Source organism: Eurosta solidaginis, chromosome 2, assembly GCF_040869045.1.
Source record: "Eurosta solidaginis isolate ZX-2024a chromosome 2, ASM4086904v1, whole genome shotgun sequence".
NCBI classification, from domain to species: domain Eukaryota; kingdom Metazoa; phylum Arthropoda; class Insecta; order Diptera; family Tephritidae; genus Eurosta; species Eurosta solidaginis.
Genome location: NC_090320.1, coordinates 227,734,560 through 228,887,992, shown reverse-complemented (window position 1 = coordinate 228,887,992; position 1,153,433 = coordinate 227,734,560). Strand labels below are relative to the sequence as shown.

General features: G+C 37.2%; 4 protein-coding genes and 1 pseudogene across 11 annotated transcripts; 3 read left to right on the top strand and 2 right to left on the bottom strand.

Moving 5' to 3' along the window:
- The first annotated feature begins 61,838 nt into the window (after nucleotides 1-61,838).
- On the top strand, nucleotides 61,839-64,737 carry Or24a (Odorant receptor 24a). The gene is made up of 5 exons (XM_067769904.1): nucleotides 61,839-62,359; nucleotides 63,770-64,139; nucleotides 64,201-64,299; nucleotides 64,387-64,539; nucleotides 64,606-64,737. The coding sequence occupies exons 1-5, from the start codon at nucleotides 61,839-61,841 to the stop codon at nucleotides 64,654-64,656; spliced, it is 1,194 nt and encodes a 397-aa protein (XP_067626005.1). The 3' UTR covers nucleotides 64,657-64,737.
- An 84,873-nt stretch (nucleotides 64,738-149,610) lies between these two features.
- Nucleotides 149,611-163,408, top strand: LOC137242633 (uncharacterized). Its single transcript, XM_067769903.1, has 7 exons — nucleotides 149,611-150,009; nucleotides 150,072-150,236; nucleotides 157,625-158,000; nucleotides 158,069-158,304; nucleotides 160,761-160,928; nucleotides 160,998-161,552; nucleotides 162,631-163,408. The coding sequence occupies exons 1-7, from the start codon at nucleotides 149,721-149,723 to the stop codon at nucleotides 163,038-163,040; spliced, it is 2,199 nt and encodes a 732-aa protein (XP_067626004.1). The 5' UTR covers nucleotides 149,611-149,720; the 3' UTR covers nucleotides 163,041-163,408.
- A 1,802-nt stretch (nucleotides 163,409-165,210) lies between these two features.
- Nucleotides 165,211-182,992, bottom strand: LOC137241819 (uncharacterized; annotated as a pseudogene).
- Nucleotides 182,993-228,633: 45,641 nt separating this feature from the next.
- Nucleotides 228,634-888,645, bottom strand: ed (echinoid). Of its 8 annotated transcripts, none has more exons than XM_067767198.1 (9): nucleotides 887,464-888,645; nucleotides 875,934-876,809; nucleotides 512,366-512,567; nucleotides 465,650-465,910; nucleotides 457,555-457,751; nucleotides 365,017-367,239; nucleotides 361,121-361,588; nucleotides 288,594-288,962; nucleotides 228,634-239,229 (listed from the first exon to the last, which is right to left on the bottom strand). In XM_067767198.1, exons 2-9 carry the CDS (start codon nucleotides 875,962-875,964, stop codon nucleotides 239,048-239,050), a joined length of 3,933 nt encoding a protein of 1,310 aa, XP_067623299.1. In that variant the 5' UTR covers nucleotides 875,965-876,809; nucleotides 887,464-888,645; the 3' UTR covers nucleotides 228,634-239,047. The 8 variants fall into 8 exon arrangements, with proteins under 8 accessions (XP_067623299.1, XP_067623300.1, XP_067623301.1 ...); XM_067767199.1 differs by having other exon boundaries at nucleotides 875,934-876,805; nucleotides 887,467-888,645; XM_067767200.1 differs by having other exon boundaries at nucleotides 887,905-888,645.
- Nucleotides 663,610-664,967, top strand: LOC137242632 (C-type lectin 37Db-like). Its single transcript, XM_067769902.1, has 4 exons — nucleotides 663,610-663,742; nucleotides 663,815-663,873; nucleotides 663,946-664,054; nucleotides 664,366-664,967. The coding sequence occupies exons 1-4, from the start codon at nucleotides 663,652-663,654 to the stop codon at nucleotides 664,689-664,691; spliced, it is 585 nt and encodes a 194-aa protein (XP_067626003.1). The 5' UTR covers nucleotides 663,610-663,651; the 3' UTR covers nucleotides 664,692-664,967.
- Nucleotides 888,646-1,153,433: the final 264,788 nt, after the last annotated feature.

Sequence of the window (1,153,433 nt, the reverse complement as noted above, 5' to 3'; positions counted from 1 at the left end):
ACAACACGAAGATCCGTTGTGATACCACATACACCAAAAATAACGGTGACTTGTATCTAGCTACATAGAGAATCGTTGGGTAGTAACGATAAAGCTCCGAATGATACCAATCTCAACTTTGGATAAATCCTCGGGTGGTAAATCCTCCAAGTGAGTCGTGACCGAAATACTTTCGCCTAGTTCTGGCAAAAGCTTGGCAATCAAGCATAAAGTGATTTGGTGATTCCACCTCATCATCCTCCATATAGCTGCAGCAGGATGAAGTTTCCAGTATATTGAGACGTACCGCATGGATACCCATGGGACAGTGCCCTGTCAAAACCCCAATGACCATTGATAGGTGAGCCTTAGTGAACCCAATTATTTCAGTAAACCTCCTGCCATCCACTTTCGGCCAGACAGATCTTGCCACACTGCAAGACGTGGTGTCCGCCCAACGTTTGCTGAGCTGACTCGAGGCTCAGATATGGAGGAGCAATCCACAGGTAGCTAGCGGAGTCCCGAAATCCCTACAGCCATTTTCATCCGGTTCAGTTGTACCGATGCGGGCTAAGAGATCCGGGCTGACTTCCGCTGCAGTGATCAGCCAACTTAAACTTGCGACGTACATTTAGCTCTTGACAAAAGACCCCGCCACCAACATTTCCGTCCAGCTTCGACCCATCCGGGAACAATTTAACCGGTCCTATGCCCCAGATAATTCCTCTTCCCCACTCCACTTTCGGTGGAATGACTGGGGTGAAGGTGGTATATGGAGCAGTTATCGCCATACAATAGTCCGTTCTGTCCAGGAAAAAGTCGAAACTGGTAAGAAGGCTAGAGTGTCCGCAGTCATAAAGCCCATAGCCCATATCACGAAGCCTGACCAACGACCTTACCGCGGCCTCCTTTTCCGCAATATCTACTGGATATATGTTCAGTATGATGTTCATAGCCAATGGTACCCCTCTAATCGAAGGAGTTCTGAAATCGGGAACCTTATATCTCCTTGTAAAAATACCCAATTCCGTTTTCCCGGGTTGACCGCCAATCCACGTGATTCAGCCCACCAAGCCACAGTATCCAGGTAGCCCTGCAGAACATCGCGCAGGGTGCCCAGAAATTTACCTCTGACTAGGATAGCGAGGTCATCTGCATAGGCAACCACCCGAAAACCATTGGCTTCCAGCTCCACAAGAAGCTCGTTGACTACCACAACCCAGAGCAGAGGAGATAGGACACCCCCCTGTGGTGTGCCCCTGCAAACCTTCCTGTTAATTATGGCCCTTCCCATTCCGCTGCGACAATTCTGCCGCATAGAAGTTTGCTAGTAAATTCAACCAGAGCCGCCTCGACTCCTAAACCCACCAGAGCTCTTTGGATTACCCCCGGTAAGACATTGCTAAAAGCCACCTCGATGTCTACTCTTTGTGTTCCAGGGACCCCTATATTTCCTTTACAATGGAATGGAGAGCCGTTTCCGTCGATCTGCCCTTGCAGTGCGCATGCTGTGAAGCCGACAGTAACCCCTGAGGTGTCCTTTCCCGTAGGTACAGGTCAATCAACCGGTCAAACGTCTTAAGAAGAAACGACGAGAGACTGATTGGCCTGAAATCCTTAGGTGATACATGAGAGCTTCTGCTGGCCTTCGGAATGAAAATAACCCTAACCGTGTGCCAAGACTTCGGAATATAGTTAAGCCTGAGGCAGTTACTGTAGATGATGGCCAACCAGCGGTAGGAAATCCCCAAAGACTTTTGAAGTTGGGCATGAATGATTCCATCCGGGCCCGGAGACTTATAGGGCTTAAACGACCCTATAGCTCAGGTTATTTGACTTTCCCGTATTGGAATGGTAGGCACTTCTGCATGGCCAACGACCGCCGACCATGCAGGCGAAGATCCCTGCGCAATTGGGACATCGGGAAAATTATTGTCCAGTAAAAGTCTTAGGGACTCATCGACCAGTCCCCACAATGATCTCTCAGATACCCCAGAGGAGCGGTATTCCAAGAGAGTATTTTCTAAGCCTCGGGGATTCATTGCAGCCTTCTGCGTTTTCGCAGAAGTTTCGCCATGAATCTCGCTTGGCTATCTTTATTTCATATTTATAAATCCCCAGACTCACCTTATAGAGCTCCCAGTGCGAGGGTAATTTACCCTCCTGGCTCTATTGAAGAGCCGCCGACTGGACGCTCTTGGGTCGTCAAGAGAATCCGACAAACAGGGCGGCTTGCCCTTGACAGTTGAAATGCGCTATTGTATGCGAGGTGAAATTTTCCACCAGAATGTCTATCTCAGATTCGGACAGGTCCGAACTAACGGTAGGCGCCGTAGGCAATAGCTCTCCCAGCTTCCTGCAATACAAGCCCCATTTAGTACTTTTAGGGTTCCTAAAAGATATTTTACCGGGACGTTCTTCGTTCACCGAGAATTGAATATATCGGTGATCAGAGAAGGTGTGTTCGTTTAGAACCCTCCAGCCAGATATCCGACCTTCCAGTTCTCTACTAACCAGGGTGAGGTCCAGGACCTCCTCCTTTAACACAGAAATGAAAGTCGGGTCATTCCCCCTATTACATATACAAAGCCCCTAATCTACAATTAAAGTAAATAGAGACTCACCTCTAGTGTTGGTATCCGAGCTTCCCCAGATACTATGATGGGCATTAGCATCGACACTGATGATCACGCCAACACCTCTCCGCCTAACTTTAGCGGTGATTTCGCCCAGTATCGCAGGTGGTGTTCCCGCTACGTCCCCATGGGGCATGTACGCTGAGACCACCCACATTTCTTTACTGCCTCGCTCGAGGCAGACCGTGGTTACGTCAGCATTGCTGAAATTAGATAGAATAAAAGCTTTAATCTCTTTTTAATAAGCACATAGGATCTAGGCCTACTTGCCTCCCATGCACCAAGGTGTTGAATTTTCCAGTCCTCAATCCATACAACTTTCTGCCGTTACTACTCAGCCACGGCTCCTGCACAAGGACTATTTCCACTCCGCCTTTTTCAAGGTAGAGCACCAAATTTGCGGAAGCCGCCTTAGAGTGCTGAGTATTGATTTGACGGATTTCCATCAAAATTGCTCTTCTTCCGCACCACACACTTGGCGGATTCGTGTTAGTCTTGTCCATTCTAAATAGTCCCCCTCAAGGCCGCCATCCGAAGCCGATTGTGTAGTCGCCCTTCAATGGTCTCGTCGTTATATATGCTAGGCAGGGAGGCCATGCGAGGGTTGACGCATTACCTTATGGGTAATGCGTTCAGAGCGAGACCGACGCAAACCGGGAAAATTTTCAACCGCACCTACACCACCAACTTAACGGCGACGGAGCCGGAACTTACCTTGAGGCCCGCCACGTTTTTAACGGGACGTGGGCAGGTGCAGCATTAGCCTGCCAGCCATTTTGGTAAGGTTTCACCCCGACCTACTAAGGTGGCAGAAAACCGCACCTACCAGCCCAAAGTAATCAAGTCCAAAACAGAATCAAAATCAAAATCCCTAACAATCCAGTTCGTCACCGTTGTGTACCGATCTTGACCCTTAACAGGATCCTTCCTCCCATGAGCTCGGCGCAATGACTCAGGGGTGCGGGTTTTATCGAGTAGTCCTCTCTAAATCCGTCACGTGTGACAATTCGTCACTATGGCCGGTCTAAGACTGATACAAGTCCCTGATCCAGAGCCTGGAACTACGTATGATATCCAAGCCAAGTATCTGAAATCCCACCCTTGTTTTGCCCGAAAATTGGTTTGCTTACATTTAAAAATTAAGCTTCACTTAATCTCTTCACTATCTATCCAATTCTCTTCTACTATTTATTAAATTTTTCCTATAATTCTTGTTCATCCCTTATTCCATTTTTCTACCTCTCACTCTCACTCCTACTCCCAATGCCCAATCCCACCTCCACTCATAATGACGAGATAACCCATTCCCCTTAGCTTTGTTTCAGCCGTAAAGTCCAGTTGAGGGATTGGTCCACTCGCTTGAGTTGGTGCAGCACCTACTCCATATCTAGACCTACGAAGTAGCATGCTATTCCTGGAAGCAGCTTATTACAGCGACAAACCCAGTACTCTTGGTAATCCAGCGGATGTCTTAGGGTATATACTACCACCCCCACTACCTAGCTGGGCAGAAGGGAGAGCGGTTGTGATTCGAGTCACCTTTTGATTCGCCTGGTTGACGGGGCGGGTACCATCGCGTCGCTTCTCCCCCCATTGCACTGGTCGAATGAGCATTAGTCCGCCATCCGTACGATCGTACGACGCCCTCCCACGGCTCTGACTTCAGCCATGGATCACTGCGCGCACTAGTGGCTACCGCTGTGCACATATGGTGCACTCCCCTCCACCCACGGATTGATGAGTCCAGGGTGGTAAATTTCCACCCCCATGAGCCCCTTCTATCTAGTTAGCATATATTAAGGCGGAGGTCCAGTGTTGGAGGCAGCACTAATCGAGTACTCGCAGTCTTTTTAGGTCACCGACTCGCCCGATGCCTCCTGCTGCCGCTCGCACACCGTCGCCCTTTCCGTGCCACCACTGCTAGCATACCGCTGTGCTAATTCCCCCGCTGCTACGACGATCGTTGGATGTCTGCTACAATACCTCCGGTCAACTGCTGTGTTGATCCGTCCGCTGCTACGAAAACTGTTGGTCGTCCGCTCCTTTACCGCCGTTGAGTCGCCATGCTGATCCCTCCGCTGCTACGGTGACCGTAAGCCGTACGCTACTTTACAACAGTGCTGATTCCGCCGCTGATACGAAGAACGTTGTCCGTGCGCTAGCTAACTAACGTTCCGCCGCCGAGCTGATTCCTTCGCTGCAACGAAGACTGTTGGTCGTACGTCGCCGTTCATCCCTCCGCTGCTACGACGACCACCCCATTGTTTATCCCTCAGATGCGACGTTTGCCCCGCGCTCCTCCCTTCCCTACAACCTTGGCACAGAAAGCTACTGTCCTTATTCAGTAGGGGTTTGCGGGACCATTACTTGACTCTGTATTGACTAAGCGCCACCTCAGCCTTCGACAAAACTCACCTCATATTATTGAGCAACATCTATAGCTTCCCCAAATCAAATGGTCTTTCCCATTCCAAAAGTTTCAGGTATCCCTCTATCGTGTGATATCGCCAACTTTATATTGGTATTTTTAGTTTTAAGAGTGTCAGGAATTTATCCTCATTAAGAATTGTTTACAAATAAAAATATCCACCTTTAATATTCTCAGTAAACCTTTATTTTATCTGTAGACTTATTCACAATACATGAAACCAAGGCAATTATGTCACTTTACATAATTTCTTCTTATTGCTTCTAACGCTTTCTAGGATCTTATCAATTTTGTGCTTCTAGATCTGACAGCTGTATCCCACCCAATAGCTTGAGTATTAGCTTGGCATGCGCAGGGCACGAGCAAAAAACGTGCTCTATCATTTCCTCCTCCAACCCTCACTTCCTACATCTACTATCACTGATCAAGCCTAGTTTAAAGGCACGTGACGCCAAAAGGCAGTGTCCAGTCAGAATACCGAGAGATCGACCTGTATGCTGAGACTGTATGTCTTCTCTATTTAATGATAAAAGCAACTTTGGTGGTCTAAGGTTTTAAGACCTACACATGATCTTCGCCACTTTGCAGCCCTATGTTTCGGTCCATGCATTTCATGCTTGGTCGATCTCTCGCGTTCTCTTAATCTTGCCGAATTTAATTGGGACGTCTACGTGGCAACTTCAAGGGATGCGCTAGTTCATTTTAGATAGTTCATCCGCTTTTTCATTACCATCTATTCCCATATGCCCTGAAACCAATACGGATGTACGTTTCTCTCTGTCACGATGCTCTCCAGGGATTACTTACACTTTTACATACTTTTAGATACTGGGCTATGCGAGATTATTGCCTTAATTGCTGCTTTGCTGTCAATATAAAAGTTAACCGGCTGCAGCTTAAGTTTTCTCTTCCAGTATTTCTACTGCTTTGGTTACGGCTAATACTTCCGCCTGAAAGACGCTATAGTGATCTGGAAGCTTATAGGATCTCTTTGTTTCCGGATTAGCACAGTTTACTTCGGACCCTACTCCTTCCGCTACTTTGAAAATGGAACCATCGGTGTACTCGTGTATCACCTTTTCCGCCATTTTGGCTTCCTTGCACCAACCATGCATCTCTTTTGTGGCTCTAAGAGCCCTTTCGAAGCCCAGATACAGAATCAGGTAGTCTCTTTGTCCTGGTTACGCTATATTACTATGTCCGTATAGTCCGCGCTAAATCTGCTCCGAGGCACTTACCTATTAACGGCCTTAGTAATAGCGCGAAAATATTTGAATATAAAAATTAATAACTGTGACCGAAAAAATTTAAAAATGTATATGCCCCCATGGACCCCATTTGTCGACCCCGTCCTGATGTGTAAATTAATATGAGTATGAATGCATTTACATAAGTATGCTGTAAGCTAGTTGGTGAGATTTCTGTGTATTCGTGGGAAAGTGGATGGTTATTAGATTTGTTATCACAAAAACCTATAGGTATCATAAATGGCGGCCGTCGTTGTGTGGTGGTAGCGTTTTCCACTTACCACACCGAAAATCCTGGGTTCGATCCTCGAGCAAAGCTACATCAAAAATAGGGAAACACGTTTTTTGAATTCAGCAGAAAGGTTTTCTAAGCGGGGTCGCCCCTCGGCAGTATTTGCCAAGCACTCCGAGTGTATTTCTGCCATGAAAAGCTCCCGTGCAGATGCCATTCGGAGACAGCGCAAAACATGTATGTAGGTCCCATTGCGCCAAATTATGGAAAAAAGCATATTGGAAAAAAACTCGGCCTAAAATCTCTTCGGAGGTTATCGCGGCTTGTATTTGTATGTTTTTTATCATTGAAAAACAAAAACAAGTAAGGAAGGCTAAGTTCGGGTGTAACCGAACATTACATACTCAGCTGAGAGCTTTGGAGACAAAATAAGGGAAAATTGCCATGTAGGAAAATGAACCTAGGGTAACTCTGGAATGTGTTTGTATGACATGGGTATCAAATATAAGGTATTGAAGAGTATTTTAAGATGGAGTGGGCCATAGTTCTATAGGTGGACACTTTTTCGAGAAATTTCCATAAAGGTGGACCGGGGGTGACTCTAGAATGTGTTTGTACGATATGAATATCAAATCAAAGGTATTAATGAGGGTTTTAAAAGGGTTTAGTTGTATATGTGAAGGCGTTTTCGAGATATCAACCAAAATGTGGACTAGAGTGACCTAGAACAAAATTTGCCGGGTACCGCTAATTTATTTATATATGCAATACCACGAACAGTATTCCTGCCATTATTTCAAGGGCTTTTGATTTCGCCCTGCAAAACTTTTTAATTTTCTTCTACTTAATATGATAGGTGTCACACCCATTTTACAATCCAATCAGCATGTTTCATTCCTTTTTTGAATTTGGAATAGATTTATGGCAATTTTTTAAATTTTTCGAAATTTTCGATATCGAAAAAGTGGGCGTGGTCATAGTCGGATTTCGCAAATTTTTAGTACCAAGATAAAGTAGGTTCAGATAAGTACCTGAACTAAGTTTAGTTAAGTAATCGTGTTAACGGCCGAGCGGAAGGACAGAAGGTCGACTGTGTATAAAAACTGGGCGTGGCTTCAACCGATTTCGCCCATTTTTAGTACCAAGATAAAATAAGTTCAGATAAGTACGTGAAATAAGTTCAGTTAAGTAATCGTGTTAACGGCCGAGCGGAAGGACAGAAGGTCGACTCTGTATAAAAATTGGGCGTGGCTTCAACCGATTTCGCCCATTTTCACTGAAACCAGTTATCGTCATAGAATGCCCCTACCAAATTTCACAAGGAGTGCTAAATTTTTGTTCGACTTATGGCATTAAAAGTATTCTAGACAAATTAAATGAATAAGGGCTGAGCGACGCCCGTTTTGAAATTGTCTTTTATTTTTATATTTTGTTGCATCATATCATTACTGGAGTTGAATTTTGACTTAATTTACTTATATACAGTAAAGATATTAAATTTTTTGTTAGAATTTGACTTAAAAAAAATTTTTTTTAAGTGGGCTTTTTCGTCATCCGATTTTGCTAATTTTTATTTAGCACACATACAGTAATAGGAGTAACGTTCCTGCCAAATTTCATCTTGATATCTTCAACGACTGCCAAATTACAGCTTGCAAAACTATTAAATTACCTTCTTTTAAAAGTGGGCATTGCCACGCCCGTTGTCCAAAATTTTACTAATTTTCTATTCTGCGTCATAAGGTCAACCCGCCCATCCACCAAGTTTCATCGCTTTATCCATCTTTGGTAATGAATTATCGCATTTTTTCGGTTTTTCGAAATTTTCGATATCGAAAAATTGGGCGTGGTTATAGTCCGATTTCGTTCATTTTAAATAGCGATCTGAGATGAGTGCCCAGGAACATATGTACCAAATTTCATTAAATTTACTCAAGTTATCGTATTTACGGACAGACGGACGGACGGACGGACATGGCTAAATGAATTTCTTTTTTCGCCCAGATCATTTTAATATGTAGAAAGAAGTCTACATCTATCTCGATTAGTTTATGCCGTTACGGGGTACCGTCATGCGAACAAAATTAATATACTCCGTGAGCTCAGCGGAGTATAATAAAACGCTACAACAGAACTATTAGCTACAAACATGCGAATTTATGCTTAAAAAATCCCTAAAAATGGAATACTCTACAAAAGTGTTCCTTGCGGCCCTGCCGTAACTAGGACTGAGATGGTACGTGTGATCAAAACACTTATTTTCTTAAATCTCATCACTTATTAAAATTACTCTCTGAAGTTGTTTTGATCTTAAATCTTTGAGCGTCTTGCTCGAAATCTTCGTATTAAGATTAAGGAATCTGATTTTCCGGTAATTTCCTTTTAGGAGTTTTCCATAAAATTTTGAGGTGTAAACAAAATGTTATGTTTTTAATATCTAATATTGGAATCAAAATGTGTCACATATACATATTTTAGTCACAATTGAACCATCTTTAGGCATCTGGTACAAAAATATATCAAAATCATCAGTATCGAAAAAAAATTTGTTTGAGCCATGTCCGTTCGTCCGTCTGTCCGTTAACACGATAACTTGAGTAAATTTTGAGGTATCTTGATGAAATTTGGTACGTAGATTCCTAGGCACCCATCTCAGATCGCTATTTAAAATGAACGATAACGGACTATAACCACGCCCACTTTTGCGATATCGAAAATTTAGAAAAACCGAAAAAATGCGATAATTCATTGCCAAAGGCGGATAAAGCGATGAAACTTGGTATATGGGTTGGCGTTATGACGCAGAATAGAAAATTGGTAAGATTTTGGACAATGGGCGTGGCACTGCTCACTTTTACAAGAAGGTAATTTAAAAGTTTTGCAAGCTGTAATTTGACAGTCGTTAAAGATATCATGATGAAATTTAGCAGGAACGATACTACTATTACCATATATGTGCTAAATAAAAATTACCAAAATTGGATGAAGAACACGCCCACTTTTTAAAAAAAATGTTTTTTAAATTCAAATTATAACAAAAAATTTAATATCTTTACTGTATATAAGTAAATTAAGTCAAAATTCAACTCCAGTAATGATATGATGCAACAAAATACAAAAATAAAAGAAAATTTCAAAATGGGCGTGGCTCCGCCCATTTTCATTTAGTTTGTCTAGAATACTTTTAATGCCATAAGTCGAACAAAAATTTACCAATCCTTCTCAAATTTGGTAGGGGCATAGATTCTATGACGGTAACTGTTCTCTGTGAAAATGGGCGAAATCGGTTGAAGCCACGCCCAGTTTTTATACACAGTCCACGGTCTGTCCTTCCGCTCGGCCGTTAACACAATAACTTGAGCAAAAACCGATATATCTTTACTAAACTTAGCCCACGTATTTATCTGAACTCATTTTATGTTGGTATAAAAAATGGCCGAAATCCGACCATAACCACGCACACTTTATCGATATCGAAAATTACGAAAAATGAAAAAATGTCATATTTCTATACCAAATTCGAAAAAAGGGATGAATCATGGTAACTGGATTGGTTTATTGACACAAAATATAACTTTGGAAAAAACTTTGTAAAATGGGTGTGACACCTACCATATTAAGTAGAAGAAAATGAAAAAGTTCTACAATGCAAAATCAACAGCCCTTGAAATCTTGGCAGGAATACTGTTAGTGGTATTGCATATATAAATAAATTAGCAGTACCCGACAAATGATTTTCTGGATCACCTGGTCCACATTTTGGTCGATATCGCGAGAACGCCCTCACATATACATCTAAGGGCCACTCGCTTTTAAAACCGTCATTAATACCTTTAATTTGATATCCATATCGTACAAACACATTCTAGAGTCACCCCTGGCCCACCCTAATGGCGATATCTCGAAAAGGCGTCCACCTATAGACCTAATGCCCACTCCCTCTTAAAATGCTCAGTAACACCTTTCGTTTGATACCCATATCGTACAAACATTCCAGAGTCACCCCTGTCCCACCCTAATGGCGATATCTCGAAAAGGCGTCCACCTATAGACCTAATGTCCACTCCCTCTTAAAACGCTTAGTAGCACCTTTCGTTTGATACCCATATCGTACAAACATTCTAGAGTCACCCCTGGCCCACCCTAATGTCGATATCTCGAAAAGGCGTCCACATATAGACCTAATGCCCACTCCCTCTTAAAATGCTCAGTAACACCTTTCGTTTGATACCCATATCGTACAAACATTCTAGAGTCACCCCTGGCCCACCCTAATGGCGATATCTCGAAAAGGCGTCCACCTATAGACCTAATGTCCACTCCCTCTTAAAATGCTCGGTAACACCTTTCGTTTGATACCCATATCGTACAAACATTCTAGAGTCACCCCTGGCCCACCCTAATGGCGATATCTCGAAAAGGCGTCCACCTATAGACCTAATGCCCACTCCCTCTTAAAATGCTCAGTAACACCTTTCGTTTGATACCCATATCGTACAAACATTCTAGAGTCACCCCTGGCCCATCCTAATGGCGATATCTCGAAAAGGCGTCCACCTATAGACCTAATGCCCACTCCCTCTTAAAATGCTCAGTAACACCTTTCGTTTGATACCCATATCGTACAAACATTCTAGAGTCAACCCCGGGCCCACCCTAATGGCGATATCTCGAAAAGGCGTCCACCTATAGACCTAATGCCCACTCCCTCTTAAAATGCTCAGTAACACCCTTCGTTTGATACCCATATCGTACAAACATTCTAGAGTCACCCCTGGCCCACCCTAATGGCGATATCTCGAAAAGGCGTCCACCTATAGACCTAATGCCCACTCCCTCTTAAAATGCTCAGTAACACCTTTCGTTTGATACCCATATCGTACAAACATTCTAGAGTCACCCCTGGCCCACCCTAATGGCGATATCTCGAAAAGACGTCCACCTATAGACCTAATGCCCACTCCCTCTTAAAATGCTCAGTAACACCTTTCGTTTGATACCCATATCGTACAAACATTCTAGAGACACCCCTGGCCCACCCTGATGGCGATATCTCAAAAAGGCGTCCACCTATAGACCTAATGCCCACTCCCTCTTAAAATGCTCAGTAACACCTTTCGTTTGATACCCATATCGTACAAACATTCTAGAGTCACCCCTGGCCCACCCTAATGGCGATATCTCGAAAAGGCGTCCACCTATAGACCTAATGTCCACTCCCTCTTAAAATGCTCAGTAACACCTTTCGTTTGATACCCATATCGTACAAACATTCTAGAGTCACCCCTGGCCCACCCTAATGGCGATATCTCGAAAAGGCGTCCACCTATAGACCTAATGCCCACTCCCTCTTAAAATGCTCAGTAACACCTTTCGTTTGATACCCATATCGTACAAACATTCTAGAGTCACCCCTGGCCCACCCTAATGGCGATATCTCAAAAAGGCGTCCACCTATAGACCTAATGCCCACTCCTTCTTAAAATGCTCAGTAACACCTTTCGTTTGATACCCATATCGTACAAACATTCTAGAGTCACCCTTGGTCCACCTTTATGGCGATATCTCTAAAAGGCGTCGACTTATAGAACTAAGGAATACTCCCTTTTAAAATATTCATTACCACCTTTCATTTGATACCCATATCGTACAAACACATTCTAGAGTCACCCTGGCCCACCCTAATGGCGATATCTCGAAAAGGCGTCCACCTATAGACCTAATGCCCACTCCCTCTTAAAATGCTCAGTAACACCTTTCGTTTGATACCCATATCGTACAAACATTCTAGAGTCAGCCTTGGTCCACCTTTATGGCGATATCTCTAAAAGGCGTCCACCTATAGAACTAAGTATTACTCCCTTTTAAAATACTCATTACCACCTTTCATTTGATACCCATATCGTACAAACACATTCTAGAGTCACCCTGGCCAACCCTAATGGCGATATCTCGAAAAGGCGTCCACCTATAGACCTAATGCCCACTCCCTCTTAAAATGCTCAGTAATACCTTTCGTTTGATACCCATATCGTACAAACATTCTAGAGTCACCCCTGGCCCACCATATATGTGCTAAATAAAAATTACCAAAATTGGATGAAGAACACGCCCACTTTTTAAAAAAAATGTTTTTTAAATTCAAATTATAACAAAAAATTTAATATCTTTACTGTATATAAGTAAATTAAGTCAAAATTCAACTCCAGTAATGATATGATGCAACAAAATACAAAAATAAAAGAAAATTTCAAAATGGGCGTGGCTCCGCCCATTTTCATTTAGTTTGTCTAGAATACTTTTAATGCCATAAGTCGAACAAAAATTTACCAATCCTTCTCAAATTTGGTAGGGGCATAGATTCTATGACGGTAACTGTTCTCTGTGAAAATGGGCGAAATCGGTTGAAGCCACGCCCAGTTTTTATACACAGTCCACGGTCTGTCCTTCCGCTCGGCCGTTAACACAATAACTTGAGCAAAAACCGATATATCTTTACTAAACTTAGCCCACGTACTTATCTGAACTCATTTTATGTTGGTATAAAAAATGGCCGAAATCCGACCATAACCACGCACACTTTATCGATATCGAAAATTACGAAAAATGAAAAAATGTCATATTTCTATACCAAATTCGAAAAAAGGGATGAATCATGGTAACTGGATTGGTTTATTGACACAAAATATAACTTTGGAAAAAACTTTGTAAAATGGGTGTGACACCTACCATATTAAGTAGAAGAAAATGAAAAAGTTCTACAATGCAAAATCAACAGCCCTTGAAATCTTGGCAGGAATACTGTTAGTGGTATTGCATATATAAATAAATTAGCAGTACCCGACAAATGATTTTCTGGATCACCTGGTCCACATTTTGGTCGATATCGCGAGAACGCCCTCACATATACATCTAAGGGCCACTCGCTTTTAAAACCGTCATTAATACCTTTAATTTGATATCCATATCGTACAAACACATTCTAGAGTCACCCCTGGCCCACCCTAATGGCGATATCTCGAAAAGGCGTCCACCTATAGACCTAATGCCCACTCCCTCTTAAAATGCTCAGTAACACCTTTCGTTTGATACCCATATCGTACAAACATTCCAGAGTCACCCCTGTCCCACCCTAATGGCGATATCTCGAAAAGGCGTCCACCTATAGACCTAATGTCCACTCCCTCTTAAAACGCTTAGTAGCACCTTTCGTTTGATACCCATATCGTACAAACATTCTAGAGTCACCCCTGGCCCACCCTAATGTCGATATCTCGAAAAGGCGTCCACATATAGACCTAATGCCCACTCCCTCTTAAAATGCTCAGTAACACCTTTCGTTTGATACCCATATCGTACAAACATTCTAGAGTCACCCCTGGCCCACCCTAATGGCGATATCTCGAAAAGGCGTCCACCTATAGACCTAATGTCCACTCCCTCTTAAAATGCTCGGTAACACCTTTCGTTTGATACCCATATCGTACAAACATTCTAGAGTCACCCCTGGCCCACCCTAATGGCGATATCTCGAAAAGGCGTCCACCTATAGACCTAATGCCCACTCCCTCTTAAAATGCTCAGTAACACCTTTCGTTTGATACCCATATCGTACAAACATTCTAGAGTCACCCCTGGCCCATCCTAATGGCGATATCTCGAAAAGGCGTCCACCTATAGACCTAATGCCCACTCCCTCTTAAAATGCTCAGTAACACCTTTCGTTTGATACCCATATCGTACAAACATTCTAGAGTCAACCCCGGGCCCACCCTAATGGCGATATCTCGAAAAGGCGTCCACCTATAGACCTAATGCCCACTCCCTCTTAAAATGCTCAGTAACACCCTTCGTTTGATACCCATATCGTACAAACATTCTAGAGTCACCCCTGGCCCACCCTAATGGCGATATCTCGAAAAGGCGTCCACCTATAGACCTAATGCCCACTCCCTCTTAAAATGCTCAGTAACACCTTTCGTTTGATACCCATATCGTACAAACATTCTAGAGTCACCCCTGGCCCACCCTAATGGCGATATCTCGAAAAGGCGTCCACCTATAGACCTAATGCCCACTCCCTCTTAAAATGCTCAGTAACACCTTTCGTTTGATACCCATATCGTACAAACATTCTAGAGTCACCCCTGGCCCACCCTAATGGCGATATCTCGAAAAGACGTCCACCTATAGACCTAATGCCCACTCCCTCTTAAAATGCTCAGTAACACCTTTCGTTTGATACCCATATCGTACAAACATTCTAGAGACACCCCTGGCCCACCCTGATGGCGATATCTCAAAAAGGCGTCCACCTATAGACCTAATGCCCACTCCCTCTTAAAATGCTCAGTAACACCTTTCGTTTGATACCCATATCGTACAAACATTCTAGAGTCACCCCTGGCCCACCCTAATGGCGATATCTCGAAAAGGCGTCCACCTATAGACCTAATGTCCACTCCCTCTTAAAATGCTCAGTAACACCTTTCGTTTGATACCCATATCGTACAAACATTCTAGAGTCACCCCTGGCCCACCCTAATGGCGATATCTCGAAAAGGCGTCCACCTATAGACCTAATGCCCACTCCCTCTTAAAATGCTCAGTAACACCTTTCGTTTGATACCCATATCGTACAAACATTCTAGAGTCACCCCTGGCCCACCCTAATGGCGATATCTCAAAAAGGCGTCCACCTATAGACCTAATGCCCACTCCTTCTTAAAATGCTCAGTAACACCTTTCGTTTGATACCCATATCGTACAAACATTCTAGAGTCACCCTTGGTCCACCTTTATGGCGATATCTCTAAAAGGCGTCGACTTATAGAACTAAGGAATACTCCCTTTTAAAATATTCATTACCACCTTTCATTTGATACCCATATCGTACAAACACATTCTAGAGTCACCCTGGCCCACCCTAATGGCGATATCTCGAAAAGGCGTCCACCTATAGACCTAATGCCCACTCCCTCTTAAAATGCTCAGTAACACCTTTCGTTTGATACCCATATCGTACAAACATTCTAGAGTCAGCCTTGGTCCACCTTTATGGCGATATCTCTAAAAGGCGTCCACCTATAGAACTAAGTATTACTCCCTTTTAAAATACTCATTACCACCTTTCATTTGATACCCATATCGTACAAACACATTCTAGAGTCACCCTGGCCAACCCTAATGGCGATATCTCGAAAAGGCGTCCACCTATAGACCTAATGCCCACTCCCTCTTAAAATGCTCAGTAATACCTTTCGTTTGATACCCATATCGTACAAACATTCTAGAGTCACCCCTGGCCCACCATATATGTGCTAAATAAAAATTACCAAAATTGGATGAAGAACACGCCCACTTTTTAAAAAAAATGTTTTTTAAATTCAAATTATAACAAAAAATTTAATATCTTTACTGTATATAAGTAAATTAAGTCAAAATTCAACTCCAGTAATGATATGATGCAACAAAATACAAAAATAAAAGAAAATTTCAAAATGGGCGTGGCTCCGCCCATTTTCATTTAGTTTGTCTAGAATACTTTTAATGCCATAAGTCGAACAAAAATTTACCAATCCTTCTCAAATTTGGTAGGGGCATAGATTCTATGACGGTAACTGTTCTCTGTGAAAATGGGCGAAATCGGTTGAAGCCACGCCCAGTTTTTATACACAGTCCACGGTCTGTCCTTCCGCTCGGCCGTTAACACAATAACTTGAGCAAAAACCGATATATCTTTACTAAACTTAGCCCACGTACTTATCTGAACTCATTTTATGTTGGTATAAAAAATGGCCGAAATCCGACCATAACCACGCACACTTTATCGATATCGAAAATTACGAAAAATGAAAAAATGTCATATTTCTATACCAAATTCGAAAAAAGGGATGAATCATGGTAACTGGATTGGTTTATTGACACAAAATATAACTTTGGAAAAAACTTTGTAAAATGGGTGTGACACCTACCATATTAAGTAGAAGAAAATGAAAAAGTTCTACAATGCAAAATCAACAGCCCTTGAAATCTTGGCAGGAATACTGTTAGTGGTATTGCATATATAAATAAATTAGCAGTACCCGACAAATGATTTTCTGGATCACCTGGTCCACATTTTGGTCGATATCGCGAGAACGCCCTCACATATACATCTAAGGGCCACTCGCTTTTAAAACCGTCATTAATACCTTTAATTTGATATCCATATCGTACAAACACATTCTAGAGTCACCCCTGGCCCACCCTAATGGCGATATCTCGAAAAGGCGTCCACCTATAGACCTAATGCCCACTCCCTCTTAAAATGCTCAGTAACACCTTTCGTTTGATACCCATATCGTACAAACATTCCAGAGTCACCCCTGTCCCACCCTAATGGCGATATCTCGAAAAGGCGTCCACCTATAGACCTAATGTCCACTCCCTCTTAAAACGCTTAGTAGCACCTTTCGTTTGATACCCATATCGTACAAACATTCTAGAGTCACCCCTGGCCCACCCTAATGTCGATATCTCGAAAAGGCGTCCACATATAGACCTAATGCCCACTCCCTCTTAAAATGCTCAGTAACACCTTTCGTTTGATACCCATATCGTACAAACATTCTAGAGTCACCCCTGGCCCACCCTAATGGCGATATCTCGAAAAGGCGTCCACCTATAGACCTAATGTCCACTCCCTCTTAAAATGCTCGGTAACACCTTTCGTTTGATACCCATATCGTACAAACATTCTAGAGTCACCCCTGGCCCACCCTAATGGCGATATCTCGAAAAGGCGTCCACCTATAGACCTAATGCCCACTCCCTCTTAAAATGCTCAGTAACACCTTTCGTTTGATACCCATATCGTACAAACATTCTAGAGTCACCCCTGGCCCATCCTAATGGCGATATCTCGAAAAGGCGTCCACCTATAGACCTAATGCCCACTCCCTCTTAAAATGCTCAGTAACACCTTTCGTTTGATACCCATATCGTACAAACATTCTAGAGTCAACCCCGGGCCCACCCTAATGGCGATATCTCGAAAAGGCGTCCACCTATAGACCTAATGCCCACTCCCTCTTAAAATGCTCAGTAACACCCTTCGTTTGATACCCATATCGTACAAACATTCTAGAGTCACCCCTGGCCCACCCTAATGGCGATATCTCGAAAAGGCGTCCACCTATAGACCTAATGCCCACTCCCTCTTAAAATGCTCAGTAACACCTTTCGTTTGATACCCATATCGTACAAACATTCTAGAGTCACCCCTGGCCCACCCTAATGGCGATATCTCGAAAAGACGTCCACCTATAGACCTAATGCCCACTCCCTCTTAAAATGCTCAGTAACACCTTTCGTTTGATACCCATATCGTACAAACATTCTAGAGACACCCCTGGCCCACCCTGATGGCGATATCTCAAAAAGGCGTCCACCTATAGACCTAATGCCCACTCCCTCTTAAAATGCTCAGTAACACCTTTCGTTTGATACCCATATCGTACAAACATTCTAGAGTCACCCCTGGCCCACCCTAATGGCGATATCTCGAAAAGGCGTCCACCTATAGACCTAATGTCCACTCCCTCTTAAAATGCTCAGTAACACCTTTCGTTTGATACCCATATCGTACAAACATTCTAGAGTCACCCCTGGCCCACCCTAATGGCGATATCTCAAAAAGGCGTCCACCTATAGACCTAATGCCCACTCCTTCTTAAAATGCTCAGTAACACCTTTCGTTTGATACCCATATCGTACAAACATTCTAGAGTCAGCCTTGGTCCACCTTTATGGCGATATCTCTAAAAGGCGTCCACCTATAGAACTAAGTATTACTCCCTTTTAAAATACTCATTACCACCTTTCATTTGATACCCATATCGTACAAACACATTCTAGAGTCACCCTGGCCAACCCTAATGGCGATATCTCGAAAAGGCGTCCACCTATAGACCTAATGCCCACTCCCTCTTAAAATGCTCAGTAATACCTTTCGTTTGATACCCATATCGTACAAACATTCTAGAGTCACCCCTGGCCCACCCTAATGGCGATATCTCGAAAAGGCGTCCACCTATAGATCTAATGCCCACTCCCTCTTAAAATGCTCAGTAACACCTTTCGTTTGATACCCATATCGTACAAACACATTCTAGAGTCACCCCTGGCCCACCCTAATGACGATATCTCGAAAAGGCGTCCACCTATAGACCTCATGCCCACTCCCTCTTAAAATTCTCAGTACCACCTTTCGTTTGATACCCATATCGTACAAACATTCTAGAGTCACCCTTGGTCCACCTTTATGGCGATATCTCGAAAAGGCGTCTACCTATAGAACTAAGGATTACTCCCTTTTAAAATACTCATTACCATCTTTCATTTGATACCCATATCATACAAACACATTCTAGAGTCACCCCTTGCCCACCCTAATGGCGACATTTCGAAAAGGCGTTCACCTATAGACCTAATGCTCACTCCCTCTTAAAATGCTCAGTAACACTTTTCGTTTGATACCCATATCGTACAAACATTCTAGAGTCACCCCTGGCCCACCCTAATGGCGATATCTCGAAAAGGCGTCCACCTATAGACCTAGTGCCCACTGCCTCTTAAAATGCTCAGTAACACCTTTCGTTTGATACCCATATCGTACAAACATATTCTAGAGTCACCCCTGGTCCACCTTTATGGCGATTTCTCGAAAAGGCGTCCACCGATAGACCTAAGGCCCACTCCCTCTTAAAATGCTCAGTAACACCTTTCATTTGATACCCATATCGTACAAACAAATTCTAGAGTCAGCCCTGGTCCATCTTTATGGCGATATCCCTAAATGGCGTCCATCCATAGAACTATGGCCTACTCTCTCTTAAAATACTCTCTAATACCTTCCATTTGATACACATGTCATACAACCACATTCCAGGGTTACCCTAGGTTCATTTTCCTACATGGTGATTTTCTTATTTTGTCTCCATAGCTCTCAACTGAGTATGTAATGTTCGGTTACACCCGAACTTAGCCTTCCTTACTTGTTAATATAAAATTTGATAAAATTATAGCGGCCTCAGTGGATTAGGGGGCTTAGAATATAGCAGCGGCAGATATGCTTGTCGTAAGAGGAGACTAAAATACCAAATTGGTTCAAGGTGTTGCCAGCGCAATATATCAACCTCACCTACCCGTGGCGAATCCTTTCTTTAACAGCGAATGCTCTTGATACCCCAAGTTCCCCATGGATGTAGGGGGTAGGAGGGCGTTTCGGCCTAGAAAGTTTCATATGGTCATACCAAATCGTTCCCGAAATGGTCGGGCTAGTACCTTAATGGTGCGTGCTATCATAACCTACCGCTAGAACAAAAAAAGGAGACCTTTTGAATTGCCTGACTGTTTGAAAGAGTGAAAGTGTAAATATCGCTCTTTTGATTTTTAAGTACCTTACTAATGTATGTTCATATGAGTGTAAAGAGAATTGATGAACTTTTTTGCGGTTCAACCATTTTTACTGTCATACATAATAATGGCAGCTGCATAAACAAGAACCACGATTCGGAGACATCAACCGATTATACTTATTTTATTTATTTTTTATTTCCTTTATATTAGGTCGGTTGAATGTTTGTCGCATTTTCAATACAAATCTTGCAATCGATTTATAAGTAACCTCGCATTGAGCTACAAACGTGAAACTTCACAGATACGTTAAGACACCGAGCAAATGCAAAAAAAGGGAAAAGAAGAAAATCGGTTTGAAATAATTAGATAAGAATATGGAAATTTGGAATTTTGAGATCAGTTTTAAAGTAACTTCTCGGTGAGACTTGACATTTCAAACTTAATTCAGAGGCCGATGACAGTATAAAACATGTTACAAAAAGTTTCGCTAGGGGGCGCACGGAATGAGATATTTAGGAAAATCGTAGGGAACGGAGGGAATCTTACGTGTTGGGCATGCACAGTTCACAAAGTGTAATGGTGTACGGTGGATAACGCAGTAGTGAATCTAGCATCTGGACTTTTCGCCAAAGGCCAGGCCTATGTACATAGCATTGAGCGGGGTAAAATCTTTGAATGGTCTTCGCATAGAAGCGCTCGATTGCGCCAAACTAATGGAAAAAATACCATGGAACGAGAAGGCTATGCACGTAGTGGAGTGATTCCGGCAATTAGAGTATTCACAGAAAAATAACATGTTCTGAAAGCTATTATACAGAGATTGTGAAGCCTCCCTCATTTAAGTTAACATATACACTGTAATGAATTCTGATTATTTTGCACCTTCTACTAACGTTCGAGCCGCTGAACTGTCGAATAAATAACTCCAATATGCAGTATTGCAAAGTGGTCTTTATTTAGACTACTATGGGAGTAGGAGTGGTACTTCAAAATTATACTTCAAAACTAGTAGCGTGTTTAAATCAAACTGATTAGTTATTCCTTAGCATGCGCTGCTTTTATACTCTCTGTTGCCTCATTCGCATATCTTACCTAAAGTCTACACTTTTCACGAACATGGAACAATTTTATCTCATACTTGGTTATTTAGCTACATGCGTCTGTATGTGTGAGTAATAACTTCTGCTCTTAGCTCAAGACTACATATGTGTATGTGAGATAATATTTGTCGCCTTCTATGTAAGTGTGGCTGCTTGCTTTAGTGTGTACTGCTTGCTGTTTTTGTTGTTGTGATTATTTACTAACAGCATGTAGAATTTCAAAGATGAGTTTTACGTATGTTTAAACTATTGCAAGTATAAGTACGAGTTGAAAGTAGTAATTTTACGATAAAGCAAGCCACATAATCACTTGTAACAATCCAAGCTTGGCATACATATATGAGAAATTTTCAAGTAGCTTAAAAATTTATGTAGCTTGATGTATTTCTGTGATATTTACTGTATTGTATACACACAAGTATTGAATGCATTAATTAATGGGAAATATAAATGTAAGTTTTTTAATTTGTAATAAATAAAAATGAATGTCCGTTTGTGTGAGGCTTATAGAATCAAAAGCTATCCGGTCGATTTTGTTCAAACTTTCACATAAGTTGCGTATACCTCACGCGGTGGTTTGTACATAGGTTTGGTTGCGATCGACGCACAGGGTCTCGACATATAGGCCAAAACGTGGGCCCATGAAAGCCCAGACAGTGTTTATACATTATGGGTATCAAATTGAAGATGTTGATGGGTGCTTTAGTACAGGGTGGTTTTCATACGTATTGGTGACTAGGGTCACGATATATAGGCCAAAATGAGAATCAGGTTAATGCTAGGATGTGTTTTTACATTATGGGTATCAAATTGAAGCTGTTTTAGTACAGAGTAAGTTTTACACCGCTGGGTGACAAGGGTTTCGATCTATATCTATAGGCCAAATAATGGACCCTGATACCCCTAGAATGTGTGTATTATGGATATCAAATGAAAGCTGTTGCTGAGAGCTTTAAAGTAATTTTCATTGTGATATTCGGTTTAGTCGCATCAACCTGGCAAAAATGATAAATATGCATGCGAAGCCGTAATAAAAACATGAATTAATAATACCCACATACCTATTTGCATACGTCCTATTGGCTTTGCCTGAAATTTGGTATATAAATTTGCCTATATTAGTATTTACGATGCTTTTTTCCGGGAAGTAGACCAGAGGCGGACTGGGATTAGGACTAGGACTGGGACTGGGACTTAGTCGCGGAATAGGACTGGAACAAAATATATACCACCCTCTGGGACTGGCAATAAGAGTTGAAGAATAATGAGAAAAACTTGAGAGAAGAGAAAAGAGAGAAGGATACTGAGACTGAGAAAGAGATAGATTGAGACGAAGGTGGAGATAGATGAAGCGAAAAAGACGGAGAGAGGAGTGAATACAAAGATAAGGAAAAATTGTAGAGGGGGGAGGGCAGAGTTAGATGGAAAAAGCTTATTAAAATGTATGCGGGTAGACCAAATTTAGGGCAGAACAACGTTTGCCGGGTCTGCTAGTTTGTAATAAATGAGATACTAATATTTTCCACCTAGAACTAACAAGTAGAAAATAAAAAGAAAAGAAAAAATTTTAAGCATTTCCTTTATATAAATGAAAAAAAAAAAAATTTGCAAAAAATGTGTCCTTATATAAAGTCATATGTATTCTTGCTTCGTTTTAAAATTGTAAAAATATTTATGAGAAATAAAAATATAAAAGTGGAGCGCATATTGCGTTGATTGGAAAGTTGGCAGAAAAGGGGTCAACTTATCAATATACAGTAAATTAATTACGCTCTACCTTTATGTTTTCATCTCTCATAAATATTTTTAAAATTTTAAAATCAAGCGAGAATAGGACACATCTTTCTCTGATTTTTGTCCATTTATATAAAGCAAATGCTAAAATTTCTTATTTTCTTTTTATTTCTATACCAATCTGTTCTAGGTGCAGATAAACAAGTATATGTACTAAATTTCTAAATTTTCTGAAATCTTGTTCGATGCTGATATTTTTTATATAAGGAAGTCTATAACTATCACGACTCCTTCATTCCATTAAATAGTTTTTATTTCACAACGTAGGTGCAGTATTAATAGTAAATTTTGTAAAAATATGAAGCAAATATTATCGCGCTAAGTGCTATAGACAATTAATAAAATATGCCCTATACTCACTTGCGTATAACTGGGGATCATATTTTCACGCTAAGATCGAAGATGGAAGTGAACGCGATCATATTTTTCTCTTATCATTGCTTAATCCCAGTTACGGACACTACTGAGAAACTATAACCACATATGATGTCATTTCCTTAAAATCGATGAAACTACCAATCTTAATATAAAAATGTCCAAACGGAATATTAACTATTCCGCCTCGTTTATCTCTTGGTTCAACCACACAAAAAATTGACATACACGGCGTATGAACAACATTTGTATTTGAAATGCCCATCTTAAAATTTTAAGATAAAGGTTATAGTTTCGGAATTGTATGCAATGTAAAATTGTATGACATATTAAAATAATTGGCGGCCGCCGTGGTATGATGGTAGCAGGCTCCGCCTACCACACCGAAGATGCTGGGTTCACGCCCCGGGCAAAGCAACATCAAAATTTTAGGAGTACATTTTTTAGAATGATTTTTTAGATTAGAAGAAATTTTTTCTAAGCGGGGTCGCCCTTCGGCAGCGTTTGGCAAGCACTCCAAGTGTATTTCTGCCATAGAAAGCTCGCAGTGAAAAGTTATCTGCCTCGCAGATACCGTTCGGAGTCGGCATAAAACAAGTAGGTCCCGTCCCGCCAAATTGTAGGAAAAATTAAAAGAAGCGCGCGACGCAAATTGGAAGAGAAATGTGGCTTTGAATCTCTTCGGAGGCTATCGCGCGTTTAATTTTTTTATTAAATAAATTGGTGATATTAATCGAACAGCCAACAAATTACATACAATGTTCGCTTGATTTTAAAACGTAAATCATTTTCCTTTACATTTTTCGCGTATGCATTTTCTGTACTGTCTTTATGTACACATACATAAATACACGGATTTGATTTCACTATAATTTAAGCCATTGATGAATGAAAAAGAATTACGAGTAAGTAATGCATTACAACACGATTTCGCTGATTTAATTTTCAATCAGATTATCACTCATATTTTGTTGCTACACTGTCTAAAGGCGGCAGACAACAAAGAATATTAAAAGAACTACTCAAGCGCTACCTTTGAAAGTTTATCTGTACGGGCATACATAAATGTGCCACTCATGCAAACAAAACTATACACAGACACATTCATAAAACCAATAAATAAAAACTGTTTTCTTAATTAATATACATTTCCTCGATAATGCAATTGATGCTCTTATTGATATTGGTATTGTTATTAATATTATATAAATTCTGATATATATATTGTAACGAATTTATGGAAACTCCGCTTATTTTACATCTTCTGCTAACGTTCGTATCGCTAAATTGTTGAATAAATAACTCCAATATTCAATAATGCAAAATGGTCTTTAATAGACTACTTTGAAAATACTTCACAATAACACTTATACTTCGCAACCAATAGCGTGCTTAAATCAAACTGATTACGGACTACTCAGCTTCTGCTGCTTTTATACTCTCTGCCCAAATGTCTAGACGTTTCTTCTTCTAGAATCCTGTACCTGGTCACCAGCCATACGCGCGTGTATTTTTAGTGTGTAACCATATGCGTGTGTATATGTGAGCAAAGTAGTAGCTGATGATGACATCCGTTTGTGAGTACCTCTCTGCTGCTTGTATGTATGTGTGTACATGATGATTAATTTGTTTAAGTACATACAAGTGTGGCAGCTTGCTTTATTGTTGTTGTGGCTTTATTTATTTAGTATCAGATTAGTGATGTGACTACCACTTAGTGTTACTAATATTCGTCACAATATGTACTACAGTATTCACGTAAGTATTTATGTATGCATTTGGAAAATATGATACAAAGTATATTTAATCAGCTGAAGAGACATTAAGGGTTTTTTTAAAGTTTAAAAATTTATTTTAGTAGTTGTTTGAGGAAAAATTGAAAAAGCTCGACATTAGGACGGACAAGGGGTTAAATTAAATGGGGTTACACTGGCTTGGTCGGGAAAAACACGAGTCGTTTCGCTGCATAAGACTGGCTGCTTTGGAAAGCGTAGAACTGGCTGCCTTGTGAAGCGTATATAGATATATACCCTGAATTCGTAGAAGAGGAAAGCATTCTCCTTAGGGAGACGCGCGTCACTCCAGCTTAACTTCGATGTGGATACTGTAATTGCTAAAACTCTTACCTATCCATAGTATATCCCGAAGTATATATTGAATGTCCTGTTTACAATATATCTCCACATGCCACCAACCATCTCTCTCACTCTTGTCTACCCCTGTTAAACTGCAAATTTTCTTGGACTCCCGTCAGAGGTTGTTGATGACAATTTCAGAGTAGTAGCACCTATTTGATAGAACGTAACACTGCTACAGCACGGAAAAGGCGACAGATTTTTCGATTATACCTTGTAAATCTCTTCAAAGCCTTTTCTCCCGGGAGTAGGATTTGAGCCCGCACTCCTGCGATGATCTGACTGTTTACAAACTTATCCGACCATTGCTGTTATACAAATTTTTCCCAATTGACTTCTGCTTCATTAATTTAAACTTAAATATAGAACATAATTTTTAATGTTTGCTTATATGAAAGAAATTACTTTGGCGGCGGCTCGTTTTGAACAAGTTTTTTTTTTTATTATATTGAGTACACTCAAAAAAAAAAAAAAGTATCACTGTTAATTTAATACACGATGTGCAAAAATGAAACTATAAACGGTATCATTTTCTTGGTATCAATGCAACGATAAATATTATAAAAAGTATAATTAAAAGTATCAATTTTGTATCTTGACTATTGATTTGCCTAGGGAAAATATTTGTTTCGGCCTTAAAATGTATCAAACTGATACCTGCATAAATTTCCTAGTTTCACTAAGATAACATTTAATATTAGATTGATTATAAAACGCATTACATTTGTATGTAGTCTATTAACTTGACAAATACAAGTATCAAACTAATATTTCGAAAATGTCAATAATATATGATCATTGATGACGAAAAAAAGATAAGCAAAAATTGCACATTGATGCCTAGATGGCATCGCCTTGATGATAGCTTTTTTTTGAGTGTAGGCGCAACAACAACTATCTGTGAAAGTTAGTTATTATTACTAACCGGGGATTGTTGAAAATTTATGTTTACGAAAAACATAATGGTGATATACCTTTGCAATTTTCTCCCATATAAATAACAATTAATTTGTACAAACAATTGGATTTGATTTAAAAATACTGGAAACCCGTACTATTGACGAGTTTTCGGAATTAAAATTAATAATTTTCCATTTCAATCGCATTGTAAATTTTCTCTATATTCAACCAGTTGACTTTTTCAAGTACCAGTGAATAAGTCCTCTTAACTATCAGTACCCGTTTCGATATAATTGAAGGATCTCCAGATTGTTATTTCATATACTCAAAGTTACCCGTATGTAAATCTGCGACAGATGTACCTCATTTTAAGACTAGAATGAGGAAAACCAGTAAAGAAGATCCGTTTTTGTGCTCCAAGCTAGTCAGGGTCTATATTAGTACATATAGAAAAGATAAGATAAAGATGCACTCTTGAGACATACTGCTTTAGGAGAAACGGGTAATTGGGAACCAACTGTTAATGTTTTTAAATTTGCACACTCGCATTAATATTTCTTGAAATATGTATACTAAAAGATATCATACCAACTCGATACGATATTAGTCAAATAATTATAATCAATCTTAAAAAGTATTGCTATAAAACTATCGAGTAAACTGTAGCGACTTGTAGAGTGTGAATTTCGTTTGCCGAGAAATTACTTTACTTTTCAGTTGCCTACCTAGTCGAAAGTAGGATTTATTGGAAAGAGTGATTATTCGCTGGATTTCAGAGCTGAAGCTTTTGCTAGTGCTGACGCTGGTTCTCAAATTAACAAACTCTTTTACTATTTCTAAATTATGGCTGCCAAGAGCAGAGTGGTTGCCAAGGCGCATATGCGCTGACTCTTTGCTCGATGAGAGCAGGTACTTCGTATTGTCTTCATTCACCATCAAACCTATCTTTACCGCTTCTTTTTCCAGTTTGGAATAAGCAGAACTAACAGCGCAGGTGTTCAGGCCGATGATATCAATGTCATCAGCATATGCCAGTAATTGCGAGCTTTTATAGAATATTTTTCCAAATAAATCGCACTATAGGGAGTTATCCCGTCTGAAACCTCGTTTAGTTTCGAACGGCTCGGAGAGGTCCATCCCATTTTAAAATGAGCTGATGGTGGTGCTCAACATCATTTCGCACAGCCGTATACGTTTTGCGGGGAAATCAAATTCAGACATAGCGGCATATAGTTTTTCCAAGATTTGGCGCATTGTGAAAATCTTGCGGTTGGTAGATTTACCAGGTCTGCAGCCGCCCTGATAAGGTCCAATCAGCCCATTCATTTGACGCGTCCAACGCTTTTATTTAATTATCTGGTCAACGCCCTAGATTGATGAAGAATGTCATGACTAGAACCTAGGACCTAGATAATTATTTTCTAGCTTTTATTATTATTATTAATTCATGTAAGTATTGTTGTTAATAAAACCGTTTAACTTACAAAATTTTTCAGTTATTTTATTCTCATGTTTTTAGTTTTTATTTAATTGCCTATCATTTCTCATTCCATTTAGCTCAATTAATGCCCCATTATTACAATTAATCTTTCCTGACAATTTGTTATAGTCTAAATCCTCAATACATAATCCTTCCAAAGACTTTACTCGACTATGTCCCTACTCGAACTCCAAAATATTTTGATGTCATTTCTACCGGACTGTATATAATATTTGTTCCAAATGTGAGCCAAATCAGACCACAAATACGATTTTCTGAAATATATGTCTCCATGCGCCACCTATCGGAGTTTTTTTCTTATTATCGCATTGTCATCGGGTTCTGAACTATGTTCCAAGTTTCAAGCTCGTAGCTTATCGGGAAGTTACTTAAATTTCAATTACAAAATTCGTGCTAGCCAGTCTGTCAAGTCAAGCTAAATAAAATCGTTTAAAAAAAAATTACGCCCGTGGAAGCAGCATAATATGCAAAGAAAAGACTACTCAGTTTGCACTTTAGAGCTTGAATTTATTATATGCTCAAATAAATGCTTATTAAAAAAATATGTATATAAATACTGTTACGAATATTAGCAAAACTAAGGAGTGCTGCCATCTCTAAGCCGATGCTAAGCAGTGACGTGAATTAACCCTTTCGGGACGGAACTCTACGCGCAGTGGAATATTTCGTTAAATGCAAAGCAACAGTTGTTCGGTCACCAAATAAAGTTTCTGCGGTGTCAAAGGGGGCGTGAGATAAGAGGCTGACTCGGGGGGTGGTGGTAAACCATTGTACCATCCGGGATGTTATGTGGTACATATGCGTACCAACCGTCCTACAAAACATACTAAACCATATTTTCTCTTACAAGAATATAACGAAAAAATTCATATTTTTTACATGTAAATAAATCACAAATTTTGCAATTTTACAGAGACCCAAACAATTGGTAATCAAATAAATAAATTTCAATTCAAATTATTATACTAATTTCAAAAATTATGTGTGAAATGATGCAAAGCAAAGCTTGCACAAGGGAACTTGGCACTCCTTACATATTGTTTTTGTCCGTGTTTGCTTTTTTTGTTTGCTGCAACTAGTACAACGGCGTCGAGTTTCACATTCAATAGGTAGATGTTTGTGTCCTGTAACGCGACGTACTGGTCCTGGGCGTACCGATCTGGCAACAGCTGTGACTTTGGAGCCTTCTTCTATGAGTGCCTCTGCCAAGGTCACCAAAAATTATTTGAAAGGCATTTTTCCTCTTCTAAGTTCATTATAAATGATCCAAGCGTTTACGGCTGCCATCATAAGAAAGCGGTAAAAAACCTTTTTCCACCATTTATCCGACTTCCGATCATACTCGTACAGTCCACTCATTTGATCGGCTAAATCAACACCTCCCATAACTTGACGGTAAAACTGAATTACGTTTGGACATGGCACTTGGATTTTTTCCCCTGTTTTTAATGTTTTTGTAAAAAATGTCATGCCTGGTTCATGGCAATTACTTATTACCAAAACCTCCTTCGTGTCTTGCCATTTTACGCATAAAACACCAGACGATGTACTTTTGAATTCTGCCTCTCCTCGCTGAAGTTTCTTACTCGCAAACTCGGGAACGTTCTTCCTGTTACGCATTATAGTGCCAACGGCTGCATAAGGTAAAGTATTTAACAGATTAACTGATGTAAAAAAGCGATCGAAACACAAAGTAACATCGTTTTCTGAGATTGAACTGACGAGTTTATTTACTACCCTTTCTCCAAGGGTTCCCGAGCATTCTTCAAGGTCTTTTCCACAATAAATATTGAAATCGTATGCATAACCTGTTACAGCGTCACACCGAAGCCACATTTTTATACCTCTTTTTACCGGTTTTAGGGGCATGTATTGCTTTAACGAACTGCGGCCCTTGAATTCGTCATCGACTCGTCTATACTTTGGAAACTGCTGTCTTGTCTACACTTTTGGAAAGTTTTTTTCAGACATTCGACCAAATCATCTAGGTAATAAGTCTTACTACAGTCTAATGGTTTTTCCGGGCTTGTGAAGTACATCTTAGAAGCGATAAATAAGAATCGATCCCTAGCCATTGCATCTTGAATAGATTTGTTACCAAGAGATTTATGAAGCGACCAATAATCTTTCACGCATGGAAGTCGATTGTAGCACATAATGAACATGCACCCCACAATTACTTTTATTTCGCCAGCATCAGTTCTAGTCAGTTTTTGTTTTTTTCTTGCTGATTGCTCACTTTCTAATATCTGTATACGCTCATTCGTGCACTGAGCTATGTAAATATAAACCGATTTCGGAATAAGTTTTTGGAAAATCTCTCCAATACTTGCTGTGCGAGGAATATTTGATGAAATTTTGCAATTACGTGAAGTGCTTGCAGTTCGCTTAGGAAGAAAATGTTCCGGAGAGTTCCAGTCAAAATGTGCATTGTTTTGTTGGTCAGAGTCCAGTGTGTTTGTATCGAGGTCATTTATGTCCCCTATATTCTCGATTATGTTGCCATCATTTAAGTCTTCCACACTGGAAGAGCTTGACTTATAATTCTCGCTTGGAACAAAGTTATCGGAGCTTCCACAAGAAAAGTCTTCCAAATCGCTGGAACTTGTAGCTTCCTCCTCCAACAACTTACGTATATCCTCCGCATTCATAATACTCACCAAATCCTGTGTGGAGTCAATTAAAAAATAAGATGAATTCAATGGACTATTGGTACTAATGTGTACCACTGAAAAAGACTACTGGTACACATATGTACCATCTGTTGAATTTCCACTAAAAATCTACTTTTAATGACATTTTCTTACCGGTTTTACTTGAAATATGTTGTGTTAACGTTAGTTCCCTAAAATATGTTGTTATCTGCCAATAAATCACTATAAATGTAAATGAATCCTTCAAAAAACGTCCACGTGCTGCACTTTTCGACCACTCTCAACAGAAAAAACACAAATCTGAGAATAACGGGAACGTAAAACTGTACTCTTAAGGCACGTACGAATTGCGAAAGTATCAACAGACAGCGTGGTACATTTCTAAATCCAATTGAATGAAAATTAAACATTTTAGAGATGTTTAAACTTTGGTGGTACACATAGGTACCAGCCGTACCGAAAGGGTTAACATCCATAGATCAATCATTATGTATCTACATAAACGAAACAATAATTGCGTCTACATATATGTACCATGTACGTATACGAGCAGCGGAGAGTCAAAGCACAAACACATGCATATATCTGAGATACTCCTGAAAGTATGCAATGAGAGAAGATATAAAATTGTGCAATTGTAGTTACAGCTGAGAAGTTTGAGAGCTGATGGACTAGTATATTCTGGAAGCGCCTAGAAGATGCGAGCGTTGAAATCAAAGAGAATAAAAGGCAACAAGTGTAGAGGCGCTGGAATTCAGTTTGATTTAAGCGTTCCATCTGTCGAGTAGTAGCAGTGTTATTGTGAAGTACTTTAATAAAGGCCATTTTTCCATTATTAAATATTGGAGTTATTTATTCAACAGTTTAGCGATACGAACGTTGGCAGAAAATTGCAAATAAGGGGAATTGCACCAAATTCTTTACAATACGTTTCAAGTCATTAGGGTAAATCACGCCTGGTGAATCCTGTTATCAATAAACGTTGTCCAACTTTTCCTGTAGAAGAAGGCAGTCTACCCAAGGAGTCAAGCGTCACTATGGCTTCGCTTTGGATATTGTAACAGCTTAGACTCTTTTCTATTCAAAGGTAGCATCTTTACCAGTATCTTTTCTATTATTTTGGGATGCTTCAGTAAAACAAAAAGGTGCATAACCTCTCTCATTCGATCTCACTTTCTTCTCTCTCGTTTTCATGCCACATTCCGCCCCATTCGCTCCATCTCTTCTCGCTCTCATTCTTTCTCTACCCTCTCTTTCGTTACTTAAAGAAGCCAACTATACTAATAAGTGATTATCTACATGAAGGATATTTATACCCACATACGCAGTTTTGGTTTTTTTAAGAGTAGGAGTTGCAATCATACACTAAAAAAAATCCAAAAAATTTATGAAATCGAAGAAAAAATCTAATCTGGGCAAGAATTTTCCCGAAAACTGGGGTTTTCTATATTTCCTTGAATATAGGAATATTCTTTTTTTAATGGAGAGAATTGTATAAAAAAAATTTTTTAAATTTATTTGTGTAATAATCACGGCCGTGGATTTCTAGTCGTGGTCCGCAACTTTACAGTCGAGTACTCACGTTCGCTGAGCTTACCTGAACATGTAAATATTATGAAAAATATCCAATAAAGTATTCTTTATTGAAAAGAAAAATAAACAGAGAAATATTATTCCTCAAATTAATGATATTTTCACTATAAATTATCTTCAACTTAAAGCATCATTCTAAAAATGTGAGGCGTAGCATATCTTATTAAGGTTCAGTTGGTCTTACATATGACTACCAATGGAAATTTGATGCGTTCAACGCTTTTATTTAATTGTCTGATCAACGCCCTAGATTGGTGAGGAGTATGATGACTAGTACCTAGGACCTGCCTAATTATTTTCTAGCTTTTAGTATTATTATTACTTCACGTAAGTATTGTTTTCAATAAAACCGTTTGACCTAAACATTTTTTTTTATTATTTTATTTTCAAGTTTTTAGTCTTTATTTAATTGCTATTATTTCTCATTCTATTTAGTTCATTTAGAGACTTATTATTACAACGACTCTTTCCTGACAATTTGTAACAATTTAAGTCCAAATATTTTGTTGTCACTTCTACCGGACTGTATGTAATATTTGTTCCAAATATGAACCAAATCGGACATCATAGGTCGGTTTCTATTCATGTATGTATTATGCTTCCAAATATGGACAAAATCGGACCATAAATACGATTTTTTTGAATATCTCGATCCTTGCGCCACCTAGCGGCGATTTTTTTAATAAGTCGTTTTCTATTCATGTATGTATTATGTGACCCAATTATGAACAAAATCGAACCACAAATACGGTTTTTGAAATATTTCGATCCATGCGCCACCTATCGGATTTTTTCCTTATTATTGCATTGTCATCGGGTTTTGAACTATATTCCAAGTTTCAAGCTTGTAGCTTATCGGAACCTTACTTAAATTTCAATGACAAAATTCTGTTCGCCCGGCCGTTCAAGTTAAGCTAAATAAAACCGTTTAAAAATGTAGCGTATGAACCAAGTAAACCACGGCAGCATTCAGTTGAGTATTGTGGCGAATATTAGCAGTTCTATACATCACTATGCTGTTAGTTAATAAAAGCACAGCAACAACAAAGTAAGCAACCACACATACATGTAAACAGGACAAGCTGAGGAATCAGGAATCGGTTTGATTTTAACACAATTTAGTGAAGTACGCGATAATTGTAATTGTGAAGTACTACTCCCAAAGTAGTCTAAATCAAGAAGGTTTTATTATACTGAATATTTGTGTTATTTATTCGACAGTTCAGAGACTCAAACGTTAGCATAAGCTGCAAAATAATTAGGAATTTCCCAAAATTCGTTACAGTAGTTAATGTTCGATTAGATCCAAACTTAACATACTTATTTGTATACTTTATAATTTTCATAAAATTTCTTCGTATACGTTTTTGAGATCTGTTAACATAGTTCCAGTTGCAAAACTCGTAAAATTTTTTTTTTTTGTTTTTTTGCATTATTCAAAATAAAAATAATTAAAATTTAAGAGTCGAAATTTGATGAAAACTACCAGTGCTATTTTTTTGTTCTCTGATGTTTAAAAAAATGTTTATTCTGGTTCAAAATTCAAGTAATTAGCGACCCTGAAAACCCACTAGCTTATAGTTTTTAATAAATTTATTCAAAACGACCATCCTAGTAAGTTAAAATTTAACTAGTCTGACATACACGGTTGAAAATTTTGGTTTAAATCTTAAAATTTTTGGTATACATATATGACCAAACTTTTTTTTTGGTTCTAAATGCAGACCTTGCAAAGTTAAAAACGAAACGAGCTTATATGACTGGTTTTAATTGAAACATTTGGGTGTAGATTTGACAGTGACGTAGGAGGGGGGGGGGGGCGGAGTGCGTTATCGTCGATGGGCTAGAGAATGTTGTTGTTGTTGTAGCAGTGCTTCGCCTCATCCAATGGGTGCGACCGATCACAAATTGTCATCAATATCCTCTAAAGGGAGTCCATGGAAACTTGCTGTTTCAACAGGGGTGGACCATAATGTGAAGGGTGTTAGAGGTGTTGCTTCCACATTACAATTAAAGAGATGGTTGCTGTCATGTCGGGACACATTGCAAGCAGGGCATACATTTTGTATGTCGGGGTTGATTCTGGATAAGTAAGAGATTAACCTGTTACAGTATCCAGATCGTGTGTTCCTCTTCCGCATGTTTTGGGTAATGTTCTTTGAGAACTGGATTCACCGGACAATTTCTGGCACAAAGGTCCGACGCCTGTTTGAGGAGTTCACTGAGGACCTGCTTACGGAGATGACTCCTTAAGCCCCTAGGCGGTGCTGCTTCATCAATCAGATGTCTATTGGGATGCCCAGGTTTCTGGGTATTCAACAGGAACTGTTTGGTTAGCATCTCATTTCTCTCCTTGATGGGGAGTATTCTCACCTCGTTATGTAGATGATGTTCTGGGGACATAAGAAGGCAGCCCGTGGCGGTTCCGATAGCAGTATTTTGGCAGGCCTGTTGCTTCTTCCAGTGTATAGTTTTAGGCTTGGCGACAATATAAGGGACGCGTAGCATACAATCGGCTGGCCAATTGCTTTGTAAGAGGTAATGAGCGTTCCTTTGTCTTTTCCCCAAGTACTGAAAGCAAGAGATTTGAGGATTTTGTTACGGCTCTGGATTTTCTGTACAATTGCGGCTGCATGATCACCAAAATGTATATGCAGATCAAACGTCGCACCCAAGATTTTGGAGTGCGGGACAGCCGGCAGCGTAGTGCCATCGACGTGGATGTTCAAAATGGTCGACATTTGGGACAGCTATGTTGTAAATATGTTCGCGGAGGATTTAGTGGGTGATAATGCCCGGTTTCGCGACGTGAAAAAACTGGAGAGTTCAGGGAGGTAGCCGCTTATTCTGTTGCAAAGTTCATCGATATGTGGGCCTGGGCCTGTGGGCATTATTGTGCAGTCATCGGCATAGGAAACGATAGTAACTCCTTCTGGTGGCGAAGGGAGCTTTGATATGTAGAAGTTAAACAAAAGTGGGGAAAGGACACCACCCTGTGGCACCCTCTGGTTAATTCTTCTTGGTTTTGATGTTTCGTTTCTAAATTGCGCCGATGCCTGCCGACCACCCAGATAATTTGCGGTCCACCTTTTAAGACATGAGGGAAGGGTAGACCCTTCGAGGTCTTGCAGCAACGTGCCATGGTTGACTGTAACAAAAGCTTTTAATAGGTCTATCGCACGAGTACTGTTCTATGGTGGGGGTTTTGCTTTAAACCGTATTTTATCTGGGTGCTAATGGCATTTAGCGTGATGGTGGTGCTATGGAGTTTTCTGAGGCCATGCTGATGACAGAATAGCTGCAAAGTTGCTTTGAAGTAGGGAGGAAGAATGGCTTCAAGCGTCTTGGCTACTGGCGATAAGTGAGATATCGTGCGATAAGACTCTCCTATGTTAGCTGGTTTCCCAGGCTTTGGAAGCGGGAGCATCTTGCCCATTTGCCGTTTTTCGGGAATGACGAAGGTGGAAAGAGGCAGGTTGAAGACCTGCGCTAAATAATTGAAACCCTTTTTCCCTAGGCTTTTAAACATCGGCATAGCTATGCCGTCTGGGCCCACTGCTTTGAATGGTGTAGCATGACCGATGGCATCCTCAACCTCTTTGGCGGTGATGGTAATTGGTGACGAGCTGAATTTTTCGCATCCGACAGCACTTTATCGCCAAAGGCGATGGAAACTTTATCATTGTGCCTAGACGGATTCGGTACGGACTTTACGGTGGACCAAAGCTTACCTACACCGGCAGGGAGGTTACAACCGCTTAGGTGCTCCTCCCATTTCGCCCGCTTGTGTTCATCCACAAGCAATCTGATGCGTTGGTTTATATCCCTTATTTGGGGGTCGCCGGGATCAAGCTGTCTTATAAGGTCACGTTCTCTCTCTAAATTTGCGGCCTCCGCCGGAAAGTGAGGCCGAATTTTGGAAATTCTATCGGCGGGAATGAAGCAAGCCGAGGCGGATTCAATGACCTTGCGGAAAGCCCGCTCCCCTTGGCAAGCATCAGTCGGGATATGAAGGGCAGCAAAGCAGTTGTCTGTAAAGGATTTGTATTCATCCCACTTTCCTTTTTTAAAGTTTATGAATGTGCTTTTTTATGTGACGATGAAGTCGGAAGTACGCTCGACCGAAATAAGTATAGGCAGGTGGTCGGATGGCAATGTTACCATCGGCTACCAGTTGACGCAGTTTACGAGTTCTGCGCTCACGATTGAAATATCCCGCGAACTGTGACAGCTTCCTACCATTCGTTTGGGGGCGTCTCCGTTTATTGTGCATAACGTCGTTTCTGTTATTTGATCCGCCAATATCTCACCCCTAGTGTCTGCCTGCAAGCTTGAGTGCCATATATCGTGATGGGCATTAAAATCGCCTAAGATAATGCGATTATCTCCTGTAAGTAAGGCGCTGATATTAGGGTGGTATCCACTGGGGCGGCATATGGCAGGAGGGATGTAAATGTTGATGATTTCTACGTTTGCTTTGCCTGACCGGACAGATAAGCCTAGACGATATCGGGTTCAAATAAATGATATTGCACAGAGTGGTGTATGCTAAACGCGAGGCCACCTCCATTTCCGCTCTCGCGATCTTTCCTGTGGATATTATACCCAGAACAGGTCTGCAGAGCAGATCTTCCTGTGAGTTTAGTCTCTCGCAGCAATGCGGATGTTGTGCCGCTTCATGAAATCGACTATTTCCGTGATCTTCCCAATTAATCCATTAGAGTTTAATTGCAGTATTCTGAAGTGCAACGGGGGAGACATCGTCACTCTGGGAGTAACTGACGGGTGACTACCCCTGGGTTGTGAAAGGCTAGGACGGGGCTGATGCTCGGCATTGCTCCCGACTTTACTACGGAGGTTGTAGGTATGAGTGGAAGCGGTCGTATGAGTTGGTGGTGCCGTGGGGCGCGAGCAGCAGTGGTTACTTGTTGTGGCTTGCTGTGCAGCGGGGCTGCTGGAAGGTAGTCGGGGGGAGCTGAGGCATAGAATACGGGATGCCCTTGGGCGTGAACAGCAAGGAGCTACAAAAGAATTACAAAAGTTACGTGGACGTCGGGTTTTGGGATCTAGCCCAGAACAACCTGTTCGATGTAACCATCCCTTGCACGAGACACACTGACCGTCCTAAAAAGATTCTTTTCCGACAGACGCAGCAAAACCATTTCTCAGGACCGTGGTCAGAAGGCGGACCCGGTTAGGATTCGATACCTTCCCGCAGCAAGAGAATATGGAGCAGTCCCGTTGCAATTAGCTGCTGGGAGGATGACAATTTGTGGGAGGGACGCAACAAATTAAATGGAGTTACACTGAAATGACAGTCCTTGGTCAGAAAAAATCCCTAGTCGCTCCGGTACATAGAACCGACCGCCTTGGTAAGAGGCCTAGAGAATATAGTACAACACTTTAGAACAATTAGCAGAGGACACTAACACCAGAGGTGACACCAGAAGCGAAGCAACAATTCTGTTTCTGGTATGAAATATTAAGGAGGATTGATAGTGTGCAGCTTAGATTACAAGATCCGAGGATGAATTTTAGAGAAGCCTATCTTGATCTTCAATCACTAGCGACTGAACTATCCTAATTAGACACACTCTCTGTGAAAAAGCAATAGAAATGTAAGAAGGCGCCGCAAAATGCCCGGAGAGTCGGCTAAAGATGTTGGTATTTCCGCAGAATGTGAAATTTCTCGCGTTATGAAAAGTGTACTGGATCGTCTCCACAAGAAATACGTCCAAAATTTACACGACTAAATGACCTCAATTTTAAATTTGGATTTCTCTTAAATGTTGGAAATTTATTAAACAAGGATAATAATGACTTAGAAAGAAATTGTCAGAACTTGGGTGAATTTTATAATACAGATTTCGATGGAACAGAAATTTTTATCGAAATATGTGACTGCAAAATATTACTTCGGAGTAGAAAAGAAATTGAACCTAAAACTCCGTTAGAATTACATACTTTTATAATCTCGTATAAAGAAGATGATTTTCCAAACTTCCGAGTAGCATTTCAAATACTCTTGACTGTCTCAGTATCAATTGCTAGCTACGAACGTTCATTCAGCAAAAATATTTGCCTTCTGGACTAAAATTTAAACCCAAATATATTTTTTGATTTATCCTCTCATAATTTATAATATAGACCAAATTGCAAAAATGAACGTAATGCCCACGTTGTGTGGTTTTTGGATACGTGGAGAATTTAAACTCAATAAGGAGACATTTTCTTGAAATCCTTGAAAACAGTATCCATGGAAAATGCTTTTGAGGTATCAAAGTGTTTCAAGGTTACTTTTACGATTCGCGTACACATTTACATATTGTGACGAATATTTGTGACACTAAGTGATACTCCCATCGCTAATCTGATACTAAGTAAATAAAGCTACAACAACAATAAAGCGAGCTGCTACACTTGTATGTACGTAAACAAATTAATCACTATATCTGCACACATAAATGCGGGGCAACAGAGAGAGATACTCACAAGCGCATGTCATCAGCAGCCGCTCACATATACACACGCATATTAATACAAATTGCAATTATACGTATATGTAGCTCCTAAACAAGCATCAGGTTCAAGAACTTATTAGACCTTAGGAGAAATGGGTGAACGAGGAAACCGAAGAGTATTAAAGCGGCACAGGCTGAGGCATCACGAATCAGTTTCGATTAAGCACGCTATCTGTCGGACAATACTATTGTTATTGTACTTTAATAAAGGCCATTTTGCATTATTGAAAAGTGGAGTTATTTACTCAACAATTTAGTGATTCGAACCTTAGTAGAAGATTTGAAATAAGCGGAATTTCAGTAAATTCGTTACAATTGGTGTCAGAAGAGGAATTGTTGAATAAATTCCTAAGATTGGGAATACAACTTGAACATGGCAAAGTTGAGTGAATTGAGGATCCAGCAACTGAAAAAGGAGTTGGAGAACCGTGGATTGAATACAACCGGCAATAAGATCGAACTTCAAGCATGGCTACGAGAGGTAATGGAGTCGCAAGGAATTGATGTGGACGAGTATGTCTTTTATTCTGATAGGGACGAGACAACAAGAAAAATTGAAGAGAAAAACGAAACATCGCAGACAGTACGAGCACAGACTTGAACATGATTTTGGCTGCAATATCTACACAAACATCGACAGTAACATCAACGTCGTCGCAAATATCGTCTCAACTGAAAGAACAGAAGACACATATTGCAAAAATGTCGTCAGAAATAATATCGAAGATTGAAACACAAGAAACTCGTATGTCAGAAATGTCGACACAGATTACATCCAAGATGGAAACTCAACTGGAAGAACAGAAGACATATATGACATCCCAACTGGTATCGCAGGAGACACGCATAACATCCAAGATGGAAGAACAAGAGGAGCGCTTATTATTGCAGGTGGCACAAATGTCTTCGCAGTTAGAAGCACAGGAAGCAATGGTAACATCAAAGCTGGATGCGCAGGATGCAAAAATCGCTCAATTTCAGGCAGAAGTCGATGGTTTGAAAGGTCGTATGTGCTGTTTCAGCAAGTAACCCAAAGGTAAAAACACCATCCTTTGATGGGTCTGTTCCCTTCCAGGTCTTTAAGCTACAGATTGAGAAGACCACAGCAGTGAACAATTGGAATGCTGAAGATAAAGTTGCAGCTCTATTCGTAGCATTGAAGGGGCCAGCTGCCGAAATCCTACAGACGATTCTTGAAGGAGAGCGGAACAACTATAAAGAATTGATGGCCGTTGTCGAGAGACGTTATGGAAGCGAACATAGAAAACAGATGTACCAAATTGAGTTGCAAAACCGTCACCAAAGAACGAATGAGGCTTTGCAGGAGTTTACGTCGGATGTTGAAAGATTGGCTCATCTCGCAAATGCAGACGCACCCGTAGAATACACTGAGAGGGTTAAAATCCGGAGTTTTATAAATGGCATAAGGGCGTGGAAACGAAGCGAGCTGCATACGCAAACCCAAAGCTGACATTTGCTGAAACGGTATCACATGCATTGACTCAGCAAACTGCCTCCTTATTGAGTAAACCGGCATATAAGGCTCATCGTGTGGAAGTAGAAAGACCAGAGTGGGTAGACACAATTTTGCAGTAGGTGAATAATGATGCAGCCAAATACTTTAAGTGTGGAAAGCCACGACACATTGCGCGTTATTGCAACACCAACCCTAACAGTTCCAACAATGTGGGTGGTCGTAAACGCAGAGCTGAAACCAATCAATCGTTAAACTAAAGCGAGTCAGCCGCAAGGGGCGACAGCTGGCTCCCTCAATTGAATGCCCCATAATCTCTATCTCACTAATTGGAAGAAGGTCAAGAAATCTTTCTGTCGGAGGACATGTGAGTGGAAAGGAACGTTTACTGACTGTAGATACGGGTGCATCTCATTCCATCATTCGAGTGGATTTAGTCAACAAGAAGATAAGACCATTGAATGGAGCAAGATTGTGTGCAGCCACTGCAGAACACAGCATGGTTCCAGGAGAAGTAGGATGTGAAGTCGCAATTGGGAATGTCACGGTAGTACACAATTTCGTTGCGGCTGACTATAACATCAGGATCGATATGCAGAGGAGGATTATGCAGTATAAGAACAAGGATGTGCCACTTAACTTCAGTTTTGAGCAAGGGTTCAGCAGTAAGCAAGTGCTGGTGAAAGAGACTCGACAAAAACCACAAAAATTAAAGGCGGCAGATCGGGCAAGGGTTGATGGAACGAATGGGCCAAACAAATCAAAACTGATGGTACCTGCGAGAAAAACACTGGCATTGACAAACCCTAATGAACGCACTGAAACGAATGAAAGAATTTTCCAGAAAGAATGCAAGGGTGGTTTCAAGTCAGCGCGCACTCATGTTGTGAAACGTCAAGATGATACTGATGATGCAAAGTCAATCCGTAAAGATCAAGCTCTGCGAAGTAGTTCTTCATTGGCCAAACATCAGAGTGCGAGGGAACGATCCAGGATAATGAGTAGTAAGATGAAACGCAGGTACGATGAGAACAATAATTCGGAAGGTTTCTTGGAGGGAGATTTGGTACGGCTATACAATCCTCACAGGCGGAAAGGTGTTCCATCCAAATTTTAGTGCAGTTGGGAAGGCCCGTGCAGAGTTGTGAAGAGGATCAACGATGTCATCTACCGCATAAAAACAATTTCGAAACCACGAAATAGAAGGGTGGTTCATTTGGAGAGGCTAGCAGCGGTTAGATCGGGAGATATGTCTGATCGAGACGATCAGACTTAGGTGGAGGGCAGTGTGACGAATATTAGTGACACTAAGTGATACTCCCATAACTAATCTGATAATAAGTAAATAAAGCCACAACAACAAAAAAGCGAGCTGCTACACTTGTATGTACGTAAACAAATTAATCACTATATCTGCACACATAAATGCGGGGCAACATAGAGAGATACTCACAAGTGCATGTCATCATCAGCCGTTCACATATACACACTCATATGGATACAAATTGCAATTATACGTATATATAGCTCGTAAACAAGCACCAGGTTCACGAAATTACTAGACCTTGGGAGATGTGGGTGAACGAGGAAACCGAAGAGTATAAAAGCGTCACAGGCTGAGGCATCACGAATCAGTTTCGATTAAGCACGCTATCTGTCGAGCAATAGAAGTGTTATTTTGAAAGTACTTGAATAAAGGCCATTTTGAATTATTAAATATTGGAGTTATTTATTCAACAGTTTAGTGATTCGAACTTAGCAGAAGGTTGCAAAGAAGAGGATATGCAGTAAATTCGTTACAAAATATACTATATACACAGGTATATTTTATGCGTATGTATGCGTAAACGAGTGTATTTAAGTGTTAATGTGGTTATACGCAGACATATAATCCATTATGATTTTAAACGAAAAATTAAATTAAATTTTAATTAAGCCGCGAAAGTACTTTTCTTGAGTTCGTTGGCCAATCCATAGGAAATCTTTTTGAATTACGTCCATAAGTAAAACGTTGCAGAGCTGCTGAAACTATAAGAGTTAGGGCAAGATATATTTAAGTATCCAATATGCTTATGGTTACATGTAATATTTGTAGTCAATAGCAACATTTTCTCAATAATAAAGTACAGTGGCTGTAGCGCAGCTCTGCTTAGGTCATAACCCTGACTATAAATGAGACAAGAGACTTTTTTTTTTGTTTTTTTGTATAAGCGATGTTATTTGAGACGCAAAGGTCGGAAAAATACTTATTGGTCTGTAAGCAGAAGGGTAAGTGGGAGTATTCTTCTTCGGTATAGAATATACTCATTTTGGTATACGAATTTCTTTTAATAATGAAGAAAATTCCGTGTACCAGGTTTTCTTGGTTTTAGAAAAATATTATTTTAGAAAGCAAGTCCTTTTTGGGTGCCCATGACATTCAATACCACCCATTCTGGTTTCATTTCTACTCACTTTGACACTTTCATATATCTTAGAAATTTTAGTAAGAAATATATTCTTCCCTATGGATGGAGTCAATCGTCTTCATCATGGATGTACAACTGGAATTAAGTGATTGTCTTTTCTTTCGTCAAGAAAGTGACGCAAATTAACTAGTCCTCTAGGATTTCTACTTCATTAAGTTATATTGCTTTATCGAAGGTAACCAAAATATTTGCATGGTAGTATCGAGTAACAATTTAGTCCTTTTAAAAATTACCAATTTGTATAAAAAGGTAAACCAACGTACCGTAAAGAAGACAAAGTTTTTATCGGATTTATAGCCAGTGGACACTATTCTGTATTTAGGATTCTGAAGAGCAGTGTGGGATCAAGGTTAATCCAACATTACGATATAAGGAGCGCTACATTGTACACCCCGTAATACACAAAACATAACTCAGAACCGGGACTGGAACTGTAACCAAACCCAATACCAAAACCGGAACCGAACTCTAAACTGGAACTGAACCAGGAACCAACCTCGAAACCGGAATCGAAACCGTTACCGAATCTGTAAACGGAACCGAAACCAAAACTGAAACTGAGCCCGGAAATGAAATTGGATCCAAACGCAGAACTGGAATTGGATCCGAGCCCGGAACCGGTCTTGGATCGAAATCCGGAATCAAAACCGATACTAAATACGAAACCGAATCGGAAACCGAACTCGGAACCTGTACTGAATCTGGGAACCGAGACTTACAGCCTGGGGATAGATTGAGTTAACTAAAAAATATAATTTTTCTGGACGTACCAGTATGATTGCACATGCATGCCGTTTTTTAAACGATTTTATTTAGGTTGGCTTGATAGGCTGGTTGGGCGGCACGAATTTTGTAATTGAAATTTAAGCAACTTCCCGATAAGCTACAAGCTTGAAACTTGGAATATGGTTCAGAACCCGATGACAATGCAATAATAAGAAAAAATTTCCGATAGGTGGCGCATGGATCGAAATATTTCAAAAAATCGTGTTTGTGGTCCGATTTGGTTCATATTTGGTACACAAAATACATACATGAATAGAAAGCGACCCATAGACAATGACCACGCCCACTTTTTCGATATCGAATACTTCGAAAAACAGAAAAAGTGCGATAATTCATTACCAAAGGCGGATAATGCGATGAATCTTGGTAGGTGGGTTGAACTTATGACGCAAAATAGAAAATTAGTAAAATTTTGGACCATGGGCGTGGCACCGCCCATTTTTAAAAGAAGGTAATTTTAAAGTTTTGCAAGCTGTAATTTGGCAGCTGAGTATGTAATGTTCGGTAACATCCGAACTTACCCTTCCTTACTTGTTTTGTTTTCATTCTGTAGATGTATTTTTATACTCAGTTGAGCAGAGCTCACAGAGTATATTAAGTTTGATTGGATAACGAATGGTTGTACATATATAAAGAAATCGAGATAGATATAGACTTCCATATATCAAAATAATCAGGATCGAAAAACAATTTGATTGAGCCATGTCCGTCCGTCCGTCCGTCCGTCCGTTAACACGATAACTTGAGTAAATTTTGAGGTATCTTGATGAAATTTGGTATGTAGGTTACTGAGCACGCATTTCAGATTACTGTTTAAAATGAACGATATCGGACTATAACCACGCCCACTTTTTCGATATCGAAAATTTCGAAAAACCGAAAAAGTGCGATAATTCATTAAAAAAGACAGCTAAAGCGACGAAACTTGGTAGATGAGTTGAACTTATGACGCAGAATAGAAACTTAGTAAAATTTTGGACAATGGGCGTGGCACCTCCCACTTTTAAAAGAAGGTAATTTAGAAGTTCTGCAAGCTGTAATTTGGCAGTCGTTGAAGATATCATGATGAAATTTGGCAGGAACGTTACACCTATTACTATATGTACGCTTAATAAAAATTAGCAAAATCGGAGAAGGACCAGGCCCACCTTTAAAAAAAATTTTTTTTGAAAGTCAAATTTTAACAAAAAATTTAATATCTTTACAGTATATAAGTAAATTATGTCAACATTCAACTCCAGTAATGATATGGTGCAATAAAATACAAAAATAAAAGAAAATTTCAAAATGGGCGTGGCTCCGCCCTTTTTCATTTAATTTGTCTATGATACTTTTAACGCCATAAGTCGAACAAAAATTAACCAATTCTTTTGAAATTTGGTAGGGGCATAGATTTTATGACGTTAACTGTTTTCTGTGAAAATGGGCGAAATCGGTTGATGCCACGCCCAGTTTATATACACAGTCGCCCGTCTGTCCTTCCGCATGGTCGTTAACACGATAACTTGAGCAAAAATCGACATATCTTTACTAAACTCAGTTCACGTACTTATCTGAACTCACTTTATCTTGGTAGAAAAATGAACGAAATCCGACTATGACCACGCCCACTTTTTCGATATCGAAAAATACGAAAAATGAAAAAAAATGCCATAATTCTATACCAAATACGAAAAAAGGGATGAAACATGGTAATGTAATTGGATTGGTTTATTGACGCGAAATATAACTTTAGAAATACCTTTGTAAAATAGGTGTGACACCTACCATATTAAGTAGAAGAAAATGAAAAAGTTCTGCAGAGCGAAATAAAAAACCCTTAAAATCTTGGCAGGTATTACATATATAAATAAATTAGCGGTATCCAACAGATGATGTTCTGGGTCAACCTGGTCCACATTTTGGTCGATTTCTGGAAAACACCTTCACACCACTCCCTTTTAAAACTCTCATTAATACCTTTAATTTGATACCCATATCGTACAAACTTATTCTAGAGTCACCCCTGGTCCACCTTTATGGCGATATCTCGAAAAGGCGAACACCTATAGAACTAAGGCCCACTCCCTTTTAAGATACTCATTAACTCCTTTCGTTTGATACCCATATTGCACAAACGAATTCTAGGGCCACCACTGCTCCACCTTTATGGCGATATCTCGAAACGGCGGCCACCTATAGAACTAAGCCCCACGCCCTTTCAAAATACTCATTAACACCTTTCGTTTGATACCCATATCGTACAAACATATTCTAAAGTCACCCCTGGTCCACCGTTATGGCGATATCTCGAAACGGCGTCCACCTATGGAACTATGGATTACTCCCTTTTAAAATACTCATTAACACCTTTATTTTGATACTCGTATTGTACAAACAAATTCTAGGGCCACCACTGCTCCACCTTTATGGCGATATCTCGAAACGGCGGCCACCTATAGAACGAAGGCCCACTCCCTTTTAAAAATACTCATTAGCACCTTTCAATTGATACCCATATCGTACAAACAAAGTCTAGAGTCACCCCTGGCCCACCTTTATGGCGATATCTCGAAACGGCGTCCACCTATGTAACTATGGATTACTCCCTTTTAAAATACTCATTAACACCTTTATTTTGTTACTCGTATTGTACAAACACATTCTAGAGTCACCCCTGGTCCACCTTTATGGCGATATTTCGAAACGGCATCCACCTATAGAACTAAGGCCCACTCCCTTTTAAAATACTCATTAACACCTCTCGTTTGATGCCCATATTGTACAAATTCTAGGGTCACCCCTGGTCTACCTTTGTGGCGATATCTCGAAACGGCGTCCACCTATAGAACTAAGGATTACTCCCTTTTAAAATACTCATTAACACCTCTCGTTTGATGCTCATATTATACAAATTCTAGGGTCACCCCTGGTCTACCTTTGTGGCGATATCTCGAAACGGCGTCCACCTATAGAACTAAGGATTACTCCCTTTTAAAATACTCATTAACACGTTTCTTTTGATACCCATATTGTACAAACACATTCTAGAGTCACCCCTGGTCCACCTTTATGGCGATATTTCGAAACGGCGTCCACCTATAGAACTAAGGCCCACTCCCTTTTAAAATACTCATTAACACCTCTCGTTTGATGCCCATATTGTACAAATTCTAGGGTCACCCCTGGTCTACCTTTGTGGCGATATCTCGAAACGGCGTCCACCTATAGAACTAAGGATTACTCCCTTTTAAAATACTCATTAACACCTTTCATTTGATACCCATAACGTACAAACGCATTCTAGAGTCAACCCTGATCCACCTTTATGGCTAGATCCCTAACGGCGTCCACCTATAGAACTATGGCCCACTCCCTCATAAAATACTCTTTAATGCCTTCCATTTGATACACGTGTCATACAAACACATTCCAGGGTTTCCCTCGGTTCATTTTCCTACATGGTTATTTTCCCTTATGTTGTCACCATAGCTCTCAACTGAGTATATAATGTTCGGTTACACCCGAACTTAACCTTCCTTACTTGTTTTTTTTTTTAATTTGTTTTTAAATGTACTTTTCGGAAAAAGTACAAAAAAAGTTTTAAAGTTTTTTTTTTTGTAATTTTTCAGTTTTTCGAGATTTTTCGAATTTCGCCATTTTTTTTTCTGATAAAAAACTTCAATCAATTCAATCATCCCCACTAATCCCGGAGTGGGCCGATTATTATTATTTTTTTTTTATTTAATTGAAAAAAAAATTAAAAAATTTTTGTATTTTTTCCGAAAAATACATTTAAAAACAAATTTAAAAAAAAAAAGATCCCAAACGGTAAATTTTTGAAAAAGTTATAGCATTTTGAAAAAAACACCGTTTTCTTTTTTTAAATTCATAACTTTTTTTGAGTTGGATGAAAAAATTCTGAAAAACGTCTTTCGTAAGAAAAAGAAGAAAAACTTTCAGCCAATTCTAAAGGGGTCGGGTTCAAAATTGGTCAAAATGGGATGAAATACCCCATATACAAGAGCTATTGTTAAAGTTTTTTAGTCAAAATTCAACAAGATTATGTCTGTATTAAAGGAAAAATTGCCTTCTATTTTTTGGTCCATTTATATAAAGGACTACCTTTAAACCTTAAATTTTTTTATCATCTTTTTATTTTCAAGTACCCATGTCCACAAATAATTTGGATAACGTAGTGATTGACCTCATCAATTCTCCTTGTGCTACTTGTACTTGTACTTCAGCATCTGTGATTAGTTTCGCTGTCCACCTGCCTCGTTGTTCGTTTTCCCATCGTTTTTGCCACAGCCTGAACTTGGAAGGAGCCTCAGACACTTAGTTATTTCTCATTTAGGAAAATTCCGATCCCAATACCCCTCAAAATTGCTAAAAGAAAGATAACTCAGCCAAAATATAAATTTTCAATCTAAAGGTCCACGATTCATTATATGAGATCAGAGATATAGTGACATCTTTCGCAAAAAGAGAGGTGAAAAACTTTTAATATCTGTATTGGATGACAGCACCATTAGTATAGTACAGTAACGAAATTACACGGACCTCGGGTTGCAAGAAATGTGAAGTTTTAAAACTTAACTGGTCCATAACATTTCAGGACGGCTTTGCAAAATAAAAAGAAAAATTTGTTAATCACATGGAACTTCTTATGATAATTGGAGCTCCAACAAGACCATACATTTTCAAAATAATGTGGAATCATTTATGAGGGCGCTGCGTGTTCCCATTGTTATTATATACCATGGACTAAAATAAGTTGTTGCTGGTATCCCGTTCACACAAAGAACACCCCAATAATGAACACCGAGTTAATTTCTTAGACTGGGATTCATAAACCGGTACTTACTGTACGGCTAAGATAAAGGTGAGGAAGGGCATGCAACAGGTGGACGTTATATCTTCCCTATTTTAGGCTTGGTAATGAACAATTTGCCTAAGGACATTGAGGGTAGACGCTGCCAAGTGGTGGCTTAAACAGATGACCCCGGAATTCTTGTCAGGTGTGAATTTCTGAATTAACTGAGGGGCATTTCTTAGGTGACGTGACCAAGTGGTCCGAATCATGCGTATTATCCGTCAATCCTAGCAAAACGCGTCTTCTTTTTTCTACAAGGATATATAATATTCTTGAATTTAGAACACTCTCCCTTATCGCTAGAGCTACCTGAATTGGTTAAGCACTTTGGAACTATTTACGGTAAGTTGCCATGGAAGCCGAATGTAGGGAATGGGACTAGGAAGTCTTTCGTTGCATTTTACTGCTGTCGAGAGGCAATTGACAAATGCCGGGAACTCTCCCCACGGCTACTACATTGGCTGTTCGACATTAAAGGCATGAATGAATCTGTATTTTAAAGATGCGAGATATAATCTTGTGCATTACTTGTACTCAAACATTCTGTTCGACTTCATCCCTGCCATGGAAGACTACGTATCAACTTCCGCTCGGGTTGACACATAACCTCAAGGCAGAAATGAACGGGAAAATTGGCTGTAGAGTATTGCGATATGAGATCGGTGTTAGCCAGAAATTTACGTTGCCCGATGAGATGGTATCCAACTATGTAACTGTTAGGGAATTTAGCATCTACTTAGATAGTCAGGCGGCTATGCCTAAGCGATTTTGACCGTTTCGTAAAAAGTCACGCCAACTATCCTTGTTTCGCAATAGCTCACGCCAATTGGGAGCACCAAGGAGGTCAAGTCTTCTCCCAGCTGTCTCTCCCAACTTAGTGGAGGTCTCTCCCTTTCTCTGTTTCCAAACTACGGTGTCAATTGAAGTACTTTGTTGGCCGGTGCGTCTTCGTCCATTCACATAACATGACCTAGTCAGCGAAACCTTGAAGTTTTTATTTGCTACACTATCGTCATGTTTGCATAAAGCTCATACAGCTCATCATGATAGCCCCTTCTATACTCGCCGTCAATATCGCTGAGTGGACCAGAAATCTTCCGGAAAACTTTACTCTCAAACACTCTAAGAGCCATTTCATCTTCTCTCGACACCGCCCATGATTCCGAGCCATACATCAGGACAGGTATGATGAGCGACTTGCAAAGCATTGTTTTTGTTTGTTGAGAGGGACTTTACTTTTCAATTGCCTACTCAGCCCAAGGTAGCACTTGTTGGTAAAAGTTATTCTTCGTTTGATCTTTAAGCTGATACTATTTTCGCTGTTGAGGCTGATTCCTAAATAGACCAAACCTTTCACAATTTTTACGTGTACGACTCTCCGAAGAAAATTTCCAAGATCGTTGTGTTCGATTCGTAGCTTTATTGTTGCCAGTTTCACCGTTAGAGGCTGTCGACATACAACGGATCAACACGAATGGAAGTAACTTAACCTATATTATATTGGTTTAAGAGCAAATACTATCTAGGAATGGCGTGTCTTCTCAGATACAGTTGGAAAATCCTCGCCAGATTGCGGTTTGGAATGGGTTATGAACATGAATCCCTCTAACACAAACCTACACTGTTCACATACATATTTACTTTAGAAAAACATTTTTAGGGTAAAACTTTATATCCTCAACATTTTCCTCACAAGCACTCACTTATTTTCTCAATGGCCCCTCCCCTTTCCTTGTTGAACAAGTCTATTATGTAATTAATGTGTTGCAATAAATTGAATATAAATTTGCGCTCATATGACGAGCGGAAGTTCACTTAGCAAACAATGTGACTGTGGCGACGACAGTCGACCCGCAGACTGTAGCATCACAATAATGCAAGTATGCGTGAACTGTATATGCAACAGTCGACGAGCGACAGCAGTCGTATAACTTCCAATGTTCTGTAATAATGCACATTATAGTGAAAAGGAAGAATGACAGGAACAAGAACGCGGAAGGATGGGAGTACGCACGTGTTGTAGCATACATACGTACATACTCATGCATATCGTAACAATGCAACTGCACACCAAAGTGGTATTGAGCCAAGTTGAACTGAATTGGCTGGACTTGAATGGTATTATGTGATGCGAGTACAATTAAGAGGATGAGGATGTAATGGAATTGAAGTTCAAAGCAAGTGGTCTCTAATCTCGCTATGAATGTAACGCGTATGCATTTGATATTGTTAGTGCAATGGAGCTCGTGGTGTTGTTTGAGCAGGCGTGTGTGTGTCCGTAAGTTACTTTGTCGGATTTCGTCATGTCGACGAGTGCGAATTTTATGGTAAATTGTATTTATTAATGATTTTGAGTGGCAATTGCATGCGTTAACTAAGATTCAGAGAGGGAGTTCACATACGAAGGTGACAATCTTGGAGGGTTAACTTAATAATTTATGGCGGCCACCGTGGTGTGATTGTAGCGTACTCCGGCTACCACACCGTATGCCCTGGGTTCACACCCCGGGCAAAGCAACATCACAATTTTAGAAACAAAGGTTTTTCAATTAGAAGAAAATTTTTCTAAGCGGGGTCGCCCCTCGGCTGTGTTTGGCTAGCGTTCCAGGTGTATTTTTGCCATGAAAAGCTCTCAGTGAAAACTCGTCTGCCTTACAGATGCTATTCGGAGTCGGCGCAAGACATGCACGTCCCGTCCGGGCAATTTGTAGGGAAAAATCAAGAGGAGCACGACGCAAATTGGAAAAGAAGCTCGGCCTTAGATCTCTTCGGAGGTTATCGCGCCTTACATTTATAATTTCTTTTTTTATTTTAACTTTATAATAGACATAATATGAGGAAAAAACTAAGATCGCGGTCCTCACGAATAGACGAGCTCCCACCATAATCAATATGATGGTAGGAGACCAGCAGGTAGAAACTCACAGCTCCGGTAGATACATTGAGTTGAGGAGAGATAATAAGCTTACCTTCGCAGAGCAATTTAAAGACGCCTGCGAGAGTACTACGCAGACCATATGGCACCTAAGCCGATTAATGGCCAACTTAGGCGGGTTGTTGTTGTTTTTGTAGTGATAATGACACTCACCGAAAGCGGAGTGTTGTCGATGTTGATGGTCCCTTGCCGAGTGCAGACCCGGTACGTTCCGGTAATAAGCACCATAAAGGTATTAGCCGGACCAGCTCGGGAACGACTTGGTATGACCACATGCAACATTCTAGGCCATCCCGCGTTCCCACCCCCTATATCCAGCAGGAGTTCGTGGTCGGCAGAGCCTCGGCTGTTAATGAAACAAGATTCGCCACGGGTAGGTGAGGTCGACAATTGTGTTCGAGAAGCTATATATTGCGCTGGAAATCCTTTGAGAGCGTTACGCTACACAACTCTTTAAATCACTTTGGTATTTTATTCACCTCTTCGCGGGTATATTCTAAGCCTCCTAACCCGCTGTGGCGAACGTAAGCGGGCCTAACTCATTTTTGTATGTTGCAGAAATTTGGGCCGTTGCAATGAAATTCCGGAAGTACCAAGCAGCTTTTATATCGGTTCAACGCATATGGCGCTGCAAATCGCCACAGCTTACCGCACGGTTTCCAATTACGCTATCCCTTTCTTTGCGAGAACAATACCGATGCACGTTCTCGCTGAGCAAAAGAGTTCAATTTATCACCTGCAAGAAGAAGTAGGCAGAGATGTTGCTTCTTGACGCAGTAGAATATTCACCTCGTGAAAAGGGGAAGATGGTTGCTTAGCACAGTAACATAGTGGTAGCCAAAGAGCTTACGTATCGTTCGTCCGTCTTTGAAGTTATGCAAAACGCGGAACAAAGTGCGGGAAATTCGCGGCACATCAGAGTTGAGATTTAAGCGAGTATCTCATCAAGAGAAAAGAGATCTAACTTTCGGTGCTACAAGCCAACTTTCCCAGAACAATTTCTGACTTTATCAAAACACTTTCAAAAGCAAGCTGCTTAAATTCACTCTGGACTATGTATTTTTGTACCGGTCCAACTCAGAGGGGCAATACGAACCACCTCGGTGTTATCTTACAGCACTATTTCTGAAGATGCCGTTCTTTTTCTTAGGTGAACAGTGTCTTATAATGACAAAACTCAGGCCCCTGGTGTTGAAAACCATTCTTCCATACACAAGACGTGATGTGCTTGAACCAAATAAATATTGAGTATGTTATTTATCGTCGCATGATAACAATCACTTCTTCAACTCTCTAGCTTACTTATTTATTTGTCTCATCAACGCCATAGATTGATGAGGAGTGTGATGACTAGTACCTAGGACCTACCTAATTATTTTCTAGCTTTTAGTATTATTATTACTTCATGTAAGCTTTGTTTTCAATAAAACCGTTTATCTTAAAAAAATTTTTTAATTATATTATTTGGTACAAAGAAAAATATGTGAGCTGGTGCACTGGTTGCATGGGGAAAATTTAAATTTATATCAGATCTTCGTACACGTGAAATGGGTGTAACAGCAGGTATAAAAACCACCAAAGTAGCACCAACAATAACTGCCAAAGTATCAAGAATTATAACAGCGAAATTAGTTTTATTAGCTAAAATATTAATAAATTGGCGATTTTCGAATTTTTTTTTGTCGTAGATGAACCATTATTCCGATTGAATAAAGGAAAGAAATAATACTTAAATGAGATCGGTAATCCCGTTTTTGAGTATTAGCTAAAATATTTTTCTATTGATATTAGAGAAAAATTATATCATATCCACACTATTAGGAATAAACTACATACAGAATGTATGTGCCTACATGGTGATAAGAAGGAATGTAAACAAAAAGGCAACTCTCAGAGACCCATTGTTCAGCGAACAACGGGGCATTTCTATGGCTTAGCAGCTAAAAGCATCTGCCTTTGCACTGATATGAATGTTGGAGATTCGAGTTCAACGCTCAGCTCCCAAAAAGCTAGCTGATGAAGAAGTGAAATTCAGAAACATGTCTTAGTAAACATCGCCGTTTGTAAACTTACAATTTTTCTCTAATATCAATAACAACAAGAAAGGAAGGTTAAGTTCGGGTGTAACCGACCATTACATACTCAGTTGAGAGCTATGGTGACAACATAAGGGAAAATAACCATGTAGGAAAATGAACGGAGGGAAACCCTGGAATGTGTTTGTATGATATGTGTATCAAATGAAAGGCATTAAAGAGTATTTTATGTGGGAGTGGGCCATAGTTCTATAGGTGGACGCCATTTAGGGATATCGTCATAAAGGTGGATCAGGAATGACTCTAGAATTTGTTTGTACAATATGGGTATCAAAAGAAAGGTGTTAATGAGTATTTTAAAAGGGAGTACTCCTTAGTTCCATAGGTGGACGCCGTTTCGAAATATCGCCATAAAGGTGGACCAGGGGTGACTCTAGAATATATTTGTACGATGTGGGTATAAAATTAAAGGTATTAATGTGTATTTTTAAAAGGGAGTGGGCCTTCGTTCTATAGGTGGACGCCTTTTCGAGATATCGCCATAAAGGTGGACCAGGGGTGACTCTAGAATATATTTGTACGATATGGATATCAAATGAAAGGTGTTAATAAGTATTTTAAAAGGGAGTGGGCCTTCGTTCTATAGGTGGACGCCGTTTCGAAATATCGCTATAAAGGTGGACCAGGGGTGACTCTAGAATATGTTTGTACGATATGGGTATCAAATGAAAGGTGTTAATGAGTATTTTAAAAGCGCGTGGGGCTTAGTTCTATAGGTGGACGCCTTTTCGAGATATCGCCATAAAGGTGGACCAGGGGTGATTCTAGAATGCGTTTGTACAATATGGATATCAAACGAAAAGTGTTAATGATTATTTTAAAAAGGAGTGGCCTTAGTTCTATAGGTGGACGCCGTTTCGAAATATCGCCATAAAGATGGACCAGGGGTGACTCTAGAATGTGTTTGTACGATATGGGCATCAAATTAAAGGTATTAATGTGTATTTTTAAAAGGGAGTGGGCCTCCGTTCTATAGGTGGTCGCCTTTTCGAGATATCGCCATAAAGGTGGACCAGGGGTGACTCTAGAATATGTTTGTACGATATGGGTATCAAATGAAAGGTGTTAATAAGTATTTTAAAAGCGCGTGGGGCTTAGTTCTATAGGTGGACGCCTTTTCGAGATATCGCCATAAAGGTGGACCAGGGGTGATTCTAGAATGCGTTTGTACAATATGGATATCAAACGAAAAGTGTTAATGATTATTTTAAAAAGGAGTGGCCTTAGTTCTATAGGTGGACGCCGTTTCGAAATATCGCCATAAAGATGGACCAGGGGTGACTCTAGAATGTGTTTGTACGATATGGGCATCAAATTAAAGGTATTAATGTGTATTTTTAAAAGGGAGTGGGCCTCCGTTCTATAGGTGGTCGCCTTTTCGAGATATCGCCATAAAGGTGGACCAGGGGTGACTCTAGAATATGTTTGTACGATATGGGTATCAAATGAAAGGTGTTAATAAGTATTTTAAAAGCGCGTGGGGCTTAGTTCTATAGGTGGACGCCTTTTCGAGATATCGCCATAAAGGTGGACCAGGGGTGACTCTAGAATATGTTTGTACGATATGGGTATCAAATGAAAGGTGTTAATAAGTATTTTAAAAGCGCGTGGGGCTTAGTTCTATAGGTGGACCCCTTTTCGAGATATCGCCATAAAGGTGGACCAGGGGTGACTCTAAAATGTGTTTGTTCGATATGGGTATCAAATTAAAGGTATTAATGTGTATTTTTAAAAGGGAGTGGGCCTTCGTTCTATATGTGGTCGCCTTTTCGAGATATCGCCATAAAGGTGGACCAGGGGTGACTCTAGAATATATTTGTACGATATGGGTATCAAATGAAAGGTGTTAATAAGTATTTTAAAAGCGCGTGGGGCTTAGTTCTATAGGTGGACGCCTTTTCGAGATATCGCCATAAAGGTGGACCAGGGGTGACTCTAGAATATGTTTGTACGATATGGATATCAAATGAAAGGTGTTAATAAGTATTTTAAAAGCGCGTGGGGCTTAGTTCTATAGGTGGACGCCTTTTCGAGATATCGCCATAAAGGTGGACCAGGGGTGACTCTAAAATGTGTTTGTACGATATTGGTATGAAATTAAAGGTATTAATGAGAGTTTTAAAAGGGAGTGGTGGTAGTTGTATATGTGAAGGCGTTTTCCAGATATCGACCAAAATGTGAACCAGGTTGACCCAGAACATCATCTGTTGGATACCGCTAATTTATTTATATATGTAATACCTTCCAAGATTTCAAGGGTTTTTTATTTCGCTCTGCAGAACTTTTTCATTTTCTTCTACTTAATATGGTAGGTGTCACACCCATTTTACAAAGGTATTTCTAAAGTTATATTTCGCGTCAATAAACCAATCCAATTACCTTACCATGTTTCATCCCTTTTTTCGTATTTGGTATAGAATTATGGCATTTTTTTCATTTTTCGTAATTTTCGATATCGAAAAATTGGGCGTGGTCATATTCGGATTTCGTTCAGTTTTTATACCAAGATAAAGTGAGTTCAGATAAGTACATGAACTAAGTTCAGTGAAGATATGTCGATTTTTCTCAAGATATCGTGTTAACGGCCATGCGGAAGGACAGACGGACGACTGTGTATAAATACTGGGCGTGGCTTCAACCGATTTCGCCCATTTTTACAGAAAACAGTTAGCGTCATAAAATCTATGCCCCTTCCAAATTTCAAAAGGATTGGTAAATTTTTGTTCGACTTATGGCATTAAAAGTATCCTAGACAAATTAAATGAAAAATGGCGGAGCCACGCCCATTTTGAAATTTTCTTTTATTTTTGTATTTTGCTGCACCATATCATTACTGGAGTTGAATGTTGACGTAATTTACTTATATACTGTAAAGATATTACATTTTTTGTTAAAATTTTACTTTAAAAAATTTTTTTTTAAGTGGGCGTGGTCCTTCTCCGATTTCGCTAATTTTTATTAAGCGTACATATAGTAATAGGAGTAACGTTCCTGCCAAATTTCATCATGATATCTCCAAAGACTGCGAAATTACAGCTTGCAAAATTTTAAATTACCTTCTTTTAAAAGTGGGCCGTGTCACGCCCGTTGTCCAAAATTTTACTAATTTTCTATTCTGCGTCATAAATACAACTCACCTACCAATTTTCATCGCTTTATTTGTCTTTGGTAATGAATCATCGCACTTTTTCGGTTTTTCGGTATTTTCGATATCGAAAAAGTGGGCGTGGTTATAGTCCAATATTGTTAAATAGCGATCTGAGATGAGTACTCAGGAACCTACATACCAAATTTCATCAAGATACCTCAAAATTTACTCAAGTTATCGTGTTAACGGACAGACGGACATGGCTCAATCAAATTTTTTTTTCGATACTGACAATTTTGATATATGGAAGTTCATATCTATTTCGATTCCTTTATACCTGTACAACGAACCGTTTTCCAATCAAACTTAATATACTCTGTGAACTCTGCTCAACTGAGTATAAAAACCATTGTATAAAGCAATATGAGCAAAGCCCACTAATTAAGTACATATGATAAAATATTTTTCAATTGAGGATTTTGAAAAGGCAAATGTCTGACGTAATGATTTTTGAATCAGATCGAGAATAACACTAAAAATGATCACAAATTCATTTATATATATATATAGAAGAAATGCATCAATTTTAAGTAGTTGGTTGAGCTAAGCTTAAACTAAATTTGCTTAAACTCTTGTCAAATTTAAACTCCATTTAAACTACCGAGCACTTTTTCAGTCACAGCTTAAGGTCGCCTTTGTGGTATGCTTTTTTGTACGGCAACATTGACTTTTTATTATCTAGATGATTTATAGATACGGCAACAGCTGGATTTTGTTTACCCAACAAACATGGAAAAAATATATCTCCAATTTCATTCTCCTATCACTATCCAACCTTTGAGAAATTTTGCGAAATTTAGAGGTCTCCATTATCTGCGCTTCGAGGGCGATCTTAAGGCCACAATTGAGGTGTACGGTTGGCGCAAAAGTGCTCAGATGGCGGACGAGGCGATACATGTGTACACAGATGGTTTCAAAGTAGTGGAAGGAGTAGGTTCTGCGGTATACTGTGCTGATCCGGAAATAAACAGATCCGACAGACTGCTGGATTACTGTAGCGTTTTCCATGCGGAAATAGGAGCCGTAACCAAAGCAGTAGGAACCCTGGAAGAAAATAGCCCAAGCTGCAATCGTGTTAACTTTTATATTGACAGTCAAGCAGCAATTAAGGCAATAATCTCGCATAGCACAGCATCTAAATGCGTATTAGAGTGTAAGCAGTCTCTGGAGAGAATCGGGACTGGGAGAAACATACATCTATATTGGGTCCCAGGGCATATGGGAATAGATGGGAATGAAAAAGCGGACGAACTAGCTAAAAAGGGCGCATCCCTTGAATCTTGCTCCGTAGACGTCCCAATTAGACTGGTCGAGATTAAGCGGGAGCTGCACATGATCGACCAAGCGGGAAAGGCATGGGTTCAAGCGCGGGGCTATAAAGTGTCGAAGATTATGTGTAGGTCTTACAACCTTAGACTAACAAAGACCTTAAACTAACAAAGTTGCTTCTATCATTAAAAAGAGAGGACTGTAGACTCATGACGGGTATTCTGACTGGACACTGCCTTCTGGTGTCACATGCCTTTAAATTAGGCTTGGTCAGTAAAAGCAGATGTGGAAGTCCGGGCAGGAGGAGGAAAAGATCGAGCACGTTCCGTGCTCGTGCCCTGCACTTGCCAGGCTAAGACTCCAGTTATTAGGAGTGATACAGCTGTCAGATCTAGAAGCAGCAAGTGGCTTAAGTTCTAGGAAGCTTCTAGTATTTGCCAAGAGGACGGAGTTATTTTATAACATAGGTCCTGATTTTTATAGGGTTTTTCAATTTGGTCGTTAAAACAAACTTCTGGTAACACTACGGGATTATTCAGTCTATGTGCGGTCCTCATGGACCGGCCAGTTCAACCTAACCTAACCTAGAGTTATCGAGTTGTTTATCATTATCAAATTATTATCCAACCTTTGAGAGATTTTTAGGAAATGTACAGTTATCAAATGAATATCAAACATCCAGTTGATATCCTACATGGGATGTTGAGTTGTGGTAGATTTGAAAAAAAAATCTCCAAGGTGCTACCACCAAAACCAGCAGCTGTTTATTGTGAGAAATAAACACCTGGTTGTAAGCAGTAATGAAACGTAATTAATCAAAAATAAATTATACGTATTTTTTTTTTATTTTCGTGAAAATACCTGTAGTATGGTACCTTAAATTTTAGTACAGTTAGAGAACCACAAGTTGAAAATTAAACTTTTTCCACTTAAGTAATAGAACTTTTTGCTTTATAAAAAATTCCCTCTTTTGCTGAGTACGCTATAATTCTCGAGTTGAGCCGCTATTTGAAAACAACTCTTGACATTTTGGAAGTATGCCTAGTTATCAACATGAGCTCTAATGGTACTCCAGCCTACCAGATAGGCCGCTTAAGATCAGCTTAAACTTCAGTTAAATTAGACTAAAAAACTACAGGATAAGTGTAAGCGTAGATTAACTGAAAAACTGAGTTTAACTTGTACTGAAAAACCGGCCGTTAGCATGTCTTTAGTAAGGCAAAGAAAGTCTATCAACTAAGATCTGATAGAAGGACAAAGTTTGTTGTTCTCGCTTCTATTTCCTATTTTATGCTATTAATTCCAATCTTAGTCAAAACTATAAGCCATAAGCATCACGTAGTTTTTTCATTTGTTGCCTTAGGATCGAAATAATTTTTTATTTAGGTGTTTTGGGCCATCCCCTGAAAAGCTATCTTTTAAAATGACTCAAATTTTAAATACCGCAATTTTACTAAATATACTCTTCATACACCTCTTTAGCTCATGACAATATTACGTGCGGAAGTATATAATTTTAAATTAAATAACACATTACCATCACTTGGATTTCATTGGCCGTATTCCTCCTACCTTATTACTCACGAAAGTGTTAACTATGTGTACGCCCATAATTGCCATGAGTAGCATTTTATGAAAATCTTGTTCGTTATTTGTTCAATAACTTGGATACAAAATTTTCAGTATTTCAATCAACTAATACACTGAAGAAAATTATGTCTGGAGGAATTGGGTTTAGTAATTGTATAATGCAAATAACCAAGAATTTTTCTCGACGAGCTAATATTTTTAAATTTGATAGTTATCGATTATAAGTTATTTATTATATATTAAAAAAGGTTACGATATGTTATGAAAAAGTTGTCGATTTGCTATCGAGTAGTTATCGATTTGTTCTCCAAAACTTAACGCAATGCTATCAAAAAAGAGATCCATTTTTCATAGAAAATATAATTCATCTAAAAACTATCGAAATTCTATAAAGAATTATCGAAAAGTTTACGATTTAGTACCAATTTTTACCGGCGTACTATCGAAAAGTTATCGATTTGTTCTCCAAAACTTACCACAATGCTATCGATAAAGAAATCCATTTATTATAAAAAATGTTATCTAAAAACTATCGAAATTCTATAAAAAAACAAATTATCGAAAAGTTATCGATTGGTTATTGAAAAGTTATCAATTTGTTATCAAAAAGTGATCAATTTTTTCCGACGTTGTTGTTGTTGTTGTAGCGATTAGGTTACTCCCCGAAGGCTTTGGGGAGTGTTATCGATGTGATGCTCCTTTGTCGGATACAGATCCGATACGCTCCGGTAACACAGCACCATTAAGGTGCTGGCCCGACCATCTCGGGAACGATTTATATGACCACATTGAACCTTCAGGCCATCCCTCCCTCCCCACCCCCAAGTTCCATGAGGAGCTTAGGGTCGCCAGAGCCTCGTCTGTTAGTGAAACGGGCTTCGCCGCTCGAAGGTGAGGTTGACAATTGGGTTGGAGAAGCTATATATTGCGCTACACAACCCCTTGAATCCCTTTTTCCGACGTGTTATCCGTTGGTTATTAAAACGGATGACTCATCTGTATACCATTTATAATGAATCGATAACAAACCGATAAATGGAGGATAATAATTCGCCTTCGATTATGAGCCGATAGTTAAACAATAACATGCGAGTATCGGATGTTACCGTTTTTCAAAAAGCACGAAATTGTTTGCTTCTCATAAAGTAACCCACATCAAACTTTTAATCAACACGAACCATATTATTTCTAGAGTACAATTTTGTGGATAACGGGCGTTGAAATTCTCAAGTGACTCCGACGGGAATGTCCGTTAAATTCGTAATGAAATTATAACAAAAAAAAAGTATGGCCTAATCGTCACAAAAGAGCGCTAAAATAGTTAGTCGCGAAAGGTTATCGAATACAGTCCGATGTCTTCCGAATATAGTAACGAACTGCTTGGAAAAAGTTTTGATCTTATTCCGTAGTTATGACTATGTCATCTAGAGATATTGGCGAAATAATCTGGAGATAGTTCCAAAATGCTCCAAAGATAGATGCGATATGATTCCGAAATGGTGCGGACATGATACCAAAACAATTCCAAAATGATCATGTAACTATCCCCAAATAAATCTATTCCCAAATATTCCTAATATTATCCTTAAAACTTTCTCTAAATAACTTGAAAATATTCTTTATTTACTCCGAAATAATCACGAAAGGAACCGAAGTAGATCTGTCCGCTAATTTATACGTGCCGTATTCTAATATTATTGGCTTAGCTCAAACAGATTGATAGTTGTAACGGTAAAACTCTTTCGTTAAATCAACCTCTATCACACAAATACCGTTTCACCAACTTCAGATAGACACCGAATGCTATCTGTCAAATAAAGTGCCAGTTATACCTGAGAATCTAAAAATATTTTTCCAAAATCCAAAACCTTAATGTTATAGAAAAAGTATATAACCAAAATACTATTTATATGTATGGTACATTTCATCGAAATTCGTCTTGCCGTTATGGCGTAATTGGGAGCCAGAACCGATTGAAAAATAATTAAAAATTAAAGCAACTGTTCCTAGGATGGGGGGACCACTTTAAAAAAGAAATAGTGAGTAGGATCCTTAAAATTATTAATTGCATGTGTGGTGAATTGCATCAAGTCAGCGGTTTTGTTGTGATTTAGTCACAAAATTCAAAATTTTGACATCCATGCTTTCGAACATACATACCTTTAAATTTATAAGAGGCTGATTCCATTCTTCTGGGAAAAGCTGTAAAATTGGTGAGTTTTGATAAAAATTTGCTTAACACGTTTATAACGCCCCGATAAGAAATCGGCAACTTTTTTATAACATTTCGTTTGGATAAATAATCAATAGTTTTTCGAAAATATATCGATAAGTTTTCCATAACAAGAGTTGACAACACGCCCTCCTGCTTCTGTTCCAACTTTGGCTTTGACTTCTTATATTTCCTTTCCTATGCTCTCCTTTAGTTTTTTCGTGTCCTTGTTTTTCAGTAGATCAGCGAAGCGAATTTCCTAAAATTTTTTAATAAATTTTTTTGGGTGTAATAAGAGCAAAACCCACTGATAAAATATTCATACTCAACCACTTACCAATTTGATAATAACAATATTTGTAGCAATCAACATGCTTAAATTACGTTTTTGTCACTTCTGTAAGCACGCAAATTGTCTCCATAATAACTCTGTTTTAAACAAAAAGTTTGGTATAAGTACATAAGCTCAATTACAAAGTTATGCAGTGCAAGTGAAAAAATTGTGTAAAATGTTTCTTAAATTTCTAAAAAAATCTTATCCCACGCAAAAGAATTTATTTCTTATACCAAAAACGGCTTTACGTGTGATTGGTCTCTATCCAGAAGGAGGCAAATCTATGCTTATACACGCCTGGAGTTTTTTCAATTTGATCATATTAGCCTATGGTTCGTATGCTGAACTCGCTTATGGCATACATTTTATATCGATCGATCTGGTACGAGCCCTTGATGCACTTTGTCCTGTTGCCTCAAGTATTATGACTTTTGTGAAACTTTGTTTTATTTGGTGGTATCGTGAACCCATTGAATCTTTGATTAAACGTATTGCTGTACTGACAGCCGAACAAAATAATGAACAAAAGATGTTTTATAAACGCAGTTACTTTGCTATTGCCACACGTATTTCATTCGCTGCTTTATTTTTTGGATTCGCTACTAGCACTTCATACACCATACGGGCAGCAGTGGTGAATTACTCGAATCAAGGACGCGTTGAGGATGTTCGTTTTGAGACACCCTTCAAAATGGCGTGAGTTAGAATATGCAAATTATAATTTTTTTTTTGTGTATCTAAAGCATCCTCAAATCCTTTAAAAGACACACAAACTTTCATCAAAATCGGTCTAGTTGTTAAGGAAAAGTTTAGTCATAAACGCTCGCACAGAAGCAATATATAAATATATATTAAGATTATCATCTAATGTCCATCCTCTGCTACGGTTTATTAGTTTCTAATTTTTCAGTTTTCTAGTAGCATACTCGGGTATGGTTTTAGTAATGTTTTGTTTTGTTTTGTTTTGTTTTGTTTTGTTTTGTTTTGTTTTGTTTTGTTTTGTTTTGTTTTGTTTTGTTTTGTTTTGTTTTGTTTTGTTTTGTTTTGTTTTGTTTTGTTTTGTTTTGTTTTGTTTTGTTTTGTTTTGTTTTGTTTTGTTTTGTTTTGTTTTGTTTTGTTTTGTTTTGTTTTGTTTTGTTTTGTTTTGTTTTGTTTTGTTTTGTTTTGTTTTGTTTTGTTTTGTTTTGTTTTGTTTTGTTTTGTTTTGTTTTGTTTTGTTTTGTTTTGTTTTGTTTTGTTATGTTTTGTTTTGTTTTGTATTGTTTTGTTTTGTTTTGTTTTGTTTTGTTTTGTTTTGTTTTGTTTTGTTTTGTTTTGTTTTGTTTTGTTTTGTTTTGTTTTGTTTTGTTTTGTTTTGTTTTGTTTTGTTTTATTTTGTTTTGTTTTGTTTTGTTTTGTTTTGTTTTGTTTCGTTTTGTTTTGTTTTGTTTTGTTTTGTTTTGTTTTGTTTTGTTTTGTTTTGTTTTGTTTTGTTTTGTTTTGTTTTGTTTTGTTTTGTTTTGTTTTGTTTTGTTTTGTTTTGTTTTGTTTTGTTTTGTTTTGTTTTGTTTTGTTTTGTTTTGTTTTGTTTTGTTTTGTTTTGTTTTGTTTTGTTTTGTTTTGTTTTGTTTTGTTTTGTTTTGTTTTGTTTTGTTTTGTTTTGTTTTGTTTTGTTTTGTTTTGTTTTGTTTTGTTTTGTTTTGTTTTGTTTTGTTTTGTTTTGTTTTGTTTTGTTTTGTTTTGTTTTGTTTTGTTTTGTTTTGTTTTGTTTTGTTTTGTTTTGTTTTGTTTTGTTTTGTTTTGTTTTGTTTTGTTTTGTTTTGTTTTGTTTTGTTTTGTTTTGTTTTGTTTTGTTTTGTTTTGTTTTGTTTTGTTTTGTTTTGTTTTGTTTTGTTTTATTTTGTTTTGTTTTGTTTTGTTTTGTTTTGTTTTGTTTTGTTTTGTTTTGTTTTGTTTTGTTTTGTTTTGTTTTGTTTTGTTTTGTTTTGTTTTGTTTTGTTTTGTTTTGTTTTGTTTTGTTTTGTTTTGTTTTGTTTTGTTTTGTTTTGGTTTTCTTTTCTTTTATTTTCTTTTGTTTTGTTTTGTTTTCTTTTATTTGATTCTAACTGAATCAATTTTCTTCTACAGCTTTCCACAACCACTACTCACAATGCCGCTCTTTCCGCTTGCATTTACTATCTCCCATTGGCATGGATACATTACCGTTGCTGGTTTTGCTGGTGTCGATGGACTTTTTTTGTGTTTCTGCATGTACTTTGTAACTCTCTTAAGAGCTTTACAAGAAGATATTAAGTCGTTGCTTATCGAAATTGATCACGATGGGCGGTATCACTCTTTAGAAATAGAAATCGAGAGAAGCTTGAGCAAAATCATTGAACGACATAATGAAATTGTTGCTTTGATAGACAAATTTTCAGCCGTTATGCTGGGTATAGTGTTGGGCCATTTTGTGACATCAACCTTTATAATTGGCACCTGTGTGATAGATATGATGCTGGTTAGTTGAAAAATAGCGTAATATGTGTATATTGACCAAAACTAATTATTTTATATTTTAGTTTCCAAATTATGGCATTTTTGTATATTTGGTTCACACGATATCTGTTATAACTCAGTTGTTTCTTTATTGCATGGGAGGAACTATGGTTATCGAGGGTGTAAGTATATCTAACGAGATACAACATATTTGTTCGAGACGATAAAATAATTAAAACTTTTTTTCATGAAATTTCCATTATCCTTAGAGTACCGAGCTTGCTACTACAGTTTACTGCAGCAATTGGTATACTCATAATTTGCGTATTCAAAAAATGGTGCTCTTGCTTATGTTGCGTTCTCAACGCAGCATTGTTATTAAAGTACCATTTTTTGCACCTTCATTGCCAGCTTTTAATTCGGTATGTGACTTATATCTTTCCCAACTACTTACTAAATAACTTATATCAATATTTTACTTTTTACAGATTTTGAGCTCCACGGGATCGCTGATAGCTCTATTAAAATCCGTCATATAAGTTATATAAATTTTAAGCAAATAATTTTGTGATGATGAGAAGACCTCAATAAAAGAGAGTCCTGATGACCGACTTTACTTAATTTAAATTAGATAGTGACCCTGGGTTAGGGTAAGATTAAGTTTAGCTGATAGGGCAATAAAAACTTTGTCTATGTTATAGAATAACTCCGACTTCTTGGAAAATACCTGAAGTTTTATTGGACCTTGTTAAATCTCTACCTCGAAATCTGGAAATTTTTCTGCCCCTAGTAACGGGAGCCCTGACTTTTCGAGAGCATAGGCCTTAAGTCACCTCTCTCTAAGGATAATGAGCAACTTTGTGAGTATAACGTTGTAGAATTTGCACATGATCCGAGAAATTTCGCAGCCGCGCGCTTCTGTTCACGCTTATCCTGCTTAATTGATCATATAATATACAACTCCGTCTTCTTTTGATATCTCTCAAAATGGACTGGGACGTTTATAGCCAATTCATCGAGTGCTTTGTTAACTCATCGGACTTTTCGTTACATTCAATCCCTTTATACCTGGGAACCCATATAAGTGTATGATCCGGCCTGGAGAAATGCTTTTATTCATTCCAGGACACTTGCTGATGAAGTACTGTGTAAGATTAATGCCTTGAAATGAAGTGCTAACCAAACAGTTTCTGCTGAGTAACCAGAAATCTGGGTATCCCAACAGACATCTGATTGATGAGCCAACACTGCACAGGGGCTTAACGAGTCACCTCCGCAAGCACTACGAAGAAATACGGCACCTGAGAACACAGTCGTATGAAGCCAAAAAATATAAGCAGGTCCTTGGTGAACTCCATAAACAGGCGTCGGTGCTCTATGTCAGGAATTGCCCGGTGAATCCAGTAGTCAAAGAGCAATATCTACCCTAAACTTGCGGAAGAGGAACGCAACTTCGATCTGGATACTGTAACAGGCTAAACTCTTACCTATCCAGAATCAACTCCGACATAGAAAATGTATGCCCTGCTTGCACCGTGTCCCATATGACACCAACCATCTCTTCAATAGTAATGTGGAACCAACGCCTCTAACACCTCTCTCATTATGGTGCACCCCTGTTGAAACGGCAAGTTTCCTCGGACTCCCGTTAGAGGACATTGATCACAATTTGTGATTGGTCGGACCTATGGGATGAGCGAAGCACTGCTACAACAACAACAACAACAATACCTTGATCTCCGCGATCAATAAAGGTACGACGCGACTGCCGCTTAAGAAAGCTTCCTTCAGAAATTCGGTTGCTTTCAATACGACTACCAATTCTGCCTGAAATGTCTACTTACCCTACGTGGCAATCCACTAAAATATATTGGCATCCATCTAGCATTAGTGCGGGGAAGAACAAAAGTGATATTAATACCCAAAATAGGGAAAAGAGTAAAAGACCTATCCTCCATTGTCTATCGAGCTGGTAGGTTCATTGACATAGCTCTTTGTCGACCGAAATCCAAATGGCGTTGGAATTCAGGGGAACAGCGCTCTGCGTGTATTTTCACATTGAAGGTGCGTTCGAGACAATACGTAGAGAGAGGAGCTAATAAGCATATCCAAAGATGAATTGACGCTCTACTTCGTACGAGAATCGCTGAATCGGAGGTGAAAAACCACGCTGTTCAGATTAACATCACTAGGGGTGTTCCTAAAAAGGGGGTTTCTCATCCATGCTGTGCTTTCTACCCTAGTACTGAATGAACCAATTTCATGCATTGTCTACCAACTTTTCTTTGAGAATTACACATGATCAACCAAGTGGGAAAGGCGTGGATACAAGCGCAGGACTGCATGTGTCGAAAACCGTGTGTAGGTTTTACTACTATCATTAAAAAGAAGGACTGAAGACTCTTAACTGCTGATCTCACTGGGACACTGCCTTTTGGCGTCACATGCCTTTAAATAACGCTTGGTCAGTGGTATGCAGTGGTTCGTCGATCTGGTTTTTTGCTTGTGTCCTGCGCTTGCCAGATCCAGAAACAGCAAGCGGCATCGGTCGTAGAAAGCTTCTGGTTTTTTCCAAGAGAACAGAGTTATTTTATAGTTGGTTTTTGATAGGGATTTTCAGATTGATCGGTAAACAAACTGCTAGTAGCACTACGCACTCGTTTAGTCCATGTGAGGTGTTCACGGATCGACCAGTCCAATCTTACCTAATTGGTTCTGTTGCTAGAGGTGTGACTACCAACAGTCCAACTCTGCAACCGATTGTCGCTTTGTGTGACTGTGAACCATATTCGGTACAGGGTAAATATCTCATAAAATGATATTCATCAATCGTGAGTTACGGGTAAAATCCCGGCTACTTGTACCTTTGGACACTAACGCGCCTGTTGTTTCGTGGCGCTGAATCGCCGAAGTGATTTTGGCCTTTTCGTAACTAGTCATACCAAGGAAAAGCTGGTATCTCCCAACTCAGACGACGTCTCCACGTATGGGTGTCCATTGAAATGCTTTCTTGGCCTCAGCGTCCTCAACCACACGCATAACATAATAAAGCCTTTGGGACTATATTCGCTGCACTATCTTCAAATCTGCGTAGAGCACACAGAGCTCATATTTAACACCCAGTTCGATACTCGCCGTCGTTGTACGGACAGTGCCAAAAAAACACATTAAATCTCATCTTATGAATCTTATGACAAAAAAGGAATACAATCAGTATTTCCAACCGTCATACTTTCTTTTCCAAAAAATAAGCTCTTATATTTATTTTATTCGGGTATTTAGCGGCTTCAGTTCAAAATCGACTACTTTTACATATTGTATGTTTCTTTACGCTGATATTGGACTACAACAATTCGACGATTTACGCTTTTCACAAATGGGATAGCCATGCAAATGACATGAGTAAAAATCGATTATTATCTACCCAAGGATGAACACAATGCACATTTCGGTCATCATTATCAGGTTGTCCAACACGCCATCTTGTATAGGTCACTAGACCGCCACTGCTTAACAACATGAATTTACCCTCAGTCGATAATCGTTGCATGTGGTCCAAAAATATTTATCCGAATGCCCATTCTTAATTAAAGAATCAGATATCGCATGCATTTCTGCGTCCGTTTCAATTGTGATCAAATCACTGTCGTAAGTATGGCATAAATGTGCAGCATCAAACCAGTTCATCTATAATGACATGATTTATTTTACTTTACCACTAGCATTCCCGTCAGATGTTGTTGTGCCCTAAATTTGGTTTATCTGCATACATTTTAATAAGATTCTTCCATCTAACTCTGCCCCCCCTCACTTTTTCTTAATCTTTTTGTTCACTCCTCCGTCTTTTCGCTTCATCTATCTCTATCTTCGTCTCACTCTATCTCTTTCTCAGTCTCCTTCTCATTCCATCTTTTCTCTTCTCTCAAGTTTTTGCCATTCCTCTTCATCCCTTATTGCAAGGCAAATCGAATAGGACGTATGTAAATAGTTATGTGGGTATTATTAATTAATGTCTTTATTTCGGCTTCACATGCATATTTATCTGTTTTGCCAGGTTAATGCGACTAAATTGAATATCATATTAAAAAATAATTTCAAAGCTCTCAGCTACAGCTTCCATTTGATATCCATATTACACACACATTCTATGGGTATCTGGGTTCAGTTTTTGACCTATATCTTGAGACCCTAGTCACAAATTGGTATGAAAACAACCCAGTACTAAAGAACTTATCAACAGCTTTCATTTGTTATCCATATTGTATAAATACTTTCTACGGGTACCCGGGTCCACGTTTTCGCTTATATCTCGAGAATCTAGTTACCCGCGGGTACGAAAAATACTCCGTATCAAAGTACTCATAAACAGCTTCCATTTGATACCCATATTGTACAAACATATCCCAGGATTACCCAGCTCCACGTTTTGATCTCAAGACCCTAGCCAGAATGGGATAAAAATTATCCAATGTCTGTCTCCTGATTCTAAGCTACCCCTCCACCAATTTTCAGCCAAATATCTTCATCCCTTCCTTCCTCTTCAATCACTCTTTAACTATTAAAAAAGCGCATCAAAATCCGTTGCGTATTTTTAAAAGTTTAAGCATTCAAAGGGACATGGGACAGAAAAAGCGACTTTGTTTTATACTATGTAGTTTAGCCCGAAGTTAAATAACGCAGCGAATGCTATATGTATATGTACGTATGTATGTGTCGCATCATGCCTCACTCAAAAGCAATTAGCGCGCACAGTTCACAGCGAACAACCACACAAACACATTTTATGGTAAAAATGTTACTTTTGTTTAAACAATTTGGCTGAATCAAGTTTTTTTTTTTTATGCAGATCGAAGGTAAATATTTCAAAGTTTTACAGGAAAGTAGAATTTTTTAAATCTATTCATCCGTTTTGTGAGTTATAGCTGTGTAAACAAAAATTTTATGATTATTTACTACATTTTGCAATTTGCCACGCCCCTATAATATACATCTTCAAGTTATATTAAATGTACCATCTCACGTAGCTAAGCTTTCAAATGTAAAGAACCGTTTTAAAATCGGAGCATTCTGTGTGAATTTATGTGCATACATGGCATTTAGCGACTTTATTTTATAAGATTCAAAGGTTCAGTTATATTACAAGTATAGTGTAAAATTTCAAATTAGAGTTGGCAAATATTGGTGTATTTGTGATTTTGTTACAGCCACTGAAAGATTACAATATAAGCCCGTCACATAAGATTATTGATGCACATCGTGCGCTGACCGATGAGTATGTTGTATGTATTGGTAAGATGAGCGACAAATAGCACATCACCAGCGCCATCTGACAAGCAAAAGTTGTCAAATTTCAGCTTTTGTTGCTGGCAAAGCATAAAAAGAAATTTTTGGCATTTAGTTTAGTTTGTGTGCTCCCAGGCTTAGCATGTGAAGTTATTTTTCTCACTCATTGGTACTTTAACAACATTTTTCACAATCAAAAGGAAAATGTTTATAACAGTACTTAGAATTGGAGTTGGCGAACATTCGTATGCCTGTGATTTTTTCACAGCTCCTAAAAGATCACAGTTATTGGCTATTTGTCGCTCCAAAAAACATGAAGTCTACTCATCTTACAGCGCACTAAAATAGAAAAAATAAGTAAAGAAGGCTAAGTTCGGTTGTACCCGAACATTACATACTCAGCTCAGAGCTTTTCTAAACAAAATAAGGGAAAATCACCATGTAGGAAAATGAACCTGGGGTAACCTTGAAATGAGTTTGTATGATATGGGTATCAAATGGAAGGTGTTAATGAGTATTTTAAACGGGAGTGGGCCGTAGTTCTATAGGTGGACGCCTTTTCGAGATATCGCCATAAAGGTGGACCAAAGGTGACTCTAGAATATGTTTGTACGATATGGGAATCAAATCGAAGGTGTTAATGATTATTTTAAAAGGGAGTGGGCCTTAGTTCTATAGGTGGAAGCCTTTTCGAGATATCGCCATAAAGTTGGACCAGGGGTGACTCCATAATGTGTTTGTACGATATGGTTTTAAAATTAAAGGTATTAGTGAGGCCTTTAAAAGGGAGTGGCCCTAAGTTGTATATGTGAAAGCGTTTTCGAGATGTCGACCAAAATGTGGACCAGGGTGACCCAGAACATCATCTGCCGGGTACCGCTAATTTATTTATATATGTAATACCGCGATTGCAACAAGCATATGCTGATGACATTGATATCATCGGCCTAAACACCCGCGCTGTTAGTTCTGCTTACTCCAAACTGGAAAAAGAAGCGGTAAAGATGGGTTTGATGGTGAATGAGGACAAAACAAAGTACCTGCTGTCATCGAGCAAAGAGTCAGCGCATACGCGCCTTGGCAACCACGCTACTGTTGGCAGCCATAATTTCGAAATAGTAAAAGACTTCGTTTATTTGGGAACCAGCATCAACACTAGCAACAACATCAGCACTGAAATCCAAAAAGAATCAATCTTACCAATAAATGCTACTTGGGACTAAGTAGGCAATTGAAAAGTAAAGTCCTCTCTCGGCGAACGAAAATCATACTCTACAAGTCACTTATCGTAGTACCCGTCCTGCTATATGGGGCAGAAGCATGGACCATAACAACAGCAGATGAAGCGGCTTTGGGAGCGTTCGAGAGAAAAGTTCTTCGAAAGATTTATGGACCACTCCGCGTTGGCGATGGCGAGTACAGACATCAACATAGTCCAGCGAATTAAAACGCAGCGGCTGCGCTGGCTAGGCCATGTTATTCGAATTAATGATGATGCTCCGGCCAAGAAAGTTTTTCTATCGGAACCCGCCTATGGAAGCAGAGGTAGAGGGTGGCCCCCACTCCGTTGGAAAGACCAGGTGGAAAACGATTTAAACACCCTTGGTGTGACCAATTGGCGCCGGTTGGTGGAGCGAAGGAGCGGCTGGCGCGCCTTGTTGGACGGCCATAAGCGTTTAGACGGTTAAGCGCCAATTAAGTAAGTAGGTAAGTAATACCACGAACAGTATTCCTGCCAAGATTCCAAGGGCTTTTGATTTCGCCTTGCAGAACTTTTTCATTTTATTTTACTTAATATGGAAGCTGCCACACCCATTTTACAAAGTTTTTTTATAAAGTTATATTTTGCTTCAATAGACCAATCCAATTACCAAGTTTCATCCCTTTTTTCGCATTTGGTATATGTATATGGCATTTTTTTTCATTTTTAGTAATTTTCGATATCGAAAAGGTGAGCGTAGTCATAGCCGGATTTCGGCCATTTTTTACACCAATATAAAGTGAGTTCAGGTAAGTCCGTGAACTGAGTTTAGTAAAGATATATCGATTTTTGCTCAAGTTATCGTGTTAACGGCCGAGCGGAAGGACAGACGGTCGAATATGTATAAAAACTCAACGTGGCTTCAACCGATTTCGCCCATTTTCACAGAAAACAGTTACTGTCATATAATCTATGCCCCTACCAAATTTCACAAGGATTGGTAAATTTTTGTTCGATTTATGGCATTAAAATATTCTAGACAAATTAAATGAAAAGGGGCGGAGCCATTCACATTTTGAAATTTTCTTTTATTTTTGTATTTGGTTGTTCCATGTCATTACTGGAGTTAAATGTTGACATAATTTACTTATATACTGTAAAGATATTAAATTTTTTGTTAAAATGTGAATTTAAAAATTTTTTTCTTTAAAAGTGGGCATGTTTTTTACCCGATTTTGCTGATATTTATTTAGCACACATATAGTAATGGGAGTAATGTTCCTGCCAAATTTCATCATGATATCTTCAACGACTGGCAAATTATAGCTTGCAAAACTTTTAAATTACCTTCCTTTAAAAGTGGGCGGTGCCACGCTTATTGTCCAAAATTTTACTAATTTTCTATTCTGGGTCATAAAGTCAATCCACCTACAAAGTTTCATCGCTTTATCGGACTTTGGTAATAAATTATCACACTTTTCCGGTTTTTCGAAATTTTCCATATCGAAAAAGTCGGCGTGGTTATAGCCCGATGTCGCCCATTTTAAATAGTGATCTGAGATGAGTGCGCAGGAACCTACATACTGAATTTCATCAAGATACTTCAAAATTTACTCAAGTTGTCGTGTTAACGGACAGACGGGCGGACGAACGGACGGACGGAAATGGCTCAATCAAATTCTTTTTCGATACTGATGATTTTGATATATGGAAATCTATATCTATCTCGATTCCTTTATGCCTGTACAACCAACCGTTATCCAATCAAAGTTAATATACTCTGTGCACGCTGAGTATAAAAAGAGCTGCCACATATATAGTGGCATAACAGCTAAAATTATATAAATATTCGAAAATCAAATTAAACATATTGCAAAAAAAATCAAGCTGCCTTATATTACTATAAAAATGAAGAAGTTAGCCAAAATATAAATAATTTTTTAATGGTAATTTCCGATCAGTTTTATTAATTTATATGTAGTTTTTCAGCTTTACTGATCTATTAGGGTCAAGTGCAAATAAAATGTGATTTAGTCCACCATTTAGCCCAACGTTTCGATAATTATCCTTATCTTCTTCAGGGGCGGTCTATATTTGTTTATAACAAAATACAAAAGACAAAAACAACATTAGAAATAAAATTACACGTTCTAAATTACATAGTTTCAAACAAAGTTTTGCACAATTATAAATTTGAATTTTACATGAAATATTACTTCACAAACAATTATTTATATTCACTCACATTGGTATTTAAAAAACGATTTTATTATTACTTTATAAAAAAATTAAATGCTACCATCACTATATGGTAAACTTGTCAAACTAAAACTAATTATCTGTGTCATAGGCATAATAAGTAAGTCGCGGCTATGTCTTGTGTATGTTCTCTCTTGTTCATTGCCTTTTCTCTGTTTTGCATTATTCTTAGGCTCTCGAGTGTGTACCTTGTTCTTTCTCTCGTCTCTTTGTCTATTATTTTTGTTGTTGTGAAATGGATAAAAACAACAACATCCCCTTCTTAGACACCCGCATATATAGAGCTAGCAATAAAATTATACTTGACTGGTACACAAAACCTACATCGTCTGGTCGCCTAATAAATTTCTTTTCATCACAACCCTTTAAGTATAAATTAAATACAGCCAAAAATTTTATACATAAAGTACTGACCATCAGCAATCAATGTTTTCATAACGCTAATATAGAAAAAATCAAAATGACGCTAAGAAGTAACAATTATCCCAATAAATTAGTATATAATCTAATTGACCGTAAACAACAAGAATTAATAAATATTCCCACACAAACCACAACGAAAGAGTCGCCGAATGAGCAAAAACAATATTTTAGTACGACCTATATTTACAGGCCCTCAGAAAATCTAGCACAACACATAACAAAAAACCCAAAAGTAAAATTGGCTTACAAATCTAACCACACTCTATCAACATTCTTTACAAAAACAAAAAGCCCGATCGACATACAACAACAAAGTAACGTGGTATACCAAATAGAGTGCAAAGGAAATGAAACTGAACATTGCAACAAAATATATATTGGCACTACGAAGAGGGCGCTAAACACACGACTTGCAGAGCACCAAGCCGATATCAACAAAGAAAAACACAGCACGGCGTTATCACAGCACGCGGTAAACAACAAACACACAGTAGATTTCACAACAACAAAAATAATAGACAAAGAGACGAGAGAAAGAACAAGGTACACACTCGAGAGCCTAAGAATAATGCAAAACAGAGAAAAGGCAATGAACAAGAAAGAAGATACACAATACATAGCCGCGACTTACTTATTATGCCTATGACACAGATAATTAGTTTTAGTTTAACAAGTTTACCATATAGTGATGGTAGCATTTAATTTTTTTGTAAAGTAATAATAAAATCGTTTTTTAAATACCAATGTGAGTGAATATAAATAATTGTTTGTGAAGTAATATTTCATGTAAAATTCAAATTTATATTTGTGCAAAACTTTGTTTGAAACTATGTAATTTAGATCGTGTAATTTTATTTCTAATTTTGTGGTTGTCTTTTGTATTTTGTTATAAACAAATATAGACCGCCCCTGAAGAAGATAAAGATAATAATCGAAACGTTGGGCTAAATGGTGGAATAAATCACATTTTATTTGCACTTGACCCTAATAGATCAGTAAAGCTGAAAAACTACATATAAATAAATAATTTTCACATATCAAGTGTGCAAATTTCAAGTTCGTTTAAATTGCTTGATTTTAACGTTTTAAATGTGACTTGAGAAACTATGAAAGATGATTGATCTATGGCTTTTGGTCACATACAAGTCGCAGTAAAAGTAAATGCTGCTTGTGAGGGCGTTTGCAGGGGCTGTTCTAAAGAATTCTATTACGACATCTAGTGATACTCATTCGCAACCCAACAGTTGGCACAAATTCACAATTGCAGTGGTATTTATTCTGATTTTGTCACAGTCACGGATAAAATTCGTTGTGACAGAGAGGTTACAGTCACAAATCAAATTGCTTCTCAAAACAATCTTCTCTTTTAAAAATCTTTTATATAAAAGTGGGTGTGGTCCTTAACCGATTTCGTTAATTTTTCTACAAAGCATTCCGTATAGTAAAGGCAACCTCTCTGCCAAATTTTGTTACAATAGGTTTAACTATTTTTGATTTATGATTAATAATATTTGTAAAATTAATTTTATCACAAGTGGGCGATGCCAAGCCCATTTTAAAAAATGTTCTCATATTTTTATCAAGAGTCTCATTTCCAATGTCAATCTATTCTGGGTCCAGATAATCTCTTGCACATAATTTGGTGAAGATATTTCAATATTTACTCAAGTTATCGTGTTAACGGATAGACGGACAGACGGACGGATGGACGGACATGGCTCAATCAAATTTTTTTTCGATACTGATAATTTTGATATATGGAAGTTTATATCTATCTCGATTTCTTTATACCTGTACAACCAACCGTTATCCAATCAAAGTTATAATACCCTGTATACAAGTAGAGCTGGGTATAAAAAGCTAACTGACTACTTAACGAGATTCTGGGAAGTAACTAACTTCTAGTTAACACAAAAAGTAAGCTTTTAGCTTGAAGAAAATCAAACAAAAATAGCTTTAACTCGGTAAATAATTTTTCAAAAATATATCTTTACATACATACATAGAAGTGAATATTTCCGATTCACGTCACATTTTAGGTCATCTATGGCATCTGCAAATGGGATTTTCCGCATCCAAAATAAAAGCCATCTGACCATCAGTGGCTCGATTTTCGAACAGCAAATTTCAGACTGCAACTAGCCGAAGAGAGTACCCTGCAGAGAAAAATTATAATTCCTACTTGAATATTTTGCAGGATTCCGGAGAGGAACTCACTTTTAGTTTATTAACAAAAGTCTTAACTACTTAGGCCAACTTGGAGAGAGGCAAGTTATTATTTTAGCTCACAGTTAATTTTAACAAGTAAGGACGGGACTGTCTTCGGCTGTGCCGAAGATTTCATACCTTTCATGAATGGGGCTGAACAATAATTTTATCCCGTTCGTAATCTGCAAATAATCGCATGTATAAGATAAGAAATATATAGTGAACAGATGTACATACCTAACGATTTTTAAGATAAATGTAAAATAAAAAATGGAAAAACCCCCTTATCTGAATGATCGGTTGTATGGGATATATATTATATATAGCTCCGATCGAAAAGATTTTTACAGGAAATTTTCTATGATATATTAGAATATATATCACCGATTTTCACGTTTATACTTTCTAAATTGCCGCAGTAATGACCAAAAATCGTCTTATCTGAACGATCGGTTGTATGGGAGATATATGATATAGTGGTCCGATCCTACCGGATCCGACAAATGTCTAATATAATACAAAAATACATCCTTGTGCCAAATTTCATTGAGATATCTCCAAATTTGAGGGACTAGTTTACGTTCAAACAGACAGACGGGCGGACAGACGGACATGGTTATATCAACTCAGTTCGTCGCCCTGATAAATTCGGTATACTTAATGGTGAGTCTATCTTCTATATTCCTCAACGTTACAAATATCCGACCAAAGTTAATATACCATTTCATGTTCATGAAAGGTATACAAATTGGTCAAAAATGTATGAGTTAAGCCCCTCACCTCAAGTTAACTCTGAGTTAAAAAGAGAACTTGCCATCCTGCAAATGGGCTTAAGAAATTAACGCACAGTTGCCATGGCAACCGCTGTAACAGAAAATCCAAAAAATTCTAGGTAAAAAAAATATTTCTAAAAAAAAAATATTGGTTTCTTATCGCACCATTCTACAAGCTATTTTTGAACTTCAAAATTTTCTTTAAATTAAAGTAAAAATATGAAAACAAATATTTCCTCACCTTTGACCAGATCTAGTTTTATGCAACCCGTATAAAAACAGTCTGTTGTTGGCTTTTAGTTAGATAGCAGAAAAAACCACCTCGGAATTTTGCGGCTTTTAGCATCCAAAGTATTAAGCTGTTCTTAAATTATATAAAAAGATAATATGTATGTTTTTACATGTAGATATATATGGACTGCTAAGTGCATAACTTTATCTACATTTATGAAGGGTGTCATTGATGGGCGTGTTGCGTTGTACACACCAGCGCCACCCCAAAGCGTCGAATCGTAGGTGTTTAGCATCCTCCCCCGGGGAAGGGGGGAGCCTCATCGTGGTGACACCTGGTAACGCTTAGGCGGCGAATTCCAGCGGCGACCTTTTTCCCACACCTCAAAACCTATTTCCTGTCTTTTTCCCTGCCCGGTCCATACCCTATCCCACTACCCTAAGCCAAGGTGTTGAGGTACCCGTGCCGAGGGCTGAATGGCCAGCGGGTGGATATTGAGTAGCTGGTTGCGAATGGTCCCCTCCGATTCCCGGGAAAGGTCCGTGGTATAAGTACTTTCTCTACGCATGCCGGCTCTGCGGACCAGTGAACAACTATTTCCGTGCATAATGGTGGGACCAAAACATGAACTTTTTAATAATAATAACGAAAACAAACACAACAAGTAAGGAAGGCTAAGTTCGGGTGTAACCGAACACTACATACTCAGCTGAGAGCTTTGGAGATAAAATAAGGGAAAATCACCATGTAGGAAAATGAACCTAGGGTAACCCTGGAATGTGTTTGTATGACATGGGTATCAAATGGAAGGTATTTAAGAGTATTTTAAAAGGGAGTGGGCCATAGTTCTAAAGGTGGACCAGGGGTGACTCTAGAATGTGTTTGTACGAAATGGGTATCAAATGAAAGGTGGTAATGAGTATTTTAAAAGGGAGTGGGCCTTAGTTCTATGGGTGGACGCCTTTTCGAGATATCGCCATAAAGGTGGACAAGGGGTGACTTTAGAATGTGTTTGTACGATATGGGTATCAAATGAAAGGTGTTAATGAGTATTTTAAAAGGGAGTGGGCCTTAGTTCTATGGGTGGACGCCTTTTCGAGATATCGCCACAAATGTGGACCAGCGGTGACTCTATAATGTGTTTGTACGATACGGGTATCAAATTAAAGGTATTAATGAGGGTTTTAAAAGGGAGTGGTGGTAGTTGTATATGTGAAGGCGTTTTCGAGATATCGACCAAAATGTAGACCAGGGTGACCCAACATCATTTGTCGGGTACCGCTTATTTATTTATATATCTAATACCAAGAATATTATTCCTGCCAAGATTCCAAGGGTTTTTGATTTCGCCTTACAGAACTTTTTCATTTTCTTCTACTTAATATGGTAGGTGTCACACCCATTTTACAAAGTTTTTTCTAAAGTTATTTTTTGCGTCAATAAACCAATCAAATTACCATTTTTCATCCATTTTTTCGTATTTGGTATAAAATTATGGCATTTTTTTCATTTTTAGTAATTTTCGATTTCGAAAAAGTGGGCGCGGTTATAGTCGGATTTCGTCCATTTTTTGTACCAAGATAAAGTGAATTCTGATAAGTCCGTGGACAATTTTAGTAAAGATATATCAGTTTTTGCTCAAGTTATCGTGTTAACGGCCGAGGGGAAGGACAGACGGAAGACTGTGTATAAAAACTGGGCGTGGCTTCAACCGATTTCGCCTATTTTCACAGAAAACAGTTGTCGTCATAGAAACTATGCCCGTACCAAATTTCAGAAGGATTGGTAAATTTTTGTTCGACTTATAGCATTAAAAGTATTCTAGACCAATTAAAAGAAAAAGGGCGGAGCCACGCCCGTTTTGAAATTTTCTTTTATTTTTGTATTTTGTTGCACCATATCATTACTAGAGTTGAATGTTGACATAATTTACTTATATACTGTAAAGATATTAAATTTTCTTTTAAAATTTGACTTTAAAATTTTTTTTTTAAAAAGTGGGCGTGGTCGTTCTCCGATTTTTCTAATTTTTATTAAGCGTACATACAGTAATAGAGGTAACGTTCCTGCCAAACTTCATCATGATATCTTCAACGACTGCTTAATAACAGCTTGCAAAACTTCTAAATTACTTTCTTTTAAAAGTGGGCGGTCCCACGCCCATTGTCCAAAACTTTACTAATTTTCTATTCTGCGCCATAAGTTCAACTCACCTACCAAGTTTCATCGCTTTATCCATCTTTGGTAATGAATTATCGCACTTTTTCGATTTTTCGAAATTTTCGATATCGAAAAAGTGAGCGTGGCTATAATACGATATTGTTCATTTTAAATAGCGATCTGAGATGAGTGCCCTGGAACCTGCATACCAAATTTCATCAAGATACCTCAAAATTTACTCAAGTTATCGTGTTAACGGACAGACGGACATGGTTCAATCAAATTTTTTTTCGATACTGATGATTTTGATATATGGAAGTCTATATCTATCTCGATTCCTTTATACCTGTACAACCAACCGTTATGCGATCAAAGTTAATATACTCTGTGAGCTCTTCTAAACTGAGTATAAAAAAGAAAACATAGACACGGACGACAATATGACCAAGACTCAAACGACCACGACGTCACACACGGTAACGAGGACGGACTCTAGGACTGGGGTAGGGGACGGCAAAACTGACGGACGTAGACTCGGAGATGGGGACTTCTCGGATGTGGAGTTCCTAATTTCAAGTCAAGAGACGGACGCAACACGTGGCGGCAAAAGTACTGTGGGCAACGGTACTCCACTACGCAATCAACAACTTTTGACCGCTGCTAGAAGCAGCGGGTAACAGCTAGTAAGGAACGGTCGAAGGCATTACTTGGGAGAAGGCGGTATCAGCTAGCTCTGTCTGTCCTGGATAAGATAGAGCGGAACAGAGCAAACGATACCGTCCATCCCAAGGATGTGGAGGACCGGGTTACTTTCCAAGCTATGGTGGACGACTAAAGGGCGTACTTGGAAGCCGAAAACACGACCAACACCGGTAAAAGGAACCGGTCTCTGGAAGAGGCCCAAGCACCTCAAAGAGGCACCGGTCTATGGAAGAGGCCCTAGTTCCTCCAAGAGGAGCAAAATTACTGGTGGTAATGCCTCTATATCAGCCGGAGCGCTGGGAGGGGCCAAAACATTCTCAGAAATGGTTCGGAGTAATCTACAAGTTTCGCTAGTGGATTCCACCACCAACAGCGGCAAACCTGTCTTGGAGAAGTGGGGGGAGCTAGAGGTAAGGCTACATCAGATGGTCCTCGTTCGACTCGGCGGAGGTTGTTCACTGTTACCGGGTGGTTAAATGCGAGGACCAGAGTCCAAGGACTTCTTGGAGAAGTGCGTGTTGGCCTTAGGGGAGGTCTGGGAGGGCTTAGGGATTAAGCTCATCCCGGCCGCCGACATACCCCGAGCTCGGATATGGATACAGAGAATGAAAATCGACAGCGGGTCGCTGTTAAAGTATTAGCGGGCTCACAACCGCGATGTGGCCATGGAGGACTGGGTAGTCCACATATCAGAGGACAGCATTATTCCGCTTGAAAAAGCGGACTTCACCCTTCGATTTCGAGTCCGGCGCGCTAAGGTGAAAACCCTACGGTCCCCTCAGGAGGAGGAGGAAGAACCGGATGAGGTCGACGATGCTAAAAAGCACCTGGAGCACTTGCAGCTCGCCTACCAAGAACCTGGACCCCAATATTTCCAACGGGTTTAAAGGTTGTCCAAATTAAATTCCAGCACTCTAGGCTGGCCTCAGACAACCTTGCCGTCTTCCTACTGGAGGAAGACGTTGATATAGCCCTTGTTCAAGGGCCCTGGGTGTGGAACACCCAGGTGAAAGGGCTCTTAATAAAGGGATACTCTATGTTTTACAAGCGCGAGGAAGGTAAACCTAGGACATGCGTTTTGGTAAAATCTAAGTACAATGTTATTCTTGTTTCTTCTCACAGCTCTTCGGATCTGAAAACGATTTCGCTAGAGGCAACTGACAAGAACGCTCCACGGAGGAGGTCCGAGCCTTGATGCAGGACTGGAGATCTTCAAATATTTTGCTTGGATGTGATGCCAATTCCAGGCACTCCCTATGGGGAAGTAAGGAAATCAACACTCGGGGTGAGTCACTTTTCGATTTTTTCATTAATACTGACCTAGTAGTACGCAATCGGGGAAACACACCTACATTTGTATTTCCAACTACGGACACATTGAACAGGTGGGAGTAGGTGTTAGATGTCACGCTACTAAGTGGAAACAGCAATATTCGGTTATCAGATAGTCAGTCGTTTTCTGACTATAGGAGGATACTATTCAATATCTGCCTTAATGTAGAAATTCCTATTCCGTATCGTAATCCAAAGAGGACCAATTGGCGAAGGTTCGTCAAAATGGTGGGAAATAAGCTAGGTAAGCATTCAGCACAGGCAACTTCATCAGCGGAGGACCTTGATGCTAACAGTAGCAAGCTGGAGGAGGCCTTAGGGTCTGCCTAGATAGCTTGTCTAACTAGTTTTAGTAAAAAGGTATATCGCCCGGATGGAATTCCAACCTTTGTACGCTCAGGAGACTCGCAAATTATTCAACCTAAGAAGGTTAAATGGAAGCTTGGAACCGTATAGAGATAGCGTCAGGTGCTACAAAAAAGTCATTCAGAAGAATGAATGCTGGAAAGAATTTTGCTCTTCTATATAGTCAACTAAAGAATCTTAGAGAATTGGTAAAATTCTCTCGAAGGAGAAATCCTGCCCATCCTTCTTGAGGAAAGAATATGGATCATGGACAGAGAGCTCCGCTGAAGCTGTGGAGCTGCTGGTAAGAACGCATTTTCCTGGCTGCAGTTCCACCCAAATGGAACCGATGGAGTATACAGGGGTAAAACCCTCCCTTCGGTTAATAAATGAACTTATAACGGCAAAAAAGATAGAATGGGCTATCAACAGTTTTTCGCCATACAAATCTCGAGGGCCGGATCGTATTTTTTTTTTTTATACAAAAAACTCGCTGTCTGGTGATACGCTGGATGTAACGCATCTTTAAAGCCTGCATTCGACTTAATCATGTACCCCTGAATTGGAGAGGGACCAGGGTAGTCTTCATCCCAAAGGTCAATATTACCCTGGTATGGGTACCGGGACATCGAAATATTCAGGATAACGAAATGGCGGATGAGCTGGCACGGCGTGGAGCGGCTCTTGAAGGAGCGAAGGAGGTCCTAGCACCCCTGGGACTCAGCAAGGGTCGCATCTCCCAGCACTGGTTGAGTGAGGCCAACAATAGGTGGAATCGGCGGCGGACCTGTAGAATTTCTAAGAGCATGTGGCCTTATATAACAAAAACGATCTGAAGCTGTCCTTAAGATGAACAGAAGGGATATATACAGAGTGGTTGCGGTGCTCACGTGGCATTGGACAGTTAGGGTACTTGCGGCATGGATGGGACTGGAACACAATACCTCCTGTCACAGCTGCAAGCGTCCGAAGACGGAGGAAACGGTTGAGCATCTGCTGTGCGAATGCCCAGCACAGTGTCGAAGCAGAATAAAGTTTCTAGGAAAGCCCTTTTTCAAAATGCTCCCAGAACTCAAAAATGTTAGGCAGGGAGAGCTTCTCAAATTTATAAACTCCACGGGATGGATATACGGGGACGAGTTTTCCCTGAGACGCGTGAAAATATTTATTACAACACCCTTTCATTGGTTAACTCACGAGTTTGTGGTATGATAATGGCGCAGGAGCGCTAATTGGAGTCAATTGGGACTCGCCCCTCCAACCAACCAACCAACCAACACTTGTAAAATTGTTGCACATAAAATTAATACTAAAGAGTGTGTGCATCCACTCTTCTCCACTTTAAATTTTGGTATGCGTTATGCACTATTACTCAAAATGTTTCTGTTTCCACTATTTTTATATTTATATTATAGTATATTTTATATTTATGCAATATAATAAAACTTAAAGGCATTACTGTCGGTATTAATGGAATCCTTGGTATGAAAACTTTGTTGTTTTCGAAATTTTTCGATAAAATAATTGCTTCAATAACATTCGGCAAATGTTTTGTAATGATAAGCCTTGTCCTATTATATAAACGCGGCGGGTCCAAATTACGAAGCATAATTATTATGGACCCTTTCTTAAGGATCTATCTACCATGGTTCTGAAAAATCAAATTTGTTGGAAAGGTGCCACGCTACCTTTTCTCCAATTCCACATTTGACCGTCATATAGCTCCTTACCAATTTTCATTATCCCACCATTACCACATCCAGGATAAGCAATATGATATACTCCATTTGTATAGGAGGTGCCACGCCCCCTTCTCCCTCACCCCACATTTTCTTGGTGATACTAGAGATAGACCCCATATAACTCCTTACTGAATTGCAATGTTCTAGCATGAATACCTTCAGAGTTATGCAGTACAAAAGATTCCATTTGTATGGGAGGTGCCACGCCCCTTTTATATATCGAACTTAGTTTTAGCCTATGATCATCCTTGGAAGGTTTCGAGTTGGTTGTGCAAATTTGGTTGTGATCAGTATATCCGTTTAGGACGCAGCCCGATCTATACCTACATACATATGTATATAATTTGAATTTTATATATAATGTAATGTATTTATTTATTACGGCTTTCCTAAGCCTAACTTAAATCTATTTTACATGTTTATAATTGTCTTCTGGACTATGCAATTTAGAATAGTTACATCTATGTCCTACCTTGGAGTACTATGGATGGGAGACTTCCAGATCATGCGAACAAAGCGTTGCGATTATGTAGTATGTAGGCATTTTACGCATGTTAGTAAAGCGCGAAGGCAACATCTGCACGGCGATGCACTGAGTTAATCGAGTGATGCGTTTCAGTATGTGCTTCGGCAACCTTTTTTGTATGCGCACAAGAGCTTGGAAGTCTTGGAGCTACACAGCAGTATAGTTTCGCTGCACTTCTATCGATGCTATGGAAGTCCGCCTGTCCAGCACTAAATTGGTAGTGTTCTGCAATAATTGTACAATTTATATATATACTAGAAGACCCGGCAGACGTTGTCCTGCCCTAAATTTGGCATATCTGCATACATTTTAATAACCTTTTTCCGTCTGAATCTGCCCTCCCCCCTCTACACTTTTTCCTAATCCTTTTATTCACTCCTCCATCCGTCTTTTTCGCTTCATCTATCTCCATCTTCATCTCATTCTAACTCTTTCTCAATCTCCGTCTCCTTCTCTCTTTTCTCTTCTCTCAATTTCTTCTCATTCTTACCCTCTACACAACTAAAGACTGTCCTTAATTAAAAAAAAAATGTCATAGTATCTCTAAATCGCGGGCCCCTCAGCACCACCCCCCCCCCCCCCCCCCCCCCCTACAGCCTCTCGCCGGGCCTGGTGATGTGCTAGACTTGATATCATTCGCTATAATATTTTTTATTGATAAACAGGTCGTATATCCGCACCATCTGATTGCCACTGCGGATACGTAACATTTTATTATTACGTATAAACAAATAAAAAAATTTGCAATAAAATGATATTGCGACTATAAACAAAGATATAACCTATCCTATCTCTCAAGTTAGGTCAAACTACACACAGGGTGCAAAACAAATACAAAATCGGTTCAGTAGTTTAGGAGTCCATCGCGGTCAAAAATGTTGTGACACGTGTTTTTATATATTAAGATATAGAAGAAGATGAAACCCTCATTTGCGTGCCTAGTCTAGAGAGCTACAAACATACATACAAGTGAATCTAATATAAGCGTGTTAATAATAGCAGCAGTGTACTCACCGACCACGAAACTGCAAGAATCAAACTCCGATATAATTTCGTACTTCTTACAATATGATTACCATTTTACTCAGCGCCACTGCACCGTACCTTAGGGAGAGCTCCTAGCGAAAATTGGAGATAGTTTTTTTCAAATGGGTCAATTTAATATAAACTGTGCGTTATTTTTTTCTTCCGGACGTAATATTTTGCAAATAACTGTATGTATGTATGTGTATTTAAATAGGCTTATGTGTAAGTATATTTATGTATGCATATTCAAAATGCTCCTAACTGTAGCCTGCTACAGGCTATGTTTTGCAGCTATTTAAAGTGTGCGTATGTTTGTATGTTTTTTAGACTGGCGACTCCGGACGCAAAACAGCATCGCATAAAATATCGCCTAAGGTGACATCCATTGCCTAGATGGACAAACGAAACAATGTTGATAATATTCGCACATACATATATATACGAGGGATGTAACAGAAGTGAGTTTACTCCAACCGTAATCGGAAACGGAACTTACAAATTTAAAATAAATATGTAAGCCGCGATAGCTTCCGAAGAGGTTTTAGGTCGAGCTTCACTGCAAATTTGCGTTGCGCTCCTTTTAACTTACAAATTTTCTTGATCGGAATTTGGATCCGATATGCAAATCGTATATTAAAATCATATATTAAAGTCTCAGATGAAGCAAGAAAGGGTCTAGCCAAATATGAGATGATCTTGAAAATTATAGGAGTCATATCCGACCGTTATTTAGGCTCATTTGATATATGGAAGAATGCTCATATCGCACGACTCTCTCAAGAAGTGAAATTCATCAGTTTCCGACTCGCAAATGAGCTCAAAACGTTAAACGCACCGATAAAGGTATCTGTAATGACTTTTTTTGATATTCTGGTAGGTGACAAAACAAAACACACATTGGTGTAAGCTCTATAAGCATATGAAGTGATAAAGTTATGGATTTGTATTAAAATACATCAAGCGGCATAATTAAATAACCATAGCAAGCACCAGAGCAACCACACAATATAAACCTACAGGACAAAACTTAAATGAAGCCCCTTCGGTTTATCTATCAATTTTTTTATAAACTTGAAAAAACTTCTATTGAGACCATTGGTAATGTAACCAACATTTTTCTTGCAGGTAGTATCAGCTGATCAAAAATTTGCATTTCAAAACCACTCGGCATTTAGTATTGCAATCTGCAAAAGTTTTGGAAGGTGCATTCTCATGTATTTTGTTGTTGCTTTGCATATGGTATGCAATGCGAATTTGCAACGATGCAAAACCACCTGATCTTGTACTGCCCTTATATTTTCTTCCCTTATATTTTCTAATAATCGACTTGCACATCTGGTTCCAAATAATCGAAAACGAAATCGCAGTTTTAAATCCATTTCACGTACTGAAATCGGAATCGAATCTATATTACTTCCCTAGCAATAATATCCCATTCATAAAATGCCATGCAAGTATATGTTTGCATGTGTACAAATTTTGCTGCATGTTCACAGTGGCAGGATAATAAATTGCATTTGTCCTGATATAAATATTCCATGCAAAACATTAAGTCGAAGAAAGGACTACACCAACAATATTTGTGATAATATTGAAAAGAAGGCAAGGTGTGACTACGATAGCACTGCTGGCGAAGGTGTACGCGCACAGTGAATGTAAAAGCAAATTTTTTTGGTAAAATTTTCAGTAAAAAGAACCAACGGGTTCGACTCCCACTCCCGAGAGAAAAGGCTTTGAAGAGATTTACAAGGTATAATCGAAACAGATGTCGCCTTGTCCGTCCTGATGTCACGTTGTTTAAATTTTTCCCAAATTATTAAATAAATTATAAAAAATTAAAAATTGCTTCAAATAAATGTTTTCATACATCTAAAGCAATACGGGCAATCCGCGATTAACTTATAAAAAAAGAAACAAATATTAACTGTGTGTCTCATGATTTGAGATACGTAAAAAAATCGTACTGGGAGTCGATAGGCGTGTTATGAAAACATAATACGAAAGTTTTATTTTAGCATATTGTTTTTACTCGACTACTTTTGCAGTATCCATATAACTGTTTTTCCCATAGTGAGGCATTCGATTTAAAAAGTTGAAACCTGTCCATTAAGGATACTTTAGGGACGCCTTTATGGGCAAGTAGGATACGCTCAGTAGTTCTCCCATGTGCCCCGCCAGGAATATCACGGCTTGGTTTAGTAATACAGATTTTTGTGTGTTTTGCTCGGCTTATATAAACTAGCAGAGACCATTCAGTGAGCAGTTTCAATTGCATTTTTATGATACTTAATATAAACAAAAGCAGGACATTAAAAATAAGAGATGAAAAGCATCAAATCCCTTGATCGCGCAACGAGCTGCGCATTATTTCCCTTTGTAGCACTCCTCCTTTTATAAGTGACCTTGGGATTCATGACCTAAGACCGCGGTAATTGAGATGGAAAAATATGACAAAGCAACTACATTTAAGAAAATACAAGGATAAGCTAATATAAATGAAGTAAAAAGGGTGAGAACGATAACAGTGATAGGTAAAGAGAAAATGTAGAATGAGAAGTAGGATTAGCCATTTAGAGTGATATAAGTAAAGGTAAAGGAGAACGAGAGAGAATGTTTGCGAGAAGTTTAGGGAAAAAAACTTAATGAAATAATTTCAAAAGGGAACAAATATGGATACTATGGCGTTTACTAAAAATGACGAAAAACTTAGTAATATATTGGCATTTAGATATTATGAGAGTAAAAAAGTATTTAAATTTTGACATTGGTCGAAAAAGTGGTAGCGTTTTTACAGAAGTAAACAATTTCATTATATATGTTAAGACAACTTGTAAAAAAGGTAAAACAAGTAAAAACATAGAGTAAATTTTGAAAAAAGTAGTAAAATTTTGACAGAAGTAAAATTTTAACATTTATTACATACAAAAATAGCAAAAGTTTGAAATTTATTACAGCAGTAAAATATGCAGTAAAATGTTCTAAATTTTTGAAAAAGTCGAAAAGAGTAGTGAATTTTTTACATTTATTGAAAAAAAGTAGTGATATATTGACAGTTTTGGAAAAACCAAAAACAGTTGATGAACTCTGATAACATATATTGAAGAAATCAAAACAAAGTCAAATTTTAATATTTTTTTAAAAGTAGTAAAAAAACTAATAAATTTTTAACATTTATTGCACAAACTAGCATCATTTTTACATTTAATGTTACTTAAATATTAACAGTTTTTGGAAAGTTAGCAGTAAAAAAATGAAGGTGTAAGAACCTTTAAAATTTATAGAGAAATTTCAAATAGTAACATTTTTAAAGATGATATAGAAGTAAAAAGGTAGTAATATTTTAACTGGAAAAGTAAAAAAGTAGTGAAATTTTGATATTTATTAAGAACAAAAAAGTACTAAAATCTTTACATTTCCTAATTGAAAAAGTGAAATAAGTAGTAAAATTTTTACTTTTTTTTTTTTTAAGTTAAAACAAGTAAGGAGGGAATTGTCTTCGGCTGTGCCGTAGACTTCATATCTTTCATGATTTGGGCTGAACAGTAATCTTATCCCGTTCGCAATCTCCAAATAATCGCATGTAATATAAGAAATATATAGTGAACAGATGTACATACCTAAACGATTTTTAAGATAAATATAAAATAAAAATAAATATCACCAAGTTTAACGTTTTTATATTGAAATTAAGAGAGAAATGGCTAAAAATCTTTTTATCTGAACGATCGGTTTTATAGGATATATATTATATATAGCTCCGATCGAAATTATTTTTCCATGAAATCTTCTATGATATATTAAAATATATATTACCGAGTTTCACGTTTATGATTTCTAAATTAAGGCAGAAATGGCCAAAAATATTTCTATCTGAACGATCGGTTGTATGGGATATTACTATATAGCTCCGATCAAAGTGATTTTTTCAGGATATCTTCTATGATATATTAGAATATATATTACCGAGTTTCAAGTTTATAGTTCCTAAATTGCGGCAGGAATGACGAAAGTCGTCTTATCTGAACGATCGGTTGTATGGGATATATATGTTGTAGTGGTCCGATCCTACCGGATCCGACAAATGTATAATATAATACAAAAATACATCCTTGTGCCAAATTTCATTGAGATATCTCAAAATTTGAGGGACTAGTTTGCGTTCAAACAGACAGACGCACGGACAGATGGACATGACTGTATCAACTCAGTTCGTCGCCATTATCAATACGGTATACTTAATGGTAAGTCTATCTTCTATATTTCTCAACGTTACAAACATCGGACCAAAGTTAGTATACCATCTCATGTTCATGAAAGGTATAAAAAGCAGTAAAATTTTTACCTTTAAAAAAATACAAGGTCCGCTATATATCTGGGGAGATTTAGGCGGAGGTTTCCTTCAAAATTTGAGTTACGCCCCTTTTAATTTTCCCCACTTGGATGAACCTACATGTTTTATGCCAAGGTAGATAAATTTTCGCTGTGAAGCAGAAATACGCTCGGAGTGTTTGCCAAATTATTGTCGAGGGGCGAATCCGCTTAAAAACATTTTTTCTAATTGAAAGAAGTTTTTACTATAGATTTTGACGTACCTTTTCGCGAGCCTTATACCCAGCACCTTCGGTGTGGTAGGCAAGCATGGAACCACATCGCGGCGGCCGCCGTGTAAGAAAAAGTATTTACTAATACTTAGACATTATTTACTGAAAATCTCAATCAGTTGTAAAATTTGAGATTTATTACCAAGATAAAAGGACAGTACCGAAGTTGGCTCCGTGCGTAGAAGTTCGCTCATGTGAAAAAACGTTTGATCGCCATCTACCAAAGACTTTTTTATTATGAAGTTCAAGTACAGCTGTGCACTTGAAATGCTGTTGTTGTTTTCTTTGTGTGGTTAATAGTTTTATAAGGCTGCGCAATGAACTCATTTTCGTTCAAAAGAAGCAAAAAGTATACAGAGGTTACTACTAATGAACATGAGCGGGTAAAAATGCAATCTAAAAGTTGAAACCATAGAAAAAAGTGTTTATGCCATATTTCGTTCGGATTGGGAGGTTTTTGTTCGACTTAAATTAAATTTTTTTGGCATTAAAATTATTTTGGAAAGACCAACAAAGAAACTTGTGTTCTTAGCTCAACCATACCACTAGGTTAGGCGGTAGCTGCCCTGATAAGGAAAGCTCACTTGGACAAAACGAAGGTCCGTTGTGATACCACATACAACAAAAATAACGGTGACTTTGATCTAGCTACTTTGAGAATCGTTGGGTAGCATTTATAAAGCTCCGAATGATACACCGATCTCAACTTTGGATAAATCCTCGGGAGATCCAAGTGAGTCGCAACCGAAGAACTTTCGCCTAGTTCTGGCAAAAGCTGGGCAATCAAGCATAAAGTGATTTGGTGACTCCACCTCATCGTCCTCCATACGGCTGCAGCAGGATGGAGTTTCCAGTATACTGAGACGTACCGCATGGATACCCATGGGACAGTGCCCTGTCAAAACCCCAATGACCATTGATAGGTAAGCCTTAGTGAACCTAATTATTTCAGCAGACCTCCTGCCATCCACTTGCAGCCATAAAGATCATGCTACCCTGCAAGGCGTGGTGTCCGCCCAACGTTTGCTGAGCTGACTCGAGGCCCAGCTATGGAGGAGCAATCCACAGATGGCCAGTGGAATCCCGAAATCCCTACAGCCATCTTCATACGGTTCAGTTGTACCGATGCGGGCTAAGAGATCCGCTTGACAGTTACCCGGGATATCACTATGGCCCGGGACCCAGATAATCTTAACTGTAAAGTAATTCGATGCAATCGCAAGCGAAGTCAGGCACTCCCAGAGCATCCTCAATCGCACTGTACTTGAGCTCAAAGCCTTGATGGCCGCTTGGCTATCAGAGTAGATGTTAAATTCCTTAGTAGCACTGGATAGCATTTCGTCCACCGCATCCTTTGTCGCAGCAACTTCTGCTTGGAATATACTGCAGTGATCAGCCCACTTAAACTTGCAACTTACATTTAGCTCTTGACAAAAACCCCACACCAATATTTCCGTCCAACTTCGACCCATCCGTGAACAAGTTAACCGCTCCCATGCCCCAGATAATTCCTCTTCCTCACTCCTCTCTGGGTTGAATGACTGGGGTGAAGGTTATATAGGGAGCAGTTATCGGCATACAATAGTCGTTCTGTCCGGGATAAAGTCGAAACTGGTAAGAAGGCTAGAGTGCCCGAAGTCAGAAAGCCCAATGCCCATATCCCGAAGTCTGACCAACGACCGGGCCGCGGCCGCCTTTCCCGAAATATATATAATCGGATATATGTTCAACATGACGTTCAGTGCCAAGGTAGATGCTGTTATGAGAGCGCCACTGATACCGATCAGCGCCGTTCGTTGCACTGACACTAACATTTTGGAGATGCTCGCCGGGTGCAGTGCTTTCCACCAGACCAGCACCCCATAGAGCAGAATCGGATTTGACCGCCATCACATAAAGCCAGTGTACTACTCCTGGCGAGAGTCCCCATTTCTTTCCGATAACCCCCCCCCCCCCCCCCCCAAGTACAACGCAACCGCGGCCTTCCTGGCCCTATCTTCCACATTGGGTCTCCAGGAAAATTTCTTGTCCAAAACAATCCCCAAATATTTAACCATATCAGAAAGTACCAACGGTACCCCCCCCCCCCCCCCCCCCCAATCGAGGGAGTACTGAAATCAGCCATCTTATATCTCCTTGTAAAAAGAACCAATTCCGTTTTTCCCGGGTTGACCGCCAATCCACATGATTAAGCCCACCTAGCCACAGTATCCAGGTAACCCTACAGAACAACGCGCAGGGTGTCCAGAAATATGGCTCCGGCTAAGATAGCGAAGTCATCTGCATAGGCAACTACCCGACAACCATTGGCTTCCAGCTCCACAAGAAGCTCGTTGACTACCATAACCCAGAGCAGAGGAGATAGGACACCCCCTGCCCTGCAAATTTTCCGCTCAATTATGGCTGCGACAATTCTGCCGCATAGAAGTTTGCTAATAAATTAAACCAGAGCCGCTCCGACTCCTAAACCCACCAGAGCTCTTTCGATTGCTCCCGGTAAGACATTTCTAAAAGCCCCCTCGATGTCTAGAAAGGTAACCAGAGCAAACTTTTTGTGTTCTAGGGACCCCTCTATTTGCTTTACAATTGAATGGAGAGCCGTTACCGTCGATCTGCCCTTACAGTAGGCATGCTGTGAAGCCAACAGTAACCCCAAGGAATCCTTTGCAGTAGGTACAGGTCAATCAACCGCTCAAACGTCTTAAGAAGAAAAGACGCCGGCCTTCGGAATGAAGATGACCCTAACCGTATGCCAAGACTTCGGGATATAGTTAAGCCCGAGGCAATTAGTGTAGATGATCGCCAACCAGGCCAGGAAATCCCTAAAAATTTTTGAAGTTGTGCGGGAATTAATCCTTCCGGGCCCGGAGACTTATAGGGCTTGAATGACCCTATATCCCAGGTTATTTGACTTCCCGTTGTGGAATGGCAGGCACTTCTGCATGGCCAACGACCGCCCACCATGCGGGCGAAGATCCCTGTGCAACTGGGACATCGGGAAAATGATTCACCAGTAAAAGCTTTAGGAACTCCTCGCTACTCATCGACCAGTCCCCACCATTATATCTCAGATACCCCAGAAGGCCGCGATCCATAGAGAGTATTTTTGTAAGCCTCGCAGATTCATTACAGCCTTCTCCGTTTTCGCAGAAGCTTCACCATGAATCTCGTTTGGATATCCTTATTTCATATTTATAAATCCCCAGACTCACCTTATTGAGCTCCCAGTCCGAGGGTAATTTACTCCTCCTGGCTCTTTTGAAGAGCCGCCGATTGGACGCTCTTAGGTCGTCGAGAAAATGAGACCACCAGGGCGGCTTTCCGAGGTGAAGTTTTCCACCAGAATCCTAAAAGATATTTTACAAGGACGTTCTTTGTTCACCGAGAACTTAATATATCGGTGAACAGAGTAAAGTCTAATCTCTAGTGTTGGTATCCGAGCTTCCCCAGATGTTATTATGGGCATTAGCATCGGCACCAATGATCATGCCAACAATTCTCCGCCTTGGTTCAGCGGTGATTTCGCCCAGTATCGCAGGTAGTGGTCCCGCTACATCCTCATGGGGCATGTACGCTAAGACCAACCAAATTTCGTTACTGCCTCACTCGAGGCAGACCGTGGTTACGTCAGCATTGCGGAAATTAGAGAGAATAAAAGCTTTAATATCTTTTTTAACAACCACCCGTAGGATCTAGGCCTACCTGTCTCCCCATGCACCAATGTGTTGAAGTTTCCAGTCCATAATCTAGAAATCTTTCTGCCGTTACTACTCAGCCACTTCTCCTGGACAACTATATCCACTCCACCTTTTTCAAGGCAGAGCAACAAATTTTCGGAAGCCGCCTTAGAGTGCTGAAAATTGTTTTGACGGATATCCATTAAAACCGCTCTTCTTGCGCCCCCATCCTCGGCGGATTCGTGTTAGTCGTGTCCATTCTAAACCCTGCCCTCAAGACCACTATACGGAGCCGATTATGTAGTCGCCCTTCAACGGTCTCGTGGTTATCTGGTTATCTGTGCTATGCAGGGAGGCCACGCGAGGGCATTACCTTATGGGTAATGCGTTCAGAGCCAGACCTGACGCAAAGCGTGAAAATTTTCAACCGCACCTACACCACCAACTTAACGGCGACGGAACCTGAGCCCGCAATGGTTTTAACGGTACGAAGGCAGGTGCAGCATTAGCCAACTAAGGTGGCAGAATACCGCACCTACCAGCCCAAAGTCATTAAGTCAAAAATCAAAGTCAATAATCAAAAGTCCTAACAATCCAGTTCGTCACCGTTGTGTACCCATCTTGACAATTAACAGAGTCCTCCCTCCCCTGAGCTCTGCACAGTGACACAGGGGTGCGGGTTTTATCGAGTTGTCCTCTCTAGATCCGCCATTATCAGTAGAAGCAGGGGCACATCGTGCAGGACGTGATAACTAATCACGCGTGACAATTCGTTCTATGGACGGTCTAAGACTGATAACAGTCCCTAATCCAGAGCCTGGAACCACGTATTTTATCGAAGCCAAGTATCTTAGCCCTCAACCATACAACTACTGAGGTAGAATATCAGTCAAATTTAGTTAAATGCCATAGAGTTATTGCAAACTTTGTTAATGATAGAAATGGATGGAAAGGTGGGCGTGGTCTTTAACCGATTTTGATTATCTTCACTCAATATATATAATTTAGCAAGGATAGTGTGTCTGCCGAATTTAAATATAATATATTTAACGGCTTTTGATTTATGGCTTGTTAAAATTCCAAATTTTCTTCTTCTGTGGATGGTGCCACGCCCATATTCCAATAATTTTTTAGAATTTATGTTTTGCGTCATAAAATCAATTAACCTACTAAATTTCATTAGCTTAGTGGTATTCGTTTTTGAATTGTCTCATTTTTTCCATTTTTCTAAATTTTGGATATAGAAAAAGTGGGCGTGGTTATCCTCCAATTTCGCTCATTTTCAATGCCAATCTATTCTGGGGACAGATAAGCCCGTATATCAGATTTGGTGCAGATATATCAATGTCTGCTCAAGTTATCGTGTTAATGGTGGGACAGACGGACAGACGGACGGACGGATGGACTTGGCTCAATCAAATTGTATTGTATTGTATTGCATTTGTATTTATTTAAAATCAATTTTTTACAATTCGTTTACAATGGAAACAGTTCCCGCGAAGCTTGGCGCTTATCTGCGGTTATTCAGATATAACAACAAAAAATCTTAAAATTAATACATTGAGTCTTAAAACTAATTTCACAAATTCTATAGATATGTCTAGACATTAGTTAAAGGAAGAATGTATAAGAGTTGGTAGTGTAGGAAGAAGGGAAAGAGTAGGAAGAAAGGTGCAGAATTTATATATGTGCTTGGACAATCATTATATTATGCTCTTAATAAATTTTACCAAAACTGACTTCCTGGCAGGAGTGTTAGGCAAGTTAGTGAGATTGACCCGAAGGTTATTTAAAATTGTAGGAAATTGTACGGTAAGAGTTCTTTTTGTGTAGTTGTTCGAGAATTTTGGGATTCTCAACCTGTTTTCGCTACGCTTACGGGTACCAATGTGATGATCAATGGGTATTCGCCACTTACCTTCATCGTAAAATTTATTTAGAACTGTAACTGTATATATAGATTTTACATTTAGTATACCGAGCTCTTTGTTGAGGGATATTGTCGAATCAGGTATATTTTTCTTTCTGCCTAGAATTTTAAGGATCTGGTTCTGACTATCTTGTAAATAGTTGCAATATGTGGATGAACCCCACGCGGTAATTCCATGTCTCAAGTACGACTCTGACAGTGCCAAATAGGCTTGTTTTAATACATCATACGAGCTGCAAAAACTCAGATGTTTCAGAAAGTATGATGTCGACCTAAGCTTTTTTTGCAGATGGTTGATATGCGGCGTTATTATGTATGCAATTGACGCTATGAAACAGGATATTTATCTCTGAGGATGGAATACGCGGAGGTCTCATATGCATAATTTTAGTTTTAGATGCGTTTATTCTCAAACCATTGTCATTGGACCACTTGGTAATTACGTTAAGCTTTCTCTGCATGACTTTTATTGCTTGGCTAAGGTCTATGTGGGGAACTAATACAGCTGTATCATCAGCATAGGCAAACACTTCACAATTCTTTAGCAGTTGAAGCATGCTGTTAGTGTATAGAATGTATAAAAGCGGGCCTAGCATTGAAAGATAATTTTCAATCCATCTAAGGGTTTCCCCTCGCACCCCTGAATTATACAATGCACTGAGAAGATTCGAGTGGGATAAGGTGTCAAACGCTTTGCTAAAATCTATAAATAGTGCTAGGCAATGATGGTTTCTACCTAGACTTTCATTCACTTTATTAGAAAAATGCCCTAACAGCTGATTAATATTTTTCGCTTTCTGGAATCCATATTGGTTTTCGCTTAATATTTTGAATTTATTAATAAAATTTCTCAATCTTCGTACCAATACTTCCTCCATTATTTTCTCAATTACGGGCAGTATTGATATTGGCCGATAATTTACAGGGTCGGTTTTTATACACGATTTATGTATAAGCTTTATTACTGAAACTTTTAATGCGTCAGGGATTTCGCTTTGACTTAGACTGAGGTTTACAAATTTAGCTAAGATTTGACTCATTAAAATTGCGTTGTTCTTAACGTCCTTTGGTCTTATGCCGTCTATACCGGGTCCTTTTTGCCGTCTAATTTTTGTATGATATCCAGGACTTCCTCCTCGCTTATTTCGTCTAAATAAATTGAATTCGATATACTGCATTCTGGTGCAATTAAAGTCTTTATGTCACAATTGTGGACTGCTTGTTTAATGCCGTTATCAAAAGTTATAATAAAGGTATCACAGATACTTTTGAAATCCCCACCTATAAAATTCCTAGACAACATTTCGTCAGTGCTAATGGGTTTTCTTCCTATTAATTCATTAATCACCTGCCATGTTTTATGGATATCATATCTACAGGCTGCGAATTTTTCTCGATAGTATTCGTTTTTTTCTTTTATTAATTGATTTATTTACGTGATTTCTAAATTTTTTGTATTGCATTTCTATGTTCCTATCATATGGGTTAGCCTTCCATTTTTTGTACAGACTATCCCGCTTCTTACACAGAGGTACAATTTCGCTCGTTAGCCAATCATTTGCTTTCCGAGGTTTCTTTGTATGTTTGACCAAAGCATTCTCATATATACATCCAAAGGTAGAAAGTATCTTTTCATACATAGTGCTAACGTTTGTATATTCTAGTACTTCGTTCCAATTAACCTCACGCAGTTGATCAACGACTTTGTTTGTCACTTAATGATAAGGAGAATCTACTTGTGCTCTTACTAACTCTATCCCGTTCACCAAAAGAGACACCAAGTAAAAGGGAATAATGGTCAGAAATATTGTCTCTATTATTGCGGAGTGTAATTTTGCGTCTTTGCTTTTGATAAAAATGTGGTCAATGCATGTGGCGCTTTTTCTCTTCACATCTACTCTTGTATAATCTTTAATAATATTTTCAAATCCATACGAAGATAATTTTTCGATATTGATGATTTTGATATATGAAAGCCTATAACTATTTCGATTCCTGAATACCTTTACAACCAACCGTTATCCATTCAAAGTAATAATACCCTGTGTAAAAGCACAGCTGTGTATAAAAATACCAGAATATCCGCATACAGAAAAATATACCTCGTACGATGAAGTATGCCGTATTGTACAGAAACCAGGGATGCACCTTAACGTTAAGCTAATCGTTTATAAAAAAATTTCCACCGTTTCCGTTGAAACACTTCGAAATATTATCGATAACGAAATTTTCAAGATAAATTGTATCTCGTTTTTAACCGAAACGAAAAGCTTTCGTTAGCGTTAAAAACGTTAACAAAAACGTGATACTTTATGTTTGAATTGTGCTGGCAATGCTATAGCCATGGTGAAGCCGTAAGGTGGTAACAGCGAGCGGGCATACACACAAACTCCATGTAATTTGTTTTGTAATTCGTTGGTGGTAATGTCAAAAATACTCTGAGAAATGTTCATACTGTCAAAATTCATGATAAAAGTTGCAATCAGCTTGGCTACTGTTTTCACCTTTAATGACTCCGCCATCAATCAGCGTTGCCAGCATAGTTTGAAATTAATAATCAACATAAACGATTTGATTTCGTTTTGATAGGGCAGAAAACGAAACAAAATCATTTCGTTAATTTGACGTTCTTAACGTTAATAAACGAAACGAAATGACTTTGTTTCGTTTATTAACGTTAATTATCGTACCGAAATGATATCGGTTCGTTGATTAAGCATGCCTGACAGAAACGCTGCCTATAGGGCCACATTGCCATCGTAAGCAAGAGGAAGAGCAACAATTAGCAATTGTATTGCGTTTTTTCTTCGTCCCAACCACTGTGCATCAATGACTACGACAAAAGATATTTTACATTTACTGCCTTTGTGCTGATAAGAATCTTTAACAATTTCGCACATGACCAAGGTATTAGATTATAAAGCTAGGTATAAAATAAACGATGACATATAGTCAACTGCATACTGACACATTATTACATACACAATAGCTTATGCGATACAAATGCCAGTAAAATGTTAGATAAGCAAGGTAAAAGTTAAAATAAGCCGAAGGAACAAAGGTTTCAGTGGACTTATAAGGTATACACTTAAACGACCATTTGTCCTTTTATTTATACACGTAATAAAGTATTTTATGTATTTATATCCACTTAAATATATATGCATATCTTACTGCTTAATAATTTCTCAGGTCGTGATTATTCGACTTCTAGTAGACCATTTAACCCCTTGCCACTTGCCATTTGCAGGTGGTTATGTGTGCAGAGCAGAGGCTCGCACTTTTGGGCTTTCAGTCATACGCATACTTTACGGCAGAGGTGACGTCAAAATTTACTACCAATCAGTCACGTCGCGTGGAATACATAAGCCGTCTAATGTAGCGCAGGACGCCTTCATTTTCAGCAGAGCCAAGCTTCGCTAAATAGTCAGAGGGGTATTTGTTCAGACATTCCGTGTGCGGTCTGACTAGAGCCATCTATCTGCAGAGAAAATGTTCAACACTTCTACCTGCTCCTCGTCCTACAGCTTCAACTTAAGTTCTTGTTGTTGTTGTAGCGATAAGGACACTCGTCGAAGGCCTTAGTAATTGTTTTCGATGTTGATGGTTCTTTGCCGGATGCAGATCTGGTACGTTCCGCTAACAAGCACAATAAAAGTACTAGCCCGATCAACTCGTGAACGACCACATGCGACCTTCTAGGTGATACCACCCCCTAGATCCATGAGGAGTTCGGGGTCGCCAGGGCCTCGGCTGTTAATAAAACAAGATTCGCCGCCGAAAAGTGAGGTTGAAACTTGGATTGGAGAAGCTCTATATTGCGCTGGCAACCCCTTCAGAGGGTTGCGCTACACAACCTCTTGAATAAATTTGGTATTTTAGTCGCCTCTTACGACAGCCATACCTACCGCGGGTATATTCTAAGCCCCCTAACCCATTGGGATGTCGACTTAAGTAATTTATTGCGATTCGCCGTGTACTCCCAGCAGCCAGTGTACAGTTTATACCCAAAATAATAGTACTAAGGAAATCCCATTGACTAATGCCCATTTGGCGTTGGATTTCTTAGTAAATATAGACATGAGGAAGTCATATCACGTGGCAACAGGAGAAGCGATGTGAATTAACTTAACTAACTCAGGTTTTTCAGTGGCTTTCCTCGTTAGCCACGCAGTCAATGTCACCAACCAGGCCGTCCCAAATGCATTCGCATCCAACATGATAAGATCGGATGTGTCGACAGCTCGCTAGAGTGTTTGAAATGAAATTGACATCAGCGAGGCGAGTTATCGTTTGAACATAGATAAATATACGTGTAGGGAAACGGAATTGGTATGAATCTATTTGGATGATTGTAAAGTCTCAAGGTCCTTATGGAGATGTGTGGATAGCAAAGGAACTTATTTTTCTTCTCAAGATTAACAAATCTGCACCAACCGTGGAATCAGCCTGCTTAATATGGCGTTTAATATACGATCAAGCGTACTGTGCGAAAGACTTAAGCCATAGTCAATAAACTGATTGGACTCTATCAGTGCGCGTTCAGACCTGGCAAATCTACTATTGATCAGATTTGCACGATGCGCCAGATCATAGAGAATACTCACGATAAGAGAAGCGATACTCAATATCTTTTTGTCGCCATAAAAGCAGCTTTTGACAGCTCCAAAAGAAGTGACTTATGTGCAACTATGACGGAATTTAAGTTCCCTACAAAGTTCACAAGTCTTTGCCGAATGACGTGGAATGAAACCACCACCTGTATAAGGATTGGGAAGGACCTTTTCGAGCTATTCGAAATAAAACGAGGCTTCAGACAAGGCTAATCCTTGTGTGCGATTTCTTTAACATAATGCTGGAGAAGATTATTTTAGCAGCAAAACTAAACCCTGATGGCACAATCCATATAATAACGTACATATACTGCCGTATGCTGATGATATTGGTATAATGACCTTAGCAGAGGCGCTGTGAGTTAGATTCGGTAAAGGAGCAAAATAAGCGCGTCTTGCGGTTAATGAGGACAAGACTAAATACTTGACGTTTCCAACAAATTCTATTTTGGACTGTGTAGGCAATTGAAAAGTAAAGTTCTCTCTCGGGGAACAAAAATCACTCTCACCAGTTCGGTCATCATACCTGTCCAGATGTATGGCTCTGAATCATGGACGGTGTCGAACGAAGATGAGACATCTGTGGGTGTGTTCGAGAGAAAAGTGCTTTGGAAGATTCATTTCCCTGCCCGTGATGTTAACGTCGAGTATCGATGGAGGTATGTTGATGACTGTATGAACATTACGCTGATATGACGATAGCGCAGTGAGTAAAAATCCAAAAGCTCCGTTGGTTAGGTCACGTCATTAGAATCGACGAAGACGCTCCGGCCAAGACATAACTTCAGTCGAAACCGCAGTGTGGAAACAGAGGAAGGGGCATAGCTCCACTAAGTTGGAAGAGGTAGGTGGAGGAAGACTTGACCTTCCTTGGTGCTCCCAATAAGCGTCAGTTTTTGCACACGTCATTATGTTGTTGCACCAATACTCCGACGGTGGCGCATACCGACAAGTTCCCGTTGCAGAAGCTGTTTAGGCGAGGAGAAAAATGAGTTCATTTATCACTTTATCTGCAGATGTAAATGACTGCATACAAGACAATTCAGATTTCAAGGAGCATAGGTTTTAAACGGCCTGGTAGAGGATGGGATGGTGGTATTCCCAACGGGCTTGAGGGCTTATGATATACCCACGGCAGGTATCGCTGTCGTAAGAGGCGAATAAAATACTAAATTGATTCAAGGGGCTGTGTAGCGCAATCCTTTCAAGGAGTTGCCAGCGCAATATATGGTTTCACCAACCCAATTGTCAACCTCACTTACCCGTGGCGAATCCTGTTTCTTTAACAACCAAGCCTCTGGTGACAACAAATTCCTCATGGATCTAGGGGAGGGAGGGGAGATGGCCTTGAAAGTTTCAAGTGGTCATACTAAATCGTTCCTTTGTTGGTTTGGCTAGTACCTTAATGGTTCTTGTTACCGGAACGTACTGGATATGCATCCGGCAAAGGACCATCAACATCGATAACACTGCCCAAGGTCTTCGGGGAGTGTCCTTATCGTTACAAGAACAACAACAACATGGGAAGGTGGATCTTTTATTTTACTAAAGTGCATCAAAGAAGTAAAGAAGTTTGTTAAAGACTACTTGAAAGAAATCTATTTGGATGAAAGGGGTACCATCCGACCCTCGCTGTGGGCATTCACAATGGAAAGCTGCAATGTATGCCTTTTTAATTTAATCTAATCTAATCTTCTTTCCTTCCATAAAACTAAAACAGTGACTAAGACTTACTAAAGATTGAAAGCTAGAAGCGTTGCTTTTATTTGAAGATATAAAGCTCTGCAAATTACTTCTAATGAAAAACTCTAAAAACTGTCCGAGTGCCAGAAATAGTTCAAGCTTGCAGAAAGTATGAAAATAAAAATCGCTTCTCGCCTAGCATAGCTTAACGTGAGTACTCTACCGTCAGCATAGGAATTTGATTTCCCTTATCTCGGCCGTGGCTTTGACCGTTGCAAGTCCTTGTTATACTTCTGACTTGCACCATTCACCGCGCTTCCTAAATGGCGATGATGTGAGTTTTAGACTTCAGTTGGACATTAACCACGGTACGGATGTAACTTCTACTGCAGGAGTCCAGACATTGCAAATACATGCCCCAAATCATAGTCTTAATTCGGTCCAGGGGAATCTAAATATTATATTCCTTTTTTCTAAATTTAAGTACTTGCTTTAAGCAATATGTCTGCTTGTGATACACCACTTAGAGCACCGTTAATAAATGAATTTTGCCAGAAAAACGCCTTCCCATCTAAGCGACGAAAGGAAAATTTGACGATGTCCTCAGGATACAAGAAAACATGCGCTTTCTTAAATATTATAAGATCTTAATCTCACACTGTGTATTTAGAAATGAGTTAGTATCATACAACAACTATCTCTATCTCTTACCCCGCCTAACGAGTTCAAAGTTCAAATAATAGTTCATTACGCCCACAACCCACAATGCATTTTGAGTTTCAAACTCAAAAATTTGTCATTGACAATAAATTAAGTCGATTTATTGCTAAGATAAGCGAATTTCAATGTGTCGAGTTATTGTGGTTAAGCTCAGCTGCCCCACGGGGATTGCTTAAAGTGTGTGTCTTTGCTTAATGTAGGTAAGATATTGTGTGTCTAACTCACCTGCCCGGTGGCTACATTGCCACTTTGACTTACAACTTTGGGTAATTTATTTGCTCAACATTCGCACTGCGAGTTGTCGTAGTTTTTGTTATTCAAAATGCACTGAAGTGAGGCGATCATATTGCGAATGGGAATTAACTTTATTGCTAATATAATTGGTATGTGTGTATGTATGCAAATTAATTTTGGTTATGTCAATATTTATCAGTTTAAGTGTTTTGCAGTTATTTGTGTACAACTCCGTGTGACAGGTGACATAAGAATGTTTGCTAGCAAATCGTTAGAATATTTTTAGCGGGCGGCCTCTCAAAAAGGAATGTACGTAAAAAACATGAGGACATGTGTAGGCTATGCCTTGCATAACGGGAGCTCTGAACAGAACCCCGACGGCAGCACTGTATGTCATTCTGCACATTGTACCTACAGACTTGGTCGCGAAGAGCATAGCGTTAACAACTGAAACGCCTCAATTCTTCGGATCATCAATTCCTCAAACATCAAAGATTGTACGGACAAACTAACTAGTTCTTTAGCTGCGCTTCGAAGGTTCTTTTAGAGCCGCAATGGAGGTGGAAAGCTCTCAATATATGTATTTGTCTAGATGTATGACTTCGAATCCTGGATGATGTCATTATTCTTTTGAAAAGAGAAAAGAACAAATTGTTTTCAAGCCTTGTGGTGGTTCTCGTGCACCGAAGAAATTTTAAAGATGAAGGCCGTAAGTAATTCTTTTTCTGATGAAATAAAAAAAAAAAAAAAATATGACAAAAATTTATTCAAATTTAAGAAAATTTTCTGAACAGGATAAATGAGTTGCTGAAGACGCTCCGCTTGAGAAGGTATTCTTATCTGCACCCCAATTTGGTAGCAGAGAATAGAAGAGACACTTTTGAGATGAGAAACACCGCGAGGGTAACTAAGCCTTCGGTTTTCGCAAAGCAGGGTATGTTGACTATGTCGATTCATGGTACTCGAGCTTTCATTAAGTCGCTTGGCCCAATTTTATTTAATTCTTAACAAATTTTGAATTGCTGGCTATCTGATCAGCCTGCACAACCCAGGTGCGTAACTCTCATCGCAGCTCTTTTGTCCTGCTTTTAATCGCACTAGTTATGAACTAGCGATAAACCATCGCACTAAGGCACAGTACTAGTTCTAATGCTTTTCCCTTGCAGTGTTTCAACTAACCCTTTTAGCATTGTTATATCCTACGAAATGCATTAATATTCTAATTTATTCAAGTGATAGGCAGTTTGAGATAGTCGATGCCTAGGATTGATTGATTTAAATAAAATTGGCTCAGACTCTAGCGCTGTTGGTAAAAGTGTGGCTAACAACTGTCCCGGTCTACATCCAGTTAACACCAGCTCGGAAGTAGTCAATAAACCTGTTTTATGAAACTGTTTATGTACTATTGTCCTTATTTTTCCGCAAAGATGGTAAGGTTTATAGCTCGCTAAAACTGGAAAAACACTGCTTGGATACGGGCATGCTAGAGATTCGAAAAAGGTGAAAGTATTCAGGTTATATTTAGTTCGTATGGTTATAACTGGCCAGCTGATATTTTATTAGCTTTAGCTGTAACGGGTACTTAACACTAATCTTAACTCATTTCCCCTATATATTTCTGAGGTAACAGGTGAAATATATCTGGCTTAGTTGCTCTAAACAACTTCAAAAACCTTTGTTTACTTATATGTAGTAGACTTTTTATTGAAAATTATATCACATTCGATGAGATTATTTTCCAAAAATCTTCAATTAGTAGTGTTTGTGACCATGAGACTTTCATATTTCAATCCTGAAATGCTTATTCTAGATCTTTGACCAATATGCTGAGGCGCTCTGGCAAACAATAAGTTAATGACACCACATTCTATAGGCCAGTGGTATTATACATATTCTTAATTTAATTTTTTTGGACAACATTTGACCCACAACAACTTTGTATTCGCAACTATTTGTTACAAATGTTTCATACTAATAGTGCATTTTTGCCAATCAAAATAACAAAAAAATATTTACTTTGATGCTAATGTTGCATCCATTTTGATCATTTGCCAATATTTATTTTACCGCTCACAATTGTTTACTACTTGTTTTGCGCTTGCCCTGTGATGTTCCTCTGATGACAAGGGGCTACACAAAGTGTTGTCACGAAGCCGTTCTACAAAGTGTGAATTTTAACCAAACCATTGCTTAAGCCTAGAAAGATAACGTTATTTTTTTACCCTAGAGAGTTAGCGTACGTCTGAGAGACGTGTTCAAGTTTAAGGACCCTAAAGATATAAAAAAAACTTACATTTTTTTTAATCATTTATTTGATATATATTCACTTGTTTTAAATGTTTTTTAAAGACAAATATTGTTTTTTAATATGTTAAAAATAAAGTTTGACTTGTCTTGGACTTGTTCTTACAAAACTCAGTCTTTTACGAAGGACCTCAGTTTATAGCAAAAAAATTTAAATGAAATAAATTTTTTTGTACTTCAATTGAATGAATTAACTGTTTTAAACTATACTTAAAAAATATTAGCTAAAATTACCATTTTAGGCAAAAATTACATATAAAATTTGTAGTCACCTAAAAGATAACGATACGTCTTTTAGACATATTTTCAAAAAACAATCATATTTAATTCAGCAAATAAAAAAGGTACTACTGAAAAACACCCCCACTGACAAGTTGGTAATTGTAGCTGTGAAAACTGAGAATGAGAATGTTTTCTCGTTACGATTGTGGGAGACTGAGAGCAAAATTAAAACGACGTACATCTCACAGACGTTTGTTACCTCACTAGGGTTAAAGCGAAATTTTTGCTATAAAAAGTGCAGCATATAATATGGAATGGTTATAGTGTTGGAGATCATACACTAAATAAGCACGGTTGCTGGATGCAGATCCAGTACGTTCCGGTACCAAGCACCATAAAGGTACTAGCCCGACCATCTCGGGAACGATATGGTATGACCACATGAAACCTTCTAGGCCATCACGCTCTTCCACCCCTAGATTCATCTAGAGTTTGTGTTTGTCAGAGCCTCCAATGCTAATGAAACAGGATTCGCCACGGGTAGGTGAGGTTGAAAATTGGGTTGGAGAAGCTATATAATGCGCTGGCAACCCGTTGAGAGGATTGCGCTACACAGCGCCTTTAATCAGTTTGGCATTTTAGTCACGACTAGCATACCTACCGCAGGTATATTCTAAGCCCCCTAACCAGCTGGAAGCATTCTTCTACACAATCATCAGTGTTAGCAAATGACGGGTCCCAATATGTTGCGAAAATCAAACCTGTCTTGACTTGACTTCCTACTAGACTTGTCGAACAAGGCCAGAATCTAGAAGACCAAAATCTAAACTATTCTACTTCTCGATTGCTTAAATAAATTTGGTCAATTTTAGCTTACAAACTAAATTAAAATTTTAACTCGATTCTAACTTTACAGTACTTTTTACACACCTTGTATATCGCTGAATATTATTCAATATATGTACTATGTTGTATATATTCTGTTTTTTCTGGTGTTGATTGTTGCCGCATTTAACTTTTGTTGTTTATATTTATTTCATTTTATTTTTAAGTTGAAATACCAAACAAATATTATACAAATGCAGTACTGTTTAACTGTCATAGCAATGGATTGCTGCTGGTTGCCACGAAAGATATTGGAACAGCTGCTTCTCATGTTGCTGTCGCTATTGTCCTTTCATTTGACTGACATGACTTCTATGATTTCTATTGATACAACTCACTGAAAATGCTTTGCTTTTATTTATTTTTGCTTTGCGATACTCTGGTTCGGTGTGAGATTGATTAGCGTACACAGCAGGTCACCTGATTATGATCAAGTGATTGCTTGGATTATTACAAATACTTTAGAAAAAAAGTAGGGATTAAGAAATAGCAAAAGAAGAAGCCTATATATATATCCCATGATAACTATAGGGAATGTTGCCCTGTGGTGGTTTGCGGGTTTTTAAGGGGGTGTGATTCATGTCGATACTTCGAGTTTGTTATGATATCGCATCCTATATTATAAGTAATCGATATAAATGTATAAATATTAAGTTGGTTCTTATAAATGAAATAATTGATTTTCTTCTAGTCTCATTCCTTCAAAGAATTCTACCAGTGTCAAAAATAGCATATACTATCATACAGAGCAGACGATTTCTCGCCCAAAACTTGTTTGCATACATTGCCCTTACCCAACTTTTCTTCCATTTCTTCTTCTTATGCCTGACCTTCACTTATTCACTTTGTCACTATTGCCTTCTATTTCTCACTCCCACCCCAACACCCTCCCCAATACACTCCCACCCCCACACCCACTTCAACCCCCTCCTGCTCCCGATTCCGCACCCTCTACCTTCTCCACATAAATTCCCCATAACTGAATTTCATATACCATATTTTTGAAACCTCCTCTAAATAATGAGGGGGATATATTAAATTCAATTTTTTTTTTTCACTCTCAACCCCACTTCTATTCTCTATACCTCTCAAATCTACAATTCCTAATGCATGGTGTATATATACCGAATACTGGATACCTTCGTCAAGTAATACGGATATATAGTGAACTGCAATTTTTCCTAATAGGGGACGTGGTAACCACCCCATTTCACATTTCAGTTGCAACTGAGTATAATGCATACCGAAATTAAGCAGTACTAATTTTCGGCGCAACAATTTCATAAGTGTTGATAAAGTTATGCACTTCGCAGTGCGAATAATGTTTAAGTGCATATGTATATACATGTAAAAAAAGCACTGCTGATATCAAAAAGTTATCGATTTGCTATCAACATGTTATAAAGAAGCTATCGATTTGTAATAGAAAAGTTATCGATTTTTTGGTATCAAATTAATGAATATTAAATTATCGACCGCTCATCGATTTGTTATGAAAGAGATAGTGATAAAACTTCAAAATAAAATCGATGACAAATATCTAACTCATCCTTCAACAAGCCGATCAGAAACCAATGAGAAGCAAAATTACGCGGTTATAACAAGCCTATAACTCTACTTCGATAACTCGCTATTGATAAATTGCTGAATTTAGTGGTTTTTTGAGTTGATTGCTATTTACAATTTAGTGTGCGATAAAATTTCTTGTAATTAAGATATTAATATTGAGCCTATTCATATAAGGTGTAGTGCACCTTCGTTGATATACTCGTATATCTTTGAATGTTTTATTATGATGTCTCCCTCTTACTAGAAACAAGTATATAAAACAAGTAAGGAAGGTTAAGTTCGGGTGTAACCGAACATTACATACTCAGTTGAGAGCTAATGGTGACAAAATAAGGGAAAATAACCATGTAGGAAAATGAACCGAGGGAAACCCTGGAATGTGTTTATATGACATGCGTATCAAATGAAAGGCACTAATGAGTATTTTATGAGGGAGTGGGCCATAGTTCCATAGGTGGACGCCATTTAGGGATATAGCCATAAAGGTGGATCAGGGTTGACTCTAGAATGCGTTTGTACGATATGGGTATCAAATAAAAGGTGTTAATGAGTATTTTAAAAGGGAGTCATCCTTAGTTCCATAGGTGGACGCCGTTTCGAGATATTGCCACAAAGGTGGACCAGGGGTGACCCTAGAATTTGTTTGTACAATATGGGCATCAAACGAATTGTGTTAATGAGTATTTTAAAAGGGAGTGGGCCTTAGTTCTATAGGTGGATGCCGTTTCGAAATATCGCCATAAAGGTGGACCAGGGGTGACTCTAGAATCTGTTTGTACGATATGGGTATCAAATTAAAGGTATTAATGAGGGTTTTAAAAGGGAGTGGTGGTTGTTGTATAGGTGGTCGCCTTTTCGAGATATCGCCATAAAAGTGGACCAGGGGTGACTCTAGGATGCGTTTGTACGATATGGGTATCAAATGAAAGTTATTAATGAGTATTCTAAAAGGGAGTAATCATTGGTTCCATAGGTGAACGCCGTTTCGAGATATAGCCATAAGGGTGGACCAGGGGTGACTCTAGAATGAGTTTGTACGATATGGGTATCAAACTAAAGGTATTAATGAGAGTTTTAAAAGGGAGTGGTGGTAGTTGTATATGTGAAGGCGTTTTCCAGATATCGACCAAAATGTGGACCACGGTGACCCAGAACTTCATCTGTTGGATACCGCTAATTTATTTATATATGTAATACCTGCCAAGATTTTAAGGGTTTTTTATTTCGCCCTGCAGAACTTTTTCATTTTCTTCTACTTAATATGGTAGGTGTTACAACCATTTTATAAAGTTTTTTCTAAAGTTATATTTCGCGTCAATAAAACAATCCAATTACCTTACCATGTTTCATCCCTTTTTTCGTATTTGGTATAGAATTATGGCATTTTTTTTTCATTTTTCGTAATTTTCGATATCGAAAAAATGGGTGTGGTCATAGTCGGATTTCGTTCATTTTTCATACCAAGATAAAATGAGTTCAAGTAAGCACGTGAACTAAGTTCATTAAAGATATGTCGATTTTTGCTCAAGTTATCGTGTTAACGGCCATGCGGAAGGACAGACGAACGACTGTGTATAAAAACCGGGCGTGGCATCAACCGATTTCGACCATTTTCACAGAAAACAGTTAGCGTCATAAAATCTATGCACCCACCAAATTTCAAAAGGAGTGGTTAATTTTTGTTCGACTTATGGCGTTAAAAGTATCCTAGACAAATTAAATGAAAAAGGGCGGAGCTACGCCCATTTTGAAAATTTCTTTTATTGTTGTATTTTGTTGCACCATATCATTACTGGAGTTGAATGTTGACATAATTTACTTATTTACTGTAAAGATATTAAATTTTTTGTTAAAATTTTACTTTAAAAAAAAATTTTCCTGCCAAATTTCATCACGATATCTTCAACGACTGCCAAATTACAGCTTGCAAAAGTTTTAAATTACCTTCTTTTAAAAGTGGGCGGTGCCACGCCCATTGTCTAAAATTTTACTAGTTTTCTATTTTGCGTCATAATTTCAACTCATCTACCAAGTTTCGTCGCTTTATCGGTCTTTTGTAATGAATTATCGCACTTTTCCGGTTTTTCGAAATTTTCGATATCGAAAAAGTGGGCGTGGTTATAGTCCGATATCGTTCATTTTAAATAGCGATCTGAGATGAGTTCTCAGAAACCTGAATACCAAATTTCATCAAGATACCTCAAAATTTACTCAAGTTATCGTGTTAACGGACGGACGGACGGACGGACGGACGGACATGGCTCAATCACATTTTTTTCCGATCCTGATTATTTTGATATATCGAAGTCTATATCTATCTCGATTCCTTTATATATGTACAACAAACCGTTATCCAATCAAACTTAATATACTCTGTGAGCTCTGCTCAACTGAGTATAAAAATAGCACTGTGCTGAATTGACTGAAAAATTTTATTGATTTTGAAAAACGCTGTACAAAAAATGCGTGAACCTAACTATGTATCTTTTTCTCCTTTTTTTACTGCCTACGAAATTATTTGCCGGCAGGTTATTGAGTTATTAGCCCTTTTTTTACACGTATATACGTCTACTTTTGTGGGTATATAAAAACGCTTATCCTCACTTAGATAATGTTCAGGAGACCCATCTAGCGGCAGTGGTTAAATAACTAGCTACAGATTTCGGAACGAGTTATTCCGAAAAGCGGAGACCCACACCCTCTAAGTCATAGTGTGTAACCTATAGCTGAATCAGTTGCGGTGAATAGTGGACACAAACCATTCGTAAGGTAATACCTACAGGTAGTGTAGAGCTGAAACATAGACACATATTTCTGTTACCTCTGAGTATAATGCGTATTGAAATTCAGGAGTACTAATTTTCTGCGCAGCAATTTCAGAATTGTAGATAAAGTTTAACGCTTAGCATTCCATATAAAGTTTAAGCGTATATGCATATATATACAGATGTAAAAAAAAAAAACAATGCTATTATTGCAAATTTTATACAAATCGCTCGGCACTACGCCAGGGATCTTCAAAAATTAAAATTTTTAACCCTCCGATTAGCGGTGAATAAATTCAACACATCTTAGCGTTGTCGTCTGGCCAGATTAAATTTGACACTTCGAACTTTATCCACAAATATTTGAATTTTAATTTAAATTTTGAAGAAAACTCGTGGTACACTGTGATTTACCAGAAATAAGATTGAATGTTTATTGATAAATTTTGAAATGAATGCTCTCGGTAGAGCAGGGGTTGAAGAACCACTACGGCTTTGGATTTCCTGCTTCGTAACCGCGAAATAACAGCAGAGCTAGGCGGAGCTAGTGTTGGCAAGCAGGTATGCAGAGGCACACCACAGGGTGGGTGCTTTCACCTCTGCTTTGGTTGATCACCATAAATTAGGTCCTAGGAAAACTTAACGCATGGGGGGGGGGGGGGGGGTTAAGATCGTGGCGTATGCCGACGACGTGGCGATCTTGGTCTTTGGTCCTTTCCCCTCCGTGATGAGCTAAATCATGGAAAGAGTTTTGGCTAAACTCAGCAGGTGGGCACAGGGATTTGGCCTTAGGTTAAATCCTGCTTCTCTTCACGAGGAAGTACAAGCCACCTGTCTTCAGACTATGATTCTTAAATGGCCAGCAACTCACCCTGTCATCGAGTAGCTAGTATCTGGGGCTAACAATTGACTGCAAGTTTAATTTGGAAAGTATGCATCGAAGAGCGGGTACGGAAGGCCTGCATCGCCTTCTATGCCTGCAAATCAATGTTTGGTAAGAAATGGGGACTCAAGCCAAGCATGGTACTTTGGATGTAGGAGGCGGTGATGCGACCGGTGCTTACCTATGTTTCCATGGTCTGTTGGGAAGCTCTAAGTAAGAGCTACAATCTCACCAGCCTGCAAAAAGTCCAGCGCACTGCGTGTGTTAATCCCATAGGGGCCGGACGCACTTTCCCCACAACTGCTTTAGACCCCATATTGCACCTGCTTCTGATCGACTTGCATATACTTTGTACAACGTCACAAACCGCACTAAGACTCAGCGAGTCTGGGTGTTGGAAGGATACTCAACAAGGGCATAGTAGTATCCGAAATAAACTTCCGGATGGTACATGTAGTACCTCGACAGATTACTACCCACGCAAACTAAAGTTTGAGTACGGTTTTAATACTGCCATTCCAAGCAGGAACGAGTGGAAGAGAAACCCGGGCTTAAGGGTCGACGACATCCAAATCTACACTGACGGTACCAAGATGGAATATTGAGTTGGGGCCGGAGTCTACTCTGAATCCCTAGATTTGTCTGCATCATTCAGACCCCCATCGCACTGCAGCGCGTTTCAAGCAGAAATCCTCGCGATTTGGCAAGCCTGAAAATCACTGGAGGGCTTGAATGTAGCTGGTGAAATCTGCATCCTGCCGGATAGCCAAGCAGCGATAAACGCGCTTTCCTCGCCACATATTAACTCAAAATTAGTGTGGGCTTGTAAGCCACTCATATCCCAGTTATCCACCAATCTAGAACTATGCGTTATCTGGATCCCGGGTCATAGGGGCATAGAGGGTAACGAGAAGGTCGGCGAGCTGGCACACAGGGGCTCATCGGAGATGAGCGAGGAAATAACCAATGTCGAAGTAGGCATACCCTTAGCAGTAGCCAAGGGGAATATCCAAAGCTACTACTTGAAGAAAGCACAAACAAAGTGGAATAACATCACCACATGTGCAATATCAAAATCCATTTGGCCAAACTATGATGGAAGGAGGACGATAAGTCTTCTGAACAAATCCAGGACCAACACACGCAAACTGATAGCAGTCTGCACCGGTCATTGGGCAGTAGGTACGCATGCGGAAAAGATGGGCGTTCCTTATAACGACTACTGCAGAAGCTGCAAAGATCCAAATTCCAAGGAGACAGTAGAACACTTTATGTGTAAATATCCGGCTCTAGCTAGAGCACAACTAAGGTTCCTTGGAACCCCGTTTCTAGATGACCTAAGAGGTCTATCTGTGATAACAATCCCGAATATTCTTAATTGTATCAACAACTCTGGCTGGTTGTAATACATTGACCGTCACATTCCGTAGGTTTTAGACGCGTTATATGGCATCAAAACGGCTTTAAATAGCTACTTGGGCGACCAGGGTCGCAGCGGTTTCACCTACCTACCTACGAAATATGACGTCTTATAGGCTTAAAAAATGTTCGTCTAGCTAGACGACAACGCTAATATGTGACATAATCAACTTTGGTACAAAAATAAATATGAAATAAAAAGAAAAAAAAAATATCGATTTCCGAATTATTATAAAGTCACTAAAGCTTTTCATAATCGGGTGGGTAGCAGTAACAGCTCCGACACATAAGCAGTTTTTCATATAGATGAGTTTAACACATGCTTATGCATTATGAGTAGATTGCATGTATTTTTATGGAGAATGATAGAATGAGCGCCACTAGCGCCATCTGATATTGAAAAGTAGCCAACTCCCCAATTTTGTTCCAACAAATCATAAGAAGAAGAATTTGACATTTGCTTTGGCTAAGGGTGTTGGCACACTTTGCAAGTGAAATTATTTTTCCCACTGGTTGGTAAATTTTCTAACGTTTTTCACAATTAAATACTGCAATATAGCAATCGAATACGACACAAGATATGTTAGCAAGTATTTCTGTTATATAGGGAGAATGTTTACAACAGTGCTTCGCGAAATTTTGTATGTGAATGGGCAAGGCGTAATAAACTTCAATTGCCAAGTCTGAAATTCATTCATATTTACAAATGCAACATCTTGGTTGATTGTGGCGATGTTATTGGAATGCATAAGCTTGTGTTAAACGCATCTATACGAAAAATGTCATTGTTCTACCACCTTAAATTATTCACGAAAATAAAGCCGTCTGGTCTGGCCAGACGCCACAATCTATCGGAGGGTTAATGTGCAATATGTACTAGATACATGAATGTGTAATATAAAACAGTAAATCACATAACACTAGTTTTTGTTGCTTATCTATAGGATAATATCCTACTTGGTAAATCCTTTTCATGTTTTCTTTGCTACTTTGTTCTTTTGTTCGGTTTCTTCTACTTTTTGCATTCTACTTTGATTTATCTTTTCAAAAAAATTGAATGATTGCATCTTGTAATACCATCAACCTTCGGTATTAATATAGAAATACAATAAATTATGATTTTCGCAGTTTGTAAAAAAAAAACAAAATTCTAAAGGATATAGAAATTGAAATATTCTTAAAATGAAATCAATTCAACTGAGTTGTAGCGCATTTCGTAAATGAGATTTTTTCATAAGTATGAGCATTTTCCCGTCTACAGCAAATGTGTAGGGCTGCAATATGATTAAGCATAATTCCCACCCCATTTTTTATATTATTTCAATTTGTTTCATCTTTAGAATTTCATGCTACATACAGATGAATGCATGATGTTGTTGTTGTTACATTTTGTTCTACTCAAGTTTCATACATTACTCATTCATTCATTCATATAACATTCGGTTGCTTAGTTGGTTTTTTCGTTTTGGTGGTTGGATAATTCATTCACTTAAGCCATTTATGCGATTCTGGTTGATTGATAAATGTTACATTGGATTTTGTGCATGTTTTTCTATTCCTATTTAATTCGGTTTTCTCAACCACAACTTATTTCAGTTGGGTGCATCTCTCTGTATGTATTGGTTTAGCCATAAATAAAAAAGTTCTTTTAACTAGATCAGGTGCGGTTAACCAACTTAAGTATCCGATTGCACTGCCAATTCTTGAAGGGATGAATACAACTGAATAGTGCTTAGATATGAGAAAGAGTCTTTTAACACTTCAATATTATTCTATAATTTTATATTGAAGGTCTAACATTTTGTTAATGCAATACAGCCTAACTAGTAAGCCGATTTCTTCATATCAACCTTAAAATTGTCATATTTGCATCAGAATAATTTAATATTTTTTGAGTTCAATTTCAAAAACAAATGTGATTAGGGAACGTATGGTCGAACTGGCTGGCTCGATAGAACCTGGACCTCTATGCCAGGAATTGCCAGTTCTTAAAGAAAAATACCCTGAACTCGCAGAAGAGGAATGCACTCTCTTCAGGGAAACGCTCGTCACTATATCTCAATTTTGATCTGGGTACTGTAACATGATAACTCTTACCCATCCAGAATCAAACCCAACATACAAAATGTATGTCCTGCTTGAAATGTGTCCCCACATGACACCAAGCATCTCTTCAATTGTAATGTGGAACCAACGCCTTTAACACCCCTCTCACTATGGTCAACCTCTGTTAAAACTGCAAGTTTCCTTGCACTACCGCTGGAGAATATTGATGACAATTAGGGATCGATTGCGACTATAAAATCTTTCTAAGACCTATTGTGCTTCTAAATATGACACCTGTATTACTCCTATTAGCTGCAGTCTTAGCCTGGCAAGCGCAAGGCAAGAGCGGAAGACGGGCTCGATCATATTCTCCTCCAACCCGCACTTCCTGCATCTGCTATTCCTGGCTGGGCTTAATTTGAAAGCATGTGACGCCAGAAGGCAGTATGTATTCAGAATATCCGCCATGAGCCTACAGTCCTTTGCTTTGTTAGTTTTAGGTTGTAAGACCTATACAATACCTTCGACATATTACAGTCCTACGCTTGGGTCCACGTTTAACATGCTTAGTCGATCATATATAATTCATACCTTCGAGGATACGCGCTTTTTAGGTAGCGTATCCCTTTCTTCGGATCACGCTGTACCACTGTGGCCCTATGGTCTGCGCTCAACCTGCCCCGAGGCACTGAACCTCGTTGCAGTTGTTAGCGCTATGTTCTTTGCTACCAGGTCCGTATTCCAGGATTTTTTCTATGTATATAACCACCATATGCAGTACCGTGTCTACCAACTTGCCTTTGGTGTACGCATGTTGTTGTATTTTATTCTTGTTGAACTTTATGTATAAGCCTCTCAAGAGTTTTAAGCAGAAACGATTTTAAGTTAATGGGCCTGTGGTCTTTGGGATATATATAAGCGATAATCCCCGCCTTTTGTAGAAAAACTAAGCAAGCGTGTCTCTAGGAATAAGGTACGGGACTCAGTCTTATGCACACAGCGAATATTGTTTAAGGCCATTCCACAATCGCTTTTTATGATGGGAATATATCATCTGTATCCAGTGATTTAAACTTAAAAAAGGTCCTCATTACCCATTCGATCTTGTTATCGGCCACTAATTCCGGCACTACTCGCTTAATGATCGAAGTGTAAGTTCTATCTGCTGACTCTTCTGAATAGTTCCTCGATGAGAAATGTGTGTCGAAAAGCGCCTCAAAGGAATCTTCAGTACTACGTGACCATTTGCCTTAGTCTTTCCTTATTATTACCTGGACTATATTTGCCCTTGCTGGAACTGCCCTCAACAACGCTGTTTCGCAAAAGCACTCGATATGCGCACAGAAACGAATATGCTTAATTAAAGCATTCAATTTATTGTCCAGGGTTTGTGCTTAGAGTTCATCAGCAAACCACGAATTAATTGCAATAAGCGCAATGGATTCGAGGTGAACTTGCTCTCTCCGGTAACATAGGGCGACAAAGTTAGACCTAGAAATTAGCAAAAAATTTTCGAAAAGCCTTTGATACGGTGAATCTAAATCCAGTGCCACAACTTTTAAGTTGATTCCGATTTTCAAGATATTTGTACCCGAAAATACTAATTAATATCTAATATATAAAATTCTTCTGTCACGATTTTAGAGGCTTAACTCCTCCGAAACGCCTGAACCGATTCTCATGAAATTTTGTGAGCATATGGGGTAAGTCTGAGAATCGGCCAACGTCTACCTTTTTTTCGCTACGTATCTAGGGTCTTGAGATCAAAACGTGGACCCGGGTACCTCTAGAATGTGTTTATACAATATGGATATCAAATGAAAGCTGTTGAAGAGTGTTATAGTACAGGATAATTTTCATACAACTGGGAGGCTAGGGTCTCGAGATATAGCCTAAAACATGGAACCGGGTACCCCTAGAATGTGTTTATACAATATGGATATCAAATGAAAGCTGTTGATAAGTGCTATAGTACAGGATAATTATCATACAACTGGGAAGCTAGGGTCTCGAGATATAGCCCAAAACGTGGACCAGGGTACCCCTAGGATGTGTTTATACAATATGGGAATCAAATGAAAACTGTTGATGAGTGCTATAGTACAGAATAATTTTCATACAACTGGGAGGCTAGGGTCTCGAGATATAGCCCAAAACTTGGGCCCGGGTACCTCTAGAATGTGTTTATACAATATGGGAATCAAATGAAAACTGTTAATGAGTGCTATAGTACAGGATAATTTTCATACAACTGGGAGGCTAGGGTTTCGAGATATAGCCCAAAACGTGGACTCGGGTACCCCTAGAATGTGTTTATACAATATGAATATCAAATGAAAGCTGTTGATGAGTGCTATAGTACAGGATAATTTTCATACAACTTGGAGGCTAGGGTCTCGAGATATAGCCCAAAACGTGGACCCGGGTACCCCTAGAATGTGTTTATACAATATGGATATCAAATGAAAACTGTTGATGAGTGCTATTGTACAGGATAATTTTCATACAACTGGGAGGCTAGGGTCTCGAGATATAGCCCAAAACGTGGACCCGGGTACCTACCCCCAGAATGTGTTTATACAATATGGGAATCAAATGAAAGCTGTTGATGAGTGCTATAGTACAGGATAATTTTCATACAACTGGGAGGCTAGGGTCTCGAGATATAGCTCAAAACGTGCACCCGGGTACCCCTAGAATGTGTTATACAATATGGATATCAAATGAAAGCTGTTAATGAGTGTTATAGTACAGGATAATTTTCATACAACTGGGAGGCTAGGATCTCGAGATATAGCCCAAAACATGGGCGCCGCATGCTATAGTACAGAATAATTTTCATACAACTGGGAGGCTAGGGTCTCGAGATATAGCCCAAAACTTGGGCCCGGGTACCTCTAGAATGTGTTTATACAATATGGGAATCAAATGAAAACTGTTGATGAGTGCTATAGTACAGGATAATTTTCATACAACTGGGAGGCTAGGGTCTCGAAACATAGCTCAAAACGTGCACCCGGGTACCCCTAGAATGTGTTTATACAATATGGGTATCAAATGAAAGCTGTTAATGAGTGCTATAGCACAGTTTAGTTTTCATACAACCGGGAGGCTAGGATCTCGAGATATAGCCCAAAACGTGGGCCCGGGTACCTCTAGAATGTGTTTATACAATATGGATATCAAATGAAAGCTGTTGATGAGTGCTATAGTACAGGATAATTTTCATACAACTGGGAAGCTAGGGTCTCGATATATAGCCCAAAACTTGGGCCCGGGTACCTCTAGAATGTGTTTATACAATATGGGAATCAAATGAAAACTGTTGATGAGTGCTATTGTACAGGATAATTTTCATACAACTGCGAGGCTAGGATCTCGAGATATAGCCCAAAACGTGGGCGCCCGGGTACCCCTAGAATGTGTTTATACAATATGGATATCAAATGAAAGCTGTTGATGAGTGCTATAGTACAGGATAATTTTCATACAACTGGGAGGCTAGGGTCTCGAGATATAGCCCAAAACGTGGACCCGGGTACCCCTAGAATGTGTTTATACAATATGGATATCAAATGAAAACTGTTGATGAGTGCTATTGTACAGGATAATTTTCATACAACTGGGAGGCTAGGGTCTCGAGATATAGCCCAAAACGTGGGCGCCCGGGTACCCCTAGAAAGTGTTTATACAATATGGATATCAAATGAAAACTGTTGATGAGTGCTATAGTACAGGATAATTTTCATACAACTGTGAGGCTAGGATCTCGAGATATAGCCCAAAACGTGGGCTCGGGTACCTCTAGAATGTGTTTATACAATATGGGAATCAATTGAAAACTGTTGATGAGTGCTATAGTACAGGATAATTTTCATACAACTGGGAGGCTAGGGTCTCGAGATATAGCCCAAAACGTGGACCCGGGTACCCCTAGAATGTGTTTATACAATATGGATATCAAATGAAAACTGTTGATGAGTGCTATTGTACAGGATAATTTTCATACAACTGGGAGGCTAGGGTCTCGAGATATAGCCAAAACGTGGACCCGGGTATCTACCCCCAGAATGTGTTTATACAATATGGGAATCAAATGAAAGCTGTTGATGAGTGCTATAGTACAGGATAATTTTCATACAACTGGGAGGCTAGGGTCTCGAGATATAGCCCAAAACGTGGACCCGGGTACCCCTAGAATGTGTTTATACAATATGGATATCAAATGAAAACTGTTGATGAGTGCTATTGTACAGGATAATTTTCATACAACTGGGAGGCTAGGGTCTCGAGATATAGCCCAAAACGTGGACCCGGGTACCTACCCCCAGAATGTGTTTCTACAATATGGGAATCAAATGAAAGCTGTTGATGAGTGCTATAGTACAGGATAATTTTCATACAACTGGGAGGCTAGGGTCTCGAGATATAGCTCAAAACGTGCACCCGGGTACCCCTAGAATGTTTTTATACAATATTGATATCAAATGAAAGCTTTTAATGAGTGCTATAGTACAGGATAATTTTCATACAACTGGGAGGCTAGGGTCTCGATATATAGCTCTAAACGTGCACCCGGGTACCCCTAGAATGTGTTTATACAATATGGATATCAAATGAAAGCTGTTGATGAGTGCTATAGTACGGGATAATTTTCATACAACTAGGAGGGTAGGGTATCGAGATATAGCCCAAAGCGTGGACCCGGATACACCTAGAATGTGTTTTTATATTATGGTTATCAAATTGAAGCTGGTAATGTGTGATATAATACAGAGTAAGTTTTACACCGCTGAGTGGCTAAAGTTCATTGTGATATTCGATTCAGTCGCATCAACCTGGCAAAACTGACAAATATGCATGCGAAGCCGAAATAAACACAAGAATTAATAATACCCATATACCTATTTATATACGTCCTATTCGATTTGCCTGAAATTTCGTAAATAAATTTGCCTATATTAGAATTTACGATGCTTTTTCCGGGAAGTATACCAGAAAGGGACTGGGACTAGGATTAGGACTAGGACTGTGACTGAGACTGGGACTCGGAGTGAGACTGGCACTGAGACTCGGAATGGGACTGGAGCAAAATACATACCACCCTCTGGGACTGGTAATAAGAGATGAAGAAGAAGGAGAAAAACTTGAGAGAAGAGAAAAGAGAGAAGGAGACTGAGAAAGAGATAGAGTGAGACGAAGATGGAGATGAAGCGATAAAGACGGAGGGAGGAGTGAATAAAAGATTAGGAAAAAGTGTAAAGGGGTAGGGCAGAATTAGACGGAAAAAGCTTATTAAAATGTATGCAGATAGGCCAAATTTAGGGCAGAACAACGTCTGCCGGGTCTGCTAGTATATATATAAATATATATACATACTTTATAAGTACTAACACTAATATTTGGTGTGTAACATAACCGTATGTCTAAGTAGAGAATAAGATGGTAAATTTTAATAAACTGTTTTTAGTCTATCGCCAACCTTGCTTGAGTTCAGTTATTTACCTCTGCCAAATACACATCACTAATAAGAGGTTTTACCGCTATATTTTGGATTGCTTCCTTTGTGATGTGACATATTGTTCATTAAAATGTATTAAGTTGTCAATATTTTCTATATAAAAATATTTGAAGTCTAATTTCAGGCGCGTTATAATATAAGAAAGTCTGCCTGAAAATATGCTACAAATATTGGTTTTGTTTGCAGTGATCAAGAACGTAGAGTACAAAACCGTACGTGTCAATACGAATATCAAAATTAAATATCGGGAACGATTACAAAGTGTTTTGATTGCGCTTTCAAATGATTAATGTAGGCTTTTAGTGATTTGATTTTAATTAGTTTAATTTAGTTTTCGGGGAAAAGTTACTTGCTGAATGCCGAAAGACGTGACTTTCCTACATTCGTATAAAAATATCTCGAAAACAAGAGCCAAAATGAAAAATCTGATATGAATCGAAGACCTGCGGCCGTATTACGTAACTCGATTCGAAATAAATTTCTTTCGCATTTAAAATAAAGCTCATACAGAGTTAGAGAATAAGGCCACTGTCGTAAAGTATTCGCTCATTTCTGGGTCTAGACTTTTTTCATAATTTGTTATCCTGCGTCATTTTATGCCTTGTTCGAACCACTGAACTATGTATCAACTAAATAAATTTTAAAATTCCCTATATTGAAATGATCTCTGTGCAGCACTACTACGGTAATAAACCTCACAATTTAGAGTATTTGCGTACTTCACTTACAACGTGTTAAAATGAAACTGAAAATAAGTTGGCCCGTCATTATTTTCGTGCAGGACACTGAAGATGGCACAACACAGAAACCGATTAGCCTCTAAAATAAAATTGACAAGGGCTACCGGAAAATCGTTGCAAAATAATTCAAACAACAAAGAACTTCCAAATATTCGCCACATTGCCCTCGACCTAAAAATGATCATGGCACACATATTTCCCGCCTGCTGCCAACCGTTTTCAAATAAACTACCTTTCTCTTATTTCGTGTTTTTACAACTTTTCAGCGGTAGATCACATCGCTGATCAGTCTAACAACTTTGAATGGGCGTTCCCAGTTACAGTGACATTTTGGAGAAAAACGTTGCTGGCGGTAAGTGTTGTACAACAGGACCAAATCTCCTTCCAGGAAATCTTCCTTGTCGTGCCTGGTCTTATTCTAATTACTCATGATCCTGGTGCATTGTCACACACTTTGCCGTATGGTCAATGGAACACTTGGAAGAACTTGACAGAATACCCTTGCATCATCGTTGTCAATTCGATGGTTCACAACATTGGTGCGCCCTGGTTTGGAGCCATCTTTGCATCCTTCTTCGACATACGTCCATTTTTTCAATTCTGTTATTTTCTGCAAGTATATATGGTTTTCGTTTGTTATTTCCATACTTTCCATAAATTTTTGCATAATATTTTGCCTGCAATTTGTCGACTTTCTATCCACCAGCACTGGTGTTCTGCTCAAGCGCTTATAATAGCCGAACTTGAGTGCTGCATTCTTGTTCTCATATCACAAAATCTTTCTAGATGCATTCCAAGTCCACTCTCAATATGACTTGATCAACAATCCCTGACATTACAAAATTATATAGAACCGTTACTTTTCCAACTTCACATACCACTTTTCCCTAAACTTGATTGAACTGGCCAGTGATGCGCAATCTTGTTTCGTTTCCTCCTGTTGACCAAATCATATCGGATTATGGAATGAGGTTTGCCTATAGCTATAACCAGTAAATGCTCCTTGCTTGCTCGTTTTTTTGCTTCCCATATCAATCTTCTTTCCAGAGCTAACATTTAGATGGGGTCTGCTCCGTTGATCACTATTACAGCTGAAGGCTGTTTTCAGAGCTGGTGTGTAGAGCTACAGTATTAACGAAGACGTAACCAATATTACCATTACTTTTGGTACGTGTCAATCAAAGCCAACTGGTCACAATTTCATAATTACATGCAAACGTCAAGTACAAAATGTAGTAAAGAAACCAAAATGTGTATAAGATGTAGAACGAAGGAATATGCTGTTAGAGAAGAATGCAGTAGTAAGTGGAATTGCACAGAAAATTTCAAGTTTTCCTTCTAAAGTGTTCTACAATTGTTACTTTCCATTTTACAATTACGCACAACTCTTCAACCTTGAATTGCTAGTTTGTTGTTCTATCTTTAATGACACAAATGTGGGTGGAATGTAATTTCCAATGCAAAGAACAGCTCATATAAAGATTTGTTACATGTTGGATATCCTTGAAGCTGCTTGCATCATTGATGACGTTGTTCTTTTACTGCTTGCGTCAACCCCATTGCCTTTACAGAGTTTACTTTGTTGTGTCGATCAATCAAAGGCAGCAAAACCATATAATAGCTGCAAAAACATGACAGACCGGAGAGAGAAGGAATGATTGAACTAGCTGACAATCAAGCGAATTTTGTCAGTTGCATTGACAAAACTACGTCAAAGAGTCAGGATGTGTAGTCGATGCAAGGAATGAGAATTTAAATGTTTGTTTGTACATATGTATATGCATAACTACAAGTGGACCGATGCGCTCAGAATTCAATAAGTCCTGCCTAAGGTTCTGTCATATTCTAAAAAGATGGACAGAAGTAAAGATAAGGGAAAGCATCCATCCCAGAACCATTCCTGGGTGGTATAAAAATACAATTCTCAATGGAGGCAAAATACCTAGGGGTCACACTGGATGGAACCCTCACGTGGAATGCTCATGTGGGTGCTATCCTAAACAAAGCAATAAAAGCTTCCTTCGTCTGTACTCGACTCTAGAACAAAACATGGGGATATCCCCAAAAATGGTATATTGAACATTTAATACTGTTGTAAGGCCAATAGTCATCTATGCTTCCCTAGTTTGGTGCAGAAGGCCACGGAAAGAACGGCAGCAGCAAACGGGTGCGATGAGAACGGCTCTGCTGATGCACTTAGTGCTTTAGTGGGAATATCTCCCTTCACTATTCTGATAGAAAAAGAGGCAACACTAGGCGCACTAAGAATTCCAAATATTTCGGAGTTGAAGCCAGGGCATATGAAGGTAATAAAAAACAAATCGTTCTCGAAGCGTAGTAGTGCTTGAAATGAGCACAGAAGGTCCACACATCAATACCAAACTGGTCATAAAATACGTACGGTGTGCTTGGAAAAACTGTTCTTAAAACAAGCCCATCGGTCGATTTAAGAAAAAACGTACCTAACGGACTTTTTTCAACGGATGTTCTTAATTTTGAACTTGTTTCGTTCGTTTTAGAACGATTTTTTCTCTGAGTTAGAAATCTGTGGTATAGAATGTCTGCGGAGACGCTCAACATCGAAGAGCATCTACATTATGTGTGACAGGCAGGCGGCCCTGTGTGCCTTGTAATCTTACACAATCACACCTAAGCTAGTGGATGATTGCACTGAAATCTTTAATGACCTGGAAGCCAAACACAGGGTTTTGTTAGGATGGGTTCCTGGACATCAAGGACATGAAGGTAATGAACATGCAGATTACCTAGCAAAGAAGGGTGCTATAGCAGCATTCTGTGGTCCAGAGCCCATTTGTGAATTTACAAAAGTACACACCAGGGAAACTATAAGTAACTGGGAAACTAAACAATTCAGACGTCACTAGATTGACTTCCCAGGGCAAAGACAGGCCAAACAGTTTTTACTTCCGGCAACAAAATTACCAGCAAAACTCACTAATCCACGCAGGGAGTACCTATGAACTCTCACTGGGTACTATATGGGACACTTTGGTCTACGATGTCACCTTAGTAAGTTAAACCTATCCGATACACAAATTTGTTGTTTCTGTGAGCTGGAGGATGAACCGCCGGTGCACGTTCTCTGCGAATGCGTCGCTCTGGCTAGGCGGAGACTCTCCCACCTAGGTGCTGTAACTCTTAACCCCTATGTGGTATGGAGTAAAAAGCCTGAAGAGGTATTTAGATATATCAAAAGCCTCCAGATTCAAAATTAGGCTGAAAGATCATGCACAGTAGATGTGCACAAAGGTGGCAGCGCTAACAGGCCTAGTAGTAATAAATAAATAATAAAAGGATAGTTTTCATACTCAAAGGAGGATAGGATAGGATAGGATAGGTTAGGTGGTAGCTGCCCTGATAAGGATAGCTCACTTGGACAACACGAAGGTCCGTTGTGATACCACATACACCAAAAATAACGGTGACTTAGACCTAGCTACTTAGAGAATCGTTGGGTAGCAACGATAAAGCTCCGAATGTTACCAATCTCAACTTTGGATATATTATCGGGAGATCCAAGTGAGTCGCGACCGAAGTACTTCCGCCTAGTTCTGGCAAAAGCTGGACAATGAAGCATAAAGTGATTTGGTGATTCCATCTCATCATCCTCCATACAGCTGCAGCAGGATGGAGTTTCCAGTATATTGAGACGTACCGCATGGATACCCATGGGACAGTGCCCTGTCAAAACCCCAATGACCATTGATAGGTGAGCCTTAGTGAACCCAATTATTTCAGCAGACCTCCTGCCATCCACTTTATTCCAGAAAGATCTTGCTACCCTGCAAGACGTGGTATCCGCCCAACGTTTGCTGAGCTGATTCGAGGCCCAGCTATGGAGGAGAAATCCACAGGTGGTCAGCGGGATCCCGAAATCCCTACAGCCATCTTCATCCGGATCAGTTGTACCGATGCGGGCTAAGAGATCCGCTTGACAGTTACCCAGGATATCACTATGGTCCGGGACCCAGATAATCTTAATTGTAAAATAATTCGATGCAATCGCAAGCGAGGTCAGGCACAGCCAGACCACCCTCGATCGCACTGTAGTTGAGCTCAAGGCCTTGATAGCCGCTTGGCTATCAGAGTAGATGTTAAATTCCCTAACCGTGGTAGCAGTGGATAGCTTTCCATCCACCGCATCCTTAATCAAAGCAATTTCCGCTTGGAATACGCTGAAGTGATCAGCCAACTTAAACTTGCGGCTTAAATTTAGCTCTTGACTAAAGACCCCCCACCAACCTTTCCATCCAGCTTCGACCCATCCGTGAACAAGTTAACCGGTCCCATGCCCCAGATAATTCCTCTTCCCCAATCCTCTCTCTCTGGAATAACTGGGATGAAGGTTGTATAGGGAGCAGTTATCGGCATAGAGTAGTCCGTTCTGTCCGGGATAAAGTCGAAACTGGTAATAAGGCTAGAGTGTCCGCGGTCAGAAAGTCTATATCCCGTATCACGAAGCCTGACCAACGACCTTGCCGCGGCCGTCTTTCCCGCAATATCTACTGGGTATATGTTTAGCATGACGTTCAGTGCCAAGGTAGGTGTTGTTCTGAGAGCGCCACTGATACCGATCAGCGCCGTCCGTTGCACTGACAATAACATTTTGGAGGTGCTCGCCATGTCCAGTGCTTTCCACCAGACCAGAACCCCATATAGCAGAATCGGTTTGACCACCATCTCATAAATCCAGTGTACTATTCTTGAAGAGAGTCCCCATCTCTTTCCGATAGCTCCTCTGCAGCAGTACAAGGCAATGGCGGCCTTCCTGGCCCGATCTTCCACATTGGGTCTCCAGGACAGTTTCTTGTCCAAAACAATCCCCAAATATTTAACCCTACCAGAAAGTACCAACGGTACCCCTCCAATCGAGGGAGTTCTGAAATCGCGCATCTTATATCTCCTTGTGAAAAGGACCAATTCCGTTTTTCCCGGGTTGACCGCCAACCCACATGATTCAGCCCACCTAGCCACAGTATCCAGGTAGCCCTGCAGAACATCGCGCAGGGTGCCCAGAAATTTGCCTCTGACTAAGATAGCGAGGTCATCTGCATAGGCAACCATCCGACAACCATTGGCTTCCAGCTCCACAAGAAGCTCGTTGACTACCACAATCCAGAGGAGAGGAGATAGGACACCCCCCTGTGGCGTGCCCCTGCACACCTTCCTCTTAATTATGGCCCCTCCCCATTCCGCTGCGACAATTCTGCCGCATAGAAGTTTGCTAATAAATTCAACCAGAGCCGCCTCGACTCCTAAACCCACCAGAGCTCTTTCGATTGCCCCCGGTAAGACATTGTTAAAAGCTCCTCGATGTCTAGAAAGGCACCCAGAGCATACCCTTTGTGTTCTAGGGACCCCTCTATTTGCTTTACAATCGAATGGAGAGCCGTTTCCGTCGATCTGCCCTTGCAGTACGCATGCTGTGAAGCCGACAGTAACCCCCGAGGCATCCTTTCCCGTAGGTACAGGTCAATCAACCGCTCAAACGTCTTAAGAAGAAACGACGAGAGACTGATTGGCCTGAAATCCTTAGGTGATATATGAGAGCTTCTGCCGGCCTTCGGAATGAAAATAACCCTAACCGTGTGCCAATACTTCGGGATATAGTTAAGCCTGAGGCAGTTAGTATATATGATGGCCAACCAGCGGCAGGAAATCCCAAAGACCTTTGAAGCTACGCAGGAATGATTCCATCCCGGCCCGGAGACTTATAGGGCTTGAACGACCCTATAGCCCAGGTTATTTGACTTTCCCGTATTGGAATGGCAGGCACTTCTGCATGGCCAACGACCGCCGACCATGCAGGCGAAGATCCCTGCGCAACTGGGACATCGGGAAAATGATTGTCCAGTAAAAGCCTTAGGGACTCCTCGCTACTTATCGACCATTCCCCACCATCATCTCTCAGATACCCCAGAGGAGCGGGGTTCCTAGAGAATATTTTTCTAAACCTCGCGGATTCATTGCAGCCTTCTAGGTTTTCGCAGAAGTTTCGCCATGTATCTCTCTTGGCAATCCTTATTTCATATTTATAAATCCCCAGACTCACCTTATAGAGCTCCCAGTCCGAGGGTAATTTACTCCTCCTGGCTCTTTTGAAGAGCCGCCGACTGGACGCTCTTAGGTCGTCAAGAGAATCCGACCACCAGGGCGGCTTGCCCTTCCCCCTGTAAGTTTTCAATGGGCAGGACAGCTGAAAGGCGCTATTGCTTTCCGAGGTGAAGTTTTCCTCCAGAACGTCTATCTCAGATTCGGACAGGCCCGAAATAATGATAGGCACCGCAGGCAGTAGCTCTCCCAGCTTCCTACAATACAAGTCCCAGTTATTACTTTTAGGGTTCCTAAAAGATATTTTACCGGGACGTTCTTCGTTCACTGAGAACTGAATATATCGGTGATCAGAGAAGGAGTGCTCTTTGAGAACCCTCCATCCAGATATCCGACCTTCCAGTTCTCTACTAACCAGGGTGAGATCCAGGACCTCCTCCCTTACCGCAATAATAAAAGTCGGGTCATTCCCCCTATTACATATACAAAGTCCCTCATTTACAATAAAAGTAAATAAAGACTCACCTCTAGTGTTGGTATCCGAGCTTCCCCAAATGCTATGATGGGCATTAGCATCGGCACCGATGATCACGTCAACACCTCTCCGGCTTGCTTCAGCGGTGATTTCACCCAATATCGCAGGTGGTGGTCCCTCTACGTCCCCGTGGGGCATGTACGCTGAGACCACCCACATTTCATTACTGCCTCTCTCGAGGCAGACAGTGGTTACATCAGCATTGCTGAAATAAGAGAGAATAAAAGCTTTAATCTCTTTTTTAACAAGCACACAGGATCTAGGCCTTATTGCCTCCCGATTCACCAAGGTGTTGAATTTTCCAGTCCTTAATCCAGAAATCTTACTGCCGTTACTACTCAGCCACGGCTCCTGGACAAGGACTATATCCACTCCGCCTTTTTCAAGGCAAAGCAACAAATTTGCGGAAGCCGCCTTAGAGTGCTGAAGATTGATTTGACGGATTTCCATCTAAAGCGCTCTTCTTCCGCACCCCATCCTTGGCGGATTCGTATTAGTCTTGTCCATTCTAAAAAAGTCCCCCCTCAAGGCCGCTATCCGGAGCCGATTGTGTAGTCGCTCTTTAGCGATCTCGTGGTTATCTATGCTACGCAGGGAGGCCACGCGAGGGTTGACGCATTACCTTATGAGTAATGCGTTCAGAGCCAGACCGGACGCGAAGCGGGAAAATCTTCAGCCGCACCTACACCACCAACTTAACGGCGACGGAGCCGGAGCGTACCTTGCGGCCCGCCACGGTTTTAATGCGACGTGGGCAAGTGCTGCATTAGCCTACGAGCCATTTCGGTAGGGTTTCACCCCGACCTACTAAAGTGGCAGAATACCGCACCTACCAGCCCAAAGTCATCAAGTCAAAATGTAATGTCAAATCAAAGCCCTGAACAGTCCAGTTCGTCACCGTTGTGTACCGGTCTTGACTCTTAAAGAGTCCTCCCTCACCTGAGCTCGGCACAATGACTCAGGGGTTGCGGGTTTTATCGAGTTGTCCTCTCTAGATTCGCCATTACCAGTAGAAGCAGGGGCACCTCGTGCAGGACGTGATAACTAATCACGCGTGACATTCGTCACTATGGCCGGTCTAAGACTGATATCAGTGCCTGATCCAGAGCCTGAAGCCACTTATGATATCCAAGCCAAGTATCTTAGCCCCCAAAAGGAGGATAGGCTTTGTGTGTGAGGCTTTACACACAAGCTTTTTTCGATAAGCCTTATCTACTTTCTCATCAAAACCCTGAAAAGGCTGCTTGCGTTTGGAGTAGCATGCCCATAGAAAAACTTTCGAACTCTGAATATGCGTATATAATCATCGTCATTAATTAGCGCTTAATCGTATAAGCGATTTCGGCCGTTAAGCAGCATGTCTCGCCAGCTATCTCTGTTTCGCGATAACTGACGCGGATAGGGGGTATCATTGGAGGTCAAGTCTTCTTTTCCATCAGCTGCTAAAAACTCAGTGGAGACTTCCTCCTTTCTGTGCTTCAAAACTGCGGTGTTGACTGAAAAAATTTCTTGGCCGGAGCATTCTAATCCATTCGCATAGCATGACTAAGCCATCATTGTACTTCCGTCGATACTCACCATTGGCGTCTGGACATCTTCCTAATAACCTTTCGCTCCAACACTCCAAGAGCTCTCTCATCTTGTCTCGACATCGTCCATGCTTCCGAGACATACATCATGGCAGGAAATTAGGAATCAAATCGTCAACAGTAACAAGGCTGCCAAAGCGCATGGATGACAACAAATACTTCGTATTTTCCTCATTTACCGCAGGACTCACCCTTTCATCTAATCAAGGCGGAACTCACGACGCATTGTATTGGCCAAGATATCAATATCGTCAGCATACGGAAGTAGTGGCACGTCCTTATACTAGATTGTGTCATCATGACATAGCTCTGCTGCTAAAATTATCTTCTACAGAATTATGTTAAGGAAATTGCATGAAAGTGATTTGCCTTGTCTGAAGTCTCATTTGGTTTTGAATGGCTCATAGAGATCCTTACCAATCACTATGGAGCTGGTGGTAATGCTCCACGTCATTTGACAGAGTCTTTTTATATACATGTAACTAAACATTATTCTACGTAGACCTGGTTGTGCGCTAGGTTTGGGATCCGACACATAAAACCACATTCCAAAGAAAACCACAGAGAAGCCTCGAAAAATGGACACCGATTTTGATTACTCTGGAAAGGTTAGAAGGCCTTCTATGGTAGTGCATACACCTGGAGTATTGGGAAACTTTATGGGGATGATAATATTTTCATGAAATCAAAATTTGATATCAGCGCCATATAAGAGATGAAGACCAATAAAAAACGTGACCAACGTCTCGCATAGATGTTTTCATTATTCAAAAAACCTCATAAGCGTAAAAGTGCAACTTGCCTGTAAAAGTCAACTTGACGAAATTCATGAGAAGTGGGAGCATATCACTAGAGCATTTCGTATTGTCGACATCGAAAAGTCTGTTTACAATCGATCACGAACAAAAACCTGATAGGAATAGAAATAAGTGATTACTTATGTCTACGAATCGAAAGCAACCAGAAGAATACACGAATGCCACATTAATTTGAAAGGTGAACCGAAACATGTTTTCAAGAAGAATAAATAAGAGACAGAATGACGTGAGGGCAAAGAGCTTGAGCTACTGGGCAGAAGATAGAGCACACGTCAATTTTATTAAAAAGTACAGAGTTAGACGGGTTCATGACAGTGGCAGACTTTACAAGGAATGAAAACGGCGATCTGGAAACTGATATGCAGAGAATGCCACTTTTGTGAAGGGAACACTTCTCTGCCATCGGGCACTACCCATTGCAGCCTTGATTCTAACTATGAGTCGGGTTTCGTGATATAGAGAGGGAAAGCCTGATCAAATTGTAGTTGTCGACTATTGTTTAAAACACCTACTCTAACAACGAGACACTAACAAGAACAGTCTGCATCACGCTTCGCTTGAGTTGTGGTTTGTATGAAGGCTTTAGTAAGCAGCTATGCCAAGCTCCTTAAGCCTGATATGAAGTACTGCATACACACGGAATATTCCTATTATATCATTCCTTGATTACCTTTCACTGAAGTAATTATTATACCTCGTACAATACTAGAAAAAGTGACGGACTCAGCAGCTATGATTTCCCACCAATTTGCAGCGAAGTTACACAAATTGATAATAATACGTCAATAACTTAGGAAATTACGAAGCTTTCGGGTACTTCCGCAGCAGCAGTTTAATATAAAACAAGTAAAGGTATCTAAGTTTTGGTGTAACCGAACATTATATACCCAGCGTGATCCTCAATTGTACATTTCATTTCAGATAAATTACTTTTCTACATAACAAGTGGCACCGCCCGTTTAAAAAAAAAAGTGTTTCCCCATTTGCTCTTACAATAAAACTTGATAAGTGAAATATCATTGATTCAAAACTATTTTTTGCTAAGTTATAGCTTACTATTCTAGTCTACGACCCTTTTAAACTTATTTTATATCTGAGTGCCGTAGTTTTTAACCGATCCCGTCCATTTTAACTAGAAACATTTTCTGCTATAAGGGAAATATGTGTACAAAATTTCGTTACGATATGTTAATTTTTCTTCGAGAAAATTGCTTAGTCATATAAGGAGCGGTGCCACACCCATTTTCAAAAATTTTTGTGTTTTCCAATTTAATGTTATATTTCAATTTAAAAAGTAAAATTCTATTGATACAAAGCTCTTTTCGCTAAAATATTGCTTATTATTTTCGTCTACGATCCTTTTAAAAACCTTTTATATAAAAGTGGGCGTAGTCTTTAACCGATCTCGTTCATTTTTTCTAGAAATATTTCCTGTTATAGGGAAAATTTTTGTACCCAATTTTATTGCGATTTTTTCTTCTATTTATGGCTCCCGAAACATACAAAATTGCTTAGTCATAAAAGGGACGGTGCCACGGCCATTTTTTAAATTTGAAATTTTTCCTATTAATTGTTACAAATCAACTTGGGAAATGAAATACCATTGATATAAAGCTCTTTTTGCAAAAATATGGTTTGTTTTATTTGTCGAAACTTTTAAAAATATTTTATATAAAAGTGGGCGTAGTCCTTAAACGATTTCGTTAAATTATCTTCAAAGCATTCCTTATAGTAAAGGCAACCCGTCTGCCGAATTTTGTTACGATAGATTAAACGATTTTTGATTTATGATTAATAGTATTTGTAAAATGGATTTTATTACAAGTGGGCGGTACCACGCGCATTTAAAAAATTTTTTTTTTATTTTTATCAAGAGTCTCAATATCAGTCCACATGTCAAATTTCAACATTTTAAGTGTATTATTTACTAAATAATCAGGTTTTTTGTGTTTTCCAAAATATTCGCTCATTTTCAATACCAATCTATTCCAGATAAGCTTGTGTTCCAAATTTGGTGAAGATATCTCAATATTTACTCGAGTTATCGTGTTAACGGACAGACGGACGGACGGGCGCACGGACGGACATGGCTTAGTAAAATTTTGTTTCGATACTGATGATTATGACATATGGAAGTCTATATCTATCTCGATTCCTTTATACCTGTACAATAGGGTGGGTCAAATTTATTGTTGAAAAGGCACATCCAGTTTCTGAATCTATGGGCCATACTGAGTAATATTGCCCATGGTACCATAGGTCTGAAATGAATTTCGAGCCTCACTAATTTTGTTAGACAATTTTGTATCAAAATTTTTTCAATTGATTGAGATTGACTTAGAAATAGCATTAAAAAGACAAAAAAACCTTTTTTATGTATGTGCATTATATGTGTATGTGGGTTTTCGAGTACGAAAAATCCGAATTTGATATTTATTTTCATGTATTTTATTTTTGGGAGCCGCTATAGGGCGCTTTTCTGCTATTTTTCGCATTTTGTCGCTTCTTTTCGGGGGAAATCGAAGAATTTGTTGCAAAAATCGACGAACATTTTACTTTTCCATATTGCAAATTCAAGTTTTAAATAGCCAAAAATATTCAGCGTTGAAAACGATCATACATACAAAACCCGTATCGAAAAAAAATCGATTTTTCTTCTTTTACTCGCTTTATGGACAAAGCATATTTTATTCTTATTTCACATTTCTTTTTGTTCGGAAATTCAACTTAACAGTTAACAGAATAATTCAATTAAATGTTGTAGCAACAAGTAAGGAAGGCTAAGTTCGGGTGTAACGGAACATTACATACTCAGATGAGAGCTTTAGAGACAAAATAAGGGAAAATCACCATTTAGGAAAATAAACCTAGGGTAACCCTGGAATGTGTTTGTACGATATGGGAATCAAATGAAAGGTGTTAATGAGTATTTTAAAAGGGATTGGGCCTTAGTTCTATAGGTGGACGCCTTTTCGAGATATCGCCATAGAGGTGGACCAGGGGTGACTCTAGAATGCGCTTGTACGATATGGGAATCAAATGAAAGGTGTTAATGAGTATTTAAAGGGAAGTGGGCCTTAGTTCTCTAGGTGGACGCCTTTTCGAGAAATCGCCATAGAGGTGAACCAGTGATGGCTTTAGAATATGTTTGTACGATATGGGCATCAAATCAAAGGTATTTATGAGGGTTTTAAAAAGGAGTGGCCCTTAGTTGTATATGTGAAGGCGTTTTCGAGATATTGACCAAAATGTGGATCAGGGTGACCCAGAACATCATCTGTCGGGTACCGCTAATTTATTTATATATGTAATACCACGAACAGTATTCCTGTCAAGATTCCAAAGGCTTTTGATCTCGCCCTGCAGAACTTTTTCATTTTATTTTACTTAATATGGAAGGTGCCACACCCATTTTACAAAGTTTTTTCCTAAAGTTATATTTTGCTTCAATAAACCAATCCAATTACCATGTTTCATCCCTTTTTTCGTATTTGGTATAGAATTATGTAATTTTTTTTCATTTTTCGTAATTTTCGATATCGAAAAAGTGGGCGTGGTCATAGTCGGATTACGGCCATATTCTACACCAAGATAAAGTGACTTTAGATAAGTACGTGAACTAAGATAAGTGAAGATATATTGTTTTTTGCGCAAGTTGTCGTGTTAACGGCCGAGCGGGAGGACAGACAATCGACTGTCTATAAAAACTGGGCGTGGCTTCAACCGATTTCTCCCTTTTTTACAGAAAACAGTTATCGTCATAGGATCTATGCACCTACCAAATTTCACAGGGATTGGTAAATTTTTGTTCGACTTATGGCCTTAAAAGTATTCTAGATGAATTAAATGAAAAAGGGCGGAGCCACGCCCATTTTGAAATTTTCTTTTATTTTTGTATTTTGTTGCACCATATAATTACTGGAGTTGAATGTTGACATAATTTACTTATATACTGTAAAGATATTAAATTTTTTGTTAAAATTTGACGTAAACAAATTTTTTTTAAGTGGGCGGGTTCTTCATCCGATTTTTGCAATTTTTATTTAGCACATATATGGTAATAGTAGTAACGTTCCTTTCAAATTTCATCATGATATCTTCAACGCCTGCCAAATTACAGCTTGCAAAACTTTTAAATTACCTTCTTTTAAAAGTGGGCGGTGCCACGCCCGTTGCCCAAAATTTTACCAGTTTTCTATTCTGTGTCATACGGTCAGCCCACCTACCAAGTTTCATCGCTTTATCCGTGTTTGGTAATTAATTATTGCATTTTTTCTGTTTTTCGAAATTTTCGATGTCGAAAAAGTGGGCGTGGTTATAGTCCCATATTGCTCGTTTTAAATAGCTACCTGAGATGAGTCCAAAGGAACCTACATACCAAATATCATCAAGATACCTCAAAATTTACTCAAGTTATCGTGTTAACGGACAGACGGCCGGACGGACGGACGAACATGTCTCAATCAAATTCTTTTTAGATACTGATGATTTTGATATATGGAAGTCTATATCTATGTCGATTCCTTTATACCTGTACAACCACCCGTTATCCAATCAAAGTTAATATACTCTGTATGCAAATCACGCTGAGTATAAAAATAACTATTCTTTTATAAGAACTTTTCTTAAGAAACTCAATGAAGTGCGACTACAAAGCACAACTACACAAACAAAGAAGACTATCGCTTATAAAAGAAAGAAAGAAGTACAGCAATAAAAAAACCATTAATACTAACACATTTAACATAGAATGATGATAACTAAATGATTTCCACATTTCCTACACCCTCCGATAACAAAATCAAACAATTTACCTGCTAAAGCAATAGTAGAGCAAAGGGGCAAAAGAAAGTTTGGTGAAATCAGAAGACTATAGTCAATGTCGATCCCATTGGATTTTTCAATAAAATGGCAAACTGACAGGAAAGGCAAGCAGAACCGGTCATCTAGCCAAAGCTGCGTGCATTCAGTCGAGATTGTTAATAGTGAATCACTGCGGCAACGACGAGTTTTGCAGCCATACAGATAATCACTCAATATTGACAACTTCTTATTGCCACTTCCGGTGTTGAACAGTGGCAGGGATGTAGGCAGTAGCGAGGATAGTAGTGATGGTGATGCAGATAGAGATGGTGGATGGTAAGTGTAAGTTATAAGCGAACAGAAGTTGAAATTATGCAGTAAATGAAAATATGAAAACAAAAAAAAATAAATAAAAAATTACATATACCCAGTAGCAGTGTTTAAATGAAATAAAATAGATATTAGTTTGGTGACCTTTCTATTTCATAAGTTTTTATTTGCCGGCATGAGGTCTGATGATTTCGAAAATAAAACACAGATGTTTTCAATTTTTACCAATATATTTCGGTTATGCACAATAACCATCCTCAAGGTTAACTATAAACAAACAGAACACAAAATAACATATAATTTACATCAAACAACAATTAACAATTATTAACAAAACTTCTTACACATTAAAAACATACATTTTTGACACGTCTTTTCCTTTCTACGTGGAGTTGTTAACTTGACTTGACATTATAAGAAATAAGTGGACAACAATAGAAACATATACGAAAATACCTAAGAAAATATACATAGAAATATTAAAGTTCTGCCTTAAAGACAATCGGTATTTTAAATATAATGAAACAACATATACACAACTAAAACTATTACCGATGGGATCACCAACCTCCCCAATAATTGCAGATATTGTAATGGAAGAACTGTTGGAAAATGCGATGAACAAATCAGCATGAAAACCAGGATTATTAACTAAATACGTGGACGATCTTTTTGCAATAATCAATGTAAACGAGCTTACTTGACGCACTAAATTTTTTGGACTAAAAATATTAAATTCACTACGGAACTCGAGAACGACGGAAAATTACGCTATCTAGATTCAATAGTTATAAGACGAGGAAATTAACTGAAGTTAGTGTGGTATAAGAAGTCTATAGCATCGGGAGAATTATAAATTATTATTCTAAACATCCCAAAAATATGATCATAAATACGGCAATGGGCTTTATAAAACGAATGATGAATATTACAGATGATACTTACCATAATGACAAAGAAAATGAAATAAAGATATTGTTAAAAGCCAATGATTTTCCTGATAAAATTTTAAAAACTCTTTTAAAAAGATATAAATCACCAAATAGTCAACGTAGAGTGCAAAATCCGAAAATATTCAAGTCGGTAACTTATGTACCTAAATTATATGAGCGCCTATCAACATCTGACATCTATAATAAAGAAGATATTAAAATAGCACACACACCTATGAGCACTTTAAAAAGTATGTTTAACCAAACTAAATCGAAAATACCGCAAATGGAAAAGTATTGAGAACAATACTTACATGAAGTAATAATAATACTAAAAGCTAGAAAATAATTAGGTAAGTTCTAGATACTAGTCACCACGCTTTTATTTAATTGTCTGATCGACGCCCTAGGTAGATGCGGATTGTGATGACTAGTATCTGACCTACCTAATTATTTTCTAGCTTTTAGTATTGTTATTGCTTCATGTAAGTATTATTTTCAATAACACCATTTCACTTAAACATTTTTTTTTTTAATTATTTTATTTTCTAGTTTTTAGGTTTTATTTAATTGCCTATTATTCCTCATTTAATTAGTTTATTTAGTAACTCATTATTACCTTGTTTCCAAAGACTTTACTCGACTCTGCACCACGTACGCTTGTCCCTTCTCGAACTACAAAATATTTTGATGTCACTTTTACTGGACTGAATGTAACATTTGTTCCAAATAAGAGCCAAATCGGACATCATAAGTCGCTTTTCATTCATGTATGTATTATGTGTTCCAAATATGGACCATAAACACGATTTTTTTTAATATCTCGATCCTTGCGCCACTTAGCGGTGAATTTTTCATAGGTCATTTTCTATTCATGTATGTATTATGTGTTCAAATTTGAGCCAAATCGGACGCCAAATATGATTATTTTGAATATCTCGATCCTTGCGCCACCTAACAGTGATTTTTTATAGCTCGCTTTCTATTCATGTATATATTATGTGTTCCAAATATGAACCAAATCGGACCACAAATACGATTTTTTGAAATATTTCGATTCATAAGCCATCTATTGGAGTTTTCTTTTCTTATTATTGCATTGTGATCGGGTTCTGAACAATATTCCAAGTTTCAAGCTTGTAGCTTACCGGGAAGTTACTTAAATTTCAATTACAAAATTCGTGCCGACCAGCCAGCCGGCCGGCCTGTCGAGCTAAATAAAATCTTTTAAAACGGCACGTGTAACACCATTTTAAATTTTTTTCTAATTTATACGTTTCTTATAACCCTACCCCTAATCCATACAATTTTTTGTAATGTATATTGGAACGTTTTTCCGTCATGTCTTGCCATGTTTGGTTTTGAGACAAACCGGTTTCGTTGTTGTGCCATCATCAGTGTCGATTTTCGTTCTGATCTGTTGTTGTCATTTGTCCTGTATTAATAGTTCGTAGGTACATTAGCATGTATTGTCAAAATTGATGCTTGTGTATATTTAGTTATGTGTATGTGCTGTGTGTTCATTCAGAACCGAGGGTGGTTTTTACTGATCGATTTGTGTCGCTGACTGGGGCAGGTAAAAGTCCGTAATTTTAGTCGCTTGGCCTTCTTTGTGGGTTTGTTGTTTTGGTGCGTTAATTGTTTTGTGTTTATTTGTTGTTGTGTGTTTGTCCGTTGTACCTTGTTCCTTGAAAACAAGTTTTAAAGGCTCGAATATTGTGTCAGAAATTGTGTTTACCTATTCGCTTATTATTCTACCATCGATTTTTTTCTGTTTGTAGATTTCCATGTTTTCGAGTACATTGAGACGTCGGCCTTTTGCTTGTGTGTGAGGAACCCTAACTGCTTTATTGATGTTTGCTAGGGTGCATTCATTTTCGACCATGTGATTCGCGAAGTTAGACTCTGGTGTAGTGTTTGGATTCCATGTTTTTTTTTTTTTTTTTGTAATATCTAATGTGTTCTTTGAACCTCGTTCTTATTTGCCGTCCTGTTTGTCCTATATAACTATGTTAGCATCCGCAGGTAAGCTTGTTTACGCCGTGGCTGCTAAAGGGATCCTCTGAGTTAGTGTTAGTTCTTATTTTGCGCCCTAGATTGTTCGATGTTTTGAACGCTGTGTTGATGTTGTATTTTTTGTGACTTATTTGATAATTATTGCATGCTGTTGTTGTTGTTGTGTTAACCGTGGTTTGCCCATATGCAATAGATGCGACCACACACAAATTTTCATCAAAGTTCTTTAACGAGAGTCCCATAATACTAGCAGTTTCAACTGGATTGTACTACAGGGTTCTAATTGAAATGATTACTGGTGTCATGTGGGGACACATCGCATGCAGGGCACACATTGCGTACGTTGAGGTTGATTCTTGACCTCGAAAGTATGGAAATTCTATGAATAACAGAGCAGGAGGTACTGGATGAAGCACATAGAGTTGCAGATAATAAGTCCTGAGGACCTATTGGAGTACTAAGCAAACCCAGGTGGTAATTTTGGACTTCAAAAATCAAGATCCACGATAGATGCAATGCAAACAGTTGTCAATATAGCCCATGAAGTCATAATCGGATGCTAATAAATCAATGCGGGTGCGATAGCCTCTGAAGAGGTTTTAAGTTGAGCTTCTCTTCCAATTTGTATCGTGCTCCATTTAATGTTCCTTATAAAAATGGCGGAACTGGATCAACATGTTTTACGCCGACTCCAAACGGTATCTACAAGGCAGATGCGTTTTCACTGAGAAACTTTTCATGGCAGAAAAACACCCAGAATGCTTGCTAAATTACTGCCAAGGGGCGTCCCGCTTAGAAAAACTTTCTTCCAATTGAAAAAACTTGTTTCTATTAATTTGATGTTGCTCTGCCCGGGGCACGAAGAAGATTTTCGGTATGGTTGGCGGAGCACGCTACCACCACACCACGGCGGCCGCAAGCGGGATGCAGATACCGACAGCTATACGAAACTTTGGCAAACTGCTTGCATTGGTAGCTATTTTAGCAATAGACTACCTACTATTATTTGCTGCGGATGAGGGACCAATAAAGCACAACGACATCGGCGGTGTGCCTTAGGGATTTGTCCTAGGGCAACGTTGGAATGCGTTGTACGGCATGCTATAAATCGACCTTCCCGGTTGCACCCAATTTTTCGGCGATATAGATGATATTATCGTAGAAACAGTAGCTAAAAAACTGTATCTGCTTCAAGCATTTTGTAATGACGCCGTATGCAGACTGACTGACAAAAATGGAGATTGAGATAGCTAGCAATGAGACAGAATTGGTTTTGGTGAGCGGACTGTGAATGAGTTAATGCTAGCCATAGGAGATTATCAAATAAATTCAAAGCCTTACTTGAAATATTTGTGAGTAAACATTGATTCGAAATTTACTTTGAAGGAGCACTTCAAGACGATGGGAGAGAAAGCTTCTAAAGTTAGTGGTGTCCTAACGCGAATAATGTGCAACATCTGCGGCCCAGTGGAAGCCACCTGCAAGCTATTATCCAACTTTACTAGATCGATAATATAATATAGGCAGTATCAGTAAGGCATGGATCGAATATGACCCACCGGAAAGATTTACTACCAGCCTACCGCCGACGCAATCAATTTTCTATTAGGTAGATCCCAGTAGTTCTACTCTCAACTGCCAGCTATCTATTGCTCTGAACTGCGCTTTTCTTGGCATCTTCAGATGGTCGGCCGATAACAATGCGATGCAGATCGGCGATTTCGCTTGACCACTGTGGGAACGATGGGAAGCATCGAGAAAAGGGAGCTGAACATTCATGTTAGTTCGGAATATAGTGGAAATGTACGAGTGGAAGCCCCGCAAACTAAACTACCACCTCCACTCCCGGTGTTTTCAAGGAGTAGAAGAAATTAAGTTCACCAAATGTGCATGGACGTACAATGTGTAACTGCTGTGTGTAAAATAGCGTTTCTAGTGATGACGCGATTAATACATGCCGAAAAGAGCGCAGAAAGATGCGCATGCGAAGCAGTGGCGATTAAATCGGATTTTCTCCCCGTGACGTTATGTCTAACGGTGGTACCGCGGGGTATGGATACATGAGAACGATTAGCCTGATTGGCACCAACGTCCAAGAAAATAAAATGTAACCTGTAAAAGTATCCAAAACGAAGTTGGGTTAGAGTGATTTTTGTCTGTCTTGGTAGTCTGCTGTTGTATAGTATCCAAAATGAAGTTGGGTTAGAGTGACCTGTGTCTCTCTTGGAAGTCTGCTTTTTTCTTCTACAAGTGCATATTGATAACATAGTTCACCGTGCGCGACCTACATAAGATCTTCAAGGATTTTGTGTGGATTAGGCTTAGGGCTTCCTTATGCTTATCTGCGCACATTTATTAGCATGAATATACATGTCAATTATTTCTATGTCAACATCACCGCCTTGACTTTCTAAAATTTTGGGTCTGCCGCTGGTGTTGTGTTGAAATCAATTGCACGGGCTTATGTGAAGTAAAAGCGAGGCCTTTTCCCTCTGCGCATTTTTCCTATGAATGTTGTAGCCATCGCAGGTTCGGAAGTCTAATAGAACTGTTAGCTCCGTATCTTGAGTTGCGGCTAAATGAACGTATATTAGTTTTATTCATCATCATAATCGGCTATCTCCGCGATCTTCTTGGTAAGCGCGTTGCAATTTAATCGCACAATTCTGAAATGCAAGGTTGAAGTTGGTTGGACGTTCCTTGAAGGATTTAGGCTTTGTCGTTCGTGCTGTTCGACTACTGTTGGTGCACCTATTAATGTCGTGTTGGTATTTGTGCTGTGGCAGCACAGTGCAACGAACTCAACCGTCGGAGGATTGCTAAGCGCAGAACAACTATGAAGGTGGCAGCGGCCAAGGCATTAACTGAATCAGACTGATGTCGCAATATTAAATATTCTTAAATGACATAGCCAAATAGTATAAGATGCAGTGTGATCACAATTTCAAACAAAATTATGTTATCACTATTGGGTATAAAAAATCAAAGGGCTTGATACAACGGTATCGTGCATTATTGTACTTCGAATCGAGTGATGGCGTTTGTGGGAGATCTACCAACTGGTAGTTGTGGTAACTTACTGTCGGCTGCCTTGCCACGCGCCATCTATAATTCACCATCATCACCGTTGATGCTAATGGTGGCACGTGACCGAAGCATCGTGCACTACAACGCTCATCTATCCATCAAGGAATTGACTTAATGGATGAACAAAAAAAGCGCGCGGCCTATCTACGTGTGTGTGTGTATCGATGAGTGCTGACAGGCGACCGAAATCCTGCACGGCAATTACTTAGAATATTTTTGAGCTACAGCTAGATCCAATGACGAGAATGCAGTTGAGCTAACTTTGAATTCGTAATTCGATGTTTGCAATTAAATTGACATTGAAGCAAACCAACTGTACAGAGCCTGGCGCAACCGTACTCATATACATACAAACATATATAAATATATAGACAAAATGTATATCATTGGTATGAGTGCTCGACGTAGCGCATAATTTTCGTTTCATTTCCTCTTTTGTATTTCACTATTTTGTTTGATTTCATCTTATGATTTTTTTATTTGTTTGTTAATTCCATTGTTGTTTGGGCGGAAAGCGCTGAGTTACGCCCACGGCTGACAGCGCTACTGTTTCAAATGCAAATGTCAAATTTATTTCTGTATTTTCTATTTCTTATCGTACTTCGGATATCAGCAATGTGCCGATGCGTGGCAAATTTTGTGGGTTTTTGAGGGGTGATTGCGTTGAAATTATAAATACTTTTATTTAGATTTAGTCTTATATAAGTAATTCAACACATACGTATATACAAACATACATACAAGCGTCGTACAATAAGTATCGGAGTTAGAGTGAAGAAGAAAATTTCAAATGCGCGACGCAGGAAAACGCATATGAATACACATTATCTAAAAAAGTGGCTCAAATGGCCATTAGTGGTACTCGAATGCTCGAATGGGTACTGCCTTGTTAGATGTGAAGAATGCATCCAACACCGCTTAGGTTAGGTTAGGTGGTAGCTGCCCTGTTAGGGGAAGCTCACATGGACAGCATAAAAGTCCGTTGTTATACTACATAAATTAACCGTGCAAGAGGTAATTTCCACTCAACTGCTGAGCTGACTCGAGGCCCATCGAACCGATGCGGTCTAAGAGATCTATAGCTGTAATTAAGGGATTGATAGCCGCTTTTTAAATCGCTTAAAAGCAGTAGAACTGGATAGCATTTTATACAACGACTCTACACAGGTATCATGAGCTAGGTGGTTGATGGCAAACATCGGAGAACAAACAGGAGCTTCGTGAGTAACCTTCGCTTATCGCACAGTAACCGGTTCAGCTGTAACAGTGATAATAGGGACAGTTCCCTACCTAGCGCTGGAAAGAAGAGGGGTTTGCTACACAAAGAAGTAGATGGATCAAAAGCAAAGGAGAAAAGTTTCAGCTGGGAAAAACAACAATGAGGTAAATGAATAGTGATGCATCTTTCTTATAGATTTCAAAGCAAGAATAACTAAAAGCTTTATTTAGATAAAATTCAACGTTACTCAAATGCTCTCTAGACGGGTCATGGGGATAAGCAGGTGTTATGCGTTGAGTGCCGGTTAAATCGCCTTGTATTTATTTTTATTTTTATGAACGGTGTTATGATGAATTTCACCTGCTTGCCTATGGTTTAAAAAGATGCGATTTATTGGTCGTCTCTCGTATTAGCTACGTCGCTCGACTTCTCTTTACATATGTGAGTGTGAATAATTTTATTCTTTCTTTTTTTTTAATTTCATGCCACTAAGGCTTGCAGTGTAAATATTTGCTTGTGATTAGCGAAAGTGGTGAAATATCAGTAAAGGCAATTTTATAAGTTGTACAAAAACAAAAATGGGATTGTACCCTCGGGAATGTGCGCGCATGCAATACGTGGCAAGGTGTTTGCAGAGGGATTTGATGAAAATTTATTTGTGAAATTTATAAAAAGAAATTTCATGTGAAAACTTAAAGTAAATTATGGTAATACATTTTCAGTTATGAAACGCAGACGACACTTAATCAAATACTGGAAAAGTTTTTGCGAAAATGGCCTCTCAGTATTTGCTAGTGTGAATCACGTTTCAAGTTCTGCCTATAGAAGCATAACGCTATATCTCTGTAGACGCGTATAAAATTGAGACTCTGTAGAACTTTGGCTCTTGGGTTACCAGCATTAACAGAAAATATAATTTCAGCCAAAGAACTGAACCGATATTCACTCTTGTCAACAATAACTTTTTACCCGGTAGTAATGCAAAGATAAGTCCTCTTTTGACAAACAAAAAATACTCTCCATAATTCTATCAACCAATAATCTTGATGTAAGGCTTGGAATCATGTACGGTATTCCGAGAACATGGCATAATGCTTGGAGTATTCGAGAAAAATGTTTCCTTAAGTTAGATAACAGGTTGTGGAAAACTTGAAGTCAAAACAAGTGATGATTTGCCCCCTGATTTGGTATGTAATTCGGAATCTGCCCCTTTAATGCCGTGGTGAAAAACAAACTTGGACTCGCATGTATAGCATGATATGGGGTCTAATTTAATGCAACTCCCTATCTAATCCAGCCAAGGCAGAGCTCACAGCGTGTTTTCTAAAGCCGTTATTATGAATATCATCAGCATACGCCAGTTATTGTACGCTCGTATAATAGATTATGCCATAACATTTTAGTTCTGTAGCTATAATTATCTTCTCTCAAGAAAGTGAGTCGCCTTAATAAAAGCCTTGTTTGATTTCGAATACCTCGTCCTTCTCCAGTCACACGTATAAGGTCCCATTAGTTCAATGTCTTTGAGCTTCAGTTTTTTGTAGAAATTTGGGGCATTATTCCCAGCAGCCAATATCTGGAGCTCCACGAACTCACGTCATTCTACCTGAGTAAAAAGCGTGCTGAATTATTTTATTCATTATTGTTTTAGGAATATTGTGAAAACTTTTTTTTAACTTTTAAATTCGAAGTGCTTTAAATACATATATGTAATACTCCTATATTGCTACAAAAGGCTGGGTACATTCCCAAACATCAGAGTGCCGATATATTGCTGTTTAAACGTTTTTGTTTTTGTATGCAATAATCGAAAGTACCTAAATTTAAATTTTTTCTTTTCACACTTATGCTGCTACAATCACAGAAATTTTATAGGCGGTCTTTTTTTGATTTCGAATTCACAACACATTGCGAGCATTTTCTATTAGCAATATAGGAGTATTACATATATGTTTAGAAGCATATTATTTAATTTTTTTAAACAATATATATTTGAATATCCGTTTTCCAATCTCACTTTCTTTCTCCTCATTTACCCCCCTCTCTTTCTTACCCTCCTCAATGTGAGTGGGAACATACCTTATTTTTCTTTTTCGTAAGGCTGCCTACAAAATTAATTTAAAACAGTTATTGTAAATAAGGTTTTCTGGAATAGGTTGGCCCGTGGTCCACATGCCGCAAAGAAGGTTTTCCAAAGATTAAGCTTTTCCAAGAGGAGCACCTGTACTAAATTTGAAGCAAATCGAACTGTTAATACGATTTTTTTAAAAAGGTCGGTCCCTGGTCCACTTCTCGGAAAGAAAATTTTCTCAAATATTAAGAAAGACAAAGAAGTACCTTTCTCCAAAATCTTAAGTAAATCGCAACATAAATAAAATAAATAAATAAATGTAAGGCGCGATAACCTCCGAAGAGATCTAAGGCCGAGCTTCTCTTCCAATTTGCGTCGTGCTCCTCTTGATTTTTCCCTACAAATTGGCCGGACGGGACCTACATGTTTTATGCCGACTCCGAACGGCATCTGCAAGGCAGATGAGTTTTCACTGAGAGCTTTTCATGGCAGAAATACAATCGGAGCGCTTGCCAGACACTGCCGAGGGGCGACCCCGCTTAGAAAAATTTTCTTCTAATTGAAAAATCTTATTTCTAAAATTTTGATGTTGCTTTGCCCGGGAGTTGAACCCAGGGCATACGGTGTGATAGGCGGAGCACGCTACCATCACACCACGGTGGCCGCCATACATCGCAACATAAATACGATTTATTAGAATAGTTCGAGCCTGCGTCTACTTTACTGAAAGTAAATTTTCGAACAAATCGCAGCATTAATATGATTTTTTGTATTAGGTTTGCCCGTGATCCAATTTCTGAAACTAAAAGTTTCTCAAATATGAACCTGTTCAAATACGTAGTTTCAAGGAAATCGCCCGATGAATCACATATTTTTGGAAAAGGTGGGTACCTGGTCTCAAATAATTAGCTAGTAGCGAAATTCCCCTACACAAAGTTTTAAGTACGTCGCACTCTACACCATTTTTATTTAGAATAGTTCGGCCCTGGGCCACTTTCTGGAATGAAGAGTTTTTCAAATATTAACATGGTCAAAGACGTATCCCTGCACCGAATTTCAAGCGAATCGCACCATAACTTAAATTTTTTGGAATAAGTCGGTCCTTGGTCTACATTTTGATCTGAGGAAAAAGTTGCAATGCGCATGGATTATTGCTAGTATCTATTATAAAATCTTTTTAAATAGTCTGATTAAGTCGCTATTTCTAGTATGGAATTATTTTTTGTTTCCGGTTTTGTTTTTTTTTTTGCTTAACTTGTTGTGGCAACACATAGCTCTCAACCACCGCCGAGGGACTCTGGACTTGTAAAAACATTCGTTTTAAACACACATAAATATAATAAAAAATTAAAAACTGGTTTCTTATTAATCACATATTTTCATAAAACATATTCTTTGCTAGGAATTTATGCAACTTTGTTTAATATTTAGCCGATTCTTCAGAACGAGACGACTTTTATGCTTATCACTGGAATGCTATATAGAACGCCAAACGAAAATGCGCTGGATGTGTGTGTAGGTTTCTTGGTATGCGTATACATTAGGGTACTGCCTCTTTGAAGTCTTTTCGAATTTATAATGTGGAGTAAAGACAGCTTAGCTAGGTTGAAACTAATGTCTAACTTCGAACTAAAGCTTAACTGATGCAGAGCGGACCCGTTGGTAGCCATCCTTATACAAACAGTGTTTAAGGCTGAGCATTATGTATTTATATTAATCAATCTTTGGCAGTCACTATTTCAAAAGAATCTACGACTATTGAAAACACTGCGAGAATAAAGAATTAGAACTTGGATCGTGTCTTAATGTAATAGTTTTGCGCTAGTTCGGAGCTATTAAATGACGGTGAGCGTTGGCATGAACCTCTCCGTGCCACATAAAGCTTTATACAAGGAATTTCTCTATAATGCGTCTTATTTATCCATAAAGATAGAGGGAGAAAATAAAGAGAAAAGCTTAGCAAATTTGACATCACAATTAAATTTGTCGGCATGTCGTCCATTTTTTTATTTTTTATTCTGCCAGCTTGCATGAACCCAACGTTTTAGCATGGGTTCTGACCACACAAAGCTTTAACGACTTCCAGTCAGTTATGTGACATAATGGAAACGCATTTAACCCTCGCTGACCAGCTTAAAAATTGTATGCAGTTTTTTAAATCCGTAATTTTGACCTAATGAAAACAAAGCATGCGGAAGAAAACGATAGATTAAATTAGGTTAGGTTGAAAGGGCGTGAGAGGGAATCACCCGCACTTGCAATCGGAGATATTTTTGGCCATTGTGAGGTCCGGGCACGGCACATCGTCCAATCAGATTATTTCCTAGCGATCCTCAACGAATCATATGCTTTTGATAAACTCAAGTAGAAGTGAAAGATCCGCTTTCCCAACCTCTGCCAAACTGTCGAAAAAATTATGCGCTCAGATATCTGAGTCATCTTAGCTATAGTCCTGGACATCGGCAGCTGATAGCTTTTGCAGACTGAGCTTGTTGATATGCGCCACCGTCGAAGCAAGAGCGCAACGACCATTAATGCCACCCGTAAGTATTGTCACTGCCGATATGTTTAGCTTGACAAGAAAGCTATCTGTTTTCCTATCCAAACATGACCATAATGACCTGGAGACCTCTCAATTATCCCGGTTGGTATACAGCAAGTCCGTTGCCCTTATCTCATATTCCTCGATTTTCTTCAGAAGAGAACACAGCTGTCCGCATTATCAATTTCGTAACCTTTTCTAGCCATCTCACCTTTAGACTCATTCCCATCAATATCGCTGTGTCCAGGGACTCACCATAAGGAGACATTTATGTACCATATGTACACACCTCACGATATCCAACTTTATCATATTGGATTCTACTGCCCTTGAGGCTGCTTGGCTGTTGTTCAAAGATTGTTACACTGGTGTCTGGGACCTATCCTAGAGCAGTCTGCTGCTCTCTCTATGGCGCCGACCATCGCATGTAGGACACTGTATGGGTCAAGAAGTCGGTAAGATTTGTTTACCTGCAGATGATTTGAGTACATACCAGCTTCAGTTCGCTTTTACATTTTTGGGCCGCAGGGCAATGGTAAATCTTTTCATTAAATTTATCGATTATTCTGCACCAAAAAACGATTTAATTTTAGAAATATATTTAGGAGTTGTGATTCTTGTAGTGGTCTAAAACAGCTATATAAAAAGAGAAAGGCAAACAGCGAAGGCAATGAAGATGAAAAAGAAGAAGGAGAAGAAGAGATGCAGCTGTATAATAACACGCTCGATAATAATGCTCATCGTTCCCTTTACGATAACGGAAGCCACGAAACGGAAAGGAAAGGCTTTTTATCGACGAGCTCTCAGTTTGTTATCGAAAATTCTTCGGTAATTTACCGAAAAGCTGTCGATATATTAACAAAAGATCATCGAGTTTTAACAAAAGAAATGGTCGATTTATTATGAATATCCTTCGAATTCGTTATCAGCTTATTATCGCTTAGTTATCGAACGTTATCTGACGATATCCTATCGAAATGTTATCAATTTCTTATCGGTGTGTTATTAATTGTTAACGGCATGTTATCGATTTATTATCGACGATAGTTTTGTTAAGGAATAGATTAAATTTCGCCGTGGTGTAGTGGTAGCGCGCTTCGCCTACCCCACCGACGGTGCTGGGTTCAAGCACCGGCACTGCATCATCGAAAATTTTGAAAAAAATTTGTGTTAGTTTGAAAAAATGACTGCAATGGTGTGGAAAACACCCCGAGTGCATTTTTGCACGCCCCCTCAACTTGTAGGAAAAATTAAATAGTAGCATTACTCATATATAATATTTTCAAAGGGGTTTGGCTCTTAACCATATTCCACAGGGTTGGAACGATTCAAGGGTCATATTTATACCAAAAGCTAGAAGGACTTATCACGTGACCCCTAAATACTTCAGACCGATTTGTCTGACGTCATTCCAGCCGAAAATACTCAAAAGGTTAATGGACTCTACACTAAGGACGTCCTAGGAGGGAAAGTTATCGACATCCCAGCGTGCGTACATGAAAGGAAAGTCCACGGAAACGACCTTGCATGCAGTCGTCTCCCAGATCGAGAAATCTTTGGTGCACAATAACTTCACACTCATAGCTAATCTCTACATTGAGGGAGCTTTCAACAACGTTACGCCATCTGCGATAACTGATGCACTAGACGGCTTGAGGGCCGATTCGGGGCTAGTGAAACTCGTTCAGCAGTTACTGCTGCGAAGAAAGGTTCATGCCTATCTCTCAGGCTCAACGGTGGTCAAACACACACGGAGAGGCGCCCCACAGGGTGGGGTACTTTCTCCACTTCTATGAGTTGCCACACTTAATGAGCTCTTGGTTCTTCTTGAGAAGGACGGTTTAGGCAAGGTAATCGAATATGCAGACGAGTTAGCGGGAAGTTTCCGTAGACACTGTGCCATCTAATGCAAACTTAGCTTAGATTGGTGGAGAACTAGATCAGGAGTAAAGGTGTATCGGCCAATTGAGCCAAAACTGAACTAATTCTGTTCTGTTCTGTAGGAAATATAAGATACCTGCGTTGCAGCTTCCGGTGCTAGCGTGTACTAACCTGATGCTGAGGGACTCTGCCAAATACCTAGGAGTAATTTTGGATAGGAAATTATCCTGGAGGGAAAACGCGCAGGAGCATGTGAAAAGAGCAACGGTGGCACTATACAGCTATAGGGGTGCTGTTGCGCGAAGATTGGGAATAGCACCGGATATTACCCTATGGCTTTACACTGCTGTGGTTAGACTAATCGTTTTATACGGGCATTGGTCTGGTGGACGAACCTAGATACTAAATCAAACCTACGGGCACTCCAGAAGGTAGAAAGAAGTGCCCTAGTCTGCGTGGGGGGTACACTGCTGTGTTGCCAATAGATATAATGGCCAAAATGGGCGGCCTTTTCTGATCTGCGACTGCGAGAGTTATCCGTCCGGAGAGACAATGTAGATGGCCATGCAGCCATCCTTAAAAATCTGGGTTCGCCTTCGTCGGACTATTGCGCTCGAACTGTCTTTTTCGATATGAAGTACGAGGTTGTTATCCCGGACAGGGATTATTGCTTTAGGAAGCCGCCGGATCTGAGCAATAGGCTGCAGATATATACTGACAGCTCCAAACTGGATAATGAGGTGGATAGCAGTGTCTTTGCACCTCAACTAAGGTGAAATCTATCCTGTAGCCTACCCGACCATTGCAGCGTCTTTCAGGCGGAGGTGGCTACTATTAACGAGGCCGTCGAGCACCTGAGAGATGCTGTTCACGGCTGTAACCAAATTTGTATTTACTCTGACAGCCAGGCTGCACTAAAAGCGCTTGGATAGGTCAGATGTAAGTCCAGGACAGTAGAAAGGGTGGCGCAAATCTCTCAACGAGATCGCTGAGCAAACTTCCCTTAGTCTGGTATGGGTGCCGGGACCCTCGGATGTACCGGTCAATGAGATGGCTGAAGAACTTGCAAGAGGGGTACATCCGTTCCGCTTTCGTCGTCTTGGAAGGGATTGAGCACGCCGCTCGCTACCTGTAAGCTCACTTTGAAAGGGATTTTCCTTAGGGAAACGGGTGTGAGATGGAGCAATCTTGCCTCCTTCTTCTTGGAAGAGGGGACATATCTCTGGTGGTTGGACTTATAACCGGCCACATAGTAATCGGGAGGCATGCACAATGGCTGGGTGGTCCCTATAATGATTACTGTTGGAGCTGCAAAGACGAAGAGGAGATAGAAACAATGAAGCATTTTCTGTGCGATTGTCCTGCGCTTTGGCACAAGAGGAAGAAATCTCTGGGAAGAGAAGTTTGGCTTAAAATTTCTCTGAGGTATATAGCGCCTTAAAGATGACCTTTGTAAAAAAAGAACATTTAAAAATTCCCAAACTATGGATGACCCTAATGTACAATATAAAGTAAGTATTGCGATTTTATCAACACCCCGCCTAAAATCCAGCTTCACTCTAAAATTACGAATGCCTATCAGTATAAGATGCGAATGCTGTGTGTTAACTACTAAATTTAGATGTGAAAGTTCTCGAAAGTAAATTGAAATATCAGTTAAAGAAAACCAGAGAAAAAAACAACCATGTCACATTTTCCATTTTCTATCAAATTCTTTGCATTGCACCAACAGCTCCTACTATTGAGCATACTAGTACTTCAATGTATGAGCTATGTGAATGGTAGACAACGGTCGCGTGAATCACGTATACAATGTGAAAGACCTCCCCAGCTTCCAAATGGATACTCGTGGCTGAAAATACGGAGTACGTCTATATTACAACATTATTGTAATCCTAATTTTAAGTTGATTGGTGATAGGCGTACAAGGTGCGTTCATGGTAGATGGATTGGCGATCGGCCGGTGTGCGCGAGTAAGTCGAAGACGGTGACTTTTGAATGAATGATTCTATTAGTTAATATACACTTTTTTCAGAATCCGGTTGCAACAAACCATTGAGAAATCCTGAAAATGGCAGAATACAATATGTTAGTGAACTACAGGTTTCACTTTATTGCTCAGTGGGATATGAGTTGGCTGGTAATAGTTTCGCTTACTGTAATGGTACGGATTGGGATCGCCCATTGGGCATTTGCCGAGGTAAGTGCACTCAAAAAGATTTCTAATTGTTTTGTGGCATATATTTCTTTCTTTTCATTAAGTACTACTTAAGTAAGTAAGTACTTAAGTTTCACCCCACGTAGTGTATTTGCAAATTTTGGTACTGCTGAAAACCATAGGATATATAATATATTTTTGTAATATTATTTGGAGTATAAATAAAAAGGTTTTTCGATGAGCCACCTCTGGAGCAGGCTACATATAATTGGCCATTGGCTAAACATGAGTTGGTGAGCTTGTTTCCTACTACAGCAAATTACTGTCCTTGAGCTTTATTGATAGACATTTCGAAAGCTAACCTAATAGGAAGATGAAGGCGCGTAAAATTGAAAGGCATATCTGTCGGTATTAATGAAATCCTCGGTATGAAAACTTTGTTGTTTTCGAAATTTACCGATAAAATCATTGCTTCAATGACATTCGGTAAAAGTTTTGTGATTATAATCCTTGTCCCATCACATAAGCGCGGAGGATCCAAATTACGAAGCATAATTTTTAAGGACCCTTTTTTAAGGATCAATCGATGAGGAGGAATTCCTGATGGCTCCAAGGAGTTAAGAAACTCAACCGAATAATGCATTGCTTGCGATTCTTCCAGGACTGTGTCAATGAATTGATAAGTTGTCTCATTTATTTGAATTCTGTATAGATATAGAAGATGCAGATAGACTGAAGTTAACAAAAATGTTTAAGGGCGGCAGATTACTAAACGTCCAAAGGAACAGTAGCCAAACTCAAATCTGCATTCAAAAATTTTTCCCCAATTCCACATTTTGCTGGAGGTATTAGGACTTAACGTCATATAGCTCCATGCCAATTTTCATTATTCTACCATTACTACATCCAGAGATATGCAGTATGATATATTACATTTGTATGGGAGGTGCCATTACCCTTCTCCCTAACCCCACATTTTCTTGGTGGTGTTAGGGATTGACCTCATATAACTCCTTACTGAATTTAAATATTCTAGGATGAATACCTTCAGAGTTATGCACTATCAAATATTCCATTTGCATGGAAGGGCCCACACTCCTTTTATATATCGAAATTATTTTTAGCCTGTGACCATCCTTGGAAGATTTCTAGTGGGTTGTGCAAATTCGGTTGTGATTGATCGATTCGCTTAGGACGCAACCTGATTTATACCTACATACACATAATTTGAAGTTTAGATATATAAATATACCTACCCATACAAGTAAACATAAATATGGGGTATTCCATCCCATTTCGACCAATTTTGAACCCGACCCCTTTAGAATTGGCTGAAAGTTTCTCTTCTTTTTCTAGCTTACGAAAGACGTTTTCAGAAGTTTTTCAAATTTTTTCATCCAACTCAAAAAAAGTTATGAATTTAAAAAAAAAACCGTTTTTGTTTTTAAAATGCTATAACTTTTTCAAAAATTGACCGTTTGGGATCATATTTTTTTTTTTTTTTAATATTGTTTTAAATGTACTTTTCGGAAAAAATACAAAAAAAATTTTTTAGTTTTTTTTTTGCAATTAAATAAAAAAAAAATTCTCGGCCCACTCCGGGATTAGTGGGGATGATTGCAGAAGTGATTGAATTTTTTTATGAGGAAAAAAGGCGAAATTCGAAAAATCTCGAAAAACTGAAAAATTACAAAAAAAAACTTCAACCATTTTTTTGAATTTTTTCCGAAAAGTACATTTAAAAACAAATTAAAAAAAAAAAAAGATCCCAAACGGTGTTTCTTTAAAAATTCATAACTTTTTTTGAGTTGGATGAAAAAATTTGAAAAACTTTTGAAAAATCTTTTGTAAGCTAGAAAAAGAAGAAAAACTTTCAGCCAATTCTAAAGGGGTCGGGTTCAAAATTGGTTGAAATGGGATGGAATACCCCATATACAACAGGGTCTATACATACATCATACCTCCAAGTTTTGTCCTCTTGTCATAACGACCACTGGGAGGCTGCAAAATTCATAAGCATCTAAAGAAATGTAAAAGTTAAATTACTAAAATATGACTGGGTATCAAATGGAAGGTATTAAAGAATATTTTAAAAGGGAGTGGCCATAGTTCTATAGGTGGACGCCATATCGGGATATTGCCATAAAGGTGGACCAGGGGTGACTCTAGAATATGTTTGTATGATATGCATATCAAATGAAAGGTGTTAATGATTATTTAAAAGTGAGTGGGCCTATTATTTATTTATTTATTTAAAGTCGACACAAACCGAAAACGGTCGCCTGGTAAAGTATAAAATTAGTACAAAAAATTATAAGTTATAAATTATAAGATTAACATTGAATAAAAGTAAACTTATGCATTTAGCAATTCAAATTGATAAGATCAGTCATCGTGAGGAGCTCAGAAGGGAGGTTACGCGAGCTGCTCTCAAAGGAGCTTGGTGCCCATAAGGGGGCTAACGCGACGTGCTCATAAAGGAGGCGGATGCCCAGTAGGGGGATCACGCGAACTCGTGCCTGTTTTCTACGGAAGAAATAAATAACATATTAGTAATTAATATACATACATAAATGTATAGAATTAGTAGAGAATGAATTCAATATATTAATGAATACAGTTAGTTACTATTAAGAGAGGAAAAACACATTTTTTAAAGCAAAAAAGCGAGTCCGAAACATCAAATGTTCTAGAGTGGGATTTACAATTCTGACACAAACAGCGGAAGGGCTAATTTAAATCAAAATTTGTTTTACAATGTTTTAGGTAGAGAGATTTAAAATGTCTTGAAGGCCGGGAAGGGACATTAAAGTTTACTTCGCTCAACAGAAATGAGCTAGAGAACGAACAATTTAATAAATTAATCATAAATACAATTCCAAGCATTTCCCTACGACTAGCAAGGTTGGGAAGATTAATACGTTTCAGGCGGTTAGTATTAGGTGGCGGATTACACGTAGAATCCCAATGGAAATCTCTTAAGGAGAAAAGTAAGAATTGTTTTTGGACTGATTCTAGCCGACCAATATGAACCTGGTAGCGCGGTTTCCAAATTATTGCACCATATTCTAATATCGGCCTGATTAATGTTGTATAAAGAGCTTTAGTAACGTACGGGTCTCCAAATTCTTTAGACCATCGCTTTATAAACGCTAGAACACCTCTAGCCCTATTAACAGTTGCAGTAATATGAAGGTTGAAGTTAAGTTTATAGTCCATACTAGCAGACCCGGCAGACGTTGTTCTGCCCTAAATTTGGCTTATCTGCATACATTTTAATAAGTTTTTTCCGTCTAGCTCTACCCTAACCCTCTACACTTTTTCCTAATCTTTTTATTCACTCCTCCCTCTGTCTTTTCCCTTCATCTATCTCCATCTTCATCTCATTCTATCTCTTTCTCAGTCTCCTTCTCTCTTCTCTAAAGTTTTTCTCCTTCTTCTTCATCTCTTATTGCCAGTCCCAGAGGGTGGTATGTATTTTGTTCCAGTCCCATTCCGAGTTCAGTCTCAGTCCCAGTCCTAGTCCTAGTCCCAGTCCTAATCCTAATCCCATTCCGTCTCTGGTTTACTTTCCGGAAAAAAGCATCGTAAATACTAATATAAGCAAATTTATATACGAAATTTCAGGCAAATCGAATAGGACGTATGTAAATAGGTATGCGGGTATTATTAATTCTTGTCTTTATTTCGGCTTCGCATGCATATTTATCACTTTTGCCAGGTTGATGCTACTAAATCGAATATCACAATGAACTTTAGAGCTCTCAGCAACAGCTTTCATTTGATATCCATAATACACACACATTCTAGGGGTATCCGGGTCCATGTTTTGGCCTATATCTCGAGACCCTAGTCACTCAGCGGTGTACAAATTACTCTGTATTATAGCACACATCAACACCTTCAATTTGATACACATAATATAAAACCACATCCTAGTGTTACCCTGATCCACGTTTTGGCCTATATCTCGAGACCCTAGTCACCAATGAAAACTACCCTGTACTCATCAACAGCTTCAATTTGATACCCACAATGTAAAAACATTGTCTAGGCGTTCACGGGCCAACGTCTGGCCTATATCTCCAGACCCTAGACACCCAGGGGTATGAAAATTATCCTGTACTATAGCACTCATCAACAGCTTTCATTTGTTGTCCATATTGTATAAACACATTTTAGGGGTACCCGAGCCCACGTTTTGGGCTATATCTCGAGACCCTAGCCTCCCAGTTGTATGGAAAATATCCCCTACCATAGCACTCATCAACAGCTTTCATTTGATATCCATATTGTATAAACACATTCTAGGGGTACCCGGGTCCACGTTTTGGCCTATATCTCGAGACCCTAGTCACCCAGATGTATGAAAATTATCCTGTACTATAGCACTCATCAACAGCTTTCATTTGATATCCATATTGTATAAACACATTCTAGGGGTACCCGGGTCCACGTTTTGGGCTATATCTCGAGACCCTAGCCTCCCAGTTGTATGAAAATTATCCTGTACTATAGCACTCATCAACAGCTTTCATTTGTTAACCATATTGTATAAACACATTCTAGGGGTACCCGGGTCCACGTTTTGGGCTATATCTCGAGACCATAGCCTCCCAGTTGTATGAAAAATATCCCCTACTATAGCACTCATCAACAGCTTTCATTTGGTATCCATATTGTATAAACACATTCTGGGGGTACCCGGGTCCACGTTTTGATCTCAAGACCCTAGACACGTAGCGAAAAAAGGTAGACGTTGGCCGATTCTCAGACTACCCAATATGCTCACAAAATTTCATGGGAATCGGTTAAGCCGTTTCGGAGGAGTTAAGTCTCTAAAACCGTGACAGAAGAATTGTATATATTAGATTAACACCAAGGTCTATAAAACTGTATACTTGTTCAAGATTATAATTGTTAAGAGAATAGGAAGCCGGCTGAAGCAATCTACGAGAAAAGCACATTAATTTGCATTTTTTAATATGGTGCACCAATTGTGCAATGCTGGACGCAAATAGGTGGACGCTTTTCGAGATATAGCCATGAAGGTGGACCAGGGGTTACTCTAGAAGGTGTTTGTATGATATGGGTATCAAATTAAAGGAATTATGATGGTTTTAAAAGGGAGTGGCTCTTAGTTATATATGTGAAGGCGTTTATGAGATATCGACCAAAATGTGGACCAGGGAGAGCCAGAACATCATCTGTCAGTTACCGCTTATTTATTTATATATGTAATACCAGGAAAGGTATTCCTGCCAAGATTCCAAGGGCTTTTGATTTCGCCCTGTAGTTTTTTTTTTCATTTTCTTTTTCTTCTACTTAATATGGTTGGTGTCACACCCATTTTACAAAGTTTTTTATAAAGTTATATTTTGCGTCAATAAACCAATCCTATTACCACGTTTCATCCCTTTTTCGTTTCTCGTTTTTTTTTTTTTTTTACATTTCTCGTAATTTTCGATATCGAAAAAGTGGTCGTGGTCATAGTCGGATTTCGGACATTTTTTATACCAATATAAAGTGGGTCCAAATAAGTATGTGTACTAAGTTTAGTAAAGATATATTGGTTTTTGCTCAAGTTATCGTGTTAACGGCCGAGCGGAAGGACAGACGGTCGACTGTGTATAAAAACTGGGCGTGGCTTCTGCCGATTACGCCCTTTTTCACAGAAAACAGTTATCGTCCTAGAATCTAAGCCCCTACCAAATTTCACAAGGATTTGTAAATTTTTGTTCGGCTTATGGAATTAAAAGTAGTCTAGACAAATTAAATGAAAAAGGGCGGAGCTACGCCCATTTGTAACATTTTTGTTATTTTTGTATTTTGTTGCACCATATCATTACTGGAGTTGAATGTTGACATAATTTACTTATATACTGTAAAGATATTCAATTGTTTGTTAAAATTTGACTTTAAAAACAATTTTTTTTAAGTGGGCGTGTTCTTCATCCGATTTTGCTAATTTTTATTTAGCACACATACAGTATTAGGAGTAATGTTCGTGACAAATTTCATCATTATATCTTCAAAGACTGCCAAATTACAGATTGCAAAATTTTTAATTTACCGTCTTTTAAAAGTGGGCGGTGCCACGCCCGAAATTTTACTAATTTTATATTCTGGGTCGTGAGGTCAACCACCTACCATGTTTCATCGCTTTATCCACCGTTGGTAATGAATTTTCGGACTTTTTTGATTTTTCGAAATTTTGGATATCGAAAAAGTGGGCGTGGTTATAGTCCGATATCGTTAATTTTAAATAGCAATCTGAAATGAGTGCCCAGGAACCTACACACCAAATTTAATCAATATACCTTAAAATTTACTCAAGTTATCGTGTTAACGGACAGAAGGACATGGCTCAATCACATTTTTTTTCGATACTGATGATTTTGATATATGAAAGTCTATATCTATCTCGATTCCTTTATAACTGTACAACCAACCGTTATCCAATCAAAGTTAATATACTCTGTGCGCAAAGCACGCTGGGTATAAAAATTAGGGGAGACTTTTCTTAGCATCACAAGTCGTGCGGAAGATGTACCATCCACTGGCACTGTTCCCACAAACACTTTCAATTTTCCCGTTTTTGGGGTGCAGTTTAGCTCAAATGCGGCGAAGTTAAGACTACCGCGTTCCTGTTTTCCATTTCGAATCCTCAGATTCTTTAGTTGCATCGTAGGAAACAGATATCGCGTTTACCATGTTTTTAATACCTTAGTTAATGAACCGTGTTCCGCTTTAGTAAATACCAATCAATCCTTTATTAACTTTCGAAAGCAATAAAAATAAAGTGTCCTCATCTTCACCTTCAATTAAAATATTGGGCAATATTGGGAGTAGCTGAAGGTAGAGGAGACTTCGCTAGTCTCAACCGCACAGCTAAGGGATCCCATTGAACAATATCAATTACTTCTGCTGAAACAATCGAAGGTGTGTCTGCCATTCCAGTGATAAGCTTTTGCAGGAAACTTATTTCAGTGCTTGATAAAGCTCAATTTGCAGTGAAAAGTTTCACGAGAGCTTACCTCACTGTGCTCCAAACTTGTTTGGATATAGCTTTGTCTCGCTTGTGAAACAAAAAGAAGGAACTCTGGAATTATCCACAGGAGATGAAGACGCATAGAGTAAAACAAAGGTAGACGGTGAAAGGGGGGAGCGATATAGAGAAGTACAAAAAGTAAGAGAAAAAAGAAGGGCTAATGTAGTGAGTGAAAGTGAGAGAAAGGAGAGGTTGTTAGTGATGCTAGTATTCATTTTCGAAACAAATATATTACTATTTTCGAAACTAGTTTTTAAGCGTCTAATAAGCGCCGGTTTAAAGCTACTGTTATATAAAAAAGCACTGTTATTACAGAAACAACAACTAATTTTCACACCACGAATGATACTTATAATTCGCTTGCTATTTCTTGTTACAGTACGATCAGGCAGTGTGAGTAATGAATGTGATTTCGAAACGACTGATCTTTGTGGTTGGGCTGCTGAACACTCTGAAGGGTTCAAATGGAAACAAGTTATGGCAGCAAATATTTTCAAATCATTCCAAACAGGACCGCGACATGATCACACAACAATGAAGGAAAATGGTGGACATTATATGTTAATGGAAAGCCTTGGTCCCACATCCACACCAGTCGTTCTTACATCACCAATTTATGGACGTGAAATTAGCCTGAAGACGGCATGCTGTTTTCAATTTCACTATTTTATGTACGGTGCAGGTGTTGGTAATCTGAATGTTTATGTTAAGCCGGTTTCGAAAATGTTAAAGGATGTAATTGCACAAAATGGAAAGTAAGTCTCGCAAACATATATACGTAGTTGTGAATCATTTCTCAAAAGTGTATCGTTTTTTTCCTAAGGTACATGAAGTTTACCCAATCGGGTAATCAAAATGCCAACTGGAATGAGGCGCATTTTCGTATTGAAGAAATGGAAGATGACTTTCAAATTGTTTTTGTGGCAGATGGTGCTAAGAATCACTTGAGCGATATTGCCATTGACGACGTGAAAATTATGACGGGAACTGAGTGTAAGTCATTAGAAGGTCATAGCGAGGAACCAGATGATTCAGCCGAGTTTGACATCACAACTGTGGGTAAGGACTAACATTTTGCTTACTTAATTTTTGTTTCTATATGCTGGTATACCTAACTATGTCGGAGAATTATTTTCAAACTCTGACTGAGTTGATAGTTTTGTGCGTCAGTTTTGCGAGGAAACCAAGTTGAGACATATAGGCAGCTCCTTTTTGTCCTGTCAAAGGCGATAATGTGTTTCAATTCCTTTTCGCGGTATTTCTTTCCAAGATCTTGCGCATAGATCTTGCATAAATTTGGTCCACGATTGATTTACTAGCTCTAAAGCCGCGCTGATAGAGTCAAATCAACGAATTCATGGGGCGGGCTTCAACTTTCATACAGGACGCTTGACCGGACATTATATGCGATACTAACAAGGCTGATTCTGAGGTAGGTGATCCTGTCCTCTCTTACGGACTTGTCAAAGAGCACTTTTATTCCAAAAATCTGGCTTGCAATCATCCCTCCATATTTTGGCCACCGTATTGGAATACCTCAGCAAGTGAAACAACATCGCGCAGCTTTGTGTTTTTTTAATGTAAAAAGACCGTCTCACACCTTGTCATAAACAGGTGGAGGTCTTCCTAAATTGACGTCTCGCTTCTCCTTACAACTCACGGTAGCGCACAAACACCCTTTTCGTTGCATTCGATCGCATCGCGGCAACGTGCTATTTTTCGTTTTTTTTTGCGTGGTTCCCGGCAACTAGGAACGGAAAGAAAAGAAAAGGAAAGTTTACAGGTCAAAACTGAAACCAAAACCAAAGCCCGAACCGAAAACGGGCAACGCGTTATCGTTTATTTATCGAAGTGTTAACGGTTTTCTATTGACGAGTAGGCGTGTTATCGAAAAGCTATGGGAATTATCGATTTAATATGTTATGGGTGTGCTTTCGTAAATTGTCGATTTACTATCAAAAAGTTATCGATTTGTTATCAGAGTGCTAGCAATTTACTGTCGTAGTGCCATCGATTTATTTTGACAGATTTATAGACTTGGTATTGAAAATTTATCGATTTGCTATCGAAAAACTATGATTTGTTATGGAGAAGTTATCGATTTGATATCGAAAAGTTATCGTTTTTTAGCGGAATATTACCGTTAGGCATCGGCATTTTATTGATTTATTATCGATCGACAACTCAACGGTTTGCTATGAAACAGATATCGATAAAACTTCACTATAAAATCGATGAGACATTTGTAGCTCGGCAATAACAAGCCGCTAAAAAAACCAATAAGTAGCCAATAACGTGCCGATAAAACAACGGTAGTAATTCGCTGTAGCCGATAACAAAACAATCCTTTTTCGATATCGATTGCATCACTAAGTTTTACGTGAGTTCTTTTGTTGCGAACTTCTAGCCGCGCATTAGCGGTGGCAGTTTCTGAATGCAACGAGATGGCGAACCGAGTAGAGTTTGGGACATCCAACCATGTGTTGTGATATGATCAATACGGTAACGTGTTTTGTGATAGAGACAGAGCGGGATACGAAAATATTTAGGGTTTCGACGAAGCTGGTCAATCTCAGTTTATTGGGTGAGGTTTCATCGTGGTGGCTGACATTTCCGACTGTGGAGCCAAACATCTTCCTTTTCCACCCGGGACGCCAAAGTCGCAAAGCACAACCTTTAAATAGTGGGGAAGTGCCGCTTCATGCACCTTTCACCTCACCGGCCTTCCCCTTCATCGATACTTGAACGTAAATGAATAATTTATCATAAAAATTTGCCTTTGTTCCGAATCCGAGGAAGAAGCGGGGCTTCACTGCGTGGCGTCTCCAGTAGCCTAGGTTAGGTTAGTTTATGAGGTCGTGCATGGAAACTTCCCAAACTTTTACTCGTAGCCATTCTTGTCCTTTGTTGGCACATTCGTCCAACCAGATTACATCCTATATGTTTTTAGTGATCTTGGAACGTATTTTCCAATATATACAAAATGGTATACTTTAATTTGTCTTTTTGTGATAAAAATAATTATGCCATACTGTCGAAAAACGAGCCGCTCAGAAATCTGAGTCGTCACGTTTGCATCTGGAGATATCCCAGCAGTGGTCATAGGGAGCTGTCCGCGTCGCTTTTGTCCATTTCGGTACCATGCTATCTCGTCTGAAAATGCATTCTCTTCAATGTCGCAAAAGGCGACGTTGAGATGTCTTATGGATGTCAGTGAGGCTCGAAACCTCTGTACGATGTCCGATTTTATCACGCTGGATTCTAATGTCCTAAAGGTAGCCGTGAAACCGTACCGTCCATATCTCTATCTACCATTTCAGTAAATATCAATTATCTAAAGGGTTTTCTTTCCATACCTCGTCCAGCGGGTTTTGTCAAATATGAAAACCAACTTTTTGTTGTTTGTCAAGAAAAGTCAAGAAATATACATGCACTCCCAGACCAGAATCCTTGACCCGCCACTTATATCGTACTAATTTCTTTCTAACGTATTGCTTATTACATTTAATTTTTAGAGAATGCACCCATCTATGATACACAATCATGTGTGAACCGCTGCATGAAGGAGTCCAGTTTCGGTATTATACGTGAATCCGATAACACTTTCACAGAACTGTGCAGTTGTGATGACAATTGTATTGAGATGGATGCGTGCTGTCCCGACTATGTCAAAGTTTGTCTCGGTAAGTCAATGAACAAAAATTAAGAAAATTGGGAAGGCGTCCAAAGTCTAAGTCTGTAAGTTCTTTCAGATGCACCCAACGATGAAGCTTTATCCACAACAAATATACTATTAACGACCACTAGTACAACAACCACACCCACAACTTTACCGACTACATCAACAACAACTACCATGAAACCGACAGCAGCTATAACAAGTACGAAAACGACTACAAAAACAACAACAACACCAAAGCCCACAACCACCAATAAAACAACAACAACTGTAAAAACTACAGTTCCGGTCAGCACATCTAGCACTACAACCACAACGACTACACGTAAGCCAGCAACGCCTGTGGTAAACACGACAACTACAACGACAACACGAAGATCCACAGTAGCTACAACACCTACGACAGTATCAACATCTACGATGACCACTAAACGGGCACAGCCAACAACAAAAATGACAAGAGCAACAACAACAACTATTACAAAAAGTTCAAGTACTTCAACAACAGTCATGACTCCAGCGAAAATTCCATTCAACACCCAACCTATATTTGAGCCGACTACAGGTCCACCAGCCATTGAGCATAAAACCGTTACAACAGATAATATGGCGTTACCGAGAAAATCAAGTAAGTACAGTCGTGATTATATAATAACATTCTAAGCAGAAATTTTGAAAGAAAGTCAGTTTCTATCAGAACGGTTACTAAAAGTTAAATGAATCTAAAGCTTTCATCGACCAACTTTTAAAATTATTAGGAAGCAGCAAAAAAATGCACAGATTATCTACACAATTGCTTCTCCTATCGTTTCTACTGCCTCAGTTTTAAGAGGGCAGCGAAAATAAAATAATCTGCGATGAATGTAGATCCTTCCTTATGACACTGACTAGCCGGTGGTAGTGGAGAAAGTAAAAATGCTATATATATTTAGTACAGTGACCGAAGGCGCCCGGTCCATTGCGAAGGATGGGTGGCGGCATATTCGTCCAACCAGATAAATTCCTATTTGTTCTTATTGAAATTCTTGATTTCTTTAATAATATTAAGTGGAAATGAAAAATCCACCTTCCCAACCTCTGCCAGACGATTGAAAAACCCTGGGCTCAATAATCTGAGTCGCCTTGTTTGCAGTCCTGGACATTTCACGAGAATGTGATGAATCGACTACTCTTCCTTCACATCTTGACAGCTTCTGCAGAGGGCGCTTGTTGGAATACACCAGCTTGAGAAGGAAGCTACTTTCCGGTTGTTGCACAGCAAACCCGTTTCACAAATCTCATTTTCCTCGATTTTCATCTGAAGATATCACATCGGTTATCGAAATTTCCTTCATGCTAAGTGAAAAGCAAAGATGAAAACAAAAGTCAGCTGTTTGGCTAGTTTCCATGAATTCACATTTCACAACTCTTTACAATTATCGATTTCACCTGGTTGGTCAACTTGTGTTGGTGGAAACGAAAATGTAAAACGAAGCTATCAGATAGATTGGTATTCTCCAGGTAAAATCCAACTTAACTGGAGTTGGTGAAATCGGTCCCATGTGTTTTACATCCACGCGCTCTACATCATGCATATTTTGTAGATTTGTGAACAAATTGTTTGGGAAAACTAGTTCTTCACCCACTTTCCATATTGCTTTTTAATAATATTTTGCATAGCTTTTCAACACAAGTATAATCCCTTTTGTATTTTTTTTTTCTTACAGAAAATCATTCCCAAATTAATACTACAAAAAGCACATGGGAATGGCATCCAAAACCCGAAAATGACTCTCGTCAATCCTTAGCTATTGCTATCGTATTCGGTTTAATGATTACCGTAATAATTGTGAGTGCAATATATCGACAGAGAGCAACATTCAAAAATATTTATTTGAGCAAAATCTTAAAAAAGGGACAAAATGATGATGGTGCTCAAGACAGTAATTCAATAATTGCAAATTTTCGTCAAGAAGATCCAGCAGAAAAAGGAGGCAGCCCTGCCAGTGATAGCGCAGGAGGAAATCGCATAAAGCTTACTTTGCCCAGTATAAGGAACAAGCGGGTCAAACGAAACTCGGCTGAAGAAGATGACTTTTATGGTGACAATGACAACGATGATATATTGCTTTTATAAGCACAAAAATACTCAATATTACTAGCAATAACTTTAATCAGGAAACGTAGCGGTTATTATTTTCATATTAAAAATTGCTTTTCATAAAATTTTTTGATATATGTACGTTTTCCTATCGTTTTTTATTTCGTTTGGAAGATAATAGTTGAAAAATGTTACAAAATAACTATTCTTTTCCGAATGAAATACTAAATTCTAAATCACTTAGTCGATGATTAACGAGTAACGTTGCAAGGTATGTGCACGCATTTTTGTCTACTCTCAATACAAATAAACAATAGCCTAGTTTTTTGTGCATCATTTATAAAATTTATCAAGTATTTTTTGACATTAACTAAATTAGATATTAATTAATAAATAAGCCGTTTGCTAAGCGCCATAACCACACCAACGAAAACAGTAGCGGTTGACTTATTAAAACTTGTTTACGCAATCAATGACAGCACGTTACTGTAAGACTTGGATTGGTCCAACCTTCCCCCAGTCTAAAAGGGTGGACTGCGATTTCGCTGCAAAAATCGTTGGATCATGTGGTCCACTGGAGTACTTACCATTATACTCCACTGTAATGCAGCAATGGACCAACTCATGTTTCTACGCGAACATATTGTAAGCCGATCATGCTCGTTTTTACCGATTGTAATCACTATACGATGTTTATTGGACTGTGGGTACTCCATGGATTACTCTGATGTAATGCAGAGCTGGAGTATATGGTCCAGTCCTAGGACATCGCAATGTTAATTGGACCATATTTTTTGTATGAATTGCGGTTAATTTTGGAGTACTCGGTTGGTCCATAGCGAGTACTCCATACATGCATGCATGGAGTACTCGCGATTTTTGCAGGGTTTTCTGTGTGATCAGGAGGCATCGGCGCAGTTGAGGCGCGTAACATCGAAACCCAGAAGAACTAAACAATGGGCGCCACCACAGGGTGGTATCCTCTCCCTTCTTTTGTTTTACTTTTACATACCGAAGCCCCCTTTCCCACCAGAAAAAGTTGCCGTCGTATCTTCGGCCGAATACTGCACGAAAATGGCAACAGGTCCGGGCGCACCCATAGATGAGCAATGGTATGAAAACAAATACAGATTGTATTTTATTATCTTTCCAGTTTTTTCACCTCTCGAAACCTGGTACTGTCATCGCCCAAATTCTCGAAAACCTTATTAACAACGTGGGCAAAGCAAATTTCGACCGTATTCAACGCACATGGCATTGCGATTGAGACCTAAATTTTGGCGAGAATGCATCCAAAACTCTACCTAAGCCCAGATGTGTGACAAAATCATCAAGTCTCTTGCCAGCCGCACTTGAAATAAAGACAAAGAAACGTTCATAACCACTTAAAAAGCCATTGGCTGGCCGCATGTATGCTACGTGTCCCCAATATGGTCGCCGAGCCTTAAAGAAACACGTTGGAGATAACTGCAGGCCTCTCGAAATGCCGCATAATGACTTTTTTTGCTTCCAGAACCCCATCTACACAGAGTGAGAAAACTCCCCTTAAATGATAGAGAAATTAAATGTTGAACAAAGATTTTCTGCTGAATACCCAGAAATCTGAACATTCCAACAGACATCTGATTAAAGAAGCCTCGCCACTCAGGAATTTAAGAAATTATATCCTTAAGAAGTCAGCCATATGAAGAAAAGGAGCATGAAATCCTGAGATGCCCTGAGAGCCATCCACAAAAAGTTGTCCGTTACTATGCCAAAAATTGTCCCGTGAACCTCGTGCTTAAAGATAAATACCCTTAATTCGCTGTTGAGAAAGCAACCTCTCCAGAATCGACACCGATATACCTCATATATGTTCTGCTTATAACGTGTCCCCACATGACACCACCAATCTTTTCAACTGCCATGTGGAACCAATCTTCTAACACCCTTATATTTTGGTCCACCCCTGTTGAAACACAAGTTTCCTTGGACTCCCGTTAGAGGGTATTGGTAACGATATGTAAGTGATCGCACCTTTTGGATAGGGCAAAGAATTGCTATAACAAAAACAACCATATTTTATAATGAAAACATTGAAAGTGGACGACAGTTGTTTCGAAATCAGCGTACTGGTAGCCCAAGCAGTCCAATCAAAGTTAAATACTTGTCTTCGACTGTCTACTTTAAATTAAGTTGGGTTAAACGACTTGTTTAAACATGATTATTATATTGCTATAAAAGGTCGGCCCCAAGCAGCGTACGGGGCGCTATTCAATTGCGCTTTTTCTTGAAACTGTTTATTGTTGTGTAGTTTTAGTTTACTTGCCTGTGAATATACTTTAAAAACACTTTGGTAAAGTTTGAAGCCTAACGAGTGCTTGGTCCTGAAAAATGTCTTTGGTTACTATTTTTTGTCCAATCACCGCTGAGTTATTTCCTGGGGAGAATCGATGAATATGAGAACAGGGCAACGGACTTGCTATGGACTAAACGCGTTGACTATGAAGTTCCAAGATCCTTATAGCCATGCTTGGATAGGAAAAGCAGCAGTTTCCTTCCCAAACTAAACAAATCTGCGATGAGGGCACTTCCGGGTGTCATCACAGGTGATTGTGCTATTTCACCAATGCTCCGACGGTAGCGAATACCAACAAGCTCCCTCTGCAGAAGCTGTCAGGATAAGAAGGAAGACGAGTCTATCAACCATTTTCTTCGCCGATGTCCGGCGCTTCAAAGAAGACGGCTCAAATTTCTGGGCTCACGGTTCTTCGACAGCCTGGTAGAGGTTGGGAAGGTGAACGCCTCGCTTCTTCTTGGGTTCATCAGGGAAAGCAAGTGGTTCGCTGAGGACCGCTAGGAGGTAGTGGACTTAAACGAATGTGCCGCCACCCTGCACTTACTGAGGGCACTCACAATGGACAAGAACATCAACAGCTACAATGGACAAAAATGTCTCCGAGTGGAAGTGTGGGTAATACCCACACACGCCCTCTTAACCTAACCTAACTATATCTTTGCAGTTTTCTTCACCATGAAGGGTTATTCCGTTGAAAAGGATTCTAATTCTCTCAGAATGTAGGCCCAGTGGTCGATATTCTCTAATTTAACATATTTCTTTCCTTAATATATTTAGTAGGTCCTTTGTTCTCCTCAAAATGGAGGGGCATTTATCAATCCCTTACAAGTTGATCTACTTACTCATTGTCCTCCATGTATTGGTTATTAAGCAGACTAGGTAGGTAGGTTGAACTGGCCGGTCAATGAGTACCTCACATAGACTGATTGAGTCCGTAGTGTTACCAGAAATTTGTTTTAACGACCAAACTGAAAAACCCTATCAAAAACCAGGACCTATGTTATAAAATAACTCCGTCCTCTTGGCAAATACTAGAAGCTTCCTAGGACTTAAGCCACTTGCTGCTTCTAGATCTGACAGCTGTATCACTCCTAATAGCTGGAGTCTTAGCCTGGCAAGTGCAGGGCACGAGCACAGAACGTGCTCGATCGTTTCCTCCTCCAACCCGCACTTCCTACACCTGCTATCACTGATCAAGCCTAATTTAAAGGCATGTGACGCCAGAAGGTAGTGTCCAGTCAGAATACCCGTCATGAGTCTACAGTCCTCTCTTTTTAATGATAGAAGCAACTGTGTTAGTCTAAGGTTGTAAGACCTACACATAATCTTCGACACTTTACAGCCCCGCGCTTGAACCCACGCCTTTCCTGCTTGGTCGATCATGTGCACCTCTCGCCTTCACTTAATCTCGCCCAATCTAATTGGGACGTCTACGGAGCAAGCTTCAAGGGATGCGCCCTTTTTAGCTAATTCGTCCGCTTTTTCATTCCCATCTATTCCCATATGCCCTGGGACCCAATATAGATGTATGCTTCTCCCTGTCCCGATTCTCTCCAGAGACTGCCTACACTCTAACACGCATTTAGATGCTGTGCTATGCGAGATTATTGCCTTAATTGCTGCTTGACTGTCAATATAAAAGTTAACACGGTTGCAGCTTAAGCTATTCTCTTCCAGGGTTTCTACTGCTTTGGTTACGGCTAATATTTCCGCTTGGAAAACGCTACAGTAATCCGGCAGCCTGTAGGATCTGCTTAATTCCGGATCAGCGCAGTATACCGCAGACCCTACTCCTTCCACTATTTTGGAACCATCGGTGTACACATGTATCGCCTCGTCCGCCATTTGCGCACCCTTGCGCCAACCGTCCACCTCTATTGTGGCCTTAAGATCTCCCTCAAAGTGCAGGTAGGGAATTAAGCAGACTAGCTTCATCTTATTAAGATTTATACTAACCCGACTTTCGCATTTGGGGAGTGTCTTTACCGCTACAACAACAATGACTGCTTTGTTAGCGAGCCTCAAAATCTAAGGATAACTCATGTTCTTTAATTGAAAATATTTGAACATTTACGAACTGAGTAGTACTTGTACCCGAATACCTAGTAAAATTATGTACCTGGACATATGTATACCCTGAAGCGCTTTTTGTGTGTAAATGGGTTAGTACTAAACTTCATCGCCCAAAGAGTTTCCAGCAGAAGATCAACAGTATTTGGAGGATGGTAGAACACTTTTATTTCAATAGCTCACCCAGAACATGACTGCACCCCATTTTATAAAAGGTCAAATTCAGTCCTCCCACATAATTAAATCTGTCAGGCCCTTCTTAACACATTGATTAGATTTCCTCGAGTATATAGAATGACTCGTTCAATTGGCGCAACATTTTATGCAATGACAATAAAATAATCCCTTTTTATGAAACTTTCACAAGATCCCAAATATTCACACAAAACTGAAATGCCAACAAAAGCAAGCGTACTTAATCGAATTATTACGTCGTTGATGCGCTAAATGAGAAATAAAGTGTCACTTTTAATCATCCCCAGGAGGTTTAACTGCAACAATGCACGTCTTCTTAGCATAAACTGGTGGTTGACTAACCGACCAGAAGATAGCCTAAGGCATTAGCAGGTCTGGTTGCTTTTAGGCCGCAATCTCGAGTTGAATACTGCAGTGCAAGTATGCTACCACATACACACACGTACACACATTTTACCCTTCGATATGTACACATGCTAAGCATCACTTTTGGGTTTGTTGGGCGTCGTCATAAGCCAGCGGCGCAACCCTCAATTTTGTTTGTTGATAACGGTTTTTTTTTTAGATGTTTGGTGAGGCGGTCGATTGACTGGTTGATTTAGCAGGGGATTATCAGTTGTGATTTAATGATTGCGGGTTTTCGATTTCTCTTTTGTGTATACAATTTGATTAGCATATTTGAGTATATCTACAGTCAGGCGAATATTAATTCCTTTTGATAATATGTACGTTTGTATTTATGTTACGCTAAAAGCCACAAAAAATGGGAAAATACTACTAGACTTAGATGAGACCAAGGACTCATTTCTCTCATGTCCGATTTTTGGCTAGGGAAAGTTCAACTGCCCGGCAGGTAGATGCAGAAGCTGAAATAAGCGCGCTACAGAAAGACCCATGGTCGGGGTAATACATCAAGCCAAATGTGCTCAGATGCTATGGTAAATTAAAGAAACATACGAACGCTACCTCTGCTATCAACTTTAACCGTCCTGTTCATGAATAATTTTTCTCCTTAATTCGTATGGCTGGGTACGCGGGAACCACAAGGCAGTTCACACCTGAGAACCACTGGTGGTACCTGGGTATCCCAGCCATGAGAAATAGTAATAAAAAACTAATTTTAGTAATAAAAAACTAATTTATTAAAAAACCATCTTTATGAAAGTATATTTGAAAAAATTGTCTCTCCTTTTTGTAGAAAACTTGTTCCCATAGGATGCCACAAAATTTTAACTCGTTTCTATTTGTAGATTACGTAAAAACGTGAGAACTACGAGTGGTACCTGGGTATCCCAGCCATGAGAACTAAAATAAATAAAAAACTAATTTATTAAAAAAATCATCTTTATGAAATTATATTTGAAGAAATTGTCTCCCCTTTTTGTAGAAAACTTATTCCCATGCGATGCCACAAAATTTTAACTCGTTTCCATTTATAGATTATTTAAAAATAGCTTTTCAATATGCGAAGGTACCCGGGTACCCATCTATGCGCAGGACGGTTAAAGCAAAGGTGTTCGAAAATGGAGCCCTAGGTCCCTAGTCTCAGCGGAAGTGTCTCCTCCATTGGAATGCAAAGAGGCATTGCAGAGGCCTCGCTCAGGCTGGACTATATATCTGTAATAGGGTCCCGGCCATGACAGAGTAAAAGGTAACGTATCGATGAATGGACGGAGGAGGTTCTGTGTTCGTGTCCTGCGCTCGCTGGAGCTAGTTAGGACAAAGCTCAAGGCTTTAATTAGCTAGGTATTCTAGTATTTGCCAAGAGGACGGAGTAATTCTATAATATAAATTCTGATCACTAATTGGGATCTTTTCGTGTCCTTGTGAAACAAATTCTGGCAAAACTATGGGCACATTGAGTCTATGTGAAATTTTTATCGACTGGCCAGTTCAACCTAACCCGACACGTTCTCTCTGTCAAATTCCGGTGTTATGATCTGTTGAAACAACCTACGAAATCAGTTCTTTTAACATCAAAATCAGTTTGGTAACTTAGAATCGGTATTTTTCACAGAATATTCTTAACTTGAGACCACCAGCTATCAAAAGTTGATGTGAAGTCGGCATAGAGTTGTTGTATTTCCATACATTCATCGTGCGACTTCTCTGTTTATCCTTGCGTATCGTCGAAATCTGGTCTATGAGCTCGTCCACTTTCTACGTCTTTCATACAATTTACATGATAGAATCTTTTATTAGGCTGCGTGATTTCATTATAGTGATTGCTGGATAACTTCGCTCATTACTAACTTACTTAATTGGTGCTTAACCGTCTAAACTGATATGGCCGTCCAACAAGGCGCGCCAGTCGCTCCTTCGCTCCGCCAACCGACGCCAATTGTTCACACCAAGGGAGTTTAAATCGTTTTCCACCTGGTCCTTCCAACGGAGTGGCGGCCACCCTCTACCTCTGCTTCCATAGGCGGGTTCCGATAGAAACACTTTCTTGGCCGGAGTATCATCTTTCATTCGCATAACATGGCCTAGCCAGCGCAGCCGCTGCGTTTTAATTCTCTGGACTATGTTGATGTCTGCGTACAGCTCATCATTAAATCTTCTTCGGTACTCGCCATTGCCAACGCGTAGAGGTCCATAAATCTTTCGAAGAACTTTTCTCTCGAACACTCCCAAAGCCGCTTCATTTGCTGTTGTCATGGTCCATGCTTCTGACCCATATAGCAGAACGGGTACGATAAGTGACTTGTAGAGTATGATTTTCGTTCGCCGCGAAAGGACTTTACTTTTCAATTGCCTACCTAGTCCAAAGTAGTATTTATTGGCAAGATATATTCTTCGCTGGGTTTCAGTGCTGATGTTGTTGCTAGTGTTGATGCTGGTTCCCAAATAAACGAAGTCTTTTACTATTTCGAAATAATGGCTGCCAACAGTAGCGTGGTTGCCAAGGCGCGTATGCGCTGACTCTTTGCTGGATGACAGCAGGTACTTCGTTTTGTCCTCATTCACCAACAAACCCATCTTTACCGCTTCTTTTTCCAGTTTGGAGTAAGCAGAGCTAACAGCGCGGGCGTTTAGACCAATAATATCCATGTCATCAGCATATGCTAGTACTTGCACGCTTTTATAGTATATTGTTTCAGTGCGGTTAAGTTCTGCAGCTAGTATAATTTTCTCCAGCATCAAATTAAAGAAATCGCATGATAGGGGGTCACCCTGTCTGAAACCTCGTTTAGTTCCGAACGGCTCGGAGAGGTCCTTCCCAATTCTGACTGAGCTGATGGTGTTGCTCAACGTCATTTTGCACAGCCATATAAGTTTTGCGGGGAAACCAAATTCAGACATAGCGGCATATAGGCAGCTCCTTTTCGTGCTGTCGAAGGCGGCTTTAAAGTCAACGAAGAGGTGATGTGTGTCGATTCTTTTTTCGCGGGTTTTCCCCAAGATTTGGCGCATTGTGAAAATTTGGTCGATAGTAGATTAACCAGGTCTGAAGCCGCACTGATAAGGTCCAATCAGCCGGTTCACGGTGGGCTTCAATCTTTCGCACAATACACTTAAAAGGACCTTATATGTGATATTGAGAAGGCTGATTCCACGATAGTTTGTGCATTTTGCAGTATCCCCCTTCTTGTGAACTTGGCAAAGAACGCTTAGATTCCAACCATCGGGCATGCACTCTCCCGCCCATATTTTGCTAAGAAGCTGCTGCATGCGCCCTACCAACTACTCGCCGCCGTTCTTTAATAGCTTTGCAGGCAATCCATTAGCGCCTACGGCCTTGTTGTTTTTCAATCTGGTTACTGCTTTTCTAACTTCGTCATAATCGGGCGGGTGGACATATATTCCATCATCATCGATTGCGGGATCGGGTTCTTCATCTCTGCGCGGTGAATTGCTGCCTCCATTTAGGAGAACAGAGAAGTGTTCCCTCCATAATCTAAGCACTCTCTGGACATCAGTTACAAGGTCGCCGTTTTCGTTCCTCCAGGAGTTTGCCCCGGTCTTAAAACCTTCCGTCTGCCGCCGTATTTTTTGGTAAAATTTTCGGGCGTTATTCCTGGTGGCTAGCAGCTCAAGCTCCTCGCACTCACGCCTTTCTTCTTCTGCTTTTTCCTTCCTGAAAAGGCGTCTCGCTTCCTTTTTCAACTCACGATAGCATTCACACACTCCTCTTGTCGCACTCGCTTTTAACGTAGCCCTGCAGGCAGCGTCTTTTCTTTCATTTGCAACGCGGCATTCTTCATCGTACCAGTTGTTTTTTCGTGGTCGCCGGTAACCAATTTTTTCCTCGGCGGCAGTACGAAGTGTTTTGGAAATATGCTCTCACTGCTCCTGTATTCCTTCAGGATGAGTTGTGCTCTAAGAGAGCAGGTGTGAAAGTCGAGTTGCGAAATCATTGGCAGTCTGTTGTGATTGAAGCTTTTCGACGTCTAGCTTTCCTTGTGTTTTTTGTTCCTTGGTTTTAGCCGCGTTGAGGCGGGTGCGTATTTTGGCTGCAATGAGATAATGATTCGAGTCGATATTAGGTCCTCTGAACGTCCGCACATCTAAAACACTGGAGACATGCCGTCCGTCTATCACAACGTGATCGATTTGATTACGAGTATTTCGATCAGGAGACAGCCATGTAGCTTGATGTATTCATTAAGGATCACTATGATATAAGTACGGATTCGGGATCATTTCGAGACATATCGGCCATTTCGGAATACCTTCTGGATTATTTTCGTGTTCACTCCGAACTAACTCCGGATAATCTGCGAATAATTTCCAGATTTTTTTTGGCACTAATTTAGTACTATTTCGGAATGATTCCGGATTGTTTTCGCGTTTGTTTCCAGACTACATTCAGACTGATTTTGTCTTCCAATATTTGAAATGTTTGTAGGCGGTTGATAGATTTTTTATTGCTGTTACTGTAAATGTAATTAATTAGTCTTGAAATTTTTGGGATATTTTTAATTATGTTGATGCTACATTCATCCTCAAATCAATATTATCAAGGCTGCTTTTATGCTTTGACGCTATCCTTTCAATTCAAAATATTCACCCTAACCTAAAAAAAAACAGAAGTAGCGTAACTTTAAGTTGATATTTTCTATAAAGATGTACGAATTTTTACAGCAGAACAAATAGTCCTTTTTATATTTAATACTCTCAAACACGTTTCTCTTTCGATATTTACATTTTATACTTATGTATGTATATATGTATATATTTACTTACAAACACCGTTAAAGGGATGCTTTTTAATTAAAATTTTATTTCTAGTGAAATGTTGCATAAGATGGATCGATTGCTGTGCGACAAAGTAAAGAATTTCTGCTCTTTTTTTGTTATTGTTTACACTTGCCATTATTTGAAACAATGAAAAAGTGGAAAATGTCAAAAAAAGACGAGCAAGAAAGTAGCGCCAAATAACAAACAAAGTCTCAACATGCAGACAAGCTGTCATACAACCAGACATACATGCTTACAGACGAATGGTGTAGGTGTTTGGCGGGCTAAAACAAAAAAGGCAGCCGACCACAGCTGCTCACGAAAATATTTCGTTACCAAGAGCCTGCTGAGATGTTTAGCAACATCAAAACAATATTAATACCCACAAGCGCAATCAATGTCACAAACATCTGCAATGAAAATGATGAGCAATTAAGGGAGCAAACAAACCCGCCACATCTGTATGAGGGTAGAAACGGAAATTGAAGTTACCAACAAGATTTTGTTCAAATCAACGTATTTAGTGTGAATTCAATGCCGACCAAAATTTCAAAAGAAGCATTAATAATAAAAGAACCATGAATTTGGTAATAACGGGCAAATCGTTTTCGGTTTATACGGTCAGATTTTCCGGTTTGAAATCGCTCGACCTGCATCGTACATAGTACCTTTTTGTTTTCCAATAATATGTGCAAGTAGGTTTCTTACCTATGCTGGAAATCGAGATCGTTTAAGCTATTCTGTTCCGATTTTGGCAACTTAAACGTTACCGCATTTAGGTCTAGACAGTGGTAGCCAATATAGGAAGTGCGGGTTGGACGAGAAAACGATCGAGTACGTTTTGTGCTTGTGCCCTGCACTTTTCAAGCTAAGACTATTGCTATTAGGAGTGGTGCGGCTGTCAGATCTAGAAGCATCAAGTGGCATGGTGCTTAGAAAGCATGTATTAATTATTTGCCAAGAAGACGGATTTCTTTTAAAATGTAGGTCCTGCTTCCTGATAGCGTTCTTCAGTCTGGTGATTAAACAAACTTCTGGTAACACTTTGGACTATTTCAGTTCATGTGAGGGCCTCAAGGACCGGCCAGTTCAACCGAACCTAACCAAGCTGTTAAATGAGGAGGAAAACCCTTATAACTGAACAATCGGTTATGTGAGATATGTATTGTATGTGTGACTGATCTGGACTATTTTTATAAGCTTTTTACTTTCACTTTTGTTGTCTGTAATGGATTCTTGCAAGTTAAATTTGATACACTTCCCGGTGTCCGATTGAGCTGAACTTTTGCACACATGTATAACTCCGATGACAATGCAATATTACTTTGTTAGAATTCGATAAATTAATCGATAACACAGTAATCGGTAAAGATTTGTATTTACTTTGGCATAACAGCCTAAGTCCCATACAAACACGCCGGTACCTATCCGTGGATTGTGATATTTGGACGTGGTGAATCACGTGTCACGCGTGGTGAATCTCATCGCTTGCGAAAAGCGGAGACACAACCCTCTGTTGTATTTCTGTGTATAAGGCTGTTTAACCCTGTAATCTTTTCTGTAATTTATTTTGCTTTTGGAAAAATTACCTATTTGAAAAAAGCTGGCTGAAAAATATTGGCATAACAGCTTAAGTTAAATCAAGAATGGAAAATCTTTGGAAAATTTGAGCAGATGTGGCAATTTCGCACGTCCGTTGAACGAAATATTGACAATCTGCTGATCATCGCTAAGAAATTAGCGACATTCCATCAACTAAGCAGCACTTTAGCAATACTAATGTTATTATTTGGCCGCTCAAACACACAAATATTAATTGTGCATTAAATCTAAAATATACAAATACACCATAATAATTTACACGGCCAAAGCCATAATAATTCACACGGGTCATCAATTCTTTCTCTGATTCAAAATCTGAACTACCAGCGCTACCGTCAACAGCTCAGTGTCATCACTGCCAGTAGCGCCAATAACACCAAACTCGTGCCTGACACACAAAAGTCGTTTCACTCAATAGCGCAAGTAAAATGTACTACGCACTCACTACTAAGAAGCGTCAAAAATTCGCTTGGAGTAATTTCGTCAATGAGCTACCATTGAGCTGGCACCGCATTGGCGCTGGCGCCATGCAATTTACATCACTAAAATTGCGCGAATGCCCAGGCTCATGACTTCAATACTTATATTTACAATGCTTTAAACTTTAAATACACCTCTGAAGTTGCTGCGCATAAAATTTGTACTAATAAATTCCAATACGCATTATACGCAGATGTAACATATATGTGTTTTTGTTTCACCCCCTATACTTATATTTAAAGCTTTTATAAGAACAAGCTTTTATTACTTGTTAATAAAACGAACTAAAAAGTAAAAAATAAAATTAAAGAAAAAAAAACTTTTTTAAAAATAAGCTTTTATTATTTTGGTTAATAAAATTAACTAAAAAGTAAACAATAAATTGACTCTAAAGAAATATAACACTTTATAAGTTCATTGTAAGCTTAAACGATAATTAGGCTTTTTCGTCTGCGACAAAAAAATTCTATATTGTACATAATTAAATATTTTTAACATTAAAACTTTACACCTAAATTATTAAATCTTACAGTTTATATCACAGTCATAATTGTTCTAATAAAAGCGTGTTACATTGCGATAGCAAGAAAAGGAGATCCTAAATGTTCTTAATTATACCATAAAAATTTAACACGTTTTTTATTAGAACAATTAGGACTGTGATATAAACTGTAAGATTTAATAATTTAGGTGTAAAGTTTTAATGTTAAAAATATATAATTATGTACAATATAGAATTTTTTTGTCGCAGACGAAAAAGCCTAATTATCGTTTAAGCTTACAATGAACTTATAAAGTGTTATATTTCTTTAGAGTCAATTTATTTCAAAAAAACATGCATGACATACCTAGTAAATGTAAGCGTTCTGTAAATTTTCATGTTTCTAGCTGTTAAAATGAGGCAGAAATGACGACAACCCTCCAAACAGGATTAGTTGGATACACAAACTCAGCCACATGCATTCAAACAAACAAATGTGCAGACAGATCGTCGAACTGACTGATTTATCACCACATTCGATTCAACCAACTCTTTCACATTATTCCCCAAGTACGATTGATTTTTTTTTTTTTTGAATTTTTTCGATAAAATTTTGAGGCATCGCTGAAACGCTATGGAATTTAAGCAGAATGTTGTTTTTGAGACGGAAATTCTAAAAGTATGAGCAAAATTAATATGCCCCTCCAATACTCAAAACTATCATCAATCAAAATAGCGATAATTTTTTTTTTTTTTTGTCTTTTTCAATATTGACAGTTTTTTGCTTATAGCTTTTTGAGGCAACTGAGTATTGAAATTTGGATTATGCACGATAATAGCCCATCAGGGACTAAAAATACCTTGGGCTTCAAATTGGATGTGCCCCTTTCAGTTTTGAAGGTAGAGGCAGAAAAGTGGAAGCGCTTGGTTGCGTAAATTTTTTTCAGGAGCATGTTTTTTTGTGGGCAGAGCTACAATTTAACTTTTATCACTTCATATCCGTTAGTTAATTTTTTGTCTACAACACAGTAATATACCATCAATTGGTCATCTTGGAATATTCACGCAAGGAAAGTTATTGCTGTTTGTACATGGGAAAAATATACGATATTTTCGACAAAAATTTTCAATCGTCAAAAAGTGTTGACATTTTTTTTTGATTTTTTTTAACCAGGTTTTATTTAAAAGTAAATGAAAAGAAACACAAATTTGGTACAAAAAAAATCAATTAACTTTGCTCTGTGTACAATATTAATGTTTTAATGAAGTTCTGTGCTTACATTACTTTTTTCACTTAGCCTTACCCCGTTATTCATAAAAAATAAAATAGTTTTATTAAGCTCTTATAATTAGAAATTTGTATGTGGAAACGTCATTTTAAAAAACTTTATAAGCGTTCATATTTTTTATGAATAAGTTAACAAAGTTAACTAAAGTTTTTATAATTGGGACTTTAATGAAGAGATTTCAAGAGTTCTGTTCTTTCCTTTATAAAAAATTTAACAAAAAGTCGGAGAATAGAGGTCACGTGAGTATAATATCTCCGACTAATTCTTAACTCTAATTGAGCAATTGAGCCAGAAAAAATTATTTGTACATGATTTCCACCTTCGCCACCGTCACATAATGCATATCAGGTAGTTTTTTTCACCAGCCTTGTATATATTTTTCTTAAGAACCAAAGAGTTGGGGTTTGGTAAAAGTAGCTACCAAAAGCAAAATTTGCAAAATCATTGAGAAAATAAGTTATGCTAGTAAAAAGAAAAAAATAATGTTTATGTATATTGTAGTAGTAGCAAAAGTATTGATATCATTAAAAATTTTTTGCAGGATTAGTAGTTTCTTTTATTTATTTTTTTGTTTTTGTTTTTCGATATTGTAAATTTTATAAAACTTCGACAATAAGCATAATATTTTTAGCAAATGATATCAATTTTTTTGTTTATGCAAAATCGTAGTTTGATACAATATTGATTATAAACATTCTAAAAGATATTTTGATGCTCATTGAATGAATATATTAAACACACTTATGTACATACATTAATTGTTATATGAATATAATGTAGATTTTTGAATAAATAACTATAGTCCACCTATATTATGTTTCTCGCATCTAACTCTCGTTTGATACCCATATATTTCAAACATGTTTTGTGGGTCCCTGGGTCCATAAATCGGACGACACCTCTTAAGATGTGAGAATATCGATATGACAACTGCAGTAAGTTAAATGTCTTTAAAATACTTCTTGTTTTATATCCATATTGCAGGTAAAAGAATATTTGACGGTTACCCGGTATCCCGGTCGATATCTCTAAAACCGGGTTTCGGGTATCAACAAAATTTTACCTAAATATACCCCACTTAGATATGTAAATCCTGATAAAATTTCAACACAATCGGTTAAGAAGTGTTTAAATAAATAAAAAAAATTAAGGTTTTCTTGGTTTATATTTTTATCAATATCTCTAAAACCAGATCTCGGGTATTAAAACTTTTTGCCTAAACATACTTCGTTCACATATCTATATGTTTTTACAGTTTCAAAATTATCGGTAGAAAGGTGTTAAAATAAATGTGTTGCAAACTTTGCAGTAAAAAATATTTGGCGGTTATTCGGTTTTATATTTTTACCGATATCTACAAAACCGGGTCTCGTGTATCAAAAAAATTTTACATAACTAACAGCTGCATATATCTCCATATTTGGTTAAAATTTCGATATAATCGGTACAGAAGTGTTGAAATAAATGTATATTTAACATTGCGACCTCAATTTATATATATTTTCCTCGATTTTTGACTATATCTTTTGAGGCATTATGTAAGACAAGTAACGACGACGCACTATAGCTACAATTTACTCCTCAATGTTCCTAACAAAAAGATATTTGCGTGCTACCATGTTTCAAAAAAAAATTTTTTCTTCAAAAAAACCAAAGTTTGGCGGATTTCCCCATATTTAAACACTTCTTAACCGATTGTGTTGAAATTTTATTAGGATGTATACATATATGTGGGGTATATTTAGGAAAAATTTTGTTGATACCCGAAAGCCGGTTTTAGAGAAATCGGCAAAAATATGAAACCGGGTAACCGTCAAATATTCTTTTACCTGCAATATGGATAGCAAACAAAAGGTATTTTGAAGACATTTAACTTACTGTAGTTGTCATATCGATACTCCCACATCTTAAGGCTATTACATGAAAAAAGTAATGGAAGCACAGAACTTCATTAAAATATTAATATTGTACATAGAGCAAAATTAATTGATTTTTTTTTTTGTTTTTTTTTTTTATTTTTGTACAAAATTTGTGTTTCTTTTCATTTGCTTTTAAATAAAACCTGGTTAAAGAAACAAAAATGTCTACATTTTTTGACGATTGCCAATTTTTGTCGAAAATTTCGTATATTTTCCCCATGTACAAACATCAATAACTTTCCTTGCGTGAATATTCGAAGATGAGACAATTGATGGTATACTACTGTGCACTGTGTAACTTTTTTCACTTTTAGGATGCCAAAACTCCAAAAAACAATGTTCGCCAATCTCAAAAATGTTTTGAGATGCAACAGACTAATAACCAACTGTTAAGAAAATGTATACACAGCAAAGTAAAAAACTCACGATCACCATGATAAGCACTATGAAACTTGGCTAATTGAAACAAGTGTAAAAATCATTTCACAGTCCACAATTTTTGACCAACTTTGTGGCCACGTGGTGAATTTTTCGATAACTGTTTTGACTTCAAGCTATTTTATTTAACATACCTGGGTAGCGTGTAACAGCATTGGTAAGATTCAGCTACGTAGGCAGTTTTTTAAATTTTATCTTTTTTTGTTTAAAAAGCCACTAAAAGTTTGGTAAGCTTGGAAAATTTTTCGTTTTCAATAGAATAAAACTTGCCTGATTCCGCCCAATTCCATTGAACGAATACATACACATTAAAGGGAATTTCATATAGTTTCAGATAAAAAAAAAAAACAAAAACCAATGCGAAATTTTACGTTTTTCTTTGTAATCGCGAACTTAAGGTCTCTATGCCCTCGATCACGTATGAAGCGCAGTGACCTAACAATGGAATGTCCTCAATTCAAGTCTACAATACTAGATCCTAAAAAAGACAGCTATACCTGAAATGGTAGAAACCCAGAAGAAGGAGACTTGTGCACTGAATAGCGTTCATTGTTTGTCATATGAGTTTTCTCATAGTTAATAAGTTGTGCAGTTATCCCATCAACTTATGTTATGTATGCACGCCTACCTGAGTGTCGTCTATTATGGGTGATACTTCTAAGCAATTGAGTGCTTCGGAATATACATATGTATGTATACATCACATAAACGTCTACCTAACGCTCTGTCGGCATATATATCATCGTAAAAGCGCTACATATGTGGGGCTTCTCCAAAAGATATGAACAATATGCAAGCCCTGTCAGAGCGAAATGTTGACAAAAGCATGCTTACTTTCGGAATTTCTCCTTTACATTCTTGGATACGATGCATGGATGTAACATATACACATCGCTTGTCGAATGGAAATGACGACCTGGTGTGGCGGGGCGAAGAAAATAAGGAAAAGGTGAAAAAGAAGAAAGAACATATCCAAATAGATTCGGGAAAGAAATTGGTATTGGAATTTGATATGCCAAAGCAAAAAACCTGCAAAACAAATGATGACAACACTGCGAGAAGATTCTTTGTAGATCCTGAAATAACATCAGACATAACCGGCATAAGCATCAATCTTTATTTCATACAATACTTTCCTACATAGGATGTAGGTTTCAAATAAATTCTGAATCTCTTGACCACTATGTGACAGAGAAAAAGGTACTATATTTATCGGAATATGCTTGGTACAATATGCCAGTGAGCGTACATAAAATTCTGTTTCATGGAAAGAGTATAATCGTGTCTGCTATTCTTCCTATTGGTCAACTTTCGGAAGAAGCTCAAGAGTCCAGAAACAAGGATGCACGAAACTATCGTGAATTTTTCACCACAAAAAAGTCAAGAATTTGTAGTAACTTGGATCTGCTGCACAGATTGCTGATATCGTCAGACCCGTTCATAAACAGTTTGCCGAAAACCGCTAGGTCAAAGCGGCGAGCATTAACGAGTGAAGTTATCGGCTTATTATCTGAACCAGAGCATGTCGACGATATTGACTCCGACTAACTTTATACCAGTTAAAATATCACTTTTTATTTATAAGTATGTATTTCGATTCCGTTTTTACAAATATATGTACCTATGTTGTGTTTGACTTTGAAAATAATTTTTTTTTAAATATTAATCAAAAGCCTCTAAGCTAAAGTTAAGAAATGTAAACAATTTTTATATATATATTGGCTCTGGAAAATGCTTTTAAAGTAGAAAATATGATTATGTAAAACTTCACCTTATATGAGGGCAAGGAGAAAAAGTAAGCGGATCATGCCCATTTTTATTCTCAGATTTAGGTATCTGCAAACACACTGCAAAGTTTAAAATGAATTGCTCCATTGGTTTGGCTGTTATTAATTTTGGCATCCTAAAAGTGAAAAAAGTTACACTGTGCTGTGGTGTAGACAAAAAATTAACAAACGGATTTGAAGTGATAAAAGTAAAATTGTAGCTGTGCCCACAAAAAACATGCTCCTGAAAAAAATTTACGCAGCCAAGCGCTTCCACTTTTCTGCCTCTACCTTCAAAACTGAAAGGGTCATATCGAAATTGAAGCCCAAGGTATTTTTAGTCCCTGATAGGCTATTATCGTGCATAATCCAAATTTCAAGACTCAGTTGCCTCAAAAAGCTATAAGCAAAAAACTGTCAATATTGAAAATGACAAAAAAAAAAAAAAATTATCGCTATCTTGATTGATGATAGTTTTGAGTATTGGAGTGACATATTAATTTTGCTCATACTTTTAGAATCTCCGTCTCAAAAACAACAGTTTGTTTAAATTTCATATCGTTTCAGCGTTGCCTCAAAATTGTGTCGAAAAAATTCAAAAAAAAATAAAAATAAAATCAAGTGTATCGCTTGAAAAAATGTAAAAATCGGCGTCTTTTATGTTTCGAAGTTCTGCAAAAACTTACTATCAACTTTCTTGATTTTTGAAATCATCAGATCGGATAGTCAAAAGGTTAAATTTAATGTCCTTGTACTTTTTTCTGGCCTTAAGTTACTTGCCCTTGTGTAAAACATGAGTATCCAAAAAAGAAAAGTTTTTGGGATTTGCCCATATACTTCGTTTTGTCCTCAATCACCTCCCCGCTGCCAACCACACTTACCTGCTTACCAAAGGTACTGGCTTCTATTTTGTATCAACGTCTCCATGAATTGCATGCTCTAGTCCGCCTAAGGGAAGAAGCCAACTGGTCTTAATGACGGCTGATACCTCCATATTTAGTCAGTTATAAATCAGCTCCCCCGTTGTCCTTCGCCCGTTTCACTAGCAACATAAAAGTAGTAGTTATGTAAGCCTTGAAAGTATCAACTTCCGCCGGCTTTCCTGTGATAAATGAAGTGCAAACAGCAAATCTGTTCTTTTATATGTCAATCATTTTAACGCGACAGCGAAACAGAGCTTAGTGGCATTTGGGTGAATTTTCAGTTGGTTGTGGCTCGTCAGATAATACTTGTTTGCTGTTCATGTTCATATGCCGTATAAGCTAACTGAATACTTCGTAAGCGAGGTTTAAGAGAAATGATGAAAACATTTTCGACTCTCGCATTGAAGGGTCACCCTTATGTACAGACATACCTACATATGCACGTGAAAATTCGCAAAAAGTGTAATGTTATTATCGTTATAGTATATATGTATGTGTGTACAATATTTTATTTTTAATAACAGCATTTCGCTGGACATTACATTATTGCCAAGTCAACACACCTCGCGCACTCGTAGCTAATTGATGACCCCTTTGGCAATTCAATGCTTACCAGCTTACGACTGGTAGCATTGACAAGAGCACAAGTCATTGCATAGACCAAGTGGCAGTAGCGAAAGTTGATTGTCACCACCAATTTTTGTGTGCCATCTTTCATCCCATCCCATACACCAGTAAACGGCGTTTATTGTGACACCATGAATGGTTGGTTTTTAATCTGTGGTAATGTAGGAAAATCGCTTAATTTGTTGGAATAACTGAATATGGCACAATAATTTAGGAGTGCGCTATAAGCCGGTGAATATATGGAAATTGACACATATTCATACTAAGCTACTTCCTGTTACTCATAAACCACCGCTCTTGCTAGAGTCCATAATCGAATTTAAAATTTCATACGGAAACATATTTTAGGTTTATATGTATGAATGATGGTATGTGTTCAAGAACACATTGACTGCTGATAGAAGTCGCACTTGTTGCCAATGAGGCTTTTAGCGCGAAAGTGATGTAACCAACAGTGAAGTATTTGAGGCGAAACCAAAAGCTATTGTAACTAACAGCCTAAACTGGGATCTGGAGAGCGTATCTAACAGTCTAAAGTTCTTCGAAGGAAAGTTCTTTCAGAGAGATATCAACAAATGTATAATATAATATTGCACCCACACAGCATACGCTTGAAATAAACAACATCACGTGACGTGAGCAGGAAATTGATAAGATCCAACAAGTCTTTAGCTGTCATAACATCAGCGATTACACAAACATAATACAAACGAATATACTGGCCATTAATTTGTCAGATCTAAACTGATGGATTTTCTTATTGAATGACGATCACAAGTTGAGGACGCAGAAGAGCTCGCCGCTTTTGTCACTTTTCCCTTTCCGTTTTGTATTCCATATACCTTAACGTTTACTTTTACGTCTACTTTTGCCTTTATTATTCTACCTTTACGTTTACTTTTACTTATACCTTTACGTTTATTTTTTACTTGTGCCTTTTCCTTTTCGGTTACCTTTAAGTTTAACTTTACGTTGTCCCTTACCTTTACCTTTACCTTTACCTTTACCTTTACCTTTACCTTTACCTTTACCTTTACCTTTACCTTTACCTTTACCTTTACCTTTACCTTTACCTTTACCTTTACCTTTACCTTTACCTTTACCTTTACCTTTACCTTTACCTTTACCTTTACCTTTACCTTTACCTCTACCTTTACCTTTACCTTTACCTTTACTTATACCTATACCTTTACCTTTACCTTTACCTTTACCTTTACCTTTACCTTTACCTTTACCTTTACCTTTACCTTTACCGTTACCTTTACCTTTACCTTTACCTTTACCTTTACCTTTACCATTACCTTTACCTTTACCTTTACCTTTACCTTTACCTTTACCTTTACTTTTACCTTTACCTTTACCTTTACATTTACCTTTACTTTTACTTTTACCTTTACCTTTACCATTACCTTTACCTTTACCTTTACCTTTACCTTTACCTTTACCTTTACCTTTACCTTTACCTTTACCTTTACCTTTACCTTTACCTTTACCTTTACCTTTACCTTTACCTTTACCTTTACATTTACCTTTACTTTTACTTTTACCTTTACCTTTACCTTTACCTTTACCTTTACCTTTACCTTTACCTTTACTTTTACATTTACCTTTACCTTTACTTTTACTTTTACCTTTACCTTTACCTTTACCTTTACCTTGACCTTTACTTTTACATTTACCTTTACCTTTAACTTTACCTTTACCTTTACCTTTAACTTTACCTTTACCTTTACTTATACCTTTACCTTTTCTTTCACCTTTATCTTCCTCTAGCTGCTGATCTAAACTACGACGGTAAAATCTATTAAAGAGCGGACAATGGGCGTCATATGCTTATGATATTAGCCGTGTTTTTTTACACATATATGTATACATCTACGTTGGCGGATAAAAAAAAACTCGTAACTTCCTTAAACAATGTTTAGGAGACCCATCTAGCGGCAGTGGTTAAAAACCTAGCTACAGAACCTGTAGTACTAAAAAGCGGAGACACAAACCTCTGCTGGCCATAGTGTATAACGTATAACCAGGGTTGAGTCATTTTGAAATGAAACAAATCAAGATAAAAAATAAAAAATTATTCATCATTTTAAATTTTCTTATTGATGAATAAAAAGTTATTTTTTATTCAAGCATTTCTTGAATAATGAATAACATTTTCTCGTTATTCAAAATATTCTAATTGATGATAACCGCCCATTTTTATTTTTGCAAATTTTGAATAAATGGTTGAGTTATTATTCATTATTTACAAAATATGGAATAACAATAAAATTTTAGTTTTTATTCAGTTATTCAAAAATAAAAAAATGAACCATCGAGATGCCCTGAAAATATACCCATATGCGTAATCAGTTCGCGTGTAGTTCTGAAGCTTCTTAGGGTAATATTAGGGGATTTTGGGGAGTATTCGAGGGGTTTTTTGGGGGCCGTTTGGTGGCAATTTCTGGGACACCATGGGATCCTCCCAGGGTCTATTGGGGTCCATTCCAGGGGCTCCCTCGCGATCCTCTTAGAGTTTTGGGGTCATTTCGGGATAGCTTGTGCAACTCCCTCGGTGTCTTTTGGAGGTCATTTTGGCATGATTTAGGGGAGTACCTCGGGGTCCTAGCGGGGTCTTTCCGTGACCTTTTTGGGACTCCCTAGGGGTTATTTGGGGGTGATTCCGGGATGGTTTTGGCGACTCCCTCGGGGTCCTCACGGGGTCATTTGGGGGAATTTCGGGATATTTTTGGGGACTCTCTCGGGGTCATTTTGGGATGGTTCTGGGGACTCCCTCGGGGTCATTTGGCGGTCATTTTGTGGTGGTTCTGGGGAAACCTCGGGCTTCCCGGGGTCATTTGTGGGTCATTTCGGGATTTTTTTGGGGACTGCCTTGGGTTCATTTCAGGGTCATTTCGGGATGGCTTTGGGGACTCCCTCGGGGTCCTCCCGGGGTCTTTTTGGGCACTCGCTCGGGTTCATTTGGGGGTAATTTCGGGATCTTTTTGGGGACTCCCTCGGGGTCATTTCGGAGCCATTTCGGTATGCTTTTGGGGACTCCCTCGGCGTCATTTGGTGGTCATTTCGGGATGGTTTTGGGGACTCCCACGGGGTCCTTCCGGAGTCATTTGGGGGTCATTCCGCGATCTTTTTGGGGACCCGCTCGGGGTCATTTGGGGATAATTTCGGGATATTTTTGGGGACTCCCACGGGGTCATTTCGGGATGGTTTTGGGGATTCCCTCGGGGTCATTTGGGGGTAATTTTGGCATGGTTTTGGGGACTCCCTCGGAGTCCTCCCGGGGTCATTTGCGGGTCTCTCCGCGATCTTTTTGGGGACTCCCTTGAGGTCCGCCTGGGGTCATTTGGGGGGTCATTCCGGGATATTTTTGTGGACTCCCTCGGGGTCCTCCCGTGGTCATTTGGGGGTCATTCCGGGATCTTTTTGGGGACTCCCTCGGGGTCATTTGGGGGTCATTTCGGGTTCTTTTTGGGGACTCCCGCGGGGTCATTTCGGGATGGTTTGGGGACTCCCTCGGGGTCCTCCCGGGGTCATTCCGGTATCTTTTTGGGGACTCCCTCGGGGTAAATTGGGGGTCATTTCGGCATGGTTTTGGGGACTCCCTAAGGGTCCTCCTGGGGTCATTTGGTAATGGTTTTGAGGACCCCGAGGGAGTCCCCAAAACCATGCCAAAATGACCCCCAAATGACCCCAAGGGAGTCCGCAAAAAGATCCCGGAATGACCCCAAAGTTACCCCAAGGGAGTCCCCAAAAAATCCCGGAATGACCCCAAATGACCCCGGGAGGACCCCGAGGGAGTCGCCAAAACCATCCCGAAATGATCCCCAAATGACCCCGAAGGAGCGCCCACAAAGATACCGGAATGACCCCCAAATGACCCCAGGAGGACCTCGAGGGAGTCGCCTAACACATCCAGAAATGACCCCCAAATGACCCCGAGGGAGTCCGCAAAACCATCCCGAAATTACCGCGAAATGACCCCGAGGGAGTCCCCAAAAAGATCCCGAAGTGATCCACGAATGACCCCTGGAAGACCCCGATAGAGTCCCCAAAATCATCCCGGAATGACCCCGAAATGATCCCGAGGGAGTCCCAAAAATCATCCCGGAATGACGCTTAATGACCCCGAGGGAGTCCCCAAAACTATCCCGAAATGACCCCGAAACGACAGCGAGGGAGTAGAGGTTTACGCCGATCGCTTTATCGGCGGCGGCGGCGTAGGCTCTATAATATACCGGCAGCGGCGGCGTAGGCGGCGCGCCGGCGTACGCCGGTGTTCTTACTTTAAACAGCTTGATTTTTCTATTTAAAAAAATAATATTTAGGAAAGATTTGTTTGTATGTATTTAAGGAAATCCACGTGTTGGCCATTTCAGAAAAATCCGGGGTTTTTGCCTCAAGATCTCGCAGACCGTTCAAAAATTTTCAGGAGTAGCTCCTTGGGGAGGGATTGTCCCTCGTTCACTTACTCCAGAGAGGCTTCGAACCTATCCCCGGTCTTTGGAATTGGTACTGCTGCGTCTGCTGAAAAGAAATAGAGATACATAAAATAGCCACACTTTTATCTGCATATCTCGTGCAAAGCGTAGTTTCACCTAGCGTTAACTCCTAATAATCGTCGCGAACACAATTTCTTTAAATCATTTGTGGCTCCTTGGCGGTCATGCACAAAGGCGACTTACGGTTTCTATTAATGGTATATTAATACTCATGGCTCTCGTAGCACAGGGCGCCTCCAGTGTTTTCGGCTATTTTTAAGAGCTACAATTCCCGATGTGCGAACAGTAGCAATCCCTACAACCGGTCGCTACCACGCCTCCTGACCTTCACACCATATGCCAGTACAGAAGCTATAGGGCTGCGATTTCGAACTAATACCTTCGTCGAATTCACTTTCCTAGAAGCTCTAGGTGTAGCCACGAAGACTTTCCAACGGATGCTTTTGTCGCGCTATGCTGCCGAGCTACACCAGAGAAACGCCATGAAACGTTAGGGAGTGACTATTCGGCCAGGGATACCGCCTTCGAAATCATAAGCAATCTAAGTGGAAGTCATTGCGTAATGGGTGAAAATCGTATAATCCTCGGCGCATCTGCATGATTAAAATTTTACAAGGACACTGGATAAAATTTTTAAAATGAACACCAAAGTTTGCAGACGTTTGTGTTCACAACATTGATTTCAATAGTCTTCCTTAAATCAAAACGATATTTTAGCATGAAAATAGACCGATTTTAAGTTGAAAGATGTTTACTGCGGTTTTCCGGCCTTATGATATAAGAGTTCATTATGGATGACCGCGTAGCTTCAGTTTTCAGACTAGTTCGAATGTCCACTACGTTAGGGTAGTAGCTCACACGGTCATTAGTTCGACTGTCTTCGGAAAGCTTTTGCTTCACCACTTTGAGTGTTCTTGCGAAAGACAAAGCCCCACCTGGTAAATATATGTGCCTACGTATTCACATTTGTAAAAGGAGCCGTAAGGTGTAGTTGATATTTAAACTTGGTTGATAGGCTATAATCAATGTAATTCACTCCACGGGACTAGTTTTGGATAGGGCCGCCAACTTTAGGAAATGTCAAACCGGGTGACTTGGGTGTTGAAGGATGAAGTGTGAAAATCAAAATTAACATTTCAGACGCTATTGTATGATTTCGCAAATAAACAACAGATGTTTGAATGTAAGCCCAGGTGATTTTTCAAACCCTTCTCATACATACATATATCCTCAACTTAAGTATGAGGTAAGAATCATTTCAATGGACTGTTTATGCCCCTAAAACCTACTAAAGGATTTTGCATCACTGATTTCGATTATTCTTTCAGCCAATCGCAATATAATATTTTTAAAAAAAATCGGCACCTTTTTTGGGTATTTTGTTTTTTTACAACTTGAGGACAATTTGAAAACAATTTGAAACGCCCTGGGTCATTTTATTTGAATTCATTGTTCATTATTCATTTTTTGAAAAAAAAGTGAGCATATAAAGTTATATATAACTTTTCTTTTAGTGTTTTGTTTAATAACTTGGTGAATTGGATGATGCAAAGTCCGTGTTAAGCTGACATCAAAAACACCTGTTTTTTTAAATAACTTTTGAACATTTAGAACAAGTTAAATTTCGCAATTAGTTTCTTATAACTGGCAGCTATGCGCATCCGTTGATACCATTTTCGACCATAACTGACCAATTTTCGACATGAACAATAAATGGCATAAACAGTCTGAAACGAGTAGCAAATATAGTAACGCGCCAGACGCCGCCGCCGCCGCCGCCGCACCGATATTTTTGACTTTCGGCGGCGGCGTGCGAAAAACGGCCCTAATCGGCGGCGGCGTTTATCGGCGGCGTATATCTCTACGAGGGCGTCCCCAAAAAGATCCCGAAATGACCTCCAAATGACCCTGAAGGAGTCTCCATAAAGATCTCGGAATGACCCCCAAATGACCACTGGATGACCCCGAAGGAGTCCCCAAAACCATCCCGAAATGACCCCAATAGAGTCCCAAAAAGATCCCGAAATGACCCACGAATGACCCCGGAGGACACCGAGATAGTCTCCAAAATCATCCCGGAGTGACCTCAAAATTACCCCGGGGAGTCCCCAAAATCATCCCGGAATGACACCCAAATGACCCCGAGAGAGTCCCAAAAAGGTCACGGAATTAGCCCGAAATTACCTCGAGGGAGTCCCCAAAATCATCACGGAATGACCCCCAAATGACCCCGAGAGAGTCCCAAAAATTTCACGGAATGACCCCGGGAGGACCCTGAGGTACTCCACTAAACCATGCCAAAATGACCTCCAAAAGATCCGAGGGAGTCGCAAAAGCCATACCGAAATGACCACAAAACCCTAGGAGGATCGCGAGGGAGCCCCTGTAATGGACCCCAATAGACCCCAGGAGGATCCTCAGGGTGTCCCAGAAATTACCCCCAAACGGTCCCCAAAGAACCCCGCGAATATTCCCCAAAATCATCTTAATATTACGCTAAGAAGCTTCAGAACTACACGCGAACTGGTTACGCATATGAGTATATTTTCAGGTCATCTCGATGGTTTATTTTTTTGTTTTTGAATAACTGAATAAAAACTAAAATTTTATTGTTATTCCATATTTTGTAAATAATGGATAATAACTCAACCCTTTATTCAAAATTTGCAAAAATAAGAATGGGCGGTTATTATCAATTAGAATATTTTGAATAACGAGAAAATGTTATTCATTATTCAAGAAATGTTTGAATAAAAAATACCATGTTATTCATCACTCAAGTTTTCTTGAATAATGAATAAAAATTTATTTTTTTATTTTTTTGTCAATGGTTATTAAAATTTGTTGATAACGCCCATCCCTGCGTATAACCAAGAGCTGAATCGGTTGCGGTGAATAGTGGACACAAACCATTTGTAGAGATAATACACTGCTTGTAGTGTAGAGGTGAAACATAGAAACATATTTCAGTTGCATCCGAGTATAATGCGAATTGAAATTTAGGATTACTAATTTTCTGCGCAGCAATTTCAGAAGTGTAGATAAAGTTTAACGCTTAGCAGCCCATATACAGTTTAAACGTATATGTATATAGATGTAAAAAAAACACAGCTATTGATATCATTAATCTTAGCAAACACACAATAAGTCCTGCCTTCTCGGGATTGGATAAAGTTACAAAAAAGTGGGTGATGCGACAAGATTAAGCGATGATAAAATGAAGTGCTTGCTGTCACTCAACGGAGCTATAAATTCGAAACTGTGTACGATTTCATCTATCTGGGAACCATCAAACCAAAACAGTCCGGAGGAAACGTATACGCTCTTAGTTTTATTAACTTATCATATTGCTCATATTGAACATTCTACTATAAACTTGGTTCAAACCTATAAAACTTCGTCCTCACAAATAACACAACAAAAGAGTTTGCATTGGTTTGCACTTTTCAAACGTAGGAATTAAGTTCAAAAATTAACATATCACTTTCAAAAGAACTTTCAACATTCGACAACATAATTTCCAAGTCAAACTCTAAGTTTGTTAGCTTGCTGCGGTTTGAGCTAGATGTTCTTAGCAATTATGGAGCTCAATTACTTTTGCGCGGCTGAGCAGTCAACCGAACTAGTAACACCTCAGCACATACACACACACATTCAGGAGCCATGGGCGTATTGGCCGATGGGGTCAGTGCTGTACACTTGTTTCGACTGCATCAGAAAAGGTCTTTTAAAATTGTGTAGCAATATACTCATTGGCCAATCGGATTCCGAGAGTCAAATCAATCGACACTGTCATGAGTTGACGACTTAGCCAAAGTCGCACAGACGAATTTATCCTTCATCTACGATACGTATCACGTATCGTATCAATCAAGCTTTGATAAGAACCAGAAGAGTATTCTTTCTAAAGAAAAGGACAGAAGAGGAAAGGAAACAAAAGAAAAGGAAAACAAAAAAGAAAATAGAGGAAGATGAAAGAAAATACTAGATGTCAAAATCGAGACAAAGTTGCAAATGATCAATTTTCTATTGAAGTATTAACGGTTTACTATCGTTATCCTTTCTTATCGAAGTGATATGAGTTTGATGGGCTTTTTGCCTACAAGGTTAACAAATTTTAATTGATGTGTTATAAATTTTCTTTTGATAACAAAGATTATCAACTTGTTAATGATTTTTAATCGAAAAATTATCGATTTGTTAACGAACTGCTATAAATTTCCTATCGATGACAAAGATTATCAATAGATACCAATATATTACCGATAAGTTATCGGTTTTTAATAGAGCTTACGATTTCTTCTCGAACACAAGCGAGGTCTTCGAGACCCCAGAAGTCGAGAACTCGACTTCTCGCGAGATTCTCGTGTCTCGAAGTACTCGTAAATCTCGCGAGCTTTGCGAGCTTTTCGACATAAACTTAATTGCGTATGGACAGTATTTATACATTTGGTTTTTTTACTTGTGAATTTTTTTTTTTATTATATTGCTTTGCAATTACATTTAACTCAAAACATATTTATTATACATATAATTTTGTTCAAAATATCTTATTTTTTTAACGAGACATCGAGAACACGGCTTCTCGCGAGATTCTCGAAATACTCGTAATACTCGCGAGCTTCTCGACTTTCAATTCAGACGCTGCATTGGCAGTATTCTATACATTTCGGTGTTTTTAGTTGTGGTTTTGTGGAAATTTTCGCTTGTGCTCCAGAAGAAATCGTAAGCTCTATATAAAACAGCCAATGAATCGATTAAATTGATTGTCGAGAAGCTCGCGAATATTACGAGTATTTCAGATTCGAGAATTTCGCGAGAATTGAAATTCGAGAAGCTCGCAGTCTTACGAGTAATTCGAGATTCGAGAATCTCGCGAGAACGCGAGACTCGCGAGAAATCTCTTCTTGAACAAGTTCGAGAAATCGTACGCTCCAGTTTTTAGTCAATAGTCAAATTAATACTGTCGAGAATTACGGCAACCATGGTTTAGTGTACGCCGGCGGTCCCGGGCTTAAGGTCCAGGGAAAGCAACATAAAGTGTTAAAAAAAAGTCAATTAGAAATAAGAAGAAAATAAGAAATATTTTCCCTATATATATAAATGATTCCCAACGAAAAATGTAACCCCAGCGGGTTAGGGGGTTAGAATATACCTACAGTAGGTATGCCTGTCGTAAGAGGCGACCAAAATATCAGATTCAAGGGGCTGTGTAGCGCAACCTTTCAGGTTGCCAGCGCAATATATAGCTTCTCCAAACCCAATTGTCAACCTCACCTATCCGTGGCGAATCCTGTTTCATTAACAGCCGAGGCTCTGGCGACCGCGAACTCTTTATGGATCTAGGGGGTGGGAGGGCGGGATGGCCTAGAAGGTCGCATGTGGTCATAACAAATCGTTCCCGAAATGGTTGGGCTTGGTACCAGAACGTACCGGATGTGCATCCGGAAAAGGACCATCAACTCGATAATACTCCCCAAGGCCTTCGGGGAGTTTCCTTATCACTACAACAACAACAACAATAACAACTTATTTTGAAATTTAGTGATAAGTTTTGTAAGCTGTGTTTAAGGGTATATTTTTTTGCTGCGTTTGGAACTTCTTATATAAAGACAGAGTTCGGTAATCTTAACTATATTTGAGGTTTATGATTTTTCGATTGCTAAATTTCCCCTTTCCTACGATTTTCTGTGTAAGTACCTCGATACGCGAGCTCCCTAGGGAAACTCTTTGTAATCGGTATTTCAATTCCTTTGCTTAAAAGAAAAGTTCCAAATCGCAAGCTTCCTATTTTCTAGGACGTTTGGTTTTTTTTTATTATCTCCACCTGTGAACTACCTTTGTTCCCTATTGTTGCATTTTGTGTTTCAAGTTTTTACCTCAACTAGAAGTTACTCCAAAATGGATTGCAAGCTTTCACATGTTCTAAATGGATTTTCAAGATATATTTAAGAACCTCGATCCCTGCTCCATCTACAACATTTTTGTATCCCAAATATCACAGAGTAATAGAGCCCTAGCCTTTGTTTAAAGTCTTCCTTTAGACTCGCAGGCGAATTAGGATTTTTTTGTTTTCACGATCTTCACGTGACTCAGTATAAATTTTGTTAATTCATGTTGCATCTTTAACAAGTTCTGCGGTACGTTTCAAGTTTTAAGAATCTATCTCCACGGAAATTCCCCCAAACAAAAACACTAAATTTACCGGCGCGCCTGCAAACATCGTACAAATGCATTTAAGGGAAGTGTTCATTTACGCCCTGATTTTAGTGTGGTAACAACATTCTTCACCACGGTAACGAAATCATGTGGAAACTTTTACACCCTTTTGGTATTCTATCCACAAAAGTAGCCGGATAATTTTTTACCCACAAAAGTAGGTGGTTACATCGAAATAACCACACAACAGCTGTTGTATAGAAAAAGCAGACATGCTTAACCAACGAACCGATATCATTTCGTTACGATAATTAACGTTAATAAACGAAACAAAGTTATTTCGTTTCGTTTATTAACGTTAAGAACGTCAAATTAACGAAATGATTTCGTTTCGTTTTCTGCCTTATCAAAACGGAATCAAATCGTTTATGTTGATTACTAATTTCAAACTATGCTGGCAAAGCTGATTGATGGCGGAGTCATTAAAGGTGAAAGCATTAGCCAAGCTGATTGCAACTTTTCTCATGAATTTTGACAGTACGAACATTTCTCAGAGTGTTTTTGACATTACCACTAACGAATTACACAAACAAATTATATGGAGTTTGTGTGTGTATGTGCGCTCATTGTTACCACCTTACGGCTTCAACATGGCTATAGCATTGCCAGCACAATTCAAACATAAAGTATCACGTTTTTGTTAACGTTTTTAACGTTAACGAAAGCTTTTCGTTTCGGTTAAAAACGATATACAATTTATCTTGATAATTTCTTTATCGATAATATTTCGAAGTGTTTCAACGGAAACGGTGGAAATTTTTTGATAAACGATTAGCTTAACGTTAAGGTGCATCCCTGAGAAAAAGGCAAAACTGAAAAATGAAGAATTGTAAGCGCAAATAAGTAAAGATAATAGTAACAAGTAAGGAAGGTTAAGTTCGGGTGTAACCGAACATTACATACTCAGTTGAGAGCTATGGTGACAACATAAGGGAAAATAACCATGTAGGAAAATGAACCGAGGGAAACCCTGGAATGTGTTTGTATGACATGTGTATCAAATGAAAGGCATTAAAGAGTATTTTATGAGGGAGTGCACCATAGTTCTATAGGTGGACGCCATTTAGGGATATAGCCATAAAGGTGGATCAGGGTTGACTCTAGAATGCGTTTGTACGATATGGGTATCAAATGAAAGGTATTAATGAGTATTTTAAAATGGCGTGGACCTAAGTTCTATAGATGGACGCCTTTTCGAGATATCGCCGTAAAGATGGACCAGGGGTGACTCTAGAATGCGTTTGCACAATATGGGCATCAAACGAAAGGTGTTAATGAGTATTTTAAAAGGGAGTGGGCCGTAGTTCTATAGGTGGACGCCGTTTCGAGATATCGCCATAAAGGTGGACCAGGGGTGACCCTAGAATTTGTTTGTACAATATGGGTATCAAAAGAAAGGTGTTAATGAGTATTTTAAAAGGGAGTAATCCTTAGTTCCATAAGTGGACGCCGTTTCGAGATATCGCCATAAAGGTGGACCAGGGGTGACCCTAGAATTTGTTTGTACAATATGGGTATCAAAAGAAAGGTGTTAATGAGTATTTTAAAAGGGAGTAATCCTTAGTTCCATAGGTGGACGCCGTTTCGAGATATCGCCATAAAGGTGGACCAGGGGTGACCCTAGAATTTGTTTGTACAATATGGGTATCAAAAGAAAGGTGTTAATGAGTATTTTAAAAGGGTGTGGGGCTTAGTTCTATAGGTGGACACCTTTTCGGAATATCGCCACAAAGGTGGACCAGGGGTGACTCTAGAATGTGTTTGTACGATATGGGTATCAAATTAAAGGTATTAATGAGGGTTTTTAAAGGGAGTGGTGGTTGTTGTATAGGTGGTCGCATTTTCGAGATATCGCCATAAAGGTGGACCAGGGGTGACCCTAGAATTTGTTTGTACAATATGGGCATCAAAAGAAAGGTGATAATGAGTATTTTAAAAGGGAGTATTCCTTAGTTCCATAGGTGGACGCCGTTTCGAGATATCGCCATAAAGGTGGAGCAGGGGTGACCCTAGAATTTGTTTGTACAATATGGGTATCAAAAGAAAGGTGTTAATGAGTATTTTAAAAGGGTGTAGGGCATAGTTCTATAGGTGGACGCCTTTTCGAGATATCGCCATAAAGGTGGACCAGGGGTGACTCTAGAATGAGTTTGTACGATATGGGTATCAAATAAAGGTATTAATGAGAGTTTTAAAAGGGAGTGGTGGTAGTTGTATATGTGAAGGCGTTTTCCAGATATCGACCAAAATGTGGACTAGGGTGACCCAGAACATTATCGGTTGGATACCGCTAATTTATTTATATATGTAATACCTGGCAAGATTTTAAGGGTGTTTTATTTCGCCCTGCAGAACTTTTTCATTTTCTTCTACTTAATATGGTAGGTGTCACAACCATTTTATAAAGTTTTTTCTAAAGTTATATTTCGCGTCAATAAAACAATCCAATTACCTTACCATGTTTCACCCTTTTTTTCGTATTTGGTATAGAATTATGGCATTTTTTTCATTTTTCGCAATTTTCGATATCGAAAAAGTGGGCGTGGTCATAGTCCGATATCGTTCATTTTTCATACCAAGGTAAAGTGGGTTCAGATAAGTACGTTAACTGAGTTTAGTAAAGATATATCGATTTTTGCTCAAGTTATCGTGTTAACGGCCATGCGGAAGGACAGACGGACGACTGTGTATAAAAACTGGGCGTGGCATCAACCGATTTCGCCCATTTTCACAGAAAACAGTTAAAGCCATAAAATCTATGCCCCTACCAAATTTCAAAAGGATTGGTTAATTTTTGTTCGATTTATGGCATTAAAAGTATCCTAGACAAATTAAATGAAAAAGGGCGGAGCCACGCCCATTTTTAAATTTTCTTTTATTTTTATATTTTGTTGCACCATATCATTACTGGAGTTGAATCTTGACATAATTTACTTATATACTGTAAAGATATTAAATTTTTTGTTAAAATTTTACTTTAAAAAAATTTTGTATGATTTTTTAATAATCGGGGATTGCCCATATTGCTTTTTTAAATGTATGAAAACATTTATTTGAAGCAATTTTTTAATTTTTTTTATAATTTATTTAATAATTTGGGAAAAATTTAAACAACGTGACATCAGGACGGACAAGGCGACAGCTGTTTCGATTATACCTTGTAAATCTCTTCAAAGCCTTTTCTCCCGGGAGTGGGAGTCGAACTCGCACCCCTACGATAGTTGAAATGGTTGTAAACGCATTCAGCTACGTCATGCCTGTTGTGAAGTCTTTCCCAATTGCCTTCTTTATGCATATTTTAATCTTTTACACATTGCATACTTCGTATGCAATTATGTGTTAAAGCTATGCTTGGTACGGCGGTTTTCAAAGAAACTTTGGTTTTTGTTGCTGTTTTCGTTCTATTTATAGAACTACAACGAATTAACCAATTTTGTCTGTTTGTATGATTTTTTAATAATCGGGGATTGCCCATATTGCTTTTTTAAATGTATGAAAACATTTATTTGAAGCAATTTTTTAATTTTTTTTATAATTTATTTAATAATTTGGGAAAAATTTAAACAACGTGACATCAGGACGGACAAGGCGACAGCTGTTTCGATTATACCTTGTAAATCTCTTCAAAGCCTTTTCTCCCGGGAGTGGGAGTCGAACTCGCACCCCTACGATAGTTGAAATGGTTGTAAACGCATTCAGCTACGTCATGCCTGTTGTGAAGTCTTTCCCAATTGCCTTCTTTATGCATATTTTAATCTTTTACACATTGCATACTTCGTATGCAATTATGTGTTAAAGCTATGCTTGGTACGGCGGTTTTCAAAGAAACTTTGGTTTTTGTTGCTGTTTTCGTTCTATTTATAGAACTACAACGAATTAACCAATTTTGTCTGTTTGTATGATTTTTTAATAATCGGGGATTGCCCATATTGCTTTTTTAAATGTATGAAAACACTTATTTGAAGCAATTTTTTAATTTTTTTTATAATTTATTTAATAATTTGGGAAAAATTTAAACAACGTGACATCAGGACGGACAAGGCGACAGCTGTTTCGATTATACCTTGTAAATCTCTTCAAAGCCTTTTCTCCCGGGAGTGGGAGTCGAACTCGCACCCCTACGATAGTTGAAATGGTTGTAAACGCATTCAGCTACGTCATGCCCGTTGTGAAGTCTTTCCCAATTGCCTTCTTTATGCATATTTTAATCTTTTACACATTGCATACTTCGTATGCAATTATGTGTTAAAGCTATGCTTGGTACGGCGGTTTTCAAAGAAACTTTGGTTTTTGTTGCTGTTTTCGTTCTATTTATAGAACTACAACGAATTAACCAATTTTGTCTGTTTGTATGATTTTTTAATAATCGGGGATTGCCCATATTGCTTTTTTAAATGTATGAAAACATTTATTTGAAGCAATTTTTTAATTTTTTTTTATAATTTATTTAATAATTTGGGAAAAATTTAAACAACGTGACATCAGGACGGACAAGGCGACAGCTGTTTCGATTATACCTTGTAAATCTCTTCAAAGCCTTTTCTCCCGGGAGTGGGAGTCGAACTCGCACCCCTACGATAGTTGAAATGGTTGTAAACGCATTCAGCTACAAAAACCAAAGTTTCTTTGAAAACCGCCGTACCAAGCATAGCTTTAACACATAATTGCATACGAAGTATGCAATGTGTAAAAGATTAAAATATGCATAAAGAAGGCAATTGGGAAAGACTTCACAACAGGCATGACGTAGCTGAATGCGTTTACAACCATTTCAACTATCGTAGGGGTGCGAGTTCGACTCCCACTCCCGGGAGAAAAGGCTTTGAAGAGATTTACAAGGTATAATCGAAACAGCTGTCGCCTTGTCCGTCCTGATGTCACGTTGTTTAAATTTTTCCCAAATTATTAAATAAATTATAAAAAAAATTAAAAAATTGCTTCAAATAAATGTTTTCATACATTTAAAAAAGCAATATGGGCAATCCCCGATTATTAAAAAATCATACAAACAGACAAAATTGGTTAATTCGTTGTAGTTCTATAAATAGAACGAAAACAGCAACAAAAACCAAAGTTTCTTTGAAAACCGCCGTACCAAGCATAGCTTTAACACATAATTGCATACGAAGTATGCAATGTGTAAAAGATTAAAATATGCATAAAGAAGGCAATTGGGAAAGACTTCACAACAGGCATGACGTAGCTGAATGTGTTTACAACCATTTCAACTATCGTAGGGGTGCGAGTTCGACTCCCACTCCCGGGAGAAAAGGCTTTGAAGAGATTTACAAGGTATAATCGAAACAGCTGTCGCCTTGTCCGTCCTGATGTCACGTTGTTTAAATTTTTCCCAAATTATTAAATAAATTATAAAAAAAATTAAAAAATTGCTTCAAATAAATGTTTTCATACATTTAAAAAAGCAATATGGGCAATCCCCGATTATTAAAAAATCATACAAACAGACAAAATTGGTTAATTCGTTGTAGTTCTATAAATAGAACGAAAACAGCAACAAAAACCAAAGTTTCTTTGAAAACCGCCGTACCAAGCATAGCTTTAACACATAATTGCATACGAAGTATGCAATGTGTAAAAGATTAAAATATGCATAAAGAAGGCAATTGGGAAAGACTTCACAACAGGCATGACGTAGCTGAATGCGTTTACAACCATTTCAACTATCGTAGGGGTGCGAGTTCGACTCCCACTCCCGGGAGAAAAGGCTTTGAAGAGATTTACAAGGTATAATCGAAACAGCTGTCGCCTTGTCCGTCCTGATGTCACGTTGTTTAAAAAAAATTTTTCCCAAATTATTAAATAAATTATAAAAAAATTTTTTTTTTAAAAGTGGGCGTGGTCCTTCTCCGATTTTGCTAATTTTTATTAAGCGTACATACAGTAATAAGGGTAACGTTCCTGCCAAATTACATCATGATATCTTCAACGACTGCCAAATTACAGCTTGCAAAAGTTTTAAATTACCTTCTTTAAAAAGTGGGCGGTGCCACGCCCATTGTCCAAAATTTTACTAATTTTATATTTTGCGTCATAAGTTCAACTCATCTACCAAGTTTCGTCGCTTTATCTGTCTTTTGTAATGAATTATCGCACTTTTTCGATTTTTCGAAATTTTCGATATCGAAAAAGTGGGCGTGGTTATAGTTCGATATCGTTCATTTTAAATAGCGATCTGAGATGAGTGCTCAGGAACCTACATACCAAATTTCATCAAGATACCTCAAAATTTACTCAAGTTATCGTGTTAACGGACGGACGGACGGACGGACGGACGGACGGACGGACGGACATGGCTCAATCAAATTTTTTTTTGATCCTGATTATTTTGATATATGGAAGTCTATATCTATCTCGATTCCTTTATATATGTACAACCAACCGTTATCCAATCAAACTTAATATACTCTGTGAGCTCTGCTCAACTGAGTATAAAAAAGTGTTGCCTCTTGCTATATATTATATATTTGTTTACATTATGTACTTTCACAGAATAAATTACAATATAGCTATATAAAATCCTATGCATGTATGTACATATATACACATTGTCTCGTTTATTCGTTAACCTCGTATCTACGAGTGACACATTTTCGGTAAAGCCATGGCGGAATCATACAAGGCGGCAGCATGGTGACATACCTACAAACATAAATAAAAATTCCATGTACTTTGTTTTTGTAAATTCGATGGACGAATGTCAAAATCGTACTGCGCCGGAAGTTGATGTATCAAATCAAATAAAAAAGTTTATATTCAGCTATCGTATGCTGCTACTTTGTATCGTTCCGCCATCGGTAAAGCGAAGAAAACCAACTTTTAAATTTCACCACAGACATTGGTGAGTTTTTCAGTGATGGCAGCGTAACCACTTTGGCCATAATCGCGAATAAAAGAACTGGTAACGATTTTCGGTTACATAATGTTCTGGGTACTATTTTACCGGTAACGCTCAGAATCGGCCCGTTAATGTGAAAAACGTAATATGTGTTAGTGTATGTAATCCATGCATGAACGTGTTATATTTTTGAAGTTCTTCAGCTCACACCCCTTCGCCTTGAACGGAAGTAATGCAATGAAATGCAACGCTTGCACAACTTGAACCTTTATGTTCGAATATTTCCAAATACATTGAAGGTAAGCAACATTCAAACAGGAAATTTGTCATAAGGTGTCTACAGCGAAGGATGTTTGCATATAGTCACTCCGCTAGTCAAGCGAGTATTCGTACGAGAGTAACAGCTGTCACAACTTGACATGTAAATGAGTAAATCAGTGTTGCCACTTTAAAGCCAATAATTTCAACGAGGTATGCGGCGAGAGTCATTAAAGTTTTGCAAACAGTAAAATAACTGCATTTGCCCTTTTCTAGGCAACATAAGTAGATAAGTGAACACTGCATTGCTGGGAAGGGGTGGTACAACAAGCATAAGTCGTAAATGGTGATAGATAAGGGCAGGCAAGTAGTCGTATGTGGGTATTGAAATGAGAGAAGGCGTGAAATAAGCAGACAACCAAACCGTGGTGGCCACTGAAAATGGGAAAAAGGTTTCGTTAAGCAATCGAACTGTGTGGGAGAAGTATTTCAGGAGGTTGGTTGTGTGTTTACGTAACGCAGAGGTTTAGCATTTTAGCATCGAGTTTGAGAACTATTACCACCACTGCAACAGCGTATACAAGGAACACATTTGCTTGATTCCGTTGGCATTTATTGCCCCATCAACTCGAAGGGGAGAATAACAGGCAACATAGTTTTCATTTCGGTAGTTGTATACATACGTAACTATGTATAAATGCTATTTACGAAGTTTTGGCTTGTGATGCAACAACTCAGTTGAACAGTGGTTTAAAAAATATCTGCTCTACAATGTTTTTGGGAGTACTACTGATATTGATGGCCCTTTGCCGGATTTATATAGGGTACGTTCCGGTAACAAACAAGATTAGGATATCCCGCCTTAACCTCCATATTCCGTGATGAGCTTGGGATCACCTGGGCCTAAGCGGCGAAGAAACAGGATTCGGAACGGATAGGTGAGATTGACAATTTGGTTGTAGGAGCTCAAAGCTACGGTGGTGTCTCCTCGAAAGGGTTGCGCTACACAAGCCCTTGAATCATTTGGGTATTTTAGTCGCCTCTTACAACAAACATACCTGTCCTGGGGATATTCTCAGCCCATTAACCCGATGGAGAGAATAACTTTGTCGGTTTCGAATTAAGCGAATTATTATCGTAAGATTTATTATCGGTTTACTATCGGCTTCTTATCGCCGGGACTCGGCTTCTTGTTGGTTTCTTATACGCTTGTTACAGGATGGGTATCGGTAACTGTTTTATAATAAAGCGATAAGTTTTCGATAGCAAATCGACAACAGATCGATAATAAATTGGTAACACTCCGATTAGAAATAGATAGCTTTTTGCAAATAATTTATTTTTCAATAAATTTTTTATAAAAATTCAATAACAAAAAAGCAAAGCATAACTTTTTGATAAAAAATTGATAAATCTTCTATAAATAATCGATAACTATTTGATAACTTCATAATGACAGTCAGCGGTAACCAGATTAACAGAGCACTTTAGCGCTGCCATAGTCGAAGCAATTACCGGATAGTATTGGAGCTGCTATAGTTTTACAACGATGCATTGGACAAGGAGAATATATCAGGGGCGAGGCTACAGCGATACTATATAACTAAATCCACCAAGAGGGAGGGGGTAATGGGGTCATACCTATGGCAGTGGATGCTATATGCTACGGTAGCCGCATGTTTGACACTACCAGAACTCGTCAATACTGACATAATAGGTGAATATCACCAATGCGATATTCCCACACTAATATAAAGTATTGAGAAGGTAGTGTGTTAGCTTTGAATTGACCTTTTCAAGGGCTGTAGCTGTAAAAAGTATGACAAACGGGTACCGGCCTCATTTCAGCCGTAAAATCCTGCTATAGCTAGAGCCAGAACTCAAGGGGAGAGATGTATGGATATTCCTTTAAGGCCTGTAGTCAATAGATTCATATGACTGATTTTAGTGCTTTTGAGAGAAAAACGAGTTCTCTTAGTGTGGGGTACATGATTCAGTCTTATCACCCGTCGAATATTATTTTAAGCCATTTCACGATCGCTATCCTCGAAATTTATAGTATGGCGGAGAACATAGCATCCGGGCTAGGCGATCTAATCTTAGAAAAAGTCTTAATCGCCCATTCGATCTTGATATCAGTCACCAAGCCTTGCCCTATCTGATCCATGACCGAAATGAAAGTGCTGTCTGCAGAATCTTTCGTATCATCTTCCGATGGGAAATTGGTGTTGAGATGCGCTTCAAGGTAGTCTTCTCAAAAATGTAACCACTCCCCTTTCTCTTTCTTATTTGACGCTCTGGTGTATCCGCCGTATGGGCCATATAGTAAGATATCTGGATAAATTCCAGCCTATTCTTCCGCCCAACGGTCGCCACTTCGTGGTCGTTAGTATTGAAACTAGGCAGTATATACAAGTTTAGCTGTTTTCTTACCAAAGTCTCTCACACCTCTTTCCGATTGTGCGTTGTAAACGACAAATATGCGCGCGCTAAGCCCAGAAATCTTTCCTCCCATTAAAAGCCATTGCTCCTGGTATTGACACATCTATCAGATCCAGAAGCAGCAAGTACCACAGGTCCTAGAAATCCTTAAGTATTTTCTATGTTTCTTGATAACAAATGTCCTGATTTTTGTTAGGGTTTTTCAGTTTGGTCATTGTGGAAACTTCTGGCAACATGTACTCATTTATACTATATGAGGTCCTCGCGGACCGGCCAGTTTAACAAAACCTTACCTTTAGCCATCGTGGTGTGATAGTAGCGTGCTCCGCCTACCACACTGTATGCCCTGGGTTCACACCCCAGGCAAAGCAACATCAAAATTTTAGAAATAAAGTTTTTCAATTAGAAGACAATTTTTCTAAGCGGGGTCGCCCCTCGGCAGTGTTTGGCAAGCGATCCGGTTGTATTTCTGCCATGAAAAGCTCTCAGTGAAAACTGATCTGCCTCGCAGATGCCGTTCGGAGTCGGCATAAAACATGTAGGTCCCGTCCGGCCAATTTGTAGGGAAAATCAAGAGGAGCACGACGCAAATTGGAATAAAAGCTCGGCCTTAGATCTCTTCGGAGGTTATCGCGCCTTACATTTATTTTATATTTACCTTTAGCCTAATAATGACTTCATGCGAATCACCATTTATGGATTCTATGGGATCGCCTTTCAAATGATTTGTTTTTATTATTTTTTTTTTCACCTAGTACATTTTCATGGTCAATTGGACATAGTCATAGTGGGTATTAGACTGGGTCGATTTATTAACCGATATCGCGCCATCGATTTTTCGATAGGATTGGGCGCTTGCGCGATATCGGTTAACTTTCGTCCATACAAATCAACCCAGGTTAGTGGGTGTACAGTTAGGAAGCAGATATCGTATGGCTTTTAAGTTCAACTTCAACTCATCCATATCATCTACTTACTTCATAAGTACATAGCCCGGGTATGCGATCGAGAGTTATTTGACCACTCTTGTCAGCGCAATCTTTGTGAGCACTTGAGCCGAGTATGCCGGAATAAGCCTATGAAGGATCCAGCTCTTTCTGCCAAAGTTATGGCAAAGATGGGATTGACGCATTCTACATGTAGACTTCGAACATTGCCCAGGGTAGACGATTAAAAGTGTAAGGGTCGGGTTTGAATGTAGCTCCACAACTGAAACCGCTCGCGCAGCGGCACAAACCACACGGCTATTCTTTCAACAGCATACGACCAGCTAAAACTTTTGAATGCTCCCTCTTCACCACAGACATAGAACCAGCGCACCATTTCAATATAGATACTCCTTAGTGTAGTGTTGGTGTTAGCAGTGGCAGTGCAGTGCATCAGTTTAACTTAATTATCGCCACCTGTCAGAATATTGATATTTGTTACACAACCTGACAATCAAATTTGGCAAACGCTCTCTAAAGGTCCAAAAGCTTTAGATATTGAAATGTTGCCTGTTGACTGTTGTAATACCGAAGGATGATATTGAGTTAGTTGCTTCACTAATATTGTCATATGAGAACCATGTATAGAGGAAAATGGTTTGTACAAGTCTGTACGTCGCTAAGTATATTTGGCGGTAGCAGCACAGGAACACTTGCAAATATTCACGTCAATACATAGGGCAACAAGGTAATTAATCTAAACTTGCAAATTTATCATAATTCTCGTTATCTTTGCAAACTTTGAAAAGATGTGCGGTGGAACTCTTTATAAAATAAGGCAACTCTCATATCGATAGCTATTGTCCAGTAATACCAAAACAAATCTTGACATTGGTTGAGTTGAATGTCCGGTCAATAATCACCTCTATATAGACTGACTGCATTCATGGTTAGGTAAATTTAAAGTGGCTGCCCCACAGCAATGTGAGGGACACCCTTAAGCCGGCTGGCCCATTGTAATACCGCTGTGTGGGCTATAGCCCTTCTTCCTTTATATGTATAAGAATTTGAACCAGTTTGTCCTTCTGATGTAGCGCAGAACACTTTCGATTTCCGCAGAACGAATTCTGATAAGTAGTCAATGAAATACTCATTCAGACATTCCATACGTATACTGTCCAGAGCAGGGCATCTACAGAGGAAGTGCTCGATACGTTCTATGTCCTCTTCATCTCTGCAGCTCCGGCAAAAATCTTGGGTCGGAATACCATGCGTTCACCGTGTATTCTCATATGGCAGTGGCGCGTTAGTATCCGATCAGTGGACCTAAGGCTAGGTTTGTTTGGCCAATAGTGCATACAAAAATTTATTTGACGATCAAATGGAAAAAACACCCATTTATATACCAGGACTTATCTATATATATAAAAGAAAGTGGTTTTAGTTACACTATTTATAACTCAAGAACGGATGAACCGATTTGGCTGAAAATTGATGGAGAGGTAGCTTGGAACCAGGAGACGGATATAGGATACTTTTTATCCCGTTCTGGCTAGCGTCTTGAGATAAAAACGTGTACCTGGGTAATTCTGGGATGTGTTTGTACAATGTGGGTACAAAATGGAAGCTGTTTATGAGTATTTTGACACGGGGTATTTTTCGTACCCCGGGGTGACTAGGGTCTCGAGATATAGGCCAAAACGTGGGCCCGTGTACCCCTAGACAATGTTTATACAATACGGATGCTGTTGATGAGTGTTTAGTACGGGGTAGTTTTCATACCTATTTGTGACTAGGGTCTCAAGAAATAGGCCAAAACGTGGACCCTGGTACCCCTAGAATGTGCTTGTACAATATTGATAACAAATGAAAGCTGTTGATGAGTGCTTTCATACAGGGACATTTTCATACCTATTTGTGACTAGGGTCTCGGGATATAGGCCAAAACGTGGACCCGGGTACCCGTAGAATGTGTTTATACAATATGGGTAGCAAATTGTAGCTATTGTTGTGTATTTTAGTACACAGTACAGCTGGGAGACTAGGGTCTCGAGATATAGGCCAAAACGTCGACCCGGATATCCCTAGCATGTGGGTGTAATATGGATATGAAATGAAAGCTGTTGCTGAGAGCTTTAAAGTAATTTTCATTGTGATATTCGCTTTTGCGAGAAGGAGACTTAGAAAGAGATAGAGTGAGACGAAGATAGCGATAGATGAAGCGAAAAAGACGGAGGTAGGAGTGAATAAAAGGATTAAGGAAAAGTGAAGAGAGGTAGGGCAGAGTCAGATGGAAAAAGTTTTTAAAATATATGCAGATAGACCAAATTTAAGGCAGAACAATGTCTGCCAGGCCTGCTTGTGTTATATAATAATTGCGTCATCTTGGCTTTTACTAGACTTTTTCTAGGACATAGCCTGCCTCGAGATCTGGAAACTCTGCCGCCTCAAGTAGCTGGACCTTTGACCTAGCGAGCGTAGGACATGAACACAGAACGTGCTCAACCGTTTCTTCCTGCAATTCAAACTTCCTACATCTGCTATTACTGACAGGGTCCCAAGCGGGGAATATTTGTCGCTGCTACTGTTACTCTGGAGAAGGAAATGCAAACGCTGGTGAGAAACAGAATGTGGAAAAAAATTACTTATGACAAGGCTCCGGAGTATATAAAATATACGCATTTTATGAAATAAATTCTCATCGCAGCAAGAGGGGATTTTGATGGTTTTCTGACCCCTGTTACAAATAGCTCCTTGCCTCGCATGGAATACTTGTTCAATTTTCCAAAACATTGCGAAGAATTTACGAGCTTGAAGGAATTGCCATATTAAGGAAATAATCTGCGTTTGTCTTTATAGTTTATGGCACTGGCGAAACTACTTGCCAATCGGCAAGTGAATCCTGTTGCCAGTCATACCTGGTGGAAATGCATATCTACAAATGTACATATTACAAGTAAGGAAATCTAAGTTCGGGTGAAACTGAACATTACATACCCAGTTATACACTTGAAATACTGTTGTTGTGATATTTTGTGTGCTTAATAAGAAGTGGTAAAAGGCTTCTCAATAATACTGTTACGAATATTAGCAACAATAATGGGTACTGTCATCTCTAAGCCGATGCTAAGAGTGACTTGTATGCACATCCATAAATCAATTATTATGTATCTACATAAATGAATCAATCATTATGTCTACACATATGTACGTACACGCAGCGGAGAAGAGATGCACAAACACATGCAGATATCTTATCTGAGATGCTCCCAAATGTATGCAATTGTAATTGTGGAAGTGTCACTCACAAACACACGCGCATATGAGAGGCTATACACGTGCATCGGTAGTTATAATTATATGGCAGTAACTAAGTAAATTCTGGAAGAGCATAGAAGATGCAACGAGGAAATCACAGAGTATAAAAGCAACAAAAGTAGAGGCGCGAGAGTCAGTTTTGATTAAGCACGCTATCTGTCGAGCAATAGTAGAGTTATTTATTGTGAAGTACTTCAATAAAAGCTATTTTGCATTATTTAATATTGGAGTTATATATTCAACAGTTTGGTGGTTCGAACGTAGCAGAAGGCTGCAAATAAAAGGATTTGTAGTAAATTCGTTACAATTGGTGTCAGAAGAGGAATTGTTGAATAAATTCCGAAGATTGGGAATACAACTTGGACAAGGCAAAGTTGAGTGAATTGAGGATCCAGCAACTGAAAAAGGAGTTGGAGAACCGTGGATTGAATACAACCGGCGATAAGATCGAACTTCAACACGGCTACGAGAGGTAATGGAGTCGCAAGGAATTGATGTGGACAAGTATGTCTTTTATACTGATGGGGACGAGACAACAACAAAAATTGAAGAGAAAAACGAAACATCGCAGACAGTTACGAGCACAGACTCGAACATGATTTTGGCTGCTTATCTGCAAAAATATCGACAGTAACATCAGTGTCGTTGCAAATGTCATAAGTGTCGACACAGATTACATCCAAGGTGGAAATTCAACTGCAGGAACAAAAAACATTTATAGCATCACAATTGGAAGTACAGGAGGCACGCGATTCCGCAGGAGACACGCATCACATCGAAGATTGAAGCACAATTGGATGAACAGAAAACACACATGGCGTCACACATTTCAGAACAATTAAAAGAGCAAGAGGACGCATAACATTACAACTCGAAGCACAGGAATAGCGTATCTCAACGAAGCTGCAGGCACAGGAAACAAAAGTCTCATCGCAGCTGGAGACTTTTAGTGAACGAAAAGATAAAATGGAGGTCGAGACGGATGCCTTGAAAGATCGTATACAGGAGTTGCACCTAAATCGCCCAGCAGTTTCAGTGAGTAATCCAAAGGTAAAGACACCATCCTATGACGGTTCTGTTCCTTACCAGGTCTTTAAGCTACAATTTGAGAAGACCGCAACAGTGAACAACTTGAATGCTGAAGATTAAGTCGCAGCTCTATTCGTAGCATTGAAGGGCCAGCAGCCAAAATCCTACAGACGATTACCGAAGGAGAGCGGAACAACTATGAAGGATTGATGGCCGCTGTAGAACGACGTTACGGAAGTGAACACAGGAAACAAATCTACCAAACAGAGTTGCAAAACCGTCACCAAAGAGTGAATGAGACTTTGTGCAGGAGTTTGCCTCGGATGTTGAAAGATTGTCTCATCTTGCAAATGCGGAAGCACCTGTAGAATACACTGAAAGGGTAAAGTTTCAGAGCTTTATAAATGGCATACCGGACGTCGAAACAAAGCGAGCTTCATACGCAAACCCAAATCCAACATTCGCAGAACCGGGGGGAGGGGTTGGATGAGCAAGAGCGAGTAAGATGTAGAGATCGAGAGCTAGATCCAGCTATTGAATGCCCTGTGATATCTGTGTCGCAAATTGGTAGAAAATCGAGCAGTCTTACCGTCAGGGGGAATGTGGATGGCAAAGAACGTGCACTGAATGTAGATACGGGCGCATCTCATTCCTTGATTCGATCTGATTTGGTCTACAGGAGAGTAAAGTCATTACCTAGAGCAAGGTTGCGTACGGCCACTGGCGAACATAACCATGTCCGAAGAGAAGTGATCTTTGAAGTCATAATTGGGAAGGTCATGATTTTACACAAATTCGTTGTGGCGGAAATTGTTGATGAAGTTATATTGGGAGTGGATTTCTTGGTTGACAATGATATCAAGATTGATATGCAGAGAAGGGTGATGCGTTATGAGAACCAGGATATACCACCTAATATCAGTTTGGAGAAAGGGTTCAGCAGTAATCGAGTACTGGTTCAGAAGACTCGACAAAAATCACGAAAGTCAAAGGTAAAGGTTGATGGATAGAATGGGCCAAATAAAGCGAAATCAAAAGTACCTGCGATAGAAACACTGGCATTGACAAAACATAATGGACGGACTTAAACGACTGAAAGAATTTCCAGAAAGAATGCAAGGGTGGTTTCTAGACAGCGCGTACTGCTGTTGGGAAACGTCGGAACGATACTGAGTGTGTGAAGCCAATCCGTGAAGAGCAAGTTCTACAAAGTAGTTCATTGGCCAAACAACAGAGTGCGAGGGAGCGATCAAGGATAATGAGTAGTAAGATGAAACGCAGGTACGATAAGAACAATAATTCGGAAGGATTCTTGGAGGGAGATTTGGTACTGTTATACAACCCTCACCGGCGGAAAGGTGTTCCATCCAAATTTCGGTGCAGTTGGAAAGGCCCGTACAAAGTTGTGAAGAAGATCAGTGATACCATCTACCGCATACAAACCTTTGGGAAACCACGAAGTAGAAGTGTGCTATATTTGGAGATGCTAGCGGCGCTAAATCCGGAAATTTGTCTGATCGGGACGATCAGACTTAGGTGGAGGGCAGTGTTACGAATAGTAGCAACAATAAGGGGTACTGTCATCTCTAAGCCGATGCTAAGAGTGACTTGTATGCACATCCATAAATCAATCATTATGTCACTACATAAATGAATCAATCATTATGTCTACACATATGTACGTAAACGCAGCGGAGAAGAGATGCACAAATACATGCAGATATCTTATCTAAGATGCTCCCAAAAGTATGCAATTGTAATTGTGGAAGTGTCGCTTACAAATACACACGCATATGAGAAGCTATACACGTGCATCTGTAGTTATAATTATATAACAGTAACTAAGTAAATTCTGAAGCGCCTAGAAGATGCAACGAGGAAAACACAGAGTATAAAAGCACCAACAGTAGAGACGCGAGAGTCAGTTTTGATTAAGCACGCTATCTGTCGAGCAACAGAAGAGTTATTTATTGTGAAGTACTTTAATAAAGGCCATTTTGCAGTTGGAGTTATTTACTCAAAAGGTTGGTGATTCGAACTTAGCAGAAGGTTGCAAATAAGAGGATTTGCAGTAAATTCGTTACAATACATATACATATGGTTTTATTCTGAACAAATTTTTCTTCGAGTTATGACTCCGCAAACATAGAAAATTGCTTAGTCATAAAAGGAGCGGTGCCGCGCCCATTTTTTATAATTTGAAGTTTTTCCTATTTATTGTTATAAATCCACTTTGGAAATGAAACACCATTGATATAAAGCTCTTTTTTGCAAAGATATAGCTTACTTTATTCGTCCAGAACCCTCTTAAAAAATTTTTATATAAAAGTGGGCGTGGTCCTTAACCGATTTCGTTATTTTTTCTTCAAAGCATTCCTTATAGTAAAGGCAGCCTCTGCCGAATTTTGTTACGATAGATTTAACGATTTTTGATTTATGACTAATAATATTTGTAAGATTTTATCACAAGTGGGCGGTGCCACGCTCATTTTAAACATTTTTTTTTTTTCAAATTTTTATCACGTCAAATTTCAACATTCTAGGTGTATTATTTAGTAAATAATCAGGTAAATTGTGTTTTCCAAAATGTTATATATATAAAAAGTGGGCGTGGTTATCATCCGATTTCGCTCATTTTCAATACCAATCTATTCTGGGTCCAGATAAGCTCGCGTTCCAATTTGATGAAGATATCTCAATATTTACTCAAGTTATCGTGTTAAGGGCAGACTGACGGATGGACATGGCTCAATCAAATTTTTTTCGATACTGATTGAAGTCTATATCTATATAATACCCTGTGTACAAATACAGATGGGTATAAAATACGCGCATTCAAATATATTCAAATATAACGAATGAAGAAGTGAGATTAGCTGACGTTGTCGTTCATTGGAGTTGCAAGCAATGCTGATGCGTTCCAACCAAATATTGTAGGTAAATGCATATTTAAATCGATTTGCAATCAAACTTCACGAAACAGCAATTTCCGCCAACTCGACAATTATTTTGAAACTTGCATCATTCGCTGTTTGCTTTGAACATTAAAGTTGTTAGGAGAGTTGCGAAATGTGAATTCAAGTAACAATTGGCTGTCGCAGTTACCTAGTACAATGGGCTTTCTCTACTTTCAGTCCATTCAAGTTGCAACCGGATGGGGTCGAACCTTGTAAGTTACAGCAGGGATTAAATAAAATAGCTCCAGCCTAATCCAACCTATATAAGGCATCTCCACTGCTCCGCAACATTCCAAACAGTTGGACAAAGATTAAGGTAGTATTCATACCATAACCAGGAAAACCAGAGCAACTGGCGTTGTCGTTTTGTCCATTTAGCCTAAGTTCGTTTCTCCTAAAAAGTATAGAGAAAACTTTGGATCAGCGCATTAGAAATCAATTTGCCTTTCAGTTAGGACGATCCACGAAGAAGGCTATTCAAAGCCTCATGGAAAAAGTTGAAAAGTTTTTGGAATATATAAATATAGCACTCTGCGATTTTTGATTGGCAAGTGTATATAAGTCCAATGATCATTCGCTGTGTTTTATCCATGCTTAAGACAAGTCTTGAACTAGGAGAGACAATGCAGCCAGTTTTGGCTACTAGGGAATGCCCTCAATGGGGTGTACTATTGCCTCTCTTATGAACTCTAGTCAAAGGTGAACTCCTTCAGCTACTGAAATCCCATGGATTTTACACACAAGCGTATGCAGAAGACTTAGTCCGCTGTAGCTCCAGAATTCAGCAGGAAATAATATCCAATCACATGCAACAAGCCCTACGCATCATAGAAAGGCGGTGTGATACCAAAGGGCTGTCTATCAACCCTAACGAAACTGTCTTAGTTTCTTTTATCAGGAGAACGAAAAAATATGCATAAGCATCTCTAAGTGACGCCAAAATCAGATTTTCAATGGATAACTGTACGAAATCAAATCGGTAACTTTTTCATAACCAATTGTTTCCGATAACGAATCGATAACTTTTTGATAACAAATCAACAACAGACCGATAGCAAATTGGTAACACTCCGATACTAAATCGATAATTTTCGGTAACAAATAGATAACTATTCGATATCATATCGATAAATTTTTGATAAATAATACATAACTTTTCCGCAAATTTTCGAAAACTTTAAGATAACACATCGATAATATTTTGATAAATAAATGATAAATTGTCCATATTAAATCAATAACTTTTTGATAACGTATCTATGATTTTTCGATACATAATCGATAACCTTGCAATATTCAGGATACATTTTCCATAAAAAAAGGTTAAAAAACCGGTAGCCCATTATTAATCTTTGTTACCGGTAGCAAATTGATGGCAAACCGATAACTCGTCGATAAAGACGGATAATACGCCCATAACCCGCCAATAACCGTCGATAGTATGCCGTTAGCTCTGCGATAACAAAAATACCTGTCCGGTTTCTACTCTATCCTTTCCTTTAATTACCTTGCCTTACTTTGAGTTTCCTTTTCTTGCCGTGCCTTGCCTCGCTTTGCTTTGCATTGCACGTCTAGCCTTTCCTTTAATTCACATCAGCTCCCACATTATGCTACTATGTAATGACTTCACTTACGCTTACATTCGTGATTCCCCATAACGTGAGCTAAGATGTTTACAGACCAAAAACTTCTTGAATATCTCCCACCCTAATGTTGCTATGCACTTTTAATTAGCTGTGGGTCTTACGTAAATCTAGAAATATTTTAGCGGAACTTTGTCTGCCACAACCACAGGTGAAGGAAAATTTCGACATTTGTAGTTATGACAGCATATATATAGTTGAGGCAACTAGCCCGTCCTTACAACTGGGAACAGGCAACAACAAAGGCACGGCAAATTCCACGAAAAAAAATAAAAATAAATAAATATATGAATTTACGAAGAAGAAATCATTTTTTTTTTCAATTCTGAGGCAACACTCGAATCATGAAATGATAGGGACTCCACACCAGCAAAGAAACCACAGCTGTCGGATTCATTTATTGTATCTGATAGATATGGCGATATTGGCAGTGCAGTATCTTCATATGGAGGTGGCATGGAAACGAAGCTTTACATAATATTTACACTTATTCGTATGAATGTTTATTTGCGATTGCATGTGAGGCTATGAATTTATTATATTTATACCTGTAGATAGGATGGGGCGTGGTCAGAAAGTACGGTTGCTTATAAGCGGTTGGTGTAAAATTGAATTTCAATACCAGCCACATTCAGTTCGCGGGTATTTGCTAAGCAAGAATATCCCTATACCTTCGCTTTCAGGTAATCTTTATCAAATAGTAACTCGGTGCTACTGCGAGTGATGTCAAACAATCCCTGCCAGCACTTGAATGGCAAAGGTTAGCACTTTGACAGGCGCATGATTATCTGAGTAAATTCACTCACAGGTAGAAAAGCCAATAGAAACCCTTCTAGCATAAGCTTTCTGGCGCTACAGTTTCACCCCAATGCTTCTACTGCATCGTTTAGAGTGGCAGCTCCAGTTGGAAGATGCTGCAATGTTCAGAATACCTTTACTTCCAGCTGACACCGGACTCTTATAACCTCCCCTCCTTCCGTGAACAGGTTCACTAAACTACTATCTCATATCATTTTTCCACTCATTTCCTCCCTCCAAGGAATATAAGAAGCGAATCCCGCAACAGAAGCGACTTTTAATAATTTGGTCTGCTATAAATAGTTTCGATGCTCTTAAAAATAATGCAGTGCGAATCCTTGCACCAACTCCAGTCGTGTGACCGCGGTAGAAGAGTTTGCTGATGACCAATAGAGCAGAACTCTTCAGAAAAAATCAAATAGACCACCATATTATACACATAATTTACCACGATTGTTGAATGTTCACAACGTCATTCTCCGCCACAGTCTTAAAAAGGAAAACCCAGGCAATTCAAGGGATTTTTCAGCGCAACCTCCAAATCAACCTCACATACTGTTGGCGGATCCATTTTATTTAGTAAGTAAGGTTCTGGCTGTACCAAGTTTCTATTGGAAAGAGGGGTTGGATGACCTTGTGAGGCTATGATCATAGGAAATCGTTCCTCAGATAGTACGAGTTGTACCTCAATATTTTTTTCCCGGAACATACCGGATAAAAATTCGGCAAAAGATTATCAATATCGATAAAACTCCCAAAAACCGACGAGGACTTTTGTTATCTCTACAATAAGAAGAAAGCCTCCTTGTCACTTTATAAAGGTCCATCAGTATTCTCAGAAATTTACAGCGGCCGAGAATTGCCCGGTCATCAGCATAGGCCACCATTTGGCGATTTTTATACTCTACGTTCTAAAGAAGGGAAGAAATATCACCTTCCGATGGCCTACCTCTTCTTATCTATGTCTGAGCAGCCGTTCTCTCACTGCGCTGTGAGTATTCTGCCACGATCACCAATCCAGTGGTACAACCCCAAATCAGAGTCAATTGGAATATCAGGGTAGTTAAGCCCATAGGTGGAAATTTGTTCAAAACTCTCACAGATTACTATCCAATGACACATCTATCAGTTTCACAAATTAATAGAGAGGCATTCCTGTAGACCGGTACTTACAGTAAGCGCGTTGAAATACAGACAACCATTCTTGAAGAATAATGATCCTTACTTAAAAACCATTCACGATTGTCGGCTTTTTTAAAAGGAACGAGAACAGGCTGATTTGTAGTAGCTTTGGAAGAGAGGGGGAGCTTTTCCCGAGTTTCAACTAAAAATAAATCATGTTCCGAGGTCTGACATGTCGCATGATATTAGAGATTTGTAGTGCTTAAAGATGCAACAAGTTAATTAGCTATTTGCAAAACACAAAACGTTCCTCTAAGCTAATTACTTGGAGATCGGCAGCATATATACTGTAGCGACTTTGACTAGCCTCGAATAGAACTCAAGCTATGCACATTATCGTGTGCCACAAAGAAGGTATGATTAGACTTACAAGGGAAATGTGAACCTCACCTATCCATGCAGAGTTCCAGTAGCCTAAGTTGTTTTCAAAAGTAGGGGATTTGATGACTTAGAACGTTCATAGCTTATTGTAATGACACTGTGGAAAGAATAAAGGTATGGCTGACGAACATGGGGTTGGAGATGGCTAGCAATAAGACAGACGTGGTTTTGGTTAGCTCAAAACTGACTGTGAATGAGCTACTCCTAACCATAGGAGATTATCAAATAAATTCAAAGCATCTCTTGAAATACCTAGGAGTAAACATTGACTCAAAACTAACTTAAGGAGCACTTCACGGCGGTTGGCGAGAAAGTTTCTAGAGTAAGCGGAGCCCTAACGCGAATAATGCGCGTCATTGGCGGCTCAGGCGAAGCTACCCGTCAGCTATCATCTAACGTAACCAGCTGGATAATATTATATGCAGCACCAGTATGGCACGAATCTAAAATGGTCCACCAAAAAGATATACTAGCAGTATTACTGGTATACGAATAGCATGTGCTAATCGGACGGTGTTCGAGGACGCGATCCATGTTTTATCCAGCAAAATCCCAGTATATATACTCTCAGGTGAAATGGCCAATCTGTATGGTATTGGAGTCAGCCGGCCATCTGAAGATGCTAAGAAAAGCGCAAGGTCACGAACAATAGTTAGGTGGCAAGAACGGTGGGAAGAATCGAGAAAAGGGCGCTGGATCTTAATGCTAGTTTGAAATATGGCGGAATGGTACGAGCGAAAACACGGCGAACTAAATTACAACCTCACACAGATATTGAGCGGGCACGGCGGCTTCAAGGAGTATCTACATAAGCGTGGGATAGAGGAGGATTTTTTCTGTCCGCACTGTCCCTCCGAATTGTAAAGCGCAGAACATATAATGTTTCCCTGCCCTCGTTTTCACGGCGAAAACTCTCTGTATACAAAGTTTTTGGAGAGAAGCCTTCCAGTAGGAATTTAGTTCCCCGAATATGCGGTTGTTGGACTGCTGTGAGCAAGATGGCTTTATAGTTATGACGAAATTGATGGCTGCTGAAAAGGAGCGCAGAGAAATTTGCAAACGAAGTAGTGGCGACTAAATCGCTTCCCCCACCCCCAGAGTATGCCTAACGGCTGTTCCACGGGGTGCGGACACATGAACAGGATTAGCCTGATTTCTTTGGGCCAATTGAGGGTAGTGTGCTACCCCAACGTCCAATAAAAAAAGTAGCTTATTGACGTTATATTCCGAAACGTGCCGGATCTATATCCGTCAAAGGACCATCAACATCAATACACATCTCCAAAACCTTCGGGGAATCTCTTTATCGTTACAAGAAGAAAAAGAATGAGTAAAATTTGCCATTGAGAAGCTTTCAGTACAGCATTCAGTTGATGACTTCTTCACTTGGCATCTCGCTTTCACTTTCACTTAATCCTTTAAACGTGTATTCTGTACTTAACATACGCCAGTATTTCCTGATCGCACCTCGTACTTACTTGTTCTGTCATATCATATTTGTATTTATTTAATCAATTCGCATTGTTGCTTCTTGATGCCCAATTTTCGCTTACATTTTATTCCTTACCGCTACATATCTCATATCCTTATATTGGATTATATTTAATGAAGCAATCGCTTAATAGCAACCTTGCGACGTTAGCAACACTCATACAGGCACAAATAAAGGTAGCGTACTGCAAAGAGTCCTTCCGTTGGCTTGCTTATTTGCTTAAGTATTTTTTATATATTCATATGTGATTGTCTGGCTGTTGCTTACGACTGGGGGATTTTGTGCGTTGCTTGGTTGGATGATTGTCTGTTGGTTGTTTATTTGTTGGCTTGTTTGGGTTTCATAGCGGTGTTGACTTGTCATATTTTCGCTTTTCGACACTAATGAATGTTGAAGTATATGTTGCATGCAACATCAGCATAATTGCAAAATTTTTGTGGCAACACAAACAGGCATATGTGTATATGTATGTATGTCGACCAATGAATATCGACAAATGAAAATGCGACGTTTGACTGTAGAAAATATTCAATATAGAATGTCATGTGCTTACGGTTGTATGGTTGCGCTTTTGCCACTGTCCGAATATTTGCCAAAATATTTAATTTAATTTGAGTGTCAAAAGCATGAATTTTTGATGGAAATTGAACTTGTGAGAGATAAGTTTGCATTTTTGTGCACCGAATAGAATTTTATTTGAATTTATTAAAAATTTTTAGGAATGGGTCTAAAGAGGCAGCTGTATGTTTATGGATGATGTGGAGTAATTTCTGCACATTGTATACCTAATTCATAGGGTTGACGGTGTTGTGATATGCTCAAAACAACTTAAAATCAAAATTATGACCCGTTTTCCATATTTAGCTTGTATCTTCCGAAAGGAAAAGTTTTCATCATGGTTGGGGAGCAACTCAGTCCAAGAGTCAACTTACCTATACAAGATACCCTAGAAGGAGATGATCTGGCTCTATATCAGAGGTTGGCATGTTCTGGAAGTAATCAGACTGGCATCACTTCTTTGCAAAGTTTTAACAAAGAAGTTCCTAATAAATCGTCTTCACCCACCTATTGCAAACAAATCACAGAACTATCTAAACATATATGTACATAGTTCCTTGAACTTTTTATTGCAATTAATTTTACATAAATAAATCATTTCTCCTCATGGAGTTAATCTAAAACCAATTTAAATTTTTAAGCAAGAAATGTATTAATTCACTGGAATAAACATTGCATATTTACAGGCGCAACAGTATGTTCTTTACACGTTTTATATATAAGATAACATTTCCACTTAGTTTACCGGTTACCGCCGCTCCATATACGTATGTACAGCAGCGAGAACGAAAATAGCAGTGGCAAATTTTTTCAAATTTCGTTAATTAAATTTCTTTATTTTTATTTTTGATAGTTTGAGAATCAATTTCTATGAATTTTGTAGCTGAAAATGTGTTGATCAATCTCAAAACCTTTCTTGAAAAAATTCGAAAATTCAAGTAAATTTTACAAAAATTTCGAACTTTTTATTTATAGTTTTCTGAATTCTTTTATTGCAGTTTTTTGGCTTATTCAACTTTAGTCCATCAAAATACAAGTTAAAAGACGTGGGAAAAAATTTATATTGGGCACTTCAAGAGTCATATTATCTTCTCTCGTTTCCGAGCCGTACATTAGGATAGGTATAATGAGCGACTTGCAGGCAGCGCGTGATGTTTGTTCATTGAGAGAGAACGTTATTTATCAATTGTCTACTCAGTCCAAAATAACACTTGTTGCTTTAAGTTGTTCTTCGTTTCGTTTCTAAACTGACATTACTTTCGCTTTTATTGCTGGTTTCCAGATAAGCGAAGTCCCCGCAGTCTTGAACTTATTTTCGTTAATTGTGACTTGGCTACCAAGCCGCTAATGCACAGATTATTCCTTTAATGATAGCAAGTGCCTTGTCTTGTCTTCATTTAAAGCAAGTGTCAAAGAAGACTGAGTTACAAGTAAATGTTATGTATTTATGTATTTATTTGTATTTTAAAGAAATAAGAGATTAATATGAAAAGTGATGTTTATATTACGGAATACTATTTACGGGACTCGCACGTCCGCTCCTGACGATTGCTCAACGCACACTAATCTTTACGTTCGACCTCTCCTGACTCTTCGACCGACCCGGTCGATTCGCTATCATCATCATTGGTTATATCCAACTCTGGGTTAAGTGCACACCAAGGTTTAATGTGATTTACACTAACTACATTACTATATCGTCGTTCAGTGATCATTGTATCCGGTAAATCTTCGATTAGATACCTGTCATGGCCCAGTACCTTAGATACAATGTATGTACCCCTATAGGCTGGATCAAGCTTGTCTCATTCGCCCGTAGCCACTGGTGCGTAATCGGCAAATACCAAATCGCCGACTTCCTACTGGTGTGGGTGTAAATGCTTTTTATCATACCTCTCCTTCCACTTTTGGCTTTCAGTTAAGATATTCGTGGCTGCTTCTTTACGCTTTGTTTCGATGTCTCCATCTTCATATTGGTCATGCAATGCTTGGATGATTCGATTAGTAGATACGTCTCTTGGATTGAAATAAAACACCAGCTCATTTGGAGTGAATTTGGTAACGCTGTTTTGTTGTGAGTTTAACGCCCATTAGATGCTTGGTAGGGAGCAATCCCAATTTTTCGCTTCTTCGGTACTGCACTTAATGCAACTGAGAACTGTTTTATTGACCCGCTCGGCCTGATCATTAGTTCGAGGAGTCCTGACAGCTGTTTTGACTTGTTGTATACCATTCTTTTGCATAAAGTCCTGGAAAGCTTTAGATGTGAAGGCCGTACCGCGGTCAGATATGAGACGAACTGGCTGGCCAAATATGGACATCATCTCTTCCAATCTTTTCGTGATAGGTTCGGTTTTTGTATTCCGCAATACCTTCAGTAGTACATACTTGCTGAATCCACATACAATGACCATTTGCTCTTTGGAAACGGTCCCAGGTGATCAATATTCACCGTTCGGATGGTATCGGTAAGACTTCGATAACATGAAGGTGACTCTCAGATTTCCCTCCTTTCACCTTGAAAAGAGAACACCCTTCGCATGAGTTAATGTACGATTTTACATACCTTCTTATTCTGGGAAACCAGAAGCGCTTGTCAATGCGTTCCACTGTCTTCTCTATGGCAAAGTGACCCATATCATCATGACATGCTTTTGTTATTCGCCATCGTACTGCTTTCGGAATTACCAGCTTTGGTTGCCCTTTGACTTTACGATATAACCGACATTGCTGCATCTGGTAATCAATACGAATTTGCTTTTCGCCTACGTCAGGTGTGGAGGTATCGTTTTTTAAAATGTGAACGATCCGCCTTAACTGGTTATCTTGCATTTGCATAGCGAAAATCCAATCATCTTTGATAGCAGTCGGGTAACGTACTCTCATGACCTTTTCGGCTGCTGTCGCTGTGGTGCTCGGTGGTTGCACTGGATCCCTACTAAGAATGTCTGCATGTACCATTCGTTCGCCAGGTTGATGAATGCATTCGAACTCGAACTCCTGAAGCTTAACCACCATCCAGCCACTCGAGGTTGAAGTAACGTTGTTGCCTTTGTACACTGAAAGAAAAAGTAAACCGAAATACGCGTCAATTTAATCGAAATTTCTGTTAATTTTTATCCATTGGAACAAGTAGTTGAATCAACTGCGCACAAATCGTTGATTCGTAATTGACCGTTTTAGTAGTCAAATGAACAAAAAAAGTTGTTGCGACAGCTTTGTACGGAAGTACTTATGTTGCCATATAAATAAATAAATGTAAGGTGCGATAACCTCCGAAGAGATCTAAGGACGAGCTTCTCTTCCAATTTGTGTTATGCTCCTCTTGATTTTCCCTACAAATTGGCCGGACGGGACCTACATGTTTTATGCCGGCCCCGAACGGCATCTGCGAGGCAGATGAGTTTTCACTGAGAGCTTTTCATGGCAGAAATACACTCGGAGGACTTGCTAAACACTGCCGAGGGGCAACCCCGCTTAGAAAAAAATTTTTTTTTTCTAATTGAAAAATCTTATTTCTAAAATTTTGATGTTGCTTTGCCCGGGGCGCGAACCCAAGGCATACGGTGTGGCAGGCGGAGCACGCTACCATCACACCACGGTGGCACTTACCAACCGAACGTCAATTGGGCTTCCATCAAATATGCTGGGACACATTAAACATTATACACTCTATTACTTTATTTTATTAAACGCACTTTCACCAAATTTTAAATTTTATAATTTATTTAATTTATAGTTTTGAACTTCGCTTTGCAAATAGAAATGAAAAAAGTAGTCACAAAACTGATTCTCAATTCTTTCGGTTGCAGCTGAGCTCATTCTCAATTTCTTCTCTCGCATATAGTTGCGACAATGATTGCTTCGAACAAAACTTGTGTAAATGTTTGACATAATATTTTAAATAGAGAACTTGTAAGTTATAGAAAAGTAAAGAATCAAATTGAGCAGAGTTCACAGAGTATATTAATTTTGATTGGATAACGGTGTGATAGGCGGAGCACGCTACCATCACACCAGAATAGAAGAAAGAAAAAATTTAGATAGCTGCCAAAGCTCGTTGTATAGATCCATTTGGGGAACTGCTAAATTCCTTCATCGGAATGTTTAGGCGCCGCTACTATAACAATTCAGCTATCACAGCGGTTCTTTGCCTTCATTATTTCTACTTCTATCCTGGTTTTTGCGAATTGATATTCACAGCACTGCGACATCTGATGCAGAATGAATGTGAAAATTGGACTTGTTTCATGATGCCATATTGCCCTATTTATTGACACGTTTTCCCCGTGCTCTAGGATGTATTAACAATTTTTGTTGTTATATCGGCCTACTGATTTGTAAGATCGCGGGTTTGAATCGGACTCAAGGCTTAACAATATTATTTTATCATTATTATTGTTATGATACATTTTTTCTTAATTGCAAAAATTTTGAATTTCTTCTATTTTAATTTAAAATTAAGAAAGTATGTATCATAACAATAATAATGCTAAAATAATCATTGCTATTCCTTGAGCTCGATTCAAACCCGCGATCTTACAAATCAGTAGGCCGATATAATAACAAAAATTACCAAAAGATCACATGTCGGACTCTTGAAATCCGCATGGAGGAATACTACACAACATTATAAGATCGTACTCGAATTATACTGAGAAAATTCAAAAATATCCAAAACGTACCGGTTTGTGACCCATTCAGAGGAGGGGTTGGGATTTTAAAAATATCATATAAGAGTCAAAAAAAGAATAATGAGCACAATTTTCATAGATGAAGTGTATCGCATGCGACATGTATGGGTTATCTATCAGAGACCATAGGCGGTCTCATGTGTTATGAAATAAAACGTGGAGTGAATTAACTTCGAAGTTTTCAATGAAATACTGTATTAAAGTGTGAGGACACTATAAAAAGCATTGCACCCGTGATCTGCTAATTTTTCGTTGAATTGGCCGACTAATAGAAACCTCTCATCATCATTAACCATTATAAGTTTCATTTCATTTTGTATAGCCGTGTTTGGGGAAGTATAATTTCCCACTAAAAGACATCTTAGAATTATAGAATTCATAAAAAGTATCTACATTACAACAATTAACGGGATGTGTAAAAACTTTTCAACTGGGAGGTGATAGAGCGTTCATGCACTGAATTTGGACACTTGCTAACAAAAAATAATTTAAAAACATATACAAGATTGCAACAAAATGGTTCACGTATAATTAGAACGTAAACTTATTAGTGACCGCTTAACCACCCAGGAGGTTTTGGCCATTGCTAATCAAGTTACGCCAATCATTTCTATTTCGGGATAGGGAGAACCGTACGAGATCATGTCCCTTTCTCTTTTCCAGAGAACTTTTCACTTGTACTGTATTATGTTTGCAAGAAAAAAATATGCAAAGAAAGATTGATTTTTTTTATTTAGTTTTTTAATTTGTATATGCTAATAAAATGCGCCTGAGCATTCATTACAGCTAACACATAGACCAGAGGGCAATTTCGTGCTGCGGTAGTTGTCGGATCGACTATATAATGGTGTAGTGATGGTTCCAAATAGCTTTGCTTCGACGATAGCGGATTAAGAATTTGATTTTGCTCATCAAATCTGGCCCAAAATCTGCTCATACGCCTCAGCGTCGCACCGTTGCCCCAAAAATAAACTATTTCGGGCATATCAAATGTTTGCCACATCATCGTGTTCAATTTGGTGGCATCCGCTCCCCTCCATGGGCTCCACCAAATCCCGGAAAAAGGCCCTATGAGTTAAGGATGCTGGATTTTCTCGTGCTGCTATCTAGGGAGGCTTTGTTACACTTGACCCCTGCCTGCATACGCGAGTGCATCATAATCTTGATAATTTACATAAAAAAATAACATTTAGATGTCAAATAAACTCGCACAGTTTTGACAGCGTTTAGTCTAAATTGTAGCAGTGCTGGAAAATTCCATTGGAATATATGTTTAGGTACCATAAATTAAAGCGAACTCTCACCCAGCCTTAATTTCAATTTCTTAAACATTTTGTCGAAAATTTCCCTTGGCAAAAGACCCCTAGTTTCCCTGGAAAAGAATTTCATTTAGAATATTTTTTTGTTGATTCTATGTATGTATGTATATGTTTTTTTTATATTTTTCTGCAATGTCATTTACTCCTTTGTTTGCTTATGTACGTATGTATATATGTAGCTTTATCATGTATTTAAGTATTGTCATCACTGCACTTACGACCACCTGCGACCATTTGTCAGCCATGTGTGTTTGAATAGGTCGCGTGTCCGCAAAGCTTTTTTGTAAATATCACTGATTTTCTAACAATATTTGTTCAACTGACAGCTGATTGATTTATTTAATAATTATTTTAAGCCTGTTGATGGGTGCTGTTTTATAGCAAGTATATGTCATTCTTACTTATGTACGTGTATATAATCTATTAGGATATTAGTTCGATATCTTGTTCCCTTTGGTCCATTTTGGACTAGATCTGCTCCTTTTAAGTACTTGGTATAGATTTTTAGTTAGTTCAAAACCCACCAAATGGGCGATATGAGGTCATAAGTCCCGAATGATGGACCACGGCGACATAATGAAAATTATATCAGAATCAAGGAATCTCGCAAAAAAATGTTCAACGACTTACTATGGATAGAAAAATTTGAAGACCTAAGTGACAATAATGCTCGTGTTCCAAAGGTACAACAAAATCCGCTAGGTGAAGCCGATATTGAAATAACTTGAGGGTGAGCTGGATACTGGAGATGTGCGCCTATATTGATACGTTGACAGTGCAGTACAAAAGAAAAATATACATACCTTTGGGTGGCGCACTGATCAAAAAAACTAGGAATTTCGTTAATTGTTGAAAAGATAAATACCTGAAACCTGGAACATCACTGCAGCGAATCGCACTTGCGCCCAACTATTTAACACATAAAGGCCGCTGTTAGAGGCGGTCTTAGCTTTCAATATTGCCCATATTAGCATTGTAGAGAGCACTAAACTCCGGAGATATTGGTGCGACAGATGCTCGAAAGTAACGCAAAATGGACAATTACATGTAATGTTATCACAGAGATAATGAAGTGGCTAAGAAGCCTGGAAAAGCAGCCCAGCGGTGGCAGCAACCAAGCAACATGAACAGATCTAGCACACGGATGCAGAAGTAGCAGAAAAGTACCGAATAGCAGTGTTATAGGTATAGATTGGAAACAGAAACCCTGAAACCAACCATAGAAATTACGAAGCAGGAGTAAAGAAGCAGTACCTCCATATGTGGTAATTGAATAGGCTCGGATGGGAGACTATGCCTCATCAAGAGGCGTAACTAAGGACATAGTAAGGTAACGCATTTGGAATGTATTGAGGAAAAAATATGTATAACAAGTAAAGGTGAGCTTCAATTGTACATTTCATTTCAGATAAATTACTTTTCTACATAACACGTGGCACCGCCCGTTTTAAAAAAAATGTCTCCCCATTTCCTCTTACAATAAAACTTGATAAGTAAAATATCATTGATTCTAAACTATTTTTCGCTAAGATATGGCTTATTATTTTCGTCTATGACCCTTTTAAAAATCTTTTATATAAAAGTGGGCGTGGTCTATAACCGATCTCATCCATTTTTTCTAGAAATATTTTCTGCTATAGAGAAAATTTGTGTACCAAATTTTATTACAATTCGTTAATCTTTCTTCGAGTTATGGCTACCGAAACATAGAAAATTGCTTAGTCATAAAAGGGGGGTGCCACGCCCATTTTTTTTAAATTTACAGTGTTTCCTATTTATTGTTATAAATACACTTGGAAAATGAAATACCATTGATGAAAAGCTCTTTTTTGCAAAGATATAACTTATTTTATTCGTCCACGACCCTTTTAAAAATCTTGGGCGTGGTCCTTAACCGATTCCGATAATTTTTCTTCAAAGCATTCCTAATTCTAAAATTACAAATTTCCTCGTATATATGTATATATACTTAAACTAATGTACCTATTGTTAATTAATGCAATAATTTTTTTCAATTGTATAAGTTAGGCTCCTCGAGTCGTAATATATAAATAAATAAATAAATAAATAAATAAATAAATATAGTAAAGGCGACCTCTGCCGAATTTCGTTACGATAGGTTTAACGATTTCTGACTTATGTTTAATAATATTTGTAAAATTGATTTTGTCACAAGTGGGCGGTGCCACGCCCATTTAAAAATTTTTTTTAAATTTTTATCAAGAGTCTCAATATCAGTCCACATGTCAAATTTCAACATTCTAGGTGTATTATTTACTAAATAATCAGGTTATTTGTGTTTTGCAAAATGTTATATCTTTAAAAAGTGGGCGTGGTTATCATCCTATTTCGCTCATTTTCAATACCAATTAATTCTGGGTCCAAATAAGCTCGTGCACCAAATTTGGTCAAGATATCTCAATATTTACTCAAGTTATCGTTTAACGGACAGACGGACATGTCTCAATCAAATTTTATTTCGATACACATGATTTTGATATATAGAAGTCTATATCTATCTCGATTCCTTTATACCTCTACAACCAACCGTTACCTAGTCAAAGTTAATATACTCTGTGTGCAAAGCACTCTGAGTATAAAAAAATAATGGAAAAGGAAAAAAATAATAAAAAACACAAAATAACTGTTCTTCATTCAAGAAATTGCTGCTGAAATCGTGTCCCAAAGAAGCAAGGCACAGATTGGAGACATGGTCTCTTCGACCTGACGAAATGCACATCATGCGGCTGCAGTGAAATCGATCATACAAAATCCCATACAATGTCAAGCAAAAGTACACATATACGTATATTCATACTGAATGGAAAGCTTAAAACAAATTAAAACATAATTTTAAGATGTCTCGTTGTCCATTAACATATTACAGCAGTTGGCAAGGGTGAGAATAAAGCGGCGCTTACGGTTACGGGCTCAAGCTCCAGCTGATTAAACGCCATATGACTACGAAAGTACTGCTACGTCAACCAACGGCCATATGGAAATTGTACTCAGACGGTAGGAATTTAAGTGCAGTTAAAAGTCCCACACTGACATTAAGGCTTTAAATGCTTTATTTTCTGAAAACGCCATGGAGGGTGACGAAGTTTTGAACAAACAGTTAATGTTAAACTCTCACAAACCTGAACTTCCCAACAGACAACTGATAGATGCGGCCCGCCTTGCAGGGATATAAGGTGGCATCTTCGCTAGCACAAAAAAGATACGACACACACGAACCATTATGCTACGAGGCCCTAAGCCGCATCTACAAAGAGTCGACAAAGTCTTAAGCCGAGACCTCCCAGTAAGACGCGCCGTACTCTGGCACAACTTCGATTGCGCTGGTGTATCTCGAACTTAGCTAGAACCAACCCCCACATACGTAATGTATGTCCTACATGTATTGTGTTCACATGACACCAACCATCTTTTCAATTGCAAATGTGAAAGCAGCGCTAGTAATGTCAACCAACCCTATACATGCTTGTGCTCCCGTTAGAGGATGCCGGTGACAATTTGTGCGTCAATGCACCTACTCGATCGAGTGAATCACTGCTATATGAAGAATAGGAAAAAGAAATGAAGGTAGGGAGATAGGTGTTAAGGCTGAAACCCCTGTTGGCCAAGCAGCTAATGGAAAGCTGTTATGATGAACTCGTTTGAACCTACGGAGTGCTACACCGCATATGTACTACAACCAGTCCGAAACTTTTATAATATCAAAAACATTTGAAGTCGCTATTTTCGATAATCTGTCCAGATTTTCCAATAAAGGATCCAAATCGTGTTACAGGTAGAGCCGGGCATTTACACTGAAAATGTTCATCTGTCTCTTTTACAGTTAAGTCTCTACAACGTCTTATATTTTGCATACAGAATACCAATCTTTTCTCATTCGTACCTAAAGCCAAATTACCTGTGCAGACCGTTATGAGTATACAAGCATCTGCCTTAAACCTACCAGTAGACTCCTTGTCCTTCTTTCATTGTAGCCTGGCTCTGGAAATTGCACAGCCCGTGGGGCCCTTCCAATTTTTCTTAGCTTTGTTCACCGCAAAATTCCAAATTTCCCACTTGGCTACAACCAGGGGTATGTCTACTTCGACGCTGGTAATTCCTTCGCCTCCTTCCGCTGTGCACCTACGAGCCGGCTCATCAGCCATCTAATTTTCTTCGATTCGCCTATGTCTCCGAACACATATGATGGATATTTCCAGAGTGTCGTTTAACACAGATATAAGTTCTATACTAGCATTGACCTAGTGTATGATGCTGCTAGTGCCTTTACAGATACATTTGTAGTTATGTTGCTTACCTCGAGCGATTTGAATGCCAGCCAAATCTGCTTGAAACACGGTATGTTGACAGTTTGAATGACGTTGTAATCTCTGGAACCGATTCCTTTTCCCAATCATTTTTTCTTGGAATAATAGTGTCAACACCGCCATCAAACTGCAGCTTGCAGGGATAATAATCTATTTCGAAATTAAAAGTGCCTGAGGGAAGAACATTAAGGATACTGCTGTGCTCGTTCTGAGCATTCTTCCAGCACCCAGATTCGCTCAGTCCTTGTGCCGTTGGTGCCAAAGTCCATAATAAGGGCATGTCCATAGTAAGCACTTTGGGGATGGGGTGTTAAGTCGCTGTGGTTCAGTTGCGTTAAGCTCCGGCGTCACCAACGTACACAGTAAGCTGAAATGTCTGTAGGTTAGTGACATTTTAGCTCTTACTAAGAGCTTCCCACGTCAGCGCTGGTCGCACCATAGTATAGATTTACAAGTATGATATGTATGAGAAGGAAACAATTCCTTTCTCTTTCTAACACACTGCCGTTTGACACTTCGGTCAGTGTCAAACTTTTGTGGAACTCAGTGGAGCCTGCGTGGAACATGCGTTTGACACTGAACGAAGTGTCAAAATTACCGGGGTTGCTGTCGTTGAAAGCGACGCAGGGAAACAAAAAAAGGAGCGGAATATCAGATATGGGTTGCTGTGATGGTAAATTTTTTTGAACGAATTTAGAATGAAAATTTGGTGCACCTATATGGGTCCTACAGAAAATTATACAAAAGTCTTGAATTGGGGTATCTGAGGACGCGTAGTTATTCCAATATTAAGAGTACAAACACGGGTGCTAAGTTTTTCTACCCGTTCAAAAGTTCTCCGCGAAAAACAGTTTGAAACCGAGGTCGACTGCAATAACCCGTCCAAAAATGTGGAAAGAGAAATGAAAAGGCGCGTTTTTTCCTATTATCAATAATCCAAAGGCGAAAAATTATTCGAATTATTGGAAGCGAGGCAAGAACGCGTCTATTAATACCTCCCCCGACGGTTTTGGTCGTGTTTTAACAATCTTTCACGGTAATAAAGTATCACAATTTGTTAATTAAAATTGTCCAAAACATATGGATTTTAAAAGAGATATGCTTAAGTGCTCGTTTGAAAATAAATAAGGATATTTCTTTGTAATTTTACAATAAAAATTTTACGCAGTTTTCGTTAGCAGCTACTACACTTTTCTTGGACCTAAGAAGTACAACAGTGCCAAATAGCATCCACAAAAAAAAACTAACAAGAACAAGAATTTTATCAAGTGAGCGTGGCCGTGTATGTGTGTGCTGGTACATATCCTGCTTGTAGACCTGTACTGTGGGTCGCACGACTGCCCCATACGGAAGAAAAAGGAGAAAAACATATTATTTCATACAACTTACATGCTTCCAATCAAAAATTAATAAAAAATCAATTTTGAATTTTTATATTTAAAAAAAAATATTTATTTAAATGTCAAGAGATTTTTACAATTCACAATACATGTTTTGCTGCATTGTGTGTGTGTTTGTATGTATCGCATGAATGATTCTATGTATGTATATACTCATGATTTTACAGCAAAATTTGCATAATCAAATCTGTATATGTATTTGTATATTTTTGCTTTTCTCATTTATGTATGTATTAGTTGTGTTTTGGATATATATGTTTATGATTTTTTAGTTTTTTTTTTTACATAACAACTCAAGCACAAAAACACATACACACATATACTTAATTATATACTTACCTATATATACTATGTATATAACGAAAATGACATTACAACTATTTACAAAATAAAAAAAATTACACTAAATTAATTAATAATATAATATAAAAAGGCAAATTGAAAAAAAAAAAAATTATTTGAGATGCTCATTTAATTTTGTAATGAGATTTTCAAAAGAATGAATGCAATGCCACTTACGCGCTTTTGTACATATGCGCTACTGCTGGCTATTTCTTTTGCACGTTTAGCCACTTTTATATATATGTATGTATGTATATATATTTTATGGTTTGTTTATCATTTAACCACATTTAATTAAGTAGCTAATTACTTAAAATACTTTGCAATTTTAAATTATTTATTTATATTTAATTTTTCATTTTGTATAATACGTACCCTTAAAATAGCTACATTTTCATACATATATGTTTGTAAGTAAATTTAAGTATTCTTATGTAAGTAGCATTCCGTTCGCTGCATTTTATCGACTATTCAAAGTGTTTATTTTTTTTTACTTTTATGTTTGTTTTTAAATCTTTGCTCTTCGTTCTATTTGTTGTTTTATATATTTGTATGTATATATATAAAGTAACTGCAGACATTTACATAATTTATAATGTGTATGTATGTATGTTATTATAAGTAATTATGTATTTACATTAACTAACCATTTGTATGTGTGTATGTGTATTTTTGTGACACATAAATATTTTATTAATTTACAAAATTCAAAGTTTTTCATACATACATACACAGTTTTTTCTTTTTTATAAATCTTGTTTTTAAACATTTTTTTAAATTTGCAAATATGAATAATGAATTTGTCAGATTTGCAGCCATTCAAATATTTTATCTTTCGAATTTTTAAGTTTTTGAATTTCCAGTTCTATATAGGAAATATTAGTTTTAGACAGCTAAATTTGAAAATTTTTTATGTTTCGAAATTTTTAAGCTTTCAACTTAATAAATTTCAAATATTGTACCTTTAAGTTTAGGATTTTTAAATGGTTAGAAAAATAAAAGGGTATAAACCCAAAAAAATTTTTTTTTTCCATAATGGCAATAATTTTTCTAAGTGGGAGGAGGAGACTTTGTAAGGTAACTTGATCACGAACTCTTCTTCATGCCGTCGTGTCACTGTAGTATATTCTATCTGCCATTATGGAAGCCGCAGTTGGGTAAAGCACACAATATAGCGGCAACGTAATCTCTATTTTCAGCGACATCCAGGCGGCTATGAAATATCTTGGATCTTACGCCTTCAATTCTGAGCTAACCATAAGCTCTCGTCGATGTCTTCAAGGAAACAGAACAGCGTACAACTTATATAAGTCCAGTATCGATGGATCGGTATCGATGGAAATTGCATTGCTTTGCACGCAAGTCTTTCACGACAAATACCGCTTGTCACATGCAAGCTAATTCTAGAAGAGCACATCTGCAGTGCAGCCGACGAAAGATGGCTACTAACACCGAGGTGTCGAACATCTAAGCAAGCCTGGTCAAAAAACAACCTCAACACTTGTAGGAGTGCTAAATATGCCTATCCGGGAGGAAGGCATGCAGAAAGGCTAAGTGCTGCAGGAGTTACAAGGAGGATGAAGAGGAGGACATATTGGTTCACTTCACCTTCAACTCCCCGGCACTAAGTGGTGCGAGACAACTCTAGCCGAAAATTTGCTTTCAAAATAATCTGCGCAAGGTGGAGTATGATGTCAAGGACTTAGTAGCTTTATTCATATTATTTAGACAAGACACTAATTATATTCTCCCTGAAGAAGACACACTAACGTTTCGAAACACTTCTAGTGAAGAGAAGAAAAATTTATGTTTTGGTTTTTTTTTTTGTTTTTTATCGAAATCAATAACCGGACTGTTAAGATATTAAAATCTCTAGAAATTTATGGAATTGGAAATTCAAAACACTTGAAACTTTTGACAGTTAATATGCTGAAGAAGAAAAGACTTCACATTTTTCTACTAAATTTTTGAGTTTATGGCATTCATAAAATTTGAAAAAATATGTCTACATTTTCTAAATACTTATACATTACTGTTTCAAAACTAGCAATAAAAAGCGTGAAAATTTAGAACAATTTGAAGTTTGAAGAATTATGGCAATTACGATACATCGAATATTATTTTATTTTCGAATTTTAAAATTATAGAAATTTTGCTTTTTCAGTCACTTAGCCTAAATTCTGCTTAAAAATATCTTAAACCAAAGTGCTTATGAAATTTCTTAATATATGCTCACTTAATTTATTTATACGACAAAAACAAAAAGAGAACTTACACCTAACTGTTTTGTTTAAATTAAGTTTGTTGTGTTTTATTGGCGTACATTTTACACTTCTCATGTGGCATTTTTTAAGTTTCCGTTTTTCTACATCTTTGTTTTGCCTTATTTTCACAATCAACTTTTTTTTAAATTTAATTAAGTTATTATAAAGTGCTTAGTTTGTTATTAACACATAACTGCACTTACAAGTTTATGTATGTATGTATGTATGCATGTAGTGCAGTGGTGCACTCGAGAGCTTCGGAAAACTATTCAGCATTCACCTATGTACATGTGTGCGCGCAGCGACAAAGATTCAGTAAAGCCAAACAGTCAATCAGTTTTAGCCATAGTTTTAGCTATATCACTACTACTGAACTGTGCAGCCTGTCAAACATTACAGTACAGATATATAACGAGAGAAGGAGACAAAATCTCAAGGCTGTCGTTAAATTTTTGTAAAAAAGGGGCTTAAATATATGTATATTTCAACAAGCCGTCTTGCTTCTACCAATATTGTACATTAGGCTATTTCCTTCTCCAAATGAAAGAGTAAGCTTTTGTTTTCCATTAGTATGTGACGAATATTAGTAACACTAAGTGCTACTCACATCACTAATCTGATACTAAGTAAATAAAGCCACAACAGCAATAAAGCTAGCTGCCATACTTCTATGTACGTAAACAAATTAATCATCATGTACACACATACATACAAGCAGCAGAGAGATACTCAAAAAAGCATGTCATCATCAGCTACTACTTCGCTCACATATACACACGCATATGGTTACATACTACAAATACACGCGTATGGCTGGTGACCAGGTAGAGGCTTCTATAAAAAGAAACGTCTAGATATTTGGGAAGAGAGTATAACAGCAGCAGAAGCTGAGTAATCCGTAATAAGTTTGATTTAAGCACTCTATCATTTGCAAAGTGATGTTTAATTGCGAAGTACTTACAAAGTAGTCTAATAAAGACCATTTGGTATACAGAATATTGGAGTGTTTTATTCAACAGTTTAGCGATACGAACGTAAGCAGAAGGTTGCAAATAGGCTGAATTTCACTAAATTCGTTACAATATTATAAAATGTTTATTGTTTTAAGAACTCCGCAGAATAGCATTACCGATTTGTGCTGAGTGCGCAGATATACGTATGGAAATGAGCCCTTAGTGACCAAAAAGCGACAAAAAAAGCAAAAAATGCCAACTTACAACTACGAATTTCTCATGCACAGAATTAGCAGTTACAAAATATGCGTAGGCGCCACTTATAAAAAGTGATGCATTCTCCAACAGTATCATGGACGATCACATAGCCATCGAAAATTTATTTAGCAATGACATCTTCAATAATCACCAGACAGAGCTGTGTAAGGGAGTAATAGGTTTTTATTTGGATATTCGTTTGTTTTTTGAAACGAAGAAATGCACGGATAAAAAAGAGTATGTTAGCAAAAAATTTACATAATTGATATTATTTCAACACCAGTAGCAGCCAGCGCAGTAATGTTTACTTCATCAAAAATTTACTTCATTAAAAACACAAAATAGGTAAAATTTTGAAAACGTTTGAAAATCGTTTGTTCAAGCTTATTCACTTTAAATTATTTTTAAAAACGTTGAAAGAAATACTTGTTTGGATATATGTATAAGTATATTTTTATATATTTTATGTATATTTGAATTTTTTTCATTTCAAAAATATGAATTCTTCGCCTTGTTTTTTTTTACTATATATGTAAATAATGTATGGCTGCAGTCCATGTTTAAATAATAAATACATCAAGCCTTGTATTGTATTTGTTGACCTTTTCATTGTTTAATCGACTAAACTGAGATTTTATAACAATTAGTATGCAGAAGTTGGGTAAAGGGGATAGTGACCCGTTGTTACCCCTTTAATACCTTTTTTACACATGCTACTACAATTCACTAACACTAGCAAAGTCCGTGCATGCATTTGCACAGTTTCAGGAAATAATGATTGACAGAAAATTTGCACATTAGGAAGATAGGAAGGTATTGATATAGAAGTATTATATATATGGTTTTAGCTTGTACTTCAAACAGTAAACATCTCACGCGTGAAATCTATGCTCGAATATTCTCCATGTACACACATACTACTACAAAAAATGCTGCGTTTGTATTCGTTGCCGGCGTAGTACACCACTGATGTAGTGTATTGATTAATTTTTGCATTTAACATTTCTTAACATTAAATCAACTTAATTTTTTATTAAAATCAAATTTTTCTAAGTAAAACAAATTTTGTATATAAATTAATCAAGATTTCGTTAGCGGATAAACTTAAAAGCTCAGAAACTTAAACAAAACGAAATTTGCACTTTTGTCAGTTTTTATAACTAACTTTTTTGAACAGTTGAATTTATTTATTTAAGACAACAATTATTTATTTACTACATAAAAATTACACAAAATCAGAGAAAAATATTTAAAAAATTTTGCTCATCATTTCATTTTTGTAGCAAACATTTGTTTTTTTGTTAAAACAAAATAAAAAGTTTTTTTGCAGCTTTCTTGGATTTGGCGCTGTAAACAAATTTTAACATCACAATAATATTAAATAATTTTTCAATTATTTTTTTAAATAATTTTAAAGCATTTAAATAAGGTATTGACCACAAACCGTTTTCAAAGCACACTGAGTGGACAAAATTAAAACATTTAATTTGAATGAAATAAAAAATTTTAAATAATTAAAAATATTATATGTTTTCACAGATTTTGCCCTATTTAAATCTGAAACAAAATATTTATAATTGCTGGCGCATAAAATCGAACAAAAAATGAGCTGTTTTCGTGGAGCTGTGTCGGTAAGCATGTGTGCTTATATCCCAAGCTAGCTCGTCGTTTAGGGAAAAACTAAAAAACAATGGCGCCCAATGTGGGGCATTTACTCATTGTACTGTGATGTAAGAGTAACAGGATTGAACAACTAAATAAAGATATATATGAAGTTCTTTTATTTTTACTTGATTACTTTATAATCAATACTCTCAGGTGCGAATTATGTTACACAATAACAAGTGCCTTGATTTTTTGTTATCACATGCCTTTTTGTTTGTTTTTTACCTAATGGGGATTGTGGTTGCAAATAAAGCATGACAGCAAATAAGAAAAATACCACTTTGTGAAATTGTGTGCTCTATTGAACAATTGCATAATCGGAGCTTGATTTCAGATTCAACGATTAACAAAAATATTTTGCGAAAATGGTTTTCAGTGTCGCCCCAAACATAGTGACCAACAAAGGCTCCAAGGACAAACAAAATTCAGTAGTAAAAGGACATACATTTTACATGTTGGGGTTGATTCTGGATAAGTCAGAGTGTAGCTTAATACAATATCCAGACCGAAAGTGAGCTAAAGTGATGCACGTCTCCCTGGGGAGGCTGCTTTCTTCAAATGCGAGATCAGAGTATTTTTCTTTTAGAACGTTGTTCACAGGACAATTTTTGGCACAGTAATCTGACGGCTTTTTGTGGATGTCGCTGAGACAAATTTTAGGACATACCAAAAATCTAATGTTAAATATTTCAGTTGTAAAAAGAAACAATACAGCCTGATCAAAATGGTTAGTACAACCAAGATTTTGAACAATTTTAATCAGTCATTTCAACAGAAGAAAAGTTGTCTCAAGCTAACAATATTCTGTAATATGAACAGATTCTAAATTGATTTCATTGAGCATTTCAAAACGACGACCAATATTAGCTAATTTTAACGATAAGCTTTCACTCACAGCACTCAATATCGCTCTGTAATATTAATCAAGCCTTCGTTGTTATTCTTATGTTGAAGAAAATCTGTTATTATAACAGCTTGCATTGTTATATTTAGGGTGGAGGTATATTAATTGTTAAGTTAACAGACATATGTGTTACGAAAGTATATATGTTTTTTGAGGATTTGGCTATCGAAGCAGTCAATTCAGAATCAACAGTCTTTGCTTAGGCGATTCAACAGCTATATGCGTTTGATTGGAAAGGCACGCACCGGTCTCGCTTTAAGACGCCTCGTTCGATGGGCAAGCACCTTTAGTGTTATCCTGCGTCTCTTTCCAACATTCGTTGCAGCAGCCGGTCGGTTGAGCTTGTATGTAAATTGAACACGCTGAAAAAAAATGCTATCAAACGCCATCGGCCAATTTGAGTTCTGACTAATCACACTTATTCTTGAATACAATGGTTATTAAAGCTCTTATCTTATTGAAAGAAAGAGCAAAAAAATAAATACATAATTTAAAAAAAAAATCCTATATTTCTTTATACTTGAAAAAAAGATTAGGATGTAAACATACAAATGTGTTTGTACTAGAGTTTTAACATGAAGCATGCACACACGTAAATAATATTCGCCCAAAAATAAACTCAATCTCCACTTACTTTTTTTAAAGAACAGTATATTTTTCATAACATTTCTACTACTTTTTTTAAAACATAGTAGTAGCACATAATTACACTCATTTTCCACTTACTTTTTAAATAGTAGTCGATTTTTAATAACATTTCCACTATTATTATTTTTATAAAATTGTATAAGTAGATTTCTAATAATATTTCTACTACTATTTTCTGCAAAATCGTAGAAGACAAATAGTACCTTTCGATTAAGTAGCATACAACTTTTAAGTACCTTGTACACAAAAGAAGAAACCAATTATGTTCAACTTATTTTTAACATATAAATATATCTAATTAAACTAAAAATTATAAAAATGGCAACCTTCAAATACGTTGATTTTGTTTTTTTTTCGCATTTCGTTGATTTTTCGTTGGGTGTTGTAAAATGAGCGCAAAGGATGAAGGAAAAAGGCAAGTGAAATTTTCTAGTACGAATAAATGATTGGTTGATGATGCTTGATTGTGTGCGTGCAAAAAAAAAAAAACAACAAAAGACGTCCAAGGTGTTGCATGCAACATATTAACGTATAAGGGTGGGAAAAAACAAAACTAGTTTTTTTCCTTTCGATATAATGACAAGTTGTTCAGGACATCTAAAAAAGATATTCTGTAAAAATATTTGCTTTTTATTTTAATGCTACCATTACCTCATTGCAACTTTAGTTTTTACATACAAATGGTATGAGGAATCCCATACAATTTGAGGTTAACTTCGAATAACTACTTGTAGCGCAAAATTAGCAAAAAAACCTTTTTTGTAGAGCATTGAATTTCTTATAATAATATGTATAGCAAGTGACGTAAAGCTCTTGTACACTTGAAAATTCCCAATACGATTTGGTGGGCTTGAACAATATTCTGATTATAGATATCAAAAGGAAAGTTTTTTTTTCTACCCACCCTAGTATATATATTTTCATTCACATTTCTGAAGAAAATATGTCATATGAATGGCAGGAGAGCATATTTTTGAGCAAAATTTTACATACAAATAACAATTTCCAAAAATTAATATGAAAATGTGAAAGACTTTTCTCAAATTTCTTCAAAATCGAAGTTTTTTTTTTACAATGGTGGTGCACAACATTTCTACGTGAGGAAAATCTTACAAACTGTAGTTATTCAAAAATATGTTGCAGTAACAAATTAGGGAAAGTATAGTTTCAATAAATATTTTTTTTTTTTTTGTTGAAACATGTAGAACAAATTCTTCTAATTGTATAGCTATCATAGATGGGCAGTTTTCATTACAACAAAAAAAAAAAACATTAAGATATGGAATTCTCTAAATTTATTTTATTTTCAAAATTTTTCGCACAATGCATTTCCCTACGCGCTGAGATAAAAATGAGCAAAACTAAAAAATAAAAGAATTTTTATATGCTTTTATTAGGTTGAAATGGCCGGTCAATGAAGATCTCTCATACACGGGATGTTTTTCAGGATCTTGTTTAATAATTTGGTATATATGCTATATGCTTTCAACCCAAAGTTAAGGGGAATATTTTAAGGCTCGTTCAACAGAACTTGATCAGCGATATACATTTTGCTTCATTCTGGACTAAATGAAAAAAATTGGAAAAGTAGAACCACTTTATTATTATTATTATTTTATATTTTTTCCAGCTTATCATAAGTCTTGATATTTGGTGAAAACAAATATGATGAGTAGTATTGATATTTGAGCAATGAATGAGAGAAATAGTAATCTGCACAACTTCAGGCTTTAGAGAAATTTGCGTATAAAACGTCATATGTGATTACCCATATCGTTTGTATTTCTTAATAAAAAATATTATATTATATTAAATACTGGGTGTTGATTCAAAATAAATTGAACCATTTTTCAAATCTCTACTTCAGTTTTAAATTAAATATATGTAATGGGGAAACTGGCGCCCAACATGGGGTGCACTAATATCGCTTTTAGCATGGACGGCGTGTTGCTCTCAGAATAAAATTTACTAGAGAAGAAAAGCTCTTTCAAAATACTGTGCCAGTCGGGTTCAATAGAAAAAACGAGTCTCAAAGTAAGCTTTTTTTTTAATTTTAATCCATGTCATTTTTTTAAAGAGACTTATAAAGCATAACTTATCATATTACATAAAAAATGAACTTTCAAACCACTATACTCTACTAGTTTATTAACAAAATAAATCTATATAAGCGGTTGTAACGTTTTTGGCAGACTTGTGTGTAAAACACTCGTCTAAAGGTTGGTGAGAAAAAAGAAATACTGCATAAGCCTTTGTTTGAAGGGAATCAGTCTTACTTTAAGTGTTTATTTTGTATGGATAATTTCGAGGGAAAATTTTTAGTTTTACACCATTTAAAATAGCTTAAAGGTTTTTTATACCGAATTTTGTACAGCAATGAAAACTGCCTATCTATGCTATGTGTACATATTTATGGAAGCGTGGGTGCATATTTTAATATGTGTACGTGTAAACGATTTTCTTTTCATGGGTATATGTGTTTAGTGTGCATTTGTGGTTGTGTTGTTGCTCGTGCATTATTTTTGTTTGTTGTTTTTTTTTCGCTTTTACATCGAAAGAAATAACGCAAGTAAAACCAACACATCGGGTTTGTTCTTCTTGTATTAACAGACATTCGGTAAAATGTATAGCACTATGGTTAATTCAACAGAGTTTTTTGTCAAAAGAACACAGTTGTTTAGTCATTTTAACAGAAAAGAAACTGCTGGTCTCAAGCTAACAATATAAATATTAAAGATTTTTTTCTGTTAAAAGAACTGATATTATAAGTCGTTTTAACAGCGAACCATTGTCAATTTGTATTATGCAAATACAACCGCAAATTTTAAAAAGAAAGTTATGCTCACGGTGCTCAGTCTTCGTTCTTTTGATCATGGTACCGCAGGTCGCGCTATCGTGAAATATGGCTTGCATGGAATGAACTTTTTTTTTGTTGATTTGACTGCTGAAACGGCCTAGTCCGAATCAACTACTTGTGCGTAGTTGATTCAACAGCTATTTGCGTTCAATTGACAGAAATTTCTGTTGCGTTCACGGGGTTTTCTGATGATTTTATAAACTTTTTTCTTGCAGTGTAATAACGGCGCTCATACTTTTTGATTTAATTCTCTCTTTTTTGCACTTCTTTCGAGAACCGTTTACTTGTTTTCTTAACAATTATGCTTAAACATATATTCGTTTTTGTAAAAATAACAGAAAATGTGTTTGGTAAAATATTTCTCTTTTTTTAATTTTCTGCCTTCTTCTGTTTGAATGTGTTTTCGTTTTTAATTTTATTTGTTAGCTTCATTCTAACTACATTTGTAGTTTTTTTCAACACATCACACATTTTTTTCCTGGAAACATTTTTTTTTGTTGTTAATTATATCCTTTTCTCATTTTATTGTATGTGATGATTTTGCTTAGACAATAATTTCGCGTATGACACGACGATTTCGCGAATTGGGCGTTGATGAATATTCACCCTCGAAACTGTCATCATAGTTGAGGGACATATGCTGCTGTGGTGGCAACACATCATCTTGTTCCATGTGATCCATATTATAGGGATTGGGTAGGCCGCTTACGTCGTGATATGGTGAATCTGTGAAGAGAAGAGATGGAGGATGATAAATGTTGTTATTAGTTTGCTCAAAAGTAATGTAATTCTAAAGTATGTATTCTTTAAACAATAAAATCCAGTGTGTATACTCAAAAAAAAAAAAAAAATTGTTTCAGAACATGTAAAACGGGATAGAATTTTCGCCATAGAAATTTCTTCGCATCTTAGTATACGAATCCTTTAATAGTGAAGATATTACATGAAACAAGAGCTGTTTCGAAAAGATCTTGTAAATCTTTTTCGAGCCTTTTCTCTCGGGAGTGTGATTCGAACCCGCACTCCTCTCATGATCAATAAGTTTAAGAACAAACTCGACCATGCCTAGTTTTTGTATAACTATTTTTTTTTTTTTTTTTTGTTACAAAATTTTATGGGTTTACAGAAGAAATTCTAATGGCGAAAAATCAATCCCATTTAAATAAAATAAGCTATGCTTTCTTATATTAAAAACAAAAAAAAAAAAAATAACTTAAAGCTGCAGAAATATAAAAGTTGGAAAGGAAAAGCTTTTTTTAAACGGTTTTATTTTTAATAATAAAAATCTACCTAATGATTTTTTTTTAACTAAAACCTTACTACCAATATATGCATTCAATTACTAGGAATAGTTTATCTACTGAAACGCTTGTGCTGCTAGCCACCAGGAAAAACATGATTAGACCTTATCAATGCGGGTTCGAAACTGGTAAAGCCAAAATCGAACAGATTTTCAGTTTGCGCCAAATCTTTTAAAAAACTCGCGTAAAAAGAATTGGCACACATCAGATATTCCATCGATATTGATTTGAAACCCGTCTTCGACAGTACGAAAAAGTACTGTCTATACACCGCTATGTCTGAATTTAGTTTCCCTGAAAAAAAAAACGTACACGGCTGTACAAAACGTCATCAACACCAACAGCTCTGTTAGAATTGGAAAGGATCTGTCCGAGGGGTTCGAAATTAAATCAGGTCTCAGACAAGGTACAATGGGACGGATTCGTCCACTAGCTACAGAACCTAACCGCTATGGCACAATATTCTATAATAGCGTGCAATTGCTGGCTTATGCTGATGACATTGGCATCATCAGCTTAAACCCAGCGCCGGAAATTCTGCTTACTCCAAAACTGAAAAGAAGCGGAACAGATGGATTTGATAGTTTTAATAAGCACAAAACAAAATGCCAAGCAACGAGTTAGCGCACTTGTGCCTTGGAAATCACGTCATATTATTGGCAACCAAAATATCGAAATATTAAAGGACTTCGTTAGTTGGGAACCAGCATCAACACAAACAACAATGTCGGTCTGGAAATCCAACAAAGAATCAGTCTTGCCAACAACGACGGAGTAGGGAATTGAAAAGTTAAATCCTCCCTCGGCAAACTAAAACCATGCTCTATCGCAATCATCCTGCTACATGGCTTTTAGAAATATCAAATAAATCGGCTCTAGAAGTATTCGAGGGCACAGTTCTTCGTAATATTTATGAGCTTTTATGGGTCGGAAATGGCGAGTAGCGAAGAAGATTTAATGATAAGTTATTCGAGAACTTTTCTCTGATCTCTTTAAACAGGTTTGCTATTTCAAGAAGCACAACAACGAACGATCTGTTATTGTTAAGCATAATTGCTTGGTGTGGAAGGACGCTGATTGGCTCATAGCGCTTATATATTCGTTATGAATGTCTAGATAATTTTACATATATACCGCTTTTGTTGTATATACTACTATTTTTGTGAGCACACTAAAGGCTGACATATGTATATAATATTTTCAAAAAGATTATTTAAAGGGTAAATAATACATAATAATGCCTTCGAATTTTTCGGTGAGCATTAAAAACATATCTCCCTGAAGAAGGAACAAAATGTACCGAAACGCGTAGTAGGATAGAAGAAAACTTGGCTTTTACTTAAGCACCACCTGCCAAATAGCTCTTGTATAAAAACCGCAAAGGTAATAAATACATTGCCCTTTCAAACGATTGAAATGTACACATTTTCTTCCTGTGTCCTTCTATGCGTTTCGGTACTTTTTGTACCTTCCTCAAGGAGACTTGTTTTTATTATTGAAACCATATGATAATTAACAAATGTCATGTTAAAGCGTTGACGATATATATAATGAATTCAATTTATCTTATGTTGTCACATAATAAGCTTTTACAAAATCAAATTATGTAAATAACAAAGAAGTCATAATTTATTAACTTCAATAATATGTACAAGTGTAGATCCTTTTATTTTATTTTTATCATTTTAATTAAATTCCATATATATTTTTTCAATCACTTGTGTATTTATAGATAAATTCTTTATAGAAAAGGCAGTAATAATGCCAATACAAATACAAGCAAAAGCATTAGCTAAACATGAAATGAAAAAAGAAAATTGTGAAATGAAATCTGAATAAAAACAATTTGATTAAATTAAACTATATGGGCTATTCCAGCGTGGCGGGTGGAACGGGTTTTTTTCCTGGGGCCAAATCGTAACATCCGTGATCGTATAAGTAGTCACATAAAACATGATTTTCGGATTATGACATACGTATTTTGGATCGCAACATACGTGACGAGTGGCCGAACGTATACGTCACGTTCAACTTTCATTCGAACACAAACTGGCGATCGCATACACACAAATTTCATTGAAAATGTAAGTTAATTGTTAAAATAGATGAATAAATAATATATAATAACAAATTTCAAACCTTAAGCTTATTCCAAGCCAAAAGGAAATATAAGCGGAATTTATGGCGTGGCAAGCCGATACAAATTTAACTTCTACAGAAAGTAACTAAAAGCTTCTTAATTTAAGCGAAATCTCTTGAAGAAACTGCAATATTTTTTTGTTAAAAAGAAATAATACATAAATGGTATACTTAGGCTTTGTTCGATAAGTCCAAAGGGTTACTGTTAATTACTTTATTTTTTTATAATTTTGGCAACAAATATGACAGTTCAAAATCTATTGTGAGCTAAAAGTATAATCTAAACTAATGTGGATCGTAAAATTTATTTTGAATTGAAAATGAATTACGTTCCGTTTGCTATCGTATGTTATAAACCCATTTTGTTTATATGTTTGACGTGTCACGTAATTTTCTTCCGTATGTTTGCCGATCCGTGATCGTATTAGAGATATACGCCGCCGCCGAATGTTAAATTTATCGGCGCGGCGGCGGCGTCCGGCGAGTTGTTATATTTACTACTCATTTAAGACTGCTTAGGCCATTTATTGTTCATGTCGAAAATTGGTCGGATATGATCGAAAGTGGTATCAACGGATGTGCATCACTGGTTATAGGAAACTAATTGCGAAATCTTACTTTTCCTAACTGTTCAAAAGCAGTTCAAAAACAGGCGCTTTCGATGTCAGCTTAACACGGACTTTGAATCATCCAATTCACCAAGTTATTAAACAAAACACTAAAAGAAAAGCCATATAATAACTTTGTATGCCCAATTTACATTTTTTTTTTCAAAAAATTAATAATGAACAATGAATTCAAATAAAATGGCCCAAGGCGAACATGTTTTCAAATTGTACTCAAGTTGTTAGAAAAAGCAAATTACCCAAAAAACGTGCCAATATTTTTTTATTTTATATTGCGATTGGCTGAAAGAATGAGCGAAATCCGTGATGCGAAATCCTTTAGTAGGTTCTAGGGGCATAAACCTTAACCTCTTACCTCATACTTAAGTTGAGGATGTATGTACGTATGAGAAGGTTTTGAAATATCATTTGGGGTTACATTCAAACATCTGTTGTTTATTTGCGAAACTATGCAATAGCGTCTGAAATGTAAATTTTGATTTTCATACTTCATCTTTCAATACCGAAGTCTCCCGATTTGGCATTTCATAAAGTTGGCGGCCCAATCCAAAACTAGTACCTTGGAGTGAACTATATTGATTATAGCCTATCAATCAAGTTTAAATATCACCTACACGTTACGGCTCCTTTTACGTAGGATCATATATTTACCAGGTAAAGCTTTGTCCATCGCAAGAACACTCAAAATGGTGAAGCAAAAGCTTCCCCAGACAGTCGAACTAATGACCGTGTGTGCTACTCTCCTAATGTAGTGGACAGTCGAATTAGTCTGAAATCTGAAGCTACGCGGTCATTCATTATGAGCTCTTATATCATAAGGCCGGAAAACAGCAGTTAACATCTTTCAACTTGAAATCGGTCGACTTTTATTCTAAAATATCGTTTTGATTTAACGAAGACTATTGAAATCAATGTTGTGAACATAAACGTCTGCAAACTTTGGTCTACATTTTAAAAATTTTATCCAGGGTCTTTGTAAAATTTTAATTATGTACATGTGCCGAGGATTATATGGTATTCACCCATGAGTTACGAAATGATATCAGTCTAGCTTATGATTTCGAGGGCGGCATTCTTGGCCGAATAGTCACTAACGTTTCATGGTGTTTCTTTGGTGCAGCTCGGCAGCATAGCGTGACAAAAAAAATCTTCGGAGCTACACCTAATGACTATTAATAGACCATTAATAGTAAGTCGCCTTTGTGCGTGACCGCCAAAGAGCCACAAATGATTAAAAGAAATTGTGTTCGCGACGATTATTAGGAGTTAACCCCAGGCGAAACTACGCTTAGCACGAGACATATAGACAAAAGTGTGAATATTTTATGTATCTCTACTTCTTTTCAGCAGACGTGGCAGAACCAATTCCAAATACCGGGCTTAGGTTCGAAGTCTCCCTCTGGAGTAAGTGAACGAGGGAGAATCCCTCCAAAAGAAGCTACTCCTGAAAATGTTTGAACGCTCTGCGAGATGTTGAGGCAAAAACCCCGGATCCTTGCGAAATGACCAAAACATTGATTTCATTAAATAAATACAAACAAAATCTTTCCCAAATATTATTTTTTTAAATAGAACAATCAAGCTTTTTAAAGTAAGAATACCGGAAGTTGATTTCGCTTTAAACTTTTTTCTGTTAAATTTTCTTGAACCAAACCAAGGCGAGCTCAGTACCAGGCAGTGTCATGCCAACAGCCGATTGTTTCTTCTTGATATTTCCCAAGCAAAATGTTGGTTCAGTAATATTTAATTTGATCGAAATCAGTGAAATTTTTCTTTTCGCTTTGTCATCACCTGTTGTGGAACTCCGCTGTATTTTAAAAGGAGATGAAAAAGGGGAAAATTGTAATCCCGTTTATCATGAGGCAACAATGATGCATAGAGCACAAGCCATGGACCAGAGAGGGGTTAATTTTGTGGCAAGGCTTACTAATGGATCTTATTGCAGTACAAAAGATGATTTGGTTTGCCAAAGCCTATGGAATTCGGAATAAATTTTTCTCATCAGAAAAATTTTGACTTGCACCTTCCAAACAGCCTATTCCAGTAAATTGTGATAAAAACCACCAGGGTCTGAAGGTATCATAACACTTCTATAGCAGAAAACGGAAACTATTCCAAACCTTATAGAAAGCACCCCTAGGGGATGAAGGAATAACTGTTTTTCGCACACATAAAAATGGTAAGAAATGAGTACACCTTGCCGAAACGCTTCGAATCATTAAGTCTAACATAAGAAAATAATAAATAATGAGATCAGATCTGCCGTGAATATGTTCTAACCAGCCCACCTACAGGGTGAGAATGTCGACAAATACCTGTAGAGCTAGTCGAGCGCTTGTGACAATACTTATGTTAAGCGGCCTGCAAGAATGGGTATAGATGCTATGTAGCACGGGACTCCAAAATATAAAATGATACCCTTTGGCATACACAATAAGAGCAAAATTGTGTTACAGAATGCTTACACCTGCGCTATAGTATAGTACAACGTAAGACTAGAAATACTGACCACAGAATGGGCTCCTGTCGCCCCTCGCCGAGTGACGGATGAACGTAGAAACTAACAAATTCGCATTAAGGGAAAGGCTTATATTATCCAAAATTAATGCTGATTACTTTGAAATTTTATAGGGATTGATTTTAACAAAAACAAAATTCAAATTTGTAATGTCACTTGTGGACACTTATGTATCTGTGTTAGTAATTATATATTTAATTAAAACCTGCAGATAAGCACTCTAGCTACGCGGGTTATATTAAAGCATTTGTAACTTCTGTATACGGAACTTAAATAAAAAATCAATCAATCAATCACGTCATTATTGTAGAATCAGATTATGAGAGAGTGTGTGAGTCTGTTGTTTTTGGAGAATGTGAGCGAAGTAAAGTATGTCAAATGTGACTGTCAAATTTATTTTGAGAAAACATGCCCATAACTAAGACTTGAAAAGCCATACTGGTGTAAAGTTAGTTCATAAATCTTATGAACCATTTCCATAGTTTAAAATGTCTACCAAGACTACACTATTGCATCGTATACAGACGGCATGGTTCCACTGACGCTGTAATTACCCATACTTCCTGTGACTTTATATTTGCATGTCATTTAAATAAATGTATATTTATATGTTGTTGGTTTTTTATTTGTTAACTATTTTGCACATATTTAATGATCTAATAACACAAACTTACTTCTGATGCTCTCCGTTAGAGCGTAACATCCTGTATTATATCCGCTTTACGATTTGCAAGCATTAATAGATAAAGATAAGTGATAATTTTATATTTACTTACTTTTATGTATGTATATGAATAGAATGTTAAGCATTAATTAATATTTTGTACTTATGAGCTAGTGAACTTTTATGTATTGGGTTACTACATCTACCTACTTATGAATGTTATTTTATTTATTATTAGGGGTGCACATATGTTAATGGCGGGATGCTAGAATAAGGACAGGGGTTTAGGTATTTTTTTATTTTTCAAAAATTAAGCTTAATAGAAGTGCGTAAAACTTTCTCACTATAAATTTATTTAAATACATATAAATAATATTGATATAAAGTGAACAGCGCCTAGAAAATCTTATGTCACTAATCACGTTCTATTGAACTAGCCTAAAATTATTCCCACAATCTGGATTAAAACCATATAGTATGGTACCAAATTGTGTAGAAAAGGCATTGCAACAAAACAAGTAAGGAAGGCTGAGTTCGGCTGTAACCGAACACTACATACTCAGCTGCCAAATAACAGCTGAAAAACTTTTAAATTACCTTCGTTTAAAAGTGAGTGGTGCAACGCCCATTGCCCAAAATGTAACTAATTTTCTATTCTACCATTCACTTACCAAGTTTCATCGCTTTATCTGTCTTTGTTAATGAATTATAGCACTTTTTCGGTTTTTCGAAATTTTCGATATCGAAAAAGTGGTCGTTGATATAGTCCGATTTCGTTCATTTTAAATAGAAATCTTAGATGAGTGCCCAGGAACTTACATACTAAATTGCATTAAGATACCTCAAAATTTATTTAAGTTATCGTGTTAACGGACAGACGAATGGACGGACGGACATGTCTAAATGAATTTCTGGATCTATAGAAGTCTATTAGTATTAGTTTATTCCGTTACGGGGTACAGTTATGCGAACAAAATTAATATACTCTGTGAGCTCTGCTCAGATGAGTATAAAAAAATAATAATTAATGCTTGGCGCGATTTACCTCCATGAAGATTTAGGCCGAACTTCTCTTCGAATCTGCCTTTTGATTTTCCCTACAATTTGACAGATGGGACATATATGTTTTATGCCGATTCCAAACGGAAGCTGATGCAAGGAAGATGAATTTTCACTGAAAAGCTTTTCATAGTAGAAATACGCTTGGAGTGTATGCCAAATCACTGCCGAGGGGCGACCGCCCTAGGAAATATTTTTTTCCAATTGAAATACTTGTTCTGAATTTTTGATGTTGCTTTGGTCGGCACTTGAACTCAGGACCTTCATTATGGTATGCGAAGCACACTCCCACCACACCACGGCGGTCACTTTTTATCAATAAGTGGTTTCAGATTTTAGCAGGCACACGGTAAAAAGTTTGAGCACAAATCTGAAAAAGTTTGGACATAGGATCAAACCAAACTTTGTTTAAAGATATGTAGATTATAACGATCTTTTTATGTGAGGGTTTTACTAACCGGTCAGTTCAACGTAACCTTACTTTAACCAGGTGTACGATATGTGGCACATTCTTATGCAAATATAAAGAATTTTTTTTTTTTTTTGAATTGCCAAAACTTGTTATATATAATACAAGCATGATTTCTATTACTTGCATTTTACATATGTGAGCTTCAAAATGTGATGTATGAAAATTCTAATAAAATAAAAATGTTTTTAAATTTTGTTCTGTCAATTATGTATATCGAATACAACTTATATTATCTCACATGAATACTTGCAAATATAGTTATCAGTAAAAAATAACTGCATCTCTAACAAGTAAGGAAGGTTAAGTTCGGGTGTAACCGAAAATTACATATTCAGTTGAGAGCTATGGTGACAAAATAAGGGAAAATAACCATGTAGGAAAATGAACCGAGGGAAACCCTGGAATGTGTTTGTATGCCATGTGTATCAAATGAAAGGCATTAAAGAGTATTTTATGAGGGAGTGGGCCATAGTTCTATAGATGGATGCCATTTAGGGATATAGCCATAAAGGTGGATCAGGGTTGACTCTAGAATGCGTTTGTACGATATGGGTATCAAATGAAAGGTGTTAATGAGTATTTTAAAAGGGAGTAATCCTTAGTTCCATAGGTGGAGGCCGTTTCAAGATATCGCCATAAAGTTGGACCAGGGGTGACCCTAGAATTTGTTTGTACAATATGGGTATCAAAAGAAAGGTGTTAATGAGTATTTTAAAAGGGAGTAATCCTTAGTTCCATAGGTGGACGCCGTTTCGAAATATCGCCATAAAGGTGGACCAGAATGTGTTTGTACGATATGGGTATCAAATTAAAGGTATTAATGAGGGTTTTAAAAGGGAGTGGTGGTTGTTGTATAGGTAGTCGCATTTTCGAGATATCGCCATAAAGGTGGACCAGGGGTGACCCTAGAATTTGTTTGTACAATATGGGTATCAAAAGAAAGGTGTTAATGAGTATTTTAGAAGGAAGTAATCCTTAGTTCCATAGGTGGACGCCGTTTCGAAATATCGCCATAAAGGTGGACCAGAATGTGTTTGTACGATATGGGTATCAAATTAAAGGTATTAATGAGGGTTTTAAAAGGGAGTGCTGGTTGTTATATAGGTGGTCGCATTTTCGAGATATCGCCATAAAGGTGGACCAGGGGTGACCCTAGAATTTGTTTGTACAATATGGGTATCAAAAGAAAGGTGTTAATGAGTATTTTAGAAGGAAGTAATCCTTAGTTCCATAGGTGGACGCCGTTTCGAAATATCGCCATAAAGGTGGACCAGAATGTGTTTGTACGATATGGGTATCAAATTAAAGGTATTAATGAGGGTTTTAAAAGGGAGTGCTGGTTGTTATATAGGTGGTCGCATTTTCGAGATATCGCCATAAAGGTGGACCAGGGGTGACCCTAGAATTTGTTTGTACAATATGGGTATCAAAAGAAAGGTGTTAATGAGTATTTTAAAAGGGAGTAACCCTTAGTTCCATAGGTGGACGCCGTTTCGTGATATCGCCATAAAGGTGGACCAGGGGTGACCCTAGAATTTGTTTGTACAATATGGGCATCAAACGAAAGGTGTTAATGAGCATTTTAAAAGGGAGTGGGCCTTAGTTCTATAGGTGGACGCCGTTTCGAAATATCGCCATAAGGGTGGACCAGAATGTGTTTGTACGATATGGGTATAAAATTAAAGGTATTAATGAGGGTTTTAAAAGGGAGTGGTGGTTGTTGTATAGGTGGTCGCATTTTCGAGATATCGCCATAAAGGTGCACCAGGGGTGACTCTAGAATTTTTGTGTACGATATGGGTATCAAATGAAAGGTGTTAATGAGTATTTTAAAAGGGAGTAATCCTTAGTTCCATAGGTGGACGCCGTTTCGAGATATCGTCATAAAGGTGGGCCAGGGGTGCTCTAGAATCCGTTTGTGCAATATGGGTATCAAACGAAAGGAGTTAATGAGTATTTTAAAAGGGAGTGGGCCTTAGTTCTATAGGTGGACGCCTTTTCGAGGTATCGCAATAAAGGTGGACCAGGGGTGACTCTAGACTTTGTTTGTACGATATGGGTATCAAAAGAAAGGTGTTAATGAGTATTTTAAAAGGGAGTAATCCTTAGTTCCATAGGTGGACGCCGTTTCGAGATATCATCATAAAGGTGGGCCAGGGGTGCTCTAGAATCCGTTTGTGCAATATGGGTATCAAACGAAAGGAGTTAATGAGTATTTTAAAAGGGAGTGGGCCTTAGTTCTATAGGTGGACGCCTTTTCGAGGTATCGCAATAAAGGTGGACCAGGGTTGACTCTAGACTTTGTTTGTACGATATGGGTATCAAATGAAAGGTTTTAGTGAGTATTTTTAAAAGGGAGTGGGCCTTCGTTCTATAGGTGTTCGCCTTTTCGAGATATCGCCATAAAGGTGGACCAGGGGTGACTTTAGAATATGTTTGTACGATATGGGTATCAAATGAAAGGCGTAAATGAGTATTTTAAAAGGGAGTGGTGGTAGTTGTATATGTGAAGGCGTTTTCCAGATATCGACCAAAATGTGGACCAGGGTGACCCAGAGCATCATCTGTTGGATACCGCTAATTTATTTATATATGTAATACCTGCCAAGATTTTAATGGTTTTTTATTTCGCCCTGCAGAACTTTTTCATTTTCTTCTACCTAATATGGTAGGTGTCACAACCATTTTATAAAGTTTTTTCTAAAGTTATATTTCGCGTCAATAAAACAATCCAATTACCTTACCATGTTTCATCCCTTTTTTCGTATTTGGTATAGAATTATGGCATTTTTTTATTTTTCGTAATTTTCGATATCGAAAAAGTGGGCGTGGTCATAGTCGGATTTCGTTCACTTTTCATACCAAGATAAAGTGAGTTCAAGTAAGCACGTGAACTAAGTTCATTAAAGATATGTCGATTTTTGCTCAAGTTATCGTGTTAACGGCCATGCGGAAAGACAGACGGACGACTGTGTATAAAAACTGGGCGTGGCATCAACCGATTTCGCCCATTTTCACAGAACACAGTTAGCGTCATAAAATCTATGGCCCTACCAAATTTTAAAAGGATTGGTTAATTTTTGTTCGACTTATGGCGTTAAAAGTATCGTAGACAAATTAAATGAAAAAGGCGGAGCCACGCCCATTTTGAAATTTTCTTTTATTTTTGTATTTTGTTGCACCATATCATTACTTGAGTTGAATGTTGACATAATTTACTTATATACTGTAAAGATATTAACTTTTCTTTTAAAATTTGAATTAAAAAAATTTTTTTTTAAAAAGTGGGCGTGGTCGTTCTCCGATTTTGCTAATTTTTATTAAGCAGACATATAGTAGTAAGAGTAATGTTCCTGCCAAATTTCATCATGATATCTTCAACGACTGCCAACTTACAGCTTGCAAAATTTTAAATTACCTTCTTTTAAAAGTGGGCGGTGCCACGTCCGTTGTCCAAAATTTTACTAGTTTTCTATTCTGCGGCATAAGTTAAACTCATCTACCAAGTTTCGTCGCTTTATCTGTCTTTTGTAATGAATTATCGCACTTTTTCGATTTTTCGAAATTTTCGATATCGAAAAATTGGGCGTGGTTATAGTCCGATATCGTTCATTTTAAATAGCGATCTGAGATGAGTGCTCAGGAACCTACATACCAAATTTCATCAAGATACCTCAAAATTTACTCAAGTTATCGTGTTAACGGACGGACGGACGGACGGACGGACATGGCTCAATCAAATTTTTTTTCGATCCTGATTATTTTGATATATGTAAGTCTATATCTATCTCGATTCCTTTATATATGTACAACCAACCGTTATCCACGATGCTGGAGAAAATTATACTAGCTGCAGAACTTAACCGCACTGGAACAATATACTATAAAAGCGTGCAATTACTGGCATATGCTGATGACATTGATATCATCGGCCTAAACACCCGTGCTGTTAGTTCTGCTTACTCCAAGCTGGAAAAAGAAGCGGTAAAGATGGGTTTGATGGTGAATGAGGACAAAACGAAGTACCTGCTGTCATCGAGCAAAGAGTCAGCGCATATGCGCCTTGGCAACCACGCTACTGTTGGCAGCCATAATTTCGAAATAGTAAAAGACTTCGTTTATTTGGGAACCAGCATCAACATTAGCAACAACATCAGCACTGAAATCCAGCGAACAATCAATCTTGCCAATAAATGCTACTTTGGACTAGGTAGGCAATTGAAAAGTAAAGTCCTCTCTCGGCGAACGAAAATCATACTCTACAAGTCACTTATCGTACCCGTCCTGCTATATGGGGCAGAAGCATGGACCATGACAACAACAGATGAAGCGGCTTTGGGAGTGTTCGAGAGAAAAGTTCTTCGAAAGATTTATGGACCTCTACGCGTTGGCGATGGCGAGTACCGAAGAAGATTTAATGATGAGCTGTACGAGCTATACGCAGACATCAACATAGTCCAGCGAATTAAAACGCAGCGGCTGCGCTGGCTAGGCCATGTTATGCGAATGAAAGATGATGCTCCGGCCAAGAAAGTGTTTCTATCGGAACCCGCCTATGGAAGCAGAGGTAGAGGGCGGCCCCCACTCCGTTGGAAGGACCAGGTGGAAAACGATTTAAACTCCCTTGGTGTGACCAATTGGCGCCGGTTGGCGGAGCGAAGGAGCAACTGGCGCGCCTTGTTGGACGGCCATAACCGTTTAGACGGTTAAGCGCCAATTAAGTAAGTAAGTAACCGTTATCCACTCAAACTTAATATACTCTGTGAGCTCTGCTCAACTGAGTATAAAAACCTTTTATATTTAGTATACACATAAACATTCCACACATACATTTGTACATATTTATATGTCAGTATTAAACGTACTATTTGAATTATTTAATTCTAAATGACAGTATCTGATATTTCTCTTACTTTGCCTTGATATTTGTTTAGTTTTATATAGACAAAAGTTATTAATAAATATTTGTATCTGCGTATGTATGTATGTATTTTATTTTCATATCTCTTATTCATGTAAAATGTTTAGCTTTTTGTTTATGCTTCGAACACATTTTCCAGATAGCTTTCATTATACCTTTCATGACCATGAAATGGTATATTAACTTTGGTCCGATGTTTGTAGCGTTGAGAAATATAGAAGATAGACTCACCATTAAGTATAACCGTCTGTCCGTCCGTCTGTCTGTTTGAACGCAGACTAGTCCCTCAAATTTTGAGATATCTCAATGAAATTTGGCACAAGGATGTATTTTTGTATTATATTAGACATTTGTCGAATCCGGTAGGATCGGACCACTATAACATATATCTCCCATGCAACCGATCGTTCAGATAAGACGATTTTGGTCATTCCTGCCGCAATTTAGAAAGTATAAACGTGAAACTCGATGATAATATTCTAATATATCATAGAAGATATCCTGAAAAAATCACTTTGATCGGAGCTATATATAGTATATATCCCATACAACCGATCGTTCAGATAAGGGGATTTTATTTACATTTTTTATTTTATATTTATCTTAGAAATCGTTTAGGTATGTACATCTGTTCGCTATAAATTTCTTATCTTATACATCCGATTATTTGGGGATTACAAACGGGATAAGGTTATTGTTCAGCTCCATTCATGAAAGGTATGAAGTCTTCGGCACTACCGATGACAGTCTCGTCCTTACTTGTTTTTAATTGATTTCTTTATCTAGTCTTAAATCCACTTCAAATTAATTTGATAAAAGTCTGGATGTTTGATGTTTAAAATAAAATTCATGAATATATGGACTACCAATTGAAGAACGAAAAAACACCTACGAAAATAATTTGGGCTGAGCTTCCCTTCCAATTTGCGTCATGCTCCTTTTTACTTAATTTAAAAAACTGCTTTCCAATTGATGTTGTTTTTTCCGGGGCTTGTACCCAAGATCTTCGTTGTGGTGGCTGGAGCACGCCATCACCACACTACGGAGGCCGGCTCCGAGTACCTTAGGAAGGATCATATTGCACACTTTGAACTAGCTAATGATCGACTAAAGAGAAAGATTTCGTATGAAAGATGAAAAAACTGACTATATTTTCTTTATGCAGGATTTATATTAAAGCTGTAACTAGTTCCTTTCGCTTTGATTGACGCAAATCGTTTCTCGCATAAACATACGCTCTTCAGTAAAAGATCCAAAATACCACAATTTAGAATGCCCACACTAATTGTCACTGAACTCTGCCTCTCAACTAGTTTCAAGTATCTTGACGTCAAAATAGACAACAAATTAAACTAGAAGTCAATATTGATAGGAGAGTAGAGAAGGTATACATTGCATACTACTCATGTAACAGAATAGTTAGCAGGGACTGGGACTTAAGGCCAAAGCTTATAATGTTGCTCTACACAACGGTTATAAAACCCATCCTAGCGTACGGAGCGTTAGTTTGGTGGCGAGCACTGGACAGGCAACATGACATCTAGAAACTAAACAAGATACAGCAAACAACATGAGCGCGGGTAACAGGAGCACTTAGGCCATATCCAACAGACGCGCTAAATGTTATGCTTAAACAGCTGCTATTGGACCTCCACATTGACGTGAGAGCTAATAATCAGACTTAGAGATTCTAGAAGTTGTAACGAAAAGCTGTGTGACCACAGGGGTATCCTATGAATGCTCCCCAGCGTGAATGCAAAAACATATCACCCACATTGAACCTTGGCAAGAATTTTAAGGCTGGGTTTTTCTCAAGAACGGATTGATCAGCCAACAAAGCCTACGAAGAGAGCGTAACCGCACTCTACACTTACGGGTACAAAATTGTCTGCAATAGAGATAAGTGTTCAAATCATTACGTTCTCTAAAGCCGTCGAAAACTGCAAGAAGGCGCTAGGCAGCAGCAAACCTTACGCCCATTACGCTCACTTGAGCACTCGGTCACAGAAACATTGAAAAAGTGGATAAACCGGCGAAAGCCGGTGCATCTTTAAGCATCTCTGAGGCAGCTATGGTGCACCGGCAACTTTCATCAATAAAGAGTGACATTCTTATCAACCTGAAGCAAACCCAATTCGCAATTGGTGCTCTACGGACAATTGAAAAATGATCAAGCAAACATGGAAGGACTACAACCAGAAAAGAACAAAGTCTCTACTGAATATTTTCAGGAAAAAGATATTCAGGATCACATCCACCATTACGGGACACCGGCCATTTGGCCACATTCGGATATAATGGGAGTCCCTTTTAACAACAGGTTCAGGATCTCTAGTGTGGGTGGTTGTAATGAGTCAGTCATCAATTTCCTCTGCGAGTGTCCAGCGCCGGCGAATGTGAGGTTCCAAACTATATGCAATTTTGTGCTGCCTGACCTAGGGGTGGTATCAGTATGCTCCATAAAGAACATCAGAAGGATCTAGAGCTGATATTTAACCTTCTCTTCATATTGAGACGTGATGACCTTTTCTCCACTAACAACCTTTTTCTGTATGTTTGTCGGCCATTCAATGAATCATTAAGTTTATAAATCTAAATGTTCACTTAAAGTCGTAAGACCTTAAACTTCCTATAGACTCTAGCGTCAATAAATAACTAAGCACATAACAAGTCATCTTAATATGGCACTTGAGCACAGTTGACCTAAAATGTGCTTCGATAAGCTTTTTTTTCTTAATTTTGCAAGCAATAATAAAGTTGTTATTCAAATTGGCACGCACACGAATTTCAGCAAGCTTTTTCTTTTGCTTCCTTTCTTGTACCCTTACAAAGGTCACGTCAATTACCAATACCAATAACAATGAAAGGTTTTCAATCCGTTCTAAGTATGATAGTTCTAATGCATGTAAACCTTTTAGTTTTCAATTTACCAAAAACACTTAACAAGCAAAGTAGATTTGCGCAAAATGCCTACATCATTGATGAGACAGCGTGAAAATGCTAAACAGTAAGTCCTTACCAGAAAACAAGTAAGGAAGGCTAAGTTCGGGTGTAACCGAACATTACATACTCAGCTGAGAGCTTTGGAGACAAAATAAAGGAAAATCACCATGTAGGAAAATGAACCTAGGGTAACCCTGGAATGTGTTTGTATGACATGGGTTTCAAATGGAAGGTATTAAAGAGTATTTTAAAAGGGAGGCAGAGCCATAGTTCTATATCCATTTCAGGATATCGCCATAAAGGTGGACCAGGGGTGACTCTAAAATATGTGTTGTACGATATGGGTATCAAATTAAAGGTATTAATGAGGGTTTTAAAAGGGAGTGGTGGTAGTTGTATATGTGAAGGCGTTTTCGACATATCGACCAAAATGTGGACCAGGGTGACCCAGAACATCATCTGTCGCGTACCGATAATTTATTTATATATGTAATACCAGGAAAGCTATTCCTGCCAAGATTCCAAGGGCGTTTGATTTCGTCCTGCAGAACTTTTTTCATTTTCTTCTACTTAATATGGTAGGTGCCACACTCATTTTACAAAGTTTTTTCTAAAGTTATATTTTGCGTCAATAAACCAATCCAATTACCATGTTTCATCTCTTTTTTCATATCTGGCATAGAATTATGGCATTTTTTAAATTTTTCGTAATTTTATATCGAAAAACTGGGCGTGGTCATAGTCGGATTTCGGCCATTTTTTATACCAAGATAAAGTGAGTTTAGATAAGTACGTGAACTAAATGTCGATTTTTGTTCAAGTTATCGTGCTAGCTGCCGAGCGGAAGGACCGCCGGCGGACTGTGTATAAAAGCTGAGCGTGGCTTCAACCGATTTCGCCCATTTTCACAGAAAACAGTTAACGTCATAAAATCTATTCCCCTACAAAATTTCAAAAGGATTGGTAAATTTTTGTTCGATTTATGGCATTAAAAATATTCTAGACGAATTAAATGAAAAAGGGCGGAGCCACGCCCATTTTGAAATTTTCTTTTAGTTTTGTATTTTGTTGCACCATATCATTACTGGAGTTGAATGTTGAGAAATTTTACTTTTATACTGTAAAGATATTCAATTTTTTGTTAAGATGTGACTTTTAACAAATTTTTTTTTTTTAAGTGGGCGTGTTCGTAACCCGATTTTGCTAATTTTTCCTTAGCGCACATATAGTAATAAGAGTAACGTTCCTGCCAAATTTCATCATGATATCTTCAACGACTGCCAAATTACAGTTTTCAAAACTTTGAAATTACCTTCCTTTTAAAGTGGGCGGTGCCACGCCTCTTGTTCAAAATTTTACTAGTTTTCTATTACGTGTCATAAGAACCCACCTACCAAGGTATATCGCTTTAGCCGTCTTTGGTAATGAATTATCGCACTTTTTCGGGTTTTCGAAATATTCGATATCGAAAAAGTGGGCGTGGTTATGGTCCGATTTCGTTCATTTTAAATAGCGATCTGAGATGGGTGCCCGGGAACCTACATTTCAAATTTTATCAAGATACCTCAAAATTTACTCAAGTTATCTTGTTTACGGACGGACGGACGGACGGATGGACATGGCTAAATGAATTTCTTTCTTCGCCCAGATCATTTTGATATATAGAAGTCTACATCTATCTCGATTAGTTTATGCCGTTACGGATTACAGTTATGCGAACAAAGTTAATATACTCTGTGAGCTCTGCTCAGCTGAGTACAAAAAGAATACAAATGAAGTCAGCAAATATGGAAGACATAACAAAAGAGAAAAATAAATAAATATATGCAAAAAAAAAAAAAACAAAATAAACAAAAAATCGAAAATAAAATAATACAAAAAGCTTTATCTACTTGTAAGTACTACTATACAATTTACACAAGTGGGCTCTCGTATTTGTATTTTAGTCGAAAAATGCTCTCCGCTGCTGCTCAGCTGATGCAGCTTTTATGAAGGATATACCCTGCAAAAAATCGTGCGACTAATCTTTAAAGAGAGTGGTTTGCTATTGATCTCCTTTGTCTTTTTTTTTTATAAAATACTCAACGGATTAATACCCTCCAAAGCCCACCCAACCGACGCAAGGGGGCGCATCCGCATGACGGACGGATTTGTTTTTGCCGAGTTGAGGCGGAAGTTTGTTAAGCGTTGAGATCTAAAACTGCTCAGCTGCAGAACTACAATCATCAGCTGAGTATTATACATAACAGTTAGAAGTTGTACTTATACCACATTGTTAAGTAAGTGAACATTTTTGGTACGTAAAATTTTTATTTTTATTTATTTTCTTACGAGTTAAGATAGGATATGACAGTTTGCTTTATGATAAAAAGTGAATCCGTTATATCAAATTAACAAGAATGAGTGTTAAAATCATGACAAACACCGAACAGGTTCATTTAATTTGAAATTAGTTCTACACTGCCTCAAAAGATGAGGTTTGTAATGTCTTAACGCTCGTGGTGGGACGTTAAAGTTTATTTCGTTCAAGAGAATTGGGCTAGAAATCAATCCATTCAGTAGTTTAGCCATAAATATTACACCTAGCATTTCTTTACGATTTGCAATAGTTGGAAGATTGATAAGATTCAACCGACTAGGATAAGGTGGAAGATTATACCCAGCGTCCCACTGAAAATTACTTAAAGAGAAAAGTAGAAATTGCTTTTGTATTGATTCAAGTCTGCATGAACTCGATATTTTGGATTCCAGACTATTGATCCGTATTCTGGTATCGGTCTAACTAAAGTGGTGAAAAGTGCTTTGGTTACATAAGGGTCGTTAAATTCTTTAGACCATCTCTTCACGATTGATAGAACACATCTAGCCTTATTGGCAGTACCATTAATATGAAGGTTGAAACCAAGTTTAGTGTCTATCGTGACTCCGAAATCTGCAAAATAGTTTACTAAAAGAAGACAAAACTTATTAATTACGTAAGAGGCTACTGGCAAAGGTCTTCGAGAGAGGCACATGAATTTGCATTTATTGAGGTTCAGCGGCATTGAATTTGCGTTGCATCAAGTAACTAGGCAGTGTAAATCCGGTTGAAGCAAGCGACGCTCTTCGATAGACGCATACGACCTGAACAGTTTTACATATCAGTATACATTAAGATTTTGGAATAGTTTATAGTGGTACAGATATCATTAATAAATAGCAAGAACAGAATTGGACCAAGGTGACTGCCTTGTGGGACGCCAGTGGGAATATTGGTGACATTTGAAAAAGTATATTTAAAAATAACTTTTTGCGTCCGACCGCAGAGATACGATGAGATCCACTGGGTGAGACCAGGTTGGAAGCCAAGCCGATCCAGCTTGTAGATAAGTAAGGAATGGGATACTTTGTCAAATGCTTACTGAAATCAGTATAAATAACATCGGTGTGAAGATTTTCTCTAAATCCAATAGAAACAAGAGTTGCAACTCAAGTAGATTAGTAATGGTAGATTTGCCTTTACAGAATCCATGTTGCTGTTCTGCAATCAAATTAGAAATGGAAAAAGTTAGCTGATTGGTAACCATAACTTCAAACAACTTTGGGATGGCCGACAACTTTGCAATTCCTCGATAGTTTTCTACACACGACTTACTGCCACTTTAGTGGAGGGGTATGAGGAAAGATTCCTTCCAAGCAGAACGAAAAACCACGTTTTAGGGACAGATTGAATAAATCAGTTAGAGGGTGATAAATGTGTTCAGAACATTCTTTACTGGATTGTAATTGATCCCCTATAGTCCCAGTTGGGCACTGTTGAGATTAAGTTGTTTGAAATTAATGTAGTCAATTTTAGTAAACAAAAAAATATTTACAGGATCGCATCCAGATTGCTTTTAAGACTACTTCGGGATCTGTCGACTAAACTATTTTGGCCGTTTCGTAATAAGTCAAACCGGTTATACCTGTTTCGCGATAACTGACGCTAATTGGGAGCACTAAGCGACGTCAAGTCTTCCTTCACCTCCCTTTCCGAACTTGGTGGAGGTCTCTCCCTTCCTCTGCTTCCAAACTGCGCTGTAAACTGAAATATTTTTTCGGCCAATGCGTCTTGTCAACTAGCATAACATGACTTAGGCACCGAAGCCTTTGGATTTCTATTCGCTGACCTATCGTGATCGCATTATAAATCTCATCATTTACTTCCTTCAATGCTCGCCATCGGCATAACGGACAGGACCATAAATCATCCGGGGAACTTTTCACTCGAACACTTCAACAGCCATCTAATCTTTCCTCTACCCCGGCTATGATTCCGCGCCATACATAAGGACAAATGTGATGAGCGCCTTTTGGAGCTATACTTTACATTTTAATTGTCTTCTCAGTCTAAAGTAGCACTTAATGGCAAGAGTTATCCACCATTTGATTTCTAAACTGAAATTGTTTTTGCTGTTAATGCTGGTTTCCAAATAGACGAAATCCTTGACAATCTCGAATTTACATCCGTAAGGAGTGACATGGCTGCCAATGCGCGTATGCGCTGAACCTTTCTTAGATGACAGCAAGTACTTCATCTTCATCTTAATTTACGGCCAACCCCATTTTTTTGCTTCTTTATCTAATCCAGAGCGGGCAGAATTAGCAATGTGATCTCTACATTGCAAATTTCTCTGTATCTATACTATTTCGTTACCATCTTCGAATCATTTCGAAATTGTTTACGGGATAATTTTCGAATTCGAATTTGCTTTATTTTTGGATCACTGTGAATCTTTTTTTAAACCATTTCGGATTGTGTTTGGAACCATAACGCGACTATTTCGAAATGATATTCGATATATGTTCGGGACTATTTGGAGCCTTTTCGGGACTATGCTCGTTATCATTTTGAAGTTATTTTTAGACTCTTTAAATTTTTTTCTTAACCGTTTCAAAATTATTTTCAAAATTGTTTCACAGCTATTTAGAGATTTTTTCGGTACCGTTTCCGTACTGTTTCATGGACATTTTCGGGGCTATTTCAGGGTTTTTTAGGACTTTTCCGGCACAGTTTAGGAATTGTGATCGTGATCTTTTCGGGACTGTTTCACAGCTTGTGTATTTTCATAAAATTATTGCTGAGGCTATTTCGTAACCATTTCGAGAATCTTTTCGTATAATTATGGGATTGCTTCCGAGATTATTATGGGATAATTTTGAAATTACTTCGGGATGGTTTTAGGACTATCAGTGGTTAATTTTAGTATTGTTTTCTTAATAATTTCGAATTATTTTGATATAATTATTTTTTTATCTGTGTAGGAACCCTTTTTTCCATATCATTTCGGAGCTATATTACAAGAATTTTGTATTAGTAATAAATGCTGGACAACAACAACAGCAAGGCAAGGAGATGGAATAGAAATCAGTCACACATACATGTACACAGCGATAAAGAGCACATATTAATCAGACAAATAAATAAATACACATAGAAGACAACAGAGAATATGAGTTGCAGAGGTATGAGAGAAGTAACTAAGATACTAATCGAGAAGGCTGTTCGCTGTTGAGATCGATTTTTAAACGTTGTAAGAAGTACACGAGTAATGTTGTAAATAAAGAACTTTATGCTATTGCATATTCCTTTGCAACTAATCCCGGATTCATCCTAGGCTAATCACAGTTTTTGCAGGGTATATACTGAGGGTGTATGTGTATGTATTGCTTTGTGTTGACATGCTTTTGAAAAAGCTTCAAGTGGAACTAAAGCAAACCCTGCCAATTCGGTGTGGTCTTACTATATGTATTAAAAGAACAACAAGTGGAAGTGGCAGCAGCAGGCATTTAGCCGAAGCGGGATATCCTATGCAAATTTTCACGTTATTGTTATGTTAAGCTGGACGTAAATAATTTTAGGAAATTTTTGAAAATGTCGAAATGTAAAATAAACAAATTGAGAATGAATTTATGCATGTAGAAGGATATTGAAAGATACAAATAACACAAATATAGAAATATCATATAAGTGTAAGTGTCCCCTAAGCTCAGAATCTCACGGAACTTTGAAGTGTCAATTGTGGACAGGACCCACTGGAAACAGGGAATCCTTATAATGACCCTTGCTCAGAGGTCTGGTTCACGCTTGGATCGAAATTTGATGAAGGAAGAACGGGAGCTGGCATCTATGGGCCGAACTTCAAGAAACCGATACCAATGGGATGCTATCCCACCATATTTCAGGCAGAAATCCATGCAATAGAAGTCTGTGGTAGAGAATGTCTGCGGAGAGGCTCAACATCGAAGAGTATCTACATTATGTCGGACAGCCAGGCGGCCTTGCGTGCCTTGCAATCCTGCACATTTACATCTAAGCTAGTGGATGACTGCACGAAAATCCTTAATGACCTGGGAGCCAAAATCAAGGTTTTTTTAGGACGGGCTCCCGGACATCAGGGACATGAAGGTGATGAACATGCAGATTACCTAGCAAAGCAGGGTCCTATAGCAGCATTCTATGGTCCAAAGCCCTTTTGTGTACTTACAAAAGCACACACCAGGGAAACTATAAGTAACTGGGAAGCTAAAAAATGAACAACAAATGACTGTTGTTCGTTTGTGCGCATTTTCTTTTTATTCGATTCTATGGCAAAACATGAGATCTATCTCCCAAAATCTGCAGATATTGCAGCTTCCTACTTTTTTATTGCTTTGTGAAGTGTATGGAATATGTATTAGCATGTGAAGCTTGCCGCTTGCTGTTCTTTTTTGCGGTTTTCTAGTGAAATTGTACTGATTGCTTTTCTCTCAAGCTGTAGATCTATATTTGTGAGTTAGATTTGTTGTTCATGTGTTTTTTTTTTGTGTTTCTGTTATATCTCTGTTTGCATATCCACTTTAAATGGCATTTTATATGTGATTCCATTTGGTGTTTGTCTTTACCAAGGACGATATGATGGTTTTATTGTCTTACATTTTTTAAAAATGCCTTGCAGGAAGAGACTCATTTCTTCTGCCATAGGACAGAAAGAAGTGCCTTGTTTTGCGGGATGTCAACGACTCACAACACAAAAAGAAATTACGGTTACCGGAAGCTCCCTGGGACCTGCGTAACCTGCTGCTTCTAGATCTGATAGCTGTCTCACTCAGTTTAGCAGGAGTCTTGGCCTGACAAACGCCGAATAGTTGCACAAAACGCGGTCGATCATTTCCTCCTCCAACCCGCACGTCCAACATCTACTATGATTTACCAGGCCTTACCAACCCCCCTTCACACCCATACTCTTCCACATGCATCTTGCACTCCGCCGAAATAATGACTCCGCAGCAAGATTCCAGCATAAATATCTGTTTTTTCTTCTCGCCAGACCACTGCGAGGTTCTTCGTTGTGTAAGTAGGCAGCATATATGAGCACAACTTCCAAATCTGAGCGCTCAGCGCAGCAACCATTTTTCCCGACTAAAACATTGGCTTCTTGCACAGCGCCAAGTCAAAAGAACCTTCCTCAAGGGTTAAGTGGAATTTTCTCGAAGCCACTTTACTATGTTGCAGATTTATCTGTAAACCTCACAGCACCATGGGTCTGTTTATCCCTCTCCAAAATCTTTGTCGTGTCCTCTCCGTTCTCCTCTTTCCCTTAAGGTTTAAGGCTTTCGTCCTCTTTAACTTCAGCCGCTTCTTGCATGTTACGCTTGTTATCCTCGGGACTTTTCTTCCCGAGTCTAAAACCCTGTGTTGAGTTTTCCAACTTTAGAGGTTTGCAACAACTTTTGCCAGCCCACCGCAAACTCTAGAAGTTGTCGCACGCTATCATCTTCACACCTTTGTACCACCCCGCTGAATCCAAGGTTGGAAGAGGTTTACTTGGTTCTACCAGCATCATTCGTAGCAGTAAGCTCATGAGCTCATTTTGTACAGATCTCCACGTTCTAGTAGTCGTCTTTCCAAGAGGATTGCTACGATCTACTAACGCCTCAGTAAGTGACTACTTTGCCAAATCACTCATCTTCTCAGGAACAGTCGGAGTCTTAGTGTTACCTTTGGCGCCTCCGTTAAAGACGGAGCCTTAGCGTTTTCTCCCTTTGGCTTATCTCCTACATTTACATCCATAATTGGCACATCGCAAATTTTAAGGTCCTCTGAATGACTTGCAGCTTTCGAGCTTTCGAGTCGTTACTAGATCTTTTCGATCCTATAGCTTTAGACACCCACTTGTCTTGTCTATGGGGCGTCGTGCCTCGCGACCCAGATACTTGGCATTTCTGCATCCTGAAAGCAGGCTTGTCGACTTCAACCGAACTTGTATCTTTATTCTGTCTCTTGAGCACATGCTTGTAGACTTCAACCCTACGTTGCCTCTTCATTCTAACGCTCGAAGCTTCTTCCTCCGCGTACCGTTTGCATTACCGAGGGTTTATCGCTGGAGCCTCGACCTACTTCTACAGCCTCTCAGGCGGGAGAGTTCTCTTAATCCCTCTGTTGCGTACTTGATCCACTCTACTTGTCCGTTTAGATTCGTCTTTTTTCCATCACTGAGCTCATTGATTTTCCACTGCATTCGCTTACCGAGTCTGACACATCACTTATAGCGTGTTTGTGTTCCTTGGCCTGCGACTCCGTTCATCCCCTCTATCCTCTTAAAAAAAGCTTTCATCTTGGTCATAAGACCACCTACCCGACAAGACAAGCTCAGCAGTCCAATATAAAATAGGGGTAAAAGAAACGTCCGCTACTGCAGTAGCGCCTACTGTGGCAAGTCCTTCAATCCAGAGGTGGTCTGGTATCGAGCAGGCTCCGTTCGATTACCGTCGAACATGTCCCCTGGAGTGACATCATAGGTTAAGAGAGTTGGAACTTTTTGATCACCGACATCCCGCCACATTCATATGAGGCAAAACGGCGTAGATATAAGCCCCTAAAATGCACAGGTACATAGTCGAGCGCTACGGGTTCAGCTCTCACACCATTGACAAGATGCATGCCGAAGTAAGAGTGTGAGATATAAGACTATGACGTTTAAATTTTCGGAATACTTTGCTATAGATTTCTACCGGCATCTGAATATGTATGTTCATATACAAAATATATTTAAAACTGTGACTAACTCACTGCTTCAATCCTTCAAATCGGATTTTCCCTATTTTTTCTTTGTGCACCTTCCACTTTTTTCGAATATTGCTTACATTCTTTTCGAAAAGAGGCTGTTCTCCTTCTCACAGTAGCTTCACTCACGTCTACTAACTTGTCTGTCTCCCTCGTTCTCCAACGAAAACAATTCCTTCAGCCATTCGACTGCTCTATCTGTTGTGTCATTTGCTTTGGTGTGCCTTTGCTTTTGTTTACACTTATTTTTTGGCTTTAGGCTTTTTTTAAACCTCTTTGCTGTAAATCAGCATTTCATTGAAGTAAAGCACTTGAATAACTTATGTCATCTCCTATTTATTTGTATGTAGTAATTTCGTTCATCTACTCAGTTCAAAGGCTTAACACAGATCACCTCAGATGGTGAATTTGTTGGAATGTTTGTATAGGAGTATTGTGCAGTTATAAACGCTTATCTATAGCATTAGACTCTGTGATTGTGAAATAAATGCGCTAACATTTTACATATTTTGTTTACGTGTGTTCTATGTTTTTATATCCTTTTCATTTGCATTTTGTTTGAAGAAAATTCAAATAAAGCAACAAAAAAATAGTAAATTCGAAAAACGAATTATCACCAGATATATCCTAATTTGGACAACTTTCGTTACTCAAAAGCAGAATTTAAAATTGAGAATATATAGGATTACAAGTATGCAATTTAATCAAGCAGATTATATTCTTTGACAAATCCATGAAGCATTCCGCGGTTGCTACAGGACTATTTGTAGGCATTTTTAGAACGTTTATATGCGCTTCACCTGCATGTTTGTGAGAATGTATCTCTTTTGGACATAAACGTGGCGGACAGCTTCGTACAACTACAGCTAGGTTATATCCAGGGGAAAATTGAGAAACATGAGGTTAGGACAGCGGACTTGCTGTAGACCAACCAGATGTTTGCTAGGTCTCAAGGTCCCTAAGGCTATGTTTGGATAGGACAGCAACTATATTCTTTCTCAAACTCAACAAATCTACAGTAAAAATACTAACAAGTGTCACGACCATGATTTGCTAGACGTCGACTTTCTCAAATTCCACGATTCGAGTTCCGCAAAAACCCTCGGAATTCAGTGGAACGCGCTGGTGGACAACTTCACCTATACGTATGATCCACCATCAGCAGAAAACACGACAACAAAAAGGTAGATTTTATCAGCAGTTGTGAAACTGTTTGACCCCGCAGGATGGATATAGTCAATAATGATACTTGCAAAAATGTGGCTGCAACAGCTTTGGATGGAGGGCACGGATTAGGACGAAGACGTGAAGTCTGGAGCTCTCCAAAAATGGACCTCAATTTACGAAAATTTACCCCACATCAGAGAAATTAAAATCCCTAGGTGGGTACAGTATTCCCCCTATAAACTCATCCAGCTGCATGGATTTTCAGATGCTTTAGAAAAAGCAGTTTGTGCCTGTATATATTTACGGGTACAAACCCATGAAAATAGTTTATGATCCCATTTGCTAGCTAAAAAGCAAGCTAAAAGCAAAGTAGCACCCCTTCAAACCATGAGTCTTCCACGGTTGGAACTCTGTGGAGTAGTCTTACTCTCCAAATTAGTGAAACAGCTGCGAAGTGAGCTGAATCTACCCCAAAACGAACTCGTTCTCTGGTGCGATTCTGCCATCGTACTGGCATGGTTAGAAAAATCACCCCATACCTGGAAAACGTGCGTCGCCAACAGGACATCGGAAATCATTAAAAACGTTGACAACGCCATATTGCGATATTGCAACAATGCTCCGACGGTGGCTTATACCAATAAGCTCCCTCTGCAAACGCTATCAGGTTGAGGCGGAGCAGGTGTCGATGGATCACTTTCTTTGTCGATGTCCAGAACTATAAACAAGACAACTCAGATTTCTGGGCTTTTGGTTTTTGGACAGTCTGGCAAAGGTTGGGAAAGTGAATCTTTTAAAAAGTAAATTGTTCATTGCGGATCACAAGGAAGTAATCTGGTTGGACGAATTTGCCGCCACTAGGCACTCACAATGAACAACAGTTTTTCAGGGTGGTAGTGTGGGGCATTCCCACGCACGCCCCTTAACTTAACCTAACCTAACCTGTTTCTCATTTTCTCCAAGTAGAAAAAATAAATGTTACGTATACGCACTGGTACTTGTCTTTGATTGCTATTGAAAATTAAAAAGGAAAACAATTAGGAACCTAGTTCAGCTAAGTTTGTTTTAGGTAAATGTAGACAAGTGTTGGCAGGTGGCAAGCGGATAAGCGATGCGCCTTTCCTGAATTAGCTTGGTCTGTTCAACGCACAGTTCCCAATACTCCACTGTGGCCTTCATCACCTTTGCAGTACTACGAGCTGCTAATTCGTGTAGCGATTATCTGCACTCTATTGCAAATTTTCAGGAAGCACTCTTTCCTTGAAGAGCTTTAATCGCTGCTCCACTGTCACCTTAAATAGCGATTCTTAGATAGTAGCTATCGGGCAGCCTCCTTAATGGTGTTAGTTCTCCCTGCTTACTGTTCTCTTTCGTTCAAGTGCCGGCCACCTAACCGTTATGCAATAGAATAAGATGGATCCAAGGACAATAACCAATGCGAAATTTTTTTTTTAAACCCCACAGACAAGGGAAAGCTTGTCATTAGTTTGTTATCAAAGTGTTAACAGCTTATTATCGACAGGTTACCGGTTTGTTATCGAAGTCTTATGGGAGTATTATCGGATTGTTATAAATGTGCTACGGGCGTCATATATTTTTCTAATCGACTGTTTATCGTTTTTTCTACCGGACATATCGACGAGACACAGACGAGTTATCGATTTGTTGTCGAAGTGTTAAAAGCTTGCTATCGACAGTACCGACTATAGACGAGATACTGATTTTTCAAAAACAGTTTTTCATCAAATAACTATCGATTTATAATCAGAATACTAGGAACTATTTCGATATATCGATATGCCATCAAAAATGTATCGGCATGTCATCAAAAAGTTATCGATTTTTAATCAAACAGCTATTGGTTACTGGATAGATTGGTTACTAAAAGAAAACCGTTTCACTACCGAAAATTATTGATTAATTATAGAAAAGTTATCGATATAATATCAAAAAGTTATCGATTTGTTATAGGGAATTTATCGATTTGTTATACAAACGTGAAATACGCAAATTATCGATTTCACAAGAGCCTCTGGTGCATTTTTTAATAGCACAGTGAAAGTAATATCCGTCACGCTCAGTGCGCAAATACTATTTCCGTGAAATACTAGTAAATGAGACTACCCGCCTCTCTCCTTGTTTTTCTTCTTGTAGTATAGACAGGATTCCCCATGTTTAGGTGAGGTTGTTCACCTACTTGGGGAAAGCAATAAATTGCGCGGGTAACCAGTTGAAGAGTTATGTGACAACACCCCTTTCATACCACTTATCTACCTCACTACTTTCGTGGTACTGAAAGCCGCTATCTTCCTAACCCTTAAAGCCTTTTGTATTTACGTGCATTAGATCTTATCAAATAAGAACAAAATGTGCTTTCATTCAGTGGTATGTTGTGTGACCTCTTCTTGCCGCTGGATTGAGCAAGTGCTTCCTCGTGCTTTCGACAGAATTTCTCGCAGAGTAGTATTCTAATTAAATGCGATTTCTTCAATTAAAGTGAAAACTCCACGGGTCATTTCTTCATACCAACTAATGCCAAGTCATCTACTTTTCTCAAGTACTTGGAGGTCTTCACCTAGCCAGCGCAGAGGGGACTTGACTACTTCGTAACTGTCTACTCTCTCCAAAGCAGAATAGTTTTCCGCAAGGGTGCTCAAATAGCGGACGAGGCGATACATGTGTACACAGTTGGTTCCAAAGTATTGGAAGGAGTAGGGTCTGCGGTATACTGTGCTGATACGGAAATCAACAGATCCTGCAGGCTGCCAGATTACAGTAGCATTTTCCAAGCAGAAATATTAGCAGTAACTAAAGCAGTAGAAACCCAGGAAGAGAATAGCTTATGCTACAACCGTGTTAACTTTTATATTGACAGTCAAGCAGCAATTAAGGCAATAATCTCACATAGCACGGCATCTAAATGAGTGTTAGAGTGTAAGCAGTCTCTGGAGAGAATCGCGACAGGGAGAAGCATACATCTATATTGGGTCCCAGGGCATATGGGAATAGATGGGAATGAAAAAGCGTATGAACTAGCTAAAAAGGGCGCATCACTTGAAGCTTGCTCTGTGGACGTCACAATTAGATTGGGCGAGATTAAGCGAAGGTGAGAGGTGCACATGATCGACCAAGCAGGAAAGGCGTGGGTTCAAGTGCGTGGCTGTAAAATGTCGAAGATTATGTGTAGGTCTTACAACCTCAAACTAACTAAGTTGCTTCTATCATTATCATTAAAAAGAGAGACTGTATACTCATGACGGATATTCTGACTGGACACGGCCTTCTGGCGTCAGATGCCTTTAAATTAGGCATGATCAGTGATAGCAGATGTAGGAAGTGCTGGTTGGAAGTGGAAACGATCGAGCACGTTCTGTGCTCGTGCCCTGAGCTTGCCAGGCTAAGACTCCAGCTATTAGGAGTGACACAGCTGTCAGATCTAGAAGCAGCAAGTAGCTTATGTCCTAGGAAGCTTCTAGTATTTGCCAAGAGGTCGTTAAAACAAACTTCTGGTAACACTTCGGACTCATTCAGTCTATGTGAGGTCCTCATTGACCGGCCAGTTCAACCTAACCTAACCTAACTACGACGGTGTGATATACGGTCAACGGCCAAAAGGTAAACTGGCGTTATAACCACTTTAAAAAGCCATAAGATGTACTGGCTTTATGACCACTTAAATGGTAGCGGTTACAAAGTCAATAACGTCAACCAAAATTAATACACCATTCTATGTACGGTGTAAGGTAAACAAATTAAGATCTACTAAGTGTATAAGAAAAACTTTGAATGAGACAAAATCTGTGACTCAGCAGTCTTGAAAAGCGACGAAGTGTTTTTATGGATAAACTTATAAGTATTCTATTTACGAAGCACACACACACAAACAACATAAAAAATTTGCAAATATTTGCATTTACTTGATGGCAACAAAATCATGCTATAAATGCTAATTGGAAATGTATGAGTGTAGTGAAGAAGAAAAGAACAGGCAAAGCGCCTAGAAGTAGATAATATTTATACAAACATAAGAGCACACAAATGTAGAAGCGAATGTAATATAGAGAATCAATGCTTGCGCTTTTAGCACAACACTACCAGAATGAAAGAGTTATAATAGACTAAGTATGTAATAGCGAAGGGAAACAAAAATTTTGTTTGCAAAGAGGCATATAGGGTGGCTTGTGTGTATGACGAATTCTAAAGCTGATTTGCAATGAATACTTCGACTTTGACTTCGACTTTGACAGCCAAGCGCGTCATATGTTAAGAAAAATATTTCAAGAACGTTTACAAATATCTCATAAAGTTCAATGTTAGGCTTAGGCGTAAGCTTGTTACAAAGTATTGTGGATGATAAGGCTTTCAAAAAAGTTGGGCTACTTTAGACTTTTGACGCTTTTATATTCTAAAGTCAAAGTAGAAGTACTCATTGTAAATGTACACTTAGCTACTTCCTGACGTTCCTAAAGTTTATGTGTCTGTAGCTTTTGGTTTATTTCCATTTTGCTTGTCTGCGGTTATCTTGTTACACATGCTTTATGAGCAGCAATTTCTATTTGGCTTTAGAGACCGCAGTCTAATGGAAAGTAGTGTAAAGATATTTGCATGTACATATGTTTGTGTAAGTGTGTATATGTGCATGTGAGCTTTAGTATTTTTTGTACTCAATGTGTTACTTTTGTCATGCGTCATTTCATTAGATTTGTGTGTGTGTATCGGTTTGCTTGTGTGTTATCAACAGTGCAACCACATACACACATACTAAAAAAAGTTATACTCAAAGTTGTTCAGTAGTAAAAATTGCTTGTTTTCATGATTTCTCTGCTGTTTCGAGTTATATGCGTTACTTTTATTTCCTTTTCAAATGTTCTTCTTCTTTTTTTGCTGAGCTGTTGTAATTTATTTTCAAGTTTTATTTTGCATCTTAATTTTGCATTCAGTGTTTATTTTTATTTTTGTGTATGTAAGAGTGCCTAATGGTGCATTTGTGCTGGTTGGTGTTGCCGCAACAAAAAGAGTAACAAGTCGTAGAAAGAAACGTAAAAATGTAAGGAATTCTGAATTTGATTAGAATGGAATATTATATAACCAGTCTTGCAAAGTTAAGGGAGGGAACGGCGGGAGAAAATTGGGAGGGGAGAGCTAATATTACAAATCAAAACGGACGAGTTATCGGTTTGTCATCGATGAGATGTGGGCGTGTTATCCATTTCTTATAGATTTGTTATCGAAGTATTCTAAATTTGCTATTGACGGCGCCAGTTATAGATTGGTTATAGTTTTGCTATCGGGTTTTTATCGAAAAGGTATCGACTTTCAAAAAGTTATTGGTCTAAAAATTAATTATCAATTTTTTATCGATTTTTATGAAAAATAGTTACCTATTTGCTATCGAAAAGTCATAATTTAGTTAAAAAATATATCGGTTTTTATTCAAAAGGTTATCGATTTGTTATAGAAGTGTTACCAATTTGTTATCGATAATCTTTCGTCGACTGATTTGTTTTTCACGTAAGAGATACCGACTAAACTTCGCTGAGACATCTGTAATGCGTTGATAAAAAGGCGATAACAAATCAGTAAGAAGTCGATGACTCGGCGATAAGTCCGATGATAATTTCGATATCGATAATAAGCCGATAATAAAACAACATCTTATCCTTATCGATAAGATCCCGAAGAAGTTTTTGCAAATTACCGAAAATTATTCGTTTCTAGTAAAATCACCTCTATTGCGATACAACTTCGACTCCTGGGCGAGCCCTAACTAATTCAGAAACATTAGTTTTCTAGACGTACATTTGTTTGGTATGACTTTACCAGATGCATACTTCTTTGTGTTTGTATTACTGTAGTTAAAGATGGTTAGCTAGCAAAAGACTTTCTCGCCTGCCGTACGCCAGCTTTCTCTTAAACTACCAGCCAGTTGTACAATAATGGCGCCCAACATGGGGATCTAACGATCGAGCTTCCATGGTTATCACCATGTCATATATTACCTTCGCCTTATGCACCTGCCATCAATACAACCAACACAGTTAAAGTGAGAGAGAAAAAAAATCAATTTTGCAAACCAATCTTGAAATCTCATATAGATGTTCGTACTTCGATTTCGCTAAACAAACAACCATAATGAATTTTGTAGCCCTTAGGCGGAAAACAGAGCGAAGGCGAGAAGCTGTTCTATAATATAAAGATAGAAAGCCATGAACATGATTTCTTATAAAGAATTGTAAAAGATACCAGAAACACTTCAAGCTAGTAAAATATATGAAAAGAAAAATTGATTCTCGCCTAAGATTGCTTATAGCGAGCACTCTGCCGTCAGCTTTACACTACAACGGGACATTCATATGGCTTAGCAGCTAAAGGCTTGCACTGATATGAATGTTGGAGATTCGAGTTCAACGCTCAGCTCCCGAAAAGCTAGCTGATGAAGAAGTGAAATTCAGAAACATGCCCTAGTAACCATCGCCGTTTGTAAACTTACAATTTTTCTCTAATATCAATTACAACAAGTAAGGAAGGCTAAGTTCGGGTGTAACCGAACATTACATACTCAGTTGAAAGCTATGGAGACAAAATAAGGAAAATCACCATGTAGGAAAATGAACCTAGGGTAACCCTGGAATGTGGTTGTATGACATGTGTATCAAATGGAAGGTATTAAAAAGTATTTTAAGAGAGAGTAGGCCATAGTTCTATGGATGGACGCCATTTAGGGATATCGCCATAAAGATGGACCAGGGCTGACTCTAGAATTTGTTTGTACGATATGGGTATCAAATGAAAGGTGTTACTGAGCATTTTAAGAGGGAGTGGGCCTTAGGTCTATCGGTGGACGCCTTTTCGAGATATCGCCATTAAGGTGGACCAGGGGTGACTCTAGAATGTTTGTACGATATGGGTATCAAACGAAAGGTGTTACTGAGCATTTTAAGAGGGAGTGGGCATTAGGTCTATAGGTGGACGCCTTTTCGAGATATCGCCATTAGGGTGGGCCAGGGGTGACTCTAGAATGTGTTTGTACGATATGGATATCAAATTAAAGGTATCAATGAGGGTTTTGAAAGCGAGTGGCCCTTAGATGTATATGTGAAGGCGTTCTCGCGATATCGACCGAAATGTGGACCAGGTGATCCAGAAAATCATCTGTCGGGTACTGCTAATTTATTTATATATGCAATACCACTAACAGTATTCCTGCCAAGATTCCAAGGGCTGTTGATTTCGCCTTGTAGAACTTTTTCATTTTCTTCTACTTAATATGGTAGGTGTCACACCCATTTTACAAAGTTTTTTCCAAAGTTATATTTTGCGGCAATAACCCAATCCAGTTATCATGTTTCATCCCTTTTTTCGTATTTGGTATAGAATTATGGCATTTTTTTCATTTTTCGTAATTTTCGATATCGATAAAGTGGGCGTGGTTATGGCCGGATTTCGGCCATTTTTTATACCAACATAAAGTGAGTTCAGATAAGTACGTGGGCTAAGTTTAGTAAAGATATATCGGTTTTTGCTCAAGTTATTGTGTTAACGGCCGAGCGGAAGGACAGACGGTGGACTGTGTATAAAAACTGGGCGTGGCTTCCACCGATTTCGCCCATTTTCACAGAGAACAATTACCGTCATAGAGTCTATGCCCCTACCAAATTTGAGAAGGATTGGTAAATTTTTGTTCGACTTATGGCATTAAAAGTATTCTAGAGAAACTAAATGAAAACGGGCGGAGCCACGCCCATTTTGAAATTTTCTTTTATTTTTGTATTTTGTTGCATCATATCATTACATCCAAATTTGGTAATTTTTATTTAGCACATATATAGTAATAGTAGTAACGTTCCTGTCAAATTTCATCATGATATCTTCAACGACTGCCAAATTACAGCTTGCAAAACTTTTAAATTACCTTCTTGTAAAAGTGGGCGGTGCCACGCCCATTGTCCAAACTCTTACAAATTTTCTATTCTGCGTCATAGCGTCAACCCATCTACCAAGTTTCATCGCTTTAACCGCCTTTGGCAAGGAATTATCGCATTTTTTCGGTTTTTCGAAATTTTCGATATCGAAAAAGTGGGCGTGTTTATAGTCCGATATCGTTCATTTTAAATAGCGATCTGAGAGTAGTGCCCAGGAATCTACATACCAACTTTCATCAAGATACCTCAAAATTTACTCAAGTTATCGTGTTAACGGACGGACGGACGGACGGACATGGCTCAATCAAATTTTTTTTCGATACTGATGATTTTGATATATGGAAGTCTATATCTATCTCGATTCCTTTATACCTGTACAACCCACCGTTATCCAATCAAAGTTAATATACTCTGTGAGCTCTGCTCAACTGAGTATAAAAACTATTTGGTTTAGAATGTTCGGAAATATGAACGCTAAAAGATGGTAGCCAGAAAAACGCCCAAGGCTGATCAAGCTTTTCACAGCAAAGAAGGGATAACTTCAATTGACGTGGACGCAGCTTTCTTCATGCTCTTTTCTTTTTGAATGATTGTAGGTAAACCACGTTAGCTAGCAAGAAATTGCTACCTATGGCGCCCAACGATGGGCACCAACACATGTACCTGAGGTTAAGAGAAAAACAAAAAACACAACGCTTATGAATTCTAGAACCCTTACACTATTGGGTATGAAAACTAAAATTTTTTCTAGCGTTTAAAAAAAAAAAAACCGGAAAAATGGACGTGTTCGTTTGTTATGCGTATAGGCTTACGTGTGGAGGTATATACATATACAAGAGCTTACGCTTGGCTAGATTTTACTTTTTAATAGTAGATACGATGTGTTCAAGAGCAAAGACATAGTCATATGCAAATAAAAAATGTATCTGTTTGTTTTTCTCTGCGTGTTTTGCAAAGCATACGATTTTGCGGATTAACTAACACATACATACAATTGTATGAAGTAATGTGGTGACTGGATTGTGGCTTTTACAGCTTCACTAGGTATTTTTTTCTTATTATGTGCTGCAGTCAGCTTGAATGCCTTCATTGTTGCTGAAGAGGACAAAAAAAGATAAACGAATGTCATGAGAGAAAAAAGGGGTAAAAAAAAAACAAATAAGTAAAAATTGCTAGAAATTCACACAAATCTAGAACAGGTTTGCTAGCACATGTGTGTTAATATGCGCGATATGCCTTTTAAAGGCAAAAACAAAGTACCAAGGCGGCACAGTCTTACGCATAGGTTATATACTTTTACCCAATAAACAGCTGAACGAAAATTCTTATAGGTTAGCGTAAAGAGATAACTAAGTGTTGACTTTTATTGTTATTCCTTTTTATTCACCATTTTTTAGGGTCATACTAATCTATATGCTATTAATCTGCCCTGAGTGGTCAAAGGCATCTGCCTTTACACTGGTATGAATGCTGGAGATTCGAGTTCAATACGCAGCTCCCTAGAAGCTAGCTGATAAAGAAGTGAAATTTAGAAAAATGTCCTAGTAACCATCGCCGTTTGTAAACTTTGCAATTTTTCTCTAATATCAATAACAAAAAGAATTTCATAAATCAATTTGAGAAAGTCTCGCTAAATTAGATACAGTAAAGAGATAACTTTATTCCAGCAATTGTCTGTGAAATATTTCATAAAGCTCATACTCATCATTTTTCGAACATAGGATTCGGAAATGTAGCCGCATTTGCAATTGCTCATTTCCCAAAGTTCGATTATTTTTTTTGTTTACACTATAATTTTGTTTATATTGAAAATGTTTGATGAATTTTAATAAAACTAAAAATAAAAATAAAATAAAAAAAGCTTAAGCATTTCCTTTATATAAATGAACAAAATCAGCGAAAAATGGCTCCTTATATAAAGATATATTCTTGCTAAACTTTGATTTTCAAATTTTGACATAGAAATTGTAAAAATATTTATGAGAAGTAAAAATGTAAAAGTGGAGCGCACATTACTTGGATTGGAAAGTTGGTAGGAAAGGAGATATTATTAGTCAATCAAATGCGCTCTGCCTTTATATTTTAACTTCTCATAAATATTTTTTGCAATTTCTATGTCAAAATTTAAAAATCAAAGTTTGGAAAGAATATATCTTTATATAAGGAGACATTTTTCGCTGATTTTTGTCCATTTATATAAAGGAAGTGCTCAAAATTTTTTTTAATTTGTTTTTATTTTCTCCTTTTCTTACATTTTCTCGATGTCTTAACCCATCTGTTAAGTTTTACGCTTGTAGCTCAATGAGAACTTACATAAAAATCAATCCCAAATTCCATCCGTTCCGTTTGATTTTTCTACATATCTCAGTCCGTGCGCCCCCTAGCGAATTTTTTTTTATTGTGCCATCGGCTGTATCGACCTCTGAATTAAGCTCTAAATTTTTAGCCTCTAGCTCATCGAGGAGTTACTTAAAACCCGGTTTCAAATTTCCAAACTATTATCTAATTTTTTCGATCCGTGCGCCACCGAACGGAATTTTTTTCTCCGTTTGTTCCTTTGTCACGGTGTCTTAACCTGTTTCTAAGGTTTCATGTTTGTAGCTCAATGAGCAGTTACTTTAAAATCGATCGACCTCAAAACAACATACCTCTAAATTCTTATCTAAATATTTCGAACCTGCGCCATCTGACGGAATTTTTTTCTCATTTTCTTAAATTTTCTCGGCGTCTTATCCTATCTGTGAAGTTTTACAGTTGTAGCTCAATGACAACTTACATAAAAATCAATCCCAAAATTCCCTCCGTTTCGTACGATTTTTCTAAATATCTCATCCCGCGATGCGTGCGTCACCTAACGAATTTTGTTTCCTTTTGTTGCATTGTCACGGTGTTCTAACCTATGTGTAAAGCTTCACCCTTGTAGCTCAATGAGAAGTTACTTAAATATCAATTGCAAGATTTGTATGAAAAGCGGACAAACATTCAACCGACCTAATATAAAGGAAGTAAAAATAAATACACGGTGCGGGTTGCCACCGAAGAGACTTAGGCCGAACTTCTCTTCCGATTTGCGTGGCGCTCCCTACAAACAGGTGATACGGCTCCAACATGTTTTACACTGACTCCGAGCGCCATCTGTACGGCAGATGAGTTTTCACTAGGGAGCTTTTCATGGCGAAAATACACTCGGAATGTTTGCAAAACCACTGCCAAGGGGCTACTCCACTTAGAAAAACTGTTTTCTAATTGAGAAAACTTGTTTCAAAAACGTTTATGTGGCTTTTCCCGGGACTTTGGTTGGATTTTTAGTATGGTAGGCAGAGTGCTCTTCCACCACAACAAGGCCGCCAATTTGCTTTATTCAAATAATTAATAACAAAAATAACAATATGCATTGAATGAAACATTAAATAAACTAAATACACACAGCCGTGATGAATGAGTTATTATAATGGCCGACTCTTTTCGTGAATTTCTTCGAAAAACGCTGGGTTGATTTTAGCATTTATAATGCTACTGCTAAAATGCGGCCACATTAAATCTAATTTTAATGTCAAAATTTTTAGGGGAAATGCAGAAATAAATACTGAATTTTTGGGAAAATGCGAAATGCTGCAAAGTTCTAAATTCGCGCTGGGTATGAGATTGGAATTATTTTCGGCGTCTCACGTGTTTTACCAATACAGAATAGCAGTTGATTTTACGCGGAGGAATTTAAATTTTTTTTTTGCAGATTAATAAGCGTAGCGGCAATGTTTGAGAAGTGCTGGGAAAATGAGATCTAGATATAAAACGTATAATTATGGAAAATCGTTTTTTAAAAATTTGCCTTTATGTTGAGAGCGCTATGTACTATTAAGTATTTGAGTTGCATTTCAAAACTAAATTCGAGTTTTGAGAATTAGTCTAATTCTCGAATGCATTTTAAAGCAATATTAAACAAAAATATTTATTGGGTACACTGCGACAATTTTTTTTTCATATTTCAGTTCAACCACAGATACATCTTCATTAGAAGAACTATTCAAGCGGCACTACATAGCCCCATACTAGTAGTAGGCTCTTCCAGCTTTGAATATTTCAAAAGAGAAACTAGTTAGAAGCAAAATGAGTTAAAGAACATTAATCAAAGAACAACAAAAAAATTAGATTATGTATTTTCATATTTGCAAGCATACATGGTATACTTACATTGTTGTAATATAGCTGCTGTTTTTCAACGCTTTGAAATTATTAGAAATTGTGTGTTGTTTCTCCTTTTAGACAACTAGTTCTTCACCACCAAGTTATCAGGACTTCATAATACAGGATAGGCTGTACCTACTTACTTACTTAATTGGCGTTTAACCGTTTAAACGGTTATGGTCGTCCAACAAGGCGTGCCAGTCGCTCCTCCTCTCTGCCAACCGGCGGATAGGCTGTATAATCGCTGTAAATATCCCATGAGAGTGGGATTGCATTCTTCGACATGCATAATAAGCCGTCGGGGACCTTTTCAATCCCTATTTCAGGTTGAGTTGCCACGACAATGTACTGTTTAGAATTATTCCAAGATAGTTGGTACAAGGTTCCTCCTGTAGAATCACAACTACTTGCTTAGGCCTAGAATGAATACCTTATACAACCTAATGAACAAAACTATATCCGTCTTGCCTGCGTTGGCACTCACGCCGACATTAGATGAGCAAGTATGTCTATACCGAAGAGTCCAAATAATCAAAGAGCTAATTGCCGGAAGTTAACCGTAAAATTAAAAAAAAAAAATGCTGTTATTTTATTTATAAAAAGGGTCTGGTGTAGTATCTTTTAATTTAATTTAGAAGGCTAATTCGATTCTATGTCGCTTTTAATGCGAATATAACATACATGTATATTCCACTGTACCAACGTTTCGCTACTGATTATTTGCTTCTTCAGGGGTTTTTCGCATTTACTTTGCCTGTGACTATTTTTGTTCTAATGCTCAGCGCTTAGAACATTAAATGCAAAAATAATCACATAGGCACTTAACTTTAAATGACCTATAACTAAAATAAAAACAAATTATAATTATTATCCTTTTAACTTAAAATTAAAACAAACTTGGCTTTGCTGTGTTTTTTTTGTTTTCTGATTCCAGAGGGACATTTAATCCCCAGCTGCGCCAAATGCATTTCACGTGTCACAAAACAACACTTTTCCCATGTTAAATGTCAATTTTTAAATAAAATACAATTATGTTAAAAAATTCACCCTTAACTACTACATACAAATAATATAGGCACATATAACATAAAAAATATAATAAGTCAACTTACATAAACTCTCAATCCTTCATATGAACGATTCATTACATGTAGAGGTGATAAACAATAATAGTAATAAAAAAAAATTTAATACATGCAAATAATAATATGCAAACACATATTTTATAGAAAACAAGTGGCAATAACAACATTAAATAATTTTTTTTTCTGTTTTTTTTACACGGCAGTAATATGCTATACACTTCAAAATAACTACTCTATCAACATTCTCCTATTTTTTTAAACCTTTATATTAAGTCGCTTTCATGTTTGTCCCCTCATTTCCATACGAATTTTTGACCCCCGGAAAAGTCTTTTTCGGTAACTTCGCGTTGAGCTAGACACTTGATACTTACAGCACAGTTCAAATCTGGGAGACATTACATCATCATCATCATCATCCTCCTCAACTCCTATTGGAGCATAGGGCCTCGACCACCGACTTAAATCTTATTCTGTTAGGTGCAGTTCTTGTGATGTCATTCCACGTATATCCTGCGTCTTCGAGTTCTTTATCCGCAGTTCTGCGCCAAGTTTTCGCAGGTGCACCAGGTCGTCGGCTTCCTTGTGGATTCCATCGCAATGCTTGTCTGGCTATATTTACTGGAGGTCTTCTGAGAGTGTGACCAATCCACGACCATTTACGATTGGTTATTTCTGTGGCAGCCTTAGGTTGATTTGTTCTAGACCATAAGTCGTCATTTGAAATTCTTTCCGGCCATCGAATTTTCAGGATTCGGCGCAGACATTTATTAATAAAAACTTGTAGACGTTTCTGAGACATTACAATGCAAGTGAAAAAAAATCCGCTAGGTGGAGCACGGATCGAGATATACAGAAAATTAATTTTAAAATGGAAATTTTGCGATCGACTTTTAACTAACTTCTCGGTGATCCAGAGACTTGAAACTTAGCACGTAGTTTGCGAGTCGTGGAAAACAAAATGCCGCCAGGTGGCAGACGAATCGAGATAAACGAAAATCCCTGAAAAAACGCAGGGAATTTTTTGATCGATTTTTAAGTAACTTTCCGGTGAGCTATATACCTGAAGCTTGGCCCGTGAGTCAGAACCCGGTGACAATGTAATATTTGATCAAAAAAATTTCGCTAGATGGCGCATGGGTCGAGATATTAAGAAAATTAGTTTTGATTTGGGAATCTTTCAATCCATTTTTAACTAACTTCCCGGTTACCTAAAGACTTGAAACTTGGCATACAGTTCGAGGCTTGGTCACGATACAACTTATAGAAAACAAATTTCCGCTAGGTGGCGCGCTAGTCAAGATAACTGCAAATCCTTGAAAAACGAGGGGAATTTTGCAATCGATTTTTAAGTAACTTCCCGGTGAGCTAGAGACTTGAAACTTGGGCCGTGAGTCAGAACCCAAAATTCCAGATGCCTTTCTGTAGGCAGCACTAAAAAAGTCAAAATAAAAAGATGATAAAAAAGCTTTAAGGACTACCTTTATATAAATGGACCAAAAATAGAAGGCAATTTTTCCTTTGTACAGACATAATCTTGTTGAATTTTGACTAAAAAATTTAACAATAGCTCTTGTAAAAGAATTTTGGGATTTAAAATTATAAATAAAAATTATAATTTTTATCATCTTTTTTTTTATTCATTTAGTACAATTTTAACATGATAAATTATGTAAATAAAGTTATTCAAATTTATTTCACAGTCGTTTTCGAAAAAAATTGAAAAAACTTTTAATTTAGAGTTTTCTGAATTTTTTTGAGTTCGCAGTTTTATAAAACAATCAATGCTAAACGTAACGTAACTATAGCTATGTAGATCGATCTAAACCTCGGATAAATCCTCCGGAGATCCAAATGAGTCGCAATCGAAACACTTTCGCCTACTTCTGGTAAAAGCTGGGCAATCAAGCATGAAACGACTCGATGATTTCACCTGATCACACTCCAAATAGCAGCACAGGAATGAGGTTTCCAGTATATTGAGACATACCGCGTGAATTCACATTGGACAGTGCCCTGTCAAAACTCCAATGACCATTGATAGATGAGACGTAGTGAACCCAATCATTTCGGCAGACCTCCTGCGATTCACTTGCAGCCAGAAAGATCTTGCCAATGAAATGGTTTCCGAACAACGCTTGCTGAGCCGACTCGAGCTCTATCTATGCAGGAGCAGACCAAAGGTGACGAGCGGAGTTCCGATATCTCTACAGCCATCTCTATCCAGTTCAATTGCACCGATGCGGCTTAAGTGATAGGCTTTACAGTTGCCCGGGATATCACCAGGACCCGAGACTCAGATAATCTTAACCATAAAATAGTTCGATGCAATTGCATGTAAGGTCAGGCACCCCCAGACCACCCTCGATCTCACTTTATGTAAACTCAAAGCCTTGAAAGTAGATAATAAATTCCCCAACCGTAGAGCACTGTTTAGCATTTCATCTACTGTATCCTTAGGACGAGTCTTGCAAGACCTATAATTTGTATTTTGTGACTAAAAATGATATGGCTCAACAACTGTATACTCCGAAAATTATGACAAATGTATATTGTAGACTTTTTTTCGAAAGAAAGAAAATATAAAAAAATCCTCAAAAAAAAATTAAAAGAAATCAACGCAAATTTTGAGAGACCTTTATTTTGTAATTTTTTTGACTAAAATTAATGGAGCTACAAAACTGTATAAAAAATTAAAAAAAAGCGAGAAAAACTAAAAATAAAATGCTCGCAACTTTCAAAAATTATCAAACTTCCGAATTTTTTCGAAAAAGTTTTTAAGATTGGTTTGTATACTTAGTTTAGTTAATGAACATAATGTTTGAAATTTTCGTAATTTTTTTGTTTGGGATTAATTTGAATAGTTTTAAATACACAAACCTAATAATACATAAAAAAATATGAATTTATTAGACGAAATGCGAAACTGATATTTTCGTGTTTGCCACTGTACATGTTCGAGTTACATATATCTTGGATACCAGAGCAAATATGTGCTTGTAGCTAAAGTCAGTGGCGTAGGTGGAATTTCGGGAAGTATTGGATGAACAAAATTAGTTGTGAGAAAGGGATAAGGTAGAGAGACTGCAAAGGTAAGGAAAAACCTTCTAAATGTCAGTATTTAAACGGAATTGAATACGAGTCAACGCCGCTTCACATAGTAACTGAGCAAGCAGCCAATAGCACTAAGGTGAACATTAGTAAAGAGGGATTTGGAAGAGACAAAGTAATACAGTAACAAATATAAAGAGATTGAAAGAGCAGACTCTGCTTATCCAACTGGGATGGCTTGAGCAAGCTGATTGATTTTAAAAAGCGTTTGAATTTAGCGCCCAAAAAAAAAGGTATATGGGATCCTTGCAGGATAGAAGCACTCCTCCAGGATAATACTCTCATATGCTACACCGATGGCTTGTAGAATATCGGAGCGGAACCTTCGGCTTCAGAACCAAAACTTCCATACCACGCGATAAATATCCTAGCATTTTTCAAGCCGCAGATAACGCCATAAAACGGTGTGCAGAGATAAATCTGCGGCGGAAGCATAATTGAAAGAATTTTTATACTGCGTCAATCAGGCCGCGCTCAAGAAAATATCTTCAGTTGAAATTAAATCATCAACATTGCTTGAGTGCATGAAGATCTTAAATCGTTTTGGCGTTAATAACACAGTTCGTTTGGATTGGGTACCTCGTCACGGAGGGGTGGATGGAAAAGAGCAAGCGAACGGGAAGGCAGCGGCCGAAAAGCAATAGAGCCTGAACCCATCATGGCAAAAGGAACACCCACTATGAGGAAAGTAATCAGGCAATAGGAGATGTAGCTCAGAAAACAACACTGGCGCGGAATTCGAGGATACCGGCAGGCAAAGGCACTAATAGGAAGATACCACTTAAAGTGTTATAACACTGCGCAGCCTTAGACTTTTAAAACACATACTCACAGATCTCTGCAAACTAAAAAGACACATACACTTACCAGATATACAGTCTTACGATTTCTTTAGGTTCTGTGACATTTAGCATGAGACTGCAGAACACATCATGCTCGAATGCGATGCAGTATCGATAGGAAAACAAAGAATCTTTGGATCGCTTAAATAAGCCTAGCGCTATCCTGGATTTCCTCAAGGAACTCGGAATGGTGCCGTGAATAGAATAAGGGCACAATAAACCAATGGCTCGCAGTGATAACCTCTCAGCAATCTATCTATTCATCTATATTTGGAATATAAGTAGCGATACGACTCTTTTAAAAAAAATTTCAGATATAGAGAATATTCGCCAATATTTCAACTAGATATTCCATACTTGAAAGAGATGAAGTTTTGAGGTGGGGAGAAAAGAAAAAAATGCATTATAAAAATAAGAAATTTGTGTTATATCTGTAATATAGAAAACATGGTTTGGAAACTTGCTTATTCTTTTAGCAGGCAAAGTATTATACAGAAATGCATTGTCAAAGGAGCAGATCTATCACTGCACCTTCCACTCCCATTTCTCTACGGCTCTGCTTAAAGTTATATATTAAGTGTATTTATGTCCATACGTATTAAAATAATTACTTGATTTAACATAAATATTGCAGACTAATTATACAAAATCTGTCATGTCAATTAAAAGTCAAGCAAACATACCAACAAAAAAAAAAAAAAAACAACTATAATACGTACTAAGTAGTACTTAAACACACATTTTCACTTGATAAATGCCGAAACATTGACATTTAATAAAATAGTGTAGAAAATATATTTGAAATGATAAAAACATGGTCATTAAAAAATCGCAAGAATATGTTCGCATTTGGAAGTTATTCGCAGCTCTTCAGCAATTTGAGTTATTTTTGATTTTATTAAATTATTTTAATGCAAATGAAAAAAATATTCTTGATTCGTCTTCAACAAGTACTACATACATAAATATGTGTGTATGAAACATCGGCAGTAAAACGGACTAATCGCTTTTTCCCATACAAACTAGGACACATCGATTCATACGATAAAACTGGCGCTCCTCATATATTTCCTTATGAAGGGCATCTAGCAAATTATTAAAGGTGGACGCATGAAGTAAAGGGGGAGAGGATTTACATGCATATCGCCTAATATGACGCTAAGTGCCACCTTTTAACTTGGCTAGATAACATATAGACGGACTTTGAAGGAGATTGCATCGCATATTCTTGGACCATTTTGAGAGTATTTCGCGGATGTTTCGTGAACATTTCGGAATGCCTTTGGGAACACTTTGCGATTATTTTAACGATCATTTCGAAACTATTACGATGAAATTTTAGGGACATTTCAGGGTTACTTGTGGATTAATTTCAAAATCCATCAATTTCAAAAATATATATATAAATAAATCACGTTGGGATTATTTTAGAATCATTTCAACCCTATTCTGAGACTATTTTGGAACGGTTATATGATCACTTCGGGCCTATTTAATATACTTTTCGATACAACTTCTGGATCATTTCAACACTATTTTAATAATTTCAGGATGACTTCGGTATTATTTTCAGAATTATTTAGAGACTATTTCGAAACCAATTAGAAACAATTGTAGGAACATTTCGGTATTATTTTGGGCATCACTTTAGGATAAGTTCTGAATCATTTCGAGACTATTTCGAAACCATTTTAGGACTGTTACAGAATTACTTCTTTTTGGGAAAACTTGAACATAATTTCGAGAGTGTTTTGAGACAATTTTAGGTATAGTTTTAGTATAAACTCGGAATTATTTGTGCAATATTTGGGGTACTTTTTGGTTAAATTAAAAACTATTTAGAATTTTGTCTCGCTTCGAAATACTCGAAGTGTTCTTAAAGAAAAAAACCACTTTGCCGCGAACTAGCACCGAGGAGATTTAGGCCGACCTTCTCTCCCAATCTCCGCCGTCATCCCTTTAATTTGCCATACAAATTGGTTTGACGGGACCTACATGATTTATACAGATACCAAGCGGCATCTTCAAGGCATTCACTGGGCAGCTTTTCATGGCAGAAATACAATCGGAGTGTTTGCCAAATCACTGCCGAGGTGTTACCCCGGTTAGAAAAACTGTTTGCTAATTAAAAAAAAAAAATTGTTTCTAAATTTCTGGTGTTGTTTTGCGCGGGATTTGAAGACAGGACCTTCGGTGTGGTAGGCGAAGCTCGCTAACATCACTATACGCGGGCCAAAATGTTCCTAAAACTGTACTAAAATTCGCCTGAAACAGTATATTAATGATTATAAAATTTTCCGAAATTATACCCAAAATAATACCAAATGATCTTGAAATTTTCGCAAATTTGTCTGGAAATAGTCTCGAAATTATAACCTCAAACGATGCTTGAACTGCTCCAAAATTTCCTGCAATAGTATCCAAATGACTCTTAAATTTTCAGGAAATGATTTTTTTGTATGCTGAAATTGTTCCGAGTTGGTTCACAAATAGTACCAAATAATTCCGAAGTCGAAGTTTCATGAATACAAACAACATTTTGGAAAGCGGTAATCTCGGACACTACTGAAAGTATTTGGATACAACTTTATTTAAAAAAAAATTTCAATTTCGCTCTTGTACTCAATTTTCGCTCATAGCTAATTAAAATAAAAGCAAGTCCATGTTTTTCTGAAATATTTAATATTTTGTTGAGAAACGAACGTTACTTCAGTACTGGAACGGCAAGAAGTAGGAGTGTATAATTCGTAAATCAACTGCTCTTCATTTGTACAGCTAAGGAGTTAGTTTGTCGTGTGTTTTATTGATTTCACCATACATTGGCCTACCTCATTTGGTATTCTTCTCATTCTCACGGAGAGAGATTTTGGGTATCTGACGTAGAAATGAGCAGATTTATAACTGTTGCGTGGAGCACTGACATATTGAAAATTCTTGCATGGGGGTTCGGCCCCCATTTCATTGCTTCGAAGCCTAGCACATCTAAGTTGTTTGTGCGAAAAGTTTACAAATTACAGTTGCTTGCGTGCAAAAGTACCACATTTTGGATGGTTGTTTAAGAAACTTACTAATTACATATTTTTACATAGAAGACTAGCAGATTTTAGTTGCTCATGTGGAAGAGTTGGAAGTTTCAGGTCAGGGTGTTTCAACCTTAATGGAATAGGAATAGGAAAAGAAGCAGAAAAACGAAAATAGAAAGAAGTGCTAAGAAAAAAAAAACAACATGCAACTACCGTTGGGTAAGAAACACACAGTTTCTAGAAAGGAAATCTATATTTCTAGAGACACCCAAACGGCGTTCAAATGCCTACGCTTTAACACTTTTAATGCTGAAATTACACCGAATTGACGCCTAGATTGCACACAGTAACATTGAAGAAAGCTGTATATAAGACGAAATTTTGCGCAGGGTTCGACAAAGCAGATTATTCTTGACAAATAACGTTGAGGTGTACCTTTACCCATACTCAAGCTAATGATATCCCGTCACGTTTAGACCCTAAGCAGGGATAAACTTTCCGCGTTTGTAGGTGTAATAACTTACTTATTGGTGGGCATGTAATAAGGCTGGGTTTACCCTATCGTCGATGTCGAAGTAGTGTTGTAAAATTTAAGAAGAGGAGGAAACAGCGCCCAGCGGGCTAGGAGGCTTAGAATATACCCCCGGTAGGTATGATTGTCGTAAGAGGCGACTAAAATACCAAATTGATTCAAGGGATTGTGTAGCGCAAACCTCTCAAGGTGTTGCCAGCGCAATATATAGCTTCTCCAACCCAATTCTCAACCTCAACTACCCATGGCGAATCCTGTTTCATTAACAGCCGAGGCTCTGGCGACCACAAACTCCTGATGCATCTAGGGGTTGGGAGGGCGGTATGGCCTAGAAGGTTGCATGGGGTCATACCAAATCTTTCCCGATATGGTCGGGCTAGTACCTTTATGGTGCTTGTTATCGGAACGTACCGGATCTACATCCGGCAAAGGACCATCAACACAGATAACACTCCCCAAGACCTTCGGGCAGTGTCCTTACCGCTAAAACAACAACAATAACAACAAGAGGAAACAGTGGATCACTTCTTTTGCAAATGCCCCGTTTAAGTAGTGCCAACAGCGCTGCCTGGTGGCTTTCTTTCTGGGTACGCCAGACCGTGGTGTACGACAACAAGGACTTGTTAGCTTTTATCAGGTCCTCGAAGGGGGCAAGTAATGGTGTCAGTTCAACCTACCCTTACAAAATCATTGAATTTTGGCACATTCGTAATAATTTCTAATAAATAAGTCTCGATCAAATAAAATTTACACACTCACATAATATAATATCGCACGTTTTATTCCAAAAAGATTCAACTCAAAATTTTTATTTTTTATATTTTATGACACAACATGATTACCAACTGACAAGTTTATATTTCTAGAATATGCAAAACGGCTACAACAGCGTGCATAAATGTCTTCTAATTTAAATTTTTAGTGAAACTCTATGAGAAAATTAAACTTTCATCCAAAAAAAAAAAAAACTGAATTACATCTATCTGCTCGTTAACTATCTGGCTATATGCATTGGATAAAGCTCCTATGTGTCTTATTATACTCAGCTAAGGAGACCTCACAGAGTATTTTTCTTATATAACGGTACCCCGCAACGTAACAAAAAAAAAAAGAAATTCATGTCCGTCCGCCTGTCCGTAAACACGATAATTTGAGTAAATTTTTCGGTATCTTAATAACATTTGGTATGTAAGTTCCTGGGCACTCATGTTAGATCGCTATTTAAAATGAACGAAATCGGACTATAACCACGCCCACTTTTTCGATATCGAAAATTTCGAAAAACCGAAAAAGTGCGATAATTCATTACCAAAGACGGATAAAGTGATGAAACTTGATAAGTAGGTTGACCTTATAACGCTGAGTACAAAATTAGTAAAATTTTGGACAATGGGCGTAGTACCGCCCACTTTTAAAAGAAGGTCATTTAAAAGTTTTGCAAGCTGCAATTTGCCAGCTGAGTATCTAATGTTCTGTTACAAATGAACTCAGCCTTCCTTACTTGTTTTCTTTTGTTGATTTTCCGGTAGGGTGGACAAACGGCCGCCGAAACCGGTTTGCCCCGAAACCAAATTTGACAAGGGCTGGCAAAAAATCGTTCCAATATACATCAACTCCTATGTGCCTTGGACAAAAACCCACATGAAATTATTTTCGTCTTAAATAAAAAAATAATAAATGTAAGACGCGATAACCTCCGAAAAGATCTAAGGTCGAGCTTCTGTTCCAATTTGCGTCGTGCTCCTCTTGATTTTCCCTACAAATTGGCCGGACGGGACCTACATGTCTTACGCCGACTCCGAACGGCATCTGCAAGGCAGACGAGTTTTCACTGAGAGCTTTTCATGGCAGAAATACACCCGGAGCGCTTGCCAAACACTGCCGAGGGGCGACCCCGCTTAGAAAAATTTTCTTCTAATTGAAAAACCTTATTTCTAAAATTTTGATGTTGCTTTGCCCGGGGAGTGAACCCGAGGCATACGGCGTGGTAGGCGGAGCATGCTACCATCACACCACGGTGGCCGCTTCGTCTTAGAACTTGCTAATAAACGAAGAATTAAGCATCACCAAAATATAACTCCGCAGCTTATTTGGCTCAAGCCGCCTCAGCAAAGGATGGTAAAATATGTTATTAGAGTGTCATTCTCAATTATTATTACCAATCGCAAGGCAATTATTATCCATGACTCCTCTGGATATTGAATGGTTTATATAAATTTGACATATCAATTCAATATGTCCCGTGAGGTAATATATGTATATACATTTTGACGCACACAAAAACACGTAAACGCATCCCTAATACTGGTGCTAAAGATATAATAAACTATGACATACATCCGACATACATACATACATATGTACATACATACGTCTATTTGAGTAGGATATCAATATAAATAGGTCGAACTACATAGCAAATCCAAATAAATATTACATTTACGTATGCAATTTATACATACCAATACATACATACATATGTCATTATGTTACTTAACAATCTACTCAATTTTACTTACCTAAATGCTGATCAACACGTTTCTTCGGCTTCTGTACTGAAGCATATGGATCACTACAGTAATCCTGTCTGGATGGATTTTGGCTATTGCGTAAATTATGATATTCATCGCCATGTTGACTTGGCGTCGCTGTTAAATGTGGATAGGGTGCATAATCATCAACAGCACCATAGCCGCCATGCGTCAATGGATCATAACCATAGGTGGGCTGATGTTCAACATAGTTGCTGTGTGTTGTTGGTACGACCATACTTTGTTGTGCACCACCAGCAGCGGACATTTTGGCTTGCCACAGCGAATCTTGTGAATTGACGCTACCACCATTATTCGAATTAGAGTAATTATTCTCCATGTAGCCCATATTGATCCCTGCAAAGATAAAATGGAAAGGAAAAGATTAGTAAATAAAAAGATAAATTGGTGTGAAGGAAAATTACGAAATTTTCTTCGCTTTTTGTTGGATATTGAATTACACCCAAACATATCGGTGCCTTATGAAAATACGGGTACCAGTTCGTATACGTAACATTTGTTTGTTTGTGTTTTTGGTTCTGAATACATACAAACAGATGAGTGAAGTGAATACAAAAACTTTAGAAAGTAGATAGCAAAAATATTTTTAACTCTTCCTTAATATAAATGGATCAAAACGCAACGGTCATTTTTTCTTAAAAACAAACGTAGTTTTGATGAATTTTGATTTTGAAATTTTGAGGACCGTGTTCTCTTGTAAATATATTTCTGAGCAAAATTTGTGTTTATAGCGAAGATAAACTTTAAAGATCACATGAGAAAAAAAATTATAACAGTTTTTTTCCCTGCTCTGAAGTAAAGGGAAAAGGAGTGGAGAGGAGAGGAGAGGAGAGGAGAGGAGAGGAGAGGAGAGGAGAGGAGAGGAGAGGAGAGGAGGGGTGAGGAGAGGAGAGGAGAGGAGAGGAGAGGAGAGGAGAGGAAAGGAGAGGAGAGGAGAGGAGAGGAGAGGAAAGAAATGATTAGAAGTCTACACCGAAGCCATATTTCAGGTCGGAAATGAAACCGGAAGTTGTGTTATAAATTTGTTATCGAAGTGAAAATCTTACGGACTTCTCGAAAAACGAATTTTGTCGCTGCATTGGCAATGTAAAGCTACCGATTTTTTCTCAAAACTAAAGATTGTAGAAGAAATAAATAAAAAATAAAATAAAACAAGTAAGGAAGGCTAAGTTCGGGTGTAACCGAACATTACATACTCAGTTGAGAGCTATGGAGACAAAATAAGGAAAATCACCATGTAGTAAAAAGAAACTGGGTAACCCTGGAATGTGGTTGTATGACATGTGTATCAAATGGAAGGTATTAAAGAGTATTTTAAGAGAGAGTAGGCCATAGTTCTATGGATGGACGCCATTTAGGGATATCGCCATAAAGGTGGACCAGGGCTGACTCTAGAATGTGTTTGTACGATATGGGTATCAAATGAAAGGTGATAACGAGTATTTTAAAAGGGAATGGGCTTTAGTTCTATAGATGAACGCCTTTTCGAGAAATCGCCATAAAGGTGGACCAGGGGTGACTCTAGAATATGTTTGTACGATATGTGTATCAAATGAAAGCTGTTAATGAGTATTTTGAAAAGGAGTGATCCTTAGTTCCCTAGGTGGACGCCGTTTCGAGATATCGCCATAAAGGTGGACCAGGGGTGTCTCTAGTTGTACGATATGGGAATCAAATGAAAGGTGTTACTGAGCATTTTAAGAGGGAGTGGGCATTAGGTCTATAGGTGGACGCTTTTCGAAATGTCGCCATTAGGGTGGGCCAGGGGTGACTCTAGAATGTGTTTGTATGATATGGGTATCAAATGAAAGATGGTAATGAGTATTTTAAAAGGGAGTAATCCTTAGTTCTATAGGTGGACGCCTTTTCGAGATATCGCCATAAAGGTGGACCAAGGGTGACTCTAGAATGTTTGTACGATATGGGTATCAAACGAAAGGTGTTACTGAGCATTTTAAGAGGGAGTGGGCATTAGGTCTATAGGTGGACGCCTTTTCGAGATATCGCCATTAGGGTGGGCCAGGGGTGACTCTAGAATGTTTGTACGATATGGGTATCAAATGAAAGATGGTAATGAGTATTTTAAAAGGGAGTAATCCTTAGTTCTATAGGTGGACGCCTTTTCGAGATATCGCCATAAAGGTGGACCAAGGGTGACTCTAGAATGTTTGTACGATATGGGTATCAAACGAAAGGTGTTACTGAGCATTTTAAGAGGGAGTGGGCATTAGGTCTATAGGTGGACGCCTTTTCGAGATATCGCCATTAGGGTGGGCCAGGGGTGACTCTAGAATGTGTGTACGATATGGGTATCAAACGAAAGGTGTTACTGAGCATTTTAAGAGGGAGTGGGCATTAGGTCTATAGGTGGACGCCTTTTCGAGATATCGCCATTAGGGTGGGCCAGGGGTGGTAATGAGTATTTTAAAAGGGAGTAATACTTAGTTCTATAGGTGGACGCCTTTTCGAGATATCGCCATAAAGGTGGACCAAGGGTGACTCTAGAATGTTTGTACGATATGGGTATCAAACGAAAGGTGTTACTGAGCATTTTAAGAGGGAGTGGGCATTAGGTCTATAGGTGGACGCCTTTTCGAGATATCGCCATTAGGGTGGGCCAGGGGTGACTCTAGAATGTTTGTACGATATGGGTATCAAACGAAAGGTGTTACTGAGCATTTTAAGAGGGAGTGGGCATTAGGTCTATAGGTGGACGCCTTTTCGAGATATCGCCATTAGGGTGGGCCAGGGTGTTTCTAGAATGTTTTTGTACGATATGGGTATCAAATGAAAGGTGTTAATGAGTATTTTGAAAAGGAGTGATCCTTAGTTCCCTAGGTGGACGCCGTTTCGAGATATCGCCATTAGGGTGGGCCAGGGGTGACTCTAGAATGTTTGTACGATATGGGTATCAAACGAAAGGTGTTACTGAGCATTTTAAGAGGGAGTGGGCATTAGGTCTTTAGGTGGACGCCTTTTCGAGATATCGCCATTAGGGTGGGCCAGGGGTGACTCTAGAATGTTTGTACGATATGGGTATCAAACGAAAGGTGTTACTGAGCATTTTAAGAGGGAGTGGACATTAGGTCTATAGGTGGACGCCTTTTCGGGATATCGCCATTAGGGTGGGCCAGGGGTGACTCTAGAATGTGTTTGTACGATATGGATATCAAATTAAAGGTATTAATGAGGGTTTTAAAAGCGAGTGGCCCTTAGATGTATATGTGAAGGCGTTCTCGCGATATCGACCAAAATGTGGACCAGGTGATCCAGAAAATCATCTGTCGGGTACTGCTAATTTATTTATATATGCAATACCACTAACAGTATTCCTGCCAAGATTCCAAGGGCTGTTGATTTCGCCTTGTAGAACTTTTTCATTTTCTTCTACTTAATATGGTAGGTGTCACACCCATTTTACAAAGTTTTTTCCAAAGTTATATTTTGCGTCAATAAACCAATCCAGTTACCATGTTTCATCCCTTTTTTCGTATTTGGTATAGAATTATGTCATTTTTTTCATTTTTCGTAATTTTCGATATCGATAAAGTGGGCGTGTTTATGGTCGGATTTCGGCCATTTTTTATACCAAGATAAAGTGAGTTCAGGTAAGTACGTGGGCTAAGTTTAGTAAAGATATATCGGTTTTTGCTCAAGTTATTGTGTTAACGGCCGAGCGGAAGGACAGACGGTGGACTGTGTATAAAAACTGGGCGCGTCTTCCACCGATTTCGCCCATTTTCACAGAGAACAGTTACCGTCATAGAATCTATGCTCCTACCGAATTTGAGAAGGATTGGTAAATTTTTGTTCGATTTATGGCATTAAAAGTATTCTAGACAAACTAAATGAAAATGGGCGGAGCCACGCCCATTTTCAAATTTTCTTTTATTTTTGTATTTTGTTGCATCACATCATTACTGGAGTTGAATTTTGACTTAATTTACTTATATACAGTAAAGATATTAAATTTTTTGTTAAAATTTGAATTTAAAAAAATTTTTTTTTAAAAAGTGGGCGTGTTCTTCATCCAATTTTGCTAATTTTTATTTAGCACATATAGAGTAATAGCAGTAACGTTCCTGCCAAATTTCATCATGATATCTTCAACGACTGCCAAATTACAGCTTGCAAAACTTTTAAATTACCTTCTTGTAAAAGTGGGCGGTGCCACGCCCATTGTCCAAAATCTTACTAATTTTCTATTCTGCGTCATAACTTCAACCCATCTACCAAGTTTCATCGCTTTAGCCGCCTTTGGCAATGAATTATCGTATTTTGTCGGTTTTTCGAAATTTTCGATATCGAAAAAGTGGGCGTGGTTATAGTCCGATATCGTTCATTTTAAATAGCGATCTGAGATGAGTGCTCAGGAACCTACATACCAAATTTCATCAAGATACCTCAAAATTTACTCAAGTTATCGTGTTAACGGACGGACGGACGGACGGACGGACATGGCTCAATCAAATTTTTTTTGGATCCTGATTATTTTGATATATGGAAGTCTATATCTATCTCGATTCCTTTATATATGTACAACCAACCGTTATCCAATCAAACTTAATATACTCTGTGAGCTCTGCTCAACTGAGTATAAATATAATAAAGGTCGCGAGCCGTACGATAATATCGACATTCGAGAATCTCGCATGAAGGCGATACTCGCGAGACATTTTTCTTGGCGCCCACCGTGGTGTGATGGGGTGCTCCGCCTACCACACCGTATGCCCCTGGTTCGCACCCCGGAAAAAGCAACATCAAAATTTTAGAAATAAAGTTTTTAAATTAGAAGAAAATTTTTTCTAAGCGGGGTCGCCCCTCGGCAGTGTTTGGCAAGCGCTCCGGATGTATTTCTGCAATGAAAAGTGAAAACTCATCTGCCTTGCAGATGCCATTCGGAGTTGGCATAAAACAAGTAGGTCCCGTCCGGCCAATTTGTAGAGAAAATCAAGAGGAGCACGACGCAAATTGGAAGAGAAGCTTGGCCTTAGATCACTTCGGAGGTTATCGCGCCTTACATTTTTTTTTTTTTTTTTAATTCGAAAAATCAGAAGCTCTAGAGTTTGTCCCAAAATCCTTTTATTGCGTCCAACAATAACCATCCATGCTCATTACGTAGCTCGTCATGCTTTAGTTCAAGGTTGCTCGCGCATTGGCTCTTTTGGTTTCGTGTGGCTCCCAGCAATATCAGTTTGGCTCCGGCTGGATGTCAATAACATCCAAAGCGATTTCAATAGAACAGCACAGAAAATAATCACGCATTCTTCGAAAGTAAAAGAAGTTTTAAAATTTAAAATGCGCTGGTACCAGCATGTCACACAATCCCAATCATGAACTATCATCCTTACTGCTCGTATTCCCGTATTCTGTCCACAGAAGGGCCCTAAAAAAGGAAGTTTGCGACGTTTGTGTGCTGTATTCATAGCTAAAGCTAAGCCAGAATAAATGTGTGGGGTCTCGTACGCATTCTCTATCAGAGAGTAAAAGCCAACCAGTGGGCTGAGATATAGATAATCAGACTAGGCGAGGGACATAGTTTTTTCTCGACTAGTCATGTTTCGTTTTGGTAGATCTATAAAACTGGTAAGATTTTCCAAACCAAACTTTCCAGATATGTGGTGGTTTGGGGATGTGATATTAGTATCATCTCTTTTGAGCATAGCGGAGCTAGTTTATTCAGCACTGTGCAGATTTTTTCTATCTAATCAAATGATTGTGTTGAGAGGTTTCCTGATATCCACAGGCCAGACTTTGTACATTACTAGTTCCTAAGATTTCTGCTCGAACTCAAGCGAGAATTTCAAAACTCGAGAAATCAAGAACTGGGTTTCTCGAGATTTTAGAATCTTTAAATATTCGTTAAGCCCGCGAGGTTCTCGACATTTCATTTAGTAGCTATTTTGGAAATTTTATAAGTAGAGTTAACAATTTCTTGCTGAACACAAGCGACAATTTCGAAACTCGAGGAATAGGGAACTTGTATACTCGCGAGGTTCTCGATTCTCGATATTCTCATAATGTTCGCGAGCTTTTCCACATTAAATAAAGTTGCTGCATTGCCAGTAGTATATGTATGCTTAAGATTTCTGAGAATTTCGAGACTTGAAAAATTAAGAACTTTGTGTCTCCCGAGATTCTCTAAATTTAAAAAACCCGTAACGCTGGCGAGTTTCTCGACATTCAGTTTATTCGCTGGATGGACATTATTATATGTGGAGCCTTCAATTTCTTCTCGAACACAAACGATACCTTGGAGAAATTAAAAAATAGAGAACTCGTCTTCTCGCTTGATTCGCGAATATCAAAATGCTCGTAGATCTCGCGGGCTTTTCGAGAAGGAAATTTTGTCGATGCATTGGCAGCGTACAGCTACAGATTTTTTCTCAAAACTCTCGATTGTATTGGAGAAGAAATCGCTAGCTCTATATAATAAAGCTCGCGAGCCGTAGGAATATATCGAGATTCGAGAATCTCGCAAGAGTTTATCCCAAAATTCTTTTATTGCTTCAAACGATAATTTTTGAAGAATTTTTTGAAATGCAAGCAATTTTCCTACAGAATAATTGTCCTCAAAACTCCTTTGTTTGTTGATATTTCCATTTTGCTTTTTCAACCAAATTAATTATAACAAAATGCTACCCAACTTTAAATTCCTCCAATAACCTACATTCCATTACAAAAACATATGTTTACAAATCAATAGCCTACACCGATTTTCATTTCAAACGGACATACCCATTTTATTTATTTCCTGGTTTTGAAGATTGACTACAACAATTTCAATAAATTGTTTTTCATTATTTATGATGCGCACAAAATTTTTTGCCATTACAGCGGACAAGTCAACCTTCTTTATTGATACAAAATGAGATCATAAATAAAAATCCATAGCTATATAAACATGAAGCAAATGCGAGAAAGAGAAGGCAAAGATGGCAGAATAGAGCAGACAGATGAACGACCGTGCTATGATGTGAGGCAGTAACTTAGGCTGAGCTTGCCGGTTTGTAAGGACTTTTTATAGACTGACAAGTCAGCAGAAAGCAGCATACAAAATAAACGCTGCAGCATACTGCCAATGAAGCATATCAATGACATAACTAATTTAGTACAAACCCCATTAAACCGTTAACGGTAATGAGAAGGCATTATTTATTAATTTCCTACAAAAAATTGTTTTTGTTTTTGGTATACTCATTTATTACTTTTTTTTGTTAGCGAAAGAACGTTTATATAGGATTCGTATACCTAGTTGTACTAGCGAATGCACAAGATTTCACGATTTACCAAAATATATAAATAAATCAAAAGCGTAGGATGAAAAGGAAATTCGATACATCCGTCCCTTCTTTTAGATGCTTATTGAATGATGTCGGGATTCCGAGCACCATAATAAACGTTTGTTGATAGGTTCGAAATAATTAGTTTTCAATCTATTATCCCGTTTGAACTATTGATAATGTCAGGATGGACGGAATTTCGAGCACCCTAGTAGATTGACCAAAGTTTACAGACTTACGGTGTAATACATTACAGATATTCGGGTAAAGACTCCGAGAAATGAAAATACAAACAAGTATGCAGAAATAGTAAAATACGTTTTTAGCCATTAATGAGGTCGGGATAGACGCGATTGCGAGCACACATTTTACAATAAATTTGTAAATAAGGTAGGTGCATAGGTTTGAAGCGGCTAGAATAGGTATACAGTTTACATCCTGAATCCCATGACAAGACCCTCAAAGCAACGAGCAAACAAATTGTCATAATGAACCCCATTCTATGATTCAAGCAATCGATTCTCCCGTTCGTTAATTTTGTTCATTATTCTATTCATTCTGGAAATGAGAGAAAATATATGACATTCTTTCCTATCGAAAATATTTCAAAAACTCAAACTAACGTCAATTACACTGTACGTATGGCTAATAGAGTAGTTCACTAAAAGCCAGGCTTCGGGCCTTATATAACGCTGCTTTCAGAGGTACCACGGCTACCCCGAATGTTCTCATATGAGGAGTACGAACATTAATCACTTTATCACTTGCTTCATGAAACCAACAATTCTAGCATCATGTCTTTTAAGCAATTAGAGATTTCGGTGACAATGCTCGACATATCAATGGTACTAATGATGGGCGATACAGCGATTTTGAGCTATCAGTGAAAATAGATATGGCGATCGCTTTATACTTGAATATAAAAAATGAACGTTTAAGTTTGTTTACCGGAGTAGATTGAATGATATACATTAATTTAATTTAGTATACAGAATATATGAACCAAAATTGAAATAAAAACAAAAAAATATGTACCTTTTATTGTAGACTGATGTAATGTGAAATATATATTATTATCTGGCTGACGACAATATATTCATGTCTATGCATGTTTGTTTTATAAATTTTGCTAATTGAAAATGCTTTGATTTTTAAATGTAAGAGGAATCAATCCGAAATAAATCTGTATATGTAACACCATAAAAACATGATTTATTTACTATATTATACTACACCGATGTATTCAGAAATACTCCGTATGAATTTATTCTGAATGTTGTATTTGGCTGCATAATATTTGTATAGTAAAGTGAATCAATTTTTAATGAAAAATACAGAGGAAAAGTATAGCAAATTCTTCAAACTATTATAAGAATATTCTTTAGCAGAAAATTAGCCGGAGAATTCAACCATATACAAACCATGTAACAAAGCTTGAATTGCATTCTCCCAAAAAACTTAAAATTTGAGTTAATCTGTTTACAATAAGACGAGTGATATATGTTTCTATAATTCTTTTATTTTCCTATCAAAACCACGAATTTTATAAAACTGTTAACGGCTACAGCCTAGAAGTATTAACTTATGAATAACACATGCATTGGTTTCGGTAACGTTTTACAAGACGGTGCACCACCTATTTTTTTATCGAAATTTATCAAAGGTCGTATCAAAAGACGCCTCTCGACCTCCGTTTTAAGAATCCGAAAGCGAAAATTAAATTTTTATTTCTGACAAAAGATATAAGCAAAAAATCGGTTCAAATTTCCATGTGGTTTTTGTTTTTTTGCCACATTTGATGTACACACACACACTAATGCAGAAAGGTGTTCTGCGCGAATTTATTTTTTTTGATCCCCAAACCGGTGTCGGATCCACCCAGGGTAATTTTTTATAAGTGCGGCCAAAGGCCGCCAACCCAGAAAGGTGTTCTATGCAAAAAGTGTGGATCGGGTCCCATGTTTCGGACCCTACCGGGGTCGTTTTACGGTTTTTTGTAAATAACTTTTGACTGAAATAAAATTTTTGATTTTCGCTTTCGGATTCTTGAAACGGAGGTCCAGACGCGTCTTTTGATACCATCTTTGAGAAATTTCGATAAAAATTAGGAGGTGCACCGTCTCGTAAAACGTTACCTTAGTTTCATGTCCGAATCAGTTTTAGCAAGCGTAAAATATGCTATTGTTTTTTGTTTAAACCAGCGTCCCATCTTATTTCTATACCCTTCTGTGTTTGCGATTCTTTTAAATTTTTATCGTATTCTGTTTCTACGCGCACAAGTGGACCAAAAACTTTCTCGTATTGATAACCATCTTCATAACGCAATAGCACTTGCGATGGTTCAGTATCTATAACTGGCTTCTCTAAATCCTGAAATGTTGCATCAATATTTTCTTCCAAAATTCCTCCAATTTGTTTATTTGTGCTGCTGATATTTGTGGTGCACGCAACTGCTCTTACTCGGTAGGCACCTTAACCCATTACTGACCAACGTTACATATATGTAACAGTAGCATAAGTATGGATAATCGTACACCAATATCACTTTGAACGACTGTAATTGGGTTTCTTCGTGTGGCAATACGAAAGTGTATGTTTAAGCTTTACGATGAAGCGTGGTGCGATCAGTTTACTGAGAACCACCGAAGTGAGTAGAAGTTTTTAGGTTTGTGTGTTGTGTGCCTTTTATGGCAGTTATGAGAAAGGGCAAAATGTAAGTAATTGTTTTCAAATGTTTTTTTCAAATTCTAAGAACAATTTTTTTACATAATTATTCAGTGCAGTGACAGAGAAATATTAAAAAATCCAAACAAAAAAAAGTTTATTTTGTTTGAGATAAGACCTTGAAAAGCCAGCGTTACATATATGTAACGTTGGTCACTAATATAGCTATTGTACTTATTTCTTTATCTGCTTCGTTTGTCTTTATTTAAGTGACGTTTTGCGCACAGAAGAGATCCTTGAGCTGCTAGAGGGCCAAGCCGATGACGAACGTGACATCGAGAAGGTATATTTAGAACCACCGGATGAAGATAATATTTCAGAAGAGGAATCCTCAAATGAAGATGAAGGAGGAACATTGAGAAATGTATCTAGGAGGCAGAAAATTACTAATTGTGAAGTGGTATATGCAGGAGCGATTGACGATGACGACGAATATAACCCTATAAATGAAGAGGAGCTGGCAAAATACACCAGGGATGTGCTGGATCACTCATTGTCAAATGTGGAAACAAATCTTCTTGAAACACCTTCTCGTTTGCAGAAAGGATTGCCTACAACATCTTTTTATAAGAACAAAACGTCGACGCCTCAATCTTCTCAATGCACTGCATCACATCCTATTCCAGGGGCAACAAACACTCATAAAGCTACACTTTCTTCTGTAGAAATGGCGACAAGTTCACAAAAAGTGACATCTCCTGTTGATCCTGTGACAAACTCACCTGAATCAACTCCACTAAAACTACCTGTATCATATGTGCGGCTAACCCCACCGAAGCTGTCTCATCGTTCGCCACCGGTAGTCACAGAACCTCCAACAAAACGGCAAAAGAGAACTCACCCAGTTCCAGTCGCTTCAAAGAAGCAAACAAGGTCACGAGCGATTATGAACAATGAGTTTAATTGGGTTGCACAAGAAGAACATGCCAGGCCGCTGAACACATTCCCCGATTTGGTATATCCAGCGGCATATGATATTGCACCTTATAATTTTTTTGAAAAATTCTTCGATGATGAAGTTATAAATATGTTGTGTGATCAAACTAATAAATATGCTGTGTTCAAAGATCCAAACAAGGCCAGCCCAGCAATTACATCCCAAGAAATGCGGGTATTCCTGGGGATTCTCATTGTAACTGGATATCGTCCTGCACCTGCCAAAAGGGATTACTGGTCTGAGGAAGACGACATGGGTAGTGTTATGGTTCAAAATGCCATGAGACGCAATCGTTTCGAAACTATATACACCAACCTTCATTTTGCGGATATATCTCAGTATGATGAGAAAGACAAAATATGGAAGCTTCGTCCACTCACCGACAAGCTGAAAACACGATTCTGAGAGAACTTTGTACCAGAGCAACATCTTTCCTATGACGAAAGCATGGTGGAATATTTCGGCCGCCGTAGTTGCAAGCAGTTCATAAAAGGAAAGCCTGAGAGATTCGGTTACAAAATGTGGTCGCTAAACACACCTCTAGGCTACTTGATAAATTTTGAGATGTACCAAGGTTCAAATCCAAGGATCAACCCAGAATATATCGAAAAGTATCCGAAACCAACGGCACCGCTCTTTTGTATGCTGGACGAGTTTGATGAAGAGGTGAAACAGTATCCTTTCTCGATCCATTTCGACAATTTGTTCACAAATGTAAACGTTCTCTTAGGATTGAAACAAAGAGGCTACGAAGGTACAGGAACTATTCGTGAGAACTATATTCCGAAATCGTGTATTCTTCCATCCAAAAAGGAACTTGAAAGTTGAACGTGGGTGGACAGACGGAGTGAAATTGGAGAAGGCGAATATTTACTTCACTAAATGGAATGACAATCCTATTGTAACAATTGCGTCGACAATATATGGCATTTATCCTATATCGACAGTCCCAAGATACTCCCGTGAAGTCCATAAAAAAATAGATGTTCCACGGCCTTTGGCAATTAGTCGTTACAATAGCTTCATGGGTGGGACAGATCGAATGGACCAAAACGTATCTACTTATCGCATATCAGCCAGGGTAAGAAAGTGGTGGTCATCAATTTTTACTTGGCTTGTTGACGTCTCTATGCAGAATGCTTGGATTCTTTATCGAAAAGGTGGTGGAAATATGTCTCAACTTCAATTTCGCCAATCCACTGCCAGATATTATTGCAGAACTCAAGGTATTCAAAAACCACCTGGCGGTTACCGTCGACCCAAGATTGATACCGAATATACAAATTCACGATATGATTGCCAGGCGCATTTCATAGCAAAAAATCTACTAGGAAAGAGACGAAGATGTCAAGGCTCTAATTGCAAATCTAGCGCTGAATGTGTAAAATGTAATGTTGGATTGTGCGTTGATTGCTTTCAAAAGTATCACTATATACCCATAAACTAAACATTACATATCATTTTTTGTTTTCTTGTAAGCCAAGTACTTGTTATTTAACCGTTTATCTTTTTATGTAACTTTACTCAAATAAAAATCAACAGTCATATGTTTTATATATAAAATGAATTATTTTGTGCTACTTAAAATGTTATAAGAATAAAGGTGCTACTTATTTTCAAAATAAATAAAAGTATATATAATTCATGTTAATTTTTGCAATTCGTATGGAAGTGACCAACGTTACATATGGGTAACAGCCCACTCTGTCTCAACCCCACAAAAAAAAAAAAAATTGTTTTCTATCACTTTAAGTATAGTAATGGGTTAACCAACCACGACAAAAACGAACTATCAGTTATAAGTGGCTTCCATTGCTCTTGATCCCAATTCATATCTTTCAAAGAGTTTTGCGCTGCACATTGTTGACTAAAATTTAAATTTATTCGTTTAAATAGATACACTTTTTAATATTTACTCCATTTTCAGCTTACCGGCATAACAACGCTACAACAGAATCAGCCTGTGCTGGAATGAATCCTAATACAAATATATTACGTACGCCACACGAGTAACATTTTAGTACTGTTTCTATAAGTGGACCTTCAGAATGAGGGTGACTTCCCTATGTTTAGGCCTCACCGAATGATTAACAATTTGGGATTCAGATGTGCTTCCACGCCCATTGCAAAACCATTTTTTGTAATTACTGCACATCACTTCGTCATCGGGATTATTGTTGCACAAGTTTGCTTTGTTCCGTTCGCCGTTTCCTTAATTTCTCCGCACAAAAAGCAGCCCTTATTTACCAATATCTGTTGACGAGAAATTTTTTTCGTTGTGCAGTTCTTAAGACAACTATCCCGATTTTTCGATAATAGCTGGCAAACTTAGGTAAAAGTATATTTTTTTCAATTTTCTAGAAAATTATTCCTTTTTGTATCCAATAAACTTTTTTACTCAGTCGGAAAGTAAAGCACACAGATGAGTAGTGATGAACGATACTTCGCTATGGATTATTGCATCGCCGCTATCACTATTAGTATTAGAATTTCATGCTGAAGGAAAGTCGCCAATCGCTATAATCTCGTTTGGCGATATTCTGCCAGAGGTGATTGTCATTCAAAAGAATCGAATGAAGGAAAATCACCAATCACTGATAGATTTGGATTGCAATAGCTATAGTTATTAGCGATTTATAAATAGCGGCGATGCAATCACCAAAAGCGAAATATCGCTCCATCACTAAATGGTACAGTGCAGTCAGCAGCAACATCTTCATTAAGATAGATTAACTCTACACAAATAGGGAGGACAAATTTTGATTGAACGAATAATGCTTTAAGCCTGCTTTGTGACAGACGTAAGAGAGCGGAAGTCTAATGAATGTCCGACATGCTCTCTCAGTCCATATCGGTCATGCAGATTACGAATCATTACGTTGCAGATATGAAGCAATGATCTAACGTTGAACGAATTGTATGAATATTTGATGAATACCAGCGGCAAAATTAAGTTATGTATATCCTTCCGTTTCTATAGGGGCTGGGCAAACACAATTATATTTCTGCGGCAATTTGAAAAAACAACATAATTCGAGTTAGGATAATAGCGATACATAGACCTTTATCTGAAAAGCTAGCCACAATTCACCATTGTAACTTCCTATATTTTGTAGCAGCAATTTGGCGCTAGGGCTATGAGTAAGAACACAGGTAGATCTGTAACGGTTTTCTGTTATCAAGCAAGAATATCACTTTTATACTAACTGGAATTTTGTTGTTTTTTCAAATTGGCACAGATTTGTAAATGATACCAGTGAAGGTTGTTTTGGTGTATGGGGATATCAAACAGTAGATATCGGTTTTTAATCATTTCCGGTTCACAATGATACCGCGTTTATCTATCAAAATCCGCCTTATCGCAAATCATTGCTTTTTGAAGGGACCACATTCCTTTGAGTTCCTGCTCGGGCGCCAGTTAACGAGCTCTAACGAATTAAGATGGAAGCCGCTTATAGGCCTAATGGAAGTCTGTCAAGGAATAGAAGTATTTACATTTTGTATTTGTATTTATTTACTAAATAAACATTAGTACAATAAGACTTAGTATTTTATAGCACAATAGCAAAATTATCAAAAATATAAATGCGTGGGGAAACAATAAAATAGAGATAAAAGGTACATCATTTCTTAAAAGTAATGCAAATAAGTAATTAAAAAACCAGCACTAATCTTGGCTTGCTAAGGCCGATAGAATAAATAACTTAAAATAAAATAAAATTTCATAAAATTACATAATTATGTAAAGATTAAAATTTGGAGGACATACAGCTTGAAATTAAGTCATTCCTAAAAATATAATGATTAATTTACTAGCAGAGAAATTACTGTAGATCAGGTTTTTGAAGTTGCTTTTGTTAAACTCGCTTTTTACGGAATAAGGAATTAAGTTCCAAAGACGAACGGCGTTAATGAAAAACAGCCTTTCCGAATTTTTAAAGTTAAATGTGGGAAGTATTAACTCCAAGAATCACTGCGATCTGGGGAATGTGAGTTTATCATATAGATACCGAGGTGTTTTGCAGTGAATAAGCCGATATAAGAAAATACATTTTCTGGATTTCGCACATTCGGAAATCTCACATCCCAGAAGAGAGGTTCTCCACGCAGAAATATGGTCAAATTTACGCAATTCATAAACATATCGGGAAACGTGGTTAAATAGAACGTCTATTTTATGAGAAGAACTAGAATCAAGTCTACTATATACTAACCCAGAGTATGTAATAATAGGCAAAATCAACTGTAGCAACAGATTACGCCTAATAGCAAGCGAGCTGAAATGTGCAGATTGTGTCAGGTTCCTCAGAGTGACATAAACTTTGCGCATAGTCGTGACGATATGACCTCTCTGAAGTTGGCAAGACAACTTTTACGTGGAAAAAAACTACATATTGGGAAAATTGCCGTGAATTTGCCGCAATTTATCCGTGAAACAAAAAAATTTGCCGTGGCCATATTTTAGAAAATACAGGGTGGCACGCCAACTTCACGTGAAGTTAGCGTGCCACCCTCGGAAAACCACCTTAGAGACCAGCTAGGAAAATAATTCTTGCACACGAATTTGCCGTAAATTTGCCGTAGGTAAGTGGATTATTATATAATTTCGAAAAAATAAAATTTAACTTTTTTTTATGGTGCACCGCCAACTTCACGTGAAGTTAGCGTGCCACTTTTCGAAAACCACCTCAGACACCAGTTAGGAAAATAATTCTTGCACGTGAATTTGCCGTAAATTTGCCGTGAATTATCCGTGAAACAAAAAAATTTGCCGCGGCCACGTTTTAGAAAATACAGGGTGGCACGCTAACTTCACGTGAAGTTGGCGTGCCACCCTCAGAAAACCATCTTAGAGGCCAGCTAGAAAAATAATTCGCGCACACGAATTTGCCGTAAATTTGCCGTAGATAAGTGGCATATTTTATAAATTCGAAAAAAAAAATTTCAAATTTTTTTTATGGTGCACCGCCAACTTCACGTGAAGTTAGCGTGCCACCGTCAGAAAACCACCTTAGAGGCCAGCTAGGAAAATAATTCTTGTACACGAATTTGCCGTAAATTTGCCGTAGATAAGTGGCATATTTTATAAATTCGAAAAAAAAAATTCAAATTTTTTTTTATGGTGCACCGCCAACTTCACGTGAAGTTAGCGTGCCACCCTCAGAAAACCACCTTAGAGGCCAGCTAGGAAAATAATTCTTGCACACGAATTTGCCGTAAATTTGCCGTAGGTAAGTGGCATATTTTATAAATTCGGAAAAAGAAATTTCAAATTTTTTTTATAGTGCACCGCCAACTTCACGTGAAGTTAGCGTGCCACCCTCAGAAAACCATCTTAGTGGCCAGCTAGGAAAATAATTCTTGCACACGAATTTGCCGTAAATTTGCCGTAGATAAGTGGCATATTTTATAAATTCGGAAAAAGAAATTTCAAATTTTTTTTATAGTGCACCGCCAACTTCACGTGAAGTTAGCGTGCCACCCTCAGAAAACCACCTTAGAGGCCAGCTAGGAAAATAATTCTTGCACACGAATTTGCCGTAAATTTGCCGTAGATAAGTGGCATATTTTATAAATTCGGAAAAAGAAATTTCAAATTTTTTTTATAGTGCACCGCCAACTTCACGTGAAGTTAGCGTGCCACCATCAGAAAACCACCTTAGAGGCCAGCTGGGAAAATAATTCTTGCACACGAATTTGCCGTAGATAAGTGGCATATTTTATAAATTCGAAAAAAGAAATTTCAAATTTTTTTATAGTGCACCGCCAACTTCACGTGAAGTTAGCGTGCCACCCTCAGAAAACCACCTTAGAGGCCAGCTAGGAAAATAATTCTTGCACACGAATTTGCCGTAAATTTGCCGTAGATAAATGGCATATTTTATAAATTCGGAAAAAGAAATTTCAAATTTTTTTTATAGTGCACCGCCAACTTCACGTGAAGTTAGCGTGCCACCCTCAGAAAACCACCTTAGAGGCCAGCTAGGAAAATAATTCTTGCACACGAATTTGCCGTAGATAAGTGGCATATTTTATAAATTCGAAAAAAGAAATTTCAAATTTTTTTATAGTGCACCGCCAACTTCACGTGAAGTTAGCGTGCCACCCTCAGAAAACCACCTTAGAGGCCAGCTAGGAAAATAATTCTTGCACACGAATTTGCCGTAAATTTGCCGTAGATAAGTGGCATATTTTATAAATTCGGAAAAAGAAATTTCAAATTTTTTTTATAGTGCACCGCCAACTTCACGTGAAGTTAGCGTGCCACCCTCAGAAAACCACCTTAGAGGCCAGCTAGGAAAATAATTCTTGCACACGAATTTGCCGTAGATAAGTGGCATATTTTATAAATTCGAAAAAAGAAATTTCAAAATTTTTTATAGTGCACCGCCAACTTCACGTGAAGTTAGCGTGCCACCCTCAGAAAACCACCTTAGAGGCCAGCTAGGAAAATAATTCTTGCACACGAATTTGCCGTAAATTTGCCGTAGATAAGTGGCATATTTTATAAATTCGAAAAAAGAAATTTCAAATTTTTTTATAGTGCACCGCCAACTTCACGTGAAGTTAGCGTGCCACCCTCAGAAAACCACCTTAGAGGCCAGCTAGGAAAATAATTCTTGCACACGAATTTGCCGTAAATTTGCCGTAGATAAGTGGCATATTTTATAAATTCGAAAAAAAGAAATTTCAAATTTTTTTATAGTGCACCGCCAACTTCACGTGAAGTTAGCGTGCCACCCTCAGAAAACCACCTTAGAGGCCAGCTAAGAAAATAATTCTTGCACACGAATTTGCCGTAAATTTGCCGTAGATAAGTGGCATATTTTATAAATTCGAAAAAGAAAATTCAATTTTTTTTATGGTGCACCGCCAACTTCACGAGAAGTTAGCGTGCCACCCTCAGAAAACCACCTTAGAGGCCAGCTAAGAAAATAATTCTTACACACGAATTTGCCGTAAATTTGCCGTAGATAAGTGGCATATTTTATAAATTCGGAAAAAGAAATTTCAAATTTTTTTTATAGTGCACCGCCAACTTCACGTGAAGTTAGCGTGCCACCCTCAGAAAACCACCTTAGAGGCCAGCTAAGAAAATAATTCTTACACACGAATTTGCCGTAAATTTGCCGTAGATAAGTGGCATATTTTATAAATTCGAAAAAAAATTCATATTTTTCTATGGTGCACACAATACTCTTCAATAGTTCTAAAACGAGTAAAGGTGTTGATTGCGGCAGTAAGGAGTGCTCTAGAAGAGTCACAAATCTGAAAAAATTATATATACTCTGCGTCAGTTATGCGTAAATATATTAAATTAAATAGTATTAAATAAGCACTGCGCGTACCACTTGTTTCGGGATGTTCGCTCCAGCTTGTATCATACGTAGTAGCATTGTTTGAATAGTAACTGTATCTTGCCTTTCTGTTATACCTGCACATACAGCATATTGTCCAACGTTACAATTTATATCTCCAATATGGAGAAATAAACTATGTGACTTCCGATTATCAGCGTGCACAATTTTTGTAGCTATACCAGACGTTGAATCAAGAATTAAAGGCACCAGATCCGAGTAAAGATTCCAAAGTTTTAATTGGAAATTAGAGAAAAAATATGTAAAAAAAGGATCACATCCAATATGTTGAATAACATTTATTCCTTTGGCTCTTCTCTTCAACATACACAACGCTTGAACTGCATCTTTGTGTAGATATTTTGATGTCTTATATTCTGACATAGCTTTGGCTAAGACATTGTCACTTGGCAAAATTGGAGGATCTGGATCACCATGCTGCTGCTGGAGCTCCATTCGTTTTTTGGCTTTATAAACATGAACTTCTTGATGCATAATTTCGTTTATTACTTTTTTTCTATTAATGCTACGAAGGGGACGCTTTCCACATTTTTTTCCAGTAAGTTTACCTCTCAAGGCACAATAAATCTTTGTTACGTTATCATCCTCCTCGTTAGATATACAACAATTAATTTCCGTACCACATCGGCATTGTCCTTAAAAAATTGTTTAGTAAGCGATTTTTAGATTTGGTACGAGTATAAAGTAATTATAACACTGTGGGACACCAAAAAATATCTGGGAAGTGGTCCCGTTTTCTTGTAGATGCTGAATATATAAGAAAGGCGGCATACAAGATTTTCCCCGGACACCCTTACGAGCCTATAACTTTTTGGTTATGAACCGATTTTCTCCTCTTTCTAGATCTTATAAGATGAGATGTGGGCCTTTCCAACCAATCGGCAAATAGGGGTGCCCCTAAAGATAAGTTAAACAAGTAGGGAAATATCTTCGCCTGTACTTTTCATGAATGGATCTTATCCCATTCGTAATATCCGAATAATCGGCTGTTAACGATATGTAATATATGTATTAGGGTGGGTCGATTTGTATGGATGAAAGTTAACCGATATCGCGCCATAGATTTTTCGATAGGATTTGGGCTCAGGAAAAAAATTAGACTACACATACCCAAAAAAATAATTTTCGAGCCTGCGAAATTTCATTTTTTTGACTTTTTTTCGACTTTGATTTTTAAGTTTTTGTCGTGACCTACTAAAAAAAATTCATATGTGTCCGACCCAAAAAATATTTTTATTTTTTTTCAAAAAACTGTTATTTTTTTATTTTATTTTTTTTTTTTTTTCAAAAACTGTTATCGCCAACGTTTTTAGCGGACATTGTTGGGTCGGACAGCGTATACATGAAAATTTTACAATCAAATGAAAATTTTTTTAGTAGGTCATGAAAAAAACCTTAAAACCCAAAGTCGAAAAAAAAGTAAAAAAAAATGAAATTTCGTAGGCTAGAAAATTATTTTTTTGGGTATGCGCAGTGGAATTTTTTTCTGAGCCCAAATCCTATCGAAGAATCGATGACGCGATATCGGTTAATAAATCGACCCACCTTAATATGCATATTGAAGATATGTATATGTATATTTAAGCGTAATTTTCGATTAATATAACTAGTATAACAAATTTATTTGTACTTTGTACTTTGATGCAAAATTTCACATTTCTTGTGGTATGCGTGAGATAGCTATGACCATGAATAACTTATCTGAACAATATATAACGTATGGGTAAGTATTTGATGAAATTTGAAGCTTCTAGCCATTAAAATGGTGTATAAATGACGGTTTATATGGGGTTTATACTATATATATCAACGGTGCATTGGTGAAATTTTAAGATTCATCTGTTAAAATAGGGCAAAAATTACGAAAATTTTCTTATCTGAACAATCGGTTACATGGGATATATACTATATATACGACCGATCTCACAATTTTTTTTTTCAGGCAACAAAATGTGCTATATACGAAAGCATATGATGAAATTTGAAACTTCAATCTGATAAATTTAGGAAGATGTGACAAAAATCCTCTTGTTTGAAAAATCGGTTGTATAAGGGATATATGCTAATGTGGTCCGATCTGGCCGGTTCCGACAAATTTCCAATTAGACACCAAAAAACAAGAGCTCAAATAATTGCATACGAAAACTGTGGGTAATAAATAATACTAACGATACATAGGTATATCATATTTGTATGGCGGAGGGTCGACATGTACATATGAGCCATTATTGCCGAAAGTCTACTTTCAGCTAATATGAGAAAATAGCAGTTATAGCAAGCCGCAGATATATTCTTTTCAAATGTGTAATGACGAAGTTAAACAAGCATGACTTTTTACAGTATTACCAAATAAACTTAGCTGTATAATGATATCAAAAAAGTTGTTTGGACAATGCCATAGCTCAACTCAAGTTTGTTTTAACATATGTATACATATGATGCCAAATGTCTCGTATTGGCCGGGACATCCCGTATTTTTCACAAATTTAAGTGTCCCGCCGGGAAATGCTATATCCCGGCATTTTCACAATATCAAAATTAATAAATTATAATCTGCTACGAAGCATGGCCATATTTGCGGCTTTGATTGTATTCAGCTCATTAGCATATTGCATGCAATTATCAATGTTTGACATTTCGCACACCTGAATATTCATTTTGCATGGGGAATTGTTGTGCTTTAAAATAACGTTTGGGAAATTAATCCATATAATATTGAATTCGCATTAAACACAAGAAAACGTATTAATTGCCGAATGAGCAACTTATACAAATATATAGGTGTTTCATATTTTTCAAATGTCCCGGGAAATTTTAAAAAATTCCGGGCATTTGGCTCAAATTTGAGGTCTGTCCCGGGAACCCGAAATAAAAATCTAGCAACCCTAATACATATGTGAGGTGAGGGTGTTTTGAGCAAATTTTGAGTTTTAGGAAATGATATCTCGGTGAATGCTAAAAATTCGCAAAAAAAATTTTTTTTGCATGACTTATGCATGACAAGGCCTTTAAAATTTGAACTTATTTTTCTGGATTTTGTTTTTGAAACTAGCACGATTTCCTTTGGTGCTCAGAAACTGTTTTATTTAAAAAAATATAACCATTTTCTTTACATACTGAAATTTAACACCAATAAACCTTTAGCAATATTTAGAATCAATACAAACGCAAACCCATCTATATCACGATACATGAAAAAATGGACATATGTTGCTTTAAAAAATAAGGGCTCATATGTTTATGTTGGTATGAATTTGCATGCTTACATTTTATTTTTCCGGCAGATCCATCTCTGGTGACGTGATGCGACTTAAAATTAAAACCATGTTTAAGTTTAGAATGATTCCAAATAGCTCTGGAAATTTCATCACTCCACAGATTGGGTTGCAACACAGTCTTTACCCTCCGTCGTTTTTTCCATTAATTAAGGTGTAATATGATATTTCGTTTAACATTTCATTAAAGGTGCGTTTATTGATTGTGAATGAAAATGTCTCATACTGGTCCACGGATAATACAGTGGAATTCAAGCTCTGACTTTTACTATTTTCTACCAGAAATTCACTTTCTACACTTTCATTAACTTGGCTTCCATAAATATGGTCTCTTAAATTATATCTATTATTTACTACATAGGAATGAAGAGTGGATGCACTTAATTTCACTTCCTTGGAAATACACTTCCATATTTCGTTTGTAGCACTAGCTATGCCCCCATTTTTTATGATTTCATTCTTAAAAAAAAGAATTCGACTGGCTAAAAAAGTTGGGTCAGTCTGGCACGGTTTACCGCGGGGACGTGAAGCCATTGTTCATATATGTAAATATTAAAATTTGTAATAAAACTTTTCGCGCACTTGCTAAGTGAAACTAAACCGTCTAAATCAAAGAATGATACGATAGTGATTTGGGTAACCCAATTTCTATTCCTTTTAGGTACATATATGAGTGCCATTTCAATAGACCTTGTCATCGCATTCCATTTTCAATAGGCATCAACACTTGTCATCGCACTTACCACACATTAGTAACAATCTCAACCCTTTCAAAAAAAATCTGTAAAAAATTTCGTAAAATACAACGTAAACTAGAGAAAGGCTGCGGAACAGATCTTAGAAAATGTTATCTATACTCCTCATACTTATGTATTACAAATAGGACAGCTAAGTGGATAGTTGCGGTCATGTACGTTTGTACATACATATGTATATGACCTTCCCATGTTCGCTTACTTCATGTGTGTAATTTGTTTTTTTTAATCACTGCTGCTAAAAAGGAACAAATTATGTATGTATGTAGCATTTCCTAATGCAACGGTCACAGGTAGATCTGTATCAAAAGCAGTTATTTGCTTTCTTATGCAACGAACTATGTTCGACTTTCACACGTGCTCAATCGGCTTTTTCGTTGTTTACAACAACCCGATCGTCAACACCGATAGCATATAAGTAAAAAGCAAAACATTCTCACATTGAGACCTCTATTTTTGAAAGACATTTATCATCTATATGTATGCGAAAAGTTCGATTTTAACAATTTACATAAACGAGAAAACTAAAACAAAAATATGAACTGTTTGCTGATTGGCTACCGCTGCTGACTCTAATGGATTTATCGCAGACCAGTTTGGCAAGAAAACATCCCTTCTATTATACACTGAGACAATTAAATTTTTTTTGGCGCAAATAAACATACAATAGAATAGTTTAATAATTCTATGTTACTTAAATTTTTCAAAAAATTAAGAATCCTTCTAAAAAAGAAAGTTTTAAAAGATGATTTCAGACATCTTGTGGTTTACACACAAAATTTTCATATTTCGAGATTTTATGATACCTAAATAAACGGCTGATAAAAGTATATAAAATACACTTAAAGAGACAAAAAATGATCGCCATCGCTGTCGTCAGGCTTATTTTTATAATAAAACTATGGGAAAATAAAACTTCGTTTGCGTTTTCCCAGAAAATTAAAGTTTCGGACTACTTCTGTTCTGAACAAGCAGAGTAGCAACATCGGATGAGGCTATTATTTGCGCATTTGCGAAAAAGTATTTTGCAAACAAACGCTCATGCGCAGAATGTTTTCATGGTTTAATGTTAACAATTTATTTTGTTTAAATAATAAAGTAGTATTTGTATGGCATATTTACGAATTAATTTTTGTGTGTTAACAAACATTCGTGCATATGTTCTCCCTCATTGATTTTTCATCAACAACTAAACCACTACCAATAAGATGATTTTAGTTTTACTCACACAGCCACAGTTTTCATTTTGGTAACCACTGTACTAATACAACCACAAACATTTCAACAACATAACCTAGGCGGCGCGCCGCGGCGTCGGCGTCTGTTTTTATGGCCTTAATACTTGCACCAAAGGCTGTTCAGCTCTTGTCAACTGCGTGGGGAACTGTTTTTTTTTATCTATTTATCTTTGCGTATGGGTGTTTCCCGCGTTACGGATGCTCCATCCTGACACACTCTTTTGAGCATAGAAACCATAGCAGGCATAATGCAGAAAATTTGCATAGCTTTCTACCTAACTCAAATACAAAAATCTTTCGTAAGTGATGCACAGGTCATCATAAAGTTCCTGCTCAGATGTACATATGTAACTCATATTTTAGGCGTCATTATTGGAATGGTTTATGAAGGAACATGCAAAGACTATGGCGCATAGTCATAGTCAAAATGAAACAAAAGAGACAGATAGCTCATAGAAAATTATATCAAAAAGCTGTAACTAAATTTAAAACCTATTTTATTTTGACTATGCGCCTATATATTTTTATAAAATATGCCACTTACCATACGGTGCACCATAAAAAAATTTGAATTTTCTTTTTCGAATTTATAAAATATTCCACTTATCTACGGCAAATTCGTGTGCAAGAATTATTTTCTTAGCTGGCCTCTCAGGTGGTTTTCTGAGGGTGTCACGCTAACTTCACGTGAAGTTGGCGGTGCACCATAAAAAAAATTTGAAATTTTTTTTTTCGAATTTATAAAATATGCCACTTATCTACGGCAAATTTACGGCAAATTCGTGTGCAAGAATTATTTTCCTAGCTGGCCTCTAAGGTGGTTTTCTGAGGGTGGCACGCTAACTTCACGTGAAGTTGGCGGTGCACTATAAAAAAAATTTTAAATTTCTTTTTCCGAATTTATAAAATATGCCACTTATCTACGGCAAATTTACGGCAAATTCGTGTGCAAGAATTATTTTCCTAGCTGGCCTCTAAGGTGGTTTTCTGAGGGTGGCACGCTAACTTCACGTGAAGTTGGCGGTGCACTATAAAAAAATTTGAAATTTCTTTTTTCGAATTTATAAAATATGCCACTTATCTACGGCAAATTTACGGCAAATTCGTGTGCAAGAATTATTTTCCTAGCTGGCCTCTAAGGTGGTTTTCTGAGGGTGGCACGCTAACTTCACGTGAAGTTGGCGGTGCACCATAAAAAAAATTTGAAATTTTTTTTTTCGAATTTATAAAATATGCCACTTATCTACGGCAAATTTACGGCAAATTCGTGTGCAAGAATTATTTTTCTAGCTGGCATCTAAGGTGGTTTTCTGAGGGTGGCACGCCAACTTCACGTGAAGTTAGCGTGCCACCCTGTATTTTCTAAAACGTGGCCGCGTCAAATTTTTTTGTTTCACGGATAATTCACGGCAAATTTACGGCAAATTCACGTGCAAGAATTATTTTCCTAACTGGTGTCTGAGGTGGTTTTCGAAAAGTGGCACGCTAACTTCACGTGAAGTTGGCGGTGCACCATAAAAAAAAGTTAAATTTTATTTTTTCGAAATTATAAAATATGCCACTTATCTACGGCAAATTTACGGCAAATTCGTGTGCAAGAATTATTTTCCTAGCTGGCCTCTAAGGTGGTTTTCTGAGGGTGGCACGCTAACTTCACGTGAAGTTGGCGGTGCACTATAAAAAAAATTTGAAATTTCTTTTTCGAATTTATAAAATATGCCACTTATCTACGGCAAATTTACGGCAAATTCGTGTGCAAGAATTATTTTCTTAGCTGGCCTCTAAGGTGGTTTTCTGAGGGTGGCACGCTAACTTCACGTGAAGTTGGCGGTGCACTATAAAAAAATTTGAAATTTCTTTTTTCGAATTTATAAAATATGCCACTTATCTACGGCAAATTTACGGCAAATTCGTGTGCAAGAACTATTTTCCTAGCTGTTCTCTAAGGTGGTTTTCTGAGGGTGGCACGCTAACTTCACGTGAAGTTGGCGGTGCACTATAAAAAAAATTTGAAATTTCTTTTTCCGAATTTATAAAATATGCCACTTATCTACGGCAAATTTACAGCAAATTCGTGTGCAAGAATTATTTTCCTAGCTGGCCTCTAAGGTGGTTTTCTGAGGGTGGCACGCTAACTTCACGTGAAGTTGGCGGTGCACTATAAAAAAAATTTGAAATTTCTTTTTCCGAATTTATAAAATATGCCACTTATCTACGGCAAATTTACGGCAACTTCGAGTGCAAGAATTATTTTCCTAGCTGGCCTCTAAGGTGGTTTTCTAAGGGTGGCACGCTAACTTCACGTGAAGTTGGCGGTGCACTATAAAAAAATTTGAAATTTCTTTTTTCGAATTTATAAAATATGCCACTTATCTTCGGCAAATTTACGGCAAATTCGTGTGCAAGAATTATTTTCCTAGCTGGCCTCTAAGGTGGTTTTCTGAGGGTGGCACGCTAACTTCACGTGAAGTTGGCGGTGCACTATAAAAAAAATTTGAAATTTCTTTTTCCGAATTTATAAAATATGCCACTTATCTACGGCAAATTTACGGCAAATTCGTGTGCAAGAATTATTTTCCTAGATGGCCTCTAAGGTGGTTTTCTGAGGGTGGCACGCTAACTTCACGTGAAGTTGGCGGTGCACTATAAAAAAATTTGAAATTTCTTTTTTCGAATTTATAAAATATGCCACTTATCTACGGCAAATTTACGGCAAATTCGTGTGCAAGAATTATTTTCCTAGCTGGCCTCTAAGGTGGTTTTCTGAGGGTGGCACGCTAACTTCACGTGAAGTTGGCGGTGCACCATAAAAAAAATTTGAAATTTTTTTTTTCGAATTTATAAAATATGCCACTTATCTACGGCAAATTTACGGCAAATTCGTGTGCAAGAATTATTTTTCTAGCTGGCATCTAAGGTGGTTTTCTGAGGGTGGCACGCCAACTTCACGTGAAGTTAGCGTGCCACCCTGTATTTTCTAAAACGTGGCCGCGGCAAATTTTTTTGTTTCACGGATAATTCACGGCAAATTTACGGCAAATTCACGTGCAAGAATTATTTTCCTAACTGGTGTCTGAGGTGGTTTTCGAAAAGTGGCACGCTAACTTCACGTGAAGTTGGCGGTGCACCATAAAAAAAAGTTAAATTTTATTTTTTCGAAATTATATAATATGCCACTTACCTACGGCAAATTTACGGCAAATTCGTGTGCAAGAACTATTTTCCTAGCTGGTCTCTAAGGTGGTTTTCACGTGAAGTTGGCGTGCCACCCTGTATTTTCTAAAATATGGCCACGGCAAATTTTTTTGTTTCACGGATAAATTACGGCAAATTCACGGCAATTTTCCCAATAGGTAATTTTTTTCCACGTAAAAGTTGTCTTGCCAACTTCAGAGAGGTGACGATATGATCTATGCAGCTAAGAGAAGAGTTGATTATGAATCCCAAATTGGTAATATTACTGACCATCAGAATAACAGCTGGAATATCTTCGACTATCACTTTCCGACTATGTATAGGCAGAGTATATGATTTTGCTCCATTTAGGCTAAGTTAAGTCTGAGTAGCCCAGCGAGAAATGGACTCTATATCTTTGTTTAGATTTTCATTAACCGCACTAACACTAACAATGTGACCTGAAAGATACAGCTGAAAATCATCAGAATAAGCGTGCATGGTAGCGGATTTCGAAGTCAAAAATACGCCATTAACAAAGATACCAAATAGCAAGGGACGCAAAACAGAGCCCCGAGGAACACCACACAAGTTATTTTGGTTGCACAAATCGCTCGCTGGCTATTACGTGCATGGGTAAGATTGTTGTCAAAACTTTCAGTCGAAGTCTTTTAGGCCAGCCCCAGAAAAAAATAATATTCAGAAAATAATGTTGCCCCTAGATATTCTTAAAATGTTATATGATTGGTTAAACGATAAAACACCCTGCAGAAGAAACATTTTACAAAATATCTCAGAGTCCTTCCAGAGAGAAAATTGTGATGGAAGTCAAAATATATCTTTGCTGTACGATTTTCGCAATAATAGGATTAACTTTAATGATTTTACATTTAGTCACCCGAATATTATGATATTCCTACTAAACAAAATAGTGTTGCCCGAATATATCTGATATCAATGTGTTGCCAAATAAACTTGTAATAGATTGGAGGGTAATTGAGGTAGAAAGAAGTATTTGCCAAAAATGTAGTAGATCTACCACAATTGTGGTATAGTGGTTACGCTGGCAAACACACGTAATAACATAACTCCATATATACAAAAATAATTGGCAAAATAAATGTGAGCAAAAAATGAAATCGTTAAAGCATATTAATATTATAATGTTGTGTACTGTCAAATACAGTCCCTTAAGCAAGACGTCCTAGAATGTTCAATCTAGTCATATTTAATCGTTCCCGAGATCGGTGGGCTAGTGCCTTAATTGTACTTGTGACTGGAATGTACCCGATATACATATATGCAGCAAAGTACCAAAAAAATCTATTATAGTACCCAAAACCTTTAAGTCTTCATCGCTACAATAAAAACAACAACAACATAACGATAAAATCGCTTATAATCCTCTTTCCCAGCTGTGATAGTCTTTTTTATCTGCACTAAAAATATTGTGCCACATGCTTCCAATTCATCCATGCTTCTATTCTTAAACTTATTACATAAACTGGAAAAGAAACTCTGAAAAATTTATGCACATTTCTCGGGTTTAAAGCTATTATATGCATACAAACAACGTGCAATCTTCTTATTAAAAATATCGCACAAACGTAAAAAGAACGCACGTGACGTAGTAAAAGTCCGTCGTCTAGTACGTAAAATAAGATGGGCGGTAAAAAATTTGTATTGCACTTAACACTTATGTAAGTATATCCTCACTTCTTTGGGGATTAGATTATGAATGCTAGAACTCAAGGATAGTCAGTCAACACTATGTGCATTACACAACTAACAACTACATACATACATATCTACTTTACAGGCATAACTTTTACATTAAGTTTATTATGTACAGTTATTACCATTTGCACATAATTTTATGAGGTATAAACTACCAAAGAATACTTAAAATAGGGAATACAAGCACACTTTTATAATAAATATTGTTGAAGCAATAGCAATGAAAAAAAGAGGAGGGAGAATGAAATTTGAAAAAAAAAAAAAACAGAAAGCACATGATTTATATCAACGCAATTCACACAGGAAGTAAAGTACAAGTAAAACTGTGAAGGTAAGATAATAACTTTCAGTCAGCAACATAAAAAAACAAGTGTAAAGCGTAACAATATTTTTGAAAAAAAAAATTAATATTTTTTTGGTAACACAAAATTACACGCAACAATGTCACCTTAGTACGGCAATAAAAATGTCCAGGCACGTACAACCATAAGTGACATGAGCGTGTACAAGCAGACGAACTCAAACCCTTTTGGTGCTCGCGCGCTCCAATCCAGGCCACAACTTATGTACAGTGACGGCCACAAGTCTACATACACCCCCTGCTTTCGTTATTTGAAAAAGACAAAAACATTGCGAAATAAGTAAGGGTGTTTAAGTTCGGGTGTAACCGAACGTGGGGTTCAGCTTGGGTTTCAATTGTACAGTACAGTTCATTTCAGATAAATTACTTTTCTAATCCTACTGAAGCACATTTTGGACAAAAAGTATTATCAAAAGAGTTTGTGGCTATTAACTAATATTTTTCATTATAAGGGAAATATGTGTATCAACTTATGTATACGTCAACTCAACTTCGAGTTACGGTCCCAAAAACGTGAGATATTGCTTGGACAAAAAAGTGGGCGGTGCCACGCTTATTAAAATTTTTTCAAGTATCCTTTTTCTTATTATTATGACACTAAAAGTAAAATATCAATAATACAGAACAATGTTTCTAATAGATTTTGCATATTACATCTCTTAAATAAAAGTGGACGTGGTCTTTAACCGATGTAGGCCATTTTTAAAAGAAATATTTCTTGTTATAAGCCTAACATGTGTATCCAATTTTGCTACGAAGGATTTTTTTTAGGCTCTAGGAATATCGTGTAATACTTAATCAAAATAAGGACGTGGCACCGCCCATTTAAAAAGAAACGAATGTCTCCCAATTTTCTTTTACAATAAAACTTATCAAGTGAAATATCATTGATACAAAACTATTTTTTGCTAAGCTACAGCTTATTATTCTAGTCTACGTCCCTTTTAAATATCTTTTCCAAAATGTGCACATGGTCCTTAACCGATCCCGTCCATTTTTACTCAAAATATGCCCTGCTATTAAGAAAGTATGTATTGCCAATTTTGCTACGATATGTTAATTTTTCTTCCAGTTATGGCTCCCGAAACATAGTCGTAAAAGGGGAGGTGACACGCCCATTTTCAAAAAGTTAAATTTTTTCCTATTTCTTGTTATAATTTCACTTGAAGCAAGATATGATGTTCTTTTTGCAAATATATAGCTTGTTTTGTTTGTCCACGGCCCTTTTAAAAATCTTTTATATAAAAGTGGGCGTGGTTCTTAACCGATTTCGTAAATTTTTCCTCAAAGCATTCATTATAGTAAAGGCAACCTCTCTGCTGAATTTTGTAATGATAGATGTAACGGTTTTTGATTTATTAAAAGTATTTGAAAAGTGGGCGGTACCATTCCCATTTTCAAAAGTTTTTCAAATTTTTATCATTAGTCTCAATATCAGTCTACACATCAAATTTCAATATTTAATGTGTATTATTTACTAAATAATCTGGCTTTTTTGTTTTCCAAAATGTTATATATATAAAAAGGGCGTGTTTATCATCCGATTTCGCTAATTTTAATTAGCAATGAGAGATGGGTGCCAAGGATCCCATATACCAAATTCTAATAAGATATCTCAATACCTACTCAAGTTATTGTGAGCATATACAGACAGACGGACCGGCGGACATATCTAAATATTCTTCCTTTATTCATCCTGAGAATTTTGATATATGGAAGTTTATATTTATCTCAATTCACTTTGGCCGTTTCGACCAACCGTTATGTTACCAAAGTCAATATACTTTGTATGCAAACCACTCTTGAGACGAGCAAGAGTAGAGACCATTGTAATAGACTTTGAAAAAAGTCATTCTTCTTGAAATATACAGCGCAGTGGCCGTCCGAGCAAACTACATCGCCGAGACATCATCTTCATTTTGAAACAAGTGGACAAAAATGCAAAAGTTTCTGCACCGAAATAAGCCAAATATATAGCAAACTCATCAGGCAATTGTGCCCATCCAAGAACAATCAGAAGAGCTCTGAACAAGAATGGCTTTCACAGCAGAACACTACGCAAAGCTTCTTATTAAATGGTTTTGTTTAAGTTGACTTGACAGGCTGCACGGCTGCACGGCCGGCCGTTGTGAACGCATTTTGCAATTAAAATTTAAGTAACTTCCCGATAAGCTACAAGCTTGAAACTTGGAATATAGTTCAGATCCCGATGACAATGCAATAATACGAAAAAGAAGCGCCACTAGGTGACGCAATGATCGAGATATTCACAAAAATCGTATTTGTAGTTCTATTTGGCTCATATTTGGAACACATAATACCTACAAGAATAGAAGGCGACCTATGACAAAAATCGCCGCTGGGTGGAGCAAATATCGAGATATTCAAGAAATGGTATTTGTGGTCCGATTTGGTCCTTATTTGGAACAAATATTACATACAGTCCGGTAGAAGTGACATCAAAATATTTTGGAGTTGGAGGAGGGGCAAGCATACATGGCGCAGAGTCGAGTAAAGTCTTTGGAAGGATTATGTATTGAGGACTTAGATTGTAACAAATTGTCAGGAAAGAGTACTTGTAATAATGAGTAACTAATGAGTAACTAAATGAACTAGATAGAATGAGAAATATTAGGCACTTAAATAAAGACTAAAAACTTGAAAATAAAATAATAAAAAAATGTTTAAGTTAAACGGTTTTATTGAAAACAAAACTTAATTACATGAAATAAAAATAATACTAAAAGCTAGAAAATAATTAAGTAGGTCCTAGGTACTAGTCATCACACTCCTTATCAATATAGGGCGTTGATCAGACAATTACACAAAAGCATTGGACGCGTAAAATGTCTATTGATAGTCATATATAACACCAACTGAACCTTAATCAGGTTATGTTACGCCTCACATTTTTAGAAATTTCACGCATCCCGACGCTTTTATTTAATTGTCTGATCAACGCTCTAGATTGATGAGGAGTGTGATTACTAGTACCTAGGACCTACCTAATTATTTTCAAGCCTTTATTATTATTATTATTTCATCTAAGCATCGTGTGCTGACAGATGAGTTGACTGCATGTGTTTGTATGAGGATCGTCAAATAGGTTATTCTTATGTGTTCGGGCCTTAACAACTGCCGAGTTAACAAATTTAGTAGCCTCAATCCCACGACAGCTTCAAGGTGGTATTGATGCTAAGGGTGGACAGACTAATAAGTGCTAAATACGTGAACTTGTTTATACTAAAACGGGTTATTTGTGTACTGTATGTAGACTTTTGTCAACGTTGTTCTTATGTTTCTTTCCAAAAACTTTGCTTCTTAATATTAATGCAAGGACTTTTTTATTTTAGTATGACAATAAAATTGTTTAATCACATTTATAATAAGATAAGTTTTGTGAACTTTTGTTCGTCACTGTAGCTCTAAGCCATACTCGTCATTCATCGATTTGTCAGCAGGTTGTCAGCTTAGCACATTACAATAGTGAACTAGCTCCTTTCACTTTTGCTATTTAATTTTTGTGTGGCATTTTAATAGAGTTCTCTTGTAATTCAACCTTTTGTTTTGGTTACTTTTGCTTTCCATTGTTCGTTTTGCACGCAAATAGTAATAATAAACTTCAGCAGTATAAATTTAATTTTTATGAGTGATTTATGATTATATGAGTGTATTGTTTAATATTAAGTAATAAATACATTAAGAAAAGCTAGTAAGAGCTCCCAGTTATGTAACAACACCAAGGAAGTCTAAGTTCGGGCGTAAGCGAACATTAAATACCAAACATGGGCTCTCAAAAATTGGGATAATTTCGTTAAGAAACCCAATTTTTCCTAAAGTTTTGGTGTAACGAGCGGAAGACGGACTCGGCTTAATCCTATCTTATTTTGGTGCTGATAATTTCGATATATGGAAGTCTATATCTTTATCGATTCCTTTATGGCATTACGTAGTACCCCAATCAAAGTTATAACGTACGTACGAAAAAAACTGCAACATAAAATTATTGCGCTTAGCGCCGACATGATACTGAAAACAATTCCGAGACAGTTAGAGATAATTTCGAAATTACAGCGCACACACTCGCGAAATAGTTCGGAGATAAACCACTAAAGTTCCATAGAAGAATGGATATACTGTAGCTTTTAAAAAGATGGTGACCAGAAATTTTTCTTAAATGGTCGTAAAGTGGTTTCGAAAACAATTTCGAAATGATCCGGCGATATCACAAAAATAACCCGTAACAATCCATCCGATATGATTCTCGAACAGCATCTAAATGACTCCGAATAACATTTCAGAAACAGTTCGAAATAGTCTTGAAAAATCTAGAAAACAATCTTAAAGCTATGAGGAGATAATCTCGCGTTATTTTTCTGTAAACAACCAAGAGACTGATCCGAGACAGTCAAAGACAGACAATAACGAACTGACCCAAATAGTGCCGAGTTTGTTCCGAAAATCAGAAGACAATGCAACTCTTCACTTTTCCAAAATTCCTTAGAATACAATTTCTTAGATAAAAAAACGTGTTTGGTTTGGGGCAAGTACACGAAGAGTTATAGCAAGTTAAAGATAGTGTTCCAAAGATGAGGAGTTGGGATCAATACTGCAAATATTATACCTTTTTAAATGTAGCCTCTACCTTTATTAGTAGATATAGCTAAATATCACTGCTCAAAGTCAACATACTTAAAGTTATATCGGCTATAAGTATTTAAAAAGTGATAGTAGATCTTTGAAGACCACTAGCTTTCAGCGTGCAAAATTTAAATTATTTAAATCTTTTAAGTGGATCTGCGCGAATACTTCTGCGTCATTTTTATGCCCACAAGTCATTACAGCTAAAGTAAATTTTCGTAGTTTGTCAGGAGTGCGGTTTAAATGTTTAAATCGAGCTGAACTGGACATTTTTACGCTAGATGTAAGTAAATAAGTATTATTTTAGTTCACTTCTTGCCTGCTGCAGTCTCGTATTCTATACTTTTATACGGTGTGTAAATCTGGACGGACTTAATAAAACACATCAATAACAGAACCACACTCGCCTAGGTTCAACGCGGAGGGGCGCTGCGAATAGTTTCGGCTAACCCTACGTTTTTGTCCGAAGCTGCCTGGGTCATAGCGGTAACCATACCGATATATTTTCTCGATGAGAAAATTAAAGCAATATACGACAATGGATCGGAGTGAGTAAAGCTGATGTTGCCATACAGGTGCGAGAAGAATCGATTCGACGCTCAAGATGAGTGGAGTAAAAGCGCCGTAGGAAAGGGAAGAGTACCCATGCAGCTCATGTAGCGCGCACGCGAATCGGAAGTAATGCCGCCGTATCGTATTATAGGATGACAGATGAAAAACCAATTTCAATCAAATGATAATTATGAATCCGTGAAACTATTTCTGTCATACTACTATAATGCAAATGATTCATCAATTAGGAGATATTGTGATTTAAAATATTGATTTCGATCACGGATCGTATAACATGACAGGGGCCCTGGTAAAACCTATGAAATATGACTTTCGCTGTTATGACATATAGCCGCAGATTTAACAGTGGATATCCACTGCTAGCGAGCACGTTTTTATACTCAGCTGAGTAGAGCTCACAGAATATATTAATTTTGTTCCCATAACGGTAATCCGTAACGGCATAAAATAATCGATGCCGCAGTGAGCCGTATCGTATTATAGGATGACAGATGAAAAACCAATTTCAATCAAATGATAATTATGAATCCGTGAAACTATTTCTGTCATACTACTATAATGCAAATGATTCATCAATTAGGAGATATTGTGATTTAAAATATTGATTTCGATCACGGATCGTATAACATGACAGGGGCCCTGGTAAAACCTATGAAATATGACTTTCGCTGTTATGACATATAGCCGCAGATTTAACAGTGGATATCCACTGCTAGCGAGCACGTTTTTATACTCAGCTGAGTAGAGCTCACAGAATATATTAATTTTGTTCCCATAACGGTAATCCGTAACGGCATAAAATAATCGAGATAGATATAGACTTCTATATATCAAAATGATCTGGGTGAAAAAACAAATTCATTTAGCCATGTCCGTCCGTCTGTAAACACGATAACTTAAGTAAATTTTGAGGTATCTTGATGAAATTTGGTACGTGGGTTCCTGGGCGCTCATCTCAGATCCCTATATAAAATGAACGAAATCGGACTACAACCACGTCCACTTTTTCGATATCGAAAATTTCGAAAAACGGATAAAGTGCGATAATTCATTACCACAGACGGATAAAGCGATGAAACTTGGTAGGTGCGTTGACCTTATGACGCAAAATAGAAAATTAGAAAAATTTTAAACAATGGGCGTGGCACCTCCCACTTTTAAAAGAAGGTAATTTAAAAGTTTTGCAAGCTGTAATTTGGCAGTCGTTGAAGAAGTCATGATTAAATTTGGTAGGCACGTTACTCCTATTACTATATGTGTGCTAAATAAAAATTAGCGAAAGCAGATTACGAACACGCCCACTTTTAAAAAAAAATGTTTATAGTCAAATTTTAACAAAAAATTTAATATCTTTACAGTATAAAAGTAAATTATGTCAACATTTGACTCCAGTAATGATATGGTGCAACAAAATACAAAGATAAAAGAAATTTTCAAAATGGGCGTAACTCCGCCCTTTTTTATTTAATTGGTCTAGAATGCTTTTAATGCCATAAGTCGAACAAAAATTTACCAATCCTTGTGAAATTTGGTAAGGGCATAGCTTCTATACCGGTAACTGTTTTCTGTGAAAATGGGCCAAATCGGTTGAAGCCACGCCCAGTTTTTATACACAGTCGACCGTTTGTCTTTCCGCTGGGTCGTTAACACGATAACTTGAGCAAAAATCGATATATCTCTATTAAAACTAGTTCACGTACTTATCTGAACTCACTTTACATTGGTATTAAAAATATGCGAAATCTAACTATGACCACGCCCACTTTGTCGATATTGAAAATTTCGAAAAATGAAAAAAAAAAAATGCTATAATTCTATACCAAACACGAAAAAGGGTTGAAACATGGTGTTTGGATTGGTTTTTTGACGCAAAATATAACTTAGAAAAAACTTTGTAAAATGGGTGTGACACCATATTAAGTAGAAGAAAATGAAAAATTTCTGCAGGGCGAAATCGAAAGCCCTTGGAATTTTGGCTGGAATACTGCTCGTGGTATTACATATACAAATAAATTAGCGGTAGCCGACAGGTGATGTTCTGGGTCACCCTGGTCAACATTTTGTCGATATCTCGAAAACGCCTTCACATATACACCTAAGGGCCACTTCCTTTTAAAACCCTCATTAATACCTTTAATTTGATACCCATATCGTACAAACACATTCTAGAGTCACCCCTGGTCCACCTTTATGGCGCTACCTCGAAAAGGCCTCCACTTATAGATTTATGGCCCACTCCCTTCTAAAATACTCTTTAATACCTTTCATTTGATACCTATGTCATACAAGCACATTCCAGGGTTACCCTAGGTTCATTTTCCTACATGGTGTTTTCCCTTATTTTGTCTCCAAAGCTCTCAGCTGAGTATGGAATGTTCGGTTATAACCGAACTTAGCCGTCCTTACTTGTTATATCTGCCCTTGTAGCAGTTTAACTAACATGCCCATTCCTCCATTGCATCACAGCGAATAGTTTTTGTGACAAAAGCTGTCTTTGAGTCTGTGTATGAATCTGTGATTGCTGATATTGTTAAGTGAATGGAAAGCAGATTCTGTCAGAGTTACTCAGTCGCTAAGATTTACTGTAATGTTCTAGTCGCTGTGAGAGAATCGCAGGCGCCGATATATTTGTTAACTTCAAAAGTTAAGCACTATATATGTCGAGTGATTTTAATTAATATCATTTAAAAGTTGTATACATAGCTTTTCGGAACTTTCACCTATGTTGCTTTTAGCTTTAAATCATAAGTTATTTGTACAGACGCATATATTTATATAGGTACATACATAAAAAATTAATCACATATACATATTTATATGTACATACGTTGTCAACGCCATTTTGTTGTAATTTTTTCTTTGAAAATTTCATAATAAAAGTAAAAGCACATTTTGATATACGACTACTAAATACATATGCACTTATTTATGTGTCATCAAGAAATTTATGTATCATTTCCTTTATACCAAAAACATTATAGTAGCAAAAATAATGGCCTTCGGTTAGTTAGTAGCTATTTGTTTGTAGTAATGATTATAGTAGAATTATTTACTAAATTTATTTATTTGCAAAACCAAGCATTTTTGTCAAACATAAATTGCATTTTAACGATATGACGAATGATGTATGGTTGTGTTCCTGTTGATATGTAACCCAATTAGTTTTATTATATAAGCAAGCGCGCCCCCAGTGTCCTAGAGAGATAATTTTGAATTACAACAGCATCACTGTGACATTAATGGTTTGGGAACGAGTAGGGTTATATAAGAATGATTGGTCTTAAATTCAATGTAGCTAATGCGGCAGTTACCCACCGACGTGTGCCGTACGTAAGGACGTTTGTCGTACGAAGCACGTTTGACCGAACTCTCAAGCCCGTAGGAATCAATGTGTGCGTCTGTGTACATGTACATAACATATTTGTATGTGTATTGTTTACAGATAAGCACTGTTGCCATTGACCATTTTGCATGTATGCTTATGGAAACATCAACTTTTTCCAATTTAATTTTTGATATTGTAAAAGGCCGGAATACATATTAAATAAGTATAAATAGATTAAATATTTATAATCAGCACTTTTACATAATTATTTCGAATTATTTCCACAATTTTTCAAACTTTAATTAGGCGTTTTTGCATAAAATTGCAAACGGTCAAAAATTAGCGCACAAAAGTTTACTAGGCAACTCTGTCTAGTGAGAGAGCGATCAGCTGACACGTTCTTACGGAAAAAATCAAAATTGTTTTGATTTCTACGTTCCGGGCTACGTACGTACGGGCGTTGCACGTCGGTGAGTTTTCGTTTATATTGCACACTCATAAGATAGGTCGTGTCAGCTGACACGTTTTTTCTACGTACGTTCGTGGGTAACTGTCGTATAAGCGTGGGGCAGTTGCGGCCGAACGTACGTAGAAAAAACGTGTCAGCTGACACGACCTATCTTATGACCACCCAACTTAATAAACTGAATCCCTTAAAATAAACACAAATTAAATAAATAAAGGTGTACTGATGCTATGCATCCTCCCATGACTTAAATACACCAATAACACTAAAACTACCCAACTCAATAAATGGAATACATTAAATCAAAAACTCCATAAACTCAATACAGTCCATTAATAATAATAATTTATAAATTAAAAAAAAGGAATGCTTGGTGGGAGTTGAACCCGCAACCCCGGGCGTTTGGTCGGGTACGTCAGCCACTGTGCCACGACTCATACGCTTACAAGCACATAAAATTACTCATTTATAACTCTTATTAAACTGCTCGCCCTCAATTGCCCAAAGCTTAGACATGCCGGAATACCACACCAAACCAATGGTCCTCGAAGAACGGCAGCCCAAGTAGCAACTACTCAGGACGTTACCATCCCAGATCCCAACGAGGAACTTCCAACCACCTCAAACGCTGCCCGCATCCAATCTTTGCATGCGGAAAATGATAGCAAGATCATTCTCCCCACAGCGATAGTGTCCATAGAACACCGAGGGGACTGCTTCAGGCTCAGAGCCTTAGTGGATCAAGGGTAAGAGCGTAGCTTCATCTCGTCGAAAGCTCAAATCAAGCTAGGCCTCCCATATACCCACTCCCTATTTGAAATATCGGGAATGGGAGGCGGAGTAGTACAAACCTCCAACAAGCTATGCTCACTGACCCTAGTCTCAAATGACCACAAGGTAAAAATAAAGGCCCAGGCAATCGTGCTACCTCGGCTCACTAAAACCACCCAACTTAATTAACTGAATCCCTTAAAATAAACACAAATTAAATAAATAAAGGTGTACTGATGCTATGCATCCTCCCATGACTTAAATACACCAATAACACTAAAACTACCCAACTCAATAAATGGAATACATTAAATCAAAAACCCCATAAACTCAATACAGTCCATTAATAATAATAATTTATAAATTAAAAAAAAGGAATGCTTGGTGGGAGTTGAACCCGCAACCCCGGGCGTTTGGTCGGGTACGTCAGCCACTGTGCCATGACTCATACGCTTACAAGCACATAAAATTACTCATTTATAACTCTTATTAAACTGCTCGCCCTCAATTGCCCAAAGCTTAGACACAATGTAATTCGAAAGTATCCATGAAGGTCACTTATATAGAAATATCGCACACCCCTGTAGATCAGGGAGGCGGAGGAGGGGGGGCAGGAGGAGGCTAACTCAAAAATCTGAAACTTCGAAGTTAGGAGTACCCAAGGGGCTTTCAAGTTCAACACCCACTGAATTGTATAATCGATTAAGTAAGACCTCCACTGAAGAAAAAAAAAAACATATATGTAGGTCCCGCAAATTTGTAGGAAAAAAAGGGGGCACGAAGCAAATTGAAATAGAAGCTCAGCCCAAAATCTCTTCGGTTGGTATCACACCTTGCATTTATTTATTTTTTAACATTTCCATAAAAAACCGTTAACTCTAAGATAACAAATTGATAGCAAGCCGTCCGGTTTCGGTTCGGATTTCCGTTTTGACTTTTTATCTTTCCTTCATTCTTGTTTCCTTTATTTACGTCGCCTTCACTTATCTTGCCTTGGCTTCTGCAACCGTGACGAAAACCATAGTCATTTTCATGCACATCATCGTCGATATTGTTACTATACTGTTCTCCTTCTTCGTCATCTTTGTATTCTCTTTCACCAGCTTTACATTGACTTTCTCTTTTCCTTAAACGTTTCACTTTCCCATCTATATATATCTTCTATTTCTATTTCTGTCTTCATGACTTTCTATGGTATGATTTTCTGTCAGATTTCGCTTTGTACAACAGTGTTATGACTACACTTACACCTACATTTACGCTAACATTATGGATTACCCCATGCATCCAAAATTCCTCGCGTTTGTTGAATATTGCAATTTTTAAATTGATTACTGTTTTGATCTAGATGCGTAATATAAGAATTAGAGAGTATCGTTGCTGCTTTTGTTGCACCAATAAAAAATCTCCTCGAAGGTGTTGGGAGCGTTATCGATATTGATGGTCCTTTGCCGGATACGTTAGAGTAACAAGCATCATTGAGGTACTCACCCAACCATCACGGGATTGATTTAATATTAACACCTTCAACTTCCAAGGCCATACTGCCCCCACGCCTTAGTTCCATGAGAAACTTGGGGTCGCCAGAGCCTCGCCTGCTAAGTATGTATTTAATATATTAATATTTGTAACATAACTCTCCTTGCATTGTTGAGGTTGACAGTTGGGTTGCGCAAGCTGTGAATTACGCTCGTTCATCAACCCCTTAAATCCCAGGGTACACTGTGGTTAATAATGGTGAAGGCTTAAGATAGAACAAACCTTATCTTTTGAGAGAATCAATAAACCATTCACAACTTTTAAAGCGTAATTGTGATTTTTGGTGGGTTTTGATTTAAAGGGCGATCGGGAGACAATTTTCGAAAAAATTTTATTATTTCAATTCAAAAAATTAGGGGTTCTTTTAAGAGATTGTGTAGACAACAGCTTGACGACATAATTTTCTTATGTCTCTTCTTCCGCCCCTATTACGTCTTCTGAGAGAGATCAATGCCTTAAAATATCATTAAAACTTAAGTCCAAATTTATTTCCGCTTTAGTTTGGAATACTAAATGAAAATTATGTAAATGTTTGCAAAAAAGCTTTGAATAACTTATGTGAAATGAACCAGGGGAAATAAATAAAAATTAAATAAATAAAATGAACTGAATAAAATGAAGTTAAGTGAAGTGAAATAAAAAGCATACAAATGAAAAGAGTGCCAAAAGCAAAGCAAAAAAACAAAAAATAAGAAGAATAAAAATCTCACCCACCAAAGGAGGAAAAATGCGAAATGAAAAGCCATTCACAAAGAAAACTTTTTCATTCGACTAAAGTTACGCGATAATAAATTGGATGCATTGCTTAACAACGCGCCAACAACAACAATAATAACAATAAAACCGATAAGAAAATTGTATCTCGAATAAGAGTAGTGCAAGGCGAGGATAAACAAGAGAGTAACTTGAGGGTGGCATAAGTAAGAAGAAGCAACACATAAAGTGAACTGCAAGTACTCGTACACGAATGGGTACAAGATAAACAACATTATAATGAATTGGCAATCTGGCTTGCAATTTTCATGTTGAACGTCACACAGATTTAATTCGCAGATTTAGCACAATAAAGCGGCGCGATAGCTAGTGGGAATGGTGAAGTACTGGGGCGGAGGCTGAGAAAGCTTGACTGGGCATAAGAAAGTAAATTAGAATTTTTTGCTCTGCCTGTTTGTTTGCACTTAGAAAAGCCAAAGCCAAGAATAAGTATCAAACTAACATAAGTAAAGGTAATACCAAAAGGAATGAATAGCCGCGCAAATACTGATGAATGCAGTTTTAGGACAGCAGACCGTAATGAAACGAATGCGAGCAGCGAAACGGCAATGCGTTGCTTAAAGGGAGGCACATTGTACGAAAAAAGCGGAAGTTGCCAGCTAATGCGAATTGTGAACATGACAGGAAGTGAGAGCGAAGCAGGTGCAACAAAATCAACTAACAGCTGTTTCAGCAGCTAAGGAGGATACTTTGCTGAAGCAAGCTAAGGTTGTTAAGAGTAGATGTTATGGGGTGTTAAGATAACTAATAAGGAAGGGTAGGACGGTTTGGATTTGCAAATTTTATCAACAGCAGCGGGGTCGGACAAAACATTTATTCTTTAAGGACTGTTTTCACTATCTTCAGTTTGCCAACTAAAGCATCGACTGTCAGTGAAGTGCAATAAGAAAAGTGTAAACAAATGTCAGCCATTCGAGTCCAAAGGATGCTCCCTTTGTGCCTTTTTTTAACATACTGCTGGAGAAGAATATTCCAGCAGCATAACTAAACCATGATGGTAAAATCTATTGTAAGAGAATACACCTACTGGCGTATGCTGATGACATTAATATTATTGGCCTGAACAAACGCACTGTGAGTTCTGCCTTTTCTGTTCAAACGAAAATTTATGTTCCTGTCCGGAATGCCGGCGGCGAGTATGGGGGGAAGTTTAATGACGAGCTGCACGAGCTTAGCGCAGATATGACGATGGTGCAGCGAATAAAATGCAAAAGGCTTTAGACAAAGACGCTCCAGCGTAGAAAGTATTTCAGTCGACACCGCAGTTTGAAAGCAGAACAAGAGGGGAGACCTCCAGCTCAGTGGGGAGAGGCAGGTGGAGGAAGTTTTGACCTTATTTGGTGCTCCCGATTAGTGTCAATTATGGCGAAAAAGGGATAGCTGGCTCAACCTCTTACAAAATGGCCAACATTTCTTAGGCGGTTAATGATTGGCTAGTCCAAAACCATATTTAGTCAGATGATCTTGCAATGAGCAATGAATGAATAAGTATCAAACCTTGAACGGCCAACGAACGAAAAAACATAGTACTCAGCAATAAGTACGGAGCCCCAGAATAGTAGGTCTCACATTTTACAGTTAAAATTGTTTAATCGGTGTTTAGTTTAATACATAAATTTTTAATTCTTGTGTCTGATTTGGCCTAGTGACTTAGACAGAGGTCAATACCAAAGGATGGGGCCTATGCTCTCGTAAACAAAATTCATCAGATAAACGGGAATGGGGTCAGGTTGAAATAAAGTAAAGTCCAAACAAAGCAAGTTAAGGTACCATCGCTTGCTTGGGAAGAGTTAAATTTCACAAAACTGAAGCCTTCGACTTAAAACTCGCACCTTCAGCGGATTAAGAAAGGCTAAGAATATAGCCACGGCAGGATAACTTGTCATAATAGGCGACTAAAATACCCATATGATTAAAGTTGTTGTGTAGTACAACACTTTCAAGGGGGTGCCAGCTCAATTAATAGCTTCTCTATCCCAGCGACCGAAGCTCTCTATGGAACAATGGCATGGTTGCAGGATGGCCTAGAAGGTTTAATGTGGTTATATTAAATCGTTTGGAAAGTACCGGATTTACAAATACCATCAACATCGACAATAGTCCGAAACATCTTCGGGAAGTATCTCTATCACTACTATAACAAGAACCCCGTATTTTCCACCACAGTCGAGTCTAAGTATATACCCAAAGTATCAGCCGAAAATCGTACATGAGGGTTTCTTTTGGTACAACAACAATAATGTTATCTTTTGCAGCTGGGTATATAAATATGGAATCCCCGCGAAATAAAGTTTTGAATTCTTTGAAATGGCGATGAATGCTCCCAGTAATGAAATACTGCTGTTTATTATATAAATGCAAATTTGCTTGCAAAAAAACATATGTTTGTTAAAAATGCGGCTTAAGAAAATGAAATGCAAGAGTAAACAATTAGCAAAACTATATTTAGTTAGGCAAAGTAAAAACAATAAAAGCTAAGAAAAAAATGTATAGAATAAACAAAAAACTTTCTTAGACCCGCGTAATAATTTAAACCGGAAGTTGCCAATGAAGAACAGCTGAACAGCAAAAGTTGTAAATAAAACATAAAATAAAAAAATTATAAAATTTATAAAGAACAACAATAGCAAAATATATACACACAAAAGTGCTTACCTGCAAGTAATTGTATCAGGGAGGCAGAGAACAGTGAAAGTACCTTAACTAAAAGTTGTAAATTTTTGTTTGCTTGTTCCCTTTCACTTCCTTTTGCTATTCATCGAATCTCGTAAAAGAACAAAAGGCAAGTCGTAATAGTTCAGGATATAGTAGACTCATTTACAAAGGTACACACACATACATCACTATAAAAAAACTGTATTTTCAGCATACAGTTGAATCTTGCTTTTGTCAAGTTTTAGTGTTTTGATTATTTTTTGTTTTACAGTTATTCTTGTTGTTATTTACTAGAGTAGTGCAATAACAATTGTTTAATTTTGAAATTTTCGTTAATACTAAGCTGAAAATGCGACAAAAGCTTTTAATAAGATGACAGATATAAGAAGGTGTTGAAGGTGCAACGCTGATTGTCAAATATTTGAAAGGATTTAGTATTTGTTGTGATTGAAGAAAAAGTGTAAGGTAAACTATTTTACTCAATTTAACTAAAAGGAAGACGTACATATCTACATACATGAATACTTAGAACTAGAAAACCTGGTCTGTGTTATCCCTTCCAATCCCTTTAACGATTACTACCCCCAGCGTATTAGGGGCCTAAGAATATACCCGCGGTAGGTATGCCAGTCGTAAAAGGCGTCTTAAATACCAACCCAATTGCCAACCTCACATACCCATAGTGAATCCTGTTTCTGTAGCAGCCGAGGCTCTGGCTATCGAAAGTTCAATATGGTCATATTTAATCGTTCCCGAACTTAATGCTGCTTGTTATAAAATATGCGGTGTATGACGTTCGATCAGGATCTACATTTCGGCGAGCATGCAACCACAATTATACCAAAAATCCAGGACCATAATAAAATTCTCAAATCACGAGAGTACTCCGCATTACGGAGAGAAATGAAATGCTGAACGAACAGTTTCTGTTAAATACCCAGAAACCTGTGCATCCCAACAGACATCTGATTCAAGAGGCCCCTATTCTTCGAGGCTTAAGAAGTTATCTCTGCAAGTATTATGAGGAAATACGGCATCTAAGAACACAGCGGTGTAAAGATAAAAACGCAAACAAGTGCTAAGTGATATTCACAAAAAGGTGTCGGACCTCTATGTCAGGAATTGCACGGCGAAACCAGTTCTTAACTATGAATACCTTTAACTCGCAGAAGAAGAAAGCACTCTCTCTAAGGAAACGCGTGTAACTCTAGCTTAACTTTGATCTGCATACTGTAACAGGTTAAAATCATACATTTCCAGAATCAACCCCAAAATACATAATGTATGTCCTGGTTGCAATGTGTCCCCACATGACACCACCCAAACCATTAATCGCAATGTGGAAGCTATGCTTCTAACACCCCTCTCATTTTGGTACATCCCTTTTGAAACTTCAAATTTCCTCGGACTCCCGTTAGAGTATGGTGCGAAGCAGCTCTACAACAACAACAACCAGGCAAACATGATAGTTGATCAATTATTTTTAGCAATTTCTCCAAAGACCAAATTAGTATAAAGCTTTATCGTCGGTCCTTTGGAAGACTAACAGTTGTCTGTTATTCGCGTGGAAAACAAGCACAGTTCGTTATTCAAGAGGAGGACTAGCACAGCTCGATATTCGCGTGAAAACTGAACGTGCTAGTCTCCCACGGGAATTTTAAAAGTACTAGCTGACGGTTTTATGATTGTTTATCGATGTTCATGGCCCTTTGATGGATACAAATCTAACCCATTTTGGTAAAAAGCACCATTAGGATATTAGCCTGACCATTTCCCTTTCGGCTCTGGTTCCCGTTTTGATCAGATTTTGGTTCGGATTCGTTCCCGCTTGGGTGAGCGATAATTTATTCCAGGATTCGATTACGATATAGTTTTAATTCCGGTTTAAAAGCTTGAGAAAGCTTTAAAAGGAAGAATTTGACTGTCATTCTGTAGGCCACCAAATTTGGAAGTTCCAAATAAATAACAAAAAATAAATGTAAGGTGCGATAACCTCCGAAGAGATCTAAGGCCGAGCTTCTCTTCCAATTTGCGTCGTGCTCCTCTTGATTTTCCCTACAAATTGGCCGGACGGGACCTACATGTTTTATGCCGACTCCGAACGACATCTGCAAGGCAGATGAGTTTTCACTGAGAGCTTTTCATGGCAGAAATACACCCGGAGCGCTTGCTTTGTCCGGGGTGTGAACCCAGGGTATACGGTGTGGTAGGCGGAGCACGCTACCATCACACCACGGCGGTCGCCAAAAAAAAGTTCCAAATATCCAGATAAATAAGATGGATACCCAACCCTAAATCAACAAAAAACATATCGAACAATAAATCCGAAATTCAACGAAAATCTCATATAGGTAGATACAAACCACAATAGAAAACTAAAATCAAACAAGAAATACATAAAAAAAATTCTGAAAATGCAACAAAACTCCCTCGAGAAAAATCCTAAGTCAGTGAAGCTTAAAGTAAATTGCTGAAATAAAATTAAAAGCTAAATACCAATGGAAAATAAGCGCGTGGAAGTCAGCGCAAGCTACATCTACATTTGTGCAGTTATTGTTGGAGGCAACCCCGCCGGGAAATCAATAACGTAACACTGAATCATGTGGTTCCCTCAGACGAACTACCGTGAAACTAAAAAACTATTTTGATTATACTATTCCCCTAGATCTATGTTCTTGACAACATGTCAATTTGAATTCTGTGTAAAAACAAGAACAATAATCACTTTTTTGGCGCAGAATTAAAAAGAAATATTTATCAAGTCTAACAATTTCTAAACAACGGAATCAGGACATAAACTCTTTCAGTTCTAAACTGACTTTTATATTCAGCGAGCGCACCCTGCACACCAAATTATTTTACCTACATTCGAAAACTTGTCCTCCCTCCTATCAACCCCCATATCATCCTAACCTTCTTTTTCTTCGATTTCTTCTTATTCCTGCCATTCCCTTATTCCGTATATCCTAATTCCCTTCTCATTTTAGTTTTAACTCCAACCCTCACTTCTACTCTGGCTCCCACTTCCTTTCCATTCTTGCCATCTCCCTTTTTCCTCCCACCCCCACTCTCACTCTCATTTCCTCACTCTTATTCTACACCAAAATTTGGATTCCTTCTTAAAATAATTACGGAGATATAGCGAATTTATGTGTTTCTTAGTAAAAGCGTGGCATCTCTCATCATATATCATACCCTTGGATCTAGCAGGATACCGAGTAGTGCCAACGTCAGCCCTGCGTTTAAGGGGGTTGTCCTATTAGAGTTCTCAAACCATAGGACACTGCATCATACTTAACAATAATAATTTTCTTCTTCGAGGCACAAATTGCTGTGCGACCACAAAATAGCGGATAGCCAATTTATAGCAAACTCTAACAGGGATGATTGGGTGCGGTCAGACCGGCGCAGACGGCAGCATTTCCATCTATGGATACCGACGGTTCTAAGTTAAACGGTAGGATTGGAGGAGGTGTATTTATAAAGGACCTAGACTTCTAACTCTCATTCAAACTCCTGATCATTGCAATGTCTTTCAGCCAGAAGTATCGGCTATCATGGTAGTCTCGGTTTGGATAGGAAAATTTATTTATAGCGAAGGAAATTGCTATCAAATCCTCTGAATCTTATTTTGTTCAAATCTGAACTAAAGTTAAATTTCCGCCAATCTCTTCAGAGTTTGGCTCAACAGAACTGTGAACATCCCAAATGTGACCAAGGACACAGAATATTGAACGAAAGTGTATTGCTGACGAAGGTGGGGCACAACAAAGGAGATCCTTCCTAACTAAGAACGTTTAGATTTACCCATTGGCTTATGTAGCCTAATGCTTAATGAGTATATCTACCGACAACCCAACGATAAATGGCTACAAACCTCAGGATGCTGGAAATCTAAGAAAACCAATCACGTGGGATCCACACTTGTAGAAGTACCAACGGGCACTGCCTTACTGTTATGCAGAAAGGCTAGGTGTGCCCTATCGTATATTCTGTAGGATTTGTTAAGATAACCAAGAGGATGAAACAATTGGGAATATCATGTGCAGTTATCCGGCGTTAAGTGGTGCCAGATAGCGCTACCTGGAGGCTCCCTTTCTGAACAATCTGGGAGGTAATTGTGTCATTTTGTGGTATCGCAACGGGCTTTCTGACACTGACCAATGTGGGTCTCCGCGGCACTCTTTTCAACCTACCCTAATATAGAGAGTAGATATCAATTTTCAAAAATTTCAGCCAAATAGTCTCGGGTTTTTGACAAAACGACACCTTTATCCAGCCTTCGAAAAATATACATCTGGTAAGTTGCAAACCAATATTATTCTCTGATTATTCTCCAACCTTATAGTTCTCAAGTTTATATTCAACATTTTCTCAATTCATAATATTACCTATGAGAAATTTTGAGAAATATGTAGCTATCAAATCTATAGCACATATCTCCAGTTGAAATACCACATTGAATATGAAGTTGAGATGAAGTTGAAAATAAAAGGTGTTCTACAAGGTGACAATACCAAAGCCCAGAGCTGGTTGCTGAATATAAATAAAGAAGTGATTGGAAGCGTTGTAGAAGTTTAAGAACTTTAAATTAAGAATTCAATTAGAGAATCATATATGAATACAAGTTGAGAACATTGTTTTTCTCAACTTGAGAGAAGCGACTTTTTTTTGTTGAGAACGCTATGCTTCTCAAGTTGATTCGCAGTTGAGTTACAACTTCCGTATGCTAGCACACTGAGCAGACTTATTGATGACTTCCAAGAAGTTCCCTCAACTAGAACTATTGATTTTCCTACAGGGAAGTCAGGCCATCAAACAAGAGCAAATGTACTACCCTACAACAAAGTCAGCGACAACAAGGCGTAATGTAAGAAAAATAGTAGTCAAAAATAAGTAATTTCCGAAAAATTAAATAAAAATAAGTACTAGTCCTCCACCGGTCAGACCTGTACGTCTCTTTTTAATTTTGTTGCCCATTTAAGAGCAATTGCCAGCTCGTTGAGAGGCGCCGCATTAAAATTACTATTTATTTGTAGCGATAAGAATCAGAAGTTCGCGGATAAGTTCAAATTAGGTTTCATATCAGACATGTTCTTGTGGAAGCAATAGCGAGACTATCAACGGACAGCCTTTGTTGCTCGCCAATTAAAAGCAAAGTGAATGAGTGGCAATGATTACAGGTAAAAGGAGAAAAAGTAAATAAAATAATAATAATAATAAAAGAAAGAGAGAAGAGTAGAGGTGGTAAATGTGCAATTACAACAGCTGCAGATGTAAAGAAGATGGTCACGCAGCGAAGTTGGCATTGGTGCATGAATGCGCAGTGACGTTAACTGCTATGAGCGCTGTCGCTACAAGCAAATTGTGCCAAGTGACAAGGAATGTTTGGTGTTGTGCAAGTTGTGATTTGATGTCAGTTGCACAACATGCTAGTGAAGGAAGTGGATAAAGGCTCCATAGCTTTTGAGTGTAGACCAGAAAAAAAGGTGGACTTTTAGAATAAGATGTGGGACACGTAAACTTTGATTCCACCAGCACATACACGCACACATACATACAAACATAAATTCGATGATACTCCCAAATGACGCTCACGGCCAAAGCAGTGAAACACATGGAACAAGATGAATTTGTAGAGAAGCAGTATAGTCTCTTAACAAGAGTACTGCTAAAAGTATATATAGGTAAGGGCAGCGCTGCTTCGGTTGTGATACAAAACAGAGATTTCATGTAAGCATGAGAAATGAGTTTAATAAGTTACGACACGATATATACACGAGCTATGAGTGGTAATATGTGTAAATCTCCTAACAAGCAGAGAGAGACCATACTACTTGAAAATCACTCATAGTCTCTTTAAGGTGAAAGAAGTAAGTATTTCTTAGAATAATTTATCCTGGTTAAGACTAAGCTTCTCCTCAACACCAGACGGAACATATCGGAATATATATCTTAGAGCCCGGCCTGCCATTTTGGCGAGTATTTAAGGAACCAAAATAAAATTCAAAGCCACCGCGGTGTGGTAGTAGCATGTTCGCCTAGCACTACGAAGAGTCCGGGTTCAATTCCAGGGTAAAGTAACTTCAAATACTTTAGAAAACATTTTTCTAAGCGGGGTCGACCTTGGCACTACGAAAATACTCATCTTGTCCTCGACACCGAACGGAACAAAAATACAAATCTTTGAGCACGGCCTGCATTTCAGACGAGTATTTAAAGAACCACAAACAAATTCGAAGCCGCTGCGTTGTGGTAGTATCGTGCCCGGCTAGTACTACGAAGGGCCTGGTTTCAGTTCCGGGCCAAAACAACTTCAAATACTTTATAAAGCATTTTTCTAAGCGGGGTCGCCCTTCGAACTAAGAAACGACTCTCAGAAAAAAACTCATCTGCCTTACAGATGCTATTTGAAGTCGACATAAAACGTGTAGGACTTCATTTAAAAAGTAACTCAACATATTTTGGAAGTATATTGCGAGTTGTATTTTTCTGTTTATTTCAATAAAAACTTGCATCTTGAGTAAACGAACGCTACTACAATAACAAAGACAACGAGTAAAGCCAGCAGCAATAATCAAAGCCGAATGACTTCAGCATCAGCAAATGTAAGATAAAGAGAAATTAGAGATAACTAGATAATCATTGTTCAAGAATGTGATAAGCGAACAATCTTGGAACGAGCAGAATCATCGATGTGCAGAAAACGTTATTTTGTTGGAATATGAAAGGTGGAGAGCTCAATAGATGCTAATAAGTGTAATTGTAACTGGTTATAAGTGAAGCACGACAAAGAAATTCGGTTAACTCCTTTGTCACCTATCGGCCGGAGAGCACACTATTCGGGTCTCAATCAAAATCTAAGAAATATTGCGTAGCTAGTGATACTCTAGTCCCTCTCGCTCACTTGTTGACCCATGGGTGCGATTGGATGGAAGAATTTGAAAATTCTTCAGAGCGGATACTGAGCTATCATTAAATATAAGTACACAACAGTTTTAAAGTACGAATTAAACTAACAAGATATTCGACCAAAATTTTTTTCATATCGCATCTCCAGTAACACCTTCTCTTTACAAAGTCAAAGAGCTTCACATATATATAAGTACATATGTATATGTTTATATATTTCATTGACGCTTTTGAACAGCGTTGCAATTTTGCGTATTTGCTTCGCCAATTTTATTTTTCCTCGATTGAAGTTGCTACTACAGTAGCATATATTCACTCAACCATTCATCATTTTTGAGTTGCAACAATTTGGGAAAGTAAGTGGGAAGTGGATCGTCGTAGCAATTAAGTTAAATGTTAATGGAATTTTAAGTTGTTATTGCAATAAAGGACAGGTGTTGAAGATGAAAATAAAAAGGATAAAGGTGAATTGAGTGTATATGTATGAGTTAAAAGTTTGCAGTAGAGAACTTGCGAGTGACAGAATTGATTCGTACGAAAAGGAAATTTTCGGGGGAAGACTTCAAGTGATGATAATTGATATATTTTAACAGCAATTTATCAACAGAAAATGCGGTGAATTGTAAACTGAATCAAGTATTAGATAATTAAATGTTAATAAATATATATTAATATATATATATATATTTTAAGTCTACTGGACCTTGCTACATATTCTATATTTCAGTTCGCTAGCGAGGTTAGCAATCCTTGAGCTATCAAACGAATTTCAAAAACTGTTTGGTAATAAAAAATAGTGAAATATTCAGAGATGATTCAAATAAGACGCATTGTATTGGATTATTTCGTAAATATTTCCAAGCAATATCGGGCAGAAGCTTGGCATTGGTTAACATCAGCGTGTAATAACTTGGACTCTTAAAACACACAATTTTAATATATACAAATATGAGAATAGGGAAAGATGACAAACTTTCCCAACAATAGATATAGATGTAAATTTTTTTTTTTTTTATTATTGTGGCATGCATCTCACACGGTTATAGCTTATCTATATGTATTTTTTACACAGAAAAAAAGGAAACAAATAACTGTTAGGCAATTTGATATCTAAACAGCTTCGGCTTAGTATACGTGTTGGCATACACTATTTATTACTATTTCTTAATCCTGAAAGGTGACAGCCTTGTAGAAAAAGCCTTAGTTAAGTCGAGTTATGGGATTGTTATTTAGTATTATACTCTACTTGTTATCGCAGAGTCAGCGGCTTCTTATCGGTATCTGTTTCATAACATGATGATTCATCGTTAACAAATCGATAACACAAATTCGCAGCTCTCAGATAACAAATCGATAAGTTTATCTTTTTGGTAACAAATTGGTAACACGCCGATAACTAATTGGTAATATTTCGATAACAAATAGATAACTTTTCAATGGTAGATCGCATTTTTCTTTTGTAAAATCTCGACGATTTTCTCGATGATAAAGGTCCGTATTATGACACAAATTCGATCTTCGACTGTGGTCGAAAGAGCTGATCGAACGATTTTCATTCGGTATTATTACCCTCATTCGATGAACCCTAATTTTTTTTGTTCGACAATTCGCTAAATTCAACCGTTCAGAAAAGCACATTCCCATAAGCTGTCAAATGAAATAAAAGAAATTTTATTTATTATGAAGAAAAAAGCTTATGTACTGGAAGTAGCCAGAAGTAGAAAACGGCTGAAACGAATTTCACCATGTAATTGTAGATTTCTAAAAATGTTGTTACGCGTGTTAAAAACTAAGCTTCATGCTGACCATAGAAGCGTTCATGGACTTACTATCCAGTAAAAATAAATAGCTGCAACAAAGCACAAGAAACAAGTCTAGTCCAACCATTTTGAAAATAGCAACAATTTTATTTTATTTTTTGATAAAATATCGATAATTTTCCAATCATAAATTAATAACTTTTAGATAATAAAACACCGATAACTTGTCGATAAAATATTGTTAATATTAATGATCGATAGCAAGTTAATGACACATTTAAGAAATCGATAACTCGTCTATAGCTCGTTGATAAAACACAATCCTTTAGTTTTTTCTCTTCCTTTCATTCCTCTCTATTTTTTTTTTACTTGCCTAGCCTCAGCTTCGCAACCTTGACTATGACCATAAGCTTTGTTACTATCATTCATATGACTATAGACATTGTAGTTGTACTGGCACTTTTCTTCCTCCAATACTGTTAAATATTGTTTACATTTACTCCGTTTCTTTTCCTTCCCCCCCCCCCCCCCCTAGCTTGCTATTTCCAAGCACTACGCTTACACACCGCTTACCGTGAGCAAAGATGTTTACACATCAACAGTCCCATTTGGAAATATATTTGTTTGTGCAATAATGATGCAAAATATCGTTTGATATTCGCATATCAAATTTAATTTATACACAAAATTTTAAAAGTTGGCAGCTTTTTAGGTGCATCATCAGTTAAGATACGACGATGTTGGCAGATATTTTATAATCTATGAGACATCACCGACTATCCGAAATTTAAGTTGTCTGACCATTGTACAAAACGAAAATGCTATCTAATTTTGCGGAAACCAGAAAGAGCCACCCTAACCACTAACCGCGATTTCGAAGCATACTTTTAGGCTGAAAATGCGTTACAGGGTGCCCACAAGCAAAGGTTTATTCGGGCGGGTGAAGTTATTTTCGAGATAGATTGATAAATATATTAAGTGGTAACCCTATATGGCAGCAACAGATGAAAATATATTTTGTTTCATAAACGACGAAAAATATCCTTCCATATAGGTATATCTCATTTAGATTAAAATTAGAATAGGTGGCACATTTTTAGAGGCATCACCAATGTCGATTCAGCAAAGTTGGGATTCAGTATATCACAGATATTTTGCAATCTAGGAGATATCCAACATGATACCGAAATATGTGTCTTATTACCATCCTATTAAATGAAAAATCAATAAAATTTAGAATAAGCCCGAAAGAGCCACCCTAACCACTAGTCACGATTATGAAGCATACATTTAGGCTGAAATGGCGGTACAGGGTGCTCTATGTAATTACATTTTTTTTAACACACAACTACCTTGTTGACTACAATTAAATTCAAATACGCAAATATTTTAGCATAGGAGCAGCTTTAAAGAGCCTTAATCAGTATTGATATGCCAACGTTGGGACCCTATGTATCAGGGATATCCGGTAATCAATGAGAGGTCCACCTTACGAAACTAAAAATCAATAAAATTTTTGTTGAAGCCCGAAGCCGCCATCTTAACCGCTAACAGCGGCTTTGAAGCATACATTTAGGCTAAAAATGTTCTACAGGGTGCACTGTGTAATAGAATTTCTGTGTAACACAAACATAATTAAATAAAATGTTACTTCAGCTTAAAAGGCATATATGTCACTCATTGACACTAGTTTTATAACCTTTTTAAAACAAACCAAGAGCTTTTCATTATTTTTAATAATATTTCCATTTTATCACTTACGAGCTAGTAACATTTTTGCATTCTTCCCTTTATGCTCCTAAAAATTGATTGTAAAAAAATTATTTGTAAAATGGTTGACCAAATAAATTTGTTCACCAAAAATCGACAAAAAAAAAACACAAAGCGGTACACAGCTGCGCATCGTTATAGTAACTATTTTTTCAACATTATTGGGCTTAAACCAATTAACGACCACAATAACTAGTACAAGGCACCGCATTTAACAAAAAAAAAAAAAAAACAACTATAACACAATGCAATAATAATAAGGGCGAATGCCGACGGATTTGTATAGCATAATGTAAAACAATGTGCGTCCTACAGCGACGCGGCAGCGCGACCGCATATTAAGCGGCTTTTAACCACCCACAAAAACCGAAGAGCTAACAACCTCAGCTGATTTTACCTTAACTGTGTTGTTGAAAATGGTGAAAAAATAGAGTTTTAAAAAACAACAACAACAAATAAAATAGTAAAGCGCAAACACATAGTAGAAAAAGCAATTGAGCACAAACATTGCAAAGCGCGCGAAACAGCTGCGTTTGTATTAAATAAAAGAAAAAAATTACATTTCACTTTTTAAGTGCATACGTTCACATAGGAATATATTTGATGCACAAAACATATCATATTCTATTTACACGCACACACAGAGCACTATCAGCCAGCTACACAATAGCAGCAGCGTAAAAAGCAGTGTAAGAGCTCTCTAGTGAATATACCAGCGAGCAGCTATGCCATCAAATATTTATGTGCAATGAAAAAGCGCAAAAATTAATACTGCGCGCAAAATGCACAACCATTGCACACATACACACTCACACGAGCGCACACGAAAATGTTCAATAAAGCTCCAACAAACAAATATTTATCGTGCAGCAACAGCTCATGCGATGAAGGACGCGCTACTGATATATGTAGGTTAGACTCACGCGCGCGCGCTCACACCACATTTTAACACACAATAAAGCACAGCAAATGAAAATATTTTATTGAATAGGAAACCACCCGGTGCGTTATTGTTTAGTTGAGTGTGTATGCATGCAAAGCAAGCGCGCACTTGTTGGAGAAAAACAGAATAAAGGCGGCTGTTTAGCCTTTTGGCCTATATTTGTTATGGCGGCCTATTTCTGCCGCGCGTTTTAGTTTTTCCCAGTCAGGCTACGTTTATGATCGAGCGTAATCGCATCGCGCGATGCGACGAGAATCGCTGTTAGCGATAAATTATATTAGTGCATATGGGGATGTTTATGACAAAGCGATTTAGCGTAAAGCGAATTGAGCATTACAAGCGACAAAAGCGACGAAAATTTGCAACCAAAATATTTTGACTCAGTTGAGCGATACTAGCGAAAAAATATGGATGTTTTTATTGAAAGGGTACGTGACAGGGATGCTTTTGAGTACTCCCTCGGGGTAATTTGGGGGTCATTCAGGGATGGTTTTGGGGACTCCCTCGGGGTCATTCCGGGATCTTTTTGGGGACTCTTTCGAGGTCATTTGAGGGTCATTCCGGGATCTTTTTGGGGACTCCCTCGGGGTCATTTGGGGTCATTCCGGGATGGTTTTGGGGACTCCCTCGGGGTCATTTGGGGGTGATTCCGGGATCTTTTTGAGGACTCCCTCGGGGTCATTTGGGGGTCATTCCGGAATCTTTTTGAGGACTCCCTCAGGTCCTTTGGGGATCATTCATGGATGGTTTTGGGGACTCCCTCGGGGTCATTCCGAGTTGGATTTGGGGACTCTTTCGGGGTCATTCCGCAATCATTTTGAGGACTCCCTCGGGCTCATTTGGGGGTCATTCGGGGATGGTTTTGGGGACTCTTTCGGGGTCATTTGGGGGTTATTCTGGGATCCTTTTGGGGACTTATTTAAAGTTGAGGATTGCGGAAAATGGGCAGCTATTGCAGCTGTAATCCATCCGCAATTCAAAACTCAGTTGATAGGTTGCCTCTCGACCGAAGCACATAAAAGAGTCCGCAATCCTCAACTTTAAATATGTCCCCAAAAAGATCCCGGAGTGACCCCCATATGACCCGAAAGAATCCCCAAATCCATCCCGGAATGACCCCGTGGGAGCCTCCAAACCCATCCCGGTATGACCCCGTGGGACAGCCCACTGGTTACGCATATGGGTATATTTTCAGGTCATCTCAAGGGCTTATTTTTTTATTTTTGAATAACTGAATAAAAATTGAAATATTGTTGTTATTCCATATTTTTTAAATTAAGGGGTCCCAACTCAACTCTTTACTCAAAATTTACAAAAATAAGAATGATCGATTATCATGACTCAGGATATTTTGAATAACGATAAAATGTTATTCATTATTCCAAAATGCTTCAATAAAAAATACCTTGTTATTCATCACTTAAGATTTCTTGAATAATGAATAAAAATTAATTTTTTATTTTTTCGTCAATCGTTATTCAAATTTGATGACAACGCCCATCCCTGGTAAGTGACAAGCAGTGTTTGTGAAATTTGCGTCATGCAGATTACCACACTCGCAATATAATTAAAAAGCTTGGGCGGATTTAGAAAAAGAATGCGATTTTAAAGGCTTTGAATGTAAATTATGGAATTTACTACAATATTTTCTTTCCTTGGCGATTGGATGCACTTAATTTTTTTTTTCTTATGTATGCTAACGCATTTGTTTAATATGAGTATTTTAGGTGGATCGTTTCCTTTAGACTTAAAATGCGCTATTGCCATTCCTTTATTTAAAAAGGGTGACAAAACCGATATAAATAACTACAGGCCTTTTTCATTACTGTCTTCAATTTCAAAAATTTTTGAAAAACTGGTTAAAGGTCGAATCCTATCATTTCTTGACAATAATAACTATTTCAGCTCAATGCAATTCGGGTTCAGATAAGGGCGGTCAACAGAAGATGTCCTGGTGGACTTTTGTTCTCACATATATAGGGAACTAGACAATAAAAAGAACTGTGCTGGACTGTTCGTTGATATCACTAAAGCATTTGACATGGTTGATCACCAAATTTTATTAGACAAATTGTATTTTGCTGGCTTCCGTGGGTTTATATGTAATTGGTTTAAATCTTATTTGTCAGGAAGAATTCAAAAAGTAAAAGTTGGAAGTAGTATAAGTAACCCAGTTACAATTAGCTTAGGTGTACCTCAAGGATCTGTCTTAGGTCCTATTCTATTTTTGATTTACCTTAATTCAATATTCTCGCTGCCATTGTATGGAAAAGTAACAGCCTTCGCTGACGACCTTGCTATCACCTATGGTTCATCGACCTATCTGGATTTAGTAGCAGGAATCAATAACGATGTGCATTTGCAAAGAGTGTGGTTTGCAGCACATAAGCTCTGTGTCAGCAAGAAAACGAAGTTGATATATTTCAATTTGCATCCAAAATCCTCACCTGATATAGCCATTGTATTCCATGCTACTGACTGCAAACGTTTTGTACTAAATAATTTTCTGTTCTGTGCATCGTTTAAAGCTGAAGTAAATTGTTCCGATAAGTGCTTCACTATTGAAAAAGTAAGCGACTTCCAATATCTTGGTGTTATTGTCGACCAAAACTTGAGTTGGTCTACGCATATTTCTCGTTTGAAGTCCTACTTGCGATCTTCCGTTCGTTATTTTTACAATTTAAGAAAAGTTTGTTCAAACGAAACACTTAAAACTATTTACTACGCTTTAGTCCACTCCAAGCTCCAATATGGTATAACCTGTTGGGGTGGCGCTGCAGGTAATAAAATCCAGCAGCTTCTAACTATTCAAAAATGGGTCATAAGAAAAATATGTAATGTTGATCGTTTTCACCATTCTATGGAGTTGTTTAGGGATCTAAAAGTTCTTCCTGTTAAGCATATGTACTACTATAAAACGTTAAAGATATTTTTCATTCGCTGTGGGTATTTACATAGCCTGGTATCGGATAGTTATAACTTGAGGCAAAACTCATATGGACTTGTGTATGTCCCGACCTCTCGAACAACCAACTTCAACAACTTCTTTACTATCATTTCTTGTAAAGCTTTTAATGCGTTGCCTGCACGTATACGTGTCACTAGAAATCTGAATGAGTTTTTGGGAAAGGTTAAATCTTTTCTACTAGAGAAATCACACGAAGACATCAAAATTTTGCTGAACCATAGCACTTAAAAAAATATATGTACATATTGTATTAATATATTTTATTACTTATTATTTTTAATCAAACTTCACCACACGCACTATTTTACACGTTTTTGAATTAAATTTTATTCGGAGATGGCATTCGATACTAAAATTCATATATTTTTACAGAATGCCTTACTTTTCTTTCTGTAATTATGGTTAATTTAATTTAAGTCGCTATTGTAACATATATGCTGTTTTGAAAGAAAATGAATAAAAAATGAAATGAAAATGAAGTGAAAATGAAATGCTTTTTAAATAGTTTTTTCATAACAAAGAGCTGTTTTCTTATAATAAAATTTTACGAGTTAATGTACGCATGTTGCTTTCTCTACACTGCCACAAGGTGAATAAAAAGATGTTGAGTTATATTGTTGAGCATTCCATCGCTTGTGATTTCGCTCTACTAGAAACACTCAATCGCCAGCGATAACGCTAGCGAAAATGTAACAAGCGATGGAGCGTTTCTTGTCGCATCGCGCGATGCGATTACGCTCGACCATAAACGTAGCCTCCGACTGTTCTTACAATATTCAAATTTAATGCTCTTTGTTTTTGTGTTAAATTTTTTATTTACACCAATTATTGTTGTCTACATTCAGGCGCTTTGTTGTTATTGTGTTTAGTTTTAGTTCTGCTTTGATCATAATATTTTTTAAAAGGTTTTGAAAATTGCTAGGGTCTGTTTGTCTCGCGCTCTCAATTGGTAACTACCTACAACGCGTTAAGGCGTACTTTTACAATGCGCTAAAGCGTTGGAATATCGTATTCGTACTAACGTTGGCTTTTTTCGCCTAAACTTATATGTTGAGAGCAGGTCTCCCCACAACTCAAACTGTGAGCATGTTTGCCAACACTCAAAATATATTGTGTAAATATGCTATGAAAATAATATTTTCGACAAGCTAGTACCAAAAAATTAATGCACAATTAGATGCCAATTTTGAAAAGCTTAACTTTCGCGCTTGATTTAGTCCCTGCATGATTTAGTCCCAGATTTTATTTAACATACTGATACTTTGTATCTAAGTCACTCACATCCACCATCAATAAATATACGAAGGCTACTGTTCTCATGTAATACTGGTGCGAATGTTGACATCACTATGCTGTTAGTAAATAATCACAACAACAAAAACAGCAAGCAGCGGCACTTATGTACAAGGCAACGAAGATCATTCCACACACATAATCAGTAGCTCGAGGTGAAGAGATATCTCACATAGACATATGCAGTCATCAGCTTAGAGAGGAAGTAGTTACTCACACATACACTCGCATATGTCTAGTAGAAAAGCATAAACTACAAATATACATGTATATACCTGGCATGAGATACAAATGTTAGCGAAATGACTAGATCTTAGGAGTAATGGGTGCACGACAAAACCGGGAGTATAAAAGCAGCACAAGCTAAGGAATCAGTAATCAATTTGATTTGAACACGCTTTTGTGAGGTATGTGATATTGAGTATACATAATTCTGCTACTCACAAAGTAGGCCAAATAAATCCCATTTTGAAATACTGAATATTGGAGTTAAGCGATTCGAACATTAGCAGAAGGAGTATATATATTTTAAAAACTTCCAAAATTCGTTACAATATGAACTTTGCTGTACACAAGAAAACGTTAATATTTGCATCGCGTTGCGTTTTATGTAATTTGCATCTTAGTAAAGCGCTTTACGTGGACGTTTTATTGTGACAATTTTTAAGTATTATTAATGCCTGATTTGTATAAAACGCTTTGCGGAGTGCTGTAATTTGACCGATGAGGCCTAGACGCGTCTGTACTTAGACTTTGTGCTACGTGAAGCACAAGAGATGTTTTTAGAAGACGTTGACGCATGTTGGTCAATATTGAAGTTTGAGTCGCAGACGCGTTTAGGTTTATTATATTTTTGCCACAGGAATTCTGTTTCACACAAGAAAACGTGAGCCTTTACGCCAACACTTTTCAATGTGACCTTACGTTTTACTTTAGCAGATGAGGCCTAGATCGATGTCTTTACACAGACTTTGTGATACGTAAAGCAAAGCATAGAGTTGAGATATTTTTAGCATAAGGCGCGCTTATGGGTCAAAGTTGAAGTTTAAGTGGCAAGAGTAAATTTAAATGGACTTCCACCCTCACATGTGGAAAGTCAAGCGAAAATGCAACTTATCCATATCTGTCAAACGGCTGAATTCGGTTTGAGTTGGTAGAACACTGGAAAAAACCTACATAAAAAGTTAATAACAAAATTTTTTTTATATATCAAACAATAAAGTCAAATATGTGTAAATACATAGTAGTAAACACGTTTTTATTAAAGGTCTTATCACTCAACTATTCACTGCAGGCTGCTATTCAATGGAGAGAGATGTGCATTTCACCTTTTCACGTTATGACATTCCGCGCGCTGCATCGCGCCTTGCTGATAAATGTTGAAAAGAGCGCACGCTTTGCTCATTCCCTTTGGTAAGCAGACTTTTTTTGTACAAAATTTTCACGTGCATTTTTCCATTGAAAATGTGCCATTTTTCTACATCACATAGTAGATAAGTGTGTATTGGTCACTGTCACAACTGCGCTTTTTATAAAACTCTCTGGGACGCCACGATGAATGCTTGATAAATGTTGCTGAAATTTCAGTCAATACTACAATCACAACTGGCAACTGAGTAGGTGACATTTATTGTAGGCAAGGCGTGCGGTGTAACAATGCATTTTTTATTGCGCGCGGGCGTGGTGTACAAGCATGAAATGAAGTTGCTTTGCTGGTTGACTTGAAGTAGCTGTTTGGTGGATAGATGTAAAACTCCAGTTGTTTTTGTCATCGTTGAAATTGGAACATTTTTTGCGTAAAAAAACTACTTTAAAGGAAGGTTTATGAAAAAAATATTTGAAGTCTGCTATGCAGCGTTCCGATAGTAGTTTGCTGCGCGACGCTAGCAGAATATCGCTTGTGGTGTCATATAGAAAAATTGTTCGAAACAGGTGCGCGTGCTACCATAGGCTGTCTGCGGATATAAGAATTTAATCCTCGACGCACAATCCTAGCTAGCTAAGGGTCAGATTTTGTATGTCACATACAACCACATTCCCAACCATATAATACCAACAAAGTTACAAAGGCACTCTTATGACTACTCATTGAAGTGAGTGAATCTTCTTATGTCTAACGAATTTTGATTCACACTAGCAAAAATATAACAACATTTCTTTTTGATGTTATTTTTAGACCTTTTCAAAGTAAAATGATATTTATTCAAAGGCGACTTAAGAAAATGTTTAGCTCTGATATAGGCGCAAACTTTTTTAATCCAAGATATTGATTTTGATGCAAATTGCTTTTATATGCACTGTTGTCTAGACTTTTCATGAACAAACTTTTCAAAAAGTTGCTTATTTATTTCTCATTTCTGTATCACCTACCCTACAAGAATACTGACTATCATATGACTATCATCTGATTGTCAGCAATGTCAACCTAACGATCAGCGCCTCATGCAAACTTTCTATCACAAACTTAAGGGGACTTGCGCAAATGTGATGTAAACAACTGTGTACGTGTGAGTTTTCGTCTCCTTCTTATACACCAACATGGCCTACTGATTAAGTATATAGCCGCACTGCTCACTCTCATTCATTTTCCTGGATCAGTGCTGACACTCTAACTATCAAAAAGTGTCATAAATGATAGTTTACTGAAGATATCAGGTTTGACTGTTATACTATCATAAATGACCATTGTTATATTCTGCCAAAAATGAAACAATGCTTTTTGCTTTTTATTTACTTTATTTCATTGCGTTTTTAATTTTGTACGTGATAAAAGCATACGTGTTTCTTGTTTGTTTAAAATAAATATTTTTATAAGAATTCAAGTTCAGAATGTTTAATTTAAATCCAGAAAATAACAAAACAACAGAAGAGCGCTTTCCTCATTTTTTAATATTATTTTCGATTTTTTTTTCTTCTTTTGGCATGTAGCTTTGAAATGCTCTCTTTTTCATTTTTTAAACTTATTTTTTATATGGTTTTCGTCGGTTGAAAATGGCGGAATTTAAAAAATAACAAAACAACCCTGATAATCATTTGATTGTCATATGACAGTCAGTAGTGGCAGCATGATTAAATCGGATAAACTGTTCTCGCATACATAAAATTCCGCTGAGAATTATGTATCTGTCTCACATGCATAATGGTATCTGCTGTATGTTCTTTTGTTCTGTACCAGGTGTCCGAAGCTTTCCCAGTTTGAGTCCTTTTTCATGATTATAGGCTGTCGTTGGGTACATGCGGACATGCGTGAGCGAACAAAGGAACATACATAAATTTGAGTATCAATGTTTTCGTTATCGCAGGATCAACATTGTCAATTACAAGTGTGAGTGTATTAGTAAAACTATCAGCGTTTCTTGTAGGGTAGTGGATTTAGCGATATAAATGTATGGCTGAGGTTTATGCGCTCTTTATTGCTGTGTACATATCTGCATTTCAAATTAACTGCTGCCCACTATGTATGTGTGTGTATATGCTTGAGTAATATGCGCTCTTTGTTGCTGTATACATGGATGTGTGGCTGTTTTCTATTTCACCTGCTTGCCTTGCTGTTTTTGCTGTCCAACATTTTTCTAGGATAAACTGCTAACATTCGCTACAATATTATTCTCGAATAGATACATATCTAATATTTTCGTGAGAATTTCTAAATCACTCTGAATGCATTGGCGAATATTTTATTAACTTTCGGCATGTTTGGCTTTTATTTTCGGATGCTATTTCGAGATAAGATCAACATAGTTCTGGGATAGTTTTGGAAAACTTCGAGAGCATTTAGAGATTCGGGGCTGTTTCGATATTACATTTGGGTCCATTTTGTAGGACGATTTTGGAATTTTTATGAGATCGTTTCGGGATGCTCCCGAGTTTACTCTTCGAATTGTGATTTTTTAAAATAGTTTCAACATTGCCTCCTTATCATTTCCGAATGATTAAAAATTGACATGATCGCAGGAGTGCGGCTTCAAATCCCATTCCCGAGAGAAAAAGCTTTGAAATTGATTTGTGGGATTTACAAAGTATAATCGAAACAGCTGTCTGTTCTGATGTCGAGATCTTTAAATTTTTCCCAAATATGTAATAAATTCTAAATAAATAAAAGAATTTTTTGTGAGAATATGTTTTTTTTTTTACCACATGGTTGCTATTTTTAGTGCAAGTAAAACTTCATTATTGCGACCTCACGTTTCGCCAAGCACCTTAGCTTCCTCAGGGGCGAAAAAATATACGTAAAATATAACAATTTACATAACTAAAACTAACAGCATAGCATAGATACTATCTCAGTGAAGTCAAAGAATTGTTTCACTTCATCATCATCATATATATCACTTCAAGAGCCACCTCGAAATTTTGTGATATTCTTCGTTTTGTAATAATTCCAGACAATTTTGGAATTATTATGTTATTGCTCCTATATAAAGTCAAGGCATCATTGTTTTATTTTTTTATTTTTTAGTGCAACCTTGTCTCCCTCTCATTTCCGGACCATTAAGGAATGGTATGGAATCACCGCCTTACCATAATATAGTTGTTATAATTTTCGGTAATATTTTAGAGCTATACTTATTTATTAAGTATTGTTACGAATATTAGCAACACTAAGGGGTACTGCCATCTCTAGGCCGATGCTAAGCAGTGACGTGAATTTACATCAATAATTCAATCATTATGTCTACACATACGCGTGCACGCGGCGGAGAAGCAACGCATAAGCACATGCATATATCTTATCTGAAATGTTCCTAATGATATGCACTTGTGATTGTGGAAGTGTCGCTCACACATACAAGCGCATGGGGAAATCAGTTTCATTTGAGCTATCAATCAGTTTGGTTATTAAGCAAGCTATTCGTTGCAAAGTATAATGAAGTACTTTAATAAAGGCCATTTTTCCATTATTCAATATTGGAGTTATTTATTCAACAGTTTAGCGATACGAACGTTGGCAGAAGATTGCAAATAAGCGGAATTGGAGTAAATTCGTTACAGTATTTTTGTTGGGATACATTTAAGTTTTTTTTAAAGACTTCGTCTTGGTAACGGAATTATTTTTGATCATACACTATTTCCAACAAACTTTTATGTCACTTTGGTATGATTTGGAGTTCATTTAAGCATTGTTTATCTATAATGGGATAATCTTTGGAAACATTTCGAGATAACTTCTGAACTACTTCGAGATTGGTTTCTTCTATCTAGAACAGCGACGGGCAAGTTTGGAAATGCGTAAAGTCGATACAACAGGTGAAACAAAACCATTTCTGTGAAATATTTTCCTGAACTGTTATTTTTAAGCTGAGAGAGCTATTATTGCTTAATATGTGAACATAGTGTACCGAATTTTGGGAAATTCCTCATAATTATAATCTTATTTTAACGTCAAAATCGCTGAGCTGTCGAATAAATAACTCCAATATTCAGTAAGGCAAAATTACAATAATCGTATACTTCACTGATAGCATGTTTAAATCAAACTGATTCCTTATCGCTTGCACCGCGCTGGTTTTATACTTTCGTTCACCTATTTCTCCTAAGGTCTAGACTTTTCACGAACTTGTCTTCTGGAACAATTGTATGTCATACTTGATTATTTAGCTATATACACGTATATCTGTGGTTTATGTTTTTCTTCTAGCTATATGCGTGTATATGTGTGAGTAACAGCTTTTGCTCTTAGCTGATGATAACGTGATGTGTGATCGTTTTTCTTTCTTTTCGCTCTTATCTACTGACTACATATCTGTATGTGAAATAATCTCTTCGTTTCAAGCTGCTGGTTATGTGTGTAAAATATTCTTCGTTGCGTTCTATGTGTGTGTGTAAATGGCTTATTGTCATTGTGTTTATTTACAAACACCGTAGTGATGTTAGAAATGCTAATATTCGCAACAACATTTTTATAACTTTTTATTTATGTATATTTTAAGAAAAATGTAAACAATGTGAAATCAAAATTGCTGCACTTTTTGACAAATAGACTCGACTGAAGCCACGTCTGACTATTGAAAAACTTTTTCCCGATTGACTTTTGGCATGTCCTTTATGAACAGATTTTTGCATTGTGTTATTTTTAGAAGCATAAAAACCAACTGATGTTGTACAACAATAAGATATGGTTTTGATCGAAGTGTTTTACTATTCCGAAATTAGGGCTGCCATTCGTGGCCCGGTTGCCAAGGCGAAAATGCCCTGAAATTTTGCTCGATGACAGCAGGTACTTCATTTTGTCCTCATTTACTGGCAAACCCATCTTTTTTGTTTCTTGTTTCAATTAGGAGTAAGCAGAACGGCGCAGGTGTTCAGGCCGATGATATCGATGTCATCAGCATACGCCAGTAATTTCCAGCTTTTATAGAATATTGCTCCAGAGCAGTTAAGTTCTGCCGGTATCATATACGCCAGCACAAAGCTAGGCATGACAGGGAATCACGCTGTCTGAAACCTCGTTTAGTTTCGAACGGCTCCGAGAAGATCTTTCCAATTCTGACTGAACTGATAGTGTTGCTCAAGTTCGTTTTGCACAGCCGAATAAGTTTTGCGCGAAAAGCATGGGCATGCAATGTATTTGCAACCAGCATATGGACTCAAGGGCAGTGGTCGAGTTCACAGTTCTGGCAACTAACAAACTCTTTCTTATTTTAGCATAAGTGCTGCTGAATAGAATCACATATACACAAATAATCAGAGAATGAGTTTTCCTGAAATGGATATTAGATTTCTATACATTTAAACCTGTTCAATCATCAAAAGTACGGTTCACCAAGCACAAAAAATAAAAAAACAAAATCAAACAAAAAATACGTGCAACGAATCCTTAAATATCTTAATACATTAACCTACAATATGTATCAGGAATTTTGTATCAAGAAAATTAGAATTTAAATGTAAAATTTACCTCTGATGAAAAAAATAAGTCACAGTCAATTGGGTATATGGTATATATGTATGCATACCTTCCCTAGAGCCAAAGTTTTTAATACGCATCTATCGCATTATCGCAAAATGCTAATGTCCTATCTAAATTGCTGTCACAGCACAAATATAAAAAGGTTTGGGTTAGGCTGGGTACATGACCTAAAACTAGAATATACAAGGCACATCAGCGCAATTAATAATGGAGCACAAACCTATACACAAACATACTCCCACAAATACAAAATACATGCGAAATTTTGGAAACTATAATATGTATGTGTGTTTGGATGGCTGTGTGTGTGTGTTGCCTAATAACCGCAATGAGCAGCTTCACGAAACCGACGACAGTCGATCTGGCCGTTGTGGCGTGGCGTGTTTGTGGCTCATTGGCTCGCCACTCCTGAACAAAGCGAGAAATAGGAAAAAAAAAAGAAAAAAAATGTAATTTAACCAAAGTAATTTGCAACCAAATTTGGAACAGTCCAAGGACACAATAAATTTATACGTATATACATATAATTATCTGAAAACCAAAGTCAAAGGATTAAACCGCATTAGCATAAAAATTAAGAAAGTTGCAAATCGATTGGAGTATAAGAATTTATACCCAGATTGCTTAAAAATTATTAAGCCTAGTCATGGCTAAGCGGTGCTAGCACCGTCTGCGTGGTACTGAACCACAATACGATGTATAACGTATTTGGAACTCTTAAAGTAACAACACATTGTGGTATGTGATCTAAAATGCCAACTAAAATACCTCATGGCTTTATGTCTAGTGGATTTCTTTTTCTTCTTCTCAAAGCCAGCAGAACACTCTACGAAGCTTTTCTGGAGTTTGATCGATGGTATGGAAGTCGATGGTGCTTTTACCCTACGCTCATTTTTTTTTATCATTGCGTATTTATCAAAGCCTGATAATCTCGAGGATGATTTGATGTGACCCCCTTTAACTTTATGGGTCATCAAATGCCTACTTTCCATGTGCAACTTGGGGTCGCCCGGGCAGGTTGGATTGAAAATTTGGTTGAAGAAGTCAAAAATTGCGCTGGCAATCCCTTGAAAAGGTTGCGTTACATAATCTCTCGAATCAAGCGGTCATCAGAGCTTCTGGAACTCATGAAGCTGCTGGTTCTTTTTCCTGGGTGAGATTATTTCTGTCCTAGACGACATGTTCACGAGTCATTCTGGAGCATAGAACTAGCACCCTTGCAATGTTAGAACTGCCACAATATGTCTCCTAACCACGCCTGCACAGCAAAGTGCAAATGCCAATGTTGAGAAGCGTCGAGCCCAGGGGATCTCGTCTTCAGAATTGTATTTCCAACCAGAGTGGAAGAGAAAACATACAACTTGTTTTGAAGCTACACATCAAGCTGTTCCAATGTCAATATGTATACTGTGATAAGTTCAACTTCTACATATCCACAAAAAGGTAGAGTCCCCCAAAATAACACAAACCATGTTTTCAACTGTAATGTGGGGCAATGTACATTCTCCGTGCTCCCATCCAAATTAAACTTCTAGCTTTCCTCAACTACAGTTAAAGAATTTGAATGACAACAACATAATAGTGTTGGCTGGGTTATGATTTGAAATGACAAATATGACAGAGCGTCTAGCCGAACTGATGTGCTAACAACTGAACTAAAAGGGATGGCAGGTAAACGCCTTGTTGATTGATGGGCGTACAATGAAAAATTGCTCAGTTGGAAGACTTGGTGAATGAATGTATGCGAAGAAGATGCCGGACAGCAAATTAAGGAATAACCAAACTAGCGAGCACCTAGAAGGTTTCAACGCGAGAAGCTGAAGCGTTATAGTCTTCCATGCGAGAAGCTGAAACTTATAAGTTTTCTATGCGAGAAGCCGGCTTAAACTTTAACCAGAGAGGTGTACACATACAGTTTAATAAAAAGTGTATACCGTCGTTAGATTTTGGGTCGACGTTGTTCGTATCAGAGTCGTGTGTTATAAAATCTGTTATAACAAATTTTTGTGAAAAAATCAGAATTTTTCACGAATGAAATTCTTCATTTATAGACGTTCAGTAACAAGGTTAAACTTTAAGGTTTTATTAAATTTAAATTTTTTTTTAAACTTTTTTGGTTTTGTTTTGAAAGCACAGTTTGCTTTTTTAGATAATTTTGTTAAAATAAAACCAATGTTTTCAAACCAAATGAGTTAAATTTTTAGATTTTTTAAACCTTTTGGTTTTGTTTCAAAACCATAAATGTATACAAGTTTCAATCTTCTGATTTTTTAGTCTTTCTGATTTTAAAACTAGAAGTGTATACAATTTTCAATTTTAAGATTTAAAAATTAAGATTTCTTATGTTAAAACCAGAAGTTCATATAAGTTTCTATTTTAAGATTTCTTAAACCTTTTGGTTTTGGTTTTTAGTTAAAACAAAATGTTTTTAAAGTAGAAGTGTCTGGTTTTGTTTAAGTTTTTGAAATATTTTGGTTTTGTTTCAAAATCAGATATGTATAGAAGTTTTTTTTTAGATTTTTTAATCTTTCTTGTTTTGTTTTTTTTTTTTTTGTTTTTTCTTGTATAAAATTTCCGCTTTTTGGATTTTTAAACTTGTTGGTTTTGTTTTGAAATCAACAAATCTGCAAGTTAAATTCTTTAGATTTTTTTGGTAATATCTTGAAACTAAGGGTGTATATTTTTGTTTTAAACTAGAAGTGTTTAAAATTCTTTTTAGTTTTTCTAAACTTTTAGGTTTTTTTTTAAACCAGAAATAATTACAAACTCAAACTTTTGGGTTTTATTTAAAAACCAGAAATGTATACATGTTAAAATTTTTGTATTTTCTAAACTTTTGTGTCTAAAGAAGAAGTGTCTGGTTTTCTTTTAAAACCAAATATGTTTAAATGTTTAGATATTTTAGTCTTTCTTGTTTTTGTTTACAAACTGGAAGTGTCAAGAATTTTCTATTTTAAGATTTTTTAAACCTTTTAGTTTTTGTCTCAAAACCAGAAGCGTATACAGGTTTCTTTTTTAAGATTTTATGAACTTTTCGGTTTATGTATTTTTTAAACTACATACGTTTTGTTTTGAAACAATTTGGAGCCTCACAGTTACTGTTCAGCCAAGTTTAAAAATTAATCCGCAAAAGATTAGAGAGCAGCGAAGAATATTCAGAGATTTTAAACGTAAGCAAAAAAAGTTTGAAGAATTGTTTATACCGATGAATGGTATAAAACTTAAGCCCAAATATTTAACCTCGCAGTCAAGAACTGTCCATCTCAATTCAGCGGTACCCCAAAATTGTTTAAGGAGTCTTAGACCTTACAACAACAGAGGACAAAAGCTGGCTATATAAAACTAGATTGAAGTTGTGGCACTGGTGGTGCATCCGATTATACATGTAAGTGAGAATGATGTTTAATGGTGGCGGCTGACCTGCCGGTAATGCGATAATTTGGCTAGCAACCATTTTTACATTTACATTTTCACCTTAACTCACCGCACCTAAGCTTGCCCCAAGTTAAACGCAAAAGGGGAGGGATGAAGAGTGAAAGCGTTAAAGTGGTGCCACTATGATGTATATCCTGCACACACACGCACACATAAACACACACACCCAGATACAAACCCATATCATGTAGCCACTAATCCCATAGTGAATATTGTTTGGCTTATATCGTTATTTTATTTTTCAGGCGTAAGCCTTTTTGCGGTTTTATGTATGTATGGGTGTATGTACGTACGTGCCTATGTGCTGGAATGCGCATTTATTTCATTTCACATTTTATAGCTTTCGTTTGACCCTGTGCGCATTTCACATTCAGCAATTGGCAAAGAGTTTTTTATAAAAGTTGGAATCGCTGGATTTCATCTTTGCCACTTGATCGATGTGTTCTCATCGATTTATTGTTGTAGCATTTCCGATTCAATACTATGCTTCCTCTTCCAATATTCAACCAAACATTTCCCATTGCTGTTAAGCATTGTAGTTTTGGTTCATGTTATGAATTTCACGTTTTTTAACAAAGTTTTTTTCTCCAGATTTTGTTTGACATGTTTTTAGTAACTGTTGCCGATAGTTATTTTGCCCTTGTTGTTTGTTGAGTTTTTTGGTTCGTTTTTGGTTCGCATGAGTGAACAATTGTATGGCACTCGTAACCAGTGCATCAGCAAAGAGATGAAAAATCACCGAAAATTGTGTTGAACACTTTTTTTGTTGTTAAGGGTCATGGGATAAGAGATAAATGGACAGAGTTGCCAAATTTATTTTATTACTGCTCAAGAGAAAATATAGTGAAATTTTTATAGATGTCAAAATAAAAATGAATTTACATGCATAGCTTTACATTATTTCTATAATTTCAAAAGATGAATCTGAAGGAATTAAGTATATTCTCTATCATAAAGGACGTTTTCACTTTCTCAACTGACTTTTCGCATTTCCATATGACTTTCATGAATTTACAATTGTCTATTCTCATTTACTACTGTCCATACTGAATTACAATTGGAGCTTTAGAATTTACATTCAAATCTTTCTCGTTTGAAGTGAAGCTTTTGCATTTACATATGACTCTTTCAAATTTGTAACTAACTATTCTCATTTACAACTTACTGGTATGAATTAAATTTAACGCCTTCGAGTTTTCATTTGACGCATTCTCATTTACATGTGATCTTATACTAAGAAGAGGCTTCCGCATTTTCGTATGTTGCAGGTGACTTTTCTTATTTAAATCTGACTATTGTCAATTAAAATTGATGCCTGCAAATGTCGTCAAATGAAGTATTTAGTAAGTAACTATTATCATATAAAAATTAGGTTTTCGTATTTCGGTATGACTCTCTCGCATCTACAATTTACTGTTCTCATTTACAACTTACAAATCTCAATTCTACCTAACGCTTTCGAATTTTGATTTGACGCTTTCATATCGAAGTGACGCTTTGGCATTTACAATTGAGTAATGTCACACTCTCGTTAACAACTGACTATTCTCAATTAATATTGAAGCATTCGCGTTTCCACCACACCTTTTCTCATTTACAATTGGAAAATGTATAGGCAATCTTCTAGCCGTATTCGAGCCCCTTTTACATATAGGATTGTGTCGGACATTTTTGAAATTCGTTGAGCAACGTGTAACCAGAAGGACACTTCGTTGCGTAGTATCCTGTACTGCGAAGCTTAATGCCGATGGCTTTCGATGCCAAGTCATTGCTCACGCCGATAACGCAATTTCAATAGCAACGAGAAAACATATTCAAAACCCGAGCCGAGCTATTACATACGGCATCGCTTATCATGCAGGACTGGTCCTGTGAAAGAGGAATCAGTATGAAAACAGTCGAGGGTAAAATATGGGACTTAAAGAGAGAGACCAATGGTTTGAAGCTGCATAAAATGTCATAGCTATACCCCGAAGCATTATGATTTGGTTCACTAAAATCACACGGAACTAACTGTGGAACTATGGTCAATTTGCAGCGGTCAGCCACAATCAAGACTCACAAAGGCTCCGAAATTGGGCTACGTCTTTAACACCAAACAGCATAGCAACCAACCAGCATAATACAAGCTATATCTATATTTGAAGTTTTGGAGTATACTATTGACTCACATTTTAGTATCCAAATATGATCATATGAAGTTCTTTTCAACGGACATGCGTGGTTGCTTAAAGTTGCGCTGAGAAAACCTAGACGCTTATAGGTAGAGCCTATGTTTCGTAAAGACAGAAGGCAGAGTAAAGATTTGGGCCTTTGCTCAAGTGCAAGTTTTTGGCTACTCCTGATGTGTAATTATGAGTCAAAATACAATTGGATGTGAAGACTATTGCATATTTGCGTGCCCTTCCAGAGCGGTTATTATACATCGAGGACCCATAAAGATAACAATGAAGCTAATTACAAAATTCAAAAGTGAATAATTCCCCCAAATTTTCCTTAGATCTGGCAACTTTACGCCTTAATCTTGACCGCAACCAAAAACCGCACTCGCTTACAACACCACACAAATGGTTATTGCCAATATTTAGCCGATTGGTAGAGCGTTACTGCTGGCACTGATATGGTCCTTGAAAATACAATAACAACACCAATTTAAAATGTCCAATTGCAATCACAAACTGCATTGTATTGATGATAGTAACGGCGTCGAGTGTACAACAACACCAAGTGCAAGTAAATAGATACATAAAAAAAGAACACAGCAGCTAACAACAAAACATACTCTTAGGAGAGCATTTGATGAGAAGAAAATATTACAACTACAACTAGAACAACAATACTTATAAAAAACCACAACGAGTATGTACAAATGCAGCAACTACTACTAAGTACTTACATTCATTTCCTTGCATCGAATGTGCCGTTAGACCTTGTATTCCAACACCACCACCGACACCGCCACCGCCCATGCCAACACCACCACCACCGACGACACCACTCATATTCACACCAACACCACTACTCGGATGATAACTATAGCCATTTTGCGTTGCATACAATGCACTCTTTTGGTCTTCCATACCCAAGGCAAGATCCATCGAATGTTCAAGTGCTTTGTTATCAAGTCCACTCGCTGGATAATAGGGTGGCGGAGGTTGACTTTGTTGTGCAGCGACAATCGATGGTCGCACCGAGTCCATTTCATAATCCTTAGCGGCAGCACTCTTTTTCGATTGATTGCGTTTGCAACGACAGAACATCAACAATAAACCGACAAATAATGCGAATACAATACAAGATACGATTATGGCGATCAGGGTGGGTGTGGCTAAAGCGGATGCCTCAGCAATGTATGTACGACCGACTGTAGAAGAAAGAAAATAAAATGAGAAGAAAAATTACAAAAAAATGTTAAAAATCAAAATCATGAAATGATAAAGTTTGTGTGTGTGTGTGTGTGTGTACAGAGAGAAGTAAGCAAGAAGATAAGTAGCTGACAGAAGTTGGATGCGCGTATGGGGGCTTCATTATTATGGAACAAAAGATACAGACTCCGAATATATATGTACACTGAAAGAAAAAGACTGGTAAAATCAACCGAAATACGGGTCAATTCAACCGAAATTTTTCTCAATTTTTATCCATCGCAACAAGATGTTGAATCATCTGCGCACAAATCGTTGATTCGTAATTGACCGTTTTAGTAGTCAAATGAACAAAAAAAGTTGTTGCGACAAAAAAAATGTAAAGCGCGATAACCTCCGAAGAGATCTAAGGCCGAGCTTCTCTTCCAATTTGCGCCGACTCCGAACGGCATCTGCAAGGCAGATGAGTTTTAACTGAGAGCTTTTCATGGCATATATATACACTAGCAGCGTTTGCCAAACACTGCCGAGGGGCGACCCCGCTTAGAAAAATTTTCTTCTAATTGAAAAACCTTATTTCTAAAATTTGGATGTTACCTTGCCCGGAGTCCGAACCCAGGGCATACGGTGTGGCAGGCGTAGCACGCTACCATCACACCACGGTGGCACTTACTAACCGAACGTCAATTGGGCTCGCAGCAAATATGCTGGCACACATTAAACATTATACACTTTATTAGTTTATTTTATTAAACGCACTTTCACCAAAGTTTTTATTTTATATAAACTTCGCTTTGCAAATAGAAATGAAAATAGTAGACACAAAAGTGATTCTCAATTCTTTCAGTTGCAGCTCAGCTCATTCTCAATTTTTTCTCTCGCATGTAGTTGCCACACTTGATTGTTTCGAACAAAACTTGTATAAATGTTTGACATAACATTTTAAATAGAGAACCTGTAAGTTATAGAAAAGTAATGAATGAAATCGTTAGAAGGTAATTCACCACTGGAGTAACTGTTAATTTTCGTAACACTTTAAGTTGAAACGATTCCATAACAACTCAAACTTTTATGTAGTCGGAAACATCAACATTAAAAAAAGATTTTTTTTATTATCTTATTAAATTCGTTCGCGTGAGTGAAAATTCGTAAAAGCTTGAACAAAATATTACTAACTTTGGAAAAATCCTGTTCGTTCAAACAAAACTTTTGCAACAAGAGGACGCAATTTTGCATTTCGCTTGGAGGAGAAGTTGCAAAATTGTACCCGATAAATAGGTGTTCCGGTATCTCATAATTTTTGCACAGTAAATTCAAAAAAGGGTTTTTCGTTTTGTATTGATAACTGAAAAGCTAGTTTTCTGTTGTTTTCCCATTTTGTGTGTTTTCGATTTGGTGATTTTCTTATTTTGTTATTTTTTTTTAAACAAGTGGCACCATCGTCATAAGTACAAAGTAGAGAGCGCAGTGAGCGTAAAATTCTCTTTGAAATTTGCTCATGTATTGACTGTTGATAGCTGTTGAAATGACCAGTGAGATCAGTTGTGTTAACAGAAAAATCAGTTAGGTTGACCAGGAATCTGTCAATTTTACAGAATTTTGTTAACTTAAGAGCGACAATTTCTCTTCTGTTGAAATGACTAAACTAATTTGTTCGTTTGACAAAGAACTCAGACGAATTAACCATAATTCGATCAATTTCACTGAATCTCCGTTAAGTCAAGAACAACAGAACCGATTTGTTGATTTTACTAGCACCATTTCTTTCAGTGTATACTTATTATTTACATGAGAGTATGTAGGCCTGGGATTAAAATGGTGCGTTGATGTGTGGCAGGGTACAAATAATTTTTTTTTGTGTTACAAAAGAAAAAATGATTTCGTTGAGAGGAGGTAGTTGTGTTCTGGACTGTGCTGTCTAAAACAGATTGATGCGGTATTAAGTAGACGTATGCCAAAGTATGAGAAAAGCATCTACAAGGACATTCATGAATGTGAAATAAACAAATGGCTAAAAGGACAAGCCGAGTTTCGAGGAGGATTTGTACGAGTGTACGGGTATCTCATTGTGCGCATTCAGTGATGGAAGCTTAAGCAGCATGGCAATAGGAAAATTTAAGAATCAACACAAAGCGGGAGTTCTCGGTATACAAACGACGTGTGAGTATTGAGAGGGCGCGAGGTGTGCATTTTCTCAGGTAGCCAAGAAGCGCTCGTGACGCATAACTCCCCCATAACTTCGCAGCTAACTTCACAAACGTAACATTTATATGGGCTCCTGGTCGCAGGATTATTGCGGGCAATGAAAAGGCAGAGGAACTTGCCGAGGCAAGGACATGGCTAGAAGCTGCGAAGGCGCTGGAGATGCATTATCTACTTACATCAATCAAAAGAAACATACATAGCATATTCAAGAAGATGGCAGTCTTCAACTGGCTCTCCTCGGACACGTCCATGATAACCAAGCAAAACTTGAGCGAATTACAAAAGTAGGAGCGGACTGATAAAGAAAAATATATTTAGGATCACTACCACAATCGAGTGAGACTGCCCACTTAGCTTCCATGCTGAAAGGATTATGATCCTTTTAAACACCCTTTGCAGGACATGCGGCGAGCAGAACAGCAAATAAACAGTCGCGCACTACCTTTGCGGTAACTTCAGGAAGTAGCTAAATGCTATGTAAAATATCAGCATGTTCACTGTCCGCATTCAATGGTTCAATCAGAGTACCAACTAGCCATAAAAAAAACAGCCACAATTAGTTTCGGGAGAGATGTGCAAAAAAATGGTGGTCCGTGCACTACTTGGGCTCGGATCTTTGGTATCCGTGCGGCACAGCAACTAACCTATTATTTTCTATGTTATGGCCAAATACCATCGCACAATTCAATGGAAGATTGCGGTAGAGAATGTCGAAGAAGCTTTTCTCGGTGAGTATCCTTAATATGTCAGATAGCCAGGTAGCCGTGCGTGCCTTGCACTCTTAAAAAACTACTTCTTAGCAACTGGGTGAATGCATTAGACTCCTAAATGGTCTGGGAGCCAGTTGTTTATGGATGTGTTCCCTAGCATCAGGGACATGAAAGTAACGAACAGGCAAACTACCCAGACAAGCAGGGTGCTAAAGCGGCATTCTATGGTCCAAAGCCCTTCTGTGAACCCAAAATGGCAAACACAAGGGAAACCATAAGTAACTGGGAATCAAAGCAGTACAGACAATACTGAATTCAGTGTAGGTCGTACCTAAGTTCATCCCAGTTGAGGCTTTTGTAGATACATGGTTATCCGACTAGGTACTAAATTATCTAATCGTATATTATATTCAGAATGGAGGTGTCTTCTATTGTGTACATAAGATACAATTCAAAGAGTTCACTCCACTTCTTCCAATATCTATCCAATGTACGATATTCTAGATACTTACTTTCCGCATTTGTGTGCTTGCCACAATGTTCTTGATTTGAGCGCAAACATAATTTCACGCGCACTGTTGGTCTATTATCATCCTCCAATGCTAGTGTATTCATACCACCTTCCTCATCATCATCGTCGTTGTGACCACCATCATCACTACCATGACCGCCCAAATGATTGTGCCCCAACGAACGCCCACCACTGCTACGATATGCCGGTATATGACGATCAATTTTAGTCTCCTTAAAAGTGGGACCATTACCGGATAGCTGCAAATTCACTGTATCCACTACTTCCCATTGAGCCATCGGTGTATCAACGTTAACCATCGATTCCACTATAGCTACCAATGACAAGCAGGTGGCACCAACATTTATACCCAGCGTATGCGTATTCGGGTCATAGGTGACATGTAGTGGCGGTGGTATTTTGCTTACTTTTGTTGTAGTCAATATCTCATTCGAGTATGGTGAATTGCCTTTCGTATTGAGTGCATTCACCTTAAAAGCATAACTCTGATGCTGATCGAGTGATGTCACCTTGCATGGATTATCACGTTGACAATCGAACTCTAACCAATCAGTGTTGCTTGTAGCAATCGTTGCGCAATCGGGTATTAACTGCTCTTCGCGTGGCATGGGTACACGACGATAGCTAACGAAAAACTTTGTATTACTCAAACCGCCATCAAAACCGGGATCCCAGCTGAGTGTAACATAGTTGGGGCCAACATCTACAGCGCGCGTATTCGTCGGTTTCTCTGGTGGACCTTTCTGCTGCAGACGTATTGGTGCGCGTATTGTATCCAATGAGTTGACAACGCGGCACGTGTACTCACCATAATCGGCGTGTGTTAGTGAGTTGATGCGTAAAACTGAGGTGTAAATATCATTATTATCGGTGGTTGTGCTAATTTCATAATGACCATCGGAAGACATTGTCAGCGGTGAGGGATTATTACCGAACTGCCATTGAAATTCAGGTTTCGGATAAGCTTGCACTTTGCACACAACCTCAGCAGTTTCGCGTATATCGAACGCAACTTTGTTGTACTGATGCAGCACGATGGGTTCGTGTTCAATGCGCAATTGCATGCTTGAATTCGCCGAATTCACTTCATTCTCATACAGGCAGGTATATAAACCGCGATCGCCGGGTACCAGCTGATTACCGTTAGGACGCGCTTTACCACGAAACTTCAACATGCTCTGCACTGTTACCATGCCATTCGGGCCATGATCGGGATTCGTTTTTACTTCGTAAAGATTAAGTTCAGGCAAAATTTCAACACCATCTTTCAACCAACGTATCGTAGGCGCTGGTTTACCTTTAGCGCTACATGTTACAGCATAATCTGTATCTGCCACACGTCGTGTCATGTGTTGTTGTAATTTCGCTAGAAATTGTGGAGGCTGATGTATCTCAAGCACAATTGTGGCCATTTTGCCTATACCGAGTTCATTCACTGCATGACAATGATATTTTCCCTCATTACCGAGATGCGCTTTCGGTATTGAATATTGTGGTCCTTGCGCTAAAATTTTTTGCGTGCTAGAGAATTCACCATCCATATCACGAAACCAACGATATTGCGGCACAGGCCAACCAGGTGGATTTGCTGAACAGGTCAATGTTACACCATTACCCACATGTACAATCGGTTTATTGGGTGTTATGAAAGCCTGTCCAGGACGATGGCGTACGAGCAACGCTACTGTAGAGTTACCAATGCGTTCGCTACGTTCTTGTCCATAAGATTCCATTATATTTACAGCACGACAAATATAATTGCCTGCATGTTCGGCGCGTACCGAAGAGAGCGTAAGCACTTCACCTGAGTAACGGAATTCGGGCGCGCCCTCTTTCAACCATTCAATGGTTATTGGCATGGGATTTGCTGTAACATTGCAACGTATATCGACTGTGTCGCCTTCTTCTGCTTCACGCGTCTTTGATTCGATCACAACTGTAGGCGGATATAAAATGTCCAAAATGAGTACACTTTCACCCGATTTACCAAGTCCATTATCTGCTGAGCATGTATATTTGCCAGCATCCTGTGCGCTAACACGATGTATCGTTTGTACTAGGGAGGAGCTAATAAAGCGTCCATCGCGTGTCCAACGTACATTAGGCACTTTGGGTTTTGCATCGACATTACATTCTAATTTGGCAGTACGATCACGTTCGACACGAAGTGGATTTTCCGGTCCAACATCAACGCGTGGAAAATCTGCAAAGAAACAAACACAAAAATATATGTTTAGGAAAATGAAATTACAGAATATTAATAAATTTTAATAGTCATGAAGTAAACATGTAAACACATTTATATTTCAATACATACATACAAACATAATATAGTCATCATAGTAATTAAAAAGTTGTAACTGAATTTACTTTGTAACTACTAAAGCGAAATCATGAAACATGACCAAAAAATTTGGCTTAGTAGGCGGCATAAGCGACAAATTAAGTGCGAGCTTAGATTTTCAGTTTCAAAATAAGAAGGACGTCTACATAGGAATAAGCATGGTATATACTAGGGGTGGGACTATCCGAATAAAAATTATCCGAATAATACACTCTTTTATCCGCCAGGTATTCGTAATCCGAATAATATTTATTCGGATTTTTTATTCGTTTATTCGGATAGTACTATCCGGATAGTGCGCACTATCCGGATACTTCGAATAGTAAAATAAAAGACATTGCGTTTATGTTACGCTCATCGCTTGTGCAGATGAGCATGCACATATATTTATACGTACATATATTTATGTGTGTATAGATGCATATATGCATTTGTTTGTTTGGGGTTGCTTTGTTAATATTCATTTATTTAGTTACATATATTTACGTAACCAAAGTTGTGCTTGAGGCTTAAGCTAGAAATAGTTATCGGGGTCGTTTACAACTGTACTGATCATAGAACTTTGTTTATTAGTAAACAGGTGTGGAAATGGTAATATGGTAGGGATTTTTGTTTCCCATATACATACATATATATATATATATGTATGTATGTAAGTTGTATGAAAAATTTTTGTTTTGATATCTTTTGGTTTGTATAAACATCTAATTGGTCACCATTAAAAAAATAAGTTTACATGTCATTGTCAAAATTGTTTGCGAAGTCTGATGGATCAAAAGTTATTTAAGGTCAATGTTAACTTAATGAAAACTTTGGAAAAAAATTTCCTAAAATAAAGTTTGAAGCAATCCATTTTAAACGTAACAAAATTCTAGTGGAATTAGTGACTAGTTTCAAAAACGGCTGCCGCTCCTTAAAATTTTGATTGTCTTTGAACGCGTTAAACGCTATAATATAAATACCCAAATGTGCATATAAGCATATTCTAACATATGTACATGTTGTATTCTTGCAGATTCCTTTGAATCTAATTTAAATAACTTTTGATCCATCAGACTTCGCAAAAAATGTTGAGAATGACATGTAAACTTATTTTTTTAATGGTGACCAATTAGATGTTTATACAAACCAAAAGATATCAAAACAAAAATGTTCCATACAACTTATATACGTATGTATGTATATGGGAAAGAAAAATCCCTACATTATTACCATTTCCACACCTGTTTACTAATAAACAAGGTTCTATGATCAGTACAGTTGTAAACGACCCCGATAACTATTTCTAGCTTAAGCCTCAAGCACAACTTTGGTTACGTAAATATATGTAACTAAATAAATGAATATTAACAAAGCAACCCCAAACAAACAAATGCATATATGCATCTATACACACATAAATATATGTACGTATAAATATATGTGCATGCTCATCTGCACAAGCGATGAGCGTAACATAAACGCAATGTCTTTTATTTTACTATTCCAAGTATCCGGATAGTGGGGTGTGCGAAATTCTAGGATAGTACTATCCGAATAAACGAATAAAAAATCCGAATAAATATTATTCGGGTTATTTGAAACGAATAAATTTATTCGTTTATTCGAATAACGTTTATTCGGATATAATTCGAAAATAATCCCACCACTAGTATATACGCAAGAATTCCTCAGTTTTGTTTTAAAACAACAAATTTATAAACACGAACGCCACAACCACAAAACATCACTGATTATTCTCACGAAATATGGGTGAGTAGGAAGATAATTAATATGAAAGTGGGAAATATGAAATTTTTTATTAATAAAAACTAGAGACGAAAAGCTAAAGTATTACCAAGAAGTTACCGTTAATTGCATGCTTAAGCAGATAAAAAGGGATTAATAAAAGAGTATGACTAATGAAAGAGGATGAGAAGAATTAAATAATATATTTTTAAAGCTGGCGAAGAGAAAATGATTGAATATGAAAAAGTTACAAGCTGAATAAAACAAAATAAGAAAGGACGAGACTATTTTCCATTGTGTTATAATTGTTATAATTGCAACGGAGCTATAATCCATTGATATTTTTATGAGGTAGGTCGCTGAGAGTATTGTAGAATGAGACCAGCAGAATCAAATATTTCTTGCTAAACGGATTTTATTGCGATTTTTTTATATTTTTTTATTAATTTATTTAAGCCAATTAAAAAATAATCTTATAGGATAATTATGAAAGTGTTAAGTAGATTACAATGTTAATATAAATTAACTTACTTATAAAAAGTATTTAAAATACTCAGAAAGCCATCTTTCGAACAAGAAAAATCTATCTCACAAAATTTAGAAATTCTATTGAACTCAATTAAGGCTCTAGTAATTGGAGCATTCCGCGCATAAAGAGCCCTAAGAACATCAATATGAAAAAACTCAGAAGCACGAAGAGCTCTAGCCGGAATATTAATGAAAATCCTCTCCAAGAGCACAGGGCAATCAACAACCCCACGTAACAAATCGAAAACGAACGACAGCGATAAAATTGTTCTCCTGTCCTGCAATGATTTTAAGTTAATCAATAAGAAACGAGCTTTATAAGTCGGGATAGGATCCGAGAAGCGCAGACTGCGTAATGCAAAGTGTACGAATACTTTTTTGGATTCGTTCAATTCTTGCAACATGGCAGGAATAATACGGAGCCCAGATGAAACACGCCTACTCAAGCTTGGAACGCACAAACGCGGAATATAAAAGCTTTAGCGTATACGGGTCACTCAAATCCAAGCTATGACGCCTAACAAAAAGCTGGCATGGCATACGACTTAGCAATACACACATTAATATGACTTGAAAACGAAAACTACGAGTCAAATATTACTCCCAAGTCCTTAATTTCACCAACCCGCAATAGGGGCGAGTTTGATATTTGATACACGGTATCAATAAAGTTGACACGCTTCGAAAAAGTTATTTGAAAGCACTTGTTTAGGTTAAGTGATAACCGATTATTATTACACCAGCTACTAACTTTATCCAAAGCTTCTTGCAACAATACCAAATCATGAAGGCTATGAATAGGCAAGTAAATCTTAAGGTCATCTGCATACAGCAAGAATCTTACTTTAGAGAAGCAAGAGCGAATATAATTAATAAACATGACAAAAAACAGTGGGCCCAGGATACTACCTTGTGGAACACCGGAGGAAGCAACGAATGGATGAGACCTAACACCATCAACTACAATTATGCAACGACGATTAAATAAGTAGGATTCAATCCAACTCAAAAATACTGAGTGGAAGCCCAAACAGGCTAACTTTTTTATCAAAATAACATGGGAGACCCGATCGAATGCCTTAGAAAAGTCAGTATACACAGCGTCAACCTGATATCCTGCCTGAAAAATTGCGAGGCAGTCATCCGAGAAAATAGTCAAATTAGACACAGTTGAACGTCCTGGAAAAAATCCATGCTGCTCTGGACCCACAAAATTCTTAACAAAGAAACGTAATTTATCCTGGATGATGCATTCAAAGAGCTTTGCAATGGTGGAAAGCTTTGAAATAGGCCTATAATAGTAATATCATTTTTATTGCCGCTCTTGAAAATAGGTGTAATGAACGCCTTTGCAAAATGTCTCTAAACAGAAAACCATGGAGGGTCTTAAGAGCATTGAAATACTTGCAGCTTTAGTCATGTGAGGTAAAAAATCGGTGAGCAGAGGCACGCCGCAGGAACCAAATGCTCAGGCTGTTCAATGTGGGACTCATCAAATTTACGGTGTACGCAGTGGAAAATGCATTCCAAGAATTAGCACTTTGATGGATGATGCACTTCGGAATATACATACCTGGGCGCGCCTACACTGAGAAGACGGATATGGTCTTGTTTACTAGGAGGTATAAGATCCTAAATTGATCTAGGCATCAGCAAAGAGGCGTGACGTTGCGTGAGAAAGCTTGTATTAAAATCAAGGAATCATTCTAAACGGAAAGTTGTTGTGAAAGCTCAACGTGGAGGGGAGGGTGAAGAAGGCCTTTACAGCACTTCGTACATGTGAAAAAGAAATGAGGTGTACGCACTTTTCTCGAATTGAATATTTACAGTGATTGTAAGGCCTATCCTGTACTATGGAGTCCTTGGTGACGAACAGATAGCGTTAGCATCTGTAACGATACTCAATGCCTCAAAACAGCTTGAGTGCAGATTATATGGCCATAATAGTATAAAATATTGGAAGCACAAACTACTAAGTTCCCTATCTGCCCTTCGATGGGTCTGTACTAACCATGAAAGAGGTGCAACGTTGGCCCAGGTGCGGTGGAATAGCAGTAGAGGTGATAAAAGTGTAGAACGATGGTTCCGAACTAATGGAAGAAGTAGGATCTGTGGTGCCTGTGGTATACTGCGCACACCCAAAAATAAACAAGCCGCCAACTCTCTTTTTAGATGGAACTAGCAGCCGTGACTAGAGCAGTATACAGACTGGAGAAAAACAGCTCAAACTACAGCAGCGTCAGGTTTTACATTGATAGCGAAACGGCAATAAAGGCGCTCTGAACACAACATATAAAACTGTGTTAGAGTGTAAGCAATACCTAGAAAGAATCGGGATAAGGAGAAATATACATCTCTGTTGGGTCCGTAGGTATACGAGAATAAATGGAAATGAAAAAGCGGATGAGCTAGCTAAACAGGACACATCGCTCGAAGCTGGTAACGTATGAGCTCCAATCAGATTGGGCGAGATTAGAAGAGGAGCTGCAAATTATCGATCAAGCAGGAAAGGCGTGGAACCAAGCACGGGGCTGCAAACTCTGCAAACATTGATAGCAGATGTATAAAGTACGGGTTGGTGGAGGAAACGATCGAGCACGTTTTGTGCTCGTGGCCTGGCTTTACCAGGCTAAGACTTCAGTTACGGGGAGTGATATAGCTTTCAGATCTAAAAGCAACAAGCGTGTTAAGAAATCAAGACCACGCAGATAAGAAATTGATAACACTTCGATAAGATATTTATACATTTTTGATAGCAAATCGATAGCTTTTCGATAACAAATCGATAGTTTTTCAATAACAAATCGATAACTTTTCAATAGAATCTCGATAACTTATTTATAATATATCGGAAACTTTAAGATACATTTTCGATAGTAAATCGATAACTTTTCAATAACACATCAATAAAAAATCGATATATAAATCTTATTTGATTCATCAATAGCTATTCGATAAGAAATCTGTTTAGAGCCAGATAACAAATCGATAGCTTTTCTATGCAAATTGTTACCTTTGCGACAACTAACCAAAAGCACGTCCATAAAAGAACTTTAAAGACATTGATGACTTTTGAAATTTATAATACTTCGATAACAAATAGATAACTCAGCAATACCTCGTCGATAACTCGCTTATTACAGGTCTTTCCCTTTCCTCACTGATACCATGACGGCAACGTCGTAACCTGTATCAGCGCAATTGCATCAAGTGTCTTTATGGCGCTGCCCAGTAGTGAGTTTACATGAAATGCCTCCAGAAAAAGTAATTTATCGACCTTGTTGAAAATTTATACATAATGGTAGCATGGTGTATCAAATTAACAGCTTTTAAGTCAGTATAAAGAAAACGAAGTTTGACCCTAAAATTTACCAGCCAAACGGGTCTGCTAATACTCATTAAAATTTGCCTGTAAATTCGGTATCGAAGTTCGGCAACAAGTTCATATTCCTCCGCACATTTTCTAAGCGAATTTATTAGCCTAAAATTCATAAGTTGAGTTTGCTTAAAAAACGAATTCTTAAGCTGGGAACAGTGGCCAATTTGTTTGATGGTGATGACAGCAGAATGGCCGATTTTAACGCAATTGCGTTAAGCTAATTTTTCCATTGTCCACTATGGTAGTTTACTGATTGAAAGGCGAGTGCAAAGAAGAAACCGAGGTCTGAAACTAATATCTTATTTCACTGTTATATTACAAAACCATAAATCAGCAAGAAAATTACTTTTGGTTTGCATCATATCCAACCAATGTTATGTGTTCCTCATTACCGAAGTCATAGGTGTAACTAGCGTCATTAGCTACACAGCTATGGGAAGTCGCATTTGTTTTGAAATTCGGAAAAAATTCGTAAGATAAATCCGTTTTAGCTTTATCCTTCATCTAAGGCTTCTCATCATCGTTGAAACCCTTAGGTATTAGTTAGGGAATCACTTTTGATTAATGACTCAACTGACGGAACAAACTAACATAAAAAATATTTCAGCTGCTTTTATATTCTTCTCGGCGAAAAATAAAAAAAATAAATAAATGTAAAGTGCGATAACCCCCGAGGAGATTTTAGGCCGAGCTTCTGTTCCAATTTGAGCCGTGCTCCTTTTTTTTTAATTTTGGCGCTACGGAACCTACTTGTTTTATGCCGACTCCGAATGGCATCAGCAAGGCAGATGAGTTTTCACTGAGAGCTTTTCATGAGATACACTAGGAGTGCTTGCCAAACACTGTCGGGAGCGACCCCGCATAAAAAAACTTTCTTCTAATTGAAAAAACTTGTTTCTAAATTTTGATGTTGTTTTTCCCGGGGCGTGCACCCACGATCTTTGGTGTGGTAGGCGGAGCATGCTACCATCACACCTCGGAGTTATACCGCGTTAAAATATTATTGATGAAGTTTGTGAATTGTCAGCGGTGAGGCCAGACTAAAGTGGCATCCTAGTATGATATGCCCTTTTCCGTGCGAAGGGTGCAATTTCTCGGCAACGTATGTATTCAATCTGTATGAGGTGTTGTGACTAAGCCATTTCTAAGTCGCAGGAAAATAAAATGAGAATACTTCTTTTACTAAGCAACGTCTTAGCTAATGGCAATTCCGTATAAATTTTCTGCAGCAATGAAACAATGCATTGTTTCAAGTACTTCGCGTACTAAATACATACTTACATACATACATACGTATGTGCCATTCCTGGTTAACCATAAGAGCGCACAAAGCGGTTCTCATGAACAAAAAACAATAAAACAAGAGTTGAAGTATGGTTGCGCCCTAACCTAACTAGAAAGTCAGCTACGAACATACACACATACGCACGTATATAGCCCCTGTCCCACAAATCGTCAGCATATTGCAGCAAAAAGCGTAGTAATTAAAACCTCTCTAATTCACATGCTGGCTGCTCGCCCGTAAGCTACTGTCAACAAGATGCTGCCTTTGCCCTGCTTTTTACCGCATTTACTCGCAGAGTACTTTTCTTTGCACTTAACCACGCCGGACGGAACTCAACGGGCAACCAACAAGCGACATGAAAGTAAAGTGCAATACGACGATTTGTTTGCAACAGGCAGAAAGTATACTCGTCGTATTAAAGGTACAAGTTCTAAGGTGGCATTGTCCTAGCTTTGCTACAAAGTATGACCTAGTGACTAGTGGAAGCGTTGGGAAGTCTACTTTACTTTGTGAGAGGAAAAGAGTGAGTTTGAAGCTCAGAGAAATGCGTTCGTGCAAGCAGAAAAAAATGGTGTAATCGTTTGTCCCAATAACAGATAAATCTGATAGTCGTACCTCGGTTGAAAGTGCTTTGCGGGACTATAAAGAATTGTAAGGAACTCACTGTGATAGGCTTCCTTGAAAGTAAGTCCGTAGACATATAAATGACAGCTTCTAACCCTACAAAGAGGAGTGGTGTCGCCTTTCGTGTCAATTACAATCAAATTCCTTCTTGCACCATTATCTTTTAACATGCGACCTGGCATGCATTTCCATTATAATGTGACAATTATGGGCGTTATTCTACGAAAACATATTGTTACGAATATACTTGCAAATCCTCTTATTTGCCCTTCTGCTAAATTCGAATCACTAAACTGTTGAATAAATAACTCCAATATTGAATAATGGAAAAATGGCCTTTATTAAAGTACTTCACAATAACACTTATACTTTGCAACTAGCTTGCTTAACAACCAAACTGATTGATAGTTCAAATGAAACTCTACTATTGCCCGCCAGATTGCGTGCTTAATCAATAACTGCTTGATAGCTCAACACAAACTGAATTCCAGCGCCTCTACATTTGTTGCCTTTTTATACTCTCTGATTTCAACGTTCGCATCTTCTAGGCGCTTCCAGAATCTACTAGTTGCCATCAGCTCTCAAACTTCTCAGCTGTAACTATTATTGCATGATTTTATAGCTTCTCTCATTGTATACTTTCAGGAGTATCTCAGATATATGCATGTGTTTGTGCATTGACTCTCCGCTGCTGGTATACGTACATGGTACATATATGTAGACGCAATTATTGTTTCGTTTATGTAGATATATATTGATTGAATTATTGATGTGAATTCACGTCACTGCTTAGCATCGGCCTAGAGATAGCAGCACCCCTTAATTTTGCTAATATTCGTAACAATATCTTTGTTTGTTGTTGTGAGTTAAACGGAGCCAACTTTATGTATATGCGGGTCATATAGTTCCAAAAAAGAGCCACTGCGTGGCTGAGGCATTTTTGATTTAGTAAAGAAATAATTTTTTGCGGTAGTATTTGTGTATATTAGTAGCGAACAAGTATAAGCATAAGTACGCGCATAATACATTTATTACATGAAGTGCAAGCGAAAACTGATTCACTGCTTGCTTTGCTGAATCTCAGCCGTTGCGCTCACACCACATGTGAATCACGAATAGTTTTCCGATGCTATACGAAGCTCTCAAAAGAATCGCTATTTTTATCAAGGCTTCAGTCGTATTTCATCAGATGTCGGTTTATGTGTTCATTTTAGGTTAAACAGCTAAGGTAGCTCTCTGGCTGAGATAGATTAAGCTGTGTAATGGCGGGCCTTAAGAAAACTCACTTTGTCGAGGAAATATATGGCCTCCAGTTAAAGAATGTAATATGAAATTTATTAAATCAATGGTGCTTTAAGATTTCACGTTTTTTCTGCTGGATTTCTGAGCGCAGCAATATTTGAAAAAGCCTTTGAGTACATATCAGCGAGATATAAGCGACTCCTTATGACTATCTTATGGTAAGTAATCTGACAAAGATAGTCGGAGAATACGTTCTAATGGGAAGGTAAATGCCTTGGCACCTAATTATCAAGTCTCAAGATATATACGATGTATGGATAGGCAAAGCAAAAGATTGCTTCACAAACTAAAAATATCTGCAGTATGATTAGTTTTAGGTCTTGTAATAAGAGTTGGCTTATATCAGCAAGCTCCTCTTTACCGATCTAACACGAAGGGCAGGAACTAAAGTCAATTCTGTATTTTAGTTGACTCAGATTTCTGAGGACTTGTTCTAGGTTGGAGTAAGCCTCGTTTAACTTGGAAATAACTGATTGATCGAGTGTGTCCTATTTTGCACGCATTGTGGGCATTTACAATGTTTTTACATGTTTTTTAAACGATAGTAATAATCCGACTCAAGAAATGTAGCATACAACTGAGCTTCCTACAAGCTTCAAGTCTCATGTTGTGAAAAATTTGAAAGGAAATACAAATAAGGTATACATTTTTGATAGGGTTGGCCGTTCTATATATCGCTATGTATATTCGCTTCAAGTCTAGTCAGAGATTGAAGCATATTTCTTAATGACACTAATAAAGTCGCGACCGCGAATACCAGAAAGTCGGTGAAGCATTGTACTAATATACAATAAAGGTAGAAGAAGGAAACGTAAAAGAGTTTGCGTACAAAAAAATAAAAATCCGCAAATCTAATTCTGATGTGGAAGCAAAGAAGTCATAAGATATCTACATACATAGAAACGCAGTATGTACTGAGAACTGTATGCAATTGTAGCGGAGATGCACACGAGAGCCTTTGCGAGCTATTCGGCTTTCACATACAAGGCGAACGAACTTGATCCAAAGCAAAATTGAAACTGCGGCTGTGTTGGTGAGAATAAAGTATTCGTAGGGGTAGTGGGTTAGTCGTTGATAAACGAGTAAAAAAGCAAAACGTGTGTACGTATGGGCGAATAATTATTTCAATAAACACATATATATCACGAAAAAACATGGTCATAGTATTGCATAGTCTGTCAACAATGTGCATCTCTGCATTACATACATACAAGCATCCGTACATTCATCTTGAGAATATGGCGCGCAAACGAACTAATAATTAGGAGCATTGTACCTGAGAATTCTCATTTATGTTACTGATAAAAAATTTAGTAAAATAAATTAATTACATGATTACCACTTAACCGGCGTTTAAAACAAAGCTGCATTTTCTTCTTTACATTTAGCACACAGGCAAATCGCTGCGTGGTATTTTTTTTATCAGGTGGCCATTGGAAAGCTACCCGTGACATATTTCCAAGCAATTAAAATCTTGAAACAAAAACAAAATGAAACGAGTCTAAGTACTAATTGCTACACACAATAATGCTATGAAAATACAATAGAAAAATTTCACTGGGGTGCATTCTCTAGCAGACGTTTAGTAAATTTAAAAGGTTGTGTAGTTGTACACGCTATAGAGAAAATAAGACCGGTCCCACCAAGCAATGCTTATCTACATCAGGGATGCACCTTAACGTTAAGCTAATCGTTTATCAAAAAATTTCCACCGTTTCCGTTGAAACACTTCGAAATATTATCGATAAAGAAATTATCAAGATAAATTGTATCTCGTTTTTAACCGAAACGAAAAGCTTTCGTTAACGTTAAAAACTTTAACAAAAACGTGATACTTTATATTTGCATTGTGCTGGCAATGCTATAGCCATGGTGAAGCCGTGAGGTGGTAACAGCGAGTGGACATACACACAAACTCCATGTAATTTGTTTGTGTAATTCGTTGGTGGTAATGTCAAAAATTATCTGAGAAATGTTCGTAATGGCATAATTTATGAGAAAAGTTGCAATCAGCTTGGCTAATGCTTTCACCTTTAATGTTTCCGCCATCAATCAGCTTTGCCAGCATAGTTTGAAATTAATAATCAACATAAACGATTTGATTTCGTTTTGATATGGCAGAAAACGAAACAAAATCATTTCGTTAATTTGACGTTTTTGACGTTAATAAATGAAACGAAATGACTTTGTTTCGGTTATTAACGTTAATTATCGTAACGAAATGATATCGGTTTGTTGGTTAAGCATGCCTGATCTACATAGATCTACTTACAGTAGTGTATACGGCAGACCTTGTCTCGCTTATCCTCTTATCGCTCTATACCATCTTCTCATCTACTTTATCCTCTATTTATCTTATTATTTTTGTCCATTCCTTATTCCATTTATCTAGCTCTCACTACCACTCCCAATCCTTCTCCTACTCCTACTCCTTTTGAAATATTTCTTACTTGCAATTAAACTTTAACCTACTTACTTTCGTTCTTATAAATAAAAAATAGTTCACTCCTTTCTAATATAACCAAAATTGTTTAAAAAAAAAAATATTTCCAAATACAGCAGTTTGTGTGGTTGTTCGCAGTGAACCAAACGTTCAAAAATGCGTTCTGCGATATCTTTCTTCTCGTTTAGAACCTTAAATGATTGCTAAAGAGAAAACAACCGTTTTTGCTAAGATCCCAGAGAGTTTTGAAGAGGGAAATACCGATGAAACGACCATGGACGTGTGAAATCGAAAGGAAGAGTAAAAGGCACTAGAAGAGCTAGAAGAAGAAACAGAAGTAGAGGGTAAAAAGCGAGGGAAGTGCAAAGGAAATAGAACAGCTATGCTGATTTGGAGGCTAAACACGGAGCAATGGGACAAAGAAGATTAAGGTGCTATATGTGCCTGTGAAAGAATGCTAAGCAAAAAATGGAACACGAACCCAGAACTCACGGCACATACGCCGCATTGCCTTCGTATGCTCAATGTAACCTCCACATGTGATATAATACTCTTCGATACAAGGGGTAGAGATGGGATGACCATACTTGTGGCATTTCGCTGTTTTAGGTACCGTAGTATCATAACATCGGTGCGTCGGGCGTCGAGATGTGCGATGAGTTGATACGGCATGAATTTACTCTTAATACCATACAAGCGATACAGGTCCTTGCACACCTAGGACTCATCAAGGAACGAGTTTCGTAGCAGTGGTTCAGCAAGGCCAACAAAAGGTGGAATCGCTTTTAGTCCTGCAGCCGTTTCTTAGATAAATATAATAGATATATTTAGAATAATTGCTATACACCACTTTAAAATTGGGGTGCGCATAGCACGGATGGATATGGAGCACAATAGTACATGAGGTATCTGCAATATTCTAGCGGCGGGAGAAAACCCGCAGCACATACTTTCGACTGTTTGCGCACTGTCGAAGCAGATCGAAGATTCTTGGCAAACTTTTGATAGAAAAAAACAGGAATGGACGAAGTCGCGGACAGAAAATGGAAGATGAAAAGCGATAAATAGATAAACAAAAATATAAAACAGAAAAATAGCGGAAGCGAAGTGGTAAAAAAAAGAATTGGGAGAGGGAGAAAAAGATGCACAGGGAGATGGAATAGGCAAATCATTCATATTCAGTTTAATAGGTCGTCTATATTCGCAACATAAAAGGTGAGAAACAATTTTCCTCTTTTCTGTAAAATTTCAATGCAAATTAAAACATGACAAGCAGATCCGAAAAACAGCATATAATTAAAAGTTCACACCACAAGATTTAAGTCGGATCAAAAACATGCAAGCTAATTTAATGAAAACCGAAGAAAGTGCATGAAAGCAAACCAAACAACAAATAGACAAACAACAAATAAACAAAGCAATCTTGCAGGCAAAAACCGACTAAACTTCTAGAGGAAAAAAACAACGACAGATGCATATCAACTTAAAAGGGGTAAAATCCAGGAAGAACGAAGTAAGAAAACATTATGACATGAAAACAAACTAATTCGCGTACGGGTCAATAACTTTAACACAAAAGTGCACGCAGCTACCACTAACAATTCGCGAGGCATATATCACGTGAATACACAGCGAGTAGGAGGACATGAGCTATGTGAAGCATGTATAAAAGATATCGCAGTATTCTTCTACGTAACACAAATCGAAAATAAACTTGCTTAGTCTGCGAATGACTACGAGCAGTGTCGTAGATCAGGGAGACTTTATTGCGCTTTGGCCTTTCGAGCCAAAAACATAGAAGAAACTAGAAACTGATTTATGTTCGTTTGTTTACTCATATAGAGTTTTCAATTTCAGTATAAGTCACATTTGTATGAACTATGCGGGCATATGTGGACGCAGTTTTATGCATGCGTTCGCACATATAGCCTTCGGGTTCTTATACACAAATACGCGCAAATACCGCTTGATGTTCGTTTGTTTTTAGAAGATAATTGCTTAAATGTAGTAAAAACTTTGGTATGGAAAACAATTGAAGTGAAAACATTTGCTCAAACTAAACTTCTTACACATATGCATGAGACTGAATTTGACCCCATGCATGGAGTAATACTATGTTCAAACAGAAAAATAAATTGAGGAAATTTCGATTTGAATTGAGTGCTGTTCATACAACTCGATTTAGCTTACACAATAGTAATTTGATAGCTAGTTGGCTCATCTCTACAGCAAGAACATACCTTTGTTCAGACTGTTAAAATGAACACGCACATTATTAGGCGAATGAAATGGAATGAAAACATAAAACTTTGAAATTTTTGTGTGTTGTAAGAAAATGTGTTCAATGGTTTGGTTTCATTTTGATTTTGCCATCTTCTTTTGACAATCCCTACTCCAGTGAAATGAAAGACATAAAATCAGCTGATGAGATGAGCCAACCATATAGTTCAGCCATGCGTAACTGACGTTTAAATATACTCAATAAACACACTTTACAATGTTGCATTTGCAGTTTGAAACAATTTATTACGCAATTTTTTTTAAATTGGCAATTTATTATTACAATTTATTATATGACAAATTGCGTAATAAATTGCCCAAATAGTATAAATTGCCAATTTGGTGTGTGTTTGAACCTAGTATAATACGCAGCGTTGGGGAATTGTGCGAAATAAACAGAATCTAATAATTTTGAGTGTAGCAGGTTTTAACGCAAAATAGCACAGTTCGAAATTGGTTGGCCTTATACTATGTTCAAACAGAAAAATAAATTAAGGCAATTTCGATTTGAATTGAGTGGTGTTCATACAACTCAATTTAGCTTACACAATAGTAATTTGACAGCTGGTGGTGTTTTAAATTTAAAATTTATTTGTGAAAAGATAATAATTTAAAAAATATGGGAAATTCTAAACGTGTGTTGTTATTTAAAGCCACAGAATCAATCGGTTGGCTTTTAAGATTTCAAATTTACTCATACTTACGTTGTTTGCCGTCATACTCTACTCAATAAACACACTTTACAAGGTTGCATTTGCAGTTTGAAACAATGTATTACGCAACTTTTTTTTAAATTGGCAATTTATTGTTACAATTTACTATATGATAAATTGCGTAATAAATTGCCCAAATGGTATAAGTTGCCCATTTGGTGTGTGTTTGTACATAGTATTAAACTAAGATGAAATCATAACTCATTTTGTTTTGTTAATTTTCCGACAGGATGGATAACTGATGTATATTGGAACGATTTTCCGTCATCCCTTTTCAAATTTTCGGCGTTGTGCCATCATCAGTGCTAGTTTTCATCAGACAATTTCGAGAAAGAAAATTGTTACTGACAATGACACAACGCCGAAACCAGTTTGTCTTGAAACCAAATTTGAAAAGGGATGACGGATAATCGTTCCAATATACATCAATGAAATCATAAGCTAGACTTTTTTGACAAAGTGATCTTGTTATCGGGTGACTTTGGACAGCTCTACAAAAAAAAATAGCATAATCGTCATATTTTCTAAATTTATAACCTACTGTTTCAAATTGAAGTAGTGTTGGTGTTAGTTATTTTTTTTTTTTTGTTGCTATTTTCGGTGTAGAAACATATTTGCTCACGGTACGGAAAATCAAAGGATGGCAAGGCAAGGAAAGGAAGAGGGTTTGTTATAGTTGTGTTATCGACGAGGTATAAACGAGTTATGGATTTATTGTTAAAGCATTACAAATCTGCTATCGGAAACAAAAGCTTTCGATGAGTTATCGATTTACGGTAAATGTATCGATTATTTATCGACAATTTTTCAATACATTGCCAATAATCTATCGATATGCTATCGACTTGTTATAAAACAGTTATGAATTATTCATTGAAAAGTTATCGATGTATTGTAAAAATGTTATCGATTTGTTACCGCAAACTTATCGATTTTCTATCTAAAATTAATCGATTATTTAATGATAATTTTTCGATATATTATCAAAAAGCTATCGATATTTTATCGTAAAGTGATTGACTTGCTATGCAAATTTCACGATTTATTTTGAAAAATTTATCAATTTTTTATCAAAATGTTATCGATTTGCTATTAAAAAGTTATCTATTTTTTATCGAGGTGTTTCCAGTTTGTTATCGGCGTGTTAGTGATAACACATCGGTTGCTAAGAAACAGATACCGATACGACTTCAATCGATAGCAAGCTTTACAGAAACAAATAATGAACCGAGTACCCGGTGAATAAAATCCGATAATAAACCGATAATTCGACTATAAAAAATCGGTCGATAATAAGACAATAGTAAAAAAATGATATTTAGGTATCGATTGTTGAATATGTGGAGCTAACGAAACTATTCTCGAAAAACCTGGAATTCTTTGTTTCTGGTTTAACTTCAACCCCTCGACGAGCTGTAGTTAATATAAAAACATTAGTTTTCTATGCTTACTCATTAAGAGTATTTGATATTCATGCTTATTTGATGTGTTAACATCTTTGCGCATGGAATGGGGATATCCTGAATGTAAGCCTAAGGTATAAGCATAAGCGTAGTATCTGTAATTGGCATCTTATATGGGGGATATATGTAGAATATAAATGCAGGCGTATTGTGAATGGAAAACTAGAGAATGTGTAAGCGTAGGCGTAGTGTGCGCTGTTGGTTTTGGTATAGAGTAGTACTAAGGCGTAAGTGTAGTCACTGCACTGTAGCGTAATGTGGAAACAGGGTTCGTGGTAGAGTTGATATAACTCTGTTGATAAAACTCTGTGGCTCGATTTGTGCTACTATATACTGCAAGACGTCGCAGTCTGCGAGAGAGAGCGTCTAAAGCATCTAGCAGTTCAAATCATAGACTCATTAATTTATTTTACTGCAGCTATGCGTTCTGTGGTCAAGACAGTTATGTGTGTGTAAGTGAATATTAGTAAGCGTAATTGTGAACTGCTATATATAAAATTGCTTTACTAAATATCACTGTTCGCCCGCGATCAATGTAAAAAATTACTATCCATAGAATGGGATAAACAGAGACTACGGCGTTCCACCAAATCTAATCTTAGTAAATTCGACTTTTGTATGTTTTCTATCCAAACTGTTAAAACAGGTGGGCATCTCTATTATCTTTCGTCATGACGCATGATATTACATCACATTTCTTAGGATGGCACGCGTGAAATAAATGTCAAAGAGTACACATTCTGGCTGAAATTATTACCATAACAATCGTTCTCATATGAACAAGGAAGTACTTCATTCATTGGGAACCTAACCCATAGTGGGTTAGGGGGCTTAGAATATACCCTGTCTTGTAGTACTGCTGTTGCTGGCAAAATGCAAGAATCGGTAGTAAAATCTTTTATGTATAAACATCTTTAAAAAAAATATTTTACAAAATATAATGAAAAGGGTAACAAGTTGTATGATTAATAGCGCTCCATTTGAATTCGTTGTAAATGCAGCTGCAGATGCCAAACAATAGAAATGACACTCATCCAATCGGCTTAGTTGCGGGCATAAGCTCACTTCCAGCTAATGAACATCAGATTAGAAAGTAAAGGCAAACACATTCTGTACATTTCTATAAATATGCAAAATATAATTTTGCATCACTCCCGCTCCTTTCACACTTTAATGGCAGACAGCCTGCTGACTTGAATGGCATCATTTGTGCCGAAACAGCAAACTAATTGCTTCGTTTAATTTTTCGAGCTGACAAGTACACCAACAACTGAACATCGTAAATTCTGAGAGATGCAATCAAATACGATGGCTTTAGCAAATTCTGCTTAACGCGCGTGTAAACTGAGTGCTTGGTTAAAATTCAATAGAAAAGATGTTGACTAAAGAAACATTTTTTTAAATAGAGGTACAATAAGAGATATTTTCATAAATAAATCTATCAGCAAACATTTACACGATTTTTTTGAGTATGGTTTACTTAGTTTTTGCCACAAAATGTAAGGAAATTTTTTATTTGATTATAAATAAATAATAAAATAAAATTAGTTGTCGAAATTTGATAAAAATTGCCACTGCTATTTTTGTGCGCGCTGCTGTATATATATAATAAATATTCGTATTTATGAAAAGGTTCAAAATAATATAATAACTAAAGAAATCACAAAAGTTAAGCCCGTCCATTGCAGAGGTCAATTGTTTGCAAAAACTCGTAAAGTTGTAGCTTAGTAATTTGAGGGGGGAGGGATAACATATATTATAATAAGTTCAACAAAAATCAATAGCACAATAGCTACATATGTATGTGGACAAAGAAAATTTAATAAAACTGCGATCAAAAAGCAAATACAAAGAATGAGAGCTTTCATTCAAAAACCACAACAAAAATTTATTTTTAAAAACAATAATAATAAAAACGACGAATAGAAAGAAATTGTTAAATCAGAATCAATTGCCGGGCTGATAATTTAATTTAAAGTTGATTGGAAAATTTTTGCTTAAAAAAAAATCAAAAAAAAAAAAAAATTGACTTTAAGGAGGGTGTATGTGTGTATAGCACAAGGGGAGGTAGTAATATATTTACATAAATGAAAATATTTATAAAGAGTAGGTTAGGTTTTTTTGCGACATCCTGCCATGCAGTTCCGAGTTGCGAACGCGATGCAAACTAAACTCAAAAACGTTTTCGAAAATATTTTGATATTTGAGAAGATTTTAAGAAAACCCCCAGTTTATTTTTTTTTAGAATTTTCAGAATTTTTTTTGAGTATGCAGTTTTGTAGCCCAATAAATTTTTGCCTAACAAAGAACGGGTTGTAGGCCACTAAAAATTCGCATCGATTTTTAAACATTTTTTACGAGGAGTGTTTTATATTTTCTTCCAAACACTCTTCGGAAAAAAATTATCAAAAATTAGCGCGAATAATAATAACTTATAACTAATAACTTATACTCCTTGAGACTAAAATTGATTGTGCCACAAAACTGCATACTCCAAAGCATTCAAAATATTCATAATAAAAATTTCGAAATTTTCATACAATTTTTTTGAGTGTTCGAATTTTATCAGTATTTTTTTTATGATTGGGCTACAAATTTGCATAAAAAAATTCAGAAAACTCTATATAAAAAGTATGAAATTTTCTGAAAATTTTATCGCATTGCGAAAATATTCACAAAAGATTTTTAAAATATTTATGCATAGTTTCAGTTACAAAATTTATAGAAGTTGTGGCGTATTATGTCTTTAGCAATCTTCGAAACTTGATCTTTTGGCCTAGCTATTACAGGTTGTCTGTAATATCTTTTTCTTTTCCATGTCAAAAATAAATTTTCAATTATAGAAAAAATAAAAAAGATATTAATTATCACAAAAAATATTGTTATAGGCCTTGAGCTCGAATTCGAACCAAGAAACTTTAATCAATAGACCTTTAAAAAAAAGCGAACTTATTTGACGAAATTTGAAAAAAAATGTGCACTGCTATTTTCCTTCTCGCTGCTGTAGGATTTTCATTCAAAAAAACAATTTTGTTAGAGTTGTGGACGTAAGTGCGACCAATGTATCAAAGAAATGCCTTTCGCATGAAAGTTTCACACAATTCTGTGTCGAAGGTATGTAGTCTTTACTTTAAATACTTTTTCTATTTGATATTTCATTTTGAGTTCAGACTGAAAATTTGAGCAGAATATCGCTAAAGAACGCAAAAATGTACAAACGTACATACTAAATAAACGGAGTTATACGTGTTCTTCTACTACTGCAAATAAAGACCTCCTTCATCAAATCAAAAAAAGGTTTATTTAAAAAAAATCCGGAAAAATGTCTAACCATAAACACATTTAAGATTATTAAAATTGTACATAAAAGATAAAAATTTACACATGCATGAGTTAATCGTTGGCAAACGCATTAGCACGCCCACTAATGCATATGAAAAGCAAAATTCTAGGATAGGTAAACATATATAAACTTATATAGACTCATATATGACTCTATGCATGCTTGCTATGCTTGTTTGTAATTAAGTTCGGTATCATGAGCTTCGTAAAGTGATTTAACTCAGCACAAATGCCAAATTTGCGTGCATCTCAGCCGTTTTCTGGCATCAGGATACATGCACACATACACATATATGCACAACTGTGTGCTTACGAGTCAACTTAAGTTTGTCGTTAAATTGATGATTCTATACGTTAGTTTCACATATGAGTATGTTCATATATGCCATTTTATACGACTACTTTGAAAGGCGCCTAGAAAATTGAGCTTGGATATGCACATGCATTGGTTTTCATGATTTTCAAACATTAATCGGAAATGTGCTGAGGATGAATTGAGCGGCACGAATGAAAGAAAATCTTTGTGAAGTATTGATATTAAGTTTGGCTGTATTGTTGGTGTTGTGCTTTTTAGTATGTCGTGAGAATATTTTATACGTTTTGTAGACATACGAAATATTTCATATATGATTTTAAAAAACAAATTTGTTTTTGTAATTTGTGTTGTTGCATATTAAATCACATTTATGCATGCTATTTATCCAAGCAATAATAATATCAATAAAGGGGACTGTTTTGCTACATCAACATGTAAGATCGCGTTATTATGGTTGTAAAAAATCTATTAAGCAGTAATTTTGAATGATATTATTTTTAATAGCCGATGTATGGAGCATGTTTTGAGATAATAACTTTGTATATAGACTTAACTTTAAGCTCAATTTAGCACTTTTTTGGTAGAGGGTAGTGCGTGATGAAGAAATATGTTTTTGTAAGTTCAAAATAAAATGGTTGTTTGTTGCGTTCACCTAAAAGTTCCAACAATAACAGGACAGTATTTTCTGTTTCCTTTTTTAACATTAACATTAATATCAAAATCAACATTGACGTCAACACCAACATCTACATCAACATCAACATCAAAATCAAAAGCAAAATCATAATCAAAATAAATCAAAATCTCAATAAAAATAATCCATCCAAATTAAAATCCAGTCAAATTTAAAATTAAAATGAAATTAAAATCAAATTCAAACTCAAAATCAAAATTAATATTAAAATCGAGATCAAAACCAACGTAAAAATTAAGTCTAAATAAAAAAAATATTAAAAAAAAAAAAAATTTTAATCAAATCAGAATAGAACTAAAACTAAAATTATATTCAAAACCAAAATAAAAGCTAAGGCCACAATCAAAATTAAAATCAAGTGAAAATCAAACCGAAATTATATTAAAACTAAAATCGAAATAAAATTAAAAATTATAATTGAAATCAAAATCAAAGTCAAAACCAAACCAAAATCTAAAATAATATTAAAATGTACACTAAAAAAAAAAAATAGAAGTCAAAATCAATATCAAAATTAAAACCAAAATAAAAATCAGAATGAAAAGTAAATCAAAGACAGTATCAATCAAAATTAAAGCTAAAATTGTAATCAAAACCAAACTAAAATCAAAGTCAAAGTCTAAATCAAAATCAAAAAAAAAAAATTTCAAATTAATACCAAAATCAAAATACTGGCATTTTCTTAAAAAGAGTACACCTCTCGATATTTTTTGTAGCGTATTAGCAGTCGACCCCTCAACTAGACTATTACCAAGTATGAATATATATATGAATCTAATGAACACACATAAATCAAGTTTTGGCAAAAGTTTCTTCCTTTTGGCGTATAGTGTCCTCTTTTTCTTTTCTTTTGTATTAATTGAGTATTTGTTTGACCTCGCCGGGTTTCAAAGCTTCATATAATCCATGGGTAGGCAAGCCTTTCGTGAGAGGCAAATAATATCAACAGACGCAAAATTTCGATGGATAGAAAAAAAACCGTTTGTGGGGCAGTCGATCTTGTACCGGAAGGCGACAAAAGACTGCACACACGCGCAACACTGCTCTAAGCCTTCAGCGAGTGGCCTTGCGTTCACAGCAACAATACGATTCTGAATCAATTTGATATCATAATAAACCTCACGAAACTTTAAAAACCCGTTTAAAAATCGACTTGATTTTACATCACTATAAACGAATATTTTAAGTTTTGCAGAAAAAAAAGAAAATTCGAATAAGCTGAATTTTTAACAAAGGCAATAATTTCGAAAGAGAACACATTCCTTATTTCAAAAACAGATGCTAAGCGTTATTTTTTTCCTTGACTAAGCAAACAAAAATTTTGGAAATTTTGTATTACAACAAATTCGTAGTTGAATTGCATATAATGCCATGTAAAAGCGCGAAAAAAACAGATGTCAGCGGGCAGTCAGTTGCCTGAGCAATAAAAAAAAACAAAAATGAAAAAAATCTCTTCAAAAAAAAAATAGAAATATGCACAGAATGTAATTTTAATGTCGAAAAATCTTCAAATTTCATATTTTTTAATAGCGGAAATAAGCATTTCTAAAAAATTTGTTTTTTTTTACCTTAAGATAAACAAATACAAGCTGAGCTATTGATGGTGGAGTGAAGGTAGAAATATACTGAAAAGTTCATAAGCTGCTCGTGCTATAACATATCACATGAAATTTGTTTTTGGAAAATAAATATAGCGCATTGAAATGCGAGTGGCGAACAGTGGGCGGGTATCAGCTTAAGATGGACATTTTCAAATGAATTTTTTTTACTGAAACTTTGGAAACCAATCACAAAAATGTTTTCGAAAAAAATGGAAAACTCAACAAAAAAAAAAAAAGTAAATTTCGAACTTTTATTTAGAAATTTCTGAAATTTTTTTTTGAGTATATATTTTAAATTTCAGTCTGATAAAGTGCAAGTTATGGGTCTCTCAAAATTCGTATTGATTTTTGACAATTTTTTTTTTGCGGAAGTGAGCTTTATATTTTCCACCATATGAAGTGCTATTTTTTATACGCAAGAAAAATTTCGAATTTCTCGAACTTTCGAATTTTTATGAAAACGTTTTTGAGATTTGCTTGCATAATTCCAGCTACAAAATTCAAAGACGATTTTTTTTAAATTATAGAAAATCATGAAAACGAAAACTTAATTGAGGAAATTTGATGAAAAAATTGCCATTGCTATTTTCGTGTTCGCTGCTGTTAAGATGTCTCTAAATACGTTTGCCACTGCCTTCACTTCTCACTCCAAAAAATTAACAATAATATAAACAATGTCGGCTGCAAAGCAAAATCTAATCGTACTAAATACGCACACATATACACACAGAAATACAAAACATGCTTGTGAATAAACAAATTAAAAATTCAAATTTAAATTCTTCTTAAAAAATGTGTTGCTTTCATTCAAAGGAACTCGTGAAATGTTGTGTTAATTTAAACAAATAAGCAATCAAATTATTTAGCTGCAAAACACACTCACACAAATATAAAGCATGTTTAGGAATCATGCTCTGTGCCTTCCTTCAATAAACATTTGAAGTAAAAATTTTAAATTTGAAAATTTATGATACCATGAAAATGGCTATGAAAAATGCATTTCCCGGTCAGCATGTCGAATGTGCAGCGGCGGCAATGAAAAAAGGGGGAAAATTAAAAGTGAATATGTATGTGTCTGCGCCAGACTTGCAGCGTTTTATTTACAAAAACAAAAATAAAATTTTTCAGCTTAATGTACAAACGTTGAGCAACAGCGGAAAACTGAAAATGAAAAAAAATATATATTAAGTACAAGAAAATGCTGGAAGCATCAATGCGTTAGTACGAGGGGCAGAAGATGAAAATTTAGTTTCTGTGTATGTGTGTGTGGTTATGTTCATGTTTAGAATGCACATTACACATATGCATAAGAAGAAATGCATAAAAATTAAACAATCAAGAAAAATGTTTTCAAAAGAACATAAAATGCTGAATAAATGAACTCTTTTCATGCGTAAAAAATGTTTGTTTGCTAATATTTAAGAATGAGTGTGAGTTATAGTTGTTGTAATTTATGACTGCATCATAATTATTTTATGTCCTACATAGCTGAAAAGCGAAAAATAAATTTTCTTTCGTAGCTAATAAATAAATTAAGATAAAATTAGGTCAGCTTCGGTGGAGTAATCGATAATTCGAGGGTTGCGGGGAGTGAAATGTTAAGCGGCTGGTTTCTGGAACAAATACTACAATCGAAGCGCTACTTTCTTAAGATTTTTTTTTAATTATTTATTAATAAGAAAGATTGAAACATAGCTTAAATAATTTGATGGCTTTTTACATCTTTCCTCTCCTTAATATTATTTGTCTATTCTTCGAAAATTTTGTATTTGCTTAAAGTTTTAAAATATTAAATTTGTCCTTGAAAACATACATCATATGTTTTGGATATGGTACATCGTTAAAGGGAATTAGTTGGGATGGTGTTCCTATCAAGGGCATGAAAAAAGTATATCCAAAACTAAAACAGTTTTTTTTTTCAGAATCAAAGAAATAGAACGTAGCTTGTGCTGATGATAAGAGGCGTAGTATTGAATGCCATCGTATTTATGATTTTTATATATAAATGATTTTTATAATTAAATCGCAGCGATTTTTATAAGTAAGCGCAGTGATTTTTATAATTCAATAAATTTTGGAGCTACTTGGATGGTAAATGTGATTTTATTCTTAATTTACTAAATAGCGGAATCAATTGATTGGTGACCGTTACTTTATATCGCAGTGATTTTTGTTATAACTGGCTGAAAATAATTTATTGTGGCTTATTAGTCCTAGTGCTTTTTTAATACGTAACCGACTGAAAAGCGAAACTGCATGACGTTTTACTGTGATTTATAAGTCGCACTTACTTAAAATCATAACCCACGAAATAGCTTAACTACGTGTATTCTGACTGTGATTTATCATAATAATATTCACTATTCTTTTTCATTAAAATATTCTATTCTACTACAATATTCACTAAAATTGACTGAAGATAATTTACTGCGACTTATTAAAAGAAGTGATTTTTTATTTGCAACTGACTTATAAGTGAAACTACAAGATAATTTACTGAGACTTATTAGTCCCAGTGGCTTTTAAGTTTAACTGACGCAATAGTGAAACTAAGTGAATGGTAACTGTGACTTATAGTCGCAGTGACTTTCGTTCATAACTGCATAGGTAGGGGATAAGGAAAATTTACACTGAGGATCACACAACGCCTAAAACGGCTTTGTCTCTAAACCAGATTTGCCAATCGATGACAGAAAATCTTACCAATATACGGAAATTACATAGTTCTTAACTGTGACATATTAATCGCAGTGATTTTTATTAATAACTGCCTAAATAATGGAAAAGTTGATGATTGACATTTTAGTAGCAGTGATGTTCGTTCATAAATGTATAAATAGTGGAACTATGTAGATGATGATTGTGCATCTTATTTGCAGTGTTTAATATTCGTTATTAGATCAATAGTGGAAATAAGTGTTTGGAAACTGTGATTGTTAATAGTGACTGTTACTTTTTTACCGCAGTGATTTTATTCATAACTGAGTAAATGGTAGTTGTACGTGGTTAGTGGCTTTTTAAGCGCAGTGATATTTATACGTAATTGAATAGGTTTTGAACCAACAATATTAGAACTTGTGATTTTATTTCGGTGACTGTGACTTATTAGTCGCATTGTTAATATTAATAGCAGCATAAATAGTGGTAAATAGTGAAATTACGTTACTTAGTGCCTGTGAGTTATTAGCCGCAGTGATTTTTATTCAAAACTGTCAACTATGTGATTGGCGACTGTGACACTTTTTTATTATTTAGGTAAATATATCTAATTTCAAAAGCTCATAGCGAGACTGTAATTTCGTTAGTTGGTCAATTTGGAACAATATACAGGTGCTTTTGCTGCGAGTCATTGATGGTGATTTCTTCTAAGCTGTCGCTGTGATTTAATACGATTTTTCAGTCACTGTGACACCTTACTAATATGTTATTCTACAGCAAGAGAAGCATTGCAGTGAGTTAGTAGTCGTACGTTTTTTCAATTAGCTTAAAATTCTAAGCGGGGTCGCCCGTAGGCAGTGATTGTCGCATCCAGCCGATTTACAGGAAAAATTAAAAGGAGCAGGACGCAAATTGGCAGAAAAGCTCAGACTTCTCCGAGGTTAATCGCCCTAAGTATTTATTTTTAACTTTTATTAAATTCTTCTTCTTCCACCTGCCAATTGTAGATACACATACTCCACTCCCCGCGGTAACGTGATTATTCTTCATATTTGACCAGTTCTCTCATCTGGCAGTCGGTAAAGTAAAGTTTGTTGCGACCAATATTGCCGGAATACGAAAGTCTCATTTATCGTATCAGCATTGCGAATGCACGCGGCCATGCGCGCGGCGACCGTGGTGTGATGGTAGCGTGCTCCGCCTATCACACCGTATGCTCTGGGTTCGCACCTCGGGCAAAGCAACATCAAAATTTTAGAAATAAGGTTTTTCAATTAGAAGAAAATTTTTTTAAGCGGGGTCGCCCCTCGGCAGTGTTTGGCAAGCGCTCCGGGTGTATTTCTGCCATGAAAAGCTCTCAGTGAAAACTCATCTGCTTTGCAGATGCCGTTCGGAGTCGGCATAAAACATGTAGGTCCCGTCCGGCCAATTTGTAGGGAAAATCAAAAGGAGTACGACGCAAATTGGAAGAGAAGCTCGGCCTTAGATCTCTTCGGAGGTTATCGCGCCTTACATTTATTTATTTATTGCGAATGCAGTCTATTAACCAGTGGAGTTAGGTAAGAGGACCAGATTATCATTCAGCGGTGTAGCAAGAGGTTGTAAGAGCCAAGCTTTTACATTTATTGAAATTTTAAAAGACTTGGCTGCTCCGCTTATCACACTGAAGGTCCTGAGGTTCAAGTCGCGGAAAAAGCTCATGAAACATTTAGAAACAAGTTTTTCAATTAAAAATTAAGTTTTTTAATCCGGGCTGCCCCCTTGGTAAATACTTCGAACGTATTTCTCACATTAAAAGCTTCTCAGTGAAAATTCATATGCCACTCGGAGACAACATGCAACTTGTAGGTCCCGTCGGCCAATTTTAAAAGAAGCTGAGTAAATTGGAAGAGAAAGAAATTGTAAGAAAAGCTCGGCTTATATCTTCTCGGAGGTTAATCGCGCCAAGAATTAATATACATTTTTTAATGAGACACCAGTAAAATTTGTTTCTTAAATGTGTACTTTCACTTATGTACATAATTTTGGTTGTGTTATTTACATACGCACACAAAATACGTGCATATATAGCATTATTTTAATATCTTTACACACATATGTAATGTATGTATGTGTACATACTGCAGAAAGTTGTGAAAGTTGAAAGCAAACAAATAAATTTATTTACAAATCTAATTGAGTTTGAAGAATTTTAATTGTAAGTAAGGGGGAAATTAAGGCATGAAACATGCTTTTAATTTTAAATACATATATATGTACATATGTCCATGGGCATACACAGCTACAACTGGAAAGCGATAAACGGTAAAAGAAAAATTTCAGAAATAAGCCAATGGGGGCAATTTGAAGCGGAAGGAATCTTTAATCAAATTCTTTAGCAATATTTATTTGCAGGAAAAAGTCTTAATATATATTTAATGCCAATTTATATGCACTGTTTTGTGTACATTTGACGCGATTATTATATTTTAATTTTATTTCAAAATAATACACAAATCATATCTTGGAAGTCATGAAAATTTAGAGAAGTTGAGTTTCATGGAAGGACATTTATTTGTAAATAAAAAATTTTGATGTAAACATTAAACTACTGAATGTGACCTCGTTTCAATTTCCATTCAAATTAATTCTGCGGAATGCCGAGTAATTATACCCAGCTGTACTTGTACACAGGGTATTATAACTTTGATTGGATACCGGTTGGTTGCACAGGTATAAAGGAATCGAGATAGATATAGACTTCTATATATCAAAATCATCAGAATCGAAAAAAATTTTGATTGAGCCATGTCCGTCCGTCTGCCCGTTAACACGATAACTTGAGTAAATATTGAGATATCTTCACCAAATTTAGTACACGAGCTTATCTGAACCCAGAATATATTAAAATTGAAAATGAGCGAAATCGGATGATAACCACGCCCACTCTTTATATATATAACACTTTGGAAAACACAAAAAACCTGATTATTTAGTAAATAATACACGTAGAATGTTGAAATTTGACATGTGGACTTATATTGAGACTCTTGATACAAATTTGAAAAAATAAAATAAAATTTTAAATGGGCGTGGCACCGCCCACCTGTGATAAAGTCAATTTTACAAATATTATTTATCATAAATCAAAAATCGTTAAACCTATCGTAACAAAATTCGGCAGAGAAGTTGCCTTTACTATAAGGAATGCTTTGAAGAAAAATTAACGAAATCGATTAAGGACCACGCCCACTTTTATATAAAAGATTTTTAAAAGGGTCGTGGACGAACAAAATAAGTTATATTTTTGCAAAAAATAGCTTTATATCAATGGTATTTCTTTCCCCAAGTGGATTTATAACAATAAATAAGAAAATTTTCAAATCTTAAAAATGGGCGTGGCACCGCCCCTTTTATGACTAAGCAATTTTCTATGTTTCGGGTGCCATAAAAAGAAGAAAAATTAGTTCAGAATAGAACCATGTGGGTGGCCGACGTCCACGCAATGAAGAGAAATAGAAAAATTGAGCAATCTGCACGGACTTATTTGCATTTTGTCATATCCGTTTGAATTGACATGTTAAAATATTTATTGATTATGGTCTATCGAAATCGAGCTCGATAAATCACACGTAATCATTTCTTTGAAGTAAATGTAAGGAACCTTTTTTCTTCTAGTCTAAGTACCTGGGCGACCGAGCTTTGCTCGGCAACGTTTCGTTGTGCTGGCAACGTTTCTTTTTTATTTAATTTCGAATAGGTGGCAACCTCAAATGGCAACCCTACTCAAAAATGTCCCTATTGTAATGCGGAGTGAAATACCTTTCGTTTGATACCCATATCGGCATATCTCTTGCAATTTTTTTTAAATTTCGAATAGGTGGCAACCCTACTCAAAAATTTCCCTATTGTAATGCGGATTGAAATACCTTTCGTTTGATACCCATATTGGCATATCTCATGCAATTGTTTTTCATTTCGAATAGGTGGCAACCCTAAATGGCAACCCTACTCAAAAATGTCCCTATTGTAATGCGGAGTGAAATACCTTTCGTTTGATACCCATATCGGCATATCTCCTGCAATTTTTTTTAATTTCGAATAGGTGGCAACCCTAAATGGCAACCCTACTCAAAAATTTCCCTATTGTAATTCGGAGTGAAATACCTTTCGTTTGATACCCATATCGGCATATCTCATGCAATTTTTTTTAATTTCGAATAGGTGGCAACCCTAAACGGCAACCGTACTCAAAAATGTCCCTGGCTATGGTTTATCCCCAAATTCGGGGAGAGTTTACTCACATGATTCGCTCTGAGTAGACCATCTAGTTTTTCCCTGGTTGCGAAGATATTTTTGCACCGAAACAGGTTGTTACAGGTCCGTGATTTGAAAAGGTTGGCCACAGCCCTTAGTTCATCGATGTGCTGAAGTGGGAAGGGGCACAGCATTGACCAAAGTTGTTTAGTGGAAAAAATTTGCTTCGATATAAAACCCGTTATGGGGTTGGTCAGCAAGCGGGTTCCATTTACTTAGAAATGGAACGGAGGAATATAGACAGGCCACCGACCTCTTCAAGGCTGGTTGACTTGATCACGCGACCTCAATCATTTGGTATCAACTCACGTTCAATCGTTGATGGAGTGGCGCCTTAATATATGCAACACGTAAAGCCTAATTGATTATGTTCCCAATCCCAATCAGTATTTTGGTCATTAGTGATTCGTTTTAAGCTACTTAAGTTGTTACATAGACATCACCGACACACAAGAAAAAGTGGTCTGTACATTATACTTGATCCATTTACCCTTATGAATTTCGGAACATTGATTCCGAGTTTTTTAATCTACCCCCAAGTTCCAGACCCCAAATCCCAACCATCGCTAAAGCTAAAACTCTATCTCCAAATACAGTAGAATCGCGAAAAATTAACTCTCGAGAAAAATTAACTCTCGGCTAAGTTGACCGAACTTGAGCGTCTACGTAGCGCTCTAAAAAGTTAACTGTTGGTTAACTTTTCTGAGCTTTTTTTAAATTCAAAAGTTTGTTTGGCAATAAAAACAATTGCGTGTATTCCCTTGTTTCTGTGTTATTGTCAAAGGTGGGTGGTGTTGACGTCAGCGTTGACGACATTTAAAATTGGAACGACGTTCAAATTACGGAAGATGACGAAGATTGCAAAGTCCTATAATGATAACGAAGAATCAGCTATCGAGTATTATTGTGTACTTATATACATATCCCATCTCCCGTCTTTGGTTCGGCGAGAGTTTACCCACATGATTCGCTCTGAGTATACCATCTAGTTTTTCCCGGGTTGAGGAGATATTGTTGCACCGAAACAGGTTGTTACAGGTCCGTGATTTGAAAAGGTTGGCCATAGCCTTTAGTTCATCGAGGTGCTGAAGTGGCAAGGGGCATAGTGTTGACCAAAGTCGTTTAATGGAAACAATATCGAAGCAAAAATTAGTTCGAACCCGCTGTGGAGTTGGCGCGCAACCGGGTTCCATTTACCTTGAATTAAACGGAGGAGTATAGACAGACCACCGAACTCTTCAAGGTTGTTTAACTTGAAGACCAGACCTCAATCATTTGATATCAACTTTTTTGGGCCGCTGATCAGAGGATATTGATATTTGTGTGTTCCAGAACACCGTGGGGTAAAACTACAACACGCCCCGTCGTTGATCGAGTGGCTGGATTATGTTCCCAATCAGTATTTTGGTTATTAGTGATTCGTTTTAAGCTACTTTCGTTTTAAGCTATTTGCCTTTATGTAATTCGGAACATTGATACCGAGTTTTTAATATACTCCCAAATTCCAGCCCCAAATCCCAAACTTCGCTGAAGCTAAAACTCCACCTCCAAATTTATCTATGAAGTGCACCGAAAAGTTTGCAGCATTTATTACCATATGGTCAGAAGGAATAACAGCCTAACTGCTATCCTCATTTATAGGACTTAGGCTCGGTTTTTCAGTAGTTGGTTAAGCTAAGCTTAAAGTAAGTTTACTTAAACTCTTGTCAAATTTAAACTCCAGTTAAACTATACGGCAGTTTTTCAACCACAGTTTAAGGCCGCCTTGGGGTTGGCTTTTTGTGCGGCAACATTGGTTTTTCTATTATCTAGATAATTTGTAGATACCAAAACAGCTCGATTTTGTTTACCCAACAAACACGGATAAAAAATTTCTCCATCGAAATATATATCTAGCTGCGGAGGTGATACCCAACATCATTATTTAATTATTTTTAAACTAGATAGTTCTCAAGTTGATATTCAACTTCAATCTTCAATCAATACCAACTTTTGAAAAATTTTGTAAAATTAAGAGTTTTCGAGTTGATCTGCATCGTCATTAATATTTTCCAATTATTGTGCAACTTTCGAGAGATTTTGAGAAATATACAGTTCTCAAATGAATATTCAACACATCTCTTAAGTTGATATCCTACACTGTAATAGCATTTGGCTTTGCAAAAAATTCGCTCTTTTGTGAGTACACTATGATTCTCAAGTTGAGCCACTGTTTCATAACAACTCTTGAGATTTTAGAGGTATGCTAGTTATCAACATGAGCTCTAATGGTACTCAAGCCCAAATGCTTGTTGTGTATATTCGGCGCCAATTCGGACGAACGCAAATGGCCGATAGGTTAATTAGAGTTTAACCCTGCTAGAGTGCCGCTTAAGCTCAGCTTAAACTTCAGTTGAAGTAGACTGAAAAACTGCATAATAAGTTTAAGCGTAGTTTAACTGACAAACTGAGTTGAACTTGTACTGAAAACCGAGCCTGAGGTGCCTATTTCTTATGACCACATGGTACTTAATGTTGCATACTTTTCTGCACACTTGATACCCTTTTAGATATTTTTGGTGATGGAGTTTTAGCGTTAGGGAAAGCAGGCTTTTGGTTATTGTTTCTAGAGTGGGTGCATGAATTGGGGCTTGGTAACTGCAGTGTTCTGCATACTACACTTTTTTCTTATTTTTTCATTACTTGGTGTACATAAATAAAAAAAAATTGCATTTTGTTAAACAGGATATCGTTTTAAAAGTCATAAAAAAACTTGCAAAGTACTCAACAAGCGCCTTACTACTCGTAACTAATGAATGTGAAATATCAAATCTTAATACTCAGAGTAATAAAAAAAAACTTCAAACCTATAAAAAACTACAAGAAGACTATTCAAGTTAATTTCAACACTCAACAAACTCTAAGTGATTTAAATAAGTGTACAGAAATGCAGTGCAGCTAGAAAAGGAGAAGCAGAGTAAGTGATGGGAAAAAATTTAAATACAAGGAAATCACAAGCGCAACTGCACCAAGAAAGTAAAAGCAGCATAAAATATATAAAAATCGAAAATTTTGCAACAAGCGAGCTCATACTGATAGCAGAAAACTTGCTTATAAACGAAACTGAAAACGACACGAAGGGCAGCAAAAAAAATATAAACTCAACGAAGGATAAAGAAAGGTCAAAGTGCTAGCTAAAGATATCCAAAGTCATCAACGCTTTCTTGCGCTATTTAATTAGATTCAGTAAAACTTTTGATACTTAGCGCTGCTATAAATCTCTGTGATGGATCTAGCGATAGATTGTGCTGATGTAGAAAGTATGCAAGCGGAATGAGGGTGCCAGAAAAAAAAATGTATTTTAGCATAGCAAGCGCATTGAAAAAAGGATAGCAATGAAAGATTTAATGACCACCAAAAAAAAAGCAGGAACTAAAAACCTACAACAAAATAGATACTTTCAATCAAAGTTCATTTCAAGGCGCGTCCAGCTGTGAAAAAGCTCTAATGAATGATTGGCGCTGGGTTAAGTAACGCAAATTTTTTTTTTTTAATTCTTCTTTTTACCAAAGCGCCTATACTTCTTTTGTTAAAAAAAAAAAAAAGAAAGAATTTTCAATTTAATTTCTTCCGCTATTTATTGAGCCCAAATATCCAGTCAAGTGAGGCTTTGCGGAAACGACTGCAGAGATGTAGAAGCAAATTTTGAATTAAAATCAAAGTTTATTACTTTGCAATAAGAAGAAAGTAGACAAATTTGTTAAGAAGCTGAAATTTAATTAATTTTTTTTTTTTGGCAGTAAAGTTTGCAGAAAAATTACAAATTGATTGGCACTTGATGTACAAAAAAAAAAACCTTAAAAAAATTGCAAATCACTCATGATTCAAGTCATCAAAAGTTCGAAAATGGAAGTCAATGATTTGGGCTACTCATATCGGCATTCCTGCGCAATTTTCATGGTCACAAAAAGGAAATAATTATAAACGATAAATCATCAACAACATACATTTTTTTATATATATATTCCTGTAAATGCCTTGCAAAAAAATAACGAAAAATATTTTGATATGAAGACGTTAAAGCTTAAATAAACAGTTTGTGCTAAATACCCAAAAAACTGGGCATACCAAGAGACATCTAATTAAAAAGGCCCCCTTCTCCCTGGAACTTAAGAAGTCAACTCCGTAAGTACTATGAAGAAATCCGGCAGTTAGAAATTTTGGCATATGAAGCAAATGTGCATGAAACGGCCCTCAGAGAACTCGACAAAAAGTCGTCGCACTACTATGTGAGAGACTGCCCGATGAACTTAGTTCTTAACGACAAATATCCATGTCTCGCAGTTGAGGTAAGCAACCTCCCTGGGAGACGCGCGCCATTCTAGCTCAACTTCGCTCTGGATACGTTAATAATTTAAACTCGTACTTATCCAGAATCAACACCGACATAAACAATGTACTGCTTGCAATGTGTCTCCACATGACACCTACTACCTTCTCAATTGCAATGTGGGACCAAAGCCTCTGACACCTTTACCTCTCAGCCAACCTGCTCAACCCTTTTGAAACAGCAAGTTTATTCGCAAGACTCACTCTAGAGGATATTGAAGAGAATTTGTGAGTGGTCCCACCTATTGGACGGTGCGAGGCACTGCTAAAACAAAAACAAAGCTTAAATGTTTGATTTTCCGCTGTTAAGCCATGTAGGTGCTTTAGGGGAGCTGTTCAAATTAGTGACTTGTACTTGAATTTAGAATATCTGACAAATGTCTGGAGTCATGAGTATTGAGATCATGTTTGAAATTTACTGCGTATGGACCTGTATCAGAAACCTTTCTTAGAACCGGGACCTTTTTCGGACCTCCGAAAGAAACCTGATACTGCTTCGGATCGGGATAGTTCCTTAAAACCGTATAGTTTTTCAAATCCTGGTACTTTTTCAGAACCGGTTACATTTTTTAAACTGAGTACTTGTTTAGAGGGCGATGGTAGGACCTACACATTTCACTTACTGCTATTAAGACATGTCGGTGTTCAAGGAAGCTGTTCAAATTGAAGTGACTTGTACTTGATTTGATAAAATCTATCAAATGTCTAATGTCTTAAATATTGAAATCATCTTTGAAATCTACTTGGTAGTTTTTGGGAATGCTATACCTTTTCAGAACCGGGTACTTTTTGTACCTGGGAACTTTAAAAATTAATTTTACTTTTTCGGATTCGGGTACTTTTTTTAGAACCGGGTACATTAAAAGGGGCCAATTTCTTAGACCCAGGTATCTGTATGAACCGCGTACTTTTACGGATCTGGGTACTTTGTTTTTAGAACAGGGCGCTTTTTCTCATACGGGCAATTTTTAAAACCGGTTAGTTTTTCAGAACCGCGTCCTTTTCGCATACGGGTACTTTTTGAAAACCAGGTATTTTTCTGAATCGGATACATTTTACAACCGGGTACATTTTCAAAACCGAGCACTTTTTTGAGCTGAACACTTTTCAAAGTCGTATACTTTTTAGAACCGGGTACATGTTACAAACCGAATACTCTGTTAGATCCGGTAATCTTTTAGAACCGGATTCTTGTTTTCAGCCGGATACTGTTAACAGTTCTCAACCGATTCTTGTGATAAAGCCACTTCTTCCTATAGAAAATATCTAATACTTGCTATTTGTACTAAATTTTGGAGCAAGATATTCAAACTGGTAGTACGGGTGGGGATGTGAGTGAGAGATTGTGTGCATATTTTAGAAAAATTCGATATGCTTCTTATCTTTTTCAACAGATAGCATGACCGGGAGGATGTGTGAGAGTGGTAGCTGTAATGGGAGTTAATGTGCAGGAAGGGGAAGGAGTTGGATAGGTATTGGATAAGTGAGCAGAAAAAACGGTATCCACGGTATCTACGGTAGAGGAAGTGAGAGCTGAGTAAAAAGAATTTAAAAAATAAAAAATAGAAAAATTCAAAATTGAGAATTATTATCCCAGGAACTATAAATTAAAACTAAAACTAATTCAAAACTCTAAAATAAAAAAAAATTGAAAACTTACTATTCTTAAAGTCCTTACGTCCTCTAACCAAACTTTAATTACAATACGCCTATCTTTAATATTTACAATATTCATTTATCTCTTGCGTCACTCATCATCGCTCGCTGCATTTGACCGACACGTAATTATTGCAATTATGCAAACGTCAAATATTCAATTAACCACCCGTGCGTTTTGCCCAAAATAATCTATGCATGAAGTCACACGATGAGATTAAATAGTATGCATGTGAAAGACCAAATATATAGGGGAATCTATAAAACAAAACCAACATCACTGCACTCAATTATGCAGACACCCACACATATAATGCACCGCAATGCTATGGCTTTAAATATCTCATTTAGATGAAATGTCGTCATAATCATTGACCTTTAGCGTGGTAGATCTAAATGTAGCATAAATGTATGGATACCCAACAAAAAAATTTGCACCACTTATCAAGCATATTTCAGAAAAAAAAAAATAAGATAAAAACGAGGATGAAGGTGAAAAGTAGATGGAAAAAACTATGAAGATGAATGAAATGATAAAGATAAAGCTAAAGTTTAAGTTTAAGATAAAGATGGTGATAAAAAACAAGATAATGAGAATATAAAGATGAAGATAAAGACAAATATAAAAATAAAGATAAACATAAAGATAAAGATAATAATTAAGATAAACATAAAGTTAATGATCACGATAAAGATAAAGACTAAAATGAAGATAAAAATAAAGGTAAAGATAAAAATGAAGATAAAGGTAAAGATAAATATAAAGATAAACATAAAGATAAAGATAAGGATAAGGATAAGGACAAGGCCAAGGACAAGGACAAGGACAAGGAAAAGGAAAAGGATAAGGACAAGGACAAGGATAAGGATAAGGATAAGGACAAGGATAAGGATAAGGATAAGTATAAGGATAAGTATAAATATAAAGATAAAAATAAAGGTAAGGATAAGGATAAATATGTATATAAAGATCAAGATAAAAAGCCCCAGAGAGCTTAGGTGTAGAAGTGTAAGATTAGGATGAAGCTGAAGCTGAAGACGAAGTTTGAAACGAAGATGAGGCTGAAAATGAGGATGAAGATGAAGTTGAAGTTAAAGTTCAAGTTGAAGTTGAAGATGAACATGACGTGTAATAGTGAATATGAATATGAACATAAATACGAAATTGAGAGCGAAGATGAAATTAAGAAAATAAGTTTTCAGCTATGATATGTTATGGGATAAAAGTAAAGGTGATTTCGTTATTTTCATGAACGCTTACACTTTTTTTGAGAGCCCCCTGCCGTTGTTGTTGTTGAAGTGATAAGGTTGCTCCCCGAATGCTTTGGGGAGTGTTATCGATGTAAGGGTCCTTTTCCGGATACAGATCCGGTACCACAGCACCATTAAGGTGCTAGCCCGACCATCTCGGGAACGATTTATGTGGCCACATTAAACCTTCAGGCCATCCCCTCCCTCCCCACCACCAAGTTTCATGAGGAGCTTGGGGTCGCCAGAGCTTCGTCTGTTAGTGGAACAGGATTCGCCGCGGATAGGTGAGGTTGACAATTTGGTTTGGAGAAGCTATATGTTCGCTGGCAACCTGAAAGGTTGCGCTACACAGCCCCTTGAATCTGGTATTTTAGTCGCCTCTTACGACAGGCATACCTACCGCGGGAATATTTTGACCCCCTAACCAGCTGGGGTGTGCGAACCCCCTTTTTTCATTTGTGTAGGCCATGCAATTCTATGTTCTAGCCATTGGAGATATTTTCAAACCAGTTACTCTGCATGAGAGTTGAAGCAGTGTATGAAATTGTGATATAAGATCAAAGGTCACACACACACATACGTGCACAGCATTGCAAATATTTAGACAGCTATCTAGCAATGATTTTAATTTGTATAATAGAAATTAATTTCCTAGTGACTCCTTTTTATCGTTTTTGTTATTAATAGTATTATTCAAATATTTATCTGTGTGATTTTTTGCGCTGTTTCGTATGTCTATAATGCTTAATGATTATGCAGATGTGTATACGTGTATGCGTGTTTGTTAATATTTGCCTGTTTAGTGAGTCGTGTCAAGCATAATTAGTAGATTATGATAATATTTTGATTGTAAACAAATAATAATGTTATTGATATGTGTGTGTGTAGGACATGTCCTAATACTGGTTTAAGTCGCGCTATACATTGACATGTTTGTGTGTATATCGAAAAATTATGAGACAATTATCTATGAAGAATATTCATATCACATTGTTTGCATTTATGATAAGCGCTGGAAATGTGGTTTTTGTTGTTATAGCTATCGCTTAAACTTAATAAGCTAATGTCCTGAATAAACACTTGAAATTATGAAGCAGAAATGCACACCAAATACAAAACCAATAACTTTGTGTTACTATATGCATGCGACACACATAAACTTCCGCTTCGATCTTTCAAACGCAAAGCTATTACTCACAAAAGGACACGACAAAGTTCCAGTTGTTATGGAGCTTTGAATATACCCGCAGCAGGTATGCCTGTCGAAAAAGGCAACTAAACTACCCAGATGATTGAAGGGATTGTGTAGTGCAACCCTTTCGAGAAGTGGTTAGTGGAAATTATAGCTTTTTCAACCCATCTGTCGACTTCACCCACTCACTGCCGAGCCTGTTTCTTTAGCAGCAGAGGCTAATGGAACAATGGGGGCGGTATGGCTTTTCGGAACGTACCCGATCTTTATCCGGCATAGGACCATCAACATCGATAACACTCCCCATAACCTCCGGAGAGATACTTTAGCGCTACAACAACAACAGCACAACTTCGATCTGGATACTGTCATAGTTGGACTCCGACTTATGCAGAAGTAACCTCGACGTACCCAATGTATATCCTGCTTGTAATGTGGGGACAGCACATGACTCCAACCATCTTTTCAATTGCAAAGTGCAATCAACGCCTCTCTCACCCTTATCTCTCTGTTGAAAAAGCAAGGTTACTCCGAATTCCGTTAGACGATATTCATGAAAACTTCGGTGTAATCACACCTATTGGATGGGGCGGAGCACTGCTACAACAACAAAAACCCGCTTGAAAAGGTCATATTTAATTAAAATTTTTATGACAAAGACTGACATCTACACGTCCAGAAAATTCGGTTCGATTTTGGCAAGGACTTGGATGCGAGTTTCGCTTTACGTTGACAACTTAAAAAAAATACGGCTCTGGAAGTATTCGAACGGAAGTTTCATTACATGCATTATTAGCTCTTAAGCGTTGACAGCGGCGAAGGCCAAACAACATTAAAGATGAGGCTTGCGAGCCCAACAAATTAAAGCACAGCTGCTAGTGGGACATGTTACATGAAAGACAGCTGTTTCGGCATAGGCTTTCTCACAACTTGGGAATCCGGAGAAACGAAAGACCTCAAATCCATTAGATATACTGATTGGTTAACGACTCCAATACCCTTGTTTGTCCGGTTTTTGGTAAGTGCCGCTACAAAGATGCGACTGGCGCAATTTGTTCTATGGCCAAAACTTTTGAAATGGTTAAGAGTGAGCTCAATGACTAAATACTCAATAGCGTCTGACTTTTTTCAACATATCAGGATATTTCACAGCGGAAATACGATCAGTGAAATTCAATGGAAAATATATGATGGAAATAGGGATATAGTTTTCAATTGTAATTTCATTTAATTAACATAAAAGCGCACAAGAATCGAAATAGTACAACTCAAAAAATTACTCCGTTAATGTAACTAGGATAATGGGATGTAGGATCAACATCACAAATATTCGGCGCATATCATTGCGTTGTAGTGCGTTTGAAATAAATTTTATGCATGAAACTATACTCTAAATAATCGAAGCCTACACACAAATATCAGTACATCAATGTGACGGTACTAACAAAAGTTGGCCTTATTTTATCTTCCTTATTCATAAATATGAAAGCATAATGTTTTATTAAAAAACAACCAACCACACGCACACATATCCGTATCACTTGAAAAGACGGGTACCGGTACATGTGCGTAACACTTAATTTTATTTAGTATAAAAGATAGTTACATACATACAAACATTGCAGCAAAAGTTGGCATGGGAGGGCTTTAAGTACGCTTTGCGGTAGATTTACGGAAATGCTGAATGCGTGCACTCAGGCCTTCGTACTAGAACTTGATTACAATGTGCTTTTACCCGCTTCTTTTGAAAGCCGCTGCATATTATAATGCGCCTCTATTAAGGAATATGGGGAAAGAACCCAGCTGAGGACGCGGAAAATTTTTTATCGAAGAGCAAAGCGGTTGATAAGTCTCTGATCTGAACAGTGAACAGTGACTCGGTTACGGGTGGTCTAAGAATACTCAAAAACATCCGAAGAATTATTAATCACAGCTCTTTGTACGAACAGATACTTGATATAGGCAAAACCTTTTCGAAATTACAGTTTGAAATCACTATAATTTTCAGCGTGTTCTCTGACAGATGAGGCTAAAGAAGTACAAGTAACAGTACAGAGCAAGTGGACAGGCGCTTACCACAAGGTATTTGATTCATTGAGGCGAACTTATTTGCTGCTGATTACTGTTCGCGTCTAATGAGAGGTGCGGTGCGTCGCATAAAGGGGGCCAATCCCCAATGAACTGGTTTTTTGCCAAACGTCCTCCTCACACGAAATGTCTCGAGAAATAGTTGGCGATGTTGTGGCGGACGTTTTTCATAATAAGTCAACACATAAGTAAGAGAAGAGAGTTGTAACGTGGAATCCGAAAGAAGCTGGGGTCAGTTAGCTCATTGAGAGGGCAGAAGTTGCGCAAAGAGGGTACTATAGCCACTATGAATTGTCCGTCGGTTAGGATCCGAAATCTACCAAACAAGCAGGCAAGCGAATATTTGGCAGGAAACGTGTAAGACAAAGTAAACAAAATAAAATCATCAGGCCCAAGTGGTTTGTTTACAGGAGCAACTCTCGGTATTGCTGTTAGTTTAAAGAGGAATAGGTGGCAAGTGAAAGGAAGAAGCTGAAGAAAAAAAGAAGCTGAAGGCAACCATCATATATTAAGAAGACGATAGCGTGACGGATGACGACTAGGCCTCAGGGTCGCGAGGACAGGCCAACCACATCCACAACTGCAGGATAAAGGGGGACAAACTCGTAATAGCAAGGAACTTATAACTTGCGCACTCCTAGGGAGAAATAAAAGAAATTAATATAAAGCGCGACATATCTGCGAGGAGATTTAGGCCGTGTTTCTCTTCTAATTTAAGTCGGGTTACTTTTAATTTCTTACTTTAAATTAGCGGAACGGAACCGACATATTTTGTGCCGACTACGAACCACATTTGCATGACAGCTGAATTTTCGCTATGAAGCTTTTCGTGGCAGAAATACACTCGGAGTGTTTACCAAGCTACTGCCCAGGGGCGACCCTGCTTCCAAGAACTATTTCTAAGTATTTTCAAAAAGGTTTTTCTAATATATTGATGTTGCTTTGCCTGGGACTCGAATACAGGACATTCGACATGGAAAAGGAGCAGCCTACCATTTTATCACAGCAGCCAAAACTGATTAATAGAAGACGTAATTATAATATACACAGAATAGAGGAGGAGGCAGATCAAGTGAAAGAAATCCAAAAAAAGCTCACAACGAGAATCCGATTTATTTAAGAAAACGCTGGGACTCAGGTTTACCACCATACATAAGCGATGACACTAGAGGGTACATTACTGTGGTTTAAATTGATCACAGTAATTCACGTGGGTTGTATAGCATCATTATCAGTATGACAATGTGGTTTAGTTGATGACTTGAACCTTCAGCTCGACCTGGCGATAGCTACAGGGAGTTGTATCAAATGTCAATGCTCGGGACGAAATCTATTGGAAAAATATCAAACTTCGAAACAAATAATGTCAACTATCATTATAGCATAAAGTTTTGTGGTACCTCTCAACTTCTATAGTAGGCGAACTTTTATTAGCACCCATATCTCGACTGCTACATATGCACTTTGCTAGCCAATGCATTCATCATCATTTCTCTTCGATTTGTTAAAATTCAGTAAATTCACGTATGTTTGGTGGGCATTTTAGAAAATCTGCTGCAATGCAGTGCTGACAGCGCATAATGCGTGGCAAAATATTTTAAAATGCAAAAGTACACACAAGCGCAGTCGCAGGCGGTTATGTGAAACTATTTTATATAACTAAAGGAAGAGTAGGTGCAGTAGCGAATAGAAATATAGCAGTTGCAATTTTTGTCAAATTTCGTGAGTGAGAATCTTCTTCTACCTTTTATAAATTAACAACTAAGGTAGTCTAAGTTCGGGTGAATCAGAATATTGCATACCCAGCAGTACACTTGAAATGCTGTTGTTGTTTGTTTTGTGTGCTTAATAGTATTACAAGGCTGCGTAATAATACATATACATATGGTTCTATTCTGAATTCAGTTTTTAAAAATTGATTTTCCTATTTATTGTTATGACTCGAGAAATGAAATACCATTGATATAAAGCTATTGCAAAGATATAGCTTATTTTATTCGTCCACGATCTTTTTAAAAATCAATCAAAATTTTCAATACCAATCTATTCTGGGTTCAGATAAGCTCGTGTACCAAATTTGGTGAAGATATCTCAATATTTACTTAAGTTATCATGTTAATGGACGACGGAAGGACGGACAGACGGACAGACATGGCTCTATCAAATTTTTTTTCGATACGTATGATTTTGATATATGGAAGTCTATATCTATCTCGATTCCTTTATACCTGTACAACCAACCGTTATCCAATCGAAGTTGTAATACCCTCTGTACAAGTACAGCTGGGTATAAGAAAACTCGTGTTAATTTTGTAACTACAATCTCACAAAATGTTTAAAAAAACATTCGAAAAAAGTATTTATATATTTCTATGGAATTTTTTGAGCATGCAGTTTTGTAGCACGTCAATTTTAGTCTTACCAGTACAAAATATTGATTTGTCAAAATTAGTATTTATTTTTGACAATTTTTTTCCAAAGGGTGTTTTGGTTTTTTTTATATTGGAAGAAAATCTAAACACCCATCTGAAAAAAAATTGTCAAAAATCAATAAGATTTGTGAAAGACCTATTATTTATATTTTTTAAAATTTGAATTGATTTGCTGCAAAACTGCATATTGAAAAAAATTTAGAGAAATCCAATTAACATCTTTTTCGAATTTTTTCCAAAACGTTTTTTGAGTTTGGTTTGCATAGCTTCAGCTTCTAAATTGATGGGAGTTGTTTAATTATAAAAAATTTAAAAAAAGTATATAAATGTGGAAGTTAGATTAAATATTGCAACTGCTATTTTTTTCTTTGCTACTGTACAAATAGATACGGAATTGTGTATGCTAACTGATCAATATGATGATTTGTTTTGTTGCGTATATGTAACTCTAGAATTTTTGATGTTTTTCCATAGAAGCACATTTTGCATTAATTTCGACATTCGAATAATGAGCTACTGCTGCTTATGCAACAACAACTACAATTGATTGTAATAATACTACGAAATTTCTATACAAACTGACTAAATTCGCATGTAAATGTATTTGTGTATATATATCGTTTGGTCTATTTGCCAATGCTTATGCCAGCCAGCCTTTCTATTGTTAGTATGACAAGATGGCCGCATAAATGGCGGAGTGGCGTATTGGCTATTTGGTTTGACTTGCTGATTTTTTGTACTTTGTAGTTGAAAATTACGGTTGGTTAGTTTTTGGCAATATTTGTTGAATATTTTTGAAAGGTTGGCATTATGAGCTCATAAAATATCTGCATTTGGCGTATGCAGCCCGTAGCTTATGCAGATGTTGCATTTTAATATTGTTAAATGCGAAAAACTTTAGTTTTCAAATTTTAATTGAATTTACTGTTTGGTACTTATATCAATGGTGGTATGATAATTGATTGTTTATTAATTTATGTTGATGAGACTTTGGGACTTTGATAAAAAACTGCATAATGATGAGACGTAATGCTGATTTTCAAATGTGTTTAAATGCAAAGTTTGAAGGATTTCGCTAAGAGCGTTCATTGCCACGTTCAATACCACTCAATCAAACTGGAAATAGGTAAGCAATGATTGCACTAGATAGCCGAGAAACTTAGAGCTGTCTAGCATCATAAGCAAGGAGGAAACAGAAAAGAGAGACAACTCAGCTTTTCACTACACAGCAGAACCGGAAGTTGATTTAAAATGATGATGTCCTAAAACGGCCAACAACATAAAAGCATTGGGTGGTGACACTCAACCCTCTAGCTGGGTTCTAATTTCATAGTAAAATTTGCAATAGATAAAGAAATGTAGCCTCTTGAAATGTTTTATTTGGAATAAAAGATGTGAAAGTTTGGTAGTCAAACATTAATTCTTTTTATTAAATAAATTCTTTCCCTTTTATAGTTATTTACTTAACCTATACATTCATACCTGCATACATGTAGATTTGTATGCCTGCTTGCAAAGTCAGCAGATCAATGTGAGTAATTGGTTAATTCCCATTACTGGTTGTATGTAAATAATAAGCAGAATTTATTAGCTGTGAACGGACAAGGGTTTCATATTCGGAATTCCATTGATGTTAGCTAACCGCTGGGTTAGTTCAATAATTTATGTTGTATAATATTGTAATATGATTATTACTAAAATGTATTTGGCATAGAAGTTCACGATGCGTAATGCCGCAAGTGTATTACATAGGTGGGTATGACGCATAATGCTACACTCTCTGAAGCGAACCGCACTAGTTTCGAGCTATCGCAGAATTATCTCACATAGCGACTGAGCTCGCTTTTACTCTATCCTACAAAATAGTAATAGTCCTCCTTTCCCGACGATTTGAACACGTTTTAAATGGGTTCAATCGCAGGTGATTCTGAAAAAGTCGCCACTTCGTAATAATAATAAATACGGCTCGGAATAAAGCGCTCTTAGTACAAATGTTGTTGCAAGTTTGACTTCCAACTGTCATGCCCTGCATCTTATAAGTATCAGTTTGGAGGCGGGATTTTGACCTAAGTGCGAAGCTGATACTGTGCATTACTGCTTCTCATTTTTGCTGCAGAACTTCCAGTAAAAAATGCAAATTTGTATGTTCAGAACAAACATTCCACTCGTAAGCATAGAATAGCCATACAACTGGACCGGTCGGTGTGTTATAACATCAGTTACAAGGGCTCATGATATGTTAATTTGGCAAGAAGCGCACCATATTCCCGATATGATGAGAACTTGCATCGGCGAAAGAATCAAATTAAGTCGTGGCTAGAGTAGAGCATCTGCAAAAGGCAGAAAGCTAATATAAAAGGACTAAACGATGTTAAAATATTTGCTGTGAAGGTAAAAAAACAAGCCGTAATCACATGCCATCAGGGAATGACTATCTGTTGTTCTCGTTGTTGTTGTAGCCATAGTTCACAATATTTTGGCGGCACATTCATACTGCAATACTTCAGAAATCAATAGCAATCTGGTTACTCCAATCTGGTATAACGAACCCAAAGTACATCTATAACAAACATAGTTCGTCTATATCGAAGAAAACTCTTCGATAACAATAATATACTGAGTGTTAAATCATGACGCGTAAATGACGAGTGTTAGCGATAACCAACTCATAGCTTTTATATTTTTAATCATTGACACACTAATTACTTGTCGATAACAATAATATAACTTCAAAAACAATAGCTGTTCGGTTGCTAACGATATCACGTTCATAACAAACCGATACCACATCGATAACAAGAAAATAACAGACCGCTAAGAAATTGATAACACGTGGATTGGCTTTAATCGGTAAAGAACCGACAGCTCCTCGATAACATTTCTGATCGCTAACAAACGCATAAATTATCGATAATGCGTCGATAAGAAACCGATTTTTCCGACGAAAAGCATGAATGTAATTTTATTAAGCAGATAAATTTATCATCGATTACAATAATAATATATAAATTGTTCCAAAACCGTACCGAAATAATCCCTAGATAAACAAATTTCCTTAAATCCACGAAAATATTTCCATGTAGAGCTGAGATCACCACGGCAAAATCCGAAATCATCCCGAAGCAGAACCGACATAATATCAAAAAGGTCCCAAATATGATAAATAATGTTGCCAAAGTCATTCCAAAAACCATATCAAAGTAATCCAAGAGAGTACGAAATTTGTCCGAGCAAATCTCCAGCTGATACCTTAAGGGTTCATCTTCCACTAATTCTGAAAAATAACTATAAATAAAAGATATGACGAAAATAGCCGCAAAGTGTTGAAAAAATTGCCAAAAATTTTTCCGTAGGTAATCGTCAATTTATTTTAAACAATTTCGAAAGCAAAACTTCGACCTAAAAGGTAAACAAAAACAATCACCTTTAAAATATTTGTAAGAAATTTTGAAAGTGCTACTTTTCGTGAGGCACATCGATATGGCCAACAAGGCAAGGCGATTCACAAAATTAGCCTAACAAAATTTTGTTCAAGCTGATAATGATTCTATTTTTCCACAAACATTATAATCCGTATGGTAAACAAATATTTTTAATTGTGAAGTTAAGTGCTGACATGTGCTCAAATTTGTGAAAAAAAAAAAAAACAAATAACCCAAAAAAATAAATCACATGTGCCAGATATTGCCAAACGTGTGCAATTACACAAGAGAATGCATGCTTTACCGCAAATATTTGCTACACAAACAAATTATTGCAGTATTTTACATACACATAGACAGAAATTTCTATAAAACAAACAAACAAAATAATTAAATTGAAATAAATTCTGTATTTGTTCTAAATAAACTTTAGTTCTGGAAAAAGCAGTCTAGCAAAAGTGCAAGTGAGCCCCAGCTATGGCCTGGCGATGCTCCAAAAGCAAAAGAAAAATACGATAATAAAGAAAAATGTTTAAGCAAACGTGTAGTAGAGATAGTGGCATTCAGGTAAGCATAAAGAAAATATGCCAATAAATAACGCTGTAAATAAACATAGGCCGATATATTACGCCAACAACATTGTTTAAGATTAAGCAAATAAATATACGATTTAAGTAGACGCTGCGTAGCAAATATGGCACATGCGTTGCGTATACGCCATGGTGCACCTATGCTATAGTGTGTATTTACAGAGCAGAAAATGCTATTATGAAAAGTTCATATTGCTACTTGATGTTTAGCATTGTAATCGTGATTGTAACTAAGAAAATAAAGAAGTTTATTTAAACGCACACAGAAACGTACATACAAACATATCTATAACTCTCCTTTTCCCGACCATGGAAATATTAGGATAGCACATAATTATAGTTTATTTGAAATATTTTTCGAATTTGAGAAAGTTAAAGAGCGAAGTTTAATAAAAACGATAAAATTACAATCATAAATAGCCTTCGATCCGAGACTTTGTCGTGAATGCAAAATTTAAATTTTGCGCACCTCATATATTCCACCGTATGTAGCCAGGAGGCTCCTCCTCCAATTAGAGGTCCTACAACACTCACCGAGTTAAGAACAGTATTTATGGGCTAAGTACGAATGCACGCATAGAGAACCAGCAGCTTTCCATACGAAGATATTGAGGTGCGAGGGGGCGTGGTGGCCTGGCTTAAGCGCCCGTTACTCATACTTAGCATAGACTTGACTTGACTTCAGAAGTGTCAATTACGGTTCTACTTATTGAGAAATATTTGACCTGACTTAAAAGTCTGTTGATTTTTGATTTTCTACGTAAGTTCTAAGTTGCGTCGGCACTTTTATGCTTTCAAACTTCATTTTGATATTTCTTCTAACGTGTTGGACTTTATTTGTGGGCAAATGAGTTTAATCGCGTTATTCTTTAAATTTTGGGAAAAATCAGGTACACTGTAGATTGTATATGCTAAGTGAAGTATAGTCAAGGGCACGTTGCCAAGTCAAGGCAAGTTCATGCTAAGAACGAGTAATGGAGTCTTTAGCAAAATGCGATGGACGAAAAAGTTAAGAGCGGACGATGGCTGACATTAATTCTAAATTGAGATGATCGGCAGTCGGCCAAAGGTCGTAACAATGGCGGTATCAGATCGGCAATAATTGGACGGCGATAACATAGCAGCAGTAACAGATAAGGCAACTGAGCGCGAGGTTTATGCTATTCTCTGGCACACTTCCTGGTGTCGTATATGGTAGCTGATCACTTGACGGGGTTTTAATTTGCAATGAGAACTGCGTGGAATCGCCGGATGTGGCTGGCTTTCTCATCCAAATCTGTACAGTAGCAGGAAGGAAGCCGTAGTTGTACTATCCATAACTCTGTAATTTTATCAGTGGGCTAAGGGTAAGTGCATTATTAAGGCACAGCTCTAACTTCTTTAGTTCGCGCATCCATACATGGCCGGAGGCCTGAGGGGAAGGTTCTGTGTTAACAAAAGTCATCTCGAAGGCATCGATGCTCCGCAGCTGCCTAACAAGCCGACCTAATATAAACGCACGCAAGTCATTTTCTGTCAAAAATGTCTCATGCACATACAACTTGTATGAGAGCAGCCGAAATTGAATTTGCTGCGTTAAAACCTATCTCGATTTCCAATTTTTGTTCTGCGTGACATTTAGATTTGACGTTTGCACACATCCTTTACATTGTCGCAACGCATGGTTATTTCGGTTAGGGCAAAAAACGCCGGTTGTTTGCGTGCGATAAAAAAACGCAGTGCGGTTTTATTAGGTTGGCTTTTAATGGAATTGGTTCCCATAGTTTGAACACGAAATAAAAAACGCAACTTATTATCCTTGCGAGCGACGGATGACTCGTGCCAAGACATCGTCCCTTACAAACAGCCAGTCAGGGGGAGCGGTCGGATTGCCTTTAATAAGTCAGCCATGCCCTCTGACTAACCTAAGCGCAATGAAATGTCAACTTTGTTATAATGGAGTTGAGAAATGAACTCATTGGCATCTCAGTGAATTTTGCCGTTCGGTCGCCACCAGTGGAGTGTTTTGCTGTTTCTGCTCAGCTATGAGTTCTTTGCCATGTATCAGTTGTTGCTTGCTACCTATTGTGCTAAGGCATACTTTTAGGCGCTGGTGACGTTAAAGAGGTGGTCGGGCTTTTCACAAAGCTACATACGTCACAGAAGGGTACGCACCCTTTTTAAAAAGCCATTTAAATTAACCTAAAATACGGTTTTAAACATGAGTACATCAAATTTCAAATTATGTTAGTTCTTTCACAATCTTGGTATGATAGATAGACTGAATGCTTATCATTTCCAGCCTATCATAAAATGTTTACTTACTATGGTGCTTGAAATTCCGTCTATACCGACATTATAAAATATACACTTCTGAAGTTTTGGGAACTGCGTAGAGTCTTAAAACTTAGCCTACCAACTCTGTGTCTAATCTGTTAGTAAATAACATTATATATAAATTAACATCTAACATGTAAGATTTGATCAATATTAAAATAAAATAAATAAATAAATTCTCCAGGAATCCGGTTTGTCTGCTTTATAAGCAAAACTTTATTTTGAGACAAACCTTATTTTCTTCTAAGGTTTTGAAACTCCGCTGTCTTTTCTATATTTTTCAAATTTCTCAGATTTTTTTTGGAAGGCATACTGAAATTATTTGAAACTAAATCGATCAAAGAAAATACCTCAGGGATAATTCTGAGCCTATATATGAAGAGAATAATGGAAAAATGTATACATGATATATTTTGAAAATTCTTTTGAAAATTTATATAAAAATATGCTATACATAAAACAAAATATATATACTTGGCGAGATATAAATCTCAAGAGATTAAGGCCGACCTTCTCTTCCAATTTGCGTCGCGCTTTTTTCTTACAAATTGGCGGGACTGGACTGTTTTATCCCGACTCGGAACATCCTCTGCGAGCAAACGAAATTTCACTTAAAGGCTTTGCATTTCAGAAATACAATCGAAGTGTTTGTCAAAATACTACCGAGGGACGACTCCGCTTGGAAAAGCTTTTTTCCCATCGAAAATTTTTTTTTCTCAATTTTCGATGTGAGCGGGACCCCGGACATTTGCTGTGAAAAGCGGTGCACGCTTACATCCAAGTCAAATAGACACAAAATCGTATCGGAAATATCATCAATAATGATGCGTATTACATTAGTAAACATGTTGTTTTATTAAAAACCAAACAATTATACGCAAACTAGCTGATATTCGTGCTACTTTTCCGCTAGCGGGTACCGGTACGAATACGTAACACTTACTTTGTTTCAGTTATTTCGGCTCAGCAATCAGCATTAACCACCTATCGCTGTTTTACGACAACTGGGTGCACCAAGGGAGGCCAAGTCTTCTTCCATTTGCCTTTACCAACGAAGTGGTTGTAGCGCCCTTCCTCTGCTTACAAACTGTGGTGTAAATTCTTGGTCGGAGCATTTTGAAACAAATCCACTGTTAGCGCATTCTTCAACTGCATTCTTAGAATGGATGTGTTGCACAGAGTGCAGCCTAAATATCTTATTTATTTGCATAATAATATAAAAATTTTTTTGTTGTTGATATTTATGGAATACCCTAATGTTTGCAGATAATTCCATAAGTATACACATCAGCATGCATATTTATTTAGCTAGCAATAAAACAATGAAATCATACTTAAAGTATTTTGCTTTTGCTGCCTTTTAGTATTTGCTTTGATTTCGATAAACTTTGAACCGATTACTAAAACTGGATCTTAGCTGATAGTTGATAGCTGTTGACTGCTTCAAGGCACATGCTGCCATCTAATATTAAAGGGCATATGTTACGGATATACGTATATAGATACATACATACATATTCAAATGTATGCGAGATATAGCATATTGCAAAGAGCTTTTGAATTGCGTTGAATTGTAAAGTAATACTTTCCAGTTGCTTGCAGTTTTTCGCTCTCGTGTAGCTAGATATTGCACACGCACACACCCGCACATGCTTTATATATGCATACATACTACACGTTGGTTTCCATATGTCATAGTATACATATACAAAAATCTGTATGATCGTATGCAAATATTCACTTATACTCATAATATAAATAAAATTCAAAAATAGTTTAGTTCGAGTGTATTAAGATATTGACTTATGTGATATATGTGTGTGCACAGATATGTGTATGTGTGTGTGTGCTCTCAAATGCAAAGTTTTGAAAATATTTATTTGTGGCAATAAAATGTGTTTTTTTTTTTTTGCTTGTTTTATTATCTTCTTCGATTCTTAAGTATGAAAGTAGTTTATTTGGTTTTGATTTTACACAAATGCAGCCGGTGTCACTTGCTTGAAAACGGAAAACGAAAACTACTTATATAAAGTATTTTACTGCTTAAAGTTAAAACAAAAATCAAAAACAAAAATTTATGAAAAAAGTTTCTAAAAATGAGTGAAGTCTAAGCTTTTGTTCAACAAAATTCTTGATAGCGCTAAAAATGTATCTTGTTTCTGGAAATAAGACTCAGGGAGCTGAAAAGGTACATAGGTTTAAGTTTTTGAAATATTTATATTCTTATGAATCTCAGGCACAGAATCAGCAAAGATGCTGGCAAAATATGGAACGCAGATTGCTCCCGGAAAGCTCGGCTGCCAAACTTCACTAGGTTCAACGTTATTACGAATGTATTTGATGTGTGAGTTAAAAAGGCCGGCGCTATATGTCATTATGCTGAAGCCCTCGAGTGGGGAAAACTAAAACATGTACATTTAAATCAAGCTACCTAACGGAAGAAGGAACTTTAAGGAATAGAAAAGGGAAGGATAGCGACATTTTTGACGAGTGCAAAAGTGCCATTGATTTTATACCGAAATTTTACCGGTAACTGATTCATAGCAAACCGACAAGTCGACGGTAATAAATCGGTAGCAAAAGGAAACCGTAAAACTCCAATTATAAGTTGATACATTTTTCATTTCATTTCGATAACTTTTAGATAAATCTTCGATAGCAAATCAATAACTTTGCGATAAAAAGCTGATAAATTTTCGATATCATATCGATAACGTTTTGACAACAATCTATAAATTTTTGATTACCAATCAAACACTTATCAATAAGAAATCAATAAAAGATCGACAAAACGGCGTTAACAGATTAGTATAAGCTTTTGATAACTCTGCGATACCTATAACTCTTCAATATAAAATCGACGGCTATTAGATAAACAATCGATAAAGTGTAGTTAACCGACATTTTTTTTATAGCTTTTCTAAAAATAGTCGATAACTTATCGATATTAAATCGACAAATTCTATATAACAAACGTATTATTAGCAGGCGTTTTTTTGAGTGTTTTTTTCTGCAGCCGGCAATTCGTTTATCTGTCGTCAGCGCCTAGGTATTATCTATAATCATATGAAGCCTGAAGGCAGCATTCTGTTAATACGCCCATCACGAGCCAACGCTCTTTAGAGGTACGAGCAGCTTTGTGTGTCAAATATCGTAGGATTTCCACATGATCTTAGCAATTTTGCAGCCCTCCCTTTTACCTATATCTATGTTATTTCTTTCGAGAGGATTAGGATGTCCCCCATATGTTTATCGAGAGCTGCACCCCACATCCGTATCGGCCTTTCACTTCATTACAGCAAAACAGATGTGCGGTCTAGGCTGAAAGTCAAGCATTTCAAAAAGTGCGATTAAAAAAAATCGTTTCAAAAAAGTTGCCGAGTGAAATAAGTAAAAGGCTCAAACATCTTTTTTCCTAAAAACCCGGTTTCAAAAATCGTAGTTTTAAAAATAGATACAAGTTCTAGAAAGTATGCGGTTCAAACAAACTAACTGGTTAAACCAACATAACCAGGTCTGAAAATTCGAGGTTTTAAAAATAGTTATCAGTTCAAGAAAAATAAGCGATTCCTATAATCGTAGTTTTCAACAAAGCTTGGTGAATCTTAAAAGTACCAGTGTCAAGAAAAGTTATCGATTTAAAAAAGGTAGTAGGCTCCAAAAAAGTCGACGTTTCCAAAATATTTATAATTTCAGAAAAAGTAACAGGTTAAAAAAAAATTTAAAAAAAGTTGTTTGTTCAAAAAAGCCATGAACCCGCACAGGTTCCAAGGATATATGTATGTCCAAAAATTCTAAGTTTTGAGACTGCAAATAGTTCAAAAAAATTTGTTTTTATGTATGAAAAGTTTTAAAGAATCTATAAAAAATCGGTTTAAAAAAATAATTGGTTCATTAAAAGTATGCTGCTGAAAACATATTATCGGTTCCAATGGTCAAAGTTTTTATAAAAGTTACCAGTTAAAAAAAAGCCGAGACAAAAAAATCGATTAAAAAGCTAATCAATTTCAAAAATAGTCAATTCCAAAAAGAACCGGTTTAAAGTAAGCAAATAGTTACAAAAACCGCTAACCAAATTCAACCGGTTTAAAAAACAAGACGGTATCAAAAACTAAACCAGTTAAAAAATAGAAACTTAATAAAGACGGTTTCGAAAATTCAAACCGTTCATAAAAGGTAACCAGTATTAAAATTCAACCGGTTTATAAAAAATAAGCAATATAGAAAATTCAACCTGTTTATAAACAATAAGCAATATAGAAAATTCAACCGATTCAAATAGGTATCCGGTTTTTGAAATTCAAGTGGTTCGAAAAAAAACTGATTTTGAAAATTTCACTGTTTATAAAAAAGTAATAAGTAAACAAAATTCAAACGGTTAAAATAAAATCAACGGATTGAAAAACTTAACCTCTTAAAAAAAGTTTACGGTTTAAAAAATTTAACCGGTTCATAAAAGTAGTCGGCGTAAAAAATTCAATCGGTTAAAAAAATTTACCGGTTTAAACTATACCGGTTCACAAAAAGTACGGGTTTTCAAATATTAAGCGGTTTAATAACAATAACCAGTTTCAAAAAGTCAACCGGTTCAAAATAGTAACCGGTTCCAAAAACTCAACGGTTTCAATAATATAAACCGATTTCCAATATTAACCGGTTCAAAACAAGTAATGAATTCCAAAAACATTTTTGAAAACTTTCACTAGAAAAATAAATAGAAAAAATTGCTTTAAAAGCACCACACTCGTGTTTTCGAATTTAAAAAAAATTTGGTATGAATTAAGCGGGGGTTGCCCTTATTGCTTATAAATGTATAAAGTGCATGTAAGTAAGTACAAGTATCACAAATTTGTGCCTTAGTTTAAAACTTTCACCACACTATTTGAGTTTCTTATTATAAAAAAAACATAGAGATTATATTGAATATGTATTTGAAACGCAGCTGAATAATAAAGCATATAATTTGAAAAAATTAAATAGATGATGCCATATATATGTACATACATATATGTATGTTTGTACTCAACTGGGAATTGCAGTATAAACACATGAAGAGCTGAGAGAAGCGTTTTGAATGCATAAAAGTTACGTACATATATACGACATGGTATTATGAAAAATGTGTCGTAAGAACTTTGTATGCATTATTATACAGAAAACTTAAAATAGAATACGGATTGTGAGAATATGTAAGGCTATATTTGCTAAAAACATATGTTTTACAAAATAAATATGCGTATTTTATTTATGTGTGAAACTATTCAATACAAAGTGGAAATATCTATGTGTATTTCTGTAGGTAAGGCTTTGAGATGTAAAATTTGTTTAGCTCTACCAATTTCGGGATTTTAGGGAATTAGTCATAAAAACAAAATAAGTGTAGGCAAAAAGGAAACCAAACACATACTACTAAAGTACATGACACTAAACAGTGCTAACACAAATCGTTTTATAAAAAAAAGAAAGACCTACAAGCAAATATATAACCATCACCTGAAAAGATGAGTACCTATGCGTGTATGTAACACTTTTTGTTATAATTCTGCATTTTAACTGTGGAAGAAAACATAAGTCCGCTATTACTCTCAACCAGGGGCTGAAACTGTTATTCTTTCTATAATATAATTCCTTGCAAAACAATTAATTTTGGACTTTAAATATATTTGGATCAAGATAAAAATTATTTTCGGATTTTTATTTTTTGAGTCCGATAGAACTAGCTAAACTAGGACTTTTAAAATTAAAAGTCAAGAAATAAAAGTTAAATCCGGACTTTTATTTTTTAAGGCCAAAATAAAAGTCCCACTTGATGACAAAGAAACGGCTTGTCTGAAATAAAAAAAATTTTAATTCGGATAAGCCGTTTCTTTGATATCAAGCGGGACTTTTATTTTGGCTTTAAAAAATAAAAGTCCGGATTTAACTTTTATTTCCGGACTTTTATTTTTAAAAGTCCCAGTTTAACTAGTTCTATCGGACTCAAAAAATAAGAATACAGATTTTACTTTTATATGTGGACTTTTATGGAAAAAGTTCGAAAAATAAAAAGGATGCATAATTCGACATGATATTGCTATAGGGATACCTGGGAACTCAAACATTTTCACCTAGGACAATTTTTTTACCAGGACTTTTTCGACTCCGAAAAAAAAAAAAATTATTATTTTCCGTCCCTGCTCTCAACTTCTTAACAATATTCTGTGTAATTAATGTTGGAAGAGCCTATTTCTATATTATCTTTTATTATAGCGTGAAAATTTCGAAAATCTTGCGGTAATAAACCTTCAAGAGAAGTTAACTATGTTAAAGCTTTAGAATAATCGGGACTCTAGATATATGTGATATACATCTGTAGTATTATAAGGAGTTCGGTGTGCTGAAACTAAAAATATGTAAAGAAAATAAAATATGCTGCCTGCATAGAATAAATTTGAAGTTGAATGCGTATTGGGGTGCATATGATATAAACCTGCAAAGGGATACTTTTACTAATACATAAATATATGAAAGGATGGGAATGTGACATACATGTGAACATTTCTATATGCTTGGAAATATAAAGTGTGTTAGGAAAAAGTTAATATAAGTTTTTAAACTTAGCAGGAATATAAGTTAAGTATAAATAGGAAAAACATAACGGTGAGGAAAGGAATAATTAAGAAGAATATACATACGAAACATTAGCAATAGCAACAGAAAGATCAGCACTTTCTAAAGAAACATCAGTACTAACAATAGAAACATCAGCAATAGAAACAGAAATATGAGCACTGACCACAGGCACATCAGCAATAGCAACAGAAAGATCAACACAAACAACGGAAACACCTGCACTTACAACAGAAACATCAGCTATAGTAACAGAAAGATCAGCACTAATAACAGAAACATCTGCAATAACAACAGAAACATCAGCAAGAACAACACTATCAACAGAGACATCAGCTATGACAACAGAAATACAACAGAAGCATCAGCATTAACCACGGAAACATCAGCACCAACTTAAGCTCTACAATCCACAACAAAGTGACTATAAAGTCCAGGAATAAATCAAGAAATAGTTGAACGACCACAATAGGAATAACATTTGCTCAACAAAAGCAGCAGCACTTGTAAAAAGAACAAGTAAGATTGGTACAATAAAAAATCAATTACAATAACATAAAAAACAAAAATAAAGGCACAACAATAGCAATAACTCGAATAGCAACAATAAGAAAAGTTTGAAACTACAACAAAAATTTAGGAATGGCAAACATAAGAGACTACGAAAACGTACAAACTTAAAGATTAGAGGAGCCAAATAAATCATTTTCGAAGCAGTAAGGCTAGTACCAGAAAGTGGTAATTCCTAGGCGTACTGGATTCATAGCCACCAGTGATCTGCCGAAATTTGTGACACTTCCTAATATTTTAGGAAGTGTTTTTGTGTACCAGCAACAAAAACAACAGCAAGAACAGAAAAATAAAAAAACGTGTAGAGAAAAATAAAGAAAACAAGAATTCTAGAAAAAATAACGGAAAATAAGTTAAGCTTTAGAAAACATCGAAACGGAAACGCATTACGGTGTCATCGATTTTATATAGCAATTTTATCGTTGAGTCGTCGATAACAAATCGATAGTACAACGATAAATTGGTAGCACCCTCGTAAGAAATCGGTAGGTTTTCGATGACATATCGATACATTTTTTATAACATATCGCTAGTTTTTCGATAAATAGTCGAAAATTTGTTTTATGAAGAATCGAAAACTTTTCGGTAGCAAAATAAAAACTTTTTATTAACAACCTTTTTATTAAAAGACTATAGGTCTTTTGATATGATATCAGTAACTTTTAGATAGGTTGTAGTAGGACTTTTCAATAGTATGTCGATTAATTTTCGCTAAACACTGATAACTTTTTTATAACAAATATATAAACTTTTGATAAAAATTCGATGAATTTTCGATTTATAGTTGAAAAATTTTTTATGATAAATTGATAAATTTTTGACAATTCATCGATAGCCTCTTTTATAGTGGGGAAGTTTACACTTCAATAAGAAAACGATTAGTGGTATATACCTATTCGATAACACGTCGATACCTCAACAATATTAACTGGATAACACACCCATATCCTGTCGATTAAAAACCGATAAATCATATGTAACCACCCTTTAACTCTCCGTTTCTTTTTTCTTCTCAGAAAATTGTTCGGAACCGTCAAGATAAGCTTCACGGAAAATGGCGGTATTTAACAATTTTTTTCTTCAACCAGCGTGAGGTTACCTGCGATACAGCAAAAACAATTGGACAAAAACGCACACAGTAGCAATAGCAACTATAAGAACAATCAAACCAATAATATCAATATCACAATATTACAACGCTTCTATTTAAGAAATCGGAAAGCATCCCAAAGCAGAGCGAGCGGTGGAAATATGAACCGGTGATGAATGTGGAAAACTATAACTGTAACTACAAACATCCAGTCTGTAAGCGTAAACGCAGCCAAGTGTGTGTAAAGATTACAAACTATTTAAGCGCTTTTACAAGCAAAGGAAGAACGCTTAAGACAAAGAATTGTGAGAATCACTGAAGTGAATAATATAAACAAAGGAAGCAAAACAGTTGTAAGTAAAGTTCTGTATATATAAAATAAAAATGTCTAAACAAAACAGCCAAAGCAAATATAGTAGCAAACACAAATACAAACGACAACAGTATCGGCATGTACATACAAGCAAGCTGAAGCACAAAAAAAGCAGGGAAACTACATACTTTGCAGCTAAACAGCTTAGATAAGCAACGTGGTATTGGTATATTTGTTGGTGCGTGTGAGTGTGTAAGCGTGGTAGGGATGAAACATGTTTTCTGCATTTCAACATAGTTGTCCACACATAATGGGCGCGATCTGACAAAAAGAGGGCTCTGCTATCCTTTGATGCGATATCATGTGTAGGGTTCAATGCCAACAACAGTTTTGGGGATATTTTCAACACAAATACACTTGGTTGCCTAAAAGTATGCTACAACGTGCTGATGTAGGATACAACACGCACAAAGAAGCGCAGTAGGAAGTTTGAATATTTGTAACTCAGCTTGAACTTATTGATATGTGAAGTGCGCAAGCGAAAAAAGGATAACCAGACAAACAAAAAATAACAAGATAAAGAAAATTCCACTAAAATGAGTAAGCATTAGAATGCATGTTATACGTCAGTTACCACAGCTTATTATTTGCGCATTAACCCGAAATAACCCACGATTACCATATGGTAACGTAAACGGTGCCGCTATATTTCCACGAATTAAATCTAAACTGCACAACAAATCCACAAATGAATAACACTATTTACAGAATATCCGTGACTTTCCGAAAAACAAAGCTTTGGTCAGTCTGGGTTCAAATAGTGAAGCTATCGTGCGTTAAATTTAAGTGAGGAAAAGAAAAGTTGAAAGTTCCCGTTTTTCAATATGGCACGTCTGTAAGTACGCGATTATAGTAATAATTTTTAAGAAGATTTAAATAAAAACTATAAAAGTCGGTAACTCATGAAATAAGTTATTATATTTAAGTTCATTTTTTGCTGGAATTATTTAATTTCTAGTTCTTTTTTACATTTTGTTTAAGGCGTTACATATGGTAACCGTGGGTCGGTTTTTTCTTCGTATTTCATGGGATTTTCTATGCTAGGGTACAGTTTTCTACGCGTATAAATAGCTTTTCTGTGCCTTTTTGTAAATTTATCTGATATAATCTGCAGAATTTTTTAAATACTATGACTTTCGGAGGTTTATCGTCGCAACAAATACTTGATTATATTCAAGATATACCAACTACTCTTTATATCGAGCCTCCTGTAGGCAGAAACATATCTGGCGAAGAGGATCTGAAGATGATTGTACTGGAATCCCTGATAACGTATGCCCCGTTTTCGTCAGAGCGTACATATTGTAGTACCATCGAATCGTAGCCGTTGTTCCGGTGAAAGATGCAAAGTTAATGGACGAACAGCATGTATGAAATGCATCGTAGGACTTTGTGTGAAGTGTTTTGTAAGTTACCATACCAAACCATGATTTCAACCACCTATATTTTAGTTCAGAAAATGTCTTTCTGTATTATTTTTATAAACTTATTCTTTCCTTATTTACGGTTTAATAAAAATGTTCAAAAACGTCTATTATTTGTGAAATAAAATTTAAAGAAACATGTCCAAAATAGTGTTTTCTTTCATCAAAAACCTGTACCCTAGACGACCCAGAATTACCATATGGTAACGCTAGTTTTCTGGATTTTCCGGAAAAGCGTAACAGTGAATTAAAAAATGGACACCATTTTCGTATTCATGACGTCAAAATCTAAAAGATAGCTTCTTTCCAACTAAATACAAGACAAAAAAAGTTATGGGAACTACCGGGTTAAGTAGTGCCTACGTATGTATGTGCTTCTAAGCCTACTTACTTATAAGTTAATCAGCTTGTGGCCTAGATGAAAAGTACACACCATTACAAATACATGTCAGAGTTTACTAAGAATTCAACCTTGACTTCGAACGGCGCTAAAAATGTATTTAAAGATTTGCTATCTTGCCTATTAGCAAAGTCTTTAAAGTAAGACATGAAAACATATGTGAAGAGTTTTTTTTTTTTTTGTAAGCATGTTACTTAACTATGCAGAAGGAAATATGTTTATGCTGGTATTATCCACAACAAAAAACATAAAAGAATTTTTTTACTTTATTTCACTTCTATTACCTTGAAGTTTTTTTTTCAGTTAGGCAATTGGGTATAATTGTTTTGTATGTGCGTGTTTGTGTGCGTATTTGTGCGTGTCTCAAAGTTGGCTGCCTTTGAAATTAACTACACATGAAGATATTTTACTTTAATGCTTGCGTCTAACAAATTTCCTTGGCGCTTAACCAATTTAAGCCTAATACGTAATGATGAACACATATCCATACAAAGCATACACAGCAACGGAAATGAAAAAAGAAGTGACAATTTTCAAATAAATTTCGTGCAGAAATTTTTCTTTTTTCATTTTCGATAATTTTTAAACTGTAATTATCCGAACCAGTCTCAAAACCGTTTTCGAAAAAATTCGAAACTTTGAAAATAATTTTGAAAATTTTTTATTTAGAGTTTATTAAATTCACTTGAGTATGCACTTTTGTAGACCAATTTTAACCTATCGAAACAAAGTCTGAGGTGAAAAAACTTTTGTTTTTTCAAATTTCGTCAATTAAACTATTCCATTTTCATTTTCGATTACTTAGGAAAACAAATTTTATGGAATTTGTAACTGAAACTATGCAAACCAGCCTCAAAAACGTTTTCGAAAGTTTTCGAAGATTTCAGACTTTACACTTTTTATAGTCTGCATACTTGAAAATATTCAGGAAACTCTAAATAAAATGTTCGACGTTTTTGTAAGTTTTTTCGAAAACATATTTGAGATTGGGTTTAAAATTTGCATACAAAAAAATTTAGAAAGTTCCAACTAAAAGTTAGAAATTTACATGCAATTTTTTCGACTTTTCGAAAACATTTTAATGTTTAATTTGCATCAATGCTAGTTTTGAAAAACTTATAACTTGCACTTTGACCGATTAAAATTTATTAACCTAAAAAAGTGCATACTCTAGAATACCCAGGAAACTCTAAATAAAAAGTTCGTAACATTTGTAACATTTTCGAACATTCGAATTTTTTCGAAAACGTTTTCAAACCTTTGCATTTTTAAGCTTGGGCGACAAATATGCATTAAAAAAAAATTCAGAAGACTGGAATTATAAAGTTCGAAATTTTCGAAAAAATTTAAGTGACAGAATTCACAAATTTTTTTTCTTAAATTATCGAAAATAAAAAAGCATTACTTAATTGTCGAATTTCGATAAAAAAGGCAACTGCTATTTTCGTGCTCGCTGCTGTATGTAAACACAATTTAGCTAGAGCCTTACAATATGCTAGCTTTTTGTCATATATGAATTTTCATGCAACGTTAAATCTTGAATGTTGCTCAAAGTCCGTATAATAACAACAAACAATAAAGTAAAATAAGTCAGAGCAACTAAATAATAGCTCAGCGGTTGTTATGCTAACATTCCTGCATACGCCTATTTATATTAAGTTATTAATACGAATATTTACAGAAGTAGTCTAAGTTTCCTAGAATTCGGAATTCAAATTCTAAATAGAAAAATTGTTTTAGGAAGTTTTTCCGAAGTAACAAGTATATGTACACGGACACATATTTGTTTTTTGGTTGGTATATCAAAAGATTTAATATGTTCGAAAGAACAAAAATGAATGATGTGCAATAGCAAACAGATGAGTTGCAATTTTAAAATATTTTTCTCAAAATTTGTTAGCTTACAAATCTCGTCACAAAAGGTTGTATGTGATTCTCTATTCAACATATACATATGTATAAACAATAACACATAACTGTTCTTCAACATTTGTTAACATTTGAATATGCGTAGTTGCGTAACATTATAATTGAGTTTATGGCCACTTAAGAAAAAAAATATGACTTTATGATCACTACAGAAAAGCAGAATGGATATAATGTCAATATCTTTGGCATTGTAAACCTTTAGAATTTGATGTTTTTACCATTTTATTATAACCGTATACTAACTTATAATTTTAATTGATTTTTAAATCATTTAAAATGGTCGTAGCGTAAATTGATGTTATGACAGTTGACCCTATGTCACCCCTCCGTAAATGTATGTAGAAAACTTGTTGCAATGAAATAACGAAAAAACTCACAATATTTGAATTTTCTAACAGGCTTAATGGAAGTGAAAGAGTTCAAACAGTTCGAATCTACTCAGCTGTGCGTTTTTTGCTTTTACGCCACTTTTACTCAGCCGTCTCGTTTCATGCCAGACGTTTCCTCATACTTCACCCGCTCTCACACAAATTGCATAATTTTATAATTGTATGTTTATCTCTTCATGCAATTTTCTACATTCTTCTTTTTCTATGCTTATTATCAGTTTCTCCTGCGGCTGCCATTCCGGGTTGTTCGTTTAGTTACAGCGGCAGCATATCGTTGGGTCATGGTGTAAATTAGAAATAATTGTGGTTGCACTGCAGCTTCTTTGCTGGCTACCTCTGCAAACGATATGCAGATATGCACTTAAAAAAAAAAAAACTAAGAAATAAAGGTGTTTATCTGTATAGGCATGTATTATTGTGTCAGTTACTCACTATCGTGTTGCTGTGGGCTACTGACGTTCTTAGCTCACTCTCCTATATTCTATTCAACGTAGCCATTTACCCCACTTATATATATATGTATTAGTCTTTGCCGTGCAGGCTGCAACACTTTTCGTGTATTGCAAATGTCTTTGCTCGCAATTGTTCTCTTTAGTTCGACCAAGTGCAATGAAGCTACAGCTAGGGCAAGCCATTAAAGCTAGGCAATCAGCTTATTTGCACTCACCTGATATATTTTTGTTGCAATTATAAAATTGAGTTTAAGAATAAAGGAAACACTGACATTTTCAATGGTAACTTCTTGTCAATTGCCGTGCCTGTTGGCCTATCTCTCTGCAAATACATACAAATAAAATTAAAGAGCTCTACACTGGTACACAAAAAGAATGTTTGAAGATAAGAATGAATTTTAGTTTAATAGAAGAAGAAGCACCTGCTTGGCTTCACCTTAAAATCAAAAATGTATTTTTGTTTATTTAGCAGATTCTTATATAAATCAGTCCCTCTGCTGCTTTAAGTTGTGACTTCTTTAATATTTAGGTCTTACTTTTTTGTTGCGTATACTTATTAATTTGTATAAAAGGCTTTTGGTTAAATTTTCAAAAATTATATAACAAATGCATAAATAGATGTGTAGTGTGGTATAAGTAATTGGCCAAACTCTTTATGTAGACTAGAGTTCGGCCAGTGGTTGAAATTCAACCACTAAAAATGCCACTATAATTTTGTTTTCCTCCATGTTTTTTCTCTTACTTTCCTTTCCTTTTCCTTTTATTTCCTTTTTCTTTTCTGTCCTTTTTCTCTCCCTTTCTTCACCAACCTTTTTTCAACCACTAAAAATGCCACTATAATTTTGTTTTCCTCCATGTTTTTTCTCTTACTTTCCTTTCCTTTTCCTTTTATTTCCTTTTTCTTTTCTGTCCTTTTTCTCTCCCTTTCTTCCCTTACCTTTCCATTCTTTTTTTTTTTTTCTTTTCTTTCCTTTCCTTTCCCTTCCTTTTCTTTTCTTTTCTTTTCTTTTCTTTTCTTTTCTTTTCTTTTCTTTTCTTTTCCTTTCTTTTATTTTCTTCTCTTTTATTTTCCTTTCCTTTCCTTTCATTGCTCTTTTCTTCTATTTTCTTCGCTTTTATTTTATTTCCTTTTCTTTCCTTTCCTTTCGTTTCCTTTCTTTCCTTTCATTGCCTTCCATTCCCTTCCTTTCCTTCCATTTTCTTTCCTTTCCTTTTCTTTCGTTTCCTTTCGTTCCTTTCCTTTTCTTTCGTTTCCTTTCCTTACTTTCCTTCCCTTCCTTTCCTTTCGTTTCCTTTCCTTCTTTTCATTATTTTCCTTTCCTTTTGAGGTTATTAAGTGACCATTTCGAAATAATTTCGCTATCGTTTTTGTGACCATTTTATAATTATTTTGGATTGTTTCGGAAATTATCTTGGAAACGTATTCGGTATCTTTTCGAGACTACGTCACAGCAGTTTCTGGATAGTTTTGGAAATATTCCGTTATTTTTCAGTATTATTTCGGTATTACTTCGGAATTTTTTCGGATCGATTCAGAACTATTTCAGAATCATGTAAGCATTATCTTTAGTAGCTTGTTTTAAGGATTATAAGTGAACTATTTTGGAAATAATTTGTGTACTTTGTCTGCATTTTCTCGAAATAATTTTGCGATTTTTTTTTCGAATCGAATTGGAGTTTTTTCATGGCTCCCAAGTGATCATTTCGAAATAATTTCGGTGTTGTTTTTGAGATCATTTTATATCTATTTCTGGATTGTTTTCGAAACTACGTCGGAACTATTTTGGGATGGTTTTGGAAATATTCTGTTATTTTTCGGTATAATTTCGCGATTTTATCTGATCAATTTGGAAATGTTTCAGAATCGTGTAAGCATAGCTTTTGGTGGCTTTTTTCAGGGATCATACGAGATTTTATTTTGGGAATAATTTGTGGACTGTATCTTCATCACATAGAAATTATTTGGGGATGTTTTTCTAATAAAATCGGAATTTATTGGAAGTTATTAAGTGAGCAATTTCGAATAATTTCGGTATACTTTTAGGTACCGTTCAATAACTGTTTCTGGAGACTGCTATGGAACTGCTATTGGTATCCTTTCGGGATAGTTTTGGAAGTATTTCGCTATTTTTCGGTATAGTTTCAGGATTTTTCTCAAAACTTTCGTGATAAATTTGAAACTAATTTAGGATAATTTCATAAATCATTAAAATATTGTTTTCGAGGTTATGTCATTTAGGAATTGTGTCCCAGATCATATCGGGAAAATTTCGAGGTTGTTTGCAGGATTAGCTCGACGTCAAACGTGCGCTTTAAGGTTTAACTATCAAAGATAAGCGTCAATTATAGCCATGTTTATTGAATGAAATAACCACATTAGACCAAAGATCATAAATATGCACAGTCACTTCTTAGAGCTGAGCGAGGGCCTACAAAAGATAACCCAATAATATAACAAGTAAGGAAGGTTAAGTTCGGGTGTAACCGAACATTACATACTCAGTTGAGAGCTATGGTGACAACATAAGGGAAAATAACCATGTAGGAAAATGAACCGAGAGAAACCCTGGAATGTGTTTGTATGACATGTGTATCAAAGGAAAGGCATTAAAGAGTATTTTATGAGGGAGTGGACCATAGTTCTATAGGTGGACGCCATTTAGGGTTATAGCCATAAACGTGGATCACGTTGACTCTAGAATGCGTTTGTATGATATGGGTATCAAATGAAAGGTGTTAATGAGTATTTTAAAATGGAGTAACCCTTAGTTCCATAGGTGGACGCCGTTTCGAGATATCGCCATAAAGGTGGACCAGGGGTGACCCTAGAATTTGTTTGTACAATATGGGTATCAAAAGAAAGGTGTTAATGAGTATTTTAAAAGGCAGTCACGCTTAGTTCCACAGGTGGACGCCGTTTCGAGATATCGCCATAAAGGTGGACCAGGTGTGACCCTAGAATTTGTTTGTACGATATGGGTATCAATTTAAAGGTATTAATAAGGGTTTTAAAAGAGAGTGGTGGTAGTTGTATAAGTGAGCGCCTTTTTGAGATATAGCCATAAAGGTGGATCAGGTTGACTCTAGAATGCGCTTGTACGATATGGGTATCAAATGAAAGGTGTTAATGAGTATTTTAAAAGGGAGTAATCCTTAGTTCCATAGGTGGACGCCGTTTCGAGATACCGCCATAAAGGTGGACCAGGGGTGACCCTAGAATTTGTTTGTACAATATGGGTATCAAAAGAAAGTTGTTAACGAGTATTTTAAAAGGGAGTAATCCTTAGTTCCATAGGTGGACGCCATTTCGAGATATCGCCATAAAGGTGGACCAGCGGTGACCCTAGAATTTGTTTGTACAATATGGGTATCAAAAGAAAGGTGTTAATGAGTATTTTAAAAGGGAGTGATGCTTAGTTCCAGAGGTGGACACCGTTTCGAGATATCGCCATAAAGGTGGACCAGGTGTGACCCTAGAATTTGTTTGTACGATATGGGTATCAAATTAAAGGTATTAATGAGGGTTTTAAAAGGGAGAGGTGGTAGTTGTATAGGTGGTCGCCTTTTCGAGATATCGCCATAAAGGTGGACCAGGGGTGACTCTAGAATGCGTTTGTACGATATGGGTATCAAATGAAAGGTGTTAATGAGTATTTTAAAAGGGAGTTATCCTTAGTTCCATAGGTGGACGCAGTTTCGAGATATCGCCATAAAGGTGGACCAGGGGTGACCCTAGAATTTGTTTGTACAATATGGGTATCAAAAGAAAGGTGTTAATGAGTATTTTAAAAGGGAGTAATCCTTAGTTCCATAGGTGGAAGCCGTTTCGAGATATCGCCACAAAGGTGGACCAGGGGTGACCCTAGAATTTGTTTGTACAATATGGGCATCAAACGAATGGTGTTAATGAGTATTTTAAAAGGGAGTGGGCCTGAGTTCTAAAGGTGGACGCCGTTTCGAAATATCGCCGTAAAGGTGGACCAGGGGTGACTCTAGAATGTGTTTGTACGATATGGGTATCAAATTAAAGGTATTAATGAGGGTTTTAAAAAGGAGTGGTGGTTGTTGTATAGGTGGTCGCCTTTTCGAGATATCGCCATAAAGGTGGACCAGGGGTGACTCTAGAATGCGTTTGTACGATATGGGTATCAAATGAAAGGTGTTAAAGAGTATTTTATGAGGGAGTGGGCCATAGTTCTATAGGTGGATGCCATTTAGGGATATAGCCATAAAGGTGGATCAGGGTTGACTCTAGAATGCGTTTGTACGATATGTGTATCAAATGAAAGGTGTTAATGAGTATTTTAAAAGGGAGTAATCCTTAGTTCCATAGGTGGACGCCGTTTCGAGATACCGCCATAAAGGTGGACCAGGGGTGACCCTAGAATTTGTTTGTACAATATGGGTATCAAAAGAAAGGTGTTAATGAGTATTTTAAAAGGGAGTGGGCCTTAGTTCTATAGGTGGACGCCGTTTCGAAATATCGCCATAAAGGTGGACCAGGGTGACTCTAGAATGTGTTTGTACGATATGGGTATAAAATTAAAGGTATTAATGAGAGTTTTAAAAGGGAGTGGTGGTAGTTGTATATGTGAAGGCGTTTTCCAGATCGCGACCAAAATGTGGACCAGGGTGACACAGAACATCATCTGTTGGATACCGCTAATTTATTTATATATGTAATACCTGCCAAGATTTTAAGGGTTTTTTATTTCGCCCTGCGGAACTTTTTCATTTTCTTCTACTTAATATGGTAGGTGTCACAACCATTTTATAAAGTTTTTTCTAAAGTTATATTTCGTGTCAATAAACCAATCCAATTACCTCACCATGTTTCATCCCTTTTTTCGTATTTGGTATAGAATTATGGCATTTTTTTCATTTTTCGTAATTTTCGATATCGAAAAAGTGGGCGTGGTCATTGTCGGATTTCGTTCATTTTTCACACCAAAATAAAGTGAGTTCAAGTAAGTACGTGAACTAAGTTCATTAAAGATATGTCGATTTTTGCTCCAGTTATCGTGTTAACGGCCATGCGGAAGGACAGACGAAAGACTGTGTATAAAAACTGGGCGTGGCATAAACCGATTTCGCCCGTTTTCACAGAAAACAGTTAACATCATAAAATCTATGCCCCTACCAAATTTCAAAAGGATTGGTTAATTTTTGTTCGACTTATGGCGTTAAAAGTATCCTAGACAAATTAAATGAAAAAGGGCGGAGCCACGCCCATTTTGAAATTTTCTTTTATTTTTGTATTTTGTTGCACCATGTCATTACTGGAGTTGAATGTTGACATAATTTACTTATATACTGTAAAGATATTAAATTTTTTGTTAAAATTTTACTTTAAAAAATTTTTTTTTTAAAGTGGGCGTGGTCCTTGTCCGATTTTGCTAATTTTTATTAGGCGTACATATAGTAATAGGAGTAACGTCCCTGCCAAATTTCATAATGATATCTTCAACGACTGACAAATTACAGCTTGCAAAAGTTATAAATTACCTTCTTTTAAAAGTGGGCGGTGCCACGCCCATTGTCCAAAATTTTACTAATTTTCTATTCTGCGTCATAAATTCAACTCATCTACCAAGTTTCGTCGCTTTATCTGTCTTTGGTAATGAATTATCGCACTTTTTCTGTTTTACGAAATTTTCGATATCGAAAAAGTGGGCGTGGTTATAGTCCGATATCGTTCATTTTAAATAGCGATCTGAGATGAGTGCTCAGGAACCTACGTACCAAATTTCATCAAGTTACCTCAAAATTTACTCAAGTTATCGTGTTAACGGACGGACGGACGGACGGACGGACGGACATGGCTCAATCAAATTTTTTTTCGATCCTGATTATTTTCATAAATGGAAGTCTATATCTATCTCGATTCCTTTATATATGTACAACCAACCGTTATCCAATCAAACTTAATATACTCTGGGAGCTCTGCTCAACTGAGTATAAAAAGGCACACTTATATTTTCAATTACTTTCAATAAAAAAATAAATAAAACTTTTCAACTTAGAAAAATATATAAAATCTCTAGAGACGCATATTTACTGCTTTCAACCTTCATATACATACATATATACATACATAACTTCTCTTGGGATTAGTTAAACAATAACCGTATCACACACAAACTATTAAATAGCAAATGTCAAATGGCAAGGGTCTCATAAGACGTTGAAGTCCCCGAGCAAATGAAACCGCAAAACAAATAAGCTATTTTGGTCTTTTCAAAGAAGATCGAGCTTAGAAACAAATTTAGTAGCAAAGCAAGCAAAACAGAAATTGGCAAAATAGGCAGCCAAGGATTTGGTTAAGCCACCAAAGGCATACACAGCCAATGACGAAGCAGTTAAAAAGAATTTTTATTTATTTTGGGTGTCTGGCGGCTTAACAGTAAAGCGTACGTAAGCTACATTTTCAACAGCAACAACAACATATTTGCTATTAGCAGTAGCAACAGCTACAAGAATTGCAAAACGGAAATATCATTAAAATACAAAGCAATAAATTAATGCCAAGATTAGCGTAGGATTTTCATGCCTAATATAGAAGGCAGTAAAATGTTGGCGCCGCCGCTTAGCAAAACAGTGAAATGAAAACTGAGCTGAAACAAATAAACCTGCATACATAAATTTTAATTTCCCCTTATTAAGACTTCGACTGTTCATTAACACAAAATTTAAGATTTGATTTGATTTAAAGCGCGATTCTAAATAAAATTCTTCACTAACACTCGCACTCATTTTTTCAGTACTTGGATCATTTCATGGAAGAACGTAAATTTTCAATGCCAATGTATTTAAATATATAGTACACCTCAACGTAAGCAGGAAGAAAGTGGAAAGACAACAGTGAAACAGTAACCGGTGATGTTGCTGATTTGTAAAAAACGAATAGATTGAGGTTCGGCACTAGAGAGGCCAAGCTGAAAGTTTTCCCAGCAGCGACAGCACCAGACAACAACCTTGAGGAGATGGACGAGGTCAACAGACTCTTGGACGAGCTCAACTTGGCAGCGCCAAGTGGGGGTGCGGCCCCGTTAACTCCGAGCAGAATGCAAAAGCGTACCCGGTCCATTGATAAGAGTGGCGCAGAGCAACCTACATCAAGTAGAAATTGCTACGGATAACCTTATAGTTCTTCTTAGGAAGGACATTGATATATGCCTGGTGCAGGAGCCTCGGGTTTATCGTTTAATGATAATGGGCTACGGGCCACATGTTGAGACACTAAACCTGTGGCGTGCGTCCTCTTTTTTCTTACAAAATTTCATTACCTGCGACTTCAGGAAGGAGTCAGGAAGCGGTCGAAGCTTAACGATCGCTTGGGCGTATATGGCTCACGATGAGCCGCACCCGCGAGTAGGTGAGACCCTTAAAAAATGAAATAAACGGAAATAAGATGATGGCCACGCCAGATACGAGATATGTGGTAGCATCGATATGAATGAAAGGGGTAATTCTCTTTTTGATTTTATTTGGTATCAAATAACCTCCGTATATATAACAGGGACAAAGATCTCGCCTTTGTTTTCCACAGTTCAGAGAACTTTGCAGGGTGGGAGAAAGTCTTTGATATGACGATGCTAACTGATTTCGAAAGTCAAAACGAACATCTTGGAGTCGATACAATAGGATTGTCAGTGACAGGCTCAGTAAACAAGACGTTAGCATACAAAGTTGCTAGTCCAATTTCAACTTTGTGGAACATGGGTGAAGAAGGTGAATCCCTGAACATTTTAAATATGCTGACTTTCCGGATGACCCCGAAGAGGCAGCACAAACAGAAACAGTACAGAAGGAAGCAATTGACGGGTTAACAGGAAAGATCCTGGCAGAAAATAAAATTGTCTGGCAAATAAATAGCTTTTGTCCATATAAATCAGCAGGGATTGATGGCTTTCTGCCTATTATGCTGCACCAGACTGAAAAATCTTTGGTTAAAGAACTAAAAAAAAAAAACATTTGAGAGATTGATTGATATACACATACGGGAACTTCTTGATAATATTCCCCTTTCCACGGCATAACATGCGTATCTGTGAAGAAAATCCACAAAAACAGCGCTGCGTGGTTGGCGCGAACAGTGGAGAAATCACTTATGCATAAACAATTTAGTCAAACCGCGTTTAACGCTAAAGCTGACGCGATAAGATCCGCCTTCGGTAAGGCAAAGGTTGAGGAACCAGTAAACAATTGGATCTCCTCTCTTCCTCTTAGCCGGGAGGTATCAGGTGAGCTGGGGAGAGCACGAATCAGTAAGCAGTTATGTAGACGCACACTACAAGGTGGGGCGCTCTCTCCTCTGCTACGGCTCATTACCATAAACCATATTATATCAAAACGCGATACAGTTGATGTACAGATTGTGGCGTACGCTGACGTTGTGCCGATCCCGATTTAGCGAAATTTAGAATTTTTACGTGAACAAAAGTCCGCAAAAGTGGAAGAACACCGCGGGCTGTGCAATGGCTCGAATACAATTAAAGTAGGAAAAGGAATTTATTGAGTAAGTCTAGGTCATGCACCCATAAATTTATAGCGGTCTGCACCGGTCATTGGACTTTAGGCAAGCATTTGAAAAATATGAATATTGCGACCACGTACGTAATTGTAGTACTAACCGTTCTTTTTTGTGGTTTACAAATGGATACCATATTACTTCTTATTGAAAGTTCTTTTCTACTTTTCGCTAACGTCAAAATTTCATATTTAATCTTTCGTTCTAGCGCAATAAACCAATTCAAGCTTTCCTCTACTTCGAGAGATTTAATGACAACTTTGATAACTTGTTTGCTTTTGTAAGCTAAATATACATGCAAAATTGTTTGCGTAACTCTTAAGTTAGCAAACTTTAATGAACTATTACCGGCTAAGAATTATTCAAAGCGGATTAATTTGACGCGCTGAGTTGATTAATTTGTTGGTGAAGGAAATCGGTGTATGTGGCTTAATGATTTATTGAGCTTGTTTGCATACAATGATAGAGGTATATAATTCGAGAAAATTTGTTTATAGTATGTTTAAAATTCAAGGAAAAGTTTTCTTGCATTTCCAGATCAGATATTTCATAATCAATGGCGAATTTAATGACTTCTTTATTTATTGTTAGCACACAAATTAAACACAAATGCTACTTACAATATGGTGGGCTTATGTCGTGACAAGGCACTTCTAAAAATTCAAATAAAAAGCTGACCTTTTTACAGGTTCACTTAATATAAATAGGAAAGAAGATAACAATTATTTTTTTGGATCACCCTAGTGTACAGTAATGCAATTGACTCAACGCTTAAAATAGTAGGACAATTTTACACTTTAATGTATTTCAGTGGTGATTTGGATTAGTTCCAAGCGTTCATGAATATGAGTCACCGATATCGAACTTTAAATATAAAAACTCAATATGGCGGAGAGTTTCATGCGAATGACTTAAGTAATTGAAACACCACAAAGAAGTCTCAGATCTGGAAATGCGATACATGTATTATTGCACTGAGTCCGAAACCGGTATCAAAATTAACCTAGTGAGGCTCTGTTCGGCCCTAGGTTCAAAAACGCTCAATTGCCAGTCTTGCGGTCTTTGGAGTAAGAGCCACACCACGACCTACCATCGGATTCATATTCAGCGCATCAAAACGCCTTGCATTACTAATGTTGCATTGCCAGATTCGGTTATGACTGATTTTGAATCATGACGAGCTCTGTAATGGTGTCTATGACATCCGTGAACTTTAGGTTTTTGTGTTTTTTTATTTTTTATATACATAAAAGTAGAACAAAAATTAATTTTAGATGACCTCGATTTACTCCGGGGATAACATTGTAAATAATTTCGAAATTATTCCCAAAAAAATCACTGAGATGATTGCAAAAGATGTGCTGAAATAATTCGCCAGAAAACAATATCTAAATAGTGCCAGAAAACAATATCTAAAAATCACCAAAAACAGTCCCAAAATAATATAAGACCGTTATAGTCCCGACAAAGTCCCGAAATTGTTTCAAAATTTTTTCGAATCAGTACAGAACTAACCATAAAGAATCTTAAAATAGTCACGAGGAGATCCTGAAAACAAATCCAAAATAATATTGAAATGGCTCTGAAACCTCTAAATTACAGAGAAAATAGTTACGAACTAATACCGTTATCATACCGAGAGCAATCTCGGAATGATCTCCAAACTAATCCAGGATGCTGCCTGAAGGTGAGAACTATTATGAAATAGTTTCGAAACTGTGCCGAAATCATCCCGAACACAATTCTTAGCATCAGTCTTGAGATACCTTCGAAATATTTCCGAAATTATCACAAAACGGTAAATTTTCAAAAAAGTCGTATTATGTATGTTGATTGAGAAGAAGTTTTCGTGACGAAAAAGCATAGATTATAAGGTAGTAAAACGCATTATTGGAACTATACCTTCCTCTTCAGGAGATAACCCAAAAGAAAGGCGTATACCTTACTGTGTGCAAAAGAACTTGCTAGGCAAGGCGCGACCAATGCGATGCTTTCCGACAAATAACGCTTAGGTACCACATGCAAGCTTGTACTTAAATAATACATCCAACGGCAATCCAACGATAGATCACTATAAACCACATGGTGTCGCACAACTAAGCGAAACTGGCCAAAATGGGGTCCCATGAGATCCCGAAACGGTTACACCATTATAAGGGATGCATCCTCCATACTTGTAGCAGTGCTAATAGGGCTCTGTTTATTGTTAGGCATGCCGAAAGGCTAGGAGTGCCCTATCTATCATCTTTGCCTGTAGAATTTTAAGGGTGACGAAAAGGAGGTAACGGGTGTCAGAGAGCGCTGTCTAAGAGCGTTCTTATTATCCAGAATCAGTTGCAGCAAGGGTTTTTGACATCTTTTTAGCTTTTATCAGGTACTCGACATAGTTCGAAGAGGACAGCTGATACTGACCACGCTTCCGCGGAAGACACATCCAGTAAACCTTACCTTAGGTATGAATGTGGAACAAATTTGATTTTGGTGTGACAAAAATTTAGCATATTATGCGAATATTAGCAGTTTCGATACGCCACTGTACTGCTAGTAATAAATGCTGTTCAACAACAACAAGGCAAGAAGATGAAATAGAAACCAGCCAACATACATGTACACAGCAATAAAAACTGCATATTACTCAGCCACATACACACACTAACCTGGGTCGATTTTTATGGGCGAAAGTTGGCCGATATCGCGCCATCGATTTTTCGATAGGATTTAGGCTCAGGAAAAAAAGTTCCACTACGCATACCCAAAAAAATAATTTTCGAGCCAGCGAAAATTTTTTTTTTTTGTTTTTTTTTTTTTTTTATTTGATTTTTAAGGTTTTTTTCATGACCTACTAAACAAATTTTCATACGTACACCCTGTCCGAACCAAAAATGTCCGCTAAAGATGTATACATATGAAATTTTTTTTAGTAAGGTCATGAAAAAACCTTAAAAATCAAAAAAAAAAAAAAACAAAAAAATTGTATTTTGTTTTTGGAAAAAAATTATTGTTCTGGCCTTGAGCTCGAATCGAAACTTGAATCATTTATCAATAGGCCGATAAAAACAAAAACAAACAAAAAAAAAAAAAAAACAAAAAAAAAATTTCGCAGGCTCGAAAATTATTTTTTTGGGTATGCGTAGTAGAACTTTTTTTCCCGAGCCCAAATCCTATCGAAAAATCGATGGTGCGATATCGGTTAATAAATCGACCCAGTCTAATATACACACTTAAACATAGAAGGCAACAGTGAGTATGAGATGCAGAGGTATGACAGAAGTAAATAAGCAACTAATAGAGGAGGCTGTTCGCGAGAAGTCTAGATCCTGGGAGAAACAGGCGAAAGAGACACCTGAGTAGCATAAAAGCTAAGGAATTGTGAATTAGTTTGATTTTTAAACGATATATGTGAAGTATGCGAATTCATTAAATTGTGAAGATCTACCACCATAGAAGTACGGTTAATAAAGATAATTTTATATACAGAACATTTGCGTTTATTTATTCAACAGTTCAGTGATACGAACAAAAGAAAAAAGTGCAGGAACGTCGAGAGATTCAGAGAATTTTTAGAAGGAACCTTATAAGTTGTAATTGCTAGTTTAGTGCGGCAGAATGTTCAAAATATCGGAAATCGCAAATATAGATTAAACTGACTTCACCACTTGGAACTGCCAGCAAAACAGGACAAGTTCTTTTTTCACAAAGCAGCCCAATTTGGCCTTTGATGTACTACATTACCTTAGTCTGTTTATTAGTGACCTTACTGCAAATTATTTTACTTGATAGCTTCATATATTCCGGATAAGAATGCTGAAGAATGAAATGTGCCACATATTTACATTTTTCAGAGCTCACAGCCAAATTATATTTCAAGCATTGAAGATATTTAAATTTCAAGCATTGAAGATTCTAAATTAACTAACAAAGGAAATGAAAAACAAAGCAAAACCCACAAAAATTAATTTCAATCATTAATTCTGATACGTCGCAACTAAATTCCGTTTAAAATATCTGACTCAACTGAAATTAATCCAACAAAATACTCAAATTTCTCAAACCACCGCCTACTCTTTAGTTACATGCTTTTAAGATTTGAAAATGCTATTCAACAACATAATTTATTTAACCGAAATGCCGCGCCTAAGAATTTTCGAATGTAATAATTAAAGTTTAATCAAATATATATACACTCAAAAAAATTTTGGTTTCTAAAAACGAGCAAAACAGCTATAAAAACATGAAAAAACTGTACATGATATTTTTCTACAAAAGTCCTTCCCTAAATCTGGGCAGCATAAATGCGTTACGCTCTTTTCCCAATACTTTCTGGCACTAGACTGGCGGATCAGTGTTCTATGAACGCCTAGAAGCTTCAGCTTTGTGGATTTAAGTCGCTTCATACGACAGTTTTTCCTTTTCGCAGTACAATGCTAAGCCACTTAACCCGGTCGAATCTATGGTTAAAATCGAAAGCAAAATATAAATATTTCCAGAGAAAAAAATCAGAAGCGGAACTTGCACTAGCGATATAATTATGTAGACTTAAAGCAAGTCGAAATTGGAATTCAAATCATTTCAAATCCGAAACCAAAAGTTGAACAAGAATAGCCAGTATTAGGACTGAAACTGAAATGAAGATATTGGAATTTAAACTTGCACTGCCAGCGTAAATGGTACCACAGACAAAACGAACGAAACTATAAATCAAATTGCAATAGTAAGCGTAACCACAACTGAATCTGGAACTGCGGCGTCCTTCACTGAACTGAAACCGAAACTAGAAGCGAACCTAAAACGAAGACTGGAATCATAGCAGAAGCTAAAAGCCTAAGCGAAACTCAAATCGGGACTGAGACGGAAAACGGAGCTTAAGCTGCTTATGAGGAAATAAAATGGAGAACCTGAATCGTAACTGGAGCCGATATCGATAACGGAAGCCTAACCAGGAATGCGAGCTGACACAAAGGCCGAATTTAAAGTAAAACAAGTAAGGACGGGACAGTCCTCGGATGTGCCGAATACTTCATACCTTTCATGAATGGGGCTGAACAATAATCTTATCCCATTCGTAATATCCAAATAATCGGATGTATAAGATAAGAAATATATAGTGAACAGATGTACATACCTAATCGATTTTTAAGATAAATATAAAATAAAAAATGGCAAAAAACACCCTTATCTGAACGATCGGTTGTATGGGATATATATTATATATAGCTCCGATCGAAATGATTTTGCAGGAAATCCTCTATGATATATTAGAATACATATCACCGAGTTTCACGTTTAAACTTTCTAAATTGTGGCAGGAATGACCAAAATTGTCTTATCTGAACGATCGGTTGTATGGGAGATATATGTTATAGTGGTCCGATCCTACCGGATACGACAAATGTCTAATATAATACAAAAATACATCCTTGTGCTAAATTTCATTGAGATATCTCAAAATTTGAGCGACTAGTTTGCGTTCAAACAGACAGACGGAGGGACAGACGGACATGGTTATATCAACTCAGTTCGTCGCCCTGATCAATTCGATACACTTAATGGTGAGTCTATCTTCTATATTTCTCAACGTTACACACATCGGATCAAAGTTAATATACCATTTCATGTTCATGAAAGGTATAACAAGTAAGGAAGGCTAAGTTCGGGTGTAACCGAACATTACATACTCAGCTGAGAGCTATGGAGACAAAATAAGGGAAAATCACCATGTAGGAAAATGAACCTAGGGTAACCCTGGAATGTGTTTCAAATGGAAGGTATTAAAGAGTATTTTAAGAGGGAGTGGGCCATAGTTCTATAGGTGGACGCCTTTTAGAGATATCGCCATAAAGGGGACCAGCGGTGACTTTATAATGTGCTTGTATGATATGGGTATCTAATTAAAGGTATTAATGAGGGTTTTAAAAGGGAGTGGTGGTAATTATATATATGAGGGTGTTTTCGAGATATCGACCAAGGTGACCCAGAATATCATCTGTCGAGTACCGCTAATTTATTTACATTTGTAATACCACGAACAGTATTCCTGCCAAGATTCCAAGGGCTTTTGATTTCGCCCTGCACCTTTTCATTTTCTTCTACTTTATATGGTAGATGTCACACCCATTTTACAAAGTTTTTTCTAAAGTTATATTTTGAGTAAATAAACCAATCCAATTACCATGTTTCATCCCTTCTTTCGCACTTGGTACAGAATTATAGCATTTTTTTCATTTTTCGTTATTTTTGATATCGAAAAAGTGAGCGTGGTCATAGTCGGATTTCCTCCATTTTTTATACAAATACAAAGTGAGTTCAGATAAGTAGGTGAACTGAGTATAGTAAAGATATATCGATTTTTGCTCAAGTTATCGTGTTAACGGCCGAGCGGAAGTACAGACAGTCGACTGTGTATAAGAACGGGCGTGGCTTCAACCGATTTCGCCCTTTTTCACAGAAAACAGTTATCGCCATAGAATCTATGCCCCTACTAAATTTCACAAGGATTGGTAAATTTTTGTTCGACATATGGCATTAAAAACATCGTAGACAAATTTGAATGAAAAAGGGCGGAGCCATGCCCATTTTGAGATTTTCTTTTATTTTTGCATTTTGTTGCACCATATCGTTACTGGAGTTGAATGTTGACATAATTTACATATATACTCTAAAGATATTAAATTTTTTGTTAAAATTTCACTTAAAAAAAAATTTTTTTAAGTGGGCGTGGTCGTCCTCCGATTTTGCTAATTTGTATTAAGCATACATATAGTAATAGGAGTAATGTTATTGCCAAATTTCATTATGATATCTTCAACGACTGCCAAATACAGCTTGCAAAACTTTTAAATTACCATCTTTTAAAAGTGGGTGGTAATAATCAAAAAAATTTTCTACTAAAACGAATTTGAAAAAAAAAAAAAAACTGTCTGAATGAAAGTTGTTGGAAATATTTTGAACTTATTTTAGCTGTAAAGAAAAAAAATTGTCCATAAGAAATTTGTTAAAAATGATAATATAATAGTTAAAAGTTCATTTTAGGCTAATTTCTCATAATTTAAGCCTGATGTCTCTACTGAAACAGATTCTGAAATGTCCTTAAAATACTTTTAAAGTAAGCCCAATATATTTTTCCTACAATTCTATCAGAAGCTATGATAATTTTTTGGCCAAACCCTATATTCAAATGCAAAATATCTATTTTGCAAAAGTGGGGACCTCGAAATCGGACTTAGAGCTATGGTGTCTTCAGTAATTTTTCTTAGAATCATCTGTAGATTAAGTTTTTGCTATACTCCTTATGGAAAAAATGCATCCATACAATTTGACGCATTCTAATGTATATACATCTACATTAGCGGGTAAGAAAAAATGCTTATCACCACAGTTAAATCATTCGCTACAAACCGTGTTGTATTGAATAGCGCAGACACGCCCCTTCGTTGGTCATAGTGTACAACCTAAAGCTGAATTGGTTGCGATGAACACTCGACACACGCGCTTTTTGGTCACAGAAGTGGATAATAGTATAGAGATAAAATGGAAAGAAATATTTCAGTTGGAACTGAGTATAATGCATACTGAAATTTAGCAGTACTAATTTTCTGTGCAACAATTTTATAAGTGTAGATAAAGTTACGCACTTAGCAGTCCATATAAAGTTTAAGTGCATATGTATATACATGTAAAAAACACAGCTTTTATCTGTGTTCACAAGCAACAATCGTCTAAGTTATATCTTTTTACACGGGACTTAAGCGATAATTGTTTATGACCACAGTTATATGTTTCATACAAAAATTAAGAAATCCTTACTCAATAAATTTAAATTTATCTCAATTTAAAGAAAAATTGTGTTTTTTCCTTTATTTTGGGAATTATTTTTTTCTGTGTGTATACATACAAAAGTTGTTTTTAATAGGCAATATTTTGCTGAAGCTTTCAGGCAAAATAAAACCCGCAAATTTCTTTTGTGGGTGGTGTCTTTAAACAATTAATCACAGCTAAACCAAGTTTAAAGTAAAAACAACAGCAAAAATGTTAAAAATTAATGAAACAAAGTTGATGGTGTAGTATTGCGCATTATTTTCATATTTCATAGCAGAAGATGTAATTAAACAATTAATTTTCATGTAGATAAAGTTTCTATTGAAAGCTACGCCTACTTTTTAAACGGTTTTATTTAGCTTGACTCTGTGTAGCGGCAGACATGCCGTTGTTTATGAATTTTGTAAGTAAAACTTAAGTAACTGCCCGATAAGCTACAAGCTTTAAACTTGGAATATAGTTCAGAACCGGACGACAATGCAATTCTAAGAAAAAAAAAACTCCGATAGGTGGCGCATGGATCGAAATATTTTAAAAAATCGTATATGTGCTCCGATTTGGCTCATATTTGGAACACATATTACATACAGAAATAGAAACCGCTTTACGAAAAAAATTCCGCTAGCTACGACAAGGATCGAGATATTAAATATACTCCATTTGGTTCATATTTGGAACAAATATTACATACAGTCCGGTAGATCCCCCAGCAGGTTAGGGGGTCAGAGTATACCCGCGGTAGGTATGCCTGTCGCAAGAGGCGACTAAAATACCAGATTCAAAAGGTTGTGTAGCGCAACCATTTCAGGTTGCCAGCGCAATATATAGCTTCTCCAATCCCAATTGTAAACCTTACTTATAAGTTGCGAATTCTGTTTCATTAACAGCCGAGGCTCTGGCGACACTGATCTCCTCATGGATCTAGGGGATGGGAGGGCGGTATGGCCAAGAAGGTCGCATGTGGTCATAACAAATCGTTCCAGAGATGGGCGGGCTTGCTATCGGAACGTATGGGATCTGCATTCGGCAAAGGAACGTCAACATCGATAACACTCCCCAAGGCCTTCGGGGAGTGTCCTTATAGCTACAACAACAACAATAGTCCCGTCTAAGTGTCATCAATATACTTTGGAGTTCGAGGGCGGACAAGCATACGAGGCGCCGAGTCGCGTAAAGTCTTTGGAAGGATTATGTATTGAGGACTTAGATTGTAACAAAAATAATGAGTCACTAAATGAACTAAATAGAGTGAGAAATAACAGGCACTTAAATAAATACTATAAACTTGAAAATAAAGTAATTTAAAAATTTGCTTAAGTTAAACGGTTTTATTGAAAGCAATACTTACATTAAGTAATAATAAAACTAAAAGCTAGAAAATAATTAAGTAGGCCCTAGGTACTAGTCCCCACACTCCTCATCAATCTAGGGCTTTGATCAGACAATTAAATAAAAGCGTTGGACGCTTGAAATTTCTATTTGTGGTCATAAGTAAGACCAACTGAGCCCTAATCAGGCTATACTACCCCTCACGTCTTTAGAAATTTCACCCGCCCAAGACTTTTATTTATTTGCCTGATCAACGCCCTAGATTGATGACGAGAGTGACGACTAGCACCTAGGACCTACCAAATTATTTTCTAGCTTTTAGTTTTATTATTACTTAATGTAAGTATTGTTTTCAGTAAAACCATTTAACTTTAACATTTTTTTTAAATTATTTCATTTGTTATACTTATTAGTCTTTAATTTTTTTTCTTTTGTTAATTATTGCTTTTTTTTTTACACAAAAGTTTTGTTTGTTTGTTGTTTGCAAGCTTTTATTATTTGCATTAAAATTCCATCACATTTAAAGAAATTCACAAGAATATGTTTGTTTGTTTGTTTGTAAGTTTTAAGCTTTTAAGTTTGGTCAAGTCATAAAATGAAATTTGTTTGATTTTCTCTTTCCTTGTTATTCGCAACGTGCCTGCGGATGGGTGCGTGTGCGTTGTGCAGAGAATGTGCGTGCCAAATTTGTGCACGTTTAAGCAAATATTTTTGATTTCGCCTAAACTTTTATTTGATAAGTAAATTTGTTTGTTGTTAAACTTTAAGCCAGTTTAACTGAATGTAGATTGATTTGGCATAATGTGGGAAATAATCTTTTTATTTTTCTTTTGTTTTTTGTTTTTCTTTTTTTCTGATTTGAGCGACATTTTAAACATACATACTTTAAATGCGGAAATGTTAAAGCCTAGTCAATTTCGATGTGTAAAGCGTGTGCAGATCTAGGAAACGAAAGTTTTAAAGTTACTAGTTTAAGATGGGTTTCGCCGAAGGCTGGGGTAGAACTCAATCAATCCAGATTCGATAACGCACATATTTCCTTTCTAAATGAATGCAGATAACTATGTTGCGGGTATTTGGCTCAGACGTACACATACACACACACACACACGCCGTGGTGGATAATTGTAAATAGTTAATATTAGAGGGGAATTGTAACCAACCGCTGATGTACGGAAGGGGTGACAGGCGTAGGATCGATGGAAAACGTTTGCCTGCCGATGAAATAGCTGGACAGGCGGCAAAAATCGGGTGAGCGGTGTATCGGTTGGCGGACACCTTACAGTTGCTGGCGTAATCTGTGAATCTTGACTGGATTTGCAGCGGAATAATGTGCTATCGACCAGTAGAAGCGGCTACGATATTTGTCCAGGCGGGGGGGGGGGGCTTTGACGAATCGGTGGATCGTTTCCCAAGCAACTGGTGGTTTATAGAATCGATTCCCTACAAGTAGAATATGACAAACCGGTGGATTACGGAGAATAGGATTGGTGAGTTGGCGAGACGCAGATGATAAATCGGTTGTTTATTTGGATAGATTTCTGAGCAACTTAAGGCTGGTGAAATCGATATCGAGAATGTTCCAGGCTGGCCATAGACATACTTACGAGGGCGTTGGACGCACCTGTGTCAGGGAGAAGAAGGTAGGAATTAGGTTCCTTCACGCACAATTTACGGAAACACCAAAACTTAGTGGGCACCGAGCTCACCTACTGTAGAAAGGTAGCTGTGCTGTGCAAGTTCAGGGACTAACATTTAACATCATAAACAGTTCGCGTTTAGGCCATTGATGTGGCTAAATAAATAGCTTCGGGATTTTGAAAAGAACTTCGTCTACTTATTATCGATTGTGAATTATTATAGTCTAGTTATTGGTTTATTATCTCCAAATCATTGGCATCTTATTAATTATATTGAAGTTTATAATATTTTTTTAAATCAAAACAAACCGATAAGTCGTCGTTCATAAATCGATAACTTTTTGATGACAAATCGATTATGAACCAATAAGTTTTAGATACAAATATTTTTAGTTTTTCAATATCAAATCAATAACACGCCAATAATAAATCAGTAACTATCCGGTAACAACTCAATGAACTTTCTATAAGAAATTGATAATTTTATGATTACATGTCGATAATTTTTCGATAGCAAACCGATTATAAACAGTGCTGTTTTTTAGAAAACAAAGAACAAACTAAATAAAATGGTTGCGCTGTTTAAAATGGTGTACATATTTTTGCTTTATTTTCCATTTAAACAAAATTTTTATAAATTAAAAATTTTAATATTCCGCACGAATCATTATAATTTGCTCAATTTGAAAAGATTTAGTGGTGAGCAATCTCCTATTTATTTTGAGCACTAAATTGAATACTTTTTGATTTTCAACAAACGATTTTTTTTTATTTTCATATTCATTGTAGTTTCGCAATAACACAAACTTATTTAAATTTAAGAATATTAAGTTGCCATGATCGCGTTACACTTGACTGCTAAATACATACATATACATTCATAAATGGATCCAAAAACGTATATAGGTATAAACAGCTGCAGCCGTGGTGTGGTGGTAGCGTGCTCCGCCTACCGCATAAAAATCCAAGGTTCACGCCCCGGACAAAACAACATAAAAATTTAAGAAACAAGTTTTTTCAATTAGAAGAAAAATTTGAAGGATCACGACCAAAATTGGAAGAGAAGCTCAGCCCAAAATCTTTAAGGAGGCTATCCCTCCTTTTATTTATTTATTTACTAGCAGACCTAGCAGACGTTGGTCTGCCCTAAATTTGGCCAATCTGCATTTTTAATAAGCTTTTTCCGTCTAACTCTGCCCTCCCCCACCACTCTTCACTTTTTCCTGATCCTTTTATTCACTCCTCCTTCCGTCTTTTTCGCTTCTTCTATCTCCATATTCGTCTCATTCTATTTCTTTCCCCGTATCCTTCTACTTCTCTCTTTTCTCTTCTCTCACCTTCTTCTCATACTTCTTTATCCCTTATTGCCTGTCCCAGAGGGTGGTACGTATTTTGTTCCAGTCCCAGTCCCACTCGGAGTCTCAGTCCCGGCCCTAGTTCTAATTCCAGTTCCAGCCCGTCTCTGGTTAACTTCCTGCAAAAAAGGATCGTAAATACTAATATAGGCAAATTTATATACCAAATTTTCAAATTTTGAATTTTTTCAAAAAAAAATTATAACTCAAGAATGTCTAAATCGATTTGGGATTTCAAAATCAACTAACCATCATCTCTCCTTCCTGTCTCTTTCCTAAAAATGTCAAGGCAATCTTTCTATCCGTTCTCGAGGTATGGAGTGACAATCAAAATGTACACTTCTTTTTATATATATAGATATGCAGAGAAACCTCTCCTAACGGACACCTATATAAGGCGGACACATTTGGCAGAACAGTTTTTCATGAGCCTAGTTAAAGGTGAAATTCTTAGAAGAAATTTGCCTTCCGCTTGGCGCACACTCTCTTGGCCGAACGCGGACAGTTATTTGCTATAAAATGAGTTGAAAAACATCCACTGTGAAGACATGACTTCTTATCAGTGGACACTGAGATTTGTTTTCATAAAAAATCTATCAAAAACCTTTCCAGGACGGTCATTAATTTCTAGTAAGTGGACAAAGTGTGAGCATATTGTATATATTAAGCTGAAAACCCCAGCAAGAACTATGACCTATGAAATAAACCCATCCTATTGGAATATACTAGAAGTTTTCCATGGGCCACCCCATTAGTTTTTCCTAGACCAGAACATTCGATTTGACATGATTTTTGTAACCTTGTAACCTTACGCTTGTTTACACACTTTTCATGCTTGGTGCATCATATGCAGCTCATGTCTCCTGTCGCCTTTCCCAGTTCATCCGCCTGTTCGTTATCATCTATGCCCAGACTGGGGCTCTGAAACCATTGTAAGCTTCTCCCTGTTTCTTTGCGAGGTTGTCACCTCAAAATGACCGCCCGGTTAAGTTTACGCGACTGCAGTTCTCGCAGTTTTTTTTTCAGTATCACTCCCACTTTGTTCACAACTTCTACTTCAGCCTGAAATACTTTTTATTGATCTGCTAGATTGTGAGATCTTATTATTAGCGGATTGGCACAGTATACCATAGACAATTCCGATTCCATAAGTTTGGTTCCCTTGACGTATCCTGTATCGCATCCTCCTAAATTTCCGCGCCCTTGATGTACCCTTCTAACTTTTTTGGGACTCTAAGATCTCAACTGAAGCACAGCCTTAAGTGTTTTTTAGAGGAGTGCAGTAAAAAAAAATTCTTTGAAATAGAAAGTCCTGAGTACTTAATATGTCTAATAATTAAAAACTTTTAAAATAACTACCCACTCCCTTGGGCGGGCACCTCGCTGAGCGAACTAAAGTTGACTGACGGCGAGTGTTCACCTTAGGGAGGTTTCACTGTACATACATTAGTACAGCTAAGCCCTTTGCATTAATTTTGCTGCCGTGTAAAATAGTAGCATTTACACACACAACATTTTCGTATTTAATCACAAGTTATTGTTTTTTTTTTTTTTGTGGCTAACCGCTGTTTTCGGTACCACGCAAGCACAATTAGTCAAGCATCTTATAATTTTGATAAAATTTGGGTTTTTCGTTGGTATTAATTGAGCTTTTAGCGAATACTAAACACATACATACTGCGACGAATATTAGTGACACTAAGATCAAGATTTGGACTAAATGCTACTTTGGACTAGGTAGGCAATTGAAAAATAAAGTCCTCTCTCGGCGAACGAAAATCATACTCTACAAGTCACTTATCGTACCCGTCCTGCTATATGGGGCAGAAGCATGGACCGTGACAACAGCAGATGAAGCGGCTGTGGGAGTGTTCGAGAGAAAAGTTCTTCGAAAGATTTATGGACCTCTACGCGTTGAAGATGGCGAGTACCGAAGAAGATTTAATGATGAGCTGTACGAGCTATACGCAGACATCAACAAAGTCCAGCGAATTAAAACGCAGCGGCTGCGCTGGCTAGGCCATGTTATGCGAATGAATGATAATGCTCCGGCCAAGAAAGTGTTTCTATTGGAACCCGCCTATGGAAGCAGAGGGTGGCCCCCACTCCGTTGGAAGGACCAGGTGGAAAACGATTTAAACTCACTTGGTGTGACCAATTGACGCCGGTTGGCGGAGCGACTGGCGCGCCTTATTGGACGGCCATAACCGTTTAGACGGTTAAGCGCCAATTAAGTAAGTAAGTAAGTAAGATCACTAGTCTGATGCTAAGTAAATGAAGCCACAACAACAGTAAAGCAGGCAGTCACTTGTATCTACATAAACGAGTAAATCATTATGTCTACACCTATGTACGTACACACAGCAGAGAGAGACGCACAAACACATGCATATATCTTATCTGAGATGCTCCCAAAAGTAGGCAATCATCTGTGGAAGTAGCACTCACATATACACGCGCATGGGATATGCGAGAAGCTATAACAATCGTGCAGCTGGATATAGCTAAGAAATTTATAGCTGGTAAACGAGTAGCAAATTCTAGAAATAGAAACGCCTAGAAATATGTCAACGAGGAAACCAAAAAGTATAAAAGCAGCACCAGTTGAGGCACGACGAATCAGTTTATTTAAACACGCTATCTGTTGAGAAGTAGAAGTGTTATCGTGAAAGTAGTCAAACAAAGACCATTTTGCATTATTCAATATTGGAGTTATTTATTTGATAGTTTAGTGATTCGAAAGTTAGCAGAAAGTTGCAGATAAGCGGAATTTTGCACTAAATTCGCTACAATACATAAAAACATAGGCAAGTAGATGATTTGAAGTATTATTGCAGTGTTAAACCTAAATCATTTGTTAGACGATATTTGTTATAAAAAATTTTAAAGGAAAATAAATTTAATTAGAAATTGTGTTGTACTTGGTTCTTCTGTAAATTTTCTTTTTCCACTTGTGCATGTACATATATAACCTTTTGTACAAAATATTAACAACAAAAACATTACGTATACCCACATGTGTCCGTATTTTCGGGTGGTACCGATCTGTGTGTGTGTAATTTTTTCGTTTTAAAAAAAACCCAGTACTTATAATTTCTATCCCTAGCTCTACCTAAGGTAAGGTTCGGTAGGGTTGAACAGGTTCGTAAGGACCTCATAGGGTTTAGCTCTACCACAGATTCTACATGCTGTGTGTAAAAGTCAAAAATTAATTTTTTATTCACAATAAGTAATATTCATAAATTTTAATGAGGCAAAGTAATATTAAATTTGCTTGATATGCTTCCAGGAAGATTAAAGCCAAATTTCTGCTTTAAATTACATTTTTTCTGTAAATTGAAGGACTTTTTTGTAACCCATATAAATTTCTCTAAGAAGTTTCGAAGGATCAGAGGGCTAGCCAATCTACTGCCAAAGAGCCACTCAATTTTAATGAAACTAATTTCCTGAACTTGAATTGTAATTTTCCAAATTTACAAAGAGGATCTGTCCGACACTACAAGTAGCGTACAAAGAGGACCTGTAAATTTTGTGCAAATTTATTGTAACCTCGCTACCGGTTTTGGTAAGCTATGGGTTACTCTGGTCTGGGTTGAATAAACTGCGAATCTGTAAATATTTGTATTGAGCTTATAAACCTCCTAAGTCCCTTAGGTTGAACTGGCCGGTCCATGAGGACCTAGCATAGACCGAATGAGTCAGTAGTGTTACCAGAAGTTTGTTTTAACGACCAAACTGAAAAACCTATCAAAAACTAGGACCTATGTTATGAAACAACTCCATTCTCTTGGCAAATACTAGAAGCTTTCTAGGACTTAAGCCACCTGATGAGCCACATTGATGCCACATGAGTCTAGAGTCCTCTCTCTTTAATGGTAATAGCAACTTGGTTCGTCTAAGGTTGTAAGACCTACACAAAATCTTCGACACTCTACAGCCCCGCGCTTGAACCTATGCCTTTCCCGCTGGTCGATCATGTGTACATATCGCCTTGGTTTAATCTCGCCCAGTCTAATTGGGACGTCTACGGAGAAAGCTTCAAGGGATGCGCCCTTTTTAGCTAGTTCATCCGCTTTTTCATTCCCATCTATTCCCATATTCCCTGGGACCCAATGTAGATGTATGCTTCTCCCTGTCCTGATTTTCTCCAGAGACTGCTTACATTTGACCACGCATTTAGATGCTGTGCTATGCGATTTTATTGCCTTAATTGCTGCTTGACTGTCAATATAAAAGTTAGCACGGTTGCAGCATAAGCTATTCTCTTCCAGTGTTTCTACTGCTTTGGCTGCGGCTAATATTTCCGCTTGGAAAACGCTACAGTAATCTGGCAGTCTGTAGGATCTGTTTAATTCCGTATCAGCATAGTATACCGCAGACTATACTCCTTTCACTACTTTGGAACCATCTGTGTACACATGTATCGCCTCGTCCACCATTTGAGCACCCTTGCGCCAACCACCCACCTCTATTTTGGCCTTAAGATCTCCCTCGAATCTCAGATAGGGAAGTCCCTTTTTTGTACCAGTATTTTGTATGCTGTGTTATATGAATGTTTTACAAACCATTTTCATCATGTTCATCATTCTCAACGAAAATAAAGCATTTCGTTAACCCGTTTGGGCAAAAAGGCGTTTTCTCCGACAGTACCAGTAGGGGTACAAAGAGCACCCGGACTTATCGAACAGTGCTCGTAAGGATTTAAGCAGGCGAACAAAGAAGTCTTGTCCGAAAGGCGTATAAAGAGGGCCAGTCCAACAAAACCCATTCAGGAAACACAGATACAATATATAGGACATTCTCAAAAAAAATGGATCATTCCAACCCATATGAAGTTCAAAACTGTCTATAGTCGCATACTCCTTTGTGACTTATTTCGGATTCATTCTAGACAAATCGCATTTCACAAAACCAAAGTAGAGAGCGGTGAGCGTAAGTTTCTCTTTGATATTAACTGATGTATTTGTATAATATTGAGAGCTGTTCACTGTTGAAATGACCAATTAAATCAATACTTTTAACGGAAACCCAGTTTTATTGATTAAGAGTGTATATTTTCTATAGAATCTTGAGATCAACTAAACCAAAATTTGTTAGTTTTATTCCAGATATTGCTTGTGTCTCTTGTTGTTGTTGTTGTTGTAGCGATTAGGTTACTCCCCGAAGGCTTTGGGGAGTGTTATCGATGTGATGGTCCTTTGTCGGATACAGATCCGATACGCTCCGGTAACACAGCACCATTAAGGTGCTGGCCCGACCATCTCGGGAACGATTTATATGGCCACATTGAACCTTCAGGCCATCCCTCCCTCCCCACCCCCAAGTTCCATGACGAGCTTGGGGTCGCCAGAGCCTCGTCTGTTAGTGAAACGGGATTCGCCGCTCGAAGGTGAGGTTGACAATTGGGTTGCAGAAGCTATATATTGCGCTACACAACCCCTTGAATCCCATTGCTTGTGTCTAATTTGTTTCGTTGCTATTAGAGTAGCTCTACTGAGAACCGCCGCCGTGGGGTGATGGTAGCTTGCTCAACCATCCACACTGAAGATCCTGGGTTCACGGCCCGGGCAAAGCAACATCAAAAACATTAGAAACAGTTTTTTTCAATCAGAAGAAAATTTTTCTAAGCGGGGTCCCCCTTCGATAGTGTTTGGCAAGCACTCCGAGTGCATTTATGCCATAGAAAGCTCTCTGTGAAAACTCATCTGCTTTGCAGATGACGTTCGGTGTTGGCATAAAACAAGTAGGTCCGGTCCTGCCAAATTTTTTTGGAAAAATCAAGAGGAGTTCGACGCAAATTGGAAGAGAAGCTGAGCCTAAAATCTCTTCTGAGGCTATCGCGCCTGAGATTGCGAAGAATTCGCTTAAAGAAAAAGTAAAAAAATCATTGGTTTGAGTAATTGGCTTCTCTTCATAGGCAGAGTATTTACTAACTTGCTACTAAAGGCAATTGAGCATAACATGCCCGCGGTTAGTGCGAAAAAGAGACAGAGTGTACTAGACAAAAACTGTAATGGACGTCAGTCAGTACCTACATACCAATTCGTCAAGGGGCTGCTTATAAGATGGGCATTCGATGTGGCTAATGTATACACCAGCGATGGGCAAAACGGCTCGTATGAGCCTTTTGCTCATACGGGCACGCTTTGCAGATTTAAGTGCTAGGTGAGGGACGTTCAAGAGCAGGTATGTGGGCGAAGAACTCAGGAAGAGAATAATATACAAACACACATAAGATTTATAAAGAGAGAGTATTTGGCTTTATACATATGTGGAAAATAGAGCTGCAACCGCTCTTATTATGTTCAAGTTATTAAGCGTTTTAGGATAAACTAGCATTTACCGGCGGCTTCGCTCGCACTAAAGGCCACAAATATGTAATATCGCTTTTTTGATTCACAACTCGAACTGAATTTTCAGTTGTAATTTTAAAAGTTCCTTTTTGATTCAAGTCATAGACAAAGCAAGTTTTAAAATTAGAAAAATGGTCACCGTAAATTAAACACACATGCAACGCATGCTCCTACAATTTCTGCAGTGTAGATTTGATGATATATGTATGTGAGCTGAAGAAATTTGAAAATTCCTCCATAATTTGAAATTTATAAATGAAAGCAGTTATCTTTATAGTAAAACTGGTAAAATTAGTCATTTTTTATGCGATTGGTACCTTTTCTTATTTGTAAACTGATACATTTCTTTCTAGGCTCAGGGGGGCAACATTGCGAACAAGTCTGAAAAGGGTTTCGTTTTCCCACGATTGTATACGAAACGTGCATTAGTACATTTTTCTACTACTACCTCCTCTAATGCTACTACTTTAAAAATACTTTTTTAAATACTTTTATGTATATATTGCAAAATGAATCCGCTTGCATTTAATTAAATGTATGTGAAGGCGAAATGAATGTTAATAATGCGCTGCCTAACATAAAGTCGACTTCAGTCTATGGTTATTCCGTTTTTCATACTTCTTGCCAAAAAATGTATGTTTTTGTTTTGGTACTATTGCAACACAGTTTGGGTATTGGTTTTCGAGGTTGAGGGAGAATATTTTCATTTCAGTTTTTTAGTGTTTCCGCAACCTTCTTGCGATGAATATCGTTTGAGACGAAGCGTGCGATATTTCCAATGTATTTGTTTACTCCCCTAACACCCAAAAACACACAAACGTCTTATCAAGCACTCGCTGGCACTGAAACTGATTTAGGAGCCGAAAATAGGCCCAAATATGTGTTTCAATAAATTTTATGTGCGCGCAAATGGACGTAAACTGCTAACTGTTATTAGTTAGACAACGACTTTGAGACAACGCAATTGATTTGAGGGTGGTAGGAAAGTTTAAGTGAAATCACGGATGGTTAGTTAAGAAAACTGAGAGAAGTTTAAAACACAAAGTAAGCAAAATAATAATTAATTGAGCATTGTATATTTATAAATTTTTTCGTCTGCGGTAAAGTTTTCTCTTCAATATTTAAAAATCAGTTAATCAGTTGGCCACGTTTCTTCTTTCGCTCACGGTGCATATAAAAAATGTTTGATTAACAAATAAAAACAGGAAATATATCTACAGCGCAAACGAGAAGAGCAACGACAGTTTTATCAAATTTCGTCAACTAATTTTTTTCCAATGTCACAAACTAAGTTCTTTTGAACGGGCCTTAAAAAATTTCAATAAATTTGCATTAAAATGAAATTAAGAAGCATGTTCTAGTAATTATAGCTGTGTGCAAAGTTTGTTTTTTTTTGTTTAGAATAGCAATAACAAAAAAGTTCTATAAAGCAAGCTTGTCTCGCTAATCAATCTCAAAAATGTTGTCGAAAAAATTCGAAAAATTGAAAAAATGTAAGAAATTTTTTTTTTATTTTGAGACTTCCGATTTTTATACATTTTCAATTTTAGTCTAATTAATTGCCGGTTAAAGGTCTCTCAAACTTCGTATTGAGTTTTGATAATTTTTATCGAAGGGTGCTCTAAATTTTGTTCCATGTGCAGAGCGCATAGCTTTACTTTTTATATAGGACAAAATCTTAGAAAAAAAAAAATGTTTTAAACATCAATTCGAATTTTGAGAGACCTTAAATTTGCTATTTGTGGGTCTAAAATTGGTCGGGCTACAAGCGAAACGAAAATACGTTTTTGAGATTGGTTTAAATAGTTTCAGTTCTAGAATTTATAGAAGTTTTTAACTTAATTACCAGAAGAAAAAAAATCATTAACGAAATTTACAAAACTTGCCGCTGCCATTTCCGTGCTCACTGCTATAGCTAAATACACAAAAATGTATAACTTTTCACTTACAGTTAACATTTAGCGTTGCAGTCGCCTCCAGCCTTTGACCATCGTTCATTGCACGATTTCGTACGACACATTTATATTTGGCGCCATCATCTTCGCGACGCGGTTGCAATGTCAGTGTTGCATTTGTGGGATGATCTTTTGAGCCACCCGTACGTACCGTGGCTTGTAGTGGGGTGTTAGTGCCTTCGCGATACCAGCTGTACGGTGAAATGGAAAGTAATACACGTGCGCACAGAAGAGCAAGGATATGAAAATAGAGTAAAACATAAGATTTAGCTAAAACGTATATAAAGAAATAAAATATTTGTATATGTGTATACAAGCGACAAATGTGGCATGGAAAAAGTTGGCAGCTAATTTGCGCATACTTTGCTTTGCACTTTTTTTTGTCTCTTTTGTCAACTTGATACGTGCTTATTTCCTATTCGTTAGTTGCTTTACTCGCATATATCTGTAGATGGTTTTTTGTATGCAGTTGTACTGTAATATTTTTATACAATTTTTAATTTTTTTTTCACATTCCCTTGACTTTAAGCTTTATGTAGAGTGAAAAAAGCTTACTTGTTCCTCTTTGCCTTTTTAATTTAGCTTTTACTGGTTTTTTGGCAAGCAACCACAATGAACTGTGTCGTAAATATTTGAGGATTGCAAGACAAGCCAGTCGTATATGGCATTACCATGGCAATGCAAATATTACACATACAAACACACACATTAGCCTTACTGCAACTCTCTCATGCATTTATATGTGTTTTGTATAAAAGAAGCATACTTTTTGGCGGTTGACATAGTTGTGGGAATTAAGCTGTTTAATAGGAATTTATTTCTTGCATTCATTGGAAATAAAAGAAATTTTGAGCAAACGAATAACTAAAAGATAACAAGTAAGGAAGGTTAAGTTCGGGTGTAACCGAACATTACATACTCAGTTGAGAGCTATGGTGACAACATAAGGGAAAATAACCATGTAGGAAAATGAACCGAGGGAAACCCTGGAATGTGTTTGTATGACATGTGTATCAAATGAAAGGCATTAAATAGTATTTTATGAGGGAGTTCTATAGGTGGACGCCATTTAGGGATATAGCCATAAAGGTGGATCAGGGTTGACTCTAGAATGCGTTTGTACGATATGGATATCAAATGAAAGGTATTAATGAGTATTTTAAAAGGGCGTGGACCTAAGTTCTATAGATGGACGCCTTTTCGAGATATCGCCGTAAAGATGTACCAGGGGTGACTCTAGAATGCGTTTGTACGATATGGGTATCAAATGAAAGGTGTTAATGAGCATTTTAAAAGGGAGTAATCCTTAGTTCCACAGGTGGACGCCGTTTCCTTATATCGCCATAAAGGTGGACCAGGGGTGACCCTAGAATTTTTTTGCACAATATGGGCATCAAACGAAAGGTGTTAATGAGTATTTTAAAAGGGAGTGGGCCTTAGTTCTATAGGTGGACGCCGTTTCGAGATATCGCCATAAAGGTGGGCCAGGGGTGACTCTAGAATTCGTTTGTGCAATATGGGTATCAAACGAAAGGGGTTAATGAGTATTTTAAGAGGGAGTGGGCCTTTCTGGACCAGGGGTGACTCTAGACTTTGTTTGTACGATATGGGTATCAAATGAAAATGAGTATTTTTAAAAGGGAGTGGGCCTTCGTTCTATAGGTGTTCGCCTTTTCGAAAAATCGCCATAAAGTTGGACCAGGGGTGACTCTAGAATGAGTTTGTACGACATTGGTATCAAATTAAAGGTATTAATGAGAGTTTTAAAAGGGAGTGGTGGTAGTTGTATATGTGAAGGCGTTTTCCAGATATCGACCAATTTGTGGACCAGGGTGACCCAGAACATCATCTGTTGGATACCGCTAATTTATTTATATATGTAATACCTGCCAAGATTTTAGGGGTTTTTTATTTCGCCCTGCAGAACTTTTTCATTTTCTTCTACTTAATATGGTAGGTGTCACAACCATTTTATAAAGTTTTTTCTAAAGTTATATTTCGCGCCAATAAAACAATCCAATTACCTTACCATATTTCATCCCTTTTTTCGTATTTGGTATAGAATTATGGCATTTTTTTCATTTTTCGTAATTTTCGATATCGAAAAAGTGGGCGTGGTCATAGTCGGATTTCGTTCATTTTTCATACCAAGATAAAGTGAGTTCAGATAAGTACGTGAACTGAGTTTAGTAAAGACATATCGATTTTTGCTCAAGTTATCGTGTTAACGGCCATGCGGAAGGACAGACGGACGACTGTGTATAAAAACTGGGCGTGACATCAACCGATTTCGCCCATTTTCACAGAAAACAGTTAACGCCATAAAATCTATTCCCCTACCAAATTTCAAAAGGATTGGTTAATTTTTGTTCGACTTAAACACAACTTAGACAAATTAAATGAAAAAGGGCGGAGCCACGCCCATTTTTAAATTTTCTTTTATTTTTGTATTTTGTTGCACCATATCATTACTGGAGTTGAATCTTGACATAATTTACTTATATACTGTAAAATATTAAATTTTTTGTTAAAATTTTACTTTAAAAAAAAATTTTTTTTAAAAGTGGGCGTGGTCTTTCTCCGATTTTGCTAATTTTTATTAAGCGTATATATAGTAATAAGAGTAACGTTCCTGCCAAATTTCATCATGATATCTTCAACGACTGCCAAATTACAGCTTGCAAAACTTTTAAATTACCTTCTTTTAAAAGTGGGCGGTGCCACGCCCATTGTCCAAAATTTTACTAATTTTCTATTTTGCGTCATAAGTTCAACTTATCTACCAAGTTTCGTCGCTTTATCGGTCTTTTGTAATGAATTATCGCACTTTTTCGGTTTTTAGAAATTTTCGATATCGAAAAAGTGGGCGTGGTTATAGTCCGATATCGTTCATTTTAAATAGCGATCTGAGATGAGTGCTCAGGAACCTACATACCAAATTTCATCAAGATACCTCAAAATTTACTCAAGTTATCGTGTTAACGGACGGACGGACATGGCTCAATCAAATTTTTTTTCGATCCTGATTATTTTGATATATGGAAGTCTATATCTATCTCGATTCCTTTATATATGTACAACCAACCGTTATCCAATCAAACTTAATATACTCTGTGAGCTCTGCTCAACTGAGTATAAAAACGCAAAAAAAAAAAAAAAAAACGCCAGTGCACATGAAACTAACAAAGTGAAGAGGGAGAATACAGTATGAATAAAATGTAGATAATCTACACTGAGGAAGCAGTTATAAAAAGCGAAAAAAGAATTTGCCAAACAACCGGAGCTATGCTAAGTATTCTGAAACTAATTAAAAAAGTTTAACTGACGTTTTTAGGCGCTCTTTAGAAAAGCAAAATATTTAAAAACCATTTTTCTCAACCTACAACGGGCGGCATTATGTCTTCGATGAATTTAACCGAAATGTTAATGAAACTATAAGCTGAACACGCTTTTTGAAGCCTAATTTTGTGCTAGATTCTGTATGATACTGCAAAAAATTTGGCGTCGCAGTCACTTACATTCATCACTTTTTACAGGGTGATCCAGAATTTATCTTTGATATTTCGCTGACGTATTCCTGGGACCAACGCGAACAAAAAAAAATAGATAAACTCTTTTTAGTTACATGCAATTTTTTCAAGGAATCGGTGATCAAACCTCTCTTTGTACTCATGACATCTCACTCGATTGTGGGCATCATTTTCATCATAGAAAGATCAAATAAATCACGTTGGCAAACTATTGACTTCCTTGTAGTTTCTAAATATAATCGCTATGACTACAAAAATAATTCTAAAGATTGAAAACAATGCAGATTTTCCACGAAAGTTTTGTTCGTGTTCTTATGCTTTTCTGATGTATTCGATTCCGATGAGATAAACGCATATAAACTCGCAAAGGTTTCGAGAAAAATCAACATATTGTTAAGAATGTCAACAAAAGTTCAAAATTTCAATTTTTTTTTTTCATATTTTGAAAATATTTTTGTGCCGATAGCGAATGTCAATAACATCAAGAAAGAGGAGAAACTCGCTACCTGTTAATATCGCATCTTTCAAGGGTGGAAAATAAGATCGCCGTTAAACGCAATATGATGAGTGAAAATCAGCTAAAATGTAAGCTTTGAGCATCGATTTCTATAAAAAACGTTTTCCACAAAAAGTATTTCATATTTTTTTCGTCTTTGTCCCAGGAACACGTGAACAAAGTATTAAAAAGGATTTTTTTATCGCTTTATATAATCAAAGCGTTACATTTTGAAAAGAATCGCTGATACTGTTGAACGTGTAAGGCTGCAACTTTCTTAAAAAAAAAAAATTAACTTATAATTATCTAAAAGATAGCTACTTAATATAACAATATGCCATCTAGAGTAAACACATAGTTGTGTTACATTTAAGATTTAAGACTTAAACATTTTTTACACTACGCGCAACTGTCCCTAGGGGCAAGAAGTGTGATTATGTGAGTCGTAAATCAACGCCCTTTGTTTATAGTATATGCTGTGAATAACTAAGCTTTTTTCAAGGCTTGTACAGAAACTTACGAAAAACCAAGAAATTATTTAATTAATTACAGTAGTGAACAGAAAAATATAAGTAGCGGTTTCTTACAAATTTCGTCAATTAAATTGTGCTCTTTTTATTTTCGTTACTTTAAGAATAAATTTTTATTTGGAGTTCAATCAATTTTATAAAAATAAAAAAAAAAAGATTTTAGTCTACCAAAAAACAAGTCTTTCGAACTCGTATTGATTTTCAAAATTTTATTGTCCCAAGGGTGTTTTAGATTAACCTCCATATAAAATGTGGAACCTTGAATTTTAAATATCCTTCGGAAAAAAATTGTCAAAAATCAATGCGAGCTTGAAAGACCTATAACCTGTACTTTGATTGAGCTACAAAACTGAATACTCAAAAAATACAGAAAATCCAAATAAAATTTTCTTACCTTTTTTTTTGAATTATCGAATATTTTCGAAAACGTTTTCGAGATTGCTTTGTATCGTTTCAGTTACTAAACTCTTAAACTATAGAAAAATATATGTATAATTTAGTAGACGAATTTCGATTTCTACTGTTATTTTTCTGTTCGCTGCTGTATCACCCCGTAACTACACTTCCTTGGCTCTTCAAAACCTTCGCGCACCGCGGAGACTGGATTTCGTGAAGTTCACAAAATGGGATTAGAGTAGCTAATTTCAACGCGAGATCCATAAGAATGAAAGCATTAAAACCACTTAACGCTGCAGATAAACATCTCAGCAACACTCAACAAAGTGCGTTAGTTCATAAATTGTTAATGCTGCTTAATTCTCAAATTACCAATAGCAGCAGTAAAAAAGAAATCCATTTAATTCGCATTTAATCCACTTCAACGTCGTGCTCAGGCAGGTACGAATGCTATTAAATTATTGCAACTTAAAAATTGTGTAAGCTTGGGGAGGAAGAGTATGTGCGTGCATATGCCGATAATTACACTTAATCATGGTGTAAATGTGTTTACGTTTTAAGTGGACAGAATGCTGCATGTAATGAATAGAGAAGCTCATTTCAGCCACTACTACCTCATCATTATTTTCAAGCTACCATATTCCCCTATATTTTAGTACTCTATTGCATCCCTTCACTGCGGATTAAGGCCATTTTCATTAAATCTACAGAGTTACTTATACGCATACATATATACAATCGTACTTGCCTAAATATACAGTTGAGTTGAATTTAATTCCATTCAATTGATATGCGAACCAGCTGGACCAACAACCAAGCAATCGAGCAGCTCTTTAAAAGCCTGCACATAATGGCAATGAAAATCCTTTTAAATAATTCCTTCGGCAGCAGTAGCCGACAATGCAGTGAGCAAGGTATGTCATTTAAATAAATTTAAATTAATACGGTATTATTGCTGCCCACAATGCATTGCTACGACCGCTTTTATTTTGATTTTATTTTTTCTTCATTCGTGCTAACTACACTTTTTTCTGCAGCGGCGTCACTCACATCTGCGTCGTTGTGCAGCTCACAACAGTTTATTACTATAATGGTATTTCATAACATATATATATATATTTATAGATTAGGGCGTTTCGGTTCATTTTCTACTCCTGAGGTTAAGACGATTAAGCGTGATAAAATGCAAAGATGGGACGCAAATAGAAAGAGAGTTTTTCCATACATTTCTTGCTAAGTTCGAAAATGCTACTTGCAATGTCGCAAAAAGTCTTGACCCACCCTAATACACAAAAAATACTCATAATTCATTCTTGGTAAATACTTTTTGTTTTAAATTATTTTCTTAGAAAAATTTCTACCCAGCGTCCATCTTTTAAAAGTTAAAAAACATTTCGAAAAAAAATTTAAAACTTTCAGATCAAGAGAACTTTAAAATGTTAAGCAACTATTGTAAAAAGTTTTTTTTCTTTCCAAAATTCCACTAAATCTTTTGTTCTGCATTATAAAATTACTACACTCTCTAAGTTTTCTCACTGTACCAGTATTTGTTAAATCATTGCTCCATATTTTCCATTTTTCGGAGTTTTCGATATTGAAAAAGTAGGTGTGGCTATTATCTGATTTTGACCAAATATGTTTTGATAAGCCCATACATTAAATTTAGTGAAGAAATCTCCCTTTTAGCTCAAATTATCGTGTTAATAGAGGGACGAAAACACAGAAGTACATAAAAAGGAGGCGTGGTCACATATTTTCAAAATTTTTTTAACGTACGTGTTGAGATAAAATATATGTACAACTTAATAAGACATCGGCGGCCACCGTGGTGTGATGGTAGTGTGCTCCGCTTACCACACCGTATGTCCTGGGTTCACACCAAAGCAATATCAATATTTTAGAAATAAGGTTTTTCAATTAGAAGAAAAATTTTCTAAGCGGGGTCGCCCACCGGCAGTGTTTGGCAAGCGCTCCGGGTGTATTTCTGCCATGAAAAGCTCTCAGTGAAAACTCATCTGTCTTGCAGATGCCGTTCGGAGTCGGCATAAAACGTGTAGGTCCCGTCCGACCGATTTGTACGCAAAATCAAGAGGAGCACTACGCAAATTGGAAGAGAAATTCGGCCTTAGATCTCTTCGGAGGTTATCGCGCCTTACATTTATTTATTTTATAATAAGACATTGAGATGTTTTGTTTGAAAAAAAACAAAATTATAATAATAATATTTTTTAAGTGTGCGTAGTCGTCAACTGATTTCGTCACCTAATAATAGGCGTCACCACGCCCATTCTACAAAATGGTACCAATTTTGTATTTCTCGTCATAAAGTCAACCCACGTATCAAGTTTCAACACTTTATTGGTTTAACTATCGCATTTTTACAGTGTTCGAAATTTGGATATAGAATTTTTTCAAACAGGCGTGGTCGCTAAACTTTTTTTTTTTTTTAATTCCACATACATACTATATACATATGTATGTATATATTACTAACAGAGCCGGCAGATGTTGTTCTGCCCTAACTTTGGTCTATCTGCATATTTTTTAAAAAGCGTTTACTTCTTACTCTCCCGCTCCCCCTTTTCCTTATCCCTTTATTTACTCCTCCCAGTCCCAGTCCCAGTCCCAGTCCCAATCTCAGTCCCAGTCCCAGTCCCAGTCCAAGTCCAAGTCCAAGTCCAAGTCTCAGTCCCATTTCCAGTCCCAGTCCCAGTACCAGTCCATTTGTCTCCTCTAAATGTGAGGTGATACACCCGTTTTCCAAAAATTTGCCATATATCTAACATATCGAATTTGGTCACTTCATTTTGATTCATGGCTTGCAAATCCTTTAAGGTTTTCCTTCCAAATGTGGGCGGTGCCATATTTTCGATATCGGTATCGTTGGATATTGCCCATTTTCAATACCAACTCAATTTCTTTCCGTACAACCGTTATTAAATCAAAGTTATAATACCTTATTTAATAGTATACGCTGGGTTTAAAATTAGATTAAAATTTAAGCTCTCTACAAAAATGTGTTTGTCTTAGAAAATCCCTAATCCCGCTCGTTATATTTTGACAATCTTGTACGTTTTGACATAAGGTATACTCTATCATTATCAACCAACACTACACCACTACATATATTTACTTACGTTATCGTTGGATCCGGCGAGCCACCAATACTACTGCATGTCAACTCCATTTTAACATCCTCCGTAGCAACGGCCACATTGCCGGGCGAAATCACAGGCGGATGAGGTGGGGTGAGGACGGTTAAGTTGTAAAACTCTTGGTGGACATCAGCGCCTGTACCTTTCGCTTTAATGCGACATTCGAAACGACCATTGTCGCGATTGTATGAGGCGTTTTTAATTTGCAAATCGTAAATGCCACGCTCTGGCCGGTAATCGGGTCTGCAATGAGAGAGAACAAAAATTTTGAAATTAATAAAATTGTGTGTGTGCAAAAAAATTAAAAACTAGAAAACTGATGAAAAAGTCAGCTGAAAAAAACGATTAATAAAAAAATAAAATAAAAGAATATCATAAAATATTTGCTGAAGGTTAACGCAGTGCGTTGAATATAATATTTAGAAGCAAAAAAAAAGGTAGAACAATTTCAAACTGCCACATTGAAAGCGCAAAGAAATTAAGCGAAAAAATTCATCATGATTAAATAAACAAAATGTTAAAAAGCAAGAAGTTGGTATAAGGGTGTTCACACATACAAACACACACACACACACATAAGTGAAGGATATCATCATATAGCTATTATATCAACATTCATGTTGATATTTAAAAAAACTTTTATTTTGGTTTATAATATAAAATTTATTTTTGTTTATTTTTGAGTTTAAATATTTTCCAACTAATTAGAATTTTCTTTTTTTGAAGTTATTCAAAATTTTAAGTTAACACGAAAACTCAATTAAAATTATTTTAAAAATTAAAGTAAAGAGTACAAAGTAGTTAACACTATATTTACTCCCCCTCCAAGAAAATTTGAAACAAACAAATTATTAATTAATATTAAAAGTAACCTTTTTTTGTTTTTTGTTGTTTAATGTATTTGTATTTAAATTAGTGTTAATAAGTATGTTTGCTGGTTTAAGTAAATCAATTGAAATATTTTTAATAGTATTTTTGTATTGAATTGTAAATGTTTTATTTTTCTTAGAGATAACTTTAAAAGGTCCTTCATAAGGTGATTCTAAATTAGATTTACGAAGAACTTTAACAAAAACATACTCACAATTTTCTAATTGTTTAGGAACGAAAAAATTTTCTTTATTATGATGAAACACTTTAGAACGAACAAGCGAAAAATATTCTCTTATTTTATGAAGAGCGTCATTAGAAAAATCATGTTCTTTATTACTATTTGAAATAATTAATTCACCAGGTATTCTAAGTGTTTGGCCATAAACAAGTTCAGCAGACGAACATTTTAAATCTTCTTTAATAGAAGTTCGTAAACCAAGTAGAATGAATGGTAAAATGTCAGACCAATGAACCGAGTCGTTTGATGCTATAATTGCTGCTTTTAAAGTTCGATGAAATCTCTCTATCATGCCATTTGCTTGGGGATGGTAAGGAGATGTATGAATTTTATGAGAACCTAAAAGTTTAGTTAATTCCGTAAAAAATTTTGAGGTGAATTGTGAACCTTGATCTACTGTAATATTCAATGGTATACCAAATCGTGGTATATAATTTTGAATAAAAGTTTTTACTATAGTATTTGTTGAAATATCTTTAAGTGGATAAGCTTCAGGCCAACGTGAAAATCTATCAATAATTGTTAAAATATAACAATTTTCATTTGAAACTGGAAGAGGTCCAACAATATCCATATGAATATGTTCAAAACGGCCTGATGGTATTTGAATTTTTTGGATAGGAGATTTAGTGTGTCTTGAAATTTTGGATTTTTGACAATTGATGCAAGATGAAGTCCAATCGTTAATCTCTTTACGCATGTTAGGCCAATAATATTTATTTTGAATTAATTTTCTAGTTGTTCTTATACTTGGATGAGATAATGAGTGAATTTTGTCAAATATAATTCTTCTCATAGAATGTGGAACATAAGGTCGAAAAGGTTGTAGAGAAACATCACACCATATGTTTAAATTAATAATTGGAATATAAATTTCTTTTAAATTATTTTTAGAATTTGGATCAGAAATGGTTTTTTGTAAAGATGTATCAGTTTGCTGTTCTTTATATAAAGTTTCTAAATTTATATCTTGAGTAGAAATTGCATTTATTTCTGGAATACGGGAAAGTGTGTCGGCAACTATGTTGTCTTTTCCGCGTATATATTGAATATCATTTGTAAATTGAGCAATATATTCAAGATGACGTAGTTGACGAGGAGATCTATCTACTTTAGAATTTAGAACATGAATTAAAGGTTTATGATCAGTATAAATTGTAAAAGTTCTACCTTCAAGAAAATGTTTAAAATGTTTAATTGAATTATAAATTGCCAAAAGTTCACGATCAAATGTTGAATATTTAGTTTCTGTTGTAGTTAATTTTCTTGAAAAATAAGCTAAAGGTTCTAGTATATTATTGCTAGTTTGTTGAAGAACTGCTCCAATAGCAACATTTGATGCATCTACTGCTAATGATAAAGTACCATTTTTGTCGAAATGTGTAAGTAAAGTATTTTTAGCAAAAAGTTTTTTAACATTTTCGAAAGCTGTTGTGGTTTCATTTGTCCAATTTAATTGTTTGAGTTTGTTTTTAATTGCATGTGTTAACATTTCATGCAGAGGACTAAGTTCTGTTGCTAACATTTTAATATATCTGTGATAGTAATTTATCATACCTAAAAATTTTTGTAATTTATTTATAGAAATTGGTTTTTCAAAATTTGTTATGATTTCAATTCTATCGAAAGATGGTTTAATACCTTCGCCAGAAATTTCGTAACTTAAGAAATTTAATTTATTTACACCGAGAGTACATTTTGAAGGTTTAATATTTAAATTATATTCTTCAAGTCTTTTGAAAACTGATTTTAAATGATTTATATGTTGATCTTCATTATCACTGGCAATAAGAATGTCATCAATGTATGTAAATACAAAATCGAAATCAGAAAATACTTCATTAATAAAGCGTTGGAAAGTTTGAGCACTGTTTCGTAAACCGAAAGGCATTCTTACGAATTCAAACATTCCAAAAGGGGTAGTTATTGCAGTTTTATGAATGTCTTCTTCTGCCATTGGAATTTGGTGGTAAGCACGCACAAGATCAATTTTGGAAAAAAATTGTTTGTTTTTTAAATCAATTGTTAAATCGTGAATATGTGGTAAAGGATACCGATCTGGTGTAGTAATAAAATTAAGTCTTCGATAGTCTCCGCAAGGCCTCCAATCATTTGGTTCTTTTTTAGGAACGAGATGAAGTGGAGATGCAATAGGAGAATTTGAGGGTCTGCATATACCCGTTTTAACTAAAAATTCAAATTCAGCTTTAGCAATTTTAAGTTTGATTGGATCAAGACGTCTGGGTTTCGAAAATGGTAAAATACCTTTTGTTTCTATCCTGTGAACCGTATGGTGTTTAACTTTTTTAGTATAATCTGGTTCACAGGTAATAGACGGAAATTCATTAAGTAATTTTGAAAACTTATTTTCGACAATAGGAATTTTTAGTGAGAAAATATCAGAAAATCCAGAAGATCCAGTAACTTTAATTTTTGTAGTAGAATCCATTATTTCTTTATTTTTAATATTGACAATAATTCCGAATTTTTCTAAAAAGTTTGCTCCTAAAATTGGTGTATCAATATTCGCAATAATGAATGGAAATTCAAAATCTCTTCTTAAACCTAAATCAATTTTAAGTAGTTTTGTACCGAAAGTTTCAATTGAAGAACCGTTTGCTGCAGTCAAAGTAAGATCCGAATTTCTTTTATAAATTTTAAATTTATAAAAAGGAATAACTGATACAACTGCACCGGTATCGATAAGAAAATTAAGTTTATTGAATTTATCAAATATGAATAGGCGACGAGTAGGTTTAATAATAGTTCCATTATCCGTCACCGTCATAATGGATCATTTCAGTTTAAATTTTGTTCGGAATTTGAATTGAGATTTTGATTAAAATTGCATGGGGGTATACATTTAAGAGCGTTATTCTTAAATTTTTTGTGATACCAACAAATATTTGTTTGTGAAGTAAAATTACGATTGTTTGAAAAATTTCTTGATTTTGAAAAATTTCGAGATTTAAATCTATTTCTATCCTTAGATCTTGAACGGATTTGTAATTGATTAATATCATTAGAAATTTTATTTAAATTTTGAAAAATAGCCGTGGTTAATTCAGTTAAATTTTTAACGCATTGTTCTAAAATATTATTATTTATATTTGAGACTACAGGAGATTTGGAAGAATGACGTTTGTTGATTAAATCAAAAAGTTTGTCAGCTAAAATAATTACTTCATCTTTATTTTGATTGTTACTAGAAGTTAAATGGATTTGTATTTCTTGTGGCAATTTACGAATCCATAATTTGAAAAGTAATTCTTGACTTACAATGGAGTTAGTACCTATAAGTGATTTCATAAATCTGAATAATTCAGATGGTGAACGATCACCAAGTTCAATTTTTGAAAATAATTGTTCTAATCGTTTTTCTTCGCTAAGAGAAAATCTTTCACATATAATTTTTTTGATTGTATCATATTTATTAAAAAGAGGAGGAGGGTTAATAACATCTAAAATTTTAGATATAGTATCTCGTTGAAGAGTAATTAGAACATTTTGAAATTTTAAATTGTCATCATTGATATTGTTAATTTCAAATTGTCCTTCAACAAGCAAAAACCAGGCATCAGGACAATCTTGCCAAAATTGTGGTAATTTAATAGATTTAGTAGAAGGAAAATTTGTAAAGTTATCTTGTGTTGAAGTATTTTGTGTTGTTTTAGAGATGTTGTTTTGTGTTGTATTAATGTTAGAATTTTGAGTTGTATTGTGAGTCATGATGTTATTTGTATGGTTGATATTTTGATTTTCTGAATTTGTAAAATTACGAGTTCGTATTGGTGAACGTAGAACCATATGAAAAGAAATTTAAATGAAAAATTTGAAAATAAGAAAATATTTAAGAATTTTTTGGAAAGGGAGTTAACAATTTAAATACAATATTTAATTTTATATAAAAAATAAATAAATTTAAATAACGTATATTAAAATTTTTAAGATATAAAAATAATCTTAAAATAAATTTGAAATTTAAAAGGTTTAAAATTTTAATTTAAATTATAATTGAAAAATTTTAAATTTAATATTAGAATAAAAATTGTACTTACATAAAATTAAATTTAATAAAAAAATATTAAAATTAATAAGTAGTTGATTGATGATTGGCAATGGTATTTACGTTATTCGAGAAATTTTGATTGTTGATAAATATTTTCGTTTTGATTGTAGTTGGAAGTCTGGCCAGTCTGGTGATTAGAAGGTCTATTGAGTTATGTATATCGATTTCTCTGATGAGCAAATAGCTTTTGAGAAATTGAAGCGATTCAGGCAATGTTTCGAGAAGATTTTTAGATAAATTAACGTATGTAGCTAATATGCTCTCCTCTGATTTCGTTTGGAATACCTCATCAAGAATTGTTGAAAGATATTGCATTGTCATTACAGTCGTCAGTTGGACGACGTGGGTTATTCAAACTATCTACACTCATGTTATATGAACTATTTGGTATAAATGAAATTGTCGATGATGTCGATGATGTATCACTTTGATAAAGATGTTGTTGTTTTTCGATAAAGGCACACGCACGTTCACATAATGTTCATAGAATACGCGTAGTATGGATTTAATCGAATTGCCGTCGATTTGTAAGTTAATTAAATGTGCCAAGGAGGTCAATGACAATGGTAGATTAGTTGTTGAATTATTCGTAAAATCAAGTTTTATTAGATTTTTTAACAGCGAAATTTCATCCGGAATTTTCGTAATTTTGTTATCGCGTAAATCGAGAGTAGGTCAGAAGGATCGTTGGTAGGATCGCCAATATATCAACATTCATGTTGATATTTAAAAAAACTTTTATTTTGGTTTATAATATAAAATTTATTTTTGTTTATTTTTGAGTTTAAATATTTTCCAACTAATTAGAATTTTCTTTTTTTGAAGTTATTCAAAATTTTAAGTTAACACGAAAACTCAATTAAAATTATTTTAAAAATTAAAGTAAAGAGTACAAAGTAGTTAACACTATAGCTATCTTGCATTTCTACTTTTTCTTTCATTTACTTTTTGATTGGATGTATAAATCGGATTAAATAATGTATGCACTGTTGAATGTTGAATACAAATAATTGTGAGGAAAATTATTTAATAATTTTTAAGCTCTTTTAGCAATGCATAGCTGAACTAATTGATATTGGTGGAAAAAGTATGAAAATTTATTAAACTTGTTTTATTTTAAACTTTGTGTGTGTAGTTGTGTGTGAGTGTGGCGCGACATTGCTAGGGCGTTTAAGTTTTTACTTATTTTGTTTAGTATCTCACATTGTAAATAAGATTGTAGTTATCATATTTTACTAGAAATTTTTAAAGCTATTTCGTTATTATATTTTTACTGTTTTTTGTTTTGCTTAATTTCCGATATGTAATTGGCTTGAAATATTTTATGAACTTTCAACACAACAACAGTGTAATAAAAAAAATCTTCAATTTATTTTCGTAATAACAACCACGTCCTAGAAAACTTCTATTATTTGCCAAGAGGACAGAATTATTCTATAAAATAAGTAATGCCACCTGAATAGAATTCTTCCGTTAGGTCGTCAAACAAATTCTGGTAGCACAATGGTCACATTCGGTCTATGAGAGGTCTTTATTGGCCGGCCAGTTCAACCAAACCTAACCACGTGCTTGTCGAAAATTTTGAAACTCTTGCCAACACTTTACTGAGTTAAGACATTATTTTACTCAAATTTTGAACACAGCTTTGATTTAGAACTCTTTACAATTTTTTCGATAACACAGGCCGATATTTCTACAAGGGCTCTTAAAAATATTCCAATAATTCGATTAATCGTGTACGATTTTAGGTTTTTGTACGTGAGCTAATCGAATTTCTTTATTCGAATATTTTATTTGTTTAGATTATTGGAATAATCGCAGCTCAACGGTTATTCGATGCTCAAAATCGAACTTCGATTTTGTTTGAAATGCTCACAAAAAAAAAAAATAATAATTACGTATACGCCACGTATGTATCACATCTTACATATTATTTCTAATTGCTGTTTTTATGTGCAGGTCCCTTTTTCGCTCTTATTTGGAATCCAAATCTATAAATAAAGTTTTGGTTGTAAAGATGGAGATTCAGGCTATTAGCGAACTTTGGACATTATTAGTCGTAGTGCTTTTGTTTAGCAATTTTTTTTTAAATGATTTGCTAAATATAAACGATTGTGAGCACACAAAGAAATCTATTTGTACTATGGCACTATTGTGAATATTTGATAACTAACACTGCATTGCCGGCAGTTGCAAACATTCGCCAGATGGCAGCGCAATCGCATGTAAGTTTATTGATAGATGATAGATTGAGAGAACAGCTGATTTCTGTTGATATTTGATATGAGACTTTTATATTTGTTGCGCATGAGGCGCACGGGTCCGGCTAGTATTTCTTATTATTTGTGGAATCTTTGTTAACTTGATCGATTTGTCGATATTGAAATCTTGGAATGGTATTTCTCAAATATGGTGTCCCCAAGTAAAACTTTCCGAAAACTCTGATCTCTGTGAAAAAAACATAATTAAATTTTCAAAACTTTTGGGGTAAAGTCAATAATAAATCGATATATTTTTTAAATTTAAAAAAACGAGGAGATATCCGCATTCCTCCAGCTTGTCACACGTGATCTTTCTACGATGACAAATACGCTCGATATGTGATGAGTGATAATTGGCTGAGCAAGAAACGAAATATGTTTCGGAGAGTGACAGTTTTAATAGCCAATCTTTTTATTTCAGTGTTGTGTCAAAGTTAGTTTCGTGATTACGTTCACGAGTATTTCTCTACAATTTCGGGGATATACAATAATATTTTAAAGATTTTGTGTTATGACATGATAAGGGATTAGACTAGGGATGATTAGATACCAGAAATGTTGGGCATTATTTATAATTTTTATCTCAATATTATGTCGAACAATTTTGAAACCATTTTGAAAAATTTAATTTATGCCAATCTTTCGGTCTTTCTGGAAATTGTTCTAACCTATCATTAAATTATTAAGAAACTAGTGGCAAGATAAGCCGAATACTTAAATGCATCACTCAGTCATGTTTGCAGCATTACTATGTACTATGTGGGGGAATTACCCTCAAATAGTCGCCAAGATAATCGTGAAATGACCACAAGTTTATCCCGAAGTGATCACAGAAGGGCCCTGAATAAGCAACAAAACTCCTGCGAAGCGATCCCTTAATATTCTCGGTATAATCCTGAAATAATTTCCAAGAACAAAAGAAAATGACTACAAAGTGATCTCGAAATGGCCCTTGAACTAATCCCCAAATGATCCCGAAGTAGCCCCAAATTTTCACGAATTGAAAACGAAATATTTTCTAAAACCATCCCGAAGTTTTTCCTAAATGACCGCAGAAGAACCCCGAAATAATCCCAAGAATCATCAGGAAATGACCAAAAATTGACCTCGAAATGTCCCGTGTAGAACACAAAATGGTTCCGAAACGATCCCGACTGTCCCTAAAACCATCCCGAGATTGCTCCGAATGGTTGCTAAAACAATAGAAAAAAGAATCTCATTCAGACATGTCCGTCTGTCCGTGAACACGATAACTTGAGTAAATTTAAAGGTATCTTAATGAAATTTGTATGTAAGTTCCTTGGCACTCATCTCAGATCGCTATTTAAAATTTCGAAAAGCCGAAAAAGTGCGATAATTCATTACCATAGACGGATAAAGCGATGAAACTTGGTAGGTTGGTTGACCTTATGACCCAGAATAGAAAATTAGTAAAATTTTGGACAATGGGCGTGGCACGGCCCACTTTTAAAAGAAGGTAATTTAAAAGTTTTGCAAGCTGTAATTTGACAGCTGAGTATGTAATGTTAGGTTACACCCGAACTTAGCCTTCCCTACATTTTTTGATATATTTTTGTATGCATATTTCGAAAAACTGAACCAAAAAAACATTTGGCTCAATATTCAGGCTCAGAAAACTAAAGACCTTAAGAAATTTCTGTGTGCGCACCTTTATTTAGATTTTGTAGGTCTTTATAATCATGAACTCGGTTTACTGGAAACTGTAGTTCCCATATTTCTATCTGACTAACTATGTGGTGAGCATTTAAAAGCGACACGAGTTGGGCTTTCGACGTCAAAATTACAGAAATTTTATGAGGCCTATTAAATACAGGGACCATTGCAAGTATCAGCAGAACTTCACATTGTACATTTGAGGCTTGAAAGGATCTCCATCGTAATGTTAGATTTCGACATGAGTTCCTATCCAATCAACTATTTGCAACACTGAAAACTCATTACGTATGAGATTGATAGTTATACAATGAAATCTTTCACCATAATGTTGCTATGTGTTATGGAGCTGCGAGGTTATCACAAACCCAGTGTTCAAGTGCAGAAATAAATTATAGTAATTATGAGATATTTTGGCAAGCTCGTGCTTAACAGAACTGATGTTCGTTCATATAACGTGTAATAAATTAGGATTTGTTTTTGTATTTTAGTTTAAGCAAAATGCTTCTGCAAATTAACATACGCACACATCTTCAAATGAGGAGTTCGTCCTCATTTAAAGTACTATTCCTAAATGCACAAGAAAATCATCAACTTCCTTATGTCTAGACTAACGTAAATGCCACTTTTACTCATTTCTCAGGTCAGCACTCATACTCCCATCCTCGCAGTCACACAACAGTTAAAGGTTTTATGAGAGCGCTAAAACTTTTTGAAGATTAACATTTTAACTTCACTATGCGAAAGAAGTTAAATTAACGACACCAACTATGGTATTATGGCATCGGTGCTATAAATTATGAAAAGCATTGTTTCTTGAAGGGAAGTGCAGATATAATAAAGTTTAAACAACTTTGCACTTAAAAGTTTTTAATACAAAATGTCAACTTCAATTCTTGTGGTTCTGTCAGTTCATGCTTTATATATATAAGCAAACAAAAAGTATATCTACATTTCTTTATAGATGAGAAAGAAAGCGTGTCAATAGAAGAAGAAGAGGGCAAAGGCAATTTAATACAAAGTTGTATAAGAATATATAGATGAATATGATCGGCAGAAACGCTCATAGAATGTTTAGAAATAAAAAAATCTACATCTCGTTGTTTGCCCTCTCAATTGAAAAAGGATGTGAGTACCAAGTACTCAGAGAACTCATTCCACGGACAACTTATACCATGGACAACTCATCCCACGGAAAATTCATCACCCTAACAATTCTACCAATGGAGAGATCATTCCACGAAGCAATCTCAACACAATTTAATGCATTTAATCAACACTTGTTTGCTGTTTTGGAAAAAAACCACCATTATAGAAAAGTTTGGCAGAAAGACGTGATATGGCAAGCTGCTTGTGAACGTAGGCATAAATCCGCGCCGTTTTCTACGATGGAAACCATAAACGCAAAATTTAATGTCAACGAGTGTCTTAAAAAACGTCTTCTGCCATTCTATATTTTGTACGGACTTGGCTCCAGAGCATTACGTTCCTGTGACCCAAAAGTGGTGCGAAGGTAATAACGTACATTATGTTAGGAAAAACGTGAATCCACCCAACGTGCCTAAGTTGTGGTCAATTAAGCGATATTACACTACCTTCTGAGGTCACATGCCTTTAAATTAGGCTTGGACATTGATAGCAGACGCAGGAAGTGCGGGTTAGAGGAGGAAACGATCGAGCACGTTCTGTGCTCGTACCCAGCTCTTGCCAGACTAAGACTCCAGCTGTTAGGAGTGATACAGCTGTCAGATCTCGAAGCAGCAAGTGGTTTAAGTCCTATAAAGCTTCTAATATATGCCAAGAGGACGGAGTTATTTTATAACATAGGTCCAGGTTTTTGATAGGTTTTTTCAGTTTGGTCGTTAAAACAAATCTCTGGTAACACTACGAGCTCATTCGGTATATGTGAATTCCTCATGGACCAGCCAGTTCAACCTAACCTAACCTAAGCGATATTGTGGTCAGAAAGCAAAACTTTTAAGACTAGAGGAATCACACAAACCGTTACAGAAGTAAAAACAATGTGGCGAAAAGTGTCGCTTGAGATGGATACAACAGTTGTACAAAATTTGATTTGAATCTCTCCAGAAAAATTTGCTCATGCGGACCGCAACAAATAAATTGATAAAATTTCTTTACCTGCCGTTGATAAAAATATTTGTTTCCATGCTAATAAAAAACTACGAAAAAAGTAAGGTATTGGAATTTTTTAATTTGCAGAACTTTTTGTCTCAGTCCTTAAGCCACTTTTATTTCCAAATAGTTCTTAGCATATCCTTTTGCTATTATTCTATTATTATTTTTAAGCAATTCATATGAGTGTCGTATTAAAGTAAAATTTTAAGATTTGAGTTGTTTCTACGGTTTCCAAAATTAAATTTTATTTATTATTTGCCTATTTAATTTTGACAGAATATACACTTTTGTTATACATCCTAATGTACGTACATATTTACATGTTTACTCTCCTTTATATATTTACTTATATTAATATAATTGAAAAACAAGTAAGGAAGGCTAAGTTCGGGTGTAACCGAACATTACATACTCAGTTGAGAGCTATGGAGACAAAATAAGGAAAATCACCATGTTGTAAAAGGAACCTAGGGTAACCCTGGAATGTGTTTGTATGACATGTGTATCAAATGAAAGGCATTAAAGATTATTTTAAGAGAGAGTAGGCCATAGTTCTATGGATGGACGCCATTTAGGGATATCGCCAAAAAGGTGGACCAGGCCTGACTCTAGAATTTGTTTGTACGATATGGGTATCAAATGAAAGGAGTTACTGAGCATTTTAAGAGGGAGTGGGCCTTAGGTCTATCGGTGGACGCCTTTTCGAGACATCGCCATTAAGGTGGACTAGGGGTGACTCTAGAATGTGTTTGTATGATATGGGTATCAAATGAAAGGTGGTAATGAGTATTTTAAAAGGGAATGGGCTTTAGTTCTATAGGTGAACGCCTTTTCGAGAAATCGCCATAAAGGTGGACCAGGGGTGACTCTAGAATATGTTTGTATGATATGGGAAACAAATGAAAGGTGTTACTGAGCATTTTAAGAGGGAGTGGGCATTAGGTCTATAGGTGGACGCTTTTTCGAGATATCGCCATTAGGGTGGGCCAGGGGTGACTCTAGAATGTTTGTACGATATGGGTATCAAACGAAAAGTGTTACTGGGCATTTTAAGAGGGAGTGGGCATTAGGTCTATAGGTGGACGCCTTTTCGAAATGTCGCCATTAGGGTGGGCCAGGGGTGACTCTAGAATGTGTTTGTATGATATGGGTATCAAATGAAAGATGGTAATGAGTATTTTAAAAGGGAGTAATCCTTAGTTTTATTGGTGGACGCTTTTCGAGATATCGCCATAAAGGTGGACCAGGGGTGACTCTAGAATGTTTGTACGATATGGGTATCAAACGAAAGGTGTTACTGAGCATTTTAAGAGGGAGTGGGCATTAAGTCTATAGGTGGACGCCTTTTCGAGATATCGCCATTAGGGTGGGCCAGGGGTGACTCTTGAATGTTTGTACGATATGGGAATCAAACGAAAGGTGTTACTGAGCATTTTAAGAGGGAGTAGGCATTAGGTCTATAGGTGGACGCCTTTTCGAGATATCGCCATTAGGGTGGGCCAGGGGTGACTCTAGAATGTTTGTACGATATGGGTATCAAACGAAAAGTGTTACTGAGCATTTTAAGAGGGAGTGGACATTAGGTCTATAGGTGGAAGCCTTTTCGAGATATCGCCATTAGGGTGGGCCAGGGGTGACTCTAGAATGTTTGTACGATATGGGTATCAAACGAAAGGTGTTACTGCGCATTTTATGAGGGAGTGGGCATTAGGTCTATAGGTGGACGCCTTTTCGAGATATCGCCATTAGTTTGGGCCAAGGGTGACTCTAGAATGTGTTTGTACGATATGGATATCAAATTAAAGGTATTAATGACGGTTTTAAAAGCGAGTGGCCCTTAGATGTATATGTTAAGGCGTTCTCGCGATATCGACCAAAATGTGGACCAGATGATCCAGAAAATCATCTGTCGGGTACTTCTAATTTATTTATATATGCAATACCACTAACAGTATTCCTGTCAAGATTCCAAGGGCTGTTGATTTCGCCTTGTAGAACTTTTTCATTTTCTTCTACTTAATATGGTAGGTGTCACACCCATTTTACAAAGTTTTTTCCAAAGTTATATTTTTCGTAAATAAACCAATCCAGTTACAATGTTTCATCCCTTTTTTCGTATTTGGTATAGAATTATGGCATTTTCTTCATTTTTCGTAATTTTCGATATCGATAAAGTGGGCGTGGTTATGGTCGGATTTCGGCCGTTTTTTATACCAAGATAAGGTGAGTTCGGATAAGTACGTGGTCTAAGTTTAGTAAAGATATATCGGTTTTTGCTCAAGTTATTGTGTTAACGGCCGAGCGGAGGGACAGACGGTGGACTGTGTATAAAAACTGGGCGTGGCTTCCACCGATTTCGCCCATTTTCACAGAGAACAGTTACCGTCACAGAATCTATGTCACTACCAAATTTGAGAAGGATTGGTAAATTTTTGTTCGACTTATGGCATTAAAAGTATTCTAGACAAACTAAATGAAAATGGGCGGAGCCACGCCCATTTTGAAATTTTCTTTTATTTTTGTATTTTGTTGCATCATATCATTACTGGAGTTGAATTTTGACTAAATTTACTTATATACAGTAAAGATATTAAATTTTTTGTTAAAATTTGAATTAAAAAAAAAATTTTTTTAAAAAGTGGGCGTGTTCTTCGTCCAATTTTGCTCATTTTTATCTAGCACATATATAGTAATAGTAGTAACGTTCCTGCCAAATTTCATCATGATATCTTCAACGACTGCCAAAATACAGCTTGCAAAACTTTTAAATTACCTTCTTGTAAAAGTGGGCGGTGCCACGCCCATTGTCCAAAATCTTACTAATTTTCTATTCTGCGGCATATCGTCAACCCATCTGCCAAGTTCCATCGCTTTAACCGCCTTTGGCAATGAATTATCGCATATTTTCGGTTTTTCGAAATTTTCGATATCGAAAAAATGGGCGTGGTTATAGTCCGATATCGTTCATTTTAAATAGCGATCTGAGATGAGTGCCCAGGAATCTACATACCAAATTTCATCAAGATACCTCAAAATTTACTCAAGTATCGTGTTAACGGACGGACGGACGGACGGACATGGCTCACTCAAATTTTTTTTCGATACTGATGATTTTGATATATGAAAGTCTATATCTATCTCGATTCCTTTATACCTGTACAACCAACCGTTATCCAATCAAAGTTAATATACTCTGTGAGCTCTGCTCAACTGAGTATAACAAGTAAGGACGGGACTGTCTTCGACTGTGCCGAAGACTTCATACCTTTCATGAGTGGGGCTGAACAATAATCTTAACCCGTTCGTAATCTCCAAATAATCGGATGTATAAGATAAGAAATATATAGTGAACAGATGTACATACCTAAACGATTTTTAAGATAAATATAAGATAAAAAATGGCAAAAAACCCCCTTATCTGAACGATCGGTTGTATGGTATATATGTTATTTATAGCTCCGATCGAAATGATTTTTACAAGAAATCTTCTATGATATATTAGAATAAATATCACCAAGTTTAACGTTTTTATATTGGAAATTAAGGGAGAAATTGCCAAAAATCTTTCTATCTGAACGATCGGTTGCATGGGATATATACTATATATAGCTCCGATCAAAGTGATTTTTTTCAGGATATCTTCTAAGATATATTAGAATATATATCACCGAGTTTCACGTTTATTCTTTCTAAATTGCGGCAGGATGACCAAAATCGTCTTATCTGAACGATCGGTTGTATGGGAGATATATGTTATAGTGGTCCGATCCTACCGGATCCGACAAATATCTAATATAATACAAAAATACACCCTTGTGCCAAATATCATTGAGATATCTCATAATTTGAGGGACTATTTTGCGTTCAAACAGACAGACGGACGGACAGACGGACATGGCTATATCAACTCAGTTCGGCGCCCTGATCAATTCGGTATACTTAATGGTAGTCTCTCTTCTATATTTCTCAACGTTACAAACATCGGACCAAAGTTAATATACCATTTCATGTTCATGAAAGGTATAAAAAAAACCACAGAATTTAAGTTAAACTTATATGAGTTGCAATTTTGCAATGCACATTATACGCACTACATACTTATGTATGTATCCTTATTAAACTACATCCCTGCAATATCATAACAATAGCATGAGCAACAATATTATGAAAAACTAATACGTGAGATCAGTTTAAGCAAAATTATAGCAATGAAAACCCATAAAGTATAAAAATTGTTGTATGCTATTCTTTCAGAAAGTTATTTATATAACTAAATATATATGTATACTTTACATACGTTTAGTTGTAGTGCACATGTACTGCAATTTACTACAATACTCATATTACTGCTACTCTATATTCTCTGTATGCTTCTCTGTATTCATGGAAGCTTACTTAAGTGGCGAGCCACTCCAACAATGCAAAATATTTTAATTCCGCTTGAGGAATTGCTTTAATGCCATTTGTGAGTTATATTTAATATTTGCTTATTTATTCTTCATCATATTTTTTTGATCAGTTGAGAGAGAGAGAACTGTTGGTATTTGTGTATGTTTGCCTGGTTCTAAGAAAGTTGTATTACAAGTAGGTAGATAAAAAAGGAGTTTAGTGGATAAACTTGAAAATTTTATAATATATTTCAAAAGAAATATTTAAAATTAATTACCATAACTAAATGGTTTAAAATAACATGGCACAGCATAACAAAAAAGAATAAAAAAAGACATGAGCACAGTGCAGTTGGATGTATAAACATACAGGTGTACATATTGAAACTATTCGCTTTTAAGTCAACTATAGTGTGCCCAGGGGTTGAAGTTAAACCACAAAGGAGGTAAAGTAAAATCATCAGAAACTAATAGTTTTGGGAAATGCTTCGTCGGTTTTTTATCGGTCACAACTGATAGCGACAAGTTATTAAGCCAATTCATTTATTCGCAGTATGTACACTGCTTTAATCACAGTTTTATAATGGAAATCAGGGAAACAACTCGAATCTTAATATTTTACATGAATACGACACTGTTGTGAGTTCCCCAATTTTTTTATTACTGGTTTATTATTGATAGCAAATTCTTGTCGCCGAATTTCCCATTTGTTGATTGTTGAAGTTTTATCCGTATCTGTTTTAACACAAATCGATGAGAAATTGATCACACACCGACAAGGTTTTGAATACGCCGATTAAAAATGGTTATCACAGCGATTACAAATGTTTAGGTTTCCAAAAACGAATTGATATACTTTTGATAACATATCGATACCTGTGCCGTAAGTGATAGATAGCTTCCGGAAAAGAAAATCCCATACCAAATCGACAATATTTTGATAACATATCGATAAAATATAGCTGATAATCGATACTTTTCGATAACATAACGATAACTAGTCGATTAAAACTGAGTTATTTTTAATTTCAGTGAACTTTGTTTTATTTTTTTCTTATTTTATTTTACTTTTTCTATTTTTTTATATTTATTTTACAATAATTGTGTATATATATATATATAACATAACGATAACTAGTCGATTAAAACGGAGTTATTTTTAATTTCAGTGAACTTTGTTTTATTTTTTTCTTATTTTATTTTACTTTTTCTATTTTTTTATATTTATTTTACAATAATTGTGTAACGCAAAAATTGTTTAATTAAACACAAATGGCCTAGAGCTCGATAATTATCTTAAATTATTTTATTTTAATTCATTTTATTTTATTTTAGTTTATTTTATTTACGTTTATTTAAATTTTTTTCAGTTAAGTTAATTTTATCTTAATTAATTTTATTTTTTTAAATCCATATTATTTAATTTTTTTAATTTAATTTAATTGTATTTTATTTATTTTTGTTTATTTTATCGGGATAGGGAGAAAATATATCTATATAGGGCTCCTTGGTATTTGGGAATACTTGGAATCAGATTGGGCGAAATTTAATGGCGAAAGCTGCATATGATCGACCAAGCAGGAAATTCGTCGAATTAAGCACGGGGATGCAAAGTTTCAAAGATCATGTGCAGGGTTTACAACCTTAGATTGACAAAGTTACTTTTATCATTGTAGGCTCATGATGGGTATTCTGATTGCACACTGCTTTCCGATATCAAATGCTTATCAACATGGCATTCGCAGGGATAGCATATGAAGTGCGGCATTGTGAAGGAAACGATCGATCACTTCTTGTGCTGGTGTCTTAATAAATGATGAACACAGCAATAAGGAGCGCATATGGCCATATAGAAACCTCAGATGTTCGTGTATATGGACAATTCAGAAATCTTGTATAAGATACAGAAACAAGAAATAAACAAGCAACTATTCGAGAAGGCTGTTCGAGAAAATTCTAGACCCTGGGAAAAATAAGCGAACGAGGCAACTTAGCATATAGAAGCAGCGCAAGCTAAGCAAGCATAGTTAATCAGTTGATCGGAAGCTATCTATCACGTACGCAAGTAATTTAGTTTTGAAGTACTGCTACCATAGTAGTGTTGTAAATTTTTCCATACTTAATATTTGAGTTATTTATTCAGTGCAGTAATTCGAAAAATAATAGCATGTACAGAATAATCAATACCTTCTTAGGATTCGTTACAAAATCAATTAATGTTCGTGACATTTCTCTTCAAATATAAGCTTAACGTACATGGGAAAGCATACTTACTTACTTAATTGGCGCTTAACCGTCTAAACGGTTATGGCCGTCCAACAAGGTGCGCCAGTCGCTTCTTCGCTCCGCCAACCGGCGCCAATTGGTCACACCAAGGGTGGCTAAATCGTTTTCCACCTGGTCCTTCCAACGGAGTTGGGGCCGCCCTCTACCTCTGCTTCCATAGGCGGGTTCCGATAGAAACATAAAGCATACTCATGGGTATATAATGTTCGATTTCGCACGAGCTAAGACTTCCTGACTTCGTTTTAAAATTTTAATATACCTTTGCAAAACACAATCAACACTTAAGTCAATCAGCATAAATTTACATTCAATTCAATGGCTTTTCTACTAAACCGATTATAAGGAAAACTTTTTACATAAGCAATTTAAATATTTCTAGCACACTAACCTAAAGTCATTAGTAGTTTTCCAGTTCATAAACTGCAACACTTTGATTTAAATTTATTATGAATCTAAAACATACAAAACCAGCTTTACAACACTCGAGAGGCCAAGCCAAGGAGCAAAACATGAATTCATAAACAATTTTATGAATTAACAAAAAAAAAAAAAGAAACAGCAATCAATAAGTGAGAAAACAGATTTGTTGCTATGAAAGTGTTCAAGTTAACTAAACGAAAAAGCAAACAATAACTTACAAATATATACTAAGCTTTATAATAATTTTACTAAAATATTGGTGTGTAGAGCCTTTGATGCTTGTTGCATTCATAGCTACGAAAAGGTTAAAGTATACTTAAGTCTTCATTCAATGATGTGGAAATTCAATATTGACTAAATTGTTGTTGTTTAAAGTGCTTAAATTTACAAAAACAATAACGTTGTAATATTTCATGTCAATTTGAAAATACGTTCACCGTCATTTGATATCCTATGACCAGCATTTAGACAGGTATAAAAAACTATGCATTTGTTCAACTTTATGCTATTTGTGAAATATTTGTATTTGACAATTTGCATCTTTGTATTTGCTTTTGTAAGTAGCTTGTGTGTGAGTTTTTAAAGTTTTCGAACATAAATTGATTTTAAGTGGGAAAAACAAGCATGTTTTCCAAAAGAACAAACTTATTATTTATTCTTGTGTTTGCATGGAAAATTGGCAAAGTGTGACGAGACAGCAGGAAAGTTGCGGTCTGTGGTAAAGCACAATTTTCTTACATTTTGTTTTTGTTTTCTATTAGACACACACACGTATATACATATGTAGATCAGCAAAGTAAATACTGTGCAGAAAAATCTGTAGATAGTGACATAAGTTTCGGACTACGGTTTTTTATTTTAATGTACACTAAGTCTCTTTTAAAGTCAGGGCTTTTATATAAATTATTGCATAAAAAGGATATTTAATAAGCCAGGCTCATTTAATCTGGCTTAAAAAACACAAAGTGCGTTAATATGAAAGGATATTTCATCTTCAGCAGCTCTTCCCGGCAATTAATTTCACCGACAATTCATCCCATAAATAATTCATCCGAGGCCATTTGATTTGTATGCTTTCAATCAACACTTTTTTAAGTAACATGTATCTTCCCTTACCCCATACGATTTTATAGACAACTAGCAGACCCGGCAGACGTTGTTCTGCCATAATTTTGTTCTATCTGTAAATTTTAAGAAGTTTATACCTCTTACTTTCTCTCCCCCTCTCTCACCCTTTTCCTTATCCTTCTATTCACTTCTTCATAAAGGCCACGTTCCAGTTACAGTTACAATCCTAACCCAAGCCCAAGTCCAAGTCCAAATCCAATTCCAAGTCCAAGTCCAAGTCCAAGTGCAAGTCCAAGTGCAAGTCCAAGTCCAAGTCCAAGTGCAAGTGCAAGTGCAAGTGCAAGTGCAAGTGCAAGTCCATGTCCATGTCCAAGTCCAAGTCTAAGTCCTAGTCAAATTTCAAGTTCAAGCCCAAGTCCAAGTTCAAGTCCAAGTCCAAGTCCAATTCCAGGTCCAAGACCATGTCCAAATCCAATTCCAAGTCCAAGCCCAAGTCCAAATCCAAATCCAAGTCCAAGTCCAAGTCCAAGTCCAAATTCAAGTCGCAGTGCCAGTTCCAGTTGTCCAAGTCCCAGTCCTAGCCCAAGTCCAAGGCGCAGTCCCAGTCCGAGTCCTAGTCCCAAACCCAGTCGGTTTTCCACAGATCTAGATATAATACGAAAAACCGTAACTATGCATAGCTGCATAATGACAGCAGCGGCTTGTGATTTACATACTTCAAAACTTTTAAATTTTCTACTCCCGAAGTTTATCACAGTTTTATTTGTCATATTAAAATTAAACTCCTCGTCAAATTCCACCACCTAATCGTTAGTTGTTGATGCCTTGTGTCACTGTCACCATTTTTGTAAATTTTCAATAGCGAAAAAGTGGGCGTGAAATCTGATTTCGGCCATTTTCGATACCAACGTATTTTGAGTTCTGAAAAGATCTTGTACTAAATCTGATGCAGATATAGAAATTTTTGAGCAAGTTAGCGTATTATGAACAAGTAAAGGTGTCTAAGTTCGGGTGTAACCGAACATTATATACTCAGCGTGAGCTTCAATTGCGTATTTCATTTCAGATAAATTACTTTTCTACATAACACATAGCACCACCCGTTTAAAAAAAATGTCTCCCCATTTCCTCTTACAATAAAACTTGATAAGTGAAATATCATTGATTCAAAACTATGTTGTGCTTAGTTATAGCTTATTATTCTAGCCTACGACCCTTTTAAACTTGTTTTATATCTAAGTTGCCGTGGTCTTTAACCGATCTCGTCCATTTTTACTAGAAATATTTTCTACTATAGGGAAAATTTGTGTACCCTATTTTGTTACGATCCGTTAATTTTTCTTCGAGTTATGGCTCCCAAAACATAGAGAATTGCTTAGTCATAAAATGGGCGGTGCCACGCCAATCTTTTTTAAATTTGAAGTTTGTCCTATTTATTGTTATAAATCCACTTGGGAAATGAAATACCATTGATATAAATCTCTTTTTTGCAAAGATATAGTTTATTTTATTCCTCCACGACCCTTTTAAAAATATTGGGCGTGGTCCTTAACCGATTCCGTTAATTTTTCTTCAAAGCATTCCTAATTCTAAAATTACAAATTTCCTCGTTTTCGCTTTCTTCACACCGATGTTATTTACACTGATTTCAGTAAAGCATTTGACAAAGTTTCCCATTCATTGCTTATCCACAAGCTGGATCGACTTGGTTTCCAACCAGGTCTCACTCAGTGGATATCTTCTTATCTCTGCGGTAGAACGCAACAAGTAATTTTTAAAAATACTCTTTCAGAGGTCATTAATGTTCTCTCTGGCGTCCCACAGGGCAGTCATTTTGGTCCAGTTCTATTCTTGCTATTTATTAATGATATCTGTACCATAATAAAATATTCCAAAATTTTAATGTATGCTGATGATGTAAAACTCTTTAGGTCTTATGAGTCTATTGAAGAACGTCCATTGCTTCAAGCGGATTTAAACTGCTTAGTTGCTTGGTGCAACGCGAATTCAATGCCGCTGAACATCAATAAATGTAAGTTCATGTGCCTCTCTCGTAGATCTTTGCCAGCAGCCTCTTACGTAATTGATAATTTTTGTCTTGCATCAGTAAATTATTTTGTTGACTTGGGAGTTACGATGGATGCTAAACTTAGTTTCAACCTTCATATTATGACTACTGCCAATAAGGCTAGAGGTGTTCTATCATTCGTGAAGAGATGGTCTAAAGAATTTAGTGACCCTTATGTACCCAAAGCCCTTTTTACCACATTAGTTAGGCCGATACTAGAATACGGATCAGTAGTCTGGAATCCGCGATATCAAGTTCATGCAGATAGGCTTGAGTCAATACAGAAGCAATTTTTACTTTTTTCTTTAAGGAATTTTCATTAGGACTCTGCATATAATCTTCCACCTTATACTAGTCGGTTAAGGCTTATCAATCTTCCAACTCTCGCTAGCCGTAGAGAAATGTTAGGCGTATTATTTATGGCTAAACTACTGAATGGACTAATTTCTAGCCCCTTTATTTTGAACGAAGTAAACTTCAATGTCCCATCACGAGTGTCAAGACATTACAAACCTCTTCTTTTGTGGCAGTGTTGAACTAACTTCGAATTAAATGAACCTTTCCGGTGTTTGTGTTATGATTTTAACTCTCACTCGAATTCATTTGATATAACGGATTCACTTTTTACTATAAGGAAAACTGTCCTATCCTATCTTAACTCGGAACAAAATAAAAAAAAAATAAAAAAAATAAAAATCTTTATATGCTAAATCCTTAACTTATTTAACAAATTAACTATATGTATAATTTTCTACTGTTATGTATATAATACTCAGCTGATGATTTTTATTCTGTAGCTGAGCAGTTTTAGATCTCGACGCTTAACAAACCTCCACCTATCAACAACTCGGCAAAAACAAAAACAAATCCGTGCGTCATGCGGATGCGCCCCTCGTGTCGGTCGGGCGGGCTTTGGAGGGTATTAATCCGTTGGGTTTATTATATATATATATATATATGTTATATGTTATATATATAAAAATTGGTCGTGGTTATCATCAGATTTCACTCATTTTCAATACCAATCTATTCTGGGTCCATATAAGCTCGTGTATCAAATTTGGTGAAGATATCTCAATATTTTCTTAAGTTATCGTGTTAACGGACAGGTGGACGGACGGCGGACATGGCTCTATCAAATTTTTTTTCGACACTGATGATTTTGATATATGGAAGTCTATATATATATCTCGATTGCTTTATACCTGTACAACCAACCGTTATCCAATCAAAGTTAATATACTCTGTGTGCAAAGCACGCTTAGTATATAAAGTGGGCGTAGTCGTTAGCGAATTGTCCCCACTATTGTTACGAAAATCGCTAAAAACCGATCCCGACAAGTATTGTTTCCATCTCGGCTTATTATCTAAAGCGAATTATTATCGCCGAGTCATCAGATTGTTATTGGTTTCTGTATAGTTTCTTGTCATCTTGTTTTCAAGGGGTACATCGAAGTTTTGATTTAAGGTTTAACTGTTTGATAACAAAACAATGAGGCATCGTGAGTTGTTCGATAAACGATTATACCAAATTGCATCTCGATATGAAATCGATAACCTTTTGATAATAAATCGATAAATCTTCGGTAAAAAATCAGTAAGATCGATACAATTTGGTAACACTTCAAAAACAAATCGATAGCTTTTCTATAAAAAATCGATACGTTTTTCATAATGTTGATATTTTCTGATAGTGTACCCATAGATATTAATATTTTCACCCCCGCTGAGCGGGTTGTGCGCTGGGCTTGGGACCCGTCACGTAAAACCATACTCCAATGAAATATAACAACAAGCCTCGGATAAATACACTCTCTATTGATGACGACCATGGCAAACGTTTGAAGGACAATGAATTGAGGGCATGCACCTGGAACGTCCGCTCCCTGAATGGGATTGGTGCAGATGCCCGGCTGGTTGATGTCCTCGTCAAAGCAAAATCTGACATCACCGCCATCCAAGAAATGCGTTGGACGAAGCAAGGAAGAAAGAAGATCAAAAATTGTGACATATATTGGAGTGGCCATGCGAATAAGCGCAGTTTCGGCGTCGGATTCGTGGTGGGAGAGAGACTTTGTCGCCAAGTGCTGGCGTTCACGCCTGTGGACGAGCGTCTCGCCGCTATTCGAATAAAAGCAAAATTTTTTTAATATATCATTCATCTGCGCCCATGCGCCGACAGAGGAGAAAGACGGTGAGGTGAAAGACACTTTTTATGAACGATTAGAACGCACATACGAGCGCTGCCCCCGTCATGATATAAAAGTCGTGCTTGGCGACTTTAACGCCAGGGTGGGCAAAGAAGGTGTTTTTGGCCCTACAGTCGGAAAGTTCAGCCTACACAATGAAACTTCTCCTAACGGACTGAGGCTGATTGACTTTGCCGGTGCTCGAAACATGGTCATATCAAGCACGAGGTTCATGCATAAAAAGATACATCAAGCTACATGGCTGTCTCCTGATCGAAATACTCGCAATCAGATCGATCACGTTGTGATAGACGGACGGCATGCCTCCAGTGTTTTAGATGTGCGAACGATCCGAGGACCTAACATCGATTCGGACCATTATCTCGTTGCAGCCAAAATACGCACCCGCCTCAACGCGGCTAAAAACAAGGAACAAAAAACACAAGGAAAGCTAGACGTCGAAAAGCTTCAATCACAACAGACTGCCAATGATTTCGCAACTCGACTCTCACACCTGCTCTCTGAGGGCACAACTCATCCTGAAGGAATACAGGAGCAGTGGGAGCATATCTCCAAAGCACTTCATACTGCCGCCGAGGAAAAAATTGGTTACCGGCGGCCACGAAAAAACAACTGGTATGATGAAGAATGCCGCGTTGCAACCGAAAGAAAAGACGCTGCCTACAGGGCTACGTTAAAAGCGAGCGCGACAAGAGGAGTGTGTGAACGCTATCGTGAGTTGAAAAGGGAAGCGAGACGCCTTTTCAGGAAGAAAAAAGCAGAAGCAGAAAGGCGTGAGTGCGAGGAGCTTGAGCTGCTAGCCACCAGGAATAACGCCCGAAAATTCTACCAAAAAATACGGCGACAGACGGAAGGTTTTAAGACCGGGACAAACTCCTGTAGGAATGAAAACGGCGACCTTGTAACTGATGTCCAGAGAGTGCTTAGATTATGGAGGGAACACTTCTCTGCTCTCCTAAATGGAGGCAGCAATTCACCGCGCAGAGATGAAGAACCCGATCCCGCAATCGATGATGATGGAATATATGTCCCCCCGCCCGATTATGACGAAGTTAGAATAGCAATAACCACATTGAAAAACAACAAGGCCGTGGGCGCTGATGGATTGCCTGCGGAGCTATTCAAGTTCGGCGGCGAGGAGTTGGTAAGGCGCATGCAGCAGCTTCTTAGCAAAATATGGGCGGACGAAAGCATGCCCGACGGTTGGAATCTAAGTGTTCTTTGCCCAGTCCACAAGAAGGGGGATACTGCAAAATGCACCAACTATCGTGGAATCAGCCTTCTTAATATCGCATATAAGGTCCTTTCAAGTGTATTGTGCGAAAGATTGAAGCCCACCGTGAACCGGCTGATTGGACCTTATCAGTGCGGCTTCAGACCTGGTAAATCTACCATCGACCAGATTTTCACAATGCGCCAAATCTTGGAAAAAACCCGTGAAAAGAGAATCGACACACATCACCTCTTCGTCGATTTTAAAGCCGCCTTCGACAGCACGAAAAGGAGCTGCCTATATGCCGCTATGTCTGAATTTGGTTTCCCCGCAAAACTTATACGGCTGTGCAAAATGACGTTGAGCAACACCATCAGCTCAGTCAGAATTGGGAAGGACCTCTCCGAGCCGTTCGAAACTAAACGAGGTTTCAGACAGGGTGACCCCCTATCGTGCGATTTCTTTAATTTGATGCTGGAGAAAATTATACTAGCTGCAGAACTTAACCGCACTGGAACAATATACTATAAAAGCGTGCAATTACTGGCATATGCTGATGACATTGATATCATCGGCCTAAACACCCGCGCTGTTAGTTCTGCTTACTCCAAGCTGGAAAAAGAAGCGGTAAAGATGGGTTTGATGGTGAATGAGGACAAAACGAAGTACCTGCTGTCATCGAGCAAAGAGTCAGCGCATATGCGCCTTGGCAACCACGCTACTGTTGGCAGCCATAATTTCGAAATAGTAAAAGACTTCGTTTATTTGGGAACCAGCATCAACATTAGCAACAACATCAGCACTGAAATCCAGCGAAGAATCAATCTTGCCAATAAATGCTACTTTGGACTAGGTAGGCAATTGAAAAGTAAAGTCCTCTCTCGGCGAACGAAAATCATACTCTACAAGTCACTTATCGTACCCGTCCTGCTATATGGGGCAGAAGCATGGACCATGACAACAGCAGATGAAGCGGCTTTGGGAGTGTTCGAGAGAAAAGTTCTTCGAAAGATTTATGGACCTCTACGCGTTGGCGATGGCGAGTACCGAAGAAGATTTAATGATGAGCTGTACGAGCTATACGCAGACATCAACATAGTCCAGCGAATTAAAACGCAGCGGCTGCGCTGGCTAGGCCATGTTATGCGAATGAAAGATGATGCTCAGGCCAGGAAAGTGTTTCTATCGGAACCCGCCTATGGAAGCAGAGGTAGAGGGCGGCCCCCACTCCGTTGGAAGGACCAGGTGGAAAACGATTTAAACTCCCTTGGTGTGACCAATTGGCGCCGGTTGGCGGAGCGAAGGAGCGACTGGCGCGCCTTGTTGGACGGCCATAACCGTTTAGACGGTTAAGCGCCAATTAAGTAAGTAAGTAAGTACCCATAGATATTCGATAGCAAATTAAAACTAACATCGGTGGTTTTTCCATGAAGAATTGATAACTTTTTGATAATTTATCGAAAAATAGTTGCTAATTTTTCGATCACAAGTTAATAACAAACCGATAACAAACCGTTAACACTTCGATAACTTATCGTCGGGTTTCGAATTTGGCTTTCTAATCTTTATAATCCTCTCCCTTTGATATTGTTGAAATGTCATGTATAATAATAACTATTATGTGAGTGGTCAGATGCTCCGTTCATAAAGCGAGTTTTTTTTGATTATTTCAGATTTATGCCCCCATAGGACTTGAACCAAAATTCTTTTCTTCTAAATAGTTAACAAATACAAAAATTAATATCTCAAAATAACTGACATAATATTTACAACGAAATGAAAATATGCAATGAAAAGTGCAAAAGAAATAACATAACAAAAATTTAATATAAACATATTAATAATTTTTTTACAACTCAAGTGAAAGTTTTTTTTTTTTTTTATTACTTTATGAGCCATAAAGTGGGCTATAAACAGTGAGTATATATAAAATGTATTTTTTATAGTAATATGCGAATATTTGCAAGTCAATGAAATGTAATGAAAGACTAAATGCAGCAATAGGCTTTGCAAAAAAACAAAAAACAAAAACAATGCGCACAATAAAAAGCCTATGCAACAACAAACCTCACAAAATGACAACATAAATCCTTTGCTTGCATCGCATACATACTGAGCCTAGTAACTACGACTGTTGGCATCGTTTTTTCCATTTTTTGCTGTTCATTGCTTTTGCTTTTTTTGGTCTGGCTCTTGTTAGCTGTCAGGCCTAAAGGCTAATATCCCGTTTAACATTTCATTATGGCAATGACGATTGCAATTACGAATAGCAAACAACGACTGAAAAAAATAATGGCAAGAACAGAAGCAAAAACAAATTTAATTACAGCAACAGAAAATAACAACAAAACAACAAAAAATCAACATAATTGTGAAATAAAATTTATAAAAGTATGAGCGACTGTAGGTGCCACAAGTAACATATATAGCCTAAGTGGCGGATATATACGATATTATATAGCTAGCTGCAGTGAATGGCTCAAGTTTGAATGACATCTATTTCGTTATTGGTTATTCGTGCGAGGGAGATGGATAATAACCAATAATATCACCCCAGCGGGTTAGTGGATCAAAATATACCCGCGGTAGGTATGCCTGTCGTAAGAGGCGACTAAAATACCAGATTCAAGGGGCTGTGTAGCGCAACAATTCAGGTTGCCAGAGCAATATATAGCTTCCCCAAACCCAATTGTCAACCTCGTCTATCCGCGACGAATCCTGTTTCACTAACAGACGTGGCTCTGGCGACCACAAGCTCCTCTTGGAACTTGGGGGTAGGGAAGGTGGGAATGGCCTGAAGGTTTAATGGTGCTATGGTACCGTAGCGTACCGGATTTGTATCTGGCAAAGGACCATCACATCGATAACACTCCCCAAAGCCTTCGGGGAGCTAACTTATCGCTACAACAACAACAACAACAGGGAGATGGATATGGAGAGGAATAGAGAAGAAAATGGAGAGAGCGTTAGTGGAAGAGGGTTGGGAGTTAGTGGAAAATTCACCAAACATAGCTTCCAATGAACTACAAATAAAAATATGGAAACAATACCTTTTGAGCCAGAAGCATTTGATGTTGAATGAAATGATGTCATAATATCATAATACACACTATCATCTCTAAGACGATACTAAGCTGTGAAATATATGCACATAAACAAATCAGTCATTATGTCTATACATATGTCCATACAAGCAGAAGAGAGAAACGCACAAACACATGCATATATCTGAGATACTCCCAAAAGTAGGCTATCATCGGTGGAAGTATCACTCACACATATATGCGCATATGGCTATGCTAGAAGCTATAATCGTGCGTCTGTAGTTTATAGCTGGTAAACAAGTAGTAAATTTTAGAAGAAGAAAAGCCTAGAAGTATGCGAACGAGACAGCAGAGACTATAAAAGGAGCGAAAGCTGAGTAAACAGTTTGAGTTTGATTTAAGCACGCTATTGGTTTCGAAGTATAAGTGTTATTGTGAAGTACTCTAATAAAGACCATTTTACATTATTGAATATTGGAGTTATTTATTCAACAGTTTAGCGATACGAACGTTTGTAGAAGGTGTGAAATAAGCGGAGTTTCCCTAAATTCGTTACAATATGAAGAACACTCGCGGAAGACCTGTCGATTCGAATATCATAGCCATTAAGTATGGCGTGTGATGCTGCCATGCCCAAAAGTGCCGAAGAAGTAAATAGGATTATTGTATACTGGTGGTACAACGAAATAGCGGAACAGCGTGAAAAATATCACAAAGCACGACAAAAGACACAGGCGGTACTATCTTTACCCCGATATGATGAGCTACCCCGTACTTACGTAGCACAAAAATGCTATAAAAAACAGTGAGAAAACGTGCTTCAAGGAACTAATATATAGTGCCGATCTTAATACGTGGGGATTGGCTCACGGAACGGCGATGGCAGAAATCAAAGGGCAAAAATTAGAACAATCTACATATCCGATACTAATGCTGAAACTCTTTTTCCGACACAAGATTATTGCTCCCGTCGAAGTAAGACCCCGAAGGTATGGAACTGGATATAACATATAGAGTTGGAGACAATAAGCCTCCAGGACCAGCTGGTATGCCAAATATAGCCTTTCAATTTGCGAAAAGCTCTATAACATGAGTCTTTACGTATTTATTCAACGTCTGTATCCAGGAAGGCGTCTTTCCTTGCTCATGGAAACGTCAAAGATTGGTACTTTTGCTGAAACCTAGTAAAAAAAACCCGACCAGCTATCCCCATACAATCCTCTTTGTATGCTGGATTCTTATTATTAGTGAGCATCTACAGCAGACCTTGGAAAGCACAGATGGCTTGTCAAATAATGGCTTTCAATTCTTAGGAGCCATGATAGATGCAATACAAACAGTTATCAATATAGCGCGTGAAGCCATAACTGGAGGTCAAAAGGAAGCTCTGTGCACTGATTACTTTGGATAAAGGAAATGCTTTCAAAACTGGATGCATCGAAACTTAGGCTCAGCTGCCAACCTGGGCAGAATAACTGGTAGCAATTTTAGCTACAGAGTAGGTACTCCTGTTGTTGTTGTTATTGTAGCGATAAGGTTGCTCCCCGAAGGCTTTGGGGAGTGTTATCAATGTAATGGTCCTTTGCCGGATACAGATCCGGTACGCTCCGGTATCACAGCACCATTAAGGTGCTAGCCCGGCCATTTCGGGAACGATTTATGTAGCCACATTAAACCTTCAGACCATTCCCTACCTTCCCACCCCCAAGTTCCATGAGGAGCTTGGGGTCGCCAGAGCCTCGTCTGTTAGTGAAGCAGGATTCGCCGCGGATAGGTGAGGTTGACAATTGGGTTTGGAGAAGCTATATATTGCGCTGGCAACCTGAAGGGTTGCGCTACACAGCCCCTTGAATCTGGTATTTTAGTCAGCTGTTACGACAAGCATACCTACCGCGGGAATATTCTGACCCCCTAACCCGCTGGGGAAGTAGGTACTCCTCTTTGATATAGATGAAGGGCCGAGAAAGCATGACATCTCAAACGGCGTCCCTTAGGGATCTACTCTAGGCACAACGCAATGGATATATGACAGTATGCTACAAGTCGACCCGTAGACACCCAAGTTGTCGACTACGCAGATAGTATTGTAGTCGTAGCAGTGGCCATAAAAGTGTATCTATTCCAAGCACTATGTAGCGACGCCGTAAGAGCTATAAAGGAGTAAGCAACGGATATGGGGCTTAAGATGGCTAGAAATAAGATGTAAATGCTTTGGTGGGCGGGCTGTGAATGAGTTGGTCGTAACCATAGTAGATTATCAAATAATGCAAATCTTTACGGTGGGGGAGATAGCGGTCGCATCGTACCGCAAAGTTAATAAAATTGCGCCACTCTATGCGCTATTGCAACTAGGTATAGAACACACCAAACACTTAGCGTACAAAAACCCAGAGAACCACATTGGAGTGCCTGCTGAATAACCCAACTCAGCCTCTATAGTAGTCCTTTATATAATAACGAACAAGAGCTGCATAAATGAGCCACTGCAGCAATGACAACGACACCCAGTAGATAAGTATGCCACGCCAATTGTGTATGGCCCTGGAAAACAGCAGCCACCAGCACAATGCACTACAGTGGTGTTGCTAGGTGCTCACTCGCTCAAGCTCAAGAGCAGTGACATTACAAGCGAGAACACTGACAGTGACAGCATCAGCAGTAGAGCCGCCTTTCCTATTGAGTTGATTAGCTATGCGTTTTCAATGAGTTGTGACGTTTTTCCGTTTGACGGTTTCTGCCTGCAACTTATGAGGTAGACTTGCGAGCAAATACACACACACATATAAACTTCTATATGGAAGAGGCATACTTTGTTGACTCCTATTTCGTTTATTTTCATCATCTCGCACTTGTGTATATTTCAAGTACACAATTGTTTTGTCCTTAGTGTTCCTTAACATTTAGCCATTTATTCGCTTTTCTATTTCGTTGATCATTCCCTTTGCTTTTGTGCACCATTTGTGTAGTAAAGCAAGCATTTTATATGCTGTAAACAGTTTGTATGCAATATGAATTTGCTGGAAAAAGGTATTTTTAATAATCATAGTAATCATAATAAAAGTAAACGAGTAGTACTTGTAGAAGTAGAAAATACCAAGGAATTTATAGGTGGTTAACCGATGTTGAGTGTTTTGCTTAGGTAAGAATATATAAGTACCCACTTAAGCTATGCTATGTAGTCTAATGACCTTCCAAGTTTATTTTGTTCTTATTTTCACAACAACGCTAAAGTGACGTTGCTCTATGAAACTTAATTTGTGGAGAGAACATTATTTGGTCTTTAATACATTTTTTTTATGTTAAACCACTTTCTAAGTAGATCTGAATTCATTGGTGAGGAAGTTTGAAATGAGTAGCTCAGCCCTCTTGGCAAATAGTGGCAATTTTCTAGGACATAACTTACGTCTGCCGTCTCCAGTATCTTTGCATAACTCTTGACCTCGCGTGCTCAGAACACGAACAAAGAACATGCATAGCCGTTTATTCCTGCAGCCCGTATTTCCTACATCTGTTATGTTATGTCATGTCTTGCCATGTCATGTAATGTAATGTGATATTATATTTTGTTAACATATGCTATTTTTGTGAGGTTATGTTGTGTTATTTTACTTTATGCTATGCTAAGTTATGTTCTTCTACATATGTTGTGCTATGTTTTATGTTGTCTTATGTTATGTTATATTATTTTATGTTGTCTTTTGGTGTTACTGACGAGGCCTAATTTATAAACATGTGACGCCATGCACATGGTCCCAGAAATTTTAAAAAGTATCAAAAAAAAAAAAAGTATAACTTCATGCATCACGGTATGCTCACGGTATGGTGGAATCCAAAATGTAGGATTAAGTAAAGTCACTACACCGTAGCGTCGTGTGGGAACAAGGTATGTGGTAATGTTGATCGGCGAAAAACGTTTTGATAACAGTTTGATATGGATCCATTTCCATTCCACAAGCTACCGATTTGTTATAGGTGTGTTATTGCCAAGATAAAGTCGAGCTATCGATTTGTTAAGGAGATGTTAAAAATTTGCTATGGATAAAATAAATTATGCGACAAAAAAAATTACGTCTTTAGTTGTTTTTCTTATCGATGATTGATCGGTTTTTTACAGAAATTATATCAATTACTTATCTAAGAGTTATCGATATGGTATCAGAAATGAATTGATTCCTTATCGAAAAGTTTTTGATCTACTATCAGAGTGTATCCATATGTTATCTGAAAATTAACGATATACACGAAAATTTATTGAATAATATCGATTATTTGTCGAAATGTTATCGATTATTTATCAAGAGGATATCGATTTGTTAACGAAAAGTTATCAATTATATTCCAAAAAGACACTGATTATTTATCAAAAAGTTATCGATAGTTTTCAAAAAGTTGCTGAGTCGCTACCAAAAAGCTATCGGTGTGTTATCAAAGTGTTACCAATTTTTTTCGGCGTTTTATCAACTTTTTACTGAAAAATTATCGACTTGCTATCAAACAGCTATCGATATCGAAATTTTATCGATTTACTATTGGAAAATTATCGAATTTTTACCGAAAAGTTATCGGTATTTAAAAAAAAAAACGTATCTATCCGATATCAAAAAGCTACTGATAATCTATCGAAAATATATTGTTATGTTGACAAAAAAATATCGATTTGGTATCAAAAAGAAGTTATCAATTTTTTCTCGAAGTATTTTCAAATATGTTATCTGCGTGTTATCGACGACGCGTGTTGTTATGAAACAAATAGCGTTGGGTTGAAGTGGCTGCTCGAGGGCACACATAGAGTACGCTTACACAGCCACCGATTTTGATCACCCGATGCCGGTCGTAATGGTCCGATAAAAATAAACACATGTAATTAGATAAGCGTGTGTACATTTCAACCGATCACCGAATTTTTGTCGGCCGTCGGTGTTTTTCACTGCCGATAAATTCGCGCAATTCAATTTTATCGACCGATAAATTGCGTGCATTTACTGTGAAAAATTTATTATTTGTGCGGTGGACTGTAAAATTGATTAATTGTGTACAAAACAGGCGCCCTTTATAGCATATAAAAGCTTAAACGCAAGCGTATCGGTTGCAATTTCAACACCAGCCCGGCCGATTTCATCAGCTGATTGCAATTTTTCGGTTAATCGGTGGCTGCGTAAACATACCCATAGGCTTGTGAACAAACACCGATAAGACTTCACCGATGATGCATCTGTAACCCTTCACCATTTTCGTTTCGTTTCTGTTAAAAATTAGTGTGTTATTGGGACACCGTGGGGTATACGTAATATTTTGTAATTCTAAACTGTATTGGTTCTGTTCTGATGTACACAATATGCGCAAATAATCGTGCATACGGAAGAATATAGCAATTACAACAATAAAAAACAAAAGCTTAAGAACTACATACATCGATCATTTCATAACGGCTTTGTAGTTCAACGATTGTTAGTCAAAAGTCAATAACAAAACGTATGAAGAAGCAACAAATCGGGAAGGTTTTTTTAAAAGAGTTACAATGAAAGAGTTAGAGGAAAAAAAGAAAATATCAAAGCAACTAAGTTGATTGTTTTCGCTCTTATCAACCGCGTTTCCAATTCAAAATATTGCAGCAAAGCAGTTCAACAGAAGTTAAACGAATACGATAGAATGTCAAGTACTCGAAACAAAACATGCACTGAGGAGGATGCGATACAAAATTGAAGCAAATGAGTTGAGTAGAAAAAAACATGTAACCAGCTCAAGCGCACTGAAACGTCCTTGAAGCGAAATCAGTCACTGCCATCACTACAATTTTTGCCAAGAAACAAAGTCGTCAATAAAAAAAAAATAAATGTAAGGCGCGATAACCTCCGAAGAGATCTAAGGCCGAGCTTCTCTTCCAATTTGCGGCGTGCTCCTCTTGATTTTTCCCTACAAATTGGCCGGACGGGACCTACATGTTTTATGCCGACTCCGAACGGCATCTGCAAGGCAGATGAGTTTTCACTGAGAGCTTTTCATGGCAGAAATACAATCGGAGCGCTTGCCAGACACTGCCGAGGGGCGACCCCGCTTAGAAAAATTTTCTTCTAATTGAAAAATCTTATTTCTAAAATTTTGATGTTGCTTTGTCCGGGAGTTGAACCCAGGGCATACGGTGTGATAGGCGGAGCACGCTACCATCACACCACGGTGGCCGCCAAGTCGTCAATAGAACGTATTTTTTTACCAGGGACTAAGCTGCTACTGCTACTAGAGCAAAGACAAAATACAAAGGAGTTACAATGTTACAATAAATATGAAATGTGCTATAAATGTGTGTAAGTGATACGCCAGCTTTGAACAAACTGTATTTATTCTGCTACTTGCGCTGGTATGGTGTTGGGATGTTTGCGGCTGGGTTATGACAATAAGCTACTGAATACCATCATATCATTTCAAAGAGCATATTATAATAAACGCAGTTAAATGAGCAACGCGCACTTGAGAAAGCATTGCGTTTCCTTAGTTTGGCTTAAGGCACACTTACAACACAACAGACGCGCAAATATACGCAGAGCTGCATCCTTTGCAGCGTTGGCTTACTCTTTGAGGGACTTCAAAAAGTATTCATTCAAATTGTCTCCTTCTAGCTTTTGCGAAAGCGTTGTTCATAGTGACGTTTTTTTTTTTTTTTTGCTTCTTTCTTTTCACTTTATTATCCGCATTTGTTACCATCATGTTTTTCTTACCTTACAAATCTCGCTATCGCTGTGACAATCTCTATTGTTGTTTTTGTTCAAGTGTAAGGGCGTGAAAACGCATGTTCGTAGTCGGAAAAGATGGCAAAGGAATCTTGCATATTTTAACTTTTTTATTTGTCTGCCATATTTGTATATATGTATGTGTATATTTCTCTACCGTATCGTTTTATTATTTAATATACTTATTTATATTCCTATCAAAGTCAGACGCAAAGGCAATTGTGAAAGCAAATATGAAAAGAAGGAAATTATATGTAAGCGGATTATATTGAAGAAACTGAAAGAGGTAACTGTGAAGTGAAGGTAGAGAAAGTGTTTTGCGTAATAGACATAGCTAACGAACGAATGGTGTAAGTTACTCTTAACAAATTTGCGAATTTTTTTAAAATGCATTTGACAGAAGTTTATGAGGGAGTGCAGTTGAATGTGGGTGTTCCTTTTTAGATGCAGTTACAGTTACGTGGCCTGCAGATCAAAGAGTTTGACTATAAAGATCATCGAGCAAGGGAGGTTGGGTTAGGTTAGGTTGAACTGGCCGGTCCATGAGGACCTCACATAGACTGATTGAGTCCGTAGTGTTACAAGAAGTTGGTTTTAATGACCAAACTGAAAACCCCTATCAAAAACCTCTATAAAATAACTCCTTCCTCTTGGCAAATAGTAGAAGCTTCCCAGGACTTAAGCCACTTGCTGCTTATAGATTTGACAGCTGTATCACTCCTAATAGCTGGAGTCTTAGCCTGGCAAGTGCAGGGCACGAGCACAGAACGTGCTCGGTCGTTTCCTCCTCCAACCCGCACTTCCTACATATGCTATCACTATCCAAGCCTAATTTAAAGGCATGTGACGCCAGAAGGCAGTGTCCAGTCAGAACACCCGTAATGAGTCTACAGTCCTCCCTCTTTAATGATAGAAGCAACTTTGTTAGTCTAAGGTTGTAAGACCTACACATAATCATCGACGCTTTACAGCCCCGCGCTTGAATCCACGCGTTTCCCGCTTGGTCGATCATGTGCACCTCTCGCCTTCGCTTAATCTCGCCCAGTCTAATTGGGACGTCTAGACGATGGAGTAGATCCCTGTACTCATCCCGTCAGGCTTCGTTTTCCGCGTCTTTGCAAGCTTAAACGGCTTAGAAGACGCAGCTCATTGCTCCACCATGGCGTCTTTGCTTTTCCTCTGAATCTTCTCAGAAGGCAAGCTTTGTTATACGCAGTCATAAGCGTCCTTGTTAGGAATTCATTCGACTCCTCCAGTTCCTCTACATTAGCAACTTTTTGGGTTGTCCCAGTTTTGTTTCTACATGTTTCTGGAATTTAGTCCAGTTCGTTGACCTAGGGTTTCTTAAGGGTACTCCCTTCTCTACCCTCTATAGTGGGATGCTGAAGCTGATATACCTTGCTATATCACGCGCGGAGCTCAATGCAATATCCAGAATAATGCATGTAGGGACATTTCCCCTGTTTGCTATCTTCAAATTGGTTTGCAGGGTGTAACAAAATAGAGATTCACCTATCTCGTTCGTATTTGCTCCTCCCCACGCATTGTGGTGCGCATTTGCATCTGTGCCTATAACCAACCGCCCCTTGCGCCCTTCCTCCTGTATTAGCCTTTTGCACTACATCGGTGGAACCTCCGCAGCATGCAGGAGGACGCCAGGATAAATGCCTGCTTATTCTTTTGTTCAACGGCCACCACTACGAGATCCTCAGTGGTGTAATTAGGCAGCATATATGAATGCAGCTGTTTCCTTACCATTGCTACAGCTCGCACCCTTCCTTCCGTTTGCCCGTAGTAAACGCCAAATCCGCGCGCGCTAAGTCCAGAAACCTTTCCTCCCGATGAGAGCCACGGCTCCTGGATCAACGCCACGTCAAACGAACCCTCATCAAGGGTTAGAAGGAGTTTGCTCGACGCCACTCTACTGTATTGGAGGTTTATCTGTAGGACTAGCAGCGCCATTGGCTCGTCTTCCCCTTGCCCTTTGGTTTAAAGTATTCGAGGCCCCCTTCAGCCTCTTGTAACTGTTGTGCCGGGTGTTCCTCTGTGAGTGTCACAACACCATTTGGCGGTTGGACCTCTTATAACACCTTCGTGGTGACGTCGGGGACCTCCACCTGTCTTTTTTCCCTTAGGCTTTTGAGGTCCTTTTAGACTTTGCCCACCTCTAGCGTAGAGTTGCATCTAAATTTTGCCAGTGCGAAAGGACATCTTTCCAAGCTGCGTGTACAATATATCATTCGCCTGCTTCTTTATTTGGAAGATGGGAAACAAGGGAACTCAGTAAAAAAATCTGTAGACTGATGAGTAGTAAAAGTGGATTGGCAGTCAAAAAATCATCCGTAACGTTTTAATGAAGCTTTCGTCCCACGCTAAAATTTTGTGAAGTTTGACCATGAACAATGACATGGTTCCTTACACCTTTAAGAAGCTCAGCTGCTTAAGAATCAAGTGAAGTTCTCGGAAATCACTAGCAAATAATAACACAACAATTTTTTGACTCAACGCTCAGCCATACACGACGCGGCCTCTGACCTTTAATACCGATAAGCTTAGACCCCAGAGAGAGAGAGAGGGAAAGGGAAATATGGAGAGAGATATCGATGTTTATGGTGAGAGTGCAGTAAGTGGCATAACTAAGTATCTTATTGCTGGTACAGCTTCAGAGAATGATGGTAGCGGTGACCAGGGAATATAGATAGCGGTTTTCTCAGAAAAATGAAGTAGGCATATCTCACTCAAAGAGGAATGCTTACTCTAGCTCACAAATCAGGATACCACAGAAATACTGCGGCTCATAATTCGCCAGCAAATAGAAAGTTTAATTTGACTTAAGAGAAGTACATATATAAATGTGAAGCAATGCTTACCCAACCTTTTCAGTATATATAAATGATTTGTAATGAGCTTCAGAACTCCCCTCTGAGAGCCTCGGACTAGAAACCTATCGTTCTTAAGGGTTCCTTTCCATTCCAATACCTGACAACGGCGTATTGAAAAGTTTAGTCAGAATACCCTTCGTGAGCCTACAGTCCCTTCATTTCAATGTTAAAAGTAACTTTATTAAGCTAAGGTTGTAAGAAATGCACGCTGTTCGATCATATGCAGCTCTTGCCTACTTTTATTCTCACCCAATCTAATAGAATTTTCGCAAGCCTTACTTCTTTCACTACTTTGAAACTCGTTCCAGTATTTACGCTACGTTTTTCGCCACAAGGTCTGCATGTGGAATGTGCAGCCGTCGGGGTGGTTTTGCAGAGCTCCCTTAATGCTAAGCAGTAGAGGATATGCTTTACAATCGCTTTAAATACTCAATTAGAGAAAGGGAGAGGGTGTGAGACACCATGTACACCCAAGCATTCTTTTACAAGCTTACTGTCTAGAGTTAATGTTAGATGTTTTGTGCAAGGTTGCACCTGCATTTTCGCTACTCCCAGCTTAGGCCTAGACGAATATTAAGCATTGTCTTCTCAGCGTTTGCGGTCAGCCCGCTATAATATGCCCAGGTAAGTACATTCCGAAGTGCCCGTTCTCTATCTAATTGTTATAAAGTACTTTCCTCTCATGTCAGTTGGAAAATTATCCACATTCGCCCTAAGTTTTACGCCTGAGCAACTGGTTGATGAACCTGCGTCCACAGCAGAGGTGATAGTACCTCGCCCTAGGCTTTTCAACTGATTTCGTTGTGGCCTTATACAGCCCCAATATTGAAGTAATATTCATGCAATTTGATCTTGTAATGGCTAGATTTATTTAAAATTGTATGAAGACCATCCATGATCGGTCGTCTTTAGACTTTGTTGAAAAGCACGGCAATGCCTTACAAGGCAACTTAGGCATACTCCGTTTATTTTAGGGCTGGCTCTTTGCCTCTAACCCTCTTTTGTTAACATCCTTGAACTAATTTTAAGCTTTTTAGATAAACTTTTATTTATTTATATTTAAGTAATGGAAATGCACACGTGTTTCCAAAAAAACCTGTTTCCTGAATCCATACAACATATCCATCATTTATATGTACATTTCAAATATAAGTCTCTCTTCTACATACATACAAAAACTTAGAAGTAATAATATATTTATGCAACACGTGTGCCTAATGACAGTTCTAAATAATGGTTGTCATCTAAACATGCGGCGTGACATAAAGAAGTAGAACAAAAGTGGTAAATGAATTGTAGTTGGCATTTGAAAGGCTATTAATATTCAAAAGGAATTAAAAGATTTGTAGCTAAGATTTGATTTTGATAAGAAATGTTGTAATTAAACAATTTATATATATGTATACATGTGTGTACAAGTATATGTGTATAAGTAACTATGTATTAGGATATTTTAAGCATTTGAACCTAGTGAACATGTTTACAAAACTATAATTTTAGAATACATAATCTTTAGGAGCACGATGTTTTTTTTTTTAATTTTCCAACAAACGTGGCCATATTCGATTAAGAAAAACAAAAAATTTTATCATTCGCAACTCCCCCAATATCTAATAAGATAATAGCCCAGCACTAGAGATGTAATTGTACCGGGTATTTACCATTTTTATGGAATACTAGCTTTACCCGGCGTACATTGTAACGCCCGGGATCGAATGGATGTTGCGTTATTTTTTCTGTTTTGTTTGTTGATAATTCAATTTAATGTTCTGTAAATTAAATTGAATTTTGTACGCATATTTGGTGAAATTTTTTGTTAAAACATTTTATTCTTATTGTAAAGCATGTGGGTACACAATAGTTTTGATTTATTCGTTCGGTGCAAAGATAAACAAATTTTGTGGTGTTCCAACTCTAGAGCAAGCCACATATAGCTGGCTATGGGAAAAGCACGGACTCTCTAAATTTAAGCCTGCAACAGTAAGCAATTGTCCTTGTACTTTGTTGATTGTAATTGCAAAAGCAAGGCGTACAGAAAACTTTAAGCGCTTAAAATTGACTGGCAAATCTGTAGGAATCATTGGGATTTGTGGTGTGAGCACATCCTCACATTTGCTTTTACCGCTGATGATTGTTGCTTTGATTACATTCGGCATTAATTTCTAAACGCAAAATCTGGTTCCATTGTACAATTTTGGTGGGTTTAAATTCCGAAGAAGCATGATTGGTGAGCTAAGTTTCAAAGTTGATATATGCGCAGGCATTCCTTTTGGTTCTAAGGAGTATAGAAATTCATTTGGATAATTCACAATTTTATCTTCATCTGTAACTATGTCGATCGATTTATATATCGTCACTTCACCTGGAAATTGTTTTTGAATGCGCTCATTGATTTTGTTAACATGACAATTTTTGGGAGCTAAGATAGTTCGTTCGCATAGCCAAAAAACAAAAACATTTAAATTTAAAATTCTTAATTCCGAAATATGAAAAACTTTCGCCTTGATCGAAGGAACCTAGAGCCAAAATTTGGTGATGATCGAAGTATGGCAAACACGTTTTCATAGGAAACACACACACATTATTTGATTTTTATATATATAGATGTAGATAGACTGAAGCTAAACAATTTTTTTAACAGCGGCAGATTACTAAACGTTCAAAACGCATAACAGCCAAACTCAACAATGCAGTCAAACTTTAGGTGTTAAAATAACTTAAGTTTGTACGGCAGTCATAGTTTTTCCTCATTCCACATTTTACTGGAGGTTTTAGGACTTAACGTCACATAGCTCCTTACCAATTTTAATTATCCTACCATTACGACATCCAGATATATGCAGTATAACATATTCCATTTGTATGGGAGGTGCCACGCCCCCTTTTTTCCAATTCCATATTTTCTTGGTGATGTTAGGGATTGACCTCATATACCTCCTTACTGAATTTCAATATTCTGGCATGTATAACTTCAGAGTTATGCCGTACCAAAGATTCCATTTGTATGGGAGGTGCCACGCCCTTTTTATATATCGAAATTATTTTTAGTCTAAAACCTTCCCGTTGATCGAAGGAACCCATGATTGATGTGTGAGAAGAACACACACACACGCACACACGCACACACATATAATTTGATTTTTATATATATAGATTCCTTTTTTGTATCTTTTTTTGGATATTTAAAAATCATTTGAATCGAGGCTGCTTGGAATTAAAATTCAGCAATTAAATGTATACGTCATTTGAAAACAAAAAAATTTCGTTTTGATTTTAAACAAACAATACAGCAAACACTCGGGGTCAACAATTAGTCTGAGAGAAGCCCAAATTTTGAATCGTTTGCGCCCGTTATGAACTCATTTAGGGGCCTGAAGGGAATGCTATGTATATGAATTCTAGCACGCACATAATATGCCTCTAACATAAGTCTGATACAGGCCTCCTTCCGATATCATATACTGCTAATTTGGAGTTTTTTAATGACACGACTTCAGGGATTTTGGGAATAACTTTTGACACATATACGAAGTGGAAAACATAGGGGAGAAAATGTTTGTGCTAAATCTCTCATGTGGATAAGACAGACATGAAATTAGTATTAGTTCAATTCAATTTTTATTTAGAATAAATTGTCGCAAAAAATTTCATAAAAGTGCCTTTGGTGATAGTATTTTTGAGGCAGATATTTTTCACATATTTCAGACTCATATTGAACTCCAGAACTGTAAGCGCCTGGAGAACGTTTATAGGGTACACATATTTACGCAAACAAAGCTACCCCTCAAACATGCTCACGACGCTCATTATTTAAGAATAGGAAACTAGTCCAAAATAAGTGGGTAATATAGGAATCAGAAAAGCATCGAAACGCGTCGCAGCGCGTCCTGGTGCATCGAGCTATATATGCCCCCAATATGCGCTAACGATGCCTAATAAATAGGCCAAATATGTGTCATATAGTCCGAGCTATTTAAAAGCCTTTTAAGACACATGTCGGACTCTTACTTAGGCGCAAATGATATACGTTAATAGGCCCACAGAGGACGGCCATTGCAAGAAGGGAAATACATTGGTTTCGCCCTCCAAAATAACCTCATAGCGACTGTAAACGCTCCAATTTAAATATTTTTTCTAACACTTTTTTTACTTAAAATCTATGCTGGGTAAATTAAAATTTAGGCAACGGTATGCATAATCGGGTAAAGATTTATTAAAAACGTTGGATTACAGAATAAAACTAATTCCACCGCAATGGATAACTAACCAAAATTATAAATCGGGTACATTTTGGATTGAATTTATGTGTTTGTTTCCATATATTAGAAAAGATAATTTTTGCTCTTCTTATGTGTAAATATATGGGCATTTACCCATTTTTACAATATACTAGCGGACCCCGTTGCACTTCGTAGCAACCAACCAAAAAAAGAAATGAAAGATTATAAATTTTTTTTATGAAATGAATGCATTGTATTTCAAAATTATTAATGTCAATCCAAAACATTTGGATATACAATATTTTTAGTTTGCCCATTGGAAGCGAGCACAAACAAACAATTTGGAGTTCCAACTCTTGAGCAGGCCACGTATAGCTGTCCATGTGAAAAGCACGGCTCCTCAAAATTTAATCCGCATATTTGAAGCGTTTGTCCTTGTGCCTTATTGATGGACATGACAAATGATAGACGTACTGGGAATTGCAAATGCTTAAATTCAAATGGCATGTCTGTTGGAATCAGTGGAATACGTGGTATGAGTACAATTTCATTTTTCGCTGTTCCGGTCAATATTGTCGCTCCAATTAAATTCGGCATCAATTTTTTTTACTACTAATCTTGTGCCAATGCACAGTTTTGGTGCATTTAAATTTCCCATTAAAATAATTGATGAGCCAGCCTTTAAATTCAAATAATCGGTGGCATACCAGGTGGTTCCAATGAATTCAAAAATTCAATTGGATAATTCACTGCATCATCTGCATTCACTGCGCTATCAACAGATTTATATGATGTCACTGCACCTGGCAATTTTTCTTGAATCTGATAATTGATTGCATTGACGTGTAATTTTTTTGGTTCCAGTATTGCGCGTTTTCACAACCAATTGTGATTCGTGTAATTTTGAACAATATTTGGAAACACACTTTCAATCAACTCTTCTGTTGATTGGAGAATGGTACAGAAATTGTTCGGCAATGTATTCAATCCATTTGTATTATCAATATCTAACAATTGCTTCGAGAACATATCTGCAGATTGGTCGTTGTGGAATTGAACGCGCATATTTATGTTCAATGTCAATTTTTGCACATGTCGCCACAGAAGAGAAGACTTTAAACATGCGTTGATCTCATCCGCCGGTGTTGATCGTGGAACCACAGGCTGCGTCGTGGACAAGCAGCCTTAGCATAAGAATTTAATACTTTTCATATCTGTTTTACTGCATTTCTATACAACTCTGTATTTTATTTCAATTTAATTTCAACGGCTTCCTTTGGCTTCACTCTTTCACGAACGAATACCGAGGAAGCACGAATAAGTAAGTGAATTAATTTCAATAATACCATTTTATGTACTATAAAATATGATTTTATAGATATTAAGACTCCAAAATCAAAATTTGTAATCGTAAATTGCTGCCATTTGAATAAACGAGTTTTTAGTATATTCGTGCATTTTATTATTTGCCGGCGTAATAACAGGTAATATTTGTCGAAAATCCCCTGACAATAATATTATTGATCTGAAGGTACCTATTCTTAGTTTTTATTAAGCCTTTCATGTGCAGTGTGCAGATCGGCTTGTATGAATTCGAGGAATGTAAGCTCTGGCATCAAAAACGGATCCAGGGTCCCTCCTTTGTATTTATAACAAACTTCTCTTTTAAATCACTTTATAGAGAATTAGACATCGTATTGTTATTTGTTTACAAAAACTAATAGTGAAAAAATTAGGGCTCAGGTAATCAGATATGTTGGAAAGGCAGGCGTGAACAATAGTTACCATCGGAAGAAAGTGATTGATAAACATTTGCATTTGGACAGGTTCATCTGTTTAACATTTGTATGCTGTCAATGAAATTAACTTGTAATAGGTTGGATCGATTTTTGTCGTTAGGTCGGACCGAAATGTAAACTTTTTTTTTTTTTTTTTTTCAAATTTTGAATTTTTTCTAAAAAAATCATAACTCAAGAATGGCTAAACCGATTTGGGATTTCAAAATCAACTAACCATCATCTCTCTTTCCTACAAATTTCATGGCAATCTGTAGAACCGTTTTCGAGTTATGGAGTGATAATCAAAATGTACACTTCTTTTTATATATATAGAAGATAACCAATTTACCTGGTATTTACCATTTGGGTATTTTCTCCGTTTCCCATCACTACCCAGCACAGCGAATTCTTGTGGGAAAGTTACGTATACGCAATGGTGGCCCATAACAAACAGCGTAGAAACTGTGCAAATGTAAGAATTAAAGTATAAGTACTTGAATGAGCTACGATATGATGGTTGGAATGATGAACACTTTTTTGGACTTCGAAAACATTTTATCTACCGGTGCTCTGTCTTGCACCTTGTCTCTGGCCTTCGTTACTAATGGCAAAACAAAAATTCGCCATCAATAGTTTCTCACCCTAGAAACCACCAGGCATCTTGGGTGCAATGGAAGATAATCGAATGCGTGGAAGAGGTTGTGGTCGCAGAACTAGACCCATTTCCCTCAACACTAAGCGAAATACTACAGTACATGCTTTAAAAGTTCATTTATTAACATTGCATTTACTGGGCTGCAGAAAGTGGTCAAATATAACCCAAAGAAAGGAGGAACAAAATATCATTGTTACGACTGCCCACTTTTCATTTTGCAGCTCCTTCCTCCCACCCGCCATAGTATTTATTTCTGTTTGCAGAGATAGGCAGTAAACTTTACCTTACTACATATCTTACTACGCGTCCGAAGGAATAGTTACAAGAAACATTATCTTAAACTTAAACTCGTGATGTGGTTTTACACGACAGTCTTCAGACTCATACAAATATATGGGTAGGATACTAAAATTTGCATGTAGCGTAACAAGGTGAGACCATGCGTCAAATTCATATCCAACTAACGCGCTAACTGTAGTCTTCAACCAGTTAACTTTGAACCTTCACCGCAACCTGTTTGGCGGCAAGACTTCGTGATTGTCAGTGTTGGAACTCGAAGCAATATGCTCACATTAGAGTCGGCATTAAACCCGGTGTGATTCTGATATAAGTTGCTCGATAAAGCCGCACAATTTACACAAAAGTTTTACTGTAAAATACTTTGAAAAAAGGGGTCAATAGGGTGATGAAATACGCAGAAAGTACCCAGGATCGCTAAACACCGGCAGGTTCGAAATGTACAGCGATATGAAAGCTCATAGTTTCTGTGTGCAACATCAGGTCATGCTTTGGCCAGACACGTCGTTTAGGATCATAGCGGAAAAACTTAGTATACAAGTGACCTGTTCACTCCCGGCTCAATATGAGAGCACAAGCGGCATTCCTGGAACTTAGTTTTTAAATCGTGTAATCGCTGCAGCAAACTTTGTAAACATGTCGCTTGTATGGCTTGTTGCAGACAGGAATATGGAGGGAAATGACGAGTTAAACGAACTTGGCTAGGCAGAGGTATTGCTGTACATTGATGAGGTGATCAATATGCTTATTTTTGTTGTTGATGTAGCGATAAGGACACTCCCTGAAGGTTTTGGGGAGTGTTATAGACGTTTATGGTCCTTTGGCGGCTGCATATGCGGTACATTTCGGTAACAAGCATCATTAAGATACTAGGCCGACCATCTCGGGAAGGAGTTAGTATGACCACATGAAACTTTCCAGGCCGTACCGCCCTCCCACCCCCTAGATTAATAAGGAAATGAGGGTCACCACAGTCACTTGAAAGGATTGTGCTATACAACCCTTGAATAAATTTGGTATTTGGCATACCTGCCGCGGTTATATTCTATGCCCCTTAGCCTGTTGGAAGTGGCAATATGTCAATATGCCCCGCCTACTCACTTCTAACAACGCTTTGCGTATAGTACAAGCAAACAAAAATTGCCGGATTACGATGTGAATGGAGGAGAAGACCTTTTAAATAGGTGCAGGAAAGACATTTTTACAGCTACTACCACTTACAGAATGGTGATTGCATTTAACATGTTTATATGTTTATTTCAGGTTTCAAACTGTGAAACTTCATTTTGGCAGTTTAGTAAAATTCTGACCAGAGAACATGGTATTGCTATGGTTTTATGATGCCAGAGCTCGTGATGCTTCTTACATCATAAAAAAAGCATCGCATATTATTATTTTTCGAAAATCTCCAAAATATTTCAAAATTTATAGCCAGCCCTCTCCCGCAGATGGCTAACGCTACCGTCATTTTGAAACCGCTACCATCACAGCCAGTCTGAGACCGTCTTCCGTTGCTTCTTGCGCAACTCTTAACATCGCTCTCCCTCCCAACTCTTTATTTTTATTTTTTTCTTTCGTCGCTCTATGGGATCTTAGGCTCTCCGTATTAAAGGCCAAAAGCCGTCGCATGGGTGTCTGCTTGTTCGGAGTCAATACAACAACTGATTCTGTTATTATTAAGTAGGGGTTCGTGGGTTCTGAGCCTTCGAAGAAACCCATTGATTGTAGTATTTGCAACCACATTGAAACTGATTTGATTGTGCATTATTTTTATATGAACAAAAGATATTCGAATTTCCTTCCTTGACCTCTTGTTATTTTTCATTTTATTACAAATATTCATTCTACTATTAGCTGGGGAATTTTTCCAACACCGCATGCCGGTGTTTGGTTTGCCCATTTTAATTAAAATAACAAATGAGTGTGCAAAAAATAAAAGTTTTTGCAAACTCATGCAATTTTATTGGTAGTGTATGCTTTTGCTTTGTGTATTAACTAATTTAGATGATTAAACTATGAAAGAAAGGAAAAAGTTTATTAAAGTATGGGAAAATCAAATTTCACCTAAATATTTGAAAGGAGAAATATTCTGCTACAGAAAAGTATTAACACATAACTTAAGAAAAAATTTTTATTATAAAGTTTATTTTATTAAAAAAATATATAAATAAGGAAAAATAGCTTTGTACTTACTTGTAACCCGAATTCAGCGAGACATCATGTATGGCCACATTATCAAACTGCGCTGGATTGGCAGTCCATCGCGCCCAATAAAATGTGAAATCATTAGCATCGTAATGGTCTGTGAACCGACATTTCAATGTCAAATCGGCATTTTCTCGCGTATCAAGCGATTCGTCTGCTTGTGATGATGTTAATGTGGAAAACGTGAGCCCTGTAAGGACAAAAATGAATAGAAAAAAGTTAATTTTTGCAGCTGAAGAAATAAAAGATTAACACAAAATAAAAAAAAAATAAAAATTTAGCTTTATCAAAGAATTCATCAGAGGAAAAATCATAGCTGATTAATTTAGTTTTTTTTTTTTTTTTTTATTGATTTCTTCGACATGGTGAATAATAAAAATGTATATTGGAACGGCTTTAAATCATACCTGAAATCAAATGGCACTGATGATGGCACAACACCAAAACCGGATTGCCTCGAAACCAAATTTGACAAAGGATGACTAAAATCCGTTCCAATATACATCACAACTTAAAGCGTGTGCTTTTTTCAACAATTTCAATGACGTTTAGCTAGACCAACATAAAATATAATATCAAAGCAAATGAACCTTGAAGACGACCAATGACTAATTAGAATATATGAGAGGAAAAATCACAGCTGATTCAGTTTTTTTCAACAGGGTGGTAACTGATGTATATTGAAACGATTTTCAGTCATACATGACATAAAATGGCACTGAAGATGGCGCAATGCCGAAATTGGATTTGACAAGGGATAACGAAAATCCGTTCCAGTATACATAACAATTTGCAGCTTTGCATTTTTCAACAATTCCAATGACGTCTAGCTAGAACAACATAAAATATAATAAGAAACCAACTGAACCCTGAAGACGACCAATGACTAATTAGAATATATGAGAAGAAAAATCACAGCTGATTCATTTGTTTCCCCACAGGGTGGAAACTGATGTATATTGAAACAATTTTCAGTCATACTTGAAATAAAATGGCACAACGCCGAAACCGGATTTGACAAAGGATGACGAAAAATCGTTTCAATATATATTTTACAAATTAAGCATTTGCGTTTTTCGGCATTTTTCATGACCTATAGCTAGACAAACATAAAGAATAATAGAAAGATAAAAGGGCGCCAAACACAATCATGAATATTATATACCATTTCTTCTAATGTAATATGATAAACAAATTAAAGCTACCCCAATTCAGTAATTCTTCTAATTAATCTCTTTCTGGGTCATGTTATTCATATATTGTGCATTAAGGTTAAGCGGCGGTGTTTTTAAAGATCAAAAAGTTTTGCTACGAAATTTTACTGAAGAAGCGGATATGAACAGGGTGTTCCCAGAATAATTTTTTTTATAGAATTTGTGGTATATACCATATTGGCGTTTAAGAGTTTAATGGATAATAGAATCGACAGTGAAGTGACTTCAGCGATCGTATTTTCTCCACTAGTTTTTATACAAAACTTTTCATATTCAGTTGACGTTTAGCTTGATAAGCTCCAATACAGGGGTATAGATGCGCAGTCCCCGATCAGGCATCAATCAACAGCCATAGGTATCGGGCTCGAAAATGCTAAAGTAGATGTTGCCACACTTTTAACATAAAACAATCAATTTAAATGCTTATAACATATTTATAAGTGGACTCCAAACCAAATTAAAGGAGCCATGTTCAATTGCACAGGCCGATAAAACTAAAAAAAAATCACATCCAGAAATGAGTCCAATTTTTTTAAATATAATTTATTAAATGTTTTAGGAAAACTTGAAAGAATTCAACAACAGTACGGAAAAAGGGGGCCTATGGTTCCTTTAAAGCTTATAAATCTTTTAAAAATCTTTTCTCTCGGGAGTGCTATTTGAAACCTCTCTTCTGTGTAGTTCGCTGCGTTGACAGACTCGATAAAAGTTATGTTTTGTTGTTTTACAACTTTTTTCCAATCGCCTTCTGCTAGTGCATTGTTCGTCCTGCCACCAAATTTCAACCTTCGCTAACGGTAAAACTCAATTGCCAAAAACATCTAGAACAGAAAACTATGCAATATTTAGTACCACATGGACACAAGGAATAATAGCCTAACTCCTATACTTTTACACAGGGCTAAGGCGGTTATTCTTTATGGTTATGTTATTTATCATATTGAATACTTTTCTGCGCACTTGACACTTTTATAGATATTAGCCGTGTTTTGTGTCTACGTTTACGGGTAAAAAAACGCTTATGCTCACTTAGATAGTGTTTAGGAGACACATCTAGCGGTAACCAACTACAGCACATGTTGTACCGAAAAGCGGAGACACACAACTCTTTTGGCGATAATGTATAACCTATAGCTGAATCGGTTGTGGTGAATAGTGGATACACACCATTTGTATAGGTAATACATAGAGGTGGAACATTGACATATTTCAGTTGCATCTGAGTTTAATGCGTATTGAAACTTAGGAGTACTAAGTTTCTGCGCAGTAATTTCAGAAGAGTAGAAAAAGGTTAACGCTTAGCAGTCCATATCAAGTTTAAGCGTATATGTATATAGATGTAAAAACATCACAGCTATTATTTGCTTACGTTTTATGGAAAATATATCGCAAACCATATGACACATTACGTCCAGTCTCAAAAGGCGTCTGCCAAGAAAAGGGACATTTTTCAGCCAGTGTTATTATACAAAGCCAGTTATCATCAAAATGTTTACCAAAATTTGGATCACCCTATATACCACCCTATGAACTCATAAATCATTATATATATCATTGTAACTTACTTATCTACGCCAATAAACAAATAAATACATGTATAAGCTACAAATTTTATCCAGATAATAAATGCAAAACAACTTTGTCTATTTCCGAAAAAAAAAAAACGAAAAAGTTTGCAATATTTATGCTCGTTTTCGATTTGCTAACAAATCTCTATGAAAAGTTATTTATCCTTTTTTATATCTACGGACGGGAACACAGTAATCATTTTATATAATCAAGTTCCACTAACAAATCGCAGAAATACTTTTGCATAAAATGAGAAAAGGCGAGCTTAAGGCGTGAATAAAATTTTAATGCAGGAAAAAAGGTAGGACCTAAAAATATACGTCATTAAAATTGGTAAATTTGCAAAAGTGCGAATGGAAAAAGTTCCACTACACAACTCAGAGTGAACAAAAAAAAGGTTAACGAAGGCAAGAAATGCATAAAAATTCCAATTATTCAATTCATCACGCAAGTAATGGAAGCTGAATACCGATCGATTGAACGAAAATAAATAAGGAACGAATATTTTGTTGTAGCGCCAATAATGTAGAGTGCATGTAGTGTATGCGCCCAAAAATATGTGAAGAAAAAACAAAATGCACGATTGACCACTAGAAAGAGAGAGCAAGAGAAAAAAAGATTCTGAGCTGGAAAACGTAAAGTAAATAAAGCAAAACCTAAAACGAATTAAACTTAAAAAGACGAAAATAGCAAACTTAATAACTTGACATGCAACAAAATCAAACGAAAGAAAACGACAACAATTCGCATCACTTGTAAGCAATAAAACATAACAAGATATGTGAATTTGCAAATTTGCGAGTAGAAAGGAAAAACCTTTAAAAAAATGGTAATACATCGATTACATTTCGACAGGAAATATGAACAAGCTTACCCATGCAAAAATATCTATCAATTTACACACTATAATTCTTGCGTGCTATTGGGTGTATGTGTATGTGACACATTTATGCAAAAAGGAAAATGCTTGTTCAAGATAAAAATCGGAAGGGAAAAGCATACGCTTTAAATGGTCAATTGTGAAAAGGGATATCCGTTTGCGATAGATGGGTTAATACGGGCACATTTGCTATCTTTTCACACACAAAATGCTACATCATTAGGAAGCCCTTTTTGAAAAAGGAACTAAAACTAAAAGCAAAGAAAGAATGAAAAATAAAACTAAATAAAACGACAGGCCATAATTCATATATAAATCACATGAAAATAGCCAGTTGCAAATTTTATGCGTTTTTTACCTGGTCCTTCCAGCGGAGTGAGGGCCGCCGTCTTCCTCTGCCAGTTTAGGTTGAATTAAGTTAGGTTTAGTAAGGTTAGGTCAATTAAGGAAACGTCAGGTTACGCTAGTTTAGGTAAGGTTATTTTAGATAAGGTTAAGTTAAGCAGGGTTAGGTTAGGTTGAGTTGTAGGGAAATATCATGGAAACATGAATTTACTATGTTATAGCATATAAAATAACGGTGCCGAAAGCTATGACAACTGAAAATGTCTATCTAACAACGATGTAGTTTCAAATAAGATAGATCGCGACTCTATATAAGTCTTTCGAAGGTCATAGTGAGCCGAGACCGAAATACTTTCACCTAGTTCTGGCAAAAGCTGAACTGCTAAGCATTAAATGTTTCGACAAATTCACCTGATCATCCTTCATGCAGCCGCAGCAAAGGGGAGCTTTTCAGTATGTTGGGACGTACCATTGGACCCGTTAACGGTTGATTAATTACATTTGATGAACCACTGAGTTCAGCAGTTCTCTTGCTATCCAATTTTGAGCAGAGGGATCTCGCTAAATGCTCAGGTAACTCCAGGGCCATCTATTGTGGGCAGACTACAGGTGGCCAGAGATAATCCGTATTCCCAATAGCCATCAACGTTCGGATCAGTTGCTCTCAAACACGCTGGGAAAATTGAGTTACAATTACCAGGGAAATTGCTACAACAGGGAATCCAGATGATCTTAATCTGGAAATAGTTGAACCACAAGCGAGATACGGTATTCTCATATTATCCTCGATCGCACCACAGTTCAACGTACGACTTTAATAGCTGCTTGGGAAACGGGGTAGATATTGAATTCGCTAACCATTGTAGCATTGGGGATAATTTTATCCACCGCATTCTTAATAGCGGCAACTTCCGTTAGGCAGACGCTTAAGTGAACGCGCAGTTTAAACTTGCGGCTACAGACAGAAACAGTCCTCCTCCAACATTTCCGTCTAACATCGACCCTTCCATTAACCAGTTAGCCAGACAACTTACCCAGATTAATTTTTTTCTCTACTTCTCTCCCGAGTGTGTCACTGCTCTAAAGCTTGCACAGGGTGCAGTTGTTTGCACACAATAATATTCCTTGCCTACGATGAAGTCAAGGTTGATAAGGAAGGCTGGAATAACCCAGCTGAAAAAGCCAATAGCCTAATCAGCGATCCGGTCATAGCCATCTTTTCCGCAATGTCCACTATGTTCAGCATAATGGTCCGAAAGTAACAATGGTATTTCCATAATCGAGGGTGTTTTGAAAGCGGGGATCTTGTGTCTCCTCGTAAAAAGAACCAGCCGAGCTAGTCACCTATTCCAGGTGGGTGTGCAAAAATTTGCCTTTGCCAATGATTGCCATATCATACGCATAGGCCTCCGAAGAATAAGCTGCTGAGTAGCCACTGCCTTCTAGCTCTACTAGAAGCTCGTTAACTATCACAACCCATCGTAGAAAAGATATAACAGGCCGTGTGGTCTACCTTCGCATAAATAAGTGTTAAATTAACCAAAAAATGGAACGATAGTGAATTAGCTAATCTAAACAGGCAGAAATACAATTTATATAAATCTGCAGTAGATACGGAATATTGGCAAAAGTTTACCAAGTTATTAAGCATCAATATAAACGTTTATTGACAGTCAAAAAGGTAAAATACATGGAGCGTAAAATCACTGCTAATATGGAAGATAGTAAAGCAATGTGCAACCATCTCAAGAATTGCTTAAGTATGTCGACGACTAGAAATACCATAAACAAAATCTTAATTGATGATATAATTTACACAGCTGAACGTGAAATTGCTCAATCGTTAAACAATTATTTTATAGACAGCATCACAGAAAACAGTTCAAAAATATATGTTGTCGATAGGGAGTTTCCCACAGGCCAAACAGTTACAAGCAGTTTTAAGTTTATTGAAATAGATACGGATGAAATAATAAGAATTGGCAGAAGTCTTAAATATAAAATAGGCGGAAATCAGCTTCTAGCGGAAGGAGTCATAAAAGATGCGATAATATATTGTGGGGTTTTTTACATGCAAATAATCAACGAGAGTTTGAAAAATGGGGTGTTTCCAGACTTATGGAAAACTTTTACAGTGGCGCCAATAGAGAAAGTGGTGAATACAATTAAAACCGATGAGATGAGGCCCATGAACACTTTTCCAACTGAGGAAAAAATACTCGAACGAGTGGTAAAAAAGCAATTAGTACAATATCTAGAATCCAACCAAATATTAATCCCGCAAAAATCTGGCTTTAGGAGAAAGCACTCTTGCGAGAGAGCTCTAAATCTAGTCATTGCCCGTTGGAAAGAAGAGCCGAGTTGCAATAAATACATCATGGCTATTTTCTTGGATCTCAAACGACCGTTTGAGACAATAGATCAGAATTTGCTTCAAAAAAAGCTATTTAATATAGGTATAAGTGGTACTGGAGGTACACAAGGAGTCATAAACAAAGAACTGTAATTGGTTCATCAGTATCTGAAGATAAGAACCTTATGATTGTACTGCCACAAGGATCAGTATTAGCGCCTATATTATTTAATCTTGATATATAAAAAACACGTGTCACTGTATTTGCCGCCAATGGACTCCTAAACTACTGAACCGATTTTGAATTTGTTTTGCACCCCGTATGTAGGTTGATCTAACTTCAAATATAGGATAGGTTATATCTCAGTTTATAGTCCCAATATTATTTTATTGGGGGGTTTCTGAGGTGACCCGCGATTTAGAGGTACTATGACATTTTTTTAATTCAGGAGAGTCTTTAGTTATTCCATGTGCAATTTTTAAGCCGAATTTCAAAAGCAACGAAAATCTACATTTCGTTTCAATATTATAGTGAAGGGTGAAAAATAAAAATCTATATATATAAAAAGAAAGGCTAAAATGTGTGTTAGTTGGTCGCCGGTGTTTGAAGGGATGCGTCGGTAGATTTTGTTCAAACTTTCACACAAGTTGCGTAAACCTCACTACATAGTATGATTTAATCGGGGATTGCCGTATTGTTTTTTTTTTTTTTTTAAATGTATGAAAACATTTATTTGAAGCAATTTTTAATTTTATAGTTTATTTAATAATTTGCGAAATACATAGTTTTGGTTGCGATCGACGTACAGGGTCTCGAAATATAGACCGAAACGTGGACCCGAGTACCCCTAGAATGTGTTTATAGAATATGGATAGCAAATGAAAGCTGTTGATGAGTGATTTAGAAGAGGGTAATTTTCATACCCCTTGGTGACTAGGGTCTCGAGATGTAGGCCAAAATGAGGGCCAGTGAATGCCTGGACAGCGTATATACAATACGGATATCAAATGAAAGCTGTTGATGAGTGCTTTATCCAGAGAGGGACTGGGATTAGGACTAGGATTGGGACTTAGACTCGGAGTGGGACTGGGACTGGAATAAAATACATACCACCCTATGGGACAGGCAATAAGAGATGTAGAAGAATGAGAAGAAATTGAGAGAAGAGAAAAGAAAGAAGGAGATTGAGAAAGAGATAGAATGAGACGAATATGGAGATAGATGAAGCGAAAAAGACGGAGGGAGGAGTGAATAGAAGGATTAGGAAAAAGTGAAGAGGGGGGGAGGGGGGGGCAGAGTCAGACGGAAAAAGCTTATTAAAATGTATGCAGATATATAAATGATACTTCAAATTGTATAAAGTATTGTGATATCAATCTTTTCGTGGATGATACATTAATAATGATAAGCGGTGAAAATGTGAGCGAGATGGCTGCAAAGCTACAATATGATTTGTATGAAATATATAAGTGGCTGTGTTTGAACACACTTAAACTTAATATAAGCAAAACAAAATTGATGGTCATATCGAAAAGAAATTTCGATGTAAATTGCCATAATAACATAGATATAAATCATCAAACTATAGAAAGGGTATCAAGTATTAAATATCTGGGTATTAAAATCTATGAAAAGTTAAGTTTTAATGATAATGTCGATTACGCCGTCAGCAAAGTTGCAACAAAGATATATTTTATGCAATGAACTTGCAAATTTCTAAAAAGGAAGTACAAGATAATGATATACAGAGCAATAATTGAAACTCTTTTAAATTATTGCACAACTACATTTTTTATAATGAATGATAGCCCAATTTATAAATTGTAAAAGCAACAAAATAGAGCAATGAGACTCGTTCTTTGTAAGCGCTATGACACGACCTTCAGGGACATGTTGTCGGCTCTTAACTGGTTAAGTGTTAAACAACAACACTTTTATTACACAATGATATTTGTTAAAAACATTGTAGATGTTAACCTCCCTGAATACTTAAGGGTCAATATAAAGTATGCCAATGATATACACAACATAGACACTCGTAGAAGAAATGATTTTAAATTACCTGCGTTCAGATGTGAGTCAGATAAATGTAAGCTTTATTACAAAGGCCTAAAATGTTTTAATGAATTACCTAATACAATTAAGCTAGATTTAAAACATATATATAATACTCCTATATTGCTAATAGAAAATACTCGCAATGTGTTTTGAATTCGAAATCAAAACAAGACAGCCTATAAAATTTTTGTGATTGTAGCAGCATAAGTGTGACAAGAAAAAATTTAAATTCAGGTACATTCGATTATTGAATACAAAAACAAAAACGTTTAAAAAGCAATATATCGGCACTCTGATGTTTGGGAATGTACCTAGCTTTTTGTAGCAATATAGGAGTATTACATATATGATTTAAAAGAAATTTGTTTGAATATTGTAAAACTATTCTTAGATTGCAGCAAACAGTTAAATAAATATTTTTTTTTTCTCTCTCTGCATTTATAAAGAAGCTTGTTAATGAATTCAACCTGAGCCCGCTCCACTACTACGCCAACCAGAGCACTTTCCGTGACCACTGGTAGGACTTCGTTAAATGCTCCTTCAACGACCGTTGACCTGCTCTTACAAAAAGCATGCTGCGAAGCCGATAATAAACCCCCAAGGGATATACTAAACTGCGTAAGATATGTTTAGCCTGATATTCTGTTCTTTAAAAGAACTTTTGAGTCATTCATTTGCTTTTCGAAAAAATCTCAAAATATCTTTGCGCAATATCTTAAGCACAACCGGGTGTAATAAAAATGTGTGGTCAATTGACCATTTTAGCGAGTACAGTATTGATTGGAGTTTCGCCTCTGAACAAGTGTACGAACTCGTATATGCATATTATGGTGTTCCATTTAATATGGAGAAATTATTTCATCATCGTTCTTGGCAGATTGAAATGGTTCTTCGAAGCAAAGTCAAGCCTTCGGAATTTTGAAAAAAGTTATCTAATTGAGTGTTTATATTGACAGACATCTCGAAACCTTGTTGAGATGAAACTGGTGATAGTAACTTGATCTTTTCTGATCCCTCTTTTTAGAAAAGCAGTAACCAATATCGTTTTTGGATAAGTAAAATTATGTGTGCAGAATTACAGTGAAATTAATCAAGCAATTTAACGTGAAGTTTGAGTCTCCTGGGCACGAACTCGCAAAATAAGTACCCACCCTAATACATTTAAATGTAAAATCTATTTGGCCACTCAAGCTTGTTTTTCATGCAAGACAAGCATAGCAAGTGATCCCTATAAAATTAAAATAAATAAATAAAATAAAGTGAAAGAATCCCTCACCCCAAAAATTTAGTAATCATGCAAAAATATGTGTTCACTAGCGAAAACAGCCTAAGTCGACTAATGTAATCGAAACATGAGTTATCATTAAACTCTTCTATAAAATTAGAAAGCGAAAGTATTCCATATTGGATATTTCTTAAGTCGACTTAGGTTATTATCGCTTGCGACCACATATGTATGTATGTATGCAAATCCCGATATGGTATTCACATGACGTCTGGGTCGGTTAATCGCATCGTTACTCAGGATTAGGTTGTCGTATTTTATTCATTTTATGAATAATCGCACATTTATCGTGTGAGTGGTTTACTATAGAACGTTTAAAAACCTTTTCCTATGTTACAAAAACAAAGCAAAAACTGTAATACATAAACAAAAAATAGGAAATTTGTATTAAGTTATCTTTTTATCGTGTGTGCAGTAAATTGTGTAGTAAATTTTTGAAATGCCAAAATTTGATAGGCAAATTGTTCTATGATTCTGTTGTGCACGTATGTGTACGTAGAGATTTACATACATATATGCCATAGATTATGGAAAGAAGCTAATATTTCTATACTGCAAACATATTTCAAAGCAATATTTCTTTACCATAAATAAGTGAGCCATCATGGCAGATTACTCTACTTAAAGTGAGATATTTTTTGCTTCTAATAATAAAGGCTGAGAACTCTTTAACCCTTTCGATCCAAACGTGACCTATATATTCCCGGTATATAACAAGGCGAAAAAATTTTGACACCAGAAGCGGGCCTATAATTTTCTATATGCTCTAGGTACTTTAAACTTGTAGCCGATGTGAGGACTTTTAATTTGATTATGTTTTTCCGTATTTGTACCTAAAAGTGATAAAAATACGCTTTTCTGCTATATACATTATGCATTTTCGTCATGAAAGCTTTTTTTATTACAAAATAACATAAAAACTTTTAAGTACAACTATTTTGCTTGAAAATGTTAGTTTATGTGTTGAGGTATTCTCTCGTAAAAGGTATTATAACGTTTTCACACAGAAAATGTATCGAATCACAATTCTGTTTAATGAAATAATTAAGTTTCCCTTTTCATACAGGGTATTTTGCGTCATTAAGCGAACATCTGTCAGCAGCCCAAAAAATATTTCGTTTTTACAAAAAATAGTTAAAAAGGAAAGCAGCCGCTTCCTTCTTAACTATAAATACATTCAAAATAAAATACATGCGCAACTACCCATAGAGGGTGGGGCCGTGTGTAGAAGTCCACGAAAGTGGGGAAAGCTTCTGACCGCCATTCACCTGGGAATGGCCAGAGCGATTCTTTTGCATGCGGTTCAAGCAGCTCACTACTGCCGGTCGCTTGCGGCCAAGTATCCTCTAGGTAGCCGCTAAACACCCGTTTAGCGGTGAGCTAATGTGAGAAGGCGACAACCTGGCTAGGCCACTCTGACATAATCGGTTTAAGGGCTAGCCAGGGGAGATCTCATCGGCAGCGTCTGTACACATCTAGGCGCGGCTTCAAGCGGGCGTCTGTCTTGGAGCAAGCGGCTCGCTATATAAACATGCCAAGTAATATTTTCACCCCCGCTGAGAGGGTTGTGCGCTGGGCTTGGGACCCGCCACGTAAAACCATACTCCAATGAAATATAACAACAAGCCTCGGATAAATACACTCTCTATTGATGACGACCATGGCAAACGTTTGAAGGACAATGAATTGAGGGCATGCACCTGGAACGTCCGCTCCCTGAATGGAATTGGTGCAGATGCCCGGCTGGTTGATGTCCTCGTCAAAGCAAAATCTGACATCACCGCCATCCAAGAAATGCGTTGGACGAAGCAAGGAAGAAAAAAGATCAACAATTGTGACATATATTGGAGTGGCCATGCGAATAAGCGCAGTTTCGGCGTCGGATTCGTGGTGGGAGAGAGACTTTGTCGCCAAGTGCTGGCGTTCACGCCTGTGGACGAGCATCTCGCCGCTATCCAAATAAAAGCAACATTTTTTAATATATCATTCATCTGCGCCCATGCGCCGACAGAGGAGAAAGACGATGAGGTGAAAGACACTTTTTATGAACAATTAGAACGCACATACGAGCACTGCCCCCGTCATGATATAAAAGTCGTGCTTGGTGACTTTAACGCCAGGGTGGGCAAAGAAGGTGTTTTTGGCCCTACAGTCGGAAGTTCAGAAACTTCTCCTAACGGACTGAGGCTGATTGACTTTGCCGGTGCTCGAAACATGGTCATATCAAGCACGAGGTTCATGCCTAAAAAGATACATCAAGCTACATGGCTGTCTCCTGATCGAAATACTCGCAATCAGATCGATCACGTTGTGATAGACGGACGGCATGTCTCCAGTGTTTTAGATGTGCGCACGATCCGAGGACCTAACATCGATTCGGACCATTATCTCGTTGCAGCCAAAATACGCACCCACCTCAACGCGGCTAAAAACAAGGAACAAAAAACACAAGGAAAGCTAGACGTCGAAAAGCTTCAATCACAACAGACTGCCAATGATTTCGCAACTCGACTTTCACACCTGCTCTCTGAGGGCATAACTCATCCTGAAGGAATACAGGAGCAGTGGGAGCATATCTCCAAAGCACTTCGTACCGCCGCCGAGGAAAAAATTGGTTACCGGCGGCCACGAAAAAACAACTGGTATGATGAAGAATGCCGCGTTGCAACCGAAAGAAAAGACGCTGCCTACAGGGCTACGTTAAAAGCGAGCGCGACAAGAGGAGTGTGTGAACGCTATCGTGAGTTGAAAAGGGAAGCTAGACGCCTTTTCAGGAAGAAAAAAGCAGAAGCAGAAAGGCGTGAGTGCGAGGAGCTTGAGCTGCTAGCCACCAGGAATAACGCTCGAAAATTCTACCAAAAAATACGGCGACAGACGGAAGGTTTTAAGACCGGGGCAAACTCCTGTAGGAATGAAAACGGCGACCTTGTAACTGATGTCCACAGAGTGCTTAGATTATGGAGGGAACACTTCTCTGCTCTCCTAAATGGAGGCAGCAATTCACCGCGCAGAGATGAAGAACCCGATCCCGCAATCGATGATGATGGAATATATGTCCCCCCGCCCGATTATGACGAAGTTAGAATAGCAATAACCAGATTGAAAAACAACAAGGCCGTGGGCGCTGATGGATTGTCTGCGGAGCTATTCAAGTTCGGCGGCGAGGAGTTGGTAAGGCGCATGCAGCAGCTTCTTAGCAAAATATGGGCGGACGAAAGCATGCCCGACGGTTGGAATCTAAGTGTTCTTTGCCCAGTCCACAAGAAGGGGGATACTGCAAAATGCACCAACTATCGTGGAATTAGCCTTCTTAATATCGCATATACGGTCCTTTCAAGTATATTGTGCGAAAGATTGAAGCCCACCGTGAACCGGCTGATTGGACCTTATCAGTGCGGCTTCAGACCTGGTAAATCTACCATCGACCAGATATTCACAATGCGCCAAATCTTGGAAAAAACCCGTGAAAAGAGAATCGACACACATCACCTCTTCGTCGACTTTAAAGCCGCCTTCGACAGCACGAAAAGGAGCTGCCTATATGCCGCTATGTCTGAATTTGGTTTCCCCGCAAAACTTATACGGCTGTGCAAAATGACGTTGAGCAACACCATCAGCTCAGTCACAATTGGGAAGGACCTCTCCGAGCCGTTCGCAACTAAACGAGGTTTCAGACAGGGTGACCCCCTATCGTGCGATTTCTTTAATTTGATGCTGGAGAAAATTATACTAGCTGCAGAACTTAACCGCACTGGAACAATATACTATAAAAGCGTGCAATTACTGGCATATGCTGATGACATTGATATCATCGGCCTAAACACCCGCGCTGTTAGTTCTGCTTACTCCAAGCTGGAAAAAGAAGCGGTAAAGATGGGTTTGATGGTGAATGAGGACAAAACGAAGTACCTGCTGTCATCGAGCAAAGAGTCAGCGCATATGCGCCTTGGCAAACACGCTACTGTTGGCAGCCATAATTTCGAAATAGTAAAAGACTTCGCTGACCACCGATGCCAGTGGCACACCCCCTGAAACCCCCCTGGGGGTAAAGTTCCCTAGAATACAATTTTCACAGAGCAATGAGCGATTTTTAAATCGACCCGCCCTAATGCGCATACATACTGGTGTTATGCCAGATATCTCTATCGACGAAGCTGCACGCTTTGTAATATGTCTCTCAGTATTTTTGTTGTGGGAGTGTTATCGATGTTGATGGTCCTTTGCCGGATATATGTAGATCCGGTACTTTCCGATAACAAGCATCATTAAACTACTAGCCTGATCATCTTGGGAACGATTAGTATGACCACATACAACTTTCTAAGCCATTCCGCCCCCACATAGTTCCATGAGGAACTTGGGGTCGCCAGAGCCTTGCCTGCTAAATATATGTATGATACATTCATATTTCCCTCGCGTAGGTGAGGTATACAATTGGGTTGCGGAAGCTCTAAACTATAAAGATTTGTATTGCGTTTATCAACCCCATGAATCAGTATTTTCCCTTTTGCTGCTATTCATTTTAAACACAATTTGGTACATATATGCTATATGCTTTTAACCTCAAATTGTGTGAAATATTTTTAGGCTTGTTAAAAAGAACTTGATGAGTGGCATTTGGGTTTATAGAACTGCGTTATTAGCAATGCTAACAATAACTTTTGTTTTTATGCGCTCTTCAGATCAACAACAAAGAGACTAATAAATAAAAGCAAAATTTAGCACAACAATAAAACTCAATTTCTTTAAAATAAAAATGGCGAATTTTGCAACTTAAATTCGACCACTTATTTCCAATAAAGGAGCATAGGTAATAATAAAACCGCCGAACATAAATTCGTTTATTATGATCGTACACGCAAATGTAAGAAAATAAAAAAAATCTATAAAACGCAGCTAAAGGCAAGTATAATAAAATCCAATGGAAATGACATTAAAGCGGGTTCTTGGCATAAAACCTAATTTACGATTAGTACGTACGAAAGCATATAAGCCAAAGTAATTTAAAATTTTAGCTGCTTATTTTTGCTGCATGATAAGCCAACCCTTTGTTTTTGGCAGCCCATTTTGTGTTAAATATGTGAGCGAATATGAGAGCAGAGCCGAGAATTTAATTTTTTAATACATAGAAGTAAATCAATGAATTTGAGGGGAAAGGAGGTGGTAGCTTAGAGAAGAGGGAGGGTACTTTGTAGATTATGGCTTTGACATTTAGTGCAAAAAATAATAATAAGAGTGGATGAGTATAAGGAGGAATAAAGAAAAAAGCGAAAGGAGAAGCCTACTTTTAGGATAAAATGGGTGGTAAGGAGGAATAAAGGAAAAAATACAGAATAAGCCTGCTTTTAGGTACAAAATTTTTTTTGTACACTCATTATACCTTTCATGAAAATGAAATGGTATATTAATTTCGCCACGAAACCGAAAATTGTAAGTCCTTAAGTATACCGAAATAATCAGGTTGAAGAGCTGAGTTGATTTAGCCATGTCCGTCTGTCCGTCTGTCGTCTGTCTGTTTGTATGCAAACTAGTCCCTCAATTTTTGAGATATCTTGATAAAATTTGGTGAGCGGGTGTATTTGGGTGTCCGATTAGACATTTGTCGGAACCGACCGGATCGGACCACTTGTGCATATATCCTCCATACAACCGATTATTCAGAAAAAGAGGATTTTTGTAATATCTTACCCAATTTAACAGCTAGAAGCTTCAAATTTCATCAAATGCTTACGTGTATAGCATATATTGATGTCTGAAAAAATCATAGAGATCGGTGGTACATATATTATATACCCCATAAAAACTGTATTTTTTTGCCCCTTTTTTACGGCTAGAAGCTTCAAAATTCATAAAATTTCATCAAACAGTTACGCTTTCGTCATATATTGTTGAAATACGTGATTCGTAGCCATAGTTTTTACACGCAGACCACAAAAAACCTGAAACTTTGTATCCTCACCTATTTTTTATTTTATATTTATCTTAAAAATCGTTTAGGTATGTAGATCTGTTCACTATATATTTCTTATCTTATACATCCGTTTATTCGGAGATTACGAATGGGATAAGATTATTGTTAAGCCCCATTCATGAAAGGTATGAAGTCTTCGGCACAGCTGAAGACAGTCCCGTCCTTACTTGTTTTTCTTTTAAAAAGTCGCGATAACAGCTGACTTTGAAGCATACAGAAACAAGAAGAGTATGCGAAAAAAAACAGAAATTAAGTGTGCCAAATTTCAAATGTACAACCAAGCGAAATTAATCTTCATAAAGTAATTTGGCTTGATAAATATATAGAGTTAGCTGGTAACAGGCGTTGGTTCTACTAAAAGGGGACACTTAGGTTAATGGACGAGGCGTTTGTATATTGTGCCTTAAATCGTTGTGGGAGTCAGTGATCAAAAAAAGAGCATAAAAAGCTTAAATTGGTGCATATAAGAGCGTTCAAGTGTTGCGAATTTCTAGGCAAGACAAGGAGCCAGCTCGCGCTCTTGCCCTTTTCAAGCTACGACAGTACTTTTTCTTTGTGATTTTCGTAACTTTTGTTAAGTGTTCATGAAAATTTCATTTTGCTTCCAATCAAAAAATTTTGTCTTGTTATAAAATTTACACAATAATAAAAGCACAGCGCAAAGTACAAATGAGCGCGCGAATAACGTCAACGAAAGAACGGAAGAAAATTAAGTCAACATTTAAGCGAAAAAAAACAAAGCAAATTACATAGTAAGAAAATTAAAAAAAAACCAAAATAGAGGCAACCAAAAGTAGCCATCTGCAATTTATGTTTTTTAAACTTTATTGCAACAAAACGATTTACAAAATGTTTTATAAATGCACATGAGCAAGTCAGCGACCCAACGAATTCTAAAGAATGGGAAACGTGGCGTAACTGGTAAAAATTTGCTTTAACAACAACTACAATTACACCAGTGATGATGAAGCTCCATGAAGGTTAAGTGCAGCAGTGCTTGAATTGGCTGGGTGTACTGCAACACCAACTCAATCTTCAGGCAACGCAAAGTCATTCAGAGAGCTACCAGTCAGATAGCCAATTTAGTTATAAATGCTGTTGGCTATTCTATCTGCCGTCTATATATATGTACGTAAGTATATATGTTTGGAGGCTTAGCTTAAATACTTACCCTTGCATTTGCTCTGTTCGCCCAACATTGGGCGCGTTATGCCTCCTAAAAGTATGCAAAATGCGAGTGATTTTATGCAGAGAATTGTGTGATTTTCAACTGAGAATGGAATTTAATAGGAAAACTTTTCAAATTGGGAAATTATATTTGCATGCGCTCGAAACATATAAAAAAGCGAGAAAAAAATACATAAAATAAAATAACTGGGGACAAGCGCCTGCCTTGAAATAGCAATTTAATAGAAGAGGCGTTGGAAGTTGACAGATGTTGGTTGAGTGGCGGTGACAGGAAAGCATACATCAGCGATTTTGCTTGCCATTAAAGTCAGAGGAAAAAAAAAACATTTTGTACGTTGTCGCACAGAAGGCAAGGAAAGTGATATAAAGAATTTATAAATTTAGATGCAATAAAATAAAATTAAGTGAGAGTGAATGAAATTAAAACTAATAAAATAAAATACAATAAAATAAAATGAAAGGAAATAAAAAAATTACAAAAAATAAATTTAAGTAAAAAAAAAAAATATAATTTAATATGTGACCCACTTTTTTCTGGTTTCGATAGTTTCTGAGACCCTCTTTCACTGAAAACTAGCAAGTCCTAGAAAAACTAGAAAGTCCGTGAAAACTAGAAAGTGCTTAGAAGTGTACTAAAAATGTAGAGAAAGAAGAGCTCAAATGAAAGACAATGAAGCCTTTGGTTCCTTCGATGTATCTTTGGTGGCTGGTGAAGCGTTCTCATATTTTTTGATAGCATTTTTTCGATGGCAATGGAGCCAAAATATCGGTCAGAAACTTTGTGTGCTTTGCCTTTTGGGCATGACTGTTCATAATGCAAAAGAAAAACTACTAAGAAACTGAAGAAATGCATTGTTTATCTTTAACAGCTGTTTCTCGCAATTTCTTTTATGAGTCATAAGCCACCTTTTCATAGGCCGGGTCACATATACTAATATAAAGTAAAATAAAAAAAAATAATAATAATAAATAAATAAAAAAAACAAAAAAAAAAGAAAAACAAAATAAAAAAAATATAATTATATAAATTAAAATAAATTATATTATAATAAAACTATTTAAATAAAACAAAATACAAAAATAAAATAGGATAAATAAAATATCATTAAATAAAATAGAATAAAATAAAAAAAAATAATAATAAAATAAAATAAAATAAAACAAAACAAAATTATATAAAATAAAATAATATAAAATAAAATAAAATAAAATAAGATAAATAAAATAAAATAAGATACAATAAAAAAATGTTATTAAATTAAATTAAATGAAATAAAATAAAGTAAAATAGATAAAATGTGGTAAAATAAATAAAATAAAATAAAATAAAATCAAGTAACATAAAATTACATTAAAAAAAATAATATAAAATAAATTCGAACCTGGAGTAAAATGAAAATAAACTAAAATAAAAAAATAGGATAAATAAAATAACATAAAATAAAACAAAATAAAATAAAAAAAAAATAAACCAAAAAAACAAAATTATATAAAATAAAATAATATAATATAAAATAAGATAAATAAAATAAAATAATATAAAATAAAAAATGTTATAAAATAAATTAAATGAAATAAAATAAAAGAGATAAAATGTGGTAAAATAAATAAAATAAAATAAAATAAAATCAAGTAACGTAAAATTATATAAAAAAAAAATAAAAATATAAAAAAATTTAAACATGGAGTAAAATGAAATAAAATAAAATAAAATAAAATAAGGTAAAATAAAATAAAATAAAATAAAACTTAAACAAAATAAAATAAAATAACATATAATATAATATAATAAAATAATTTAAAATTATATAAACAAAATATTATAAAATAAAATGCGAACCTGGAGTAAAATGAAATAAAATAAAATAAAATTAAATTAAATAAAATAAAATGAAATAAAGTAAAATAAAGTAACAGAAATGAAATTAAAATAAAGTAAAATAAAATAAAAAAAAATTAAATCTGTATTTAATTAGCGAGACATACTCATATAGCGTTATACGTTTGTTGTTGTTATTGAGATTAGAGAAAAATTACAAAGTTTACAAACCGCGATGGTTACTAGGCCACGTTTCTGAATTTCACTTCTTCATCAGCAAGCTTTAAAATAAAATAATTTTAAATATATTAAATTAAATTTAAATTAAATTAAATGAGATGCAACAAATAAAATGAAGAGAGGTTGTGTTATATACCAGTAAACAGGAAGAGCCAAATAAGGAGAAAAAGAGAGATAGGAGCGACAAATAAAATTAGTTCAAGAAAAAAACAAGTAAGGAAGTCTAAGTTCGGGTGAAACCGAACATTATATACCCAGCTGTACACTTGAAATGCTGTTGTTGTTTGTTTTGTATGCTTAATATTGCAACAATACATATACATATGGTTCTATTCTGAACTAATTTTTTTTTCGAGTTATGGCTCCCAAAACCCAGAAAATTGCTTAGTCATAAAAGGGGCGGTCCACGCCCATTTTTTAAATTTAAAGTTTTTCCTGTTTATTGTTATAAATCCACTTGGGAAATGAAATACCATTGATATAAAGCGCTTTTTTTGCAAAGATATAGTTTATTTTATTCGTTTACCAACCTTTTAAAAATCTTTTATATAAAAATGGGCGTGGTCCTTAACCGATTTCGTTAATTTTTCTTCAAAGCATTCCTTATAGTAAAGGCAACCTCTCTGCCGACTCTTGTTACGATAGGTTTAACGATTTTTTATTTATGATTAATAGTATTTGTAAAATCGATTTTATCACAAGTGGGCGGTGCCACGGCCATTTTAAAAAATGTTTTCAAATTTTTATCAAGAGTCTCAATATCAGTCCACGCATCAAATTTCAACATTGTACGTGTATTATTTACTAAATAATCAGGTTTTTTGTGTTTTCCAAAGTGTTATATATATAAAGAGTGGGCGTGGTTATCATCCGATTTCGCTCATTTTCAATACCAAACTATTCTGGGTCCAGATAAGCTCGTGTACCAAATTTGGTGAAGATATCTCAATATTCACTCAAGTTATCATGTTAACGGACGGACAGACGGACGGACGGACATGGCTCAATCAAATTTTTTTTCGATACTGATGATTTTGATATATGGAAGTCTATATCTATCTCGATTCCTTTATACCTGTACAACCAACCGTTATCCAATCAAAGTTATAATACCCTGTGTACAAGTAAAGCTGGGTATAATAAAGTATGTGGGAGCTCGAAACAAGTGGGGAAGATAGGAAAAATATTCCTCGTACCACTGCTTTTTCGCATAATCAAACTTCACATTCTCAATTGTTGAATATCTGTAGTTGAGAAGTGCTTTTCATTTTTCAGAATGTTTTTAATTTTCACAATGGCTATGTAACTGACAACTTTTGATTATATCATGCACGTTTATTATCAACTTATGCATACAAATTAAATTTAATCTCTTTATTTTCGTGTGAAATATTCACGCCGTATATTTGTAGGTAGGAATGCATAATTGTTTCAAACGCCATACAACGCGCCAACTACCAGCTAGATTGCATGAGGAGATGATTGTATTATAAAATTAGTTAGCAAACTCGTTCATGCCAACAATAGTAAATTAACTGATTGTTAGTTTGAATTTTCATTGTTTAGAACATAATCCAAACACATTGACTAGACCAGCATTGAAACCAAGCAAATTCTGCTGCGTATATATGATAACGATGCTATCGTGTTTGTTATTTGTGTGCTAACAATTCCTAGGAACAGTTAAGCTCAACAGACCAACCAACAATTGCACTCTGTGGGACTTCTCAGATTACCCATGGCTAGTAATTTTCAAAGCGTAACGCCTTGACAACTTCAATACGACAGAATCATAAGCAATAACTGCAAGAGCATGTGTATATGTGTTGGTCTTTTAGCTTTTATATTAACATTTTTAAAGTTTTGTTTGTATGCTTGTGCAATTATTATGTGGGAATTGCAATAATAGTTATTCAGAAACACATTAAAGATGAGAACTAAGGTTTTCAAATTTTGTAGTGAGCATGCGAGTGCGATGAGGAACCCGATTTATTTTTTTAAATCCGTGAAATACTCCCTGTAAACTCAAAAGGTAATCAATAAGTTTTCAGAACGACTGCATCCAACACAGGATGAACAGCTGAGGCTTCCTGTGCAGTATCGAGTTTTTTACTTAGTAAAAATACATGCTATTTCTTTTAAACTATTTTTGAAGTTCAGAATTTTATGAAACGGAAAAATTTTTAGATTTAATAAGTTATATTTTAAATAAAAAATGGTTTTATATTTCACATAATAAAAAAAAAACGAAACTTTGAAAGTTTTGAAATTTTCGAACTACAATGTTCGAAATTTTAATATCGCTTTATTCTTTCTCACATCGACAAACGTTCAGTTAATTGAAATTATCGAAACTGATTTCATCGTAATTCACATATAATAAGTACACAAATTAGTATCTGCGAATGGATACAAAGTTGCAATTTAACTACAAGCCAACTTCGAAATTCAAGTATTTCAGCATTTCGAATCATTTTATTTTAAATAGAACAGAACTTTCTATACACGTTTCTGAAGAAGCAAATTTTAATTTCAAAACATTCGAAGTTCTTGTCTTTAAAGTATATTTAGGAAGATGATATTTTGTAGCTTCATAAAAACCATTTCGAAATTCACCATTAGAATTTTATTTTTAAAATCACAACAACTTATAAGGCTGATGCTTTTGCTCTTGAAAACGCAGCTAGCAAATTTCAGTTGAGTTGAATAAAATTTTAGAACTTCGAAATTTTATTTTTTTTAGAATTTTTCATAAATACTGCACTGTGCTACAGAAATATGATAACTGTTGTCTTACTTTAAAAGACTGGAACGGAAATTAGAAATTCCGAAATATCCCAAATTTTGTATTAACACAATTTTATCGGAAGTAGCTTTGTGTTTTTATTTATTAAGGCACAACCTTGTATACAAATTCTGTTTAAAACTAAATTTTTCGAATTTAATTTCAAAAAATAAAAACAATTTTTGAAATTTTTAAAGTTAGTTCATCGGTAGCATAAAACTTAAGTTAAGTAATTTTAGTTTGCTTTGCAACAAAGTATCAAAATTTAGGGAATTTTATTCGTAATAAACAATAATGTTTTGAGACAAAAAACTATTCAATATGCGAAACTAAATCATCTTTTTAGACGAATCTTAGTGTAAAACATTCATTTTTTTTTAGTATTTTGCAATAAATCAGCTTTCGGATATAAATTCAAAATTTCATTACCTACTTTTGGAATAGCATAGTAAATTTTCGTGATTGTAAATTTAAAATGGCTATCATCTTTCCATAAACTTTAATGCATGTCACTAGGCGAAATAAATAGTTATTTGCTATTATTTCAAAATTCAGAATTTGTTTCAATAAAAAATGTTTCGAAGTCGAAAAAATAAAAGGATTATTGAATCGTGTATCAGGTACTATCAAGTAGGACATTCTAGTTTTTCTTTATAGTTTTGAAATCGAAAAGTTATTCTCTCCAAAAAAAAGTTTTGGAAGTTCGATGCATTTAAATCAGCGAAATAAGTCGTTTTTCGGTACAGTCTCGAAACTTAGAAACTTTTTTCGATAGATAAACGTTTCAACGTTGAAAAACTAAGAATTATTCGAAGTTTAGAAACTTTTTTCGACTAATTAATGTTTTGAAATTGTAAATCTAAAAATTTTCCAAGCTTTTATCATGCACATGCAAGTAAGATCGTCTTCGGAGCAGTTTCGAAATTCAAAAGCATTTATTTTCAAAAAAAAAATTCGAATTTCAATAAATATCAGTTGGCGTAATAAAAAGTTTTTTGTTGCAGTTTCGAAATTTATAAACTTTTTTCGATAGAGTTTCGAAAACAGAATTTTTTTGCGTTAAATGAAAGTTTAGGGAGTTGATTTTATCTTGTATCATGAATAGACAAGTAAAAAATTATAGTTTCAGTGCAATTACAAAATCCTTCACGTGAAAAATTTTAAAAATTCGATGACTGTCATTTAGCGAAATAAATAGTTTTTCCGTACAGTTTCGAAATTTAGACACTTTTTCTGACGAAAATTCGAAATCAGAAACTTGTTTCGTCGGTAAAAAGTTTTTGAAGCTAAAAAAACAAAAATGATTTAATCTTGTATCCTATTCAAATAAGATTTTCAAGTTTTTTCGTCACAGTTTCGAAATTCAAAAGCTATTTTTGCCAAAAAAAAGATTCCGAAGTTCAATACCTTTCAATTAGCAAAATAAGGACTTTTTCGGCGAACTTTCAAAATTCCGAAACTTTTTTCTATAAAGAAAAGTTTTCGAAATCTTTTCGATAAATAAATAGTATTTCGGTACAGTTTCGAAATTCAGACACTTTTTCAATAAATAACAGTTTTGAGGTTGAGTTACAAAGAATAATTCAATCTTGTATAATGCATAGGCAAGTAAGATCTTTAAGTTTTTTCAATGCAGTTTCGAAATTCTACAGCTATTTTGCCACAAAAATGTTTTCGAAATTCGATGAATGTCATTTAGTGAAACAAATAGTTTTTAGTCACAGTTTCTAAATTCGATAAATAAAAGTTTTCGAAATTGGAATACTTTTTCGTTTGTATTTGTTCAAGTAACTGTAAGAAACATTGAAGACATTTTTTGAAAGCAACTAACTACCTAAACCTTGGAAGTACGTTAAAAACTTTTTCGAAAATTCGGTATTTTTCATCGGTACTAGTATTTTTCATCGGTACTAGAAAAAGCAAGCGCTAAAATGTATGCTTGTGTTATTTGTGTTATAACAAATATATTACTACGTCATAAATTTTGTTATAAGGCTCCTCAACTTGTAGCTAGAGTTAGACAAACTCATCGTACTTAAGCTGGCCAAAGTATTTAAGTCAAGGGAATTGCACTTAATTGCATGTTGTGCAAATATGTACATATACTTGGTTGCATATGAGCATATAAAGATTTGGCACCGCAAACAACAACAAAAATAATACCAGCTCTGTTCAAGTGCGTCTGATTGGCTGTGTTGACGATTTTGTTGCTACTTTTTATTATTGTATACAGTCTTGAAATTTATATTGTTGCCCATCACTGAAAAGCCGTTCATGTTGTTATCGGCAACCAAGCGTAAGCCTCTTGGGAGCTGCAGTGCAGTTTAATTTTTTCACTCCACTTCTTCACCCGCATTTCCTGTTGCTACTACTATTTTAATGTTTACAGTTATTATCTATTTTTGTTGCTATTGCTGTTGTTATTGTTGTTGTCGACATGCTGTTGCATTTTCATAAGCTTTATAATGGAATTTCAGTCTTAATTACCAACATTGGAATTTTCACTTGAACTCTGAACTGTTGGTGCGTTCTGTAAAGAGAAGCAATAGCTTGGACTGCAACTTCATTGCTTTCTCTTTTCACTCTCTTCTTTAAAAAGCGGCGGAAGTGTTTTGCTGTACTAATTTTCTACATATATGAGTTGCATTTGTTGCATACCATGTTCACACATGCTCTTGCGTTTTATAGAAACATATACATATTTACTGGTATCTCTACGATAGAATGTTTAAAAACGCCTTTTACTTGTGTCCTTATGGCAACTATTTTTATTCTTGGCTCTACTGCAAATTGTCTACTACATACTTGTCTGGTATTGAATGCATCATTTAAAATAAAAACAACAACAGCTTACACATATACTAAGAATCGTTCGAGCGAGCTTAAGATGCCTAGAAGTATGATGATGATGCGTATCATTACTGAATTTTAATGAAAATTGCTTGTTTACATGACCACAAAATAAAATAAAATAAAATTCTGTATTTATAAAGAAGTAAATATGTAATGAATTCTGCAGGGAAAATGATAGCAGTTGTGTGATGTCAAGGAAGAACATTCGTACGAAGATTGGGTATATGTAAACTTTCAAAGAAAGTCTTTCATAATATTCGTCCAGTGGCTGTCATTGTGTTGTTTCGGTGCGGCCATTGGTATACTCTGTCAAGCGTAATTATATGTATAATTATATACAAATATTTATAATTAGAACTTGACAAGATCTGATTTATATTCTTTGAGAGCACCACCTCGTATAAAAATGCTGTCAAATATTTTCGAAATTAATTTCGAAAAACAAAAATTTTCGAATTTCGAAAAATAAATATTTATTTTTTAAATATCTTACAGTGAGTTTTTCGGTATCTTTTTTTAAATATCGAAAGTGTTGTCAATACCGAAAAAGTTTAATCTTTGTAGTATACTTAGACAGATGATACTACCTAGTTCAAATTAAAACAGTCTCGGAATTCATAAATATGTTTTTTATGAAAACCAATAAATTATTCAAACTTCGAAGTTTCTAGGCTCTGTGGAGCATAATGATAACAAAATATTGGTAATGACAACTTGACCAGGTGTAATTTGTTTTCCTTGAAAGCAGAATCTCTTAATAAATTTTAGTTTAATATTGCCAGAAATGAGATAGCTTAAGCACGCAATTTTATTAATAGGCAACTAACCAAAAGCAAAAACAATTAGCGGGTTAGAGGGTCAGAATATTCTCGCGGTAGGTATGCCTGTCGTAAGAGGCGACTAAATTACCAGATTCAAGGGGCTGTGTAGCGCAACCCTTCAGGTTGCCAGCGCAATATATAGCTTCTCCAAACCCAATTGTCATCCTCACCTATCCGCGGCGAATCCTGTTTCACTAACAGACGAGGCTCTGGCGACCCCAAGCTCCTCATGAAACTTGGGGGTGGGGAGGGAGGGGATGGCCTGAGGTTTAATGTGGCCACATAAATCGTTCCCGAGATGATCGGGCTAGCACCTTAATGGTGCTGTTGCACCAGAGCGTACCGGATCTGTATCCGGCAAAGGACCATTTTGAAAAATCCCACTTTGAAATGCCTAGGTTTTTTCTTTTTGGAGTTTATTTTTCTCTTTAGAAATTTATTTAGTCAGAACATATGTAAATGAAAAAATGAATTTAACTTAGTAGTAGAAAATAAATTAAAAAAAATTATTAGAAATTAGCGTTTTTACAACCCCCTTTTAAAACCATGGTATCACTGTGATGCATTTGCATGTCGTAAACATAGTTGTGTGGGTTTTTTATTCAACTGTTTTAAAAATTAAGGTATCACTGTGACACAATTGCAGATCTTAAAATTGCTTGTGTTTTTTTTTTTAAGCCACCACAAGACAGCAGGTAGAATTGAAATTGCCCCTACCTAAAAGTTCGACCCAAAGGGGGACATCAGAATTCGTTTTAGAGGTATGGTTCCTTCGGCAAAGTTTCTTGTTTTGATCCCTAGAATACGATTTTCACAGAGCAATGAGCGATTTTTGAATCGACCCGCCCTAATGCCTGGGCATCTGGAGTCGGGTTAACCGCCAACGCGGAAAAATCCGATCTCGTATTGTTTACTAGGAAGTATAAGGTCCCTAATTGGAATAAGCTTAAACTTGGAGGGGTAACCCTGCAAGAAAAATATAGTACAAAGTATCTAAGAGTTATACTAGATAGTAAGTTGCCGTGGAAACTCCATGTGGAAGAGAGAGCCAAGAAAGCCTCCGCGGCACTGTATGCATGCAAGATGATGCTTCGATGGATACGCCCAACGCTATCACCCAAACTCTCTCATTGGGTATTTACGGCAATTGTCAATCCCATACTAAACTATGTGTTCTTGTTTGGTTGACAGTCACACAAAGAGTACGTATGCCAAAAAACTTGAGAGGGAATGCACAGTATCTATGATTAGCATAACTGGAGCCTTAAAAAATATTCCAACAGCAGCATTGCATGCCATTCTACACATCCCGCCTGCAGATCGAACGGCCAAAAACTTTGCGATAACAACTGCAACAAGGCTTAAGGCCTCGGGGCAGATTGAGTGCAGACCTTATGACCACAGCAGTATAGCGCCGTCTAATATCGGGCAAACGGAATATATGGTCCCGTGCCTGAGCTTCGAAAAGGACATTTGGGCCAAAATTGAGCCGGAGGGCTGATGCCGGGGTGCAGAAATGGCAGAACATACTACACATGTCTATACGGATGATTCCAAATTGTGGAATGGGTTGTTCCCGGTCATAAAGGGATATAAGGTAACGAAAAGGCGGATGAGTTGGCAAAGGAGGGTGCAATACTCGCTGAGTCGACGACAGATGTCGTGAGAAAGGGGACATATCATCCATCAAGCAGGAAAGGCGTGAACAAAAGCGAGGGGTTGCAAAATATCTATGATCATGTGCAAAGCCTACGATATTAGGCTCACAAAGTGGCTCATATTTCTGAAGAGAGAAGACTTAAGACTCACGATGGGTATATTAACTGGACACTGCCTTCTGGCGTCACATGCTTATAAGTTAGGTCTCGTCAAACGGTTGAGCATGATCTGTGTTCTTGTCCTGCGCTCGCCAGGTCAAGGCTCCAACTATTAGCGGCGGCAGAGTTGCCAGATCTCGAGGCAGCAATCAAGGTAGATCCTAGAAAACTGCTAGTAATTGCCAAGAGGACGGAGTTATTCTATAACGTATGTCCTGGCACCTGATTGGGGTTCTTCCGTTTCACAGCTTCCACTGTCAACCTCAATTACCCGAGAAGAATACTGTTACAAATTTGAGTCTCTTGCACACTTATTTTGTAAGCGAGGCTCTGGTGGCCCTAAATTTCTCATAGAACTGGGGAGTGTGGTGCGGTATGGCCTAGAAGGTTCAATTTGGCCATAGTAAATTCTTTTCGAGATGGTCGGGATTATACCTTAATGATGTTTGTTACCGAAACGACGGGAAATATATAATCATAATTATTTACTCGATTTTAGTTGACTCGTAACATATCACGGCAGCTGTCCATATTCTGCGAAAAGTAACGCCAATTGGGATCATCAAGGAAGTCAAGTTTTCCTCCACATACTTACACTGAAAGAAATGGTTCTAGTAAAATCAACAAATCGGTTCTGTTGTTCTTGACTTAACGAAGATTCGGTGAAATTGATCGAATTAGTTATAGTCAGAAGAGAAATTGTCGCTCTCAAGTTAACAACATTCTGTAAAATTGACAGATTCCTAATCAATATAACTGATTTTTTGTTAACACAACTTATCTCACTGGTCATTTCAACAGCGATCAGCAGGCAATACATGAGCAAATTTCAAAGAGAATTTTACGCTCACTGCGCTCTCTACTTTGTACTTATGTAGTATATATATGCACATATTTACGTATGTATATGGCGGCCGCCGTGGTGTGATGGTAGCGTGCTCCGCCTACCACGCCGAAAACCCTTGGTTCACACCCCGGGGAAAGCAACATAAAAATTTTAGAAATAAGGTTTTTCAGTTAGAAGAAAGTTTTCCTAAGCGAGATCGACCCTCGGCACTGTTCGGCAAGCACTCCGAGTGTATTTCTGCCATGAAAACATCTCAGTAAAAACTCATCTGCCTTGCAAATGCCGCAACATAGGTAATTTCGTACAAAGCTGTCGCAACAACTTTTTTTTGTTCATTTGACTACTAAAACGGTCAATAACGAATCAACGATTTGTGCGCAGTTGATTCAACATCTGGTTGCGATGGGTAAAAATTTACAGAAATTTCGGTTGAATTGACCCATATTTCGGTTGATTTTACTAGTCTGTTTTTTTCAGTGTACTGAGGGTTTCCTCCTTCCTCCACTTTCAACCTGCCGTGCCGATTGAAACGCAAAAACAAAATACATATAACTCGCATTTCTAAATGTGACCAGGCTGAACACATTTTCGAATACAAAAAGCGGCTTCATATGTAATCTCGTTATGGTAACTACGAGCTCAAGAAGGACCAAAAGGAGCTATTCGTATTCACTTTATGAGAACTCTTAACTCTTAAGACATTTTTCAACTGAATAATCTTAATACATGGTGTGCGAACCTAGATGAGGATGAGCTTATGCTGTGATAGGCTTTTGGACAATCAAAAAGTTTTTCTGCATAACATATCGATTAAGATAATCGTGAGTCCTTGAGCATAACAGCTATAAAGGAAAACAAAAAGCTCACGTTTTTGAAAAACATAATACTTAGAATTCTTCGCGAGGTCTAGCTCTTTTCTATGCAACATCCACAGGCCAAACACTTATTTATATAAGGAAACGAGCATTTTCCATGCAGTCTGAATAGAATGTTTGCATCTAATATAAAGTTCTTTGAGCACATTCTATATCTTAAACATAGAACCACAGTAAAAAAAATTCTAACAATCATTCTTCCATAAGCGCAAATTTCTAACAAAAGTGTGTCACAAACTTATTAAAAAATCCCATCAAGTATTTTTATTAATGTTCTTTAACTTCGAATTTATACTTTATTCCTTTTATTCATTTTCTAACTTGCCACCCACAGCGACCATTAGATGTCGCCACCGGAGGCAAGGTGAATGAACCGAAGTCGTCAATTTATATGAATTTTTATGTAAATTCACTTGCATTCAGTAATCTATTTTAGTGGTTTAAACCGAAGAATTTCCATTCATAAAATTTCTATTGTTTTTGATTTATTGAATTTGTGTGAATAAAGAACAGAGTGGAACATAACAAAAGGGAGCGCCAATGTGGTTACAGTACGTTGAGTCGACAAAATTTAACGGAAACCACAAATACTTGCATTTAGATTGAATATGTTCAATGGAAACCTAGTAAATGTAAATGCTAAAATTGTATGAATGAATGAATAAATCCTGAAAAGTTAAAGGTTTTTAATTTCTAGAAATTATCTAGCGGTATATGAAGCCGTGATGCCGTGACCGATGTGAATAACAGCAATATGTGTAGCATACATTCAGGCAGACTTTATTATATTGGCTTTAGATCAGTGTAGCAGATGCTGTAGTCAATAAAATATCTTTAACTAAGCTAAGCATTAAACAGGTTATCATACGATGAAGGTTATTAGAAACATAATATGTAGAAGGCAACTTGCCTGATTTTTTGAAAAGTATCATAAAATATGTAAGAACTGTTCATTCCGTAAATACAAGAAGAGTAGTGATTTTATTTTACCTGCTTATAGAACACAAGCAGACAAATGTAATTTGTACTATAAAGGATTAAAATTCTACAATGAATTACCAAATGATGTTAAATCTAGTAAAATAAGGGAATTTAAACGCAAATTGTACAATTACTGTAGAAGACTGCCACTCTAGTGCAGGGTGGGCTAACTTCCAAATCAACAATAGCATTGCATAGATGCCGAGTACTCCATACTGGCAATAGGAAGCCTTCCCACGTATACAAAAAGTAGTCGAAGCTCATACTGTAACGGATCACTCAACCAAATGAGTGCATCGCCATTCAGGTGTTGCCTTCGCACTTTAAATACGATAACAGCGTCAGATACAACAGGTAAAATCATTGCATTGGTGTCATTCGTCTGCTACCTATCTCTCACCCCATTTGGGCAGTCAATAGATGCATATAAATAACTTCAATTAGATTATATACTAATTACTATAAATAGGTATAAGCTAGGCTAGGCTTAGTTGAGCAGAGCTCACAGAGTATATTAAGTTTGATTGGATAACGGTTGGTTGTACATATATAAAGGAATCGAGATAGATATAGACTTCCATATATTAAAATAATCAGGATCGAAAAAAAATTTGATTGAGCCATGTCCGTCCGTCCGTCCGTCCGTTAACACGAAAACTTGAGTAAATTTTGAGGTAATTTGGTATGTAGGTTCCTGAGCACTCATCTCAGATCGCTATTTAAAATGAACGATATCGGACTATAACCACGCCCACTTTTTCGATATCGAAAATTTCGAAAAACCGAAAAAGTGCGATAATTCATTACAAAAAACAGATAAAGCGACGAAACTTGGTAGATGAGTTGAACTTATGACGCAGAATAGAAAATTAGTAAAATTTTGGACAATGGGCGTGGCACCGCCCACTTTTAAAAGAAGGTAATTGAAAACTTTTGCAAGCTGTAATTTGGCAGTCGTTGAAGATATCATGATGAAATTTGGCAGGAACATTACTCCTATTACTATATGTACGCTTAATAAAAATTAGCAAAATCGGAGAAGAAACACGCCCACTTTAAAAAAAAAATTTTTTTAAGTAAAGTTTTAACAAAAAATTTAATATGTTTACAGTATATGAACAACTTTGGTCTTTCTTCGCTACACTTAACACTTCCAATTAAAAAGGGTTTATCGTTTTACTTTAAAAACGTTATAAATTCTTTGTTTTTATTTATAATTTAATAATTAAGCACTTAACGCGTTAACAACTTCAGCTTCGGATTTAAATATTCAAAAATTCAAAGGATTAGAAAAAAATGTATATAGAGGGAGCGCGTCCGCGATTGCCGGCTAATAATGCTTGACTGACGAATGCCATATATAATTGTTGACGATGGTAGTGTATGCGCGTTGGCGCCTTTCCATTCGCCGCGCACGGCTGCGCATAAGGATTTCGCCGCCGTATAAATTATTAAGGAGGCGGCTTAAACATCCTGCCCGCCCTGCAGGGAGGTGCCAGTAAGCACCTTCTGCAGTTCCTGCAGGGCGCGGATGGTAGTATCTAAGGCGCGATTCGTATTGCGCCGTTGGCATTGCGCCGTTTGCAGGCCTTGAGGGGTGCGCGCGATCGTGCGCTTGGCCGTCTTTGCGAGTTTGGGGGTTGCCGCTGTTTTACATGCAGGATGCGCCTTTTGGGCGCTACAGGCGCAGGTCGGTGTCCTCTCTTTTTTCTTTTTCGGCCTGGGTTTCGGCTTCCGGGATGCTTGCTGTGTTGGGACCTTTCCTTGACCACGTTGACTTTTCGGTCCATTGTGCAGGAGGGTGTGATGCGCCAGACCGCACATTTTGCACGACCCTCGGGAGTCGCATTCACCCGTTGTATGCGTGAGGGCTAAGCAATTATAGCAATAGCCCTGTGCCCTGGCCACGGTAGCACGCTGCGGTGGCCGCATCGCCTTAAAAGCCGGGCAGGTCCGCAGAGCGTGGTAGCGGTGGCAGAGCCGACACTGGAGGCAGTTATCGGTCTCTGCTGTGGGCGCCAGTGGACATGCTGGTCGAGATGCCATGATGGTGTCGTCCTGAAAGCATAAGAGCAGAGAGAGAAACGAGAAGTAGTTGGATACAGCGGATGATACGGAAATTTAATTATACAGGGGAAACGTATATAAGTTAGAGCGCTGTGCTCGAAGAGTGCTCCATTGGAAGAAAGCACAGTTTAACTAAGGGGCGCATGACAAGCCCATTTTGGGTGCGAACCTCTACAACCCGAACATGGTTGTCAGGTCCGTGGCGAACGTTCTCGATTCGTCCCAGACGCCACTCGGTGGGTGGGAGTGAATCTTCTTTAATTACGACGAGGTCGCCTGGTTGAGGATTTCGCTGTGGCGTTTGCCATTTATAGCGTTTCTGAAGGTCCTTCAAATAATCCTCTTTCCAGCGTCGACTGAATTGGTGATGAAGCGATTTGAGCTTTTCCCATCGATTTATCCAGGAGAGGTCTTCCGCGTTTGGCTCAGGAATGGCTAATAGCGGTGCACCTCGAAGGAAGTGACCCGGAGTGAGCGCTGTGAAGTCAGCTGGGTCCTGGGATAGTGAGGTGAGAGGCCTCGAATTGAGAACTGCTTCAATGCGCACCAACAGCGTCGTGAATTCTTCGAAAGTAAACTTGTGGGATGCAGCGGTTCTTTTGAGGTGGGTTTTAAAACTTTTTACTGCGGATTCCCACAAGCCGCCCATATGAGGGGCGCTGGGTGGAATATACTGCCAGTTTATTCCCTGAGGGGCATATTTCTGTACAATGTCCGCAGAGCATTCGTTAAGAAATTTAACGAAGTCGCGTTCGAATGCGCGCTGAGCGCCAATGAACGTTTTACCATTGTCGCTCATCATTTTTGAGGGATAACCTCGTCTGCCAACGAATCGGGCGAATGCTGCTCGAAAGGCTTCAGTAGTAAGGTCCGAGCATAGCTCGAGGTGTACTGCCTTTGTGGAAAAACAGACGAATACAGCCACGTACCCTTTTATGATAGTGGTCGACCTCAGAACCGATGCTTTTATTTGGAATGGACCTGCAAAGTCTACTCCTGTTGTGGAAAAGGGGAGTGAGAAATTGCAGCGCTCAGGTGGTAGAGCTGCCATTATTTGCGTGCGCGTTTTCTGTTTGAAAAGCGTGCAAGACTTGCACTGAAAAATGCATTTCTTTATAAGAGGCTTTAGTTTTGGTACGTAGTACTCTTGCCTCACCATTTGGAGCATTAACCGCATTTCTGCATGAAGAAGCAGGCGGTGTAAAAACTCCAGATACAACTGGCAGAGCCTTGAATCCGGAGGAAGGATTACTGGATGCTTCTCGTTGTACTGCATTGTAGAATGTTCCAATCTTCCACCGATACGTAGGAGCCCGTATCCATCCAGAAATGGGTCAAGGGCCAGAAGGGAACTCTTTTTGCTTATTGGCATATTGTTTTGTAAGGCGCTCTTTTCCGCCCCGAAATGGCGAGATTGTGCCATTGCCACAAGTCGCTTTTTCACATGTTGCAACTCTTTGTACGTCAGATGGGGATTATGTGTTGTTGCCACCGATTTAGATTGGTTGCAGGCATTGTTCGCAAAGCGGAACACGTATGCAATCACACGGAGAGCTCGAGGGTATGAGGAGAAACGTTGAAGAATGTCGTCCTCTTCCTCGAGTGCGTGATATGCTTCCACCTTGCGTTTCTCGGGTGGAGAAGCGCTACCTGCTTTCGGCTTTGGCCATGCCGAAATGTGGCAAGAAAGCCATTGTGGTCCGTGCCACCAAAGTGATGAACCTATCAAATCATGCGGCTTGCAACCACGTGTGCCAAGATCAGCAGGGTTGTCTTGGCTAGATACATGGCGCCAGGTGCCGCTGGGAAGATATTCTCGAATTTGAGAGGTACGGTTGGCCACATAAGTCTTCCAGGTCGATGGAGATTTTTCTAGCCAGGCTAATACAATCTCAGAATCTGACCATAAGAATATGTTGCATGCTTGTAAGTCGAGCTGTTTTCGAACAGTTGAAGCCAGTTTTGCGAGTAGGACTGCACCACATAGCTCTAAGCGGGGTAAGCTTACAGTTTTTATGGGGGCAACTTTGCCTTTCGCAACCAAAAGAGAAGATTTTATTTGGTTGCCCACATGTGTGCGGATGTAAATCGCTGCGCAATATGCTTTTTCCGAGGCATCACAGAACCCGTGGATTTGGGTGTCTTGCCCTGGAACGACATTAACCCATCGAGGGATTTCGATGTGGCAAATGGCTGGCAGATTTTCTGCGAAATGTTGCCATTTTGATAATGTTGCGGGTTTGGCGCTTTCATCCCAATCGCTGCCATCCAGCCAGATTTCTTGGAGAAGCATCTTGGCCTGGATCATAACTGGCGACAGCCATCCTGCCGGGTCAAAAAGTTTTGCAACAGAAGATAAAATTTGTCGCTTTGTGACCGCATTTTGGGTGTGTTCCGGCAGAATGGTGTATGAAAATTTGTCCGTGAGCGCGTTCCATCGGATGCCAAGAGTTTTGGTATTGGAAGTGCTCTCAAATTTTAAGAAGTTGGAGTCTAGAAGATCCTCCTTCGGAAACTGTTCTAATATGGCCGGGTGATTAGCCGTTAGTTTCTTTAGTATGAAACCAGCTGATTTTAGGGCGTTTATCACTTGAACGAGTGATTCAGTGGCGTTATCGATGGTATGACTTCCGGATAGGATGTCGTCGACATAAGTTTGCGTCTTGAGAATTGTTGCAGCCAACGGGAATGTCGCTTTCGTGTCATCGGATAGTTGATGCAAGGTACGAATAGCGAGATATGGTGCACAATTGACGCCGAATGTAACCGTTTTTAGATTGAAATCGCTAACATTGGAGTTGGCCGATTTGCGAAATAGGATTCGCTGAAAATCTTTGTCGTCCTCGTGTATAAGGATCTGACGGTACATTTTTTCAATATCTCCATTGAACACATACTTATGCATGCGCCACTGTAGAATTAGTAGCATGAGATCTGGTTGCAGAGTTGGACCAGTGTATAGCACGTCATTCAGGGATTTTCCTGACCCAGATTTTTTAGAGGCGTTGAAAACCACACGAACTTTGGTGGTGACCTTATCTGGTTTGACTACCGCATGATGTGGCAAGTAAAATGAGAAGACCTTGCCATTCGAAGTTATTTCGCATGGGTCGGCAGATTCCATGTGATCAAGGTCGAGATATTCTTGCAACACATTGTTGTACATTGTACCTAACTCCCCCTTTTTCTGAAGCGATCGCTCCATGCTGAAAAACTGCTGCAGAGCAGCCGGGCGGGATTTGCCGAGGGAGAGTTTTTCAGGAAACTCTTCCTTGAATGGAAGTCGCACAATGTATCGACCGTTTGGTGCACGTGTCGTGGTTGTTGCATATATCTGCTCACACGCTTGATCCTCGGGGGATATCTGTGGAGGTTGTGGAATTTCCTCCTCTTCCCAAAATTTTCTCAGTTGAGAACTGAGTGTCTCGTTTGACGCTTGGACTTGCGTCGAGAATGACACAACATTTTCAGTTATTGGACCACTGAGAATCCAACCAAAAATGGTTTGTTGCGCAAGTATGCTACCGCACACCTTTTTTATACCTTCCAGCAGAATTTGTGGAAGTATGTCGCTGCCAATGACCATGTCAGTCTGACCTGGTATGTGGCAACTGGGATCAGCGAGCTCAAGGAGTTTGAACTGCTGCCAGATTTTGCGACTAATGGTGGATGTTGGTAGATTTGTTGTTAGCTGCGGCAACACAATGGCATGAGCCTTTATCCTTTTCATGGCCTTGGATGCAACCAGTGTCAAAGGACAAAGCTTGGAGGACTTTTGTACGACTTGTCCACCCATGCCAGAGATTTCGAACTTTGAATGTTCGAATGGAAGTTTCAACCGTTTTTGCACTTTCGAGGAAATGAAAGTTCTTTCCGAGCCTTGATCAATAAGGGCTCTCAGTTGAAATAATTCCCCTTCGTGTTCGACTGCGACCATAGCAGTAGGAAGGAGAATTTGGTTATCATTGGCTGCATGCAATGATTGAACCGGTGCGTGTTTTGAACAACACGGTAGCTCGCCAGAATCGGAGCTATTCTGCGTTTGTCGAACGGGAGATGTTGACTCAGCAGTTGTGTGCTGCACGTTTGGTGCATTCGTTCGCGGGGTGGAACGTTGAGCTTGTGGGCTCGCATGCAACAGCGTGTGATGCCGTTGATGACATGTCGAACATGACCACTTGCTCGTGCACTCATTGATGATATGAGTGCTGCTAAGGCAGTTTGTACACAGCTTAGCTTGTTTTATGAATTGTGTCCGGTTTTGCACAGACATTCGTTTGAATCGTGGACAGAATCTAATAAGGTGTGGGGAGTTGCAACATTGGCAAGTTTCCTTTTTAGATTCTGCCACAAGGGTTTGCGTCCTGTTGAAGGACCTGTTTTGCGTAGGATTTTGATGAGCGACTGGTTTTTGTTTGCTTGGTTGAAGCCTATTGACCCTTTCAACGACTTCATATCTCGAGGTGAGAAAGTCGTTCATTTGTGACCATGAGGGTAGATCTCTTCGAGAAGAGAGAGACTGTTCCCAAAGTGACAGGGTTGTTTCTGGGAGCTTTGATGAACAAATGTACACCAGAATCGGATCCCAACTGTCTGTCGTAACTCCTTGGGAGTGAAGGACGGATAGGCAGTTGTTTATTGTATTTTGCAATTTCTGAAGTTGCTCACTATTTTCGGATGGAATAGTGGCAAGAGTCAGTAAGGATTTTATCTGGTTGTCAACCAAGATACGCTTGTTTTCGTATCGTGACCGTAAAGCTTCCCAGGCAAGGTCAAAGTTATCATCGCTCAACGCATATTGTTTGACGATGGAGCCGGCTTTGCCTTGCGTTTTGTACCGGAGATGGTACAATTTCTGAGCACGGGAGAGCCTTGGGTGGTTAATGTACACCGCTGTGAACATGTCACGAAAAGCGGGCCATTCTTCATAGCCACCATAAAAGGTCTCCGTGTCGCATGCTGGGACTTTGAGGTAAATATTTGCCTCAGCCGGGGGTTGTTCCACGCGGGGTGGTGGACTCGGCGTTGCCATCATTTTGATCAATGAAAGTTGATCGGCAATTTTTGCTTTAGTCACTTCATACGTATCAAGGCAGGCGCATTGTTTGCCTTGCACTGAACTCTTGAAGTCTTCAGGGAAACTTTCGTCTGGTTTCGAAAAAACCAGATCGTAAACCGATTGAAGTCGTGCCCAATAATCATCTAGTGATTTGTCCTTTATCATGAGATACGATTCAGTGTGATCCTGAATCGGTGCTTCGTTGAATTTTGCACAATATCTCATCAGATTGTCACTTTCCGCGATGAACTTTTGCGCGGATGGGTCAACTGATTTGGATTTCTGGGGGGATGTTGACCTCTCCTTGGCCGTTTCTTCCTTTGGGCCACCTTTTGGTTTTGTCCCGGTTTCGGACGTTTTTGGGGGACTGCGAGGCATTTTATGCAAGCTTTTGGGTTTTCACCAAAAAAACCGAATAAAGTATGTGTCCGCTCAGAGAACGTTCGCAAAATTTGAAGATGGAAAACTCTTCGTGCCACAGAAATTTAAAAAGGGGAATTTTTAATTGGTGGCGGTGTTTGTGTTTTTTTTTTTTTTTTTTTTGTACAATAGAGTCAAGCACGGACAACGGGACGTTCCTTAAATGATTTAAATCCGCGAAATTCGGAATTTAATAGGATTTATATTGTTTTGTAAAAACAAAAGGTATAAAATTTAAAAAAAAAATCACAAACACTTTTCACTTATATATACGTGTAAATATACGTGTGGAAATAAACGTGTATTTGTAAATTACTGGTATATATAGGTATGTATATATTAGAAAATAATAATATGTACTTGAAGTTTGTATGGATATTTTTTGAAAGTTCCTATAGGGACGAAAATATCTCAAACTTAGTTTTGTACGCCAGAATAAGTACAAATGTACACGCGCAATATACAAACGTATGTATATATATTTGTTTGTGCGAACGTATGCACGTGAATCAGATGAGCTTCTCTGTTTATGTTTACAAACAGAAGAGTTTGTTTTGATTCGCTTCTTCGTCGCTTTAATGTCGCGTTTCTTTGTGAAGCTGAGTGCGCTTGATTGCACTGTTGGGAGAGTGCAGCAAAGAAAGATGAAAAAATTGCAAATATGAGAGAGGTTGAGAAATTTGATCAGCAGTACACAGCTCTCGTTGCTAATGTAGCTCTATGTGCTGGGAAAATGTCGCTGGAAGAGCGACTTGAACGTGTGAGTAAACACGTATGATGTTCTCTGAGTGGAGAAGTATGATTGCTGGAAAAGCAACTTGAAATTATTTGTACATGTATGTAAGTATGTACGTATGAATATTACGATTTTTGTATATGCTGGCAAGCAAGAAAAAATCACTTGGAAGAAGTTGAACTGTATCGACAAGTTCAACGCTCTGTGTGAACAACGGGGTAAACTCAGCTGTAGAAGAAGATTTTGCCGATGTTGTTCTTGCACAGTGGATTTGAGTAGGCAAGTAAACTGCAATTTTTTGTTGGTTAAATACCACTAGAAATATGTATATGTATGGTAAAGATGATTTAAAATTTTTTTTTTTTTTTTTTATGTTTTCAGTTTCAAAAATTTCTTTTCTCTTTTAAAAACCAATTTTTCTGTGTATTTAAGTGTTTGATTAATATATGTTTGTCTGATGATTGCACCCACAATTATCAAAAACTTTTTTTTTGTGTTTTAAAGATCTTAAAATTTTTTTTTTTTTTTTTCGCAATTTTTTTTGAATATGTTCAATTCTCTATTTGTATATATGTATATAAGCAGCTTTTAAACTTTGTGTTGTTTTTTTTTTTTTTTTTTTCACACTTCCCTCACTCAGTTTTTATTCACTGTGTCTCCACTTTTGTATGTTTTGTTTTAAAAAATTTTTTATTTATTTTTCAAACGAACGAAAATTCGATTTTAATTTAATTCTTGTTTTAATTATAATTTTAGGGGTTGGGCCAAAGATGGCTGCGAAGGACCATGAACAACTTTGGTCTTTCTTCGCTACACTTAACACTTCCAATTAAAAAGGGTTTATCGTTTTACTTTAAAAACGTTATAAATTCTTTGTTTTTATTTATAATTTAATAATTAAGCACTTAACGCGTTAACAACTTCAGCTTCGGATTTAAATATTCAAAAATTCAAAGGATTAGAAAAAAATGTATATAGAGGGAGCGCGTCCGCGATTGCCGGCTAATAATGCTTGACTGACGAATGCCATATATAATTGTTGACGATGGTAGTGTATGCGCGTTGGCGCCTTTCCATTCGCCGCGCACGGCTGCGCATAAGGATTTCGCCGCCGTATAAATTATTAAGGAGGCGGCTTAAACAGTATATAAGTAAATTATGTCAACATTCAACTCCAGTAATGATGTGGTGCAACAAAATACAAAAATAAAAGAAAATTTCAAAATGGGCGTGGCTCCGCCCTTTTTCATTTAATTTGTCTAGGATACTTTTAACGCCATAAGTCGAACAAAAATTAACCAATCTTTTGGTAGGGGCATAGATTTTATAACACTAACTGTTTTCTGTGAAAATGGGCGGAATCGGTTGATGCCACGCCCAGTTTTTATACACAGTCGTCCGTCTGTCCTTCCGCATGGCCGTTAACACGATAACTTGAGCAAAAATCGACATATCTTTAATGAACTTAGTTCACGTGCTTACTTGAACTCACTTTATCTTGGTACAAAAAATGAATTAAATCCGACTATGACCACGCCCACTTTTTCGATATCGAAAATTACGAAAAATGAAAAATATACCATAATTCTATACCAAACACGAAAAAAGGGATGAAACATGGTAATTGGATTGGTTTATTGACGCGAAATATAACTTTAGAAAACACTTTATAAAATGGTTGTGACACCTACCATATTAAGTAGAAGAAAATGAAAAGTTCTGCAGGGCGAAATAAGAAACCCTTAAAATCTTGGCAGGTATTACATACACTCAGAAAAAAATATCTCCCGATTGAAGAAAAATGGGAATGAAATGGCACTTAAGAAATTTTTTCCTCATTCTCATGTCCAAATTTTTTCAAAATGAGGAAAAATTCTTCAAATTGAGGAATTTTTCCTTATTTTGAAAAAATGTTGGCCATGCGAAGAGGAAAAAATTTCTTAAGTGCCATTTCATTCAAGTTTTTTCTGAGTGTATATAAATAAATTAGCGGTATCCAACAGATAATGTTCTGGGTCACCCTGGTCCACATTTTGGTCGATATATGGAAAACGCCTTCACATATACAACTACCACCACTCCCTTTTAAAACTCTCATTAATACCTTTAATTTGATACCCATATCGTACAAACTCATTCTAGGCTCACCCCTGCTCCACCTTTATGGCGATATCTCGAAACGGCGTCCACCTATAGAACTAAGCCCCACGCCCTTTTAAAATACTCATTAACACCTTTCTTTTGATACCCATATTGTACAAACAAATTCTAGGGTCACCCCTGGTCCACCTTTATGGCGATATCTCGAAACGGCGTCCACCTATGGAACTAAGGATTACTCCCTTTTAAAATACTCATTGACACCTTTCATTTGATACCCATATCGTACAAACGCATTCTAGAATCACCCCTGGTCCACCTTTATGGCGATATCTTAAAAAGGCGACCACCTATACAACAACCACCACTCCCTTTTAAAACCCTCATTAATACCTTTAATTTGATACCCATATCGTACAAACACATTCTAGAGTCACCCCTGGTCCACTTTTATGGCGATATTTCGAAACGGCATCCACCTATATAACTAATTCCCACTCCCTTTTAAAATACTCATTAACACCATTCGTTTGATGCCCATATTGTACAAACAAATTCTAGGGTCACCCCTGGTCCACATTTATGGCGATATCTCGAAACGGCGTCCACCTATGGAACTAAGGATTACTCCCTTTTAAAATACTCATTAACACCTTTCATTTGATACCCATATCGTACAAACGCATTCTAGAGTCACCCCTGGTCCACCTTTATGGCGATATCTCGAAAATGCGACCACCTATACAACAACCACCACTCCCTTTTAAAACCCTCATTAATACCTTTAATTTGATACCCATATCGTACAAACACATTCTAGAGTCACCCCTGGTCCACCTTTGTGGCGATATTTCGAAACGGCGTGCACCTATAGAACTAAGGCCCACTCCCTTTTAAAATACTCATTAACACCTTTCGTTTGATGCCCATATTGTACAAACAAATTCTAGGGTCACCCCTGGTCCACCTTTATGGCGATATCTCGAAACGGCGTCCACCTATGGAACTAAGGATTACTCCCTTTTAAAATACTCATTAACACCTTTCTTTTGATACCCATATCGTACAAACGCATTCTAGAGTCAACCCTGATCCACCTTTATGGCTATATCCCTAAATGGCGTCCACCTATAGAACTATGGCGCACTCCCTCATAAAATACTCTTTAATACCTTTCATTTGATACCATGTCATAAAAACACATTCCAGGGTTACCCTCGGTTCATTTTCCTATATGGTTATTTTCCCTTATGTTGTCACCATAGCTCTCAACTGAGTATGTAATGTTCGGTTACACCCGAACTTAACCTTCCTTACTTGTTTTCTAATGATAATTATTGTTACTTTTTAATTTTTCCAAATTTGAAAAATTTTATTTTGTTTTTGGAATAATAAGTAGAAAATTGTTCAGGCAACCTGCCATAGCTGCGCAGATAGATCCATTTCGAAGGGTGCTAAGCCTTCATCATCAATATACTGCGTGTACGCTTTAGGCACGCTGCGCTAGCTATTTAGCTATACAGAGGTGGTTTGTTTGACTGGCAAATTGCTACTTCTATTCCTTCTTACCAACTATATTTATTCAGTGTTGCGCCATCTGTTGCAAATCACTGATAATGCTGGATTTGTTTATTGTCAGTTACTTTGTTTTGACATTCCCAAGTGCTCATGGTTTATCAATAGGCCGATAAATACAAAAACAATTGTTATACATGTTTTCTTTTATAACTTTAACTAGCTGACCCCCGCAAACTTCGTTTTGCCCAAAATATATTGTCTTAATGAATTAATTTCGAGACCTCTAGTTTTGGTTAGAAATTTGTGATTGCTAATAACTTAGGTTATAAATTTATTAAAATTATGATTTGAATTAAATTCACAACGCTAAGTATATTTGTTTCAGAAAATAAAATTAAATTAAATATTACACCCTATAAAAAGAGCAGAGTAATTATTGTGCTCAATTCAAAGCTGCACGATAGACAACATTTTTATTTTTCTGATCTGGAGCGTAAATAAAAAGTGTTGATGGTTTCCCAACTCGGGAACACGCTACATATAGTTGGCCGTCTGAAAAGCACGGCATCTCTAAATTTATGCCACAGACTTGCAAAGACTGTCCTTGTGACTTGTTAATGGTCATCGCATATGCAAGTTTCACTGGAAACTGAATACGCCTAAACTGAAACTGCAAATCATTTGAAGTCAAGGGTATTCTCGGAATCAGGCATTTCTCTCCCTTGAACGGTATTTTTAAAAGCTTTGCCATTATCAAATTGCTCATAAGCTTGGTTACAATCAATATTTTTCCATTACACAGTTTTGGTGCATGCAGATTACAAAGCCTAATGACTACAGATCCAACTTTGAGACGCAAATGATGAGGGGGCATTCCAGGCAAATCTAAAGAATTAAAAAATTCTGCAGGATAATTTACTATATCCTCCTCATTATCAATTCGATCGATTGATTTGTGGGATTGCAGTTCTCCCGGAATTTGGTTTTGGATCGTCCAATATAACTCATTAACATCACTATTTTTGGCTGCCAAAATTGCGCGTTCACTCAACCATGTTACGTTAAGATAGTTTTCACCAAAGAGAGTAGATTAATGCATTGTAGAGTCGTTCATTCGCCACAAAGTGGGGCGGCTGCGACAGGAATTCACCATACATTTTGCTCCTGCTTGGTTTTCACCATTTGGATTAAAAAAGCCATAAGCCTGGCCATTCGCGCAATTTTAGTGATGTAAATTGCATGGCGCCAGCGCCAATGCCGGTGCCAGCTCAATGGTAGCTCAATGACTCCAAGCGAATTTTTGACGCTAATTAGTAGTGAGTGCGTAGTACATTTCACTTGCGCTATTGAGCGAAACGATTTTTGTGTTTCAGGCACGAGTTTGGTGTTATTGGCGCTACTGGCAATGATAATGATGACACTGAGCTGATGACGGTAGCGCTGGTAGTTCACCTTTTGAATCAGAGATAGAATTGATGACCCATGTAAATTATTATGGCTTTGGCTATTATTGGCTGTGACTTTGAACCAATTAAATTCTGCGTACATAACAACCGGAGCCATTTTTGAGTTTTATATTTTAGATTTAATGCACAATTAATATATGTAGGTGTGTTTGAGCAGCCAAATAATAGAAGTATTGCTTAAGTGCTGCTTAGTTGATGGAAAGTCGCTAATTTCATAGCGCTGTCATAAAACGTAACACTGCTGCAGCACGAATACACCCTATATCGAGCAAATAAGAAAAAAATAGATAAATTATCTTTTTTTACAAGTTGCTACGAATATTATAGCATGAGTGGGCGACAACTGTAATCGAGAGATGCTGCTATTCAACACTGTGCGTAATACGCGAGCACGCGAAAGAAATTTTTCTCATATAATACCATACCCGCGAAGTAATGGCATGAAATATTGCTTGATAGCATGTTTTGAACCTTCTTGTTACTTCTAGTCACCCAGCGGTGTAAAAATATTATTTACGGATGCCCTTATCAACAGCTTTCATTAGATATCCATATTGTATAAACACAATCTATCGGTAGCCGGGTCCACGTTTTGGTCTCAGGACCCTAGCCACCCAGCGGTATGAAATATAGCCTTTAGCCTATTCGGGTACCTAGATAATATACCAACAAAATTGTATAAAAGTCGGTCCAGTAGTTTTCAAGTTTTAAGCATCCGATAATACACTCACCACGATTAATTTTTATATATATAGATTTCATTTTATTTCGAGCTGTCATGACTTGCTGAAACTGCCTGCATGCAGTTATTAAGCGACTAAAGTGCCTAAAAGTAGACTTCAAATTTGTGAAGTAAATTAGTATGTCGAAAATAATGCAAACAATCCTACATACTATAGGCACAAGTCGCAACGAGAAGCTTCCAAAAAAAAAACAAAAAAAAACAAAGCTTCTACCAGAACCAATTTTAAAACTCGGGCATAAGATTCGGATTCAACCGAAAGCCTTGAGAAAAAATGGTTAGTTTCTAAAATATTTCGGCGTGTATAATGCATACGTGCGGACTTTATTGAAGAACTGACCCATGACAATACATATTACTAATATGACATATGTATGTAATAAGATATCCTATACATCACCCTGTGTTGCAAGTACATGATGCTATTGCCCCCACATTCAGAATCTCACGGAATTTTGTGATGTCATTTGTGGACAGAACTCTTTTGAAAAGAGGGAATCCATATACTGACTCTGACTAAGAGGTTCGGTACACGGACGGATCAAATTTTGATGAAGGAAAAACGGGAGCTGGGGTGTAAGGGCCGAGTTTCAACTTTGGCCGAACTTGAATGCTATGAGCCAAACTTGGATGCTGCTTTTCAGGCAAAAATCCATGCAATAAAAGTTTGCGGCAGAGAATGTGTGCGAAGAGACTTAGCCTCGAACAGTATCTTTACTACTTATGTCAGACAGTCAGGCTACCTTGCGCGCTTGCAGTCTTACACAATTACTTTTAAGCTAATGGATGAATGACTCCAATGCATGGCCTGGGATTTAAAAACCAAGCTTTTTTATGATGGGATTCGGGACATCAGGGACATGAAGATAATAAACATGAGAACTACTTAACCAAGCAGGGTGCTAAAGCAGAATTCTATAGTCCAGAGCCCTTCTGTGCACTCACAAAGACACATACTAGGGAAACCGTAAACAACTAAGAAGAAAAACAGTTCAAACAACACTGGTTCGATTGGCCAGGGCAGAGATGGCACAAGTTGGCGGGTTGACGCCTAGTAAGTAAAAATTAATCTTCATGGCTGATAAGAAAAATAAAAGAAGGTTGAAGGTTTCAAAAGTTTGGCAACTTCCTTAACTCAAACACTTTTTTGCTAAATTGGGAATGATTTTTTGCAATAGGAACACATTCTTCTAAACAAATAAAGACAATAAAATTTTCTAATTATGAACCAAATTGAAAAAAAAAAAATTTATAGCGAAAAATCCGATGTTCAAGAAAGTTTTCATTTTTTTTTTTTGTAGTGTAGGGAAACACAAAATAACTGCATTTAGTAAACTGTTGTTTTAGTTTCATTTAAAAAATTTCTATACTGAAATTCGTTTTATTGCCTTGACCTAATATACTACGTGCACAAAACTTTCCAAAATCGATTTTGACAAGCTGAAATTATGTTGTCAAGCACTGTTAATGGAAGCGAAACAAGTAAACTGAAATTTCTACACTATTGAAAGATCTGAAGCAATAAGACAAGAAAAAAAAATCAGCCAAAAATCCTGTCCTTGATGGCATTTTCTTGTGCAACTACAATTAATTAAATTTTCGATATTTTTTTTTTTAAATTACTTTCATTATAATTTGTTGACTTTAAACTAAATATTAAATTTTATTGTTAATTGCATTGCAGAATCTCCAAAGCATACTTTCTCGCTAAGAACTTGGTGCCCACTGCATACTTTAAGGCTGCGTATACTTTCAGCGTGTTTCTCTACTGATCCATCCAAATCAAAAAAATTCTAGAAAAATTAACTGCAAATGGATTCAAAAACTACACTTAAAATCAGAACTATCTACATTGATAGCGGCAGCAGCAAAAGTAGTTGTAGTGCACAATTACAAGAACAATAAGTAAGGAAGGCTAAGTTCGGGTGTAACCGAACATTACATACTCAGATGAGAGCTTTGGAGACAAAATAAGGGAAAATCACCATTTAGCAAAATGAACCTAGGGTAACCCTGGAATGTGTTTGTATGACATGTGTATCAAATGGAAGGTATTAAAGAGTATTTTAAGAGAGAGTAGGCCATAGTTCTATGGATGGACGCCATTTAGGGATATCGCCATAAAGGTGGACCAGGGCTGACTCTAGAATGTGTTTGTACGATATGGGTATCAAATTCAAAGCATTAATGAGGGTTTTAAAAGAGAGTATCGAAATGTAGACAAGGGCGGACCAGGGTGACCCAGAACATCTTCTGTCGGGTACCGCTAATTTATTTATATATGTAATACCTGCCAAGATTCCAAGTGCTTTTGATTTCGCCCTGCAGAAATTTTTCATTTTCTTCTACTTAATATGGTAGGTGTCACACCCATTTTACAAAGTTTTTTCTAAAGTTATATTTTGCGTCAAAAAACCAATCCAATTACCATGTTTCATCTCCTTTTTCATATTTGGTACAGAATTATGGCATTTTTTTCATTTTTCGTAATTTTTGATATCGGAAAAGTGGGCGTGGTCATTGTCGGATTTCGGCCATATTTTATACCAAAATAAAGTGACTTCAGATAAGTACGTGAACAAAGTTTAGTTAAGATATATCGTTTTTTACGCAAGATATCGTGTTAAAGGCCGAGCGGAAGGACAGACGTTCGACTGTGTATAAAAACTGGGCGTGGCTTCAAACGATTTCGCCCATTTTAACAGAAAACAGTTATCGTCCTAGAATCTAAACCTCTACCAAATTTCACAAGGATTGGTAAATTTTTGTTCGACTTATGGCATTAAAAGTATCCTAGACAAATTAAATGAAAAAGGGCGGAGCCACGCCCATTTTGAAAATTTCTTTTATTTTTGTATTTTGTTGCAACATACATTACTGGGATCGAACGTTGACATAATTTGCTTTTATACTGTAAAGATATTAAATTTTTTGTTAAAATTTGACTTAGAAAAAATTTTTTTAAAAGTGGACGTGTTCGTTATCCGATTTCGCTAATTTTTATTTAGCACACATATAGTAATAGGGGTAACGTGCCTACCAAATTTCATCATGATATCTTCAATGACTGCCAAATTACAGCTTGCAAAACTTTTAAATTACCTTCTTTTAAAAGTGGGCGGTGCCACGCCCATTGTCCAAAATTTTTCTAATTTTCTGTTTTGCGTCATAAGGTCAACGTACCAACCAAGTTTCATCGCTTTATCCGTCTTTGGTAATTAATTATCGCACTTTTCGGTTTTTCGAAATTTTCGATATCGAAAAAGTGGGCTTGGTTGTAGTCCGATTTCGTTCATGTTAAATAACGATCTGAGATGAGCGCCCAGGAACCTACATACCAAATTTCATCAAGATTCCCCAAAAATTTACTCAAGTTATCGTGTTTACAGACGGACGGACAGACGGACGGACCTGGCTAAATGAATTACTTTCTTCACCCAGATCATTTTGATATATAGAAGTCTATATCTATCTCGATTAGTTTATGCCGTTACGGATTACCGATAAGCGAACAAAGTTAATATACTCTGTGAGCTCTGCTCAGCTGAGTATAAAAAGAAGTCCAGCAACAAAAAAAACGCATACAATTAGCTATGCAAATATTTGGGCTACGCTACAGCAAACGTACGATGACAATTCCTTCAATTGCAAATCTCCTGAGTACTTTTAGCAATACGCGCTAATTAAGCTTGGAGTGCCTGGAACAATTGTGAAGTTTTTTTGATGCTGCAGCAATTGAAGTGATTCGAGTGATTTTCGGTAACTGAATTAAATAAGCTTAAGCGAAGTTTTTACAAAGTAAAATGGTAGAATGACAGAAGAAAATAATTGCATGAGAGAGAACAAAAAGGAAAAATTGTTAACCAAAGAATGCCAATTAAAGGTATGTACCTTTTATAAAATCAGCGGTACTTTTTCTTATTGTGCCCCTTTTTTATTAGCATATCACTCCAAAAAGTATGCATTACTTAAGAAATAAAGACGAAATAGAATTGTCAAAAAAGGATGTCGGTATTCATTTCGCCTAATTTTTAACAGTGATACTTATTCAATTATTAAGGGTTGCGCTTGAGAGAAGTTGAGTTTTGTAAAATCCTTTTATACTTATACACTGTGCGCCAAAGAAATATAATTAAGAGAATGTGTTGACTAAAATTACTGGAACTCGGTGTGGTGGCTCTGCAAAACAAGGCTTAAAGTAAATTTTTATTCAATATAGGTGACGTCCAAAACGCAGCAAACGAAGCCTCTGATAGCTGTAGCCACAACAGAAAAAGATAAAGCCGGGCACCCTTTCATCGGGCACGGTTCATTGAATTTTGCAGCATTTATACTTCATTGGATGCGACATTTACTTGAGTTTTCCCATCCCTTTGAAGGTATATTGTGAATAAAAGGCTGACAAGACTACACCTGCAAGAATATGATCGGGTCTTGCGACATTCAGCAGAAAACGCACATATGGAGGGAGGAAGAACAAATCGTGGTTTTGGAGTGGCGATAGCAAAAACACTGCTGCATCTACTGCATTTCAAACGCGCTGCCAAGCACGTTCCCTCAATCCATGTCAAAGCGCGGTTCTTCATTATATCGCTAATATACATATGTCCACTCGCCAGCAGAGAGGATGGAAAAAAATAACAAACCGAAAACGACTAGTTATAAAATCAATATCGTGATGAGAAACTGTAAGGCTAATATGGTCGAAAAATTAGTATTTATTCCGAAGTTAGGAAAACTTCGTATAATCTACCGATACCGGAGATTATTAAAATTAGTCTCAGAGCGAAAGAACTGACGTTATAACCGAGTAGAGAGAACATAAATATATCTCACTCACTACGCAGTGCCACTGCGTATATCTAAGATAAACAGTTAACTCGGAAAAACTATTACAGGCAGCTAGGGATGAGAAATATCGCAACGACTTCGAAAAAGAAGAACGCAGCATACGGAGACACGTTGCTAATGCAGACTTAAATGCCCGTTGTCGAAGACCGCCGTGGTGTTGTGGTAGCGTGCTCGACGTAGATCCTGGTTTCAATTCCCAGGCAATGTACCATCAAAGATTTAGAAACAAGTTTCTTCAATTGGAAAACAGTTTTTCTAAGCGGGGTCGCACGTCGGAAGTAATCGAGCAAACACTTTGAGTGTGTTTCTGCCATGAATATCTTCTCAGTGAAAACGTTTCTGCCCTGCAAATGCAGTTCGGAGTGGGCGTAAAACATGTAGGTTCCGTCCCGCCAATTTCTGGGAAGAAAATATAAGCATGACGACAATTGGAAAAGAAGGTCGGCCTAAAATATCTTCCGAGGTTATCACGCTTTGTATTTTTATTTCAATTTTCGTTTTGAGTTGAGTGAGAGTCGGTTTAATGCTGGCAGTGGTAATAGGAAGGGGTCTGGGAGTTAAAATGGGAATGCATTTGGAAGTGGGTTAGGGATAAATAGAATAAGAGACAATGAAAAATAAGAAAAACAAGTAAAGGTGTCTAAGTTCGGGTGTAACCGAACATTATACACTCAGCGTGGGCTTCAATTGTACATTTTATATCAGATAAATTACTTTTCTATATAACACGTGGCACCGCCCGTTTAAAAAAAAATATTTCCCCATTTCCTCTTACAATAAAACTTAATAAGTGCAATTCATTGATTCAAAACTATTTTTTGCTAAGTTATAGCTTATTATTCTAGTCCACGACCCTTTTAAACTTGTTTTATATCTAAGCTGCCGTGGTCTTTAACCGATCTCGTCCATTTTTACTAGAAATATATTCTACTATAGGGAAAATTTGTGTACCCAATTTTTTTACGATCCGTTAATTTTTCTTCGAGTTATGGCTCCCGAAATATATAAAATTGCTTAGTTATAAAAGGGGCGGTGTCACACCCATTTTCAAAAATTGTTTTCCAATTTAATGTTATAATTCAATTTAGAAAGTAAAATTCTATTGATACAAATCTCTTTTTCGCTAAGATATAAATTATTATTTTTGTCCACGACCCTTTTAAAAATCGTTTATATAAAAGTGGGCGTCGTCCTTAACCGATTTCGTTATTTATTCTTCAAAACATTCCTTATAATAAAGGCAACCCCTCTGCCGAATTTTGTAATATTTACTAAATAATCAGGTTTTTTGTGTTTTCCAAAATGTTATATATATAAAAAGTGGTCGTGGTTATCATCCGATTTCGCTCATTTTCAATACCAATCTATTCTGGGTCCAGATAAGATCGTGTACCAAATTTGGTGAAGATATCTCAATATTTACTCAAGTTATCGTGTTAACGGACAGACTGACGGATGGACGGACGGACATGGCTCAATCAAATTTTTTGTCGACACTGATGATTTTGATATATGGAAGTCTATATCTATCTCGATTCCTTTATACCTGTACAACCAACCGTTATCCAATCAAAGTTAATATACTCTGTGAGCAAAGCACGCTGAGTATAAAAATTAATGATTAAGTAAAAGAGAATATGATTGAGAGTGAAGATAGGAAGTGAGGCTCATTTGTAAGTGTAACGAGCCGGACCCGTGCGTATCTTGCGCAATAAAGTCTCATAACAAATATCAACAGAAATCAGCTGTTCTATCAATCAAACATCTCTAAACTTACATCCGCTTGCACTGCATCTGGCGAATGTTAGCAACTGCCGATAATGCAGTGTTAGTTCGAGTCAAATATTCACAGTAGTGCCATGGTAGAAATATATTTTTTTGTGTGCTTACAATCGGTTATTTTGAACAAATTATTTTAATATAGCTAAACAAAAGCAATACGACTAATAATGCCCAAAGCTCCCTAATAGCACGAATCCTCATCTTTACAACCAAAACATTATTTATAGATTTGGATTCCAAATAAGTGCGAAAAAGGAACCTGTACATAAAAACGTCAATTAGAAATAATATATAAGATTATATCAAATTTCGGGCAGAACAAATTCTAGCGGGTAGTCTCGTACTTAGTTAATTTTTCAATCTCAACAAAAATTTGCGCCTAAACATATTCAAGGTGCCCGTCTAATAAACGGGTAATGGGGTGGCCGCCCCACAAATAAAATCATCAGACCTAAGTTCTACCTATATTAGAAGGTAAACGATTAGTCCCCTTTCTATATCCCTAATTGATATTAGTAGTAAAATTTATCTCTCCGGTAGGACTCGACCTCAGCCATCTAGAAGGTTCAGGGTCAAGTAAGAAAAAGAATTTTTACCCCAGAGGGTTAGGGGATAAGAATATACCCGCGGTAGGTATGCCCGTCGTAAGAGGCGACTAAAATACCAGATTCAAGGGGCTGTGTAGCGCAACCCTTCAGGTTGCCAGCGCAATATATAGCTCCTCCAAACCCAATTGTCAACCTCACCTATCCGCGGTGAATCCTGTTTCACTAACAGACGAGGCTCTGGCGACTCCAAGCTCCTCATGGAACTTGTGGGTAGGGAGGGAAGGAATGGCCTGAAGGTTTAATGTGGCCACATAAATCGTTCCCGGAATTGTATCCGGCAAAAGACCATCACATCGATAACACTCCCCAAAGCCTTCCGGGAGCAACTTATCGCTACAATAACAACAACAACAAGAAGTTTTGAATAAGATGCGATTGTTTAATATCTAAAGAAGATAATCAATAAATGAGCTTACACAAATATTTCAAATGCTCAAATATTTATTAACAGCAAACAAACAACAATTGACCTCCCTCAAATAATTCTGACTTTACTATACAATATAAATTAATATTAATCTAGCAATCGCAAATATCTTTCTGATTGTTAGTTATGTAATTAATATCCCATATATATTGGTATACGAATATGTTACAAAAGATGAACTTATTTTCATCTCAATTGAATAGAATAATAGATACATTAATATTATTGCTATTATTATTTTTTTGCTTTTAGCGAACTTCCTTTCACTCTGTTTCCCCCTCACTAGGGTAGGCACCTTGTCGTTGGTGTGAGGGCTTAGCCGAACTCCATAGCGCCCGACTATGAGGCGGAGCTGTTTAGCACTGACATCTACGCCGTTTCGCCTCATACGAGGGCGGCGGGATGTCGGTGACCAAAAACTGCCAACCCCCTAATCCAGGGTATTATGCGGACCGTGCTTATTGGACGATTTGCAGCCAGGGGATAAATTCGGCTGTATTCGAACGGAGCCTTCCCGATACCGGGCCACTTCGGGAAGTATTAATGGCCTTACCACAGTAAGGGGCGCTGCTGTGGCGGACGGTTCTTTCCCCGTATATAGTGCTGGACCGCTGAGCCCGCCTTGTCGGGCAGGTGGTCGTACGACCAAGATGAGTGACTCATTACCTGACTGTAATAAGGACGATGTAAAGAGGAGGACTGAGTCGCAATCCAAGGACGACAAATACGAATTAAGCGATGCGTCGGACTCGGGGAGCGAGAGTAGTGCTGATTCAATGAACTCCGTGTTGGAGAAGCACACAAATGAAAACGGAGTAGAAGAGTGGAGAAGGGTAAGGAGCAGAGGAAGTAAAACAGTTCTCTCGCAGTACCGTGCAGCACTAAGAATTGTACAACGCTTGGGAGCAGTGGTCGACCCAATAGAAGTGGAGATCGAGTGCTTGGAATGGGCCCATGAAGCGGTAGTAGTAGGTCGAAGGCAGTTCAAAAGGTTTGCTGCGAGAAACCATCGGCTCTGCAACCGGTACGAGGAGGAAGAAGCGTCGAATGTCAGAATGAGGAGGCAACGTTCGGCGGAAGGCGACAAGCCTGCTTTCAAGAGGCAGAAAGGACCCAGTCCTAGAGCCGCGAGGCAGGGCATTCGCATAGACAAGACAAGTAGGCCCCAAGCTGTAAGACAGATGGGCTCCAATAGCGAGGTAGCAACTACCTTGAAAGCTGCGAGTCAGAGGGAAGTTCCAATTAAGGAAGTAGGAGATAAGCCAAAGGGAGATAACGCTAAGACTCCGGCTTTCTCGGAGGTGCCAAAGGGAGATAACACTAAGACTCCGGCTTTTCCGAGAAGATGAGTGATGTGGCAAAGCAGTCACTAACTGTGGCGCTGGTTGATCGTAGCAGTCCTTTCGGACAAATGACTACTGAAAGGTGGAGATCTGTGGAAAGGGAGCTTATTAGCTTAATGCTTAAGATGATGCGGGAACAACCAATTAAGCCCCTTCCAACCTTTGATTAGGGGGGATGGTATAATGGTGTGAAGATGATAGCGTGCGACAACATCGCGAGCTTGCGGTGGCTGGAGGAAGTGGTTCCAAACCTCCAAAGGCAAGGCACGAACGCGCGGTTTGAGGTGGTGGATAAAGCGCAAATCCCCACGGTACCAAAAGTTAAGGTATGGATACCATGCATGATGAAGTCGGAGGATACACTGCGACTTCTGCAGAATCAGAATCCGAACATACCGACACAGGATTGGAAGGTACTTACTGTATCTCGGCCTACCGAGGATGGTCAGTTCAACATCTTCCAAATAAACAAGCAGGCGGAGGATATTTTCTACACGCAGCTTGGTAAAATGTCCTTTGGCACTGGCAAAATTTACATGCGACTCAGGAAAAGAAGTCCCGAGGATAAAAACCCTAACATGCTAGAGGTGGGCGAAGTCGAAAAGGACCTCAAAAGCCTAAGGGAAAAAAGAAAGGTGGAGGTCCCCGACGTCACCACGAACGTGTTAGAAAAGGACCAACCGCTAAATAGTGCAGTCTCGCACAGAGGAACACCCTGCACAACAGTCACGAGAGGCTGAAGGGGGCCTCGAATACTCTAAACCAAAAGGGCAAGGGGAGGACGGCGACGTTAAGACGAAGGTGCTGGAGGGGGACAAACAGCCCAATGGTGCTGCCAGTCCTGCAGATAAACCTCCCACACAGTAAAGTGGCGTCGAGGGAACTCCTCCTAACCCTTGAGGAGGGTTCGTTTGACGTGGCGCTGATCCAGGAGCCGTGGCTGTCATCGGGAGGAAAGGTTTCTGGACATAGCGCGCGCGGGTTTAGCGTTTACTACGCGCAAACGGAAGAACGGATGCGAGCTGTAGTAATGGTAAGGAAACAGCTGCATTCATATATGCTGCCTAATTACACCACTGAGGATCTCGTAGCGGTGGCCGTTGAGCAAAAGAATAAGCAGGCATTTATCCTGGCGTCCTGCTACATGGCCCATGTTGCGGAGGTCCCACCGATGGAGTGCAAAAGGCTAGTACAGGAGGAAGGGCGCAAAGGGCGGTTGGTCATAGGCGCAGATGCAAATGCGCACCATGCGCGCGTGGGGAAGAGCAGATACGAACGAGAGAGGCGAATCTCTGTACGGACATAGAGTGCTCCAGCGAAACAGCAAGGTTTAAAAAAGTCCTAGCAAAGGGAAACATAGTCCAGGGACTAATAAAGAAAGAGAACGGGGAATGGTCACATAATAGTGAGGAATCCCTTGAGGTGCTTCTCGATATACATTTCCCATCGGGAGACGGCTTAGAGGAGCCAGCAGACATCATTCACACTTCGATCACAGAGCTAGTAGTGCCGGGCTTGGTGACCGATACCAAGATCGAGTGGGCAGTGAAGATGTTTTCTAAGTTTAAATCGCCGGGCCTAGATGGTATATTCCCGGCCATGCTACAAGTCTCAAGTAGGCCGGTCGTGGATGGCTTAAAATAATATTCGATGGGTGCATACGACTGAATCATGTACCGCACTCTTGGAGAACTGCTCGTCTAGCTTTTCTACCAAAGGCGGGGAAGATCGGCCACGTGTATCCCAAAGACTATAGACCCATTAGCTTAACATCATTTCTGCTCAAAACCTTTGAGAGGCTGATAGATGTGTACATTAAGTCCAACGTGGATGAAAATCTGCTCTCCACAACACAGCATGCGTACGCCAAAGGCAAGTCGGTAGACACCGCATTGCATATGGTGGTAATAAGCATAGAGAAATCCCTGGAATATAAGGAGTATGCTCTAGGAGTCTTCTTGGACATTGCCGGGGCTCTCAATAATGTTGCAAAATGGGCGGTTAATTACATTAAAGTACATCCTGCCTTAATCAGATGGATCGGCTGCATGTTAAATTGCAGAAAGATTACATCACAATGGGGATTGTACGAGGCCACGAAATCAGTGGACAGGGGCACGCCGCAGGGAGGGGTGCTATCACCTCTGCTGTGGACGCTGGTCATCAACGAACTGCTCAGATAATTCGATGAGGGACCCGTAAAACTTACGGCTTACGTAGATGACGTTGCAATTGTCATAAGTGGAAAGTGCCTTCCAACGATTAGTTCTTTGATGGATCGGGCGCTTTGCGATATTCATACCGGGGCATCTAATATCGGGTTGTAAGTCAATGCGGAGAAGACGGATGTGGTCTTGTTTACAAAGAGGTACAAGGTCCCAAATTGGACCAGGCCTAAGTTAGGAGGGGTGACCTTACAGGAGAAACCTTGCACAAAATAGTTAGGAATCATCCTAGACAGTAAGCTGTCAAGGAAGCTCAACGTGGAGGAGAGGGTCTGGAAGGCCTCATCGGCACGCTATGCATGTAAAAGAATGCTGGGGTGTACGTGGGGCCTATCTCCCTCTCTTTATCATTGGGTTTTTACAGCGATTGTAAGCCCTATTCTATACTATGGAGTTCTTGTTTGCTGGAAAGCCACACAAAAAACAACATACCTCAAAAAATTAGAGGGGGTATGCAGACTATCGATGCTTAGCATTACGGGAGCCCTGAAAACAACCCCGACGGCTGCACTTTATGCCATTTTGCACATCCCACCTGTAGACCTGGTAGCAAAGAACAAAGCGTTAACGACCGCAACCAGGCTCGGTGCAGCTTGAGCGCCGACCATATGGTCATAGTAGTATAGCGTCATCAATCACAAGACGAACAGACTACATGATTCCCTATCTGCGCTTCGAGGGAGATCTTAAGGCCACAATAGAGGTGGTCGGTTGGTGCAAGGGTGCGCAAATGGCGGACGAGGCGATACATATGTACACCGATGGTTCCAAAGTAGTGGAAGGAGTAGGGTCTGCGGTATACTGCGCTGATCCGGAAATAAGCAGATCCTACAGGCTGCCGGATTACTGTAGCGTTTTCCAAGCGGAAATATTAGCCTTAACCAAAGCAGTAGAAACCCTGGAAGAGAATAGCTTAAGCTGCAACTGTGTTAACTTTTATATTGACAGTCAAGCAGCAATTAAGGCAATAATCTCGCATAGCACAGCATCTAAATGCGTCTCTGGAGAGAATCGGGCCAGGGAGAAGCATACATCTATATTGGATCCCAGGGCATATGGGAATAGATGGGAATGAAAAAGCGGACGAACTAGCTAAAAAGGGTGCATCCCTTGAAGCTTGCTCCGTAGATGTCCCAATTAGATTGGGCGAGATTAAGCGAAGTCGAGAGGTGCACATGATCGACCAAGCGGGAAAGGCGTGGGTTCAAGCGCGGGCTGTAAAGTGTCGAAGATTATGTGTAGGTCTTACAACCTTAGACTAACTCAGTTGCTCCTATCATTAAAAAGAGAAGACTGTATACTCATGACGGGTATTCTGACTGGACACTGCCTTCTGGTGTCACATGCCTTTAAACTAGGCTTGGTCAGTGATAGCAGATGTAGGAAGTGCGGGTTGGAGGAGGAAACGATCGAGCACGTTCTTTCCCCGTGCCCTGCACTTGCCAGGTTAAGACTCCAGCTATTAGGAGTGATACAGCTGTCAGATCTAGAAGCAGCAAGTGGCTTAAATCCTAGGAAGCTTCTAGTATTTGCCAAGAGGACGGAGTTATTTTATAACATAGGTCCTAGTTTTTGATAGGGTTTTTCAGTTTGGTCGTTAAAACAAACTTCTGGTAACACTACGGACTCAATCAGTCTATGTGAGGTCCTCATGGACCGGCCAGTTCAACCTATCTACCTATTTCATAAAATAGAAACATACACTGAAAGAAAAAAGCTGGTAAAATCAACCCAATTACGGGTCAATTAAACCGATATTTTTGTAAATTTTTGTTCATCGCAATAGCTGTTGAATCATAGTCGCAAAACTTGGTGATTCTGCATGGAGATTTTAACGGTCAAATCAGAATAGTGCGGAGGTCCTGGTTTAACGCTCTCCCTGCTCTTTACTGAAATTGGTTTTGTTTGTCTAAATGAACTTCTCCCATGCAGATTTTCAGGTACTTTCAGGCGGCTAGTCAGCTGTGGATCAAAAATTTGATTTATAACCTCTGGGCAACCGAAAGTTCCAGCTTTCACTTTTCAGAACTAAGTTTTGGAAATGTTGTTGTTGTTGTAGCGATAAAGACACTCCCCGAAGTCCTTGGGAAGTGTTATGATGTTGATGGTCCTTTGCCGGTTGCAGATCCGGTACGTTTCGGTAACGAGCACCATAAAGGTACCTTCCCGACCATCTTTGGTATGACCACATGGCCATACCATAAACAACGTGACATTAGGACGGATAAGGCGTCAGCTGTTTCGATTATACTTTGTAAATCTCTTCAAAGCCTTTTGTCCCGCGAGTGGGATTTGAACCCGCACTCCTACTATGGTTTACTCCCGGGAAAAAAGGCTTTGAAGAGATTTACAAGGTGTAATCGAAACAGCTGTCGCCTTTTCCGCCCTAATTTCACGTTGTTTAAATTTTTTTTATTAGTTTGATATAGGGAACCGAATTAGTCCACATAAGCTCGTTTCACTACGTCTGAAATAAAACAAAAACTTTTTGGATTGTTTACATACACACCCCTTGATAAATTCGTAATAATAATATAATAACACAATGGATTACAGCAGTTACTACACCTACTATGAAAATATGACCCCACATTAATGAGAAACAAAAGAAAAACTCCATGCAACAGGAAAAAGGTACTACTTTGTCGAGCAGTGTTATTTATGACAGCCTAAGAGTTTTAATGAAATCTGTTAAAATAACAGATTTTCGTGAACATTTGAATAACAGTGGCTGCTAATATCACAAATATTTCCGTGGCACGATAGTTATAAAAACAAAGAAGTGAGCGCCGTGAGCGTGAAATATACGCTATTTACAAATAGCTGATGCGATTGCGTAATATTGGCAGTTTTTTACTGTTGAAATGACCAATGAATCAGTTATTTATACAGAAAAATCAGTCAGACTTATTGAGCTTCTGTAATTTTTACAGAATATTGTTCACTCGAGAACAACAGTTTATCTTCTGTTAAAATGACGGAACCAATTTGTTTTCTTGCAAAAAAAATCGCTTGAACTAACCTTTATGCTAAATATCTGTAAATTCAAGAAGAACAAACCAGATTTGTTGATTTTACTACCTTCATTTCTTACAGTAAAAGCCAACATTTTTCATTATATATGTATGACTGTTTTTGTTTATATAAAAGAGTAAGTATTTGCATGTGTATTATATCAACAAAAATACAGAAATAATAAAAAATAATATGATTGCCTTTTTCAAAAGTATTGCTAAAATATTTTCCATCAAAGACAAACTGCCATTCAAAAGTGAAGCAATTTCATATTGAATTACAAATTTATTATATGTAACGAATATCCTTGAAAGGACTGGGGGCTGCACAAAATTCATATAAAAATAAAAATATTTTTTTTTATTTATTTGAATTGCTGTGAGATTATCACATGTTTATAGAAAAACATTTTTGAATAGATGCTCAGAACCGTTTTCCATACAAAACATTAAAAAAAAAAACTGGAGAAAAACGAATGCAGTAATGTGAAATTAATCAATTGAATATTGCAAATAATAAATTATTTTCAATGTAAAATCGTTAAAATGGCTCTTAACTAATATAGTAGAGCTGAATTGAATACGAAGATGAATAACTCTCATACATAAAAGAAGTAAAAGAACTAATAATAATTAGTAGTTCATTCAATAAACGACTGTTATATAAAAGCAATGATTTCCTAGGAAATGAAAATGCAATGTTACTGATTAAAAATATCACCGATGTATGTATGTATATATAGTACACAACAACTATAGTCAATTGATGATAACATTAGGAAGGCCACCCTAAACAAACTCCATCTCTGTAAGAATCAATCTGCCTATCAGTCAGGAAAATCCATGGGAACGGCTATACATAGCCTCACGGAAACAATTTAAAAGGCTTTGGAGTCTAAAAATATATCATTCTGCGCTTTTGCTGACATCTTAGGCGCTTTCTATAACACGACACATCTAGCTATCGAACAAGCTGTGATTGGTAATAATAAAATAATAATTGCCGTCCTTCAATGAGTTTTACAGCTCCGGCTCACGCTAAATTCTCACGGGAATGCTCTGGATCATTGAGAGACTTGAGAAGCAGATGACGTGAAATTTTCGCACACATACGGTGAAAGGCTAAGCAGCGACATCTATTTTTGAAAAAGTAGGCATATTAAAGGCTGCGTTGCCAACCTAAAACGAAGTAATTAACAAATTATCTGGCTCACAAATTGAACCATACTTCTATCTGGATTTATCTGGCTCAAATCGTTGTTGTTTCATTTACATGAAAAATTATTTATCTGGCTCTGGATTTTGCCACCGGATGATAGCTAATGATCATTCGCTGGTTGCTATCCATGCTAATCAGAAGAAAATCAGTTTTGTCTTGGGAGTGACAATCGAGTCAGTTGCGGTCATTAGGTGAAGCAATCAATGGGTCGTACGCTCTTCTCTCTTGTGGATCCTAGTCATTGATGAGATCTTTCAGTTTTTGAAATCTAGTGGATTTGACACACATGGGTATGCAGATGACTTAGTAATCTGTATCACAGGGATGCACGAGGGAACAATATCCAATCCTATGCAACAACGCTTGTGCATCATAGAAAGGTGGTGTAATTCCATAGAAGTGTCTATCAATCCTAACAAAACTTTCCAGGTGCCTTTCACAGAACCATTCCTGGGTGGCCAACAATTATATTTTCTATGGAAACACAAAAAAACAAACAAGTAAGGAACGCTAAGTACGGGTGTAACCGAACATTACATACTCAGCTGCCAACTTACAGATTGTAAAACTTTTAAATTACCTTCTTTTAAAAGTGGGCGGTGCCACGCCCATTGTACAAAATTTTACTAATTTTCTATTACTCGCCATAAGGTCAACCCACCTAACAAGTTTCATCGCTTTATCCGTCTTTGGTAATGAACTATCGCTCTTTCTCGGTTTTTCGAAATTTTCGATATCGAAAAAGTGGTCGGGGTTATAGTCCGATTTCGTTCATTTTCAATAGCGATCTGAGATGAGTGCCCAGGAACTTACATACCAAATTTCATTAAGATACTTCAAAATTTACTCAAGTTATCGTGTTCACGGACAGACGGACGGAGGGACATGGCTAAATGAATTTCCTTTTTCGCCCAGATCATTTTGATATATAGAAGTCTATCTCGATTAGTTTATGCCGTTACGGTGTACCGTTAAGGGAACAAAACGGGAACAAAAACTCTGTGAGTTCTGCTCAGATGAGTATGAAAAATAGGGGTTACATTGGAAATAAACCTCACGTGGAATGCTGATTTGGATACTACTTTAAACAAAGCAAAAAGAGCCTTTCTTCGCCTGCACTCGACACTATGGCAAAACATGGAGTATATCTCCTAAAATGGTGTACTGGGCATTTATTACTTTTATGAAGTAAATATTCAACAGTGCTTCTTTAGTTTGGTGGCCCGCGCTCATAACCTCACGGAATTTATTAAGTGTCCATTGTGATTAGAACTCTTTGGGGCAGAGGGACCCTGACTAAGAAGTCTCGGGCCGAACTTGAATGAATCGATATCAATGTTATGCTACCTCACTGTTTTTTTTTTGTATGCAGAAATCCATGCAATAACAGTATGCGGTAGAGATTGTCTACGAATGAGCTAACCTCGAGAAGTATCCTCATTATTTCAAACAAACAGGCAGGCTTACGTGCCTGGTAGACTTACATAATTACCTCTAAGGTAGTGGATGAATGCATAAGAGTTCTAAATGATCTGGGAACCAAAAACAAGGTTTTGTTAGGATGGGCTCCCAGGCATTAGGGACATGATGATATTGAACATGCAGAGTACCTAGCCAAGCACAGTGCTGTGGCAGCATTCTTTGGTTCAGAGTCTTTTTATGGACTCACACAGGCAAACTCATGGGAGACCATAAGTAGCTAGGAAATAAAGCAGTTCAGAAAATTCAGGTCCTTGGCAAAGGCAGGCCAAAGCCTCCACATACTCGTACAATAAGAGGCTGAAAGGTCCAGTACAATAGATCTAAATAACGGTAGCAGTGCATCGAGACCTACTAATAGTAAATAAATTGATGAAATAAATTAAAAATATCGGCATCGCAACCAAAATTTGTTATAGGGGAAGTACCGAAAATGCAATTTAAAGAAGGTAAATTCAATTAAGTTAGTAAGTAAGTAAGCAAAGGAAATAAAACGAAAGGAAAGCAACAGAAGGAAAAAGAAAGAGAAAAAGATTCATAGAAGAAGAAAGATAAGAAACCGACACAGCAGCCAAAAATGAAGCCGGAACCGGAACTGGATGGCGTGTACTCAATTTAATGTCGAAATGTTAACGGTTTGTTATCGATGGGCTATCGCTTTGTTATAGACGAGATATGAGCGTTTTATCTGTATATTATCGACGCCTTATCGATTTTTTTAAACGGAGTGTTACATGTCGATGAGTTAACGGTTTTTTATAGACGTATTATCGGTGTGTTATCAAAAAGCTATCGATTACTTAGTGAAAAGTTGTTGATTATTTATCAAAAAGTTTTCGATATGATGTCAAAAATGTATCGATTTGTTTTCCGCAAGTAATCAAAAGTTTACGCTTAGTTAATTTATTATAGAAAGCTATCAATTATTTATCGAAAATGTATGCATATATTTTCAAAAACTTATCGATTTGTTAACGAAAAGTTATCGAATTGTTACAGTGATGCTATCGGTAAATTATCGAAATATTATAGATAGTACAAAAATGTTATGGATTCGTTATCTAAAAGTTATCGATTTGTTATAACAAATTTATCGATTTTCTACCGAATTAAAAATTTGTTCTATGCTATCGTATGATATAGAATTATCGATATTCAAAGTTTTTCTTTTTTTAACACTTACGAGCCGGGATACCACGCAACGCTAGAGAGCACTCGCCTGAGAGACCCCAGCGGGTTAGGGGGTTTAGAATATATCCGCGGCAGGTATGCCTGTCGTAAAAGGCAACTAAAATACCAAATTGATTCAAGGGGTTGTGTAGCGCAACCCTCTCAAGGGGTTGCCTGCGCAATATATAGTTTCTCAAACCCAATTTTCAACCTCACCTACCCGTGGCGAATCCTGTTTCTTTAATAGCCGAGGTTCTGGCGACCACATGGATCTATAGGGTGGGAGGGAGGTATGGCCTAGAAAGTTCCATGCGGTCATACCATATCGTTCCCGAAATGGTCGGGTTAGTACCATAATGGTACCGGAACGTATCGGATCTGCATCCGTCATCCGGGGGTGCTCTTATCGCTACAACAACAACAACATCTTGCCTATGGGGCTACAAGTGCCGGCTTTACACCTGCTAGGAAAAAAAATTTTATTTCAAGTGGCCACATAAGTAAGTAAGTGGACCAAATGAAGTGGTCACTATATCAAGTTTAGAATGGTTGCAATGTCAAGGATATTGATATTGTGATCATCCTGCTTTTTTGAAAAGGTCATAAAGTGAACCCGTTTTTTTCACAAGTGGCCATTAGGTCAATTATTTTATTTAGCGTATTTCAACTTTAACAATTGTTAAATTACAACTGTGCCTTATTGTTTTCGCGATATTTTCATGAAGTTAAATGAAAATAGATATTTTTTGATTTCTAATTTTCGCACACAGTGTTTCTTCTCTTATTTTGTGCTTCTTATTTTGTGCCATTCTAGTGAAAAATCGGGTAAAAAAACTGGTCCAATGAGGTCCTCTCTGAGATTAGAAGAACATATACAACAAAAAATTTTGAACAGAAAATCCGGCGATTAGGTTTAACCTTCAACGATTTGACAGTTAAGTTAATTTATACACGCTGAGAGCACATATTTTTGGTTGCCTTTGTTACAACAAAAAACAATCAACAAACATACAAATATGAAGAAATTAATTCAATTGCAAAACTATGCAGTTGAAAATGTCAATGAGAAAATGGAAAGTGACAAGTTGTTTCAATGTTGCAAACCAAAGGCATGAGTGCCCTTAAGGAAGAACACATTGAAAACTTAAATAACTGCATACATATATACAAACACCCAAATGCATATATGCATGGCTAACTCAAAAGTGGAGGTACTCAAACTATCAGAAGTTTCTTGTTAAGTGTATCAAAAGAAAGTTAAGAGAATATGCGAGAAGGTGAAGGTGAACAATAAAGGATATGCGTGTGTGAAGTAGACAGAATGAAGAAAATGTATTAAAAATTTCAACAAAGCTAGGTAATGGGGGAAGCAAAATATTGCAAAGTAAGTGAAAGTTTGTGAATGGATACGAATGCAACATTTCTAGCATGGATTTTAAATTTGAGCATATATGGAACAACAACAAAAATGATGCTGCTTGGGAGAAGCGTAAAAAAGGTTGTGAGTGGTTGAGCCCGCCTACTGAACTCAATTCACTCATACTTTTTTTGGGGCACACAGTCAGCTGCTGCAATTGAGACACTCAACCGTTGAGTTGCGTATGGCAATGTGCAAACTTTATTCTTATTGCTAATGCAAAAAGTCAGTTACAGTACCTATAGCAAATGCGTATGAGCATAAAGATCGCTTGTAATCACCCACAAAAGTTTGCTTGACATATAAGACAGTTGTAAAAAAAAGGACTTGTAAAAAGTATTAAAGTTTGTTAGGATTGCAGGTAGGGACTGCGACTTATGCATAAATAAAGTGCAATGAAAGACGACTGAGGTGTGTTGAAAGTAACCAGAAATTCAGTTTATTTCACTAATGGTTTCATTCACAAGGAGAAAAACTTAAATTTGAAACCAAACAAAAGCAGCAAACTTTCGCTTAGGGGACAACAGTGCTGCGATTGCGAGTAGAGGTGCAAGCTTTTAAATGTCCTCAACTTAACCTTGTAAGCATAAACTGAGAAATCGCTTTTATGAATCGCTACTAGCGAAGATGACTCTTCTATGAAGAAGTTGGCACCGCCAAAGCCTCATCTGCTGCAAAACAAGTTTAATCATGGGTAGGAGAGATTGAAACTAGCGTGGGAGAGCCTTTAAATTGCGTTATCAATTCCTTGCGCTATAAAAAAATAAAAAATAAATATAAATAAGGCGTGATCGCCTCTGAAGAGATTTTAGACCTTGCTTCTCTCTCAATTTGCTTTCGTGCTCCTTTTAATTTTTCCTACCGATTGACAGAGCGGGATCTACGTGTTTTATGCCGACTCCGAACGGCATATGCAAGGAAGATGAGTTTTCACTGAGAAGCTTTTCATGGCAGGAATACACTCCGAGTGCTTGCCAAATCACTGCCGAGGAGCGACCCCGGTTAGAAAGTCTTGCTTCTAATTGAAAAAAAACTGATTTCTAAAATTTTGATGTTGCTTTGCAAGGGGCGTGAACCAGGGATATTCGGTGTGCAAGGCGGAGCATGCTACGACCACATTACGGCCGCCTTGGGCTATACATATAGCTAGATCCTTAAACTGATATCCGTCACATCCCGCAGTGATCAGGGCAGGTCATTAGAAATGATCAATTTCTTTCAATTCCCTTTCGGACAAGATGCCGTTATCAGTACTAAAGCACTATAATTAACGGACCTCCTAGCTCAGATGGGTAGAAAATCTTTCACTCTGCAGCTGCAGGAAGCATGGTGAGGTGGAATCATCAAGACACTCGTGCCTGACTGTGCAGATTTTGCAGATATAAGCGAAAGTATTTTGGTGTCGGTCACTTTGATTTCGAATGTACTTACCCAAATGGAAATCGTTCTTATTCGAAACCACAAAGGTTCTCTAAAAAGCAAAAGCTGACGTCACCCTTATTTTATGTGGTATCGAAATGGGCCTTCATGCTAACAGAGAGACCTTTCTTGACCTTGATACCAAAAAAAAAAAAAACAACTCGAACATTTTCAGCTTTTTCACTGAGTCCAAAGAGGAGGTCAGCTGAAGCTGAATGGTGCAGAGTTAGTTGGTGATGCCATCGTCGTTAGAGGGTAGTGTGTAATCCGTCGTTTATATCTATGATCTCATCGTGTTTACCGAATGGTGATCCACCACGATTGTACCAAAGTTCTCAAGGCAAGGAAAAATCATTCATCTGTAATGCCAAGTATCACGCAGCACTTCAAGTCATCGACTTCAAACTACCATTAAGGTCTAGGCTCTTAGCCTACAAGAGATCATGTCCCTATGCCTATCACAAAATCTGACCCACAGCTTAGCATACACATAGCGGCGACAGCGCGACCGAGTGCTTCTCATCAGCACAGATTACCAACTGGCATCGCGATAAGGTTTGTTGGGCTAGTATGTATAGTCAGGACATCTCTTAAATATTGCGGCAACAGATTAGAACTTTCTTTCAGTTATTTACTATCGGAGTTTCCACAATGTATCATCACCAGCGCATATTTCTTAGCTATGGTTTCAATATCTTCATATCATGCATACTTCATGTAATCTGTGCTAGATTTGCTAACGGCCTTCAGCATCCGTTAAAATACTTTATAAAAAAAAAATTTGGTACCACTTAAGCATACATATACATATGTAATATTATATGAAATCACAACTACTACTCAAGCGCTCAACATTATCCATAATTCTGCCATTGTCCTTGCACTTTGGCATGCAATCTCCTACTTTATGCTCCGCCTTTAAACTGTCAGAAAAGCCAGGTAAACTAAATAAGTTTAGCATGTAAGTTCTTTGTTTATATTTATTTAAATTTGATGAAAATTTTTCCCACATAAAATTGTGCAGTGAAAGAAGAAAACAAGTGAAGAAAATACATGTGAAAGTTGGATGGCAACCCTGCAGTAGGCTTAGGTGTAATTGTCGCTTTGGTTACCAGTCCAGGTATTAGTACTAGGAGCTGGTATTTCGTCAGTTAAACTCTTCTTTTTTTTATTTTCTATCATTTAGGAGAAAATTTCTATGATTTTTGTAACTGAATCAATCGCAATAACGTTTTCGGAAATATTCCAAAATTCGACAAAACTTTATGCCAAATTTTGAACTTTTTACTAACACTTTTCTCGAATTTTATAAGCTTGCAGCCTTCTAGCCCAATAAAATAAGGCCTCTCCAAATTTGCATTGATTAAAAAAAAAAAAAAACAAGTAAGGACGGGACTCTCTTGGCCTGTGCCAAAGACTTCATACCTTTCATGAATGGAGCTGAACAATAATCTTATCCCGTTCGTAATCTCCAAATAATCGGATGCATAAGATAAGAAATATATAGTGAACAGATGTACATACCTAAACGATTTTTAAGATAAACATAAAATAAACAAGTAAGGAAGGTTAAGTTCGGGTGTAACCGAACATTACATACTCAGTTGAGAGCTATGGTGACAACATAAGGGAAAATAACCATGTAAGAAAATGAACCGAGGGAAACCCTGGAATGTGTTTGTATGACATGTGTATCAAACGAAAGGCATTAAAGAGTATTTTATGAGGGAGTGGGCCATAGTTCTATAGGTGGACGCCATTTAGGGATATCGCCATAAAGGTGGGCCAGGGGTGACTCTAGAATGCGTTTGTACGATATGGGTATCAAATGAAAGGTGTTAATGAGCATTTTAAAAGGGAGTAATCCTTAGTTCCATAGGTGGACGCCGTTTCGAGATATCGCCATAAAGGTGGACCAGGGGTGACCCTAGAATTTGTTTGCACAATATGGGCATCAAACGAAAGGTGTTAATGAGTATTTTAAAAGGGAGTGGGCCTTAGTTCTATAGGTGGACGCCGTTTCGAGATATCGCCATAAAGGTGGGCCAGGGGTGACTCTAGACTTTGTTTGAACGATATGGGTATCAAATGAAAGGTGTTAATGAGTATTTTTAAAAGGGAGTGGGCCTTCGTTCTATAAGTGTTCGCCTTTTCGAAATATCGCCATAAAGGTGGACCAGGGGTTACTCTAGAATGAGTTTGTACGATATGGGTATCAAATTAAAGGTATTAATGAGAGTTTTAAAAGGGAGTGGTGATAGTTGTATATGTGAAGGCGTTTTCCAGATATCGACCAAAATGTGGACCAGGATGACCCAGAACATCATCTGTTGGATACCGCTAATTTATTTATATATGTTATACCTGCCAAGATTTTAAGGGTTTTTTATTTCGCCCTGCAGAACTTTTTCATTTTCTTCTACTTAATATGGTAGGTGTCACAACCATTTTATAAAGTTTTTTCTATATTTCGCGTCAATAAAACAATCCAATTACCTTACCATATTTCATCGCTTTTTTCGTATTTGGTATAGAATTATGGCATTTTTTTAATTTTTCGTAATTTTCGATATCGAAAAAGTGGGCGTGGTCATAGTCGGATTTCGTTCATTTTTCATACCAAGATAAATTGAGTTCAGATAAGTACGTGAACTGATATATCTTTTGCTCAAGTTATCGTGTTAACGGCCATGCGGAAGGACAGACGGACGACTGTGTATAAAAACTGGGCGTGACATCAACCGATTTCGCCCATTTTCACAAAAAACAGTTAACGCCATAAAATCTATGCCCCTACCAAATTTCAAAAGGATTGGTTAATTTTTGTTCGACTTATGGCGTTAAAAGTATCCTAGACAAATTAAATGAAAAAGGGCGGAGCCACGCCCATTTTTAAATTTTCTTTTATTTTTGAATTTTGTTCCACCATATCATTACTGGAGTTGAATCATGACATAATTTGCTTATATACTGTAAAGATATTAAATTTTTTGTTAAAATTTTACTTTAAAAAATTTTTTTTTAAAAGTGGGCGTGGTCCTTCTCCGATTTTGCTAATTTTTATTAAGCGTACATATAGTAATAAGAGTAACGTTCCTGCCAAATTTCATCATGTTATCTTCAACGACTGCCAAATTACAGCTTGCAAAATTTTAAATTACCTTCTTTTAAAAGTGGGCGGTGCCACGCCCATTGTCCAAAATTTTACTAATTTTCTATTTTGCGTCATAAGTTCAGCTCATCTACCAAGTTTCGTCGCTTTATCGCTCCTTTGTAATGAATTATCGCACTTTTTCGGTTTTTCGAAATTTTCGATATCGAAAAAGTGGGCGTGGTTATAGTCCGATATCGATCATTTTAAACAGCGATCTGAGATGAGTGCTCAGGAACCTACATACCAAATTTCATCAAGATACCTCAAAATTTACTCAAGTTATCGTGTTAACGGACGGACGGACGGACGGACGGACGGACGGACATAGCTCAATCAAATTTTTTTTCGACCCTGATTATTTTGATATATGGAAGTCTATATCTATCTCGATTAATTTATATATGTACAACCAACCGTTATCCAATCAAACTTAATATACTATGTGAGCTCTGCTCAACTGAGTATAAAAATGGCAAAAAAGCCCCTAATCTGAACGATCGGTTGTATGGGATATATATTATATAGCTCCGATCGAAATGATTTTTACAGGAAATCTTCTATGATATATTAGAATATATGTCACCAAGTTTCACGTTTTTCTATTGGAAACTAAGGGAGAAATGGCCAAAAATCTTTCTATCTGAACGATCGGTTGTATGGGATATATACTATATATAGCTCCGATCAAAGTGATTTTTTCAGGATATCTTCTAAGAAATATTAGAATATATATCACCGATTTTCACGTTTATACTTTCAAAATTGCGGCAGGAATGAGCAAAATCGTCTTATCTGAACGATCGGTTGTATGGGACATATATGTTATAATGGTTCGATCCTACCGGATCCAAAAAATGTCTAATATAATTCAAAAATACATTCTTGTACCAAATTTCATTGAGATATCTCAAAATTTGAGGGACTTGTTTGCGTTCAAACAGAATGACAAACGGACAGGCGGACGGACACACGGACATGGCTATATCAACTCAGTTTGTCGCCCTGATCTATTCGGTATACTTAATGGTGAGTCTATCTTCTATATTTCTCAACGTTACAAACATCGGACCAAAGTTAATATACCATTTCATGTTCATGAAATGTATAAAAATCCTGAACGGTGTTTCTGGGAAAAAATAGTCGGAAATCGATACGAAATTTGATAGATCTTTAACTTTTATATTGTTAGGACTATAATTGATGGAGCTAGAAAACTGCATACTCAAAAATATACAGAAAGCTCCAAAAATAGTTCGATTTTTTTTTTTAATTTTGTCGGATTTTTTCATGAAACGTTTTTTTGAGAAAGATTTGCATAGTTTCATTTACAAAGTTTGTTGGAAGCTTTTTTTAACTATCGAAAAAGGTTGAGTACCAAGTATTTGTAAAGTTCGAAGGGTTACACCTGTTTCATTGATTTTATATTGCAGTTTAATAGCTATCTGTTTTATAACAAATTGAGTCGTCGCTAACAAATTGTTAAAATGCTGATAACAAATTGGTAACTCTCCGACAACAGATTTATAACATATCGAAAACAAACTGATAATTTTTCCATGATAATCCCAAATTTTCGATAAGATAATACGTCGATTAAAATCGATTTTATTTAGTTTAATGTGATTTAATTTAATTTATTTTAATATAGTTTAATTTAATTTAATCATAATTTAATGTAATTTCAAATCATTTCATTGCAATTTATTTTATTTTATGTTTTTGATTTTATTTTATTTTATCTTTTTTATTTTATTATATTTTATTCTATTTTATTATACTATATTTTATTTTACTTAATTGTATTTATTGTTATTTTGTTTTATTTTATTTTAATTTATTATTATTTTTTTTTTATTACCTTTTTTCATTTTATTTTGTATACCCTTCATGAACATGAAATGGTATATTATCTTTGGTCCGATGTTTGTAACGTTGAGAAATATAGAAGATATGACTCAGCATTAAGTATACCGAATTGATCAGGGCGACGAACTGAGTTGATATATCCATGTCTGTCTGTCCGTCCGTTTTGGCGCAAGGATGTATTTTTGTATTATAATAGACACTTGTCGGATCCGGTAGGATCCGACTACTATAACATATATCTCCCATACAACCGATCGTTCAGATAAGACGATTTTGGTCATTCCTGCCGCAATTTAGAAAGTATAAACGTCGAGCTCGGTGATCTAAATTCTAATATATCATAAAAGATATCCTGAAAAAATCACTTTGATCGGAGCTATATATAGTACAACCGATCGTTCAGATAGAACGATTTTTAGCCATTTCTCCCTTAATTTCCAATATAAATACGTTAAACTTGGCGATATTTGTTCTAATGTATCATAAAAGATTTTCTGAAAAAATCACTTTGATCGGAGCTATATGTATATGGTATATACATATCCCATACAATCGATCGTTCAGATAGAAACATTTTTGGCCATTTCTCCCTTAGTTTCCAATATAAAAACGTGAAACTTGGTGATATATATTCTAATATATCATAGAAGATTTCCTGTAAAAATCATTTTGATCGGAGCTATATATAATATATATCCCATACAACCGGTCGTTCAGATAAGGGGGTTTTTTGCCATTTTGTATTTTATATTTATCTTAAAAATCGTTTAGGTATGCACATCTCTTCACTATATATTTCTTATCTTATACATCAGATTATTTTGAGATTACGAACGGGATAAGATTATTGTTCAGCCCCATGAAAGGTATGAAGTCTTCGGCACAGCCGAAGACAGTCCCGTCCTTACTTGTTTTTATTTTATTTCATTTTATTTTTTAAATTTTATATTATGTCATTTTATTTTATCTGATTATATCTTTTATTTTAATTTTATTTTATCTAATTTCATTTTATTTTATGTTATTTTATACTATTTTATTTTATTTTATATTATATTATTTTACTTTGTTTAATTTAATTTTATTTTATTTCATTCACTTTATTATTTTATTTGAGTTTATTCTATTTTATTTTAATTTATTTCATTCTTATTTATTTCATTTTATTTTATTTTATTTTATTTTATTTAATATTATTTTGTATGTTTTTTTTTTTACATTCAGTACTCTTCCATACCGTGAGCCAAGATGTTTACACATCAACTAGTTCCCTCAGTAGTTCAGCACTAAAGCCTTTTGCTGTACGGTTAAAAGTCATATATTATAATGTATTGTGTGGACTTTTTTTGCTTCAAAAACCTGGCTTATCGAACTCTGTAAATTTGCACTTCTCTTGTTATCCTCCCCACTTCGTCCTATTCTTGCTTGTCATCTTACACATACATTACTTAGCCGACTTTACGGTATTAGCTGCTATGTATATCGTATGAGTGCTATGCAGCTAACCAAAGTATTTGACTTGCTTAGGCCAAGTACCAAGAAAATACACAACAAAAAGTTTAGCGAGCAAGTTTAGAAGTTAAAGTTAGCCAACAACAAACCAAGCTTTTCAACAATAGGCAACCTAGTAAGTAAGTGCATATGTATATGTAAACAAAAGCAGGAAAAAAATAAAATACAAAAGTAAAGTTTAGAGAGTTTGGTAAGCAACAATGGCCAATACTTAAGTGTTCATATGTACGTATGTGTGTGTGTGTGTATGTAGTTAGAGCGCGTTGTTTACTTGTGTAACTGTGTGTGTGCGTGCGTGTATGTAATGTTGAAGGCTGGCAAGGATTTGCAATTTTCGGACGTAAAACAATTTTGTGTGATATTTATTCATTTCATTTCGTTTATTTTTGCTTTTGGGTTTATAAGTTAGAGCTGATGAAAATTTTGTTGCGCTCATTTCCTTTTCAAGTTTATGGTAGATACAGCTGACTAGAGTTTGAATTTTGCATAGGAGTTTGTCACATTCATGATCTTGATTATATAGGTATTTGGTTTAGTTTACATAATCACATACATGTGTAATAGTTTTATAAATTTGTATGTGAGCCGAAAGCGTTTCACAGTATTTTAGATTTTCTCAATTTAATCATAGAACAATTTAATTTAACTTCAAAAAAAAAAAAGAAATTCAGTAATAGGTGTTCCAATAAAGACATCACGTATGCTTTTGGGAGTAATATCGTTGAGCATGATGGTCCACTGCTATATATTGATACGGTACATCCCGGAAATTAGAACCATTCGGGTACTAGCCCGACTTTCTCGCGAACGATTACATATGATCACACCAAAACGTCTACATCAGTGAACTTTGGACGCCTCTAACGATAGACAAGCCTAACAGGAGAATATTGTAAGCTTCCCAACGCGCTGGTTATAGTGGTAGGTTTGATTGTGTTGTTGTTATCTCTCTTTGTTATTGTCGTATATTTTTTTGCTTCAATTGCGTTCGTGTTATTTGTTTTTACTGACTAGTCGTTTTTTGTTCCTGTGTTGTTTTTTTTTTTAGCTGTTAATATTGCTTATTATTTTTGTTGTTGTCGTTATGTAGATATTTTGTTACTTTGATAGTTATGCTCTTGCTGAAAATGTTTTTTTTTTTTTTTTTTTTTTGTTTAATTTTATTCAAACATCATTTCATCGTAATCAAGACCACCCCCAACTTCAAAATCCTCGCCGTTATCTTCATTACTAAAATTCCATTCTTCTTTTTATAACGCTAAGCTAATGAAATTTGGTAGATGGATTCGTTTTATGACGCAAAACATAAATTCTATGACATTTTGGAATATGGGCGTGGCATCACCCACATTTGGAAAAAGAGAATTTGTTAGTTTAACAAGCTGCAAATCACAAGCCGTTAAAGATATTACAGTGATACTACCCTTGCTAAATTATACAGACTGAGTGAAGATGATCAAAATCGGTTAAAGACTACGTCCACTTTTCCTAAACGTCCAACTTTAAAAAGTTTGCTAAACTGTATGGTATTTAACTACATTTGACTGATATTCTACCTCAATTGTGGTATGGTTGAGCTAAGAACAAAACTTAAAAAAAATTTGAAAATGGGCGTGACCCCCTTTTTTATTACTCTTTCTAAAAACGTTTAATGCCATAAGTCGAACAAAAATCTCCCAATCCGAACGAAATTTGGCATAAACATTTTATCCATAGCTACAACTGTTAAACTGCTAGCAGTCAATCAGTATTCGCTTGTACTTGAAGCAGTAAATATCTCATGCGCAAATACTATGCTGAAATTATCTTTTACCATTCTCGCTGTACACATTTGCCATAGCAAAAATAATAGGGCAGTTCACGATAAGGTGCAAATGGTTGCATATACACATTTTCATTGCATACCATACGCAATATAACAACAAAATACATGCAAGCGCACGTGTCAAGAATTTTGCAGATTGCAGTACTAAATATTCATTGCATTTGGAATGCAATGCATAAAGCAACATTTCGGTCAGCTGACATTCCCTGCAAGAAAACTTTCGGTTAGATTACCATTGGTCCCAATCGAACATGGTACGATTTTATAAAAGGAAATTGATAAATTTATGGGTGGGTGCATATATTGGTCTGATCTTCTTTCATTTTCTAACATCGCGCACAAATTTTCAGCAAACTCGCGATTCACGCGATGTTTTTTAAAAGTACTCTTACCTAAGTGGTCTTCATGTATGTCGTGCCTTGTAGGGTTATTTTTAAGTTTTTTGTACATTTCAGTTCAGTAGAAAAAAATTTCTTTAGTTTCTGTTTTGTCCTAAATGGCTATATTTTATTCAAGACTCTTTTATGTGAATATGGATTCTTGCAACATATTAATTTGGTATGTAATGGGCCGGTTCTTATATATGTCATCCTTTATGTGAAGAACTTTTTATCAGCTTTTCAACTTAATACAGCTAGCTTTTTTTTATCGATTTAAACATTGTATTTACGCTAACATTATTCAACTCTTAAGTTGCTTTTAAAAGCGAAAGACGACTTAAGAAGGTAGAATATTGAAGATATTTTAAAATATCACTACAATACCCTTACTTGCTAAACAAATAAAATGTAAAGATATTAACCCCCATAATATCTGTGGGTCATGTGCGACACGTTTCGTTAGTAAAGAGATTTTCCCTCTAAAAGGAACGTAAATTTGTATTTTATAAAAAAATGACAAGAAGTGTGATTGTGTGAGTCGTAAATCAACCTCCTTTTGTTTCTTCGGCTAAGGAAGTAGTTGGTCGTGTGTGTTGTAGGTTTTACTTAACATAGAGTGGGTTTAACCTGTTCTAGTAGGTAGAAATGGGAGAGAAAAAGGCGTAAAAAACGGCGAAAGGAAGGAGGTGGTCTTAGTGTCGAGTTCGCTTTTGTACAATGCAAATGCATTCGCCGAATTTGCCCTTTTGGTAGTTAGTTTAGCTTTTTAATTAGGTGGAGGAAAACACTACGCATGTAACGCTGCAAAACTGTGGGGTTGTGCATGCGAATATGCCTCGTCTAACTTACTTACTTAAGTACTTCTGGCCGTTCAACATGGCGCGACTTCGGTCCTTCGCTTGGCGCCAATTGGCTACACCAATTACGTTCTCAACCTCACCAGCTGAGTGGGTACCTCCCCGTCCTCTGCCTATAAAAGCACATTCTTAGCCGGAGCATCATCTTTAGTTCGCATAACATGGTCTAGCCAGCGTAGCCACTGCGTTTTAATTCCCTGAACTATGCTGATGTCTGCATAAAGCTCGAACAGCAAGTGGAAAAAAATTATATTTTCGGCCTTCCGAACCCTTAAATAACTTTTAACTGCCGAACATGCAAAACTAAATTAACAGTTTCGACACAATGGCAATGTTAGGAGATTAGACATTACACACACATGCACATAGCAACAAAGAGTGCAGATGTCACATTTATATAGAAGACAACAGCGAATATGACATGCAGCAGATGGTATAAATAAGTAAGCAACTAATCGAGAAGGCTGTTAGCAACTAATCAAGACCCTGGGAAAATAGGCATGTGAGAGCTTAAACTGCAGTCCAAGTGATATTTAAAGAGTTTGATTTTAATACGTTCAGTGATTCGACGAAGCACAAAAGGCGCATAATCATGAGGGATTTCTTGATGTTCGCCACAATATATGTATATGTTTTTTATTTAATTCCAATTTCCAGGGTATTTTACTTAAACTTAAGGAAGTTCGTAGGACTATCGGAAGAAGACGTCAATGAGCGCAATTACTTATTAATTCTTAAATATAAAACATTAACTACTAATTTAACCATTTATTAATAAAAAATGAAACATGATTAATAAAATTGTATTATAACTTTATAAACATATGTGCGTGTAATTATTTATCTTTGGTGAGTGAGTTTTGTACCCAACTCGACTCTTAGTCCTACATAAATATATTACAGAAAGGTTAAGGTCCCAACTGTATTACTAAATTTCCAATCATAATTTATAAATATTCGTTCTAGCATAATTGCAAAATGAAAACAAATTCCACTTCGTTTAGCTTTAAGCGCTTTTTCAACTTTCACACTTTTTCGCATATTTTACTTGCTGCTTACTTACTTTTTCTGTTTACTACTCGTGCATTACGCCCACAGCATTTTTTTGTTGTCTTACAAAAGTTGTCAACACTTTTATTCTACATGATTTTATACTAACTTACCACAAGACACCTGGCTTTTGTACAAATACACACACACACACACATACACATAGCCATAAGCTGATTTCTTTTAGCCTTGAAGTTTGCTTAACTTCTTTACGTTGGATTCTCCTTTAACTGGGTGCTGGGTGAAAAAATAGATATCTAAACTGCTGACACTTACCTAGAATTAGACAAAAAGAAGGAGAAAAAAAATGTTATAAAAATTTTAATTGTTGTCTACATAAAAAGTTTACTAATTCATTTTTGTGTGTGCATACTTTTAACTGAATATTGCTTTAGAAAAGTTTTTAGTTAAGAATTTTTGAATTTTTGAAATATTTTCTATAAAACTTGTTTAGAACAAAGTGACATTTTTGGCATGATTTATGTGTATGATTTACTTTGCACCTGATATGAAAATTTTAAGAAATTTTTGCAACGCGTTAAGTTATTTTGGGTTTGGGAAGAATTTTTTCATGGCTTAAGAAAATTTATGATTATTTTGCGTGAAAAACATGAACCTAATGAAGGTGCGCTGCAGTGGAATCGCGAAACATTATCTACCAATTTCGTATCTAGTGCTGTAACAGTTACGTAAGGACTAGTAGAGAGACACAGTTGAACTATCTTTCATAGACCATAACTAATTTTTTTTTTTATTATTTTAAATGAAACGGGCTGTATATAAGATGATATTTTATATCTTTTGGCGATCGAAATCGTTGCCAACGCTCATTATATATCCGTGCTATAGTGGACAGTTTAATGATTGGATTTAGCTCTAGAACAGGGTAATCATTCCATAGCACAATTGTGTTCTCATTGCGAAAGCGAACGTGCAATGAATAGTAAGTACTGATTCATACCAAAGCCCGAGAAACCCCAGTAACTGCCCCCGTCATATTAACTAAATAGCCTCAGATCATTTTTCCTGAAGCGTATGGCGAAAATTTTGCAGTAGCACATTAGGGAGGTCAACCTAAACAAACTCACTCTTTGTAGGAATCAATTTGCTTATCAGTCGGGTAAATCTACCGAGCCTCACGGAAAAAAGGGCTTAGGATTAAAATATATAACCCTCCGCTTTTTTTTGACATCTCAATGGCTTTCGATAACACGACACATCAAGCTATGATTGGCTAGGTGCAAGGTGCTATACTTGCTAAATAGGAGCAAAATCAGTATTGAGCTGTGTGGGACATCCAGGTCAATTGTGGCCACTAGGGAATGCCCTCAATAGCATGTACGCTCTCCTCTTTAGTGGACCCTAGTCATAGATGGTCTCCTTCAGTTACTGAAAGCTAATGGATTTGACACACAAGGGTATGCATATGACTAAGTAATCTGCATCACAAGGATGCATGGGGAAACAATATCCAATCGCATACAATGACCTCTGCACATCACAACAAGGTGGTGCAATACCAAAGGACTGTCTATCAATCCTAGCAAAACTGCCTTAGTATCATTTACCAGGAGAAGAAATCTATCCATGCTATAACCATCCATAGGTTGACTAGTTTGTATTGGCATAACGTTTGCGTTGAGAATGACCCCTGCACTTAGTAGCTTAGTGGGAATCCCTCCCTTCTCTATTATAATAGAAAAAGAGTCAACACTTGATGCACAAAGACTTCAAAATATCTCTGAGCTAAAGGGCGGAAACATGACAGGGCGATTGAAACTCATAAGAAATTTGAAAGGAAATCTCGTATGGCAATAGCTGCCGCGATTAGAATCTTATGGAATTTTAAATTACCCATTGTGAGCAGGGCTCCTTTGGAAATAATGAATCCATATATTGACTCTAACTCAGCGGTCTGGTTCAGGGATGGATCAAAATTTTATGACGGAAAACGGGAGCTAGCATCTATGGCCCGAACTGCAAGAAATCATACCAATGGTATGATACCAAGATACCCACTATTTTTCAGACAGGAATTCCTACCATAGAGGTTTGCGGTAGAAAATTTCTCCGAAGAGGTTATCCTCGAGGAGAATCCTCATTATATCAGACAGCCAGGAAGCCTTGTATACCTTGCAGTCTTACATATTTAATTTTTAATTAGTGGGTAAATGCATGGGATCCCTAAATGATACGGGATCCAAAATGAACGTTATGTAGGGATGGTTTCCCTGGGCATCCGAGACATGAACCTGCAGACTTTCTAGCCGGGTGCTATAGCAGCATTTTATGGTCCAGAGCTGTTCTGTGGACTCACAAAGCACACATTAGGGAAAACATAATTAACTGGGAAACAAAACAATTCAGACAACACTGGAATGAATACCCACAGCAAAGATATACCAAATTGTTTATACTCTCATTGGATGTCACAAGGGACTCTTTAGTCCAGAGTTTGTCAGCTATTGAAATAGTTTGTCGCGCTCGCTTCACACATGTTATTTTTCTCTATTTTTTGTGGTCGCTGACTCGAGCAATAAAATAATGTTTACGAATAATTATTTTTTAACAAATATGCGCGCATACGTATTGCCTTGTTACTCATTCATCAGCGACTAAGCCACAACCACTTCGATGTTTTCACTCTTATGAACACAGCCACAGTTTCAATTTAAGTGATCACTGCTGTAGTCAACGACTTTGACGACTTTGTGAGCCAGAGGATGTTGCACTGCTTCACATTCTTTGCGAATGCATCGCTCTGACAAGGCAAATATCCCTCCACATACAGTCATAGACTGAAAGGTCAAGCAGAATGATCAAATAAGTCGCAGTAATACTAATATGCAGGTAGTGTCATCATGTGCTCTACATGTCCCCAAGTTTTCGATTAATAAATTTTTGTGAAGGGTAATGATGTTCGCTTACTAATCTTTGGAAAATATGTAAACGAAAGCAGTCACGTAAAAAATTGGGATACTTGAGAAAAGTGTAAAGTTTAAAAGTTAGTATTGGAAATATTAGGCAGAAAAATTTGAATAATATAAATCGAGCTTGGAGTGAAACTTAATTTCATTTTAGAATGGGCAATGCTCGTTTCAAAAAATAATGTCGCACAGGCATGCAAGAGAAAAAAGGACAAAGAAGTAGCAAAAAAAAAACCGAGGAATTCATTAGGAGGGAAATCAGGAAAAATTTATGGAAATAAGTGCCATGAAGTATACGTAAAATATGTTTAAGGTGAGGATAGAGAACGGAAAGACCACGAAAAATTACTACACAACCTAAGAAAGCAGATAAATAAAACTTATAAAAAACGAAATTAAAATAACTGGAGAAAATGAAGATACAATTTCGCAAAACAGGCTGAAGATAACATTCTATGTGTAATTAGACAGAAGTACGTCTAGCAAATCTTTCTAAGCTAAGTAGAGCTCGTGCAGAAACAAATACTTTCGGGCTTTTTGAGAAGAGCTTCGTCGGCTTCCGATTACCGATAGCTAATAACCGGTCCTACAAGTTATTGTTTTTTTATCGGCTTATTGTTAATGACGAATTATTATCTTGGAGTTTTCTATTTGTTATCCATTTTTTTCAGCTTGGCTTTGTTTTCTCATTGGTTTCTTATCGGCTTGTTATCGAAGAGTTACAAATGTTTCATCGATTTTATATTGATGTTTTATCTGTATATTTTTCTTTACAAACCGATGAGTTGATAACACTACGTGAGAAATTGATAACTTTTCCATAACAAATCGATACATTTTTAATAAAAAATCGATTATTCGATAACAAATCGATAAAACGCTGATAACATATCTATTAAACGCCGATAAAATATCGATGGAGCGCTGATAACATAACGATACAACGCCGATAATAAATCCATAAGTTTCCGAAAACAAATTAATGTTATCGATAAAATTTTTATAACAAATTGCTAACTTTCCGACAGCACTACAATAAGAAAGCGGTAACAAATCGATAACATTTTGCTAAGACATTGATAACCTTTCGTTGATAAACGATCGACGACTTTTCGATAGCAAACCAAAAACTCGTCGATTAAAAATCTATTTTGTTTTATTTAATTTACTTTAATTCAGTTTAATTTATTTCAATTTAATTTAATTTAGTTACTTTTATTTAATTTTATTTAAATTTATTTAATTTACTTTACTTTAATTTAATTTAATTTGATTCAATTTAATTTAAATTTAATTTTATTTTACTTTATTTTATTTTATTTATTTCAAGTTAAACTTTTAGTAATTTGATTTTATTTTATAAAATTTGTGTTTAATTTTATTTTAATTTATATTATTTTATTTATTCTAAATTAAACGTTTAGCAAGATGATTTTATTTTATAAAATTTATATATATATATTTTTTTTAAGTTAAGCTTTTAATATGTAATTTGATTTTCTTTAATAAAATTTTTTATTTTATTTTATCTTAATTTATTTTGATTAATTTTATTTTATATAATTTTATTTTAATTTTAATTTTATTTTATTTTGTTTTATTTTATTTTATTTTATTTTGTTTTATTTTATTTTATTTTATTTTATTTTATTTTATTTTATTTTATTCTATTATATTTTATTTTATTTAACTTTTTATTTAATTTTTTTTCTTCGTTTTAACTTTATTTTATTTTATTTGATATTATTTTATTTTAGTTTTGTTCACTAAGTTTATTTTACTTTGTTTTATTTTATTTTGCTTTAGTTTATTAAATTTTTTTTATTCCAATCATTTTATTAATCTTTTTTGTTATCTTTTTATTATTTCATAGAAATCTGCTCAAATAATGCACAAAGATGTTACAACCAAAAAATTCCTAAAATCCCTGAATTTCTAACCATGTGCTCCTTTTCTTAAACACTTTGTTTCCAATAAAACAGCAGTGTATACACCTCTTCTTGCACTCTCATGCATACCAATTGTATATGTCCTGTGAGACTTAAGTTTATACGTAGATGACGTGTTTGCCTTGACTTGCTGAATGTTTTCGCTCATATCAACTCATTCCCGTATCTCACATTACGCTACAGTATAGTGACTACACTTACGCTCTTATTTTGTATTACTCCATACAGCGTACCAGTACCACACACTTCGCTCACGCTTACACATAATATGGTACTACATACAATACATATGACAATACCTTACACTACCCTTGCATTTACATTCTACATATATACGCCATATATCAAACCACTAGAAAAGACTACGCTTACGATTACGCTACCATCTTACGCTTATATTCAGGATTCCCCCATACCATGAGCGATGTTTACATATCAATAATAAATAACATTATAATTGCGCAAATTGTCGGTCAATTTAGCAAAGTAATGAAGTTAAAAAAAATTTGATATTCTTTAGTTTTTCTGAGAAAAAAATTATTAAATAAAATTTGTATCTTTATATTAGAACGTTTAAATAAGCGTGACTTATACCAAATACACATACTATATCTTTATTTTTATAGCTACAAAAAGTAGAAATTTTATTGCCAAGCTATAAAGAGCTATACAATACGCACAATTAAATGAACTCAATTTAATTAATTCTTGGCTTAAGCGTAAAGATAACTCTTTAATTAACAAACAGAACGTGTACGCGTTACACAACAAGTAATACATATACCAATTATTAAAACTTGATTAGGATTTATTACATTTATAAGTTAACACTAATCTCAAAGTAATCATAAAATTGACCAACATCCAAGCGACCGACTGACGCAGAAGACGAATTACGTACCAACCAGCGCTATAGACTGGTTTAACAGTCATACAAGGGAGGTCATAAAATATCAGAAATTTGTTAAGCCCTACAAATTTTCCTAAGCCACAATAATGCGACACAAAGAACGCACAGAACAAAATCTGCTACTAAATATACGTCATATCCGTTCACATTTCCCCAAACGACCCACAGTAAATTGTAAATATATTTTCATTATGGGTAAAATGAAAGTTGAAGAGAGGGCAGAATAAACCAGGGCTGGCGGTCGACCACAGGCAAGAAAGCTTGTAGGTTTTCGAAAGCCCAGTGAAAACTGGTATATAAAAACACATTAGCCAACGAACAACGAATAAAAAACATTGTACTTTTGTTCCACTTAGAGCTGTCAACGCGTACCATCTCAGATCTTTAATCATTCTCATATGTTGCAAGAACATAAATATTCGTACGAGAACGAATATGGCATAGAATTAGTGATATTTCGTTTTATTTCAGATTTTTTTTTTTGTTGTATGCGAAAAACAGTAGTTCTTCATTGCGAAAGTGTGCGCTGTTTTATCGCTTCTCATTAATTTTTATTTCCTTTGCATTTGTGGTTTGCCGCCGAAATCTAATGCCGCCTCTCTGTTATGCCATACATTCAGTGTTACAACGCTTTTTCACGCCTTTGTGGAGTTCTAAAACAAGGCAGAAGCAATATTTCAACAAAAAAAACCAAAAACAAATAAACACAGATAAAAAAGTGAGCTGCTGTTGTTACTTATTTGTATACTCGTTTATAAAGATTTTTTGTTTTAATGTAATTTTTTTTTAATTTGGAGCTTTTTCGTGGAAATAAGTTGGCCAACATAGAAAGAACGAGGTTTGGCTTACTGGTTAACAGTTTGCGCTAGTTCCGCTCAGTTGTTGTTGGTAAATGCAGTATACGTTTTTCGAGTATTACCATGTGTATGTCACGGTTACCTTTTTTTTCTATTTTTATCAAAAAAGGGCCGTTATGGGTATGTTTGGTCATTCGGATTCATATCTTTCCATTTCAGGATCAGTTCAGTACTATATCAAAATCGATTTGGAACAATTTCAAGGCCTCTCCCTGATTTTTTCAGATAACTTCGAAACAACTTCTGAATAATTTCGAAACTATTCGTAACCAATTTAGGACCGTTGTGGATCACCTCTGAATTATTTTCGGAATCGTTTCGAGAAAATTTCAGAACATATTTCGAACAATTTCATGATCACTCCGGTATTATTTCAGTTAACATTTTTTGAATAACTTCTGACTCATATCGAAATTAATTCTTAACTGTTTTAAGACTGTAACTAGATCACATCGGAGCGATTTGAAACACTTTTAGGATCAGTTCGGGAGGGCTGGGTATAAAAAGTGGTGGTGGTTTCCAATCGATTCCGCCCATTTTTATATGAAACAATTATTGTCATAAAAACAATACTGTTACCAAATTTCGTTACGATTTGTCCATTTGTTGAGATCAAAATTTGAATTGTTCTTTATTTAAAAGTTTTGGTCCTTTCCAAAGCGAACTTTGGCCCCTAAATCAAAATGTGGCAATCATGGTAATTAGCGAAGTGTGGTAGCGCATTTCGTCACCAGTTAACAAATCATGTGTAGAGCACACGGTATAAAACCCAAAAACAACAATTTTTCCAAGAAATGTTATAGGTAGTCGCAAAGAAACACATGTACTGTTCAAATATTCTTTTACTTTTATTTGTACATGCTTACTTACTTATTTAATTGGCGCTTAACCGTCTAAACAGTTATGGCCGTCCAACAAGGCGCGCCAGTTTCACTCCGCCAACCGGCGCCAATTGGTCACACCAAGGGAGTTTAAATCGTTTTCCACTTGGTCCTTCCAACGGAGTGGGGGCCGCCCTCTACCTCTGCTTCCATAGGCGGGTTCCGATAGAAACACTTTCTTGGCCGGAGCATCATCTTTCATTCGCATAACATGGCCTAGCCAGCGCAGCCGCTGCGTTTTAATTCGCTGGACTATGTTGATGTCTGAGTATAGCTCGTACAGCTCATCATTAAATCTTCTTCGGTAATCGCCATCGCCAATGCATAGAGGCCCATAAATCTTTCGAAGAACTTTTCTCTGGAACACTCCCAAAGCCACTTCATCTGCCGTTGTCATAGTCCATGCTTCTGCCCCATATAGCAGGACGGGTACGATAAGTGACTGGTAGAGTATGATTTTCGTTCGCCGAGAGAGAACTTTACTTTTCAATTGCCTACCTAGTCCAAGGTAGCATTTATTGGCAAGATTGATTCTTCGCTGGATTTCAGTGCTGGTGTTGTTGCTAGTGTTGATGCTGGTTCCCAAATAAACGAAGTCTTTTACTATTTCGAAATTATGGCTGCCAACAGTAGCGTGGTTTCCAGGGCGCACATGTGCTGACTCTTTGCTCGATGACAGCAGGTACTTCGTTTTGTCCTCATTCACCATCAAACCCATCTTTACCGCTTCTTTTTCCAGTTTAGAGTAAGCAGAGCTAACAGCGCGGGTGTTTAGGCCGATGATATCAATGTCATCAGCATATGCCAGTAATTGCACGCTTTTATAGTATATTGTTTCAGTGCGGTTAAGTTCTGCAGCTAGTATAATTTTCTCCAGCATCAAATTAAAGAAATCGCATGATAGGGGGTCACCCTGCTGAAACCTCGTTTAGTTTCGAACGGCTCGGAGAGGTCCTTCCCAATTCTGACTGAGCTGATGGTGTTGCTCAACGTCATTTTGTACAGCCGTATAAGTTTTGCGGGGAAACCAAATTCAGACATAGCGGCATATAGGCAGCTCCTTTTCGTGCTGTCGGAGGCGGCTTTAAAGTCGACGGGTTTTTTACAAGATTTGGCGCATTGTGAAAATCTGGTCGATGGTAGATTTACCAGGTCTGAAGCCGCACTGATAAGGTCCAATCAGCCGGTTCACGGTGGGCTTCAATCTTTCGCACATTACACTTGAAGGGACCTTATATGCGATATTGAGAATTTGTACATGCATTTACCAAAAAAAGATATTTTCTTTTCATTGTAACACACACAGCAGCGAATTCGAAAATAGATATGGAAATGTTTACCTAAATTCTTATTTTTTATTTTACGAATTTTTATAATAAATATGGCCACTCTTTTCATGTCAGCTGCCGTATTTTCAGTTCTCACTCTGATTTAGGTTTGATATTTGATATTTGCTTTTGTCGTCAAAATAATGTACAAAGATGTAAATCAAGTACAAGGTGTCTGATAGAGCTGCAAATATTTTCAAGCATATTATATGGAATAGTTTTTCAAAGAAGATTAAATCATTTGTTCAATAAACAATTTTGTGCAATCGCAATTTTTCGTAAATTTAAGACCTTCCCTCATTCTAAAATCTCAAACATTCGTTCTCAATTGCATGGAGCATTTATAGATTTTGACCTCAATTAAAAGCAAACCATACAATTATCAAGTATTTAGTGAACTAGTTGTGCCCGTTTCTGAACACCCGAATCCGAAGCAGTACGAATTTGTGAAAAATAACTATGGTCTAAAAAAGTAGGTATCAGAATCCGAAAAGTATCCGAATAAGGAGAAGAACTTGGTTCTAAAAAAGTTCTCGGATCCGAAAAAGTACCCGGTTCTCGATATGAGCACAGATCTCAAAAAGTAGCGCTGATCTGAAAAAGGGCATGGATCTGAAAAAGTGTCGCGATCCGAAAAAGTGACCAGTTTTAAAAAAAGAACCCGGTTCTCAAAATCCAAAAACCCGGATAAAAAGTACTTCATTCCAAAAAAGTTCTCGGATCCGAAAAAATACCCCGTTCTCGATATGAGCACAGATATCAAAAAGTAGCCGGATCTCAAAAAGGACACGGATCTGAAAATGTGTCGCGATCCGAAAAAGTACCCAGTTTTAAAAGAGAACCCGGTTCTGGAAAATTAATAGAATCCAAATAGTACCCGGTTGTGAAAAAGTACCCGGTTTTAAAAAAGTCCTCAGTTCAAGAAAGCACTCGGATCCGAAAAAGGACCTAGTTCTAAAACATCTGCTGTTACAGAAGGCAGTGTCCAGTTAGTATGCTTTAAGTCATCACTCTTTAGAGGTATGTGCAACTTTGCGCTTTTGTGCACGCCTTTCCTGTTCGATGGCTTATATGCAACTCCTGTCTCCTTTTGATTCCTTTCCAACGTATTGGGATGTCCCCATCGATTCATTAAGTGCTGCACCCTCCTTGGCCAACTCATCGCCCTGGGAGCCAAGTATAGATGTATGGTCCGGTCCGAGCGAAGTCTATCAAATGCTTCTTTGCATTCAATTAAATTTTATGATGAAGTAATGATCTAGAAGCCTGTGGGATCTACTTATTTCTGGATGGAAATAGTAAACAGCAGACCCGACTCCATCTTTAATTTGGAACTATCGGTTTACACGTGTATAGTACATTACCGAGTGGTATGGAATGCTGTTGTAGGGGTAGTTTTCAGTGCCCGAGTTATGCTAACTAAATTGGCATACCCCCTCAAGTTTTTTAGTATAAGTAAGTACTGTTTTGCGTGGCTCTCCACAAAAGTAGGACCCCATATTAAAAAATGGGTTTAATAAATGCAGTAAATACCCATAGAGAGAGAGAGAGTTTGGGCTATCTAAATCGACAAATTTTTGATTAAAAGTCAATGAATTTTCGATAAAAAATTGAAAGTTTTTGATCACAAACCAATAATTAATCGATGGCGTTTGCTATCGATAACAAATTCGATAATAAATGATTAACAAGCCGAGAACTCGTCCATGCTGGTTGATATCAGCCACATCCCATAAACACTTTGATAACAAATCGATAAATCGTACATTACGCTGCACAAACATTTACCATGATTGCCATTAGGTACTCCCCCAGACCGTATGCGAAGATTTATACACACCCAAAATGATTCACAAATACTCTTACTGACATGCATGCATATTTACCAAAAAAAACTTTGCAACGTAATCTTCCAAAAATAGTTATAAATGCATTAAATTATTGTGGCTCCAAGGTGTAATAGCTGATATATATGTACTTATGTATGTTCATGGGCATTGCTGCCACTTCTCTGTGTGAAAGCCATTGGTAAATACAAAACCAAAAAAAATCTGAATATGAATTTACATAAATTGCTCTTAATGTGTTTGCATGCCTGTTTGGTAATATAAATTGGAGCAAACTTGGCTCTACAAATCATATTCAACACACAGACTCATGTACGCATACTTATAAACATAATAATACAAAAAAACAAGAAAATATTCTAAACCAATTGCACTACGTGAAGGAGTTTTGGTATTATAAACACAAAAAGTAAAAGAAAAACATAACGAATTAAAAACCACATTGCCTATTATTCTTCAACCACTAGCACCAGCAAGACACTAACACCTTCAAAGCAACTATAGGTAAGTACTTTCAAACATATAACCAAATCTACATGCACCTACTCTGCATGTGATTTGTATTGCAAAAGCTTTTAGTAGTTCTCGTTTAATTTTCCTTTTTTGCCCTTTGCCCTAAAGCTTTATTTCCATGGCAAAGATCGTTTTGTGTAGATAATAAAATAAGCAGGTTGGAATTTTCTGAAAATCTACTTTTATTAATGGATCAAAATTAAGGAAATGAATGACCTAAGACATTCAGTTATTGTTGAGTTTGTAGGCGTGCATTTATGTAGACACCCTTTCTGGTGTAATGACGCTAAACTGGGCGCTTATTAGTGAAATGACACAGGAAGTTGCTTTTACAATGCCAGCTATGAGAACTAAACTTGCAAGTCTTTTTGAGTAAGAAATCTGATTATATTACAGGCAATTTTGTTTTCTGTAGAGTAAAGAGCTAAGTGATAATTTGCTAGGATATGAACTGATGTGAGTTATTCGATGACAATTTATAAACACTTTATATCACAAGAAAGTAAACCAAGTTCACATCACATGTTCTTATATGCTATACTTTAACAAAGTTTTAATGCAACGTTCTGATGTAGAAAGAAAATTCAAGCGAATTCTTAATTTTTGGTTGGTAGTATCATTGCATATCGTGTGATCTTTAATCACGTCGCTTGAAAATATTCCTAAATATGTTTGGTAGTATGGTTGCACATCATATGGTCATAAGTTACGTCGTCTACCAATACGTATACAGCGGTTTCAGTATGATTGTTTTGCATGCTACATTTTGAGTTCCCCTATTCACAAATCTTGTATTTGATCGACTCACTTATCATGGTAAGTTGTTCAAGCAATCCTTGTATTCATTCCTAATTTTATTTGATAGTATGTTTGCACATCATATGATCATAAATCAAGTCAGTTTCATATTATTTTAAATCATATAATCAAATTTCCAACAAGTATAGAGTGACTTCAATATAATTATTTTGCACGCTAGATGTTGTTGGATAAGTTTTTATAAAACAGACACACATTTCATAATATTTCACATTTCTAATTATTTTAATGGTATTATGTACACATAATGTTAGATCACGCCGCTATCAAAGGACGAATGATTTCAGTATAATAGTTTCACATATCATTCCAGGTCATAGAAAACATGTTTCGCATCAGAATTTGAAGATTTATTATTAAAAATACTACTAATTGTGGCAATTTCATAGCAGTCTAAATATCACATCAAATGATTTCAGATGTGGTTTTAGGAATTTTACTGGGATATAAAATTGAAAAGTGGACTTTACAATCGGCCTAGTCTTTGTGTATCTCGACAAACCACAAAACTTCGTAAAAATTGCTAAAAACCTGGCAATAGCATGCATATCCCATTATAAAAAATCACGTCCCTAGCAAATGAAACCCTGTTTCAAAGTAGCATTTGTAAATTTATTATTTAAAACACTGCTAATTGTGGAAATATCATGTGGGTGTATTATAATGTCAAATGATGTCAGATGTGATTTCACGGATTTCAGTGGTAGATAAAATTAAAATACGGCCTATACATTTAACCCAATCTCAACTAAGTCCGAATTTGAGATCCATTTATCTCGAACCTCTAAAAAATGTCAAGCAAATTGCTAAAAAACAGGCATTTTCATGCTGGTATAATATCAAAGCAAATGATCTGTGATATGATTTCTGGGATTTGACTGTCATATAAATATAAAAGGTATTCTGCTTAACGCGACCAACTAGAAAGTTTCGGACAATTCGCTAACGAGCTGGAAGTGTCATTGTGGTATAATATCACATCAAAAGATCTCAGTTGTGTATTCCGCAATTTCTCTGGCACATATAATTAAAAATTGGTCAGCACAATTGACCCAATCTTCTATATATCTTAGTTTAGTCCGATAGTTTTATTTGTGTACGAATTTAACGGGAACCACATTTGGACCCATCTCATGAAAGTAGCTACCGCTACATGATTCTGATGATATGTTCAAGTCACTTTTATACTCAGCGCAGCAGAGCTCACAGAGTATATTAATTTTGTTCGTATAACGGTACCCTGTAACGGCATAAACTAATCGAGTATATATAGACTTCTTATATCAAAATGATCTGGTCGAAAAAAGAAATTCATTTAGTCATGTCCGGTCGTCCGTCCTTCCGTCCGTAAACACGATAACTTGAGCAAATTTTGAGGTATCTTTATGAAATTTGGTATATAATGAACGAAATCAGACTATAACACGCCCACTTTTTCGATGTCGAAAATTTCGAAAACCCGAAAAAGTGCAATAATTCATTACCAAAGACGGATAAAGCGATGAAACTTGGTAGGTGGGTTAACTTATGACGCAGAATAGAAAACTAGCAAAATTTTGAACAATAGGCGTGGCAACGCCCACTTTTAAAAGAAGGTAATTTAAAAGTTTTGCAAGCTGTAATTTGGCAGTCGTTGAAGCTATCATGATGAAATTTGGCAGGAACGTTTCTCCTATTACTATATGTGTTCTAAATAAGAATTAGCAAAATCGGTTGACGAACACGCCCACTCTTTAAAAAAAAAATTTTTTAAGTAAAATTCTGACAAAAATTGAATATCCTTACAGTATATAAGTAAATTATGTCGACATTCAACGCCAGTAATGACATGGTGCAACAAAATACAAAAATTAAGGAAAGTATCATAATGGGCGTGGCTCCGCCCCTTTTCATTTAATTTGTCTAGAATACTTTTAATGCCATTAGTCGAACACACATTTAGCAATCCTTGTGAAATTCGGTTAGGGCGTAGCTTCTATGACGATAACTGTTTTCTGTGAAAGTGGGCGAAATCGGTTGAAGCCACGGCCAGTTTTTATACACAGTCGACCGTCTGTCCTTCCGCTCGGCCCTTAACACGATAACTTGAGCAAAAATCGATATATCTTTACTAAACTTAGTTCACGTACTTATATGAACTCACTTTATCTCGGTATTAAAAATGGGCGAAATCCAACTATAACCACACCCACTTTTCGATATCGAACATTTCGAAATATGAAAAAAATGCCATAATGCTATACCAAATACGAAAAAAGGGATGAAACATGGTGATTGGTTTATTAACGCAAAATATAACTTAAGAAAAAACTTTGTAAAATGGGTGTGACACCTACAATTAAGTAGAAGAAAATGAAAAAGTTCTGTAGGGCGAAATCAAAAGCCCTTGGAATCATGGCAGGAGTACTTTTCGTGGTATTACATATATAAATAAATTAGCGATTCCCAGATGACAGATGATGTTTTGGGTCACCCTGGTCCACATTTTGGTCGATATCTCGAAAACGCCTTCATATATACAACTGATGGCGACTCCCTTTTAAAACCCTCATTAATACCTTTAGTTTGATACCCATATCATACAAACACATTATAAAGTCACCGCTGGTCCACCTTTTTGGCGATATCTCTAAAAGGCCTCCACCTATAGAACTAAGGCCCACTCCCTTTTAAAATACTCATTAACACCACTCATTTGATACCCATATCGTACAAACACTTTCTAGAGTCACCCGTGGTCCACCTTTATGGCGATATCTCGAAAAGGCGTCCACCTACAGATCTAAGGCACACTCCCTTTTAAAGTACTCATTACCACCTTTTATTTGGTAACCATATCGTACAAACACATTCTAGAGTCACCCCCGGTCCACCTTTATGGCGATATCTCGAAAAGGCGTCCACCTATAGAACTATGGCCCACTCCCTTTTAAAATACTCTTTAATACCTTCCATTTGATACCCATGTCATACACACACATACCAGGGTCACCCTAGGTTCATTTTCCTAAATGGTGATTTTCCCTTATTTTGTCTCCAAAGCTCTCAGCTGAGCATGTAATGTTCGGTTACACACGAACTTAGCCTTCATTACTTGTTTTAAATCAAATTTTCTAAAAAAAACTGTCTGCATAGTTTCACGTGCTCTATTCAAATCTGAGGTCTATTTAGCAAATCCCAAAAATTTTGAGAATATTGTTTTGTGCTTGCGTCAAAATATGGAAAAAAATTCATTTGTGTCGAACTTCGCACTGCTGATATGATACGATGTTTTATCATATGACATGGTACATCCATCCCACTCAGCATTTAGGTGATTCAATTTTGAATTTCCCTACATATCAATACAATTGGATTACTCTTTCTGACTAAATAATGAGTTATCATACAATTGAACAAAAGAAATAATCAAATATGAATACTTTTGATGATAAAAAACTAAAAAGCATTTTTCGATCACTTTTTGGAATCATTTTTGTAGTCCTTTAATGACTAAATTTTAATATTTCATAAAAACCAACAAAAAGAATAATCAAATATGCTTACCTTTGATGATCAAAAACTGAATATAGTTTTTCAATCACATTTGGGAATCATATTGGATCAAATGTGTTTACTTTAGGTGATCAAAAATTTATAATCATTTTTCATTCAGCTTTCTGAATCTTTTATGAATATATTTGTTGACTGAATAATGAATTTTATACTTGTTGAAATTTTACTTTTCATTAAAAATTTTATTTTTTTCACATACACATAATTTTTCAATCATGAAGCTAAGAAAAAATACATATATAAAAATTGTATTATTTATGCAAGACAAAAATAATGTAATGCTGCTCGCGAACGAAGATTTCTCCAACAATTTCTCCCGTTCAGTTTCCCAGAAAATATGATATATAATATATATAATGTAATGATTGGACAATACATAGGTTGTGAGCTATTTGAACACAGGTAAGTGAAACTATCTTGACATACCTGGATACGGCTTCAACATCCCGTATCGTATCCGTATTTTAAGATGCAGATGATAATGCTGATGTTAGATGTTGTAGTCGCAGGTGTATATCGGTCAAGTTTGTTTGCGAGTTAGCTGTGGTTCGAATAGCTCACTTTCGCATGCTTTCTTTATTTTGAATGAGATATGAAGAATAAATGCATCATAATCGCATTCAAAAATCTCAACCAACAAGATTGAAATATGTTCAGGAATATGATCAGAAAATGACTGTGAAAAGCCGTCAAATATTACTCTAAAACAACTAAAGTTCAATTTTACAATGATATCATATATGAATAACAAGTGTCACGAAATAGGAATCATAAATGATTATTCAAGAATAATCACATTTATGGTACATTTTTCTCCCGACGATACGTTAATTTTCGAACAGAAAATGCTTTTAAATTTGAACGTTTTTAATCATCTTGGAGTATGATATTTAAATATTTTTTGATCAATATTTTAAAAAAATGCTGGCTGGGTAAGTTTTAGATATTACAAAACAATATTTTTTTCAACACACAAAGCCTAACTAAGTCGTTTTGGGAAAAGAAAACAGACGAAGAGCCTCATATATATTCTATTAGTGACATTTTATTGTCATGCTAAGTGTGAGTATATGTCACATGATCATAAAATAAATAACAAACATTTACTTCCAGTCTTTATTTGAAATGTAAACAACAGCCGCTATCCAATGTTTGAAAAACAAATAGTTCTTGATCATATAATTTTAGAAATCTTTGTTTCATTCTTCTCCACACCCACATCACATCATGTTAATATATTTGAAAAGTCATAACAATTTTTCCAATATAAATACTACCTCTTAGCTATTTCTTAAATAGAAAAGTATTTTGTTACATAAACTTTCATTATTTTACCACATTTTCTTATATTACATAGCTCGCGTAATAGCTTATAAGTATTATTAAGTACTTATGTAAGAATAATATTGCAGCCACGTGCTGACAACTTATAACGCTTTTCATTCTCTAGAAGCTAAGTTAAAGTATAAAGATCATTGAACCACTCGATTATAATGGCAACCACTTAAACCACCAGACGTTTTAACTTACAATACTTAAAATCACGTACATACATTTATGTGTAAATTTGTTTGTTTTTTATATGCATAAGTACCTAAAACACATCTGTTGAAATTCTAAGTACTTATTTGATTTTCCTAGGATCTTAATGCATGAATTCTTGTATATGTGGCTACGTTATCTATTAGATATACATATACACAAATATATATTTATTTATTTCTGTTTTTTTTTGTAATTACTGCGGACACGTGACCAAAAGTAAAAGCCAGGTAAATTCAAGTATTTACACTGGTAAACGATAATAAACCACATACACATGCATAAGGCTAAGCTCAAAATATATACATATATATTGATTATTAAGAGTAAAAAGTAAATTTTGGTAGCACTGCATGTAAAGGTAGAACTTAATTTCAATACTTTAAGTCAGGCCATATTTTACAGTACTGAAGATGTTTTGGTGTCATCTTGTTATCAGTTTCTAAAATTTTCAATTGATTAAAAGAAGCAAAATTCAAAACTCAAAAATCCAAAACAAAATTTCTAACTTCAGACTTCAAAAATCAAAAATCCGAGTTTCAAATTCAAAACCCAATACTCAAATTCAATTCGAAAATTTAAGTTAAAATTCGAAATTTTGTAATGCAAAATCCAAAAACCAAAACTCAAAATTCAAAATTGATACAATTGAATACATCAAAAACAAATACAATCAAATAGTTCAAAAATGAAAACTCAAAATTTATATTCAACATTAAAAAGTTCAAAATTTAAGTTCGGAACAGAGTCTAAAAATCTTAAACAAAATACTAAAAACTCAAAATCCATGAAAATCAAGCTCATTTCAAATAATTTCAAGACTCAAAATGTCAAGTTCCAAAATAAGACATCACAACCAAGATTTAAAATTCTTTGTTTATAGTTAAAAATTCTTCATTCAAAATTCTAAGTTAAATTCAAAACTCAAAGCCTCATATTTAAATTTCAAAATATAAAAATTAAATTCAAAACTTAAAACTAATAGCGCAAAATTTCAAATTCAAAACTTTTTATTTCAAATTCAAAAAATTATAAATTCTTAAAAGTGAAATTAGAACAATATTCAAAATTTCGAACTTTAAATTTAAAATTTAAAATTCTTAATTTGAAATTCACATTTCATTCAGACACTTAAAATTGGAAATTCAGAGTTTGAAACTATTAAATTTCAAAACTTGTGACCCGAACTACAAACAAGTTCAGTCAAAAATAAAAATCCGAAATTGAAGATTTAAATTTAAAACTAAAACTTAGCACCAAAATTTAAAATTTTAAACGCAATACAAATTCATTATTGGAAAATAAGAATATATTAAAATTTAAACCTAAATCTAAAAATTAAACATTTAAAATAAAAAGTTTAAAATTTAAGTTCAAATCATAATTTATAAATTCAACATTAATAATTCAAAAATCATTTCAAATTATATTGAAGAAATATGATCAACGATCAAGAATTATCACATGTTCCTGAAGATGTCTTCAGATTGAAGCCGAAATATCGACAAATTAAAAACCAAAGCAATTTTAAACATTGTGCTTTATTTAACCACGGCCTCTAAGCTCATAAAATTAACATAACATAAACGTATAAGGCTATAAAAATTACCAAAAATATTGAAGAAATATTTAAAATAGGAAATTCCAAATGCAACAATTTTAGTTTAGTTTATATTTGAATTGCAAATTTTTTAATTAAAATTAGAAAACTTAAAAAATCGACACTTATAATTTCAAATTTATAAATGAAAATAAAAACTCGATGAGCCGTTTTGGAGTTTAATAGCAGGGAATAAACACCCCATAAATAAGACTTTATCGCAAACTTTTACTTTTAAAATTTAATATTGAAACTTTTCATTGATACTTCGCAGGAATTTCTAAAATTTATGCTATTTTCAAAATAACTTGTACCGGTTTCGATTTCATTTCACCAAATTGAGAGAAAAGTTTGTTTAAAAATCAGCGAACTGTCCTTAACACTAGTGAACTTTTCTCTTATCTTCAAGCTTAAATGAATATTCTAAATGTTTTCCTCATTTGCTTCCGCTACTCATTTCCTCTTCATTGAATTCAACGTTTTTCATACTGCTTCTACCAAAATGATAGTCGGTCAAGTTTATTGAAGTTATGATTTAATTTTTCATATGCCTAAATGTGCATGTAATTTCAATGAGTTTGAATTGGTAGTGCACAACTCAAACGGAGTCCTTCCTGTCCACGAGACACATAAGCACCCGCAAACGTACAATAGAGAGCAAACAAGTTAATGTAAGTAGACTCAAGGGGCCTCAAGCATTCTATGAGCAGTAAGTACAGATATGGTTATATACCCACCCAATATAGAATTTTATAAAAACGTTGACGCACACAACATCCGCTTCGTAGCGTCCAGTCGACAGCAGTCGTGACGGCATCAACAGCAAATGCGATCGCCTACAAACTAGTTGACCGAATTTAAGACGGTATAGAACAAAATTTGTTGTGCATATTCTTGTGTATATGCACTGCAAAAAACCGTGTGATAAATCGAAAGAAAAAACAAACATTTTCATTCAATTCAAAAGAAATGAAATTAGTTTTTTTGTTTATAAATTTTTAAATCAAAAACCCTTTCGTCACGTATCGATCCGCACTCATCCCGCAAGACACACGTTGTATACCGGCAATGTCATTTACGCACACGCACAATGACATCACGTGAAAAGGTACAAGTAAAAGATATGCTATTTTTAAATTAAAATAGAAATTGTTCTTTTGTAACTCGGCAAAGGACATCACATGATGCTTTTAATGTCACTTGATACTATATTGGATAGTGAAACATCATATGATGTTGAAGATAAGATAAATTATGTTTCAAAACAATATTTCTTTAACCCACAAAGATAAACTACTTATTTGTATATTGACAGAACGTCGGACGATGAGCCTTATATTCTATTAATGACATTTTCTTGTCATGTCATGTGTATGTATATGTCACATGATCATAAAATAAATATTAACTTTATTTGATATATAAATAACAACTACTATAACCGATTTAAAAAGAAAATGTTGTTGATCATATAATATCGCAATCCAAAGAGACAACAAACATGTTTTATTTGTAAACATGGAATCTTTGGTATGGCCAGGCCATCTCTATAAGACGACGCCAGCCAAGTAGTAGCACTAATACCAATTTAAATAAATGATCAACGACAAGACCTTATGTAAGCTATCCATAACGTGATAGATCATACATACTCAAAACGATACCTCAGGACGAGGTTTAAAATTTCATGCCTGATGACATCACCAAATTGTAATATTTCGTACCCGCACATTCCTTACATATTTCAAACCTATTTTTGCATACCTTTTCATCAAATAAAATAATAATATGAGGTATATATTTTTTTATTGGGTATGTATACTTTTTTCTTTGTATTTGTATCAAATGTGAAGGCTGCGTTAAGGCCAGTAATTTTGTTGTTTGTTTTGGTTTCCGGTGGCGAATTTGTGAGAAAATACGTCCATTGTTTAATATTCAAAAAGTATGTAAGAAAATCAGCAACAACACAAATTTTTTTTATTAAATTATATGTAGGTAGGTTTGAAGTTTGGTTTATGGCGCAAGTAATTTGTTGAATTTTTCAATTACATGTCTGAGCTTCAGAGCCGTCCATTGGGAATTTTCAAATCGTTTAATGTCGTATCTAATTTTTCAAACTTTGATCGTTAAGAATAGCCACTCGTTAGCGATTGCATTAAAGCAACAAAAGAAATAGAAATATAGAAAATTGATTCATTAAAAAAGTTATAATATATAGAAGTAAAGAAAGGAATCTATTCCAGATTTATTCACCAGTGCCTAGTCTACCTAAATGCTAAGTGTTTGAGATACCAGCTTCGGTTATGTGGGTTTTCGTCGACACTTTTTCCAACTAACATTTTTAAAGCGATAGATATTAACAAAGTTTTAGCGTAGCTGCAAATATAACTATAGCTGTTATCATCACTATAGCCTTGGGTCGTTACGGTAATCACGGCCCATAACCCATATGTGAACGTAGCCGTAAATATTCCCACAACCGTAACAATAACTGTGGTCATAGCCGTGACCACAATCATTACCGTAACAATAAGCTTAACCACAACCGTAAACATAATCGTAACATAACCGTGACCGTAACAATAAGCTTAACCAAAACCGTAAGCATAATCGTAACATAACCGTGACCATTACCATGATCGTAACGTAGCTATAACCGTAACCGTACCCATAACCATAATCGGTACGTTACCATTACAGCAACCATAACAGTTACAGTTACAATCATAGTCATATCCATAACTATTACCATAACAGAAACCATAACTAAAACCGTACTCATAGCAGTAATCATAGCTAAAGTCGATGACAAAACAGTCAACGGTCATTACATCATATGAAATGGATCATTGAGCCCGCTTGAGGGCAGGTGGTCATACGACCAAGCTGATCGACTTAAGATCTTATTTTAAAAAGGAGGATGAAAATGGAGAACGGAGTCGCAACCCAAAGAAGACAAAAGCGCCATAAGAGATGCGTCGCACTCGGGGAGCGAAAGTAGTTCAGAGTTAATGACGCAGTGCCGTGCGCACTAAAAACTGTCCAACGCTAGGGAGAATTGATCCATCCAACAGAGCTGGAGCACTTGGAGTGCGCGCATGAGGCATCAGAAGTAGGTAGGAGGCAGTTGAAGAGGTTTGCTACGAGTAACCCTCTGTACTGCAACCGGCACGACGAAGAAGATGCTTCGAGCGGCAGAATAAAGAGACAACCATCGGCTGAAAACAAAAAACTTTCTTTCAATAGGCAGAAAGAGCTCAGTCCCATAGCCGGGAGGCAGGCCAATCGCATAGACAAGACAAGTGGGTCTTTAGCTGTAAGACAGATGGGCCCAAATAGCGAGATAGTAACTACTTCGCAAGCAACAACCTCGAAATCAACAGCCCTGGAAGCTGTAAGTCAGAGAGACATTGGTAGTAGGTCATAGCACATTGATAGTAGGGGATCAATTTTAGCAATAAAGCTACCTACGAAACCGGAAAAACATCACAAATATACGCTGCTGAATAAAATGGTTCTTACGTTCCTTACTCCACTCATCTCGGAGCTCAACCTAAATTTCTTGCTTTATATTCCAAAAAAACTGCGTCAATGTCCTTCCGCCCAATGTTTGTGTTGTTAGCTTAAACAACTGAGCGTCGACATTAAATTTCCTACTCAATACTCAACTATGAATAAAGCAAAGCTCTTGAGCCTTAAAAAATGTAGAGCCTTAACAAGCTCTCTAAGGAATTGCGCTTTTTGTTTTCCTTAGCAAAAGAAGAAATTCCAGCTGAACAAAAAAAGGCACCTAGGAGAACTACATGAACAGCAATGCACATGCGATCTGGCAAAAAAAATCTCCGCTCAAAAATTCTTTTGAATAATCACCCTTATGAAAAGGAAGGTAGTTATTATTCATAAGTGCTGCGCTTCAAACAACCAAAAAAATGAGCAAACAGCATATGAAGAAAAGATTTATAAAAAAAAAAAAATTTAGCGAAAATTATTAAATGATGTGACCTTCCATCCAGTTCGCCAACAGGTCAGCACAAAAAGAAATAAAAATAAATTATCAAACTTGCTAAAGCTTTTGCCGCCATAATTTTACTAACAGCTTCCTTGCAACAAACTGTACATATGCATACATCAGTGGTACACTCAAGAGCTTCGGGGAGCTGCGGAAAACTATTCGGCGTCGTGTGAGCGCAGCCACAGAGATTCGGTAAAGCAAACAGTCAATCAGTTTAAGCTTGTACTTCAAACAGTAAACATCTTTTGCGTTCACCCTTTGCTCAAACATTCTTCATGTAAACATACACAACTACAAAAAAAGTAGCATTTGTAGTTCAAACTCTTTAGGCGTTGTGCACCACTGACATACATACATACATGTAGCTCTAGGTAGTTTAAAACGAAAACTATTTATTTTAGTTGGTCGCTACTTGCTTTGGTTGCTCTTTTTTTCGAAGTTTTTCGCAAGTGAAAATGTGCCAAGTATGTTTAAGGTCGTTCGTAAAGTGATACGAGTGCAAGAAAGTTAAGCATTAAAATGAAAATGAAGAAATCTTCGACAAAAACTAATGGAGCAGTTTTGTAGTGAATTTTGGGGAGTATCACATTTTGAATTTCGAGCGTGTAAATTTGATGAAAAGTTGTATGCTCCGTTGAGAAGTAAATTAATTTATTAAATTGAAATGCATTTTAATTTTGTTGAGAAGCAGCTTGTAATATTTTTCTAAGTTTTTAAACTATTTGTTTATACAAATTGCAATTGAACAAAAAAAAAAAATTGGTTGTCCGCTTTGATGGTGTTGATGACGCGTTTCGACGCTCGCATATCTTCCTCGAGAAGTTCGACAATTTTATTTAAAAAACGATTCATTAACATCAAACATAAATACAATTTTGATGAACTGTTTTTAAAGTAAAATTATCAGACTCTCTGAAGAAGACATAAGAGTGTCAAAACGAGTACGAGACTAAAAGAAAAATTTAACTTTGTCTCGGCCGTAAAGCTCAATCATAACAAAAATTTAAATATTGATCTGGCCCAACAAGCAAACAGCCATTTTTTTTTAATATTTTATAATTTTTCTGTTTAAAAAAAATTTAAACAAAACTCCATCTTGTATATCTTGTAAATCTATTCAAAGCCGTTTCTCCCCGTAGTTGCTTTGGAGCCCGAACTCTTGTGAGAATCGATTTATACACAAACAGACTCGGCAGTAGCTTTGCCTTCTTATTATACACATTTTTTCAGAACCCTCAAAAATAAGCGAAAGTATCGTCTTTATAATATTGTAACGAATTTACATGAAATCCTCTTATTCGCAACCTTCTACTAACGTTCGTATCGCTAAACTCTTGAATAAATAACTCCAATATTTAATAATGCAAAAATGGCCCTTATTAAAGTACTTCACAATAACACTTATACTTTGCCATTAATAGCTTGCTTAAACCAAACTGATTTCCGCGCCTCTACTGTTGTCGCCTTTTATACTGTCTGGTTTGCTCGTTGCATACTTCTAGGCATTTCCATTCCAGAACTTACTAGTGTGTTATCAGCTACAAAATCGCCAGCCAGAACTACGTTTATAACTTCTCATATGCGCATGAGTAATACTTGCACAATACTTGCATTATTGCCCTCTCTTGTGAGCACCTCAGATAAGATATATGCATGTGTTTGTGCGTTGCTTCTCCGCTGCGTGTACGTACATATGTATGTGTAGACATAATGATTGATTCGTTTATGTAGATACATAATGATTGATTATGGATGTGCATACAAGTCACACTTAGCATCGGCTTAGAGATGACAGTACCCCTTAGTGTTGCTAATATTCGTAACAATATCTTTGATTTCAATGAAATATGTATTTTTGTAAAATTTGATGTCACAGCCAAAGACTTAATGCTAAGCTCATTTTGTATATACGTTTTTCCGGATTGATGTCCCACTTATACACGAGCTATATTAAAGGTAATTGAAAATGGCTTAAGAATAGATCCAGCTTACACTGAAGGCCAGTTGTCTGGGCAAATTAATTGTTAGTTTTGTCATACTTTGCTATGATGTAAGGGGAGTTGCGTTTCAGTAGAATAGATCCTTAATAATTAAAAAAAAAGTTCGCCTTGATATAGGCTGTTGCTGTTGTTGTAGCGATAAAGACAGTCCCCGAAGGTTTGGAGGAGTGTTATCAATGATAATGGGCCTTTGCTTTACGGTAATCAACCATTTTGGCAGCAATCTAATACGACCACATTTAACCCACTGGCCATCACGCCTATCATAAGATAAGCAGGGATCGCCAGAGCTTCGTGCGCTAAATATATGTGATATACTCATATTTGTAACAGGATTCCCCTCAGGTAGGTGTGGTTGACAGTAGGTTGGAAAAGCTGTAAGGCTACAAAACCTTTGTATAACCTTTATCAAACATATATATGCATAATTTTCAGCTGAAAAAATTGTGTTATGTTCTTCCGTAAATCCATTTCGTATTTCAAGAAAGAATCATAAAATGAATCATGCAAATGCCTTAAAACATTAAATATACATTAAAATAATCTTACTTGCTTAGTTTCGTTTACACTTTTCGTAACACTTCTTGATTATATAGAACAGATATCACTTACCTATAAAGAGAAAAGCAAAAGTGAAAAATTAGTAAATTGAGTAAAAAATTTTAAGATTTTTTAATAATAGCGATAAATGTTATTTAATGAAGTGAAAAATCACAGTTTGTTTCATAGAGTTTACTAGGAATTATGCTTGTCATATTAGTGAAAATTGTGCATAGCTCAAAAAATATTTTAAAAGTGCATACTTTCAGGCGATTTCTAGCAGAAGGTTTTATGCTTGCGCCTCTCATACCGAGCGTGGAGAGCACTACAACAAAATTGAATTTGATGCATATGAAGAGATTTCCATCATTACTTCTCATAACTGATTTGAAAACAATCTGTTTTCATTGTTTGCCATTTTTCGTCTGCGTCTCACTGAAGATGGCGCCACAGCGAAATTTGTTTTTTCTTAATTCAATTTGACAATGGATAGTGGAAAATCGACTATTCACCCTATAGTAAAATAAACAAAACTAAATCAATAAGAATTAAATTGGATATCACGATTCTTAATTGCGATACTGTTTTAAAGTCAGAGGAATTGAAACTTTTGTCCTCCTGCGATGGATTTTAGGATTCTTTAAGCGGTCGATGGTAATTCGCAATTTAAGCCGAGGCTGGAGCTGACACTCTAACAGAGCCTGAGGTCTAAATTCGGTGTGAGGCTACTATCGAGGATGGAAATGAGCATGGGCCTGAGAATGAGACTAGCAATGGGGCTCATTGAGGGCTACTGAGGGTGAGCATTGGCCTGGGTATGAGACTGAAACTAATGGTGTTTTCTTTTCTGCATGGTGCCCTCTTGTTTTTTCGTAGTTCTCTTATTACTTTCTAAATTCTTTTACAAAATAGTTCCAACTGAATAAAAAAGGGGTATCATTACCTACAAATTCAGCTATTTCGCAGAGTGCCAGGTAATCTAGTTCAAAATCTATAAATCAGGCTTGCAACATGAGGGCAACATTTCTCACAGAAAAGAAAACGCCACAAGGGGTTTGTACCTTACTGAGACTTACCTAAAGCTGATACTAGGAATGAACATAATATCGACAATAAGCAAATACTCTTAAAAAAATAATAAGAAGTCAAAGTGAAATTTATTAAGCAACGAAAACAAAAAGAAATAAAATAATTTCAAAGCAAATATTTGCAAGCTAAAATATTTCTAAATATGCTTTCATATTGTGCTAGTATTTTTTTGTTTTATTATTTCTCTTAATATTTAATATTTTTTAAGTACACAATTTTATCATCAGCGCTGGAAATTGCTATAAGTAATCTAAATATTTTTTCTTTGAATTTGAATTCAAAGAAATATTCCACCTATTTTAAATGTGTATACATGCAGTTGCGAACACGAAAATAGCAGTGGACATTTTTATCGAAAGTTCAAAAATTAAATTCTCCCTTAAAAGCGTCGGGGAGTGTCGGGGAGTTTTGTGATTGAATCTCAAGAAACCAAATCTAACAAGTAAGGAAGGCTAAGTTCGGGTGTAACCGAACATAACATACTCAGTTGAGAGCTATGGAGACAAAATAAGGAAAATCAATCTGGGGTAACCCTGGAATGTGGTTGTATAACATGTGTATCAAATGAAAGGTATTAAAGAGTATTTTAAGAGAGAATAGGCCATAGTTCTATGGATGAACGCCATTTAGGGATATCGCCATAAAGGTAGACCAGGGCTGACTCTAGAATTTGTTTGTACGATATGGGTATCAAATGAAAGGTGTTACTGAGCATTTTAAGAGGGAGTGGGCCTTAGGTCTATCGGTGGACGCCTTTTCGAGATGTCCCCATTAAGGTGGACCAGGGGTGATTCTATAATGTGTTTGTACGATATGGGTATCAAATGAAAGCTGTTAATGAGTATTTTGAAAAGGAGTGATCCTTAGTTCCATAGGTGGACGCCGTTTCGAGATATCGCCATAAAGGTGGACCAGGGGTGTTTCTAGAATGTGTTTGTACGATATGGGAATCAAATGAAAGGTGGTAAGGAGTATTTTAAAAGGGAGTAGTCCTTAGTTCTATAGGTGGACGCCTTTTCGAGATATCGCCATAAAGGTGGACCAAGGGTGACTCTAGAATGTTTGTACGATATGGGTATCAAACGAAAGGTGTTACTGAGCATTTTAAGAGGGAGTGGGCATTAGGTCTATATGTGGACGCCTTTTCGAGATATCGCCATTAGGGTGGGCCAGGGGTGACTCTAGAATGTTTGTACGTTATGGGTATCAAACGAAAGGTGTTACTGAGCATTTTAAGAGGGAGTGGGCATGAGGTCTATAGGTGGACGCCTTTTCGAGATATCGTCATTAGGGTGGGCCAGGGGTGACTCTAGAATGTGTTTGTACGATATGTGCATCAAACGAAAGGTGTTACTGAGCATTTTAAGAGGGAGTGGGCATTTGGTCTATAGGTGGACGCCTTTTCAAGATATCGCCATTAGGGTGGGCCAGGGGTGACTCTAGAATGTTTGTACGATATGGGTATCAAACGAAAGGTGTTGCTGAGCATTTTAAGAGGGAGTGGGCATTTGGTCTATAGGTGGACGCCTTTTCAAGATATCGCCATTAGGGTGGGCCAGGGGTGACTCTAGAATGTGTTTGTACGATATGGGTATCAAATGAAAGGTGGTAAGGAGTATTTTAAAAGGGAGTAATCCTTAGTTCTATAGGTGGACGCCTTTTCGAGATATCGCCATAAAGGTGGACCAAGGGTGACTCTAGAATGTTTGTACGATATGGGTATCAAACGAAAGGTGTTACTGAGCATTTTAAGAGGGAGTGGGCATTAGGTATATAGGTGGACGCCTTTTCGAGATATCGCCATTAGGGTGGGCCAGGGTGACTCTAGAATGTGTTTGTACGATATGGGTATCAAATGAAAGGTGGTAATGAGTATTTTAAAAGGGAGTAATCCTTAGTTCTATAGGTGGACGCCTTTTCGAAATATCGCCATTAGGGTGGGCCAGGTGTGACTCTAGAATGTTTGTACGATATGGGTATCAAACGAAAGCTGTTACTGAGCATTTTAAGAGGGAGTGGGCATTAGGTGTATAGGTGGACGCCTTTTCGAGATATTGCCATTAGGGTGGGCCAGGGGTGACTCTAGAATGTTTGTACGATATGGGTATCAAACGAAAGGTGTTACTGAGCATTTTAAGAGGGAGTGGACACTAGGTCTATAGGTGGACGCCTTTTCGAGATATCGCCATTAGGGTGGGCCAGGGGTTACTCTAGAATGTTTGTACGATATGGGTATCAAACGAAAGGTGTTACTAGCATTTTAAGAGAGAGGGGGCATTAGTTCTATAGGTGGACGCCTTTTCGAGATATCGCCATTAGGGTGGGACAGGGGTGACTCTGGTATGTTTTTGTACGATATGGATATCAAATTAAAGGTATTAATGAGGGTTTTAAAAGCGAGTGGCCCTTAGATGTATATGTGAAGGCGTTCTCGTGATATCCACCAAAATGTGGACAAGGTGATCCAGAAAATCATCTGTCGGGTACTGCTAATTTATTTATATATGCAATACCACTAACAGTATTCCTGCCAAGATTCCAAGGGCTGTTGATTTCGCCTTGTAGAACTTTTTCATTTTCTTCTACTTAATATGGTAGGTGTCACACCCATTTTACAAAGATTTTTCCAAAGTTATATTTTGCGTCAACAAACCAATCCAGTTACCATGTTTCATCCCTTTTTTCGTATTTGGTATAGAATTATGGCATTTTTTTCATTTTTCGTAATTTTCGATATCGATAAAGTGGGCGTGGTTATGGTCAGATTTCGCCCATTTTTTATACCAAGAAAAAGTGAGCTCAGGTAAGTACGTGGGCTAAGTTTAGTAAAGATATATCGGATTGTGCTCAAGTTATTGTGTTAATGGCCGAGCGGAAGGACAGACGGTGGACTGTGTATAAAAACTGGGCGTGGCTTCCACCGATTTCGCCCATTTTCACAGAGAACAGTTACCGTCATAGAATCTATGCTCCTACCAAATTTGAGCAGGATTGGTAAATTTTTGTTCGACTTATGGCAATAAAAGTATTCTAGACAAACTAAATGAAAATGGGCGGAGCCACTCCCATTTTGAAATTTTCTTTTATTTTTGTTTTTTGTTGCATCATATCATTACTGGAGTTGAATTTTGACTTAATTTACTTATATACAGTAAAGATATTAAATTTTTTGTTAAAATTTGAATTTAAAAAAATTTTTTTTTAAAAAGTGGGCGTGTTCTTAATCCAATTTTGCTAATTTTTATTTAGCACATATAGAGTAATAGTAGTAACGTTCCTGCCAAATTTCATCATGATATCTTCAACGACTGCCAAATTACAGCTTGCAAAACTTTTAAATTACCTTCTTGTAAAAGTGGGCGGGGCCACGCCCATTGTCCAAAATCTTACTAATTTTCTATTCTGCGTCATAACGTCAACCCATCTACCAAGTTTCGTCGCTTTATCTGTCTTTTGTAATGAGTTATCGCACTTTTTCGGTTTTTCGAAATTTTCGATATCGAAAAAGTGGGCGTGGTTATAGTCCTATATCGTTCATTTTAAATAGCGATCTGAGATGAGTGCTCAGGAACCTACATACCAAATTTCATCAAGATACCTCAAAATTTACTCAAGTTATCGTGTTAACGGACGGACGGACGGACGGACATGGCTCAATCAAATTTTTTTTCGATCCTGATTATTTTGATATATGGAAGTCTATATCTATCTCGATTCCTTTATATATGTACAACCAACCGTTATCCAATCAAACTTAATATACTCTGTGAGCTCTGCTCAACTGAGTATAAAAACATTCAAAAAAGTTCTCTTGAAAATTCTAGCACTCGTAAAATTTAAGAAGATTTTGAATCGCTTATCAAGAGTTTAATGTTTGTTTGTTTTTTTATGTATGCAGCTTTGCAGCCCAATCAATTTTTAGCAAAATGAACCTAGGGTAACCCTGGAATGTGTTTGTATGACATGTGTATCAAATGAAATGTGTTAATGATTATTTAAAACTTAGTGTGCTTTAGTTCCATAGGTGGACGCCTTTTCGAGATAACGCAATAAAGGTGAACCAGGGGTGACTCTAGAATGTGTTTGTACGATATGGGTATCAAATTAAAGGTATTAATGAGGGTTTTAAAAGCGAGTGGCCCTTAGATGTATATGTGAAGGCGTTTTCGCGATATCGACCAAAATGTGGACCAGGGTGATCCAGAAAATCATCTTTCGGGTACTGCTAATTTATTTATTTATGTCATACCACAAACAGTATTCCTGCCAATATTCCAAGGGCTTTTGATTTCGCCCTGCAGAACTTTTTCATTTTCTTCTACTTAATATGGTAGGTGTCACACCCATTTTACAAAGTTTTTTCTAAAGTTATATTTTGCGTCAATAAACCAATCCAATTACCATGTTTCATCTCTTTTTTCATATTTGGTACAGAATTATTGCATTTTTTTCATTTTTCGTAATTTTCGATATCGCAAAAGTGGGCGTGGTCATAGTCGGATTTCGGCCATATTTTATACCAAGTAAAGTGACATCAGATAAGTACGTGAACTAAGTTTAGTTAAGATATATCGTTTTTTGCGCAAGTTATCGTGTTAACGGCCGAGCGGAAGGACAGGCGGTCGACTGTGTATAAAAACTGGGCGGGGTTTCAACCGATTTCGCCCATTTTCCCAGAAAATAGTTATCGCCATAGAATTATGGCATTAAAAGTATTCTAGACGAATTAAATGAAAAACGGCGGAGTTACACTCATTTTGAAATTTTCTTTTATCTTTGTATTTTGTTGCACCATATCATTACTGGAGTCGAATGTTGACATAATTTACTTTCATACTTAAAAGATATTAAATTTTTTGTTAAAATTTGACTTAAAATTTTTTTTTTTAAAGTGTGCGTGTTCGTCATCCGATTTCGCTAATTTTTATTTAGCACACATATAGTAATAGGAGTAACGTGCCTGCCAAATTTCATCATGATATCTTCAACGACTGCGAAATTACAGCTTGCAAAACTTTTAAATTACCTTCATTTAAAAGTGTGTTGTGCCACGCCCATTGTCCAAAAATTAACTAATTTTCTATTTCTATTACCAAGTTTCATCGCTTTATCCGCTTTCGTAATGAATTATCGCACTTTTTCAGTTTTTCGAAATTCTCGATATCGAAAAAGTGGGCGTGGTTATAGTCCGATATCGTTCTTTTAAATAGCGATCTGAGATGAGCGCCCCGAAACCTACGTACCAAATTTCATCTAGATACCACAAAATTTACTCAAGTTATCGTGTTTGCGGACGGACGGACTGACGGTCGGACGGACATGGCTAAATGAATTTCTTGTTTCACCCAGATCATTTTGATATATAGAAGTCTATATCTATCTCGATTAGTTTATGCCGCTACGGATTACCGTTATGCGAACAAAGTTAATATACTCAGTGAGCTCTGCTCAGCTGAGTATAAAAACAGAATCACATTGAAGATAAGAACGTTTTCATTATCAGTGAAACATTTCTAGACTTTTAAAAGTTATACTAAGGCAAGATGGCAATTCAATAAGATTTTAAGAGGCATATACCTCGACCGTCAGGAGCACACTCTATCACTTTTTCCTTCCAATGTAAACAAAACAGTTTGTGGCAAATAAAAGGTAAATATTTAAAGGGAATGAGCGGAAAATAAGCGCATAAAAGCCGTTACAAAAAAGTATGTACGAAGAAGACAAAAAAAAAACCGAATCATGTGCCTACAATGAAATGGTGGGACCACATCCCATTGAGCGAGGTAACCCAAAAAAAAAAAAAACAATTTCGAGAGCAAAGCATAAATGAGCAGAGAGAGCATGACCAAGACAAGTAAATATTTACAATAAAGTGTTTAGAGAATAAAGAAAAAAGTAAAAATTTCTCACAACAAAACGAGGAATGAAAAATTAGAAAATTCAATTTTATACAAAAGCAAGTAAGCAAAATTTTTTATTGGAAGTATTTATGTAGATTTTAGGAACCAAGTCAAGGCAAATATGCAAGTTTGTGTGTAATTGTGTATGTACAGTAGTGGCCAAGATCTACGGAGATATGAAACATAATAAATAGTTGTTGCATATTTCAAGGGCCGTATAGATTTTTTGGAATCTCAGTTGAACCATTTAACCTTTGTAAGCTAAACAATAACGCTTGGGAAACATCCTCATTTCTGGTAATTATTTTCAAAGGCCATTTGATTTCCCTTGTACTTTGTTAACTTTTTTTTGTACCTTTGCATTTTGGTGCAAAAAAATTACGAACTACCAGCTATTTACTGAAAAATAACGCAAAGAACTGAACAATAAGCGGTCGAACATTCTCAGTAGCAAGCTCTTGATGTAAAATGGTGAAGAGACTTAAACAATGTTGCGTGGTAGAAATGCGCGTCGTAAGAGGCGACTAAAATCCACAGACCCAAAGTTATGGGCGTAAAAATTTCGTTTACAAGGCAATCGGGCTAGTTTGAGAAGATGATACCACCTTCTAGTACTAGATTAAATTCAGAGGAGTGTAAGAATGATGACAGCCATTTGTTTCTATGGCTTCGATGCAGAAGAGTTGCACTCATGAGCCGACGAACTCCAGAGCTACAAATAGAAGCGTCAGGTTTTAAGGCAGAGGCGATAGCGGAAGCAGTACGCATTGCTCTTATCCTAAATATTACAACCTATTAGAACACAAATCTTCCTTCAAAGTTTCAGATCTCTGAGTTATCTGGAAATTCCTTAAAACTCGAAAGCAAAACTTCCATGTCTTCACGATCACTGGACTACCTACCAAAGGTTTTTTCCTTCACGTTCAACTTTCACTGCATCCTCATATGTGTTGCCAGTTTCAAGATTCTAGCTCTCCGGGAAGCTACTCAAAAATGTATTGCACGAATCGCCATTTTTGTATGGAAATTGGCGGAAAAACATCAAACGAAACTAATATAAAGGAAGTAATAATATTGGAATACTACAGAAAAAATCTACAAAATACCTAAAACACTCCTAAATTATTTAAAACAAAGAAAATCCAGAAACGGTCCCGCAATTGCCACAAAAACAATCCTGAAATAGTCCCAAGATAGTGGAGTTTCAAAAGGAATCCAAAGAATAAATGAAAATATGCCTAAACGATCTCGAAAACGATATAAAAATTATTCGGAAAACAATCCAGAAACTATCCGGAAAACAAGCCAGAAATAATACAGAGATAATCCTTAAAGTAAGAACCCCGAAATAGTTCCGAAAATATCCTCAAATAATCATTAATTAAACCCGAATCCCTTTTCAGAAGGGTGAAGCGGTTAATATATAATAAACATACAAAATAAATTTGCTCTAAGTCCAAGGAATTCAGAAGTTAAACCATTTAAAAAAACAGGTCGCGATTGCTGGGTATACAATTTCAACTGTGCCTATGACATTTAATGCGCTAACATTAACTGAGCTACGATAATTGTCAATCGTCAATACCCTGCACAAAATGCGACTAGTCTAGAATGAATCCGGGGTGAGTCACAAAGGAGTATGTGACTATAGCCAGTTCTGATCTCTTTATATGGGTTGGAGTGGTCCCTTTTGTTGTCCTATGGAGAGACCAATTATACCTGTTTATGCCTGAACGGGGTAGTGTCGGACTGGTACTATTTATACCCCTACGGGTACTGTTGGACAGATCCTTTTTTAATGTTCGACATTTCCTCTTTTAACCCCTTTGAGTACTGTTCGACACGCCCTAGTTTTACCCCTGCGGGTACTGTCGGACAGATCTTTTCTGTACTGGTAGACACATCCCCTTTGTACCCCCATGGGAAGTGTCCGACAGGTCCTTTTGTATTCATACGGGTAGTGTCGGACATATTCTCTTCGTTCCTCTACAGCGAGAGTCACACAAGTTTTTTTGTTCGCCTATGGGTACTGTCGGACAAGTCCTCTTTCTACCCGTACAGAATTTCTTACGGATTTTAAAATTTTTTATACTGTAATACAATATTCTTAATTTTTTTTCGTATTGGTGTTGTAGAATAATAAAAACAAAACAAATATCACGATAATGGAACATATGGTCCTAGTATTTTCGGTATAGAGCTCCATTTTTCTTAGATAATGCTATTCAATCACATTTAATCTTTTTATTTTATTCATTTCGTTGCTGTTTTTTTTTTTTTTCAATTGGCTGCATAAATTTTAAACAGACTGATGCCAAATATACCCAAAAGGTACTATAGGGAATCAATTATATCCCAATCGCAGTCTGCTCTCAACACAAACAGAAAATTTATCATTATATATAACGTTGTGTATTTTAGTTGCCACCAGTGTAGTAGTAAAACTTCTACATTATTTTGGACCGGTAAGCTTTGCAGGACACCTACAACACAGTAACAGCAAAACTGTTCTTCTGCCAAACCAAAAAGCCGCCATTCTTCTTCGTTTGCAACGTTGACAGTTTCGTGTGTGCGCTTCCTGTCACTTGATTGTGTGTATTTGTATGTGTGTGTATGAATGTGTGCTGCTGCTGTCATTTCAGCAAAATTATTGAGTGTGTTTGGCTTTGTATTTTTAATGAAGCTCCGCTTGACGTTTTTCTATAACATCGGACGTTCGCTTGTTGGTCGATCTAAAAAACTTTTATAATAACAACAACAACAACACCAACTTTTGAACTGTGTCCTTCTTGTCCCTAATGCAGCTAAATCTGTTTTTTTTATTTGACACATTTTGCTTTGGCCCAAAACAAGGTAAATATGTATATACATATGTGAGTTTGTGCTGTGTATGTGCGTACGTCTGCAGACAAATATTTTATTTTGGTAAGCAAAAGGTTTATTTTTTTTATACTCAGTTGAGCAGAGCTCACAGAGTATATTAACTTTGATTGGATAACGGTTGGTTGTACAGGTATAAAGGAATCGAGATAGATATAGACTTCCATATATCAAAATCATCAGGATCGAAAAAAAAGTTGATTGAGCAATGTCCGTCCGTCCGTCCGTCCGTTAACACGATAACTTGAATAAATTTTGAAGTACTTTGATGAAATTTGGTATGTAGGTTCCTGAGCACTCATCTCAGATCGCTATTTAAAATGAACAATATCGGACTATAACCACGCCCACTTTTTCGATATCGAAAATTTCAAAAACCGAAAAAGTGCGATAATTCATTAACAAAGACGGATAAAGCGATGAAACTTGGTAGGTGAGTCGAGCTTATGACGCAGAATAGAAAATCAGTAAAATTTTGGACAATGGGAGTGGCACTGCCCACTTTTAAAAGAAGGTAATTTAAAAGTTTTGCAAACTGTAATTTGGCAGTCGTTGAAGATATCATTATGAAATTTGGCAGGAACGGTACTCCTATTACTATATGTATGCTCAATAAAAATTATAAAAATCGGAGAACGACCACGCCCACTTTTAAAAAAAAATTTTTTTAAGTCAAATTTTAACAAAAAATTTATTATTTTTACAGTATATAAGTAAACTATATCAACATTCAACTCCAGTAATGATATGGTGCAACAAAATGCAAAATTAAAAGAAAATTTCAAAATGGGAGTGGCTCCGCCCTTTTTCATTTAATTTGCTTAGAATACTTTTAATGCCATAAGTCGAACAAAAATTTACCAATCCTTGTGAAATTTGGTAGGGGCTTAGTTTCTGGGACTATAACTTATTTCTGTGAAAAAGAGCGAAATCGGTTGAAACCACGCCCTGTTTGTATACACAGTCGATCGTCTGCCCTTCCGCTCGGCCGTTAACACGATAACTTGAGCAAAAATCGATATCTTTACTAAACTCAGTTCACGTACTTATCTGAACTCACTTTGTATTGGTATAAAAAATGGCCGAAATCCGGCTATGACCACGCCCACTTTTTCGATATCGAAAATTACCAAAAACGAAAAAAAATGCCATAATTCTATACCAAATACGAAAAAAGGGATGAAACATGGTATTTGGATTGGTTTATTGACGCAAAATATAACTTTAGAAAAAAACTTTGTAAAATGTCTGGACACCTACCATATTAAGTAGAATGAAATGAAAAAGTTCTGCAGGGCGAAATAAAAACCCTTGAAATATTGGCGGGAATACTGTTCGTGGTATTATATATATAAATAAATTAGCGGTATCCAACAGATGATGTTCTGGGTCACCCTGGTCCACATTTTGGTCAATATCTGGAAAACGCCTTCACGTATACAACTACCACCACTCGCTTTTAAAAGCCTCATTAAAACCTTTAATTTGATACCCATATCGTACAAACACATTCTAGAGTCACCCCTGGTCCACTTTTATGGCGATATATCGAAAAAGCGTCTATCTATAGAACTAAGCCCCACGCCCTTTTAAAATACTCATTAACACCTTTCATATGATACCCATATCGTACAAACATATTCTAGAGTCACCCCTGGTCCACCTTTGTGGCGATATCTCGAAAAGGCGACCACCTATATAACTAAGGCCCACTCCCTTTTAAAACGACTCATTAGCACCTTTCATTTGATACCCATATCGTACAAACAAAGTCTAGAGTCACCCCTGGCCCACCTTTATGGCGATATCTCGAGAAGGCGTCCACCTATAGAACTATGGCCCATTCCCTCATAAAATACTCTTTAATGCCTTTCATTTGATACACATTCCAGGGTTTCTCTCGTTTTATTTTCCTACATGGTTATTTTCCCTTATGTTGCCACCATAGCTCTCAACTGAGTAGGTAATGTTCGGTTACACCCGAACTTAACCTTCCTTACTTGTTTTATTTATACTTTTTTTATTGTGGTGTTGTTAGCATGAATGCTACAGCTTAAATTTAATACCGAACTTTTATAAATTCACTTCTGTGGTTCTTGTAACAATTATGTTTGTATAATATTTATGTAGATTTTTATACAAATACTTATTTACATAGCATTTTATCTGCAATGTGAAAGTTGAATGCCTTTGCTTTTTAGTGCTATGTAGGTTCAAATAAGTTTTGGAAAAAGCGACTGCAATTTTAGTAATCATTTAACTTAGTAGACTCAGAGTTCTCATATTCCTGCGCTTGAATCAAAGACTAAAAGCTCTGTGAATGACACTTAAAGAGACCCGTTTCTTACCCCGGTACAAGGCACCTCGTAAGAATGTACCTCAGTAGCATGGCACCCACATGTCCAGATCCGTTCTGATTGGACCATATTAGTGTAGCTTCAGATCTGGTAAATCTACTATCGGCCAGATCTGAACGATGTGCCAGATCCTGGAGAAGACTCACGAGAAGAAAATCGACACTCACCACCTTTTCGTCGGCTTCAAAGTAGCCTTTGACAGCTTTAAAAGAAAGTTGGTCTGCCAAATGACGTTGACCTCCACAGTTAGCTTTGCATGGCTTAAAAAGGACTTCTCCGAGCCATTCCAAACCAAAAGAGCCATCAGACAAGGCAACTCCCTTTCGTGCGATTTCTTTAACATAATGCTGGAGAAGATTTTTTTACCAGCAGGACAAAACCTTGATGGTACAATATATAATAAGAGTGTACAATTACTGACGTATGCTGATGATATTGTTGTTGGCTTTAACAAACGCGCCGTGGCTGTTCTGTCTTCTCTGATTTAGATAAAGTGTAAATAAAGTGGATCTTTCGGTAAATGGAGACAAGATGAAGTACTTGCTGTCATCCAAGAAAAAATCGGCACAGTTGCGCCTTTTCAGCTACGCCACTGATGAAAGATATAAATTCAAGGCTGTGAAGCATTGCGTCTAAGTGGGAGCCCGCAATAACAACAAAAACAATGCCGCTTTCAAGCCAAATGTAAAATAACGTCCGCCAAAAAGTGCTACTTTGGACTGAATAGGCAATTGAAAAGTAAAGCTCTCTTTCGACGAACAAAAATCACGCTCTACGAGCCACTCGTCATACTTATCCTGATGTGTGGCTCGGAGTTATGGTTGGTGTCGAAAGATGATGAGATAGCTTTTGGTGTGCTCGAGAGAAAAAATCTTCGGAAGATTTATGGTCCTGTCCGTGATGCTGAAGGCGAGTGTCGAATCAGGTATAATGATGAGCAACATGAGCTTTACACAGATGTGAAAATATTGCAGCGAATAAACACCCAGAAGCTCCGCTGACACTAGTTCATGTTACGCGAATGGATGAAGACACTCCGGCCAATAAAGTATTTCGGTCGTCATCGAAGTTAGGAGAGGCCGGTGGAGGAAAACTTAACCTCTCATGGTGCTTCCCATTGAGGTCAGCTATTAGGAAACAGAGATAGCTGGCGTGATTTATTTCGAAACGGGAAAATGCGCTTAGGCGGCTGAGCGCCATTTAATGATGGTGATGAGGGCTATCAGAACATTATAACTATATGAATATGCAGAAATATACACGAATGGCAGTTGGGTTTATACTCGCCTGACCAGCTGTCAATAATCTTTATAATAAACCACATTTATACTCGGCGTGTTTTGGTAACATAACGGTTGATTGTACAGATATAAAGGAATTGAGATAGATATAGCCTTCCATATATTAAAATCATCAGAAACGAAAAAAAAATTTGATTAAGCACTGTCCGTCCGCCCGTTAAAGAGAATATGTGTAATACGGATAATAAGTACGCCCACTTTATATATATATATATATAACATTTTGGAAAGCACAAAAAACCTGATTATTTATTAAATAATACACCTAGAATATTGAAATTTAGGCTGGGTGCAAGTTCGCCTAAATTTTAGGTACCTAAACTAATATGCCACAGGAAATTTCCAGCACTGCAACAATTTAGGAAAAAATGTCAAAACTGTGCGAGTTCATTTGACGATCTAAATTGTTTTTTATGCGGGAAAAAAGTTTCAAATATTTAAATATTTAACTTTATGCCGTTTGGAGTGGTTTTGCATACTTAAACAGGCCAGCGGTCAAGGGAGAGCTACGGTTAGTCTTACTGGATATGAAGACAAAAGCAGTAGCTCCAGCTTATATGAGTGTCTTTGCCTAACGTCGTGGCGTAGAGCAGATGCCAGGGACAGGGACGTTTGCCAAAATTTGAAGTGGATCTAACCATGATTATGCATGCCACCAATAACCTACATATATTGGACCAATTAGTATACACGTCTGCCAAATATGTGCAGATTGTGATCCACATTTGATAATAATAATTCGATTCTTGTGCCGCTGATATCAGCGCGAATCCATTCGAGACCACCACTTCTTCATCTTCAACAAACGATCGGACATTAACCGCAGCATCAATCATCGTGTTCTGCTATATCTGGTACTTTTAATGAATGGACAAACGTTTTTTATTTGCATACAAAATTTTAAAAACAAAACAAAACGAAAAATAAAAAATTGTTTCTTTTGAAATTTGACATATACATTTAGGCTGAAAAGTATGCTCAAAAAAAATCTAAATTTTTTCTTTTGCACTGCCCTCTGCCAACAGTTTCCAGTGATTTAGGTTTTTTGTGTATTTAGGTAGCAATTTAGGAAAACTCGCACACAGCCTTAATGTGTTGACTGATATTGACTCCTGATGATACTCTTAAAAAAAATTTGAAAAAAGTGTTTAAAATGGGCGTGGCACCGCCCACTTGGATTAAAATCAATTGCACAAATATTACTAATTATAAAGCAAAAACCGTTAAACTTATTGTAAGGAATTTGGGGAAATTCCGCTTATTTGCAACCTTCTGCTTACGTTCGTATCGCAATACTCTTGAATAAATAACTCCAATATTCAATAATGCAAGATTGTCTTTATTAGGCTACTTTGAAAGTACTTCACAATAACCCTTAACTTTACACACAATAGCGTGCTCTGTGCCCAAATGTCTAGACGTTTCTTCTGCTAGAATTTTCAATTTGGCTACCAGCTATAAACTACAGATACACGTTTATAGCCTCTCGCATAGCCATATGCGCGTGTATATGTCAGTAATACTTCGCTGATGATTGCATACTTTTGAGAGTATATCTCCGCTGCTTATATGTACATACGTGTAAACGTAATGATTGATATTATCCCTTGGTGTTGCTAATATTTGTCACACTATCATAAAATAATTCAACAAAGAGATTGCCTTCACTATAACGAATTCTTCGAAGAAAAATTAACGACATCGGTTAAAGACCACGCCAACTTTTATATAACCGATTTTTAAATAGGTCGTGGACGAATAAAATGAGCTATATTTTTGTAAAAAAGAGCTTTATATCAATAATATTTATTTTCCCAAGTGGAATTGTAACATCGCCCCTTTTATGACTAAGTAATTTTTTTGTTCCCGGAGTCATAACTCGAAGAAAAATACCGGATCGTAATAAAATTGGGTACACATATTTTCCTTATAGCAGGAAATATTTCTAGAATAAATGGACGTGATCCGTTAAGGACCACCCACATTTATATACACGATTTTTAAAAGGGTCGTAGACGAATAAAATAAGCTATACCTTTAGCGAAAAAGAGCATATTATTAATGGTATTTTACTTACAAAATAGAAACTATTAAAATTTTCAAAAATGGGGATGGCACTGCCCCTTTTTGACTAAGCAATTTTCTATGTTTAGGGAGCCATGACTCGAAGAAAAATTAACATATCTTAATAAAATTGGATACACATATTTGCCTTATAACAGGAAATATTTCTAGTAAAAATGGACGGGGTCGCCTAAAGACCACGCCTACTTTTATGTATATATAAGGGATGTTTAATAGGGTCGTAGACTAAAGTAATGAGCTATATCTTAGCCAAAAATAGTATTGCATCAATGATATTTCACTTCCAAGTTTTATTGTAAGAGGAAATTGGGAGAAATTTTTTTTTTAAATGGGCGGTGCCACTTTTAATGTAGAAAAGTAATTTATCATAAATGAACTATACAATTAAAGCTCACGCTGAGTATATAATGTTCGGTTACATCCGAACATAGACCCCCTTACTTGTTTATATATAAGCCACATATTTATCAATTATTCAAAGAAGCTGCAATTTTTGTTATAATAATAAAAGATATAACACGTAAGCAAAGCCAACAACAGTGCTACCTTTTCTATGTAGTTGTGGCCTGAGTTTATGTTGAATAAAATAAGCAAAATGAAGTGAACAAGCCTCAGAAAATAAGTAATGTTACATTAAATAAATGCACATACAACTGCACTCACCTAAGTACATGAACATATACCTACACCTGTATATACATTAGACTAGGTCGATTTATTAACCGATGTCGCGCCATCGATTTTTCGATAGGATTTGTGCTCAGGAAAAAAAGGTGCGCTACGCATACACAAAAATAATAATTTTCGAGCCTGCGAAATTTCATCGATTTTTATGCATTTTTTTTCCATTTTCAAGGCTCCAAGTCATTTTTTATGTATTTTTTTCGTGTCAATTGGAAAATGCAGTTTTTTGAAAAACGAATTTCTTTTATGGAGATTTAGAAAAATTTTGGTCGCAGGCTCGAAAATAATGTTTTTGGGTATGCGTAGTGGAACTTTTTTTCCTGAGCCCAAATCCTATCGAAAAATTGATGGCGCGATATAGGTTAACTTTCGAACATACAAATCGATCCAACCCAATATACATACATATACATACATTTTAGTGCATATGAATATGACTTACAACTGCACTCCTACATACAAATGTAAATGTAAATACAGCAGTCAACAGGCAGCTGCAATCAAGCAAGCAATCAACAACAATAACGACAACAGTAAAAGCAAACGTGAGCGAATGAATTAGTTTCGCTTTAAAATTTAAAAATTACTTACGAGTATTGATTTTTGAATTGAATTGAATCGGATTATGCAACAGTCAGTGGCACGTTGCATGCAATAACCACATACATACAGACAGACAGGCGAGCCGTTAAGCATATAGGGGGGACAAATGCAAACACAGTAAAATAACCATTCACCTTTGGAGCAATGACGTGGCAGCTATGACAACTTAAAAATTATAAACATACATATTTGTAAGTACATTAGGGAGGTGCAGCATTTTACAACAAAGTACTTCTCTAGCAATCCAACAGTACGCAGAAAAGATAATAGCGCTAGAAATGCTTTTTCAGATTTTAGATAATTTTCCTTCAAGTTGAATTTATCTGCGATAATTTTTCTATCAAAAAATAAAATTGCTGTATATCTTAAGGCATACGCAAGGCTGTTTAAAATTTTTGGCTATACGAAGTGCGCGCGGAGAAAAGTCTAAAACACCTTATGGAAAATACTTGTGAAAAATCAATGCAAATTTCGGGAAACTCAAAACTTATAATCTGTAAGACTAAAATTTATTGAGCTATAAAACTGCATACTCAAAAATTATGGTGTAAAATTAGCGAAGCACCTTAAAAGCTCGTATTTTGCTGCTAAGTATTAGCTAATTAGTACCGAAGAGAAACAATTTGGTGCGCTATTCTAACTGCTTTTTTTTGGTACTATGCTAAGTTTTATGTGCTATGTGCAGTTAGCGTAGCATTCTCGTAAAAACTGACACCCTACACCCAGCTAATGTTTTGGTGCGTATTATTTCCTTATTAGGTGCGAAAAGAAACATTTGGTAACTAATTTTTAGTGACTTTTTTTGGGTGCTTCGCAAGTGAACTGGGAACGCAAAAGCACATAAAAATTAGTAAAAAAAATTTAGTTTCACAAAAAGTTAGCGGCTTATACGCCACAAAATATCAGCTAAATCGCATTTCGATCCGCGTAATATAATTCAGATTTTATGAGGGTGCTTCGCATACTTCACGTAAATCTACCGAAGCACCAAAACAAGGCGGCAAAATGTTTCTCTTCTAAACTAATTACCGGCTTACTTGCGGGAAAATACCGAACTATAATGATTTTGATTCGCCAAAGGTGCTTCGCAATACATCCTTTTTTTTTATATACTTCTCGAGTTTTTTGGATAATTTTTTGAAATTGGTTTACATAAAAAAAAATAAATGTAAGGCGCGATAACCTCCGAAGAGATCTAAGGCCGAGCTTCTCTTCCAATTTGCGTCGTGCTCCTCTTGATTTTCCCTACAAATTGGCCAGACGGGACCTACATGTTTTATGCCGACTTCGAACGGCATCTGCAAGGCAGATGAGCTTTCACTGAGAGCTTTTCATGGTAAAAATACACCCGGAGCGCTTGCCAAACACTGCCGAGGGGCGACCGCGCTTAGAAAAATGTTCCTTTAATTAAAAAACCTTATTTCTAAAATTCTGATGTTGCTTTGTCCGGGGTGCGAACCCAGGGCATACGGTGTGATAGGCGGAGCACGCTACCATCACACCACGGTGGCCACCAATTGGATTACATAGTTTCAGTTAATTTATTGAAGCTTTTTCTCAGATTAACGAAAATTAACTTTCACTGATATTTACATGCACGCAGCTGTAGGTGACGTCCTTAAACGATAAGCATAATGTATAAAAATAATCAAAGAAAAGATTGAAGTTAGATGAAAATATAAAGGCTAACCTCTTCTGTTTGTTACACAACTACCTACCAAATAAAGAGAAGGCCGCCTGAAAGTGAGCTACTAAATCTTGTTCGCGATAACCAAGAATGTAAAGTACCGATTATCAATGATTGTGCTTTTGAGATGGAGATCGAGACTACTGTTTAGTTGATACATCTATGATTTTGGTATTAACATACAAAAGTGTGATACTGATACTATAAGGATCACCCTTATATATGTGTATATTTACGTATATTTATTCCATTGCACTAGGATTGGCTTTGTTTACCATAGTTGAGATAACAAGCTGCGGATGATTAATTTTTATTGCAAAAAAAGGGAAAAGTGAAACCATAAATGTGTGGCAAGTTATGAACTTAGCAAAAATAAGTAAGGAAGGCTAAGTTCGGGTGTAACCGAACATTACATACTCAGCTGAGAGCTTTGGAGACAAAATAAGGCAAAATCACTATGTGGGAAAATGAGCCTAGGGTAACCCTGGAATGTGTTTGTATGACATGGGTATCAAATGGAAGGTATGAAAGAGTATTTTAAAAGGGAGTGGGCCATAGTTCTTATAGGTGGACGCCATTTCGGGATATCGCCATAAAGGTGGACCAGGGGTGACTTTAGAATGTGTTTGTACGATATGGGTATCAAATGAAAGGTGGTAATGAGCATTTTAAAAGGGAGTAGGCCTTAGCTCTATAGGTGGACGCCTTTTCGAGCTATCGCCATAAAGGTGGACCAGGGATTGCCCGGTGAACCCAGTATTCAAAGAACAGTACCCAAAACTTGCGGAAGAAGAACGAACACTCCCCAGGGAAACGCGAGTCACTCTAGCTCAACTTCGATATGGATATTGTAACAGGTTAAACTCTTATCTATCCAGAATCAACCCCAACTAACAAAATGTATGCCCTGCTTGCAATGTGTCCCCACATGACACTAACCTTCTCCTTAATTGTAATATGGAATCAACGCCTCTAACACCCTCACATTATGGACCACCCCTGTTGAAACAGCAAGTTTCCTTGGACTGCCATTAGATGATATTGATTACAATTTGGACGCTTTTTCGAGATATCGACATAAAGGTGGGCCAGGAGTGACTCTAGAATGTGTTTTTGAATGATATGGGTATCAAATGAAAGGTGTTAATGAGTATTTTAAAAGCGATGGGCCTTAGTTTTATGGGTGGACGCCTTTTCGAGATATCGCCATAAAGGTGGACCAAGGGGACTCTAGAATGTGTTTGTACGATATGGGTATCAAATGAAAGGTGATAATGAGTATTTTAAAAGGGAGTGGGCCTTAGTTCTATAGGTGGACGTCTTTTATTTCATCCCTTTTTTCATATTTGGTATAGAATTATTTTTTTTAATTTTTCGTAATTTTCCATATCGAAAAAGTGGGCGTGGTCATAGTCAGATTTCGGCCATTTTTTACACCAAGATAAAGTCAGTTCAGATAAGTACGTGAACTAAGTTTAGTAGAGATATATCGACAGACGGTCGATCGTGTATAAAAACTGGGCGTGGCTTCAACCCATTTCGCCCATTTTCACAGAAAACAGTTATCGTCATAGAATCTATGCCCCTACCAAATTTCACAAGGATTGGTAAATTTTTGTTCGACTTATGGCATTAAAAGTATTCTAGACAAATTAAATGAAAAAGAGGGGAGCCACGCCCGTTTTGAAATGTTCTTTTATTTTGGTATTTTGTTGCGCCATATCATTACTGGAGTTGAATCTTGACATAATTTACTTATATACTGTAAAGATATTCAATTTTTTGTTAAAATTTAACTTTTAAAAAATTTCTTTTTTAAAAGTGGGCGTGTTCTTCATCCGATTTATCTAATTTTCATTTAGCACATATATAGTAGTAGTAGTAACCTTCCTGCCAAATTTCATTACGATATCTTCAACGACTGCCAATTTACAGCTTGCAAAACTTTTAAATTACCTTCTTTTCAAAGTAGGCGGTGCCACGCCCATAGTCCAAAATTTTATTAATTTGCTATTCTGCGTCATAAGATTAATCCACCTACCAAGCTTAATTGCTTTATCCGTCTTTGGTAATGAATTATCGCATTTTTTCGGTTTTTCGAAATTTTCGATATCGAAAAAGTGGGCGTGGTTATAGTCCAATATCGTTCATTTTAAATAGCGATCTGAGATAAGTGCCCGGGAACCTACATACCAATTTAATCAAAATACCTAAAAATTTACTCAAGTTATCGTGTTAACGGACAGACGGACGGACGGACGGACATGGCTCAATCAAATTGTTTTTCAATACTGATGATTTTGATATATGGAAGTCTATATCTATCTCGATTCCTTTATACATGTACAATCAACCGTTATCCAATCAAAGTTAATATACTCTGTGTGCAAAGCACGCTGAGTATAAAAATAAGAAAGTGCATTAGCGATAAAATGAAGGAGTACTTGGAAAAGTGAAAGGGAAAGTGTTAACATACGATATGAGAGCATGATGGCGTATACTATAAAGCGAACTCGTACTCACTGAAATATGTAGGTATCTACTACGTTCCCTTCACTTTTCTTAAGCACGTGTATTGCGCTAATTTTGATACCCACGACTCGCTCTTTCTAGTTAAAAAGCATAGACTTAATGCCTTAAAAAAATGTTCAGAATATATTGAGCATGTAGTCTGTCAGCACGACATTTCCAACGTCCCACGCAGTGCAGCCGTGATGATTTTGTGATAATTAGATATAAATTTGACGCTTGGAATCATATCTATTCCAACAGCATTATTTATCACTTAAAACTGACTCAGTGTTGCTCAAAATAACGTCTATTACAACAGCATTATTTATCACTTAAATGTGACCCAATGTTGCTCAAAATCGCGTCCATTACGACAACATATTCAATACTAAACAAAAAAATAAAATTTATTTTGAACGCTATTACTTGCATGCTAAAAATTTTTCAACTTCTTAAAAGGTATTGTCTTCGCAAAACTAGTAATTTTTAATATATCGACAAACTGCTGCTATTGAGCTCGGAATTCCGTCCACCTCGACATCATCAACAATACAATTCCGGCAGACTCACTCCCGACGCAACTGATAAAGAAAAGGAGCGTAGATTGCTATAATCAGCGAGCAAGATAAAAAAAGAGAAGCCGACTGCTTGCTGGAAGATTGCACTGAAACCGCTGCATTTTGGTTCCAGCCTGGAAGCACGACTTGGCCCAATACCAGTATTCTGAATTATTCAGCTGCTACCTCACACTCAGCGATAACTTAAAAGCTTGACGATATCTACGACACTGCCCTAGAAATTGACGGAGCGATAATCATAACTCGAGAACTACTGAATAAGAAATGGCAATGACTGACCCACGAGGAGGAGGGGTAATGAACATGGCGTCTAGGCTGAGACAAACAGTCATACACCTTGGCTCATCGACCACCTTTAGGAGACTAGGCTGCGAAGAAGTAACACATTGGCATTCGAGAGTATATCTGGAGCCATACAAAATTTGAAAGTGCTAGAAGACTTTAATGGCAGCGATCATCAATACATTTCTTTCCTAGTAGGGGCACAGAAGCGCCATGGATGGACACAATTAGAACCACCTGCAGATGGAAGGTGGCAAAACTTAGCAATGAAGCCCTGATTGGTGCCATCGGCGCATACCCGTTCAACAATCTCGTATCATCATATGCTGAAGAGCGTGTTAACGGTACTATGCTTCGCATTAAACAGGTATGCAATAAATTTGTGACAACGATACCAAATAAACCGCCACCATTTACTGGTGGAAAGCAGAAAAGCAAAGAAAAGACGAAATTACTTACGACAAATGCTCGAGGAAATCACTTTCGATAATGTTACAGCAAAACCGATGAGTGACCCAGAATATTGGCAACAAATCAGTAGCTTCATACAAAACTCACTCAGAGCAAAAATAAACGGGATCTGGACCTAGGAACAACAGAAATAAGGCTCCTAAAAAACAAAAAATATGGAACACCACCCTAAAGTTATTCTACAGCGGTCCCTGGGTGGGCGAAGGTTCTAAACGGGGTGCTTGTTCGTCCACGGCCACACGGTTGCAGCGATGGCAGCAATTTTTTGGTGCATTAGGATTTTTGCATCTAAACCCGCAAAAAAAAGGAATCAAATCCGCTCAAAACTATGCAAGATTTTACACTACGCACACTAAGTTTATGTCTCAGGCCAACTTCTATAAGAAGGAGGGTAACGTACATAACTTTTCGCTTTTGCTCCAAACTTAGATCTACGATAACGTGGCATACCTTTAAGAGCGCATCAACTATGTGTTCACTAAGCAAAAAATATATTGTGGCGAATATTAGCAGGTTCGGTACGTCACAATGCCGCTAGTAATATATGCTGGACAAACCAACAGCAAGATAATTTGATGAAATAGAAAACAGCTACGCCACTTATATATGTACAGAGCAATAAAGAGCGCATATTACCCAGCACACATGCATATACATAGAAGGCAACTGTGAATATAAGATACAGAAACGGACAATAAATAAACAGCTATTCGAGAAGACTGTTTGCGAAAAATCTAGACCCTGTGAGAAAAAGGTGGCGAGGTTAACGAGAGTATAAAAACGGTGCAGTCCAACTGACGGTAAATCAAATCGATACAATTTTCTAAAACTATGTCGGATTTATACCCTCAAAAAACGTATTTATAAATTTTTTACTCAAAATTCAGCAAATTTGAGGAATTTCTTCGCCAATTCGCAATTATGTAACTCAGAATAAATTAAAAACAAGCAAGCAAGAGAAAAAGAATCTATACAAATTCTTATTAAAAATAAAATAAATGTAAGGCGCGATAACCTCCGAAGAGATTTTTACGCCAAGCGTCTCTTCCAATTTGCGTCGTGCTCCTTTTAATTTTTCCTAAAAATTGGCGGGACGGGACCTACTTGTTTTATGCCGACTCCGAATGGCATGTGCAAGGCAAATAAGTTTTCACTTAGAGCCTTTCCTGGCAGAAACTTTCTTCTAATTGAAAAATTTTGTTTCTAAAATTTTGATGTTGCTTTGTCTGGGGCGTGAACGTAGCATCACACCACGATGGCAGCAAATTCTTATTATTACCACCTAAGTGCCCTAACACGTTAAGATTATTTGGGACGTAATAAGTTTCTCATATAAAGAGTGTTAATTAGTAAAGCAGTGGTTCTATGGATGTGGTTTAAAGGAAACTTAAGCGCAACAGTAATTTCACGTCAACAGTGCCTTTCGCTAATGAACCACTTAAAGTATTTGAATTCCTCTATGCCATTTCCCTATGGCAAGTATATTTTATTCCGCTACACTACTACACTCGCACATACTCTTTATGTTTTACATAAATCAGCATGACGATAATGATTCTGATGCTGATGATTGTAAGGATAAATACAATTGTGAATATAATTTCCGCCAAAGAAGTTTTCAGAATAAATTTTTTTGTAATGCGAATGAAAACTTTTTGATAATATTTAAATTATTTTGGACTTTTTTTCGCGCGCAAAATAAACTGAGCTGAGATTAAAAGTAACTGTACAACTATTTGGCGCCAGTGGAAGTCAAAAAAATATATATATATAAAAAATAATTCAACAAAAACTGTATTGTAAAATTTTGGTAAACTCTCTATCATTTTCTATACCCCAAGTGGGTCACAAAAACAACGGTGAGCAATGGCATAAAGCAAATTTTGTACTAAATTTGTAGACATTGTGTGGAAGCAGAAGAATTCATGCAAAAAACGCTAATCTTTGTTTACTGAATTATAGCGCTACAGGCGAAACTTTTATATGTATGCAGTTGGAATGCAAAGAAACCAACAAAAAAAAAATAAATGGTTGCAAGCGTAATACAAAGTAAAATGAATAATTACAAATATGTTAAATAAGTCTGTGAAATTAAGTTAGAATAAAAGTAATTGAGGGGCGGAAAGCAGTGGTTAAATATGCGGGAAAGCAACAGAAATAGATGAAAGGACAATCGTTGAGTAACGGCTTGAAAGAATGTAGATATGTGAATCTTAGTGAGAATTTCAGTTTTTTGAGCTGAAACTGAGTGAAATGTTTTGAGGGATTCAGCACAAGTGCATAATCTGAAGAATTCAGATGACGGTGAAACCGTAACAGTAACAGTAAATATAACAGTTACAGTAACAGAACAGTTAGCAGTAACAGTAGCAATATCAGTAACAGTAGCAGAACAGTTAGTGGTAACAGTAACGTTAACAGTAACCGTAACAATAACAGTAACTAAACAGTTAGCAGTAACAGTAACTGAACAGTTAGCAGTAACAGTAGCAATAACAGTAACAGTATCAGTAACAGTAACAGTAAAAGTAACAGTAAAAGTAATAGTAGCAGTAACAGTAAAAGTAATAGTAGCAGTAACTGTAACAGTAACATTAACAGTAAAAGTAGCAGCCACAGCAATAGTAGCAGAAAGAGTAACAGTAACATTAACAGTAGCAGTAACAGTAACCATATTAGTAAAAGTAAAAATATTAGTAACAGTAACAGCAACATTAACAGTAACAGTAACAGCAACAATATTAGTAAAAATAACAATACAAGTAACAGAACCAGTACCAGTAACAGTAAAAGCAACAGCAACGGTAACAATATTAGTAAAAGTAACAATACTAGTAACAGTAAAAGCAACAGCAACAGTAACAATATTAGTAAAAGTAACAATACTAGTAACAGTACCAGTAACAGTAAAAGCAATAGTAACAGTAATAGTAACCGAAACTATTACTGCGATCTTTAACGTAGCCCCAAATGGTTCTGTCCCATAAGGGAGTTTATAAAGTAACCATATCTACAAGCATAAATATACTAGTAACAGCCAGCGTTATCGTATCCGAAACTATAAACTTAAAAGTAACAATAAACGTCGGCGAAACCGTAAACTGGTTTACCAAGTTTTCTTAATCCGTACCATTCAAAAAAATTTAAATTGAAGACCATAAATAAAAAAAAATGTATCTGTTAAACTTTATTATTAATTTTGGTACTGTTTTTGTACTCGCAGGTGTATGTGTAAATTACACCTACAACTTTACCAACCTAGCCCATTTAATACTAGCAGAGGAGGTGATAGTCGTTCTTCTGAAAATTTACTTGCCTAAATTTAAAAATCGTACTCTACTCTTCATCTCTTCCTATAAATTTTTCTAACTCTATCTATTTTTCTCATTTTCTTTTGATAACACCATTCTCTTCATCGTGTGATGCTTTTTCTCTTCCCTTAGATCTTTTTTTAATTTCTTTATCGCCCTTATCCTCTAGATCCTCCTCTGCCTTTTCAACTACTCTTTCGCCATATTCTCGCATGCTAAATAAACAGGATTCGCCACAGGTAGATGAGGTTGACAATTGTCTTGGATGAGCTAAAAACTGCGAAGGCAGCCCTCGGCATTTTATTTCTCTCCAAGCCCTGTTCTCTTCCTGTCTCTCTCCTTGTACTATTCCTATTCCCACTCTAATTCTTATTCCTATTCTTATTTCTACTCCTGTACCTATTCCTATCCCATTCCCTTCGCTATGCTTAATTCTATTCCTATTCTTTATCCTATTCATATGCTATTCTTATTCGTATCCCTATTCTATTCCTATTCCTATTTCTATTGCAATTCTTATTCGTATTTCTATTCTTGTTCATATACCTACTCCTTTTCCTATTACTCTTTCTATTTCTCTTCTTGTTCCGTTTCCTAATGCTATTCTTATTCGTATTCCTATTCTTATTCGTATTCCTATTACTTCACCTATTTCTATACCTATTCCTGTTTCTATTCCTTTTCCTGTTCCTATTTGGTCTTTATTGACCGGCCAGTTCAACTTAACCTAACTTGTTCCTATCTCTTTTACTCTAGTTTTCAGCTTTAACTATACCCAAACTTTCTTTTCACAAAAAAAAAAAAATAACAAATTAGAAGCTATCAAACGTAGGTCAACCCTTTGTAGAAGCCTATGCTTGACAAAAGGGCATGAAACCACAAAACTTAGCAGTTTAACCGCAATACATTTAGCGCAACCTTTTTTGCCTGCAGTTTAGAGCTCGGCCCGCCTAACTTATTAAACCCTTTGTTTATGTCCAAGAGGGCAAAGGGTTACGCGAAAACTTTCATTTATACACAAAATGATGCCCTCTGATATTTTGGCAACTAACCCGCACACCCACGCAGACATCTTCTTACTGCGAAAAAAACATTAACTTTCTTGCCAAAAAGTTTGGAATTTCCTTGTGTTTAGATTATTATTTGTACAACTGTGTTCAAGTCTTAAGCAAACTGCCACTGTGCGATCAGCTAGGATACAAAACTTGACTACCGGACTCGCTGTCTGATTGCCTTGATGCTAAATCGTACAACTAGGCAATGAGCTTTGTGTGGTCGTTGACTTGTTGTCGGTGCGTTTATGTGTTGAGCCGGTCAGCTGTTTGCAAACAAAAAAAAAAAAACAAAACACTGAAAGTGAAAACAAACCAAAAACAAAATCGAAAATATGAAAAAAAAAAAATAAGGTTACCTAACATTCTAATGGTCATTGGTGTTAAATACTTTTTCACACCACTGTGGCTCCTTCGGCCGTTTGGGTACGCAGAGGTTAAAAACTTTTTATTTTTTCATTATTATAATGCTGTTTTTTGTTTCTTTTTCTTTTTTATTTAAAGGATGAGGATTGGTTTTTGGCACACTTTAAAAAGTTGCTTTTACACATTAAAGGTCAGCTGAGTTAGTTATCGTACTGAAGTCACCGGAGCGCCATAAAAGTTTCTTTATAGGGTTGCGCATATCACATTCACACTTTGCTAATATTTTTGTGTTTGCTAAAGTATTTTATATAAATAAATGTTTAAGCTGAAAGCAAATACAAACGAAAAGTTTATGAAATAAGTAGCTAATCAGCGTTGAGCAGATTTCGCAACTAACTTTCACTTCAAAAGCTGCCCTATCGATAGTTGGGCGAATGTAAGAGGAGGTGGCTTCGCATGAGGTAAGTGCTTAAGTTGCAGACCCTGCAGCCATCATGCTTCAATAATTGATGGTGGGGAATTCACGTTAGCCAGTGGACTATTCTTTGAAGATACTCTCTGTTCATTATAGTAAACATTCAGTCTCTCCCGGACAGAGCAGGTATTTGGAAAGACGTTAGCGGAAAAAAGCCATGCAAGTGCCGTCATGCTCCTTGGCAACCACGTAAAAGACCTCGTTTTTTCTTTTTTTGGGAAATATCATTATAACAAACAACAACATGGGCTTTGAAATCCAGCGAAGAATCACTCTTGTCGAAAAAGTAAAGTTCTCTCTCGGCAAACAAAAATTATGTTCTTGTAGTATCCGCTATCAGATATCAGGCGCGTTCGAGAGAAGAGTTGTTGGAAATATTTACGGACCTCTACGAGTTGGCAATGGCGAATACCAAATAAGATCTAATAATGAGCTGTACGAGCTTTACGCAGACATCGACATAGTCCAAGGAATAAAAGCGCAGCGGCTATGTTGGCTAGGCCATGTTATGCGAATTTAGTTTTCCCCCTTAGAAAATTCAGACGAAAAGCAAAGCCGCCATGATACAGCAATGAGCTGAGTCTTCTTAGAAGACAGGTTGTTGTTGGATCCACAAACGAAAACTCCAGAAGAAAAAGATAACCTTCTGGAAAAATTTCTGTATAGGCATCGAGTGCTCCAGAGAAACAGGGCCGTTAAGGAATGTACTAGCTAGGGGATACAGTCCAGGGACTAATAAAAAAAGAAAAAGGGTAGTGACCACGTAATAGTGAAGAGTCCCTCGACGCGCTTCTCGGCGTTCACTTCCTATATGGATATTACGCAGAAGAGCTAGCAGACCGCACTTACATTGCGATCAAGAACGGGTCGTGCCGGGCTTGGTATTTTATAGCAAGATCAAATGGGAGGCAAAGGCTTTTTCAATCGACGAGCCCAGATGGTATATTCTTGTCAATGCTACAAATCTCGAGCCGTGCTCCTGTTTAATGACTTTAAATAATGTTTAGATGGAATTGAGAAAGCGGATGGGCTAGCTTAAAAGTGCTTATACTTCGAAGTTTATATCGTAGAAGTCTCAATCAGATTGGACAAGATTAAAAAGCCTTGAGTTGCACACGATCGACCAAGCAAGAATGCCGTGGAACTATGGGTGGGGGTGCAAATTACAGAAGATTATGTGGAGCTCTTACAACCTTAGACTAACAAAGTTTTTTTTATCATTGAAAAGAGGAGACTATATGCCCATGACGGGTATTCAGATTGCGCACTGCCCTCCGTGGCCACATGCTTTCAAATAAGACCTTGCTACTGATAGCATATGTGAGTTGAAGGAAGAAACTTTTGAGCGCGGTTTGTGCTCGTATCCTGCAGGCTAAAACTTTAGATATTACGAGTGCCACTGTTATCAGAAATAGGAGCAAGAAGTAACATACTATCTAATATGACACAGGTCCTGGTTTCTAAAAGGGTTTTTTCAGTTTCGTTGTTGAACAAACTTCTGTTAACACTATGGACTCGTTCTGTCCATGTGAGACCTATATTGATCGGCTAGTTCAGGCTAAGTCATATATGAGAAATATTCCTGAAACAGGCAATGTCAAGATAACGAATCATGCGGCTTTTTCGATGATTCCTCTTTGGAGTTCTTTATATCTCACGAAGCCTATTCCATGAACAAACGTGTAACCTTCCCGCGTGCAATCCTATAAGACAGAGTTCTCTTAATGCTTTTTTAATATTGCTTAATATCATTTGTGCGTCACTTAGGAAATTCGATATGACGCACAACTGTTTAATTGCCACTTTAAATTAACAATTGTTTCACAGACGCACAATTGTTTTACATAAAACTTTTAATTGGCTGCTTTGCGAATAAAAAAATATTAATTGTGTATCGAGTGACCCTTTCGGATGGAGCATAACAAATATAATACAATTTGCATAAAGCTTTCTGTTCCTCAATACTGCGTAGAATAACGATGTACGAAAGAGGTGACTATTTTTAGTATACCCTGCTGAAAAAATTAGAACACCAAACTGGTGCGAATCGGATGCAGAGTAAGAGAGTATGTAGCTACACTTGTATCAACAGCGCTGAAGTCTGAGCAAATGTATTAACATACATAAATTGATTTATGAAAGGTTGTGAATCTTTCGGAATCACTTATGGATGATGAGTCCGTTAAGAACCCATTCATAAATTGACATTACGTAGGACATCGCAATTTCAAAAGCATCAATAGAAAGCACTGCAAGGGGACAGAATTAGAACTAAGAACCGAGAAAATGGAAAAGCGTAAAAGGGCGAGGGTATAGCCAAAGAGGCGGACGTGCTGGAGGCTGACAAATAGCTCAATGACGCTGCGAGTCTTACAAATAGTCATAAGACGCTATGAGCAGGGGAGATCGGACCTCCAGAATCTGAAATCCGAGACAAAAATACATTTCCTAAGCTCAATGGCGCTTCATATATTACATAAATACCTCCAACACAGTGAGTGTCGAGCGAACTTTTCGTGACTCTTGAGGAGGGTTCATTTTATGTGACGTTGAAAGCGGAGCTTTGTTTCTTATTTGGAGGAAAGGTTTCTGTACTAATCGCGTGCGCGTATTCAGCGTTTATATGGTTCAAGATGGGCATATCAACTGCTCTGTCGTCTCACATGTTTATAAGTTGAACCCCGTCAGTAACAGATGATGTAGGAATTGCGAGTTGTAAGATGAAATGGTTAAGCACGTTCTGTGTTCGAATCCGCGGGATCAGGGCTGCAGCTACTAGGGGCGGCAGAGTTACCAGACCTCGATACAGCAATTAAGCTAGGACCCAGAAAAAGTCTAGTATTTGTCAAGAGGACGGAGTTCTAATTGGCATTTTTCCGTTTGATCTTCAAACAAATTCTGGTTACACTTTGAACGCATTCAGTCTATGAGGGATCTTTATTGACCGGCCAGTTCAAACTAACTTAGAGACGGTCTTAATGCGCTAACTCTGCGCTAATTCGAACATTGTGTGATTCGGTGCAGAGCATCCAAATCCAAATATGACCTTAAACACATTCATTTGCATTCAAAATAGAATATTATACTAATTTAACAGCAAGGCGAATCTATACAAGGTGGAATTTGAACCAATTCGCCGTGCAGAAGGATGTCAAGTCAAAAGAAAATTAGCATTGATTGCGATTAACTCACATATTGTGGTGCAAGAAGTTGTATGGAAAATAATTAAGAACAAGCAATCAGCAGTTGGGACAACAACACCTGGTACTGGATTCGCCTTGGATAACACCACTTGGTACTGAATTCGCCGTGATTAAATATATAAAAAATAATGGAAAATTAAAACGCAAAATCAATAATATAAAATTATACTTTTTATGCCAGACCCAGTTCTACACATGGTATAAATATTACAAGGTAAAACCGGTGAGAGCCGAAATGACGTTTAAAAAAATTTTAAAATTCTCACTGCTCTCACATTTAAATGTTTATACTCAGTTGAGCAGAGCTCACAGAGTATATTAACTTTGATTGGATAACGGTTGGTTGTACAGGTATAAAGGAATCGAGATAGATATAGACTTCCATATATCAAAATCATCAGTACCTAAAAAAAATTTGATTGAGCCATGTCCGTCCGTCCGTCCGTCTGTCCGTTAACACGATAACTTGAGTAAACTTTGAGGTATCTTGACGAAATTTGGTAAGTAGGTTCCTTGGCACTCATCTCAGATCGCTATTTAAAATGAACGATATCGGACTATAACCACGCCCACTTTTTCGATATCGAAAATTTCGAAAAATCGAAAAAGTGCGATAATTCATTACCAAAGACGGATAAAGCGATAAAACTTGGTAGGTGGGTTGAACTTATGACGCGGAATAGAAAATAAGTAAAATTTTGGACAATGGGCGTGGCACCGCCTATTTTTAAAAGAAGGTAATTTGGAAGTTTTGCAAGCTGTAATTTGGCAGTCGTTGAAGATATCATGATGAAATTTGGCAGGAACGTTACTTGTATTACTATATGTATGCTTTATAAAAATTAGCAAAATCGGAGAACGACCACGCCCACTTAAAAAAAATTTTTTTAAAGTGAAATTTTTACAAAAAACTTAATATCTTTACAGTATATAAGTAAATTATGTCAACATTCAACTCCAGTAATGATATGGTGCAACAAAATACAAAAACAAAAGAAAATTTCAAAATGGGCGTGGCTCCGCCCTTTTTAATTTGATTTGTCTAGGATACATTTAATGCCATAAGTCGAACAAATATTTACCAATCCTTGTGAAATTTGGTAGACGCTTAGATTCTAGGACGATAACTGTTTTCTCTGAAAAAGGGCGAAATCGGTTGAAGCCACGCCCAGTTTTTATACACAGTAGATCGTCTGTCCTTCCGCTCGGCCGTTAACACGATAACTTGAGCAAAAATCGATATATCTTTACTAAACTCAGTTCACATAATTATCTGAACACACTTTGTATTGGTATAAAAAATCGCCGAAATCCGACTATGACCACGCCCACTTTTTTGATTTCGAAAATTACGAAAAATTAAAAAAATGCCATAATTCTATACCAAATACGACAAAGGGATGAAACATGGTAATTTCATTGGTTTATTGACGCAAAATATAACTTTAGAAAAAGACTTAGTAAAATGGGTGTGACACCTACCATTATTAAGTAGAAGAAAATGAAAAAGTTCTGCAGGGCGAAATCGAAAGCCCTTGGAATCATGGCAGGAATACTGTTCGTGGTATTACATATATAAATAAATTAGCGGTACCCGACAGATGATGTTGTGGGTCCACCTGGTCCACATTTTGGTCGAAATCTCGAAAACGCTTTCACATATACAACTACCACCACTCCCTTTTAAAATTGTTATTAATACCTTTAATTTAACACCCATATTGTACAAACACATTATAGAGTCACCACTGGTCCACCTTTATGGCGATATATCGAAAAGCCGTCCACCTATAGAACTAAGGCCCACTCCCTTTTAAAATACTCATTATCACCTTTCGTTTGATACTCATAATGTACAAACGCATTCTAGAATCAACCCTGGTCCACCTTTATAACGATATCCCGAAAAGGCGTCCACCTATAGAACTAAGGCCCACTCCCTTTTAAAATACTCATTAACACCTTTCGTTTGATACCCATATTGTATAAACGCATTCAAGATTCATCCCTGGTCCACCTTTATGTTGATATCTCGAAAAGGCGTCCACCTATAAAACTAAGGCCCACTCCCTTTTAAAATACTCATTAACGCTTTTCATTTGATACCCATATCGTACAAACAAATTCTAGAGTCACCCCTGGTCCACATTTATGGCGATATCTCGAAAAGGCCTCCACCTATAAAACTAAGGCCCACTCCCTTTTAAAATACTCATTAACACCTTTCGTTTGATACCCATATTGTATAAACGCATTCAAGATTCATCCCTGGTCCACCTTTATGTTGATATCTCGAAAAGGCGTCCACCTATAAAACTAAGGCCCACTCCCTTTTAAAATACTCATTAACACCTTTCATTTGATACCCATATCGTACAAACAAATTCTAGAGTCACCCCTGGTCCACCTTTATATCGATATTTCGAAAAGGCGTCCACCCATAGAACTAAGGCTCTCTCCCTTTTAAAATACTCATTAACACCTTTCGTTTGATACCCATATTGTATAAACGCATTCAAGATTCATCCCTGGTCCACCTTTATGTTGATATCTCGAAAAGGCGTCCACCTATAAAACTAAGGCCCACTCCCTTTTAAAATACTCATTAACACCTTTCATTTGATACCCATATCGTACAAACAAATTCTAGAGTCACCCCTGATCCACATTTATGGCGATATCTCGAAAAGGCCTCCACCTATAAAACTAAGGCCCACTCCCTTTTAAAATACTCATTAACACCTTTCATTTGATGCCCATATCGTACAAACAATTTCTAGAGTCACCCCTGGTCCACCTTTATGGCAATATCTCGTACCTATAAAACTAAGGCCCACTCCCTTTTAAAATACTCATTAACACCTTTCATTTGATACCCATATCGTACAAACAACACATTCCAGGGTTACCCTAGGTTCATTTTCCTACATGGTGATTTTCCCTTATATTGTCTCCATAGCTCTCAACTGAGTATGTAATGTTCGGTTACACCCGAACTTAGCTTTCCTTACTTGTTTTATTTTGGTTTTGTTTTCATAACAGAAATATAACAAACTGTAGTATATTCGGAAATTCTATACGACAGCATGACAATCTTAATACACCTCCAATATCAGGAGGGGTATCAAAAGATGCGTTTTGGATCCAGAATCACGAATCCGGAGGTAAAAAATGTTGGGTATGTCAAGAGATATTTGCAAAAGAAATTTTGAAAATTTTCATGTGGTTGTTGTAATTTTGATGATTTTGTGGTACCCACAAAAAAATTGTGAACATAAGTGTTTTGCGTGGATATAATTTTGGTCTCCAAATCGGTTCTGGACCCACCCAAGGTAATTTTTTATAAGCGCGGTCACAGGCCGCCAATGCAGAAAGGTGTTCTGCGCAAAAATACTATGGATACCACCTTCGGTTTCGGAGCACTCCGGGGTCATTTTTCGGTTTTTCGTTAATATCGTTTGAACGAACTAAAATTTTTATTTTGGATTATTGTTGTTGAACGCGTATTACCAGTGTCATGCTGTCGTATAGAATTACCATTTGCGTTCTAACATTAATATTATGATATTTTATCCAAAACCGAATTTTCTATTGGTGGAAATAACTTTTTTGGTGGGAAAGAAATCTCAACGGTCAACCGCATTCGAGAATTTTCAATTCAGAATTGTGTTGTGGTTTCCCGCAAAAAGAAGCATCAGGCCACGATCCTCTTCTGAGGAATTTTCTTCAACAAATTGTTGTGCCAAGGTGTACGTAAGAGATGCATACCTACTAATAATAACAATTTGATGTGACATATATCCGAGGAGATTAAAGTCTAGCTTTCCATCCAATTTGAAGGCTAAGTATCGTGTATTCATTCTTCTACGAACTGGCTCACCTAAATACATGTGAAGGGAAGACTTGTGGGGGAAGACTTTAATCTCTCTTGGTACCCCCTGTTGGCGTCAGCTATCGTGAAACAGGATTAACTGGAGTGACTTGTTACGCAACGAGTGAAAAAATGCCATACCAACAATTTTTTGTGTGCTTTCTTTGGCTTGGCATTTCAAAAAAGTTTAAGAGAGTGATTTTAAATTTTTTTTTTTTTAAATCAAAAAAACCATCATGGAGAGTAAATGCTTTTACCTGGTAATATTTATCCCATGGTTCTACAGGGTTGCTTATTAAACGTTTTTTTTTTTTTCTTTGCAGCCTGCCTTGCCTTTCCTGTGTAGACTGTAGATTGTTGTTACCCACTGGCGCACGGAGAAGTTTGTTTGATTTCCATTTCATGCCAACTTTTTCTGCGTGCCTCTTCTACGCAAATTTTCCAACATTAGATATTTACTAGCATTCACTCTTCAATCGTTGTCTCTCATAAATTTTTTGCGCTATACCAAGCAATAGTGGCTATTTAGCAAACAAGAAACCATTCGCCTAAATAAGGTAGCTAATATGCGGCATAACTTTTCCTCTGTATTTAGTGCGTTATTTGCTTTGCTCTCCAAACTTGGCTTACTCACTGGTCCTTTTCGTTTACACTAGGCAAACACTTTGCTTAGTTTACCACCTCCATCGGCCCTATGGCTTCTCTAATAAAATGCGTCCTATCCTTTTTTGTTTTTGTTAAAACTTTTATTTGTAACTACTCTTGCGTAGCTTACCCAGCAAAAAATCGTGCAATTGATAATCAAATACAGTGATTTCCTTTATCAAAATTGGGGCATTATTTATCGCATCTAGTAATTTTTGGGCACAGCTGCGATTAGTCAGTTTAAGTTTTAAGGAACAGCTACGAAATGAGTAAAATCAAAAGTAATAAAATCGGTAAAAAGTTATTTTACGCGTAGGAAGAGGTCACTACCTGAATGCAAACATAGAAGACTTGTTTGACAGTGCGTGCAGGATACGAAGAGGGTCTGCCCGATAATACATGTAAGGGTACAACGAGGACGCATTGCACTCTTAACGGTATAAAGGAGAGTCGAAAAAAGATCTGTCCGATAGTACCTCTAATTGGTCTTTCCGTTGAACCCTCTCAAACAAAAGTGATCACTAGAGCCCATAAAAAGAGACCAAAACTGGCTATAGTCGCATATGCCTTTGCGACTCATCCCGGGCTCATCCTAGACTAATCATATTTTTTGCTGGGAAGCGGTGGTTTTGCTTCTTCTTTATTCATTGTAAACATTTATGTGTGAGGGGAAGTTCAAGTGTTTAGGCAGGAACCCTTTTTTGTTTCCTAAATAGTTTTTCGAATATTATAATGAAAATAATAGAAATCATGATGGAAGTTGTTTGACGATTTAAGAAAGAAAATCGAAATGAGCACATATTCAAATAATTTTGAGCTTATGCGATGGAGCTATACAGCAGAGATCTGCTTTGAGCACTAATAAAATTAGTGCACTAAGTCATGAGCCAAAAAATTGTGTCTAAATGTGTACTTAGTCAGGTACAGAAAAATACTATGAGTGATTATCACATACAATAGAAAATACATAAGAGTGCCCCACAACACATAAGTCCCATACATATATGACATTGTTGCGTATAAACTGAAATCATAGTCGCTTTAACTCAGCAGCAATATGGTTTTGTGTGTAATACACTGTATACTTCGTTTATTATTGGTTTTTCTTTAGCGCTGTATTCAGTTTAGTTTCGTGTACATCGTTGTGTTGCTAGCGTCAGAAGACTGATATGACTATATTCATTTTATTGCACTGTTAGTCTTACTTATTCCAATTAGTGTTTTCGTATAAAACAGTTGGCTTTCTTGCTCAATAAGACAATTGAGTACTGAAATGCTTCGTTGCTTACGAGCGGTTATTCATTTCAATTTTATTCAACAATTATATTAATGATATAAATTCTGTTTTGAAATTCAGCTCCATAAAACTTTTCGCTGATGATGCTCTAATTTCTATAAATGGCAAAAATGAAAATGATATAAGAATCAAGTTACAAAGTGACTTAAATGCACTTTATATCTGGCTGTGTACAAACAGACTTAAAATTAATATAGAAAAAACTAAATACATGCTTATTTCAAGAAAAAACATTGCTAATTTTGAAACTATTACTATAAATAATATTTAAATAGAAAAAGTAAATACGATTAAACATTTGCGTGTTCAGATTGATTGCAAATTAAAATTTGATGCCCATGTTGACTATTCAGTAAGTAAAATAGCAAAAAAATTATGGTTTATTCAAAGAACTTGTAAAAACTTAAGTAATTATTACAAAGTAAAGGTTTATAGATCCATAGTTGAGCCTTATTTTATTTAGTGCTCAACAATATTTTTTATTATGAAAGATTCGCAAATTGATAAGTTGCAAAAAATTCAAAATAAAGCAATGCGCTTTATTTTAAGCAAACGTTATGATACTCCTATAAAAGACATGCTTCTAAGTTTAAATTGGATGAGCGTTAAACAACAAATATTCTTTAACACAATGAAATTTATTTATAATATAAAGCACGGCATTTTGCCAGAGTATCTCAGAAAAGGTATTACATTTAATTACGAGGTCCATGATATAAATAAAAGGCAGAGAAATAATTTTAAATTGCCAAATTATAAAACAGAATCGGAACAAAATAGTCTTTTTTACAAAGGGTTGAAATACTTCAACGAAATACCTGAATATATAAAAAATTGTGATAGAAACTTATTTAGCAGCCGGTTATATGACTACACCAAATCTAGGCCGATTAAATGATATAGTCGTTGAGATTTAAATGCATTAGTGATACATGTGTCATAACTAAAATTTTTTCTTTAATTTAAAAATTTAGATTAAGTACACATGCTAATTAATGCAATCATATTTTTATGTTTTGAACTAGGCTCTTAGATTCGTAATAAATAAATAAATATAAATGTGTGTTAGTGGATATAAGTGCTTGATATTCTTTGTTTGTATACGCACTAATACTCATTTTTTGGTTAGTCCACTAATAACCTTAAAAGAAGAATAATTGCAGCTCACTGGTATACAGCTTTTTCATTTCAATCGAAAGCCATTTCCTTTCCAGTATGGCTGGATGTATTTCTTAACTAAGAAGGAAGTTGTTTCTGAACAATCTCACATATGTGCGCAACACAATTTAATATGTTGTCGAAATGGTTCCAAATATCGATACAAAAAAAATTTGGATATATCTTGGTCTTATACCAAAAGCAAGTCTGATTAACTTCAATTGACTCTCGATTAGAAGGGTTTTGATCCTAATGTAGCGAAGAACGCTAGTCATGTCTCCTTAGCTGATGCGAATACGGAGACAAGGTCTACTTCCACTCGATGATTCTACTTCATCATCCTCAACAGGATGGAGTTTCCAGTGCCCTGTCAAAACCCCAATGACCATTGATAGATTCGCCTTAAAGAACCCAATCATTTCGGGATACCTTCGACCAGAAAGATCTCGCCACACTGCAAGAGGTGATGTTCGCCTAACAATTGCTGAGTTGACTTGAGGTCCATCTTAGCAGGAGCAGACAACTGGTGATCAGGGTAATACCGATATCTCTACAGCCATCTTCATTCGGCAGAACTCATGGCCTGTGGAGCCACTTGGCTATCAACGTAGATGTTTAATTCCCTAATCGTAATAGCACTTTATAGCATTTAATCCACCACATACTTAACCGAGACGAATTGCGCCTGGAAGATGCTGAATTGATCAACCAATTTAAACTTGCGGCTTACATTCAGCTCTTGGCAAAATACTGCCCCACCAAACTATCCGGCCAACTTCGACCCGTCGGCGAACAAGCCAATTGGTAACCTGTCCCAGACGAGCCTTCTTCCCCATTCCTCTTTCGGTGGAATCACTGGGGTGAAGGTTGCACAGGGAGCAGTTATCGGCAAACAATATCTCGTTCTGTCAGGGATAAAGTAGATCCTGGAAAGTAGGCTAGAGTGCCGGAATTCATAAAGCACATAGTTTCTTTCTTGATAACCGGCAGGTGTTTGGACTCTATATATCGGGGAAATACCTTCAATTACACCGGCTGTCTAAATGAGCTTACTAGGGGTATCATATTCTAAATAATATTTCAATTGGCTCATTGGTCGCCTGGCCCAGTAATTAAGACGTTATAATTGTAATAAAAAGAAATTTACAGAGTTCAGCAAGAGTCTAATCTTTACTACAACAAGAGCCACAAAAAGCAAATATAATTGCTGATTTTATGTACAGGTCCCTTTTTCGCTCTTATTTGGAATCCAAATCTATAAATAGAGTTTTGCTTGCAAAGATGGGGATGCGTACATATTTAAATAATTTGTTAAAAATTAACGATTGTGAGCACACAAAGAAATCTACTTGTACTATGGCACTATTGTGAATATTTGATTAGAACTAACACTGCCTTATCGGCAGTTGCTAACATTCGCCAGATGGCAGCGCAAGCGCATGTAAGTTTATAGATGTTTGATTGATAGAACATCTGATTTCTGTTGATATTTGATATGAGACTTTTATATTTCTTGCGCAAGACGCGCATGGGTTCCGGGTCGTATTTCCATATTGCTCTAAATGACAAACCTAACTACTCTAGAGCAGTGTAGAAGTTTCAGGCAAGGAAACCCCATTTAAAACTCGTTTTGATATGAAAGTCACCAGATATCTTCGGATTTGCTTTTCTAGCGACTCATTTATGGTAATTAGCAAAAAAAAAAAAAAAAACAACATGTTCAGCGTAGTTTGCAGAAACGCCCCAGTTGTTTCTACATCATTACCTCTTTAGACGCAGCTGTACTAAATATTCATTTCCTCTCAATTACAACACTTCCTTGAAAGCCAAAAAAAGACGACGTTGTAAATATTTCATAACCATTTTGTTGAGGTTTTTTCGCTGCCACAAAAATTTTTGCAATTAGGCACAAAATTGTTGTACACCTTCGAGGCTTACAAGCAATTTCTGCTCTACTAATTTTTTCATTCGCTCCTTTCTTTTATAGGCATTCTTGTGCTCTTTTTATGCTCACAATTGCTTGCTGTTGATTATTGTTCTTTCACTTGAGTGGCGGCCAAAAGTGTTTAGCGTCAGTGGGCGTGAGTTTAGCACTTTTGGCATTTTATCGAAAAGATACAACTGAGCCCCCACGTTATTATTGTTTCTTCAATTTTTATATAGATTCTTGCTGTTGTTGCTTTCTTTGTGCTACGCTAGTCTTCTTGTGTTGTATTTCCATGCAACAATTCGCTTGCTAAGTTTCCATTTTCTTTTTCAAATTTTGTTTACTTTGTTTTGTTTTGATATGCTCCTGTTTTTTACAACGTATTTGCTTATCTTCACTTGTAGTTGTTTTTCTGTACCTTTGTTGTGGTATGGTTTCTTGTTTCAAGTCCTTAGTTATTCTGCTAATCATTCTGGCACACTTTTTTTGCATTTCTATCGCGAATGTGTTGCAAATGTCTTTGTGAAAAAGTTCCTTTGCCTGTTATCTAGCTCTGCAGGGTTGCCAGATCAAAGTAATGTGTGTATTTCTGCGTACATCTTTGTTTACACAATGTCGTGCCTTTGTGCCTAAGCTATTTCTTTGACTAAGAACAGCGCAATGAGTAGGTTTTTAACAACGATTTCAAGCAAGAGCATAATTGTTTTTTTTTTTTTTTTGGAATACTACTGTGACGAATATTAGCAACACTAAGGGATGCTATCATCTCTAAGCCGATACTAAGCAGTCACTTGTATGTACATAAACAAATCAATCATTATGCCTACACATATACACATGCATATATCTGACATACTCACAAAAGTATGCAATCATCAGCGAAGTATTACTCACATATACACGCGCATATGGCTATGCAAGAGGTTATAAACGTGCATCTGTAGTTTATAGCTGGTAACCAAGTAGTAAATTCTAGAAGAACAAACGCCTAGAAGTATGCGAACGAGACAGCAGAGAGTATAAAAGGAGCGAAAGCTGAGTAAGCAGCAATCAGTTTGATTTAAGCACGCTATTGGTTGTGAAGTTAAGTGTTATTGTCAAGTACTTTCAAAGTAGTCTAATAAAGACTATTTTTGCATTATTGAATATTGGAGTTATTTATTCAACACTTTAGCGATTCGAACGTTTGCAGAAGATTTGGAATAAGCGGAATTTCACTAAATTCGTTACACAACTTTTTAAGGTGTATCTAATACCTTTTACATTGATTTCTTTAGCCATGATTTGTAAAACATCATTCCGATTTAGAGTAAAAAAAATTAATTGTTTCCCAATTTAATAAATTTGAAATTAATAAACGATTTCCTCATCATATCAGGCAGCATAAGAAAACACTTTAGCCGAAGTACTCCCCAACTAGCGTTTAATCACCGTTGCTAACTTTGTTACTATGAACTTTATTACTAGAAACTTCCCAATATCGGGCTACCTCGAGAAGTATTGATGGTCTTACCACAGTAAGGTACGCTTCTGTGTCGGACGACTTTTTACCCTTATTTAACACCTGACCACTGCACCCGCCTTGTCAGGCAGGTGGTCGTACGACAAAGATGAAGGACCCAAGATCTTATTTTTATATATGTAAGAAGAATGGGAGAGGGAGGACAAAGGCGCAAGCCAATAAAGACAACAATGCAAACAAGTAAGGAAGGCTAAGTTCGAGTGTGTAACCGAACCTTGCATACTGAGCTGCCAACGGTGCTACGCTCACTGTCCAAAATTTTACTAAATTTTTATTCTGCCTCATAAGGTCAACCCAAGTTTCATCGCGTTATCCGTTTTTGGTAATGAATTATCGCACTTTTTCGGTTTTTCGAAATTTCCAATATCGAAAAAGTGGGCGTGGTTATAGTCCGATTTTGTTCATTTTAAATAGCGATCTGAGATGAGTGCCCAGGAACTTATATACCAAATTTCATTAAAAGACCTAAAAATTTACTCAAGTTATCGTGTTTACGGACAGACGGACGGCCATGAATTTCTTTTTTCGCCCAGATCATTTTGATATATAGAAGTATATATCTATCTCGATTAGTTTATGACGTTACGGTGTACCGTTATGCGAAAAAAATTAATATGCTCTGTGAGCTCTGCTCAGCTGAGTATAAAAACGTTGCGTCGAACACGGGGAGCGAAAGCAGTGGAGAGTCAACGAGTTCCGTGATGGAAAAACATACAAATGTAAAGGGAGAAGTAGAGTGGAGAATTTTGCTGAGCAGAGGGAGTAAGAGAGCTCTCTCACAGTACCATACAGCACTAAGAAATGTCCAATGCTTGGGAGCAGTGGTCGACCGAACAGAACTAGAAAGCGAGCGCTTGGAGGGAGCCCGCGAGGCGGTTAAAGTAGGTCGATGGCAGTTCAAGAGAAACTCATGACACTGCAACCGGTACAAGGACAAAGAAGCTTCGAACAACAGAATAAAGAGGAAACGTTCAGCAGAAGGTGAAAGCCTGCCTTCAATAGGCAGAAAAGCACAAGCTCAACACATGTGATTCTGTAGGACAGATGGGCCCCAATAGCGAGGTTGAACTACGTCGAAAGCTTCAAGTCAAAAAGAGGACTTAAAAAGTGGCGATGGGCCAACCACGGTTGTGGAAGTGGAAAGTAAACCAAAGGGAGATAAGGCTAAGACTCCGGGTTTCTCGAAGGTGCCAAAGGGAGGTAGCACTAAGATTGATATCTATAGAAAAGAAACTTACTAGTCTAATGCTCAAGATTATGTGGGAAGAACCAAGTAAGCCCATTCCACCGCTAGATTAAGTGGGTTGTACAATGGTATGAAGATGATAACGTGCGGCATGCGAGCTAGCGGATACAATAAAGGACAAAGTACTGTTATTTATTCCTGAATTTAGTTTGGCAGGATGTTTGAGGTGATAAAATATATTGATTGTTGATTTCAGCGACCTTTCTCAAGGTGACCTTGAGCCGGCTAAATAAATGAATATTTTAGGTGATAAAATATTATTTAGGAACATGCAAATGTTTATAATCCTTTAATACTCTGCAAGAGGTTTTGTGGGATTCATTAGAATCCAGCATTTAATTGTGAATATTCATTATCTAAATTTCAGAGGACGAGTAGTTAATTTTTTTATAATTTTATTGTTTGTTACTTTAGTGTATTGTATATTATTTTATTTTATCTGTTCTTTTAGAAGAATGGAAACGCTTAGCCCCTGTTACAATGTGAAATACATTTTTTTGGCGGCAGGCATTTGTAGCTCTGTGGGAGAAGCTTCCTCAATTTTCTATGAAGACACCCGATTTGGTATAATCAACTTAAACTTAATTTCTTTAGAATATTTCACTAACCAGTTGAGAATTGCAAGCACACTTTATAGGGAATGAAACAAACGAAAACAAAAAAAAAAGGTTCACAGCTCAAATCATTCAAGCATACATATATTGCGATAATAGGAACCACTTTGTTTAAGTGACTTAAACTATGAACATTTTTCGTTCGTTTGTTTCATTAGCCATTGAATGTGCTTGTAATTCTCAACTGGTTAGTGAAATATTCTAAAGACATATTTTAAATTTTTTATCCCAAAGCGGGGTTTTTCAAAGCAAAACTAGGTGGCTCAACCCGCAGCCAATACCTTGTAGCCCCCAGTGTTCGCCCCCAATGAATAAATACAAGGTGTAACAGGTGCATAGCGACCTCCCTCTCTAAAAATAACAACATAACATACAGTCCACAAAAATAACAAATAACATAATTATATAATAACAAAAAAACTATTCGCCCGTCGAATCACCAAAGCTTAGACATTGTCCTTCGAGCCAGATAACTGGCTCGTATGGAAATTTCACTAGACGACTAAGCCGTCTAGGCGGGTGAGTATGTTTAAGTGACTTAAACTATGCACATTTTCCGTTCGTTTGTTTCATTAGCCATTGAGTGTGCTTGTAATTCTCAACTGGTTAGTGAAATATTCTAAAGACATAGTTTAAATTTTTTATCCCAAAGCGGGGTTTTTCAAAGCAAAACAAGGTGGCTCAACCCGCAGCCAATACCTTGGAGCCCCCAGTGCTCGCCCCCAATGAATAAATACAAGGTGTAGCAGGTGCATAGCGGCCTCCCTCTCTAAAAATAATAACATAACATACAGTCCACAAAAATAACAAATAACATAATAATAATTGTTATTTTTATTTTTATTTTTATAACGTAATAATATAATAACAAAAAACTATTCGCCTGTCGAATCACCAAAGCTTAGACACACTTCTTTATGGGCGGGAGGATAGGGTAGTGTGTCTTGTAGTGTTGGGCCGTCATAAATAAATCCTTCAGCGTTTGAATTTTGAACAGAACTGTGCGTTATATTTTATATCAGTAGAACTCTAAGAATAACCCCAGTGTATCGCTGAACGCGCTGCTCCTGGACCTCTAGTCCTTTACTGCGTCTAGCAGACAATCGTGTCAGTTGGATATGTGGTGTGCGAGATGACGGAGTTTCTCAAATCGAGAGGTTGCAAATGTATAACACATTGAAAAAATTTTTCTTGAAGCCTGGTCAAACTTTACTTGGAAACACAAACACTGGAACAAAGCGTTATTTAATCAATTTAAGAAACATGGTATCTTATGTCTACATATTTATTGAATGACTTCATATACCAGTCTTCCATATACAGCAGAGAACAGAAATAGCAGTGGCAATTTTTATCTAATTTGGTTAATTAAATTATTTTTAAATTTTTTTCGAGACTAAGAAAAGACTGCTATGAATTTTGTAACTGGAGCTATATAAACAAATCTCAAATTTAAAAAAAAAAAATTTTAATTCAAAATAAATTAAAATTCAAAAAAATTTTACGAAAAGTTCGTACTTTTATTCAGAGTTCTTTGAATTTTTTTGCTATGCATTTATGTAGCACAATATATTATAGTCTATCAAATTACAAGTAATAGGTCTCTCAAAATTTGCATTGATTTTTGACAATTTTTTTTCTCCGAAGGGTGATTTAGACTTTCTTTCATGAAAAAAATTAAGTTATTCGCCCTTGGTATGGAAGAAAATATGAAACAAAATTCGCGGAAAAAATTGTGAAAAATTAATACAAATTTTGATTCTTATAACTTGCACTTTTTTTGACTAAAACTGATTGGGCCACAAAACTGCGTACTCGAAAAAACTTATTATTCTTAACAAAAAAGGCCGGAGTTTCCAGAATTCTCTCTCTCTCGAATCTTTCGAAAATTTTTGAGTTTGTCTTGCACGTAATAAATAAGGAGAATTTAACTAATGAAATTTAATAAAAATTGCTACTTCTATTTTCGTGTCTGCTGCTGTAAATAGAAATAAATAAAGCTATATGTTTTTTAATCAAATTTACATGTGTGCACATAATATCCTAATTTCCATCTGACATTTGAAATTGTTTACAGATTTCATTTCGTTTGACTGTTGTCCTGATAAATGTCTATGAATATATATATTTACATATGTAGGTAAACACTTTTAAGCAAATATACATAAGTATATCTTTTCGGTTTATCTCACCACCTTTAAATAATATTTTTCCACAGCTGCAATAAATCGCATGATGGATTTGCATGTAAATCAATTTTGGCACTTTAAATGCTTATGTATAAACATATACATATATACAACAAACATACATTAGTAACATAGATGCGCACTTTGCATTGCCAAAAATATTACTGAAATAAAACTTTAATATAATTCCAATTAAAGTACGTACAATCAATGTTTGCATTTCGTACTCCAAAGTAACAGTAGCAACGCACTGCTACTGCTCCGTCTGTAAACATGAACAGAGCAGAGCACGAGCATAAAAAAATTATAACAATTTTAAGTTTCTGCAGAGAGCTACGTCGTGTTTTATTTGCGTAGCAAATAGCAAAACAAAAGCACCGAACAATATTCTATTTGTAGAGTATAGGAAATGCAATCACTTGTTTATGCTACGGCTCTGCTCTATACTCATGTGCAGAGACAGAGCAATACCAAGAAAAACAAGACGGGACTCTCTTCGGCTGTGCCGAAGACTTCATGACTTTCATGAATGGGGCTGAACAATAATCTTATCCCGTTCGTAATCTCCAAATAATCGGATGTATAAGATAAGAAATATATAAATGTACATACCTAAACGATTTTTAAGATAAATATAAAATAAAAAATGGCAAAAAACGCCCTTATCTGAACGATCGGTTGTATGTGATATATATTATATATAGCTCCGATCGAAATGATTTTTACAGGAAACCTTCTATGATATATTAGAATATAAATCACCAAGTTACACGTTTTTATATTGGAAACTAAGAGAGAAATGGCCAAAAATCTTTCTATCTGAACGATCGGTTGTATGGGATATATACTATATATAGCTCCGATCAAACTGATTTTTCAGAAAATCTTCTATGGTATATTAAAATATATATCACCGAGTTTCACGTTTATACTTTTTAAATTGCGGCAGGAATGACCAAAATCGTCTTATCTGAACGATCGGTTGTATGGGAGATATATGTTATAGTGGTCCGATCATACCCGATCTGACAAATGTCTAATATAATACAAAAATACATCCTTGTGCCAAACTTTATTGAGATATCTCAAAATTTGAGGGACTAGTTTGCGTTCAAATAGACAGACGGACGGACGGATGGACAGACGGACATGGCTATATCAACTCAGTTCGTCGCCCTGATCAATTCGGTATACTTAATGGTGAGTCTATCTTCTATATTTCTCAACGTTACAAACATCCGACCAAAGTTAATATACCATTTCATGATCATGAAAGGTATAAAAATTCCAAAGTAGCAGAGCATTTTCAATCACTGCGTAAAACTTAATTTAAGCTCATTTGAGGAACTGATACTACAATAATTAAACAATTTAAGCTTTTTTGTTAATAAATTTACTATTTTATATTCGATTCAGTTTATGAAAAGTGCCCATCTATGTTGCATATATATATTTTTTGAAATTAACAAACTTAGATTTTCATTTGTATGCAAAATTTATTGCTTTTATTTGTGTTCGCAAACTCCAGCTCAGTTGAAAAAAATAATTTAGATAACGAGCCAAATTTTTGAAATTATGTAAATAAAAAGAAGGAAGTTTCGTTTTTAGATAATCATGTTAGGTTACCAAAAAATAATAAAAAAAAGTCAATGAGTACAAATTAGAAGAACAATTTATGAAAAATCAACAAATAACAGAATAACGTAAATTTCAAAAAACTGGGTTAGTTTGTGTGTGCAAAAGGATGCGGAAAAAAGTTTGAGCATAGAATGGGTGAGATGTTTACAGCTTCAACACATGCAAAAACTGATGCCCTGCTTGCTTTACAAAATTTCAGTCGCTGCGCTCATATTCTATTGAGGGCATCTCAAACAAATATAGAGTTGAGGTTAGGTTGCAATTCTCAAAAACATCGAATCATTCATATCTAAGTAAGAAAGTATAAAGTGTAGCGTGGAAGCTATGTACGTACAAAATTTCATTCAAATATAATAAACCGTCAAGGTACCAATGTATGTATGTACATAGGTAAACATAAGAGTAGTTAAAGTGGCGATACTTCTTTTATACCCAACTGAAAAATATTTCTGCTGAAATGCTAGGAAATATCTTATATTGGTATGATTGAACTGGCCGCACATTAGGACCTCACATAGACTGAATGCGTTCATATTGGCAATTTTTTATTTATATCTCAAAAAGGAAGCAATCTTGTAAAAACATTCTAAACAGCAAAATTTAAGTAGGAGAACCAAATTAGAGACACCAAATTTCATATAAATGTGTCCGTCTTCTTTAAAAATAGTATAAATATAAAAAGAAAGAGACATTTGAGATTAGGTGGCAACCTACATATCGCAGACCAATAAGGAGTTAACTCAAGAATCTAATAATTCGAAATCATGAGTAGGCTTCTTAATTCAATATCTATCGATGTGTAAACTCGATTTACTAATACCTTCACTTATCAGCGAGAAAACATTTTGTAAAAAATTTTTTTACAAAAAACCTTATTCCAAATTTGTCAAATCATTTCAGAGCTATTTGCGTATGTTTAAAAGAAAAAATATATTGAGATTGGGTGGCAACGCTATGCGGCAGCTACACTAAAGAGGCAATTACCCACCGCCGTGTGCCGTACGTACGGACGTTTGTCGTACCACATTTGACCGAACCCTCAAGCCCGTAGGAATTAATGTGTGCGTCTGTGTACATGTACATAACATATTTGTGTGTGTATTGTTTACAGATAAGCACTGTTGCCATTGACCATTTTGCATGCATGCTTATGGAAACATCAACTTTTTCCAATTTAATTTTTGATGTTGTAAAAGGCTGGAATTAATATTAAATAGATATAAATAGATCACATATTAATAATCTGCACTTTTACATAATTATTTCGAATTATTTTCACAATTTTTCAACCTTTAATTAGGTGTTTTCGCATAAAACTGCAAACGGTCAAAAATTAGCTCACAAAAGTTTACTAGGCAACTCTGTCTAGTGAGAGAGCGATCAGCTGACAAGTTCTTACGGAAAAAATCAAAACTCTTTTGATTTCTACGTTCCGGGCTACGTACGTACGGGCGTTGCACGTCGGTAAGTTTTCGTTTACACTGCACACTCATAATATAGGTCGTGTCAGCTGGCACGTTTTTGGTACGTACGTTCGTGGGTAACTGCCTCATAAGACGTAAAAGAGCTTTCGTTCGAAAGACATGTCAACCAGGTAAGGAAGTCTTAGTTCGGTTGGAACCGAACATTACATACCCAGCTGTGCACTTAAAACGCTGAAGTAGGAGTGGTATTCAAGCGATTTTGCTCATTTTCAAAGGCAAAAAGTTGTAGTTATGAAAAAATATTTATCGAAATTTCGTTCGAATTGTGAGATTTTTGTTCAGGTTACGGCATTAAAAGTATTTTGGAAAGAATAACAAAAACGTAGCGGGTCACGCCCACTTTCTAAATTTGTTTAAATTTCTTCTTAGGTCAACCATATCACTACTAAAGTAGAATATCAGTAACATGTAGTTATATACCATAGAGTTGTTGCAAACTGATTTTGATTATTTTTACTTAGTCTATATATTTTGGCAAAGATAGTGTCTCTGCCACACCTCAATGTAACATCTTTTATGGCTTTTGATTTACGGCTTGTTAAACTTCTAAATTTTCTTCTTCTAAATGTGGGTGGTGGCACGCCCATATCTCAAAAAAATTTTTTTTTATATTTTGCGCCATAAAACCAATACACCTACCGAATTACGCTAGTTTAGCGGTATTCGTTTTTGAATTATATCAATTTTCCCATTTTTCAAATTTTTCGATATCGAAAAAGTGGGCATGGTTATCGTCCGATTTCGCTCTTTTTTAATACCAATCTATTCTGGGTCCATATAAGCCCGTATACCGAATTTGCTCAATATTTGCTGAAGTTATCGTGTTAATGGACGGACAGACCGACGGACGAACGGACGGGCATGGCTTAATCACATTATTCAATACTGATGAATTTGATATATGGAAGTCTATATCTATCTAGATTTTTTTATATCTGTACAAACAACCGTTATCCAATCAAAGTTATAGTGCCCTGTGTATAACTACAGCTGGGTATAAAAATTCAAATTGGTGGCGGCCTAGCAAAGACATTATCAGTGATAATAAAATAAAACTAAAATTGGCGCGATCTACCACCGAGGAGATTTAGGCCGAGCTTCTCTTCTAATTGCGTGCTCCTTTTTTAAGTTTACCTACAAATTGGCGAAACGGGCCTACATAGGTAAACAAAAAATTATAATATTGATATACCAAATTTTACAGGAATCGGTTTGAGAAGTTTCCGAATGTCATTTTCAAAGTCGTTACACCAACTAATTACTTCATACTTCATATTGTGTATTTACTCACATTTCAATGCATGTTGTGATCACTTAGCGTGATGTTCTACCGAAACCAATTTGGTTGTTGTTGTGAGCCAGCTGGAGCCAAAGTGAATGAATGTCACATGCGCGCACTAACGCAAATGAAAATTTCAAGTTAGTTTGAATTACAAAACATGTGCTATTCTACCGAAATCGATTTGGTTGTTATTGGAAGCCAGCCGGAGATCTTGCTGGGAGCTATACGGAGCCAAAAAAACCCATTGCGTGGGCACCGTTATTTATAATATGAACTACAACAAAAAAACAGATTAATTTCTTGAATGATTTAGACAATGTATCAGATTTTTAATATCTTTCAAGCCTTTTCTCCTGGGAGTTGATCTGTCTCGATCTGTTGACAAACAAAGCCCACCAAAAAGGCGTCTTTCAGTTCATTCAGATATTTTCTGTGTTAATACCTAACGTTTTGCATAGTTCGTTGGAAGACCCCGCATACCATATTAAGGGTTAAGATGCGCAGTTTTTTTTATTGCAACCATGAAATTTAGATTTTTGTAAATAATTTCAATTCGCTGCAGGTTATTAATTAAGGCAGTAAATCAAGATTTTTATGATAAATGCACAAGAATGAAATACATTTTATTTCCAAAAACAGATTCAGATAGCAAACGCCTTTCAAGAATTAAGGTTGATCATGGCGAAATGGTTTATTTTAAACATTGTTCTTTATTGCCAAATTTTACAAGGCATCTGCGCGCAGGAGGATCCATACCCTGCAGATGAAAGTATGTACAACAAATAAATAAAAGACCGAATATCTCAAACTTTAAACTTTATAATAATTTAAATTCTCACAGACGGCAATTTCAATATCGCAACCGATGACTATCAATTCCTAGTAGGACATGACTCAACGGTATAAAAATATCTAAAAAAAACTTTAAAATTGATTTTTTTCAAGTTATTATATTTTTTTATGTGTAAACAGCTCAATTGGCAACAAGCTATAGAAACTTGCCAACAATTAGGCGGTGCATTGGTTACATTTGATTCTCAAAAAAAATTGATTCAATTGCATGAGTTTTTATTATTCAAAAGTAAGTAGCCATATCACACACTTAGATCAAAACGAAGTTAACTCAAAAATATATATTTTTGAATCAATAAGTACCGCAGGACTTAACAACTCAATATCTATAGATCAATATACTCGATGTACAAATACCCCCACTTATGAGAGAGAAAAGTATATAAAAAAATAAAATTACATTGACGCTTATGGAAGAGACAGTCAGTTTTTTAACGTTTTCTGAACTTTGAAATTTTTTTGAGTTGATCGCTGTTTTGATCTTTGTGTGTGATGTTATATAAAGAATGCATTCCAATTCATACTTGAATGTTCTTTTAGATTTCATTCAAACCAAATTAAATGAAGTAAATCCACCATATATTTATTGGTCATCTGGCAATGACTTAGAGGAACCTCGTACATTTGCATGGGAATCTAGCGGCGAAGAATTTAAGTATACCCATTGGCTTCACCAATTACCTGAACCTATTGCCGGTGGTGGTTGTGTGCAATTCGGTGACAAAGCATTTGGACGTTGGTCGATTCGTGACTGCAATGATGAGTTGTATTATATATGTGATATGCCTAAAGAGAATTCCAAAAAGAGTTCAGAAGAGAGTTCCAAAGAGAGTTCCAATGAATTAGCGGAAGAAGATTCAGATTGAAAACGACATAATTGAAATAAAATTAAAACGTCTTCCAACTTTAATTTGTATGATAAAGGCGCATTATGGGCATTTAAAATAATTTTATTTTAAATAATGCTATAATATAATCTAAAAAAGTTACTTTTATCACCAAAAAAGATGACTGTATACAAAAACGATTGGGATGGGTACCTAGAAATTTGTCATATAGTTACATCACACACCTTCCTCGGCCCATTGTTACTATTCTTTTGAACTAGTATTTGGAAAAACAGTGTTCTTACTGAAAAACAGAGTTCTTACTGAAAAATGTAGTTAACCCAGAATATAATTAACAGGCTTATGATAAAATAATAAAAAAAAAAGATAGTACAGCAAAGACTTAAAATATAATTGAAAGAAGCTAAGGTAAAACAAAAATTGGTTATGATGGAAGTATTCAGAGTAAGGAAATATATATAGGAGATTAAGTAATGGTTAAAAGCGAAACAGGATATAAAATAAATAGCTATAAAATAAATGAAAGGCCCTACAAATAAAAAAAAAAAAAATAATAATCACTTTTCGCGATTTACATCCGAGCTATTATGAGTTATACATTTATCAAATGAAGAAGCAGCAAGCGCAAAGGTCCTTCTAGTATTTGCCAGGAGTACTGAGCTATTATATAATATAGGTATTGGTTTTTGATGGAGTTTTCAGTTCGGTCGTTAAAAACAAAGCTTCTAGTTATACTACGGACTCAATACGTCTTTGTAAGCTCCTTACAGGCCGACCAGTTCCACCTTACCTAATTTAAATGAAAAACTTTAAATTATATGTCCACAGTTTGAAGGTATATGGGACAATTGTCATGAGCCGGCGATTGCTCATTTTACTAATCTAATATATAAAATTCTTCTGTCACGGTTTTAGAGGCTTAACTCCTCCGAAACGGCTGAACCGATTCTTATGAAAATTTTTGAGCATATTCGGTAGGTCTGAGAATCGGCCAACGTCTACCTTTTTTTCGCTACGTACCTAGGGTCTTGAGATCAAAACGTGGACCCGGATACCCCTAGCATTTGTTTATACAATATGGATATCAAATTAAAGCTGTTGATGAGTGCTATAGTCCAGGATAATTTTCATACCCCTGGGTGACTAGGGTTTGGAGATACAGGCCAAAATGTGGACCCGGGTACCCCTAGAATTTGTTTATACAATATGGATATCAAATGAAAACTGTTGGTGAGTGCTATAGTACAGGATTATTTTCATACAACTGGGAGGCTAGGGTCTCGAGATATAGCCCAAAACGTGGACCAGGGTACCCCTAGAATGTGTTTATCCAATATGGATATCAAATGAAAGCTGTTGATGATTGCTATAGTACAGGATAATTTTCATACAACTGGGAGGCTAGGGTCTCGAGATATAGCCCAAAACGTGGACCCGGGTACGCCTAGAATGTGTTTATACAATATGGATATCAAATGAAAACTGTTGATGAGTGCTTATGTACAGGACAATTTTCATACAACTGGGAGGCTAGGGTCTCGAGATATAGCCCAAAACGTGGACCCAGATACACCTAGAATGTGTTTTTATATTATGGGTATCAAATTGAAGCTGTTGATGTGTGCAATAATACAGAGTAAGTTTTACACCGCTGAGTGACTAGGGTCTCGAGATATAGGCCAAAACATGGACCCGGATACCCTTAGAATGTGTGTGTATTATGGATATCAAATGAAACCTGTTGCTGAGAGCTCTAAAGTTCATTGGGGTATTCGATTAAGTCGCATCAACCTGGCAAAACTGATAAATATGCATGCGAAGCCGAAATAAAGACAAGAATTAATAATAACCACATACCTATTTACATACGTTCTATTCGATTTTCCTGAAATTTCGTATATAAATTTGCCTATATTAGTATTTACGATGCTTTTTTCAAGGAAGTATACCAGAGACGGACTGGGACTGGGATTAGGACTAGGACTGGGATTGAGACTGAGACTCGGAGTGGGACTGGGACTGGGACTGAGACTCGGAATGGGATTGGAACAAAATACATACCACCCTTTGGGACTGGCAATAAGAGATGAAGAAGAAGGAGAAAAACTTGAGAGAAGAGAAGAGAAAGAAGGAGACTGAGAAAGAGATAGAATGAGACGAAGATGGAGATGAAGCGAAAAAGACGGAGGGAGGAGTGAATAAAAAGATTAGAAAAAAGTGTAGAGGCGTAGGGCAGAGTTAGACGGAAAAAGCTTATTAAAATGTATGCAGATAGGCTAAATTTAGGGCAGAAAAACGTCTGCCGGTTCTGCTAGTATATATGTAAAATAAACAGAAAATTACAGCAGGGAATACGGAAATAGCAGTATGAATTTTTATCCTATTCCTTTCAACTAAACTATTTTTTTATTTTCGGTAAGTTAGGACAACAAATCTCGAAAACGTTTTTGAGAATTGGGGTAGGTTTAACTAATACATAACTTTTAATTTATAGGAGTGATTGAAAATGCTATGTTGTTTTTGCTCCGGCTCAGAGCTAAAACAGAGCTGATGGAAAGTGATGGCATTTCTGCTCTGCTATGATCAGAACAAAAGCTACGAACGAAATGCTATTCGTAGTGGAGCGATAGCAATAACAATGACAACAAAAAGGGAAAGATACAACAATAACTTAAAGACCGACCGCAAGTAAAATGGCAGCACCATCACAACGCTACATCGGCTCCAACAACAAAGAAAAGAGAAGAAACAGAAGTCAATTAAAAGTTCGAAGTTTTAGTAAAAATTTTTCGATTTTTTTTCAAAATGGCTTCAGCTTCAAAATTTATAGAAGTTTTTTCTTAAATTATTAATTAAATTTTGAATTTAATAATCAAATTTCGATGAAAATTTCCAGTGCTATTTTCGTGTGCTGCTGTATACATCCAAACAGAGGAAAAGGATTATGCAAAAATTTATATTAAAATGAAGGAAAACTTAAAATAGTCTGACTAAGTAAGTCACAATAGCAGTTTATTTCTGGTATCAACATAATTGGTCTCATATACAAACTCACGTTCGCGCATATATACATGCTTATATAATTGGTGCGGAATGACCCAATGTGCAAGCGAGGGAAATGGTAAGGCATTTAATGCAAATACTCATTACATACATGAACACATACAGATTTAAGTATGTGAAAAGAATATTTGTAAAATTTCGCGTATAGAATTATGTGGCGCTCAATGACCAGCTGTGGTCGCAACCACCCAACAAGCTTCAGCTGATGTTGCTGTTGCTGCAACATAGCACAATGAGCCCAAGTTAAGTGGCGCATAAGTCCGCAAATGAGTGCAGTCATAAGTAAAGACCAACCAAATGTGTGGAGAAGGAAGTGAAGTGTAGTGAGCCAGAAACATACTTAATCATTTATACGAACATTTATTTGTATGGCCTTTAACTTTTTTTTTGTGCAAATGTATGAATGTTAATATATTTTTATGTAGATTTGGTCAACTTCACAGACTCAGCTTATGCTGCGCTAATATGTGGCGCAACCGTTGATATTTTAATGGGTTAAAAAGTTTATTTATAGCGTTCGAATTAATATTTGAGCTTTGTAATTCAACAAAACAACATCACCACACCTTAAACGTAGGTCGGCTTATTGCAAATTTTGAACAGTAAATAATCAAACCATAAACCCCAGCAGTCGGACAAAGACAAAGGGAGAAAGCAACCTCAGAAAGAGGTAAGAGTGATTTGGTGACAGTTAGCATCAGCATGGCTGATGGTGAACACTGAATAAGCGTCGGCACGGTTAGGGCAGGGTCTCGTTACCGGGCCAATCTGGGCCCAGGAAAAAGGTGGCCGCAATCAATATTCTAGCCGGGGCAATGGCCAAAATGGCAAATACGCTTCGGCTACCACAGGACAGTAGGATCACTATGTGTTTTGTGGATTTGGTGGGGGACAGCACTAGGATAATCGGTACCGCAGGTTGTTGCGCTGGCAACGGCAAACATCACCGTGTCTGTGGATTTTGGCTGCCTATCAAATGGTGTAAAGGCAAGCACTCCCCAAAGGCTTTGGCAGGGGTCTCACGACCTGTTCAGATTGAGCCAAAAGAAAAGAAAGGTGTAGATAAACTCTCAGCTGGGAGTACGACTGCGGCTATGGGTCGGATATCGAGACTATTCTTCGAGTGGCTTTTGCCGCTAGACCAGTTGTCACAGAATTCTAGGAAATGAGAGGACACAAGCTGTGCTGCCGTGAAGTTTCAAAGCACTTTGACGACAAAGGTGGAAGGTGCAACCCCGAACAACCGCCAAAGGTCGGACGAGTACATAAAATATTCCCCGAAAAGGCACTAAATCACGGTGGAATAGGCAGACCCAGTTTTGCTGTTTCGCCAAAGACCTGATCCTTATAGAAATCTGTAACCGGGCAAATAACCGTGATGCCATTCCAAAAGACAAGTGAACTTGCGTCGGAATGAAATCAGTAATGTCGTTGTACTCACAGAGGATTGTAACAGGGCCAAGAGACGTAAGAACTGCTGCTCTGTAGAAGGCACCAGCTGCAAGTCTGGGATCATTCTATCCTAAAACAAAATCAATGTCATGAGTTCCAGTGGGTGCCGCATAGCCTGAGAGAATTTTTAGGATACTGCAAGTCATGAACCCCGCAGGACTGTAATGTAATCGAGCACTCAGTAGGCACTAAGCGGCTGGCTGCCTTTGCCCTGACTAAGCAAGATCTCGAGCCACTTAAACAAAGCATTGGAATTGTACACGCAACGGGCGCATCCTCTTCGGTTGCTTCGATGGACACAGATATTGAAACATCCGCGAAGGAAGCACAGCTCTTCGACATGAAAAGCATGGTTTCCGCCGCATAAAATTGTTCAAGTGCTCTGAGCAGTTTGTTGATGAAGAAAAATCCTGTGGAAAGTGACGGAGAATTCCCCCTAAACATTTTTGAATACGGGTATGTTTGTATTCCGAATATACTTATCGAATAAAAAAGAAGGGGAGTGCCTCGTGGAAGTGGGAATGGGAAAAGGAGAAATAAAAGTAAGAGAGGTAGAGCAGGAGTAGTGTCAAGTGAAAAATATGGTGAAGAGACCATTTTTTTAATGTAGATATGTATATTACTTAAAAATAAGAGACTAAACTCAGATCATCATTCTGTTCACTTCAGTATTCTTATAGAGCCTATATCAATGTTAACACCATCATCCTTTCATTGTATGTGTATGTAATCAGAAGCATTTTTCAGTTCATCGCCTTTTTATTTAAATTTCTATTTTATATTAACTATTTGTCTTCTCCTCACATTGACTAAATGACACGCCTGCTATGGCATATTACATTCGCTTTGATTTTGGTTTTGTGCATTTTGTTTTTCACAAATTGTTCGTATTTTAGTTACAGTTTTATAATAGGGGGACTCATGTAACCGTATAAATGCCTTATAAAGTGTGTAAACGTATAAATTTATCTCGTGCGTAAACGAACTGTCAAATTTGGTATGAAAAATCATTTACACAATTTATATAAATTTACGCGCACATTTCATTGTGTAAACGCGGTAAACTCAAAGGAATGCAACCTTGCAGATATTACAGCAGGCATTTTCATCAGAAATCGCCAACATCAGCAAGTAAAACCATTTTAGCTTTGATTTTTCACTTATTCTTGGCATTTTTAATTTATATAACAATCAAAAAATTTTTGTTTGGCAATAATACAGCTGATAAACAATCAAGTTTATCAAGAATATTACTAGGTGCGTTCATATAACTGTGTGTGTAAAACGATATAATTTTACACCTTATAAGTTTATATGCTTTCATGAGTCCCCCTAATAAAATTTTGCTAGTATATATTAAATTTAAACTTTTCACATACGCTCACAGCTATAAAGCCAATATTGAACAAATAAAAACAAACCTCCTCCAATACGAATAATTTGAATTACGCAAAACTTCTAAAGGCAAATAAGTAGAAACGCGCGCATGCGTATGTGAATTTCATTGATTATGCTATGAATGCGTACATACATACATACATATTTCTGAGTTTTTGCAACATATGCCATCTCATATATTGCTCATGCAACACAATCTGGCAACATTGTATTAACTTTATTGTTTTTCTTTGATACAACAAAAGTTAAAGAAAAAGCAAACAAAAAAAAGGAGACAAGTAAAACAAAAATACAAATGGTGCTGTAGTATACTAGCAATAGCAAGCATAAACATATGTGTTGCACGCACAACACTCACCCACACATGCACATATATTTATAAAGTTTTATTTGTAGACACAGCAATATCAAGATGCTCGCCATGCTTGCCACGTCCGTCCAAAAGTATCGAGAATTTACCACTTTGTTATAATTTTATTTAAATTTCAACTGCTGCGTGTCGTAAAAGTTTTAGTGCCGTTTCAAATATGAAATCGACCCACCCACCGCTCGAGCTTTTAACTCTTTCTCTTTAACCCGTTGGCGCCCTTTCGACTTGTTGCCTTTCGCATCAGCATCACAGACACAGCTTTTATTCACTTTTGAACCACACTTTTTATCAGTTTATTCACATACTTGTACTACTTCAGACTAGTGTGTGTTGGTGTTTTGTTTACCTTTGTGTGTGTGTATGTACATACCTAGCAGAGAATTGTGCCAGCAGTTTTGACAAAGATAAATAGAATATGGTGACGATTGGACGATCAATTAACTTTCTAATAAAAATTTACTTGTAAGTAAGTTTTTCTAATGAGTGTGTCAGCCTCATTAAGCCATGGATGAGAGCTATGGGTAGCGACAGAACCCAAGAACGTAAGAACCCTGTATACTTCTATGACATCAAGGGACCATCCTATCTTGCTGGCATGCCTCTTGACAGCGCAAGATTTTGAATTTGGACTTAAATTCTCCCATTGAATCGGAGTATTAACACAGTTATATTTGGAGTATTCCAGAGATTCCCGTTCCCATCGGAGTCATGTACGAATATTTCTATATATTTTCATTATTTGTCTGCGCGAAAGATACTAACGACGAACTATTTTTGTAATGGAGTCATTCCCACTCAAGCAGCCTTAACACAATCTCTGATATCGTTTCTTTCATAAGAGCTCAATTCAATTCATATTAAGTAGACCGCTATCTATAGCAGAAAGTCAAAGCAATAGTGTCACCGCTCGTACTGTAACCTCATTAGTTCGCAGTTCAATGTAGAGCCGGGGGGTAGTTCGCTTAGTTCACGTGAAGTTAGCGAAGCATCCACGTAAAAACTTACTTACTTAGCTGATATATTGTTGCGTATTCGTCGCTAATGACATGCGAAAAGAAGACTATTGGTAACACTATTTGAATGCTCATTTCATCGGAAGTCACATAACAATCAAATAAGATAGTCAGTTCTTACGTGATGTGAATTTAGCGAAACACGCAAACAAAATTTATTTAAAAAGACTGACAAAATAGTCTCTTGTAACTAATTGCCGCCCAGTGCACATAAAAAAAACAGCCAAGTCCCATTTTGATCAGAGAGAGTAATTTTTTACGAGGGTGCCTAGCTAACTTCACGCGAACAACAGGAACAGCAAACAAGAGTAAAATGTTTCTTTCGCAACTAATTAGTCAATACGCGCCAGAATACGTCGCACTTTGATCAGTGCAGTAAAAGTCAGTTTTGTTTCACTAACGTCACTTAAGTTTATCGAAGCATTAAAAAAAAAATTATAAAACCGCTGCAAATTTTTTCTCTTCGCAACTAATTAGCACATAACTTGCGCCAAAATATCAACCTATTAATTGTTTGATCCACCGAAAGTGCTTCAATAACATCACAATTAGAGCAGGACCTTCTGTCGATTACCGCAAAACAATTCATAAGGCTCCCCTATTTCCTTTTACATATTCTGCTTTAGCTGCTTGTTCGTAGATTGCCTTTAGGAAGCGCTATATCGATTGGATAGGTTAGGGGTTGATACAAGTACAGACTTACAAAAAGGATGCTTATACCGCTCCACAACTGATACGGCACACTGCTGCATGATATAAGTAGTTTGATGAAGTGAGATAAGCCATATATAAATAGTTTACGGTTTGCTGGGAGTTTTTCCCTATAATGTTCAAACATACGTGTCTACATTCGCATGGCCATAAGTTTTGCAAAATATTTCAAAGACCACATTTAGTTGAATAAAATGCATACCAAATTGGTTTTGAAGCAATTCTAAAATAAATAATAGTGAGTAAGTACTCTGCACACATGAGAGAGAGGTCAGAACTGCTGTAGCAAACAGAAGTTTTTATGCACGTTTATTTTTCTCTGAACAACCTTGTATTTTTAAAATACGGTTCATAACTGGTACAAATTCTGGAATGGAAACCCCTACTTTCAACGATATTATCTTGATATAAAGTCGATAACTTCTTCGATACATTTTTAGTAGCAAACCGATAGCTTTTCGAAAACAAATCGATAACTTTTCCATAATAAATCGATAACGAACCGATTGCAAACTACGGATGCTCGGATAAAAAATTTACAACTTTTCATAAAATATCGATAGAGTTTCGATAACTTTTGTGTTAACAAATCAAAACAAATGATATCAAATCGAGTGCTCTTCTAACAAGGTTCTTACAGGAAATCATTGCTCTATTACCATTATATTCGATATTTGTTAGTCAATTTTTTTCGTGCTGTATTTGAATTTAAATTTGACAAGTTCGGGTTAACGAAGGAAGGTACATGCGAAAGTAACAAAGGAGCAACAAAACTTCACTATTCATAAGTAATATTGAAGCTACTGTATCAGAAACTCTAACCAAAAAAGTAGCTGATAAGAAAGAAAACAAAATTTTCAAAAGTAATAAGCAAAATAAAGCTTATAGGACGCGTGTGTGGCAAAGGCGGCAAGTATTGTTAAATATTGAAATTGCTTTTTACATTTAATGTGCGTGGTTCAGCCTGCAACCGTATCATCATCATCGTGTATGGCGTATGATGCAGCCGTCACGTATGCAACGCATCCGGCGGACGTTCAGTTGTCCTAGCAATATTAAAATTTCGTTTTGTTTATATTTTTTGTTTGTTGGTTGCTTACACCTATCACATACAAGCAAGCAATCGAATTGTTTCAAAGAATGATGAAAGTTTGAGCTCAATGCTAGTATAGATGCGCCTTGCCGGAGAAAAGGCCAGCACACAGAAGCACGTGTACACATCATTTGCTTGGGAATAGGATGTGCAGTAAGCTCTTTCAATTTCATTCCACATAAGTATAATCAGGTAAGCAATCAAATATATACAAAACAAAAACATAAATTCAACTGCATTGGACTATTTTTTGCCTACAACTTAAGCGCAGAAAAGGGTTAGATTCAATTAAAAGGGCTACGTGCCTAAATGTATGCACTAAAAAATTATTTTTATATATATTAGAAATAAATTTTTATTTGCCGGCATGAGGTCTGATGTTTTGGAAAATAAAACACAGATGTTTTAAATTTTTTACCAATATATTTCGGTTATGCACGATAACCGTCCTCAGGGTGAACTATAAACAAACAGAACACAAAATAACATATAATTTACATAAAACAACAATTAACAATTATTAACAAAACTTCTTAAACATTGAAAACATACGTTTTTGACACGTCTTTCCCTTTGTGCGTCTATAGGTGGATGCCGTTTCGAAATATCGCCATAAAAGTGGACCAGGGGTGACTCTAGAATGTGTTTGTACGATATGGGTATCAAATGAAAGGTGTTAATGAGTATTTTAAAAGGGAGTAATCCTTAGTTCCATAGGTGGACACCGTTTCGAGATATCGCCATAAAGGTGGACCAGGGGTGACCCTAGAATTTGTTTGTACAATATGGGTATCAAAAGAAATGTGTTAATGAGTATTTTAAAAGGGAGTAATCCTTAGTTCCATAGGTGGACGCCGTTTCGAGATATCGCCATAAAGGTGGACCAGGGGTGACCCTAGAATTTGTTTGTACAATATGGGCATCAAACGAAAGGTGTTAATGAGTATTTTAAAAGGGAGTGGGCCTTAGTTCTATAGGTGGACGCCGTTTCGAAATATCGCCACAAAGGTGAACCAGGGGTGACTCTAGAATGTGTTTGTACGATATGGGTATCAAATTAAAGGTATTAATGAGGGTTTTAAAAGGGAGTGGTGGTTGTTGTATAGGTGGTCGCATTTTCGAGATATCGTCATAAAGGTGGACCAGGGGTGACCCTAGAATTTGTTTGTACAATATGGATATCAAAAGAAAGGTGTTAATGAGTATTTTCAAAGGGAGTAATCCTTAGTTCCATAGGTGGACGCCGTTTCGAGATATCGCCATAAAGGTGGAGCAGGGGTGACCCTAGAATTTGTTTGTACAATATGGGTATTAAAAGAAAGGTGTTAATGAGTTTTTTAAAAGGGAGTAATCCTTAGTTCCATAGGTGGACGCCGTTTCGAGATATCGCCATAAAGGTGGAGCAGGGGTGACCCTAGAATTCGTTTGTGCAATATGGGTATCAAACGAAATGAGTTAATGAGTATTTTAAAAGGGAGTGGGCCTTAGTCCTATAGGTGGACGCCTTTTCGAAGTATCGCAATAAAGGTGGACCAGGGGTGACTCTAGATTTTGTTGGCGCGATATGGGTATCAAATGATAGGTGTTAATGAGTATTTTAAAAGGGAGTGGGCCTTAGTTCTATAGGTGGACGCCGTTTCGAAATATCGCCATAAAAGTGGACCAGGGGTGACTCTAGAATGTGTTTGTACGATATGGGTATCAAATTAAAGGTATTAATGAGGGTTTTAAAAGGGAGCGGTGGTTGTTGTATAGGTGGTCGCCTTTTCGAGATATCGCCATAAAGGTAGACCAGGGGTGACCCTAGAATTTGTTTGTAAAATATGGGTATCAAAAGAAAGGTGTTAATAAGTATTTTAAAAGGGAGTAATCCTTAGTTCCATAGGTGGACGCCATTTCGAGATATCGCCATAAAGGTGGAGCAGGGGTGACCCTGGAATTCGTTTGTGCGATATGGGTATCAAATGAAAGGTGTTAATGAGTATTTTAAAAGGGCGTGGGGCTTAGTTCTATAGGTGGACGCCTTTTCGAGATATCGCCATAAAGGTGGACCAGGGGTGACTCTAGAATGAGTTTGTACGATATGGGTATCAAATTAAAGGTATTAATGAGAGTTTTAAAATGGAGTGGTGGTAGTTGTATATGTGAAGGCGTTTTCCAGATATCGACCAAAATATGGACCAGGGTGACCCAGAACATTATCTGTTGGATGCCGCTAATTTATTTATATATGTAATACCTGCCAAGATTTTAAGGGTTTTTTATTTCGCCCTGCAGAACTTTTTCATTTTCTTCTACTTAATATGGTAGGTGTCACAACCATTTTATAAAGTTTTTTCGAAAGTTATATTTCGCGTCAATAAAACAATCCAATTACCTTACCATGTTTCATCCCTTTTTTCGTATTTGGTATAGAATTATGGCATTTTTTTCATTTTTCGTAATTTTCGATATCGAAAAAGTGGGCGTGGTCATAGTCTGATTTCGTTCATTTTTAATACCAAGATAAAGTGAGTTCAAGTAAGCACGTGAACTAAGTACAACGAGTTTTGGCTTATAGGCATTTGACCAAGGTAAAATATGAACTGTTCACTCGATATAGAAAAGGTTTAAACAAAAAAAAGATAACCTTTTTTGAGAAATTAATTTTTGAAAAAGGTCATAAATGTTAACTAAATACTAAACAAAAATTTTGTTTTAAACTATATGCTATTGTTTATAAATTTATATAAAAGTAAATGTAATAACGAACATTTAAAAGAAAAAATCATAAGAATCGGTTAATTTTTGACAAAGTTATTGACAGTTGAGGAAATAGGTGAATAAAATATCGATTGCATTTTATTGAATTCAATTACCGATCAATCCGAAAAAAAAATTTTTTGAAGCAAAAAAATACGTGTTTCATTATTTTGACCAAAGAGCAACATACTAAAATTTCATCGAAATCAAAAATCATGTCCTGCTCGGACCGGGTGTCTTGAAATGGAATGAGCCCTGTATAGTTCGTTGCACGTTTTAAGTTTAAAATTAAATTTTAAACAGTGTAAATAATTCGTTGCGAGTGAAAACTAGTGGAAATTTGGTTTTATTATTATATTACCATCTGATTTTGACGTATGTCTCAAATTCTCTGTTTCTCACCCGCTTTTGGACTTCATAAAAGTCTTTTAAAAATGTCACCCAATGTTTCTAAATATCTCGATATGCGTTCTACGGAGGGTTTTTTCTTTTTTTATGCATTGTCCTCGTTTTCCAAATTTACTTATACAAGACACCTAGTTTTGCAACAAAGTATGCAGAGATTTTGTAATAATTATATGTACATATGTTTCTACCTACGAACATTGCGCCATAATAAGTACCAATCCATGGTTGATCCTAATCATCCCTGATATTGGCGTGGTACCTTACCTAAAATAAGAAATAAAAAAGATAAATTTAGCAAAGCGTTTTTAACGCGCTTATAATAGATTTATTTATATGTTTTCTTCTATATAAAAATAATTTAAAAAAATGCTATGTATACGCACCGGTACCCGTCTTTTTAGGTGTACGGATATGTATGAGTGTAATTAATTCGTTTTTAATAAAACAAAGTGCTTATTTTTATACTCAGCTGAGCAGAGCTCACAGAGTATATTAATTTTGTTCGCATAACGGTACCCTGTAATGGCATAAACTAATCGAGATAGATATAGACTTCTATATATCAAAATGATCTTATACTAATTTCACACAGACGGCTTATTGAATAATAAAGGCAATTTTCTACATTAAGACGCTTATTGAGCTCAATCTTCCCTACAAAATTCGAATCTACTATTATTTCATTAGTAGCTAATCGAATGCCTAATGAAGTCAAAAGCACAATGCAACTCTGTTGGCAGCGTTCCGCTTCCGTTTCCGTTTCTTAGTTTTCAAAGCAAATGTCATTGTCTGCATGGCGGAACGATACAAGGTGGCCGCATCGAACAGCTGATTATAACCTTTTTTATTTGATTTGATACATCAACTACCGGCGCAGTACGATTTTGACATTTGTCCATCGAATTTACAAGTACATGGAATTTTTTTTGTTTGTAGATATGTCACCATGCTCCTTCCTTGTATCGTTCCGCCATGATTGTCTGTCTCATCCTTCATACTAATCGAGCAGTTACTTCTGTGTGAAAGCAAAAAATTTACGATTTCATTAGCAGGTGAAATGAGATCATTAAGTTTCTGTGTGAAAACAGTATTAGCGAAAAAAGAAATTCATTTAGCCATGTCCGTCCGTCCGTCCGTCCGTAAACACGATAACTTGAGTAAATTTTTAGGTATCTTGATGAAATTTGGTATGTGGGTTCCTGGGCGCTCATCTCAGATCGCTATTTAAAATGAACGAAATCGGAATATAATCACGCCCACTTTTTCGATATCGAAAATTTCGAAAAACCGAAAAAGTGCGATAATTCGTTACCAAAGATGGATAAAGCGATGAAACTTGGTAGGTTGGTTGACCTTATGACGCAGAATGGAAAATTAGAAAAACTTTGGACAATGCGCGTGGCAACGCCCACTTTTAAAAGAAGGTAATTTAAAAGTTTTGCAAGCTGTAATTTGGCAGTCGTTGAAGATATCATGATGAAATTTAGCAGGAACGTTACTCCTATTACTATATGTGTTCTAAATAAGAATTAGTAAAATCGGATGACGAACACGCCCGCTTTTTAAACAATTTTTTTAAAGTAAAATTTTAACAAAAATTCAATATCTTTACAGTATATAAGTAAATTCTGTCAACATTCAACGCCAGTAATGATATGGTGTAACAAAATACAAAAATAAAAGAAAAATTCAAAATGGGCGTGGCTCCGCCCTTTTTCATTTAATTTGTCTAGAATACTTTTAATGCCATAAGTCGAACAAAAGTTTACCAATCCTTGTGAAATTTGGTAAAGGCATAGCTTCTATGACGATTACTGTTTTCTGTGAAAATGGGCGAAATCGGTTAACGCCACGCCCAGTTTTTATACACAGTCGACCGTCTTCCGCTCGGCCGTTAACACGATAACTTGAGCAAAAATCGATATATCTTTACTAAACTTAGTTCACGTACTTATCTTCAGATAAGTAACGTGTAACTTTATCTTGGTATTGAAAATGGGCGAAATCCGACTATGACCACCCCACGTTTTCGATATCGAAAATTTCGAAAAATAAAAAAAATGCAATAATTCTATACCAAATACGAAAAAAGGGATGAAACATGGTGATGGGATTGGTTTTTTGATGCAAGATATAACTTTAGAAAAAACTTTGTAAAATGGGTGTGACACCTACCAAATTAAGTAGAAGAAAATGAAAAAGTTCTGCAGGGCGAAATCAAAAGCCCTTGGAATCATGGCAGGAATACTTTTCGTGGTATTACATATACAAATAAATTAGCGATACCCGACAGATGATGTTCCCTGGTCCACATTTTGGTCGATATCTCGAAAACGCCTTCACATATACAACACTCCCTTTTAAAACCCTCATTAATACCTTTAATTTGATACCCATATCGTACAATCACATTCTAGGTCCACCTTTATGGCGATATCTCAAAAAGGGGTCCACCTATAGAACTATGGCCCACTCCCTTTTAAAATACTCTTTAATACCTTCCATTTGATACCCATGTCATACAAACACATTCCGGGGTTACCCTATGTTCATTTTCCTAAATGGTGATTTTCCCTTATTTTGTCTCCAAAGCTCTCAGCTGAGTATGTAATGTTCGCTTAAACCCGAACTTAGCCTTTCTTACTTGTTTTAATTACTTTTTTTTAATATTTGTATGAATTTTTAGTTAATCAAGGATCCAAACTGTTATTCTGTTTTTAATAAAAGTGCTAAAAAAATTATAACCGGACCTTTATTTTTTAAGGACAGAATAAAAGTTCGGCCCTATAACTATGAAACGGCTCATTCAATGGAATTGAAGCCTTTATGATCACTTGAAAAATGTTATAGCTAATACCAGAAATTAGTTATAGACAGTCCCGTAATTTCTTGTCCTTATTAAGCTATATTCATATTAATCCACCTTTGCTTGATTTTAAATACCTTTTATAATAAACAAAAAAATCTCAATAAAAATTTTGATTAAAACTTTAATTCAGATAACATTATTTATAAATACAATAGCTAATATAACTTGAACAATAAACACCCAAACACACACACAAACATCCGACTTAATAAGCAAGGATCAAAAAGACCTGCACATGAAATTAAAAACGAGCAACAAAATTACATTAACTCTTGCATATCTCATTTAAATATTTCAAAAGGTATGTTCATACTTGTATTAAGTTGGTATTTTGCCAAACGAAAAAATCCTATATTCAATTAAAAGATAAAAGCCAAACAACGATAAAGACGACAACAATGCCAGCTTGAACGACGTTGATGACGACAAATTCCAGTAGCAAATAAGCAACAGAGCGATTGTTAAACAAAAAAATCCTAAGGGAAGAATATACGTTAACTCAAGTCAAATACCTGGAAGGGATCGAGAGAGAAATGAATAAGATTTGCTAACAGTTTTTTTACAAGCATTATATTTTTTTCTTGTTATGCATGCAGAAATTTACATTGGAGCGCATCGTATAAATGTGTGATTGAAAGTTTAAAGTATGACAAATTAAAAAATGGAAAACAAGAAATTTGTTTTTCCCACCCCGTTACGCAAAAACTTTCTATTTCAAGGTCGATATATTTGAGTGATATATTTTTATACAGGAAAACATCAACTTAAACAAAAATCGTGGTTATTGTTCTGTGGTATCAAACTCAACTTTTTTGAGACAACTTCATCAAAAAAATATTTCGCCACCCTACTCCAATTTTTCTTTTAACTCCCAGTAACGGAAAGACTTTCTGTTTCAAAATCGGTTGTCCCTAGTGATATATTTTAGTACAGTTTAATATCAATCAAAAACAATTTAGTAGCTATTGACCTGTGGTATGAAACTGAGCTGTTTAGATACAACTTCAAAAATTGTAATCCCTTTTTTTTAGCACCCTGTAACGGTAAGACTTTTTATTTCAAACTCGATTGTTATGAGTGATATATTTTTGTACAGATAATAATTTTAACCAAAACTAATATTGTAGATATGGTTCTGTGATATGAAACTCAGCTTTTTTGAGACAACTTCTTCCAAATTTTTTTGCGCCACACTACTCCATTTTTTAGCACCCTGTAACGTAAGGCTTTCCACTTCAAACTCGGTTTGCCTGAGTGATATATTTTTGTAAATATTAAATTCAACCAAAACGAATTTCGTAGCTATTGACCTGTGGTATGAAACTGAGCTGTTTAGATACAACTTCAAAAATTGTAATCCCTTTTTTTTAGCACCCTGTAACGGTAAGACTTTTTATTTCAAACTCGATTGTTATGAGTGATATATTTTTGTACAGATAATAATTTTAACCAAAACTAATATTGTAGATATGGTTCTGTGATATGAAACTCAGCTTTTTTGAGACAACTTCTTCCAAATTTTTTTGCGCCACACTACTCCATTTTTTAGCACCCTGTAACGTAAGGCTGTCCACTTCAAACTCGGTTTGCCTGAGTGATATATTTTTGTAGATATTAAATTCAACCAAAACCAATTTCGTAGCTATTGAACTGTGGTATGAAAATGAGCTATTTTAATACAACTTCTTCAAAGATTTTGTCGCCACTTGTTTTGGTACACTGTAACGCAAAGACGTGTTATTTTAAACTTAATCTTCCTGAGTGATAAATTTTTGTACAGATTAATATCAACCAAAAACAATAGCGTAGTTATTGTTCTGTGATACGAAAGTCAGCTTTTTAGCGACAACTTTGCCAAACACTTTTTTTCACCACCCTGTACCCCTTTTACTAAGCACACAAAAACTTTCTTTTTCAAACTTGACTCTTTTGAATGTAACATTTTTGTAGAGTTAAAAACCAATCAAACCTAATTTCGTAGCTATTGACCGGTGGTATTAAATTTAGCTTGTTTGCGGCAATTTCTGGAAAACATCACCCTGTATTCAAAACACATAACAAAAGCGCTACACAAAAAATAAATATACACAACGTTTCAAGTAGGTTTTTTTTAATAAAAAGGGAATGAGTTACAGACCTTAGGACTATATATGATTCAAAGTTTGCAAATACTCATGTTCTCCTGATTTTATCACAACCACTGAAAGATTGCAATAAACCGCAGCAACAGCTTCGAAGGAATCGACAAGATTGTCTGACTGCAACTTCGTTTGCGTCTCGTTAGCGATCACGCTTGACAATATGCCAATGACAGGCCACAATCAAAGTTTTCTTAGGAGGAGCCCCTGACTGCGAAAATATGAACCCCTGTGCCTTTAATTTGTATTGCGATTAAGTAGCAGGAGATGGCACAGTAAACTGTCACTGCGCCATATAATGCTACATAGTCAATTTAGATAATTCTTAGTAACTGCACTGTGGCAGTCGCGGACAAGATTCAATGGTTCTAGAAGTCAAAGTGACATATCACGCTTCTTTTCAGAAATTTTGGAGTGAAAAAGACAAGTTAAGTGAGAAACCCTGAGTTAACTGTTGATATACAGTACCGACAAATATTGTCACCACGGGGTATGTTTCAATCGCGTAGAGAATATTTTTGATATTTTCCCCATTAAAAAATTGCGATACGCTCTAATGAGCATCTATGCTTAGCTAAAAATATTTGTATACAGGGGCGCAGCTAACTGGGTTGAGTAAGAGAGTGCAAACATTTTTGTTGACGATATGGGGGAATCCAAAATGTAATCTTAAGGTAGTGTAATTGTAGGTGTAGTCTTTGGAAGTGGCATGCTGAATGGGGGAAAATAGTTAGCAAGTGAAGGCGAAGTGGTATGTTGTATGGGGTAATACAGATTGTAAACGTCAGAGTAGTCCACTACTGTGCAATAAGTGGGCACAATGTGGGTGTTTGGATGAGTTACCGATTTGTTATCGAGGTGTTATAAATTTGCTATGGATAACAAAGTTAATGAATGAGTTATCGGTTATTTATCGACGAGTTAACGGTATGTTGTCGATTTATTATCGAAAAGTTGGCGGTTATGGAAAAGTTATCGACTTGTTATCAAATAGTTATCGAGTTGCTGTTGAAAGTTTTTGATTTATTATCGAAAAGCTATCGATTATTTACCCAAAAGTTTGCTATATTTTGTAAACAAATCATTGATTTGGAGTATTATCGGTTTCTTATCTGCGTGTTATCGACTCGTAAAAACAGCCCAGCAAATTGATATGAAACAAAAACCGATAAAACTTAAAAATAAACCCGATGAATCATCTGTAGAATCTAAAAGCTCGGCGATAATAAGCCGATACAAACCGATAACTCGACGATAGTATTTGCCATCATTAATAACTTTATAATAAAACAATTGGGTAATTCACAAGAGTATCGTATTCATATAAATTTATGATTTGAGTAGTTTCGATTATTTCCAATATAAAATATAATTAAAGCATAGCACATACGGAAAAAGGAGACCTTCTGAATTTTCTAAATAACTTGTCGGTATCGTTCGTAAGGCCGGAAACTATTTTATTCTGGTAAACCTACCTCTGTTGTGGCTTAACTTCAACCCCTTGGGAAGCTTAAATCAATTTAAAAGACGTTGGCACCTGAATTAGTTAATATGTTATAAAAGCTCTCAAATATTCCATCCAGTAATCTATTGTGGGAGCAGCAGCCCTTTAAAACGCGCCCATAGCATCATAAGCCACTGGCTACCTTCTTACCATAGAATCTTCCTAAAAACTTTTGCTTACTCACTTTTGCTAACTACCCCGTTAGTTGGCTAAAAGGCTGAGATGCTAGGAAGCAGATTTGCCCGTTGCCTTTGCTTGTTTTTCTGCTTTGAGCTTATTTTTGTATAGCCAAATGTAGCAGGCAGTGTACGCAGTAGCGAGCATAGCATGGGAACAATTTGCAAGGATACTTTCAACAGAGATAGCGGTAGCAGTAAAAAGGAAAACCGCCAAGAGACGGAACGAATCAGTGAAGATTAAAATTGCAAGCGCTCAAGAGAGTTGCCTACTCGAATTGCACAGTGGGCGAGTTTGAAGATATTTGTATGTAAATAAAGATTATGGAGAACAATGAAGAATGTCATGCCATTTAGCAGGTCATATTATTGTTACGAATATGAAAGATTCTCGATTACTATTTCTCTTCTGTTAACGTTGGAATCACTGAACTGTCGAAGAAATAAACTCAAATATTCAGTATATCAAAATGTACTTTACTAACAGCATTACTATAGTACTTCACAATTGAGTATGTTCACGTAATTTATTTACAGCATTTTAAAATCAAAAAGTCAGTCACTTTCGCAGATTGCGTAGCTTATATACTCTCAGTTGCCTCGCTCGCCTATTTCCACCAGGGTCTAGACTTCGCGAAGAGCCTTCTCTATTAGTTGCTTATTTACTTCTCTCATACCTACGCATCTCATATACACTGTTGTCATCTATGCATATGTGTGTGTGTATATGTGAATAGCGTAGTATGCGCCCTTTGTTGCTGTGTACATGTGTGTGTAATGTCGTCTACGCTCTTACCTGCTGTGTAGATGTATGCGCAGCAATTTTTTGGCCCGTCTGTTTGTTGTGGATGTGTAGCGTGGCCAGACTGTACCACGATGGTATGGTCCAAAAAAATAATGTGGTAAAGTCGGATTACGTGCTGAGGTGTAGAGCCTCGCTGGCATCCACTAGATAATTAAATGTCTCCTTTTGTTGCTTTCCAGGGCACAACAATATTGAGGGAAATGAGTTTGCAGAGGCGATGGCCAGCAAAGGTCCCGAAATCGTTATAAGCGAGGCGACAAGTCTGTATAACCACCGCTCGGTTATCCCCTGAGGAAAACCGAGGAATATGAGATGAGGGCAACGGACTTGCTGTGAACCAGCCGGGACGATTGCGACTTATGACCCAGCACGCATACTTCGACCTGGTAAAAAATACCTTTTTTGTTTTTTTTTACAATTTTTGTTACACTGTGCACCACTCGTTTCATGGTGTTAAATTTCATTTAATTACGTTCATACATAAGCATACTAAGTAAATAATGCTAAATACAATAGAGCAAACATTAATAGCTATTTAAATACATTACAGCTTCCGCATGAGAAACAAGCACGGTTTATTCATTACTTAATTCTTCGTCTTAGCTTACGCTCTGCTAAGCCTACAAACGCTAATAGAAAGCAAATAATTTGAAAATTTAAGCAACCGAAGCTGTCATTGAAAATTATCTAATAATGTACTAAATAGTTAACATAGCTAATATTGATACAAACGTAATAATACAAGCGATTAATATAACAAAAGAAAAAAAAAATGCAAGAAAAAAAACGTTTGCATTAGGGTGGTTCTTGTTAATTAAATATACGATTTATTACAGTCTCATCCCTTCCAACGGTACCACCTAGGCAAAATTACCACACATAAAGTTTGGTATAGATAGGCATAGGTAAGCTCAAGGATCAAGGTAAGATTTCTCTGTGGAGATTCAAAAAATAAAAATAATATTTTTTATTATTTCCACTACTCAAAATCGGTAATACTCATAGCTGTGTAGTAGTGGTTACTTTAGGAATCAAATTACAGCCAATTCCCCATTACAAGTACTTGGAAAACGTAGTCGACAACTTTTTTCCACAGCAAAAGAATCAATTACATTTCATTTCTCAAAATTTTAATGCTTGTTTAACACTAGTCGAAGACCACATGTTTGGCCAGATCAATGAAAACGGCTTTTCATACAATGTCAAATGTTTTTATGGTCTGTTTTGACTACAAAGTGACAATTAAATTGACCAATAAGTGACAAAGACAACTGCCGAATGGTATGGCAAATTTGACATTGATTTTCTTTTGCTATTATCTTGACAATTTATATTCGTTTGCCATCTGACGTTGCATCAATAAATAATGATACCGCGGATTTTATAAACGGAATGCAAAAAAAATTTAAATTTGACCGTGAGTTTTGACCCGACGCTGCTTTGTCGACTTCGAGTCAATAATGTGACATAATGGAAACGCGTTCATTCCAAATTCATCTGTCAGTCGGCTTGATGTTTATCATTTCGTGCTAGTGAAAACCAGGCTTAAGTAAACTTGTGATAGTAACGTTAGAAAGACAGCCAAGTTGGGTGACATCTTTCATCTCCATTTTTTCATAAGACTTCCTCGATTCACGAGAGTTTTTTCTGTAATGGGAGCACCTTCTCCTTATACTCTCATCTTCCATTTCTCCTCGCTATATACCAGGAGGCCACCGTAGTGTGGTGCTAGCGTGCTCCGCCTTCCACACAGAAGAGCCTGAGTTCAATTCTCGGGCAAAGCAATACCAAAAAATAAAAATTATTCAATTAAAAACAAGTTTTTCAAATCCGGTCGCCCCTCGGCAGTGATTTGGTAAACACTCCGAGTGTATTTCTGCCATGAAAAGCTTCTCAGTGAAAACTCATCTGCCGTGCATATGTCGTTCCGAGTCGGTAGCTCACGTCTCACCAATTTGTAGGAAAAACTAGAATGGAGAGGGACGCAAATTAGAAGAGAAGCTTGGCCTAAATCTCTTCGGAGGTATATCGCGCTTAATATTTTTTTTATATCAAGACAGGTATGGTAAGACCATATCACCGCCGTTTAGAACTGCTGCTTTGGGTTTCTTCTCCAGCATCAGCTTAATAAAGACTCACGAGGGGTTCTCTTGTCCGAAAACGTATAACCCGATTTTAATATATCCCACATGACACCAACCATCTTTTCAATTCCAACTCGGAACCAAAGTCAATGACACCCTTATCGCTCTGGTCTAACCTTTTTGAAACTGCAAGTTTCCTCGTACTTAAATTCTTTTATGGTGGGGTTTCCACAACGTATTTAGATCGTTAATAAATTTACCACGAATGAAGCGTCACTTGTGAGGTTCAATAAGCTTGAGTCTTTCACCGCGGTGTGATGGTAGCGTGCTCCGCCTACCACACCGTATGCCCTGTGTTCACACCCCGGGCAAAGCAACATCAAAATTTTAGAAATAAGGTTTTTCAATTAGAAGAAAATTTTTCTAAGCGGGGTCGCCCCTCGGCAGTGTTTGGCAAGCGCTCCGGGTGTATTTCTGCCATGAAAAGCTCTCAGTGAAAACTCATATGCCTTGCAGATGGCGTTCGGAGCCGGCATAAAACATGTTGGCCGGTCCGGCCAATTTGTAGGGAAAATCAAGAGGAGCACGACGCAAATTGGAAGAGAAGCCCGGCCTAAAACCTCTTCGGAGGTTATCGCGCCTTACATTTATTTATTTTTTAATTCTATTCCGCATTAAACGGAGTAGCTTTTGGGGTCGCTTTTCTTGTAGATTATACATGGTGTACTTAAATTTTCATCTGGAGGGATGCGCGTGAGTTTGTGCATGCTCTTTGTGAACTAGTTTCTAACGTGTATGGACAAAAGCCCAGCCAGTCCATGCTTCCCTGGCGGTGTATTTTTTTTTTTTTTTTTGTATACGGTATATTTCGTCACCAGAGAATGTATGGTATAATTATTCCTACTAGCTGAAGAGGTTAAGTCCCTGTCACTTATTCCGTCTGGCCACGCGTTACTTTCTTCTAACTGAGCATCTCTCTTTCCTGACCAAACAAGTTTTTGATATCGTTTTTTTTTTTTTGTCGGCCGTATTTTATTTTCAGTTGGGGTGTAGATAGGCGTTAAGTTTTAGTTTCTTGTTCTAAATGGCTTGGGGGTGTCGCAAAGTCGTTAGGGCTTAAATGTTAAAACAAATATTGGCATTTCATGGGGTTATTTTAGACCACTGTACAACAAGCCTTAACCGTTCCCAAATAAGACCAAAAGTTATGTATATATGATACCGCCAATTATAATATTAGCGGTATTGGTATAAAAAGTCAAAACAATAAATTATAATTTTAAGATTAATTTTGACATTGACCTCTGAACTACATTCTTTAACTGCCTGCAATTGCGACTGAAATTCATATGCGATATTTTCGGTCTAAAATTTATATTCGACGGCGTGATTTGTAGGGACCACCCTAGTATACGTATACAGCAGCGAACAAGAAAATAGCATTAAAAATTTTTAAAAAATTTTGTCAATAAAGTGCTCTCTTTTTATTTTCCATTATTTGATAAAAAGTTGGCGGCCACCGTGGTGTGATGGTAGCGTGCTCCGCCTACCACACCGTATGCCCTAGATTCACACCCCGGGCAAGGCAACATCAAAATTTTTCAATTAGAAGAAAATTTTTGTAAGCGTGATCGCCTCTCGGCAGTGATTCGCAAGCGCTCCGAGTGTATTTCTGCCATGTAAAGCTCTCAGTGAAAACTCATCTGCCTCGCAGATGCCGTTCGGAGTCGGCATAAAACAAGTAGGTCCTGTCCCGCCAATTTGTAGGAAAAATTAAAAAGGAAATCGACGCAAATTGGAAGAGAAGCTCGGCCTAAAATCGCTTCGGAGGTTATCGCGCCTTACATTTATTTTTTTTATTTGATTAAAAAATTTCAAATGAGTTTCGCATCTTAAACTTTGCATAATAATAACTCCATATAAATTTTCGAAAAAATTCGAATATTCGAAAAAATTTTGCGCAATTTTCGAAATTTCTATTAATAGTTTTCTGAATATTTTTTGAGTATGCAATTTCGTAGTCCCATCAAATTTAGCCAAACCAAATACCAGTTGTAAGTCTCTCTAAATTCGTATTGATTTAAAAAAAAATTTTTTCGAACTTTTTTCTTCCATACCAGCGAGTATCGCTTTGTTTTTATATGAAAGAAGATCAGAAACACCAGTTGGAAAAAAAATTGTCAAAATTCAATGCGAGTTTTGAGAGACCCTAAAGTTGTGCTTTGTAAGTGAAAAATAGTTTGAGCTTCAAAGCTGTATACTCGAAAAAATTAAAATAACTCTAAAAAAAAACGCGCGAAATTTTCGTAAACTTTTTTTCGAGTTTTCGAATTTTTTCGAAAACGTTTTTGAGATTGGTTTGCACATTTTCAGCTACAAAGAACATACAAATATTTTCCAAAACTATCAAAAATAGAAAAATAAAAATTTTATCGACGAAATTCGATAATAAATTTCCACTTATTTTTTGTGTTCGCTGCTGCCTATAAGGAATTTAGTGGACATTTATTTATTCGAAAAAAAATATCTTTTTCGCACCATGAAATTGATGTGATGACAACTAGAATAAAGTTTCGCACATAATTAAAAAAAAAACATTTTGGACCATCTGAAGAGAATCAAAACGCCGCATCTATAGTGGAACAATACATAATTAATGAATCAATGCCAATTGAAGAGATATAATTTCTTATTAAAAGAGGAAATAAAAAAAATCAATACATTCATGAAATTTAATCAGATAACTAAAAGTATCAAGAGTCAACAATCAAAAGCAGAGAATATTGAAAACAATAGCGACATCAAAAAGGACAGCATCAAACAACACCAACTAAAAACAGCACTCAATAACTAGCGACATTAGCAGCTTCTGTAACAACATAACAAACAATTTACTCGCTTACATAAAATTAAAAAAAAATGCGAAAGCACAAATATGAAAACAATAGTCGGGATACACGCAGGACGAAGTGAACACACACCAAGTATGAAGATATGAAATTGAAAGCCTAACCATAAGAGGACGAGCATTAGAAGGCGAGACAAAGGAAGCTCTGACAGCGACAACAGAAAGCACATGCAGTGGATGGTACCATATTATTATGTAGGGATATACTCTAGACCGTATCAAAAAAAAAAGTTCCCTTCTTTTATCTGATTAAAATAGATACTGAAGAAGAGAACAGGGTTCTGTTTTTAAGTATGATGTATTTATCGGAATGCTAGCAGGTTACCCGGCGTTGCTCGGGTTGGACAGATACTAATCTAAATAGGAAGGTGCATTTTAACGTATTCCTTCCCGTTACTTAAAATCAAACAATCAGTATATAAGATTTTATTGATCTTCTTCAAAGTGTATCTCCCAATTTTTCTCATTCTTACCCTTTATAATTTCCTTATCTCTTCCTCTTCTTTTTTTACACCCTCTACCCCTCTCCTTATTTTTTTTTAGATCCCTCATTTCTCTAATTTATCATTCTTTGCTTTATGTTTTAAATTTTATTTTGTCACACACAATTCATACTCAAAAACCTCATAATTTAATCAAAATATTTTAGCTGCACAATTTGTGTCTATCATCTCATATAGACAGCTATTTTTACAACGGAATGTTTAAATTTAATAAAAACTTTTAAATCACTCAATGCAATCGATTTAACTGTTTGTGAATTCAATGCTATGACGAAACAAAAGTTCTGAACTTAAGTACGTACATGGCGTATGAGTGACTTTTGCCGACATACAAAACTTGTCGCACCACCCAGTGACGCACGTGAAGTTGAAAAAAAAATATTTATTCAAAATTCTTAGTTCGGAAATATGAAAAACATTCGTCTTGATCGAAGGAACCTATAGCCAAAATTTGGTGATGATTGCAGTGTGTGAAACACGTTTCCATAGGGAACACACACACACAAACACAGAATTTGATTTTTTTATATATAGATATATTACTCTTGGAACTGATTGATCAGCTAACTCAAGAGAAGTAAAATACTTTATTCACTGGTGAAGGTTGATATAACACGCTTTGTCGCAAGGAGCACACCTTAGGGCGGTGTTAATTCCACCCTTCTGTGGAATCTAAGGGTAAACTCGTTTCAAAGAGATACAAGGTAGGGCAGCGGAGAGATTGTGGCAAATGCTGATGACCTCAAATATTGCTCACAGATACAATTTCCTTCAAACTTTCTGCAACCTGGTATAGGTCGCACTGCGAGAGATTTTCCTATGGGCCTCCATATGCGGACTCGGTGTAAATTCCGATTAAGTTAAGTTTGTCTTATATACCGAACGATACAAAATACCACCGTAACTAAATGGTTTGGCAGAATATTTAGCGCTAAAAGAAAGCATACATAGCAGTATATGCGTCTAAATGAGCCATTGGCAAAGAATGGGGACTCATCCCCAATATATGGAGATGGATTGGGATAGTCGTATGGAGGCGAGCCTTGAACAAAGCCTCAAGCATAATTGGGTAAAGTCCACAGGTCTAGTATGATAAGCATAAGTGGTGCTCTGAAAACAACGCCTAGCGAAGCTTATCAGATCATTCTTGATTTTCATGAATTGGAGACATGGCTATTCAATCGTTCGTAAAATAATTGTTATCTTCTGAAAGAAATAAAATAATCGAAAAATAACTTACTTACTGTCCCAGAAGATAATTTTTATTTTGATGACGGTTATTTAACTTTATTGCGTAAAAGAGGAATACATTTTTTTTCGAAATCATATTTTTTTTTTTTTTGATACGGTCTATTAAACTTGTAGGCGCATGTGAATGGAAAAACATGTGAAGAGGTAAAATAAAAACAAGTTATAGCAAAAAATTAGCACTGACATGAATGTAGAGAGCAAAAAGATGTGGCACAAAATGAGCGGTAAGAACAAGAAGCAAGGATATAAAAATATGGGGGCCAGATTAGGTATGTATGGGCCACTACAAACTCTTAAAAAGGAGCCTGGATTTCCAAATTCGTCTAATAGTAATAATATTTTGGCATGATATACCTGTAAGTACGTTAAGGGAGAGCTACTTTTTCAGTTAGGGTTTGTTACTTTTTAAATTTTCCTACAATTTGGAATCGTTATATGCCGATTTCAAACGGCATACGGCAAGATAGATGTGTTTGTTAAGAAGCTTTTAATGGCAGAAACTATCACTTGAAGCAATTGCTAACTCACCGCCGACGAACGATCTTGTTTAAGAAAAAAATTCATCACGTATTTTATGTTGGTTGCATCGTTTCCTGGGGACCTTTTGATAATTAGTTAGGACAGCACACTACCTCTCTACCTCAGCGTTAACTATAGATGGTGGAAATGGCCCTTTATGATAACTCCATTCTGATAAAATCTCATTCAACAAGTGGTCGATATTTTAACTCCGCTTTAAAAATATCCTTCCGATTCAATAACAAGAAGGGCCCCTGAATTTGTTAAACATATGTATGTATGTAGGTATGTATGTATAGCATTCTAATGTGTAATAAATTTTTGTGGTTCTTGCTCTGGAAAAAACTAAAACAAACAATCACGTTGCTAATCGAGTTGATGAGGCATGTATAAGAAGCTCTTTTCAATATACATCTTATGTATCTATATGTATGCACATGTGTACTAACTAGGCCTGCACATGTCTGATTATGTAAATATACATTTCCCAGCTGGAAGCCTTCAGGAAAAGAAAAGTATTTACACACTTTTACAAGCACATAAAGTAGTAGCCTATTCAGAACAGAATGAATGAAATTAGCAAAATGAAGCAGTGGATTTGAGGTTTCATAGAGTGAGATTTTTCAAACCAACACAAAAGTAGAATCATTGCTGTGCACAAACTTAGTTCAATAAACAATGGATAAATGTGGGAGAGATGAAGGTGAGTTCATATAAATGTAAGGAGTTCATGGAAGGTATTGAAGAAAGAAAATTAACTTACTCTGCTAAAAACATCATTAATACATGATATAAGCTAAACATCTGATAAATTCTTTATTAGGGAGACCTTTATACTGCTCATCATCGGCCTAATCATCCGCGCCGTTAATTTTGCTTACTCCAAACTGGAAACAGAAGCGGTAAAGATGGGTTTGATGGTGAATGAGGACAAAACGAAGTACCTGCTGTCATCGAGCAAAGAGTCAGCGCATATGCGCCTTGGAAACCACGGTACTGTTGGCAGCCATGATTTCGAAATAGTAAAACATTTCGTTTATTTGGGAACCAGCATCAACACTAACAACAAAATCAGCTCTGAAATCCAGCGAATAATCACTCTTGCCAATAAATGCTACTTTGGACTAGGTAGGCAACTGAAAAGTAGAGGACTTGGCGAACGAAAATCATCATCTACAAATCACTTATCGTACCCGTCCTGCTATATGGTGCAGAAGCATGTACCATGACAACATCATATTAAGCGGCTCTGGGAGTGTTCGAGAGAAAAGTTCTTCGAAAGATTTATGGAGCATTTAGTGTTAGCTAATGCAGGCTATCAATGTTTAGCATTACGGAATTCCTAAAAACAATGCTGACAGCTGCAGTGTATGCGGCATAACGTCTCGGTACAGCTTAAGCGCAGATCATACGGCCATAGTAGTATAGTGTCATCAATTACATGACGAACAGACAACCCGATTCCATATCTGCGCTTGGAAGGGGTTCTTAGATCCATAATAGGGGTGAATGGTTGGCGCAAGGGTACCCAAATGGCGGGCGAGGCGTCTATGAAATACTGCGCTGATGCGGAAATAAACATATTTTACAAGGTGCCAGATCACCAATGTTTTTCAGGCGGAAGTAGTAAAAGGGAGAAAATAGCTTAAACTGCATCAGCGCCAACTTTTATATTGATAGCCGAGCAGCAATTAAGGCAATAATCTCGCATAGCGCAACATCTAAAAAATGTGTTATGGTGTAAATAAATCCCTGGAAAGAATCGAGACAAGGAGAATCATACATCTATATTGGGTCCCAGGACATATGGGAATGAAAAGGAGCCCATTCCTCGAAGCTTGCTTCGTAGACATCCAAATTATATTTGGCGAGATAAAGAGAAGGCGAGAGTTGCACATGATCGCCCTAGCGGGAAAGGCGTGGGTACAAGCTCGGGCAGCAAAGTGTCTAAGATCATGTGTAGGTCTTACAACCTTGGACTAGCAAAGTTACTTCTATCATTAAATAAGAGGACTGTAGACTCATGACGGGTATACTAATTTGACACTGCCTTCTTAGGCCACATGCCTTTAATTTAGGCTTGGTCAGCGATAACAGATGTGAGAATTGTAGATTGGAGGAGGAAACGGTCGAGCACGTTTTGTGCTTGTGTCCTGTGCTTTCCAAGCTAAGATGACGGCTATAAGGAGTGATACAGCTGTTAGCACTACGAAATCATTCAGTCTATGTAAGGTTCTCATGAACCGGCCAGCTCAACCTAACATAACCTAGCATACGCGATAGCGCTTAATTTAGCGCCGAGCTCGCCAATGCCGATCCCCATGGAGATTTCTTAGAGGGAAAGTAAAAATACAGATGCAGGGACACATTAAAAAAATGCTTTATTATCACTTTGCCTTTTATGCTGTGAATGCCCTAATGGGCCAGCTACCTTGTCGATGACACTTTTCAAAAAATTATTAGTGTATAGTGCTATTTTGACGGTTATAAAAAGTATTTTTAATGTTCCTTTAGTTCTAGAGCAAAGGTCGTGTAGCTAGAGAAATTTTTATTCTAGCTCACCTCACACAAATTATTATTCTCTTTCGCGTAGTAGTCACTGAACAAGCAGAGTACCAACATCGAAAGAGGCAAACATGCGTGCATACATCTGGCCTACTTGCTCGTTAATCAACGACTAAGCCACTACCACTGAGATGTTTTAACTCTTACAAACACAGCCACAGTTTTAATTTTGGTTTCTAGAGGCTGGAGCAAAAGAACACTACTTATGGTTAGTCCCCAATATTCCTAATGATATTAGATCTCAAATACAATCAGTACAAGGAAATATGTAAAAGGCAAAATATTATACTGAATCCAAAATGAGTACATGCGTAATATAGAACTGTATAATATATCAAGCAAGATATAAAAAATATGCAGTGTTATGCAAAAAAAAAGCCAAGAGAAATGTCAGAAACAGCAGCTGATACAGGAAATTCAGTGTTGAATGACAGCAAAGTACAGGAAAAAAAGAAATTAGCAAAAACGGCTACTGAACATGATGCTGCCATTGCAGCTACTTGAATACACATACCTAAAAAACAAAAAAAAAATATAAGACAAAAACAATTAATATATTTATATGCTATATACACGAGCATGTATATGTAGATATGTAATTTTATAATATTGTAAGCAATTTAAGGCATGCAAATTGAAGCAGTTGTTGCTTCCTAAGCGAGCGAGACGAAATATTTGCATGAGTTTTTAGAGACTTGCAAAAGTACTACTTATGAATAACGGAAGGAGTAAAGAACGGTTGAAAAAAGATTTGATACTCAACTTGATTTGATTTATCTTCTCAAAACTAAATTTCAACTTCTTATATGAGGCTTATAGAATCAAAAATTATCCGGTCGATTTTGTTCAAGCTTTCACATAAGTTGCGCATACCTCACGCGGTCGTTTGTACATAGGTTTGGTTGCGATCGACGCACAGGGTCTCGAGATATAGGCCAAAATGTGGACCCGGCTATCCCTAAAATGTGTTTATAGAATTTGGATATCAAATCAAAGCTGGTGATGAGTGCTTTAGTAGAGGGTAATTTTCATACCCCTGGGTGACTAGGGTCTCGAGATATAGGCCAAAACGTGGACCCGGGTACCCCTAGAATGTGTTTATAGAATATGGATATCAAATGAAAGATGTTGATGAGTGCTATAGTAGAGGGTAATTTTCATACCCCTGGGTGACTAGGGTCTCGAGATATAGGCCAAAACGTGGACTCGGGTACCCCTAGAATGTCTTTATAGAATATGGATATCAAATGAAAGCTGTTGATAAGTGCTTTAGTAGAGGGTAATTTTCATACCCCTGGGTGACTAGGTCTCGAGATATAGGCCAAACATGGACCCGGATACACCTAGAATGCGTTTTTACATTATGGGTATCAAATTGAAGCTGCTTAAGTGTGCTTTAGTACAGAGTAAGTTTTATGCCGCTCGGTGACTAGGGTCTCGAAATATAGCCCAAAACGTGGACCCGGATACACCTAGAATGTGTTTATAGAATATGGATATCAAATGAAAGCTGTTGATGAGTGCTTTAGTAGAGGGTAATTTTCATACCCCTGGGTGACTAGGTCTCGAGATATAGGCCAAACATGGACCCGGATACACCTAGAATGCGTTTTTACATTATGGGTATCAAATTGAAGCTGTTGATGTATGCTTTAGTAACGAGTAAGTTTTACAACGCTGGGTGACTAGGGTCTTGAGATATAGGCCAAAACATGGACCCGTATACCCCTACAATGTGTGTGTGTTATGGATGCCAAATGGAAGCTGTTACTGAGAGCTTTAAAGTAATTTACATTGTGATATTCGATTTAGTCGCATCAACCTGGCAAAACTGATAAATATGCATGCGAAGCCGAAATAAAGACATGAATTAATAATACCCACATACCTATTTGCATACGTCCTCTTCGATTTGCCTGAAATTTGGTATATAAGTTTGCCTATATTTGTATTTACGTTGCTTTTTTCCGGGAAGTAGACCAGAGACGGACTGGGACTGGGATTAGGACTGGGACTAAGCCGGAGACTCGGAGTGGGACTGGGACTGAAACTCTGAATGGGACTGGAACAAAATACATACCACTCTCTGGGACTGGCAATAAGATATGAAGAAGAATGAGAAAAACTTGAGAGAAGAGAAAAGGGAGAAGGAGACTGAGATAGAATGAGACGAATATGGAGATAAATGAAGCGAAAAATACGGAGGGAGGAGTGAATGCAAAGATTAGGAAAAAGTGTAGAAAGAGAGAGTATTAAAAAGTATTTTAAAAGGGAGTGGGCCATTGTTCTATAGGTATACGCCTTTTCGAGATAACGCCATATACATGGACCAGGGGTGACTCTATAATGTGTTTGTACGATATGGGTATCAAATTAAAGGTATTAATGGCGATGTTTAAAGGGAGTGGCCCTTAGTTGTATATGTGAAGGCGTTTTCGAGATATCGACCAAATATGGACCAAGGTAACCCAGATCATCATCTTTCGGGTACCGCTAATTTATTTATATATGTAATACCACGAAAAGTATTCCTGCCACAATTCCAAGGGCTTTTGATTTCGCCCTGCAGAACATTTTCATTTTCTTCTAATTAACATGGTACGTGTCCCACCCATTTTTCAAAGTTTTTTCTAAAGTTATATTTTGCGTCAAACCCCCATATAAAATTTTCGATATCGCAAAAGTGGGCGTGGTCATAGTCGGATTTCGCCCATTTTTAATACCAAGATAAAGTGAGCTGAGATAAGTACGTGAACTAAGTTGAATAAAGATATATCGATTTTTGCTCAGGTTATCGTGTTAAAGGCCGAGCGGAAGGACGGACGGTCGACTGTGTATAAAAATGGGCGTGCCTTCAACCGATTTCGCCCGTTTTCACAGAAAACAGTTATCGTCATAGAGTCTATACCTATACCGAATTCACAAGGATTGGTAAATTTTTGTTCGACTTATGGCATTAAAAGTATTCTAGACGAATTAAATGAAAAAGGGCGGTGCCACGCCCATTTTGAAATTTTCTTTTATTTTTGTATTTTTTTGCACCATATCATTACTGGTGTTGAATGTTGGCATAATATACTTATATACTGTTAAGATATTCAATTTTTTGTTAAAATTTGACTTAAAAAATTCTTTTTTTTAAAGTGGGCGTGTTCGTCGTTCGATTTTGCTAATTTTTGTTTGACGCACATATAGTAATAGGAGTAACATTCCTGTCAAATTTCATCACGATGTCTTCAACGACTGCCAAATTACAGCTTGCAAAAGTTTTAAATTACCTTATTTTAAAAGTGGGCGGTGCCACACTCCTTGTCCAAAGTTTTACTAATTTCCTATTCTGCGTCATAAGGTCAACCCATCTACCTAGTTTTATCGCTTTATCAGTCTTGGGTAATGAATTATCGCACTTTTTCAGTTTTTCGAAATTTTCGATATCGAAGAAGTGGGCGTGGTTATAATCCGATTTCTTTCATTTTAAATAGCGATCTGAGATGAGTGCCCAGGAACTTACATACGAAATTTCATTCAGATACCTCAAAATTTACTCAAGTTATCGTGGTTACGGTCGGATGGACAGACGGACGGGCGGACGGACGGGCATGGCTAAATTAATTTCTTTTTTCGCCCAGATCATTTTGATATATAGAAGTCTATATCTATCTCGATTAGTTTATGCCGTTACGGATTACCGTTATGCGAACAAAATTAATATACTCTGTGAGCTCTGCTCAGCTGAGTATAAATATGTTACTTAATTGGGGGTATTTTGCGATAAATTTTCAGGAAAATTCCACATTGCATGATTTAAAGCTGTAATAATCAAAATTACAACAGTGGCTGTGCTGGTAATAAATAGTAAAATAATCGTAGTGGGAGCCATTTAGTCGTTGATTAACGAGCAAGTAGGCAAGACGTATGCACGCATCTTTGTAACAGTCAAAAAGTAGTCCGCTAATATGCTTTACAAATAATACTATTTTCCGAGTCTAACACAAAATTAAAACAAAATTGAAATTTTATATGTATTTCTGAGGACAAAGGAGGTGCATTGATTATATTAAAAACTGGTGCTCGTGCCGTTCTCTGATATGTCTATCAGCACATGCTCATAATTGAATAAGTATCTAAGTATGTACGTAAACATATACCTACATACAGCAGCGTACAGAAAAATGGCAGTGACATTTTTTTTTAAATCTCTTTATTTTAAGAAAAAACTGCTGCCAAACACGTTTTTTGAAAAGTTCTAAAATACGAAAAAATTTAAAGAAAATTTAAAACTTTTTATTCTGAGATCTCTGAAAATTTAAGTGTATGCAGTTTTATAGTCGAATCAATTTTATTCTAACAAAATATAGGGGTCGCTTAAAACTCGCATTATTTTTGCATTTTTTTTTTTTCAGAAGTGGATTTCAGTTTTTCTTCCATGTAAAAAAGGAAGGACCAAGTGGAAAACGATTTAAACTCCCTTGGTGTGACCAATTGGCGCCGATTGACAGAGAGAAGGATCTGGCGCGCCTTGTTGGACGGCCATAACCGTTTAAACGGCTAAGGGCCAATTAAGTAAGTTAGTAAAAAAAAGTGTAAAACATTTTTATATCAATGAAAATCTAAAACATACTTCGGAAAACAAATTTTCCAAAAGCAAAGCGAATTTTGAGCAACTTATAATTTTTACTTTGTGAAACTTTAATTGATTGGCCTACAAGACTGAATAATCAAAGAACTCCAAATAAAAATAATCAAAATTTTAGTAAAACTTTCACTATGTTCTTATTATTTTCGAAAACGCCTCTGGTATTTTTCTGTTCGCTGCTGTATATTACAATCGTTTATAGTATAGGATTACTGGGTATATGTAAACTCTGCTTGATTTGTTGATATGTGGGCAAAATTTTGTTAATTTTATTTTCCTGACGTTTCTGTTGTACTGCGTTCCTTTCATTGCAAATCAAGAAAAATGCAAACGTAAGAGCGTAAACAAAGATTTTTATCACCGATGCCGCGTGATGCCGTTGCAGGAATTTAGAACACACACCGGTAGGAAAGAAAAATTGTAGTCAATAAAATAAGACAAAGTGAGTTGTGGATAGACTGCACAGCTTGCAAGTGTTCTGTATTGCATTTGAGGTCTGATGCGTGAAACTTGGGAATTAATTATACGTAAAGACTCAAATTCTTTCCGGCAAAGAATTTCACATAGAAGGATTACTGATTGGTTGCTGGTCGGCAAGAGCGACCGTATCCAATTAGCATATACATCGACTCTTTAACGCACTTCCTCCAAAAACCGTCAGTATTTTCTCAAATCATTTGGTTAGGTGAATATAATTGCTTATGTCTTTAGAATGGAGCATTTTGATACTGCCCTAATATCGGACAGCATAAAACTACATAAAGTTCAGTACCTCATGCAGAGCAGCTAGGTAACGTCGAAACAAGTACGGTTAAGCAGGTTCTTTCAAATGTCACTAGATTTTTTTCAGTGCATCAAAAGAAAATTTCGCTGTAAGCTGTAAGTAAAAATATCTTAACTAACCAACATGTCGCGACAACCTGAAAATCACAACTACCGCCAAGGTAAATGTAAATGCGAAATGAGGTTGAAAAATGTTTTAGTTATAAATTATGAAGATTTAAAAAGAAAGAAAGAAGAAAGATAAATGCATGTTTTTTGTATGTACGTAAACTAAATATAGATGTATGTGTATACATATGTATTTGTGTGGAAAATGCGATTATTACGAAGACAAATATTTGCGCAGCTTTTTCCAATGCAAAGTTACCTTATGTTATGTTCAACTACACAATTTCGCTGAGATAAAAATCTGTTTTAAACTTCCTTAAATAAGTGGTTACAAAGGCAAATACATTTTCCAAAATTTTTATAACTAAAATGCATAGAAAAAAAAATATTATAAGAACATGTGGATGAGATTGTTTTAGCGACCCTGCAAAAAATCGTGCATTTAATCCTTAAAGAGAACGGTCTCCGATTAATCTCTTTTGCCCACATTTTGGCATAATTGACCCCCTTTAGTCCCTTTCGGGTACAGTTGGGATTAGTCAGTTCGAAATCTATGTAGCCTATTTTAAGAAATATTAAACCAAACGGCAACGAAGTGAGTAAAAAAAAGATACCAAACCCCAATTACAAGGACTTAACGACTACGCCGGAGATAGGGTTTAATTTTCGGATAATATTTTTATTCCTTTTTGAAAAGGGGGCGAACAACTCACATGAAATAAATTTGGTGGCTTGGCTAACACTTCGATTGTGCTCCTCCCATAAAAAATGCGATTTGGTCCTACTTGAGTCCTTATTGAATCGAAAAGGGACGAGTCTTCATATAGTACAAAGGGGATTGATCCTATCGATCCCTTTTGGGTATAAATGGGTACAATTAGTCTCTTCATAGGACACGTTCAAACAAAAGGGAACAGTTCAACTCATACAAAGAGATCAAAGCTGGCATTGTTCGTACACTTCTTTGTGCCGAATTCCGGATTCAATCGCATTTTTTGCAAGGGAATGATAAAAAGTAGATGTGAGCAAACATACATACATACATCCATTTGTATGTACCTACTATTCTAACCTCATCGTACCAACCGCAAAGAATCAATCAAATAGTAAAGGCTGTAGTACGAATCTGTAGAAAAAATGAGACTTAGGAGTTAGGAAGCAATAACTACAAATGTGATGACTGTTTGGCTCGGATTGGAGACAAGTTTTATTCAACCAGGGAAACTAACGACATCGGAGGGGTAACACTCGCAAAAGATTAAAGAAACAAACAAATATAAAATAAAATATTGAAAAAAAAATATTGATAAGAAAGAAATAAAAAGAAAAAGTTTTTTTTTTAAGTATAAATATATTTATAATAAAAATATACGGTAAAATACATATTTATTTATCAAAAGAGAAAAAATTAAAAATCTGTCATTGCAACAAGTGGATGGTCCCACTGCATACGATTTACCATTTTACATTTCAACCGCCCGAGCGCGCTTACTTAACATAACAAAACACACAATACAAACTTTGTCGTATACTTTTTCTCAAGAACAGGCTTTAACGGTTAATCAAAGAACAAAAAAGAGTTTTCTCAGTGAGATCGTTTAGTATGACTGTAATTTTGCGACTGGAATAGGTTTCGGTAAGAATATGACTCTCTTCTGCTAAGGTTAATTAAATTAACTTTAACTTTATAAAAGGTAATCAAAAAAGTCTGCGAATAATATTCCTCAAAATTTATATGCATGTACTACGCCCCAATCGTACACATTATAATGAATTTACTGCAAATCCTCTTATTTGCAACCTTCTGCTAAGTTCGAATCACTAAACTGTTGAATAAATAACTCCAATATTGAATAATGGAAAAGCGGCCTTTATTAAAGTACTTCACAATAACACTTATACTTTGCAACTAGCTGACTTAATAACCAAACTGACTGATAGCTTAAATGAAACTGATCTCTCGCCTCCACTGTTGTCGCCCTTTTATACTGTCCGACCTCCTCGTTGCATATTTCTAGGCTTTTCTAATTCCAAAACTTACTAGTTAGTTATAAATTGCTCAGCTACAACTACAGATGTATAATTTGTATAGCTTCTCTCATACCCCATGCGCTTGTATGTGTGAGCGGCACTTCCACAATCACAATTGCATACCTTTAGGAGCATTTCAGATAAGGTATCTGCATGTGATTGTGCGTTGCTCTCAGCTGCGTGTACCTACATATATGTAGACATAATGATTGATTCGTTTATGTAGATACATAATGATTGATTTATGGATGTGCATTAGGGCGGGTCGATTTGTGGGGAGGCAAAAAAATCGCCAATTGCTCTGTGAAAATCATATTCTAGGGATCAAAATAATTAAATTTGCCGAAGGAACCATACCTCTAAAACGAATTCTGATGTACCCCTCCCCCCCAGGTAGGGGTAAATTTTGAAAAATCTCACTTTGACCCATTTAGAGTGCTCCAGTCGAGTCCAAATGTATGACCGACCCCCACTAACTTTGGAGGCACGACCCACCGATGCCAGTGGCACATCCCCTGGAACCCCCTGGGGGTTCACCATACAAACATTTCAAAAAATCGCCGGTTTTGCACTTTACATGCACTTTACCCCCAGGGGGTTCCAGGGGTGTGCCACTGGCATCGGTGGGTCGGGCCTCCAAAGTTAGTGGGGGTCGGTCATACATTTGGACTCGATTGGAGCACTCTAAATGGGTCAAAGTGGGATTTTTCAAAATTTACCCCTACCTGGGGGGGACATCAGAATTCGTTTTAGAGGTATGGTTTCTTCGGCAAATTTTCTTATTTTGATCCCTGGAATACGATTTTCACAGAGCAATGAGCGATTTTTAAATCGACCTGCCCTAATGTGCATGCAAGGCACTGCTTAGCATCGGCTTAGCGATGGCAGCACCCCTTAGTTTTGCTAATATTCGTAACAATATTTTGTAGTCATGTGGTGAATATTTCCAGGACCAATTGTGAATAATTTTGAGACTGTTTGGGGATAATTTAGGGATCATTTGGAAATGTTTGTAGTAATGTCGGGATCATTCCGCGACATCACTTTGTTATCGTTTTAAGTACAATTTGGGAATGTGTTCAGGACTATTTCGGGATTATTTCAGGACTATTTTGAGATCGTTTAGAAATCTCCGTAGAATCATTCCGGATCCATTTTGAAATAGTTACCCAGACTATGTTACCGAGTACTTCGGTATCAATTGGGTACTATTTCGGAGTGATATAACGGAGTTCGGAGAAATTCTTTTATGATTACAAAATATTATAGTGCTGTTATTATAATCAGATTGTTATCGGCATATTATTGGTTTAATATTTTTTGAGTTATCGACGTGTTATCAATAAAAGTTGTTGTTTTTAATGTTGTTTTAACGATAGAGACACTTTCTGAAGGTTTTGGGGAGTGTCATCGACGTTGATTGTCCTTTACAGGATATAGTTCCGATATGTTCCGGTAACGGTTTAGCGGCCGCCGTGGCGTGATGGTAGCGGTCTGGGTAAGATTCTGGGTTCACGCCCCGGAAAAAGCAACATCCAAATTTTAGAAACAAGTTTTTTCAATTAGAAGAACATTTTTCTAAGCGGGGCGCCCCTCGACAGTGTTCGGCAATCACTCCGAGTGTATTTCTGCCATGAAAAGCTCTCTGCCTTGCAGATGCCGTTCGGAGTCGGCATAAAACAAGTAGGTCCTGTTTCGCCAATTTGTAGGAAAAATTAAAAGGAGCACGACGCAAATTGGAAGAGAAGCTTGGCCTAACATCTCTTCGGAGGTTATCGCGCCTTACATTTATTTTTTTTTATGTTCCGGTAACAAGCAAGGTTATGATACTAGCCCGTTTATTTCGAGAACGCTTAATATGACAATATTAAAACTTCTGGGCCATACCGCCTCCCACCCCCTGGATGCATAAGGCACTTCAGGTCACGTCGTCTGCTTAATGTGTATAATATGATTCATATGTGTAACATGGTTCCCGTCGCTGGCGTTTCTCAATTTTACCAGCTTTGTTCATTACTTGCTCTGCTACTTTTGCCCTTTATTTGACATGAACTCAACATACATATGTAAGAACGCTACCACTGTTAGCTACCTGTAGACTACTCTGTAGCATATGCCAAAAAAGTGACTCGCCTCTATCATTTATCTCGTTCGTTCCCCATACGATGTGGTACGCATTTGCATCCGCCCCTATAACAAGCCGCTCTCTGCAGCCCTCTTGATCCACTAGTCTTTTAACTCTTCTGGTGAGCTTCCACATTATGGGCCTTGTAGGAGGATGCTAGGAAATAGGACGGTTCTTTTTTTCGCTCTGTTGCGCACATTGCTAGGTCTTCGGCGCGGAAATTAATAGCTTTGCAGGAAAAAATTCTTTCCGTAAAACAGAGCTAAATTTGATACCATGATCTTCTAAAGGTTAAACGAAACTTGAAACTTGCCGGCGTGAGTTTCAAAAAAGGCAAGAACAAGTGCTAAAAAAGAAAGGGGAAAAGTAAGCAGATGTAGCAGTACGATAGCGATAAGCAAAACAAGCGCCAACTATTTAACCGTTTAACTTGTTTTAAATATGTTAAAAATGAAAAGATAAAAACAAAAAAAAACAAGTAAGGAAGGTTAAGTTCGGGTGTAACCGAACATTACATACTCAGTTGAGAGCTATGGTGACAACATAAGGGAATTTTAACCATGTAGAAAAATGAACCGAGGGAAACCCTGGAATGTGTTTGTATGACATGTGTATCAAATGAAAGGCTTTAAAGAGTATTTTATGAGGGAATGGGCCATAGTTCTATAGGTGGACGCCATTTAGGGATATAGCCATAAAGGTGGATCAGGGTTGACTCTAGAATGCGTTTGTACGATATGTGTATCAAATGAAAGGTATTAATGAGTATTTTAAAAGGGCGTGGACCTAAGTTCTATAGATGGACGCCTTTTCGAGATATCGCCGTAAAGATGGACCAGGGGTGACTCTAGAATGCGTTTGTACAATATGGGCATCAAACGAAAGGTGTTAATGAGTATTTTAAAAGGGAGTGGGCCTTAGTTCTATAGGTGGACGCCATTTCGAGATATCGCCATAAAGGTGGGCCAGGGGTGACTCTAGAATTCGTTTGTGCAATATGGGTATCAAACGAAAGGAGTTAATGAGTATTTTAAGAGGGAGTGGGCCTTAGTTCTATAGGTGGACGCATTTTCGAGGTATCGCCATAAAGGTGGACCAGGGGTGACTTTAGAATTTGTTTGTATGATATGGGTATCAAATGAAAGGTGTTAATGATTATTTTAAAAGGGCGTGGGGCTTAGTTCTATAGGTGGACCCCTTTTCGAGATATCGCCATAAAGGTGGACCAGGGGTGACTCTAGAATTCGTTTGTGCAATATGGGTATCAAACGAAAGGAGTTAATGAGTATTTTAAGAGGGACTGGGCCTTAGTTCTATAGGTGGACGCCTTTTCCAAATATCGCCATAAAGATGGACCAGGTGTGACTCTAGAATGCGTTTGTACGATATGGGTATCAAATGAAAGGTGTTAATGAGTATTTTAAAAGGGAGTAATCCTTAGTTCCATAGGTGGACGCCGTTTCGAGATATCGCCATAAAAGTGGGCCAGGGGTGACTCTAGAATTCGTTTGTGCAATATGGGTATCAAACCAAAGGAGTTAATGAGTATTTTAAGAGGGAGTGGGCTTTCTGGACCAGGGGTGACTCTAGACTTTGTTTGTACGATATGGGTATCAAATGAAAAGTGTTAATGAGTATTTTTAAAAGGGAGTGGGCCTTCGTTTTATAGGTGTTCGCCTTTTCGAGATATCGCCATAAAGGTGGACCAGGGGTGACTTTAGAATTTGTTTGTATGATATGGATATCAAATGAAAGGTGTTAATGATTATTTTAAAAGGGCGTGGGGCTTAGTTCTATAGGTGGACCCCTTTTCGAGATATCGCCATAAAGGTGGACCAGGGGTGACTCTAGAATTCGTTTGTGCAATATGGGTATCAAACGAAAGGAGTTAATGAGTATTTTAAGAGGGACTGGGCCTTAGTTCTATAGGTGGACGCCTTTTCCAAATATCGCCATAAAGATGGACCAGGTGTGACTCTAGAATGCGTTTGTACGATATGGGTATCAAATGAAAGGTGTTAATGAGTATTTTAAAAGGGAGTAATCCTTAGTTCCATAGGTGGACGCCGTTTCGAGATATCGCCATAAATGTGGGCCAGGGGTGACTCTAGAATTCGTTTGTGCAATATGGGTATCAAACCAAAGGAGTTAATGAGTATTTTAAGAGGGAGTGGGCTTTCTGGACCAGGGGTGACTCTAGACTTTATTTGCACGATATGGGTATCAAATGAAAGGTGTTAATGAGTATTTTTAAAAGGGAGTGGGCCTTCGTTCTATAGGTGTTCGCCTTTTCGAAATATCGCCATAAAGGTGGACCAGGGGTGACTCTAGAATGAGTTTGTACGATATGGGTATCAAATTAAAGGTATTAATGAGAGTTTTAAAAGGGAGTGGTGGTAGTTGTATATGTGAAGGCGTTTTCCAGATATCGACCAAAATGTGGACCAGGGTGACCCAGAACATCATCTGTTGGATACCGCTAATTTATTTATATATGTAATACCTGCCAAGATTTTAAGGGTTTTTTATTTCGCCCTGCAGAACTTTTTCATTTTCTTCTACTTAATATGGTAGGTGTCACACCCATTTTGTAAAGTTTTTTCTAAAGTTATATTTTGCGTCAATTAAACAATCCAATTACCTTACCATATTTCATCCCTTTTTTCGTATTTGGTATAGAATTATGGCATTTTTTTCATTTTTCGTAATTTTCGATATCGAAAAAGTGGGCGTGGTCATAGTCGGATTTCGTTCATTTTTCATACTAAGATAAAGTGAGTTCAGATAAGTACGTGAACTGAGTTTAGTAAAGATATATCGATTTTTGCTCAAGTTATCGTGTTAACGGCCATGCGGAAGGACAGACGGACGACTGTGTATAAAAACTGGGCGTAACATCAACCGATTTCGCCCATTTCACAGAAAACAGTTATCGCCATAAAATCTATGCCCCTACCAAATTTCAAAAGGATTGGTTAATTTTTGTTCGACTTATGGCGTTAAAAGTATCCTAGACAAATTAAATGAAAAAGGGCGGAGCCACGCCCATTTTTAAATTTTCTTTTATTTTTGTATTTTGTTGCACCATATCATTACTGGAGTTGAATCTTGACATAATTTACTTATATACTGTAAAGATATTAAATTTTTTGTTAAAATTTTACTTTAAAAAAAATTTTTTTTTAAAAGTGGGCGTGGTCCTTCTCCGATTTTGCTAATTTTTATTAAGCGTACATATAGTAATAAGAGTAACGGTCCTGCAAAATTTCATCATGATATCTTCAACGACTGCCAAATTACAGCACGCAAAAGTTTTAAATTACCTTCTTTTAAAAGTGGGCGGTGCCACGCCCATTGTCCAAAATTTTACTAACTTTCTATTTTGCGTCATAAGTTCAACTCATCTATCAATTTTCGTCGCTTTATCGGTCTTTTGTAATGAATTATCGCACTTTTTCGGTTTTTCGAAATTTTCGATATCGAAAAAGTGGGCGTGGTTATAGTCCGATATCGTTCATTTTAAATAGCGATCTGAGATGAGTGCTCAGGAACCTACATACCAAATTTCATCAAGATACCTCAAAATTTACTCAAGTTATCGTGTTAACGGACGGACGGACGGACGGACGGACGGACATGGTTCAATCAAATTTTTTTTCGATCCTAAATTATTTTGAAGTCTATATCTATCTCGATTCCTTTATATATGTACAACCAACCGTTATCCAATCAAACTTAATATACTCTGTGAGCTCTGCTCAACTGAGTATAAAAACTGCATCTCTCACTTGATGGCTGACAACAAATTACAGGTAATAATTGCTGATGCCAATCAACAGCAAGCAACAGCGGACGATGGCATTCTTGCGTACAAACTCTTTTACCTCATCTTTTCACCTTTTTTTTCGAATATAATTGCAAAATATACAGTGAGTTGATTGTTGCATGCCACACCACCAGACATTCAACACGCGCAGCTAAAGTCAAGAGTATGGTGGCGGTTGAAAATATATTAAAATACCAGTGTAATTACAGGGTGTTCAAGGCGAGTGAAGTGACTGCGGCAGCCAACTCTTCTTCGTCAACAAAATCAGTGCAATTAACATTTTTGCAACATTTTTGCTACAATTTTCCCAAAGGCGACAATTACACGATATAAAAAAGCAAAGTGAGAAAAAACAAAAAAAAAATAATAAAATTTTAAATTTAAAGCAAACAATTAGTAGCGTTTGCAAAAATAAAGCAAAAAAATTTTTGAAACAAGATAATTTTCACGAACGATTTTATTGCACAAAATTAATTGGTTAAAGCGAATATTTCTAGCGTTTAATTGAAGCACTGAATTGGTGGATAAATAAATTCTCAAGAGTCAAATAAAAAAGCACAAAATTTAACGAAAAACTCAAAGGACGAGCGCAAAAAAGTAAAATAAGCACAAAACAAATATTTAAATAGTGGTCAAAGAAGCAACTAAAAAGCACCAAGCAAACAAAGTTGAAGCAAAGTTGAGGTACGGACGTGAAGCGTTGTTTGGAAAGCAGCAGCTGGAGAGCCCACGTAGCCAAATTTACGAATGTAGGTACGTATGTATGTAAGTTCTTATTATACTAGATGTTTACCTAAAACACAGTTTTATTATTTCACAGAGGTAAAAGGTACCTAGTACGGAGAAAACGGATATGGTCTTATTTAATGGTAGGTATAAGGTCCCGAATCGGTCTCTGCTTATGTTAGGAGGTGTGACACTGCAAGAGAAACCGTGTACCATATTTAAAGAAATCATTCCAGACAGTAATTTGTCATGTAAATTCAACGTGGATGAGAGAGTGAAGAAAACCTCGACGGCACTTTAAGCATGTAAGAGAATGCTGAGGTGTACATGGGGCGTATCACCCCCTCTTACTTATTGGATATTTACAGCGATTGTAAAGCTTATCCCAAGCTATGGAGTCCTTGTTTATTGCACAACCACTCAAAAAATGTTACGGGAGTATGCAGGCTATGCTTAGAATTACGGGAGCCCTGAAACCTACCACTCCACTTTGTGCCATCGTGCAGATTCCACCTGCAGATCTGGTGACGAAGAACAACTACTTCCCCCCAGGGGGTTAGGGGGCTGAGAATATACCCGCGGTAGGTATGCCTGTCGTAAGAGGCAACTAAAATACAAATTGATTCAAGGGGCTGTGTAGCGCAACTCTCTCAAGGGGTTGACAGCACAATATACAGCTTCTCCAACCCAATTGTCAACCTCACCTACCCGTGGCGAATCCTCTTTCATTAACAGCCGAGGCTCTGGCGACCCCGAACTATTGATGGATCTAGGTGGTGGGAGGGCGGTATAGCCTAGAAGTGTTCATGTCGTCATACCAAATCTTTCCCGAGATGATCGAGCTAGTACCTTTATGGTGCTTGTCACCGGAACGTACCGGATCTGCAGCCGGCAAAGGACCATCATCAAGGCCTTCGGGGAGTGTCCTTATCGTTACAATAACAACTGATACGACACTCAATGCCTCCAGCTTGAGCGAGAGAAATATACATCTATATTATGGTCCCATATAGGAATATATGAAAATGAAAAAGCGTATGAGACCAAGCAGGAAAGGCGTGGGCTCAAGCGCGTGGTTGCAAATTGTCGAAGATAATGTGTATGTTTTACAACCTCAGATTAACAATGTTACTCTTATCATTGAAAAGAGGGGACTGTAGGCTCATGATGGGTATTCTGATTGGACATATGTTTTTAAATTAGGCCTTGTCAGTGATAGCAGAGGTAGGAAGTGCGAGTTGGAGGAGGAAACGATTGAGCAAGTTTAGTGCTCATGCCCTGCACTCGCAACACTAAGATTGCAGCTATAAGGAGCACAGCTATCAAATATAGAAGCAGCAAGTAGTATAGGTCCTTGAAAGCTTCTAATATTTGCCAAGAGGACGGAGGTTTTTAAAAGCATAGATTCTGCTTTCTGATATGTTCCTTTAGTTGGATCGTCGAGCAAACTTCTGGTAACACTATGGGTTCACTCAGTCAATGTGAGGCTTTCACGGACCAGCCAGTTCAAAATTTCCTGAGCTCAAATCACTGAGATCCTTATACTTGTTTTATTTCTATAGTTTATTTTAAAGCTATAACTTTGGAACTAAATAAGTTTAAGGAATGCTAAATCGCTCGTCTGATCTTAGTTTAGTATAATGTAAACTTAACAATCACTTATCGTTCCCGTCCTAATATATGGTGCAGAAGCATGGACCATGACAACATCAGATGAAATGGCTCTGAGAGTGTTCGAGAGAAAAGTTCTTCGAAAGATTTATGGACCTCGACGCATTGGCGATGGCGAGTACCGAAGAAGATTTAACGATGAGCTGTACGAGCTATATGCAGATATCAACATAGTCCAGCGAATTAAAACGCAGCGGCTGCGCTGTCTAGGCCATGTTATGCGAATGGAAGATGATGCTCCGGCCAAGAAAGTATTTCTACCGGAACCCGCCTATGGAAGCAGAGGTAGAGGGTGGCCACCAATCCGCTGGAAGGACCAGGGGGAACACGATTTAAACTCCCTTGGTGTGACCAATTGGCGCCGGTTGGCAGAGAAAAGGAGCGACTGGCGCGCCTTTTTGGAGGGCCATAAGCGTTTAAACGGTTAAGCGCCAATTAAGTAAGTAAACTTAACAATATGTCATTAAGAGAGCCTGCAAATAATTTTTATTCCTCAAAATTTAAACTAGAAAAATCATCCTACGTTCCGATCGTATATTTTTGGCTTCACTCAGGGACTATTCCCGGGTCGATTTTCAGATCATTTCTGGATTATTTAGGGCTCATTTCAAAACTTCCTAGTAATATTAGGATAGTTTCGGGGGACTTTTTTGAGATCATTTTGGAAGTATTATCGATTTGTTTTCGCATTATTTCAGCAGATAATTTTGCGAATGTGTTCGTTGACATTTCGGGATTATTTTCACGACTATTTCCTGATCATCTCGAAAATATATCTGGATTATTTCGGAGTTATTTCGGCGCCATTTCTATATTACAAAAATTAAAGAGAATATCGACACTATCTTGGAATCATAAACGCAGGGTTAAGAAGAATTGATTTTTGAATACGAAAAGTTATGAATCCGTTATCGACTGCTTATTGTCGCATTGAAGTTGGAATGTGATTAGTTTGTTATCGGCATGTTTTCTGGTTGTTATAACATTGTTATTGAAGATAACTGTTATCGAATAATTATCGCTTCATTACCGGTGAGTTAATGGCGTGTTATCGGTTAACAATTGAAAAGCTATCGTTTGTTATTGGATTTTTTATCGAAATAATATCGATTTGTTATCGAAAAGTTCTCCATTCAATATTAAAAAGTTTTTGTTTTTTATCAAAAATAATACTTGTTATCGAAAAGATATATATTATGGAAAAATTAACCCCTTCGCTGGCAAATCGATGACTTTTTGATAACATTTTGATAGTTAAAAAATAAGATAAATCGTCTCACTGTCTTCATCAACGACTGGTTGTCCTTCCCTCCACCATAAGTAGTATTATAACTTATTTAAGTACCACGATTTTAGAAAATATGTTTAAAGAGTAGATTAATAAAAAGTGTTCTAGGAAACTTCCGGCCTTGAATTTGCTTGTTTGTATGACTAAAAAAACTTGGAACGGTCTAGTGTATAACCAACGACATACATATGTACATAAATGTATAAAGAAACAAATACCTATTCACATCGATTGATATGCTGAACATATCTGTCAGTCCCGCTGAGATATGGACAACGGCAGCAGATGTTAAAAATGTGAGAGCGTTGTGAAGAGTATACAACTCAAATTACACTTTGATACACGTTGAACAAAATAAATAAAAAATTAACAAAATTTATATAAAGTTAAACAAAAATAAAACCAACCAGACATTGTACTGCAAGACAATTAACCAACTGTTCAAAATTCACCATTACTCTTCCTCTTTTACTTCGTCTTCCCGCACTCCATCTTAAACGCTATCTCGCTATCTCAATCCTACTCTTTTATGTCACACTTGCCTTGTACTATTCCTCTCTTTATCCCCACTCTTTCGATCTCTTTCTATATCTATGTACCTTTCGCTTGCTTTCTGTGTGTTCCTATCTCATCGCACCTTCATCCCCACTCTTCCTCTCTAGTTTTCAATCACTTCCTCTTCCTGTCTTTATATATCTCCATACCGTCCATAAAAATACCACAAAAATTTTCTGCGCTGATTTCTGAGACAGCTGGTAATTTCTCAACTGCTATTCAAATTCAGTTCAACGTCCAATGCAAGAGTTTGCAACAGTTTTAAAGCTATGATTGAACAATCCGTTCCGTAAACACCTCACATTGATTAAATGTGACCTTAGTGCTAATTTGAAACCTTAAATTAAAACTTTCATCATTTTTCGATTAGTTCTATAGCTAGGGAATTGTCCGTGTTCCAAGTCTTGAGGTGCCGATTGCACATATAGTGATAATGAATTATCAAAGACTCTGTTTTTATTTACTTACGATAATCTTGACCGAGAGCCTTTGAAAACACAAAAAAATGAGATTGTGCCGCATCGAAGGCATAGAGATGTGCCATGATTTCAAAGAGAAGTAAATTTGTTTGTAGTAAAAATATTTCGATATCGCAAAGGAAAAAAGACCATCGTTCGTACCGAAGTATTAGAAGGTCTTGCTTGTGAAAGTTTTCTAGTCCATCTTGTTTTAATATTAGCTGAACTCGATTACGTACATATCAATTTAAAATCCTCAACCATAAGCAATCAGGGTTTAACACAAAAATCATGCAATTAACGGCTTGTATTAAGCTATCAATCGTTGAGGCACTCATTCGTTCGCGAGCCATAAAGTGTGTAGGGGCCAAACGCTACACTCTCAAGAAAAAAAAGATATAATGATGAAAAAGGAATGAAGCGTTGAAATAACATTTATATATTTATTTACGTACGCGCGACTATACTTGCAAACAATTAAATATTGTATTTATTTAGAGGGGCCCGATAATGCTCTACTTGTATTGAAGCACGCGCCCAACCGCAGATTTTATCAAACATGTATGTACAGTGATTTAAGATTGTGTTAAGTACTAGGTGTTGTAGCAATTTACACTTGTAAACAAATTTAATCATACGTGTTGACTCTCAGTTACTGAGAATCGTAATGAATAATTACAAATATTCCTTCTTAATATTTCCATGAAAACTGAACTGAACTGTGAGAATATGGGTGTAATTTTGTTATTCAGGCTCACTATTTGTAGTACTTCGATGAACGTGAATCTGTCGAAGCACCTTCGGCGGTTCAAAAAATTAAAAGGGTCGGTACTTTGCCGCAAATTAGCTGCTTATTAGTGGCGAAGAGAAAAACTTGTTTGCGCTTTTCTAAGAGCTCTTTTGGGTGCTTCGCTAAGATGACGTGAATTAACCAAGCATCCTCGTAAAAACTGACTAATAATACAAAGGACGAAATATTTTTACTTTTTTTTTTGTCTATTGCAAATCACAAGAGTCTATTAATGTTTCAATGTTTATCGACTTTTGCAATAAATAATTTGATTAAAAATAGAAGATCTTGAGAATAGCTTAATAAATTAGCATACATCTGAGTACTTACATACACATTTTTTTTTAGTTTCCAATCAGTTTTGTTCGCATATTATCTTAATTTAGGCAAAACCAAGAAATATATCACCTACCTAGAATGGGAAAGAAAATAATTATTAATTGTTTTCATTTGAAGCAAACATACTTTGAGTTACGAAAACGAAAATAGTAATGGTAATTTTTATAAAATTTTGTAAATTAAATTATATTTTATATAATTTTAGACAAAACTGCAATGAATTTTTTTATTAAGACTATGCAAAACAATTTCAAAAATGTTTTCCAAAAAATTCCAGAAAATTTTACGAAAATTTCGAACATTTTATTTGAATTTTTTGGAATTTAAGGTATGCAGTTTTATAGTTCAATCAGTTTTAGTCTAAGAATGTACAAGTTAAAGGTTTCTCAAAGCTCTTATTTTTTGAGAATTTTTCTTGAAGAATATTTCATATTTTCTTTCATGTAAAGAAAAAACTGCTGAGTGGAATATCACCCTACCTCAGGTGCCACCTCGAAAGCACCCTAACTCAAAAAACTATTAAAAAACGGCCTATATCAAAATCCTATTAAAAATTGCTCTAACTCAGAACAAATTTCCAAAAACTCGCTACCTAAGCAAAACATAAAATAACTCGTACATTAGATAGGGTGTTTAACAATTTTGAGATAGGACGTTCTTTCAACAAATTGTAAAATAGATGTTTTTTGTTTAATTCTCAGAAAGAACATTTTCGAACTGACAACCGATAACGGGTGATATTCCACTTCGTTGAATATTTAGTCGTAGTCCAAGTTTACAGCATTTGTAACTGTTTTTCAGCCAAGGTACTGATATTATCTTTTCATCTTTATCGGAAAGTATAACGTTATTTCCGTCGTTTACGATTGTTATGTCGGTGTCATCATCTTTTATTCATCAAACTACTAGCATATCCGGAAGACGTTGTTTTGATATAACTTTAGTTTATCTGAATGACTTTTAATTTTTATATTAATTTGTTGTCTTCAAGACCAACTTTATTATTTTTGTAAAATGTATTGTAAAATATACATTAGTTATATTATATTAAATAATTATACATAGAAAACGAGTAAATTAGAAAAAACAAAGTTCATAGACCATATAGCCGACTATTTCATAACCCATGACGGTTTATCATCAGCGATCCACACATTGAAGGCTTGACGTTTTAACGCATCAGGCCATCAATGCACTTTGCAAGTTTCTATTTATAACTCGTTTTCTACTCTTTGTTGTTTATATTCTTTACGACCGTCAATTGACTTTTAAGAAGTTTTTATCTCTTTCTCCCCTTACTCGTCCCCGTCCCTCGATTCTATCCTCCTTCGTATCCTTTTCTTTCTCCCTGTCTCTCTTTCCATCGCCGTCTTTTTATTTGCACTCCTTTCCTCTATTTCTGTCTCTCTCTCTCTTTATTCGCATTACCTAGCTTTATCTACTTCTTCGACTTACTGTATTTCTTTTTAGTATCTTTCTCATTCACTCGTTTTTGGTTTTTCTCATTTTATCTATCTTAATTCCTTACAACCCACTTCCTAACAAAAACGTATGCGAAATATTAAAGCCAATTACAAAAATCAAGCCATAAATTGTATGTTTTCGCATAGATTGATTTAAAGTCTACTACCCAGAAGTATAGGGTCCTAAACAACTCATGATCGAGTCAAGAAGCTATCAATGTATGCAGCCGCATCCTAAATATAATTTTTTTGAATTGATAGGTCTCTAGTCAAGTTCTCGAAAAAAATTAACAGGAACACTCTCTTTTTGTCTATGCAGCTATATTGAAATTTTTAACAAAATCTGTTGAATGTAGTGGTAGGAAGGATACATGTATTTAATTTTGTCTTTATCAATCTTGAAATTTTTTATCACAAGATCATGTTTCAAAAGATATATGCGGCTGTTGCGACGGCAAACTCAAAGCGATAAGGAATGTAATTGCATGCATACTTTTGCTTGTTGGTCTTTTTCGCCATTTTTTTAATTCAACACCTGATGGGCGGAATAATTTCGCTAAACGTTTGTTTGAATGAATGGTTGACAGCAAACACACACACAAACGACTTTTTTTTTTTAAAATGTAAATTCTGTTTAAAGAACTGTGATTATATTCAAAATGATAAATTTTTAAATTTAGTGATTCGGTGTTAATTTATAGCTGTGTGAAGTAAAATTTATATTTCAGAGTCACTGTATATGATATACATATGTTTATACAAACAGCCCTTTTTATGATCTAAATGAAACATATTCCTGCCATAAATTTTTAATTGTATTTGGTATAGATATTTTGTATGTATGTATATATGTATGAAAGTTGTTTTAGTATTTATTTATAATCTTATGTTAAAAACCAGCGTTTGTTAAGATTTTATTTAGTTCTTGTTTCGAGTTTCTTTTTAAGTAAGTATTACCCACTTGAAAATAATATAAACTCGCGTGTAACTTGTTGGCGTGGATATATACTTACATACATATTCGGTTGTAACATAGTTTGTTGTTTTTTATTTTTTTTATTTTATTTTATGCCGGCCACTTTAGCTTGAAATTTATTACGGAAAAATTAAGTGTTATTGATATCCGATCGGAAAATAGGCGAGTCTGCTAGCTGGTAAATAAAATTGTATAAGGACTTTGGAAATCTATAAAAGTACAAAATTACATTTATATGAGTACGTATGTATGCATGAAGTGTAAATCAAATATTTAATATAACACGCACGCTACAGTAAATACTTGAAGTTGGCGTGAATTAACATTCAACATTCACTTCATCAACTGAAATTCAGCCAACCGCATGTCTAGACTCTCTGAAGCTCCAGCATAATGAATGCGTTTGATGGAATATATCCATCGGATATCATTTACTTTATGGGTTATCTATAACGCATAATTATTATTTTATTTTAATTTTTTTTTGTTTTTTGTAATCTGTTAGTGCAATTTCTTTTTATACAATAAACGTGCTGAAGGATCGGATTTCCTTTTGCGCTTAAATAGTTTTTCATTGGAGTGCTTGATGGATTTATTCAAGTATCCACTTCTCTCTGCATTAAATCATTGATTTGAGTGAATGTGAAGATATATGTATTTATTTTTATAGTAAATATATTGAGATCATATTATATTGAGATTTATTCAAAATGCAACCAATAACAATTAAGTGTAAAATTTTACACGCTTAATTGCTTCAGCATGCATTGGAGCTTTTTAAACCCTATTATGTGTTAAGGGGCATTTTTTACACGAGTATTTGCATTAAACGTCAAAAGATAGGTACAGGGTGATCTAACTTCTATATGAGGATACTACGTTGTATATCTACAGGTTTTAATAGATATTATGCAGTGAGTTTTCTAGCTCCGTATCACGCTCAATTCTCACGGGAATGCTCTAGATCATTTGGAGAATTGATTAGATTTATCTGGCTCAAATCATTGTTGTTGCATTTACATGCAAAATTATTTATCTAGCTTAAGATCTTTGCAACGGGATGATGGCTAATGAGTGTAACCTTTTTTTCATACCGGGTGATCAAAAATTGCATTTCAATACTTCGCCAGTGTATCTCTGGGACTTCCGGGTAATCTGTGCTCAAATTTCCCATGTCAGCCAATTGTCAATCATCACATCGCCGTTAATTTCAAGCGTATTTTTCGTCATAAAAAAATCAGTATTGGAAAGCTGGAGGGGTTTGGACTTTCTCATCATATCTGAAGCCACAGACATTCGCGATTACCACAAAAACTTTTTCCAAATATTGGATGAAGCATCGATTTTTGAACATTTTAAGACATTCTTACCAAAACAAAGATTTTTATCGAATTTTTTTGCATGCTTTTTTGTATATTTTGCTCATGGTAATCTGGAGCTGGTGCACTAATTTTGAGACATAGCAATCACATGTTTCAATAAGTATGTATTGAAACTCCGAAATACATATTACGTCTTCCGAATTACATTTGGCTATTCTAAAGTCTAATTTATCGTTTCTGAATAAAAAATGATTATTCTGAAGTATATTTTATGGTTTCTGAAGTACACTTGAAAAAGGTGTGGTTTAAGTTTGAGAGGACTCAAGAAGCAAAAAGGAGAGCAACTCATTACAGGAGAGTTTGTCATTAAACATAATTATGTGAAATATTTGAGCCTGAGTGTATGCAAATTGAATTGTAACTTTCTGAACTTAAATTGGAAATTTTGAGCTTGAAAAGTCATTTTCTGTATTTAGATAAGAAAATGTGAACTTGAATTGAAATTTTCCAAGTTAACTTGGAGCTGGAACATAAACTGTGGATTTCTGAACATGATCTGTAACTTTCGGTACGATCCGATATGTATTTTAGCATTTTGTTACCTCTACTCCTCAATCGATCGGGCCAAATTTTTCAATTTAAAAAAAGCAAAATAAAGAAATTTGACAAAATAATAAAAAACGAATGCAAGATTTTGCTATATAGGTCTGGGTCTTTTATTCTTAGTAGAAGTTGTTTCCTTCCCAATACTATCTTCTGGGATACCAGACTACCTCGGTTTTCGCTCCTTTCGTGCAGTTGAAAAATAGCCCCGGCTGTTTCGTAAATTCTACAAAGACAAATACAGCAAAGACGCCACTGAAGTTTTTTTCATGATATACGCTAGATTTGGTCGGGAGGGTGACACAAAGTCAACGGCCATAACGTCAATTGACCTTATGGCCACTAAAACTGTAACAATGATTACAATGTCAACGATATTGTCATTATTCCCATCCTGCTTTTCCGAAAAAGTCATAATATCAAGTCTTTTTTGTAAGTGGTCATAAGGTCAGTTATTTTGTTTCGCACCTCCACATTTAATATTTTTAACAGCTTTTGAAGGTCAGTTAAATTTTATTGTTTTCGCTACATTGCAGTGGAAAATTGGTTTAAAACCTGGGACGGTGGGGATTGCTTAGAAATAAGAAAAGCTTATTCATCTAATCACATTCTGCAGGAGTTTTTGGTCTTTAATTTTATCTTAAGTATATGGTTATGTTTTTTCCCGAAATGGTTATACGAATTTTCATAAATGACTATTTGAAGTGGTCATAAAGCCAATTGATCTTATGGTAATTTGAAGTGGTTTTAACATCAACTAACCCTTTGGCTTTTGACTTTGTGTCACTAAACCGATTTGGTCTCCAGCAGAGAAAGTGACAGTCCGTTTCTTAACAGCTTTTCAATTCGCAAATTATCTGCTGCTGAGATTCCTATCCTATACGCATGCATACACTTGTAAATTAAAGCCCAGTAAAAGCACATGTTGAGGAACAGATTCTTTTCAATTACAAGCGGATTTAGAGGATGTAGTTGATCAACATAGCATTAGGAGCGCTACTTCCCTACCAACACATTTTACTCCGTCGCATGGATTTTTATAAGAAAACTTTCTAGGCTCTCTCCATTCTTAGTACTTCCGCCTAAAATATCCTAAACCTATACATAATGAGCATTAGAAGGTCAAGAGGAACCCATACCGGTAAAAAGCTGCTTAAAATCGGCATCCTTTGGCGTCATCTGCGCTGTCTCCTAATCATTAATAAATCACAGCTGCTCATTTTCAAATAACACTCAAAATAATTTTACCGCTAAGCGACAAGTATTTACGTGTGTAAGTACTTTTGATATGAAGGATTTCACCGCTAAGCAAAAGACCTTAACGCATATGCTCAAGGATGTTTCCAAGAAAGCAGGTAAATATTTCATGTTTTACGCATGAAACATATGCGTTATTATCTATAAATGTACATCGTAAAATATACATACATACATACATACACATTTAGCTACATACAACAGGTCTATCAACATAAACATCAATGTGAAGAGAGATGTGGAAAGGTAAGGAAGCGTACGAGATTGAAGTGACGTTGCTACACTTCATTTTACATACGAGGGCATGAATGAGGACGAGAGAAGATGTGAAACATAAAAATTATATATAAACCAGATTGAAGCAGATGTTATGCTGCTTTAATTACAGTTTCAGACAGAGAAGACAGTTGGCGTCGACCGATAGTGCCGATTATAATGATGATGGTCATGAGGATGATGAAGAACATAATGGAGATGAGCATGGAAATGATGCACCAATTTAAGCATATACCTATATGTATGCATATACATTTGTGTAGTTAAGATCAAGTAAGCCCAGATGGTAACAAAGAGAAACGTTCAACTATAGACGCAATCTTTTATCGGCTAGTACATGAAAGTACTGTAGAATCTGAAAATCATGTTGAACAATACACAAACTTGGTCTAAGCACAAGTGTGAACAAAAACCGTAGGTGATCTACGAATGTGCGCCAACGTTGGGCGTCTTAACTTGGAAGTTAATGTAGTAGTACTTACCAGCCTGGGCATCTGGAGTTGGGCTAACCGCCGATGCGGAAAAAACCGATCTAATATTATTCAATAGAAAGTATAAGATCCCTAATTAGACTAAGTCTAAGCTTGGAGGGGTAGGTTAGGTTAAGTTAGAGTGGCCACCGGTGCGAGCACCAGTGCATATAGGCCCAAAAGGTCCCATTGTGATACCACGAGGGTAACCCTGCAAGAAACATATAGCAAAAAGTATCTAGGAGTTATACTAGATAGTAAGTTGTCGTGGAAACTCCATGATGAAGAGAGAGCGAAGAAAGCCTCCGCGGCACTCTATGCATGCAAGAAGATGCTAGTATGAACGTGGAACCTATCACCCAAACTCTCTCATTGGGTATTTACGGCAATTCTCAAACCCGTACTTTACTATGGGGTTCTTGTTTGGTGGACAGCCACACAAAAAAGGACGTATACCAAACAACTTGAGAGGGTATGCAGAGTAACAATGATTAGCATAACGGGAGCCTTGAAAACTACCCCAACAGCAGCATTACATGCCATTCTACTCATCCCGCCTGCAGACCTAACGGCCAAAAACATCACGTTAGCAACAGCAGCAAGGCTTAAGGCCTCGGGGCAGCTTGAGTGCAGGCCTTATAGCCACAGAAGTATAGCGCCATCAAATATAGGGCCAACGGAATATATGGTCCCGTGCAGTCGCGTTAATTTATATTGTGACGAATATTAGCAACACTAAGGCATACTATCATCTGTAAGCCGATACTAAGCAGTCACTTGTATCTACATAAACAAATCAATCATTATGTCTACACATATGTACGTACAAGCAGCGGAGAGAAACGCACAAACACATGTATATGTCTGAGCTACTCACAAAAGTATGCAATCATCGGTGGGAGTATCAATCACATATACACGCGTATGTACTAGGCCAGAAGCTATAATAGTGCATCTGTAGTTTATAGCTGGTAAACAAGTAGTAAATTCTAGAAGAAGAAACGCCTAAACTGGACTGGACACTGCCTTCTGTTGTCACATGCCTCGTCAGCAACAGCAAGTGTAGGAAGTGCGAGCTGCATCAAGGCTCCAGCTATTAGGGGTGGCATAGTTGCCAGATCTCGAAGCAGTAAGTAAGCTGGGTCATGAATAACTGCTAGTATTTGCCAAGAGGATGGAATTATTCTATAACATATGTCCTGGCACCTGATTGGTGTTCTTCCGTTTAGTCGTCAAACAAATTCTTCGTCTTTATAGCGGCCAGTTCAACCTAACCGAACTACCACACTTGAGCACATACGCCCTCTGTTGATAATAAATAATTGAGTTGCTGATATGCGATTATGAAGAAATTTTGTGCGAATCTTCTCTGCTGACTCGATTGTAAAAGATTACAGTTCATATATATAATACAACGCAGGCAAAGTACCTTTGTATGTAAATTTGTTTCTTTTATGTATGTATATTTAATATTTATTGTGTATGTATATTTGTATATTGCCAAAGAATTTACCACAAGACGTGTCTTGTTGCTGCAATAATTGTGCAGCCTCTTTTTGCTTCCTTCATAAGCACATTGTGTAGTATATGTATGTACTCCAGCTATACAAGGTGGCACAAAAGGGTCATTTATTTGCTGTTTTGAATTTCGGACAAAGGTGAATTATTGGAATTTTGGTAGCATACCAAAGCTAGAAACTCTTAACTATTGACTGAAAAAAGGTTTCCTCAATCCAGAAATTGACACCATCACTGTGATTTTGAAAATTCGATACCCAAACACACAGTTTTAATAGTTTCATCTTTAGGCCTTTCGAGACGATTTTTAAATTTTCGAAGCACTAATTAAGCACATTTTGTGTGCCTATTTTTAGGTATTGTTATTATAAATGTGTCTTAATGAATCCCATTATCTGGCAGACAGCCTTCAAGCCACTTCCATTTAGAAAGGTTTCCCTACCCTAGAAGAAGGAGTTTCTGTTAGTGCTTCCTTAGCTCACTCGTGATCCATCTGCGCAAGAGCATCGGCTATCAAAGTACCGACATCTCGACTCGTTCTCTTCAATCAAAACCACCGCAACCCAGATTATGTCTATATTAACGCACTACAAGACCACCCTTTATCGTACCACAGTTAGGACCACAACCTTAATTGCCGCTTAGCTATCCAAGTAAAAATAAAGTTCTCAAAACGTGGTAGCGCTGGATAGCATCTTATTAACCGGCTCATTTTTTGCAGCGACTTCCACTTCCAAAACAGTGATAAGATTTGTTAAGCTTTTGGCTCATATCAGGCTACAGAAATCCATCCTGCTCCGAACCCCCCTTGATCAATTATATATGTAGTTCATTACCCCAGTTGAATTTGTTTGTTCGCATAATATTACCAAGCCAGGAAGCCTTTGTGTTTTTATTCGCTGCACTATCGTCATATCTGCGTAAAGCTCATATTCCTCATTCGGTACTCGCCGTTAGCATCACGCACAGAACCATAAATCTTTCAAAGATCTTTTCACCTCGGACACTCACGACACCATTTGATCTTCTGTCGACACCCTCACTGATTTCGAGCCCCACATCATGTTAGGTATGATGTGTAACTTTTACAGCGTGATTTTTCTTCGTTGATAAAGGGTTTTACTTTTCAATTGCCTATTCAATTGCCTACTCAGTCCAAAGTAGCACTTGGTTGGCAAGAGTTATTCGCCGTTGAATTTTAAAGCTGACATTCTTTTTGCTTTAAAGCTCTTTCCAGAAAGACTGAGTACTTTACAGTCTCAAATTCTTAACCGTCAACAGTCATGTGTCCGCTAACACGCCTTGGTATGGACACTAAAATACTTAAAAAGTGCTTGTTTGTCGAGTGCTTCCTATCAGCCTAGCCCACCTTAGATACTAAACGAAAAGAGCTGGTAATATCAACAGAATTACGGGTCAATTCAACCGAAATTTCTGTCAATACTCATCCATCGCAATAGATGTTGTATCAGCTTTGCACAATTTGTTCATTTTGCATTGACCATGTCAACAGTCAGTTCATAAAAAAAAAACGCATTATACGGAAGCAATAGGTCTCTAAACTTGGCGTTTGTCACTATTGCCCTTAGAATACCAAAGAAACCTGTTATTTTTATAGACGAGCCGGACCCGTGCCCATATTGCGCAACCAATATAAAAGTATCTTATCAAATATCAACTGAAATCAGCTGTTCTATCAATCAATTAAAACTTACAGCTTGAGCTGCCATCTAGCGTATGGTAGCAACTGCCGGTAATGCAGTGTAAATATTCACAATAGTGTCATTGTATAAATAGATTTCTTTGTGTTCTCACAACCGTTTATTTTTAACGAATAATTTTAATAAAATATAGGTAAACAAAAGCACTACGACTAATAATGCCCAAAGCTCGCTAATAGCACGAATCTCCAAAACCAAAACTTTATTTATAGATTTGGATTCCAAATAAGAGCTAAAAAGGGACTTGTACATAAAAACAGCAATTAGAAATAATATATATGATTTTTGCCGACATTACAGTGCATGCTTTTGACAAGTCAGAGATTTCTGCGCCACCATCGTCGTAAAAACAATGTAATAAGAGCCGTCAGCATAATATTGACTGCTATGTACTGTTGAAATGACCAATGAAACTAGCTCCTTTAACATAAAAATCAGTTACATTGACTGAGAATCTGTAATTTTTACAGAATATTGTTAATTTCAGACCAAGACTTTCTCTTCTCTTGAAATAGCCAAGCAAATTTGCTCTCTTGACAAAGAAACTCGGTTGAGTTAACCACAAGGCGATTGGTTTTAAAGAAAGTCTGTTACTTCAAGAACAACAATCCTGATTTGTTGATTTTACTAGTGAATTTTTTTAGGTGGGTGAAGGACTAACACGCGGAGGATGAGATTTACGAAAGTTTTTTTAGTTCTAGGAAGTTTTGTCTTTCTTAAAAATGGTATATTTGTCAACTGTTTTTGATCTGTTGGGAACTTTTGTCAAAGATTACAGCTTTGAACCACAGAAAGAGGTTCAGCTCTATATCTCGACACCCTAATTTGGTGTACGATATTACTATCAACATCAGTTATTGGCGCTTATGCGATTTCGCCGCTTCGAAAAAAGTTACGGCAGCTAGCTTTGTTTCGCGATTACTGAAGTCAATTGGGAGCACCAAGGGAGGTAAAGTCTTCTTTCACCTACTTCTCCTAACTCATTGACGGTCTCCCCTTTACTGTGCTTCCAAGCTACGGTTCGAATGAAATACTTTCTTGGCCGGAGCGGCTCGGCCATTCGCATAACATGAGCTAGCGAGCACAGCGTTTGGGTATTTATTCGCTGCACTATCGTCCTGTCTGCGTGAAGCTCATACAGCTCATCATTATACCTCATTCGATACTCGCCGTCGGCATTAAGGACAGGATCATAAGAGAGATTACAACATAAATCTAAATTTCAGTTGAAAAGTTTAGCAAAAAAGTGTTACGCTATTTATTTATTTATTAAGTCTATGAACACAAGTTATTACAGACTACCAATATAAAAATTATACAGCATACTATTAACAAAATTCTTACAGGCTACTAAAAATTTTCATACAATTAAAAAAACAGAATACAATTAAGAAATATAATCCAAAAAATTAACAAGTCAATCTAGTGAAAAACTAGCACTTACAGACTAATATAAAAGTATTGATAACTAAAAAACATACTTTAATAAATTAATAAAAACATTCTTGGACAAAGAGAAATCAAGCTCGATAAAATATGAGATCTTATTAAATTCACTCACAGCGCAGGTAATTGGGGCATTTCTCGCATAATTCGTTCTAATATTAATGCCATAAAGAGGGTAAAAGCTTCTAAGTTTTGTTGATTTTCCAACAGGGTGGATAAATAATATATATTGGAGCGATTTTTCGTCATACGATTTTCGAAAATCGACACTGATGATGGCACAACGCCGAAACCGGTTTGTCTCAAAACCAAATTTGACAAGGGATGATGGAAAATCGTTCCAATATACATCTTCTAAGTTCTCTTTTTGGAACATTAAAATTATTTTTTTTAAGAAGTACAACACAATCTGTATCCCCATGTATGATGCAATATAAAAACGTTAAAGAAAGAATAGACCTTCTCGCTTCTAAAGGTTTAAGATTTAAAAGAAGTAAACGTGCATTATATGAGGGAAGAGGTGTAGTAAATCTAAGTGATCGCAGAGAGTATTTAAGAAAAATTTTCTGAACTCGCCCAATCCTGTTAATTGCAAACTGGTGGAACGGGCGCCAAATGATAGTGGCATACTCAGCATGAGATCGTACAAATGACTTGTAAAGCAATTTGAGTGTATACTGTTCAGAGAACTCCGAGCTAATAAACCGAATAAAACCAAGCATTGTATACGATTTACATGGCTGCTGAAGGAACATTTGGTATCATAAACAACACCAAGGTAATTGATTCTATCTTCGGAAAGTTGACCAATAGGAAGAATAGCAGACATGATTATACTCTTTCCATGAAAAACAATTTTATGTGCGCTCACTGGCACATTGTACCAAGCATATTCCGATAAACATAGTACCCTTGTCTCTGTCACATAGTGGTCAAAAGCTTCAGAATTTGTATGAAACCTTTTCAAAAGATTGATGTTTATGCCGGTTATGTCTGATGTTATTTCAGGATCTCCAAAGAATCTTCTCGCAGTGTTGCCATCATTTGTGTTGCCGGTTTTTTGCTTTGGCATATCAATCAAAAGACCACCTTCTTTCCTGAATCTATTTTGGATATGTTCTCTCTTCTTTTTCATCTTTTCCTTATTTTCTTCGCCCCGCAACTACCAGGTCTTCATTTCCATTCGACAAGCGACGTGTAGCATACATTCCATGCATCGTATCCAAGAATGTAAAGGGGAAGTTCCGAAAGCAAGCATGCTTTTGTCAACATTTCGATCTGACAGGGCTCGCATATTGTTCATATCTTTTGTAGAATCCCCATACATGTAGCACTTTTGCGATGATTTATATGCCGTCAGAGCGTTGCAAACTTTGCCATCAATCATGCACAACACAAACGTTGATTTCACCAGTAAGGTTAGGTATCTGTTTGAATTGTTGTAGGACGAAGACTGGAAATTTGGTCTTTGACAGATTGCACCTCCTTGAAATGACATCTCGTGTTTCTTTTCTAAAAACAAATTTTATTGGGCGGCAGTATCTCTTGGAAGATGGAGCAGGATTACTCCAAACTATAACCTTTCGTTTGTCAACCATTGTATACATTTGAAGGAGTACTAGTGAAATGAAAAACATACTAGTGTCCGATTTGTTTTCTTCCGAAAGTTGTTGTTTGTAACAGCTATGCTCAGCTCCATCACATCCCCATTTTATAATTGCATTTAGTTCTTTACCCTCAGCAATAGAAAGCAATACCTCTTCTTGTGCAAGACACAATCTTCGTAAGGTGTGATCAATTAGGGATTGCAATTCAATTTCAGCATAGGTTTCCGTTTCGGCTATTTTTTCAGGATAGCATAAATTCTTTGATTCTTTTAAACAGTTATGTGAAGGAATATGTTTCTGATAATTTCTGAAGTGTGCTGCCGGATCAGGGAGTATTCATATGTTGAAAGATTTGAGCAACTGTCATCGCAATTGCTTTATCTGGTTACAAACTGTTCTTATTTTCTTCCGATAGTCGGGAATTTTTGATTGCAGTGCCTCTTGATGGTGATGCCGTGAACAACTCCTCACTTATTTTTGCAGAATTTCTTTTCCCTGATGATCGTAATTTCAATTCCGCTGCCACTAACAGTTTATCATTGTCGACATTGTTCATTAGTTCCTTAGCTTTTAGTTTTTTTGTGCGCACAGATGACTCAGAGAAGTTTTTTGTTGGCCTCCCCGGCTTAGGAATATCACGAGAAGTGCATGGCTCAACATCAAGCATATAATCTGTAAAATCCAGATTTTCTGATAACGATTCAAAGTTTTTCTCAATAAAACTACTTATAGATCGAGAACAACATGCCGATCTCTTACGAATATTATAAGTTATTTTTTTAATTTTGAATGATCCACATCTCTTCCAATTATACTCAAAATATGGTTTAGTATGGCTTTATCCGTTTCTCCATCTTTGCTTTTAAGTCAAACTTCGAAGAGTGCATTTCGTGAAATAGCCATAACTAGTTGATGATATGGAGAACATTGTTTTTTGGACTTTTGGCATCCTAAAAGTGAAAAAAGTTAAACTGTGCGCCGGAAGTCGCAATGTATGGGTCGGAGGATACACCATCAATACAGACAATACACCATCTGTTAATTAAATATGATTTTACCCACTGCAGAAAAATTGATTGAAAACCAAGACAGGAAAGTTTATGCATAAGGATCTCATGTGATACCTTATCGAAAGCTTTGGAAAAGTCAGTATAAATACAATCCACCTGGTATCCAGATGCAAAAGCAGATATAAAATACTCACTAAATTCCACTAGATTGGTGACCGTCGAAAGTCCCGCAATTGTGACAACCTTCACATGCATACAGTGTTTTTGGTCCAAAATGACAGTTTTGGAATAAGCATGACATTCGTGTATACATCATCAAGTTTTTAACGTACTCCACAACCACATAATCTTCAAATTCAAGGTTTTTGGGTTTTCAGCAGCAAACGCATATGTTAAGTATCGACAAAGCATAAAATCAGTAAAATTGTTAAGTTAAGATAGCAGGTAGAAAAACAATAATTAGTGGAATAAATAAAATAAAAAAATTGGAAAACATTCAAAAAAAGTATGCTGTGGAGCCAACAACCCTACAAAAACACAAATTCATCCGCTCAAAGCTTTACTTTTCAGCTGTCGTTATCTTCGCCGACACTATGTTAGTAGAAATATTTTTAGCTGTGCGTTGCCAGCTCCCAAAACAAGCTGAAATCGAAAAAGTGGTGATCGCTATTGCGTATATGCTGTGTATGAAAAAACATTAAAAGGGTGGAGCTGCAGGTGGTATAGAGCCGGCGTGCTCATCCAGCAGCTTACCGAGTCAACTAAGTAAAAATTACATAAATTTCAATAAGGTCCAGAAATTTTTATTCTCATAGCAGAACAAACAGTTAGGCTTCAAAAGGCTCAGTAAAAAAATAATGCAAAGATTTTTGGGGATGGCGCCGTGTATCGAAGTCCACGTAAGTGGAATAAGCTTCTGATCGTTATTCACCACGGAGAAGACAGGGTGATTCTTTTGCATGCGGCTCGGCAAGCTCAGTACATTCGGTCGCTTGCGGTCAAGTTTCATTCTGGTAGCTACTGTACATAGTTTGGTGGTGAGCTAAAGTGAGTAGGCGACAACCTAGCTATGTCACTCCGTCATAATCGGAAGGGCTTGCTGGTGGACTGGACTTCATCAACAGCTTCTGATAACCATAAGGTCCGGCTGCAAGAGGGCACAGAATACTTAATGATGAGCTGTACAAGCTTTATGCAGACACCAACATAGTTCAGCGTATTAACGCGGCTACGTTTGGCTCCATTACCTAACTCTGCTGAACAACCCCTTTTGTAGAGTGCCTTGAATGCCGACTAAAGCATAAAAGTTAAGAAGGTTAAAGCTTAACGCAGCTTAAGCAACATCGAAGCTGTCGCGTCGGTAACATACCTCGGCAATAATAACGTTATTTTAGGTCAATGGAATGTAAATGAATATACAAAAATCCAAAACGAGTTTAAATTATGCCACGCAAAGCAGTTAACAAAAAGAACACCTAGAAACCAGATATTTATAACACAACAGAGAACGAAAACAAACAAAACAAGTAAGGAAGGCTAATTTCGGGTGTAACCGAACATTACATACTCAGCTGAGAGCTATGGAGACAAAATATGGGAAAATCACCATGCAGGAAAATGAACCTAGGGTAACCCTGGAATGTTTTTGTATGACATACGTATCAAATGGAAGGTATTAAAGAGTATTTTAAGGTGTTAATGAGTATTTTAAAAGGGAGTGGGCCTTAGTTCTATAGGTGGACGCCTTTTCGAGATATCGCCATAAAGGTGGACCAGGGGTGACTCTATAATGTGTTTGTACGATATGGGTATCAAATTAAAGGTACTAATGAGGGTTTTAAAAGGGAGTGGTGGTAGTTGAATGTATATGTGAAGTCCTTTTCGAGATATCGACCAAAATATGGACCAGGGTGACCCAGAACATCACCTGTAGGGTACCGCTAATTTATTTATATATATAATACCGCGAACAGAATTCCTGCCATGATTCCAAGAGCTTTTTATGTCGCCCTGCAGAACTTTTAATTTCCTTCTACTTAATATGGTAGGTGTCACACCCATTTCACAAAGTTTTTTTCTAAAGTTATATTTCGCGTCAATAAACCAATCCAGTTGCCATGTTTCATCCCTTTTTTCGTATTTGGTATAGAATTATGGCATTTTTTTAATTTTCGCAATTTTCGAAATCGAAATTTTCGAAACCGACTATGACGGATTTCGGCCATTTTTTACACCAATACAAAGTGAGTTCAGATAAGTACGTGAACTGAGTTTAGTATTTAGATATATCGAGTCTTGCTCATGTTATCGTGTTAACGGTCGGAGAGACGGTCGACTGTGTATAAAAACTGGGCGTGGCTTCAACCGATTCCGCCCTTTTTCACAGAAAACAATTATCGTCTTAGAATCTAAGCCCCTACCAAATTTCACAAATATTGGTAAATTTTTGTTCGACTTATGGCATTAAAAGTATCCTAGACAAATTAAATGAAAAAGGGCGGAGCCACGCCCATTTTGAAATTTTCTTTTATTTTTGTATTTTGTTGCACCATATCATTACTGGAGTTGAATGTTGACATAATTTACTTATATACTGTAAAGATATTAAATTTTTTGTTAAAATTTGACTTTAAAACAATTTTTTTTTTAGGTGGGCGTGTTCGTTCTCCGATTTTACTAATTTTTATAAAGCATACATATGGTAATAGGAGTAACGTTCCTGCCAAATTTCATCATGATGTCTTCAACGACTGCCAAATTACAGCTTGCAAAACTTTTAAATTACCTTCATTTAAAAGTGGACAGTCCACGCCCATTGTCCAAAATTTTACTAGTTTTCTATTCTGGGTCATAAGTTCAACTCACCTGCCAAGTTTCATCGCTTTATCCGTCTTTTGTAATGAATTATCGCACTTTTTGTGTTTTTCGAAATTTTCGATATACAAAAAGTGGGCGTGATTATAGTCCGATTTCGTTCATTTTAAATAGCGATCTAAGATGAGTGCCCAGGAACCTACACACCAAATTTCATCAAGATACCTCAAAATTTACTCAACTTATCGTGTTAACGGACGGACGGACGGACGGGCATGGCTCAATCAATTTTTTTTTCGATACTGATGATTTTGATATATGGAAGTCTATATCTATCTCGATTCCTTTATACCTGTACAACCAACCGTTATCCAATCCAAGTTATTATACTCTGTGAGCTCTGCTCAACTGAGTATAAAAAATAAAATGCGAAATAAAAATTCTGAGAAAATGCTGATTAAGTTAAATAAAAACCAAAAACCCGAAAGATGCTAAAATCCGTTCAAATAAAAGGTAAAAAGCAAACACAGCGAAGATAAATAAGTCAGCTGGTGGCGTATGAGTAGATGAGTGCTAATAACGAGCCTCAAATTGCACCGTAAAAGTGATGTGGATCACAGGTTAATACATTCTCATTTTACTCCTCCATTTAAGAGGCTTAGAGCTTTTAAATCATAGGCTGGTGTCATTATAAATAGCTTAAGTTTGGAATTTTCGAGCTATTGTAACAATGTTCGGACCGAACTAAGAGACATAAAAGGTCCAAAGTAACGAGCCTCATTCGTAACATAGAATTGGTGTCAATCTCAGATCAGAGGAACGAGCCTGTGAATAGACTGAGGTGAACTAGTTAAGCAAGATTTGGTCGTCGTTTTGTTAGATCGCGACTGTAGAAAAGTTCAACTCTTACTTCCCAGCTGCGCTCTGCTGGCCAAGCTACAATTAAAATGTTAGAATACGTATGTATGTATTGCGGCTGTTTACCCGAACTATGACCAGCTGAAATCGATACACAACTAATTAAAAAAAATCCCTGAAAGTAAGGGAAGTGTTGCTGATATGGACAGTCTTCTGCTGGATACGCTCCAGAACTAGCGCCTTCTGGTAACGATTTTTTTACCCTTGCACCTTTGGGTTTGCAGAATTTTAGTCGCCGCTCAAGAAAAGTATGCCTACCGCGCTCCTTAGTCCGCTGGGTAACCTGAGTTAGCCTATCTGCTTTGGAAAGCCAGTCATAGTCAGTCTTAAATATAAAGAGATGAGTGGCAACTAAGTGAGGTGAGTCCATCTCACCACTTTCATTGAATTTCTTCCTCGATTTTGAAGTTAGCGAAGCACCCCAAGAAAAGCACTTGGAAAAGTCCAACAAATTTTTTCTCTTCGCAACTAATTAGCTAATAATTTGCGACAAAATTTCGATCTATTAATTTTTTATTCGCCCAAGGTGCTTAGCTTAATTCACATTCATGTGCTAAGTACTTAGCCGTTTACGACCTGAATTCAAAGAGCAAGATTAAAATAATTTGTATGTACTATAAAATCTTTTGTTTTAGTTACTCATTTTCATTGCACCATACTAAAGCGGCAATGTTGGTATTGTCATGTAAATTTTTTGACTTTTTTTGTTTATTTTATTAATTTTGTGTACCTTTCATGGTAAGTCTATAAAACTTTTTTCATTGCATTTCACAGATTGTTGGTTCGCTTTGTTTTCTGGAAGTTTATCTATTTTATGGCATTTTGCTCCCTGCCAACTCTTTCTTGTTTACGCTTCTGTGTCGTGCAAGGAATCTCCGACAGCTTTGCAATGCACTCAAAAGCATAGTTGAGTAAATTAAAACAACAAATTCCGTAACAGATTGAATCAAGGGCTATAATTTCAGAAAAAGCAGCTGCAACAGCAGGGAACAACAAACAACACAAACTAAAAAAATATTGAGCAGACAATAACAAAAGCAACGATGATAAAGGTAGCAGCATTTAGTGATGAGCGAACGAACTTTATACTTCAACAGAGCAGAGGTCTATAATATTATAAATTCGTGCTTTCTTTCTTTGTCCTCCTTTGTACAGCAGGTGTTTTTAAGGTAAATCATTATTGACCGAGCAACGAAACTAAAGAAGACCACAAAAAAAAGTCGGACAAGCATTGAAAATTTAGTAAAAAATTATAAAAAGGAAATAAAACAAATTGGATGTGAAGCATGAAATCAAAAGGTGGGAAATTAAAGTCAAAGAAATTAAAATATAAAAAGAAAAAAAAAAAAAAAAACAAAAAAAATATATAAAGAAACTGGATAATATAAGAAAGCAAATAAAATAGCAAACTAGACAAAACAACATAAGAAAATAGATAAAAAAAGTTTAACAACAACGCCGCATTAAAAAGTTAATGCGTTACCATTTGATTACGAATAATTAGTAATCGATGCAACCACTCAGGAGGGGCAATGGAATACAGAGCGCACAAAACCTTCTAAGCATAGTAATTAGATATTTGATACTTAATAATATGTTAGATGATGCGCCAATACTATTTTGTAACAGTGCTGCCATACCGGTGCTTTTTAAATAGATCTAAGTATTTTTCTTTTTTGGAATCAACTTGGATGCTGCTATTAACTAGAGAAGGCGAATTTTCATTTGTTGATTTTGTCACGGCGACTTAAAGTTCATATTATCACAGCGACACTGAGAATAAAATCGCTGTTATTGACTGTTGCGCTACATCCGTCTAAATTGCAATTCCGTTAAACAATGAACTATTAGCCGTTATCTAGTCACAGTTCTCAAAAAAAAATTAACATGAACTCATGAGCCTATATAGAATATATTAAATGATTAATTATATCGCACAAATGATGGATTCGTTTAATTGTTGTTGTCACAGCTATTTGTACTGCTGTCAGCAGAGCCGCGATGACATCTGTGACTGCAATAATTGCTAAATGTGATTCTGAACCACAATCTAAATCATATTTCACTGCTGTCGCCGCCTTTTCATGGTCACAGATAAAAATCGCTGCCGTCGAGAAGGCACAGTCACTTATCACGTTTTGCCTCAAAAAATCGTGCGATATGACTGTATTCATGGTAACGTCAATTGACATTAATGCGCTGTCGAAAGAGAATTAATGTAAATGACACTTATTCCAAATCCGAAAGAGAACTAATGTCAATTGACCTAAGTACGCTTGGGACACCCAAAAAGGAGCTGGGAGTAATAAGACTATGACTTGCGTTGTGGTTGTTAGTCCAAATCTGGCGTTGAGTAGGCGAAAGTTAAATTTTTTTATTTGCTTTAATCTCCGTTATTTCTGAAAAGTGCCATAGCCGAAAATTTGGACTAAAAAAATTGCGCAATTTTTAATTCCAAATTTTGTATTCACGATACGATATTTAGATAAAAGCGTATTATTGTCCACTGACGCTAATTCCACTGACGCTATTGCACGTCATCTTATACATAACATCTATTGTCAATATTTTCAGGCATGGAACTTGGGGAAATGGATAGGCTAGTGAATTTTCATTAGGCTAGTTTTATATTATATACAATTTCGTAGTATTTAGGAACACCCATAAAATTTAAACGAAGCTAGTATCTTCCAAGCTGGAGTTCTGGGTACACTCTTGGCAAAGGACTCAGTTAGGATGTGCGAGGTATGAATTTATAGCCAAGCGACGCTCATGTCACTAATGTCCCCCCTCACTTCAACTAAGGCCGTAGTCCGCAGAACAAGGTCGCTGCAAGCCGCAGCTAACTTCATAAACTTAACCTTTGTATGGACACCTGCACAGGAACATTGAGGGCAACGAGAAAGCACAGATAGGGGCCTTGCTAGATCTGCGGAGGCGGTCAAGATGCATCATCCATTTACATTACTCAAAAAAACATACATATGGTACATTCAAAGAATTAGCGGTCTCCAACGAAGCAAACCTGGGCGAAGAAGAATATTAGGAGCACATGAGACCTACTAAAGAGGTCAAGGAAATAAATATTTAGGATCACCGCCACAAGTTCGAGATACTGGCTGCTCGGCCTGCATGCTAAGAGAATGGGGCACCATTTCAACAGCATTAGCAGGAGCTGCGGCGCACTGGAGCATTCAAATAGCTAAGTGAGCAGAGCCATATATCTGCTTTAACACCAGTATGCCTGCAGGTGTATTCGAGTGTAAAGCGAAATCAGCTAAGCAACGGTTAACAGGTGTAACTCCTACAAGCAACTGAATACTAATGTGAATGTAGTCATTTGTAGGGGCATTGATCTCGTTTCGTTTTGTGGTATCATGTCAAGCCGCAAACTCATTAATTTCGTAGCTTACAGACACAGCCTAGATTTATGTTTAAGATAGCTAAAAAAACAGTAACAAATTATATTAATTAAGTTCAATTATACGTCATGCGTGGAACTAGAAATTCAAATACATACAGGTTAAAGAAATTTATTTTTAGAAGGTACATAGATAATGATGCAAAGGTAATGTCTTATGGGCCTACTAGACTCTTGTGCTATTTTTAGTGTGTGTAATTTGATTTGCACGGTAGGTTAATGCAGACTGTCGGTGTGTGAAATCGAATTAAATATTTTATGCGTATTAATTTGACACAAGAATGTCTGCGGATAATTAAATATTGTTGGGAATACGAAATTATAAACCTTAATTTATAGTAAGATTATAGCAGAGTTAAAACACGAAATCACCTCTTGCTTTACTGTGGAATGCTAAAAGTGGTGAAGAAGTTGGATTGATCGAGCAGTAAATGAATCCACTTATTTCAATCTAAGTTGTGAGTTTCATGCTTCTGGAAACAACTTACAATCGGATCCTTTAAGATCCACGCCCTCACAATCGGAGACCTCGCATCAGCTTCTCTATGAGCACTTTACGCTAGCTTTTTTCTGATCACCTAACGTACCCCCAACTGATAAGGTGGGGGACAACAACGTCAGTCCCCAACTGATAAGATGTGTGACAACAGTTTTTAAATTTTTTATCATTGGTTACCAAAATTTAAACTTTGGCTGTGGTAGTAAGAATAAAATCATCATATTGGTAGTGGCTTAGTCGTTGATAAACGAGCAACGACACAGGGCGTATGCACGCGTATTTATTTACACTCAAAAAATAATTCGTAAATATGGACGTACATGTAAAGTTAATGAAAACTTTCGTAGACAACCCTTTATTGAAAAGTACGTGAACTTATAGTTCCAGAGATCAGTGGCAGGAACTTACTGGTGATTAGAGTCACTAAATCGTTGGCAAATGCGACTTGCCTCTCTCCTAAAGATGTGTACAATTTTATTAACGACAAATATCCAAAGAAGAGGTAATAGCACCCCATCCTCAGGGTTGTATCTGTTAGCCATATTTATACTGCGCCAGCTCCGAAAGTTGCGTTTACGACCTTACCCCTGAGCATAGAATCGATCCATGTTACTATATAAAGTCTTGGGTTCCATGTCATGTGCCCTACAGACGGTCTCCTTTTGAACGTTGTTGAAGGCAACCTCATCATAGAGGAAGGCTATCGAGGTGTATTGTTTGCAGTTCAGTGATTTTCCGATGACTCTGACAACCCCGTGAAGGGAACTGATTTACGCCTCCGGTATGCGTTCTGAGCTGCGTCTATCTTGAAGAAGTTTGTGTCGCCTCTTTTAGGCAGGTCACAAAGTTTATCTCGTGTTTTAAGATATAAAAACATACTTTTCAAAATCCATATAAAATAATGTTAAGACTCGAAATATATCTCTATCCTACCCCAACGGTCAATGTTTTATGATAGAAGATATTTCTAATCTCTATCCTACCTCAACGGTGAATGTTTTATGATACTTCTAAGGGACTCTAAATGTATAGACGTTCAGTTCTTAATATAAGAAAAGCCAGATTTCATATTCTTTGAAACTTAAAGTGTCATAAAAGTTATATTCACTTTTAAAGTAACTGTCTTTGCTTCCGATACATACACGCAAGTACGTACCCATACACATGCATTCAGTTTTGAGATCATCCCGTGGCTTTTTCCAATTACTGATTTCAATTTGCCATATTTTTCAACTGTGGCGGAACAGCAAACACATCACACGCTACTGAGAATAAAAACGCGCGAAGCGATTCAATAAGATAAAAGACGTGGAAAAGTCACAAAAATCTGTGAAAAATCAGGTAAAAAACATATATAGCAACGAGAAAAAACAGAAGCGGCATACAGACAACAGAGAATAAAGCAAGAAAAGTTTTATGGGTCGGAAGAAATCGGAAAAAATAGTTACAATAATTTGGTTGAGGGAAAATGGTGCCAAAAGCAATGCTCAAATATTACAAAGTAAAGAAATAATGCATCAGGCCATGCTGCTTTTACTGACTCGTCACTGCACATGTATACGTCAGTGGTGCACAAAGTCGGCACAGAGCTTCGAATACAAAGCGCAATTTTTTTTTTGTTTTAGTATGTGTGTACCAGCAGAATGTTTGAGCACAGAAACCACGCACGAGATGTTTACTGCTTGAATCAAAGATGGCTTGATAAGGATCATTTGTTTACGCTCTCACAAGGGATTTATCTCAAATTTTTGCTAACAAAAATCATACATAAACCCCTCGCGTCAGCTGAAGCCGGTGCCAGAATAAAAAATGTGCCAACTAAAACGAAAAACGGGCCGAAAATTTCGGTAAACCTGAACTACTACTGCAGAAATGCGTTAAAAAATTATGGGAATGAGATAAAAATACGCGCGTTATTGTAAATATATGAATATGATTTCCCATTCAAAAGTTATCACCAAAATTTTTAAATGCGTTACAATATTTTACTAATTAATTTTATTTAAATGTAAATATTTCTTTTACTTCTTTGTCTATAACTTAAACTAGTCGTATTATTGTAAAATAAGTTTAAAGAAATGTATTGGTTTCCACAATAATTTTATCAAATGACGGAAACTATAAAATTGCCAAAAAGTATGTCAAAAATCCTCATATCCAATTCTATTAATTTTTGTTTGGAGTGGCATCATTGACAAATGTTATAATAAATGTGCATTTTGACAGCGCTCTCTCGAAACAAAGAGTAGCAAATCCATTCATTTATGGCTTGAAGTACAAGTTTAAACTGATTCAATCATAGCGTACCTATACAAGCGTGTCAACTAAGCCATAAACGTCAAAACTACAAACAGCCTCGCTCACCTGATGCAAATCTCAGGTCTAGAGTTGCATTTTTCGTACGTAAGAGTACTTCACGCTGAGTTGCATTTAATAGTTTAATAAAACTTTGTAGTATTTACAGATGAAATAGTTGCATATATTTCCGCGGAAATAAGAATACTAGAAGATTTGTAGCCTGCAACAATGCGGAAACATACGGAAAGCAAACCTTATTTAAATTAAAGTCAAAATATAAAGCGCCACATGTGTAACATGGAATATTTTCACTTCTAAGGCTGTTTACATAAATGCATATGGGCAAAATTATATATACGCTTTGGTCGCTTCAAAGCAATGATAACGTATGGCTTTTCATTGTTTTTCGTACGGCGTTGTCAAAGCGTAGGCACGCAACCAAAGCATTTGTGTAAATTTTTCGATACTTCGCCTGACAGATGAATTAATGAATGCAACACAGCCAAAGCGTCTATGTAAATCCACCTTAATTTTTGTAGCTGCGAAAGTCTCCTGCAAATAAAGTGGTGTTGTATGTGCAAACAAATCAAACTCCTATATGACACTACTTTATCTCCAGCTCACCGCGAAGTTACTATAAAATCGATTGCAAGATTCCCCTCGTTTTGCAAGGATTTGTAGTTATCTCACTTAGCGCGCTACCTAGCGGAATTTTGTTTTCTGTAGATTGTATTGTCACCAAGCCTCGAACTGTGTGCCAAGTTTCAAGTCTCTAGGTCACCGGGAAGTTAGTTAAAAATGGATTGAAAGATTCCCAAATCAAAACTAATTTTCTTAATATCTCGATCCATGCGTCATCTAGCGAAATTTTTTTGATCAAATATTGCATTGTCTCTGGGTTCTGACTCACGCCCAAGTTCCAATTCTCTAGCTCACCGGGAAGCTACCTAAAAATCGATCGCAAAATTCCCTGCGTTTCTTCAGGGATTTTCGTTTATCTCGAATCGTCTGCCACCTGGCGGCATTCTGTTTTCCACGAATTGTAGCGCCATCGACTCGCAAACTATGTGCTAAGTTTCAAGTCTCTGGATCACCGAGAAGTTAGTTAAAATTCGATCGTAATATTTCGATTTTAAAATAAATTGTCTGTGTATCTCGACCCGTGCGCCACCTATCGGATTTTTTTTCACTTGCATGTAATTTCTCCCAGATCTGAACTATGCTCTAAGTATCAAGTGTCTAGCTCAACGGGAGGTTACCGAAAAATACTTTTCCGTGGGTCGAAAATTCGTATGGAAATGAGGGGACAAACATGAAAGCGAATTAATATAAAGGTATAATATAAAAACCCACGAAACACAAGAAAAATACAAAGTAGTTCATTAAAAACAAACAAGCCAGTTTGTATTTCGATAGGGTTTTTTGACATTAGGACGTTTTTTCTTTATTTTTTCTGACAAATGAAAATTTTGTTTTTAGTTTCAAAAACACAACTAAATTCAAAGTGTAAATTGTGTGTGCAAATGAGTTTTCAATAAGTGTACATTTTTCAGTTTTTCATAGTTAAGGAATTGACCTCCAGATTCTTGTGTTACACAAATATAGTAAACTTGGGTACAGAAATTCAAATTAAAAAGTTTTTCACCATAATTAGAAAAACTCTACGTTTTCTCTGCTTTTTACACTTAAAGGAGTAACCCTCCGTAATAAATTAAACTTTTAATTAAAACGAATAACTCTGAACTGAACACTTTTCGCCATGATCTAAAATTAAAATGCTGTGGAACAGGAGCAACACTTTTGTGACTACATAAACCCTGTTTCAATCTTTTACGTCTGTGCACAGAACCCTAATTGACCGGTTTCAACCGAAACAACAATGGCAACCCAGATTTTCCCGTTATGCTCACTTAAGCGAGTGCCTGTCAGAAAGAAGTCAACACACTTGTACTTGTATACTATGGATTCGATTGCTGGCTTTACTGAGTCATGGAAGTGTACGAAGCTCCACAAAGCTCCCGAGTACATCACTGCTATATAGTAAAAGTATAAAATTGTGAATGAAGCAAAAAAAAAAAACAGAAACAACTCGTACAACAAATTTAAGAATAGTAAAAAGCGTCAGCCGAAGAAACTGAAGCGAATTTATCTCACCTTTTTGATGACGTTTTTAATGGCAAGCAGAAACTGACAAACTTTAGTGCATGCAATACAGTTTCGTTAGAAGGAGCGGGAAGTATTTTTTTTTTCATCTATATGAATGAATAAGTGGGCCTTAATCAAGATAGTGAAATAAATTTAAGTTGTGAAAAATGTTATGAGGTTTACTGTGCTGATTCTTGAATAACAAGAAGAAAACACAGGTACCGGTTTAAGGGCCTTAGAATGTAGCCTCGGTGAGGCACAAAACTATGAGTTAAGACAGGCTCGAAAGTTCGTGGCGTGATGAACTTGTTACCGCGGCAATCGGGCAAGTACTGGAGCAGTTTATGACGGTTTTAGTACCTGAGCGTAATACATTTGAGAGCGTAAATTACCGGAGCGTTTTAAATTTATATGAGACAAAAAACTGTAAAAAAAACAGTAGAAATTCCCGTAATCTTCGGAATTTTTCTGCCGCCTCTTCGCTGCGACAATATGGCTGAGCAGTGAGAGCATATTTCCGTTTCATTACTTTCGAGCGAGCTCGCAAAAATAGCTGGTACGACGAGGAAAGTAGCGCTGCTGGGGAAAAGAAGGACGCGGTTTATTAAGTCACCCTGCTTATCGGCGCGGTAGATTGACGCGTAATCGTGAGGCGAAGAAGGAAAGCTCATGCGACGAGCTTCTGATGCTGGCTGATTTCTACGAAAAACTCAGCGGATGACGGAAGGTTTCAAGACTGGCGCAAATTCCATATTTTCAGCCAAAATCGCTTGGGCCGATTTTGATTATCTTCACTCAGTCCGTATATTTTTGCAAGGATATTGTCTCTGTCAAATTTCAATGTAATATCTTCGACAACTTTTGATTTACGGCTTACTAAACTTCCAAATTTTATTATTCTAATTTATGTTTTGCATCATAAAACCAATCCACCTACCAAATTTCATTAGCTTAGCGGTATTCGTTTATGAATTACCAATACTAGTATCACTATGCTGTTAGTAAATGATGACAACAACAAAAACAGCAAGCAGCAACTCTTATGTACTTGCACACAGATCGAAGTGAAGACATATCTCACATACACATATGTAGTCATCAGCTAATACCAGCAGCTTTTACTCACATATACACACGCATTTAGCTAAATAAACAAGTATGCGATAGAGCTGCTCCCTCTTCGTGAAAAGTCTAGACCTAAGGTGAAATATGCGAACGACGCAACAGAGAGTATAAAAGCAGCGCAAGCTGAGGAATAACAAATCAGTTTGAGTAAAACACGCTTTTGTGAAGTACGTGGTATTGAAGTTTAATTGGAGTTATTTATTCGACAGTTCAGCGATTCGAATGTTAACAGAAGGTGCACAATTATCAGAAATCCCCAGAATTCGTTACAGTATAATAATATATCCAAATACTCAGGAAATATATTCATGTTATATTCACGTCATATCAAATTGTATAATCTTCTATTCAGTCATTATTGTTACGTACTGTAATGTTATGTAGTGTTTCGTTATGTTATGTTATTTTAAGTTATGTTTTGTTAAGTATTTTTATGTAATGTATGTTATGGTATGTTATCTTATGTGATGTTATTTAACGTTTTTCTATGTAATTTTATGTAATGTTATGCTATGTTAAGTTACTTTATGTTAAGTTTTTTATGAGATGTTATGTTATGTTATGTTATACTAAGTAGGGTTGTTTTACGTTATGTTATATTATGTTATTCTAAAAAAAAAAATAAATGTAAGGCGCGATAACCTCCGAAGAGATCTAAGGCCGAGCTAGCTTCTCTTCCAATTTGCGTCGTGCTCCTCGTGATTTTTCCCTACAAATTGGCCGGACGGGACCTACATGTTTTATGCCGACTCCGAACGGCATCTGCAAGGCAGATGAGTTTTCACTGAGAGCTTTTCATGGCAGAAATACACCCGGAGCGCTTGCCAAACACTGCCTAGGGGCGACCCCGCTTAGAAAAATTTTCTTCTAATTGAAAAATCTTATTTCTAAAATTTTGATGTTGCTTTGCCCGGGAGTTGAACCCAGGGCATACGCTGTGATAGGCGGAGCACGCTACCATCACACCACGGTGGCCGTGGTTATTCTATGTTGCTTTATTTCCTTCATTTTATTTCATTATTTTCCCGTTTTCATTCACAGCTCGTCTCAAGCTCTATCTCCCGCTTTAAAAATACTTTCATTATTTAATATTTTCCCCTCACTTCCTCGCCTTGTAGCATACAAAAGCATAAGTAAATATGTTGCCAGTCATGTTATACAAAAATGTTAAGTCAACGTTAAATTTTCTAAAACTAATTGCATTTTTGTTTCTTTCTTTTTTTTTGTTCTTGTTACTTTTGTTGCAACAGCAAAACACTCATCGTTTGCGCTAAAATATATGTAATCCCAGCACCCTGTTGCATTAAATTCGCTTTCATGTCTTCTTCTTCTTCTACCTACTTACTTTGTGACTTTCTCTCGCAATCTATGCGAGTGCACCTGCATCCCAACAACTTCGTGCGCATTGTTTCATTTCCGTTGGCACTAATTTCTTTCTCCCCTTTTTTCTATTTTGTAACAACACACATCCTCAATGACATAACTATTTTAATTTGTAAGTGCGCATGGACACAAGAAGCTGACTCATTTGCGTATTGCGCTTGCAGAAATAGAGCAAAGGACATAGCATTTAAGTGCAATTTATTTTATTGTTAGAAGAATGATATAGTGCAGATGTATATTTAGTATGAAAATTTAAACAACAGGAAAAAGGATAATGAAAATTTCTATTGTATCAAATTTAAGGCAAAGCACTTTATCTTTATAATGCTTGATTTAAACAAATTTTTGAGGTCTGACACTCTGTCCCGTACAGTGCCGTGATCTGTCGTGACCCCTAATTTCCTAATATTCTCATACACATAGCATAAGACTTCCAGCTTTAAGTTTTTTAATTTTAAATATCTTCTTAATTACATAATTTAACGTTCACCTTGTTACTGTTTTTTTCAAACTTTCAAATTAAATAGGTAAGTAGAGATGGCAGCGCCAGTGAGTAGAAGAGTGATTTATGACTCTAATTTCACAGTTGCAGCGATTTTTGTTCATTATTGCGGTGCGTAGTGATAGAAGGTAGTATTATCTAGATAGTGTTATCTAATTCTTAGTTCACAATCACAAACCAATATTCGCTCTTGTCCTAACCAAAAAGATGTGCAGCGACTATTAAACTATGAGATAGTCATCTACTGTCGCTTGATCGCGTCAAAAAGCACTGGTTTATTGATTCGTATTGCAGCAGCTAATTGCCCCTATAATAAGACCAATAATTGGTTCTGTGATTGCGATTGTTGGTAAGTGTGATTGCGAATAATATCACCGGCAGTATGAGCGACTTTTTCGAAGCTATCTTACTTGCTTACTTAATTGGCGCTTAAACGTTTAAACGGTTATGGCCGTTCAACAAGGCGTGACAGTCGCTCCTTCTCTCTGCCAACTGGCACCAATTGGTCACACCAAACGAGTTTAAATCGTTTTCCTCCTTCCAACGGAGTGGGAGCGGCCCTCTACCTCTGCTTCCATAGGCGGGTTCCGATAGAAACACTTTCTTGGCCATCTTTCATACGCATGGCCTAGGCAGCGCAGCCGCTGCGTTTTAACTCGTTGGACTATGTTGATGTCTGCGTATAGGTCGTACAGCTCATCGTTAAATCTTCTTCGGTACTCGCATTCCCTAACGCGTAGAGGTCCATAAACCTTTCGAAGAGCTTTTATCTCGCTAGTCGGGTGCCGGAACCTGTTTTCCGTCATCGTTGGGTATAGGGTTCATCTTGTCCCTCGCTAGCTAGAAATGAGAACATGGACAACTTAAAACGTAAGCACACTTCGTCAGTTATCAGGTCGTATTTACCATTCCTGCATCTGCTCCGGCTCTGAAACCTTCCGTCATCCGCCGTATTTTTTGGTAGAATTTTCGGGCATTATTCCTATCAGCCAGCATCCTTTCACTCATGCCATTCTGCCTCAAGTTATTTCCTTCCAAATAGGCATCTCTCTGCCTTCCTCGCCTCACGATAACGCTCCAATATACCGTACTCAGCGTTGCCCTTTGCATTGTCCTTCAGTTCCAAAGCAGGGGCTTGCTGGAAGCCTATGGTTTCAGAAGCGGTACGTAATGAAAGAGAAATATGCGTCCACTGTTCGGTCACATCATCAGGTCAAAGATTGCTCTCAGTGAGCAGGTGCGAGACAAACTTTCCTTGTGTCACTGCGCGCAATTTCTTTCCTGTCACAACGCAGTAGTAGGGTGTTTACTTCCAGGAAACTGGAGCTATTCGATCACTACGTGATCGATTTCGTTTCATGTTCCTCGATTAGGAGACAGTCAAGTAGCTTGGTGTATCTATATGAGCTGGAACCTGGTACTACAGATACCAGAAAATCAGAAACAACTTTCGAAAAAAAATACTAGGAAAACTCGTCGGGAATTTCGGGAGACCTAGCACTTGTACTCTGTTAGACTAAAATTTATTGGGCTACGAATTTTTGTAAAATTTTCTCGAAATTTCCGATTTTTTCGAAAGCAATTTTGAGGCTGATTAGCTTAGTTTCAATTACAAAATCCATAAAAGTTTTTTCGAAAAATGTCCAAAAGAAAGAAGAAACTAGTTGACGAAAATTTTAGGGAAATCGGCACTGCTATTTTTCTGTTAGCTGCTGTATAATAAAATTTAGGAAAAATGTACTAAAAATAATCTTTTAAATTCACCAGCTGTACAAAAAGATTGAATTACCACTTTTTCTCGTGTATTTGCCTCATCCTTTTCCCTTTCATTATATCTTAACATATTTTGATTTGCTATTTTTACGCTGTCAAACATATTTTTTTTTTTCATTCATACATATATACATACATGTATTTATTTATTTTCCATTATCTTATATATTTTATTTTTTTTTCTTCGTCAAACTTTGTTGTATAGACTTTGATATTGTTATTGTTATTTTGCTGATATATGAAAAACGTGCTGTTGACAGTGTTTAATGTTTTCAGAGCCGCAGGATGAATGCAAACTTAAGTATATATCAAGATACACACATACATACTTATGTTTATCCTGCGAATGAGTGAGGAGGCACTCGACTGTAGGTAAACGCAAGTGCCTACCTAAATGTCCTGTATTATGCTATTTTTAAGTAAGTGTATTATTATACTCAGCTGAGCAGAGCTCAAAGAGTATATTAATTTTGTTCGCATAACGGTAATCCGTAACGGCATAAACCAATCGAGATAGATATAAGCCATCATCCGGTGGCAAAATCCTGAGCCAGATAAATAATTTTGCATGTAAATGCAACAACAACTATTTGAGCCAGATAAATCCAGATAGAAGTCTGGTTCAATTTTTGAGCCAGATAATATGTTAATTACTTGTCTTTAGTTTGGCAACGCTGCCTTATATAAACCTACTTTTTCAAAAATAGATGTCGCTGCTTAGCCTTTCGCCGTATTAGCTAAATTAAAAACAGCGGCGACATCTGCCTATAACATTTCACGTGTGCGAAAATTTCACGACATCTGCTTCTCAAGTCTCTCAATGATCCAGAGCATTCCCGTGATAATTGAGCGTGAGCCGGAGCTGTAAAACTCACTGGAAGACGGCAACAGACTTCTATATATCAAAATGATCTAGGCGAAAAAAGAAATTCATTTAGCCCTATCCGTCCGTCCGTCCGTCCTTCCGTCTGTTCGTAAACACGATAACTTGAGTAAATTTTTAGGTATCTTGATGAAGTTTGGTAAGTGGGTTCCTAGGCACTCATCTCAGATCGCTATTTAAAATGAACGAAATCGGACTATAACCACGCCCACTTTTTCGATATCGAAAATTTTGAAAAACCGAAAAAGTGCGATAATTCCTTACCAAAGACGCATAAGGCGATGAAGCTTGGTAGGTGGGTTGACCTTATGACGCAGAATAGAAAATTTGTAAAATTTTGGACAATGGGCGCGGCACCGCCCATTTTTAAAAGAAGGTAATTTAAAGGTTTTGCAAGCTGTAATTTGGCAGGCGTTAAAGGTATCATGATGAAATTTGACAGGAACGTTACTCCCGTTACTGTGTGCTAAATAAAAATTAGCAAAATCGGATGACTTTAAAAAAATTTTTAAAAGTCAAATTTTAACAAAAAATTTAATACCTTTACAGTATGTAAGTAAATTATGTCAACATTGAACTCCAATAATGATAAGGTGCACCAAACACACAAAAATAAAAGAAAATTTTAAAATAGGCGTGGCTCCGCCCTTTTTAATTTAATTTGTCTAGAATGTGTTTGTACGATATGGGTATCAAATGAATGGTGTTAATGGGTATTTTAAAAGGGAGTGGGCCTTAGTTCTATAGGTGGACGCCTTTTCGAGATATCGCCGTAAAAGTGGCCATAAGTCGAACAAAAATTTACCAATCCTTGTCAATTTTGGTAGGGGCATAGATTATATGGCGATAACTGTTTTCTGTGAAAATGGGCAAAATCTGTTGAAGCCGCGCCCAGTTTTTATGCACAATCGACTGTCTGTCATTCCCCTCGGCCGTTAACACGATAACTTCAGCAAAAATCGATATATCTTTACTAAACTTAGTTCACGTACTTATCAGGACTCACGCCCACTTTCTCAATATTGGAAATTTCGAAAAATTAAAAAATGCCATAATTCTATACAAAATATGAAAAAAGGGATGAAACATGGTAATTGGATTGGTCTTTTGACGCAAAATATAACTTTAGAAAAAACTTTATCTCGAAAAGCGTCGACCAATTGAACTAAGGCCCACTCCCTTAACACCTTTCATTTGATACCCATATCGTACAAACAAATTCTAGAATCACCCCTGGTCCACCTTTATCGCGATATCTCGAAAGGGCGTCCACCTATAGAACTAAGGCCCACTCCCTTTTAAATAATCATTAACAACTTTCATTTGATACACATGTCATACAAACACATTCCAGGGTTACCTTAGGTTCATTTTCCTACATGGTGACTTTCCCTTATTTTGTCTCCAAAGCTCTCAGCTGAGTATGTAATGTTCGTTTACACCCGAACTTAGCCTTCCTTACTTGTTTTGTATGTGTATTTGTGTGTTTGTATGCGTATTTTTATTTGCAGCATGTCGAAAAAGACACTGACATGTGTGTGGCTTAGTTGTCCATACAAATGTGGATAGCTCTGGCCTCACATTCAAATTAAAATATCAACCAAATACGTGTCGAGGTATAATAAAGTGAGTCCTGCTACTGCACTCTTTGTTTGTTCCTAACAGGCGAAGGTAGCACATTAAGCCTTTTCGTTCTACTTTTTCTTATAATAGTTTTTTTTCTTTCTCTCTTTTTCTTGCTATGGTTTTGAGTGCAGCTCATCTGCTGCCATTGCTTTAGTGGGTTGCCTCATATCCTTTCACATGTTCATACATACATATTTCGTTTATCCTTTTGTTGTTATAAATTTATGTATTTGTATGTGTATGCGTATTTTGTTGATGTAGCGCTTATTTAATAATTAAAATTCCAGCACTAGAAACATTATTTAAATGTCACCAAGGGTTCCGGCAAACTAAATGCGGTTTTCTAACGTTAACCAATGCAAATGTACGTAGTTACAGAGTACGGAGCTTGAGTTAAGAGCTGTGAGACAGAAATCTTGTATTTAGACTGAAGCTATTTTAGTTTTCTCTCTCATAAAAGTAATTTGGATGAAAGTTGCCCAATGAAAGAAAGTAGAATAAAAATAGCAAAAGACCACAAAGGTATGGGGAAGGCAGGAAGCAAGGCTCGCTCATCTCAGCAGAAGATGGCACAACGTCACCGACAGTTTACCTTTAAATCAACTTGAATAAATGACGATGGAAAGTCAATGGTCATAATGTCATGACCTTGTGACCAGTTTAATACAATTTTTAAACTTTGACGTTCTGACCATTTCGAATTGTCATAACTTCAGTTATTGGAGGAGGTCAAAAGATCAATTGACGTTATATCCGTTAACGTTTTGTCAATCCTCCAATATCTTCCAATATATGTATATAATATATGACTTTTCACCTTAAAAACGAATTTATTTGAAATTTTTACTGCAAAGGTCTATGGCTGGCCGGTGTGCACCTCACAATACAAACTTTCAGAATCCAGGCAATTTTCAGAAATCCCGACAAGACATAATCCGGATATAAATTTCGACATAACGAAATCCCGACTTGAAATACCGACTACTCGACATACACAATCCAGACGAATTTACTTAAATTTCGTTATTACACATCACGCCTACGCAGAAAGGTGTTCTGTGCAGAAATACTGTAGATCGCGCAGCCGGTTTTGGATCGGTCAAGTGTTGCTGTGCAGAGACGTCTAAAATAATAAAACAATACCGAAGATGAGTTTTTTATGACGTCATGTGTGACTTTTCAATTTATGTACAAGTTTTGGGATTTTTCTCGGAATTGGCCGTGTCGGGACTATGAATGGACGAGACTTGGTCCTGTAGTGATTACAAATTTCAGGGATTTGGTCAAGTCGGAATTAAGAACTGACGGTATCTGGTCGCGGCAGTATTATATGTTTAGACTGTGACTCTAGAAAATAGTGATGCCGTGGGTTTATTTTAGGAGTAGGTATTTCACATGACACTCGATACTAGCTTCAACATAGAGATTATGTGGGGTTTCCTTTTATAATTTAAATCTAAGATCTACTCACAGCTAATATCAAGTGATAGCTTGATAACATTCCTAGGCCAACAAAGTGGCTGGCTAAACCTATTTTATGTGCGCTCGATATTTTCTCTTATTTGCACAGCTTGCCAAATTATGTAAACTCACACCCATACAGATACATATACTTAAGTACACCTACATACAAATCCAACTCATTTATACGTGTCGTTGGCCATAAAGGATATCGCTCGTAGTCTTACCTGGCCCCTAAAGCCAACCAAGCAAAACTCAACAGCTGAGTCTCGTATTTTTCTCTCAATTAATTACGGTGTGGTGTATGTGCAACTAAGTAAGTGTATATGTTTGTTTGTGTGAGTGACAGGATATGCATGAGTGCAGCAGCTTATTCGCTTTGCACTCATCGTAATGCATAACTAGCAAGAAAAGCGGCAGGAACACATACACATAGCACATACACATTTATTTGCATCACTTGAGTATTGTTGTTGTTGTTACAGTTGTGCAACAAGAATGTTTTAATTATTTTTATTACGACTTTCCGATTTGACATTTGTTTATGTTTAACGCAAGTGGACAACGATAGCTGTAAAATGTGTGGGTGGGTGCTCAGTTCTGTGTGTGTGTGTCTGTTATCACATGCAAATATGTAAGTACGTAAGCTCTTTTTAGGAGATATTCCTCTTTTTTAATTTTAGTTGTCACTGACAAAATTAAGTAGTACCGTAGGTGGTGGGTACGCCCGCTATCACTCACGCTGATGAATGACACTCAAATACTTTGTAGTCTGCACCGCTGCGACCGTTGTTTAGTTTCGTGTTTAGTTTTGGATTCGGTTTATTCTGGCACTAGCTACCTTGGCTCTCTTACTTGTTTCGCTGTGTTGCAAATTTCAGTGTCCGTATGTTGCTCACCCTACTGTTTGTGGGCTATGGGATAGTTGGCTTTCTGCGACCGCACATTTTTGTGAGGATTAAGCGTTATCATAGTATTTTATTTTGTATGGGATTTGGTATTCTGTAGCAAACTTTAATTCAATTAAATCTAACTAATTAAGGTTTATATTCCCTCTATCACACTCACTACCAATCCCCCAATCTCAGCCCCACTCACAATAGCATTCCTACACCTCCCACTCCCAATCTGACTCATATCCCATTCCCATTCCTATTCCCACTCTCATTCCCCTTCCATTACCACTAATATCCCAAAACCCATTTAAACTTCCTCTCCATCTTTCACTCCCACTATCACTCCCATACCCTCTCCGACTCATATCCGACTCCCATTTCCATTACCACTACCTCTCCACCTTTGGCTCTCATTCCCATTCCAATCAACACCAAGAGAAGTGCGAACACGGCTAAGCAAAGGCCAGGTGTTGGCATTATATTGGTTCTGTCCTATGTAATGTCTATATTCTTCTTGCGCAGAAAGTCTTGGTTAAACATTTACTTTAACTCTGTTCACTCGCCTTCGGAGAACAACACTTCTTTAATGAGGAGTAGAAATTATATTTGACTGTGTACTCACCAGGAAGAACAAAGAAGGGATATTTCGTCCTAAAGTTAAAAAATTAAAAACTCACGATGTAACATCTCGCCTTCGGAACTATTGAGTCTATCTTCGATCAAATCCTCACGACATCTCTCATCCTGGTGAAGACCTTTAGAAAGTGGGTCAAAACGTACAATATCATTCCATTCGCAACTCGAGGCAGCTTCAGCTTATTATGGCTGCTAAAACCGAGCTATTCTAGCAACAGAATACTGATTTTTGATACGGATAAGGGAACAATAAAGCACAACATCACTGACGGTGTACCTCAAGGATGTGGTCTAGGGCCAGAGCTATGGAATGCGATGTATGACGGTGTGCTACAAAACGACTTTCCCGGAGACATTCAAACTATCGGCTATACCGATGATATTGTCGTCATAGCAGTGGCAAAGGAACTGGATCTGGTCCAAGCATTATGTAAAGAGGTCGTAGGTAAAATAAAGAAATGACTACCGCACATGGGGCTAGAGATAGCAAGCAATTAAACAGAAGAGATTTTGATGAGCTCAAAGCGGACTGTGGATGAGTTAGTCCTAACATTGGGAGGTTATCAAATAAAATCAAAGCTTTACTGGTAATATTTGGGAGTAAACTTATAAATTGACTCAAAACTAACTTAAAATTAGCACTTCAGGACGATGGGAGTGCAAGTTTCTAAAGTAAGTGGAGTCCTTATGCGAATAATGTCCAATATCGGCGGCTCAGGTGAAGTTACCCGTCAGCTATTACCATACGAATCCAACTCGATATTATTATATGCAGCACTATTATGGCATGGATCAAAAATGACCGACCGAAAAGATATAATAGCAGTCTACTATATTACTGTTATACGAATAGCAAGTGCTTATAGGACGCAGTCCGATGACGCGATCCTTGTTTTATCTCAAAAAAACCCAGTAGATCCACCGTCAAGTGAAATGAGAGGCGCTAGACCTTCACGCTGTTCGGGGTATAGCAGAATGGTACGAGCGGAAGCAGGGTGAACTAAACTATCACCTCCCGCAGCGGGCGTGGCGATTTCAAGGAGTATCTACATAAGCGTAAGATAAAGAAGGATCTTTTCTATCCACACTGTCCCACAAAATCGGAAAACCAGTACACGTTATGTTCATTGGCTTCGCTTTCACGATGAGAGACGCTCTATTCACCGCGTTTTTTGAGAGGACCCTTTCATGAGGAATTTGATTCCCCAAATGTGCAGGGACATACATTGGTGTACTGCTGTGAATTAAATGAGGTTTCTAAGGATGATGCGATTGAAGCATGCCGAAAGGGAGCGCAGGGAAATGCGCATGCGAAGCAGTGACAATTAAATCGCCTTGCCCCTCCGTTACGTTATGCCTACGGGTGGTACCGCGTGTAAAAAAATGCAAAAACTTAAAATACCAAATTTACTTCCTAATCACATTTTATAACTTTGTTTCATTGTGTGTACTATCGGAATCTCAATTGATTTCGACCGAATCCTTATTGATTGCGATCATCATATAGACAAACTCAAGTTTTAGGGAGGTTTGAAAGGGCGCATTTCAATTTCTCCCTCGTATGGTGTTGCCAATCACCGCCTGTTTCAACTGGTGCCGGAGCGCAAATTGATTTCGATCTGCATTTAGACTAGCATAACAGAGGGGCATGTCTGGGAGCCACTTTTTTTAAGGTGGATGGAAAGGATAAGTTTCTTATCTTTCCTCAACTCGTGTCGGAGTGCAAATTAATTCCGATCAGCATATAGACTAGCATAAAAGACGAAAAAACTCTTTTTAAGGAGGTTGGAAAGGACGCGTTTTCTATGCTTCCTTATATCGCTTTGCCAATGACTGCATGTTTCAACTCTTGTCGGATCGCAAATTGATTTCGATCAGCATTTAGACTAGCATAACAGATGGGCGAGTTTGGGAGTCATGCTTTTGAGGGAGGTGGGTAAGTACGCGCTTTCACTCCTCCCTTCTGTTAACGCTGTCGGAATTTATGACACTCCGAACATTTCATGCTTCATCTTTGGGCTAGACAATTTATTTAATGATAATAATTTCGCAATGCAAAAAGACTCCGATCAACAGAGCTGAACTTATATAGGGAGGTTGAAAGGTATGTGTTTCAAATCCTTCCCGGTTTCGATGTCCTGGTACGACTCATATTCACTTCTACATTATATTAATTTAATGCATTCGGGACAAAGGTATATATCGACTAATCTTTACGACAATAACCGTTTGATTAAATATTTTATAAAGTAACAAAAAAGTATTTAGCTATTTTGAAAACTTATGTAAGCGCAAAGCGCGCCTAAAAATATGCTTCACAACAAAATATGTTAATCAATTATTTTAGAATAATGAATTTTGTTAAAATATTTAATTAATTTACTATGCTATGCGCAAAAGGCATTAAACTTAAGCTAAACAAAAATTAAATGCTTCAATTTACGCAAACGGCAGCAAAATTTTGCAATCGACCCATTTCTCACCGAAAAAATGCACACAAAATAAAAATAACAATAACAATCTATATGAATTTGCAGAGAATTATCAAAGCTGTTACATCAGCACATTTCAGAATGATAGCACAAGAATTAATAAAATTTTAGCACATAATCTCAAAAAAAAAAAAAACATAAAAGAGAAAAATAAATTATCAACAAAAAAGCGAAGAAGAACATATTTGAAAAAAAATGTTTATGATCATATGTGAGCTGAAATGATATAGAAATGAAAACATAGGGAAGAAGTACGAAAAAATCACTGAATGATGAAAACGAACGATAAAAACTTGAGACATTTGAACATGAGTGTAATATGAGCAGTTAATATTAAGTATAAAAGTAAAAAAATTAAGTGCATATAAACATTTGTTAAGTGTCTGTAAGATATTCGTAAGTATATACACACATCCCTACCTACATATGTCAGCAACATGTATTGCATATACAGGGTGGTGATGTAGTGATTTGAATCATATACATGGTTAAAATTTTGAACGTAAAAATAAAACTTTTTTGTGTTACACATAACAGCGAACAGAGAAATAGCAGTGCCAATTTTTATATAAATAGACAGTTGAAATTTTTGCGCCCCTGTTACGGGCAAAGTATCTATAGGTATTTTCAAGGGAAAGTGCAGGCCAATAAAAAAATGTCCAAAAGGCTAAATAGCACCACTACAAATGTCAAAAACGTATTCAAAATATCAGAATGTCTACACTCAAACTACGAACGCAACAAGGGTTTTATGTTGTGTTGAGAAAACCAGCAGACCTCATGCAAATGAACTGAGATTTGATCACGCGAGCAAATCAACGAACAGAGTGTACATATGTAGTTGTTTTGTTGGGTGTATAGCGCGAGAGTCAGCAAGTATGAGTAAATGTGTAATATACTTTGATGATATTCAAAGTGTTTGCAAAAACTAAAGATAATATTCAAGGAGGATTACACCACTATTATGAATTTTCATACGAAAGACGATAAACGCTTGCTAGCGTATCGTAAAAAATTAACTTTCATATTACGATTTCAACATGCCCGATAGATGTACTATTGTGAATGACAGCAGAGTTTTGTTTACAAATATTTGTGAATCTATATGAAACAGATAGCAAAACAAAACGTAAATACCAACAATTCACAAATTGTCTTGTACGTAAAAGTGGCAAAAGTTTTTAAAATCTGAAACAATAAAATGTATTCTGCAACCTATCTGGCGTTTTATATAAACTCAAATGAACAAATTGACGAAACTCGCATAGAGCCCATAGAAAGAAGAAAATTGAGAGATGTTTCTAAAATGAACTCTACACTGTAAGTACTTGACATACTAAAAGTAAAAAATAAAAGTTTAATAAAAAAAAAAAACTCAGTATGTTTTTACAGAGGTAGAAGGCAGTTTGCGCGCTTGTAAAATTAGGTCGTCCATCGCAAATATATTGAAGGTTTGTGCCACTTTAAGGTTTCTTGCCCAGGGTGTTGCAACAGAGTCTTGGGAATGAGGCTTTACTTTGATTCTTTTGGATTTTGTAATAATTTTATATTTACTTTTATTTAAATAGATCGCATGGCTCCCTTATCGTGAAAAAAATTATCAACGATAGCTGGCGTAGAAAATTGAACAGTTGATGCGATAGTTAGCGTATGGAAATACCACGATAAACGATATCGGTAACGATCGAATTTCACACACAAATCACACAAGATTGCGCATTGCGTATGCAAACATTAGATCAGCTGTTTTTTATGGAATATTCATACGTCATTTTCCTTTAGCTCTTGTTTTTTTCTCTCTTTCTTTCATTCGCTCAAGCAGTCAATTGTGACGTAAATGCGCAGAACGAAGTAATTTTGAAATCGTGAATGCGCAATCTGGGTAGGTGATTTGTGGGTTTCACACGCTAGAATTTATTTCATAATACGGTATAACAGATTGCGAGCGTTTATCGTGTATCGTATGAGTTCATAATAGAGGTGTTACTTATTCGTTTTGTTTGTTGCAACAGCTTTGTGTACTTTTCTTCTTTTTTATTTTCTATGTTTGGTGAAAAAGCTTTTATGAGTTTTGCAATTGAAACTATCCAAACCAGTCTCAAAACAATCTTCGAAATATTCCAAAACTCGAGAAAGTTTTACAAAAGTTTCGAACTTTTTATTCTGAGTTTTCTGAAGTTTGTGGGCACACAATTTTGTAGCCCAAAAAATTGTATTAATTTTTTTTCTGTGTGGCGGAAAATTTGAAACATCTTTCGTAAAACAATTTTCGAGAATCAATCCGACCTCGAGGGATCAGTAAGGGTGTTATCGGTATCTTTTTAATTGAAAGCAAACCGATAGATTGTAGATAATATGCCGATTACAAACCACTAGCCGATTACCGATAATTCGTCGATAACAAATTGGAAACACTCACATAACAAATGATGGATTTTTGATGGCAAATAAATTTTTTTCGATAACATATTATAATAAACTGATAACAGATTGATACCAAAGCAATAAATTGAAATTTTTTCGATACCAAAAATCATCGATTATAACTCAAAACAATCCGATAGCTTTGCTATTACGGTTGGTAGCGATAAGAAACAGTTAACGCTTCGATAAAAAATGTATAGTAAGTCGGTTTCGCTTTTAGTTTCTCATATTTGCTTTCTTCCCCTCCTTTTTTCTTTTCCTTCCCTTTTCAAACTTCACTTACAATATGGATTCCACCATAGAGTATACCATTCCCACCCATTACTCCCTATTTTAGGATCACTAACACACTAAAGGTATACTGGCCGTTTGTCCTCTCCGCTGTAAGAATAGGAATCTCAATGTTTGTGTAAACTTTCAGCTCTAGCACACATTAAGCTTCAAACTCTAGTTGCGTACTGAACTTTCAAGTTGATCCGTAAAATATCCGAGCCTCCATTGATTGAGTATCAAGCAGTATTACAGCAACCAGATATAATTAGTTCCAGGTGAAAGTTGAAGGTATTTCAACCGCACTACTGGCTAGTGATGTGGAGTCAGTTCAAAAGTTTAGCGACGGATACTGATCGCCAAAATTAAACTCATATTCAGCTACCGCGTAGTCTTTCTTTCTGAAACACGTGTGGTGGGAGCTGGATCTCAGGTGTTTTACTAAAGTTATTGGGTTCACAAAGGCTCAACTATGAATGGTGATTGGGATTTAAACGGGTAGCTGTCTAATGTAGCTGTCTAATGTATTTCCATGCGGTGCGTCTTAAAAAACTGTAAAAGAACCTACTGCTTCAGCTTAGTGAAGGATAATGAGGTGAAATCATCAAAACACTACTTTCCTCATTTTCAAGCTTTCGTCGGAACTAGGCGAGAGTATATAGGTCATTTACCCGTGGTCAAAATGGGTTGCTCATAACATTTTCACATTGGAAAATAAGTAACGAACAAAACTGCCGAATATGGGATAATATCCATAAATGTCTTCTATGCAACCCAAAAAAAACTTTAATTTAGCTCATTCGTGGGCAACCGCTTTGAGTTTTGAAATGTTTAAAAGAAAACACTTTCAGGGCCACCCTTCAAGCACACATACATTGGTGGCCGACAAGAGTTTCGAAATGTGAAGTGGCCAATTTCGGGCGCAAATAAAAGAAAAATATAAAAAAATATGCAGATACATAAAATTTAATATGCGAGGGAAAATTTCTGTTTACATGCCCACACACATAGGTACACATATATATATGCAAATAAACATGCGTTGGTGTCCGTTAAACGGAAAGTCGCAGGAAAAATTTATATTTTTTTCAAGCAATTTCCCATTGCAACACGCTTTGGTCCACTGGCATTGCTCCGGACTGTTATGCTCTTGTGTTGTACTATGTTATGCGCTGCAATGTATACATAGGAATTCAATAGCCATCCGGTTGCATATATGATTGTGCTATGTTATTGTTGTTGTTGTTGTTGATACTGTGTGTCACATAGTATTTATACTTTCGCTAACTTTATGCTTTTTGTTGTTGTTCTGGTATTTGCTATGCGTATATCTTTGCTGATATTTGTTGAGTAATATGAGTATTCAATTGAAATCGAATGAGCCAAGTGAAAAGTGGGTGTATATGTGTGCGTAAATATATGTGTGACAACAATGAAAATGTGAATGATGGTAAAAAACGAAATATATTTTATATGAACATCAATAAGATGGCCACGGTCAAATGGTGAGAAAAAGTGATGTAAAATATGCACATACGCATGCGCACTTATAAATGTTGAGTTGCAGCCATCGTCGCTGCAACTTGTACATATCTATAAGGGTGGGTCAAAAATAGACAATTATTGATTCCGTTTGGCGTAGTGCAAATATTACTCAATTTATTTATTAAAGCTTGGTTGTCTTGAAAACGTTGTCTACAGCCTTGTTGCAGTTGCTAACGTTATATTTTTTTTTGGCCATTAGGTCTGCAGACGGAATATGCCGAATAGCATGCGATGCTGCTGTCGAGTTAGTTTTAGGGCTCCCGTTTTGCTAGTCACTGATAATCTGCATACACCCTATAGGTTTTTGGCTTACGTACTTTTTTGTGCTGCTTCCCACCAAACTAGAACTCCATGGTAAAGTATGGTCTTACCAATTGCCAAAACTACCCAATGAGAGTGTTTGGGCGATAGGCCCCACTTGCATTCTAGCATCGCCTTGCATGCGGAGGCTTTCTTTGCTCTCTCTTTCACATGTAGTTTCCATCACAACTTATTGTCTAGCACAATTCTGAGATATTTTGTGCTGTATACTTCTTGTAGATTTACCCCTCCAAGCTGAGGCTTAGTTCAATCAGGGACCTTATATTTCTTAGTAAATAATACTTGATCGGTCTTTTACGCTTTGGCGGTTAATCAAATGTCCAGACATGTGTATCGCGAAGCAGACATCTGCCGCCTATGATGACTGAAACGTCATCTGCAAACGCCATGAGTTTGATTAGTCCTCTGTCGAGCCATCTAAGCAATTGGTTGATGACCAGCGTTCACAACGTTGATGCTAATAACTCAGCCTGCGGCGTTCCTCTGTTTACAGATTTTATGTCTTCGCATTGATGCCATTGCGACGTGTTCATTATGAAGATAAACGTGGGGTCGATTCAAACGAACCCCCATAAAGAGCATCCTGTTCTCTCGACGCCACTTTACTGTGTTGGCGGTTTATTTGCAAGAGTCGCGGCACCATTGAACTGTTTGTCCCTCTTCAAATTCTCCAACATTGCTCTGATTCCAGATTCTGCAAGCCCGTTTCTACCTCCACTGCTCATAGCGTTTTATTGTAACTTGTAAGACTCTCAGCATTATTTAGCTGTTTGTCCACTTACAGCATTGACACCGCAATGGTTATACCCTCGCAATTTGAGACTACTTACAGGTTTTTAAGGTCCCTTTTTACCTCGCCTGCTCGTAGCTTTTAATGGTCATTTTTGAGACTCCCAGCATCATTGAGTTATTTTTACACTACGAACATCCCCGCCTCTGCGGTTATTCCCTCGTTATTTGGCGCTACCGTTTCGAGGTCCCTTTTTATCTCCTTGCTTTTAACGTATAGTGGTTATTTCCAAAAAGGGAACAAACCATTTTTTTTGCCCACCCTAATAGCTATTTGATATGCATCTACATACTTTTGTGCGTTTATCTAAACATCTCAACGCATATTTTATTATTGAGCATAGCTTCAGTGACACTTGGTCTTCTGATTTCTTTCGCTTTATATCGTCCAATCACCTATTCCATTGGTAATGTGAGTGAAAGCATCACGAATCTTATTAATAATCGTTATTTTGAAAAAAAAGAAAAAACTGATCAGCAGCGTCAAATAAAATATGAACATACTATGGAAGTTTATAATTTGCGAACATAGAAAGTGAAGTATTTGCTTGTATGACCGTTGAGTGGAGTTTAGAAGGTGTATAGATTGAAATCTAAAATCATTCAGATGATATATTAAATTATATAGACCTATGTTTATGTACATTCCACAGATTTACATACTCCCTGTAGAAATTGTTAGGTTCGATCTCTTATGCCTGCTTTATAACTGCGCGGTATCTCTATTTGCCAGTCTAAGGACCGTATCAACTCCTATATCCGCGGTAATATTGTGGACAAGCAGTTTGTAAATAAAAGGAGAAAGTTAAAACATAAATGTATGTATATTTTTTATTGCATCAAAATACATGGGCAAATCACAAGTGCCTCGTATTAATGCTAGTGAAATACTAAATGTTTTTAAATCATAGCACATACGACGAATAGAAGACCATGCGGATCACCTACTAAATTAGAAAACTCAAAGAACGGATGTACTTACATATAAAAGCTATTTCCTTTTCGCTAAATATTATCGTATTTTAGACCAAACCAAGAAATATGACACTTACCTGGAAGAAAAAAGAATATAAGGAGAGTAATTAGTAATTGTTTTAATACACAAAAAAAAAAACAAAATAGAGGTGGCAATTATTAAAAAATTTCAAGAGTAAAATTCCCATTTTTATTTTCGATGATTTCAAATCAATCGAAATACATTATCGAAAAAAATTCAAAAATTCGATAAAACTTTACGAAAATTACAAAGTTTTTGTTTAGTGTTTTATAGTCTTTCCTGACTTCACACTCAAAAATTTTAGCTTATTTTTTTAACCTAGCAAAGTTTATTGCTGATTATAAGCTTTTAATACTCAGCGTGCTTTGCACACAGAGTATATTAACCTGATTGGTTGTACAGGTATAAAGGAATCGAGATAGATATAGACTAACATATATCAAAATCATCAGTATCGAAAAAAATTTGATTGAGCCATGTCCGTCCGTCCCTCTGTCCGTCCGTTAACACGATAACTTGAGCAAATATTGAGATATCTTCACCAAATTTGGTACACGAGCTTATTTGGAGCCAGAATAGATTGGTATTGAAAATGAGCGAAATCGGATGATAACCACGCCCACTTTTTATATACATAAACAACATTTTGGAAAAAACAAAAACCTGCTTATTTAGTAAATAATACACCTAGAATGTTGAAATTTGACGTGTGGACTGATATTGAGACTCTTGATAAAAATTTGAAAAAAAAAATTTTAAATGGGCGTGGCACCGCTAAAGCTATCGTAACAAAATTCGGCAGAGAGGTTGCCTTTACTATAAGGAATGCTTTGAAGAAAAATTAACGAAATCGGTTAAGGACCACGCCCACTTTTATATAAAATATTTTTAAAAGGAAGGGACGAGGACGAATAAAATAAGCTATATCTTTGCAAAAAAGAGTTTCATATCAATGGTATTTCATTTCACAAGTGGATTTATAACAATAAATAGGAAAAACTTCAAATTTTAAAAAATGGGTGTGGCACCGCCCCTTTTATGACTAAGCATTTTTCTATGTTTCGGGAGCCATAACTCGAATAAAAACTAACATATCGTAATGAAATTTTGTACACATATTTTCCTTACAGCAGAAAATATTTCTAGTAAAAATGGACGGGATCGGTTAAAGACCACGGCAACTTAGATATAAAAAAAGTTTAAAAAAATAGTTTTGAATCAATGATATTTCACTTATCAAGTTTTATTGTAAGAGGAAATGGGGAGACATTTTTCTCTTAAACGGGCGGTGCCACGTGTTATGTAGAAAAGTAGTTTATCTGAAATGAAATGTACAATCGATGCTCACGCTGAGTATATAATGTTCGGTTACACCCAAACTGAGACACCTTTACTTGTTTATACTTCTTTTCAAACCACGAAAGAGTTTTATGCGATTTCTAAGATATCTTGGTTTATATTTTAGTCCAGACACTTGAAAAATATCATTTTCGTTTAAAAGTTTAAAATTAAAACCAAAACGTTTTACCCGTACCGCGTTTTTAAACTTTTTTAGTCTATATTATAAACCAAGAATGCATCTTGATGTTAAGTTAATGAAGAAGTTTCAATCGTTTCCGTTGAAATACTTGCGTGTGTTATTGTTAAAGCAATTATCAAAAAAAAAAAAAAATTCACATCGCTCTTAAACTCTATAAGTCTCACATACTAAACTAGCAGGTATAATTTTTAATATTTTTAAACTCAGCTGAGCTCACAGATTATATTACTTTTGTTCGAATAACGGTACCCAATAAGGGCATAACCTCATTGAGATAGATATAGAATATATCAAAATGATCTGGACGAAAAAAGAAATTCATTTAGCCATGTCCGTCCGTCCGTCTGCCGTAAACACGATAACCTGAGTCAATTTTGAGGTATCTTAATGAAATTTTGTATGTAAGTTCTTGGGCACTCATCTCAGATCGCTACTTAAAATGAACGAAATCGGATTATAACCGCGCCCACTTTTTCGATATCGAAAATTTCGAAAAACCGAAAAAGTGCGATAATTCATTACCAAAGACGATGAAACTTGGTAGGTGGGTTGACCTTATGGCGCAGAATAGAAAATTAGTAAAATTTTGGACAATGGGCGCGGCAGCGCGCACTTTTAAAAGAAAGTAATTTAAAAGTTTTGCAAGCTGTAATTTGGCAGCTGAGTATGTAATCTTCGGTTACATCCGAACTTAGTCTTCCTTACTTCATTTTAAACTATACTCGTATTTTTATTATTTATACCGATGTAAACTCAATTTCTATATTCCTATAGATGCCGTCTTAACCTCATTAAATTTTACGAATATGTTAAAGATGAACAGACGTTTAAATCGGATTAAATTAATGTCCCATTAACACTTAATACTAAATCCTGATTATGCCATACCACTTAGCTTCGAACTGTGTTGTTGCTCAAAATTTAGTGCACTGCCCCTAACTATTGTTTTAGAAACAGATAGAACTAATTAAGTATACCCCTTGTACTTATCTCTATTTATTCATTAAAAATACAGTTATTGTACACATATCACATAATCGTTATCAAATTAAGAAATCTATTCACTTGTGCAAATGTTTGCTTATATACAAATAAACAATTATAAGGAAATTTTCTTTAGATAGAGCAAAAGTTGTTTGTTCAATTTTTATTATACCTGAAATTTGCTCAAAAACTTCCTCAAGCTATAATGGGCCGAGTGAATAAAGTAATTAGCATTTACTACAATTCATTTAGCCTTGACTGAAAAGTATTCTAATTTCTGAGAACTAGAAGAAAATTTTGTATAAATAGCGCCCAGAAAATTTAACTTGCTTCATTTTAAACTTAACAATCGACGGAAAGTGTTAAACTAAAATGAATTTACGCCATTCTTTAGCGATCGTGTTTGTCGTCCTTAGCTGCTTATTGATTACCACGAATTCCCAATATCGCATTAAGGGTGGCAGTAATTGGGATATAAAGGATAGTCCATACTTGGTATCAATAAATGATACCACGAGTTATCATTGCACTGGTGCTTTCTTCAGTATGCGGAGGGTGCTTACAGTTGCGCATTGCGTGATAAATTTACGCGTGGCTGACATCACTGTTGCAGCTGGTGTATCCGATTTACGCGATTTACCCGAAAAAGGACAAATTCGCAAGGCACAGGATGTACATATTCCACGTAATTTTAATCCCACAACATTTGATATGGATATAGCTGTGATTGTAGTGAGTGAACCCTTCTGCCAGAGTCGCATAATTGATGAAATAAAACTTTGTCATACCGCATTAAATCCGGGCATAGAAATGCAAGTTAGTGGATGGGGTTCGACAACTCTGGACACAAAGGAACCTTCGTCTTTACTGCAATCTGCTGTCTATTATGTAACGCCAAAGTATCGCTATACGGGCATGGGAATATTTTTCGCAGAATCAACGATTTGTGCTGAAAGTCACGTAGCTCATACGTGTCGTGGAGATTCTGGTGGACCGGCCGTTGTGGATGGACGACTTTGTGCTTTGCTATCAGCTAGGTTACGAACTTACTACCCTTATTTTATTACTTTATTTACAAATATGAATAATGCAAATGTTCAAACTTTTATAAATTATTCACACTGAAATTAATTGCTGCGTGTGCAGAGAAGAAGTGTTATCTACAATTAAATGTTTATAATTGCGATTTAAAAAAAATTTTTGGTTGGTTAATTGTATAAATTAAAGGTTGTGAGATCACACTTTAATCATAGCTTTAAATTTCCTTCGAAAGAAGAATATTACGAAATAAGTAAGGCAAACTTGACCGACCCATGACGGTACTGATCCAACCAAACTTATGGAAATCAATGTATTTGTTATTGATATCATAGCATACGGCCTTTGTCATAACCTTACCATAGCCAGGTTAGTTTAGGCTGAACTGGCCGGCCCATGAGGATCTCGCATAGGCTGATTGAGTCCGCAGTGTTACCAGAAGTTTGTTTTAACGACCAAACTGAAAAACCCTATCAAAAACCAGGACCTATATTATAAAATAACTCCGTCCTCTTAGCAAATACTAGAAGCTTCCTAGGACTTAAGCCACTTGCTGCTTATAGATCTGACAGCCGTATCACTCCTAATAGCTGGAGTCTTAGCATGGAAAGTTCAGGGCACGAGCACAGAACGTGCTCGATCGTTTCCTCCTCCAACCCGCACTTCCTACATCTGCTATGACAGGCCAAGCCTAATTTGAAGGCATGTGACTCCAGAAGGCAGTGTCCAGTCAGAATAACCGTCATGAGTCTACAGTCCTCTCTTTTTAATGATAGAAGCAACTTTGTTAGTCTAAGGTTTTTGTTAGTCTAAGGTTGTAAGACCTACACATAATCTTCGACACTTTATAGCCCCGCGCTTGAACCCACGCCTTTCCTGTTTGGTCGATCATGTGCAGCTCTCGCCTTCGCTTAATCTCGCCCAGTCTAATAGGGACGTCTACGGAGCAAGATTCAAGGGATGCGCCCTTTTTAGCTAGTTCGTCCGCTTTTTCATTCCCATCTATTCCCATATGCCCTGGGACCCAATATAGATGTATGTTTCTCCCTGACCCGATTCTCTCAAGAGACTGTTTACACTCTAACACGTATTCAGATGCAGTGCTATGCGAGATTATTGCCTTAATTTCTGCTTGACTGTCAATATAAAAGTTAACACGGTTGCAGCTTAAGCTATTCTCTTCCAGGGTTTCTACTGCTTTCGTTACGGCTAATATTTCCGTTTGGAAAACGCTACAGTAATCCGGAAGCCTGTAGGATCTGCTTATTTCCGGATCAGCACAGTATACCGCAGACCCTACTCCTTCGACTACCTTACTTTCGCTAATTTATTCACATTTTAAAGTTATTATTTTTTGTTTTGAAACGTTTTAGCTATGTAGGTGAGTTATTGAATGTGTGGTTTGTTAAGTTTCAATTTTATATCAATGATCGGTTTAAAATTAAAACCAAAAAGTTCTACCTAATTATCCAAACTCTAAACGAATTTGTTTAACATAAACCAAAATATGCTAGTTTTAGCGATTTTTTTTTTGTACATATAAACCCAAAAGGAAAAGTTTTAACTGCAGGTTGTGTGGTTTAAAATATGGACCATATTTCGTCTATAATTTATACTACAATGTTTTAGTTCTAGTTTTTGAAAATTTCAGACATACACTTAAGAGTTGAAAAAGCAAACATAATTTGTTTTTGTGCTAGTATTCTGCGGTTTCACATTTAAAAAATTAAGTTTTGAATCTAAACCGAAATGTTTGAGTTCAACACCACTAGAATGAGCTCGTTTCTTTTTGAAATTTGCAAGGTCTGCATTTAAAACCGAAATAAAATTTAAACCAACATTTTCGAACCGCAGTTTGTCAGTTAAATTACGCTTAAACTTATTCTGCAGTTTTTCAGTCTATTTTAACTGAAGTTTAAGCTGAACTTAAGCGGCCGATCTGACAGGGTGTAAACTCGAGTTAACCTATCGGTTATTTGAGTTCGTTGGAAATGGCGTCGAATATACCCAACATGCGTTTGGGCTTAAGTACCTCTACAGCTCATGTTGATAACAAGGCATACTACTAAAATCTCAAAAGTTGCTTAGAAACAGTGACTCAACTTAACAAGTAAGGAAGGCTAAATTCGGGTGTAACCGAACATTACATACTCAGCTGAGAGCTTTGGAAACAAAATAAGGGAAAATCACCATTTAGCAAAATGAAACTAGGGTAACCCTGGAATGTGTTTGTATGACATGTGTATCAAATGGAAGGTATTAAAGAGTATTTTAAGAGGCAGTGGGCCATAGTTCTATAGGTGGACGCCATTTCGAGATATCGCAATAGGGGTGGACCAGAGGTGACTCTAGAATGTGTTTGTACGATATGGGTATCAAATTAAAAGTATTAATGAGGGTTTTAAAAAGGGAGTAGCCCTTAGTTTTATATGTAAAGGCGTTTTCGAGATATCGACCAAAATTTGGAACAGGGTGACTCAGAACGTCATCTGTCGGGTACCGCTAATTTATTTATATATGTAATACCACAAACAGTATTCCTGCCAAGCTTCCAAGGGCTTTGGATATCGCCCTGCAGAACTTTTTCATTTCCTTCTACTTAATATGGTAGGTGTGACACCCATTTTACAAAGTTTTTTCTAAAGTTATATTTAGCGTCAATAAACCAATCCAATTACCATGTTTCATCTCTGTTTTCATATTTGGTACAGAATTATGGCATTTTTTTTCATTTTTCGTAATTTTTGATATCGGAAAAGTGGGCGTGGTCATAGTCGGATTTCGGCCATATTTTGTACCAAGAAAAAGTGACCTCATATAAGTTCGTGAACTAAGTTTAGTTAAGATATATCGTTTTTTGCGCAAGTTATCGTGTTAACGGCCGAGAGAAAGGACAGACGGTCGACTGTGTATAAAAACTGGGCGTGTTCTTCATCCGATTTCGCTAATTTTTGAATGATATCTTCAACGACTGCCAAATTACACCTTGCAAAACTTTTAAATTACCTTCTTCTAAAAGTGGGCGGTGCCACGCCCATTGTCCAAAATTTTTCTAACTTTCTATTTTGCGTCATAAGATCAACGCACCTACCAAGCTTCATCGCTTTATCCATCTTTGGTAATGAATTATCGCACTTTTTCGGTTTTTCGAATTTTCGATATCGAAAAAGTGGGCGTGATTGCAGTCCGACTTCGTCCATTTTAAACAGCGATCTGAGGCGAGCGCCCAGGAACCTACGTACCAAATTTCATGAAGATACCTCAAAATTTACTCAAGTTCTCGTGTTTACAGACGGACGGACGGACATAGCTAAATGAATTTCTTTTTTCACCCAGATAATTTTGATATGTAGAAGTCTATATCTATCTCGATTAGTTTACGCCGATACGGATTACCGTTATGCGAACAAAGTTAATATACTCTGTGAGCTCAGCTCAGCTGAGTATAAAAATCATAACGTTCTGAGCAAAAAAGGAAATATTTTATAAATTAAAAAATTCTACTACTTAAGTTGAAAAAAATATAGTTTCCAACTTGTATTTATGCGTGGTTCTCTCACTGGACTCAAATGTAAGATTCTACAGTATTTTCGCGAAAATAAACTAAAATATGTATAACTTATTTTTAATTAATAGCGCTTCTTTAGTGCTATCAACCAGGTGTATGTACATTTCTCACAATAAACAGCTGTTGGCTTTGGTGGTACCACGTCGGAGAATATTTTTTTTTAACCCACCTCAACTCGATATCTAAAGTAGTATATAACCTGGAGAAATGTTTGGGATATGCATTTGAAAACTGTACATTTCTCAACTTCTCTCAAAGGTCGGAAAATAATTTGAGAATGACGTTGGAGATCAACTCGAAAACTTTTAATTTTGCAAAATTTTTCAAAGGTTGGATAGTGATTTGAGAATGGAGTTGGATATCAACTCGAGAACTATCTGGTTTAAGAATAATTAGAGGGTGATGTTGGATATCAGATCCGGAACTAGATATACATTTCGCTGGAGAAATATTTTTCCATGCTTGTGGAGTAGAGTTAGAGGGGGTATGCAGACTATCAATGCTTAGCATTACGGGAGCCCTGAAAACAACCCCGACAGCTGCTCTGTTTGCCATTCTGCACATTCCACCTGTAGACCTGGTAGCAAAGAACATAGCGTTTACAACTGCAACCAGTCTCGGTGCCTCGGGCAGCTTGAGCGCCGACCATACGGCCATAGTAGTATAGCGCCATCAATCACAAGACGAACAGACTACCTGATTCCCTATCTGCGCTTTGAGGGCGATTTTAAGATCACAATAGAGGTGGACGGTTGGCGCAAGGGTGCTCAAATGGCGGACGAGGCGATACATGTGTACACAGATGGTTCCAAAGTAGCGTAAGGAGTAGGGTATGTGGTATACTGTGCTGATCCGGAAATAAACAGATCCTACAGGCTGTCGGTCCCTGGAGAGAATCGGTACAGGGAGAAGCATACATCTATATTTGGTCCCAGGGCATATGGGAATAGATGGGAATGAAAAAGCGGATGAAAAAAGCTAAAAAGGGCGCATCCCTTGAACCTTGCTCCATAGATATCCCAATTAGACTGGGCGAAAATAAGCGAAGGCAAGAGGTGCACATGATCCACCAAGCAGGAAAGGCGTGGGTTCAAGCGCGGGGCTGTAAAGTGTCGAAGATTATGTGTAGGTCTTACAACCTTAGACTAACAATGTTGCTTCTATCATTAAAAAGAGAGGACTGTAGACTCATGACGGGTATTCTGACTGGACACTGCCTTCTGGCGTCACATGCCTTTAAACTAGGCTTGGTCAGTAATAGCAGATGTAGGAAGTGCGGGCTGGAGGAGGAAACGATCGACAACGTTCTGTGCTCTTGCCCTGCGCTTGCCAGGCTAAGACTCCAGCGATTAGGAGTGATACAGCTGTCAGATCTAGAAGCAGCAAGTGGCTTAAATCCTAGGAAGCTTCTAGTATTTGCTAAGAGGAAGGAGTTATTTTATAACATAGGTCCTGGTTTTTGATAGGGGTTGTCAATTTGGTCGTTAAAACAAACTTCTGGTAACACTACGTACCTATTCAGTCTATGGAAGGTCCTCATGGACCGGCCAGTTCGACCTAACCTAACCTTTGTTGAGTAAACAAAATCCAGCTGTTGCCGTATCTACAAATTATCTAGATAATAAAATAACAGTGTTGCCGAACAAAAAAGCCTACCCCAAATGCTGCTCTAAACTGTGACTGAAAAACTGCTCAGTAGTTTAACTGGAGTTTAAATGTGACTAGAGTTTATGGAAACTTAATTACAGCTTAGCTTAACCAACTACTGAAAACCCGGGCCTTAGTCTAGAAATTTCATCTTTATTTTGTAAAATATGGTCCCGAATGGTTTTTCGTATGGAAGAAACACCCTTCAGGAAAAAAAATTATCTAAAATCAATAATAATTTTTATAATTTGCGCTTTGTTAGAATAGAACTTACTGGGCTACAAATCGGCATATTCGATAAAATTCAGAAAGTTCTAAAAAAACGCCGAAATTTTGTAACATTTTCACGATTTTTAGAATTTGTTCGAGAACGTTCTTGATTGGAGTGCGCAGTCTCAGTTACAAAATTTATGGCAGTTTTTTTCTTAAAATATCGCAACTTAAAAAGGAATTTAATCTATAAATTTGATAAAAATCTCCTGCTCTCAGCTTTAAAACTATAAAATGAGAATCAGGCGAGCAGCAATACTATTTCTATGCTTCAGATTGCTGCTAATTAAAAGTAAACTGTCCTCATTTTCTGAAGTTTAGTAGTCAATTCATATATAAGTATAACCGATTGTCTTCTGGAATAAACCCGCGAAAAAAGAATCGACACACATCACCACTTCGTGGATTTTAAAGCCGCCTTCGACAACACGAAAAGGAGCTGCCTATATGCCGCTATGTCTGAATTTGGTTTTCACGCAAAACTTATACGGCTGTGCAAAATGACGTTGAGCAACACCATCAGCTCAGTCAGAATTGCGAGGGACCTCTCCGAGCCATTCGAATCTAAACGAGGTTTCAGACTGGGTGACCCCCTAACGTGCGATTACTTTAATTTGATGCTGGAGAAAATTATTCTAGCTGCAGAACTTAACCGCTCTGGAATAATATTCTATAAACGCGTGCAATTACTGTCGTGTGCTGATTACATTGATATCATCGGCCTAAACACCCGCGCCGTTAGTTCTGCTTACTCCAAACTGGAAAAAGAAGCGGTAAAGATGCGTTTGATGGTGAATGAGAACAAACCGAAGTACCTGCTGTCATCTAGCAAAGAGTCAGCGCATATGCGCCTTGGCAACCACGCTTCTGTTGGCAGCCATAATTTCGAAATAGTAAAAGAAATCGTTTATTTGGGAACCAGCATCAACACTACCAACAACATCAGCTCTGAAATCCAGCGAGGAATCACTATTGCCAGTAAATGCTACTTTAGACTAGGTAGGCAATTGAAAAGTAAAGTCTTCTCTCGGCAAACGAAAATCATAATCTACAAGTCACTTATCGTACCCGTCCTGCTATATGGTGCAGAAGCATGGACCATGACAACAGCAGATGAAGCAGCTCTGAGAGTGTTCGAGAGAAAAATTCTTCGAAAGATTTTTGGACCTCTACGCGTTGGCGATGGCGAGTACCGAAGAAGATTTAACGATGAGCTGTACGAGCTATACGGAGACATCAACATAGTCCAGCGAATTAAAACGCAGCGGCTGCGCTGGCTAGGCCATGTTATGCGAATGAAAGATGACGCTCCGGCCAGGAAAGTGTTTCTATCGGAACCCGCCTATGGAAGCAGAGGTAGAGGGCGGCCCCCACTTCGTTGGAAGGACCAGGTGGAAAACGATTTATACTCCCTTGGTGTGACCAATTGGCGCCGGTTGGCAGAGAGAAGGAGCGACTGGCGCCCCTTTTTGTACGGTCATAACCGTTTAAACGGTTAAAGGCCAATTAAGTAAGTAAGTAAGTAACCAAAAGCTAATAGTAAAGTCTACAGTACCATAGAAAACTCAACAAACAACACCTCGAAAACATTGTTTGAACAAGTGATTTTCCTATACCTTTCATTCTCTCATACTAAATTAGATACTCTTATATATGCTTAAAGTACAAAGAGCCAAGGTGTGACATTTTTAGTTAAAGCTACAAAAATACTGTTAGATATTTCTTCAAAACGATGTCTCTGACCTCAAAGCGAATTTTATTGTTAGTGCGAGATACGCCAAAATCAATATTTACACTAAATTTTAAGACACACAAGTTAAAGATATGTAAAAGAGACTTGACAAATGGGGTGCATTTGTATTAAGAGTCTCAATGCTACACTCAAAAGAAAATAATATCTGAAAAGGGAGCTTGTTGGTATGCGCCACTGTCGCAGCATTGGGTGCAATAGCGCAATGAACTATGATCATACCCGTAAGTACTTTCACTAAAGTTATTTTTAGTTCCTTTTTTATCCAAACATGGCCATAAGGACATTGATCCAACGCAATCTACCCAGTTGGTCCCCAGCAAGATCATTGCCCTAATCTCATATTTCTCCATCTTCCTCAGAAGATAACCCAGCGTTGTCCATTTCGACACCTTTCCCGGCTTCTCATTTGTAACTTCATTTTCTTCAATATAGCTGTACACAGGGACCCAGCAGGACTGTCTAGGCCTCCATCCATTCCTGGAATCAAAAACCGCCTTAATATGGTCGGTGTCGGACGTGAGTTCAGTTATGATTCCGATTAATTGTCTTCTTGTTATGTTATCTATTATCATCGCGTGCCCGTATTTGGTTGATTTCCACACCTTGGATTCTTTTAGTCGTACATATCATAATATATTGATAAAAAACCCATAGCTTTTCGATAACAAATCGATATATTTTCGATAACAAATCGATAACCCATCCAAACACAAATCTCAACAAATCGTTTATACACCGACAGCAAATCGATAACTTTTTGATAACATGTCGTTAACTTTTTCATTAAAAATTTATAAAAATTGACAACTTTTTGATAACATATCGATAACTTTTAATAAAAAAAATTTATATTTTTTAATTTAAATCGATAACTCAACGATAGCCCTTGATATCGATAACAAGTTTATAAACTCGTCGATAATACACCAATAACAAAGCCACATATCGACTTCTAATCTTTACTTTTCTCTCTGCTTCTTCAATTGTTTTCCTTTACGGCCGGAAAGGTCCTGTGTTTTACTTCCCTTTCCTTTTCTTCGACGATAAGAAATGGAAACCAAATCGTTGCTTCCGGCTTCGGTTTTGACTTTTTATTTTTACTTTTCGCTCTCCTTCTTCAATTGTTTTCCTATACTGCAGGAAAGCTCCAGTCCTTTCCTTCCCTTTCCTTTACTTCTCCATTCTTCAAAGTACCAACCCTATATTGATATTCTTTTATGAAACATAAACCGCATTTCTTTAAGCACGAGCTGAACTACAATTCAACAGACTCCTTTCGAAAATAGTCCCTCCTCATTAACTTCGATACCGTATCCATCAAAATATTATTTCGCCCCATCTCCGCACCAATCTCAACCAATCAAATGTAACAAACATTCAACAGCGGAATGTGGCAGCCCAACCGGCTTGCGACGAATATCTGCTGGCACAAAAGACCGGGAAAAGTGGCAATGCAGAAAACGCTATCACTCTCATCAGCGAGCGATATAAAAGCACAAAAAAAAACATAAATAACAACAAAAAGAAAATAAATTTAAGCAACAACAAAAATAATAACCAGAAAAAAGTCAGCAACAAAGTAAACACACAAAGCAATACAATAAGTTCAAAAAGACAACAACAAAAAACAAGTAAAGGTGTCCAAGTTCGGGTGTAACCGAACATTATATACTCAGCGTGAGTTTCAATTGCACATTTCATTTCAGATAAATTACACAGTGCTACAAAAAAAAAAAAAAGTAAATACACTCATCAAGTGACCTAGCTAATACTAGGTTCAAACACACACCAAATTGGCAATTTATACTATTTGGGCAATTTATTAAGCAATTTGTCATACAATAAATTGTAATAATAAATTGCCCATTTAAAAAAAATTGCGTAATAAATTGCTTCAAACTGCAAATGCAACATTGTAAAGTGTGTTTATTGAGTATATTAAAAGTCAGTTTCGCATGGCTGAACTATATGTTTGGCTCATCTCATCAGCTGATTTTATGTCTTTCATTTCACTGGAGTAGGGATTGTCAAAAGAAGATGGCAAAATCAAAATGAAGGCAAAACATTGAACACATTTTCTTACAACACACATACAGTTCAAAGTTTTATGTTTTCTTTTCATTCCATGCACCTAATACCAACACGCACATTTTGACAGTCTCAACAAAGATATGTTCTTACTGTAGAGATGAGCCAACCAGCTATCAAATTACTATTGTGTAAGCTAAATAGAGTTGTATGAACACCACTCAAGTTAAATCGAAATAGCCTCAATTTATTTTTCTGCTTGAACATAGTATAAGATTGTTTATCTAGTCAAGTGTAACACGAAACGGTATTTGAAATTCCGCTATACCCTCAAATTTTTTTTTATTGTTAAAAAACCGTTATTCCATGCTTATCGGCACATAAAAGTTCCTAGAGGGGCTATTTTGAACCGATTTCAATTTTTCCAACGGTTTCGGAATGTTAAATAATGGTATTCTTATTATATAAACAGCAGTTTGTTAGTTTATAAGGTATAAGAAGACATTTTTCCACTTAAATCTGAAATTTTCGTAAAATTTTTTCGTTTTTTCGAGTTTGACGCCATTTTTTTGGTACAATTCGAAGAACATGCTTTAATTACAACAAACATTATTGTTCTACTATTAATTCTGAGTAAAACTTATTTATTGAAAAATATTAAAAATTTACGAAGTTACAACGCTTTTTCGAAAACAAGAATTTCAACCTTTTTACCACCCACTGCATAGCAACGTATGGTTGACATGCTTTGTCGACCGATCGACCGGCCAGCGGTAAAACTGAATGATATCACCTCATTATATTATTTTTATTAATTCCATTGTTCTTTGTATACAGAAAAATTTAACTTTTTCAAAATAGATTCGAGTTAGAAATATTTGCTTGATCTTTTTCGTTTAAATGACGAATCATCAGTTTCACGTATAAGTGACCAGCAGTAATTAGCTAACATCCTCACTTGGTTCTTTACTGCAAACCGTTTTTCAATCGTCAATATCTCTTGATGAAAACGTTCTCCTTTTTCGTCGCTAAATTGACCGAGATTGTCTGTGAAAAATTCCAAATGGGAGTGCAAAAAATGAATTTTTATAGACATGTTCCATCCCATTTCTCCATACGCTTCCAAAAATTCATGGACCACCTCAACATAGTTAGCACTTCTTACGTTTCCAAGACAGTTTTTACATAAAGAAATAAAACTAAGCCATGCTCTTTTCTCCACTTGGTTCAATTTTTCAACGAAAACTTCATCTACCATAAGCTTACGAATTTGCCTGCAATTCACTATCGTAATAAATACATTTGGATAATACTTTTTTTAAATAGTAAAGGGAGGAGAATCTTTATAATTACGTTCTTTAATCTTGGCATCGCTCAATTTAGGGAAAACTAATTTCAGATGTAGGAAGGCCTCACTGTCCTTTTGAAGTCTTTTGACAAATTGATTCATATGCAGTGGCGGTAAAATGATGTTGTCAGCCTTTACTAATGGAATGTTGAGAACGTCCCTCCTGCCTAGTTGGAAAAACTTTCTCGATGGCCAATCTTTACACATATAATAATTTTTGGCACGACTGTCCCATTCACAAAAGTAACATGGATTTTTGGTGTATCCTCCTTGCATTCCGAATAGAATTGTCAGGACTTCAAGATCCGAAACAATCTGCCAGTGATACTTATTGTAATTATTAATCGAAGAATCTTCTCCATTGTTTGGTAGGTTTCTTTCATATCAGTGGCGTATGCTACGGGAACAGATGGTAGCTGATTGTTGTTGTGCAACATTACTGCTTTCAAGCCTATGATATTAGTGAATTGGGAATTAATTTTTGAATGATACTTACATGATTTTTGTTCTCTCACATACACAAAATAATAGATACTCACTTTTGCAAAAACCGTCAAGAAGCAATCGCCAACCGGCGAACAATTTATCCACATCAACGCAATACACCAGATTATTGTCGGTATCATCAGTATCGAAAATTCGTTCAAACGATGTTAGGTCTTTATCCCGGCAAAGTGTAACTTTGAAGTCATTGTCTACCAAATTCCACTGCTTCAGTCGAGAGGCCAACTTCCCTGTTTGCCTTGTAGACAATTCCAAATCCCGCACAAGATCACAAAAGTCCTGATAGGTCACAAAATGACGTTCCGTTTCTCTTGTCCCAGTTGGAATATATGGTTGGTCAATTCGCTCGTTGGAAAATTGAGGGCTGGATTCAGAAACAGACAGTACATCAGCATATTTTATGCAGTGACGAGATTTATAGCGGTAACCATCGATATTTGTTTGGCAGAAGTAGCAATCATTGGGCTTGTGATATGTTTGATAATACCAAGCCATAGGAGCCACAAATGATAAACCCAGGTCATTATGTGTACTGGATTTCCATTTTTTGAGGTGCATAGAGCACGTCAAACATACAACCTCGGGTTCAAATCAAGCACTTTCCACGTAGGAGCATTTGAAAAAAAGGTTGAACGCTTCAATCACTGCCTTATTTTTTCTCAACTCTACGCGATGTTGTCTATCGACAAATAAACCGCAAGCATAACAAAAGTTGTTGCGTTTATCACACATCCTACCTTATTATGTAATGACTTATATTCAAACCTAGAACGTATTACACTTTACTAGATAAACAATGTCTGCTAGATCGCTTGATACCTTACCTTTACACAAGTTAAGCTAGTCGTGTTGCTTATTAAGTATTACTTAAGTGAAGCACTTAACTCTTTATTTTACTTAAAAACTTAATTTATATAAACTTTAAACATAAGAATTGACTTTGTATCGGCTTAACATCCGAAAAATAAGTAACCTTTAAAGTACCTTTGGCATCAATGGAATCACTTGTTGCTGTTGTTGTACTGAAAAGGTCGCTATCATGAGGTGATATCATGCAGTTTTACCGCTGGCCGGTCGACCGGTCAACCAAGCATGTCAACCATACGTTGCTATGCAGTGGGTGGTAAAAAGGTTGAAATTCTTGTTATCGAAAAAGCGTTGTAACTTCGTCAATTTTTACCATTTTTCAATAAATAATAGTTTTACTCAGAATTAATAGTAGAACAATAATATTTGTTGTAATTAAAGCATGTTTTTCGAAAAAAAATGGCGTCAAACTCGAAAAAACGAAAAAATTTTACGAAAATTTCAGATTTAAGTGGAAAAATTTCTTCTTATACCTTATAAACTAACAAACTGCTGTTTATATATTAAGAATACCATTATTTAACTTTCCGAAACCGTTGGAAAAATTGAAATCGGTTCAAAATAGCCCCTCTAGGAACTTTTATGTGCCGACAAGCATGGAATAACGGTTTTTTAACAATAAAAAAAAAGTTGAGGGTATAGCGGATTTTTCAAATACCGTTTTGTGTTACACTTGACTAGATAAACAATCTTAGCTAGGTCACTTTATGAATGTATTTTCACTGTAGCACAGTGTTATTTTTCTACATAACACGTGGCACCGCCCGTTTAAAAAAAAATGTCTCTCCATTTCCTCTTACAATAAAACTTGATGAGTGAAAGAAATATCATTGATTAAAAACTATTTTTTGCTAAGTTATAGCTTATTATTCTAGTCTACGACCCTTTTAACTTGTTTTATATCTAAGTTGCCGTGGTCTTTAACCGAACCCGTCCATTTTTACTAGAAATATTTTCTACTATAGGGAAAATTTATGTAACCAATTTTATTATGATCCGTTAATATTAAAAGGGGCGGTGCCACACCCATTTTCAAAAATTTTTGTGTTTTCCGATTTAATGTTATAATTCAATTTAGAAAGTAAAATTATATTGACACAAAGCTCTTTTTCGCTAAGATATAGCTTATTATTTTCGTCTGCGACCCTTTTTAAAATCTTTTATATAAAAGTGGGCGTGGTCTTTAACCGATCTCGTCCATTTTTTCTAGATATATTTCCTGCTATAGGGAAAATCTGTGTACCCAATTTTATTACGATCCGTTAATTTTTCTTCGAGTTATGGCTCCCGAAACATAGAAAATTGTTTAGTCGTAAAAGGGGCGGTGCCACGCCCACTTTTTAAAATTTGAAGTTTTTCCTATTTACTGTTATAAATCTACTTGGAAAATGAAATACCATTGATATAAAGCTCTTTTTTGCTAAGAATTAGCTTATTTTATTCGTCCGCGACCCTTTTAAAAATCTTTTGTATAAAAGTGCGCGTGGTCCTTACCCGAAGTCGTAAATTTTTCTTCAAAGCATTCCTTCTAGTAAAGACAACCTCTCTGCCAAATTTTGTTACGACAGGTTTAACGACTTTTGATTTATGATTAATACTATTTGTAAAATTGATTTTATCACAAGTGGGCGGTGCCACGCCCATTTTAAATTTTTCCCAACTTTTGATCAAGAGTCTCAATATCAGTCCACATGTCAAATTTCAACATTCTAGGTTTATGATTTACTAAATAATCAGGTCTTTGTGTTTTCCAAAATGTTATATATATAAAAAATGGGCGTGGTTATCATCAATGATTTCGCTCATATTCAAAACCAGTCTATTTTGGGTCCAGATAAGCTCGTGTACCAAATTTGGTGAAGATATCTTAATATTTACTCTAGTTATCGTGTTAACGGTGAGACGGACAGACGGACGGATGGACATGGCTCAATCAAATTTTTTTCGACATTGATGATTTTGATATATGAAAGTCTATATCTATCTCGATTCCTTTATACCTGTACAACCAACCGTTATCCAATCAAAGTTAATATACTCTGTGTGCAAAGCACGCTGAGTATAATTACAACAACCTTAACATCAACATTGTCAACACAATTTTTTTTGCCGCGTCTCATGAAACAACCAAGATGAGGACACCAAAAACTTCAAGCAGCAAATTTTCATGCGGCATAGTACTAAGTACAAAAAAGCAATGCACTATTCCACCGACGAGAGTTTTTTTGTGATTTTTTACTCGCATAGAGTGGAGTGTGGCAAGTTGATGACTGAAAAGAGACATCCAAAGGAGCTACGAAGATGAATTGCGCGAATGAGAAATGTTGGAGATGTTGGAGTATACTTAGATGTGTAGCCAAGTTGAATGTTGCATGCAATTCACTTAACGCGTAAATTAATGTTTGATAAATTTTTTTTTAACTTGATGCTCAGTGCTCAGTTGTTGTTGTTATATGAATGTATGAACGCATTTCTCTTTTTAAATGAACAAGTCTCCAAACTTTTAGTAGTTAGTCACTGACTCGTCAGGCTTTACCATTCGAGTGACTTTTACTTTGGTATATGACTGCCTGATTCGTTGAGTCAGCATGATTCTTTTGTCATTTAACATTCGCGTCTTCAGTAAATTTGAGTGTCTGGCAAAATTTAATTTACAATGATGTGCAGTGACGTAGCGTGCGAAGTTCTTGGATTGATGCAATCCAAAAATTTAGTTGATAGAGGGATCACAAAACGAATGCATAGGCTATTGCGATATTAAAATTATTGGTCCTTTCGTTAACACACCTACCTTAAACATTTGGTATAAAATTTCTTATAACCAAAAGGTTCAATGTGGTCATATTAAATCGTTCCCGAGGTGGTCGGGCTTATACCTTAATAGTGCCAGTTATCGGAACGTACCGGATATATATCCGGGAAAGGACATCAACATCGGTAAAACTCTTCAAAATCTTCGGGGAAAGTATTTTTTGCTAAAGCAACAACAACACCAACGAAGTTAATAAAGGTTATCGAAAATTTTGGGATTTATATCAACGACTCGATATTTATCAAAAAGTAATAGATTTGCTACCGAAAAGTTATAGATTTGTTATCGATTATTGTAACAAAAATTATAGATTTGATGTCGAAAAAATACCGATTATTTTTCAAAAGGCTAAAACTTTAGATTTGCCAAAACAAAATATAGATTTGATATCGAAACAATATGTATTTGTTATCGATTATTTTATAAATAGTCATAGATTGTTATCGATTATATTTTCAAAGAGCTTTAGATTTGCAATCGAAATGTTATAGATTTGTTGACGAAAAATATAGACTGGTTATCGATTATTTTGCCAAAAATATTAAGATTTGCTATAGATTTGTAAGCGGAGTGTAACCTATTTGCGATCGGGGTGTGGTGATATGTTAATTCAAATGACGGAATTGCTTACAAAATGTTGATGTTGAAGACTTATCTATTATTTATTACAATGTTATTAAAAAGTTATTGAAGAGTTATCGAAAAAAATTATCGAAAAAATATCGATTTGTTATGGCAAATTTCTCTATTTATTATCAAAAATTTTATCGATTTACTATCGAAAAATTATGGATTATTTATCGAGATATGATCAAAAATTAACCGATTTGTAATAAAGTGTAATCGATTTGTTATCAAAAAGTTATGAATTTGCTATTGAAAAATTAAAGATTTGCTATCACTTGTTATCGATTTATCGACCACACATCGACTGGTTATAAAACAGATACTGACAAAACTTCAATATCAAACCGATGACACATTTCTTAACCGTCGATAACAAGCCGATAATAAAACAATAAAAAGCCGATGACTTCGAGTTAGCAAATCAGTAACTCGACGATAACGTCGCTACCGTTAATAAACCAATAACTTGCAAGTAACGGTTGTTCCCGATAAGAAGCCGACGAGATTCTTGTCAAATATTCCGAAATTAAAAACTAAATAAATGCAAGTTGCGATATACCTCCGAAGAGAATTTAGGCCGATCTTCTCTTCCTATTTGCGTCGTGCTCCTTTTTAATTTTTCCTACAAATTGGCGGGACCTGGCATATGACTATGGCGGCATCAGTTTTCACTGAGAAGCTGTTCATGGCACTCGAAGAATTTTGCAAAATCACTGCCGAGGAGCGACCCCGCTTAGAAAAAGTTGTTTCTAAATTGTTGATGGTACTTTGCTTGGGCTACCACCACACCACGGCGGTCGCCATTAGCTCATGACTTCTCACAAAATACCTATTCGAGATTTTCGCTCTTAAGTTTTTTTAATTCAAGCCATTTTTTTGGTGCAATTTTTTTGGTTATTTTCTTTAATACCTTAATCTTCATCATGTCATAATTTAATTACTTTTAGGCATTCGACATCAATGAACAGGTGAAAGTGCCACCACCCCAAATATGTCCACTTTGATAAATGTTTGTTATTTACAAATAAACATAGAGGTATTCTAACACACCCAGTAGGGAGAAGAATCTGTCAACTACTTATGTACATATATGTATATAACTACTTTATGAAGCATAAAAACTTCCATGACTAATAGAAGGCGGTGATCGACGCCACTGTTTTACTTGTTATTGGCGTAATTTTAAAGCCTCTGTCGGAAATTGATTGATTTTTATAGAAAAAATAACGATTTGTTATCGGTAAGTTTTAGATTTGTTGTTGAAAAAATATCGACTTGTAATCAAAAATTTTGCGATTTGTTATTGAAAAGTTATAGAGATATATGTTCAAAAAATTATCGATTTAATATCAAAAATGTATCGATAATTTATCGATTTGCTATCAAAATGTTAACGATTTGTTATTGAAAACTCCAAATTTGTTTCGGAGTGCTTCCAACTTGGTGTCGGCGTGTTATCGATTTTTATCGACGGATAATCGGTTTTCTATCACACAGATACCGATAGAACTTTAATTACAATCGATGACAATAATGAAGTTTAATACATGATCTATGAATATTATTCGTAGCACCTAACTAAATTTCCTAGAGGTCACATACCCTTATACAAACATATTTGCTTACACAAATTTTTGAGAACAATAAATTAGTTTTAATTGCATTGGCTTGGTTCATTTGCTGTGCCAACAAAGCATTTCATTCTCTTTATATATAATGTATATGTGTATGTATGCATGTATATACGTGCATATGGTATCATCAATGAAATATAAGCTAATGCATTTCCGAGTACCACAGCACAACAACGACAACAGTAAAGCTAAGACATGTACCAACACACACCCCACACCTAATAAAATATTAATGAAAATTTGTGTGAACCTACGATGCGCCTATTTTACGCCCATAAATTTTGTTGATGAACATAACTGGCACAAGCGCATATCTACATATACGTACATACTCAAATACATATATGTAAGGGGAAGTTAAATATGTATGTATATTTATACATCATAATAGAAAAAGAAAATGATCACAAATTCTTAGTTTGTCAACAGTGATTTGCTTTTATTGCCGTGTGAAAGTATGTTTTGGCGCAGGGGCAAGAGGGGCCAAATGCGCAAAAGCCACACAAGCACAGTCTTTTTAGACTGATGATGAACTACCCAGACATTTTAAATAGCAGCAACGGCAAGTGTCAAGCACAGTGATAATTATATATACATATGTATATATATTTGTGTATGCCCATGTCAGTTCTTGCAAAGCTGATTTAATTTTCTGGATCTCCGGTTTCTTACTGGTCGATTTCATGCTTCTGCAATATGTCGTGACTGCCATATTCATTTATAATCATAGGTTTAGGTATTATGCCTGTGTGTAAATTTGTATGTGTGAACGATTCTGTTTAGCTGCTTATTTTTGAGTATCATATGAAAAGTCAACGCCTGTCGGAAGTGCTAAATGCATTCACACATACAGTAAAACATAATCAATATGGGACGGCATAATTAAAAATTTGTTTAAAATGTTTTTTTTTTTGCTGATTTATAATAAAAGTTGTTTTACCTCAAAAATACTTTCCTTACACAAGTTTTTTCCCTTGCTAAATACTTTTTTATACTCAGTTAAGCAGACCTCACAGAGTATATTAACTTTGATTGGATAACGGTTGGTTGTACAGGTATAAAGGAATCGAGATAGATATAGACTTCCATATATCAAAATCATCAGGATCGAAAAAAAATTTGATTGAGCCATGTCCGTCCGTCCGTCCGTCCGTTAACACGATGACTTGAGTAAATTTTGAGGTATCTTGATGAAATTTGGTATGTTCCTGAGCACTCATCTCAGATCGCTATTTAAAATGAACGATATCGGACTATAACCACGCCCACTTTTTCGATATCGAACATTTCGAAAAACCGAAAGAGTGCGATAATTTATTACCAAACACGGATTAAGCGATTAAACTTGGCAGGTGGGTTGACTTTATGACGTAGAAAACAAAATTAGTAAAATTTTGTACAATGGGCGTGGCACCACCCACTTTTAAAGGAAGGTAATTTAAAAGTTTTGCAAGCTGTAATTTGGCGGTGGTTGAAGATATCATGATGAAATTTGGCAGGAACATTACTCCTATTACTATATGTGTGCTTAATAAAAATTAGCAAAATCGGAGAAGAACACGCCCACTTTTTAAAAAAAATTATTAAAAGTCAAATTTTAAGAAAAAATTCAATATCTTTACAGTATATAAGTAAATTATGTGAACATTCAACTCCAGTAATAATATGGTGCAACAAAACACAAAAATAAAAGAAATTTTCAAACTGGGCGTGGCGCCGCACATTTTCATTTAATTTGTCTAGAATACTATTAATGCCATAAGTCGAACAAAAATTTACCAATCCTTTTGAAATTGGGTAAGGGCAAAACTTCTACGACGATAACAGTTTTTGTGAAAATGGGGAAATCGGTTGAAGCCACGCCCAGTTTTTATACACAGTCGACCGTCTGACCTTCAGCTCGGCCGTTAACCCGATAACTTGAGCAAAAATCGATATATCTTTACTAAACTTGGTTCATGTACTTATCTGTACTCACCTTATCTTGGTGTAAAAATGGGCGAAATCCGAATATGACCACGCCCACTTTTTCGATATGGAAAATTTCGAAAAATTTAAAAAATGCCATAATTCTATACGAAATACGAAAAAAGGGATGAAACATGGTGATTGGATTGCTTTATTGACGCCTTCACATATACAACTAAGGGCCACTCCCTTTCAAACCCTCGCTAATACCTTTAATTTGATACCCATATCATACAAACGCATTCTAGATTTACCCCTGGTCCACCATTATGGCGATATCTCGAAAAGGCGTTCACCTATAGAACTAAGGCCCACTCCCTTTTAAATAATCATTAACACCTTTCATTTGATACCCATATCGTACAAACGCATTCTAGAGTTACCCCTGGTCCACCTTTATGGCGATATTTCGAAAAGGTGTCCACCTATAGAACTACGGCCCACTCCCTTTCAAAATACTCATTAGCACCTTTCAGTTGATACCCATAACGTACAAACGCATTCTAGAGTTACCCCTGGTCCAACTTTATGGCGATATCTCGAAAAGACGTCCACCTATAGAACTAAGCCCCACGCCCTTTTAAAATACTCATTAACACCTTTCAGTTGATACCCATATCGTACAAACATAATCTAGAGTCACCCCTGGTCCACCTTTATGGCGATATCTCAAAAAGGCGACCACCTATAGAACGAAGGCCCACTCTCTTTTAAAAAGACTCATTAACACCTTTCATTTGATACCCATATCGTACAAACGCATTCTAGAGTTACCCCTGGTCCACCTTTATGGCGATATTTCGAAAAGGTGTCCACCTATAGAACTACGGCCCACTCCCTTTTAAAATACTCATTAGCACCTTTCAGTTGATACCCATAACGTACAAACGCATTCTAGAGTTACCCCTGGTCCAACTTTATGGCGATATCTCGAAAAGACGTCCACCTATAGAACTAAGCCCCACGCCCTTTTAAAATACTCATTAACACCTTTCAGTTGATACCAATATCGTACAAACATATTCTAGAGTCACCCCTGGTCCACCTTTATGGCGATATCTCAAAAAGGCGACCACCTATAGAACGAAGGCCCACTCTCTTTTAAAAAGACTCATTAACACATTTCATTTGATACCCATATCGTATAAACAAAGTCTAGAGTCACCCCTGGTCCACCTTTATGGCGATATCTCGAAAAGACGATATCTCGAAAAGGCGTCCACCTATAGAACTAAGGCCCACTCCCTTTTAAAATACTCATTAACCCCTTTAATTTGATACCTATATCGTACAAACAAATTCTAGAGTCAACCCTGATCCACCTTTATGGCGTCATCCCTAAATGGCGTCCACCTATAGAATTATGGCCCACTCCCTCATAAAATACTCTTTAATGCATTTCATTTGATACCCATGTCATACAAACACATTCCGGGGCTACCCTAGGTTCATTTTCCTACATGGTTATTTTCCCATATGTTGTCACCATAGCTCTCAACTGAGTATGTAATGTTCGGCTACACCCGAACTTAACCTTCCTTACTTGTTTTTTTTTTTTTTTTTTTTTTTTTTAATTGCTAACTTTTTAATTTTTGTCGTAAAATTTATTCACAATTGTTTTTCTTTTATCGGCCTATTGATAAAGGATTCAAGGTTCGAAACGGGCTCAAAACCAGAACAATATTTTTTTGTAACGATTATTGTTTTTTTAATTTTTCTATAATTGAAAAAATTGTATATTGTTTTTGGAATAGAAAGTAGAAAATTTTTCAGACAACCTGCCATAGCTGTGCAGATAGATCCATTTCGAATGGTGCTAAGCCTTCATCATCAGTACGCTTTAGGCACGCTGCGCTAAACATTTAGCTATACAGCGATGGCTTCTTTGACTGATAACTTGTTACTTCTATTCCTCTTTACTAACTATATTTAATCAGCGTTGCGCCGTCTATTGCAAGACACTGATAATGTTGGGGTGGGTGAGAAGCTCTCGCCATCTCTTCTCATTACATTCCGGCCATGTGGGTTTTGCCGTGTGGCATCTATCATGATACTTCCACCTGGCTCCGGCTTCCATCAGTAGAGCCTCCTTTATCTTGAACTTGCAGCTGGAGAGCGGCATGCCCAACTTCTTCCAGGATGGCGAAATTGGAAGGGAGGTACCCTTTCTTGCCAAGCTCATCCGCCATCTCATTACCTGGTATGCCCTTATGTCCCGGAACCCATACCAGATGCAGATTAAGCTGTTCAGCCATTACGTTGAGTGATCTGCAACTAAGGAAAGATCCCTCTTAGGGAGGGTGAGAAGTTCTCGCGATCTCTTCTCATTCCATTCCGGCCATGTGAGTTTTGCCGTGTGGCATCTATCATGCTACTTCCACCTGGCTCCGGCTTCCATCAGTAGAGCCTCCTTTATCTTGAGCTTGCAGGTGGAGAGCGGCATGCCCAACTTCTTCCAGGATGGCGAAGTTGGAAGGGAGATACCCTTTCTTGCAAACTCATCCGCCATATCATTACCTGGTATTCCCTTATGACCCGGAATCCATAGCAGATGCAGATTAAACTGTTCAGCCATTACGTCAAGCGATCTGCGACAGCCGACTACAGTTTCAGAATTAGTTGTGAGAGAGTCAAAGGCTTTCAATGCTGCTTGACTGCCTGAGAAAATATAAATGGGCTTCTGAGAGACTGCTTTCTGCCTAAGGCCGTCCACAGCGCCTTGTATGGCCGCAAGCTCGACCTGAAATACGCTACAGTGATCCGGAAGGCGAAACGATCTTTGTATGTCCAATCGTTCCGAATAAACACCCCCTCCGACCCTGTTATCCAGTTTAGATTCATCTGTGTGATCTGAATGCTGTCAGTGGGCCAATCTGCGTCATTCACCCACTGTTGCCCCTCAGGGATTAATATCTAGTATCCCTTCTTAAATTTGGTATGTCGTTTGCAGAAATCCGTCCATTCTGGTATGCAGAATCTTTCGAGAATTTCAGTATGGTTGCCGTGAGACGATGTGGTCAGTTTCCTAAACCAAATAGCTGCATATGCTGCATGTTTTATGCCTGCTATATCTATGGGCAGGCATGCTTAACGAACGAAACGATATCATTTCGTTACGATAATCAACGTTAATAAACGAAACGAAGTCATTTCGTTTCGTTTATTAACGTTAGGAACGTCAAATTAATTTAACGTTAATTTGTGTAAGTGACTTCGTTTCGTTTATTAGCGTTGATTATCGTAACGAAATGATATCGTTTCGTTCGTTAAGCATGCCTGTCTATGGGTAGTAGGTTCCGTATTATATTCATAGCCACCGTTGGCGTTGTGCGGATGGCTCCGCTTATGCATAGTAGTGCAGATCTTTGCACCTTTCGAAAAGCAATAACTGTCGATACCGTATTGTGAATATTTATATGTATTTATAAATATTTTTTTCATTATGTTCATAATTGTTGGAGGTCTAAAAACTTGCAAACAAATTTTTAAAGTTTAGCAAAATTTTACATAATGTTATTACAAAGATGCTGAAGGTTTTCAAAATGTGAATATAACGAACGAAAGCTAGAAAATTAAAATTTTTTTTTTTTAATTCCAGTCACAATTTTAAAATTTTTAATGAAAATTTATAACGTGAATTTCCAAATTAGAATATAATTTTTACTATATTAATATTTTTCTGAAAAAAAAATTTGTAGAAAATTTTTTAAAACCTTTCTCTCTACTGGGTATATGTTCTTTAATTGTTGTTTTTTGTCACTGCAATAAATTTTTGATGGCGCCAAGACTATATGGCTGCGCGTAGCAGATAAATTTAGTATTCCGCTATTTATATTTAGAAATTCATGTTTGTAGGTGATGAAGGCATTTTGTCAACTCAAAATATTTTTAATGCTATACTGATTTGCTAAACGCAATGTAGAGGTAGCCCTACTCTACACCAGAGGTCGTATGCTAGTGAAGGAATTATTCGCGCTCACTTCACACATATTGCTATTCTCTTTCGTTTAAAACCCGCTGAACAAGCAGAGTAACAACATCGAAAGAGGCTTCTGTATATTTGCGCATTTCAAGAAAAACCTATTTTGTAATTCTTGTTAGACTCAAGCAATAAAAAAATTATTTTAGCAGATCTTCGAATTAATTTTGAGTATTAACCAACATGCATGCATAAATACATCTTGCCGTGTTGCTCGTTTTGCAACGACTAAACCACTAACACTTCCATGATTTTACTTTGCCACACACAGCCAAAATTTCAATTTTGGTGACCACTGCTCTACACTACGCTACTCCTCCATTTCAATCCACTCAACGCGATAGGAGATCCTCTTGACATTCCACTCACTCCACTTAACTTGATTTACCCACTTATTTCTACAAAAGTCTTGCTGTCACCATTTCGAACTCTGATGTTGTACATAGCGTCATAAAAAAAAATAAAACATTTTTCTTTTGATATAACAGCAATTCGTTTAGTTTTAATTTTGTGTCTTTTACTTTGACATTGAAAGTAAAATTGTTTAGCTGAATATCACAAGAGATCAGAGCATGTTGTGAAGGAAGAATGAAAATTAAATCAAGCATGTGGATGAAGTTGGCGGAGTAATGATGACATTTTTAAATTGAATTGCATTAAGAAGTTGACAGCAGATTATGCATTTGTTAAGCGGTGTAGTTTAAAGGGAAAATTTTGGAAAAAATGCTCATATTAAAATTTACATCGCATTTGATTTCATGATATAGTGCGACATAACAACTGGAGAAAAGTGTTTTGCTGATGTGTACACAGCTTTGCTCACATTATGAGGGAATCCCGTATGTAAGCGCAAGGTGTAGGCGTAATTGCAAACGTAGTATTTGTAAGTTGTATGCTCTATGGGCGATATATGTTTAATGTAAATACAGGTGTCGTGTGGGGTATTGGTATGCTATATGAAGTAAAAGAAAATGGAAAAGTAATGGGCATTACACTGTAGCGTAATGTTGAAACAATGTACGTGGTAGAGTTTATATGAGCGAAATCTCACAGCAACTCAAGGCAAACACGTCACCAACATATAAATTGAAGCCACTGAGCTTATACTTAACTTTTATGCATGGAAGTGTACGAAGATATGTATACACTGCTGTTTTGATGAAAAAAAGAGCCGGAGGTGTAATGGAAAATATGACCAAATGCTTGATTTTTATTACTGATACACAAAACAAAGCACGTGATTGAGAATTCACTAAATAAATATAAACACAACAGAATAAAATAAAATAAAATAAAATAAAAAAGTCAAAATAAAACTAAAAAGATTTATAAGAAATAAAATAAAATACAAATAAAATAATATATAATTTAATTAAATTAAATGGAGTATAAAAAATTATAAATATAAACAAAAACATAACGAAAACAACAACGAGCACAAAGTAAGATAAAATAAAAAACAAATTAAAATGAATTAAATAGAAACATAACAAATAAAAGTTGAATAATTTAGAAAAAAAATAATAAAAAAATTTAATTAAACAAAACAAAATAAGATCGCGGGTTCGAATCGAGCTCAAGGCCTAACAATAATTTTTTATCATTATTATTGTTATGATACATTTTTTCTTAATTGAAAAAATTTTTAAATTAGAATAAAAGAAAGAAAAAATTTAGACAACTGCCAAAGCTCGTTGTATAGATCCATTTCGGGAACTGCTAAATTCCTTCATCGGCAACGTTTAGGCGCCGCTGCTATAACCATTCAGCCATCACAGCGGTTTTTTGTTTGTCTTCAGCTCGATTCGAACCCGCGATCTTAAAATCAGTAGGCCGATATAACAACAAAAATTGTTAAAACAAAATAAAATAAAATAAATCAAAATAAAATGAAATAAATAAAATAAATGAAATAAAATAAAATAAAAACAAGTAAGAACGGGACTGTCTTCGGCTGTGCCGAAAAATTCATACCTTTCATGAATGGGGCTGAACAATAATCTTATCCCGTTCGTAATCTCCGAATAATCGGATGTATAAGATAAGAAATATATAGTGAACAGATCTACATACCTTAACGATTTTTAAGATAAATATAAAATAAAAAACAGGTAGGTACTTTGTGTGAGGATACAAAGTTTCAGGTTTTTTGTGGTCAGCGTGTAAAAACTATGACTACGAATCACGTATTTCAACAATATATGACGTAAACGTAACTATTTGATGAAACTTGATGAATTTTGAAGCTTCTAGCCGTAAAAAAGGGGTCAAAATGACAGTTTATATGAAGTATATAATATATATACCACCGATCTCTATGATTTTTTCAGACAACAATATATGCTATATACGTAAGCATATAGTGAAATTTGAAGCGTCTAGCTGTTAAAAAGGGGCAGAAATTGCGCAAATTTTCTTAACTGAACAATCGGTTGTATGAGATATATACTATATATACCACCGATCTCAATGATTTTTTCAGACAGCAATATATGCTATACGCGTAAGCATTTGGTGAAATTTGAAGCTTCTAGCTGTTAAAATGGGAAAGAAATTGCGCAAAGTTTCTTATCTGAACAATCCGTTGTATGGGATATATACTATATATACCACCGGTATCTATGATTTTCTCAGACAACAATATATGCTATACACGTAAGCATTTGGTGAAATTTGAACATATCTAAACGATGTTTAAGATAAATATAAAATAAAAAATAGGTGTGAAGATGCAAAGCTTCACGTTTTTTGTGGTCTGCATGTAAAAACTTTGACTTCAAATCACGTATTTCAAAAATATATGACGTAAACGTAACTATTTGATGAAATTTGATGAATTTTGAAGCTTCCAGCCGTAAAAAAGGGGTCAAAATGACAGTTTATATGAAGTATATAATATATATACCACCGATCTCTATGATTTTTTCAGACAACAATATATGCTATACACGTAAGCATTTGGTGAAATTTGAAGCTTCTAGTTGTTAAAATGGGGCCGAAATCGTAAAAAAAATATATATATACTATATATACCATCATATATATATTATATATATCACCGATCTCTATGATTTTTTGACACAACAATACATACTATATACGTAAGCAATCGGTGAAATTTTAAGCTTATAACTGTTAAAATGGGGTAGAAATTGCGAAAAGTTTCTTATCTGAACAATCGGTTGTATGAGATATATAGTATATATACAACCGATCTGTATGATTTTTTCAGACAACAATATATGCTATATACGTAAGCAATCAGTGAAATTTGAAGCTTATAGCTGTTAAAATGGGGCCGAAATCGTAAAAAAAATATATATATAATATATATATATACTATATATACCATCATATATATATTATATATATCACCGATCTCTATGATTTTTTGACACAATAATACATACTATATACGTAAGCAATCGGTGAAAGTTGAAGCTTATAACTGTTAAAATGGGGTAGAAATTGCGAAAAGTTTCTTATCTGAACAATCGGTTGTATGAGATATATACTATATATACAACCGATCTGTATGATTTTTCAGACAACAATATATGCTATATACGTAAGCAATCGGTGAAATTTGAAGCTTGTAACTGTTAAAATGGGGTAGAAATTGCGAAAAGTTTCTTATCTGAACAATCGGTTGTATGAGATATATACTATATATACAACCGATCTCTATGATTTTTTCAGACAACAATATATGCTATATACGTAAGCAATCGGTGAAATTTGAAGCTTATAGCTGTTAAAATGGGGTAGAAATTGCGAAAAGTTTCTTATCTGAACAATCGGTTGTATGAGATATATACTATATATACAACCGATCTCTATGATTTTTCAGACAACAATATATGCTATGTACGTAAGTATTCTGTGAAATTTGAAGCTTCTAGCTGTTAAAATGGGGCTAAAATTTGCGAAAAAAAAAATATATATACTATATATATATACTATATATATCACCATATATATACTATATATACCACCGATCTTTATGATTTTATCAGATAACAATATATGCTATATACGTAAGCATTCGTTGAAATTTGAGGCCTCTAGCTCTTAAAATAGGGCAGTAATTACGAAAAGTTCCTTATCTGAACAATCGGTTGTGGGGGATATATACTATATATACGACCGATCTCATCAATTTTTTCAGGCAACAATATGTGCAACATACGAAAGTATATGGTGAAGTTTGAAGCTTCAATCTGTTAAATTGGGTAAGATATTACAAAAATCCTCTTTTTCTGAAAAATCGGTTGTATGGAGGATATATGCTATAGTGGTCCGATCCGGTCGGTTCCGACAAATGTCTAATCGGACACCCAAATACACTCGCTCACCAAATTTTATCAAGATATCTCAAAAATTGAGGGACTAGTTTGCATACAAACAGACAGACGGGCAGACGGACAGACGGACATGGCTAAATCAACTCAGCTCTTCAACCTGATTATTTCGGTATACTTAATGGTGGGCCTATCTATTGTCCTTTAAGGACCTACAATTTTCGGTTTCGTGACGAAATTAATATACCATTTCATTTTCATGAAAGGTGTAATTAAGTGAAATAAAGTAAAACAATAAAAATTAAAATAAAACAAGTAAGGAAGTCTAAGTTCAGGTGAAACCGAACATTACACACCCAGCTGTACACTTGAAATGCTGTTGTTGTTTGTTTTGTGTGCTTAATAGTGTTACAAGGCTGCGCAATAATACATATACATATGGTTCTATACTGAACTAATTTTTCTTCGAGTTATGGCTCCCGAGACATAGAAAATTGCTTAGTCATAAAAGGAGCGGTGCCACGCCCATTTTTTAAAATTTGAAGTTTTTCCTATTTATTGTTATAAATCCACTTGGGAAATTAAATACCCTTGACATAAAGCTCTTTTTTGCAAATATATAGCTTATCTTATTCGTCCACGACCCTTTTAAAAATCTCTTATATAAAAGTGGGCGTGGTCCTAAACCGATTTCGTTAATTTGTCTTCAAAACATTCCCTATAGTAAAGACAACTTCTCTGCCAAACTTTGTTACGATAGGTTTAACGATTTTTGATTTATGATTAATAATATTTGAAAAATTGATTTTATCACAAGAGGGTGTCAGAGGCGGCCCATTTTAAACATTTTTTCCAAATTTTTGTCAAGAGTCTCAATATCAGTCCATACATCAAATTTCAACATTCTACGTGTATTATTTACTAAATAATCAGGTTTTTTGTGTTTTCCAAAATCTTAAAAAAAAAAAAAATCTTATATATATAAAAAGTGGGCGTGGTTATCATCCGCTTTCGCTCATTTTCAATACCAACCTATTCTGGGTCCAGATAAGCTCGCGTACCAAATTTGGTGAATATATCTCTATATTTACTCAAGTTATTGTGTTGACGGACGGACGGACGGACGGACATGGCTCAATCAAATTTTTTTTCGATACTGATAATTTTGATAAATATATGGAAGTCTATATCTATCTCGATTCCTTTATACCTGTACAACCAACCGTTATCCAATCAAAGTTATAATAGCCTGCGTACAAGTACAGCTGGGTATAATAAATTAAAATACCGGAATATACGGATATCCTATACCATGCAAAAAAAAACTTACATAGTATGGGTTGCGGTTTGAATTCAGAATCAGCGATCAAACTGAGGCAAATAAAATATTTGCAACATGCCTTAGTAGTGTTTTTTCGTAGATCTGCATTGTGACTAGCAGCAGCAAGAGTTTTAAGTAGCAGTTCCAAAAATTATAAAAACTGCCAATTTTATGCAAATTCATCAGCTAATTTTAAAGAGAACCTTACGCCCACGGTGCTCACTACTTAGATCTTATGAGCAATTTTGGACATATCAATATTCATGTAAGCTTATGTTGACAGAAATCTATTATTTTGGCAATTTTCATTGTTATGCTTTGGGAGACAATAATAATTTAAATTAACAGAGCATATTGCTTAAGCATATATGATACTACTTTATTTTTGCTTGGATTCCAAGCTAAAAAAAACTGACGAAACTTTATCGGAACTTCAAAACACAACAACAATTTCTATCATGAAAAAGCGAGACCACTATTCCCCAAAAATTAGTGAGTTTGACATGTTTTTGTTTATGTTTTACATTTTATTTTTACATTAACACTTCTAACAATAAAAACAATGCAAATAACACGGGAAAATTATTTCGGTCTCTAATGGTTCACTTTTTTCACAAGAAAGTTGATTTTAATTGGGTTTTTATGTACTAAATTTTCAAACTCAAAACAAAATTTTCGTGTGTCAGAAAAAAATAATGAAAAAGCGGCCGAATGTCAAAAAAACCTATCGAAATACAAACTGGCTCGTTTGTTTTTAATGAAATAGATTATATTTTCCTTGTATTTCGTTGGTTTTTTGAAATATAGTTTACACACTTACACCAGTACTGAAGCCGTATTAGGAGTTAGTGCGACAAAAAATTGAAGATAAAATACAAGAAAAAATACACGAAAATAAAGTAGTGTCATATAGGTATTACGTATGATGAACAATTTATGTGTTGATTTCCTTGTTGAAAGTCCGTTCAGAATCAACAATTTGTTCGAAGTTGATTCAAAAACAGTTGTTTGTGATTTATTAAAATCTACAGAAATTTCAGCTGATTTCAGTTTTTTCTGGCAATGTAGTTTTTAGCACTAAATGCGAACAAAAATATATTTATATAATAAAAAGCTTCTCGCTTTAACTTACAAAGCTTTAAACTCAAGATCATAGTTGCGTTAGTTTCGTAAAGTTCCGCTAAATGCGGACCAGTATGATCCCAGAATTTGGTTTCACATTTTTTGTATCAGATAAGATGGGTAGGCTGTTAACAAGGCGCGTTGGTTAAGAGGAAGAGCGAGAGCAAAGGGAAGAGTTATACAAAAAGTCATAGACGTAAAAAGATAAAAAAGGAAATAAAGGCCAGTAATTAGATACAGAGAGAAAAAATTAAGGTTGAAAGAAATCAAAATAGGGAGAGAGGAAAAAGTGGGAACAAATGAAGATAAAAATGGAGAAAGTGCGAGGGCATGATAGGAAGGAGAGGAAGAGAGAAAGAGAAATATAGGAAGTTTGAGGGAGCAGAATGAAGTGAGACAAAAAAGGAACATCGAATGGAATGGTAGAAATGGGAGTGGAAGTAGGAGTGGAAGTGGGAGCAGGAATGGGAGTGTTAGTGGCAGTAGAAGGGGGTGTGGCAGTAGAAATTTAAGTGGAAGTAGGATTTGTCACGATAGTGGTAGTTAGAGCGGGAATATATTCAGGAGTGGAAGGAAGATAAATGAAAGAAGAGATGCACAGGTATAGGAATAAAATTGAAGGTAAAGTAGAAGAGAATGGATTAGAGAGTGAAGAGGAAAACGGAGTTCTTTTTTGAAGTGCAGCCAAACCTATTTTCGGGCAGAGCAATATCTTCCGGGTCTCTTTGCTTATATATAAGACTAGAGTGCCCCCCAGAATTTACTCTGTCCGAAAATTGATTTGCCAACATTTTTAAAGTTAGCCAAGCTTACCCTCTTCACCTCAACTATTTTATTATTACTATTCATAATTTGTCTATTGTCGTTGATAAAGTGGAATTCGTTCCAATAGTGGTTCTCCAACTTGTCAATTACACAGCCCAAATATTGCGACCAAGCTCGTTTTGTTAAGCTTTCTGTATTAAAATATGCTTTCAAACCATTTTCCTTTTCATTTCACTTTTTTTATTTCATTGTAATAAACAATTTATTAATTAGGCATTCATATTAAATAAAAAAAAAAAAAAAAACAAAAACATTTTACTATTTTATTTAATTGCTAATTGTTACTATGTAGTTGGTGTATAATTTTTTGTTTGACTTTCCAGCGACAGTGCAAATGTACGCCTTTGCTGGTATAAGTTTTTTTTTTTCTGTGCAAGCAGCTTTAATTCCAAATACAGTAAAAAAAAAGCTGCTAGACGACGTACTTCCTTATTATTACTCATTTCACTCTTTTTTCAACAACACTTTTTCTACTTTTTCTATGACTCATATATTCCATATTTATTTATTGTTTCTTAGTTCACCTTTTTCTCAAAGCTTCGGAAATATATGTGTGTTGTTGAAATATATGAGTGATAATGAAAAATTGCTTATGTATACATTTCTTACCAATAATAAATACTGAAAGTATTTCGACTTCGTCTGTCTGCAGCTAATTTTTGTGGTTGTTGTTAATTGATTGTGATGATAGCAAAAACAGCATCAACATGTGCTACTGTAAGCAAATCATTGGCGGTTCTTATAAGCCAAATGCTCAGAAGACTCAAATTACATATTTACTCTCACAATAATGTTACTGGGACAACTTTAAGCCGAGCTTTTTCCTATTTTTTTTTTATTTCTTTTTTTCTTTTTTTTTTTGTTGCTTGCGATATGCACAAAATTTGACATATACAAATGTTTATTCCAAAAAGAAATACCATTTTTGTGGGAGAATGAGAATGATATTGATTTATTTTGTTCTCAAAAATTTATATGGCCTACTATTTCTAGACGACTTTTAATGATTCCCCCTATGGGGTATAGGTTTCCTGGAGGATTTTGTAGCAGAAATGAGCTCGTAGGTATGCCGCTTTAGTTTACCCTAATATTATTTGAAAACGTTCTCGGGCTAAAATATGTACCGAGCTATAAATTTTTTTTTTTTTCGAAAAAACAGCTGCCAATCGAAGGACGGTTTCAAGCAAAAGCTGCATGAGCAAGAGCTCGTAGTAGTGATGGTGGCGGCAGTAAAGTAAATTAACCGGCTTTCTATCATTGTAAGCCTTTATAAAAGAAAAAAAGCCCAATAACAGTATATTTCGATAGAAAAAGCTTGCATAGGTAAAACCTTTTACGAGTAAAAGCTTTTAAAAGTGAAAGTAGCAGTAGTTCACATGTAAGCCATTTTATATATTTCTAAATAGCTGTTATACTGTTTTCAAATATGGAGTGAAAGCTTAAATGAGTCAAACCTCTTTAAAGTATAAGTTGGAGTTATACAAATTTTCGAAGTTTCAAATTTGTAAGACCTGCTTTTGTGTTTGGCATTATAAGCGAGATAAAGCTGTATTATAAAGATGAAAGACTTAATGAATGAAAGCTCGTAAAAGTGCAAGCAGCAGTAGTTCAACTGAAAGCTTTATTACGTCCTTCTAAATAAATTCTCTATTAATAAATAAATAAACAGTGTTCAAGTTCGAAAAAAATGTCACCGAAAAGGGGACTTTAATGAATGAAAGCTCTCAAAACTAAAAGCTGCACTAATGCGAGTTATCGCAGTATCAAATTTGTAAGTTTGATTCTCTTGAGTTGGTAGTTTTATTCGAGTTATATAGCATTATATAGCTAATGGTCTTTATTAGTGAAAGCTCTTAATATAGAAAGTATCAGTAAATAGCCGTCCAGGCAAAAAATATTGTACCGATAGTAGAAGCTTTAAGGAAAGAAAGCTCTTATAATTTAAAGATGAATTAACACGATTCTTGCAAGATTTAAATTTGTTAGTCTCCCTTTTTTGTTTGGTATTATGATTGAAATATTGCTACAGGTATTATATAGGTGAAACTTTTTATGAGTGAAAGCTCTTTAAAGTAAAAGTAGTTAACCCATCAGCTTTTTTATGCGACTTCTGGAAAACCTTTATTTTACTTTGAGATATGAAATAAGAGCAACTGACTTAGCGTGCGCCAAAAAAATTCAACCTAGCTTTATCGAGCAGAATCTCTTGAAAATTGAACAGGAAGTGTTACCAAGTTATTTGCAGTGAATTAGACAACAAATTTACAGATTGATAGAGGTCTTCATTAAACTTGATGTTAAAAATAAACAAATTGCTAAAAGAATATATATTTTTTTCGAATATTGACGTGAAAGCTTTTAGTAAGCAGTTTTCTAAGCGCTTTTAATTAGATATTTTGAAAATATTGTGGCGAGTATCAGATATTCCGACACATCACTACGTCGGTAGGAAATATATGCTGGACAAAGACAACCGATGAGAGAGCAAAAAGCTATGCACACATGCACATAGCAGCTTAGAGCGTAGACGACATTACACACACATGTAAATACCAACAAAGAGCGTAGACGACTTTACTTACATAGATACTTAGAAGACAACATCGAATATGACAGGCGGGACGTGAAAGAAGTAAGTAAAAACTAATCGAGAAGGCTGTTTGCGTAAAGTCTAGACCCTGGGAGAAATGGGTGAACAAGGCGACAGAGAGTATATAAGCATGGCGTCTGGGTAAAAGTAAGCAATTGATTTTAAAAGTTGTAAGTGGAGTAAGCAAATAATTTCAATTGTAAAGCTATACCAACATAGTAGTGCTGCAAATAAAGAGCATTTTGCCTACGGAATATTTGAGCTTATTTTTTCGAAAGCTCAGTGATTCCAAAGATAACAGCAAGCAAAATAATAATTGGGAATTCTTTAAGATTCGATACAATATGTGACATTGTGAGACAAAAAAATTGTTTATCGACATCTTTTAAAATAAGCTGTCGCTGTGTGCTTTTAGATTACTGAAAACAGGGTTGATACAAAGTATCTACATACTTTAGGCGTGATATAGTTAACAGTGCACACCTTAGCAGATACCGCCAATTTTTGGATTTTTTTATTTTTTTTTTTTTTTATTTCAGTAAAATTAATGAGCTGACAAGCAAAACAAAAGCAGGTAAGTTTTCCTAAACAAATTGTTTGACAAAATAATTGACATTAATTTAAATAGTAAACATAAAAGTAAACAAAATTTTATGCGACTAATAATTAGATAAAACAAATAATGTACAAAACAATTGACTAATTTAAATGTTTTATAAGAGTTTTTGTCATGTATAATTAATAATTATATGCAAAAGCGTAAACGTCAAAGACATAGATATATCGTCATTAGAGCGGGTTAAATTGTTAGGATGTATTTCTGTTCATCAGGAGTATAGCAAAAACATAATCAACACATGATTCTAAGAAAAATTGTTGAAGACACCATAGCTGTAAGTAAAAAAATATTTTTTTAAATAAATTACATTACAATTCTAAAAATTGTGTTTTTGCTTATTACTTCAAAATATAGGTTTTTTTTTTTAATGTTTTTCTACTAAAACGAATTCGTAAAAAGAAAAACTGTCCGAATGAAAGTTTTTAGAAATATTCTGAACTTATTTTAGCTGTAAAGACAAAATTTCCATAAGAAATTTGTTAAAAATGATAATATAGTAGTTAAAAGTTCATTTTAGGCTAATTTTTCATAATTTAAGCCTGATATCTCTACTAAAATTCAAAAACACTACATATATTAATACAGATTATGAAATGTACGTAAAATAACTTTAAAGTAAGCCCAATATGATATTTTGCCTATAATTCTATCAGAAGCTATGAAGATTTTTTAGCCAACCCCTACATTCATATGGCAAAATATCTATTTTGCAACAGTCAGGGACTCGACTGTGTCTTCAACAATTTTTCTTAGAATCATCTGTAGATTACGTTTCTGCTGTACTCCTGATGTGAAAAATATTTGACCCGCTCTAATCAACATATATACAAATATCCACCATATATCAGATGATTCACGTCTTGAGCAAATTTATGTAATACTTAATTTAATTTTTTCTGTAGTCACTGTGATTTGTGGTGGCGTATAAGTACTAACTTCCATGCACACTGCTACACACACACATACATATATTTTAACAATTCAAAGTTTTTGGTGAATTCAAATGAATACGAAACTTTTCCCACAATTGTGAAATAATGTAGCATTTTACGGAGAATTTTTCTAAAGAAATTAAAAATGTAAATTTCCAAAAGAGACTCCACACATTTGCATACATTAACACACATTCATATGTATGAATATATATGTTCTTGCAACTGTATAAAAGCCTAACGCGTATATGCACAAATAATTTACTCAAAATTGTAATGAAAGAAAAGCGTCAACCAAAAAGGCACATTCGCCATAAAAACCAAATTTTAATTGTAAATAAAGTGTACTTCAGCAATCTTTTGCTTGTGTAAGTGAAAATTTTTTATTAGAGTTAATGTGAGTTTATTGTAAGAACAAATTTGTTGAGTTAATTAAATTTTAATATACAAAACATGTCTGTAAATTCAGAAATAGACGCACACTCATTTTGTATCACAATTACACGCAAACGTATCCATACCACTTCAAATGGCGGGTACCGATGCGTATATGTAACAATTTTGAAGTGATGGTAATATAAGCGCTATGTTGTTGTTGTTGTAGTAGTGCTTCACCCTATACAATAAGTGCGATCACTCATTAACTTTTCAATCCCACGCTTGGTTCTACACTTTTCCTGCTTGGTCGATCGATAGTAGCGTCAAGGCCTTCTTCACTCTCTTCTCCACGTTGAGCTTGCACGATAACTTACTGTCCAGATAATTCCTAGATTATCCAATTCGGGACCTTGTACCTCTTAATAAACATTACCATATCCGTCGTCTCCGCGTTGCTTATTGCTGGAAGGCACTCTATAATATTAAAACGGATTAGAAAGCGAAAGAGCATAAAATTTATTTCCCTATCAAAGCAACTTCAGAAAATCAACTTAAATGAGGACTAACATTTTTGAATTGTATAGTTCTCAGCCAAAAACTCTTCTATCACCGAATTCGTAGAACATTTGCTCATATCTGTTTGAAATATATTATAATTAAATTTCTGTAAAGACATAGCGAAACTACTCACATTTTTACAAATTTTTTATACCCACGTATATAAACGTGCTCTTTTTCTCTGCAAAGATCATGCCACTAATCCCTAAAGAGCGTGATGTGCGATCAATCCCCTATAGTCCCTTTTGGATACCGTTGGGATAAGTCAGTTTGAAATTTATGAAGCAAATTTTAATAAACAATAACAAAGCAACCCTTAGGGGCACGAACAGTACCCGTAGCGATTCAAAGAAGGTATATTGGACACTGCTCGTTGAGGCATAAAGAGGATCTGTCCGATACTTCCCGTAGAGGGTGCCCATTCAGGTATAAACAGGTACAATTGTTCTCTCCATAGGACATGCTCAAACGAAAGATATCACTCTAATCAATATAAAGAGATCTAAACTGGCTACAGTCGTATATTCCTTTGCGACCTATCTCTAACTCATGCTAAACTAAAAGCATTTTTGTAGGGTAAAACCAGTATATGCGCCTGCCCGCAGGTATTGATGCACACTTCCAACAAAATGCCAGTGGATTTTATACATACTGTTACGAATATTAGCAACACTAAGGGGTACTGCCATCTCTAAGCGGATGCTAAACAGTGACTTGCATGCACATCCATAAATCAATCATTATGTATCTACACATCAATAATTTAATCATTCTTTCTACACCTATGTACGTACACGCAGCGGAGAAGCGATGCACAAACACATGCATATATCTTATCTGAGATGCTCCTAAAGGTATGCAATTATAATTGTGGAAGCGTCGTTCACACATGCAAGCGCATGGGGTATGAGAGAAGCTATAAAAATTTTACATCTGTAGTTGTAGCTGAGAAATTTATAACTAACTAGTAAGGTCTGGAATTAGAAAAGCCTAGAAATATGCAACGAGGAAATCAGGCAGTATAAAAAGGCGACAACAGTAGAGGCGAAAATCAGTTTCATTTAAGCTATCATTCAGTTTGGTTATTAAGCAAGCTAATTGCAAAGTATAAGTGTTATTGTGAAGTACTTTAATAAAGGCCATTTTTCCATTATTCAATATTGGAGTTATTTATTCAACAGTTTAGCGATACGAACATTAGCAGAAGATTGCAAATAAGGGGAATTGCAGTAAATTCATTACAATACTCTATTATATTTAATTAAAATGTAATTATTCAAATCGTAATAAAATTAAACCAAAAGAAAAATTTATAAAAAACAAAGAAGTACGGGAAACTTGTAAATTACGTGATTTTAAAAAGCTACACAGCTGTTGTTGTGTTTCATACTCAATTTTTAACTTTTTTAAAGTAACATACACACATACATACATCGACATCTTTTGAGATGCTAGGACAGTGATGCACTTGAGTGTTTTGAAGAGCTTTGGAAAATCGTTCGACGTCCGTCTACAGGTCGTGTGAGCGCAGCGTCAGAAATTGAGTAAAGCAAGCAGTCAATCAAAAATTACATGTGTTAATTCTATGCTGAAACATAGTCCACATAGTAAACACACACTAACACAAAAAAAGTTGCAATTGTATTCGGAGCTCGGCCGGCGTTGTCCACTACTGTAGTCGAGAATTGTATATTCACATAAAAGTGAGTGTCAAAGCCATCGCAATCAATATTGATAGACCACTAATTTTCTGATATGTATATTCTTTTTTTTTTTTTGGCATGTTATTCATATCGAAAGCTATTTTAATGAATAATGCCCGAAGGAGAATCCGGTGATGAGCACAATAAATTGTAATTGATTTGTTGGAAATATGTTACACATGCATACAAGCGAGTAACAGGAAAGAACATTGTTATTGTTTCCCAGTCTGAGTAGTCCTATTTAAATAAGTAATTCTATAAATCGCATAATATAGCTCATACACGAATTTCGCATAATTTAAGTACACATAGTCAATACGCCTATAAGCATGCTATAATTTAGTGAATCAAGGCTTAAGGTGTTACGTTTTCGTTGCCTTATTTCACGTGTTTTAGGAAAAAGTGAATTTTGCAGAAAAGGAAAAAAAACATTGTAAGTCAATGACATTTTTGTTATCAAATTCCACTAAAAATATGTCAGCAGAAATTGGTAGGCGCACATCGAAAATATTTACATAATTCTAAGGGATAAGTTTTGAGGTTTTTCGCTAAACTTTTGAAAGTTTTCTAATAAGCGAAACTGTATGTATGTATCTAAAAGGATGTACTGAAATAAGTTAGCTTAAAGTATGTAAAATTTGAGGGTGCCTTTGATTGGTTTATGTATAGTAGGCATAAACTTTGGAAACTTTCTAACTCTTTGGGGATTAATCTGCTGTTAGCTTATTTTAAAAGAGCAAATTACTTGAAATTAAAATAAACCAAGTAAATAAAACAGCGCCTTGAAATGAAATATAACAAATTCAATAGGGTTAGTTTGTTATTGGCTTTTAAGTTTGTTTAGAGGAGAGAATTACTTGAAATGAGATCCAATAAAATAATTTAAAAAAAATAATTTTGTTAAACGGTTTTATTGAAAACAATACTTACATTAAGTAATAATAATACTAAAAGATAGAAAATAATTAGGTAGGTCATAGGTACTAGTCATCATACTCCTCATCAATCTGGGGCGTAGATGAGACAAATAAATTAAAGCGTTGTGCGCGTGGAATTTTATTTTAATTATTTTATTTACTTGAATTTCACTAACAGAATTTGAACCTATGTTCCTCAAAGTCTTTTGACGTCACTTCTACCGGGACTTGAAGTTTTTGCTTGAATTTCACTAACAGAATTTGAACTTGTGTGCTTCAAAGTATTTTGATGTTACCTGGCAACCGGCGACGATTTTTTTCATAGATAGTTTTCTATTCATTTACTTATGTATTATGTGTTCAAAATATGAACCCAATCGGACCACAAATACGATTTTTGTTAATATCGCGATCCTTGCGCCACCTAGCGGCGATTTTTTTCTCCTTCATATTGCATTGTCATCGGGTTCTGAGGTATATTCCAAGATTCAAGCTTGCATCTTATCGGCAAGCTTATTACAAATTTCGTAAACAACGCTACACAGAGTCAAGCTAATTAAAACTGTTTAAATAAGGGAACTGACATCTATGAGCCGAACTTTTGGAAATCTATAGCAATGACTTGCTACCCCACTATATTTCAGGCAGAAATCCATGCAATAGAGATTTGGTGAAGATAATGCATCAGCAGAAGCTTATCTTCGAGTGGTGTCCTCATTATCTCAAATAGCCTTACATGGCTTGAAGTCGTACACAATTTCTTCTAATCTAATGGCTAAATGTATTGGAGTCCTAAATGATCTCGGAGACAAAAACAAGGTTTTCTTAGGATGGATTCTCGGAAATCAGGGGCATGAAGGTAATGAACAGGGATACTACCTAGACAAGCGGTCTGTGGACTCGCAAAGGCACACACTAGGGAAACCATACGTAGCAGTTCATACGACATTGGATTGTATGCCCAGGGCAAAAACGAGCGAATTTGTTTATACTCCCAGCAACGAGAGTATCATCCAATGTCAATAATCTAGGCAGAGAGGACCTACAAACTCTCACTGGGTACTATGTCGGGCACTGCCGTCTACGATATCACGTAAGTAAGTAAAATATATGTGCGATACACAAATCTTTTGCTTTTATGTGTTGAAGGATGAAACGCCGGCTCACGTTCTCTGCGTACGCGTCGCCATGGCACAGCAAAGACTCTCCAATCTAGGTGGCGTGACTATTAATCCTCTCGTTATATGCAGTAAAAAGCCTGAAGAGGCACTTAAATACATTAAAAGCCTCCAGATGTAGTAATAGGCTGAAAGGTCAAGCACAATATACTTATATATTTATATGAAAATGGCGAAGTGTAGCGAGGCCTTGTAATAATATTAATAAGTTCTCTGACGTCACAAAATCTAGGAAGATTATAAGTTGTCACAGTACGCTGATGAAGCAACGTACACATGTCAAAAATTGGTATTGGTTTCAAAATTTGCAAATTGTTTGACTTTTAGGCGCTTAGTCCAACAAAAAACAAAAAAAAAACACCAATAAGGATAAAAAGGCAAATAAGTAAAAATGTTTCCCTCGCCGCCAATGACTCGTCATTACTGTGTTAACTTTTTAAATAAAATTGCTTTAGGGCTAGAGATAGCTTAGATGAGCAGTTTAGTAGATAAACGTATGGGGTGGGGTGTCAATATGACAATAACTGCGACACAAAGTAAAAAAAAATAAAAAATCTACAAGCAAAGGAAAGCGCAGTACTAAAAGGGCGAATGCATTGTGTGTATAGAAATCACACAATCAAACCAAATAGCGAACTGTAAAACGGTACAAATTAAGAAACCCATAAAACAGATCTGTCACAAGGGATGCTGTTGCCAAATGTGTGCGAAGTACGAGTATTTACGCTGTCATTACAGAAAATCCCATTAATTGTGAAAAATCTCATTTAACTACACAAAAAAAGGGATGAAATTGAAAAGGACTTGAAAACTTTACTGCAAGTGGAATAAGAAATATTTACGATTTAACATTTTACAATACAAAATACCATAAAATAATCGTTACGCATTGGAATAAATAAAAGAATGTTAATATATATAAACGTACAACCATAAATGCAAAGTTGAAAACGAAAAATGAAAAATGTGTGTATGAGGAATTTTGCCGCCGAGGGGAAACGACGAGCATCTAAATACCATGCTTTGTATTTCGAAGATACATAGCACTGTTTAATAGTAGTTAGGGTAACCCTAGTAGTAAGATACATTTATTATGCCATTTCGTTGCGGTGATTTGTAAAAACGTTTTCGAATGCCAAACAAAAGCGGTGGATGATTAAGTGAAAGATGAGGCCCAAATGACATGTAGGCTAGCCAAACGATCTCAAACGGGCTTTCAGCAAACCTTTGTGTGTGTGTGTGCATAAGTGTTGAGTGAAGGAGCTGGATGGAGTATAAAGGCGCTAGCAGCAAGTAATTAATTTCTGCTATGTGTGTTTTTGTTCGTAGCTGTAATCTTCCCTTTCCCATTTGCATCCCTCAATTTCATTTAGCATGCACATTTCTTATTCATCGCCCCTTGCCAACATATAGAGGATATATCGATTACCGTTGCCTTGTAAGGGCTTCACTGCTATTGCTGGTAAATACAGGGTGTGTCGGGTATTTAAACAACTTCTGTATTTGATTATTTGAAAACTGTGGGTCCGTCTTGCTAGGACTTGGTTTTTACCTGAATATTTTAATTAATAAAACTAGTTTCTTTAGCTATTTTTCTATATAAGTTGCGTTTTTCTTACATGTATATACATATGCACTTAAACTTTGTATCGGCTGCTAAATGCATTATTTTATCTACACCCATGAAATTGTGTAGTACTACTCAATTTCAGTATGCCTTATACTCAGCTGCGACTGAAATGTGTCCTTCCATTTTACCTCTGCACTATCCTCCACCTCTATGACCTTAAAGTGTGTGTTTCCAAGATTTATCGCAACCGATTCAGCTATAGGTTATACACCAACAGAGGTGCGTGTCTCTGCTATTAAGCACAACCCGTTAACCCATTTTGTACCGAGGTATTTACCCAGTACCACGAATCTTCAATAATAACACCAACAGAGTTGTGTGTCTCTGCTATTAAGCACAACCCGTTAACCCATTTTGTACCGAGGTATTTACCCAGTACCACGAATCTTCAATAATTGCCGCTATATGGGTCTCCTAAACATTATCTAAGTGATGATTACCGTTTTTTACCCGCAGATGTAGATGTATAAACATGTAAAAAACAAACACGTTGTTGACGTCCTTAGTTCCCGGCTATATTAGATAAAGTATTGTAGCGTAATTTTGATTCGATGAAATTTAATTTTACTCCTACTTGCTCAATCTGTACAAAGTTGATCGTTTTGTCTATGGGGCTACGTTATTGTCGGTATTGCCTCTTTTGGTAAGAGCTCTGACAAAAACGAAGCTCAAGATATCTATTGATATCGAAAATGTTCTTACTTACTTACTTAATTGGCGCTTAACCGTCTAAACGGTTATGGCCGTCCACACAAGGCACGCTCATTCACTCCGCCAACCGGCGCCAATTGGTCACACCAAGGGAATTTAAATCGTTTTCCACCTGGTCCTTCCAACGGAGTGGGGGCCACCCTCTAACTCTGCTTCCATATGCGGGTTCCGATAGAAACACTTTCTTGGCAGGAGCATCATCTTTCATTCGCATAACATGGCCTAGCCAGCGCAGCCGGCGTTTTAATTCGCTGGACAATGGGGATGTCTGCGTATAGCTCGAACAGCTCATAATTAAATCTTCTTCGGCACTCGCCATCGCCTTTTCCTCTTTCGAAGAACTTTTCTCTCGAACATTCCCAAAGCCACTTCATCTGCCGTTGTCATAGTCCATGCTTCTGTCCCATATAGCAGGACGGGTACGATAAGTGACTGGTAGAGTATGATTTTCGTTCGCCGAGAGAGGACTTTACTTTTCAATTGCCTACCTAGTCCAAAGTAGCATTTAATGGCAAGATTGATTCTTCGCTGTATTTCATTGCTGTTGTTGTTCTTAGTGTTGATGCTGGTTTCCAAATAAACGAAGTCTTTTACTATTTCGAAATTATGGCTGCCAACAGTAGCGTGGTTGCCAGGGCACACATGTGCTGACTCTTTGCTAGATGACAGCAGGTACTTCGTTTTGTCCTCATTCACCATCAAACCCATCTTTACCGCTTCCTTTTCCAGTTTGGAGTAAGCAGAACTAACGGCGCGGGTGTTTAGGCCGATGATATCAATGTAATCAGCACACGACAGTAATTGCACGCGTTTATAGAATATTATTCCAGAGCGGTTAAGTTCTGCAGCTAGTATAATTTTCTCCAGCATCAAATTAAAGTAATCGCACGATAGGGGGTCACCCAGTCTGAAACTTCGTTTAGTTTCGAATGGCTCGGAGAGGTCCTTCGCAATTCTGACTGAGCTGATGGTGTTGCTCAACGTCATTTTGCACAGCCGTATAAGTTTTGCGGGGAAACCAAATTCAGACATAGCGGCATATAGGCAGCTCCTTTTCGTGCTGTCGAACGAGGCTTTAAATCGACGAAGAGGTGATGTGTGTCGATTCTCTTTTCACGGGTTTTTTCCAAGATTTGGCGCATTGTGAAAATCTGGTCGATGGTAGATTTACCAGGTCTGAAGCCGCACTGATAAGGTCCAATAAGCCTGTTCACGGTGGGCTTCACTCTTTCGCACAATACACTTGAAAGGACCTTATATGCGATATTAAAAAGGCTGATTCCACAGTTCTTAATAATATCAAAAATCAGCAATGTGTGTATTTATTCATTTATTTAATCTTCGGAATAATAAAATCGTAGACACTTTTAGTACAAAAATATTTAAACTCAGTTCATATGAAATTATAATTAATTTTGATGATGTCGGAATAGACGAAACGCTGATCACCAAAGTAAAGTTTGATGGAAGGTTGGAGAGCATTACTTTCAAATTTATTCCATTCTTTTTTAAATTTTTTGTCCTTGACATGCCGGCAACTTTAATTATAGATATTAATAATTATTGAATGGTTTGTCGAAATGGACGGGATTTGAAGCAACACAAAATCATAATCAAGTTATCGAGAAACAGTCACAATTTCCTGAGTTTTGGAAAGCACGCCATTCGTTCCAATTTTGTGGTGCTATTCATAAAATTCGTATATATTCGTCTACAGTTAAACGTGAGGCTGTTGGAGCGGACGTGATTTCGTGCAGCAGCTTTCAACTTTCAAACAACAATGTGTGTTTCCTTATTTTACGTCGATAAAAGAATCGAATGGTGGCTTTAGAACAGCTGCCCTTTTAATGTTCGTGCGTCATATTTCATACTATCATTCGTCTTTGGATTCACTGTAATTTTTTAACTACACTATCGAAAATGAAAAGTTGGTAAAAATTCACTAAATAAGCCACATTCTTAAAACAGTCATGTCAAAGCAATGAAGTGGGGTGTTGTCGTCATTACGAGAACAGTAAAATCGAGAGCAAGGCCAAAAAAGCGAAGCTATCTGAATTTAACATGAGCTGATGGGCTGACGGCCACCGTGGTGTGATGGTAGCGTGCTCCGCCTATCACACCGTATGCCCTGGGTTCAACTCCCGGGCAAAGCAACATCAAAATTTTAGAAATAAGATTTTTCAATTAGAAGAAAATTTTTCTAAGCGGGGTCGCCCCTCGGCAGTGTCTGGCAAGCGCTCCGATTGTATTTCTGCCATGAAAAGCTCTCAGTGAAAACTCATCTGCCTTGCAGATGCCGTTCGGAGTCGGCATAAAACATGTAGGTCCCGTCCGGCCAATTTGTAGGGAAAAATCAAGAGGAGCACGACGCAAATTGGAAGAGAAGCTCGGCCTTAGATCTCTTCGGAGGTTATCGCGCCTTACATTTATTTATTTTTATTTTTTTATAGGGCTTTACTCAGATAAGACGTCTGATCATAGAACTAATTTCAATTGGTACCCGACCACGGCAGCAGAAAAAGAAGGATGCCTCACCACGTGTTTTTTTTTTTTTTTTTTTTTGAAATAGCGCCAGTTGAAGGTAACTCAAGTCTTCCAGTTTATAAATTCTTACTTTCTTAATATGGTGACACCCTGTAAAAACATTTACAGCAGTTGCTCATATGCTTATAAGGGACCAGTAAAAAGTCTTATCCGCCTTGTATGGCTAAATGTTGCTTAGCACTGGCATTATGCTCATTATGCGTATGAATACATCATTCACTCCCAAATGTAAGGAATTACTTAGAAGTGCCCTAAAGGAAAATTTAACTTAATCTTAGTCTGAGCTACGTGCTCTAAGGCTTCACATATACAGATAGTTCTGGGCTACAACACTCTGCATAATATAAACTATGCTTATTTGTAAATGAAACTTACGAGCTACTATTTATTGAAGCAATTACGTCACAAGCGATAAACTAAGTGAGTGGACCTAAACCAATCACCTGAAGGAAAAGAAAAATGTAAAATGGAAAAAAAAGGGGTAACGAAAAGAAATGAAAAAGTGAATTGCGCGGAGAAAAGGAAAAGCCAGGTAAATATTGGAGCCTCGCAGGTAGCATAATACGTACCGACGCTGAGGGCACCATTGGTTTCCAGCAAGCCCGCAAAAACAACAACTGTTGTTTGTCGTCGCAGCAATCGTCAGTTCGTGTCTCTTGAGGGTGGCATTGTTTTTCGCTGTTGATTCTCCCAGCAGTTTTGCTGCTACCTAAACCTCTACTCGATACTTGTTCTTTCCTTATAGCCGAATGATAATAACTATGGTGAAGATGAAGTAAATCTCAATGCGAAATCAAGATAAAAGCGAAATTCGCTGTCGTTTTCCGGTTTCGAATGCGAAACATGTACACAGATCCCGTCCCGCCAATTTGTAGGAAAATTTTTCGAATTAAAAGCGCAAAGAATCACACACCTCACAAGTTCAATTTCTCCATTTTGTGTAAAGAAAATATTCTGAATATAGTGAAATAAAAGTCCAAAAAGGAAAAATCATGTAACGCGATTGGACAAAAACGCTCCGACCTAAAAAGTATCCCTATTGAAATCAGGGAGGGTACATCTGCCTTAGTGCTTCCAATCGGCATCAGTAATTGCGAAACAGGAATACCTGAATATACTTTGAAGCATTTAAGCGTCAATTAGCGATGTTCATCATAGAAAATCTTGGCAAGAAAATGGTTATGTTATTATTTTTTTGCCTTTGTTGTTTGCTGTCGTTTTACTTCTTTTGTTCCCAGACATATCAATATCCTATGCACGGCTGTGTGCACATTTCCCGGCTGCGACTTTAGTTTTCATTGCAACAATATCTGGCACTACTTGGCTGTCAAATATTGTTTTTTTTTTTTTGTTTGTCCTGCACTGATTTATTTTAGTCCTGGTTGTTGTACTTTCTACAAACCGCTGCCTTTTTGCTCGCGTTTGCTTTATTATACTATAATGCAAGTGCGTATGTGTATTTTCAATATTTTCAATACCATCTTTTGCTTCGTAAATATTCTATTTTTTTTTTTTTTGGATTTTGTACACATTTTTCGCAATGCACTGAATTTCTTAGTTGTTTTGTAATTTTTTGTTGGTTGTAGTAAATTTCCGCCATTCCGCATTTTGTTTGACGCTGAAAAATCACCAGGGAGCATTCAAAGGACCGCAGATTAAATGTAAATTCACTCAAATAGACATGCGAGCCCCAAATGCCTTGAGTTCTATTGTAGCTTTTAGAAGGACATCTATTAAGGACTTTGTAGTCTTGTAAAAGGGTATCTATTTAAGAATTTTTTTTCTTTTTAAGATAAATTTTTTAATTATCCTTTTTGTTCTTATTTTCCTATTTTGACTAAAATTGGTTTTAGTATAACAGTTAGATATACCAGTTGGTTATAGGCTGATCTACATTTTGACTATATTAGTGTACTACATGTAGTGAAAAAATAACCATGTCTAACTTTTTTTCGGACATTGGGAAATGTAAAGGCCCAAACACATTCGGCTTTTGCGTCGGTTTAGCGCTTGCGTTGCGTCAACAGCTGACTTTGAATACACACGATTTGTCGCTATGATCCTAATCCACAGGCGACGCAAAAGTCACGTCGAAGTAACGCAAAATAAATTCAAAAACTTATGTTATGCAGACGTTGTCAATTCATTTCTTTGCAGCTCACCAATTTTGCTCAAATTTAATTTGTTTTCAACTAATTTTATTCAATACGTAAAAATCGTTGCTTTCTTGAACTAAAAAATTTGTTTTCATCATTTTTTTGAATGATGAAAAATCAGAATTTGACTTTTTCTTTTGAGTTCATTCCGGCGGGAAAAAGTTCAACGTGCGCTCTTTGAAAGAGAGGCCAGCGTCAAACCGAAGCAAAAGTCGATTGTGTTCTGGGATTTAATGTTGTGAGAAATATTCAATCAAGTACTCTTGGTCAAAAAAATTAAGAAAAATGGCCTCTCTAATTAATGAAAAGTTTTCAACAAGTATTAAGAATTCTTACTCATTAAATTGGAGCTTTACTCAATTTAAAGGAAATTTTGTTAAGAAATGTTTTTAGGTATGTAAGCGTTTTTTTAAGGTGCAAAGAGTTGCATTTAGGCATGGACTATCGCCTATCACTACCAATCATTTTCATTAATTTAGCCTGTCGACATGAATTAAGACGCTGATACATATCGAGGTATCCATCATGCTTTGCCAATATTTTCTGCAAAGCAGTTCCGAGCAATTCAGCACTGCCACATAAAGCTACCTTTGGTGCTTACTAGAGTCTGCTTAATCTGGAAGCTCGTAAGTGTCCAACGCTCTGACCGGCCGGACCTGAACTAAACACTTCGTAGCTGTAACGTTGTTCGCCCTTCAATATATGCAGAGCGTTGCGCACTTGGCTCCATTATAGCTGAAGCCAATGGCTCCTGCGTCATTCTCAGCGGGTTCCGAAAGTTTTTGCATATTACTCGGGGCATCGGCGATTAGCACCACATAGTCGATGTAGGCGACTTTATTATTAGCGGCGTTACACAGTTAGTAGCCGAGCCCTTCTGGCGAATGGCGACCCGCAGTAACAGATCGAATACTATATCGCTCAATAGGCATCTCAGGTATACTACCGCCTCCATACTTTTAGACGAGCATATGCCCTATTTCACCTTCATCTAGGTAAGCAATTTGCTTCTAGTTTTTTTTAAGTTGAGAGGTGTGATACGAAGATGAACGAGCTGGGAAATCTAGCCAATCCAACACTGATTCTTTCTACTTCTTTTGGCGTCGTGCAGAACATCCTGTAGAACATAATTGTGTTCATAACACCTCTCAATTTTTAGGAACCCCTTTTGGGTGGAGCCTATAAAGCTATTGATCAACGGTTACCTTTTTGCTAGTCAGCCAGCGTTGCGGCAAATAGCTTTCGCCCCGTGTTTCCTAAGGATATTCAGTTTGCCACCTTACACGCGTCCATCTTTTTTTATAATAATACGGAGTGCACCACGCCTGAGCACTTGCGCCATTGGATTGGCCTTCAGCAGGCCACAGTACGTAGATACATATGTGCTATAGAAAAATAACTTACAGAGAAGCAAAATGATTGTATTAGCTTGTTTGCATAACATATTTCATACACCCATATATCTGTGGTCACAAGTCATTATCGCCTAAGTCGAGATAGGATGTTATACCTATTGAATAAACAATAACTATTTTAGATTTTAATAATTAAAAAAATTTACGAAAAAGTTAGTTCATTTAAACACAAACTACTTTTTAACTTCAAAACATTCATAAAAATAAGAGCCACCGTAGAAAAAAGTTCGATAAAATGATGTGCCAGAAAGTAAACAGCTAAACACCTTAATTTGCGGCGCAATCAAGTAGGACGGTAAATAAATCGTATTGAGTCATTTTACATGTACTTGTTTATCTAAATGAGGACAAACACGCAACAAGGACTTGAATAGAAACATTGCATCCCCAACACGAAAAACTACAAAAGAGACTGGTACTTATGCATGAGCATATGGTAGCAAAAGAGAAAGGAAATTGAGTTAATAATGTTACCGCACGTATAGCTGTGCAACAACAAAGCCAATAACAGAAATGAGGAAAGCTAAATTTATTAACGAAACCAAAAATTAGCAAACAAAAAGTTGGGTAAACAAAAAATACTGGCTTATCCGAGTGCTTAGTGCTTTTGAGTAGCATATTTTTAGGCGATATAATGTGACCGATGTGGTGAAGTCACTCGCAATTTTGATTAAATATTAAAAAAAAACTTATGTGAGTTTCACACAAACAAAGCATAAATATTTTATGCGCTTGTTTGTAAAATTAAAAATTTATATGAAATTTCTATTTCACAGCAAAAGCGCCCAACAATGCATTTAAAGCATATTTTTAGGCTTAAAATTTTTTTTCACTTGCATCAACAGCAGTCCAGTTTGTCTAACAAACAATTAACATTGATTGACATAATTGGTAAACATTTATAATAAAGTGTCACACTGTAATTTTAATCAAATGTCAAGTAAGCGCTTTGCAGTAAGCGTGGTTAAGGAATCTTAAAATTATGCTAAATTTTTACGACAGCAGTCAAAGTTTGATGACTTGCCTTATATTTATTAAGGTACACAGATAAAAAAAAAGAATAACAAAAGTTCAGCAATGGAATCTTTCGATGATCAAATCACACAATCTCAACATAAAATTTTGGGTTCATAAATTTTCTTGATTTTTATATATGTATATTTTTTTTGCTAGGGAAATGCGTAATTCTTTGCATCTCCGGCATTACTTTCTTACCGTTGTCAAAAGATGTATGCGTGGACGCTGCTAGGCGAAGCGATAACGTTTGCAATTTAATTTCGTTTTCGCTTATCTGATGCGGTGCCAACGCTGATGATGACGACGCCGACGACGCATTGACCTCGCAAGGCCAAAAATCATTTAAAAAATTTCCTTTCCTTTACCTATTTATGTTATGTTAATGTGTGTCTGCAGCACAGAAAAGTCTTCTATGCGTGTCAAAAGAAAGGTGTTTAAAAAGGATACAAACACAAAGAAGCGCAAAGTGTAAAAAAAATGAAAAATGAAAAAAGGTGATTTTACTTTCATACAGCTGCTGCGCTTAAAGTGAGAGAAAAACTGTGCTAAAAAAAATAAAAAAACATTTTTTAATTTACCGCCATCACATTCACGCGGGCGCCACCATAGTCTCCGCTGCTGCAGCTTCCTTTGTCCTTACACACACACTGTTGTGACTCCTTAAGACAGCATAGAAGAAGACATAAAATTTTTAAGTACTTTTACTGGCTTTTAACTTTTTTGAAAAGTTTTAAATTTATGTAGTCTACTTCTTGGCGTATAGCGCTCGGCACAAAAAGTATATTACCATCTTGCTCACAAACGTGTTTTTGCTATGGCTGCTTGTTGTTGTACGAAATGAGTTTACGAACTCTTGATTGTGTCACTTGAGTTTTGGGGCACGTGGCGTAACTCAAAGGCTAAAATGTCATTTCCATTGAAAAGTGCGTGTATGTGTGTGTATTTGTCTATGAACTGAATTTGGCACCTGAAATTACTTTGCTTAACTTTCACCTTCAACATATTTTTCGTTCTAATAAAAGCTTAACACGCTTTATATTTATCGCTGTTGCTTTTAACATACGATTTTATTAAGAGCACAGATAACATTTCAAAAAGCAGATTGCCTTCGGAAAATCAAACTAGTGCCAAAATAATTAGGATTGTGCAACTACAAACCCAAACCTTTTAAGAATTCAGAATGTTCCGAGTCAAACCGAATCTTGAAGATAGTTTTTCTACCGCAATAAGCTAGGTTGCATTGGGCGGTCAATAAGCACGTCACACAGAATGTGTCCATAGTGTTACCAGAATTTGTTTGACGAACCAACGGAAGAATCCAAATTAGGTGCCAGGATTTTTATTATGGAATAAGTCCTCTTGGCAAGTGCTAGAAGAAAAAGGACCTAGCGTACTTCCTGCCTCGAGATCTGGCAACGCTGCCGCCGTTAATAGCTTGGGCCTTGATCTTGCGGGTACAAAACACGAACACAGAACGTGCTCAAACTAACTTAAAAGCATGTGACGCTAGAAGGAAGTGTACAGTTCGCATGCACATCGTGACCCTTAAGTCTCCTCTCGCTTCTGTCCACGCCTTTTCTGCTTGATGGATCGTATGCAATTTCTGTCTGTTTCCTCCCAAAGGCATCCTCCTATGCCAACTTCTCGGCCCTTTCGCTACCTTGCTGTCTCGTTTCTTTAGGCTGGCGCAGTCTTCCTGTCACACTTTTCTGATATTTTTACCAGTCCGTTTATTAGGTTTTCTTTTTCTCTACCTTCTATACGAGGATTCTGAAGCAGATATATTTAAGGCGATGTAAGGATGGCCTGTCGAGGACGCTTTGACAAGGCATCCTATGCACCCTTCGAGATACACCAGCATTTCGAACACATCTGGTGGGGAGCCTACGTTGTGAGCATTGTGACAGGGTGCCAGGATATTTGTATCGTTTGCTTTGAGCGTACGCCATAACGAAGGCAAGGGAATTTGCTTGTTGTTCGAAGCCAAACTAGACCAAAGTGATGCCGATGTGGGCTACAGAAATATTACAGGGCCATTGCGTGGTCATCTTTGCTTTAAAGTGTAGTATTGACAACAATAAAAACTAAATTTTGTATTTCCCACACAAACCAAAATCATTTTTTAAACACAAAACCAAAAAAAATGTTTACACACACTAAAGATAATTAAATTAAGTAAGACACCTAGGTGGCCTTGCTTAGCTGTATGCGGAGGACAGAGTAGCTGAGGACGAGCGGTAGCGGCGAATATCTACGGTGGAACGATCGCCGAAGTAGCAGAACAACTGGAACGACTCAGAACCTTAGTAACAATGGGGAGTATCTTAGTTGTAGTTCCAACGTTAAGTATACCGACTGATATGGCTGAGCGTTAGTATGATAGCTAGTGGGAACGGTCGTAGTAGCTGTGGAGGGTATTGCGACTGCAACAGTTGGGTAGCAGTGTGACAGTGGACGGCAGTTACTGAGCGCGGGAAAACCAACAGCGGAAGTGGGGCCTGTCAGTAGCGGATCTGGAAAATGGCAACGTCGATGCTGACCCTAGGGCTACAGTAGTTAAGGCTACAGTAGCTATTCTGCATCAAAGTGGACGGCGTGGTTGTAAGGCGACCCATGGCAAGCCGGCTCCTCTCCATCAAGGTAAACGGCAGGTTACTAAAGAGCCTGAAGGCAGCCAACTCGTCTATCTTATCCAAATAAAGGGTGGTTCATGAGAAGCCGAACCATATTCACCTAGGAGAGACGGCGAGTCAGTAAATTGCCTAAATACATACGCCTGTTCGTCCATACCTAAGTGAAGTGTGACGCACGACATAATAGCGGCTTTTCCGTTCATATAACTGGAAGGAGCAGAAGTTTATGCCTAAAAAGGCAATCAATGCCGCTCTCTCAGCTCCAAGGACTGAAGTTCCAACTTTAAATTCGGTCTTTACAGAGAGAAATAAAACTTTCGTTAGACAATTCGGTGAATTGCCATTTGATGTTGATCGTCAGCTCGTGCTTCCTCATTTTTTGTTTGTTGCCCACCAGCTGGTCTACGTTTGACGTGCTCGTAGCATAGTTTTAGGCGCAGGTATAGTTGCAGCGGGAATCTTATTGTAATGATACGTTCTAAATGCCTGGAATCACGAAGATGTATTTCTCTTTTCTTTTCCGAATATATTGCTATATTATTTTTATAATTAAAACTTTACAAGCCCCAATTTGTCTTCATATATTTCATCCCTAACATCATAGCTGGCATCCGCTACTAAAAAAAACTTACATTCAGCTGCGCTTCTGCTTCCCTCAACTGGCCAAAATTTCTGCGTCAAACAATATTTTCGTATGCATTCTAGTGTAATACTTGAACGAATATGAATTCTTTGCAATATCGCCTATCCCCAACTACTTTCATACTACTTTGCTATGCTTTTTATTTCCCACACGCGTATGTATTACCCTCCCTACATTCGCTTCTCAGTTCCATTAAATACTTAGCACGCATCAGAATCGTTGGTTAAACAAACGATTTTTAATGGATTTTCCGCTGGGCGGCAGCAGCTCATGGCCTAATCTCTAGATGAATTCACAGTGAATATAATATTTTAGCAACAAAAAATAAATAAAAATGAAAAATGAAAAGTCGACAATTATAAAAATACAAAAATAATACTTTACGAAATTTTATAGCAATGAACAGTGTAAGGGATTTAAATTTTTTTTTTTTTTGAAATTCGCTTGCTTTTGCACACACACACACATTTGCACACCCTTACTTTTATTGCTAAAATTGCTATATTACTGTTCTGAATATTCTGTTCGTCTGACACATGCCACCAACTCTCTCCTACCCGCCTCTCTCTCCCTAACCCCCAAAATGCCCACTGGCTAATGTGGCACAGTGATGATAATCATGCTCCATTTGTACTTTTTTGGTACATTTCGCTTCCCCAAAGTACGTTGGTACTACATTGACATATTTGGTACATTTTTGTAAAATACAGCACTACACTTCAATTCATTTGCAAAGCAGCTCATGATGTACAAAAATTTGTAAATTTTTCGAAGAAAATATAAAGTTAAGTTGTTTTGTTGCCGAGCACAATTTGCCACATGCAATTATGGATCATTTAAATATGCTTATGAAAAATAGCATAACTGATTCTAAAATTGTGAACAAATTGTACATTAATAGAATTAAAGCACAGAAAATAATAACTCAAATAACAGGGCCAGAAAATTATAAATCCATAATTGCATTTTGTCAGAAGAATTATTACTCTCTAATAATAGATGAAACGAGTGATATATGTATATCAAAAAATTTGGCAGTTTCAATTCGAATTTTTGATAAAAAGTGCATTAAAAATTTTTATATTTCATACCATTGACCGATAGTAGCACGGAAGAAATTTTTTTAATGCCATTATTAAATCTTTGAAAGACCATTGAATACCACTTGAAAAAATGATTGGTTTCACTGCCGACAATTGCTCGGTTATGATGGGGGCAAAATGCGGAGTGCAAGCAATGCTGAAGCAAGTTGTTTCCAAATCTGCATGTTAATGGATGTCTTTGTCACATTTTAAATTTAGCTTCAATGGCCGCCCAACTAAATTGATAAAATAAAAATATTAGACATTGAGAACAGAGGAAATGTGAGAATGACGTTAGAAAGCCTTCGCATACAACAACAATTAACCACGGTGATGAATTTTAAAGAGGATATGGACAAAATAAGCAACGCTTACACAGCGGCCATGCAGTACAAAGATAGATGCAGAGCTAGCAAGTAATTGTTAATATATATGTTGGTACTGTGTGTAAATAAATAAAAAAATGTATTCAAAAATTAAATAAGTTTAATTTAATAATGTAAGTGTCCAAATAAATGTTATTTAATTGAAATTATGTTTGTTGTTAATGAATTGTTTTTAAAATAAAATCATTAGACTCCCTGAGGAAGACGTGAGAGCGTCGAAACGCGTAGGAGGGAAAGGAATATTTAAATTTTGCCTTCTAATTTAGCGGCCGTAAAGTTCCATAAAAGCACGCAAAATTTACAAATTTTTAAGAGGTAAACTATCATTTTTGGATAAACTCCCGTTAGGAAGGCAGACTTTCAGAGTTTTCAAGAACATTTCGGTACAGAAATGCATGTTATACTAAAGTACGCCCCCACAAGGTGGCTTTCTGGACAAGCAATCATAGATAGAATTCTTTAGCAATGGGATACCCTCAGATATTATTTAAAACTTTAAGTATTTGAAAATAAAAGCAGTAATCAAAATATTAATCTCATATCTGAAATTTTATAGTCATATTTATAAAGTATATTTTACATTTCTTTCTTATATTTTAAATAAAATAAATAATGTGAATATAGAAATGCAGTCTGAAAATATTCGCACACATTTACTTATTACCAAATTAAAAATTTTATAAAAAATCTTATTTGGACTCCAGTCCTATTTGGATGTTAAATATTGATTCAGACGAAAATTACTTAACCCCACATGAAGCTTACTTCGGTGTTAATGTGGATATTATTCTATCAAACCACCTTTTCGAAAAAGATGACGTACACATATTTAAGAGCTGCTAAACAATTGTATATACAAATTTGTAGTACTTTATTAAAGAAAGTAAATTTGAATGATAAAACTTTGTTGTGGGCTGCAAAGCTGTCACCAGGAAGTATTTTAAGCGGCGAAATAAATAGTATTGTGCTTTTAGTTATGGACTTGTTTTCGAAATCTGAATTTGATAAAATAGAGACAATTAATTCTGACTTTAGAGCTTTAGCAGAGAAGGAGGGCCTTAAAAATTCAAGAATTTAAATATATGCAGCTTTTGGGCAGAATTAAGATCAGTTAAAAATGAATAAAACGCGCAAATGTTCTCCAATATTTATAGAATATTTCAAGGCGTATTGTCGATTCCACATTCATCCACAAACGTAGAAAGGATATTTTTTATACAAAATTTAATTAAAACTAAGTGCAGAAATATACTTCAAATAAACACAGTTTCGAATTTAATAGAAACTAAAGACTCGATGAAATCAGCTAACCGTAGTTGTCATAATATAGATACAAAAAAAGCTTTTTGTCAACTGCGGTATTTAAAGAACTCAAAGAGTTTCCTGAATAAAAACAGTTTGGTTCAAATACGCATCCGAAAACTTTTGGTCCATTTTTGGATGATTTGGTACATTTTTTCCCTCGTTTGGTACAAAATGAAAAAATCCATTTATCATCCCTGATGTGGCATGCCGATAATGTGTCTCGTTTACAGCTGAGCGCATTTTAGTCTGTACAATTTTTACACAAAAATAATGAAATATGTATATACAAAAAAAGAAAATCACTATTGTTGTACAAGAATTGTAGGCAAGCAATTGTAATATTAGCAAAAATAATCGCTAAAGTTTAAAACAACACGAAAGCCGACAGCTAACAAACAGTAACGACTACAAATATTAGTTTGATATTTTGTGGTGTAGTACAGCGTGTTTCTCAGGGTTGCCATATTGAACCGTTTGAACGAAAAAGGTATCTTTGCCATTGTTAACGCGCTAAGAACTAGTTTTTTATAACTGTTAATATATCTACCACTCTAAGTGCATTCTTACGCGGTTTCCAAAAAGTACCCGGTTCTAAAAAGTACCCAGATCAGAAAAAATACCCGGTTATAAACAATACCCACATCCAAATGTCCAAATGCACCCAGTTAACGCAAATTTTACCTGCTCTAAAGAAGGACGGTGATCCAAACACAGATCTTGAGCATACTCTATTTTGGAAAAGTACCTGATTCCTAAAAAGTACCCGGTTCTAAATACTATCCGTGCCCGTAAAAATAGCCTGTTCTAAGGAGAACCCGGTTCGGAAAGAGTAGCTGTTTCTTAAATACGTCCAGTTTAAAAAAAAATATTTGGATCAGAAAAAGTATCCGGTCTTAAAAAATACCCATATTCAAAATGGGTCAAGTTCTGCAAAAGTAGCTTGTTCTAAAGAAGAACGGTTTCTGAAATTAGTAGCTGGTTCTTAACAAAATTCCAGTTTTAAAATTTACTATCTACTATCCGGATCCAAAAAAGTACCCAGTTCTCAAAAAGTACCCGCCTGCTACATAAAAATGGGATGCGGTGTTGGTGCGGGGGTTTTCTTCGAACAGCTAAAAGTCGCAATATCCATTCGTCTTCTAAACACAACTAGTATCTTCCAAGCAAAGTTATTAGGCATAGATAAGGCCTTGTTTTCCTATTGGAGAATCGGGTAAGCGACGGTGAGATACGCATATACTCGGACAGTCAAGCAGCGCTCAAAGCACTTGATTCACCACTAAGTTCTCTAAGGCCATGGAAAACTGTAAGACGGCGTTACGTAAAGCAGCAAACCTTGCGCCCATCGTCCTAAATTTGGTACACCAGAACATGGATGGCAATGAAAAAGCGGATGAATTTAGAAAGGCCGGTACATCGTTACACAACTTTAAGGCAGTAACGATGCACCGGCTACTTTTATCAATAAATAGTGACACTTCTATCAACATCAAGAAAATCGCAATACGCAATCGGTACTCTACGGATAATTGCAAAATCACCAAGCAAACATGGCCATGTCTAGGAAGGTTATATTCGAGTTAACATCCACCATTGGCCCACACGCAGAGAGAATGGAAGTCCGCATTAACGACAGCTGCATGAGCTGTAGTGTGAGTGGTTTTAAGAAGATTGTAACCCATTTCCTTTGCGAGTGCCTAGCCCAGGCGAACACGAGGTTTTGAACTCTATTTTCTATTTTGCTATTTCGTATTTCCCGATCCAGGGGCGGTGTTAAAAAGCGCCATGGAGAATATTAGAAGGTTAATTGATCTAGCCAAATGGTTTGGTTGCAGAAGAATGTGCATCAAATGGTGCCTACCTGGGTTCAGTCTCTTCGGCCGGACAGCACAGAACCAACCAACCTATTTATGTAAGTATGTCAGACATTTACTTCAACTCATATTTCACCTACTAAAGCTAACGATTTCTCGAGAAGAAATTTTCTCGCGAGTATCGGCTTCTCTTGAGATTATTCGACCTCAAAATATTCGTAAGACCCACGAGCATGTTGAAATGAAATAAAATCACTGCATTGGCAATATTATATAACGGAGCTTTCTTCTGGCCGCCGTGGTGTGATGGTAGCGTGCTCCGCCATCCACACTGAAGATACTGGGTTCACGCCCCGGGCTAAGCAACATCAAAATTTTAGAAACAAGTTTTTTCAATTAGAAGATAATTTTTCTAAACTTTGCTTGAAAAACAACGGAGTGCGAGAAGGTTGCGAGCTTCACAACTATTTAGAGATTCAAGAATCTTTTGAAAAGCCCTGAAGAAAGCAGTAGAAGTTCTGTAGAGAGCATGCTTAAGCTGCAATCGCGTCAATATATATATTGATAGTCCGGAGGCGAACAAGGCAATCTTCTCAAACAATACTTCATCAAGAAGAGTCCTGGAATGCAAAGAAATATTGGAGAAACTTTTTTTAGGCTGAACTACAAATCTATACAGAGTTCCAGGTCATGAAGAGGTGATTTGACAAAATCAGGTGCAGACCTCGATGTAGCGACGGTAGACGTAACAATCTATTTGGGAGAAATTAAAAGGGGACAGAAGTTGCACGTGGGCCATCAAGCAGGAAAGGTGTGGACAGGAGCGCGGGTCTGCAAAATTTCTTTGATCATGCGCAAATCCTACGACGTTAGACTCACAAAGTGGCTCATATCTCTGAAGATAGAAGTCTGATGGGCATACTAACTGAAGACTGCCTTTTGACGTCACATGCATATAAGTTGGGCCTCGTTAGTAACAGCAGATGTACTTTAGTCATTGCTTAGAGCTTCCTTTGTTTCTTATTTGATTGCTTTAGTCCTTCTTTATAGCGAATCTTGGTACAAATATATTTATGAAATGTGGCAACCCTGTTGCTAGCATAGCAAGCGCGCAACGCAATAAGATGTTGAAATTGAATTTGTTGTTATTATTTTTTTAAATAGTACGCTAACTTAATGCTCTATGTGGCTATGGGAATTTTGCATTGAAATGGAAATGAAAATGAAAATGAAAATTTCCAAGGCAATTAATAGTTTTGTTAGCAGAGTTGCTTTTTTTATGTTGCTACTAGTTTTGCTGACGCATATTGTTGTTGGTAAAGCGTTTGAAGTGGCGCATTTTATAAATTATACATATGTAAATTAAAATAAAATAACATAAACAAAAGCATTTTAAACGAAAGGCAGAGATGATTTAGTTATCTATTGTGTGAATTGAGTAGTCATTGTAGCTAGAATTTTTTAATTATAAATATTAGGAGTTCCTAGATAGGTTTCAACTTTCAGTTTAAAAGCGGGAGAAAATATTGAACCAACGATTTGAATGCACAATTAGTCCGTTTATATTGGTATTAGTAGATTATCGCGTATACTTCTAATCTCAATTTGAAGTTATACATATATACGGTTTGTGACAGAGGTCTTCGTATGCGAAAGAGCAATCATTTAAGTTTTTTAGAAACACATGGTATATAGGAACAGTTGTCTTCTTATCATAAGCTGGGGCTAAGCTTCCGGAGCAAATAATTTATTTTGCTCAAACTCGAACAGAAAATGCTCTAAGTTTTTCAAGGAAGTAATGATATGAAGGCTTTTGGCTAGCGTATAAAGAAGAGGAAATATGTGTGATTATATGAACTTTGAATTTTATAAATCAAAGTCTGACAATACTTTCTCGTAAAAAAAAAAATTATATTTAGCTCTAAAAGGATAGCTCCTAACATTTCTAAAATATTTTAGAATTAAGTTTTACAAATTCAGTGCTCTAGCGGAAAGATTTGTAATGGTGTGAGCAGTAAATCAACTGCCCTTCCTTTATTCGACTAACGACTTGCTTTGACATATGTGTTATTTACGTTCAAAATAATTCAACCTACATTGAGCGCCTTTCACCTGTTCAAAATGAGTACGTCCCATATTGAGAAAAAGCATTAAAGGAACATCAGTATTTCAATATGCTGGAGAAGAAACAAAAAGCAAAAAGAAATAGTTTTTGAATGGTTTAATGCATAACACTAAATTCAAGGTCGGCAGAAGGTGCTAACGATATCACCAACCAAAACCCGAAAGTTCTTCATACAAAAGCATAGAAAATATTACGGAACAGACGTCGTAGCTGTAATAGTGAGCGGATTGATTGATTCGTATATAATTTTTTTTGTATGTTAAATTTTTAAAAAATATTCGCATTACTTGTTCCACTAAAGCTATATTTATTTGCTGGCCTCTATATGATTTGCATGTACTGGAAATGTGTGGTTAGGTTGAAGTGTCTGCCCGAAGGTGTATGTGAACTTAGGCCCGTTTTGATATTACGAAAAGGCACCATTACCTTTTCTTATTGAGCTACTTTGGGTACCTGACAAAGGCTACCAAGCCCATGCTGTCATAGTTCACGATCTGGCGCAGATTACCGCCGAAAAGTCGCAAGTGAGATGAACTACCGTTTGATCCGCTTCGCAACTCCTGCAGAAACGACAATAAGATTCTACTAACCTTTCGCACGGCTAACTATAATGTAGTGGTCAGTTAGTACTCATACAAGTGTGAAATTGTATCTCTACTTAGGGTGTATACATATACGTGGTTTTTAAGGATCCGATCCTTCGATGTCCGACACCTCAGTGTTTTGTAGCCATATTTCGTCGGCGTGGCAGTAGGACGTACTCCTTTGGCATTCGCTTTTATGTGACACGGGGCATGCCTAAGCGCTCTTGGTCAGGAAGAATCTGCGTGGTCGCACCATGGCTGGCGAGTTCGTCTGCAACGTAGTTTTTCTCGATAACCATGTGCCCTGGGACCCATATTAGAAGAATGCGGTTCTGTTGGGCCATCTCTAGAGGACATCGATGACAGTTTAGCGTTAGTTCAAAATTGTGACGATGAGGAGTGAGGAGATTTGATAGAAGGCTGGCTGTCGCGATTTCGTTGCTGGTATTGTGTGTGCCTATACAAACTGCGGCTTCCATGATGGCTGAAGACACTACAGTGTAGATCAGGTAGTCTAAGGGAGAGATGGTAGTGTAGGTACCTTAAATAGACTCCACCTCAAACATTGTCGTTAGCTTGAAACCGTCGGTATATATGGAAATGCAGCCATCAGCAGTAAGACACCTATCCCACTCCGTCCAATTATCCCTACTGGGAATGCTGTGGTCGCACAGCGATCCGTGCTAGGAGGAAGAACACGCAGAACTGACGAAAAAAATTTGGCTCGATGTATCGGTTATTTACACTTTGGGAATTTCTCCGTCCACCCCCTCATAGAACAAAGGTGTAGTAAAGACCTTTTGTAAATACTGATACGTAACGAATTGACGGCCTTCGATCAAATTTTTAAGGATATGTCACAGTTTCGTATATTCTTGAACTATTTTGGGACTGCTTCGGGACTGAATATTTTAAAATGACATGGAGAACCCTTCGGGATTATTTTTGAATTATTTCGGAACCAATCTTGAACAATTTCAGGATCACTTCGCTGGTTATTTTAAGATCATTTTGAGACTATTTCGAGAACAATTTATTACTGTTACAGGATTACTTTGGGATTATTTTACGTATTATTTCGGGACAACTTCTGAATGAAATACAGAAAAGTCAAGCTTATATACTATACAAGTCAAAAAAAAATATACGAAAGAATACCAAAAGCCACCGTTTTCTGGTCTGTTCGTTATTCTGGGGTTTTCTACAATATAAGCGAAGAACTTTCTACTCTCTCTCTTTCTCGTTGTATCTTCAAAAAAGAATAATTGAAATTTGTTTCATCCTTTGCTGATTAGAGTAAAAAATTTATGATACGTGGGCACAATCTGGTGATTTCTGAACCTCTAATGCCTGGAGGGTTCCACTAAACAATAAAAAGTTGAAGGGAGGTTAGGTTGAACTGGCCGGTCCATGAGGACCTCACATAGACTGAAGGAGTCCGTAGTGTTACCAGAAGTTTGTTTTAACGACCAAAGTGAAAAACCCTATCAAAAACCCGGACCTATGTTATAACATAACTCCATCCTCTTGGCACATACTAGAAGCTTCCTGGGACTTAAACCACTTGCTGCTTCTTTGAAGGGAGATAAGGGAGATAAGATATATATAATTTTAATATAATATAATTTTAATATAATATAATTTTAATATAAGATATATATAATTTTTTTCAATCGTATTCATTAGATGTGCTGCTTTTGTGTCAACCATTTCTCAACTTCCCTAATCTTATTAGTTGTGCTTTGATTCTGTAATTTTATATTGGATTTTTTCTTTCAGAATTGAAGTGAAAATTTCTCACTAAAGAAATTTTCCCAAGCATGTTTCGAATATTTATACGAAGGGTTGTTTTTGATATATCAATGCTTGCATTTTACTCTGACTGCCAGCAAAGTTAGATCTTTTCCCGCGCAGTCAAAAGATGTGTGAACAGTGCACGGACTTTACCACTTTATTGGTAGATCTACCAACTGTTTAGCCCATTTTCATTTTCTACCAGCCTTCTAAAAGAAACTTTTAGTGAATAAATGTTCTCCTTAGCAATATTACCTCACAGTAGTGCAGCCGCAGAAAGGTAGTTCTCTATAATGAACGACATAAGAACCGCCAAGCGTAATGGATTAAAAATTTCAAGCATTTCCAATCAAATATTAATAAAACAGTATTGTATCGGACGGACTTTATAACATTTTATACAAAATTTTACTTTGTAGAAGCTGATTTTGTTCCTTGTATTTCATAACACCCATATGGAACTAGATTTTTCTTTTGTTTTTTGCTAAAAAATTTTTTTTTTGTTGAAATTCTGTTTTTATTTTGAAAAATGCGTGCACAAATTCAAACAAGAAATAAACTTGTTTATGAAAGAAATGTAGTAAATTAGCTCGCAAAGGTTTTCCTGCGATATTTTTATCAGTTTTTTATGAATAATTTTGAACGAAAATAAAAAAAGTTTTAAGTAAACCATAACATGCCAAAGTCGGTTATTTTGTGGCAGAAAAATACTGGTAAATTGGAAAATTGTTGTTGTAATGAGACGTATCGGTAAAGTTTCCTCTGTATTTCAAGCTCAAAATACAGAAACAAAGCAAGTATGATATAGGCATTAGCTATGTATATACAAATTTACATGAATTTTTGTGTTTTGTTTACATTTTTTTTTTAAGTGTTATTTCCGTGGAATGTGCTTTATTTGTTTTACAATAAAATATGAATTGTTTTGTACAAATATAAAATGTAGCTATTGTTTTCTTGAAAAAAAAAAAATCTACCACTATTTTATTTTTTCGTCTACCAACATTCACTTTTTAAAAGTCCGTGCATTGTGTGTGAATCTAGTTCAGTGTTCGGCAAAAATCAAAATGTAAGTGTATTAGTGAGAGCGAGAGCGAGAGCATTACCATCCCAACAGAAAATTTAATTTTAAATTAAAACTTGCAGATGGTGCATTTATTCAAAACGGTTATACCAAAAATTTTGGAAAATTTTACTTTTTATTCAAAAATAGTTTAAAATATTGCCAAGCCTCCCAATTCATTAAGTTTTATTCGCTTCTAAGGGTAACCGATATTTTAAATGAAAATGCAAATCTCGCAAAAATAGTGGCGATCACTCGCTTAAAAAATCATACATGTAAATACAAAATGTTGAAACAAAATGTGGCTGACTAAATTTTTTATTACTATTGAAATTGTTACAAATTTTGTTAAAATAATTTAAAAGAAATCATATTGTATGGTAAAGTTATTAAGCATAACATATACAAAAAGATAAAAACCCAAGCTTAAACATGCTTGGAAGATGAGCTACATATGGAAAGGATGTCTTTCCAGTTGCGTTTCCCTATCGTCATATTTCTCACAGGGGATCTTAACATTTGTGGGACAGTCACGCGCAGTATTTAATCGTTGCTGTCTCGCTAACGCAGGCATGCTTAACGAACGAAACGATATCATTTCGTTACGATAATCAACGCTAATAAACGAAACGAAGTCACTTCGTTTCGTTTATTAACGTTAAGATCGTCAAATTAACGTTAATTTGTCGTTCTTAACGTTAATAAACGAAACGAAATGACTTCGTTTCGTTTATTAACGTTGATTATCGTAACGAAATGATATCGTTTCGTTCGTTAAGCATGCCTGCGCTAACGGCTGACGATGGAGAGTAAGGATATGTGTGAAGCAAGTCTGGCTCAATTGAGCTATGGCGCGCAATCCACTGATCTAGGACTGATAGCAATGTTGTGATGAATGAATCCAGGAAAATCCTACCTGATGACTTCTTCATACACATCGTTATGTAGAGCAGTGATCTGCAATTATTCATGTTTAAGGTTATTAGTGGACTAACCAAAAAATTAGTATTAGTGCGTACACAAACAAAGAATATCAAGCACTTATATCCACTAAAATACATTTACATAGTCATGCTTCGTAAAATGAATAACCGCTCATAAGCCACGAAGCAGTTCAGTACTCAATTGTCTTATTGAGCAAGAAAGTCAACTGTGTTATACGAAAACACTAATTTGAATCAGTATGACTAACAGTACAATAAAATGAATATAGTCATATCAGTCTTCTGACGCTAGCAACACAACGATGTACACGAAACTAAACTGAATACAGCGCTAAAGAAAAACCGATAATAAACGAAGTATACAGTGTATTACACACGAAACCAACATGCTACTGAGTTAACACGACTACGATTTCAGTTTATACTCAACAATGTCATATAAGTATGGGACATATGTGTTGCGGGGCACTCGCATATATTTTCTATTTTATGTGCTACTCATAGCATTTGTCTGTACTTGACTAAGTACACATTTAGACACAATTTTTTGGCACATGACTAAGTGCACTAATTTTATTAGTACTCAAAGCAGACCTCTGATGTAGAGCGCATGGGTTCTCAAAAAGTTCTGTCAGTTTAGTACAGATAAAAGGTCTTCATGTGCATTAAGTACATCGGAGTTCCTGAAAACGCCATTAATTTAAAAAGGCCGGTCAGCGTTAACTGAACATGAATATATCAACTGAAGGCGTTGTGATTGTATAGAGCAACCATTTCAATGGGATTCCAGTGCAATTTATAGCTTATCCAACCCAGTTGTCAACCTCGCCTACTCGTGACGAGTCCTGCTTCTTTAGCAGGCGATCTTAAGTTCCTCTTTGAATTACGTGATGGAGGGCGGGATGACCAAAAAGGTTCAATGTGGGCATATAAAATCGTATCCGAGTTGGCCGGGCTTGTACTTTAATGGTGCTAGTTACCGGAACGTACCGGATCTATATCTGGGAAAGGACCATCAACAGCGATAGTAATAAATAAATAATAAAATAATTCAGATAATTTACTTTTTATTTTTCATATCTTATATATTATTTCTGGCGGCCGCCGTGGTGTGATGGTAGCGTGCTCCGCGCCTACCACGCCGAAGATTCTGGGTTCACCCCCCGGGCAAAGCAACATCAAACTTTTAGAAACAAGTTTTTTTCAATTAGAAGAAAATTCTTCTAAACGGGGTTGCCCCTCGGCAGTGTTTGGCAAGTACTCTGAGTGTATTTTTGCCATGAAAAGCTCTGAGTGAAAACTCGTCTGCCTTGCAGATGCCGTTCGGAGTTGGCATAAAGCAAGTAGGTCCCGTCCCGCCGATTTGTAGGAAAATTTAAACAGGAACACGATGCAAATTGGAAGAGAAGCTCGGCCTAAAATCTCTTCAGAAGTTAACGCGCCTTACATTTATTTATTTATTATATATTATTTTTAATTTCTGTTTTTATGTGCGGGTCCCTTTTTCGCTCTTATTTGAAATCCAAATCTATAACTAAAGTTTTGGGTTAAAGATGCAGATTCGTGCCATTAGCGAGCTTTGGGCATTATTAGTCGTAGTGCTTTTGATTAGCTATATTTTATCAAAATTATTTATTAAAAATAAACGATTGTGAGCAATTAAAGAAATCTATTTGTACTATGGCACTATTATGAATATTTGAATAGAACTAACACTGCATTACCGGCAGTTGCTAACATTTGATATTTGATATGAAAGTTTTATATATGTTGCGTAAGATGCGCACGTATCCGTATAGATAAGATACCGCGGTTGCAATAGAATCTCAAAAAGCACAGCTACTATAAAAATATTGTAACAAAATCCTGCAGTCTTATTAAAAACGTGCGTGAAAAATAAACAAATAAACATAACCAAAAATTCTTTACGCTAATTACTTAGTAAGGGAACTTCGTATACATCAACGCAAACTATATATTGCTTGTGAAAAGTGAAACTTAAATACATATTTCACTCAAAGTTTAGAATGAGTTATTCTGGAGGGGAATTGAACTAACTAAATATGTAAGTATTAGTTATATAACACACAGTACGCGCTGCAATATACACCCTCATCATATTAAAGTTTACAAAACGCACAGACTTAAGTTTTCATTTAATAGCTTTAAAATTAAAATTCATTTATTAAAAAATTTGTAAAAGATAATCTTATTTTATTGCAGTAAAACACGCAGCAGAACTGTGCAACAAATTATGCATTTACATACATACAGCTGTACTTTATTGAGTACAATAAAAAAAACATTTTTAATTCCAATTTATTTGAATTACATTACAAAACTACCACCACTCCTTTAACTATATATATAAAAAAAATATTCTATTCCACACTTAAATTGATTGATTGTCATTATTGCCATTACGATTATCCTGTTTAATTACATAGTTATGCTGGCAGATGTTTCCACAATTTGAATAAGAGCATCATTAACCATTAAAATTAACTACTTGCCATATTTACTACAACGCAAGTGCTTAATTGAGTTGTGAGTCCATATCTCATAGGGGATTATTTCATCAAATAAAAATTTTTGTGCGAAATGCTGAAATATGCGGGATTAGCGCGAGAACTTGTGATAAAAACTGTTAAAAAATTTTAATAAGAAACCAGAAAATTTTATAATAAATAAAAGGAATAATATTAGACTGGAATTACTTATATAAAAAGTAAGCACTTCATTTACAATCTGTTAGTATATTTTCCCCCATTGAACTCATCAGGCCTAACATTTGACGCACTGATCCATCAAAGTTAAAAGTTTGAGACTAAATATGAAATTTTTTATACTCAGCTGAGCAGAGCTCACAGAGTATATTAATTTTGTTCGCATAACATACGGGGTACCGGCTTAAACTAATCGAGATAGATATAGACTTCTATATATCAAAATGATCTGGGCGAAAAAATAAATTCATTTAGCCATGTCCGTCCGTCCATGCGTCTGTCCGTTAACACTATAACTTGAGTAACTTTTGAGGTATCTTGATAATATTCGGTATATAAGTTTCTGGGCACTCATCTGTGATCGCTATTTAAAATGAGCGAAATCGGACTATAACCACGCCCACTTTTTCGATATCGAAAATTTCGAAAAACCGAAAAAGTGCGTTAATTCATTACCAAAGACGGATAAAGCGATGAAACTTGGTAGGTGGCCTTACGACACAGAATAGAAAATTAGTAAAATTTTGGACAATGGGCGTGGCACCGGCCACTTTTAAAAGAAGGTAATTTAAAAGTTTTGCAAGCTGTAATTTGGCAGTCGTTGAAGATATCATGATGAAATTTGGCAGGAACGTTACTCTTATTACTGTGTGTTTTCTAAATAAAAATTAGCAAAAAAATTTAAAAGTCAAATTTTAACAAAAATTTAATATATTTACAGTATATAAGTAAATTATGTCAACATTCAACTCCAGTAATGATATGCTGCAACAAAATACAAAAATAAAAGAAAATTTCAAAATGGGCGTGGCTCCGCCCTTTTTCATTTAATTTGTCTAGAATACTTTTAATGCCATAAGTTGAACCAAAATTTACCAATCCTTGTGAAAATTGGAAAAGGGCATAGCTTCTATGACGATAACTGTTTTCTGTGAAAACGGGCGAAATCGGTTGAAGCCACGCCCAGTTTTTATACCCAGTCGACCATCTGTCCTTCCTCTCGGCCGTTAACACGATAACTTGAGCAATAATCTATATATTTTTACTAAACTTAGTTCACGTACTTATCTGAACTCACTTTATCTTGGTATTATCCGACTGTGACCACGCCCACTTATCCGATATCGAAAATTTCGAAAAATGAAAAAAATGCCATAATTCTATACCAAATACGAAAAAGGGGATGAAACATGGTGATTGGATTGGTGTTTTTGACGCAAACTATATCTTTAGAAAAAACTTTGTAAAATGGGTGTGACACCTACCATATTAAATAGAAGAAAATGAAAAAGTTCTGAAGGCGAAATCATTGGAATCATCGCAGGAATACTTTTCGTGGTATTACATATATAAATAAATTAGCGGTACCCGACAGATGATGTTCTGGGTCACCCTGGTGCACATTTTGGTCGCTATCTCGAAAACGCCTTCCCATATACAACTAGGGGCCACTCCCTTTTAAAACCCTCATTAATACCTTTAATTTGATACACATATCGTACAAACACATTCTAGAGTCACCCCTGGTCCACCTTCATGGCGATATAAAAGTACTCTTTAATAATTTTTATTTGATACCCATGTCATACAAACACATTCCGGGATTACCATAGGTTCATTTTTCTATAGGAACATGATGGCTTTCCCTTATTTGACAAAGGATGAAGGAAAATTGTTCTAAAAAACGTCACCCTTCGTCTACAATTTGTTCGATATTTCCCAATCGTATGTGATATGGAATTAAAAACTACTTATAAACCATCTATGAAACTTTACTAAACCAACGCAGCTATAATTATTATGTATCCATGAAAAAGACAATTTTGTCTCCAAAGCTCTCAGCTGAGTATGGAATGTTCGGTTACACCCGAACTTATCCTTCCTTACATATATAACTACTTCCTACATATATAACTTAACCAAATTTGGGTTCAAATAGAGATTATACCGGCCTTCTTGAAAATGAGAGCACAGATTTGGGTTTGAATTTGAAACTAGAGATGTCTACATTTGCAGTTAAAAAAAATTAGTGTGCACCGGCCTGGATTCGAATCCGGATTTTACGGAATGTAGTACCTTGCTTCACCTACTGAAATATCGCACCTTTGTAAGAAAATACATCATAACACCTCATGTGAACAATAAAATGTTTCAAAAGATAATCTGCGATCTGCAGCACTTTTCATAAATAAAATTTTTCGTTTTTAGTTTTTCAGCACCAAGTTTAAACTCTTGGGGTTTGTTTTAAAACCAGACGTGGATTTAAGTTTCTTCTTTTGGATTTTTGCAACTTTTTGGTTTTGTTTCAAACACGAAATTGACTGCTAGTTTCTAGAAACTGAAGATTTTCGAACCTTTTTGGCTTCGTTTCAAATCCAGAAGTGACTACAAGTTTCTATTTTAGATTTTGGAAACCTTTTGATTTCGTTTAAAACCCAGAAGTGACTACAAGTTTTGGTTTCGTTTCAAACCGGGAAGTGGCTGCAAGTTTCTTTTTTTTTTAGATTTTCGAAAATGTTTGATTTCGTTTCAAATCCAGCAGTTTCTATTTTAAGACTTTTTGGTTTTGTGTAAAGCAAATTTAAGATTTTAGACTTATTATTTAAATAAGTTTTAAATTGAAACTGAATAAATTTTAAAAGCACAGTAGTAAATTTAGAGGTTTCCAATAAAGAACAAAAAAGTTTAAAAAAGTGCTTAAACCGATGAATGGACTAAAATTTAGGCTCAGATTTCTAACCGTGTAGCAAACAGAATAGTTGAATTTTAATAACATTTGAAAAAGAACAGAATGCTTAAAACGGTCTGAACTTCAATTGGGATTTTCAGAATTTGAAAGGAAAATTATGAGCTTGAGCTGCAACTTTCTGAATTTGAATTGTAATTTTCTGAATTTTAAATGAAAATTCTCAAATTTAATTGTAAATTTCATAAATTCAATTGAAATTTTCTGAACTCAAATTGAAAACTCTAAACTTGAATTGTAATTTTCTGAACTCCATTTAAAATTTTTTGAATTTAAATAGGAAGTTCTGAACTTAAATTATAATTTTCTGAGTTTAAATTAGGCATTCTGAAATTGAGTTATAATTTTCTGAACTTCAATTGCAATTTTCTTAATTTCAATTGTAATTTTAAAATTGGAAAATCTGGGCTTATATTGCAATATTCTGAACTTGAGCCGTAATTTTCAGAGTTTAAATTTTAAATTCTGAACTTAAATTGTATTTTTCTAAAAAAGTATAATCTAGACTTGAATGAAATGGCATTTTGACTTTATACTTACTTATTCTCTTACTTATAACTTCGTTCAGGGTTCGGTAGTAGAGTTAGCAAAAGACTTACCTGAAAGAGAATATATAAGACATTAGAACAATTTATTTTAACTTAGAATAAATAAAAAATTTACGTTGTTCTGGCCTAACTTTGGTCCATCTGGATAACTTTTAAGAAGTTTTATTCCTTACTCTTGCATTATCCAAAAATGTTCAGAAATCAAGAGATGCAGTTCATAAACCATAAAATATATAAGATAGAAAATGTTCATATTTATATAACTGTAAATTCCATTAGTAATACAGAAATAACTGTAGCTAGGACCGTATGTGGTCTATCATTGACTGTTACAACAGAAAATAAACTAAGCATATCTACTGCTGGGCTACATTTCAAATAGGTGGAGCGCTATTCAATTGGTATTCATATCCCTAATAACCTTTAGTCGTCTCGTTAGTGCTCGTGTCTTCTAAAATATATGACGAAAATTTCCCCGGCATAGAGAAAGAAAGTTTAATTTCCTCGCAAATCTACGGAGATTGCTATTTATTGCATTACGGGAAGCTTTAAAATGCCTTAGAGCCTATAATCATAGCCCTTTTAGTTTTTATTACTAATCAGTGATTGTACTGTCTCCCTTCTTTTGCATCCTAATCATAGATGAAACAGGATCCAATATTCGAAAGCCCTGGACATCAGAGAAAGATGGTCTGAGACACCAAAGTGTTATCTAGCAATCCTTATTATGGTACCCTCTTCGGGGTTGCAGGCCTCTCTGGGAGGCACCTAAGCTATTTTTTCGGAAGCAAAAAAATATCTATGGGTACACTGGAGAGAACCCCAACGTAACAAAACAACAAGCGCTAACAATTACAAAAATATGCCACCGTCAGCATTTCAAAGTTCATACTCTGCCTGGGCGTTTTACATAGCACCTCTAAGGGATACGATGTGTAACTAGTTAGCAAACAGAACAGTCCAGCGCTAAATGGAATTGACTGCCTAGGGTAAATACATACATACACACGTTATTCGCATTCTCAGACAATGTGTTTTGTGGCAAAACAGAGACTCCTGACTCACTCACGGAACTCAATACGTTACTATTTTTCTTATATGCGATATTTTAAAATATAGTTATATATATATATATAGTTATTAATATATACATAGTTCAGAAAATTTCAACTTAAGTTCAGAAAATTACAATTGAAGTTCAGAATTTTCAATTGAACTTGAATTATAGTTTTCTGAACGTCAATTATAATTTGCTGAGCTACAAATAGAAATTCTGAACTTCAATTGTAATTTTCCGAACTTCAATTGCCACTTTCTTAACGAAAACTGAAAAAGGTGTAGTCAGTTAAAACATGATAAAAACACCTACAAGGTATAGGCGTTACTGACATTATTGACGTTCTTCCGCAATGAAAAAAGTTCCAAATTTCTCAACTGCACACATACATATTTTTTGTTTTCTCACGCAAAAACAAATTTGAACATTAAACTTTGTTTATTTTATGATTTCATTTTGTTCTGAGATTGAATTTAAAATTTTTTATCCCACAACGGGTTATACCTCGCATGTCTGTTTTGAGTGTCATTAGTTAAAATAAAAGTTATAAATCTCTAAAAATTCAGATTGATTTTTGACAAGTTTTTGCCGTAATGTATTTCAGGTTTTCATTCATACAAAAAATTAAATTATGTGCGTTTTGTATGTCAGAAAATCTGAAATACCCTTGGAAAAAAAACTATCAAAAATCAATGCGAATTTTGATATTTATAACTTAAGCTTTGTTGGACTAAAATTGATTGGGCTACAAAAATGCATAATCAAAAAACAAAAAAAAAATCTTAAAATTCTGAATAAAAAATTCGAAATTTTTTTCGATATGGGTTTTGAGATTGCTTGGCACAGTTTCGGTAACTTTATAGTAAATTTATGAAAGTTTGTTTTTTAAAAAGAACACAAAAAGATTCGGCCAATTTTGATAAAAAATTGCCCCATTCCTTTTCGCTGTGCAAATAACCTTTTATTACTCTCACCTATACAAGCTCAACATTAAAGAGTTAGAATGTGCAATTCTCAATAAATTTACAACACAAATCAGCTTAAACCTAAAAAATCCGATTTTTACGATTAGTTTCTATCAAATCTATTTGCCTATCTACAGCACACAGGAGGCATGCGTTTCCATATTCCTATTAAAATAGAGAGATACTCTAAATCAGTGAGAGCTTCGGCAAAATTTTCAGCGTTCACCTGCATATCATATGAGCGCAACGACAGAGATTTAGCAAAGCAAGTAGTCAAACAGTTTTACCTTGTACGCGAAGCAGTTGACATCTCATGCGTGAAATCTATGCTATACTACTACAAAACAGGTGTTTTTATTCGAAGCTCTACCGGCGTTGTGCACCACTGTTCTAAATAAAACAAGCACACTCTTTTATATGTTCGGAAATCACCAAATTTAGTATACTAAAAAAACTGTATGTGAGAGATTTAACAAATTTAAATTTTACCAAAATGTTTTTTTTTTTTTTTTGACATTTTAGATATCACGCAGTTAGAAGATCCGATCACAACAATTTTAAAATATTTAAAATGAACTAAATTTTATGCGGGATTTCCTTTGGTTTTGCCTTCTTTTTTCGGCTTTCGCTGCATAACATCAATTGAACTCGTTTAACTGCATTGCAATTGCCCTCCATTTGACACCATCTAATTGACCCTCAACCCGCAAGTAAAATGGCGTACAGACACACACCAGCAACAACAAATATATTGCACAGTATTTGGAATTAATAAAAAACATGCCTTTCATTAATTTTTTTTTTTTCGTCTAAAATGACAAGCATTTGCTGGGTTTTGAAGTGCTGGTTGTTAGTTTTAGCAAAAAAAAAAACAGAAAACAGAACGAGTTAATATGGAAACTGGTATAAGGATAAAGGAAGCCAGATGGAAGTAGAAAAAAGTTAAAATTAAAAAAAAAAACAACGAATTAAACGAACAAAATAAACATAGGACGAAAAAATTTTACAAAGAAATGGGAAAAGTTGGAAATTTGTTAAAAAAAGATTGAAACAAAAAAAATAACAACAAAATCCCACAAGGGAAAAACTACATAGCCCATAAACGAGCCCAAGTTAAATAGTAAATATATTAAAAGGCAAAAAAAAGCGCATAAAAATCAAATTCCTATTCAAAACACGACACAGCCACACGACCGAAACACCGCAACAACAATAACAAAAATAACTTGTGGAGCCTAAGCACCAACAGCAATAGCAACATCAACAATATTTTGACAATATTTAAAGCTCGTGCGATGGCTAGTGAAATGTAACAAGCAATATCACAGCAACAACAACAAAAACGCTAATACCAATTACAATAACAGCAACGACACAACAAACACGTGAGTGAATTTTCAAAATGTTCGTTCGTTTGTCCATCAACATTTGTAGAGCATGCGATGCACAGTGTGGCCATGGTGAATAAAGCGCGAAAAAAAATTATTTTCTGTCTCGTGCATGTAGGTATGTAGACACCTGCCGCCTACTACAACGGAAAGAAGAAGTAAGGGAAAGGGCTTAATCATCGAATTGGTTTTGTAGTGAAATAGCGGTAGAGGATGTTATTCGCCCGCTTCAGAAATCATAGAGTTTCAGGGATTTCGGAAAACAACTGGCACGGTGAAACAGAAAATATGGTGCCACAAGACAACCTGCGTACAGGCATAACAACGATTGGTACATGTTGGGTAGACTGCGTTGATACCAAAATAAATTGAAAAAGTTTCAAAAGATTAACACTTAGTTTGAGCTACGCAATCGTTAATACGTAGTAATTTTTTGTCTTCTTCTACACTTGTTTTTGTAGCGATAACCACACTCTTCGAAACAGTCCCACTGTTATCGATGCCAGATATTAATACGGCACGTTCTGGTAGTCTAACCCTCAAGGTCCTCTTACGACAGGCATTTCTACCGCGTGAACATTACAAACACCTAAGCTCGCTGGAGAAGCTTTTTTTATTTTGATCAAGCAAGAAACATACTTGGGACTAAAACTCTGCCTGAAGATTCTGTCACAAAATTCAGCAGATGACGGGAGTTTTCAAGTTCGCGGAGAATTCTGGAACGATAACGCCTACCAAGTAATAAACGTAAAGATCATGTGAATGTATGATATACATAGCTATAATACTTCATCTCGTACTATCACAGATAATGAGGAAGATGACAAACTCAATTCCGTAATCCGACAATGAATAAATGAGAAATCTGGCAATATTCGGCTAAAACTTAGTAAAGCTCCGAGAAAGGACGAAATAATCGCTAACTTCTTGAATTACTGGCTTCTGGCAGCAGATCTAAACTGCTGTAGTGCAATCTATATTTATAACAGCTTACGAAGATAATTTCGATACCTTAGGGACTTCGCATACGTGCAAATCAACAATAACAGCAACAAATGTGCCAGCCAGGAAGCTAACGAAGAGCATTCTAGTATTTATAGTACGAAAGAAAAACTTTTGTAGCAGAAGGTAACTGGGAGAATGTCATACAATAAGGCGTGGCTTTAGTTCTTGTTCTACCGAAAGCAGAACGTGGGTTTGGTCGGGTCTGTTTGGTAGAATCCCACTCTTAAGACAAACGGTTTTGATAACATACAAGCTATAGGTAAACTGTGGCCTTGTCAGCCCTGATATCCAGCTGTTTAATTTTTCTTTAAATATGAAATACGGTACCCTCTCCCCTTATTCTTAACAACAACGAAAAATTACTTTCACCAACAAGCCCTTCTTTGGGCTGATTGGGTAGCCAACTGACAAAAACGATTTCCCTCGACAAAAAGCATATATATTATATGTATGTCAGTAACATATTTGGATGTGGAGGACAAATCACCCTTTTGAGTATTCGATAGAAAAGTTCTCCGGGAAATTTATGGTAATGTCAAACCTGCGCTGGCTAAGTTATGTCATGGAAACGGGTGAAGACTCTCGGCTTATAAAGTATTCTTATCGACCTCCACAAGCAAAGGAAGACTTTATCTTCGTGCGTGCTCCCAGTTAGAATTGACACTCACTATCGTGAAGCGTAACTTTCAACGCAAAAATAGAATAGAGAATATCTGGGCTTGGATGGCGTAGAAGGTAAAGTATGGTCACATTAACGATTCCGAGATGGTCGGGCGAGTTCCTTAATGTGGCTTGCTACCAGAAGGTACCGGATCTATAACCATCAAAGGGCCATCAATATCGATAATACTCCCAAAACCTTCGGTGGGTGTCTTTATTGCTACAACAACAACAACTGATTAACTGACATTCAAACTTTTCCATATTCGCAAACTTCATTTCACCTAATTTTAACCACACTCGTTACACTGTATATCACACACACACACACTCCTTAAGCACCAACAAATGCAATTTTTGTGCGCCTCTTTTGAGATTTTGCTTTCCGATACATAGTCCTATCTGTGCCAAATGTTGGTGATTATCTTGCCGACGCGCTACTTTTTGGTGTTGAATACCATTTTTGCTGCTATTTAGTAAGCATTTTTGGTAGTTAGTGGACTTTTCGCTGTTGTTTGCTTGTTTTTCTATCTTTCTTTATGTAGTTTTTCTTTTTTCATTGTTGATTGTTTGATTTAGACTTTGCTTGTTAGTATTGCTGTATTTTTTACTTGTTTGCCTGCAATTGCTGACATGAATTATTATGATGAGGACATTTGGCAACAAAATAAACAATGTACGGTAAAAGAATAAAAAGGTCAACGGATTACCAATGGTGCGTATTGGAATTTTCTAAGATCTACCAACACTCACTTACTTTTGGGTTAAAGGTAATTTATGTACTCAAGTATACAAAATTTATAAAAATATATATTAACGAGGAACAAACAAACCGTTGCGCTGCTAAGAATCTACAATCTTTCTAAGTCGGAAAATTGGGCCAAGTAGGCATACGTTTGAATGTCTTGCCAATATGTTTAGAGGAGAAACTAAGTAGTCAACTATTTCATTACAAAATTTACGACCTTACGACATTCCAGCATTGTCTTTGCTGTCCTTTATTCGACCTAACAAATACGCCCAGAGCATTATCTTTAATACGTACTGTGTAATAACGGGGTTTAGTGCAGATGCGCTAGTAAATAAACATTTAAAGTGGTGAGCATACAAATAAGGACAGCATCAAAAATTAAGAAAAAGGTGTATTAATAGCCGTGTTTTTTAACACGCGTATATCCGTTTACGCCTCAACTTTATATGGACTGCTAAACGACAAACTTTAAATACTCCTCTGACATTGCTGCGCATAAATTTTGTCCTACTAAATTTCAATACGCATTATACTCAAATGTAACTGAAATATTTGTCTTTGTTTCGCCCTTTACACTAATTTTGTAGCCGTGTTTTTTTTACACGCGTGTACGTTTCGTTTGCACGTGAAAAAAAACGCCTATCCTCGCTTAGATAATGCTTAGGAGACCCATTTAGCGGCAGTGGTTAAATAACTACAGCTACATCACAGGGTGTACCAAAAAGCGGATACACAACCCTCTGATGGCCATAGGGTATAACATATAGCTGAATCAGCTGTGATGAATTGTGGACACACATAGAATTCATAGAATTAGTGTAGAGGGTGAAACAGAGACACATATTTCAGTTACATCTGAGTATAATGCGTATTGAAATTTAGTAGGACAAAATTTATGCGCAGCAATTTCAGAGTTGTATCTAAAGTTTGTTGCTTAGCAGTCCATATAAAGTTTAAGCGTGAACGTACATATATAGAAGAATAAAAAAACACAGCTTATGTATTCTATGTGTGTCCGCAATTCATCGCAACTGATTCAGCTATATGTTATACGCTATGGCCATCAGAGCGTTGTGTCTCCGCTTTTCGGTACACCCTGTTGCTGTAGTTAGTTGTATAACCACAGCCGCTAGATGGGTCTCTTAAGCATTATCTAAGCGAGGATAGGCGTTTTTTTCACGCGCAATCGAAACGTATACGCGTGTAGAAAAAAACACGGCTAATGTTATTATACTCAGTTGAGCAGAGCTCACAGAGTATATTAAGTTTGATTGGATAACGGTTGGTTGTACATATATAAAGGAATCGAGATAGATATAGACTTCCATATATCAAAATAATCAGGATCGAAAAAAAATTTGATTGAGCCATGTCCGTCCGTCCGTCCGTCCGTCCGTCCGTCCGTCCGTCCGTCCGTCCGTCCGTCCGTCCGTCCGTTAACACGATAACTTGAGTAAATTTTGAGGTATCTTGATGAAATTTGGTATGTAGGTTCCTGATCACTCATCTCAGATCGCTATTTAAAATGAACGATATCGGACTATAACCACGCCCACTTTTTCGATATCGAAAATTTCGAAAAACCGAAAAAGTGCGATAATTCATTACAAAAGACAGATAAAGCAACGAAACTTGGTAGATGGGTTGACGATATGACGCAGAATAGAAAATTAGTAAGATTTTGGACAATGGGCGTGGCACCGCCCACTTTTACAAGAAGGTAATTTAAAAGTTTTGCAAGCTGTAATTTGGCAGTCGTTGAAGATACCATGATGAAATTAGGCAGGAACGTTACTACTATTACTTTATATGTGCTAAATAAAAATTAGCAAAATTGGATGAAGAACACGCCCACTTTTTAAAAAAAAATTTTTTTAAATTCAAATTTTAACAAAAAATTTAATATCTTTACTGTATATAAGTAAATTAAGTCAAAATTCAACTCCAGTAATAATATGATGCAACAAAATACAAAAATAAAAGAAAATTTCAAAATGGGCGTGGCTCCGCCCATTTTCATTTAGGATGTCTAGAATACTTTTATTGCCATAAGTCGAACAAAAATTTACCAATCCTTCTCAAGTTTGGTAGGAGCATAGATTCTATGACGGCAACTGTTCTCTGTGAAAATGGGAGAAATCGGTGGAAGCCACGCCCAGTTTTTATACACAGTCCACCGTCTGTCCTTCCGCTCGGCCGTTAACACAATAACTTGAGCAAAATCCGATATATCTTTACTAAACTTAGCCCACGTACTTACCTGAACTCACTTTTTCTTGGTATAAAAAATGGGCGAAATCTGACCATAACCACGCCCACTTTATCGATATCGAAAATTACGAAAAATGAAAAAAATGCCATAATTCTATACCAAATACGAAAAAAGGGATGAAACATGGTAACTGGATTGGTTTATTGACGCAAAATATAACTTTGGAAAAAACTTTGTAAAATGGGTGTGACACCTACCATATTAAGTAGAAGAAAATGAAAAAGTTCTACAAGGCGAAATCAACAGCCCTTGGAATCTTGGCAGGAATACTGTTAGTGGTATTGCATATATAAATAAATTAGCAGTACCCGACAGATGATTTTCTGGATCACCTGGTCCACATTTTGGTCGATATCGCGAGAACGCCTTCACATATACATCTAAGGGCCACTCGCTTTTAAAACCCTCATTAATACCTTTAATTTGATATCCATATCGTACAAAAACATACCAGAGTCACCCCTGTCCCACCCTAATGGCGATATCGCGAAAAGGCGTCCACCTATATACCTAATGCCCACTCCCTCTTAAAATGCTCAGTAACACCTTTCGTTTGATACCCATATCGTACAAACATTCTAGAGTCACCCCTGGCCCACCCTAATGGCGATATCTCGAAAAGGCGTCCACCTATAGACCTAGTGTCCGCTCCCTCTTAAAATGCTCAATAACACCTTTCGTTTGATACCCATATCGTACAAACATTCTAGAGTCACCCCTGGCCCACCCTAATGACGATATCTCGAAAAGGCGTCCACCTATAGACCTCATGCCCACTCCCTCTTAAAATGCTCAGTAACACCTTTCGTTTGATACCCATATCGTATAAACATTCTAGAGTCACACCTGGCCCACCTTAATGGCGATATTTCGAAAAGGCGTCCACCTATAGAACTAAAGATTACTCCCTTTTAAAATACTCATTACCACCTTTCATTTGATACCCATATCGTACAAACATATTCTAGAGTCACCCTGGCCCACCCTAATGGCGATATCTCGAAAAGGCGTCCACCTATAGGCCTAATGTCCACTCCCTCTTAAAATGCTCAGTAACACCTTTCGTTTGATACCCATATCGTACAAACATTCTAGAGTCACCCCTGGCCCACCCTAATGACGATATCTCGAAAAGGCGTCCACCTATAGACCTAATGTCCACTCCCTCTTAAAATGCTCAGTAACACCTTTCGTTTGATACCCATATCGTACAAACATTCTAGAGTCACCCCTGTCCCACCCTAATGGCGATATCTCGAAAAGGCGTCCACCTATAGACCTAATGCCCACTCCCTCTTAAAATGCTCAGTAACACCTTTCGTTTGATACCCATATCGTACAAACATTCTAGAGTCACACCTGGCCCACCCTAATGGCGATATCTCGAAAAGGCGTCCACCTATAGAACTAAGGATTACTCCCTTTTAAAATACTCATTACCACCTTTCATTTGATACCCATATCGTATAAACACATTCTAGAGTCACCCTGGCCCACCCTAATGGCGATATCTCGAAAAGGCGTCCACCTATAGACCTAATGCCCACTCCCTCTTAAAATGCTCAGTAACACCTTTCGTTTGATACCCATACCGTACAAACATTCTAGAGTCACCCTTGGTCCACCTTTATGGTGATATCTCGAAAAGGCTTCCACCTATAGAACTAAGGATTACTCCCTTTTAAAATACTCATTACCACCTTTCATTTGATACCCATATCGTACAAACACATTCTAGAGTCACCCTGGCCCACCCTAATGGCGATATCTCGAAAAGGCGTCCACCTATAGACCTAATGCCCACTCCCTCTTAAAATGCTCAGTAACACCTTTCGTTTGATACCCATATCGTACAAACATTCTAGAGTCACCCTTGGTCCACCTTTATGGCGATATCTCGAAAAGGCGTCCACCTATAGAACTAAGGATTACTCGCTTTTAAAATACTCCTTACCACCTTTCATTTGATACCCATATCGTACAAACACATTCTAGAGTCACCCCTGGCCCACCCTAATGGCGATATCTCGAAAAGGCGTCCACCTATAGACCTAATACCCACTCCCTCTTAAAATGCTCAGTAACACCTTTCGTTTGATACCCATATCGTACAAACATTCTAGAGTCACCCCTGGCCCACCCTAATGGCGATATCTCGAAAGGGCGTCCACCTATGGACCTAATGCCCACTCCCTCTTAAAATGCTCAGTAACACCTTTCGTTTGATGCACATATCGTACAAACACATTCTAGAGTCACCCCTGGCCCACCCTAATGACGATATCTCGAAAAGGCGTCCACCTATAGACCTCATGCCCACTCCCTCTTAAAATGCTCAGTAACACCTTTCGTTTGATACCCATACCGTACAAACATTCTAGAGTCACCCCTGGCCCACCCTAATGGCGAAATCTCGAAAAGGCGTCCACCTATAGACCTAATGCCCACTCCCTCTTAAAATGCTCAGTAACACCTTTCATTTGATTTCCATATCATACAAACACATTCTAGAGACACCCCTGGTCCACCTTTATGGCGATATCTCGAAACGGCGTCCACCTATGGAACTAAGGATCACTCGTTTTCAAAATACTCATTAACAGCTTTCATTTGATACCCTTATCGTACAAACATATTCTAGAGTCACCCCTGGTCCACCTTTATGGCGATTTCTCGAAAAGGCGTTCACCTATAGAACTAAAGCCCATTCCCTTTTAAAATACTCATTACCACCTTTCATTTGATACCCATATCGTACAAACACATTATAGAATCACCCCTGGTCCACCTTAATGGGGACATCTCGAAAAGGCGTCCACCGATAGACCTAAGGCCCACTCCCTCTTAAAATGCTCAGTAACACCTTTCATTTGATACGCATATCGTACAAACAAATTCTAGAGTCAGCCCTGGTCCACCTTTATGGCGATATCCCTAAATGGCGTTCATCCATAGAACTATGGCCTACTCTCTCTTAAAATACTCTTTAATACCTTTCATTTGATACACATGTTATACAACCACATTCCAGGGTTATCCCAGATTGATTTTCCTTATTTTGTCTCCATAGCTCTCAACTGAGTATGTTATGTTCGGTTACACCCGAACTTAGCCTTCCTTACTTGTCTATTTTTATATTCAGTTGAGCAGAGCTCACAGAGTATATTAACTTTGATTGGATAACGGTTGGTTGCACAGGTAAAAAGGACTCGGGATAGATATAGACTTCCATATATCAAAATCATTAGCATCAAAAAATTTGATTGAGCCATGTCCGTCCATCCGTCCGTCCGTCTGTCCGTTAACATCATAACTTGAGTAAATTTTGAGGTATCTTGATGAAATTTGGTATGTAGGTTCATGGGCACTTGTCTCAGATCGCTATTTAAAATGAACGATATCGGACTATAACCACGCCAACTTTTTCGATATCGAAAATTTCGAAAAACAGAAAAAGTGCGATAACTCATTACCAAAGAAGGATAAAGCGATGAAACTTGCTTGGTGAGCTGAACTTATGACGCAAAATAGAAAAATACTAAAATTTTGTACAACGGGCGTGGCACCGCCCACTTTTAAAAGAAGGTAATTTAAAATTTTGCAAGCTGTAATTTTACAGTCGTTGAAGATATCATGATGAAATTTGGCAGGAACGTTACTCCTATTACTGTATGTATGCTTAATAAAAATTTGCAAAAGAACGGAGAACGACCACGCCCACTTTTAAAAAAATTTTTTGTTAAGTCAAATTTTAACAAAAATTTAACATCTTTACAGTATATAAGTAAATTAAGTCAACATTCAACTCCAGTAATGATAAGGTGCAACAAAATACAAAAATTAAATAAAATTTCAAAATGGGCGTGGCTCCGCCCTTTTTTATTTAATTTGTCTAGGATAATTTTAATGCCATAAGTAGAACAAAAATTTACCAATCCTTGTGAAATTTGGTAGGGGCTTAGATTCCAGGACGATAACTGTTTTCTATGAAAAAGGGCGAAATCGATTGAAGCCGCGCCCAGTTTTTATACACTGTCGACTGTCTGTCCTTTCGCTCGGCCCTTAACACGATAACTTGAGCAAAAATCGATATATCTTTACTAAACTTAGTTCATGTACTTATCTGAACTCACTTTGTATTGATATAAAAAATGGCCGAAATCCGACTATGACCACGCCCACATTTTCGAAATCGAAAATTACGAAAAATGAAAAAAATGTCATATTTCTAACTATACCAAATACCAAAAAAGGGATGAAACATGGTAATTGGATTGGTTTATTGAAACAAAATATAACTTTAGAAAAAAACTTTGTAAAATGTGTATGACACCTACCATATTAAGTAGAAGAAAATGAAAAATTCTGCAAGGCGAAATCAAAAGCCCTTGGAATCTTGGCAGGAATACTCTTGTTGGTATTACATATATATATAAATTAGCGGTACCCGACAGATGATGTTCTAGGTCAAACTGGTCCACATTTTGGTCAACATCTCGAACACACCTTCACATTTACAACTACCACCACTCCCTTTTAAAACCCTCATTAATACCTTTATTTGATACCGATATCGTACAAACAAATTCTAGAGTCACCCCTGGTTCACCTTTATGGCGATATCGCTAAATGGCGTCCACCTATAGAACTATGGCGCACTCCCTCTTAAAATACTATTTAATACCTTGCATTTGATAAGCATGTCATACAAACACATTCCAATGTTAGCCTAGGTTCATTTTCCTACATGGTGATTTCCCCTTATTTTGTCTCAACTGAGTATGTAATGTTCGGTTAAACCCGAACTTAGCCTTCCTTACTTGTTGTTTTTATTGTTGTAATTGCAAAAACACTACTTGGCGCATATGGCTCCAGTACGCTACGTTACTACCACCTTCTATTATTAGCCCGGCTGCTTCTGCGACTATTTTTTCAAACCTCTAATCTTCTCACTTGTGGGTTTATGTCGCCTCTTAGGACAAATATCTCACGTTGTAAGTGAAGTACGCGAGTAAGTTAATAATGAACAAGTACTCCATAGTGGTGTTGTAAAGAAAGAATATTATGCTATACTGAATATTTGAGTTATTTACTTGACAGTTCAGCGATTCGAACGCTAACAGAATCAAGAATTTCTTAAGACTCGTTACAATATAAACAAGCCTCTATTAAAAATCCAGCCAGCTACTCTGCTATGTAAACTCTGTATATAAAATTCCAATATATGTACATACTTTACACTCATTACCAATATGTTCGTATTTGAGCGCTGTTTGCCTTTTGATGGTAAAATTTTGTATGCGTAGCATGTCAAATATTGTGGTCAATAGCCTGATTGGTTTTCATGCTAACTAAAACCCGCTGGATAACTGGCACCAACTCAAAAGATAACTCATACATACAGACATACACTTACATGCAAAAGAACACACTGTCTTTAAGATAGATTTGCCTTATTGGCTTAATATGAATTCCAGTAGTCGGACATATTTAAATATATATGTACATACCACGGCTTGGTGGGGACGTGTGAGCGTTGGGCACCAGTGGTCATTGGACACCGTAACTAAGTACATACCTAGTAACTCAAGATTCACCAAGTGTACACGTACCACGCACCCATAACATTTGTGACCACAATATGCACTACACGTACAAATTTTTTTTTTTTTCATTTTGTTGGTGTGCTACTGGTGCTGGTTACTCGTCAACGCCTAGCTCTCATGCAACTCATACTTATATCTGGTAATTTGCCTTATATTATTTTCTTAACACATCTTGGCCAAACACATCTTTTTTAGTTACTTTCTTATTTCCTATGCCTTCTCCAGGGATCCAAAATAACTAGATCTTATGATGTCTTGTATTTTTTCGATAAAAAATTACTCGCGAGCTCCGGGTTCTCGCGAGTGTCTCGAAATACTCCTATAATAATGCAAATGCAGAAACTAAATTAAATGCCGAGAAGCTCACGAGTATTATAAATAAGTATTTCGAAAATTTCGCGATAAGCCCAGTAACGATTGATACCTCAAGTCTCGAAATTCTCGGTTATGTTCAGGAAGAAATCGTAAGCTCTCCTTTCTTGTTGATTTTTCTGACAGTGTAAGAATTATAATTATTTTATCAATCCATTATCAAGTTTGGTTTGAAGACAACCCGGTTTCGGCGTTGTACCATATTCAGTGTTCAATTTTGTTCGAACGAACCCTTAGCTGAAAAAATTCATTTAAAATGTGCGACATCTTATCCAAACTGACTAACAGGGTCTTCAAGATGAAGTTTAATAACGCTTTGACACTTTGATAGGGTGTTCTATATGGCGTTGCATCCGGCCGGCTATCTTAAGCGAGTGATAGAAAGAGAGACAGGATGAGGCTACAATAGTCACAATCGATACCTCACCTTTCTAGTTTATTTATCCGACAGGTTAAGATTTGTTGTGACATCTTCAGTGTTCAGTTTCGATCAAACGAACAAAACTGACTGATAGAGTGTTCAAGGAGGAGTTTTATACCGCTTTGACAGCACTTTGACAGGGTGTTCAATATGACGTCGCATCCGTCCGGCTTTTCTTGCGAGAGATAGAAAGAGAGGCAGGATAAGACTAAAAATCAGCCGAGCGTGCCTTTTTGTTATTTTTAAGTCTATGCTTTAGACATTACATTTATATTATCCACAATGGTACATCAGCGGACAGCAGTGGCATCTTTTATTAAATTTGGTATTCGATAACTCGAAAAAATATTACAAAAATTTCGAACTTTCTATTTCTGAATATTTTTGGTTGCGCAGTTTTGTTGCCCAATCAGTTTTAGTCTAGCAAAGAACAGGTTAAAGGTCTTTCAACATTCGTATAGATTTTTGAAAATTTTTTTTCCGAATGGTGTTTGAGATTTTCTTCAATATACAAATAAAAAGATGATAAAAAAATTTTAAGGACTACTTTTATATAAATGGACCAAAAAATAGAAGGCAATTTTTCCTTTAATACAGACATAAAAACTTTATCAATAGCTCTTGTAAAAGAATTTCGGGATTTAAAACTATAATACTAATTTCACACAGACGGCTTATTGAATAATAAGGGCAATTTTCTACATTAAGACGCTTATTGAGCTCAATCTTCCGTACAAAATTCGAATATATTATTATTTCATTAGTAGCTAATCGAATGCCTAATGAAGTCAAAAGCACAATGCAACTCTGTTGGCAGCGTTCCGCTTCCGTTTCCGTTTCTTAGTTTTCAAAGCAAATGTCATTGTCTGCATGGCGGAACGATACAAGGTGGCCGCATCGAACAGCTGATTATAACCTTTTTTATTTGATTTGATACATCAACTACCGGCGCAATACGATTTTGACATTTGTCTATCGAATTTACAAGTACATGGAATTTTTTTTGTTTGTAGGTATGTCACCATGCTCCCACCTTGTATCGTTCCGCCATGATTGTCTGTCTCATCCTTCATACTAATCGAGCAGTTACTTCTGTGTGAAAGCAAAAAATTTACGATTTCATTAGCAGGTGAAATGAGATCATTAAGTTTCTGTGTGAAAACAGTATAAAGGTGGAGCGCAATCTTTCAATTTAAGGCAAACCATGTACTTGGGATTAACTAATTGATTATTTAAAATTTAAGCACGCGCTCTACCTTTATAATTTTAAATCCCGAAATTCTTTTACAAGAGCTATTGTTAAAGTTTTTTAATCAAAATTCAAAAGATTATGTCTATATTAAAGGAAAACTTTCCTTCTATTTTTTGGTCCATTTATATAAAGGTAGTCCTTAAAATTTTTTTATCATATTTTTATTTTCACTTTTTAGTGCTGCCTACAACAAGACATTTGGAATTTTGGGTTCCGACTCGCGGCCCAAGTTTCAATTCTCTAGTTCACCGGGAAGTTACTTAAAAATCGATTGCCAGATTCCCCTCGTTTTTCAAGGATTTGCAGTTATCCTGACTAGCGAGCCACCTAGCGGAAATTTGTTTTCTATAAGTTGTATTGTCACTAGGCCTCTAACTAAGTGCCAAGTTTCAAGTCTCTAGGTAACCGGGAAGTTAGTTAAAAATGGATTGAAAGATTCCCAAATCAAAACTAATTCTCTTAATATCTCGATCCATCCGCCACCTAGCGAATTTTTTTGAACAAATATTGCATTGCCACCGTGTTCTGACTCACGGCCCCAGTTTCAGGTCTCTAGCTCACGGGAAGTTATTAAAAAATCGATCGCAACATTTCCTGCGTTGTTTCAGAGATTTTCGTTTATCTTGATTCGTCTGGCACCTGGCGGCATTTTGTTTTCCACGAATTGTAGTGCCATCGACTGGCAAATTATGTGCTACGTTACAAGTTTCTAGGTAACCGGAAAGTTAGTTAAAAATGGATTGAAAGATTCCCAAATCAAAACTAATTTTCTTAATATCTCGATCCATGCACCACCTAGCGAAATTTTTTTGATAAAATATTGCATAGTCACCGGGTTCTGACTCACGGCTCAAGTTTCATATTCCAGCTCACCGGGAAGTTGCTAAAAAATCGATTGCAAGATTCCCCTCGTTTTTCAAGGTTTTGTAGTTATCTCACTTAGCGCGCCACCTAGCGGAATTTTGTTTTCTGTAGATTGTATTGTCACCAAGCCTCGAACTGTGTGCCAAGTCACCGGGAAGTTAGTTAAAAATGGATTGAAAGATTTCCAAATCAAAACTAATTTTCTTAATATCTCGATACATGCGCCACCTAGCGAAATTGTTTTGATCAAATATTGCATAGTCACCGGGTTCTGACTCACGGCCCAAGTTTCAGGTCTGTAGCTCACCGGGAATTTACTTAAAAATCGATCGCAAGATTCCCTGCGTTTTTTCAGGGATTTTCGTTTATCTCGATTCGTCTGACATGTGGCGGCATTTTGTTTTCCACGAATTGTAGTGCCATCGACTCGCAAACTTTGTGCTAAGTTTCAAGTCTCTGGATCACCGAGAAGCTAGTTAAAATTTGATCGCAAAATTTCCATTTTAAAATTAATTTTCTCTATATCTCGATCCGTGCGCCACCTAGCGGATTGTAATGTCTCCCAGATCTGAACTAGTTATGTTCTAAGTATCAAGTGTCTAGCTCAACGGGAAGTTACCGAAAAAGAATTTTCCGTGACTTAATATAAAGGTAAAAAAAATAAACAAGAAGATGTGAAACAACCTTCAGAAAAAAATTTTCAAAACACAATCCAATTTATATAGTTTTAAAACTTGCACTTTGCTTGACTAAAATTGATTCAGCTGCAAAACTGCATGCTCAAAAAAATCTGAAAATTCTAAATAAAAAATTCAAAAGTTCTTCAAGATTGTTTTTGAGATATATTTCTACAGTTTAGGTTACAAAATTTATGAAATTTTTTTTAGGTATATATAGCGGAGGTATATACATCGGTGTTATATAACCCATTACACGTGTGTGAGAGGTTTATTGAGCTTTCTCACGAAAAGCTTTATACAGACATTACAAAAAGCTCGATTACACTCAACAAATTTCGCATGCTCGAACAATATTTGCTTATTATTTTTTGAGTATTAACAATTACGAATACATACATCTTGTTTCGTTGCTCGTTAATCAACTACTAAGGCATTACCACTACCATGATTTTACTCTTACCAACACAGCAGCAGTTTCAGTTTTGGTGAGCACTAAGTATTTCAGGAGTTTCAGGCAATCTGTTATTATAGCATTTGCTCTTTTAAGTACAATTAAAAGTGATCTAGATGAGAGTTATTTTGGAGGATTGCCTTTTACACAATTTATTCATACTTCGTTTTTTTTTGTCTGGCTGAGACTTTGATTGGTGGTGTTGTTGCTACTGCGTTACGCTTGATTTGCGTTAAATTCCATTTACCAACTTATTTACATACGCGCCAAAGACATGAATACTTATAAATTGTGTTTTATACCTTTCATGAAATTGTGTTTGCCGCTAGAAGTTTTTAAGTATAAAATGAATAAAAAGTGGTGAAGAAATCAGCAAGTACACCGAAATAATGAGGCCAACAAGCTGAGTCAGTTTAGCCATTTGCTTCAGTCTGTTTGTTTTTGCCTGGCATAAACAATGTTATATGCCAATGTACGAAATCAATGCTGGAGAATAGAGTAATACCAGCCAACAGCCAGGAGCTGAAGCTCAGTAAAAATCGAGTGAAGTTAGTCGCATATGAAGAAGAAGTCGTAAGCGCTGTATCAAGTTCATTATCCTCGAATTTAACTGAAATACTGGAAGGGGCGCTTCGACGGCTTTATGTCTGGGGGGCCTAGTAAGACGGAGCTGATAATGTTTACTAACAAGAATAAAATAGCACAGTTTCGATTGTCCTCACTCTGTCTGAGAGAGTCAAGTATGTGGGGGTCTAGATAGACAGAAATATTAGCTGCAAATCTAATATCGAATGTTGGGTCAAAAAGTCTTACATAGCCCTTACTTGTGTAAAAGAATCCCAGCAGAAGCTGGGGTCAAAAGCCCCCAGACTTCTGAGGTGCTATATACGGCCGTCGTCTGAACCATACTCGCATAGTGCCGGCCATCGACAAAGAGTACTATGGGCAGTTATATACTGTCAGAACTTCAGACATACATGAAAGTCAAAACAATCTTAGCCGTAGCAGAATAAAATCATTCCTTTATTTCTTTGTTATTTGCTTTGTTCTAAGTTAACACATACATAATGTGCCTTTGTGGTCTGTAATTACTAAATATCGCCCTTCGTGGCATGTAAATTAATTTCTTTTTTCTTGTTGCTCTTCTTGGTTCTATGAAAGACAATCTTAAGCATGGCATGCTCTATTATTTTTTCGTAATTTTTTTTTTTTAGATAACGAAAATGTATGGTAATTGTAAATGTAAGCAACCTCAATTACTAATAAATAACGCAAGTAAAATATTTAATTTTTGTTCGGAAATGAAAAATGTAACAACCAACTGTTAGACATGGTTAAATTAGTATAAAATTGAGTGGAGCACGTTTTCGCATTTTAATTTGAAATTTTCTGTACAGTTGGCTGCCTAATGTCACAAGAAGTCGATAAAATGTCGGTGTCCTGTGTGATGTGATTGGTACATTTTTTCTATTAATTTTCGGCTGAACTGATTTTTATTTATTTCACGTATAAATTAAATGGCACATGCGTCGTTTGGGAAGAAGAAGAAGTTGGAGTTTGGGACTGGTTTGAGCGGTCACCTATAATTCCCATGTCCAATTCACTCTAGCTGAATAAAATTCGACCACAACATACAGTGATCTCACAAACCAAACACAATGTGTAATTGTTTGTTGTGAACCAAACATTCAAAAACACGTCAACGAAAGAAGAGGAAAAAAAATCAGTAGGGAGGGACAACCGAGCCAATTGTGGCCTCTGGTCTAGAATATCTGCTTCAGTTAATGAAATTCGTTGAATTTGATCCACAAGGGTATGTAGATGACTTGATAATCTGCATCACAGGAATGCACGAGAAAACAGTACCTAATCGCATGCAAAAAGCCCTGCTCGTCATAGAAAGTATGTGTGATACCAAAGGACTGTCTATCAATCATAACAAAACTTATCTACTGCCAGGAGAAAAAAACTACCCATGCAAGAACTATCCTTAGGTGGTACCAAAATCAGATTGTCAATAGAATCAAAAAAAAAGGCGTTACACTGGTAAGAAACCTCACGTGGAATGCTCTTCTGGATGCTACCTTAAACCAAGCAGAGCTTTCTGCGCCTGCAACCGACTTTCTAACAAAATATGGGGGACATCTCCTGAAATGGTATACTGGATATTTTTTACTATTGTGAAGCCATGCTTCCTTAGTTTGGTGTCCGAAGATCACACAAAGTAGAGCAATAGCCAAACTAAGCAAACTGCATCGCCTAGTTTGTATTGGAAGCACGCGTAAGTTGAGAACGTGCCCTGGTTTACGGATGGATCAAAATTTGATGACGGAAAAACGGAAGCTGGGTTCGATGGGACGAACTTCGAAAACTCGATACTAATGGGATGCTACCCCACTTTTTTCAGGCAGAAATCTATTCAATAGAAGTTTGCAGTAAAGAATGTCTTGGAGAGTCTTATCCTGGAACATTATCCTTAATATGTCAGACAGTCAGACAGCCTTGCGTGCCTTGCAGTTTCACACAATTACTTCTAAGCTATTGGATGAATGCATAAGAGAATGAGCTGGGAGACAAAACACTGTTTTGTTTGGTTACAGGGCATCACTTACTTAATTTGCGCTTAACCGTCTAAACGGTTATGGCCGTCCAACAAGGCACGCCAGTCGCTTCTTTGCTTCGCCAACCGGCGCCAATTGGTCACAACAAGGGAGTTTAAATCGTTTTCCACTTGGTCCTTCCAACGGAGTAGGAGCCGCCCTCTACCTCTGCTTCCTTTCTTGGCCGGAGCATCATCTTTCATTCGCATAACATTTTCTAGCCAGCGCAGCCGCTGCGTTTTAATTCGCTGGACTATGTGGATGTCTGCGTATAGCTCGTACAGCTCATCATTAAATCTTCTTCGGTACTCGCCATCGCCAACGCGTAGAGGTCCATAAATCTTTCGAAGAACTTTTCTCTCGAACACTCCCAAAGCCGCTTCATCTGCTGTTGTCATGGTTCATGCTTCTGCCCCATATAGCAGAACCGGTACGATAAGTGACTTGTAGAGTATGATTTTCGTTCGCCGAGAGAGGACTTTACTTTTCAATTGCCTACCTAGTCCAAAGTAGCATTTATTGGCAAAATTGACAGCTGGATTTCAGTGCTGATGTTATTGTTAGTGTTTATGCTGGTTCCCAAATAAACGAAGTCTTTTACTATTGCGAAATTATGGCTGCCAACAGCAGCGTGGTTGCCAAGGCGCATATGCCCTGACTCTTTGCGCGATGACAGCAGGTACTTCGTTTTGTCCCGATTTACCATCAAACCCATCTTTACCGCTTCTTTTTCCAGTTTGGAGTAAGCAGAACTAACAGCGCGGGTGTTTAGGCCGATGATATCAATGTCATCAGCATATGCCAGTAATTGGCGGGCATCAGGGACATGGAAATAATGAACATGCAGACTAGCTGGCAGCATTCTATGATAAAAAGCCGTTCTGTGAACTCACAAAGACAAACACTAGCGAAATCATAAGTAACTAAGACATCGGTTGAATGCCCAGGGCAAAATACAGCCCAAATTGTTTATACTCCCAGCAACGATAAGATCAGCCAAACTAATTAATCTAAGCAGAGAGGCCTACGAACTGTCACTGGGTACTATAGGCTAAATAAATGCCGCAGTGCATAGAGGCCTAATAGTAATAATAACAATGATCCTGGAGACGACTGGACCCAAAAAAACGTTGCATAAAATCACAAGCGGGCGTGTACGTAAGGGTTAAAAGCAACGTCGAACACATTGAGTCAATCTCGACTAAATAACATGCAATGTTAATGCAAACCCCTACTTAATCTTTATAAGCAAGGCTATGATTAACACAATTATTTATTGATTAGCACAGCTACAATAACAACAACTACCACATAAAATGTAGCTCGTTATTGGTGCTGCTACTGACCCCAATGCATTAACTCGAATTTAGAAATGCGTGCAACTAAGCAGGGCGTTGTTAGAGGTGGTTCAGTGGGTGCCAAAGCTGCAGCAGAAATTAAGGGCGTTATAAAAAAAAAAAAAAAAAACAAGTGGCAACCCTCCTACATTCACGCCATATATAAAAGAAATGAACTTAAAATTCTCGTTGCATTGCATTGTTGGCCAAACGAACTAGGCAAATATTTATTTTAGAGTTGGAATAACTATGCTGCGTTAGCTGAATTTTTTAGTTAATATTGAGAATTGAGATAATAACAAGTAAGGACAGGACTGTTTTCGGCTGTGCCGAAGACTTCATACCTTTCATGAATGGGGCTGAACAATAATCTTATCCCGTTCCTAATCTCCAAATAATCGGATGTCTAAGATAAGAAATATATAGATGTACATACCTAAACGATTTTTAAGATAAATATTAAAATAAAAAATGGCAAAAAACCCCCTTATCTGAACGATCGGTTGTATGGGATTTGTATTAAATAGCTCCGATCGAAATTATTTTTACAGGAAATCTTCTATGATATATTAGAATATATATCACCGGGTTTCACGTTTATACTTTCTAAATAGCGGCAGGTATGACCGAAATCGTCTTATCTGAATGATCGGTTGTATGGGAGATATATGTTATAGTGGTCCGATCCTACCGGTTCCGACAAATGTCTAATATAATACAAAAATACATCCTTGTGCCAAATTTCATTGAGATATCTCAAAATTTGAGGGACTAGTTTGCGTTCAAACAGACAGATGGACGGACAGACGAACGGACAGACAGACGAACGGACGGACAAACGGACATGGCTATATCAACTCAGTTCATCGTCCTGATCAATTCGGTATACTTAGTGGTGAGTCTATCTTCTATATTTCTCAACGTTACAAACATCGGGCCAAAGTTAATATACCATTTCATGTTCATGAAAGGTATAAAAAAGGGAGCAAAAATAAAAAAATAGAAAAAATCAAGAAAACATGCGGCGAAAAAAACAGCAGCAAACTAAATAATACTACGAAAATATTTTAGATACTTTTTTACGCATACATTGAAATAAATGCATTCACATGTAAATGTATACTGATACTAACAACAAAACTAAGGCTAAACAACAACTTATTTATGCAAGTATTTTTTATTTTTTTCGGGAAATGTGGTTGATGGAGCAAAAAAACTGCAATTCTGCTGTCTGGATATAAGCGGGCGCGCGTCTTGCTTCGAAAAGCATGTGTATAAACATAGCATACAAAAACAAAACAAATACTCAAATATATATAAGAATTCTGTTGAAATAAATATAACATACAGTTATTTGCAATAAAATATGTACATAAGGACGTAGACGATAAGACTGTGTGACACCAAAAACAAGGCGTGAGCACCAAGTACACGTGAAGTCCGATAGGTAAATATGGAGATAAACGCCTTTTGTGAATAAATTAACGAGATCTCCCCTATGGACTATTTCTACCTTCTACCCCCGGGGTTGCAGTAAAAGCACAATAGAGGTAGATTAGGTTGAACTGGCCGGTCCATGAGGACCTCACATAGACTGAATGAGTCCGTAGTGTTACCAGAAGTTTATTTTAACGACCAAACTGAAAAAATCTATCAAAAATCAGGACCTACATATGTTATAAAATAACTCCGTCCTCTTGGCAAATACTAGAAGCTTTCTAGGACTTAAGCCACTTGCTGCTTCTAGATCTGACAGCTGTATCACTCCTAATAGTTGGAGTTTTAGCCTGGCAAGCAGAGGTAGCTTCGCCAGAAATAAAAAAACTTTGGGCTAATTAAGAAGTTCTTCGTCGGCTTCTTATCGGTAACAACCGAAAGCGATAAGTTGTTGTTGTTTTATTAGCCTATTATCGAAAGCGAAATTATCGCCTAGTCATCGGCTACTTATTGACTACTTATCGGCTTGTTACCGAGGGGTTAAAGATAACTCATCGATTTTACAATGAAGTTTTATCGTTTCTTCGATAGAAAATCGAGAAATTTTTTGATAACAAATGGATAAATTTTTGATAAGAAATCGATAATGTGTCGATTATAAGTCAATAACTTACCGACAATAAATCGATAACTCTTCGTAAACAAACCTATAACGTTTTAATTAAATATAAATAACGAAAACTTTTTGTAAATATATCGATACACTTTCTATAACAAATCAATAACTTGTAGAAAAACAATCGATACAAAAATGAAACACAAGGTACGATATACTCCTGAAGAGATTTAGGCCATCTTCCTTTCTAATTTGCTACGTGGTCCTTTTTTAATTTTTCTTTCATTAGGGTGTATAACAAAAATGTCGATAATGATGTTAATAATAACGTTGCTTATGATTTTCATTGCAGTTGCAAAGACAAAGGATTGCAAGGAAATGAAACAAAAGTAACAGAAGGAAAAGGAAAAAAAGAAAGTAAATAAGCGGAAAGGAAAAAAAGATAAGGAGGCAAAACCGAAGCCAAAACTGTAACCGGCATATGGATGAATTATCGATTTGTTATCGATTTGCTATCAATAACAAAGTTAACCCATGAATTAACAGTTTTTTAGCGATGAGTTCTCTGTTTGTTTCCGAAAAATTACGGATTTTCTATCGAAAAGTTTTCGAGTGCTAATCGAAAATTTATCGATTTCAATTGGTAATTTATCGATATGCTCACAAAGTGTTTTCGTTTATCTATCGAAACGTTATGAATATTTTATAAAAAAGTTATCGATTTCTTTTCGAAGGGTTCTCGATTTGTTGTCAGTTGGTATCGAAGTGCCATAAACAAACAAAGGTTACTCATGAGTTAACAATTTTTTACCGAGGAGTTATTCGTTTGTTTCCGAAAAGTTTTCGATTTTTTATTGAAAAATTAACGATTGTCGGCGGCATTGTTGGGGTGGTAGTGTGCCCCGGCGAAAGCAACATCAAAAATTGAGAGACAAGCTTGAAGCGCTCTTATTCACTGAGCTATGTTGAAATGGTCACTCAATAAAAACCTCACATAGACTAAATGTGTCGATAGTGTTGCCAGAATTTGTTTGAGAGACCTAACGGCACACCAACACAATGGACTCATTCAGTGTGTGTGAGGTCCTCACGGACCGGCCAGTTCAACCTAAAGTTTTCTACATCCTAGCTTAATTGCTGCTTTGAGATCTGGCAACTCTGCCGCTTCTAGTAAGTGGAGCATTGATCTCACGAGCGCAGGACACGAACACAGAACGTGCTCAACCGATTCTTACTGCAGATCGCACTTCTTACATCTGTTGTTACTGCCGAGGCCTAACTTATAAGCATTTGACGCCAGAGTTCAGTTTATATGCCCATGGTGAGTCTTAAGTCTTTTCTCTTTAGAGATATGCGGAACATTGTGAGTCTAAGATCGTAGTGCTTTATGGATTGATTTCAAAATTTCTTCAAGCACTACATATATCCAATTTATTATACTTCACTGTATATGAACTCTTTTTGTGGTTGTTGTCTGTATCGATCATAAGTAAACAAAAACTAGAAAAAAAAATTTAACAAGCTTTAAGTACAGAAAATACTTAAGCAGTTTGAAGAAGAAAATTAAGTAAAATAATAACAAAAAACATATGCAATAATAAATGATATCAAAAAAGCAGAAAAAAATTAAACGAAAACCCAGAAAGTGAAACCCACAAGTTGTATACAAAACAAAATACAAAACACGTCTATTATAAAATTCTTTCTGCAAAAATGGAGTGCGTACTACAAAAATATGTTAACAATTTTAACTATTTAAAAATATATGTTTGTATTATAGAGCCGTAAATAACAGTAATACATTGGCAGCGCAGCTGAGAAGGGCTGATAAATCGCAAAAAGCGCTAAACAAAGGTACCTACAATGTTGCTCTCGTTGATTCGACGCGTTCGCAATGCCATTTAAGTGACGTGGAAAATTTTATTGTAATTTTTTTTTTGTTGTATAGTTTTGTTTATGCGATTTGTGCAAAATAAAAATTTAGTAAAAACAAGTAAGGAAGGCTAAGTTCGGGTGTAACCCAACATTACATACTCAGCTGAGAGCTATGGAGACAAAGTAAGGGAAAATCACCATGTAGGAAAATGAACCTAGGGTAACCCTGGAATATATAACATGGGTATCAAATGGAATGTATTAAAGAGTATTCTAAGAGGGAGTAGGCCATAGTTCTATGGGTGGACGCCATATTGCCATAAAGGTGGATCAGGGGCGACTCTAGAATGTGTTTGTACGATATTAAAAGGGAGTGGTGGTAGTTGTAAATGTGAAGGCGTTTTTGAGATGTTGACCAAAATGTGGACCAGTTTGACCCAGAACATCATCTGTCGGGTACCGCTAATTTATTTATATATGTAATAACACGAACAGTATTCCTGCAAAGATTCCAAGGGCTTTTGATTTCGCCCTGCAGAACTTTTTAATTTTCTTCTACTAAATATGGTAGGTGTCACACCCATTATGCAAAGTTTTTTTTCTAAAGTTATATTTTGCGTCAATCAATCAATCCAATTACCATGTTTCATCCTTTTTTCGTATTTGGTATAGAATTATGGCATTTTTTCATTTTTCGTAACTTTCGATATCGATTTCGGCCATTTTTTACTCCAATACAGAGTGAATTCAGATAAGTACGCGAACAGAGTTTAGTAAAGATATATCGATTTTTGCTCAAGTTATAGTGTTAACGGCCGCTCGGAATGACAGAAGGTCGACTGTGTATAAAAACTGAACGTGGCTTCAACCGATTTCGCTCTTTTTCACAGAAAACAGTTATCGTCCTAGAATCTAAGGCCCTACCAAATTTCACAAGGATTGATAAATTTTTGTTCGACTTATGGCATTAAAGTTATCCTAGACAAATTAGATGAAAAAGGGCGGAACCACGCCCATTTTGATATTTTATTTAATTTTTGTATTTTATTGCACCATATCATTACAGGAGTCGAATGTTGACATAATTTACTTATATACTGTAAAGATATTAAATTTTTTGTTAAAATTTGACTTAAAAAAAATTGTTTTTAAAGTGGGCGTGGTCGTCCGATTTTGCTAATTTTTATTTAGCACACATATAGTAATAGGAGTAACGTTCCTGCCAAATTTCATCATGATATCTTCAACGACTGCCAAATTGCAGTGGGCGGTGCCACGCCCATTACTAATTTTCTATTCTGCGTCACAAGTTCAACTCACCTACTAAGTTTCATCGCTTTATCCGTCTTTGGTAATGAATTATCGCACTTTTTCGGTTTTTCGAAATTTTCGATATCGAAAAAGTGGGCGTGGTTATAGTCCGATATCGTTCATTTTAAATAGCGATCTGAGATAAGTGCCCAGGAACCTACATACCAATTTTCATCAAGATACCTCAAAACTTACTCAAGTTATCGTGTTAACGGGCAGACGGACGGACATGGCTCAATCAATTTTTTTTTCGATCCTGATGGTTTTGATATATGGAAGTCTATATCTATCTCGATTCCCCTATACCTGTACAACCAACCGTTATCAAATCAAAGTTAATGTACTCTGTGAGCTCTGCTCAACTGAGCATAAAAATTGTATGCATGGTGGAGTAAAACAAGAAATGGGTGCTGCGCTCACAGCTGGATACCCTTCAGCATGGAAGTCATAAATTTTGTAAACAAATATCGGGTATTGTACAATGGATATCTTTATATGTAGTTTATTTGTGCAAGTTTTTATTTATACAATTGTTTATACACTAATACATATGCACTCTATATTTGGATGTATTTATGAGACTCTCAAAACAAAACCAACCAAATTTGAATTTGTGCCCTTTAGATATTTTCGAATCGATTTTGCGGGCCTTAATTAAAACTTAAAAGGCCTAATTCTAAACAAAAATTTTCTTGCGACTTTTTTCCCTTCTCTCATTCCTAGTATTCTAAATAAAAATTCCTTGTGAGTTTTTTTACTTCTCCCTTTCCTCTTATTCTGAACAATGTTCGAAAAAGCGGAAACCGGTTATGGGAGAAATGCAGATATTATGAATGTGAGTGAGAAAGAGATTTCTCTGCCATTTATTAGGAGTTTTTTCACTTGTTGAATTAAAGGGAATGCATCAAAATAGTTACGGTAAATTGGTTCTTAAGAAAGAACACTTATTTGTACAAATTTGTGCTAAAACCACAATATTCTTTATTTTAAGTCGAAAAGTATATCATAAGCAACGGAAGAGCTCTTGGTAAATTTATTGCAGCCATCCAGAAATTGCGCAAGGATTTTTTAAGAAGGCTGAAATAGATTTTGGCATAAGACGAAAGACGAAATTAACTCGACTTAGCAGCCAGAAAATTGCATTGCTGAACGGAAGCAGGCAACTCCAGCGGATTTGTATTATCCCGCCGTCTTCTTCTTCTTATGCTCTTCTGTTGATGTTGCTGTGGCACCAATTCATTACTCATTTCAGTGAATGCCATATGAAATGCAGTACTGTTTATACTTTATTTCTTAATTTCAAACAAATTCGCAACAATAATTAAACTTTTTAATTTTTAGACAAAATAGGAAATGCGCAACGAAACTCAAATCAATTAACAAAACAGCTGACACCGAAAATTCGAAATTCCTAATCCCTAATTATTGTTCGCGATAGGAGAAAAGAATTGACGGAATTTTTCCGCGGGAATAAAAAAATCCGCGAGAACAAAATTCGGAGAGGTATTTAGAAGTGGGCTCTATATACTTTTGCCAATATATTACTGTTAAATGATAAAATTTACTAGAGCAGTTCACATTTGATGTAAGTTGAGATTTTATGGCACATTCGGTTGAGACTATTTTGAAATTTAGTTCCTGCGGCGGTCTAATGCTACATATTGTTACGAACTTTAAGAATTATCGATTACTATTTGCCTTCAGTTATCGCTTCGAATCACTAAACTGTCAAATAAATACTAAAACTTTCCTTATTTAAAATTGTTTAAGTGATTTAATCTATGAGCATATTTCTTTCGTTTGTTTCATTAGCCATTGAGTGCGCTTGTAATTCTCAACTGGTTAGTGAAATATTCTAAAAACATAGTTAAACCTTTTTATCCCAAAGGGGGTTTTCAAAGCAAAATAAGGTGGCTCAACCCGCAGCCAATACTTTAGAGCCCCCAGTGCTCGCCCCCCACAGGTACAGGTACATAGCGACCTCTCTCTAAAAATAATAACATAACATACAGTCCACAAAAATAACAAATAATATAATTATATAAAAACCAAAAAACCTATTCGCCCGTCGAATCACCAAAGCTTAGACAAGAATATTAATATGGCAGTAGAACCTGAAGATTCAAATTACCAGCATACTTTACTACAACGTGTTAAAATCAAACTGATCAAAAATTACTTAGATTGCGCTGCTTGTATATTATTCAATTGGTTTTTCATTAATTTCCTCTCACGGTTTAGACTTTCTGCGAACAGCCTTCCCGAATAGTTGCATATTCACTTCTCGCCTACGCATCTCATATTCGGCGTGTTGTGTAATGCAATATGCGATTTTTATCGCTATTTTTATTATATATAAGTTACTGCTTAACCTGCAGTTCCGACCGACCATATAAACTAACTATAGATTGTTTTATCCCGTAAATAGTTCATCTATACTTCACATACATATGTATATATTTTTTTTAATCATTCGAAAATAGTGTTACTTCGCCTTCAGAAATAAAAGATATTATCTACTATTATTTCTAGAATCCATATTTGTAAACAGATAATCTTCAGATGTTTTCAAAATAGTACTCCGTTTATTAAAACAACACCCGTGCAATGGCTCTTATAAATCTCTTTAGCCCACAACAACATAACCTTGCCTCAGTTAAGACGCACAGTCCAAGCAAACGGTTGTTGTACCATTTATGGACTTTATAGTCACATAGCTTATTTACTAAAATGTTTGAATCTCCAGGCTTTATTATGACGCTCTAGAACAGTGACATATGTTTACAAAACATCAGGTCATAAAGAGATTCACGTTTCCCAAATAGGTTGTGGCATTTCCAGTAGCTAGATAAAATAACGCTTGGTAATTAAAGAGAAGTTAACAAAGAACCTTCGGCGGATCAAAAAATTAATAGGTCAGTATTTTGTAGGAAATTGTGCGCTTACTTGTTGCGAAACCTATGAAAGCAGAGGAAGCAGGCGGCCCTAATCCGCTGGAAGGACCAGGTGGAAAACGATTTAAGCTGCCTTGGTGTGACTAATTGGCGTCAGTTGACAGCAAATAATCGACTGGCGCACCTTGGTGGACGGTTATAACCATTTAAAAGGTTAAGCGCCAATTAAGTAAGTAGTAATTTGTTGCGAAAGAAAAAATTTGTAGCGCTTTTTAAGTGCTTTTTTTTTTTTTGATGCCTCGCTCCGTTCATGGGAAGCTAGCGGAGCACCCTCGTAAAAACTGACTTATACTATGCTGTTCGAAATGCGCCTTAGTTGAAATTTTGTTGCGTATTAAGCGCTGATTAGATGAGAAAAGAGAACTGTTGTTACTCTTTTTCAGGTGCTTTTCGATTGGACATTTTATGAATTCTTTTTTTACGCGAAAGCGAAGCATCCAAGTAATTAGCGCCTAATACGCAACAAAACACCAGCTAAATCGCTTTTCGTTCAAATAAGTGTAAGTCAGTTTTTATGGGGGTGTTTTCTGTATTTACGTGAAAAAAAAAGCGTTAAAAATTTGAAAAATGTTTCTTTTCCTAAAATAATTAACGTCTTATACTCCACAAAATACCAAATAAGTCACATTTCGATCAGAGAGGTCTAAGTCAGTTTTTACGAAGGTGCTTCGCTAACTTCACGTGAACTAAGCTAAGCACCCCAAAAAAAGACTTAGAAAAGCGCACTAAATTTTTTCTTTTCATGGCTAATTAGCGGCTAATTTGCGCCAAAATACTGACCCATTGAATTTTCGATCCAACGAAGGTACTTCGCTAAATGCATGTTCATTGAATACGACCATATAGTAGGTATGCTACACATCAGAAAATATGTTAAGCTAAGTAAAAAATATCTATTTTAATAGAAGTTTATCAATACAATACAACAAATAAACGAACAGACATCAATATTGAATAAAATTTAAACGAATATCTACAAATACTTCCAATAAACCAAACACCGTATGTTTGCTTACAAATTCAATATAAAATTCTAAGTGATATTTAAACAGAAATATTTGCTCATCAATTTTGCAACGCTCTTTGAGTACTTTTACATGCCAAAGGTTAAATTGTGGTATTTTGTGTAAGTAAATGTGCACTGAAAGAATAACAAACCAAACAGAAGCGCACCACCCACAATTGGGCTTAAATCAAAACCAAAATTAACCAAAAATTTTTACTTGAGTTAGGTTAATAAACAATAATAAAACCTGTATAATGTAAACATGCTAACAAGCTTTATACTTAAATAAATATTGTAAGTAAATATGATCTATGCTTATGTGCATACATGTATAAGAAAATGTGTATAGGCATTAGTGAATGCGTGCGTGTGTTTGTGTACAAAATTGTTTCGCCCAGTCAAGCCAATCACAGTTGTTCAAATTTGAACTGTGAACCCTCAAGTACCACCCTCAAGCAATTAATATGAGTACTACAGTGCACTCATAATATAATATAGCACCAACAACAACAAGGGCAGTTGTAACTGTAACAAAAGGATGAAGAAGAGCAATAATGAAAACAAAAAGAGATAACGTTGTAAATAGACGTATGAGTATTTAGCTTGAAGATCATTGTAACCTTTTATATGAATTAAAACAAATGTGAGTGCATATATTATACACATATGTATGTATGTATGTACGTACTTTGCTTTATATATACTTCATTGAAAATATGCATCACATATATATGTTTACATACGAAACATGCATCTTTTCGTTTGTACGTTTAATTCATTATTCATAATGAATTTTGGCGTTGCAGATTGCCATTGAAGTGAATATGTATGAGGAGAGAGTTGAGTCCAATATATGAACACATTTAGATACAGATTTATATATAGATACCCTATAGCGTATAAATACAGCCAAGGGCCGATAGTTTTAAGCACAAAAGATGTAAGGCGGAGACATTGTAGTAAGTGAAAATTATATACCCTATTGTATGTTTAAAGAAATATCAAGACCGGATGTGTACGTCTTAAAACTAAGAGCCCAGTACAAATTTAGAAAGCGTGTTCAGATTCGAGCTATGTATGTACATAAAGCATATGGTCAAAAAGCGGACTGCTGAGTTATATTCAAAGGTGTTTTTGACATGGTGGCTGTGATAATGAGAAGATTTTGAGTTGAACGGAAGCGAAACAGCTTAGGCAAATCAAAAATATAATAGGTTGGTATTTTGCCGAAAATTATTCGCTAAATATCTGCGAAGATAAAAAATTCGTCATGCTTCTCTAAGTGCCTTTTTTTTTTTTTGAGGTTGCAAAACACTCTGTGAAAAACTGTCTTTAACCGCTCTGATCGAAATGCGACTAAGCTGATGTTTTGGTGCGTATTAGCCGCTAATTTAATGCGAACAGAAACATTTTCTCACTCTTTTTTTTTAAGTGATTTTTTTGGGCGCTTCGTGAGCTTAGCGAAACACTCTAGTATAAATTCTTTCTAATGAGTGCTTCAGTAAGTTCACGTAAAGTAAGCGAGGAACCCACGTAAGAACTGACAACGGTAACTGTTTTAAATGCGACTTAAGGCCGCGGCACAATAAAATATTTCATATAGATGCGTTTAACACAAGCTTATGCATTCCAGTAACATCGCCACAATCAACCAAGATGTTGCGTTTATAAATATGAAGGAACTTCAGACTTGGCAATTGAAGTTCATTTCGCCTTGCCCATACACATAAAAAATTTCGCGATGCACTGTTATAAACATTATCCTATACAACAAAAATACTTGCTAACATATTTCGTGTCGTATTCATTTGTTATATTGCAGTTGTTAATTGCGAAAAATGTTAGAAAAGTTACCAACGAGTGGGAAAAATAATTTCACTTGCACCGATTTTTTAGGGTTTAGGATTAGGGTTTTTAGGGTTTTTCAATTAATATCGGAACGATGATTGTTACTTTACATGACTTTGAATGTAGGTTTGGTAGTTGCCTAGCGTTGCTGGAAATCTTAGCTTTCTTATCGAGTTATTTATAGAAATATTTTCCAGTTTTACAGTTTTTTATTTTTTATTTATTTTTTATGAAGAAAGTAAGGGAAAAGAAAGAGTTAGTGTAAGGGTAATGCTTTTGGGGGCCAAAGTATTGTAAGGCAAGGAAAGGAGAAGCAAGAAAAGGGGGGGGGGGGGGGTGGGGGAGAAAAGGAAATATGAAAAACCAAAACAGAAATCCTTTTCGAAACCAAAAACTAAGCCGGACGGCGACTTATAGATTTTAAATCGAAGTGTTAACGAGTTGTTATCGTTAAAAGTCGATATCGGTTTGTTATCTTTTTCTTTTCGACGAACTATTGGTTTCTTATACGTTTGGTATCGGTTCTTTATCGGCGTTTGTTATCGAAATGTTATAAACATGTTATCGATAACAAATATTATCGCTGTATTATTTGTTTGTTTTACGGTTAAACGATTTTTTATCTACTTGTGGCTTCCTATCGAAAAGTTGTCGATTTAATATCGAAGAGTTAACAATTTACTCTCGATAAATAGCCGAATTGCCATCGAAAACTTTTTTTAATGTGTTACTGAAAAGTTGTTGATAAATTTTAGAAGTATTACCGATTGCTTATCGGATTGCATACGATTTTTTATCAATGATGTATCTGTTTGCTATTCACAACACATCGCAATGCTATCAAACAGAAAGCGATAACACTACCACATTAAATCGATAAACCATAGATAACAAACCGATAAGAATCCGATAAAACGGTACAAGCTGTGTTTCCTATCTTCTGTTATTGACCACATTCGATGAAATCTAGTAAATAGATAGCTAAAGTTTGGAAGAATCGAATGTTTATACATTGTTTTTTGAAAAGTGGGTGTTTTGGGCCTGGGTTGCCACCTAGTGTTACGACCTAACCTAATTATCTTGATTTCTTTGTGCGTCCACGTCTACATGGAAAACGTAGTGATTAATTCAATAGGTGGCTCGCTACATTCAAAGCTCTTCAATTTAGGTATGGCTATGTAGCATGTTTTTAGAAGTTTGCCACCTAATTAAATTTTATTTTTGAATTCGAATTAAATATTTTGATATGGATATCAAACGTATTTGACGTTGTAATTTAATAAAAAATGTTTGTAACAAAGTAAATTCAGTTTGTAGTTGGCACATTACATTCTAAGCGCTGAGATGTTTCACAAAAGGTGCTCACTCCTTATTGAATTGTGATAAAGGGTTACAAAAAAGGTTACGAAAGTTTGTAGAAATAAAACTCGATGGTCAGTTTACTTAAATATATATAACCAAGCGGCAATCCATTCCTCCAATGGACAAAATAGCCTCTAGGATATTTAAACCTACAGATGAAAGTCAGCATAGCCGTATTGCTGCTCATACATATATATACATATGTATATAGATATTTACGTAACCTGAACTCGTTCGTAGCATGATCAACTCGCACTATAGTTTTGCAGCAACCAACATTCACTCGCAAATACGCGCCCTTTAGCCATAACTCATGTTTATTTTTAATTTTACTTGCGCTAAAACGTAACGTGATGGCTTCAAAATCTGCTTAAAGGGGAGCAAAAATAAAATATATACAAAAACGGTATATAACAAAATATATGCCAAATTCATAAAAAATATATATACAAAAAATACATATTTTTATATGTAAATTGTTGCAAATTGGTTAAGAGCAATAAAATAGACAGTAAAAACCATTAGCTATAGTCAAAAGTAAATATTTCACATACATACGTGTAGAACGTAGCATACTTTTTGGCGCATATACATGTATCCTGCTTTATGTCAGCATTAATTTTTTTGTGTGTGCAATGAAAGTATTTTCGTTGTTTGCATTTTTATTACTTTTGTGTGAGCTGCATGCGTATTGTGATATTTAACTAACAAAAATAGCATAAAGAATTACCGAATATAAACATAAATGGCCTAACAGTAGGAAATTATGAGTTGAAGCGCCTAAAAATATGTTACGCGTGAGGGAAGTAAGCGATATTTGCGAAAAGCTGGAACGACAGTCGACAATTTTAACGCTTATGAGTTAATATGGCTAGCAAAACAGAACAAAAGAATTAAAAACAAAATATAGGAACAAATTTATATTTATGTTTAAGGTTAAGGGAAACAAAAATCTGATGGATCAAGAGCCCATAAAATTGCTTAGCAAAGCAAGCAGAGAAAAACGTGTAGGCTGTGGCAAGAACGATGGGAAAATGAACAAGGAGAATCAAATCAATATCTGTAAAAATCGGCATGGCTGCCAAGGCGCTGTAATGGATCAGTAAAATCCAAGGCCTTCAAAACTGATACTGTGGCTGTGTTGGTAAGAGTATTATGATCGAAATGGTAGTGGTTTAGTCGTTGATGAACGAGCTACGAAGCAAGATGAATGCACGCATTATAATATAACCTTGCGTCAACTGGTGTGACAATTTTAGTACATTCCTGGTGGGAATAAAGCGACTCTATGCGCAAATATTCTCATTATTATTAACGCGATTAACAGCCGAAAAACATATACAATTTGTTAGAAATAAAGATATAATTAAAAATTAGATATAAATTGCACAGCAATAAAAACAGCGTATAGCTGCAAATAAATGAAAAAAGTAAATAACCCACTAATTGAGAAAGTTGTTCGCGAAAAGTCTAGACTATGGGAGAAATAGGCTGACGAGGCAAATGAGAGTATAAAAGCCACGCAGTGCGAGTGATTAGAACTCAGCTTGATTTAAAGACGCTATACGTGAAGTACGCGAATATTATAAAATTGTGAAAAGCTAATACCATAGCAGTGTTATTTATAAAGAGCATTTGAGGGTATTTATATGACAGTTCAGTGGGTCGAACGATAATAGAAGGCGCAGAATTATCGAGAATTTATTAAGATTCGTACAATATTATGACTTCACATGAGTGGTGTAAACTGCTACAAAAAAAACGCAAAACTTCCCCTCTCATTGATTCTTGGACTTTCGTGTGTGATATGTTTTGGAAAGTGTAACTATTTAAAAGCTTTCAGAAATATTATGTTAGTCTTCATGGAACCCTATTTCAAGTACTTATATAATTCCAGCATTTCTGAGGCGTTCCTTAGAAAAAACTTATGTACTTTCGTTCATGTTAATATAATTTCGTCTTTTGGGTTTTACTTTAAATAGTTTTAATCAACGATCTCAAAAGAAGCTAGAATAACACCAGCAACCTGCCGGCTACAACAAAGAATATATAATTTTTTTTTTAAGGCAAACCATTATCCCATTCCTTCGCACTTTAAAAATTTTAATTAAATACGTTGTGGTGAATGCTAAAACAGAATTTTCTCAATGCGTCTGCTTTAATCTTCACCATTTTTTTCGCACTCGCGTGTTGGAACATCTTTTTTTGAGCCTGGTTGCGGTTCTGAAGCTGACTGTAATATTCTTGTTTCCTATGCTTTTCCTTACTTCCTTTCGTGTGTAAGGCAAACAAAAAATTAAAAACAAACAGCAAATATTATAAACTCCGTAACTTTCAAATGGCAGAAGACAAAAAAAGGCACACAGCATCGCAACTTACGGACAATTTGCACAAAAAAGGTATTTCTTGGAAGGTCTTTGCTTTCGTGTGCCATATAATTATAATGCGATTTATTCTCTCATATTTTTCATATTTCCCCTCCCAAACAAATTATCATGAAATGTTCTATAAATAGTAAATTAAGTAGCAGAAGAAGAAAAACAAAAAAAAAAAAAAAACAATAATTAATTTAAAATCGCATAATAATTACATATGATTTGATATTTCGTTTTTATGTATTTCTAATTTGTTACGTGGCTGATTTTTTGGATGGCGAGGGGCGGCAGCCAGCCAGTCTGCTAGAATCGCCCGGCCAGCTCAGTCGGAAGAGCATAAGACTCTTAATTTCAGAGTCGTGGGTGCGTGCCCCACGTTGGGCGCCATTGTGGTGTTGAGGACTGTTTGGATGGCGAGGAGTGCTGGTGAAATATTCGGCCCTAAATGACGAGCTAGCCTATGATGCTTGCTTGCCACCGCTCTTCGCCATCCAAACAGTCAGCCACGTAACACAATTTTTCAATAACTTCAAAGCAAGTGGCAAGAACTAATCAATAATTCAACTTTAATTCATTTTTCATGACCGCAAATTTTGTTTGTCCCCTGAGGTTATTTCTAACTATTGATTTCGTAGACAAGTTTCATTTATTATACATTTTTTTGTTATACTGTCATACAACTATTTTTTTCGTATTCCTTTTGTTTTTGTTTTTGTTTTTCTACTTGTTTGTGATAAATGCGAAACTAACCAACTGTCATGGGTCATATGAGTCAACAAATAAAATATACCAAAATAGTAAACACATTGCTAACAAATAAATAGTAAAAGGAGTTTGGTAGCAAACAAAAAGTATGACAGTTGATAGTTCTGGGAGTTGACAATGAAATTGAACTAGCCAACAGGGATTTTGAATGTCTACTTTGCATTGCTGATATACAAGTGTTAGAATCTATTAATATTGTCAAGTATTTATGGCTGATTATTTGGACTTTTTTTATTGTGTGTTAGTTCATTGTATGTGAGATAGGACGGTGTAGATTTCAAAGAGATGGGCAAGAGTACTTATAATATGAAAGTGAGTGTTGATAATTTTTCGCTAGAGCATAAGTTTTTGGTAATTTTTCTAAAACATGCTTTTCGATCGATATATCGAAGAAACTAACTAGATGAAGTCTCACTGGTGAACATTTGAAAACATAGGAGAACAAGAAAACCATAAACTTTTCATCTCTGCTACTTTCAAAGTGTGTTTTACGTTGCATATTCCATTTTTACTATATGATGAGAGATTGAATAAACCAACCTATCATGTGCTAAGAATGCCAAGCACACAACGACAAGAAACTCCTCAAAGGTTGGAGAATATTTTAACTCTCAAATGGATTTTCCGCTTTGTTAATCATTTGAGACTAAACAAGAGATGCCCTTAAGAACTTCGTAGAGCAACGAAAACCCATTCGGTATTCATCTACACATCGTGTGACTGCAGCGAATTGGATTTTGCAAGTAAATCAGTTTCGGCTTGTGCTGCAAGCAGTAAACATGTCATGCGCAAATTTTTTGTTGAAGCTTTATTCGCGATTCCCCATGTACATACATACTACCATAAACAAATTTGCGTTTATGTTCGGAACTCTGCTGGCGCTGAGCAACTCTGAACGGAACGTTTCCTGGAACTCCCCTTAAACACTTCAGAAACTCATTTTGATCATTTCTTGGAAGCTGTTTTCATGAAACACAATTGGCGTTAAGCAATCATACAGCCTCATCGTAAACAGCATGAAAATAAGAGTAGCATATTCTGTTTAGTTTCAGTAATACATAAATACGGACTCTCCTTTTATTAGCTTCGTGAGCGCAATACCATTATCTCATACAAATTTCGCGCCGTTCATAATTGAGACAGGTTTGAGAAAATAAAAATTTTCAATTAGAGAAATAGGGAAAATGCCCATTTTAGTTTGAGAACGCTATCAAAACTTACGTGAGATTAATTTATGAACTAATGTTTGAGAATTGAAAATAAGGTAAGTTGTCGAATGCATCTCAAATTGAGATTGAACCAAATGTCTCAACCGCGAAAAAATATTTTTCCAGCTTTCAGGAAATATATAGTTCTTAGGTTGATCTCGAAAAACATTCCCAAATTATTATCAAACTTTTGAAGTGATTTGTAAAAATTACAGTTCTCAAGTTGACATCTAACATCATTGTCAAATTATTGTCCAGCATTAGATAAATTTGGGAAATTAATATTTCCTATACCACATTAGATACCGAATTGAGGTGAAATTGAAAATAAAATTGTTCTCCAAGTTAGCACCAGCAAAGCCAGCAGCTGTTTATTGTGCAGAAAATAGCAAGATCAGAGTAAGCATTATAAATTAAAATAATTTTTTTAAACATGTTTCTTTTTTTCATAAAAACATTGCAGTATTGGAAACTTACAATTATGTTCAATAAGGGAATCACACTTGAGTACATGTAGAGAACTATTTTTTTTTAACTTGAGAAACAGCATGTTTTCGTATAACAATTGCGCTTTTTGTTAAGAATGTCATGATTCTCAAGTTGAGCCACTGTTGAGGAACAACACTTCCGATTTGAGAAGCACGTTAGTTATCAACTTGTGCGCTTATGTGACTTAAGCCTAAAATTTTATTGCGTATGCCAGTTTTACTTTGAGAACGCTACCAACAGTTTTTTGAGATTCATTCTTCAAACTAGTGTTTGAGGTGTAAGAATAAGGTAAATTCTCAAAGGCATCTCAAATTGAGATTGAACTGAAATGTCTATTTAGATAATTATATGCACGCGTTCGATGAAAAGTGATTGCATTATTTTTAACTACTATTAAATTTGAGATATTCGCAAATTATTATTCTTAGCCAAAAAAAATTTAAAAATTTCTTGGGAAAAAAATTTTAAAAATTATTTTTGAATCTCCTTAAGGAATAATTCTTTTATATATGGACGGTATTATTTTCCTAAGGTTATAGAAAATTTGGGTTTAGCAAAATCTTACACTTCTAGTTTAAAATTATTTTACTTGGCCTTACTTGACAGTTGGAAAGTTGCGCATCGTTTGAAATTGAAAATCTTGTCGAGGTCAGAGTAGAACGGTAACCATTATCAACACTGATTTACAGACTAACGCCTTATTTCGTTATTTGCTGGGAGCTTAACACTTTTGTTAGTTTGGTTTAAATTTTTCTTTCAATACTCTGTCTTCTGATATTTCTTGTTTGGGTTTCAAATGACAATTAACCTATTACTTAACTTTAATATAATTTCTATATTTACACTTGGAAATCGATACCATAGAGCCATAGAAATATTAATACAGCAATTAAAACATAGTCAATCCCCCTACGTTTATCTAAGTATAGGTTAGATATCTTAATAATGAAAGAATTACGATCATTATAAGTATTATAGGGTTTTATATGCAAAAACGTATATACCATATGTATATGGATTTCTAGAACTGAAATACAAAAGCTGTTATATTCATTGAACAAAAATGCCTTAAAAACAATAATAGTGCTCATGTTTTTATGTCAGTGGTGCACAACGTTGGCAGAGCTTCTAATACGATAGTATGTGCTTACATGGTGAATGCGTGAGCATAGAATTTACGTATGAGATGTTTACTGGTTGGAGTACAAGCCAAAACTGATTGACTGCTTGCTTAGCTGAATCTGTCGCTGCGTTCACATTACATGTTGGTGAACGCCGAATAGTTTCCGGAAGCTCTAGAGGGCACCACTGTTATATATTAAAAACAAAAACCTTTGCTGATACTTTTTGTAGTTCAGCTAGCGTTATATTATTTAATTGTCATACCGTATTGGAATTCGACTGTTGTAATTTAGAAGTTTAGCTTTATTTTATTATACCTTTCATGAACATGAAATGGTATATTAACTTTGGTCCGATGTTTGTAACGTTGAGAAATATAGAAGATAGACTCTCCATTAAGTATACCGAATTGATCAGGGCGACGAACTGAGTTGATATAGCCATGTCCGTCCGTCTGTCCGTCCCTCTGTCTGTTTGAACGCAAACAAGTCCCTCAAATTTTGAGATATCTCAATGAAATTTGGCACAAAGATGTATTTTTGAATTATATTAGACATTTGTCGGATCCGGTAGGATCGGACCACTATAACATATATCTCCCATACAACCGATCTTTCAGTAACACGATTTTGGTCTTTCTTGCCGCAAATTAGGAAGTATAAACGTGAAACTCGTTGATATATATTCTAATATATCCTAGAAGATATCCTGAAAAAATCACTTTGATCGGAGCTATATATAGTATATATCCCATACAACCGATCGTTCAGATAGAAAGATTTTTGGTAATTTCTCCCTTAATTTCCAATATAAAAACGTTAAACTTGGTGATATTTATTCTAATGTATCATAGAAGATTTCCTGAAAAAATCACTTCGATCGGAGCTATATGTATATAGTATATACCTATCCCATACAACCGATCGTTCAGATTAGGGGGTTTTTTGCCATTTTCTATTTTATGTTTATCTTAAAAATCGTTCAGGTATGTACATCTGTTCACTATATATTTCTTATCTTATGCATCCGATTATTTGGAGATTACGAACGGGATAAGATTATTGTTCAGCCCCATTCATGAAAGGTATGAAGTCTTCGGCACAGCAGAAGACAGTCCCGTCCTTACTTGTTTTTACTTAATTACTACATGAAAGTACAAACCTAAGTGTACAAGTGTTTTACGATTTCTTTAGAAAACATTTTCACCTTTGATTGGTATATCAATTTAACACCAAATTTAATTACATACTACATACTAAATAGTTAGCATCAATATACTGTAGTAATCAATTCAATAGCTGCGTTAATTTTACGATTGGCAATTAAAAGACAAAAAATTTAGAAATAATTGTTGAAGCACCTTTGTGAGTTGATACTAGGGATGTCCATTTTCGCTCCCTTTTGCCTCTCGTGATTTGAAAGTTCAATCCCGGGCTGCATTGCTTAGAACTTAAACTCTTACACCTTTAAATCAAGGCTTTAAAAACTGAAACTGTGGCTGTGTTTGTAAGAATGTTATGACAGTAGTGGTAGTGATTTAGTCGTTGATCAACGAGCAATGAATTAAGTGGAATGAACGCTAAAGCTTGGTTGCTAACATACAAAATATATTTGTCATACATGCTATGAAAATGTTTTAATTTACCAAAGAATTAAAATTAAATATAATGCTATCATTTAAAAGCTTAAAAGTACGCGCTTGTGCTTTTGTTGGTAAAATATGTTATTTTAAAATGCGTAAAATAAATACTAGTCACCTCCGAGCTTGCTACTCCGCTTGTTCAGCAACGACTTGCACATTCAGTAAACGAAACCGAAAAAATCCGTGTGATTCGAATATGCACAGTTACGCTATGAAATGACGACCGCTGGTTTAAAGAGGCGAGAACCTTAACACGAAGCATGTATTGCATAAATTACGCTCTAAGGCAGGGATAACCAAAATTGAAACTGTGGCTGTATTAGTGAAATCGCGATGATCGTACGAAACACTTGATGCACGATTTATTCGCCTATTAGCAAGCAACGAGGCAACATCGTATGCAAGAATTTTGTTTACTTATGCGCAAGATTACGAAACTTCGCGCATAAAGCTGCAGACATTGGTGCTTTATCGGTAACCTTATAACAGCTGATTCGACCAACCTTATGAGAATCAATGCAACCGATTATTGGTGCCGCTAAGGTCTTAACCGTATCATAGCCAACCAATTGGTTTTTGGTTTACCGTCGTAACGATAAACAGCTGATTGCGTTAGGGATACGACTACGGCGATACAGCTTAAATAGCATAGTCGTACGCAAACAGGCGACACCAACAATCGATGTTGCTACTCTGCTTATTGAGCGACAACTAAACACGAAAGAGAATAACAATACGTGTGAAGTGGCGCCAATAATTATTTAACTAAATGGTTATCCCTGCTCTAAGGTTTGGCTTCATCAGTGGTATCATCTACTATGGCAGTGGTCGTCAGCTAGTGAAATAATTATTCGCGCTCATTTCACACACATTATTATTCTCTTTCGTTTAGTATGTTCTGAACAAGCAGGGTACCAACATCAGGGAGGAGGGCTATTGTTTATTTGCGTATTTCTAAACAGATATTTTGCAAACAAATGCGCAAGCGCATAATGTTTCAATGGTTAAATATGAGCAATATACATATTTTGTTAAAATTTTTTGTTAGACCCAAGCAATAAAATAGTATTTGTATGGCATATTTGTATATTACTTTTCGAATGTTAGCAAACATGCGTGCATACATCCTGCTTCATTTCTTTTTTATCAACTACTAAACCACTACCAGCATTATGATTTTAGTCTTACTAACACAGCCACAGTTTCAATTTTGGTGAGCACTAAAATATGGCGATTGTTTTAAGATGTTTTGTGTAAACTAAAGGATTTTCGAATGAAAAGCAGCTACTATGAAAAGGGCATATTGTTGGGAGATGAAGCAATTTACAGTTCTGAGAACAATCTATCAGAGTTAACAGCGCATACCTTTTTCAATATTTGGATATGGTTTTATCTAGTCCAAATTTGAGATTTTACTTTTTCGGATAGAACGCTGTAACAGACCTTAGCAAAGGTTTTCAAGTCGAACAAACACAAGTATTGAGAAAGTCTTCACAATGGCGCCAAGACGAGTTTCGTTTAGATGTTATTCCTAGGGTGTTTCCTTCAACAGTATTATGAAGAAAATTATTTGGGTGTACAACGGAAACTCAAAAAATTAGCAAACATCATCTTAAAGCATGTACTTCAGGAAATGCTATGCTTTTAGGTGGCACTCTTTGACAGATTTTATCAAAGGCCGGTATGCAGCCGAAAAAAATAGTACAGTATTTCCCGTTTATATGCACCCCGGTTATAAGCGATTTCCGGTTATAAGCACCGATTTTTTTCTAAAGTTTTGTAATTTTCCTGCTTATAAGCACTGAATAAAAAAATTATATTTTAAATCTTCTCATACTCGAATTTATTTGGCTTCGAACTAAATTTACTGTACTAACCAAATTAAAATTAATTTATCGATTCTATGCATTCTTGCCTGCTACGGGGAATCTACTGACGAACATATAATCGCAGAAGCCTTCCCAAAGAAAATTCAATTATAGAAGAATCGTCCGATGATGAACCTCCTAACAGTGTTGGGAGATAGTATTCCAAGCCATAGGAAGTCATTGATTCCATTGCTAATATCCGTAGGGCACTTATGCCTTCAAATAAATTTATGCTCGAGATCGATAAAATTGAGCAATACTATTTCAAACTCGCTAAATTGAACATTCAGTCAAAAATTACAGACTTTTGTAAGAATAATTAACGAATTCGTACATACATCATAAGCAGTACTTATATGTAAGTACATATATAGAACCAATGAATGATACAAAATTCAGTATAACTGTTAATGTATTGATATTTGTACACTTGAAATTATTTGTTTTAAATAAATGAATCTCAGTTGTTCCTTTTTAAATTGTTTGTGTTAGGGGCACTGATAATTGGGGATTTCAATATAAGCACAGTCAGTGCTTATAAGCACGGATTTTCGTGCATTTTCTATGGTGCTTATATCCGGGAAATACTGCATTGCATTATTCCGTTAACTTAGCTGAATTCGCGGTTGTGTCTCTTCAGGATAAGCATATGCTCTCATATACATATATTTACCGAATTTTCCGTCAATATGATCGTAGTTCCAACCGAATAATGAATACAAACACTAACTAGATTTCCTGATACATGGTTTTTCACATAGAATTGAATTCCTACCTAATTTATGTTCCGAAGTCGGAAATAAAGTCTTTTGATTTACATATACATAAGTGTAGGGTCATAATGATGATGATGATGCTAAAACTGAATTATGATTGAATTTTTTTGTGAATATTTTCTTAATTTGTGTAGTCTTTTTCATTGAATTTATTATTTGTTGATTGATCGAGTTCTCAGTTTCGAAATGAAATTAATAAATAAGTACTAACTCATTAGTTTGTTTAGAAAAGTTAAAAGTTGGGCACACTTACCTATTAAAAAGTATATCCACATCGCAATCATGATGAATGTTGATTGCTGTTGTTGCTGTAAGGATTTAAGTTAGCTTGGGTAGTAATGTTACGCCAAGCGGTGAAAACTGTAGAATTACTTGTAACACATAAAGACAATGGCGTTGAGAAACGGAAAACAAATAATTCCAGCTTTGCTTGGTGGTTTTAAAGGTTCTTGCTTTTATTGCAAAGCTCTCATTTGAACTGCTGTACTTTCCATCCAATAATTTTTATACAGTTGCTATTTGTTTGCTTGTGGTGCTTTTTTTTATAATTTTTTTGATTTTTTAGATTTGGTCTTTTTAATTTGTTTGTACTTATTTTAATATTTCAATCAATTGTTTGATATTTTCCGCAATTTTTTGTTGCATTAAAAAAATTTTGGTTATTGTAGAAGTTGTAGGTGTTGTTGCTGTTGTTATAGCTCACCATTGATATTATTGTATGTTTACGAAAAACTTTTTATTTTTGTTACTATTGTTGTTTGATGGGTGCTTTCTATGTTGGTTTTTAATTTTTTTGTGGTCTTTGCATTTTGTTGCTGTTTTTGATATTCTTTGCTTATAACTTTGCTAGTCATTTCTAATTTTGCTAAATTTCGTACACTTTTTTATAGTTATTGCTTTTTTTGTTTTCGCATATATTATTAATCTGCATTACTTCTTATTATTTTGCTATTATTCACTACACACACACGCAGCCTGTTTGCACAAACCCCACAGAAAAATGTTTTGTGCAAAATAACTTGCACAACTTTTTTCGCCTTTTCGCTTTTTTGTTACTTTGTTATTGAACTTCTTCAATTTTTAAAATATTTTTCTTTAGTTACTTAAAATGTTCTTGCTCTATCACTTCCTGCGTTAAAAAGAAAGTAAGACACATTTATTATTAATTAATATTTATTTATTTTTTTCATACGAAGCTGATGAAGGTGTTGAACAAAAAAATGTTCGGAGTGAATTTGATAAGGGATGTCTTATATAAAAACATATTCTTGCTAAACTATGACGCACATTACTTGGATTAGAAAGTTGGTAGGAAAGGAGATATTATTAGTCAATTAATTGCGCTCCACCTTTATATTTTTCCTTCTCATAAATATTTTTACAATTTCTATGTCAAACTTTAAAAATCTATGTTTAGCAATAATATGTCTTTATATAAGGAGACATTTTTCGCTGATTTTTGTCCATTTCTATAAAGGAAGTGCTTAAAATTTTGTTATTTTATTTTTATTTTCTCCTTTTCTTATATTTTTTTGGTGTCTTAACCTATCTCTTAAGTTTTACGCTTGTAACTCAATGACAGCTTACATAAAAATCAATCCCAAAATTCCCTCCGTTCCGTTTAATTTCAAAATTTTTATCTAATTTTTGCGATCCGTGCGCCACCCAACGGAATTTTTTTCTCCTTTTGTTCCTTTGTCACTGTGTCTTAACTTGTCTCTGAGGTTTCATGATTGTAGCTCAATGAGAAGTTATTTTAAAATCAATCTCAAAACACCAAATTTCCAAATTCTTATCTAAATATTTCGATGCGTGCGAGACCTAACGGAATCTTTTTCTCCTATTCTTAAATTTTCTCGGCGTTTTATCCTATCTGTGAAGTTTTACAATTGTAGGTCAATGAGAACTTACATAAAAATTAATCCCAAATTCCCCCCGTTTCGTACGATTTTTCTAAATATCTCATCCCGTGCGCCCCCTAGCGAATCTTTTTGTATCGTGTCATCGGCTGCCATCGACCTCTGAATTAGGTTTGAAATTTCAAGTCTATAGCTCATCGAGAAGTTACTTAAAAGCTGGTTTGAAAATTTGCAAATACTTATCTAATTATTTCGATCCGTGCGCCACCTAACGGATTTTTTCCTCCTTTTGTTCATTGTCAGGGTGTTCTAACCTATGTGTAAAGTTTCACGTTTGTAGCTCAATTATAAGTGACTTAAAAATCGATCTCAAAACTCCAAATTTCCAAATTCTTCTCTAAATATTTCGATCCGTGCGCCATCTAACAGAATTTTTTCTCCTTTTCTTATATTTTCTCGGTGTCTTAACCTATCTGTTAAGTTTTACGCTTGTAGCTCAATGAGAACTTACATAAAAATCAATCCCAAAATTCCCTCCGTTCCGTTTGATTTTTCTAAATATATCAGTCCGTTCGCTCCCTAGCGAAACTTTTTGTATTGTGTCATCGGCTATCATCGACCTCTGAATTAAGCTCTAAATTTTCAGCCTCTAGCTCATCGCCAAGTTACTTAAAACCCGGTTTCAAATTTCCAAATTATTATCTAATTTGTGCGATCCGCGCGCCACCCAATTTTTTTCTCCGTTTGTTCCTTTGTCACGGTGTCTTAACCTATCTCTGAGGTTTCATGTTTGTAGCTCAATGAGAAGTTACTTTAAAATCAATCTCAAAACACCAAATTTGCAAATTCTTATCTAAATGTTTCGATGCGTGCGAGACCTAACGGAATCTTTTTCTCCTTTTTTTAAATTTTCTCGGCGTTTTATCCTATCTGTAAAGTTTTACAGTTATAGCTCAATGAGAACTTACATAAAAATCAATCCCAAAATTCTCTCCGTTTCGTACGATTTTTCTAAATATCTCATCCCGTGCGCCCCCTAACGAATGTTTTTATATCGTGTCATCGGCTGCCATCGACCTCTGAATTAAGTTTGAAAGTTCAATTCTCTAGCTCATCGAGAAGTTACCTAAAAGCTTGCGTTCTATTATCGGAACAGTTATGAGCTAAGGAACTGCCGTTCGCTTCGTTCATTTTCTTCATCATCTTAAGCCGGAGCATCTTTGTTAGTTTCTTTTATTTTATCCATCACTACGTGGAAGAAGGGCCCCTTGCTGCGATAAGGCTACCGTTACTTCGCATGGTGGCTCAGTTGGGAGACGGCTCTGCTCAAATACCGAGCAATGCATGCGTGCAAACCACTAAGCTACATACTAGGGTACTGTGGAGTTTGGCTAAGCGCTCACAGCAGTGGCTATCTAAGCAAGGGCTTAAGATCCAGTAGTGAAAAAGCAGCTACGATGTATGTTTGCGATGTGGTAAGGTCGAAGTAACCATTATGTTGAACCGAATTGGAATGATCAATATAAATTTCTTCCGTCAGGTGCATTTCTTTAATGTTCTTGGACAGGTGTTGGGTCCTGCTTGGAACAGTTTGTTGAACGTTAATAAATATAACAAAAAAATTGGAAGTAAAAAACAAGTAGAATTGTAAGCAAAAATATTGTTTTGTGATGCTTATTTCTTAAGGATATGGTAGCTCTGTTTCAAAAGAGAATGCCCAAATGGATGAATGGGTGAGCAATGCTAACATTAACTTTTTTTTTTCGTTTGAGATACCGATTTTTCCAGTTGACTTAAGTAGGATATATCTAAAACAAGTCGCTGGGCGTCACCACCGATTAAGTGGATAGAATAGAATATACCCGCGGTAGGTATGCCTGCCGTAAGAGGCGACTAAAATACCAAATTTATTCAAGGAGTTGCCACGCAATATATAGCTTCGCCAACCCAATTCATTAACAGACGATGCTCTGGCGATCTCGAACTCCTGATGAATCTAAGGTGCGGGATGGCCTAGAAGGTTCCATGTGGTTATACCAAATCGTTCCCGAGAGTGTCGGGCTAGTGCCTTTATGGTGCTTGCATCCGTTAGTTAGTTTCCTTTGGTTTGGCAATTCCACACAGTTTTGGAGAGTGATTTTAAAATTATTTTCAAGAAGCGAGAACGTTATTACACTCTCATATTTTTATCATAGTTTTATGTATTCTTTTTCAGTATTTGAGTTTTGTTCTTCCTTTAAAACTTCAAAAGTTTCATCTTCAACAATTTTTACGGTGTATCTTCATATTTAAGCGGCACATACTTAAATATGGGACACAAAATGGCTTCTTCTTCTTCTTTGTATTAGCCCTTATGTTTTCTTTTGACTTTTTTAGTCGTCTTTAATGCTTTATTTTTTTAGTTCTCGCTTTACCGCATAAACAACCTCAATATTTTGTTTTGCTTAGCGAATATGCTTTGGACTTGGCTGCTATAACAAACATACCAACATATATGAACAATCTACTAAACAACTATACAAACATACAAGTGGGTATATATTTATTTATGCACAACTGGTTTCCTTTTTTGACTTGTTGGCATGTTTTTTTATACTCAGTTGAGCAGAGCTCACAGAGTATATTAAGTTTGATTGGATAACGGTTGGTTGTACATATATAAAGGAATCGAGATAGATATAGACTTCCATATATCAAAATAATCAGGATCCAAAAAAAATTTGATTGAGCCATGTCCGTCCGTCCGTCCGTCCGTTAACACGATAACTTGAGTAAATTTTGAGGTATCTTGATGAAATTTGGTATGTAGGTTCCTGAGCACTCATCTCAGATCGCTATTTAAAATGAACGATATCGGACTATAACCACGCCCACTTTTTCGATATAGAAAATTTCGAAAAACCGAAAAAATGCGATAATTCATTGCCAAAGGCGGTTAAAGTGATGAAACTTGGTAGATGGGTTGACATTATGACGCAGAATAGAAAATTAGTAAGATTTTGGACAATGGGCGTGGCACCGCCCACTTTTACAAGAAGGTAATTTAAAAGTTTTGCAAGCTGTAATTTGGCAGTCGTTGAAGATATCATGATGAAATTTGGCAGGAACGTTACTACTATTACTATATATGTGCTAAATAAAAATTAGCAAAATTGGATGAAGAACACGCCCACTTTTAAAAAAAATTTTTTTTTAAATTCAAATTTTAACAAAAAATTTAATATCTTTACTGTATATAAGTAAATTAAGTCAAAATTCAACTCCAGTAATGATAAGATGCAACAAAATACAAAAATAAAAGAAAAGGCGTGGCTCCGCCCATTTTCATTTAGTTTGTCTAGAATACTTTTAATGCCATAAGTCGAACAAAAATTTACCAATCCTTTTGAAATTTGGTAGGAGCATAGATTCTATAACGGTAACTGTTCTCTGTGAAAATGGGTGAAATCGGTGGAAGCCACGCCCAGTTTTTATACACAGTCCACCGTCTGTCCTTCCGCTCGGCCGTTAACACAATAACTTGAGCAAAAACCGATATATCTTTACTAAACTTAGCCCACGTACTTATCTGAACTCACTTTATCTTGGTATAAAAAACGGCCGAAATCCGACCATAACCACGCCCACTTTATCGATATCGAAAATTACGAAAACTGAAAAAAATGCCATAATTCTATACCAAATACGAAAAAAGGGATAAAACATGGTAACTGGATTGGTTTATTGACGCAAAATATAACTTTGGAAAAAACTTTGTAAAATGGGTGTGACACCTACCATATTAAGTAGGAGAAAATGAAAAAGTTCTACAAGGCGAAATCAACAGCCCTTGGAATCTTGGCAGGAATACTGTTAGTGGTATTGAATATATAAATAAATTAGCAGTACCCGACAGATGATTTTCTGGATCACCTGGTCCACATTTGGTCGATATCGCGAGAACGCCTTCACATATATATCTAAGGGCCACTCGCTTTTAAAACCCTCATTAATACCTTTAATTTGATATCCATATCGTACAAACACATTCTAGAGTCACCCCTGGCCCACCCTAATGGCGATATCTCGAAAAGGCGTGCACCTATAGACCTAATTCCCACTCCCTCTTAAAATGCTCAGTAACACCTTTCGTTTGATACCCATATCGTAAAAACATTCTAGAGTCACCCCTGGCTCACCCTAATGGCGATATCTCGAAAAGGCGTCCACCTATAGACCTAATGTCCACTCCCTCTTAAAATGCTCAGTAACACCTTTCGCTTGATACCCATATCGTACAAACATTCTAGAGTCACCCCTGGCCCACCCTATTGGCGATATCTCGAAAAGGCTTCCACCTATAGACTTAATGCCCACTCCCTCTTAAAATACTCAGTAACACCTTTCGTTTGATACCCATATCGTACAAACATTCTAGAGTCACCCCTGGCCCACCCTAATGGCGATATCTCGAAAAGGCGTCCACCTATAGACCAAATGCCCACTCCCTCTTAAAATGCTCAGTAACACCTTTCGTTTGATACCCATATCGTACAAACATTCTAGAGTCACCCCTGGCCCACCCTAATGGCGATATCTCGAAAAGGCGTCCACCTATAGACCTAATGCCCACTCCCTCTTAAAATGCTCAGTAACACCTTTCGTTTGATACCCATATCGTACAAACATTCTAGAGTCACCCCTGGCCCACCCTAATGGCGATATCTCGAAAAGGCGTTCACCTATAGAACTAAAGCCCATTCCCTTTTAAAATACTCATTATCACCTTTCATTTGATACCCATATCGTACAAACACATTCTAGAGTCACCCCTGGTCTACCTTTATGGAGATATCTCGAAAAGGCGTCCACCTATAGAACTAAGACCCACGCCCTTTCATTTGATACCCATATAGTACAAACAAAGTCTGCAGTCACCCCTGGTCCACGTTTATGGCGATATCTCGAAAAGGCGTCCACCTATAGACCTAATGCCCACTCCCTCTTAAAATGCTCAGTAACACCTTTCGTTTGATACCCATATCGTACAAACACATTCTAGAGTCAGCCCTGGTCCACCTTTATGGCGATATCCCTAAATGGCGTCCATCCATAGAACTATGGCCTACTCTCTCTTAAAATACTCTTTAATACCTTCCATTTGATACACATGTCATACAACCACATTCCAGGGTTACCCTACGTTCATTTTCCTACATGGTGATTTTCCTTATTTTGTCTCCATAGCTCTCAACTGAGTATGTAATGTTCGGTTACACCCGAACTTAGCCTTCCTTACTTGTTGTTGTTGGTGTTTGCTGTAGTTTCTCGTTTCTTATTGCCGTCATATAATAAATACGTTAATATGTCCTCCGTTTTCGTCTTTTATTCTTCAACGCTCATTTTTGTTTTTTTTTTCTTTGTTTTTGTTCACTGCATTGCACCACACAAAGCAATGACTTTAATGAGTCGAAGAAATCAAGCAATCCGACCCAAGAAGATGCGATGGTAACGAACGACCACTTATTTGAGTGCAAACACTCCTAAATGGGATGGCAGCAACAAACGCAAATACAAATATACATACATCCATATATACCTAAGTATACACATACCAACACACAAACACACTCTGAGAAGGGACATTAATAAGGAAGAGCGAGTAAAAGGTGCACGTGACAAAGGTAGGGTCACACAACATTTGAGCCAGGTAAGAATAGAGCCAATACAACAAACATGCACAGCAACAAGAGAAACCAAGTTAAGCGACGCTTGTCTCGCAGTATCAGGGAAGGCCATGTCTTAAAAATGGATATGTAAGTATGTATGTATATTTGTATATGGTAAGAAAATGGTAGATAAGTAAACGTAAAATCCGTTGAGTGGCTTGAAAGGCTTCCAAGAAGTAACAACCTGAATGTAATCTTCTAGTGAAATAAAGAAGTGGTCGCAGCAAGAAATACCTAACTTCTTGGTTAATGTTGTAGGGTAAATACGTCAAAGGCTAGGAGAAGAGAGGAAACATTTGTGGGAAAATGCATTTCATGAAGTTATAAGTCTCAATGGGAACTCGAGTATTACTAGGGAAACGACATTAGATTAATACCCTTGCCTGCCGATAACGATAGTTTTATAGATTTAGTAGTATGGAATTAAAAAGTTCTCCTATTCGTAATATGCGCTATGTATTAACAAATCCAACAAAGGGTTTCCAACACCGGAAGCAACATACTATATAAGACTTTTGGGTTAGGAAATTACTTATACATAGCTACGGACTAGTCTAATGTTTTCATTTTCTAATGTTAAAAGTATGCGATCTCACTGTGTGGCACTCACTATAGTGTAGTTATTGTACTTCTTCCTGCTTAGCTGCCGCATAACACTATATACTTATGCAGTCTATGTGATGGAACCTTGCGGGCATATCAGTCATGGAAATGAAACGCAACGGATAATATGGAGCCATGAGTCACGGAAAATCGGAGTCATTCTCATTTCTTACTTACTTAATTGGCGCTAAGCCATTAAAACGGTTATAGCCGTCCAATAAGGCGCAAGTCGCTTCATCGCTGGGTTAGTTGGTGGCTATTAGTTGCACCAAGGGAACTTAAATCACTTTTCACCTGGTACTTCCAGCGAAGTGGTGTCCATCTTCTTCCTCTGCTTTCATAGAAAATTTGATAAGATATGATAAGGGATGTAACTAGGCTCTGTTGATGCGCGCCTGTAAATATACTACACAATTTGAATTGAAAAACATGATTTGTGGATTGCATTCCAAAAGCAATAGATATTTATCATTGCATTCTCCAAAAAATTATATACGGCTTTGCATTTGCTACGTCATGGCAAATACGCAACATCAAAAACCGTAGTTTATTTTTTCAATTTTGAATAGCAAATATGCAAAGAAAAAATTTAAAACGATCGTGATACGTTGCTTTCATTTGCTATAGCAACGTTTCCAACACCAAATACATAAAATTCTGAACTCCTTATCGTTTCATTACTCTGAAAGCTTGTTTTGAGGATGGTCAACCTCGGAAAAGAATTAGAAAGAAAAGTTAATGGTTTGAACTTGCTAAAAAAAGTTTCCATAATCCGATCACTTGTACATTTACCCTATATAATTGCATACGAGCATGCACATATGTATGTACGTAGCTAACGCTGCATGAATATTTGCTGCATTTCCACATCTTTTACTATTCCTCTCTTACTTATGTTTATTTATTTTCATTTTTTGTTTGCTTCATCTTAAACAATTCTATTTCATTAAATTATGCATGCATTTGCATAGTAACGTTTTAAGTCAGATATCAGCAAGATGAGATCCACATGGCTATACCTGTATGGATATACACAAACTTACGCACATACAGAATACCATCAATCTATGCATACCAACGATGCTATATCAGCGATATTGATGATGATGATGAGCTTGGTAATATATTGAAAGGTGAGACCGACGACGTTTGCTGACTGGTTTCTCGCCTCGTGATGACGACGTCGTCGTTTATTGTGACGCAGTCAAGAAGACTCAACGTATTATAGAGAGCACAGACACATATACCAACGTTTAAATGTGTTGAAAACGAGTTTGACAGGTAAGAAAGTAAATAAATGTATAAGTGGCGAAGTAGAAGAAATAGCGTAAGAAAATAAAATTAAAACTACCAATTAAAAAAAAAAAAAAAAACTACCTACCTACTACTAATCAACTATCTCACAAACTGCAGAGCAATTACATTTGAGATTGATGCTATAGGTGTTGAAACACACACACAAACGTAAACTCATATACACGCAATCAACTTGCACAGTGGGCGATTTGACAACGCAAGCGGTGTATATATTAATTTTTTTTGTTTGATAAAGCGATTATGTTTTATTATTTTTTATCGATGACAGATATTTCGATAAGTAAATTATCAATTCTTTAGAAGTTTTTCAAAATAATTATCAACAGCATGTTACATTGTAACACAACATATGCTTTTTTGATAATTTGTTTGGTCATAACTCTGTAAAAAAAATCGTGCGAATAATCCCTAAGAGAGTGGTCTGCGATTGATCTATTTTGTCAAGATTAGGGTATAATTGATCCTCTCTCGTCCTTCTGGGGTAAAGTTGGGACTAGACCGTTTGAAACATATTTCTATTCTAAGAAACAATAATAAAATTCCAACGAAATGGGTAAAACAAAACACATTTAATGGAATTGAAACGATCTGTTGCAGAAAAATGCGGTGTCCCATACCAAGCCTAAAATACTTGTAGGTACCCTATGTTCCGTTATCGTAGAAATTATTGTTTTGTTTTTCTACAATAACAATATGAAAAAATTACAAATATTTTGGCAATTCACAAGAGTGTAGTATTCATTACAATTTTAAGATTTGAGTTATTTCCATGGTTTCCAATATAAAGATTGAATAAAGCATAGCACATACGGTTAATTGGACACCTTTTGAATTGCCTATTGTATTAGGTAAAGAAAGCGTGCCTGTCCTACGTTATCCCTAGAGGTATGAAGAGGATCTGTCCGACAGTATCCGTAAGGCCAAGAAGGGTAGTAGAAAAATGACATGTTCGGAAGCACCTGCAGATTTATAATGGGGACCAGTCCGACAATATCCGTTCAGGCATAAACAATTGGTCTCTCCATAGGACATGGTCAAACAAAAAGGATCGCTCGAACACAAAATCAAAACTGGCTATAATCGCATACTCCTTTGTGACTCATCTCTCTGATCCTCGTTTTTTTACCGTTGGTGTATTTGCATATGAAATTATACATTTCATAAAAATGAAAAGGTATATTAAGTTTGTCACAAATCTCAAAATTATAAGTCCAGAAAGGAGGAGAGATAGACCCACCAATAAGTATACCGAAATGATCAGAATGACGAGCTAAGCTGATTAAGCGATGTCCATCTGTCTGTCTGTTTGAACGCAAACTTGTCCCTAAATGTTTGATATGTCTTGATGAAATTTTGTTAGCTAGGATATTTGTGTGTCGGATTGATCATTTGTGAACAAACAGGATCGGATCGCTATTACATATATCCCCCAACAACCGATTTTTCCAAAAAGATGGTATTTGTCATTTACTCCTCATTTTAACTGCTAGAAGCTTGAAATTTCGCAAGATGTTTTCATATAAGACATTCATTGTTGTCTGAAAAAATCGTTAAGACCGGTGGTATATATAATATATATTCCATACAACTTATTGTTCAGATTTAAGGAATTTTTGAAATTTCAACACATTACTGTTCAGCTCCGTTCATGAAAGGTATGACGTCCTAAGTACAGCCGCAGGCAGTTCCGCCGTAAGTTATTTTTCATTGACAAAAAAAAATATTTGTTTCCGAATAGTGAAAAAATATTTAATAGAGTCTATTTTTGAAACTATTAATTAAACACTGGTAATGCACCACGGCGGCCACCGTGGTGTGATGGTAGCGTGCTCCGCCTACCACACCGTATGCCCTGGGTTCACACCCCGGGCAAAGCAACATAAAAATTTTAGAAATAAGGTTTTTCAATTAGAAGAAAAATTTTCTAAGCGGGGTCGCCCACCGGCAGTGTTTGGCAAGGGCTTCGAGTTTATTTCTGCCATGAAAAGCTCTCAGTGAAAACTCATCTGCCTTGCAGATGCCGTTCGCAGTCGGCATAAAACATGTAGGTCCGGTCCGGTCAATTTGTAGGGAAAATCAAGAGGAGCACGACGCCAATTGGAAGAGAAGCTCGACCTTAGATCTCTTCGGAGGTTATCGCGCCTTACATTTATTTATGCTAATGCACCAAATACTCCCACTGTTCATTTGCTAGGGAAAACAAAGGTGAGTGGTGCGATGGCAGTAGTGCTGTTAGTGTAGGTGTGGATAGATGAAAATGGAGAGCGTATGAGTATGTGGAGACGGTCAAATTTACCACTTGCCTGCTGTTGTTGTTTAAGCCACTCGTATACACTACTATTAACGTAAGTATGCTGAGATAAACGATAGAGCGGTGAGGTGGCAAATAACAACGTTATGGATGCTGTGACGTCGCCTGCACTATATACTACAATAGCGGTGAGTTGAACTCTCGACTTAACTGTGACGTCGACTGTTTATGTATAGTCGTGCGCTGTCGACGTCGTCTGTGTTAACTAATGCGTTTGCATGGTAAGGTAGACTGCCGATGATGCTGTGACGCCGACCGCGTTTATAGTCGTTGACGTCGCAACGTTTGTACCATTGCTATGGGCGCGCGTTTTTCTTTTCGTGCACTTCTCAGTCACTCTTTAAGGCATTCACTTCTTAACTAAATGCAGTTACTTGATTTTGTGTTGTTGGTTTTATTGTTTTGATTTTTTTTCAGCTCTTTTACCTGCATTTTACTTACACACGCACATATATGGAATACATATCACTAACACTTAGAAGCAAGCAAAGGTGGATAATTTTAAATGCACAGAAAATGTTGGAAATATATTTTTTAAAGACTTGAATCACACGCTCGTTTTTAAATTAGGTAGATACACACATACATAATATTTTTTGCTTTGTTTATTTTATAAGCAAAAATATGCATACATTTTTATTTTTTTGTTGTAAATATCATGCATACCTTAAAAAATGCACACTTTTATTGTTATTTTTTTTTGCAAATTTTTGCAATTATTTAGCAATAAAACAACAACTACATCTTCTCACATTCGTTAGTTAGGTGATTCAGCTTCGCTTTCGGTTGGACATTTTTTTTTTTGTATTTCTTCTTTTGCTTTCTCTTGCAATCAATTTCTATGCACAAATTTAGATTTTGCTGAATTTTTATTTATTTATTGTAATTGTAGAATCAGCTCAATGAAAATTGTAAAATAAAAGCAGCGAAAAAACTAAATTTTTTTTTAATTTGCACAAACACTAAACGTTAAATACTTCACTGGCAGCAAACTCACGTAGACGTAGTATATTTTTATTTTCGGGGTCGGCTGCTGCTAAGCCGCCTTATATTTTGTTGTTTGTCTTCTGCGACTTTTGCTACTGCCTTCCGTACACAATTCGCTCAAATATGCATGTAACTAAAAGCACATACAACAAAATATTCATCCGCCACATCAATCGGACACTATTGAGAACACAAATAATACTAAAGTGTTCACGATTGTACGCAAATGCAACATTGCGCTGGCAATTCTTATTTTTCAGTTTGTTTTATTAACGTTTTCGTTATATTTGACGCTCTCAGTGGCTCGTTCGTTTTTCTGCACAATCTCGCAGTTGGCTGGAACATTTTTTGTTTGAATTTTTATTTTTCTCACAACTAATTTTTTATATAGCTCTCTCAGCAACATTTTTCAAAGAGTGCGCAGCACATTTAGCAACATTACAGCAAACAAAGTTTGCGCTCATTTGTGCTCTTTATTAAAACAAGTAGAGCTGTAGATATCGCGAGAGCAAGTGTGTAGTGAGAGAAAGACAAAACAATGTTTAGTGGCGCTTTAGTAGCTCACTAAATTTTTGCGAATGTTTATAGGCAATGTTGCTGGATACTATATGAATTGTTGTAGGCAGCTGACCTTACAAACATAATATTGCAAAGGTAGAGGAAAAATCTAGCGTAAGCTCGCGGAAATTTAACTTTTTCAGTATCTTTTGGACCCGGTACTTGATATCCTGCCCAATTATTCAGGGATTGTAATATTTATGCTGATGGACTGCCGGCGAATATATTTAAATATCACGCGCATGCATCATCTTCTATACAAAATATGGTCGATTGTGTGCGTTCCTGACGATTGAAATCTAAGTGTTCTTTGCCCAGTCCACAAAAATGGGGATTTCGGCTGATTTGACCTTATCAGTGCTGATTTTCAGACCTGGCATATCTACCATCGACCAGATTCACTTTACGCCAAATTTTGCAAAAACCCGCTAAAAATATTAGCCATCATCCAGTGAGTTGTCTTGCTCCGAATCATGCTCAATTCTCACGGGAATGCTCTGGATCATTGAGAGACTTGAGAAGCAGGGGTCGTGATATTTTTGCACACGTGAAATCTGATAGGCAGACGTCACTGCTGTTTTTCATTTAACTCATACGGCGAAAGGCTAAGCAGCGACATCTATTTTTGAAAAAGTAGGTTTATTAAAGGCAGCGTTGCCAAACTAAAGACAAGTAATTAACATATTATCTGGCTCACAAATTGAACCAGACTTCTATATGGATTTATCTGGCTCAAATCGTTGTTGTTGCATTTACATGCAAAATTATTTATTTGGCTCAGGATCTTTGCGACGGGATGATGGCTCTTGACATATATTATCTCCTCGTTGGTTTTAAAACCGCTTTGGATAGTGCGAGAAGGGGTCGATAAACAGGGTTTCAGGGGGTTGATAAGCACAATACAAAGCTTTATAGCTTCAGAGCTTCGGCAACCCAATTGTCAACCTCACCTACATGACGGAATTCTGTTACAATTATGAATGTATCATACACACATGTACCTATTTAGTAGGCGCTGCTCTGGCGTCTCCAAGTTTCTCATGGACCTAGGGGGTGGGGTGGCAGGATGGCCAAGAAGGTTTAATGTGGTCATATTAATCGTTCCGAAATGGTCGGGCTAGTACCTTAATGGTGATTGTTAGCGGATCTATATTCGGCAAAGAACGATCAAAAGCGATTACAATCCCCAAAACTTTCTGGGTGTGTCTTTAACGTTAATGCAAAAACAACATCAGCTCAGTCAGAATTGGGGTGGACCTTTCCGAGCAGTTCGAATCAAAACGTGGTTTAAGACAAGGTGATCCCCTATCGGGCTTAGAGCTGCAAAAGCAACGATATAAATATCGATACATCGATACCAGGTTCGTGGTGCTATTATCGATATTTTTAAATATCGAGTACTTTATTCCCATTTCTATTCCTTTTTCTAGCGGCGGAATTACCAGCGTCTAAAACTTTGGTAAGACAAATAAAACATGAATAAATAAAATTAACTACATTATGTCAGATTTGTGTTTATTTTAGATGAACACCTAACAAGTTGGTGGCTCTGAATATTGAAAAATTCTTACAAAAGTTCAATGTGAAAGTTACGTTATTATACCTTTCATGAACATGAAATGGTATATTAACTTTGGTCCGATGTTTGTAACGTTGAGAAATATAGAAGATAGGCTCACCATTAAGTATGCCGAATTGATCAGGGCGACGAACTGAGTTGATTTAGCCATGTCCGTCTGTCCGTCCGCCCGTCTTATATAATATATATCCCATACAACCGATCGTTCAGATAAGGGGGTTTTTTGCCATTTTTTATTTTATATTTATCTTAAAAATCTGTTCACTATATATTTCTTGTCTTATACATCCGAATATTTGGAGATTGCGAACGGGATAAGATTATTGTTAAGCCCCATTCATGAAAGGTATGAAGTCTTCGGCTGTGCCCGTCCTTACTTGTTTTTTTCATATTATACACACATATATACATGTATTCGTATATGTAGATATACACGCAACAGAAGACATCATTGAGTTTGAATACGAAAATTGTGTTGCCAAAAAGCTACGAAGTACAAAGTCAAGCATTTGGACCCATTTTGACAAAATCAGTAATATTATTGCAAAAAATGTTATACAACTAGTGGTACGTCCAATTTGTTTCACCATCTAGAGCGATCGCATATAACTGCAAATTTAGATTCACATAGCTCGCCAAATAAGATTAATTTTTATATGAAACAAGTAAGGAAGGCTAAGTTCGGGTGTAACCGAACATTACATACTCAGTTGATAGCTGTGGAGACAAAGTAAGGAAAAATCACCATGTTGTAAAAAGAACCTAGGGTAACCCTGGAATGTGTTTGTATGACATGTGTATCAAAGTCCTCTCTCGGCAAACGAAAATCATACTCTACGAGTCACTTATCGTACCTGTCCTGCTAAATGGTGCAGAAGCATGGACCATGACAACAACAGATGAAGCGGCTTTGGGAGTGTTCGAGAGAACATTTTTCGAAAGATTTATGGACCTCTACGTGTTGGCGTTGGCGAGTACCGAAGAAGATTTAACGATGAGCTGCACGAGCTATACGCAGACATCAACATAGTCCAGCGAATTAAAACGCAGCGGCTGCGCGGGCTAGGCCATGTTATGCGAATGAAAGATGACGCTCCGGCCAAGAAAGTGTTCCTATCGGAACCCGCTTATGAAATGAAAGCTTGGATTTGTTTATTTTCAAATATGCGCAGTATACCGCAGACCCTACTTCTTCTAATACTTTGGAATCATCGGTATTCACGTGTACTGCCTCGTCTTCCAATTAAGCCCTCTTGCGCCACGCTTCGACCTCTTTCGTGGCTCGATAGGGACCCATCGAAGCGTAGATTGGCAACTATGCAGCATTTCAAATATTTCATGACGCCATTCTATTATGACCGTAGGGTTTGCGTTCAAGCAACCTTGAGGCACTGAGCCTGGTTGCAGTTGTCAATGCTATATTCTTTGCCACCAGGTCTACAGGTGGAATGTGCAGAGAGGCATACAGTGCAGTCATCGAGTTTGTTTTCAGGGCTTCAGTAATGCTGAGCATTGATAGCCTGCATATCTCCCTTAATATTTTAGTTAGGTTCTTTTTTGTATGTCTGTCCAAACAAGGACTCCATAGTATAAGATAGGTTTTGCAATCGCTTTATAAACCCAATGAGAGAGAGAGGTAAGACGATAGACCTCAGCATTCTTTTACATGTATAAAGTGTCAACGAGACCTTCTTCACTCTTTTCTCCACGTTGAGCTTCCACGACAACTTACTGTCGAGATATTTTGTGCAAGAAACAATAATACCTGGGCGAGCGAGCATTGCTCGGCAACGTTTCGTTGTGCTGAGAAATCTTTCTAGTAGTTATCTGTGAGAAATTGCAATTATTCATTTAAAAGAAAATTATTTAAAATTAATTATTAATTAATTAATTAATTAAATTAAAATTATTAAGATTTTTTAAGAAGGTTTTTAACTTTAATGTTCTCCTTTAAAGCTTTAATAGAAAATGAGTAAGTAGAGTACTATTTCGTCTAACTACCCCAACCCTACTCAAAAATATCCCTATTGTAATGCGGAGTGAAATACCTTTCGTTTGATACCCATATCGGCATATCTCATGCAATTTTTTTTAAATAGAATAGTCTTAGAAGGTGATACATTATCTCTGTGCCAAATTTCATTTAAATCGGATGAGCCGTTCCCGAGATCGTTCGGCTATACAAGCAAACCAGAATTGATCGTTTAAAGTTATAAAATATTCAGTTTCATCACTTTATTCGTCTTTGTTAATGATTTACCACATTTTTTCCATTTTCAATATCGAAAATATGGGCGTTTGTCGTTCGATTTTGCACATTTTTAATACCAATACCCTCGTAAATATGATTTGAGATAAGGAAGTCTATCTCGATGCCTTTACTTACTACCATTAACCAAATTGTGTGCAAGTACACGCTGGGTATAAAAACATAAGTACAACAACAAGAATATTGTTCTCTTAGACCCTTTTCAAAATACGAATCGCCTGAATATTCAATAACAACATAATTTTATATATAAATTCGGCAATTTGTATGTCGTTCAGCACCCGCACATGCCTAGTTGCAAAACATACATATTAACCCTGACAAAATCTGCGGACCTCCGTGTATAGCTACATGCACACTGGAAATGGAAACTCTTCTAAAGCTGTTTATTACAATATTCGATTACTTTTCCGTTATGTACATATTTGTTGCGTTTTTCCTTGCTTACAGTTTTTCGTCTTGTTAAACGAGTGCTGCTCATTTTTTTTTGTTGTTTGTGTGCATGAACTATTGGTAATGCAATCAACGAACCGGTAGCACTGGTTTTTTAGCTTTCAATACTTGATTAGGTATCTTTTTTTCATTTTATTTATTTATTTTTTTTACGTTGCAATCAATTGTCTTAGATTTTTGGATTTAAATGAACTACTATGAGCTCTATTTGAAAAAAAAAATTAAAGGTTCAACAATGAAAGAACAAAAACTGGTAAAATCAACCGCATTACGGGTCAATTCAACTTATATTTGAGTTAATTTTTAACTGATATTTGAGCTTTATTTAGCTTGACTCTGTGTAGCGGCCTACCGGTCAGAATTTTGTAATTAAAATTGAAGTAACTTCCCGATAACATACAAGCTTGATACTTGGAATATAGTTCAGAACCCGATGACAATGCAAAAAAAAAAAAACAAAAAACTCCAATAGATCGAAATATTTAAAAAAAATCGTATTTGTGTTTCTATTTGGCTTATATTTGGAATACAAAATACATACATGAAGAGAAAGCGACCTGTGAAAAAATCGCCGCTAGGTAGCGCAAGAATCGAGATAAAAAAAATCGTATTTGTGGTCCGATTTGCCTCATATTTGGAACATATTACATACTGTCCGGTAGAAGTGAAATCAAAATACTTTGAAGTTCGAGGAGGGACAAACGTACGTGGCGCTCAGTGGAAAAAAGTCTTTGAAGGATTATGTATTGAAGACTTAGATTGTAACAAGTTGTCAGGAAAGAGTCCTTGTAATAATGAGTCACTAAATGAACTAAATAGAATGAGAAATAAAAGGTAATTAAATAAAGACTAAAAACTTGAAAATAAAATAATAAAAAAAAATGTGTAAGTTAAACGGTTTTATTGTCAACAATATTTACATAAAGTAATAATACTAAAAGCTAGAAAATAATTAGGTAGGTCCTAGGTACTAGTCATCACGCTCCTCATCAATATAGGGCGTTGATGAGACAATTAAATAAAAGCGTTGTACGCATCAAGTTAAATAAAATTAAGTAAAAAATATTACTGCTCGGCTAAGGAATCTTGTGTTCGAAGGAAGATTCAGAGGCGCGGGGGAGGGGCGTGGGTGTATCTAGTGGGTACCAAAAATGTTTTACGGCAACAGGTTAGGTTAAATCTTATTATTTTTTTGTCATTAAAGAAGTAGTAAATAACCGATAATATTCCCAAATTCGAATACATATATAACCCACTCATAATTGACATTTTTTAACCATTTATACAATTGTGTTTTTACTTCAAAATTGTTTGTATAGAAATGTTATTTCAAAGCCATATAAATCTACGATGTTCACAACGTTCATATATTTCAAGAGTTCATGATCAAAAACCCGAGATACAGTTTTGTAGCCATTACATTTTAGTCTAACAATGTGGCACTTTTGAGCAGTTTTAAAGTCGCCTTGACCCAAAAACAATTCTAAAAATTCCAAGCGATTTTTAAGCGACCATATTACCGAAAGTATTACTTTTAAAATAAAAACGAGTTTCGGCTAATTTGAGGGTTTGAATGCCATATCGATTTTTACTTACGTTCCATACTCTATAAGTTTTTTTTCATGTGATTAAAACTAGCTTTCATATTTTTAAATACCGTGATGATGCTTTAAAAATATAAATTTTTATATCATGAAGTCAATTCTCCTTTGGGAGGGGGGTATGAACCCCCAAAATCCTCCCTCTGCGGCCGAGCCTGTGGCACACAAATCTGTCGCTTTTGTGACCTGGAGGATCAAACGCCGATTCACATCATCCGTGAATGCGTCCTCAGCCAAGGTCTCTTAATCCCTTCGTGATATAGTGTAAAACCGAGACACACATACACATATTTCTTGGTGAAGCGAAAGGAGCCCCTGTACATGTTTCCTTAAAAATCTGTAGAAACAAGTAAGGAAGGCTAAGTTCGGGTGTAACCGAACATTACATACTCAGCTGAGAGCTTTGGAGACAAAATAAGGGAAATCAAAATGTAGGAAAATTAACCTATGGTAACCCTGGAATGTGTTTGTATGACATGGCTACCAAATGGAAGGTATAAATGAGTATTTTAAAAGGGAGTGGGCCTTGGCTCTATAGGTGAATGCCTTTTCGAGATATCGCCATAAAGGTGGACCAGGGTTGACTCTAGAATGCGTTTGTACTATATGGGTATGAAATGAAAGGTGTTAATGATTATTTAAAAGAGAGTTGGCCTTAGTTCTGTTGGTTGGCGCCTTTTCGAGATGTCGCTATAAAGGTGAACCAGGGTTGACTCTAGAATACGTCTTTACGATATGGGTATCACATGAAAGGTGTTAATGATTATTTAGAAGGGAGTGGGCCTTAGTTCTATAGGTGGACGCCTTTTTCGAGATATCGCCATAAAGGTGGACCAAGGTTCACCGTATAATGTGCTTGTACGATATCTGTATCAAATTAAAGGTATTAAGGAGGGTTTTAAAAGGGAGTGGGCCTTAGCTCTATAGGTGAACGCCTTTTCGAGATATCGCCATAAAGGTGGACCAGGGTTGACTCTAGAATGCGTTTGTACTATATGGGTATGAAATGAAAGGTGTTAATGAGTATTTTAAAAGGGAGTGGGCCTTATGGACGGTATCGGACTATAACCACGCCCACTTTTTCGATATCGAAAAAGCGATAATTCATTACCAAAGACGGATAAAGCGATGAAACTTGGTAGGTGAGTTGAACTTATGACGCAAAATAGAAAATTAGTAAAATTTTTGACAACGGGCGTGGCACCGCCCACTTTTAAAAGAAGGTACTTTAGAAGTTTTGCAAGCTGTAATTGGCAGTCGTTGAAGATATCATGATGAAATTTGGCAGGAGCGTTACTGCTCTTACTATATGCATGCTTAATAAAAATTAGCATAATCGGAGACCGACCACGCCCACTTTTTAAGTAAAATTAAAAAAAAAGTTAATATCTTTACAGTATATACGTAAATTATGTCAACATTCAACTCCAGTAATGATATGGTGCAAAAAAATACAAAAATAAAAGAAAATTTCAAAATGGGAGTGGCTCCGCCCTTTTTCTTTAATTTGTCTAGGATACTTTTAACGCCATAAGTCGAAACAAAATTTACCAATCCTTGTGAAATTTGGTAGGGGCTTAGATTCTAGGACGATAACTGTTTTCTGTGAAAAAGAGCGAAATCGGTTTAAGCTACGCCCAGCTTTTATACACAGTCGACCGTCTGTCCTTCCACTCGGCCGTTAAGACGATAACTTGAGCAAAAATCCATATATCTTTACTAAACTCAGTTCGCGTACTTATCTGAACTCACTTTGTATTGGTATACAAAATTGCTGAAATCCGACTATGGCCACGCCTACTTTTTCGATATCGAAAATTACGAAAAATGAAAAAAATGCCATATTGCTATACTAAATACGAAAAAACCATGGTGTTATAATTGGTTTTTTGACGCAAAATATAACTTTAGAAAAAAACTTTGTAAAATGGGTGTGACACCTACCAATTAAGTAGAATAAAATTAAAAAGTTCTGCAGGGCGAAATCAAAATCCCTTGGAATAATGATGGTCTGGGTCACGCTGATCCACATTTTGGTCGATATCTCGAAAACCCCTTCGCATATAAAACTACCACCACTCCCTTTTAAAACCCTCATTAATACCTTTAATTTGATACCCATATCGTACAAAAACATTATAGAGTCACCCCTGGTCCACCTTTATGGCGACATCTCGAAAAAGCGTCCACTTAGAGAACTAGGGCCCACTCCCTTTTAAAATACTCTTTAAGACCTTTCATTTGATACGCATGTCATACAAACACATTCCAGTGTTACCCTAGGTTAATTTTCCTACATGGTGTTTTCCTTTGTTTTGTCTCCATAACTCTCAACTGAGTATGTAATGTTCAGTTACACCCTAACTTAGCATTTCTTACTTGTTTTTTATTAGAGAATATTATAAAAAATATTTTCATGTCTAGAAAATTTGTATTATGATTCATCATCATCATTCAATGGCGCTTTACCACCTTAGCGATTTATGCCAGTCACGCCAGCTATCGCCGCTTCGCGATAACTGACCTCAATCTAGAGCACCAAGAAATGTCAAGACGTCTTCCACCTACGGCTTCCAATTCAGTATAGGTCACCCCCCTTATCTGCTTCCAAACCGCTGTGTGGATTGAAATACTTTCTTTGCTGGAGCGTCTTCGTCCATTCGCATTATATAACCTAGCCAGCGAAACCTTCTAGTTTTTATTCATTCATCGTTATACCGCCTTCGATACTCGCCGACGGTATCACTGACAGGACCTTGAATCTTCCGGAGAACTTTTTTCTAGAGCACTCAAAAGCCACCTAATCATCTCCAGGCACCAGGCCCGTCGAGAGGGAGGGGGGGGGGGGGGGGGGAATTGGGGTATTCCCCCCGGTCCGGGGGTTGCTCAGTGGGCCCGCGATTTAGAGGTACTAAGAAATTTTTTTAATTCAGGAGAATCTTTAGTCGTTCCATGTGCAAATTTTAAACCGAATTTCAAATACAACGAATATTTATAATGATTTTTTGCCTGGGCCTGAGGAGACAATAAAAACATCAAACAAAAATGTATGTTTACATGAATCCGAAATCGTAAAATTTTCGTGGTGACACTGTTGAAAGTTCATCTTCAAAAAGTCTTCCAACAATACCTCCAGCTCTGGTTGGTGTGGAGTGCCAGTTGCAATGCTTTTTACTGCCTACCATGTCGTCTGTTAAGCACCAATACTTTATTAAATCGGCCTAAAATTTGTTCTGCGGATATTCGAAATTCCAGGTATGGAAGATGCTATACGATAAACTGCCAGCACACGAAAATACTCAAGATCACATTAAATGTTATATTCAATGGCGATCTTTAAAAAACCGAATTCAAAAGGAGGCTACAATTGATACACTTGTCAATGAACAGCTAATTTCTGAAACTCAAAAGTGGAAAGCAATTTTATATAGAATTTTGGACACTGTTTTATTTTTGGATGAAAGAAGCCTAGCTTTCAAAGGCGAAAGTATATATCTTGGTGAACGAAACGATGAACATTTTTTGGATTTCTAAGGTCTCATAAGCCAAAATGATCCGATACTTAGAGATCATTTGTAGAAAGTTAGGATTTCACAAGAGCAGCACCAACGTTTACAAGTTTACTATCTTTCGCCAGACATTCAGAACGAATACATAGAAATTTATGCAAAGCACGTGAGGGAAAATATATTAGATCAAGGCAAGAAAGCCAAGTATTTTTCTATTATCTTTGATGCTATGCCTGGTGCTAGTCACGTTGACTACGTTCATTTTGCGCTAACTCTATTTCAATTCGAAAGCAAAAAATTTTACAATTCAAGAACGGTTTTGGGCTTTCGTGAATTGTAACCAAAAAACTGGTCACATAATCTCTGATCTAATTTGTCATAATTGATTGAAGATTGTCGTGCACAAGAGTACGATAACGGCGCCAATATGAAAGGAGCTTGCAACGGAGCACTACGTCACATTCTCGACAAAAACTCGAGTGTTGATTACTCCCCTTGTGCAAGCCATAGTCTCAATTTATGTGGTGTTGACGCTGCAGAATATTGTACGGCTGCAATTACTTTCTTCGGAGTTGTACAAAAATGTTTTACTATTTTCAGCAACACTCCACAACGATGGGATATCCTCAAAAAAAATTTACCGAGCCCTCTTCATAGTCTTTCAGACAAAAGCCAAATTTGACTCCACAAGCATACGGAGATTCTGTCCAAAATACTGACTACCATTAATGAAAGCAACTTGGTCCTCCAAGCTAGAGGCGCCACCATAGATGTTGAGGTCCGACATCTAGATGCCTTATTAGCTGATTTGAAGTTGATCAGGAGCCAATGGGAAATCATTTTAAATGAATGCAAAACAGTTTCTTTTCAATTGAACATCTCGCCAAAGTTTCCGGACATTCGAAAGAGAAAACCCAAAAGACGTTCTGAAGATAATTTAAATGACATGATTACGGATGATTCAGAGTCTGATTTTAAAAACAATACATTCCTGGTGATCGTTGATTCAGTCACTGGCATTACTGAACTATTTGCAGCTATGAGAAATTTGAGCGAGACGTTTTCCTTTTTGTGGCAATTTGAAGACATGGATGAAACTACGGTTCCGGTGAGCGCAGCAAAATTTGTCGAAAAATACAGGTCGGACAAAGCTTATATACGAAATAATTCACTTGAAACACATTCAAGAAGCAAATTTTTATAAAGGTCTGTCACCATTGGAATTGCTAAATGTCATCTACATATGTTCAAAATTTGTATACGATTTTTCCCAACATTTGTGTTGCTTTACGTATCTTTTGCATTATACTTGCCACTGTAGCTAGTGCGGAACGTTCCTTCAGCGTCCTTTCAAGGATCAAAAACTTTCATAGATCGTGTTCATCTCATGAGCGAGTTTCAGGACTTGCCACGCTTTGTGTTGAATCCGTTTTGGCAAGACAGTTAAATTTTGATAGTATTATAAAAATTTTGCAACGAAAAAAAGCAAGTAAAGCCACTCTTTGATATCCGAACTATCTATATTGAATAATTAAAATTTACAATCATCTTTAAATTTATCAGAAATGTATTAAAATGTTACCAAATAACTAGAAAAGATTATTTGAAACAATAAGTGGCTGTTAAAAGAGAATTTTATTTCTACGTTACAATAAAATAGTATAAATAGTAAATCTTCTGTAAGCTCATTCCATTTCAAGAAACCCGGTCTGCGCAGAACATGATTTTTGATTTCGATGAAATGTTGATATGTTGTTCTTTGGTCAAAATAGTGAAATGTTAATAGTCATACATTTTTAATAAATACTAAAAAATAATTTTTTTTTAACTATATGCAATTGTTTATAAATGTATTTAAAATTAAAAGTAATAGCGAAAATTTCGAGAAAAAGGCATGAGAATCGGTTAATTTTTGACAAAGTTATTGACAGTTGAAAAAGTAGGCAAATAAAATACCGATTGCATTTTATGGAATTCAATTGCCGATAAATCGGAAAAAAAAAATTTTTTTGAGGCAAAAAAAAAACAAGTGTTTCCTTATTTTGACCAAAGAACAACATATTAAAATTTCATCGAAATCAAAAATCATGTCCTGCGCGGACCGGGGTTCTTGAAATGGAATGAGCATGTGATAATTTTATTGTCAGCTCTTTTTGCAGTCCTGATGATGACTTCATACTGAGGTCGAAATATTGACACTAAATTAAATAAAAACGAAATAAAAGCGTTTTATTTAATTCGGCCTTGAGCTCAACAATAACAACAACGGTATATACTAACGGCCAAACAGAAAATAAATCATGGAAAACCGGAGAGCACACCGAGAAGTTGAAGACGTCACCAACGTCTACAAAAACATCAAGAAAGTTTATGACAACAAAACCCGAATACGCGTAAAACAATACCAACGCACTACACATCAGACCACAAGACTTTCAGAGTCTACGTTGTTTCTGGAGAGGTGTAGGAGAAACGGAATAACACCGAAATTTATCAGCAATGCGACCAAAAACATTACTTACATTATTAACAACAACATCAGCAACAGCAAAATACCAACAAAACTTTCAAACATCGTGAATACATACATAGAAAAGATCAAGTGGAAACTTCTAAATATTATCATAGCAATAAAGCACAAACTTCTGCGTCAAAAAGGAAATAAGGTAAAAAGGTGCTCGGCACCTTCCATGATTCTGAGTAATATATCAGGACAGCTATTATGAGCGATTTGTAGATCGTAATTTTTTGTTGCCGAGAGAGAACTATAGTTTTCAAACGCCCACTCAGTTCAAAGCAGCTCTTGTTGGCAAGACTTATTCTCCATTTAATCTCTAAGCTGAGATTGTTTTCGCTGTACTTGCCGCTTCCCAAATAGATGAAATCCTTTTCAGTCTCGAATTTTTATCCGTTTAGAGTGACTTAGCTGCCAAGGTGGGAATGCGCCGATTTTTTCCTGGATGCCAATAAGTACTTGGTCTTGTCTTCATTTACCACAACCCTTTTCTTTGCTTCTTTATTTAATGCAGAGAAGGCTGAACTTACAGATTGTATCATTACGTTGTAGTTCTGCTGCTAGAAGTATCTTCTCCCGCATTATATTAAAGAAATAACACAGAGGGAGTCGCCTTGTCTGAATCCTCGTTTGGTTTCGAATGGCTCGGAGAGGTCCAATCCTTACGGAGCTGGTGGTGTTACTCAAAGTCATTTGGCAGATTCTTATTAACTTTTCCAAGGAACCTAAATCAGATATAGCAGCATATTGCATGGCATTGTATTATGATTACTCAGCAAAAATCCAATTATTGTCATTGCATGTGCCTAACAATATACCAAATTTCTTGCCATTGAAGCAACAAGTTTTCTTTTCTTTTGTTATTGTTCGTATCAAACAAGTTCGTATACAATTTGGCTGCACTCAAATGAAACGCTAAGTAAATCACATCTCTGTTTTTGCATACCATTAATAAAACACTGAGAGCCAAAATGCTGCTGAGAGAGCATGTTGCAGCAGTAAGTTGCCAGCTACATGAAAACAACAAATATACCCAACTGTTCCCAGGCAAACGAGTAAGTAAACAACAAAGCAAAGATGTTCGAACCAAACAAGTAGTTTTAGGTAATGTTTGATGGCGCACAAGTTGGTAGCAATGGATGTATGCCCCCAATTATAAACTGGTATATGCGTTTCGCTTCATGGGGTTAAACCGTTTGTGCTGGAGAACTTTTGAAGCAGGGGTAGGCTTGAATGCATACAAGTATAGGTAGATTAAACCCGGTTTTCAAAGCGTTTGTATGTGTACGAAGGGGAGCCCAACTCGAGCTCAGTAGTGCACACATATGTAAGTAGCTAAGCTGTTAGCTTCTTTGCTGGTCTCCATCACTTCTTTTTACACACTTTAAACTTGTTCACTTGAATAAAAATTTTATGTTTTATGAGTATTTTTTCTTATTTTTGTTTTTCATTTTGCTTTTGTTGCTGACTACTTAAATCGAATTCTTTGTACTCATGTGTGTGTCTGCTTTGTAAAATGGATCGTGTCTCGATTGCACGTATACACAATTTTGTAAACCTGGCTATTGAGGCTCACGTTAAGTTCATCAGCATGTAGCTGATCTATCGTGGCCAAGAAACAAGTTTTCTTTAGCAAGTCGTGTTGAGGTGCATTTAATAAGCCTTCTGTGTACTGAAGTATAATTCTATATACGTGTATATATTTTTATTATGTATCTATAAGCCTCTCGAAATAAAATATATAAACAAGTTTGTTTTCTTCTGTTGCTGGCCGATTTGGCTGGGCTTAAAAGCCGATGACGCCAACCAGCACCCAAGCAGAATACTAAGAACCTTTGGAACTGCAAGTAGGCTCGTCAGAGTATGGAGCTAAGCTTTGAAATAATCATGGTGTGTGCTTGATATATATGTACATTTAAACTTGGCTTTAAAGGTGTGCGGATGTTTTAATTGAGTAATGCCTGGTTTTTCAGTGCGAGTTTAAACTCTAGTTAAAGTTGACCAGAGTTTAACCATGCCATTTTGTTCGATAACATAAAATTATGCTGCTCATCGCAGCTTAAGCGACCAAAGTGGCTTGGTTAAAATCTGGTCTACTTTAACTGCAGTTTAAACTCGCACTGAAAAACCCGGCATAAGTAGCTGTAAAAAAATATGAGAATTGAACTGTCTTATCTTGCAGCGTATTATGAATAGAGTGTATGGATAGATGAATTGAATAGGAATCAAATAGAAAAAGTAAGAGACTTTGAATACACCGTAGAAGAGATTCAAGAGGTTCATAAGCGCAATTCATTGATTCCGTAATCCAATTTTCAACCTCACCTACGCGTGATGAATCCTGTTGCAAATATGAATGTTTCATACACTTATTTAGAAGGCGAGCATATGGCGGCCCCCAGTTCCTCATGGATCTAGGGGATGGGGCAGGATGGCCTACAAAGTTCAATGTGGTGATACTGAATCGCCTTCGAAGTGGTCGAGCTAGTACCTATATGGTTATTGTTACTGGAATGTCCCGGTTATTTATCCGGAATAGGACCATCAAAATCGACAACACTACTCTCTTCCACCTACAACAACAACAGCAATATATATGTAAATAGAAAATTCGAGGGGTCCAAAACGTTTTTGGTGCAGCAGTCGCATTTATCAGAAGCTGCTTGTACCGGAGCATATCTGGCAAAGACGGTCCATAGCCCTATTACCCTTATTACCCTTATCATCATCATCATCATCATCATTAACTGGCGCTTAGCCACTTAAACAATTTTGGTCATTTCATAGCATATCACGACAGCACCAAGAGATGTGAAGTCTTCCACCTCTCTCAGCTCTGTGAAAGTCTCCACCTTCCTCTGTGTCTACAATACGGTGTCAACTGAAATACTATAATGGCTGAAGTCCATTCGAAAAACATGACCTAGCCAGAGAAGCTTGGATTTTCGTTCCCTGCCTTTTCGTCACAAGTCCGTAAAACTCATCATTATATCTCCTTCGATATTGGCCGTTGCCATCAAAAACAGAACCATACATCTTCCTTAGAACTGTTCCCTCCAACACGACATCTCATCTTCTTTCGAGATAAAAACCGTCCGCCACAACAGCGCCCCTTTGCTGTGGAAAAGCCATCATTACTTCCCGAGAAGGCTCCGTTCAAATACAGACGAAAACACCCACTGACTTCAAATCATCCATTAGGAGGCTGGCAGTTCTTGGTCACCGACATGCCGCCAGGCGCTATGGAGTCGGCTAAGCCCTAACACGACAAGTTGCCAGCTATTGTGAGGTTGTTGTTGTTGTTGTTGTTGTTGTAGCGATAAGGACACTCCCCGAAGGCCTTGAGGAGTGTTATCGCTGTTGATGGTCCTATGCCGGATGCAGATCCGGTACGTTGCGGTACCAAGTCCGACCATCTGGGGAACGATAGGCTATAGATCTATGAGGATTTCAGGGTCGCCAGAGCCTCGAGGATTCGCCACAGATAGGTAAGGTTGACAATTCAGTTTTGAGAAACTATATATTGCCCTGGAAACCTCTTGAATCTATTTGGTATTTTGGTCATCTCTTACGACAAGCATACCTACCGCGGGTATATTCTAACCCCCTAACCCGCTGGGGGCGCTATATTGAGGTAGTGAAGTTCCGTAAAGGGTAGTAAATGTATTCCTTGTAACCAAGACGTTCACTGCCGATATCTTTTTCTGAAACTTTCTTTGAATGACATCAGGATCTCTATCTTTTTCTACATCGAATCGAAAAGCATGTTTTGAATAACAATAGCTCAAAAATGAAAATCGAACAAATAACATGGTGAACTAGTCACCGCAACAAGATAGCTTATTAGATTAACAATTTGCTACCAATTCCATAGTTCCACATATTTATATTGAACGTTTGAATCAAAATCACTTTCGGTTCATGTTAAATACGGTTACACTGAAATGACAACCCTGGATCTGTAAAAATCCCGAGTCGCTTGGGTACAAAAACCCTGCTACAGCGAGCGTATGGATCGATACTGCTCCTTTACAGATTTTCAAAGTTTTTTCTTCATAAACACATTTTCAAAATTAGCAAATATTCCAAACATCTTTTGATATTTGCCCTATTTCAAGCGATTTATTGAGTTTTGATAGAAATTTGTTATTTATTGGTGAAACTGCTAGGCTAGGCTCAGCTATTTCCTTCCAACCAAAAGCAATTTCTTAGCTTAGTATGGTTATCACCAGAGCTGTAAAATGATTCAATCAATATAGCTATAAATTAAGACTGATTCATTTTACAAATATGATTGTTTGATTTCAAATATATAAGCCAAGTGTGAATGCGATTTCATTTTTTCCATTCAAAAATTCCGTTAGTGATTTCATGACTGTAAAAAAAGCATTCAGCGTGATTGTGAATGCATCGAGAGCACTCCCACTCGCACTCACGAGTGATTGCAAAATTTGTTGACTGCAATCACTCTTTCATCCAGTTCCATTGAAATATCCGCTTTCAGTGTTGATACTTTCGTATTTTTGATGGCTAGCATACCTGTGATTGGTCTGAAGGTGTCAAAATAGTTATAAATAACCGGGCTTCCATATTTTCATTTAAATTATTTTGCTTGATTCTAAAAAGTTTTAATTGGGGAATTTTGCCCCAAATGAACGAAATTCAATTTTAAATGCTTCAGTCCTGATTGAAATAAATAAGAAACACTAATAAATGAGTTAATACATTCATAAAACATAATTCGAATAAAATATTATTTCCAATACAATGAATTCCAATCATAAATCCCAAATGTGGTTCTCGCATTCAATAGCGACGGCAACTCTGACTCAATGTTTTGACGTTTTATATTATAAAACTGTATTTTGGTATTTTCTACAAAAATAAGCTTTATTTTTTTTAAAGTTAAGTAGAAATCAATTGCCACATAAATAAGGAATATAATGAAGTGCTTCTTGTAGATTATAGTGCAGTTAAGGTGGAGAAAAATGCGTTTAAAAACCTGAAACGGTAGACGTCAAATAGTTGTGCACAGTGTTCCTCTTTATATCAAAAACAACATAAAATGTGATTGTATTATTCAAAGGCCCAGCCATATACGTAAGACTCCTATATTGCTAACAGAAAATGCTCGCAATGTGTTTTGAATTCTAAATCAAAACAAAACAGCCTATAAAATTATTGTAATTGTAGCAGCATAAGTGTGACAAAAAAATATTTAAATTTAGGTACATACGATTATTGAATACAAAAACAAAAGCGTTTAAACAGCAATATATCGGCACTCTGCGTATTACATATATGGGCCCGGCATTTCTTAATCTTCCCCAAATATATATTCTCAGACCGCGAGACTATTTCACTCGCAGATATAAGCTTGCCTTTGCAATACATTAATTTCAGCATGTCTTGATATGGTTAACTATGCTAATCAGTGATTTGACATTCTATAATTTTGAAACTCTGCTTCTTTCACCATGCATAAGTAACTTGAATTCTTTTATTAAATCATGTTAATGATATCTTTATGAAGTATTGGGGCAATGCTATATATGAGCCGTTTATTTTGAAAGTGGCATAAGTCATTTCCAACTCACGGTCTTAAATGCATTGTTATTTTTGAACGAATGCATATATAGATGGTTCTACAATTATAAAATAATAATAAGAAGTGCATCTTTTGGATAGTGGACTCTAAAAAACTGGAGGCGAGGAGAGATACAAACAAATTACCACTGAACATAAACGACATGAAATGACTTATGCTACTTTCAAAATAAACGGCTCATATAAAACTCACACCTGGGACAGTCTTGAATACTGTTACTAGCGAATATGTATCGAAATTGAACAACATCTATAAGGCATGTTTCAATGTATCTAAGTATAAGTCAAAAGCAGAAGTAAATATAAAAAAAAAACATCGAAAAAAAAAACAAAACAACAAAAAAAAAAAAAAAACAAGTAAAGGTGTCTAAGTTCGGGTGTAACCGAGCATTATATACTCAGCGTCAGCTTCAATTGCACATTTCATTTCAGGAAAATTACTTTTCTACATAACACGTAGCACCGCCCGTTTAAAAATATTTCTCCCCATTTCCTCTTACAATAAAACTTGATAAGTGAAATTATTGACGACAGCATCATTGAGCTAAAATCTAAAGACATAAATATAAAATACATAACGAAATATGTAGATGATATTTTCGCTATTGTTAGGGCAAAAGACGTAGACGAAATTCGAAAAACTTTCAACGAGCAACACAAAAAATTAAAATTTACACTAGAAAAAGAAAAACATCACAAATTAGCTTTTCTGGACTTGGAAATCCACAACATCGGGAACAAAGTAAAAACGGATTGGTACAAAAAAGCCGTGGCATCATCTAGAATGATCAATTACCAATCAAACCACCCATGGAATCAAAAAAGAAATACAGTAATCAACTTTATTAACATAGTTTACTCCTTGAGTGACCAGGAGTTCATGGAGGAGAACAAGAAAACGATTCAGATCATACTTGAAAAAATGGATATCCAAATAAAATAATACACGGTCTAATACGCACGGCGAGAAACAAAACTAAACAAAAAACGAGCAACAATACGACAACACCAAATGAAGAAAACAATAGAAAAATATACACAGGCGTCACATACATACCAAAACTAACTGACAACAATACATTACATAAAATGATTAAAGCCAACAACATAAGCTATGCACACAAACCAAATCACACAATCCAAAACATATACACGAAAACCAAAGACAAAATCAAAAAGGAGCAACTACACAACGTAATCTACGAAATACCATGTGGGGGAGGAAAAGAGGGGAATTTTGCGGGAAGGTATACATAGGACAAACAAAAAGATCGGTCAACACGAGAATAAATGAACACAGGTTAGACGCAAAAAACAACAAAAACACCACAGCTTTAGCGCAGCACCTGACGGACTGCAAGCACACAGCTGATTTCGATAATGTAAAGATTTTGGACGTGGAAAACAGAATAAGAAGAAGGTTGACGTTAGAAGGGCTGCGCATACAACAAAATATATCGAAAGTTGTAAATTATCGAGAAGATGTAGACAGCATAAATTGCGCGTATGCAAGCGCCATCACATTAAATGTTTAGCTTTTGAGAGGGAATGATGTACCAGTGTTTTTATATTGTGTGGTTATTATCTACTGATGTAATGATATTATATTTAAATCTCATGCAAAATTTGTGCTTTAAGTAGCAAAAAGATGTAAGTCCAATATGTTCAAAACTGTGTATCGTCTTATGACTAAGCTAATTTCCAACAATTTATATGTTTTTCGTTTTTGTGTAATAAATAGAAATCCCTGAGGAAGACGCAATACAGCGTCGAAACGCGTAGGATGAAGAAGTAAACATTTGTTTTATTTTAAAGGAAAGCCGGCCAGAAAGCTCCAAAAAAGTACTATTATAGAAATATCATTGATTCAAAACTATTTTTTGCTAAGTTATAGCTTATTATTCTAGTCGAAGACCCTTTTAAACTTGTTTTATATCTAAGTTGCCGTGGTCTTTAACCGATCCCTCCATTTTTACTAGAAATATTTTCTACTATAGGGAAAATTTTTGTACCCTATTTTATTACGATTTTTCTTCGAGTTATGGCTCCCGAAACATAGAAAATTGCTTAGTCATAAAAGGGGCGGTGCCACACCCGCTTTCAAAAATTTTAGTGTTTTCGAATTTAATGTTATAATTCAATTTAAAGAGCACAATTCTATTTATACAAAGCTCTTTTTCGCTAAGATATAGCTTATTATTTTCGTCAGCGATCTTTTTAAAAATCTTTTATACAAGAGTGCGCGTGGTCTTTAACCGATCTCGTCCATTTATTCTATAAATATTTCCTGCTATAGGGAAAATCTTTGTACCCAATTTTATTACGATCCGTTAATTTTTCTTCGAGTTATGGCTCCCGAAACGTAGAAAATTGCTTCGCCATAAAAGGGGCGGTGCCACGCCCATTTGTAGTTTGAAGTTTTTCCTATTTATTGTTATAAATCCACTTGGGAAATGAAATATCATTGATATAAAGCTCTTTTTTGCAAAGATATAGCTTATTTTATTCGTCCACGACCCTTTTAAAAATCTTTTATATAAAACCGGGCGTGGTCCTTAACCGATTTCGTTAATTTTTCTTCAAAGATTTTCTTATAGTAAAGGTAACCTCCGAATTTTGTTACGATAGGTTTAACGATTTTTGATTTATGATTAATAATATTTGTAAAATTGATTTTATCACAAGTGGGCGGTGCCACGCCCATTTTAAACAATTTTTTCAAATTTCGGGTGTATTATTTACTAAATAATCAGGTTTTTTGTGTTTTCTTAAATGTTATATATATAAAAAGTGGGCGTGGTTATCATCCGATTGCGCTCGTTTTCAATACCAATCTATTCTGGGTCCAGATAAGCTCGCGTACCAAATTTGGTGAAGACGTCACAATATTTACTGAAGTTATCGTGTTAACGGACAGACAGATGGACGGGCGGACGAACGGACATGGCTCAATCAAATTTTTTTGCGACACTGATGATTTTGATATATGGAAGTCTATATTTATCTCGATTCCTTTATATCTGTACTACCAACCGTTATCCAACCAAAGTTAATATACTCTGTGTTTAAAGCACGCTGAATATAAAAACAAGTTACTCTGAAATTTAAAAAAGCCATTTTCCGATTTACAAAGTCTTCGTCATTTTGCGGATAACTTAAAGAGGCCAAGATTGTATAGTTACTTTCCACTAGATCTAGGGGTGTGATGCCTCTGTGCATTGACTAAGCTTCCCGTTTGGTACAAATACCATAAAGGCATCAGGGTGATCAAAACCAAGGAGGAAGGGGGATTTTGTACAGATTATTATTTATAAAAACGATTTTTTGCTTTTTGTTTTCTTGGAGCCCCTGCAATAGGTTTGAAAATTTAGAAAGTTTTGGCAGCTAATGGTATCGAAATTAACCACTTTTTAATGAAAAATATGTCCTCCATCGGTTTTTGTAATGGATTTAAGCATCTTTCCATCTTTCTTATGTTCGTAAAATTAACGTGTTTTAGACGGCTTTTATAGTAATTTTGAAAATGAGTTTACGTCGCTTCAAATACTGTAGACTTATTGATGTGTTTACAAGAGAATGTGAGGTCCCAGCCACGTTTTGTAAGCTTAATGTTTTTTTGAGAAAACTTATTAAAAACGTACATTACGCTTATTTTGCTTGCTGGGTATTCACTCAACCCATTTAACCTTGAACAAATTTTTGGTTAGAAGTGCCTAATTAAAATTTCAATGAATTTAATGATGAAAAATACCAAATATTTATACAGCTTTTTAAAATCACATTTCTATAGAAATTTCTTATTATATTAGCTTCATAGCTATATGAAAAGAACAAAGCGTACGCTTAATTAATTTCGTTTGTTTCCAAACTGCTCATATGTTCTACGCCTGTTTCCAAGAAAGCGTCTTGCCTCGCTCTTGGTAACGTCCAAGACTGGCTCCTTTGCTGAAACCTAGTAAGATGCCCGACAAGCCATCTTCATACAGGTCACTTTTTGTGTTGGATTCAATAGAAAAAATTTTCGAACGTATTATTAGTGAGCGTCTGCAGCAGGACCTGGAAAGCCCAGGTGGCTTTTCAGATAGCCAGTTTGGATTTCGAAAATCGAGATCCACGATAGATGCAATACAAACAGTTGTCAATATAGCCCGCGGAGCTGTAACCGGAAGCCAAAGTAAAAGGAAGCTCTGTGCACTGATAACTTTGAATATTAGAAACACCGCGAACTTGATGCAGATAATGACAGCGTACGAAACTTTGGCACACCTGCTTACCTGCTCCGAATAATTGATAGCTATCTAATCTACAGAGTACTCATTTTTGATATGGATGAGGGACCAAGAAAACACAACATCAAGGGCGGTGTCTCTCAGGGATCTGTTCTAGGTACAACCCTTTTGAATGCGATGTGTGACGGTGTGCTAAAAATTGACATTCCTGGAGGCACGGAAATTGTCGGCTATGCAGATGATATTGTCGTAGTAGCAGTGGCCAAGAAACTTGATCTGCATTATGTAATGATGCCGTGGGAAGAATAATCGAATGGCTGACGAACATGGGGCTGGAGATGGTTATCAATAAGGCAGAAGCGGTTTTGATGAGCTCAAAGCGGACTGTGGATGATTTTGTCCTAACCATAGGAGACTATCAAATAAATTCAAGGCCTATTTAGGAGTATTCTTTGACTCAAAACTAACTTTTAAGGAGCACTTCCAGGCGGTGGGGGAGAAATTTTCTAGAGTTAGTGGAGCCCTAACGCGAATAATGCCCAACATCGGCGGCCCAGGCGAAGCTACCCGTCAGCTATTATCCAACGTAACCGGCTCTTTAATATTATATGCAGCACCAGTATGGCTCGGAACTAAAATGGTTCACCAAAAAGATATACTGGCAGCCTACCGCATTACTGGTATACGAATAGCATGTGCTAATCGGACGGTGTCCGGCGACGCGATCCAAGTTTTATCCAGGAAAATCCCAGTAGATCTACTGTCGGGTGAAATGGCCGATCTGTATGGTATTGGAATCAGCCGACCATCTGATGATGCTAAGAAAAGCGCAAGGTCACGAACAACAGTTAAGTGGCAAGAACGGTGGGAATAATCGAGAAAAGAGCGCTGGACCTTTATGCTAGTTCGAAATATAGCGGAATGGTACTAGCGAAAACACGGAGAATTAACTACCACCTCACACAGATATTGAGTGGGTACGGCGGATTCAAGGAATATCTCCATAAGCGTGGGATAAAAGAGGATCCTTTCTGTCCACACTGTCCCTCCGAATTGGAAAGCGCAGAACATGAAATGTTTTACTGCCCTCGCTTTCACGGCGAAAGACTCTCTGTTTACAGAGTTTTTGGAGAGGAGCCTTCCATCAAGCATTTAGTTCCAGGAATGTGTAGAAAAATATATTGTTGGACTGCTGCGAGCAAGATGGCCTTTATAGTAATGACGAAATTGATGCATGCTGAAAGGGAGCGCAGAGAAATGCGCATACGAAGTGCTGGCGACTAAATCGCCTTTCTCCCTTGTGACGTTATGCCTAACGGCGGTCCCACGGGGTGCGAACACATGAACAGGATTAACCTGGTTTCATCCGGCAAATTGAGGGTTGTGCGCTACCACAACGTCCAATAAAAAAAAAAATAAAAAAAATAAAAAGAATAAATATGTTCTATTGTGTACTGCCACATGACCATAGTTGCAGCAGTGGTATTCATTTTGAGTAACAGTACTGCTCGAATTTAAGCGGTATGACATAATCAATATCTTGTTCAAAGTGTTAATGAGACCTTAATTTGTGATAGATTTAAGCATATTTCCATCTTTCTTATGTTCGTAAAATTAACGTGTTTTAGACGGCTTCTATAGGAATTTTGAAAATGAGTTTACGTCGTTTCAAATAAAAAAACCTTGTTACTGTAGACTTTTTGGTGTTTTTACAAGAGAATGTGGGGTCCCGACCACGTTCTGTAAGCTTAGTTTTTTTTGAGCAAACTGTGGAAAATCTTGGCGAGTAGATTAACTTTATGACTAAATCGTTTAGTAAATGGTAAAAAGAACATGGGCTGAGTACCGCAGACATTTAGTGGCAATTTCCTTCTCCCCACCGTGCGACGGCATTGCCTTTTCCTTCTCATTCTTACTTTGTTTTAAAGTTTTTGAATTCATCTTGGTCGTACGACTAATGCGCCAAACCGTAATTACTCACTGGCTTCAAATCATCCAATAGGCACGGTCCGCATAACGGGCTTGATTAGGAGTTGGGCAGTTCTTGGCCACCGACATCCAGTGGCCCGCTGTAAGGCGAAGCAGCGCAGATGCAGGCCCTAAACCGCTCAGCCCCAAAATCGGGCGCTATGGAGTTCGGCTAAGCCCTTACCTCAACGACAAGGTGACTGCTATAGTGAGGGCTAAGGTAGGATTGCTTCGAGAATGTTTGTGGAGCTATTAAGATAAATATGTAAATATGAATGGTAAGTTGAGTGTTAAATGACAGACAGTTTACTTCATTTACAGTTAATTATTATTGTGTAGCAGGTGTACATAAGTGGCTAGCCGCTAGGCCGACAAGCTCAGATGTCGACGACAACAATTTTTTAATGAAAATAAGAGTGAACGCTTTTGGTTAAAAACGGTTAAGGTCAAAACATTGATGACAAATCTAAGTTAATTACACTACATTTTTTCTAAGTTTATTTACCTTTTAAAATTTATATGCTTGATGAATACATTTCTTGTATGGCTGCCAAAATTCGTCCGGAAAATCCTGTAAAATAATTTCAAATTTTTTTTTTATGTATATCTTTTTTTGGCTTACTTAATTACTTACTTAATTGGCGCTTAACCGTTCAAACGGTTATGGCCATCCAACAAGACGCGATAGTCGCTTCTTCTATCTACCAACTGGCGCCAATTGGTCGCACCAAGGGAGTTTAAATCGTTTTCCACCTGGTCCTTCCAGCGGAGTTGGGGCCGCCCTCTACCTTTGCTTCCATAGGCAGGTTCCAATAGAAACACTTTCTTGGCCGGAGAGTCATAATATGGCCTAGCCAACACATCCGCTGCGTTTTAATTCGCTGGACTATGTTGATGTCTGCGAAGAGCTCGTACAGCTCATCATTAAACCTCCTTCGGTACTCGTCATCGCCAACGCGTAGAGGTACATAAGCCTTTCGAAGAACTTTTCTATCGAACACTCCCAGAGCCGCTTCATCTGATGTTGTCGCGGTTCATGCTTCTACACCATATAGCAGGACGGATACGATAAGTGACTTGTAGAGTTTGATTTTCGTTTGCCGAGGGATGACTTTACTTTTCAATTGCTTACCTAGTCCAAATTAGTATTTATTGGCAAGAGTGATTCTTCCCTGAATTACAGAACTGACGTTATTGTTAGTGTTGATGGTGGTTCCCAAATAAACGAAGTATTTTATTGTTTCGAAATTATGGCTGACAACAGTAGCCTAGTTGCCAAGGCGCCTATGCACTGGCTGTTTGCTCGATGAAAGCAGCTACTTCGTTTTGTTCTCACTCACCATTAAACCCATCTTTACCACTTCTTTTTCTTGTTTGGAGTAAACAGAACTAACGGCACGGGTGTTTAGGCCGATAATATCCATGTCATTAGCATATGCCAGTAATTGCACGCTTTTATAGAATATTGTTCCAGAGCGGTTAAGAGCTGCAGCTAGTATAATTTTCTCCAGCATCAAATTAAAGAAATCGCACGATAGCAGGTCACCCTGTCTGAAACCTCTTTTAATTTCGAACGGCTCGGAGAGGTCCTTCCCATTTCTGACTGAGCTGATGGTGTTGCTCAACGTCATTTTGCACAGCCGTATAAGTTTTGCGGGGAAATCAAATTCAGACATAGCGGCATATAGGCAGCTCCTTTTCGTGCTGTCTAAGGCGGCTTTAAAATCTACGAAGAGGTGATGTGTGTCGATTCTTTTTTCGCGGGTTGTTTTCCAAGATTTGGCGCATAGTGAAAAACTGGTCGATGGTAGATGTACCAGGTCCGAAGCCGCACTGGCAACTTCCAATCAGCTGATTAACGGTGGGCTTCAATCTTTCGCACAATACACTTGACAGGACCTTATATGCGATAATAAGAAGGCTGATCCTTCTTGTGGACTGTGCAAAGAACACTTATATTCCAATCGCCGGGCATGCACTCGTCCGTCCATATTTTGCGAAGAAGATGATGTATGCGCCTTACCAAATCTTCGCCGCCGTATTTGAATAGCTCCGCAGGCAATCCATCAGCTCCCGCGGCCATGTTGGTTTTCAATCTGGTTAGTGCTGTTCTGACTTCGTCATAAGTGGGTGGGGGGACATTTATTCCATCATCATCGATAACGGGATCGAGTTCATCATACCTGTGCGGTAAATCGCTGTCTCCATTCAGGAGATCAGAGAAGTGTTCCTCCATAATCTAAGCACTCTGTGGACATCAGTTACAAGGTCGCCGTTTTCGTTCTTACAGGAGTTTGCCCCGGTCTTAAAACCTTCCTTCTGTTGCCGAATTTTTTGGAAAAATTTTCGGGCATTACTTCTGGTGGCTAGCATCTCGAGCTCCTCGCGCTCACGCCTTTCTGCCTCTCAAGCTTTTTATAATGACATTTCTATAGAAATTTCTTATTATAATAGCTTTATAGTTTTATGAAAAGAACAAAGAGTACACTTAATTAATTTCGTTTGTTTCCAAACTGCTAATATGTTCTGTCGTATACTGTCACATGACCAGAGTTGGGAGGTTAGGTTAGCTTGAACTGGCCGGTCCATGAGGACCTCACATAAACTGAATGAGTCCGTAGTGTTACCAGAAGTTTGTTTTAATGACCAAACTGAAAACCCCTATCAAAAACCAGGACCTATGTTATAAAATAACACCGTCTTCTTGGCAAATACTAGAAGCTTCCTAGGACTTAAGCCACTTGCTGCTTCTAGATCTGACAGCTGTATCACTCCTAATAGCTGGCGTCTTAGCCTGGCTAGAGCAGGACACGAGCACAGAACGTGCTCGATCATTTCCTCCTCCAACCCGCATTTCCGACATCTGCTATCACTGATCAAGCCTAATTTAAAGGCATGTGACGCCAGAAGGCAGTGTCCAGTCAGAATACCCGTCATGGGTCTACAGTCCTCTCTTTTTAATGATAGAAGCAACTTTGTTAGTCTAAGGTTGTAAGACCTCCACATAATCTTCGACACTTTACAGCCCCCTGATTGAACCCACGCCTTTCCTGACTGGTCGATCATGAGCAGCTCTCGCCTTCGCTTAATCTCGCCCAATCTAATCGGGACTTTTACGGAGAAAGCTTAAAAGGATGCGCCCTTTTTAGATAGTTCATCCGCTTTTTCATTCCCATCTATTCCCATATGGCCCGGGACCCAATATATATGTATGCTACTCCCTGTCCCGATTCTCCCAGGGACTGCTTACACTCTAACACGCATTTAGATACTGTGCTATGCAAGATTATTTCCTTAATTGCTGCTTGACTGTCAATATAGAAGTTAACACGGTTGCAGCATGGTTGCAGCTTATGGGTTTCTACTGCTTTGGCTATGGCTAATAATTCCGCTTGGAAGCGCTACAGTAATCCAGGAGCCTGGAGGATCTATTTATTTCTGGATCAGTACAGTATACCGCAGACCCTACTCCTTCCACTACTTTTGAACAATCTGTGTACACATATATATCCTCGTCCGCCATTTGAGCACCCTTGTGCGAACCGTCCACCTCTATTGTGGCCTTAAGATCTCCCTCGAAGCGCAGATAGGCATTCGGGTAGTCGGTTCGTCTTGTGATTGATCACGGTATAATACTATGGCCGTACAAGCTGCCCCAAGGCACAGAGCCTGGTTGCAGTTGTTAACGCTATGTTATTTACTACCAGGTCTACAGGTGGAATGTGCAGAATGGCATAGAGAGCAGCCGCCGGGGTTGTTTTCAGGACTCCCGTAATACTAAGCATCGATAGTCTGCATACCCCCTCTAATTTTTTGAGGTATGTTGTTTTTTGTGTGGCTTTCCACCAAACAAGTACTCCATAGTGTAGAATGGGGCTTACAATCACTGTAAAAACGCAATGAGAAAGAGAGGGTGATAAGCCTCACGGACACCCCGGCATTCTTTAACATGCATAAAGTGCCTTTGAGGCCTTCTTCACCCTCTCCTCCAAATTGAGCTTCCATGACAGCTTACTGTCTAGGATGTGCAAGGTTTCTCCTGTAAGGTCACCCCTCATAACTTAGGCCTGGTCCAATTTGGAACCCTGTACCTCTTTGTAAACAAGACTATATCCGTATTCTCCGCATTGACTTTCAATCCGACATTAGATGCCCAGGTACAAATATCCGGAAGCGCCCGATCCATCAAAGAGCTAATCGTTGGGAGGCACTTTCTATTTATGACGATTGTAACGTCATCTGCATAAGCCGTAAGTTTTACGGGTCCCTCATCGAATCGCCTGAGCAGTTGGTTGATGACAAGCGTCCACAGTAGTGGTGATAGCACCCGTCCCTGTGGCCTGCCCCTGTCCACTGATTTCGTGGCCTCGTACAATCCCCATTGTGATGTCACCTTTCAGCAATTTAACATGCAGCCGATCCATCTGGTTAAGGCCGGATGTACTTTAATATAATTAAGACCATTAATATTCGCCCATTTAGAAACATTACTAAAAGCCCCGGCAATATCTTAGAAGACTCCTAGAGCATATTCCTTATATTAAATTTACACACATTTTATGCAATGCGGTGTCTACAGAATTTCCCTTGGTGTACGCATGTTGTGTTGTGAAGAGCAGCTTTTCATCCACGTTGGACTTTATGTACACATCTATCAGCCTCTCAAAGGTTTTGAGCAGAAATGATGTTAAGCTAATGGGTCTATAGTCTTTGGGATACACGTGACCGATCTTCCCCGCCTTTGGTAGAAAAGCTAAACGAGCAGTTCTCCAAGAGTGCGGTGCACCCATCGAATATTATTTTAAGCCCTTCCACGACCACTCTACTTGAAACTTGTAGCATAGCCGGGAATATACCATCTGGACCCGCGATTTAAACTTAGAAAACGCTTTCACTGCCTATTCGATCTTGGTATCGGTTACCGAGCCCGGCACTACCCGCTGCGTGATCCATGAGATTCTCTTCGCCCTGGAAATTTCAGGATTGTTGATCCTCAGTAGATCCTTGTACTAGTTCCGACACGCTTCGCTTTCCGCGGTCTATGCTAGCTTAAATATTTCTTTTACCTGTCTTCTTAGAAAACTCAGCTCATTGCTCCACCATGGGGGCTTTGCTTTTCCTCTAAATCTTCGCAGTCATAAGCGTCCTTGTTACGAATTCAGTAGACTCCTCCAGTTCTTCCACATTGGCCACCTCTTTCGGTTGTCCCAGTTTTGTTTCTACATGTTTCTGGAATTTAGATAGGGTTTCTAAGGTTCCTCCCATCTCCACCCTCTTCAGGGGTATGCCGAAGCTGATATACGTATGGTCGGAGAAAGATGGTCTATCAATACCCATCCAATCATACTTTGATATATCACGTTCGGAGCTCAATGTAATATCCAGAATATTGCTGGATGTTGGACCAATGTTTGTAAAGACATTTTCCCTGTTGGCTATCTGCAAATTGGTTTGCAGGATATAACAAAATAGAGATTCGCCTCTCTCGTTCGTATCTGCTCCTCCCCACGAATTGTTGTGCGCATTTGCAACTGCGCATATGACCAACCGCCCTTTGCGCCCTTCGTCCTGTACTAGCCTCTTCCATTCCATCGGTGGAACCTCCGCAGCATGGGCCATGTAGCAGGATGCCAGGATTAATGCCTGCTTATTTTTTGCTCAATGGCCACCACTACGAGGTCCTTAGTAGTATAATTAGGGAGCATATATGAATGCAACTGTTTCCTTACCATTACTACAGCTCGCAACCGTCCTTCCGTTTGCCCGTAGAAAACGCCAAATACACGCGCGCTAAGCCCAGAAACCATTCCTCCCCATGAGAGCAACGGCTCCTGGATCAGCGCCACGTCAAACAAACCCTCCTCAAGGGTTAGGAGGAGTTCGCTCTACACCACTTTACTGTGTTGGAGGTTTATCTGTAGGACTCGCAGCACCATTGGGCTGTTTGTCACCCTCCAGCACCTTCATCGTGGCGTCGTCGCCCTCCCTTTGCCTTTTGGCTTGGAGTATTCATGGCCCCTTTCAGTCTCTCCTAACTTTTTTGCCGGGTGTTCCTCTGTGCGAATCGTAGCACTATTTGGCTGTTGGTCCTCTTCTAACACTTTGACGTCGGCTATCTCCACCTGTCCTTTTTCTCTTAGGACTTTGAAGTCCTTTTCGACTTCTCCCACTTCTAGCGTGTTGGGATTTTTATCCTCGGGACTTCATTTCCTGAGTCGCATGTAAATTTTGCCTGTACCAAAGAACATTTTGCCAAGCTGCGTGTATATATCCCTCGCCTGCTTGTTTATTTGGAAGATGTACAACTGACCTTCCTCCGTAGGCCAAGATACAGTAAGTACCTTCCAATCCTGTATCGGTATGTTCGGATTCTGATTCTGCAGAAGTCGCAGTGTATCCTCTGACTTCATCACGCATGGTATCCATACCTTAACTTTTGGCACCGTGAGGATTTGCGCTTTATCCACCACCTCAAACCGCGCGCTCGTGCCTTGCCTTTGGAGGCTTGGAACCATTTCCTCCAGTCACCGCAAGATCGCGATGTTGTAGCACGCTATCATCTTCACACCATTCTTCCTCCTCGTACCAGTTGCAGAAACGAGGGTTTCTCGCAGCAAACCTTTTGAGCTGCCTTCGACCTACTTCTACGGCCACGTGGGCCCATTCCAAGCTCTCTAACTCCCCTTCTGTTGGGTCTACCACTGCCCCACGCGTCGGATAATTCTTACCTCTGCACGGTACTGCAAGAGAGCTCTTTTACTTCCTTTGCTCCGTACCTTTCTCCACTCTTTTGCTCCGTTTTCATTTGTATGCTTTTCCAACATGGAATTCATTGAATCAGCATTACTCTCGCTCCCCAAGTTGTTGTTGTTGTTGTAGCGATAAGGACACTCCCCGAAGGCCTTGGGGAGTGTTACCGAGTTGATGGTCCTTTGCCGGATGCAGATCCGGTAGGTTCCGGTACCAAGCCCGACAATATTGGGAACGATTTGTTTTACCACATGCGACCTTCTAGGCCATCCCGCCCTCCTACCCCCTAGATCCATGAGCAGTTCGGGGTCACCAGAGCTTCGGCTGTTAATAATTCGCCACGGATAGGTGAGGTTGACAATTGGGTTTGGAGAAGCTACATATTGCGCTGGAAACTAGAAAAGGTTGCTCTACACAAACCCTTGAATCTGATATATTAGTCTCCTCTTACGACAGGAATACCTACCGCGGGTATATTCTAACCCCCTAATCCGCTGGGGGCGCTCCCCGACTCCGACGCATCTCTTAATGCGTATTTGTCGTCCTTGGCGTGCGACTCAGTCCTCTTATCATCGCCATTATTACAATTTGGTAATGAGACGTTCATATTTGTCGCATGACCACCTGCCCGACAAGGCGGGCTCAACGGTCCAGTATTATATACGGGGAAAGGACCATGCGCCACAGCAGCGCCCCTTACTGTGGTAAGGCCATCAGTACTTCCCGAGGTGGCCCGTTATCGGGAAGGCTCCGTTCGAATACAGCCGAATTTATCCCATGGCCGCAAATCATCCAATAGGCACGGTCCGCATAACACCCTGGATTGGGGGGTTGGCAGTTCTTGGTTCACCGACATCCCGCGTAAATCTCATACAGCTTATCATCATACCTCCTTCTATACTCGGCGTCGGCATCACGGACACGACTAAAAATCTTCCAAGAGCCATCTCAAAATTTATAGGAAATCCCGTACTGCAACTAAATACGTGATGCCATGGCGCCTTTGCTCAGAATCTCATGAAATGTAGATGTGCCTTTTGTAGACAGCAGCCTTTGAGAAACAGAGAATCCCTTTACTGACCCTGACCTAGGGGTCTGATTCACGGATGGATCAAAATTTGTAACGGATATAGAGGAGCTGGAATTTATGTGCCGAATTTCAAGATATCGGCTTCAATGGTATGCTTCTCCACTACTTTTCAGGAAGAAATGCATACAATTGAAATTTCCGGTAGAGAATATCTACTCTCGGTTTATCCTCATTATGTCAGAGAGCCTGTCAGCCTTCCATGCATTGCAGTCTTACACAATTACTTTTTACCAAAAACAAGAATTTGTTAGAGTGGGTTCCAGTGCATCAAATATATGATAGTAATGAACATGCAGTCTCCAAGCTAATTAGGTTGCTTTTGCGAGGAGGATCAAACGTCGGTTCGCATCATCTGTGAATGCGTCGCTCTGGCAAGGTAGAGACTTTCACATATACGTGGCATGATATGGTAAAACCCTGAAGAAGTACTTAAAAACATTAAAAGCCTCTTCTGAAAGGTCAATCACAATAGATCTAAATAAAAGTCGCAGTGCATCGAGGCCTATTTACAATTTTTATTATCGGGGGCGTTGCCCAAGAAATAATGGGACACACATACCGATATTTCTTGACGAAGCCAGAGGAGTCCCTGTGCACTGCAGTCTTACACAACTTAAGTCAAATTCTTTGTACTCATGTGTGTGTCTGCTTTGCGAAATGGATCGTGTCTCGCTTGCACGTATACACAATTTTGTAAACCTGGCTATTGAGGCTCATGTTAAGTTCAGTAGCAGGCAGCTGATCTATTGGGGCCAAGAAACAAGTTTTCTTTAGCAAATCGTACTGAGGTAAATTTAATAAGCCTTCTATGTACTGAATTATAATTCTATATGTTTATATATTTTTATTAGCAGCCCCTGTGCGACGTTGCTCGCAAATAATAACAAGTTATACGTGAGATATTAGAAAAGTGAATTACTCTAAATATACATATAATAATGTAGTCGTGATCGAGTGCCTTTATAGTCGGAATCTCAAACATAAACTAAACTTTATTTCGGAATTCAAAGTACAGAGAGCTTAAAAAGGAAGACTTAAAATGTGACTAGCTTAAACGTTACGGTAAGTACGATAAGTAAGAGTAAGAAGAAAGTAGTATAGTAAAGTAAGAGTATGTAGTTTCTTGAAAGTATAACTAAAGGAAGCTTAACTAAGAGAGAGAGCAAAGAGAAGGAAGGATGTGCAAGGTTACTATGTAAATCCTCCCCTCTAAGATATTTGAGTCCTCGAAAATATATCCTTATTATGTTCATAGATATAAAAGTTGTATGTATAAATATTCTCAACTCTTGTGTTATTTAGATTATTATTTTTTTCAACAGTTATGGTATATATCTTAACTAAATAATAAAATCAAACGAGAGAAAATTTAAAATTACTGGAATTTATATCTCCTCTTTAGCTGCGGTTATTTGAATTATCTATAACATAATTGCCTTCTCGAGTATATTTATCCAATCTCTTGTATTTGGGTTTGTTTTTCGGAGTTTGTCTGTTTTTTACAACGTTATCTACGAGATTTGATTCATGGCTTCTATTTTGATTTAATTTATTTATTTTTTGTACTTTTTGAGCTTGGTATTCGTGACTTCGTTTTTATACTCAGTTGAGCAGAGCTCACAGAGTATATTAAGTTTGATTGGATAACGGTTGGTTGTACATATATAAAGGAATCGAGATAGATATAGACTTCCATATATCAAAATAATCAGGATCGAAAAAAAATTTGATTGAGCCATGTCCGTCCGTCCGTCCGCCCGTTAACACGATAACTTGAGTAAATTTTGAGGTATCTTGATGAAATTTGGTATGTAGGTTCCTGAGCACTCATCTCAGATCGCTATTTAAAATGAACGATATCGGACTATAACCACGCCCACTTTTTAGATATCGAAAATTTCGAAAAACCGAAAAAGTGCGATAATTCATTACAAAAGACAGATAAAGCGACGAAGCTTGGTAGGTGAGTTGAGCTTATGACGCAGAATAGAAAATTAGTAAAATTTTGGACAATGGGCGTGGCACCGCCCACTTTTAAAAGAAGGTAATTTAAAATTTTGCAAGCTGTAATTTGGCAGTCGTTTAAGATATCATGATGAAATTTGGCAGGAACGTTACTCCTATTACCATATGTACGCTAAACAAAAATTAGCAAAATCGGAGAAGGACCACGCCCACTAAAAAAAAATTTTTTTTTAAAGTAACATTTTAACAAAAAATTTAATATCTTTACAGTATATAAGTAAATTATGTCAACATTCACCTCCAGTAATGATATGGTGCAACAAAATACAAAAATAAAAGAAAATTTCAAAATGGGCATGACTCCGCCCTTTTTCATTTAATTTGTCTAGGATACTTTTAACGCCATAAGTCGAACAAAAATTAACCAATCCTTTTGAAATTTGGTAGGGGCATAGATTTTATGACGTTAACTGTTTTCTGTGAAAATGGGCGAAATTGGTTGATTCCACGCCCAGTTTTTATACACAGTGGTCCGTCTGTCCTTCCGCTCGGGCGTTAACACGATAACTTGAGCAAAAATCGACATATATTTACTGAACTTAGTTCACGTGCTTACTTGAACTCACTTTATCTTGGTATTAAAAATGAACGAAATCCGACTATGACCACGCCCACTTTTTCGATATCGAAAATTACGAAAAATGAAAAAATTACATAATTCTTTACCAAATACGAAAAAAGGGATGAAACATGGTCAGGTAATTGGACTGTTTTATTGATGCGAAATATAACTTTAGAAAAAACTTTATAAAATGGTTGTGACACCTACCATATTAAGTAGAAGAAAATGAAAAAGTTCTGCAGGGCGAAATAAGAAACCCTTAAAATCTTGGCAGGTATTACATATATAAATAAATTAGCGGTATCCAACAGATGATGTTCTGGGTCACCCTGGTACACATTTTGGTCGATATCTGGAAAACGCCTTCACTAATACAACTACCAACACTTCCTTTTAAAGCTCTCATTAATACCTTTATTTGATACCCATATCGTACAAACTCACTCTAGGGTCACCCCTGGTCCACCTTTATGGCGATATCTCGAAAAGGCGTCCACCTATAGAACTAAACCCCACGCCCTTTTAAAATACTCATTAACACCTTTCATTTGATACCCATATCGTACAAACATATTCTAAAGTCACCCCTGGTCCACCTTTATGGCGATATCTCGAAAAGGCGAACACCTATAGAACGAAGGCCCACTCCCTTTTAAAAATACTCATTAACACCTTTCATTTGATACCCATATCGTACAAACAAAGTTTAGAGTCACCCCTGGTCCACCTTTATTGCGATACCTCGAAAAGGCGTCCACCTATAGAACTAAGGGCCACTCCCTTTTAAAATACTCATTAACACCTTTGTTTTGATACCCATATTGTACAAAGATATTCTAGGGTCAGAAGGGAAGGACCTCTCCGAGCCGTTCGAAACTAAACGAGGTTTCAGACAGGGTGACCCCCTATCGTGCGATTTCTTTAATTTGATGCTGGAGAAAATTATACTAGCTGCAGAACTTAACCGCACTGGAACAATATACTATAAAAGCGTGCAATTACTGGCATATGCTGATGACATTGATATCATCGGCCTAAACACCCGCGCTGTTAGTTCTGCTTACTCCAAGCTGGAAAAAGAAGCGGTAAAGATGGGTTTGATGGTGAATGAGGACAAAACGAAGTACCTGCTGTCATCGAGCAAAGAGTCAGCGCATATGCGCCTTGGCAACCACGCTACTGTTGGCAGCCATAATTTCGAAATAGTAAAAGACTTCGTTTATTTGGGAACCAGCATCAACACTAGCAACAACATCAGCACTGAAATCCAGCGAAGAATCAATCTTGCCAATAAATGCTACTTTGGACTAGGTAGGCAATTGAAAAGTAAAGTCCTCTCTCGGCGAACGAAAATCATACTCTACAAGTCACTTATCGTACCCGTCCTGCTATATGGGGCAGAAGCATGGACCATGACAACAGCAGATGAAGCGGCTTTGGGAGTGTTCGAGAGAAAAGTTCTTCGAAAGATTTATGGACCTCTACGCGTTGGCGATGGCGAGTACCGAAGAAGATTTAAAGATGAGCTGTACGAGCTATACGCAGACATCAACATAGTCCAGCGAATTAAAACGCAGCGGCTGCGCTGGCTAGGACATGTTATGCGAATGAAAGATGATGCTCCGGCCAAGAAAGTGTTTCTATCGGAACCCGCCTATGGAAGCAGAGGTAGAGGGCGGCCCCCACTCCGTTGGAAGGACCAGGTGGAAAACGATTTAAACTCCCTTGGTGTGACCAATTGGCGCCGGTTGGCGGAGCGAAGGAGCGACTGGCGCGCCTTGTTGGACGGCCATAACCGTTTAGACGGTTAAGCGCCAATTAAGTAAGTAAGTAAGTATTCTAGGGTCACCCCTGCTCCACCTTTATGGCGATATCTCGAAACGGCGTCCACCTATGGAACTAAGGATTACTCCCTTTAAAATACTCATTTACACCTTTCTTTTGATAGCCATATTGTACAAACAAATTCTAGGGTCACCCCTGGTCCACCTTTATGGCGATATCTCGAAAATGCGACCACCTGTACAAAAACCACCACTCCCTTTTAAAACCCTCATTAATACCTTTAATTTGATACCCATATCGTACAAACACATTCTAGAGTAACCCCTGGACCACCTTTATGGCGATATCTCGAAACGGCGTCCACCTACGGAACTAAGGATTACTCCCTTTTAAAATACTCATTAACACCTTTCTTTTGATACCCATATTGTACAAACAAATTCTAGGGTCACCCCTGGTCCACCTTTATGGCGATATCTCGAAAATGCGACCACCTATACAGCAACCACCATTCCCTTTTAAAACACTCATTAATACCTTTAATTTGATACCCATATCGTACAAACACATTCTAGAGTTACCCTTGGTCCACCTTAAAGGTGATATTTCGAAACGGCGTCCACCTATAGAACTAAGTAAAATATTCATTAACACCTTTCGTTTGATGCCCCATCGTACAAACACATTCTAGAGTTACCCCTGGTCCACCTTAATGGTGATATTTCGAAACGGCGTCCACCTATAGAACTAAGGCCCACTCCCTTTTAAAATATTCATTAACACCTTTCGTTTGATGCCCATATTGTACAAACAAATTCTAGGGTCACCCCTGGTCCACCTTTATGGCGATATCTCGAAACGGCGTCCACCTACGGAACTAAGGATTACTCCCTTTTAAAATACTCATTAACACCTTTCTTTTGATACCCATATTGTACAAACAAATTCTAGGATCACCCCTGGTCCACCTTTATGGCGGTATCTCGAAAATGCGACCACCTATACAGCAACCACCACTCCCTTTTAAAACCCTCATTAATACCTTTAATTTGATACCCATATCGTACAAACACATTCTAGAGTTACCCCTGGTCCACCTTAATGGTGATATTTCGAAACGGCGTCCTCCTGTAGAACTAAGGCTCACTCCCTTTTAGATATTCATTAACACCTTTCGTTTGATGCCCTATTGTACAAACAAATTCTAGGGTCACCCCTGGTCCACCTTTATGGCGATATCTCGAAACGGCGTCCACCTACGGAACTAAGGATTACTCCCTTTTAAAATACTCATTAACACCTTTCTTTTGATACCCATATTGTACAAACAAATTCTAGGGTCACCCCTGGTCCACCTTTATGGCGATATCTCGAAAATGCGACCACCTATACAGCAACCACCATTCCCTTTTAAAACACTCATTAATACCTTTAATTTGATACCCATATCGTACAAACACATTCTAGAGTTACCCCTGGTCCACCTTAATGGTGATATTTCGAAACGGCGTCCACCTATAGAACTAAGGCCCACTCCCTTTTAAAATATTCATTAACACCTTTCGTTTGATGCCCCATCGTACAAACGCATTCTAGAGTCACCCCTGGTCCACCTTTATGGCGATATCTCGAAAAGGCAACCACCTATACAACAACCACCACTCCCTTTTAAAACCCTCATTAATACCTTTAATTTGATACCCATATCGTACAAACACATTCTAGAGTCACCCCTGGTCCACCTTTATGGCGATATTTCGAAACGGCATCCACCTATAGAACTAAGGCCCACTCCCTTTTAAAATACTCATTAACACCATTCGTTTTATGCCCATATTGTCCAAACAAATTCTAGGGTCACCCCTGATCCACCTTTGTGGCGATATCTCGAAACAGCGTCCACCTATGGAACTAAGGATTACTCCCTTTTAAAATACTCATTAACACCTTTCATTTGATACCCATATCGTACAAACGCATTCTAGAGTCAACCCTGATCCACTTTTATGGCTATATCCCTAAATGGCGTCCACCTATAGAACTATGGCCCACTCCCTCATAAAATACTCTTTAATGCCTTTCATTTGATACACATGTCATACAAACACATTCCAGGGTTTCCCTCGGTTCATTTTCCTACATGGTTATTTTCCCTTATGTTGTCATCATAGCTCTCAACTGAGTATGTAATGTTCGGTTACATCCGAACTTAACCTTCCTTACTTGTTCGATATATTCTCTATCAAAATTCTTTATTATAAAATCTATAGGTCTTCTTTTCGTTGTTGAATGTATTGTGTTGTTGTAGAAATTAAAAATTTTAAATAATTTTTCATCCAACTCAAAATTTTTACTTTTTGTGTCTGCTTCCATTATTCTTAAGTGCTCGTTTAATGTACCATGTAGGCGTTTAATATCGGAATTACCGGTCTTTAAATAAGCCGTGGTGGTATGTGTTTCAATATTTTCATCTTTCAAAAATAAACTAACTGCATTGTGTAGTATACAGCTTTCATTATCGAAAATAAGTTTATTCATTTTACGCAAGTACTGGATACGCAGTTTTATAGCTTCGAGAATCGCGATCCAGTTCCTATCATTCAACTTTTGAAATGTAGCGTACTTAGAAAATTTATCAATGGTTGTTAAATACATTTTATTTCTACATGGATACCAGATATCGATATGCACAATGTCATTGAAATGAGATGGAGCTTCTGTTATTTTAAATGGAGTTTTTATTGGATTTCTGTCGTGTTTAGCCACTTGGCACATTGTGCAATTGTTTATAACCGTTGTTATCATTTTAAATAATTTGGGATAAAAATATTTGCTCTTTATTTCTAAAAATACTTCTTGTATTCCCCTATGGTTATTACGAATGTGTTCATTTTTAATAATGGTTAAAATTTCGTCTTTATCAGTTATTTCAATTAGTTTTAAAGTAGATCTATACAAAGTTAAATTATTTTTGTGAAAAAAGTTAGTGTACATGTCTTGAAATTTCATAAATAAATTGTCATTATCGCAGAATATACACATGAAACCCTTGTTTATTAAAATATTTTCCATGAAGGCTTTAAGGTCTGATTTTTCTGTTACTATAATGTGATTTTGACATTTTCTGTTAACAATTTTCATAGAATAATTTTCTTTTTCGCCGAAGCTTAAATAAATCTGATTTTTATAATAGTTAATAGGTTTACTTGTAATAAATATGTGGTCAAAATTGTCTTCAAGAGCACTGTGAATAGTAGCGCCGGTTGAGCTAATATCCAAGTCTTCGTTTGTTGTGTCATTGTTATTGCTTCCTTCTTGAATATTAAACATACTAACTATACTTTCATTCAGATCTTTTTCTAAATATCGACTCAACGAGTCAGCGACTGTATTGTCTTTGCCCTTAATGTAAGTTATATCAAAATTGTACTCATTTAATACAATTTTCCACCTCTGCAGCTTCATGTTCGGCTCTTTTATATTATGTAGCCAAACTAAAGGCTTGTGATCTGTTTGTATGGAAAACTTCCGGCCATATAGGTAAGTCCGAAAATGTTTGACAGACCAAACTACAGCAAGTGCCTCCTTTTCAATCATAGAGTGCCTAATTTCATGGTCGCATAAAGTTCGAGATGCATAAGATATTGGATGGCCGTTTTGGCTTAACACTGAACCGATAGCAAACTGAGATGCATATGTGGTTAGAGTAAATTTTTTACTAAAATCAGGAGATGTCAGGATAGGCTCACTTGTTATTAATATTTTTAATGTTTCGAAAGAGTTCAAGAAATCTTTTCCTTTAAAATCAAGTATTGCTCCCTTCTTCAAAAGGCGAACCATTGGGTAAGCCACCTTTGCATAATCCCGAATAAATTTTCGATAAACCCGGTTATGCCTAGAAACTATTTTATTTGTTTTATATTAGTAGGTGGACGCATTAATCTTATTGCTTCCACTTTAGATGTGTTCGGTTTTATTCCTTCCCCCGAAACAATATGGCCTAAAAATTTTGTTGTTAAAGCGGCAAAGTGACACTTGTCAAATTGAATTTTCAAATGTGATGCCCGCAGAGTATTTAATATTTTTTTGATTGACTCGAAATGCTCCTTGAAACTGGTAAAAAATATTAATATATCGTCTAGATACACGACACATATCTTATTTATGTGATCTCTAAGCACATGGTTTATTAACCTTTGGAAGGTTGCAGGTGATGTTTTTAGGCCAAAGGGCATACGATTGAATTCGTAGTGGCCTCCAGCTGTAGAAAATGCTGTTTTGGCTCTATCATTGGGATGAACCTCTATTTGATAAAATCCGTTCGCCAAGTCTATTGTACTAAAATATGAACATTTTCCCAATTTATCAAATATTTCTTCCATATTTGGAATTGGGAACTTGTCGTCAACGGTTTGCTCGTTAAGTTTGCGGTAGTCAATTACAATTCGCCATTTCGGTACTCCGCTATTGTCAGCTTTTTTGGGTACAACCCATAAGGGCGAATTATAAGGACTGCTGCTTGGTGCTATTATGTTATTGGCTAACATTTCCTGTATTTGCCTTTCTACCTCTGAGCGATGAATTACAGGGTATCTATATAACTTACTGTATATTGGAGCACTTGTTTTAGTTATTATTCTATGCTGTATTTCTTTCGTGAAAGGTAGATGTTCTCCATCTTTATAGAATAGATCCTCGTAGTTGCTTAAAGTAGCCCTTAAAACATCTTCGTCTTGCTTGTTCAAATGCTTAGAAAAAAGTTCATGTACCTTGTTGTTGTCATTTTCTGACAGAAATGTTTGCAAACTTTCGTTTTTATTATATTCGTCAATAGTTATCTCCTCATTTTCGCTAAAAAAAATTGGTAATACTGAATTGTCTGTTTGCAGCTTTCTATTTTTATAATCAATTACTGCCCCTCATTGTAACAATATGTTGTTACCGATAATGCCATCAAAATAATTGTGAAATGGAAATTCAAGAAAATTTACGAACAAGTTTTTACGTTTGAATTCTTTGAACAACGCTACGCTATATTCAACGTATATTTGAATATTATTATTGAAAGCCTTTAAGGTAGAAACGGATAAATTTGCTCTCCATTTTGGATTCCAAATATTTGAATTTATAATACTAAATTCAGCTCCAGTATCTACAATGAATTTAAGCTTTTTAATTTTGGTGTCTATTCTATATAGGGTAGTTTGCGGGTGCGCCAAATTGAAAATTTTCATAGTTTTCATTTACACCAATATCCATTGCTTCATTTAATGGTTGATTACAATAGGAGTTGTCCTTATTAAAAAAATTACTATTTGAGTTATTATTACAACTTTCGTAGTTCGAACTGTTATGAAAATGTGGGCGGTTAGATGTCATTTGAGAAGAAGGGGTTCGTTTTTTGACTTTTATTGTATTTTAAATAGCCATTTGTTTTGATAATGTCATATGCTTCTTTTGAATTTTTAGGATCCCTACTTATAATTATGCTTTTTACTGGTTCAGGCAAACCATGCTTAAACGAGTTCAGAGCGATTCTTTCTTTCTTTGCTTTCGCTATTTACTTCTGGAAGCCTTTGTGTACTAAAATATGAAGCATTGTTCAAACGGCAAAGCAACGTATTTAGTTCATTGTAAAAGTGTTCAATAGTTGAACTACATCGTCAAGCTCGTATCCTGTCAATCAACTCATCAACCGAAAATCTTTCGCCATGATTGTCTACCAAAATTTGTCTGACAACTGCCCAATCACTCGCATTACCATTGATCAAGAGCGATCGTCTGGCACTGCCTGTGATTCTGTCCTTAATACTACCCATTGCCATCATTCTATACTCCAACGGAAATTTTTCCAAAATAGGCACCATTGAATCAATTCTCTCCAAAAAATTAAGCAATGCATCTCTATCCCCATCGTAATTAGGTATACTCTTAATATTGCTAGAAATAAGTTTAAACTTAGTAGTTACATCAAGGTTATCCATTACTTCGGTTAAACAACACAAGTGCGTATATTTAAAAAGGAAAATATTAAAATAAAAATTGTATACTTAGAGTAGCGCTAAACTTATGTAGTTTTCAGCTACGCTATCGTGATTTTCTCGTTTTATTTGCTCCTCCCAAATAATGTGTATTGCGCACCAATGCTCTCATTAATTTTGTTGGTGAAATTGCTTTGAATGATGTATACTAATTCAGCTCAAACGTATGTATTTGTAGAAATATATTGTCGCGGCTCTCATTACTTAATTGTTATTGTACGTATACTGCAAAGCAATTGCTCTTCCTTAAAAGTTACAGAGTGGTTGGCTTAGTTTGTCACAAGCAATTGATAGGCTTCTGATAACCAAATTCTTCAAACATATATGTATACGTAGTTATTGTTATTTTAAGTTCGAGTGTCGTTGGTTGTTATTGTTGTATATAGTTTTTTTTTTTTGTTTTCTTAGTGCTAATGTTTCTTTTGTCTCTCACAACGCTCTTTATTGTATGTTATACATTTTAAATTTATGTATAATATCGCTGTTCTTTTAACAATATATAAATTGTTTGTTGTTTTGTTAAGTGCATAGCGGAATGATACAAGGTGGCAGCATGGTGACATACCTACAAACATAAATAAAAATTCCATGTACTTTGTTTTTGTAAATTCGATGGACAAATGTCAAAATGTACGGCACCGGAAGTTGATGTATCAAATCAAATAAAAAAAGGGTATAATCAGCTGTTCCATGCTGCCACCTTGTATCGTTGCGCCATGGTTAAGTGTTAAGTAGAAAAAATCATGCCATATTACGGCAGACTTAATATTTTATTTTTTTGTCGTTGTCTTTATTATTTCTCTTTTTTATCACTGATACTTTTGGAAATGTGAAATGCAACCAATTGTTGTTGTATAGCAAGAAACGAAATATGTTTGCAGGGCTCGATCAGAGTAAGAATTGTTGTTCCTTTTTCTTTCTTTCCTCGTTTTATTTTCTACCTCATATTTGTTTTCGTAAAAATCATTCCATATTACGGTAAAATTTCTTTTTTACTTACTGTTGTTGTTTATTAAGAATTTTGCTTATATATATTTACGAACCGTATTTTTAACCGATATTTTCACAACATGTTTTAACCGCAAGAAATATTTTATTTTTCATCGTTTATAACTTAAATACTTCAGATTTTTATGAAATTTCTTTTCTTATTTAAAAAGATCGGCATTAATTAAATGTTAACTTTAATTTTTGTATTTAATTGTACAGTATGCCGCACTTTGTAGTCCACTTGGTTTTTATGAAGTTTTACTTCATATATTAATTAAAATTTGTATCACTGAATATCTTCATTTTGCGATTATTCTTTTATTTTTGAATATCGAAAATGATTTAACTAACTTCTATATTTTTTTTTTCAAGAAGTATTTATCAGGTTCGGTTTAGACTGCGCCAATAATGTAGTCGTGATCGAGTGCCTTTATAGTCGGTATCTCAAACATAAACTAAACTTTATTTCAGAATTCAAAGTACAGAGAGCTTAAAAAGTATTTAAGTCTTACTGTGACTAGCTTAAACGTTACGGTAAGTACGATGAGTAAGAGTAAGAAGAAAGTAGTATAGTAAAGTTAGAGTATGTAGTTTCTTGGAAGTATAACTAAAGGAAGCTTAACTAGGAGAGAGAGCAAAGAGAAGCAAGGATGTGCAAGGTTACTATGTAACTATATATGTTATTTATTTAATTTTATAACTTAAAGTACTTCCGAATACACTACATTTTTAGTTTTATTATCTGAAGGTAGCAGTATAGTTTGATTCTGAGGGTTCCCGGTTCTCGATATTGCAACATACAACTGCCCATGGGTGAAACATTCTGCACGCAAGTCAATACCAACATTGTGGAAAGTTTAGCCTTGAGATTTGTTGATTGCGACTGCAAAGGAAACCTTCACAGGAAATTGTAACCGTTTATATTGGAGGCATATCCGTTGGAATCATAGGTAAGCGGGGTACGAACGAAAACTCTCCGGCCGCGTGAGGATCATTGCCTCAAGGATATTGTTATGCATTCGTTTTATTTGTAATTTCGTTGCATTGCATAGAGTTGGTGGCTTGAGGTTACGCAGCAAAATAATAGTAATATCGTTTTTTAACTTCAAGTGATGGGGCGGTATGCCAGAGGGATTAAGCGAATTTTTAAAATTCAATTGGATAGTGTACGGCATCTTCATTATTAAGAACAGTGTCGTTTGTTATATACTCTTTAACTTCGCCAGGAACTCTATCTAGAATTATGTTATTTATTTCGTCTACGGTTTTACTCCTTGGTGAAATGATAGCCCGTTCGCATAGCCAAGTATATGGCTTGCTGGATAGCTCTTCAATATTTGGGTAAACTTCGCTCACGTTATGTACCACATTCCCAAGCTATGAATCTATATAAAGTAAACGTTCTCAGTGAAAATTTTACCATCTCCAATATCTAATAAATCCTAAAGAAATGTACTTACAGTTCCGTTAAGGTGCGCTCTCATGTTTGTTCGAGGTAAATCTATAATAACGTTAATTTGAAGCATGATTTAACAATATCAGCTCGAGTTCCTTTCGCCACTACTGGAAAAGTCTGATGAAAATCCCCTGCAAAGAGATTGTTAATCCACTAAAGGGATTATCTTTTGATCTTGGGTATTTTAATGTACGATCTGCTGCTTCATTATGTGCTCGGTTAGTCATTGTACACTCATCCGACACTATAAGAATTGCCTCTTGTATTGTTTTAGCCAGTGACCCGTTCTTTCCAATGGAAAAAACCTTTTCTTCTTGCAGGGACACGTTTAATGGTAATTTAAAAGTGGAGTGGGCTATTCGACCACCAGATAAAAAAATCGCTGCAATTCCCGATGATGCTACAGCCAGCGCCACATGACCTTTACATCTGGCATATGCGAGAAAAAGATTAAGTTAAAAGTTTTTTCCACAACCACCAGGAGCATCTAAGAAAAATGCTTGACCTCTTTTTTATAAGCTTTTTTATTATTTATAAGCTTTTATTTACTTTCACTTTTGTTGTCTGTAATGGAATCTTGCAAGTTAAATTTGATACACTTCCCGGTATCCGATTGAGCTGAAATTTTGCACACATGTATAACTCCGATGACAATGCAATATTACTTATTACTACATATTGTTAGAATTCGATAAATTAATCGATAACACAGTTATCGGTAAAGATTTTTATTTACTTTGGCATAACAGCCTAAGTCCCATACAAACACGCCGGTACCTATCCGTGGATTGTGATATTTGGACGTGGTGAATCACGTGTCACGCGTGGTGAATCTCATCGCTTGCGAAAAGCGGAGACACAACCCTATGTTGTATTTCTGTGTATAACCAACATAGCTGAATTTTTAAGGCTGTTTAACTCTGTAATCTTTTCTGTAATTTATTTTGCTTATGGAAAAATTACCTATTTGAAAAAAGCTGGCTGAAAAATATTGGCATAACAGCTTAAGTTAAATCAAGAATGGAAAATCTTTGGAAAATTTGAGCAGATGTGGCAATTTCGCGCGTCCGTTGAACGAAATATTGACAATCTGCTGATCATCGCTAAGAAATTAGCGACATTCCATCAACTAAGCAGCACTTTAGCAATACTACTGTTATTATTTGGCCGCTCAAACACACAAATATTAATTGTGCATTAAATCTAAAATATACAAATACACCATAATAATTTACACGGCCAAAGCCATAATAATTCACACGGGTCATCAATTCTTTCTCTGATTCAAAATCTGAACTACCAGCGCTACCGTCAACAGCTCAGTGTCATCACTGCCAGTAGCGCCAATAACACCAAACTCGTGCCTGACACACAAAAGTCGTTTCACTCAATAGCGCAAGTAAAATGTACTACGCACTCACTACTAAGAAGCGTCAAAAATTCGCTTGGAGTAATTTCGTCAATGAGCTACCATTGAGCTGGCACCGCATTGGCGCTGGCGCCATGCAATTTACATCACTAAAATTGCGCGAATGCCCAGGCTCATGACTTCAATACTTATATTTACAATGCTTTAAACTTTAAATACACCTCTGAAGTTGCTGCGCATAAAATGTGTACTAATAAATTCCAATACGCATTATACGCAGATGTAACTGATATATGTGTTTTTGTTTCACCCCCTATACTTATATTTAAAGCTTTTATAAGAACAAGCTTCTATTACTTGTTAATAAAACGAACTAAAAAGTAAAAAATAAAATTAAAGAAAAAAAAACTTTTTTAAAAATAAGCTTTTATTATTTTGGTTAATAAAATTAACTAAAAAGTAAACAATAAATTGACTCTAAAGAAATATAACACTTTATAAGTTCATTGTAAGCTTAAACAATAATTAGGCTTTTTCGTCTGCGACAAAAAAATTCTATATTGTACATAATTATATATTTTTAACATTAAAACTTTAGACCTAAATTATTAAATCTTACAGTTTATATCACAGTCCTAATTGTTCTAATAAAAGCGTGTTACATTGCGATAGCAAGAAAAGGAGATCCTAAATGTTCTTAATTATACCATCAAAATTTAACACGTTTTTTATTAGAACAATTAGGACTGTGATATAAACTGTAAGATTTAATAATTTAGGTGTAAAGTTTTAATGTTAAAAATATATAATTATGTACAATATAGAATTTTTTTGTCGCAGACGAAAAAGCCTAATTATCGTTTAAGCTTACAATGAACTTATAAAGTGTTATATTTCTTTAAAGTCAATTTATTGTTTACTTTTTAGTTAATTTTATTAACCAAAATAATAAAAGCTTATTTTTAAAAAAGTTTTTTTTTTCTTTAATTTTATTTTTCAATGCTGTCAATAACTTTATCATATGTCAGCTGCTGAATCGATTTCGATACATTAGCTTGGAGGTAATCATTTAAATAATTTAAGTCACATGGGCGGCTCAGGATTGTCTCAACAGAGCATTCCGGTCATTGAATATCACGAGGAAGGCTACCCAAAAATGGATAAATCTTTTTCACAAAGGCCTATTACATTGTCCTCGAAGTCCATCAAACCTTAAAAGAAATGTTAACTACTTATTCAATCATTATCATAGGTAGGTAGGTAGGTGAATTGGCTGCGACCCTGGTCGACCAAGTAGCTATTTAAAGCCGTTTTGATGCCATGTAACTCGTCTAAAACCTACGGAATGTTACGGTCAGTGTACTAAAACCAGCGAGAGTTGTTGATAAAATTAAGAATATTCGGGATTGCTATCTCAGATAAACCTCTGAGGTCTTTTAGAAATGGGGTTCCAAGGAACCTTAGTCGGGCTCTAGCTAAAGCCGGGCATTTACACATGAAGTGTTTTACTGTCTCCCTGGCATTTGGATTTTTGCAGCTTCTGCAGTAGTCGTTATACGGAATGCCCATTTTTCCGCATGCGTACCTACTGCCCAATGACCGGTGCGGACTGCTATCAGTTTGCGTGTGTTGGCCCTGGATTTGGTTAGAAGACATCTCGTCCTCTTTCCATCATAGCTTGGCTAAATGGAGTTTTTTATTGCACAGGTGGTGATGTTATTCCACTTTGTTTATGCTTTCTTCAAGTAGAAGCTTTGGATATTCCCCTTGGCTACTGCTAAGGGTTTGCCCACTTCGACACTGGTTGTTTCCTCGCTCATCTCCGATGAGCTCCTTCGTGCCAGCTCGTCGGCCTTCTCGTTACCTTCTATCCCCCTATGACCCCGGACCAAGATAACGCATAGTTCTAGATTGGTGGTTAACTGGAATATGAGTCGCTTACAAGCCCACACTAAATTTAAGTTAATGTATGGCGAGGAATATGCATACTTTCAATTTCACTTGCAGTCAATTGTTAGTCCCAGATACTTGGTACTCGATGACAGGGTTAGTTGTTGGCCGTTTAAGAATGGGTTGTCTGAAGGCAGGTGGCTTGTACTTCCACGTGACGAGAAGCAGGTCCGTCTTGTCGGGATTTAACCTAAGGCCACATCCCTGTGCCCACCTGCTGAGTTTAACCAAGGCCCTTTCCATGATTTCGCTCATTGCGGAGGGGAAAGGACCAGAGACCAAGATCGCCACGTCGTCGGCATACGCTACGATCTTAACCCCCCCTGCGTTAAGTTTTCCTAGGATTTCATTTATGGTGATCAACCTAAGCAGTGGTGAAAGCACCCCACCCTGTGGTGGGCCTCTGCATACCTACTTGCCAACACTAGCTCCGCCTAGCTCTGCTGTTATTTTGCGGTTGCGAAGCAGGGTTGAAATCCGAAGCAGTAGAGGTTCTTCAACCCCTGCCCTACCGAGGGCAGCCTCAATCGCTTCGGCTCTTACATTGTTAAACGCGCCTTCCACATCAACAAATGCAGCCAGAGTAAACTGCTTGTGATGAAGGGACTTTTCCACCTTTCGAACTACCTCATGTAGCGCGGTTTCTGAGGATTTCCCTCTCAGTTACGCGTGCAGTGCCGTGGAAAGTGGAGCCTCGCCCAGAAGCTCGCGTATATGTATATCTAGTAGCCTTTCGAACGTTTTCAGAACAAAGGACGTGAGACTTATTGACGGAAAGTCTTGAGATACTTCATGCTCCCTTCTGCCGGCCTTAGGGATGAAAACCACCCTTGTTTTCGTCCACGATACCGGAATGTAGTTGAGATGAATGCATACCCCGAAGATCTCCTTTGGTTCCTTAACCAAAGATTTCTGAGTCTTCTGCAGCATAATACCATCCACGCCCGTTGATTTATATGGAGAGAAACTATCTATTGCACAGGTAATTTTCTTCTCCGCTAAAAGGTTGTCTATTAGGCCAACAGGTACTTCCTGATGTGTCGCCTCTGAATCGCGTACTCCCTCCCCCGATCCGTATAGGAAGTGAGCATTTATAAGGATGTTTAGGCTTTCAGCCGCCGATTCTGCCCATGTTCCATCGGCGCGCTTGACAAATGTCTTGTTTGAAAGAATCTTTCCCAGCCTGGCTGGGTCCTTCGCGGACTCAACTGACTCGCAGTGTTCTCGCCAGGAGCTTGATTTTGCTGTCCATATGGCTTTCCTATGCTCCCTCAAAGACGTCCTGTACTCTTGGAAATCATTCCTGGATTGACAGTTGTTGAAGACCCTCTTCAGCTTTGACTTCAGGTAGCTGAGATTTTTGTCCCACCACGGTGGGAAGGTCTTTTTGCTCGTCAAATTGGACAGGCGACTTTAAAGACCACCTGAAAACTTTTCTCCATAGACCGTACTCGGTCATCAAGACTGTAGATTGAATAGGCGTCCTACTTCTATGGAGCCTATCACTGACTATCTTGTCAAATAGCCTCCAGGACGTCCGTTTAGGGTTTCTGTGCGGCTGACTTATTTCTTTTTCCCAGTCTATGTTGAAAAGGATCAACCGGTGATACGACAGGAAAAGTATTTTCGACACCTCCCAGTTTATTACCGTAAGCTCCTGGGAATCAGATGTTAGTGTTATATCAAGGACTTCTTCCCACCCGGGTAGTTCGCCGTACTCGGAAAACTAAAGTTGGGAGAGCTGCCCTTGTTACACACGTAAAGGTTGTTAGCTACTATAAATTCAAAAAGAGACTCACTCCGTTCGTTTATCTCGCTGTTCACCCAAACCGCGTGCTTTTCGTTGCCGTCGCAACCCATCACGACCTTCTCCTTCTTGGTTGTTTGTGCTATCATTTGCGCGACGTCCTCTGAGGGAGCGGGCGGATCGTGTGCCATATAAGCCGAGGCGATCGTCATTATCATAATAGTAGTAAAAATTTTTCAAAGCTTGATTTATTAAATCTTCAGAAATTTGTAGATCGGGATCGTTACGACTTTTGCGTTCATTGAGAAGGAAGACTTCACAGAAGTCATCCTTGAACATGTTCCATAATAACTCGGCATTTGACGTCTGACAAAAAACTACTAAAATGGAAAATAACTTTCTTAGCCTTGGCGGCGAATGCAAAAGAGCTGCCTCAGCAATGGCATTTTTCCAATGGTCGTCGTTTTCCAAAAGTTGTAGTTCTCTGCAAGCGGCTTGAACAGTTGGGGAAACTATACCATTTACAGTCCTCAAGCTTTCAAAAGAGGTAGGACCTCGAATACTGTGAAGCAATAAACGTATATAAAAACATTCCATTTCATTGGGGTGTACATTGTAAATTCTACCAAGCACCGAATCCTTTTTAATCCCTGGATTACCTTCAGTAGATATAACGCGCTTCCTTCTGGAAAATTTATTATTGCTCCACGTATAATAAGACGGCACTTCATGATAAGAAGGGTTTTCGCAAAAGAATCGGCAGCATATAGTTCAAAAACTGCCATCAACGTAGTTTTACGGGGGTTTTCCAGAACTCCGTGTACATGATCTTCCGAGAAGTACACTCGTTGCCCATTCTCTAAATGCACTGCTAAGTGTACAACAGTTGGATATCGCTCATGGATGGGAAAATCAAAAAACGCCATAAAGACTCTGAAGTGCTTATATACCGACCGTTGAGACGTTTTTGAATCTCATCCGAAGTATTTTGAAAAGAAAATGTATCTTAATCTGTGCCGTTATTAACATATTTGGAAATGTGTTTAATAGCTTTAACGGAATGCCAGTATTCAACGTTAATACATATGTGCCAAAAAACATTGCAGGAGTACAGGGCAATAAGGAACAACCCATCTATTGTCTAACCTGGTCATAGTTTTCAGGACACCGTCTACGGTATGTTGGGTAGCCATCTTCGCAAGACTGCGTCTCAGCGCTATAATTGCGGAGAAATCTCTTCACACACTTACCATCTACCATGCACGAGGAAAATATATTAGGTTGTCCACATGGTCCATGTATCATATTTTTGCACACAATTTCGTACAGGAGTGGTTCATCGCGTTGGCTGGGTATTTCAGCACAAATAATGCTATCTATTTCGTGTGGTTGAATTTTCGTCTGCAGGCAAAGCAATATATGACAATGCGGTAACCCACGTTTTTGCCATTCTACTCAGACCATGTGACGCTTTGATGTCACTTCTACCGGACTGTATGTAATATTTCTTCCACTTATGAGCCAAATCGGACCACAAATACGAGTATTTTTAATATCTCGATCTTTGTCGTACCTAGCGGGATTTATAAAGCGATTTCTATTCTTAAAGCGATTTTTTTAATATCTCGATCCTTGCGCCACCTGGCGGCGATTTTTCCCTATGTCGCTTTCTATTCATATATGTAAGATGTGTTCCAAATATGAGCCTAAGCGGAGCACAAATACGATTTTTTGAATACCTCGATACCTGCGCCACTTAGCGGCGATTTTTATAGGTCGCTTTCCATTCATCTATGTATTATGTGTTCCAAATACTAGCCAAATCGGACCACAAATACGATTTTTTTGAATATCTAGATCCATGCGCGCCTATCGGAGTTTTTTTTATTATTGCATTGTCATCGAGTTTTGAACTATATTTCAAGTGTCAAGCTGTAGCTGTTACTTAAATTTTAATTACAAAATTCTTGCCGTCCAGCCTGTCAAGTCAAGCTAATAAAACCGTTTAATAAAATAGAGAAAGTAAGAAAAAACAATAAATACTTCATACCTATTATAAAACAAGTAAGGAAGGTTAAGTTCGGGTGTAACCGAACATTACATACTCAGTTGAGAGCTATGGTGACAACATAAGGGAAAATAACCATGTAGGAAAATGAACCGAGGGAAACCCTGGAATGTGTTTGTATGACATGTGTATCAAATGAAAGGCATTAAAGAGTATTTTAACAGGGAGTGGACCATAGTTCTATAGATGGACGCCATTTCGGGATATCGCCATAAAGGTGGACCAGGGGTGACTCTGGAATGCGTTTCTACGATATGGGTAACAAATTAAAGGTATTAATGAGGGTTTCAAAAGGGAGTGGCCCTTAATTGTATATGTGAAGGCGTTTTCGAGATATCGACCAAAATGTGGATCAGGGTGACCCAGACCATCTTCTGTCGGGTACCGCTAATTTATTTATATATGTAATACCACGAACAGTATTCCTGCCAAGATTCCAAGTGCTTTTGACCTGGCCCTGCAGAACTTTTTCATTTTATTTTACTTAATATGGATGGTGCCACACCCATGTTACAAAGTTTTTTTCTTAAGTTATATTTTGCGTCAATAAGCCAATCTAATTGCCATCTTTTATCCCTTTTTTCGTATTTGGTATAGAATTATGGCAATTTTTTCATTTTTCGTAATTTTCGATATCGAAAAAGTGGGCGTGGTCATAGTCGGATTTCGGCCATTTCTTATACCAATACAAAGTGAGTTCAGATAATTACGTGAACTGAGTTTAGTAAAGATATATCAATTTTTGCTCAAGTTATCGTGTTAGCGGCCGAGCGGAAGGACAGACGGTCGACTGTGTATAAAAACTGGGCGTGGCTTCAACCGATTTCGCCCTTTTTCACAGAAACCCGTTATCGTCCTAGGATCTTAGCCGCCACCAAATTTCACAAGGATTGGTAAATTTTTGTTCGTCTTATGGCATTAAAAGTATCCTAGACAAATTAAATGAAAAAGGGCTGAGCCACGCCCATTTTGAAAATTTCTTTTATTTTTGTATTTTTTGCTCCATATCATTACTGGAGTTGAATGTTGACATAATTTACTTATATACTGTAAAGATATTAACTTTTTTTTAAATTTGATTTAAACAAAATTTTGTTTTTAAGTGGGCGTGGTCGTTCTCCGATTTTAAAGCATACATATAGAAATAGCAGTAACGTTCCTGCCAAATTTCATCATGATATCTTCAACGACTGCCAAATTACAGCTCGCAAATCTTTTAAATTACCTTCTTTTAAAGGTGTGCAGTGCCACGCCCAATGTCCAAAATTTTACAAATTTTCTATTCTGCGTCATACGTTCAACTCACCTACCAAGTTTCATCGCTTTATCCGTCTTTGGTAATGAATTATCGCACTTTTTCGATTTTTCGAAATTTTCGATATCTAAAAAGTGGGCTTGGTTATAGTCCGATATCGTTCATTTTAAATAGCGATCTGAGATGAGTGCCCAGGAACCTACCAAAAACCAAATTTCATCAAGATACCTCAAAATTTACTCATGTTATGGTGTTAATGGGCGGACGGACGGACGGACATGGCTCAATCAAATTTTTTTTCGATACTGATGATTTTGATATATGGAAGTCTATATCTCTCTCGATTCCTTTATACCAGTACAACCAACCGTTATCCAATCAAAGTTAATATACTTTGTGAGCTCTGCTCAACTGAGTATAAAAAATGTAAGGGAGACGTAAGAGACTTTGAATACACCGTAGAAGGGATTCAAGAGGTTCGTAAGCGCAATTCGTAGATTCCGTAATCCAATTTTCAACTTCACCTATGCGTGGCGAATCCTGTTGATGAATGAATGTTTCAGTTCCTCATGGATCTAGGGGACGGGGGCGGGATGGCCTATAAAGTTCAATGTGGTGATATTGAATCGGTTTCGAAGTGGTCGGATCTTTATCCGACAAAGGACCATCAAAATCGACAACACTTCTTAGTCTCCCGCTACAAAAACAACAGCAATATACATGTACCATAGAAAATTCAAGGATTCCACAATATCTTTGCTGCGTCAGGCGCATTTATAACAGAAGCTGATTGTACCGGAGCATATCTGGCAAAGACGTTCCATATTCTTATTACTTTTATCATAATCATCATTAATTGGCGCTTAGCCACTTAAACAATTTTTGCTTTTCATAGCATGTCACGAAACACCATGAGATGTCAAATCTTGCAGCACCTGCCCCTCCCAGCTCAGTGAAGGTCTGCACCTTCCTCTGTTTCTACAATACGGTGTCGACTGAAATACTATAATGGCTGGAGCGTCTACGTCCATTCGAAAAACATGACCTAGCCAGAGAAGCTTTTGGGTTTTCGTTCGCTGTCTTTTCGTCACATGTCCCTAAAGCTCATCATTATATCTCCGTTGGCCGTTAGCATTACGAACAGAACAATACATCTTCCTTAGAACTGTTCGCTCGAACACGATATCTCATCTTTTTTCGAGAGAAAAACCGTCCGCTACAACTGCGCCCCTTGCTGTGGAAAGGCCGCCATTACTTCCCGAGAAGGCTTCGTTCAAATACAGACGAAAATACCCACTGACTTCAAATAATCCATTAGGAGGCTGGCAGTTCTTGGTCACCGACATCCCGCCAGGAGGAGTTCGGCTAAGCCCTCACACCATCGACAAGGTGCCTGCTATAATGAGATTGTTGCTGTTGTTGTAGCGACAGGGACACTTCCCGAAGTCCTTGGGGAGTGTTATCGATGTTGATGGTCCTTTGCCGGATGCAGATCCGGTACGTTCCGGTACCAAGCCCCACCATATCGGGAACGATTTATTATGACCACATACGACCTTCCAGGCTACAGATCCATGAGGCGTTCGGGGTCGCCAGAGCCTCGGCTTTTCATGAGACAGGATTCGCCACGGATAGGTGAGGTTGACAAGTGAGTTTAGAGGAACTATATATTGCGCTGGAAACCCCTTGAAGTGGTTGCGCTACACAACCCCTTGAATCTATTTGGTATTTAATCGCCTCTTAGGACAGGCATACCTACCGCGGGTATATTCTAATCCCCTAACCAGCTGGGGGCGCTATAGTGAGGTAGTGAAGTTGCGTAAAGAGTAGTAAATTTATTCCTTGTAATCAAGACGTTCACTACCGATATCTTTTTCTGTAACTTGTATGGATTCTTTGAATGACATTAGGATCCCTATCCTGTTCTACATCGAACCGAAAAGCATGTTTTGAATAACAATAGCTAAAAAATGGAAAATCGAACAGATAACATGGTGAACTAGTCACCGCAAGACGATAGCTTATTAGATTAACAATTTGCTACCAATTCCATAGTTCCACATATTTATATGGAACGTTTGAATCAAAATCACTTTCGGTTCGTGTTAAATGGTGTTACACTGAAATGACAGCCCTGGGTCTGTAAAAATCCCGAGTCGCTCGGGTATATAAACCCGGCTACAGCGAGCGTATGGAACGATATTGCACCTTGCCAGCTTTCCGAAGTTCTTTCTTCATAAACAAATTTTCAAAATCAGCAAATATTCCAAAATTCTTTTGATATTTTCCCCTATTTCAAGCGCTTTTGTGGGTTTTGAAAGAAACTAATTATTTATTGGTGAACTGCTAGGCTAAGCTCAGCTATGTACTTCAAGCAAAAACAAATTGCTTAGCTACGGTGTGGTTATCACTAAGGCGTTATGCTATGGCATCAATAACAGAATACAGAAAACAGGTTGATTGAATCAGCTGTTTCATACGGAGTTTTTCAGAGCCATAAAATACTTATTCCGCAATTTCTCCTGCGAAGGCAGCCACCTTATAGCTGTGCAGGGTCTTACGCCGATAGCATGCGATACTAATTGGTCAGATGTGAGCGGGTCAACTGCGCTCACCTGACAGATGTGGTCGAATGCGATCGGTAACCAGAAGATGTCACCTCCTAATCCAGGGTGTTATGCGTCACCGTGCCCATTAGACTAGTTTGCAGCCAGGAGGTCCACAACACCGGCTGTATTATAACGGCGCCTCCCCAACACCGAGCCACCTTGGGGAGTAACCATGGCCTTACCGCGTCAAGGGGCTCTGCCGCGGCGGACCAACCGGTTACTCCAAATTAAAACATTGCAACAACACTTTCCACGTCAAGCAAGTTGTCGTAAGAATAAGATGATGAACAACAACAAAAAAACAAACAACAACAATAACAATGTCAACACGGTTTCATTCGTCAAGGGTCAACCACTACAAATTTGCTTGTATTCACCTTTATAGTTATGAAAGGATTGTTAGCGAACAAGCAAACAGGTGTCATCTACACGGACTTCAGCAAAGCAATTGATACTGCCAACCATGAGTTACTTTTTCATAAGCTTGATTTACTGGGCTTTCCGTTTCACCTATTAATGTAGCTGAAAAGCTATCTTTCTAACTGGACCCAAAAAGTCCTGTTCAAGTGCAATCTGTCGGAATCGTTCGGAGTTTCCTCCGGTGTACCCCAGGGAAGTCATCTAGGCCATTTGCTCTTTACCCTTTTCATTAATGACTTGCCACAGACAATATAATATTCCCATACTATAATGTATGCGGATGCACAGTGTTTCGTGTAGAACAAGCTATCTGGACAAAATTATTTTATGAGATTTTCCGTTTCATATGCAGTCATTTATTACAACTGCGTCATTTTTTTCAGCCATATGTTCTTTTTTTTTATTTTTTTCCAAAATTTTACTTCATATGCATACATTTGCTTATTTCATATACAGTAACTCATGTGAATAAGTGACATAGATCCAAAAAAATTTAAAGGACTTAAGAATATTACTTTATTGTACTTAAATTGAATGGACTACAAATCTCAATACTTTAAAAAATTCTAAAAATTCCGAAAAAAAATTAAAATTTTTTATGAAAATTCGTCGAATTTTTTAAATATTTTTTTTAAATATAATTTAGTTTTTGTTATAGATCGTGACAAATTTTCTTATGTGAAATTAGTTAAAATAAATTTGAGAAAGCGAAAATTGTAAGAATTGTCCAAAAAGGTGTGTCTACTTATTTATGTGAGTGACTGTACATATGTACATACATATTTTGTATTTATTTGAGTATTTATCCTGGCACTACAATTTTTACAAAATTATTTTATAGTACCAGTCAGGAATGTAAAAGTTAATTACAATAATAATAATAACAATGTAAATAATTAAATTAATTATGTGAAAATTACTTATTACAAAAACTTAAAAGTAAAGTTCCATACAAAGTAGAAGAGACAATAGATTTAAATTAAATAAAACCTGATCAAAAAAAAAGTTGTAGGGTAGGTTATCTTTTATAATTATGTTATTATTCGCTATCATCACTTTCATTCGATGAGTCACTTGTGGAATAGTCATAAACATAAGCAACACTACTGTGAAAGCTTGAAACAACTGGGGTATTTATTGACTCCTCAACATTATCGGGGGACATTAAATTTAAGACTTCTGAAGTCAGACTTTTAAATTTTTTCTTAGGTATCTCCCTAAAACTGTTAGCTAAAGGATCCGATGTTATAAGCAACATATTCATAAGATCTCTATTCGTGGGTTCACGCGACTGCTTTTGCGTGTTATCATCCCTGAATCGTCTCAAATCTTTGTTACGGGCTTCCTGTGCCTCCTCAGAAAGTTGACCAATAGATAAAATTGCTGATTTTATAATATCAGTACTATGCACTAAGATTTTATGAACTGTAACAGGGATATTAAACCATGGATAGAGACCTATGATTAGTTTTTTAGTCTCGACGGCACATTTTTTAAATCTTTGGATATTTATATTGTACCCAGATGCTAATGCGCGAAGGAGAGTGTCGAATCTGTTGATGAGCGTTACATCAAATCCCGTAATCTCAGCACTACGAGCAGTGTTGCCGTCATTTGTATTGCAGAAACCTGGTTTTGGTTTATCTACTATCAATCCAAGTACACTTTTAAATTTATTCTGCATTTCGTTGGAACGTAGCTTTACACTCTCTTTATCTGCCTCATTCCTAAGCTGCCATTTTTTTACTTCGAGGTGATAACTTATGTGAAGCAAGCATTCAAATTATCTTATCCATGCATGGAGAGTAGACAAACCAAAACCAAGATTATCTCGGTTAGGCGTAAAGTCCCGTAACTCATTATTCATATCTTTTGGAGTGACACCACAAATATAACACTTTTGTGCGGAAGAAGTTTCCGTCAAAGCATTGCAAACTTTTCCGTCAATCATTGTTAGAAACATATTGTGATTTACGGAAACTTCGTATTCTTCGAGCTTGTACTTTGTTGGCAACAACGCATTGCTGATTAAAGTATACGTCAAGTTTGTAGGTAACAAACTAACAAAAACTTCTTGATTTGCTAAACCTAAACGCTCAACAGTTTTATTTAATACGAACTGGACTTTAATTTCCGCACGTGTTTCACCCACATCAATCTCATTTGGGTAGCATTCCGCCATAGCTTTTCTTAGACTATAAAATGATAGATAAACCTTATGGCCTGCCTTGATGCTCCACTTCCGAGTCGTTTTGTACCCATGAGTCGTCGACTTGCTATCTACGTAGTATGCTAAAGCTTCTACATTGCTCAAGCATCTTGCATCTGGCTCACATGTCATCTTTTTGCCGGATATTTGAGTAGTTTCCTGTGGTTTTTTTATAATGTTAGCAACATTTCTGTTGCCGGACATACGCGTTGATACTTCTGCCGCATAAAGTAACTCACCAGGACTTCTAGATTGAAAGAGGTCATCAACTCGACGCCATTTGGTTTTTTCACTGCAGCTAACAAAGTCCTTCTTTCGTGTTCCGGGGCCGGGGTTACCTGAAGAAGTGGTTGGTTGGTCTGATGGCAACTTTGAATCCACCGTTATTGTAAATGTGAAATCTGGACCCAAAAGCCACTCCGAGTTTTTATTCAAAAATCGCTCCTTATATCTTCCAGAAGTGTTCCACTTTTGATCCAGCTTCGACGAATATGCCGATATTTGTACGCTTAAACTTTTTATCGAATACTCGGCTGCTTCGCTTAAATCGTACTTAAGTACAACAAAACTCAATAATTCTTTATATCTGGTTTCCTTCGAATGTTGAACCCAAATGTCAAAAAACTCCGTTCTTGGTACGGTTATAACTAAACTGCTTTGTGTTGTTGATTTTCCGACAGGGTGAATAGTTGATGAGTGTTGTGCTGCCATCTTAAGTGTCGTTGATCGTTCTTATTTGTGATCAGTTGTGCAGTATTTATATTACATTCAGGTATTGGCGTAGATGCTACCAAATGGGGTTGTTTTGTGTAGCGTTCCTGTGTGGTTATACCTGCATTAGGATTGCTTTGTATGTACCTGATTTTATGCCTTGGTGACTGGTGCGGTAGGTTGTGGCAGGTTGAAGTCAGTGATCTTCGCCTTTTTGCTTTTGATGTGCTCTTGTTGACCATGCGCATTTTTTTTGTGTGTTTTTTGGCTACGTGTTTGTTCCCTGTACCTGGGATTTGGTTTTGCCGTTTGTAGATCAGCTTTAAAGGTTCAAATATCTCGTCGGAGCTGGTACGTACATACATCCTATTTTATATGTAGAGATAACTAAATCTACAAAAAAATTAAAAATGGATGTGCAAAGAATTCGCAATGGTTTTTAATTTCGACTATTAGAGAATACTTGCGACTATAACATATGTAAAATTATGCCCGGATGTCAGCGGATGTATGTAACTTTTTTGTCCCTAAAATTAAAAATATAGGGAAAAAATACCTTTTCTTCTTAATAACAGAATGTTAAATATATTGAAAATACTCTAGTTGCGAAAGAATTAATATTAAAAATTTTACTTACCTTCGAGCTTAGAATTCATCAAAAAACTTATATACAAGTGTTCACTTAGAAGAAATATGAAGCTTAATATTCAACAAGAATTTTGCAAATTAATCAATGCATTTTACGGCCACTCCTGCCTTCTTACTTCAATTACTCAATATATATGAGAAAAAATATCAAAAAAAAAGCAAAAATCCCGTTATTTTGTTTGTTTTCTTTCATTTCTCATTACACTTTTCTTGGAATAAGAACTTGGTTTTTGTCCGGCTACCTAGTTCTACACGAAACACTGTGGGATGATGTAAAACTTTGCTACACTTCCTGTCCTACCGATTTGAGTTCCTTGGGTCTTCTTCAGGCCGACTTGTACTCATTCCAATATTCGTGCACAACAAATTTGCTAGCTTTAAATTGTTTTAAATGTAAGCATATGACATTTCACCGAGTGAAGCCAGCATTGAAACCTTATGTATTAGATGGTACGCCTTTGGAGCGTATATCTATTGCATATGATCTAGGAGTCCTTTTTATCCGAAATTGAATTTTAACATGCATATTTCATCTATTGCCAACAAAGCGTTCGGCGTACTTGGAATTGCTAAAACATGGCCTAAAGAGTTCGCTGATCCGTACCTTACTAAGGTTCTTTACACATCGCTGGTTCGTCCAATGCTCGAGTATTGCTCATGCGTTTGGTCCCCTGTTTCTCAAAATCATATAAAGCGTCCTGAGTCAGTTCGAAAGCAATTTTTGAAATTCGCGTTGGGTGGCCTTAATTGGGACTCAAGTCTCCACCTTCCTCCATACAGAATTAGACTTCTTCTTATTAACTTACCTACTCTGGAAAATAGGAGAATATTACTGGGGGTATTGTTCATCCACAAGCTCATTATTGGAGAAATTGATTCTGCGGACCTTCTCAGCCGCTTGTTTTTTGCGGTTCCGCCTAGAGTAACGAGATACTACGTTCCTTTTTATTTACCCCTTTGTCGACGAAACTTTGCTAAAAATAATCCTCTTCTTATCTGGTGCGCGCACTACAATGACTTGTATAGCTTTGTCAGTCTTGAATGTTCTTTTGCCACTATACGTAATGCAATGATTGCCTATCTAATTTAAGAGATACAAGCTAATTTAATTTGCTGGCATTTATTTCTTCCGTAAAAAAGAGGCACGATCTCGTATAAGGATGGAGGAACATTTACCAACATGTATCATTAAGAAGGAACAAGACAGTACTGTGTTGATTGGAATCTGGTGCATTCCAGCAACGTTAAAAGCATGCTTTTTCATGAGTCACTGACCGGAATCGTATGTATTCCGGCAGTATATAATTAAGGGCCAGGCATCGTGCTGATTGGTATCCGGTGCATTCCAAAAACACAGGTCATGTTACTTTTTTATGCCTTGTGATGGCGTATCCACATTACACTACTCTTAGCACTGCCGGATTCCCATGACATGCTGATTGGAATCTTGTTGCATTCCAACAGCAAGATTGGAATCCACTGCATTCCGAAATCATGCTGAGCGAAATCTGATGCATTCCGTCAGTATAAGAACTCGCTATAAGATCTTATTTCTGCTCATATTCCTTATTATTATTATATTCTGAATTTAAAGTGTAATGTTCAATAATATATCATTGTTTGTAATATAACATTGTTGAAATCTCGATATATCTTAAATTTTAACTTTTGAGTTGTATATTTATATATCTTTTATATTATGCAGTCGACCATAGTTTGTCGTCGACTTTAAATAATAAATAAATAAAATAAAAATAAAATAAAAGCACCACATCAAAGAAAACTGACTCCAAGAAGAGCAGCGATCAGAGAAGCGGTAGGACACGCACGTACTCCAGGCAATTCCTGGAAAGCCTCACGAGAGAAGAGGCAATGCTCTTTCTAGAGCATCATAGGGATGAATCCCCCTCCATAAGCACTGGATTGTACAGAGAACCGGCTCTTAAAACCGCGAACCCAAGAGCAACACCAAAACCCAAGGAGAGCAGCGCGGGCCGAAGAGCATTCCAACCAGGAAACAAAGAAACCCGCGATCCCCAGTGGACCCTATCCACTGGTGAGCAGGGCGGGCAAGGTAAACAAGGAGAGCAGAAGGCGGCGGCAGGCAACAAACCCGCGATCCATGGAGAGCCCAGTCCCTCCATTGCGCAGCGCGGGCCGCTAGGAAAAACAAAAGAATTGACTGCCGAAGAGCGAGAAAAGGTGACAAAGAGAGGCTACGACGGTGCATCCAAACACGAAAACCACCACCCTAGCAGTCACTCTAGAGGGACGGGTAAGTCTAGGCGCTCGTCGTCACGGGCATGACTCAGGTAGCAGCTCACAGATCAACTATGAAAAGTCCCAGGTAGGGAACAGTAAAGAGCGGAACGCGGAGGAGTGGAAGCGGCCCAACAGAAGGCACATCAGAGGCAGACAACCTGCACTTCCACCACGGGGGCAGTCCAGGAGCGCTGAATGATAAGAGGCGCTTTGGGCTAAGTGGGTCTGGGGTAAAAAGATATCTCCGATACCTCGAGGAGGGCCTGTCGCCCAGGAAGGCAAGAGCCAGGGCAGACGAGCACAGGCATGAACCAGATCACGGGCAAAGAAAAGCCACTGCTCAGAGAGGAAGCAAAGAAGGAAGGAGAACACAGCAAGCGGCAGCTGACCAGCATACGCCCGCTCCCGCTGAAAAGCGTTCAAGTTCAAAGAGGCAACGGGCCCATGCTCCCAGGAACACTGCACCCACGGGCAGGGAGAATCTATCCAGGGCGACAGGGGTACCCGCTGATATAGCACCAAGGCAGCAGAGCTATTCGGAAGCCCTTAGTGGTATCCGAATAGCTGCGCTGCCCAGTAACTACCCAGCGGAGGTCCTAAGTCAGGAGGACCTGACGAATCTCCAAGAGCTCATAATGGACGGAGTGTTCAGGGGGTGTGGGCATACCCTAATTTTTTTCGAAGTGTACTTCCGAGCAGGGCTCCTCCTCGTAGATTGCGAGGACGATAAAACTGTTAAGTGGCTCGTTGAATTGATACCGACGCTTGAGGGGTGGAAAGGGCCACAATTATGCACGAGACGCGGGGATGAAATAACGCCAACACATAATGTGACTATGTTCCTCCCACAAGTGCGGAACGCCCCAAAGAGTTTGCGTTACGGCTCCTCGCCAACCAAAATGAAGGTCTCAGGACGCAGAGATCGCGCGTTATTAACTGTAGCGCAGAGGAAACAGGCCTACGTCTCGGCGTGGGCATAGACGAGGAATCGTACCAAATTACAGAGGCGAGCTGTCGGACGAAGATGTGACGGACGCGAGCACCGATACCATCATAGCTCGCGAGACCAAAAACCCTCCCACCGGAGCAAGCAAGGGCGACACAATCGTGTAGCCTGGTGATGAAGGAGAAATCTCCACCACACAAGGACTCATCGAGGGATTCGACCTCCAGGAGCTGGAACTGAATAGGCGGGACGAAAGCGAGAGCGGATTATCGGATGGCAATGATCCGATGTGGCCGGCTGGGCCAAAATGACCGGCACAAGCATAAAAATAGCCCAGATCAACCTCCATCACACCATTGCAGCTTCGGCTGTACTGGCGAGGAGGTTCGCCTCGGATGATCTGGGCATCGCCCTCATTCAAGAACCTTGGCCTTACAAGGGACAGGTGAGTAGCCTTAATGTGAGTAATAACAAAGTTATTTGGGATCTCTCACAGCAGAGACCAAGAGTATGTCGCGATATGGTGGCGGTGCAGATCGAGGCAAAGCTGAATGGAGACAACACCAGCATTGTGCTGGCCGCCGCTTACTTGCCGGGGGACGACTGCACAGTCCCTCCAGATAACGTGCAGAAGCTAGTGGGCACTGCAGAAGAGCGAAACTTCCGCTGATCATAGGAAGCGATGTTAACTCCCACAACACCGAGTGGGGCAGCAGTGATACCAACCAAGGGGTGAGTGTATACTAGAATATATAGTCAGCAACGATTTGAATATATATAACGTCGGGAGCAAACCGACGTTTGTTACGAGAGTCAGGGCAGATGTCCTAGATAAAACACTTGGCAACAATCTAACTGAGAATATGATCTCGAAATGGAGAGTCTCAGAAGAACCCTCCCTTTCGGACCACAGAATCATAAGGTTTGAGCTGGGTGCTGTATCGGGGCAATCCAGCGCTAAAAGAAATCCCAGGAAAACAGACTGGGGCAGCTACAAAAGTATCACAGAGGATAATGCGGATAGTCTCAGAAATAAGAGCAGAAGCACTAACTGTAGTGAGTTAGAGGGCAGAGTGGATAGAGCAAATCAGATAATGATAGATGCCTACAACTCCAGTTGCCGAGTCTCCATAGTTAAGGGTAAGAAGGCAACCCCCTAGTGGTCGCATGACCTGACACTACTAAGGAAGAAAGTCAGGAAACTCTTTAACGGGACAAGAAGAACCGGCAACTGGGAGGAATACAATCTAACAAAGTACAATAAGGAGATAAGGAAAGCTAAGATGGAAAGTTTCAGAAATTTCTGTGAGGGAATTTCTAGCACACCTACAGCGGCAAGGTCCTAGCCAAATAATAGAGGGAGATTAATCTAGCAATTGGGCTCCCAGACGATTCCTATACCGGAGCGGTGAAGGAGCGAGCGAAGGCCCTGCTACAAACGCATTTTCCGGGTACCTCTCCGCAAGTACCCGAACCTGTATTCCCCAGAGTAAAACCAACCCCATAAAAACTGGCAATTGGCCAACTCCCTCTTCAGTGAGGCCAGAGTTAGGTGAGCAGTGGAATCCTTTGAGAAATACAAATCTCCGGGGGTGGATGGCATCTACCCGGCGCTAATGCAGCAAGGGACACAGTTTATCCCAAATCTGGCCAGGATCATGAGAGATAGCCTGGCACTGGGATACATACCCATCATGTGGAGAAGAGCAAAACTGGTTTTCATACCAAAAGTATGTAAAAAGGGCTATTCACAAGCAAAGTCCTTCAGACCAATAGGTCTAACTTCCTTTGCCTTGAAGGCACTGGAAAAGATAATAGACCCAGAAATTAGGTCGAACGCCCTCAAGAACTGGCCCCTACATCATAGCCAGTATGCGTACAGAGCGGGTAGACCCACGGACACAGCTCTGTACCAATTAACATCCGAAATACAGAGGGCGTTCGAAACAGAGGAAACAGTGCTTTGCGCTTTCCTTGACATGGAGGGTGCCTTTGACAACACATCTCACGAAAGCGTAAACATACCACTGCAGAAAAGGGCAATTCAGATGCCTACCCACAGATGGATTGACAATCTACTCCACACAAGAATCGCTGAAGTCCATGTAGGCAACAGCGCAGTTAAGATTAATACCACGAGGGGGTGCCCTCAAGGAGGTGTTCTCTCACCCCTTCTGTGGAGTCTAGTAGTGGATCAACTCCTAAAAAAGCTAACTGACAGTGGCATAAGATGCAAGGGGTAAATTTGAGAGTACGCTCTGAGGCATAATACAGAGAGCATTGAATATTACAAAGGGATGGTGCGCCAGTGTGGGGCTTAACATCAACCCATCTAAAACGACGATCATCCCTTTCCCCAGAAGAAGGGCCCTACCGGTTCTGAGAGCAATAACAATAGATGGCATAGCACTAGAATATGGAACCGTGGTGAAATACTTGTGGGTAATTTTTGACACCAGGCTCCTATGGAAATGGCACTTCGACTCCATGAGAGCTAGGGCCACGAGGTCCATCATGGTATGCAAACGTTTAGCAGACAAATCATGGGGCTGTAGCCCGCATGTGCTAAGATGGATGTACACCATGATAGTAAAACCTATGATAACACATGGCTCGATAGCGTGGACATCGAGAACAACTCGGGCGACGGCGAGGCAAGCACTGTCAAAACGTCAGCAACTGGCATGTGTATGCATCACGGGAGCTATGCGCACATGCCCTACAACAGCGCTGGAGGCTATCTTCGATCTGACCCCGCTGAATATATCAAAAGAGCACTCAGCCAAGCGAACCCTCCTGAATTTCGCTAAGGAGGGCTCGGGCATAGGTAAAGTCATATCGTCCCGAAACATGGAGGAATTGAGAGAGAAGATCCCAATCTCTCAACACCCGAGGGATGATATCCTCAGGCAGATAGTCCATGAGAAAAGGTATAAAGTAGAACTGGGAGCCAACGGTACGTGGGAGGGAATTGAGTACATTCATCAGCTAAATAGAACAGTATGGTATACCGATGGCTCGAAGACGCCAGAGGGGATTGGATCTAGAGTCGTTGGACCCAGAGCCAAGATATCAACTCCTCTGGGAGCATACCCGAACATTTTTCAAGCGGAAGTATTCGCTATAAGCCAGGGTGCTGACCTGAACCTCCAGCGCGAATACTCCAATAAAACAATTGCCATACTCAGTGACAGTCAGGCCGCCCTTAAGGCGATCTCGGCGTCTAAATACGACACGACCCATTGGTCCTGAGCCGTTCCTGCCTGTAGGCCCGAGGGAAATCAGAGGGCATCTACTAGTAGAAGAAAGGGAAAAGAGGAAAGAACACTGGCGCAATACGCCAGTCTTGAGACAATCTACGTTACTGTTAGGGGCTACAACACAACTCGATATAGGGTAGTAATAGGCCCCTCGAAAAATAACCTAAGAATCCTTACAGGACACTGTACACTGAACAGCCGCATGCAGAAGTTGGGCATACTATCGAGCAACACATGCCGATTTTGTGATCTATCAGCGGAGACTGCGGAACATGTGCTCCTGGAATGTGACGCAATCTCAAGACGTAGGGCTAAGTTTATAGGCTTACCATAGCCGGGTCATTCTCACATCAAATCCCTCAAGCCAGCTGAACTTCTAGGGTTCATCAGAGAAGTCGGCTTGGATGAGGTGCTGTGAAGTAGTTGAGTGCACAATAGACCAATGGTCGCAGTGCGATCCTCAATTAATTATCTATCTATCTATTCCGCAATTTTCTTTTTATCTCATGTTCTATTCACTAAAGGGGGAACTTTAAAGCTAAGAGTAAAGTTTTATCTCACAACCTAACGCATTTGCATATCTCACACCGTCATTGCATACAATCAAAAATATTTTTTTTTAAATAGCAATTATAAACATTTATTTGAAGATTACAAAATAAAAAATATCATTTCGACTGCTGATTGGAATATCACCATATTTCAGTTGCCGTTTCGAAAAAGTTCTATCTTAGAATAATTTCTATGTGCTTTGACGTGAGCTGCAAAGGGTAGGAAAAAAGTTCTGAAATGGGGCGTTCAGCCGAGTTAGGGTAATTTTCCATTCAGTAGTCGATTTATAACAATACCCTGCAATTAAAAAGCTAGCGCTGCGGTTAAAAAGTTAAAAACTTCATAATACTTTACAACTGTAAAAACACTTGGTGAATTGGGGTCCCCATAACAAAGATTATGTGATGCCACCGCACAAAGTTTTCCATTTACAACGCCCGGTGCCCCGGTGTCTTCAACGCACACATCAGCTGTATCATGAGCAGCACAAATCATTGATCGTGTTAAAGTACGTCCCGCTCCTTTATATCGCTCCTTACAATCATAATATACTAATGAAGTCAAGAAAGTAGATTTGAGTGTATCCGAAGTCCTCCCATTTTCAGCAGTTGTCCAACCCCATCCACTAACTTGCATTAATGTGCGCGTTTGAAGTGTCAAACTGCATAAGACTATTGTATCTACTGTTAGACTACGGTAAAAATATCCCCACACTGTCAAAACAGCAATATTCGAATGTTTTGTAATGGCATCATACGTACACGGATGATCAACTTTATCCACTAGGCGAACTTGTCGATATTCAGACATATCACGTAAATTCGTTACACCGGCTAAAAGAGTTAACTTCATCCTATTTAAATCTACCACGCAAGTTGCAGCTGTAACCACCTTCTTCGTAGTGACTAATGACCCAATGCAATGATTTTTTCCTTCAAAAAGTATTGCCACTAAATATGGACTATTCGCTATATTCCAATCAACGCCACCTACTATGCGAGACTCCGAATTCGTGAAAGTCAAAATGCAGCCAAGCATAACAAACAAGAGCGCTAAATAATTCCGTAGACACATTTTAATTTAAGACTATTTCTACCGCTTTTTAAGTATAAACTACAACAAGATAAATTTTGTGGAGGCTATTTATACATAATTGGGTCGTGTGAATGAAAAATAAGCAAAAAGGTTTCCTTCTAGATTCCAGGAATTTGAACAATCAAAACACTTCTACATTTGAATTAAAGCTATTTACTTAAAAGAATTTTTTTTCCTCAACCCATTTAACCTTGAGTAAATGTTGGGTTAGAAATGCCTAATTAAAATTTCTATGCCCTTAATGATCAAAAATACAAAATATTTATACAGCTGTTTAAAATGACGTTTCTTATTATACAAGCTATATAGTTTAATGAAAAGCACAAAGCGTACACTTAATTAATTTCATTTGTTTCCAAACTGCTAATATGTTCTATCACATACTGGCACATGACCATAGCTGGGAGCAGTACAATACATTTTGAGTAACAATACTGCTTGAACTTAAGAGTTATGACATAATCAAAATCGTGTTCAAAGTGTTAATGAGACCTTAATTTGTGATGGATTTAGGCATCTTTCCATCTTTCTTATGTTCGTAAAATTAATGTGTTTTAGACGGCCTCTATAGGAATTTTGAAAATGAGTATACGTCGCTTCAAATAAAACAACCTTGTTACTGTACAATTTTTGATGTTTTTACAAGAGAATGTGGGGTGCCAACCACGCTCTGTAAGCTAAATGTTTTTTTTTAGGCAACTTATCAAAAACATACATTCCGTTTATTTCAGAAAGAAACATTTTTTTATTCACTCAACCCATTTAACCTTGAGTAAATTTTTGGTTAGAAGTGCCTAATTTAAATTCCAATGCCCTTAATGATGGAAATATTTATACAGGTTTTTAAAATGACATTTCATTAGAAATTTCTATTATATAAACTTTATAGTTTTATGAAAAGAACAAAGCATACACTTCATTAATTTCGTTAGTTTTCAAACTTCTAATATGTTCTATTGTCACATGACCAGAGTTGGGAGCAGTGCAATACATTTTGGGTAGCAACACTGCTTGAAATTAAGCGGTATGATATAACCAAGATCTTGTTCAAAGTGTTTGAGACCTTAAATTGTAATAGATTTAAGCATCTTTCTTATATTCGTAAAATTAACGAGTTTTAGACGGCTTCCTTAGGAATTTTGAAAATGAGTTTACGTCGCCTCAAATAAAACAACATTGTTACTGTAGACTTCTTAATGTTTTTACAAGAGAATGTGGGGTCCCAACCACGTTTTGTAGGCTAATGTTTTTTTGAGAAAACTTATTAAAAACGTACATTATACTATGTTCAAACCGAAAAATAAATTGAGGAAATTTCGATTTAAATTGAGCGGTGTTCATACAACCCAATTTAGTTTACACAATAGTAATATGATAGCTGGTTGGCTGATCTCTACAGTAACAACATCCCTTTGTTGAGACTGTCAAAATGTGCGTGTTGGTATTAGGCGAATGGAATGGATCGAAAATATAAAACTTTGAAATTCTTGTGTGTTGTAAGAAAATGTGTTTAATTTTTTTGTTTCATTTTCAGTTTGCCACCTCTTTTGACAATCCCTACTCCAGTGAAATGAAAAAAATAATATCAGCTGATGAGATAAGCCAACCATATTATTCAGCCATGCGTAACTGACGTTTAAATCTACTCAATAAACACACTTTACAATGTCGCATTTGCAGTTTGAAACAATTTATTACGCAATCTTTTTAAATTGGGAATTTATTATTACAATTTATTATATGATAAATTGCGTAATAGATTACCCAAATGGTATAAATTGCCAAGTTGGTGAGTGTTTGTACATAGTATTACGTTTATTTTGCTTGTTGGGTATTTATAGAAAGGAAAATTTTTTTTCACGCAACCAATTTAACCTTGATAAATTTTGGTTAGAAGTGCTTAATTAAAATTTCAATGCCCTTGATGATGAAAAATACAAAATATTTATTCAGCTTTTTAAAATGACATTTCTATAGAAATTTCTTATTATATTGGCTTTATACCTTTATGAAAAGAACAAAGCGTACGCTTAATTAATTTCGTTTATTTCCAAACTGCTAATATGTTCTATCGAATACTGTCATATGATCATAGCTGGGAGCAGTGCGATACATTTTGAGTAACAGTACTGCTCGAAATTAAGCGGTATGACATAATCAAGATCTTGTTCAAAGTGTTAATGAGATCTTAATTTGTAATGGATTTAAGCATCTTTCCATCTTTCTTATATTCGTAAAATTATTGTTCTTTAGACGGATACTATAGGAATTTTGAAAATAAGTTTACGTCGCACGGTGGGGTATTTGATTAACTTGGATGGCCAAAAGTCGATTTTTCAAAATAAATATTCTATTTTTATACTCATCTGAGCAGATTATATTAACTTTGTTCGCATAACGGTAATCCGTAACGGCATAAAATAATCGAGATAGATATAGACTTCTATATATCAAAATGATCTGGGTGAAAAAAGAAATTCATTTCGCCATGTCCGTCCGTCCGTCTGTAAACACGATAACTTGAGTAAAGTTTGAGGTATCTTGATGAAATTTGGTGTGTAGGTTCCTGGGCGCTCATCTCAGATCGCTATTTAAAATTAACGAAATCCCACTTTTTCGATATCGAAAATTTTGAAAAACCGAAAAAGTGCGATAATTCATTACCAAAGACGGATAGAGGGATGAAACTTGGTAGGTGCATTGACCGTATGACGCAAAATAGAAAATTAGGAAAATTTTGGACAATGCGCGTGGCACCGCCCACTTTTAAAAGAAGGTAATTTAAAATTTTGAAAGTTGTAATTTGGCAGTCGTGGAAGATATCATGATGAAATTTGGTAGGCACGTTACTCCTGTTACTATATGTGTGCTAAATAAAAACTAGCGAAATCGGATGACGAACGCGCACACTTTTAAAAAAAATGTTTTCTAAAGTCAAATTTTAACAAAAAATTTAATATCTTTACAGTATAAAAGTAAATTATGTCAACATTCGACTCCAGTAATGATATGGTGCAACAAAATACAAAGATAAAAGAAAATTTCAAAATGGGCGTAACTCCGCCCTTTTTCATTCAATTCGTCTAGAATACTTTTAATGCCATAAGCAGAACAAAAATTTACCAGTCCTTGTGAAATTTGGTGTGGACATAGATTCTATGGCGATAACTGTTTTGTGTGAAAGTGGGCCAAATCGTTGAAACCACACCCAGTTTTTATACACAGTCGACCGTCTGTCCTTCCGGTCGGCCGTTAACACTATAACTTGCGCAAAAAACGATATATCTTAACTAAACTTAGTTCACGTACTTTTTTGAAGTCACTTTATCTTGGTATAAAATATGGCCGAAATCCGACTATGACCACGCCCACTTTTCCGATTACGAAAATTACGAAAAATGAAAAAAAAAAATGCCATAATTCTGTACCAAATATGAAAAAAGAGATGAAACATGGTAATTGGATTGGTTTGTTGACGCAAAATATAACTATAGAAAAAACTTTGCAAAATGGGTGTGACACCTACCATATTAAGTAGAAGAAAATGAAAAAGTTCTGCAGGGCGAAAACAAAAGCCTTTGGAATCTTGGCAGGAATACTGTTCGTTGTATTACATATGTATATAAATAAATTAGCAGTACCCGACAGATGATGTTATGGGTCACCCTGGTCCACATTTTGGTCGATATCTCGAAAACGACTTCACATATACAACTAAGGGCTACTCCCTTTTAAATCCCTCAATAAAACTTTTAATTTGATACCCATATCGTACAAACACATTATAAAGTCACCCCTGGTCCACCTTTATGGCGTTATCTCGAAAAGTCGTCCACCTATAGAACTAAGGCCCACTGCATATTAAAAAATCATTAGCACCTTTCATTTGATACACATGTCATACAAACACATTTTAGTGTTACCCTAGGTTCATTTTGCTAAATGGTGATTTCCCCTTATTTTGTCTCCAAAGCTCTCAGCTGAATATGTAATGTTCGGTTACACCCAAACTTAGCCTTGAATATTATACATACCCCAAAACCCCTCTTCAACGTCATCGGAGCTAACCGCGCACATCTAAAGTTGAATAAAAATTGTGTGCAGTTAGATTTATTGTTGGATTAAAAAGCAATATACCTTTCTAACCTAAATAATTGTTCATTTGTTTAGCCTTAATCAAATCTAGTTACATTTTATGTGTTTTTAATCCATATGTTAGATTTTTTATACAGCGTGTTTTAACTGAGCTATTCCACTTGTAATACTACTACTTTTCAATATAAATTTTTTAAAAAACCTTGCAAACAGAAATATATATCTTTTTTCATGAGATATCATGTCAGCAATTTTTTGGCGATACAAAAGATTGTGTTTGTTTGAAAGTTTAATAACAACAAGTAAGAACGGGACTGCCTTCGGCTGTGCCGAAGACTTCATACCTTTCATGAATGGGGCTGAACAATAATCTTATCCGGTTCGTAATCTCCGAATAATCGGATGTATAAGATAAGAAATATATAGTGAACAGATGAATATACCTAAACGATTTTTAAGATAAATATAAAATAAAAAACAGGTAGGTACTTTGTGTGAGTATGCAATATTTCAGGTTATTTGTGGTCTGCGTGTAAAAACTATGACTACGAATCACGTATTTCAACAATATATGATGTAGACGTAACTATTTGATGAAATTTGATGAATTTTGAAGCTTCTAGCCGTAAAAAAGGGGCAAAAATAACAGTTTATATGAAGTATATAATATATACCACCGATCTCTATGATTTTTTCAGACAACAATATAAGTTATACACGTAAGCGTTTGGTGAAATTTGAAGCTTCTAGCTGTTAAAATGGTGCCGAAATCGCAAAAAAATATATATATGTACTATATATATATACTACTAGCAGACCAGGCAGACGATGTTCTGCCCTAAATTTGGTCTATCTGCATACATCTTAATAAGCTCTTTCCGTATAACTTTGCCTCCCCCTTCTTATATTTTTCTTAATCTTTTATTCACTGCTCCCTCCGTCTTTTTGGCCTATATCTCAATACCCTTGTCACTCAGCGATATAAAAATTACTCTGTACTAAAGCACACATCAACAGCTTTCATTTGCTATCCATATTACACACACCTTCTAGGGGTGTCCGGGCCACGTTTTGGCATATATCTCGAGACCCTAGTCACACAGCGATATAAAAATTACTCTGCATTAAAGCACAACAGCTTCAATTTGATACCCATAATGTAAAAAACCATCCTAGTATTAACCTGATCCTCATTTTGGCCTTTATATCGAGACCCTAGTCACCCAGGGTTATGAAAATTACCCTGTACTAAATCACTTATCAACAGCTTTCATTTGATATCCATTTTGTATAAACACATTTTAGGGGTGCCCGGGTCCACGTTTTGGGCTATATCTCGAGACCCTAGTGACCAATAGGTATGAAAACTACACTCTACTAAAGCACTCATCAACAGCTTTCATTTGATATCCATATTATATAAACCAATTCTAGGGGTGCCCGGGTCCACGTTTTGGCCTTATATCTCGATACCTTAGTCACCAATAGGTATGAAAACTACCCTGTACTAAAGCACCCATCAACAGCTTTCATTTGATATCCAATTGTATAAAAACATTCTAGGGGTGCCCTGGTCCACGTTTTGGCCTATATCCCGAGACCCTAGTCACCAATAGGTATGAAAACTACCCTATAGTAAAGCACTCAGCAACAGCTTTCATTTGATATCCATATTGTATAAACACATTCTAGGGGTGCCCGGGTCCACGTTTTGGCCTATATCTCGAGACCCGAGTCACCCAGTATCAAAGTACTCATAAACAGATTCCATTTGATACCCATATTGTACAAACGCATCCCAGGTTTACCCAGGTCCACGTTTTGATCTCAAGACCCTTGCCAGAACGGAATAAAAAGTACTGTATGTCCGTTCCCTGGTTATAAGCTACCTCTCCACCAATTTTCAGCCAAATTGGTTCATCTGTTCTTGAGTTATGCGTAGTGCAACTAACACGACTTTCTTTTATATAGTATTTTTCTAAAAAAAAATCATAACTCAAGAATGGCTAAACCGATTTGGGATTTCAAAATCAACTAACCAACATCTCTCCTGCCTGTATCTTTCCTAAGAATTTCATGGCAATCTTTCTATCCGTTTTCGAGTTATGGAGTGACAATCAAAATGTACACTTCTTTTTATATATATAGATATATACCATCATATATATATTATATATATCACCGATCTCTATGCTTTTTTGACAGAACAATATATACTATATACGTAACCAATCGGTGAAACTTGAAGCTTATAGCTGTTAGAATGGGGTAGAAATTGTGAAAAGTGTCTTATCTGAACAATGGTTGTATGAGATATATACTATATATACAACCGATCGCTATGATTTTTTCAGACAACAATATATGCTATATACGTAAGCATTCTGTGAAATTTGAAGCTTCTAGCTGTTAAAATGGGGCTAAAATTGCGAAAATATATACCACCATATACATACTATATATACCACCGATCTTTATGATTTTTTCAGACAACAATATATGCTATATGCGTTAGCATTCATTGAAATTTGAAGCCTCTAGCTCTTAAAGTAGGGCAGTAATTACGAAAAGTTTCTTATCTGAACAATCGGTTGTTGGGGATATATATTATATATACGACCGATCTCATCAATTTCTTCAGGCAACAATATGTGCAATATACGAAATTATATGGTGAAGTTTGTAGCTTCAATCTGTTAAATTGAGTAAGGTATGACAAAAATCCTCTTTTTCTGAAAAATCGGTTGTATGGAGGATATATGCTATAGCGGTCCGATCCGACCGGTTCCGACAAATGTCTAATCGGACACCCAAATACACCCGCTCACCAAATTTTATCAAGATATCTCAAAAATTGGGGGACTAGTTTGCATACAAACAGACAGACGGACAGACGGATATGGCTAAATCAACTCGGCTCTTCCGCCTGATTATTTCGGTATACTTAATGGTGGGTCTATCTATTTTCCTTTAAGGACTTACAATTTTGGGTTTGTGACGAAATTAATATACAATTTCATTTTCATGAAAGGTATAAAAACGGCTGCGCAACCCGCGATTTTTTGAGAGGTGATCAATTTTGTAAGAGAACGATACCCTTATTGGCAAAAGGTGGCTACCTTGTTAAAGCATCCTCAGTGGCAACACCTAGGTGAAAGTCCTAAAATGTAATACTATATCGATGTACGAAAATTGATTCAAATCGGTTGAGCTGTTTCCGAGATCGTAGTGGATATACAAAGAAATATAAAAAAAGGAAGTGAGGCGGCAACCCTAAGTGGCAACCCTTCTTAAAAATGTCAATAGAAACGCGGAGGAAAATACTTTTGTTTGATATCCATATTGACATATCTCATTGTAATGCCAAAAAATCACCCCGGGTCCATCCGAAACCGGGGCCCCATCCATAGTAAATCTGAGAGGAACACTGAGAATTTACTGTCAAATATTTTATTTCATAATAATGAAGTGAGACAACCTTTTGAAGAGAAATAACTGATGTTATCCACCGGGGATTTAATCATCTTTCCATATTTCTTATGTTCGTAAAATTAATGTGTTTTAGACGGCCTCTATAGGAATTTTGAAAATGAGTTTACGCCGCTTCAAATAACACAACCTTGCTACTGTAGACCCTTTGATGTTTTTAGAAGAGAATGTGGGGTCGCTAATATGTTCTATCGTATACTGTCACATGACCATATTTGGGAGCAGTGCAACAAATTTTGAGTAACAATACTCCTCGAACCGGTTTGACGTACTAAAGACATTGTTCAAATTGTTAATGGGACCTTAATTTGTAATGGATTTAAGAATCTTCCTATCTTTCTTATGTTCGTAAAATTAACATGTTTAGGCGATTTCCATATTTCCTATCTTCGTAAAATTAATGTGTTTTAGACGGCTTCTATAGGAATTTTGAAAATGAGTTTACGTCGCTTCAAATAACACAACCTTGCTACTGTAGACTTTTTGATGTTTTTAGAAGAGAATGTGGGGTCCCAACCACGATCTGTAAGCTTAGTTTTTTTGAGGTAAATTATTAATAAAATAATTAAAAAACAATTTTAACTTGAACGGTTTTGTTGAAAACAGTACTTACATGAAGTAATAACAATATTAAAAGCTAGAAAATAATTAGGAAGGTCCTAGGTAATAGTCATCCTAATCCTCATCATCTAGGGCGCTGATCAGACAATTAAATATAAGCGTTGGGCGCGTGAAATTTCTAAAAATGTAAGGCGTAACATAGCCTTATTAATCTTAATTTGCAATGGATTTAAACATCTTTCATTCTTTCTTATGTTCGTAAAATTTACATGTTTTAGACGACTTTTATAGGAATTTTGAAAATGAGTTTACCTCGCTTCAAATAAAACAATCTTGTTACTGTAGACTTCTTGATGTTTTTACAAGAGAATATCCCTACAAATTGTTTTTATCGATTCAAACCTTGAATGATTTATTCCTACAAAAATTTTTGGGTTACGTTTCCATTTTCTTCATGTTGGAGTACTCTAACAATACTCCTTTGCATTGCGTTTGCGGACCACCATCAGCCGATCATTGCTCGTTTTTTTACGACCGTGATCACGAAACGATTACGATAGAACAGAGTTGCCAAAAGTAAAATATTGCATACAAATAACTGATAATAAAATTTTGCTATGGCAACTCTGACAAAATGCAACCGCGCACTGGTTTTGTGTATACATACTATAGTATAGAGGAATATTAGTTTATTCACGCAAATGCTAAATAACATAAGAATATTCGTAGTATAAAATATAAAAGTTGTATTGCCCCTCTTCATTTACTCTCATTTTAAATTAAATTCACTCCTATAATTCTTTCCAACACAATTCCTCTTTAGTACTTTGGCATATGATCCTCTGTGGGTGATCTATGGAATACTACAGTGGAAGTACTCTGGAAAGTACTCTCACGTATGTACTCTATGGAATACTTACAAACAAAGCGAGAGTGGGATCGCCTACTCCTCTCCATCGCAATGTTAATTGGAGCATATTTTTTGTATGAACACAGATTTGTTTTGGAACACTCCTATACTCCTAAAGGAGTATTCCTTACACTATTTATGGAGTACTCGCGTTTTTTGAAGGAATGGGGTCCCAATCAGTCTGTAAGTTTAATGTTTTATTGAGGTAACTTATTAAAAACAATACTGCTCTAACCGGTACGACATAATAAAGATCTTGTTCAAAGTGATAATGGGACCTTAATTTGTAATGGATTTAAGCATCTTTCCATCTCTCTTATGTTCGTAAAATTAACATGTTTTAGACGGCTTCTATAGGAATTTTGAAAATGGGTTTACTTCAAATTTGTTACTGTAGACTTCTTGATGTTTTTACAAGATAATGTGGGGTTCCAACCACGTTCTGTAAGTTTTAAACATTAGTTTTTTTGAGGTAACTTATTAATAAAATAATTAAAAAAAAAAAATTTTAAGCTAAACGGTTTTGTTGAAAACAATACTTAGGTTAGGCTAGGTTAAGACGGCGTGCGTGAGCGATACCCACACTTCCACCCTGAGACATTTTTGTCCGCTGTGAGTGCCCTCAGTAAGTACAGGGTGGTGACAAATTCGTTTAGCCCCATTACCTCCTAGCGGTCCTCAACGAACCACTTGCTTTCCCTGATGAACCCAAGGAGAAACGAGATGTCCACCTTCCCAACCTCTGCCAGGCTGTCGAAGAAGCGTGAGCCCAGGAATATGAGCCTACTTCTTTGAAGCACCGGGCATTGGCAGAGAAAGTGGTAGATCAACTCCTCTTCCTCCTGTTGTTGTTGATGTTGTTGTAGCAATGTTTCACCCCACCTAATAGCCGCGACCGATCACAAATTGCCATCAATATCCTCTAACGGAAGTCCAAGGAAACTTGCTGTTTCCACAGGGGTCGACCATAATGAAAGGGGTGTTAGAGGCGTTGGTTCCACATTACAATTAAAGAGATGGTTGGTGTCATGTGGGGACACATTGCAAGCGGGGCATACATTTTGTATGTCGGGGTTGATTCTGGATATGTAAGAGTTTAACCTGTTACAGTATCCAGAACGAAGTTGAGCCAGAGTGACTAGCGTTTCCCTAGGGAGTATGCGTTCCTCTTCCGCAAGTTTTTGTTACTGTAGACTTCTTGATGTTTTTACAAGATAATGTGGGATTCCAACCACGTTCTGTAAGTTTTAAACATTAGTTTTTTTGAGGTAACTTATTAATAAAATAATTAAAAAAAAAAAATTTTAAGCTAAACGGTTTTGTTGAAAACAATACTTAGGTTAGGCTAGGTTAAGACGGCGTGCGTGAGCGATACCCACACTTCCACCCTGAGACATTTTTGTCCGCTGTGAGTGCCCTCAGTAAGTACAGGGTGGTGACAAATTCGTTTAGCCCCATTACCTCCTAGCGGTCCTCAACGAACCACTTGCTTTCCCTGATGAACCCAAGGAGAAACGAGATGTCCACCTTCCCAACCTCTGCCAGGCTGTCGAAGAAGCGTGAGCCCAGGAATATGAGCCTACTTCTTTGAAGCACCGGGCATTGGCAGAGAAAGTGGTAGATCGACTCCTCTTCCTCCTGTTGTTGTTGATGTTGTTGTAGCAATGTTTCACCCCACCTAATAGCCGCGACCGATCACAAATTGCCATCAATATCCTCTAACGGAAGTCCAAGGAAACTTGCTGTTTCCACAGGGGTCGACCATAATGAAAGGGGTGTTAGAGGCGTTGGTTCCACATTACAATTAAAGAGATGGTTGGTGTCATGTGGGGACACATTGCAAGCGGGGCATACATTTTGTATGTCGGGGTTGATTCTGGATATGTAAGAGTTTAACCTGTTACAGTATCCAGAACGAAGTTGAGCCAGAGTGACTAGCGTTTCCCTAGGGAGTATGCGTTCCTCTTCCGCAAGTTTTGGGCGCTGTTCCCTGAGTACTGGATTCACCGGGAAATTCCCGGCATAAAGGGCCGACGCCTGTTTGTGGAGTTCACCAAGGACCTGCTTGTGTTTTTTACTTCATACGGCTGAGTTCTCAGGTGCCATATATAATCAAAACACTTACGGAGATGACTCCCTAAGTCCCTAGGTGATGTTGGCTCATCAATAAGATGCCTGTTGGGATGCCCAGGGGTCTGGATATTCAACAGGAACTGTTTGGTTAGCATCTCATTTCTCTCCCTGATGGGGATGATTCTCGCTTCATTATGTAGATGGTGTTCTGGGGACATAAGAAGACAGCCCGTGGCGAATCTGAGCGCAGTATTTTGGCAGGCCTGTAGCTTCTTCCAGTGGGTAGTTTTCAGGCTTGGCGACCATATAGGGGACGCGTAGCACGCAAACAGCTGGCCAATTGCTTTGTGTATGGTAATGAGCGTTTCTTTGTCTTTTCCCCAAGTACTGCCAGCAAGGGATTTGAGGATTTTATAACGGTTCTGAATTTCTGGAACAATAACGGCTGCGTGCTCACCAAAATGTTGATCCTGATCAAACGTCACACCCAAGATTTTGTGGTGTAGGACAGTCGGTAGCGTAATGCCATCGACGTGGATGTTCAAAATGATCGACATTTGGGACGCCCATGTTGTAAATAAGGTCGCGGAGGATTTAGTCGGTTATAATGCCAGGTTTCGCGATGCGAAAAAACTGGAGAGATCAGGGGTGTAGCCTTTTATTCTGTTGCAAAGCGCATCGATCTTTGGGCCTGGGCTTGTGGCCATTATTGTGCAGTCATCGGCGTAGGAAGCGATTGTGACATCTTCCAGTGGTGAAGGTAGCTTAAATATGTAGAAATTAAACAAAAGTTGGGAAAGGACACCACCCTGTGGCACCCCTGTTTAATTCTTCTTGGTTTTGATGTTTCATTTCTAAATTGCACCGATGCCTGCCGACCACCCAGATAATTTGCGGTCCACCTTTTAAGACATGGGGGAAGGGTAGATCCTTCCAGGTCTTGCAGTAACATGCCATGGTTGACCGTATCAAAAGCTTTTGATAGGTCTAGCGCTACGAGTACTGTTGTATGGTGTGGGTTTTGATTTAAACCGCAATTTATCTGGGTGCTGATGGCATTTAGCGCGGTGGTAGTGCTCTGGAGTTTTCTGAAGCCATGCTGGTGGCAAGCTAGCTGCATATTTGATTTATCGTAGGTGAGCAAAATGGCTTCAAGCGTCTTGGCTACTGGCGATAAGAGAGACATCGGGCGATACGACTCTCCTATGTTAGCTGCTTTCCCAGGCTTTAGTAGCGGGACCACTTTGGCCATTTTCCATTTTTCGGATATGACAAAGGTGGAAAGAGACAGGTTGAAGACATGCGCTAAATATTTGAAACCCTCTTTCCCTAGGCTTTAAGCATCGGCATGGCTATGCCGTCTGGGCCCACTTCTTTGGATGGTTTAGCATGACCGATCTTCAACCTCTTTGGCGATGATGGTAATTGGTGACGCGCTGAACTTATGTTTATGTGCCTGTCTATTTTTGTCGACCGTAGAATGCATTGCATGCTCGCGCATTTTTTCGCATCCGACAGCACTTTGTCGCCAAAGGCGATGTAAACTTTGTCATTGTGTGCCTAGACGGATTCGATAGGGACTTTACAGTGGACCAACGTTTACTTACACCGGCAGAGAGGTTACAACCGCTTAGGTGCTCCTCCCATTTCGCCCGCTTGTACTCATCCACAAGCAATCTGATGGGTTGGTTTATGTCCCTTATATGGGGGTTGCCGGGATCGAGCTGACTTATAAGGTCACGCTCTCTCGCTAAACTTGCGGCCTCTGCCGGGAAGTGGGGAGGAATTTCGGGAATTCTACCGGCGGGAATGAAACGAGCCGAAGCGGATTCAATGACCTTGCGGAAAGCATGCTCCCCTTGGCGGGCATCAGTTTGGATAGGGAGGGCAGCAAAGATGTTGCCTGTAAAGGATTTGTATTCGCCCCACTGTCCTTTTTTTAAGTTAATTAAAGTACGTTTTTCTGCGACGATCAAGTCGGCGGGACGCTCGAGCGAATTAAGAATAGGCAGGTGGTCGGATGCCAATGTTACCATCGGCTGCCAGTTGACGCAGTTTACGAGTTCTGCGCTCACGATTGAAATGTCCGGCGAACTGTGACAGCTTCCTACCATACGTGTGGGGGCGTCTCCGTTTATTGTGCAGAACGTAGTTTCTTTTATTTGATCCGCTAACATCTCAGCCATAGATCATGATGGGCATTGAAATCGCCGATAATGCGATTGTTTCCAGTGAGTACGGCGCTGATATCAGGCTGGTATCCACTGGGGCAACAGGTGACAGGAGGGATGTAGATGTTGATGATTTCTAGGTTTGCATGGCGCTCTAAGACACTGTCCCTGCGGTCGATGTCGGGATCAAATATATGATATTGCACAGTGTGGTGTATGATAAACGCGAGGCCGCCTCCATTTCCACTCACGCGATCTTTTCTATAGACATTATACCCAAAACAGGTCTGCAATGCAGATCTTGATGTGAGTTTAGTCTCTTGAATCGCAGCAATGCCGATGTAGTGCCGCTTCATTAAATCGACTATCTCCGTGATCTTCCAAGTTAGTCCATTACAGTTTAACTGCAGAATTCTGAAGTGCATAGGGGGAGACGTCGTCACTCTGGGAGTAAGTGACGGGTGACTACGCCTGGGTTGTGAAAGGCCAGAACGGGGGGGCTAAGGCGCATACTACGGGACGTCCTAGGGCGTGAACAGCAAGGAGCCACAAAAGATTTATAGAAGTTACGTGGACGTCTGGTTTTGGGGCCTAGCCCAGAACAACCTGTCCGATGCAACCATCCCTTACACGAGACACACTGACAAGAGTATGACCGTCCTAAAAAGATTCTTTTCGGGAAGATGCAGCAAGACCATTTCTCATTGCCGGGGTCAGGAGACGGACCCGGATTGGGTTCGATGCCTTCCCAGAGCAAGAGAATATGGAAGAGTCCCGCTGCAAGGAGCTGCTGGGAGGATGACAATTTATGGGAGGGACGCAACAAATTAAATGGGGTTAAACTGAAATGGCAGTCCTTGGTCGGGAAAAATCCCGAGTCGCTCCGGTACATAGAAGCGACCGCCTTGGGAAGCGTCCTCTTCGTCCTCGTCCTGACAACTTCTGCAGAGGGAGCTGGTGGGTATTCTCCACCGTCGGGGCATTGGTGCGATAGCACAATGACCTGCGATGACCCCGGTAAGTACCCTCACCGCAGATATGTTCAGTTTGAAAAGGAAGCTGGTACCCTTCCTATCCAATCATGGCAATAAGAACCTTGAGACTTCCCAGTCAACCCTATTGGTCCATAGCAAGTCCGTTGTCCTGTTCTCATATTCGTCGATTCTCCCTAGGAGACAAATCAGCGGCGGTCGGACGGAGCAGTCCACCTCACTTGTGTCTAAGTCGGAACCTTTCTTAGCCATCTCATCCGCGAGTTCATTCCCTTCAATTCCGCTGTGGCCTGGAACCCCGCAAAGGGAGACATTGAGATGACTTATAGAAGCCAGAGAGGCTCTACACCTCCGAACGATGTCCGATTTTATCATGTTGGACTCTAATGCCCTTAAGGCGGCTTGGCTGTCGTGGTCGGTGTTGGTGACCGCGCTATCTTGGAGCAGCTTTGCCGCTCTGTCTGTGGCATAGACCTCGGCTTGGAATACAGTGCATGCGTCAGGAAGTCGAAATGATGGCCTAGCTGTAGATGTGTCGAGTACATCCTAGCTCCAGTTTCTTTTTCCATTTTCGAGCCGTCGGTATATATTGTGATGCCCCTGCCGATGTCTAGGCCTACTTCCTATTCCTCCCTTGAAGGATATTGTATGTTCTGAACTTGGAAGTCCAAAACCCCTGTGATGTGATCTGTTTTGGATTTTAGGTCCGTTAATATTCCGTTTAATTGCCCTTTCGTCATATCGTCCAGAATCGTCGCGTGTGCGTGCTTAGCTGTTTTCCACATGTTGGATTCTCTTAGTCGTAGAGCTCCTCTAGCGGCTAATACCTGCACGAACACTTGTAGAGGCGTCAAGTGAAAGATTAGATTTAGCGCTTCCTGAGGTGCGCTGCTCACGGTGCCTGACATTCCCAGGCATGCCAGCCTTTGTACCTTCCCGATCCTCTGCTGATTACTCTTTTTGTCTAGCGCCTTCCACCAGACCAGATCTCCATATGTTAGTATCGGTCGAATGACTTTGCTGTACATGCCATGAATGACATGTGGTGCCAGTCCCCCAGTTCAGCCCAAAAGCCCTTTTGCAGGAACAGTATGCTGCTAGAGCTTTCTTTGATCTCATCTCAACGTTCCTTCTCCAGCTTAACTTGGAATAGAGTATAATTCTAAGATATTTCGCTTCCGAAGATAGGTTTAACGTGGTGCCGTTAAGCCTCGATAAGTTAAAGGCGGGTAATTTTGTCTTTGTCGTGAACAGGACAAGTTCGGTTTTTGTTTGGTTTACGCCCAGCCCATTTTGCCCTGCCCATCGCGAAATGTCGCAAAGTGCCAATTCCATGAGTTCGCTGATGGTTGGCAAGAATTTGCCTCTGATAAGAATCATAAAGTCATCGGCGTATGCAACAACCTTTCTTCCTTTTCTCCTACAGTTTTCAATTATTCCGTTGACCACCAGTATCCAGAGAAGAGGCGATAGCACCCCGCCTTGAGGGGTGTGCCTCTGGTGGTCATTTGCCAATAGAATCAGTCCCTAACGTCACGTTGATAACTCTAATCCTAAGCATAGAATCGATCCAAGCATCTATAGAGCTTTGGGTTCCATATCGTTGAAGAGCCTTGCAGATGGCCTCCGTCTGCACGTCTCCGTCTCAATGTCGAGGAGAGCTGCAACGTGTATTCCTTGCAGCTTTGTGAGTTCTCGAAGGCACTGACTGCCTCATGAAGGCCATTTTCAACCGATTTGCCTCTTTGTATGCATGCTGTGCTGCATCTATCTGCCAGAGATTGGCATTGTTTCTAATATGTAGATCGATAAGTCTCTCCAGTGTTTTAAGGATAAAGGAGGAGAGGCTTATTGGTCTATAGTCTTTGGCTTCCGAGTGGTTAAGATTTCCTGCTTTGGGAATGACAACCACCCGTACATTTCTCCAGGCTTCGGGTACATAACCATCTTGTAGGCATCTTGAGAAGATGTCGTGTAAATGTGGTATCAGTTCGTCACAAACGGCCGGTATCACATCATCCGGTCCCGCCGATTTGTAGGGTTCGAATGACTTTATAGCCCATGATATTTTATCCCGGTCAACGATGTTCGTGACGTCGGTTTCCGGAGGGTATGCGCGGTTTTCTGGCATCGTTGCGCCTGTCGCATCCATGCATCCAGGAAAATGTGTCTCCATCAAGACTTCCAGAGTTTCCTGACTGGAGACGGTCCATGAGCCATCGGATTTCCTTATGTTACTAGGGGCTGAACTAGGTCCTGATAGTATTTTGCGAAGTCTCTATGCCTCATTTGTCATCGCCAAGTTCGGACAGTATTGCTCCCAAAAAAAACAAAAAAAACATATATACATACCTACGTGAAGTAATAATAATATTAACAGCTACAAAATAATTAGGTAGGTACTAGTCATCATAATCCTCATCAATATAGGGCGTTGATCAGACACTTAAATACAAGCGTTGGCGCATGAAATTTCTAAAACTGTGAGGCGTAGCATAACCTTATTAAGGTTCAGTTGGTCTTATGTATGACCAACAATAGATATTTGACGCGTCCAAAGCTTTTATATCATAGTCTGATCAACGCCCTAGATTGATGAGGAGTGTCATGACTAGTACTTAGGACCTACCTAATTATTTTCTAGCTTTTAGTATTATTATTACTTCATGTAAATATTGTTTTCGATAAACCGCTTAACTTAAACATTTTTTTTTATTATTTTAATTTCAAGCTTTTAGTCTTTATTTAATTGCCTATTATTTCTCTCTATTATTTCTGGCGGCCACCGTGGTGTGATGGTAGCGTGCTCCGCCTATCACACCGTATGCCCTGGGTTCAACTCCCGGGCAAAGCAACATCAAAATTTTAGAAATAAGATTTTTCAATTAGAAGAAAATTTTTCTAAGGGGGGTCGCCCCTCGGCAGTGTCTGGCAAGCGCTCCGATTGCATTTCTGCCATGAAAAGCTCTCAGTGAAAACTTATCTGCCTTGCAGATGCCGTTCGGAGTCGCCATAAAACATGTAGGTCCCGTCCGGCCAATTTGTAGGGAAAAATCAAGAGGAGCATGACGCAAATTGGAAGAGAAGCTCGGCCTTAGATCTCTTCGGAGGTTATCGCGCCTTACATTTATTTTTTTTTTATTTATTATTTCTCATTCTATTCAGTGACTTATTACAAGGACTCTTTCCTGACAATTTGTTACAATCTAAGTCCTCCATACATAATCCTTCCAAAGACTTGACTCAACTCTGCGCCACGTGTGCTTGTCCCTCCTCCAACTCCAAAATATTTTGACGTCACTTCTACCGGACGGTAAGTAATATGTTCCAAATATGAGCCAATCGGCCCACAAATACGATTTTTGTGAATATCTCGATCCTTGTGCCACCCAGCAGCGATTGTTTTTCTTATTATTGCATTGTCATCGGGTTCTGAACTATATTCCAAGTTTCAAGCTTGTAGCTTATCGGAAAGTTACTTAAATTTCAATTACAAAAAAAGTGCTGTCCAACCAGGCTGTCAAGTCAACTTAAATAAAACCGTTTAATAAAAACGTACATTACGTTTATTTTGCTTGTTGGGTATTGATAGAAAGAACATTTTTTTTTTTACTCAACCCATTTAACCTTGAACAAATTTTTGGTTAGAAGTGCCTAATTAAAATTTCAATGCCCTTAATGATGAAAAATACGAAATATTTATACACCTTTTTAAAACAACATTTCTTTAGAAATTTCTTATTATATTAGCTTTATATTTTTATGAAAAGAACAAAGAGTACACTTATTTAATTTCGTTTATTTCCAAACTGCTAATATGTTCTACGTCTGTTTCCAAGAAAGCGTCTTGCTCCGCTGTTGGTAACGTCCAAGATTGGTTCCTTTGCTGAAACCTGGTAAGATGCCCGACCAGCCATCTTCATAGAGGCCACTTTTGGTGTTGGATTCAATTGGAAAGATTCTCGAACGTATTATTAGTGAGCGTCTGCAGCAGGTCCTGGAAAGCTCACGTGGCTCGTCATATAGTCAGTTTGGATTACGAAAATCGAGATCCACGATAGATGCAATACAAACAATTGTCAATATAGCCCGCAGAGCCATAACCGTAGGCCAAAGTAAAAGGAAGCTCTGTGCACTTATATCTTTGGATATTAGAAACTCCGAGAACTGAATGCAGATAATGACAGCGCTACGAAACTTTGGCATACTTGCTTACTTTCTCCGATTAATTAAATAAAAAAATAAATGTACGGCGCGATAACCCCCGAAGAGATCTAAGGCCGAGCTTCTCTTCCAATTTGTGTAGTGTTCCTCTTGATTTTCCTACAAATTGGCCGGACGGGACCTACATGTTTTATGCCGACTCCGATCGGCATCTGCAAGGCAGACGAGTTTTCACTGAGAGCTTTTCATGGTACAAATACACCCGGAGCGCTTGCCAAACACTGCCGAGGGGCGATCTCGCTTAGAAAAATTTTCTTCAAATTGAGAAACCTTATTTCTAAAATTTTGATGTTGCTTTGCCCGGGGTGTGAACCTAAGGCATACGGTGTGATAGGCGGAGCACGCTACCATCACACCACGGTGGCTGCCTCTCCGAATAATTGGTAGCTATCTAATCGACAGAGTACTCCTTTTTGTTATGGATGAGGGACCAAGAAAGCACAGCATCACGGGCGGTGTCATTCAGGGATCTGTTCTAGGTCCACCTCTTTGGAATGAGATGTATGACGGTGTGCTAAAAATCAACCTTCCCGGAGGCGCGAAAATTGTCGGCTATGGAGATGATATTGTCGTAGTAGCAGTGGCTAAGAAACTTGATCTGCTCCAAGCAATATGTAATGACGCCGTCGGAAGAATAAAGGAATGGCTGACGAACATGGGGCTGGAGATGGCTAGCAATAACACAGAAGTGGTTGTGATGAGCTAAAAGCGGACTGTGGATGAGTTTGTCCTAACCATAGGAGATTATCAAATAACTTCAAGGCCTATCTAGGAGTAATAATTGACGCAAAACTAACTTTTAAGGAGCACTTCCGGGCGGTGGGGGAGAAATTTTCTAGAGTTAGTGGAGCCCTAACGCGAATAATGCCCAACATCGGCGGCCTTGGCGAACCTACCCGTCAGTTATTATCCAACACCCAGCTCATTAATATTATATGCAGCACCAGTATGGCACGGATCTAAAATGGTTCACCAAAAAGATATACTGGCAGCCTACCGCATTACTGCTATACGAATAGCATGTGCTAATCGGACGGTGTCCGACGACGCGATCCATGTTTTATTCAGGAAAATCCCAGTATATCTACTCTCAGGTGAAATGGCCTATTTGTATGGCTTTGGAATCAGCCGATCCGAAGATGCAAAGAAAAGCGCAAGGTCAATACAATAGTAAGGTGGCAAGAACGATGGGAAGAATCGAGAAAAGGGCGCTGGACCTTCATGCTAGTTTGGAATATAGCGGAATGGTACGAGTGAAAACACGCTCCTGCTTTCATTGGGCCACTTGCGGGTAGCGCGCTACCTCAACGTCCAATAAAAAAACAAGTAAGGAAGGTTAAGTTCGGGTGTAACCGAACATTACGTACTCAGTTGAGAGCTATGGTGACAACATAAAGGAAAATAACCATTGTGGCGGTTTACTAACTAGCCTTTTTACAATAGTCAATGAGAGTCATTTTACTTCGCGACACGATTCACATGTCATTCTTTTCTTACTTTGTTCTTTGTTCGAGCGGCCGTGACAAGCGCACGCATTCATCATAAATTTGTAAAAACTAAATCGCAAACACTGTGGTTCATCCGCGAATAAAATCAAGAAATATTTATATAAAGTTATACAGTGTGTTTCCTTGATTCGGCAGCGATAAAGCGTTTCATTAGAAACCATCATTTGTTGGAATAATTCTGCCGACAAAGAAGCCCACATTGGTGACCCCGACATATAACAAATACAATACAGTGAACAAGGTGCAAATACATATTCGCATTGCCCTCATCGTTTATCGACTCGGGAATGGAATAAACTTACCAAAAACATTAAAGCATCGATATTTTCACAAAACCAAAAGTGAATTTAATCAGAAAAGTGCAATCAAAATCGTCTTTTTTGCAAAAGTCAAAAAATTAAAAACGCACAAATTTCACCAGCTGATTCACACATTACGTCACTTGTGCGCAACAAAATTAAATTGTTTGCAACACAAAAACATTATTATCCAAAAAATTGATTTGGGAAACGTGCCCAACAGAAGCCGAAGTGGAAGATAATCAGTATCTTGACGATTTCAACCAGAGCTTTCGGATGATATTCAAGATGGACGAATCGAACAATTCAAATGGACAATCAGCATCAAACGTAAGTACCGCTAGCAATTTTCCTTTACCTGAAATTAGTAGAATTACAATAAGGGCACCGACGTTCGTTAAAAATGAACCGGATTTATTTTTTATTCAAATGGAAGCTCAATTTACCAACGGTGGAATCACTAGAGATAACGCTAAATATAATCATGTCATTGCTGCACTCGATCCTCAATATTTGTCAATGGTTTCTGATTTGATTCGTAATCCGCCGGACGACGGCACAAAATATGAAACATTAAAAGCGCGTTTAATTAATGAATATACAGCATCTGATCAAAAGAAATTAAAAGTTTTGTTAACAGAAATCGAACTCGGTGATGACAAACCATCGCATTTATTGCGTAAAATGCGTGATTTAGCACGAAGTTCTATGAGTGATGAAGCACTAAAATCACTTTGGATAGATCGTCTGCCCGAAAATGTGAGAGCGGTTGTAGCCATTTCTAACGATAATTTGAACACATGCGCCACTCTGGCCGATAAAGTAGTGGAATTAACTTCTTCGAAACAAATCTCCGAAATCAAAACGGAAATAAACCCTTCTTGGTCACAATTAAAAGCACAAATTGATGAACTCACAAAATCGTTTAATGACTTTAGGGCAAGTCGAAGTAAAAGTCCCAACCGAAACAACAACAGTAACAGACGTTCTCGATCTAAATCAAATAGAAAACATCCATATTGCCGTTATCATTACAAATTCGGGGCACTTGCTCGCAAATGTGAACAACCTTGCCGGTTCAAAAAACCTGAAAGCAGTTCAAACGATAATTCGGAAAACTAAAAACCACTTCGCCACCGACGGTACACGAAGTGGAATCAAATCTCACTCGCCGTCTCTTCGTCACTGATCAATCAAATCATCGTAAATTTTTAGTCGACACTGGCGCAGACTTATCAATTTTGCCAAAAAATTTATTCAATAAATTAAATAAACCAAATTCCTATAAACTTTTCGCCGCAAACGGCACACCCATAGAAACTTTCGGTAGCATTACTTGCAATGTCAATTTAGGACTAAGACGTGATTTCATTTGGACATTTTTGATAGCAAATGTGTCCAAACCCATTCTTGGCGCTGATTTTCTTGATGAATACGGATTGCTGGTTGATATAAAAAATAAACAATTGATCGATGTTCATACAAATTTACGAACTAAATGCAATTCTCATCTTACACATTATAAAAGAGTCTCTTCGGTTCATTGCAAATCTGATTTCAGCGAAATAATAAATGAATTTGTAGATCTCACTCTGCCTCCAACCTTCAATAAACGTGATAATTTGAAACCTAGTACGGTAAAACATCAAATTATTACAACGGGTCGTCCCACTTTTTCACGAGCACGTCGTTTAAACACTGAAAAACTTAAACTAGCTAAAGTTGAGTTCGAAGCAATGCTAAAAGCGGGAATTTGTCAACCAAGTAAAAGTCCTTGGGCAAGCCCATTGCACATAGTACCCAAAAAAGGCGGCACATGGCGTTTTTGCGGGGATTATCGTGCTTTAAATGCCGTTACAATTCCTGATCGATATCCCTTACCTCACATCCAAGATGTAACACACATATTTGCAAACAAACAAATTTTTTCAAAAATCGATCTCGTTAGCGCATACAATCAAATCCCAATAGCAGAAGAAGACAAAGAGAAAACTGCAATCATTACACCCTTCGGCTTATTTGAATTCAATGTGATGACTTTTGGTCTCAGAAACGCATCTCAAACTTTTCAACGTTTCATGAACAGTATTTTTCACGATCTTGATTTCGTCGTTGTCTACATCGATGACATTTGCATAGCTTCAAATGACATGAGCGAACATCGAAAACATTTGAAAATTGTCTTACAACGTCTTAAAGAAAAAAACATTAAAATCAACCTTGCCAAATGCGAATTTGGACAACAAAAAATCACTTTTCTCAGTCACATCGTCACAAAAGATGGCATTTTACCAAAAACTGAAAAAGTTGATGTCATTAAAAATTTCAAAAAACCTGAAAAAGCACACGAACTCCGTAGTTTTTTGGCAATCCTTAACTCATATCGTCGCTTTCTACCGAATGCTGCTCAAATCCAAGGCAAACTTCAGCTGCTAATAAAAGGCAACAAAAAAAAAGATAATTCGCAAATTGCTTGGAACGACGATGCATCTTTAGCATTTGGAAAATGTAAAGCTGATATCGCCAACGCTGTCCTGTTAGCTCACCCAATTCCCAATACAACTTTGGCATTACACGTGGATGCTAGTAATCACGCAATAGGGGCAGCCCTTCACCAAATCAACGACAGATTTTGTTAAAAATCTAAAAAACGTCATGAACCAAATCAAAACCATTGTCACTTCGAATCACTCTGTGAACCATTGTTTCAATCAAATCCCAATAGCAGAAGAAGACAAAGAGAAAACTGCAATCATTACACCCTTCGGCTTATTTGAATTCAATGTGATGACTTTTGGTCTCAGAAACGCATCTCAAACTTTTCAACGTTTCATGAACAGTATTTTTCACGATCTTGATTTCGTCGTTGTCTACATCGATGACATTTGCATAGCTTCAAATGACATGAGCGAACATCGAAAACATTTGAAAATTGTCTTACAACGTCTTAAAGAAAAAAACATTAAAATCAACCTTGCCAAATGCGAATTTGGACAACAAAAAATCACTTTTCTCAGTCACATCGTCACAAAAGATGGCATTTTACCAAAAACTGAAAAAGTTGATGTCATTAAAAATTTCAAAAAACCTGAAAAAGCACACGAACTCCGTAGTTTTTTGGCAATCCTTAACTCATATCGTCGCTTTCTACCGAATGCTGCTCAAATCCAAGGCAAACTTCAGCTGCTAATAAAAGGCAACAAAAAAAAAGATAATTCGCAAATTGCTTGGAACGACGATGCATCTTTAGCATTTGGAAAATGTAAAGCTGATATCGCCAACGCTGTCCTGTTAGCTCACCCAATTCCCAATACAACTTTGGCATTACACGTGGATGCTAGTAATCACGCAATAGGGGCAGCCCTTCACCAAATCAACAATGGTCAACTTCAACCATTAAGTTTCTATTCCAAACGATTAACCGATACCCAAAAGCGTTATAGCACCTATGATCGTGAACTTTTGGCAATCTTTCAGGCAATCAAACACAACAAATTTATGATCGACGGACGCAATTGCATTGTGTATACTGACCATAAACCATTAACATTTGCCTTTCGACAAAATCCCGACAAAGCTTCACCCAGACAAGCACGTCAACTTGATTTCATTGGTCAATTCACAACGGACATTCGTCACATTTCCGGCAAAGATAACGTTGTTGCAGACTTATTGTCGCGCATTGAAGAAATCAAAGTTAACGATATCAGCTTAGAACTTCTAGCAAATTCTCAAATAAACGACAACGAACTAACTGACATTCTGGAAGGAAAAATCCCATGTTCTTTAAATTTGAACAAAATTTATCTTCCTGGTTCTAATCTGCACGTTTATTGCGACACATCTTCTAAGCAAATCAGACCCTTTATCGTCGGTAACATGCGAAAGAGAATTTTCAATCTGGTGCACAACATCTCGCATCCTGGTAAAAGGGCTTCTGTCAATTTATTAACCGAACGTTATGTATGGCCAAACATCAAATCGGATGTCTCTAAATGGTCAAGTGAATGTGTTAATTGCCAAAAAAGCAAAGTTCACAAACATAACAAAACTGCTTTAGCTAATTTCAATGCACCTGACGGTCGTTTCAAACACATAAATATTGATATCATTGGACCTTTGCCGTTATCCAAGGGATTCCGTTATTGCTTAACATGCATTGATCGTTTCTCACGCTGGCCAGTTACAATCCCCATCGAAAACATGACAGCTGAAACGGTAGCCAATGCACTCATTCGTGGATGGATTTCACACTATGGCGTACCATTATATGTCACAACCGATCAAGGTCGACAATTCGAATCGAATGTATTCAAAGAATTGAATCGTCTTCTTGGTTGTAAACACATCCGTACCACTCCCTATCATCCACAAGCCAACGGCTTGATTGAACGTTTCCATAGAACTCTGAAGGCATCAATCATGTGTCATCAAAACGAAACTTGGTATGACGTGTTACCTTTAATCATGCTCGCATTAAGAACGACAATTAAAAATGATTTACAAGCTTGTCCAGCGGAATTGTTATACGGCACAACTTTAAGATTGCCGGGCGATTTTCTCGATGACAAAACTACTGATCTCTCGACAGATTTTGTTAAAAATCTAAAAAACGTCATGAACCAAATCAAAACCATTGTCACTTCGAATCACTCTGTGAACCATTGTTTCATTCAAAAAGAACTTTCGAATTGCACGCATGTATTCCTACGTGATGATTCCGTTTGAGCACCATTTAAACAGCCATATGATGGCCCATTTGAAGTTGTTAAACGAAAAGAAAAAAATTTCGACATTCGGGTAAATGGAAGATTGGTAACGGTATCATGTGACCGTTTAAAAGCAGCTGTATCATATAAGGATAATAATGAAACGAATACCAAAAATTTTATTGTAAAAAATAATGTTAAAGAAAACAATGAACCTCTTAGTCAAAAATTTGAACATTCCAAAAAATCCAATAACGTTAACTGTGTACCCACAGAAGTTAGAACACGATCAGGAAGACTGATTAGAAAACCCAATCGTTTTGTAACTTTTTCAACGTGATCGGTGGATCACTGGTGGGGGAGTATGTGGCGGTTTACTAACTAGCCTTTTTACAATAGTCAATGAGAGTCATTTTACTTCGCGACACGATTCACATGTCATTCAATGATAAATGTCAAAATGAGTTTTATACTCTTTTCTTACTTTGTTCTTTGTTCGAGCGGCCGTGACAAGCGCACGCATTCATCATAAATTTGTAAAAACTAAATCGCAAACACTGTGGTTCATCCGCGAATAAAATCAAGAAATATTTATATAAAGTTATACAGTGTGTTTCCTTGATTCGGCAGCGATAAAGCGTTTCATTAGAAACCATCATTTGTTGGAATAATTCTGCCGACAAAGAAGCCCACACCATGTAGGAAAACGAAACGAGGGAAACCCTGGAGTGTGTTTGTATGACATGCGTATCAAATGCAAGGTATTGAAGAGTATTTTATGAGGGAGAGGGCCATAGTTCTATAGGTAGACGCTATTTAGGGATATCGCCATAAAGGTGGATCAGGTTTGACTCTAGAATTTGCTTGCACGATATGGGTATCAAATGAAAGGTGTTAATGAGTATTTTAAGAGGGAGTGGGCGTTAGTTCTATAGGTTTCAGCCGTTTCGAAATATCGCCATAAAGGTGGACCAGGGGTGACCCTAGAATTTGTTTGTACAATATGGGTATCAAAAGAAAGGTACTAATGAGGGTTTTAAAAGGGAATGGTGGTAGTTGTATAGGTGGTCGCCTTTTCGAGATATCGCCATAAAGGTGGACCTGGGGTGACTCTAGAATGCGTTTGTACAATATGGGTATCAAAAGAAAGGTGTTAATGAGTATTTTAAGAGGGAGTGGGCCTTAGTTCTATAGGTGGCAGCCGTGTCGAAATATCGCCATAAAGGTGGACCAGGGGTGATCCTAGAATTTTTTTGTACAATATGGGTATCAAAAGAAAGGTGTTAATGAGTATTTAAAAGGGAGTGATCCTTAGTTCCATAGGTGAACGCCGTTTCGAGATATCGCCATAAAGGTGGACCAGGGGTCATCCTAGAATTTGTTTGTACAATATGGGTATCAAAAGAAAGGTGTTAATGAGTATTTAAAAGGGAGTGATACTTAGTCCCACAGGTGGAGCAGGGGTGACTCTAGAATACGTTTGTACAATATGGGTATCAAACGAAAGGTGCTAATGAGTATTTTAAAAGGGAGTGGGCCTTAGTTTTCTATTGGTGGACGCCTTTTCAAGGTATTGAAATAAAGGTGGACCAGGGGTGACTCTAGACTTTGTTTGTACGATATGGGTATCAAATGAAAGGTGTAAATGAGTATTTTAAAAGGGCGTGGGGCTTAGTTCTATAGGCGGAAGCCTTTTCGAGATATCGCCAAAAAGGTGGGCCAGGTGTGACTCTAGAATGTGTTTGTATGATATTGGTATCAAATTAAAGGTATTAATGAGAGCTTTAAAAGGGAGTGTTGGTAGTTGTATATGTGAAGGCGTTTTCCAGATATCGACCAAAATGTGGACAAGGGTGACCCAGAACATCATCTGTTGGATACCGCTAATTTATTTATATATGTAATACCTGCAAAGATTTCAAGGGTTTTTTGTTTCGCCCTGCAGAACTTTTTCATTTTCTTCTACTTAATATGGTAGGTGTCACAACCATTTTACAAAGTTTTTCTAAAGTTATATTTCGCGTCAATAAACCAATCCAATTACCATGTTTCCTCCCTTTTTCGTATTTGGTATAAAATTATGGCATTTTTTTCATTTTTCGTAATTTTCGATATCGAAAAAATCGACGTGGTCATAGTCGGATTTCGTTCATTTTTTATACCAAGATAAAGTGAGTTCAGATAAGTACGTGATCTAAGTTCAGTAAAGATATGTCGATTTTTGCTCAAGTTGTCGTGTTAACGGCCATGCGGAAGAACAGACGGACGACTGTGTATAAAAACTGGGCATGGCTTCAACCGATTTCGCCCATTTTCACAGAAAACAGTTATCGTCCTAGAATATAAGCCTCTACCAAATTTCAAAAGGATTGGTAAATTTTTGTTCGACTTATGGCATTAAAAATGTCCTAGACAAATTAAATGAAAAAGGGCGGTGCCACGCCCATTTTTAAATCTAATTTTATTTTTGTATTTTGTTGCACCATATCACTACTGGAGTTGAATGTTGACATAATTTACTTATATACTGTAAAGATATTAACTTTTCTTTTAAAATTTGACTTTAAAAAAATGTTTTTATTTAAAGTGGGCGTGGTCGTTCTCCGATTTTGCCAATTTTTATTATGCATACATATAGTAATAAGAGTAACATTCGTGCCAAATTTCATCATGATATCTTCAACGACTGCCAAATTACAGCTTGCAAAACTTCTAAATTACCTTCTTTTATAAGTGGGCGTGCCACGCCCATTGTCCAAAATTTTACTAGTTTTCTATTCAGCGTTATAAGTTCAACTCACCTACCAATTTTCATCGCTTTATCCGTATTTGGTAATGAATTATCGCACTTTTTCAATTTTTCGAAATTTTCGATATCGAAAAAGTGGGCGTGGTTATAGTCCGATATCTTTCATTTTAAATAGCGATCTGAGATGAGTGCCCAGGAACCTACGTACCAAATTTCATCAAGATACCACAAAATTTACTCAAGTTATGGTGTTAACGGACGGACGGACGGACGGACGGACATGGCTCAATCGAATTTTTTTCGATACTTATGATTTTGATATATGGAAGTCTATATCTATCTCGATTCCTTTAAACCTGTACAACCAACCGTTATCCAATCAAAGTTAATATACTCTGTGAGCTCTGCTCAACTGAGTATAAAAATGTATGCGAGTAAGTAAATATGATATTCAATTTTAATAAAGAAAAGTTAGAAGTTAGTTAATATAACGAAAAAATCAGTGCATGCTGTATATTACACATATATTAAAAAAAAAAAGGAAGACAATGTTAAATAGGAGGCCATGTCTTTTCGATTACACATATGTATGTCCATAAAATTAGTACAAGGAAAAAAGGAATGCAAACTTTAAACTACATAGTAATTAGATTCTTAAATTCGAATAGGTTTGTGTTGTTCAAGTGTGATGTATTGTTATTTCGCAAGTTTTTAAATTCAAATTTTTTGTGCTTTTTAATTGTGACATATTGTATTTTCGCGTTTTTTCATTGGCACTGCACTGCGCTCTTAAGAAATTTGTAAGTATTTATACCCAGCTGTATTTGTACATAGGGTATTATAACTTTGATTGGATAACGGTTGGTTGTACAGGTATAAAGGAATCGAGATAGATATAGACTTCCATATAATAAAATCATCAGTATCGAAAAAAAATTGATTGAGCCCTGTCCGTCCGCCCGTCTGTACGTTATCACGACAACTAGAGTGAATATTGCGATATCTTCACCAATTTTGGTACACGAGCTTATGTGGACCCAGAATAGATTGGTATTGAAAATGAAATCGGATGATAATCGCGCCCACTTTTTATATATTGTAACGAATTTAGGGAAACTCCACTTATTTTACACCTTGTACTAACGTTCGTATCGCTAAATTATTGAATAAATAACTCCAATATTCAATAATGCAAAACGATCTTTATTAGACTACTTTGAAAGTACTTCACAATAACACTTATACTTCGCAACCAATAACGTGCTTAAATCACGCTGATTACTGATTACTCAGCTTTCGCTGCTTTTATACTCTCTGTTGCCTCGTTCACCCATTTCTCCTAAGGTCTAGTAACTTCGAGAACTTGGTTACCAACCATATATGTACATGTATATTTGTAGTTTATAGCCTCTCGCATAGCCATATGCGTGTGTATATGTGAATACTACTTCGGCTGATGATTACATGTATTTGCGAGTATCTATTCGTTGCCTTGTATGCACATATGTGTGTAAATGATGGTTGCTTCTTTTCGTACCAAGAGTGGCAGCTTACTTTATTGTTGTTGTACCTTTAAGTACTTAGTATCAGATTAGTGATGTGAGTATCACTTAGTGATACAGCAGTTTCTTGATTTTACGAACACCATCATGGCAGGGCTTGTTCGTAAAATTGATTTTTTTGTAAAATCGAGTACCATAACATTTTTCATATATTCTTGATTAAAATAGCTAAAATAACCAGAGAAAGAGCACATGTTTTTTAAAACTTGTTCTACTCAAATAACAAAAGCAAAAAAACAGAACAAAAATTAATTTCAGAATGGTTATCACCGTATAACATACATACATACATATGTACATACATATTGCATATTTTAGCTTAGGTGTATGCTTAGAGAAGTTGTTGCTGCTTAATTCAGTAAGCCAGAATTTAATGTAAAATAGCTGTATTTTTTTTTTTACATCTATAGGCGTTTACGCTTAAACTTATAATGGACTGCGAAGCGTCAAACTTTAAGCTTTGCGGCGAAACCAAGTTCAGACACAGCGGCATACAAGGAGCTCTTTTTCGTGCTGCCGAAGGTGGATTTGAAATCGACGAAAAGGTCATTCAATTCTTTTTTCGCGGTTTTTTTCCAAGATTCGTCGCATTTCTAAAATCTGGTCGATGGTCGATTTGCAGGTACGAAGCGCCGTTATGGTAAGGTCCAATCGGGCGATTCACGATGGGTTTCAATCTTTCGCACAATACGTTTGACAAGACCTTTAATGTAATTGTAATAAGGATGATTTCACGATAGTTGATGCAGTTGGAAAGATCCCCTTTCTTTTCCATATCTCATCCGACAATATTTTATAAAGAAGTCAATGAATGCGTCTTACCAATTCCTCCATTAGCGCCCGCGGCCTTGTTGTTTTTTATCTGGCTAGTGCTATTCTTCATTATAATGCGGCGGGAGATATTAATTCCATCATCATCAATTGCGGGATCGGGTTTGGCATCCCTGTACGGTAAAGCGCTGTCTCCATTTAGGGTAGCAGAGGACTGGTCCCTCCATAATCTAAGTACTATGCGGACATCAACTACAAGGTTGTCGTTCTCGTTCTTACAGTAGTTTGCACCAGACTTAAAACCTTCCCTCTGTCGCAGAATTTCTTGGTAAAATTTTTGAGAATTATTCCGGAAGAAGATACTCATAACTTGGAATTTTGGGATTTTCGAGGTAGCTCTTTATTGATCTAGGTGTTCTATGTGTAAGTTGCATGATCAAATCAAAAACGGCCACAAATTTCCTTCAGTCGTTGATTGACCGTGCGAGCGAACATACGTGTTTATCAAATATCAGCTACGAAGTGAGAGTAAATCTTTGTTTTTATGTTTCTTCTCTTTATCACAAACAAAGAACTCAATATGAATGCTACAGGAGAGAACGATGATGAAAATGACAATACTGTTTTGATGTGGCAAATGTGCCAACTAAAATTAGAAAACTTGTCAATGAGGAGCCTTCGAAGCTATATCAAATTATACATCCAAATCGATTAGATTTACTCAGCGATGATCACGATCAAATGGAAGCTGGAGAGGATGATAATCTAGCAGCGGGCAAGGAAGCAGAGTCGACTATTCCAAAGCCACCACCATTAATCATACCAGGCGTAGTAAATATAAGTGATTTTATAAACTATGTTTCTAGTGTAATTGATAAAAAAGATTTTAGTTATAAATCTCTAGCAGATGGAAAAATTAGACTTACGGTAAAAAACATTGATGCTTACAGAAAAACTGTCAAAAATTTAGATATAAGTAAAATCAGTTATCACACGTATCAACCAAAGCAAGGACGATCATATAGAGTAGTGCTAAGGGAATTCACTATTCCACTCTTATCGAATTAAATTACAGAGCTAGGACATAAAGTTAAAAATATTTATAATGTTAAAAGCAGAATACAATAACAAATGGCAATAACAAATGACAATAACAAAGAAATATATGAGCTAAGACATCTAAATAATGCAGTAGTTAAAGTAGAACCTCCTCGTCAAACAAGTGACATTGTCCAATGTCATAGGTATCAAGAGTTTGGACATACTAAAATGTATTGTAACAAGTAAGGAAGGTTAAGTTCGGGTGTAACCGAACATTACATACTCAGTTGAGAGCTATGGTGACAACATAAGGGAAAATAACCATGTAGGAAAATGAACCGAGGGAAACCCTGGAATGTGCTTGTATGACATGTGTATAAAATGAAAGGCATTAAAGAGTATTTTATGAGGGAGTGGGCCATAGTTCTATAGGTGGACGCCATTTAAGGATATCGTCATAAAGGTGGACCAGGGGTGACTCTAGAATTTGTTTGTACGATATGGGTATCACATGAAAGGTGTTAATGAGTATTTTAAAAGGGAGTTATCCTTAGTTCCATAGGTGTACGCCGTTTCGAGATATTTCCATAAAGGTGGCCCAGGGGTGACCCTAGAATTTGTTTGTACAATATGGGTATCAAAAGAAAGGTGTTAATGAGTAGTTTAAAAGGGAGTGATCCTTAAAGCCATAATTGGTATCAAATTAAAGGTATTAATGAGGGTTTTAAAAGGGAGTGGTGGTAGTTGTATATGTGAAGGCGTTTTCCAGATATAGACCAAAATGTGGACCAGGGTGACCCAGAACGTCATCTGTTGGATACCGCTAATTTATTTATATATGTAATACCTGCCAAGATTTCGAGGGTTTTTGATTTCGCCATGCAGAACTTTTCCATTTTCTTCTACTTAATATGGTAGGTGTCACACCTAATTTACAAAGTTTTTTTCTAAAGTTATATTTTGCGTCAATAAACCAATCCAATTACCATGTTTCAACCCTTTTTTCGTATTTGGTATTGTAGCATTATGCGTCATACCCACCTATGTAATACACTTGCGGCATTACGCATCATGAAATTCTATGCCAAATACAATTTAGTAATAATCATATTACAATATTATACAACATAAATTATTGAACTAACCCAGCGGTTAGCTAACATCAATGGAATGCCGAATATAAAACCCTTGTCCGTTCGCAGCTAATAAATTCTGCTTATTATTTACATACAACAAATAATGGGAATTAACCAAATTACTCGCATTGATCTGCTGACGTTGCAAGCAGGCATACAAATCTACATGTATGCAAGCATGCATACAAATCTACATGTATGCATACCCCGTTACCAATGTACATATTTTTAGTTTATTAGTATTAAGATAATTATGAATGTATAGGTTAAGTAAATAACTATAAAAGGGAAAGAATTTATTTAATAAAAATAATTAATGTTTGACTACCAAACCTTTCACATCTTTTATTTCCAAATCAAACATTTCAGTATAGAATTATGGCACTTTTTTCATTTTTCGTAATTTTCGATATCGAAAATGTGGGAGTGTTCATAGTCAGATTTCGGCCATTTTTTATACCAATAGAAAGTGAGTTCAGATAATTATGTGAACTGAGTTTAGTAAAGATATATCGATTTTTGCTCAAGTTATCGTATTAATGGCCGAGCGGATGGACAGACGGTCGACTGTGTAGAAAAACTGGGCGTGGCTTCAACCGATTTCGCCCTTTTTCACAGAAAACAGTTATCGTCCTAGAATCTAAGCCGCTACCAAATTTCACAAGGAATGGTAAATTTTTCGACTTATGGCATTAAATGTATCCTAGACAAATCAAATGAAAAAGGGCGGAGCTAAGCCCATTTTGAAATTTTCTTTTATTTTTGTGTTTTGTTGCACCATATCATTACTGGAGTTGAATGTTGACATAATTTACTTATATACTGTAAAGTTATTAAAGTTTTTGGAAAAATGTCACTTAAAAAAAAAATTTTTTTTAAAAGTGGGCGTGGTCGTTCTTCGATTTCGCTTATTTTTATTAAGCATACATATAGTAATAGGAGTAACGTTCCTGCCAAATTTCATCATGATATCTTCAACGACTGCCAAATTACAGCTTGCAAAACTTCTAAATTACCTTCTTTTAGAAGTGGGCGGTGCCACGCCCATTGTCCAAAATTTTACTTATTTTCTATTCTGCGTCATAAGTTCAACCGTCCTACCAAGTTTCATTGCTTTATCCTTCTTTGGTAATAAATTATCGCAATTTTTCGATTTTTCGAAATTTTCGATATCGAAAAAGTGGGCGTGGTTATAGTTCGATATCGTTCATTTTAAACAGGATCTGAGATGAGTGCCCAGGAACCTACATACCAAATTTCGTCAAGATATCTCAAAATTTACTCAAGTTATCGTGTTAACGGACAGACGGACGGACGGACGGACGGACATGGCTCAATCAAATTTTTTTTCGATACTGATGATTTTGATATATGGAAGTCTATATCTATCTCGATTCCTTTATACCTGTACAACCAACAGTTATCCAATCAAAGCTAATATATTCTGTGAGCTCTGCTCAACTGAGTATAAAAATAGAGCAGCTACTAACTAAGCAAATAGAGTTAACAAACATGCTGCTTAATATGATGTCTCTACTCATAAATAAATTATGCAAGTAAATCTAAGGTTAGCAATATGGAATGCCAATGGTTTAACTCGTCACACAAATGAAATATAATTATTTTTAAAAGAAAACTTTATTGACATAATGTTAGTTTCAGAAACTCATTTTACTACCAAAACCTATTTCAAAATTAACAAGTAAGGAAGGCTAAGTTCGGGTGTAACCGAACATTACATACTCAGTTGAGAGCTATGGAGACAAAATAAGGAAAATCACCATGTAGGAAAATGAACCTAGGGTAACCCTGGAATGCGGATGTATGACATGTGTATCAAATGGAAGGTATTAAAGAGTATTTTAAGAGAGAGTAAGCCATAGTTCTATGGATGGACGCCATTTAGGGATATCGCCATAAAGGTGGACCAGGGCTGACTCTAGAATTTGTTTGTACGATATGGGTATCAAATGCAAGGTGTTACTGAGCATTTTAAGAGGAGCGGGCCTTAGGTCTATCGGTGGACGACTTTTCGAGATATCGCCATAAAGGTGGACCAGGGGTGACTCTAGAATATGTGCGTACGATATGGGTATCAAATGAAAGGTGTTAATGAGTATTTTCAAAGGAAGTGATCCTTAGTTTCATAGCTGGACGCCGTTTCGAGATATCGCCATAAAGGTGGACCAGGGGTGACTCTAGAATGTGTTTGTACGATATGGGAATCAAATGAAAGGTGTTACTGAGCATTTTAAGAGGGAGTGGGCATTAGGTCTATAGGTGGACGCCTTTTCGAGATGTCGCCATTAAGGTGCGCCAGGGGTGACTCTAGAATGTTTGTACGATATGGGTATCAAACGAAAGGTGTTACTGAGCATTTTAAAAGGGAGTGGGTATTAGGTCTATAGGTGGACGCCTTTTCGAAATATCGCCATTAGGGTGGGCCAGGGGTGACTCTAGAATGTGTTTGTACGATATGGGTATCAAGTGAAAGGTGGTAATGAGTATTTTAAAAAGGGAGTAATCCTTAGTTCTATAGGTGGAAGCCTTTTCGAGATATCGCCATAAAGGTGGACCAAGGATGACTATAGAATGTTTGTACGATATGGGTATCAAACGAAAGGTGTTACTAAGCATTTTAAGAGGGAGTGGGCATTAGGTCTATAAGTGGACGCCTTTTCGGGATATCGCCATTAGGGTGGGCCAGGGGTGACTCTAGAATATTTGTACGATATGGGTATCAAACGTAAGGTGTTACTGAGCATTTTAAGATGGAGTGGGCATTAGGTCTATTGGTGGACGCCTTTTCGAGATATCGCCATTAGGGTGGGCAGGGGTGACTCTAGAATGTGTTTGTACGATATGTGTATCAAATGAAAGGTGGTAATGAGTATTTAAAAGGGAGTAATCCTTAGTTCTATAGGTGGACGCCTTTTCGAGAAATCGCCATAAAGGTGGACCAAGGGTGACTCTAGAATGTTTGTACGATATGGGTATCAAACGAAAGGTGTAACTGAGCGTTTTAAGAGGGAGTGGGCCTTAGGTCTATAGGTGGACGCCTTTTCGAGATATCGCCATTAGGGTGGGCCAGGGTGATTCTAGAATGTGTTTGTACGATATGGGTATCAAATGAAAGGTGGTAATGAGTATTTTAAAACGGAGTAATCATTAGTTCTATAGGTGGAGGCCTTTTCGAGATATCGCCATAAACATGGACCCAGGGTGACTCTAGAATGTTTGTACGATATGGGTATCAAACGAAAGGTGTTACTGAGCATTTTAAGGGGGAGTGGGCATTAGGTCTATAGGTGGACACCTTTTCGAGATATCGCCATTATGGTGGGCCAGGGGTGACTCTAGAATGTTTGTACGATATGGGTATCAAACGAAAGGTGTTACTGAGCATTTTAGGAGGGAGTGAGCATTAGGTCTATAGGTGGACGCCTTTTCGAGATATCGTCATTAGGGTGGGCCAGGAGTGACTCTAGAAGGTTTGTACGATATGGGTATCAAACGAAAGGTGTTACTGAGCATTTTAAGAGGGAGTGGGCATTAGGTCTATAGGTGGACGCCTTTTTGAGATATCGCCATTAGGGTGGGCCAGGGGTGACTCTAGAATGTTTGTACGATATGGGTAAATAACGAAAGGTGTTACTGAGCATTTTAAGAGGGAGTGGGCATTAGGTGTATAGGTGGACGCCTTTTCGAGATATCACCATTAGGGTGGGCCAGGGGTGACTCTAGAATTTGTTTGTACGATATGGATATCAAATTAAAGGTATTAATAAGGGTTTTAAAAACGAGTGGCCCTTAGATGTATATGTGAAGGCGTTTTCGCGATATCGACCAAAATGTGGACCAGGTGACCCAGAAAATCATCTGTCGGGTACTGCCAATTTATTTATACTAACAGTATTCCTGCCAAGATTCCAAACGCTGTTGATTTCGCCTTGTAGAACTTTTTCATTTTCTTCTACTTAATATGGTAGGTGTCACACCCATTTTACAAAGTTTTTTCCAAATTTATATTTTGCATCCATAAACCAATCCAATTACCATGTTTAATCCCTTTTTTCTTATTTGGTATAGAATTATGGCATTTTTTTCATTTTTCGTAATTTTCGATATCGATAAAGTGGGCGTGGTCATAGTCGGATTTCGGCCATTTTTTATACCAAGATAAAGTGAGTTTAGATAAGTACGTGGACTAAGTTTAATAAAGATATATCGGTTTTTGCTCAAGTTATTATGTTAACGGCCGAGCGGAAGGCCAGGCGGTGGACTGTGTATAAAAACTGGGCGTGGCTTTCACCGATTTCGCCCATTTTCACAGAAAACAGTTACCGTCATAGAATCTATGCCCCTACCAAATTTAAAAAGGATTGGTAAATTGTTGTTCGACTTATGGCATTAAAAGTATTCTAGACAAACTAAATGAAAATGGGCGGAGCCACGCCCATTTTGAAATTTTCTTTTATTTTTGTATTTTGTTGCATCATATCATTACTAGAGTTGAATTTTGACTTAATTTACTTATATACAGTAGAGATATTAAATTTTTTGTTAAAATTTGAATTTAAAAAACTTTTTTTTTAAAAAGTGGGCGTGTTCTTCATCCAATTTTGCTAATTTTTATTTAGCGCATTTACAGTAATAGTAGTAACGTTCCTGCCAAATTGCATCATGATATCTTCAACGACTGCCAAATTACAGCTTGCAAAACTTTTAAATTACCTTCTTGTAAAAGTGGGCGGTGCCACGCCCATTGTCCAAAATCTTACTAATTTTCTATTCTGCGTCATAGCGTCAACCCATCTACCAAGTTCCATCGCTTTATCCGCCTTTGGCAATGAATTATCGCATTTTTTCGGTTTTTCGAAATTTTCGATATCGAAAAAATGGGCGCGGTTATAGTCCGATATCGTTCATTTTAAATAGAGATCTGAGATGAGTGCCCAGGGATCCACATACCAAATTTCATCAAGATACCTCAAAATTTACTCAAGTTATCGTGTTAACGGACAGACGGACGGACATGGCTCAATCAAATTTTTTTTCGATACTGATGATTTTGATATATGGAAGTCTATATATATCTCGATTCCTTTATACCTGTACAACCAACCGTTATCCAATCAAAATTAATATACTCTGTGAGCTCTGCTCAACTGAGTATAAAAAGTACGATTTAGTCACATGTAATTACCCAAGCAATAGGGCGCATGCTGGTTGTGCTGTGCTAGTAAGGTCTAGTATAAAGTATGAGGTGCTAGAACCAATACAAACCACATCAATACAAGCTGCTGGAATCAAAATAAAAGCAAACAATGCCGACCTACAAATTTATGCATTGTATACACCTCCACGCCATACAATCAAAACTGCTGAATATGAAAACTTGTTTAACTCTTTAGGACCTAGATTTTTAGTAGGAGGCGATTATAACGCGAAGCACCCCTGGTGGGGCTCACGTACTTCTAACCCAAAGGGAAGAGAGCTTTACAAATGTATTGTTAAAAATAATTTTAAAACTTTGTCGACTGGTGAGCCTACGTATTGGCCCAGTGACTCATCGAAAATCCCAGATTTATCAGATTTCGCTGTTTACAATGGTATCCCAGCCTAATTACTAGAAGTAGGCAGTTCTGAAAAACTAAACTCCGATCATTCTCCTGTCATTACTCTCATTACGACACTCTCACTAGCCTGAGACAACAGAAGTACATAGCATTAAGCAGTAAGAGTCAAATTAACATTTTTTAAGACTGGTTAACTAAAAATTTAAAACTTAATATATCAATTAAAACTTCAGTTGAACTAGATAATGCAGAGGAATATTTCACAAATCAAATTCACGAAACGGCTTTTGTTTCTACCGATTGGTGTAGGACAGATAAGAGTAAGGCTAACGCATATGCTAAGTATCTAGAGACAACATTTACTCCGTTTATAAACCAAAGCAACAACGATTATGATGTGCTTGCATCTCTGGATACTCCATTTCAACTATCTCTACCGATCAAACATATTACAAAGAAAGAAATGTCTTCTGAGATCAAAATCTTGAGTAACAATAAATCTCCTGAGTATGATAAAATTGACGCCAAAGTTGCCAAGTGTTTATCGAAAAAAGGAATCATGTTCTTAGCTCTGATATATAACTCAAAATTAAGATTAAACTATTTTCCCACGCAATGGAAGTGTGCCGAAATAGTTATGGTTCTTAAACCGACAAAACCTGAAAATCAAATATCTTCCTACAGGCCAATCAGTTTATTGACACTATTCTCCAAAATATTTGAAAGACGATTTTTGCGCAGAGTATTCCCAATACGATAGTGTCCCAAACATGATAGTGTCAAATATCTTAGTATATATTTAGACAAACGGCTAACCTGGAAATGCCATATTCAAGCCAAAAGTAAACAACTAAAGATAAAAACCAACAAAACTTTACTGGCTACTAGGCCCGAAATCACCGTTAGATCTTAAAAATAAAATTTTAATATACAAGGCCATACTAAAGCCAGTATGGACATACGGAGTATAACTGTGGGGTATTGCTAGTAATTCGAACATAGAAATTCTACAAAGATACCAGTCCAAAACTTTAAGATTGTAAATGATAATAATATAAGTCATGCCTGAGTAGAGGCTGATCAACCAAAGTTAACATATGAATCACCTTGTAACGATGGGCACGTGAACAGGCACGTGAATCACCCTGTATGATGAAATTACAAAAAGGCACGAAGCAGTTGTTGCTGAGTCGTCATCGTGTTAACGTTTTAACGAAATGTAATTGAAATTATCAATCTAATTAAATATCTTTAAATATCCTTTATTACTTTTTAAAAACAAATATTCAATACAACAATTAAAGAAAGTGAATTAATGTCCATTTAAACTCTAACTAAACGTGTTTGATTTAAACTCGACCATCCGACCACGCCTAATCGTAAGTAATGGACACGTTAATCCCTCTTTCAAGATTAATTACTGGTGCACCCTGGTTCCTTACTAATAAAGCCATTCATTCTGATCTAGAAATTCCTTATATAAAAAATGAAATTAAAAGAATTAGTACAAAATATTTACAGAGAATAAGTAATCATGATAACGCGCTAGCAGTTGCATTACTTGAAGAATCTAATGAAATTATTAGATTTAAAAGGCATCATGTATTAGACCTTCCCTTTAGAATTTAAAAACTAAATGTAAAACTAAAATATTAAAATGTAACTTAGATGTCTGAATATAAGCAAACATTTATGTAAGTTGCATTATTGTAAGCACATATATTATTTTTGACCTCAATGGAGTTTTGACCACAATGGAGTTCAATAATATAAGTCACTTTTCTTAGTCATTAGTTATAGAATTTGCTTATTATTTTAAAATAGATTGCAAATAAACAAATTATACAAAAAAAAAATTTCCTTCACATACAAGCAGCATTGAAATCTCTTGGCTAAAGAAAAAATATTTTTTTTTTAAGAACTTAAAAAGTCTCCAAATAAGGCAGTCATAACAAATCAATTCTCATTTGAAATGCAGGAAACATTCATCAACATAAATTGCCATTTTTATACACCCACAACTTAGATCTTCTTGCAGCTGATTTTTCTACCACTTCTCAAATAGCTTACTCGTCTACCTTAAGTGCGCCTTGGCGCGCCTCTTCGCTATATTCAATCAACCACTTCACGCTTTCTTTGCTTCCAGTTCTTTACAACGAAATACTTACTTGTATTACAAAGTTGTATATAAGAATATGCATGTATGTATGCATGTGTGTGTACGATTAAAATCCCTTCCCACGTTTTGTCATATGTGCGCATACTAATTATGGCCATATCTATCATCGTAGAGAATATCTTGTTATGAGTACTTTTATGTTGAGTAAAAGAAAGACAATGAAGTTTTATTAGCCCATTATTAAATTATGCAAATTATTTGGTATGTATGTAGGAGAATATTTAAAGACTTCCTGTTATACGGAAATTCTTGAAGTTTTTTATTTTGTCCACCGCTTATAACCAATTTGTCTAAATACGTTACCGAATTTTATTAGCGGACTTGGAGACATTGTCGCGCTGGTTGGGAAGGAAGACGCCTCATAATAAAAAAAAGAGCTTAGGATATTCGCACCTAAGAACTGTGGTTGCGACTTATCGACTGTCACCTGCAACATATCAGGCCGCAAATATACCCATCACCGAGGAGAGTTTTGGGTGGGCAGTAAAAAGTTTTAAAACTTGAAAGGCTGCTGGACTGGACTCTCAACTTAATTACTCTTTAGAGATATGAGTTAACTAACTGCGGCATACTTGGTTATGCCGCTTGCATGGCTCTAAACTATATTCAATCAGCATGGCGAAGTGCCATACTTATCTTCATTCCTAAGGCAGAGAAAGTCTCTCATTACGAGCCAACGTACTGCAGACCTATTAGTCTGTTGTCCTTTGTGTTCAATACACTAGAGACAATAACTAGCAACTTCTTCACTACTGCTATCGATAGGAACCATATATTCGGCTGCTGTCAGCACGCATACACAAAAGGTAAATCTGCGGAGATGACGCTACAGAGCCAAGTCTCCACTATTGAAATATCTTTGTTCCAAAAGGAGTATTATCTTGTGGCCTTACTAGGCATTGAAGGAGCGTTCAACAACATAGTACCAGATGCTGTTAAAAGAGATAGGCTCCTAATAGAACTAATTGATCGCCTACACAAGAGAAGAAAAGTACTTGCTTCACTTGGGAACACTGATATAACACGCTATTTCGCATGAGCCACACCTCAGGGTGGTATTCTTCCCTCTTCTATGGAACCTAACGGCAAACTAGTTACTAAGAGATACAAAGTGGAGAACGGGGATGATTGCGGTATATACTGATGACCTAGCTATGTATAGCTTACAGGCACGAGTTCCATCAAACCTAATGCGACCTGAAAAAGGTTTCTCTAGGAAAAATCCGATGCGGACACACCTTCTCCTCTGACAGAAGCCAAATTCCTAGGCGTAGTTCTGTACAAAAAATAAGCTGGAGGAAAAAGTCGTTTAGCGCCAAAATATAGCTTAGATTGCATTTTATACGTTTGAAAGAGCCATTGACAAAAAATGGGAACTTACCTGTACATTGTGTATAAAGATGAACTCATACCGCGCTTATCCGACTTATACTGCTGGGTTTGAGCAAGCCGTCAAACCTAAACTTGTTTGGTAAAATCCACAGATTGAGAATGATCAGCAAAAGTGTTTCTCTAAGAACAACGCCTAGCGATTGTGAGATCATTCTTGACTCCCTATCCTTAGATTAAGCGGGTTACCGAGCAGGGCAACGTCAGCCCTGCGTTTAAGAGGAACACTAAAAGCAAAGGACACTCTAGTATACTAAACCAATGCAGTTTCTTCCGCCTAGCACAGATAAATATGCAACCATAACAATTGCGAAAAGCGATTTTATCAATCTGCCATCAACTTTAAGTATCAGAACAACAGGGCCGTTTACACCTCACATGGGTCCCAGAACACAGGGACATCGGGGAAAAATGCATTGCAGACGAGAACGCTAGGCATGTTACGAATATGCAAAATCTTCCCGACAAAGATCATTTGCCACATGTAAGCTAATGCTAAGGGAGCACACCTACAGTCAAGCCGACGAAAGAGGGCTGCTTACATCTGGGTGTCGTATATCTAAGAAAACCTGGCCAAAATGAGATCCTAAAAGATGCCGTCAATGTACATGCTAAGAAGGGCTAAATCTTCATACGTGTAGGAGTTCTAACTGTACACTGCCTTATAGGTAGGCATGCCTGCTAGGGTGGAGCGAAAATTTTTTTTTTATCAGACTACAATGTAATAGTGAAAGTCTGTTGCCTTTTGGGCTTAAATTACGTCTGGCAAAATTTTGTCCAATTCGAATTAGGGTAACTGCCTCTGCAGCGGTGAAAATATGAAAGTTCCCAATTTTGCAAAACACTACTTCATATAGGTACGTAAAAAATTTGCATTTTTTATTTTTTCGATTTAAGCTGTTGAATTAAACATTATACTAATTCCCATAAACATTTTTTGCCTTTAGCTCTATAAGTATCCTCAGTAGTTTGGCCAATATGCCAAAAAACGTTCAAAAAACTTTGAAAAAATAACGATTTTTTTTTTTTAATTTCAGATTTAACCAATTTAAAATAAGAAAAAGTCTATGGACGAAAAAAAGTTAGCCCTTCTATGTTGTAGCAAATTTAATTACGAAAATTTTAAGCGTACCAGTACAACATTATGATGTGCCCTTGACTTTATAAGCCCTGCTATATTGAAAGTCCTCAATCAAAAATTTTCTGTTTTTACCCAAGAAATTTTATTTTTGCATTCGCTAAAACGGTATGATGTTTCCAAAAACACTTTTTGCATAGTATTAATACTAAATAAGTAAGGAAGGTTAAGTTTGGGTGTATCCGAACATTACATACTCAGTTGAGAGCTATGGTGACAACATAAGGGAAAATAACCATGTAGGAAAATGAACCGAGGGAAACCCTGGAATGTGTTTTTATGACATGTGTATCAAATGGAAGGTATAAATGAGTATTTAAAAGGGAGTGGGCCTTAGTTCTATAGGTGGACGCCGTTTCGAAATATCGCAATAAGGAAACCAGGGGTGACTCTAGAATGTGTTTGTACGATATGGGTATCAAATTAAAGGTATTAATGACAACCATTTTACAAAGTTTTTTCTAAAGTTATATTTCGCGTCAATAAACCAATCCAATTACTATGTTTCATCCCTTTTTTCGTATTTGGTATAGAATTATGGCATTTTTTCATTTTTCGTAATTTTCGATATCGAAAAAGTGGGCGTGGTCATAGTCGGATTTCGTTCATTTTTCATACCAAGATAAAGTGAGTTCAGATAAATACGTGAACTGAGTTTAGTAAAGATATATCAATTTTTGCTCAAGTTATCGTGTTAACGGCCATGTGGAAGGACAGACGGACGACTGTGTATAAAAACTGGGCGTGGCTTCAACCGATTTCGCCATTTTTCACAGAAAATAATTATCGCCCTAGAATCTAAGCCCCTACCAAATTTCACAAGGATTGGTGCATTTTTGTTCGACTTATGGAATTAAAATTATCCTAGAAAAATTAAATGAAAAAGGGTGGAGCCACGCCCATTTTCAAATTTTCTTTTATTTTTGTATTTTGTTGCACCATATCATTACTGGAGTTGAATGTTGACTTAATTTACTTATATACTGTAAAGATATTAAATTTTTTGTTAAAATTTTACTTTAAAAAAATTTTTTTTTTTAAGTGGGCGTGGTTCTTCTCCGATTTTGCTAATTTTTATTAAGCGTACATATTGTAATAGGAGTAACGTCCCTGCCAAATTTCATCTCGATATCTTCAACGACTGCCAAATTACAGCTTGCAAAAGTTTTAAATTACCTTCTTTTAAAAGTGGGCGGTGCCACGCCCATTGTCCAAAATTTTACTAATTTTCTATTCTGTGTCACAAGTTCAACTCACCTAACAAATTTCATTGCTTCATCTGTCTTTGGTAATGAATTATTGCACTTTTTCGGTTTTTCGAAATTTTCGATATCGAAAAAGTGGGCGTGGTTATGGTCCGATATCGTTCATTTTAAATAGCGATCTGAGATGAGTGCTCAGGAACCTACATACATAATTTCATCAATATACCTCAAAATCTACTCAAGTTATCGTGTTAACGGACGGACGGACATGGCTCAATCAAATTTTTTTTTCGATCCTGATGATTTTGATATATGGAAGTCTATAACTATCTCGATTCCTTTATACCTGTACAACCAACCGTTATGCAATCAAACTTGATATACTCTGTGAGCTCTGCTCAACTGAGTATAAAAATAGTGGGCGAGATAAACAATAGTGAAATTCTTTGAAGCAGTGCAAATAGAGTCATTTTTAAAAAAAAGTTTGTTTAATGTTGGTGCGCTTCGAATTCTCGTAGACATATAATTAATCGCCGTCCTGTGCCTTCATTTTTTCGATCTATTATAAACGGAGAAATCAGTCTTGTTTTTATAAGCTTAGTTCGGAAATATTCGAAAATATATTTACCGGAACTTGTCACGCACGCGTTGTTTTCAGTGCTGTTTTTATTGGTTTCAATCGATCGGTATGCAAAGAACTCGAAGTGTGAAATGTCCTATTTTTGGGGATACTTGTGAAATAAAGGATAATCTTTTACCTACATACGAAGATGTGATAAAGTTATATGAATGGACGAGACATCAACTGAGATTGCAATTAAAAACAGCAAAATAACCCACATTTTCGGAAATAGCAGATATCGTGACATCCAGAATAGAAAGTATATGGCGATCTACATCTATTCCGATAGTAATACGAACGAGGGTCATTCAACTGTTAAAGGCATTTCATTTAAAATATAAAAACGTACTTAAGTCTATCAAGAGGCTTTCCCCAGAAAAGTTAAAAAGTTTTCGGCAAAGTAGTGCGAAACTTTTTGATTTATCAAGAATTAAGTCGGTGCGTTTGTCCTAAAAGTAAAAAGGTTCCTCAACAAAAGCAAACTTTTCTGATAGACCAAAAAACGGAGTGGAGTTGACGTCTCTGCCTCAAATATGTTGCAAAGAACTTTGAAAAGGAAACAGCAAATAGAAAATCGCCCAAGCACAGCCCAAAATAGTTCAACGTTAGCGGATTTAGACCTGAGCATTTCTTCCGCGGCATCATCGGATTCAGAAATTTCAGAATACGCAATTGGTACAAGCGCTCCTGTGAAGAAAATTAAAAAGTCTGTTCCCGTCCATTTTCCTACGTTATCGAAGACATGTGATCGATATGGAGTATCAGACAGAGCAGCAGCGGCAATAGCTTCATCTGTTCTGTTCGACATTGTATCTAATGCCGAGGTAACTGATAGACACAAGGTATGAAGAAAAAGATTTAAACTACGGAAAAACTTGATCGAAAACTCAAAAGTCACAGAGCTAATAGCATTATACTTTGATGGGAGAAAAGATAAAACTCTAAAAATTATTAGAAAAAGGGGTAAATGCTACAGGACTACGATTGTAGTGAGAACATATATCACTTATTCAAGAACAGGGATCTGTTTTCATGGAATATGTTGTACCTGGGGTTGGTACTGCGAAAGGAATACAAACCGCCATAACTGAGTTTCTGTTAAATGGAGAAATTTCTGAAGATAATATGATGGCCATTGGCTGTGATGGAACGAATGTCAACACTGGGAAAAACGGTGCAGTTATAAGGCTGCTGGAGAAAAAACTACAAAAACCACTTCAGTGGATAATTTGTTTGCTTCATATGAACGAGTTGCCTCTGAGACACTTGTTTCGGTATCTCGACGGGTATACTTTGATCTGAGTACCGATCAGCAATACTTGTGCCAAATTGTCTCAGCAGTAATTTTAGGTGTGTTTGCAAAAGATTTGGAAAATAAGTCTCCAGGTAAACTTTCACATGCACGTTGGATCACATGCGCCAACCGAATACTACGTTTGTATGTAGCAACTGAAAAGCCGACGGAAAATTTGATAACAGTTGCTACTTTTGTGGTTAAAGTTTATGCACCGTCCTGGTTTTTAATTAAGAGCAAACCATCATGCAAATATGGTGCTCGCCATCTGTTTCACATTATTTCGGCCTCCAGATATCTTCCACAAACTTTAAAAAAGATTATAGATCCTGTTATCCAAAGAAACGGATATTTCGCGCATCCCGAAAACATTCTTCTTGCGATGATAACAGATGAGAGAAAGGACATAAGAGAGCTGGCAGCACGTCGCATACTAAAGGCACGCAGTATGAGTCAACCTTTAACACCTAGGCTTTTTGACGTGCCATTTATATATTTTAACGCAAATTCGTATACTAATTAAATTAACTGGGAGGAAAATTTAACTGAGCCTCCACTTTTGAAAAATTTATCAGACGCAGAAATTCATGGCATTGTAGAATCTGGTGGTGAGAACAAACCATTGTTTTTAAAGCTTCCTTGTCATACTCAAGCTGTTGAGAGAGCTGTGAAGATAACGACGGAATCTGCCGTTTATCAGTGTTCAAGAAAGTCACGATTAGGTGCAATAAAATCCAAGTTGGAATCGCGGAAATTGGTGCCTAAGTTCGAAAAAAAGGATTTTCAAACCAAATAGTTTATGTAATTTTTATAATCTTTTTATACTCAGTTGAGCAGACCTCACAGAGTATATTAACTTTGATTGGATAACGGTTGGTTGTACAGGTATAAAGGAATCGAGATAGATATATACTTCCATATATCAAAATCATCAGTATCGAAAAAAAATTCGATTGAGCCATGTCCGTCCGTCCGTCTGTCCGTTAACGCGATTAATTGAGTAAATTTTGAGGTATATTGATGAAATTTGGTATGTAGGTTCCTGGGCACTCATCTCAGATCGCTATTTAAAATGAACGATATCGGACAATAACCAGGCCCACTTTTTCGATATCGAAAATTTCGAAAAATCGAAAAAGTGCGATAATTCATTACCAAATACGGATTAAGCGATGACTTGGTAGGTGAGTTGAACTTATGACGCAGAATAGAAAACTAGTAAAATTTTGGACAATGGGCGTGGCACCGCCCACTTTTAAAAGAAGGTAATTTAGAAGTTTTGCAAGCTGTAATTTGGCAGTCGTTGAAGATATCATGGTGAAATTTATCAGGAACGTTACTCTTATTACTATATGATTGCTTAATAAAAATTAGCAAAATCGGAGAACGACCACGCCCACTTTTTAAAAAAAATTTTTTTTTAATTCAAATTTAAAAGAAAAGTTAATATCTTTACAGTATATAAGTAAATTATGTCAACATTCAACGTCAGTAATGATATCTTGCAACAAAATACAAAAATAAAAGAAAATTTCAAAATGGGCGTGGCTCCGCCCTTTTTCATTTAATTTGTCTAGGATACTTTTAATGCCATAACAAAAATCGAACAAAAATTTACCAATCCTTGTGAAATTTTGAAGAGGCTTAGATTCTAGGACGATAACTGTTTTCTGTGAAAAAGGGCGAAATCGGTTGAAGCCACGCCCAGGTTTTATACACAGTCGCCCGGCTGTCCTTCCGCTCGGCCGTTAACACGGTAACTTGAGCAAAAATCGATATATCTTTACTAAACTCAGTTCACGTACTTATCTGAACTCACTTTGTATTGGTGTAAAAAATGGACGAAATCCGACTATGACCACGCCCACTTTTTCGATATCGAAAATTACGAAATATGAAAAAAATGCCATAATTATATACCAAATACGAAAAAAGGGATGAAACATGGTAATTGCATTGGTTTGTTGACGCAAAATATAACTTTAGAAAAAAACTTGGTAAAATGGGTGTGACACCTACCATATTAAGTAGAACAAAATGAAAAAGTTTTGCAGGGCGAAATCAAAAGCCCTTGGAATCTTGGAAGGAATACTGTTCGTGGTATTAATAAATTAGCGGTACCCGACAGATGATGTTCTGGATCACCCTGGTCCACATTTTGGTCGATATCTCGAAAACGCCTTCACATATACAACTAAGGGCCACTCCCTTTTAAAATCCTCATTAATACCTTTAATTTGATACCCATATCGTACAAACACATTCTAGAGTCACCCCTGGTCCATGTTTCAGGCGATATCTCGAAAAGGCGTCCACCTATAGAACTAAGGCCCACTCCCTTTTAAAATATTCATTAACACCTTTCATTTGATACTCATATCGTACAAACAAATTCTAGAGTCACCCCTGGTCCACCTTTATGGCGATATCTTGAAAAGGCATCCACCTATAGAACGAAGGCCCACTCCTTTTTAAAATACTTATTACCACCTTTCATTTGATACCCATATCGTACAAAAAAATTCTAGAGTCACCCCTGGCCCACCTTTTTGGCGATATCTGGAAAAGGCATCCCCCTATAGAACTAAGGCCCACTCCTTTTTAAAATACTCATTAACACCTTTCATTTGATACCCTTATCGTACAAACAAATTCTAGAGTCACCCCTGGTCAACCTTTATGGCGATATCTCGAAAAGGCGTCCACATATAGAACTAAGGCCCACGCCCTCTTAAAATACTGTAACGAATTTGCTGCAAATCCTCTTATTTGCAATCCTCTGCTAAGTTCGAATCACTAAACTGTTGAATAAATAACTCCAATATTGAATAATGGAAAAATGGAAAAATGGCCTTTATTAACGTACTTCACAATAACACTTATACTTTGCTACTCGCTGGCTTAATAACCAAACTGATTGATAACTCAAATTAAACTCTACTATTGGCCGCCAGATCGCGTGCTTAATCAATAACTCATTGATTGCTCAACTCAAACTGAATTCCCGCGCCTCTACATCTGTTGCATTTTATACCCTTTGGTTTCCTCGTTCGCATTTTTCCAGAATGTACTAGCATTGTCAATGAGCTCTCAAACTTCTCAGCTATAACTAAAATTGCACAATTTTATAACAGTACCAAATTTCCCTCCCGGAAACCTTCGGAATTATTTTCCTTGTCGTACCTGTGTTTCATCTTACTACTCATTATCCTCGATCGTTCCCTCGCACTCTGTTGCTCGGCCAATGAAGAACTACTTCGCAGAGCTTGCGCTGGACGGATTTGCTTTGCATAATCAGTATCGTTCCGACGCTTCACAACAGTAGTGTGCCTTGGCTTGAAACCACCCTTGCATTCTTTCTTCGTTTTAGTACGTCCGTTAGGGCTTTTCAATGCCAGTGTTTCTCTCACAGGTACCTTCGGTTTTGATTTGTTTGGCCCATTTTTTCCATCAACCTTTACCTTTGATTTTCGTCGAGTCTTCTCCACCAGTACCCGATTACTGCTGAACCCTTTTTCCAAACTAAAGTTAAGTGGCACATGTTGGTTCTCATAACGCATCACCCTTCTCTGCATATCGATCTTGATGTCATGGTCAACCAAGAAATCCACTCCCAATATAACTTCATCAACAATCTCTGCCACAACAAATTTGTGTAGAACCATGACCCTCCCAATCAATACTTCACATATCACTTCTCCCTGAACTTGGTTATACTCGCCAGTCACCGTACGCAACTTTGCTCCAGGTAATGACTTTACTCTCCTGTAGACCAAATCAGATCGGATCAAGGAATGAGATGCGCCCGTATCTACAGTCAGTATTCGTTCGTTGACATCCACATTCCCTCTTGTCTACCAATTTGTGACACAGATATCACAGGGCATTCAATAGCTGGATCTAGCTCTCTACCTCTTACTCGCTCTTGCTCATCTCCTCCAGATTTTCGTTTACGCCCACCCACATTGTTGGAACTATTAAGGCCAAGATCGCAATGACGTGCAATGTGACCGGACTTCCCGCATTTGATAACTTTTTCACTCCGCTTTTGCGATCCTTTCAGCGCCTCCAATATTGCGTCTACCCACTCTGGCCTTTCTACTTCCACACGGCGTGCTTTGAAAACTGGCTTACACAGAAGCGACGCTGTTTCCTGAATCAGGGCTTGTGACACCGTTTCTGCGAATGTTGGCTTTGTGTTTGCGTATGTAGCCCGCTTCGTTTCCACATCTCGTATGCCATTTATGAAACTCTGGATTTTTACCCTCTCGGTGTATTCCACGGGTGCGTCCGCATTCACGAGATGAGCCAACCTTTCAACATCCGAGGCAAACTCCTGCAAAGTCTCATTCGCTCTTTGGTGACGGTTTTGCAACTCAATTTGGAATATCTGTTTCCTATGCTCGCTTCCATAACGTCTCTCGACAGGCGGCCATCAATGCTTCATAGTTGTTCCGCTCTCCTTCGGGAATCGTCTGTAGGATTTCGGCTGCTGGCCCTTTCAATGCCACGAACAGAACTGCAACTTTATCTTCAGCATTCCAGCTGTTCGCTGCCGACGTCTTCTCAAATTGGAGCTTAAATACCTGGAATGGAACAGAACCATCAAACGTTGGGGATTTTACCTTCAGAGTAGACATTGAAGTGATTGGACGGTTCAATTGTAACTCCTGAATCCGATCCTTCAAAGCATCTATTTCGGCCTCCATTTTATCTTGTCGCCCACTGAACCCTTCCTGAAACTGCGTTAGTTTCTCTTCCATACGCGATTCTAGTTGTGCAGAGATCTGCGATGATCTGTGCTGAAATTTGTGTCGACATTTCTGATATACGTGCCTCTTGTGCTTCAATTTTAGATGTTATTTCTGACGACATTTCTGAGATACGTGTCTCCTGTGATTCAATCTTCGCTGTTATACGTGTATCTTGGGATTCCATCTGTGATGACATATACGTTTTCTGTTCTTCCAGTTGAGATGCCAGTTGAGATGCTATTTCTGTCTTTTGCGATTCCAGTTGGGATGCCAATTGCGACGACATTGATGCTACTGTCGATGTTTGTGCAGATATTGCAGCCAATATCATGTTCAAGTCTGTGCTGCTAACCGTCTGCGATGTTTCGTTTTTCTCTTCAATTTTCGTTGTCTCCTCGCCATCAAGATGAAAGACATACTCTTCCACATCAATTCCTTCTGCTTCCATTGCCTCTCGTAGCCGTGCCTGAAGTTCAAGTTTAACGCCGCTTGTATTCAATCCACGGCTCTCCAACTCCTTCTTCAGTTGCTGGATCTTCAATTCACTGAACTTTGCCATGTCCTTGTTGTCCTCTGGAATATATCCAACAGTTCCTCTTCTGACACCAATTGTAACGAATTTGTTGCAAATCCTCTTATTTGCAATCCTCTGCTAAGTTCGAATCACTAAACTGTTGAATAAATAACTCCAATATTGAAAAATGGAAAAATGGCCTTTATTAAAGTACTTCACAATAACACTTATACTTTGCTACTAGCTGGCTTAATAACCAAACTGATTGATAACTCAAATTAAACTCTACTATTGGCCGCCAGATCGCGTGCTTAATCAATAACTCATTGATTGCTCAACTCAAACTGAATTCCCGCGCCTCTACATCTGTTGCCTTTTATACCCTTTGGTTTCCTCGTTCGCATTTTTCCAGAATGTACTAGCATTTTCCATGAGCTCTCAAACTTCTCAGCTATAACTAAAATTGCACACGTTTATACATCTTTTAGGCGCTTCCAGAATCTACTAGTCCAGTAGCTCTCAAACTTCTCAGATATATGCTTGTGTTTGCGCATTGACTCTCCGCTGCTCGTATTCGTACATGGTACATATGTGTAGACGCAATTATTTATTCGTTTATGTAGATACATAAAGATTGAATTATTGATGTGAATGTTTGTAGTTTACAGTCTCTCGCGCGCACATAGGCGTATAAGTAAATGCATCTGTGTGTGACATCTCTCTGGGCTGCCTTATATATGTGTATACTTGATTTGATTATTAACGTAAATACTGCTTGGCATGGCCTTAGCATCGCCTTAGTGATGGGATAACTTAACTTATTAGCATCCGTGACAATACTCATTAACACCTTTCATTTGATACTCATATCGAACAAACAAATTCTAGAGTCACCCCTGGTCCATCTTTATGGCGATATCTCGAAAAGGCGTCCATCTATAGAACTTAGGCCCACGCCCTTTTAAAATACTCATTAATACCTTTCATTTGATACCCATATCGTACAAAATAAATTCTAGAGTCACCCCTGGTCCACCTTTATGGCGATATCTCGAAAAGGCGTCCACCTATAGAACTTAGGCCCACTCCCTTTTACAATTATCATTAACACATTTAATTTGATACCCATATCGTACAGTCAGGCCTGGTCCACCTTTATCGCGATATCCCTAAATGGCGTCCATCTATAGAACTATGGCCCACTACCTCTTAAAATACTCTTTAATACCTTCCATTTGATACACATGTCATATAAACACATTCCAGGGTTACCCTAGGTTCTTTTTACAACATTGTGATTTTCCCTTACTTTGTCGCCACAGCTCTCAACTGAGTATGTAATGTTCGGTTACACCCGAACTTAGCCTTCCTTAATTGTTTATAGAAACTATTGATACTATTGAGTGTTACCATTTTTTTATTGGCTTGGATTTGTAACCAAAAAGTAATACATTTTTTATCGAAGAGTTATCGATTTGTTTACGACGACTCATCGGCTTGATGTGAAACCGATACCGACAAAACCGATCGATGACACATCTGCAGCCCGTCAATAAGAATCAGATAAGAAACCAATAAAAAGCCCATGATGATAACTTACCGATAACTCGGCGATGATAGTTCGCTATCATAATAAGCAGATAACAACAGTTACTTGGCGGTATCGGTTGTTACCGATAAGAAGTCGCCGTAGATATTCCCAAGCCCGAAATCAATTGTTTTGGTTTAATTGCATCTCCTGGATGAGCAATCATCATCATCATCAATAGCCGCTTAGCCCCCTAAGCGACTTTAGCCTTTTCGTAAGAAATCTTGTCCTGTTTTGCGATAACTGACGCCATTTAGGAGCAGCAAAGGAGAAGAAATTTTTCTCTACCTGCTTCTTCCAACTCAGTGGAGGTCTCCCCCTTTCTCTGCTTTAAAACTGTGGTGTCGACTGAAATTCTTTCTTGGCCGGAGCGTGTTAGTCAATTCGCAAACATGACCTAGCCAGCGAAGCCTTTGAGTTTTTATTCGCTGCACTATCTTCACATCTGCTTAAAGCATGTACATCTCATTATTGTATCTTCTTCAATACTCGCTGTCGGCATCACGGAAAGGAATTTAAATCTTTCGGTGAACTTTTCTCTCTCAACATTTCCATGATTTCGGGCCATTTAAGGTATATATAAATGGTGGGCAGGTATGACGAGCGATTTGTAGGGCGTGATTTTCGTTCGCCGATAGAGGACTTTACTAGCACTAGTTGATTTAAAAACAATAGCTTTCAAGACCTTAACCTGGATGTTCACACATCGAATTTCATAAGACCTTTGTACTAAAGTCAATTTTCTACCTACCTGCCTATAGCAACAACAACAATATCTGCTACCTTGAACCTAATGCCTTTTCTTAAATTCAATTTTAAATTCTACAAAATTCGCAAAACATTCAAAGTGGTTCGGAATATTAAAATTTCATGTGAGCACTCATTGAACATACACACAAATACATCATCCCCACACACTCAATATTCAATCAAATGAAAATACGGGGTTATAAATATTTATAGAATATAAATACATTTGAGTAACATTTTGAGGCCTCAAGTCCTCAAAGTCTTCAGAGGATATTTCAAATGAAAAACAATTATCATCAAGCCTCGATGTAACATAAATGGCTAAAGGAAAGACGAATGTGAATGGGTAAGAGTTTGGTTATATGTAAGTATGTCTGTGTATCGTTGAATTTTGAATGCAAGTGAATTAAAGCAATCAAATGACCCCAGGCCAACGACAATAACAGGCAAACCAACAACAAAACAAATGAACAAACAAATAAAACAAATAAACAAATGCAAACTGAAGTATTTGAAAGACGTTGAACGCCTAAATTCGAGGGTTGTGAAGAAGTGGTGCTTAGGTAAAAGGGGAGTTTGATGAGTCGCGATATTATTATATTCTCACATACGAAGTTAGGCCAAAGTATACTCCGTCCCGGCGAGTATATCTCAATATGTCCGTAGAGAGCAGCACTTTAAGATGGAAACTCTCACTACATAGGCTGTGGTATTTTGACGCGCATATGCATATGCTCTTGTAAGGTGTGTTTCGTTGAAGGTTGAGATAGCACTCAATCAATCTAGAGTCAAGAAGTTATCTTTTTCCGTTCTCTTGAATGCCCATTACTGTGCTGGTGCGATTTGATTCAAGCTGTTGGAATCGTTACGCAGAAAATGCAGATTACGAACCGTTGTATTGCTAGACCGGTGATGACAAATCACTAGACCAATTCCCAGGCAACCGGTTGGCAACAGAGGTCACCTACTAATCAAAAGTAGTGGGCTTGGGCAGGATAAGAGAATTACATCTATTTACGAGAAGTGTTTGCGTTATAGGCTTTCCTGGTCGCACTTTCAATGATTTATCAAGCACAAATCGTTTTTACTTAAATCTAAATCATCACAAACTGTTTGAGAAGTTTGCGACCTCACGGTTACGACTGTCGCGCTAATGAAATGCTTTTAAGTGATTATTTACATTTTGTCAATGAATTCACATTCGCTTGCTGATCGCTGTAACAATGCTGCCATATGTAGTGATAACTATATGAATGTGGGGTCGTCATAGTAGTGAATACTTGTGATGCTTCTGAAAGCGGCATTACACACTATTCGCTCAAATGAAGAAACGAAATATCAAAACTGGTTCCAATTATGGAAAGCAGAAGATGTTGGAACAAAGTAGCTAAGCTTACTTGGTATAACAGACGCCGAAGACCTTCGATTTCTATGCTAATCCAATAATTAATGGTGAGCAAGGTGTGTAAATTATGCGAATGGCACTACCGCCACCTCATCCCTAGCCCACCGATCCGAAGTAGGTGGATAATAAAACTGAAGTAGCTTCTTTTGCGAGCTTTCTCCATTTCCGCTCATTTGGGACATGCACTTTGGAAGCATCGTTTTGGCTGTGATTGATAATATGCGAAAGTGAGGAAGAGTTGTTTAACTCGGCGGGTGCCATAAAGCACAGCATGGTAGATGCGTTACAAAGACCCCTTCACTCACATCATCAATTGGGAACAATGTAAGCGAAACATGCGCGCTGCTCAAACGTTTCTTCGAACCTTGTGCTTTGATGCATCGTAACGTTATGCCGACGTCAGCAGATGCTCACGTAAAACTCCACACGCGCTGTTTATATAAGTTAGGTTAACTTAAACTGACCGCTTAGTGGCTATTTGTATGCTACAATGAATTGGCTATTTGTGCGATACAATGCGCACGCCTATGTTTGGATTACAGGAAACTTTTTTTAAATCCGAATGCCCGATGCTAAGCCGAGAGCTTAAATAGACTCTTGGCTATGAGTGAAGATGACTGTCCTATTCTCAACGAACTGTGTTTAAAAAACGAGCTGGATAACTAATAATTTGGATTGAAACACAGTTACTGAATGCGGAAGCCGCAAAATGACATGAACTCCGATGTCGAAATATTGAACTTTGAGCAGATATGGCAGTGCCTTGCTTATTAAGTTGTAAGCTTGCTTGGAATGTGTTTGTTTTTGTTGTGACGGAAGTATATTACGTTCGAAGGTGGTGACTCAAAGAGGTTGATGAGCGCATTTCACAGCTCCCGCAACCCACATACGCGAGGCGAACCCTCTTACAAATATGAATGTTTCATACACATATTTAGCAGCCGATGCTCTGGCGACCCCAAGTTACTTATGGAACTAGGTGATGGGGGCGAGATGGCCTAGAAAGTTTAATGTGGTCAAATTAAATCGTCCCGAAATGGTCGGGCTAATACCTTAATGGTGATTGTTATCAGAACGTACCGGATCTATATCCGGAAAAAGACAATCAACATCGCTAGCACTACCTCAGACCTTCGGGCGGTGTCTTCATTGTTGCCAAAACAACAACAACCTTCGAAGCTGTTAACAAGGAGGCAGTCCTTTGACGAGAATGAAGACGACCCGGTTCATTACTTTCACCTTCTGACACTGCTGCGGGGCGAATTATTTGACATATCAAACCTTCGAGTCGATTCGACTGCTTATCTGTTCCCCGAAACGTGTGGGGTGATAAGAATTCCACCTAGAATGCAACAAAGCAGAATAATGACAGTGAGAGGCATCATAGCATCTGTAAGGTTTGAGAGAGTGTGGCGGTCGTTTACCAACTACGAACCCAGTAAAACCACCTTCTTTGTCTGATTTATTAAAACCTACGGTATAATCGCCTTGATTATCTCTTCTTCGTTGTAACATAACACGTCATTAAGCAGAAGATCGATAGTGAGAAACATCTTATTTGTACGTCAGCCAAAGTGATGCAAGGTAGAGGCTTCTGCGTCCAGTCTAATACGTCATCCGCATATGCCACGTTACCACGTTAACTTTATTCTCATTCAGATGTATAATGCAAAACCAGTAAAATAGCGACAACGCTCTGGGCTCACGGTTCTTCCACAGCCTGACAGAGGTGGGGAAGGTGGACGTATCGCTTTTGCTTGGGTTCATCAGGGAAAGCAAGTGGTTCATTGTGGATGGGGTTAAACCGACCACTTACTGAGGGCACTCACAATGGACAAAAATGTATCTGAGTGGAAGTGTGGGTATTATCCACACACGCCCTCTTAACCTAACCTAAAATAGGGACAAGATGCGATACTATGGAGTTTGTGCTAAAACGACAATAGTTACCAATTTTGTGTGAATAATTCTGGATTGCAGAGCCCACAGTAGAATCTTCAATATCAGGGACAGACCTGAAATATTTAACTTTGCAAGCATAGAGGTTCGGTTAAATTGAAGTGACCGGTTCGTGTTACCAGAAGTTTGCTGAACTACTAAGCAGAACAACACTTCAAAAAACTACGACATATATTATAAAATAACTGTCTGCTCTTGGGAAGTATTAGAAGCTTCCTAGAACCTATGTTACTTGCTGATATAAGACCTTATAGCAATACCAGTATAGCACGAACCTAAAATTATCCAACTAGCCATAGCCTAAAAAGCCTGCCGTTTTACTGCTATACGAACAGTAAGTGCTCAGCGGACGGTGTCCGGAAAAGTTCCAGTAGATGCACTGAAAAGTAAAATGGCGATTTGTATTACATGGGGATTGGTCGACCATATGAAGATGCCAAGAAAAGTGCAAAGTCACGAACAATATCACTGCTTTACAGCCAAAATGCACCTGAGACATGAAATCAAGGTTAGTTTTAATTCTATGGTAACGTTTCTGAGATATTTACAAATAACCGTTTTCTCAAAAAAAAAAAAAAAAAAAAACAAAATTGGGTCCACTTAATCATATACATCTCAAGAAGGGATGGAGAAAGTCCAAATCGGGTTTTGCTAGACCCTGCAGATTCCAAGATAACGAATAATCATTACGGATTTTTAAAATTTTTTTTGTAAAAATATTATATATTATTGTACTTTGCGAGGAAGGATCTCGAAAACTTTTTATTTTTTTGCAGATTTGTTTTTATTACAAAAAAAAAGCTTTCATTCAACAAAATCGATGAACTAATACAAAAGTTATAAGCATTCAAAGAAATATATCCATATAGTAAAACTTAAATACCCTACAAATAATTGCATATGTACATATGATTCTGTCTTAACCCAGATATGCTGAGCGTACTACATGTAGTACACCTGTTATTATAGTTATAAAATATTTCGTAAACAGTAATTTAAACTACGTAACCAACCTATCACTGTGCTAATGTACAACACAGGCATCATAGTTGGCTTTGAAAACAAATTTCTATTGCAATTCCTTGATTACCTTTTTTAATATCAAAAATGCGAGTCTTGTGAAATTGTCAAAAGTGTGAAGATGTCGCGTAATCGGTAAGAAAAAAATATTTAAGCCCATTTTTTTGTTCTTTTTTGGATATTTTTATTAAAAATAGTTGTAGAAATTGAGGTACACTAGCAGTGGAAGTGTAAATCTCAATTATATGTGATTTTTGTTGGTTTATTTGCTGGCGTACTACATGTAGTACGCCCGGCACTAGAATACAAAAAAAAATACAAAAATACAAAAAAACAACAACAAATTTTTTCAGTTTTTTAACTTTGAGTGAAATAATAAGTACTCTGGAAGAAAGCGACGAAGAAAATCCCAGAGATAGTTACGACATTACGATTGCGATTGTCCCCACCGTTGACGCTAACAACTATGTAACAGATGAAGATAGTGGTGATGACGGAGAAGTGAATTTCGATAACCTACCACCTTTATTATTAAATGCTGAGGCGGAACTTTTTCGCAATGCATATTCCTCCGATTCTGACAGTGAAGATGATGCTCCCCTTGCTTCTCTGATATCTGCAAAAAACGTAAATTGGATACTCCGTCCCTTAAGTGGGTAAAACAAGACATAGAAGAAACGGAGGCTGCAGTACCAAGATATGGGGATAAAATTTTGCTAACGCCACTTGATTTATTTCAAAAATTTTTAACAAATGACTTCCTGCAACTCATCGTAATGAACTCAAATGACTACGCCTTACAGCACAACCAAGCAGGTAATATAACAGAAGACGAAATCAGATGCTTTATTGGAATTTTACTTCTGAGTGGCTACAACGCTGTATGTAGCACGACGTCGGATATATTGGCAAAATAGCAGAGACACTCATCATCATTTTGTATCAAATTCAATGCGGAGGGATCGGTTTGAGTTCATTATAAGAAACTTACACTTCGTAGATAATAATAACCTGGAAAATAATGATAGGTTTGCAAAGGTTGGACCCCTCATTTAAATGCTTAACGAAAATTTTCAATTAAATGCCCTTAAAACAGTTCAGCATTCCTTTGACGAACAGATGGTCCCATATTACGGAGGTCACGGATGTAAACAATATACACGGTGTGCCCATAAGGTATGGATATAAGTTTGGGTTGGAGCGACGTATAAGGGTTACATTATTTGGTTTGAAGCATACCAAGGCGCCGGAATTTTTCCCAACAATGCATACAAAGATATGGGACTTGGTGCCAGTGTAGTTTTATCGTACTGTGACATCTTAACTCAAAGGCAACCCGATATTATTCATCGGCTGTACTTTGACAATTTATTCACCTCAATACGCTTATTAGTAGATTTGGAAAGTCGCAATATAATAGAGACTGGATTGATTCGTCAAAATCGATTCATAAACTGTCCTCTACCAAAAAAAGCTGAACTGCAGAAAAATGAGAGGGGATGGTTTGACCACCGTAAAACTCATGCCAACAATATAATGGTGAGCTGCTGGAAAGATAGCAATTCCATTTACGTAGACTCGAATATCCATCCTGTTCAACCCTCCAAAGAAGTTACACGTTGGTCCCAAAAGGATAAGAAGCATGTAAAATTTCAGCAGCCACGTCTTATCCACGAATACAATCGCTTCAAGGGGGGGGGGGGGGGGGGGGGGGCGTCGATCGAAGAAAAAAATGGTATTTCCCAATTTTAGCGCATTGCATTGATCTTGCTGAACATAATGCCTGGCAAATTAATAGAGTTTTGGAGGAAATATGGACCACTTAGCTTCTAGACGACGTATCGCTACTTTAATTATATCTACATATGGAAATTCTTTGGGATCTCTTCCATCGTACTCATCAGCCGACATAAAATTCGATTGAAAGGATCATTTACTAACAGAGATCACGCGAAAATCAGATGAAAAATGTAAGCAATTACGTTGCAACCACTGTCATAAGAAGACAACTACATGCTGAATTAAATGTGATGTGCCACTAATGTAATGTAATGTTGAGTACCATACAAAAAAATTATATTTTTGTTGAATTTATGTTTCTGAATAAAACTTGTTTTTCCTATATAACTAAAACTTATTACCTTTTCTTTGTGTATTTACCGAGCGTACTACATGTAGTACACCCTACAAAATCGTTTGAAAAATATTTTTTTTTTAATTTATCTAAACTTTTGTAATATTTTATGGCAAAAGAACGGTACTAAAAAAAAATTGTGGAAATTGCTTCACTAGGAGGTCCGTCGGCATATCTGGGTTAACTCTATGATCTTATTTTATAAATGAAAAAGTTATGAGTCTTGTTTTGACGTTTATTTAGATTAGAATCTGTTTCTCTTATGAGTCACCCATCATAGCGACATCCCGGAATCCTTGATACCGACTTTCAATCATTTTCATTTGCTGGTGAAACCTTTTGCCATGCTCGTCACCTTCGTCACCAAGATTTTGCGGGAAAAAATTTAAATGGGAGTGTAGAAAATTAATTTTTAAAGACATATTTACTCCTGAAAGAAAACAAAAAAGTATATTAGATAAATACATAAGTGACACATTAATATATAATTTTCTTAGGCTGGATTTATATTTCAATTCAGAACAAATTTTTTGTTTACATTTTTCTCGTTCTCGGCACATATTTTCCAATCATATTCTTCGTATTTGATTAATTTGTGCAATTTTTGCATTATCTCATACGTTTCCTTTATATTTACTGCATGCGCGATCGTGATAGATAGCTTTTGGTTGCCAATTTTCAATAATACGGCCTTTAAACTTAATTCTTCGCCTATGACCAATCGCCACTCTTTTGAATCATATGTTCACCAAACTGTTTGAATAGACCAGCAATGTCTTTGCTTTAACAAGCATAGTCATCCTTCGTATAGTACTTGGAAAATTGTTCGTGACGAGTTCTATAATATGTTACCTTAACATCGGATAAAACAAATTTAAATTGTTGCATAAGAGAGGCGTGTGTTTCGGCCTTTTCCTTTGACAATTCCAAATCCCTTATCCAATAATTGAGTTGGGCTTGTGACAAAGAGTTTCTTTCGTTTTTCGTTTGAAATCCAGTACAACATGATACCTCGTAATCAGATACTGCTGTTGACAATGAAACTGGAGCCGGAACTGAAGTTAAATTTGATTCTGGCAATGTAGCTTCCGTTGAATTTAGTTCTAGTAATGACACTGTAGATCGCTTGCATAGGTTACTTTTTTTGACTTTCCAACCCCAAGTACTTTTCTAGTTCAAATAAAACAGTCCGTTGAATGGCAAGTTGGTTCCCTCTACTTAATTGATGTAATAAATTTCATATGTCGCCTAAATAGATAGTTTCAGAAATTAGTCAGCTATGCATTAAAAGGGAGAAAATTCCTAATTTTTACAACGCACCTTTTTGTTTCGGTTTACAAAAAAATCAATTCGACTCAATATGTGGTGCACACAGTATTCGATGTCCATGGTATTTAGGCTCAATTCCTAAGTATGTAACTTTCAAAGAATTTGAAAACACACGTCGCATCCTTTTAACAATAAATTTACCGCAGATGAAACAGAACACATCTGGATCATTTGTACACTCTCACTCTCACACCCTTTTATTCATATTATATTTTTAAGTAAATGATATATAAACTGCAATTATAAACTGAACAGTATCCGGCGAGCCTTGCAGATTTTATGAAGAAACAAAGCGCATGTACTATTATTTATACTTAGATCAAGTAAAAATTCAAGCCTACATAGACAAAAAGGTTCCCAAGTTCTATAAAGAAAACCCTACCTGCCTTAAAAATATGCTCTTGCTTGAAATGTAGCTGGGTTTGAGAGAACGACACTAACAGTTTTTTGTATCTAATAACCCTTCGAAAATCTACTTGCTAACTAGACGAACACTAACACATACATATGTACCAGTAGGGTACTTAAGTATTAAATGGATATATTTACTTGAATGCTTATAACTTTTGTATTAGTACATCGATTTTGTTGAATGAAAGCTTATTTTTTTGTAATAAAACAGAGCTTAGAGAGAAAATAAAACCTGCAAAAAAAAGTTTTCGAGATCCTTTCTCGCAAAGGACACATATTTTAATATTTCTACATAAAAAATTTAAAAAAATCTGTAATGATTGTTCGTTATTTTTAATCTGCAAGGCCTAGCAAAAAGTGTTGTATGCCTTTTAAAAGCTTCAACCCATTTTGGAATTGTTCAATTTGTTCTTGAGATATATATCATTAAATGGACCCAATTTTTTTTTTTTTTTAAAAACTGTAATTCGTAAATATCTCAAAAACGTTACGATCGAATTAAAAATAAACTTGATTTTCGGAATCAGGGGGTGATTTTACATAGGAATTTCATAATGGCGTCTCTGGTGCAGAAAAAAAATTGGAATTTGTGATCCAGTTTAGTTAAGGGGAAAGAACTGCGGAAAGAATCTAGGAAAGGGCGTCGAACCTTCAATGTGGTTTGAATGACCAATAAGTTTTATCGTGGTCACATCAAATCGTTATCGCTACAAAAATAACAAGTAAGGAAGGCTAAGTTTTGGTGTAACCGAACATTATATACTCAGCTGCCTAATTACAGCTTGCAAAACTTTTAAATTTCCTTCTTTTAAAATTTTACCAATTTTCTATTCTGCGCCATTAGGTCAACCTACCTACCAAATTTCATCGCTTTACCCGTCTTTAGTAAAGGATATCGCACTATTTTCGTTTTTCGAAACTTTCGACATCGAAAAAGTGAGCGTGGTTTTAGTCCGATTTCGCTAATTTAAATAGCGATCTGAGATGAGTGCCCGGGAACTTACATACCAAATTTCATTAAGATACCTCAAAATTTACTCTAGTTATCGTGTTTACGGACAGACGGATGGACGGACGGACATGGCTAAATTAATTTCTTTTTCCGCCCAGATCTCTGTTCAGCTGAGTATAAAAAGAAGAAGCTTAGGCCGGGCTGTCTGGTGTAACCCGCACTTCCTACATCTGCTATCACTGGCGAGGTCTCTTTTGGGAGCATTTGTCACCAGAAGGCAGTGCCCGGTGCGAATACCCATAATGAGCCTACAATCCTCTACAAATGATATACATATTTTACGGGCTTTCGTTTCTGTGGTCTAGGAAATGAAATTTTTACTTCACAATCTAATCATGTGAAAAATTACAGATCTTAAACCATTTGTTATTTGAGGGTCATATTCCCCTATTTCCCCGACATGGAAACGCATAGCATTAATGATCCTAAACATAACGTGTTGAGTTCAAAAAAGTCTACCGTCGCATGGAACTTCCCTCGTACATACATTCGCATAAGGCTAAAAACTGGTAGCAAGGGAATGGTCGATCAAACCATTCAAAGGAGAACACTGAAATAACAACAATAATAGGGATCACTTAGGACTATTCAAAAGCATTTGCTTTGCACGCGCTTTAGGGCATAAATGGTAAAAGCGAATTGCACGAGAGAGTTGTTTTTTTTTTATTTTCACTGCTTTTAGTTCATCCAGCCGAAGTAAAGAAAAGTGCATATAAACCCCAGCAAAGTAAGAAGGGCGGGAAAAAAGACAACAAACGTAGAAGTTTATCAAAACATATTAGGTTACAAATTAAACAACAGGTATGGAGAGACAAAAACAATAAAAAAACACACATAAAAACGAGGTGATTGCAACGACCCAACAGAGGCGGTAATATATGCATTGAGACGAGGCCGAAGTTGGGTTAGAGTTACGGCAAAAGAGTTAAGTCGTGATAGACAATACTTGGCTTTTGTTTTATTGTTGTTTGCGTTAAAGTGTTTTTGCTAAGAAGCCGAGACGGTGAAGAGGAGCCAAGCTTAATATGTACAGGCCAGTCTGTTGTTTTGGGATTTTAAAAATAAGCACAGGGCGCTGGAATTGAAGTTTAAATGTGATATGTTTGTCGGTAGTCGGCAGAGAAAAATTGCAGGAGAGACAAAGAGAGGGAGGACGATATGTAGAACGATGGTGAATAGAATCAGAATCAAACGTCAATGTCAGTCAACGTTACTTATCTTTGTATGTACGTATTTTATTACGCTAATGCTGAAGATGAGCTTATGGAGAGTGAGCTCGACTGAGCTAAGCTAAATGCTGCTGTAGCCTGGAGATGTCCCAAACGAAAAATAAAGTAATATATCAGATTATAGTACATACATACATAAAGGTGATTTAATCTACTCAATCACGAATTTTTAAATTCACCCACAAGAAGTCTTTAAAGCGTTGCTTCCTAGAATTTAATGTTAAAGGGAAATATAAACGGAACGAGCTATCTCAACATGAAAGGAGAAGCACCCAGAAGAACAAGATGCATTTCGTAGTCGATCACAAAGTGAACATCAGCGCACTAGCTATATGTTAGGTAAGGTAAGACCGACCGCTCAGTAAGGATTCACATACAGACTGGATGTGTCCATATACTCAAAGACAAAAGGCGTTCTAAAATCAAGCACCACCGAACTTAGTATGGGTTCTTCGAGCTGTTACTTTTTTGTCCTAAACAAATTACTAATTTTCCTTGACTGTGTACTACTCAATTTTAGAGCAATGACCTTGCGCTCCTGTGCAAACGCAATATTGGCATGTAATGCAAAGCAATCGTAGTAGGCCATATATGTTAAAGAAGCCATCTAAAGAAGTATGCCCGAACGGGATTGCCAATCCGATTCTTGAAAACCTTGGCTACAATAGCGAGGGTGGTACTGCTACTAAAGCCTGGGGAGCCAGCTAAAGTAGGAGGCTCATATCGTGCGCTATAACTCCTATCACCATTAGGCGAGACACGTGACACCGTCCTGCTCTCTTATTCCACTGCGAACCTGAGACTTACCAATCATTAGCATGACTTTCGAAAATTGTCTAGGGCAACACACAAATAAATTTCGTACTGAACCAAGAACCGCACCATAGAACAGCACTCGTAGCGCTGCACTTATCAAAAGCCAAGCCTTTTACACAGTCAATCATAGCACTTTACTGCAACCCTACCACCACCACCACCCTACCCTTCCTACCTGTCTCAAATGTGGACTGCATATTATCTGTGTGGTGGGAAAGCATGGGCGCAGTTCAGGAACGTAACATCAAAACCCAAAAGAATTAAACAAGGGAGTAATTCAGGGTGGTGGTCCTTTCCTGACTTTTGTTTAATTTTTAGCTACCAAAGACCCCTTTTCCACCAAAAGGAGATTACATTGTGTCCTACGCCGATGTCTGCGTAAAAAAGCAGCAGGTGCTGGCCCTCCGATTAATGAGCAGCGTTTGTTGAATACCCAAAAAACTAGCATCCATCACAAGAGGCAGCTGATTGTAGAAGCCCCAGGAGCTTAAAAGTCATCTCAGTAAGCTCTTTGAAGAAATTCGATACTCTAGAAGTCAGCCGTATGAAAAAAAGAAGGCCATTATAGACATGCAAAAAAATTCGTCATTTGATTACAACATATGCCCGGGGTACGCTTTTATTAAAGAGAAATTTCCTTATATCGCAGTTGAGGAAAGCAATTTCCCCAGGGAGACGCGCGTCACTCTAGCTCAAGTTCGATCTCGATATTGTAATAGGCTAAAATCTTACTTATCCATAATCATGCCCAAAATACCCAATGTGTATCTCGCTTGTAACGAGGCTCTACATGAACCCAACCATCCTTTCGATTGCAATGTGGATCTAACGTAAGAGAATATTGCTGGCAATTTATGAGTAGTAGCACCTATTGATGGGGTGAAGAACTGCGAAAATAACAGCAACAACAAGGAGATTAAGAGTCACGCCAGTCTACTTTCGTCAGAGCGACGCAATTGAAGAGAATGGATCCAGCGTTTGTTTCTCAGTTACTGGTGGTACTTTGTGAGTCTAAAGAAGACCTCTGTACCACAGAGTGCTTCTAAAGAACCCTTGTTGGCATTGTGGTCTGCCTGCTCATTAAATTTATGCTGCTCATACCCAGGAACCCATTCCAAAAAAACATAGTTTTTTGCTCCTATATCCATAAGGACTCCAAATCATTTATTCCCTAGCTTCTTAGTAGTCATAAAAGATCGCAAGGCACGCAATGCTGCCTGGCAGTGTGATATAGTAAGGATACTCCTCGAGGATAAGCACCTCTGTGGGAATTCTCGACCGTTAACTTCTATTGTAAAGATTTTTTCCAGAAAAATAGTACGACAGCATCCCATTTGTATCGATCTCTTGAAGTTTGGCCCATAGATACCAGCTTCCATATTACCGGATTAAAATTTTGATCCATTCGTAAGCCAGACCTCCAAGTCAGAGTTAGTGTATGGATTTCATATTTGACAAAGTGTTTTGTCCACAATGGACGCCAAAAAGCCTATGATATTCTGGGCGTGGGCACCATTGAGTTACGTAGACAAGTTGACGTAAATTTCGTTGAATTCTAGCGTGTGTGATCACATCAAAGATACTTCTTCTGGACTATAAAAATCTCCGCGCTTTGGCATGACCAAAAGATCGAGCGGTAAAAAATTATTTCAGAAGTAATCAGGTTGGTGGAATCAGGGGTTGGTACTGGGTATTACTGGATTCCTATCTCCAGAAAATGACTGCCCTCATCCGTAAAACTTCCCTTAGCTACCTTTTTATTTTTTCTTTTTCACCTGCTTGTCGCAATAAGGAGACCTTCCGAGGAAGTTTTATCGCTGTTTAACCTTGATGTACTAGCCCGATCATCTCAGGTAAGATTTGATATGACGACATCGAGTCTTCTAGGTCATCTAATTCCCTCCTCCCGAATTTGGGGCCACCAGTGCCTCGACTGCTAAAGACATAGGACTCACCACGGATAATTAGGTTATTGGATTACATAAATCTTCATGACAAAAACGTTCGGTTTGGTTGATTACTCGACTCGACTGTAATGCTACGATGCTCAATGCATTATGGACCGTAAGTTATGTTGGTTTCCGTTGGGATTGAAGTAGAACCTTTGACTAGTTTGCAGTATTTGACGCTGCCTGCTCAAAGAAAACTTTACAATTTAAATTCATGTTTACTTTTTGTATAAAAGCACTCCACTACTTTAAATTGGAAAAGCATTTCTTGCACAAAATGTCCCCGCCAGCATGTAGTCTTACTATTCTTACGACTCTCACTGTTAAGTGGCAACAAAAGCTATTTGTGCAATTGCTATATGCATTACTCGTACGAGTACAACAACAACAAAAAGCAAACAAAAACAACCAGTAAAACGTACTGAGACCTTCTTTCCAATTAACTCACTTTCTCGCCCGCTTCCTCACCTTGCGGTCGCATTCTAATTTGTACGTTAATTACAGGTTGAGATTTACGAACTCTACGCTTGCGGCAGCCTAAAATGCATTGTGTCCATCAACAACGATAAAATACCAACTGAGAATGTATGGAGGACAAGAAGGCATAACAAGAAAAAGGAAAACAGCTTAGCAAGAATGAAGTAGAAAAATAGTAGGAAAACAATACGAAAAGCAGTTAGTAGAGAAATGTGTTCAAATGTAAGGATGTATGTGCATAAGTGCAATACGGCTGGCCAAGTAAAATTCACATAAAAAAGCACTTCAGATCTTACAAACCATGTTGCACAAACTACTTCGGCATATATGTACATATGCAGGTGAAAAAGAACCATATGTGGCAAGCGGTCCGAAACAAGCGAAGTAGCGACAAGCGAATTGCCAGAATAGTCGTGACCACAATAGTCCAAACGAACAAATTGAACGTGGTTGCCATATTTTCAAACCTGACCAAAAACAACAACAACAAATATGGATAGCTACATCAATTGCTTGGCTTGAATATCTGCTACACAAATTGAATGTAAATTGGCAATTAGACAAAAAACAAAAACAAGACATGAACAGAGTGTAGTGTAGTTATAGAAGAAGGATACGAGGACAGTTTGATGAGAATGCAGGAACTTTTCTCTTGTAGGGAAATATGGTTCTCGAGGAAGCGTAGAGTTGTATACAACTCTATACAACTTTCACCCAGTCATTCCCCGAGAGAGGAGTTGGGAAGAGGATTCATCTGGGGCAGGGGACCGGTTAACTTGTACACGGATGGGTCGAAGTTGGGTGACAAAAACTGGGGGGGGGGGGGGGGGTGTCTTTTGTCAAGAGCTAAATGTAAGCCGCAAGTTTAAGTTGGCTGATCCCTGCAGTGTATTCCAAGCGGACGTTGCCGCTATTAAAGATGCGGTGGATAAAATGCTATCCAGCGCTACTACGGTTAGGGAATTCAACCAAGCGGCTATCAAGGCATTGAGTTCAACTACACTGCGATCGAGGTTGTTATGGGAGTGCCTGACTTCGCTTGCGATTGCATCGAACTATTTTATAATTAAGATAAGATAAGTGATATCCCGGGCCACTGTCAAGCGGATCTCTTAGCTCGCATCGGTACAACTAAACCGGATGAAGATGGCTGTAGGGATTTCAGGATTCCGCTGGCCAGCTGTGGTTTTCTCCTCGATGGGCCTCGAGTCAGCTCAGCTAACGTTGGGCGGACACCACCTCTTGCAGGGTAGCAAGATCTTTCTGACCGAACGTGGATGGCAGGAGGTCTGTCAAAGTAATTGGGTTGACCAAGGCTCACCTATCAATGGTCCTTGGGGTTTTGACAGATCACTGTCCCATGGGTATCCATGCGGTACGTCTCAGTATACTGGAAACTCCATCCTGCTGCAGCTGTATGGAGGATGATGAGGTGGAATCATTAAATCACTTTATGCTAGATTGCCCAGCTTTTGCCAGAACTAGACGAAAGTACTTCGGTCGCGACTCACTTGGATCTCCCGAGGATTTATCTAAGGTTGAGATCGCTATCATTCGGAATTTTATCATTGCTAAACAACGATTGCGGCCACCGTGGTGTGATGGTAGCGTGCTCCGCCTACCACACCGTATGCCCTGGGTTCACACCCCGGGCAAAGCAACATCAAAATTTTAGATATAAGGTTTTTCAATTAGAAAAAAATTTGTCTAAGCGGGGCCACCCCTCGGCAGTGTTTGGCAAGCGCTCCGGGTTTATTTCTGCCATGAAAAGCTCTCAGTGAAAACTCATCTGCCTTGCAGATGCCGTTCGGAGTCGGCATAAAACAAATAGGTCCCGTCCGGCCGATTTGTAGGGAAAATCAATAGGAGCACGGCGCAAATTGGAAGAGAAGCTCGGCCTTATTTCTCTTCGGAGGTTATCGCGCCTTACATTTATTTATTTTTTTTTTTAAACAACGATTCTCTAAGTAGCTATATCTACGTCACCGTTATTTTATTGTATGTGGTATCACAACGGAGCTTCATGTTATCCAAGTGAGCTTCCCCTATCAGGGCAGCTACCACCAAACCTAACTTAAGCGTAGAGTTGCGTTGCGTATTTCCAAAGTAGATGAGCGAGCCGAAAACAAAACTGAGTTTAATATTTTTTTGGAATCAGTACGTGTATCCGCGGGGTCAACTCGGTTCTATCTCCAGAGCTTTTCAGGATTTTTTGGAATTATTTCAGGATGCTTAAATGTTTATTTCGGGACAACTTATCGATATGCTTTTGGATTTATTTCGGGATTTTCCGGAGACCCTAGTTTAGGTTGGGTTAAACTGGCTGGTCTGTGCGGACCACACATAGACTGAATGAGTCCATTGTGTTACCCGAAGTTTTTTTAACGGCCAAACTGAAAAGCACAATAAAAAGTCTGGAGCTATGTTATAAAACAACCCAGTCCCCTTGCCAAATACTAGAAGCTTTCTAGGATACCTGGAGTCTTAGCCTGGCAAGCGCCAGGCGCGTGCACAAAACGTGCTTGACCGTTTGCTCCTCCAATTCGTAGGCAGTGTTCTCAGTCAGAATAACCGTGGGAATACGTTACGAGCCTACATTCCTTTCTTTTCAATGATAAGAATAACTTAAGTATAAGGTTGTAAGATCTACTTTACTGCCCCGCGCTTGAGTCCATGCCCTTCCCGACTCTTTCCCCGGATGGTTTGTATTCTAACAGACTTTTAGATCCTGTTCTATGCTAGCTTGGAGACGCTTATTAACCTTCCAATTATATCTGTCCTATGTCGGACTAAAAAATAAACCCGATACTTCTGCGATTTCCCTCCGAGGAAATTTAGGTCGAGGTTCTTTTCGAATTTGATACGATTTGGATGGACGGAACTTACGTGCTGGCCCCGATGGACAACTGCAAAGCAGATGAGTTTTCATTGAGAAGCTTTTCAAGGAAAAAATTAAATTGTTGCTGTTGCTGTTGCTTTGCCGGGACTTGAACCCAGGACCTTGGATTTGGTAGACTGAACACGCTATAATCATACCACGGCGGCCACCTCTAGACAATTTCAAGACTTTTTTGGGATTGATTTGGTTATGAGGCTTCTTCGAATTACTTACTTACTTAATTGGCGCTTAACCATTTAAACGGTTACGGCTTCTTCGCTCTGACAAGTGGCGCCCATTGGTCACACCAAGGGAGTTTAAATCGTTTTCCACCTGGTCCTTCCAGCGAAGTGGGGGCCGCGCTCTTCTCCTGCTTCCAAAGGCGGGTTCCCATAAAAAAACCTTCATTAGCCGGAGCGTCATATTTCATTTGCATAACATGACCTAACCAGCGTAGCCGCTGCGTTTTAATTCCCTGGACTATGATGATGTCTGCGTATAGTTCGTACATCTCATCATTACATCTTCTTCGGTACTCGCCATCGCCAACGTGTAGAGGTGCGTAAATATTTCGAAGAACTTTTCTCTAGCACACTCCCAGAGCGGCTTCTTCTGATGTTGTCATGGTCCATGCTTCTACACCATAAAAGCTTCTTCGAATTATGTTAGGAGTATTTTGGGGCCTTTTGTGTATCATTTCATGATTAACTGAGTGAGGCTTCATCGCCTTGTTTTCGATTACAACCGATATCGTTTATCTATCGGGTCGTTTTCAACGTGTTATTGATTTCTTGTCATATTATTACAGGGTTGTTATTGATAACAATACTTATCGATAAGTAAATTATCTGTTTTCGGCGTGCTATCGATTTCTTTTCGATGAGTTATTGAGGAATTTTAGGATTTTTATCAATACCAATAGTTATCGACGTATTATACGCGTTTTGTCGGCTTGTTATCGGCGTATTATCGGAAAGTGACAGGGTTGTTATCGATAACAAAAGTTATCGACAAGCAACGGTTTGTTTTAGGCATGCTGATGATTTTTTATCGATAAGTTTTGGAAGTTTTATTTGTTTTTATCGATATTAATTTGTAGCAATAAGTTATTGGGTTGTATTTTTATCGGCATGTCATCACTTTGTTATCGGTGTGTAATAAGCTTGTTATCGACTTTGTTTCGGCTTGTTATCGATAGCAAACACTTAAGCCAAGTAATATTTCATCGACAAGTAAAAGCAGCAGCACGTCGATAACGAACCAATAACACGACGTAAAGAACCGGTATTCCGTTGATAACAAACTATCAACAATCACCGACATTGCAGATATCAAAAACTGCCTACAGGGTTCATAAACGCGCAGTGTGTCTAAAAGTGATAGGCTAAACGGCATGAGTACGAGGAGCTTCAAATGAATAGGAATCGAAAATCTTTCAAACAAAGTCGGAAAATAACGACAACAGGGCGCGGGTAACGAGAACTTCAAAATGAAGGGCTTTATAAAACACGGGGTGAAGTTGAAAATAGGCACGCATCAACTCTTAAGCAAAGTATGGTCAAACTATCCTATGCCTCCATATTGCAGTTTAACTGTGGTCTGTCCAATCCACAAGAATGGCGATCCCGCAAACGAACAAATTTCAGTGGGATCAGACTGCTAGTGTGACGGCTGCAATGGCCTCGGCAAAATATGCGAAAAAACTCTCTTTAATCTGATGTTATATAAGAAACAAACAGTTCTGACAGTTGAAAACAAGCCTCCTCGTATATTTGTCAAAAGTATGAGGAAAGAAGTAAGAAAAGTGTACAGTATCGATGTGAAAAAAAGAGTATCGATGTGAAAAAAGGAAAATGTACTTTAGGTAAGGAGATGTACTGCTTCATATCTATATGACCATATTTACACTATACATATATATGTACATTCGTATATACATTTGTATGTATGCATGTAAGCACTTCACTTTGCTTAAGCCTACCATGATGATCCATATCTCGCTCTAGCATTTATCGTCATTGCAAAAGATGCTGCGGGTAGAAGAGGCAGCGAAAGAGAAAAAAATTAAATTGTGCTTACCATCACTTAATAGTCCTTCTAATCTCTCTTGACAATCAGTTTGTATCACTTTTTTCTTTCATACAAATTGTTTCCCCTTTATTTTTGCCTTTCCGCTGGTTCTCTGATCACTTTGTCACTTGGCGACTTTTTAAAATTTTAAATACATTTTCCATTTGTTCGAGATTGCGGAGGCAATTGATTGATACAACAGCAACAATTCTATTAAGGAAACCCTTTTTTCTCACACATATATGTATATTGTGTTATATTAATGCGGGTTTGTGTGTAAGTGAATAAACCCTGATGGAAATGGCGTCTTGTTTTAGGTTAAGTTAGGTTAGGTCAGGTTAAGTACCGCATCGATTTCAGTTGTACAGTCAACCATCAGAACTGCAATAAAGAAGAATAAATGAGTCATAGTGAGCCCGGTGAACACTTGTCCTCCTCTGCTTACTCGAAGAATTTCGCCATTCTGCAAACAGAAGTGTCAGCCCATCATTTATTCGCTGCTTCAATGCCTATCTGTACTAGAGCAGTTTACTGGTGACCAGCGGAAGTGCGAATTACCTACAGCCCACCCCTTAATTTTCTTTAACACCTATACCTGACAGACATCCAAGATAACTGTCACGTGGATTATTCAGACCGAAATGCAAGTGAACATCAGTAGGAACTTTGGTAGACTACACGCAGCCGCGGCCTCGCTTCGCTGATTCGCAGTATTAGATAAAAAAAATGTTGAACTATTCAAAAATTTTACACTGATTATCCGTCTCCGTCTTTTGATACTTCTCCAACTTCCGCTATCTGTTCGCTGTATTATTGTTGCCATAGTCTTAATGTTTTCCGTCCTTTAATTCTACGTCTCTTTTATTATTTTTTTCCTTTCCTTGTCCCCTTTCCATTTTCATTGCTTTAACCTGCCTTTCCTTTTCCTATTATTTTAAACTTTTTTTTACAATTTCTCTCTTCATCTAATCCGCCCTCCTCTTATGTCTTCTCTTCCGCTTTCATTTAGTTTTCTAATACCCGTTCCTTCTTTCATTCTCTTCCACCTCCTCCCCTTTCTTGTCTATCTTCACCTGCCACCCAATTCCAAATTTTTTAAATTATCCTTTCTCTTCCTTTTTTTTGTGCTTCTCTGCCCTTTCCTTTCATCGCCGCTCACTCGCTATCTTCCTTTCCTGTCCTTTTTCCGGGAGCTCATTCCTTTCTTCCCCTTTCCCTCTTTTGCTAATTAGATTTTGTCTCTCTTTTCCTCCCATTCTTTTTTTTTGTCCACGTGCTCAAATTCTTATCATAATCCTTTTCTTCCTCCTTTCCGACGCTCCACAACGCGTTGAATTCCTTAGCGTCGGAGGAGCTAGTGTCAGCCATCAGTAACCGATGGATCATGACTATGCCAAACTGACAAGTGGTTGTGAATGTTGCCGTCCATCCGAGCAGTGTGAATGCTTAGAAAGTTTTGCGAATATGCGCAGTCCTTTTCCGGAGCCGTTATGCTCCCGTACTAGCACCTACCTAGCATAGTAACATAGTTGGGCATAGTGCACTAAATTTCTGTTTTCATTATAACTCATCTGTTCTAAACATTATAAAATGATTATTTTTGTCAGGGAAAAATAAGTTTTTAGGTACATTTTAGCATACGATTAATGATCGGTAGTCGATTTCATAATTATGTTGATCATATTGGTACTATGGACATCCATGGAGACATCAGACAAAAGTGTTTGAATTCTCTAAAAACTTAACCAAAAATAGACGATAAAGTAGCTACTTGAAGACTCGTATCACCAAGTTCCCTTCCGCGAATGTTAAGATATACATCAGGGTGGTTGTTAAAAGTCAAACGACTTCTTCCAATCTTGTGCCTTCAAACTTTAACATCGTCCCAGTTAGAGAAGTTTAGAGAGTGTCACACAGGAGATTTTTCGAAGCAGACGCAAAAAATTTAAATAATTTTCGTTTGGCTTTTTAGCAACAATAATTGATACAACTCTAGATGGATATATCATAAATAAATTTTCGTTCCAATTGGAAGCGGCTGAGGCATATTTTTCAGGGTCTAAGCTCTGAAGACTCAATATATCAAAATCTGGACTCAAATAACTCTTTAACATTTCTAACCGAGACCAAAATGTATAACTGCTATGGTCAACTATAGTTTTCTTAACTTCGACTCCTATGCAATACCCCTTAAGCATATCCAATATAGACTAAAGCTTATAAATATTACTAGACTATAGCAGCGGTCCAGTCCTATGAAAAAAAAAAATGTAACATAAAATTGTTGCGATATACCACGATATGATCTTAAAAACAGTACCGAGAAAGTTCAGAAAATATTCTTAAAACAGTCCCAAGAAATCGCGAAACATTCGCAATCGCGCAGATAAGCACACAATGATGAACAAAAGGAAGGATATACTAGATTACTAATAAACCAAGAGGCCATGTCCGTCCGTCCGTCTGTCCGTTTGTCCGTTAACATGATATCTTGAGTAAATATTGAGATATATTCACCAAATTTGGTACACGAGCTTATCTGGATCCAGAATAGGTATTGCAAATGAGCGAAATCGGATGATAACCACGACCACTTTTTATATATATAAAATTTTGTAAAACACAAAAAAAAACCTGATTATTTAGTAAATAAAATATTAAAATTTGACGTGTGGACTGATATCGAGACTCTTGATAAAAATTTTAAAACATTTTTTTTTAATGGGCGTGGCACCGCCGACTTGTGATAACATCAATTTTAGAAAAATTATTAATCATAAATCAAAACCCATATATAATGTGACCCGGCCTATGAGAAGGTGGCTTATGACTCAAAAAAAAAAAAAGAAAACTACTAAGAAACTGAAGAAATGCATTGTTTATCTTTAACAGCTGTTTTTCGCAATTTCTTTTTTGAGTCACAAGTCACGTTTTCATAGGCCGGGTCACATATATATTATTGCGCAGCCTTTTAACCCTATCAAGCACACAAAACAAACAACAACAGCATTTCAAGTGTACAGCTGGGTATGTAATGTTCGGTTCAACCGAACTTAGACTACCTTACTTGTTGTTTGTGACTTTTACTAAAACTCACCTCTTTTGCTTGTTCTTTGTATTCTTTACCCGATTTCTTTATTATCTGCTATCTCGTACATTACATACTTCACGCAATTTTAATATTATCCTGACCTTTTTCAGTCATCGAATTCATTCATTTACTCATTTTCAGACATTATATTTTTTTTGTGTATTTCAAAACGAAAAGGTTTGCTGTATTGTAAATGCTCATACATTTTATATTTGATTACAATAATTTTGATTTTGTTGTTGTAATTGGATGTCGTGACTGTCGCTTGATTTTGTTTTGATGTTTTATTATCGAATTTCAATTCATTATTTCTCCAATATGTTACTTGTTAACGACATATTTCGGTTATTCCCTTTATACACCGTTAAAATTTGAGCCTTAATTTTAAAATATTCATTGGTTTAAGGAAATTTTCAAACCCCCCTTTATTACTCTATTTTTATACTCAGATGAGCAGAGCTCACAGAGTAAATTAATTTTGTTCGCATAACGGTACCCCCTAACGGCATAAACTAATCGAGATTGATATAAACTTTTATATATCAAAATGAGTCTGGGTCCGTCCGTCTGTCCGTCGGTCTGTCCGTAAACACGATAAGTTGAGTACATTTTGAGGTATATTAATGAAATTTAGTATGAATGTTCCTCGGCACTCATTTCAGATCGCTATTTAAATGAACGAAATCGGACTATAACCACGCCCACTTTTTCGATATCGAAAATTTCGAAAAACCGAAAAAGTGCGATAATTATTACCAAAGACGGATAAAGCGATGCAACTTGGTACGTGGGTTGACCTTATGACACAGAATAGCAAATTAATAAAATTTTGGACAATGGGCACCGTCACTTTTAAAAGAAGGTAGTTTAAAAGTTTTGCAAACTGTAATTTGGCAGCTGAGTATGTAATGTTCGGTTACACCCGACTTTAAATTTGAAACTTTAATGGACAACATCATACTCTAATAATTAAAAATTTATTTAGAACGAACCCAAAATTAAAAAAAAATAGCTTAACAGAAATTTGTATGCACTTCTGGTTTTAAAACAATACCAAAAAGTTTGCAAAATCCAAAAATATCAGCTTGTATACACTTTTGGTTTTAAAATAAATAAAACTAAACCGAAGACATTTTAGGCCGAGCTTCAATTTGCGTCATGCTCTTTTTAAATTTTATCTAAATTTTTTCAGACTCTACTTCAGAGCAGTTCGACTCAAACTCTGAGGGACGGAAAATTTCCACGGTACAACATGCGCACCTGAGAGGAAAATCTATAGAGACATGAGGTGGTGCGAACAGTGGAGAGCCCACTTATGCCTTAAAAATTTACCCTGGCCGCGTTTGTTGCTGTGAAAGATGCTTTCAACAATGTAAAAGCTGACGCGATAGATTTAACCCTCTGTACGAGAGGTACCAGTAAGGAATTGAATTACGAATATACTTCTTAACGGCGAGATATCACCTAAGCTTGGGGGAGTGAGAATTAGTTAGCAAATATGTAGAGGCACACCCCAAGATGGGATAATCTTATCTCTGCTATGGCTCATTACCATGAACTATGTTCTAACAAAACGCGACACAAATGGTGTAAATATTGTGGCGTGCAGTGACGATATGGCGATCCTTATTTTGGGTACATTCCCTTCAGTGAGGGGAAATCATGGAACTAACGCTGGCAAAACTAGGAAGGTGGGCACAGGGATATGGTCTTGCGCTGGATACGGGTCAACTAATCTTCACGAGGAAGTACAAAACACTTACCTTTGAATTAAAAAGGCTAAGCGGCAAGTAATTAACCCTATCAAGTAGTAACAAACAAACAACCGAGCCAATCTAAACTCGCTGCATCGCTTTGTATGCATGCAAAGCAATGCCCGGAAAGAAATGGAGTTTTGGCCAATGGCGATGCTATAAGGCATTGATGCGACCAGTGCTACCGTATAGCACAATAGTGTTGTGGGAAGCTCTTAGTAAGGACTACAATGTCACAAGCGTATGGAAATTCAGTGCGCTAAGTTCGTTGGCGCCACCGAATCCTGTCGCGCCTGCCCCACCATGGCTTAAGACGCCATCGCCATCTTAAAATTGTTTCAATTAAACATGTACAATACTATATATATTGGCACAAACCGCACTGAGACTCGGGGAATCTCTGTGCTGGAGCGATACTCAGAAAGGGCATAGTATCCTTAATTTCTTTCCGTCGCGAAATTTAAATTACGAAATAGTTTATCATCCCTGAATACTGCAGCTTGAGGACGGTATTAAAACTATAATTTCAAGTAGGAATAACGGCATACTAATCTACACCGACGGCTCCAAAATGGACTCAGCTGTGAGGCTGGAATTAATTAGTATTCCCTAGAGTTTTCGATGTAATTTATACATCCGTTGTTGTTGTTGTTGTAGCGATAAGGACACTCCCCGAAGGCCTTTGGGAGTGTTACCGATGTTGAAGGGCCTTTGCCGGATGCAGATCCGGTACGTTCCCGTAACAAGCACCACAAAGGTACTAGCCCCACCATCCCGGAAACGATTTGGTTTGACCACATGAAACCTTCAAGGCCATAGCGCCCTCCCACCTCTGGATCCATCAGGAGTTCGGGGTCGCCAGAAGCTCTGCTGTTAATGAAACAGGATTCGCAATGAGTAGGTGAGGTCGAAAATTGTGTTGGAGAGTGTTACGCTACACAACCCCTTAAATCAATTTGGTATTATAGACGCCTCTTACGACAGGCATACCGCCGGTATATTCTAAGCCCCTTAACCCGCTGGGGGAAAGTCCTCGCAATTTGGTAAGCCTGCAAATCACTCGAGGTCCGGAACATAAGTGGCAAATTTTCTATCTTTTCTGACAGCCAAGCAGCAATAAAGGACCAGGTGCACCATACACTAGCTCCAAGCTCGTACGGGCACATAACAACTTATAGCAGCGTTAACCCATACTCCGGAAATGTTCTTCAACTGAGTTTCAGGACATAGAGGAATTGAAGGAAATGAGATGGCTGATGAGCTGGTACGTAGGGGCTCAGCGGCTAAAAAGGAAATTTTTGAATATTTACTTAAAAAAAGCTCAGCAAAAGTAGAAGAGCCCCACCGGCTATGCAATTCCGGGTCTAACATGGCCAGAATTGGGCTTTGGGAACGCATACGGCTAAGATGGATATTCCGTATAACGACCACTGTAGATATTGTGAAGATGTAACTGCAAAAGGGATTGTTTAGCATTTCTTGTCTAAATGCCCGGCACTAGCTAGAACACGTTTAAGATCCTTTGGAAACAACTTTTTGGAAAGTCTACGTAGATTACCGGAAAAAGTGGCTCCAAATATTCTTGATTTTGTAAACAACTTGGGGTAGTTGTAAAACATATCCGATGTAGCACTCAGTTGGTTCAAACGAGCATTACGGCATCAACGTGGATTTTTATTAGCTCCTTGGGCAATATGGGTCGCAGCCATTGTGCATACCTACCTACCTTAGTGTAAAAATTCAAAGTACATCCTGCACACTAATTTTCACAAAAATGGTGCGATCTAATTTATAAATCAAATTTGTTTTGGTCCTTTATGTAGTACAAGACTTGGGGTCCTCTATCGTCGATACTGTAGGATTAGTAAAAATGACTGTAAATCAACTCATCTGCGATTTCCCGGAGTTATGTAGTGCGAGTCCACGCTCTCAGACACTTCAACCTAACCTATATGCAGTACAAAAAAAGTTTCAGATCTGGCCTCAAATTTTTAACAGTGTACTTTTCAAACTTTCACCATGTATTAGCTTCACTTTTACTCAAATATAAAATTCACTTTTAAAGGGCCATGTTTTGGGTTAATGGACAAGATGTCTGCATTTGAAGGCTAATTAAACTGAGTTCGTTTTTGATTTGTTCCCAAAAAAGTGGCTCATAAAGATTTCTCGATAGTGTCAAATTGGTCGGTCTAGCAGGTAATCAAACTCTTTTATTAGTCACTTATCAGTTGTACTTGCTTATATCGCAGATAAATTTATGATGGGTGATGTTGTCTCCATTGTGGGAAATAATGTCTTTACGACTTTTAAGTGCGTTTACTTTACTCCCTACATTGGCTGCCCACTACGTTAAGGTGGTCTCCGAACACGCATTTCTCCTTTGGTTACCGTAGCACTGATAAGAAAGTTGATAATTCGCTCAGTTGAGACTCCGAAGCATAGTGGTGATATTGGTGGGCTTAAGTATTGAAGCCAGACACAGTAGATCTAGCTCAGTTAATTCTCTCAATTAGGACACAAGGCTGCAAGCCGCATTAGAGGCAGGTCACTTCCCATCATACGACAAAACCATTTCGCCCTCCTGCTTTGAGGAGGATGTGCATTTTCCGTCCGTCTGGGGAAGATAAGAAAAGTATCAAAGCTCTTTGACACCAAAAAAATATTGATCGAGAAACGAAAACAGTAGAATTCACGACAACAAATTAAGGTCTCTTATTCCTCTTGTTGCCTCATATCTGGAAAAAGAATGAAACACAGGAGAAAGGTGTTTTAAACATGTCATGTTGAAAACATTATATCCCAGTTTCATAACAGGGGTCATCGTAGATCTACTTGACCACAAATAACTCTTATTATTGCATATTCCAGTCCAAAAATCAAAATGCTCGCTGAAAATGCTTTTGGTCTTCATATTCCAAAATGACTCTAAACAGCCAGAGAATGAAGTAAAGGAACGCAAAAAGTCCATTTTGGGTACGATTGGGTGACCAAAATAGCACTTTTAATATTGTTAATTCAAGTCTAAGCCCAAGATCAAAGTGCCCATTGAAAATGTTTTTGGTCCTAATATTTCAACATGATTCTCGACAGCTAGAGTACCAAGTAAAGGAACGCAAACAATTAATTTCGCGCACACTTGCGTGACCCAAGAAACACACTTATTATTACAATTTTCTATCAACTAAGTACGAAACCCGAGATCAAAACGCCCACTGAAAATGTTTTTGGTCTTATTATTCAAGCAAGAATTTAGGCAGCCATAGAACCAAGTAAAGGAACGCAAAATGCCAGTTTCGGGGACACTCGAGTGGCTAAAAAAGCAATCTTTTTTTTGAATATTCGACTGAACTAAGTACTAAACCCAAAATCAAAACGCCCACTGCATTTTCCAATCAACTAAGTACATGCCTCAAAATCAAAACGACCATTGAAAATGTTTTTGGTCTTATTATTCAAGTAAAACTCTAGACAGCCATAGAACCAAGTAAAGGAACGCAAAAGGCCCGTATCGGGCACACTCGGATGACCAAAAAAAGCACTCTTATTTTTGAATATTCGACTGAACTAAGTACTAAACCCAAAATCAAAACGCCCACTGAAAATGGTTTTGGTCTTTATATTCCAACATTACTCTAGACAGCCAGAGAACATATTAAGGGATCGCAAAAATTCTATTTCGGGTACACTTGGGTGACCAAAATTAAAACGCCCACAAAATATCTGATATGGACAACTCAATGATCAGAAAGCAAACGTTCAAAGCATAAACAACTCATTAGCTGCATCGAGTAAACAACAATAACAGCAGAAGAAGAACAACAACAATAACAACAACAAGGGCAGTAATAATAAAATAAACGATAATAAAATTAAAACAGAGCACAACAAACAATAATAACAAAGTTAATATGCAATAAAATCAAAATAACAACATAATAATGTTAACAACAACAACTAAATTAACAACAACCACAAAAGCCAGCCACATGATAACAGTGAACTGACCTTTAGCCAACATTAAAGAAATAAAAGCAATGCAGTGACTAGCATAGCCTTGCCCAAGCCGGCAACTGCAACTGCACCGCGTATAGAAATCTGGGCCCAGCTGGGGCAAATTTGGTTTGACTAAAAGTTGCCGATTTGCTGTTTGGTCATTTTGAAAGCTTGGTGGATTGGTATCGCGAACGTTGGCAACCGAAAACCAAGTCAACAAGATGGAATAACCAAGAAAAAACCGCACCCAAAACTGGATATGAAAAACAACAACAACAACTATGACAGTAACACTCACATACAGCAGCAACAATAACAAAAAATGTGCATCTAAATGTAATTCAAAGAAAAAGCAAATAACCAAGTTTAACAAAAACATGTATGTAGATATCTAGATAACCAGCTGAACTTAGTTCGGGTGGAACCAAATTTTGTATAACCATTTGAGCGCGCTTACATACATATGTAGGTGGTGTTATAACCAGTTTCGAAATAAGCCAAAAATAAGGGGCGATTCTTTTTCATGCCTTTTAAGAGGCTCAATACTTGCGCCTAAGTATAATCCGGGTAGCCACTGAACAACCATTTGGTGGTGACTTAATTAGAAACGGCGACAACCTAACAAGATCTTTCTAACAAAATCGGGGAAACGGAAGCGTCTGCTCACTTTGAGATGCAGATGCAACGGCGGGACTGCTTTGGAGCAATACAATGCGTTCTATAATCACTCCTCACTGAGCGAGATTTGCGCGGAGCTTCGAACAGGCTCAAATAAAACCAACATAAGCATCAGATAAGACAACACTTTTATGATGAAGACTATAGCGAATGTTTAAGGTTCGAAGACAATGATGCCGCTGACTGGGTTATGTAAAAGAAAAAGCTGATATCTCCGCATTCAAAGAGATGCGATGGACGAAACATGGATCATGGTCATGGGATAGATACTTCTTTACCAAGTGTGTAGACAAATGTTGTTGTTGTTCTACGAATACATACACACACTCGGAGGGCACCAGCTTTTCGTACCAATAGCGTGTCAGAAAACTTGTTGGTCTAGTTTTGTATGTCCGATGAGTGGATTAGTTGGGGGCGGGCGGTATCGTATATTAATCTGTGGCCATCAGTAGTTGAGCAAACGACCCCGATAGTAGCAGACCATATTAGATGTACAGGGACCGGATCAGCTGAGAGTAGGCGGTGTCGCAGATTAATTTGTGGTCAACAAAAGTTGAGCGAACGACCGCGACAGTAGTAGAACAGCTTAGATGTACAACGAATGGAGTATGCAGCGGGCAGAGTCCGAACGGGGACAGCTGAGCGGTGGTATGATAACAGGCGGTAAACCAATGTAGCAGCAAGAAGATGTGTGGCAAGAGAGCGAGTGTCATAAATTTAGTAGTAGGTGGACCCAACTGTATGGGATCGTTGCTTTATAATGGAGAAGTTGCGTAGTTTGGTGTTCACTTCTAACTGCTCTTTTAGGGAAAGTCATCAGCGTTAAAGTCATCTGTGCATACGTACTGGCTCACTCGCTGAACGCCATTACCTCCATCTTTATGCCATTACCTCCATCCAGGTTTGTACCGGATCCCTCGCTGAATGCCACCACCTCAATATCTGTACGCTTTCTGAAAGGTGGCAATATTAAGGGCGAAGCTTAGGAATCAGAACTTTGGGTTAAGGAGAAGTGCTCCCTAAAGGAACGGAGGTTGCCCCATGGGCTCTCACATCTGTCAGCAGTCGTAGTTAGAGCTAAGGGAGAGAGGCAGATGAATTGTTTGCAACTGTCACACTGATCTCTTCGCCCGAGCAGGTACTTGTGAATTGAACGGGGCTGTCAGTAGAGAAATTGGATTTTCACATGTGGCCGAATACCACGACATTTTCCGCATAATGCCGGAATTCTTAGCACAGCACGGCGGAATAGGACAATATTTTTGGTCGAAAAGTCAGCCTCAATTATGAAACATCAGCCTACGAATTGAGGTTGATCGCTATTACTGATGTCCGAACGACGAACATATCCAGCACCCGCCTCGGCTTCGCTACGGGGTATAAAAGCTCTACACAATGATACAATATTAGGTAGGACGGCTTGTGACGTGGTAATAAAACTTGCAACTGCTAGCATAAATTTACTCATCATTAGACTACGCTGGAATGAATAATTTGCGTTTTGCCTGGCAAACGTGCGCATTAATCAAATTCAGCAACTGCAGTAGCAACAACGTCAGATCGGGCTGTAATAACTTCAATAGCAAAGGCAGCATCATCAACAGCATCGACAGCGTTATGCAAAAAAGGGGTTCGATTAACGAAAACGGCTCATAACGGCAATGGCACCGACATTGATACCTACTTGCAACAAAACCAACAAGTAGTAAGCCTTAAACATATGCCATGTTACATGGAGACCGAGATCAGTTTTAACACCAAGCATAGTTGGAGGGAGGTAGATAAAAGGAGGGGAGAAAAGAACAATATTTAATATAAATGCCAGAGCATCCATACAAGGTAGGGCAAAAAGTAAGCTATGTCTGTCGTAAATAGCGACCAAGAGCCCACTTAACTAGTTCGAATACTCAGCAAGGTCCGTCTCTTTACTGCTGTCCCTGACTGGAAGGATGGCCTCTATCCATGCAACTTTCCTGCTCAGAAGTACGGATGTTATTTTACTGCCCTTCCTGTCTTGCGAGGAGTGATATAACAAGCATTCAGTACGTCTTTCCCAGTTCTTGACCTACATAGTCAATTAAGAGCAACATTATGCGAGGCGAAGAACCAGAACGGATTATTAGTTGAATTATGAGGTAGGTTTTTTTTTAGAAAGCTGAGGTTGCCCACAATCATTCCAACTGCAAGAAAAGGTCCGAGAAACCCAGACTGAATAAAAATGCAGTACTGGTGTCTGAGTTTACTCCTGCGGTGGAGTGATTGGTGGTCCGCAGCAGTTGAGCGAACTATCCTGGGAGAAGTCGAGCATTTTAGAAGTACTAAAGACGTACATTGCAGCGGAGAAAATTCGATCGATAAAAGTTATGCGGCAGTATGATAAAAGGCGGTCAATGGACATAGCAGCAGAAAGGCGCATCCGAATGGCAACTACTGGACAGCACTTTAAGAGAGAGCCGCGCAAGCCGAGTTGCGCGGCGTGCAAATGCGGCAGTTGGACGACGGAGCGCAGATGCATGGAATCGTCGGTGATAGTGAAGGGATTGACATGGTCCGTATTCACTTCTAGCAGCGGCTTCTCTCTCAAAGATAGTCGCCAGTGGTATAGTAGACTTGGAAGACGAAAATACTGGCTCACTTCCTTTATTCCATCGATTATAGCTTTGCACCTGTTGAGTCATGTTGGTGCTAATTGATTTGCTGAACACTACCGCTTCGGCCCTAACAGCGGTCTACTACTGGCGGCAGAGCTGTGAAAATAATCTCTTGGCCCGATCCGGTACTTCTAAATATTTGGCTGCCAGTAGAGACTGTTTAGTTCCGCTGATCACTTTCTCTCTGTTCTGGGACAGGTGTCTCGAGTCTGCTAAGCAAGCGATGGGCTGACACCGCCTTGTGCTAGTTGTCGAGGTCCTTATGACCCTTGTTGATTTAAAGTGCTCGGCTTAGCTATTCGGCTTTACTAAAGTTCATGTTAAATGGAAGTACAAGACTTATCCTGTAAAGTTTATTGCACCAACTTCGTATGGCACCCTGCGCACTAAAGCTGTTTTGTAGAAAGACATACGTGCCGTACGAGCCATAGTGTTAGCGCTTTTGCGCATCTGGTTGCCTAACTATCATGAGAGAGATTGCACTTTTCGTATTTCGGGAATGATAAAGGTGGACAGAGACAGGTTGAGGACCTTCGAAAGTTGCTTATTTTCTCACTTGCAAGTTATTTTAGCTTGTTCATGATGTAGTCGTCTGGGCCAAAAATTTGAAGACTAAGCTTTATTCATGACTTCATCAACCCTATAGTGGTGAAGGCAAGGCCAACTCGCATACGTTTCAGGGTTCAACAAAACAAAGTCTCCGAGGGTTGTCAATAACTTTTCGCTCATTTATCCATCAGTGTTTTGATTTTCGTATTAACTTCCCTGACTTGTGGACGGCTTTGCCAGGACGCCCCGGGGTGAACCCAGTTATCAATATACAATATGCTACTCTGAAGAAGAAAGCACACTACCAAGGGAGATACGAGTCACCCTGGTCCAACTTCGTTCTGGATACTGTAATAGGTTAAACTCTTATTTGTTTTTAATGTATGTCCTGCATGCGATGTGTCCCCACATGACACCAACTATCTTTTCAATTGTAATGTGGAACCTACGCCTCTAACACCAATCTTCCTATAAGGAACTTAGGGGTTGCGAGTGGTCGTAACCATTGAATGAGACGACGCCTTGTCAACACAACAGCAACAAATTGTGGACACAATTTGGTTAGATTGGGTTCCGATTTATGCTGAAGAAATTTGTAGGTCATGCTTATTTGTTCAGCTAGGTCCTGTTTTCTTCCATCGGGTTACTTGATTGAGCATCAGTAGTAGTGGCGTATCGAAGTCGCCGAAAATTATATGATCTCATCATATATACTAATAATTCGTGCGCCACCTTATGGAAGGATAATATTCCAAGCAGCAACTATGTTGACAGAAACCAAACCCATTGGAGTTTAATGCAAAAGCAATTCAAGAGAAGCCGTTCGGCTTGTATTTTTAGTGACTTCATGGCTAACTGAATACGTGTCTCTATAGTATAGAGAGTCTTTACCATAATTACTTCGTAGAATCTACGTACGCAGATACATTACATGTGCATTTGGGTTGGTCGATTTGTATGGACGAAAGTTAACCGATATCGTGCCATCGATTTTTCGACAGAATTTGGGCTCAGGAAAAAAAGTTCCACTACTCATACCCCAAAAAATAATTATCGAGCCTACGAAATTTCATTTTTTTTACTTTTTTCCACTTCGATTTTTAAGGTTTTTTTCATGAGCTACTAAAAAATTTTCATATGTATACCCTGTCCGACCCAAATATGGCCGCTAAAAACGTTGGTGATAACAGTTTTTTTTTTACTTCAAAAAATATATTAAAATTTTGTCATTCATTTCATCATTCAAATAGCGACACATGAAACATCGTCATCAGCATCATCAGCGTCAGCGTCGCACATCCACATTCTATCACTCCGCCTTGTGAATAAGTCACTGAAAGAAAGAGAGAAAAGGAAGATTAGAAGGCAAAGTGAAAATCAAAGCCGATATTGGATGGCGTGTTTTCAATTTCTTATCGAAGTGTTAACAGTTTGTTATCGCTTGGTTAAAGGTGTGTTATCGCCGAGGTATGGACGAGTTATCGATAATAAAACAATTACCTCTCGTTGTGAGTTGTTAAGGACAAGAAGCCGACGAAGCTATTCTCAAAAATGTTGAAATTGTTTGTTTCTGTATGGAGCTCTTATCTAGTGGAAGGCGCTATATAACAAGGGCAATCAGTACAAGATTGGGAAGGTACAAAGGCTAGCACGCCTAGGTATGTCAGCCGCAGTAGACAATCTAAACAGACAGCTCAAAAAGGGAACTAGAGCTGGAATATACACTAAGTAACTGGAGGTAAATCCATTGTACCAACTCCCTGCCTCATGCAGTGTCTTTCAGGCGGAGGTCTATGCCATATAGAGAGAAGCAAGATTTCTCTAAGATAGTACGGTCAGAGAAATCAATGTAATGATATTTGTCGCCGCCAGGCCGCACAGTGTATTACTTTTATGTTCTAGAAAATATTAATTAAAAAAGTATATCATTGAGTTTCAAAAATTCTTTTGAAACTGTATTTACAAATGCTTAATAAAGTGAAAAAAATACGAAATTTGAACTAAGTTGAATCGACTAACGGAGATTTATTTGGAAGCACATCAATTGAGAAAAAGTTTTAACTCGACTTTTTGCCATTGAATGTGAATGTTTAAATTGCTGGCCTGTTGTGAGTTATACTTCAGTTGCTAAAATATAATATTGTGTTTATTTTCTGAGGTATGCTAATTTTAATTAATATACATTTTTGTGATTTTGATTGAACAGGAATTAATTTTTCATGTTATAGTGGGATAATGTTAAATTTAGTAAAATTTTTGAAATGTTTTGACTTAATAAGACCAGCAATCTCGTTATCCGCGTTTATCCGATTTAATTTTTACCCAAACTTGTTTCCCACCATTCTTAAAACTAAATGAGTACAACCTCAGCTGCAGAAAAATGCAGTTTTTCATGTAATATTTTGTTTTTACTAAATATGGCAATTTCAAGGGATGAACTTTTCGAGATTCGGCATAAGCAAACCAACGCAAAAGAAAAAAATGACAGCTCAAATTTCACTCCAATAAAAAAAGCAGTTTCAAAATTTGCGAGTGGAAAAGTTGCAGACGTATTTTGAAAGAAGAAGGGATTACCCGTGATACCTCTTTCGGGGGCTAGTCATCAGTCGAAAAGGAAAAAAATATCACATTTAATAACAAACTATTCAAAAGAAGAGTTGGCTTTTGCAACTGCTTCCAGCTTGAGATTATCAGGTCAGCGCGATGCAGCATTAATCGTAGAAACCATCACAAAAAACTTAGACGCAACTAAAATATAATATGCCCTTACTCGTCCAGCATCAGTGTTAGTTAAATATATTCCAGAAGAGGCAGTAGGTCTATACATAAATCGAAAGTTTACAGTTAAAACGTATTTAGAAATACGATCTGGGGCTAAACAAAAACATGCTGACATTTACTCATCATATTAAGTCCTTGGAAAAGAAAAAATTGCATGCTATAACGTTAGTTGACGAAAGTTTAATTAAGCGATTTGCTGTCATACTTCAAACTTGTATGTAATGCGTATTCGCCGTTGATTCCGAAGCATTTCGAAAGTATGACATTTGGCGACAAAAATATTTTTAGATTTGTACATATGGCATTATATGCTATCGAGCATTCACAAAATTTTGATTCATGGGGCAGATATTATTAATAAAGCAGTACATCCAACAGGAAAGCTCTCATAGGAAGCACTAGAGAGTAGAATTAAAAATTTAAGAGATACAGGCGAAATATTACAAGAAAGATGTCTCGTAAATATGCAATAGAAGATTTATTCAATATATTATTTTTGTCGTCCGATCCCCTACTATACTCTATTTCAGAAAAGAACTCGAATGGATTTAAGGTAAATGAAGCATTCAACAAGGAAGTACTTAAACTATTGTAAATCCCAGAAGCAAATTTTGACCAAGGCTCCGACATCTCAGACCTAGATGAAGAGTTCGATTGCAGTTTAAATGATTAACATAACGTTGTCGACTTAGATTTTTTTTTTTTATTTTGATTACATTTATTTAAGTTTATTGCAATTACTTATTACAACATACAAAAATATGATTTTATTTACGATAATACGTTTTCTCTAATGAATTTTTCTAACTTTGATATAACCTTTCTTAATTTAAATTTTTTTAGCTCAATGAAAACTTAAAAAGTTGCGAAATAATAATAAAAAATTACAAATAATATATTTATTTTCATGTAAAACGTTAGTTGGTGAGTAGAGCTAGAAAAATTTAATATTTATTCCAATCGTGATTTTATGTCAGCTAGGTTGTTTATATATCACACTGTGGGAAGCCCTGAAGGCATTTGAAGCCAGCGTGATAAAGTTGCATATCAGAAAGTGGAGGTGTAAAGCCTTGCTGGCGCCCATAATCTACCTAAATGTCTCAATTTTCTGGATCCCAGGGCACAGCGATATTGAAGATAATGAATTTGCAAACGAGAAGACAAAGGTTCGGAAATGAACATAAGCGAGTCGGACAGCTTCCCACGACCAGTGCGTGGTTATCTGTTGAGGAAAATCAAGGATTATGATATTGTAACGAATTTGCTGCAAATCCTCTTATTTGCATTCTTCTGCTAAGTTCGAATCACTAAATTGTTGAATAAATAACTCCAATATTGAATAATGGAAAAATGGCCTTTATTAAAGTACTTCACAATAACACTTGTACTTTGCTACTCGCTGGCTTAATAACCAAACTGATTGATAACTCAAATGAAACTCTACTATTGGCCGCCAGATCGCGTGCTTAATCAAACTGATTGATAGCTCAACTCAAACTGAATTACAGCGCCTCTACATCTGTCGCCTTTTATACTCTTTGGTTTCCTCGTTCGCCTTTTTCTAGAATCTACTTGCATTGTCCATGAGCTCTCAAACTTCTCAGCTATAACTAAAATTGCACAATTTTATACATCTTTTAGGCGCTTCCAGAATCTACTAGTCCAGTAGCTCTCAAACTTCTCAGATATATGCATGTGTTTGCGCATTGACTCTCCGATGCTCGTATTCGTACATTGTACATATATGTAGACGCAGTTATTGTTTCGTTTATGTAGATACATGATGATTGAATTATTGATGTGCATTCACGTCACTGCTTAGCATCACTTAGAGCTGGCAGCACTCCTTAGTTTTGCTAATATTCGTAACAATATAAAAGCAATGGACTTCCTGTGGAACAACCATGATGATTGCGTGGTCTCAAGGTCATTATGCTGAGGTTTGGATGGGAAAGCAACTATCTTTCTTTCAAGCTAAACAAACCTTCAGTGAGAATATTTACGGGTGTCATCACAAGTCGTTGAGCCAAAGGAGCTAATTCATCACTCCCTCTGCCGATGTCGAGGACTTCGCACGCTTTTTCGACAGTCTGGCAGAGGTAGGAAAAGTGTATTTCACTCCTAGGTTCATCAGAGAAAGCAAATGGTTTGGTGAGGACTACTAGAAAGTAATCTTGCTGGACAAATTTGCCGCTATCCTGCACTAACTGAGGGCACTCACAATGAACAAAAATATCTCCGAGTGGAAAATTCGCATGCACGTCATTTTAACCTATCTAACCAAACCTATTTCTTTCGTGTAAAGTCACATCTGTTGTGGTTAAATATTTGGTACTCACGCTTTGTTTTTGTAACTACGAGAAGCTCATTTTCAATTGATAGAATTCTTACTAATAAATAGCTCTATTCAATTCGGGCGCATCATTTTTGGGTTGAGTGCCTACAGCAACCGTTTTCGTCCTCTTATATTACACTTACTTAACAACTTAAAATTGGCACATTCACCATTACGACCGCAGTTACAATAAACACGTTTTCAATGTCCAACAAGGGGAAAGGATGTTGGCTGTATCATTCCTGTTGCCACAGTCAGGTTTTCTACATATGGTACGCATGTATCGACGTCATTGTCAATTGAAGTTGTTATTGAGATTACCGTTGAACTAACTACTGAACATTAAGAGGCGGCAATTTTTGTTTTTGTTGCTTGTCCCATTTCCCGCACGCTTGGTCATCGCATGTTAGGCGTGCAATCTTTTTTTTTTTGTGCTACAAAACAACTTGAAGCAACAAAGCTCAGGCAAAGCAAACAAAATGCAAAAGGCAATGAATGTTGACTTGCGGCTCAAGCGCGTCTTTCCACTGCAAGTTTTTTGTGTTCGTCTCCTAGTTTTCGGTGGCTGGGCATCAACAGCTTTTATACATACAATTTCATATGTTTGTGTATGTATGTATGCATGTGTATCTGTGTAGGCTTTCAACTGCATCCAGCCGCTATGGAGACTTCAACTTGTGTTTCCCGGTTGATGCGTTGAATAGCACGCGTTGATCAACAGCGCCGTGGACAACTATTTGACAATCGGCAATAAACAGCGAGCAAGCACTCATGGCCACTGGCGTTATGAACGCCAATGGGTGACACACATGATGTGGTACGCACACACGCAAAGAGATAGCGATGTGGTACGCACACACGCAAAGAGATAGCACGTCACACGCATATATTTGCAAACTCTTGGTTGACTACATTTTGGCGCATATGAGGTCGCGTAACGGTATATGCAGTCGGGATGATAGAGGCCGGCGCGTCAGTTAGGCTGTGTGGTAACTTAAAGAGTTATTCCTTTTTTTTTTTTCGTTTACTCAAGTTGTTGTGTTGTAGCTTAATTTCAGTTTCTTCATTAACATCGATGATTTGACACGAAATTTCAACTCAACCTCTCTTGACTGTTTCATCTTTCTCTTTTACTTATTGCTTCATCTTCATCCTCGTCCCCACCTCATGTTCTTACATTCTTCCTCTTTTTCGTTCAATATTGCTGCGTTTATATCCGCGCAGATGCAATTTTTGTTTGACGTCTCGCATGTAAACAGTAACACTGCCTTGTGGTTTGTCCAATTCTCCGATTCGCTACATAACTTGGCATATTGGCATTTTGACCCATATTACCGTTATTGTTTGGCTGGCTGCTGATTTCCTTTAGGCATTTTTGACGCTGTTCTTGTTGTTGCTGTTACAAGTACCAAAATTGGCTCCATCACGCCCATTTTGTGGCATTCGACAACCACAAGCGTTCACATAATTAATCGGCTTCGTATGGTGAAAGTTTTTGCTTCTGAAAAAAGAAAAAAGAAAAAAAAAAATAACAGAGAAGGTGAAGTAGAACTTTTGCTTAAATCAGTTATGGCAGCAGATAAAGTTTTGCTAACAACAAAAAAGAACTTGTCATCTGGATAGCTTTATTTTATAAAAAAAAAAACAAGTAAGGAAGGCTAAGTTCGGGTGTAACCGAACATTACATACTCATCTGCCAAATTACAGCTTGCAAAACTTTTAAATTAGCTTCTTTTAAAAGTGGACGGTGCCACGCTCATTGTCCAAAACTTTACCAATTTTCTATTCTGCATCATGAGGTCAACCCACCTACCAAGTTTCATCGCTTCATCCGTCTTTGGTAATGAATTATCGCACTTTTTCGAAACTGTCGATATCGAACAAGTTGGCATGGTTATAGTCCGGTTTCGTTCATTTTAAATAGCGATCTGAGATGAGTGCCAGGAACTTACTTACCAAATTTCATTAATATACCTCAAAATTTACTCAAGTTTTCGTGTTTACGGACAGACGGACGGACTTGGCTAAATGAATTTCTTTTTTCGCCCAGATCATTTTGATATATAGAAGGTTATATCTATCTCGATTAGTTTATGTCGTTACGGGGTACCGTTATGCGAACAAAATTAATATACTCTGTGAGCTCTTTTCAGCTGAGTATAAAAAACATACGATAAGGGCAAAGACATGAATGAAGCATCTACGTTTGTGTCAAGGAGCGCGCAGGGCCGAAAGAGATCAGGTCGGATGAGGGACCTGCAAAGAAACTTAAAAAGCGTAAACCACATGCTACCTTAGACTCCGCCTTAGGCCTATAAGTGGCTTTTGTCGACGAAATTGACCCTGACGGGAAGATAACACCGGATAGATGGCTGTTGGTGTAAAGGAATTTTATGGAGATGATGTTCGGAGCCAACAGCGAGGAAGAATCTTTCGATGCAGCAGGCTGGCGGAAGGGTGTCAAGATCATCGGCTGCGGCAACAATTAAAATTGGCCAAAAACAAGGACTGAAAGCTGCAACTCATAAAAAGGGCTTACGGGGTCCTAAGGTTCAGGCTGGGCTCCCTTAATTTATTTGTATCTAGTGACAGATCAAGTGACATAAGGAAAACACTGTAGCGAAAAAGAGTATTAATTTATTTACTTTGACATAGCACTTCAATGGTGATCCCGTCACAGTGGTATGCGAGAACGAGTTCGCGACTACTTACTACTAACCAATCAACCAACTTTAAGGAATAGAGCTAAAAAAAATTTTATAAATATCATTTTGTCACAGATTCTCCCACAACCAGAATCGATAACTGGAAATTATCAGACACATGTTTTTTCGGACACGATAGGATACTCTTCGCTAATGATTTTGAAGTAGAAGTCTCCCGGCCATTTAGAAATACGAGAAATACAAATTGGACAAAATGTTCTGAAACAATGTCCCAATAACTGATATCGACAAAAGCGGAGGACATACGGGGCTTTCTCAATATTTATAGGGCGGAAAGTTGATTAACAAAGATATTAATCCCCACGTTTGAACTATGCTGTCCCCTAACCAGGTCAAACACCAAACCTAAGACAATAGATCAACGACAAGAAGCCTCCTCAACAAAGCTAGACATAGCCGACTGGGATGCCTACAGCTTTACCAAATAAAAAAACTGCATTAGGAAAGCCAAAAAGGAGTAAGACTTCGAAAAATACTACCCGGGTGACGGATGAAAAATGGAAAAGGGAACTGCGGCTAGAATGTACTCAAAATATCTTTAGGTAAATCAACCTTACCGACTCCTTGACTCATGTAGTGTTTTTTTAGTGATGGGCTATGCCATAGACAGAGCAGCCAGATTGCTCCATTATACTGCGGTCACAGACGTCAACGAATTTATTTTTGTTGACAGTCAGGTCGCCTTGAATACTCGGTCGGATATCGTTCGGAGGTGTCGAGCGTCGCTGACGTCTGCAAGGCAGCCAAATGTCTCCCTTTCCTGGGTCTTAGGGTACAGCGATATTAAAGAGAATAAATTTGCAGATGAGATGGCTAAGAAAGTTGCCGAAATGGACAACAGCGAGGCGGATATCTCCATACGACCAGCGCTGGGTATCTCCTGAGGTGGATCGAGGAATATGAAATTAGGGCAACGGACTTACAGTGGAACAACCGGGAGGAGTGCGCGGTTCAAGGTCCTTATGACCATGTTTGGATTGGAAAGAAAGTAACTTTCTTCTCATGCCAAACAAACCTAAAGGTTTGTAACAAAATAATACAGGCGCGAATTAAATTGCCTTGAATTGGCTACTCCCACAGCTTAAGCGCATTTCATATCATTCACCTAATTCTAAAAATTAAAAAAAAAAATTAACTGCTTCTAATTAAATATACTAAAAATTTTATTGAAAACAACTAATAACATTCAAACTTGATATTCCCACTGAAAATATCAAATTTGTTATGTAACCAAAAAAATAAACTATTAAATTATATAACTTGAAATATTTTACGTACTATTTAAGACAAAACTAGCAGCAGTGGTGCACCGCACCGCCAGAGCTTCGTATGCAAACACAACTTATTTTGTAGTAGTATGCGTTTACATGGCGAAAGTTCGAACACAAAACCGCGGATGAGATGTTTACAGCTTGAATCATTGTGGATTAGTACAAGTGTGTTAAATTTTTTCTGACAGGCACTCGCTTAAGTTAGCATAACGGGAAAATCAGGGTTGCCATTGTTGTTTTGATTGAAAACGGTCAATTAGGGTTCTGTGCAGGGACATAAAATATTGAAACAGGGTTTATGTAGTCACAAAAGTGTTGCTCCTGCTCCACAGCATTTTTATTTTATATCATGGCGAAAATTGTTCAGTTCAGAGTTATTGATGATCATTAAAAATTTTGCTTTATACATAAGGTTATTCCTCCAAATGTAAAAAGCACAGAAAACGAATAGTCTTTCAAATTGTTGTGAAAAACTATTTAAACTCAATAACAATATCCATCGGTAAACTATTTTCTAGGATTGCTGAATTTCTGTCCCCAAGTTCATTATATTTGTGCAATACAAGAATCTGGTAACAGCATTTTTAAATGAAAAAACAACAATGTTAATGCAAAACAAGTAAAGGTGTCTAAGTTCAGGTGTAACCGAACATTATATACTCAGCGTGAGCTTCAATTGTACATTTCATTTCAGATAAATTACTTTTCTACATAACACGTTGCACCGCCCATTTAAAAAAAATTTCTCCGCATTTCCTCTTACAATAAAACTTGAGAAGTGAAATATCATTGATTCAAAACTATTTTTTGCTAAGTTGTAGCTTATTATTCTGTTCTACGACCCTTTTAAACTTGTTTTATATCTAAGTTGCCGTAGTCTTTAATCGATCCCGTCCATTTTTCTAGAAATATTTTCTACTATAAGGAAAATTTGTGTACAGAATTTCATTACGGTATGTTAATTTTTCTTCGAGTTGTGGCTCCCGAAACATATAAAATTGCTTAGTCATAAAAGGGGCGGTGCCATGCCCATTTTTTTGAATTTGAATTTTTTCCTATTTATTGTTATATATACATTTGGGAAATGAAATACCATTGATATAAAGCTCTTTTGCAAAGATATAGCTTATTTTATTCGTCCACGACCCTTTTAAGAATCTTTTATATAAAAGTGGGCGTGGTCCTTAACCGATTTCGTTAATTTTTCTTCAAAGCATTCCTTATTGTAAGGACAACCTCTCTGCCCAATTTTGTTACGATAGGTTTAACGAGTTTTGATTTATGATTAATAATATTCAAATATTTTATCAAGAGTCTCAGTATCAGACCACACGTCAAATTTCAACATTCTAGGTGTATTATTTACTAAATATTCAGGTTTTTTGTGTTTTCGATAATTTTATATATATAAAAGGTGGGCGTGGTTACCATCCCATTTCGCTCATTTTCAATACCAATCTATTCTGGGTCCAGATAAGCTCGTATACCAAATTTGGTGAAGATATCTCAATATTTAGTAAAGTTATCGTGTTAACGGACAGACGGACGGATGGACATGGCTCCATCAAATTTCTTTTCGATACTGATGATTTTGATGTATGGAAGTCTATATCCATCTCGATTCCTTTATACCTGTACAACCAACCGATATCCAATCAAAGTTAATATACTCTGTGTGCAAAGCACTCTGATTATAAAAACGTTTCTTATAGTCAAACTTTCATTCATTCATATTTTTGCCTGCTCCTTTGGCTTGCTTCCACTCAGAGCACCGTTTTATTTGCGGAAGACTTTCACAGCGACAGAAATTAAGACGGATTTACATAGACGCTTTGGTTGTGTTGCATCGATCTGACGCTTTGGCAGGGCCATAATATAAGAATGAGACTCCTTGCCAATCGATGAAATAGTTGTAAATCCTCCTTTGAGAATTTTTCTATTTTTTGGATCCCTTAACCTTCAAAAAACTTTGCTTAGCAAGATATAGGAACTGCCATAAATTTAACTCATCTGTTGGGCGAAGCATCGAAAGATTTACTTAAACGCTTTGGTTACGTGCTTACGCTTTGCCAACGCCATATGAAAAACAAGTAAGGAAGGCTAAGTTCGGGTGTAACCGAACATTACATACTCAGCTGAGAGTTATGGAGACAAAAAAAAGCAAAATCCCCATGTAGGAAAATGAACCTAGGGTAACCCAGGTAATGTGTTCAGAATTTTAACTTTTACTCTCTAAAACTCCAATCAGTGTATTTCTGTGCTTAAACTATGTTGAAAATTGTGTTAAAGTTTTTGGTGTGGTGAAAGTGACCTACTAGGATTTTGTTACGCTACGCTGCTTTCCACCGAAGTTTGCGCCTGCAACATCCTTATTTTCGATAATCTTTGGTTTTCCGAAGCTCTACGAAGCTCTCAACTATATCACTGAACAAGAGCCATTCAATAATGATTGTTTATATGTACTAATGTACAAATGGGAATTGTTTGTGACAAATTCGATCTATTTGTTAAAATACACAATCACAAATAGAATAACATAAATATTACAACAGCCAAAACCCGTACAGGTATAAATACGTAAATAGTTAAAATGTTAAGAGAGGCACTGGGTTTGGGTGAAGTTGTGGGGCAATGTTATTAACCGAAAAATAAGCTAATCAATTTCTGACATTTGATCCGATAGACAAATAACATAAAAATGTGATGCGAATAAAATAAAATCAAACAAGCCTTATTAAACTTTGCTCCCTATATACAGAGAAACCCTCCTAACGGACACCGCTATTAGGTGGAAACCTCCCTTGCCCGGAGAGTTTTTCATGCCTCAGACTTTAGGTGCAATTTTTAACACAAATTGTCCTAAGTTAGGCGAGCACTCTCTCGGACGGACGCACACAGTTATCTATAAATGTATATAAAGAAGGATGCGTGTTTGCATGCCGCTTATTCCCGAAGTACCCCGCCGATTTATTCAAGTTTGCATGATAGCTACACTGCAACCCAGGGACCGATCTATTTGAACAAACTCTATACAAAGTTCGATTTGCCTGAAATTTGGTATATAGGTAGCCCTTTGCCTAGATTAGTATTTACGAGTATTTTTTTCGGGAAATGGACCAGGGATCGACTGGGACTGGGACTGGGACTGCGGGTAAGGTTGGAGAAGAAAAAGAAAAACTACAAAAAGAGCCTGAGAATGTGATAGAGTTAGACAAAGATAGAGATAGATAGACCGGAAAAGAAAAAAGGGAAATGATGGGGAGGAGAAAGATACACAGAGAAAGAAGAAGGCGCAGGGTGAAGTAAATAAAAGAATACGGATGAGTAGGAGGTAAAAACTTCTTAAAATTTATGCAGATATATCAAAGTCAGTGCTAATGTGCTTTAAAATATGATGAAGACCTTCTACGGAGCGGACACGAACCTCTTATCGTCGAACACTGAGTTTCGTTTTCATAACACATCAATCAAAAACTTTCCATGTATGGACGCGAAATCCTCGTTGTTGGTGCAGCAGTGGCAAACTCCTCTTATTTTCCAAATGAATCAAGGGGGCTCCCGAATAAAACCAATTTTGCATTACATAAATATGTACTCAAGTTTAAGGAGTGTCATAGGCTGCCACTACTTAGTATCGCTTTTATGTAAATGAAAAGTAAGGTTTCTAGATTACATGAGGTAAGATTAGGTTAAACTGGTCGGTCCTTGAGGACTTCACATAAACTGAAAGTGTCCATAGAGCTACCAATTAGCTTATGATATATTATTATATTATATTAAGTTGAAAAAACCTCTCAAGAACCATGGCCTGTGTAATGAAATAACTACGTGCTCTTTGAACTATAATTATAGGTACCTAGAGACCATCGCACTACTGACTTTTAAACCTGAAAACTTGTTTGAGGTGATCTTTGACATCTTGCAGCCCTTCGATTTGTTTCAAAACTTTCCTACTTGGTTGATCAGTTGTAGCTATCTTCTCCTTTCCAGTTCATCCGACTTCTTGTCACCATCTAAGCCCATATGAATGGGGTCTTATGATAGTTATCACTTTTTCCCTGTTCCAATTCTTTCAAGTGCTTATCTGCGCAATAACATACTTCTAGTTATTTTGCTATGCGTCATTCTCGCCCCAATGGCCGGCTGATTGTCCATATAAAAGATTTTGCGACTGTAGTTCAGGCAGGTTTTTCCAGTATATCTGCCAATTTGTATGATACTGTTATTACCGGATCGGCTTAGTATACCATAGAACATACAGGTTTCATTTTCGTATCTTTCGACACCCACACTTCGAACTCTAAGTTGCTCTTAAATCTCAACCAAAGCAAGTGCTTACATTATTGAACGGTTTTGTTTATCTGGACTTGACAGACCGGCCGGCCGACACGAATTTTTTTATTAAAATTTAAGTAACTCCTCGATAAGCTACAAGCTTCAAACTTCGAATATAGTTCAGAACCCGATGACAACGCAATAATAAGAAAAACATGTAAAGATGTCTAAGTTCTGGTGTAACCGAACATTATATACTCAGCGTGAGCTTCAATTGTACATATCATCTTCTATATATATAAAAAGAAGTGTACATTTTGATTGTCACTCCATAACTCGAGAACGGAGGAAAAATTGCCATGAAATTTTTGGAAAAAATACAGGAAGGAGAGATGATGGTTAGTTGGTTTTGAAATCCCAAATCGGTTTTGCCATATATATATATATATATATCAAATTCTGTGTGTGTGTGTGTTCGCTATGGAAACGTATTTCCCACATATCAATCATCACCAAATTTTGGTTATGGGTTCCTTCGATCAACGGGAAGGTTTTAGGCTAAAAATAATTTCGATATATAAAAGGTGCGTGGCACCTCCCATGCAAATGGAACCTTTGGTACTGCATACCTTTGAAGGTATACATGCCAGAACATTGAAATTCAATGAGGAGTAATATGAGGTCAATCCCTAACATACCAAGAAAATGCGGAATTCGGAGAAAGGGGGAGTGGCACCTCCCATACAAATGGAATCTTTAGTAATGCATAACTTTGAAGGTATACATGTCAGAACATTGAAATTCAGTTAGGAGTTATATGAGGTCAATCCCTAACACCACCAAGAAAATGCGGAATAGGGAAAAAGGGGGCGTGGAACCTCCCATTCAAATGGAATATTTGGTACTGCATAGCTTTGAAGGTATACATGCCAGAACATTGAAATTCAATGAGGAGTAATATGAGGTCAATCCCTAACACTACCAAGAAAAGGCGGAATTGGGAAAAAGGGGGTGTGGAACCTCCCATTCAAATGGAATCTTTGGTACTGCATAACTTTGAAGGTATACATGTCAGAACAGTGAAATTCAGTTAGGAGTTATATGAGGTCAATCCCTAACACCACCAAGAAAATGCGGAATAGGGAAAAAGGGGGCGTGGAACCTCCCATTCAAATGGAATATTTGGTACTGCATAGCTTTGAAGGTATACATGCCAGAACATTGAAATTCAATGAGGAGTAATATGAGGTCAATCCCTAACACTACCAAGAAAAGGCGGAATTGGGAAAAAGGGGGCGTGGAACCTCCCATTCACATGGAATCTTTGGTACTGCATAACTTTGAAGGTATACATGTCAGAACAGTGAAATTCAGTAAGGAGTTATATGAGGTCAATCCCTAACACCACCAAGAAAATGCGGAATAGGGAAAAAGGGGGCGTGGAACCTCCCATTCAAATGGAATATTTGGTACTGCATAGCTTTGAAGGTATACATGCCAGAACATTGAAATTCAATGAGGAGTAATATGAGGTCAATCCCTAACACCACCAAGAAAATGCGGAATTGGGAAAAAGAGGGCGTGGAAACTCCCATTCAAATGGAATCTTTGGTACTGCATAACTTTGAAGGTATACATGTCAGAACAGTGAAATTCAGTAAGGAGTTATATGAGGTCAATCCCTAACACCACCAAGAAAATGCGGAATTGGGAAAAAGGGGGCGTGGAACCTCCCATTCAAATGGAATCTTTGGTACTGCATAACTTTGAAGGTATACATGTCAGAACAGTGAAATTCAGTAAGGAGTTATATGAGGTCAATCCCTAACACCACCAAGAAAATGCGGAATTGGGAAAAAGGGGGCGTGGAACCTCCCATTCAAATGGAATCTTTGGTACTGCATAACTTTGAAGGTATACATGTCAGAACAGTGAAATTCAGTAAGGAGTTATATGAGGTCAATCCCTAACACCACCAAGAAAATGCGGAATTGGGAAAAAGGGGGCGTGGAACCTCCCATTCAAATGGAATCTTTGGTACTGCATAACTTTGAAGGTATACGTGCCAGAACATTGAAATTAGTAAGTAGTTATTTGAGGTCAATCCTTAACACCACTAAGAAAATATGGAATTGGGAAAAAGGGGGCGTGGCACCTCCCATACAAATGGAATATATTATACTGCATATATCTGGATGTCGTAATGGTAGGATAATTAAAATTGGTAAGGAGCTATGTGATGTTAAGTCCTAAAACCTCCAGTAAAATTTGGAATGGGGAAAAACTATAGCTGCCGTACAAACTTAAGTTATTTTAACACCTAAAGTTTGACTGCATTGTTGAGGTTACCTGTTATGCCTTTTGGACGTTTAGTAATCTGCCGCTGTTAAAAAAATTTTTTAACTTCAGTCTATCTACATCTTCTATAAAAATCAAATTCTGTGTGTGTGTTCCCTATGAAAACGTGTTTGCTATACTTCGATTATCACCAAATTTTGGCTCGAGGTTCCTTCGATCTAGACGAAAGTTTTTCATATTTCAGAATTAAGAATTTTAAATTTAAATGTTTTTATTTTTTGGCTATGCGAAAGAACTATCGTAGCTCCCAAAAATGATCATGTTAACAAAATCAATGATCGCTTTCAAAATCAATTTCCTGGTGAAGTGACGAAATATAAATCGATCGACACAGTTACAGATGAAGATAAAATTGTGAATTATCCAAATGAATTTCTATACTCCTTAGAACCAAAAGGAATGCCTGCGCATATATCAATTTTGAAAATTGGCTCACTAGTCATGCTTCTTCGGAATGTAATCAAAGCAACAATCATCAGCGGTAAAAGCAATACAATAATATAAAATAAGATACAATAAGGTACAAGAATAAAATGTTTTAATAGAAAAATATGCGTATAAAATTCAATTTAATATACAGAACAATAAATTAAATTATCAACAAACAAAACAGAAAAAATAACGCAACATCCATTCGATCTCGGGCGTTACAACGTGCACCTGGTAAAACTAGTTTCAGATAAATTACTTTTCTACATAACGCGTGGCACCGCCCATTTAAAAAAAATTTCTCCCCATTTCCTCTTACAATAAAACTTGAGAAGTGAAATATCATTGATTCAAAACTATTTTTTGCAAAGATATAGCTTATTTTATTCGTCCACGACCCTTTTAAAAATTACGGGGTGCCACGCCAATTTAAAATTTTGTTTTTAAAATTTTTATCAAGAGTCTCAATATCAGTATACATGTATAACAACATTCAACATTCTAGGTGTATTATTTACTAAATAATCAGGTGCGGCCACCGTGGTGTGATGGTAGCGTGCTCCGCCTACCACACCGTATGCCCTGGGTTCGCACCCCGGGCAAAGCAACATCAAAATTTTAGAAATACGGTTTTTAAATTAGAAGAAGATTTTTCTAAGCGGGGTCGCCCCTCGGCAGTATTTGGCAAGCGCTCCGGGTGGATTTCTGCCATGAAAAGCTCTCAGTGAAAACTCGTCTGCCTTGCAGATGCCATTCGGAGTCGGCATAAAACATGTAGGTCCCGCCTGGCCAATTTGTAGGGAAAATCAAGAGGAGCACGACGCAAATTGGAAGAGATATTTGGCCTTAGATCTCTTCGGAGGTTATCGCGCCTTACATTTATTTATTTTTTTATAATCAGGTTTTTTGTGTTACAAAATGTTATATTTATATAAAAAGTGGGCGTGGTTATCATCCGATTTCGCTCATTTTCAATACCAATCTAATCTGGGTCCATATATGCTCCTAATTTGGTGAAGATACCACAATATTTAATCAAGTTATCGTGTTAACGGACGGACGGACGGACGGACATGGCTCAATAAAATTTTTTTCGATACTGATGATTTCGTGTATACCTGTACAACCAACCGTTATCCAATCAAAATTAATATACTCTGTGTGCAAAGCACGCTGGGTATAAAAACTCTGATAGGTGGCGCGTGGATCGAAATATTTCAAAAAATCGTATTTGTGGTCCGATTTGGCTCATATTTGGAACACATATTACATACATGAATAGAAAGCGACATGTGAAAAAATTCGCCGCCAGGTGGCGCAAGGATTCGAATATTCCGTCCTCTCTTTTTCTTGCTGACAAAGTTGTCGATACTCCGGAGGACGCTGCAAATCTTTTTGCAGAAAACTTTTTGAACAATTTCACTTCTGATTCTGACAATCATGATAATTTTACTTTTAATATTCAGGCTGCTATTGACTTCGGTAATATAGTACTGTCTAAGGAAGATGCTCTTAATGGGCTTATTCAGCTTAAGACGTCGACGAGTACCGACTCGTCCATCCACTGTTGTTAATTTTTAATAATTCGTTATCTACAGGTACTCTTATTGATGCGTGGAAATTAGCGTTCATTACACATATTTTCAAGAGCGGCAATAAAAATGATATTACTAATTATAGGCCCATTTCAAAACTTTCCGCCATTGCGAAGCTCTTTGAATGTATCATCCAAGATAAATTACGTTTCTGTGTTAAGAATTTTGTGTGTTAGGACGTTCAACTGTGTCTAATTTGACTATTTTCTCATATGACTGCCTCGCAGCTTTTCAGGCAGGATATCTGTTTGACGCTGTGTATACTGACTTTGCCAAGGCATTCGATGGGGTCCCATGTTATTTTGATAAAAAAGTTAGCCTGTTTGGGCTTTCACTCAGTATTTTTGTGTTGGATTGAATCCTACTTATTTAATCGTCGTTGCATGGTTGTAGTTGATGGTGTTAGGTCTCATCCATTCGTTGCTTCTTCCGATATTCCACAAGGTAGTATCCTGGGTCCACTGTTTTTTGTCATGTTTATTAATGATATTCGCTCTTGCTTCTCTAAAATAAGATTCTTGCTGTATGCGGATGACCTTAAGATATACTTGCCTGTTCATAGCCTTCATAATGCGGTATTGTTGCAAGAAGCTTTGGATAAACTTAGTAACTGGTGTAATAATAATCGGTTATCACTTAACCTAAAAAAGTGCTTTCAAATAACTTTTTCGAAGCGTCAACTTGATTGATCAACTTGATTGATACCGTGTATCAAATATCAAACTCGCCCCTGTTTCGGGTTAGTGAAATTAAGGACTTGGGAGAAATATTTGACTCGAAGTTTTCGTTTTCAAGTCATATTAATGTGTGCATTGCTAAGTCGTATGCCATGCTAGCTTTTGTTAGGCGTCATAGCTTGGATTTAAGTGACCCGCATACGCCGAAGCTATTATATTCTGCGTTTGTGCCATCCAAACTTGAGTACGCTTGTTTCGTCTGGTCTCCGTATTATTCCTGCCATGTTGCAAGAATTGAACGAATCCAAAAAGTATTCGTACACTTTGCATTACGCTGTCTGCGCTTCTCGGATCCTATCCCGACTTATAAAGCTCGTTGCTTATTGATTAACTTAAAATCATTGCAGGACAGGAGGGCAATTTTATCGCTGTCGTTCGTTTTCGATTTGTTGCGTGGGGTTGTTGATTGCCCTATGCTCTTGGAGAGGATTTTCATTAATATTCCGGCTAGAGCTCTTGGTGCTTCTGAGTTTTTTCATGTTGGTGTTCTTAGGGCTCTTTATGCTCCAATTACTAGAGCCTTAATTGAGTTCAATAGAATTTCTAAATTTTGTGACATAGATTTTTCTTGTTCGAGAGATGGCTTTCTGAGTATTTTAAATACTTTTTATAAGTAAGGTAATTTATATTAACATTGTTAACTACTTTACACTTTTATAATAAGCCTATAAGATTCTTTTTTAATTGGCTTAAATAAATAAATAAATAAATGAAAAACAAATTTAAGTTAAACCGTTTTATTGAAAATAATACTTACATTAGATAATAATAATACTAAAAGATAGCAAATAATTAGGTAGGCCCTAGGTAGTAGTCATCACACTCCCTACGCTTTTATTTATTTTTCTGATAAACGCCCTAGATTGATTAGGAGTGTGATGACTAGTACAATCGAAACTGACCGCAAAAACAACAAATTTTTTTTTATACTCAGTTGAGCAGAGCTTACAGAGTATATTAACTTTGATTGGATAACGGTTGGTTGTACAGGTATAAAGGAATCGAGATAGATTTAGACTTCCATATATCAAAATAATTAGTATCGAAAAAAAATTCGATTGAGCCATGTCCGTCCGTCCGTCTGTCCGTTAACACGATAACTTGAGTACATTTTGAGGTATCTTGATGAAATTTGGTACGTAGGTTCCTGGGCACTCATCTCAGATCGCTATTTAAAATGAACGATATCGTACAATAACCACGCCCAATTTTTCGATATCGAAAATTTTGAAAAATCGAAAAAGTGCGATAATTCATTACCAAATATGGATTAAGCGATGAAACTTGGTAGGTGAGTTGAACTTATGACGCAGAATAGAAAACTAGAAAAATTTTGGACAACGGGCGTGGCACCGCCCACTTTTACAATAAGGTAATTTGGAAGTTTCGCAAGCTGAAATTTGGCAGTCGTTGAAGATGTCATGATGAAATTTGGCAGGAATGTTATTACTCTTATTACTGCATGTATGATTAATAAAAATTGGTAAAATCGGAGTACGACCACGCCCACTTTAAAAAAAAACATTTTTTTAAAGTCAAATTTTAAAATAAAAGTTAATATCTTTACAGTATATAAGTAAATTATGTCAACATTCAACTCCAGTAATAATATGGTGCAACAAAATACAAAAATAAAAGAAAATTTCACAATGGACGTGGCTCGGCCCTTTTTCATTTAATTTGTCTAGGATACTTTTAATGCCATAAGTCGAACAAAAATTTACCAATCCTTGTGAAATTTGGTAGAGGTTTAGATTCTAGGACGATAACTGTTTTCTGTGAAAAAGGGCGAAATCGGTTGAAGCCACGCCCAGTTTTTATACACAGTCGACCTTCTGTCCTTCCGCTCGGCCGTTAACATGATATCTTGAGCAAAAATCGATATATCTTTACTAAACTCAGTTCACGCAATTATCTGAACTCACTTTGTATTGGTGTAAACAATGGCCGAAATCCGACTATGACCACGCCCACTTTTTCGATATCGAAAATTACGAAAAATGAAAAAATGCCATAATTATATACCAAATACGAAAAAAGGGATGAAACATGGTAATTGTGTTGGTCTATTGACGCAAAATATAACTTTAGAAAAAAACTTGGTAAAATGGGTGTGACACCTACCATATTAAGTAGAAGAAAATGAAAAAGTTTTGCAGGGCGAAATCAAAAGCCCTTGGAATCTTGGAAGGAATACTGTTCGTGGTATGACATATATAAATAAATTAGCGGTACCCGACAGATGATGTTCTGGATCACTCTGGTCCACATTTTGGTCGATATCTCGAAAACGCCTTCACATATACAACTAAGGGCCACTCCCTTTTAAAACCCTCATGAATACCTTTAATTTGATATCCATATCGTACAAACATATACTAGAGTCACCCCTGTCCCACCCTAATGGCGATATCTCGAAAAGGCGTCCACTTATAGACCTAATGCCCACTCCCTCTTAAAATACTCAGTAACACCTTTCGTTTGATACCCATATTGTACAAACAAATTCTAGAGTCATCCCTGGTCCACCTTTATGGCGATATTTCGAAAAGACGTCCACCTATTGAACTAAGGCCCACGCCCTTTTAAAATACTCATTAACAGCTTTCATTTGATACCCGTATTGTACAAACGCATTCTAGAGTCAACCCTGGTCCTTTTTTATAACGATATTCCGAAAAGGCGTCCACCTATAGAACTAAGGCCCACGCCCTTTTAAAATACTCATTAACACCTTTCATTTGATACCCATATAGTACAAACAAATTTTAGATCCACCGCTGGTCCACGTTTATGGCGATATCTCGAAAAGGCGTCCACACATAGAACTAAGGCCCACTCCTTTTTAAAATACTCATTAACACCTTTCGTTTGATACCAATATCATACAAACAAATTCTAGAGTCGCCTCTGGTCTACCTTTATGGCGATATTTCGAAAAGACGTCCACCTATTGAACTAAGGCCCACGCCCTTTTAAAATACTCATTAACACCTTTCATTTGATATCCGTATTGTACAAACGCATTCTAGAGGCAACCCTGGTCCTTTTTTATAACGATATTCCGAAAAGGCGTCCACCTATAGAACTAAGGCCCACGCCCTTTTAAAATACTCATTAACACCTTTCATTTGATACCCATATCGTACAAACAAATTCTAGAGTCATCCCTGGTCCACCTTTATGGCGATATTTCGAAAAGGCGTCCACCTATAGAACTAAGGCCCACTCCCTTTTAAAATACTCATTAACACCTTTCATTTGATACCCATATCGTACAAACAAATTCCAGAGTCACCCCTGGTCCACCTTTATGGCGATATCCCTAAAAGGCGTCCATCTATAGAACTATGGCCCCCTTCCTCTTAAAATACTCTTTAATACCTTCCATTTGATACACATGTCATACAAACACATTCCAGGGTTACCCTAGGTTCTTTTTACAACATGGTGATTTTCCCTTACTTTGTCTCCACAGCTCTCAACTGAGTATGTAATGTTCGGTTACACCCGAACTTAGCCTTCCTTACTTATTTAATTATTATTTTTGGAACATAATAATTTACAAATTTGTCTTTAAAATGGAAGCTTGTATATTAACTAATAAAAAAATTAAAATAGCTACCCACCTGTCTTGGAGCGAGCGGCTCGCTATATAAACGTGCAGGTAATATTTACACCCCCGCTGAGCGGGTTGTGCGCTGAGCTTGGGACACGCCACGTAAAACCATACTCCAATGAAATATAACAACAAGCCTCGGATAAATACACTCTCTATTGATGACGACAGGGCATGCACCTGGAACGTCCGCTCCATCAATGGGATTGGTGCAGATGCCCGGCTGGTTGATGTCCTCGTCAAAGCAAAATCTGACATCACCACCATCCAAGAAATGCGTTGGAAGAAGCAAGGAAGAAAGAAGATCAAAAATTGTTACATCTATTGGAGTGGCTATACGAATAAGCGCAGTTTCGGCGTCGGATTCGTGGTGGTAGATCGCCAAGTGCTGGCGTTCACGCCTGTGGACGAGCGTCTCGCCGCTATCCGAATAAAAGCAAAATTTTTTAATATATCATTCATCTGCACCCACGCCCCGACAGAGGAGAAAGACGATGAGGTGAAAAACACTTTTTATGAACTATTAGAACGCACATACTAGCGCTGCCCCCGTCATGATATAAAAGACGTGTTTGGTGACTTTAACGCCAGGGTGGGCAAAGAAGGTGTTTTTGGCCCTACAGTCGGAAAGTTCAGCCTACACAATGAAACTTCTCCTAACGGACTGAGGCTGATTGACTTTGCCGGTGCTCGAAACATGGTCATATCGAGCACAAGTTTCATGCATAAAAAGATACATCAAGCTACATGGCTGTCTCCTGATCGAAATACTCGCAATCAGATTGATCACGTTGTGATAGACGGACCGCATGCATCCAGTGTTTTAGATGTGCGCACGATCCGAGGGCCTAACATCGACTCGGACCATTATCTCATTGGAGCCAAAATAAATACCCGCCTCAACGCGGCTAAAACCAAGGAACAAAAAACACAAGGAAAGCTAGACGCCGAAAAGATTCAATCACAACAGACTGCCAATGATTTCGCAACTCGACTCTCATACCTGCTCTCTGAGAGCACAACTCATCCTGAAGGAATACAGAAGCAGTGGGAGCATATCTCCAAAGCACTTCGTACTGCCGCCGAGGAAAAAATTGGTTACCGGCGGCCACGGAAAAACAACTGGTACAATGAAGAATGCCGCGTTGCAATCGAAAGAAGAGACGCTGCCTACAGGGCTACGTTAAAAGCGAGCGCGACAAGAGGAGTGCGTGAACGCTATCGTGAGTTGAAAAGGGAAGCGAGACGCCTTTTCAGGAAGAAAAAAGCAGAAGCAGAAAGGCGTGGGTGCGAGGAGCTTGAGCTGCTAGCCACCAGGAATAACGCCCGAAAATTCTACCAAAACATACGGCGAGAGACTGAAGGTTTTAAGACCGGGGCAAACTCCAGTAGGAATGAAAACGGCGACCTTGTAACTGATATCCAGAGAGTGCTTAGATTATGGAGGAAATACTTCTCTGCTCTCCTAAATGGAGGCAGCAATTCACCGCGAAGAGATGAAGAACCTGATCCCGCAATCGATGATGAATATATGTCCCCCGCCCGATTACGACGAAGTTAGAATAGTAATAACCAGATTGAAAAACAACAAGGCCGTGGGCGCTGATGGATTGCCTGCAGAGCTATTCAAGTACGGCGGCGAGGAGTTGGTAAGGCGCATGCAGCAGCTTCTTAGGAAAATATGGGCGGACGAATGCATGCACAACGATTGGAACCTAAGTGTTCTTTGCCAGTCCACAAGAAGGGGGATACTGCAAAATGCACCAATTATCGTGGAATCAGCCTACTTAATATCACATATAAGGTCCTTTCAAGTGTATTGTGCGAAAGATTGAAGCCCACCGTGAACCCGCTGATTGGATTTTATCAGTTCGGCTTCAGACCTTAAATGTACCATCAGCAGATTTTCACAATGCGCCAGATCTTGGAAAAAACCTGTGAAAAGAGAATCGACACACATCATGTCTTCGTCGACTTTAAAGCCACGTTCGACAGCACGAAAAGGAGCTGCCTATATGCCACTATGTCTGAATTTGGTTTCCCCGCAAAACTTATACGGCTGTGCAAAATGACGTTGAGCAACACCATCAGCTCAGTCAGAATTGGGAAGGACCTCTCCGAGCCGTTCGAAACTAAACGAGGTTTCAGACAGGGTGACCCCCTATCGTGCGATTTCTTTAATTTGATGCTGGAGAAAATTATAATAGCTGCATAACTTAACCGCACTGGAACAATATATTATAAAAGCGTGCAATTACTGGCATGTGCTGATGACATTGATATCATCGTCCCAAACACCCGCGCTGTTAGTTCTGCTTACTCTAAACTGGAAAAAGAAGCGGTAAAGATGGCTTTGATGGTGAATGAGGACCTGCTGTCATCCAGCAAAGATTAAGCGCATACGCGCTTTGGCAACCACGCTACTGTTGGCAGCCATAATTTTGAAATAGTAAAAGACTTCGTTTATTTGGGAACCAGCATCAACACTAGCAACAACATCAGCACTGAAATCCAGCGAAGAATCTATCTTGCAAATAAATGCTACTTTGGACTAGGTAGGCAATTGGAAAGTAAAGTCCTCTCTCGGCGAACGAAAATCATTATCTACAAGTCACTTATCGTACCCATCCTACTATAAGGGGCAGAAGCATGGACCATGACAACAGCAGATGAAGCGGCTTTGGGAGTGTTCAAGGGAAAAGTTCTTCGAAAGATTTATGGACCTCTACGCGTTGGCGATGGCGAGTACCGAAGAAGATTTAATGATGAGATGTATGAGCTATACGCAGACATCAACATAGTCCAGCGAATTAAAACGCAGCGGCTGCGCTGGCTAGGTCATGTTATGCGAATGAACCGGCCAAGGAAGTGTTTCTATCGGAACCCGCCTATGGAAGCAGAGGTAGAGGGCGGCCCCCACTCCATTGTAAGGACCAGGTGGAAAACGATTTAAATTCCCTTGGTGTGACCAATTTGCGCCGGTTGGCGGAGCGAAGGAGCGACTGGCGCGTCTTGTTGGACGGCCATAACCGTTTAGACGGTTAAGCGCCAATTAAGTAAGTAAGTAGGTATGGCCAATGAAGGTTTCACTGTATTTTCGGTTCTAAATACATAGTTATTTAACTGTATATTTACTTAAATATATACATATGCATTTAATACTCATCGAAATTGATATTGATTGCAAAAAAAATTTAAAAACTTTTTGTTGCAATAAAATGTAAAATGCGAATGCAAATCCTCTCGATATGAGAGTACACACAAAAATATGTTCGACTACACGGATGAATAAACAAAAATTTTGTGAAAATGTGCTAAAACGCAAATGTATATACATATATAATATTCGCAAAAAGTTGTTTGTTTCGCGCTAATGCAACAACAATTCAAACAAAAGTCTGTGAGAGGGATGCCGCGAATCTTCGGCTAAGCATATGCGAATAGTTTCGACATTCGTTACAATATTGCCATTTTTGAATTTCCTTTGTATTAAGTCCGCTTTATGTTTGTCAAGTGGGTACACATTACAAGCAGGACATAGATTGGGTATGTCAGGGTTGTTCCTGGATAAGTTCGAGTTAAACCTATTAAAGTATTCAGATCGAAGTTGAGCTAAAGTGACGCGCGTCTCTCTGGGGAGTTTTATTTTTTTAACTGCGAGTTACCTGAGGTAATTGCTTTTGAGAATGGGGTTCACTGGGCAATTTTTGGCATAGAAATTTTACGGCTTTTTGTATATATTGCTAAGGGCATTTCGTTTTTCTTTTCTTCATTCGGCTGACTTCCTAAGCGCCGAATCTCTTCATATTACGGCGAATACCTCTTAAGTTCCTGACCGCGCATATTCGATCAGACATCTGTTGGGATGCTCATATTTCTGGGATTTTATCAGAAACCGTTTGTTAATTAATTCAACTCTCTTTTATAGTAAGTACTTTAGCTTCTTTGTGTTGATGATGCTCTGGAGACAGGTGAAGACGTCTCGTGGTAGTTATGAGCGTAGTGTTTTGAAAGGGCCTGTAGTTTCATAGTAAGTGATTCTTTTAAGCTCGGCGACCATATTGAGGACGCGAAGCGTACATGCAAGGGGCCGGCCAATTGAAAGAAATAAAGCGTTAAGTGTGATTTCTGCGAATTTTATGAATTGCTGCCAACCGTTTGGGTCACTCGTCGTTTTTGATGTAATATAACGACTGTGATTTGACAGCAGTAGTACTGAAGTGATGTAATGAAACTTTGACAGTTTTCTATATGTCCAATAGCTAGAGATGTATATTCCAATTCGACTAAGCGAATGTGTGTTGGCTTTCGTGAACAAGTGTTTAGTAGTCATATCTGATATCTGAAAATTCGAATTCGGGCATTTACGAATGTCGAAAATATGCCCTTTATAGCATCCCTAGTCTAAAGTAAGAGTACGTATTAGTGGAGGCTCAATATTTCATTGAATAAAACATCAGTTAAGTCAACAAAATTCTAGACCGCAAACGTCTCTATTTCGGAAACCGTAAAAATTAAAAAAAAAAAAAATTATACGTAATTTAAAATTTTGCCCAACTAATGGATTAGTTTGTTTTTAGTTCTCCTTTATTTTGTTAAATCAATATACAACTGGAACAGGTGCATTACTATTCAAAATTCAGAAAAGTATACAACAATAACTACTGAATTTTTTATCAAACAAATTTATATGCATTAAACAAGTATACAACAATCAAAATCAACATCAACAATTGCAATTGATTTTTAAATGCATTTCAATACACCAATTTTATTCATACGAAATTTACAGCGACGGAAAATAATAATTATTTTTTTTTTTGGAGACGAAAAAGTCCTGGTAAAAAAATTGTCCTAGATGAAGACGTTTGAGTTCCCAGGTATCCCTGTAGCAATATCATGTCGAGTCATGCATCCTTTTTATTTTTGGAACTTTTGCTATTTAAAACTCAATCACAAAATTTTCCAAATTCGGACGAGATTTCTAAATATTTCAATCCGTGCACCACCTTTCGGAGTTTTCCTCCCCTTTTATGTATTGCCACAGATTTCTCAACTACGTATGAAGATTGTTACTCAATGGGAAGTATCTTAAAAATTAATCGCGATATTCCCCTCGTTCCGTACGATTTTTCTTAGTGTATTATGTTTTATACAGTCTTCGGCCTCTGAATTCAGTTTGAAATTTCAAGACTCTAGCTCATCGAAAAGTTACTTAAGAGCTGGTTTCAAATTTCCAAACCCTCATCTAATTATTTCGATCCGTGCGCCACCTAATAGAATTTTTTCTTTGTGTTCCTTTGAGAAGTTACTTAAAAATCGATCGCAAGATTCCCTCCATTCCATACAATTTCTCAACCCGTGCGCCCCCTAGCGAAACTTTTTGCAATGCGTTTATACTGTCATCGGCATCTGAATTAAATTTGAAATTTGAAGTGAATAACTCATAGAGAAGTTATTTAAAACCCGATTTCAAATTTCCAGGTCCATTCCGAAAAATGTTAAATCCAACACCATAATATACCCGTTGAAAAGATATCTCAAAAATTGAGAGACTAGTTTGCGTTCAAACAGCAGGTGGGCAGAACGACAGTCGGACGGAGGGAGAGACAGAGGGACATGGCTAAATCAACGCAGATCGTCATCCTGATAAATTCGGTACACTTATTGGTGGATCTATTCCTATTATTTTAAGGTCTTACAATTTTGAGATTAGTGGCAAATATGATATAACATTTCATTTCCATGAAAGTTATAAAAGACCTTAGGCAGTTACTCACAGCAAAAGATCTAAGTGATAGTCAGAAAACATTTGAAAATAAAAGAGAGTCCTTCTATGTTCCTTGATATGCAATCTCTTCTAAACGCAAAAAATTGGAGTATTCGTGTCATCTCTTTAACAATATATCGTATGAACACTCCCATTATATCTACATATGTATGTAACATGAGGGAGTACTACAAGCCTCTAAAATTTTTCTACTCTGGGGGAAAAGCACAAATTTCCAGGGGATGAAACTGTTATTCCTTTTATAATATAAGTCCTTGCAAAATAGTTAATTTCGGACTTTAAACATATTTGGATCAAGATAAAAATTATTTTCGGATTTTTATTTTTTTAGTCCGATAGAACTAGTTAAACTTGGACTTTTAAAAATAAAAGTCCCGAAATAAAATTTAAATCAAGACTTTTATTTTTTTAAGGCCGAAAGGGGGTTAAGATACTTGGCTTGGATATCATACGTGGTTCCAGGCTCTGGATCAGGGACTGGTATCAGTCTTAGACCGGCCATAGTGACGAATTGTCACGTCCTGAACGAGGTGCCCCTGCTTCTACTGATAATGGCGGATCTAGAGAGGACAACTCGATAAAACCCGCACCCCTGAGTCAGGCCGAGCTCAGGGGAGGGAGGACCATTTTAAGGGTCAAGATCGGTACTCAACGGTGACGAAATGGATTGTTAGGTACTTGATTTTGACTATGGATAGGAATTGATGACTTTGGGCTGGTAGGTGCAGTATTCTGCCACCTTAGTAGGTCGGGGTGAAACCCTATCGAAATGGCTGGTAGGCTAATGCTGCACCTGCCCACGTCCCGCTAAAACCGTGGCGGGCCTCAAGGTACGTTCCGGCTCCGTCGCCGTTAAGTTGGTGGTGTAGGTGCGGTTGAAGATTTTCCCGCTTTGCGTCCGGTCTGGCTCTGAACGCATTACCCATAAGGTAATGCGTCAACCCTCGCGTGGCCTCCCTGCGCAGCATAGATAACCACGGGACCGTTGAAGGGCGACTACACAAACGGCTCCGGATAGCGGCCTTGAGGGGGGACTTCTTAGAATGGACACGAAGACGAACAAAAAGGAGGGTAGGAGTGACGGCGAAGGTCGTCATGGTGCGAGGGACGCGACAGGTGCGGAGAGTGCTCCGAAGCAGGTCGCCGCCAGCCGGGAAAGCTCCCGGCGGGTCAAAAAGGCTGATCAGATGGATCAGCGCAGGGGTTTGGTTTCAAACCCCGTAGGTACGGGTAGTTCGGGTAGTGGAGGGGTGTCGAAACCGACACCCAATGCAGGCCCATATGGGGCTGTGACAGGGAAAGGCAGAGGTCCGGCGAATGCGACGGACCAGCCCAGTACTAGTAAGGAAGCCCTGTCGCGAGGAGCTTTCCCAACGGGAGCCCTGGGGTCGAAGCCTGCCGGGAAAGGTAGGCGATCGACGCCGCGTAGGAAAGCTCTGGGTGATCGGCGCCTAGCTGAGAAGATCTTGGAGCGCTACGGCGGAAGGGATGCAGCTCAGATGTCTGAGAAGCATTCCCGGACGCTGGAGTGGGCCAGGAGCGTCGTAGCTTGCGACGACCACACACCGGTGTCGAACGATGCGGGTGAGCAGCAGGGTTTGGGGGCTATGAAGCGGCAAAGGTCGGATGAGCGGAATGCCTCAACGACAAAAAGGGCCCGAAGAGGTGGGGACGCAATTTCGTTTAGCGAAATCGCTAAACGAGCGGGCTCCATCACCCTCGGGGTCCTGGATAGGAGTAGGGAGGATGGTGCCATCTCCCGAGAAGAGTGGCCGTGGGTCGCCAGCGCCATATCAGCGGCCTATATGACCGCTGTTATGGAGAGCCCAGGTACGCGGCCATGCTTCGAATACTCGGGGTGGTATCATGGTTTTAGACTGATTACTTGTGCTGACGAGCGGTCGGCCTGTATCTTTAAGAAAATAATTTCTTTGGTTGGGGAGGTCTGGAGGGGAGCCACACTCGAGGCCGTGGAACGGAGGGATCTCCCCTTCGACCGAGGGCTCGGGTGTGGTTTCCTGCCGGGCCATCTCAGCCGGAGAAAATACTTGAATTAATGCGTTACTGCAACCCGAACCTTCCGACGCATAACTGGAGGGTCCTCAGAGTAGAGGATGCTGTTGGGCCACGTCGGCAAGTGCTGATTCTGCTAAACGCAGAGTCCACCGGTCCTCTCTCTGACACGAGGGGGGTTATCTCCTATGGCCTCGAGCGTGTGGTTCTCAAAATCTACCACGCCGATTCTAGGGGAGATGGTTCCTCTCCCACAGAGACTGTTCGGGAGGTGGAGGCGTCCGCAGGGGAGCCAGTACCCATGGTTGTGGATGCTGACTCCGCTAATTTGGACAGCGAAAGCACTGTTGACGTCCCGTCAATAGCGGGATCTGTCATCAGTGCTAGTCGCCTGGCTGATAGGGCCGAGGAGGAGCTCCTAGCCTCCGAAGGCGAATCATCGATGGCGGGATCCGTCATTAGTGTAAGTCGTCTATTGGGAGGAGGAGGATCTCCTAGTCTCCGAGGGCGAAGCCGCCAAGGATGGGGTGCAGAAGAAGAAGGGTGGTGTTGATGGAAATCCGTCAAATCAATCTTCAGCATTCTAAGGCGGCTTCCGCAAACTTGTTGCTCTGTTTTGAGAAAGGCGGAGTGGATATAGTCCTTGTCCAGGAGCCGTGGCTGAGTAGTAACGGCGGAAAAATTTCTGGATTAAGGACGGGAAAATTCAACACCTTGGTGCATGGGGAGGCAGGTAGGCCTAGATCCTGTGTGCTTATTAAAAAGGAATTTAAAGCTTTTATTCTCTCTAATTTCAGCAATGCTGACGTAACCACGGTCTGCCTCGAGCGAGGCAGTAACGAATTGTGGGTGGTCTCAGCGTATATGCCCCATGGGGACGTAACGGGACCACCGCCTGTGATACTGGGCGAAATCACCGCTGAAGCAAGGCGGAGAGGTGTTGGCGTAATCATAGGTGCCGATGCTAATGCACACCATAGCATATGGGGGAGCTCGGATACGAACACCAGAGGTGAGTCTTTATTTACTTTTATTGTAGATGAGGGACTTTGTATATGTAATAGGGGGAATGACCCGACTTTTATTACTGCGGTAAGGGAGGAGGTCCTGGACCTCACCCTGGTTAGCAGAGAACTGGAAAATCGGATATCTGGATGGAGGGTTCTCAACGAGCACTCTTTCTCTGATCACCGATATATTCAGTTCTCGGTGAATGAAGATCGTCCCGGTAAAATATCTTTTAGGAACCCTAAAAGTACCAACTGGGACTTGTATTGTAGGAAGTTGGGAGAGCTATTGCCTGAGGCGCCTATCGTTGGTTCGGACCTGTCCGAATCTGAAATAGACGGTCTGGTGGAAAACTTCACCTTGGCAAGCAATAGCGCCTTTCAACAGTCCTGCCCACTGAAAGCTTATAGGGGGAAGGGCAAACCGCCCTGGTGGTCTGATTCCCTTGACGACCTAAGTGCGTCCAGTAGGCGGCTCTTTATCAGAGCCAGGAGGAGTAAACTACACTCGGACTGGGAGCTCTATAAGGTGAGTCTGGGGATTTATAAATAAGAAATAAGGTTAGCCAAGCGAGATTCATGGCGAAGCTTCTGCGAAAACGTAGAGGGCTGCAATGAATCTGCGAGGCTTAGAAAAATACTCTCTAGGAATCCCGCCCCTCGGGGGTATCTGAGAGATGATGGTGGGGACTGGTCGATGAGTAGCGAGGAGTCCCTGAGACTTTTACTGGACAATCATATTCCCGATGTCCCAGTTGCGCAGGGATCTTCGCTTGCGTGGTCGGCGGTTGCTGGCCATGCAGAAATGCCTGCCATCCCACTACGGGAAAGTCAAATATCCTGGGCTATAAATTCGTTCAAGCCCTATAAGTCACCCGGTCCGGATGGCATCATTCCTGCGCAACTTCAAGGGTATTTAGGGATTTCCTGCCGCTGGTTGGCCATCATCTACACTAACTGCCTCAGGCTTAACTATATCCCTAAGTCGTGGCACACGGTTAGGGTCATCTTCATTCCGAAGGCCGGCAGGAGCTCTCATGTGTCACCTAAGGATTTCAGGTCAATCAGTCTCTCGTCGTTTCTTCTTAAGACGTTTGAGCGGCTGATTGACCTGTACCTACGAGAAAGGATACCTGGGGGGTTACTGTCGGCTTCACAGCATGCGTACTGCAAAGGTAGATCGTCGGAAATGGCTCTCCATTCGATTGTAAAGCAAATAGAGGGGTCTCTAGAACATAAAGAGTATGCTCTGGGTGCCTTTCTAGACATCGAGGGGGCTTTTAACAATGTCTTACCGGGGGCAATCGAAAGAGCTCTGGTGGGTTTAGGAGTCGAAGCGGCTCTGGTTGAATTTATTAGCAAACTTCTATGCGGCAGAATTGTCGCAGCGGAGTGGGGAGGAGCCATAATAAGGAGGAAGGTGTGCAGGGGCACGCCACAGGGGGGTGTCCTATCTCCTCTGCTCTGGGTTGTGGTAGTCAACGAGCTTCTTGTGGAGCTGGAAGCCAATGGTTGTCGGGTGGTTGCCTATGCAGATGACCTCGCTATCCTATTCAGGGGGAAATTTCTGGGCACCCTGCGCGATGTTCTGCAGGGATACCTGGATACTGTGGCTAGGTGGGCTGAATCATGTGGATTGGCGGTCAACCCGGGAAAAACAGAATTGGTTCTTTTTACAAGGAGATATAAGATACCCGACTTCAGAACTCCTTCGATTGGAGGGGTACCGTTGGTACTTACTGACAGGGTTAAATATTTGGGAATTGTTCTGGACAAGAAGCTGTCCTGGAGGCCCAATGTGGAAGATAGGGCCAGGAAGGCCGCGGTTGCCTTGTACTGCTGCAGGGGGGCTATCGGAAAGAAATGGGGGCTCTCGCCAGGAGTAGTACACTGGCTTTATGAGATGGTGGTCAAACCGACTCTGCTATATGGGGTGCTGGTCTGGTGGAAAGCACTGGACACGGCGAGCACCTCCAAAATGCTAGTGTCAGTGCAACGGACGGCGCTTATCGGTATCAGTGGTGCTATGAGAACAACACCTACCTTGGCACTGAATGTCATGCTGAATATACATCCAGTAGATATTGCGGGAAAGGCAGCCGCGGCCCGGTCGTTGGTCAGGCTTCGTGATATGGGTTATATGCTTTCTGATTTCGGACACTCTAGCCTTCTTACTAGTTTCGACTTTATCCCGGACAGGACGGACTATTGCATGCCGGTGGCCGCTCCCTATACAACCTTCACCCCAGTCATTCCCCCGAGGGAGGAGTGGAGAAGAGGAATTATCTGGGGCATGGGACCGGTTAACTTGTTCAGGGATGGGTCGAAGTTGGACGGAAAGGTTGGCGGGGGGGTCTTTTGTCAAGAGCTAAATGTAAGCCGCAAGTTTCAGTTGGCTGATCACTGCAGTGTATTCCAAGCGGAAGTTGCTGCGATTAAGGTTGCGGTGAATGAAATGCTATCCAGCGCTACTACGGTTAGGGAATTTAACATCTACTCTGATAGCCAAGCGGCTATAAAGGCCTTGAGCTCAACTACAGTGCGATCGAGGGTGGTCTGGGAGTGCCGGACCTCACTTGCGATTGCATCGAATTATTTTACAATTAAGATTATCTGGGTCCCGGGCCATAGTGATATTCCGGGTAACTGTCAAGCGGATCTCTTAGCCCGAATCGGTACAACTGAACCGGATGAAGATGGCTGTAGGGATTTCGGGATTCCGCTAGCCACCTGTGGATTGCTCTTCCATAGCTGGGCCTCGAGTCAGCTCAGCAAACGTTGGGCGGACACTACGTCTTGTAGGATATCAAGATCTTTCTGGCCGAAAGGGGATGGCAGGAGGTCTGCTGAAATAATTGGGTTCACTAAGGCTCACCTATCAATGGTCATTGGGGTTTTGACAGGGCACTGTCCCATGGGTATCCATGCGGTACGTCTCAATATATTGGAAACTCCATCCTACTGCAGCTGTATGGAGGATGATGAGGTGGAATCACCAAATCACTTTATGCTTGACTGCCCAGCTTTTGCCAGAACTAGGCGAAAGTATTTCGGTCGTCACTCACTTGGATCTCCCGAGGAGCTATCCAAGGTTGAGATCGGGATCATTCGGAACTTTATCGTTGCTACCCAATGATTCTCTAAGTAGTTATATCTACGTCACCGTTAGTTTAGTTTATTATATGTGGTATCACAACGGACCGTCATGTTGTCCAAGTGAGCTTCCTCTATCAGGGAAGCTACCACCCAACCTAACCTAACCTAAGGCCGAAATAAAAGTCCCGCATGATAACAAAGAAACGGCTTATCCGAATTAAAAAAATTTAGTACCAATAGATTCTCCTGGATTCCTAAAATTTAAAACCTTATGGACTTTTGAAAATTTATGTTAATAATACTAGAATTTTATCATAAACAAACTAGATTGAAAATCTCGTAGTAAAAATAGTGAACTTGCAGTGGATTTTTGCAATAAATTTCGCTTTAATACAACTATTAGAGTGAAAATTTTTAAACCGCATTCTGCTATAATGGGAAAGCTTTCTAAAAAAAACAAATGGTCGTAATCGGCCAGTAGCCACGCCCCTTTCTGTATATAGAAATTTCCGCACAGAACATTCGATATTTGAGTATCTAAAGAAACCACGTTATTTAAATTGCATGTAGTTGATCCACATAATTTTGTTGGACAATGGGCGTGGCACCGCCTACTTTCCAAATAAGATTTTTGGACTTTCAAGTGCGATAACTCGTACATCCTTTGAGCTTTGTTTTTGCAAATTGGTAAGCGAACTTCATATTTGTATTTGTGCATGCCGACAGAAAAATATTAAAATCGAATTAAAGTCACACCCACTTGTATACAAAAATATCGAAAATACACATTTTTGATACATACATACATTGCTCGTAATATCACTGCTGCTATTGAGAAAAGGAATCTCAAATTGAGCAATAAATATTAACTCTCGATGCACCCAAGTAAAATATAAAAAAAGGTGAATAACGATGTGTCATTACTGCAATATAATTCTAATTCTTGTTTTATTAAAGTTGTTAACAACATATTGGTACAAATGTATTACTTACTCTTTACATGTCCGGTAGATACACAATTCAATGAATGTACATTATATAAATGTGTAATACGAATCATATTCCTATTCATACCTAATACTATTATTTTACTTATATAGCATCGATATACTTTTAATTATATATAAATTTGTACATATTTTATTATCGCTTACTGTAAATGTATCATTTATATGAACATATTTTAGTATGGCTGCGTATATTTACATGTTTTTAAATATATTGCTGTTAAGCTTTAATAAGCAGATCGTTTGCAAATTTTGCTCGGTCAAGTTGTAACGCAAATCTGTTAAAACAAGTTTTAACGTTGAAAAAGCTCGTTCGACGCTAACTTGCGTAGCAGGTACCGAATGAATGGCGAAAGGAAGTTTTCGAAGCCACGGGAAGCTATATTTTTTGCTGTTCCAGAACTCTATAATATTTATATCCACATCCACTCGTTTTTCTTTATACATGTCAATTTGATAGAATGCCTTCCTTATTTCATCACGGATGTCCGTGGAATCCTCACCCAATGATGAATCCGCTAATTCGAGCTCTCTTATACAGCTTCTCAAAAGTGAAGTCGTGCTTTGCGTAGATGTTTCATCAATCAAAAATGGCATATCATCTCTATGTCTAAGAGAAGGAGGTTTTAGATTCTAAAAATGATAAATAAATAAGAAAAAGAGCTAGCGTGAGTTAAAATAATGAATAGAAAAGATACCTCTTTCAAACTCTCCATTCGACAAACAAGAGCTTTAAGGTGCATTTTCACAGAATCCATCTTTTCTCTAGAAAGGAGACGCCGAAACCGAGGATCCAAGAACAAAGCAGCGTTCGTAGTACTTCTTTCAAGAAGCAAACCCTCCCTTTTTTCGATGCAGCTTAAAAATTGTTTTCTGATGGTACATTCATTGTTTTTTAGCTGAAGCAGCATTTCCACCCAATTTTTGTAGAAGTAACCCAAAAGTAATTGACTCTCCTGAAGCTTTAATGTGAGACTAAAAAGGAGTTCTAACAATTTCACAATATTTTCTAGTAATAGCCAATAGTCCTAAGATAAATTCTCAGAATTGGCTAGATTTCCCAAACAAAACTCTTTCAGCTGGGAAAGTCGGTTTATCATATTATAACAAGAGCTCCAACGAGTTGGAACATCTAGCTGCGGTTTCAAAAGACCTAAGTCTTTTATCTTCGCCCTGTATAATATGATGATAATCAATCAAAAAACCATACAACTAATATATAATGATATATACGCGTATACTTGTAGTTACGTACCGCAAAATTGGAGCCCTTAGAAGTTTCACAACTCTGCGGGCGCTGTTTAATACTTCCAAACCACAGCTTTCTAGAAAATCTTTCACAGCTAGTTGAAGCGTGTGTGCTGCACATTTCATGGATATAATTCGCTCACCGACAATCGGTCTTAAATCATCGCTAATACATTGTTCCAATATCGCGTTTTCACTTTCATCATCCTCGTTATCGCTGACCGTCTCTGACAGAAGCTCCACCGCTTAACTAAGTTGCGTCCGTTATCACTAGTTATGGCATAAGCTTGTTCTTTTTTATTTCGTAACTAACCATTACTTTTCGAACTATTTGCTTTATGTTTCCAGCGGTATGTCGGCCCCGTATTTCTTCCATAGCAAGTGTAACTACTTCAATTTTTCCGTTTAGGAAGATTTGAGCATTAATACACTTAAAATGTCTTTAATAAAAGATTTTAATTTAGCCATCTGCCAACCGCATTACGTTCTTTGATGTTATTTTGTTCATATTTAATCCATCAAATATTTGATTAGAAAGAGTTTTAAAAGATTCCGAGTCGAAAAACGAAAGAGGCAATGATTCTTTGGTGATAAAGTAAATGCACGCATTAATGACCTCATTTTGGGTCATTTCACAATAAAATAAAATTTTTTTATCTTTAGAGTCTGTTGATAGCTTTGATCGTTCGGTGGTATATTCTTGATATAAATTAGCGTGTTTGCTTTATAAATGCCTTCGCAGATTTTAGTGAAATTGTGTTGAACCTTTTGCCCACAAACCTTGCATTTCCCACATCTATCATCCAATTCAAAATAATCGCGTATATAAATGTCACGTTTGCGACCCATGGTTACACTTCTAAATTAAAAATAATATAAAATACATATAAGGAGTGCAACACTATGACTAGCGCTCCTAACTGGGACTAACGGGCGCTTAACTATAAGCTTAAACAAAGAGATGATGGGTAAAATGATACACCTTAAATGAATGCTGGAGAATTGTAGAGCGTTTTCTACAATTGTTTAATCGAAAAACTAAATGGGCGAACACCTTGGCTTTAATATAGATATTTTAATTTGAGCAACTTCACTTGATCACGATTACAAATTGAATGATTCTTGCGCTGTAAAAAATTAGTCATAGGAATTTTCCATGGAAAAGTCCTGTTATTTCAAATTGACAAATTACAAAAATTATACATCGGATGATTTCATGAGAAGGCTAATTGTAATATGATGGTGCGAAAACTATGATATGAAATTCTGCTTGTAATTATGTATGACCGTATTTATACACATATGTTTGTATCCATATCAACATGTATATATGTATGCTTGTGATGTATGCTGCACCGACTAGTGGGTGGCTAGCAATAATGCTCTCCAACGTAGAAATTAGTAAAGACTAGTGACACAGTGCAGTGATATTACGAAAACAAATAGGGTTTATGCAATAATAGCAGCTGTATTTCGTTGTCCTTTGTATTTAAGGTGGGCATATATGGCATAGTTTCCTACCACTGATGGAGCCCAGCGAAATTTTTGGAGGTGGAGGGGGGCAAATCTCTTCCCAAGACTCGAATTATAGTCACGAGCAATTCCTTTGGTAGTCTGTCGTTATATACGCGTGATTTTAAATGATCTGGCACCATTTCTTGAGCCATATTTAATAAAAATTCACTCCTTGTTTTGGGGTCCATGTTTTCACAAGCTTGGTATGCAACATAACAGTTAATCCCTATCATATCGAGCATTCTATTGGAAATTTCCATCGGCCAACGTCACGTTTTGCGGCTGCACGAATATACTGTAATATAAAATATATATACAATGATCACCTATCGATTCTTCCGTAAATTCATTAGATTCTTTTTGAGTTTCTGCTTGCAAAGAAATTTCGTCGTCATCAAATGTTACTTGTTCTGATTCGAAGTTTGGATTTTGTATATCATCGTCCTCGCTAAAGTCCTCTTCTTCATCTATCTGCTCGACCAAGCCAGTTATTTGCTCCTCGCTGCTTTTAAACGTTCCGGCTGAAGTTCTTTTGAAGGAATTCTTGCGTCTGAGCTTATTGACTGAAAATTTTAAAACGATGATATAGCCGCATTATTTGCAACTTTACTGTCGAGACGTCTGAGAGCCTATGAGACTATGATAATTTTACGATGTAGCTGATATGAGGTCTGTAGGACACTATGAAATATCACAATTATACTGACTTGGTGGTCTGCCAAAACCTTACACAAATACTGACGTGGAGGTATCACATACAATGTTTCGCGTAGCTACACAGGTGTTTTGCCCTCGTTAGCTCTTTTCGTACAGAACGAAGTAGAAATATGAATACGAAAGGTAGAGAGAGTATAGAGAGCATAGGTTAAATTTTTACCAAGATATGCTCGGAATTTTGATCTGCGGTGTCTATCAGACTACGACGTCAGTTGCAGAGGGTTAAAATAATTTCGTAAGTTTTCTGTAGTAATGTCGGGATCATTTTCCGATTGTTTTGAGATCACAGTAGGATTGTTTTAGTCACTATTTCTACACTATTTCAACACATTCCCAGTTGGTGAACAAATGAGGGTTATTTGTCCTATTATTTTAGGATTATTTCTGGATTATTTCGGAACTATTTTGGGATCATTTCGGAGCTACTTTGAGATTAATTTGGAACCATTTAGTATGGTTCGGAAAAAGTCTCTTATGAATACGAACAATTATCGAGCTGTTATAATCGTATTTTTATCGGCATATTATTGATTTGTTATCAACAAGTTTCGGCTTGTTATGAACACCAAATATTCCTGAAGAGTTTTTGGTATATTATCGACGTGTTACTGGAAAAATATAGATTTTTGAATGAAAAGTATCGATTTGTTACCGAAAAAATTTCATTTTGTTATCAAAAATTTATAAATTTTTTCTTAATTATCAATGTTCTATCAAAAAAATATCGCTTTGCTATCGAAAAAATATCGATTTGTCATCGAAAAGTTATATGCTTTGTAATTCTTGGATACTTTTCTCGGAACCCGTCTATGGAAGGAAATGAAGAGGTTGGCCCCCACAATAATAGAAGGGCAACATACTGCGTAGATGCAGTCCTGCCCTTCATAGTATTCCTACCCTTCGAAAAACGCGAGCACTCTATAAATAATGTAAGGAATACTCCTTTGGGAGTATAGGACTGCTCCAAATCTAATCTGTATTCATACAAAAAATGAGCTCCAATTAACATTGCGATGTCCTAGGAGAGGAGTAGGTGATCCCACTTTCGCTTTGTTTGTGAGTATTCCATAGAGTACATACGTGAGAGTACATTCCAAAGTACTTTCATTGTAGTACTCCATGGAGCACGCACAGAGGATCATATGCCAAAGTACTAAAGAGGAATTGTGTTGTCTGAAAGAATTACAGGAGTGAATTTAATTTAAAATGAAAGTAAATGAAGAGGGGCAATAAACTTTTATATTTTATACTACGAATATTCTTATGTTATTTAGCATTTGCGTCAATAAAGAAACCAGGGATGCACCTTAACGTTAAGCTAATCGTTTATCAAAAAATTTCCACCGTTTCCGTTGAAACACTTCGAAATATTATCGATAAAGAAATTATCAAGATAAATTGTATCTCGTTTTTAACCGAAACGAAAAGCTTTCGTTAACGTTAAAAACGTTAACAAAAACGTGATACTTTATGTTTGAATTGTGCTGGCAATGCTATAGCCATGGTGAAGCCGTAAGGTGGTAACAACGAGCGCACATACACACACAAACTCCATATAATTTGTTTGTGTAATTCGTTGGTGGTAATGTCAAAAACACTCTGAGAAATGTTCGTACTGTCAAAATTCATGAGAAAAGTTGCAATCAGCTTGGCTATTGCTTTCACCTTTAATGACTCCGCCATCAATCAGCTTTGCCAGCATAGTTTGAAATTAATAATGAACATAAACGATTTGATTCCGTTTTGATATGGCAGAAAACGAAACGAAATCATTTCGTTAATTTCACGTTTTTAACGTTAATAAACGAAACGAAATGACTTTGTTTCGTTTATTAACGTTAATTATCGTAACGAAATGATATCGGTTCGTTGGTTAAGCATGCCTGAAAGAAACTAATATTTCTCTATACTATAGTATGTATACATAAAACCAGTGCGCGGTTGCATTTTATCAGAGTTGCCAAAGTAAAATTTTATTATAAGTTATTTGTATGCAATATTTTACTTTTGGCAACTCTGTTCGATCGTCATCGTGTTGTGATCACGGTCGTTAAAAAATGAGCAATGATCGGCTAATGGTGGTCCGCAAACGCATTGCAAAGGAGTATTGTTAGAGTACTCCAACATGAAGAAAATGGAACACGTTATCCAACAATTTTTGCAGGGTACTCTTATTCGTATTATATATACATAGGTTTCGTATCTTTATATAAATATATTCCTATTCGTACAAAGCAGTAGAACCATTTACTTACTTCCAACTAATTTAACCCAAATATCGATTTAATTGCATCAAACCTTCAAGTTTCCTCTTGCATATAGTAAGACATACACCAAATATTCGTGTTGGTGATGCTGCGAATATTTGCCTTCACAAAAACGATGCTTCTGCTGTCGAAGCTTTTCCGGATGCGAATGCTATGAGGGATATAAAATTAGGGATTGCATTTATTTAATGGATCTAATTTGTTTTCTATTTGGTAACAAAATTAAAAACGACTTAAAATCAAGCTTATTCAGATGGTTTTGCCAGTTGAAAATTGGTTTCCTTACTTGCTGGCTTTAACAGTCATTGAAAATATTCGCATATAACGTTCTCAAATAATGTCCTAATATATATCCACGACGGGTCTCCCCAAGGAGGAGTACTGTCGCCCCTTTGGTATAGTATAGTAGTGGATGAATTCCTCCAAAGGATATCGAACAATGGAATCAGTTACCAGCACTACGCGAATAATATAGTAACGATTGCAAGGGGTAAATCCGAGAGCACATTTTGTGATATCATAAAGAGAGCTTTAACCTTCCTATACTCGCGCCAATTATTGTAACATCTATACTCGCGCACGGTTTCACAGACCGATAGTTCATACCCCCTACAATATATATTTTTACATACATTTATTTTTAAGTATTATAATTATTTTAAAATTTAAGGTATAATGAGACAAAATAGTGTGCATAGTACTTCATTTATTAACTATTTTATAGACTTTCAGTGTATCACAAATCAGTCTTCAAATTTGAGATATTTTTCTTACGTAATAGGAAAACAAAAATAAAATTTGAACTTTTTCTTAAAAACAAAATTAACTTATTAATAATAAGAAAATACATATCACAATAAATACTTATCTATGTTTTGGCTTAATTTTGAGTCTCACCATAAGAATCAGGGCATACTTGGTTCGCCAAATGCTACAACACGTACGCTTCCCACGAACGCACAGCGTGCACTAAAATGAAGTAAGCCACAAATACGGCAGCTAGCATAGATCTCGGCTTCTTCAGATTTTCGTGCATAAAAATAATTACGAATATGTGTTTCGTCGGTCTCAGAGACCAATGCGCGAGTATAGGAAGGTTAAACATTACAAAGAGATGGTGAGCCAGTGTGTGGCTTAACATCAACGCATCAAGGACGGTTCACCAAAAGAAGAGTTCTACCAGTGCTAAGAACAATAACAAAAGATGGTGTATACATTATGGATGCGGTATAAAGTACTTGTGGGTCACCTGTCACACCAAGCTTTTATAGGAGTAACACTTTGGCTCCCTGACAGCTAGGGCCTCGAAGTCTATTATGGTATACAAAGATCTAGCAGGCATATCGTGGGACTGTAGCCTACATGTCCTGATGTGAATGTATACCATGTTAGTAAAATCCATTCTAACCGATGACTATATATCTTGGGCATCGTGAACAACTCAATTTACAACAAGGTGAGCGCTGACAAAACTCCAACTTCTGGCAAGGTAGGGGCTGTACTCTGCTGCATATAGCAATACAAAAGTCAACCTGAATATTGCATAGGAGGGCTCGAGAAAAGGAACGTTCATCTCACCGCAAGGAGGAACTGAGGGAGAAGATCCGAAGCCCTTATCTCCAGAGAGATGATATCCTCAAGCAGGTAATCTTTCAAAACAGATATAAAGTAGAATTGGAAGACAGGATTATATAGAAAGAAGCCGGTCTAGAGAGAATCTAACATTTACCCAAGATATTGTAACTCGAAAATTCCAGAAGGGATTTGAGCTGTAGCCTTTGTACCCAGAGCCACCAGAATATCATTGCCTCTGGGAGTATACCCGAGCATATTTGAAGCGGAGTATACCACGTCATAAGTAAGCATGCTGAGCTAAACCCTACATGCGAGTACGCCACACTTGACGACATTCCAGCCGCACTCAAGGCAATTTCGACTTTTGGAATAAAGTTAGAATTAGTCTCGGATTGCGCAAAAAGGCTAAACCAACTAGTGGAGGGTAATCAGCGCACGAGCAGCTTGACGAGAGAAGCAGCGGCTGTATGACCCAACCGATTCTGTCAGTTGGCCTAGAAGAAATTAGGGAACATTAATTGAAATAAAAGAGGAAAAAGGAAGAAGAGCACTGGCACAATGCGCCAGGTTTAAGATAATGTAAGTTACTTTTACGTAGTTAAAGTACAAATCGCTATAAGACAATCATAGTCCTTTCGAAAAATAGCTTAAGAATTCTTAAAGCTATTATTACAGAATTCAGCAGACTCAACCTCAGCCACAAGCAGAAATTGGGCATACATTCGAAAAACACCTGACGGTTCTGTGATTGTTTAGTGGAGACAGCGGAACATGGAATGCGACCCCAAGACGTAGGACTAAGTTTTTGAGCTCGCTATAGCGAGAGCATTCCCACATTCAAATCTCCAATCCAAGGGAATGGTCGCAGTGCAATCCTGAATAATTATCTATCTATCTATCTTGTGTTCATTGAGAGCAGCTGATGTCTTCGTTGGCAACTTTTATCAAACTTTGGGAATTATGATCTTCTATTATTAGGGACGAATGGGCGAAGTCGGATAGATGCCTTGCTGTTGATAGCAGCATTTCCATATGTACCAAGGTGGTGAGGTCTGTTTAAAGTGCCTAGACCTCCCACTCTCCTTCAGACTACCCGATCATTGTAGTGTCTTTTCCAGGCAGAAACATCCGCCAACATGGAAGTCGCAGTTGGGAAAAGGACACATAATATCGGCAAAGAAATCTTTATTTTTGGCGACAGCCAGGTTGCTATAAAAAGTCTTGGCTCTTACTTGCTCAATTCTGAACTAACAATAAACTATCGCCGATCTCTTCAAAAGATGGCCTAATATAGCTGTGTTCAGGGACATCATGTCCCGTGGCAGAGGGACATCGAGAAAACCTGCATTGCAGGCAAACTCGCCATGTAGGGTACGACCAGGGCTTCTGACCAAGAACGCTTAGGCCCATCCAACATGCAAGCTAAAGGATTACATCCACCGTTAAGTCGACGAAAGATGGCTACAAACACTAGATCTTCGGAAATCGGAGGAAACCTAGCTAAAATGGGACCCTAAAAAATCCCTTCACGTGTACAACCTAAGTAGGGATACAATTTCCACACTTGTTGGAGTGCTAACTCGGCATTGCTTCCTAGGTTGTGATCCAGAAAGGTTGGTAGCGCCTTATCGTCGTTGCTGTAGGAGTTGTTAAGAGAGTAAGGAGAAGGAAACTGTGACTAACCTCCTCTGCAACTGCCCGAGGCTAAGTGCGCAAAGCAGCATTTTCTGGTAGCTGCCTTTCTGGATAATCTGCGCCAGGTCGTGGAGTATGATTTCGTTGGCTCTATGAGGTCCGCAAAATGGTTCGAGGAGGAAGTGCATTATTGTCTTTTCGTAGTTTTACAACAGGCCTAATATCATTGGCCAAAGTCTGCCCTCGGACAGCCACTTTAACCTAAGCCATCCTCACAAAAAAGTACGCAATACATCAGGAATGTTCGGTCAAAGGTCGGTCGCTTCGGATTGCATTTGGAATGATATAACAAAACTGACATTATCGTTGGGTCTGTCGTGAAGTTTCGCATTTGCATTCGCATATTCGCACTATCGTTAAATTATAACTTGAACACAAGTTTGATCTCAATTACAATGTAGAACCAAATTGAGTGCAACAAAGCATTCAAAGCATTTGTATCTGCATCATCAACAAGTTTCGACAACAAGTGTTGAAAATTTTCGGTTAAATTTTCTTCTACGTGTTCACCCAATGCCAATATTAATTAAGCCAACTCAGCTGAGCTGCTTCTCAATAGTTTCGACGTGTGCACGTAGAAAACAAATTTCAGCATTTTCATTATTTTTTATTTTTGCTTGTAAAAGTCAATGGTTTTAGCCAGCTTTGGTTTACCTGTGAGTTGCAATTTTTAAGTGCCAGTATAAATTTATTAAGTAGGATGGGTTAGCTGATGTTGTTTTAAATAAAGAATAGCTGTTGCTATATGTTCTACAGCCCGATGTGATATCGGTTCCCTACCAGGCACCTTCTCAAGTGGTGGATAGAGGAATGCTTGCCAGAAGATAGGAGGTACTGAGCAAATTAAGTAACCTTGGCGAACCAAAACGAATGTTTTCAGTGGACAAATGCGACTGTTCAAAATTTCAAGATCGGTTGCCCGGCGGAAATATACTAGCCTCATTTTTGATCAACAACATAAACGGTCACTGTAGCAGTAATAGTAAGTAACTCTAAATAAACGTGCCCCTCAAATTTGTAGAACTCGTGCCATACACAAATACAACTTGGCACACACCCAAACGTTTAATATGCTGAAAGAAGAAGAGGCTGGCAGGAATATATCGAAAGATGCAAATTGATATAAACACACATGCATTCACATCTGAAAATATTTATTTATATAAGCTGAGAGTACGCGCCGATTAGTTGTAATTTCAACAATAATTAGTTGAGGAGCACTGCCTAATATGTCAGCTTAAAGCCAAAGTGTATTGCATTGTATGTTCTTGTTATCCTAATACAAATGAAGGTAAAGTAAAATATTAAAGAAGGAGATAAATACAAAGAAGTTTAGGTTTTATTGGCTCCAAATGGATCATCAAAATTATAGGCCGAACTCTGAAGAAAAAGTAAGAAGATTATTTTGCGGAGGCCGCTCGTTCAAAGTAAATTAATTGTCACAAGGCCTCGAGAGGACAAAACGGACCTAAAAGTATCATCAAATATTTTCAAGAGAATTTAAATCATTTTCCACCGTGAACTTCAAAGGGAGTGGGGGCCACCCTCCTCCTCTCCTTTCATAGGCTGATTCCCACAAAAAAAATGTCTTAGCCGGAGCGTTATCTTTAATTCGCATTACATGGCCTAGCCAGCGTAGCCGCTGCGTTAGTGTGACGAATTGGCGCCAGCTAGCAGAGCGAATAGCAACTGACGTGCTTTGTTGGAATGCCATAACCATTAAAACGGTTAAGCGCCAATTAATCAAGTATGTAATTTTCGTACTAGAATTTATCTAGTAAAGTATACCGCAAGGAATAAGAAACTTACTAGTCGAAAAAGAAGAAGTGCGTAGAGAAGTCCTGTTAAATAATGATAACAAATTTTAGTGATTATTAATAAATGAAGTGGTCTTCAGGCAATTGTTTAATGATAATTTCCCAGGAGTTGTGCTTTTCAAATGATTATTAATTAATTAATTTCACACAAAAACTAATTAGTTTATTAAATTTAATTGCATGTTTGTTATAATTATTTGACTATTTTAATTATTTTTGATTTTTTTCAATAACAAAATTAATAAAATTATCAGATAAATATCAGCTAGTTTTGAATATTTAAAATTTACATACAAATAATAGATATATTTTATGATTTTTTATTTAAATGGTTTCTTTCATAATAATAATTGAAAATAAAGAACTGAATAAATATAATGTAATAATTGTTTGATTATTTTTAATTATTCGATTAATTGTAATTGTTTGATGGATTCCCATTCTGGATTAGTTTTAATTACTTGATTGTTTATAATATAAAATGATCGTTTTATATTAGCCGAAAATCATAATTATTTTTATTATATTTTTGATTATCTAATTATATTTTGAGTCATTTGACTATTTTTAAAAAGTAAATTGTTTTTAATTTAAATTTAAATTATTTTTGTATATTTTTTTAATAGCCAATAATCATTTTCTTTTGATTATTTTTTGAAGAACTAAAATTTCTAATAATTTTTAATAACTGAACTGGTGTTAATCCTAAAATATGGTTAATGCGGTTTTTGTTGATTGTTTTTTAATTGATTTAATGATGATAGTTTTTGATATTTTTTTTAAGAAACTTATTATAAATTTTAATTATTTGATTATTTTTAATTACTTGTTTGTTTTTGGTTTAAAATAATCATGATTATTTTCGTTTTTTTTTTTTTTATTTCATTATTTATTTGAATAATTAGATTATTTTTAATAACTTTATTTAATATGTCAATCAATCAATCTAAAACAATGACAAATTTTTGATTGCTTTTTAATGGCCAATAATCAGAATTATTTTTGATTTTGTTTTTTAAAACTTATTATTAAATTCAATTATTTGATTAGTTTAAATTACTTGATTGTTATGAATCTAAAACTTCGGCAAATTTTTGTAAATACTTTTAATTATTATTTTTTTAATTAACTAATATTTGACTGCTAGGTCATGCCAAACAAATTAAATCAACATTAAAATTAAAAAAAAAAAACAAAGAAATTGTTGATTATTAATTTTAATGAAAATTCAACAGGCCTGGTATTAAGTAGTTGATAAATCGATAAAATCAAAAAAACGAATAGCTCTTAGAAATATTTTCCAATATATGTCGCTCCTATTGTTCTTGTAACTACAGAAGCATGCTTCGAAGGCTTAGTGGAGTGTTACGGATGTAGGCAGTCCTTTGATAGACATTATTCCGGTACACCCCGGAACTAGCACATTTTGTTTACAAGTGCAATAGATATTAAAAAAGTCGCAGTGATCGGGGCCAGCTCGACTAACCCGAGAAGGCCCTTTATATTTATATCTTAATCACTACAAGCAAGCCTACAGCTGGAAAACGCTAAGCCTCGTACCCGCTGGCTCACTCCTCTTCCAATTTTTTAAGTGCTTTTTTTGTCATTACGACATTTACAGTAAAAACCTTCATCAGCGGATCCCATAATCTTCACACCAGTGACCAATAAGTCACATTCAATCACCTCCGTCCAAGTCAAAGCAACAAAGTTCATGAATTGAAATTCTCAAGCGCATTCTCCTTTAACAATACATACAAATGCAAACACAAATACACATATAAACAGACATTCATACAACCAAGCACACATGTACTTGATTGAGTTGACTATTTGATTGGCCTCATGTAAAAGTTATGCTGTTAATACAATTCGGTTAACAGCTGTCCTCGCACGTATTCAATGAAATTAAACCACATAATTATTAATTTCTGACCCGTCCACAACACGGCACAGACACTCAGTAATATACATACGTACATCTCCTGTAGTGAGAAAGCAAGCTAATCAAAAAATGCATTACAGTACAACTTGAATAATATGCTCGTAAGCGAACTAGTCCGTAGAGGATAAGACTTAACCAACTTTAACTCCATTGTTAGGGAAAATTCAAATGTGGTTTTTTGAAATATAAACATCTCTGCTCAAGGTATGGGGGAATCCAGAATGTATGTAAGCGTAAGAGTAGTCTTTATTATTTTTATCATCGAGGTAAGGACTAGCTAGCGAGTTTCCTATCGAAGTGTAATACATTTATTTTCGATAACAAAGGTTATCAATGAGTTAGCGAGCCTTTATCGACGAGTTAACGGTTTGTTGTTAAAAAAATATCGATTTGTTATCAACAAATTATCTATTATTTATCGATATGTTATCAAAATGTTATCGATTTCTTGTCGATATATTTGTGAAAAAGTGATGGGATTTTTTTCGGAAAGTTATCGGTTATTAATGAAAAAATTATCGAATATTTTTTCAAGAAGATATAGATTATTAATCGAAAAGTTATGGATTATCCATCTAAAACTTATCTACATGTTGTCAAAAAATTATTGATTTGTTCACAAAAAGTTATAAATTTGTTATAGGAACGTTACCTATGGTTGCCAGACGTCCCCACTTTCGGGATTTGTCCCCGATTTCGACGATTTGTCCCAGCGTCCCCGCTTATACTCTAAATGTCTCCGCTTTTACGATTTACCAGCACTCATGTAATAATTATGTGCTTTTGTTGCTGACAACACGAATACGAATTTCGGAGGAGTCAATCGCGATGGAAAAAATAACATTTTTTACAGACTACAAAATCTCAATGCTGAATTGATTGGGGTCGGATGTTCCGCACATATTATACACAATTCGGTCCATCATGGATTGGAGCAATTTGTACTATTTGATATAAATAGTATTGTGTACAAATTGTACGAATATTTCTCTATTTACACTGTTCGAACAACGGATATGAAGTCCTTTTGAGAATTCGTTGAAACAGATTACAAAAATCTGCTTAATAATTGTAAAACGCGCTGGTTAAGCCTTTTCCCCTTTTTCCATTTATCCTTTTTGAGAGGATTTTGAAAATGTTTGAGGACTTGAAATCCTATTTTTTATCTCAAAACAAACCACCTGCAATGATTTAGCGTTTTTTTAATAATTACCTCAGCGAAAGTTATCTATTATTTGTCCATTCATTTATGGCTTTGTTCCATTTAAAAATCGCTTCTATTGAAAAAAAAAAAAACACAATAGCATTTTAGATATAGTTTCAGTTTACGATTATCTCCTATTAAAAGTAGATGAACGACAAAAATCGAATTTTATTCCATTAGCTGTAAGGAAGAATTTGGCACAATTTGAAAAGATAGAAAGGACCATGCTTGCGACGAATTTTTGGCAAAAATCGAAATTGTTTATTGTGAAATATTAGAATATCTGAAACTTTGAACGTCAGGACTTTCGGAATTCAGAGTTTTAATGGTTGGTATCAAAATAGATCAAAACTTGCAATATAGTGAAGTAGAACCATGCCTTTTTTATTTGCTTGAAAAAAAAAAAATTGACCATCAATGACACTTTGTTACATGATCAAATAGTAAATTTGAGAAAATTTTTGGAATCCAAGGCCGATGATCACGATTTTTTTGCACAAAAATCTGCAAGCGCCAAAATGACTGCGTTTTGTTCAGCTAATAAAGAATTCGAAGGATATTCGGAAGTGCTCAAAATTGCTCAATTTTTCTATTCGATAACATGTCACAATGCGAACTGCGAAATAATTTTCTCCTTAATGAGCTCGCAATGGGCAAAATAGAGAAATCGTTTGACTGTTGAAAATGTTGGACACATCCTTCGAGTGAAGTTTAATTTTTCAGATTTTACATGTCTCGAATTTCAAAAAATGTTAACCCTTCCTGAGAATGCTGAACTTTTGAAAAAAATCAGCAATTCCCAGAAATATGTCGGAAAGTGCTGAATGTATAAATAGATATCTGTAATAAACAACATGTTTGTGCGAATTGTTAAATTATTTAAAATATTCCTCTACCTTTATAAATTTTTTGCAGTTGTCTGGGTGCAATTGCCCGTCTTCGACTGCGTTTAGAAGGTTAAACTTGGTCAAACTTTTTACTATTGAAATTTGATTAACTTTTTTGTTGGAAGTGGCCCCGATTCATGTCTCGGGCATCTGGTAACCCTAACGTTACCAATTTTTTATTAGTGTACGCAGCAACAAAGATCGCATATAACCTTACATAAACCTCGTATATACAACATGCTTATAGCCAAATCAATAGGATTTACATGAAAGAGAAATAAAAATGCAGCAAAGAAGGTTGTTTGTGAAAAGTCAAGACCTTGGGAGAATAAAAGCAGCTTTGGTGATTCGGCGGGCGAATAGTTTTTTTATAATTAGATATGTTATTTTGTATGTTTATTTTATTTATTTGTTTTTGTAGAACAACAAAGGATGCTAAGCAGCTGTTACACCTTTTTATGTATTTATTGGGGGCAAGCACTGGGGTTTCTAAGGTATTGGCTGCGGGTTGAGCTAACTCAATTTATCTTGAAAAACCCCGCTTTGGGATAAAAATGTTAAACTATGTCTTTAGAATATTTCACTAACCAGTTAAGAATTACAAGCGAACTCATTGGCTAATGAAACAAACGAAAGAAAAATGTTCATAATTTAAGTCACTTAAACACCAAGGAATAGTCAAATTTGATTTTAAAACGTTGTAAGTGAAGCAAACGAGTTACTTAATTGTAAAGTATTGATACCATAGTATTGTTGTAAATTAAGAACATTTTGAGTTTGATAGTTCAGCGATTCGAACGATAACATAAGGTGCAGAAAAATCGAGAATTCCTGAATCTCGCAACAATGCTTTTTTGTTAGAACCATACCATATGATTTCATCAACTGGTTGCACTCAAAGCTTTGTTTAAGCTAGTGGTGCAGAGCTTCGAATATAAAGGCATCTGTCCTTGTATCAGTATGTGTTTTTATGGAGAATGTTTGAGGACATAATCCACCCATAAGATGTTTACTGCTTGAAGAACAAATTAAAGCTGATCGACTGTTTGCATTACTGAATTTCTGTCGGTGCGCTCACACGGCATGTAGGTGAAGGCGGAATAGTTTTCGGAAGCTTTACGAAACTCTCCAGTGCACTACTAATTTATTCATACGTACTAATTTGCATCAGCTCATCTAAGCACAAATACACCTGCCCTTATTGGTTGGTAGGTATATTATTATAACCTTTTATATAACTATAATTGATGAGCTCCAATTACAACTAACTAATTGTTTTCCAGATTAATGTGGCACATTCATGCATGGGCATATTTTAGTTATACTCTCATTTTACATTGGCATTTCTATAGAATTGAGCTTTGTTATTTGTAAAATTTTGATCATAATTCCATGTTAGGCTAGCTAAATTGTGAGATACAATAGTTATTGGCCATAACAAAATAATTGGCGTATAGGAATAATGCAGCCAATGGCTTAGAAAATTATGCAAATTTAATTCGCTTTACACATTTTGTTGGGTGTGGACATTTGCGTAGTAAATTAGCGATTTATTTTAAAAATTTTAGATTGTGATTTTAAAGAAATCTGCATGATTCATGATATCAGACCTTTTAAATTTTAAATTGGGATTAATTAATTTAATATATTAACTAAATGCCTTGCTAAAGAGCCAATGATTATTTCAATTATTTTAAGAAATCAGTAATTACCAGGGGCTGAAACTGTTAGTCCTTTTACAATATAAGTCCTTGCAAAACTATTAATTTTGGACTTTAAATATATTTGGATCAGGATAAAAATTATTTTCGGATTTTTATTTTTTGAGTCCGAAAGAGCTAGATAAACTCGGACTTTTAAAAATAAAAGTCCCGAAATAAAAGTTAAATCAATACTTTTATTTTTTAAGACCGAAATAAAAGTCCCGCTTGATAACAAAGAAACGGCTTATCGGAAAAACATTTTTTTTTTAATTCGGATCAGTCGTTTTTGTGTTATCAAGCGGGACTTTTATTTCGGCCTTAAAAAATAAAAGTTTTGATTTAACTTTTATTTGGGGACTTTTATTTTTAAACGTCCGAGTTTAACTAGTTCTATGGGACTCAGAAAATAAAAATACAGATTTTACTTTTATATGTGGACTTTTATGGAAAAAGTTCGAACAATAAAAAGGATGCATGATTCGACATGATATTGCTATAGGGATACCTGGGAACTCAAACATTTTCACCTAGGACAATTTTTTGACCAGTGCTTTTTCGACTCCGTAAAAAAAAAATAATTATTTTCCGTCCCTGGTAATTATTTATTGATTGCCATAAAAAAAAACAAATTAGTTATCATATTTTCGATTAATGAAAAAAAAATAAGTGTGTTAGAGTCTTAGCAATCCCTAGAAAGATTAGGGATAGGGAGAAGCATACAACTGTATTGGGAACAGGTTATATGGGAATAGATGAGCAAGTTAAAAAGGGCACATGCCTCAAAACTTTCTCCGTAGACGCCCAAATTGGGCTGGGCAAGATTAAGAAAAGGCGGAGTTGCAATTGATCGACCAAAGGGAAAATGAGTTTGGTTCAACGCGGGGCCTTATCAAAAATCCCTCTTTAATTACTTTAGACTATTTTTTACTAGCGTTCCCGATAGACGTTGTCCTGCCGAAAAAGTATTTGTCTACATACAAAAAGTGAACCCCTCTTCACTCTCTATCCCATTATTCTTTACTTAACCTTTCATTTTTATACTCGTCTGAGCAGAGCTCACAGAGTATATTAATTTTGTTCGCATAACGGTACCCATTAACGGCATAAACTAATCCAGATAGGTATAGACTTCTATATATCAAAATGATCTGGGCCAAAAAAGATATTTATTTAGCCATGTCCGTGCGTCCGTCTGTCCGTAAACACGATAACTTGAGTAAATTTTGAGGAATCTTAATGAAATTTGGTATGTAAGTTCCTGGGTACTCATCTCAGATTGATATTTAAAATGAACGAAATCGGACTATAACCACGCCCACTTTTTCGATACCGAAAATTTCGAAAAACCGAAAAAGTGCGATAATTCATTACCAAAGACCGATAAAGCGATCAAACTTGGTAGGTGGGTTGACCTTGTCACGCAGAATAGAAAATTAGTAAAATTTTGGACGATGGGCGTGGGAACGCCCACTTTTAAAAGAAGGTTTAAAACTTTTGCAAGCCGTAATTTTGCAGCTGAATATGTAATGTTCGGTTGCACCCTAACTTAGCCTTCCTTACTTGTTATTCTAAATTTTGTCCATCCCTTATACTAATAATCTCCTTCTTATTGCCACTCCCACACCTATTCCCACTCTCCTACTCCCTCCCCCCACACTCAATACCACTCCCACTCCCACCCCACTCCCACTCAATCTCTCCCAATAAAATTTCCTGATTCATGGAGTCTTTTAACTAAATATTTAATACAAGTGTTGATAGTTTGAGCCAAACAGACTCTGATTTTGCCAAGATGAATTTTCTATTTCTTAAGTCCTTATAAGCATAGCAGTACAGCGCCATCTAAAATAGTTTGAACGGACTACATGGTTCCGTGTTCGGGGGACATTCTTAGGTCACAATAAAGCCGGAGAGTTGGAGCTAGTATGCGGAAATGGCAGAACATACCATACATTTTTATGGTAATTAACGCATTTATTTACTCTTTCGATCCAGATATAAGTAGATTTTACCGGATGCCGGATCACTAAAGTAGCGAAAATTTTAGCCGCAAAGAAAGCAGCAGAAATTCAGCAGGCGCATCATAATATATACTGATAGCCAGGCGGCCAATAAAGCAATAATCCCACACAGACATTCATCAAGATTTGTCCTAGAATGCGCAGAAGCTTTGGAGAGACTTCGCTCCGGCCGACCAAATCTATACTGTGTTTTCGGTGATAAAGGAATAGAAGATAGGGTGAAGGACGATGAGTTGGCACAGAAGTGTGCGGCACTAAATGAGCCGACAGTAGACCTCCCTGTCCGTTTTGATTAAATCAAAAGGAGATAGGATTTGCATATGATCCATCAGGCAGGAAAGGCGTGGACAGAAGCGGTCATGTGCAAACTCTACGACATTACACTGTGAAATATGGGAAATATCTCATAAGAAAGAAGGATTTAGGTTCACAATGGGCATACTTACTGGATACTGCCTTCTGGCGTCAGATGTTTATATGTGATAGACCTCGTCAGTAACAGCATTTGCACGCTCAAGCACGTTCTGTGTTCGTTTGCCGCGCTCTTGCGTGAGTGGTTGGTGGTTGGTTGCTGTGTTGCCCGGCTATGGAGCCGGGCCCAAGTAGCGCTCTAGACGCCATTTTGATGCACTTTCTCCTGGAACCAATTATGTGTTAGCTGATGTACCGTGCGTGTTGCTTTACTCAAACCACTTGACAAAATTATAAACTTACTGATGTCCTTGATGCGGCAGTTTGACACCGCCCTTAAGTCGGGAAGCACATAGTTGCCTAGAGTTCGGGACGGAAAGTTCGCGAGGGCTGGGCACTCGCAGAGGTAGTGGGTAACCGATTCCTCGGCACCCTCCTCTCTACAGCTCCTACACCTCTCATTGTAGGGGATACCCATTCTACTCGCGTGCGGGCCAAACGGCCAGTGCCCTGTAATAGTGGCCGTGATTCTGTATATTTGCTGCCTAGACCTATTTAGTAGATCATCGGTTCTTTTCTGGTTGTACTCTGGCCAGATTAGTTTGGTGGTTCTACAGGTGTCCGTAGAGTACTAATCACAGATTGCTATTTTCCTAAGTGAGAATGTCTCTTTTAATTGATGTGAGTGGTCGATGCACCGCGACTGCTTCTGTGATGCCTAACGATGCTCCCGCCTTTGCTATTTCATCCGCTTTTTCGTTGCCGTCAATGTTCCTGTGGCCGGGTACACAGCTGAGTGTGAAAGCTGCCTGGTTAGCTGCTTCACGTAGCACCCTCTTACAGTTTTCGACGGCTTTTGAGGATGTGTACGGTGATTCTAGCGCTTTTAGCGCCGCTTGACTGTCGGAGTATATGACTACCTCTCCGTCTATCCGGTTCTGCAGCAGGAAGATACAGGCCCTCTCCATTCCTTGGAGCTCTGCTTAGAAGATGCTGGCTGTGTTTGGAAGGCGGATGGGGATTGCGACATTTAGTTGGTTGGAGAAGACACCTGCGCCGACGCCGCAGTCCATTTTGGATCCGTCAGTGTAAAGTGAGGTGACCCCTCCCTGCCAACTTTGTCGACCGACCAGTCCGTTCTAAAGGGTATTTGCACCTTGTAATTTCTGTCTAAGATCAGTGTTTTTGAGAGGTAATCTGTTGTCGAATCCACATCTGCGAGCCTTGTTATGATGTCACTGTGGCCATATCGTTTTTCTGTCCAGCATCCAGACTCCCTTAGGCTGATGGCTGTGCTGATCGCTGTATATCTAGTGTGAAGGGCCAGTGGCAGCAGGTTAAGTATAACATTTAGTGCGTCCATCGGGCACGATCTAAGTGCACCTGTTACCCCTGCGCATGCTGCCCTTTGTATTTTGTCTAGTTTTTTAGTGTTGTATTGCTTGTTCAGGGCAGGCCACCATGCTATGGCTCCGTACGTCAGGATAGGCCTTATTACCGCCGTATAGAGCCACATCATGAGTTTTGGTTTTAGCCCCCAATTTCTGCTGACTATTCTCTTGCCAGCCGCAGTAGACAATCTAAACAGACAGCTCAAAAGGGGAACTAGAGCTGGAATATACACTAAGTAATTGGAGGTAAATCCATCGTACCGACTCCCTGCCTCATGCAGTGTCTTTCAGGCGGAGGTCTATGCCATATAGAGAGCAGCCAAGATAGTACGGTCACAGGCATCAATAGCTGTATTTCGTTGCTAACCAGCACAACTAAAACACTAGCTAGCTTACCGAATTGCATGGAAAGCAACAATAAAAAGTAATCGAGTAGAGTTGGCTAAGCGCTTTCAGTTGAAACCGCTTAGGTAATTGTCAACCTAATTGATAGTGTTGTAAAGTGTTGCATATTCAAAAATAGGACACTATTGTGAACGAGTGAACGAAATGAACACACGAATGTGCAGATAAACAAAAATAACACAATAACAGCGTGTCGACAGGGTGACATACATACAAACAACACACGCATTTCATGTATGTTGTTTTTGTAATTCTCTGGTTGAGTGTCAAAAACATACTGCGCTAGAAGTAGAAATGTCATAGCAGCGAAAAAAAGTAACAATTAGCTGATAAACCTCCACCATCTGTATGGTTTTGGCATAATGAAACTATTTAGCTAGTTGAAGCGTTTTCTTCAAGTTCGCTTGAAAAAAAAATACACCTAATGTAACGATATTTGTCGCCGCCAGGCCGCACAGTGTATTACTTTCCTGTTCTAGAAAATATTAATTAAAAAAGTGTATCATTGAATTTCAAAATTTTAGGAAATTTGAACTAAGTTGAATCAACTAACGGAGTTTTATTTGGAAGCATATCAATTGAGAAAAAGTTTTTTCTCGACTTTTTGCCATTGAATGTGAATGTTTAAATTGCTGGCCTGTTGTGAGTTATACTTCAGTTGCTAAAATATAATATTGTGTTTATTTTCTAAGGTATGCTAATTTTAGTAAATATACATTTTTGTGATTTTGATTGAACAGGAATTAATTTTTCATGTTATAGTGGGATAATGTTAAATTAAGTAAAATTTTTTAAATGTTTTGACTTCATAAGACCAGCAATCTCGTTATCCGCGTTTATCCGATTTAATTTTTACCCAAACTTGTTTCCCACGATTCTTAAAACTAAATTAGTACAACCTCAGCTGCAGGAAAATGCAGATTTTCATGTAATATTTTGTTTTCAGGAAATATGGCAATTTCAAGGGATGAACTTTTCGATATTCGGCATAAGCAAACCAACGCAAAAGAAAAAAATGACAGCTCAAATTTCACTCCAATAAAAAAAGCAGTTTCAAAATTTGCGAGTGGAAAAGTTGCAGACGTATTTTGAAAGAAGAAGGGATTGCCCGTGATATCTCTTTCGGAGGCTAGTCATCAGTCGAAAAGGAAAAAAATATCACATTTAATAACAAACTATTCAAAAGAAGAGTTGGTCTTTGCAACTGCTTCCAGCTTGAGATTATCAGGTCAGCGGGATGCAGCATTAATCGTAGAAACCATCACAAAAAAATTAGACGCAACTAAAATATAATATGCCCATACTCGTCCAGCATCAGTGTTAGTTAAATATACTCCAGAAGAGGTAGTAGCTCTATACATAAATCGAAAGTTTACAGTTAAAACGTATTTAGAAATACGATCTGGACATGCTGACATTTACTCATCATATTAAGTCCTTGAAAAAGAAAAAATTGCATGCTATAACGTTAGTTGACGAAAGTTTAATTAAGCGATTTGCTGTCATACTTCAAACTATGTAATGCGGATTCGCGTTGATTCCGAAGCATTTCGAAAGTATGACATTTGGCGACAAAAATATTTTTAGATTTGTACATATGGCATTATATGCCATCGAGCATTCACAAAGTTTTGATTCATGGGGCAGATATTATTAATAAAGCAGTACATCCAACAGGAAAGCTCTCATAGGAAGCACTAGAGAGTAGAATTAAAGATTTAAGAGATACAGGCGAAATATTACAAGAAAGATGTCTCGTAAATATGTAATAGATGAGTTATTCAATATATTATTTTTGTCGTCCGATCCCCTACTATACTCTATTTCAGAAAAGAACTCGAATGGATTTAAGGTAAATGAAGCATTCAACAAAGAAGTACTTAAAATATTGTCAAACCCAGAAGCAAATTTTGACCAAGGCTCCGACATCTCAGACCTAGATGAAGAGTTCGACTGCAGTTTAAATGATTAACATAACGTTGTCGACTTAGATTTTTTTATTATTTTGATTACATTTATTTAAGTTTATTGCAATTACTTATTACAACATACAAAAATATGCTTTTCTTTACGATAATACGTTTTCTCTAATGAATTTTTCTAACTTTGATATAACCTTTCTTAATTTAAATTTTTTTAGCTCAATCAAAACTTAAAAAGTTGCGAAATAATAATAAATTTTTACAAATAATATATTTATTTTCATGTAAAAGCGTTAGTTGGTGAGTAGAGCTAGAAAAATTAATTATTTATTCCAATCGTGACTTTATATCAGCTAGGTTGTTGATATATCACACTGTGGGAAGCCCTGAAGGCATTTGAAGCCAGCGTGATAAAGTTGGATATCAGAAAGTGGAGGTGTAAAGCCTTGCTGGCGCCCATAACCTACCTAAATGTCTCAATTTTCTGGATCCCAGGACACAGCGATATTGAAGATAATGAATTTAGAAACGAGAAGACAAAGGTTCCGAAATGAACATAAGCGAGTCGGGCAGCTTCCCACGACCAGTGCGTGGTTATCTGTTGAGGAAAATCAAGGATTATGATATTGTAACGAATTTGCTGCAAATCCTCTTATTTGCATTCCTCTGCTAAGTTCGAATCACTAAACTGTTGAATAAATAACTCCAATATTGAATAATGGAAAAATGGCCTTTATTAAAGTACTTCACAATAACACTTATACTTTGCTACTAGCTGGCTTAATAACCAAACTGATTGATAACTCAAATGAAATTCTACTATTGGCCGCCAGATCGTGTGCTTAGTCAAACTGATTGATAGCTCAACTCAAACTGAATTACAGCGCCTCTACATCTGTCGCCTTTTATACTCTATGGTTTCCTCGTTCGCCTTTTTCTAGAATCTACTTGCATTGTCCATGAGCTCTCTAACTTCTCAGCTATAACTAAAATTGCACAATTTTATACATCTTTTAGGCGCTTCCAGAATCTACTAGTCCAGTAGCTCTCAAACTTCTCAGAAATATGCATGTGTTTGCGCATTGACTCTCCGCTGCTCGTATTCGTACATGGTACATATATGTAGACGCGGTTATTGTTTCGTTTATGTAGATACATGATGATTGAATTATTGATGTGCATTCTCGTCACTGCTTAGCATCGCTTAGAGCTGGCAGCACTCCCTAGTTTTGCTAATATTCGTAACAATATAAAAGCAATGGACTTCCTGTGGAACAACCATGATGATTGCGTGGTCTCAAGGTCATTATGCTGAGGTTTGGGTGGGAAAGCAACTATCTTTCTTTCAAGCTAAACGAACCTTCAGTGAGAATATTTACGGGTGTCATCACAAGTCGTTGAGCCAAAGGAGCTAATTCATCACTCCCTCTGCCGATGTCGAGGACTTCGCACACTTTTTCGACAGTCTGGCAGAGGTAGGAAAAGTGTATTTCACTCCTAGGTTCATCAGAGAAAGCAAATGGTTTGGTGAGGACTACTAGAAAGTAATCTTGCTGGACAAATTTGCCGCTATCCCGCACTAACTGAGGGCACTCACAATGAACAAAAATATCTCCGAGTGGAAAATTCGCATGCACGTCATTTTAATCTTACCTAACCAAACCTATTTCTTTCGTGTAAAGTCACATCTGTTGTGGTTAAATATTTGGTACTCACGCTTTGTTTTTGTAACTACGAGAAGCTCATTTTCAATTGATAGATTTCTTACTAATAAATAAGTCTATTCAATTCGGGCGCATCATTTTTGGGTTGAGTGCCTACAGCAACCGTTTTCGTCCTCTTATATTACACTTACTTAACAACTTAAAATTGGCACATTCACCATTACGACCGCAGTTACAATAAACACGTTTTCAATGTCCAACAAGGGGAAAGGATGTTGGCTGTATCATTCCTGTTGCCACAGTCAGGTTTTCTACATATGGTACGCATGTATCGATGTCATTGTCAATTGAAGTTGTTATTAAGATTACCGTTGAACTAACTACTGAACATAAGAGGCGGCAATTGTTGTTTTTGTTGCTTGTCCCATTTCCCGCACGCTTGGTCATCGCATGTTAGGCGCGCAATCTTTTTTTTTTGTGCTACAAAACAACTTGAAGCAACAAAGCTCAGGCAAAGCAAACAAAATGCGAAAGGCAATGAACGTTGACTTGTGGCTCAAGCGCGTCTTTCACGTTTTTCCACTGCAAGTTTTTTGTGTTTGTCTCCTAGTTTTCGGTGGCTGGGCATCAACAGCTTTTATACATACAATTTCATATGTTTGTGTATGTATGTATGCATGTGTGCCTGTGTAGGCTTTCAACTGCATCCAGCCGCTATGGAGACTTTAACTTGTGTTTCCCGTTTGATGCGTTGAATAGCACGCGTTGATCAACAGCGCCGTGGACAACTATTTGACAATCGGCAATAAACAGCGAGCAAGCACTCATGGCCACTGGCGTTATGAACGCCAATGGGTGACACACATGATGTGGTACGCACACACGCAAAGAGATAGCGATGTGGTACGCACACACGCAAAGAGATAGCACGTCACACGCATATATTTGCAAACTCTTGGTTGACTACATTTTGGCGCATATGAGGTCGCGTAACGGTATATGCAGTCGGGATGATAGAGGCCGGCGCGTCAGTTAGGCTGTGTGGTAACTTAAAGAGTTATTCCTTTTTTTTTTTTCGTTTACTCAAGTTGTTGTGTTGTAGCTTAATTTCAGTTTCTTCATTAACATCGATGATTTGACACGAAATTTCAACTCAACCTCTCTTGACTGTTTCATCTTTCTCTTTTACTTATTGCTTCATCCTCATCCTCGTCCCCACCTCATGTTCTTACATTCTTCCTCTTTTTCGTTCAATATTGCTGCGTTTATATCCGCGCAGATGCAATTTTTGTTTGACGTCTCGCATGTAAACAGTAACACTGCCTTGTGGTTTGTCCAATTCTCCGATTCGCTACATAACTTGGCATATTGGCATTTTGACCCATATTACCGTTATTGTTTGGCTGGCTGCTGATTTCCTTTAGGCATTTTTGACGCTGTTCTTGTTGTTGCTGTTACAAGTACCAAAATTGGCTCCATCACGCCCATTTTGTGGCATTCGACAACCACAAGCGTTCACATAATTAATCGGCTTCGTATGGTGAAAGTTTTTGCTTCTGAAAAAAGAAAAAAGAAAAAAAAAATAACAGAGAAGGTGAAGTAGAACTTTTGCTTAAATCAGTTATGGCAGCAGGTAAAGTTTTGCTAACAACAAAAAAGAACTTGTCATCTGGATAGCTTTATTTTATAAAAAGAAAAACAAGTAAGGAAGGCTAAGTTCGGGTGTAACCGAACATTACATACTCATCTGCCAAATTACAGCTTGCAAAACTTTTAAATTAGCTTCTTTTAAAAGTGGACGGTGCCACGCTCATTGTCCAAAACTTTACCAATTTTCTATTCTGCATCATGAGGTCAACCCACCTACCAAGTTTCATCGCTTCATCCGTCTTTGGTAATGAATTATCGCACTTTTTCGAAACTGTCGATATCGAACAAGTTGGCATGGTTATAGTCCGGTTTCGTTCATTTTAAATAGCGATCTGAGATGAGTGCCAGGAACTTACTTACCAAATTTCATTAATATACCTCAAAATTTACTCAAGTTTTCGTGTTTACGGACAAACGGACGGACTTGGCTAAATGAATTTCTTTTTTCGCCCAGATCATTTTGATATATAGAAGGTTATATCTATCTCGATTAGTTTATGTCGTTACGGGGTACCGTTATGCGAACAAAATTAATATACTCTGTGAGCTCTTTTCAGCTGAGTATAAAAAACATACGATAAGGGCAAAGACATGAATGAAGCATCTACGTTTGTGTCAAGGAGCGCGCAGGGCCGAAAGAGATCAGGTCGGATGAGGGACCTGCGAAAAAAACTTAAAAAGCGTAAACCACATGCTACCTTAGACTCCGCCTTAGGCCTATAAGTGGCTTTTGTCGACGAAATTGACCCTGACGGGAAGATAACACCGGATAGATGGCTGTTGGTGTAAAGGAATTTTATGGAGATGATGTTCGAGCCAACAGCGAGGAAGAATCTTTCGATGCAGCAGGCTGGCGGAAGGGTGTCAAGATCATCGGCTGCGGCAACAATTAAAATTGGCCAAAAACAAGGACTGAAAGCTGCAACTCATAAAAAGGGCTTACGGGGTCCTAAGGTTCAGGCTGGGCTCCCTTAATTTATTTGTATCTAGCAGGCATGCTTAACGAACGAAACGATATCATTTCGTTACGATAATCAACGTTAATAAACGAAACGAAGTCATTTCGTTTCGTTTATTAACGTTAAGAACGCAAAATTAACGTTAATTTGACGATCTTAACGTTAATAAACGAAACGAAGTGACTTCGTTTCGTTTATTAACGTTGATTATCGTAACGAAATGATATCGTTTCGTTCGTTAAGCATGCCTGGTATCTAGTGACAGATCAAGTGACATAAGGAAAACACTGTAGCGAAAAAGAGTATTAATTTATTTACTTTGACATAGCACTTCAATGGTGATCCCCTCACAGTGGTATGCGAGAACGAGTTCGCGACTACTTACTACTAACCAATCAACCAACTTTAAGGAATAGAGCTAAAAAAAATTTTATAAATATCATTTTGTCACAGATTCTCCCACAACCAGAATCGATAACTGGAAATTATCAGACACATGTTTTTTCGGACACGATAGGATACTCTTCGCTAATGATTTTGAAGTAGAAGTCTCCCGGCCATTTAGAAATACGAGAAATACAAATTGGACAAAATGTTCTGAAACAATGTCCCAATAACTGATATCGACAAAAGCGGAGGACATACGGGGCTTTCTCAATATTTATAGGGCGGAAAGTTGATTAACAAAGATATTAATCCCCACGTTTGAACTATGCTGTCCCCTAACCAGGTCAAACACCAAACCTAAGACAATAGATCAACGACAAGAAGCCTCCTCAACAAAGCTAAACATAGCCGACTGGGATGCCTACAACTTTACCAAATAAAAAAACTGCATTAGGAAAGCCAAAAAGGAGTAAGACTTCGAAAAATACTACCCGGGTGACGGATGAAAAATGGAAAAGGGAACTGCGGCTAGAATGTACTCAAAACATCTTTAGGTAAATCAATCTTACCGACTCCTTGACTCATGTAGTGTTTTTTTAGTGATGGGCTATGCCATAGACAGAGCAGCCAGATTGCTCCATTATACTGCGGTCACAGACGTCAACGAATTTATTTTTGTTGACAGTCAGGTCGCCTTGAATACTCGGTCGGATATCGTTCGGAGGTGTCGAGCGTCGCTGACGTCTGCAAGGCAGCCAAATGTCTCCCTTTCCTGGGTCTTAGGGCACAGCGATATTAAAGAGAATAAATTTGCAGATGAGATGGCTAAGAAAGTTGCCGAAATGGACAACAGCGAGGCGGATATCTCCATACGACCAGCGCTGGGTATCTCCTGAGGTGGATCGAGGAATATGAAATTAGGGCAACGGACTTACAGTGGAACAACCGGGAGGAGTGCGCGGTTCAAGGTCCTTATGACCATGTTTGGATTGGAAAGAAAGTAACTTTCTTCTCATGCCAAACAAACCTAAAGGTTTGTAACAAAATAATACAGGCGCGAATTAAATTGCCTTGAATTGGGTACTCCCACAGCTTAAGCGCATTTCATATCGTTCACCTAATTCTAAAAATTAAAAAAAAAAATTAACTGCTTCTAATTAAATATACTAAAAATTTTATTGAAAACAACTAATAACATTCAAACTTGATATTCCCACTGAAAATATCAAATTTGTTATGTAACCAAAAAAATAAACTATTAAATTATATAACTTGAAATATTTTACGTACTATTTAAGACAAAACTAGCAGCAGTGGTGCACCGCACCGCCAGAGCTTCGTATGCAAACACAACTTATTTTGTAGTAGTATGCGTTTACATGGCGAAAGTTCGAACACAAAATCGCGGATGAGATGTTTACAGCTTGAATCATTGTGGATTAGTACAAGTGTGTTAAATTTTTTCTGACAGGCACTCGCTTAGGTTAGCATAACGGGAAAATCAGGGTTGCCATTGTTGTTTTGATTGAAAACGGTCAATTAGGGTTCTGTGCAGGGACATAAAATATTGAAACAGGGTTTATGTAGTCACAAAAGTGTTGCTCCTGCTCCACAGCATTTTTATTTTATATCATGGCGAAAATTGTTCAGTTCAGAGTTATTGATTTTCATTAAAAATTTTATTTTATACATAAGGTTACTCCTCCAAATGTAAAAAGCACAGAAAACGAATAGTCTTTCAAATTGTTGTGAAAAACTATTTAAACTCAATAACAATGTCTATCGGTAAACTATTTTCTATGATTTCTGAATGTCTGTCCCCAAGTTCATTATATTTGTGCAATACAAGAATCTGGTAACAGCATTTTTAAATGAAAAAACAACAATGTTAATGCAAAACAAGTAAAGGTGTCTAAGTTCAGGTGTAACCGAACATTATATACTCAGCGTGAGCTTCAATTGTACATTTCATTTCAGATAAATTATTTTTCTACATAACACGTTGCACCGCCCATTTAAAAAAAATTTCTCCGCACTTCCTCTTACAATAAAACTTGAGAAGTGAAATATCATTGATTCAAAACTATTTTTTGCTAAGTTGTAGCTTATTATTCTGTTCTACGACCCTTTTAAACTTGTTTTATATCTAAGTTGCCGTAGTCTTTAATCGATCCCGTCCATTTTTCTAGAAATATTTTCTACTATAAGGAAAATTTGTGTACAGAATTTCATTACGGTATGTTAATTTTTCTTCGAGTTGTGGCTCCCGAAACATATAAAATTGCTTAGTCATAAAAGGGGCGGTGCCATGCCCATTTTTTTGAATTTGAATTTTTTCCTATTTATTGTTATATATACATTTGGGAAATGAAATACCATTGATATAAAGCTCTTTTGCAAAGATATAGCTTATTTTATTCGTCCACGACCCTTTTAAGAATCTTTTATATAAAAGTGGGCGTGGTCCTTAACCGATTTCGTTAATTTTTCTTCAAAGCGTTCCTTATTGTAAGGACAACCTCTCTGCCCAATTTTGTTGCGATAGGTTTAACGAGTTTTGATTTATGATTAATAATATTCAAATTTTTTATCAAGAGTCTCAGTATCAGACCACACGTCAAATTTCAACATTCTAGGTGTATTATTTACTAAATATTTAGGTTTTTTGTGTTTTCGATAATTTTATATATATAAAAGGTGGGCGTGGTTACCATCCCATTTCGCTCATTTTCAATACCAATCTATTCTGGGTCCAGATAAGCTCGTATACCAAATTTGGTGAAGATATCTCAATATTTAGTAAAGTTATCGTGTTAACGGACAGACGGACGGATGGACATGGCTCCATCAAATTTCTTTTCGATACTGATGATTTTGATGTATGGAAGTCTATATCCATCTCGATTCCTTTATACCTGTACAACCAACCGATATCCAATCAAAGTTAATATACTCTGTGTGCAAAGCACTCTGATTATAAAAACGTTTCTTATAGTCAAACTTTCATTCATTCATATTTTTGTCTGCTCCTTTGGCTTGCTTCCACTCAGAGCACCGTTTTATTTGCGGAAGACTTTCACAGCGACAGAAATTAAGACGGATTTACATAGACGCTTTGGTTGTGTTGCATCGATCTGACGCTTTGGCAGGGCCATAATATAAGAATGAGACTCCTTGCCAATCGATGAAATAGTTGTAAATCCTCCTTTGAGAATTTTTCTATTTTTTGGATCCCTTAACCTTCAAAAAACTTTGCTTAGCAAGATATAGGAACTGCCATAAATTTAACTCATCTGTTGGGCGAAGCATCGAAAGATTTACTTAAACGCTTTGGTTACGTGCTTACGCTTTGCCAACGCCATATGAAAAACAAGTAAGGAAGGCTAAGTTCGGGTGTAACCGAACATTACATACTCAGCTGAGAGTTATGGAGACAAAAAAAAGCAAAATCCCCATGTAGGAAAATGAACCTAGGGTAACCCAGGTAATGTGTTCAGAATTTTAACTTTTACTCTCTAAAACTCCAATCAGTGTATTTCTGTGCTTAAACTATGTTGAAAATTGTGTTAAAGTTTTTGGTGTGGTGAAAGTGACCTACTAGGATTTTGTTACGCTACGCTGCTTTCCACCGAAGTTTGCGCCTGCAACATCTTTATTTTCGATAATGTTTGGTTTTCCGAAGCTCTACGAAGCTCTCAACTATATCACTGAACAAGAGCCATTCAATAATGATTGTTTATATGTACTAATGTACAAATGGGAATTGTTTGTGACAAATTCGATCTATTTGTTAAAATACACAATCACAAATAGAATAACATAAATATTACAACAGCCAAAACCCGTACAAGTATAAATACGTAAATAGTTAAAATGTTAAGAGAGGCACTGGGTTTGGGTGAAGTTGTGGGGCAATGTTATTAACCGAAAAATAAGCTAATCAATTTCTGACATTTGATCCGATAGACAAATAACATAAAAATGTGATGCGAATAAAATAAAATCAAACAAGCCTTATTAAAACTTTGCTCCCTATATACAGAGAAACCCTCCTAACGGACACCGCTATTAGGTGGAAACCTCCCTTGCCCGGAGAGTTTTTCATGCCTCAGACTTTAGGTGCAATTTTTAACACAAATTGTCCTAAGTTAGGCGAGCACTCTCTCGGACGGACGCACACAGTTATCTATAAATGTATATAAAGAAGGATGCGTGTTTGCATGCCGCTTATTCCCGAAGTACCCCGCCGATTTATTCAAGTTTGCATGATAGCTACACTGCAACCCAGGGACCGATCTATTTGAACAAACTCTATACAAAGTTCGATTTGCCTGAAATTTGGTATATAGGTAGCCCTTTGCCTAGATTAGTATTTACGAGTATTTTTTTCGGGAAATGGACCAGGGATCGACTGGGACTGGGACTGGGACTGCGGGTAAGGTTGGAGAAGAAAAAGAAAAACTACAAAAAGAGCCTGAGAATGTGATAGAGTTAGACAAAGATAGAGATAGATAGACCGGAAAAGAAAAAAGGAAATGATGGGGAGGAGAAAGATACACAGAGAAAGAAGAAGGCGCAGGGTGAAGTAAATAAAAGAATACGGATGAGTAGGAGGTAAAAGCTTCTTAAAATTTATGCAGATATATCAAAGTCAGTGCTAATGTGCTTTAAAATATGATGAAGACCTTCTACGGAGCGGACACGAACCTCTTATCGTCGAACACTGAGTTTCGTTTTCATAACACATCAATCAAAAACTTTCCATGTATGGACGCGAAATCCTCGTTGTTGGTGCAGCAGTGGCAAACTCCTCTTATTTTCCAAATGAATCAAGGGGGCTCCCGAATAAAACCAATTTTGCATTACATAAATATGTACTCAAGTTTAAGGAGTGTCATAGGCTGCCACTACTTAGTATCGCTTTTATGTAAATGAAAAGTAAGGTTTCTAGATTACATGAGGTAAGATTAGGTTAAACTGGTCGGTCCTTGAGGACTTCACATAAACTGAAAGTGTCCATAGAGCTACCAATTAGCTTATGATATATTATTATATTATATTAAGTTGAAAAAACCTCTCAAGAACCATGGCCTGTGTAATGAAATAACTACGTGCTCTTTGAAATATAATAATAGGTACCTAGAGACCATCGCACTACTGACTTTTAAACCTGAAAACTTGTTTGAGGTGATCTTTGACATCTTGCAGCCCTTCGATTTGTTTCAAAACTTTCCTACTTGGTTCATCAGTTGTAGCTATCTTCTCCTTTCCAGTTCATCCGACTTTTTGTCACCATCTAAGCCCATATGAATGGGGTCTTATGATAGTTATCACTTTTTCCCTGTTCCAATTCTTTCAAGTGCTTATCTGCGCAATAACATACTTCTAGTTATTTTGCTATGCGTCATTCTCGCCCCAATGGCCGGCTGATTGTCCATATAAAAGATTTTGCGACTGTAGTTCAGGCAGGTTTTTCCAGTATATCTGCCAATTTGTATGATACTGTTATTACCGGATCGGCTTAGTATACCATAGAACATACAGGTTTCATTTTCGTATCTTTCGACACCCACACTTCGAACTCTAAGTTGCTCTTAAATCTCAACCAAAGCAAGTGCTTACATTATTGAACGGTTTTGTTTATCTGGACTTGACAGACCGGCCGGCCGACACGAATTTTTTTATTAAAATTTAAGTAACTCCTCGATAAGCTACAAGCTTCAAACTTCGAATATAGTTCAGAACCCGATGACAATGCAATAATAAGAAAAACATGTAAAGATGTCTAAGTTCTGGTGTAACCGAACATTATATACTCAGCGTGAGCTTCAATTGTACATATCATCTTCTATATATATAAAAAGAAGTGTACATTTTGATTGTCACTCCATAACTCGAGAACGGAGGAAAAATTGCCGTGAAATTTTTGGAAAAAATACAGGAAGGAGAGATGATGGTTAGTTGATTTTGAAATCCCAAATCGATTTTGCCATATATATATATATATATCAAATTCTGTGTGTGTGTGTGTTCGCTATGGAAACGTATTTCCCACATATCAATCATCACCAAATTTTGGTTATGGGTTCCTTCGATCAACGGGAAGGTTTTAGGCTAAAAATAATTTCGATATATAAAAGGTGCGTGGCACCTCCCATGCAAATGGAACCTTTGGTACTGCATACCTTTGAAGGTATACATGCCAGAACATTGAAATTCAATGAGGAGTAATATGAGGTCAATCCCTAACATACCAAGAAAATGCGGAATTCGGAGAAAGGGGGAGTGGCACCTCCCATACAAATGGAATCTTTAGTAATGCATAACTTTGAAGGTATACATGTCAGAACATTGAAATTCAGTAAGGAGTGAAATGAGGTCAATCCCTAACATCACCAAGAAAATGCGGAATTGGGAAAACGGGGGCGTGGAACCTCCCATTCAAATGGAATCTTTGGTACTGAATAACTTTGAAGGTATACCTGCCAGAACATTGAAATTCAATGAGGAGTAATATGAGGTCAATCCCTAACACTACCAAGAAAAGGCGGAATTGGGAAAAAGGGGGTGTGGAACCTCCCATTCAAATGGAATCTTTGGTATTGCATAACTTTGAAGGTATACATGTCAGAACAGTGAAATTCAGTTAGGAGTTATATGAGGTCAATCCCTAACACCACCAAGAAAATGCGGAATAGGGAAAAAGGGGGCGTGGAACCTCCCATTCAAATGGAATTTTTGGTACTGCATAGCTTTGAAGGTATACATGCCAGAACATTGAAATTCAATGAGGAGTAATATGAGGTCAATCCCTAACACTACCAAGAAAAGGCGGAATTGGGAAAAAGGGGGCGTGGAACCTCCCATTCACATGGAATCTTTGGTACTGCATAACTTTGAAGGTATACATGTCAGAACAGTGAAATTCAGTAAGGAGTTATATGAGGTCAATCCCTAACACCACCAAGAAAATGCGGAATTGGGAAAAAGGGGGCGTGGAACCTCCCATTCAAATGGAATCTTTGGTACTGCATAACTTTGAAGGTATACATGTCAGAACAGTGAAATTCAGTAAGGAGTTATATGAGGTCAATCCCTAACACCACCAAGAAAATGCGGAATTGGGAAAAAGGGGGCGTGGAACCTCCCATTCAAATGGAATCTTTGGTACTGCATAACTTTGAAGGTATACATGTCAGAACAGTGAAATTCAGTAAGGAGTTATATGAGGTCAATCCCTAACACCACCAAGAAAATGCGGAATTGGGAAAAAGGGGGCGTGGAACCTCCCATTCAAATGGAATCTTTGGTACTGCATAACTTTGAAGGTATACATGTCAGAACAGTGAAATTCAGTAAGGAGTTATATGAGGTCAATCCCTAACACCACCAAGAAAATGCGGAATTGGGAAAAAGGGGGCGTGGAACCTCCCATTCAAATGGAATCTTTGGTACTGCATAACTTTGAAGGTATACATGTCAGAACAGTGAAAATTAGTAAGGAGTTATATGAGGTCAATCCCTAACACCACCAAGAAAATGCGGAATTGGGAAAAAGGGGGCGTGGAACCTCCCATTCAAATGGAATCTTTGGTACTGCATAACTTTGAAGGTATACATGTCAGAACAGTGAAATTCAGTAAGGAGTTATATGAAGTCAATCCCTAACACCACCAAGAAAATGCGGAATTGGGAAAAAGGGGGCGTGGAACCTCCCATTCAAATGGAATCTTTGGTACTGCATAACTTTGAAGGTATACATGTCAGAACAGTGAAATTCAGTAAGGAGTTATATGAGGTCAATCCCTAACACCACCAAGAAAATGCGGAATTGGGAAAAAGGGGGCGTGGAACCTCCCATTCAAATGGAATCTTTGGTACTGCATAACTTTGAAGGTATACATGTCAGAACAGTGAAATTTAGTAAGGAGTTATATGAGGTCAATCCCTAACACCACCAAGAAAATGCGGAATTGGGAAAAAGGGGGCGTGGAACCTCCCATTCAAATGGAATCTTTGGTACTGCATAACTTTGAAGGTATACATGTCAGAACAGTGAAATTCAGTAAGGAGTTATATGAGGTCAATCCCTAACACCACCAAGAAAATGCGGAATTGGGAAAAAGAGGGCGTGGAAACTCCCATTCAAATGGAATCTTTGGTACTGCATAACATTGAAGGTATACATGTCAGAACAGTGAAATTCAGTAAGGAGTTATATGAGGTCAATCCCTAACACCACCAAGAAAATGCGGAATTGGGAAAAAGGGGGCGTGGAACCTCCCATTCAAATGGAATCTTTGGTACTGCATAACTTTGAAGGTATACATGTCAGAACAGTGAAATTCAGTAAGGAGTTATATGAGGTCAATCCCTAACACCACCAAGAAAATGCGGAATTGGGAAAAAGGGGGCGTGGAACCTCCCATTCAAATGGAATCTTTGGTACTGCATAACTTTGAAGGTATACATGTCAGAACAGTGAAATTCAGTAAGGAGTTATATGAGGTCAATCCCTAACACCACCAAGAAAATGCGGAATTGGGAAAAAGGGGGCGTGGAACCTCCCATTCAAATGGAATCTTTGGTACTGCATAACTTTGAAGGTATACATGTCAGAACAGTGAAATTCAGTAAGGAGTTATATGAGGTCAATCCCTAACACCACCAAGAAAATGCGGAATTGGGAAAAAGGGGGCGTGGAACCTCCCATTCAAATGGAATCTTTGGTACTGCATAACTTTGAAGGTATACATGCCAGAACATTGAAATTCAGTAAGTAGTTATTTGAGGTCAATCCTTAACACCACTAAGAAAATATGGAATTGGGAAAAAGGGGGCGTGGCACCTCCCATACAAATGGAATATATTATACTGCATATATCTGGATGTCGTAATGGTAGGATAATTAAAATTGGTAAGGAGCTATGTGATGTTAAGTCCTAAAACCTCCAGTAAAATTTGGAATGGGGAAAAACTATAGCTGCCGTACAAACTTAAGTTATTTTAACACCTAAAGTTTGACTGCATTGTTGAGGTTACCTGTTATGCCTTTTGGACGTTTAGTAATCTGCCGCTGTTAAAAAAATTTTTTAACTTCAGTCTATCTACATCTTCTATAAAAATCAAATTCTGTGTGTGTGTTCCCTATGAAAACGTGTTTGCTATACTTCGATTATCACCAAATTTTGGCTCGAGGTTCCTTCGATCTAGACGAAAGTTTTTCATATTTCAGAATTAAGAATTTTAAATTTAAATGTTTTTGTTTTTTGGCTATGCGAAAGAACTATCGTAGCTCCCAAAAATGATCATGTTAACAAAATCAATGATCGCTTTCAAAATCAATTTCCTGGTGAAGTGACGAAATATAAATCGATCGACACAGTTACAGATGAAGATAAAATTGTGAATTATCCAAATGAATTTCTATACTCCTTAGAACCAAAAGGAATGCCTGCGCATATATCAATTTTGAAAATTGGCTCACCAGTCATGCTTCTTCGGAATGTAATCAAAGCAACAATCATCAGCGGTAAAAGCAATACAATAATATAAAATAAGATACAATAAGGTACAAGAATAAAATGTTTTAATAGAAAATTTCACCAAATATGCGTATAAAATTCAATTTAATATACAGAACAATAAATTAAATTATCAACAAACAAAACAGAAAAAATAACGCAACATCCATTCGATCTCGGGCGTTACAACGTGCACCTGGTAAAACTAGTTTCAGATAAATTACTTTTCTACATAACGCGTGGCACCGCCCATTTAAAAAAAATTTCTCCCCCTTTCCTCTTACAATAAAACTTGAGAAGTGAAATATCATTGATTCAAAACTATTTTTTGCAAAGATATAGCTTATTTTATTCGTCCACGACCCTTTTAAAAATTACGGGGTGCCACGCCAATTTAAAATTTTGTTTTTAAAATTTTTATCAAGAGTCTCAATATCAGTATACATGTATAACAACATTTAACATTCTAGGTGTATTATTTACTAAATAATCAGGTGCGGCCACCGTGGTGTGATGGTAGCGTGCTCCGCCTACCACACCGTATGCCCTGAGTTCGCACCCCGGGCAAAGCAACATCAAAATTTTAGAAATACGGTTTTTAAATTAGAAGAAGATTTTTCTAAGCGGGGTCGCCCCTCGGCAGTATTTGGCAAGCGCTCCGGGTGGATTTCTGCCATGAAAAGCTCTCAGTGAAAACTCGTCTGCCTTGCAGATGCCATTCGGAGTCGGCATAAAACATGTAGGTCCCGCCTGGCCAATTTGTAGGGAAAATCAAGAGGAGCACGACGCAAATTGGAAGAGATATTTGGCCTTAGATCTCTTCGGAGGTTATCGCGCCTTACATTTATTTATTTTTTTATAATCAGGTTTTTTGTGTTACAAAATGTTATATTTATATAAAAAGTGGGCGTGGTTATCATCCGATTTCGCTCATTTTCAAAACCAATCTAATCTGGGTCCATATATGCTCCTAATTTGGTGAAGATTCCACAATATTTAATCAAGTTATCGTGTTAACGGACGGACGGACGGACGGACATGGCTCAATAAAATTTTTTTCGATACTGATGATTTCGTGTATACCTGTACAACCAACCGTTATCCAATCAAAATTAATATACTCTGTGTGCAAAGCACGCTGGGTATAAAAACTCTGATAGGTGGCGCGTGGATCGAAATATTTCAAAAAATCGTATTTGTGGTCCGATTTGGCTCATATTTGGAACACATATTACATACATGAATAGAAAGCGACATGTGAAAAAATTCGCCGCCAGGTGGCGCAAGGATTCGAATATTCCGTCCTCTCTTTTTCTTGCTGACAAAGCTGTCGATACTCCGGAGGACGCTGCAAATCTTTTTGCAGAAAACTTTTTGAACAATTTCACTTCTGATTCTGACAATCATGATAATTTTACTTTTAATATTCAGGCTGCTATTGACTTCGGTAATATAGTACTGTCTAAGGAAGATGCTCTTAATGGGCTTATTCAGCTTAAGACGTCGACGAGTACCGACTCGTCCATCCACTGTTGTTAATTTTTAATAATTCGTTATCTACAGGTACTCTTATTGATGCGTGGAAATTAGCGTTCATTACACATATTTTCAAGAGCGGCAATAAAAATGATATTACTAATTATAGGCCCATTTCAAAACTTTCCGCCATTGCGAAGCTTTTTGAATGTATCATCCAAGATAAATTACGTTTCTGTGTTAAGAATTTTGTGTGTTAGGACGTTCAACTGTGTCTAATTTGACTATTTTCTCATATGACTGCCTCGCAGCTTTTCAGGCAGGATATCTGGTTGACGCTGTGTATACTGACTTTGCCAAGGCATTCGATGGGGTCCCATGTTATTTTGATAAAAAAGTTAGCCTGTTTGGGCTTTCACTCAGTATTTTTGAGTTGGATTGAATCCTACTTATTTAATCGTCGTTGCATGGTTGTAGTTGATGGTGTTAGGTCTCATCCATTCGTTGCTTCTTCCGGTATTCCACAAGGTAGTATCCTGGGTCCACTGTTTTTTGTCATGTTTATTAATGATATTCGCTCTTGCTTCTCTAAAATAAGATTCTTGCTGTATGCGGATGAACTTAAGATATACTTGCCTGTTCATAGCCTTCATAATGCGGTATTGTTGCAAGAAGCTTTGGATAAACTTAGTAACTGGTGTAATAATAATCGGTTATCACTTAACCTAAAAAAGTGCTTTCAAATAACTTTTTCGAAGCGTCAACTTGATTGATCAACTTGATTGATACCGTGTATCAAATATCAAACTCGCCCCTGTTTCGGGTTAGTGAAATTAAGGACTTGGGAGAAATATTTGACTCGAAGTTTTCGTTTTCAAGTCATATTAATGTGTGCATTGCTAAGTCGTATGCCATGCTAGCTTTTGTTAGGCGTCATAGCTTGGATTTAAGTGACCCGCATACGCCGAAGCTATTATATTCTGCGTTTGTGCCATCCAAACTTGAGTACGCTTGTTTCATCTGGTCTCCGTATTATTCCTGCCATGTTGCAAGAATTGAACGAATCCAAAAAGTATTCGTACACTTTGCATTACGCTGTCTGCGCTTCTCGGATCCTATCCCGACTTATAAAGCTCGTTGCTTATTGATTAACTTAAAATCATTGCAGGACAGGAGGGCAATTTTATCGCTGTCATTCGTTTTCGATTTGTTGCGTGGGGTTGTTGATTGCCCTATGCTCTTGGAGAGGATTTTCATTAATATTCCGGCTAGAGCTCTTCGTGCTTCTGAGTTTTTTCATGTTGGTGTTCTTAGGGCTCTTTATGCTCCAATTACTAGAGCCTTAATTGAGTTCAATAGAATTTCTAAATTTTGTGACATAGATTTTTCTTGTTCGAGAGATGGCTTTCTGAGTATTTTAAATACTTTTTATAAGTAAGGTAATTTATATTAACATTGTTAACTACTTTACACTTTTATAATAAGCCTATAAGATTCTTTTTTAATTGGCTTAAATAAATAAATAAATAAATGAAAAACAAATTTAAGTTAAACCGTTTTATTGAAAATAATACTTACATTAGATAATAATAATACTAAAAGATAGCAAATAATTAGGTAGGCCCTAGGTAGTAGTCATCACACTCCCTACGCTTTTATTTATTTTTCTGATAAACGCCCTAGATTGATTAGGAGTGTGATGACTAGTACAATCGAAACTGACCGCAAAAACAACAAATTTTTTTTTATACTCAGTTGAGCAGAGCTTACAGAGTATATTAACTTTGATTGGATAACGGTTGGTTGTACAGGTATAAAGGAATCGAGATAGATATAGAATTCCATATATCAAAATCATCAGTGTCGAAAAAAAATTCGATTGAGCCATGTCCGTCCGTCCGTCTGTCCGTTAACACGATAACTTGAGTAAATTTTGAGGTATCTTGATGAAATTTGGTACGTAGGTTCCTGGGCACTCATCTCAGATCGCTATTTAAAATGAACGATATCGTACAATAACCACGCCCAATTTTTCGATATCGAAAATTTTGAAAAATCGAAAAAGTGCGATAATTCATTACCAAATATGGATTAAGCGATGAAACTTGGTAGGTGAGTTGAACTTATGACGCAGAATAGAAAACTAGAAAAATTTTGGACAACGGGCGTGGAACCGCCCACTTTTACAATAAGGTAATTTGGAAGTTTCGCAAGCTGAAATTTGGCAGTCGTTGAAGATGTCATGATGAAATTTGGCAGGAATGTTATTACTCTTATTACTGCATGTATGATTAATAAAAATTGGTAAAATCGGAGTACGACCACGCCCACTTTAAAAAAAAACATTTTTTTAAAGTCAAATTTTAAAATAAAAGTTAATATCTTTACAGTATATAAGTAAATTATGTCAACATTCAACTCCAGTAATAATATGGTGCAACAAAATACAAAAATAAAAGAAAATTTCACAATGGACGTGGCTCGGCCCTTTTTCATTTAATTTGTCTAGGATACTTTTAATGCCATAAGTCGAACAAAAATTTACCAATCCTTGTGAAATTTGGTAGAGGTTTAGATTCTAGGACGATAACTGTTTTCTGTGAAAAAGGGCGAAATCGGTTGAAGCCACGCCCAGTTTTTATACACAGTCGACCTTCTGTCCTTCCGCTCGGCCGTTAACATGATATCTTGAGCAAAAATCGATATATCTTTACTAAACTCAGTTCACGCAATTATCTGAACTCACTTTGTATTGGTGTAAACAATGGCCGAAATCCGACTATGACCACGCCCACTTTTTCGATATCGAAAATTACGAAAAATGAAAAAATGCCATAATTATATACCAAATACGAAAAAAGGGATGAAACATGGTAATTGTGTTGGTATATTGACGCAAAATATAACTTTAGAAAAAAACTTGGTAAAATGGGTGTGACACCTACCATATTAAGTAGAAGAAAATGAAAGAGTTTTGCAGGGCGAAATCAAAAGCCCTTGGAATCTTGGAAGGAATACTGTTCGTGGTATGACATATATAAATAAATTAGCGGTACCCGACAGATGATGTTCTGGATCACCCTGGTCCACATTTTGGTCGATATCTCGAAAACGCCTTCACATATACAACTAAGGGCCACTCCCTTTTAAAACCCTCATGAATACCTTTAATTTGATATCCATATCGTACAAACACATACTAGAGTCACCCCTGTCCCACCCTAATGGCGATATCTCGAAAAGGCGTCCACTTATAGACCTAATGCCCACTCCCTCTTAAAATACTCAGTAACACCTTTCGTTTGATACCCATATTGTACAAACAAATTCTAGAGTCATCCCTGGTCCACCTTTATGGCGATATTTCGAAAAGACGTCCACCTATTGAACTAAGGCCCACGCCCTTTTAAAATACTCATTAACAGCTTTCATTTGATACCCGTATTGTACAAACGCATTCTAGAGTCAACCCTGGTCCTTTTTTATAACGATATTCCGAAAAGGCGTCCACCTATAGAACTAAGGCCCACACCCTTTTAAAATACTCATTAACACCTTTCATTTGATACCCATATAGTACAAACAAATTTTAGATCCACCGCTGGTCCACGTTTATGGCGATATCTCGAAAAGGCGTCCACACATAGAACTAAGGCCCACTCCTTTTTAAAATACTCATTAACACCTTTCGTTTGATACCAATATCATACAAACAAATTCTAGAGTCGCCTCTGGTCTACCTTTATGGCGATATTTCGAAAAGACGTCCACCTATTGAACTAAGGCCCACGCCCTTTTAAAATACTCATTAACACCTTTCATTTGATATCCGTATTGTACAAACGCATTCTAGAGTCAACCCTGGTCCTTTTTTATAACGATATTCCGAAAAGGCGTCCACCTATAGAACTAAGGCCCACGCCCTTTTAAAATACTCATTAACACCTTTCATTTGATACCCATATCGTACAAACAAATTCTAGAGTCATCCCTGGTCCACCTTTATGGCGATATTTCGAAAAGGCGTCCACCTATAGAACTAAGGCCCACTCCCTTTTAAAATACTCATTAACACCTTTCATTTGATACCCATATCGTACAAACAAATTCCAGAGTCACCCCTGGTCCACCTTTATGGCGATATCCCTAAAAGGCGTCCATCTATAGAACTATGGCCCCCTTCCTCTTAAAATACTCTTTAATACCTTCCATTTGATACACATGTCATACAAACACATTCCAGGGTTACCCTAGGTTCTTTTTACAACATGGTGATTTTCCCTTACTTTGTCTCCACAGCTCTCAACTGAGTATGTAATGTTCGGTTACACCCGAACTTAGCCTTCCTTACTTGTTTAATTATTATTTTTGGAACATAATAATTTACAAATTTGTCTTTAAAATGGAAGCTTGTATATTAACTAATAAAAAAATTAAAATAGCTACCCACCTGTCTTGGAGCAAGCGGCTCGCTATATAAACGTGCAGGTAATATTTACACCCCCGCTGAGCGGGTTGTGCGCTGAGCTTGGGACACGCCACGTAAAACCATACTCCAATGAAATATAACAACAACCCTCGGATAAATACACTCTCTATTGATGACGACAGGGCATGCACCTGGAACGTCCGCTCCATCAATGGGATTGGTGCAGATGCCCGGCTGGTTGATGTCCTCGTCAAAGCAAAATCTGACATCACCACCATCCAAGAAATGCGTTGGAAGAAGCAAGGAAGAAAGAAGATCAAAAATTGTTACATCTATTGGAGTGGCTATACGAATAAGCGCAGTTTCGGCGTCGGATTCGTGGTGGTAGATCGCCAAGTGCTGGCGTTCACGCCTGTGGACGAGCGTCTCGCCGCTATCCGAATAAAAGCAAAATTTTTTAATACATCATTCATCTGCACCCACGCCCCGACAGAGGAGAAAGACGATGAGGTGAAAAACACTTTTTATGAACTATTAGAACGCACATACGAGCGCTGCCCCCGTCATGATATAAAAGACGTGTTTGGTGACTTTAACGCCAGGGTGGGCAAAGAAGGTGTTGTTGGCCCTACAGTCGGAAAGTTCAGCCTACACAATGAAACTTCTCTTAACGGACTGAGGCTGATTGACTTTGCCGGTGCTCGAAACATGGTCATATCGAGCACAAGTTTCATGCATAAAAAGATACATCAAGCTACATGGCTGTCTCCTGATCGAAATACTCACAATCAGATTGATCACGTTGTGATAGACGGACCGCATGCATCCAGTGTTTTAGATGTGCGCACGATCCGAGGGCCTAACATCGACTCGGACCATTATCTCATTGCAGCCAAAATAAATACCCGCCTCAACGCGGCTAAAACCAAGGAACAAAAAACACAAGGAAAGCTAGACGCCGAAAAGATTCAATCACAACAGACTGCCAATGATTTCGCAACTCGACTCTCACACCTGCTCTCTGAGAGCACAACTCATCCTGAAGGAATACAGAAGCAGTGGGAGCATATCTCCAAAGCACTTCGTACTGCCGCCGAGGAAAAAATTGGTTACCGGCGGCCACGGAAAAACAACTGGTACAATGAAGAATGCCGCGTTGCAATCGAAAGAAGAGATGCTGCCTACAGGGCTACGTTAAAAGCGAGCGCGACAAGAGGAGTGCGTGAACGCTATCGTGAGTTGAAAAGGGAAGCGAGACGCCTTTTCAGGAAGAAAAAAGCAGAAGCAGAAAGGCGTGGGTGCGAGGAGCTTGAGCTGCTAGCCACCAGGAATAACGCCCGAAATTTCTACCAAAACATACGGCGAGAGACTGAAGGTTTTAAGACCGGGGCAAACTCCAGTAAGAATGAAAACGGCGACCTTGTAACTGATATCCAGCGAGTGCTTAGATTATGGAGGAAATACTTCTCTGCTCTCCTAAATGGAGGCAGCAATTCACCGCGAAGAGATGAAGAACCCGATCCCACAATCGATGATGAATATATGTCCCCCGCCCGATTACGACGAAGTTAGAATAGTAATAACCAGATTGAAAAACAACAAGGCCGTGGGCGCTGATGGATTGCCTGCAGAGCTATTCAAGTACGGCGGCGAGGAGTTGGTAAGGCGCATGCAGCAGCTTCTTAGGAAAATATGGGCGGACGAATGCATGCACAACGATTGGAACCTAAGTGTTCTTTGCCAGTCCACAAGAAGGGGGATACTGCAAAATGCACCAATTATCGTGGAATCAGCCTACTTAATATCGCATATGAGGTCCTTTCAAGTGTATTGTGCGAAAGATTGAAGCCCACCGTGAACCCGCTGATTGGATTTTATCAGTTCGGCTTCAGACCTTAAATGTACCATCAGCAGATTTTCACAATGCGCCAAATCTTGGAAAAAACCTGTGAAAAGAGAATCGACACACATCACCTCTTCGTCGACTTTAAAGCCACGTTCGACAGCACGAAAAGGAGCTGCCTATATGCCACTATGTCTGAATTTGGTTTCCCCGCAAAACTTATACGGCTGTGCAAAATGACGTTGAGCAACACCATCAGCTCAGTCAGAATTGGGAAGGACCTCTCCGAGCCGTTCGAAACTAAACGAGGTTTCAGACAGGGTGACCCCCTATCGTGCGATTTCTTTAATTTGATGCTGGAGAAAATTATAATAGCTGCATAACTTAACCGCACTGGAACAATATACTATAAAAGCGTGCAATTACTGGCATGTGCTGATGACATTGATATCATCGTCCCAAACACCCGCGCTGTTAGTTCTGCTTACTCTAAACTGGAAAAAGAAGCGGTAAAGATGGGTTTGATGGTGAATGAGCACCTGCTGTCATCCAGCAAAGATTAAGCGCATATGCGCCTTGGCAACCACGCTACTGTTGGCAGCCATAATTTTGAAATAGTAAAAGACTTCGTTTATTTGGGAACCAGCATCAACACTAGCAACAACATCAGCACTGAAATCCAGCGAAGAATCTATCTTGCAAATAAATGCTACTTTGGACTAGGTAGGCAATTGGAAAGTAAAGTCCTCTCTCGGCGAACGAAAATCATTATCTAAAAGTCACTTATCGTACCCGTCCTTCTATATGGGGCAGAAGCATGGACCATGACAACAGCAGATGAAGCGGCTTTGGGAGTGTTCGAGGGAAAAGTTCTTCGAAAGATTTATGGACCTCTACGCGTTGGCGATGGCGAATACCGAAGAAGATTTAATGATGAGATGTATGAGCTATACGCAGACATCAACATAGTCCAGCAATTAAAACGCATCGGCTGCGCTGGCTAGGTCATGTTATGCGAATGAACTGGCCAAGAAAGTGTTTCTATCGGAACCCGCCTATGGAAGCAGAGGTAGAGGGCGGCCCCCACTCCATTGGAAGGACCAGGTGGAAAACGATTTAAACTCCCTTGGCGTGACCAATTGGCGCCGGTTGGCGGAGCGAAGGAGCGACTGGCGCGCCTTGTTGGACGGCCATAACCGTTTAGACGGTTAAGCGCCAATTAAGTAAGTAAGTAAGTATGACCAATGAATGTTTCACTGTATTTTCGGTTCTAAATACATAGTTATTTAACTGTATATTTACTTAAATATATACATATGCATTTAATACTCATCGAAATTGATATTGATTGCAAAAAAATTTAAAAACTTTTTGTTGCAATAAAATGTAAAATGCGAATGCAAATCCTCTCGATATGAGAGTACACACAAAAATATGTTCGACTACACGGATGAATAAACAAAAATTTTGTGAAAATGTGCTAAAACGCAAATGTATATACATATGTATATAATATTCGCAAAAAGTTGTTTGTTTCGCGCTAATGCAACAACAATTCAAACAAAAGTCTGTGAGAGGGATGCCACGAATCTTCGGCTAAGCATATGCGAATAGTTTCGACATTCGTTACAAAATTGCCTTTTTGAACTTCCTTTGTATTAGGTCCGCTTTATGTTTGTCAAGTGGGTACACATTACAAGCAGGACATAGATTGGATATGTCAGGGTTGTTCCTGGATAAGTTCGAGTTAAACCTATTAAAGTATTCGGATCGAAGTTGAGCTAAAGTGACGCGCGTCTCTCTGGGGAGTTTTATTTTTTTTTAACTGCGAGTTACCTGAGGTAATTGCTTTTGAGAATGGGGTTCACTGGGCAATTTTTGGCATAGAAATTTTACGGCTTTTTGTATATGTTGCTAAGGGCATTTCGTTTTTCTTTTCTTCATTCGGCTGACTTCCTAAGCGCCGAATCTCTTCATATTACGGCGAATACCTCTTAAGTTCCTAACCGCGCATATTCGATCAGACATCTGTTGGGATGCTCAGATTTCTGGGTTTTTATCAGAAACCGTTTGTTAAGTAATTCAACTCTCTTTTATAGTAAGTACTTTAGCTTCTTTGTGTTGATGATGCTCTGGAGACAGGTGAAGACGTCTCGTGGTAGTTATGAGCGTAGTGTTTTGAAAGGGCCTGTAGTTTCATAGTGTATGATTCTTTTAAGCTCGGCGACCATATTGAGGACGCGTAGCGTACATGCAAGGGGCCGGCCAATTGAAAGAAATAAAGCGTTAAGTGTGATTTCTGCGAATTTTATGAAGTGCTGCCAACCGTTTGGGTCACTCGTCGTTTTTGCTGTAATATAACGACTGTGATTTGACAGCAGTAGTACTGAAGTGATGTAATGAAACTTTGACAGTTTTCTATATGTCCAATAGCTAGAGATGTATATTCCAATTCGACTAAGCGAATGTGTGTTGGTTTTCGTGAACAAGTGTTTAGTAGTCATATCTGATATCTGAAAATTCGAATTCGGGCATTTACGAATGTCGAAAATATGCCCTTTATAGCATCCCTAGTCTAAAGTAAGAGTACGTATTAGTGGAGGCTCAATATTTCATTGAATAAAACATCAGTTAAGTCAACAAAATTCTAGACCGCAAACGTCTCTATTTCGGAAACGGTAAAAATTAAAAAAAAAAAAAAAATTATACGTAATTTAAAATTTTACCCAACTAATGGATTAGTTTGTTTTTAGTTCTCCCTTATTTTGTTAAATCAATATACAACTGGAACAGGTGCATTACTATTCAAAATTCAGAAAAGTATACAACAATAACTACTGAATTTTTTATCAAACAAATTTATATGCATTAAACAAGTATACAACAATCAAAATCAACATCAACAACTGCAATTGATTTTTAAATGCATTTCAATGCACTAATTTTATTCATACGAAATTTACAGCGACGGAAAATAATAATTATTTTTTTTTCGGAGACGAAAAACTCCTGGTAAAAAACTTGTCCTAGATGAAGACGTTTGAGTTCTCAGGTATCCCTATAGCAATATCATGTCGAGTCATGTATTCTTTTTATTTTTGGAACTTTTGCTATTTAAAACTCAATCACAAAATTTTCCAAATTCGGACGAGATTTCTAAATATTTCAATCCGTGCACCACCTTTCGGAGTTTTCCTCCCCTTTTATGTATTGCCACCGATTTCTCAACTATGTATGAAGATTGTTACTCAATGGGAAGTATCTTAAAAATTAATCGCGATATTCCCCTCGTTCCGTACGATTTTTCTTAGTGTATTATGTTTTATACAGTCTTCGGCCTCTGAATTCACTTTGAAATTTCAAGACTCTAGCTCATCGAGAAGTTACTTAAGAGCTGGTTTCAAATTTCCAAACCCTCATCTAATTATTTCGATCCGTGCGCCACCTAATAGAATTTTTTCTTTGTGTTCCTTTGAGAAGTTACTTAAAAATCGATCGCAAGATTCCCTCCATTCCATACATTTTTTCTAAATTTCTCAACCCGTGCGCCCCCTAGCGAAACTTTTTGCAATACGTTTATACTGTCATCGGCATCTGAATTAAATTTGAAATTTCAAGTGAATAACTGATAGAGAAGTTATTTAAAAGCCGATTTCAAATTTCCAGGTCCATTCCGACAAATGTTAAATCCAACACCATAATATACCCGTTGAAAAGATATCTCAAAAATTGAGGGACTAGTTTGCGTTCAAACAGCAGGTGGGCAGAACGACAGTCGGACGGAGGGAGAGACAGAGGGACATGGCTAAATCAACGCAGATCGTCATCCTGATAAATTCGTTACACTCATTGGTGGATCTATTCCTTTTACTTTAAGGTCTTACAATTTTGAGATTTGTGCCAAATATTATATACCATTTCATTTTCATGAAAGTTATAAAAGGCCTTAGGCAGTTACTCACAGCAAAAGATCTAAGTGATAGTCAGAAAACATTTGAAAATAAAAGAGAGTCCTTCTATGTTCTTTGATATGCAATCTCTTCTAAACGCAAAAACTACAAGCCTCTAAAATTTTTCTACTCTGGGGGAAAAGCACAAATTTCCAGGGGCTGAAACTGTTATTCCTTTTATAATATAAGTCCTTGCAAAACTGTTAATTTCGGACTTTAAATATATTTGGATCAAGATAAAAATTATTTTCGGATTTTAATTTTTTTAGTCCGATAGAACTAGTTAAACTCGGACTTTTAAAAATAAAAGTCCCGAAATAAAATTTAAATCAAGACTTTTATTTTTTAAGGCCGAAATAAAAGTCACGCATGATAACAAAGAAACGGCTTATCCGAATTAAAAAAATTTGGTACCAATAGATTCTCCTGGATTCCTAAAATTTAAAACCTTATGGACCTTTGAAAATTTATGTTAATAATACTAGAATTTTATCATAAACAAACTAGATTGAAAATCTCGTAGTAAAAATAGTGAACTTGCAGTGGATTTTTGCAATAAATTTCGCTTTAATACAACTATTAGAGGGAAAATTTTTAAACCGCATTCTGCTATAATGGGAAAGCTTTCTAAAAAAAAACAAATGGTCGTAATCGGTCAGTAGCCACGCCCCTTTCTGTATATAGAAATTTCCGCACAGAACATTCGATATTTGAGTATCTAAAGAAACCACGTTATTTAAATTGCATGTAGTTGATCCACATAATTTTGTTGGACAATGGGCATGGCACCGCCTACTTTCCAAATAAGATTTTTGGACTTTCAAGTGCGATAACTCGTACATCCTTTGAGCTATGTTTTTGTAAATTGGTAAGCGAACTTCATATTTGTATTTGTACATGCCGACAGAAAAATATTAAAATCGAATTAAAGTCACACCCACTTGTATATAAAAATATCGAAAATACACATTTTTGATACATACATACATAGCTCGTAATATCACTACTGCTATTGAGAAAAGGAATTTCAAATTGAGCAATAAATATTAACTCTCGATGCACCCAAGTAAAATATAAAAAAAGGTGAATAACGGTGTGTCATTACTGCAATATAATTCTAATTCTTGTTTTATTAAAGTTGTTAACAACATATTGGTACAAATGTATTACTTACTCTTTACATATCCGGTAGATACACAATTCAATGAATGTACATTATATAAATGTGTAATACGAATCATATTCCTATTCATACCTAATACTATTATTTTACTTATATAGCATTGATGTACTTTTAATTATATATAAATTTATGTGCTTACTCCAAACTGGAAAAAGAAGCGGTAAAGATGGGTTTGATGGTGAATGAGGACAAAACGAAGTACCTGCTGTCATCGAGCAAAGAGTCAGCGCATATGCGCCTTGGCAACCACGCTACTATTGGCAGCCATAATTTCGAAATAGTAAAATACTTCGTTTATTTGGGAACCAGCATAAACACTAGCAACAACACTGAAATCCAGCGAAGAATCAATCTTGCCAATAAATGCTACTTCGGACTAGGTAGGCAATTGAAAAGTAAAGTCATCTCTCGGCGAACGAAAATCATACTCTACAAGTCACTTATCGTACCCGTCCTGATATATGGGACAGAAGCATGGACCATGACAACAGCAGATGAAGCGGCTTTGGGAGTGTTCGAGAGAAAAGTTCTTCGAAAGATTTATGGACCTATACGAGTTGGCGATGGCGAGTACCGAAGAAGATTTAATGATGAGCTGTACGAGCTATATGCAGACATCAACATAGTCCAGCGAATTAAAACGCAGCGGCTGCGCTGGATAGGCCATGTTATGCGAATGAAAGATGATGCTCCGGCCAAGAAAGTGTTTCTATCGGAACCCGCCTATGGAAGCAGAGGTAGAGGGCGGTCCCCACTCCGTTGGAAGGACCAGGTGGAAAACGATTTAAATTCCCTTGGTGTGACCAATTGGCGCCGGTTGGCGGAGGTAATGAGCGACTGGCGCGCCTTGTTGGATGGCCATAACCGTTTAGACGGTTAAGCGCCAATTAAGTAAGTAAGTAAGTAAATGTATCATTTATATGAACATATTTTAGTATGGCTGTGTATATTTACATATTTTTAAATATATTGCTGTTAAGCTTTAATAAGCAAATCGTTTGCAAATTTTGCTCGGTCAAGTTGTAACAAAACAAGTTTTAACGCTGAAAAAGCTCGTTCGACGCTAACTTGCGTAGCAGGTACCGAATGAATGGCGAAAGCAAGTTTTCGAAGCCACGTGAAGCTATATTTTTTTTGCTGTTCCAGAACTCTATAATATTTATATCCACATCCACTCGTTTTTCTTTATACATGTCAATTTGATAGAATGCCTTCCTTATTTCATCACGGATGTCCGTGGAATCGTCACCCAATGATGAATCCGCTAATTCGAGCTCTCTTATACAGCTTCTCGAAAGTGAAGACGTGCTTTGCGTAGATGTTTCATCAATCAAAAATGGCATATCATCTCTATGTCTAAGATTTTGAGAAGGAGGTTTTGGATTCTAAAAATGATAAATAAATAAGAAAAAGAGCTAGCGTGAGTTAAAATAATGAATAGAAAAGTAACCTCTTTCAAACTCTCCATTCGACAAACAAGAGCTTTAAGGTGCATTTTCACAGAATCCATCTTTTCTCTAGAAAGGAGACGCCGAAACCGAGGATCCAAGTACAAAGCAGCGTTTATAGTACTTTTTTCAAGAAGCGAACCCTCCATTTTTTCGATGCAGCTTAAAATTGTTTTCTGATGGTGCATTCGTTGTTTTTTAACTGAAGCAGCATTTCCACCCAATTTTTGTAGAAGTCACCCAAAAGTAATTGACTCTCCTGAAGCTTTAATGTGAGACTAAAGAGGAGTTCTAACAATTTCACAATATTTTCTAGTAATAGCCAATCGTCCTCAGATCAATTCTCAGAATTGGCCAGATTTCCTAAACAAAACTCTTTCAGCTGGCAAAGTCGGTTTATCATATTATAACAAGAGCTCCAACGAGTTGGAACATCTAGTTGCGGTTTCAAAAAACCTAAGTCCTTTATCTTCGCCCTGTATAATATGATGATAATTAATCAAAAAACCATACAACTAATATATAATGATATATACGCGTATACTTGTAGTTACGTACCGCAAAAGTAGAGTCCTTAGAAGTTTCACAACTCTGCGGGCGCTGTTTAATACTTCCAAACCACAGCTTTCTAGAAAATCTTTCACAGCTAGTTGAAGCGTTTATGCTGCACATTTCATGGATATAATTCGCTCACCGACAATCGGTCTTAAATCATCGCTAATACATTGATCCAATATCGCGTTTTCACTTTCATCATTCTCGTTATCGCTGACCGTCTCTGACAGAAGCTCCACCGCTTTAACTAAGTTGCGTCCGTTATCACTAGTTATGGCATAAGCTTGTTTTTTTTTTTTTTTTTCGTAACTAACCATTACTTTTCGAACTATTTGTTTTATGTTTTCAGCGGTATGTCGGCCCCGTATTTCTTCCATAGCAAGTGTAACTATTTCAATTTTTCCGTTTAGGAAGATTTGAGCATTAATACACTTAAAATGTCTTTAATAAAAGATTTTAATTTAGCAACTTTTTCATCTGCCAACTGCATTATATTCTTTGATGTTAGTTTGTTCATATTTAATTCATCAAATATTTGATTAGAAAGAGTTTTAAAAGATTCCGAGTCGAAAAACGAAAGAGAGAATGATTCTTTGGTGATAAAGTAAATGTACTCATTAATGACCTCATTTTGGTCATTTCACAATAAAATTTTATTTGAGTGCTTGATAGCTTTGATCGTTCGGTGGTATATTCTTGATATAAATTAGCGTGTTTGCTTTGTAAATGCCTTCGCAGATTTTAGTGAAATTGTGTTGAACCTTTTGCCAACAAACCTTGCATTTCCCACATCTATCATCCAAATCAAAATAACCACGTATATAAATGTTTGCGAATCATGGTTACACTTCTAAATTAAAAATATTATAAACAAGTAAGGAAGGCTAAGTTCGGGTGTAACCGAACATTACATACTCAGTTGAGAGCTGTGTAGACAAAGTAAGGGAAAATCACCATGTTGTAAAAAGGACCTAGGGTAACCCTGGAATGTGTTTGTATGACATGTGTATCAAATGGAAGGTATTAAAGAGCATTTAAGAGGAAGTGGGGCATAGTTCTATAGATGGACGCCATTCAGAGATATCACCATAAAGGTGGACCAGGCCTGACTCTAGAATTTGTTTGTACGATATGGGTATCAAATGAAAGGTATTAATGAGTATTTTAAAAGGGCGTGGGCCTAAGTTCTGTAGATGGACGCCTTTTCGAGATATCGCCATAAAGATGGACCAGGGGTGACTTCAGAATTTGTTTGTACAATATGGGTATCAAATGAAAGGTTTTAATGATTATTTTAAGAGGGCGTGGGCCTTAGTTCTATATGTGGACGCCTTTTCGAGATATCGCCATAAAGGTGGACCAGGGTCGACTCTAGAATTTGTTTGTACAATATGGGTATCAAATGAAAGGTGTTAATGAGTATTTTAAAAGGGCGTGGGCTTTAGTTCTATAGGTGGACGCCTTTTCGAGATATCGCCATAAAGGTAGACCAGGGGTGACTCTAGAATTTGTTTGTACGATATGGGTATCAAATGAAAGGTGTTAATGAGTATTTTAAAAGGGCGTTGGCCTTAGTTCTATAGGTGGACTCCTTTTCAAGATATCGCCATAAAGGTGGATCAGGGGTGACTCTAGAATTTGTTTGTACGATATGGGTATCAAATGAAAGGTGTTAGTGAGAATTTTAAAAGGGAGTGGGCCTTAGTTCTATAGGTGGATGCATTTTCGAGATATCGCCATAAAGGTGGGCCAGGGGTGACTCTAGAATTTTTTTGTACGATATGGTTATCAAATGAAAGGTGTTAATGAGTATTTTAAAAGGGCGTGGGCCTTAGTTCTATAGGTGGACTCCTTTTCAAGATATCGCCATAAAGGTGGGCCAGGGGTGACTCTAGAATTTTTTTGTACGATATGGTTATCAAATGAAAGGTGTTAATGAGTATTTTAAAAGGGCGTGGGCCTTAGTTCTATAGGTGGACTCCTTTTCAAGATATCGCCATAAACGTGGATCAGGGGTGACTCTAGAATTTTTTTGTACGATATGGTTATCAAATGAAAGGTGTTAATGAGTATTTTAAAAGGGCGTGGGCCTTAGTTCTATAGGTGGACTCATTTTCAAGATATCGCCATAAAGGTGGGCCAGGGGTGACTCTAGAATTTGTTTGTACGATATGGGTATCAAATGAAAGGTGTTAATGAGTATTTTAAAAGGGCGTTGGCCTTAGTTCTATAGGTGGACTCCTTTTCAAGATATCGCCATAAAAGTGGATCAGGGGTGACTCTAGAATTTGTTTGTACGATATGGGTATCAAATGAAAGGTGTTAGTGAGAATTTTAAAAGGGAGTGGGCCTTAGTTCTATAGGTGGATACATTTTCGAGATATCGCCATAAAGGTGGGCCAGGGGTGACTCTAGAATTTTTTTGTACGATATGGTTATCAAATGAAAGGTGTTAATGAGTATTTTAAAAGGGCGTGGGCCTTAGTTCTATAGGTGGACTCCTTTTCAAGATATCGCCATAAAGGTGGGCCAGGGGTGACTCTAGAATTTTTTTGTACGATATGGTTATCAAATGAAAGGTGTTAATGAGTATTTTAAAAGGGCGTGGGCCTTAGTTCTATAGGTGGACTCCTTTTCAAGATATCGCCATAAAGGTGGATCAGGGGTGACTCTAGAATTTGTTTGTACGATATGGGTATCAAATGAAAGGTGTTAGTGAGAATTTTAAAAGGGAGTGGGCCTTAGTTCTATAGGTGGATACATTTTCGAGATATCGCCATAAAGGTGGGCCAGGGGTGACTCTAGAATTTTTTTGTACGATATGGTTATCAAATGAAAGGTGTTAATGAGTATTTTAAAAGGGCGTGGGCCTTAGTTCTATAGGTGGACTCCTTTTCAAGATATCGCCATAAACGTGGACCAGGGGTGACTCTAGAATTTGTTTGTACGATATGGGTATCAAATTAAAAGTATTAATGAGGGTTTTAAAAGGGAGTGGCCCTTAGTTGTATATGTGAAGGCGTTTTCGAGATATCGACCAAAATGTGGACCAGGGTGATCCAGAACATCATCTGTCGGATACCGCTAATTCATTTATATATGTAATACCATGTACAGTATTCCCTTCAAGATTCCAAGGGCTTTTGTTTTCGCCCTGCAAAATTTTTTCATTTTCTTCTACTTAATATGGTAGGTGTCACACCCATTTTACCAATTTTTTTTCTAAACTTATATTTTGCGTCAATAGACCAACACAATTACCATGTTTCATCCCTTTTTTCGTATTTGGTATATAATTATGGCATTTTTTTCATTTTTCGTAATTTTCGATATCGAAAAAGTGGGCGTGGTCATAGTCCGATTTCGGCCATTTTTTACACCAATACAAAGTGAGTTCAGATAAGTACTTGAACTGAGTTTAATAAAGATATATCGATTTTTGCTCAAGTTATCGTGTTAACGGCCGAGCGGAAGGACAGACGGTCGACTGTGTATAAAAACTGGGCGTGGCTTCAACCGATTTCGCCCTTTTTCACAGAAAACAGTTATCGTCCTAGAATCTAAGCCTCTACCAAATTTCACAAGGATTGGTAAATTTTTATTCGACTTATGGCATTAAAAGTATCCTAGACAAATTAAATGAAAAAGGGCGGAGCCACGTCCATTGTGAAATTTTCTTTTATTTTTGTATTTTGTTGCACCATACCATGACTGGAGTTGAATGTTGACATAAGTTACTTATATACTGTAAAGATATTAACTTTTCTTTTAAAATTTGAATTAAAAAAATTTTTTGCTGATTTTGCTGATTTTTATTAAGCAGACATATAGTAATAAGAGTAACGTTCCTGCCTAATTTCATCATGATATCTTCAACGACTGCCAAATTACAGCTTGCAAAACTTCTAAATTACCTTCTTTTAAAAGTGGGCGGTGCCACGCCCATTGTCCAAAATTTTACCTATTTTCTATTCTGCGTCATAAGTTCAATTCACTTACCAAGGTTCATCGCTTAACCCGTATTTGGTAATGAATTATCGCACTTTTTCGATGTTTCGAAATATTCGATATCGAAAAAGTGGGCGTGGTTATTGTCCGATATCGTTCATTTTAAATAGGGATCTGAGATGAGTACCCAGGAACCTACATACCAAATTTCATTCAGATACCTCAAAATTTACTCAAGTTAGCGTGTTAACGGAGAGACGGACGGACATGACTCAATCGAATTTTTTTTCGACACTGATGATTTTGATATATGGAATTCTATATCTATCTCGATTCCGTTATACCTGTACAACCAACCGTTGTCCAATCAAAGTTAATACACTCTGTGCGCTCTTCTCAACTGAGTATAAATACATATAAGAAGTGCAACACTATGACTAGCGCTCCTACCTGGGACTAACGGGCTTATAGTTAAGCTTAAACAAAGAGATGATGGTTAAAATGATACACCTTAAATGAATGCTGGAGAATTGTAGAGCGTTTTCTACAATTGTTTAACCAAAAAACTAAATGGGCGAACACTTTGGCTTTAATATAGATATTTTAATTTGAGCAACTTCACTTGATCACGATTACAAATTGAATGATTCTTGCGCTGTAAAAAATTAGTCATAGAAATTTTCCATGGAAAAGTCCTGTTATTTCAAATTGACAAAATACAAAAATTATACATCGGATGATTTCATGAGAAGGTAATTGTAATATGATAGGTGCGAAAAGTATGATATGAAATTCTGCTTGTAATTATATATGACCGTATTTAGACACATATGTTTGTATCCATAGCAACGTGTATGTATGTATGCTTGTGATGTATGCTGCACCGACTAGTGGGTGGCTAGCAATAATGCTCTCCAACGTAGAAATTAGTAAAGACTAGTGACAACAGTGCAGTGATATTACGAGCTATGTATGTATGTATCAAAAATGTATATTTTCGATATTTTTATATACAAGTGGGTGTGACTTTAATTCGATTTTAAAATGTTTCTGTCGGCATGCACAAATACAAATATGAAGTTCGCTTACCAATTTGCAAAAACATAGCTCAAAGGATGTACGAGTTATCGCACTTGAAAGTCCAAAAATCTTGTTTGGAAAGTAGGCGGTGCCACGCCCATTGTCCAAAAAAATTATGTGGATCAACTACATGCAATTTAAATAACGTGGTTTCTTTAGATACTCAAATATCGAATGTTCTGTGCGGAAATTTCTATATACAGAAAGGGGCGTGGCTACTGACCGATTACGACCATTTGTTTTTTTTAGAAAGCTTTCCCATTATAGCAGAATGCGGTTTAAAAATTTTCACTCTCATAGTTGTATTAAAGCGAAATTTATTGCAAAAATCCATTGCAAGTGCACTATTTTTACTTCGAGATTTTCAATCTAGTTTGTTTATGATAAAATTCTAGTATTATTAACATAAATTTTCAAAGGTCCATAAGGTTTTAAATTTTAGGAATCCAGGAGAATCTATTGGTACCAAATTTTTTTAATTCGGATAAGCCGTTTCTTTGTTAGCATGCGGGACTTTTATTTCGGCCTTAAAAAATAAAAGTCTTGATTTAAATTTTATTTCGGGACTTTTATTTTTAAAAGTCCGAGTTTAACTAGTTCTATCGGACTAAAAAAATTAAAATCCGAAAATAATTTTTATCTTGATCCAAATATATTTAAAGTCCGAAATTAACAGTTTTTCAAGGACTTATATTATAAAAGGAATAACAGTTTCAGCCCCTGGAAATGTGTGCTTTTCCCCCAGGGTAGAAAAAATTTTAGAGGCTTGTAGTACTCCCTCATGTTACATACATATATAGATATAATGGGAGTGTTCATACGATATGTTGTTAAAGAGGTGACACGAATACCCCAATTTTTTCCGTTTAGAAGAGATTGCATATCAAAGAACATAGAAGGACTCTCTTTTATTTTCAAACGTTTTCTGACTATCACTTAGATCGTTTGCTGTGAGTAACTGCCTAAGGTCTTTTACAACTTTCATGAAAATGAAATGGTATATAATATTTGGCACAAATCTCAAAATTGTAAGACCTTAAAGTAAAAGGAATAGATCCACCAATGAGTGTAACGAATTTATCAGGATGACGATCTGCGTTTATTTAGCCATGTCCCTCTGTCTCTCCCTCCGTCCGACTGTCGTTCTGCCAACCTGTCTGTTTGAACGCAAACTAGTCCCTCAATTTTTGAGATATCTTTTCAACGGGTATAGTATGGTGTTGGATTTAACATTTGTCGGAGTGGACCTGGAAATTTGAAACCGGCTTTTAAATAACTTCTCTATGAGTTAGTCACTTGAAATTTCAAATCTAATTCAGATGCCGATGACAGTATAAACGCATTACAAAAAGTTTCGCTAGGGGCGCACGGGTGGAGAAATTTAGAAAAATTTTATGGAATGGAGGGAATCTTGCGATCGATTTTTAAGTAACTTCTCAAAGGAACACAAAGAAAAAATTCTATTAGGTGGCGCACGGATCGAAATAATTAGATGAGGGTTTGGAAATTTGAAACCAGCTCTTAAGTAACTTCTCGATGAGCTAGAGTCTTGAAATTTCAAACTGAATTCAGAGGCCGAAGACTGTATAAAACATAATACACTAAGAAAAATCGTATGGAACGAGAGGAATATCGCGATTAATTTTTAAATAAATACTAGTTTGTGCTAGACTAGGAATTAAAGAACTAAACAAATTTAAGATTTGTTGCTTTGGGACTGGGATATCTACATTATTTTATTTGATGGTCTACTTTGCATGAACTATCAATTTTATTAAAGCAGCGTTGTTGTTGTTGTAGAGATAAGAAATCTCCCCTAATTTTTTATCAGAATAACCAAACTACATCCCGATAGCATACTTTTAGTGTCATACATTGACTATTTCCCAGAACCTTTTCCGGAGCAATTTTGTATTGTTCGCGGATAAATTTAAAATAATTTCGTAAGTTTACTGTAGTAATGTCGGGATCATTTTCGGATTGTTTTGAGATCACACTAGGATTGTTCTTGTCACTGTTTCTACACCATTTCAACACATTCCCAGCTGGTGAAAAAATGAGGGTTATTTGTCCGATTATTTTAGGATTATTTCTGGATTATTTCGGAACTATTTTGGGATCGTTATGGAATCATTTTGGGATCATTTCGGAGCTACTTTGAGATTAATTTGGAACCATTAATATGGTTCGGAAAAAGTCTCTTATGAATACTAAAAATTATCGGGCTGTTATAATCGTATTTTTATCGGCATGTTATTGGTTTGTTATCATTCTTGAAGAGTTTTTGTTGTATGTATTGTTTGAGTATGTTATCGACGTGTTACTGGAAAAATATAGATTTTTGAATGAAAAGTATCGATTTTTTACCGAAAAAATTTCATTTTGTTATCAAAAATTTATAAATTTTTTCCTAGTTATCAATGTTCTATCAAAAAATATCGCTTTGCTATCGAAAAAATATCGATTTGTCATCGAAAAGTTATATGCTTTGTAATTCTTGGGTACTTTTCTCGGAACCCGTCTATGGAAGCAAATGAAGAGGGTGCCCCCACAATAATAGAAGGGCAACGTACTGCGTAGATGCAGTCCTGCCCTTCATAGTATACCCACCCTTCAAAAAACGCGAGTACTCTATAAATAATGTAAGGAATACTCCTTTGGGAGTATAGCACTGCTCCAAATCTAATCTGTATTCATACAAAAAATGTGCTCCAATTAACATTGCGATGTCCTAGGAGAGGAGTAGGTGATCCCACTTTCGCTTTGTTTGTGAGTATTCCATAGAGTACATACGTGAGAGCACATTCCAAAGTACTTTCATTGTAGTACTCCATGGAGCACGCACAGAGGATCATATGCCAAAGTACTAAAGAGGAATTGTGTTGTCTGAAAGAATTACCGGAGTGAATTTAATTTAAAATGAAAGTAAATGAAGAGAGGCAATAAACTTTTATATTTTTTACTACGAGTATTCTTATGTTATTTAGCATTTGCGTGAATAAAGAAACTAATATTTCTCTATACTATAGTATGTATACATAAAACCAGTGCGCGGTTGCATTTTATCAGAGTTGCCAAAGTAAAATTTTATTATCAGTTATTTGTATGCAATATTTTACTTTTGGCAACTCTGTTCGATCGTCATCGTGTTGTGATCACGGTCGTTAAAAAACGAGCAATGATCGGCTAATGGTGGTCCGCAAACGCATTGCAAAGGAGTATTGTTAGAGTACTCCAACATGGAGAAAATGGAGCACGTAATCCAACAATTTTTGCAGGGTACTCTTATTCGTATTATATATACATAGGTTTCGTATCTTTATATAAATATATTCCTATTCGTACAAAGCAGTAGAACCATATACTTACTTCCAACTAATTTAACCCAAATATCGATTTAATTGCATCAAACCTTCAAGTTTCCTCTTGCATATAGTAAGACATACACCAAATATTCGTGTTGGTGATGCTGCGTATATTTGCCTTCACAAAAACGATGCTTCTGTTGTCGAAGCTTTTCCGGATGCGAATGCTATGAGGGATATAAAATTAGGTATTGCATTTATTTAATGGATCTAATTTGTTTTCTATTTGGTAAGTAAATGAAAAACGACTTAAAATCAAGCTTATCCAGATGGTTTTGCCAGTTGAAAATTGGTTTCCTTACTTGCTGGCTTTAACAGTCATTGAAAATATTCGCATATAACGTTCTCAAATAATTTGCTAATATATATCCACGATGGGTCTCCCCAAGGAGGAGTACTGTCGCCCCTTTGGTAGAGTGTAGTAGTGGATGAATTCCTCCAAAGGCTATCGAACAATGGAATCAGTTACCAGCAATACGCGAATGATATAGTAACGATTGCAAGGGGTAAATTCGAGAGCACATTTTCTGATATCATAAGGAGAGCTTTAACCTTCCTATACTCGCGCCAATTATTGTAACATCTATACTCGCGCACGGTTTCACATACCGATAGTTCATACCCCCTACAATATATATTTTGCATAATGAGACAAAATAGTGTGCATAGTACTTCATTTATTAACTATTTTATAGACTTTCAGTCTATCACAAATCAGTCTTCAAATTTGAGATATTTTTCCTACGTAATAGGAAAACAAAAATAAAATCTGAACTTTTTCTTAAAAACAAAATAAACTTATTAATAATAATAAAATACATATCACAATAAATATTTATCTATGTTTGGCTTAGTTTTGAGCCTCACCATAAGAATCAGGGCATACTCGGTTCGCCAAATGCTACAACATGTACGCTTCCCACGAACGCACAGCGTGCACTAAATGAAGTAAGCCACAAATACGGCAGTTAGCATAGAGCTCGGCTTCTCCAGATTTTCTTGCATAAAAATAATTACGAAAATGTGTTCGTCGGTCTCAGAGACCAATGCGCGAGTATATGAAGGTTAAACATTAAAAAGAGATGGTGAGCCAGTGTGTGGCTTAACATCAACCCATCCAAGGCGAATTCATTACAGGTGGTGTTATCCCATCAGCTGATTGCTTCATCTTGATAACTTTCCATACAAAGCCTTGTACAACAAAATGTCAGTTAATTGAAATCAATGAAAATTTTCGTTTGGACTTGACAATCTTCTGCACGGCGAATTTGTTAAATTCGCTTTGCCACCACCTGTATGGATTCGCCTTGAACCCATCAAAGACGGTTATCATCAATTTCACCAAAAGAAGAGTTCTACCAGTGCTAAGAACAATAACAAAAGATGGCGTATACATTAAGGATGCGGTATAAAGTACTTGTGGGTCACCTGTGACACAAAGCTCTTATAGGAGTAACACTTTAACTCCCTGACAGCTAGGGCCTCGAAGTCTATTATGGTATACAAAGATCTAGCAGGCACATCATGGGACTGTAGCCTACATGCCTGATGTGGATGTATACCATGTTAGTAAAATCCATTATAACCGATGGCTGGATAGCTTGGGCATCGTGAACAACTCAATTTACAACAAAGTGAGCGCTGACAAAACTCCAACTTCTGGCAAGGTAGGGGCTATGCTCGACATAACTCTGCTGCATATAGCAATACAAAAGTCAACCTGAATATTGCAAAGGAGGGCTCGGGCAAAGGAGCGTTCACCTCACCGCAATGAGAAACTGAGAGAGCAGATCCGAATCCCTTATCTCTAGAGAAATGATATCCTCAAGCAGGCAGTCTTTCAAAAAAGATATAAAGAATCTAACATTTACCCAAGATATTGTGACTCGAAAACTCCAGAAGGGATTGGAGCTGTAGCCTTTGTACCCAGAGCCTCTGGGAATATACCCGAGCATATTTGAAGCGGAGTATACCACGTCATAAGTCATCATGCTGAGCTAAACCCTACATGCGAATACGCCATACTTGACGACATTCCAGCCGCACTTAAGGCAATTTCGACTTTTGGAATAAAGTTAGCATTAGTCTTTGATTGTGTAAAAAGGCTAAACCAACTAGTGGAGGGTAATCAGCGCACGAGCAGCTTGACGAGAGATGCAGCGACTGTATGACCCAACCTATTCTGTCGGTTGGCCTAGAAGAAATTAGGGAACATTAATTGAAATAAAAGAGGAAAAAGGAAGAAGAGCACTGGCACAATGCGCCAGGTTTAAGATAATATAAGTTACTTTTACGTAGTTAAAGTACAAATCGCTATAAGAAAATCATAGTCCTTTCGAAAAATAGCTTAAGAATTCTTAAAACTATTTTTACAGGACACAGCAGACTCAACCTCAGCCACAAGCAGAAATTAGGCATACATTCGAAAAACACCTGCCGGTTCTGTGATTGTTTAGTGGAGAAAGCGGAACATGGAATGCGACCCCAAGACGTAGGGTTAAGTTTTTGAGCTCGCTATAACGAGAGCATTCCCACGTTCAGATCTCCAATCCAAGGGAATTACTAGGCATCATCAAGGAAATCAGCTGGGTTGAGGTGCTGTAAAGGAGATAAGGGGACAATAGACCAATGGTCGCAGTGCAATCCTGAATAATTAACTATCTATCTATCTTGTGTTCAATGAGAGCAGCTGATGCCTTCGTTGGCAACTTTTATCAAACTTTGGGAATTATGATCTTCTATTATTAGGGACGAATGGGAGAAGTCGGATAGATGCCTTGCTGTTGATAGCAGCATTTCCATATGTACCAACGGTTCCAAGCTTAACGGCAGAGGTGGTGAGGTCTGTTTAAAGTGCCTAGACCTCCAACTCTCCTTCAGACTACCCGATCTCTTCAAAAGATGGCCTAATATAACCGTGTTCAGGTACATCGTGTCCCGTGGCAGAGGGACATCGAGAAAACCTGCATTGCAGGCAAACTCTCCATATAGGGTACGACCAGGGCGATGGCTTCTGACCAAGAACGCTTAGGCCCATGCCACATGCAAGCTAATGCTAAAGGATTACATCCACCGTTAAGTCGACGAAAGATGGCTGCAAACACTGGATCTTCGGAAATCGGAGGAAACCTAGCTAAAATGGGACCCTAAAAAATCCCGTCACGTATACAACCTAAGTAGGGATACAATTCCGACACTTGTTGGAGTGCTAACTGGGAATTGCTTCCTAGGTTGTGATCCAGAAAGGTTGGTAGCACCTTATTGTCGTTGCTGTAGGAGTTGTTAAGAGAATAAAGAGAATGAAACTGTGATTAACCTCCTCTGCAACTGCCCGACGCTAAGTGTGCAAAGCAGCATTTTCTGGTAGCTGCCATTCTGGATAATCTGCGCCAGGCCGAGGAGTATGATTTCGTAGGCTCTATCAGGATCGCAAAATGGTTTGAGGAGGAAGTGCATTAGTGTCCTTTCGTAGTTTTACAACAGGCCTAATATCATTGGCCAAAGTGTGCCCTCGAACAGCCACTTTAACCTAAGCCATCCTCACAAAAAATTACGCAATACATCAGGAATGTTCGGTCAAAGGTCGGTCGCTTCGGATTGCATTTGGAATGATATAACAAAACTGACATTATCGTTGGGTCTGTCGTGAAGTTTCGCATTTGCATTCGCATATTCACACTATCGTTAAATTATAACTTGAACACAAGTTTGATCTCAATTGCAATGTAGAACCAAATTGAGTGCAACAAAGCATTCAAAGCATTTGTATCTGCATCATCAACAAGTTTCGACAACAAGTGTTGAAAATTTTCGGTTAAATTTTCTTCTACGTGTTCACTCAATGCCAATATTAATTAAGCCAACTCAGCTGAGCTGCTTCTCAATAGTTTCGACGTGCGCACGTACGCATCTACTCGCAGTAACTTTCTAACACCAAACCAAATATACATAGAACCAGAGCCATAACCAGAACCATACATTTATAACAACAACAACAATCATCTTGTATAATGAGGTTTACGGAATTTTCAGCTAAACTTTTGTAAAACGCAAAAGGATCACACAATGAAATTGCTCTTGGAAGGTTGTAGTGGTGCTTGGTGCCTTGGCTATGCCGCATGAAGAAAAATGTGGCAAGAAGAAAGAAAAAAAAAAAAATATGGAGAAAACAAATTTCAGCATTTTCATTATTTTTTATTTTTGCTTGTAAAAGTCAATGGTTTTAGCCAGCTTTGGTTTACCTGTGAGTTGCAATTTTTAAGTGCCAGTATAAATTTACTAAGTAGGATGGGTTAGCTGATGTTGTTTTAAATAAAGAATAGCTGTTGCTATATGTTCTATAGCCCGATGTGATATCTGTTCCCTACCAGGCACCTTCTCTAGTGGTGGATAGAGGAATGCTTGCCAGAAGATAGGAGGTACTCAGCAAATTAAGTAACCTTGGCGAACCAAAACGAATATTTTCAGTGGACAAATGCGACTGTTCAAAATTTCAAGATCGGTTGCCCGGCGGAAATATACTAGCCTCATTTTTGATCAACAACATAAACGGTCACTGTAGCAGTAGTAGTAAGTAACTCTAAATAAACGTGCCCCTCAAATTTGTAGAACTCGTGCCATACACAAATATAACTTGGCACACACCCAAACGTTTAATATGATGAAGGAAGAAGAGGCTGGCAGGAATATATCGAAGGATGCAAATTGATATAAACACACATGCATTCACATCTGAAAATATTTATTTATATAAGCTGAGAGTACGCGCCGATTAGTTGTAATTTCAACAATAATTAGTTGAGGAGCACTGGTTAATATTTCAGCTTAAAGCCAAAGTGTATTGCACTGTATGTTCTTGTTATCCTAATACAAATAAAGGTAGAGTAAAATATTAAAGAAGGAGATAAATACAAATAAGTTTAGGTTTTATTGGCTCCAATTGGATCATCAAAATTATAGGCCGAACTCTGAAGAAAAAGTAAGAAGATTATTTTGCGGAGGCCGCTTGTTCAAAGTAAAGTAATTGTCACAAGGCCTCGAGAGGACAAAAGGGACCTAAAAGTATCATCAAATATTTTCAAGAGAATTTAAATAATTTTCCACCGTGTCCTTCAAAGGGAGTGGGGGCCACCCTCCTCCTTTCCTTTCATAGGCTGATTCCCACAAAAAAAATGTCTTAGCCGTTTTAATTTTTATTTTTTTTTTTTAATTTTAATTCGCATTACATGGCATAGCCAGCGTAGCCGCTGCGTTAGTGTGACGAATTGGCGCCAGCTAACAGAGAGCGAAAAAGCAACTGATGCGCTTCGTTGGAATGCCATAACCATTAAAACGGTTAAGCGCCAATTAATCAAGTAAGTAATTTTCGTACTAGAATTTATCTAGTAAAGTATACTGCAAGGAATAAGAAACTTAGTCTAAAAAGAAGAAGTGCGTAGAGAAGTTCTGTTAAATAATGATAAAAAATTTTAGTGATTATTAATAAATGAAGTGGTCTTCAGGCAATTTTTTAATGATAATTTCCCAGGAGTTGTGCTTTTTAAATGATTATTAATTAATTAATTTCACACAAAAATTAATTAGTTTATTAAATTTAATTGCATGTTTGTTATAATTATTTGACTATTTTAATAATTTTTGATTTTTTTCAATAACAAAATTAATAAAATTATCAGATAAATATCAGCTAGTTTTGAATATTTAAAATTTACATACAAATAATAGACATATTTTATGATTTTTTATTTAAATGGTTTCTTTCATAATAATAATTGAAAATAATGAACTGAATAAATATAATGTAATAATTGTTTGATTATTTTTAATTATTCGATTAATTCTAATTGTTTGATGGATTCCCATTCTGGATTAGTTTTAATTACTTGATTGTTTATAATATAAAATGATCGTTTTATATTAGCCGAAAATCATTATTATTTTTATTATATTTTTGATTATCTAATTATATTTTGAGTCATTTGACTATTATTAAAAAGTAAATTGTTTTTAATTTAAATTTAAATTATTTTTGTATATTTTTTTAATAGCCAATAATCATTTTCTTTTTGATTATTTTTTTTGAAGAACTAAAAATTTCAAATAATTTTTAATAACTGAACTGTTGTTAATCCTAAACTATGGTTAATGTTTTTTTTTTGATTAAATGGATTTAATGATGATAGTTTTTTATATTTTTTTTAAGAAACTTATTACAAATTTTAATTTCTTGATTATTTTTAATTACTTGATTCTTTTTAGTTTAAAACAATCATGATTATTTTCGTTTTTTTTATTTCATTATTAATTTTAATAAATTATTTGTAATAACTTTATTCAATATGTCAATCAATCAGTCAATCAATTTAGAAAAATGACACATTTTTGATTGCTTTTTAATGGCCAATAATCAGAATTATTATACTCAGCTGAGCAGAGCTCACAGAGTATATTAACTCTGTTCGCATAACGGTAATCCGTAGGGGAATAAACTAATCGAGACAGATATAGATTTATATATATCAAAATGATCTGGGCGAAAAAAAAATTCATTTAGCCATGTCCGTCCGTCCTTCCGCCCGTCCGTCCGCCAGTAAACACGATTACTTAAGTAAATTTTAAGGTATCTTGATGAAATTTGGTACGTAGGTTTCGGGGCGCTCATTTCAGATCGCTGTTTAAAAAGAATGAAATCGGACTACTACCACGCCCACTTTTTCGATAACGAAAATTTCGAAAAACCGAAAAAGTGTGATAATTCATTACCAAAGATGGATAAAGCGACAAAACTTGGTATGTGCGTTGCCCTTATGACGCAAAATATAAAATTAGTAAAATTTTAGACAATGGGCGTGGCGCCGCCCACTTTAAAAAGAAGGTAATTTAAAAGTTTTGCAAGCTGTAATTTGGCAGTCGTTGAAGATATCATGATAAAATTTGGCAGGCACGTTACTCCTATTACTGTATGTGTGCTAAATAAAAATTAGCAAAATGGGATGACGAACACGCCCACTTAAAAAAAAAAATTTTTTTAAGTCAAAGTTTAACAAAAAATTTAATATCGTTACAGTATATAAGTAAATTATGTCAACATTCAACTCCAGCAATGATATGGTGCAAAAAAAACAAAAATAAAAGAAAATTTCAAAATGGGCGTGGCTCCGCCCTTTTTCATTTAATTCGTCTAGAATACTTTTAAGGCCATAAGCCGAACAAAAATTTACCAATCCTTGTGAAATTTTGTAGGTGCATAGATCCTATGACGGTAACTCCTTTCTGATAAAATGAGCGAAATCGGTTGAAGCCACGCCCAGTTTTTATACACAGTCAACCGAAGGCTCAGTGCGATCTTGCTTGGGCGAAGCAAATGTTGCCGGAGTTCAGGCCGGACTGGGTCGAGAGCGATGCAACCTCGAAGCGCCAGCGGTTTATGGATGAATCCAAACCTACGGCGCCGAAAAGGGCCAAGGTGCAGGGAGGCTGGACTAGGTCTTTTGCCGAAATAACCAAGGATCGGCAGATCATTGGTGTTATGGACGAGAGCAGCGAAGATGGCAGGATCCCGAAACAGCAGTGGAAGTGGATTGAGGCAGCGCTCGCTACTGTGGCCGTTAAGGTCAAAAACGATAACCCTGGTCCGCCGCCTTCTTATACCGATGCGGGGTGGTTCCTGGGCAATATAAAACTAATTGCCTGTGACGACGCCAGGTTCGCTGATAGGGGAGGTGTATCCGGGCGCGCGCCTCAAGGTAGTGGAGGCGTGTGATATTCCCTCACGACCAAGGGCGAGAGCCTGGGTTCCAGTGACGCCAACGGAACCCGCTGATTTCCTGGAACTGCTCCAGGAGTACAACCCGGGTCTACCGACCCAAAACTGAAAGGTGGTTAACGTGGAGAAGACTGAACGGGCCACGATGCAGATAGTCCTGCTGCTCGACAGCACAAGCGTCGAAGCGTTGAAAAGGCAGGATTTCAGGGTAAGCTACGGCTTCAAAAATATAAGCCTTAAGGTTTATAAGGCTGATGTCAAAGCCTTGGCAAACCTTGCATCTCGTACGGGGGTGGCTGAACTCCCACCCAGTGAAGACGAGATGGAGGTAGACGAGGGCGAAGAAGCTGGTGGCTATGCTTCGTCAGGTTCGAGCGGAAGCTTAGCTCTCAGAGGGTTGTACTCTGAGGGTCAGCTTCTGGAGGATGGCGATTCCGACGCGACGCTCACGGAGGAGAGCACACACAAGCAGTGATCCGGGTCCTCCAACCTGCATCACGGCAAAGCAGCATCAGCTGCACTCCTACTGCACCTGTCTTCAGGTGCGGTAGACATCGTTCTAGTCCAGGAGCCGTGGATCACTGGCAATAGGATCTGTGGCCTGCGGACACAAGCGTATAAGCTTTATAGCGCTCAGGAAAAGGGTAAGCCTCGCACATGTATATTGGCTAAGTCTACTCTTAAAGTTTTTCTTCTACCCAATTATAGCGATGGGGATTTGACAGCGGTAAGCGTCGAGGTGCTAGGGAGGAACTTTAAACTTGCCTCCTTCTACCTAGCGCACGATCACCAAGGCTCATTACCACCGGATAATTTCAAGTAGTTCGTGAGAGCGGCAAATCCACGAAACGATTTTATCCTGCTCGGAGGCGACGCCAATGCTGTTGTTGTTGTTGTTGTTGTAGCGATTAGGTTACTCCCCGAAGGCTTTGGGGAGTGTTAACGATGGGATGGTCCTTTGTCGGATACAGATCCGATACGCCCCGGTAACACAGCACCATTAAGGTGCTGGCCCGAACATCTCGGGAACGATTTATATGGCCACATTGAACCTTCAGGCCATCCCTCCCTCCCCACCCCCAAGTTCCATGAGGAGCTTGGATCGCCAGAGCCTCGTCTGTTAGTGAAACGGGATTCGCCGCTCGAAGGTGAGGTTGACAATTGGGTTGGAGAAGCTATATATTGCGCTACACAACCCCTTGAATCCCCGACGACAATGCTCATCACGCCTAGTGGGGCAGAAGAGATACAAATGACCGAGGTGGGTCTCTATTCAACTATCTGTTAGGCACTAATCTGAGTATATGTAATAGGGGAAATGATCCCACTTTCATTACTAGGAACCGCAAAGAGGTCCTTGACATAACATTGGTCACAGACTCTTTCAGTGACCTGATCGTTTCATGGAGGGTTCTAAAGGAACACTCCTTTTCTGACCATAGATATATAAGTTTTTCTATATCGCAGGCGCACGCAAGTCCTAAGTTTATACAAAATATTAGAAGAACTAACTGGGGCTACTATAAGAAGATTATAGATAAAAAGCTATCTGAGGAGGAACGAGTCCCAGAAAGCGAGGAGGAGCTGGACGTGTTTGTAAATAATTTCAGTCAAAATTGCAGGAATGCTTTAGATAGGGCTTGCCCGGCTAAAAAGGTTTTGGAAACTCACAAACCACCAAGGTGGTCGTCTGATCTTGATAAACTTAGAAAGTCATGTAGGGCGGCCTTCAATAAAGCAAAGCATGATGGACATGAATCCTCATGGGATGCTTATAAAGCGAAGATAAATATATATTTTAAAAATCAATCCGTAATGGGACAATCCTGGGCACGAGCGCCCCAGTCCCAATACCGGTGCGCACTGACTACTGCACGCCAAATAACGTCTTCGTTAAAAATTATAATATATATATACCATCGCGACAGGACTGGAATACCAGACAACATACGGTACCGGGTGCCATCACCATATTCACGGATGGTTCTAAGCTTGACGGGAAGGTGGAAGCAGGCCTTTTTTCGCCGGATCTGGATCTAGAGGTCTCTTTTCGCCTACCAGATCACTGTAGTGTTTACCAAGCGGAAATGCTGGTAATACACAGGGCTGTGAACCATCTCGGGTCTATGCCTAAGGATGGTAAAGGGGTGTTTATTTTCTCAGACAGCCAGGCCGCATTAAAGGCCTTGGACTCATTCGTCGACAACGCAAAGTCGGTCACTGAATGCCGCAGATCTCTTAACGAGATGGCCCAGCACTTCAATATCAGCCTTATATGGGTGCCTGGGCACAGGGATATTGAGGGCAATTGCAGAGCAGACGAGCTGGCCAGAAGAGGCACCACCGACCATATCCTTCCGGGAAATGATTCGGTAGGCTTACCCATGGCCACTTTCAGGCTTCGTGTGAACACAAGCACTATAAGAATCGCAAATGGACTATGGTCAGCCATATCATCGTGTGAGACATCCAGGCAAACCTGGCCCTCATATGATAAGGGGCGCACAGAAGCGCTTCTGATTTTAAACAAATCAGCTCTATCGTCCCTGATAAGGGTTCTAACAGGGCATTGCTTAATAGGCACGCACGGTGCTAGAATGGGGGTAACGACCTTCGACTATTGTCGCAGCTGCAGATGTACAGAAGGGGAAGAAAGCGTCCAGCACCTTCTCTGTCACTGTCCAGCCCTTAGTAGGCGTAGGATGGCTATCCTAGGTAAACCTTTTCCACATGACCTCGCTGAGGTCTCTTGCTATGAAGTAAAGGCTCTGGCAAAATTTATAATTTCCACGAGGTGGTTTGACCCGCTTTAGGCAGGGTAGGGGTCCTCTTTTGAGACCGTATAGGGTATTACAATGGGCCTATTGGTGGCCTAAGTAGTGAGCTGTTACCATAGTGTTCAGCTCAGCCCTTGCAACCTAACCTAACCTAACCGTCTGTCCCTCCGCTCGGCCGTTAACACGAAAACTTGAGCAAAAATTGATATATCTTTACTAAACTTAGTTGACGTACTTATCTGAACTCACTTTACCCTGGTATAAAAAATAGCCGAAATCCGACTATGACCACACCCAATTTTTCGATATCGAATATTACGAAAAATGAAACAAATTCCATAATTCTGTACCAAATATGAAAAAAGAGATGAAACATGTTAATTGGATTGGTTTATTGACGCAAAATATAACTTTAGAAAAAAATTTGTAAAATGGGTGTGACACCTAACATATTAAGTAGAAGAAAATGAAAAAGTTCTGCAGGACGAAATCAAAAGCCTTTGGAATCTTGGCAGGAATACTGTTCGTGGTATGACATATATAAATAAATTGGCGGTACCCGACAGAAGATGTTCTGGGCAGCCTGGTCCACATTTTGGTCGATATCTCAAAAACGCTTTCACATATACAACTAAGGGCCACTCCCTTTTAAAACCCTCATTAATACCTTTAATTTGATACCCATATCGTACAAACATATTCTAGAGTCACCCCTGGTCCACCCTTATTGCGATATCTCGAATAGGCATCCACCTATAGAAGTAAGGCCAGCTACGTTTTAAATAATCATTAACACTTTTCATTTGATACCTATATCGTACAAACACATTCTAGAGTCACCCCTGGTCCACCTTTATGGCGATATCTCGAAATGACAACCACCTATAGAACTAAAGCCCACTCCCTTTTAAAATACTCATTAACACCTTTCATTTGATACCCATATCGTACAACACACATTCTAGAGTCACCCCTGGTCCACCTTTATGGCGATATCCCGAAATGACGTTCACCTATGGAACTATGGCACACTCCCTTTTAAAATACTCTTTAATACCTTCCATTTGAAACCTATGTCATACAAGCATGTTACCTTAGGTTCATTTTGCAAAATGGTGATTTTCCCTGATTTTGTCTCCAAAGCTCTCAGCTGAGTATGTAATATTCGGTTACACCCGAACTTAGCCTTCCTTTGTTGTTTTTGATTTGTTTTTTAAAACTTATTGTTAAATTCAATTATTTGATTAGTTTTAATTACTTGATTGTTATGAATCTAAAACTTCGGCAAATTTTTGTAAATACTTTTGATTATTTTTTCATAATTAACTAATATTTGACTGCTAGGTCAATCAACATTAAAATAAAAAAAAAATAACAAAGAAACTACTGATTGTTAATGTTAATGGGAATTCAACAGGCCTGGTTTTATGTAGTTGATAAATTGATAAAATCAAAAAACGAATAGCTCTTAGAAATATTTTCCAATATGTGTCGCTCCTATTGTTCTTGCAACTACAGAAACATGCTTCGAAGGCTTCGTGGAGTGTTACGGATGTAGGCAGTCCTTTTACAGACATTAATCCGATACGCCCCGGAACTAGCACATTTTTTTAAAAGTGCAATAGATATTAAAAAAGTCGCAGTGAATCGTGGCCTAATGATACGCAGCCCGAATAGCTCGAGAAAGCCCTTTATATTTATATCTTAATCACTACAAGCAAGCCTACGCAGGAAAACGCTAAGCCTCGTAACCGCTGGCTCACTCCTCTTCCAATTTTTTAAGCGTTTTTTTTTTTGTCATTACGACATTTACAGTAAAAAACCTTCATTAGCGGATCCCACAATCTTCACACCAGTGACCAATAAGTCACATTCAATCACCTTCGCCCAAGTCAAAGCAACAAAGTTCGTGAATTGAAATTCTGAAGCGCAACCTCTATTAACAATACATACAAATCCAAACACAAATACTCATATAAACAGACATTCATACAACCAAGCACACATGTACTTGATTGAGATGACTATTCGATTGGTCTCATGTAAAAGTTATGCTGTTAATACAATTCGATTAACAGCTGTCCTCGCACGTATTCAATGAAATTAAACCACATAATTATTAATTTCTGACCCGTCCACAACACGGCGCAGACATTCAGTAATACATACATACGTACATTTAGTGAGAAAGCAAGCTAGTCCAAAAGTGCATTACAGTACAACTTGAATAATGTGCTCGTAAGCGAACTAGTCCGTAGAGGATACGACTTTACCAATTTTAACTCCATTGCTAGGGAAAATTCGAATGTCGTTTTTTGAAATATAAACACCTTTGCTCACGGTATGGTAGAATCCAGAATGTATGTAAGCGTAAGAGTAGTCTTTATTATTGTCATCATCGAGGTAAGGACTAGCCAGCGATTTTCATATCAAAGTGTTATACATTTATTTTCGATAACAAAGGTTATCAATGGGTTACCGAGTCTTTATCGACGAGATAACGGTTTGTTGTTGAAAAAATATCGACTTGTTATAAACAAATTATCTGTTATTTAACGATATGTTATCAAAATGTTACCGATTTCTTGTCGATATATTTGTGAAAAAGTGATGGGACTTTTTCGGAAAGTTATCGGTTATTAATCAAAAAATTATCGAATATTTTTTCAAGAAGATATAGATTATTAATCGAAAAGTTATGGATTATACATCTAAAACTTATCTATATGTTGTCAAAAAATTATCGATTTGTTTTCAAAAAGTTATAATTTTATTATTGGAACGTTACCTATGGTTGCCAGACGTCCCCACTTTCTGGGATCTGTCCCCGATTTCGACGATTTGTCCCAGCGTCCCCGCTTATACTCTAAATGTCCCCGCTTTTACGATTTACCAGCCCTCATGTAAAAATTATGTGCTTTTGTTGCTGACAACATGAATACGAATTTCGGAGGAGTCAATCGCAATGGAAAAAATAACATTTTTCACAGACTACAAAATCTCAATGCTGAATTGATTGGGATCGGATGTTCCGCACATGTTATTCACAATTCGGCCCATCATGGATTGGAGCAATTTGTACTATTTGATATAAATTGTATTGTGTACAAATTGTACGAACACTTCTCTATTTACACTGTTCGAACAACGGATATGAATTCATTTTGCGAATTCGTTGAGACAGATTATAAAAATCTGCTCAATCATTGTAAAACGCGCTGGTTAAGCCTTTTCCCCTTTATTCCTTTTCGAGAGGATTTTGAAAATGTTTGAGGACTTGAAATCCTATTTTTTATCTCAAAACAAACAACCTGCAATGATTGAGCGCTTTTTTAATAATTACCTCAGCGAAAGTTATCTATTATTTGTCCATTCGTTTATGGCTTTGTTCCATTCAAAAATCGCTTCAATTGAAAAAAAGGCAATAGCATTTTAGATATAGTTTCAGTTTACGATGATCTCCTATTAAAAGTAGATGAACGATAAAACTCGAATTTTATTCCAATAGCAGTATGGAAGAATTTGGCACAATTAAGAAAAGATGGAAAGGACCATGCTTGCGACGAATTTTTGGCAAAAATCGAAATTGTTTATAGTGAAACATTAGAATATCTGAAACTTTGAACGTCAGGGTTTTCGGAATTCATAATTTCCAAATGGTTGGATTTCAAAACAGATCAAAACTTGCAATATAGTGAAGTAGAACCATGCCTCTTTTATTTGCTTGAAAAAAAAAAATTTACCATCAATGACTCTTTGTTACATGATCAAATAGTAAATTTGAGAAAATTTTTGGAATCCAAGGCCGATGATCACGATTTTTTTGCACAAAAATCTGCAAGCGTCAAAATGACTGCGTTTTGTTCAGCTAATAAAGATTTCGAAGGATATTCGGAAGTGCTCAAAATTGCTCAATTTTTTTATTCGATAATATGTCACAATGCGAACTGCGAAATAATTTTCTCCTTAATGAGCTCGCAATGGACAAAATAGAGAAATCGTTTGACTGTTGAAAATGTTGGACACATCCTTCGAGTGAAGTTTAATTTTTCAGATTTGACATGTCTCGAATTTCAAAAAATGGTAACCTTTCCTGAGAATGCTGAACTTTTGAAAAAAATCAGCAATTCCCAGAAATATGTCGGGAAGTGCTGACAGAAAAAGAGCACCAGATTCTTGAAATTAGAAGTAAGAAAAAAGAATGTATAAATGATTATCTGTAATAAACAACATGTTTGTGCGAATTGTTAAATTATTTACAATATTTCTCTACCTTTATAAATTTTTTTGCAGTTGTCTGGGTGCAATTGCCCGTCTTCGACTGCGTTTGGAAGGTTAAACTTGGTCAAACTTTTTACTATTGAAAGTTGATTACCTTTTTTGTTGGAAGTGTCCCCGATTCATGTCTCGGCCATCTGGTAACCCTAATTGGTGTACGCAGCAATAAAGAGCGCATATAACCTTATATAAACCTCGTGAATACATGCTTATAGCCAAATCAATCGGATTTACATGAAAGAGAAATAAAAACGCAGCAAGGAAGGTTGTTTGTGAAAAGGCTAAACCTTGGGACAATAAAAGCAGCTTTGGTGATTCGGCGGGCGAATAGTTTTTTATAATTAGATATATTATTTTGTATGTTTATTTTATTTATTTGTTCTTGTAGAAGAACAAAGGATGCTAAGCAGCTGTTACACCTTTTTATGTATTTATTGGGGGCAAGCACTGGGGTTTCTAAGGTATTGGCTGCTAGTTGAGCCACCTCATTTTACATTTAAAAACTCCGCTTTGGGATAAAAATGTTAAACTATGTCTTTAGAATATTTCACTAACCAGTTGAGAATTACAAGCGAACTCAATGGCTAATGAAACAAACGAAAGAAAAATGTTCATACTTTAAATCACTTATACACAAAGGAATAGTCAAATTTGATTTTAAGACGCTGCAAGTGAAGCACGCAAGTAACTTAATTGTAAAGTATTGTTGTAAATTAAAAACATATTTAAGTAATTCGTTTGATAGTTCAGCGATTCGAACGATAACATAAGGTGCAGAAAAATCGAGAATTCCTGAAACTCGCAACAATGCTTTTTTATTAGAACCATACCATATGATTTCATCAACTGGTTGCACTCAAAGCTTTGTTTAAGCTAGTGGTGCAGAGCGTCGAATATAAAGGCAGCTTTTCTTGTATCAGTATGTGTTTGTATGGAGAATGGTTGAGGACATAATCCACCCATAAGATGTTTACTGCTTGAAGAACAAATTAAAGCTGATCGACTGTTTGCATCACTGAATTTCTGTAGGTGCGCTCACACGGCATGTAGGTGAAGGCGGAATAGTTTTCGGAAGCTTTACGAAGCTCTACAGTGCACTACTAATTTATTCATACGTACTCATTTGCATCAGCTCATCTAAGCACAAATACACCTGCCCTTATTGGTTGGTAGGTATATTATTATAACCTTTTATATAACTATAATTGATGAGCTCCAATTACAACTAACTAATTGTTTTCCAGATTAATGTGGCACATTCATACATGGGCATATTTTAATTATACTCTCATTTTACATTGGTATTTCTATAGAATTGAGCTTTGTTATTTGTAAATTTTTGTTCATAATTCCATGTTAGGCTAGCTAAATTGTGAGATACAATAGTTATTGGCCATAACAAAATAATTGGCGTATAGGAATAATGCAGCCAATGGCTTAGAAAATTATGCAAATTTAATTCACACATTTTGTTGGGTGTGGACATTTGCGTAGTAAATTAGCGATTTATTTTAAAAATTTTAGATTGTGATTTTAAAGAAATCTGCATGATTCATGATATCAGACCTTTTAAATTTTAAATTGGGATTAATTAATTTAATATATTAACTAAATGCCTTGCTAAAGAGCCAATGATTATTTCAATTGTTTTAAGAAATCAGTAATTACCAGGGGCTGAAACTGTTATTCCTTTTACAATATAAGTCCTTGCAAAACTATCAATTTTGGACTTTAAATATATTTGGATCAGGATAAAAATTATTTTCGGATTTTTGTTTTTTGAGTCCGAAAGAGCTAGATAAACTCGGACTTTTAAAAATAAAAGTCCCGAAATAAAAGTTAAATCAATACTTTTATTTTTTAAGACCGAAATAAAAGTCCCGCTTGATAACAAAAAACGGCTTATCGGAAAAAATTTTTTTTTTTTAATTCGGATCAGTCGTTTTTTTGTTATCAAGCGGGACTTTTATTTCGGCCTTAAAAATAAAAGTTTTGATTTAACTTTTATTTGGGGACTTTTATTTTTAAACGTCCGAGTTTAACTAGTTCTATGGGACTCAAAAAATAAAAATACAGATTTTACTTTTATATGTGGACTTTTATGGAAAAAGTTCGAACAATAAAAAGGG

What these genes read in the sequence shown, in the direction of transcription:
- Or24a (XM_067769904.1), top strand. Translation starts at nt 61,839, where the DNA reads ATGTTTCTTAAATTTCTAAAAAAATCTTATCCCACGCAAAAGAATTTA. An exon ending in GAGACACCCTTCAAAATGGC is followed by an intron (nt 62,360 to 63,769) that starts GTGAGTTAGAAT and finishes TTTCTTCTACAG; the next exon opens with CTTTCCACAACCACTACTCA. An exon ending in GAACTATGGTTATCGAGGGT is followed by an intron (nt 64,300 to 64,386) that starts GTAAGTATATCT and finishes CATTATCCTTAG; the next exon opens with AGTACCGAGCTTGCTACTAC.
- LOC137242633 (XM_067769903.1), top strand. Translation starts at nt 149,721, where the DNA reads ATGTCACATTTTCCATTTTCTATCAAATTCTTTGCATTGCACCAACAG. An exon ending in CGATCGGCCGGTGTGCGCGA is followed by an intron (nt 150,010 to 150,071) that starts GTAAGTCGAAGA and finishes CACTTTTTTCAG; the next exon opens with AATCCGGTTGCAACAAACCA. An exon ending in CCCATTGGGCATTTGCCGAG is followed by an intron (nt 150,237 to 157,624) that starts GTAAGTGCACTC and finishes TTCTTGTTACAG; the next exon opens with TACGATCAGGCAGTGTGAGT.
- LOC137242632 (XM_067769902.1), top strand. Translation starts at nt 663,652, where the DNA reads ATGGCGAAATGGTTTATTTTAAACATTGTTCTTTATTGCCAAATTTTA. An exon ending in TCCATACCCTGCAGATGAAA is followed by an intron (nt 663,743 to 663,814) that starts GTATGTACAACA and finishes AAATTCTCACAG; the next exon opens with ACGGCAATTTCAATATCGCA. An exon ending in TGAGTTTTTATTATTCAAAA is followed by an intron (nt 664,055 to 664,365) that starts GTAAGTAGCCAT and finishes ATGTTCTTTTAG; the next exon opens with ATTTCATTCAAACCAAATTA.
- ed (XM_067767198.1), bottom strand. Translation starts at nt 875,964, where the DNA reads ATGATTGCGATGTGGATATACTTTTTAATAG. An exon ending in GTGGATATACTTTTTAATAG is followed by an intron (nt 512,568 to 875,933) that starts GTAAGTGTGCCC and finishes TTGTCCTTACAG; the next exon opens with GGCTCACGTTTTCCACATTA. An exon ending in TTCGATGCAAGGAAATGAAT is followed by an intron (nt 288,963 to 361,120) that starts GTAAGTACTTAG and finishes TTATCTTTGCAG; the next exon opens with GGATCAATATGGGCTACATG.